General features: G+C 41.8%; 4 protein-coding genes across 8 annotated transcripts; 2 read left to right on the top strand and 2 right to left on the bottom strand.

Moving 5' to 3' along the window:
- Positions 1-19,935: 19,935 nt before the first annotated feature.
- Positions 19,936-118,534, bottom strand: Hip14 (palmitoyltransferase Hip14). The gene is made up of 13 exons (XM_067156767.2): positions 118,350-118,534; positions 118,010-118,135; positions 105,158-105,357; positions 104,283-104,492; positions 102,729-102,891; positions 102,520-102,648; positions 90,057-90,257; positions 85,715-85,876; positions 72,826-72,982; positions 71,035-71,163; positions 53,663-53,769; positions 31,710-32,045; positions 19,936-22,873 (listed from the first exon to the last, which is right to left on the bottom strand). The coding sequence occupies exons 1-12, from the start codon at positions 118,401-118,403 to the stop codon at positions 31,782-31,784; spliced, it is 1,902 nt and encodes a 633-aa protein (XP_067012868.2). The 5' UTR covers positions 118,404-118,534; the 3' UTR covers positions 19,936-22,873; positions 31,710-31,781.
- An 18,036-nt stretch (positions 118,535-136,570) lies between these two features.
- LOC136884386 (suppressor of tumorigenicity 14 protein homolog) lies at positions 136,571-212,415 on the bottom strand. Its single transcript, XM_068229920.1, has 8 exons — positions 212,309-212,415; positions 209,916-210,122; positions 174,875-175,041; positions 156,352-156,507; positions 154,237-154,362; positions 151,649-151,922; positions 137,296-137,441; positions 136,571-136,692 (listed from the first exon to the last, which is right to left on the bottom strand). Exons 1-8 carry the CDS (start codon positions 212,413-212,415, stop codon positions 136,571-136,573), a joined length of 1,305 nt encoding a protein of 434 aa, XP_068086021.1.
- Positions 212,416-266,895: 54,480 nt separating this feature from the next.
- On the top strand, positions 266,896-499,619 carry Best2 (bestrophin 2). Of its 2 annotated transcripts, XM_067156771.2 has the most exons (10): positions 266,896-267,016; positions 384,532-384,642; positions 417,925-418,096; positions 440,186-440,315; positions 460,227-460,465; positions 473,269-473,388; positions 473,468-473,575; positions 479,460-479,693; positions 480,031-480,298; positions 496,953-499,619. In XM_067156771.2, the coding sequence occupies exons 1-10, from the start codon at positions 266,946-266,948 to the stop codon at positions 497,612-497,614; spliced, it is 2,115 nt and encodes a 704-aa protein (XP_067012872.1). In that variant the 5' UTR covers positions 266,896-266,945; the 3' UTR covers positions 497,615-499,619. The 2 variants fall into 2 exon arrangements, with proteins under 2 accessions (XP_067012872.1, XP_067012873.1); XM_067156772.2 differs by lacking the exons at positions 266,896-267,016; positions 440,186-440,315.
- Positions 499,620-529,442: 29,823 nt separating this feature from the next.
- Shrm (Shroom) lies at positions 529,443-1,140,877 on the top strand. 4 transcript variants are annotated; one of them, XM_067156386.2, is made up of 15 exons: positions 529,443-529,624; positions 698,734-698,931; positions 994,649-994,800; positions 1,000,418-1,000,671; positions 1,013,891-1,014,225; positions 1,020,982-1,021,386; positions 1,024,511-1,024,880; positions 1,028,811-1,028,890; positions 1,036,282-1,038,756; positions 1,123,187-1,123,329; positions 1,124,166-1,124,672; positions 1,124,761-1,124,929; positions 1,125,496-1,125,637; positions 1,135,207-1,135,473; positions 1,138,903-1,140,877. In XM_067156386.2, the coding sequence occupies exons 1-15, from the start codon at positions 529,527-529,529 to the stop codon at positions 1,139,167-1,139,169; spliced, it is 5,862 nt and encodes a 1,953-aa protein (XP_067012487.2). In that variant the 5' UTR covers positions 529,443-529,526; the 3' UTR covers positions 1,139,170-1,140,877. The 4 variants fall into 4 exon arrangements, with proteins under 4 accessions (XP_067012487.2, XP_067012485.2, XP_067012486.2 ...); XM_067156384.2 differs by having other exon boundaries at positions 1,000,415-1,000,671; XM_067156385.2 differs by having other exon boundaries at positions 529,444-529,624; positions 1,000,415-1,000,671; positions 1,013,894-1,014,225.
- Positions 1,140,878-1,153,433: the final 12,556 nt, after the last annotated feature.

Genomic DNA, 1,153,433 nt, shown 5'->3' with positions numbered 1-1,153,433 from the left:
TATTTCATTACCATCAACATAGAAAGACTTCAGTTTTCTTCACAGGTACTACATATTGAAGTGGCGAGATAAAAATATACCTGGATTTAAACAAATGCCACAGTCCCTCAGAAATGTTCAGAAAGAAACATAAGACTTCTGTTAGGATGGAAAACACAGCTTCCGCCATGCATTGGCGCTTCTCATGAAGTATGTCTAACTCCCTTCATTACAACAGAGACTTACCTCAGCAACTGCAGAAGGAATGCCGTGAAAAACGAGAAGATCAAATGAAGAGTTCCGAAGACCTCGGCCCAGAATTTGGTAGCGTAGTAGCTTGTCTGCTCCATCAGCAACTCTGTCATCAGATGGGGCGGTCGATCCGTCGTGCGATAGTACCCAGAGTTACCGTGATCGAAGTAGTACACATCAATCTTTTCCGGATCTTTTATGTAAAACTCTTCAGCTTGAATCTTCGCCTTCTTGGGTTTCTTTTCTACCTTCCTCTTCTTTTTTCTTTTCTCCTCTTGGTCTGATGATGAGTCTTCTTTTTCAGGAATGCCTTCCACCAGGTCAAATACCAATCGAGTTGGGATATCTGAACCATTCTGTTGTGGATCCTTGTGCTTGGAACGGCCTGCAGCTTTCGCTTGCTTGGCCAAGTTCAATGCGTTGAGCAACCGAGTCTTCATGGATAGCTTTGGACAGGGACAAGGATCGTCGTCAGCGATGAGGTGACAGGTGTCAGAAGAGCTCTGAGACTCGTCAGCAAGGGGACAGACATGCACGGGAACAAATCTCTCTCCTTCAGTGTGACCACACTTGCACGGAGGTGACTTTTGACAGCATATACACTGATACTCCTCGATGGGCTCTTTCTGACCACATTTGCAGAGAGATGCTTTCTGGCAACAACGGCACACAAATTCTTCGGCCTGCTGTGCCTTACGTTCTTCTTGTCCGCACTTACAGGGAGCTGATTTGTGACTGCATATGCACTGATACTCCTTGACTGGTTGTGCGGGCTGTTCTTTGCGATCACACCTATGTGCAGGTGGTTTCTGACTGCATACGCACTGATACTCCTCAACCGGTTCTTTCTTACCACACTTGCAGGAAGGTGGTTTCCACGGATGTTCTTTGGTTGGTTTTAAGGTGGATTTAAGGGAATAATTACACGGAGGCACATCATATTCTACAAAACAGTTGCAATCTATCAACTGCGGAGGACAAGAGCATTTTGCCTTGTTGCTCTTCGGCGATGATTTTCCCATCTCGGCTTGATTGCATGCACAGCTGTCTCCTCCTCCTCTTTGCCGGATGCTAACGGCAGTGTGGTGAGTTTTCACCGTAGGCAAAGTCTCGGCACCTTTCCTTCCCGGCTGAGGTGTGCTAGTACTCTCGCTAGTTGAGCCTCCACCACACAGAACCAAATATGGTCTATTATTGTCAATTTCACTAGAGTTATTTGTCTTCTTCATACCTACCAGATCTGACTGAGTACTGTCTTTTCTGTAAGACTTGGCCATATTTTCTTCTTGTAATGCCGTATTAGGAATCTTCTTTGAATACTCTTCACTTTTAGATAAGTCATCTGTTAAACTGTGAGTCGTTGAAGAGGTTATGTTATTAAGAGGATTGTCGGTTAGGTCTTGTAAGGTGTCTTCATCACTCGGTAATACCTCACACTGCAGATCAGAACCTAACCTATTTAATATTGTATTTAGGTTATTACGTAACTGTGTCAAAGGTTTGGGGGTGGGAAGTGTAGAGCTAGTAGACAGATTAGTTTCTGAGTTGCTGTCTGTCTGTCTATACTCCTCTTTCCCTTTATTTGGGGAACGTTTCCCTTTGTCCATTTTGAGGACAATTCCTTTAAAATAGAATTAACTGCTCACTGAAAAGGATCAAAAAAGGTAATATAGTGCTACAAATCATCTTTCCCCACTGTAAACATGTCAACAATCTAGCAAAGCCCTCTGCACCAGGATATGGAGTAGGCCCACCAGCTGTTCTCTCTCCATGGCAGTGATGTAAGATCTGTTACTTTTGTTTGTGTGTTTTTGTTCATCCTGTTTTCCTCTAATAATTTCTTTCAAGTTGGTGTTCTTCATTCAAATTTGTATGCTGATTGCAGAGAAATGACTTCCATCTTCATAATCTGTAATAAGAGTATAAACTTCAGTTGGTACTTCAGAGACATAGTCTGATAAGAATATTTCATTATATTAATTAATATACTATTTTGTTGGTTATATGTCTACTAACTCAGGTGTTATAATAACTATCTCTGTCTATTTATGATAAAATAACATGCAAGCTGTTAAATGCACATTGCAGGTCTCTCTTGCTTCTTTACATTTAGATAAAATGAAAAAGTAAACAATCAAAAATTCCCTATTCAGGGACTGCATAAAACTAAAAGAAAGAACTGTCTACTCTTCAATTGATGAACATGTTACTTCGGGTAGGCAATTGCACAAAAGTAGGTAACCAATCATGATCTTAGCCAGTCCTGAGCTTAGGGATGTGCCTTTCGAAAATGCCATACACCTTAATATTAGAAGTAAGCTCTAAGAGCTGAACTTCAGGTAAAAATAAATTTGTTTGGGATATAAAGAATTTTTTGAAAAACATGTTGTCACAGAGATTTTAGACCATGGTAGGAGAAGCAACAAGCACACATTCACCTCAAAGACATAGTCTGGTAACAATATAACAATCATTTTTTAAAAATCCTTTTGTAAACAATTACTAAATATGTGAAGTGATTTTGCTAGTGCCTTTACGCCGCACCGACACAGATAGGTCTTATGGGATTTCACACAAAAGAAAAACGTTTAAAGAGTCCATGAAGTTCTAGGAAACACAGGAGTAATGAAAAATAGCTTCATCATTGTTATGTTATACACGAAATGTGCAAAATTTTATGCTGATCAATAATATATACAGTACACTATCCTGAACTGTTGTCAAGGTAAGTACTGAATAATATAATACATGCACATCACTCCAAAACACAGACCGCTTAGTTGGCTTCATCCTCGGCGTCTTCAGGGTGGCTTCTCTTTCCTCTTGCCTTCATGGGTCTCCAGTAGTCTTCTAATTTATGATAGCAGCGTTGATGGACACCACCATTACATCCTTGGCACCAGAAGTGGCTGCAGTTGAACAGACAGGGCTCAAGTGCAGTTTCTTTCCTACCAGGTGATGTCAGCATCATCATTTCCTTCTTCCAGAACACCACCACTAACTTCTTTGTCTTCTAAATCTAATGCAGTCAGGAATTTCACTGCTTTATGACAATTCACTCATCGTAGATGCAAATACCATGGAAACGCGCTATGCAACCACAACAAACAAGATGGCTATCTGCAATATGTTCTTTTTCCGCGCGTATGCCAATCTTCTCCATGATTCTAAATTATCGGGCGAATGGGCTGCGTGGTTATGGGCGCGCAGCTGTGAGCTTGCATCCGGTAGATAGTGGGTTCGAACCCCACTGACAGCAGCCCTGAAGATGGTTTTCCGTGGTTTCCCATTTTCACACCAGGCAAATGCTGGGTCTGTACCTTAATAAATTAAGGCCACGACTGGTTTCTTCCCACTCCAGCACCTTTCCTATCCCATCATTGCTATAAGACCTATCTGTGACGGTGCAACATAAAGCACATTGTAAAAAAAATTAAATTACTTTACCCTTTACCGATGTGGTACGTATGTAATATCTGGTCAATACATTGACAATAAAGGAGCTATTGCGAGATTAGTAAGCGGTGACATCACGACTTTAGCGACATTTACTGGTTATAGGGTTAACTTTTTAAAATGGATTTAATAATTTTGGAATCCCCTTCTCACAAGAGAAAACAAAAGAACAGAGTTTAGTTACTTATCCGACAGTCGTGAGTGAGACAGTGGACTGAACGGATGTGCTGAGTAGAGTGCTGAACATGGGCGATTCACTAGTGCAGTACAGGGCAGCTATAGGAAGGTGGAATGGAGGAGTGAAATGTGAAAAAGTGAGAGGAGAGATAAAAAATGGGCAGCAAATGGGTGTACTGGTAACCTTGTTGGTAGCCGCAGTAATAGCAATCTTATTGAAAATAGGTGGAGTTGAGCTAAACCCGGGGCCTGGACCAGTTGGTGCAATCGGATGGGAACAATTCAAAATGATTACGGAACTGATCAAAGAAGCATGTCAGGGTGAGCAAACAAGAGACCAATTAGAGAGCAAGCCAAGGAAATAAATAAAGAAACACAAGAGTTAAAACAGTGTGTTAAAGAGGAGATGAATGTGATAAAAGAGAGAGTGGCTCATAACATGGAAGAAGTAGAACGACTGAAGACCAAAGTCAGGGATTTAGAGGAGGAACTGAGGCAAGCAAAGTGGTCTGAAAACAGGACAAACCAAGAGCTCAGGAGGAAAAACTTTTTTATTTATGGTGTGCCGGAAGGAGACAACGAAAGCAAGGTGGGAATAGTATTTAAAGTGGTAGAAGTGATACAAAGTAAAATGAAGATAAACTTTAGTGAGGTGGACATAGACGATGCATATAGAGTGGGGAAAGTGAACGGTAGGAGACCGATCAAGGTTAAGTTAATATCAACCCTGATGGCGGAAATAATGTTGAGGAATACCAGCAACTTAAAAGGTGAGAAAATTTGGGTGAGAAGGGACATGGACAGTGGCGTCATAAAGGAACAAACCATTTTACGCAGGCACCTAGGCAAAGCAAAATTTCAAGGTCTAAAGGCCTACGTTAAAGGGCAGCGTTTGATCGTTGGAGACGGTCACAGGTGGCGCACGTGGACACCAGCTAAGCTACAGGAAATAGACAAAAAACACCAACATCAGCAGAGTGTAACGTGTGAGGAAGGAGCAGAAGTGAGCAAGGTAACCCTGACGGAAGTCAATGATGACGTAGCTGGAAGCGATAGGCAGAAGGAAGAGGAGCGGATACAGGAGCCGAGCAGTCAGCAGCGCTAGAGGGAGCGGAGGGCAATGCACTGGAAGACAGCCCTATCGAGCAACGCCCAGGGGTCAGCAAGGGGATTGAAGAAAGAAGATGAGAGACAATGGTAAAGGGTAAAAACTTAAGTCTAAAAGATTTATGGGCAAAGAGAAATAAGTTACAGACTGATAAGGGGGGAAAGAGAATGGCAAAATGCCTAAAACTCCAGAAGAGGATACGGTAGAAATAGAACAAATGGACATATCTAGAATGACCAGAAGTAAATCAGGAAATTTAGACTGTAAAAGTAAAAAATAACTAGAGTTAAAGGTATCACGTGTTAATATCGAAGGAATATGGAAAAAAATAGGTAACGAAGACTTTAAACTGCTACTGGAAGAAATGGATATTCTTGGACTTGTAGAAACTTGGGCTGATTACAAGAAAGACTGAAAGATAGAAGTGTGTATTGTATGGAGTCAATATGGATCAAGGAGATCCAATAGAGGAAGGATATTGGGAGAAATTTCGGTGGTAATCAAAAACAACTTAAAAGATAGGATACAGCTCTTAGAATCTGAGTTTAAGGAATTAATCTGGATAAGAATATTAGATAGGGTCAATAGGAGGAATGAAATATATAATCCACCTTCGAGCTCCCCATTTTCGCAGAATGAGTTTTTTGAGAATTTAGCGACAGAAATTAGACGAATGAGAAGTACGTATGGTCAGGCAAGCATTATTATTATGGATGATCTTAACGCGAGGATAAGGGACAAGAAGCCAGTTTATAGTCAACATGAGGATGAGTTAATAGAAATAGCCAGGATAAAGAATGTAACAGAAATGGAGAAAAACTAATGGATGGTGGTTCGGTGATGAGAGGGGAAAACTAACCTATATAGTAGAAAATGGGGGCAGTACAATTGACCTAGTTGTAGGCTGTAGGGATAGTTTGCAAGTTATCAAAGAGATATGCATTAGGGATTGGGCGGAGGCAAACCATATGCCAGCATCTCTAAAATTAATGATTCAAGATATAAGAGTGCAGGAGAGAGTTGATGATAGCGTAAAGGAAAGGAAAATACCCAGGTATCGTTGGAGAGAAGAATTAGGGAATTAATTTAGAGAGTACTTCAATGGAGAGAATTTTGAGATCTGGAAAATAGGGATTGTAAAACTGATAGAAGAGAATAGAGTTGAAGAAGCCCTAACCAGGATAGAAAATGTAATTAGAATGGGAGGAAAATGTATGAGGCAAAATCCAGGTAGAACGCAGATAAAATGTGGATGGTATAATACAGAATGTGCTAAGAAAAAGTCACTAGTTATGAAGGCACTTAGGAGATACAGGGAGGATGGTGGTCAAGTAGCTAGAAACAAATTTTGTAGAAAAAGGAAAGAATACAGAGAATTGTTAAGAATGACAAAGTCAGAATGGCAACAAAAGATGTGAGCTGGTCATCCGTCCATGTTAGAGGCAGCTTAGTAGATTTAGTTAGGGGTGGAGCCTTGCATGGTGTCTGGTATTCCGTCTGTGTGGGGGGCTACCAAGTTAGTTGTAAGATTAGAGGGTTGTAGGGTTGGCCATTACATGTGGATTGGTCATCCGCCTGTGTAAGAGGCCACTTAGTAATTTAATTGGTGTATTTTTAGTTATGTCTATAATTGTTCAGTTTCACTGGGTTTAAGGGTTCTTTGTTTTGTGTAATTTAATTGTGAACATGTATCTGGACTAAATGCCTGCAATGTTCAATAAATGTTCAATTCAATACTTACCCGACGCTACAGACCTGTGTAAGCCTTGGTCTCTTTTACAATACTCCTCCATCTACTTCGATCCTGAGCGGCTGATGTTCATTGCACTTCCACTTCCTTGTTGCCTTCTTTTATCTATTCGGGATTTAACTACTTTGGTCTTTCTCCATCCTTTCCGCACGCCCAAGCCATCGCAGTCTCTATGCCTTAATAAATCTAACCATATCCTCCTGATATAATATATTCTGTATTTCAGCATTTGTCCATATCCTCCAACCATTCTAGTCTTCAGTTGGGCCATATATTTGTCTAATAATCTTTCTTTCAAATATTCTTAATTTGTTTGCATCATCAGCTAAAAGATACCAGGCTTCTGCAGGACTAACCAGGGTCTTAGGTGTGGATAATAAACGAGACTTAAATAATGTGAGATTCATGTAATAGACCCTGTTTCCAACAATTATTCTATGATTATTTTATTTTATTATTATTCATCAATATGGTTCCCAAATACTCAAAACTTCTTATATTCTCAAAGTTATGCCCATTTATTGTCAAATTATCTTGACTTCTTCTACCTCTATAACAGTCATATGCATATATTTGGATTTACTATCAATTACCACCAATACCATCCATTTTTCCTGCTTTCTCCCTTTCAAGAAACATTTCCTTCACATATCTACCATTTCTGGCTATTAACACTACATCTGCATACGCACAAATCTCTTTAGATTTAAATACAATATTTTCCCGTATCCATAATTTCTTTAAGGACCTTGTTCATTGCCAGCTTGTCTGGCTCCATGGCTAAATTGTTAGCGTGCTGGCCTTTGGTCACAGGGGTCCTGGGTTCGATTCCCGGCAGGGTCGGGAGTTTTAACCATCATTGGTTAATTTCTCTGATACGGGGACTGGGTGTATGTGTCGTCTTCATCATCATTTCATCCCCATCATGACGTGCAGGTCGCCTACGGGGGTCAAATCAAAAGACCTGCACCTGGCGAGCCGAACATGTCTTCGGACACTCCCAGCACTAAAGGCCATACGCCTTTTCATTACCAGATTAAACATGGTGCTTGACTCCTCTATTTAGAACAAACTCATTTCCAATTCTGCCACCCACCATCACTTCTCCCTTACTTCTCTCAAAGTAATTCTAATTATCCTAATTTAGTTTCTGTGGTATTCCTATTGCCTCCATATATTCATATAACTTATCTTTGTATATACTGTCAAATGCTTGTCTAAAATCTACGAACAACATATGTAGATCTATATTGTGCTCAAAGCATTTTTCCATCATTTGATGGACAGCAAATATTTGATCTACTGTGCTCCTATTTCGCCTGAAGCCACATTGTGCTTTTTCCAAATTCTCTTCTGCATATGAAGTCCCATCAGTATGGGATATCAGTAGGATATTTGGAAATAATTTATAGATGATATTCAGTAATGTGATTCCCCTATAATTAGTGCATTCATACTTATTTCCCTTCTTATATATTGGGAAAATTATTCCTATGGTCTACTCATCAGGTATCTGTTCTTCCTCCCAACTCATATCTCTTGTAGCATTTCTTTGCTGCAATTTTTAATCAGTTCACTTGTTATTCCATCTTCTCCCGCTGCTTTATGGTTATTTAATTTTGCAACAGCCTTTTCTACATCTTCCAGTGTGGGGACATTTATCAGTTGTTCTGACCTGATCTGCTCGATATGCCTTTGTTAAGGAGTTTACCTTCTTTAATCTTGGCTTGTACCCCTTCCTGAAATAATTAATTTCATTATAGAATTCCTCTGTCCTCTTTTGTAGCCTTGGTGTCTCTATACTCTTTAGTTTAGTCCTTCTTCTTCTTCTTCTTCTTCTTCTTCTTCTTCTTGCTTTTGACCACCTTTCCTCTGTTCCAGAGACTTGCCCAATTGTCTACAAAGACTGGAATTCTTGTTTTTCCTCTGGTTGTTGTAGTTTTTCCAAATTCCATTTCCTTCTTTCCATAGGCTGTGTCCTCTGTCCTATTGCCAATTTTTGTCTTACTATAGCTTTTACTAAATAATGATCAGAACCCTCCACATGGAAGTTGCATGCCTCACAGTCAGTAGGACATGATCTATTTGATTTACTACTATGCTTCCTGGCATCTTCCATGTTCCTTTATGGATTTTCTTATGATCAAAGCATGTGCTTTTAATTATAAAACCGCTCTTAGTTGCAGATGAAAACCATTCCCGTTTGGTTCTTCATGTAGTGTGTATTTTGCTGCTATTGGCCTCATACATTCTTCCTTTCCCACTTTGGCATTAAAGTCTCCTAGAACACTTGCAACCTTGTATTAGCTCATCATAAAATTTTTCCTTCCTTTCCGCATCCTCAACTGGTGCATGGTTATATTCCTAAACTTCTCCTTAATCTGGAGTTTACATATTCTATCTGAAATAGGTTCAAATCCTATTACACTCTTCTTCAATTTCCCATGTACTATAAATCTCATACAGAATTGTCCTGTTCTTTCTTCCAGATCACCACAGTAGACATCAAGACATCCTTGCCCCTTCCATCTTATTTCCTGAGCCGCTACTAAGTCATATCCAAACCTTTTTGTTTCATTTACTATTTCTTGCATTTTTCCCGGTTTCAACATAGTTCTTACATTTCATGTCGCCATGTTTATATCCACTTTCCTTACTCATGTCCTTTTCCTACGCTTCTGTTGACTTTGATTTCCGTCCAGTTTTCTTGTAGAAGTCTTTTGAACAATGCCTGTTTTTTTTTTTTTTTTTTTTTTTTTTTTACAAGGTGAGGCTGTTAATCCATTGGTCAGGATATTGATTTTGGAGCATCCTACTCCTAGACAGGTTGCCTTCACCACAGCTAAGGAATCCCATCTACTCCGCCTTATAAGCTCATCTAAGTAACCCCATTCCGAAGGTTTCCTTCTCTGTCGGATCTGCCCGTAACCCTGGGCAGGGGTTCCACGTTATACCCCGGGGGACTAGGTCCCCACCTGAACTTAGCCACCCTTTCACACCAGCCTACTGGAATAGAGGGTGCCCACCCCTGCAGGCAGGAATTACTCAAGAGGAGATTAGGGAAGGTGCCCTATCTCCCTTGAGGCGGGTTAATGATCGTGTACGATTGCCACAACTGTCAGTCAGAAAATGCCGAGCACATGAATACGTATTTGCTCAAAGACCGCTCTGTATACACAGTTTGTGTTGTGATAGACCATTAGTGCTTTCTCCTTCTTCTAGTGCTCTATCTGTCATTGGAAGCTGGCGGTTATGTTGGCTATGTTAGGTTTGTTGTTGGCTGTGCGGAATCGTGAACCACTGTCGCAGGTTCTCCAGCTAAGATATGCAGGGTCAGGACCTCTCTTCCCCTCGATCTTGCCTTAATTATTTGGAGGAGGGTGCAAGTTTCTGGGTGCTGTGTGCTACACAAATGCTCCTTGTTGCGTATACCGTCCACTCAGCTGCAATGGTAGATCCACATTTCAAACGCTTCTAATCTTCTCACGGTGGCTTTGGTCATGGTCCGTACACCAGGCCCCGCACTACCTTAACCCGAAGCTGTAATGGTAGTTCTCTGCAACAGAGCACTTGGTAGAGGCTTGTGAATGCTTTCCTAGCATTTTATTTCTTGGGAATGGTCCCAGTGCTGACGACGATGCTGCCTAGGAACGTGGTATCGGAGCTTCACTGACCCACAGACCGGCCTCTATGACAGGGCTCTTGCTCACAATCATATATTTGGTCTACTTTTAAAGTTAAAAACTTCATGATTGTTCCGTATTGAATAGAAAAATAAGAAGATGTACAATACTATAGGGAAGGATCCACCTTTCAATACTCCGTAGTAAAAAGTAGTTACAACCTGTTTATTGGGACCGGTTTCAACACATTTCAAGTGTCATCATCAGCCAATTAGCGAAGATCTTAAAACAACTAATATATTAGCAATCTTGATTTTAAGGCCTAAGTAGTTATAGGCTTTAGATTTTGCTTGGTAAGCGTTATCATTTAAAGTTAAAAACTTCATGATTGTTCCGTATTGAATAGAGAAATAAGAAGATGTACAATACTATAGGGAAGGATCCAACTTTCAATACTCTGTAGTAAAAAGTAGTTACAACCTGTTTATTGGGACCGGTTTCAACACATTTCCCTATAGTATTGTACATCTTCTTATTTCTCTATTCAATACGGAACAATCATGAAGTTTTTAACTTTAAATGATAACGCTTACCAAGCAAAATCTAAAGCCTATAACTACTTAGGCCTTAAAATCAAGATTGCTAATATATTAGTTGTTTTAAGATCTTCGCTAATTGGCTGATGATGACACTTGAAATGTGTTGAAACCGGTCCCAATAAACAGGTTGTAACTACTTTTTACTACGGAGTATTGAAAGGTGGATCCTTCCCTATAGTATTGTACATCTTCTTATTTGGTCTACTTGACGTGACTTTCGTATGTCTCCACCACTTTGGACAAGATCTGTTGCAGGTTCTTCACGCTGTTGGCCATAAGGACAGTGTTGTCACTATATCATGCAGGTCGCTGAGCACGGGTTGCAGCCTTGCCACACACCTCGTTTGATTGTGACTTTATTTGTGCACTGGTGTCTCACTCGTACACAGACACAGGTTCTTAATTATGCAGCTATCTTTGTCATCCTTTTCTCATGCCAAGCTCTGTCGAACGCCTTCTTGAAGTCAATGAAGCACATGAATACCCTCTGCGTCTCTAGACAAGGACAGGACTTCTCGAGTTCCAAGGCCTTACCTTATAGAAATTGTGGGTAGATGTTTCACCTAATCAACAATTCAATATATGACAGAAATATTTATTTCATGTTGTTATACTAGTTTCAATACCTTTAGTACCATCTTCAGTAGTAAATTAGCACATAATAAGCACCTAACTACACAAAAACACACAGCAGTGAGCTGAGACAGTCAGCCAGAACACTGTCTGATGCAGCACACGGACGTCTGTTTATTCCAGTTCCGAGGCTGGCACTCCCCAGTACAAATTCAACTACTTCCTATGTTACTATTCAGGTTATATTTTCTACTACGAGAGATTCTTCAATATCTTATTCTTATCAACTGGCTAAAATTTTCAGGGAAAAAGAACATCAATGTCACATATAAAACGGGTAATAATACTAATAAGATAATTTTCAATTCAGATAAGATAGAGAATAAATGTATATTCAATAAATCAGGAATTTACAAATTAACATGCCAAACATGTAAACAAGGATACACAGGACAGTCTGATAGAAGAGTGGCTGTAAGGTACAAAGAACATGTTAATGCGGTTTAACATAAAAGATATTCGGCAATGGGAGAACATATGATTGAAATGAATCATAAATTTACAGACATTTCCAATGACATAAAATTATTACATTCAGCCAAAAAGGGAAAATTAATTAATGTTTTGAAAAATTAAATTTACCTTACACAAAAAAATAATTTTGAATCAAGTTTAAATTAGAGAAGTGCAGAAGATAACCCACTGTATAGACTAGCATATGATCATTTAAGGAGCAAAAAGAAGAAAAACTTGAAGATCCTAAATTTATATAGTATTTTCATTCAGTTCAACCAAAATTTTATGTATTGATCATTATTATAATATTTCTTTTTACTCTTTGATATGGTGTATTAGGACAATACTTCTTTAAATTGTAAAACAAAATATAGTGTGATATTGTTTTGTTCTTTGATCTGACCACCGAGGAAGGGAATGGTTGAGATTTCCTGAAACATGTTTGGTTTAATAAATAGTTTTTCTTTCATTTAATGAGTGTATTGATCAAGGCAGATTCAAATAAACTATTTTAAATAGTTATATTATACACTCAGACTAGTCAATACGGACCAAACACAATATTAACCTATCATGGTTAAGTTTATTAACAATCTTACTGTTTTCGCTACCATCAGAAAGAACAAGACTGCAATCCCACCAGAAATTGTGAACACTAGGCAAAGGGAAGTGAACTCTAGTCTGTTTGCATTCGGGGAGGATGCTTTGTTAGTCTCGTACGTGCCATGAAAATACAGGAATGTGATACTAACATCATATATGCACGATTCTGACGAGGTCGATGAACCTTCTGGTGACTTGAAGAAGCCTACAGTCATTACGTTTTACAACCTCACCAAGGGAGGGATGGACGTAATAGACAAGCTGAAAACTCTGTACACCATAGTAAGGGTGTGCTATCGATGGCCTCTTCGTATATTTTTTACATTACTGGATATAGGAGGAATCAACGCCCAGATCGTTTTCCGAAGCAACACGAATGAAGAGATGACGTGAAGAAAGTTATTGAAAACATTGGCTTCAGATCTGACCAAGAATCACGCAGCAAGGAGAGCTTCTACTAGTGGCATTCATTCAGGTCTTCGAAGGAGAATGCAACAAAACCTTGGGCTACCACAAGAAGAGCTGACAACTCAGCCACAACTAGACCAAGTTAGGGCAAAATGTGCCTACTGCCCGAAGAAGAAGAAGAATCGAAAAACAATGACAAGATGCAGTAAATGTCAGCTCCCAATATGTGGTCAAGACACTGTCGGTATTTGTCAGAGGTGCCCTTGGAGTGTTGAGATAGGCATGGAAGACAGTGACTAAATGTACCCCGAGTCCACAACAGAGCGTCCATGGTCGAAAAAAAACATTTATCAGTGACATAATAACATTAACTTGATAATTATTGGATTTCCCAACAATAATTTTTATTGTAATTTTTAGTTATTCATTGTGCAGTTTATTTGCTGTAAAATATGTAAACATATAATATTTCACATGTAGAATAGTAAGAAAAATGTATTTAAAAATGGCATGTGTAGCATTAAGTACAGTACTTTATCATGGTGTTTGCAATAATTATGTGTATTCTTTTTCAATGAATATTGTACTTAACCTATCAGCAAAAAATAATTAAAGAATAAACAAGTATCAAAATTAAAACAATAACAATAAAGGCCTCCAAAATCATATTACATTACTGGTGAGCGCTCCGCTCCGCGACCAACAGAGGGTTAAGGTATCCTCTATTTCAGCACGGTATGAAAATAATTAATTATGATTCCAAGGTCTTTACGGAATCCCAACTACTCTTCAAATTTCCTGCAGATACATTGGTGAATTATCCGCAGGAAGATTTTCAGCGCGGTGCTCATCAGGCTGATCATTCTTTACATTTTGTTGCGCAAGGTTCCTTTGCAAACATTAAAGTTCATGACTGTTCCATATTGAGTTACAAACTCTTGGTTTTTAATTATTAAAGAATTTCAGTTTGCGATTCCATGTTTCAATACTTAACAAACTAACACTCACCACTTAGTGATACAAAATTTATTTGGTACATGTTTCAACCTTTTTCTGGACATCTTCAGCCAATTACGATTGTAAAACATTCAAAGCTGTGAATGAAATAATATCACAAACAACATATGTGCATTTAGAAAGGCTTTGTCTGTCATAAAAAAAATATTTTTGCTTCAGTCTTGGTTAAAATTTACAGTGTGGTTGTTAGAACTCGTCTTATGTTGATTTGACATGCTAACACTTGAGAATTTTTTTTGACTAATCGGTCCAATACACACTTTTCCACTGGTCAATGATCCAGTTCTTGTGTTGTCTGGCTCACTGAAGTCTTAGAGGTTTATGTTTGCGTCGTTTGGCTGAACACCTCCACACAACCCAACATCAGTAATTCACAGTCCCATCGACACCAGTTGTTCTCTAGTTCTTTTGATTTCAGTGCAGATGTTCACAGCAGCAAGGCTTCTGTTATGCTTGCTTAAGATCAAAATAGCCAGACTGTTTAACCATAAATACCATTTCTGCAATGTCTAAATATGGCTGCCACATTGCAAAAACATCATTTATCACTTAGACAATGCCTAAAGCCGATCGTCAAGAGACCATGTTTAAACACAACCGAGGACACTGTTTAACCTCAAATTTTAGGACTGAATCACAATCAGAGGTTATGTACCATGAAACATTTACTTTGTATTATCACGATGAGACAATTCCAGAAAGAGCCTCCCATGGGTCGTCTGCTGTGATATTGCAGCAATTGATTTGAAATCTACAGGGAGGTACAGTTTAAAATACAATGTCGCTTTTCAAGATATAATATCAGAGTCTGACACAACGGACAGTCTGGGTAACTGCCAACTTGACTACAATTCTTGGTATTTTACTTTTCTTGTGATAATTTCCTAGGTCACACAGATCGTCACATCAAACGGGGAGGGTTATAAATAAAGCAGTGGCAATACAGTCACCCGCAAAGTCAGATATCTGGTAGCCACTGGAAAGGCGGTCTCTTGTTGATGACAGTCGTTGATGGTCTACGGAAACGATGTCCGTCTGATCTCCTCTGCGGTGCAATCCAACCCGCACAAAACACCTGGACCCATTGTGCAACCGTCCTATACAGTAAGGCATTCTCACTACAGGCTTCACGTTATTCTCTATATTTTACCGCAGGCAACCTCAATTTTAATACTAAAACGCTGATCACCTCTTGAAAACGTGCTTTAGTGCTGAAATTGACACTCTTCACTTCAATGCCACCCAGCAACAAAGCTCGCAACTGGATGTCTGTCAAATGCACACGACACCACCTGACCGCTCACATATCCTGATCTCGTGCGAGTGTCACAGCCCTCATATTATATTTACATAATAGTGACACTATAAAGTAGGGTTTTCTCTTTCCAGATACTCATCACGCTATTTTGGCAACTGTGGGACAGGAAAAGGCAAGGACTGGGAAGGAAGGGCTGTGGCCATAATAATATCCCAAGTATTTGCCTGCTGTAAAAATGGGGAAACCACAAAAAACATGTAATCCTCAGTGCTGATGAAGGTGCGTTTCGAACCTACAATGTCCAGACTGCAAGCAACATGAATTTCTAAGATACTTCTATTTCCATTTCCAAATCAATATTGAAGCTTAAACCATGTCTAGCTAAACACTGGCTGAACATTGTTCATGCAACGGAACACTGTGCGTGACTTTGACGTTGTCTAAGGCTTAAAACTCATCATTTCTGCGGTTCGCCTCTTGTGTTTATGTTCAACAGCAGGTGTTTTTTTTTTTTGCTAGGGGCTCTACATCGCGCTGACGCAGATAGGTCTTATGGCGACGATGGGATAGGAAAGGCCTAGGAGTTGGAAGGAAGCGGCCGTGGCCTTAATTAAGGTACAGCCCCAGCATTTGCCTGGTGTGAAAATGGGAAACCACGGAAAACCATTTTCAGGGCTGCCGATAGTGGGATTCGAACCTACTATCTCCCGGATGCAAGCTCACAGCCTCTACGCACACGGCCAACTCGCCCAGTAAAGAAAGAGAGAGAGAGAGAGAGAGAGATGTTCTTCTAGAAAGTTCACTACATACTCTTATCTTTGTGAGTGTCCCTCTTGTGTTCACTTCAAAGCAGAGTGAATGCCAACTTCAGACTTTTTTTTTCTGCTGGTGGCTTTACGTTGTACCGACACAGATAGGTCTTATGGCGACAATGGGATAGGAAAGGCCTAGGAGTTGGAAGGAAGTGGTCGTGGCCTTAATTAAGGTAAGCCCCAGCATTTGCCTGGTGTGAAAATGGGAAACCACGGAAAACCATATTCGGGGCTGCCGATGGTGGGATTCGAAGCCATTATCTCCCGGATGCAAGCTAACAGCCATGCTCCCCTAACCGCATGGCCAACTCGACCGATACCCGACTTCTCTAATTTTGTAGCAATCTGCTGGCACATGCCATAGCACACTTTTCTTTTCCTCCACTCACCATTTCTGCAGTCAGTCTCTAACTTACAAAAGTTAGAGCAGTACTGAAGAGAAGTCAATGTTAGAAAACTATCTAAATCAACATTTGAAAAGGAGGCAAAGTAGTGTGTATTATATATATAGTGATTAACATTAGATGATATCAATACCAAGTCAGTCTTCGGTGTAGCAGACTCCAGGCTGAAGTAATTAGACAATGACTGATCTTATTCTGGTGGAGAAGGAGAAACGTAGACAGCTGGAAGATGTGACAGCAATGCCAAGAGCAGATTTCGAAGGATGGTGGTAGCCAAATTAAGACTTGGTAAGATACGAACTTAATAGAAAAAAGGGAAGAAAATAAAGGGATGGAAGTTAAAAGAGAAAGAAATAAGGGAAAAGTTTCAAGAGGATCTGAAGAAAGAAATTCCCAAAGATGATATGAACAGTGTGGAAGAGGAATGGACAAGTTTCAGAAACGGATTTGTAAAGTGCGCAGTAAACACCTGTGGAACACTATCAGGGAGGGAAAAGGAGACTCCTTGGTGGAACAACAGGGTAAAGGAAGCAGCAATAGTACAGAGAATTGGAAGAAATATAAAGAAGCCAAGAAGGTATGTAAGAAAACAGTACAAGAAGAGAAATGGGAGGATATAAAGGGAAGTAAAAAAGGTTTTGTATGGTTTGGTGAAGAACAGTTTACAAAATAGGGAAGATGCAAAATTTGTAAAAGCTGAAACAGGACAGATATTGACGTGAAGAAATGACATACTAAAAAGATGGGAAGAATACTTCTCAGAATTGCTAAATATTAAATACAGTCAACTGGTAGATGTGAAGGAGCAAGAATAAACAATGGGTTAAGGAGAAGAAAAAGGAAAGGAGATATCGATGTTAGAAATAGAGGAAGCCGTACAAAAGATTAAGAGCGGTAAAGCAGCAGGAGTGGATGAGGTAACTACGGAAATGATAAAACCAGCATACCCAATAGTGGCTGTATAGATTATTTAGAATAATCTGGAGGAAAAAAGAGATCCTAGAAGAGTGGGGAAAGGGGTTAATTATCCCAATGTTTAAAAAAGGTGATAAAAAGGAATGTAATAACTACACTTACTGCCCATGTAGCTGAGATATTTGAAAGAGTATTGGAAGGAAGACTGAGGAGGAAGCTAGAAGAAGACAGATCAACGTTCAACCTGATCTTTACATTAAGACATATGATGGAGATAAGATGGGTGTTTGGAAAAGACATAGTGATGACATTTATTGACATTGAGAAAGCATATGACAGTGTGCCCAGACAGTTGGTATGGGACACATTAAGGAAAAAACAAGTTAACAGAGTGGAAGTGCAAATGATAAAAACTATGTACAAAAATTGTGTTAGTAGTGTGAAGACTAGTATAGGATAAACAAAATGGTTCAAAGTTCAAACTGGTCTGTACTCTCCCCCATACTATTCATCATAGTCATGGATGAAATTCATAGGAACATTAAACAGAGATCGGGAAGACAGCCAACAAAAGCCACGTTGTTTGCAGATGATAAAGTGATATGGGGTGAGGATGAAACGGAAGTGCAAAAACAAGTACGGAATCAAGAGATAGAAAAAGTTGGGATGAAAGTAAGCACAGAGAAAACTAAAACAATAGTGATGACAAAGAGAAGGAAGGAAGGAAGAGGAAAGAAAAACCTGAATGGTAAAATTCTGGAAGTGGTTAAAAGTTTCAAGTACTTGGGAAGTGTGATCACAGAAGATGGAAAGATAACTGAGGAAATTGGGAAAAGAATACAACAAGCAAACAGCTTCTACCAGAGTGTAAGGGGTACTTTGTGGAACCAAAATGTCCTGAAGAAATGTAAGAGAGTATTATATTCAACCCATTATGAACCCATACTAAACTATGCAGGAAGATCGTGGACTATAACAAAACAAGAGGAGAGTAGAATACAGGCAGCAGAGGTGAAATTCTTAATAGCTATCGAGGGCAAGATCAGAAAGGATAGAATTAGAAATAAGGAAAAGAACAGGCATCTTGAAACTTCAAGACAGGATAGAAACAACAAAGCTAAAGTGGTATGGGCATATGATGAGAATGGGAGGAGAGAGAGTGCCAAAAAAAGTTTTTTCAGAGAAGTTAACAGGAAAGAGACCATGAGAAAGACCCCGAAAGAGGTGGACAGGTTCAGTGTGGGAGTGCATGGAGAAGAGGGGAGGAAAACCAGAAGATGTACTTAAAAAAAGGAGAAGAGTGGTGGAGAGACAGGCAGCAATGGACGTCCTTTATTCACAACCCGACCCGGGAAGCTGCAGGGAAATGAAGATGATGAAGCTGAAGTATCTCTCTCCAAATACCTGCATAACAATGTATGTATGTATGTATGTATGTATGTATGTATGTATGTTCAGTCCGTCAGCGCTAAGGCTGGTTGGATCCTCAACAGCTCTGCCATCAGCTGTCATAGATGGCCTAGGCATCACTGAAGAGGCGTACTAGGGAAATGAGGAGTGAGGTAGTTTCCCGTTGCTTTCCTCACCGAGCCAGGGTTGCTATTACATATCAGTCTGCCAAGCCCACTGAAATGCATACACCAACTGACCCCATGAGCAACATTTTCACACCATTCATAACAGAGACTGGCTGCAGGAGGAATGGTATTACTAGCATTGCTCATACCTCAGTCACTTTCTTATCGTCAAAGCCAAGGACAAGACTGAGCCAGATCTATGAAAGTAACAAAATTGCTCTAGCCCATAGCAGAAGACATAGTGCGCTGTAAACACTAGGTCCTGCCAGCAAAGGCACGATAACACTGTACCTAAATAATTATATATATTCTAATGTGCAGCAGACCATAATGGAGAAATACCTTCACCAGGAATAATCCAATAAATCTCAATTAACAATTTCATGAATATACAAAGAATTTAGGAGGAAATACATTGTGGATAGCTGCCGTAATAATAGAGAAACCACAAAGATTCATCTAAGAGTACAATAAAAATGAATATGTTTAATTAGTTTTCATTAGAATTTAAAGAATGTTAATCACAATATTCAGTATATTTGGGCAACTATATGGATTCTATTTATTTCAATGGCAATTTCTTGAGTTATACAAACGGTTTTCTAAAATTTGGAGGGAATCTCTCAAAATCATAGTTGACATATCTTGTAGAACATTCGTAAGAAGTTGAAACTGTTTGAAAATATTCCAGAGGAATTTGTGATTGTTCTGTGGACCAAGCAACCGTATCAAAAATCATCATCATCATCATGTTTTCATTTCCATTAATTAGACAGAAGTGTGCAATGGTTTATTCCTTTGCAAACAAAATAAAATTCTTGATTATGTAGTTCCCTTTTTAAAAGGTAGCAAGGAACAATGAAGTCAAGAGTACATGGAAGAAATTCATTTGGAACAAGAAACTGAGATCTTATATATTCTTTTTATTTGGAATCACAATAATTACAAGCTACAAAACATTTCAAGTATTGTTTTCATAATAATAATAATGTGCCAAGTTTATTTTATTGACTTTGATAATAATCATCTCACGTTCAAACTTCATGTATACAAGGCTTTATAAATTAATATTTACATCAAAACAATCTTCCGTCTATCAATTATTTTACATGTATGCAATAAAACAAGAGGTTAAAGCTTCAAAAAGTCTCTTAAATATATTCTATAATTATATATCTATAGTAAAAGATTTAACATTTCCTTGGTCATGTTGAAAGTTTGATCTGATGTCTCCTATAGAACTTACTTCATGCATATCACAAGAGAAGTCAAGCTAAGTTTGGTAGACGACACCTGGATGTGGAAAAGTCATATTTACTGTATTTAAAGAAGTGAAAATAAAAAAACTTTCCAGAAAACAATCAGAGTACATTGAAAGTGTATTTTAAATTGCAGCAAGGAAGTCATGTAAAATGTATATTTTAGTATGGCACAAACCAGCTCCAAATATTTTCCTTTTGAGAACCCATTTTAATAGGGGAAAATACTTTTTGGATTCACTTGTAAGTCTTTTCTCAATAAATTGTGACTCGCCCACAGTGGCGACAGAAATTTGATACTCTTAGATATAAACCTACAAAATGGGCCTTAAGACATCAAGATTTCACATCCAGGTGCCCTTAAATGAGATCAGAGACCATAAGGCTACACACATGGTTTGAGATTTGGTAAATACAGTAAAACCTCGTTAATTCGAAGTCGTTGGGACTAAAAAATCAGACTTTGAATTACGTGATTTCGAATTAACCGCCAATTTGTAATTCAGAAGTACCAACCCTGCCGCATTACAAAATATTCTAAGGCCCATTACTGCATGCAGTAAACCTTGATTCACAATTTAAACCTTTCAAATGCCATGGGAAAAAACTATTTCCGAAATGCATCCAAGAAGGTGCATTTAGAATATTCAATTAATGCACTTGGATAACTCACTGACAAACATAACCTCACATAATGAAAAAAAAAAAAAAAAATCACACGATTCAAAGACGAGGAGATATCTATGCTGGCTCCCATGTGCAAGTGCTTTATTCATTGGATTACTGTACTGTATGCATTTTAGATTCCCTGTAGGCTACTTGCACAGAAAGTACCCGATGGCCTTAAAACATTGTGGCTAATCGAACTTTCCTATGACGAGGGGGAGAAAGTCTCTCGCTTCCATCTGCATGACAACACAATAAAGTCAGTCTATCCTTGTACGATTTCCCGCCATGGCACTTCTCTTCAGAAATGTAAACACCTGCCGTGTCACAAAGTATTCTAAGGCCCATTAATGCATGCAATCCCTTGATTCACAGTTTAAACCTTTCGAACGACATGGAAAAACTATTTCCGAAATGTGTCCAACAAGGTGCATTTACAATGTTCAAATAATGCACTTGGATAAATCACTGACAAACATAACCTCACGCAACAAAAGAAAACTTCACACGATTAAAAGACGAGGATAAATTGTGCTGGTACCCTTCTGCAAATACATTAATTTTTGGATTACTCTACTTTTTGCATTTTTAGATGCCTTGTACATGCATGGAAAGTGCCTGACGCCCTTAAAACATTGTGGCTTATTGAACTTCCCTATGATGAGGGGAGGAATTCTCTCGCTTCCGTGTGCATGAGTACAATAAATCTCACCCTTATACGATTTTCCGGCTGGCACTTTCTCCTTTAAGATCGTTTGGGCTCGGCATTGAAAGAAAGCAATGCAGTTTCATCGGCAATGACAATATTGTTCGGTGTCTATGAATTGACTACATGAGCCACGCTTTTTCGTCAACTGTCGGCATCGCCAGGGTTCACGGATTCTGTTTCTCCGCACACTGCCTGCTGCATGATATTATGGCGTTCCTTAAAACGTTGAATACAAAAGAATTCCGATTTCACTCAAACTTAGCAATTATGAAGCACATTGCAGTGTGAAAGTGCAGAAAGCTACCCCTGCACGTTCCGGAAGACGCGTTCTATCATGACGCAGATAAATTTTGAATTTATATTACTCTGTAACATACTATTGCTTTAAAATGTAAAGGCAGTTTCGAATTAAAAGTCTGAATTTCGGTAATGGGGCCGACATTGTACTTCAAATTATGAATTATCCGTATTTCTAATTAAACAATTTAAATAACATGCAAAATCATATCTCATGTTTCCGGGAACAAGAGCTTCTTCGAATTAGGCGGGATTTTGAATTAACCAATTTTAAATTATCGAGGTTCTACTGTACTTCTGCTTAAACTATGTGAGTATTACTTAGTCTAACTGATCCGTTCCTTGAGACTGAATCTGAAAACTGTAGCTGCCAGATCAAAGAGTCAACAAATAGTACACATGCTGACTCAAGCTTAAAGAGATGTTGAGCAAGTATGTCGACACTACAAGCAAACAGTGAGACAAAGTCCTAACTAATTTCTGTACAAACCTACTGATGAATGGAATGAATCACAATAAACGATATGGATTATGAGCAACTGTACATTGCTGAATATCATTATTATTATTATTATTATTATTATTATTATTATTAGCCTCTTTGAAACATTTAAGTCTAGTTCCAGTAGCAGAGTATCACATCACTATACCCGTTTTGGTATTGTCCTACAAAGACACTCAAAGGTTTTTTAAAGTCTTCCAAATACAGCAGATTTAAACATCTTCTCGGAGAAAACAGAGAGAACTTCCTTTCACGTGCTGTACAGAGAACCAATCACTATACGGCTAACATCCTGAGATAGAAAGGACACAAATATACATGTTTTGATTTACAATACCCCAGGACTGAATGTCTAATTTGTAAGCAAAGATAGGTGTATGAAGACATCACCATGTGCAGCCTGAGGTCGGCAGCTGAAAATAATAATAATAATAATAATAATAATAATAATAATAATAATAATAATAATAATAATAATAATCATAATACCTCAGTTATCATGGTAGTGCCTGTCTAGCAATTTTGTCATTCCAACAGTGCTGCTATTTAGCAACAAAAGCGCAATTCTACTGGAACAGACACTATTGTCGAGCGACAGTGAATCCGCCACCAACAACATGGAGTGCCGAGATTTTTGACCGTCCTTTAAAAATGGACCACCTCTGGACACACTAGGCTGATCCATGTAACGATAAATATCGAGACTGATAAATGAAGTCACATTGGCAGTTCAGTTTCTGTGTAAATGTTTTTTAGTATAGCATTGCTTAAAGAATTATGTCTTCTAAGTTAGAACAATGCATTTTCATTGTGGAGTGTTACGTTAAGTCAAGGAGGGCAGGTTTTGAGACATCCTTGAAATACATATGTAATACACTGAAGACCTTCCCTTCTTAACAAAAATAAAATAAAAAACAAACTGTCAAAAAGAGAGAAAGCTCTGTGAAATAGAGGTTCTCTTAAAAAGAAGCCCCTCTAAATCTCTGTCGCCAGATATAGACCATGTTTTATTAACTGTGGGAGGTGTTGAAAGGAAAAATGTATGCAAACAACCATCGCACCACACAATATTTGGCAAGTTATATGGAACAACACTCAGATGTTTGCCAACCTGTTTAAGGGGTGTCAAAGGTGTTTGAGAGCAGAGGGATGTTTAGTCAATGTGATGCGTCAATGTCACAACTTGCTACACAGTAATAAAATAAAGACCAGGCCTTCAGGTATCATTTGTATCTGGAAGAATGAATGTGTATGCAAGGCACAAATTATTCATTAACTCTGCATTCAACACACGTCATTTTGTGATGCTCTGCTACTGTCAGTGACACATCTACTGGTAAGGGACATGTTTCACATGCCAGGGTTCAAGTGTAGCTCAGTACAATCGAATGGAGAGAAAAAGATGACACAGCTCTGCTTAGGAACTAAACCTTATGATGATGATCACAAGAACTGGGCTAAGCTAAGCCGACTTAATGATCGCGCCAGGAGAGATGTACGGAGACTGGGGCTGTGACGACTCTGAACAATTTCAGTTTTACTTTGGAAAATGAGGAAACAAACAGCCTCGCTAGGCTGAAGTTGAAGGATTTATGAACAGGTAAGGAATGTGGACGTCATTCCTTTGTGTTTGTATGTTGAAAACATTTCTTGGCAGACTCGTACGATTATGAACAATTTCCTCAACTGTGCCGAAGGTTGAAGGGCTAAAGGGCATGGAAAGGTTTCAGATTGTGAGTCTTCGATATCTCTATCAAACTAAAAAACCAAATTTCGAAAATCACTTCCGGCCTAAATGCAGTTCCAGAAAAACGTCTAAAATCTCTTGTTTCTTTGGTCATTTTCTTTTTTATTCAAATCCTAGCCAAATTAAATTATTTACGTAAATTTTCTGTAATGTGTTCTCCTCAGGAGTGTTTTGATTTTTTGAAAAATGTCCACACTGAATGTAGGTACAAGAGCTTAAGCAGAAGTCTGCATTCACTCACATTAGCGCTCGTAGTGGTAGAAAAAGGCAAAACCGGATAACGATGATTAAGAAGAGAATTGTAATGTTTAGGAATATATTCTCATACTTTACTATATTTTACTAATCTAGCTCATATCACTAGCACGTTTGAAGGGCTACAACAGTGTTAGCACTAATTCCCTTAATTCGGATGTCTGCATGAAAGTATTTTAGTTACTGGAACGGAAGAAAGAAGTGTGCTCATGATATTAATAATTTAAAAAAAAGAATTGACAGCTCATCTGGAAGTGACGAGATAACGGCAACCACAATAAAAACATGTGAGAAAGTGCACTGGCATGGATCTGCAATGAGTTATCTGACCCCGCTCTCTTCATTCCAACGTCACAGGTTCAAAATCCCAGAGTACATTGAAGTTTCCATTACTCTTGTTTTGATGCGCACGGCAGAGGTGAACTGCTATGACATCACAAGGGCTCATGCAATGTGAAGGAACACAGAGTTGTACACTGCTCTCCGTTTACATGTGATAACACAGCAGAGAGAAAAAGTAAACAGGAATACAACACAACACAAGAAATAAACAGCCTCCATCTCACACCAGTATTCAGACATATGACACCCCAAACATTTACAATTTTCATGGAAAACAGCAATCTTTGTTTTTCTTAGCTTTTCTCAACAATAACTCTGCGCTCTCTGGAAAGGCACAAATCATTTTCTCCCAGGTACTTCATCGTTGAGATATTCTGTGTTCAAGCTACGAGGTATCAAGCGCTGTTATAATCTTTCACATCTATACAACAGATGCCCCAAAGATTGCAAAAATGGAAGCCACAAGAATGGACTACAGCAGGCCAACAGAGAAGCACACGTTGGAAAAAATCTCTTATTCGCCAAACTCAAAATACGAGTGCTTCAATACGATGTTATGGAAAAGATGCACTAAAGAGACTTGTTTGGGAGCGAACGGTGTGAAGTTCCACTTCAACTCTGGACCAACTGCACAACGGAGACTCTACAAATTAACAGAAAGGGTAGAAGGCCACATACGGCCAAAAGAAGCAAGAAAGTGCAACGTAAGGTGTCAGGAACCTTTGATGCCTATTGGCTGAAACATATTTTCAGTCACTTGCTTGGTAAAACCACATCTCCCAGTATAACGGAAAACAGTAGACTGAGGTTTCTCTTTACTCAGTCTCTTTCATAAGATAGCCGTAACCAAACTTGAGAGAGAGAGACACACAGCGAAGCCTAGAAAACAATCGAAAACCACAGAAGCAGAGATGATACATCAATGAGATGTGAACAAGAATACAATCTTCAAGGTAGTGCATGACCCAAAATGAAAAATTACTACTACAAACGTAAAAGATATGAGAATGCAATTAACATTTTCAAATTTGTAAATTAAATTACAAGAACAACTGATGACCGTTGTTTCAGGGTCAAGCACTAGCCCGTGGTTTAAAGATTAAATTAAGTTATGGCATCAGAACTTTTACCCTGTTCCTGAGTAACATGTACGGTAACACGTGACTTTTTGGAGAAAAGAAAAAGAAAAATTAAACATATCTGTGCAAGTAGTTGTCTTACTCTTAAGACTAGCTTGAAACTGTCTTTTAAACATCACTATTGTAGAATTTTGCCTGTTTGGGGAGTCATATTATGTCTTCCCTCTGGTGGCATTTTGCAGATTGGATCCATGGAGCATTCCAGGTCACAACAGGTGAACAGGTGAGCCACTTAAACTCTTGAAACACTGGGACATGTTCCATCTAGAAGCAAACATTTTCAGTTAATACTTTTGCCCTAGAAACAGTAATTTTATTTCCTTATCGTTAGCTACCAAGAAGAGAGAGTTCCGAGCAGTGGTTTCCAAATCTAATTGTTTGCATAACAGGTTCTTAGTTGACTCCTTTTACGAGCTACAAGCACAGCTTATTGAACAGCATGGAACATGTGTTCGTGCAAGAAACTATGAAATAATGTAGGGTGATTCTCAATTGCAAGGTTCAATTCCTCATGTAGTGCAGACAACATGGGTCTGCAAATTCCTAATTTTTGAGCCATCAGACACTCAAGTATTGTCAGCTGGAGTTATGTGCGACAGTAACATACAGTATGTGTAGCATTATCACTGGAGATGCAGCCAAACCAATTGTTTGTGCGACGATACTTATAGCTACTGGTGTATGAAGAAATGAAGAAACATTTCCTGCAAGAACTGTGCAAACTTGTCAAATGATACAAACACCCAACAATTTCTGAGTGTATTTGTAATGCAACAAGACTACAAGCAGGAGCCTAGACTATGGTAATCAACACAAGAAAATTAAAAATAAATTCTAGCATATAACATTCCAGCTTACGATCCTTGAGTCTCTCTTCTACGTGTGAGGAATCCAACCCTGCAATTTTTGTGAAACAGTACATCTGCTGAAGGATGGATAAATAGGGACCACAAGTTAGTAGTGGATAAAATATTACCCTGAGCGGTTGTCATTTTGCTACTCTGCCATATGAATATGCTTTGGATAGACTGAAAACTGGCAAATTGTGCAGCAAGCCTGGAGGCCCAGAGTTCCATTCCCGGCCAGGACTGAGGAACTACTCATAATGTGCAGTCGCTTGGTAGGCCTGTACTTTGTCTCTAAAATCAAATGCAGTTTCCTATTATGGTGGCTCTGGAGAGATTTAAAGTCTATTCCTATTCCTAGCCAGATGCAGGTCTTCCAGCGAGGGTGGACAGTACAAGTACGGGATATAATGAGAAATCCTTTATAATGTCAGCTTTTCCTGTCCCTTCAAAATTCCTATATTAAACTGTGTATTAGCAAGAGCCCTATCACTGACGCATCCGTTATTACGAGCGATTAAGCCTCCGCGATTTTTTCTCTTACCGATATTTATGCACCCAGCCATTATATTGCATGCGATCAATCATCTTTGGTACCGTTTCTTCGCTATATCCACTAGCGAGCACTCTCGCCGATATTCGGAGGCTAATACCCCTCAACTGCTGTCCCGTAAAGAAAAATGAAAATGAAAGAGAACATGTTTTCATAATAAATGCATAAATAACGTATCCGATAGCAGTTGTTAACTTGTTAAAAATAAAGGCTGAATAAACGATCGCTTAATTTTAATGCTAAATACTGCAATTAAGTAAGAATGGGATACACCTCAAGTTATGGCAGAGTACATCATTTATTTCAGAGGTTAGTTTATATTTTCTCGCATCTGGTTACATTTCGGAAAGGCTATTATCGTGCAAATTTATAGTGAGAAGGTTATAATTTCTCTACTGGTGCTTGAAATGTGTTTTTATGATACATATAGTACGGTTAAGTTAAGTTAGGCGATGCTGTTTGAATAAGAAAACTGAAATCTTTACTACAAAATGCGATCTTCGGAACGGTATAGTTTTCTCACTATGTGCACTTGGAAGCTCTCTCGTTGACAATCAAAGATGTTGTTGGAGTTGATTACTAATACCTGTCAACAGCCGTTCTGTAAAAAAAATTAAATTTTTTTAAAAAAAAAATCAGAAATGTAAGAGGAGAATATCTTTTCATATAAATACATAAATAACGTTGTAGAAAGCACTTGTTAACTCGTTCGAAATAAAGGCTAAGTAAAAGATTGCTTAATTTAGTACTCTACACTGAGATTAAGAATGTGATACACCTCAAGATATGGCAGAGCGCATCACTAATTTCAGAGGTCAGTTTATATTTTCTCAAGTCTGGTTAAATTTCGGAATGGCTATTCCCATGTAAATTTATAGCGAGAATATTATAATTTCTTTACCAATGCTTAGAAAGTTAAACTAGTAATATTTCTTGTAATATTTTCTTTCTATGGAATGCTTGTTATACTCTTGTTTGTTTGTTGGGTAATTATGTTAACTTACACTACTGTAAGTGACTTCCCATTTGCGATGTATTTGTTAATAATAATAATAATAATAATAATAATAATAATAATAATAATAATAATAATATGTTTTCATGGTACATATAGTACGGTTAATTTAGGCTAGGTGACACTGTTTGAATAAGTAAATTGAAACATTTGCCACAAAATGTGATCGATCATCGAACCGTATTGTTTTCTCGCCATGTACACTTGCAAACTCTCTAGTCGACACTTTAAGGCGATGTCGGAGTCGATTAGTAATACCCATTGACTGCGGTTCTCTAGAAGGAGATTCAAAATGAAAGAGGATAACACGTTTTTGTAATAAATGCGTAAATAATGTGGCCAATAGCATTTGTTAACTCGTCAGAAATAAAGGCTGAAGTAAATGATCATTTAATGTTATGTTATATGCTGAAATTAAGTAAGAATGTGATACACCTCAAGATATGGCCGAGTACACCACTGATTTCAGAGGATAGTTTATATTTTCTCACATCTAGTTAAATTTCGGAAAAACGATTTCCATGTAAATTTGTAGCGAAGAGGTTATCATTTCTCTACATGCGCTTGAAATATCTTTTCACGATACATATACGGTTAAGTTAGATGATGCTGTTTGAAGAAGAAAACTGAAACGTCTGCCACAGAGGCCTCTGGAATGATACTATAATTTTTTTCAGAATGAAATTAAACCCAAACCTTCCCGTAGAATCAGATTTTGAAAAATAAAAAAAAAAACGAGTAAGCCATAGTGTGGACATTATCCACGAAAATGCAAGTTTTGAACAAACTGACTGCTGTTTCATACCGATTTTAATGTGTACGGGGTTTTTCCCATTTTTACAAGAAATCTGATATAATGACAATCTGCTATACAAGTACATTTTTTCGCCGTTGTGAATTCTCCCTATGACAGTCTTCTACTGTACTGTTAACTCGAAAAATGACTTATTATTGTGAGGAAATGGACGACAGCAATAGCCTCAGCCACCATGTTTGTCTGTACGAGATAGCAGTGAGTTTTACAACAAATGTGTCGTCCCGGCATAGTACGACCTGTGCCAGGTTTAAACGTGCAATCTTGGAATCCAGAGGCTGATCCTATGAGACAGTGATGAACAGGGTATGTCAGAAGTTCCTTAGAGGAATTAAAATTAAGACCCTGTCATACTGTAAATTTAATTAAAAAGTCAGAAGTGTCAGGATAGATAAATATTTTCTTTGATGATGCTTGTTGTTTTAAGGGGCCTAACATCAAAGGTCATCGGCCCAATATTTTCTTTTGGAAGACCTAACAAGAAATACTAAAACTGCTGCATGAGTAAGTAACTAAGCCTCCAAAAATTGTCTTCTTTGATCAAATCATCTCTATTAATATTTGGGAACTTCTCAACTGCTTTCACCATTACACTATGACAGATAATCAGGAGCGCAAGGTAAAAACTGTGCATCTGGGATCCTTAACACTGCCAGAGCTTAAATTAAATAACACTAGTATATTTTTATTTACTCACGTGTAACTGCCAGAGCCGTCGGTCCTATGAACTCATTGATCAATTTTCTACAAAACAGCTCAAATTTGGACAATTTTTTTACACCAAGAAATAAAATAATTGCTTTTCTGTGTTTTGGATAGGTGTTTTCCAATAAGATGATATAGATGTTGATTCCCATAGGGATCATTTATATTGGTATTATAAATTTACTCATTCGGGACAAATATTTCAGATTCCCAACATCTATATCATCTGATGGCCAAGCAGGCATCAATTTTTGGTAATGAGACAAAGTGCTTGGCACTGCCAGTGGCTCCATATAGCCTATGCAGTAGCCTCCACGTTATGCACTAATCAGCCCAACTTAGCATATGGGGGCGAAACGCTGGCAACCAGGAATGAGTTAGCTGGAATGTCCAATAACGGACCATTTATATTGGTATTTTCCAATAAGAACCAAATTAATGGGTAAACCATCAGTAGTCAGGAGCATACATGCTGGATTTCTTTTCTTTTACAATCTGCTTTACGTTGCTCTTATGGTGACAATAAGCTACTATGGCCTTATACAGCCCCAGGATTTGCCTGGTGTAGGAATGGGAAACCAGACAAAGCCACGTGGGGGTTCGAACCCACTATCTTCTGAATGCACGCCAAACCGCACAGAGACTTGCTCGGTTAGAATTCCACTTTATCCATCCATGTCTATCACAGTACAGCGTTATTGGTATCCATTCGTGATTAACGTCACGCTGAGGAGAGCTAAGTTACACGCGGAGCTTTGTGAACACTATGTTATACACCATGGGTTCTCCGTTATCCAAGCTGCAGCACTTGTAGAGTTAAAAAATACCGTGCCGATGACATTTGGACTCGACTCCCTTCCACCACCAAGAGTCACACCCCAGAAGTTCAGAACATAAGTGCGCGTCCAGAATTCCATCTGCAGATTATTGAACAGCTGAAGAAAGGTGTTTCATGGCAACAGTTGTTTGCTGTTCAAAACTACCATTTTGGATATAAAGAAAACCAGTTCTTGAATTTTAAACTTTCTGCTTTCGACTCAGCTTATCAAGAAAAACTGGAGCCTTCTTGCTGTAAAGCGCCCACAACAGAGTATCAACTTCAAAGCAATCAACTTTGTTTCATACTGTATTGTCGTTGCACCTGTGAAATATTTTATCTTATAACTTTGGCTGCTAAGATTCTGTTCAAAGATTCTCGCTTTTGGCGAGATGTGCTCCGGATCAGTATTTCTCCCGAAAAGTTTATCACAAAGCGGTTTTCACAGGCACACCAATGATATGTTGAAATAAAATGGTTTTGGAGTAAAATAATAATAAATTTAAGTCATCTAGACTGCTTGAATGTCAATTTCAATGTTCCTGTGTACGCTACGTGATAGCAAAGTAGTTATGACAGACCTCTGATGTTGTAAGACATGGAGTGCCAAATAGACTTTTTCCCACCCTTGAAAAATCAGACTACCTCCACCAATGATCAATCACACAGGATTAGAGAGTAATGCCCCTTGTTTATCTGTGTGCAGTCTTCTAAACATCTGGTAAAATTACTCAGATCCAATTGTATAGCCTCTGTTTCTTGATAAAAACCTCTGAAGAGTTTTTTTACTTCACTGCATATGTCACTACTTCTGCACCTCCAGATCATAAGAAGGTGCTGTACACGTAAACCTGTTCAGAGTTCCTCAAAAGCATACTTGCAACGTTAGCGTCTGCTAATAACCTGTTGCAGTCTACAAGAACATGGCAGATGATTTGTATCACAACTGCTCTAGACATTTAATAATGACAAAATATAAAAATATAGTATCACAATGAAATTAGGAAAAGTGTTTACCACATTCTTGTAGAGAGCATAGAAACTACTGCTCCGTGAATTGACGTGCTATTGTACCCCACGTTCCAGAGTCTACACATACTGATAGTTCTCCTTGGCGGACAACAAGGGAACCTGTTCGACGGGTTGCTTGATGTCGTAACGTGTCATCCAATCGGTATCGTCGGGCTTCAGCAGACCAAAGCAACGGAACTGAGCAAAGTCCACCAGGTTCTGGCAAAACCCGCGATGGAACGGGCTGCGAAGTTCCGTCACTCCCATCCTCCCGGTCGTGTGGAAGTGTTTGTAACGCCCACTGTTCATCCTTTCGTTGGTTGTCATACCTAGGCACATGATCTGCAACAACAGTTGTGAGTGAAAATGCAGACCACAACAATGCACTAAGATATCTCAATGACTCTTTGTAAACATTTTCTATAGTAAAATTCTGGAAACACTAAGTGTGAGCAAACAGGAATTAAATATATCTTGGTACGTCCTTGTTTATACAGTACCTCAAAATCTTATTTTTATGTTGTCTTAGTATTGAACTGGGCTAGGGACATTTATAAAGATAGGAATATGATAAACACAGTTACACATCTGCATAGGAGACAGGACAATCCCCTGGCTCTAATCAAACCCTAGCTTCATGCGTCAACACTCACCGACATGTGGGAAGTGATAAACACAGGTAAAGCGAAGAATGAATACAGTTAGTATAAGACAATGAGTGTGTGTGTGTGTGGAGTTATCAGCTTCACTGTTTGCTAAACCAACAACAGAGAGTAGAAACTTTCTCGCCAACTCAAAGTGAGAAATCAAGTAATTTACAGAGACAGGAACATGTAATAGGAGACAAGGATGATGGCTCTCTCCTTCATTACTATAGAACACAATGCCTGAAAGGATGTAAAAGTCCAGCCCCTTCAAAGGCTGACAATCTTCTCTACATCAAAATGAACAGAAACATAAAATAAATAGAACAGATGTCTGTCAGCTTGAACTCGAAGATGTAGACCCTATCCTATGGTGAAGTAAAATGGCCTATACCAATTTAATAAAGGCCTGAAAGCAGTGACTATTTTGCTGTTATTAATTCACATTTAAAAAAATCTTTAACACAAACTACACTGAAAAGAAAAAAATAGACTTAACGCTTTATGTCTGAAGTACATTTACAGAACGAAAATTTGTTTGGCGCACTGTCACAATATGTTGAGAACCCTGACTGCTGGCCTCCCCTGATCCGTCCAAGTACCAAACTGTTTTATCATCATCATCATCATCATCATCATCATCCTAAACCATCTCCAGTTTCTTGGGTGTGGTATATGAGCCTCCTCCATCTCATCCTGTCCTTGTACCATTCTTCCTCCACCAACTTGTCCCAATCATGACCTCTCAGCAGTACATCGTTCTTAACTAAATTTATCCATTTCCTTTGTGGCCTTCCCACAGGCCATCTTCCTTCTACTTTCCTGTCAAATTCCTTCCTTGCAGTTCTGTTTACTGGCATCCTCTTCATGTGACCAAACCACTTCAGTCTTGATATCTGAATCTTATTGAGGAGAGAATCATCTATTCCTACTTCTTCTTTAATTTTCTCATTCCTAATCTTGTCTTTCCTGGTTTTCTGCATCATAGTGCGTAGGAATTTCATTTCAGCTGCCTGAAGTTTGGAATTATCTCCATTGGTCAGTGTTGTGGTTTCGAGACTGTATGTAAGAATTGGTGTATAATAGGACTTGTACAATGTCATTTTTGTTTTCATGGGTATTTGCTCATCCCACAGCAGGTGTCTTACCTGGTGGTAAAATTGTTTCCTTATTGATTTGATTCTTCACCTTACGTTTTGCTAGGTTGTCATTTGATATAACGCTACCCAAGTATTTGAAAACTGGAACGCTGTCCAGTTGAGCTTCATTTAACTTGACTATTGGTTCTGCTCCTTCCCCATACACTTTCACCACCACCGTCTTGGTCTTGCTGATGTTTAAACCATATTTCTTAAACTCCTCATTCCAGCTTTGTATTCTCTCTCCCAATTCCTCTTCTGAGTCACTCCAGATCGCAACATCATCTGCAAATGTGAAGGCTTTGATATCTCCATGTTCTTTCCTTTTAATAGATTTCATTACTACATCCATTACAATAATAAATAGAAGTGGTGACAATGAGCTGCCCTGCTGCACTCCTCTCTTTGTTTCAAACCAGTCCGACAAACCACATCCTACTTCAATACAGCTTCTGTTCCCACTATACAACATTTTCACTTTGTCTATGAGGCTGTCTCGCACTTGAAGTTCTTTCATGCATTGCCAAATTCTTTCCCTTGGTACACTATCGTATGCTTTCTCAATGTCCAAAAATATTAAAAATAAAGGCTTGTTCTTCTCCCAGTATTTTTCCATTAGCATCCTAATTTCAAATATAAGGTCTGTAGTTGACCTTCCTGGTCTGAAACCATACTGCTCTTCTTCCAAAATTGGTTCAACAATATCTCTGATTCTGGTCTCTATTATTTTTTCCAATATTTTCAGGACATGAGACAGTAGTGTGATAGCACGGTAATTAGTACAATTTCTTCGGTTTCCTTTCTTGAACAGAGGTACAATGATGTCCATCTTCCAGTCCTCAGGAATAGTATTTTCTTCCCATACCTTGTTGAGCAGTCTGTAGAGCCACTGGATTCCTGGAATTCCCGCTGCTTTCAGCATATCTGCACTTAGTTCATCTATGCCCACTGCCTTTCCTTTCTTCATGCTCTTGAGGGCATTTTCAACCTCAAGCCATGTAATTGGTGGTTCAGTTGTGGTTCCTCGACTTGGCTCTCCTCTATCCGTTGTTACGTTTTCTGTATCTCCATTCAGCAGCTTTTCGAAATAGATCTTGAGTTCTTGTTTAATTTCTCCCTCTTCTTGTGCCAGAGTTCCATCATCACGTTCTATTGCTTTTATGGTCTCTTGATCACTTCGCTTGTTTTTCACTACTCTGTATAGCAATTTCATATTTCCTCTACTGTCCTCTTCCAGTTTGTCTGCAAACTCATTCCATTTCTTCTCTTTTTCTTCCCTTACAATGTTCTTTACAGCAAGTTTCTTGTTCCTGTATACTCCTTGAAGTCTTTGTATTTCTTGTTCATTTCGTTCTTGTCCCTGTTTTTGTTTTTCCTTGTCCAGTGCCTTCATTTGGTTTATTTCTTTCACCGCTATTTTCACTCTATCATTCCACCATGGTGTCTCCTTTTTTCTTTTGATAGAACTTGTAACTCCACATAGGTTTTTGGCTTCTCCCACAAAGGTGTCTTTGAAGGCCTTCCATTCTTCATTAACGCTGGTTACTTCACACTTTGGCAAACTCTGTTGAATCCTTAGTTTGTATTCTTCCTTTATTTGGACTTCTTGCAACTTCCAAGTTTTAACCCTTGGTTTCTTCGTAATAAGTTTCTGCGTTTCATTTGCCTTATGTTTGAAGTCTACTACCAGCAATCTGTGGTCACTGTCCATGCTTTCACTAGGGATGACCTTTACATCTGTGATGTACCTGCCACCATCTTTATTCGTGATTACGTAGTCAATCAATGTTCCATACTGGCCATCCCAACTGTACCTTGTTATTCTGTGACTGTCTCTTTTTTTGAAGAATGTATTTTTGATTATAAGATCATTTCTTCTGCACAGATCTAATAGTTGTTCTCCTTCTGGGTTCCTTTGTCCAAATCCATGTGGACCAATGATGTTCTCGTACCCAAGTCTGTCTACCCCAACTTGCGCATTTAGATCTCCAATAATAATAACATTTTCCTCATTAACTGTATCTTCAAACCCTTCAAAATTTCTCCTAGTTCTGATTTCCTCCACTTGCAATTGAAATGTTGAATATCTGTGAAGGAAATCCTGCTCCAATATTCCTTTTAACAAAGGTAAAAGGGTTTGGAAAAGTTCTCGTTCTCCATGTTGGTCACGCATTTTTCAGCAAGTCTTCCTTACCGAGAATAAGCTTTTCCACTAAATAAAATTCTTGGGATAAGTTTGTGTGCAGTTGGATAATTACTTCCTTCAAGAGATTAATGTTTTACAAATGTAGCTTCAAATAAAACTTACTTCTTCTCATTCATCAATATCTTACAGCACTGTTAGAATTCTCCACCAGCTCTAAAAAATAATCAAAAGTATATTCTGCTGTTTTGAGCCACGAATACCACTATGATTAATTTGGCATTATGGAAACTGGTGTATCGATGTTTGCATTTGTTTAGGCTGGACAGACAACCCAGTACTGCCATACTGAATAGAGTGCTAGCCAGTTTCGTCCTGGCTCAGTCGAGTGGTATACATCAGTCTCCTGCAGGACAAAATTCAAGCACCTCAGCATCTCCAAAAAACGTAAAGTAGTCACTGGGACGTAAAATGAATAACATTACTGTATTACTTTAATTAATATGGTACTAGTTTCAAAATCAAGTGTACACAGTGAAGTATGTGAATAAGCTCATGTGAAATTAGTGCCTCTACAGTGTTTACACATTTGCTCGTGAACACTCCGCTATCTGTTGTGGTGCCAATGTGTCTGGAAGGTTAACAACAACTGGTAACATGGCACTAGAGTGAAGCAGAACTTACAGGTAGCAGATGAAAACTTTCCTTATTCGTACTTTCATCGCATTGTACGATTATTTTTCTTTTCCCCAGCTGATTTTCATACTGCTCTTTAACTGCTGGAATATATAATTTTGCCTCCACATTTCTGCTTCCAAAATGCAATATGTCAATGGTGTAATACTGTACTGTTATTAACCAAGTAAGAGAAAATACCATAAGTTTCTAACTAGTATAGTTTTCAACAAATTCCATTGATTTTTAATAAGACCAAGGGAGAGATCTACAAAATTTGTCAGATAATAATGGAAAAGCGATGGTGCTTCCTTGATCAGAGGTTAGGTTTATTAACTTAAAGCAGTGTACGATATCAAGTGCAATATTTGCCTCCATAAAGGCCTCGGTGGTTACAACTACAATATATTAGCTACATCTGTTAAATTTCCAATTGATATTTGTCATGTCTCACTTTTTACTTTCTTTTTCTCTTCTGTACTTCAGATGTTTCACATGAATCTTCCTACTGCTGGTTGTTTCATTCTCACATTGCAGAATTTGCACATGAATACAGTTTTACCGAACACAAAAAATCTTTCATGCTTGCATTCTCCATATCAAGAATATTTTTTTGTTGTAACTTTTGTAATTGATATTCTCCATCAATAAACACTTTCAACACGGTGCCCGTGATTTTTGAGTATTTAAAGGCAGGTTCCGTCCCTTGCTTGGAGGTTGTAGTGTCCCCTTGCCGTGATCTCTACCCAAGGACTCGATGTGCCGAGTGCTAAGCGTGCCAAACCAGTCGCTCTGTCAGCTGTGTTACTGTACGCTGGCTCAATAATAGTGATATTTTATCGAGAGAAGTGGGTTCAGAAATAGACGACAGTGATGAATACTTTGCTTATGAGCCAGATAACATTATCATGTGAAAATTACAGGCCAGTCAGTTTGACATGCATTGCATGTAAGCTTTGGGAAAGCATTCTTTCTGATTATATTAGACATGTTTGCGTAATTAATAACTGGTTTGATAGAAGGCAGTTTGGGTTTAGTAAAGGTTATTCCACTGAAGCGCAACTTGTAGGATTCCAGCAAGATAGAGCATATATCCCGGATTCAGGAGGTCAAATGGACTGTATCGCGATTGACCTATCTAAGGCATTTGAAAGGGTAGATCATGGGAGACTACTGGCAAAAATGAGTGCAAATGGACTAGACAAAAGAGTGACTGAATGGGTGGCTATGATTCTAGAAAATAGAACTCAGAGAATTAGAGTAGGCGAAGCTTTATTTGTCCCTGTAATTATTAAGAGGGGAATTCCTCAAGGCAGTATTATTGGACCTTTATGTTTTCTTATATATATCACTGATATGTGTAAAGAAGTGGAATCAGAAATAAAGCTTTTTGCAGATGAAGTTATACTGTACAGAGTAATAAATAAATTACAAGATTGTGAGCAACTGCAAAATTACCTCGATAATGTTGTGAGATGGACAGTAGACAATGGTATGATGATAAACTGGGATAAAAGTCAGGTTGTGAGTTTCACAAATAGGAAAAGTCCTCTCAGTTTTAATTACTGTGTTGATGGGGTGAAAGTTCCCTTTGGGGATCATTGTACATACCTAGGTATTAATATAAGGAAAGATCTTCATTGGAGTAATCACATAAATATGATTATAAATAAAGGGTACAGATCTCTGCACATGGTTATGAGGGAATATAAGCATATAAGTCTCTGGTAAGACCCTAACTAGAGTATGGTTCCAGTGTATGGGACCCTCACCAGGATTACTTGATTCAGGAACTGGAAAAAAATTCAAAGAGAAACAGCTCAATTTGTTCCGGGCGATTTCCGACAAAAGAGTAGCGTTGATAATCTTAACCATGATAGGTTAAAATGATTGTATGAAGTCTCATGCACCATACTATTTAACTAACTCTCTTTAACATTTTGCTTCAGGTAAAACTCTATCATTTCTTCGAACAAATGTTTCAACAGGGTTAATAACACCCACCTGACAGTCTTTTCGAACCAATTGATTTTACGTATGATAAATATCATTCTTGATCCGTATTGATGATACTTGATTGGAACAATAAGTTAATTTATTGAATTCACCACCTAATCAATACAATAATTCTTGTCTTAGTTGATTTACTTTGGCATGTTAACTAAAATGGTACATGTTTTGCCTTGAATTTAGGCATCATCAGCCATTATCTTAACCTTAAAATAGAATCAGGCACCTGATTTACATATACATGAAATAAAACAATTTTTTTTAAAACCTTGGAGAGACTTGAACTAAAATTAACATATGGTAAGAGACTTGTAATGAAGTTGGTTTTAAAGATATTACAACGAGTGGGGAAATATACAATTGGTGAAAGTAGTAGTGATACTGACATTAGAAGGCTTCTATTATAATTAAAATGAACAAAGCAACAGTCTGTTATGAACGAGAGATAGCATTGCTAAAAAATTATGTTGGCTGACCAGCGGTTACAACGAAAAAGACGATAAAAATCGTATTTAATAAATAATGTAGAATAAAAATGAAATATGGTCAAGTGACCAGCAAATATTTGTTTACAAGAGATAAGTCGAAAGTCGATGGCATATGGTGATGTGGTTCAATTTGATCAAATAATACGAAGTTGAAGTTGAAGAACGATGTTTAAATAGGACCTTTATGGACCATCTCAATTTGATGCAATGTTGCAATAATGTTAAGAATATGGGTTGATCGACATTCTAGTCGAAACGGAAGTGTGACAGTTGAATCTGTAAAAGGAAACCAGAAGCATGGTGTTAATTGAGTGAAAAAAAATCAAAATGAAATTAAGTGGAACTTGTGTACACTTACCATTAGACGATGGTGAGGGTAATTTGTTACGTTATTAACTGAACGTTATTGTCGACTGTCGGCTTCTTACTCCGAGTGTTATAGCTGTATGTTTGAGTTGGAGGTGGAACTGTTTGCGAAGGCGTGACCATGGGCTTGTTTGTAGTACTTGGAGGGGAGCTACTATTGGCGGGAGAGAGAGAGGGACGTATATTGCTGCGCGTATTATAACGTTGAGATGCCGTTGGAGGGAGCGATATTACAGTGGGTGTGGCTAAAGGACTATTGGTTGCATTTGAATTAGAGGTACTGGCGGCGAGGGGAAGGGAGGGGAGTGTATTAGTTGTAGAGGAGGTAGGAGGGCTTAATGATTTGAGGTTGAAAATTTTTAAGAATATATTGGTGAGGGGAATTGATTCTTGTAACAGACATAAAGTCTGTTCGTACAAGGGGCTTTTTGTTTTTATCAATGATGTCGTTTAAGTTCTTATCTTTGTTGAAATGTTGGTCGAGGAAAATGAATAAATGTTCATACTCAGTCATAAGTTTACTTTTATAAAAGTTTGCAATGTTGCAATTATAAATCACTACTACTTTCACCAATTGTATATTTCCCCACTCATTGTAATATCTTTAAAACCAACTTCATTACAAGTCTCTTACCATATGTTAATTTTAGTTCAAGTCTCTCCAAGGTTTTTTTAAAGAATTGTTTTATTTCATGTATATGTAAATCAGGTGCCTGATTCTATTTTAAGGCTAAGATAAAGGCTTATGATGAATAAATTCAAGGCAAAACATGTACCATTTTAGTTAACATGCCACAGTAAATCAAGTAAGGCAAGAATTATTGTATTGATTAGGTGGTGAATTCAATAAATTAACTTATTGTTCCAACCAATTGATTACCGTACTAACATATCCAAACACTGACATCAGCTAGCTTTGACACAACATTTTATCATTAGCAACGTCTCCACAAGAACTCCCATTTTCTTTTCTACGACTTTCTGATAAATCAACCGTACATATTTTAATACATTTGATACGTTCACACTTCTATTTTAAATAACTGACATTGATGGGAACTGAGCAAACATCCTGCTTGGATGATTGTGCTTTTACACTCAAGGCCGTCACAGTCCTAATGATGTATAAGAAGAGGATCCATTTTGGTTTTAAACGCTCAAATATTCATGATTAACCACATTATAATCTTTACAATGGCGAAAAATGAGAGTATCCTCCTATTCAATACATCATATGTTCCGTCATTAGACGGAGCAAACAAATTCAGACATGTTTCGGCTCGCTTGAGCCATCTTCAGTCAAAAAAAATTAGGGGGGTTGGAATAATTTACATAATATAAGTTGAAAAAATGCTAAAAAACATAATGAAAGAGCAAATGAAAAAACAAACAAAGAGAGCCTAGACGGAAACAAAATTAGCACAAATATACAATATTTACATCAATATGCAGAGCAGAAAACAACTTATTGCGACAAAATTCAGCCACGAATACACTTCAATAGATAAAGACCTGAAGATCTTGCATTATGAGCAAAAAGGCACCTTGCTCAACGCAATAATTTGTAAACTATGAGGTCCACAACCTCACCATGTGCTACTATTATTCATTTCCATCTGCATCATTTGTTTTCTCATTCCCTTGTTTCTTAGGTTAACGCAGTTTTTAGTATCAATTATTATTTCAAATTAACACCTGTTTCACTGAATTTTGTCGCAATAAGTTGTTTTTTGCTCTGCATATTGATGTAAATATTGTATATTTGTGCTAATTTTGTTTCCGTCTAGGCTCTCTTTGTTTGTTTTTTCATTTGCTCTTTCATTATGTTTTTTTAGCATTTTTTCAACTCATATTATGTAAATTATTCCAACCCCCCTGTCCCCGTGAAAATTGGCGATCTTATGAATATTTTAACAAGTGGAAAGCAAAAAATTTTATTGTCTGCTTGAAGCTGCAACACATCACTTGGGAACTTGTGGCGAGCCGTGAACGAGTTTTTTTTGTCGTGCAGAGGGGTGCGATACGTCACCAGCGAGACTGTGTCAAGGTTATAGCTAACCACGTGACTACCTTCGCACGCGCGACTCAGCCTGTTTCTAGAATAGTCTGCGCAAATTAAAGGTGATCATCAGCCAATTACCGTACTCGCTGAAGAACACGCCTCCCTGGGCTAATTAGATATAAGGCCTTGCTTCGAGTGAATCGCTCTCTTAATGCTTAATGCTCTTCGCTTTACGCTCTTCTTAATGCTTGTTTGCTGCGTGAGAAATCACATCACCGGACCACGTGGAAGGAGAAATTTCAAGACAAGTCGACGCCCGTTCTACCAGAATTTAGTCTGATAATTAGTGAATTCTGTGGAATAAAAACGTCTAGGAGCCAAGTTAAGTGTGACAGTGTAGACGAGCTGTTTATATTCTGCGTGTGCTTGTGCAAAATACTTAATTTTGTCATCTCAGTTACAGCTTGTGACCAGCAATCAACGAAGACGTCTTGGAATTGAAGATCTCAAGATGAAGAATTCCGCAACTACCAACATCATTTCATCGAGGGACATCCATCGCAGAGCCTCCATGGAGCTGTAAAAATGTAAGGCGTCTCTGGTAATTGGAAGAAGACTGGCCGGAGTATGCTGAAATAACTGACTGTCGACGGGAATCGAACTCTACAAAAACTTGAGTACCCTTTTTAATTTAATTTATCTGTCCTATCTTCTGTACAACTAGAGATCTTTCTTCTTAAGTCGTAGATCTATCAGTTTGCTGTAGCTAGAAATGTTTCATTTTCCTACTTCTTAAGGTGTCATGGTAGACTAGGTACGTGTGAATGAAATTTTGAAATCTATTAGAGTAGACATGTAGGTTGTCTTTGACTGACTTCCCATGCTTAAGGAATTTAAGTTTAATAATCACTGACCACACGATAAATCCACTTTATTTGTAATATTGAACGTTACCGGACGGAAAATTTGCGTGTACATTTTGAGTGAATAGGGTCGAACCTAGTGTCTTTTAAAATCACTTGTTGTTTTCTATGACGAAGTCATCTAATTTTACGACATTCCAGGAGAATCAGTAGATGTAATAATCACTTAAATAATAATAATATTGATTAAAGATCGGGTAAAACAGAAGTAAACGCTCGTGAGCCATAAAACTACTGTAGAATTCCTAAATGTGAGATAGAATGTGCTCTGTTCATGAAGGGTCTGGAATATGGCCTATCCTGAGGGATATTTGTTGCATAATTGAGTAAATGATGAATTAGTGGTGATATTGATTTATTCTTGTGTATTTGGAGCGCAAGATAGATTATAATTAGTGGAGCACGTGTTTGTGAGTGTATTTCACAGGTAGGAAGTAAAAATAATGCGAGTAAGGCTCACGTTTGCGGTAAAGTCAACCTGTAGCCCACATGATGGTAGTGCTTATGGATTTTACTAGAATCTTCCATTATAATCTCATGAATTAGATGAACTTGCGCTGATATATGAAATGTATTTCTATCAAGTGATACTCATGACTTCGATCACTAGCCACCATTGATGTAAGAGAATTTCTGTGCACGAATTAATTTTGCGAGACATTACGCGTCCCGACCATCGATAAAAATCATAACTAAAATTGCCAAGTCAGGATTCGTTGTAAATAGTGTACATAAAACGTGTTTCCCTAGTGTGAATGTGTGTGTAAATGTGTACATTTCTCTTGTGCCATGTTTATTTCATTTAATTCTGATCTGGTTGCGCACTCGCCGTGACGCGGATCACATTCATCGTTGTGTGTTGCCTTAAGAAATAATTTCATGCCCTTAAGGGAAAGTTTAATTAAATTAAGTCAAGGAAGACTAGGAAGGAATTTAATTTTATTTGCGAGATTTAAAAGGAAAGATCATCTCGTTACTTTGTAAAGGCACTCGATTTGTAACAAAATTTATTTAACTAGCTCACACGTTGGTAATGTAAATTTCTAAAAATCTGAAATACTTTAAGATTAATTTGAATAGAAATGAAATGCAAAGATTAAAGGTAGAAATTTGTCAGCCGCATGATTGCTTTAAAACATTGTGAGAATAAGTCATTAATAATTAATCAAAAATCATTACTCTGAAATATTAATGATGAACATTAGATAAATGATGCGGTGGAGAACTAGTAAGAACACGATCGTGTTACAATGAAACAGGTTAATTGAATGATAATAATAATAATAATAATCGAGATAATAACTAATTAATTTAAGAATTTTAGAAACAGTTTTTCTTTGCTACTGAAGTTCATGTTAGTGTCGTTAACCATTATTAAATATTGTAAATGATTAATTCAGTTGTGTACATAGCAAAGACCACGTGTTGAGGCAACTTTAAATTGGTGAAACTTTGAACACATGTTTATTTAGTTCTTTCAGTCAAATGTTTGGTTTAAAAAGGCAAGTGGCCTGATTACTTCTTTGGTTTCATTTACAGCACAGTAGAGCTGGAGATATGAACACGAGTCACTAAATCGAGGAAGAAACCCGATATTATGAAAGCTCTGTTATGTAAAAAGGAAATATTAGCAAGAATATTTTGTTGTTTAATTGCTTATGTGAATAAATGTCAGAGTGTTGTTTTAATATTTCTTTTTATCCTGCTTGGTCATCAATCCTTACAACCCTTAAATGCCTCTAGAAAGTGATAGCCAACGATCGAACGGTCCACCTTGGGACTCATCGCTCGATGGCTGGGCTTAGCTCGGGAAAAATGGGGGCACCCCTAAGTTTTTTCACTGAAGATGGCTCAAGCGAGCCGAAACATGTCTGAATTTGTTTGCTCCGTCTAATGACGGAATATATGATGTATTGAATAGGAGGATACTCTCATTTTTCGCCATTGTAAAGTGAAAACCGTCAATACGGAATGATTCTAATATCTTGTAACACATTATAATCTTCAAAAACTGTTAATTCATAGTATTTTTAACATACTTTCTGTGCAATATCCCTATTTTAGATGTTATAGTATAACATGTTATGAGATAGTTGTTCAACATTTTACTCTATACTTTATAAGATTAGAAAGATCCCTTATCCATTAATTTTTAAGATTGATATAGGCCGATGATGCCCGTAAAAGAAGGGTGAAACATGTACCTATGACTTTTATGTATTATGTATAAATTTTAACCACATGAAATAGTGAACTGTATTGTATTATATTGAACAGGTGGATCTATAAATATTATTATAATATTTGTGATATACGTCATCTTCAATACGGAACCAAAATGAGAATAGTAATTTGTAACTTAGTAACCAACCAGGCAAAATTCAAATTAATTAGGTTTATCAATCTTAAAATTAAAATATGCAAGTTGTCTAAATGTATAACATTTTTGAAGCAATGTTTAAATCTAAAATTGATCCCAAAATTTTTGAAACCTACACAAAGAAAGAACTTCTTAGAGGAAGTGGAGAGACAGATAGAAGATAAGGAAGTACTATTGATAGGAGATCTAAATGCACAAGTTGGAATGGAAAGACAAGGAAAGGAAGATGTTGTAGGGCCCTTTGGATATGGAAATGTAAATCCAGAAGGCAAGTTGTTGGTGGATTTTTGCATGAGGAATCAAATGATTGTTGGAAACACCTGGTTTAGGAAGAAGAACAGTCAGAAGATTACAAGGTATGGCTGGGGAGACAGACGAACAAAGACTATGATTGATTATATAATCATAGAGAAAGAACACCGGAAGAACCTTGTAGATGTAACAGCCATGCCTGAAGAAGACTTTGGTGGAGATCATAGAGTTGTTATAGGAAAACTGAAAGTTGGAAAGATTGAAAAACCCCAATTAAGAAGAGAGAAAAGAATTAAAGTATGGAAGTTGAAGGAGAAAAGCATACAAGAAGAATTTCAAAGGGAAATAATACCCTTGGTACCCAGGACAGAGGTGGGGAGAGTTGAAGATGAATGGAAAAGATTTAAGGAAGCACTGGTGGGATGTGCAGAAAAGGTATGTGGTAGAACATCAGGAAATGTGAAGGACAAAGAGACACATTGGTGGAATGATAGGGTAAAGATTAAAGTGAAGGAAAAGAAAATGGCATGGAAAGCGTGGAAAACATCTAAGACTGAAGAAAGTAGAGGAAAATATGTGGAGGCAAAGAATTTGGCCAAGAAAGTAGTGGAGGAAGAAAAGAGGAAAAGCTGGGCCTTATTCACACAGAAATTGAGAGATGATCCGCAGGGAAGCAAGAAATTACTGTATGGTATCTTAAGAAACAAAAAGAGAGATCAAGTAAACACCAGATTTGTGAAGGATGAAGGTGGCATAATTTTAACAAAGCCAGAAAAAATAAGAAATAGATGGAGAGAGTATTTTCAGAAGCTGCTGAACATAAGAACGGATGACAGTCATTCAATGGACGACCAGGAAAGGCAATTAGTTGACGAAGAAATGGATAAAGAAATTACAATGAATGAAATTGAAATGGCAGTAAGAAAGATGAAGAATGGAAAAACTGCTGGAATAGATGAAATTTCAGTGGAGATAAAGGCAGCTGGAGCTGTAGGCCTGCAGTGGACATATCGGGTTCTCAGGAATGTCTGGGAGAATAAGGAGGTCCCTGAGGATTGGCAAAAAGGAATAATCATCCCAATTTTCAAGAAAGGTGATAAAGTTTTGAAGAACTACATGGGAATTACTCTAATATCCCATCTTGCTAAGATAATGGAAAGGATACTGGAAAGTAGAATAAGGTTGAGGGTTGAGAAGCAGATACAGGAAAATCAGTTTGGTTTCAGAAGTGGAAGGTCAACAATAGAGCCCATTTTCATTATGAGACAACTAATGGAAAAGCATTGGGAGTACGGGAATGATATGGTGATGACATTCATTGATATTGAAAAGGCATATGACAGTGTCCCTAGGACGAAAGTTTGGGACAGTCTGGTGCAAAAAGGAATTGGACAGGGATTAATAAAAATGATCATGGCATTGTATAAGGAATGTTGTAGTTGCATGCAAACACAAGTTGGCAGGACAAGTTGGTTCAAAATAACTAGTGGGCTGAGACAGGGAAGTGTTCTATCACCAATCCTGTTTACAATAGTAATGGATGACATCATGAGAACAGCAAAAGCAGCATATGGAGGAAGAGAAATGAACATGATGTTATTTGCAGATGATATTGTGATTTGGGGAGAAGACGACAGGAAGGTTCAAGAACAGTTGAATGTGGTGAATGGGAAGATTGAAGAATGTGGATTGAAAATAAGTGTAGAAAAGAGTAAAACTCTTGTTATGACTAGAGGGGAGAAAGAAGGGAAAGGTCTGATTAGACTTGCAGACAAGCCCCTGGAAGTAGTGGAAACGTTTAAATATCTGGGGAGTGAATTAATGGAGAATGCTCGACTGGATGCTGAGATTAGTAAAAGGATTCAAGCTGGAAGTTGTTTCTATCATAGTGTAAGAAACATGTTATGGGACAAAGATGTGCCAATGGAAGCAAAGGATACTATGTACAAGATGTATTACGTACCCATAACAACTTACGGAGCAGAAACTTGGACAATGACAAAGAAGGATGAGAGTCGAATACAGGCAGCCGAAATGAAATTCTTGAGGGGTATGATACAGAAGAGTAGAAGAGACAAAATAAGGAATGAGAAAATCCAGGAAGAAATTGGAGTGGAAAAAATGAATGATAGAATAGAGAAGAGCCGACTAAGATGGTTTGGGCACATAAAGCGAATGAGCGACGAAAGAATGCTAAAAAAGGTGATGGAAATCCAAATGCAAGGAAGGAGAGGCCGTGGACGACCACGATTGAGATGGAAGGATACCATCCAAGGCAGCATTATAGAAAGAAACATGGACTGGGACACAGTGTTGGAGGAGGAGTGGTGGAAAGACCGAAGAAAGTGGAGAGGAACCATATTTGCCCCTACCCGGCTACAGCTGGATAAAGGGAAATGATGATGATGATGATCTCTCTAGTATAGTACAGTATAGCATAGTTTACAGTTTAGCATAGCATAAGTTAGTAGAATATAGGTTTAATTATTAAATAGCTGTAGTTTTATTTACGTCCGTGTATCAGTGTACTTAGTTCGTCGTGTTTAACATGCCTCAGTGTAGTTCAGGAAAGACAAGTGGCAAGAAATAGAGAGGTGTGGGACAAGGCACGCCCTTGAGAAGTCAGGCCCGTGAAATTGTGTCCAATGTGCGCGAGTACTTTGAGAAAGTAAAGGAGAACGGTGCTACATTGCTTCCTTTAGCACAAGCCGTACAGAGAACTGCCGACGCTACCAAAATAAGTAAATACACAGTAGTGGCAGTTGGAAAGGAGAAATACCACGCTGAGGAACAATCTCCTCGATCCTCTAAGTTTGAAATGCCGGGTAAGAAAAGGAATCGGACCTAATCAGTGATGAACTTGGATAGTTTCCAGAAAGATGCCATTCGTCATCATATTTATGACTACTACCACAGAAAAGACCACCCTACAGTACTCTTGCGAAGCTACGTGAGTCTCTGAAGGAAAGCGAACTATTTAATGGAAGCAAGACTTCATTGAATGTTGTGGTAAAGGAATGGGATTCCGTTACAAGGAATTAAACGGTCGGCGAGAGTTAATGGTGAGAAGTGATATTGTGATGTGGTGCTGCCGGTTTTTAAGGTATGTTATGAAGGAAAATTTTGATTCGATTATGCGGTTAGATGAAACATGGATTAATGCAAACCATACTGTAGGAAAAGGCTGGGCAGATGATTCTGTGGAAGGTACAATGTCAGTGCCCATTGGAAAGGGGGGAAGAATTATTGTGCTACATGCCGGTACCGCAAACGGATTTGTACCTAACTCTTTATATGTTCTGAGGTCTAAGAAGACTGGCGATTGCCACGAGGAGATCAATAGTGTTAATTTTCAGAACTGGTTTGAATACACATTAATGAATAACCTGTCTGAAAATTGTACAATAATAATGGACAACGCCCCCTACCATTCTGTAATTCAAGACAAGACAAAGCTCTGACAATGGCAGCAAAGAAGTCGATTCCGGCTGAGTGGTTACGGAGGCACAACATTCCTGGGTGGGAAGACATGAAGAAAAGTGAACTGTTGCGGCTTGTGGAAGAAAACAAGCCACAATTTCCAGTGTATGTTGTGGACAAAATTGCAAGACGTCATGGACATACAGTTATTCGACTTCCACCTTATCATTGCCATTTCAATGCAATAGAAAAGATTTGGGCTCAGATTAAGGGTTATGTTGCCACCAAAAATAAGTGTTTTACTGTACCCGAGGTGGAATATCTGTTAGCCGAAGCTGTGGCGAATGTCAGTGCCGATGACTGGAGGAAAGTTGTGCGCAGTACACAAAGATTAATACGTGAGGCGTGGGAAAATGAAGATGTACTGGAGAACTCCGTCGAAAGTTTAACAATATCTTTGGGAGCTGGTGACAGTGACAATGATTCAATGTTGGAGGGTTCCAGTAACTCTGAGATCAGTGGAGTGTTCCCTTTGTAGGCCATAACCTCCTTCCTGTGCCAGCCATGTGTTATTTCCTCATTCTCTTTTAATCTGAATAATATATTCTCTTATTAGTATCAGATGTTGTTAGTAAGTGTAGATTTTATGAATTTGTTTTCGATCCATATTTATTCGTTTTTCTGAGTACGGTATTACATTTTACTATATAGGGCTGTTTACCGCGGTCGTATTGCATCAGCCGTTCGCGCGGGCGTAGCGCGCTGGCAACAGAGGAAAGGCGATGCTCATTTGTTTTGTGAAACTTCAATTTAGAAGTAAGGCCGTGCGGAGTATAAAATCCATAAGAACAACGTTCCCGTACGTCCGATTATTAAGTGCCGTAATAGCCCTACCTATAAAGTTTCCAAATATATCCACTGTTTCCTAAAACAACATTATAAGTTTAATAACAAACATCCTTTAAAGAATTCAATCAAATTTTGCAATATTTTAAGTAAATTTGACTTACATCCTAACCACATAATGTGTTCCTATGATGTCATAAACATGTATCCAAATATACCTACCAAAGAAACGGTCAAAATTATCTATGACAATATTTCAAAACATAGCAGCCTGAGTAAGCTGGAAATTGATGAATTTATGAAGATCTTGAATTTTGTATTGAATAACAACTTTTTCTCCTTTAATGGAAAGATTTATCAACAGACTGGCTTAGCCATGGGTGACCCTTTGTCCGGCATCTTGGCTGACATTTACATTGATTCAATAGAGCATATGAAAATCAAAGCACATATAAAAGATATATGTTTATGACTAAGATTCGTGGATGACACTTTTGTGGTTATTGACAAAAATGTTACTGACAGCGACGAAGTTTTAGAGAATTTAAATAAAATTTACCCTAATATAAAATTCACTAAGGAAGACGAAGTTAAACAGTCCTTCAATTTTCTAGATATAACGATCAAGTGCGTCAATAATACTTTTGATTTTCAAATCTACAGGAAACACACACAATCTCCTATAACCATAAATAATTCCTCTTTACATCCCAATTCTCAAAAACAGGCGTCATTCTATAATTTAATACACAGAGCTTTGAAAATCCCATTCTCCCCTCACAACTTAAAAATCGAATTAAACTATATAAGGAACTTGGCTAAACTTAATGGGTTCAAAGTTGAAATTATTAACCAGTTAATTAATAAAATTAAATATAAACTATCCATGAATCTCATTCCGTATAAAACTAAAAAAACTAGTTACGCCATGTTTACGTACAACAACCCAGCCATCCACCAGATTGCCAACACACTGAAGAAATACGACATTAATACTGCCTTCAGTACGACATTAATACTGCCTTCAGAACAGTAAATACAAATCAAAGTATATTTTAATCATAATAAAGTCAATTATAAAAACAACCATTTTTCGAGATCTGGTTACAGACTAACTTGCGCTCAGTGTGGATTTAGTTATGTTGGTCAAACTGGGCGCAGCTTCTATACGAGATATATGGAGCATTACAATGCCTTCAAACATAAATATTCAGCGATGACCTCACATATGAGTGAAACAGGACACCAGTTTACATCAATTGATAAGGATCTCACTATTCTAAGATGTAAAGGCAAAGGAAAACTTATGAATGAATTAGAAAGTCTTTACGTCTTTTTAGACCAAGCCTATAACAAATGATGCCACGGAGGCAAAAAATCCTTTATATGAGCTAAGTCCAAAGTTATTAGGTGTTGTGAATTCGAAACATAATACAATTCCGCAGACTTTCTAAAGCTCCCACCACCTCGCCAAATGTTAGGCCTGCCCATCTTGCTCCTAACACCTGCGTGCAACGATTTTATCGTTAGCAACGTCTCCACAAGAACTCCCATTTTCTTTTATTTTCTACAACTTTCTGATAAATCAACCGTACATATTTTAATACGTTTGATACGTTCACACTTCTATTTTAAATAACTGACATTGACGGGAACTGAGCAAACATCCTGCTTGGATGAGTGTGCTTTTACACTCAAGGCCGTCACAGTCCTAATGATGTATAAGAAGAGGATCCATTTTGGTTTTAAACGCTCAAATATTCATGATTAACCACATTATAATCTTCAAAAACTGTTAATTCATAGTATTTTTAACATACTTTCTGTGCAATATCCCTCTACAATATCTACATAGATTATGTAATGAGAAGAGCACTGGATGGCTGGGATAGTGGAATTTCAGTCGGTGGTAGGAAAATCAACAATTTACGCTTTGCTGATGATACTACACTCATTGCAGGAAGTCGACAAGAACTTGATGAATTGCTCTCTAGAGTGACAATCATTAGTTCGGATTTTGGTCTAGAAATTAACATGAAAAAGACCAAACTAATGATTATCAACTGACAAAGTCAAATCCCAATCCAAATAACAGGATGTCTGAAAGATCTGGAGTTGGTGAATGATTGTGTATATCTGGGCTCCATAATCAGTAACACGGGAAATTGTGATAAAGAAATAAAACTACGGATTGTCCTAGGTCGTACCGCAATGGTTAAACTTACAAAGATCTGGCAGAACCGGGCATTATCCAAAACAGTGAAAATAAGATTGGTGGAATCACTGGTGTTCTCTGTTTTCCTGTACGGCTGTGAGACCTGGACTGTGAAGGCTAGTGACAAGAACCGAATAGATGCCTTTGAGATGTGGTGTTGGCGGAGAATGCTCCGTATACCATGGTCAGGAAGAACAAATGCCTCCATTATAGAAGAACTGAGCATCACAAAACGTTTATCTTCCCGCGTTAGTGAGAGTTACCTCCAGTTCCTGGGACACATTTTGAGGAGAGGAGACAATTTAGAAAAGACCATTCTGCAAGGCACCAGACCAAGAGGCAGAACAACAAGTAGATGATTAGACCAAGCAAAGAAGATCACCGGTCTACCTCTTCACAATATCTTAAGAAGAGCTGAAGACCGCTCAGCATGGAAAAATCTCGTTAAGGATGCAGTACTAACGAAGTGAAGAAATGAGGTCACGACGCTCAGCAATGAGTAAACCGACTGATGACTGAGTATAACATTTTATGAGACCATTGTTCAACATTTTACTCTATACTTTATAAGATTAGAAAGATCCCTTATCCATTAATTTTTAAGATTGATATAGGCCGATGATGCCCGTAAAAGAAGGGTGAAATGTGTACCTATGACTTTTATGTATTATGTATAAATTTTAACCACATGAAATAGTGGATTGTATTGTATTGAACAGGTGGATCTATAAATATTATTATAATATTTGTGATATAAGTGGTATGTTACATGTTACAAATTTCATATAAGTGGTATGTTCCAAGCTGTCAGTGGAGAGATGGCGTGGGAGGACATCAGTAGACAAATAAGTTTGAGTGGTGTCTTTAAAAGTAGGAAAGATCACAATATGAAGATAAAGTTGGAATTCAAGAAGACAAATTGGGGCAAATATTTGTTTATAGGAAGGGGAGTTAGGGATTGGAATACCTTACCAAGGGAGATGTTCAATAAATTTCCAATTTCTTTGCAATCATTTACGAAAAGGCTAGGAAAACAACAGATAGGGAATCTGCCACCTGGGCGACTGCCCTAAATGCAGATCAGTAGTGACTGATTGACTACTACATAGTTCGGGCAAAATTTTTATTTTTTACGTCACTTTCAAATGCAAGTTTTTAGCTGCATTATTTATTCCAAATTCACACGATAGAAATACTTCACCTCTCCAGAAATTTGGGCATATTTTCTTATTTAGACGAAGAGATTCAGGCTGTACTGTGAAAAAAAGTAGAAGGTTGGACTGTGGATAGTTCAATGTTTTCAGTTCTACTATACCAAAATCATCATCTTCATTTCCCGTTTACAGCTTTCCAGGTTGTGTTATGAATCAAGGACCTCCATTGCTGCCTGTCTCTCCACTGTTCTTCTCCTTTTTTAAGTACATCTGCAAATAATCTCAGCCTTTGTGGATGGGGTTAACTTCCAATAATTAACCATGGGATCGTCCCCAGCTCGAGGATAGAGGGTTCCTACAGAACGTAGGGCTGGTTGAAGTACCCAATACAACCCACCGTCTCTCCAGGGGTCAAAAATATGGACGCCCTTGCCCTAGGTAAAGGGTGAAGACGTCAACGGCATCTACGGTGTTGATGGACTCCGGTACGGTGGAAATGGCGGAGGGGGCAAACCCGTAGCGTCTGTACTCCAGAGGAGCGGCTACAAAAGGCGGCTGACTCCATGTTAGGGGGGGCCTAATTTGAACCTGGCAGAAGGTAATAAAATTCCTTTGGGAGTGGTGAACCCATCGTACAAACAGCCTATAAAATGAGTGTGAGTGAATAGGGGCCTCGGAAAATGCTACTATACCAAAAATTATTCGTAAATAGATAAATTTTGTATTTCAAATGTAATTGTGTTTATTTGTGGCTTAAGCAGCCACATTAAACAATTCATTTTTTTATTATTCGAGCAGGCTTAGTAGTATAACTTGAATGTAAAAGTTTTCTCCCATACATTTAAAGAATGTTTTTCATAAGACTAGTATAATTAAATTACTTTCGATATGTACTTTCTGATTAAGAGCTTCATTTTGGATGGCCGACACCTTCATACGATACTATGTTTTGCTGTTGTGTATTCAGTTCAGTGCCAGGGTCCATGTTAAAATATGGTAGTGCTGAAAGTGTTAAGCCTCGTACAAAGTGAATGTCAACGATGCTACTTGAACTTATCCTGTAATTTCTTCTTATCCCACTCACACATGGGCAGAGGATGGCTTGCCAATAGACTCTCTGCTCAAGGAATGTTGGGTTCAAAGAAAGGTCCTTAATGATCCATTCACGAAGAAGAGCTCGAGCCTCCAATGAGAAATCTTGTGAGAGGCAGTTAATTTCCCAACAGTGATGTGTGTGTACATGGAAGAGGCATTGTTTGGTCTTTTGACAGTGCTGCTTTGTAAAGAAAGATGTGAACATACCTGATACATCTGACAGGCAAACAGAGTCGCCACCCATGCTGCATGGAGTAGAGCGTTGGCCGCAACCCAGGCTACCCACGCTTCACACCTGCCGATCACACCCAGGCCTGCGGAGAAGACACGATGTGCAGGATTCTGACCACTGAAGACACTGTTAGTCTTAAGTTTTAAGAATAAACAGTAAAACCTCATTAAGATGTTTCTGGGAAAACATATTTCTGAATATCTCATTTAAAAACTACCCAATAGGGATACAGAATAGCTTTACATTGTCTATGTACAGTGAAAGCTGTATTTACCATTTCTGGAGATGAGCAATAAAAGGTGTGAAAAACTTCAGAGATCGAATATGAAATCTGTTTCCAATGAAGACTATAAAAGTAATAGGGCTTTAAAAGATGTGAAAAACACAAGAGAAAAAATTAGAAATCCTTTTACACTCAGGCTCATAAAAGTAACAACAAATTATTGCAGTTTACTGTCTTCGTTTTAGAAAGTTGCTTTACGTCGCACTGACAAAGATAGGTCTTATACCGACGATGGGACAGGAAAGGGCAGGAAGTGTACGTGACCTTAATTAAGGTAATTTGCCTGGTGTGAAAATGAGAAACCATGGAAAACCATCTTCAGGGCTGCTGACAGTGGGGTTCAAACCCACTATCTCCCGAATACTGGCCACACTTAAGCGACTGCAGTTATTGAGCTCAGTTACTATCTTTCTAAAACAAATGTTAGCTGATCAGTGGTTTTCTGGTCGTGAATTACTCTGAGGTTACACCGACTTGCCCCACACGATGTCAATAATCATGTGCCAGCTAGTGGTTTAGGAACAGAACACAGACAGATATGGATGCGTCATCACTTACTATGTAGTAACAAAACAAATGGTTGTTGAAGTGCTGCACTATTTTAGTCGGAACACCTGCTCACTCGAACTTAACACTGCATATGCCCCTCACACAGTCGTTTTCTTTCAATTTTGTCACTTTGCTTATTATAGCGTTCGGAGTCAAAGGGTCAAGTTTTAACATTTGCATCAACTCTATGCACTTAACATGTGGTTTCACGACTTCTTATCTATAACTAGGCTATCATAAGACAAATACGTACCACACTACTGAATTTCTCAGGATTATGTTCCTAGTCCGTACAACTCGATACAAAATACATTTCTAAATACTCACTGGAAAGCGAAATACAAGCATAAGTGAACTTTCCTGAAGCTAACAACTTACTCCCCTAAGGTGGAACTTATCCCGTGAAGATTGACAATTCAAGGTCTTTTCCTGTTATTGTGCAATTTTCCCCGATTGACACAAGCGATGCCAAAGGACCTTTTGTAGCTGGGAAAAATGTAATCATACTAACTGGTAATAGTGACAAGTTAACTATTTTAATATAGATTTAATACAGTAGGAATCAGGACTTGGAATTTGCGAGGTGCTAATGTTAATGAGGTTTCAATGTACTAAAACAGTTTATAAACATAGCTCAAATTCAAATGGTGCTACAGGATAAACTTGTCATGGTGATGCTGAAAGAGTTTCTTCTGCTCCACCAGACACACGAGGGCTTTAGAGATGGCCCATCTATTTAAAAAATGTCTACACTTTGTGCTATGCCCACCTGTTAGTTACTTTTCAGCTGGTACAGATGAAAATTAATATAGTTTTGCTAACAAAGAAATTTCTAGGCAGTTTATTTATAATCCATCCCAGTGTACTTGTGAGATGGGATAAACACCACTGAAGGGCAAAAGAACACTGGCTACGTCTGATGTTCATATCCACAAATTGTTTTCGCCTTATTACTGAATAGAAATAATAAACATATTATTCTCGATATTGCTAACAGAAATCAGGCTGGATTTACTTAAACTTCTACGTCGAGAGAGAGGGCAGATCACTGTGGCAAGATGAAAACTTAAACGTGTTAACGAAGAATCCTCTTGCGATATCTGTGTAAGTTGGCGGTGCAGCCAAAAGAGCTCCCGGGCTAATACAGTGAGGGAGATAGACCATGTGGAGATTAGTGTTCTCGTGTATAGAATATATACGTATAGTAGCATTGTGTAGTTTAGTGCAGTGCAGACTTGTTCCATTTACAGTATACGTAATTATACATCTGTGATAATTCCCATGCAATGGCTGAGCCTGGGCCTTCTATAATTAAACAGCAGAAAGGAAAAAAAATTATCGGTGGTGAAAAGAAATGAGATTTGAATATATTTATGAAGTTTTGCGACGACTATCCAGAACGTATTCTTGAAGTAACAGCTTTAGCTGAAAGTGCTTCAGAGATTTCTAAGACCCACATCTATTGTGCAAGGAGTGAGGTAAAGACTAGTGGGAAAAGCCAACTAAAAGGTATGACAATTTCATAAAGGATGGCATTCGTATAAATTCTTTTTCATGAATGAAGTTCCTACATTAAACAAAATTTTATCTTCAGTGAATAGCGACAACGATTTGCCTAATTTCTCTGGCTCAATTCTGAATAGCATACGCTTCTAAAATAATGAATTTTAAGTTCAATGTACAAAATTGCCGGTCAGCATTAACCCAGAAGGATGAAATAGTGTTGTGGAGATGCAAGTAATTGCAGCAAATAAAGAAGTTTCATGCAAATTCTAGGCCTACTTACTATCTTGAGATGTGGATAAATGCAGGTCACACTATATCAAAAGTGTGGAAGTCTGGTAAGCAAGCATTTCTCGGGGGATTATCGACTAGTTTAACAAATCTCTCCAGAAGGGGAAAGAGACTTGTTCTTCACACCGAGAGTGAAAAATGGATTCAATGATGGAGGACTGCTGCTATTTGAATCAAAATCCACAAAGGAAGATGGACTGTAATTTATTTGAAAAGTCGCTTAGAGATGTTCTACCTAAACTTTTTTTTAAAATGCCGTCAGTGTGTCAGATAATGTCTCTTTTCACCCTGTTAAGGTTGAGAAATTACCCAATAAACCTTGGACTAAAGCAACACAAACATGGCTGGATATGAAAGGCATTCACTATGAAGTAAAGAGCTTAAAATTAAGAGCTCTAGTTCACATTTGCACTGCTTGTAATGAGTACCGCTATAGAATCTGGGAGATAAGTTCTGAGATTGTTCTTTAAAACCTATGGAATTTGTGTGGAGCAAGATTACCGTGTAATTCCGAATACCACCCGCACTTTTTTCCCCAAAATATCGGTTCTAAATCTTGGGTGCAGGTCATATTCAAGCCGTTTATTCTCGTAAATATTTACTACGTTTACATGGAGTACTGACATAGATTTGAATACGGTTAACATACTCAATATACCACATATAAACGGGCATTCAGATCTTATTGTGTTTTAGTTGCGTTCTAGAAAACAAGATCGATTTTTATCAATACGGTTACAATGGCATGTAAACGCGAAATGTAAGGTAATGAAATACGGTAAATCAAAGAATACGGGTAAATATGCGGTAAATATGAAAGCCGCTGCTGCGGATGCTCGACCGTCATTTGTTTCACAAATGTTGCTGGCATGCTGGGTGCGCGAATAGCTGATCTCGCAGGATATTGTACTTTGCGAGAGTCGAGACTGTTGGGTACGGATGCCTACCTCGCTTACATTCGAGTTCCGTATCTGTGTCCTGATTTATACGTGTGAATTCTATCATACATGTGATAATAAATAAGTATTGATCAGGTGGAACATTTCTTTCTTTTATGACATTCCGTATCTGTCCCGTGAAAGTGCTGTCTCGATAGTAAGCGATGGATTCAAAACGGCGTCTGCGGTCATTTAATGTGCGTGAGAAACTTAAAGTTGTAAGCGAAGCTGAAATATAAGTAAATTGTGCCATTGGCAGAAAGTACGATATTGATGAATCGTGTATTCGTAATTGGCGGAAGAAGAAGGAAAACTTCTAAAAAGTAACGGCGACCGCAGAGCGTTTCGCGGGCGGAGTGTAGTACTTCCAGAAATTGAAGAACAATTCCACAAATTTGTGATAGAAAAACGTGAGTTAGGATATGGTGTTTCTAGTTAAATGTGTCAATTGAAAGCACTAGAGATCTCAAAACACAGGGTTTTACTGCAAGCCGTGGATAGATACGGAACTTTTATCGGAGAAAGGTATTGTGCATTTGGAGACGTACGTCTATTTCACAACGTCTCCGTGGGGCGAACGAAGAAAAATTAACGACCTTTCAGCATCGCATAATTCATCTGAGGAAGCAAAATTCTTATTTGCTGTTGCAAATTGGGAATGCTGACCGGACACCCGTCTATTTTGAAATTTGTTGGAAAATACAGTGGATACGATGGATTCTAAAAGAGTAACCATAAGAACAGGTGGTAACGAAAAGCAACGATGCACGGTAATGTTGTGCGTATAAGAGGATAATCCAAACTCCCTCCATATGTGGTTCTGAAAAGGACGACACTTCGGAAAGAAAACTTGCCGTCCGGTGTTATTGTTAGAACACATGAGTCCGGCTGGATGGACAGTGCATTAGTTGAGGACTGGGTGAAGTGCGTTTGGCAACGTAGCCCGGGAGCTTTGTTACTAAAACGAAACATGCTTGTGTTGGACAGTTACCAAGGACATACAACTGACACCGTAAAAGATATGATGAGGTAAGGGAAAACCGATCTTGCGATAATTCCGGGAGGACTCACTTCTATTCTACAGCCATTGGATGTGTGCCTGAACCGGCCTTTCAAAACTGCAATGGAACAGTTGTACACCGAATGGATGTCTGATGGTGATCACACATTAACACCACCGGACGAGTGAAGAGGCCTGAAGTGGGACTAATATGCAGCTGGATCAAGGGAAGGGCACCTGATTCAGAAAGCGATGGAACCAACTTGAGGGAAGAATATTCTGGATGTGGTGCTGGTAAAACCAGATGAGCTCTATAGAGAAACCGAAGTAATAGTTGGTATTAGTGTTCACAGTCGATTGGAGCCCTGCAAACGAAGCAGACGTGTGTGCGGAGTGCTGAGTGTTGTGGCGTAAGCATAATGGGAATAAGCATAGAACTCTACCGAGCGGTCATCGGCCGATGGAACAATCGAATAAAATATCAGGTATGTGGTTTAAAATGTGATATAAAATACTCTGAAATCGTGCTGGCAGCGTTAGTGATTGCTGCATTATTAGTAATTGGAGGAGTGGAAAGCAACCCTGGGCCACTGAATTGGGAAGATATAGCTAAGATCAAGGAGGTGATAAAAGAGGGCAGCCAAACAGACACAACGAGGGAGCTCATTATGGCACAGAATAAAGATATTCAGGATATGAAAGACAGCCTTTGGGGTGATATGGCAGGTATAAAAGAATCTCTAGATAAATACCAGGAAGAAATGAAAATTGCTAAGGAACACCGACTGGTATTGGAGCAGCGCACACGGGAGCTGGAGATGCAGGTCCGGAGATCAGTGCTTGCCCAACGTAGCAGATGTCTGGTCATACATGGGATTAAGGACAATAGAAGCGAGGACAAACTGGCGTTACTAGATGCTGTGTTGGAAGTGTTCATACAAGGAGTGAAAGTAAATTGCACGGAATCCGATGTGGACGACGTGCAGAGAATAGGAAGGATCCAAGGGAACAGACCAATTAAAGTACAATTGGTATCTGGAATGAAAACCCACCAAATTCTCCGGAATGCCAGGAATTTAAAAGGGACGGAAGTCTGGATCCAGAGAGACCTGGGAATTGAAGAAAGGAAAGAGATGAAAATCCTACGATTCCACTTGGGGAGAGCAAGAAGAGAGGGCCTTACAGCGTTTATTAGAGGCAAGAGACTATTCATCACAGGCGATGGTTGGAGAAAGAACTACACGCCATCCCAGCTGGAATCCCTGGCGCGAGGAGGAAGTGCGGTACCGGCACAACACGGAAGAAAGAATGATGACGTGCAGGAAACAGGAGCAGAGCTCGTGTCGCCAAGGTTGCTGACACCTACTGACAGTGAGGGCGTTGCCACTACTACGGAGAAATGACCTGTAAGTAAATGTTTAACACCTGATGAGGAACCGGGTAATAGCTCGTGTACTACTCCGGTAGCTGAAAAAAGCAGCTGCAGGACAGAGGACGATAAGAAAAAGAAGCAGGGACAGAGCTTGAAGGACTTATGGGCTAAGAAGGGAGTGTTCTCAGATGGAAAAGGTAATAAACGGGAAGGAAATAAGTTAGGGGAAATTTGTAGTTCCCCTCATGGAAGTATAGTACAAATTGATAAAACAATAAACACACGTAGTAAAACAGGTAGTGTCTCAGATAATAGGAAAGTGAAATAACTAGCATTGAAAATTGGTTTTGTAAATATAGAAGGCATATTAAGTAAACTGGGGAATGATGGAGTGTCTGAGCTTGTGGAAAATTTTGAGATATTTGCTTTTTTAGAAACATGGATGCCGGAAGGAAAGATTTTAACATGGAAGGGCTATGTTACGAGAAGTGTAATAAAAAGAAAACGAGGGACTCGAGGGAGAATTCCGGGAGGAATAACACTTCTGATAAAGGAAGAGTTTAGTAGTCAGATAGAAGAATTGCCTAACGAAATGCAAGATGTAATTTGGATCAAACTTAAACTGGAAGGGAGTAAACAGAGAGACATATGCTTAGCCTTTATATATAACCATCCGATGGGGTCACCATATACCAATGTGAACTTTTTTGAGGATTTAATAGAGGAGATTAACCTAATGAGAGGTAAATATGAAGAAGCAGGAATCATTATGTTGGGGGATTGGAACGCACGAATTGGAGAGTCAATTCCCGCATATAGTAAAGAAGGAATAGAGCCAATGAGAGGTAGCAGAAACAGTCGGGATAAGGAACGTAATGTATATGGGGATAAACTACTAGAACTATGTACCGCAGAGAATTTATATATTCTAAATGGATGGTGGTGGGGAGATGAAACGAGAAAGCTAACATATATTACAGCGCAGGGAGGTAGTGTAATTGATTTGGTTGTGTGTACGGGAGATATTTTAGAGATGGTAAAGGAAATAGAGATATTAGAATGGGCCGAATCACATCATTCCCCGGTATCTGTTACCCTAGAAGTGTATGAGAAAGAACAGGAGGAACGTAACACTGTAACAGAAAAAGATAATATTAGGATAATTAATAAATACAAGTGGTACAAGAATACCCCAAAAAGAGTAGAGTCATATTTAAAGGGAGAAGAATTCCAGATAATTAAGAGTGGAATAGAGACTGCGTTACTGAGTAGTAAGGTGGACTTAGCGGTAGAACTGGTAGAGAAACCCTTTAAAACTATAGCTCATGTGAAAAGGAAACAGAATAATAATAATAAAGATAAAAGGAAAGGATGGTACAATGATGTGTGTAAAACAAAGAAAATGGAGGTGATTAGAGCCCTAAAGGCATATAGAAAAGAGGGGGAGCCTAAGGTTCGGGCACACTATTGTAAACTAAGAAAAGAATATAAAGTGTTGTTAGTAGAGCAAAAGAGGATATGGCAACAGGAGGAGGCAAAATTAATAAACATAGACTGTAAGAATAATCAAAGTGATAAGGTATGGAATAGAATTAATAAAATAAGTAGAGGTGAGAGAGGATATGCCAATGTTAAAATTGAGAATGGAGTCTGGATTGATTATTTTAATAAATTGCTAGGAGGACAGGATACTTGGATAAATAACAGAACATGTATGGATATCTCGAGGGGCTTAGAGATTTGTATCCCCTGCTTAGATGAAGAAATAACAGAATGTGAGGTTTTAGAAATGATTAGAAAGGTCAAATGTAGGAAAGCGGGGGGCTTCAGTGGTATAACTAATGAATTTTGGAAAGAAGCAGTAAAAAGTCAACAAATGCTGGAAATATTAGTAAAATTGTTCAATAGGATATTTGATTCTTTGGAGTTTCCTAAGGCATGGCAGACAGGTATAATATGTCCAATTTACAAGAAGCGTGGGGAGAGAAGTAATCCAAACAACTACAGAGGTATAACACTATTGGACTCCCTAAGTAAATTATATACAGGAATTCTGGCAAATAGACTGATGAAATGGGCGGAAGAATTCTCCATCCTCTCGAAATATCAAAGTGGTTTCAGAAAACGCAGAAGAACAATAGATAACATCATGATTGTAAAAACAATAATAGATAAGTATATAAAACCGAAAGCAGGAAAATTATATATATCGGCTATAGATTTTGAAAAGGCCTTTGACACAGTCAGCAGGGGTGCATTGTTCGCAAAATTACGCCTATTAGGGGTATCTAGTAAGATGGTACAAGCATTGGAGGCAGTTTACCGAAGGGTGCAATGCAGTATAAGGGTAGGTGATGGGGTAGCATGTGGTCAAATAGATTCTTTATTGGGTTTGAAACAAGGATGTAAGCTATCTCCTATTTTATTTCTGTTATTTATAAACGATATACTAAACGGACATGGAGGTGATAACTGGACGAGTCCAGTTTTAGTAAATCAAGAAATACCAGGCCTAATTTTCGCGGACGATGTCCTGCTGATGATGTTAACGACCGGAGGCATGCAAAAGAGCATTAATGCTGTGACAGAGTTTGCTAAAACGTGGTCATTAAAAATTAAGATTTCCAAGACGAAAGTTCTGATCTGTAAGAAAGGCTGTAAACGAGCGAAGAATGAACAATGGACGATTGATGGTTGTCAAGTGGAGGTCACAAATAGATTAGAGTACCTGGGAATATATATAGCAAACAACGGGAAGTGGATCCATCAAATAAAACAAGCCAAATGGAAAGGTCTTGCAGCATTATCAGTAATTAGAATTCTTGAAAATAAATTCCCAAATATAGACTATAAGATTCAGAGAAATGTCCTGCAAGCCGTAGTTAAAAATCGAATGCTTTATGGAGCTGAGCTATGGGGTGTAGAGAAAGAGTGTGAGATGCTGAATCAGGTTATAAGTAAGTTCTGTAAAATTGTAATGGGGTTACCAAATTGTACAGCAAATTGTGGAGTAAGATTAATATGTGAAGAAAATATCCAAGTAGATGTTCTTAAGAGAGTTCTGAAATATCTGTTGAGATTGAAAGGAAGAGAGGGTGGCGAGCTTCTGCAGATCGCATATCAACATCAGAGAGATAATATCCAGGGAGAGTATTGGTTAACGAAAATCAGAAGTATATTAGATAGGTTGGGATATGGAAGTTATTGGGAGAGGTTGGAAAGATCAACGAATAAACTAATCATTAGACGACTCAGAGATATTCAAAGACAGTGGTTGGTATCCGAGTGTAGAAGCAAGGCGACCCTCTCAGAGTTTATTAGGATAAGGCAGGATATGAACATAAATATTGTGGGTGTAAATAGAAGAGAAATCAGGGGTTTGATATGGTGGTTAATGGGAATTTACAAGAATAGGGGATGGATTAAAGTGAAAGATGCAACAAGGTGCCTTCTCTGTGGTGAAAACAGAGAAGAATTTCACATGTTGAAATCATGTAAAGAAACCATAGCGGTGAAAAGGAAATTTTTGAATAACAAGGAACAATATATGATAAATGAGGATGAGAATGGCTGTAGGATTATTAAGATGATAAGCAAAGAATGGTATAAACCTGGTAATCTCAGTAAACTGTTAATTGTAATTAGAAATTCATGTAGAAGAGTGTTGAAAGAGCCTACAATGAGGGTAGGTCATATTACGGATGGATGATTGTGTTGCGAACCGATTAGTTAAGAAATTGCCAATAGGGCTATGTAGTAAAAGGAATATTAGTATATGTAGCACTGTAAAGTCGATATGTTAGTAAGCCATAACGTAATTAACTGTCAAACTGTTTGTAATGAGACAGGGCCCAATGGATATAATGTTTCATCCTCAGCTGCTGGCGATCCGTGGCTGTAGGTTGATAACATTCATTCACTACTCATTCCACATATTATTCATTCAATCATTTATTTAATTCATAACAAGGGCTCTCTCCCCAGTTACTGATTATCCGTACTGGGAGGGATGAGTATTTTTTCCTAACATGCATGCATGAATATCCATATACCCATTCATAAATCCATCCATACGTGTTTTCTCAATACAGTTAGGGAATTGGTAATTAATTAATTAATTCATTTATTCATACACTCATGTAGATAATCGTAGGCGTGGCCCTTGCATGTGGAATGGCGATCCGCCTGTGCAAAGGGCACTATTTTAGATAGGAAATCATAGCCAATTAATTAATTAATTCATTAATTCATACACTTATGTAAGGCTATAACCGAAGTAGGACGGGATAGGACGGGCCTATCCCAATCGAATATGTAGAGTGATCTAAATGCAACAGAGAAAGAAGAATAGGGAGGGGGCACATGAGGTGCGGGATTTCCGCTTACGTGTGCCTCGCAGAAATTAGGGAATGGTGAGAAATTAGTGTTTGACAGCTATTAGATCAGGTGGGGTCTTCTGTTTGGGCCTCAAGGGAAAGGGCCGGACGTGTTATCCTTGGGAAGGTGGCTCCTTTTTCTCACCAGGGGTGGATAACACGACCGGGCAGTAGTCATGCATAATCCCATCCATGCATTTATCCTGCCAACCGAATGCTCTCTCCTCAGTTGGTGGCTATCCGTGACTGGGAGGGAAGTGTTCATTCATTTATTCATGCATGTATGACAATATTATTCGGTCATGGAATCATTTTTAAAAAAAACCTCATTCATGCATTTATGTACACCTATGTATAGTGTCTGTGAAAATGGAGGAGAACTCTGTACAGACTTATGATAAATAAATAAATAAATAAATAAATAAATAAATAAATAAATAAATAAATAAATAAATAAATAAATAAATAAATAAATATTAGTGTTCACGAAGCTGTTTTTGTGGTAATTAAAAATAAATGTGAAAGAAAGGAAGGTATTAAAATTAGGACTGTTAGGCAGTACCATATGGATGATAAAACAGGCATGAAGAAGTTTTTAATAAGTAACTATGATCGGTGGAAAACGGTAAATAAAAATGTAAACAGACTCTGGGATGGGTTTAAAGCAATTCTTGAGAAATGTGAAAATAGGTTTGTACCTTTAAAGGTGGTAAGGAATGGTAAAAATCCACTATATTATAACAGAGAAGTAAAGAGACTAAGGAGGTGCAGGATGGACAGAAATAGAGTTAGAAATGGCTGTGGAAGCAAGGAGAAATTGAAGGAACTTACTAGGAAATTGAATCTAGCAACAAAGTCAGCTAAGGATAACATGATGGCAAGCATAACTGGTGGTCATTCAAATTTTAGTGAAAAATGGAACAGTATGTATAGGTACTTTAAGGCAGAAACAGGTTCCCAGAAGGACATATCCAGGAATCATTAATGAACAAGGGGAGTGTGTATGCGAGGTTCTGCAAAAGACAGAAGTATTCAGTCAGCAGTATGTGAAGATTGTTGGTTACAAGGATAATGTCCAGACAGAGGAGGTGACTAATACTAAAGAAGTATTAAAATATACCTATGACAGCAATGACATTTACACTAAGATACAGAAGTTGAAAACTAGAAAAGCAGCTGGAATTGATAAGGTTTCGGCAGATATACTAAAGACAATGGATTGGGATATAGTAACATATCTGAAGTACTTATTTGATTATTGTTTGCATGAAGGAACTTTACCAAATGAATGGATAGTTGCTGTAGTAGCCCCTATATATAAAGGAAAGAGTGATAGACATAAAGCTGAAAATTACAGGCCAGTCAGTTTGACATGCATTGCATGTAAGCTTTGGGAAAGCATTCTTTCTGATTATATTAGACATGTTTGCAAAATTAATAACTGGTTTGATAGAAGAGTTTGGGTTTAGGAAAGGTTATTCCACTGAAGCGCAACTTGTAGGATTCCAGCAAGATATAGCAAATATCCTGGATTCAGGAGGTCAAATGGACTGTATAGTGATTGACCTATCTAAGGCATTTAATAGGGTAGATCATGCGAGACTACTAGCAAAAATGAGTGCAATTGGAATTGACAAAAGAGTGACTGAATGGGTGGCTCTGTTTCTAGAAAACAGAACTCAGAGAATTAGAGTAGGTGAAGCTTTATCTGTTCCTGTAATAATAAAGAGAGGAATTCCTCAAGGCAGTATCACTGGACCTTCATGTTTTCTTATATACAACCTGTGTCTGAAAAATTCGGTGAATGGTCTCATGAAATAAAGACAACGTAAGTTAGATACAAAACAACTTTACTGGCCTTAAAAGTAATCTCCATTAACTACAACATACTTTTGACAGCGACTGTAAAACTGCTGGAAGCTGGCAGCAAACGCTACTTTTGGAATCTCCCGGAGAACCCTTGTCACGTGTTGTTGGATACCTGCTACACTGTTGAACTGGTGGCCCTTCAGGGCTAATTTAAGATGGGGGAACAAGAAAAATCTGCTGGCGCCAAATCCGGAGAATACAGAGGGTGTGGAAGAACCGTCACCTGGCGTTCAGCGAGAAACTAGGTCACGTGTTTCGCGGTGTGCGGACGGGCATTGTAGTGGAGGAGCGTCCACTGGCCACTCCGGTATAGTTCAGGCTGAACCCGTCTGATGCGTTGCAGTAGCCGTTTCATGTTAACGCATTTCTCCGTTTTGCACTCCATTCTGCAATGACACAAGTCCTCACACTGACTCCGTGCGATGTGTTGCAGCGTTCAACTCCGTTTAACTGTTTTGAGTTGACCGATAGGGTCACTTGGTGTCATGTCTCGCAATGCGTATGCGCGAGCGCATCGTCGAACTAGCACGGTGTAGAAACTAGGAGACCATTCACCGAACTTTTCAGACAGAGGTTGTATATCAATGATATGTGTAAAGAAGTGGAATCAGAGATAAGGCTTTTTGTAGATGAAGTTATTCTGTACAGAGTAATAAATAAGTTACAAGATTGTGAGCAACTACAAAATGACCTTGATAATGTTGTGAGATGGACAGCAGGCAATGGTATGATAACCTGGGATAAAATCAGGTTGTGTGTTTCACAAATAGGAAAAGTCCTCTCAGTTTTAATTACTGCTTTGATGGTGTGAAAGTTTCCTTTGGGGATCACTGTAAATACCTAGGTATTAATATAAGGAAGGATCTTCATTGGGGTAATCACATAAATATGATTGTAAATAAAGGGTACAGATCTCTGCATATAGTTATGATGGTATTTAGGAGTTGTAGTAAGGATGTTAAGGAGAGAGCATATCTGTCTCTGGTGAGACCCCAACTAGAGTATGGTTCCAGTGTATGGGACCCTCACCAGGATTACTTGATTCAGGAACTGGAAAAAATCCAAAGAAAAGCAGCTCGATTTGTTCTGGGCGATTTCCGACAAAAGAGTAGCGTTACAAAAATGTTGCAAAGTTTGGGCTGGGAAGACTTGGGAGAAAGGAGATGAGCTGCTAGACTAAGTGGTATGTTGCAAGTGATAAAAATCATTGCTATCCGTATTGAAGATACTGAATGTAGGATGCTAAAAGGTTAGTTTTTTCCACCTATTCAATACATATAAATTTTATAAATTAGGAATTTATTGTTGACTCCACTTGAGACATGTTTCGCCCTTCATTGAGGGCATCATCAGTCAAAATATCACCTCAAGGTAAAAAATCAGGTAACTGGTTAGTAGTTGACGGTACAAATTAATACATATTATTAATACAATTACAAAAATTAAGTATGGGAAATAGTTGTACAAAAGTGATGGTTGAACATATGGGTTTATAGATGAAAAGTCAGCACCAATGCCTAAAATTAACATAGTAGAGTTCGGCAGTGGTGCTCTGGAGAAACAGTTGACGCAATCATAGGGAAATAAAAAGTTAAAAAATATAATGTAATGTATAGTTACCAACCTTTGACATTAATTTTTGGATACAAACATTGACGCCGAACACTACACCTTTTCTCCCTTAATTGTTTTAATGTAAATATTTTTTCACTTTTTATTTCCCTATGATTGCGTCAACTGTTTCTCCAGAGCACCACTGCCGAACTCTACTATGTTAATTTTAGGCATTGGTGCTGACTTTTCATCTATAAACCTATATGTTCAACCATCACTTTTGTACAACTATTTCCCATACTTAATTTTTGTAATTGTATTAATAATATGTATTAATTTGTACCGTCAACTACTAACCAGTTACCTGATTTTTTACCTTGAGGTGATATTTTGACTGATGATGCCCTCAATGAAGGGCGAAACATGTCTCAAGTGGAATCAACAATAAATTCCTAATTTATAAAATTTATATGTATTGAATAGGTGGAAAAAACTAACCTTTTAGCATCCTACATAAGTGGTATGTTCCGAGCTGTCAGTGGAGAGATGGCGTGGGAGGACATCAGTAGACGAATCAGTTTGAGTGGTGTCTTTAAAAGTAGTAAAGATCACAATATGAAGATAAAGTTGGAATTCAAGAGGACAAATTGGGGAAAATATTCGTTTATAGGAAGGGGAGTTAGGGATTGGAATAACTTACCAAGGCAGATGTTCAATAAATTTCCAATTTCTTTGCAATCATTTAAGAAAATGCTAGGAAAACAACATATAGGGAATCTGCCATCAGGGCGACTGCCCTAAATGCAGATCAGTAGTGATTGATTGAAGACCGCATGGGCGCGCATTCCCAACGATCTAATGTCCAAAAGCTTTAAGAAATGTGGAATTTCAAATTCAGTGGACGGTAGTGAGGACGACTATTTGTGGAAAGATGCCAGCAACAAAAATTCCTAAGGTGAAACTTCAGGTGACGATGGTGAATTGTGAATGATGTGAGTATTGGACCGATTTTATTTACGATTTTTGTAATGATTTTATTAATTGTAAGCTGTTTGAATTTATATTTGTGGTATATTTGAAGAAAATTAAATAGGTATGTAAGTTATTTTATTTTTTTCTGTATTTTGCCGTCTCAAATTTAAGGTGCGGGTCTTATTCAGTGGTGGGTGGTATTCGGGATTATACGGTAACCCGCAGTTTGTGCAGTAAAGCGTACCGAACTCGCAAGTTGTTTCCTCTGGTTTGCGTAACTCTAGTTTTAAACTGTCTTCCTCTGCAATCTGTGGGCCAAATATACAACTTTTTGGCACCAATGAATTCTCAACACTTCCTAGACACAAATAACTCCCACAGCTTCCTAAAATACCACCATTTTGTATAGGATATCTTAGAAAAAACAGACATCATAACAACGTGGCTGCATATAGAGTTGAACGAAGACGATATTCGTGATGAATTGGATCAGTTTGTTGACGAATGCAGAGATAGTGAGGATAGTGAAAATGATGTGGAAGCAGAACCTGAAGAAACTCAAAATGCATTGTTCAAACTATTAGGCCTACTTGGACAAACAATATTAGTTCCAATCCCCCAAATAACTTTCTTTTGGATTATGGACCTGTGCATAATCTTCCAACTGGAAGCACTGAATTTGAATATTTTGAGGACATGATTTGGTGGCAAGGAGACTACAAACTTACATGAGACCTCCAAAGAGGTTCAATAATAGAGAAAGAAGAAATGAAAGCTCATTACAGCTATTATTTTTTATGTGGGGATATACCAGCTTGCTTGTTGTTTAAAGGAGCCTGACATCGAAGGTCATCGGCCCGATATACCAGCTAAAGCCAACCTCATTCAGTGTAATGTAGTATGAGTCGGTCTGGAAATATTTTCATCTGACGGGCCCCAAAGATGAAAACAAAATGGGAGATTTAGGGTATGAATGTCTTCAGAAGGTAAGGCCTATTCTAGACAAAATATCTAGATTCAGAGAAAAATTAAGACCAGGTGTGAACTTTTAGTTGATGAAGCTATGATTGGCTTCAAGAGGAGATATTTTTTTGAAGCAACATCTTAATAAAAAGTCCACTAAATGGGGTCTCAAAGTGTAGGTTTTAGCCAACACATGGAGGCTACTGTTTACTTGGGAAAGAAGGAAAATCGCTACAAGGATTTTTTACTTGGGGAACAAGTAGTGTTAAATCTGATGAAAACCTATCTGCATTAGAATCATCACGTATACTTCGATAGCTTTTCAACATAGAATCATGAATGAACTCTATATCCTGGTGCTATAAATACGAACAGAAAGGACTGGCCAGCTGAATTCAGATATCCCCAGAAACAGATACTAAAGCAAGGGGAGAGTAGAAGTTTGCAACTGTTTGGAAAGACAAGCGAGATATTATCATGCTGGCAACAAATACTGACCCCATGGTACAGTTTGAGGTACAGAGGAAAGTGGGAAAATCCAAGCGCAGTGTCCTCTGTCTATACAGAAATATAGAAAGTACGTGGGCCTTGTAAGAAGTGATGGAAGAATGTATTTGGTTTTGTGATCAATGCCTGCAACTAACTCTCCACCTAGGACATAGCCTGGGCACACACTGCTGGAATTCAGGAAGCATCTCGTACAGGACTGGAAATTTTTCTTTGCTGAAACGGTGGGGTAGGAAGCAGTCCCTTCACTTATCACACCCTTTACCAGCAAATAACCACCCTCTTGTCAAGAGTGATGGGAGAGTGAAGTCCTGTGTTCTCCATATGAGCTTTTAAGTGCAAGCAATGTGCAATGTTGGATGCTTCTTGATGTTCCTGTGTGTAATTAGGTAAGATCTTTGAATCATTTTAGAATTAGCCTGCAAAATGTCTTTTTTTTTTTTTTTTTTCTTTTTTTTTTTTTTTTTTTTTGCTAGTTGTTTTACGTCGCACCGACACAGATAGGTCTTACGGCGACGATGGAACAGGAAAGGGCTAGGAGTGGGAAGGAAGCGGCCGTGGCCTTAATTAAGGTACAGCCCCAGCATTTGCCTGGTGTGAAAATGGGAAACCACGGAAAACCATTTTCAGGGCTGCCGACAGTGGGGTTCGAACCTACTATCTCCCGAATACTGGATACTGGCCGCACTTAAACGACTGCAGCTATCGAGCTCAGTGCAAAATGTCAAGGAGATAACTTGAACAGTTTTTAGTGCAGGTAACCCACAACTGTTCCTATAAGCTAATTATTATTACTCCTGGTTTCACCAGATAGTGAGTCAAAGAATATCCATGGGAAAGGGTTAATGTTAAGTTTAAGACTGGTCAAGTGAAAGCGGTGCTGGTTGAAGGGAGTCGTGTGTCGAACATGTGGAACTCTTTGTTGTCAAGCTGAATGATGACAGTATGCAGGGAATTGAAGCCATCACAGACGGTGACAAATTGGTGAGCCAGTTATGTTAAGTGTGATTTTCATTTATTATTTTATTCCTTATCAACAACATTTGTTTGTTTTCAGAAATGTTAACAGCTGCTCGTGTTTACTTCATCCCGCAAGTACGCTGGGACAGACTATGAGTTTTCTGGACCACCCTGGGCCTACCAGACTAGCACTTAACAAACATTACTCACGTTCCCAGAAGCCGGTGCTATTTGATGGACACGCAACGTGCCAGAACTCCGTGCAGCCATAGAAGAGGAACAAACACATGAAGAGCAGCATTATGAGGAAGCCAATGAAGTAGCGATGATTCTTGGCTCCTGAAAGAAAACACACTTTAAGTAACTCAAAAACCTTTGTTTGGAATGCAAATCCAAAAATGCTCAAATGTGTTCACATCAAGACAGAACAGCTGGTGCAGTCTGTACATACTAACATAGCCTGAATCATGACAGGAGTAAAACAATTACTGTAATTATATTAATTTAAGGAAAGGATAATTCATTTTGTACACAGAATGGAATTTCCAGCATATAACTCAACATGTAACAATTTTCAATATTTATCTAGCTGGACACGTCTGACTACAGTACTGGGTCAACATTTTAATTCCTCACTATGTGTTTATTGTGTTCAAGGTCCCCATAACAATCAAGTCATTTATTTCCACAAAACAATCTTCAAAAACCAAGCCTCAACAACACGGTTAGCAGCACATGAAGGAAGTACTTTCAAAACACGCTGCAGCCACTCCAATTTGATGACTGATATGATAACTGTGAAGTTGTAGGATTAAGAAGAACTAATGGGCCTCACATAGACAACATGTGACAACAGTCCTACACTCAATGAGAGAGTGACTTCACTACGAACAGACAATTACAATAGCAGAGAATGGCGGCAAAATTCTCATCTGCCTGGCTGTTATGATGTTCAGTGTACTGATGGTCCTGCTCTGTGACAGTTTAGTTCCACACCTCTACACCTCGGTTGTTCTCTACTTCTCTTACCCTTCATGGCTGAGTACCGTTTGTGACTGCAAGGATCCTGAATTTCTAAAAATACTACATGTAAGGTTACAGTTTGGAAAAAATAAGTCATTAATTCGGAAGAACTGTTAGGACTCATATTTCATGGAAGGTGGGTCACCATGCTCCATTCACCTCGCATCACTGCACATTCCCAACTTTGGTTTTCTCTCCTAAATCCAACTACCCTCCAGCCACCGTTCCCACTACTTTATACCAGCAATCATCCTCGCTACTTTCATGGCCGTTACTTACTACGATAACAAGGAGTCCAACATTGAGAAGTACGTCAAATAATTAATAGCCATCCAAGGGTTTTCTTGGCTTATGGAGTAACATACATCTTATGCCTTTACAGATATCAAATGTTTTTTTATTTTTGCTATTTTGCTTAACGTCGCACCGACACAGATATGTCTTATGGAGATGATGGGATAGGAAAGGTCTAGGAAGTGGAAGGAAGCAGCCGTGGCCTTAATTAAGGTACCACCCCGGCATTTGCATGGTGTGAAAACGGGAAACCACAGAAAACCATCTTCAGGGCTGCCAACAGTGGGGCTCGAACCCACTATCTCCCGATTACTGGATACTGGCCGCACTTAAGCGGCAATGTCAAATGTAGCCCTCAAGAAGAACTTTTATATAATAGTTTGCTGTAAAACATCCACTTTAGGAGCGAGACATAGGGAAAACAACTGTGCAATGCGGTCGCTAGTGTGATCGTGTGCACTTATTACTGTTTGAATATTTTAGTACCTTTTTCTACTCTGGTGCAGCACTTATCATTTCCATTACAACTTCCCCAACTTTGGCGGTGTCTGTTTCTCCTTCTATATTGACGTTACTAGAGAATAATCTGGCTGTACACAGAAAAATGTTGAGAATAACTCAGAGAGCAACTACACTATTAAAAACAGGAGAAAACTGAAAGGACGTTGTTAAAGATAGACTCACCTACACAGTTACCAACCCACGGGCAGTGATGGTCGAATCGAGCGATGCAGCGATTGCATACGGAACAGTGCTTGGATCTCACAGGTCGCCTCACTAGACACGAACTGCAAAATCCCTGGGGTTCGAACCCACCTCGTTCAGCAAGTTCGATGATTGTCTGAAGAGGAAGAAGAAATATTTGTTAAAAGAATGCAGAGCTCCTAGCACATACAGGTTAGAGTAGAATGACTCAAATTATCAGATTTTGTACCAGATAAAGGAATGTAAGGAGCACATGATAGGAGAGCAACATCCAGGCCAATGGGATAGGAAAGACGAGAAGCAAGGACATCAGGAAGATGAGAAAACGTCCCAACCTGGCTAGAGATGATGGAGCAGAAAAGACTAGATCTCAAATCAACAAATTTGCAACTGCTTTTTTCTTATGACAGTCTGCAAGGGTTAGAAACTTCATTTCAATTGGTCTGTATTGAACTGAGATTACATATATATTTATTTAAGTAAAATTTACGATTCCACCTATTCAATACATTATACTTTTGCAGTGCTGTTTTTACATTACAGTTTAATATTTATTTGGTACCAGTTTCGACCCTGTTCAGGGTCATCTTCAGCCATAAACATGCAATTATACAATTCAGTCGAAAGGTCCAAAAACAAATACATTTTTAACATTACATTTTAATTAAAATAGAAAAATATGACTGTTAAGCTTAAAAGATAGATGATGATGAGATACAAAGATGATAAAAGTATATATATATATATATATATATATATATAAGATGAGGTTGGTGAAGATTTCTCAGTTCATTACGAAGCAAAGTAGCGATTGATTGAACAATTGGACCTTGCGCAGCGGTGTGAAGAGCGTGGCTTTCTTACAAATATTTATTCAACCTTCACGCACAGCGCTTGCCTTCAGTATCTCAGATATCTACTTGAAGTTCATCCAATGATATCTTTTTAATTTGCTCACATTATGTGTATGATTTATTTCCTTTACATTAGTGTCAACAAGGCCATACAACCGTTAGAACTTATGTTAAAGGCACGTATTTTCAAAAGAATTAGTCTAGAAATATATTAGTTGTACTCTAGCGGCATATAAACGCCATATTCTGAAGCATTTGTGTTTATTTACGTCATGTGTATAACTTGTCAGCGTTAAGCAAGGTCATACAAGCACCAGAACTTATGTGAAAGATACGTATTTTAAGACCAGTAGTTAGTACCCAGAAATATATTAGCACCTCTCCAACAATATGTTCTGAAGCACTTATATTTATTTTACAAACTTTTATCATATTTGTGTCTACTTAATTCATATCGTTCAGCGCTACACAAGGTCAATCACCTTCAGAACTTATGTGAAAGATACATAATTAAGAACTTTAGTATCTGGAGTCAACTATAGCCACTCTATAACGGCATTCAGTTTGCCGTAATACTAAAATACATGTGGTCATCTATCTATCTATATATATAAAATAACATGTCCTGAATGACTGACTGATTCATCATCACCGAGCCAAAACTACTGGACATAAAGAAATGATATTTTGGGGATATATTCATATTAAGATGTAGGTGCTCGCTAAGAGAGGATTTTTGGATATTCCGTCGCTAAGGAGGTGAAAAGGGGGGTGAAATTTTAAAATGAGTGTGTCTATATCTCAAAACTTTAAAAGTTTACATATGTAAGAATTGGTATTTAGAATCTCCTTTAAAAATAAAGGAACACATATTTTTTGTTTTCTGTAAATCCAAATAGGAGGCGTGTAAAAGGGTGAATAATGGGTTGAATGCATTTAATGAGGATACATATATCTCAGAAACTGAAGATATTACAGAACTGAAAATTTGTACACGGGATCTCCTTTACAAATAAAGAAAAACGTATTATTTGTTTTTTGGAAAATCCAATTAATGGCGGTTAAACAGGAGTGACAAATTGGGGTGAATTTTTCGACAGACAATATCTACAGAATATCTGAGAAATGTAAACTGTTACAGACGTAAAAAGTGGGTATTTGGAATTTGCTGTAAACGTAAAGAAACATAGATGATTTGTTTTGTGAAACTCCACTTAAGGGGAAATAAAAAGGGGTGAAATTTTAAAGTGAGAATTTCTACAGTATATCCCAAAAAGCTTAACATGTTACAGAAGTGAAAAATGGTATTTTTTATCTCTATTAAAAATAAAGAAACGTGTATTTTTAGTTTTCGGAAATACCAGTTGGGTGGAGGCGGGGTGTAAAAGAGACTGAAAGTGGTGTTGATTTCTTTTAATTAGGCTACTGATATCTCAAAAATGAAGATGTTACAGACGTGAAATTTGATATTTGGAATCTGCTTTAAATGTAAAGAAACATGTATTCTCGGAAAATCCAAAAAAGGGATGGGGGGGGGGGAGGTGAAAGAATTGAAAATAAATTGACTTAACTGTAGGAGAATACATATATCTAATAAAAACCTAAGTTGTTACAGACGTGAAAATTGGTATTTGGATCTCCTTTAAAAACAAAGCAAAACGCGTTTTGCGGGAAACCATCTTGGGGGCGGGAGTGAAAAGGAGTTGAATTCCTTTCATGAGGACACATAAATCAAAAATTGAAGAAGTTAGAGTCGTGATGATTGGTATTTAGAAGATCCTTTACTATTAAAAAAAAAAAACAAGTATTTTTGCCGGAAAATTCACATTGGGGGGGGGGGGGGAGGAGGAGTGTGAAAGGAAGTGAAAAGAAAAGTGAATTATTTTTATGGGGATACTTATATCTCAAAACTAAAGGTAATAGACGCGAGCATTGGTGTTTGGAATCTCCTTTAAACATAAAGAAACACTAATTTTAATTTTTTTTGGGGGGGGGGGGGGTAAATAAACTTAATGGCGGTGGGGTGTAAAAGGAGGTGAGACCAATTGATTTTACTGATCATAATGTACATATAAGGAGCCTCCGTTGCTCAGGCGGCCTCTCACAACTGGGTTCGTGGTTCAAATCCCAGTCACTCCATGTGATATTCGTGCTGGATAAAACGGAGGCGGGACAGGGTTTTCTTTGGATACTCCGGTTTTCCGTGTCATCATTCATTCCAGCAACACTGTCCAATATTTAATTTCATTTGTCATTCATCGATCATTGCCCCAGAGGAGTGCTTCGGCAGCCGGCACAGTTCCTAATGTTGCCGCTGGACGGGGCTTTATTCATTCCATTCCTGACCCTGTCGACTAACTGGAAGCAGGCTGTAGATTTTCGATGTACTTATTCTGATCATAAACCGATCATTCTTAATCTTTCCTGGGTTCGTTTTCAACAGCCATCTTTTCCTTTGGAGAACGTTCTCAGATTACAATAGATTCTCCTGGCATATAAATAAAAATTTAAACACATTTGAAATAAACAATAGGAATGTGATTGACCATCAAATTGTTCACCTCTATAATAAGGTCTATAATAATGTCATTCGTATCGCCAGAAATCCCGCACACTTGCCTATGCGCGACAGTGGTGCTGGTCACATTGTCAACAATGATAATGGCAGCAGATGTAATTTACCGCCAAGTAACGGTCTTGCATCTTGCTCTGTGGTCCAGAACATCTAATAATAATAATAATAATAATAATAATAATAATAATAATAATAATAATAATAATAATAATAATAATAATGTTCTGGACCGTCGTCAACTGTGCGGACCGCGCTGGAAATGGGCCCTGGACGGGTAATGACTAAGAATGCAGTCCGGCCGCGGGTTCAGTACCGCCAAAGCACCCAAGATGACACCACGCCGGATCACCTGAAGGATTTGATCCATATTAAAAATGCTTATAGGAAAAGATGGCAAAGATTTAGGGACCCAACTGACCGGATGGAATACTTGGACCTAGCCCGGGAAGTACAAAATCGATTGCTGGAAAGAAAGATTGAAAAATGGGAGGAAACTTGCCGTAATCTATTAGAAAACCAGTCAGATCGTGAATTTTGGCGGATTCTCGCAGAAAACGAGTCAGATCGCGAATTTCGGCGGATTGTATATCTAAAACAATAAGCATTCAATTATAAATTTCAGTACAATACCATAGCGAAGCACGGGTATCTTGCTAGTATATATATATATATATAAAAAAGAACATGTCCTGACTGACTGACTGACTGATTCAACATCGCCGAGCCAAAACTACTAGACATAATGAAATGAAATATTGGGGATACATACACATTAATATGTAGGTGCTTGCTAAGGGAGGATTTTTCGATATTCCGTCGCTAAGGCGGTTAAAAGGGGGGTGAATTTTTAACTCTTTCCGGTCTAACTGCAAGCATAGCTCGCAGAGGCCGAAATTACGTTTAGGATGCGCTGCGAGCATAGCCCGTAGTAAGGTTTGACAATTCGCTAAAAATCGAGAACGAGCTATGCACGCATTCTGGTGGTTACATCGTGTTTCTTAATGTATTAGTTACGAGAGTATTTAAGCAGATGGCAGTATTATATGTCAAAGTCACATAATTTACGATATTTTTGAACTGGATGCATCAGTAGATGTCACTCAGTGAGCTCTAAGACATGGTTTCTCGCAGCGAACATGTGCTTGACGAAAGTGATATTTTCGATATTTTATGATATAAGTTTATGCGCAAATGAACATATTATTGACAGATGAATTCGAAACAACTTCTTGCATTTCATTATAATTGGTGATCGTTTTACGGCCTAGCGCATGTTCCCGCGTATTTCATATTTGCGTGATTACGTAAGATTGTCTACATATTCGTAAAGTTGTCTGTTTAGAAGACTTATTTTCTCCTTCTCAGAAGTATTTTGTGGTAAATGGAACAATAATTTTACATTTGAGTAAGTTTTAACAAAATTTATCAATTAAAATAAAATTTCGTAAGAACTATCATTTTCGTTATGGTAATTATTACTATTATTATTATTATTATTGAAAAATTGTTTTTATATCATACTCATTATTGTTATTGTTTTGTAATTGCAATGCACATTTTATATTAGCGAAATAGGGTAAATATAACTGTATTTCAGAAAACTGTACTTGCTTAGTTATCCGTCAGACTTTTCTTCCATTCGCAAAACATGGTATAATATATAAACAATTTTAAAATCTCAAGTGATAGTTGATAAAAAGAGCGCTTTTGAAAATTAGATTCTCAAACAAGCACAAAGAAAAAAGAATCATGCCAATATCTACTACAGGTACAGAGATATAATGTTTTAAATATCCTTAAAAATGTCCAGTCCAGAACGTTTGTTAGGGACATTAAGGCCCAGACTGGAATGGGTTAAAATGAGTGTATCTATATCTCAAAATAAAAGTTTACAGATGTAAAAGTTGGTATTTAGAATCTCCTTTAGAAATAAAGAATCACGTATGTTTTTGTTTTTGGAAAATCCCAATAGGAGGGATGAAAAGGGATGAAAAAAGGGGTTGAAGGCCTCTAATTTGGCTACTTATATTTTAAAATCTGAATATATTACAGACCTGAAAATTCGTATTTGAGATCTCTCTTAAAAATAAACATTTTTTTTTTGTTTTTGTAAAATCCTAATCATGAGGCGTGAAAACGGGGGGTGATTTTTAAAATGGGTGTATCTATATCTCAAAACTTTACACATGTAAAAATTAGTTTTTAGAATCTTCTTTAAAAATAAAGAAACCTGTATTTTTTCTGTTTTCGAAAAATCCCAATAGGATGGGTTTTCACGGGGTGTCAAGTGGTTGAATGCCTTTAATGAGGATATTTATATCTCAGAAACTGAAGATATTACAGACCTGAAAATTGGTATTTGGGATCTCGTTTAAATTTTTTTTTTTTTTTTTTTTTTTTTTGCAAAATCCAAATAGTGGGGGGGGGGGGGTGAATCTTTAAAATGAGTGTATCTATATTTCAACACTTTAAAAGTTTACAGATGTAAAAATTGGCATTTAGAATCTCGTTTAAAAATAAAGAAATACGTATTATATGTTAACAGAAAATCCCAATAGGAGGGGTGAACAAGGGGGAAAAATGGGTTGAATGCCTTTAATGAGGCTACTTATATTTCAGAAAATGAAGATATTACAGACCTGAAAGTTGTATTTGGGATCTCCTTTAAAAATAAAGAAACACATATTTTTTGGTTTTTGGAAAACCCAATTAATGGGGGTTAAACAGGAGTGACAAATTGGGGTGAATTTTTAGAAAGACTATATCTACAGTATATCTCAGAAACGTAAAATGTTACAGACTTCTAAATTGGTAATTGGAATCTCCTGTAAAAGTAAATAAACATAGGTCATTTGTTTTTGGAAACTTCACTTAAGGAGAACTAAAAAGTGGGTAAAATTTTAAAATGAGAATTTCTACAGTATATCTCAAACACTTAACATGTTACAGAAGTAAAAAATGGTATTTTTTATCTCTATTAAAAATAAAAAAACTGTGTATTTTTAATTTTCGGAAAAAGCACTTGGGTGGGGGTGGGGTCCGAAATTGACTGAAAATGGGGTTAATTCTTTTAATTAGGATACTGATATCTCAAAACTGAAGATTTTACAGACGTGAAAATTGGTATTTGGATCTCCTTTATAAACAAATACAAACACGTTTGGGTGGGGGGGAGTGAAAAGGAGTTGAATTCCTTTCATGAGGACACATATCTCAAAAACTGAAGATGTTAGAGTCGTGATAATTGGTATTTAGAAGATCCTGTACTATTAAAGAAACAAGTATTTTATTCGGGAGTATTCACTTAAAGGGGCTGGGGGCATGTGAAAGGAAGTGACAAAGTGAATTATGTCTATGGGGATACTTATATCTCCAAACTGAAGGTAACAGACGTGAACATTGGTATTTGGAATCTCCTTTAAACATAAAGTAACACGCCTTCTTTTTTTGGGTGGGGGGGAAGGGCGGGGAGTAATCAACTTAACAGCGGTGGGGTGAAAAAGTAGACCAATTGATTTTACTGTTAATAATGTACTTATTAGGAGCCTCCGTGGCTCAGGCGGCAGTGCGCCGGCCTCTCAATGCTGGGTTCCGTGGTTCAAATCCCGGTCACTCCATTTGAGATTTTTGCTGGACAAAGCGGAGGCGGGGCAGGTTTTTCTCTGGCTACCCCGGTTTTTCCTCTCATTACTTATTCCAGCAACACTCTCCAATATCATTTCATTTCATTTGTCATTCATTAATCATTGCCCTAGGGGAGTGCGACAGGCTTCGGCAGCGGGCACAATTCCTATCCTTGCCACTAGATGGAGGCTTTATTCATTCCATTCCTCACCCGGTGGAATGACTGGAAACGGACTGTGGATTTGCAGTGTACTTATTCTGATCATATACCGATCATTTTTAATCTTTCCTGGGTTCGTTTTCAAGAGCCATCTTTTACTTTGGAGAACGTTCTTAGATTACAGTAGATTCTTCTGGCATATAAGTAAAAATTTAAACACATTTGAAATAAACAATAGAAATGAGATTTACCGTGCAATTGTTCACCTCTATAGTAAGGTCAATCATGCACGGAAGTATGCATTGGTATCGCCAGAAATCCTGCACACTTGCCTACGCGCGACAATGGTGGTGGTCACAATGTCAGCAAGGATAATAGCAACAGATGTAATTTACCACCAAGTAGCAGTCTTTCATCCTGCTGTGGGCTCCAGAATAATAATAATAATAATAATAATAATAATAATAATAATAATAATAATAATAATAATAATAATAATAATAATAGGCCTAATAATGTTTTGGACCGTCGTCAAAATGTGCGGACCACGCTGGAAAAGTGTCCTGAACGGGTAATGACAATGAATGCAGTCCGGCCGCGGATTCAGTACCGACAAGCCACCACGCTGGATCTCCTCAAGGATTTGATCCATATTAAAAATGCTTAAAGGAAAAGATGGCAAAGATTTAGGGACCCAACTGAGCGGATGGAATGCCTGGACCTAGCATGGGAAGAACGAAATCGATTGCTGGAAAAGAAAGTTTGAAAAAAATGGGAGGAAATTTGCCGTAATCTTTCAGAAAACGTGTCAGATCGCGAATTTTTCTGGATTCTCTCAGAAAACGAGTCAGATAGCGAATTTCGGCGGATTGTATATAAAACGTTACGCAATCAATTATAAATTTCAGTATAATACAGTAGCGAAGCTCGGGTATCTTGCAGCTTTTATCATCTTTGTGGGTCATCATCATCTAACTTTCAAGCTTGACAGTCATATTTTTCTATTTTAATTAAAATGTCACGTTAAAAATGTATTGTTTTCGGACCTTTCGACTGAACTGTATAACTGAATGTTTATGGCTGAAGATAACCCCGAACAAGGTCGAAACTGGTACCAAATAAATATTAAACTGTAATGTGAAAACAGCACTGCAAAAGTATAATGTATTGAATAGATGGAATCGTAAATTTTACTTAAATAGATATGTTCTGACAGTCTGTTCATACAACATATAGTTTTTTAGTCTGTTGGAGACACAAAAGTAACACTAAAACATCCCTTTAAAAAATGGACCATTATAATACCAATATAAATGGTCCGTTATTGGACATTATAAATTTTTCCAGCTAACTCATTCCTGGTTGCCAGTGTTTCGCCCCAGTGTGCCAAGTTGGACTCATCAGTTGGTAAATAACGGACCATTTATATTGGTATTATTAATTTACTCATTCGGGACAAATATTTTCAGGATCCCTATTAGAATCAACATCTAGCCCTATATCATGGACCATTACAAGTAGAATGACATGTTTCCTTCTACAAGAAGATCCTCAGATTCTATCAAATCATTTTTAACCATGCACATATGAGGGCAACTCAATAATTAATTGCAATCAAGTTTTATCAACAAAAAGTGTGCACTCTTTTTGTAATAAATCATACTTTTCAACAGTAACCCTGCTCTTCAATGCACATGGTCTACCATTTCACAAGTTTTCTGATTCCCCCTGCAAAAAAGGTTTATGGTTGTGCAGGAAGCCACCCTTCACCCCTTGATCGAAGCTGAATAGATGGTCTCTTACAGCATTTTTACGTGGACCAAACAAAACAGATGGTAATCCGATGGAGGGAGATCGGGACTGCACGCAGGATGCTCGAAACGCAACATCTGAAGTGTTCGAGCGGTGTGGGCGGCGGTATGTCATGCAACAAAAGAACTCCTTCCGACAATCAACCTCTGCATTTGTTGCGAATTGCAGGTTTCAGCTTGTTTACTAGCATGTCACTGTTTACTTGCTTCACCCAGGATTGGCCCTTCAGAGTCCCGAAACACTGTGAGGATCACTATTCCTGCAGATGGTTGACTGGGGATCCGGGATGCTTCCATTCCATGCTCTGACGTTTGCTCTCTGGTTCGAAGTGGTGAACCCACGTTAGCATGATGGTCCAGTATGTACACGATTGCACTTCTGCTCTTCACCGAGTTGTATTGGAACCCATCTCGAACACACTTGGTGAAAGCGAAGCTTGTTATGCATGATTTCACATGGTTTGCCAAGTCACTTTGTAATTCACGATCATATCACGCACTTGTTCAATGTTGGCTGCAGATGGAAGCCCGTCCTCTCCACCGGTAAACACTTTGCTGTTCTTCCTTGGTGCAAACAGAGCTGCACACAATGCCATAGAGCACTTGCCTACAATATTGTTTACACTGAATAAACAAGTGAGCCGATTTATGAATGTCAAGGCCATTGTTGGCTTTTTAGAGCAGCTTCTGTAGCAACAAACGTTGGGTTGAGGTGAGATGGCTGTGCTTTATTTGTCTTGAAGTGCAGTGAAATAACTTTGGACGAAACTAAATGCAGTACAACCCTGAGTTTGCATAAACCCGCATTTAACGGAAGAAATTTTAAAGTCCCGAAAATTATTGCATAGAACAATGCAATTTTATATTTGATTGAACGTAATTCACTTTACGGCAAAACTTGCATTTAGCGTTAGGAATTGTTCAAAATTCTCAAGTATTTACCGTATAATCCCAAACACCACCCGCCACCAAATAAGACCAGCACCCTAAATTTGAGACGGCAAAATACAGAAAAAAATAAAATAACTTACATACCTATTTAATTTTCTTCAAATATACCACAAATATAAATTCAAACAGCTTACAATTAATAAAATCATCACAAAAATCGTAAATAAAATCGGTCCAATACTCAAATCATTCACAATTCACCGTCATCATCTGAAGGCGGCATCTTTCCACAAATAGTCACACTCAATACCGTCCACTGATTTTGAAGTTCCACATTTTTTAAAGCTTTTGGACACTAGATCGATGGAAATACGCGCCCATGTGGTCTTCATCCAGCAATCCGGCAATTATCGCAAGATCGGTTTTTCCTTTCCTCATCATATCTTTTACAGCGTCAGTTGTATCTCCTCGGTAACTGTCCAACACAAGCGTGTTTAGTTTTTGTAACGAAGCTCCCGGGCTACGTTGCCAGTCCTCAACTAACGCACTCTCCATCCCGCCGGACTCATGTCTTCTAACAAGTTTTTAACTTATAATTCTAACAATAACACTGGACGGAAGTGTTGTCCTTTTCAGCCACATATGAAGGGAGTTTGGTTCTATCCACTAATACGCACCATTGCTTTTCGTTACCACCAGTTCTGGTGGTTATACTTTTAGAACCCTTCGTATCCACTGTATTTTCCAAAGGCATTTCAAAATAGACGGGTGTCCGGTCAGCATTCCCAATTTGCAACAGCAAATAAGAATTTTGCTTCCTCAAATGAACAATGGGACGCTGAAAGGCCGTTAATTTTTCTTCGTACACCCCAGGGAGACGTGAAATAGACATACGTCTCCAAATCGGCAATCCCTTTCTCCGACAAAAGTTTCAGATCTATCCGCGGCTTGCAGAAAAACCCTGCGTTTTGAGTTCTTTTGAGATCTCTAATGCTTTCAATTAACACAGTTCACTAGAAACACCATATCCTAACTCACATTTTTCTATCAAAAATTTGTGGAGTCATTCTTCAATTTCCGGAAGCACTACACTCCGCCCACAGAACGCTGTGTGATAGCCGTTACATTTTAGAAGTTTTTCCTTCTTCCACCAATTACTAATGCACGATTCATCAATATTGCAATTTCTGCCAATGGCACAATTTCCATACATTTCAGCTTCACTCACAACTTTAAGTTTCTCACGCACAGTAAATGACCGCAGATGCTGTTTTGAATCCATCGCTTACTATCGAGACAGCACTTTCACGGGACAAATACGGAACTCGAATGTGAGCGAGGTGGGCTTCCGTTCCCAACAGTCTCGACTCTCGCAAAGTACAATATCCCGCAAGATCAGCTATTCGCGCACCCAGCATGCCAGGAACACTTGTGAAACAAATGACGGTCGAGCATCCGCAACAGCGGCTTTCATATTTACCGCATATTTACCCATATTCTTTGATTGACCGTATTTCATTATCTTACATTTCACGTTTACATGGCATTGTAACCGTATTGATAAAAATCGATCTTGTTTTCTAGAACGCAACTAAAACACAATAAGACCTGAATGCCCGTTTACATGTGGTATACTGAGTACGATAACCGTATTCAAATCTATTTCAATACTCCATGTAAATGTAGTAAATATTTATGAGAATAAACGGCTTGAATACGACCCGCACCCAAGATTTAAAACAAATATTTCGGGGGGGAAAAAATGCGGGTGGTATTCGGGATTATACAGTATTTTTATTTGTTATGGTTATAAGTGTATACTTTTGTCTTTTTGTACCTAAGCATAAGTGAATGTAGCTGATGTCCGCATCTGCCCTAGTCTCTCCTATCCAGTACACCCTCTAACCACGCTGAGTTGCTGTCATGTTTCGGTTCCTCCAACGTGCTGGGTAGGATGGTGTAGAACGTGTCTTCGCCATCACCTGTCCAGAAATGTCTCCTCTCTCACCACTGGCTCCCAATTCCCTCATCTTCTCTCAGTTGGTGTAGCCATCTCTTCATAGGTCTTCCCACTGTCCTTCTTTCTAGGACCTTGTCTATGAGATGAAATATTCAGGCTCTCCCAGTTCTCTGAGGCACTTCTGTATGTCTTGTCTAGGTCTAAGAATACTACAATTAGGTCCTTCCCTTTCTCCCAGCAAAGCTGTTCTATTAACAGCGCTCTGTTATTCTTCTACTGGATTAAAATCCATCTTGTTCTTCTTCAGTTCCTCCACAGCTGTGCTGTATCTAAATATTAGACAGTTGTTTCCAAAGCCATAGTATGGAAGTTAAAGGTAGAAGGCAACTGGAGCACAAAGGAAGACAAATACAAATTTTTAAAGGAATGGTGCAGAATAATACCATTCTTGCCAACTGTGTGGAATGAAAATTTGTAAAACTTCTCCACATCAGCGAAAAAAAAAAAGCCAGGGTACCAAATGAGGCAAAGTAAAACCAAACTGATATAACATTGCATAAGTCACAAGCATAATACCTGACTTACACATGGATATCACATCTGTATAACTTCAACAAAGTCATACATCCATATTATTAAGATACCCACAACAGCACATATTTCAGACTTACACTTTATGAATTACGTAGCACATAACACAAAGAACAACTGCTCCTTCAACTTATGAGAAATTGGACGAAAAGAACAAGAGTGGTAAGCAAACATAGCGAAATATTGTTAAGTCTCCCATCGAGGTATGATCACCATCTATTGGCCATTTGTATGACTACATTATGGCATGATGTCCAACAGAAATTCATAAAGCCATAAAGACATTTTTAAAGACAAATCATGAAAGTTGGCAGGAAAGTAAATACATCAGGGCTAGACTGGAACACAAATTAAAGCAGTCAAAATTGAGTGAAATTTGAGAGAAGAAGAGTCGAGACTTACCCTGTATTTCTCCTCTTGCGTGCTGGTAAGGACACCCGGATCTCCTCGCCAGGAGCGAACGAAGTTGTAACAAAGAATTAACGAACAGGCCACAAACGATACAGTGACCCAGATGTCAACACGGGGAGCGATCCACACGAACCATGTTACATACATCCAGAACTGTAATTCACAAGATGTATTCTTAAACATCCAACTCGGATATAAACAACAAAGTACACAACGTGAGGTCTGGTAATTTAATTTCCAGACAGTACTTCCTGTGCTCATATAGAGCATTAACAACATTGTTGTCTATCAAAACCAGTAACGCCACAGTATAAAGAATTAGTGTACAGTAAAACCTTGATTATCTGTTCTAATGCCCGAGAAGCTATGGACAGTTAATGACTGAAAAATTAAGGAAACGGATAATCCATATTATTAATTTTAATGGACTTTAAATTACATAAAATACATACCGTATAACCTTAAAATGCAGTGCATGAAACCCTCTCTAAAACCAAAATGTAGTCAATGCAACAATACATACTAATTATTCACATAAATTACCAGCAGAACATGACTAAATTAACTTACCTGGTGTCTTTTAAGCTGCTTTAAAAAACCTGTGACTTTTTTTTGCACTCCTCTACAATTCATTTTCTTCTGAAAATTCTGTACTGTCTTGTTGCTCCAGTGCAGTCTGAAGCAATACACACTCTTCCCTTCGTGCTTTTAGTTACCATTTCGTCATCAGTTCAAATGTGATGCCCAGGCAATCCTGTTTTCTGAAATCCTTCCACTTGCTTTATTCAGTGGCTGAACATTCAAACTTGAGTAAGCAGAACTTTGAGTTATGTGATAAATGTATATAGAAACATACACTGCCACAGAGAGTTCTACATTCAACCCCGACAAGAACTGGGACTTGCACCAACACAACAAGGTCTGCAAGGATGGGAACAGTGTTGTTCCTAGTAGTGCGAGTGCAGCGCTCCATCCGGTGGGTGAGCGGAGGACCAGTACTGAATGTGTGCTCGCTTGCAGTTCCAGTAGTGGTGCGCAACGGATGTACTACTTCTTTATAAGTATGATTCAAGGAGAATATACTGTATATACATTCTCGTTTATCGTTAGTGTTTGTCCACGTCTGTGGTGTAGTGGTTGCTGTGATTACCGGGTTCAATTCGCGGCTCTGACCGGGTCCGCTCGGCCTCGGGACGTCAACCGAGTAGAACGGGCTTTGATTCCCTCCTCGGCCATCCTCGAAGTGATTTTCCGTGGTTCCCCACTTCTCCTCCAGGCAAATGCCAGGATGGTACCTAACGTAAGGCCACGGCAGCTTCCATCCTTCTTCTCAGTCGATCCCTTCCTATCGTCCCATCCCCCTACAAGGCCCCTGTTCAGCATAACAAGTGAGGCCCCCTGGGAGAGGTACCGGTCCTCCTCCCCAACCACCGGGTGAGTTAACCGTGCGATTAGGGGCACACAGCTCTAAGCTTGCATCCGGGAGATAGTGGGCTCGAGCCCCACTGTCAGCAGCCCATTTTCACACCAGGCAAATGCTGGGGCTGTAACTTAATTAAGGCTTCCTTCCCACTCCCAGACCTTTCCTATCCCATCGTCACCCTAAGACCTATCTGTGTCGGTGCGACGTAGAACAAATTGTAAAAATAAAAATTAAAAAAACCCCGACCCAAAGTCTCACGTTCCAGGACACTGCCCTTGAGGCAGTGGAGGTTGGATCCCTCACAGAGTCCGAGGGTAAAACCAACCCTGGAGAGTAAACGGAAAGAAAGATTATTATTATTATTGTTGTTGTTGTTGTACACCTCACTAACCACTTCTGTGGTTTTCTGCGACGTCGAGGTGCCAGCATTTTGTCCCACAGGAGTTCTTTAATGTGCCGGTAAACCTGCCGACATGAGACTGTGTTGCATTTGAATACCTTCAAATACCACCGATCAGTCGGAATTGAAACAGCAAACTGGAGCTCAGAAGGCCAGTACTCTACCGTCTGAACTACTCAGCCTGGTACAGCATATAAAAAATTCCAATCAGTTCTTTCTCTTCAGTAATAAATGAGTTACGAGTATAAATCATGTAAGAGCATCGTATATAATACATGTTCACATGCAATGGAATATAATTATTACTTAAACATGTTTACTATTAATAATATTGTAAATGCATTTGCAAGGGGATAATATATGGCAATATTTAATCTACTTCTATCCACCTGCACCTATTGCATACTGAATTTCAGCAGATCAAAATCTGTTATTCATAGCGTAACAAACAATGCAGCAATCTTGAAACGACTGCAGCATTTGCATAACAAACACAGGAAAAGACATGCATCTGTGGAATTAGTACTGAAACCTAAATTGTAATTCCACCAAGAACACTATTACAAAACTGCCCACATTAAAGCATCTGAATTTTCCGCCAGTAAATTCAATCAGAGGACTACCGGAGGTCTCCGGAGGAAGAGCGAAAACAACTGCTCCGCTCCTACAGTTCCCAGCTCTAATGGCAGCGACTGTGGCCTTAATTAAGATACAGCTCCAGAACCTGCCGGTGTGAAAATGGAAAACTATCTTCAGGGCTGCCGACAGCGGGATTCGAACCTACAATCTCCTCAATGCAAGCTTGTAGCTACAGGATCCAAACTGCATAACCAAGTCACTCGATCAGTTGCTCCTTCTTCCAAGAGTGGCCAGTCTATATATATTCCTACCTTCATAACAATGACTGACAGAGGTATTGGACTAACCATCAAGTGGATTCATGTTGTAAGTCCAAAGAGAGCTCAACTGTTTCCGACTCCAGTTTCCCGGGTGCGGTGTACAAGCGTTCTCTTCATGCATCTTCTACAACTGATTTTATGCTCTATCCAGTTTCCTTGGACAGTAAGTTCTGGCAAGTCATTTGCTGAATATGTCCCACAAGTCTGTGTTGCTCAATGACTGCTACCTGCCTATTTACTGATTTTGTTCTTCCTAGTACAATAAAACAAGTCTTAAATGGAATCACAAGGGACCAGGTCATTTTTCTGATAAAGACAGGTTTCAGCTTACTAGGAAATAGTGCACATTTTATATTTATTCACACTAGACTCTTGAAAACATAGAAAAGATTGTCAGAATACATTGAACTGATCTGTAATCCAATCACTTTTCTTATCAATAGAGTAGACACTCAAATACACGTCAAACTTTATCAGAATAATAAAATTGATAAGTTTTCTTATTGGTACATTACTCCAGGGGAAAATCAACAGCAAAAGAGGTCCTGGAAGAAGAAGAATATCTTGGCTTGACAATCTTAGAGGCTGGTGCAATACGTCATCAGTTGAACTGTTCCGCTCTGCCACAAACAAGACGAAAATAGCCATCATGATCGCCAACATCCGAAACGGATAGGCACCGAAAGAAGAAGAAGACATTACTATACATTCTTGAGTAGTCAAACAGTGTTTCCTCAACTGCAGTGGTCTTAATCTTGATTGCCAGACTTTCCATTAAAACTGTGACCCCCACAAATTACAAGGAACATATCCAAATCCGTAGAGCAAATTTGTGTGGCTCCCTTAAACTTCTGACATCTTGATAAGCCTTCAATCTTTCTCCTCTTCTTCTCTTTCAAGTAGTGAGAATTACTGAGAAACTGGTCATGATTTCTGTAGACAGCTAATCATAGAGCAGATTACTGTACCGAAAGTGAATTGTCCAGGCTGAAGGAAATATCCAACAGTAAATCCCCAAAGCAACGCGAATGAGAGATAACGTACTGTATATCGCCCTTGTTTCACAGACCACCGAGAATGTACACGAAAATATTGCTAAATAATCTACTAAGATTGGAAATTTTCTGTCTAAGGGCATATTTTGGCTTCCATTTCCACGTTTGACAGTTTCCAATTAATCCAAAGTGATTTGTATTACATTTCATGCCTAAATCAGAAGACTGAGGTAATTTTCCATTAAAGACAAGTTTCTGATTAATAGAGATTGTACTGTATTTTGATTCACAGTTATAATGAATCTCATTTCTCCTACTGTCATTGCTTAGTAGAGTACAGTAGATGCCTCTAACAATGTCGAGCAGAGTGATTGTAGAATGACTCGTGCTGTTCCAAAAGTGACCAAATATTATGGCACACTGTTTCAAAACACATTGATATTTTATGTAGGATTCATATCTAGCAATTAAAACACAAATTAAAGCAAATTTTTAATCCTTTTCAGAATTCCCCCAAATAAAATTCCACTGCATTTATACCCAAGAGGTGTCAGAAGGTGAGATTAAAGCAGAATAAGGAGGAACAAGGCTAAGCAATAAATTTTAAATATCTCACCTTTGTTGCTAAGTAGATAGACATGGGTAGAAGGTTCATCAGACGATCGTCGAATAACACTCGCCCACCAAAATATAGGGAAATGTAACCCAGCATCAAGAGGCCGAGTTTCATCAGGTAGTTCAACTCTGACTGTAGAATGATGCCAATCCCATAGAAGGCAAAAAAAGGCGTCGACACCATACACCAAAACCTCAGTCTCTATAACAAGAAGTACGCAAGACATTTCAGTAACTATGTCTAAACAATTTTAACCAGCATACACATGAAAATAGCAAAGACTTTAATATTACTTATCTAGACTCACAGAGGATGCTGATGCTTTGAGGAATATTGAACACATTCGTGCATCGCCATGCTGTGGGCACTTCAGCTTTGCATGCATGGTTAGCACGTGATAATGTTTTCATTTCCCTGAGTACTTTCATACTGAATTGTGTTACCATAGCTCAATTGGTTAGTGAGTCTGTTGTAGTATTATCTGATGAAGTGACATATATTGCCAAATGTTTTCGGTGAATAAGTGAGAGCTTTTACAGTAGACCTACCAGTACTTAAATTGATGGGCAATATTAAAGGAGAGTTAAGTTAGGCCTTATTTGTGGAGTGGAAAATTATTCAAGGATGGTGAACACTTGTGCAGCTTATAATTGTACAGATCGCTATCAGAAGGGATCATTCAGAGAATGTATGGATCAAGGTAACTAGAATAAAAGGTAGGCTACTCCGGCGGTTGAAGCTTCCGTTGGCTGGAGCGCTATGACGTCACGCGATATGAACGACAGCGAGCAAGGTACAAAGTCGCATTACAGCAAGCCTATAAGTTCTCATGTCTGTGAAATATCTTCTCAATCTTTCATCAAATAATAGTCTGGTTTAGTCCGATTCGATAAGTAACGGCACTTCCAATAGATTTTAAAACGTGAAAATGCGTTAAATTTCGTCACATGCTGAGCAGGTAGAACATCAACTATCAAATACATGACATATAATACGATAAGAAATAAAATATTGCCATGCAACTCAAAATAAATAATTTATTTCCTGATGAAGTAAATACTTATATCAAATGGCATAGGAAAGTATACATCACATCGACATCTTTATGGAATTATATTAAATTATTAAAACGTACGTGTCAGGAGACATAATTACTTGATGAACCAGCCCAAAGCTTAGCCTTCTTATTGGAATATTTTCTCAGTGCTAGCTCCTTACTCTTTGCATTAAAATGCCATATCCTAATAAATGTCCTGGTCCTTACGTAGTGACAAATTATTTTGTCATGGAATACTGGAAATTTTGACTTAATAATAGAAATAAGAGTTCTAATTACGTTTTTGCATCTCGATACAGTCTTACCGTGAAACACACCATTTGAAATTTCGTACTGGGCTATGTTTTTTAACCATTCATCATGACTGGGATGTGTGAGGTCCCCTTTTGTAATATCCAAGATCCAGTAACAGGTCTCTTCTAGCACAACATTTTTGTCTCTTTCTTCGCATTTACTGTATATCGGATCACGGATACTGTATTACTTCACGAGCTTTGAAATATATTCAAAAATATAAGTTATTAGCTCATAATAATGTTAATGTTATTGGATTTTACGTCCCACTAACTATGTATTTGAGCACTTTCACCACCGGACTGAGACAGGATCGAATCTGCCAAGTTGGGCTAAGAAGGCCAGCGCTCTACCATTTGAGTTGCTACTCAGCCCGGCTATTAGCACATACCAATAATTATAGAAAATATGATTTTCATTCAGTCATTTATATCTGACACCTTTCTGCCGTACGAGCTGTAATGATGGAGATATTCAAGAGTTTATTACAAAGTGTTTCAACAACCAAGCATTGCTGACGAGGAAGTATTGTAATGCCACCACCGTAGCAAACGGTCTATGATGGTTGTTGTCGTTACTGTCTTTATAATATGCAAAATAATAATAATGTTATTTCTGTTACGTCTCACTAACAACATTTACGGTTTTCTGAGACTCGAGGTGCCGTAATTTCGTCCCGCGGGAGTTCTTTTACGTGCCGACAATTTATAGCGCCACACATGTTTCCATAATATGTTGACTGCATTTTAATCAGTACAGTGGTTCTACTTCAGATACTGACAACAAGAACACTGTTCACGTAATGAACCACTATAAAAGTATTATGAATCCCTGATGCATTATACAGTAAATACGTAGAAAGAGACAAAAATGTCGGTCGGTCACTTGCTTTCTTGGCTTACGCTGCGTGAACCATCAGCGATAGACCCCGAGTGTAAGCGTACGAAATGTAGAGCATAGAAACCTCTACAAAAAAGTCTGCGATGGCACATATCTATTTCCAACCGACCACCCTCTAGAAGCGATTTTATGCTATAGTCCGCGGTAAAAAATATAACTCCTTAAAATTAAATAAATATTTCGATATTATCCTCGAGTTGCTCATCAAAATAAATTGTTTGACCTCCTCCAGTATTTTATAAGGATTACAATAACCTTGTCAGGACATTATTTGCATGAATAGTTCAGAAGTTATGAGCATTTTAGACTGTAGTGGTAGTACGTGACAACAGGACGGGAGAGCGCTGTCTCATATCACATGACGCCACGTAGAAGGCGAGCAGGAAGATAAACAAGTGAGCGCGATGCGGGAAGAGACACCCCCTGCGTATGGATACGAAGTTTTGAATGTGCAGGCTTCTTATTATTGGCCTTTTCCCCATTATTGAGGGATAATTCTTAAGAAATAAACAACTATTCAAAAAAAAAAAAAACATGCATATTTTTCTTACAAACTGTGTACCGGTACTAATAACTGGAAAAAACATGAGCCTAGAATCCTGAAAATATGGTTGATAAAGCTTGATAAAACTTATCTAGTTTTAAGGCAATGTATTGCTTCAAATTATTAAGCATTATCTGAACAATTCCTTATAGGTAACCTACTGTAGGCCTAAGCCTTAATTTCTCCTTTTTCACAGCTGTTTTGTAGTAAAAGAATGGTTAAACAAATAAGAATTTTTTACAAGGCCCAGGTCTATAAAATGCTCATTACAAGCCTGTGAGCTACATGGTCTTTTTGAAGGTTATCAGTTTCATGTACTTCTGTTTATGCGGACTGTTCTTTTAATTTAAAACATGTTAGTGAAGATTGTTCAATAACAATGCAAAATGTGTTCAGTTGTTATGTGTGCACAGCAGTCGGTGTAGGCTGTGTCTTTCATTATCAATTACTTTGTAAGTTTCCCTGAGGTCGGACATTTACCGAGACTTTAATATTACTTATCTAGACTCACAGAGGATGCTGATGCTTTGAGGAATATTGAACACATTCGTGCATCCCATGCTGTGGGCACTTCAGCTTTGCATGCATGGTTAGCACGTGATAATGTTTTCATTTCCCTGAGTACTTTCATACTGAATTGTGTTACCATAGCTCAATTGGTTAGTGAGTCTGTTGTAGTATTATGTGATGAAGTGACATATATTGCCAAATGTTTTCGGTGAATAAGTGAGAGCTTTTACAGTAGACCTACCAGTACTTAAATTGATGGGCAATATTAAAGGAGAGTTAAGTTAGGCCTTATTTGTGGAGTGGAAAATTATTCAAGGATGGTGAACACTTGTGCAGCTTATAATTGTACAGATCGCTATCAGAAGGGATCATTCAGAGAATGTATGGATCAAGGTAACTAGAATAAAAGGTAGGCTACTCCGGCGGTTGAAGCTTCCGTTGGCTGGAGCGCTATGACGTCACGCGATATGAACGACAGCGAGCAAGGTACAAAGTCGCATTACAGCAAGCCTATAAGTTCTCGTGTCTGTGAAATATCTTCTCAATCTTTCATCAAATAATAGTCTGGTTTAGTCCGATTCGATAAGTAACGGCACTTCCAATAGATTTAAAAACGTGAAAATGCGTTAAATTTCGTCACATGCTGAGCAGGTAGAACATCAACTATCAAATACATGACATATAATACGATAAGAAATAAAATATTGCCATGCAACTCAAAATAAATAATTTATTTCCTGATGAAGTAAATACTTATATCAAATGGCATAGGAAAATATACATCACATCGACATCTTTATGGAATTATATTAAATTATTAAAACGTACGTGTCAGGAGACATAATTACTTGATGAACCAGCCCAAAGCTTAGCCTTCTTATTGGAATATTTTCTCAGTGCTAGCTCCTTACTCTTTGCATTAAAATGCCATATCCTAATAAATGTCCTGGTCCTTACGTAGTGACAAATTATTTTGTCATGGAATACTGGAAATTTTGACTTAATAATAGAAATAAGAGTTCTAATTACGTTTTTGCATCTCGAGACAGTCTTACCGTGAAACACACCAAATGAAATTTCGTACTGGGCTATGTTTTTTAACCATTCATCATGACTGGGATGTGTGAGGTCCCCTTTTGTAATATCCAAGATCCAGTAACAGGTCTCTTCTAGCACAACATTTTTGTCTCTTTCTTCGCATTTACTGTATATCGGATCACGGATACTGTATTACTTCACGAGCTTCGAAATATATTCAAAAATATAAGTTATTAGCTCATAATAATGTTAATGTTATTGGATTTTACGTCCCACTAACTATGTATTTGAGCACTTTCACCACCGGACTGAGACAGGATCGAACCTGCCAAGTTGGGCTAAGAAGGCCAGCGCTCTACCATTTGAGTTGCTACTCAGCCCGGCTATTAGCACATACCAATAATTATAGAAAATATGATTTTCATTCAGTCATTTATATCTGACACCTTTTTGCCGTACGAGCTGTAATGATGGAGATATTCAAGAGTTTATTACAAAGTGTTTCAACAACCAAGCATTGCTGACGAGGAAGTATTGTAATGCCATAACCGTAGCAAACTGTCTATGATGGTTGTTGTCGTTACTGTCTTTATAATATGCAAAATAATAATGTTATTTCTGTTACGTCTCACTAACAACATTTACGGTTTTCTGAGACTCGAGGTGCCGTAATTTCGTCCCGCGGGAGTTCTTTTACGTGCCGACAATTTATAGCGCCACACACGTTTCCATAATATGTTGACTGCATTTTAATCAGTACAGTGGTTCTACTTCAGATACTGACAACAAGAACACTGTTCACGTAATGAACCACTATAAAAGTATTATGAATCCCTGATGCAATATATAGTAAATACGTAGAAAGAGACAAAAATGTCGGTCGGTCACTTGCTTTCTTGGCTTACGCTGCGTGAACCATCAGCGATAGACCCCGAGTGTAAGCGTACGAAATGTAGAGCATAGAAACCTCTACAAAAAAGTCTGCGATGGCACATATCTATTTCCAACCGACCACCCTCTAGAAGCGATTTTATGCTATAGTCCGCGGTAAAAAATATAACTCCTTAAAATTAAATAAATATTTCGATATTATCCTCGAGTTGCTCATCAAAATAAATTGTTTGACCTCCTCCAGTATTTTATAAGGATTACAATAACCTTGTCAGGACATTATTTGCATGAATAGTTCAGAAGTTATGAGCATTTTAGACTGTAGTGGTAGTACGTGACAACAGGACGGGAGAGCGCTGTCTCATATCACATGACGCCACGTAGAAGGCGAGCAGGAAGATAAACAAGTGAGCGTGATGCGGGAAGAGACACCCCCTGCGTATGGATACGAAGTTTTGAATGTGCAGGCTTATTATTGGCCTTTTCCCCATTATTGAGGGATAATTCTTAAGAAATAAACAACTATTCAAAAAAAAAAAAAAAACATGCATATTTTTCTTACAAACTGTGTACCGGTACTAATAACTGGAAAAAACATGAGCCTAGAATCCTGAAAATATGGTTGATAAAGCTTGATAAAACTTATCTAGTTTTAAGGCAATGTATTGCTTCAAATTATTAAGCATTATCTGAACAATTCCTTATAGGTAACCTACTGTAGGCCTAAGTCTTAATTTCTCCTTTTTCACACCTGTTTTGTAGTAAAAGAATGGTTAAACATGTTATTAAGAATTTTTTACAAGGCCCAGGTCTATAAAATGCTCATTACAAGCCTGTGAGCTACATGGTCTTTTTGAAGGTTATCAGTTTCATGTACTTCTGTTTATGCGGACTGTTCTTTTAATTTAAAACATGTTAGTGAAGATTTTTCAATAACAATGCAAAATGTGTTCAGTTGTTATGTGTGCACAGCAGTCGGTGTAGGCTGTGTCTTTCATTATCAATTACTTTGTAAGTTTCCCTGAGGTCGGACATTTACCGAGAATTAATGTGAAAGAACACGCACAGATTTTTTACACTTCACGGTCCATTTTTATAACTCCAGACCTCGGATTACATCCCTGTATACAACTTCTGCCTAGCATTTGATTTAAAAGTAGTAATGCAGTGTTTTCATTTTGACAATCTTTTGTTTCCTATTGTGGCCCCTTTTTAAAATATTTTCGATGAACCTAATTAACATTTTTCCTAACCGTGTTATCTCGTGTCATAGAAATAACAATAACATCGACGAGTGTATCCATTCGTCTGTTAATGCACGTATTCCGTACTACGATCTCCTTGGCGAGTTCAGTAGAGCCCTCAACGTGGCGGTAAGCGCGTGGACATCTCTCCCCAGTCACACGCTACTACGGAACCAGCGGTGTGGGGCCTTGGAAAACAGATATCTGAAAATCCTTTGTATGAGTACACTGCAGGTTGGACTCTGGGTAAATTAGAAAGGAATCGACTTGAAGCTGCTGACATGTGGATATGGTGGAAAGAGACATGTCATCAGACAACACATTCATCACTAACATTCTTGGAGGGAAAGTGCTGGGCAAAGGATGAAGTATTTGGGACATCAAGAAGAGGTTCAGTTGTGACAATTACAGGAACTGAAACGAACAGCCAGTGTTTGCATCGACAAGGCATTAGCCTTTAGAATATTGACTGCCTCAACTTGTAAGTACTCCTTCAATATACAGAGCCTTTAATTTAAAGTTGAGCACGTGTAGCCTCGGGGCGGCCATGTCATGCAACGTTAATAGGTGGGACTGTTACTTGACGTCACCTGACTCACTTCACTCTAGTGATAGAGGACAAAACCTTTGAATCGGTTCCAAGATCTGCTATGTGGAAAGTAGGGAGGCATTTTGCATGTCCTGAACGTTATATGGAATTGGTTCAAGCTTTTCATGATGCCATGTCTGGACAGGTTCTTCATGGTAACTCAGTATAAGATTCGTTCCCAATCACTCATGGATTGAAACAAGGCTGTGTGCTTGCTCCTAGGGTTGCGGCACTATATATCGAACACTTAAGGTTATCTCTACAAATTATTGATCAGTATTTTTTCCAGTGAAGAAAGGACCTCTGAAATAGTTATAAAACCTTAACGGAACATCCCCTGGTTGCAACTGCCTTGTTCAGACTTTTAAAATGTACAATTTGTAGGCTCCAGGCACCTTTAAATGCAACAGTTGTATTCCTTCATATATCGAACGGTCTGCGTTATATATCGATCAGTGAGGTCTTATTTATCGAACACGATTTTTATATATCGAACAGTAAGGTATTAAATACTGAACAGAAATATTTCTTTTAAATCACTTTATTTTATACATTATATGATTGTAATAACATGAGCAAAATAGAATGATTCTTAAATATAAATCACAAAAGTAGAGGAAGCAATATTAATACACATTAAAATATCCCGAGAAACACACAAACAAAAAAAAAAACCCAGTTTCTTATCTCTACCCTTCCACAGAGAACAGAACATGTCTTTAGACTTCCTTGTTTCTTTTCTTTCTCCTCAATTCTTCCCGGTACTCCTTTGAAGATATCGCGTATGTTTTCTTTAATCTAAACTGATGAGGTATTTCTGGTACTTGAGGAACTTTGAGAAAATCTCTGAAAGAATCTTCGCTACTACTTCGAGGTGGGTGAGCAAGTGAGTTCCGAAGCAATTTCATGCTCATTCAATATTTTCGGCTTGTGAACTTTTACTCCACTCTTCAAAATGACTGCAGGAAGATCTTTCTTGGGAGAAGGTACATACACCTCTAAACGTTCATCATTCCACGTGAAATCATCTCTTCCCTGATCACCATCATCTTCTGATGAACTGTCTGTCATCGTTTTATTCTGATTAGTAGATATAGTTTCACATGTTGCATTGTACCGAGTTGTAACACTTTTCCAATAAGCATACAAATCTGGTTCACCATCATTCTGTTTTTCTCCATCACGTCTTAGGTTGTCATTGAAGTTATCGAGAATGCGAGAAGGCAAGAATTCCTCCAGGTCATCAAGCACAAACTTTAACTTCTGATTGGAAGTGGAAAGGGATGATGGGCTGCCTTCGTCACTCTCTTGCTGTTGCCTTCCCACCGGGGATTTCAAAATATCTGCAACACATTTTGTGTAGTCCACAGCGTTGGGATCTAGTGGATAGAGACCACACTTACGAAAGGCGCTTTTCACAATATCTGGCCTAACAGCATCATCCCAAACTTTCTTTAACATGGGTGCAAAATTTACCTTGGTTACTGATGCACCGAGAGTTCGTATTTTCTCGTCTTGAAGAGCATTTTCCCATGCTCTCTTTAGAGGTGCAAATACCCCGACATCTGCCGGTTGCAGAAGATGGGTGGCGTTAGAGAAAAGGCAGTACAATATTATTCCATTGTCATGGCAATATTCACTGACTTGAAGGGATAAGTGACTCCTGTGTCCATCAAGAAATAAAATAACAGGAAGTGTAATTTTCTCTACCTCTAGCCATGACCTAAAGTGTTGAAGGTAGTTCAGAAACGTTGGGGCCTTCATCCAGCCACTTTCAGTTTTCTCGTAGATCCAACGCTCAGGTACACTATATTTGATAAGTTGCTGAAGTCTTACGTTGCTGTAGACGATCATTGTTGGGGCACAACAGAAATTTCCGAGCTCTGTTATGCCTTCTTTCTCTTTAGAGGTTGCCGTAATTTGAAGCTGTTCCCCTCTGACTCCAAGGTACCTTCCTGAAACCTTATGGAACATAAAATTTGTCTCGTCTGCATTGAAGATCCTGCTTGGGTCTTCCATAATTGAACTTACATCCTCAGCTTCCAGGTAGCACGACAGTCCAGCAAACCAACCACGTATTCTCTCTTCAGAGACAGCAGCCCTGCCCTTGCTAATTGTTTCAGCCTTCTTCTGAGACAGGAAGGGATGCCGTCCCATAAAACATTTGAACCAGGTTTTACCAGGTCTTTCATACTTAAATGGTGTGCTCCTTCCTGATGACTGCACAATTTGCTGAGCAGTGTCATGTAAATTCTTTTTCTTCAACGGAAATCCTCTCTTAGCCATGTTGATTACCCATTCACTAATGCCCTCTTCTTCTCGTGTACTCAAGAACAGCTTCCGCCCAAGGGCAGCCTGAATCTTCTGACGTCCAGAAAGTTTGTCGTTTAACGTTGTTAAAGGGACCTGGTATGTTTTAGATGTCTGCCTTTGTGACATCATACCGGACTTAACCTGTTGAACAGCTTCAGTCAAGGCAGATAATGAATACTGACACCTTTTCATTTTTAACTTTGGCTTTTGGGACAGTTGCCCCATTGGGAGTCTTAATTTTGACCATAGTCAAGCTCTGAGCACTAGTTAAGGAAATAATTATTTTCTGCTTTCTAGTTTTAAATAGCTAAAATGTAATAATATTGTTTTTTTTTTTTTTTTTTTTTTTCAGAGAGTGCGGGATAACTGCCCCCATACACCTCCTCTTGTCGACGCCACTTTATTTGCCGACGATGACAAGAAACCTTGGAAAGTGACAGGATTGTTAAATAAAGTGATTAGAACAATGTATGGCATCAGACAGACACAAGACTTCGTAAAGGAAATCTAACTATACCCGATGAAGTTCAAAATTCAGGCCCTCTCAAATTACAGATAGATGCCTCAGCAGTCACGACCATAGATATCCGAACTTCGGCGCCAAATAAAACAGTACTACAAATTAAAATCATAAACAGCCCATTCATTTTCAGTGGTGTTCGATATTAAGGGTTGTTTCTGTATTAAATGAACCTCATTTATCAAACATCCTTTCGATATTTGAAAATGGGAGTCAAATATCGAACAGTATTTTATTTTAGAAATAAATATGAAGATAGGTGAAAACTCACAATACAAGAAAATAATAAACATGTAGGTATGTTAACACAACCTATTATTTAAAGGATACCTTCTGAAGACACTATTTTACCGACAAAAACAAATAATCACAGGGACACTGCACCTTAGTAACAATACAACAATCTCATCAAAATCCTGATAAGTCCAAAGTTCTAAGACTTTCCCGCGCTCGCCAACACGGTAATGACTTCGACCTTTCGATTGATATAAAGCTAAGTTTGGAAGGGTGAATTTAGAAATCTCACATGTTATGTAAACTTTTCTATATCCTTATTTTGAAACGGGATGTGCGAACTGTTCGATATATAGTGCCATTACCCTACACTCTTTGCACTGTACATGGCTGCCATGCTGCATGAATCATCTGCAAAGAACTTAGGCATGGAGATTAAATTTCGTTTTGATGGAGGCCTTTTCAATCTGGCAAGACTACGCTCACAAAGACGTATTCTGGTTACCGTATAATCCTGAATACCACCCGCCACCGAATAAGACCTGCACCCTAAATTTGAAGCAACAAAATATGGAAAAAAATAAAAATCAAATAACTTGCATAACTATTTAATTTTCTACAAATATACCACAAATATAAACTCAAACAGCTTACAATTAATAAAATCATAACAAAAATCGTAAATAAAATCGGTCCAATACTCAGACCATTCACAATTCACCGTCGTCATCTGAAGTTTCACCATAGGAACTTTGGTTGCTGGCATCTTTCCACAAATAGTCGTCCTCACTACCGTCCACTGAATTTGAAATTCCACATTTTTTAAAGCTTTTGGACACTAGATCGTTGGGATGCACGCCCATGCTGTCTTGATCCAGCTGTATATTAGTCCCACTTCAGGCCTCTTCACTCGTCCGGTTGATGTTAATGCGTGATCCCCATCAGACATCCATTCGGTGTACAACTGTTTCATTGCAGTTTTGAAAGGCCAGTTCATGCACACATCTAACGGCTGTAGAATAGAAGCGAGTCCTCCGGGAATTATTGCAAGATCGGTTTTTCCTTTTCTCATCATATCTTCTACGGCGTCAGTTGTATGTCCTCGGTAACTGTCCAACACAAGCATGTTTAGTTTTTGTAACAAAGGTCCCAGGCGACGTTGCCAAACGCACTTCACCCAGCCCCCAACTAACGCACTGTCCATCCAGCCGGACTCGTGTTCTAACAAAAACACCGGACGGCAAGTTTCCTTTTGGAATTGTTTTCCTTTTCAGAATCAAATATGAAGGAAGTTTGGTTCCATCCGCTAATACGCACAACATTACCGTGCATCGTTGCTTTTCGTTACCACCTGTTCTGATGATTACATTTTTAGAACCCTTCGTATGCACTGTATTTTCCAACGACATTTCAAAACAGACAGGGTGTCTACTGCATATTTGCCCATATTCTTTGATTTACTGGATTTCATTACCTTATATTTCGCGTTTACATGCCGCTGTAACCGTATTGAGAAAAAAACAATCTTGTTTTCTAGAACACAATTAAAACACAATAAGACCTGAATGCCAGTTTACATGTGGTATAGTGACTGCGGTAACCATATTCAAATCTATTTCAATACTCCATGTAAACGTAGTAAATATTTAAGAGAATGAACAGCTTGAATATGAGCTGCATCCAAGATTTAGAACCAATATTTTGGGGAATAAAGTGCAGGCGGTATTCGGGATTATATGGTATATATAGTCAAATCGAGTTACAGACGACAGTGCAGTTTCCATAAGAATGTGTAGTTTACATTACAACAATGTGTTTTCACTGCGGTGTATTCATCTCTCAAGGAGAGACTGTTTCAATTCATTTGCAAATTCCCTTCCTTGCAAAGAGGAATGTAGCAAGTTATACTGTGAACATCTTCTGCACCACCAGATTCGTTCTTAACAAAAAAGAAAAGTATGAGTCAAACTATGTTAATAGAGGAAACACTTCATGAAACAGAAGTCACTCTAAATCTCTTTGGCTTGCTAGATCTCCCAACTAAAATCCCTGTGATTATTACCTCTGAGGGATGTTGAAAGGAAAACTGTTCGCCAACAACTCTCACACAGGAGAACATCTTGCAGAATGTGTGTCTGCCAACCTGTGCGAGCGCTGAGCATCTCCTTAGTTTATTAGTATTGCCAGAAATAGCGTTCTATGACTATTATTCAATGCTGAGTAGTTGCAGATATGGCAGCACAGGCGTGCCACTGCTGCATCATGTGTCTTACAAGTTACAACCTGGGAGGTACTGAGCTGCCCTACAATTTGCACTATTCCCTCTAACCTTGTCCCTGGTGAGTCGGTAGCAGGAATTACGTCTGGTGCTGGAATGTTCTTGGATTTTTTCTGACACCTTCTTACTGACCCAGTTTGCACTCTTGTTTGCTTGCAACATGCTGAAAGGGGATTCACCCTGAAAACAAAGAAAAAACACATCAGTGTCATTTCCCAAATTTTCACCACACGAACATAATAACGCACAAGACACAATACCTGCATGTTGACAATGTCAAGACTAGCTCCGTGTTTGACCAGCGTTGATACTGCGGTGTGGTTTTGTGCTAAGATGGCCCAGTGAAGGGCCGTGTTCCCGTGCAGTTTGTCCTGTGTCGATGTGCAGGCACCAAACGTGAGGAGCAGACGTGTGGGATCCAGACTAGAACACAGGCCAAAGCTTATTTATACCATCTTTTAAGTATCTTTTCCTAACGATAATGAAGCATTTTATTTATTTTTTGCTATTTGTTTTACGTCGCACCGACACAGATAGGTCTTATGGCAACGCTAGGATAGGAAAGGCCTAGGAATTGGAAGGAAGCGGCCGTGGCCTTAATTAAGGTACAGCCCCAGCATTTGCCTGTTGTGAAAATGAGAAACCACGGACAACCATCTTCAGGGCTGCCAACAGTGGGGTTCGAACCCACTATCTCCCGGATGCAAGCTCACAGCTGCACGCTCCTAACCGCACAGCCAACTCGCCCAGTGCCTTTTATTTACAACTTTGTGATGTCCCTAACAATGGTTTATGGTAACTGTGACCAAATAGACCACAGTGTGTTAGGAACAAGGACAGGTCAGTGTGGGAAGACAAGATGAGGACAATTCATTATTCTCAGCCCCTGAACGGGCTCGTCAGCTTCATCAGGAAAGCGGGCAACAACTTGCCTTTCCTGATCCAGTCTTTATCCAGCATATCAAGACTGAAGATCTATGAGAGTTTACATCTGCCTTCTTGATGAAGCTGCGAAGCAATAGTTTATTTTTTTAACAGTTGACTTTATGATGCATCGACACAGATAGGTCTTATGGCAACGATTTAGTGGGAAGGAAGCGAGCGTGGCTTTAATTAAGGTACAGCCCCAACATCTGCCTGGTGTGAAAATGGGAAAGCACAGAAAACCATCTTCCGGGCTGTCAACAGTGGGGTTCGAACCCACTATCTCCTGAATGCAAGCTGATAACTACGTGACCCAAACTGCACAGCCACTCGCTCAGTATAATAATAATAATAATAATAATAATAATAATAATAATAATAATAATAATAATAATAATAATAATAATCTGAAGTATCAACATATAAGACTTAAACGAAAAACTTTGTTTTTGTTGCAATGTCATACCTGATGAAGAAAGGGCAGCCAGGTGGGAACGAATGAAGAGGTTTTAGGAGAGGAGAAAGATGATGAAAGCTAAATTCCCAGTTAATTCTTTGTAATTAAAGCACAGCCCCAGCATTTGCTCGGTATTTTGTGAACACTTAGATGTATATGGCTAGATTTAAGTGCCCCACTGCAGGCATAAAATATGTATGTAAATAAGTAATGTAAGTAATGTAAATAATTGCATGGCCTCAGCTACCTTATGCCATCTGGCTGTCTGCTTGTCAACATTCCATTTTACTCTAGGCCTACTAGATGGCAGAGTGAACCGAATCTCTCTTGGGCATCTTGAACAAGTTTTAATAATTTTTCTGGGTAAACACCAAGCGTGTCACCTTACATGACATCGTACATGGACTACCTGTGCTGGGTTTAGGACGCTCACCTAGTAACTTTGTAGGCACTCCACATGAGCGGAGTCATTCCGTTGCGATCCTGCATGTTGACGTTGACCCCCTTGGCCACAAAGTACGCGACGATGGCCGTGTGCCCAAACTGTGCCGCCAAGTGAATGCAGGAGCAGCCCTCTCCGTCCCGTAGGGAGGGATCCGCACCATGCTGCATCAGAAGAGTGACGCTACCCAGGTGACCCTGCCTGAAACAAGTGATGAGTACAATTACAGTAGTTTCAGCTATCAAAGTATTCAAACAGTTCTACTTGCTAGGTACAACTTAGCCTAAGAAAGGGAATGGGTTTGAGAATTCAGCAAAGGCACCAACGAAAAACTTAATATTTAGATTACAACTCTGACGTTAGACATGAGAGGGCTCAGACATTCCAGATTCTTGAACAGACTGGCTAGAGGTTTAATATCACACTAGCTCGATAGGACAAAAGAAAAAGAAAGTCTAAAGCATTAACTGGCTGAGTGAATATTAACTTCTATTTAAAAAAAACAAGTAACGAAGCAGTTGTAGTACAGAATCATCGTTTAAATCATGCAAACCACCTTCAGCAGAGTTCCTTGCTCACTGGCTAAGCACTTTTTCTTAAACATTCAAAGCCTTCCTCAAGTTGGAGGACTCGCTAACCTTACAAATACATTCTATATAGTGGAAATATTTTGATTCAATTCCTTTGTAACCCTGTATCAACTCTCTTCATGCAAGTTCAAAAGGTAGTGCAACAAACACTCTCCTGTGAAGGTTTACACTAAAGAATTAGGGTGCTGTATCCTCAGACACATTATATGAAATATCACAAAATGGACTGAAAAGTGCTAAGACCACAAAGTCTAGTGGAGGGGCCTACTCACTTACCTCGTGGCCCAGTGCAGTGGTGTGGCGAGCAGTTCACCGCCGACAGCATCTACCACGGCACCTTTGCTTATGTAATACCGGATAATATCACGTCTGTTGTTGATGGCAGCCCAATGTAGGAGGGTAACATTCTCGCTGTCCCTCTGATTAACGTCGTAACCGGCCTCCACCAGCTCACGGCAACGCACCAGGGAACCGTACTGAAACAAGCAACGAGTCAAGCTAGAAGACTCTTTCTGTCAGCCACCTACGAGCTTCATCAACGTTAACTAAGAGACCTTCAGCCTTAACGTGTGAAGTGTAAGATAAGAAGAAAGCAGAATAAAGACAGAGAAAAGATGAGTACAGACCTAACAGGTCATTGTATGAACAACAGAAATGAACAAACAGTGACTGGTCAGTGTGAGAAGGAGACAGAAGCACAAACAGCGATATCATAGGCAGGCAGGACTGGGGTTGACTCGTTTCCTCTTCCCGCACAGAGCTGCTGTGTTTATCCTATTACGTCTTCCGACAGATGGCTTTTATCAACATTGTGTACCACTGATCTGCACAGGTAGCAGATTCCTTATGAGTTCTTTACCTTATCATTCCTTAGGGTCATATTCATGAACGAGACTTTGACTTAGACTTAGAAGGCGGTAAGTCGCCATTTCCATTTCATAATCGCTGCTTGGAGGTAAGTAAACTTAGATGGCGACTTTACTTCCAAGTCGCCGATGTTCCATACTTAAGTAGACTCTGAGATCAGAAAAATAAAAAAATGGCAGATATTGCCGATGTAGTTAATTTTGTAGACGAAATTGAAGAGATCCATGAAATTATTCAGTACGTTGTGCCTAATCCTCGGCGTATTATAAGAGATGCACGGAACCCAGTTCAATTTTATACAGAAAATGAGTTCAGAAAACGATATAGATTCGACAAACGTACAGTATTAGATGTACTAACGATGTTTGAAGACTAATTACAGAAACCTAATAATCGAGGATCACCCAAACCTCCAATGATACAGTTGCTAATTTCGTTAAGATTTTTTTTGCTATTTGCTTTACGTCACATCGATACAGATATGTCTTATGGCGACGATGGGATAGGAAAGACCAAGGAGTGGGTAGGAAGCGGCCGTGGCCTTAATAAAGGTACAGCCCTCCAGCATTTGCCTGGTTTGAAAACGGGAAACCACGGGAAACAATCTTCAGGGCTGCCGACAGTGGGGTTCGAACCTACTACGTCCCGGATGCAAGCTCACAGCCGCGCGCCCCTAACCGCACGGACAAATCGCCCGGTCATTAAGATATTATGCTATAGGTAAGAGTAAAATTATTGTTACTATAGCGCACAGTTTTTGCACTTTCTACTCATCGTGTTATCTAATTAGGTTAAGGGATGATCAGTACAGATTAATGCATTCTTATGGTAAATACAATAGCCTTTCACACTTCCATGGTTTTCAGGTAAATTCCAAATTGATCCCGCTGATTTACGAGGAGTAAGCCAGCCCTCAGTATGTAGAATAATCAGAAGAATATCAATCCTGACTGCCCGAAAGAGACCACAGTTTGTTTCGTTTCCAAATGAAGCTGAATGTCGAAATAATGCGCGACGTGTGTATGAAAAATCCCGTTTCCCTGGAGTGGTTGGAGCTATTGATTGCACCCATGTACCAATAATAAGTCCAGGTGGCAACCATGCTGAGGAAAGGCAATTTTAGTTTCAATTGTCAGGGCATAATCAACCACGAGATGAAGTTTATTGATTTCGATTTCAACTATAGGCTATCTTTCTTCTCTTTCACTTGTTCTAGTAACACCTCCCTTTCATAGTTGTTGAAGGCTGGCAATTTTTTCTTTCCATCCATCGTCGAGAAATAAAAATTAACTGTATTAACTGGATTGGATTGAGTTTAGAGTCTATAACGCGATCTATAACGCAGGAAACAGCTGAATTTCTTCTTCTTCTGCCTCTTTATTAAGAAAAAACATTGAGTGATGGGAGATGCTACAGTGCTCTTCCATTGTTTTCATTGCCAACTTCATATCTAATTCACATCGTAACTTAGCAAAGTCTACTTACGCCAGAGTCTACTTTGTAAAAGTTGTGTCTATGAAACAGACTTCCACGAAACTCAACTAAGTGAACTTACGTAAGTCGAAGTCAAAGTCAAAGTCTCGTTCATGAATACGACCCTTAGACAACTTCAAAGAACTTGGAAATTTTATCGAACATCTCCCTAATTCCTCTTCCTGAATACATGCCCGTATTTGTCCTTTGAGTTCCAACTTTTCATATTAAATTATGGTATTTCCTAGCTCCACTCAAGCTTATTCTTCTACTCCTTGCCATCTCCTAACTCCCAAGACATCCCAGTCCAAACAATGTATCACCCAGAACAAATCGTACTGCTTTCATTTGGCTCTCATATCAAGAAATCCTGGTGAGGGTCCAGTAAACTGGAACTATACAACTATACAAACCCAGACCATCGAGCGGCGTTTCTACTCTCCGAGACCTAAGTAGCGGCATTGGAGGCGTGTGTTCGACCTGAATCTCAGCTGTTAACATGGTGAGGCAGTTATAACTGCAACACCGCATTTTCGTACGCAGGAGTCGGCTCAACGGGGACGCGATGCATTTGTTCAGCAATTTCCTGGTGAAGTGCCACGTTCACGATCACAGATTCACGTAATTACATCTCTTTTACATCCTTACTACAACCCCTCATTACCGTAACCCTTACTTAGAACCTCGTTAATATGATTACCCCAACGAAGATCTTTCCTTATGTTAACACCCAGGATGTAGAAACAAGCCCTTAGGAGCAGATGACGAACAGACCCCAAGAGACTTTCACTCCATCAACATACCGGTAGGGGACTTTACAACCTATAGAATACCACTTGGTGCCATTCGTCTTGTGATTCCAGTTCTTTACTCATATCATAGTCCACCAGTAGTGTTCCATGACCTCCTCAATCTGCTATGTCTTGCTGGAATCCTGGACTGCCTTCTATCAAATAATGCTTTCCCAGAGCTTTCAGGATGACTGGTCTATAATTTTTTGTTTTACGTTTATCACCCTTTCCTTTGTACACTGGGACTACTATAACAATTCTTCGTTCACTCGATACAGCTCCTTCATGCAAACAGTTAAGTACTTGAGAACCAGTACTATATGCCAACCCATTGTCTCTGATATACCCCCAGAAAGCTATTTTAAAAATATCTTCATTATCATAGATAAATTTTGGCACTTCACTAGTAAGTCACCTTCACTACCTGGACATTATCCGTATGTTCAACTTCCTTTACATCAGTTGAGAACCGGTGTATTCAACATGATATGGCCATTGGTAAATCTTTACATGCGTCCACCTTCTCTAAAGCCTTGCATAGACATATACTCCCCTTGTCTATTACGTATTCCTAGAATATCAATTGTTAAACCTGTTCCTGCCTTAAAGTATAAATATATATATATATCTGTCCAGCATTGCAGATGACCATAAGAGTTGAGAAGAAGCTGGCACAAATACATGCAAATACCTAAAATGACAATCCCCATTTATAATCTAATAATAAAAAGTGCCATACAAATGGTAGTGCAAAATACTTGGTGAATCTTTCACAATATTGGTACAGATGTCATCTGGCTATGGCTATCGCATGCCTGAAAGCTGTTCCTCAAGCTGCAAGCCCATACATTTGTGTTTCAGTTATATCTCTCACTGAAGTCTTCTCCTTGACATGCCGGTTGTCCTCTACCGTTCACACCTTCAGTCCTTGTTTTTCTTTCCCATTAATACACATATCTGCATATCCTTCTTTCCATTTTTCACTAAAATTCATATGACTGCCATATATTCTTGGCATCATATTACCCTTTGCAAACAATGTTGTAACTGATGCCCGTTTTTTTATTGAGCATACTGACCTGTAAGAAACCTGACAAGAAGAAGTTAAATAAAGCAAGACAGAATATTTGGCCGTGCATTCAGGAGATGGTGGGTTCAAATCCCTGGAGACCTAGGTGTGCAATTAGAACACTGATAATTGTTTGGAAAAGGTAAATTAAATTATTTTTTCTACATTTCCACTCATCACTGTTACTGGACAACAGAAAAAATCTCCTTTCTTTGTGCAATTTACATGTTTCTATGACAGATCGTATAGTTAGTGCAACCTCCTGTTGATTTCAATTTTTTTAAACCACTGTTTTTGTAATTTAATCAGTTTTAAACTTTTTAAAAATTTATTTCACCTTTCTTCCCACAAATGTATCTTCTTTAGTTCTGGGCTTTGATCGTCACCACTACTTCACTCTGCAATCTCCTCTCTTTCATGCACGGTGCTTGGGTTCGCGATCTAGCTTTTTGAAGAAACTCAAGGTGTTCTTGATTCCCCTGTTGTAGTTTTCCTGGTCTCAGCTGGTTGGTATACCAGATATTTAAATTTCTCCCTCTACAGTGTCTGTAGGCATCCCTTACTCCCGGAGCTGGGCAACCTGGTTCCGCGCTTCCTCTAGTCACTCTTCACAGAACCACAAGGTCATCTGCAAAGGTTAGACAGTCCGCTTCAGTTCCACTGTCCACTCGCATACCGCCTATTGCTTGGAACTTCTGGCGCCACTCTCTAATCACGTTGTCAACAACACAGTTGAATAGAAGGGAAGAAAGTCAATCTCGGTGTCTGATCTCTCAGAGGATTATGAAGTATCCCTCTGAACTTGACCTTTGATGTTGTGTCACTGAGCCCATTTCTTTTAGGATATGGATCAGTGTTTTTCTATCTACCGGACAATAGCCTTCTTGAAGTCCACAAATCTGAGCATGTATTTCTTGTTCCTGTGTTTTTGGTACACAATGATGAACTTCAGGTTCAGAATCTGTTTCGCACATGACCTGCCCTTTCTAAAACCTACTTGATACTCGCCAATTTCTGGTTCCAATTGTTTTCCTGATCTATGTACCCTTTCAAAAGATCTTATACATCTCTGGTAGTCGCGATATTCCCCTGTAATTGCTGATATCTGCCCTGTCTCCATTCTTATGAAGTAGGTGCATCCTTCTAGAGGCTTCTCCTTTCCAAAATTTTGTTCAGGATGCTTGCCATAACACACGTTTCCTTTTTTTTTTCCTAGAGGAACTCTGACTCTTGCAGTATCAATCATAGCCTCTTTATGAATAATGTTTTCTCACAAACACCAAAGCAGTTGCTGCCATCTAGCTTAAATGAGTCCACTACATCTCAGCGCACTCCCTGTTCCAGTACACTGATGTTATGAGACTGTACAGCCATGATTTACTGGAATTCCTCCTCCTTCCAGAAGTTCCGCCAACAAACTATCTGCCTCGTGCTTGGACAGAGATACGACAGAAGTCATAGATAGGGTGGACTGGGGTAATCTGGCTATAAAAACAGCCCTTCTTTACATTTATAGACACCCATAGCTTGTTTTCATCACAATATTTCCCACTCACGTTTCTGTATGTCAATACTGTGACCTTGTACAATGATTCTATTGCATTTTGAAGAAGGTTGACCTCTTCTTGTCAAAACAATAACCCTAAGTTTAACTATACCCAATTTACCCCATGGATGGGAATTTTTTCTTTCTTTTGCAATTATTCTTTACGTCGCACCGACACAAATAGGTCTTATGGCAACGATGGGACAGGAAAGGCCTAGGAATGGGAAGGAAGTGGCCATGGCCTTAGTGAAGGTACAGCCCCGGCATTTGCCTGGTGTGAAAATGGGAAACCACGGAAAACCATCTTCAGTGCTACCGACAGTGGGGTTTGAACCCATTACCTCCCAGATGCGAGCTCACAGTCGAGCGCTCCTAACTGCACGGCCAACTCGCCCGGTAACGATGTGATAGGAAAGGGCTAAGAGTGGGAAGGAAGCATCTGTGGCCTTAATTAAGGTACAGTCCCAGCACATGCCTGGTGTGAAAATGGGAAATCATGGAAAACCATCTTCAGAGCTGCCGACAGTGGGGTTCGAATCTGCTATCTCCCAGATGTAAGCCTACAGCTGCGTGTCCCTAACCGCACGGCCAACTCGCCAGACGATGGGGAAATGGGTACAGTATGTATTACTGAGTAGGTAAAACATACTTTTAACACCTTGTAAACTCAAATTACCTCAGCCTAGGACAGAATGATCAGATTAGGTACGTACTTAAAGTTCAATTACAAAAAACTAAAACCAAAAACACATTAGGTTACAAGCATAATAAAATGCGAGTCAGCCAGTATTTGGCTAGGGGCTTTACGTCGCACTGACACAGATAGGTCTTATGGCGACGATGGGATGGGAAAGGCCTAGGAGTTGGAAGGAAGCGGCCGAGGCCTTAATAAAGGTACAGCCCCAGCATTTGCCTGGTGTGAAAATGGGAAACCACGGAAAACCATCTTCAGGGCTGCCGATAGTGGGATTCGAACCAACTATCTCCCGGATGCAAGCCTCTACGCGCACGGCCAACTCGCCCGGTCAGCCAGTATTTAAGTTGTAAGGTAGAAATATAGAGTTTTCCCCGCAAGGATTATTACATAAAATATTAGTTTCAATGCTGCTATTTTTACCTGTCGGACTCGTTGGCAGAATGGTCAGAGTACTGGCCTTTGGTTCAGAGGGTCCCGGGTTTGATTCCCGGCCGGGACGGGGATTTTAACCTTAATTGGTTAATTCAAATGGCTCGGAGGCTGGGTGTGTGTGGCGTATTCAACATTAGAAATCATCCTAGGTAGGGACCTCATCTTCATCTCCACAGACATTCAGGTTGCCTAACAGGCCGTCTACTAGAAAAAGACCTGCACCAGGCCTCTCCGGAGGCCATACGCCATTATTATTATTACCTAGAAATAATTCTGAAGGAGAGATGTGTTCAATACGCCTGCCAGGGTCCAACCCGCCCACTCCTAGAAGTATATTTACTTTTATAACCTAACGTAGTGGTCCAGGCACCATTATCCATTGCTTCTGCCAAGGATCACGGTCATTGGCTGACGTTACCAACCACTTCAAAAGAAAAAAGCTAAAGAGGCGCGCGAAGTTTGAAAGTGTCATGGCACCAGATGGTAACCATGCACTTCCTCAATTCCTCCTTTAATCTGCGGGCTTACGCAAGAAATAAAAGTCATTTTTAGCTTTAATGTATTTTTGGCACATCCAGGCCAATCTCTGTCATGAGAACAGTGGGCCCCTTTGGGGCCACACTCCCTTTAGGAGGCTCTTTTCTATCGCTGCGGCGCATACTATCCACACGGCAAGAAAAGCCATATCAAACCAACGGCAGGCAGCAGTGCTTGCTATTCTACTCGCCTTTACTTACCTTAGCGCTACTAGTGGAAACCTAAGTATTAAACAAAGGACAGTCACTTCGTGTGTGCCGAGAAACGGTGCATTGTGTTACCAACATAGCGCGGCGGACTCTATAGTTTTGCCTTGTCCCTTCATCAATGCTCTCAATATCATCTGTCATGGGGAAAAATAACGATGACCATCCTCCCTAGCATTTAGTTAAAAACTTGACTGAATAAAGTTTTTCTTGAGCACATCTTGTCTTACAGTAACATGAAAATGTTAAGGGTCCACCTTTTCAATACAATGAATATTTATTGATGTGAGTTTAGTTCACATGTTGTTTAAAGAAGACTAATACTAGTTTCGACGCTCATTGCGCGTTGTCGTCAGCCAAAGAATCAATTGAGCAATACACAGCTTATCAAAAACAATATAAAATACATGATAGCACCTACAAAAATAAGTGTTAAAATATGACAAGTTAAAACATATGAGAGCACATACAATGACAAATGTTAAATTGTAACAAGTTAAAACGATGACAGTAAGGTGCATCTGACCCGTAAAGTAAAAATCTATAAAGTCTGAGAAGGTAACCCAGTTGTTAAGTCTTGATACACGAGAAAATAGTCCAACTTGAGGTGTACAGATCATAAGGTGTATCTCATAAAACACATGACAGCACCTACAATGACAAATGTTAAATGTAACAAGTTACTGTAAAATAATGAGAGTCTGACCATATAAAATGCATGACAGCACCTATAATGACAATGTTAGACTGTAACAAGTTAAAATGATGAGAGTATGGTATAAAATCTGAGAAGGTAACCCAGTTGTTAAGTCTTGACACACAAGAGAGGTGTACACAGCTTGAGGTAACGTGTTATTGAGGGAAGAATAAATCTTGTTCTCTTAATCTGTGGTAATTAACAGGCTTAACTCAGGTGGTTACGAAGCCAACAATGTGGTCATGTGAAGATCTTAAATTGAACCAACGTTATGATTCCCAGTTCGATATGGAAACATGGAGACCTGATGAAAAGATTGAAAGCAAAATTAGGCGTGATACAAATGTACATAGACAAAAGAAAGACAAGGGAAAAGAGACGAACTCACCTTGAGCAATGTGATGGCGCAGTTATGGAAAGGAGAGGAGCTGGGCTACTGAAGAGAGCAATAATAGAGGCTGGGTCACGGAGGGGAAGGGAGAGAGAGCAGGAGCTAAAGCAGGGGAGTAGGGCTAAAATGGGGCAGAGGGGTGAGGTAGTGGGGGTAAGTGACGGGGATGCGTATTGTGCATGGCCTGAAAGATCACGCTAGTGGTTGGAATACTGATATTTAAAAAAAAGTTAATTAGGAAATCGGAAAGGATGTTAGGCTTCCCAGAAATTTCATTTAAGTTGAAGTTAGGATTAAAGTATTGATCAAAATGGATAAAACAATTTTCAATTATATTCATGAGTGGCCCTTAGCCATTTGAAACTTTTTTTTTTTTTTGCTAGTGGCTTTACGTCGCACCGACACACATAGGTCTTATAGCGACGATGGGATAGGAAAGGCCTCGGAGTTGGAAGGAAGCGGCCGTGGCCTTAATTAAGGTATAGCCCCGCATTTGCCTGGTGTGAAAATGGGAAACCACGGAAAACCATCTTCGGGGCTGCCGACAGTGGGATTCGAACTCGTTATCTCCCGGAGGCAAGCTCACAGCTGCACGACTCTAACCGCATGGCCAACTCACCCGGTCTATTATATTTTGTAGTGTTGACATGCTCCGAATATGTAGTCGTGAAACTGCGCCCTGTCTGTCCCACGTATGAGGAATTGCATTCGTTGCACTTGAATTTGTAGATTCCGGACTTTGAAAACGTGTTGGATACATTAACTGATGGGGAATTGTGCAGAATTTCACAATTCCTGTTACTGGTTCTGAAAGAAATTTTTACGTTATGCTTTCTGAAGAGATTGGTAATTTTGTAGACATCTTTGTTGAAAGTAAAGGTGGAAGAAGTGGTGTCTTTAGATTTTTCTTTAGTAAGAGTGGTCTTAGGTCGGTGTCTGAATTTATTGATTATCTGTTCTATAAAGGACCTATTGTAACCATTAAATTTGGCAATTGCCCGAATAGTAATAAGTTCGTTGTTCAAGTCTTTCTTTGACATGGGTATTGTGAAGGCTCGTTGGACTAAACTATTATAGGTAGCACGTTTATGTGCTTCGGGATGTGTGGAGTCTGGACGAATGGTAGTTGCAGTTTGTGTAGGTTTCCTGAAAATTTTGCAAGTTAAAGAGGAAGGGTATCTATGCATAATCAGATCGAAAAAATTGATTACTTTGTTTGTTTCAGACTAAAGTGTAAATTTAATATGGGGATCAATGCTGTTAAGATCTTGAAGGGTGGAGGTCGCGTTATTAATTTTTTAATTCATAACTACGAATGTGTCATCCATGTCTCTGGCCCATAGAAGAATGTTAGGAAAGCTGTTGTTATTGTTGTTGACTTTTGAGTGTTCCAGATATGTAAATAAATCTCTGCTAAGATTCCAGAGGCGGATGATCCCATTGCTAATCCATCTTGTTGATAAATAGTTTTGTCAAAAGTGAAAAAGTTATTATTGACGACTAATTTCAGAATGGAGATGAAATCTTGTATTTCAAGTTTGCTAAGAGGACTATATTGCTTTATGTTATTTTCAATAGTGGGCAACAGCTTTGCTGTTTGTATGCCTCAATACTATGTCAAAAGAATGAAGAGAGTGGTTAGGTTGTAAGTCAAAGATATATAGTTTTTCAATTAGTTCAATGGTGTTTTTAATTGACTTATTGGCGAGAAAGTGATAGCTTTTAGCCAAGAAACTTTGGACAAATTGAGAAGCTAGGACTAGGCCTTATGTTGGCCTTATGGATCTTTGGGAGGGCTTTAGCTGTAGGTAGACCCGGGTTCATATTTAAAAGCTTAGATTTTTCGTGGTCCGTGAAAAGAAAGGAGGTATTCTTTGGGGTTTGTTTTAATTGTTGCTGAATTCTTCTCCCTTCCCCTTCGTGACCCAGCCTCTATTATTGCTCTCTTCAGTAGCCCAGCTCCTCTCCTTTCAACAACTGCGCCATCACATTGCTCAAGGTGAGTTCGCCTCTTTTCCCTTGTCTTTCTTTTGTCTATGTACATTTGTATCATGCCTAATTTTGCTTTCAATCTTTTCATCAGGTCTCCATGTTTCCATATCGAACTGGGAATCATAACGTTGGTTCAATTTAAGATCTTCACATGACCACATTGTTGGCTTCGTAACCACCTGAGTTAAGCCTGTTAATTACCACAGATTAAGAGAACAAGATTTATTCTTCCCTCAATAACACATGTTACCTCAAGCTGTGTACACCTCTCGTGTGTCAAGACTTAACAACTGGGTTACCTTCTCAGACTTTATAGATTTTTACTTTACTGTCAGATGCACCTTACTGTCATTGTTTTAACTTGTTACAATTTAACATTTGTCATTGTATGTGCTCTTATATGTTTTAAATTGTCATATTTTGCTTGTTTTAAGGGACCTAACATCGAAGGTCATCGGCCCTTGTCCATATTTTAACATTTATCTTTGTAGGTGCTATCATGTGTTTTATATTGTTTTTGATAAGCTGTGTTTTGCTCAATTGATTCTTTGGCTGATGACGACGTGGACTGAGCGTCGAAACTAATACCAATCTTCTTTAAACAAAATGTGATCTAAACTCACATCAATAAATATTCACTGTATTGAAAAGGTGGACCCTTAATATTTTAATTTTACTGTAATCCCAGTTTAATACGGAACAGAATGAAGTTTCTAACTTTCAATACATCTTGTCTGGTTAACTACCCACTAAACTTCTCCATTATCTTGTCACATTCACTGTAGTACACATAAAATATCCCAAGTTTGTGCATTGTAATTTGCCGACAAACTATTAGCGATAAATTACAAAATTTACCTGTTATAAATGTGTTTAGTATACTTAAACCTAACTTTGGTTACTGTACCACAACCAGTTTCCCAACAATACTGCTTTGAGTGTGATGTGTTACTTCACACATTAGTGAAAAATACTTTTATTTGCAGATAATATCACTGTGACCAACAAACAATTTTTTTAAAGCTCACTGTTAAGTTAAACTGGCGTGCATATGAAGATTACATTAAATTTTATCCAATAAATTGCAACTTACACAGTTGTTTCCAAATTACCTCATCCTACCCTACTCCCCAGGAACCAATCAGAGCCTAACTACAATAAAAAATCTAAACCTGCAGCACATTAGTGAACATCCACCCACACCAGCACCTTACTGGCAGGGATACATGTGTAGGTGATGTGAAACTATACCTTAAATAGCAGAGAGGAGAGATGCTTGCCAGGGATGCACCAGCCTGCCCCTAGTAATCTTACTAATATAGAAGAACTAAATTGGGGACTATCTCAGTCTGTGGTGTATTCCTATTGGCTGGAGAGCAGTTTGTTATTGTTGCATCATGTGTGACTCATTCTGTGAAAATAACGAAACTGCAAAGTTTGAAAAGTGACGTCTCATGGCTTGTGCTGGATGTAACTGCAGTATCGGCGACATTAATATATTAAGTACACGAGTGAAATTCACCCCCCCAACCCCACCCCCCTTTTCTTTTTCTTTTTTTTTTTAAGTCATGGGTTAAGTAAGAGATTGAATTGTTGTGGAGTTTGTGGCAGAGATCTGGCAGTTAAAGTGTGGGGAAGTAAATTAATTTTTGTGTGCCAGAAATGTACCTGCCAGTTCAAGCGCTCAGCCAAGAGTCTAACCTATCCAACCAATACTGTCGCAGGGGATACTTGAGGCCTGAGGACTGCTCCACGGTTCTTAACTGGGGGCCTTACCCCCTCCCTCCTCAAGATCAATGGTCTACCCTGTGGCCAATCGACTATCATAACGGTTTTTGCATCTTCTTCAAGGAGTACAGGCTTTTTTTTTTTTTTTTTTTTTCTTAACAGAACGAATATAATCACTTCAAAAAACATCAACAAACACAACAGCAGAGTTTTGTCATTAAATCCTGATTTCTCTTAGATGATATGTTCCTTGGGTTAGTCAGTGTATAAATGGTAATCATAAAGCCAAAGGTTTCAACATTACAAAAAGGTCTAAACATTTAGAAGTAAAATTCAGGAAAAGAACACTTCCTATAATTTTACTACTGGTATGTTCTAGCCCTTTGCACTCAATTACTATACACAATCATGTTAATATTCTAAATGTAAAGTGTGGAATAGTACTCAATGGAAAATTAATCATATCAATTGATGATGATGATGCTTGTTGTTTTACGGGGCCTAACATCGAAGGTCATCGGCCCCCATATCAATTGAAAGAATATTAAAATTGGACACATTCATTGACATAATGAAGTACAGTAGATTACTCCAATCTAATATTTCAGTTTAACACCAAATGTCCTACATTATATGGATTTTCCCAGTCTCTTGGAAGATCTTAGAAGTTATGTATATATGCTCCATATAAATTAACCTCACCTGCGTGGCTTTAACGATATCAAAACTGCTGCAATCATGTTCTGCAATTGTAGGAACAGGTTCTTGAAAGATAGTATTGGCATCTCCCTGCTCACCACGGTAAACTGACCTAGGTTTACAGCTATCCTGTTGAAACAACGAATATATTACTTCAACATCTACTGACAGAAAAGAAAATCACTTCTCCGGTATGATAGGAAAAGCATAATGACAGGTTACACTCCGCTAATACAAGTAATTAAACAGTCAGTTATTCATCAATAACAACTATTATTTTATATATGAATATGGAGTGCCTTCACTTAAGTAACATTTCATTCAGGTTTTCTGCCGTACTTACTTGAGTAACGAAATGAACAGGATTACAAGTTGGGTCTACTTCTCCGGCGATCATTATAGAATAACCTGCTTAGAATTGTACGCCTAAAACGGATAACTGAACAAACTACCATTTCATGTTAAATATTTAACAGAGACCCCACTATTTCTTAACTTAAGAGGACTAGACAACACTCGGTAATTAAACTTGTACTGTAACACTCATTAAACATGAGATTAATTCAAAATTATAAGGGTTAGGGAGACATGTTTTCCAGGAGTAATTATCCAATCAATGTCTACAACGCCCACTTGTACCGCTTTATTCCGTGACCCTGCCAAATCCTATTTGGATCTCTCTGGTGAAAGCCACTATTGTGAATAGAGCCGTATGCATTATCCTCTTTGAAAATGAGCTGAAATTAGCCATTGTATCTTTTCGGTCCGCTGGTTAAAAATTGAGCTACCGTTTACGTCCGGATCATAAATAAACATGCTGACGTAACTTCAAAAATAAGATAACCTCAAAAAAAAAAAAAAAAAGGCGAGATACATCTTGGGAACGACACACGGTGCATGTAATGTTTTAATGTTTACCTATTATTATCAACCGTCCATACCAGAATTGTCTCTAAATTTATTTTTTATCTATTTGTTCCAATACAAATTCATCTTTAAACGTTCCAGTATGCAACGGTAAGCCTACTCTTTGTAGAAAATCAGTTAGTTGGTAAAACCTCCATTAAATTATTTGAATTATAATAAACAGTTGTAATATGTTTAAAAAGTAGATAGGTAAATTAAAGGCCTACGTGAAAATAATTAAAGTCTTCACCGAGGCAACTAAGCCGTAGGCCTACTCGGCTATAGACCCTTGCAAACTCTCCAAGTTGTCGGAACAACTGCGTGGTCAATCCGACAAATTGTGGTTTGTTGTACGACCAACCGACGGCCTGGTTGTGCTGGTGAGACTATTCAACCTCTGATTCCCCAACCACATCACCCAACTTATCGTACAGTCTGTAACGTAGTTTGGCCAACCGGCCGACAATTTGAAGCTTCATTTCCTGTTAGCAAACGGCAGTTGATGCTCTGTTCCCTGTTTCAGAAAGCACGGCCGACTTGATGCGTCGCTCTGGCAGCTAGGAGGAAGCGCAACAAACCGAAATTATTTGCGCGCCCAATACAAACCGGGGGAATGGTTCTGTTTTCTCGACGAGCGGCAAGAAGAGTTAATTAACTTACATTAAACTATTGGGATGTTGTACAGGTGTTTGTGTTTGTACGTAAATAAGGACTGTAGGAATGAGGCATATGATGCGTTATTATAAATATTTTAAAAGATACTAGAAAATGCAACACTTGATACACGAAAAGAGAACTGGAAAATATGCAAACTGCAACACTTTGTGGAGAAAACATTACATTTTATTCCGACTGAAACTAGGAATTATAGGAATTATTTTTAAAAAAAAGTAAATTCTACAAACCCTGTTGTTTTATCAGGTAATTTTGTACTTTATTTTCTTTAATTACTAGCTGTATTATCCGGTGTTACCCGGACACTTTATTGATTGTTTACTTTTAGATATTTATTATTGGTACCTGTTAATTATGTGTGAAGCGATTTTCTTTTGTATATCTCTTTATTGTGACGTTGACCGATTTTTAAGAACTGTTTTGTAGTTTAGGAGTTACTTTTATCTGTTTAATTTCAAGTTTTATTTATAGATTATTTTGTTTCTGGTTAATTAAACTAATCTTGAACAGTTTTTACATTTTCTTTATCATTACTTTTCACCATGCCTGTACTGCTGAACTGGTACTTAAACGGCATGCATAGTGTCATGCATCTCAGCGGCGGCGGAAAGTATGAAGTATGACGCTGATATTGGTTGTTTTTTATTATTCTTTTATGTCATTTCTTCCCCTAGGATTGCTAAGGGTGTCTTACCCCTCTAGTGTCTTTTTGAGATAGTGATTAGTATTTGTACGAAGTTTGGTTGAGAGCTATTCTGGTAGATACTGTATACACATACATCTACATCTCGGTCATTTTGGTAATTTTCTCTTTCAGATCTTTTACTTTTAGGATTTGTATTACCAATTTGAATTAATATTTTATGCTTTCTTAATTGTGATGTTGATTGATAGTTTATGAATCCTTTTGTAGATTTAGAAATATTGTTATGTGTATGATTTTAGTCTGAAGTTATTTAGTTCTGCATTAAAGTGGCAGCCCAGATTGTCTGGGAAGTAATTGATCCTTTCAAACAAATAATAAAAAGAATATATAACGTAATGTACTTAGACATCGCATTATATATATAATTTACACGATTTCAACTGTCACCAATCAGCCGAGGGATTCCGAATACTGTGTAATCAACATTAATCTTGGTCAATTTGGACATATTATTTTTCACCTCTTCCAAATCACCATGTTGGTGGGTTCTGAACTTGGACTTAAACGACATCCAGAGTGTCACTATTCATCTCAGCGACCCTGAAACCTAAGAATTCGACACTATTTTTGATTTTTTCAATATGCTTTCTCCCACAGTGCTTTTTTTTTTCAGACAGTCATAAGTGTACCAGGATGTCTCCTTGGCTTAGCCTACATTTACGCACATTACTACTTCAAACACCAGGCCTGTATTCTACTGTAGAATCCGTGAGCTAGCATTGTCATGGTTATGGCTGGTCATTTCTCATCCAATTCCTAGAATGGGATAGTGTGATGCCAATATATCCATAACAGTTGGTTTTAGGCCCTTAAACGTGGTTTTTGGGGCCCATAGGGCCTTACTGAGTTTTGTTCCTCATGTGTGAGGCTTAAAATGAGCTTTATCTCGTCCTTGTATGACAAATTTTATATTTTGCCTATATCAGCCTATGTTAATGTGCCAAAGGCCCTAAATCTAGGGAATGGAGAGTGCTTTTAAAATTTCTTGTGCCGGGCTGAGTGGCTCAGACGGTTGAGGCACTGGCCTTCTGACCCCAACTTGGCAGGTTCGACCCTGGTGCTCAAATACGCCAGTCTCGTGTCGGTAGATTTACTGGCACGTAAAAGAACTCCTGCGGGACTAAATTCTGGCACCTCAGCGTCTCCAAAAACTGTAAAAGAGTAGTTAGTGGGACATAAAGCAAATAACATTATTTTATTATTAAATTTCTTGTAGATGGTGTTACCCACACGGTCCTAAAAGATAAGCATACAAAATTTGGTACATATTGGTGTAACAGTATGGATTTGAATAAGGAACAGAGAGAGAGACGTTCTGTTATATATATAGATTAACAAAATTATTAGCGGAAATATGCACAAAATATCGTTCGTTGCAGCTAAGCGATTTGTATAGTACCACAGCAAGTAGTGGAGACTTTGCGTGAGCTGTGAGGGAGGGTAGCAGGGGTATTTTCTTTTGCCAAGGTTATGGACACTGAGGTATGATTCACCGCTTACCGTGCGCAGTCTCTTTAGTGTCTGTTAGTTTCTTAGTGTGTAATCAAATACTAAATGATTGTAACTGTATGATCACACCATACTTTATTTAATTGTAATGCATGTGTAATATTGTTCCTTTGGGAAAGTTTTATTGTATAGTATTAATCTAAATCTCAAACTATTATTACCGCACTTAAGTTGGTAAATAGTCAATCTTTACCTCTCTGTCTAAATTTGCTCAGAGAGCATAAGAAAAACATTTTGTACTTCAAACCTGGGTACTTTTAGTTGTTGAACCCACTGCTAATTCCCAGTCACCTCTACTGACTGGATGGAATTACGTATTACATTTCCCTATCAAAGATTTCACCAAACTGAGAATTCAGTGAAACATTCTTCATTCATTTGTAGAAAAAAAAAAAAAAATTATTTGAATCTCTTTCAATAAATGTGCATGAGTGAATTTTTCCTTTGTAACAACCACTTTTTATTTATTTGTTTGTTTGTTTATTTATTTATTCTGAGTATTGTCAGAATGAGCTTTTCGTTCAAGGGAGGGACTGCCCTTTACAATTTATGGTAAAAAATGTTTAATATACTTAATATACGTTGATCACAACAACGTTCTCAGTACACTGGAGAAAATTAGCAATTATATTTAACTGAGCAATAATAATTAATACATTTCTATATATTTTTGTAAAAAATATCTAATTCGGACTTCTTACATAGTGAAAAAAATTTAATACTCTTTAACTCAATTGGGAATTTGTTATACAATACTGTAGCAGAATATGATGTACTTTTTATTTATTCTATACCGGTACCTTTAAGATGATACATGACCAATGTATATCTGATCTATTGGTAGTTATGAATGTCTTTCCTGTACCTAATTTCTGTGTTTAAGGAGATCATACCATTTTTAAATTTGTACATGAGTACTGTTTCAGAGTATTTTTTATGCATCCTGACAGGTAAGATGTTTGTGCCCCTGTATATCTCAATGGATTGTTTCATAAGTTGTATTCATAAATTAATCTTATGGCCCTTTTTTTTTTTTTTAAGTATTTCAAGATAATTTATTTCTTCTCTATTGCACGAGCCCCAAATTACATTCATGTAAAGTGGATGTGAGTGAATAAGTGAGAAATAAATTTTTCTAAATTGCTGTGTAGTTAATCCTCTCCTGTAATCTTTTCAACACTCCTATAACAGTAGTGATCTTAGCTTATATGTGGGATATGTGTTCTTTCCAGCATAAAGTTATGTTCAGAATAAGATCTAAGTATATAAATGAACTGAACTGAACTGAACTCTTTACACAATTTGAGTGTTAATTTTTACTCTGTTTAAAGAGGTTGTTGTATAAGATGGCTTGTGGGAAAACAGATATTTGGTTTTAGAAGTACTTAAAACAAGATTGTTTTCAGTGACCCATTGTAGGAGAGTATCCAAATCTCTTTGTACTTATTCCATTATTTGTTCTTCAGTCTCATCTTTATAAAAAAGGAAAGATATATAATTTACAAATAACAGCAATTTACCATATAGTTTCAGTTTTCCTGTATCGTTTATAAATATTAGGAAGATTATTGGTCATAATACTGACCCCTGAGGGACACCATATGTATCTATTGATTCTAGGCCGATTGCATCATTCAAACATAAATATTGTTTTCTTGTTATTAAGTACCTAACTTTGGAACCACCCATGTGCTGTTCTTCGTATTCCTGCTGCTGCTAAGTTATTCAACAAGAGTGGATGATTAACTGTAGCAAATGCTTTTGGTAAGTCGATAAAAAGGCCTGCTGTAATTTTATTGTAATCAAAGGAATTTTGTTTCAGAGTAACTATGTTAAACATAGCTAAATGAGTGCTCCTATGTGGAAGAAAGCTAATGGAAAAGTTACACAATTTTAAGTAATGCATTAATCTTAATTTTACTACTGTCTCAAGCAATTTTTTGCAAAGGAAGAGAAGATACAGTACACATTGGTCTGATCTATCCCCACTTTTAAAAATTGGTGTAGTCCTAGCAATTTTACGTACTGCTCCATTTCTTTTCTTTTTTCTTTCTTTTTGTTTTACGTCGCACCGGTACAGATATATCTTACGGCGATGATGGGATAGGAAAGGCCTAGGAATGGGAAGGAAGCAGCCATGGCCTTAATTAAGGTACAGCCCCAGCATTTTCCTGGTGTAAAAATGGGAAACCATGGAAAACCATCTTCAGGGCTGCCGACAGTGGGGTTCGAACCCACTATCTCCCGGATGCAAGCTCACAGCTGTGCACCCATAAGCGCACGGCCAACTCGCCCGGTGCTCCATTTCCCAATGATATGTTAATCAAAGGGACAATTAATGATAATAACTCATCACCACACTTTTTCAAAAAGACGTTATTGATTCCATCGTCTTTAATATTATGGTATGTTTGTTCTTGAAGGATTTTATAATACCCACAATTTCAGTTTCTGTAGCCGGTTTAAGGAACATTGACTGACAATATGAATGCTCAAGAAATGAAATTTCTTTTGGGGTGGGAGATTTTCCACTGCGTCCTGCACTAATTTCATATAATACTGATTTAAAGTATCACAGTAATATTTCCCACTTTCAGTTCAGAGATTTCTTGAATATTAGGGATATTCTCGGAAAATCTAATAACTGTAGGCAACATTAGTCTATTACTGTTTCCCTATGCAATTTTATTACAGTAATATGTTTTTCTCTCTTCATTTTAATTACTCATCTACTAGATGCTTTAGATTGTCCTATTATTTCAGCTGGTGGATTTTTATATTTTGTTTTTGCAATTTTTTTTCTTTTCTTTTTATTTTTTTTATTTTTTTATTTACAAGCTTAAGAAATTTTGAAGTTGCCCAAGGTTTAAGGGAGACTTGTCTTGTTGGATTTTTTGTGATATCAAGTTTGAATGTTTTATTGTTCTGCTGAAATACTGGCACAGGCTGTCATAAGCTTCAATTGTCAGTTGTTGAAATATGCTTAGTGTTATTTGTGAAGTACTGACTGATGCTGGCATAATTGAATTTTGTCCTTTTCTGTGAGTTTATCCCTCCCAGTGAGTGTGATATTTTACTAGAATTATTACTCATATCTGTTATTAGGATATTGTGATCGCTTAAATCCCAAAATATTAAAGTAATCTTCCTCGGTACCTTCTAACCAAGATTCGGTGATGATTAATACATCTGGGGATAATGCCTGATCTATTACCTCATCAAACATCTTTCTAATACTACGTGTGTTGTATGCAAAGAAGCAGATTTGTACAACACAAATAAAATGTTTATTGTTGAAGATTTTTTTTGCTCTCTACAAAATAAAAGCTTCTCTAGCATGCTTCATTTGCTGAATGTACATTGAATCTGTAATCTGAATAAGGTTGAGGATGGTTTGGAAAATGATCTGTATATACAAATCTAACCTAATATGTACAATAAGTTTCTCGTTCCAAAATACAATGCGAATCAATATCCCTATACTTGACTGCCTAAGTGGATCATGAGAAGAGTTGTAGCATTTACAATCTTAATCTGACTGATGTCAGTAAAGAAAATGTATCAAGTGATAGAGCCATGCAAAGCAGATAGGATGATGCTAGAGGTGAAACCTCCCGGCTAGTGTTAGACCACCAGTTCGGTGCACATTTTCAGGAGGCGTGACCTCCGTGCCTGACTTAGTCGTTGAGCTGCTAACAGCCTGCCTGCTCGCCTATATATATACTGCAGGCAGGCTGATGTCAAAGTCTCGTCAGTGTGTTGGCTGGGAAATACGTAGTGTGTAGTGCGCTGACTTCAAACAGGTGAGGTGGCACCGCAACAACGTGCACTTTGTTAGAATTATGTCCCTGAGATACTTGTCATAGCCTACTTCCTTCACGCTTAATTTATCAATAACAACTGGTGTATTTTACGTTAGCAGCATCATTAACACTTGTACAACCCAGAAAGCACTATTAAGCACTATTACTCTGATGTGAGCCTACTTATTTATGTTGTATTTCAAAACATTTCATTTTTAAACCAAAATCCATTAATTAGTTTTGTAATCTAACAGTAGACTGCTGCAGTAAAATTTGTGTGTTATTGACAGGTTTCTTTGAAGAAACCCAATTTTGATTTCCGCAGGCCTCATTACACCTCTCATGAGAGGACTTATGCATCCCTAAATATTATCATAAAGTAGAAAAAATTATCAATTTGGAAAGTTCCCAGTATACCATATTTGCCTGGCCACGCCAAAGAGACCGAGGGTCCACCAGTCTACTCATTATCAGACCGCAGGAGGCTTCATTTCCACGCCCTTCATGGCCCTTCCCTTCCAAGTGTCAGACCTTCAGTTAATATGACTTGGACTGTCCAACATGCTCGGTGCCAAGCATTGATGGACCTCCACTTGTTTCTTCTCATGTTCATCTTGAGCCCCTAATTGTTACAAACGCAGTTGACTCTTTCCAGCAATGCTTCAAGATCTTTTGCACTGGCTGCAAGCACCACGTTACCATCTGCATACAGAATGTTGTTGATGCAGATGCCGTCTGTCTTGGCTATTTCCAGTGCCTAGTCCAGGATTTCCTATGACTAGGCATTAAATAGCAGGGCAAATAAGACACAACCCTGATGGACTCCTCTCTGGATTTTGATCTCTTCTTTCTGCTTCCTGTACAGACTTGCAATGATGTGGGTGTCTGTACTTTAGAGACTGATCTTCCTTGTGTACCGCTTTGTCTTTATCAAATGCCTTTTCTTAATCAATAAAACACACACAAACAAGATGTATTGTTCCACATTTATGCAAACCAATGTATTTTGCATCCCAAATCCATTGCTGAACCCAAATAGCATTTTTGAGTGTGTCCTTTCACATCTAGCGCTAATTTTGCCATGGATGATCTTCAGAATATGGCTCATTATGGTGATCGTATGGTCTTTCTTGCATCTCTTGGATTGTTCTTCTTTTGTAGTGATGCAGGTGGCTTAAGCCAGTCGTTTGGAATCATTCCCCCACTTTGTATGAAGTATTGAAGAGATCTGTGAGGATATCAGTGCCAGCTTCTTAGCACCCTCTGACCAATAATCACCACCACCACAGGGCTGTCATCCAGGTGGCAGATTCCCTATCAGTTGTTTACCTAAACTTTTTTTTTGCTCTTTGCTTTACGTGGCACCGACACAGATAGGTCTTATGGTGATAATGGGACAGGAAAGGCCTAGGAGTGGGGAGGAAGCAGCTGTGGCCTTAATTAACGTACAGCCCCAGCATTTGCCTGGTGTGAAAATGGGAAACCATGGAAAACCATTTTCACAGCTGCCAACAGTGGGGTTCAAACCCACTATCTCCCGGATGCAAGCTCACAGCTGTGCGCCCCTAACCACACGGCCAACTCGCCTGGTCCTAAACTTTTCTTAAATGATTTCACGGAAGATAGAAATTTATCAAACATTTCTCATGGTAAATTACTAATTCCCTTCCTGTAAACGAATATTTGCCCCAGTTTATCCTCTTGAATTCCAACTTTAGTTTTCATATTACGACCTTTCATTCTTTTTAAAGCTCCATTCAAGCTCATTCGTCTACTAATGTCATCGCACTGACAGAACATACTCTTTCATCTCCTTACTCCCAAGTTTGTAACCACCTGTGGATAGGGGCAGTAGAATAATAGCCATGGTATTCCTTGTCTGTTGTAAGAATTTTTTTCAATTGGCTTTACGTCACACCGACTCATATAGGTCTTATGGCAATGATGGGATCGGAAAGTGCTAGGAGGGGGAAGGAAGCGGCCGTGGCCTTATTTAAGGTACAGCCCTAGCATTTGCCTGGTGTGAAAATGGGAAAACCTTCTTCAGGGCTGCCGACAGTGGGGTTCGAACCCACTATCTCTTGGATGCGAGCTCACAGCTGGAGTGTTTCATGCCCCTGGTCTTTCTTTGGCCGATATCTTCATTTTCTCTCTGATTAGTGTTGCCCAGTTCTACTTCCTCTTAAGACAATAATCATTGCCACCGCACTGCACTTATCTTCACCACTTTGATTTCTGCAAGAGGAGTAGACTTCTTGCTGGAACTGGATTTCATTATATTCTTTATGGAGTTTACAATCTTGTGGTAAAATGGCACACACAATAAGATGGGAAAACAAGTTCCAAGTATTATAGTTGGTTTAACTGTGTCAGTGTCGAGCCTATTACTTTCACTGTTCCAAAATGAATTCAGGAGCAAAAACAACAGAAGCATTAGTCCTGTGGCCCAGTTATCATCCTTCTCATTCTCAACTGGCAACACTTGATGTTCGTTATAAAGTTTGATCAAATCCAAATTGAAATAACAAACAATGAGCCAATCAGTTTTAAGATTAGCTCTGCAATGGACCAATTTATGAAATGTTTCAAAATCTTTCATTGTATCCTGATCAAGTCTGGAACTGTGCTACGATGTTTACTGCAAATCATGTCATCTTCGCTGCAGGAAGGAGGTGATCCTATTTGCTCAGCAAGGACAGTATAAGATAATGCAAGGCCACAGATTACTGACACAAAATTCACTTTATACATATACATTAAGTGAAAATAAAATAAAGACAGTGTTCTTAATATTTGTACCTGTCTTGCTGCTCCTGAGAAACGTTTGCACTAATGTGACAAAATTATAAGTATTTTGGGAATTATAATTATGTGTTATAATATATTTTCATGTTAAAAATAAAGTCTGTAGAAATCCTAATGTCGAGGTAATTATAAAGAAGCTGCTGCTTCTTGACTCATACTTCACTTTGCTGTTAAACTTTTTGAATTGAGTAAACATGCTGTTTGTACCTTGTACTGAATGTTGTAGTCTATTCACCAGAACACAACGCACTAGCATGACGAGAGCGTAAACTTTGCAGGACAGTAACATTCCGCAAGCAAGCAGAGCAATCTGCCTGCTGTCCTTTGTGTGGTGTCACCATATCTTTGAAGGGAACCCTGTGTTCATTTCTTAGCCTGTTTTACACCAAGTTAATGTAGTCTAGGTTAAGGAAAATTCAAAATTTTGTTTAATTTATGCTGATTTGAAAATATGTTTCTTTCTTTTTTTTTTTTTCAAAGTTTTCCAGCCACATCAATATTTTGCTCTCTAGTATCACACTTCTAATTAAGCTTAAGAAGGTCAATGGAATAATTTCTTTTTTTTTATGTTTCTTATTAATTTTTCTTAATCACTGCATCTTGAAAACAGTTTAATTTTTCATGGATTGACTCAAAATATTTCCAAAAGTCTTCAACCTTTATAAAAATTGTTCTACAAATTATGAACTTTGTGCAAAGGTTGAAGCTAATAGCTTAAGACTGGCTTATCTACAATTCTAGAAAAAGTTACTTTTGAGAAAAAGCAAAGCCGAAGGGGCACGTCCAGTTGAAAGGATGTGCTGGTACGATAATGTCTCCGCAGGACCTTTACAAATAGGTAGTACCACGTACCCTGAAGTTTGGAGTGTTTACTCAGTAAGGTCACTCCTCAGCACCTTTAACTCCCCCCTGTTGGTTTATTAAGAGTATGTATTCCCTGCCTGTCATAACAGGCGATTGCTAGGTGAACCAGCGGCCCTCGGCTTAGCGCCCGTGTTCCCCGAGCCGACTCCGACATTACTTCCGCTTGCTTGTGTCAGACTCGTTGCTTTCTCTTGTTCTCTTACAACCCTGACGGTCTTTCATTTTCACGCCCTTTCTTTTGCCTATAGGACTGCACTTCTTCCATTTTATTCCTAATTAAGGTTAAGAGAGGAGGTTGCTCAGTTGGACTTTAAATGTACTGGTTGGGAAGAAAAGAAATCACAATGACTTTTTCAAACTTTATATATTACAAAAAATAACAGTAATTTTTACATAAATTACACTTAAAGTTAAATACAGTACATCCTCAGGATGTATACACATTAAACATTCAGGGAGTATGATATGCTTATACAACAAAACAAACGACCTTGATATTATTACTCATCTGCTGTCCATATTTATTTATTGTATGTACAACAGAGGAGAAGGGAACATTACTTCCGGTCATATGGAATGGGACGTCAGAATGGGCCCAATTCGTTCCATGTCGAACAACAGTACGAGGCACCAATTAACAGAACAATATTAGCTGTTGTTGAGAAGTCAATGAGGGGGGACAAAGGGTTCCCAGGACAACAGGTGTTACAGTCTATGCTGTACGTCTGTTTGGTGCATATTTTAAGAGCTACTGCATTCAAGTTGCTCAAAGGGATGAACAAGCTCGATTACAGTATTATAACAAGTGTTATGGTACTTTCAGAAGCAAATCACATTTATTCCCTTCAGAATAACATATATTCTGATCTGTATTGTAAAGGCGGAATTCTTCTAAAAGTACCATAACACTTGTTAAGGTCAACTGTATGGGCAAAAATTGGAATTTATTTCTTGAATGGTACTGTAACCGGGCTTCTGCAACATACAGTTTTTAGATGAAAGCGACATCAACTGACAAACAGCTCGTTCCTTAGAGTTTGAATGGCGTGATGTAATTATAGAGAAACCACTACACAGAGCATTGGTGCACTGTACCCGGCCCTTACTTCGTCGAGAATGCTGCACGGAATCAAAAAACAGTTGGCCAGGACCTCATTATTACCCCATTCATGCCATTTTTGTAGCACCAGAAACTTGCCCCTCCAATGACAATGGATACAGCGACACTTTGGAGATTGCCTAATTCTATTGAAAGAATCAAGGTGGCCCACATAGAATACACAAGAAGATATTTATTGAAGGAATCAACAACTTCCTGAAATTACCATGGTTTATCAACGTGTTTGGTAATGTTAAGAATTGTTATGAACGTGTGGCACATTTCAGAGTTTCAAGCGTGCAACCATTTTTATTTGATAGGCGGCAGTTTGTCAGGTGTGTGGAAGGTGCCGGGTGAGAACACAGATCTCCAATGGGCCGATACTTTAATTCTTCAAAGTGTTGCATCCCATCCATTTCCCCTACTTGTACTTCCTCACCGCCAACCAGATCTTGTCTTCCCCCACTGGCACATTACGTGTTCCATGTTCCGCTCTATGTGTGTGTACTGTCCATTAATAACCCGTGTGCTTCTTAGACAACCTTGTGGCAGTGCAGTCGAGTTGAGCAATCTCAGCTTTTCCACTAAACTTTGACCTGCTCGTGCAAGAGTGCTCTAAAACTCTTCTTTGAAAAGCACAGAAACTTGATAATGTGAGCCAGACTTCACTAGTGCAGTATGATCAGGTTTTGGTGCTGCAAATGTTAATTGTTTTGGAACTTTGGAAACAGGGAGCTGAAGGAGAGGAAGTAGAGCTGCCGGCTGCTATCGTACAGTGAATACCTTCCACATTCCACTTTGGATCCCGGTGATGTTACACAATGCATGCACTTGTAGGGGATGCTGTAGAAGCACTGTGAACTTTGATAAACTAGGGTGTTTGATATCTACTTCTCATGGAACAGCGGTAAAGCACTCACTTAATGATTCGAAGTTTGTGAGTTCGAGCCTTGTTGAAGTTATCATTTTTATTTTCTTATCGTTCTTTTGCAATATAAATAACTATACAAGGGCATAATACTGGTGTTAGTTTTTTTCTTCTTATGTTGTTACATTATACAATCATGTAATGAAATACAATGAAAAGGAGTAACTAGGATTTGAACCTGAGACATTGTTATCTAAATTCCAATGTTTTTCTGACTTTGTACTGATGCAATCCAATAGAAGCATTACAACTTAACATTTATTTAGATTATATTCTGATACAGTCGAACCTGTCCTAACGGACACCCTTATTCAGCGGACACCTGCCTATAGGGACAATTTCCTTCGGAACCGATTTTATTTTACATAAGACAAGTATTAAATTGGCCTCATTTAAATGGACACCTTGAACTCTGGACAGCGGACATTGCCATTTGTCCCGTCCACTTGACTTAAGCGGACACTTTACACGTTGCAGGACAATTTATTACGCCTGACCACATGTCATCCTTTCTTTTAAAGCCATTCTTCAGACATAAGGAAATCCCTTTTGAATGTTTGTACTATTTCGAGTGTGAGGGGAGAGAGTGTACATCGGAATGCAGTTCTACCTAGTGGTGTATAGGCCTATTCCGAGAATTCTAATTGCCCAGAAATGCTGCCAGAGACTGTTGACTCACAAGTTACCTGGGGATTTTCGTCCCTTCTTGCATCATTCTTTTCATAACTCGGATTGTCGCTGATAAGGTCGAGCTCAGGTAGTCAACTTGAGAAGGAAAAGACAGTACAGTACAGGCACTAATTAGCGAGATGGAAATACCGTAGCAGTTCAGTTGACTGTTAAACATGAGTAACAAGAGATGATCGTGTTTAGATCTCGAGTCAAGAAGAAATGTAATTATAGAAAGTGACATGGGACTTTCAGTGAGAAAGCTTGCCGAAAAATTCAACTGCGGGAAAACTCAAATAAACACTATTGTGAAGAATAGAACTGAATATCGCAGTTAAGGTAACATGTGCTAAATTTACACAGACGAAGCTTCACGATTACTTCACGAAGCTGTAATACTTGTAAATGATGTAAAATCACTTATAATAACTCTGTATGAAATACTAACACAGAAATGACTTAGAATAATAAAAATAAAGATATGTATGCTTACATTTAAGGTGGATGTTCTTTTCCGTTAAAATGTTCGATTATTTTTACAAACTTATTTTAGCGGACACCTCTCGTAACGGACATTTTTCCTCGGAACCGACGGTATCTGCAGAAGGGAGGTTCGACTGTAATTTAATAATGTTGTACAAACAGGTTTATTTTATGACAATAATGTTAGTTTGTAGTTGTAGCACAGTAGTACTGTGTTTCTTAACTTCAGCAATGCAACGATTAACAGATTATTTTGTGGATACAGTTACTCTTTTACAGCTCTGAGGTTGAGATTATGAATTATATTTTCTTTTAAATGTGTGGAATTTATATCTCCATATAATATTGTAATTCATAAGACTAAATGTATTATTAATTTTTAACTCTAACATTTATATTTGTGTCATTGTGAATACTTTGCCATTATTTTAAGACCTAGCTGGAGGCTAGCACTCTACAAGATAACCAATGATCCATTTCTTGAGACTTTGCAGTTGACTGACGTGCCTCAACAAAGTAGACAAGGAATGAAGGCTGTGATGGAACTTGTTTTTTTTTTTCAGCATCCAAAGCAGTTAGCCATTTCCACGTTTCAGAAAGGACAGCTCAGAGATGGGTGCAAAATTGACATTTGGGTATTTTTGTCCAAAAAGCTGGGGTGGTACAAAGAAAATTTCAGCACCACAACAAGATGCCAGATTAGTGGCAGAAATTGAAAGAAATCACTTTGATACCACTGCTGACTTAAGGCAGCTGTTACTTTTCCTGGCCACGACCAAACCATGAGAAATCATTACTTTTCCTGGCCATGACTAGACCACGAGAAATCATTAATTTTCCTGGCCACGACTAGACCATGAGAAATCATAGGTCCACCAAGTTGAGATCTCAACGTGCCATTTCTAGGGATGTTCTTGAGAAAGGGTGTACGGACGAGCATTTAGTCTTTGCAATGAGAAATTGTGAACAGAATGGGAAAAGGGTTATCTAATCTCATGAAGTCACCTTTTCTACTACAAAGGAAGGACCCACTTTAGTATATTTTCCCCTGGCACCTAATTTGACCACACATACACCGCCATTCGTACCCGCAGTCTGTGTCACTTTGGGGGTGGATTTTTCATTCCACATTTGCAGAAAATTGAACCAGCATAAATATAAATGGTTCCTGGAATGTTATATGGTCCTTAATACAGTTTTTTAAGAAGGAAGCCATTTTTTCAGTGTGAAGACAGTTATAAGTTTTACAGTCTGTCAAACACAAAATGTAAAAAAAAAAAAAAAAAAAATAGCCAGAGTTGAGCAAAGTTCACAGAGCTTCTACATCATGTAACAGCACCAGGATCCAAAGTGGAACGTGGAATGTATTAATCTCAATTGATTCTTAAGACTGGTTTGCGAGCAGACAGGATATGGAATTGATATACTGGACTCGTCACTCTCCAGACTTGAACACAATTGAGAACATGTAGGCTCAAGTAAAGAAGCATGTGCAGAAAAATTGGCCCAATCCCTCTCCAAGATGTCTGGATAATTTGTTTAATCTTGTCCCGGATGCCTGGAATCGTGGCTGAGAACAGTTGACTAGTCGACTTCATGCCCACTCTACTGCAAGATGTTATCAAGTTGGGAAGAAGAAGGATGAAATACTGAATGGTGGCCTTTTTTTCCTCTTTTATTAGTTCAAATTTCCTAAGGCAGGCAGACACCTCTAAGTTTTTTGTTGAGAATAAAATCTTTCATGAAATAAAATGGCACATAGCTTTTAGAGCGGGGAGTGTCCGAGGACATGTTCTGCTCGCTAGGTGCAGGTCTTTTGATTTGACTCCCATAGGCAACCTGCGTGTCGTGATGAGGATGAAATAATGATGAAGGTGACACATACACCCAGCCCCCGTGCCAGCAGAATTAACCAATTTACGGTTTAAAATCCTGACACTGCGAGGAATCAAACCCGGCACTCCTGTGACCAAAGGCAAGCACACTAACCATGGAGCCAGATGCCAAAAGTCCATAATAAATAATGATAAAGATATGGCATAATGAATTCATGAAGATGTTACGTAGGTGGTTTGAAAAGTTCTTGGAATGTACTAGAATTAAGTATCTTACCTCAGTGGAACTGCTTTTATTTTTCAACATAGTCTCCCTGTAGACTAATGCATTTGGTCCGACGATGTTCCAATGCCTTGATCCCATCTCGAAAATGAGATTCATCCAGGCCTACAAAATACCTCTCCAATTCGGCTGTCAGTTCTTCCCTTGTAGAAAATCTCCGTCCACCGAGGAAAATTTTCAGCTTGGGGAATAGATGAAAGTCTGATGGTGCCAAATCAGGTGAATAAGGTGGATGTGGCAACAATTCGTACCCCAGTTCATGAAGTTTTGCCATGGCAATAACACTTGTGTGTGGCGGAGCGTTGTCCTGATGAAAGATGACCTTTTTCCTTGCCAAACCAGGCCTTGTTTCACGTATCCTTTCCTGTAGTTGGTCTACGAGGTTTGCATAGTATTTCCCCGTAATTGTTTGGCCAGTAGGAAGATAATCAGCAGAATAATTTTTCCATCCCAGAAAATTGAGGTCACGGCCTTTCCGGCCGAACGCACTGCCTTTGCTTTCTTTGGTGCTGGTGAATCAGCATGTTTCCAGTGCTTTGACTGCTGTATAGTAGTGGACCCAAGTTTCATCTGTAGTCACAAACCGGCGCAAAAAATCTTGTTGGTTGCACTGAAAACGGGCCAGACTTTGTTTGGACATTTCCAATCTGGTGCATTTATTGTCCAATGTCAAGAACCCCGGCACCCATCTTGCGGATAATTTTTTCATACCCAATTCTTTGGTTAAATTATAATATACCTATTCAGAAGACATCCCTACAGCTTTAGCAATCTCCCGCACTTTCAGTCGACGATCCTCTATGACCATTTTATGCACTTTTGCGATAAATTCTGGGGTCGTAACACATTTTGGCCGTCCACTACGCGGATCATCATCCAAACTCTCCCGACCAAATTTAAACTCGCTGGTCCACTTGGCAACAGTTGAAAATGAAGGAGCAGAGTCCCCCAGAGTTTTCTGAAAGTCGGCGTGAATTTCCTTTGCTTTCATACCTTTCTTTACAAAGTATTTAATCACTGTTCAAATCTCAGTTTTTTCCATTGTCACAAATCACTACGCGGGAACAACAACAAAGAGTCGTCACTACCACACTCCTGCAGCTAGAGCACTGATGCGCCACGTGTTCACTCACAAAGGATGTGTGATTATTACACGGGAATCTCGTTGCTCTAGCACTGACATCTAGCGGTGATTCCGAGAACTTTTCAAACCGTCCTCGTATTAATCACTTTAAAAGTAATAAAGGGATAAGGGGACTTATATTTCTCTCTCTTAGGTTCAAATGTATTACCACATAAGACTGTGGACCAACAACATGGAAGATTGCAAAGGACTTACATTCAAGAGAGCGGCCACATTTTCTTTTGACAGCTACTCGACGTTAAGTGAATACGATGATGTCAGGTAGAGAGGGCATGCTGGAAGTGTACTATCGTAGGAGAGTAACAGCCAGATCAGTGTGATGAAGTATGAAAGCAGAGACAGCAGTGATGGTTAAACAGAGGATCTGGGTGGAGCATATCAAGTTACTGCTAAGATTCCATTCAGAAGAAGCTGGCCTCTCACGTTATGTGAGACACAAACACGATCGTCTGTCCTCTGAAAGAATGAAGACTGTACAGATCCACTGTGATCATTTCTCAAATGATATGTATAAACACAATAACATCAGAAATATGCACATACAGGTAGAGCAGCAAGCACACGTACATCAGCTGCAGTCTTTCCCCTCATCAGTCCCAGCTGCTCTACATCCATCGTGGCTTCCAGCATGTCGGATAAGAAGAAAGGGAAAAGCGAAGGACAAAAAGGTAAAAGGCTAAGAATACAATATACTCACAAGGAGAAAAGGAACAAAAGGATACTGATATCTTTATCCTGTTCCTATCTTTCTTTATACTGTATGAGTTGAGTTTCTTTCTCTAAATGGCATGAAACCTATCACATAACTCTGTTCACTGGACCACTATGACACATTGTATATTCAGAACACAGACGTCAGGTCTCTTGGCAGTGGTACACTTGTTCAAATGCGATCAGAAAACCTGGGAAGCTGTTCTCTTCATCAGAATGGAAGTGAAACCTTTGGCTCGTTGCTCCTGGCTGGTACAATGCTAGCCCTGCAATCAGAGAGAGCAACTTCTTAAATGAGGATCTTTTAATTACAGTTGAGATGTTGTTACTGCAATCAGTGAGCTTGCGAATTCCCTCCACATGCTTCAATCGGATAACTTTCCTCATCTCAGTGGTTGTGTTAGTTGCAACTTTGCTATCTTTTTCTGTAGAAGAAATGAAGTAAGTTTAAAAAAACAACTGTCAAAGTGAGAAGACTGGAGTGAAATCCTAATAGCAGGTATAGAAGTGTCGTATGCCTAATTTTCTTAAGACTATCGTGAAATATGGAAAGGAATTGACCGGGCGAGTTGGCTGTGCGGTTAGGAGCATGCAGCTTTGAGCTTGCATCCAGGAGATAGTGGGTTCGAACCCCACTGTCAGCAGCCCTGAAGATGGTTTTCCATTTTCTTACCAGCAAATGCTGGGGCTGTACCGTAACTAAGGCCACGGCCACTCCCTTCCCATTCCTAGGCCTTTCCTATCCCATCGTTGCCATAAGACCTATCCGTGTCGGTGCGACGTAAAGCAATTAGAAAAAAAAAAGGAATTGGCCTGTTTCCGAAGGGAAGATATTGTGCAGTGCAACTGTGATCTGGATAAGGACTTACACGAGAAGTTGAGGGAGCCACACAGGAACCCACAGCCTGGGGTCTGGAAGAAGTCGGAGCAGGCTCCACCAAACGGCGTTGATACCGATGGTTCCAGCTCAAAAGTCACGGAGCGCATCCTGATGCCACAGATGAAAGGGTTCGGTCTACAACATGTAATTTTACGTCAGATTAGGTACACAAAGAAAATATTCATATTTAACACATTAGGTTTATTCAGAGAGTAAAACAACTTATCCATTTTCATAGTTATTCCAATTCAAATATTTATATCAAATTAAATTTATTTATTTATTTATCTATTTATCTATTTATTTATTTATTTAACTTAAAGTTAGAGCAAGAAGCTATTCTAATTAAGTCATTAAAGGGAAAAAAACTGAAATTAAAGTTAAAATTTAAAATAGTGAATTTAAGAATTACAACATGCTGTCCTGTACTTTAGTTTCTTATTCTAAAATTGCATATATTAATTATATTATACTAGGAAAAGTAGGCATTGTTTGTACAGATTTATGAGCAAGGATTGAAGTGTGTGTCTAACAAAATGCCCTTGTAGACAGTATTTAATACCGGGCGATTTGGTCATGCAGTTAGCGACGCGCATCCGTGAGATAGTGGGTTCGAGTCGCACTGTCGGCAGTGCTGAATATGGCTTTCCATGGTGTCCCGTTTTCAGATCAGGCAAATGCTGGTGCTGTACCTTAATTAAGGCCACAATCGCTTCCTTCCTACGGCTAGCCCTTTCCTATCCCATCATCACCATAAGACCTATCTGTGTCAGTGTGATGTAAAACAAATTATAAAAATAAAATTAAAAAACAATATTTACGACCTTCTCATCAGGTATGTCTCGACATGTAAAGTTGCTGCTTGTCTTGATGATGACGTAAAATGAAATGTGGGTGAAGTACAGCCAAAGCAGTTCTCAGATATGATAAGCACGCTTAGCACTCTGTAGCTGGCCTCTTAACGACAGCTTCACACAAATGAGTAGTCTATTCATAAGTGAAGGCGACCACAGCCAAGATAGCTGAATTTTTTTGAAAACCGTTAAGAGTTAAGAAAACTTAAGAATTTCATTTTCCAATAGTGCCAACCTTTTATCCATTATTTAAGTTGATGTAGGGCTAAAATTGCACAAATATGAGCTGCCTTTGTGGATCAGCGGTAGAGTGTCGGCTTCCGGATCCCAAGATAGCGGGTTCAAACCCGGCAAAGGTAGTCGGATTTTTGAAGCGTGGAAAAAAGTCCATTCGACAATCCATGTCGTTCGATGTCAGCATGTAAAAGATCTCTGGTGACACAAAATTCATTAAATCTCAGCCATAGACGCCCAAGAGAGTTTCGGTTTACTCGGTCTGCCATCTAGTGGGGGCCTAGAGTAAAACGGAACGTCGAAATTGACGAGCAGACAGTCAGATGGCATCAAATTGAACTGTCTGCACACGGTAGCTGAGGCCATACGATTATTATTATTATTATTATTATTATTATTATTATTATTATTATTATTATTGTTACGGAGTTTTTCCGTGGTAGGTAGAGGTGAAAGAAGGTGCGGGTGTGAATAGGTCTCCAGCTACGAAAGCAAAATTAATTTAAAATTTAACAAGGTTATATTTTCTTTTCAAAAACAAAGAAATAACAAGCATGGCAGGTACAAAGTAGCAAATCAAAAGGGTAGTTACAATATTTACAGGAATTGGGCTTCGCGCCCTGATTTTACACTGCTTGGGCAATCAGCTCAGTTTTACCCCAAACACGAGTTTTAACAGAGGGGCAGAAAACCCCATTCATACCTAGGAGCCCTTGCTCCAAATTACACAGAAAAGCCTCCACGAGGCATACAACACTCAATTTTCAAAAGAGCCACTCGCTCTCAAAATTTAAGCCTCTCCCAGGCCACACCAAACTCCACCTTCAAGTTGTCCTCACTGGACATAGACACAGGGGTAAAATACCCAACCTACTGAGGTCTATTAAAAAAAAAAATGGGCAATTACATGACCTCTAAAATAACAATTTGAGAGGAGGCGATCTTGCACTCCTAATACACTTGTTTCTAAAAACCTAATCTGGCTCTAGGCCACTAATGCAAGGGCTAATCCCATACTACCGAGGTGACTTTAGAAAAGAGTAATTTGTTTTACATTAACGAAGAATAGGTTGAGAAAATAAGTTCACCTCAAGACAATGTGAGTGGGAGCTCGAGAGAGTTAGCACTCTCTATCCCAATATGCAGCTTAAAAGAGAATAGAAGAAAAGATCGTTACATTTTAGGAAAAGGTTACATGGAGGAACGCTTCGCACCCGCCCCGAGAGTTAAACTGCTGAGCTAGCAAAGAAAGAATTTATTAATCGGCCATTACCTTATTGATGACCGCTGCCGAGGAAAGAGGCGCTTCCCGCCTCCTGCTATGTACTTTATACACAGAAAGATGGAACAGAAGTGGCCCGGAGACCCTAAAATCAGCAGTTTAAATACTCTCGCAGAAGGTTCTAGGCGTTAGGGGAATGAAAACACCCTCCCGCGATGATTTTATTGGTAGATCAATAAACCCCCTACACAATACTAAGAAGAAACACATAATTGGTGGAAAATTAATTCAAGAAATTCGGGATAGGCTAGATTTAAAACAAGGGGAAAGAAGGGGTTAATATTGCCAACTTAACCAAAGACTGAAAAAAAATTTAGCAAAGAACAAACATTTGAAATAAAAATTTCTCCAACAAAATAGTTCTTTGACTCCGCACTAGGTTGCACTATTGTTGATCTTCAGTAGTGTCCTCTAGAAGAGAAAGTTCACACTTCTTACTTCAAGCGAAACAAAACCAGATCAAAAATGACACAGTTCAAAAACTCAAAATTTTCCACGTGGTGACATCTTCTGAGAAAGTAGAGAATTAATAGCGTAGATAAAGTTCAGACTTCCTCCAGCAGAGGAGTTTCAACTGGCGCACATTTTAAATTAGCGGAGTGGAGGTGTACCGCCCGGTACAGACCTCCCCCCCCAAAAGTTCCTCCCGGGGTGACACATGAAATTGTTTGAAAACAAGGTCCAAGTTTTGATGTAGATATGGAGATTAATTGCCAAAAAAAAATTATAAGATTTTCTTAATTTGGTTTGATTTAGTTTCAAAATTTGTTGTTGCAGATGAAGAATAGTTTTTAAGTTTGTAGAAGTAGAATTCTGAGGATAAACTTTTAATACTTAAAAGTGATGAAAAATTTTGCAATGTCCACCAAATATTGCTGTTGAATTCCCGAGTGTAGTCATTGCTTATCGTAACTGTCCATGTAGTTGAGGTTGATGAAGTTGGATGGCCAGACCGGCCGTTGCAGCTTGCGTCCAAAGGAGGCCGCTCGGACCCCTCAAGTACCCTGAGATACCGCTCGCCCGCACTATGAGGGGAGCAGAGGTGTTGAAACACGCCGCGCCCGCGGTGAACATATACAGGCTGCGGGCAAGTAGCAGGTTGTGCGCCGCACATCAGCCTTGGCCGGGAGGAAAGCTCCGGCTCGCCGTGCACATGTCGTCCTCGCTGGGGCCGAGGGGGCCCTTCCTCAAACCCAGTTGCGGCACGGCGCCGCGCGGCTGCGGGGGCACTGAAACATTAAAGCTAGGCGGCAGAATTGTGTTGGACCATCATGTTTCTTTTGAGGGCACAGGCATGTAGAGAGATTGAGGGGCCAGCGGCGTGCAGATATCCATGGCATTTCATCTAAGCCAGCCACTGTGTGTAGTGGAGCAGGAGACGGGAGCGTGGTAATGGCCGTGGCAAGGACAGGATGGCAGTTTAACAAATCGGGGGAGGTTTCACAGAAATGCTTACATATAAAATAAAATAGAAGGAGCAGAATGCCTTAAGAGTGGAACTCAAAAAAATATATAACCTTCATATTCCTATCAAATTATATGAAGCGAGTTGACACAAAATTTACACCGGTTTCACCTGGGACAGGTGAACCCTAAATATCCTCTCGGTGGCTGGATTGCTTACTAACAATGTAACCGGCGTAAGAAAATCGAGAATGATGCATGGCCCATGAAATCTGGGGGCAAGCTTGCCCGCGGGAACAAAATTCTTGACCATCACCTGGTCACCTACCTTCAAATTGGTGGGTCTCCGTCCACGATCATACTTTTCCCTAACCTTTTCATGAGATACCTTAAGATTGGCTTTAGCCTTCTTCCAAAGATCTTTAATATTATCCGGATCTATTGTCTCGGGTAGAATGTCACTCAGAGACCAAAGGTTAGAGAGCGGCGTGTTGGGAACAAACTTGAACATCAAGGAAGCTGGAGTGAACTTATGAGATTCATGAACTGCCGAATTCAAGGCAAAAGCTAACCAATGCAGGGACGTGTCCCACCTGGAATGATCTTCATGATGATAGGCAATAGGTGCGGACCTGAGATTACGATTAACCCGTTCAGCCAGAGATGGTTGAGGGTAATAAGCAGAAGTAGTTACATGAGAGATGGATAAGTCAAAACAGAATTTACGAAATAAGTTAGATGTAAAAGCCTTAGCATTATCAGATACAATATATTGGCACGGACCAAAAGAAGCAAAAATAGAATTTAAGCAAGTAATGGTAGACTGAGCGGTAGCCAGCTTAGTCGGAAATAACCAAGAAAATCTGGTAAAACCATCTACACACACAAGGATGAACTTGTTGGCATTACCCTTTGACTGGGGGAATGGTCCTACATAATCAATATACAGGCGTTCCATGGGGCGCGACGCTTGCTGAGAAGACAAGAGGCCTACCTTGGTGGACATGGTCGGTTTACTAAGCAAACAGGATTTACAAGCCTTTACTAGTTCACGGATTTCACCATCCATACCTTTCCAGATGAACATTTCACGAATCTTTTCACGAGTTTTAAAGATACCAAGATGCCCTCCTAATGGGGTCTCATGATAATACTTGAAGATCATAGATACAAGAACCGCTGGAACAACAACTTTCATCATCTTATCATGCCTCGAAGGGCAACATAGAACACCATTCCTCAGAACATAAGGGACAACATGTTCCCCAGAAGAAAGGGTTTCCATTATCGGAGCCAGCGTCGGATCTTCACGTTGGTATTTCTCGATATCCCTAAAGAGCATGGGAGCATCTGTTAGGATGGCATTAACCTTAGATAGTATGGACTCGGAAGGTGATGAACTGTCGACCGGTTCGTGGGTCTCGATGTCGTTAGAAAACATACGGCTGAGTCCATCAGCAACAACATTTTCGGTACCTCTGATATGTCTAACATCAAACTGGAAGGCAGAAATACGGATGGCCCAGCGGGCTATACGACCAGTACGACGCGGCCTACCTAAGACCCAGCTTAAGGCTTGATTATCTGTCTCCAGCTCGAATTTGACATGTTCCAGATAGAGACGGAACTTCTCTAAGGCGAATAAGACTGCCAAACCTTCGAGCTCATAGATGGAATACTTGGCTTCTTGAGCCGACAATGTCCTAGACGCATAGGCGATGGGGCGCCTCCCTAGTTCAGTCTCTTGAAGAAGGACTGCAGCTACCGCTGACGACGATGCGTCGGTTTGGACAATGAATTTCTTCGAGAAATCAGGCATAGCAAGTACAGGGGCATTACAAAGAGCTAATTTAAGGTCTTCAAAAGCGGCTTGTTGAGAAGGTCCCCACTCGAATTTGATTGGTTTAAGGGCGCCGCTCTATTAGCGAAGTTAGGAATAAACTTCCTGAAGAAATTCACCATACCAATGAACCTGGCGATACCTTTAATGTCCTTGGGAGGTTTAAAATCACGGATGGCCTGTGTTCTAGAATGATCGACTGCTACACCATCCGGTGACACAATATGCCCTAGGAAAGACATAGAGGGCTTAGCAAAGGCAACCTTGGACAACTTAACAGTTAACCCAGCCTTACGAAGGCGATCGAGAACTTCTCGCAGATGATCTAGATGTTCTTCAAAAGTCTCTGAAAATACGACGACATCGTCCAAGTAGTGATATAAGTACTCAAATTTGATGTCGGAGAAGACCCTATCTAGTAGCCTAGTGAGTACAGCTGCTCCCGTGGGGAGCCCGAAAGGCACGCGGTTGTATTCGTATAAATTCCAGTCCGTGGCAAACGCTGTAAGATGTTTAGACTCTTCGGCAAGGGGAATTTGATTATAGGCCTGATTCAAGTCCAAGATAGTAAAGAACTTGGCCTTACGAAACCATGAAAAACAAGAATGAAGGTCGGGAAGGGGCACAGATTGTAACACCACCTTCCGATTGAGAGCCCTGTAATCAATGACAGGCCTGAAGCCTCCTTGGGGTTTCGGGACTAAAAAAATAGGCGAAGAATACGCTGACTTAGAGGGCCTAATAATACCGTCCTTCAACATCTGATCGATGATTTCTTTTAGAGCCTTCATTTTAGGTGGAGATAGCCTATAAGGTGGAAAACGGACAGGAATCGAATCGGTGACCTCAATTTTGTATTCAATAAGGTCAGTAACACCAAGAGTATCAGAGAACACCTCGGGAAACGACTGACACAATTTGCGAATACTATCAGCCTGCTCCTCAGGTAGATGTCTAAGGTCTAACAACATCTCATCCTGGATAGGCGAAATAGAAGAACATGATGCAGAATTACACTTTAATAGAGGGATATTACAATTAGAGGCAAATTTGAAAGTGCAAGACCTACTCTGAAGATCGAGCACAAGACCAGTGTGAGAAATAAAGTCCGCTCCCAATATAATGGGGCAAGACAAATGCTTGGCCACAAACAATTTAACTTTCCATGTGAATTGAAAAATACGAATTTTGACATATAAGGAACCGAGAATTTCTAATGGAGAGGAATTAGCCGAAACGTATTGGATCACCGACAAACAATAGTTAGGAAGCTTACAAACAGATTTCAATTTTGAATACCAATCAGCCGAAATAATAGAACAAACACTACCTGAATCTAAGAGAGCTGTTATAGGCTCGTTATTTAACTCAATTTTGAGAAAGGGGACCGGTGCGGGGGAATCCGCCACAATCCTAAGACACTCTTTGGGACCTTCAAAAGATGAATTTGAAAATTGCTCGTTCCCTGAATTTACAACCTGTTTACCCGGGGCTGAGTCTCGGGAAGATGGATTAGTCGACTCAGCCGAAGCCACTAGTCACTTTTTATTATTGGCATAGGTGGAATTTGCACCAGAAGTTGAGCAGGAGGGGGTGCTATTCGAATTGGGACAATTCTTGGCGATATGTGAGAAAGCCCCACATTTAAAACAGCCTTGTGATGACCCGGCTCCATTCCTTGTCCCACTTGACTTGATCAGTGGACACTTGTTGCGCAGATGGTCAGGCGACCCGCAAGCATAACATTTACGGGGATTGACTGGTCGGCGAGGTGGAGGCCGAGTATTACTAAAGGAAGGCGGGGGTTCTTTCGCGACACGCAAAGAATCGGCGTATCTAACTCCTTCCGCTGAGACGGCCAATGCTTCAAGCTCAGAGAAAGTTTGCGGGCACGCTGCGAAACACAAATATGACCTGTAGGGTGGTGAAATCCCTTCCACAATAGCTTGTACAATCTGATCCTCAGGGAAATGAAGAGCAAACACCCTAGTATAAAACTTAATGTCCTGTATGAAATCAGCCAAGTTTTCATCCAGGCGTTGTACACGGTAATAGTACTTCTGAATAAGGGAGGACCTGGCCCTAGCCGGGATGAAGTTAGCTAGCAAATGGGCATGGAAATCCTCAATAGATGATTGCTCGGCAATGGCTCTTACGATTTTATCTGAGAGAATACCAATAGCATACGGATAGATAATTTGCAAAATTTGACATGGAGAAAGAGAAAACACAAGGGCATGATCCTGAAATTCAACTAGAAATCTTAAAAAAGAAATTACATCACTGGTGGTATTAACGGAAAACTTAGAGATACCTCTGAGCAACATTGCCAATGGATGAGGCAAGCTGCTAAACCCGGGTGACATAGTAGGTAAAGGTTTCAATGGCAAGGAAGTTAATTCAGAACGGATGTTACTCAATGATGCACGACGTTCAGATTCGTTGTCCAATGGGGCAGGGATAGTTTGAGCAACAACGGTTATCCTATTAACTTCTCCCTTGGGAGGCGCTTCCTCACTACCTGCATTCACTGTGGTGGGTAGATCGCTTTTGGGAGGAACCTCCCCTGTTAACAATTGAGTGACCTTGCTAGATAATTCAGACATATTTTCAAGCAGCGTACTAGCTTCCTTCTTCTGAACGTCATTCAACTTTAGAGACAACAGATCGTTAACCCTATTCGAAAAATGATATAGCCTAGCTTGCACACGCTTAATTTGATTAGGAGAAGGATCATTTTCATCAAAAAAACTAACTACAGAAGCTAGCCCAGTAATATTCTCCGTGATCGTGGAAAGAGAGTCGTCAATTTCTTTTTCTCCCAAATTGGGGATGGAAATGGGCAAATCTAGGGACTCTCTAAGCTTGTTTGTGTCTACTGCAACCGTGCCTCCAGATTGTACATTTCTAATAGTCAATTCATAGATCAACTCCTCCTTGCGCAAATAGTTAAGATGGAGAACATCGCGAGGGCCGGGCATGGTGACAGAACAATTTTGAAAAACTCAAAAAATTCCAGCAACTGGGAAAATAGTTAGAGTTCGGAACAAACAATGTTTAGCCGTCAAAAGGGGCTAAATTGAGACCCATTCAACCACGCTCTGCTACCACTTGTTACGGAGTTTTTCCGTGGTAGGTAGAGGTGAAAGAAGGTGCGGGTGTGAATAGGTCTCCAGCTACGAAAGCAAAATTAATTTAAAATTTAACAAGGTTATATTTTCTTTTCAAAAACAAAGAAATAACAAGCATGGCAGGTACAAAGTAGCAAATCAAAAGGGTAGTTACAATATTTACAGGAATTGGGCTTCGCGCCCTGATTTTACACTGCTTGGGCAATCAGCTCAGTTTTACCCCAAACACGAGTTTTAACAGAGGGGCAGAAAACCACATTCATACCTAGGAGCCCTTGCTCCAAATTACACAGAAAAGCCTCCACGAGGCATACAACACTCAATTTTCAAAAGAGCCACTCGCTCTCAAAATTTAAGCCTCTCCCAGGCCACACCAAACTCCACCTTCAAGTTGTCCTCACTGGACATAGACACAGGGGTAAAATACCCAACCTACTGAGGTCTATTAAAAAAAAAAATGGGCAATTACATGACCTCTAAAATAACAATTTGAGAGGAGGCGATCTTGCACTCCTAATACACTTGTTTTTAAAAACCTAATCTGGCTCTAGGCCACTAATGCAAGGGCTAATCCCATACTACCGAGGTGACTTTAGAAAAGAGCAATTTGTTTTACATTAACGAAGAATAGGTTGAGAAAATAAGTTCACCTCAAGACAATGTGAGTGGGAGCTCGAGAGGGTTAGCACTCTCTATCCCAATATGCAGCTTAAAAGAGAATAGAAGAAAAGATCGTTACATTTTAGGAAAAGGTTACATGGAGGAACGCTTCGCACCCGCCCCGAGAGTTAAACTGCTGAGCTAGCAAAGAAAGAATTTATTAATCGGCCATTACCTTATTGATGACCGCTGCCGAGGAAAGAGGCGCTTCCCGCCTCCTGCTATGTACTTTATACACAGAAAGATGGAACAGAAGTGGCCCGGAGACCCTAAAATCAGCAGTTTAAATACTCTCGCAGAAGGTTCTAGGCGTTAGGGGAATGAAAACACCCTCCCGCGATGATTTTATTGGTAGATCAATAAACCCCCTACACAATACTAAGAAGAAACACATAATTGGTGGAAAATTAATTCAAGAAATTCGGGATAGGCTAGATTTAAAACAAGGGGAAAGAAGGGGTTAATATTGCCAACTTAACCAAAGACTGAAAAAAAATTTAGCAAAGAACAAACATTTGAAATAAAAATTTCTCCAACAAAATAGTTCTTTGACTCCGCACTAGGTTGCACTATTGTTGATCTTCAGTAGTGTCCTCTAGAAGAGAAAGTTCACACTTCTTACTTCAAGCGAAACAAAACCACATCAAAAATGACACAGTTCAAAAACTCAAAATTTTCCACGTGGTGACATCTTCTGAGAAAGTAGAGAATTAATAGCGTAGATAAAGTTCAGACTTCCTCCAGCAGAGGAGTTTCAACTGGCGCACATTTTAAATTAGCGGAGTGGAGGTGTACCGCCCGGTACAATTATTATTATTATTATTATTATTATTATTATTATTATTATTATTATTATTATTATTATTATTATTATTATTATTATTATTATTATTATTATTATTATTATTATTATTATTATTATTATGATTATTTGCACAAATATGGGACATATCCCCCACCAGTTGGAAACTGAGATCAAAATCAACATTATTCCTTGTGTGAGTCACCATATCAATCAGTCAAATAGTTTTTGAGCCCATCCATCTCAGTGATACAGGATTACTTCATGTGGTTTGTGGTTGTGGTTGTGAATTAAGTCAGCTAACAGTCCCTGGTTCTCGTTGGAAAACCCAAGTAAAGTTGAAGTCTGATATAAATATTTGTATAAAAATGGCAAGAAGTAGTTGATGGTCATCAACACTGATATAGACAATTATAATCCTATTGTTTTATCAGCTAATTTCTTCCTTTAATTATTAAGAAAATTACTTGGGTGATAAAATGTTGCTTCCCGTACGCTGTGGCAGTCTCGCTCCGTCAACAAGACTTATCAAATTGTTGCCCCTCGGTGAAAGTATTATTACTACATTTAATTTGGTAGACCGAACCTTTACATCCCTATGGAAATTCACTCAGACAGCACTGAAAAATCTTAGCATTTTTAGCTATTTATGTCGTCGTCGTCGTCGCCCCCCCCCCCCCCCCCCTGCTGCTAAACACGGGTACATTTCCATGCCCCACCACTTCTAACTCTCAATTGCTGCTACTGCATACAGAATTAAGTGCTTAGTGACAAAAGCAGTGTTGCCAACTTATATTTTCAAGATCCGCTAAATACTACTAAAAATCCGCTAAAATTCTGCCGAGAAATCCGATCTCAAATAATAATAATAATAATAATAATAATAATAATAAAAGTAAATGTCTGCACTCACCTGATTTGTGAGTTTCACTGGGATTAACACCCTGCCTGTGAGTCGGCGAGCTAAAACCTGTAGGCGTTTTAGTGCCGGGTACAAACTAGGTGAATCCCCTACCTCAAGGGCCACATACAGAACAGGCCAGTTCATTAAACGGTCTTCCTTCATAGCATAAATATAAATGCTACTCTCTCACAGTTTCATTATCTGTCGTCATTCGTCAACTAAGAGATAAGTACCCTTTCCCCACGCATTACAAATTTATGTTACCACGATCTCATAACATCAAATCAAATAACATGTTTTCCTCATGTGACTGCTCGCTCCTGACAAGAAATATGGAATAGCTCAGAGACAGACTGGAGTACAAATTTAAAAAAGTAAAATGGACAAAACTCTAAATTCCGCTATAATAAATCTAGAATTCCGCCAAAAAATCCGCTGTCCGCTAAATGGTATATTTCTCCGCCGACAGTCTTCTAATTCCGCCAAATTTATTGGAAAATCCGCTAAGTTGGCAACACTGGTCGAAAGCGATCGGAACAGGAAATATTCAATTCCTCCACTAATATTGAAAAACTGTATACAATAATGTTATATAAAATTTCCAATCTTTTAAGTTTCATACAGTCTGACTGTACAAGGTATAATTATAGAGAAATTGGTGTAGTTTTCAGAAAGTTCCTCCTTCAAAATGTTGCTTTTACAAGACATGTGACAGTTATTCTCCTACATTATTGCTTGCCTAGAAACATAGTGTATAACAGGCATTTTCACCGAGTCAGTTGGCCATGCGGTTCCGGATGCCCAGCTGTGAGTTTGCATTGGGAAGACTGTGGGTTCGAAGCCCACTGTTGGCAGTGCTGAAGATGGTTTTCCACGGGTTTCATCTTCACACCAAGTTGTACCGTGGCTCCTTCCTTCCAAGTCCTGACCCTTTCCTATCCCATCATTGTCATAAGATCTACCTGTGTTGGTGCGACGTAAAGCCACTTGTATAACAGGTGCTTTCATATTTCTAATATGCTTCTTCTATGGTTCTGACTTATTTAAGGATTGAACATGCAAATGTGGCTCAAAGTGTGCATTTTAAATGTTGTACAGATATGAGATGTGTGTACTCCACATAGGAGTTAATGAAAACTTATTGCTGTTTGACACGTTAAACGACTGGTGTGCCGACACTGAAACTTGGGGTGATTACAACAGAACACGACTTGAGCCACCAGCTGGACTCCAGCCCGTCGCGAATACATCACCCAATTACATAAAATCAGCTTCATGGTCCGTATCGCACTTCAATAGATTCACAATTAAGTATTTATTTTCCACCTAGTCGATACAATGATTGCTTAAGGCAATTTTTAATGGTCAAAAGTGGTACATGTTTCGTATATTATCAACATCTTCAGCCACATAACACTGTTTAGATGAAAAATGTATAAAATTGACAAAGTAATGCTTTAGAGGAAGTGTCCTTAAAATTAACATAAGATTGACAAGATTAAAACAATCTTATGTTAATTTTAAGGACACTTCCTCTAAAGCATTACTTTGTCAATTTTATACATTTTTCATCTAAACAGTGTTATGTGGCTGAAGATGTTGATAATATACGAAACATGTACCACTTTTGACCATTAAAAATTGCCTTAAGCAATCATTGTATCGACTAGGTGGAAAATAAATACTTAATTGTGAATCTACATCACCCAAGGCGGAATCAATGCACGCGTGTGTAGTACAAGACATGTTCTCTCCTGGATTTAAAAGTAGGCAAGTCCAATGCTCATATCTGTAAGCAGCAGGCTGGACTGTACTTGTTCTTGTACTGTCGTAACAAAAGTAATCTCCCTTTGTGCATCAGAGGTCTGCGGATCCCAACTACCTGGCAGGGGTAGTTGGATTTTTTAAGGTGGGGATAAAAGTCCATCTGAAACTCTACGTCATACGATGTCAGCATGTAAAAGATCTTTGGTGTTTAGCCGACAAAATTTATTAAAACTTAAACCGTAGACTCTCAAGAGATATTCACTTTACTCCGTCATGTGGTACACCTAGAGTAAAACAAGCAAGCAGCCAGATGGCGTCGAATTAAAATGCTTGCGCACTCAAGCTGAGGCCATAAGAGTTTAGATGAGGTAATCCCGTATCAAGAAACATTTTATTTGTATAATTAGCTTTTACCCACAGCCATGGCTACATTGATTGGGTTTTATGAATCCAAGCAATTGCGTCATTTAATTTTCATAAAAAAGTGTCTAAGTAGAAAACAAAGGCTTACCAGCGAAATGGATTCTTATAAACCTTGTACAGAAAGTGAAAGAGGCACTGGAACAACAACTCAGTGGTTACATGACCACATATCCAAGCTGGCCAAAACAAATGGAACTTACAATTAAAGAATTTCAAATCTGTATCATTTTGTAATCAGGTGAGAGTAGTACAAAAACCATGATTGTGAGTGATTGTAGATAATGTGCTACACACATAGACTGTTGTGGTCCTGCTATCCATGTAGTTTTAAGACAGGCTTCATGTCTGGGGTCGTCTCTGTTTTCAGTGAGCTGCTCGCCTCCCATTGACTAGGTATGCCACAGTGCTCGTTTTAAATTTTTTGTTTTGAAATCCACTCATTCAGTTGCAGTGTATATAAAACCTCATAATTCCACTCACAAGAAAACTGTGTGTCTTCCGAAGGCTTGCCATGCTGCCCGACAATAATTGGGCTATCCTTTGCACTGAAAATGCCAGGCACAGTTCTCCAGACATTGCTCACAGCTTCTTCTGTAAATTTTACTCCAAAGGAGCTACAAGGTTTCCTTTGCTCAGTGATGAAATATATATAATAATACATTGTAGTTATTATTGGGGAACAGGCTGGTGTAGCGGCCTACGTGCTTGCCTGTCATCCCACCGACGGTCGTTTGATTTTTGGTGTTGCTGGGGTGGCATTTTCAGCTACAACTCTTTCATGCCTCAATTTGTGCAGAGTCCATGAGCAGGCAGGACAAGCTCTGGATGATGATGATGGTTAATGTTATTAGCATCCAGCAACAATCATTTGTTATTGCTAGTATAGTCAAAATATACTCGTACTTTGGGGGTATGAAGATAAAACAGTTGGATTTTAGGGGTGTGCCAACCAAACAGTTTGAATACCACTGGTCTAGGCAACACAAAAAGTTCATGGAGAAGTTGTCGAGTTATAACTGAACGCTGTTGTGAAAGTAATACCTGATAAACTCATAGACGCAGTCAAGGTACGGTGGATAAGGCGCTGGGTAGTGAGGTGTCTTGATGGCTCCTCGCTTATCTCGCACCTTGGTGTAGCAAGGAACATCCGTGGGCCCGGGTAAGGAGGACACCGAGGGCTCTTGGAACAGTCCTCGACAGTTGGTGAGGAGTCTGTACCGCAGTCTGTAGCGTAGCTCCTCTCCGTCGGGCTTGTGGTCAGAGCTGTGGAACTGCAGGCGGAGGGCTCGCGACCCTGGCTGGAACATGTACTGCACTGCAACAGAACCGTATAGGAGCTAGTCTCAAGAGGGAGGCAGTTCGGGTCACTAAAAGTAGCTTTTTCTCCCTCTAACTGCCATGTCAAAAGAGTTACATTTCACAAATTGATCAGCATAAAGAGCAAACTTCTTCACGACACCATACATGTACCCAAGAAGAAAATGCACTCTAAATTTTCACACTATACTGATATGATCATCCTGAAGAAGTCTGCTTCTAATTTAAAGTGATGTGATGTTGGGCCCACAGTCCAGGGGTCACGAGCATGCCCAGGTTTCATTCCCAAACACCTGGATTGGAGGGCTCATTTCAGGTTCACAATTCTGACAGTGATATAGAGAATTTGTAGTGCCATGGGGTGACTCATTCTTGAATCACTTGCTGCTCATGGTTCAAGTTGAAAGTCTTTGTTCATTGTGTGAAAGACAGACTATTTCACTTGTCTCTAAGGTTCCCATCATTCTGTGGACTACAGGTGTGAGGCTTCAAATATGACTGGACTGTAGCTCTACCGCCTGGCTTGGTCTGTCAGTGAGATCCCCCTCTGGTCCTCTCCTGTCGTAGGAAGCAACTGAGTCTACAATTGTAGACTACAGGTGTGAGGCTTCAAATATGGCTGGACTGTAGCTCTACCGCCTGGCGTGGTCTGTCAGTAAGATACCCCTGTGGTCCCCTCCTGTCGAAGGAAGCAACTGAGTCTACTATTGTAGACTACAGGTGTGAGGCTTCAAATAGATTGGACTGTAGCTCTACCGCCTGTCTTGGTCTGTCAGTAAGATCCCCCTCTGCTCCCCTCCTGTCGTAGGAAGCAATTGAGTCTACGATTGTAGACTACCGGTCTGAGGCTTCAAATACGACCGGGCTGTAGCTCTACCGCCTGTCTTGGTCTGTCAGTGAGATCCCCCTGTGGTCCTCTCCTGTTGTAGGAAGCAACTGAGTCTACTATTGTAGACTACAGGTGTAAGGCTTTAAATACAACCGGACTGTAGCTCTACCGCCTGTCTTGGTCTGTCAGTGAGATCCCCCTGTGGTCCCCTCCTGTCGAAGGAAGCAATTGAGTCTACGATTGTAGACTACCGGTCTGAGGCTTCAAATACGACCGGGCTGTAGCTCTACCGCCTGTCTTGGTCTGTCAGTGAGATCCCCCTGTGGTCCTCTCCTGTTGTAGGAAGCAACTGAGTCTACTATTGTAGACTACAGGTGTAAGGCTTTAAATACAACCGGACTGTAGCTCTACCGCCTGTCTTGGTCTGTCAGTGAGATCCCCCTGTGGTCCTCTCCTGTTGTAGGAAGCAACTGAGTCTACTATTGTAGACTACAGGTGTGTGGCTTCAAATACAACCGGACTGTAGCTCTACTGCCTGGCGTGGTCTATCAGTAAGATCCCCCTGTGGTCCCCTCCTATCATAGGAAGCAACTGAGTGTACCATTGTTACCACCGGTGTGGGGCTTCAAATACAACCGGACTCTAGCTCTACCGCCTGACCTGGTCTGTCAGTGAGATCCCCCTGTGGTCCCCTCCTTTAGTGCGAAGCAACTCTTGTTCTCCTCTGTTAGGTTTACAAGGCCTTCCCTTTGTTTTGCCGATACCTTGATTCTTCCTTTCTCCCTATGATTAGTGTTAACAGCAGACTTAATAAACATCTCACTCTCATTGAGAATGTAATACATTTGGTCACATTGTGTTAAGTGTTCTCCAACAAGTGTTTTATTCGTTTTCTTACAATTTGCTAGGTAACTTTCCTTTTTTTTGGGGGGGGGGGATTATTTTGAATAATACTTGAAGGGAAATTAAAACTGAGATATATATACTATATTCTGAACTGCCTCCATCAATCATTGGCCTCTGAATTGCAAGATTGAGGATTGAAACCCACTGGAGATTAGTTGTATTTTTTAAGCACGGAAGGAAATCCATTGATACTGTACATTATAAAGATAACTTGTTTATCTGATAAAGTGAATGACACCTTGTTAGATTCTTTTTTGAAAAGGGAATTGCAAAGTGAGCAGTTGAAGGTGGGGGTTGATCACCAGTACAAGGTCATCAGTTATGGAAGTCAAACTTTATTCAAGAATAAGCTACTTGCTAGTACCTGAGAGTTTGACATATTCCTCCTTAGAATACCTTTTGGCTTTCCTGACTCACTATACAACTACTTTTTTACCATCTTTAATTTTTTGATAAGAAACTGCTCTGTGCGGTTTGCACATTCCGAGCTTCCTCCTACCGACTGTTTTGCATGGCTCCCAGGGCTAGCTTACAAGGATTCCTTAAATGTGATTAGGATTATAAGAAGGACACTCACACGTGGTCCCAGTGAGATTGCCGCAATATCTGCTCCCTCCTTCAGGCACGCAGGACTCGACAGCCAGCCAGTCTGTGAGACAGAAGGCGCCATCCTCTTCTGTCTTCAGAATGTTGAGCGTCTCCACTGGAACATACTCATATATGAGATAGTTGCAGATAGACTTGTTAGAGAACAACCGGTTTGGATACAGATGGTGAAAGTTACTTGAGAGGATTGTGTGCTTATAAGCTATAATACTCATTTCTTGTTCTGTATTGAAGTGCAATTATAAGAAATAAATTGACAATACAATACAATATATCAACTAAATAACATCACATTACTCTTGGGACTAGATTCGGCCACTTAGTGGCCATCTTCAGCCAAAATAAAAATGAAACAGATAATGCGATAATTAAAACATATGTATATAATATAAAGACAATGTTTCAGGAATAATTATAACATTGAAATACATATAATAATAAAAATTGTGGTCGCGATCTTCTTGTCATAATATGATGCCTTCAAGTTGAGTTAGGACCTCAAGGAAAGCAGCAAATCTCTGTCCCAAAATATACACCATATCTAATATATGAAACTAGTGCCAAGACTATTACTTTTATTGAAAAGGTGGACCCTCTTGTCAATATTAGCATTGTCTGCTTATGAGCAAACACTACATTATTAAATCGTACTCTGTTAACATTTAGCGATTTCATTTTTCTGCATAAATTTGTAGAAAATCGATTTGCCGATTTGATAAACCTGGGAAAATATTTCAACCACTTTTTAAATCCTATGCACGTGCAGCTTTCAAAAGTAACACTGGATTTCCAGGTCAAATTAACAATGCTGTGTAAATGTATTCAAACATTTTGCACTTGCTAAGCTGATGTTTGTAGTCTAAAGTACATATAAACTGTAAACTACTGTAGAGTGAGCAACTTTTCAGAAGGCCAACCCAACAATAATAATTGTAGTTCATTTTAGTGGTGTAAACTGTAACTCAGTTTCACAATGACTGGCACAACATATTATGACAGATGCTGACTATGTTCTCCACAACCTAGATTGTACTACTTCTTTGTTACAAGATGCTGATCATACTATTCCTTTCCACATGATATGCAAATTAACATATTTCAAATGAAATAATTAATTTAAAACAGCATTCTCGTTTAGTGTAGGTACTGACACTCCTGTAACTTGGTAATACACTAGGTCCAACTCTTGTCCCATTGCTGTAACAAGGTCAGGTATGAACCGAGATGAATCTTCGTAGCAAGTTTTTACGACCAGATGCCCTTCCTGACAACCTCATCAAAGGAGTTAATGACATGAAATGAATGAAGTGATGGATGATAGTAGGAAGGGAGAGGGTGAAACTCGGCCCCAGCAAATAGCCTACTCTTGTTGAATAGCACCAAGGGGTCTGCTCATCCGACAGATGAATCGCCATCAGCAGCACCATACGAGGACTGTGGAAAGGTTGGCACGCAATAATATACCACCACCTCTTCTAGTATGCCGGACAACTTTCTGACGGTGAACATTCAACAGGACTCGAACGGGGTAACCACAGTGCCAGCTGGGATTACCCTGGACAAGCGGGACTGTTGTGAGTGATCACCCTGCTGCCTCTGTGGATCAGTGGTAGAGTGTCGGCCTCCCGATCCCAAGATAGCGGGTTCAAACCCGGCAGAGGTAGTCAGATTTTTGAAGGGCAGAAAAAAGTCCATTCAACACTCTATGTAGTATGATGTTGGCATGTAAAAGATCTCTGGTGACACATTTGGTGTTTACCCGACAAAATTCATTAAATCTCAGCCATAGGCGCCCAAGAGAGTTTCGGTTTACTCGGTCTGCCATCTAGTGGGCCTAGAGTAAAACGGAACGTCAAAATTGACGAGCAGACAGCCAGATGGCGTCAAATTGAAATGTCTGCACATGGTAGCTGAGGCCATACGATTATTATTATTATTATTATTATTATTATTATTATTATTATTATTATTATTATTATTATTATTATTATTATTATTATTATTATTATTACCCTGCACTCATTCTTGGTGCCTCCATCTACTGGTTTGTTCTGAACTATGTGGTGCCTACATTCAGTGTACGTACCATAGAATTTGACTCCACAATAATTAGGTGATGGTCTTGCAATGTCATAACAGCAGTCAAACCCTGGAGGATATGTACCGGGATAGTTGGGTGAGTCCAAGTAACCCTCAGCGGTCTCCAGGTGGATGTAGCATCCTGTCTCGTGCACGTTGGACACTGGAACAGAGCAGACACTTTCTCCTCCATTAAGCCCTTTGGATAGTGGAATTTCAGAATTAATTATTTTCTTGGTAACAGAGCGCATGCGAAAGTCACTAACTTCATATATCTTTAAGATGCACATCTCTGAAAACATTTCTTATATAAAACCATTTGAAAATATGTCTTCGCTTAGAGATTGTCTGTAGAGCTGAATGGTTGGTTTTGCTACAGAATGAGTGAGAACAGAGACAGTACTAGTTACTACTGGATACACAATTAATGAACAGTATTATCAACAGTGAACACTGTAATAGACTGTGCAAAATCAGTAAGCTGCAACATGGACTGCTATAACAGACCTTGGTAACCAACAGGTTAGGTCACGAGACAGAAAACTAATTTCTCCTGGAAGGAAAGAAATATTGCTATCATCACTTATAACCCTGCTGGGATGCTAGGTGATGGTTGTTTTGACTGGCAGAAGAAGAGCCATCAGCATTAGAAGTACAATCATGCTCGTTGGCAGCAAACAAGTCTTCATGGGCTTTGTCGCTGCTCAGTCCCAAAGTCAGCAGATTACAAGGCGATGAATCCTAATACCAATATAGTTGGTCCGTTATTGGACATTATAAATTTTCCAGCTAACGCATTCCTGGTTGACCGAGCTCAATAGCTGCAGTCGCTTAAGTTTGGGAGATAGTGGGTTTGAACCCCACTGTTGGCAGCCCTGAAAATGGTTTTCCATGGTTTTCCATCTTCACACCTGACAAATGCTGGGGCTGAACCCTAATTAAGGCCATGGCTGATTGCTTCCCACTCCTAGCCCTTCCCTTTCCCGTGGTCTCCTCAGGACTTTATGTCCCCATCCAACAGATGAATCACCACCAGCAGTGCCATATGAGGACTGTGGATAGATTTCTAATTTAATCCAGGCTTTTGGCATGCAGTAATATGCCACCACCTCTCCTACCCTGCCTGTACCAGGAATGAGCTAGCTGGAAGATTATACCATTTATATCGGTATTGTAAAGCAACTTGTAAAAAAAAAAAAATCCTGGTTACCAGTAATACCATTAATATCAATATTGGATTAAGTGAGACCAAATGGAAAGGGATTGGAAGTAAGACACTTCGTGGAGGATATAAATTATACTGGAGTGGACAGGAGAAGGTAGCGAAAAATGGTGTTGGATTCTTGATTAATGCAGGAACTGATGCTACAGCTGAAGTTATCTGCAAAAGTGATAGAATCATTAAAATGTTCATGAAACTGGAGAATACAAAGTACACTGTCATATAAGTGTATGCCCCACAGACAGGCTGCAGTGAGGAAGACAAAGAGAAATTTTGGCAAGACCTGGAAGATACAGTTAATGAGGAAAATGTTGTTATTATTATTATTGGAGATCTAAATGCGCAAGTTGGGGTAGACAGACTTGGGTACGAGAACATCATTGGTCTACATGGGTTTGGACAAAGGAACCCAGAAGGAGAACAACTATTCGATCTGTGCAGAAGAAATGATCTTATAATCAAAAATATATTCTTCAAAAAAAAGAGACAGTCACAGAATAACAAGGTACAGTTGGGATGGCCAGCATAGAACATTGATTGACTACGTAATCACGAATAAAGATGGTGGCAGGTACATCACAGATGTAAAGGTCATCTGTAGTGAAAGCATGGACAATGACCACAGATTGCTGGTAGTAGACTTCAAACATAAGACAAATGAAACACAGAAAATTATTATGAAAAAACCAAGGGTTAAAACTTGGAAGTTGCAAGAAGTTCAAATAAAGGAAGAATACAAACTAAGGATTCAACAGAGTTTGCCGAAGGGTGAAGTGACCAGCGTTAATGAAGAGTGGAAGGCCTTCAAAGACACCTTTGTGGGAGAAGCCAAAAACCTATGTGGAGTTACAAGTTCTATCAAAAGAAAAAAGGAGACACCTTGGTGGAATGATAGAGTGAAAACAGCGGTGAAAGAAATAAACCAAATAAAGAAGGCACTGGACAAGGAAAAACAAAAACAGGGACAAGAACTAAATGAACAAGAAATACAAAGACTTCAAGGAGTATACAGGACAAGAAACTTGCTGTAAAGTACATTGTAAGGGAAGAAAAAGAGAAGAAATGGAATGAGTTTGCAGACAAACTGGAAGAGGACAGTAGAGGAAATATATGAAATTGCTATACAGAGTAGTGAAAAACAAGTGAAGGGATCAAGAGACCATAAAAGCAATAGAACATGATGATGAAACTCTGGCACAAGAAGAGGGAGAAATTAAACAAGAACTCAAGATCTATTTCGAAAAGCTGCTGAATGGAAATACAGAAAACATAACAAAGGATAGAGGAGAGCCAAGTCGAGGAACCACAACTGAACCACCAATTACATGGCTGGAGGTTGAAAATGCCCTCAAGAGCATGAAGAAAGGAAAGACAGTGGGCATAGATGAACTAAGTGCAGATATGCTGAAAGCAGCGGGAATTCCAGGAATCCAATGGCTCTACAGACTGCTCAACAAGATATGGGAGGAAAATACTATTCCTGAGGACTGGAAGATGGGCATCATTGTACCTCTGTTCAAGAAAGGAAGCCGACGAAAATGTACTAATTACCGTGCTATCACACTACTGTCTCATGTCCTGAAAATATTGGAAAAAATAATAGAATCAGAGATATTGTTGAACCAATTTTGGAAGAAGAGCAGTATGGTTTCAGACCAGGAAGGTCAACTACAGACCTTATATTTGCAATTAGGATGCTAATGGAAAAATACTGGCAGAAGAACAAGCCTTTATTTCTAATATTTTTGGACATTGAGAAAGCATACGACAGTGTACCAAGGGAAAGAATTTGGCAATGCATGAAAGAAGTTCAAGTGCAAGACAGCCTCATAGACAAAGTGAAAATGTTGTATAGTGGGAACAGAAGCTGTATTCAAGTAGGATGTGGTTTGTCGGACTGGTTTGAAACAAAGAAAGGAGTGCAGCAGAGCAGCTCATTGTCACCACTTCTATTTATTATTGTAATGGATGCAGTAATGAAATCTATTAAAAGGAAAGAACATGGAGATATCAAAGCCTTCACATTTGCAGATGATGTTGCGATCTGGAGTGACTCAGAAGAGAAATTGGGAGAGAAAATGCAAATCTGAAATGAGGAGTTTAAGAAATATGGTTTAAACATCAGCAAGACCAAGACGGTGGTGATGAAAGTGTATGGGGAAGGAGCAGAACCAACAGTCATGTTAAATGAAGCCCAACTGGACAGCGTTCCAGTTTTCAAATACTTGGGTAGAGTTATATCAAATGACAACCTAGCAAAACATAAGGTGAAGAATCGAATCAATAAGGAAACACAATTTTACCACCAGGTAAGACACCTGCTGTGGGATGAGCAAATACCCATGAAAACAAAAATGACATTGTACAAGTCCTATTATACACCAATTCTTACATACAGTCTCGAAACCACAACACTGACCAATGGAGATAATTCCAAACTTCAGGCAGCTGAAATGAAATTCCTACGCACTATGATGCAAAAAACCAGGAAAGACAAGATTAGGAATGAGAAAATTAGAGAAGTAGGAATAGATGATTCTCTCCTCAATAAGATTCAGATATCAAGACTGAAGTGGTTTGGTCACATGAAGAGGATGCCAGTAAAGAGAACTGCAAGGAAGGAATTTGACAGAAAAGTAGAAGGAAGATGGCCTGTGGGAAGGCCACAAAGGAAATGGATAAATTTAGTTAAGAACGATGTACTGCTGAGAGGTCATGATTGGGACAAGTTGGTGGAGGAAGAATGGTACAAGGACAGGATGAGATGGAGGAGGCTCATATACTACACCCAAGAAACTAGAGATGGTTTAGGATGATGATGATGATGATGATGATGATGATGATGATGAGTTGATAAATAGCACACGTACCAAGACGCATGGCTAGTGCATACCGTTGAGGCCCTGTGTAGGCTATTTGGAGCCATTGGCAGTGCCAGGGCACTGATTCTCGCCGGACCATCAGACGATATAGATGTTAATTCCAAGTAGCCTGCGCACTGGGCTCCACGGTATGCACTGGCCATGTGCTATTTACCAAGTGATGAACCCATATTAGCACACTGGGGTGGAACGCTGGCAACCAGGAATAAGTTAGCTGGAAAATGTATAATGTCCAATAATAGACCAACTATATTGGTATTATAAATTTACTCATTCGGGACCAAAATTTCAGCTTTCCTATGGGAACCAACATCTATATCATGTGATGAATCCGTTGGGGCGCTATCACACCTTAAATCAGCTTCCAACTGTTGTCACGCAGGCTGAGCGGACTAGGGCTGAGTTCCAAGACTCCATACACCTAGGAAGAGAATAGGAGAGAAATTCATAAGAAAGTGATTAGGGTAAGCAATGCCAGACTCAGGTAGGTAATCCATGGTCAAGCTCATGTCTGTAGATTTACTATTTTGTAAAATAACTTCTTTTGTTGCTTAATGGGGTCACGGGTGCCAGTTTTATGGCTGAACATCAATCCTGTGTGGAGGGATGTTGAGACTAACACCCAGTCCCCGAGTCAGAGAACAAGCGGATCAGCCAAGAATCAAACCCAGGATCTTCTGAACGGAATCCCTCTACGTAGACTTCAGATACGGCTCATACCAGACAAAAATTCGGCATCTCTGGAAACTAAAATGAGTATTCCTCACCCACAGCAGGGGTAAGAGGCCAGACTAAGGTGGCGTGCACAGCAGTCAGTGAGCCCTGTCCAGGCACGCAACCCCCACTTTACGGGCTGGAAGCTTGGAGGATATATAACTGTAGAAATATCTATGCTCAAATATGACTGTTGAACTCAAGGAGCCTAACAAATACTTCAGTGTAGAAATGTTTCGAGGACTCTATTATTCCAGTTGTAAAGACAAATCACTTTTTTTTTACGTAATTGCAACAATTGAATCTTCATGATGTAGCAGCCTGTTGATAAGTTGAATAAATATTAATAATGTGCTTTAATTCTGACAAAAGGCACCCAAACATCTTACTTTATATGATTCGTAATAAGTTTACTGAGACGTTGTCATTGTTCGAACAATAGGATTAAGGCACTGCCTTTAATGGTTTGCTATTAATATTGCATATTATTTATAGATAATTATGTTTTGCAATAGGGATATTAGGCAAGATGGTTGGAGATTTGTACTTTTGCATTTGTTCGAGCTGTAAATTACTTTTTCATGTGTCGTGAAAACGTGATATAAATGCTAAACCGACGATTTGCTTCAAATGAAATGTCTTATTCTTCTTCTTGAAAGTTAAACCGAGGAGTTTGTCCATTCTTGGACTCAGATACCCAGTGTTTGCCCAACCAGATATGCAGTGTGTTTGAGGTTCTACAAGATCGGATACACTGAAGAATGTTTCAACAAATACAAGTGATAGCAGAAAAAAATGTTCAGGTGTGTTCTGTGATTTCTTTCAACTGATTCATGAACATCACTCAAGTTGCCTTATTCTATATCAAGTTTAAAATAAATACACAATGTTGTTATACTTATTTTACTATTAGTTCTTTGCAAATGTGTCTTTAATGTCATATAATATATCACAATTATCTAGTGAAATTCTATGTTTTCTTGAAGATACTATAAAACGCTTAATTACAAACGTATAAACAATATCGAATGCTAAATGTGCAAACCAGAATGCTATTAGCTACACAGAGCTGCTCCTCCGAGACACGAGTTTGCTTTTTTTACCGCCCCTAATCATTATTTTTCTGTAAGTAAAAGAAGAATATGATATACATCTTCATTATAGAGTGTTATGCCATTCAGCGCCTCCACAACCCGCTATTTGCAACTTTTTGTGTGGCATTGTTTAGAATCTAATCTCAGATTTCTGCTCCCCGAATGGAGCAATAAATCAGGCGAGTTGGCCGTACGGTTAGGGGCACGCAGTAGTGAGCTTGTATCATGGAGATACTGGGTTCGAATCCCACTGTCGGCAGCCCTGAAAATGGTTCTCCGTGGTTTCCCATTTTCATACCAGGCAAATTCTGGGGCTGTACCTTAATTAAGGCCATGACTGCTTTCGTGATGATGATGATGATGATGATGATGATGATGATGATGATGATGATGCTTGTTGTTTAAAGGGGCCTGACATCTTAAGTCATCAGCCCGTTTGTGTTTTTGATTAAGCTGCACTTCAATACACCGCTTCTTCTGTACTCGGGGATGTGGTGTTCTTTATAGCTCAGGGTTGTATCAAGTGTGACTTAGAGATATTTTGGAAAGGGACTGTATCTGACCTTTTGTCCTCCAAATAAAACAGTTCGTTCATAGTTTGTGAGGAGATGAGTAAGGTGGAAGCAGGAGTCTTGTGTCTAACTGGTGCTCGGAATCAGCCTCCTAGACTTAGAGAAAATATTAACTTTCCTGTCAAAAGAATAATCTCCCAAAAAATCCTGCTTTGTGCCACCTTTAGCTGAGCATGTTGAAAATTAAGTCTGCAATAACTCTGTTTGGGACCATCTTCAGCACTTGGATCAAACCATCTCTCCGAATAGTGTCGTAGGCAGTAGAGACAGGTGATGGCCTTAGCTGTTTCTGAAAGACTGCTTCAGTGTCCGTCGTAAGAGCTAAAAGTTGGTCACTGCAGCCGCTTCCACTGTTGAAGCCAGCCTCCTGAAGTGGAATATTGCACCTTCTATGAATGGCGTTATCGTGGTAAGGAGAATTTGCTCCAGGAGTTTATATATGCAACTAAGTGCTATTGGGCGATAGTTCAGGGTTGTCCTCTGGCTATTGCTTTTGACTGTTTAAAGGGTTAAAGTAGGATGTTTTTTACAAGTATATTAGTGAACAGAGAAGTAAGGCATGCTGTGTTGGAAGGGCCTATGTCCCATAATATTCCGTATAGATGCCGCCTTAGCCGTCTTTAACACCTTAATCACACTTGAGACTTCCTCAAGGGAAAAAGCCCTGGACAATAATTGTTCATTCCTTTCAATACTGCGCCTGAGATCGGTGCGGGACTCTCATCTGTTAGCCATTCTATTGGCTATGGCATCTGGGCTGAGCTTTGTGCATGATTTTATGAGGTGCTTCTTACCAGTAAGCACGTGCTTTGCTGTTTGTCGCTATGTAGAGAGTGAAGAAGGTGGTAGAACTGGCAGTCGTATGTTGACGACGAACTAAAATCATGACAACTGAACAATATTTCAATATCAGCAATGTCCGTAGTTGGACTTGGTGGTGGTGGTGATTGTTGTTTTAAGAGGAGGTACAACCATCCTCTATTAACTCTAATCAGAGGGAAAATAATGGAAGGGGTCCAACATTTCGAAAAATGAAGGTGTCGGCCAAAGAAAGACAAGGGACACGAAGGGAGTGAAATTAAAGGACTCCGTTGGATTCGCAAACGTAATACCGTCGGGGTCGGAGAAGAGCAAGGGTTGACCAAGTGAGGTCAGATAGGAAACGTGAAAGCGAGGTACCCCTATTGTAAGAGGTGACTAAAAGGGGCGACCAAGGGATGATGAAATTAGCATGACGTGCGGAACACCATCGGTCATCGTTACTTGCGACCAGTACCACCTTGTTGCTATATAGGAGCAGTACCGTCATGCCGTTGCTTGTGATAAGTGGCGTCGTGTCTGCGTAGTACCACTTTATGAGAACCACCATTAGTAGAACACCATCGTTCTTCTTTAGGGGCCGGTGACCTGTGGACCCACTGACTGTTTTGTTTCACGATCATTTTTTCATCATCATTCGTTTCAGATTGTAGTCAGTAGATATATTTAAGTTTCGTTTCGTTCACCCCGTACCATTAGGGCCCATGACCTAGCTGTTAGACAAACATCATCGAAAGGCATAAAGCAGTGCCAGTCCCCAGACTGAAGACGTTCGGGAGTTAGGATGGTGGCAGTAGCAGGCGCTCCATTAGCCTTGTTATGACGTGAGAACCAAGTGAATCTGGATCACCTTTACCGGCACCACTTTCACGTCGTGATCCACTTTTCTACGCTTAAGTTCATTCAACGGCTCAATGCTAATGTTGCTGATGAACGGAACCTTTTATTTCTACGCCCTTCATGGCTTCTCCCTTTCTTTTGCCGATTCCTTAATTTTTTGAAGTGTCGGACCCCTTCTGGTTAGAGGATGGTTGTCCAGGGTGACTTCATCTGAAAACAATAATCGCCATCGTGTAGCTATTGCCGTTTCAGAAGATAATATCTTATAATGTCAATTAAACATTCAGACCAAGATGGCCGACCTCGACTTTCCAGACCAAGAGAAGACGAGTGTCCTTGTTCTAGCATCCAGTCACGGTTCTTACCGCAACGGGACGTTCAGTACTGAAACTGCCAAGCTTTGTTCTTTGATTAATTGATTCGAGTGTCGTCAACGCTATCAGTTAATGTCCTTTACATTCTGGGGTCTCAGGTTCGATAAGGGAAGGTAAAATCCATTTCTCTTCCTTCGACAGTAGATAGAGCAATTCTTTAGTTTCCCTCTTTATCATCCTTAGAGGATATTTGGACGACGTGTCCAACAAGTAGTGTATAAGGGGTGGAACAGAGGTCTTTTCGCTGCGTGACAGACGAATCACCATCACCATTGTGCACAGGTTTGGAATTTAAAGCTAAACTTTTGAAACGTGATTCACTGATAAAGAATTGTGAATGTATCAAGTTTCGTTTAGTGTCAAGTGTGGGGTACCGTTCGAAACTATTGCTACAACATTGCACATACACATTACCCCACGGATAATCTTTTCCAAGTTTTAACGAAAATTTCCTCTATATTGCAACTTTCCTATTTCGTCTGTTGAACGATTCAAAACCCCAGTATCTATCCTCTCCTCTTCTCATGATGGACTTCTACACTCTCAATAACTATGCATCGTTTAACAACATATAACCGTTCCTTTGTCCGGCTCCATGGCTAAATGGTTAGCGTGCTGGCCTTTGGTCACAGAGATCCCGGGCTCGACTCCCGGCAGAGTCAGGAATTTTAACCATAATTGGTTAATTTCGCTGGCCCGGGGAATGGATGTATGTGACGTCTTCATCATCATTTCATCCTCATCACGACGCGCAGGTCGCGTACGGACGTGAAGACCTGCACCTGGCGAGCCGAAGATGTCCTCGGACACTCTCGGCACTAAAAGCCATATGTAATTTCACTTTTTTTTACCGCTCCTTTCAAGTGTCTGCTGCACTTAGTGTCAGCCTCTTGTAAGCGCTTCAGTGAGTGTGGTTAGGATTTTCGATTATTTAATTATCATGTCTATTCATTATTTGTGGTTAAGTGTAAGAGAGGGCCGTGAGCCAAATACGACAGTTTATGTATTGTTCTGGGTGATTTCCGACAAACGAGTAGTGGGCTGGGAATACGTAGACGAGCTGCTTGTCTAAGCGGTATGTCACTGGAAAGATGGCATTAGTAGCAGAATAATCTTGAATGGAGCTTTTAAAAGTAGGAAGGATCATAATATGAAGAGAAAGTTGAAATTCAAAAGGACAAACTGGATCAAATATTCATTTTTATGAAGAGGAATTAGGAATTTAAGACGGGTGGTATTCGATAAATTTCCAAGTTCTTTGAAGTCATAGAAGTGATGGGGAACCTGCCAAGTGGAGTGGAGAGGTCTCGTTAGTGCTATGTGGGAAAGTGAGCGTCCACTCTCTGTGTACACACTACTGATCTTGTTTCAAAGAGCTGTCCATAATAAAAAAGCTAACCGTCTTTTATCTAACATGCGTGCATGCTTTTTTCAATGTGATTATGAATCGTGAAAATCAAAACAGTTGGCGACGAGGATGGCACATTGAAGATTGTTTTCCGTGGTTTCCCATTTTCACACCAGGCAAATGCTGGAGCTGTACGGCTGCTACCTTCCCATTCCCATCCTTTGTCGCCGAATGTGTTAGTGCGACGTTATGCAAGAAGCCACGCGTGTCAAATGAAAAACATTTTATTCTCGAGAAGCCAACCAAGCTCTATCTCATCCATTCAATGCGTTACGCTCTCAATGCATTAAATGTCGCTTGTGCCAGGTCAAGTACTTTTACGTGATAAAAATGACTACAACCGGACTTTTTATTTATTTATTTGTCATAAGTCTGTACAGAATTCTCCTCCATTTTCACAGACACTATACGTAGGTGTACATAAATGCCTGAATGAGGTTTTTTAAATGAATGATTCCGTGACCGAATTAAATTGTCATGCATGCATGAATAAATGATTGAATAAAAATGACTATAGGGAGCTACCCTGCCATTGAGTAGTTCGTGACGTAGCTCAAGTTATCTGAGGCTACGGGTGCGAGTTGTGACGAATTCGTCAGAACATGCACGAGAGCGTTCAAACCTGCGCCTGTTTTGGGTATTTTCGTGCGTTGAATTTCGAATGATTTCGTTATTTCACCATGGAGTACGATAGATTCATCAGTCTTGTCTACGAGAACACGTGTTTATGGGATATATAACTTCGTGTGGCTATTGCTAGCGGAGTGCAGCCCTTGTAAGGCTGACCCTCCGTTGAGGGTGGGCGGCATCTGCCATGTGTAGGTAACTGCGAGGATAGTGTTAGGTGTCGCGTGTGAGTTGCAGGGATGTTGGGGACAGCACAAACACCAAACACCCAGTCGCCGAGCCAAGGGAATTAAGCATTTAATCTCCGACCCGACCGGAATTCGAACCCGGTACCCTCTCGACCAAAGGCCATTTTAGCCATGGAGCCGGACTTTGTGGGATATGAGAGACACAAATTATCGTAACAGAGATATTTCTTGGCAAAAGTGGGGGGGGGGGGGGGGAAATTGCTACAGAACTAAACACTAGCAGTTTATGTTGATGTGAGTTTTACATTAATTAGGTACATAAACAATTAGACTTAATTTTTACATTTTTTCATCAAGAACATGACTTGTAGAACTATAGATTATTACAGTGGGTTGTACTGAAACGGAATTTCACCTAACAAAATAATTTTTCAAGGTTTCTCTAGCCTCATTCGCGCTTCTTCCGTGTCCACCTCAGGAATATCAAGGGAAGTAACAGGATTATGTGATGCTAAAGACAAACGCATTCAACTACTATGTCTACTTTATCTGGATCTTGGCTGCCAGAATGCCAAAGGCACATCGCCTAGCGCTTGATAGTCTATAACTGAAAATCCGTTCTTCAGTAGTAAGTCTTTCAACAAATAAGTTTTTAGAGGATAGACATCATCACCCAACAGAACATAGCATGTTGACATTCTCTAAAGTGTTTGCTTCAAACCGTTGATAAACAACTTCAATAACAATGAACTTGTAATTTGCATCAGATATTCCCTGCAATAGAACAGAAAGACCGGGCTCGATAGCTACAGTCGCTTAAGTGCAGCCAGTATCCAGTATTCGGGAGATAGTGGGTTCGAACCCCATTGTCGGCAGCCCTGAAGATGGTTTTCCGTGGTTTCCCATTTTCACACCAGGCAAATGCTGGGGATGTACCTTAATTAAGGCCACGGCCGCTTCCTTCCCAGTCCTAGCACTTTCCTATCCCATCGTCGCCGTAAGACGTATCTGTGTCGGTGCGACGTAAGCCAATAGCAAAGAACAGAAAGATAACCTTTATAGTTGAACTATATCGACCGTGTTTGTTTGGGGCATTTCATGCGAATGTTTCCCGTCTATGCAACCGATGCAGCTGGGGAAATTGCATTTGTTGTAGAAGTCACTCGCCATGGTTTTCCATTCCTCTGCAGTAGGCAAAAACATATCGTCGCTGGGGAAAGGAAAGCTCGTAACTCCTTCGGAGTAAAGTTTACAGAAGAAGCGGCATTTCATTGCTTAATGGTAGCCCAATTATTCGACCAGTGGAGTCTTCTCTTCCCTTCTCAGGCAACGCGGCAAGCCTTCCCAACGTAGATGGAGAAACGTGGTTTTCTCGTGAGTGGAATTACGAGATTTTCATTGACTAGCAACGGTATGTATATCACAGAAGCACTCCCTTATAGCTTGGCATGTTCCCCGTAGCATTCTGTAGGAGAAGCTTAGTGCTCGAAATGACATCCCAGTTGAGAGAAATCTGAAGAAAGAAACAACTACTACATAATAAATCAGCATATCCATTAAAAACATTAACATAACACTAGGTTACAATTAAAAGCATTGATTTTTTTTCTTCACTAATTTCAGGCGAAGCAGCCAAAACTATGTGGCGAGGTTTGAGGGTCACGTTTGGCAAGGAATTGAGCAAGAATCCTAAAAAGAAGGGGAAGGAGGAATCGTCCAAGAGTCTAAGTGGGCCCATTTCAAAAGCATGGAGGTTTTCAAGGACCATTTCAAAGAGTACATTTGCAGGGTAATATCCCGAGCGAGACAACATTCAACAGAATTCAACTAGGCCTACTACTTTTTCCCCTGATCCTTCTGAAAACGAACCAGAATCAGAAACAAAAACTGTCAATCACCTTAGAACACAAGGAATGAAACTTCGCCACCACAGAAATTTGTTGCTCCTCAGAAAAAAAAGTTGCCAAGATGAATGATGCCACTGCGGTTAAAAAATTGATGATGCTCGAAGAACAAAAATTACAAATGTCAAGGAAAGGAAACGAAGACCCGGACTATCATTTTGTGTTGAGTGTACTGCCGTATTTGAGGAAAGTAGCAGAAGAAAGAAAAATGTTTGTGGGGACTAAACTCCAACAAGTGTTTTGCGAAGAGGGGGTTCAGAGATCAGCATCAAGTGTAACACCATGTGGTTCATCGACGAGTGATAGTTGGAAACTTCACTGAGCAGGAGGACCTTGCTTCGTTCCTTTCAAGTGTAACGCCTAACTACATCAATTGAAAATGCAAGTGCTATTTGCTGCGTATTTTATTTCAGTTGTTTGTCTTTTCATTTATATTTCAAATAAATAAAAAATAATAAAAATGAAATTTATGAATATTTGGATTTTCCATTGAAGTCAAGAATTGAATACGTTGTTTAACTTTTTCTTATCTTAAAGTTGTTCTTTTACCGAAATACTTTTACGAAAATTGGAGAACATTGTGATGCTTGTTTCTATCCCCTCCACTAGGTATTCAAATGTTGCTAGTCTCATCCTGAAATACTTCAAAAACTTTTCCGGTTGGTCCCACATATCTTAAAATGACATTTGAAACCCTTCCTTTGTCGTCTCTTCTAGAAAATAACTGCTTGACACGCTCCGTTTTTCCACAATTTAACGACAATAACTTAATTAACGGACTTTCAAGAAAATAAAATTCATCAAGTTCGTCCATTCGCTGGGCAGCAGAGAAACGTACTATCAGCATATCAGAAAACGCGTCTTGTACTCGTCAGAACTCGCATCCATAGCCTGGCGCGCTATTCGCCGCATTGCTTATTCCAGTACTTCAGGCAACGTGCAAAAGAACATCTTCAAACTCTAAGGGAAATGTGGCGGTGGTGATTATTGTTTTAAGAGGAAGTAACAATAGTCAGAGAGAAAAGATGGAGCGATCCAACAATTCGAAAAATAAAGGTGTCGGCCAAAGGAAGATAAGGGCCACGAAGGGCGTGAAAATGAAAGACTCCCTAGGACTCCATACGTAATAATGTCGAGGTCAGAAAAGAACAAGAGTTGACCAAGGAAGGTCGGATAAGATAGATGAGAGTGAGGAGCCTGACACCATTAAGTGGAAGTAATGCCAGGACTCAGCTAAGTGCCCCGTAATCGCCAACCCACATTCCCAAGTTAAGAGCCCTTTCTTCGCATCTTTACGACAGGTAGGGGATACCACCCCCACCCACAGGGGGAAGAGACGACGGAAGGAGTTACGAAAATTGTAGTGTTATTATTGATTTAAGGGGAATACAAGATGATAATCAGCCCTTCTCAGAGAGTAGGTACGAAGTGCACGCTGCGACGTGAAACTGAATTAACATGTGATCTGCATGACGAGCAATATTACTGTACAGTTATTTCGATATAGTTTTCACTTGTGCCCATTGTGGGTCGCCCATTCTTAACTGTCATCATAGGAGAAAGAGGAGGAGGTCGACTGCTCGTTGAACATAGCTATTTATAAAGGGGGAATGAAAGACTCACTAGGCCTCGTGACCTTTTACATAATCGGTTCAATTTCCGTTTCAGTCAACTGATGTCTAAAAATGGAAACTAAATCTGAAAAGTGGCGGCCATCATTTTTCAGTGTTACTGTTCATGCAAACAAGACTTACCCGTATGGGCTTCGCTTCTTGAAACAACGCCAAATTAATTAAAGAAATTATTTTCCAAATTCACGCCATTTTGTTAATTTTTTATTGAAATATCCGGCTCCATGGCAAAATGGTGAGCGTGCTGGTCTTTGGTCAGCGGTCCCTGGTTCGATTCCCAGCAGGGTCGGGAATTTTAGCCATCATAGGTTAATTCCGCTGGCACGGGGGCTGGGTGTAGGTATCGTGTCCATCGTCCTTGGACACTCCCGGCACTAAAAGCCATGCGCCATTTCATTTCATTATTGAAATACTGTTTTCCATGTCACATTATTTGTGATAGTGCAATGAAAAGAGATCAAGTTCACACAAATTCGAAGAATAGCACGGAAATACAAGAAAACTATTTTGTCCAAAATAAATGGTTGAGATCAGCGTGCGAGGACGAGGCACTCCTTATATTCGTGTCTCTTTTTTTTTTTTTTTTTTTTTTTTTTTTTTTAAGAAATTGAGTAACTAATTGCAACTCTTCTTCACTCATTCGAAGGAAGTATGACGTACTAGCTTCACATGAAAGCTGTCTTCGTTTATACCAATTTTTACACCCATTTCGATTTTTTTCTCTTCGGTTTGTCGAAAGATAAAATAACGGAAATTGTTCAGTCGTGAAATGATTGAAACTACTGCACAACAGTAAATGTCTCACGCGATGTCGTCCACGACGTAGAGGATGTAACGTGCAGGTACACCCGGCAGTCCAACAGCCTGGACGTGATCACGAATCTACATTATAATTTGTTGTTGAGTATGGCAAAACGTACCCATTGCTAGTACCGCTGCCCTCGTTTCATGCTTTACATTTTGGGATGTGCCAGCGGTCAAGATCTGGATCGACTGTTCCTTAAACTGTAGATTTAGCCCCGGTTTCGAGTCCCGAGCCATAGGAACTACGCTGACCATTCAACCAAGGAGGTGCCCATACGACGAGAGAACAGATTAGTGTGTTGAGAGTGCAATGGCTGATCTGCACGAGCCACTAGACAATGTTCAGCTTCTTAGTTGCTGCCTTTCAATATGTAGGTGTGTTCAATCCTCAAGAGCTCTAGGCGTGAAAATGAAAGACTACATATGCTGTCGGGGTCGCAAGAGGGCGAGGAGCAAATAAGTGGAAGTAATTCTACACTCCGTCGTAAAGCCATCGTCTGTACCATCGGTACCTTTCGCTGGAGTTTGTTTAATAATAACATATCTTCACATATGTTTCACTCTCTTTGACAGGAGCTACTGCGGCTTTTGAAAATAAAACGACCGAGCCAGTTGGCCGTGTAGCCTTGAAGAGGGTTTTCCGTGCTTTCGCCATTTTCACACGAAGCGCCTTAATTAAGACCACGGCCGCTTCCTTCCCGCTCCTAGCCATAACACCTATCTGTGGCGTAAAGCAAAATTGTAAAAAATAAATAAAACGAAGTTAAAGGAATGAAATCCTTCTCGTCAAACATTTGTAAGTAATGTGTACCTATTTCATGATTCCTCTACTTACTTTTGTGGAGGTGGTATGGTGAAGGGTGGCTCAGAATGATTCATAGTAATATTGGGGAAAATACGCGATGAAAATGTTCCATTTCGCGTTTGTCCTGTTGTCACACACCTATTTCGCGTTCTACGATGAAAATGTGAAAACAGCCGGTGACAGTAACTCGCCCATTTATAGCATGGTCGTGAACGGTATGAAATTAGATTTTGGCCACTACCTCAGGCTCGTGATTTAGGCACGAACACAAGTTTCAAATGTTAGGCTAGTAGTTGTTTCCGTCATAATGTTCATTTGTACGTGTTAACCCAGATTTCACCTATCATGATACAATTACTATATGTACTGTTGGTAAAGTATACTGTGATTGGAGGCTCATTCTCTTTTTATGCTTACAGTTAAAATTAAATGAAACACTTAAATATTAAAATTCTACGCAACAGGAAAAGTGCTGTTGCTGTTGAGTTGTTTTAAGATTAAACACAACCCTACTCTTTACAGATACAAGCTAATTATTTCGTGTGCATCTGTAACTGTTACTTGCTGTGGGAGAGCATAGCACTTAGGAGTACGATAGCAAACTTTTTAAAACATCGCTGATCTGCTGTCGCGCAGGTGGCACAATAGTTACCTCATTTTGTCCTCTTGAATTCGAAATTTATCTTCATTTTATATGGTCTTTTCTTCTTTTAAAAACTCCACTCAAACTTTTTCTACACGTGAGATTGCATATGTCTCAAATTATTCATGGATGGATGGAGTAGCCTATTAAGAAGTTACTGTTTATAAACTGTTAGTATTTATTGTAAGAAGTTCTTGGTTCTAACAATAAGGAACAAAAAAATGACTGCGTCAAATTACATTACGCGAATTGTTTTGAAGTTTGCGATTCTGCTGAATAAAGGAACACTTCCTTGTTTTCCCGGTTAGGTTTGTAGACTACAAAATAGTAGGAAGGAGTTTGACGATTATTTGTAATTTAATATTTAATTCGTTTTTATTACAAACTCAACTGCAGGCCTTGATAGCGTGAAATATCTGAAGTCAATTTCATCACAAGTCGGAAGTGTGGCTGAACTGCACCTTTCGCTTGGTCAATGCCTGGAACGATATCGCATCATTCAGAAGAAGTTTCCGTTCCCGACGAAAATTGTTGTAACCTAGGCACAAATATGTACTCCTTGTCTGATAGTAAGAGATGCATTGTTTGCTACCTCACTCAACATTAAATACAATACATAACCTCAAATCTATCAGCTGATCGGAACAATGTACATTAAACTTACATCAGATACACATCGGTGCATATTTAAGGACAATCTGTTTACTTTCCTATTAACATTTGAATTACTTTATGGACGTTGTGATGAAAGTGCGATGTAATCAATGTGCACACAGATTACTTTAAAAATGCGCCTATTTCTTAATTTTCTTGCTCGAGGTAATCTCAAGTACCGGTATACTTGCATAATTAGGATGCCTCACCATTAGTTACAGTAGGTGGCGTGGGGTCCAAAGCGGTCTCAGACAGTGGTTAGCGGTTCGAGCCCTCTGCTCGGTATTCATATCAACTGATGGCGATTCGCCCGTCGGATGGAGACGTTAAATCTTGTTACTCGACAGGAGTACCTACCTCATCGCTCATTCTCGGCACATAGGAACGGTCACGCTATTGAAAAAGACAACCTTACAGTAGGCCTACGTATTGCTAGGCTGTGTTGTTAAGAAAGGCAATGCTAACTTAGAATGTCATTGGTAAGTATGAGTGAGGATTCCTGTCGATTTATCTCAGTTGTTAAATTAAGACAACTTCGTGAAATATGACCTTTAATTTAAAAGTAAAGGGGAACTTCAAGATTTTGCTTCCTTTGCTATTCAAATTTGTAATGAAGTTCCTGCATTGTAATTGCTTTCAGTTGCTGGTTGTTTCAACTGCTCGGTTCGTACTGAGCGACTTTCTACCTGCCAAGAAATAAAACAAGTAGTTATTATTTAGAAATGTTGATGTTAAACTAAAACAGAATCTGAGCGAGTTGGCTGTGCAGCCCTGGTTCACACCAGGGAAATGCTCGGCCGGAAGTATCCTACTCCTTCCTGTCGTTCGGCCTTCCATGTTTCAGTGCAACGTTAAGAAAATATCGAAATAATTTCCTGTTTCCTCGCGGAAATAAGCTCCAGGAATATCGGCCAATCGGCTTTTATTTACAGATTAACGTCTTGTTTAATCCAGCCTTTGTGGATGTTACTGCTAAGGTAGAAAACTGTTCTTTCGAAAGAGTTTACAAAAGGACAGGTAGTGTAAACGTTGTTCTTAAGGGACCCGGAAAATATGAAAAGATCGCAAAATATATGTTTGTTTTTATTGCAATAGAATATCCTGGTTTGTTACGTGCGTGTAATGTTCTTTAAAAGTATTTAACAGGACTGCGCGTTGTAATTTTACATCACTTTTTCTTAAAACTACATTTTCCTTTGTGTAGGGACGCTTTTTGAAAAACTAATAAGACTTAGAAAGCTGCAATGCAGATAATATATTTACGAAGTAGTAATGAACGCTGGTAAGCAAAATTATGTGATTAGATCGAATTATGTTTACTTTAGAGAAATGTTGCCAGATGTACTCACACTGATGTTGTTGGCTGACTCCTGCGGCACGGAACACCACGAAGCTCACGATGGCTGCCAACATGTGAACTGCCTGCATGATCTGCCCGCTGCCAGGTTGGTGCTTGGGCAACTGAGAAAGTGAGGTGACTCGCCCGTTCTCCTCTGTGATACCCTTCTTACACAACCTGCAGTGGGAGGGGCACTAGTGCCGGAACACTTCCACGTTCTTGTGGTCTTTGGTTCAGACTGGGTGTGTGTCATTCCATCCTCACAGACCTGCACTAGCCTACAATTTAGGTACCTTATTACTTTCTTGTTTGTTGTCCGACTCGTTGGCTGAATAGTCAGTGTACTGACCTTCGGTTCACAGGGTCCCGGGTTCGATTGCCGGCCAGGTCGGGGATTTTAATCACTCCTGATTAATTCTTCTGGCTCGGGGACTGGGTGTTTGTGTCCGTCCCTCCATATAGGGTTGGCGTCAGGAAGGGCACCCGGGCATTAAACAGGGCATAATCCACATGTGCGACCCCACAGGTGTGGGAAAATCGCTAGAAAAGGAAGAAGAAGAAGATTACTTGTTTGTTGAGTTTTGAGTCCGAAGGCTGATTGTCAGCTCCTCCAGCAGAAGTACACCAGGGAAATGAGGAGTGAGGTTGTTCCCGTTGCTTTCCTCGCTGAAATAGAAGGTGCTATTACATATCAGTCTGTCAAGCCCATTGAAACCGACCCTATGAGTGACATTTTCACACCATTGATCATTACTGACATCGCTCATACCTCGACCACTTTCATACTGACAGGCCCATGTCCCAGCCCCTAGGTCTCGTCAAGTTAATAACACAAAGTATTTTGCCCTAGTCAATGCGCTCTGAAATAAAAATATGTTTTCCATGAAAAAATTTGGATAATTTTTGTAAGTCTTCTTGAAGTGCAGTGAGCACTTGTGGTTACTTTCAGAAATGTGATGTTAGTCGACAGCCGAGTGGTGCCGCCATAAAAAGACTCCCTTAACACAGACGTAGTGTTATAGCCTACGCTACTGGAAGAGGTGAAAACATGTTTTTAAAATTACTTTTCACGTAGTCTTTACTCTTAATCTTGCACTGACACATCTTTAAGCTCTCTTCAATGTTAACCGTATGCGTCACGATTCGACCGCGGTACTTTTAGAATAGAAGACGAACACCACTCGGAACGTGGAAGCCCCAGTGTGCTCCTGAGATATGAGCAGGTTCGGGTCAACACAGAAAGCAGCGTTCATTCCTGAAAGAGTCAACTTAAGTGTGGACTTGCCATTTGCATTGTCGGTAAACTATGTTCAATGTCAGCACTTTACAAATACTGTAGAACTAAGAAATAATGTAATCTCGTTATGATGAAGCGTAAATTCAAAGGTATTTCTTACCAAGCGGAGTGAGTAGCTCGGACAGTAGAGGTCAATTTGGCGTGAGCTGCTGCAGGACAAAATTCTGGCACCTTGGCGTCTCCGGAAACCGTAATAGTAGTTAATTAGACGTAAAATCAATAACATCACATTTATTATTCATGTTGATATTCGACAGTCAGTGGACCAGTTACCGCCTGTCGCTGGTAGGAAGTCTTCGTTCATTGATTTATCTTGCTGGATCTTCCGATTGGAATCGCTCTCAGATCACGCCAGATTCGCTTCACGTCTCACTAACTACTTTTACTGTTTTCGGAGACGCCGAGGTGCCGGAATTTCGTCCCACTTTTACGTGCCGGTAAGTGTACCGACACGGGGCTGGACTGAGCCAGTCAGAACCAACCGGAACAAGTAGAAGACATTGGTGCGATCATTATTAAACTGTACTCTTAGAAGATGTTCGCGGACCGCAGGATATCAGATGTAGGTACGAAGGTGGCACGGGCTAGCAGGGCACGAGTTTGCAGACTGCTGGAGTGTCCGAGGCCAAGTGATTTGACTCCCGTAGGCGACCTGCGCGTCGTGATGAACATGAAATAATGATGATGACGACGTACCAGGGAAATTAACCTATTATAGTTAAAATTCCAGTCCCTGCCGGGAATCGAAGCCGGGGCGTACCAGGGAAATTAACCTATTATGGTTAAAATCCGGTCCCAGCCGGGGCCCCTGTGACCAAACACCAGCACTCTAAGCCGGATACAACGAGACATGTGTTTCATCTTCACTGGACCTTTTGTCACCACTTTACTTCATGCATCATTAGGTAAATGACTTGATGCAAGTGTAATGGATAACTTGAAAATAATTCTCTAAACCCATCGAGCTCCATTAGTATATGTTATGTACGGACTTCAGTTGGTGGTCGTATCAGTTATTATTTATGTGTTGTCTTGTGAAACAAAACATATGAGGTTATGTATACCACCACCTCCCCTATCCTACCGGCCAACATTCTGATCGTGAAAATGTTTTCGACCAACGGGATTCGAATCGGCTAACTTGAGTGTCAGTCAACGCCTGAACGACCCGGCAGACTAGTTGCTAGGTAATATAGTGTAAAGTTTAAAAACCGGACGAATTCGTATCCAGTGGTTTATTTATTTATTATTTATTTACATATTTTACGCCCACATTGGAGCACTGAAATCAATACATTTGAGTTAATTTCTTTTTTTTCTTCTCCCAGAACTTTCTCATCCTCTCCGACCTGGAAGCCCTTTGTGTCTCCGATATAGTATATTGTTTCCGTTCAACTGTTTTTAGTTTGAGACTTATGCTTTTGTTCTTCAAAATCCTCTTCTCTTTTCTGCTTTGATTTGTTGCCGAGTTATACCCAATTCTTCGAAATCATCCTGAACTTCTTTGAACCAATTATTATTGATTTTATTCTTCTAAAAGTAATCGAATAGTTGTTTCTATATCCTGGTGTCTGGTAATCTTGATATGTGACAGAAAAAGGAAATTCTTCTTTTACGCATTGTAGATGATATTGATTCACATTCATGATACACAATGTTGTTGGGCAACAATCTCCACTGTCCATCAACTTGGTGTTTTTTATTAATAATTGTTCTAAGAATTCTTCTCTCAGTTTTCTGTAATTTGTCTGTTGTAGAGATTTTTTTAATAGGTTGGCCAGTTAAGTCTTTGTGCTTGTTTAAATTTATTTGTTCTGTGTTCTATTGCTTGTTTTTCATTTGTGTTCCATGTTATTATTTCCCCAAGATATTTGAATTTCTGAACAATTTTAATCTCTTTATTACTGTTCAGTTGAATAACTGGTAAATCAACTTTAAAAGTTGGCATCATTTCTGTTTTTTCAAATGAAATTTGTAATTCCATTTTTTAGCTATAATTTCTAGTTGTTCAATTTGAAATTTAGCCTCCTCTATTGTATTTGTAAGTAATGCTAAATCGTCCGCAAAAGCAAGGCAGCTGAGTTTAGTATTTCTATCGATCTTGACAGTTGGTTGGCATTTCTTGTTCCATTCACGCATAACCTTCTCCAATGCACAATTAAATAACAATGGTGAAAGTCCGTCTCCTTGTCGAAGTCCAGTTCTTATAGTGAATGATTCTGATAATTCACCTCTAAATTAAACTTTTGCCTTCGTATTTTTAAAAGTCATACTAATGAGGTTAACAAGTTTTTGGTGTAAGCCAAATTCTTTACGGCTTTTTAATAATGATTCACGATTAATACTGTCGTATGCTTTTTTAAATCTAGAAACGTGATGACTAGACCCTTACTTCGAACTCTTTGGTGCTTCATTATCCATTTTAAACTAATGATTTGATCAGGACAGCTTCTACCTGGTCGAAATCCTCCCTGATATTCTCCAAGTTCTTGGATTCTTGTGTATATAATCTTGGATAAAATCTTGTATGTAACATCAAGCAAGGATATCCCCCGATAATTATTTAGATCGGAGCGATCACCTTATGCAGCGGGTGGATTATCGCTGTATTCCATTCTTCGGGAAGCTTCTCCGTGTTCCAAATATCAATGAGGTTTTGAATAGTCTGATGATTAGCATTCTTCCATATTTCTGCTACTATTTGATTCTCTCCTGCTGCTTTGTAGTTTTTAAGTGCATTAATTGCTGTTTTCACTTCATTGTAAACTGGTGGTATAATCTTTTGTAGTGGAGTTTTTTTTTTTTTTTTTTTTTTTTTTTTTTTTTTTTTTTGGTTAGGGTCAAATTCTAAATGTTCCACAGGATCCTCACAATTCAGTAACTCTTTAAAGTATTCTGCAAGGTTGTTAGCATTATCCTGATTATTGTGTGTCATTTTTCCATTTTTATTTCTTAACATAAGTGTGGGAGGGGTAAATCTAGATTGGTATTGCTTGAATGTTTTGTAATAGTCTCTTCTTTTATGCTGATTTAATGTTTCCTCTACAGTGTTAAGCATTTCCTTTTGATAATTTCTTTTAATTATCCTAATTTCTTTTACATATTTTTCACTGGCTTGACCCCTTTCCTTAGAAAATCTGTTCTAGTTTGGGTGACGAAGCTATGAGCTTGCATTCGGGAGGTAGTGGGTTCGAACGCCACTGTCGGCAGCCCTGAAGATGGTTTCTATTGGTTCCCATTTTCACATGAGGCTGTACGGTCGCTTTATTCCTACTCCTTGCCGCATCGTCGCCATAAGACCTGTCTGTGTCGGTGCCACGTGAAGAAAATTGTAAAACAAAACACAAAAAGAAGTAGGCTTACTCTACAAAAGCTGTACAATTAACAAGTGCGAGCTTATTTCTCTCGTCCGTCCACTAAAACTTTAGAAGAGAAAATTTTATCTCTAGAGCTAGTTTATGTGCAGCATTACTGGACCCTAGCGCCATTCCTGTGCAACACGTCTCGCTACTAAAGTTGCACAGTGCGTCTTGTAGTAAGTTCTTAAAGCAGTACAGAGTCATCTCTATTTTAAAATAGCTCACATTCTCCACTGCTTGCTAGTCTGACTGTTGAATGCTGTCAACTTTCAGCAAAGAGTCGCTGATAGCAAATACACTCAAATCTATACATAAAGTACAGTGTTAGAGGACTAGATGACCGCCGGGGATCATAATGTGATCGTAGACGGGGGACGTACCAAACTGATCGGGAGTGACCCTCAGCCGTATATCCAGTTGTGTTTTCGATAAGCTCTTGATGATGAGTATTCCTTAATCGTTGATTCTTTCTTTTCTTCTTTAAGATTCCTGAAATGATAGTAATATTAAATAGAGAAGGGAATGAAATGTGCCGTTCTCGAGCTGCCCAAGCAAACGTCACCTGGGTGGTCCATGAAGACGTGAATGCACATGACAACAAAATTATCAGACGAATTCATTGAGAAGGAGCTTGTGGATATCGGGGTGACTGCTGATGATTCAGCTTAGTCCAAGTTATGAGGGGCTCGCTGACAGGAAGATGAGAGATCTTGGATGACGTTCCGGAAATGACGAACGTAATACAACACACCACCACAGGTTCCTGTTGACTGCGGGTCAACGTACAGCAAGGCTTGTGTCCTTCCCCTTTGTGCACCTCCTACCTGTCGTAAGAGGAGGAGGAGCTGCCAACTTGGGAGCGTGGGTTGGCGAGCCAGGCTCCTCACTTTCATCTATTCTATAGGACCTTAGTTAACTTTTGTTCTTTTCCCATCCCGAGGGTATTAGACCATTGGAGACCCAGGGAGTCTTTCATTTTCACGCCCCTCGTGGCCCATCTCTTTTCCCCACCGATTAAGGTTAATACAGGATGGTTGTACTTCCTCTTAAAACAATACTCTTGTCTTTGGCGTACGTTACGCCTATCGTCTCGTTCATTCTTGGACTCCTCGATACAAACTCGCATGACTTCAAAAAGTGTACACCAGACTCCCAAAACAAGAAAGATCCTACGAGTCTTGAACGTCAGATGGCGCCATTGTGTGGTGAAAAGGGAGCTCGGTGTGTGCGGGACTTGAGGACCAAAACAAACCCGAGCGCCACGTCCCGCCTGAGTCCTATCATTCATGTAACATTCAACGAACCAACGAAATCTCGCCATCCGGAATTAATATTGTATCTTTCATTTTAGATTAACACTTCTCTAAACATCGACAGACTAGTCACCGAAAGGCCCGTTCCGCACCAACACATTGAGAAAACTCTTCACAGCAAAGCAAAACTCTAAGCCATATATATAAATGAGCACCTACACACTAAACGCGAAATCTAGTGAAAATAAAATGTAATAGATTACATTTAAAAAGTGTATTTCACGTCTAAAGCAAGACAGACAATAGTGCTGACCATGTTTGTATGATAGAAGAGATGAGAATATAAAAAAAGTACAAACGCAAAGCTGAAAAATGGAGGCGGATTTCAGAAAGAAACATAAACCATCATTATAGGTCTCAACTGGATAGTAGGCATATTAACTGAATATTCGTGTGAGCTTATTTTCAAGCAGTATGAAATATTCACAAATGTATTTTCTGTATGCTAAATGCTATAAATTCCAATAATTCATCATCGTACGAAGAAGATCGGGATTCAGTCACTGACAGTAAAACTAAATCTACAGAACTGATAAAACTAACCTTAGCACTACAGGCGGCATCTTCGAATCACAAGGTGGAGGTTATCGGTATGTAAATGTAAATTTAAAAATGATATAAATGCAGAATTGATCATCTTGTGTGAGTTGAATGACAATGATAGCCATTTTCTCCGTCGAGTATTCTCAGTGTGTCTGTACACGTCACACTTGTTACTCGTAACAAGGGGCTTTGCTCATATTATTGAAAGTGTTCCTATCATCAATGTTATGATAATTCCTTCCCATACATGTTATTGGAAAGCGTCGATAATCACTGTTACGTAATACAGAGTAAGGTGTCCTGACAAGTCTGGGAATTGTAAATTACTGTTAAGTAGGTCTGGTTCTCCGCGCTGTTCTCTAGGTCATCAGGGAGGAAAGTGAACAACAGGGACCTAAGAAACAACTTCACCAACTGGAGAAGCGGTGGTGATACCTGCATCAAATACATTATACTGCGACAACTCTAATATGGTTTGTACATAACTTTATCCAGATAGTTTTAAAGAGGCCTATGCACTGAAGAAGAAATGAACAATATATTCGATGTAATAGAACAGACGCGCACTGACGTGGCATCACAGATGATAAATCAGCTAGCGCCGCCACACACGTCCCACACTCCAGCTCGTACAGGTACAGTTTTTGATTGATTGCGAATATTGAAAATTTGCAGCAACGTTTTTAAAGATAGAGATGACTTGACCGTGTATCACAACACTTGCGTGAGGTACTATTTGACAGATCTCTCTCTGGGCCGCCCCTGCCTGTCGTAAGACGCGACTAAAAAGGGCCCAGGGGATCTGAACTTTGGAGTGTGGATTGGCGACCATGGGGCCCTTACCTGAGTCCTGGTATTGCTTGTGCCAGGCTCCTCCTATCCGGTCCCCTTTGCTCAACTCTTGTTCTTTTCCGACGCCGACGGTATTATACCACTCGAGACCTAGGGAGTATTTCATTTTCATGCCCTTCGTGGCTCTTGTTTTTCTTTGGCCGGTACTTTCATTTTTCGAAGTGTCGGATCCCTTCCATTTTTTCTCTCTGATTAGTGTTATATAGAGGATGGATGTACTTCCTCTTAAAACAATAATAATCACCACGACCAAGTAGAACGAAATTCATCACTGTCTACAAGCTAATATTTAGAAGATTTTCATATGAGCAAATATTATACAATAAATGGTGTAATTACCGGTATGTATTTCGTTTTGTTTTATTGGTAAGTCAGAAAAGGCAGGCTATTCAAGAACGCAAATTCGAACAAAATGTTATAGTAGTTCATGCAAGAAGAATAAGAAACGTTTATCAGGTTTTAATAATGATTCTAACGTAGATAAATACAAATGTTTTTTAAAGTTGCTTTACGTCGCACCGACACAGATAGGTCTTATGGCGACGATGGGACAGGGAAGGGCTAGGAGTGGATATGAAGCGGCCGTGGCCTTAGTTAAGGTACAGTGCCAGCATTTGCCTGGTGTGAAAATGGGAAACCACGGAAAACCATCCTCAGGGCTGCCGACAGTGGGGTTTGAACCTACTATCTTCCGAATACTGGATATTGGCCGCACTTAAGCGAATGCAGCTATCGAGCTCGGTAAAATATTTTGGTTTATACCTGCATATGACGTTCAGAGTATTCCTTATTTTATCAGCATTTCTTGTACGTTCTGTGGAGAAAACTGGGCACAATTGAAATACTGTTACTATGATCGTTGTGGATGAAGGCGGTTGTTTTAAGAGGTGACTAAAGGAAAGCATCCAGGGAATCTCGTGGGCTGGCGACTGACGGTTCCACTTACTTGTGTCAGGCTGCTCACTATCCCGCCTCCCTTGTTACTGAGTTTGTCAGTCCTAGAGAGTCTCGCCCTTCTTGGCCCTTGTCTTTTTTTGTGCCGATATCTTCATTCTTCCAAGTGTCGGACCTTCCTTTCGATTAGTGTTAATAGGGGATGTAATGGCCATCACAGCTTCAATCCCGGCAGAGATCGTCCATGTCGTAGAAAACTCTGGTGACACATTTATCAAAGTCAGCCGCAGATCGCCAACAGAGGTGACCTATGCGACCTCTGTGGGTACAACACATCTACCTGATATTGCTTTCTCATACTTTTGTCCGGCCTCCCTTGGTCAACTCCTGTTTTCTTCCGACTCCAGTGTTTTGCCAAAGTGTCGCACCTCTTCTTGGTCTACGGGATACCGCAAGACTATGAAAGCAGCCTAACGTTAGCCATTTGCAAGTTATTTGAAGTAATTTAAGAAAGGAGTAGACGATCCTCCTGGAGTTAGAAGTCTGTGGCGTCTTCCTTTCACTGACGAAAAGAAGCCCTGCCCCCTCCAGTTCGGACACACTTCCTGTCCACCATGACCCAGCAATGCGCGCCTCTCGCTTAGCAATGTAGATCACCTTGGTACTTGTATGGTGTAATAGATTAGCACTGCGGCTTCATTGCGCTCCTCATGACTAAACCTGGTGATATCTGGCGGCGTCCACCTTCCAATTGGTTTTACGCCACACTGGCACAGGACAGCGGGCGAGCAACGAGTAGAAGACAAGATGAATTCTTGAGAAGTATGTGTGAAAGCGATTAAGAAACAACAATAGGACGAAGTGAGAAAACCAAAAACCGATGTATCACAAAGGACTGACCAGGTGACGAACTCATTATCTCCTGAATACACAACTACGTCGTGCAGCCAGCTCGTTCGGTGGACCAAACTTTGTTGTAATATCGCTAAGACGAAAACCATGCCATCTTCCTCGCGGCGAAAGGGAGCCCACATCCTGGACCACAAACAGATCAAGAAAGAATTACTCAAGTTTCTCACGATGATGATCAAGGTAGACCTTGTGCTCCCTGTATCCGGGTCCAAAATTCCAATTAGTCGCGTGTGACGGCAGCACGCACGGCCCTCACCATGTCGCACCCCAAGAGCCTTCATTGGTCCACGGGACTGGTCAGTGTTTCTTCCTCAAAAAACAGCTTAGTACTCAAGATACGGTACAACTTTCACCTATTCTGGCTAAGAAAGTAACATAAATTGATTAATCACAAGGGTCAGAAAACATAGCGTAACCATCAATGATAATTGACGATATACCAAAATTTAAACATGAAGATTTAGAAGAAGGAAAAGTAAGTTTAGTTAGAAGATATAATGCATCCTGTAATACCTCTGCACTATAAGTACGTATACATGTGATGCTAAACAATGGCAACAGAGTCAGGAGGTATGTCTTCTATCACAGAATTGGGACGTTCCTTGTTGATCGCTAGTGCACTGAGGTAAGGCCATGTCTATGACAACCCAACGCTAATATTATAAGTGTAGTTGTTAGAAAGGAATCGACTTGAAGCTGCTGAAATGTGGATATGGCAGAAAATGACCAGAACGAGCTGGACGGAAAGAAAAGTCAACCTGGAAGTCTTAAGGGAAGTTAAAGAAGAGAGAAGATTTTTAAACGAAATGGAAAACAGGAAATTAAAATGTATTGGACATGTCATCAGACACAATACTTTCATCACAAACATACTTGAAAGGAAAGTGCTGGGAAAGGAAGGGAGAGGAAGACCTAGGATGAAGTATTTAGGTTGTGACAATTACATGGAACTGAAACGAACAGCCAATGAAAGAAAAGAGTGGTTGCTTCGACAAGGCATTAGCCTTTAGAATATTGATTGAGTTGGTCTTGGCGGATGGTATTCATGAGGCAAGACCGACTACAATGTCTCAGACCGGTATATAAAATAACAAAATGGCTGAAGTCATAGGGGATCAGTTGCCGACTGTTCAAGGTTAGGGCGTCGTTTAAATAATTTAAACCTTGGTATGGACCTATTAGATTACTTTCCTCGTGGATCTTCAAGACTAATGTTAAATCTTATTTTCCTACGTCGTACTATATCCATATCATTATCAGGAATCAAGAGTTGGCTATGCGGTTAAGGTCGCGTAGCTGTGAGCTTCATTCGGGCGACAGTGGATTCGAATCCCACCGTCAGCATGGCTTCCCATGTTCACACCTCGGCCGCTACCTTCCCAATCTGCTCCTCCTCGCGTCGCCACTGTATTGGTGCGGCGTTAAACCACTCCTATTGGAGGTGGAAAGATGTTCATCATTGTCCGGTTGGCACACACCACCTTCACATTAAAAAAAATCGATAGTTCGAAAAAGTCATTCACTGATGGATATCCTCGTCTACTTAAATATCGTCCTTCATTAGTACGTTAACTGGAACCAGCTGTTTGTTCTAAAGTCATCAAAATTAGATAGAATTTTGCCCGCAGCACTCGTCTCCCTAGAATAGTCACCACTTTCTGTTCGAAAGAGATATTTCCTAACCAAAAATCATGGTGCGTTATGTTTAACGGTTTGTTTTTTACTTCGAAATTTTTCCCCTTTTATAACCATGATGTATTTCTTCCTTAAAACTTCAGGGAATTTTAGAGTTGAAGTATCCACAACCTAGTACGCAGCACATTCTATTGTGTTTGTCCAACCCTGGTCCCGCTCCCCTACGGGGTCGGGTATGAGGTGAGATGAATCTGTCGTGGCGGGTTTTTATCACCGGATGCCCTTCCTGACGTCAACCTCATCAGAGGAGTTAATGCGATGAAATGAATGACGTGATATATATGACAGTAGGGAGAGGGTGAAACCCGGTGCCGGCACATAGCCTACTCCTATCGAATAGCACCAGGGATCTGCTCAAGGCTTAACGTCTCCATCCGACGCACGAATCACCATCAACAGCGTCCTATGCCCGCACTCCATATGAGCACTGCGGAGAGGTTTGGAATTTAATCCAGGCTTTTGGCACACAATCTAGTGATTATAAATTGTATACCACCACCTCCCTTACCTTGCCAGCCAACATTCTGATGGTGAAAATTCTTTCGACCAACGGGACTCGAACCGGCTAACCGTTTAGACTTCAGCGCCTTAACGATTATGGCCACTAGGCGGGCTACAGCAAAACATTCTATACGCTAAATATTTTAATACATACATTTCTATCACTGCTAGTAAGTAACCCGTTAAAGAGCACTTCACTTTCCGTCTCTCGGTTGTTAGTAGCCAGCATTGAGGACATCAGCCACTAATCTGGCCATTACAGTGAGTGGCAGTTCCCATAGCGTCCACGACATTACTCTTTCAATAATGGAATGCAGTTCTTGATTACTTACATTTGTTTCGTATCGGAAGAGTTCATTTTGCAAGCAACAATCAGTCAGTCACTACTGATCTGCATTTAGGGCAGTTGCCCAGTTGGCAGATTCCCTATCTGTTGATTTCCTAGTCTTTTCTTAAATGATTGCAAAGAAATTGGAAATTTATTGAACATCTCCCTTGCTAAGTTATTCCAATCACTAACTTACCTTCCTATAAATGAATATTTGCCCCAATTTGTCCTCTTGAATTCAAACTTTATCTTCATATTGTGATCTTTCCTACTTTTAAAGACTCCACTCAAACTTATTCGTCTACTGATGTCCTCCCACGCCATCTCTCTGCTGACAGCTCGGAACACACAACTTAATCGAGCAACTCGTCTTCTTTCTCCCAAATCTTCCCAAACCAAACTTAGCAACATTTTTGTAAGGCTACTCTTTTGTCGGAAATCACCCAGAACAAATCGAGCTGCTTTTCTTTGGATTTTTTCCAGTTCTTGAATCAAGTAATCCTGGTGAGGGTTCCATACACTGGAACCATACTCTAGTTGGGGTCTTACAAGAGACTTATATGCCCTCTCCTTTACATCCTTACTACAGCCCCTAAATACCCTCATAACCATGTGCAGAGATCTGAACCCTTTATTAACAATCATATTTATGTGATTACTCCAATGAAGGCCTTTTCTTATATTAACACCTAGATACTTACAATGATCCCCAAAAGGAACTTTCAGCCCATCAACGCAGTAATTAAAACTGAGAGGACTTTTCCTATTTGTGAAACTCACAACCTGACTTTTATCCCCGTTTATCATCATACCATTGCCCACCGTCCATCTCACAACACTATCGAGGTCACCCTGCAGCCGCTCACAATCTTGTAACTTATTTTCCAGTAGTCTTTCATGATCTACCCTATCAAATGCCTTAGATAGGTCAATCGCAATACAGTCCATTTGGCCTCCTGAATCCAAGATATCTGCTATATCTTGCCGAAATCCTACAAGCTGAGCTTCAGTGGAATAACCTTTCCTAAACGCAAACTGCCTTCTGTCAAACCAGTTATTAATTTCGCAAACATGTCTAATTTAATCAGAAAGAATGCTTTCCCAAAGTTTACATACAATGCATGTCAAACTAACTGGCCGGTAATTTTCAGCTTTATGTCTATCACCCTTTCCTTTATACACAAGGGCTACTATAGCAACTCTCCATTCATTTGGTATAGCTCCTTCAACCAAACAATAATCAAATAAGTATTTCAGATATGGTACTATATCCCAACCCATTGCTTTTAGTATATCCCCAGAAATCTGATCAATTCCAGCTGCTTTTCTAGTTTTCAACTTTTGTATCTTATTGTCAATGTCATTGTTATGATAGGTAAATTTTAATACTTCTTTAGTATTACTCACCTCCCCTATCTGGACATCTTCCTTGTAACCACCAATCTTTAGATACTGCTAACTGAATACTTCTGCCTTTTGAAGATCCTCGCATACACACTCCCCTTGTTCATTAATGATTTCTGGAATGCCCTTCTTTGAACCTGTTTCTGTCTTAAAGTACCTACACATACCCTTTCATTTTTCACTAAAATTTGTATGACCACCAATTACGCTTATCCTTAGCTGACTTCTTTGCTAGATTCAATTTCCTAGTAAGTTCATTCAATTTCTCCTTAATTCCATAACCATTTCTAACTCTATTTCGTTCCAACCTGCACCTCCTTCTTAGTCTCTTTACTTCTCTGTTATAATATAGTGGATCCTTACCATTCCTTACCACCTTTAAAGGTACAAACCTATTTTCACATTCCTCAACCATTCCTTTAAACCCAACCCAGAGTCTGTTTACATTTTTATTTACCATTTTCCAGCGATCATAGTTACTTTTCTAAATTCCCTCATGCCTGTTTTATCAGCCATATGGTACTGCCTAATCGTCCTAATTTTAATACCTTCCTTTCTTTCACATTTATTTTTAACTACGACAAAAACAGCTTCGTGATCACTAATACCATCTATTACTTCGGTTTCTCTATAGAGCTCATCTGGTTTTACCAGCACCACGTCCAGAATATTCTTCCCTCTAGTTGGTTCCATCACTTTCTGAATCAGCTGCCCTTCCCATATTAACTTATTTGCCATTTGTTGTTCATGCTTCCTGTCGTTCGCATTACCTTCCCAATTGACATTTGGTAAACTGAGATCACCCGTTACTATCACAGTCCTTTCCATATCATTCCAACATATCTGATTATCTTATCAATTAATAATTCTGAATCCATGTCAGTGCTACCCTTTCCCGGTCTGTACACTCCAAAGACATCAAGTTGCCTACTATCTTTAGAGAAGAGCCTTACACGCAGAATTTCATGTTTTTCATCCTTAACTTTTTCGTAGCTTAAAAATTCTTCTTTCACCAGAATGAATACTCCCCCTCCCACCATTCCTATCCTATCTCTACGATACACACTCCAGTTCCGTGAGAAAATTTCTGCATTCATTATATCATTTCTCAGCCATGATTTAACTCCTATTACAATATCTGGTAAGTATATATCTATTAAATTACTTAATTCGATTCCTTTGTTTACAATACTTCTACAGTTGAGCACTAACAGTTTTATGTCATCCCTACTTGATTTCCAGTTCCCTGTTCGCTTAACACCGCTCCCTAGGCCACCCCGTTTCCCGGAATGTACCTCCTTATAACCCTTCTAAACAAGTTTCCTAACTTATACGTACCACTGCGGTTTAAGTGAAGGCCATCTGAGAGCAGATCCCTATCTCCTACCCACCCATTAGGATCTAGAAATTTCACTCCCATTTTCCCACACACCCACTCCATAGTCTCATTTAAATCCCCAATCACCTTCCAGTCAGTATCCCTCCTACACAGTATTCCACTGATAACAATCTCTGCTTTCTTAAACTTCACCCGTGCTGCAACAGAACTGTTGGCGCCTGGCCCAGCGCATCTCTCCCCTTTGCACATTTTCCATTCTTTTCACTGACATTACCAGACTGTCGAATACAGCCAAGTAAACTATAGATATGAGGTATTACATAAACAAGTAAATAAATGGCTAAGAAATCAAAAAAGTCCGGCTTGTTGTTTGATTGATCACTGTTGAGAGGATCTTGGGTTCAGTTCTCGTCCGTCTCGGAGATTTTAATCCTCACTGGTTTGTGTTTCTTCCAACACTCTTCTGACAACACACCACAAAAACAACCACATGATAAGGGGCATCCGACCGTAAATCTGGGCCAAGTCCACGTTGCGACATTTTCAGGGTGTGAGAAAAGTAGAAGAAGTAAATGGATAAACAACTCATTCATTGCCTATCCCATCTACTTTTTATTGGAATGAAATTAAGGGTGCCGTACCTCTCAGACGTGATATGTGGAAAACACCCCCCTGTGGGAAGGGGCGGTAGAATAAGACCCACGGAATCCCCTGCCTGTCGTAAGGGGCGACTAAAAGGGACCCCAGGAGCTCTTAACTTGGGAGCGTGGGCTGGCAATCAGAGGGACCTTAGCTGAGTGCTGGCATTGCTTCCACTTACTTGTGCCAGACTCCTCACGTTCCTTCCACTGATCCGGCCCCGACGGTATTAGAACACTCGAGGAGTAGGGAACCTTTAATTTCCATGCCCTTCGTGGCCCCTGTCTTTCTTTGGCCGATACCTTCGTTTTCCGAAGTCTCGCATCCCTTCCATTTTTCCTCTCTGATTAGTGTTCTATAGAGGATGGTTGCCTAATTGTACTTCCTCTTAAAACAATAATCACCAGCACCCGCGAAACACATGCGAAGTGTATATAAAAACAAATTTTACACCAATTGTAGGTCGGTAGATGCACAGTGGGTTGTTGTCTGTACTCTGACCGGCCAACCGAGCTCTACGCCTCTGCATTCGGGAGACGGGCCTGGGGCACAGTGCTGCACTTCCCGCCTGGCCCCACCCGTCGGCTGTGCTGAGAATGGTTTTCCGTGGTTTTCCATTCTCCTGCACTAAGGCGAATGCCGGGACAGTTCGCCGCCCACCCCCTCACCTTCTCCGCACATATTCTTCACCGTAACAAATCTCCCGGCCTGAGAGACGGCGTCACCGTCTAGGAGGCCCGCCTCCCCCTTCAGGGAAGGAATGAAAACGTTTAGTAGTTAGTTAGTAGTACCAATTGTACCATCCAAGTATGAAGGACCCTGATCATTCAATAGGACATGTAGTCATATTCCTCGACGAAGGAAACGTGCTGTAGTATACGAACCCACGAGGATATTGTGGACCTCGACAAGCACTTGACACAAATCGCAGTGGAGTAGAGTCCAACGTGCTCGCGTCTTCCTCCGTACTCCGCAATATATACATCATTTAATTTTTTTCTGTTGTATGTTAATAATGCCTGTTATGTTGGAATGCGCTCATGTTAGAACAGACATGATATTCCTCAGGTTACGCTGCTGTTCTCACAGGAAGTCTGGTCAGCGAGGATAGCATTCGGCTAGAATCAGTGACAGTTCCAACATTTTCATAAAGTACAATGACATTCCGGGACACTTTAATTCTAGAGCACGCCTTCGCATTGTTAGATGGACAGATATTATCCTGCTAACCCTGCTTGTCACGACGAATAAATGTTTTCATTCTAGATTTAGAACAGTATTTGAATTACACTCGTTTCTGGCCTAGGATAGACAAGAATACGGATTTATCCCATACATGCCCTTCCTCGCTCCCCGACCGGATATCGAAGCCGAGCTACACTTTGAACAACACTATAGGCGGTGCGACAGCTTCAACACCTGGACGGCAGGCAACTCGCTCATAGCGACATTCACTCAAGAATTCTTTCCTAAATTAGTCCGTACAGAAGATGGAATATTAGTAAACCTACGTCCGGCGCAGCTTCGCAGTGTAATTCGTATTCATTTCATCAATAAATATATCCACGTGGAAAGCATTTATGGAAAGATGCATTGCAACGCGCATAGTTTCAAAATATCCAAACGCTTTTTTTTATAAAGAAAGTATTGAAATAAGTGAACTGACGAATATCCCTTAAAATCTCATACCCGGCTCCATGGCTAAATGGTTAGTGTGCTGGCCTTTGGTCACAGGGGTCCCGAGTTCGATTCCCGGCAGGGACCATAATTGGTCAATTTCCCTGGCATGCGCGTCAATTCAAAAGACTTGTACCAGGCCACACGGCATTTCATTTCATTGATCTTGCAGACAGACACATTGTCTGGTGTCTCCGTGATTACGAACAGTATTTTACGTAAGGAGAATATCTTTCTTCTGTGACGGGGGTGTTCAAGGTGGAACGAACCGATTTCTTATGGTCACACTTTTATCTGGATGAAGTGTTTACATAGTTTCAGCAAAGAAGTTTGGGAAGTTCAGTAGAGAGCTATTTATATACTTTCACTTGACTTCTTTGGAACTTAATCACAGCAATAATGGTAAAACTTAGCCTGTGATGTACACATGGTAGGAGGGTGTGCCAAAAGCCTCTCCGCAGAGAGGGCATATGACGCCGTCCGTCGGATGGAGACGTAGGAGTAGGCTACACCCTACATCCCAAAGCAGAACTCCCATAACTGTCTATATTTAATAATATCTATGAAATATTACTGCATCGTATCCATTTGCACAGTTGTGGTAGTGGTGGTTACAACCATCCTCTGTATAACTCTAACCAGAGAGAAAATGTAAAAGGTCCGAAACTTCGAAAAATGAAGGTATCGGTCAAAGAGAGACAAGGGCCACGACGAGCTGACAAACCTAATAACGTCCCTAGGCTGCGAGTGGTCTGCCTATTAAATAATAGTTTACCGTTGGAATTTAAAAATGAATAAATAATATCAGAGTACATGCAGTGAAATCTCGTACAATTGTTATCTTGAGCATCCTCTTAGCGCAGTCGTATGCACGCTTTGAGTGACAATGTTCATTGTTTCACTCAGTTAGGCCCCATTCACAGTGCAAACGTAACGTAACGTAACGTAACGTAAACTTAAAATTAACGTTAGCGGCCATCTTATCTAATGGAACCATTCACAATGCGCCAACGTAAACTTAACTGCGAGTCCGAGAAATTAAAGGACTGCAAACTCCAAGCTCTTGCGGTTAATTTTACGTTAGGTTTAAGAACCAGCCAATCAGAGCAGACGTAAACATTGTATTTTGTGCGCGTTATAATGACTTCTTTCGACGAAACACTTGCATTTCTCGTTCAACATAATCTTTCTGTGTATATATGATGAAAGGAAAAAGAATACGTGGAAATAAATATGCTGTAGCAATGAAATCTGACGGGAAATGGCGAGAGACAAGTTCGCAGCTCTGGTGACCAGACGAGAGACAAAGCATGTCATAGATTAAACAATGCCCCCGTATATTTCTTAACATTATGCCAGACTGCTAGTTTAAGAAAACGATATCATCCAAACACCTCATTGGACTGTGATAGCTAGGCGCATAAATGTCGGTAAAGGAGACCTTACACTTCATTTTATTAGGAAAGGGGAATCAAAACTTAAGATAGTGTTAAACAGTTCAGGTTTAATCCGCATTTACAAAACGAACTGATGAGGGTCATTTCTGAGATAACCTGCTTTGATTCAAGGGATGAACCCATTTTCTGCACCGTTCTTTAGTTCTCCTTTTCATGTAGGCCTACACAGCTCCCAGATGTTTGAAGTACCATATGAATTCCACTACCATGTTGTTTGAATCCATGGAGCTATTAAAATATAAAACACGGGGCGAGTTGGCCGTGCGCGTAGAGGCGCGCGGCTGTGAGCTTGCGTCCGGGAGATAGTAGGTTCGAATCCCACTATCGGCAGCCCTGAAAATGGTTTTCCGTGGTTTCCCATTTTCACGCCTGGCAAATGCTGGGGCTGTACCTTAATTAAGGCCACGGCCGCTTCCTTCCAACTCCTAGGCCTTTCCTATCCCATCGTCGCGATAAGACCTATCTGTGTCGGTGCGACGTAAAGCCCCTAGCAAGCAAATATATATATATATATATATATATATATATAACTGCGAGATAGCCTAAAAGCCTATTTCCGTGCTAAATAACATGGCAGTGTTTTGATTGGCTGCTGTGTACTCCTTACGTTCCTCCATTGTGAATACCACAAATGTTACGTAAATTTTACGATTACGTTACGTCGTTAAGTTTACGATTACGTTTGTATTGTGAATGGGGCCTTTCAGCGGATGACATTCCCTGGCTGTAACTCTCTTGTGCCATCTATTGGCAGCTGATAGCGAGGCCTTGCATGGTGCTGCCCTCTTTGAGTTATGCAGAGCAACTATTACATCATGAAGCTTCTGAACCGCCGCCGGGCGCTGGCAGAAATTACATCGGGCCGCGAGCTACTCTGCCGCTTTTCTTAGCTTTTCTTTTTATGAAAAAATATTTACATGAGAGTGATTTTGTTTAGATTTCAGAAATTCTTACGTAAAATGACACGTAGTTCATATAAAAATGTATGAAATGTGACAAGTCGACGTCCTTGAGCTGCTTCTCGTGTGGTGGAGTAACATATCAGCGTTTTGCTAATCATGCCAACGAAAGTGAACATAAATGATGGTAGAAAATGTTATTGATAATTTGTTAGTATCACGCTCTACTTATGTATGGTCAGTGAGTAGAAAAAGAAAACTACTACGTCGGGCTGAGGCGCTGGCCTTCTGACCGCAACTTGACATGGCTAAGTCCGGTGTTAGTGAACGTCACCCTCGTGTCGGTAGATTTACTGGCACGTAAAAGAACTCGTGCAGGACAAAACTCCAGCAGCTCGGAGTCACCGAAAACCTTCAAAGTAGTCGTAAAGCAAATAACATTGTAAATTACATTTGGTGGAACCTGGCGGAGGTCCCTCACTAGTACCATGGTTATCGCTTGCGGTATCACTGTCCTACCGTATGTTTATTGCTCGCAGACGACGTGATCGAGCGAAGAACCACTCTACTTAGGAACTAGCAAAGGTTAGGCCTCTAGTTACCTGAGGAAACACCATTGGTCTGCACTGGTTAGGGTAGGGCCTGTACAAGACCATTGGTCTGCACTGGTTAGGGTAGGGCCTCGACAAGACCATTGATCTGCACTGGTTTAGGGTAGGGCCTGGACAAGACCATTGGTCTGTACTGGTTAGGTAGGGCCTGTACAAGACCATTGGTCTGCACTGGTTAGGGTAGGGCCTGGACAAGACCATTGGTCTGTACTGGTTAGGGTAGGGCCTGGACAAGACCATTGGTCTGCACTGGTTAGAATACGGCCTGGACAAGACCATTGGTCTGCACTGGTTAGGGTAGGGCCTGGACAAGACCATTGGTCTGCACTGGTTAGGGTAGGGCCTGGACAAGACCATTGGTCTGCACTGGTTAGAGTAGGGCCTGGACAAGACCATTGGTCTGCACTGGTTAGGGTAGGGCCTGGACAAGACCATTGGTCTGCACTGGTTAGGGTAGGGCCTGTACAGGGCCATTGGTCTGTACTGGTTAGGGTAGGGCCTGGACAAGACCATTGGTCTGTACTGGTTAGGGTAGGGCCTGTACAAGACCATTGGTCTGCACTGGTTAGAATACGGCCTGGACAAGACCATTGGTCTGCACTGGTTAGGGTAGGGCCTGGACAAGACCATTGGTCTGCACTGGTTAGGGTAGGGCCTGGACAAGACCATTGGTCTGTACTGGTTAGGGTAGGGCCTGGACAAGACCATTGGTCTGTACTGGTTAGAGTAGGGCCTGGACAAGACCATTGGTCTGCACTGGTTAGGGTAGGGCCTCGACAAGACCATTGGTCTGCACTGGTTAGGGTAGGGCCTGGACAAGACCATTGGTCTGTACTGGTTAGGGTAGGGCCTGGACAAGACCATTGGTCTGTACTGGTTAGAGTAGGGCCTGGACAAGACCATTGGTCTGCGCTGGTTAGGGTAGGGCCTGGACAAGACCATTGGTCTGTACTGGTTAGGGTAGGGCCTGGACAAGACCATTGGTCTGTACTGGTTAGAGTAGGGCCTGGACAAGACCATTGGTCTGTACTGGTTAGTGTAGGGCCTGGACAAGACCATTGGTCTGCACTGGTTAGGGTAGGGCCTCGACAAGACCATTGATCTGCACTGGTTAGGGTAGGGCCTGGACAAGACCATTGGTCTGTACTGGTTAGAGTAGGGCCTGGACAAGACCATTGGTCTGCACTGGTTAGGGTAGGGCCTGGACAGGGCCACTGGTCTGCACTGGTTAGGGTAGGGCCTGTACAGGACCATTGGTCTGTACTGGTTAGGTAGGGCCTGGACAAGACCATTGGTCTGTACTGGTTAGGGTAGGGCCTGGACAAGACCATTGGTCTGTACTGGTTAGGGTAGGGCCTGGACAAGACCATTGGTCTGCACTGGTTAGGGTAGGGCCTGGACAAGACCATTGGTCTGCACTGGTTAGGGTAGGGCCTCGACAAGACCATTGGTCTGTACTGGTTAAGGTAGGGCCTGGACAAGACCGTGCTTTTTCTCTTCGCGGGTTGGCAATGCTATGTGCTTTAATCACTAATGGCAATGACGTAACAACGCATTTTACGGCAGCCAATAGCAATGCGCGTAGCCATTCCAGCAATGGAAAATGGCGTGCGCTACTCTTCGCTTGGTTATAGAAGTAAATGTACTTTTTGGGGTGGGTTGGTGGCTCCCTGGCCATTGCAATGGACACATCTCCTCTCTAAAAGGAATTCCACGTACGTTTTGCGTGCTTTATTCTACGTCACTTCCTTATAAAACTGGCGTGAACTGCTCTCTGTCAGTTGATGACGGCATCTGTGAAGAAGTGGTATTCAAACATTTTGGTTGGCGTGCGTCCAAATAGGAGTATAGTGCGATTATACCAGAAATAACAAATTGTTGTTGCTCGATGTCGAATAATATAAACTATAATCATGATCATCTTCCGCAGCTTATTCCGCTTGCTGTACGCACAGAGGCATGAAAGAGTTGTGGCCACCACGGGCCCACGCCCATCAGCACGAGGAAACAAGCCGCTACGTGTTGTATATCGTCGCTCGGCAAAAGGAACCTCGTTAGTAAATCAATTCTCTGCGTGTCACCCAGGTGGCAGATCCCCTGTCAGTGCCAGGCTCCTGGGGCCTTAAGTGAATTAAAACATAGCAATGCAGCATGAGTAAACATTTGCATGCGACGTACACACGGACATGTATTTTAGTCTGAATACTTCGGAAAGAGAACTCGTGTAATGGTAGACAAAAACAAAAATGCATCGGCCTCGACTCTTTTCTGTAGTGCTCAGTGAAGACCGCAAGTACATTCTCCTGTTCTATTTTCCCTTCAATTTCGATGTTAAATGCTTGATTTCAAATTTTCAGACAATTTTTATTTTAAGATGAAATATCACTTGATCTGAGAGTAGACACGTATGTGTAGGCTGATGCTGTCAAACTGCTTGTGTTGTTCAGTTTGATTACTCATTGTAGCCCTGTTAAGTTTGTGAGGCATGTTTTTATTGTCTTTAGTTTGGTAAAACTGCTTTCATTTGAGACTGGTGTTGTGCGGACAACTCAACTCAATCGTTATGTTGGGGAACACATCTTGTATATTAACTTCAGTTGAACTGATGATGTTAAAATGCCTCACAGTATATCCCCAGCTCGTCCCTACCTACAGTAAGTTGCAGCTAAGTGGTTCTTCAATTCTTCTCCATTCATTCTTTCAACCAGAATATGTTTTTAAAGTAGCGTAAGCAATTCAGCGTCGACAACAAACAGTAGTACACGTCACTTGGATGGAAAAACGACGCCATTTCGGTGGACGGAAACACATGTTCGACGTATTACAGCTAGAAAGAGAGGCTGTGGACACAGCAGAGGCGGATCTGAGTCCGGCTCCTTGGCTAAATGGTTAGCGTGCTGCCTTTTGGTCACAGGGGTCCCGAATTCCATTCCCACCAGAGTCTCGAATTTTAACCATCATTGGTTAATCCGCTGACACGAACCTGCGTGTATGCATTGTCGTCTGCATGATTTCATCCTCATCACGACGCGCCGGTCTTCTCCGGGCGTCAAATCAAAAGACCTGCATCTGGCGCGCCGAACATGTTCTCGGACACTCCAGGCACTAAAAGCCGCACACCTTTCGTTTCTGCGGTACGAAGAAAACTATCTCCCCTGTGGGTATAGCACGGCCGTATATGTCGTAAGTGGGGAACAACTCTCTGTGTCTTTAAGCGCCCAAACATATCGATGAGAAACCTTAGCCTCAATTGTCATATTTTCCGGGACTACACCTTACTCCTCTATTCATTCTCGTCTGCTTTTCATCGTCATTACGACCCGCAGGTCGCCTACGGTCGTCAAATCAAAAGACCTGCACGTGGCGGACCGAACATGCCTTCGGACACTCCCGGCACTAAAAGCCATACGCCCTTTCATATCATACATCAGACTCATGTAGCTCCTAGTTTCTATTCTTGGGTGTTTGTAGGCCGCTATTAAGATTTCCATTTATTCTCTTACGTAAATATCTACAATAAAAAGTATTTATCAATTTAGGACCGCTGCCCCACCCCGAATCAGAAGAATGAACGTAGCTGTAAGACAGGATAAATAAGCACTTCACTTTCTAGACAGACCACAGGGACACAACTTGGCATTCATAACCTACACAGAAATGTACTGTTTTATTTTTGTATTTTCAATCTTTGCAATCTGTCGCCACTCTGTGGTCAAAAGTGTTGTTGGAGATGTTCCAGTGTGCTGATTGCAGGTAGATGCGATAAACGGAAGCGGTAAGACGGTGGTACACGCTGAGCTGAGTGGCTCAAGTTGGGGATTTCTTAACGTCCCTAAATGTCTGCCCCTTGGCAATGAAAATGAAAATCCACAGTCCGTTTCCAGTTGTTCGAGCGGGTCAGGAAGCCCCCATGTAGCAGCGAGAATAGGGGGTCCTCCCGTCCCACTGGCAGCTATCGACCACGTGTGGCGGCATTGCCATTGTTAATTTATACTGATACTAGCAAGATACCCGTGCTTCGCTACGGTATTATACTGAAATTTATAATTGAATGCTTATTGTTTTACATATATAATCCACCAAAATTCCGAATCTGACTCGTTTTCTATTAGATTACGGCACGTTTCCTCCCATTTTTCAATCTTCCTTTCCAGGAATCGATTTCGTACTTCCCGGGCTAGGCTCAGGTATTCCTCCCGGTCAGTTGGGTCCGTAAATCTTTGCCATCTTTTCCTATAATCATTTTTAATATGTATAAAATCCTTCAGGAGATCCGGCGTGGTGTCATATTGGGTGCTTTGGCGGCACTGAACCCGCGGCCGGACTGCATTCTTAGTCATTACCCGTCCAGGAGCCGTTTCCAGCGCGGTCCGCACATTTGACGACGGTCCGGAACATTATTATTGTTATTATTATGTGTTGCTGGAATGGCTGATGACAGGGAAAACCGGAGTATCCGGAGAAAAACCTGTCCCGCCTCCGTTTTTTCCAGCACGAATGTCACATGGAGTGACCGGGATTTGAACCACGGAACCCAGCTGTGAGAGGCCGGCGCGCTGCCGCCTGAGCAACGGAGGATCCTTATAAGTACATTATGAACAGTAAAATAAATTGGTCTCACCTCCTTCTACACCCCACCGCCGTTACGTTTATTTACCGCCCCCCCCCAAAAAAAAATTAAAAGAAGGCGTGTTTCTTTATGTTTAAAGGAGATTCCAAACACCAATGTTCACGTCTATTACCTTCAGTTTTGAGATATAAGTATCCCCATAAAAATAATTTACTTTCTTCACTTCATTTCACACTACTTCACCCCCCCCCCCCCAAAGTGAATTTTCCCGCAAAAAAAACTTGTTTCTTTAATAGTAAAAGATCTTCTAAATACCAATTATCACGACTCTAACTTCTTCAGTTTTTGATTTATGTGTCCTCATGAAAGGAATTCAACTCCTTTACACTCCCACCCTCCAAGATGGTTTCCCCACCAAAACGCGTTTTTCTTTGTTTTTAAAGGAGATCGAAATACGAATTTTCACGTCTGTAACAACTTTAGTTTTTATTAGATGTATGCATTCTCATACAATTAAGTCAATTAAATTTTCAATTCTTTCACCCCCACCCCCCCCCCCCTTTTATTGGATTTTCCGAGAATACGTCTTTCTTTACTTTTAAAGCAGATTGTAAATATCAAATTTCACGTCTGTAACATCTTCATTTTTGAGATATCAGTAGCCTAATTAAAAGAATTCAACACCATTTTCAGTCACTTTTACCCACCCCCCACCACCCAAGTGGTATTTCCGAAAACTAAAAATACACGATTCGTTATGTTTAATAGAGATAACAAATACCATTTTTCACTTCTGTTACATGTTAAGTTTTTTAGATATACTGTAAAAATTCTCATTTTAAAATTTCACCCCTTTTGAGCTCCCCTTAAGTGGAGTTTCCAAAAACAAATCACTTATGTTTCCTTACATTTACAAGAGATTCCAAACACCCACTTTTTACGTCTGTAACATTTTACGTTTCCAAGATATTCTGTAGATATAGTCTTTCAAAAAATTCACCCCAATTTGTCACTCCTGTTTAACCGCCATTGGATTTTCCAAAAACTAAAAAATACGTGTTTCTTTATTTTTAAAGGAGGTCCCATATACAAATTTTCAGTTCTGTAATATCTTCAGGTTATGAAATATAAGTATCCTCATTAAAGGCATTCAACCCATTTTTCACCCTTTTACACCCCTCCTATTGGGATTTTCCGAAAACAAAAGAATACGTGTTTCTTTATTTTTAAAGGAGATTCTAAATACCAATTTTTACATCTGTAAACTTTTAAAGTTCTGAGATATAGATACACTCATTTTAAAAATTCACTCCCTTTTCACCCTCCCATTAATTGGATTTTCCAAAAACAAAAAATACGTGTTTCTTTATTTTTAAAAGAGATCAAAAGTACCAATTTTCAGGTCTGTAATATCTTCAGTTTCTGAGATATAAGTACCGGTATCCTGATTAAAGGCATTCAACCCATTTTTCCCCATTTTCGCCCTTTTTCACCCCTCCTATTGAGATTTTCTGAAAACAAAAAAATACGTGTTTCCTTATTTTTAAAGAAGATTCTAAATACCAATTTTTACATCTGTAAACTTTTAAAGTTTTGAGATATAGATGCACTCATTTTAAAATTTCACCCCCCTTTTCACCCCCTTAGCGAAGGAATATCCAAAAATCCTCTCTTAGCGAGCACCTACATCTTAATATGAATATATCCCCAAAATGTCATTTCTTTATGTCCAGTAGTTTTGGCTCGGCGATGATGAATCAGTCAGTCAGTCAGTCAGGACAAGTTATTTTATATATTTATAAATTTAAAGACTTCTACCAATGTTTGGATATTAATGCTGTTGATTGAAAACGTTTTTCAGTTATGTCTAACTAAAGAAGAAGTGGCTGCTTTATTCTCTATCGTAAGTGTGAAGATGATCTGTTTCCAAGCAGACGCGTGTGACGGCACGACAGGCAGAGCACCCTTGCCAACAGTAAGGATTTCTTTTCATGTCTTTAATTTCTTCCAAACATTAATGGATGTTAATTTCAGAACAATGGACTCCTTGTTTCATTGGGTGCTGCCATTCCAAATGTGGGAGCTCTGTTAAGAGAGGATGAGAAAGAGAACAGACAAGGGAAGTCAAATTCGCCAGACGGCTGGTCGACCTCGGATAAACGGGACTGAATTTGATTTTTATGGCACGAAACCGGCTCCTTGAGGAGAACTGGAGCACACATGCGTGCCGCGAGCACCACGCACACTTCCGGGGACCGGCTCTCATGTTAGTAAGAGACGACTTAAAGGGGAACTGGGGGTCAACTGAAATTAGCGATACACCTGCACAGTAGAACAGTTCCACGCATTCTTGGGCGATTCTCGGCGCATTTTCTTTACTTTTCACAATAACCAAACATAAACCACACACCACACGCTCCGCTTCAATTTCAGGGTCATGCACTAGCGCCGCGATCTTATTTGATTGGCAAGGAACAGGAATAGATTAAACAAATGACAAAACAAAATTGCGGTAAAGTGTTCCTTCACGAACTGTGGAACATGAAGGAGATTGCTTACAATGTACACAATGTTTATTATACAAATAAATACATTTTGTCAGATGTATTCGAGTTTCTTCCTTGCTTCTCGAACTCTGATATCGATTGTCTTTGTTGATCGCTCTACCACTCGGTCCTATTTTACGTTCTATCCACTTTTCTAACTTATTATTTGCAACCAAAGGACGGCACGAGATTCATTGTAGATAACTCATTGCTTGACTAAGGCTCATACATGACCCGCTTCAAACCGAACTGGAGACCTTAGCTTTGCGAAATTCGAAAAGCTGGCACACAAACTTTTTAACACAGCATCAATCCATTTCATGAAGTATTCAACATGAACATCGCATAATATTTGTGGAACAAGTTCATTTTAAAAAATTGCCCCTTTTACGGGTTTTTCGTGAATAGCATTTGGACGGGATATGAATTCCAAAATTTTCTTTTTGCTTTTGATAGAGCTCTCGAAAGCACGCGCTACTTTAGTCACAGCTTAACTTAAAGGGGGCCCTAGACCGTGTGATCTAAGGAACATACTCTGCCAACTTTTACTAATATAACAGAGATCGTTTTACAGCCTTCGTGATTCTCCAAATCGTTATGACAAATTGTTGCGATATGGTTTGGAAACGAACGGTTCTATCTACATGCAGGTCAATTTTCCCATATTATACAGCATATTCCAATAATAAGCATTATGAAGTTTTCCTTTGAATTTGCACTTCCGTTGATACGTATTAAAAACGACTTCATTGCATTAATATTCGTGTCATGATGGTTTTCCGTCCATTCACAGATCCTTGAAGACTTTCGGAAACCCAAGGAGGATATAAAAAAGGCAGGCGGGGAGCGAGTGTCTGTCATTATATTCCTAAGACTCTCTTTTCCAAATGAGACACTTTCCGTAATAAACTTGTACGAAGAATGAGTAGAACCCTGCTAGCTCAAACGGATCATAAGGACCAAGAAGCCTGTCGCTCACTGTTCTAAGCTCTTTTCAGCCTTTTCCAAATTTCAGACAAACTATCACATACCTGGCGAGTTGGCCGTGCGGTTAGGGGCGCGCAGCTGTGAGCTTGCATCCGAGAGATAGTGGGTTCGAATCCCCACTGTCGGGAGCCCTCAAGATGGTTTTCCGTGGTTTCTTATTTTCACGCCAGGCAAATGCTAGGCCTGTATCTTAATTAAGTCCACGGCCGCTTCTTTCCTACTCCTGGTCTTTTCCTATCCCAACGTCGCCATAAGACCTGTCTGTGTAAACAAAACTATCACATTAATACATATCAAAATTTGCCCTGAAAAGGAATCGTTTGTTGAGAAGGAAGATTACCCTCAACCATTAACAAATTAACTGAATTCTTCCAAATCATCAGCACAGAGGGTTTCTTGTCTGACTTGGAGGACCTACAAGGCAGATCATTTTCTCCAGCAGTACAGTAAATAGAGATTTTCTGACTCATCGGGTAATCCTAGGAAACAGTAAGAGAGCATAGTTTTCACCCTGGAACTCTCCATCTACTCGCCCCGCAAAACAGAAAAAAATGCCTGTCATTACAATGAAAACTGCTGAATTCGAGTGTGCCTGGCAGTAGGCAGAGGGGCGTGTCATCATAAAGAAACTCCCTAACTCGGTCGCTACATGAGACACGATGTATAGGGATTTCCCCGTCGTGTTTCTGGGATAACTCTAAGAGCTATGTAATGAAATCTTACTCACAACGTGAACGCTTCTGTAGCGAAGCTCAGGTACACCAGTTGGTTGTGAGGAGCGAGCTGTGATGTGTCGCAATCAACACAATACCTCTCCTGCAGAGTGACATGCTGGAGCCTCTAACATCCAAGTCCCGTGACCCTTATTTCTCGGCTCTTTATTAGGGAAGTATTGTATAGTGTGACGCAGGAATTAGATTAACGCAGATGTTGTGGAAAGTAGAAGGGTGAGGAGAAGGTGGTAATGGTACCAACAACATAAAGCAAGCAGGAATGGGTACTAACATACTTGGGGATGTGTGCGATCTGCTTACGACAGCGCGAGAGAAGTTTAAGGGAGCAGTGGAGTAGTGTGTAGGAAGGATACTGAATAGAGGGTCATCGCTTATTTAAATAAGACTGTTATTATTAACAAATACGTCGCAGTTGGGAATAGCACTGACCACTTACAGTAGTGTTATGATAAATTAAAACATACCCACCCAACGACTACAACAAGAGTACAACAAGCAATTCCATGGAGAGATAAGAAATACTTCTAGCTTAACATTCTAAACCTAGCAACAACATATACAAATGCATACACAACTTAAGTATATCGAGTGCTTAACACTACAGCTCACAATACTATACGTCGAGCTTACAGGTAGCTTAACACTACAAGTGATAATACAGTTAAAAGAATGATCACCCAACAACAACAGTGCGTATTTGAGAAACTGGGAGTGAGATGTGATTTCAGATTGTGCATTTCTGTACGTAATTCCATGAAAGAAGTACGTCAATGAGTTGCGTGCGTGTTGAAAGTGTATGTTGCCGCCTCAACTTTTATCACTTAAATAGTGTAGTCTTTACGGTATTGAGTATACTTTATTGCAGTAACGTTTTGTTTTAGCATTATCATATTGTTATTCATTTTATTGACTGAGGATCTTCATTATTGGTGGTGATTATTGTTTTAAGAGGAAGTACAACTAGGCAACCATCCTCTATACAACACTGAAAAAATTAATGGCATATGGTTTCTTCTGTAGTTTTTTATTTTCGCACTAGGCAAATCATTGAAGTTGTACTTTCGCTATATCGTTTACTGAGCGAGTTAGCTACGCGATATGTGCACAGTGTTTCTATAGTTTATTGATTTTCGCACTAGGCAAATCATTGAAGTTGTATGTTTCGCTATATCGTTTACTGAGCGAGTTAGCTACGCGATATGTGCACAGTGTGTTTCTATAGTTTATTGATTTTCGCACTAGGCAAATCATTGAAGTTGTATTTTTCGCTATATCGTTTACTGAGCGAGTTAGCTACGCGATATGTGTACAGTGTGTTTTTGACTTTCGCACTAGGCAAATCATTGAAGTTATATTTTTCGCTATACCGTTTACTGAGCGAGTTAGCTACGCGACATGTGCACAGCGTGTTTCCATAGTTTTTTATTTTTACACTAGACAAATCATTGAAGTTGTACTTTTGCTCTGAACACATCAAACAACGTTCTAATCACATGTTGAAGTTAACGACATCGAGTACAGCGTTCAGTTCTAGTCATGTTATGTTTCAATCTGATCTTCTTACAACAAAGGATCCCCTGACATGTTCTAAACACATGTTGCATCGAGTACAATGTTCGATTCTAGTCTTGTTATGTTTCAGTCTGATCTTCTTAGAACAAAGGTATCCCCTGACATGTTCTAAACACATGTTGTATCGAGTACAGTGTTCGATTTTAGTCTTGTTATGTTTCTTTTGTAATTCACAAGTCTAAACATGCACAATGATGTTATCGCTGCACACTCTTGCCTTGGCGATGCATGTTCGATAAAGCTATGCCTTGACAGAGGATGAGGAGGACGTAGAGGAGGTGGAGGAGGTAGCCATAACAGCTGCCGCCATCTTGTGTAGTAGCCTCTAAACGCTAATTAGCGTCGGAAAGGCCATCTTGTCGTAAACTAACGATAGTCTCCTTCAAGATGGTAGATGAGAGGTTAGGTTCACGTATGCACTAAAGTTGATGATAGCTAACGGAATTTTTCAAATTACCCGCCACCACATTTCAAAGGTATGTAGCTAAAGATAGCAGCACGGTGCCCTGTTGATTAAAGATGGCAGCTTGTCAAAAAAGCACATAGAATTTCAAATTGCCGCCACCACATTTCAAAGGTATGTAGCTAAAGATAGCAGCACGGTGCTCTCTTGATTAAAGATGGCGAATGACAACTGTCAAAAAGCACATGAAATTTAAATTACCCACCACCACATGTCAAAACCATATTTCAAAGGTAGTAGCTAAAAATAGCAGCACTGAGGTTTGTGATGCAAGATGGTGGATGACACCTGTCAAAAAAGCACATGGAATTTAAATTAACCACCACCACATTTCAAAGGTATGTAGCTAAAGAGGGCAGCACGATGTTCTGTTGATTAAAGATGGCTGTTGTCAGCTGTCAAAAAAGCACGTCGGTTTGTTTCCAAACAAGAGCACGTGGAAATTACCGCCACCACATTTCACAGGTAGTGCCGTAAAGAGGGCAGCACTAAGGTTAGCGATGCAAGATGGTGGATGACAGCTGTAAAAAAATCACGTGGAATTTTTAAATTACCCGCAGTGCCGTAAAGAGGGCAGCACTAGGGTTAGCGATGCAAGATAGTGGATGACAGCTGTAAAAAAATCACGTGGAATTTTTAAATTACCCGCAGTGCCGTAAAGAGGGCAGCACTAAGGTTAGCGATGCAAGATGGTGGATGACAGCTGTAAAAAAATCACGTGGAATTTTTAAATTACCCGCAGTGCCGTAAAGAGGGCAGCACTAAGGTTAGCGATGCAAGATGGCGGATGACAACTGTCAAAAAAGCACGTGGTTGTAAAAAAAAGCACGTGGCTTTGTTTACAAATTCAAATCTCGCGCTAGTGAGGTTTAGTTGGCAGCACTGAGGTTTAGGCCCGTCTAGATGGCAGCACTGAGGTGGACGATGCGTTGTTTTCGGACGACAGCTGTCAAAAAGTACGTGGCTTTGTTTACAAATTCAAATCTCGCGCCAAAATTCAAATTTCCCGCGGGAGGAGGCCTCTGCGGAGGGCCTGAGGAGGAGGAGACCGCCGAACCGGTGACTTTATCTACTCAAGCAGTTTGATGCCAACTGCCCTATCTCTATGTTCAGAAATTCCATGCGATGAATTGAGTAGCCAGGGATTTTGAAGACTCCGTGTACAGTCTACATCAGTACGAAGTTAGTTTTTATCATATTCCATTTGCAGTCCAGTTTAGGAGAGTTGACTAACTGGATGACGGAGATTATTATCCAGGATGGAAGATTGATGATATACTAGATAGGACAGGATTAATGCCTGGAACGATGCTGGTAATCTGGGAGAAAAAATAATGCATGGAAGTGGAATTTGTGCGTTGTGTTCAGTTTGCCTTAATGATGACGAGATAAGAGGTAAGGGGTTGCACTGTGGTGAAGCGGACGAACGAGGTTGAACTTATGACTGCTCTTGGTGTAGGTTATTGTGATTGCTGTGAAAGATCATGTTGAAATCGTGCCAGTCGGAGGAATTGTGTTGGTTTCAGTTGTTTTAATAATGAGTTAGCAGCGTGGGGCATGCTGAGTGGTTATGTTTGTCCCGGTTCCTACACACAATCATTTCTTCTGCACATAATTTTTACAACGTGTGCATTTGTTGTTTTACACTGATGTGAGCAAGTTCAATACCGCTTTCCCGTCGTCATTGGGGTGGGTTGTTCGTTCCTATTTAGAAATCGTGTCACTTAATGTACAGGATATTCTCGATTTTCGAGTTCAAATTTTATTTCGTAGTCACTTTGAGAGTAAGGAACATTCCCAATAAGTGGTGGTGATTATTGTTTTAAGAGGAAGTACAACTAGGCAACCATCCTCTATATACCACTAATCAGAGGGAAAATGAAAATGAAAGACTCCCTAGCCCTCGCAAACCTAATAGCGTCGGTGTCGGAAAATAACAAGAGTTGACCAAGAGAGGTCGGATAGGGTAGATGAAACTGAGGAGCCTGGCACAAGTAAGTGGAAGCAATGCCAGGACTCAGCTAAGTTCCCCGTGGTCGCCAACCCACGCTCCAAAGTTCAGAGCCCCTGGGCCCCTTTTAGTCACCTCTTACGACAGGCAGGGGATACCATGGGTGTATTCTACCGCCCCCACCCACAGGGGGACATTCGGAATAATGACGAAAACCTCTTATCGGCTGGATTACGGCCAGTGTAATATTGCTGATTAATAGAATCGAAGTAGGCTCTTGAGGAGGGGAAATGAGTTGTTGTTTTTGTAAATACTTTCAGTACTTGTCGATTTAGTTGCGTATGAAAGTCAGAGTATACAACGATTGAATGTCTTGTATTAATAACTGAAGATTATTCATCTGATTTAAGCATTTGGTGATATTTTCGTCTAGAACAGAAGTAGACTGAGATGGGGTTACATCATTCGCGTTGTTGAGATCACAGCCCCTTCCGGTCCGCTGCCCTGAACGCGATCACTGAGCTTGTTGCTGCTGTGAATGTTCAAGTGAGTGCGGGTGCTGCCAGGGTGACGAGGACAGCACGACACTACACAGGACAGTTGCGCAGGGATGTACACATCCAGGGGCGGCCGTACCTTATGTGCTGAGGTGCTGCAGCACCTCAAAATAAATAATAAGGTTATGTAGTACAATCAAATGCAGTGCATTGAAAAAGACGTCAGTCAAACAACGGGAAATCATTCAACTCCCCACACAATCAGGTAAGTTGTCGTGCGTCCCACTACGGAGGCTGTGCGTATACAGCTCAGCGAGAATTCGAAGATTTTTGCCAGAAAGCAGGAACTCTGCCTATTGCGCATGTGTGCCCAACTCTTCCGATATGCTGTGGAAAGAACAGCCAAGACATCACTTGCTAGCGATTCTTCGTTCGACCACAGAGAGGCAGCACTGATCAGTGATCACACTTGCATTTCAACCGAAATGAGAGCGTGGCAGGTGGCACGCTCTGCATTCAGTGGTAGTATTAAGAGGGAATCGCTCAAAACAAACGGGAACACAAAATACTGTAGAGGAAGCCATCAGCTGTTCTCGCCAGGTCTTTTAATACTCCCAACTTGCATATTCCATAGACATATTTGTAAATCGATGAACTATACAAAGTGTACTTTTTATGTTGTCAAAATAAGGACACGATGTTTTGATTTTCTTTAATTACAAAATGCCTAGTTCTTAAATGTCACTATAGCGACATAATATGTATTTTGCATTACTGCGTTGCTGGTTTTATTTCAATGCTTTTGGTAACATTGAGAAGTTCTGTTTTTGCGCGCTCACACAAAGTGTTTCTGAGTTCGTGAATGTTTTGTCATTGGAGGCGTTATTGTGCGCTTAATTAGTTTTGTGTGAGGAATGTGTATATGTGTTGAGGTTATTTGAGTGTTAGTTCAGAATGGAAAATTCAGTGGAGATCCTCTTGAAAAGAGGATTTTCAACCAGAACTCTGGAATTAAGGTAAAGAAGTTAGGTAGACCTACCCCAGATTTAGATATTGCTCAGGAAGGCATCTCTAATAAAACTCCATACACTAGAAAATTTAATAGAAAAGTGTATAAAAACGATTGGGTGTGCGTATGCGAGATTAGAAAAGCCTTTTTCTGTTTTCCGTGTTTGTGTTTTGGCAATAGTGATTCTTGGGGAACAGTGGGTGTTAAAGATCTTGGACTTCTAAACGCTTTAATTAAGAAGCATAATGACAGTGAGAAACACATTGATAATTCTTTAAACTTGAGTGCTTTAGGAAGGGTTAATACTGCAATATTTTTAAGCCGTGCTTATAACGAAGAAAAAGAAAAGCACAATCAACAAGTGGAAAAGAACAGGTATGTGCTATCAAGAATTGTAGACTGCATTGAGTTTTGCGGTGCGTTTGAATTAGCTTCAAGAGGACACGACGAAAGTGATAGTTCCAACAATCCTGGTGTTTTCTTGGGCCTAGTAGATTTAATTTCTAGACAGTGCAGTAAAGGAGCACATTGAATCTAATAGAGTTTTCAAAGGGACCTCAAAAACCATCCAGAACGAGCTGTTTGACTGCATGCTTGAGACCTGCAGAGAAGTGATAGCAGTAGAAATACAGCAAGCAGATTTTGTTAGTGTAATGGCCGATGAAACTAAGGTACCGATATTTCAGAGCAGACGCAGTTAGTGTTGGTATTTCGATATGAAAAATATGGTATTCCATACGAACGATTTTGGGGCTTCTTTAAACCAGAAGGTCAGGATTCGGATGCTCTTGCATCATGCATTTGAAGTGATATGAGCAACATGTTTAAAAGTACGCCGCACAAAGTTATTGCGCAAACATACGACGGGGCAGCAGTAATGAGTGGTGGTAAAGGTGGAGTGCAAGCAACGCACATTACATCCACTGCTATGCACACCAGCTGAATCTGACAATGGAACACGCTGCTTCGCAGAATCAGTCGGCTAGGGTGTTCTTCGCTCACCTTTCAGCGTTCCCCGTTTTCTTTTCAAGGTCGCCGCAACGGATGTCTGCTTTAGAAGCAGTGTCAGCTCGAAGAATTCCAACAGGACCAGCGACTAGATGGACTTTCAGGTCGCGCACCGTGAATGTGGTGTACGAACAAAGTGATTGTGTTGGAGAAAACCCTATCCTATAAAACTTGCCTTGAAGGAAACGGGCTTCATCGCAGCTTAGAAGACGAGGAATTCATCTTTTGGCTATCATTGTTTCATGTGGACATTATGTGCAACCAGTTGGAGTCAAGAACAGCTGATGCTGCATCACACTTCATTCAAGTGAAACGACATACGGGAATGGGTAGAAAACATTACCAGTACTTCTGAAGGAACGCGTGCGCAGAAAACCATCATGTCGGCGTACTGATGCCAAGGAAGTGCGCGATAGAATAACACGTGAGGCCTTGGATCACCTGGAAGCAGCAAAATTGTTAGAGTCTACTGACTTTGAACGGTTTTCTAAACCATTTCCGGATAAAGAACTTGATGTGGCTGTCCAGGCCTATAGCTGTCGGCTCTATATTGTAGGCCAGATTTTAAGAATATTGGTGGGGCAGTTCCACTTGTGCAGTTCATGCAAGGTACATTCTGAAGCTTCTGAAGATATTAGTAACAACAACACCCATGACTACTTCAGAGCCTGAGAGGATCAAGACCTTCCTGCGGAACACCACGTTACAAGAAAGACTAAGTGCTCTCCATTGAGAAGAAGATGGTCTACAGCATAGAGGGGTTCACCGCCAGGGGGATAGACAAATTCTGTAGCAAGAAGGAGCGACGTATCGTCACTGACTGAGTATTTCTATATTTTTCTAAATATTTTTATTTTGGAGGGGGGGGGGGGTGCACCAGCCGCCACCGTACACATCATGAGCATGGAACCCTCACCAGGATTACTTGATTCGAGAACATGGAAAGGAAAAGGCAGCACGATTTGTTGTCAATATGTTGCAAGCTTCGGGCTCGGAGTAAGGAGACGAGCCGTTCGAGTAAGCGGTATATTCCGAGTTGTTCATTCATTTATAGTAAGAGAAATTATGGATAGGCATAATTTATCAACGGAAATGTTTAATAAAATTCCATGTTGTTTAAAATCATTATTGCCTTTACGTCCCACCAACAACTTTTTTTGTTTTTGGAGACGTCGACGTACCGGAATTTAGTCCTGCAGGAGCTCATTTACGTCCCAGTAAATCTACCGGCACGAGGCGGAGCACCTTCAAATACCATCGCACTGAGCCAGGATCGAACCTGCCAAGTTGGGTTCAGAACGCCAGCGCCTCAACCGTCTGAGCCACTCAGCCAGGTGGGGAGGCTAGACAGATGAGTTTGATTAATTGTCGAACGTCAACTTGTTATAAAAACTCTGATTGATTAAATTATTACGGTAAACAGAATAACCTAATAGCCTGCTTATTTACATGCTAGGTACTTTGGAATTATGTTTTTGATTACCTTTTTAAAACTGCATATAAATCCCTCTATTATTTAAAACTCCTTGTAAGAAGAGGACAGTGTATGCAAGTGGGTATTATTTTCAAATGAGTTGAGCTCGAGAGTCCCTTATAGCGTAGGATTCTTTCAGTATACCTTGGCTCTGTATGTATTGCTTCAGAGGAAGCTCGGCTCCCCGCCAGTGTCCAGTGAGCCGATAAGGAGCCATGAGTGTCTTGTGTCTCACTGAGCCGTGTACTGAGTACGAATCTTTCAGTGTGCCATGATTCACTGTGTCTCGCACTAGAGGAAGCTCGGCTCCCCGCCAATGTCTGGTATGCCAATAGCGAGTCACGAGTGTCCTGTGTTTCACTGAACCGTGTATTGCGTACGATTCTTTCAGTGTGCCATGATTCACTGTGTCTCGCTGCAGCGGAAGTTCGGCTCCCCGCCAATGTCTGGTATGCCAATAGCGAGCCGCGAGTATCTTGAGTCTCACTGAGCCGTGTATTACGCACGATTCTTTCGGTGTGCCATGATTCACTGTGTCTCGCTGCAGCGGAAGCTCGGTTCCCCGCCAGTGTGCAGTGTGCCGATAATAATTTCGTGTGGCTATTTCTAGCCGAGTGAAGCCCTTGTAAGACAGACGCTCCGATGAGGGTGGGCGGCATCTGCCATGTGTAGGTACCTGCGTGTTATTGTAGTGGAGGATAGTGTTACGTGTGGTGTGTGAGTTGCAGGGATGTTGGAGACAGCACAAACACCCAGCCCCCGGGCCATTGGAATTAACCATTGAAGGTTAAAAGCCCCGACCCGGCCGGGAATCGAACCCGGGACCCTCTGATCGGAAGGCCAGTACGCTGACCATTCAGCCAACGAGTCGGACAGTGTGCCTATAAGGAGCCGTGAGTGTCTTGGGTCTCACTGAGCCATAATTCCGTACGATTCTTTCACTGTGTCATGGTTCACTATGTCTCGCTGCAGCATAATCTCGGCTCCCAGCCAGTGTGCAGTGTGCCGATAAGGACCCATGAGTGTCTAGTGTCCCACTGAGCTGTGTATTGCGTACGATTCTTTCAGTGTGCTATTGCTCACTGTATCTCGCTGCAGGGGAAGTTCGGCTCCCCGCCAATGTCTGGTATGCCAATAGCGAGCCGCGAGTATCTTGAGTCTCACTGAGCCGTGTATTACGCACGATTCTTTCGGTGTGCCATGATTCACTGTGTCTCGCTGCAGCGGAAGCTCGGCTCGCCGCCAGTGTGCAGTGTGCCGATAAGGAGCCGTGAGTGTCTTGTGTCTCACTGAGCCGTGTATTGCGCACGATTCTTTCAGTGTGCCATGGCTCACTGTATCTCGCTGCAGCGGATTTTCGGCTCCCCACCAGTCTGCAGTGTGCCGATAAGGAGCCATGAGTGTCTTGTGTTTCACTGAGCCGTGTATTGCGTACGATTCTTTCACTGTGCCATGGCTCACTGTTTCTCGCTGCAGGGGAAGTTCGGCTCCCCGCCAGTGTGCAGTGTGCCGCCGGTGAGCCGTGAGTGTCTTGTGTCTCACTGAGCCTTGTACTGCGCACGATTCTTTCAGTGTGCTATGACTCACTGTATCTCGCTGCACCGGAAGTTCGGCTCCTCGCCAGTATCCAGTGTCTCGCTAGTGAGCCGTGAGTGTCTTGTGTCTCACTGAGCCGTGTATTGCGTACGATTCTTTCAGTGTGTCATGGCTCACTGTTTCTCGCTGCAGCGGAAGCTCGGCTCGCCGCCAGTGTGCAGTGTGCCGATAAGGAGCCATGAGTGTCTAGTGTCTCACTGAGCCGTGTATTGCGCACGATTCTTTCAGTGTGCCATGGCTCACTGTATCTCGCTGCAGCGGATTTTCGGCTCCCCACCAGTCTGCAGTGTGCCGATAAGGAGCCATGAGTGTCTTGTGTTTCACTGAGCCGTGTATTGCGTACGATTCTTTCACTGTGCCATGGCTCACTGTTTCTCGCTGCAGGGGAAGTTCGGCTCCCCGCCAGTGTGCAGTGTGCCGCCGGTGAGCCGTGAGTGTCTTGTGTCTCACTGAGCCTTGTATTGCGCACGATTCTTTCAGTGTGCTATGACTCACTGTATCTCGCTGCACCGGAAGTTCGGCTCCTCGCCAGTGTCCAGTGTCTCGCTAGTGAGCCGTGAGTGTCTTGTGTCTCACTGAGCCGTGTATTGCGTACGATTCTTTCAGTGTGTCATGGCTCACTGTTTCTCGCTGCAGGGGAAGTTCGGCTCCCCGCCAGTGTGCAGTGTGCCGCCGGTGAGCCGTGAGTGTCTTGTGTCTCACTGAGCCTTGTATTGCGCACGATTCTTGCAGTGTGCCATGGCTCACTATGTCTTGCTGCAGCGGAAGTTCGGCTCCCCCCCCCAGTGTGCAGTGTGCCGCGGGTGAGCCGTGAGTGTCTTGTGTCTCGCTGAGCCGTGTATTGCGCACGATTCTTTCAGTGTGCTATGGCTCACTGTGTCTCGCTGAGCCGTGTATTGCGCACGATTCTTTCAGTGTGCTATGGCTCACTGTGTCTCGCTGCAGCGGAAGTTCGGCTCCCCGCCAGTGTGCAGTGTGCCGCGGGTGAGCCGTGAGTGTCTTGTGTCTCGCTGAGCCGTGTATTGCGCACGATTCTTTCAGTGTGCGATGGCTCACTGTGTCTCGCTGCAGCGGAAGTTCGGCTCCCCGCCAGTGTCCAATGTCTCGCTAGTGATCCGTGAGTGTCTTGTGTTTCACTGAGCCTTGTATTGCGCACGATTCTTTCAGTGTGCTATGGCTCACTGTATCTCGCTGCAGCATAATCTCGGCTCCCAGCCAGTGTGCAGTGTGCCGCTAGTGAGCCCTGAGTGCTCCACTGAGCGCTGTCTGAATCGTGTGCCGTTCCTGTCAATCGTATCACTCGGACACTGCTCCGTATCATGCCCTCAGTAGCCAGCACTATAATAAAGGGCCGACTTCTTGCCTGAATTGTCAGCGTTGAGGCCTTCAGTTCAGAGGGTCCCGGTTTCGATTCCCTGCCGTGTCGGGTATTTTAATCGCGTGTGATTAATTCTTCTGGCCCCGGTACTGGGTGTTTGTCCCAACACTCTCCTCTTCATATTCAGACAACACACCACACTGCCAATCATCGCAGAAACATGCAATAGTGCTTGCATCCCTCCATATAGGGCTAGCGTCGAGAATGGCATCCGGCCGTAAAACAGGGCCAAATCCACGTGCACGACACAGTTCGCACCCACCACCCCACAACGCGTGGGAAAAGCGGTAGAAGAAGAAGAAGACAGCTCGCTAATAAACATCTCAGGGTGTTACGCGAAGTACAATGCCCGGTGTGACCATTGCCGCCTCTCCATTCCTAGGATGATAGCCCATTGCATTTCTAAACCATCACTGGTTAATTTCGCTGGGCGTATGTGTCGTCGTCATCATCATTTTATCCTCATCACGACGCGCAGGTCAAAAGACCTCACCTGGCGAGCCGAACATGTCCTCGGACACCGCCGGCACTAAAAGCCATAGGCCATTTCATTCACCCATGAGTTAGCGGATGGTACTTGGGCGAATAATGGAACTCCTCTCCCTTTGTGCTGGTATTTATTCCATTTACGAAGTTCCTTTATGTTGTTGTTGTTGTTGCAGTAAATGGAAGGCAGCAAGCTTGTCTAAATTACTTCTTAGATGTTCTAAACTTTGGTTTTCATTGAAGGACGTTCATCATCACCACCGGTACTTGCGATATTGCCACAGATTGTTGGAATGGTATTGCAGATTAATTTTCCATTTTGAGTGATAATAGCTGTTCTTAGTATTGATCTCTAGACCTGCCTCTTTCAGTATACTTATGGTGCTTATGACCAAGATCAAGGCTGCTTCTGTATCATTTCTGACAATTGTTATATCATCAGCAACAGTGTTGTGTGCAGTTATTATGTCAGTTTTTAATTTTCTTCCGCTACTTTTATCATTAGATGATCTCTCCTCATTGTCCTTTCAATATGTTTGTATTCTGCTACTCCATTGTAAATATATTTTTCATTTCGGAACTCTGTAATTCGGCTTCTCCCTGTTTTGGTTTCGCAAATAAATAATAAAAAATAACAAATGAGAGTGTATCTCGTTACGACTCGAACACACAATGTGATTACAATTTGTTTGCAGTATCGACTTACACAATAGCCACATCCTGCCTTTGTTAACTTCGTGTAGGGCTCGTGTTACCTGAAGAAGGCCCTGAACTTATTGATTTAATGGCAAACACTCTGAGACAAGAACTCAACTTGAGACTCGTCAAACACCACCACTTCTGAACTTATCATTATTACTATTATTGTTGTCAAGGAAACTCAAGTAGGGTGTAAAGTGGTCTACTTCGCTGTATGCTTGCCATGTCTTCGTGTGGATATCTTTGATCACTTCAGTCATTCACGCTGATCTTACGACATACTGGACTGTTGTTCTTCTTGTGCATGTTTTCTTCCCCGTCTACATTTGTAGTTACCTAATTAAAAAAAAGTGTTGTTATGAGAGTGACGTGTGTGGTTTCAGGTGTCTCATTGCTTTTGGTGTGCGGAGCGTCCGAGGACAAGGACATGTGCATCTGCGTGTGAGATGGTGATGCGGGAGAGTGAGAAACTCGGTATCGGCACGTAGCCTACTCGTGGCTTCTCAAAGCTTAACCTCTCTATCCGACGGACGAATCACCATCAACAGTGTCACGTGACCTCACTTCACGTGAGCACTGCAGAGAGGTTTAGAATTGAATCCAGGCTTTTGGCGCACAATCTAGTGATTAGAAATGTTATCCCACCTGTCGGCCAACATTCTCAGGGTGAATTCTTTCTTCCACCAACGGGACTCGAGCCGGCTAACCACAGTCTCAGGCCGTCAACTGCGTGAGCAGAGGGAAGGTGCCTCAGGAAAGAACTTGTCAATTTCCTCAAGACGCAGTGATTGTTCGTTGAATTCTGATCTTGAACTGAAACATGTCAGGTACAAAAATATGAGCAAACCTTAACAGTCCTTATATCACAGGAACTCGCCGGTGTTAGTGCTCTATCTCAGGACGTGCACTACTAGAATCTTCGGTGCTCGGCCGGAATGGAAACATTCTCGTTTCTTCGCACTGGCACGTAACACGACAATTTGAGGAAGAGCCTCACAACGTGTATTTCCTCGAAACATTCAACGACAAACGAGGGGAAAGATTTGTCACAACGTATAACATACATTATATTCATGAAGAATGCCACAGAACTCGCAAAACCTTCGCCTATAATCCAAGAGGAACTCTCACTATATACCAGCATCACAGACAACTCTGTGTTCATGCTGCGGCTATCGGAACACATACTCTACACTTGCCATCAATGAATTGTTCGAGAAAACTGTATATATGCCGAAATCGAAGACTAAAATACATTCTTCTATATTACAATTGATTTCATATAGGGGCTCTATTTTTATTAGCAAGACGATGTGCAAGTGGCTATACTGTTAAGATGTTGATATTTTTCTTGCAGTCTCTTGTGTGTGGCGCTGACGACTTCGAGTGTCAAGTATTAAAACTAACATGACTTACCTAAGCTAGCTGGCCTGTCTCCGTATGGGCCTACAGCTCCGCACCGCTCCCAGGACAAGGGAGCTTCAAGTTAAGGCTCTATAAGGTGGATATGCTTAGTCGCTATTTTGGTTCATACATGCCCAATGGGCCATGTGATCAAACTCTAGTGCTCACATCGTCACATTGAACGTATTGCTTTGATCACCGCGTGCAGGGACAGAATAGTGCTATATTTGTGTGGATATTTATTACATAATGCACACCTAATTGTAGTAATGCGTCTACTGCGGGATACAGGTTGTTTAGATTCCCTTCTGGTCTGCATTATGCCTCCACTCCCTCTGCTACTACTTCAACTGCTGACTTAAAACCTGTATCCAGCTCCCACTGACACTACTACACCCCTTAATTCAGTCACAATGATCATTCAATATTCAGTTCTGCCCCCAAAGTCCGGGAACAGGAGTTCAACATCCAAACACCATGTTGTTGTTGTTTGAGTCATCAGTCCATAGACTGGTTTGATGCAGCTCTCCATGCCACCCTATCCTGTGCTAACCTTTTCATTTCTACGTAACTATTGCATCCTACATCTGCTCTAATTTGCTTGTCATATTCATACCTTGGTCTATCCCTACCGTTCTTACCACCTACACTTCCTTCAAAAATCAACTGAACAAGTCCTGGGTGTCTCAAGGTGTGTCCTATCATTCTATCTCTTCTTTTCGTCAAATTTAGCCAAATCGATCTCCTCTCACCAATTCGATTCAGTATCTCTTCATTCGTGATTCGATCTATCCATCTCACCTTCAGCAATCTTCTGTAACACCACATTTCAAAAGCTTCTATTCTCTTTCTTTCTGAGCTAGTTATCGCCCATGTTTCACTTCCATAGAATACCACGCTCCACACGAAAGTCTTCAAAAACATCTTTCTAATTCCGATATCAATGTTTGAAGTGAGCAAATTTCTTTTCTTAAGAAAGCTCTTCCTTGCTTGTGCTAGTCTGCATTTTATGTCCTCCTTACTTCTGCCATCGTTAGTTATTTTACTACCCAAGTAACAATATTCATCTACTTCCTTTAAGACTTCATTTCCTAATCTAATATTTCCTACATCACCTGCCTTCGTTCGACTGCACTCCATTACTTTTGTTTTGGACTTATTTATTTTCATCTTGTACTCCTTACCCAAGACTTCGTCCATACCATTCAGCAGCTTCCCGAGATCCTCTGCAGTCTCAGATAAAATAACAATATCATCGGCAAATCTCAAGGTTTTGATTTCCTCTCCTTGGACTGTGATTCCCTTTCCAAATTCCTCTTTGATTTCCTTTACTGTATGTTCTATGTAAACATTGAAAAGGAGAGGGGACAAACTGCAAACTTGCCTCACTCCTTTCTGGATTGCTGCTTCTTTTTCAAAGCCCTCGATTCTTATCACTGCAGACTGATTTTTATACAGATTGTACATAATTCTTCGTTCTCGGTATCTGGTCCCTATCATCTTCAGAATCATAAATAAATAGCTTGGTCCAATCAACATTGTCGAATGCCTTTTCTAGATCTACGAATGCCATGTACGTGGGCTTGTCCTTCTTGATTCGATCCTCTAAGATCAGACGTAAAGTCAGGATTGCTTCACGTGTTCCTGCATTTCTTCTGAAGCCAAATTGATCTTCTCCCAAATCAGCTTCAACTTGTTTTTCCATTCTTCTGTAAATAATACGTGTTAAAATTTTGCAGGCATGAGATACTAAACTAATGGTGCGGTAGTTTTCACACCTGTCAGCACCGGCTTTCTTGGGAATAGGTATAACAACATTCTGCCGAAAATCGGATGGGACTTCTCCTGTCTCATATACCCTGCAGTCAGTAATTCAGAGGGAATATCATCAATTCCAGGTGCCTTGTTCCTATTTAGGTCACTCACAGCTCTGTCAAACTCTGACCTCAAAATTGGGTCTCCCATTTCATCAGCATAAACAACCTCTTCATGTTCCAGAACCAAATTATCTACATCTTTACCTTGTTACAACTGCTGGATATGTTCCTGCCATCTTTCTGCTTTGTCTTCTTTCCCTAGAAGTGGCTTTCCATCTGAGCTCTTAATATCCATGCACCTAGATTTCCTTTCTCCGAAGGTTTCCTTGATTTTCCTGTATGCAGCATCTACCTTTCCCAGGACCATACAACCTTCGACATCCTTGCACTTCTCCTTCAGCCATTCTTCCTTAGCTACCTTGCACTTTCCATCCACTTGATTCTTTAATCGCCTGTATTCTTTTTTGCCCTCTTCATTTCTAGCATTCTTGTATTTTCGTCGTTCATCAATCAGTTCTAGTATCTCCTGAATTATCCACTGATTCCTTCCTAACATTTCTTCGGCAGCCCTACTGACTTCATTTTTCATGACTCTCCACTCTTCCTCTATAGTGTTTTCTTCAGCCTTTTCATTTAGTCCTTGTGCAACATGTTCCTTGAAACAATCCCTCACACTCTTTTCTTTCAACTTGTCTAGATCCCATCTTTTTGCATTCTTTCCTTTCTTCAATTTCTTCAACTTCAGATGGCATTCCATGACCAACAAGTTGTGGTCAGAGTCCACGTCTGCTCCTGGGAAGATTTTCACTCCAACACCTGGTTTCTGAATCTCTGCCTAATCATAATGAAGTCTATTTGATACCTTCCAGTGTCTCCAGGTCTCGTCCACGTATACAGCCGTCGTTTGTGGTGGTTGAACCAAGTATTGGCAAGGATTAAATTATGATCAGTGCAGAATTCAACCAGCCGACTTCCTCTTTCGTTCCTTTGTCCCAATCCAAATTCTCCTACTGTACTACCTTCTCTTCTTTGGCCTACCATTGCATTCCAGTCTCCCATCACAATTAGATTCTCGTCACCGTTTACATATTGTATTAAATCTTCTATCTCCTCATATATTTTTTCAATTTCTTCATCACCCGCTGAACTAGTAGGCATATAGACCTGCACTATTGTGGTGGGCATTGGTTTGGTGTCTATCTTGACGACAATAATTCTTTCACTATGCTGGTCGTAGTAGCTTACCCGCTGCCCTATTTTCTTATTCGTTATTAAACCAACTCCTGCATTTCCTCTGTTTGATTTTGTGTTGATAATTCGGTAGTTGCCTGACTAAAAATCCTGTTCTTCCTGCCAACGTACTTCACTTATACCAACTACATCTAACTTTGGCCTATCCATCTCCCTTTTCAGATTCTCTAACCTACCACAACGATTCAAACTTCTAACATTCCACGCTCCGACTCGCAGAATGTCAGTATCCATCTTCCTCATGATCGCCCCCTCTCGTGTAGTCCCCACCCGGATATCCGAATGGGGGACTAGTTTACCTCCGGAATATTTTACCCGGGAGGAAGCCATCATCAGTACATCATTCATACAGAGAGAGCTGCATGTCCTCGGGAGGTAGTTACGGCTGTAGTTTCCCATTGCTTTCAGCCGTGTAGCAGTATCAACACAGCTAAGCCATGTTGAGTATTATTACAAGGCCGTATCAGTCAATGATCTAGACTGCCGCCCTTGCAACAACCGAAAGGCTGCTACCCCCCTTTCGATGAACCATTCGTTAGTCTGGTCTCTCAACAGATACCCATCCGATATGGTTGCACCTGCGGCTCGGCTATCTGCATCATTGGGACACGCAAGCCTCCCCACCACGGCAAGGTCACATGGTTCGCAGAGGAGGCCAAACACCATAGTTACAATATTTGTCAAAACTAACTTCATATGACAGAAATAATTTGTTTAACGTCGGTGGTAGTACAATGAATGCATCTTTTATAAACCAAGATCTGTGGCAGGCTGATATGCAGACAGATACATCACATTTCAGCGTTATTTTTGCTCGAAGAATATTTTTGTTATTATTTCGACAACACTCAAAATAGCGCCGAATCAATTTTACGCAAGTATGAGATACCGACTGAGATCATGTGGTATCAAAATCTTCTATCACTATTTATATATCTTCGACACTGACTGATTAACTCGTCAAATTCCACGATTAGTAGCCTATATCAATATCACGATGTTCCTCATTTCATTAGACAGTACCGCGGAGCGTAGCTTACGAACAACCTGTCCACTTATCAATAATATAATAGTAAAAAGCGATTTATTAGTAAGCTATTTTTTCTAATACTTCTCCAGTGAGAGTACATGCCTAGTTTGTTTGTTTATTAAAAGGCAAATTATCAACGACCTTGTTTTTACAATCACCGTCTCGAGTAAAAATTACACAACAATGTACGAAATGCACTAATATTTATGTTGTGTAACCGTTTGAGTAATACTGAGAATGAGTATGTTTACAGTATGTTAGTTTCTAGCGTCGAGAACAGTAAAGAAGAGGGGCGGTCAACTGCCTTACCAACGTAGTGCAGGAATGAACCATAATGGCGGACGAGCATAGAGAGCCCTACTTCAAGTGCATGCGTCACCCAAGCGACCTTGCTCTCTATCGCGCCGCCAACGTCGCTGGAGAAGCTGAACTGCGGTAGTGCGAGCTGTACTTGGCTTGGCTTAGATGTTTGCAGTTTTTTAAACATTATAAAAAAGCGTTCTGAGGGGATTGTGTGTTCTAAAACAATGGGTGCTGAATGAGCATTTTCCCACGAGGTCATTGACCCCTAGTATAGCATTGGGTCAATGCCGATTCGCGGATTTTGCAAAAGAGGCAAACCTAACCTCACAGACGCCCTCTTTGAGGGCCCTAACCTCATTTTTACGGCCAGATGCCCTTCCCGACGGCAACAGTTGCCATGTTGGATGGGCCTAACCTCACGGGCATCTGTCCGTAAAACTAAGCCATGATAGCGACTGTGTATTTAGACCCCTCCAAAATGGCGACGAGACGGGCATCTAACCGTGAAACTGGGCCCTGTGTAATTAGACCCTCCAAAATAGCGACGAGGAAGGGCATCTGACCGTAAAACTGGGCCCCGTGTAGTTAGCTCCCTTCATGAGGTTAGGCATGTTCTTTTATGCGAATCCACCATTAGCCTACTACACAAGATGGCGTCGGGAAGGGCATCTAGCGTAAAAGTGAGGTTAGGCCCCTCCAAGATGACAACTGTTGCCGTCGGGAAGGGCATCTGCTATAAAAGCAAGGTCGGGCCCCTCCAAGATAGCGAATGCGAGGTTAGGCTTGCTCTCTTGTGCAATATCCGCGTCGGGAAGGGCAACTGGCCGTAAAAGTTAGGTTAGGCTCCTCCAAGATGGCGTCTGTGAGGTTAGGTTTGCTCTCTTATGCAAAATCCGCGAATCGGCATTGCCCCACTAAGGGTCAAGGACCTCATATCGGCTTATCCCCACTACTGGGGTCAATGACCTCTTGGGAAAATGCTGATTCAGCACAGAACATACAATCTCCTACTACTAAATTGGAACAAAGTTGTTAATATGATTACCCCCACATGTTACTTTGTTCCCCACGACGTACTATCACACCATCAACATAATAATGAAAATTCAGAGCTTTCCTCTTGGCGAAACTTACAACTGGGCTTTTCATTCCATCCATTGTCCATCTTTTACAGATACTAAGTTGACTGAGTTGCTTCCTTCTAAACGGTATCGATACCCTCGCGCTATCGCATTGAGGACGCACAAGAGAGAACATGAACAATAAACCAAATTGCACATGTGCGGGTTAAGATACTGTATAATACTACAGAGAAAGCCATTTCAACACTTTTGATTCAGAAGATGTCCATTGTTGTCACAGTAGCGGGATCTTTTGTCTGTTGAGCTCGAAGGGGGATCCTTTGATTTTATATGTTCAATTGTTTTAAGAATTACCCCTCCATTTGGAATCCTGTTCGCATCTTTTCGGGCTGTTTCGTTTCGGCGACCATGGGAAGGTTTGTACCAATCCTTGTAATTAGGGGGCTCCTTCCTGTGATCATTTCCAATGAAGTGCGGGAAGCTCAGCGAATAGTAAGGGTAGTTGAGATTTCTTCTCTGCAGCAGAGAGCTCGGGTACAAGGAGCCGAACATGTTCTTGGTGGTATCTTCGGTCTTCTCGACAAATCTGTTCCTTTGACCGAATATTACATTTCTCGCCGTACTGTCTCTCATTTTATTCACATATTTTCTTTTCACGTTGTGGTGTTTCCTTTTGAGGTCTGTCTTCACACTTCTACAAGCCTGCTTGTCTCGCACTGATGATCCCCCACCTAACATATTGTGAACTACATTTCTATGTTCTCTTACGTACTGAGAACCTATATTCTTTATCAAGCAGCACCTAGGAATCTTCCCAGCTTGCCAGCTGTTATCATCAGAATATCCCGTGGGAATGAGAAGTACTCCAGTCCCCAGCAGAACTCTCCAAAATAAAGTCGGCTTCATTTCGATCTCCTTGTAACCATGACAACGGGCCGCCATTGTAGTCCCTTATTATCGAGCCCGCTTAATAGTGCAGCCGGCCACACGGAGCCGTTTGTCGCTGTAAAGGTCCGTGCACACCAAGATGTTTTCGTTAACTTTGTTAATAAACACTGTTAATAAATAAAATAGCGTGTTCATTAACTTTTCGAGCATGTTGATAAACAAAATTTCTTTAACTTTTGTGAATGAAACTTTTCATTAACATTTTATGTTTTCCTTAACATTTCGGTTCGAACATGCGCAAGGACGCAATTAGAGCACGCAAATTCGTAGCGCGGAATGCGATGATTTCTTATTTCTTCTAAAAACTGTGTATGAAATTGCAAGCGAAAGTTCTAATATACAGTAGCTTTAATTCTGTATGACACTCTTTTACCTGTGTTCTAATGTTGTTTCATTTCCAGCTTCGCTCCTCGCTGAATAAGCTGTGCTCCCCTAATCGCTTGTACATCATCAAATAATACTATGCTAAGTAGGGAGGTTAAATGAAGATGTTCTTTGCTAATTCGTTGATAGCCTATTGTTGCATCAAAGACCTCAGACACAAGTTGCTTGTTTTGATACTCTAGACAAATAGGTATACAAGTGAAATCTCGTGGAGCCGATAATCTGTTTCATTACTTGCTATTTCAGAGGCAGTTACTGTCAACGAGAACTGAAAGTCACGTGGGAGATTCTCAAGAGAATTTTGAAAATCTGCTGCATCATGAATTAGAAGTTCTGAGATAAGTTTTCTCTGCAAACTTAATTCTGCTCGCTTTTGGAGTATTTTTCTTTGCCACTCTTCTGTCTAATTGTACTCACTAAAATAATGAAAGCTGCGGCTGTAAGTATCCATTGTAATCGTTTGGACACAAGAAGTTTATTAACATGTTGAGACTCTGGTGTGCACCTGTCCAAACTGGCAAAGAGGTATAAATGCGATCCAAATTCATTCATAATTTTAGTTTTAATGAACGAACAAAAACACACGAGCGAAACACTTCACGGAATATTTTTAGATTAACACAATTTAAAGAAGGGAATTCCGTGTTCGTTAAGAAAAGTACTTGCAGATTTAGAATATTTTTTTCAGCTAGAATCAATTCCGCGAACCCGCAATGGACATCCTGAAGAAAGAAAGTGAAATTAGTATAAGTAGAATCATATTTGGTTTAACCACAGTAGGGTTACAGAAATTGTAATTCGGAAACCGTAGCTCGGTTTGTTCGAGTCAGCTGTAAAGGATCGTCGCTTCGTATCTTGACAAAGTTCTCTCCACTTATCTTGCGATAACCCTGGTCACTACTTTCATCTCATTTGCTCTCTTAGGGTTCAAACACATTGAGAACGAGTCGATACACCCACCATCTGAAACTACGCGCTAACGTCACAAATAATTATGCAGTGTTTTTATAATGTTCTCGCTAGTTATCTCTAAACATTATTGTGGCAAAGAAGAGGAAAATCTGTGACTACCACGTTCATTTGTAAAGCTTAATCCTGTAATTTAACGTGATATGTAACCGAGCGGAACTTTTCTTTTTCTTAAACGGCATTTTTATTTTTGTACAACTAAATTTAGGAAGAAATGGGACAAGAATATAGGCATTGTCGTGTAAAAGTGACCGTGTACCTCTGTGCCAGGTGCGTGCTTCCCTCTGTCTCTACTGCCAACTTCCACTTTAGACAAATCTAACCAGTGTTTTTTCTTCTTTTCTATTTATTCGATTTAAACTAACAGACTGGATTTTCAAAAATGATTGACATCCTGTACAATCAAAAGACATTCGGGTAGACAGTACATTTAGAACTCAGGACACAAACATATCCTTATATGATTGATGGCACGTGTGTCCCGTCCGTTTTACCTTAGGCACGTGACTTTCAAAGTGCATGATCACTCTTGTAAATGATGGAAACATTCCCTAGAAATGTACACCGCGCGGTCCTGTCATTATATCCAAATTACAACGCCTTTTGTTATCCAAAATTATAAATGACGTAGTGCTCGGAGAAGTCACGTGTACTTGACGTATGACATGGTCATGTTTGCAGTCCAAGTCGCCTGAAGGTCTCAGCTAGCTCTCCCCCTATCAGGCCGATCAACGCGCAATGTGTCCTGAGTTTAATAATCTAAATGTACTGTCTACTCGGATGTCTTTTGATTGTACAGCAAGTTAATCATTTTTGAAAATCCAGTATGTTAGTTTAAATTGAATAAATAGAAAAGAAAATAAACACTGGTTAGATTTGTTTAAAGAGATAGAGCATTTGATCATTTGATTCGAATATGTTTTCCGTCTATGCTGCCGACAAAATTAGGCAGCTGTCTTATCGACTTGTTTTTCAGAAGGGAATGGTATATGGTCATTCCGATATCGCACTGCACGTTTCTTGAACAATTCTTCCAACGGTTACATCTGACAATCGAAAGGAATAACCCAAAGTCTTGAAAGACGAACCAGTTGCTAGCTACCAGGAAAGAAAGTTCTTATTGTTACTATGCATTTATTGGGATTTTCGAATATATATTAATTTAAACTACTTTTTCTGTTTCATTTGAGGACATTACAAAGAGATGAAGGGTACTCAGAGACACGTTCAGAAAGGAACTACAGAAATATAATGACAAGAGATCTGGAAGTGGAGGAGATAAGATAAATGAACCGAAGTGGCCTTTCTTCAATCAACTATGTTTTGTGTCAGACGCTATTAAGTCCCGAAATATGTCCAGTAGTGTTCCTGATGTTTCTGAAGATACAGGTGGACGCTGAAGGTACCGAGTTTGAGACTGATTCTACTGCGGCACACTCCATGGAAAATATTGCACGTCCTTCTCTAGAAAATAATAATAATGATGATGTTGATCAGCAGGTAAACCCTTCAAGAGCCCTCTGAAAAGGGGAAAGAAAAGAATAAATGATAAGACAAGCTACTGGAAATAGAAACAAAGAAGAGCTCAAAACTGAAACAAGACAGCGACTATCAGTTTCTAATTAGTCTGTTACCATCTTTACAGAATGTACCTCGCGCTAGTTGACGAACAGGAAGAGCGATGTTTTGGTTCTAACAGTACTGCTATGCATTTTAGTAATTCATAAAGTAAACTCGATGTATGTGAATATGTAATGCCTCATAAATCATTGCCTCCAATGTTCAAATTAAATAAAATTTAGATGAAGTTTCTCATTTCAGATAAATGTTATCATTCTGTGACCTGACTGGCCGGCCACTCGAGCCAAGCTTCATCGCACTGATGACAGTGTGTCATTTCCGCTATTTCTGTTACGTCTCAATCCCCAATACCAATGAACATTCTCTGGGAACAGAAGATTTCCTGTGCTTGGTTAGGAATTATGAAAGGAAGGTTAAAATGTAGAAGTGGAGATATTCCCCAACTTTTGCTTACCTCAAAGTTACAGCTAGACGTTGTTCAGGTGAAATGGTTTCTCGAAATTTACTGTTCTTCTTCAACTTCGTTTATCGAAATGTATCACAATGTCATTCGAACATAACCAAAGTACTGTCTTTCGTCCTCTTCCAGATCAGCTCAAATATGTGAAAATTCATCGAACATTTGCCTTTTCGATAACATATCATTTACCCACTGCCGTTTCCTTTCCTGGGCTCAGAGGTGTATCTAATGAACAGAGATCACACACACTCGGCCGAATACGCAGCCAAAGTTCGCATGTTTCCGCTTCCAGTGCACGAGAAGCCTAACGCCCTGTGGGTCGTGGTGGAATAGTAACACCCACGCTATCCCCTGCGTGTTGTAAGAGGCGACTAAAAGGGGCCCAGGGAAGTCTGGGTTGGCGACTATGGGGCCCTTAGCTGAGTCCTGGCTTTTTCTTTTCACTTCGTCTACTTGTGCCACGTTCCTTACTGTGATTTACCGTAAACGACCTCCCTTGTGTAGTTAACTCGAAAAAGAAAACTGGAATAATATTATTATACTATTGCTTCTGGTTAATTCTTTTTTTTTTAATCTTAGTTTGGAAGCTTTCCTAGAACAGTTTTGGGATGGAATTCTACTTGAGTGTTTCTGCCCATCTAACTTCTTCTGTTAAAACTGTGATTTATCAAAATGATATGAGAAGAAAATACATAACGGAACCCTAAAGAGAAAAATCGTTCATATAAACATATGATTCTTCAGGAATGATTTAATTGTAATAACTTACTAACCTCGAACAAGATGGAATTATAAGTGAGTTGGCATTTATCAGGCCTGCAATTTTGTACCGTATCCGCTGAGGTCACCATTGCTTATCACTGCAAAGCGAAACACTCTAATCGCGCCAGTTGACTTATTCTGACAATTTCGTGTACAGCAGTGCCCCGTTTTCCTTAAACATGCAAATATATTTCACATTATCACATCAGGCTCGCCTACATCACAACGATGCTTAAGACTCAATATGGCAGCCACCGTAAAGGATTGTGGTAGCGTGACCAGACCTTCCTATACTGACTTTGTGTAGAAGAAGACAGGACAGTGCCCCTAGCGGAAGTGGAGTGACTGCGTTGTGATAGGAATTCGAAAACCAACTATCTCCACTTTCTAGAAATCTAGATTCTTTCACTTTACGCAGAGAACAAGTGATCTCTTCCAACTGGGTATAGAGAATTTTGAGCAGTAAAATAACTAGTTTGAAAAAATTCCAAGTCCTGGAGATGACGTGTTTTCTGACTAAAGTGGGAAATGCTCAGAATGCTGACATGGAAAAACAAGAAACGAGAAACTGCAGCTTCAGGTATAAAGTTACAGTTCTACTTGGAAGAGCTCGACACCTCAGTATCTCATTTCATTGGCATTTTGTGTACCCTGGACGTCGCTGCATGCCATAAACCAAAAGTCAATTGCAGATATCAGATGAACTGTGAAGAAGAGGCGAGGCCTAATGTCACGCACTTTGCCACTATAGCAGCATTTTCTTGTGCAGCTTGCCATCGCGATGAAAATTGATACCAAAATATAATATCTTACCTAGAAAATGATACTTTATTGATGTGTAGTGAGCGTGAGATCGTATTAAGCATCAATTTTGCTGAACATTTAACTTTTGACATGTAGTTCTTAGTGTAGTAGCGCTCAGTCAACTCATTTTCGAATGAGCTCTTTCTGCACGAAGTTAGGGATAGGCTAGTCTTTATCAGTTGTGCGCTTGAATATGTTTCAAATTTTATTTGAACAGTTTTTTATTTAATTTTGATCATGTTTTCTTCTTTCTTATTCTTTCTTAATCTGTTTACCCTCCAGGGTTGCCTTCTCTTTCGGACTCAGGGAGGGATCCCACCTCTACCGCCTGAAGGGCAGTGTCCAAGAGCGTGAGACTTTGAGTCGGGGAGATACAACTGAGGAGGAAGACCAGTATCTCGCCCAGGCGGCCTCACCTGGTATGCGGAACAGGGGCCTTGTGGGGGATGGGAACATTGGAAGCGATAGACAAGGAAGAGAGAAGGAAGGGGCCGTAGATACCATCCCGGCATTTGCTTGGAGAACTGGGAAACAACGGAAAACCACTTCGAGGATGGCTGAGGTGGGAATCGAACCCTCTCTACTCAGTTGACCTCCCGAGGCTGACCCCCCCTATGGGTGGGGGCACTAGAATAAGGACGCGACTAAAAGGGGCCCAGGGGCTCTGAACTTTGGAGCGTGGGTTGGCGACTACGGGACCCTCAGCTGAGTCCTTGCATTGCTTCCACTTACTTGTGTCAGGCTCCTCATTTTCAACTACCCTTTCCGACCCCGTCAATATTAGAGTACTCGATGCCCAGGGAGTCTTTCATTTTCACGCCCTTCGTGGCCTTTATCTTTCTTTGGCCGACACCTTCACTTTTCAAAGTGTCGAATGTCTTCCAATTTTTCGTCTCTATGACTGTTATATAGAATATGGTTACCTAGTTGTAGGGCCTACTTCCTCTTCAAACAATAATCACCATCACCAATCCTGACGCCGGGCTGAGTGGCTCAGACGGTTGAGGTGCTGGCCTTCTGACCCCAACTTGGCAGGTTCGATCCTGGCTCAGTCCGGAGCTATTCGAAGGTGCTCAAATATGTCGACCTCGTGTCGATAGATTTACTGGCACGTAAAAGAACTCCTACGGGACAAAATTCCGGCACCTCGGCGTTTCCGAAAACCGAAACAGTAGTTCGTGGGACGTAAGCCATTATTATTATTATTATTATTATTATTATTATTATTATTATTATTATTATTATTATTATTATTATTATTATTATCACTCCTGACGCCGAGTGGACCCCGTTGCAGCCCTCGTACCACATTTCAAATTTCGCCGCAGAGTCGGGAATCGAACGCGGACCGCCGGGGATGGCAGCTAATCGCGCTGACCACTATACCTCCGAGGAGGACTATAAATTATTCGAACCGAGACTTCGGTATCAGTTACAGAGAATAGTTCTGCACTTACTGAAAACTGAAACCAGTTTAGCCGTTAAATGACGGAGGCAGTCAAGAATCTTACGATAACGAATAATCTCTTTCTTCACACAACTTGGCATTAAATGTGTATTAGTTATTCATATTTTTGCATTATATTTTAGGGGGACCGGAATGCGGACCCGTATCGCCCATGGTATGTGCTCCAGAAGAGGATTTGTGAAACTTCGTTTGCTACTATAGTCTGATGATGGTTGTTGTTTAAAGGAGTCTAACATCTAGGTCATCGGCCCAGCAAAGTCTGTAACTTAGTTTGTGTTGATACATGCAGCACATTGACACTGAATGCAAGTTATTCTATAGCTGATTACTGTATAATACACTGCTTAAAATAAAATGTAAACTTAAGGTCATCTCCATTCTATTTTTAATATAAAACAATAAGTACAACCGGAAGCGGTTATTACTTCTCCGAAAGGACCGCCTATTAACTGTCGTTATACGCGATAGTCGCACAAACCGGTTATTACTTCTCCGAAAGGACCGCCTATTAACTGCCGTTATAAGTCATAGTCGCACAAACCGGTTATTACTTCTCCGAAAGGACCGCCTATTAACTGTCATTATAGGCGACAATCGCACTAACCGCTTTTACGGGTCCGAAAGGACCGCCTATTAACTGTCATTATAGGCGATAGTCGCACAAACTGGTTTTACGTGTCCGAAAGGACCGCCTATTAACTGTCATTATAGGCGATAGTCGCACTAACCGGTTTTACGGCTCCGAAAGAACCGCCTATTAACTGTCATTATAGGCTATAGTCGCACAAACTGGTTTTACGTGTCCGAAAGGACCGCCTATTAACTGTCATTATAGGCGATAGTCGCACTAACCGGTTATTACGTCTCCGAAAGGACCGCGTATTAACTGTCATTATAGGCTATAGTCGCACAAACCGGTTATTACGTCTCCGAAAGGACCGCCTATTAACTGTCATTATAGGCTATAGTCGCACTAACCGGTTATTACGTCTCCGAAAGAACCGCCTATTAACTGTCATTATAGGCTATAGTCGCACAAACTGGTTTTACGGGTCCGAAAGGACCGCCTATTAACTGTCATTATAGGCGATAGTCGCACAAACTGGTTTTACGTGTCCGAAAGGACCGCCTATTAACTGTCATTATAGGCGATAGTCGCACTAACCGGTTTTACGGCTCCGAAAGAACCGCCTATTAACTGTCATTATAGGCGATAGTCGCACAAACCGGTTATTACGTCTCCGAAAGGACCGCCTATTAACTGTCATTATAGGCGATAGTCGCACAAACCGGTTATTACGTCTCCGAAAGGACCGCCTATTAACTGTCATTATAGGCGATAGTCGCACAAACCGGTTATTACGTCTCCGAAAGGACCGCCTATTAACTGTCATTATAGGCGATAGTCGCACTAACCGGTTATTACGTCTCCGAAAGGACCGCCTATTAACTGTCATTATAGGCGATAGTCGCACAAACCGGTTATTACGTCTCCGAAAGGACCGCCTATTAACTGTCATTATAGGCGATAGTCGCACTAACCGCTTTTACGGGTCCGAAAGGACCGCCTATTAACTGTCATTATAGGCGACAATCGCACAAACCGGTTTTACGGGTCCGAAAGGACCGCCTATTAACTGTCATTATAGGCGATAGTCGCACTAACCGGTTTTACGGCTCCGAAAGGACCGCCTATTAACTGTCATTATAGGCGATAGTCGCACAAACCGGTTTTACGGCTCCGAAAGAACCGCCTATTAACTGTCATTATAGGCGATAGTCGCACTAACCGCTTTTACGGGTCCGAAAGGACCGCCTATTAACTGTCATTATAGGCGATAGTCGCACAAACTGGTTTTACGTGTCCGAAAGGACCGCCTATTAACTGTCATTATAGGCGATAGTCGCACTAACCGGTTTTACGGCTCCGAAAGAACCGCCTATTAACTGTCATTATAGGCGATAGTCGCACAAACCGGTTATTACGTCTCCGAAAGGACCGCCTATTAACTGTCATTATAGGCGATAGTCGCACAAACCGGTTATTACGGCTCCGAAAGGACCGCCTATTAACTGTCATTATAGGCGATAGTCGCACAAACCGGTTATTACGTCTCCGAAAGGACCGCCTATTAACTGTCATTATAGGCTATAGTCGCACAAACCGGTTATTACGTCGCCGAAAGAACCGCCTATTAACTGTCATTATAGGCGATAGTCGCACATATCGGTTTTCTCTTTGTTGCTAAAAAGTAATGTCTCTAAGTTTAGGCCGCGCACTCACGTAGTAATTAACAAGAGAAATTTTACTGGAAATACAGTATTTGTGGAGTGGGACTGAGGGGAGCTTTTCTTCTAACGTATGTGCACCCATAAAGTGGGAATTCAAGGAAATGGTTTTTCCAAACCGTCTGAAGATTACAATAATAGCTTCACTTTATAAAAAAGGGAATGGAATTTGTCCAGACAGCTACCAATAGGTAGCACTTGTTCCAGTTGTATATGCACGTTTCAAAATACTTGGAGAACTTCTCGGTTCGCTTTCAGGGCAGGAAAATCAACCAGTAACCCACACAATGACTTAGCAAACAGTATCCGATGAGATCCTCATTTCTAAATTCAATTGGTCTTGAACTATCATTAATTAAATATTTCCTCACAAACAGAAGCCAAATCAACACTCAGAGTCACTCGAGGTAACAAGGATCAGTGGTACGGCCATTCCTTTTTCTTGCATATATTAATAACTTTCGTGGGAACTTATCAGGAAAGTCTATACTATATTCAGATAGCATCACACTTATAACAGTAGATAAAGAATTAGAAAATGTAGTTAATCAAAAGCGGAAGAGGATTCAGGAGTCATTGGCATGGCCAACAGAAATGAATTGGTGTTAAACAGCAACAAATCTGAAAAAGAAAAAAAAAATCGTTTATCTAAGTAATACAACTATCGAGGAGAGAAATCATCATCATCATCATCATCTGTTTACCCTCCAGGTTCGGCTTTTCCCTCGGACTCAGCGAGGAATCCCACCTCTACCGCCTCAAGGGCAGTGTCCTGGAGCTTCAGACTCTTGGTCGGGGGATACAACTGGGGAGAATGACCAGTAACTCGCCCAGGCGGCCTCACCTGCTATGCTGAACAGGGGCCTTGTGGAGGGATGGGAAGATTGGAAGGGATAGGCAAGGAAGAGGGAAGGAAGCGGCCGTGGCCTTAAGTTAGGTACCATCCCGGCATTCGCCTGGAGGAGAAGTGGGAAACCACGGAAAACCACTTCCAGGATGGCGGAGGTGGGAATCGAACCCACCTCTACTCAGTTGACCTCCCGAGGCTGAGTGGACCCCGTTCCAGCCCTCGTACCACTTTTCAAATTTCGTAGCAGAGCCGGGAATCGAACCCGGGCCTCCGGGGGTGGCAGCTAATCACGCTAACCACTACACCACAGAGGCGGACGAGGAGAGAAATAAGTCGGTGAAAATGTTACGATTCCATTTAGACTCAAAATTGAGCTGTAATGTTCATACACACGAACTGTGTAGCCTAAGTAATACCGGGCGAGTTGGCCGTGCGGTTAGGGGCGCGCTGCTGTAAGCTTGCATCCGCGAGATAGCGGGTTCGAGCGCCGTCGGCAGCCCTGAAGATGGTTTTTCGTGATTTCCCATGTTCACACCAGGCAAATTTTGGGGCTGTGCCTTAATTAAGGCCACGGTCGCTTCCTTCCCACTCCTAAGCCTTTCATATCCCATCGTCACCACAAGACCTTTATGTGTCGGTGCGACGTAAAAGAAACTATCCCGACTGATATTTTTATTGCGAAAACTGAAGAAATGTGTTAGTAAACCTCAAATAATATCTGCTTACTACGATTTCTTTCATTCACATCTACAGTATGGAACAATAATGCGGGGGGTCAGGGTGTCTTTATATGGCAAAAGAAAGCAATCAGTTGCATACAGACAAGCAGTCATGTAGGGCCATTTACCGAGAACTGGGAATAATGTCTCTTCCCTCAGTATGTACTTACCAATGCATAATGGACACCTGCTTAATTACCCATTGAGCAAGGAAGTACGTCAGCATAATGCAATGATATAGAAACTCATCATGTTAGATCAACGAAAACACAAAAATATCATAACTACACAGGAATTATACTTTTACACAAACTTCCATCGAACTAAGAGATAAGTCGGTGAAATCCTTTCAAAAGACTCTGAAAAGCTGGCTCATGGTAAACAGCACTTACACTATACAGGAATGTGTGCATCTCCATGTAAATCAGTAAATAGACCGCGCGTGGTCCCTCCCCTCCGCAGTTAGTCCTGTAATCGCTTAGCTCGGTAATTCAAAATAACAGAGAGGAAACGATCGCCAAGTTGTTCGCAAGATGAACTAGTTATGGTAGGCTATGGGGATGTTGCAGTATCTGGAGAAGAGGACATAAGACCATGGCAGTGCTTCGGAACAAGAAGATGGATGTGTAGGAGGATAACAGTGATGCATGATACTGGTGACTTCAGCAAACATCCCAAAGAGTTTTATATAAAAACAAGTTCAAAGGAAGTTCCTCTCCCTGGATTTGCCACTCCAGAACGAGGAAAGGCAACTTTGTGTTGAAACTTCCAGGACTTACAGGACAAGTACACGAGTGTGATGTAAAGTGCTCCCAATTTTCAAGAAAGCATTGTCTTTTGTATTGTGTTTTATTAATGTATTAGCTTTTAAAATATGCTCAAATGCCGTCTCTACCGTACTGTAAATATTTATTATGTGTATAAGAGCAAACATATGCAAATAAGTGTTCCTTTCTTTCTTGATATTACATTAAAATACTGCTCGTCTATTCTTGCAATATTTCGCTTTCGCGTAGTAGTAGAACTTTAAAATAGGTCCTTCTCGATAGTAAAATATGGAAAAAGGAAACGAAAGATTGCTATTGTTAATATTAAAGGTGAATTATGACAGAGGTTTCTCAGACCGGACCCGAGCATGTGTGTTCTTATTGTGGTACGCAGGTAGTTAAGGGTTAATGACAATACATTCTGTTCTGTCATGGATTATTGTAACACGAAGTACGTATCTCTTGCTGCAAATCGTCCAGAGAACTTTTATGAAGAAGAGTATTGAAACATAAATCGCACATGTAACTGTGGAGGCTGAAGTCTGCAGAGGACACACCAGGGTCGTTCCAGGTCACAGCTGTTACTGGTGAGACAATGGCTAGCTAATTGTTCTCAAGGATTCCTCAGCAGACGAGGGAAATTAGATTCGAGTTCACATGACACATTTACAGCAAGAACCTACACAGACCCTGAAGGCCAGTAGATATTGGGGTGTCACCTCCTCAGAGTGATCCAAGTGCCTTTCTCTCTTTGGAGCTTTGAGTGAAATCTACAGACAGCCGTCATGAACGAGTCATCAAGGACTCGTTTTAGTTGTGTGTCCAATGTCCGGACAACTGGACAGTCGTTGTAATTGGACTAAGAAATAAAAATAGTGTATACAAGAAGCTTTTATTTTACAACTGAAACAATAGTACGCATCAGAAACTCTCAATCTCCAACACTAAACACTAAAAGGACAATTAGAAGTGAAAGAACGAAAAATATGCCTAATGAGAAAAATCCTAGGACCGAGATTTGAGATGGAGTACATTTTCCAAAATCAAATGCGGAAAGATATAAAGGAATCTCCAAAATTACAGACGCAATGTGCATGCGAAGAATACAATGCATGGGACACTTAGAAACAACTACCTGATGTACCCGTGCTTCGCTACGGGATTTTCAGAAAGACTGACCTTGTGGTTTACCTAACTGAAGTCAAAATAGGTAATTACAAAAACGCCAGTAGGAAAGTAGCGATTAAAAACAATGTTATCATATAAAATACTCGATCAAATGAAAAAACGCATATTTTCTCATTTTTAACGAACAATACCACGGTGCCGATCTAACAGTCTAAAGTTCCAGAGCTGGAATGACCGGGCCGTAGACAGCCGTGAACACTCCTCTGCCATTATTCAGTTAAATATGCACACTTCTCATTCCAGTCAGTGCCTCAGAGTAGGGATTGAATAACTCGAAAGCTATGATGAACCAGCGTGTTACGTACCAGTAGTATCAGAAAATGTATGAACCAGAGGAATGGCATGTTCAAGAAGAAAGTTATCTAACTCCCCAGCTACTTCCCGTCAATATTCAGGCAGGCTGTTACACTCGGTGCGACCGGGCGAGTTGGCCGTGAGGTTAGAGGCGCGCAGCTGTGAGTTTGCATTCGGGAGATAGTGGATTCCAACCCCACTACCGGGAGCCCTGAAGATGGAATTCCGTGGTCTCCCATTTTCACACCAGGCAAATGCTGGGGCTGTACGTTAATTAAGGCCAAGGCCGCTTCCTTCAAAATCCTAGCCCTTTCCTATCCCATTGTCTCCATATGACCAATCTGTGCCGGTGCGACGTAAGGAAAATTTAAAAAATCTCGGTACGCAGCAGTAATCATATCTATCGGAGATGACAACAAACAATGGTCAATGTAATGTTATTGTTGATCAATTTTGTGAGGTTTCTATGTTGAACGCCTTCCCATGTAGTTTCCTTTCGACTCTGTGATATTAGGGCGTCTTATAAAATTATTTATAGCGTAGACTGCAGTTCCTTATTCTCCGACTTTACATACCGATTTTCATGAATTCTGCTTACCCATGTTTTCGTGACTCGGCGCCGATATGGACTTAGTAACCAAAATCCAAATTCATAAATATCTCTGATCATAGCCGGTACGATAACAATGTGTAAGACATACATGATCGGAAAGTTAATACTACATAACGAGTTATGTAGTATTTATCGTTACGACCACTAATAACATAAATATTTGAGAATTAAATTTTAGGCCTTCCCCTAAACTATCATTTCACTCTGCCTGAATAAGATTATTTATAGCCTAGATTGTAGCGACTTACTACCGGACTTTACATACCGATTTTTATTAAATTCTCTTCAGCCGTTTTCTCGCGTGATGCGTGTACAGACAGACAGGTAGACAGACAGACAGACAGACAGACAGACAGACAGACAATTAAAAAGTTAATTTCTTTATTACTATGGACTCGACCGATACAGAAATACCATTATTTTTAAATTCTGAGCAATGTACAGACAAAACTCTTATTTTATATGTATAGAAGATAGATGGTCTCAAAGAGACTGACTCACATTATTAAAGAATAAAACCACCAGACCGCATTGGTACAAATACACAGAGAAAGAAAGACCTGAAGGAATTAGGATCAACAAATCTACTGGACCGACATGAAATCAGAAAAATCCCACTCACACGGGGTTTTGAGAGAAATGGCCCCTGCAACATTCACTACGTACGAAGGAATTCCGCGTGGTCCTAAGTGACCTATTCCCGACGACGAAGAAGAAATATCGATATGTAAAATACAAAGGCAATGTTTCATAAACAGGCTAAAAGGGATTCTGTACAGTACTCAGTAAAACAAATAATAATTACTGTTTATTGTAGCCAATCTCTTTGGCGCATGATGTACAGTAGTTACATACAACAGAAAAAGGGAACCAGTTGTCATGCGGGAAACAATATTTGGTACCAAATTCTTAGGAATTTTGTGTTTCTTCTTCTTCTTCGTCCATCGCTCTTCGCACATAGGTGGGGTCGCGGGTGCGAACTGTGTCGCACATGTGGATTTGGCCCTGCTTTACGGCCGGATGCCCTTCCTGACGCAACCCTGTATGGAGGGATGTAATTACTATTGCATGTTTCTGTGGTGGTTGCTAGTGTGGTGTGTTGTCAAAGAGGAAAGTGTTGGGACAAAACACAAACACCCAGTCCCCGGGCCAGAAGAATTAATCAGATGCGATTAAAATCCCCGACCAGGCCGGGAGTCGAACCCGGGACCGTCTGAACCGAAGGCCTCAACGCTGACCATTCATCCAATGAGTCGGACATTAGGAATTTTGTGTTTATGAGAATATATATCAGAAATTCGACAAATGGTCTCTTTTCAATTTCTAAATGCTGTATATAGGCGTATTGTAGATCGTGTGGAGTAGCAGTGTGCTTGTCTCCCCTGGATAGTGCCAAAGAAGCTTAGAAGAAAAGCGTGATGTGGTGGTTTAATCACATTACTACTGTATGAACTGTCAAACTTTGTGTTATAATCACTCTATGAAACTGTTGCATTCTTTATTTGTGCGTACGAATCATGGATTTATTTTTTTCCAAATTGTAACGTTACTAGCAGTGAACGGATCCTTGTGGCGACAAGCAGCACGTGAGAGTGTAGAATATATCAGTATTATGGATGATAATCTAAAAGAACTCGACGAGGAACCTGTTGCAACACCCGACATCATCTGCTCTCGAACTCGCATGAGACTGTCTGTCCAAATTAGTATAATGTTTAGACATTGCTGAAGACAGTTCGGGAGAGCCTCAGAACTGAACATGCCGGCTGGATTAGTCTTCGCACAGGAAGCTGCGTGTTTGTTACTGTAGTCAATACGAATAGGATAGTGTTGGGACAAACACAAACAAGCAGTCTGCGAGCCACAAGAATTAATCACACGCGATTAAAATCTCCCACAGGTCGGGAATCAAACCCGCGACCCTCTGAACCGAAGGCCTCAACATTCGCCATTCAACAATGTCTGCATTGGCATTCTTAAATAGTCAGGAAATTGTCGTGGGTCTTTCTTCACTTCCGTGTGAAAATGGTGGAATTCACGGAATTTCTGTCTTCTCTTATTAATTGGATGTGCGCTGGCTACCGTAACTTCTACTACTGCACACAGATAACTACCAACATTTGCATGAAAACAAAATTAAATATAAAGAGCACAAACCCAATGATGAGTGGTGATTACTGTTTTGAGAGGAAGTACAACCATCCTCTACATAAGACTAATCAGAGAGGGAATGGAAGGGATCCGACAATTCGAAAAATGAAGGTATCGGCCAAAGGAAGACAAGGGCAAGGAAGAGCGTTACTCCCTAGGCCTCGAGTGCATTAATACTGTCGGGGTCGGAATAGAACAACAAGAGTTGACCAAGGAAGGTCGGATAGGAGGAGCTTGGCTCAAGTAAGTGGAAGCAATGCTAGGACTCCGCTAAGAGCCCCGTGGTCGCCTCTTACGCCAGGCAGGGCATACCGTGGGTAGATGATGAGTGAAGAGCACTGCTACGACTGGTGAGTGAGGAGTACTGTAATCCACTTGGCATGTTCGCAGAATTTCGCAACAATCTCTGTTTTCCTTTAGCATTCCCAAATTCCCTCCGAGAATTTCCTGTGAAATTCGTTGAAGATTCAGATAACAACATTAGATACACATTGAAAGAAATCGTACAAGTTCCCGCTGCTATGTCGGACACCATGGTATGCTATTCTGTTCATGGTGCGAGGCAGTCCATAGATCCTTACACACTGAATACAAAGGAACCAAAAGAAGAAAGCATCAACTGTTTGAAAAGGCTTCATCGAACACCGGAATAATAATGTCATTGACTTTACGTTCCACTAACTACTCTTCTCCGGTTTGGGGAGATGCGGAGGTGCCGGAATGTAGTCCCATAGTGCCAGTAAATCTAGCGACACGAGGCTCACGTATTTGAGCACCTGCGCCACTCAGCTCGGCTGCCTCCCGGAGAACTAGAAGCAAGTTGAGTCGCCTTCCATGTAGCTATTCCAGGCGAGGTGAAAACGCTTCCTTACCGACACGGCTTCATAATCGATACGACGTTCAGATTCGAAAAGCCCGGAACACAACCCAACTACCCCATTCTGTCTACCATTTGGATAATATGGAAGTCATCGGATTAATGGTTGGCATTAAAGGAACCATTCTTCTCTTTTTCGTCAAGTTCTGCAAATCATTTATTTATTATTATTTTCTTTTTATTACAATTTGCTTTACATCGCACCGACACAGACAGGTCTTATGGCGACGATGGGACAAGGAAGGGCTAGGAGTGGGAAGGCTGTGGCCGTAGCCTTAAGGTAAACCCCAGTAAACTAGGAAACGATGTTCAGTGGGATGCAGTGACTGCTTGCTGTCCAAATCCTCAAGAACCATATGAAACCGCCGATGGCATTATGAAATTAACTCCTCAAAATTGCTTTTAAAGTGTATCTTGTTTTAGTGTTTACCTTGTCATGAATATGAAACTGAATGTTATGGCAAGGAGAACTTCCGCAACGTTAACGTCACTTTCGTCACGCATTTTGTCGCATTACACGATGAGCACCAGCGATAAGACATATGCCAAAACTATTGCCCATGGTGTACGCAATAATATGAAGTCAACTGCTAGGAAAGGAATATTGTCATCATCATCATCATCAGCTGTTTACCCTCCAGGTTCGGCTTTTCCCTCGGACTTAGCGAGGGATCCCACCTCTACCGCCTCAAGGGCAGTGTCCTGGAGCTTAAGACTCTTGGTCGGGGGATACAACTGGGGAGTATGACCAGTACGTCGCCCAGGCGGCCTCACCTGCTATGCTGAACAGGGGCCTTGTGGAGGGATGGGAAGATTGGAAGGGATAGGCAAGGAAGAGGGAAGGAAGCGGCCGTGGCCTTAAGTTAGGTACCATCCCGGCATTCGCCTGGAGGAGAAGTGGGAAACCACGGAAAACCACTTCCAGGATGGCTGAGGTGGGAATCGAACCCACCTCTACTCAGTTGACCTCCCGAGGCTGAGTGGACCCCGTTCCAGCCCTCGTACCACTTTTCAAATTTCGTGGCAGAGCCGGGAATCGAACCCGGACCTCCGGGGGTGGCAGCTAATCACGCTAACCACTACACCACAGAGGCGGCTTAAGGAATATTGTAAGATTCGTAAACACTTGTATGAAGTTATTTCTCGTTGTTTAGGTACCGTAGAAATATGTTTTGAACTGGCGATATTCTAACTTACTAGAGCTCAGACAGTTAAATGATAGTTTTAAAGTGTGTATATTAGTTTGATCTTTGGAATTTCGTGTTAAAATCAACATTTTATGTGAGCTTTCCTATGTTGCTACAAAAATATACGTTTTTAACCTGATAATAATGTTAGTGACATTCGCCTCTTTGCACTGAAATGGCAGCTAGCCTACATCAGTGACACCACGCCGCTAGTGAAATGGTGCTCACACCCGTCACTTGGAACTGACGTTAGGAAAAGATTATCTTGTCCGGAACCGTTGTTCGAATGTATGAATATCCTAATATTTAACTGAGCGAGTTGGCCGTGCAGCTCTGAGTGGGTTCCAACCCCACTGTCGAAATTTGTTGATACGTAATGAGTTGTGAATTACAATACCACCACGTATTGGGTGAAATTATGTCAGGTAATAGTTCAATCACTGCCACATCATGTGTGTGTGTGTGTGTGTGGGATTTCAGTCAACTTGTGTGAAAGGTGAACGTTTTCATCGTGAATAATACATTTGAAATGTGCCGCGGCTTTTGCAAATTGCCATCATGACAAACATGTTGGTGCAATCAAACACTAATGAAGTGCGAATGCGGAACAGTGAGAACAGCTGCCTTCTTATCACCAGTACGTCACACGGCCCCAGGTGCGGTGATAAACATCCTCTATTAACACTAATCCCAGAGATCCGGAACTTCCAAAAATGAAGGTATCGCCCAAAGAAAGACAAGGGCCTCCACTGCTCTAATACCGTCGGGGTCGGAAAACAACAAGAGTTGATCAAGGAAGGTCGGATAGTGAGGAGCCTGGCACAAGTAAGTGGAAGCAGTGCCAGAACTCAGCAGAGGGCGCCGTGGTTGCGAACCCACGTTCCCAAGTGAAGTCGCCTCTTACGACAGACAGGGGATACCGTGTGTGTTATTGTACCGCCTCCACCCTGGCCCGACCACCGAATAATACGCATCTGGCTGCTCGAGGCGCGTCTGTGAACAGTAGGGATCTTTTATATGCCATCATCGTAGAACATGGACTTCTGCTGGGTTCGAAGACCGACACACTAACACCAGTGTTGGCAACACTCGATTAGGATAACCCACTAAATAGCGGCTGAAAGCAGTTGCCGCACCGCCCCATTTCATTTTTAAGACTTGTAGAGTTACGGAAGAAAGGAAATTTTAGTTCAAATGTTGAAGAATTTCAAGGTGAAGTTATCTAATTGATATCTGTTCCTAACACTTCGCACAGACGAGGAAGATGTCTGCTGTGTTTTCACAATCCCATATTGTTGTAATACTGGGTTATGCGCTTGAATTCGGGAGACAGCGGATTCGAACTTCACTGTCAGCAGCACTGAGGATGGTTTTTGTCTGGCTTCCCATTTTCACACCAGCCAAATGTTGGGGCTGTACCTTAATTAAGGCCACGGCCGCGTCCTTCTCAGTCCTAGATCGTCACCAGCGATCGTTCATATCTGTTACTTCGTCACTCCACCCAGCTTTCACTCCCGAACTGAAAACAGACCGGTGTCTGCCGGGTTGGCAGGTTGGCTCAGTCCGGTGGTATTCGTAGATTTACTGGACGTAAAAGAACTCCTACCGGACAATTTTCGGCACCTCGACGTCTCTAAAAACCGTCAAAAGTAGTTAGTGGGACGTAAACGCAATAGCAGCATTTCTGTGTAAATAAATATTTGTTTATCCCGTAGCTGCAGTGATCTGACCACAGCTACAAAATTACTGGTATTGCAAATTTAATACAAATCACGATACTTCAATACCGCCAAATCAATTCAGTACAACGCAAGAAGTCTGCAGAGAAACCCAGTTGAGACAGGATGCCTCCTCTAGAACCGAGCAGTGGGACCGTGGCATGTAAGCTGTTGGATGGAGCACACAGGCCACACGATATCTGCTCTTCTACAGGATGACAGGCAGCACCACTTTCTGGAGTGCAGTCAAGATGCTCGTACGCTATTCCAATCAATCAATCAATCAATCAATCAATCAATCAATCAATAAATCAATCAATAAATCATCTGCATTTAGGGCGGTTCTCAGGTGGCAAATTCCCTAACAATTATTTTTACGTCATATTTTCATTTGTAACTTTTTCTTAAATATTTTCAACGAACTTGAAAATGTATCGAACATTTCCCTTGGCTTACTCCTCGTCCTGTACATGAATATTTGCCCCAATCTGTCCAACTTGATCTTCATATCATGATCTCTCCTCATTTAAAAGGTCCACTCAAGCTTATTCTTCTATCTACGTCATTCCACGTCAACTCACCACACCGCATAGCCGAGCATCTCGTCTCCTTACTCACAACTCTTCAACATTCTAGTAGCACTGCTCCTTTCTCGGAAATCACCCAGAACATATCGTGCTGCTCCTCATACTCTAACTGCGGTCCTACACGCTCGCCTTTACAATCCTAAATACTCTCATAACCATGTGAAGAGATCTGTAACCTTTCTTAACTACCTCATTTCTGTGATTACCCCAATGAAGATCGTTAACACCTAGGTTCTTCCATTGTGGTCCATGAAATAACTTATTATCGCCCCATCAACACAATCATTAAAAGTGAGAGGACTGGTGAAATGTATTGCACTCCGACTCCCCCTGCAGTCGCTCACAGCCCTGCAACTCTGTACAGTATAACATCATCCCTTATCTGTCTGTAATTCCAGATCTTTACTCATAACATTTGTAAACGCTGTATAAGAAAACGTAAAGGTCCCTACGGGAACCCCTCCTAATTATTACAGGATCAGATAACGATTCACCTACTCTAATTATCTGAGCTCTATATTCTTGAAATGTAGCCACCCATTCAACCACTCTTTTGTCTAGCCCAATTCCCCTCATTTTTATCACTAATCTCCCATGAAGTTCACGTTTGGAGCAGAATCCCACATGTCCAAGCGTTTCAATCTCGCGGCGGCTTGGACGATTCTGAAGATGAACGAGCTTTCCCTGTTCAGTTGTGGACGTTAAAGCGAAAACTTGGACACATTTTGTGCGAGGACCGCTCACAGTTAAGTTGTCTCCACCGTTGGATGAAATACAACTGCACTCGATGAAGGTGTGCGTGTCCTACAGACCTTCTTGGGGGCCATTGTTCTTCCTAGAGTCTTCTCAACAAAATTTAACATTTCGTTTTAAATATCTTCTATATTTTATGGTTTCAATATAATTCTCCCCAAAAATAATTTAAAATTTATTTTACTAGGATTGCTAATTAATTGAAGCTGGATATTGGTATTTCAATGAACTACCGAAAGGACGTTCTGCTCTTTGCACATTTCTTCTTTCTGGCTGGCCTTGTCACTCATCCCACTGTGACCCATAGCGACTTGTTCTGTGAATTCAGTTTAAATTCTTATGTTCGTAGCTTTCGTGTTGAAGCAGTAGATCTTTATCTGTATTCTTCATACAGGAATTATTTTAAACAATATAGGTATTTTGTACATTACGTAGTTTTCACATTTTTTGTTAAAATAATCCATATTTTTAAGTTTTTAGTCTATATGCATGTACATATTTAGCCCTAGTCATGATTATAATTAGTTTTGTCAGATAATCCACTTATTTCTTACAGAATCCCGTTGATGCGAGCTCATTGCTTTAGCTTTGCTGCTTACCATGCTGGCACGTCCCGTTCGCTACCCCAACTGATGGCTGCAGCTTCAAGTCCTCGGCACAGTTTGGTAACATGGCATGCTCGCGGCCACCCAGCAATAGAATTAAACACCATCTCTAAATTATAATCCAATTTAGACATGAACTATTTCTAAACGGAAACGGTTCAATACCACTTTAAATATACTGACACAAAAAGCTGAATATTATGAATATGGCCGTACTTTGCACACTCAATCACAATTTTCCTTGCATATTTAGCGCTTTTCTTTGCTTCTTTCTCCAGTTCTTCACTATCTCTCTCTTTTAAACATTGAGAACTCAACACAACTCTCAAAACGTTCACCCGGTTTCTTTCATCCGACCACTGATTCTTCATGAAGATGAAGATTCTTACAATTGAGACTGGAAGACACCAACAGTGGTTTGGCGCTCGAACAAATCTACCCAGATTTAGACCGGAAGTTCATTGTAAAACTGTTCCAGATCCCCATTGCAGGCAAACATATCCGTGTTCTCCCTTCAGCGATGTGAAACACGTCGTTTTCCTAAAACTCGTAATGTTTCGACAGATAATTGATGAACCATTCAATGAATAATTCTGCATCTTTTTCAAAACTTAACCTCTCAACTTTTGTAAGGTCTTCAAGGATTTCATGAACTTTCATTCCAAAGAAGTGATCTTTTATTGTGCCCCGTACCTTCTTTTGAGATCTCTCTGAAGATTCTGTCCAGTTGTCTTCCAGTTATCTAACTGAGGTAGGACGTAGTACCACTTGAGAAGTGAATGTTCAGTTTCAGCATGATCCTACAAACTGCGAGATTAATTTTGAATAGTCTTCTTCACTCGTTTATAAAAATATAACTTATGACAGGCCAGCAGGAAGCAGAAACAGCCATCGAGTGCGAACATGTCGCACAATTTCCTGTATCTCGACAAATTCAGCAAATTCTTTCAGCGACGCAATATTTGACGCAGAAGAACCGAAACTCAGGATCAAAGCGTCATTATCACATGGAAAAGTTTGAAGCCAATGTTTGATGGCGTTGTTTATAATATGGCAGTAGTTGCAGCCTGCTTTCAGAATTCACTCAGATTTTCCGTTCTTAAGTAAGACATAAACGGAATTGTTCTTGCCTTAATTTACAGGTGAATTGTCGCTTACCTGGTTCAGGTCAAAGCCATTGGCTTCCGTAACACTCTTCACTAAACAGAAATGTGTTCAAGGAGTCTCTGCACGTTCGCTCTACACTGCATTAGAGAAGACAGGAACTTCTTCGAGTAAATGGGCAAAGAACATTTGGAGACATAGAAGTTGGCTTCGTTGTATCACATGAAACTGCTGTGGGCAAACACAGAATGGTTCAGTTACATTTAACAGTGTTTCACACTGTGATAGATGCAACTTCAGCTCTTCTGACGTCTTGTTTCTTTTTTACAAGGAAAGTAGACATGGTTTGTTTTTTACGCCGTTGTAACTTCGACATGACGTGTTTCTTGCGAACTTTATGATTGGCATCAGCTTTTTTACCCTCAAATGTTATAGAAAATGTAACTCAAAAATGACATATTTTGCTGTCAAGTTGTTTTGCTACACAAGTCACTTGGCAAAGGCCTTCAGGTGTATCATTCAGTCGGTCTGCAATGGCACGCGAGCAGTGCATGTCAAGTAAATAGCGACACGATTAATAATTGTTGTTTTCATTTCTAAGGAATTGTTTTATAGACATTCATAGAATTCAGTTAATCATTTAGAACATTTTAATTTAATGGAGACAGAAATTAATAACAATATAATGTTTTACGTCCCACGAACTACTTATGAAGACCCGAAGTGCAGGACGTGCCAGTAAATCTAACGACACGAGGCTGACGTGTTTGAGTATTTTTAAACACCACCGGACCACAGAAATTTAGAGTTCCAGCATAAATAACGTAACATTTGTAAAATTTAAACAGATCGCTCCATTCTATTAATATTTAAAGAAAACGTTTAAAAATCAGTTCCAAGCTACATTATCCCGAGTTATGTTTTCCTCTCTGGAAGGTGTCAGGAGCAAAACACTACATGGGCGCCGTTTGTGGAGCTTGGTGGTATGTAGTCTGCAAGTGGAGGTGAAGCACACACTGATGCTGCCAACTGTATGCTGGGTTTCAGCCCCAAGGGAAATTAGTTTGCCGTTCCTTCCTCACATCAGTCTGCCAACCCGACTCAAACCAATCCTGCGAGCGAGATGTTCACATCGGTTGCTCATACCTCGTGATGAGACAGAGCGCTGCATTCACTTTTCAACTACACTACAAACATTTAAGGCATAGCGGAAGAAATTAACGTCCGCCTCTGTGTGATTAACTGCCACCCCCGTAGACCCGGGTTCCATTTTCGGCTCCACCACGAGGGCTGGAACGGAGTCTACTCAGGCTCGAGAGGTCAGCTCAGTAGATTGGGGTTCGATACCCACTCCAAGTGATTTTCCGTGGTTTTCCACTTCTCCAGGCACATGACGGGATAGTACCTAACTAAGGTCTCGGCCGCTTTCTTCCCTCTTCGTTATCTATCTCGGCCAATCTTCCCTTCCCCCCGCAAGGCCCCTGCTCAACATAGCACGTGAGGCCGCCTGGGCGAGGCATTGATCCTCCTCTCCAGTTGTATCCCACGACCCAAAGTCTGACGCCCCAGGACACTGCCCTTGAGGCTGAGTCCTCCATTTGGAGGGTAAACTGATTAAGAAAGAAAGAAAGAAAGATTTAGTCATATGTCTAGTAAGACGAAGAGTTTACACTTGAAATATTGTATTTTAGGTTTTATGCTACACCGTTCTTTGAAACTATCTATCAGTATTAAAGCACATTTAGCTGCCGTGCTTAGAGGACCGGGTGCCGCCAGAATTTAGGAATGGCACGAAGGCTGGGATGGCACATGCAGCTCTCGTCCATGACGCTCCTCAGGACGGGGACGCGAGTTCACTGCATTAAAGCGGACATAGGGTTGCCATACGCCACGGATTTCACAGACAGTCCGCGATTTTAGGGTAAATGAAAACGTCCGGGCCGAAAAGGCAATGTCCGCGATATTTGCTGGATTTGAACTCAACTTCCGGTAATTTAAAAAAATTGCTCTCAAAGAAGTATTAATATGTTATCTCTTTGCCTTCACATTATATAAAACCCAAAGAGAACAGAACAGCTTTGGAGATAACGAAACAGTGGGCAGTCAGTCATCTCTGATGGTATACACAAGACCCACTCCAATCCTCAGACCGTAATATAAGAAAAACATGGCGGCCGAAGTAGCCGGATTGCTGGTATTGGCTAACACGAAAATATCACGTGCTTTTTGTATAAACGGCGGTAATTTAATATGATAAATGTAACATCGTAAGGAAAATCACTTTTACACGTATGAAAACGCTTCGCCAACAAGTACGCACTACATATAATCAACTAGACATTTCAATTCGTCAAATAACGTTCTCTCTTAGATTTCACTTCGCTGGATAGATGAAAATATGTGATAAAACTGTTAAAATGATATTTCTAGCATCATTTTGAATATTTCAAAATAAATTAAGGTGCAAAATTCCTCGATTTATTCGCTCTCACGAGAACTGTGAAACACAAACATAACTTAGTTTTGAAGTGGTAGATAATTTCTTAAATTCACCACCCAATGAATGGGAAGTACACCCAAAATCATAATGTTATTCGTTTTACGTCCTACTAACTACATTTTTTACGGGTTTCGGAAACGTCGAAATGCCGAAATTTAGTCCTGCAATAGTTCCTTTACGTGCCAGTAAATCTACCGACACGAGGCTGACGTATTTGAGCACCATCAACTACCACCGGACTGAGTCAGGATCGAATCAACAACTTGGTATCAGAAGGCCAGCGCCTTAACCGTCTGAGTCACTCAGATCATTGCTAGTTTTTTGCTAATTGCTTTACGTCGCACCGGCACAGATAGGTCTTATGGCGGCGATGGAACAGGAAAGGTTATCCAGCTCATATTTTGCCTCATGCAATTCAGACTGGTGCAGATGTCCTCTCTCATGACATTGAGAGCATTATCATAAAGGTTTTAAATTATTTCTCCATACATACTGTTCGTGTAGCATCTTTAAAAGAATTTTTAGAATTTGTTGATGTGACACATAAGGACCAACTTAGACATGTAAGAACCAGGTGGCTCACCATGTTTCCTGCTATAGAGAAGTTCATCCACATGTTTAAGGCACTTAAGTCTTACTTTCTTTCACTTGATACGTGTCCTTCCCTTCTCAAGAAATTCTTTTCTGATTCTGTTGGTGAAATGTATCTGCTCCCACATAAGAAATGGGTGTTCTTCATTCATAATTGTATTTTTAGTGAGCAGTATTCGGAGTTGCTGAAAATTGTGGAATTTTATTTCTCCGTACCCGGTCATAACGCCAATGGAGCGACAGTCTTTTCCCCTCATGAATTCTCAATTTACAGTAGAAAGGAATAGGTTAACAGTAAAATCAGTTAATGCAAGTTGAAAATAGAGTACAATATGAAAAATGTAAGTTGCAGTGAATTTCCTAAACTGAATGAGAACCAGATGAAGTTCCTTTCATCTGTTCAAGTTTCTGAAAAATACGATTGGTATAAGAAAAGCTTAAATGACGACAATGGAACTTCGTTTACTGAATAATTTAATGCATATTCTCATTTTTGGTAATAAATGCGTTCTTAATGAAGCAGTCCTTCCTCAACTCTGGATCATTAGTTAGATGCACATTTCCCCTAGCTTAGGGGCATGAGGACTCCTTATTCCTCATATTTCCATTTCTTTTGATCGATAACGCTGACCGTGAGTTTTGTCCTGGTTTTGGATTTCGAGATTATGGCAACCCTAAGCGGAGATGTATTTACAACGTCACAACAAAGAAATGCAGTGCTTTTTAATAAATATTGACCTCGATTTCAATCAGAAATATCGATATTTTGCTGCCTTGACACATTGTATGCAAAACCAAAGCCCGTGTTAAGCCTCATATGGACTTTGTTGACCCACGCCACATCCTGGTGTGCTCCTAGGTTAATGATCTCAATATGGTAAGAGCAGTTGGGAAACAACAGGGAAGTGCTTGCTTCTTTCTTTAATGTTTTCCATTGCGTCATTGCCCCACACAGTTGTAATCCTTTGTAAACGCACCGCGGCAACCGTGAAAAGCTCTTTCCTGTCCCATAAGACCTGTCTGCGTTTGTGCGACGTAAAACAACTTGTAAAAAAAATATCCACAGTTGTAGCCGTTCAGTATCCTTATTTAATCCTAAAAATTACAATCCTTTTCTTAATCACGGCCGACTTGATGCTGCCTTTTTCTACCACTACGAGCGCTAACGTCATTCAATGCACAGTTTCACATACGTCTTTATAACTACATTCGGTGTGTACGTTTTTCAAAAATCAAAAAACGCCTGAGGGTATTGAACCAACGAACCCATGTAAATAAGTTAATTTGGCTGGATTTGAATAAAACAGAAAACGAGCGATTGTTTCCCGGGGGAAGACTCTCCGGGCCCTTTAGCCCTTCAACTTTCTGCACAATTGGGGGAAATTGCTTAATTTGACGTTTTTTCGTAGATTGAGGACCCGTACTTTGTCTGTTAAGAAATGGTTTCAATATTAAAGAACGTGACAGCATCTCACTGATTTGTATCGATAAATTAGAAGAACGTGCTTGTGTAAGATGAGCCGACACGTGAACTCTCAGCTTCAGATTATCTTCGACATGTAAACAAAGAGTTTTACACGCGTGCATTTGGCAGATAGTTAGTTCGAACCTCAGTGTCGGCAGCCCTACTTTGCCATTTCCACACTAGGCTGTTCCTTCGTGTCCCATCGTTGCCATAAGACCTAAATTTACTTGTAAACAGAACTCTATGACAGGACAAGGAAAGAAACATCGTGGAGGGGTTCCCAAGAATATAACTAGGATGAAAAGGCCCCAGGAGAAAGAGACAACTGACCCTGAGAACTGGGGTACCATGTCTTCAAATGGAAAATAAAATCGTCGATTCCTGTTGTTACGACATCCACCTCTTCGAAGCGAATCCAATTGCGAAGAAGTAGGATTTTAGGAATCATTTTCATTCGTTCGCGATAAAGATCAACATTAATAAAGCTCTGAAGGGCGGTTCTTATCAAAGTGATCTTCACCAGCTGTTCTATTACACACGTCACGACATCACTGATCTACATTTAGGTGGCAGATTCCCTATCAGTCTTTTCTTAAATAATTTCAAAGAAGCTCTAAATTTATAGAGCATTTCTCTTCATAAATGATTCCATTGCCTAACTCCTCTTCCTTTAATTGCCCCAATTTGTCCACTTCACTTCCAACTATATCTTCATGTTCTGTATGATCTCTCCAATCGCCATCCCCCTGTGGGAGGGGGCGGTAGAATAACACCCACGGTATCCCCTGCCTGTCGTAAGAGGCGACCAAAAGGGGCCCTAGGGGCTCTGAACTTTGGAGCATGGGCTGGCGCCCACGGCGCCCTTAGCTGAGTCCTGGCATTGCTTCCACTTACTTGTGTCAGGCTCCTCACTTTTATCTATTCTATCCGATCTCCCTTGGTCAACTCTTGTTCTTTTCCGACCCCGACGCTATTAGGTTTGCGAGGGCTAGGGAGTCTTTCATTTGCACGCCCTTCGTGGCCCTTGTCTTCCTTTGGCCGATATCTTCATTTTTCGAAGTGTCGGATCCCTTCCATTTCTTCCCTCTGATTAGTGTTATATAGAGGATGCTTGCCTAGTTGTACTTCCTCTTAAAACAATAATCACCACCACCACCACTCTCCAATCGCCACTCGTTTGCTAACGTCCTTCCAAGCCATCTCTCGCTTAGTCCAGTAGCTCCACTACTCTTTTGTCGCAAACCACCCAGAACACATCCTGTGGATGTTTCCCAGTAATCCTGGTCTTACCAGAGACTATATGCCCTCTCCTTTCACCCCATCAACACAGTAATTAAAATTGAGGGGAACAACCAAACTTTCCACTTCTCTACTGAGATCATTTATAAATATAAGAAAATGTGAAGGACCAATAATCCTGCCTTGAAGAACTCCTTTCTTAATTTGGTTACTGGATCAAATAATGCTTCACCTACTCTAATTCTCTGAGTTGTATTTTCTAGAAATTTAGGGACCCGTTCAAGCACTCCTTTGTCTAGTGTCCCATGATCTACCCTATCAAAAGCTTTGAATATGTCAGTAGTTGTACAGTCCATTTGTCTCGTGTGATCCATTTAGTGCTATAATGTCGGTACTAATAAATTAAGATCAGTGTTCTTGCAGTGAGTAATTCCGTTAGAGTTCTGTTAATTGCATGTTCTAGGTTTACTATGTCAGTGGTATACATCCAGTCCGTTACTGTATGTGTGTCTCCTTCTCCCCAACGATAATTATGTTCTTGTTTTCGCCATCGTGATCTCCCTCTGTCTCCTTCCAGGACCATGGCCATCTCTCTGTGTTTAGCTCAATATGAAGACAACTACTTCAACATCCAATTCAATTACATTTTCTCCGTCTCAAGTACATATAATTCAGTTTTCGTAACTTCTGCATTTACTTTTCTTTCTTTGTTTCTTTTTCTGAATACACAATTATGACTTTTGTACAACCACGTTAAAATAAAATCTTATCATGGACATCGATACCATTTGCAACGCTCTAGCCCCATGGAGTCATGTGCTATACTGCGTCGTGACGGACGTCCCCAACACTCGTCATGAAATTATGAAACCATATTCAAAGAACAGTTTTCCCTTTACATTTTCAACCGTATATTGCCCATTTAGATGCAATTTGAAGCCGAAGTTAACAAACTGTGACGCTCGAAAAACGAAAGTTTTTTTCTGCGTCAAATAAAAATCTCATACGCTGCCCGTAATTTCAAAGGCGTGAAAACATCATTTCTTTTGCTCCTCGCCATACATTGTTATTTTCTTTATCTATATATATAAAGTAGCTTGTCCTGACTGACTGACTGACTGACTGATTCATCATCGCCGAGCCAAAACTACTGGACATAAAGAAATGAAATTTTGAGCATAGATTCATATTAAGATGTAGGTGCTCGCTAAGAGAGGATTTTTGGATATTCCTTTGCTAAGGGGGTGAAAAGCGGGTTGAAATTTTAAAATGAGTGTATCTATATCTCAAAACTTTGAAAGTTCACAGATGTAAAAATTGGTATTTAGAATCTCCGTTAAAAATAAGGAAACACGTATTTTTTTGTTTTCAGAAAATCCCAATAGGAGGGGTGAAAATCGGTGAAAAAGGGGTTGAATGCCTTTAATCAGAATACCGGTACTTATATCTCAGAAACTGAAGATATTACAGACCTGAAAATTGGTACTTTTGATCTCTTTTAAAAATAAAGAAACAGATATTTTTTGTTTCTGGAAAATCCAATTAATAGGAGGGTGAAAAGAGGCGTGAATTTTTAAAAACAGTGCATCTATATCTCAAAACTGTTAAAGTTTACAGAGGTAAAAATAGGTATTTAGAATCTTCATTAAAAATAAAGAAACACGTATTTTTTTGTTTTCGGAAAATCCCAATAGGAGGAGTGAAAAGGGGTGAAAAGTGTATTGAATGCCTTTAATGACGATACTTATATCTCAGAAACTGAAGATATTACAGACCTGAAAACTGGTACTTTTGATCTCTTTTAAAAATAAAGTAATACGTATTTTTTTGTTTTTGGAAAATCCAATTAATGGGGGGTGAAAAGGGGGGTGAATTTTGAAAATGAGTGCATGTATATCTCATAACTTTTAAAGTTTACAGATGTAAAAATTGGTATTTAGAATCTTCATTAAATATAAAGAAACATGTATTTTTTTGTTTTCAGAAAATCCCAATAGGAGGGGTGAAGAGGGGTGAAAATTGGTTGAATGCCTTTAATGAGGATACTTATATCTCAGAAACTGAAGATATTACAGACCTGAATATTGGTGTTTTGAATCTCCTTTAAAAATAAAGAAGCAAATATTTTTTTGTTTTTGGAAAATCCAATTAATGGGGGGTGAAAAGAGGGTGAATTTTTAAAATGAGTATATCTATATCTAAAAACTTTTAAAATTTATAGATGTAAAAATTGGTATTCAGAATCTCCTTACAAAATAAAGAAACACTTATTTTTTGTTTTCGGAATATCCAATAAAGGGGGGGGGGTGAAAAAGGGATGAATTTTTAAAATGTGTGTATCTATATCTCAAAACTTTTAAATTTTATAGATGAAAAAATTGATATTTAGAATCTCCTTTAAAAATAAAGAAGCACGTACTTTTTTTTGTTTTCGGAAAATCCCAATGGGAAGGGTGGAAAAGGGGGAAAAAGTGGTTGAATGCCTTTTATGAGGCTACTTATATTTCAGAACCTGAAGATATTACAGACCTGAAAATAAAGAAACAAGTAATTTTTGTTTTTGGAAAATCCAATTAATGGCGGTTAAACTGGAGTGACAAATTGGGGTGAAATTTTTGAAAGACTATATCTACAGAATATCTGAGAAAGGTAAAATGTTACAGACGTAAAAATTGGGTATTTGTAATTTCCTGTAAATAAAAGGAAATATAGGTGATTTGTTTTTGGAAACTCCCCTTAAGCGCAAATAAAAAGGGGTTAAATTTTAAAATGAGAATTTCTACAGTAAATATAAAAAACTTAACATGTTACAGAAGTGAAAATGGTAATTTTATCTCTATTAAAAGCAAAGAAACGTTTTTTTTTTAGTTTTCGGAAATACCACTTGGGCGGAAGTGAGGGGGGGGGGGAGTGTGTAAATGTGACTGAAAATGGTGTCGATTTCTTTTAATTAGGCTGCTGATATCTCAAAAATGAAGATGTTACAGACAAGAACATTTAAACATAAAGAAACACGCCTTCTTTCAATTTTTCTTTTGGGGGGGGGGGGTTAAATAAACTTAACCCTCTACTGCATACTGTTGCCTTTGGGCAACAAATAACTTTTCACCTGTATAAATGGATAAATGTCCGCCTCTGTGGTGTAGTGGTTAGCGTGATTAGCTGCCACCCCCGGAGGCCCGGGTTCGATTCCCGGCTCTGCCACGAAATTTGAAAAGTGGTACGAGGGCTGGAACGGGGTCCACTCAGCCTCGGGAGGTCAACTGAGTAGAGGTGGGTTCGATTCCCACCTCAGCCATCCTGGAAGTGGTTTTCCGTGGTTTCCCACTTCTCCTCCAGGCGAATGCCGGGATGGTACCTAACTTACGGCCACGGCCGCTTCCTTCCCGCTTCCTTGTCTATCCCTTCCAATATTCCCATCCCTCCACAAGGCCCCTGTTCAGCGTAGCAGGTGAGGCCGCCTGGGCGAGGTACTGGTCATACTCCCCAGTTGTATCCCCCGACCAAGAGTCTGAAGCTCCAGGACACTGCCCTTGAGGCGGTAGAGGTGGGATCCCTCGCAAAGTCCGAGGGAAAAACCGAACCTGGAGGGTAAACAGATGATGATGATGATGATAAATGGATAAATACTGTAGACAGAGGTAGTTACCGACCTACGGTTATGCAAGTTGTACTTGCGCCTTGCAGTACGTACCCATGGCCAGTAGGTAGTAATGTTCGGTCTTTGAATGTTAAACGCTTAGCGTAAAATCGTGAAAAATCGTATATATATTCAACAATGGCAATCCACAATCTTTAGGGGGATTCCAGTTAAGAATAGCTGATACAGTACATCTAATACATTGAGCGTATGTTGAACATTAAAGCTTGAAATTTTCTTCACCAAACGAAAACGAAAAATAATTCATGCAGTAGAGGGTTAACGGCGGTGGGGTGTAAAAGGAGGTGAGACCAATTGATTTTACTGTTCATAATGTTCTTTTAAGGAGCCTCCGTTGCTCAGGCGGCAGCGCGCCGGCCACTCACAGCTGGGTTCCGTGGTTCAAATCCCGGTCACTCCATGTGACATTCGTGCTGGACAAATCGGAGGCGGGACAGGTTTTTCTCCGGATACTCCAGTTTACCCTGTCATCATTCATTCCAGCAATACTGTCCAATATTTAATTTCATTTGTCATTCATCGCTCATTGTCCCAGAGGAGAGCTTCGGCAGCCGGCACAATTCCTACTGTCGCCGCAGGATGGGGCTTTATTCATTCAATACCTGACCCTGTCGAATGACTGGAAACAGGCTGTAGATTTTCGATGTACTTATTTTGATCATAAACCGATCATTATTAATCTTTCCTGGGTTCGATTTCAACAGCCATCTTTTCCTTCGGAGAACGTTCCTAGGTTACAGTAGAATCTCCTGGCATATAAATAAAAATGTAAGCACATTTAAAATAAAAGATAGGAATGAGATTGTCCGTCAAATAGTTCACCTCTATAATAAGGTCAATAATTCACGGAAGTATGTCATTCGTACAGCCAGAAATCACGCACACTTGCCTACGCGCGACAATGGTGCTGGTCACATTGTCAACAATGGCAGCAGATGCAATTTACCGCCAAGTAGCGGTGGGGTCCAGAACAGATAATAATAATAATAATAATAATAATAATAATAATAATAATAATAATAATAATAATAATAATAATAATAATAATAATGTTCTGGACCGTCGTCAAATTGTGCGGACCGCGCTGGAAACGGGTCCTGGCCTGGTAATGACTACGAATACAGTCCAGCCGCGGGTTCAGTACCGCCAAGGCACCCAAGACGACACCACGCCGGATCTCCTTCAGGATTTGATCCATACTAAAAACGCTTATAGGAAAAGATGGCAAAGGTTTAGGGACCCAACTGACCGCGTGGAATACCTAGACCTTCCCCGAGAAGTACGAAATCGATTGCTGCAAAGAAAGATTGAAAAATGTGAGGAACTTTGCTGTAATCTCTCAGAAAACGAGTCAAATCGCGAATTTCTGAGGATTATATATAAAACGTTAAGCATTCAATTATAAATTTCAGTATAATACCGTAGCGAAGCACGGGTATCTTGCTAGTATACATATATTCATTTATTATTTCTTTACATTATTTCAACAAACATTTATTATGTACAGCGTAATGATATGATTACTACGAGGTATAAGGTTTATCAATTACATGACTGTTTTCAGGGAATGTTAAATAATGTGTACTTCTTTTGATTTCTGCGCGCTGTTTTCGGACTCATTTTTTTCGAAATTTAGTCTTCTTATCGATGTAAGAGTAATAGGACGTTTTCACTTGCATTGTTGTGATTTAATGTTGGACATTATGATATTTGTAAAAAAAATTCACAAAATACTTTTTCTCCAAACAGACGTACGTCGCCACCGGATTCATCAGCTAAAATTATTTTTATGTCTCTTTGTAGAGTATCATCTAGGATTGAAGACGCTTTGCATTTCGAAATAGGACTTCAAGCGCGGTGCCGTCAAAATGGGGACGGGCAAAGATTTGTTTTTTGTGTCAAAATGCATCTCTTTGTTTCAATTTGATTTGCGTTGCACCGACACGGATAGGACTTACCGCGACGATGGAATAGAAAGGGCTAACGGTCGGAAGGAAGCGTTCGTTGCAAAAAAAAAAAAAAAAAAAAAAAAGTAGCATCATGGATCTTGCTCGTTTCAATTATAGTAAGTACTGACTTTATTTCAACATAATGTATATATGCGTGCCGCAGGCAGTATAATTGCAGATCTCCAGAACTAAATGTTCCACCTTCTTCAACAGCATACTGAAAATCGTTAAAACTCTCATTCCCATCTCCTGCGTTTCCATGTAGGTTGAACTGACTCCCGAGTTAGCATTACACCTCCACACTGGAGAACACCGGTCTCACTAGTTCTGACCAAGTGTAGGAAGAAAGCTCGCCTTTTCACTGCTACGTTTTGGTGCACTTTCATCAACCTTGGTGAATCCGTTGTGGATCGTCCCAGTAAAGCACCATGCGGCCCTTGTTCACTTACTGCTATGAACTGTTTCATCACTGATCATAACCTTGCCTACTCAACAATGCTGTACGGTTTATATTGGGAACTACATCCACACTGCCAGTGGTAATGTGCCAAAATGTATCTTGAATTTCTTTAGCGTGAGACCATCTCCTCCGCTCCAGACTCTTCCTTCCACCACTTGTCGTGTTCTGAATGGTCGATCGTATGGCTGCTTTACTACAAATAATTGGCAACTCTTGTCAAAGATTGTTCAACATTCCTGAAGATCTGATAGCATTTCCTTTTAATATGGAGGAAAGCCTCTTGGACTCGCAGCGCGATATAGGAGGAGAATTTCCTTTGGAGAAAACATTAATGTGGTTACATTCAACATGATTTTTGCAATGTATTTACTGCTCAGTCAGCACAGTCAAACTCCGCCTGCAGTAGCTGTTGGCTGGACTGAGGAGCTCAACAGTTGCTGTTGCCGGTACCAAGCCCGGATAAAGGGGGAGGGTAAAAGAGAACCTCTGAGGTTAAATATCTTAGTTGTACTACTGAGATAGATTATCTTCAACTTACTAGCATGTTGGAATCAATTAACTATGACTCTTTCCCAGTGCCTGGTACAGATACTAGGATTTTTCGGTCATGGGATTCTGAGGGACCAAAAACATTCTGCGGGAATGTATCAGAGCTTCCCAAATCTCTTCACCCCAAACTTTATTGGGACTCTTACTATCAATGCTCTATGCAAAAGTGACAAACTCAAACAAACAACCAACACCCAGACGTTCACCACTTTTCAGTAAACCTCGAAGGTTGGACCCACATAAGTTAAACATCGCCAAAACAGAATTTCAGTACCTCCAAACTCAAAATATCATTCGTCCATCGCAGTCACAGTGGGTAAGTCTATTACATTTGGTCGCTAAACCAAATTGCCAGTGGCGAGTCTATGGAGATTATCTCCATCTGAACGACAGGACCCTTCCAGACCGATACCCCATTCCTTGAAGTTGTCCAATGAAACCGCAAGTTGTTTGCAGTAAAGATAAAAAATAGAGTAGTGAATACATCAAAACCAGCCTGCAAGTTGGCTGATAATGGTGACAAAAGTGATGAACCTACACACTTGACCTTGCGGAAGACTACAAACATGGAACAAGTAATAAATCAAGAACTACAAAATCAGGTCGTGTAGTGCTATTTCCAGCGCGGTTTATTGAGTGTATGATATGAAGGGAGTGATGTGGGAAATACCCAATTATAAACACTCTGTAAATTGTTATTTAGACTTAGGTTTGAAATAAGTTGTATTCTTTGAAGTGTTGTTGTGATGTTAATAGAGAGTTGTAGATATATCTTGCTTGGTAGACTGATCAAATATCAACTATAATAAACCCAGTAAAAACCTGTGATAGTGATTGTGAATGCAACAGATCCGCTGGTTATTTTGAATTCATATTCATTCATTCATCATCATCATCATCATCATCGTCATCATCATATTTTGAATTCTAGTGAGTGGACGAATTTTGGAATTTTAATTGTGATTGCATTTCGTCTCACCTCGAGGGCCCGATGACTTTAAACAACAAGCATCATCAGAGACGAGCATCTTGCATATTAAGACGCTCACAGACATGTTGCTGTACCGTCATTACATACACCACTTTATTATGGTAACTCCATCTCTGGACCGAGACATGGTGACACTTTGCCTCGCTGAAGCCCAGCTTTGCGCCCGTCGCCATATTAGCAGCTTCAGACACTTCAAAGGCGTTTTTGTGTTGTTATTTAGGAGTTTTACGTAACCAATGCAACAAATGCGTCTTTAGGGTAGAAATACTTTTTCAAATGTTAGTAGCTTAAAGGGTCAGAAATATCAGAACAACTAGTCTTATATTACAGTACCCTGTATGAAGGTGGCCCGCAATATTTACGACTTATCACAGGCTTGATACGCGCCACCTAAAGCTCCCCGTGGCAAAAGTACTGGTTCTCCAGATGCAGTCCTTCAGTGTCTGACCTTAATTATCAATAAAAACGGGAAAAAAATAACTGAACAAAGACGTGATCTCTAAGACTATGCAAAATGAAATGTACCTACTACTGTAACTATGAACGTTATACCGGTAGTAAAAAGATAAACATGGGATAAGATGGACACGTACGGTTCATTAAAAATGTGTCCAATGTAGTGGGGTACACTAACAGTGCGGGAACGGAAAAGCTTTGAGCACTCTATACTGTAGATATGCACATTACAGAGCACTGTATGCCATAGCAATTAAAACTGTAAAAACACAGTCCGGCTCCATGGCTAAATGGTTAGCCTTTGGTCGCAGGGGTCCCGGGTTCGAGTCACTGGTTAATTTCTTTGGCACGTTGGCTGAGTTTGTCATCATGACGACGCATAGGTCGCCTGCGAGCCGAACACTCAGTTACTGCACCACTCCTCACAAGACCTTTTGAACGTGCCCATTCTGATTCCATTTTTCGACGTAATAGAGTTTCAATCATTTCTGATTGGTTATACACAAGCATAACATCCCATACACTGCACAGCGTTTTGATGACTAACTGGCTTTTTGGGAACAGCAACAGTTTCCTCTTCTTCTTCTGAAAAATCTCTTTTTGTAACACTACATCATCGTAGAGTTGCAACACATTATCGAAATCATTGAAAACACCGACGTGTGATATTACACTGCGAAGCACTTGAGGGTGACATCCCTGTTGTATGTCCGGCGCTCCCTTCTCGCTCCGCCAGCCAGCTGCACGCGCGCCTGTGTATCATTCTGCTAGCTTCGACGCGCAGCCCTCAGTGCGCGTGCCTGACCATCGAGTGTACTATAAATAGGAGCTCCCTGCATGCTCACTTGCCCACTTGCCCCGGTGTCCAGCTCCAGAATACACCCTACGTCGAGCACGGAGGCTACTCCTCTTGAAAATGTGCTTCGACCAGGTGGACTGAATTTCTGGCAGTACGAGGTTTCACCTCTGGTCACCGCTCCCTTTCCTGTTTCCGCTGCCTATGTTCCGTAATTCTTTTACAAGCCATTTTCATTCCCTAATTTACGCAAGCTCCCTTAGTTTCGCTAGGTGGAATTTCTTCAATCAATTGAACTTGCTTTTTAGGAATTCAGGCACTTCAACAAACAAGGACTCTCAAAGACATTTATGTTAGTGTGCCAGATAGTTCTCGACTATCAACGTGTCAATTCACAAAGACTATCTTTTCAAGATAGAAGTGTATATAAAGACTGTAAACCTGTACATATTGTATAAAGACAAACTTTTCTCAAGATTCAATATTCCTTTTTGCTTCAAAATAAATTTCAGTTATTTATGTAAATATCATAAAGTGAAGCAATAAAAGTTGTGTTTTGTAAACTTCAACCTTGGTTACAACAATCCCAGTTCTTCAGTTACCTATGTGAGATGGTTCTTCCTCTTCAGTTGATAGGGGAACTCAACAATTGTTTCTTTAGACACGTCCATTGAAGTGAATTTTGCTGAAGACCTCATTGCATTGTTACACTTATCTGCTCCGTTGATGACGGCCGTGGCTTGTAGCATTATCGAGAAACAACTTTATTTTACTATTAGCCTTCTCTGTTTTTAAATTGCTTTATCTTAATTAGTAACTGAAAACACTACGTGTGACGCCCCAACGTTATTGCTTTTAAATGCTCTTGGGCAGGCGGCATTTCCAATGACAGTGTTCCATTACAAAACAAAATGCGGTTTTGAACTGTCCAAATTGTCATTTAAGGACTGGCCAATGTCCAGGATTGAGGGATGTCCAATGCACAGCGGACTTTAAGTCGTAAAATTAAACGGTGCATGGCCAGTGGCAACAAGAGCTGCGAACGAAGATGATAGAGGAAATTACAGTGAAAGACCATTTAAACTTGCGCTTTCGTTGTGACTACACATATGGAATTTTTTAAGCCTGGCAATTTATAGAATTTTCGCAACGAATTCTGTTCGCGAAACTTGTATCTATCACATAAAGGTGCTCGGCAGTAGAGTGGCTACGGTTACCAGAGAAGGATGTAAACTATTCCGCCTTACGTGGTTCATGAAATCATCATCTTGTAGCACCATACCTGCAAGTACGTCGTTTACCTGAGGTGTGGAAAATAAATCGAAACGGCAAATTAAAATGTGCATTTACCATTTCCGCAGCGAAATGTCGTGTTTGGCAGAGCATATACATTTTATTTCATAACCCTACACTGAATAATTCAATGTAACTTTCATGATAAAGGCCTTTTCGAAACATAGAATATCCTGAGATGGATTTCTTTCTGTTTCCCGCTTATTAGAACCAACATGGAGCAACATTCTGGTGATAACTTGATTTCTCAGATCCGTCCATCGAACTAACAGACAGATCTGCATAGATAACATTCACAGAGCCCTCTACTGGGCTGCCATAGAAAGATCTGCACAGATAACTTTCACAGAGCCCTGTATCGGACTGACACAGATCAGCGCAGACAACTTTCACAAAGCCTTCTATAGGGATGGCATAGGAAGATCAGCGCAGACAACTTTCACAGAGCCTTCTATAGGGATGGCATAGGAAGATCAGCGCAGACAACTTTAACAGAGACTTCTATAGGGATGGCATAGGAAGATCAGCGCAGACAACTTTCACAAAGCCTTCTATAGGGATGACATAGGAAGATCAGCGCAGACAACTTTCACAAAGCCTTCTATAGGGATGGCATAGGAAGATCAGCGCGGACAACTTTCACAGAGACTTCTATAGGGATGACATAGGAAGATCAGCGCAGACAACTTTCACAGAGCCTTCTATAGGGATGGCATAGGAAGATCAGCGCAGACAACTTTCACAGAGCCTTCTATAGGGATGGCATAAGAAGATCAGCGCAGACAACTTTCACAGAGACTTCTATAGGGATGACATAGGAAGATCAGCGCGGACAACTTTCACAGAGCCTACTATAGGGATGACATAGGAAGATCAGCGCAGACAACTTTCACAGAGCCTTCTATAGGGATGACATAGGAAGATCAGCGCAGACAACTTTCACAGAAACTTCTATAGGGATGACATAGGAAGATCAGCGCAGACAACTTTAACAGAGACTTCTATAGGGATGACATAGGAAGATCAGCGCAGACAACTTTCACAGAGACTTCTATAGGGATGACATAGGAAGATCAGCGCAGACAACTTTAACAGAGACTTCTATAGGGATGACATAGGAAGATCAGCGCAGACAACTTTCACAGAGCCTTCTATAGGGATGGCATAGGAAGATCAGCGCGGACAACTTTCACAAAGCCTTCTATAGGGATGGCATAGGAAGATCAGCGCGGACAACTTTCACAGAGCCTACTATAGGGATGACATAGAAAGATCAGCGCAGACAACTTTCACAGAGCCTTCTATAGGGATGACATAGAAAGATCAGCGCAGACAACTTTCACAGAGCCTTCTATAGGGATGGCATAGGAAGATCTACATAGACAACTTTCACAGAGCCTTCTATAGGGATGACATAGAAAGATCAGCGCAGACAACTTTCACAGAGCCTTCTATAGGGATGGCATAGGAAGATCAGCGCAGACAACTTTCACAGAGCCTTCTATAGGGATGGCATAGGAAGATCAGCGCGGACAACTTTCACAGAGCCTACTATAGGAATGACATAGGAAGATCAGCGCAGACAACTTTCACAGAGCCTTCTATAGGGATGACATAGGAAGATCAGCGCAGACAACTTTCACAGAGACTTCTATAGGGATGACATAGGAAGATCTGCATAGACAACTTTCACAGAGCCTTCTATAGGGATGACATAGGAAGATCTGCATAGACAACTTTCATAAACTTAAGCATCGTATTAATTGAATAAAGAACTATTTTACGCAAATAAAGGACTTAATGTAATAAATAACACTTTTCTAGTAATCCTGAGATGGAGACCTTTCCTTTGATGTATAATACATTACTGCAGTGTTGCGTTTTTCTCACAATATTGTGTAACACGTAGGCCTATAGCTGTCCAATCAAAAGGGGTGTCCAGTTGCACTGTAGTACGATGACGATAATGTGAAATGTGAATTATAAGCCCACTAAATAAATCTGGAAAATATTAGAAAGATAGGAACGTGGTATATACAGTAACACGGTGATGATGCAGTTCTCAGATACACTCTCAACAATACGACTGTAGACTCATTATTCAGCTGGCGTGGTTTTTTACGCGAATAATGACCAATGATGACGAACAAGCCTTCACGCGATTCCTACTTAAGCGCGAAATTAATATCCTGTTCATTGGTGAAGGTGACAACACACAAGAAAGCTTAATTTTCTTGAAAACTGTTAGAGTTACGGAGAAAGTGATAGAACATTTAATTTAACGGATGCAGAGCGTCATCCATTTAGCATAGACAAAGTGGTAACACTGCTTATCGGGGACTAAAATGCGCCCCAGGGGCTCTTAGCTTGGGAGCGTGGGATGACGATCACAGGGCCCTTAGCATTGCTTCCACTTACTTGTGCCAGGCTCCTCACTTTCATCTATCCTATCCGACCTCCCTTGGTCAACTCTTGTTCTTTTTCTACGCCGACGCTATTAGAGCACCCGAGGCCTAAGGAGTTGTTCATTTTCATGCCCTTCGTGCCCCTCAACTTTCTTTGGCCGATACCTTCATTTTAGAAGTGCCGGACTCCTCTCATTTTCTTCTCTCTGATTAGTGTTAAATGAAGAATGGTTGCCAAGTTGACAGACTTACACGACCACTGTGGTAACCAATCGTGTGCCGCGTTTTAAACGAGTTTCGTGTAGGTCACGGTAACGTCGCTGCCGTAGATCTGAGAGGGGTGGTCGGCTGTCCCGAGATTGGTTTCCTATTTTCACTTGGAGACAAATGCCACCTGACGTGAGGCAGAGCTCAGCTCATCCCCAACCCTGTTTCCTCGCTTTGTGCTCCTCCCGACTCAAGCGACTAGGGAACCGCAGGAGAACGATTTCGAATATCAAAGAATTGCCGTTTGAATTAAACTCTTGTCTAAATCTGGAACACGTTCCAGCGAGAACTGACAAGACCCCTCCTAGAACTCACTGCTATGTTTGGCATGTCAGTAATACCTTCTTTCTTCCTTTCTTTCTAAATCCTTTTACCCTCCAGGGTTGGTTTTTTCTTGGACGCAGCGAGAGTATCAAGGGCAGTGTTCTGGAGCGTGAGATACAACTGGGGAGGAGGGCCAGTACCACGCCTGAACACAAGTTTTAATTATGTCGCACAGATAAGTCACGATGGGATCGGAAAGGCCTAACACTGGGAAGGACTTGAAAATGGGAAACCAAGGGAAACCATCTTCAGGGCTGCCGTCAGTAGCGGTCGAACCCACTATCTCCCGCATGCAAGCTGATAGCTGCGCGCCCCTAACCGCACGGCCAACTCGCCCGGTGCTTTGCTGAACATGGGCCTTGTGGGGGATGGGAATATTGCAAGGGATAGACAAGAAAAAGATATCATCCCGTCATTTGCCTGGAGGAGAAGTGGGAAACCACGGAAAACCACTTCGAGGATGGCTGAGGTGGGAATCGAACCCCCTTTACTCAGTTGACCTCCGGAGGCTGAGTGGACCTCGTTCCGATCGTCGTACCACTTTTCAAATTTTGTGGCAGAGCCGAGAATCAAACCCGGGCCTCCGTAGATGGCAGCTAATCACACTAACCACTACACTGAAAAGGCGGACCACGTTCATGTCAAGTGTCAGGACAGTTTTATTGTCTTTCATTATTTTTAAAGGCTGATTTTAGTAATTCTTGAATATTGTTTGTATTTGATAAAAATGTGCCTTCCATACGCCTCCCTCACTTTCAGCGCCCAGGTCTGCTCTCTTGGCCTGAGAGAAGTGAAATATAAGCGCCCAACTGACCAGATAGCCTCATGTACGCTGTACTCCATCAGTAACGTATTTTTACGTTAGCATAATTTAAGAAAATAACAGCGGGCAGTTTAAACTGAAATGGGATATTCTTCCGTGGGTTTTATTTCTGTTAAGGCTAGTCCACACCAAAGTTAATGAAAACATTTCTCACCATAGTTAATACACTTTTCATTACAAACTTCTTCAACATTATGTCCACACCAAAATACCTGTTTCTGAGGGTACAAGCGATTTGATCAGGAAGAAGAAAATACAGCTCGAGCTTTCATTATTTTAGTGAGTACAATTAGAGATAAACACAGACGCGAAGTGTGGCAAACAAGAATACTGGAAAGGCGAGTAGAATTAAGTTTGGAAAGAACACAGCAAAAGTGTCCTAGAACTTCTAATTCATGATGCAGCAGGTTGTCAACATTTTCTTGAGAATGCCCCCACATGACTTTCAGTTCTCGTTAACAGTAATTGGGCCTGAAATTGAGAGAAATGATGCAGATTATCGGAACCGCCTCCACTAATGATAGGCTTTGTATAACTTTAAGATTCCTAGCAACTGGCGACTCGTACATTTCACTTAACGGTACACATTTGTCTAGCAATTTCAGTTATTGTGCCTGAGGTGTGTGAAGCTTTATACAATCTCAAGGAAATGGTGAAGGTGCGAAATAAGGACGGGGAGGTTCGGTTATTCAGCGAGGAGTGAACTAAATATACTGTATATTAGTAAGTAATTTGTTTCTATTCGTGGCGACGTTAGGCCACAACATTTAAAAATTATTTAACAGAAATGTAACTCAATTTTTAAATGCAAAAATTCATTAAAAATGCAGTGGTACAGTGCTATAGAGATAGTAATTGTAGAATGTACAACATGACATGATCATTATTATAAAACTAACACTAGTAATAATAAAGGAAGGGAACACAGTAAAAACCTATAAATAGCAAGTACATATCTAATTTTAATGAAGATATGGTCATTCACACTTCACTCATCGTAGAAGTGAGCTTGTGATTTCGGCAATCTCCTACGAGAAGGTATTCCACAGCCTAGCGGTTGTCACTGATAGGAGCCAGATCGTGTATCGTGCTTGTCATAGGAGGAGTCTGATGAGAGATAATCCGGACTGCGAAGCTCACGAACATTAGAACTTCCCTTGCGATTTGATGGTGAATTTTTAGAAGAAATAACAAAGTTTCATATTTCGTGCGACGAATTTGCATGCTCTAATTGCGTCTTCGCTCATGTGCGAACCTAAATGTTAACGAAAAGTTAATGGATAGTGTCACTCACAAAAATTAAAGAGACCGGGCGAGTTGGCCGTGCGGCTAGGGGCACGCAACTGTGGATTCGAACCCAACTGTCGGCAGCCCTGAAGATGGTTTCCCCTGCTTTCCCACTTTCAGACCAGGTAAATGTGGGGCTGTATCTAGTTCCTAGGTCTTTCTTTCCTTTCCATCGTGGTCTGTGACGTAAAGGCAAGATGGAGATTTGATCGCGGGGATGACACCCCTGTTGGTATGCAAGGCCGTGCAGTGCAGTGCACGCCTCCTCCGCCGCGAGCGCTGCCGTCGCTGTCCAGGTAAGCTCAGGTTGGCTGCAGACACTTCAGTCTCCATGTAACAGTGGCAGTGTTTTAACGTGTGAGTGTTCAACATGACCGTGTCGTACTCTGCCGAGGTGGCCAACAGCAGCAGCTTTGGCTGTTTTTGGAAAATACTGTGCAAGTAAGTTATTATCGCTCATACACTTGCAGCTAATTGGGGCTACTCTTGGGAAACAACAGGCCAGGATTTCTCAATAGCCCAGAGCGGGGCGGCAAGGATACCTATTTATACCATAAGGAAGGCGAAGTAGTGTCACATCAGAACTGCAGTTCATATCGAGGAATACGTGTTCTTGGTTTTTATTTATTTCCCATTGTGAATAAGAACCAGAATTATCACTCTAAAACAGACCCGACTACTGTACGCAATACGGTACCTCTCTTCTCCGAACACATTTAAAATATCACGTACAGCGCTGGCCATGCATTTCAGCATTCAGTCTGCAACCCTCTGTCCTCACATGACGCCACGACTATCCATTGAATTAATTCTTAACTTAGGTTCTATCAGCTCACACCATTGCTCTCACCAGCAATCATTCTTAACATTGTATTAACTGCCGACGTCGTCAGAGTTTTAAAATAAGTGAGATGATCTTGACGCCAACTTGCTCAATAAGTGTTTGCATCCAAATTTAAAAATGTATTTTACAAATCTACTTGACGTCGCACCGACACAGATAAGTCTTGCGGCGACGTTGAGATAGGACAGCCTGGTATGAAAATGGCAAACCACGAAAAACCATCTTAAGGCTGCCGGAGTTGGGGCTCGAACCCACTATCTCGCGCAGTGGAGCTGCTAATTTGTCAGATGTTTGTCAGTTTCTTTGCAAAGAGATTGTTCTACAACGGTGGATCCAGAACACACTTAAGAGCGGCGAGGATCGTTTGTCCACTAACAGGGTGTTTCTCTTTCTTTCAGAGGTCATTTTAAAAATAATTTTATAAGTTCAAAAGCTGTCGTTGGAGTTCCGCAGATCCACAACATGTCACTATCAGGTCTAAACCGTTAGTGGAAAGTCTGATTTTCTTAAAATCATATATTTAAATGTATTTTCTCCGCCCCTTGCGTGAGTGGTCAGCGTAGTACCTCACACGGCCCCGAGTTTGATTCCCACGTCTGGTATGTTCCTGTAACTACACAGTTTGTGTTGCCAACAAAGTAGGCTGCTATGTGTTCCGGATGATGAGAAATTTGAAATGAGTGAAGGAAACGAAATAAACCACACAATAGAGAATACATCCCTTTGCTTAGGAAGAGCATCCGGCCGAAAAACTGCGCATGGACTTAAACCACTAGTTGACGTACGGATACTTAACGATTTTCGGTTTGTAATGCTATTCAAAGCCGTCTGGGCATGAGTCGACCCCCTGCTTGACGTAACGGTATTTGGGGGTCTCGTAGTGCTGGCACTCACGACCTCTCTTGGTCGACACTTGTTCTCTTTCGATTGCTCGGCCTACGCAGTCCCCTCGTGGCCAATACCTTCATTCTTATTTCCCTCTTGATTGTCTACCCTGAAATCAAACAATCTCCACCAATAGCCTCTTACGTTGCTCGCTGGAAGATCTGCCTGCAGCAGCAGAAATACCGGGAAGGCAACACATGATGGTATAAGGGATGTTCACGTCACGTGATAATGAATGTACTCTTTTGTTATCAAACTTGACGTCCGGCTCCAAGGCCGGCCTTTGGTCACAGGGGTCCCGGGTTCGATTCCCTTTAGGGTCGGGAATTTTAACCATCATTGTTTAGTTTCGCTGGGTGTATCATCATTTCATCTTCATCGCAACGCGCAGGTCGCCTACGGGTGTCAAATCAAAAGACCTACACTTGGCGAGCCAAACATGTCCTCGGACACTCAAACTTTACGTTGTTAGAAGTTCCCTGTGCGACAGGTGGTCAGGTGGCGCTGTTGAACTCGAGGGGTGTCTGAGGTTAGAATGTAGGCTGGACGGGCAGGTTGACCTTGAACAGATCGGCTCTCAGCTGTGCGTGAGATTCCTAGCAACCAGCACTGGCCGCTGGAGCGTGAGACTATGGGTCGGAGGATACGACTGGAGAGGAGGACCAGGCGGGGTCAGCTGCTATGCTGAACAGGGGAGGGGGGATGGGAAGTGGCCGTGGAGGAGAAGTGGGAAACCACGGAAAACCACTTCAAGGATGGCTGAGGTGGGAATCGAACCCCCCTTCTACTCAGTTCACCTTCCGAAGCTGAGTAGACCCCGTTCCATCCCTCGTACCACTTTTCAAATTTTCGTGACAGAGCCAGGAATCGAACCTAATATTTTTATTTGCATTTTTATCTTCACGTTCCCTCAAATGTCAGTTTATTTTGTACAAAAAAAGATAGTTGTGACGTAACTCGAACTCACGTCGTCGAGGTTCGCAGACAAATACTGTGACCACACGACTGTCGCTCCAGCTGCCTGCGGTGAAACTCTCCAAGTATATATGCCATCTTCTGGAATAACTTCTGAAAATTATTAGGTTGCGGACCTGACGTGTTTAAGTAAAATGTGTTCGCCTTACCTCCACTTAATCCGAAGCGGATCGTGCGTCACGACATTATTTATCACCCCCCCTTTTTTTTTTACCTTCGAAAACGAAAGCGTATTGATCACCGTTCAGTGTCCCGCTACAGGTCTCCTTGTCAGTCCTGTGGTAGATCTACCGGCACTTAAAATAAGCACCTCGGAATGTAAAACCATTATAATTACGTTTTAATACCATTCTCTTCCTGGCGTTTTCCCTGATTTCTTGGCGTCTGTCTGCACCTGCGTGTGGATTTGGCTCTTTATGACAGGACACACAGACTTTGATGCTCGGTATAGCGACAAACACACAGCAGTTACGAGATTCTGTATGGAAGGTTGTTACCACTACCCGCATACAGGACAGATAACACGTTACACCACCACTCCAAACTGCATGCAGGAAAGAAGTATTTTATGTTATATGGATTTTTTGTTGTTGCTGTTTTGCTTTACGTCGCACCGACACAGATAGGTGTTATGGTAACGATGGGATAGGGAAGCCTAAGAGATGGAAGGAAGCGGCCGTGCCTTAATTAAGGTACAGCATTTGCCTGGTGTGAAAATGGGAAACAACGGAAAACCATCTTCAGGGCTGCCGACAGTGGGGATGCGCGCTCCTAACCGCACGGCCAACTCGCCCGGTGCATTGATGTAATACCTCAGGGTTCAAATACAATGCGACGGACATCAGTTATTATATGACGTACGTATACTAAAGAAACATTTATTCCCTTCGAACGTTAACTGTCTAGTCACTTCCGTATTTACTTCAGGATTGCTCTTGGCTGTACCGGGCGAGTTGGCCGTGCGTTTAGGGGCGCGCAGCTGTGACCTTGCATTCGGGAGATAGCGGGTTCGAATCCCGGCAGCCCTGAAGATGTTTATTCGTGGTTTCCCATTTTCACATCAGGCAAATGCTGGGGCTGTACCTTAATTAAGGCACGGCCGCTTCCTTTCCAACTCCCAAGCCTTTCCTCTCCCATCGTCGCCGTAAGGCCTTTCTGTGTTGGTGCGACGTGGAATGTGCGGACATGCGACGTTGTGACTCGAATCTTCAAGAAAATACTTAAATAATGCACCCGTCTCATCTGTTATATCGTCACGAGATGCCATGGGTTCTGCTCTCAACAGTTGAATAACATCGAGCAGATTTCCCGTTCTGTAAAACATTCCATGGTGAAATGATTCACCTCGTAGTTCGAAATGTTCTGTGTTTTCGGCCTATCCTGTCCTTGGCGACCCTTAAACTTGGTAATTCTACCTTTTTTAAATTTATTTATTTATGATCAGTAATAATTACAAATATGGTTAATTTGTACAGTATTATTAATCTAAAATGGAATATATACTAGCATTTACAAACCACACGAATATACACAGTATAAAGTGTACAAGCCTATAATTTAGTTCCTTGCGTAAACAAAAATTCACTTAAATAGAAAAGAAGAGACAGGAAAAAATGAAGTCAAGTTATGTAATAAACAAGTGTGCTAAATGGCGTATAGCATGCTATTTGACGTATTAGCCACTTAATTCGTTTTTCTTTCTTTCTTAATCTGTTTACCCCCCAGGGTTGGTTTTTCCTTCGGACTTAGCGAGAGATTCCACCTCTACCGCCTCAAGGGCAGTGTTCTAGAGCGTGAGACTTTGGGTCGGGGGATGAAACTGGGGAGAATGACCAGTACCTCGCCCAGGCGGCCTCACCTGCTATGCTGAACAGGAGGCCTTGGTGGGGGATGGGAATATTGGAAGGGATAGACAAGGAAGAGGGAAGGAAGCGGTCGTAGCCTTAAGTTAGGTACCATCCCGGCATTTGCCTGGAGGAGAAGTGGGAAACGACGGAAAACCACTTCCAGGATGGCTGAGGTGGGAATTAAACCCACCTCTACTCAGTTGACTTCCCGATGCTGAGTGGACCCCGTTCCAGCCCTCGTACCAGTTTTCAAATTCGTGGCAGAGCCGGGAATCGAACCCGGGCCTCCGGGGGTGGCAGCTAATCACATTAAGCACTACACCACAGAGGCGGACTTAATTCGTTTTTTTAGGAACATTATTGCGGCATTATCAGCGAAGTGGTGTGCTTTGTGTGGCAGATATTATTTTCTTTAATCGGAAGATTTCTTGGTTTTCAGTATTGCTGAAAAATGACTCGCATATAAAGAGTAGATTATCGTCTGCCCGGACACAGCAAATCCCGTGGAATACGAGTCTTTGTAAATGACTGGGCCTCTCCCTTCACAGTCCTGACCTCCTCTATTATTGCGCGTTCGAGCATGTCGGGTGTGCAGTTCCTGGTCAGCAAAACCTCGCTGACACAATGAAACAAGAGCATGTAGGCGAACGAATATGTTGCTTGTACCGCGCGAAACAAGTGGCATGGGGATTGTGGACATGTGGTGACATGGCGTCTTCTGAACCGCGGAGTTTATTGCAACAGCGACATTTGCTATGAAGAAAGAAAATGAAGTGTGCTGATTAGTTTTATCGGAAATTAGTGCCTCTCAAACGGTTGTGTTGAATTTGATCAAATTTGTAATTTTCGTTAATGAGGAAACACACACTTACAGACAGCTCTTCACTTGTAATCACATAGGTTGAGTGGAGCTCGAAACAGCTGTCAGATCCCTGCCCTAGCCGGGAATGGAACCCGGGACCTCCGGGTACTCGTGGAGAAAGAAATTGGCATGAAATACTACACGTACGGTTTTCGGAGCCGGCGAGGTGCAGAGCTGTGCTCGCTAACAGAGTGATACAATGTTCTTGGAAGGAGTTCGCAAAAGAGAAAGTGCATTATGTGGCAATTACGATGGACCAGTTTGTAAACACCGTGCTTGATGAATACAGAGCGAGCTGCTGCGCTGGGCTCGAACCTCATCCTTGTGACCAGATTTCTGTGAGGCCAAACCGCGGCAAAATGCAGTAGCCTACTCTCGTAGCAGAGACTCTGTTAATGAGCAGGAAGAGCTGAGAGACGTATCCTCGAGAAACTCGGAATCTACCGACTAAAAGCGAACCCCGGCATGTGACGTTCTACGGACAGAGCAGGAAGATTCCACTAAGCTATAAGACAGGGAGTCTTTGAAGACTTAATTCCGCTGTGATATCAGACCTTCGTGTCCTGCAGCACTCACAATTTTGTTATATGGTTAACTCTTGGTCCCCGTCACCCGAAACTAGTAACGAGAGAGGGAAAGGAAAAAAAAACTAAAGTATTCCAGTACTCGGAACGAAAGGGAACAACTAGTCATTCACAAGCGCTCCCTAGCGCTGGGTTGGGATATAGTACCGTATCTGAAGAACTTACTTGATTATTATTTGGTTGAAGGAGCTGTACCAAATGAATGGAGAGTTGCTATAGTAGCCCCTGTGTGTAAAGGAAAGGCTGATAGACATAAAGCTGAAAATTACAGGCCAGTAAGTTTGACATGCGTTGCATCTGAACTTTGGGAAAGCATTCTTTCTGATTATATTAAGACATGTTTGCGAAATTAATAACTGGTTTGATAGAAGGCAGTTAGGTTTTAGGAAAGGTTATTCCACTGAAGCTCAACTTGTAGGATTCCAGCAAGATATAGCAGATATTTTGAATTCAGGAGGTAAATTGGACTGTATCGCGATTGACCTAAGAGATTTGATAGGGAGACTACTGGCAGAAATGAGTGCAATTGGACTTGACAAGAGAGTGACTGAATGGGTGGCTCTGTTTCTAGAAAATAGATCTCCGAGAATTAGAGTAGGTGAAGCTTTATCTGACCCTGTATTAAGAGGGGAATTCATCAAGGCAGTATTATTGGAACTTTGTTTTCTTATATACCATATATCAATGATATGTTTAAAGAAGTGGAATCAGAGGTCAGGCTTTCTGCAGATGATGTTATTCTCTATAGAGTAATAAATAAGTTACAAGATTGTGAGCAACTGCAACGTGACCTCGATAATGTTGTGAGATGGACAGCAGGCAATGCTATGTTGATAATCGGGGTTAAACGTCAGGTTGTGAGTTTTACAAATAGGAAAAGTCCTCTCAGTTTTAATTACTGCGTTGATGGGGTGAAAGTTCCTTTTGGGGATCATTGTAAATACCTAGGTGTTAATATAAGGAAAGATCTTTATTGGGGTAATCACATAAATATGACTGTAAATAAAGGGTACAGATCTCTGTAAAGAGCTGACTTTCTTCCTAGTGGGAGAACACTAATGACATTTATTGCACTTTCTGTGATATTAAGCTGCATAAGCCAAACACCCTGTTAGTCGTTCTGGGACCTAGAGCTGAGTCTGGCACTGCTCACCTCCACGTTGACATAGGCTGGTGACGCAGGTCTGATCCCGGCCGGAGATAAACTCGCTGCAGCTCTTTTCAGACTCATTGCGTGTGCCATTCTTAAATCCCTGGCACTACCGGGAATCGAATCGGGGCCTCTGATGACGCAAGGTGGACGTTGCATCCATAGTTGAACCAATAATCACTACCATTGCAAATACAATTGATAGATTTTTAGTTATCAAATGAATTACATGTTCAAACATATTTAGAACACTACCATTTACAAATCAGCAAAAACTAGTGGCATCAGCGAGTTCTGGCATTGCGGAGGAAACCAACATTTTCGCTATAATTATCATAAAAGAGATTTACAAGTTTGATAAAACCTTACAGTGGCTTGGTAACATGATGCTGTTTGCTGTGTTTGTTCTTCTTTATGTATTGTACGTGAATTTCATTAATTTATAACTTTCATTTATACATTTATGATTTTTAAAACACTGTGTAAAATCTAGTTTATAATTTTTGAATAGATAAAATGCAAAATGTTTGCATTGTCGGTGAAATAGAGGCTACTTGACACATATGTAATTTTCACTTCATTCTTCAAGGCCGCATGCCACGAATTATTTTTTCAAATAATGTGTAGATTAAGACAGTTCAATTTTTTGTTCGTAAGTACCAAGTGTTGTCATTTGTAAACAATAATTTGTTCGTACCGATTTTCAGATTTAAGTATAAACTTACAGTATGGGCAACCGAGAACGAACTTCAATTAAATGAAAATCAAACTGTGTCAATGACTTTCAGGAAAGAGGCAAACCGGCAGCTATAATTTATAAAAGAGACACACTATCGATCGTAACACATTACAAATATTTGGGAATCACATTACAGGGTGACGGTATCCATGTTCGGGAGAGAGTTATCGCTGCTTTATCAACTATGAACAGTATACCGAATTTACGGAAGTTATCATTAAATACCGCGTTAAATATTTTCAAGTTAAAAATCACCCCAATAGTGACATATGCTTTGACATTAATCTGAGACCAATTAAGAAAGAAGAATCTGAAGGAAATTTAAAAATTGAATACAAGATTCCTGAAAAAGGCCTTGTGTATTTCAAAGTATACACCCTCACGTCTGGCATATGTTCTCGCCAGAGAATCCTTCTACATTGAGGATTTGAGATATGACCTATAACTGCCATCAACGGAAGCATACCAGAGTCTACTCCGTGAACTGCAAGGAAAAAGAGAAGAAATATTTCCTGAATTTTACGCTACAGATGCTATGGTCAACAGAGAATGGATAAAAGCCAATTATGCATTGAGACACTTCATGACGCGTTTTGCTGTTCATGGTTTTCACCACCGTATCTGCACGAAAGACATCTACCACCAACCGGATGAACTTTGTGATAACCCATGTGACAGAAATCACGGAATGACATGTACGCGCAGAGAAATATCTCTGACAAAATTCTGTGAAGTATAAATATATCTATTCACGTTTTTAAATGGGAAAGATTGTACATTCTGTTGGAACAGGAGAAACTTCGGTTAATCGTGTGCACAAATTTATGAATATTATTATGCAGCAAACTGAACTATTTCCTATCATCTACTTACATATGTACTGTATATTGTTACATACACACTCTAATAAACTACACTTCACGCATGTAAATTATAATAACGTTTACGCTTCCATAAAACTTGCTGGTGTGTTCTACTGTTAGATTAAGAAACACGGGAGATCACGATCACTGGCAATCAGAACGATACTACGCCGAAACTTGTGATGTCCGAATACGATTTCAGACTAACTTAGTTCCCTTCATTCCTCCATTTATTTTCTGAAAAGATGACCTTTTAGATGGGAATGACAAAACTAACTAAAATGTGTATGCTCCACATCTGATGTGTTTTCTTTTTCTCGAGTGGCTGTGGCTCTGTTGGGTTTTGCTCATGCTAGAGAACTTATTGCCGTACTTCTATTCATTGACTGACTCATGTAATTCTTTTACAAAGTCAGTTATTGTAAAATATTCAAAATCATGAATTATTTTTGTGACCACTACGAACTGTTTAAAAATAGGCCTAATTAATTTGTATTTATAAGCATGAATGGTGAGGAATCTACTGTAAGAACATTGAACATGTTTTATACCTGCTTCATTCCAACTCTGAGCTAGGGACTCATAACAACTCCAGTCGACAGAAAATAAATTCACTGGAAGAATGAACCAAAAGAGCAGGAACTGAAGCAAACAGAAAGGAGGCTGTTATCCAGTTGTTAGGAAGACGCATGTTATGAGGATAGAACAGCAAGCAGTGAAAGAGGAGAGGCCAAGGAATCGATTGATAGAGACAGTGAAATCGGAGGTCAGCAAGAGGAATGCCAAGTTCCAGGACATAGAGGAACAGAATCTATACTTTGGCAGGAAGAAGTGGCGAGCGCTTGCTGGAGCTGGAAAATGATGATGTTGATCATGATGATGAGTGGGGGACGAATACTAAAACATTTTAGTCTAAAATATGAATCGTTTTGCTAGAGGAACTGCAGTATAAGGAACTTGACATGCTAAACATTTCAGTGATATCTGGTGATGATGCTAAATGTACTATAAAAGGATTAAGGAGTGCTCGTCCAGATAATATGCCCCAATGTGTAGTAAAAGGATGCGGAGATGCTCTTGCATAACAATTCTCTGTAACAAAAATATTTCCTGATTTGTGGAAGATAGCAAGAGTGTGTCCAATTCGCAAAGATGGTAACATAGGGTACATAATTATAGACCGCTATCAATACTATCAGTCTTATGCAAAGTGTTTGAGGATATACTTTACTGCAATGTCTACCGACATGTTGAGAAAGTCATTACAGAGCAACAACACGGCTTTATGCAAGGGAGATCAACAAGTAAACTTTACAACATGCCTTTCCTGGCAGGACTATTGTTTACAGTGCACTATGACTTCTGGTATAGGCTAGAGCAATTTTGTTACTTTCATAGATCTGACTCAGTCTTGTCCTTGGCTTTGACAATATGAAAGTGACTGAGGTATGAGCGATGCTAGTAATGCCATTCCTTATGCAGCCAGTCACTGCTATGAATGGTGTGAAAATGTTGCTTATAGGGTCGGTTGGTGTATGCATTTCAGTGGGCTTGGCAGACTGATATGTAATAGCAACTCTGGCTCGGTGAGGAAAGCAACGGGAAACTACCTCGCTCGTCATTTCCCTAGTACGCCTCTTCAGTAATGCCTAGGCCATGTATGACAGCTGAGGATCCCACCAGCGGCATCGCCGACGGACTGAACATACATACAAACTTTACAAACTATGTGTCATCTATTTTAGATCAAGGAGGGGAAGTGGATGTCATATACACGGACATGACAAAAGCGTTCGATAGGATTGATCATCATAAACTTCTAAAGCTTCACAATTTTGGTTTTAGCCCTGAACTGGTCGAATTCTTTAACTCCCACGTCAGGAAATGAAAACCTACAACCTGTTTTTCCAGTCTTTGACCGGATCAAGGATGAAATGAATGAAGCATATATAGGCTATTATTACGATGGGGTCGCCACTCCCAAAGTGATTTTATGAATGACGGATAGATGTTATGAAATGATAAGGGAGAGTGTTGCTGGAATGAATGATGACAGGGAAAACCGGAGTACCCGGAGAAAAACGTGTCCCACCTCCGCTTTGTCCAGCACAAATCTCACATGGAGTGACCGGGATTTGAACCACGGTATCCAGCGGTGAGAGGCCGATGCGCTGCCGTCTGAGCCACGGAGGCTCCTACTTGAGGACTAGATTTCAATTTGTTAGTTTCAAAGGGGTAGCTTCATTCATGTACAGGGTAACTTCAGGCATAAACTAAGGTTCGAGATTAGGTCCACTCTTGTTCATTCTGTTTGTTATTGATATTGGATCTGTATTGCAGAATTCTAAATTTCAGTTATATGCCTATGACATGAACATTTACAGGCAGATTAGTTCAAACAAAGATAACGAAAAATTACCAAGACCTCACAGCACTGGTTGAATGGGGAAAACACAGTTCCTTTCAATTCAATGTTAAGAAATGTGAATCAATGATCTTAACTAGAAAAAGACAACCAAACATCGCAGTGGCGTAGGGACGCAAGTTCGTTTCAAGAACGGGGCCACCACATAGCGAACACATCCAGCCACACAGGAAGGGCTCTGCTGATCCCAGATAACTTGGGGAAAAGTTCAGGAAAGTCTGAAACCATGATCCTCATGTCAGTATCATACATTTATAATGTTGTGACAACAACATGCGGCGCTAGTAAAAAGCCCAATCTTAAGATTTTAGACAAGAGTAACTTTCTCTGGAGTGTAAATATTGAATGTTTCAGTAAGAAGTAACAAATAAATCTCACCAAAATTAAAATGTTCAGTTACTTTTTTCAGTAACTTTGTTAACTGTACTTACAGATAAACATTTAAGGATGACACATTTTTATAGGCTAAATTCAATTGTTTTATTCTTCAAATTCTTGATTTCATAAGTTTTGATTTAATGGCTTGAATTTTTGAAAACCTGTATGTGATGTTTAAACTTGTCAAGTTCAAGAACTCATTCTACCATCAATTCTCACCGCAGCCCAACTGTCAACAAAAATGCCTTTGATTGCTTTTAATAATCTGCTCTTAATCCCATAGTCCCCAAGTACTGCGTACCTACTTTTTTACCTCGGTAACGTGTCATATGCCGTCTCTAGATCTGCGAAACAACTGTTTACTCCTCTCGTATCACTTCTCGCTTACCTGCAGCTTGCTGAAAATGTGATCTTGTTAGTGCCTCTGTGCTCTGAAACCACACTGGTTTTCATCCAACTTACTATCAGCATGCACTCTCAAATATCTATAGAACAAGCGGGCTTCGTTCAAAGCAAAAGAACATGAGACCAGATTTTCAACTTCCAATTTTCACTGTGTTGTGTGGACAAAGTTATGGCAATTCTTGTCATCACGCTTGTTATCTCACTGCCACTGGGAGTTGTTCAGAGTGTGGAAGGGTGTCGCTCTCCACTCCTGTACATTTGTGGCGAAAATGTGATAGGCTGGACTGGAGGTGGAAGAACAATCAAAATGTGCACTGAAGTTGAACTCGCAACGGTACAACAGCGCAGGGAACTGGAGATGGTCTCTGTTTCAGTAAGTTCAGATGACGAGTTGCCATGAAGACATTTTTATAGGGCAATTACGAAGAGCCGGTCTTGTGAGACGTGGGACCTCAAGGCTAGTGACAAAACTCGTGTTGACGCCTCTGAGATGTGGTGTTGGTGCAGACTGCTAAAGAAAGAACAATAAATTCGTCTATCATTGCGGAGCTCAATATCTCCAGACACTTTTCTTCTCGTGTCAACCAGACGATCGTTCACTTCTGTTGGAAGAGATATTCAGTGGTGAATGAGAAAAAGTCGAGGGTAGGAAGGATAGGCGCTCTGCCCTTTCAGCGGCAGAAAATATCAAAGCACGCATCGTGATGCGGTCACGATGTCTCCCTTCCAAAATGCCTGGTATACTGATCACTGAAATGTGGCAATAGGTAGATGCAGTACTTTCATACCTTATTACCACTCCATGGTAATCTTAGTAGGGAGCATTTCATATATTGCTGCTGCTTTATGACAACGCTCATTTTCAAGACAAAACAATAACAATGCGCACAGTATCATCATGTTATGCTGACGTGTGTTTAAAGCCGGGAGCAGGGCAGGGCATTGCCACGCAGTCCCCTTTCATGTCTCATTTTACAATTCCCCTTGTCAATATGGGCTGATGACCACGCTGTTAACACATCTCTGTTATCGGTCGAATTGTATAAGACATAAATGATTGGAAATTTGTATAACTTTTGTTTTGTGGTATTTATCAGTAACATAGATATTTAAGCTTTCACCTAAACTACCATTTCATGCAGCGTGAATACTGTAGTTCACGTCCTGTGTAGTCATTTTCTAATGATGCCTGTGCATGAAGGAAATATAAATTAACATTGCATTGCAGTCCACGTGTAAACGGCTGTGATCATGTTATAAAATGTGTAGCGTGGGCGATCATACAATGGATTATCAATCAATCAATCAATACTGATCTGCATTTAGGGCAGTCGCCCAGGTGGCAGATTCCCTATCTGTTGCTTTCCTAACCTTTTCCGAAATGATTTCAAAGAAATTGGAAATTTATTGAAAGTCTCCCTTGGTAAGTTATTCCAATCCCTAACTCCCCTTCCTATAAATGAATATTTGCCCCAGTTTGCCCTCTTGAATTCCAACTTTATCTTCATATTGTGATCTTTCCTACTTTTATAAACGCCATTCAAACCTATTCGTCTGCTAATGTCATTCCACGCCATCTCTCCACAGACAGCTCGGAACATACCACTTAGTCGAGCAGCTCTTCTTCTTTCTCTCAATTCTTCCCAACCCAAACATTGCAACATTTTTGTAACGCTACTCTTTTGTCGGAAATCACCCAGAACAAATCGAGCTGCTTTTCTTTGGATTTTTTCCAGTTCTTGAATCAGGTAATCCTGGTGAGGGTCCCATACACTGGAACCATACTCTAGTTGGGGTCTTACCAGAGACTTATATGCCCTCTCCTTTACATCCTTACTACAACCCCTAAACACCCTCATAACCATGTGCAGAGATCTGTACCCTTTATTTACAATCCCATTTATGTGATTACCCCAGTGAAGATCTTTCCTTATATTAACACCTAGGTACTTACAATGATCCCCAAAAGGAACTTTCACCCCATCAACGCAGTAATTAAAACTGAGAGGACTTTTCCTATTTGTGAAACTCACAACCTGACTTTTAGCCCCGTTTATCAACATACCATTGTCTGCTGTCCATCTCACAACATTTTCGAGGTCACGTTGCAGTTGCTCACAATCTTGTAACTTATTTATCACTCTATAGAGAATAACATCATCCGCAAGAAGCCTTACCTCCGATTCCACTCCTTTACTCATATCATTTATATATATAAGAAAAAATAAAGGTCCGATAACACTGCCCTGAGGAACTCCCCTCTCAACTATTACAGCTTCACCTACTCTTCTGCAGTGCTTTGCGCCCGCCCTTTCTCGGTTCCTTGTTCTCTATGCAGTACTTATAAATGTGAGACTGAGCACAATGGATGTCCCGCGGACGGACAGGGCTTGAGACTTGAGATTAGGCGACTTATACCTCGTATCGTCGGACTGAGAGAGGCAGGTTGGACACACGGTCGACCGGACAGCGCGTCAGATACGCCAGCTGTACAAAGCGTGGGACGTGCCCTGCCATGGCTCCATGATGGTGCGCTTTCTTTTTTTTGCTAGGGGCTTTACGTCGAACCGACACAGATAGGTCTTATGGCGACGATGGGATAGGAAAAGCATAGGAGTTAGAAGGAAGCGGCCGTGGCCTTAATTAAGGTACAGCCCCAGCATTTGCCTGGTGTAAAAATGGGAAACCACGGAAAACCATCTTCAGGGCTGCCGATAGTGGGATTCGAACCTACTATCTCCCGGATGCAAGCTCACAGCCGCGCGCCTCTACGCGCACGGCCAACTCGCCCGGTGGTGCGCTTTCTATTACATGGTGAAGTGTTACGATCAATCGCTGTTCTCGAACGCGTACACTGCATGAGACTCCTCACAGGCTAGACATATTTGTAGAAAAGCGTTATCATTTCAGTTTTCACTTGAGACTTGTTTTCAGTCGAATTTCATCGTTCAACAGGGTGTACTCGTCTAAAGAATATTATTATATTTTTTTTTAACCAGTAGGAAGCTTCGGGTTAGTTCGAGGAATGTGTTTGTATTCAAGATTGCAGAACATTTTCATCCGTCCCTGAACGATAATAGTGTTTAGATCGATCAATTCTTCGATTTTCTCTTCATAGATATTTTGTTTCAAGCAGTTGCAGACACCCGCGAAGTGGAATTTCCTTCAGTGTGAACCACGCACGTGTAATATAAACTAACTGCAATAACCCAAAGGTATGTGCATTAAAACAAACTGAGATGGGCCGTTCTTATCTCACCTAAAGCGAGCTCACGAACAAGAGCTCAAACATTGTCATTCATCGAAGTGGGACAATCAGAGACCGTATCTTGCTGTGTAATACAACCTTCACATGTGTTACCTCCTCACTTCAAGTAGTGTAGTAAGACATGAACTGTTTGCAGGGTAGGTACAGGTGTGAAACTATCGGCCGACAGTGAGATTCGAACTTAAAATATGGTTAAATGTTCATATTGATAAAATGAAATCACGGGGCGTAGAGAAGCATTTGACTGCAATTACAAGCGAACTGTTACTACTATTACATTATCTCCGCCAGTGGGTGGGGGCGGTAGAATAACACCCACGGTATCCCCTGCCTGTCGTAAGAGGTCAGTAAACAAGGCCCCAGGGGCTCTCAACTTTGGAGCATGGGATGGTGACCATGGGGACCTTACCTGAGTCCTGGCATTACTTCCATTTACTTGTGCCAGGCTCCTCACTTTCATCTATCCTATCCGACTTCCCTTGGTCAACTCTTGTTGTTTTCCGACCCCGACGCTATTAGCTTTCCGAGGCCTAGCGAGTCTTTCATTTTCATGCCCTTCGTGGCTCTTGTCTTCCTTTGGCCAATACCTTCATTTTTCGAAGTGTCGGATCCCTTCCAGGTTTTCTCTCTGATTGGTGTTATATAGACGATGGTTGCCTCGTTGTACTTCCTCTTAAAACAATAATCATCACCATCACATTATCTCTGTAGAGGAAAACATCCACGATCTGATACGGAACGCTTGCCACCAGAGGAGGCGCGCCTGACTTCGTATTCATAGAACTCACATTCCCTCAACATTTCGTGAAACTTAGTCATTGATCCTACAACTTACCTTGGTTTTATTTTAACGGTCTTGAAAGCCGAGAGGATTCGTCGTGTTGACACCTCGGGGTTGGTAGGCCATGGCTCTTCGGCACTGTCGCGCCATCGGATTTAGTTTTGGTTTAGTTTTATTTAAGATCCCTTCGCTAAGATACGAGTTTGATGCAGGCTTCGTTTAACATGCGCACATTTGTGGAAGTCACCTTATAACGGAGTGGGCTCATGACCTACATGATATAACCGAACCCCTCACTTGTTCAAGAAACCTTAGTTCGGCGAGTTGTGTGTCATCCAGTTTAAATGTTCGATGACACAATTGGCTCTGTCAGGATGTCACGCACAAAACACGCACTCTCTACTGGCAGCTGGTAGCTCACGCTCTGTGCGTGTGAATGTGAACAGGGCTCCAACGGCTACGGTTCGTTGGTTTTATTGTCTCTCCTCTGAAGGATTGAAACTGTTAGCTCAGCTACGTCCTTGTCGCATATACTATTTTTGAAAGGGGCTTTGCCTCTTCTTGAACTGTCATCAATACAAGAAGTGTGAACAGGAGTACCTCAAGGCTCGTTGCCTCTTTTTCTAATGGAGCATTATGACATTTCTCTTTGTAAAATTTGATTTACGATTTTGGCTCATGGTTGTGAGAGTAGTCTCGCATGCTATAGGGCGTGTTGCACTCCCACATATTGCGAGCAATGTTCTCCTAATGGGAATATTGAATAGTTGTTCTGCTCTCTAAGATTTTATATTTAATTCTCTTTTGGTGAATACTGCCGAATATTTCCCACGAAATTATTAATAATAGTTATCATGTAGAACATGAGAGTATCGGGTGATATAACAATCGTAAAGGGCAGTAACAGTCAATCTGCTAGTTAATTTTATTGACCGATATTACATTTTTTATGCAGATTTCTTTCTTTCTTAAAACTGATTGTTATTTCTTGTAATGTTCCAGACAGCATGCCTAATTCTAGTACTGTTGATCTTAAAAAATTATCTTGTTATATTCATCAGAGCTGGAAAAATCCCACACGGTTAAAGTTTTATAATTGTCACGGCTAAATTCCAGTGCGAGGGCAACATAATATGTGCGGAATTTCTTTCTACTGCATAAATAACAACACATCTGGTAGCATTTTAAAGATCTCGAAAGTAAATTTCGTTAAAAAAGAAAAAAAGGCAGGAACTGCGCCTCAAGATGTTTGTAAGGAAGGGTTGAACTTATTGGCTACTGTCTTCAAGTCGAATCTGGCTTCTTAAGAAGAAGATGTAAATGAGTTTCTCCACTGCATGATCTGGTTGTGTTTCACGTGTGCTCGAGATCTTCGCTACAGACAGATAGCACTGGTATACTGTCTATTAGGAAGAGGGAAGAAAGAAGCAGTACTTCAATTTTTTATGCCTGGCTCTTGAGAAGTTTTGCTGGCTCCTGGCTGCTTTGTCCAGCCCTGATATTAATGAACTTTTAATTTTAGGCAGATGGTGAATGGTGACACAACTGTGTTCTGAATTGGATTGGCGTTGTGTGCAAATGTATTTGGTATTCTTTCGAAGTCAGAGTCACGCGTATCGGCCATGTTTATGGTTCAGCTAAATGGAGAAAAGATGGACCAGTGTGTCAAATACCAGTGGTTATGATCCAGAGGAATGCCGAGGTAAAATCTCTTGCACACGATCCGCTTTGAAGTATGAGGCCTATAATATCCTCCTCTTTTGGTTATAAAGAATTCTTCAGTGAAATAAACAGTAACACCGGAAGTAAAAATCAGAGATATTTACCGTACTCTTCATCTATATATATAAAATAAGGGTTTTGTCTGTACATTGCTCAGAATTTAAAAAGGATGGTATTTCTCTATCGGTCGTGTCCACAGTAACAAGGAAATGCACTTTTTAATTTTCCGTAATTCTGTCTGTATGTCTGTCTGTATGTTTGTGTCTATGTATGTATGTACACGCATCACGAGAAAACCGATTAAGAGAATTTAATGAAAATCGGTACGCAAAGTCGGGGAATAAGTCGCTACAATCTAGGCTATAAATAATTTTATTCACGCTGATTGAAATGGTAATTTAAGCGAAGAACTAAAATTTAATTCTCAAATATTTATATTATTGGTAGCCCTATCTTAATGAATATCTGTATGCAAAGTCGGGGAACAAGTCGCTATAATCTAGGCCATAAATAATTTTATTTTTATTATTAAAGTTATTGGAAGGTCTAAAATTTAATTCTCAAATATTAATGTTATTAGTGGTCGTATCGATAAATACTACATAACTAAAGTTATATAGTAATAAATTTCCGATCATGTATGTCTTATACATTGTTACCGTACCGGCTATGACCACAGATACCTTCATGAATTTGGATTTTTGTTACCAAGTCAACATCAGTGCCGAGTTACGAGAAAATGGGTAAACAGAATTCAATGAAACTCGGTATGTTAATTCGGAGAATAAGTAACTACAGTCTACCCTATAAATAATTATATAACAGGCTCTAATATCACAAAGTCGGAAGAAAACTAAATGTGAAGGCCTACAATATAGAAAGCTCATAAAATTGATCAACAATATCAAGAAATTGACTATTGTTTGTTGTGATGTGCTTTGTGCCTTCTGTTGCCACTAATCTCCGATATATAGGATTACTGCTGCGTACCGAGTATTTTTTTTTAAATTTGCTTTACGTCGCACCGACACACGTAAGTCTTATGACGACGATGGGAGATGAAAGGTCTGGGAGTGTGAAAGAATTAAGGTACAACCCCAGCATTTGCCCTATGTGAAAATGGGAAACCACGGAATACCATTCTTTAGGCCTGCCGACAGTGGGTTTCGAATCCACTGTCTCCCGGATGCAAGGTCACAGTTGCGCGCCCCTAACCATACGGCCAACTGGCCCAGTCGTACCGAGTGTAACAGCCTGCCTGAATATTGGCGGGAAGTAGCTGGGGAGTTACATAACTTTCTTCTTTAGCAGGCCATTCCTCTGGTTCATAAATTTTCTGATACTACTGCACGTAACACACTGGTTCATCATAGCATTCGAGCTATTCAATCCCTACTCTGAGGCACTGATTGGAATGAGCAGTGTGCATATTTAACGGAATAATGACAAAGGAGTGTTCACGGCAGTCTGTGGCCTGGTCATTCCAGCTCTGGAACTTTGGACTGTTAGATCGGCACCGTAGTACTGTTCGTTGAAAGTGAGAAAATGTGCGGTTTTTCATTTGATCGATTATTTTATATGATAACATTGCTTTTAATCGGTACATTCCTACTGACGTTTTTGTAATGACCTATGTTGACTTCAGTCAGTCTTTCTGAGAATCCCGTACACCAGCTAGTCGTATACTAAATGTGTTCTGCGCAAAAGATAGAAAATAGTATTTCTTACCATTTTTGTTACCGATAGAGGCCTTATTGCCCCTTATGATGATGGATTGCGACTCTACAAGGTACCGGTCCGCTGACGGAGACACGCACTTGACTCTGGCGATGTTGATACAAACTGAGCACACTCACCGACCTGCCTGTCTTTACATAGTCATTTTCATTACATTCTTTGTCTTCGTTTTATTGTGATACAGACAGACATAGGCGTGCTTACTTGGAGTTGTGAGGATGTTTGAAGTGCGACCACCGCTAGTCGGGGGATGAAGTCGATAAGTCACTCTTGATCTCGTGATCATAGCCAGGCTTCAGAACATTCTAGGGTTCGAATCCCGTCATTGTTGTTCAACATGTCCTTTGCCTTGAAAAGCCGTGACAGACAGTCTGTTGGGCAAAGCATGTCAGTTACCTTTATTGACATCAGGCGGTTGTTGGTGCGTCTTCCTTCAGGGACGCTGTCGCTTACGCGATTTGTTCTTTTCTTGCTGTTGTAGATTAGCTTGCAGCCTTACCCGGTATCTCTTTGCCCAGTTGGTTTATTTCCACATCCCGCTGTTTCGAAGGAGCGGCCCTATTCGGATCCGTGCTGATGTTTCTTTAGGCGACGCATAGTGGTCCAGTATTGCACCATAGAGCGACAAAGTTACTCTATGCAATAAAACACAAAAATGAGTCAATGAAGCGCTCTTAGGAGCTACGGAATCACATTTGTATCGACGGTATGTTATTTATTTAATGATATGCCACCATAAAACCTGTATTCCAAAGAACCACTTCAACATGTCTGATGCTTAAACTAGAATGGCGTTGATATTGGCCAAACGTTCCTGTTTTTGTGAAGTAAGCTCTTACAAACATCATATTGAGCTCTTTAGCGCTTATCAAGAACTGTGTGTTGTAATGGATATAAGTATGTACAGTACTGTTACTATCCCCGGGTTCCAGCCCCACTGTGGCCAGCCCTCAAGATGGTTTTCCGTCGTTTCCCATTTTCAAACCAGACAACCACTTCCCTTCAACTGCTAGGCCTTTCCTATCCCATAGTCGGCATAACGTCGAGCACGTTGTAAAAACGGCGTACTAATTAACGGAGATGAGAGTCATGTCGCATATGTGTGTCACAAAAAGTATGTAATCCGTAGAACGTAGTCTGCTACCCTTGTAACTGGTCAGTGTCGCTAACCACACAGTCTAGGGACCCTACGTGTTGCCACTGCCGTATTGTTAAAATCACTAGTGTTACATTAGCGGGTAAATCTGTGGTACTGTAAGTCTGTCCAGGTGTGGCATGTTCCAATAACGAACTACGGGCTAACTTCGTCCAACAGAATGCAATTACGATGTCTAAGAAGCAAGAAAAATCTGCAAGAGCTCCTCCGGAAAAGAAAGCAACATTACCTCCTTTACAAAGATCAAATGGAAGAAAATTTCATCAGCAACCTTGTCTCGTCAAGACTTTGGTTCGGGTTGCAGACTCAGCGTTTGTGTATTCTTACTGACTTATGGCATATGTATAATGCTTATTACAGCGTGCTTTCACTTGAGTGCGACACATAGCAGCGAATTGCAAGAAGGGAGCTGAATTATCTAGACAAGACGAATATGCTGATAGTAATGCGTAGTAAATTTACTGAGGGTAAGAGAAACTGTGTGTATTTCCTTAAGCTTGAAAACCGACTTAATTATCGGTATTTACTTGGACAAGGGAACCTCCATTATTGATACTTAACATTGACGTTTGTTTGTTGATGGTTATGTCAGTTGGCAGCAGTGACGAGTACTCTAGACAGGCGACTGAAACAACGTGAGCCTCGGGGTCTCTAATCTCAACTCGACTTGTGGACTATTGATTTCCTTTGGTACTTATTTTCCGCTATTTCAGGTAAGGTAGAGGAGTGGGGAACGTGGAGATATTGAAATGTGCCGTTGTTTGCGACTTAGGAATAGGAGTTTGATTTGTAATTTTGGAAGGCGCTAGCCGTCAGTCGGGCTAGTTGAAGGATTTAGAAGTGGGTTTATTTAAGGCGTGCGTTATTGGGGTATGCAGTGTTTGTGGGTGGGAAATGGTCTTGGGTTGTGGTGCTTGCCGTATGTAGTGCTGGTTAAAAGGAAGAGAAGATTGTTTGTGATGTGCGTGGGAGGGGTTTGAGATTTAGGTTTAGTAAAGACGGAAGTTGTTGCTTAGATAGTTGTAGATGGTGGAGGTGTTTCTTCGCAATGTGCGCTTTTATAGCTTTTTTAAGGAATGGGCAGCCTGGGTACGTGGCGGCGTGTTGGCCTGTTCTCGTGGGACTGGGCAGACGGTGTGATGGTGATGATCGCCGCATCTATTACACCAACTTGCAGCGGAAGACAGTTGCAGCACATGAAAATGAGTGAATGTGGATGAGGCTTGTACGGGTACGTGCAGATTGGCAGGCAGGGGAGGTGGATAAACTGTGGATTATCAGTCTGGATGGGTTTTGTGGCTGCGGGTTGAGTCATTTTAGGATCAGTTTGGATTTCCTTTTCTTCGGATAGAAGTGAGGTTTGAGCGTTGACGTCCGCTAGGGACGGCGGTGGAGTAATTTCAGTGCCACATTCACAAAATGTAGGACCATCCTCCCATGTTTCTTCTACTTCGGGTTCTTCTTCTGATTTTTGGATAGGATAGACATCAGAGGGCCGAGGTATCGTGGGTTTAGGGACATCTTTAAATGCATTTAGTCCTGGGAAGTGATGTTCTTCGAAAGGAGTAATACTGTTTTGCGTTTCTTCTGTTAAGGCTACGTTCTCTCTTTATCACCTGCTGAAGATCGCTTTGACCGGCTGTCACCGTATCGTACTTGCTACTTCCTGATCCTCCGTCCGTGCTCAAATCCCTCCCCCGCTGGAGTCTTCTTCTTCTTCTTCGACTGGTCCTCTAAGAAGAAGAAGAAGAAGAAGAAGGAAAAGAAGAAGAAGAAGAAGAAGAATACAGTGTCGGCACAATTAGTAGCAACTCGGTGATTTTGTTTCTACCGATTAAGATATGTGACGGGTGTTTAGAAAGTAATACAATCTACATATTTTCCGAAAGCTTATTTTATTTCCTTTCCAGTGGCACATAAAAATTCAACTTACGGCTTTTTACACGGAGGTTTGTATTACAAGTTGTGTAAAATTTGTTAATGGAAAGCACAATACTGATATTTTACACTTCTCCGATTACTCCAATAAATACACCTTTGATAACTAAAAGTCAGCCTTTTCAATACTTAGTTAAGAGCACTAACACTCCACTATTCCATTTACCAAATTCAACTGATATTACAGTATCTCTGAATAGGAAGATTTTAGTAGAAATATTTTAAGAGACGCTAATTATAATAAACTGATTGTATTCTTAGATAATAGCTAAGGACGACATTTTAAGAAAATTGTAAATAGAATAGTGTAGGGTTAGTGATCTTGTATGCCATTTAGGATATATTTTATTTTAATTAAGACACATGTTAGATTTATATTAAGATATGTTTGGATCTTTGGTGTTTGTTGTCTGATATTAGGTTGAGAGGTCCAAGAGATACTTGATAATGAGAGGAAAAACCGCTGAGGAAGAAGACACTGACGGTGTATGAGGTGATAAGAAATAAATTAAATAACTTTAAGTATTGACAAGGCTGATTACTAATATCAAAGATGTATTTGTTGGAGTAGAGATTGTATTCAATATGGACCATTATAAAAATCAAACAACAAAAAGGTTAAGTTCATAAACTTCTCGGGATAGCTTTTATTTTGCAACTAGTACTTGATGGGACAGCGTTTTATGTACACCTTGTTGGCATGGAATATGTTGGAGGGTTTCAATGTACATTGCATGAAACCAGATGTTCACAATGGATTCAGTAAATTCCAGTTTTGTTCGAAGCTTCCTTTCTCTTATTTTCTTCTTCAAAATCATCCACAAATTTTCAATGGATTTAGACCTAGTGAACTGCCAGGCCAAGACAGTGATGTGTCATGTTCTTGATCACTTACGAACCCTTGACCATTTTTGAACGATGGCAGGGTGCGAATCATCCTGAAAAATGCATGGTTGTCCTGCAAACAAATTCCTTCCTGATGGTAACATCATCATCTCCAAAATTTTCTTATACTTCTCTCCAGTGATGGTGAATTCTAAGACATCAGTTTGCCCACACCATTGTATGAGAAACACCCCCTAGTCGGAACCTTCACGTTCTTTAGAGTAAAGGCTTGCCCCCATCACTGAACAGAACATCGCGGCACTTCTCAGCTGGCCAGTTCTGATGTTCTTTCGCCCACTGTTCGTGCTTCATAGGGTGCTGTTTTGGGAGCATTGGTTTTTCTACTACCTGTCTGGACAACAAACCCGCAATCTGTTCCTCACAGTTCTAGAACAAACATCAACCCCAGAAGTTTCCCTCCATCTTTCTGTAAGAACTTCCGAGGTAGCAGATCTGTCTTCCAAACGTAAACCACTGAAAGCGTTGTCACATCTGAGTGAAGGTTTCTGGTGCATCTTCCTCCTGCCCTTAGCCAATTGTACTTCCGCTATTTGAGCTTGTGTAGCCTCACGCTGAGAGTAGCTTCATTTGTTTATTCTTTGACAAGCTTCTAAAGTAGGACCCACGAAAGATGAAGTCTGACGTTTAGCGCCACCGACGAGAAAAAGTTGATTAACGCTGCTCGAAAATGGCCTGTTGCTATGGCAACGATAACAGACGCTATCACCACGTGGGTTGGCTTGCTCTGTCACTTTTGTCATTCATATTCTGACTGATTCTTTTCTCGATGAAGTATCGTCTTCCTATTGTGTTTATTATACCGTAGTTTATTCCTGAATTGTACAGGTACCGTTAACAATCGGTGTTAATAATAAAAAAACTATCAATGTGGGTAGTGTTATTCTATTCTGTGATTAACATGTGCATTTGTTGAGGTTATTGTCAGAAACTGATGATTTTGTTAGTGATTATGAAATCTTATATATATATCGATAACTTCGTGTTCTGTCTTAAATGCTGGAATTATTAACACGAGCTTAGGAACCGGTTAAGGTAAATGAATTGATTTAGGCCTAGGCCTACATGTTTTATTAAACACTCAGCCTGTCTGAAAGGGTGGTAGGCTGCAAATGGAGGTAACTATGACAACGCAGCGTACTTCGTAGTTACAGCTTTCGCCGCTCACCTGTCAGACTTCAACTCTCGTGGGCCCTACTATAGAGCGAAAATGGCCCGGCCATTAAAGAGAATTCAAGCAAATACAGTAGAGACAATACGCGACACTCAGCGAGATATTAGAGCTCTCTCTAGCGGATTGACCTGAGAACTACTGATTCTGTCATACGAGCACGCGTATCTGTGTGTGAAGTTTTTGGTGTTATTTATGCGTTTTCAGTGAGTTAACTTAATTAAATAGTAGCGTGCGTCATTCCTTGTTATCTCCTCTCAACATGAGGAGAAAGATTTGTGCTGTGTTTGGCTGCAGTAACTGTGAAGTAGAGAAGAATGCGCGGTCTATCTTCCGTTCCCCTCGTGACAAAAAAATGTAAGTGATATTGTGTTTGCATATATATTCTACCAGTGACAAAGATATTTTTATAGTACTTCATAATCTTCCGACCTGCTCGAACCATATTTTAACTGGCTTAAAATGTAATACGCATATTTTATTGTATAGTGCAGCAGTTAACCTTCAATACCGATGTGTTTGATTTAATTCAGGAAAATACATATGCGTATGAGTCTCGCTGGTTGTGTTCCAAGTTACCCCATTTTGAATGCTGTAATGCGTCATCAAGCACTGAAGAAAATATGGGTGATTTAAGAAATGTACATATTTTGTTGATATGATGATGCAAATTTGCTTTACCCTAATGTTAATGGCATTATGGCAAGTATTGCGTATGGGGAAAGTTTGAGGCTAAATTTATAGATTTTCTTTCTGTTAGTTGGCTTCAAGTTAAAAGGAAAATTGTCCAGCTCTTAAATGCAAATTCATTGAATCATGTGTGTAAGGAATGTGCCAATATTTATGGTGAGAAGTGTTTTAATATGATGATACAATGCTTTTAAATGAGAAAAAAGAAAAATCTAGCCGTGAACGTTCAGGCAGGAATTCTAAAGCTAAAAAAGTAATGCATAAATGGAAGATCAAGGCCTCTCACAGCAGTCCATTTCACATCTTGATTATATGTCTAATTTCAGTCTTTAAATAATAACCTGTTAAATAATTCTTCATTCATTTACCGAGAATTCCTTTAGCAACTTTGAAGTTAATATCTTAGTAACACTTTCTTTCTAGACGTAATTTATTTATCCATTTCCGTTTATACATTTGCATTAATATTTGAATTTAGCGTGAATTTTCTGGTCAAGCCACTAGGAGCGCCACTTGCGACTTGTCTCCCATTTTAACAAGGCTAGATCCGGAAGTGTCCGCGTATTGTCTCTACTGTATTCGGTTCAAGCTACCATGTTCTGACAACATTCTCTTGTTTTCTGTTTATCGATAATCGCGAGCGATGTTTAAATTTCCTTGAGTTGTTTACGCGTGACTCGAAGTGTAAGAGAGGGGGAAATTAAAGAACTAATGAGTCCAGGAAATGTTGTAGGGCTTGTCCAGGATTGTCCTAGACACCATTGCTTTCTTCCCAGTCACTGTTCCTATCAACAACACTAAAGCTTGCTTGCTAATGTACAGTCACATTTATTGTCTGAGGCAAAATGGCCCCTTGACTCGCAAATCATTAGCTATACGGCTGTTTATTTTCACCGTCATCATATTTATTTGCATTTACTCGTGTGCTTGCCATTGTTGGCGTATTTGTTCAGTATGCTGGATTTTAAAATTTCTGATTTTTGACATTCCTGCAAATATTTTTAGAACAAAAACCAACGAATTTCTTCGTTCTTCTATTATGTATGTGCGCCCTCCAGTGCTCATTTGTAAGCGTGTGGTAATAGGAATAATACAAATTTCCAACTTTTATTTTCATTAATCAATTAGTAACGTGAGAAATAAATTTCATAATGATGTGAAATATTATATCCTAAATTTACATGACTATGTTTTGCACTCCCTGATTAAGTTTCGCTTTCATATCGTTAAAACAGTGAAGTTACATCTTTTTTTTTTTTTTTTTTGAAAGCCTACATTTTCCATTATAACAGCCTAACACTCACCTTTACATTGCCGCCTGGCACTAAAAGGGTTAAAATCCGAATCTGTCTAACACTTCCCATAACAAAAATAGACCGGGCGAGTTGGCTGTGTGGTCAGGGGCACGCTGCTGTGAGCTTGCATCCGGGAGATGGTGGGTTCGAATCCCACTGTCGGCAGCCCTGAAGATGGTTTTCCGTGGTTTCCCATTTTCACACCAGGCATATGCCGGGGCTGTACCTTAATTAAGGCCACGGCCGCTTCCTTCCAACTCCTAGGCCTTTCCTATCCCATCGTCGCTATAAGACCTATCTGTGTCGATGCGACGAAAAGCAACTAGCAAACAAAAAAACAAACAAAAAATACAACAGGTATTCATGAAAAATGTATATGAACATTGAGCGGGATGATGAACAGACAACTGACAGTGAATAAAAGTAGCGGAAGCGTTTACATTAACGAATCCTGCACAAACTGCCGTGTAGAAAGGCCATCAATTAAATTGTTAAATACCATTCGAAAGGAAATAAGACAAGCTTTCAGAAAATATGTAGATTGAATTGCTTTCTAAACACCCGTCATATTAAAACGTGATATACCTTGATCTGTAGGGAAAAATCACCGAGTTGCTATTAATTTTCCCGGTACTGTAAAATATATCGTTCGTAATCATTTCATTGACTTATTTTGTCTCGTCCAGCTTGTCCATTTTCCACCTCGTTAAGGCGAAACACACTAATATTAGTTTATATCGGAATGAAGAGGAGTGAGCTGCTCCTCCAGTCGTTGTTCGTTTCTTAGTGCCCACTTTCTTCCTTTCCTCTCATCTTCCGAGATAACAGGTTTGGTTTTGGAACCTTATACTTTCGAGCTGTTCGATCGAAAAGTGAATGCTGTGTAATGGTTTACTACGTCTTTCTCAGTTTCTTTCTTTGCGCTTACGGAAGAAGTCAAATCTTAATCTATTAGAGTTCACTTTGAGAAGATGACCGTAAAAATGTATCGTTCTTTTTCGCATAGTATCTGAGATTTTTTCAAAATTCTTGATGTGTATTATCTTAAAATGTCGGTCCTATGGTCTTTCTTAACATTTTCCTTTCATAACTCGAGTTTTTCCATCTGACCTTTATTATTATTATTATTATTATTATTATTATTATTATTATTATTATTGCTGTTGTTTTGTTGTTTCGGAGATTTTCGTGGTAGAGGTGATGGTGGTTATTGTTTTAAGAGGAAGTACATCCTCTCCTCCGTGGTACACAGAGGGGCAAATGGCTGGACAAAGTGTGAACCAAAATTTAATTTTCACAAATTTTTGTTTTCTATACTGAATGATAATGTTTTCCAAAACAATGGTAACAACTCGATTGGGGAGACTAGTTGACTGATGTGCTCTCATTCGTCTCTACTGCCTGACATCGTGGTTAGTCGGAAAACAAGTCATTAGCCGGTGGTGATGGAGACGTTAAGCGTTAGCGTGGCTGTCAAGACAGAATCATCTGCACTAAACGCTATGGGCACTATCCTCTAGTTTCTTAAGCTGCCAGCAGAGGCCGTACCAACGATGTTGTATGTTGGTAAATCGCGCATACCGCCGCTGGAAAGTAAACAATTACGGAGGCGAGGTTCGATCCGTGGATCATGAGCATGTGAAGCACACTCGAAATATTCCATTTTCTCGGAATTATATACCTACCGGGTAATTTTTCCGGGTCCATGCCTAAATGGTTAGCGTGCTGACGTTTGGTCACAGGGGTCCCGGGTTCGATTCTCGGCAGGGTCGGCTGGCGCGAGGGCTGGGTGTATGTGTCGTCATCCTCATCACGACGCGCAGGTACGCCATTTCATTTCATTGACTTTGTAATTTGAACTGGTGATGTTGAGTGCAGACTAAAAGTTGCGCGTAGAAGTGCAGTTTGTATCAGAGAGCGATAGCTTGTTTTTATCTCGTATTGTACAGTTGTTAAAACGGTCGTTAAGTCCTGCAGAATGTTGCCATTGTTCGCTGTGGTTATGGCGCGCGGCTCCTGGCCACGTGAGTACTGGATCTGCCACGTACTGAAACACACGGCGTACTTTTCGCTCTTGTCTGCAAATGAAGGTGATCTCTGCTGAAATAAACTTCTGTTCAGAAATATAAAGGAGATATTTTCTGCTTCGATTAACAAATGCTGATCGTATTGCAACATTCTGTTTGTCCCATCTCTCTACAGGGTCGGGTATGAGGTGAGATGAATCTGTCGTCGCGGATTTTTATGACCGGATGCCCTTCCTGACGTCATCACATGAGTTAATGAGGTGAAATGACTGACGTGATATATAATGCTGGGAGGGGAGAGGGAAAGCCCGGTGCCTTCTCCTGTCGAACAGCTTAACGTCTCCATCCTACGTACTGCGGAGAGGTTGCCACGCAATCTAGTGATATACCTACACTGCCGGCCGGACCCGGACGATCACCACCACAAGGCGGGCTCAGTGCGATACGCTATAGTGGTTAGCCACGAGGTCAACGGTGTACAAGGGGGGTCGATTTCCTCCTCAGCCATCCTCCAACTGGTTTTTCGTGGTTTCCCACTTGTCCACTTCTCCTTCCCTCTTCCTTGTCTATCCCAACCCCCCACAAGGCCAGCGTAGCAGGTGAGGCCGCCTGGTCCTCCCCCTCAGTTGTATCCCCCGATCCAAGGTCTCACGTCCAGGACACTGCCCTTGAGGGAAAAGCCAGCGCTGGATGATAAACGGATTAAGAAGGAAAGAACGAAGTCTGCAGCAAAACATCAAACATGGCAGATCGAGCAGGGAACTGTTTGATATGCCTTCCGCCATTTTGTAAAAACATAGAACTGGGCTCGGTAAGTGGCTTGTTTACCCGAGTTAATGACAGGAGGAAAACAACTCTAACTAGCTTGAGACTCTCACAGCTATTTTTATGTTTCATTAAACACAAGAATAACGTCGTATTTGAGGAGAGTGTCTAGCCCAGTGAGGCAACAGTTAGGTTCACTTACAATGTAGCCAACATTTCATAATTACAGTATTATGCATTAATCAAATATGAAGACAACGAATGTACAATTAATAATACTTTACCTCTAGATGGTCATAAATACAGAATCTTTGGTGAGGTTTTCTCGTGGAACTTCCGACACTATCGTTCAGAGATTTGTTTGAGGCCTTGTCCATACAAACAATTGTATGCTTTTTTAATAATTGTTTGGCAATAGCGCATCTTTTTCCAAATATCAATGCACTGCCCAATAGAAATCTGTTAGTTGCTTCTGCCATTCACGGAAATTGCCGACGAATTAAGTTACATTGTTTCTAACACCGAACTGTTGTTTAATTTTAAAATGTGAAAAGTATGCCAAAATCATTTAATAGATAGTTAGGTTTTACAAACTGGATTTAGTTCGATACTTTTCGACTGCTTGTGCTTGTATTTCGGATTAATAAGAGGAAACAGGTTCACTTCGTTTCTGGTCTTGTTCTTGTTCTCTACACACAGGAAGACAACGTACCAGTCCGAGCTGTGAGCTTGTGTTCGGGAGATAGTGGGTTCGAACCCCAGCCCTGAAGATAGTTTCCCGTGGTTTTCACAACAGCCAAATGCTTGGGCTGTAAGGCCACGGGCGCTTCCTCGTCGGTGCGACCTCATACATTCATGTGTCTGGGGCCCGGATATTTGTGACATGTCATATTATTTCCATGGAAAATACAACTTAAGCATGATTTTATCGACGATGACTAACATCGTAGGTCATATAAAGTCATATTGTGTCTTTTAAAACTTTTTGTAATTCTCAGCTAATTTTTCATGTTATGGTCATATTTCCCCGTGAATTTTCCTATTTTTGTTATTTTTATCTCTTTTATTCCATTTTCGAATACCAGCTTGCACTCGTCTCATAGACGGATTTTTCACATCTCCTAATTTCTTACTTTCTTAGAAATATACAGTAGTCTACATGTCAGTGAATGAGGAGCGCCCTTACCCCCGTTGATCACCCATCAAAATGCTACATTTAGTTCATTCTGTGCTGAATCGAAAGTTGCCTCCGTATTGTCTAATGAAATAAATTCAAAATATATTAATAAAAATTAATGTTATTACTTATAGTAATAACATTTTTAAAGTATATTTTTAATATAATATTAATTTAAACAGCGGCAATTTCGAAAATGTTACCTAAAGATTTTGATATTATTTATATACTTTCTAGATCATAAATACTTACACATTGATAGCATTTCAGGTCATAAGCATCGAGGTCCTATAGGTCTATAAAGCCTACCGCTCTCATTGCAACGCAATGGAAGTATTGGTATAGTCGCTTGGCACGTTGCGTCGTGTACACGCGGGCGGAGAACTCGAAATGCTACAAGCCAAGCTAACTGCACAACAACGTGAAGAGCGAAATGAAACTGAAAGGATTCGAATATCACAAACCCGTGCAGCGCGTCCTTCAGCTAATAATCTTGCAAGTTTGAATCGAGCTGCTTTCAGTTATGATGTTTCAATAGACTACAGTGCCTATCAATGCGTTGCTATTGGATCTACGAACTCAGTTTGCCGATATTGTAAGGCATTGAAATGAAGCCACTGGATTGTGTTGCGCAAATGGCGAAGCGAAATTAGTGCCATTGATTCCACCACCAGATCCATTGTACTCATTGGTTTCAGGAACAGGAACATATTCCATACATTTCCTTACAAATATCCTAAAATATAACAACTGCTTTCAAATGACTTCATTTGGGGCAATAAGTGTACTTCGGGACAATTTCATGCCAAGGTCTTGCAGCAATGTAAATTGATAGTGTGGGATGAATGCACCATGGCATTAGAGGCATTAGACCGAACCATGCAAGATCTGCCGAACAATCAGAACCGATTTGGTGGAGCGATGGTTTTCTTTGCTGGAGATTTTCGTCAAACATTGCCAGTGATTCCACGGTCAACGCCAGCTGATGACCTTAATGCATATTTAAAGTCATCAGTTTTGTAGAAATACGTGAAGATACTAAATTTAAGCCAGAATATGCGTGTCGAGTTGCAAAATGATCCATCTGGAGAGATATTTTCAAAACAAGTAATTGACATTGCTAATGGCAAATTCCCTTCAGACGTTCTGACTGGCTGCATTATTTTTCCTGACAATTTTTATCAGTTTACTGAATCCAAAACTGAACTCATTCAAGAGGTGTTCCCACACGTTGCTCAAAATTACAGAGATCATATTTGGTTGAGCGAACGAGCTATATTGGCTACCAAAAACATGGATGTAAACGAAATAAATTTCAATATTCAAAATTAAATTGCCGGTTATTTGAGGACATACAGATCAGTTGATTCCGTTACTAACCGAGATGATGTCGTCAACTATCCATCCGAATTTTTAAATTCGCTGGATTTCCCAGGATTGCCGCCTCACATTCTTCAATTAAAGGTCGGATCAGTGGTCATAATGTTGCGCAATATCAACCAACCGCGTCCGTGTGATGGCACATGACTAGCGGTGAAAACATTACTGAACAACGTAATCGGAGCAACCATTCTAACGGGGAAGTATAAAGGAGAAGACGTTTTGATATCACGCATCCCTGTGATTCCGACTGACATACCATTTGAATTTAATCGACTGCAGTTTCCAGTGCTGCTCGCTTTTGCTATGACCATAAATAAATCCCAGGCGCAGTCATTGAGTGTTTGCGGCATTAATATTGAAAACCCATGATTTTCGCATGGCCAATTGTATGTTCCCGTGTTGGAAAACCATCAACTTTGTTTGTTTACGCGCCAGGTAATCAAACAAAAAATATCGTGTACCTTAAAGCTTTACAATGAAAAATATCTTCATAGTGTTCGTTGGAATCAGCGTTTTCTATGATAGTTATTTCTACGAAGAACACATTATCTTCACGCCATCAACTTATCAAATTACTAGATTGCAACGGGGGATAATTATGACTCTGTGAGGGATGTGAAGACCTGCTGAACAGTTCTCATCTACGTTACAGTCAATCAGGGGGTTGTTTCTTGGTGGTGATATGCTGTGACCTGTTTCCTTATTCACAATCAAGATATTAATATTGCAGATAATGAAAACACCTTTTTCCAGTAGTTTGTTACTAACTTTTGGTACCAGTAGAAAATTAACTCATTTGATGTTGGTAATGTAGTCATTTGCAATATTCTGATTTTTGCGTGCAGTACACACTGAATTTCAGTTCGTTCCATTGCCATTTATTTTTGACAGAACGACGTCTGTCGGTTCAGCTAGTACTTAAATATAAAGGTCTCTCTTTTAACAGCCACAAGTACAACTCGTAACATTCGCTCTACACTGCGTCCTGTACGGGAGAGTTCACGTTGTAGGCTGAAAAATGCCACTTTACATCACGGATTCTCAGTGCGGGTGATTTTTCAAATAATTAATTTCCTTGAAAAACCGCTTGTTGTCAAAATATATATAATCTCCAAACACTACATGAATTATGAGGTTATGTTGACCAGTAATCGTTGTACCGCTCATATAACTTGAGAAAGGTGACGTAATAGAACTTGGAAGGGGTGATGTACAGTCACTTCCTCGCAGTGCTTTTTGCGGGAGGTGGTTAATTAAGTCTGATAAGATATTCAGTTTGAGGAACATGTGGTCATTGTTTTTTTCAACGACTATACATTAACTGCAAACTGCGTCGGTCCAGATTGATTTCCAGTGCAGGTATTATAATACGAGGCGAGTGAAGTAGTGTGTGACTGTACTTGGCGGGCTCCTACGCTCAAGTCCAAAACGAACGGAAGACATAATCAACATTTGAGGAGTGGCTCTTCGAAAGTCTAAATAGGCTAGATATTCAGTAAAATACGAAGCAAACGGGCAAGTGAACGAAACATCTCAGGGGCTATAGAGTAGCTCTCCTCGTAACATGGACTCGGATATGGGTCAGCTGCGTGAACGGCAACGCACACAGCAAGTTAACTGCCCTTCACTTCTACACGCGTCAAGTCCAACGCGGCAGTTTGATCATTCTTGAGGCAGCGATTCGCTGTGGCGTTTCGCCTAGAACTGCTCAGAGATGGATACAGCAATAGCAGGGGCACTGGATTACAGCGGGTTTCTACTAGCGAAGAAAATAACAGCTTAGTTTAAAGTTCATAGGAGAACCCGTTCTTAAACTCGCCGGAGCTCATGCTTTGTCCATAAACGGTTAGGAGAAGCCGGACTCCATTGCGGAAAAGCTGCCGCGAAAGAGGCAGTCTGCGACGAATAGATGGTCGACCGGTGCGATCTTCTGTGAAGAGGAGGTCAGACCTCGGGCAGCCCGAGTAGCCTAGTGTTCACGTCTTGTCGTGTCGTGCTACGGTTCCGAGTGTGAGATGAGGTCGTGTTCAGGACTCGAACTCCAGACTTGGGCCGTGAGCTTGCATTCGGGACAAGATGGGTTCGAATACCATGGCCGCTTCCTTCCCAGTCGATGTGTCTGCGCGACGCTAAACGCGATATGGGAGCAGCTTGTTGGCTGCGACTAGTTGGTATGTCTAAAACAGTTTCCAGGAGCACAATGTCAGATTTCACAATGAATAGAAATAAACACTCATTTGATTAACGCAACATTCTAAAAGTGTTAAACAAGTAGGAAGGCGAAGAGTTGTTCTTAACTTGAGAGGCGAGTACGCTTGCTATTCCCCTCTGCAGCAGTCCTGCGCGCTCATTGCAAGCAAAGACTAGTGCTGATACAGGTATTGGAACCCCGGGTCCAAGGACTACCGGTACACTAAAAAGTTGTTCACATCGAGCTTCACTTGCCCTGACACTGATTGGACCAGCTATTCCTAAAGCGAGGAAAAAATCCAATTGATTTTGTGTTAAGATGATAATGGAGCTAGTGGACAGCCGATTCCTTCCACCTCGTTATTAGCTCCTCAACTCAGGCTGGGTCAGGAAGGGCATCCGACCGTAAAACGTGCAATATTCAGGCGCAGTGGACCCTACCCCTCGCTCCGTCCGGACAGGCTACGGTAAGTCTTTGTTTTGCCACCAGTACAATGAGCCGTATAGCTTCTGGACGTGACCAACATGTGGACAATGTGTTATCAAACGTATGACGTAAGCTCCGATTGGATCGCAGAGAACTACATTTCCATAAGCCCACCCATAACCTGAGTCACTCTCCGTGACTTACACGACATTCCACCGACAAAATCTACCCGTGTCGTATTTGTAGCGCTTAAGAGACCTTCGATACCGTAGGAAAAATGGATATGAGGTAATTGTATGTCATTAAATGTTTGTATTTAGTCGCTAATAACGTACAGACTTAGGTTCTGAGCTAATGGCGAGTGGCATTCGCCTCCGTATGCTTCAAAAGACTAAATGAGACGAGAGCTGATCAAGTGGTACATTACTTGTCTCATGTCCGTATTTCCTTTACAACAGTAGAATCACTAGAAGGTAGACGCGCCTCTTCACTGGAACAGAGCGAACGACCTTTGTCTAGAACCGCAGCCTTACCGTGTCGAGAGCTGGGTGTAGTTCCCAAAACCCTCCCCTTGGTTAGATTGGCGCTAACACGCTCTCACTGCGGTATCTAGGGACTCTTTCTTTTACCGATACATCCCCTCTTTGATTAGTGTTCCATGAGAGCAAGAAGCAGATCATATGTTTACATAAGAGATTTACGCAATGTTGTAATTAGTGAAGAAAGCTCCTTGTTATGGATACTGACCACTGCTAGCTGTAGGTCAGTGCTGCGGCCGCGGGCCGTAGAAAGTCCTTGTCGCACAGAAGACAGCAGAATGAACCAGGGTGTGGCACTACTACAGATAGAACATGCCTCTTCCGAATCGCTGTTGAGCGATGCAGATTTCATTAGACCAAAGTTGACATGTTTCGATGAATGTTGAAAAGGTCTGAGACAGATCGGCATCTTACGAAATAAGATCAATAACAGGAGTGAATTTAGTGCAACCGTAGGCCAGAAGACTGAGGTGGGCAGTGATACTGGCTCATACAAGCTCAGCTCGAATGTAAAGAAACTAATAGTAATAACTCAAGTTTAAGGCGGACAATTTCAGATAATCCGAGAACGAAAAAGTGTCTTATCGGTTACAGGTCTGGCAGCCATACACAGAAAACATTAAATAAATACAGTAGCAAAATGCATTTTTGGCCTTTCCAATCCAACAGAGCGTTTGGAAACAGCAGTAGTGGAAATTCGATCCACCAACTACCTTACTCGGAAACAGTCTTCAGAGGCAACGGCGTATTCATCTTACTCATCAACAAGATACAGAAAGGGTTGAGAAAGGCTCAGGCAAGGTTTACCGGTATATCCCCAAGTTCTTTAATCCACTTTACACAAATTAGAGCTGAATGGACACCCGGTTTTATGTCCAAACTTTGAACATCCCTGAAAACACTACCGCCAGTCAAGACTAGGGCGCTCGCACTAACCACATTTCATCGTTTGACCCCTCTGCCGTCTTAACGGCACCTGGATATGAAAAGTGAGCAAAAGTTTTTAGTTTCCTCAATCAAAAAAATATAACATGTGTATTTCAGATACGGTGGCACTGACAACTTAACAACCTCCACAGTTTGAGGGAAAACTAAATTTTATTTTAGTAACGTGACTTTTTGATGAAGTACGGGAGATAAAAGTGTGGAAGTCCCGGTGTTCTCGGTTCAAGGTTCTGGTGATGTGTTACGTGTCTCTCTGGGAAAGTGAGGCTCATCACAAAGACTCGTTGGGTAAAGATCAGTGATAACATGAGAGAGAACTCTCACTGCCAGTCATTGTTTGCTACCACAACAATTAGAAGCTTGTTTTTTTAATGTTTCCTGGCTGCTTACTTCTCTCGGCTATGTTTGGCGGTAATGTGGAACGCTCGTTGTACTTCATCACCTACAATAGAGACTTTTCCAAAAAGTATTTTTCCCTTTTAAAATTATTTGTTAAAAAATCTTTTTTCCCTTGTGCCATGGTAGAATATATATTTTTTGTCAATCTTTCTTGTATCTACTGAGCTTCAAGTACCACTTAAACGATGAATGAGGATCACTGTTAGCTATTTCATTCATTGTTGTGGCTGTGCGGAAAACTGGTTCACCATGGCAGTAGCTGGTTCTCAACCCCTCACACGTTATTTTATTCTAAATGAGAAGGAAATTTGTTTAAAATTATATTGCATTTATTTGTTGCCCAGCATACATTTTCAGTTTGTTTTATTCTTGCTTAATTCTCGAAGTTAGCAAGTTAAAGACTTTTATAATAAATTCACTTGCTACTACAAACATTGTCACCACTATTTAGACAAGTGTAATCTGTACTGTTGTAAAAGTCGAGAGCCAGTCGTTCAAGAAGTGAACAAGGTGTATCTAAAGCGTGTAGATAAGTAGTGCGAACTGTTTTGTCAACATTCACGGCGCCTAATAAGTTAGTGCCACTGAAACAAGCATTTGTAGGGCGGATCAATCTGCTTTTTTTTCTCACAATTTTCGAATCAAATTCGACACGGCCATCTTCTCGAGATAACTACTGCTTAGCACAACGAACGCCCACTGAGCATCAGTCAGCCCTGAACATGGTTTCCCGTTTTCTCAGCAGGCAATTGCTGGGCCTAGTACTCTGAAACCCAGTCCATTAATAATACACAGCTGGCAACGCGCTTCATCAGAAAATCATTCAATTGGTTCAACATCGTAATAGCAACGCTACAGCTCGGGGAGGTTCTAGAAAAAATGCCGATAATTGTAATAGAATGCGATATTCGCCGCAGTAGTATGTGAATTCTGCTGGCATAAAGATGTTCCTATCGCACAACTGTAACTCTCAGATAGTGTTGGGATGTATTTCAAAACGTAGCGAATTTTTGGCCAAATAATGTGTCCAAAAACGGTGAAGTCACTCCAGCTTCTTACTGGGTTTGTGTGGATAGCACATGCACTAGTTATCATCCTCTCAAAGCCCAACATTAACTGGAAATGACATCCCCTGCGTAATGTCGACCGTACACTGGAACATTATAGTTAAGAATTCTTCTTTCGGATATAAAATAAAAACTGTTTGTAAAATTTTATTTGAAGTACCTTGAAACGAAGTTATTTTTGGTAAATAATAAATTACATGTGCGTTTGTACCTTCTTAATAGAAACTATCTTATTATAGACGGTTATGCCTTTCGTCGTTAAGTCCGTAAGACTGTGAATAAAGTAAGCGGTCTCTTCTGCGGCCGTCTCTACTTCTCTTACCCTCCATTAGTGAGTCAGGTAAATTATCCCCTCCATTCGCCTCACATAACACCACCACCGTACAGATTCATCCCTGGAATTAATTCGTTTTCTAATGTTTTTTAAATTTGCTTTAGGTCGCACTGACACAGATATGTTTTATGGCGAAAATGGGATAGGGAAGGCCTAGGAATGGGAAGGAAGCGGCCGTGGCCTTAACTGAGATACAGCCCTAGCATTTGGCTGGTGTGAACATTGGAAACAACATCTTGAGTGCGGTTCGAACCCACTATCTCCCGGATGCAAGTGCGCGCCCCAGGTAAATTAATTCCTAACTTGGCCTTTGTGTCCTCATTCCGAGTATCCCCCAGCTCTGACGTTCATGTCTGTTTCTTACAACTGGGATATATCAGCAATACCCCCTGATGATGTTTATCCTGGGAGAATCCACATCGAGATTATCTGCCTCCAGTTTTGTATTCCGAGCTGACATCAGTTACTCTTGTCACTGCAGCTCCAAGATTATTCCTTACCATTTTATATTTCAGCAAATTAATACAAGCAAAGATTGACTAATCCTGTAAATATGCATTCTGCCATCAGTTCTCACTACCTTTGACTGATTGTAATAACCTCCATTAGGGCTTTCACAGATCTCTGAGGTAGCTTGCTGTTCACAGATGATGATGGTGGAAAATGAATTGAAAACTTTCTACCACAACTCGAGTGGAAGAAGAAGTGTTCCCAGTATTTTACATTTCAGACCTCAGAGTTGTTGTTTGTTATAAGTATCTTTAGGTTTTGTCCCATGTTACAAGAGAGCGAGGTCATGATTTCTGTAAATGTGGGTCACGATCTCTTCAAGGACGTTATGTAACTTCTCCCCTACTGCTAATGGAGCGGAACTGGGCGTCTCACCTCCCGTCTGATGCTACTCGCTACAAGCACACACTTTAGCCAGTGTTTACACTCGCACACCAGGTAAATGCTGGCACTGTACCTTAATTAAGCCCATGGTCGCTTCCTTCCCACTGCAAACCATTTCCTGCCGCATCGTCGCCGTAAGACCTGTCTGTGTTGGTGCAAAACCCCACCTCATTCTGCAAACATTAATATGGCCTACATGAGTACCGACATCGTGCCCCGTATAACGTGAGATGCCGTAAAACTGCGCCGACCCACGCGTAACAACGTTAGCCGCACGTTACGTAACCCAATATGTGATAGCAGATTTTTTTCCCGGATACTCAGTATCGTGTCCCGTATCATCTGCATGACAGGATGGAAACACTGTTCTCCTATACCTATGTTAGTTCTAGGTCGAATGAAGGTCATTGAAATGCCGAGAATAAGGTCTGCATCAAGGATCATCGAGGGGTGTCCACGATCGCGGTAATGGCGAGTATTGAAGAGGTGAAACAAGTGAGACAGCGGGGATAAAGAAAAGATGAAACTGATGATCATGTGTCAGTGTAGGACCAAAACAACTCCACTAGAATTCTGTGAAATTAGCGCTAATGAAAGAAGAAACTTACAGAGAAGTAAAGTTTATAATATGAAGATTATGCGCGCAGAAACAATGAAAAAGGCACACGTCGGTAGGGAGACAGCAATTAATCTTCAGATTAAGAGAGATTTCACAACGAATTCGCCACAGTTGTATTAACAAAGACCAAATCGCACCGGAAAACGTTAACATTATTTCGTAGAAAAACTTTGTCACAAAGGGAAATAAAATAAGCTCTAATGTAAATATAATGTAATGTGTGGAGGAAAGGGAACCAGGGTAGAGTGTTATCCAGGAAAGTAGAAGAGAAGGAGGAGAAGGCAAGCGGGTATAAGTACCAACATAGTTGAGAATGTGTGGGATCTGATAAATGCAGTACACGTGAAATTTAGGGAAGTAGAGATTGTTTGTTATCAGTGGAATACTCACAGGAAGGTGATTGGGGACTTAAATGAGACTATGGACTGGGTATGTGGGGAACTGGGAGTGAGACTTCTAGATCCTAATTGGTGGGTAGGAGATAGGGATCTGCGCTCAGATGACCTTCGCTTAAACCGCAGTGGTACGTATAAGTTAGCAAATTTTTTGGAAGGGTTACAGGGACGTACATTCAGGGAAACGGAGTGGCCTAGGGAGCGGTGATAAGGGAACAGGGATCTGGAAGTCAAGAAGGGATGACATAAAAATGTTAGTGTTGAACTGTAGAAGTATTGTAAAGAAAGGAATAGAATTAAGTAATTTAATAGATATATACTTAACCTGATATTGTAATAGGAGTTGAATCATGGCTGAGAAATGATATAATAGATGCAGACACTTTCTCACGGAACTGGAGTATGTATCGTAGAGATAGGATAGGAATGGCAGGAGGGGCAGTATTCATTCTGGTGAAAGAAGAATTTGTAAGCTACGAAAAAGTTAAAGGTGACAAACATGAAATTCTAGGTGTAAAGTTCATCTCTAAAGATAATAGGCAACTTGATTTTATTAGAGTGTACAGCCCAGAAAGGGTAGCGCTAACGCTGATTCAGAATTATTTGATCAGATAATCAGCTATGTGGGAAACGACATGGAAAGAAATGTGATTGTAGCGGGGGATCTGAATTTACCAAATGTCAATTAAGAAGGTAATGCGAACGACAGGATGCATGACCAACAAATTGCAAATAAGTTAATATGGGAAGGACAGCTGATTCAGAAAGTGATGGAACTAACTAGAGGGAAGAATATTCTGGATGTGGTGCTGATAAAACCAGATGAGCTCTATAGGGAAACCAAAGTAATAGATGGTATTAGTGATCGAGAAGTAGATTTTGTGATAGTTAAAAATAAATGTGATAGAAAGGAAGGTCTTAAAAGTAGGACTATTAGGCAGTACCAAATGGATGATAAAGCAGGCATGACGGAGTTTTGAAAAGTAACTATGATCGGTTTATTTATTTATCATATGATGAATGTATATATAGTTTCAGGATAAATGTGCATAGCCACAAGTCCGTACAATACTACAACTCTAGGTCTAGTATTTTGACCCAGTCAACTGCTTCATCCGATGTGCCGTGAATGTCCATTAGCTTGAGGGAGAAGGGGCACCACAATCACAATCCTCGATTATGATCGGTGGAAAACGGTAAATAAAAATGTAAACAGACTCTGGGATAGGTTGAAAACAACTGTTGAGGAATGTGAAAACAGGTTTGTACCTTTAAAGGTGGTAATGAATGGTAAAGACCCACCTTATTATAATAAAGGAATGAAGAGACTAAGAAGGAGGTGCAGACTAGAAAGAAATAGAGTTAGAAATGGCTGTGGAAGTAAGGAGAAATTGAAGGAACTTACTGGGAAATTGAATCTAGCAAAGAAGGCAGCTAAGAATAACGTGATGGCAAGCATAATTGGCAGTCATGCAAATTTTAGTGAAGAATGGAAGGGTAGTCCTATGTATAGGTACTTTAAGGGAGAAACAGGTTCCAGGAAGGACATTGCGGGAAATGAACAAGAGGAGTGTGTATGCGAGGATCTTCAAAAGGCAGAAGTATTCAGTCAGCAGTATGTAAAGATCGTTGGTAACAACGACAGTGTCCAGATAGAGGAGTTGACTAAGGCTAAAGAAGTACATATGATAACAATGACGTTTACAATAAGATACAAAAGTTGAAAACTAGAAAAGCGGCTGGAATTGATAAGATTTCTGGGGATATACACTGACTGACAGAGCAAATGCAACACCAAGAAGGAGTGGTTCGAAAGGGATGAAAGTTGGGGAAAAAACAGAGACGGCACGGACGAATAATTGATGTTTATTTCAAACCGATATGCAGGTTACACAATGCGCACGGCATCGACTCAGTAGGATGTAGGACCACCGCGAGCGGCGATGCACGCAGAAACATGTCGAGGTACAGAGTCAATAAGAGTGCGGATGGTGTCCTGAGGGATGGTTCTCCATTCTCTGTCAACCATTTGCCACAGTTGGTCGTCCGTACGAGGCTGGGGCAGAGTTTGCAAACGGCGTCCAATGAGATCCCACACGTGTTCGATTGGTGAGAGATCCGGAGAGTACGCTGGCCACGGAAGCATCTGTACACCTCGTAGAAACCTGTTGGGAGATGCGAGCAGTTTGTGGGCGGGCATCCTGCTGAAACAGAGCATTGGGCAGCCCCTGAAGGTACGGGAGTGCCACCGGCCGCAGCACATGCTGCACGTAGCGGTGGGCATTTAACGTGCCTTGAATACGCACTAGAGGTGACGTGGAATCATACGCAATAGCGCCCCAAACCATGATGCCGCGTTGTCTAGCGGTAGGGCGCTCCACAGTTACTGCCGGATTTGACCTTTCTCCACGCCGACGCCACACTCGTCTGCGGTGACTATCACTGACAGAACAGAAGCGTGACTCATCGGAGAACACGACGTTCCGCCATTCCCTCATCCAAGTCGCTCTAGCCCGGCACCATGCCAGGCGTGCACGTCTATGCTGTGGAGTCAATGGTAGTCTTCTGAGCGGACGCCGGGAGTGCAGGCCTCCTTCAACCAATCGACGGGAAATTGTTCTGGTCGATAATGGAACAGCCAGGGTGTCTTGCACATGCTGAAGAATGGCGGTTGACGTGGCGTGCGGGGCTGCCACCGCTTGGCGGCGGATGCGCCGATCCTCGCGTGCTGACGTCACTCGGGCTGCGCCTGGACCCCTCGCACGTGCCACATGTCCCTGCGCCAACCATCTTCGCCACAGGCGCTGCACCGTGGACACATCCCTATGGGTATCGGCTGCGATTTGACGAAGCGACCAACCTGCCCTTCTTAGCCCGATCACCATACCCCTCGTAAAGTCGTCTGTCTGCTGGAAATGCCTCCGTAGACGGCGGCCTGGCATTCTTAGCTATACACGTGTCCTGTGGCACACGACAACACGTTCTACAATGACTGTCGGCTGAGAAATCACGGTACGAAGTGGGCCATTCGCCAACGCCGTGTCCCATTTATCGTTCGCTACGTGCGCAGCACAGCGGCGCATTTCACATCATGAGCATACCTCAGTGACGTCAGTCTATCCTGCAATTGGCATAAAGTTCTGACCACTCCTTCTTGGTGTTGCATTTGCTCTGTCAGTCAGTGTACTAAGGACAATGGGTTGAGATATCGTACCATATCTGAAGTACTTGTTTAATTATCGTTTGCATAAGGGAGGTATACCAAATGAATGGAGAGTTGCTATACAAAGGGCACTAGGATAGTTTTGCAATACGCAAAAACGGTTGGTTGGACACCCCTATTATGGTGAGGGATGAAAAGAGGGGTGAAAACCGGTCTAGAAGACAGCAAGGTGCGACTTTCACACCAGTTGTTACCAAGCAGTGGGTTTGAAAGCAAGTTAAGATGTCAGTGTGTTCTAAAGGTGAATATCGCGCAATTATCCGCTACAATTTTGCTCGTGGATTAACTGTTGACCAGTGCCTGGAGGAAATGATTCCTGTGCTGGGGTAAGACTGTCCACATCGGACAACAATTTTCCGCTAGTACAAAGAGTTCCAGAGGGGAAATTTTGGGGGTGAAGACGATCCTCGTTCTGGGCGACCGTCTGAATCAGTGACTGAGGAAAACATTGAAGCTGTGAGGAAAATGCTGCAGCAAGAGAAGCGCTTGACATATCGGCAGGTAAAAGAGACACTCCACATCCCTGCACCAGCTATTCATTCAATTCTACACGACCATCTCCATGTTAGAAAAGTTTGTTCTCTGTGGGTGCCCTATTTATTCACTTTCAGAGGAACAAAGGGCACATCGAGTGAAATGGTGCCAAAAAATGCTAAAACAGCTTGAAAATGAGACTTCGCGCCACGTCAATAGCATTGTTACAGTTGACGAAACTTGGCTTTATTATTACGATGTCCCAACAAAATCCCAGAACAAGGTGTGTCTGTTTGAAGATGAGGGTACTCCTGTGACTGTGCATACGTCAAGGTCAGTGAAGAAAAGGATGATTGCAGTATTCTTCACAAAACGGGGCATCCTGACTCAGGCTGTTCTAGAAACACAAAGGACAGTTACTGCGAAGTGGTACTGTGAGACTTGTCTGCCTCAGGTCATCGAGGCTCTGAAGCAGCTCCGTCCAAGGTGACGGCTCAACACTTGGCTCTTGCATCACGACAATGCTCCAGCACATCGTGCTAATGTAACAATGGATTTTCTTACCAGATCAGGGTTGACTGTGCTTGATCACCCTCCATACAGTCCTGATCCTGCCCCACGTGACTTTGCATTATTCCCAGAAGTGAAGATGAAGCTGAAAGGGTGACGATTTGCATCCAATGAGGAGCTTCTGGCAGCATGGGATCAAGCGTGTGAAAATGTAACTGAAGAAAAGTGGCAGAGTTGGTTCAGTGACTGGTTTCGACGTATGGAGAAGTGTACTGAGTGTGGTCGAAATTATTTTGAAAAAAGTCTAAAGCGTTCACTCACATTGCAAAACTTTCCTAGTGCCTTTTGTAGTAGCCCCTGTGTGTATAAAGGAAAGGTTGATAGACATAAAGCTGAAAATTACACGCCAGTCAGTTTGACATGCGTTGCATGTAAGCTTTGGGAAGACATTTTTTTTCTGATTATATTAGACATGTTTGCGAAATTAATAACTGGTTTGATAGAAGGCAGTTTACCGGGCGAGTTGGCCGTGCGGTTAGGAGCGTGCAGCTGTGTGCTTGCATCCGGGAGATAGTGGGTTCGAATCGCACTGTTGGCAGCCCTGAATATGGTTTTCCGTGGTTTCCCCATTTTCACACCAGGCAAGTGCTGGGACTGTACCTTAATTAAGGCCACAGCCGCTTCCTTCCAACTCCTAGTCCTTTCCTATCCCATCGTCGCCGTAAGACCTATCTGTGTCGGTGCGACGTAAAGCCATTAGCAAACAAAAGAATGCAGTTTGGGTTTAGGAAAGGTTATTCCACTGAAGCTCAACTTGTAGGATTCCAGCAAGATATAGCAGATATCCTCGATTCAGGAGATCAAACGGACTGTATCGCGATTGACCTATCTAAGGCATTTGATAGGGAAGATCATGGGAGACTACTGGCAAAAATGAGTGCAACATCCTGCAATACAATATCGATCAGTGTTACAGTATCATGCTTTTTTCAGTATACTAAGCTAATTTAAGTTGTATGTCACCAGAAATACAGCTAATAATGTTCAGCTCTCAAAACTTGCCCGGCAGGTAAAGTCTAATCGGGCCCTCGAAGTGGCCGATAAATTACGCGCCGGGTAACTACGATTTATGCTGCCGATAGCGCTACCTGGGAGTGGTCGACCGGAAACATCCTTATACGCGGAGGGCAAGTTACGCACTACTTTACCAGTAGGTGGTAGAACCGGTCCTAAGTGGTATGTTCCGACCTGTCAGCGGAGAGATGGCGTGGAATGACAGTAGACGAATAAGTTTGAGTGGTGTCTTTTAAAGTAGGAAATATCACAATATGAAGATAAAGTTTGAATTCAAGAGGACAAATTGGACGGGGAGTTAGGGATTGGAATAACTTACCAAGGGAGATGTTCATGCAATTTCTTTGAAATCGTTTAAGAAAAGGTTAGGAAAACAACAGATAGGGAATCTGGCACCTGGGCAACTGTTCTAAATGCAGATCAGTAGTGACTGATTGTGATTGATAAAGGATAAGATATGGCTTTAATATTTAGGGCATAATATAGCACTTCTGAGTTTATGTGTGATCTGAAAGTAGGGGAAAGAGCTGTACAGACTGCTCCTTCGAACTTATTTATAAACCAATCAAAGAAGTAACATGTATTTGTGAGTGCCTGTTTCTGCGTCCTGGTATCTTGAGTTATGACATCGTCTCAGTTGAATGTGGCGTTGTTCACCCCTGCACCCCTTATAATGTTAACCTATTAGCATTGTGTTTTAAGAGTCGTATCATTAGCACGTCCACTGGTAATGGGCTATTCCTTGCCATAAGTCGCCGTCATTAGCGTCTGTGTGGCCTTGGGGCCTCCTGGGGATAGAATGTAGTTGCTTCAGTTATTTCACTGTTATTTACGTCATTCTCTGTCATTTAGGAAGGCACATTTTGTTTTAATGGTTCTCGAAGCCACTTTCTATCTCAACAAGTGCCGTTCCTGACCAGCGCTGCATTCATGTTGCAAGGTGTCACTTCTCAATTCTGTGATGGACTTCCTGAGGACCGCGGATATAAACATTTGACTTTGTGCGTATCGCATTGTTGCCAGTGTTTTGTTTGTTCTTCCCCCCTCTCCTGCCGGAAAAGAGATCCTGTGTGGTTTTGTGGAGGTTGACCAAATGTTGTTCTTGTCGCTTTGTCGGTCGTGAGCACCATGTTGAGTCCAGTCGACCCTTTGCCAGTGATAATAATGGAAGTATTATTGGACGATCTTGGCAACACAGTGCACGCTGTGATATAGAGGCTCTGTCACACGCACTCGAGTGTTTGAACTCTTTGTCATGAATGTCACCGTGGCCTCCATCCTACTGTCTGCTCATGTTCTTCACAGGACATGTTTAGTCTCATCAGCCCGTAGTTATCAAAGTTTTGACTGCAGTTCTTCTTGCAGCGAAATACAAGAGTCTCCTGCTCCTGCTGCCTACGTACAGAGGGAGGCCATTCTACTGTTTTGTCTGCATAAAAATGGTAATTACTGGCACTATCAAGAGAAATCTACAAAAAACGAAATTGGAAAAGAAATGCGAATTATTGCGTTTCCCATCTTTAAGTATGCAGTAATCGCAAGCGGAGTTTGTTTTGTTTCCTTTATTGTCGCTATCACGTGTTCATTTGTCAAGCAATAAAATAAGGAATGTGTTTTTTGTTACGTGACAATTAAACATTCGTGTCTATTTCTGTGAAGTATACACTAAAAACGGTGCATTAGTTCCAATGTCTGCGTGTAATCCAACTTTATTTTTATTATTATTTTCAAATGGGCAAAGTGTTTGTTGTAGATAAAATGATGAGTTGTGGCAGAAATCACAATGAAGTGAGGGAGTTAGCTCTGAGGCACAGCAGCTTATTTCAGGGAGTAGCAAATCGCTTTCCACCCATCACAGTTCCGTGATCAGTGTTTGTCCTGTTTCTATCATCTTTTATTTTGCATAACATCGCGTATTAGCATAATACGATGGAAGAATCTGCTTTTTTCCTTCTCTGTTAGCAGTGATTTGGCATCAGGACTAGCTAGAAACAGGTTTGATTTAGTCAAGCTTGGCGCTCTTTCGTTTGGGACGTAAATCAACCCACATTTCGCTTTCAGTCACTCTCAAGCGAACTCCATTCACTCTTCACTACGTTTCTCTGCGTGTTTTATCTATTCTCTCCTTTTTTCTTAACTACAGTTTTACGTCTTGAACGGAACATGGAACACCAGTATTTGTGAAATATTTCCTTTTTATTTCGAATTCGTGAGTCTCACTTTATGTTAATATCTCAAGCGCAAGTATTTTCAATTCCTTTTCATAAAATAGTTCGTATGTTAAAGCCTCCGTGGCTCAGGCGGCAGCGCGCCAACCTCTCACCGCTTGGTTCCCTCGTTCAAATCCCGGTCATTCCATGTGAGATTTGTGCTGGACAAAGCGGAGGCGGGACAGGTTTTTCTCCGGGTACTCCGGTTTTCCCTGTCATTTTTCATTCCAGCAACACTCTCCAATATAATTTCATTTCATTAATCATTTATTAATCATTGCCCCAGAGGAGTGCGACAGGCTTCGGCAGCCGGCACAATTCCCATCCTCGCCGCTAGAAGGGGCTTGATTCATTCCATTCCTGACCCGGTCGAATGACTGGAAACAGGCTGTGGATTTTGAAAACAGTTCGTATGTTGCTTGGACTAAACCTGAGTTTAATGGACTTTCCCCGTTCCTTCTAGTAGTGAGGAAACACTTCCCTAACTTGTTCAACATCTCAACTGCCATCAGAACTGAAAGAAGCCGTACTGGACTCATATAGAAATTTCTATGCCAAAATAATATTTAAATGATTAGTGGGATATTAGGTATCTTATCGAAAACCTGAGAAAGTCATATTGGAAAATTAGATAATCACAGAAATCGGAAATAAAACCACTGTAATCAATAATTTCAGTTTCAAACCAAGATATGACAGTTTTAAATGTCTGAGTTGAGTGCAACTTCAACCAAGTTCCTTAAGCGAAGAGTTCGGGGATTATCTTTCTATCGCTGAATTTATGCAAGATTGTTATGTTGAGGGACGTGTAGGCGGTAAAGCTAAGGTACGAATGTGACAGATTAGAGTAGATTTAAGATGTAGCACAGGATAGGATAGCATGGAGAGTTGCATCAAAACAAGGTTATGACTCAACATGTTCTGTTGAATTTAATCGTAATTCAGCTCTATCTAGCGAGATTGGTATATAGTGACGAATATAATAGGTGTAATCAAAATGTCCTGAAGCATCGTTCAATCATTGTTTGTTTTTATTCCATGTCCTAGAATCGTTGGGTGTATTTAGAGCAGAATGTTGTGTGTAGCTGGGCTGCATGTTGAGTACTGGGCCAATAACCACTCGGAGACTTCAACGCTGCATTAGAAAAGTAACTCGCCCAAGGTTCACTGCATCTCTAGTCGCCCACGGTTGTGACGTAGACAGTCACGTTCCCGTTACCTCCAGTTTACCTTCAGTGCGACTCTTTAAAGTTCTCCTTTGTTACTGAGATCGCAAGCATCCTTACGAAATTGGTGAATTTCCTGTTATTGCCAAGGTTTGGAGGCTGCGCTACACACGAGACGAAACTGCGGTTTCCATTTGGTATACAGCCGATATTCTTGATCAGTATCCAATATTTATTGAAGAAGTGAAAACTCATTGATATGTTTAGACACAACGTTGCACGCTGTAAACATTTACTACTTATTTCACAGAAACCTAGTACGCACCATTATTGGCCGGTTTCATCAAACTCTGTTAAGTAGTTAACGTCGGGTTAAACTGCTTTAACGGAATTGTTAACAGAATGGCTGCTGGCGCTAACGCTCCGTTAAGCTGCTTAACTTCGTGTTAAAATAAAAATGGCTGGAAGATATTTTGTGTTCCTTGCTTACTTGTTTTATTTATTAGACTATTTTCACAATGCTGAGAGATAAGAAGATTTACGCAGGAAAGCACTTTTCGGAGTATAGGTTTTCAAAATCTGTCGTGAGAAAAGTACTTAAAGGGATAAAAGAGAGGGTACAGTACCGTACAGGAAGACATTCACCTCCGTCTCCAATGCAGCAGTTACTGAAATATTATACAATGGGGTCATTACGGGAGATATTAGTTATCAGTGTCTTGTTCAGTGAGTTAGTGCTCTAAGCCCACACGATTCACTTAATCACAGTTTGATTACAATCTGTAATAAAATTCATTAACATGTAGCAAACATATTTCGTATTGAAATATAAATTGAAAGGAAGCGAGGCCAGTGAGCTGCCCAGGTAATACAATTCGGCTTAAAAGCTTCCCAGCGGTAATACGAAACAGATATCTCAATGCTTTGAAAGCATGTCTAATGTCTCATGGTAAAGAAGTAATGGTTTCTTACCGTCATATTCTGTATCACAGTCGATGTCATTACGGAGAGGCACAACTTTGTCGCCCATTAATGCAATAATCTTCCAAAGTCATCTTTTAAATGTTGGAATCACCTTCCGCCTTGGACTGCTCCAGCGCTTTTTAGGTTGTTGTACCCGCGCGGTGACTATTGGTTTTCCCTTGAGGGATGTTCAATCCCTCATTTTACATTCTATAACGCTTCCACATATTTTCGAAAGTAAATTGATGATCTTTTCCTTCAGTGAAGTAAAAAAGTACTGCTCCGAAAGTTTTTGCCGTTACTTTCCATTATGATTGTATTTTTGTATGTGTAGTCTAATTCACTGTCTCTTCGTATCACCAGATTATCGAATCTGTTATTCCGCGCAAAAAGCGTGTAGGAAAAAGGCAACAAATGAATAACATTATGATTGGCACCGTTTAGAAGATCGAAATAATGTAATGATGAACACTGCTGACTTGATCGTTATCGTTAACGCCACGTTAGTTAAAATCTTAACGAGGTGTTAACTACGCTCCGTTAGCGAATTTTTAACGGTTGTTGGTATAATAATTTCGTGTGCTTATTTCTAGCCGAATGCAGCCCTTCTAAGGCAGACCCTCCAATGAGTGTGGGCGGCATCTGCCATGTGTTGGTTACTGCGTGTTATTGTGGTGGAGGATAGTGTTATGTGTGATGTGTGAGTTGCAGGGATGTTGGGGACAGCACAAGCACCCAGCCCCCGGGCCATTGGAATTAACCAATGAAGGTTAAAATCCCCCCACCCGGCCGGGAATCGAACTCGGGACCCTCTGAACCGAAGGCCATTACGCTGACCATTCTGCCAACGAGTCGGACACGGTAGTTGGTGAACCTGGCCCTACAAGAATTAAGTTGTTAGACATAAAGGTATATTTAATCATAATCTAATCGCATGTTGATCACACAGTATGGATAAAAATAGACATTCTGCAGCCATCAGCTAGATTAAACACGCTGGCGAGTTGATCAAGGCTTTAGTGCCTCCAGTGACTCGCGATCGAAGTGGACGCTAGTCGCACAAGTAGGAAGTACCACTAAGCAGGGTGCGGCTCCTCGCCGCTAAAATTGGGTTGAGGACACACATATTATTGTGTAAAAAAAAGGCGCTTAGTTCGAAGTGCCTGCTGGTTACTATTATTGTGTGTAGTGACTGACGAAAAGAAATTCCTACAAGGGATGTTTATCATTCTTGTTATAACGACAGAATTCAAACAAAAACATTTAAAATTTATATTTTTCGAGAGGAGGGGGCACTATATACCCTCTCCCCGCCGGGTACTGCATGAAGTAGTAGTTATGATCCCTCTCCCCACCACTATTTCTTTCTTATTTCGCACCCTCCCACTAAGCTTATGCAATGTCTTGTTTCTTGCAGCAACGTTTTAAACGGCCATCTTTTGCATTTCGTAGTAAATTTTTCGTCGATTTCTTGGACAATCGAAATATTCGCTTACATTTTTCGTCGTTGTTTGTTATTATTACTGTCGCTACGTACAATTGTTTCGAGCTATGGCTGAAAGGAATTCACCAAATGTTGGTAACAAGTTTGCGGTGTATCAGGCAACAGAACCTACTGGACATTTAATTACTTGGAAGTAAATTCTCTAAGGATTTCTTCACATGGTTTTCACGATGTTCGGGGGACGATATCAAACTACCCATGTCGGCCAAGTTTAAGCTATTTGTCTTTCAGAGGGCCGGTCTGAGTGGCTCAGACGTTTGACCCTCAACTTGCACGTCAGCCTCGTGTGGTAGATTTACTGGCACAACTCCTGTGGGACTAAATTCCGGCAGCTCGGCGTGTCCGAAAAACCGTAAACTCGATAGTGGGACGTAATAATAAATAGCATACAGCTGTTCAACCGCCAAGAGCAAAGTGTTCTCCAGTAACATATATAAATAAGTTGCATTAATAAATGCAGATCCAGTGTTACCAAAATGAAGAAAATCTCTCTCTACCATTTTAATGAACAATAATAATCGTATGGTCTCAGCCACCGTGTGTCCGCCTCCCTAGCTGCCGTCCTCGGGTTCAATTCCCACTACTGCCAGAAATTTAAGAATGGCAGGAGAGCTCACCACCTCACAGTGTCGTCTTCCCGTTGTACTCTAGGCCTTCTAGATGGCAGAATAAAGCACATGTCTCTTGGGCGTCTATGGCCGAGTTTTCACGAATTTTGTCAGATCAACATCAACTTCGTTGTACGACATGGACTGTCACGCTTTAAAAATCCGAGTATCTCCGCGGGGTTTGAACCCGTATCTTGCGTTACGTAGGCTGATTCAATGGGGATTCAATACCATAAATAATAAGGCAAAACGTTGAAGAAGGAAACAGTCAAGTAAGTACATAGATTGTGCAAACGTGTGGAGGTATTTCAGGAAATCACAGTCAGAAGAAAAGTGCCACTTATCGGAACTGACTGTACACGCTGCTTGGGGACAGTCTAATAAGTTACGGACGTATTTCTTTGTGAAGCACTAGAAACTCAAAATTGTGCAGAGAAAAATAATCATAATGCGAGCAGCAAAGAATATTGTCAATTGTTACGCAACGTGCTTTGCAATTGTTTTACGAGTCATATTTAGAATGTTGTATTTCTTGTAATATTTTCCTCCCATGGAATTGCTTGTTATCACACTAATGTTGCCACTGGGATATTTCAACACATGTGATGGCAGTGCACGTGCTGGCAACTGAGACTGGGGATGTTCGTGATTGCTGTGATTGCCGGTGAACCACCACACCGTACCTCAAGGAGGCCATACGATTATTACTATTATTATTAGTAGTAGTAGTAGTAGTGTATGTATGTATGTTTAGTCCTCAGTCCGAAGGCTGGTTGGATTCTCAACAGCTCCACCATCAGCTGTCATAGATGGCCTAGGCATCACTGAAGAGGCGTACTAGGGAAATGAGGAGTGAGGTAGTTTCCCATTGCTTTCCTCACCCAGCCAGAAGTTGTTATTACATATCAGTCTGCCAAGCCCACTGAAATGCATGCACCAACTGACCCTATGAGCAATATTTTCACACCATTCATAGCAGAGACTGGCTGCAGAAGGAATGGCATTACTAGCATCACTCATACCTCAGTCACTTTCATTTTGTCAAAGCCAAGGATAAAGCTGAGACAGATCAATGAAAGTAACAAAATTGCTCTAGCTCATACCAGAAGACATAGTGCACTGTAAACACTAGGTCCCGCCAGCAAAGGCATAGTAGTAGTAGTAGTAGTAGCGAATTCTTCAAGCACTGGAATAAATTAAGCAAATAACTCAATCAATTTTTATGCGTTCTTCTTCTTGTTCCAATAGGTTTTCATTCTTTAGGCTTGTTTAAGTTCTGCCGACCACTTTGGTCCGTATTCTTTTTGTTGTGGTTGCTCTGTTGTTGCTTCCCAATTGTTTGTGTCTCTTTCTAGAATGTCTGTTCAACTTTCGTTTGCGTTTTTGAGGTCCTTTGGAACTTATCATTATTATTATTATTATTCCTTTAAGTAACAGTGAAGTTTTTTTTTTTTTTTTTTTTTTTTTGCTATTTGTTTTACGTCGCACCGACACAGATAGGTCTTTTGGCGACGATGGGACAGGAAAGGCCTAGGAAGTGGAAGGAAGCGGCCGTGGCCATAATTAAGGTACAGCCCCAGCATTTGCCTGGTGTGAAAATGGGAAACCACGGAAAACCATCTTCAGGGCTGCCGACAGTGGGGTTCGAACCCACTATCTCCCGGATGCGAGCTCCTAACCGCACGGCCAACTCGCCCGGTAACAGTGAAGTTGAGACAAAAAATCTTCTATGACCTTGCGCAAACGGTCGTGTGTTTCTTCGCTGATGGACTTAGGTGACTCCTGTTTCTGTTTAACGTGAATGCTGATGTTCCAAAGCCGCTTACTAACTTGAACGTCATAACTTAAACGGAAAGACCTACCTTCCTGTTCGTTGATTCATTTGATTGGATTTTCAGATATGTTTTCCCTGATAGACGAACGTTGATACGTTGTGGAATTTAGTTTGAGCACCTTCCTGTTACTGGGTCACCCTCCTCTATTTGGTCCTAGAGGTGATTTTCGTCGCCGCTCTTTGTTCCCCTGTTATCTTAATTTATCTGAGATTAGGGTTACTCTCAGAGATATTCGGCTCCATATAATGACAGGGTTAGTTTCAGAAGGATGGTGAAAAGCTATGCGGGTTTTATGGTGGAGCTGAGGGACCCTTTACTGAAGAAAGCGCTGATCGGTGGGCTCAAGAGATACTGCCAGGGTGTGAAAGTCAGCAGACGAACAAGACATAGACACTGTTGTTAACACGCTCAATTCGAAAAAGCAAAAGAAAGTAATAATAATATGGTGAAACAATTCAGGAAAATGGAAAAAGCCATTGAACTTAGATGTCAATAGCTGGAAACCACATATTGACTAACCAAATATCTATGACAAAAAGTGTATCTCCAAGCACACAATACAGCCATTAAACCACAATGTCTTCATGGATGAGAGACGCTAATTTTGAACAGGAAAGCACACATTGAAAACATTGAGAAAAAGGAACGCAAAATCATAAGAAAAATTATCCGCCCAGAACTCACCGACGGACAATACCAACTTTGAGGCAGACAAGAAATCAAACAATACACAGTGACATTAGAAAACGCAGGCTAAGATTCTATGGACATATTAAAAGAATGCATCCAGACAGACTTACCAAACAAACAGCCGAACTCTATGAAAATAGGATTAAAGGTTAAAGAGACACAATGAAGTGGATTAGAGCGAATTCACGACCGATTTGAAACAGTAGCAGATATTCCAAACAGGGTAATCTTCAGATCAAAAATTCACAAATGGCAAGTTGGCCAAGACGGGAGAAGAATACTGGAACAACCTGGAGTCCACAGTAAAAGAGGGAGGCAGATGGACGGCTCTAAGTCTTAATGAGCTTATAAATAGTAATAATGAAAATGGAGTCTTGTAATAAATAAAATTGTTATTGGCTTTACGTCCCACTAACTACTTTTACGATCTTCAGAGACGCCGAGGTGTCGGAATTTGGTCCCGTAGGAGTTCTTTTATGTGCCAGTATATATACCGACGCAGGCTGACGTATTTGAGCACCGGAGTGAGCCAGGATCGAACCTGCCAAGTTGGGGTCAGAAGGCCAGCGAATGCAGTCTACTCTACTCTGCTCACATCACGGTTGAGACAGAAATGTAAGTGTTTATTTTACGAAGACTCATTTCACATACGCTTTTCTTACGTTACAATCTTCCCACAACCTTTGCAGACGGTGCCATCTGCTCCTCGTTCTGTTGGTGTGATTGCGACCAATTTAAATAGTGTGGGAATTGATAGGCATCCCGGCAAAGGCGCGAGGCTACCAGGAAAAGGCTCGCCTCAGTTCCTTGTGGTTTTTCCCCTTTGAATGCTCTTTCTCAAGAAAGTAGTTGTAGCGTGGCAAGCTATATCCAACGTCCTTGTCATAGAAACTGCAAATCACGCCCTTCCCAGAGCCCTCAGATACACGAGAAACGAAACCTGCTTGTCTGAACTTCGCCGTGGTGCTGACTCTTCCTAGGCCTCGTAAACCTATGAGAAGAAGAGTTGACCAAGCGGCCTCTCCCTAGAGATGGTACAAGAAAGAGAATACTATGTGATAGCAGGCCTGAAGATAATAATAATAATAATAATAATAATAATAATAATAATAATAATAATAATAATAATAATGGTGCTAGATATACAGGAAAGAGAAAAGAAAATCAATACGCGTTATTCAATAACGACAAGAAAGAGACCCGTGTTTCTTTTTTGTCAATAACAATTGCGTTTTTGTTTTGGATATAAGAACAATCTTGTGTGGTTGTTTGCAGTAGATACGAAGTGGCATAACAATTAACTAGCGTAGCAGCCCGCGAGCTTCTAGCGCTGAACCATTGGCGGTGATGTCTAGAGAGTGTCTGTCTAAACTGTGAACATCAGAATGCTTGCGTTCGTAAAAAAAAACAGACAGGCTTTTGTAAACATTTGAGGAGATTTTGACTTATTAAGGTTTTACTTTATATAGATTACGGCATAACTTACATTACTGTTCGTTCTTTAAATATTAAGTACTTAATTCGATTTCTGACTTAAAATTCAACATTCTTAAATACATCTTGATATTCTGAGTTGAGAGTTATATTTCATATATACTTTCTTTTAACTGGTCCATGTTAAACGTAGCATTATTATACAGATTTAAATTGTTGATTGTCCGTGACACAAAAACCATGTGTGGCAGTGCAATTCCATGTCGCCACACTGAACAGCGCCATGTTATAGGGGAAGTCTCTACAATGGTACAGGCTCGAAAACTACTGAACCGATTGAGCTATAATTTAGCTTTTATTATCGGAGACCAAGCTCTTACACTTCACCACACACATATTATTACTGTACTTATTAATACTATGAAATATAAAATACTAAGAACTACGAATAACACTAATGTTTACGAAAAATGTGAATATAGGCCTATACTCACAAAGAAGAAAGAGATAGAGCGGACTACGTAATACAGATTTGAAAAATACTAATTTCAATACACATCTCAAAGCAATACAATGGTTAAAATACTAGTAAGCTTAATAAAAATAGTAAATGAAATTTAACTAATTGTATTCTTGCAGTACTAGATCTATACTTCTAGCCGTGTTTACTTCTAATTCGTAAATACAGTACGGATGTTTTTAATTTAATTAAATTATTGAAATACACTATTAAATCAGAAAGTCATTAAGTGCGAAGAAGAGCTTATTAAATCTAGTTAGGAAAAAAGTTGCAGAATGAAATGTTACAGAACTAAACTTCATTGTTTCCAGTCGTTCGACCGGGCTAATAGGCACTCATAGCTGCCCGCACGGCCGCTCCAATACCTCGGTTGGCCGTATTTCTACACGTTGTATGCTTACGGGTGATACGTCAATGGTGTACTGTTGCATACCGTTTTGCAAACAAGGCTGTAGAAAAAAAGTTCCTGGAACTAGTTTCCATGAATTCTCTTGCCAAGAGCCAACTAGGGAATTGTGGATTAAAGCGATATGGTATAGTACATACGCAGACCATGTGACGGCAAAATTTAGGTTACTTGTTATTATTGCTCATGTTCGGATGATAATAATTTCCTTGTTCTGTTGTGTAGGTGGTACTACGGATAAGTTATGGAACCCTAGTGACCGCTCCGTCGTGTGCAGTTAATCACTTTATGAAATGTGACTACAAACCTGAACTAAAGCTAAAGCGGTTATAGCCAGATGCGGTGCCCAGCGTCTTTAGTGATTACCCGCCAAGTAAGAAAATTAAAACTCCCAGTGCCAAGAAGAGATATTGCCAGAAGATCTCCTAATGCTGGTTATTTTCCGAATAATTCTTGTGCTCCAGATGACGCAGCCCTAATTGGTATCTCAAGTGGTAGTGATTTAGCCAAGAAAGATGTGTCTACACAAACAAACTTACATGTAAACTCGCGGAACATTTCGAACACAGCGTAGGTCACTTCGACGTGCAAGGCAGAAGATATCTGCACTGAGGCATTACCAACAGCAACTCAAAAAACAAGTCAGTAGGCTACAGAAAAAAATGGTCGATTATAATCTAGACGCAGTTGAAGCTTCGAGTGCTGAAGGAAATGTAAAAGCACAGTTTCAACAAGAAGAGCTTAAAGGCCATGTGGAGTGGCACAGTGAAGTGTTAAGTCACCACTACTGCACGAAGAAGGAAGATGCTCGATGTCACTGGCTGGACTGCAAAGAGAATCTCATTTTAAAATCCCTGTGGCGTATTTTTTTTTACTAAGGATCTAACGGCGGAAGTACTTCATCAACTTTCTATTGATGAAGTGGAAAAGGCTTCTTTTCGATTTGATAACATTTGAGAAGATGCACAGCCGTGGATATTTTCTCTTCAGATATCATTTCGGCGCTCGATTTATTTAGGCAATACCGGTCTCAGTTTGGAAAAAAATAATTTCACGGTGCTGAGTTCTTGAAGGTAGTTAATAAATGGTTCACCATCCTCAACGTGAAGAACACTTTGCAGCATATTCACTCTCGGAATGAAGACGCAATGCATTTCTTCTCACTTGATGATGAAAGACTCGAATGGCTGGAGAACGACTTAATTTCTTATCTGGAACTCTGGGAGAAAGCATCGGCAAGTCAGTGGAATTCATAAGTACAGAAACTTAACAAGCAGCTTGTCTGATGACAAAATCTGCCATCCTGTGTGTCAGATACCTGCTTGAGAATGGCTTCCATTTTGTGCTAACCAGAAAAAATTCGTCTCATGAAGTAGGAAGCTTATTAAGTTGCATCAGGCAACTTGGAGGTAGCAACGACCAAACAAACGTTGCCCTACATGAAATGTTTACAACTGGACTCGTTAGTGCATCTCTCACGAGAAATGTAGCAGCTGCAGTGACTGGATGGCAACATCTAGCTCAACAATTCACGCGGATGAACCGAGAGCAACGAATCCTGAGTTAGCAAGAAATGTTCAAACACAATTGAAAAGGAAGCCGAAGGAGCACCATGCGTTTCCATGTCGAATGCTGCAGTGACATTTGGTAAGAGTTGTCGAAGACCACGTGCCACGTCAAAAGTAGTATCCGGAGTCCATCTCCACTAACGTCAAAGACAGAGGTGGTCTCACGTATCCAAAGCCAGAGTGCTGATGAAACTGGGGCAAGTAACGGAAGAAATGATATCGGTAACGCTGGGCAGTCCAAAAATAACACAAACATTAATCGAAATACTGTTAAAAATCCTATTCTACAGTGTGGGAAAAGTGATTATCCTGAGGAACTAAGCAGAATACCCCCTCTATCACTAACTACGGTAATGGCATGACAGATGAGTATCCTGAGAAGAAAATATCAAGGAAAATGGTTAAAGTCGTTCCTTTTCAGTGAAAATCTACGGTGCGGTAGTAAAATATCTATTGCAGACCTTATATGTTTTTAAATGCAAGACATTATTTTATGTGTGTTATCTGAAATGAAAATCCACAGCTGAATTGAACTCTTAGGGGTAAAAAGTGAACATTTATTATTTTCTGCTTCATTCTGCTCATTAACGTACGTACGTACGTACGGGAAGTATAGTGTAGATGTAAAGTTGTGCTGGTTTTAACTCCCGTTAGCTAGTGAGTGATGACGTGAGGTGGTATACTAGCGCTGCAGTGGTCAAGACGCGCACTGCCAGATGGACACTGTTTCTGAAGAGAGCACTGCGAATGAGCAGGATTTTTATTACTTATAGGCTACGGACTGGGTCAGGAATGGAATGAATGAAGCCCCCATCTAGCGGCCAGGATATGAATTGTGCCGGCTGCCGAAGACTGTCGCACTCCTCTAGGGCAATGATTAATGAATGACAAATGAAATGAAGCGATATTGGAGAGTGTTGCTGGAATGAATGATGACAGGGAAACCGGAGTACCCGAAGAAAAACCTGTCCCGCCTCCGCTTTGTCCAGCACAAATCTCACATGGAGTGACGGGATTTGAACCACGGAACTCGGCGGTGAGAGGCCGGCGCACTGCTGCCGTGAGCCACGGAGGCTCCTTGGATGATCATATTAACGCAATATTTTATTTAATTGTACACTAATCTTATGCCATCATTTCCACACACAATCACTCGTTCCACTCATACAGGCACCTTGCTGGAAGCACTTAACGAGGTTTCAAATATACTATTTGATCCAGCATCCTTGATGTCTTTGGCGAGAGCATTCCACCAACCCCAAGTGGTGACATGGTATGTGGTTGTTCGGTGGAGGGACATAGAGATGCAGAGAACCAAGCTGATGGATATAGCCGGAGGGATAAGCAGAAAGCACCTGGTACACACGAGAATTTGAATGTCGTCTAGTCTAGCCAAGATAATTTTATATTAGGGATAAACTCGAGTGTCATACCGTATATCCATAGCATTTTGAGTGCGTGGTAAATCATTATTTATTGAAACTTCAGTGGTATTCACGCAACATTAGTACCACGGTTACCGCTTGCATCGCCAATATCTACGCGCGGTGTGACCGTCCTATGTTTATTGCTCGCAGACGACGTGATCGAGCGAAGAACAACGCTACCATCTTAGGAACTAGACCATCAGTCAGCAAAGCGGTTCTAGTTACCTGAGGAAAAACCATTGGTCTGTACTCGTTAGGATAGTGCCTGGACAAAACCATTCTTCTGGATTGGTTAGGGTAGGACCTAGACAAAACCATTGGTCTGTATTGGTTAGGGTAGGGTCTGGAGAAAACCAGTGATATGAAGAAAAGCAAAGGGTGTTCTGGGAGCGTAAGCCCCCAGGTTAGAGCCGCGAAGCGGCCTTAGGCCTCTGGTTACCTCAGCAAACACCATGGGTCTGCACTGGTTAGGATAGGGCCTGGACAAGACCATTTGTCTGGATAGGTTAGGTTAGGGTCTGGAAAAAACCAGTGATATGAGGACAAGCAAAGTGGGTGTGGGAGCGTAAGCCCCCAGGTTAGAGCCGCGAAGCGGCCTTAGGCCTCTGGTTACCTCAGCAAACACCATTGGTCTGCACTGGTTAGAGTAGGGCCTGCACAGGACCATTGGTCTGCACTGGCTAGGGTAGGGGCTGGATAGGACCATTGGTCTGAACTGGTTAGGGTAGGGCCTGGACAAGACAATTGGTCTGCGCTGGTTAGGGTAGGACCTGGACAGGACCATGTTTGCACTAGTTAGGGTAGGGCCTGGACAAGACCATTGGTCTGCACTGGTTAGAGTAGGGCCTGCACAGGACCATTGGTCTGCACTGGCTAGGGTAGGGGCTGGATAGGACCATTGGTCTGAACTGGTTAGGGTAGGGCCTGGACAAGACAATTGGTCTGCGCTGGTTAGGGTAGGACCTGGACAGGACCATGTTTGCACTAGTTAGGGTAGGGCCTGGACAAGACCATTGGTCTGCACTGGTTAGGGTAGGTCCTGGAGAAGACCATTGGTCTGCACTAGTTTGGGTAGGGCCTCGACAAGACCATTGGTCTGGATTGGTTAGGGTAGGGCCTGGACAGGACCATTGTTCTGCACTGGTTAGGGTAGGGCCTCGACAAGACCATTGGTCTGGATTGGTTAGGATAGGACCTAGACAAAACCATTCGTCTGTAATGGTTAGGGTAGGGCCTGGACAAGACCATTTGTCTGGATTGGTTAGGGTAGGGTCTGGACAAAATCAGTGATATGAGGGCAAGCAAAGGGGGTCTGGGAGCGAAAGCCCCCAGGTTAGAGCCGCGAAGCGGCCTTAGGCCTCTGGTTACCTCAGCAAACACCATGGGTCTGCACTGGTTAGGATAGGGCCTGGACAAGACCATTTGTCTGGATAGGTTAGGTTAGGGTCTGGAAAAAACCAGTGATATGAGGACAAGCAAAGTGGGTGTGGGAGCGTAAGCCCCCAGGTTAGACCCGCGAAGCGGCCTTAGGCCTCTGGTTACCTCAGCAAACACCATTGGTCTGCACTGGTTAGAGTAGGGCCTGCACAGGACCATTGGTCTGCACTGGCTAGGGTAGGGGCTGGATAGGACCATTGGTCTGAACTGGTTAGGGTAGGGCCTGGACAAGACAATTGGTCTGCGCTGGTTAGGGTAGGACCTGGACAGGACCATGTTTGCACTAGTTAGGGTAGGGCCTGGACAAGACCATTGGTCTGCACTGGTTAGGGTAGGTCCTGGAGAAGACCATTGGTCTGCACTAGTTTGGGTAGGGCCTCGACAAGACCATTGGTCTGGATTGGTTAGGGTAGGGCCTGGACAGGACCATTGTTCTGCACTGGTTAGGGTAGGGCCTCGACAAGACCATTGGTCTGGATTGGTTAGGATAGGACCTAGACAAAACCATTCGTCTGTAATGGTTAGGGTAGGGCCTGTACAAGACCATTTGTCTGGATTGGTTAGGGTAGGGTCTGGACAAAATCAGTGATATGAGGGCAAGCAAAGGGGGTCTGGGAGCGAAAGCCCCCAGGTTAGAGCCGCGAAGCGGCCTTAGGCCTCTGGTTACCTCAGCAAACACCATTGGTCTGCACTGGTTAGAGTAGGGCCTGCACAGGACCATTGGTCTGCACTGGCTAGGGTAGGGGCTGGATAGGACCATTGGTCTGAACTGGTTAGGGTAGGGCCTGGACAAGACAATTGGTCTGCGCTGGTTAGGGTAGGACCTGGACAGGACCATGTTTGCACTAGTTAGGGTAGGGCCTGGACAAGACCATTGGTCTGCACTGGTTAGGGTAGGTCCTGGAGAAGACCATTGGTCTGCACTAGTTTGGGTAGGGCCTCGACAAGACCATTGGTCTGGATTGGTTAGGGTAGGGCCTGGACAGGACCATTGTTCTGCACTGGTTAGGGTAGGGCCTCGACAAGACCATTGGTCTGGATTGGTTAGGATAGGACCTAGACAAAACCATTCGTCTGTAATGGTTAGGGTAGGGTCTGGACAAAATCAGTGATATGAGGGCAAGCAAAGGGGGTCTGGGAGCGAAAGCCCCCAGGTTAGGCCTCTGGTTACCTCAGCAAACACCATGGGTCATCACTGGTTAGGATAGGGACTGGACAAGACAATTTGTCTGGATTGATTAGGGTAGGAAGTGGACAATACTCAAGGATTTTGCAGGTATCGTGGCCCTACCCCTGATGAAGAAGGCCATGACTTCGATCTTCATGTTCCCTATTTACTCGGAACTGACCATTTTTGTTATGGAAATGGACACACATTTCCTTTGTTGGTCAGTTTATCAGTATGTGAGGCAGCGACAATGCGAAAGAAACCATCAGTAGCATTCATTTCTCTCGAAAGCCGTTAGCAAGTATCGAATACAAAATAATCGGTTATTTCATTTTATTCTATTGTTCGATTCTTCATTGGGAACTGCATTCGAATTAATAAGGCAATTGAATAGTGAATGCTTTCTAAATTATCCAATGAAAAGTTTTGTTATTAAGACACTGACTTAGTTTCAACATTTGGAGGTACGTTTGGCGTATTTCTATTCGTTCTTCTATTCGCTTATTTCAATCAATTATCCATCCGACACACTTAAACCTAAAAATTGAATCATGACGCATGCGATACGACTGAATGTTATTTGAAACTCCTTCGATTATTTTATGGAGGTTATTCGAATATGCCATCACTACTATCAAGTGTTTCACACGAAAATGAAACTATTGTTCCATACGTCTGAAAAAGCGTAAAAAATAATTTTTCTTTGAAGTCCGCATGTGTCATCAAATGAGGTGTTGGGCAACGTGGAGAAGAAAATCTGAGATGATACTACACTGCGTCACTAAATCCGGAGTTGATGCATTGACAGCGATGTACGAAGACCGATTGTAATCTATTCTAAGCGTCGCAGAATTACCTTCCCGGGCATGAAAATAAACACTCCAATGTACCTGAAAACACCGACTCGAAGTTTACAGTTGAAGCAGCAAGAACACGTTCACACAAACATGGATCTCGTCTTGTTTATGAACTGGGAAGAGAACAATACGGCTCAAACTAGCGCTACCTGTTGCTAATGTTGCAACCAAAGTGACTTGTACGCTAGTCACGCAATGATTGACAGGAGATGGACGAACTAAAACCAACCATTAAGATTTGTTTTGGCAATTCGCAATTCTTGGCTTTCATCCTAAATGATAAGACATAGTCGAGAGCGTGACAAGTATCATAGCAAGAGAGTCAGATCGATAGTCGATTACAGTAAAGACTGAATTCCATAATTTGGACTTGCACATTTGTGCGCAATTCCAAATATAATACAAACATGAAAAAATGAACTTTTTGTCTTATTTGAAGACATCTCTTTTCATTTTCGAATCGATTTAGAACTGTTACGTTCTTCAGTCTACCGAAACTAATTTAGCGTAAATAAATTGTTAAACCATAGACAACGAAAAGATAGGGTACCAGAATTAGAAGAGAGACAGCTCACATTTTACCCTTTTTCAGACATGTCAAGAAAGAGTTTATTGTTTCAGAGTTGCTTCTCTGGATCAGTAGTAAGAGTGTCGGCCTTCGGATCCCAAGATAGCGAGTTCAAACCTGGTAGAGGTAGTCGAATTTTTGAAGGGTGTAGAAAAGTCCATTCGACACTTCATGTCGGCATATTAAAGATCTCTGCTGTTTGCCCGCCAAAACTAGACGCCCGAGAGAGATTCGGTTTGCTCGGCCATCTAGTAGGCCTGGAGTAAAACGTAACGAGCGCGTGTGAACGTTTCTTCCCAAAATCTCTTCATCCTTTCGCTGTACTTCTTCCTGTAGCTTGTCTTTTGCGTTGTGTTTGCTTATGAGATGTATCAATGTTTCCTGTCCTGCAAGATTTCTTCATTTATACCAATTCTGTTTATTTCTGTAAGCGACTTGTTGTGATTTTTTACAGATACTGCCAGATTTAGTATTTTCTTTGTTAGCCTATAGTTATCCATCCATCCATCCTGATCAGGTGACCATACAATTTTAATCTTCTTTTTCTAATGGTGGCGGTGATTTTTCTGTTACTTGATAGATTTCCTGCGATTTCCTTTTCATTCAAACACAATTTTCGCATGTAGGTCCTAGAATTTCCCTGAGAATTTTCCTCTCTTGTTTTTCGTTGTTTTTATTTGTGATCTGCACCAATTATCAGAATTTGTGATGCATAAAGGGCTTCTGGTTTGACAACTGTGTTGTAGTGTCGTAATTTTGCGTTTTGGGATATAGATTTTTGTTGTATTTGCTCCAGACAAATGAATATGCTCTTTGTAATTTTGTAATTCTTTCTTTGCTTGCTGATTTATTCCATTTGGTTGTACAATTTCACCTAGATATTTGAATTTATCTCTTGGGAGATTTTTCCATGTCGAGTGATTAGAGAATGCTCATTTTGTACCTTCCATACACTTTGTCTTTTCATGTGAAATTTGCAGACCTCTTCTTGCCGCTATTTCATGAAGTTTTTCTTGCATGTTGATGGAGAGAATTGCCAAGTCATCTGCAAAGGTGAGGGAGTGAAGGTTAATATTTTTTTTGAGAAATCTACCAATATTGATCCCTTCAGTTTCATTTTCCCATTCTCGAACCACTTTTTCCAGAACAATATTGAATAGTAGTGTTGATAATCCATCGCCTTGTCTGACCCCTGTTGTAATTTCAAATGGCTCTGAAATTTCTCCTAAAAATTTAACTTTCGCTCTTGTGCCTGTTAGAGTTTGCTTGACGAATTCCCTTGTTTTTCTGTCGGCTTGAAATTATTATTATTATTATTATTATTATTATTATTATTATTATTATTATTATTATTATTATTATTATTATTATTATTATTATTATTATTATTGTTACGGAGTTATCCGTGGTAGTTAGAGGTGAAAGAAGGTGCTGGGATGAATAGGACTCAATCTACGAAATTAAAGTTAAATTTTAAAATTTAACAAGGTTATATTTTTCTTTTCAAGATCAAGAAATAACAAATATAACAGGTACACAGTAGCCTAACAACAAATCGAGAATGTTCAATTACAGTGTTACAGGATTTGGGCTCCGAGAGCCAGACACACAATACTTGAGCAGTAAGCCCAACTTTACCCAAATACAAGATTCGACAAAGGGGCAGAAAACCCCAATCATGCCCAGGAGCACTTGCTCCCAATTACCTAATAAAGCCTCCTCGGGGCACACAAAAGCAACTTTTAAGAAAGAACAAACCCGCTCTCAAAATTCAAGCCTATCAAAGGCCACACCGAACTCCACCTTTAAGCTGTCCTCCAATTACAATAACACAGGGGTAAAAATACCCAACCTACTGAGGCCTATTCAGTGAAGAAACAGGACAATTACATGGCCTCCAAAAATACCAACTTGAGAGGAGGCGAAACTGCACTCCTAATACATTTTGTTTAAAACCTACTTGGCACTAGGCCGTTAATGCAAGGGCTAATCCCATACTGTATTTTAAAGACATAGAATTTATACCAAGAGTCTTTTACATTTTAAAGGAAAGTTACATGATAAAAGTTTCGAACCCGCCCCGAGGGTTAAACTGCTGAGCTAGCAAGAAAGAAGTTATAAGGCGGCCATTACCTGGTGGTTGAACTGCTGCCCGAAGAAAGAGGCACTTCCCGCCCCCTCCTACATAATTTACACACTGATAGATGTTACTGAAGTGGCGCAGAGACCCGAAAATCAGCAGTTTATATACCCTCGCGGAACATTCGAGACCTTTCATGAATGAGAACACCCGCCCACAAGCCTTTTATTGGACGACCAAAAGATTACATGTCAGAAGTGAAGAAAACCAGGATTGGTGGAAAATCAGTTACAGAAATTACTCATTGGTCGAATTGAAAACTGGCGGAAAGTGAAGGGTTATACAGCCAACCTAAACAATGACTGAAAGAAATTTAACAAAGAACAAACTTATGAACACAAAATTTCTCCAAAAACACAGTTCTTTCACTTCGCACTAGGGTGCATAATTGTAGTCCTTCAGTAGTGCCATCTAGAAGAGAATGTTCACACTTCTTACTACAGGTAAAACAAAAATACATCGAAAACGACACCGTTCAGAACACTTCAAAAGTTTACAAGTAGGGACATCTTCTGAGAAACTAGGGAATTAACACTGTAGTTAAAGTTCAGGCTTCCTCCAGTAGAGGAGTTTCAACTGGCGCAATGTTTGAATTAGCGGAGCGGAGGTGTACCGCCCGGTACAATTATTATTATTATTATTATTATTATTATTATTATTATTATTATTATTATTATTATTATTCAACTTCGGTAATTGGCCAGCTAGCGAGCACGGTAAGGCTCGTTTTTCATTCTGGCATTTGTTCATTTTACGCTTGATCCACATCGTCTTCATTAGCTCACTGTGTTTAGCACGACGTTCTTCTGTCCATTTCGCACCAATTGCCCGTTTTTCGTCCCGGAAAGTCCCAAAAGTCTTGATGGCTGCTCTGAAAACATTTCGGTCTTGTGCATGCATCTTCTGCTTGTATGCCCAGTTCTTTAAGATATTTCTTGACATTAACGTACTATGGCATTGCCGTTTTTGGTTTTGAGTCAAATATACTGAAGATACGTTTCATCCATTGAAGTCGATCATCCGTCGTATATGACCGTGGAAGCGAGCTCTGCCTTTACGCATCGTGTCCGCGATCTTCTCTAATTTAGAGTATACTTTTTGCCTGGATTTTCTAATGTAGATGCCATTTTTGTAGTTTGGGGCAAGTATGGTGTGTAGAATGTTTCTTTCTTCTGTAAACCCGCAAGCAAACATTTCTCGGACAGGATAAGGCATGGAGCGATGACAATGTTGTAGTGAAGAATTTTTGTGTCTTTTTGTTGTATATGTTGCGGGTGGATTGGAAAGCGACTTCCATTTTCTTGATTCTTGCTGCTATGTCCTCTTTGTGAAGTCCATTTTGCTGGATCCATTCCCCAAGGTATTTACACTTATTAACATTATTATTATTATTATTATTATTATTATTATTATTATTATTATTATTATTATTATTATTATTATTATTATTATTAAGTCCTTTGTCTGGAATGTACAGTTAACGGTTGTGGAAGCAACTGAAATATGAGGCTGAACTGGAAAAAGAAAAGGACGAATTGAGATGTCCTAAAGGATATCAATGAACAACGGAGACTGATAAAGGAAATGGAACGAAGGGAGGTAAAACTTGTGGGTCAGAGATAATGACTAACATCTTTGAAGGAACAATACTAAGAAAGAAAGGAAGAGGAAGACATACTTCGAGGATGTGAGAAAGTTGATACTACAAGGAACTGAATGGACAACGCTTAGCAATTAGTGTGTAATAATGATATTATTGTACCACCCAGTAGCGCCTTCCATCTAGATCAGGAAATCTGAAACTCGTTTTGGAAATAGTTTGAACATTTCTCGACAGATGTCGCTAGTATCATCTTATGTTACGCTCTCTGGAGTGAAGATGAACTATTAATTTTTAAAGTAATTTTGTATGCGCAGGTTTCCTAAACTGAATTGTTATCAACACTTCTATCTCTTCCCGCGAAATTAATTCGTTAGCCAATTAGAAAATTTGTACATTTAATTAAGTAACCAATCACTGTTGTTGGTATTTATTTGATTGTCTAGCGAAAATTATGGGTGTGTCAGGGTTTCGACCCAGAGAAATCTCCTCTCCGCTATAAAATCTGGCACATTTTGGGCCGTGATCGCTCCAGTCTAGAGTGTGTTCATCGGAGGCAGGGGGGAAAGGGTTCCTCGTCCATCTTCGAGAGGTCCAGCAACTCAAGGTAATGGGAGATGCTGCTTAGTCTTTCAAAGCTAACTCGAGGGGAAGGTTCCAAATGTCTTTCGCAATGTTCACTCAAGTCTAAACAACTTACCCTCTTCAACTTGGTGTTGACGTGATTATCATTTCGTAACCTTTAAAATATACCTAGTAGTTTATGTAACTTGAATATTTTTGTCCACCTAGTCGCCTCCGTGCCTCTGTAACGTCGGAACATAAGCTCAAATACGGTTTTAAGTATTTCATGTAAATTTCAAGGAGCGTAAGTTTTCGCTTCCTTACCATCTCGATTTTCGGCCAGTAACCTTAAAATTTGTTTTTAGCAAAGGCCAGATGGAATGAGTACTTGTTACAGTTAACCTTATCAGGCTGTCGAGCAGTGAATACTGTGTAGGTCGTGCCTGGGAAGTGTACATTTGTAGAGCAAAGATGGCGTGAAAGAAATTGGCAGATCCGTCTCCTTGACTGTTGGTTGCAAGCAGGGAGCTTCAGGCTCAAATTGTTATTCTAGACCTCTATAAAGCTTAAGAGCTGAATTTTGTACCTGGTTAAATGGTATTTTGTAACCATGTTTAAAATCTGAAAAGAACAAAATATATAAGGAAGAAATATAAATGTTGAAGTTTTAAATTAATCTTCCACTTTTATACATCGACCCATTCATGCCCGCACCTTCTGCCCGTAACAGTGATGTACTGGTATTGTCAAAAAGTACAAGTTCCATGTCTTACACCGACTATGACTTTTGATACTAACACTGTTTAATGTCCGTCCGGCAAGAAGAACGTGAAGAAAAAGTCGTAAAGGAATAAGACAAGAGTGTGATGTGTGCTATGCGGCCAGTAAATTGAAACTGAATTACTTTATCTTTCTTGTGCACTTGATATTAACTTTGTTCATCTTTGCTAACTGCGAAAACATTAATCCAATGCCGCATTAGAAATTCGTGCGAGTTCCAACTTTCAGCGACTGTCCTTGAGCCTGATTTAGTCGTTGCGAAAGCATTGTTACGCTGATGTGGTACAATTTAGTCATGATTTCCCCTAACGATCAAATTAAGGCGAAAGATTCACAGCAGACTTTCCAATTGCTGCAGTCTCTACAGAGTCGAGAAAATACGTTATTAACGAGTCGTAAACCAAGTGGAATGCAAAACTATGCTACGAACGATTGAAGCAAGTAGTCATTCCATAGTCATTCATGGAATTGAAGTTAATTTTCCAGAGAATGAATTACTAGATTGTATCATCCAACTAATAACAATAATCGTATGGCCTCAAGTATTTCAATTTGACGCCATCTGGCTGTCTGCTCGTTAATTTCGACGTTCCGTTTTACTCTAGGCCTACTAGATGGCACACCGAGTAAACCGAAACTCTCTTGTGTGACTATGGCTGAGATTTAATGAATTTTGTCGGGTAAACACCAAATGTGTCACGAGAGATCGACTTTTTTCCGCCCTTCAAAAATCCGACTACCTCTGCCGCTATCTTGGGATCCGGTGGCCCTGATCCAGCCTCGAGGTACGACTGCGCGCATTGCAAGAGCGGGAATATCCAAGTATGAGGAGCCTTGTTACCCTCGGTGGTGTCACCGTCCCTTCATCCACCCAAAATAATTCTAGGATATGAGTATCGGCGCTCCATGACTCTCAACTTCCAAGTGTGGGTTGACTGAGTCCTGGCATTACTTCCACTTACTTGTGCCAGGCTCCTCACTTTATGTTCACGCCCTTCATGGGCCTTGTCGTCCTTTGGCCGATACCTTCATTTTTCGGAAGTGTTTTTCCTCTGGTTACTGTTGAGGCAGGCACCGTGTTCACATGCACTGCCGTCTGAATGACCTGTACGCAGACTGTCTGGTTGCATCTCGCCCAATCGGGTCAAGGACCTGCATACGCACGTGGCCTTGGCGTCTCTGTACACTGCTTCCTATGTACCAACACTATTTTTGTTGCTTACACATACAATAGTGTAAATAACGTGAAAGAAACACTTCATGCAATCTTGTTCTATACACAGCACAATACAAACACGAACCTCCCCGTAAGAACTATTTCACTGGCGCAACAAAAGGAATGCCACATTTCTCTCCAGATGTCGTCGGTAATGGAGAAACATTGACACAGGAATTAGAAAGATGTTTTCGAAGACTTTCGTCTGGAGCGTGGCATTGTATGTAAGTGAAACATGCTCCGAAAGAAAGAGAATAGAAGCTTTTGAAATGTGGTGTTACAGAAGAATGCTTAAGGTGAGATGGGTAGATAAGATCACGAATGAAGAGATACTGAATCGAATTGATGAGAGGAGATCTATTTGGATAAATTTGACCAGAAGAAGAGATACGATGATAGGGCACATCTTAAGATACCTAGGACTTGTAAAGTTGGTTTTTGAGGGAAGTGTAGGTGGTAGGCAGGAATATGATAAGCAGATATAGGATGTAGTAGTTATGTAGGGTGGCATGGAGAGCTGTATCAAATCAAAGAACAACATTGATCAAGTAAACATCAAGTGAATAAAATTCGCTATTTCCGGATCTTCTGAGAATGTGTTGTACAAGCTTGTTTACTTTTCTTTCTTTATTATACATAAAGACGTTGCTGTTCTTCGAGGTGCAATCCACTCTTCATTTCGTAGTTGTGTGGGATTCTTTCCGACATATTGACAAGTTTTGGATAATTTTGCAGAATTCTAATAATGTTCTTTTGATCTTACCTTCTCCCATAAACATGAGCTATTTGTACAAAGGTCGTAGTCGTGGGAAGAACCATTCCTTATTTTAGGGAAAGCATTATCGTTGGTACAAATAGGTGGGTACAATGGTAGGAAGGTACTGGGAATAAGGCGATAACGGCTAAGTTGATAAAGCTCTTGGCATAAACCGCCTTCGGTGGTGGGGTCATTTGAGACGAATGTAGGGTAAGAGAAATAGAGGGATGATCGTTAGCCCCACTGAACGAGGCCTCTCGTATGCCCCCTGTCCTGTCGTGCTGCAACACCACTCAGTGAGTAGCGGACTTCTAGGCATTACGTCACCAAATAGGACTGTAAACGCCAAAGTCAAAATTACTAATTAGCAGCGCGACGCAACCAGACTTGAACGATAAGAAATCTACCGATCTTTGATGTTGTCTCGGGCGACTTCCTTCACTGAAGCCAGTGCTAGTTGCTGCTCATCTAAAAAGTGTAGTACCCATTTCCAGGACATTGTGGACTTCTCTGAAATTGCGTGATACAGACACATAACGCTGTTATTGTTTACGACGCAAGGAGGCGCCGCGCTGGCACGTTCGAACTACTCACTCTGACAAGTAACTTTACTATTAAACGTCCTTTTCATGTTCTTGCATCCTACACTTAGTTTATAAGTATAATAAGTGATCCCGATGCAGAAGGAAAGCTTTGCGATTCTGCCGTTCAGTTCGCACATTGGTTAGCGGTGCTCACTTACTGATCATAGTATGAGATTCGAACAGCAGCCTCGATTAGTTTGCGAGAAGCCTTTAACAAATAGGAAGTCATTAGGTTTAGAGTTGAGAGACAGTTCCTAAGGAGGCAAAGGATTTCTTAACAATTAAAGTCAGCGGACTCTGTGCTGGTAAGTTAGTCGGCGACTGTTATACATCCCTGTCCTGAAATACCATGTATTCGATATTGTTTTTTCCAATACAGTCAGAAAGAGAAAGTCTGCCTCATGACTGCATGACAGACAAAAGTCATTAAATAGTGTTCACACGAACCGATCAAGTGGCGATCATTTTGATTATGTAATAGTTATTGTTCTTGCTGTGTAGTAATTTACGAGGTCTGTATTCGCCAGCCATGCAGACACGGAGGTAACCTCGCTAGCCTTCTCCGCACTTCTAGGAAGAGACGCACCAAACATTGCCATGGCCTTTCAACTTTTGTATCGATATCTAAGCAGGTACGGTTCATCAGGGGGATTTATTTATCTATCGTCTAGGTGCCGGCACATAGCCTACTCCTGTCAAGTTAATAGCGTCACTCCATACGGGCACTGCGGAAACGTTTGGAATCTCGCGTCCCGTTCTTCCTGCCAACATGTTGATCTAGAAAATGTTTTCCACCGACGGGAGTCGAACCAGATCACATAGACCTGACGCCACAGAAATGAATAAGGCAGGAATGTCCTTGAGTAGCGTTCACAAAAACGAGTGTTTGGAGACCATCCTATCACGTAATGTGTGTGTAACCTTCCTAGTGTACGTTATGGCATTGACCTGCTGTCTTAATAACAATAATAACATCTGGAACGGCTCCAAGCATTGTTCTGGGACCATGGGCTGATTATTGGAGAGAAGAGGAGGAAGCCTCTTCTCTTTATGCTGCTCTATGTTCTATGAAAATCACATTTAGATTTACATTTTTCATCCAGGCGGGATGAGAAGCCGCTCTACCGAGCCATAACTCGATCTGTCTGCCTAAGAATGTTTTCGTGCGGTAGAAAGGCCTAAAGCTGGAAGTAACATAACGCTGGAAAAGATGTGCGTTGGACGTGCGAGGGGCTTCAGACAAATCAGCTCAAGAGTTGGTACTCACAGTACATACGGCACTGGAGCCGCTTCAGTAAAACGCTCGAAAATAATGAAAGCGGTTAAAATCATCGAAGATCAGTGATCTGCATTTAGGACAGAATCCCTGTCTTTTGCTTACACACGAGTATAATTGGTTACCTGGCTTTTTCTTATCAACGAACTTGGCCAATCTGTTACTCCTCGTCCTATAAATGAATATTTGCTCAAATCTGTCCTCTTGAATTCCAACTTGATCTTCATATTATGATCTTTCCTACTTTCAAAATCTCCACTCAAGCTTGTTCTTGTACCTACGTCATTCCACGTCAACTCACCACTGGCAGCTCGGAACATACCACTTAGTCGAGCATCTCGTCTCCTTACTCCCAAGTCTTTCCAGCCCAAACTTTGCAACATTCTAGTAACACTGGTCCTTTGTCGGAAATCACCCAGAACGAACATCTGTCTTTTGATTCTTTTCGAGTTATCGTATTAAGTAGTCCTGATGAGGGTCCCATACACTGGAACCATACTCTCATTCGGGTGTCACGAGAGGCTTATACGCCCTAAACACTCTCATGACCATGTGGAGAGATCTGTAACCATTTGAACTACTTTGTTAATATGTTTACCCCAATGAAGATCATTTTAACACCTAGGTACTGACATTGTTCACTATCTCCTCATCAAGACGATCATTAAAACTGAGAGGACTTGGTGAAACACAACTTGACTTTTCATCCCATTTACATTCTGCTGTCCATCTCACTACATTGCAGTCGCTCACAACCCTGTACAGTATAACATCATCATCTTTACTCATATCCTATGTAAGAAAACATAAAGCACCAATAATACTGCCTTCAATTCCTCTCTTAATGGTTATAGGATCAGATAAATCTTCATCTACTCCAATTCTCTGAGTAGAAATGTAGCCAGCCATTCACCACTCTTTTGTCTAGTCCAATTGGACTCGTTTTTGTCAGTAATCTCCCATGATCCGCCCTATCAAAATCTTGGAGAGGTCAATCGCGATACAGTCCATTTGACCACCAGAATCTAAAATATCTGCTATATCTTGCTGGAATCCTACAAGTTGAGCTTCAGTGGCATAGCCGTTCCTAAACCCGAACTGTCTTCTATCAAAGCAGTTACTCATCTCTCGAACGTGTCTAATACAGTCAGAAAGAATGCTTTCCCAGAGCTTGCAAACTACACTGGCCGCTTTATGTTTGTCACCCTGTCTCTTGTACACTAGCGCTACTATAGCAATTCTCCATTCCTTTTTCTGTAGCTCCTTCATGCAAACAGTGTCCGACTCGTTGGCTGGACGGTCAGCGTACTGGCCTTCGGTTCAGAGGGTCCCGGGTTCGATTCCCAGCCGGGTCGGGGATTTTAACCTTAATTGGTTAATTCCAGTGGCACGGGGGCTGGGTATATGTGTTGTCTTCATCATCATTTCATCCTAATCAAGACGCGCAGGTCGCCTACGGACATCAAATAGAAAGACCTGCACCTGGCGAGCCGAACCCGTCCTGGGATATCCCGGCACTAAAAGCAAACAGTAATCAAATAACTACTGGCACTGTATCCCAACCCATACCCTTTAATATACCGCCAGAAATCTTATCAACTGCAGCTGACTTTCAACTTTATAAATGTCTTTATTGTCAGTGTTTCCCGCCTCCTCTATCAGGACATCATCTGTAAGTCCTCGCATACAAACTGCCCTTCGTCATTAATGAAACCTGTTTCTGCCTTAAATTATCTATAGATACCTTCCATTGCTTCTTAAAATTCATGTGGCTTGTAATTATGTTTGCCTTCATGTTATCTTTAGCTGATTTTTTTCCCTGAATTTAATTTCCTAGTGAGCTTCTTCAGTCTTCCCTTACTCTCGTGATCGTTCCTAATCTGCACTTCCTTGCTAATCTCTTTATTTCCCTGGGTCCTTGCCACACACTCATCAACAATGTTATTGCTTTATGTCCTGGTGGCTGGTAGTGCACATTCATCCAAATAAACTCTCGTTTACTTTCAACTACGCACATTTGGTGTATTTCTAGCAGAGAAACAATACAAAGAAAAGTGGTCGTAGTTCGTGTTAGGGGAGGCCGGGACCAGTTCAGTGTTCTTGTTAGGCTAGTTTGTGTTAATGAGGTTTGACTGTAAAAAGAGCAGGAAATTCAGATAATTGTCTCTGCTGCTGTACATATCCATATGTGGGGTCAGGGTAACAAAACATTCCTGGAACGTGTGATAAAAATTAGAGAAATGAAAAGCGTTATAGCACGAATACCGAGTCCCCGAGCTCAATATGTAACACCGGGGAGTATTGCGAATGACACTGTTGACATTCCACATTCAGTGTGTGTGTTGTAAGCGCTCCGTCAGCACAGTGAAGGGCTTCACACCTGGAAAATGTTTTAACATCGTACAGCGTGGTGTTTGTGGAGTTCACGGTGACGTACGGGTAGTTGTGTGCTAAATTAGCGACCATTTCGTCGGACGATATCAGCTGCCTCGTCGTTGCACAAGATGCTACATTTATGAGAACTCTCTCTCAACACCATATCCATGATGTTCCGTGTACCGGGGATTTCCTGATATCTTGTACAGACACATTAGCCTACGTAAGGTAGCTAGGAACCATTTTTTAAACATTAAAGAACTATTTTTATTACATTTGGTGACAAGAACACTTGGAGGAGTGAAGGTATCGGCCCAAGAAAGACACGGGCCGTGCAATGGCGTCGTCAAGAAGCCGTGAGATGGTAAACGGGATAGGAGCTCGGGGTTAACGACGCAGATCTTTAGGGGTTGGACTCAGACCGAGACCCTCACCAGAAATACTTGATATGAGAATTGGGAAAGAAGCTCGATTTCTTCTGGGTGATTTCCGGAAACGAGTAGTGTTACGAAAATATTGCAGAGTTTGGGCTGCTCGAGTAAGTGGTATGTTCCGAGCTATCAGCGGAGAGGCGGCGTGGAATGGCATCAGTAGGCGAATACGTTTGAGTGGTGTCTTTAAAAGTACGAAAGATCACAATATGAAGATTGGGGCAAATATTCGTTTATAAGAAGAGCACTTAGGCTAGGTGTGGCACCTAAATACAGATCATTGCTGAGTGATTGATTTACGAAGAAGACGGTAAGTAGGAGCAATTCTAAATAAGTCCGGTGTTCTAGATATTTGTGCCAGTTTTTTCCGAAAAATGCTTTAATGCCAACACATGAAGATGTTAAACAAACTAATGATGATGCCATCTAGGATCCTTTGTTTGTGAAGACGACGCAAGTGTACCGACATGAAAACTGTCTCGTTCTTCAGCCATAATGATTGTTTAAATCACTTAATTGCTTCAAAATAAGCTCATTTTCAGTAGAACTCGGCGCACGTCTCCCAGATACTTGATGACTTGTTTGTCACATCCAAGAGCAATGCACTCAAGTAACATTAGAATGGCAGCTACAGTTGCAAGATGGCGTGTCAGCAGCCCTGCTCGTTAGCCTAGGACCGTCATTGGTTCATTTTTCTGGGGGTGTGTGTGTCTTCTTGACCATCATTTTATCCTCATGACGACGCGCAGGTCGCCTACGACCGTCAAATCAAAAGACCTGCACCTAGCGAGCCGAAGATGTGGTTGGGCACTAAAACCCGTATGCCATTTGAACGTACTCGTGCTTACTGAAGCGAGGCGTGTCATCTTACCGGAGAGTGGTGGACCATTTCCCTCAGCAATTAGCGGCCTCTATCAGTTGTGGTATACACTCCAAGGAAATGCCTTGCTATTTTATCAGCAAATGAACCGTTGCGAATTATAATCATTCTTCATCATCATTCCTTTTAAATTCTAGTCAGTGGGTACATTTTAAAAGTTTAATTATCATTACATTTCGTTCGAGCTTGTCCACAAGACCACGGGCGGTACCTAACGTCACCGTGTCAGTGGCACAAGAAAAAAGAAATATTCTCTTGTGTCTTACAATTTTATTACCTTGATGAAGAAGTTTGACCCGGGCCTGCGAATTGAGAAGCCAGTTTCGACCTTGATCTCGTCTTGCTCTTCATACCGCCTACGTATTCTTAACTATTCTAAATTATAATTTTGATGAGAATTTAACAGATATCTCTCATTTTTTTATAAAATGTTGATAGTTCTCCACAAAGAATTCTGAAATAGCATACCCAATGTATTCTTCGACCATACAAGCTATCTGAGTCTAGGATCTGTAGTTTTTAACTGATTATTTATTAGTTGATTTTTAAAAGGGAGTAACAATAGGGAAATAGAAAAAGCACGGTTATTAATGTTTCTTTTGTTCTGTTTTGATTAAACATGCTCGGTTTTGCAAAATGTAAACAGTTCAAACATCTGGGCTTTATTGATTAAAATGAATTATTTTTTAAAACTGCAACTCTAATTTAGGTGGTTGTCACACAGTCTGAGGAAAGACCTAATGCTCATGCTTCCAGCATCTTCATACAGTTTTATAGCAGGTCGAGAATGGGTGGCATCGAAAATACTATCGCACATAGCGGCAGCTACCATCCACAGTTCAAGAAACCATCATGTGCACACTTTATGGTTCTTAGTTCGTTTTCGTACTGTGTTTCATGCTGATGGTATGTTTTTATAACCTGTGTGGTGCTCGTGGGTTAGGGGACCTTCCAGCCGCCTGTGTATCAGTAGAGTCCACATCCTGAGCCCTCTGCGACAGACATGAGTCAGAGCACCCACAGACAGGGTGTGGCAGGCAATACACCCACGTCACTCCCTACTGGCGCGGCTCTGTAGGAATCAGTCTGAGGACTAAGCTTGGGGGTCGGTCAAAAGTGCAATCTTCAGCACAGCGGAAGAGTATCGCAGGGCATACGAGGTTTATCAAAATAAAATGTCTTGTCAATTCCCGCGAAAGCTGATCTTAACATGGCTATAGGTGCTGGTGGTTAGAGGAAGTACAACCATCCTCTATTAACACTAATCAGAGGGAAAATGGAAGGGATCCGACACTTCCAAAAATGAAGGTATCGTCCAAAGGAAGACAAGGGTCAACTCTTCTTCTTTTCCGACCCTTACGGTATTAGGTTTCCGAGTCCCTCGCAGTGAGAGCGTGACACAAGACTCACATATTGTGAGCGGCTCTCAAACTGCACAACAGTAAATCCAAACTGACCCACAAAACCAATACAAACTGACAATCCACAACCAGCAAATTCTCATACCTCTCCAGTAGCCCCACGAAGTCCATCAATTCAGCCTCGAACCCGTACTGTACAAAAGAAACCTCAAGCTCACTCCTCGCTGATCTTTATGTGCTTCAGCTGTTTACAGCTGAGCCATTCTGCTGCATATTGCAAAAACCAAACCCGCTGTAACCGTTGTGGTGACCATCACCACCACTCCGTCTACCCAGTCCTTCGAGACTAGTCCTAATGTGCAAACACGCTGCATCTTATCCAGGTTGCCCATTCTTCAAAAAAAGCTATTAAAGCTCACCACATTGCCAGCAAACACCTACGACAACCACAAGCAACAAACCTGCATATTCCCCCACTTCTGGATCTCAGTATAAATCCCCCCCCCCCCCTGCGTACAACCAAAGTCTCATATCACAACCCAACCTCACCACACAACTTCTCAGAAATCTACTCTTCCTACTAACGAGTACCACATAACCCAAGCACTACCCCCACCTGCATGCCCCAACACTCCACGTTGCATCCCACGTTACTAGCATCTCCTTAAGCACTGACAAATCTTCTTACCGAAGTCTCAAACCAAAACCACCACCGCATTTCAAGCCCTCCACTTTCACCCCCCCCCCCCCACCCCCTTTACCTCCGAAATACTGGAATCAACTATCAAATTAAACCAACAGTCGACGCTCTTAAGAGCTCCATGTCAAGTTGAGATAAAGGACCGAATGAGGTTGGGGATCTCAATCAAATCCACAGCTGTCGCTCCGCGAGGCTGAGGCTCAAGTAAGTGGGAGCAATGCGGCCGCCAACCCACACTCCCAAGTTGAGACCCCTACGGCGCCTTTTAGTCGCCTCTGACGGCTCTGAGCGCCCGCACCGTAGGGCAGAGAGCTTGGCTAGACAGGAAGGTTAGATAAAATGCAGGCAACTCGGGCAACACCTTGTCAGTCTGGCCCTACATCGAGGTAGCACCCACATGGTGTCCCTAGAGGGGGATAGGAAGCGGCCGTGGCCTTAATTAAGGTGCAGCCCCAGCGTTTGCCCGGTGTGAAGATGGCAAACCATCTTCGGGGTTCGAACCCACTACCTCACAGCTCGGTTTGGTTTAGACAGTTTTATATGAGGCAGCCACTGCCTGTGCAGCATGACGCGCTGGTTCACTTTTCGCCATGTCACTCGTTACAACTAACTAACTAACTAACTAACGGAGAGGGGGCCACATCGGGGCTCTAGAGATATGGAAAGTAAATGATTTATACAACTTTTTCTTTATTTACAAGGAAGTGACTTGCCAGACACCAGATGGAGGAGAGAACGTCAGTTCCTGTTTTCAAGCCTTTCCCACCATTTTTAACAGATGTTTTCATTTCTCGAGGGAAACCTCGTAAGTAATCGCTTGTTTGATGGCTTTACGACAATCGATTATAAAGATGCTGTCACATCTTGGTGGCCAAACAAATGAATTGAATTCTTGTGCTGATCACATGAAGAATGTAGACACTCTTGTCGTGCAGTGATCGTGCATCTTGCACACTTCCGGGAAGCTCGTGACTGTTTCTTGAATAACAAAGCCAGCTCTTGATGAGACGAATTAAAAAGACCCGGATGCGGATGGACCTTCCTTCCCTGAAGGCGGAGGCGGGTCCCCTATACAGTGAAGGTGAGAGGGCATTCGCCTTAGTCCAGGAGAAGGAAAAGTAGACCAGCCGCTCTCCGTCTCCCGAGTGCGGAGCTGTCGAACCAGCACAGCGGGTCCCGTATTTTAAGGAGCCCCTCAGACTCCAGACGGACACCCAGTGGTAACGTGCAGCACACAGCTTCCTTTGGGGAGATTGTGGGTTCGATTTTCCGAGGACGAACATATGGTGGGTTTGATCACTATTGTCGGTAATTGACCAGGCAAATGCAGGCTACGATCACTTCATCTGCAGTCACTGCGACGTACCCCCTGTGGGCGGGGCTCTCAACTTGGCAGCGTGGCCATTTGACCTCCCTTCTTTTCCGACCCCGACGAGACCTAGGGAGTCTTTCCCTTTTTGTGGCCGATACCTTCATTTTTCCAAGTATCGTTCCATTAGTATGGTTATAATCCTCACCACTTCTTCTACAAACCGGAATGTCTTAGAAAGGGTCATCTGTCTCAGACCAGAGCGCGGTGTGACGTAGCGAGCAGTTTGTGCCCGCCTGGAGGCGATGATCACACCGTGCTTACCCGCTTCGAGAGTGGCGAGGTAATCACTGCATTGCGTACCAAACCTCTCCACAGTGAGGGCATATTCGTCCGTCCCATGGGGACGTAAAGCTTTTAGCACACCTCTCCCAGCGTCATTATGCAGACGCGCAGGTCTAAAGCCACGCACTGTGTCATCATCTTTGCCACCCAAGAGCTTTGAAGGAAATACATTGCATTGTAAATGGAGATTCATATCTTTGGCGGCCTTCATACCATGAAGTGGCAGTTCGATAGGTACAACTCCAACATGATGCCTGCATGGAGGTCCTCTTAAAATGATCTCATCTAGTGTATGAATGCATCACTCTGCTACTTCGTGAGAAATGTCTACGTACGCATCTCTTGTTAGAAACATGGATGCATGGATAGAGCAGCTGTTGTTAAGCCAGGCATAAAGCTTTCCTCTTCTGTACTGATGACATTCAGAGAATCTGTACCATCCTAGCACGTCGACGGGTCGAGAAAAACCTGCATGACTCTCAGATTGCCTCACTTACTTTTAATGGGGTTTCAGAATATTACATAACTTGGTAGTGGCGAGGCGGCCCGCCCCACAACGCATACTGTACCTTACATTTATTGCTGTAATAAATTCAGTAGAATTCACGAAGTGCACTTTATTTCGCAACAAATCTGAGTATATGAACAATTTACTGAATTGTGTAGTGGTAGCGAGCACGTTGTGCTGAACATCCTGCGGTGAGTGTGACTACAAAACTGGATGAGTATTCACGACGGTAATTGCGATCAACAGTATTCCCTTAGAAGGAAGTCAACTGCGGGCTGTCTGCTTTCACACCGGCTTTGCTGTAGGGGAGTGAACTCAGGACATCTTATTCATAAGTTGGATGTAACAAACATCAAAGTAGCGGGAATGATTCCTCCTACAATCAAGTGGGAACAATGGCAGGAGGGTACTCGGAACGAGGAGATAAGGGCTAAATTGGGAACAGATTTGATGGATGAAACTGTACGCTTAAACCGGCTTTGGTGGTTGGGTAATGTGAGGCGAATGGAGGAATATAGAGAATAGCGTACAGGAACACCAAGGGTACGAGCAGCGTGACAGTTCTCGTCCTTGGCAAATACAGAATATTCTGTGTGTTGGCCCACTTGTTCACTTGAAGCTATATTGCACGGTAAATGTCGAACACGTGTGCCTCACAGCAAAGAGAAAGTCTTCTTATGTGTAAGCTGCCAGCTAATACGGACAAGACGTGGAGTGTGGGGTAGCTTTTAACTATTTTCAGTGGGCATGCGTTGAGCCTGCTACACAGTTCGTATGCTGTATTGCTCTGTTTTCCACGCATTCCCTTCAGTAGCAGTGTACAATAGTAGTTGTTTCGTGTATATATCGCTGTTAGGCAATGGAAACCTCATAATTCCACGTTTCTCCAGCTGTGAAGGCTTGCTGTGTTGCCAGGAAGAGCCGACTGAAGGACGAGTTTGTCCAGCGACGATCACATACAATACCGTGGCTTGCTGGGGTGGGCTGGTGTCAGGCTCGGCCAAAACTCGACCCTGAGCAAGCGGCATAAGCTGATTATTATTATTATTTGGCAGTCTCTGATATAATCGCAATGTACTCGTACGCACTGACAGACAACTAACCAAAGAAGTAGAAGCATTCGAGATATGAAAGAATGAGAACGTGCTTTCCGTATTTGGAGCAAAGAGAAGTCCAGACTCGCTGCCCAGCAGTCTTCAATTTGAGCAAGCAAGAAAGTCTCGGCCGTGCACATAGTGTTGATGGTGACGCAGACCTCGGTCATTCCGACACTTACATCAAATTAGGCAAAAGTGGTATTAATATATATTAATTCTTGCAAAACGCCCTTATTAAATTCTTACGATGGAAATAACTTTGCAATCGAACTGTGTGAGGGGCTAACAATATAAATGGGGCTTATGGAAAAAAAGAATGTGGAACTGACTGAGTCAGCTAAGAGGATGCGTCTGGATGTGTTAGGAGTTAATGATATTCGGGTAAAGGGAGATAACGAGGAAAGAGATTATAAACTGTTCTTAACAGGTGTTAGAAAGGAAAGGGAGGGATGTGGGGTAGGACTGTGCTATTGCACGCAACATCGTTTCTGTTAGGCACGTAAATGAGCGAATGATGCGGGAAGATACAAATTATGATGAGAATTGTCTCAGTCTACTCACCATGTGAGGGTGCGGAAGACGAGGAAGGTGACATTATTCAACTGATGGCTAATTTAAGGCCTACAATTCTTTACAATTCCCAAAATAATTGTAATTTCTATTCTAAAGCTTATCCCTTAAAATATTATATTCAATTAACAGTTAATATATTAATATAAAAACTACTCACCACGTGCTTTTAACAGGTGTGTGGTGCGGAATTTTGAAAAAGAGAACGACCCTAACCTCACAGCTGTCATCTTTACGGGATTTAGCCTCACACCACGCAGTGGAGCAATGTATCTTCTAAAACAATCGGCATTTTCCCCACGAGGTCATTGACCCCATGACGTCATGGCCACGTGCATTTGTTTTGACAGGTGTTTGGCGCGGAACGACCCTAACGTCACAGCTGTCATCTTGACGGGTCCTAACCTCACTTTTTGACCACGTGCACTTTTTTGACAGGCGTGAGGCGCGGAATTTGAATAAGTGGGCGGCCCTAACCTCACAGCTGTCATCTTGACGGAACTTAGCTACACACCACGTGCCTCAGTATCATCGAAACATCCTCAGAAAACTCGCACATTCTTAACAGATTTCTGATCTGTACAGAACTGAGTATCTCTAAGCCTGGGAAAGAGAAACAGAAATCTGTCTGCAGACGAATAAGGGTACAAAATCTCCACGACGAGGAAATTCGACAGACGTACATGCATATGATTAGTGAACGGTTCTAAACAATAGACAGTAAGCAGGTTCTTTGATCAAACAACGGAGCTCATTTGGAGGACAATGATGTTGGTGGAATTACGCTTGAGGAAGTGGAAACGATGGTAAATAAACTCCATTGTCATAAAGCTGCAGGAATAGATTTAATTAGACGCGAAATGGTGAAATGCGGTGGGAAGGCAAGGATGAAATGGCTTCATGGAGTAATAAGATTAGTACGGAATGTTCGTAAGATACAGATTGGACGAAAGCGGTTGTTGCACACCTATCTATAAGCATGGTAACAGGAAGGATTGCAACAACTATCGAGGTATTTCATTGATTAGTGTTCACTGACATTTTAGAAAGGAGGGCGCGATCAGTGGTTGAGAGGAAGTTGGATGAAAACCACTGTGGTTTCAGACCACAGAGGGGCTGCCAGTATCATATTTACAGTATGCGCCAGGTACTTCAAAAATGCTACGAGAGGAATAAACAGTTATGTTTATGTTTCATAGATCTGGAGAAAGCATATGACAGGATACCGAGGGAAAATATGTTCGCCATACAGGGGGACTGTGGAATTAAGTGTAGATTATCAAAATCAGTCAAAGGCATTTATGTTGGCAATTGGGATACAGGTTCAGGGTTCACCCTAGTTGTTCGCAGTTTACATGGATCATCTGCTGAAAGGTAGAGGGTAGGAAGCAGAATGCCGATGACTTGATCTTAATATGTGCAGTGACTGTCAGTGGAGGAGAGTACAAAGGTGGAACAGGTGTATTCACGATGTAGGCCTGGTACTCTAGTGTAGTAAAGCTAATGCAGTTGGGATGATCAGTATTCTCTAAGAAGGAAGTAGTTCCCGGATGAAACTTTCGGTACAGCGATCTTTTTCAGACCAACTTTGCTTTACGGGAGTGAAAGCTGGATGGACTCAGGATATCTCATGAATAAGTTAGAAGTAAGTAACAGACATGAAAGCAGCAAGAAAGATCCTTGTATCAAACATGTGGGAACAATGGCAGGAGTGTAATTGGAATGAGGAGATAAAGGCTAAATTAAGAATAAACTGTTCGCATAAACCGCCTTCGGTGGTGGGTCATATGAGGCGAATGGAGGAGAATGGGTTACAGGGCAGAATACTAAACTCGTTTATGGATTGTAAGAGAAGTAGAGGGAGGCCAAGACGATGTTGGTTATAATCAGAGGTTTAGAACTGAACGAGGCCATACAGCTACAGTAGCTGTGGCGGTGAGAGAAGCATACTGGTCTCTAATGTAACGTACTGCAGCCAGCTCCTGTTCACTTCAGACTTTCTAGACTTTGTGATGAGGAATCAAACCCGCGTCCTTGGGATGAGCCGAGTATGGAGGGTCTACGCTATCTGCGCGTCGTATTGTTGGCAGGATTCTCTCACAAGATGATCAAAGCACACTTTTAAAAGGTTGCTGGCAGTGCGCTGTCTTATCGCAGTGGTAAAGTAGTTAACACCATTTAGTGCAATAAATATTCAGTAATATCAGTATTAGTCATGTTTAAATTTGACCTTGAGCAGTTCAATTGGTGCTCTAGATTAGGTTTAATTTGTTTCCATTTTCGGTTGGAAGAATAACATTCCTTTTTTAAAATTTCTGACCTTTTGTTGGTAGAACCTACGTACAGCACTTGAAGATCCGTTCCGCCTATCACACGATGCCCTTGCAAATCTTGTGTTTGAACAATTCAGGAGAATGTAAGGCATTTTACTGGAAAACTAATTGATGGTATTCGTGTTCGGTCGAGATAACAAATCGATTCCCATCTCCAGCGTACTTTCTACTTTCCAAGTTCGGCAGTTTTAATTTCTGTTAGATTATAGAAAAATGTATTTAGTTTAAACTACGTTTCAGTTAAACTGTTGTACAGTAATTAGGATACGTTTAAGCGCAGTTTAGAATTGTAATGAACGTTTTTAGCTTAACCCTTGTGTAGTAGGGATTAGGTGTTTCAGTCAGCCTCTTATTCCTGTTGTCTTGTAATTAGTGCACTTATGTTAACAGTATCCTGCTTGCTTTCTTGTCGTGAAATCATTGTGTACTATACATTATTTCTTTCCTCTGGTGTATGAGTCTTTACTGTTCCTAACTGTCGTCTTGTGCTTCTATTTGTTCAATTTTTTATTTGCACTGGGATTTTACAGGATCTGTGATCGAAATTAAGTGAGTTTGTTGATATACTTTATCATAGGCCTGAAATATCTTGAGCAGTCTTGTTTTCACCGATACGACGGTTGCTAGGTCGTTACATCCTCGAGTATTTTCTAAGGAGTAGACTTCGTTAAGTGTTCTGTGGTTATTCCAGTCGACGTGAAATTGCTTGTGAGATATCTGTCATTGCTCTGAAATCTGCATTTCATAGCAGTCCATGAGCTCTAGGACGAAGGCAGCACATTTCGCTGATAGCGGAGCGCTCTCGTGACATCTGATGTCAATAGTACCACATCTTGAACTGAATCCTTGTGCTCTAGTTGTCTGCATTGCAATCGTAGATTGTCTAGTCCTCGTTCGCTCAAGATGCTTGTTAGGAAAACACACAGGTCTGAAGTCCAGACTTCAGAACCCAGTGCCTTTTTGCGGACTAAACATTCACATTCCTCGGAACCAACGGCTTAAGAAACCACTTCCAACATCAAGTAGGTGTTTACTTTGTTCTAGACGGCGACCCAGACTGTTTTGGAAGTTGCCGGGCTGAGCGGCTCAGACCTGGCTCAGTCCGCTGGCATTTGAAGGTGCTCGTGGCACGTAAAAGAACCAGGGCTTCTCCGAAAGTGGGACGTATACTGTACACTGAAGGAAATGGAAATTGCAACACGCAGAAGGAGTGGCGCTACATTGCTGCAATTGAACATGCAGGACGAGTGTTCGGTTTTTATTCGATTATTACACTTTCAGGTCCCTCTGACCGCAAGTTTGGACAACAATCAATACAGGATGTGCCCACCACGAGCTGCAACACATTGATGAATTCGTCGAGGCATGGAGTCAATAAGGCCCTGGATCGCTTCCTAAGGAATTGTGGCCCATGCTTGCTGCACTGCACAGGTCAGTTATTCCAGAGTTGTGGGGGCTGAGGACGGTTAGCCAGTTGTCGACCCATCATGTCCCACACATGCTCAATAGGACTGAGGTCCGGGGATCTGGCGGGCCATTCTAAGGTTGTGATGTCGTGGAGAGCTTCTCTGGAGATGCGTGCAGTGTGAACCCGGGCATTGTCCTGCTGAAACATCCCATTAGCAATGTTCGCCATCATAGGGACAACCACTGGTTTGAGTAGCCTATCAACGTACTGTCGAGCAGTCATAGTACCATCAACAAGCACTAATTGTGATTTCACATTAAAGCCAATAGCTCCCCAGACCATAATGCTTGGTGTTGGCCCTGTGTGCCTCTCGACAATAAGATCTGGGCGGCCCCTCTCCCCGGTACGTCGGCGCACGCGATTCCGGCGATCACTGAGGGCAAGACAGAAGCGCGATTCATCAATAAAGACGACCCTATGCCATTCGTCGACCCACGTTGATCTTTCTCGACACCAGGCCAGCTTTACACGTCGCTGTTGTGGGGTCAATGGAACACCTTCTGCAGGGACACGGGCTCGTAAGCCAGCTGCACGCAGGCGATTACCAACTGTTTGTTGTGTAACGTGGGGTGCCACAGCTGCTCGAATTTGCGCTGCTGTTGCATGGAGTTCCATCCGGGCCATCCGAATGATGCGGCGATCCTCTCTCACAGTTGTCTGTCACGCTGGGCCTGTGCCAGGTCTACGAGTGTGGATACCTTCATTTGACCACTGCTTCCATACACGTTGTACCGTAGATGCCTGTCGGCCAACACGTGCAGCGACAGTCCTCAGCGATAATCCAGCCTCACTTAGCCCAATTATCGGAGCCCTCTCAAACGGCGACAGTTGTTGATAGCGTGCTCTTCTCTGTCGTCGAGGCATGTTTGACGGGGAACACTTCACTGCACAGACTGCAAGTCAACTACGCTACACCAGAGTCCGTATACTGGAGTTGATTCCTCCGCGACCAATCATGTGGGGAGACCTGTAGCAACAATCCAATGGGTCTGAAACTTTGATCGTTTACATACCTGCATGGCATCGTTCCATATCCTGAAAATCAACACAAACGACCAATGCCTTCATGGTGTTGCAATTTCCTTTTCCTTAAGTGTATTATTGTTTTGGGCAGATTATTTTCATGTTATTTGAGATTTGTGTGAAGAAGAAGAAGAAGAAGAAGGATGATTGGCTGAGGCAGTTAGGTATAAGGTGTGTGGGTGTGAACGGAGGGAAGAACTAGGAAGTTTGAGAGATATGGAGCACAGGAATAAAGGTGTCGGTGTCCAGGGTACGGTAGACAGGCAAGGGGAGGAAGAGAGGTGGGGTTCAGGAGAGGTACCATCAGAACAGCAGCGGGAAGGGGCGAGACAAGAGGAAAGGAGGTGGGACAGGCGGAGGAGGAAGTAGGAGACCAGGGGATCTCATGTGTTGGCTCTGGTCATGGGTGACTGTTTTTTTTTTTTTTTTTTTTTAAGGATGTGGAGAAAATGTATGGAGGAAAGGGGAGTAGGTTATTCAGGAATTATCTTGAAGAAGATGTTAGAGAAAGTAGAAGGGAAGGAAAAGGAGGCAGTTGGTATCAATAACGTAATGCAAGCACTAATAGGATATGATTACGACAGCACGGGACAAGTCAGACTATAGCGTAGGTATTGTGGAAATTGGGAGTCCTAATGGGTGCGTAGGAGATAGGTCCTTTACTTGGAGAGCAATGCTACGAATAATTCAGGGGTTTTGTTTCGTAGAGCTGAAAGGAAACGGGGTGAACTAGGGAGCAGTTGTAGTACTGCACAAAACATTTTAATTTTTAGAGTGCACTTGAATGATGAACAGAACATTTAATCACTGTTGCTGTGGTGGTTGTCTGAATATGAAGACGGGCGTGTTGGAACAAACACAAACACCCAGTCCCTGAGCCTCAAGAATTGGTTAGACGCGATTAAAATCTGCTTTCTGAAGCGAAGGACTCAACGCTGATCATGCGGACAAAACGAACTCATTACTGAGTTTCTGAACGAGCGACCCCTCGGGCCGCTAGTTATTGATCTCTTTGTTTTTCTAATTTATCGTCGTCTTCTATCTGTGTCGGTGCGATGCAAGACAAATTGAAAAAAAAAATCCTAATATAAAGTAGAGGTTTAGACAATATTTTATAGATAAGTGAAAGGAGAGAAATTCCTGTGATATCTCATTGTCTCCTTTCTTCGGATGTGGGCGAATTAATGCATTTTTCCAATCCTCCGCAACTTCCCCATTGTGACAGATGACCTCTAAGATATCTAGAATAGTTTGCCTCAGGTTGTTATCACCCTTCAACATTTCAGCAAGTATTACATGTTGCCTGGTGCTTTGCTGTCTTTTAGTTCTCTGACTATAGGTTTGACTTTTAGTGTGTGTGTGTGTGTGTGTGTGTGTGTGTGTGTGTGTGTGTGTGTGGCGGGAGGGTTTAGTGTGAGTTCTTCTCTCGGGGATTCAGAGGTACGTGTTGATTGTAATAAAACAGTTGTTTTACCATGTTCTTATCTTTTTTTTCAGTTTCTCCGGTTCAAATACATTCAAATTTGAAAAATGGTATGGACTGCATAACATCCTTAGAATTGAGATGGTCACGTTTGTCCTAGGGTAATCACATTATTAATGAACTGTACAATTTCTTTTGAATCTCTGACTCTTGACGGCAAGTCTGAGAAAACTATCAGCGATAATGAAACAAAGCGACGACTGCTCGCAGACTGTTGAAACTGTGAACTTATACTATTTCACGTCCACATTAACAGACCGCAACAAGGTATGCCAATATATATGAAACTGTAGTTCAGTAAGATGGGAACAGTTTAACACGAATGGGACTGTAGAATTGATTCCTCAGTATCTGGATCGACTACTTGGAATTGTAGAGTACTAGTCCAGTCAAGATGTACATCCGTGCTTGCAAAAGGTCCAGTCGTTCTGAATTTTTTATATGTTGTTAGGACCTAAACCAATATTAAAAGAGCAGATTTGCAATTTCCAAAGTGCTGTGCGAGCGGCGGTGTACCCAAAAAACCATGAAATTTTCGGACTTTTTTCAGGTTTTGCTCAATACCTTAGTGAAGGAAGGGTCTGACTGGAATAGTCACTCTATGTGCTTTTAAAGTAAACTAAATTTTCTACAATTTGAGACCAGGGCAAGCTCTATGCAGCCATTGGTTCCCAAGATACAGCTCTTTGAAAATAAGTCATTTTTTCAAAAAAGTGAAATTTGTTTGAATTGGTCATTTATTTTGTGAAATATCTTCTAAAATATGTATCCCACCCCAAATATTACATAGAATGAAGTTATAGTAAATTTAATTAGCTTTCATTTGAGACCAGATTGGTACCTGTAGGCCCAGCGGTTCTCTCAAAAACGGCATATAACAAAAGACAGTCATAAGTGGGTTTTGGAGGAAATGCAAATAAACTGTTCTCACGTCTTTTTATGGTTTTATTTATCAAACAGTTAAAATTTATTTATTTTTGTTATTGTTAGAAAAAAAATGATGAGAAAAGAAAAAGATAATATACTTATCGGGAATTACGTCATCATCAAACATTGTTTTATATACATACATACTAAAATGCTTGTACAAACATCATGGTACCTACTATAAGGACAAGTTACATGTACACAAAAAAGAAAACTAATATAAATCATGTAGGTATAGTGTTTTGGTTGCCAAATCATGCCTTTTTGTCTTAGATGGCCTTGGCATGTGCTCGCACGAAGACGGTGTCTCGATGGCTGTGATGGACGCTAAGAGAAGCGCCCAGTCTGTAGTCGGGTCATCTTCATCGTCAGAACATTTCAGCTCTACATCCGGGACGTTAATGCACAATTTGCCACCGCATGTCTGGCAGAGGACTGAACAGTGGAGCCCAGCCTTTCTGCACGAGCAGCCCCCGAGCACCCTTTCTTGCATTTACATGAAATTTTTCGCAGAAGGGCAGGAGGTGCGGGATCCATGGTGGTGGGAATGGGGGTGAGTCCCTGAGAAGACAGCTTCCCCCCCAATCAGTGGGATTCAAATTGACTCCCCGCCACTTCTGCACTTGGAGGTAGCACCCTGCTGCATGGTGGCCTGCGGCATCTTCCGTCGGTGGCAAACGGGCGAGGTTTATTCTCGTTGAAGTGACAAACGCCTTATACCTCAGGAAATCCAAAGTATCCCTCGTGATGTCACCCCCATATAGAGCCACAAAGCACTTGATGCCTGCTTCTCTCACGGCTTGTGGGGTGGAGTCTGGCCGAATGAAGACCTCCACTTGCTCAGCAAGGTGTTCACTCTTGCTCAGGAGTATGGTCATTTTGGTCTTTCCTTGGCCAAACGGTGCTGAGGTGGTATCGCACCCGGTAAACGTGTGGATGAATAGTACCGTCCCTGGCGATCTCTGGGAGCCCTGGTGGTTGTAGGAGGTCGAAGAGTAGTGACAGCAACCAGCTTCGCCCTTCGTGCTCTTCTGAAGGTAGACGTTTGTCTCTTCAGCGCCTAAACCATTGAGAAGAACGAGCAGGTCGACGTCTTCTCCCACTATGACGACCCGATCGGCTACTGCTTTTCTTGAAAGCGCTGTCATGACGATCTCTCGATCCGCATCTTCTTCCGCAACAGCCACTTCTACTCCCTCCTTCTTCCATGCTTCAAGGAGGCCACGCTTGTTTTTGAGAACAACAGTCTCAAAAAATAGCTGTACTGACTCAGGGATGACAGAATCAACATTGTTGAAGAAATCGTCCGAGGGGGGATACTGACTGGTGTCATACACTTGCGTGCGGATATCTTCCACGATGATTTCTGCTGCTGCCTTCACAACTCTCAACCGCTCTTGCTGCGCATCGCCTTTTTGTTCCTTGTACCAATGATCATACACAATTTTGTGGCCGGTGTTTTTGAAGCAGACGAGTGTCCCTTTGTTGGAACCCATCTCCACTATGACTATGTCATCGCCAAAACGTTCTTGGAGGTGAGTTTTCGCTGTTCTGACGTCAGGGATACAATCACCCTTAATTTGCTGCAGAAGGTGTGATAAAGAAAACTGGCATTCATCACTGTTTTCCAATAGGTAATCGTACACACACTCCATCGCTTCTTCAGTATTACTGGCTGGACGATACCCTCTCTTATTCCCAGTAGCAGGTAGTATTATAAACAGTCTCCTATAGAAAAATCTGTGGTACGTCCCGTCTGCAGCAACCAGGTCGTCAATGGCGAGGAGGCGCTCCTCAATGGCCCTTCCCCAGTCGTCACCTCGGCGTTTAGCAGCATCTAAAATAGTTTGCCTCGTGCCCAACTTCTGAACTGTATGGACCACATTCCTTCTTGCCAAGGGCAGTTTGCTTTGTTGCTGGAGAAATGCTTCAGTGATTGCATCACCACACAAAAAGCAAATCCCTCTCAAGGTAGGAGCCAGTTTACTTGATAATCTTGTCGATGGAGTCTTCGGTTGGGAAGCAGAATCCCCTCCTCGACGAACTGAGGCTTCAACGTTACACACAGCTGTATATCTCTTCCTGCATGCATCATGAACGCTGACTTGGTTGCAATTTTGGAGGTAATTTTTATTTTCCGTGAGACCACGTTTTTTACTCACTTCAATTAGTGTTCGAATTCCTCGTTCTTTGATAATCACAATAGGACCTGTGTCGAGGTCCTCACGACACAAGAAACACACGCCCGGACGGATAGACATGTCGCAACACACTGAGAGCTGCCCTGGAAGGGCCGGGTGCGGGTTAGGAGGTCAAAGGAGGGGACAACGAAAACACTTGCGGAATTCCCTTTGAGGCGGGAACACCTGTGAGGGCTATTTCCTCTCTCTGTCGCCTGTCTGTCTTTCTCACACCAGTACGAAAGATTAGGACTGGTTCTACTACGCGTCCTAAAATAGCCTTCCTTGCAAGATTAGCAGATCTTCACGATCCAAAAAGAATGTTATCGCCACGGGGTCCTTCATTTGTCTGCAACTGTTCCCAATTGGTTCTGTAAAAAAAAACCTCCTAAAATTATGAAGTTATTAGTCACATGGATTGTACAGTCTACCCGACAGGTCTCAAATGCATTTTTAACAATAACAAAAATAAATTTTAACTGTTTGGTAAAAAACATAAAAAGACGCGAGGACAGTTTATTTGCATTTCCCCCCCAAACCCACTTATGACTGTTTTTGATGTTTTGGAGAGAACCACTGGGCCTAAAGGTACCAGTCTAGTCTCAAATGAAAGCTAATTAAATTTGCTACAACTTCATTCAATGTAATATTTGGGGTGCGATACATATTTTAGAAGATATTTCACAAAATAAATGACCAATTCAAACTAATTTCACTTTTTTGAAAAAATGACTTATTTTCAAAGAACTGTATCTTGGGAATCAATGGCTGTATAGAGCTCGCCCTGGCCTCAAATTGTAGCAAATTTAGTCGACTTTAAAAGCATATAGAGTGACTATTCCAGTCAGACCCTTCCTTCACGAAGATATTGAGCAAAACCTGAAAAAAGTCAGAAAATTTCATGGATTTTTGGGTACACCGCCGCTCGCACAGCACTTTGGAAATTGCAAATCTGGTTTTTTAATATTTGTTTAGGTCCTAACAACATATAAAAAATTCAGAACGACTGGACCTTTTGCAAGCACGACCCCCTTTTCATGTTTAACTTGACTGGACTATACGACCTGCCAGCAAATCTGCGACTGCTATGCAATTGCATAACAGATCTTGGGATTGTTCCGCTTCCCGGAAGTAGCTCTATTGTTGGCTCTCCCAGCCACGCAGTGAACTTGTTATTGGTCGGCGATCATCTTCCACATGGCATGTACTGGATCAACGCTGAGAGCGTCCAGAGCTCGGAATTAAATAGCATCATTTCCGGTACTTCATATTTCTCAAGATCCCTCTAACGTTTTGTTTTGTAAGCAAGTCACACCCTCTGTAATCCCTAGAGATGCAATGAATGTGCTGATTTGAATCTTGGCGAACAATGTTGCAAATTAGTTTTAAAGATTAGCGAATCCCTTTTCTAGAGGGAGGAATAACACGTTGTGTCAGTTGCAGGCCCCTGACTGTGTTCAGGTGTCAATAGCGCGTGGTCTTCACCATGTCCGTAGTTACTGACAACAAAGGACGAAGGAGCCCCTGGGAAGACACCAGTAGAGGAGGAGAACGAGGTTCAGACACCACCATTTCGCAGACACAAGCGCGACACTTCGATATCTGTTGGTTTTTCATCTTTCAGCGGTTGGGGAATGTAAGCAGTTCATCTCTCGAGATGTTTAATATTGTGGACCTAGCTGTTGTTCTTTTTTGCTTGAAATAAGAACATAAATAATAACCTGTGACATATTTCACTAAGAAACGATTTATGTAATTATACACGACATGCTGAATCTACGTATGCACATTTAGTGTAGACAGGACTCTTTCTGGGGAGTTACCTTCTTTTTCCTTCAACGATTGTTCCATGATATCACTCCATAGATCGAAGAACTCAGGGCCACTCTGGGGGCTTCCATTTTCCGGAATGTAATTTGATATCGCCCCGTCTGTTTATGGGGCCTTGGTGATGGCTATTTGAGTTCACGTGACGTAATGCTGTAGGTGATCACTGGAATACTCTCACGGTCACAACCGTGGTGGCACCACTGCTCTCTTCTCCTTAGCGAGCTCATAAATCATCCTTGAGTGTGCTGTTTTTCCAACTCTCAGATCATAAACTCCCTGAGTTGCGACTTTTCCCAAATCACCTCCAATCCGTAAGTTATTGTGCATCATTGCTGTTGTTAGACATAATTGTTCTTGTGGCTTCTGCTGTTATTTCTTGAATGTGGCATAGAAGACTTCGTTGTACTTCGGAGGCTCATCCTCAGATATCTCAAATTGCTGACAGTTGTCAGAGTAAGAGTAATCCCCCCCCCCCCTTTTCTAACGGCCAGTTGATTGTGAGAAGGTGTTTTCCTCACCCCATTTGGCTACTTGTCTGTTTGATGAAGCCAGTGCCGTGTCGTAAAGAAGGAGTTTTGTTTCGATCGTACATTTCAGTATGTCTGAGGATCGCACCCGATCTTATCAATCAATCGAGGGAGCACTCCTCGCCCTCAACCATTCTAGTGCGTCTATCGACGTTTATCATTGGTGGAGCCTGAGTAGTTTGACCTGGGCTTTCTGTTTGTATTAGAACCGTATGCATATGCCAGCATTAGACAGTTTATAACTCCGGCTACAACAACACTGCAGTGATGTTCACCTGCACGAAACACCTTTGTCTGGATGCCGTTAAATTTTGCTGATTCAGTTTATGTTAGGTTTTTAACTAAAAACAGATAGTTAGTCCGAGTGTATTTTTGTGAAAACCATGACTATAGTGTGTTATCACGAAGCGTCACCGGGTGACTGCTATAGATTAAGTTATGATGGTGTCATCGTTGCCGTCGAAATATGTGCGAGTTTCTTGAAAGACCTTTCTCAGGTAGACTTTTCCACGAAAAATGCAGCCTTATAAAATAGTAATGTTGAGTTTGGAGACTGCTTATATTTGAAAAACGTTTTTGCCGCTGGAGTAACGACCGTGATCACATGAGGGGAGCGATAATAGTTTTTGCTGCAGAGCAAGCACAGGCAGCTCATTTTATTCAGGAAAACTTCTATTGAATGAAAACAAAAAACAACAACCATGACTTTCAGGTGCCCTTAAACCTGTGGCGATGTGAAATACAATGTAGATAGCAAAGTCTGCCCCGTCCAAACAGGCTATAATAGGGCACAGATGGCGGACTAGCTGTAACGCTCCCATCTCCCACAGTGTATTTCCTATCTTCATTCTCAATACCTTATAATACTTTTTATTTTCAAGTTACTATTACCCAGTATTCGTACGCCTCGCAACTGAAATATAGTCTCTGTTCTGTTAAAAGCCAGAGTGCACGAAATCAAGGATGTCAAGTATCAGATTACATATCAAACGTATTGTGTTAGAAAATAGACAGAAGCATACAAATTGCTAGTTAGTTGATTTACGTCGCACGGACACAGACAGGTCTTACGGCGACAACGTGGTAGGAAAGACCTAGGAATGGGAAGGAAACGGCCGTGGCCTTAATTAAGGTACAGCCCCAGAATTCACCTGGTGTGAAAATGGGAAACCACGGAAAACCATCTTCAGGGCTGCCGACAGTGAGGTTCGAACCCACTATCTCCCGGATGCGAGTTCACAGCTGTGCGCTCCTAACCGCACGGCCAACTCGGCCGGTGAAGTATACAAATTAAATCGTTCACTTTTCAACCTCTCAAGTGTGCAGGAAGACTCGTAAATCCCAACATCAAGAAGACATTAGTTAGGGGAACATTTTTCTTTTAAGTTTTCATGTTCAAGTATGTCGCAGTAGTCACCACGGGGCATGGAGTTGCACTTGGTCAGCCAGTTCACTATTGCTGGTAGACACACGTGAAGACACGTTGCGTGACGACGTGTGTTGGAAAAGACCGCCTTGAATGAACGGCAGCACGGCTGTCAAGGTTCCTGCGATAACTCTGCTGTCAAACGAAATCGCTCCCCAGGTTCAGTGTGCTCAGCTGGGCTCCTTAGGGCCATCACTGGCACCAAGACAGAACCGGCTCTCATCTGCGAACACAACAGATCTTCAGTTCGCCCTCCCAGTAAAGTCGCAGATGGCAGTGACTCGGAGCTGCCCCTCAAGTAATCTACTCGTTGTGTCGCGCTGCTGTAGATACAGTGTAGTCTTCCCTCGCCGTAGTGATCCCTGTGCGACCGTGACCATTGTTGCCATCACCAGTGCACATCTACCTTCTTATTGCATGGCCTCGTTCAAACTAATACTGCCTGCTTGACTCATACAACGTCAGTATCGGACGATGACTAACGCTCACGGAATATGCAGCGCATATTCAAAGCAAACTGCTAGTATCACTGTTCGTTGACTAGCACGCAAATCTGAATAGGCGTCAGATGTGCAAGGACGCCTCCCGAATTTTGCTTATCTAGCACATCTTGTTGGTGTTGGGATTTCATTTTCTGCCAGTGTATAAGGGCAAAGTAACTATGCAAACATTTATTATTAATTAGGCAGCAAATCACACTACACCTCATAACTTCAGTGTCAACCATAATTCAAAACAAACTGTGAATAAGCACGGCATCATGGGAAATATCACTAGATTGAAATCGATCGTAGAAAGTTCTACCAGAGTCATTCGATGTTGGTGTTCGATTAAATAACTCCTTTTATATTTGCAAAATTGGCTGTTGGAGGCCTAATTTTATAGATCATGGGTATAAAAATGGAGGCGCTCACAGTTATAATCCTCAACTGCTGCTATGTATGAAGATTGTGGAGTCTACTAGCGCAGTCTAACAAGGAATTCAAGTACTGTGGCTGCAGACCGCTGTTTCTCCCCCGCGGTCTTTTTACAGAACAGTAGCTCTCAATGTTTGGTGGCGGTCAGAGACACACGTCACTTCTCTTAAGAGTCGGTGAAGGCATTTCACCTTCCGTGTTGTTTCTATCGCTGCTGAAGCGGCGGTTGGTGTCACGAGGGATAGTTCGTGAGATGTTTTCTTTTCGCGCTTTTCATTTATCTTATATGTTACTAGCATTTACCTGCAGTATCGCCCGCGTTTATTAATTCAAGCGTTCGATGTTTTTAAATTCATGGTTTAAAAGCAAAGTAAAAAACGTAATTATGTATTAACACACATCCATTTTACATATATTGTACCTATTACATAATTTTTAATTATATTATTACTTTCAGTGCTTAAGAAACCGGGTTGGTGGATGTTATAAATAATATTAAACGAAATAAAAGACCATAATAACTATTTTTTCCTCATACAGCTGCCGGATAAACTATATTAAGTGTCCTGCCATTGGGAGCATGAACAACCCGCGTACTGTTGACTATGGGAGAAGCTCGCTTTCCGAAGACGAGTCCTCGAACTCTGCCTTGTGCCTTGTTGATGCACATGACGAAACTCAAACGAACGGGAACTGCAGACGTCTAAATTAAAACGTATATCGGAAGGTATGATTTGAATCCCAGAAATCCTACATCATGATGGTGGCTTCAGCTTCTTGACTGAGAGTCGTGTCCCATAGTTGAAACGATAAAGATAATTAATAAAGGCAGGCCTCGTCCTAGAACAAGGCTCTGTTAACAGTTTCAGAACTCGGCGTGCCGTAGCGCGCGCACACTTCCTTTTATGATTACGGATACATTCACATGGAGTATTTCGAAATGTGATATTAGAAACTGCAGTTGGTCCAGCCACTTGAGACAGGGAGTCCCACTTCAGGACTTTAACTGTCCACTGGGGACATCCGTCAGTAAAACTGACTTGAAAGGCTAGGAACAAGAAGAAGAAAGTCGCTGGGCTTTAAACTCCATCCAAGCTTATCTCGTCCCGCCTTTAGTTGTCGCAAATTACCCAGAACAAATCATGCTATAGTATTTTGCTTTGGATCTATACTGGTGCGGGTCGTGTTCACTGGAACCTCTCTTTTACATGCTTTAACAGCGCACTACTCCTTCTGTCTACGAGTAACTCCCATTAGGACAACAACGCAACAAGTGGCGAACGAGAAGCGCATGGAGCAGACAAAGGGTTAAAACTCGTCTCCTCAAGGAAGGCGCGGTCCTGAACCAAATGTTTCTTACCTCACTGTAGCCGAGCCAAGCGCGTGAGGAGATCGCAGACAAGATTAGACTTTCATAACTCGCTGTTCTGCATTAGAAAGGAATTGTGTTCCGTTTGAGGTAACGAATGCGGGCAAGAGGCAAAACTGTTGGTCGCAGGAAGGGCGCTGCTCAGCGTTCTTACAGGCTACAAGTAATAGTAATAATGCTAACTACTTTTTCCAGAGGTGCTGAGGTGCTGAAATTTTGTCCCGCAGGAATTGTTTGTCGTGCCAAGAGGCAGGTGTACTTTGTGGATCAGTCTGGCTCAAATACATACAAAGTTGTGTGCGGCCCGCCATAAAGCAAGACCAGCTTTCATTCGCGAGATAGTCTGCAGTCTTGAAGGCGAGGCAAATGCTGGGACTACATCAACTAACGCGACGGTCGTTTCCTTCCCATAATACCTATTTGTGTCGTTGCCACGTTAAGCCAATTGCAATTTAAAAAAAAGTGCTTGGAGTACCAGTCGATCACCTTCTGGAGAGTCCTTCGATGCAGGAGCTCCTTCATGAACTAGCTGTATACGTTTGGCGGGAAATGTCTGAGGACGCGACAATGCACACATCTTCAGTGTTTGCTTTCGCTCTACTCAATTCAACGGTGAAGAATGACAAAATCACAAGTGTAGCAGCCTTGTTGTACGTTATAGCGTTCAGTCTGCAAGCCTGTGTGAATTTACTAAACGCCTCGACAATGTAACTAGCTATGTGGCGGCCTCCTTTAGTTCCATACCTTCAAATCATTAGTAAGTGAGTCTCGGTCTCCCTCTCCATTCGCCTCACAGACCGCATCACTATGACTATATCGCCTGGTACTGCTGTTTGTACATTCTCGCTACGTCATTATGCGTAAGATATCTTGAGTCCACCCAGCTTTCACTCCTGTGCGGCAAAGTTGTTCACAAAACAGAATACTGTTGATCGCAAGTCCGAGCTCGGAGAATACACAGGCTACCTGTTTCCAATACAATACGTCATTCTCAAACATTGTCTGGTTCGTCATTAGCTGATTAATTGCAGTAGATAAAAATAAATGTGTATATTTTGTGGAGGTGATGTATATAACTATTAATAGGCTTACTGCATTTTAGGCTGAAATCACCCCTTGAATTCAACACTGCAACAAGAAAGCATGCATTTATTTTTGCCGGGTAAGCCCACACGTTGTCTGAAATGCTGCTTTTGGTTTACGTGGATCCGCCGTAAGTGATCGCGTTACGTTCCTCAATGACCGGTGGTGAGAAGCTGGCGGAAACGTGCCGAAGGTGTAGGCTACAGCGGTATCCCCGCCTTTCTGCTCCTTCATCACGTCGAGAGACACCTGTTTTCTTGGTTCGGACACAAGAGTGTATTGATGGAAATTTTGGAAGATAAAATACCAGGAAAATGCCTTCGTCGAAGACATAGGACTGAGGAGTTGCCTAAAAAGACCTAAAAGCTAGCAAAAAGGACGCGATCCAAATTCATCGTTAATTTGAGTTTTAATTGCATATTTAATTAAGGAATATAATATTTTAAAATGCTGCTGACATGAGTGAGTGAAATCCTTCTTCTTTCAGACATTATATTAACACAATTTAAAGAAAGGAATTCCGTGTTCGTTAAGACAAGTTCTTGCAGAATTTGGAATGAAATTCTTTTTCAGCCTAGAAGTGAACCCGCACTGATCATCCTAAAAGCAGGCTCTCCTCATCTCAAGCCTCCTCAAAAATACACACATCAGCGTTTTCTCCTTTCAATATTTCACTTATCTTGCACATAATTTGATACCCTAGTTTTTTTTTTTTCAAGCAATAGCTTCATTTTTTCATGTTATTTTCTCCTTTTTCTGACGTGGTTCATATTTGCTAGAGAAAGAGGTGATAGTGAACTAATAGTGGTTCGAATTTAGAAGGGGGGGGGGTAAAAATATAGTCGAAATAAGACGAAGTTTTAAAAAGTCGTTAAGATTTTAAAAAGCTAAAAAAGGAATAATAGGCCAAGAACGCCGGCAAAGGCAGTAAAGGACAAATAATACCCACCATTTTCTGGGCTGACAAATATTATGTTGAGCCCCGCCTTCGAGCCTTAGTTCTTGTGAAGTCAGTTCGAGGAGACTCGTGTCAAACAATCAGTGAATCTACTTTCGAAGTATGAGACAGAGAGAACACACACATTCTGACTTTCTCTGCAGCGCCATGTTATGAACACAGACGTCTACTTTGTCATAGAAGAGAACACGAAGTTGAGGACTGAGACATAGAACGGCAGAAAATTCCTAGAAGAAATGCAAAAATGTGGTCCGATTTCAGAAGCGGACTAGCTATGTTGGACCCCGAGATCTCCACACGAACTTACTTGTATGAAGGCGTTCTCGTCCCGTGTGTTTTCAAGAAGAGATACAGACTTCATGTTACCGAACATAGCTGTGAGCTTGCGTTCCGGAGAAGGTGGGTTGGATGCGAATCCCACCGTCGGCAGTCTTCAAGACGTTTTCCGTGGTTTCCCATTTTCACACTATACAAATGTTGGGGCTGTACCTTAATTAAGGCCACGGATGTTTCCTTCCCACTGTCCTTGCCATAAGACCTATTTGTGTTGGTGCGACGTAAAGCAATTTGAACACTGCTTTGGGTGGGTCTTCTTCGTAACCTTCGATCCTTGTACTCAATGAGCTTCACCTGCTGCATATTATCAGTACTTAGTTATAATTTCCTCATGTCCGAAGCTTTAACTGGCATAAACAAGGTCAATAACTTTGCCGAGTGTTGAGTAATACTGAAGATGCGGTTAGTGGGAATTTACAGGTCCAAGTATTTGTATACCCGCTTTACGATCCACTAATGTCACTAGTTTCCTAGCTACGATAAGTGCTGGTCGACTTTTATTACTTCACACCATCTTATCGTTGTAGAGGTTCCACTTGTTAGACCAAGTCAGAGAAAACCAATTAATTAGTCAACTCAGGGTAGACTTTTGGGAAGTAGAAGGAGATCGACCTGACTGCGAACATGTGGCATCATAGTTTGATGAAGCTCGACTTGAGCGAACACACAGGCTACCCGGCCCAGCTGAGTTCTACAAGACGGGCGAAGGTGGTGGTACGCACTACTCGTGTCGGTCTTCCAAATAAACCAACTTGTACCAACATGAAAACATAATATACAAGTGAGGATAATCTCGGTCTCTAACGTAAGTAAGCCCCGGTGTTCTGAGCTACCTGACGGCGACGAAAGCCAAACTGACCACATAACACTGATCTGCATTTTCTCTTATATAATTCCAAAGAAGTTGGAGATTTACCAAACATCTTTCTTGGTAATTCCTCTTCTTGAATTCCAACTGTATGATCTTTCCTCGACACCATCCCTCCACTGACTGCTCGCATCACAGCGCTTAGTCGAGCAGCTCGTCTCCTTACTTCCAAGTCTTCCCAGTAACATTTTCATTACTCTACGCTTTTGTCGGAAATAACATCGTCCTCGCACTGGTGAGGGTACCGCCTAAATATCCTCATAATATGAGCACGGGTCGCTTGGTAAGTAAGTAAACACATAACTCCTATAATATTGTAACGTTGTGGGAGACTGTACGCGTTTTCTTCGTGAGGTCTCATCCCCCTGTGGATGAGGCGGTAGAATAACACCCTCAGTATCCCCTGCCTGTCGTAAGAGGCGACTAAAAGGGCCCCAGGGGCTCTGAACTTTGGAGCGTAGGCTGGCGACCAGGAGGCCCGCAGCCGAGTCCTGCATTGCTTCCACTTACTTGTGCCAGGCTCCTCACTTTCATCTATCCTATCCGACCTCTCTTCGTCAACTCTTGTTCTTTTCAGACCCCGAAGGTATTACGTATGGAGGCCTAGGGAGTCTTTCATTTTCATGCCCTTCGTGGCCCTTGTCTTCCTTTGGCCGATATCTTCATTTTATCGAAGTGTCGGACCCCTTCCATTTTTTCTCTCTAATTAGTGTTATATGGAGGATGGTTGCCTAGTTGTACTTCCTCTTAAAGCAATAATCACCACCATTATCTCAGTAAGAGCTGTTTATGTAAATAGAGAGCAGGCATGCGATATTCTTTAAAATGTCGTTCAGCAGCGACACTGCTCTCGATCACTGAGTTTCATTCACAAGAACAACTCATAAAGTCCATCAGGTGACAGGCTACGGTCTGTACATCATACGACTCCATGTAACACTAAAACAAGATATTCAGACTTCACGGACGTACGTAGTACCAAGACCGACTCCAATAGCTACTCGCGATCGTTCAGAGTTGGCGAATCGAGTAGCCGGAAACGTTGGAAATGTGGCTTTGTTTTGGTTTGTTGTTATCGTGTGTAGTCGATAAATGTTAGTTTCTTTGTAGAATATAAGTGTACGAGTGTACCTGGCATCTGTTAATATACGCAGTAATATGAGAATATGTTTGTTTTGATCGTGTTGTGTACCAGATTTAAGTTTAATTGTCGCAATGCCTCTCATACAACTATTCGTAAGTTTTCTACGGAATAAACCATTAAGAGAGAAATGGGTTAGGAATATGCATCGTGATTATTTTGAAGTTGATGACTAAACTGTAGTGTGCATGCATCACTATGAGAATAAGTCTGAGGTTAACGAAGTCTTTTCTCTAATTCCAAATGGTGAACCTATTCGTGTTCCTCGAAAAATATTAATTTAGATAGAATGTAACTGATACTGTGATATTCCGTCATTGTCTACGTGCTTCAAAATGTCGAGTGACTTAGATGCAAGTGTATTTTACAATAACCTGTGCTTGCCTGCGGAAATGTTTGCTGGATCTTGGAGTATAACAAAACTGACAGTGTGACAGATGGAGCAATCTGTATACCGTTACACAGAAGAAATAGTGACTTGGAGGGAATAACTGGGTTTGTAACGCAGGGTTTTACACCACCAACACCTTCCTATTCATGCTGTGGTTATCTGTTATCAAGCAGACTACAACGAACTGAAGCTCGTACATGTGGTTAAATATAATTGTTTAGAGTCAATAGAGTTCTTGCACTCATATTCTTGAATGGGTAAAAACCTATTATATCTTTAGTGTCTGAACGTTTCATAGGTTACCATCATTGTGTGAAGTGCTGCTATGCCATATTTCAACCTTACCAGGGCCGTTCACTGGGTTAACATACCATTTGGGGTGTACTTGGCTGAGTGGCTCAGACGGTTAAGGCGCTGGCCAAGTTGGCAGGTTCTATGCTGGCTCAGTCCGGTGGTATTTGAAGGCGCTCAGATATGTCAGCCTCGTGTCGGTAGATTTACTGGCACGTAAAAGAACTACTGCAGGACTTAATTCCGGCACTTCTGTGTCTCCGAAAACCATAAAAAATTAGGTAGTTATCATGTATTTCTATCTATCCAGCGAAGTGAAATCTAAGAGGTAACGTTATTTGACGAATTGACATTTCTAAATAATCAGCTTGTTGCATGTGATTCTAGTTGATTAGATGTGGAGCGTACTTGTTTTTTGTTGTAAACAAGTGATTTTCCCTATGATGCTACATGGGTGTACGTGGGTGTCAGCCATGCTTGTATGAGGGTCTGAGGTCTTGCTAGTACTCGATATTAGACGACAGGTTGAAGCACAGAAAGTCGTGTCTACAGCGAAATAGTCGAGGTTATATCATATTTATAAATGGTCACCAAATTTTACCCTTGATTTTCCCTAAACCCATTATAATTTTCAATTTAAGAGACGAATAAGTGAGAAATTCTACAGATATTGTTGGGCAACATAACCTGTTTCAAAATCGTGTCTTCAATTATGTTATCTGCATTGGTAGCCGTAAATACCCTTCTAAAGGTATTCTCGTGATGTTTCTCCGAGATGCACGGTATAGAGAGCGGAAAGTGAACTTTGATGGGCAGATATTGAAACTGTTGAACTGAATCTGGACTTTGGGTGCACCAGATGGAAATTCAGGAGGGAAAGGAACTCACGATGATCAAACTGTGAAAATCGAACGTTATCGCATCTTTCGCTCTTCTACTCTCTCCATTTGTAAATTTAGCAGAAGCTCGTTACGTGAAAATGTTGCAGCTGTTATATGGACAAATCTCAACCTACAATTCATGTTCCCTAATACCTCTCATTTGAAGCATAAGTACGACGTGCTGAGCTATTGTCTCTCTCACATCCACGAGCTCCATTCTGATAATGTGTCACACTTGACGAAAGGCCTTCTACAATCGTCTGACGTCCTCAAAGTTCACAGCGGCCTCGAATATTGAAGAAGCACGTTGAGTTGCATAGCGAAGAATGTCAACAGACTGAAAGACCTGTGTGTTGCAATGTTCTGTTTTCAGAGTCCTGTAGTGCATGTCAGGACAAGTTTAGAAATAAACGCCAAGTGTCAATAACAAACAAACAAGAGAAACACTTTTCCATAAATCATAAATATGTCTATCGGCCATGGCTGCTAATTGTAGCCTGCACAGTTGCTAGGGTTACACTTCGGTAACGCACCGCAGCCATGTCCGGTTCCATGACTGGCCTTTGGTCACGGAGGTCCTGGGTTCGATCCCCACAGGGTCGCGAATTTTAACCATGATTGGTTAATTTCGCTGTCACGGGGGCTGGGTGTATGTGTCGTCTTCATCATCATTTTATCCTCATCACGACACGCAGGCGTCAAATCAAAAGAGCTGCACACTTCCGGCATTACTGGCACCATAACTCAGTCCTGTGCTTTAAGATGTGTGCAGGTGCGGGCATGAATGGGAGGATAAACGAACATTCCTCTTTGCAGATGTTTAAACGATTGGCTAAGCGAATAACAAAATCTCGACAAGTAATGAATTCATAGAAGTTTGAAGCTCCTCTGCTCCCCCAGGAGGCATCTCTCCAGCCTTCCAAAGACATCGTTCGACCTTTACGTTAATAAGACAAGCGTCTTTTCTCTATTTCCAGGCCTATCAAAGGCACAACCTACATTTGACACAATTTCACTGTCATAATTGTTCAACAGTCTTGTATCTTTAACATGAAAAGGAATGGCATTGATTGTAACACGTACCCATTCCATAAGGTCAACTTACTGGCGCAAAAACCAAAATGGAAAGGAGGCGATCTCTTGCACTCCTAGAAATTTACATTAAATGCATGAAATCCTAGTTGGGCTTGTGGCCCGAAGTTACAGAGGCTACTCAGGTGACTAGGTGAAGAGAATATTTAATTACAACATAGACAAGGTTACAAATCATAGCTAGTTGAAGAGCGTACCTCACTCTCTATTCCCTGAAGTTCTTTCGACTAGTTTGAAATGGAGAAAAGAAAAATTACTGGAAACCTTTCCCTCAGACCATCACATGTTCATTACCTTGAGCTGGTAGACCTCCCGAAGATGGACGAGGCGCTCCGCACACACTCTAGACTCGAGCGATCACTAAGACAACTTGGTTCTAAAAGAGCCAGCTTTTATAGTAGAGGGGACAGTTCCAGAATACTCTGGGCTAAGGCCCGACACACCCCCAATTCTTATTCGATAATCATATAAATACCAGGAAATTTTGATTGAATGAAAAATAAATATACACAAGTTTTCATTCGCTAACATCCTTTGCTTTTGCTAATTGCTTTACGTCGCACTGACGCAGATAAGTCTTATGGCGACGATAGGATAGGAAAGGGCTAGGGGTGGGAAGGAAGCGCCCGTGGCCTTAATTAAGGTACAGCCCCACATTTGCCTGGTTTAAAAATGGGAAACTACAGAAAACCATCTTCAGGGCTCCCGACACTGGGGTTCGAACCCACTTTCTCCCGGATGCAAGCTCACAGCTGCGCGCCCCTAACCGCACGGCCAACTCGCCCGGTGGCTAACATTTTAAGTTGGCGGGAAGAGACAGAAATGTTGTCAACTTTAACACATCGAAAACAAAGAATAAACAATTCACTTTAGTAAACCTTAACATACAAAATTACTCTGTGATTTTAATAGTTCATCTTCACACGAGAGGGCATAACATAAGTTGATAGTAGCGACATCTGTTGAGAAATGTTCAGACTTCTTGCACTAGTTGTTGCGAGTTTTATATTTTAGATGGCATTCTCCAAGGCGCACAGGGCGGGTGTACCGCCGTGTAGACTGCCTGTGAGTCAATTTCGACGAGATGGTAGAGGGACGCGTGGCTGTATTCGACACTCGACACAACTCCACGGGCACAATTTGCCCTCTCATTTCTTTGCTGCTTGATGTCCAATCTTCTTTCAGCACAAGTATAAGAGCAAGCTATCTAATTCAGTGCTAAACTCATTACGATATTCCCTTTGAAGTATGTGTACGATACACGGATGCTTTTCCTCATGTTTACAAAATAAGATTGAAGTTTTCAGAGAGCACTCAGCTATTTGGTTTGTAAAGAAAAACCTGAATCTCGATTGTGATCGCTCTCGTGCACCTCGTTGCAAGCCCATCTCGTGGACAGTTAGCCAGTTCGATTCCTGTTGGTGGAAAAATATTTCACCATCAGAATGTAGGCCGGCATGTACAGTAAGATTGCTGCCATTCTGTAGTAATAATAATAATTCTAGAAAGAGACATCTTAGACACAATCAGAGCAACCACAGTACAGAGCAAAAACAAGAAGAACTGATCGAGTTATTTGCTTAACGTCTTCCAGTATTGGAAGAGTTCGCTAATAATGGGTTTCCATCCCACTGACTACTTTTGATGGTTTTCGGAGACGCCGAGGTGAGCACCGGACTGAGTCAAGATCAAACCTCCCACCCCGGCCATGTACTCAGTTCGAAGGCAGATGACGCTGTTCGTCGGGTGGACACGTGAAGCTTTGATCAGCCGCCTCGTCTGTGTTGGCCGGCAATACTCAAGTAGTGACAAAGCGAAGCAGCCTCTCTACGAGCACACACGCCATTGTCTTTTCTGTAGACATGATGATCCCTTAACATATTGTCCTGGCATGGTGTGGTACAAGTACTCAGTCCCCGAGCAGCGAGTTGGCACATTTCAGCTCACTGCACCTTGATAATGTGGCAATGAGCGCGGCTGTGTCTAGAACTCAGGGTCGCACAATAGAACGTGATTGCTATTAATTTGTTAAACGAGCACAAGACCTTTCTTAATAATTTGAAGTAAATAGTCCACACGTATGACCTCTCCTCGTGACGCCGCTTCAAGTGGGGGGCTTCACCGTTCATAAGAGCTGACCTTCCTTGGAATTCGTGGTACCAGGTGGCTTGTAGCGGGATTATCATTGGGGTAGGCCCCGCTGCTCTGTGCTTTAGTATGGCGTCCTTTCGAACGATCTGATGTTGTACCGTCATTTCGAACTTGTAAACTGTGCCAAAATAATGGATAATGTAAGATACATTGAAAGCAAATAAATACTGCCACGAACATCTCTCGGGCTATCTTGGCGATTTGAACATTGGCCATGGACGAGTTATCAACAACGAATACCGTAATAAAAGAAGATTGTGTTCTTATTCCGTGTCTTATTTGTACAACTTTCTCATTATATTACAACTGGCAGAAAATCAATAATTGCTTAGGCTATCCTGTTATAATTCGACATCACGTAAAATGTTTTCGGCGTGTTTTGCGCTATAATTTATCACCACTCTGAGGACTCGCCAGCCTCTATGTCGCGCTTTAACAGGAGTATTGCGTACAGGAAGGGTAGAATCAAACCTTGTCGCTCTCTGAGGAAGATGACGTTCTCCTTGTGTACGGCGACACGGTCCTTACCCCGGCAGGCTCTTGATGGCCATTCGTCCGTCGGATGGATACGTTAAGCATTGAGGTATTAAACAGGGGTAGGTTCTCCCTTCCTACCGTCGTACATTTAGGTGAGGTTGACGTCAAGAAGGGCATCCGGTTTTAAAAACTCGCAACGAAGATTCATCTCGCCACATGGACAAGGAATTCTTGTGTGTTTTGTTCGGGCAAAGAGCTAAAGAAAGATCACCTTCGTATTCTGTATTCCATTACATTAAGGGACAAATGGACGTGCAGATTCGTTAATACAAGAGTAGAGTACTCATTCATAACCCAGTTTGTGCACGCCCTCAGAAGAGAACGTCGAGAACTTTGAAAGGGATTGAGAACGTTAAAGAATCGACTTTTGATCTCGAATACTGTAGTGTCAGGTGCCGACCTCGCTCCGGACGATTCCGGGAATACAAACAAGCATCTAGACCTTCAGCTAATAACAGTGATCTTTTTGATCGGGAGACATTAGCCTTGACCGAGTGATCCAAGGACGAAACACACATTTCCCTTGTCTGCATGGCCGCGATGATGAATAATAATAATAATAATAATAATAATAATAATAATAATAATAATAATAATAATAATAATAATAATAATCTTAGCTGAATCGCTACTAAGCGCCATCGGTATTGATAGCTTCCCTTCGAATTCCATTTCAATGGCCAAGTTGCTGGCCCTACTCTGCTGCCCTACGGTGAGCACGAACTAGGACGCACACTCCAGGCACCACTGGAACTAAACGACGCTACAGAGGTTTGTATGTACGCGTTGAGCGAGGAGGTGCGTCTTACAAAAAGCTATTGTCCACTCGACGCTAAAATAATTAGGAGAAAAAAAGATCCAACTCTCAACAAATGAAGATATTGGCAAAGAAAAGAAAAGAGACGTGAAAGGGGAAAAAATAAAAGTATCTTTAAACCTGGAATGCTGTAATACCGTCGGGGTTGGAGAAGAATAAGAATTGGCAGACGGAGAGCCTGGCACCAGCTCGGGACCCGTGTCGTCATAGCATGGATCAGATTAAAATATTTGAAACGGGAGACTGCGAAGAAGATAATAATAAACAATAACTGAATAAGAGATGTAAATTCTAAGGCCACACACATTGAAAAGTGAAATCTATAAATAAGTGTGGGCAATATTAAAAAGAAAGAAACAATTATAAGCGCTCTCCTTCTTCAGCTGGTAACGTGGCTCCAACTTACGCGCGTTACAGTTTGACGTTTCTTGGACAAAATGTAATTGCACTTCATCTTTGAGTTGATTTAGGCTAGAAATTGGCCAATCCTCCACTACAGTGAAACATCAAAATCAAAAGTACCCGGCAGTCGGACCATCTCATTTATACTAATAGATAACAATCGAAGAAGCAAAACCTGGTGAGTGAAGGAAAGCTACTGCGGTTTTATGGACACTTAGACGTCGCTTTGCTACAAACAAGATCTTGAAACTTTCAACATCCTTGAATCAGTTTCCGTGATGTGATTCAACAAAATTCGCGAATCGAGTTTAAGAAAGGATTACGACGAAAGACGCGAAAACGAGGTAAACAACAACAAACCTGAAAGAGAAAAGGAACTTGGAGATGATGGGTTTGAACCCTGTGCCGTGGTCGCAGAGTTAGCGCGACGGTAACAGAAGTTGTCTCCCAGACACAGATGTATACAGCGTTATAGGACGTTTTTTAAGGGTTATTCTGCCCCGAAGGCAGGTCCGAACCTCCGCAGAGGTGTTCCTGAGCTGGAGTTTACGTGGGGTAGGATGGTCAGTTCCTTACCCCCCACCAACAGCGCGTGTCAACCCATCCAACTCCTGACCACGCCCAATGTTGCTTAACTTCGGAGATCTCACGGGATCCGGTGTTTCAACACGGGTACGGCCGTTGGCTTGTAGGACGTATCTTTAATTATTAGATAAACCAGATACTAAGTCAGAGAGTCTAGAACATCATCTCCCGTCCTTTAGTCTTCTGTAGATTGCTTTTCCCACATTCCTTTTAGTTCTGCTGTTCTCCTTGCTGTTTTCCATTCTCTGTTTAATAAAGTGTAAAGTTGAGATTCATTTTCGAATTTACATATGTCCTTCCTATCTGTATCGCCGATCTTTCTTGTTTCAGTACAGTAGAAGTTGTAGTCAAGCTATATCTGTCATAATGTGTTTGTCCTGTTCCTCGTCATGAGCTGGTCCCACTCAGCGGGTAGCAGGCTAAACTTTATTTAACCACAAAATGTTTGTAAGCAAAGGAAGACAAACAGGATCGCTTAAATGTGTGTAATCATAAACACAAGAGTTGAAGGTTCTATCAGCTGTGATCACGACTTCATTCTTATAACGCGAGCGTAATTTGTGCGTAGCGAATTTCAGAATTGAGTTTGATGTTGCCCGCGGGTGATAGTATGGAGTCTTCAAGGCGACAATCGTGAGTTCGAACCCGGCCAAGGTCGGCTAACATGGTGATAGTGTACAGCGGTACGAGAAAGTGTCATCTTACTCGAAATACGTAGAGCGCCCCACAATTTAATAAGCTGAAAGTACTGCAGTCAGTGGACACGTCACTTTCCACACGTGGACGTCACTTGTTGCATGGAGCCAAGATCGTAATGCTTCACTGAACACATGCACTTACCTATGTTTCTTAATTTGGATACAAACACTTTCCCACTTTCTCGTGTTGTTCACACGACACAAGGCCCCTGCACTTCCATCAACACTAGAATTATATCAGATTGTATCCATTTGATTTTTGACAAACGATGGAATGTATTCGAACTTCCCATTCTTCTTCCGTTTCTTAAAGGAGCCTTTCCTCCCATTATAATTATTTTAGGATAAGTGCTATTTTCTTTCTCACACACTTCTTTCAAATTAATGGGCAACGTCGACGTGGAGTAGCGCTGGCAAGAACGCTAGGCGCCATGTTACTTTATAACGGAAGCTAATATGTTATGACGTCTTGGTCGCACAAACGGGGAAACTGCCTGATTCCTGTTCAAAGTCACATTGTCATGACTGATTCAATCCGAACAGTTCCCAATGCAACTGTGATGAGACAACATCCGCAAAAGAAAGAGCATTCAACAGGCGTCCGAAAACGAATGTGTTCTCACCTTGGCTGTGTACAGTGAGTACGTAACCTGCGAGATTTTGAAGTGTTTAAACAAGTCAAGTCGGGCTTTGCGTATGGGCGCTTCCAATGGGTTCTCGCTCATTTCCATTAGATGTTGAAGGATTGTGCGATGTTCGACAAACGCTATCTGCTGCCTTGAAGTTATTAAACTGCGAATATGTTCCGCTCCCCGGGTTACGTGTTCTCCCTGTCACTCTCCATCACCAGAGTTTGAAATTGAGCCAGAAAATAATGAAAGAAAGAGGACATAAATCCACGTCACTTTCAATTTACTTTGTATTTGGACCGGATACAACAAACAGAATACACTGAGGTGCTTTAGAAACATTTGAGTTGAGGTGTGGCTTTAAATCTTCTGGTACTCATCAACAGGCTACTTAGGTTAAAGCGTCTATCTGGGAGATACATTTGTTGTACTTTAATCTTGGATAGTAAATGTCTGTGTCCTCGAAACACCCTACCTATTATCATCGGCCACCTGTTAAATTTTAAATACTATTTTCAGAAATTCAGTGAACACGAAAGGTCACGCAACATTGTGCAAAATCAAGCACTAAACTTGTTGAATTATGTAATAACATTTTGCTTAATGAATGAGAGAAATTTTACTTTTTCTTTTAATGGAAATACTGGCATACCCATTCAAGGAATTCTAAATCGTAGTTAGTACGCTTAAACCGTGTATCTTTGTAGATAATAACACAAAAAGTATGACGTGTCGGTTTTCTTTGAATGAATATGAGAAAACACTGACTGTTTATATCGAGTGCAGTACAAATCAAACCGTAATATCTTGAATTTTGGGATTATAGCGCTTTATTTCAAATACTGTACCCCAATCACAATCGAACGTCGATGCTCCCTCGCTTCACTGTGAGGAGATATCCGTGGGAGGCTTCAGCAGGGCTGACCACAAGTATAAAATTGGAGGCATTTTAGCAGAAGTGATTGGGGTAAATGTTCATTCATTGGGAAGGGCGTGAAGGAGTGGAACAGTTTACCAGGGGAAGGTTTGATCATTTTGCAAAATCGGTACAGATATTCAAGAAAAGTATAAAGAGCAACAGAGAAAAGAAATGTTAGAGGGCATTCGACCTGTGGAGCTTATTGTAAATAAATAATTTTTGTGACTAAATTAATTCCACCCCGTTGTCTATGGAAATGGGACTGCCTATGTCGTGGGGCCTGGGACCGCTACGGTAGCTGTCAAAGTGAAGGTCCTAGAGGAACTCTGCAAAGCGGCTCTGCTTAAGACGCACATGTTAGATACCAAAATAAAACAATGTAAATTTAAATCTTATAGCAGTTGTGTAGTATTATTTGAAGTTATTCCACACCGCGTATAAGACTTAATTATGTGTGTAAGTAGGTGTAGGGGCCAGCGCACCCGGTGGCCCCGGGTTCGATTCCCCGCCGAGTCAGGGGGTTTTAATTGTAAATGATTAATATCCCTCCCCTGGGCACTGAGTGTTTCTGTCGTCCTTAACGTTCCTTTCCTCACATTCAACACTTTACACTTCCTCCATTTACATAATACACGCAGGTTCCTCACATATGGTGCTAGCAGGGGCAAAAGATCTTTCTAAGTCGACGCCCCGAAGAAATAGCTTTTGTTTTTTAACGTACAGAAGATATCATGAGTAGAATTTTCTAAATAATATATATTTATTAAGGATGAGCTGTGTGTTAGTGTAAATTGTATAGGAAAATGTCTTCTTCTCTTTAGTGCTTAATAATAGTGCAACGTGTGTGTATCATTTGCCACCGAGATAGAGACCTCAGTTGCAAATAAAGTGATTTTGATTTGATGCTTGCTGCGTGAGCTGCCCACATTAGCCCGGCTGAGCACCTCTCAACTTTCTGATGTAATAGAAAATGATTTGTTTTCAGTTACAGTCATGTGAAGAAAACATACTTTATATACTTTCTGTGGTTTAACAGTAACTTTTCTTACATTGGCAAAATGCTCCTCGACTAAGTGGTATGTTCCGAGCTGTCAGTGGAAAGATGACGTGGAATGACATTAGCAGACGTATAAGTTTGAGTGGCGTCTTTAAAAGTAGGAAAGATCGCAATATGAAGAAAGTTGCAATTCAAGAGGACAAATTGGGGCAAATATTCGTTTATAGGAAGTGGAGTAAGGGGTTAGAATAACTTACCAAGGGAGATGTTCAATAAATTTCCTATTTCATTGCGATCATTTAAGAAAAGCTTAGGAAAACAACTGAGGGAATTTGCCACCTGGGCGACTGCCCTAAATGCAGATCAGTAGTGATTGATGTACGAACTGTTGAAAATTGTGACCGCCATTGTTCACATACAAAGTATAACGGCGTACGACAAGTCCTCCCTCTCTCTCTCTCTCTCTCTCTCTCTCTCTCTCTCTCTCTGTGGAGGTATTTATGATATAATATGACCGCAAACACGAAAATCAAGTGGAGTCATATCTGAGGAAAGTGTCGGCCAAGCAACTGGACCTGCACTGCCTATCCAACAAATAGGAATATGTGCATTTAAATCATTTCGATAATTTAAGCCGGAATACGCCGTTATGTTCTCTGAACATGTTCATTCAATCGTGCAGCCATAACAGAAGATGTCAGAGCAAGTTCAGGATCCTCGTGTACATACGAGGGCTGTGAATAAAGTACTCTAGACAGATGGGGTGGCGCTGTTGTTGATGAGCATCCGGTAGGGAGAGCTGTTGCTGTGTGGCGTTCAAGTGGAGAGTGTGTGATTAGCGTTCGTGGATTAAAGTCGAGAATGTTATCGAGAATTACGCGAAACGTGTACCGTATATGACGGTTGCGTCCATTGACATCGTGAGTGGTCTCGATCAAACGGTGTAGCACATACTGAGCGGAGTCGTGGGCCAGTACGGTCGCTTTGTGTCTCACATTCACACGATGCGGAAAATCCAAAATATTGTTTGTGATTTAGCGGACAGTGTGGTGACCATACTGACCGTACGGGACTGTTCCTCGTTCCTGTAATCAATTCACAGATAAGGGAGAGATCAAAGAGAATGGTGTTACATGAGTAAACAGCTGGCGAGCTGCGGGCTGACATGTCAGTGCCTACTGCCGGGTATGAAGCTGTGCGATCTTGCCGTCCACTGTTCATAGCAAACTGCTCCACGAAGATTACTCACGTTTCTGAGATCATTTGACACAGCGTGACTATAATAGGTGTATCAGCTCACTAAAACTATTTAACCTAGTATTCTGGTTAAATCTGCGTTGCCAGTACACTAATGAACCTTATTTATTCATCGTACATAACATTCACTTCATCGGAGATCTTTGCAAAGCATTGACTAGATAAGGTTCATTGACAGAAAGTGTATTGGCAAGGTAGACTTAACCAGAATACTGCTTTAAATAGTGTTTAATGAGAGATCTTCTTTGTGGCATCTACTAAGCTATCAGGGAAGCTCTCAGTTCACATTCCTTAGCAAATTGCCGACAGACTTGTTCTCTTTCTTAGCAACATTCTCCGTTCTTCGTGACATAAACTCTGGATTGTGCCATGCACTGTGCTGGCTGTGTAGCGAACAAAACAGACGTATCTTATTCATTGCCATAAGTGTGGAGCAGAATTAATTAGCAATAATAATTCATTGAACTGTGTTTAATAAGAATTCTCGTACACGCGTCTTTCACCCTGTCTCAGCGAGTCACGATATAAAAAATAGCATCCGGAAACTGAAAATAAAATGGGAAATCGAAAGGGTATTACTTTCCCGATTGTTAAGGGAGCCACTATATCTTGATAAGAACTATTCTGTGTTTTTTCCATCAGTTTCTTTTCTTTACTCATTTTAACTGAGACTCTTTACTTTTCAGACAATTGTAATAATGTACAAAACAGGGAATTGCAGCTCGTTCTTTCGCATGTGGCAATGGACTAGTTGGCTAGATAATTGGTCACAGTGTCGTGTATGAGTGGTCGCTGAGACTAAGAGCGGACGTTCACATCGATAGAAAGATGAAAGTGTTGAGCATGCTCCAGTAAAGCTGTCAGCTGTGAGAACGACACTTAAATTTGTCGCGAGTAACATTCTTACTTTCAACTAATGGACGTGTTCCGTGTGAGCGCGCGCAGTGTTCTGTGTTACGTTTATTGGGGTTCTGATGCCTCTAAGTACGTTTACATCTTCATTTAAAATGCCGCCCGTGAAGCATGCAGATTGTTTCGTCGTGAGGCTAAGTGCGCGTAGGAACGTTCAATGAACAGAGGAAAATGTGGAAAGTTCTGGTATCATCCCGTGATGCTCTGTTCGTGATAAAACCTGTGTTTACATATTTCATAAGTTCTAAAAAAGTATACACAGCAAAAATTACATAGAGTCGAACTTTTCATCCTTTACATCTGGTACAACGAGCACAACCCGTCAACTTGTGTGAAAAGTACAAGCTAGTTCGATCGCCGAGAGCTGTACCAGGCTATTCGCCACTGTCGAAATGTTTGACGTCGTACCACCTTGGAGCGATTGGTTTAACCGAAAGCCAACTCATAATTTATTTTGAGTGTGGAGGATGAAAGTCAAAGACATTGGTTATTCAATGGACCCAGTCACTTTCTCAAGAAGTGGATACACTTGACTTAACATCCGTCCGTCCGCTGCCAAACGAAAATGATTCATGTCCGTGAACTTGCAGCGAGATGATGAACCCTGATACGTTTGCTTCCGCTTACTTCTGACTGATTTCTCGAAATGTCGTGGATAAGCGCCAGAGCGTTCCTCTAGCTACTTCATACGAGTAATGCCTTTCTTGGACTTTGGACCACGGTTTCTGTTTTCCTCTCCTCTGATCGTATGTTCTTGGATATTTCATTTTGTTTTTCTTAGAACCCGTTGAATTGATCAGTTTTGACTGATGTCAACTTCCTTCACGTCTTGTTTCTTCTACTCATTTAGTAGTTGCTTTTATTTTGATGCTGTAGTTAATGATTTGCTCGTTCATTCTTGTGAGGTGCCCAGTCTCCTCTGTATAGACCTTCATCTCTCTTCTTCTTCCATGTACGCGTCGTGACATCTTCCTCAAGAATTTTCATTCTTTCTTCTCTAGCTCATCCACTTCCCCTATCTTCTACAGTATCAGACATTCTGATCTCTTAAGTCCCTCTGGCTTGATAACCGCAGTAATGCCTGATATCGTTCTTTTTATTGCTAATTTATAGGCTAACTGCTTCTTTATCGAGCCCATTCGGCTGGACCCATTACCAAGATATTTCATTAAATTTATCTCACCTCTGGACATACCCGTGGTTTCTTTCCAGATTATTATTATTATTATTATTATTATTATTATTATTATTATTAAGCCTCCGTGGCTCAGACGGCAGCGTGCCGCCCTCTCCTAGCTGGGTTACGTGGTTCAAATCCCGGGCACTCCATGTGAGATTTGTGCTGGACAAAGCGGAGGCAGGACAGGTTTTTCCCTGTCATCGTTCATTTCGACTGTCAGGGCAGTGCGACAGGCTTCGGCAGCCGGCACAGTTCCTATCTTCGCCCCTAGATGGAGCTTCATTCATTCTGTTCCTGACCCGCTCGAATGACTGGAAACAGGCTGTGGATGTTCTTCCTCTTGTTATGTTCACTTCCGTGAAGGCGCGGTACTGCAGAGATTTAAGAATATTAAATCGTTCAAATGGGACGAGGATACGAGAAAATCCTGTGAACACCACTAGAGTGGAGAATGCTCTGGTTACCGGAAGTGACGTCACGTGGCCCATCGCTGTAGTGTTTCAGTTTGTTTTCGGAAGTGCCATGATCTTCCTCAAGTTATGATATGTTAATGGTTTTCCAGGTCCCGTCCACATCTCTCTATCTCACGTCGGTTATGAGTTCTACAGCGGAGGGAGTGAGACCTTGTCTTCGGCTGCTGATCATTCTTATGTAAGCTTTGAGTCATCTACAACCAGAACGAAACTGACTTCCTTGGCCTTCGCACTTTAATGCAGTGGGGGTGGCGAGCGCGACCACACCGTCGAGTTCGGAAAACAAGTGAGAAGTGGCCCCCACCCACAGGCGATTACACAATGTTCGTACATCATGTGAGCGAAATACGATATGTGTAGTTTCAAAAATTAAGGTTAATTTGATATAAATGAATCCTTTTGAAGAAAACCTCTGCTTTCAAAAGATTTGCCCCTTTTTGCGTTGCTTTATTTTTAACACAGGATCAACAGTTCTAAAAGCCATCAATTACGAGTTACGTCATTAAAGATGAAATTCTCACACACAATGTATTGGACGACGACTTCTCCACTTGAGCTGTTATTGTCTTGCGACCCCGACGCCCTTTCTTTCGGCGATGTGTCGCTTCTGCTTGGAGTTATGTCACCTTCACTATCACTCCGTCAGCATAGCGTAGTCTATTCTCCATCGTCGTCCTTCCTTAACGGGCCCACACACTTTTCTCTCAGCATACGTGAAAACTGGTTTTATGAAGTTTTTATATAATCTAACCTTAGTTTTACTATGCAGCAATATTGCACATAATAGCATTTGCCTTGCTCTCTTACCCTATCTTCACCACAGGGATCACAACCGTACATTTCGGGCCTGTCCTGCCCGACAGCTGCGCCTGTTGCCAGAACACACAGTAGCTTTCCACGCACCATATTGGGAAAGTTAGCTTTTTTCAAATATTCGTATATAATTTATCCTGCGCTCTATATCTTGTTATATTTACATATTCAAAGAAAAACTACCTTACAGTTTTTGTGTTACAGCCGCTCATGTTTCTCGCAATAAGACTTAGTTTGAATTATCAAAATTTGATTCACGTTCCATGTAGATAGAACTTATTACACAAAGATACGGGATTGCAGCGTTCCTGGATGGAAACAACAGAATTTGCACTAAGAAAAGTAAAACGCTTGTATTCAGTCAATAAAACCACCGGTAGTAATAAAATAATAGATTAGTTTTATACTCCATTTTGCACAGTGTTCCGTGTTGATTGAGTTTCTATATTTAAAACTTATCTTGTATCGCTTAACAGTCTCACGTCCTGGGCTTGCTCAACCTGTGCCTCTGCTGCTGGCTCACCGTGACTCACTGCACTAGCACTGCCATAGCCTGTTTCTGTTCTTGTCTCGGTGGGGGCAGGGGCTGTTAACTTTCGAGCGGGGACCTTAGCTGAGTCCTGGCATTGCTTCCACTTACTTGTGCCAGGTTCCTCACTTTCATCCATCCGGTCCGACCTCCCTTACTCCACTCTTGTTCTTTTCCGATCTCGACGATATTAGGTATCGAGGCCTAGGGAGACTTTCATTTTCACGCCCTTCGTGGCCCTTGTCTTCCTTCGGCCGATACCTTCATTTTTCCAAGTGTCGTATCCCTTCCGTTTTTTCTCTCTGGTTAGTGTTATATAGAGGATGTTAAAATAATAATCACCACCACCGAGTCTTTCCTTCACGATATAGCATCGGCTTGTGCTTCTTCCGAATCAAATGCCTTCGGACTCCCTTATTATCTGCCAAGCCAATGAATCGCCAAAATAGAGACTTAGGAAGGAAGTAGCTCGACCGTATCCAGGATCTGGTTCTTACCTCGTGTCCAATTGTGGGCGCGAAGAGAATGGAGAGACCTCGAGCTGGCATTGTCCAGGCGATGTGCAAAAAGAAGTCTGCTAGCGCCAGCAGGGTCTCATGCTTGTCCTTTGTGTTCCAGATGGCGCGGCAGCGTGTACAAGTTGATATGGCGAGAGCTGGTGGCCTATCTTGCGATATACTTCACCATAAATGCCATCTACAGAGTGGCTCTCTCGGACGAGCACCGGCGGTAAGTCACACCATCTTCCTAAAGCATATTTATATAATTAGTGATTTTTAGAAACTTGTTATGAAAACTCTCGGTTAGAGTGTAGAGCCATACTCAAGTCCTTGGTCTGTTTTTAAAAATATTACATCTTCAGTGAATCTTGATGCTGAATCCATCTCCGTTTCGCCATAGCGTGGGGCTGTTGTTGTTGCTTTCCCTATGGCGTTAATAGTTTCATCTCCTCATTCCGAGCACCCTCCCGCCATTGTTTCCACCAGTAATCATTGCTACTTCAACTTATAGTGAGTTCACCCAGCTGTCACTCACGTACAGACTGGCGGAATACACTTCAACCTGTGCACCGATTTGAATCCTTCCCCGCCAGTAAATGAACCCCTAATCCCATAACTCTCCACGAAACATAAGCGTAACACCATTTTTCAGTTACTTTGAAGCATGCTGAAAATGTGGTCCTGACAGCCCCTCCTCCCCCTGTGGGTGGGGGCGGTAGAATAACACCCACGGTATATCCTGCCTGTCGTAAGAGGCGACTAAAAGGGTCCCCAACGGCTCTGAACTTTGCAACGTCGGTTGGCGACCACGGGGCCCTCAGCTGAGTCTTGGCATTGCTTCCACTTACTTGTGCCTGGCTCCTCACTTTCATCTATACTGTCTGACCTCCCTTGGTCAACTCTTGTTCTTTTCCGACCCCGACGCTATTAGGTTTGCGAGGGCTAGGGAGTTTATTCATTTTCACGCCCTTCATGGCCCTTCCCTTCCTTTGGCCGATACCTTCATTTTTTGAAGTGTCGGACCCCTTCCATTTTTTTCTCTCTGATTAGTGTTATATAGAGGATGGTTGCCCAGTTGTACTTCCTCTTAAAACAATAATCACCACCACCACCTGACAGCCCCTCAGCGATTTGATTGAAGGTACTCTCAACCGCTGACTAGCTCGATAAGGCGCAATGTAAGACAGATCATTGTACGTGAAACTTGGGAACAGTTTTTTCTATACAAATGACGCAATATCTTAGCTTCCTGTATATAATGTGTTCGTGTTGTTCATTTACTTGTGCTCGGAGCCACTTCCGACCCCCGCGAGGCCCGGATACTCTACTTTCACTGCGCCCTGTCCTAACTCTCATATTACTCAGTTCCATCTTCTTAATCTCATTTGACAACATACGCTGCATTTAATGTCGCTGTCTCGTCATTTATCCGTGGTATAGTGGTTAATGTGATTACCCAGAGCCCTGGGTTCGATTCCTGCCTCTGTCACGAAATTAGAAAAGTGGTACGAGAGCTGGAACGTGGTGTTTTAATCTCGGGAGATCAACTGAGTAGAGGGGGAGGGGTTCGATTCCGAACTCAGCTATTCTCGAAGTGGTTTCCCACTTCTCCAGGCAAATGCCGGGATGGTACCTAGCTTATGGACACGGCCGCTGTCTTCCCTCTTGCTTGCCTCTCCCTTCTGAGAAGGCCCCAGTTCAGCATAGCAGGTGAGGGCGCCTGGGCTCCTCTCCAGTTTTACCCTCCCGACCCAAAGTCTTACGCTCCAGGACACTGGCTGAGTCCGAGGGAAAGTGCACAGGCAAACATCCTAGGAATATGAGAATATATTCTTTATTTATCCTAAAATTTACAGTCATTTTCTTAATATCTGGTCGATTAGATTAGCAGTTTGCCTTTTTCTACCACTACGAGCGCTAATGTTTCACTGAAGTCCTAACAACTATATTCGGTGTGGTCATACGCCTGAGGGTATTGAACCAAGGAACACATTTAGGATTCGAATGAAAAGGAAAACGAGTAAAGAAACAATTTTCGAAATTTGTTTTTTAGAGCTATCCAAGACTCCTTCAAGTTTCTGGGCACCGCTACTTTCTCCGCTAAACGCCGCTTAGCGGGTGAAGGTGAAGGTGTGCTCCCTCCACGAGGGTGTACGACCACTCTGTAGAAAGGAGACGAGCTCCGAGTTGGCCTGCAATCACATAAGCATACGAATAAACTTGAATAGAGATGTTTAAAGTAGGAAAGATGAAAATATGAAGATAAAGTTGGAATTCAAGAGGACAAATATGTCTTTGTAGGAACATAAATTGGGCCTTGGAGTAATTAGCAGGATTTTTTTGAAATCATCGAAGGAAAAACCTCTCTAGTTGGGCACGTCGGAGTAATCTCGGTACACATCGCCGATAATGGACCGCTCTCTGATCACCCAGCAGTTGGAAATATATCAGTCATCTCCATCCCCTACTTTCTCTCCCTATAAACGAATATTTCCACGTTCCCTAGAAATAAAAACCTACATTCGTCGTCGTTCTGACACACTACGATGGGAAAGGGTTAGGAAGGAACCGGCCGTGGCCTTAATTAGGGTTTAGCCTCAGAAGTTGCCTGACGTGAAATTCGGAAACCACGGAAAACCATCTTCAGGGCTGCCTACAGTGGGATTCGAACACACTATCTCCCGAATACAAGCTCACAGACACACAACCCTAACCGCACAGCCAACTCGCTTGGTCTCTACAAATCTTAGTCCACGCCATCTCGGAACATTCCGCTTAGTCGAACAGCTCGTCTCCGTACTCCAAAGTCTTCCTATGCGAAAGTTTGCGTATTTTCGTAACACTACTCTTGTCGGAAATCGCCCAGAACAAATCGTGCTTCTTTCCTTTGGATCTTTGCCAGTTGTGGTGTGCATCCCGTACTGTAATTGGGGCCTTATAAACACTTCCACTTGATGAACACTGAGACGATTGTTCCTCTTGGAGACTCGTCATCTCCATCTCACAAGAGTCGCAGTCATTCTGAGTTACGTCAGCACTCTCCTCTGCTATATCTTGCTGCAATCCTCCAGGTTGAGCCTCCTAAACGACAACTGCTTTCTGTCAACCAGTCGGCAATCATGTCAAGCTGACTGGCATGTATGTTTCGCTTGTACACTGCGGCTAGTATAGTAACTCGCCATTCATTTCGTATAGGTCCTTCATGCAAACAATCGCTTAAGTAGAGTTCCCAAGTACTAAATACTGAACTAAGTCGATCAGTGATGGTTTCCAGAAATGTCACGCGAACACTTTCTAGCCTTACAGTGTTCACCTCGGACTGAACCGCTCGGCATCATAAGGAGAATTAATTAATGAATGTAAACAAAGTTGAGCAGAAAATGGAAATGCAGTCACGTTCTATGTCAGTACCTATCTGCACCCGGTGTGGCTTTAAGCGCATTACAAGTTCAAGCGAACGACGAGAAGCAGCTCACTTCACTTTATGTCGCAATTTGATTGGTGATGGGCGTATGGCATCTCATTAGAACCGTTTGGACTATTTGTAAGCTTCGATTACTTTTATCGACAATCTTAAGACTGAATATGACATTTCATCCATCCAATTCGTCACACGTAAGGCACAAGAATTCGTGGAGGATATGTAGCAATGACGAACGCTCGCGCTTCACAGCCTTATTCACTAAATATTTGTAGTTGGACCACATTAACCATCTACGAGATGTTCCTTCAGTGCTGAGGATTGCGGTTTCTCAGTACGAGAGATGGAGTGTGAAAGTCTGTGACGTAATAAGGAGATTCCCCAGCTCGCAGTACTTGTATGACATCACCATCTTCCATCAACTAGATCTCTCCTCTGAGAAGGTCGAGCCAGGAGCACACCGTACTACTTGCTCTAAGAAATCAGTATTCATATAGTTCTTTGTAGAATTTACAAATTAATTAATTCAACAACAGGTGTGTTTTCAGTACATATGAAACACATTTGAACATAGCACTTCCAGAATCCTCTCACTGTCAGGTCACCCGATAATATCCTACTGGGAGACTTCAAGAAAGGAGGAACGTCGGAAGAGAAGCAAGGAGTGTGGTTGGTTCAAACCTCGTCTCCGAGGTGTTACTTGATTGACGTTTTGTGCCTGTTATTTTGTTTTCCACAACACTTGAAGGGCTGAGAGTGTCAGTAGCAGTCTACTGGACTGTTTGTCATCTTATGAACTCAATGTGATGTTATAATTAAACTAAAACTCATACACGATCGTTATCAAGACGGGTGATTATGTGTGTGCACTGCAACGTGTATATCTTTTATTATTATTTTGTTATCTTGTCCATAAATTAAGACAAGCATCTCTGATTATTTTTCTCGAGGTCACATGGAAACTCATAAAGACCGCGGTATACACACTGTACGTTTGACTGTCAAGTTCAGACACGTTGTAGTGTAATAATGAGCCGTCAGAGAGGCCAGTCTTCGTTCCGTAAGGGAAATTGGCAAAACTGTGAACAAAAGTCATAGGTATAAAATTACCAACCGGATTTAACACAAGGACAAACTAACTCAGAAAAGAATCTTTAATTGCAACGATGAACGTTGGATACTACGAGAGGTTAAGAATAATTCATCAATTAGTGCTCCAAAACTTGCTCTGATGGTTGAGGAAAAGTAATATGCATGGAAGAGTAAGTAGGAAAACAACATTCGTCAAGAAACTGAATGGGAAAACTAGGTTACAGTTTGTAAGAGAGCACATGGGAAAAGATTTTGACTTCTGGAAAACAGTAATATTTGCACATGAAAGCAAATTCAACCTCCATGGATCAGATGGAAAACTTACTGTCGGAAGAAAACCGAATGAAGAGCTAAAACCTACCAATATGCGGCCAAGTGTTAAATAGGGTGGAGGAGGTGTTAATGTCTGGGGGTGATTGGCAGCTAGTGGCGTACAAAAGTTGACTTTCATTTATGGGATAATGCATACAAATGTGTATTTTAACATGTTGGAAAACAATTTGCCTGCTAGTGTTCAAGAACTTGAAATACATGACCAATACAAGGATTATTGGGATAACGATGGCAAGCATTGAGCTCACATAGTAAGAATGTATAAGTGTCCAAAGGTCGCCAATATTTCTGCTGTGCGTACTGTACCTGACAGATCCCAGGGCAACAGCCTCTGTCGGCGTTGCCACAGAGAGTTCGAAACTCTTTCACATGTTCTGGCAGCCTGTCCACATGGTGAATTACCATGCACCTCACGCCATAATGTAGCCAGATCAATTATAGCTAACGCTTTGAGAGGACAAGGTTATAATGTCTATGAAGAAGTACATGGTCTCTCCAACAGAGGAAGCAACCAACGCATTGATATTATTGCTTTTAAGCCATCCTGTTCTGAAGGTTTCATAATTGATCCAACAATCAGATTTGAGACCAACGAAAACCAGCCGGAAGAGGTCGATGCAGAAAAAAGAAGAATTTATGAAGAAACGGTGGACTTCTATAAGCGAAAGTATAAGCTCTCATCCATCTCTGTAATCGGCTTGATGTTGGGTGCTCGAGGAACCATACCTACATTTTTTGTCATTTTCTGCAATACCTTTGGGCTGAACAGAGATTTCATCTATAACATCGCGATTACCACACTCAAAAGTCTATCATGATCTTCAAGAACCATGCTTGCGGACCTCAAATGTTTGACATGCCTCACTCAATTGCCTACACTTAACATCATACGATCACATTATCTACTGTATCCAAATCCATTATGGTTGTTAAGGTACTCTTTGTCTTTGGGCAGCCTGCAGCTCTTGCAGGAAGATTGTATAATAAATAATCATTTACCACGTTTAAATGTCATAGAGAACCTGTGGCATCACTGAGAAGTGGCAATAAGATGACCTGAAAGGTACTTTACGCGCAGAATAACAGAAAATAAATCAATCACACTGTGAAAAATAGGTACGATCCATGTCTGCCCGTATGAAGACGTGAGACGAGCCAAGGGATACCAGAAAATACTGAGTTTGTCTTATTCCGAGCTTCAAGGATGTAGCACAGGCAGTATGTGTTTCACTGTGATCTCTTTTTGTGTATGTTTGAGAAGTGATTTTTAATTTCCTTTGTAGAAGAAATATACTGTATTTATGTTAATTTTTAATTGTGTAGTAGAACATTATGTATTGTTACAAAAGAGTTAAAACGAGCTTGGAATAAAAATGATGTACTGTACTTGTTGGTAAATGGTCAAAGAAATATTTTGCTGATGTATGAGTTTCTTTTTTTGCTTATTGCTTTACGTCGCACCGCCACAGATAGGTCTTATGGCGACGATGGGATAGGAAAGGCCTAGGATTTGGAAGGAAGCTGCCGTTGCCTTAATTAAGGTACAGCCCCAGCAATTGCCTGGTGTGAAAAAGGGAAACCATTTTCAGGGCTGCCGACAGTGGGATTGGAAGCCACTATCTCCCGGATGCAAGCTCACAGCTGCGCGACTGTGTGAGTTTCATTGTGACTCACTGTGGTTGGAAGATGTTTCGTTTGAGCTTCATGCAAGACGCCAGTTATTTGCTTATAAACCTACGGTATCGTTCTTCTGGGTTTGTTCTCGACTGCGCCCTGGGTTACACCTGAGTCCAGCCAGCATTCACTCCCGTACAGCAACGTACAGACCGGTGTATACATGAACAAGACTTTGAGCGGGTACTCTGACAGTAAATTCTAAGACGCTACTTTCTGCAAAGTCGAGATTTTATCAACTGTACTTGAGTTTGGTTACGAGAAAACAAGATAAGAGCGGTTTCCGTTAAGCATGTTTAGTTATTTCTGATCACGCCTAGTGTATCGTAGTTGTTGGTGCTTTCTGCTCAACCATGGAAGTTTGTGGACAAACTGAGGTCTTTTCCAGGCAATCATTACAGATACCCTTCTAATTAGTCTACCGCCTTGCACTTCATAAGTCAGCAGAAACTAGTTTAAAGTTAACAAAAAACAGGCCTAGCGCTTATTCATTTAACATAACCTCACTCAGTTACGTGTAAAAGGGTTACAATAATTCACAGTTACCGTTGGCAAGTTGTAGGAATAGGTAGTTCTCTTTGATTTCCTGTCATCGCGAAGATACCTAGTATCGGTGCCTAATTTTGAATGTGCTATCTGTTACGACTAAATCGAGTTTTGTGCATCTCGTGTAACTCGACGAAGAGTAACTGTCCGCCATTCTGAAGTCTCAACTTTGAATAGGAAAATGGAACTCAACTTTGCTTCAAAGTCTTAGGTAAGAAAACAGACGGGCACGTGAAGATTCTCGCTCGAGCAACAACTCTGTGAACTGTCAGGAAACTGCTGCGGCAAGAGGCTCAATTCTCGCATGAAGCCGTCTTTACGGCCAGATTCCCTAGTGGAGGCCTCGGGTTCCATTCCCGGCCAGGGCAGCTGGCCCCAATAGGATGAATGTTGTATTTTCATCTCACATGTACAGTATACTGAGCATACACCTTGAGACTTGCAGAGGAACGAGGAAGTAGCGACATGAGACTGTTTGACTCTGGACAACCCTTGAGGAATCTGTTACAGTTGTGGTGAAGGTTGGACAGGCTGGAGCAAGGCCGAGTGTGGACAACAACTCGCACCCCAAGTCAGTCATTAGTTGTAGACCAGTTCAGGAAGGTCTCAGCCTCGCGAAAACAACCCAATAGCTAATAACGTTTCAGGCTCCTTCAACAAAACCAGTAACGTAATGGGAAAACCAGATACAAATTACTAGAGTGTGATGTGGCTTACTCTAGAGTCGGGATACCAGCTGCGGGCATGTCGGACATGGCAGCTAGGTGGTCCCTAACCCGTTAGAGGAGAGGTCCTCACTGGGACTAATTCTGAGTAGGGTAGCATCCTGCTTCACAGAATTTACCGAGCTCGGAATATTTTAAGCAAGCCTCGGACCTATGGTGGTAACGGAGTCCCACTTCACAGGCGAGGGACTCTGTGGAAACAACTTGGCGAACGAAATGAAATTCGATGGAGGAGTTATCATTGTTAATGGGGCTTAAGGAAGAAAGGAAGTAGAACTGGCTGAGTCAGCAAAGGGAATGCATCTGGATGTGTTATGAGTTATTGATATTCGGTTAAGGGGAGATACTATTACACGCAACACAGTTTCTGTTAAGCACGTACATGAGCGAATGATGTGGTAAATTTGTCAGCTGGAGGAATTAGGACGGGAATCCTCTCTGTGAATTCACCATGTGAGGGTGCAGATGAGGATGAAGTTGACAAGTTTTATGAAGCATTGAGTGAGGTCGTAATCAGGGTGAACAGCAAGGATAGGATAGTGCTAATGGCGGAGTTGGAAAAAGAACGGAAGTATACGAAAGGGTGATTGGTAAATGTTGGGAAGTAATACGAATGGCAACCGTCTCCTCGAATGCTGTGCTAGTATGGGTTTAGCAGTTAAGAATACATTCACCGATACACACGGGAGGGTAGGGGCACAGATCCATAATAGAGTATATCTTAACCGACTTTGAATTCAGGTAATCTGTTAGGAATGTGCGGGTTTTCCGGACATGTTTCGATGACACAGACCACTAACTGATCTGTAGTGACCGAGCTCGATAGCTGTAGTCGCTTAAGTGCGGCCAGTATCCAGTATTCGGGAGATAGTAGGCTCGAACCCCACTGTCGGCAGCCCTGAAAATAGTTTTCCGTGGTTTCCCATTTTCACACCAGGCAAATGCTAGGGCTGTACCTTAATTAAAGCCACAGCCGCTTTCTTCCCACTCCTAGCCCTTCTCTGTCCCATCGTCGCCATAAGACCTATCTGTGTCGGAGCGACGTAAACCAACTAACAAAAAAAAAAAAAAATAATAATCTGTAGTGAAATAAGTATCTTGGGGCCTAGGATAGAGAATCTCCAAATGATAATGGTAGAATATTTCCAGGACGAGGAAATTCGACTGAGCACAGGCATCCTTCGTGTTGGGATTCATTTCATACCTCTTACTTGTCTATTCGTAAACCTTATTCATAACTTTCGGATAATTTGGCGGAATTATAATAATGCTATTCTGTCTTTCACTCCAAGTTACATTGATTCGCATGTTTGTTGTTTTTTCACGCAAATGCTATTTTCTACTCGCTAGAAACTGATGTCACTGATTTTTAAATTGATGTTTGATTAGATGTAAACAACTGTTTCTCAGCCAGCTGTCATTAAAGGTGCATATCCGAGATCTCTGCGAACATTTTAAAAATGATTTTCGTGTTATGAGTACCTAAACTTTTAAGATGGTATTGTTTTTAGTTAAGAAATCTCAGCAGCATAATCTGGTTCTTCCTCTTCCGTCTTCCTTCTGAGTTCCTGCACAGGACTCGTGGGCCAGGTAGTCGCAGTTGTAGACAATGTACATGATAATTCAGGTCATATTATTATAGCAATACTCTAGTGTGTCATTACCCTCCTAAATAAACAATTCGGATCCTCTGGTCTGAATGCACGCCTCACAGCTTTATGCACATTATTAATAAAGCTGGTGTATGGAATTTGATAATAATGATATATAATGCTTCTTTGAGGCTAGCCGTAGGCACCGCCCATGGCGGCTGCATTATTCCCCAAACTACCTTCCTGAATACTCCTTCACCACAAAGAAGGAACGATGACGTGTTTTGGGGGCACAATGAAAAGTAAAGGAAAATAAGTGTTCTACATTTGTCATGGTGTAACCTTGGCGCGACAGTAGATAGTGCATATCCTAGACCTACATACATTATCAGCTGGTCAAGCCACTTTCTGTATCAATTAACTGTATGCATTGTTTCTTTAAACATTGATGGAGAGAGCGGGTCCTTTTTGATTCCTAGGATGTAAACTATAGAAATGATAAAAGATACCGTAATGAGAAATAAATAAATAATTCATTATAGGAGTCATAGTTTGAAAAATCAGATGAGTTGAAATCAAGAGTCGGATATCGGTAATAATAATAAGAAGAAGAATGTAAAATGTCATATTACAGATACAATAGTCTGTTTCATGCTGTGCGTCGTGGTTTTTACCATGCACAGGTTTTCGTAAAATATTCTGCTTAAACTGTTTCAAAGTTTGATGAAGTTGCTTGTTTTTTAAAGCAGCATTACATGTAGGTCATCCGCCCCCGTTTCAAAGCTCGCAAGCCCTTTTGCTTTGGTTTCTTTGACGATGAGAATCGATGTTAGTCAGCAAAAGAGCTGCCACCTGAACACAGCGTACTGAATGTAAACAAGTTCCCCTCCTGTTGTATCCAACTCGTATATTGCGGTGACCAGAATTTGGAGGCCCATATCAGAACATGATTACCATTACGAGGGTCGTTTTGGCATAAATATGTCTTTTGGCTGGGGCTCATCTGAAATGAAACCTAGCAACCGTGCAGGTTGTGATGTAAGGTAGGGATGGATGGTCAGACAGAGTTACCTAGCAACCGTGCAGGCTGTGATGTAAGGTATGGATGGATGGTCAGACAGTGTTACCTAGCAGGCTGTGATGTAAGGTAGGGATGGATGGTCAGACAGAGTTACCTAGCAACCGTGCAGGCTGTGATGTAAGGTATGGATGGATGGTCAGACAGTGTTACCTAGCAGGCTGTGATGTAATGTAGGGATGGATGGTCAGACAGAGTTACCTAGCAACCGTGCAGGCTGTGATGTAAGGTATGGATGGATGGTCAGACAGTGTCACCTAGCAACCGAGCAGGCTGTGATGTAAGGTATGGATGGATGGTCAGACAGTGTTACCTAGCAGGCTGTGATGTAAGGTAGGGATGGATGGTCAGACAGAGTTACCTAGCAACCGTGCAGGCTGTGATGTAAGGTATGGATGGATGGTCAGACAGTGTTACCTAGCAGGCTGTGATGTAAGGTAGGGATGGATGGTCAGACAGAGTTACCTAGCAACCGTGCAGGCTGTGATGTAAGGTAGGGATGGATGGTCAGACAGTGTCACCTAGCAACCGAGCAGGCTGTGATGTAAGGTAGGGATGGATGGTCAGACAGTGTCACCTAGCAACCGAGCAGGCTGTGATGTAAGGTAGGGATGGATGGTCAGACAGAGTTACCTAGCAACCGTGCAGGCTGTGATGTAAGGTAGGGATGGATGGTCAGACAGTGTTACCTAGCAACCGAGCAGGCTGTGATGTAAGGTAGGGATGGATGGTCAGACAGAGTTACCTAGCAGGCTGTGATGTAAGGTAGGGATGGATGGTCAGACAGTGTTACCTAGCAACCGAGCAGGCTGTGATGTAAGGTAGGGATGGATGGTCAGACAGAGTTACCTAGCAACCGTGCAGGCTGTGATGTAAGGTAGGGATGGATGGTCAGACAGTGTCATCTAGCAACCGAGCAGGCTGTGATGTAAGGTAGGGATGGATGGTCAGACAGTGTCACCTAGCAACCGAGCAGGCTGTGATGTAATGTAGGGATGGATGGTCAGACAGTGTTACCTAGCAACCGTGGGATTTATGGCTGGTGGTCGTCTCAAATTAGCAGTCGTTGGTGGATGGCCATGACCGACAGACATATTTATGAAGAGTGGTTCCTTTTCTTTTTAGTGCGTAGTGTGAGCACGAAACATACATTACCAAATGGTGTGTTAGTGACAACATAGGCACAAATTGTCATCATCACAGACGGCTTCGTTCTGGTGGTAGATGCCCAGAAATCAATTCATGCCACTGTTTGTAAACAGCATGACGATTATTGAGACGATGATACAGACGGTCCTGGCTGAGAGGCATGGCTTTGTTGGAAACAACAGTACTTTTGGAATGAATGGATTTCTTGTAAAACAGACGTAAAACTCCAGTTTCTCTGAAGATGTAACCGCGTTCAGTTTTTCACTTTCATAATCGCTTTTTCCGAACTCCACATGTCGTTCATCAGAGGCAGGGAGTCTTTCAGATATCCTGACTTCGAAAATGATTATAAACTCGAAACCATTTATCACATGCACTGAAATTAGTTCTGTTTCTTTTTTTCTTGAATCTTTGCACTCGTTACATATTGTTTCAAACCTACGTATTCATCGAAAATGTGCAGGTTTTCTAACATCTCTAAGGACTTGGCAGCATTCTTCAGTCTTATTCCATTGATAATCTTTCGGCAAGTGCACGCAGTTATCTCCCCACTCCTCTTAATGTCATAAAAGTTGTCGGGGTTTTTCTTGTACAACTACCGCCTTCATTAGCTCCCGTAGTTGTGCACGTCAGACGTAAAGTATCGTATGTGACCTCTTTTGATCGAACACTATTGTACAGGACGTGCAAGGAGAAGCCAGTGGTAACAACCTCACGATACTTTACCATGGTCACAACTGTCTCAGCTCTGTCACTAACCTCTGCTTTCTGTGTTCATGAATTCTCAGTTTTTGTCCTTTTACCATCTTCATGAAGCTGATTGTGTGTGAGCCGTCTGTTTTGGTATTGCCCCTGAAAGAACGAGCGAAGAATTCTTCGACAATTATCAGATGACAGAAAGTCACGTATTTCTGACAATGGCTGATAGGAAGATCTCTTTAGTTTTAGCACATCGGTGTCTGTGCCGTTCTGTTGGTGAACGTCCCTCTTGTGTATAGATGGCGCCTTTATAGTGCGTCGCTTCCTAACTCTAGTAGTCCGCAGTGAGCTTGAATATAAACATTTCACATTTTGATTGGTTCGGTCCAGTTTATTGATAACTAGCTGACGTACGGGATTCTCAGAAAGACAGACTTCGTGGTTTTCCTAACGGAGGTCAACATAGGTCATTACAAAATCGTCAGTAGGAATGTAGCGGTTAAAAGCAATGTTATCATATAAAACACTCGATCAAATGAAAAACCACACATTTTGTCACTTTCAACGAACAATACTACGGTGCCGATCTAACAGTCCACCCGCGAACACTCCTCTGCCATTATTCCGTTATATGCACACTGCTCATTCCAATCAGTGCCTCAGAGTAGGGATTGAATAGCTCGAATGCTATGATGAACCAGTGTATTCATACCAGTTCCGGTAATATCAGAAAATTTAAGAACCAGAGGAATGGCATGCTAAAGAAGAAAGTTATCTAACTCCCCAGCTACTTCCCGCCAATATTCAGGCAGGCTGTTACACTCTGTACGACCGGGAGAGTTGACCGTGAGGTTAGGCACGCGCAGCTGTGAGCTTGCATCCCGGAGATAGTGATTCGAACCCCACTGTTGGCAGCCCTGAAAATGGTATTCCAATATTCACACCAGGCAAATGCTGGGGCTGTACCTTAATTAAAGCCAAGGCCACTTCCTTCAAACTCCTAGCCCTTTCCTATCCCATCGTCACCATCGTTCGGTGCAACATAAGGGAAATTAAAAAATAATCGGTACGCAGCAGTAATCCTATCTATCGGAGATGAGTGGCAACAGAAGACACAAAACATATCACAACAAACAATGGTCAATGTAATGTTATTGTTGATCAATTTTATAAGCTTTCTGCATTGTAGGCCTTCACACTTAGTTTTCTTTCGACTCTCTGATATTAGGGCGTCTTATAAAATTATTTATAACGTAGACTGTAGTTCCTTATTGTCCGACTTTACATAACGATTTTCGTTAAATTCTGTTTACCCATTTTATCATGACTTGGCGCTGATATGGATATAGTAACAAAAATAGAAACTCATGAATATCTCTGTGATAATATCCGGTATCGTAACAATGTATAACACATAAATGATCATAAATTTAATACTATATAACTTTAGTTATGTAGTATTTACCGATTCAACCACTAATAACATAAATATTTGAGAATTAAATTTTAGGCCTTCCTCTACACTACCATTTTTCTCAGCGTGAATACAATTATTTACAGCCTAAATTATAGCGACTTATTCCCCGACTTTGCCTGCCGATTTTCATTAAGACAACTAATAACATAAATATCTGAGAATTAAAGTTTAGGCCTTCCCTTAAAATACCATTTCAATCAGCGTAAATAAAATTATTTATGGCCTACACTATAGCGACTTATTCCCCGACTTTGCATAGCGATTTGTATTAAGATATGAACACTAATAACATAAATATTTAAGAATTAAATTTCAGGCCTTCCCCTAAAGTACCATTTCGCTCAGCGTGAATATAAGTATTTATGATCTAGATTATAGCGACCTATTTCCCTACTTTGCATAACGATTTTCATTAAGATACGACCACTAATAACATACATTTTTGAGAAATAAAATTTAGGCCCTCCCCTAAACTATCATTAAAATCAGCATGAATACAATTATTTATGGCCTAGATTATAGTTACTTATTCAACGACTTTGCATACCGACTTTTATTAAGATACGACTAGTAATAACATAAATATTTGAAAATTAAATTTCAGGCCTTCCCCTAAATTACAGTTTCACTCAGCGTGAATAACATTATTTATAGCCTACATTGTAGCGACTTATTCCGCGACTTTGCATACCAATTTTCATTAAGTTATCTTTAGCCGTTTTCTAGTGATGCGTGTACATACATACATACATACATACAGACAGACAGACAGACAGACAGACAGACAGGCAGGCAGGCAGACAGACAGACAGACAGACAGACAGACAGACATTACGGAAAAGTAAAAAGTGCATTTCCTTGTTACTATGGACATGACCGATACAGAAATACCATTCTTTTCAAATTCTGAGCAATGTACAGACAAAACTCTTATTTTATATATATAGATTGTTCGTTATAGTGACCGAATTTCGCAGTATAGTGAAGTTTTAAGCCAACATTTTTCATGTTATATTGTAATATTTTATAGGTTATTTTAAGTCATTATTATTTCATTTATATCATAGCTGATTTGTAAGTAACGATCTATTCTGATACTTTTCTTTTCTGAGCTTAATATTTTTATCGTATAACCAATCATATACTGTACAGCAGGGCACGACCAATGCCGGGCGTCTACAATTCTTTCTTTGACGCCTTCTTTTCCGAGCTGAGTATAATCTGCCCGGTTTGGTGTCGCTCAACTGTGCTTGTAATTTTTCTTTTTTGCTATTTTGCTTTACGTCGCACCGACACAGATAGGTCTTATGGCGACGATGGGACGGGAAAGACGTAGGCATGGGAAGGAAACGGCCGTGGCCTTAATTAAGGTACAGCCCCAGCATTTGCCTGGTGTGAAAATGGGAAACCACGGAAAACCATCTTCAGGGCTGCCGACAGTGGGATTCGAACCCACTATCTCCCGGATGCGAGCTTCACGGCCAACTCGCCCGATGTGTGTGCTTATAAAAATAAGGGCTCCGATGTTTAGGAAAAGTCTCTATTTTCTTGCCTGATTGGATTTTGGTGCAAATCAGGTGATCATTGACACAATTAAGTGGTTTTTATTTGTTACTAGCTGATGTACCCTGCTTCGCTACGGGATTCTCATAAAGGCTGACTTTGTGGTTTTCCTAACTGAAGTCAACATAGGTCATTACAAAAACGTCAGTAGGAATGTAGCAATTAAAAGCAATTTTATCATATAAAATACTCGATCAAATGAAAATGCGCACATTTTCTCACTTTTAACGAACAGTAGTATGGTGCCGATCTAACAGCCCAAAGTTCCAGAGTGGATGACCAGGCCATAGACAGCCGTGAACACTCGTCTGCCCTTATTCCGTTAAATATGTAAACTGCTCATTCCAATCAGTGCCCCAGAGTAGAAAATGAATAGCTCGAATGCTATGATGAACCAATGTGTTACGTACCAGTAGTATAGGAAAATTTATGAAACAGAGGAATGGCCTGCTAAAGAAGAAAGTTATCTAACTCCCCAGCTACTTCCGCCAGTATTCAGGCAGGCTGTTACAGTCGGTACGACCAGGCGAGTTGGCCGTGTAGTTAGGGGCGTACAGCTGTGAGCTTGCATCCAGGAGATAGATGATTCGAACCCCACTGTCGGCAGCCCTGAAGATGGTATTCCATGGTTTCCCATTTTTATACCAGGAAAATTCTGGGGCTGTACCTTCACACTCCTGAGCCTTTCCTATCCCATCGTCGCCTTAAGACCTATTTGTGTCGGTGCGACGTAAAGCAAATTTAAAAAAAAATACTCGGTACGCAGCAGTAGTCCTATTTATCAGAGATGAGTGGCAACAGAAGACATAAAACATATCACAACAAACAATGGCCAATGTAATGTTATTGTTAATCAATTTTATGAGAGTTCTATATTGTAGAACTTCACATTTAGTTTTCTTTCGACTCTTCGATGCGTCTTATAAAATAATTTATAGCGTAGACTGTAGTTCCTTATTCTCCGACAGTACACACCGATTTTCATTTAAATCTGTTTACTCATTTTCTCGTGACTCGGCGGTGATATGGACTTAGCAACAAACATCCAAATTCATGAATATCTCTGTGATCATAGCCGGTAAGGTAAAAATTTATAAGACATAAATAACTTTCATCGATACAACCACTAATAAATATCTGAGAATTAAATTTTAGTCCTTCCCCTAAACTACCATTTCACTCAGCGTGAATAAAATTGTTTGTATCCTAGATTGTAGCGACTTATTTCCCGACTTTGCATACCAATTTTTATTAAGATATGACCACTAATAACATAAATATTTGAAAATTAAATTTTAGGCCTTCCCCTAAACTACCATTTCCATCAGCCTGAATAAAATTATTTATGGTCTAGATTGTTGCGACTTATTCCCCGACTTTTCATACCGATTTTCATTAAAAATACCTTAGCCGTTTTCTAGTGATGCGTGTACATACATACATACATACATACATACATACATACATACATACAGACAGACAGACAGACAGACAGACAGACAGAAATTACGGAAAAGTAAAAAGTGCATTTCCTTGTTACTATGGACATGACCGATACAGAAATACCATTCTTTTCGAATTCTGAGCAATGTACAGACAAAACTCTTATTTTATATATATAGATACAAATGCACATTTCGGCTATTTTTTTGTCATAAGGTCATATTTTGAGCTAATTTCGTAGAAGTATCATATTTTGGCGATTTGATGACAACTGTAGCTGTGCAAAATCATGATCGACTTACCGAATGCGAACTAGTATTTGCAAAACTGCTTCTCGGTATCATATCTTTAGTTAATACAAATGGAATACTCTGCCTTTGGAATTATATCGAGTGCAGTTACTCGTCGTTTAGAAGCTGTTAGCTTACAAATTCATGCAAGTATTGAAATTGTGAAAAGTGTTGTACTTTCAGCACAACAATCACATGGAATAGTTGGCGACAGTGTAAAATGGAAACTTCAAAACGTGCTTAATCTAAATGACTGTTTTTACAGTGAGAGGAGCAGCGCTACCATTTGCACCACGTAGAAAGGCGCTTCTCTTCTGACAAGAATGTGTTCAGTGATAATCGGAGGTCTTCGCGCTGATGCTTTGAAGCACTTTAATTCCACCCGCGGAGAACAGTGAGTCTGCAATATAGGCTCTGCTGCCCTACCATAACGTAATGAAAGACATTGCGGTGCTGATTTTAAACTTTAACGCGTTTGAGTAATATTAGTGAAATGTGGGCTTAAATGTTCCATAATATTGATTTCTAGTTTTCTCGTATTTCAGACCAGGGTGTTATGTGATCTGATACTTTATAGGTATGTATTTACAAATGTTTGATAAGTGAATCAAGGACAATAGACTCTGAATAACTGCTAAACATGTACACTCAGAAAATTAATATGAAAGTAAGGATAGAGAATGTAGTTAACAAATATGTATAAAAGGAAATGACGTTTCCATTTATAACTTTTTTAAATGGCCATATTTTGATCAATCATTTTTGGGTCTTATTTTGTCACTTTTAGGTCTTAAACATCCGAGCCCTAGTAATAATACACACTCGGTTGAACAAGAGAGTGAGGCGGGGATGTTGGTAAGTAAGATGGGCAATTTCTGCCTTGATATTAATGTTAAATAATAATCTAGGCCGCTATATAGAAGAAATGTTAACGATCCGAGCACTAGGAAAATTACCTGTGATTGCTGGTTCCTAGATTACAAGACATTTGTCATGGCCTGCTCTACAGCGTTTTTCTGTTCTTGGTTCCCTTTAATTTCTGTTTTCTGATCTATCCTCTTTAGTTCTGTTATGAGAAACTTCAGTTGGTCGGTACCCCTTCCCCACTGCAGTAAATTATTCAAATCTGTAAACGTACATACATTTAAGTAGAGTTTACTCAAAGGAACGCCGTGAAAACTTAATAAAGCCACTGCAAACAACTGACTAAAACACGGTTTGATGAAACAAAGGATGATAGTCATTCAGCTGATAATCCTGCCACTGTAAGTAAACTGATGATAACGACCCATCCAATTGAGAATCACGGTTCTAAAGAAATCCTGAGTCATATGACTTTGAGAAAACACGAAATCCTGACTGCGTATTTTGCTAAATTTATCGACTATCTCCCAGGACCTGAACATCCAGCGACTAAATATTACGAAGCTCGTAGAAATAATGAGGGACACTACAAGAACACTTCCAATGCTGTTTGATCTCGAGGAAGGTCCATCTTAAGAGGAAAGAAGTAGGACGAAAGGTTCTTAGGTCAATAAGCCTGTGCCCGAGCTAGTCCTGAGGTTATAAGAACATGCGATGGCAGGTAGATAACCTCCCCTCCTTGGAGGCAAGTCACAACACATGTGAGGTATTCCAGAGACGAGTATGTCGATGGCGAAGCTAGACAGGCTACTGCGGTCCTGACAAGGACACGGACTCTGACCGGTATAACCCTCACACATTCTCCCGGGGTCTGCTATGCGGATATTTCACCCGTACCATCTGCACTTACACCAAGGTCATGACTTCGAAGCACGGGTAGCGTTCATTCGATGGACCCTACAGCATGTGGCCAGTGATTTTGCCTTTTTTTACTGACGATCTTGTTTATGGACTAAGCGCAGTTCCACAACAGTGTAATCGTTAATCGCTATAATACGGATTACTGGAGTGTGAATGATTCCCATTGGGTACGGCAGGCATCGTGGGTGATCACCTCATTGGTCGCCATTACTCTGACGGGAAAACACTATCTGCGGATTCTTCAAGATGATCTACCACCGTTCTTGGAACATGTGCCACTCCTTGACCGCCTTCAATATGACGGAGCTCAATCGCACACGGCGGTGGTCGTCCTACCTATCCTGATAAATGAATGGCAAGGGGAGGACCTGTCTCCTGGCCTGCCAGGTCGCCCGATGTTACGTTCCTGGATATTTTCTGTGGGACCATGTAAAACGACTGGTGTATGCGCTGGACCCGGCCAGTCCTGCTCACCTTAAGCAGCTCATCACACAGGCGTGCCGTTCCGTTATATCCGAGATGTTGCAACGTGCCAGACGGTCCTTGCAACATCGCACGCGGTTCTGTATCGACCACGGAGGTTGTCAGTTGGAACAAGTGCTGCCTTAAACGACGTAAGTAAGTGAAACCCTGTCACATGTTTCCTAGCCTCTTCCAACGCATCTCCATACCATATGCCACCATGCCAACGGCCCTCAGGGCCAAATAAATAAATAAATAAATAAATAAATAAATAAATAAATAAATAAATAAATAAATAAATAAATAAATAAATAAATAAATGAAAATAAAAAAGTCTATTAATTATGCAAGCTTGCCACGTCCCAGACAAATGTCTGACCGCGCCCCTGCCAACTGAACTATTGCAGCGGGCACGTCTTGTTGTAAGCTACTCGTTCTTCGCACCTGTGCTCGTTTTACGAGCTCATTCGATGCACCCATCATTAATAGTTGCGCTCACGATTCCTGCTGTCTTCTAGCGCGTTCGGCTCCACGGCTAAATGGTTTGCATGCTGGCCTTTGGTCACAGGGGTCCCAGGTTCGATTCCCGACAAGGTCGAGAATTTTAAACATAATTGGTTAATTCCTCTGACATGGGGGCTGGGTTTATTTGTCAGTCTTCATCATCATTTCATCCTCATCACGAGGCGCGGGTCGCCTACGGGCGTCAAATCAAAAGACCTGCATCTGGAGAGCCGAACTTATCCTCGGAATCTCCCGGCCCACAAACGTTTGTGACGTGACATTTCGCCAGTTGGAAGTGTTGAAGTGATAGAGGTGAAGGTTGTGCGGTCACAGGAACTACTTGAGTGTTTACAGACAACTTCACGACCTCTTACGTCAGGCTCTTGAGGTCTATTTCGCGATAAACAACTGGGAGTGGAAGAACATTGCAAAGTCATTATACGTTGAACTTGAGTTTAGTGCGTATGTTGGACGAGCTATTTATAGAGATGATAGTACTAAAATAATCTTGGTCGCTCTTTTTGGTATATTCACCAGGTATGGTTGCAGGAGAACCCAAAGGTGTTGCGCCTGGTCCACATACATGGTGAAGAATGAATGCTGACGGTTCTCTGATGCGTAATAGCTGGTCGAAGTGGAGAGATAACAAGAGATACTCCTGGGGGTCAATACGACCGATGATGGGAATGGCCGCTAAAGAGGGTGAGGCTAACCTCGGCCATGGATGGACAGCTCCAACGTGAATGGCAGATGAAGAAGCACGGACCCTGTAAATTGAGTGACTAAATTGCGAAGCAGAAAGAAGAAGTTATTTCTGACCATGTCTAATATTTTAATCTTATGCATGAACTAAGTAGAGTTGGGCAGACCGGAACAGCCAGTTGTTGCGGAACATTAGGAACTTGAGGTGGAGTGTTTCGGTACAGTGTGCCGGCACACGGGACACAGGACTAACTGCGGAGTAGAGAGAACTTCGTGAGGGAACATGACATGCTCCGCTTCAGCAGAAATGTGCTGCTGTACCGGACGTGCTGTGTGTAGTTACAGCCAGCGTAAAGCTGCACGCAACGTGAAGGAACAGTCGGAACGCTGGTATTCACGCTCAGTAATAACGTTTAAAGTCTGCTTTTAGGTGAAGATTTTTTCAGTCAACGGTTACAATGTCAGTACAGGTGTTTAAAAGTAACTAATCCAAGGATATTTTCACCAGTTGAATGCATCAGTCTATATTGCGAGTAATTAGGGCCAGGATGAAACTTCACGGCACGTGAAAAAGCAGTCGGAACTCTGAAATAGGCACCCAGGAAATCATGTCTGGATGTTGTTTTTAGGATAAGAATGTTTTCATTCATTCTGAAATACACCTGTCACAATTACACTGGCAGCAAATGTCACAATGTTATTTTCACCAATTAAAAATATACTCGCACAGTTGAAGAAACATTCGTGCACAATATACAAGCGGAACACGAAAATAAAATAAAATAATAACCCATACAAGCAAAACACGAAGATAACCATTAAACACTATATAGAAGCGGAACATGAGATTAAATTAAAACTAGGCCTATACAAACAGAACGCAAAAATAAAAATTGTAGGATGTTTAAGTTTAAAATGTCTCGTCATTGTGCCGGTTGAAGATCCCTTTGCAGACAAAACAGAAGAACATAAATCGCATGTCCGATTATATTCTAGTAAAAAAGTTGTAAACAGGACTCCGGTGCGACATTATTCAAAGATTGCCGTCTTGCGTACGGTATATATTACTCTTACAATACAGAACACATTAAGTTATCCGCATGTACTGAAGGCCAGTTGCCGGTGCAACGGAACTCTCAGAACAAAGAGGATACGGCGGAACACGGAACACTCCAGCACATGGCGGCACACTGCCGGTATCGACAGTCAGTCAGTAGGTGAAGGGCAGTGACTGTCTCGGTCTCGCTCCATGTTCCGGAAGAGCGGAACATAACTATGCACCAGCACAGTGTGCCGAAACAGGGACATAGTGCCCAACCCTAGAACTAAGTACAGGAAATAGTTGCAGTAAGAACGAGATGGTCGTGTGTTGTCTGCTCAGTGTTGCCATGTATTCGTACGGTGTGATTTGAGGATCCAGCCATTCTCGTGCAGAGTTCATGGTTTAAACTGCAGATCGAAGATACGTTCCTATGTCACACGATCTCACAGCTAATGATGTCTACAAACAGTGCGCGATCACGTATACGTACTGTTGAATACAGTGCCCGATCCGACACGACGGTACTAGGTTTGAGGCCAGGAGGAGGAGCATACGTCTCCGCAAGTAAAACAGTTATTATTATTATTATTGTTATTATTATTATTATCGACAGTGCTGCTAATTGCAAACAAGCACTGATATCTGCGTGACTAATGTAGTTTCACAAAATCCTGATGCAGATGCCTTCAGCTACGATTTTTTCTAGGAAGTGTTTCTAAGACTAGTACGTAGGTCCGTCTTCGACGCTCCAAATTACTAGGTGTTAAGTAATTGGAAATATGACATGAACATGTTAATGTATCTTACACAAGATCGACAGTCGTAATTACTAAAAAGTAATTAGAAAATTTAAATAGACTGTTAATAGATCTTATGAATAAAAGTTACACTTTCCTAATTACATATACGGTATTTGAATGGAATTAGAAAAGGTATTTTCTTATTAACCATATCGTATGTGAAAGTTGTATTTTGACGTCTATAGATCTGTCCATGACTAAACACCGGAGTGGAGAGATTTATCCCAAATGTGTATAAAGTTTGTTTTCGTGACTTAGAGAAAATTGCCTCCGTTCAAGAACGACCGTTATATGGGGATTATCAGGTGCTAAGTGTATTCTTGGAATAAAACACTTTCTCTGTGAAGCTGAGCCGGTTGGATTCTTTTGTCTAGCTTCAGTCATGCTCCGTTGCACAAACCAGATTTATTAACATAAGTGACATCATCCCAGTACGTCAAACCATTCAGAACCTCTTGGTTGATGACATTAACTTGTTCGTTTGCTGAGCAGGAAATTCCTAGTTTTGAAAAAGAGATGCACTTGGATGAAAAGATGAACTAAATAAACCTCGTGCAATATTTTTCGAAATCTGGTTTTATGGTATCTCGATAATGCAATTTTGACTTTTTGCCGCGTTTTAGGAACCTTTCACTGAATTTAGGTCTATAGCTCTTACATTACTTTTTAAGTTTAAGAATATTAATTTTGGGCTATAGTATAAGACTATAATATTTAAAAATTGACTGGGCAACAACTGCTCTGTGAGCTAAAACTGACGGACACAATCGGAAATCTCCGCCAAGAAAGATCACGGCAGCGGCGGGTCTATTGCTGAAAGAGCGTGGCGGTTAACTTAGCGCAGCTTCTAATATCATTCTCACGTGAGACGCACACTCTCCTATGACTTAACTTTACTCAGTTTATCTCTTTAGCTTCAGTGGCTTCTCTCTGTAACTGCATACTTTTTCCAACTTCGGCACTTTTATCTTTTATTTTCAATTCAATCACTCACTACTGATCTACATTTAGGGCAGTCGCTCAGGTGCCAGATTCCCTGTCTGTTGTTTTCCTAGCCTTTTCTTAAATGATTGCAAAGAAATTGAAAATTTATTGAACATCTCCCTTGGTAAGTTATTCCAATCCCTAACTCCCCTTCCTATAAATGAATATTTGCCCCAATTTATCCTTTTGAATTCCAACTTTAAAGACACTACTCAAACTTATTCGTCTGCTAAAGTCATTCCACGCCATCTCTCCGCTGACAGCTCGGAACATACCACTTAGTCGAACAGCTCGTCTCCTTTGTCACAAGTCTTCTCAGCCCAAACTTTGCAACATTTTTGTAACGCTACTCTTTAGTCTGAAATCACCCAGAACAAATAACGATGCTTTTCTTTGAATTTTTTCAGTTCTCGAATCAAGTAATCCTGGAACCATACAGTGAAACCATACTCTAGTTTGGGTCTTACCAGAGACTTATATGCACTCTCCTTTACGTCCTTACTACAACCCCTAAACACCCTCATAACCATGTGTAGAGTTCTGTACCACGTATTTACAATCATATATGAAGGGCACACAGGAAAAACGAACATTGTCACAAAAAGCAAATTTTACAGGAGAGACATTTTAAAGTTTGAACACTTCTACACAAAATACTAAGGAGATAATTTCTTGTAAGTAGGTGTCTAAATTATTGTCACATATATGTGCATCTCATCCATCAATATGATGTTTCTAAGTTAACAAGTACTCTAGTAATAAATTTTTTAGTTCATTAGTGCAAGGACTATGTGCGTTTTTCCTCTGGAGTCTCCTGAAAGAATGGAGACATGCATGATATTACACTGATTATTCCTCCAATATAGCATTAACAATACTTCAATATATTAAACAAATAGTTTTTGAGAGTATGTTACAATGTTTTAGAAAAAATAATATACTGAAATTAACACAAATTGAAATAAAAGCATTGCAGTCAATTATGAATTTTATGTTTTATATTACTTCAAATATGCATATAATAGCTCACATTAGAATGTCTCTATCAAAGACTTGCTGAAAATGGTTCAATTTGTAAAAGTCTGGCTTTCGGTTTAAAAAATCAAAATAATTGATAAACAGTACAAACAATAATTTGAACATTTTTATAACTAAATTTGGCCGTACACATACAAAACGTAATATACATTTTAGTATTTCTCTGTCCTGTTATGTAATGATCAATTTAATTTAAGCCTCTTACCAAAGTACTTTATCAAACATCACTATCTTTGTCGTTCGGTTGTTCTTAGTCGACTCTTTTATGACAGGTAGACGACTAAAGAACTCCTGTGCGTCATCTCGGCAAAACTTCTTCAGTATTTGAAGCTCCTTGTACTTCTTTTCAGGCAAAGGATTTGGTCCTGAATATGCTTGCGCAACTTTATGTTGGCCGTGTAACACGTTTTTACGCCCTGTTGCAATGACAGTGGTGAAATTGAAGAGACCATTGTATGTTTCACGGTGTTCAACTGTCTGTGGATATCTGGGTGTAATTCGAAGTTCCAAGATGGGCCGGGTTGTAGTATAAAATGTTTTCTTATACATCGGTGTTAGAAAGTTACCCCAGGACGTGAACATATCAGTTTTACAATCGACTACTTCAAAAGGAAAAGATTTCCCTCGAGCACTTCTAAATACTTCCCGCCAGTCATCTGGAGTTTCTGCTGGAGATTTTTTTTGGAATGGCCCATGTTTTTGTCACACTCCATGTAAGAATGTCCTCTTATTGGGAAAGTGACAACTACTTGGTCAAAGCATTTCAATGTTATTGCTACATAGTGGAGAAATCTAATCATGGTGAAGTTTTGTTTTGTCCACTGCATGAATCACAGAAATTGTGGAAATTACGGACAGAATGATCTAGGTAGGTTGTTATTAAATGATGTAGCATTGAAACTACCTTGCCCGCTCCCTTTTTTCTCACTGTCTGATCGTAAGTGTAAATCGCCGACATACCAGTTGCTAAAACATGTATATTGAACACATGAAATGAAAGTAGACTACGATAATAAGCCTCACTGGTCGATATGTTCGGTAACGGGAGATTTCTTCCAAAATCTACAGTTATCGCCTCGTATGCTGCATCTTTGCTAGCATCCCTTCTTGCGTTTCTCTTCCTTTTGTAGAACCAGACAGCTCTAACTTTGTGCAGTTTCATTTCGTTATGCAGTTTCTTCAAATCTTCTTCCATCTTTATTTCCTCCAGATTAGATGATGTTTCTTTAGCCTTGTCTAATTTTCTACCTGATGCTTTCTGATCATCGCATGTCCTGCATGTGTCAGTCCGGGGATACCCAAAATAGATGTTAAATTTGGTGTTATTCTGAATGTCTCATAAGAAATTTGAACATGCGGATAGCGTTCCAGGAACATGAAAAGTAGCTTTTTCACATTCATTTCTTCAGGTAGGTAAACTTTTCCTGTATCTTGTAAACTATAATGACCTTTGCGCCCCTTAAGAGAACTGAGAAATGTAGACATTGCTTCATGTTTCCTCAGGAAGTTTACTTTTGCCTCTTGTCTCATGTTTTTCCCTTTTGTCAATTGGGGAGTGTCGTGTTGTAGCTAGGGACAATTGAATTGTGTGTAAACTGCGGGCAGTTACACACACAAAAAAAAAGATTGCTTTAAAACGAACATTAATTTCAGCGAGTGTCCCTTCACACACGACACGAACTTTATACACATAAGAAAAATCATGCAGACGGGCCTCTTGTGCTGGCTACCGGGGTCACCTTTGGTTAACAGGAATTAAGGTAATTAATCCCGCTAAGTACGAGTTCTGGGCATTTGTATCATCTAACTTATTAAAATAATGTATTAACTTATTCCGTTCACTTGCAGTGACCCGCTTAAAAGATTGTAACCATTTGCAGTGACAGTCTTCACCAGATTCATACGTAGTATCTCGTAACCTCTTCATAACACTTTTCACACTACCGAATTTACGTTTCTTCTTTGTAGGATTCCGCTTGCTCGCTACTGGAGTCTCCTCATCACTTGAATTGTGGACATGAGTGTCCATCACAGCATCCATCGTACTACATACAATATTAGTGTAACAAACCTACACAATACAGAGGCGGAACAAATCATCTGATACAGCCAGAAGTCACCTTGCCTTAAACCGCAATGGCAGAAACGCGCATGCGCATTCGAGCTGTTGGTGGACTCTAATCGTTTTAATGTAGTTCCACGCATACATTGTTCCTTCTTCCTCTGTGTACCATTTCTTTTTTACTGAATATCTCGGACATCGTTCATTGTTTCTCTTTGCTATTTCTCGAGTTGATAGCTTCACTACTAAGCTAACGAATGGGACTAATAACTCATTTTTTGAATTTTTGGACAATGTTCTTTTTTCCAGTGTACCCTTCATATATGTGATTACCCCAATGAAGATCTTCCCTTATATTAGCATCTGTGTACTTAACAATGATCTCCAAAGGGATATTTCACCCCATCAACGCAGTAATTAAAATTGAGAGGACTTTTCCTGTTTGTAAAACTCACAATCTGGCATTTTAACCCCGTTTATCATCATACCATTGCCTGCTGTCCATCTCACAACATTATCGAGGTCATTTTAGTTGCTCACAATCTTGTAACTTATTTATTACTCTGTACAGAATAACATCGTCTGCAAAAAGCCTTACCTCTGATTCCACTTCTTTACACATATCATTGATATATATAAGAAAACATAAAGGTCCGATAATACTGCCTTGAGGAATTCCCCTCTTAATTGTTACAGAGTCAGATAAAGCCTCGCCTACTCTAATTCTCTGAGTTCTATTTCCTAGGAACATAGCCACCCATTCAGTCACTCTTTTGTCTAGTCCAATTGCACTCATTTTTGCCAGTAGTCTCCCATAATCCACCCTATCAAATGCTTTAGACAGGACAATCGCGATACAGTCCATTTGACCTCCAGAATGCAGGATATCTGCTATATGTTGCTGGAATCCTACAAGTTGAGCTTCATTGGAATAACCTTTCCTAAACTCAAACTGCCTTCTATCAAACGAGTTATTAATTTCACAAACATGTCTAATATAATCAGAAAGAATGCTTTCCCAAAGCTTACATACAATGCATGTCAAACTTACTGGCCTGTAATTTTCAGCTTTATGTCTATCACCCTTTCCTTTGTATACAGGGGCTACTATAGCAACTCTCCATTCATTTGGTACAGCTCCTTTATGCAATCAATTATCAAATAAGTTCTTCAGATATGGTACTATATCCCAAGCCATTGCCTTTAGTATTGGAACTGGTTTCCAGTGGTTATGCCACACATAGTAAAGAAAAAGGAAAACTTAAATTACACGGCATTTTAACATTTTTGGCACAAAATAAAACATCAGATGAACTGCATCAAGTATAAACAAATGAGCATGAGGTTGTTCAACGTGATGACTATAAGAAAGGGTGTAGAGGCGGGCCATTGGGATACGTAGGTTGTGGGTTTCTAGGAAAATCAACGGTGATCCCTTGATCTGCGATATTATTTTCCAAAATAAACATTACAAAGAAAATTCGAAACAAAATCCATCAATTCAAAAATCCAGGTGCGATATCTCAAAACAACAAATTAGATGTAAATTGTCAAGGGCTTTTCTTGTAAGTCAAAGATACCTTAACATAATGCAACTTCCAGAACATGATGCAAGTACAATATTACGTGAAAGTTAACGCGCTTTCAGACAATCGCGCCACATAATGGAAACAAGGGGGAAATCAGAAATACTTAAACTTGACGTAGAGGCTCCCACACCAAAAACACTTCTGATGCAGGGCATCAAGTGATACAAAGTTACCGGAGGCAAACCCCGATTAATCTGCTAATGACACGGTTTACAAAACTAAACGAAAAGGGGAATGTCTCGAAAATCAAACAGGCGGGCCCTGAATAACTGAGTAGCGAGTCTGGACGAGTAGGGGCTAAAAATACAAGCAAGCATTAAATATATTTTAAGATGGCAATGAAACCAACAGCGCTTACCCCAAGGCAGCCCATCCTGGGAGGGAGGATCTCCGAAGTGGCGAGAAACGAACTCGCTCTCCTAAGAAGGCAAAGCTGGCCCCGGTGCGATCACCGAGTAACCACTCAGACCACAGAAACTTCCCTCTCGCCACCCAGATCCACCAATCAAAACCCCTTACCAATATTCCAGAACATCAACCTTAATCGCGAACTTTCAATCTTCCAAAATTAGTAAAAACATGCTTCTACAATCGACAGGGGCTGACACATCCTGCTCCGAAAGTCCGCATCGGGAAAATTTCCAGAACATTACAAAATATCAGTCAACAATAATAATAATTTACAATTTAGTAGTTACATTTCCAAATTTAGATAGATAAAAGGAATACAAATAAAATACATACATACATACATACATACATACATACATACATACATACATACATTATCATTATAGACCATTATGCCTTTCAGCGGTCAATCTGCAAGCCTCTGTGAATTTACTAAACGTCGCCACAATCCTCGATTTGCCACTAGTGTTGTGGCCTCATTTAGTTCTATACCTCTTATCTTTAAATCGTTAGAAACCGAGTCTAACCATCGTCGTCTTGGTCTACCTCTACTTCTCTTACCCTCCATAGCAGAGTCCATTATTCTCCTAGGTAACGTATCCTCCTCCATTCGCCTCATATGACCCCACCACCGAAGCCGGTTTATGCGTACAGCTTCATCCATCGAGTTCATTCCTAAATTAGCCTTTATCTCCTCATTCCGAGTACCCTCTTGCCATTGTTCCCACCAGTTTGTACCAGCAATCATTCTTGCTATTTTCATGTCTGTTACTTCTAACTTATGAATAAGATATCCTGAGTCCACCCAGCTTTCGCTCCCGTAAAGCAAAGTTGGTCTGAAAACAGACCGATGTAAAGAGTTACGTCTGGGAGCTGACTTCCTTCTTACAGAATGTTGTTGATCGCAACTGCGAACTCACTGCATTAGCTTTACGACACCTTGATTCAATCTCTCTTACTATATTACCTCCTGGGAGAACACACAACCTAAATACTTGAAATTATCGACCTGTTCTAGCTTTGTATCACCAATCTGACATTCAAATCTGTTGAATTTCTTACCTACTGACATCAGTTTAGTATTCGAGAGGCTAATTTTCATACCATACTCATTACACCTATTTTCAAGTTCCAAGATATTAGACTGCAGGCTTTCGGCACAGTCTGCCATTAAGACCAAGTCGTCAGGCCAAACTGCTTACTACATTTCCACCTAACTGAATCCCTCCCTGCCATTTTATACCTTTCAGCAGATGATCCATGTAAACTACGAACAGCAAAGGGGAAATATTACAGCCTTGTCTAACCCCTGTAAGTACCCTGAACCAAGAACTCATTCTACCATCAATTCTCACTGAAGCCCAATTGTCAACATAAATGCCTTTGATTGATTTTAATAATCTACCTTTAATTCCATAGTCCCCCAATAAGGCGAACATCTTTTCCCTCGGTACCCTGTCATATGCTTTCTCTAGATCTACGAAACAAACACAACTGCCTATTCTTCTCGTAGCATTTTTCAATTACCTGGCGCATACTGAAAATCTGATCCTGACAGCCTCTCTGTGGTCTGAAACCACACTGGTTTTCATCCAACTTCCTCTCAACGACTGATCGCACCCTCCCTTCCAAGATGCCAGTGAATACTTTGCCTGGTATACTAATCAATGAGAAACCTCGATAGTTGTTGCAATTCTTCCTGTTCCCTTGCTTATAGATAGGTGCAATTACTACTTTTGTCCAATCTGAAGGTACCTTACCAACACTCCACGCTAATTTTACTACTCTATGAAGCCATTTTATCCCCGCCTTCCCACTATACTTGACCGTTTCAGGTCTAATTTCATCTATTCCTGCTGTCTTATGACAATGGAGTTTATTTACCATCCTTTCCACTTCCTCAAGCATAATTTCACCAACATCATTTTCCTCCTCCCCATGAGCTTGGCTGTTCACAACACCACCAGGATGATTTCCGTTTACATTGAGAAGATGTTCAAAATATCCCCTCCACCTCTCCAGTGATTCCCTGGGATCTATTATGAGTTCACCTGAATTACTCAAAACACTGTTCATTTCTTTTTCCCTTCCCTTCCTAAGATTCTTTATTACTGTCCAGAAAGGTTTCCCTGCTGCTTGACCTAGCCTTTCCAGGTTATTACCAAAATCTTCCCATGACTTCTTTTTGGATTCAACAACTATTTGTTTCGCTATGTTTCTTTCATCTACGTACAAATCCCTGTCTGCCTCGACCCTTGTTTGGAGCCATTTCTGATAAGCCTTCTTCTTACGTTTACAAGCTGCTCTCACTTCATCATTCCACCAAGATGTTCGCCTTTTCCCATCTTTACACACAGTTGTTCCTAGGCATTCCCTTGCTGTTTCTACTACAGCATCCCTGTATGCCACCCATTCACTTTCTATAACCCCCTGCGGGTGGTGGACGCACATGTAGAATACACCCGCGGTATCCCCTGCCTGTCGTAAGAGGCGACTACAAGGGGCGACCAAGGGATGATTGAATTAGAACCATGAAACTACTCTTGATTCGTACCATCATGCGGGGAACACCATGGGTTGCATGTACTTGCGAGTAGTATCACTAAATTGGTACGAAATAGGTTTGTGATTAGTAGCCTGGCCTGGTGGATTCCAGTACCCGTGCGTTGTACCCATGTGAGCAACACCGCGGGTCTGGGCGTAGCCTATGAGTTGTACCGCTATATGAGCGGCACCGTGGGTCAGCATTGCCTGTGATTGGTACCCACTATGTGAGGAACACCACGGGAATACCGGCGCCCGTGACTAGTACACCTAGGTGAGGAACCTTACCGGTTTGCGTTGGCAATGAGTGGCGCCATTGTGTGAGAAACACCATAGGTCTGCGTTCCCTGTACGAATTGCAATACTTGTGAGTAGTAGCATCTTGTGTGGAACACCGTGAGTCTTCGCTACTTTTGATCAGTACCCCAACATGACAAATACCATGGTTCTACTTTACTCGCGACATGTACCATTCTGTGGGGCCTTAGACGTGAATTTAGCAGCCCTTCAGACATCAAGCATCATTGTGCTTTATAAATGGTCCCTTGGTCAGTAATACTCTAATTAACTACCTTCTTTTTGAGTCTGATCCACTGTTTTTGTTTGTTTGTTTTTGTTTTTTGTAGGGTTCATGTCCATCCATTTATTCTTCATGACATTTTTTATTTTATTTTAGTCAGTGGATGAATTTGAATTTTTTCTTATATCATTTCGTACCATTAGGGGCCGATGACCTCGATGTTAGGCCCCTTTAAACAACAAGCAGCATCATCATCATCATCATCATCATCATCATCACTTCTATACCCTGAACCTGCTTACTGCCTACTGTTCGAAACTTCTCACTAATCATATCCATGTACTTCTGTCTAATTTCCTCGTCCTGGAGATTTTCTACCCTTATTCATTTGCAGGCAGATTTCACTTTCTCTACCCTAGGCCTAGAGATACTTAGTTCACTACAGATCAGATAGTGGTCTGTATCATCGAAAAATCCCCGGTTAACTCGTACATTCCTAACAGATTTCCTGAATTCGAAGTCTGTTAAGATATAGTCAATTATTTATCTGGTACCCCTAGCCTCCCATGTGTAGCGGTGAATAGCCTTATGCTTGAAGAATGTATTCGTAACAGCTAAACCCATACTAGCATAGAAGTCCAGCAAACGCTTCCCATTCCCATTAGCTTCTATATCTTCCCCACATTTACCAATCACCCTTTCGTAACCTTCAGTTCTATTCCCAACTCTCGCATTGAAATCGCCCATGAGCACTATTCTATCCTTGCTGTTGACCCTGACCACGATGTCACTCAATGCTTCATAAAACTTGTCAACTTCATCCTCATCTGCACCCTCACATGGTGAATACACGGAGACAATTCTTGTCCTAATTCCTCCAAGTGACAAATCTACCCACATCATTCGCTCATTTACGTGCCTAACAGAAACTATGTTGCGTGCAATGGTATTCCTGATAAAGAGCCCTACCCCAGTCTCTGCCCTTTCCTTTCTAACACCCGTCAAGTACACTTTATAATCTCCTATCTCTTCCTCGTTATCTCCCCTTACCCGTATATCACTTACTCCTAGCACATCCAGATGCATCTTCTTTGCTGACTCAGCCAGTTCTACTTTCTTTCTTCCATAAGCCCCATTAATATTGATAGCTCCCCATCGAATTCCATTTCGTTCGCCAAGTTGTTTCCAAGGAGTCCCTCGCCTGTCAAATGGGAGTGGGACTCCATTACTCCTATAAGTCCGAGGCTCGCTTAAAATGTTCTGAGCTCGGTAAATTCATGAAGCAGGAAGCTACCCTACTTGCACATAGTCCAAGTGAGGATCTCTCCTCTAACGGGTTGTGGACCACCGGTGAATTGTATAGTCCTAGCCGCCTGAGCACAAGGAGGGCCACGACTCAGAATATGTCCGAGATGCCCACTCCCATTCGATAGCAACTGGTATCCCGACTCTCAGGACCACTTACTAGGCCACTCAGCCGTTGCGCATGGTTCACGAACTAGGACGTGACTACAGTAACCCACAAACATGAACCATACAAATACAAATCAAATATTCTACAATAATATTTTACACCACATAGTCAACGTTTCTTTGAAAGAGACAAGTATATCCTCCGAAATATTATCAATTCCAGCCGCTTTTCTAGTTTTCAACTTTTGTATCTTATTGTAAATGTCGTAGTTATCATAGGTAAATTTTAACACTCCTTTAGCATTAGTGACCTTCTCTGTTTGATATTCCTCGTGGAGTTTTAGTAGCTGAATGATCGGATCATTTAACACAGAAATTCATCCAGTTTGTGAAGATCGAGGATTCGCCTTCATGGATGTAATGTTTAGCCGACGGATGTCGTACAGTACATGACGTTTACTCCAGTCATGTCAGGCTACAGGGCGATATTGAATGACTGTCACGTGGTAATGCGAACAGCAGTTGATGTTGTAAATGAAGAGGGTGATTGTGAATTGTGGTTTATTGTTGCAGAATCTTCGACTCGGTGCGAACGTATTTCAGCAGCCAGAGTGAGAGTATTCCTATGTCGTTCGTGCTTGGCTTCTACGTGAGCCTCATCGTCAAGAGATGGTGGGAACAGTACCGCCTGCTGCCGTGGCCGGACTCGCTGGCTCTCTTCGTCAGTGCTGCCATCCCCGGAGTGGTAAGCATTTTCTGTTCTCTTTAAACCAAATTAACTCTCTCACCAAATTTGATGACAATCAGAGTAACATGAACATAAAAGTCTCACTCTTAATTTCACTCGACATCGAGAGCTCGTGAAGTGTATTGGTTGTGACGTGGTGGTAATATCTGTGTCAGTAGAGGAAGTTAGCACGTCATTAGCGAGGTCCTACTACGGGCTAACGGTGTTCATTTACTACACAGGCCTCGTCAATGAACTGTAAGGGCACATGATGCAGCTGTGAACAACACGAACTGTGTTAACAGAGGAAAGGCTAGTATGTCACTTTCTCCTGGCCAAAAGGCAGCTAAACTGCTCATGTCCGAAATGTAAGGTCATCTCAAAGTGGCGATGGGAATGTGCGGACAATATATCGCACCTAATCAGACTAGGAGTTACCATCAAGTGTCAGAAATTCGAAATTTTGAAAATAATGTGTTCTTTAGTGAGCCTTGTGGCTAAACGGGAGAGCACGCCAAGTAGCTCATCTTTTAAATTGTCAGTGTTTTACGAAAATCATTTGGTACATATTTCTTGTATATGTTCATCCTCAGCCCTAAGGCTGCCATCAACTGTCATAGGTGGCCTAGGCATCACTGAAGAGACGTGCTAGGGAAATGAGGGGTGAGGAAGTTTCCCGTTGCTTTCCACACCGAGCGAGAAGTTGCTATTACATCTCAGTCTGCCAAGCCCAGTGAAATGCATGCATCAACCGACCCTATGAGCAACATTTTCACACCATTCATAGCAGGGACTGGCTGCATAAGGAATGGCATTACTAGCATCGTTCATACCTCAGTCACTTTCATATTGTCAAAGCCAAGGATGAGACTGAGACAGATCAATGAAAGTTAACAAACTGCTCTAGCCCATAGCAGAAGTCATAGTGCACGTCCGGCCAGCAAAGACCAACATGTTTCTTATGAAGAATTATTTATTGAAATATTCATAGATTTTATAGGACACTTATTGTCAGCTTTCCTATTTCCAAAATTTAAATCGCCGTAGAAATCTTATTCTCGTATTATTCTTAAACATTAAGATAAATATGCATCATTGAAGTGCAGATACCGTTAGTAGCTCGTACTTTACCAACTCAACATGATAACTGTGTAGTCTTGATACACACATACTGGTGTTTCAAATACCGCATGTATGAAGTGGCTGTGAACATAGTGTCGTTCGTGTCGTGTCTGGTGGCAGGAAATGAAGAGTGTGGCGCTCCGTAGCAGCGTGAGGTAAGTAGACCACGCGCCTCAACGGATACGTGGGCGAAGCGCAGATCCATTTGAGCATTTTAGCCCTGGCCTTGTGGGCCTTGAGTGCTGCTTAGGGGGCTGGAACAGAATGTTTTAGAAGGATGGTGGTACCTTTGAGGAAAATCAGACTGGCCAGGATGTGGCCTGCACCCCGGAGGGTGGGAAAGGAGGCCTAGGTTCTCTGGTTAGAGAGTCAAGGTATTTCATAATTTCCCGATATAGGGAGCAGGTAAAGCTGGCTCAATGCCTGTGAGAGTAGAGTGAGAGGATGGTCACCCATCCAGTGGGTTGATGGAAGGTGGAGAGGGGGTGGATTGGAGTTTAGCTCTCTTAATGACTGCCAAGACAGTTCGCACACTTCGCCTGGTCCCTAGGCACTCCACACCTATTGCAGCGATTCTTGCACGTGGCGGAAATTATAGCACTGAACTATAAGGGCATGACATTAAACTGCGTCTACCGAGTGATCACCGGTATAAGTGGTCCCCCTCTACCAAGTGCCAACGGCCTCCTCGGAGGGCGGACGAGCAGGTAGAGGTCCAGGGCACCCTCTTGTCCTTGGGGTGGGAAACTGCCCCTAAAGGCGGAAGAGCCACTGGATGGCCAACGGCATAGGATCAGGAAGGCAAGGGGAAACCACCTGATTATCATCCCATGAGCGCATCATGCAGAGTCAAGAAATTAATATTGGTATGCTGCGCGACCCGAGTAGCGATCGGCGTCAGTTTGGGTCCGGGCCGAACGATGTGAAATGTGCGACCGGACGTGCAGAGGTGAACGATCAGGCCTCGCTCGGTAAATCTGCTACTGATCGACCAAATACAGACCAACTTCGCAAAAGTAAAGCAATAGCTACATGGAATGTGAGAGGGTTACTTCAGACAGGAAAACTTCGCATTGTAGAAAGAGAACTAAAGAAACACCAAATAGACATTTGTGGACTGCCAGAAACTCACTGGAAAGGATGTGGGCATTTTGAAACAGATGACCATGTAATATACATCGCCGGGGCAAATGATACAGGTCAGAATGGCGTCGCGTTTCTTGTTGATAAGCGGATATCCCAATATGTTGAGGAATACAGACCTATCAATGGAAGAATACTGACCCTCACTCTCAACACTAAACCATATAAACTACACCTGATCCAGGTATATCTACCCACCACCGCTGCAGACGACCAAGAAATCGAAGACTTCTATGCAGACATGGAAAATACAATAGCATCACTTAAACCAAAAGGTATTACCGTCATATTGGGAGACTTCAATGAAAAAGTAGGAACCACCTCGATGGACAACCACTTGCGAGAAACTATAGGACAGTATGGCCTGGGTGCACGTAATGAGCGAGGCAACCGGTTGATACAGTTTGCAAGCGAAAACAATCTTTCCATTATGAATACCATGTTTAAACACTACAAACGCCGTCTCTTTACGTGGACCTCTCCGAATGGGCATGTTAAGAACCAAATTGATTACATCCTTGTCGATAAAAGATGGAGAACCTCCTTCCGTAATATGAAAACAAAACCTAGTGCCGAATGCGGATCGGATCATCGTTTACTCTGGGCCTACCTCAGAATCAAACTGAGCAAATCAGTTGTCAAAATAAACTTGAAAAAGTTAGCGGCCCCTGAGCCAGTTGCTTTCCAAGAAACACTACGAAGCACTGGGCCACCTGACCTAGAGGGAAATTGTGACATGGCTTGGAAGAGAATTGAAGAATGGATCACAGACGCAGCGAGCAAGGTCCCAAAAATGAACACTATAGTGAAGCGACAACACTGGATGACTGACGAAACTTTGGCACTAGTTGAAATGAGACTTAACATCCGGCTCACAGTTACAGATCCAGAACAACAAGGACAACTAATGAAAAAACTGAACAGTGATATCAAACATGCTTGTAGAAGAGACAAGAATGAACACATTAAGAAACTGTGTGCAGAACTAGAGGCGCATGCGACCAAAAATCACAGCACAGAACTGTACGACAAGGTAAAATACTTAGCACGAGAGTTTATGCCTAAGACTCAGATTATTAAAGATGACCAAGGGAATATCATCACAAATGCAGCGGGCTTCGCCAAAGTATGGAGAGAATACTGCATCAAGCTGTTCACTGATGACCCACAACCAATGCCAGGTCACCAGAACCCAACAGACTTTGAACCAATGATCCTTAGAGAAGAAGTGGAACATGCAATAAAAAAGCTCCGGAACAGGAAAGCACCAGGCCAAGATGGAATCACTGCTGAAATCCTAAAGAACATGGGTGACCTAGGTGTCGACATCCTGCACAAGCTATGTCAGAAGATATGGACATCTGGAAATTGGCCGGACCAGTGGTGCCACTCCGTCTTCGTACCACTGTTCAAGAAAGGTTCTCCACTTGATTGTGCAAACTATCGAACGATAGCCCTCATCTCCCATGCATCATGCTCACGGTGCTGAACGATAGGCTGAATACCTTCTTACTTCCACAAATCTCAGAGGAACAAACCGGGTTTGTTCCAAGCAAAGGAACTCGTGAGCAGATCCTAAACATCCGGCAGCTCATAGAGAAGACAAGGGAGTATAATATCAAGATGTTCCTGTGCTTCGTGGACTACAAGAAAGCCTTCGACAAGGTAAAATGGTCAAAGCTCTGTGCTATACTCACTGAGATGGGGACGCCAAGACATTTAGTGTACCTGATCCAACAATTGTACTCTTCGAACACTGCGACAGTGAGAGTTAATGGCGACCTCTCAGACGTCTTTTCTACTTGTGCTGGTGTGCGACAAGGTTGCATTCTTTCCCCCCTCTTATTTAATGTATACAGTGAATATATTATGAGGGAGATTCTCGAGGACTGGAGTGACGGCATCACAGTTGGTGGCAGGAAAATTAACAACCTCAGATATGCAGATGACACCGTGATTATTGCAACAGATTATCATAAATTAGAAACCATCATGCGGAGGCTAGACGAGCGAAGCAGAGAATATGGTCTTGAAATCAACAATAAAAAGACCAAACTGATGATTGTAGACCGTTTTAATAACAACAGACCTGCCATCACAAGAATTGCGGATTATGAGGTTGTCAGTCGCTTCGAGTATCTAGGATCTATTGTCACAAATACTGGAGACTGTGAACCTGAGATCCGCAAGCGCATTGCAATTGGGAGAAATTCAACAGCAAAACTTACTCGCATCTGGAAGGACACCTCCATCACCTCCAAGACAAAACTCACCCTCATGCGAACTCTAATCTTCCCTATCGCGACCTATGCAGCAGAAACTTGGACGATGAAGACGGCGGATCGCCGCAGGATTGATGCTCTAGAAATGTGGTGCTATAGGAGATTACTGCGAATACCATCGATCCAGCAACAGCTCGGCATCAGATCAAGACTGTCGACACTTATCAACCAAAAACAACTCGGATATTTTGGTCATATTGCCAGAAGGCAGGAGGCAATGGAAATACTTATCATAGAGGGAAAAGTCGAAGGCCGAAGACCTAGAGGACGTGCGCCGTTACGATGGATGGACCAGATCAAGAACTTAACCGGGATGAGCTTACAGCAAGCAAGTCACCATGCCCAAAGCAGAGACTCCTGGAGGAAGATCACCAAAAGGATTGTCGCGTGATGCCACTACACCCTTACGAAGGGTTGGACTAAGAGAGAGAGAGATAAGGGAGGGTTGGTGGCGGTGGGGTGGTCAAGACTGCGTGACCGGAATGGGGGGAGAGGTATGCTTAAGGGCAGGTTAGCGGGGTCTGATTCTGCTCTGGGTAGCTCTGGGGGCTATGATGGGGGTTGGGAGGTCGGATGATGAGGGTAACGGTTGAGTGGCTTGACTGGGGGGTGTTGGGGGCGTAGCGGGGCGAGGTGGGGAGTTGGATTTGTTTGGACTGGTATAGAGCGGCAAGGTTTTTTGATTTGGTCAGTTTGGCTGTATTTGGTGCGGTGATTGAGTTACCAGTATCGGAAGTGGCTTTATGGCTTTTACTGTTGGTTACCGGGTTGATTAGAATTGGAGTGGGGATGTCAATGGGAGGATGACAGATATTGATTTGTTACAGGTGGTTGTTATGAATAGTCACTATTATCAGAGGTCATGTCAGTTCCAAAGACTATTTATCTCATCCGCCACGCATCGAACATTGACCAATCCAAAGTACAGTTAGTGTCACTTTCAACCAATCACGGTCGAATAGCACCGAAATGATATTATAGCAACTGTGATGGAATTATCGAAGGTGATTCGCAATTGTTCCCCATTTATAACATAACTTGTAGTGAACAAATCAAATATGGCGAAGTTAACACATTGTTACACAGTGGAAGGGGAAAGGAAAGAAGAGAATGAGGAAAGGTTGTATGCGAGAGGCGAAATATAGAATGGACCTGATCATTTCAAAACAGGTGTAAGAGACTGTGGATATGGTAAAGTACATCAACAGCAGGATAAGACTGAGAATGAGGAACGAAGTGACACCACAGAAAGGACATTCAAGAATTCCTGGAGAAACCAGAAAAGGAGATAAGTGGTGTGGAAGTCATTATCATGCTCGGGTAGGAAAACGAAAGACAAGAAAAGGAAGAAGTAACTAGACCCTATGGATATGTGAAAGGAATGAAGAAGGAGATAAACTAGTTGAGTTATGTGAGAGGAATGCAATGGTTGTGGGCAACACGTGGTTTCCGAAGAAAAACAGCGGGAAAATTACAAGATATAGCTGGGCAGTCATTCATTAGGACAAGTCGTAGACTGCGGGAGATCATAGAGTTAGTGTAGAAATTAAAAGATAAGAACGTAGAGGAAGAAACAAGTTCAGTTGCGAAGATGAATGGTCCAACTTGAACAGGGCACAGAAAGGAGTCACCGTGGTGGAATGAGAAGGTGAGCGAAACGGTGAAAGAAAGGTAAGAATGGAATAGAGATAAAAAAGAAAGCAAAAGGAAGTATAAAGGAAATATAAGAAATTGGTAAGAAAACGAAAGTTGGGAAGAATTTACCCCAAAGATGGAAACGGATGAAACTGGCAGTAAAAAAAATGCTGTATGGAATTATACGAAGTAATAGGAAAGAAAGCTGATGAAAGACGAACGTGGAGAGTTGATAATACATCCAGAAGAAATAAACAGAAGATGGAAGGAGACGGTAGTAATACGGTGTGATGATATAACCATATTAGCAGTCCGTAAACTGAAAATGGGGAAGGATTACCTGCCTCTTACCTGGAGGCCCCGGGTTCGATTCCCGGCCAGGCCAGGGATGTTTACCTGCACCTAAGGGCTGGTTCGAGGTCCACTCAGCCTACGTGATCAGAATTGAGGAGCTATCTGACTATGAGATAGCGGCAGCGGTCGAAAAAGCCAAGAATAACGGCCGAGAGGATCCGTCGTGCTGACCACACGACACCTCGTAATCTGCAGGCCTTCGGGCTGAGCAGCGGTCGCTTGGTAGGCTAAGGCCCTTCAAGGGCTGTAGGGCCATGGGGTTTGGTGTACTACAGTAGGTGTAGAGATTGTCAAAGTGCATATGGAAGCAGAAACGTGTGCCAGAGGACTGGGAAAGGCAATAATCTGTATATATATATAATATATATATATAATAAGAGTTTTGTCTGTACATTGCTCAGAATTTGAAAAGAATGGTATTTCTCTATCGGTCATATCCATAATAACAAGGAAATGCACTTTTTACTTTTCCGTAGTGTCTGTCTGTCTGTCTGTCTGTCTGTCTGTCTGTCTGTCTGTCTGTCTGTCTGTCTGTCTGTCTGTCTGTCTGTCTGTCTGTCTGTCTGTCTGTCTGTCTGTCTGTCTGTCTGTCTGTCTGTCTGTCTGTACGAGAAAACGGCTGAAGGGAATTTAATGAAAATCGGTATGTAAAGTCGAGGATGAGCCAGTATAATCTAGGCTATAAATCATTTTTTCTCGCTGAGTGAAATGGTAGTTTAGGGGAAGGCCTGAAATGTAATTCTCAAATATTTATATTATTAGTGGTCCTATCGATGAATACTACATAACTAAGTTATGTAGAATTAAATTTGCGATCATTTATGTCTTATACATGTTTATATCGTACTGGCTACGATAACAGAGATATTCATGAATTTGTATTTTTATTGCTAAGTCCATATCAACGCCGAACCGAGTCGGGGAATAAGAAACTACAGTCTAAGCTACAACCAATTTTATTCACCCTGGACGAAATTGAAGTTTAGGGGAAGGCGCCTTAAATTTAATTTTTAAATACCTATTGGTTCTATCGAAAAGCACTACATTCAAGTTACAAAGAGTACAATTTCCGATCATTTGTGTTTTATTCAGTTTTACCGTACCGACTATGATAAGAGTGGTATTTCAGAGTCGAAAGAAAACTAAATGTGAAGGCCTACAATAACGAAAGCGCCTAACATTGACAACAATAACATTACATTGACCATTGTTTGTCGTGATGTTCTTTGTCTCTTACGCTGTCAATCAACGTCGATACATGTGATTACTGCTGCGTACCGAGTACAACAGCCTGGCTGAATATTGGCGGGAAATAGCTGGGGAGTTAGCAAGCCATTCCTCTGGTTCATACATTTTGTGATACTGCTGGTACGTAACACACTGGTTCATCATAGCAGTGCCTACTCTAACGCGCTGTTTTGAATGAGCAGTGTGCAAACCTAAGGCAGAGGCTCACTCAGTAGTAGCAGTATTATGACCTAGTCTAGAATTACAAGTTAGGCCTATTCCAAATTACAGTCCGGCTCCATTGGTAAATGGTTAGTGTGCTGGTCTTTGGTCACAGAGCTACCGGATTCGATTCCCGGCAGGGTTGGGAATTCTAACCATCATTGGCTAATTTCGCTGGCACGGGGCCTGGGTGTAGGTGTCGTGTGCATCATCATTTCATCCTCATCACTACGCGTAGGTCGCCTACGGGCGTCAAATCGAAAGACCTGCACCTGACGAGCCGAACATGTCCACGGACACTCCCGGCATACGCCATTTCATTTTTCCGTAAGCCAGTCTTCATATGAGAAAAGACGTATGGTGACTTCTAGGGTAACGTTAAGAGCTGTGCCCTACGTGTAGAACATCAGCGCCAGCAGCGTGCAGTCTGACAGAAATGAAACTGGAACTGTTATGGAGACCAACCCCATGGCACTAGGGCCTTGGCCTACCAAGCGACCGCTGCTCAGCCCGCGAGGTGTCGTGTGGTCAGCACGACGAATCCTCTCGGCCGTTATTCTTGGCTTTCGAGACGGGGACCGCTATTTCACTGTCAGATAGCTCCTCATTTCTAAACACGTAGGCTGAGTGGACCTCGAACCAGCCCTCAGGTCCAGGTAAAAATCCATGACCTGGCCGGGAATCGAACCCGGGGCCTCCGGGTAAGAGTCAGGCACGCTACCCGTACACCACGAGGCCGGCAGGGACTAGGCACAAACAGCAAACAGCTTGATGCACTGAACAAGAAACTCGAAAAGCAAATCAAGTTGAGAAATACAAGGGAAAGACATTGTGATCAAAGCCTTGAAACTGTTGAGAGTTTCCAATAGCTGGGATGTGAATTAATGCAAAGCACATGGCGAGGACCGATATTGACTTATACGGTTGATATGTGGACAGTGACAACTAGAGAGGAGAGTAGAATTCAAGCCAGCTAAATGAGATGCTGTAGAAGTATGATAGGAAAGACAGGTTGGGGAAGGAATACGTGAGAAAGGAGTTCGGAATTGAAAACCTAAATGACAGAACTGATAGGAGTGACGGAAGATGGTTTGGACTTGTAAAGTGGAGGGAGGAGGAAAAATACCAAAACAGGTGAGGGAGAGCTAGAACAAAGTGGATGGAGTGCAAGAAGAAGAAAGCTGGACCGGAAGGTGGAGATGCCCCGGCCCGCCAGGAGCTAGATGAAAGGAAAGGAGGAGCACTAACCATCGCCTCTAAGAAACACGTGCCCAACAACTCCTTAGGCCTACAGGCTGGCAAAAGGCGATCGTCATCCGTATTCCCGACCTCAAACAGATTTTTAAATCTTCGCTTTCGGTCTCGCGAACATGCACATACCTGTATATAATACATGAATAAGACACTGAAAGGGATATATCAAGAGAAGCACATGATAAACAAATAAGAAGGTCACAACTGAAAGAGAAGACACTTAGAAACATATTGAATAAATATTCAACACTTGCCGATGGTTCATATGGTCAAATGGAGATAGTGAACTAGAACGAAATACACTTAAAAGGGGATAAGGGCAGGGAAACACTGGTAGGGACGGTGATTCCAAGTTCGTGTAGTGTCGCGGTTTAGAGCAACTTGATGCTTCAGATCTGAAACACTTGCTGGATCACAATCACACATGGGAGAGTGAGTTGAGACCTCATGTCATGTGCTCTTCAGTACCTCATGTGTTCGGAGGCCGGGGCCCTTTCTAGTGTCCGAGCTGTTCTCTTCCCTTTGTTTCACCGGCACCTGCGGCTTCAGCTTGTAATATTTGGTTATGATAGCAATAGTCCGTGGTATGAGTAGTAGGACAAAGTGATAACAAAAAATGATGATGTGGCTCAGGAATGTCGAATGTGTGAAGTGAAATAAGAATAGTCAAAAACATTAGCGAAGAACATTGAAGATAGAAATGATTTGGTGATAAGAATAGAAAACATGAGCGGTATTTTCAAGTACTGTGGCTTTTACCGCCGATACATGGGCTAAAGATTCTCGACATAAAGAACAGCGCGGTGTTGCTCATTCACAAAGACATCTAATGTACCAACATCATGAACAAGAGTAGGTGGTTTTCACATCGTTCATACCAGGCAGGGTACATCAGCACTCGCTAACAAAGACCAGACAAAAATAACTCAGATCTCCACTTGTTCCAAGGTGTCGTACGGCAGATATGATCGCTCGTTTTCTAACTTAAAATCTTGCCGGGATTCGAGCCAGTGTATATCTACAGGTACCGTATTCGGACAAACACAAACACCCAATTCCTGAGTTCTTCTCGACAGAGTACAGCGACTTTTCTTGTTAGTACTGGCCTTTCGTCCCAGGGGATTGTAACCTTCATTGTGTATTACATCTGATCGCCATGGGCGACATGTTCCATGTTTCTCAAGAAGGGTCTTTCACTTCTTATTATTTGATAAGGGGAATTAGGAACACTCTAGTGGCATTTTGGTCGGTTTGTAGAGTTGGAGATATTATTTGACAGGACGAGTTCGCAGTTAATTATGCAAATGAGTGTCGAATCACTGGACGAAAGGAGTTTCGTTATTTAAAAAGATGTGGGATGAACAACAAAAAAACAAGTGGTATTTATCTATGCCTTCGCCTTTCAGTCTGCAAATCTCTGTGAAGTAACTAAGCGCCTCGTTGAACACCACTTCGCCTAGTGTGTGAAACCACCTCGTACCCTCCAGGGTCGAGTTCATATCCTCCATTTTATCCATTGTTCCCATCTGTTACCGGGCGAGAGGCTATTTGCCTGCCTTGCTGTTCTCACCATATTGACTGGATGGATGGATGCCCATTCCACATGGTAGCTGATGCGATGCGATTATTATTATGTCGAATAATAATGGAAATATTTAAGATGATATTTGTTAATTTCCTGCTTTCTATCGTGTTATTCTTACCGAGGAGAGAGGAGATGAATACCGTTCCCAATAGGTGTACTGGCGGATACGCAGAACAAAAGCATGTTATGATAAGAATGGGCAGTGTTTACCGAGGACAGGTACGTCAACTCCAATTGTGAGCCCCTGTAGCAGCCTTGACAAACGGGGACCCGAACTGTAGTTTCATATGTGGACACGTGGCGCTGGCCGCCAATGATTACTCTGTAGAGACGGAAACTGTCCTTGCCAGTTTATCGTACTGTAGAGATTGTTACATCTGTCAAGATAATGTCGTGTAAAATTGCTAAGAGACGAAAGAGTCCAGCTGACATTCCTTAACTGTAAGTAACAATAGCAATTCCTTTTATTATCTCTGGTATTTAGATACACAGTAGTCACAAGGATATTGTTCTGACGTTAGGAAAGTGATCATCTTGAGATTAAGCGTCGTTGTTCAATTCTTCAAGTGGCGCAATCAGCAAGTGAATGTGGTGAAACCTGAAATATCTTGAAATATGTCAACTCAAAAATGTTTTAATTTTTATATACTTTTCAGATCATTTCATTCATATTTTGGACTAGTTTCACATAAAAAATCACTCAGAGAAAAGTATTTTGAGTAAAAACTTGGTAAGATATTCGTTTAACAAATAATACTGTGATTACAATAATGGTTGCTGTTTGCGTGTTGTCTGCCTTTCCTGTGGAACATAGACTCGGCCTGCGTTTAGCAAGATACCCGTGCAAAGTTTTACATTTTGGAGAGTTCACTGTAAAATACGTCCTCAGTTCGTACGTCAGGCGGTTTCGGAAGAATGGATAGGCCTAAATCCCTTAGGGGAGAAATATTTTGAAGTATACCGTAGTTTGTACGCCAAACGGTTTTGGAGGGAAGAATGAGCAGATCTAAACCTCATTTAACTCTCAAACCTTCGGTTATTTCACACCATTTGATATTTTAACTTCGTAATTCAAACAATTTCGTATAAACGTATACTTTTGTCCATCCCCCAGTCAAAACCTCTTAGGGCTGCATTGTTTTAAGTCCTCTTCGTATGTGTATCCTCATAAGAAGAATTCAACTCCTTTTGCACACCCATAAGTTGATTCCCTCCCCCTAACAAAAATGCGTCTTTCTTTATTTTTAAAACAGATTCCAACACGTCCGTAACATCCCTCGTTTATCCTCATACAAAGAATTAAACTCATTTACCCACCTTTAATAGGATTTTCTCAAAATCCAAAGATACGTGTTTCTTTATTTTGAAAGAGACATTGCTATGTCTGTAACATGTTCAGTTTTTGAGATATAAGTATCAACATAAAAAGTTCATCCCCCTCACTCTGAAGTGGTTTGTTTTTTACGAAAGCAAAGGAATACGTGTTACTTTTATTTTTAAAGGAGATTCGAAATACCAACTGTTCAATTTTCGAGATATAGATACACTCCCCTTTTTCAATCCCTTAGCGAAGGAATGTCCAAAAATTCCCCCTTAATGTGCACCTACATTGAAATATGAAAGTATCTCCAAAATTTCGTTTGTGTCCAGTAGTTTTGGCTCGGCGATGATGAATCAGTCAGCCAGCCAGCCAGTCAGTCAGTCAGTCAGTCAGTCAGTCAGTCAGTCAGGACAAGTTATTTTATATATAGAGTAGTCACGGCTTCGCTCGCGAGGATTTCGTAAGTTGATAAAAAATAATTGTTCCTCGGTACTGCACTAAGACATTATCTGAAAATCCCTAAAGTATAAAAACTCGCCGAAAAATTGCATTTAATTTACGCCAGAATCTCTTTGTAAACCACGTTTGTGGCATTGCTAAGATGACCAGGCAAGTGGAACTCTACATGTGAGAAGGGGTTTCTTCATTTCTAAATGAGATTACAAATACCAGTTTTCACGCCTGTTTATGAGATATACTAATTTTAAAAACTGCCCCACTCCTTGGCTCATAGTTCATCGTTGAGGCCTTCGGTTCACAGAGTTCCGGTTTCGATTCCGGGCTGGGTCGGATATTTTAATCGCGTGTGATTAACTCTTCTGGCTCGAGGACAGGTTGTTTGTGTTTGTCCCAACATTCTCCTCTTCACATCCACATTACCAACCACAACAGGAATACGCAATAGTAATTACATCCCTACACATAAGGTTGGCGTCAGGAAGAGCATCCAGTCGTAAAAGAGTGTCAAATCGACATGTGCGACACAGTTCGCACCGGTGACCCCACAGGTGTGGGAAAACCGGTAGAAGAAAAGACAATACTCATTTTAAAATATCGCCCGCTTTTTAAACATTTTTCACCCCCTTAAGTGGATTTTCCAGAAAAAAGTGCGTTCATTCATTTTTAAAAGAGATTCCAAGTACAGCCTACCAATTTTAACGTCTGTAACATATTCCGTTTCAGAGATATATGTATCCTCATATAAAGAATTCAACTCCTTCCTCATTTCCTTTCAATCCTCACCCCTTAAGTGGATTTTCTGAAAATAAACATTTGTGTTATTTTTAAAGGAGATTCCAAATAGCAAATTTTGTGTCTGTAGCATGTTAGGTTTTTGTGATATATTGTAGATAATCTCGCTGCTGTAGCTGACGTTGCCATGGTTACGGCAGTTCATTTCTTTATCCGATTCCTAGAGCAGGGGTAGTGAGGGCCTTAGAACATGGTTTTCGGTCCCGTAGGGCTTGCCGAGTTTTATTCTTTGCGTCAAAGCGTTTAAAATGAGCTTTGCCTCGTCCTTGTACGACAAATTCGATATTTCGCCTATATTAGCCTAGTATTTTTATATTTCCCACGTCGCCCCCCCCCCTCCTCGAATTGTTTTGAAAATAAAATATAGCCTATAGCACTCAGGGATAATGTATCTTTCTATTAGTGAAATAATTTTTAGAATCGGTCCAGTAGTTCCTGAGCTTAGCCATTACATACAAACAAATTTTACCTTTTTATATATTAGTATAGATAAATGCCTTTTAAAAAGTGAACTTAGCCCCATCTTCTTCAAAACCTATAATTCCCTGTTGAAAGTCAGTCAGTTTTACTTCCTCGTCCATACTATTCAGTCGAGTTAGTTTCTTATTTCCTCACTATGCGAGACATCAGTCTGTCTGTGTCTTCATTATGGGATGTTGAACACTTTGCATCGGAATTTTGAAAATCATAAGCAGCATTGTGATCTTCGACTGCCCAGGAAAGAACGACGTGGCTAGGCTGAAGAGGATGGTTAGGGGACATCATCTACAAATGAATAATCATCATCTTGGAAATGGAGGAGAGACACGTTGTCGGTTCGTCAGCCATTCTGTTCGTACCTTGGTCTACCTTTACAAGTCAGCTCGTTCTGCTCTCGCCCGGAATACCCCACCTCTTCTGTAACACCACATTTCAAAAGTTTCTATTCTCTTTCTTTCTGAGGTAGTGAGCGCCCGTGTTTCACTTCCATACAATGCCACGCTCCAGGTGAAAGTCTTCAGAAATATCTTTCTAATTCCTATATTAATGTTTGAAGTGATCAAATTAATGTCTTTCCTTGACGTGCTTCTTCATTTGTTATTTTACTACCCAAGTAACAATTTACTTCATTTCCTAAGCTAATATTTCCTGCATCAGCTGACTTTGTTCGACTACACTCCAGTTCCTTATCCAACACTGTGCTCATACCATTCAGTAGTTTCTCCAGGTGCAGATAAAATAACAATCACACCGACAAATGTCCTTTACCACCCGTTGCCTCATTCCTCTTCATAACCCTCAATAACTTCTCTACATTATTGTTCTGATCCCGATCATCTTCACGATTTGGTCGAATGTCTTCTCTATTATATATATTAGGGCTTGTCTTTCTTACTGATGTCTTCTAAGATCTGACGTAAAGTCAGGATTTCTCCACGTATTCCTAGAAACTGATCTTCTCCCAACTCAGTTTCAACTTCTGTAAACTGATACGTGTTAACATATTGCAGGCGTGAGATACTAAACTAGTATTCAAATTTGTCAGCACCTGCTCTGCTCAACATCGGATGGCACATGCAGTCGCCACTCTTTAGTTCTTCCGTGGTTTACAAGAAATGCACTGTCCCTTTGCTCCTTCTCGTGTTCGAACTTGAGAAAGGCCACAACACACAGTTCACTGCACTACGAAATAAAAGTGAATTGTTGTTTCGAACTAAGTTAGATTTGTCCTTGTCTTCAGGAAATTCGTGAAATGATAGTGTCTCTTTATTGCACATAACACAAGATTTGTGAACACCACTAGAATACACAATATAGCGCCCGACTATCAGACTCAACAACAACTCCCAACCTCCACAGCGCAGCGCGACGATCCCTGAGTCCAGTTAGTGCGGGGACCGTGGACTTCTAAGTTCCGTTGAAGAATTTGTTTGCTCACTGTCGGAGGCAGACCTTCACATGCCCTGGTGAAGGCCAATGTAATTTGCCGGAAAGCTCCGCTTTGCTAAATATATATATAAGTTAGCATATGTTTATAATACAGTGAGCTACGAAAACCTGCGTTCATTAAATAAGCATACAGCTTCATGTCAGTATCATTGGTGACCAGCGCCCCTGCGGCATTACGGAGAAACTTTCCATTTTCAGATTTATGCTAGGATCGAGAAGCGACCGTCAAGGCCGCTGTAAACGAGCCCAGCGCAGATCTAGTTGATCTGTACGTCGAACTTTGCTGATCCTCTCTCTTTCCTTGAAACCGAAGACCGTATGAAAGTTTGTTTGTTACAGTTGGAAGAATAAAATAACAGCCTAGAGCTCGTGATGTGTACTCCAAGTTGGTTGAGGGTTTGACTCTCCCGGGAGGTATTCATTACAGTAAATGTAGAAACAGCAGTACAGAGAGGCCGAAACAAGGAGGTCCAGCGGAACAGGATGTGTACTTCTAGGAATTCTCACACCAAGAAACGGCTGAGTGTGAACAAACGCGCAAGACGACATTCCTGCAGGGCTGTTGGAACTTCTGTGCGAGTTAAGAACAAAGAATGTGGGAATTATCCCGGCATAAAACTGATATCTCACTAACGAACTGTGTTGTACGTCGCAGGTGTTATGGCGACGATGGCACGGTGCCTGGAAAATAGGAGAGAATTGGCTTCAAGATCTGGTGTGAATTCATGTTGACCAATGTGGAAAAACATCTCATGCAATTTAGGTCGCCCGAATCATAACAGAAATCAAGCGGAGTTTCACGCAGGTGATCTGGAGAAGGCCTATGACCGCGTCCCCGTGAAGTTCCTCACAGGCTGTCAAAAACACTCATGGCACTTCAAAAGCAATGTTGGAGTTCACCAAGGCTAAGTAAGTGCTCAGCCCATTGTTATTCATGATGTATACAGACGACTTGGCGCTGATGAATGAAGGAGAGATCAAGTGGAAGAGGTTTTAGAAAGATGGGGACTGACACTTGAAACTGATACTTCAAAAATTCATCGCAAATGGCCCCTTGAGAATGGGTTCCGTGATCAACACCCAAATGACGTGAAATACCTCATCATCTTCGTATAGATTAAGTACTGTAAGTCTGTGACAGGAGTAGTTGAGTGCATGCAAATGCTGCGTTGGTCAATGATCGGGTCATTGAGAAAGTGGTATGGCCATATCCAACGACGAAATGAAAGCCATCTGGCCCGCCGAGCTCATGGAACCTGCAGCAAGAGGTCAGTATTCGCCGACCCCGAACCGAAGATCGACTGGATTTACGATAAAGAGGAAAGAAGAAGAAGAAATATCTTAAGTGAAATCGTGTTGTTGTTCTTTTAAGTCAGTGTGGTGGGTGGGGATACCCGTAGGCCGTGTGGTATTCTGATTCACCAGCAGGTGGCGGGTGGAGAATAACAAGCAGCCTAGCTCACATTCCTCTGTAGCACACACGCAGGTGCCATTGTGTTCCTGTCACTGTCCAATACATGTCAACACGTTGCCTTGTCTAGAAACAAGGGCATTACTCTTTGACTACCCGCAGTTTGAGGGTAAATTGTTCTTCAGCTCCCTAAACTACCAGCGACTACGTTACGTTACATGTTGGCATAAGTACTGGAGACAAAATTTAATGCTTTATGGGATTATTTTTGACGAGGAAGAAACCCCTGCGGAAAAAGGAGAATATTCAAAGAACTGACTTAAACACATATTTCCTCATCGTCAAAACACAACGTTCAGTGCAAAACACAATTGTTGTACTACTTTCGAAATCGTATCGAGGTGGATGGTTCATGGTGTGGGTTCGTCAACCATGGGCAATGGCTGAGTGGGCTGAGAGTCGGGATACCAGTGGGCATCTCAGACATATTCTGAGTCTGGCCCTCCATGTGCTCAGACGGCTAGGGCTATACAATCCACCGGAGGACTATGTGTAAGTACGGGTAGCATCCTGCTTCACAGAATTTTCACCGAACACGCTCAGAACATTGTAAGGAAACGTTGTACCTATGGAAGTAACAGAAGGCCACTCGCATTTAACAGGCGAGTGACTCCTTGGAAATAATTAGTGAACGATATGGAATTCGATAGGGAGCTATCAATATTAATGGGGATTGTGGAAGAAAGAAAGTAGAACTTGCTGAGTCAGCAAAGAGGATGCATCTGGTTGTGCTAGGAGTATGTGATATTCGGGTAAGGGGAGATAACGAGGAAGAGATAGAAGATTATAAAGTGTACTTGACGGGTGTTAGAAAGGGAAGGGCAGAGTCTGGGGTAGGGCTCTTTATCAGGAATACCATTGCACGCAACATAGTTTCTGTTAGGCACGTAAATGAGCGAATGATGTGGGTAGATTTGGCAGTTGGAGGAATTAGGACTAGAATTGTGTCCGTGTATTCACCATGTGAGGGTGCAGATGAGGATGAAGTGGACAAGTTTTATGAAGCATTGAGTGACATCGTGGCCAGGGTCAACAGCAAGGATAGAATAGTGCTAATGGGCGATTTCAATGCGAGAGTTAGAAACAGAACTGAAGGATACGAAAGGGTGATTGGTAAATGTGGGGAAGATATGGAAACTGATGGGAATGCGAAGCGTCTGCTGGACTTCTGTGCTAGTATGGGTTTAGCAGTTACGAATACATTCTTAGAGCATAAGGCTATTCACCGCTACACGTGGGAGGCTAGGGGTACCAGATCCATAATAGACTATATCTTAACAGACTTCGAATTCAGGAAATCTGTTAGGAATGTACGAGTTAACCGGGGATTTTTCGATGATACAGACCACTATCTGATCGGTAGTGAACTAAGTATCTCTAGGCCTAGGGTCACGCCTTCTTTCCATAGGAACCAAGTCGTATAGCGCTGGTTTCCATGTTGTCTGCTCCTACGCTGACAGTGTGCTACGACGAGCCCCTGTGCGTATGATGCTACCAAACGGTGGAACAAGACACGTTCAAAAGTGAAATGTGAACCATACCCGGGCGTACAATATGGTACGCCCCTCGTATATACACAAGATTAATGAGGTGGATAAGCAAGGATTTCGTGATTATTCTCAAAATTCTATAAAAAGAGTTTACTAAAAAACAACTTTGGCAAGTCCGTCCGTCCGTTCTACTGGAGCAATTTGCTATTCTGTCCGGAATATTGATCGCGTAATCATTAAATGATCACTCCACTAATTGCAGGCGAAAGCAATACATTCTGTAGTTAGCGACTTACACTTTCATTAATATTCTGATATAATCCATGTGATAATAATGTCAGAGCGACACTGCTAATTCAATTTGGAGAAAATGGGCCTAAGGGAAAGAATCTGCGTACAAACACCTAGCTACACTAAAAGGAGTGAAGGCCATGTGCCTGGCAAAAAAACGCTGCTTCTGGACTAAGCTGTGAGCTTACAAGACAAGAAGAACTGCGATTAAACTGCCTTCTACGACACAATACACGTAAAGAAGTGCAGGACGGCATGATGTACGAACTGCGACATGTTTATAAAACCACTGAAAAGGCAGGCAAAACAATGACTACGCAGGGATATCTGACCGAATGCTGCCCTCTAGTACAGTGTACAATTTTTCGTTTTCTTACAGCAAAGTTTAACACTAAGACATACCGTCGTGGTACATATGATGGAGGTTTAAATTCAACACGTGCATACTGTCGTGTTGGGAACAACCTTTGACTGCAGCAAGTCTCCGTGAATTTACTACCCGCCGACACAATCCTCTGTTTCTAACTAGTTCTGTACCGCTTGGCCCTCTTATCCTCCGTAACAGAGTCCATTATTCTGCTAAGTAACCTATCCTCCTCCATTCGCCTCACATGGCATCACTATCGAAGCAGTTTTATTGGAACAGCTTCATCCATTGAGTTCAGTCCTAACTTAAGCCTTTATCGCCTCGTTCCGAGTATCCTCCTGCCATTGTTCCCACCTGTTTGTGCCAGCAATTATTCTCGCTACTTTCATGTCTGTTACTTCTAACTTAGAAATATCCTGAGTTCACCCATCTTTCACTCTCGTATTGGAAATTTGCTCTGAAAACAGACCGCTGTGAAGGTAGTATCGTCCGGGAGCTAACTTCATTTTTTACGTAATACTGTTGATCGCAACTGCGAGTTCACTGCATTAGCGTTACTGCGCCTTGGTTCAATCTCACTTACTATATTACCATCCTGGTAGACCACACATCCTCAATACTTGGAATTACCTAACTGTTCCAGCTTTGCATCCCCAACTGACATTCAGTACTCTTAGCTCCCTGCTGACATCCTGTAGTCTTGGAAAGGATAACATTCCTACCACACTTATTTTCAAGTTCCAAAATATTAGACTGCAGGCTTTCGGCACAATCTGCCATTAAGACCAAGTCGTCAGCAAAGGCCAGACTGCTTACTACATTTCCACCTAACTGAATCCCTCCCTGCCGCTTTATACCTTTCAGCAGATGATCCGTGTACTCTATTAACAACAAAGGTGAAAAATTACTCTGTGAGGCCATTTCACCTCTGCCTTCCTAGTATATTTCACCGTTTCAGGTCCAGTCCTATCTCTTCCTGCTACTTGATGACGATGAAGCTTGTTTACCAGGTGATGGTGGTGATTATTGTTTTTAAGAGGAAGTACAACTAGGCAACCATCCTCTATATAACACTAATCAGAGAGAAAAAAATGGAAGGGGTCCGACACTTCGAAAAATGAAGGTATCGGCCAAAGGGAGACAAGGGCCACGAAGGGCGTGAAAATGAAACACTCCCTAGGCCTCGGGAACCTAATAGCGTCGGAGTCGGAAAAGAACAAGAGTTGACCAAGAGAGGTAGGATAGGATAGATGAAAGTGAGGAGCCTGGCACAAGTAAGTGGAAGCAATGCCAGGACTCAGCTAAAGGCCCCGTGGTCGCCATCCCATGCTCCAAAGTTCAGAGCCCCCTTTTAGTTGCCTCTTACGACAGGCAGGGGATACCGCCCCCACCCACAGGGGGAGCTTGTTTACCATCCATTCCACTTCCTCGGGTGTAAATTCTGCATGAGCGGTGTGTCCTTCTTTTCCTTCCATGTAGAGATTCCTTCCACCTGTCCAGTATTTCCCTTATGAGTTCACCTTTACTTTTCCCCTCCCTTCCTGTCCAGAAAGGTCTCCCTTGCTGGTTGACCTTAGTCTTTCCACAACTACTTCTTGGATTCAATAATTGTTTGTTTCTTTCATCTACTGAATATTCATTTCCCTGTCTGCATCAGTCCACCAGTTGCCCTGTGCTTACTGTCCTATATCTCTTTTGTTGCATTTTATTTTTTTAGTTTCTATTCATTGTCCACACGGTGTCATCTCCCGCTATAGCGCTGTACAGAGAGCCATCTGGTGACCAATGACTACTGCTCCATCAGTAAAACATTCTTCAATTCAAACCCTTATCATTGTATAAATCTAGTAATGCTGGGGCTGTACCATAATTAAGGCCCAGGCCGGTTCTGTGTCGGTGCGACAACTCGCGGAGCAAGTTCTCTGCAGAAACATACAGAGTTCTTCAGCTTCCTCGTCGTCGAAATTTTGTACCCTTATTCGTGTGCAAACAGATTTGACTAGCCCTAGAGATACTATACTATAGATCAGATAGTGGTTGGTGTCTTCTAAAAATTTCCAGAAAACCAACCCCCACACTCCTAACGGTTAAGATACAGTCTATTATGGACCTTCCCATGTGTAGCGGTGAACAGCCTTGTGCTTGACGTAATAGTGGCACAGATATCCGGTGAACGCTTCGCCACATTTATCCATCCCCTTCTCATCTCCTTCAGTTCTATTTCCAACTCTCGCACTGAAATCGCCCATTACACTATCCTATCATTGCTGTCGACCCTGACTACGATGTCACTCAGTGCTTCATAAAACTTGTCAACTTCCTCCTCATCTGCACCCTCACATGGTGAATATGAGACAATTCTCATTTTAATTCCTCCAACAGCTAAATCTACCCAATTTATGTGCGTAACAGAAACTATGCTGTGTGCAATAGTCACTCTGCCCTCTCCTCGTTATCTCCCTTTACCCCGAAAGTTGGACTCCCTTACTCCGATAGGTTTGGACCTATTTCTTAAAATGTTTCGGGCGTGCTCCACGAAAACTGCATTGTAACAGTAAAATTGGATGTCAAGATGGGAAAGCACTCCGAGTTCATTACTAAAAGGCTTAGCAGGATTACTTGATATCAGAAGAGAAGTGGCTGCCAACAACGAAAGGAGAAAATCATCTACTATGACATCACACCCACTGTACGGATATCAATCTGCTGAAAGGAGAAAGAGCTTCCCAAATGCAGGAGCTGCCATGTCGAAGGAGTCTGAGCGAGTGGAACTGCTCTACTGCCCAAGTCTCCGAACAGACTGCGAGCTGAAGTTGCAAGAACAAGAAGTGGAAGTACAAGGTGATTGTGACGAATTTCAATGTTATCCGTTGTGCCCATCCAGATGTACTCTCAAGTGAAACTGTTTGAAGTCACTTGCTGTGTGCTGCTTCCTGTTTTTAATGTTTTCGTGTTTGATATTTTGTCCTTCAACACGAATATATATATAAATAAATACATAAAGTAAAAGGCTTCAAAAACCAGAGATAAAAACTTAAAACGGTATTTCTTGGACGCAATACTAGATTTTATGTTTGAGAGTGAATGCATTGTTCTATTTTTTGCTTGCTTCTCTCAAAACTAGGCGGCGCTGTGTCTGATGTAGTTGTGTTTCTGTTGACAGGATGAGCGCGGCAGATTGATGCGCAGAAACATCGTACGCTACGCCATGTTATCGTACGTCATCACCTTACAGAAAGTCAGTTTTCGTGTGAAGAAGCGTTTCCCCACCTGGCAACACATGGTAGACGCTGGTAAGTACGAGTTGTACCTTTCCAGTCCTATCTTTGCGTCTTAGGGCCAGTTTCATCAACCACTGTTAACACCTCGTTAAGATGTTAACGCCGCGTTATAGAACACTACAACAAGATCGTTAACTAACGTGGCGTTAACGATTAAGTCAGCATTATTTCGCTCTTCTGAACGGTGCCGGGCATAATGGTATTCATTTCTATCCTCCTGTTCTATTTTTGCGCGGAATAAATACCTGTACGACAACCTAAGGAAGAAGGGCAAAAGATAAAAGAAGATAATTCGAAGAACGAGTTGGAGCGCTCCGAGACCGGAGGTGATACATTTATTCCAGCATTTAAATTGATGACTTCGAAGATTATCGCATTAATCGACGACGAAGTTGAGCCTCTTCGCAATGACGACTTGAAGTGCAGAATATTGCAATATCAGAATTTTATTAAGTGGACTACAATAGTAGAATCATATTAGACATTAGACGTACCAGGTTATTTATGGTGTACGCTACATTTGATTATGCTCTACCTTCCTTTGAATTTATATTTCAACTCAATGTTTCTTACATGGAATATTAATTTAAGTAAGCCTGTGTAGGCCTACGGTATTCTAACCTCTCTTCGCGTACTTTCCCCGCGACAGGCTTAGATAAACTGCATTTCTCTTAGTTCAAGTATGTCATTTCTTCTCCGTGAAACTTCCTGTCTCTCTGCATTCTGAAGGTAGTTATAGAGCACATCGGCACCAAACACAAAATTTCTTCCAGCCATTTGAATTTTAACATGACGTTAAGCAGCTTAACGGGACGAGAGTGCTACGTTAAATTAACAGAGAGTTTAACAGCGCGTTAACGTTAACGCAGGTTGATGAAACAGCCATTCTGTTAACTATCCCGTTAAAGCGTTTAACGTGACGTTAAATCATTTTGATGAAATCGGCCCTTAGTGCGATCTTAAACCACTAGCGAAACTTCCGTTGTCATCATCATCGCAAAAGGCATTAAAACACGAAATCTTGGAATGTATTGTTCTGTACAGACGCTGAGGAGCCGTGAGCTGAGCACCCGCCATTATCCTGCCAAGAAGCTCACGTCCCGGATGTGTGGAGTGGCCTTGTGAAACAGATATCACACTCGTTCTTATATAAAGTGACAAATTAGACGATTCGTAGCACTTTCGTCACTATAAACGTTCCTTCTGCTTCCTGTTGGTTCTTCCTCAAGATGGATGTGTCATTGTCTTGCAGCTACCATGTGTATCCAGAGTGCCTGCTCGTCAATACTAGCTGAACTGTCCGCCTGCATTCAACCATCCTCTGATGTTAGAAAGCCACAGTTCCTCTCTCCGCGAAGGCGAGTTCAAAGCCACTCCGATTCCCAGGACGTGACTTTCATATAACGAACAATCTCAATATTCAGCTTGTAAGTGCGCATCAGACAGCATACAATACGTCTAACATGGAGCCCTATCTCACTGCCGCAGTGATACACGTGACCGCACATAAGATGAGTCGTTTGACTTAGTGCATGCTTCCTACAGAATCCGTTCTTCTTAGTGTAACTTTGTACTCATTTACCTTTAAAAATGTAAAATCAAACACATACCACGTCTTTAACATGCATATAATAAAGTTACTTTATATGGTTGTTAACTTTCAAATTCTAAATTGACTTTATTCTTCAGAGTTTGAAATCACGACCGACATTGAATTTTCATGTATCGTAATTGAAATTAGCTTTTCCAAATGAAAATTAGCTTCTCTGAAACTGAAGTTAAAAAGTGGATTTTTAAAAAAAGAAGCAAAGAGATAGCTCAGTTACGTCATGATTATAGATTTGCAATGAAGAGAAATGTCTGCGTATAGAGAGAATAAAATTCCATAATTTCGAAGTCAGGATCGTTACCCTCAGCTTCCGCCATGGTTATACACGGCAGTAGTTTTGGCTTGCGAGACGTAGCAAGTAAACTAAATATTTAATGATAACGAACGAAGAAGGTGCATTAAAACAAGAAATAAAAAGCTCTTGACAGTTAATATTGTAGATATTGATATGAAATGTTTAGAAAATAATTTAAAATATTTGTTTTCGTAAATTACAAGCCAGTCTCTACATAACAATTACCAGCCAATGCACTACAAGCCTAACAAGTCCTTAAGGTGTGGTTGGTGGAAAAAAATTTCTTGATCGTAATGTTGGCCAACAGGTGGTGGTGCAATCTGTATCACTACATTGGTTCCAAAAACCTGATGTGGAGTGAAGATCGGAACGTGCACCTGAGTTGGAGTTAACACATCTGAAAAACTTACAACACCTCAATTTCCCGAAGTGGTTGTGGTTTCTTATGGCAACCACCGATACCCTGCTATCATAGAGGATGTGAAAGTCAGCACCACGACGGAAAACAGGAAATGGTCTGAATTTAAAGATGTATTTTGGTACAAAACCAGAAAGTGATTCCAAAGGCAGGAAGAGTTGGCCAGGCAGAGTTGAACCCATTGGAGTAGTTTTTGGACTCTCTTGCATCATTTTTGCATTCTGTTTTTGTTCTGTGCGTGAAAACATGTCATTCCTTGTTATTCTTTTAATAGGAAGGCAAATAGATTGCCATCTCATTTCCTTGTATGTTTAAAACTATTAAACATGTTTTTATATCCACGGGGTAGGGGCATTTGACAGCAGTATCGCAGTGGCGGTGGGCTCTCAGGAGCACAGGAGCACGTGAACACCCAGTTTTATTACATATTTACGCATTCATTCTTTTCTTTCGACCTGATTTCGACAATAGATCGAAAGCATTCGACAATCGACTTATATCGTAGCTCCGTTACACCGACAGTTGTTCGTTTTGACTGACAGTGCAGCGAGCACACTGGATAATGCGCTATTGTGCTGAAGACTATACGCATGCGCAAAGCAGATGACGTCATGGTTTTCTGCACTGATATTCCCATTAGCGAGGAGCACGGTAAGGTACGTGCCTTGTCGTCTAGAGCCACCCTCAACCCAGTGGCAGTATTACAGTTGACCACAAGGGTCCGCCACCTCCCCTTTAGCCATAGCCTCCCAGGAGCTACTATTGCATTACATTACCGGCAGATTTCGCTAGTACCCTAATTCTGAATAGGCATTTTGGTGTCTATTCAGACTCTTTTCCAGAAAGAGAACTGAATGCAGTGGCGCATATGTATCCCTACCTAAATAAGACACAGCTGAAGACTGAACTAGAAGTATTGTATATGAGAAATGGATTTCAGAAAGATGATGGGGCCATTTTCATGTTGCAGTTTCTGCTTGACAATGAACTAGATAGGGGGGACACATTTCCACAAGTATGCGAATTACTCCGAATTGTTGTCACAACCCCAATTACGACAGCGGTGCCCGAGAGGTGTTTTTCTACTTTGAATACGAATTAAAACATTTCTGAGGAACACCATGACTGGAGAACGACTGTCAGCGCTGGCTATGCTTGCTATTGAGAAGAGATTTGTCAACATCATCAGTGACTTCAATCGTAAAGTGATTGAGAAATTTGCGCGATTGAAGGACAGAAGGATTGCTTTCCTCTACAAATAATCAGTATTTACGTGAGTTGCTAATCTAAATCCTATCATTTAAATAAGCATGATCTAGTATTGTTGGTTGTACTGCATGCTAAATTGTTTAGAGTAGTGGCTATAATTTGCAAAATGAGAATAATTACCATGTGAAACAGTAGAACCTGACTAACCGAGATAATGTGGAGACTATTGGGGTCAATTCGGAAATAATTATTTTAAAACATTTACCGGTAAATGCGGTACACATTCCTTCTATGCTTCTCGTCATATCCAGGTGAACTTCGTGCTGTTTAAAAACCAGGAATAGTGCTCGCATCCTTCAGTGTTCGCAGTGCAGTAAAGCTATTATGAATTTTGCTACTGTTCTACACTAAGACAGCCTGCCCGCGGTGTAGGGATAGCGTGCCTTCCTCTTAACCGGAGGCCCTGGGTTCGATTCCCGGCCAGGCCAGGGATTTTAACCTGGATCTGAGGGCTGGTTCGAGGTCCACTCAGTCTACGTGATTACAATTGAGGAGCTATCTGACGGTGAGATGGCGGTCAAAAAAGCCAAGAATAACGGCCGAGAGGATTCGTCGTGCTAACCACACGACACCTCGTAATCTGCAGACCACCGGGCTGAGCAGCAGTCGCTTGGTAGGCCATGAGGTTTGGTTTGGTTCTACACTAACACCCAGGTGAAATTCGTGCTGTTTGAAAACCAAGAATAGTACTCGCATCCTTCAATAATCTCAGTGTAGTAAAGTTATTGTGAATTTTACTTTTGTTCTACACTAACAAATTAGTCTCGTATAAAATTTATCCTCGGTTACAGGGGTTCTACCAAAGTATTTGTGAAGAAGGAACCGTACAAGGAACTGTTAGTGAAATGATTTATGTACCTATGTTCCTTGTTTGCTGATTTGAAACATGAACAAAAATGTTGTGAACCCCCTAAAAATTTTGTCACTAGCCGCCACTGCAGTATCGTCGTCTCCGTGGAAAACTGAGCTGTGGAAGCCACCTGAACGCCTCAAATTTAAAGTTGTGTAGATGAAATGAAAGTTTCATTTTGACATGCTACATGAAGATATACAGTTGCTTTTTGTGAATTATGGACACAAAACCTGTACCAGTCTCAGTTCTTGACTTTCACCAGTGATGCACGTTCTTAGCGACCATGACCGTCCTCTTGGCGTATTTTAAACCACATGTGTAGATAATGTTCATTATGGAACAAATAAGAATATCTCATTCTTATTAAAATAGCTAATTGTCAACACTTCGCGTGGCTTGGACGATGGTCACTATTTCTGTCATTGGTTGCGTTGCGTCACTCGTAGTGCGGACCGGTTATACAGGGGCAGGGTCCCTGGTGTGGACCTCTCAAGGTTCCCAGCGCACTGCCAAGGGCGATAGGAACTGTTCCCTATTCTACAGTGTTGACCGCCGGTATAAACTATCATGTCGTTTAAAACATTAAATTAGGTGACTGGAGCCTAAATGAGAAATAGAACTGACCCGTTAAAGGAAGTAGATGAATTCTGTCACTTGGCCAGTAAAACAATTAGCGATGCCAGAAGTAATGCAAGGAAAGCCTTTCTCAAGAAAATAAATTTGTTCAATTGGACCATTGATACAGGAATTAGGAGCGAGGCATTGTATGGAAGTGAAGCTTTTGAAATATGGTGTTACAGGTGAGAGGGATGAATAGAATCACTAATGAAGGCATACTGAATCGATTTGGCTGATCTGACGAGAAGAAGAGATAGAATAAGACACCCAGCATTTTTTCAGTTCGTTTTCCAGGGCAGTGTAGGCGGTAAAAACGGGAAGGATAGGCTGGTATGGAGAGCTGCATCAAACCAGTCTATAAACTGATGACTCAAACCCCTGATCTTCCCCGCTGACTAGACTCCTTGGCCGTCAGTTTCCACCGCAACCTCTCCCCTTCCTTGCCGAGTTTCATTCCTGCCCTACTGTCTCCCTCATAATGCTCAATGCCCTTTCGTTAATCTTCTTCAGAGAAATTGAAATACTTTGAGAATATCAACAAGTGTACGCGATGTCACACTTAGGTGTCTTCATTCCAACAACATAAATGTACTTCGACAAATTTGCTTTCTCCTACGCGTTAACTAAAACTACATTTGAATGCTTAAATATCCAAAGTGCACAGGAAGTTCCCACGAAACTACGCCTCATGCTTGAACTACAAATATCAAAATATAAGCCCTTACATACTGCATCGTCACATCCATGGCAGCATCCGCAGTTTCCACACATGACATTTGTTTCACAGGAAGTAGGATGTACCACTCCATAACAATTAGCAGAGCAACAAACACTTCTAGAGACACAAGACGAGGTTCAGGCTGTGTGCAGTGGTCCTACCTGTTCTTAAAACGACCGGTCGGGAGTCGAACCCGACTCTGAAGCCCGAAGAGAGTAGAGATAGCAGCGCTTTATTTCGGGAGGAAGCGAACAACTTTCTTCTGTCTGGCGTGGGAGAAAGTGAAGCAGTGGTCGTGATAACTTACCAAAATTCAACTTCCTGTCTATCTCTCGTTGCCAAAAACTGTCTTCCTTACATTTCAAACTACGTAACAATAATGACTGCATATTGTATGTGTACATTACTGTCAAAAATGCACAAGCAGCAATCACAAAAAAATATTCAGTCTATAATTCAATAAATTTAAAGTAATATCCGCAATCTATTTTATTACGTATCCTCTGCGTGTCGTAGAGGCGACCAAAGGAGCTCCAAGAGCTCTCAACTTGGAAGAGTTGATTGACGACCACGGGGCGCTCACCTGAGTCCTGGCATTACTTTCATCTATCCTATTCGAACTCACTTGGTCAACTCTTGTGGGGTATTTCCTATTCAGTGAATTTCACTGTAAGGAACTACATGGCTATTCAGCAGGCCGTGCTTCTGGCTATCTTGTTAAAACTTCACAATGTTTAAATTAAGTACACTGTTTTGAAAATGCATGGTTTTAGGTTGATAGTTCTACTTCCCACAGAAAGCAGCATGCCGCGCTTTGCTAATAAAACACCTATATTTGCCATTAGTTTATTTTTGATCAGAGTTTTTTAGAGACATAGGGCGTTAATATAATGACTCGAAGGTACTTATTTAACATGACGCAGCAGCAAAATTTACAAGATTTGAAGACGAAAATTATATCTTCTGTATTGAAAACTACTCTGATCAACAAATGAAGGAGTTTAAAAAAAATCGTATTTCGAGTGTGAAATGAAAAGAATATGGACACAGCAAACAAAAAGAAAGACCTATTAAAACTACAGTGTTTGTCTCGAAGGAACACTCACCTAACGACCGACGAAAACGTTTGAAGAATGAGGTGTCAGTAGTGGCAGCACTGTGTTATTCTGCTCAGTTGACGTCCAGAGTATTGAAGGAAATTACGTTACGGGCCAGTAAATTCAAGCGTGCTTTCCAGAAGGAAAAGTTCAATTAACGCCATTGCAAGCTCTGTCCATCTTTGTTGAGGCAGGATTTTGTGGAAGACAGTACGAAATAATGAGGAATTGTAATAAAATCATTCTATTCTACTGCAAAAGGCTAAAAGGAAGTGCTATCCAGAAAGAGAATCGTAGCAAGTAGGCGAAACTTGTGCTGAAATCATTTTAGAAAGTATATTGGATCACATAGTTTTACGATTGCTGAACAAGCTGTACAGCTTTTCAGTGAGGAAGACACTCGTTCTGATCTGTATGATTGATCACAGCAAGCCCAATATAAACAGTGATTGTGATTCCGATGCTAACATTTTGCAGAGTTCTTTTTTCCCATTACAACCAATTTCTAACACAAAACACCTGGCTAAAACAGGATAAGATTTATTAAAGAATCCAAAGACGTCACAAATGAAGTAACAGACTATTATAAAACTGAACAGTTTCATAACAAGAAACAAAAGTCCTGTTAGCGGGCATGGGTTTTTTTTCCATCGAGCATAGAATTTTACATATGCGGTGCAACATCTAAAGACTCAAGCGGAGTGTTAAGGAAGGAATCTTAGAGTTTGGGTTTTCAGTTCTGCACGCCACGATACGTTTATTGGAAAGTATTTTGCATATGCCGATTAAGAAATGGCGGTTCAAATTGGAAAGTGATAAGATCATTGTAAGACAAAGGAAATTAAACATTCAAGAAGACTTCAGAAACAAATTTGAACTGATCGTTGACGTATTTTGTAACACTGATAATGGCGATACTAGTCGAAGGTTCTTCAAGCACCCAGAAGTAGTGGTCGTAGATGTACTCACACAGATGACTGGAACAAGGCAGACGAAGAGGTTATCGCAGGCACGGCACGCTGCAGCTCGTCTACATTTTTACCATGGTATGAATAATAGGCTATAATATGAATAATTCAGTCCATTAAAATGTGAAAACCAATTTTTTTCTATCTGCACATGCCCTCGGTTACTCAACATTAAAATAATTACACATAACGGAACGTCTAATTTCAGTTCAACCACAAAAATAATTTGGGTGCCTAAATCGGCGCCACTGTGCGACGACTCGAGGCCTAGGGAGTCTTTCATTTTCATGCCCTTCGTGACCCTTTCTTTAGCCGATACCTTCAGTTTTTAAAATGTTCGATCCGTTCCATTTCTTTCTGTCTGTTTAGTGTTGGATAGGCGATTGTTGCCCAGTTGTACTTCCTCTTAAAACAATAATCACCACCACCACTACCATCTTCACTGCACTGTGTTGTTTCATCATGTATTGCTGCTAAGTGCGAGAAACATGATGATTAGTGCCTCGATCAATTCTTTGTGTATTTCTTGGACTTTTCTTATATTGCACAGATTGAATTGCATTCAAAAGTCCAAGACCAAGACATTTGAAGTCAGGACAGTATTCGTTCTGGGCTGCCGAAGTAATTGTAGGATCTTGATGAGAACAACGTGGTTTCGCGTTTCCCTATGTTCGACTTGCTGGAGCCAGTTTACTGCTGCCACAAACACGAATCTCTTGCTTTTGAATTGACGTTGCGGAGGTCACGTTTGTGTTGTTTATCATACTGTAGTTTAGCTCAGTGTTGTTTTCAAATGAACACTCTTTTTTAATATTGCAGAATGGCAGGTGGTGGTGGTGATTATTGTTTTACGAGGAAGTACAACTGGGCAACCATCCTCTATATAACACTAATCAGAGGGGAAAATGGAAGGGATCCCACACTTCGAAAAATGAAGATATCGGTCAAAGAAAGACAAGGGCCACGAAGGGCGTGAAAATGAAAGACCCCCTAGTCCTCGCAAACCTAATAGCGTCGGGGTCGGAAAAGAACAAGAGTTGACCAAGAGAGGTCAGACAGGATAGATGAAAGTGAGAAGCCTGGCACAAGTAAGTGGAAGCAATGCCAGGACTCAGCTGAGGGCCCCGTGGTCGCCAACCCACGCTCCAAAGTTCAGAGCCCATGAGGCCCCTTTTAGTCGCCTCTTACGACAGGCAGGCGATACCGTGGGTGTTATTCTACCGCCCCCACCCACAGGGGGTTTGCAGAATGGCACTAGGGTTCTTGTCCGGTGTTGTAGGTAAATGAAATGGCGTATGGCTTTTAGTGCCGGGAGTGTCCGAGGACAAGTTCGGCTCACCAAATGCAGGTCTTTTGATTTGACTCCCGTAGGCAACCTGCGTGTCGTGATGAGGATGAAATGATGATGAAGACGACACATAGACCCAGCCCCCGTGCCAGCGAAATTAACCAATTAAGGTTAAAATTCCCGACCCTGCCGGGAATCGAACCCGGGACCCCTGTGACCAAAGGCCAGCAAGCCATGGAGCCGGACAGTGTTGCAGGTGACAGGCTACAACATTGTCTCTTCTGGGGAGTCACGTCTTGCACGGAAATCATTCAATTAATTATTCGAAACAAATCTTCCCTTTTCATGTCAGCTTTATTGCACATCGAAATTACTAAAATAAATTTAAATGTAATGTAATACTTGCTACATTAACTTACTATGTAAATGAAATAGTCCCGCGCTACGAAAGTTAATATTTAAAGGAAGAACAAAAGTAGAACTGGTTGTCAGCAGAGGTGTGGTCAATATGAGCGTTCATAATTTAAATTTATTTTGTTCAGCCATTAGAGGTGTACTCAACATTGCAAAGAAGGTTCCTTCAAAACAACATATAAAGTTGTTACATTTAGTTTCCGATTCGACCAGGCTGTCGATCCTGTAAACCGTAATACGCGGCCCTCGTGTGCGAGAGTTGGTGGTAGAAGAGAGACGGTAAGTACATGTACATCGGCCAGTAAGCAGAAAGAAGTTGAAACTGAGGTGGTAGAGTTCATGGGAATGCGTGGCAGAGACATTAATAGCAGGTGAACTTGTTTTAGATTCTGTCAGATGGAAGGAAATATTCTCAACTTCAAGGATATTTTTTTGTGTTGAACAATGGAGTTCATGTGGATAAGAAAATAAAAGGCAGGGATAGAATTAACCTGCATTGTGACTGATTGCAGCTATCTGGGAACAGAAGCAGACCGCAGAGGGGCTGGGGTGGTGGTGATTATTGTTTTAAGAGGAAGTACAACCATTCTCTATAGAACACTAATCGGAGAGGGAAAAAATGGAAAGGATGCGACACTTCGAAAAATGAGGATATCGCCCAAAGGAAGACAAGGGCCACGAAGGGTGTTACTCCCTAGGCCTCGAGTGCTCTAGTACCGCCGGGGTCGGAAAAAAAACAAGACTTGAGCAAGGGAGGTCGGATAATGAGGAGCCTAGTACAAGCAATGCCAGGATTCTTGAAGGGTCCCGTGGTCGCCAACCCACGCTCCCAAGTTTAGAGCTCGTGGGGCCCCTTTAAGTTGACTCTTACGACAGGCCCAAGATACAGTGGGTGAGGGGGATCGTACGGGAGCTCACACTGGGCACAGGACAGAAGCAGTCTTCTCTAACCATTCAGTGAAGAAACAGCGGCCTTTGTCATCATCGCCGAGCCAAAAAGAAATTACACTTTATATTACAGCGTAGGCGTGAGAAGGAGAATTTGTTATTGTTATTATTATTTACAATTTTTGTTTGACGACGCACCGACACAGATACGTCTTGCGATGACAATGGTATAGGAAAGGCCTAGGAGTGGGAAGCAAGCGGCCTTGGCGTTAATTTAAGGCACAGATTCAAATTCACAATTGAAGGTAGCTGGTGTGAGAATGGGAAACCACGGAAAACCATCTTTAGGGCTGCGGACACTGGGGTTCAAACTCACTATCTCCCGTAAACTGTGCGCCCCTAACCGCACGGCCAGCCTGCTCGGTGGTGAATTGTTTAAATGAGTATATCTATTTCTCAAAACTTAACAGTTTACAGACGTAAAATAGGTGTTTGCAATCTCCTCCAAAAATAAAGAAACACGTATTTCACCATTTTCGAATAATCCATTGAATGGTTGTGAAAAGGGGTGAAAAATTGGCAGACATTTTTATGACGATAATATCTGTTAAAGCTACGATGTTATGTTTGATTGGTGTCCTGGATGCTACAGTACGTCTCCTCTAGCCATGTGAACACAGGCTGAAAGCATTCTTCGACAAGTTCCCTGTGCAGACTGACCAGACGTCTAAATAGTAAGTGATGCAGATATATGTACATTTCTCCGCTTCAAGATGTGTACAGTAAGCTGTTGGCAGTAACAAGCATGAACGTAACGAGGTTACTGGAAATCAGGCGGTAATGGCTAAGTTGGGTATGGATGAAGCTATACGTATAAACGAGGCGAATGAAGGAAAATAGGTTACAGAGCAGGGTGACGATGGGTAGATTCAGACTGAATGTTCTTGTAATTCGAGCATCATCATGTATCGCAATAGGAGCATGTGGCAATGAGGGAAGTGGCGGTCCGCAGCACTTTCTCCTCACCTGCCTTGGTCATCCCTTGTTCTCTTCCTTACTCCACACGCTGAGAACTAGTATGGCACCAGCCCATTCAACACTTATCCCCTGTATCGACACACTGCATAACGAATGCATAGAGATGCGAACGTAGAATGATGTAAGGTATTTCGTCTTCAGAATTATAAATAGATGTGGTCATTCAGATCAGAAGAAATGAAACAGGTGGACTCAGATCCACTTGCTGGACTTTTGGCAGTGGTTCAGCTGCTAGGTGACCAGAATCTGTCATACGAAACATGTAACTAGAGAACTTGAGTCATTAGCGATAATGTTCTGGGAAGTAGTTCACTTCGTATCTGGCTGTAACAGTGTGTCATAGTCGTGGCGCCGTGCTCTATCAGTGTACTGCTCCCATTGTGTGCTCGCATGCCTGCAACACGAACCTCGACGAGGCCTACCTACTCCTTCTTCCTTCATTTTTAGAAGTGTCGACCCCCTTCATTCCTTTCTCTCTGATTAGTGTTAATAGAGGAGGGTTGCTTAGTAGTGCTTCTTCTTAAAACAATAATCACCACCACGACCATCCTCTGTGGCCGCCATATGGCGTGACTTTCCTTCGAATATAACAATCTGTTGATGTGCAGAGCATTGTTGCTTCGAACATACTCACTGGAGAGAAACTAGTATTTTATTTCTGGCATTCAAACGAACTGATGACTCACTTCAGCTGAATTGATGTGCTGATATCAACACGATATAAGAAACTTGTTCCACAGATTCAAATTCACAATTGAAGGTAGCTCAAGACACGTTTACTGAAAGGGAAAAAAGGTCATCGATGGCCATCCAAGTTGAGAGAACGTGTTTATTAGACAGACTAACAACATCCAATGTTTTACAGTATACTATAGCTCATTTCACTAAGAGCCCGGCGCGGGCTGAACTAAGCAGATTTCGTTTTATTATCGTTGAAACTATGAATGTTTCTTTATGTAGTAGCCTACTTCCATAAGTGTTATAGGATCGTCATTTAAAATATGTTTCATTTTATGTCCTATTCCAGTCCAGGGTTTAAAGGCCTCCGTTGCAAGGACAAAGAAGAAACCATAAAAGGCTTACTTCTTCCCCTTCAATAATTTTGAACGTTGTGGTATAAAAGGTGATGGCATTAATATTTGGCGTTACCGAGTCCGCAGACCGGCTGTGAAAAAGGAAACACTTCCTCAACTGTTGTAATGTTGCAGAAATCCCAACCACATGGTTATGTTGTTTACAAAACAAGAGTTGGTGAAGTGAACAGAATTAGCAGATTAAAACTGTCTGGTGACACGTTAATAAGTAATGCGCAATCTCATCTTGTAAAGCAGGTCATTGTTGTCGGCGCCAGTATTACAACACACATACCTGCTAGAAGAAAGCGAGCCATTTCTCCGCGGAATTGCAGGAGCCTATCTTCAACAAGCTTGGAAAGTTGAGTTCAAGACAGGAAATAGGAGGTGAACACCTCTTTCCTTTGGGTCCTATAAAACACTTAAGGTGAAGTGAAGTCATCACTTGGCCCTCTTTAAATTTTGAATCCTTTTTATACCATCTTTTGTCGATTGCTACACATTTGTTCCACAAAAATAAAATAATTGAAACACATTCATTGAAACCTACGAGAATAAGGTAAGTTATCCCCAGGGGTTCTTAACTTGCGATCGTGGGTTGGCGACTATGGGGCCCTTAGTAACCTTACAGGTATGCATGCAGTCTGTGGGGTCATCTGAAATCCGAGAGGCATATTTATCAGAATTTGATCTTCCCAATTGGAAAATTGGTTTTATTTTATTATTTTAGAAGTATTTTCTCTGGAAATACACATTCTATGGAATTATCATGTTTGCTTTCTTGCAGCAGGAATGCATACCAACAATTTATGCGCTGTTACGTGATAGAGTAATCACTGCTGCTCGAGATGACAGACAGCAAGGAGCCGTGCTTCCAAAACTATCACGGGATGAAAAATGTTCTAGGAATGTAAGTGACTGATTGAGTATTTAAAATTGCGTACAGAACGTGAATCGTATAAAATACAAATACGTGTATGTTTCTCTATATTCGCCTGATTTTAGCCTATATTGAATCGTTAGAAGATGCGAGTCGAGGTATAATTGGATCCCAAACGGTTAAACGAATAATTAAATTTTGGTTGGGACTATAAGATGAGGGCAGGAAGTGAAATTCTAAGGATACCACCAAACGAAACTTAAAAATGACGGCTACTGGGTAGCATGAAAAACAAGTTTATCAAAGGATAACATGAGATTGTGTAAGAACAGAACATAAGTATCACTAAAAGGTTCATAGCAGTATATCAGAATAAAGCAAGAAGACAAGAAAAATATGGAAAATCCGTTTTGTGCAATAAGAAAATGCAAGTCCCACACTTCCTACAGTTTTTTAAAGAAATGATCGATATATATGAAATGAGAGTGCAATTTGTCTATTCTCTTTCTTTTGAATGCTCATATGTCACGATCGGTTACTTGTGATCTATACTACTGAATATATATGATTTGTACTAACATATTTGGACCGAGCTCGATAGCTGCAGTCGCTTAAGTGCGGCCAGTATCCAGTATTCGGGAGATAGTAGGTTCGAACCCCACTGTCGGCAGCCCTGAAGATGGTTTTCCGTGGTTTCCCATTTTCACACCAGGCAAATGCTGGGGCTGTACCTTAATTAAGGCCACGGCCGCTTCCTTCCCACTCCTAGCCCTTCCCTGTCCCATCGTCGCCATAAGACCTATCTGTGTCGATGCGACGTAAAGGAACTAGCAATATATATATATATATATATATATATATATATATATATATATGGTGTTTTGTATTGCATTAGTAATACTAATAATGGCGAATGCGGTGCAGGTCTTTCCTATATGTGAGGATGAGGCTTTCAAACACCCTGTCCCCGAGCCAGATGAATTAACCAGTTAAGGTTGAGATCCCCGACCCCGCGATGATTGATGGTGGCCATTCATTCCATAGGTGTGTGTCTGAGAGACATAAAATAGATAGCTCGAGTTAGGTCGGATATGTTAATTGTGTCTTGTATTGATAAACCGAATTTCAAGACAAAACGAGTTTAAATCAAATAAAACTACATTTATGAAGGTTCTGTGTAATTTGAAAATTGTGCAATTCGAGCAGTTTAAAGACACGTACGTACAATAATACAGTTGAGATAATACGCGACACCTACGGATTTCGCCTTGCTAAAATGGGAGACAATTCGACGGTGGCGCTCCTAGTGACTTGGCCTGAACAAATCGCGCTAAATTCAAATATCAATGGAAATGTATAAATAAATTACGTCTAGAAAGGAAGTGTTATTGAGATATTAACTTCGAAGTTGCTAAAGCAATTCTGGATAAATGAATGAAGAATTATTAAAAAGATTATTATTCAAAGACTGAAATTAGACATATAAACAAGAAGTGAAATGGACTGGTGTGAAATGGCTTGATCTTTCATTTATGCATTACTATTTTAGCTTTAGCATTCCTGCCTGAACTCTTACGGTTGGATTTGACTTTTTTCTCATTTAAAAACATTGTATCATCACATTAAGACACTTGTCAGTAAAAATATCGGCACATTCCTTACACATATGATGCAATGAATTAACATTTAATAGCTGGACAATTTTCCTCCTAACATGAAGCCTACTAACAGAAAGATAATCTATAAAATCCAGGCTTTAATCTGAGAAGAGGGATAAAGAAAGAAATGTATGAAAATGTTGTCGATAGTGATGCTTTAAGGAATATTTACGTACAATTAGAGCAAAAATGTAACATACCCTTGACTGTATTGTCGAGGATTTCTAAAGTCGCTGGCCTGGAAATGATCTGAACAGATCTTATAATTCTTATATAAGCGTAACGTCCCTTCTTTCTTGTACACCTTAACCAAATCGCTTCTGTGACATTTCAAAACCCACAGATCACACCTACAACAACACATCGGTATTGAAGGTTAACTGGTGCACTATACAATAAAATATGCGTATTACATTTTATGCGAGTTAAAATATGGGTCCAGCAAGTCAGAAGATTATGAAGTACTATAAAAATCTCTGTCACTGGAAGAATATATATGCAAACACAATATTACTTACATGTTCTTATCACGAGGGAACCTGAAGAACGACCGCGCATTTTTCTCTACTTCGTAATTACTGCAGCCAAACACAGCGCATACCTTTCCCCTCATGTTGAGAGGAGATATCAAGGAATGACACACACTACTATTTATGTCAACTCACTGAAAACGCATAAATAACACCAAAAACTTCTTACAAAAATACACGTGCTCTTATGAGAAAATCAGTACTGATCAGGTCTATCCGCTAGAGTGAGCTCCAGTAGCTGTCCCTCGATATCTCGCTCAGTGTCGCGTATTATCTCTACTGTATTTGGAACGTATGAGGTGTTATCGATTCCGAGGTTTCTATCGAGAAACTCCATTGTCTTGACTTGTTAAACATCAACTTGACAGCCTCCAAACTAATTCGATTTTCTCTCGGAGCGGAAGGGAAGTGACTAAAACTCGGAATTACTTGTCTTTTTAAAAATGTTCATGCCTGTCTAAGGGAAGATTGTACAATACTGAGATTTTGGACCGAAAAGCTGAAAAGGGAGATTTTTGTGACACATGCTGGTATCCGATTTCTCAAAAGGAACATACATAGAATGCAGAATGTGGGGAGAAGATTATTAAAATACATTCCTAGCCAATCAAGAAAACAAGTGTGCCTGCAAGTGTTTCAGAAAACTACTTGCTCGATTGAATTTGTGTAAATCAGACTTGCTCTGGATGTGCATTTAAAGCGCTGTTCCTTGTGTGCCGAAGAGGCCTTGATTGAAAGCCACGAGAAAGTTTAATGGAACAAATAGCGAAGCAAGGAATAAACTAGAAAAACCATGGCGTCTGGTATCGTCTTTTGTCGCTATTTAGACGGCCTGCATGTCACTTTCAAGCAATCACACTAAAGGAGCTTTCAGTACCTTTGGAGGCACTTTGCGGCGAACCAAACAATAATGTAGGCTCTGCTGCACCTCGCACTTCTCCAGGCGATCACTAAAACACCCTCACAAAGGTGTCGAAACTATTGCCCTGATAAACTTGTACTTCGTCGCATGATTGACAAGAGCTCTGGACCGAGGACAGCCATGTCTTATTTGTCAGTCATATTTCTGGACGTACGTTTGACAACGCGGACCATAGATCTTGTTTACAAGTAGACAATATGACAAGCATTCAGACATCTGCCATCTGCTCTGTTCAGTCTCTCAGCAAATCATGTAATGGATGAAATGACGTGACGCCCTTAACAGTCATGGAGTTTGTAGAGCACCGACCCTTGCAAACTGTGCTATCCAATTAGGTCTTGAAATTACCCGTATGAAAGAAATCAAATGCCTACTTGGTGAGAAGAAGTACAGTTAAGCGTGCAGCTTTCGTATCTTCGCCTCTTTTACTGACACCTGAAACGCATCAATATATTATTTCCAAACAAAATCTTGCAAAGATTCATCAAATGATGTTTAAAGGGAATTGTTACGCATGCAGGCACAAGATTCAAACGTTTGTATAGCCTCGGAAGTGAATTTCAACACATTCTCATTACAAGTAGGATTTTTATCAAGAAACTTCCGACAGTCTTACATCATTAGATATTACAGATTGTGAAGAAATTCCGAGGCACTCGGAAACTGAAGAAACCGGGCGAGTTGGCCGTGCGCGTAGAGGCGCGCGGCTGTGAGCTTGCATCCGGGAGATAGTAGGTTCGAATCCCACTATCGGCAGCCCTGAAGATGGTTTTCCGTGGTTTCCCATTTTCACACCAGGCAAATGCTGGGGCTGTACCTTAATTAAGGCCACGGCCGCTTCCTTCCAACTCCTAGACCTTTCCCATCCCATCGTCGCCATAAGACCTATCTGTGTCGGTGCGACGTAAAGCCCCTAGCAAAAAAAAAGAAACTGAAGTAAGAAGCCTAGAGGAAGGGGAGTAGTAGGGCATGGAGTCAGCTGTACGCTCTGTGGCGGGCTACTCGCTGTCATACTGCTCGACTGTTGACCTTAGACGCGACTGTCCGGGAGGCAGCCTTCTTGTGGCGCAGGAAGACACGAAGGGAGTTCACCACGGTCGAGCCCGAAGACCAAGGAGCCGAAATAATCATGTAACCCCAAGAGATACTTTGAATCGTTGCCTATCGAACAAGAGTCATCAGCCCGGAGGCTGTGTGAATCCTCAAGCAGCGCCAAGATGAAGAAAGATGTCATCGCTCTCCTCCCTGGGCACGACCGGCCCTACTTAAGCTTTAATTAATAACTACATATCGAGCTCTACCGCATGCCAAACAAGTGGAGAAACGTTTCAAAGGAGGAAGTGTCGGTTTCTATTCTTTGTTAGGCGCCACATCGCTCATTAAAGTCTCCACTACATTCCTGAGGTGAGCGCTCAGCCTTGCCCCAGGCTTGCTCTATGGCTACGGAAGAATGGGAGAAGGTTAGGATTTGCCTGGTGAGAGCTAACCGTACGTGGCAGTCGTCTCTGTCTTCATTTTCTGCCATACCGTTTCATTATTTCACTTCCTTGCATGTACGATTTTTACTGGCTCCTCCCCTGTCCCCTAGAAACCTCTGAATTCCTTTATTTATAATCTAAATCTACCTGTGTCCGTTATGTTTCCTTCTTTTTTCTTCAATCTCTACCAAGTCAGTTCTCACTTCCACTCTTCCTCATCAATTCAACGACTCCTATTTCTTTGATAGGTTTGTGTCTCCACGTTTCATCTTAAGGCGCGGAGTTCTAACCCTGTAGCTCCATTGCCGTTGTAGTGGCAGGTTCCTGGCTGAGCATGTTGCCGCATACCAATTTAGGAATTCGTCGAAAATAAACGAACTATTATTTGTAATCAAATAATTATCACTCCTGATTTTCTAATAAAAAGCTTTGTATTTAGCTATACAATTATAACTACGTATTGGCAAAACAGAAATGATAAATAACCGATTGTAGTTTAAGCTACAACTCAGCCTGCAAAGTAGCCTTGAAATATGGTATGGCTTTTCAGATGCCGAAGAGATACACGGAAACATACTCTGAGGCCTGGTCACAAGGTGGGTACCAACATGTACAGTGCTTGCTGTTCTCGAGACTCTTGTTAGACCAAATCCTCGAGCTCAAGTTTGCTTATTGACTACATTTCATAAACGTTTCTATCTCTGAAAAAATGCCACTATTCAAGTCGACAGCCATAAAACTGCGATTTATTATCCTCGTAAAAAAGGGAACGTTATTTTTCTCCTTTTACCTTTAGTAACTCAATGGCACTGTAATTGCCGTGACGCTGATTACGGCTTTTTCCTCTTTTACTTCATCATTGGCATTCCTACTATTTAAAAAATCTAACCCCATGGCACTATAGTCCTGAAGGCCTTGCCCTACCAAACGACCGCTGCTCAGCCCGAGGTATGGTGTGGTCAGCACGACGAATCCTTTCGGCCATGATTCTTGGCTTTCTAGACCGGGGCTGCCATCGCACCGTCAGACAGCTCCTCAATTCTAATCACGTAGGCAAGACCCAGCCCTCAGATCCCTGACCTGGCCGGGAATCGGGTAAGAGGCAGGCACGCTATATCGCTACAAAAGTCCTCGTCCCGAGATGTTGCACGTAGTACCTCAAGTAGCGTCTGATTTGAGAGCTCTGTTGTTCTGTGATTGTGCCACACCCGCTGTAACGCATGTCATTTGGAAAATGTTTTTGTTGCTCTGCACATGATTCGTGTACAGTTCTCGAGTTAGAACTGCACCTCAGAACGATGGTAGCAATATATATATATATTTAGAAATTCTTTCAAAAATTTACGAAATATTCTTTTTTCTGTACCATCGAATCAAAGTTCTTGTAAGAGGCAGATGTTCACGTAAATCTAAATGATCGCGTGAACAAATGGTGAATATGGCTGTGAAGAAGTCAAACTAGTGAGTATTGTACTATTGTATGCGGATTCGTACAAATAACATAATAGAATTGAGAATAAGCTCACCTGTCGTGCAGCTCGTAGCTAAGCCGCGCAAGACAAGATCATTTACAAAAGTGAATAAAAAGATGTAAGAAAAACACAGTACAGAAATGGAGATATACACGTATAGCAGCCTGAACGCATCGTTTTGTTAGTTGCTTTTCTTTACAACACCATGCGCTCGTTCTGTTGTGAGAAAAGAAACACAACTAACCTAAGTAGGATGTCACAGCGTGGGAAAGGCCAAAGAAACTTTGTTTGAGTGTGTCCGGAATTTGTGAGCTTCTCCCGAAAAGGAAATATGGTAAATTATCGAAATAAATTGAAAATTCATAGATTGTCACAATTTAAGACGGCTTTTTCTTTAGTTTACAAGTAACTTGCATCGTGGTACTGTTTGTCTTCAGGTCTCATGCTGGACAGTGAGAAGAAGATCTTCGACATGATGGACGAGAAGTCGGACATGTCCAAGTACTGGATGCCTCTCATCTGGGCCACGAACATCATCAACCGAGCACGCAAGGAGTCTCTGATCGCCAGCGACCACGTGGTGCAGACCATGTTGGTGGAGCTGTCGGACATCAGGAGGCGCCTGGGCTCGCTCATCGGCTACGACACCGTGTGTGTGCCCCTCGTCTACACGCAGGTCTGTCTTTCCATTTACAATGTTCCTCAATGGAAATTAATGTCCTCCACTTTTTCAAAGACGTGTAATTGAACAAATTTCGTAAAAACTGGGTTCAAGTGTCAAATGAACAAAACACATTTAAAATTCTTATAATTAATATACCTTATAAATGTATTTTGTACAGTATCAGTGTGAAAAACTTGCTCCTTATAAAGGGGTCCCAGATTACTGATGAATATTCTAATTTGTTTAGTACTAAACTTATATGTCTACTACTTACCAGTTACTTCCGGTTGAGTAAATCATTTGGAAAAACCTAACATATTCTTAGCCGAACTCCTTACTTTGACAATATGGCTATTAAAAGTAAATTTGCTGTCGACAATAATTGCTAAATCATTAATTGACGTTACAATTTGAAGAGTTGTTTCACCAACGCAACATGTCATATTTAAATATTCCTTTTTACATTTAAATACCGTAACTTTGTATTTCTTAACATTAAGGAATAAATTATTACTATCACATCATAAAATTATTATCCTGTTTCTCAAGTCATTATCGTCACTCCAATTATATATGGTCTTATACAACTCTACGTCGTCACTAAACGACAAACAACCAGAGTAACGAATGAGAAATTAGAGGGACCCCAGTTCGGACCCATGTGGTAAAAACTAACAAAATTATGTAAAATTTCTCTTTTGAGGCAAACAGATTGCTGTCTATTTTAAATAGGAACGTAATAGTTGAAGTAATTGTTTAAAAACCTCGAACTCGTGCAGCTTTGTCAAAAGAATTTTATGGTCAAACTTATGAAAGGCCTTTTCTAAATTCATGTATATTACATCGGTCCTTCTGTTGGTGTCAACCCAGCAAGTTAGTCATGCCAGATCAGCTGGTCTTAATATGCCCGTAAATCCTTTGCTATAACATTACATCTCTGAGTTATCTCCGTATAGGATTAGAGTAATTTTTGCCATGTTCCACTTTTCCAGGAGGCAGGATATCCCTCTTCTTTTCCCACACGTCTGGATTCGGCCCTGTTTTAAGGCCGGATGCCCTTTTCCAGAAAGCAGGATATCTTTAGATAAAGCTCGCAATTAAAGGTTAACTGAATCATCGGTAGATCAACACAGCCCTTGATTATGTGTGGTCGACTGGATTTCTTAGCCTTTAACTTTTTACTTCGCCTACCGTTGTGCGAGTTCTCTTCAACTCACCGCCCCTGGACACAACAGAAAAACATATGTTCCATGTTATGAGTGACATTCGTGTAAACTTATATTGATGAGAAATACTCGAAAAATTCGTCTGCAATATTTCCAGGCTTATAACAGTTCCCATTCAGTAGGAATGAATTATCACGTGGTCGTGATTCCCGCTTATTTTTAACGTACGTCCAAAACTGATTAATACTTAAGTCCATTTTCTAGATTATGAATTTAAACTGCATAAGCGATGTGTAATTTTAATTTCAGTTCCCATCGAAGTTGTCTAAATCTCGTATCCCAATATTTCAAAAATGTTCTTTTTATAGCACATTTCTTCTCAATTTTTATGGATTGAATAATATCACGTGTGAACCACACTGGATATCTGTATTTTCGAACGATTTTCTGCCTTGGAATGCAATTTTCAGAACATTTGTAGAGTGATATACAACATAAATCAACTGCTAGATCAATATTTTTGAAGGAGTGAAATAAACTCCAGTCGAAGTCTCGTATTTTAGAGTAGAGCCGCTAAATATTAGCCTTTTTTTAGTTTTAAAATTTAATTCTGGGGGAAAATGGAACCTTATTAATGGGTGGTAAAACTAAACCAAGTCTTCAAGTACCAACGTGAATTCGCTATGCTTCACTTCAACTAATACCAAATCTGTAACGTCACATCAGTAATCACGTGCAGCATGCAGACATGGGTTAATGACAGTCTCATACCATGAGACGATACATGCAAGAACGTGGTATCCTCTCAATACAGATGTATTATGCGCATGGTTCCCTTGACGGCTCCAGCTAGTCAGATGACTCTTATCTGCAGACAGTTTCAGGGACGACTTAAATTATCTCATCTAATGCCTGAGACAGACAACCGTCTCGTGCAATGGCAAAATATATATTATAATTTAATAATAGGGGATCAGAAATGATTAATTATCTATAAATGATACTGCTAATCATTAAATGAATTGAAATGTAGATGGCTGGTTTATTCACAATTAGTAAATAGTTTGGAGGAAATGCAATCGTCGTACATTGTTTTGAGATTAGCTCTGCGTTTGGTGTACCCACTCTCGGATAATAGTGGACAGTTTCAAGTTCAAAAAAATATAATATAAAATTACGGAATTGACAATTAAATTTTTCTGCTGTATCAAATTAAATGTAAATAGATTGAAATGATATAATCCAGAACAAGTTTGTTTTTGAAGTTTAAACTGGGTTGGTGGAGGTTATCCATTCACTTTTCCGCGAATAAGTCCCGGAACTAAATTAGCTAGCTCTATCTGTCAGGAACAGTACATTGTTGCAACATAAAGAAATTCACTCAAATGTTCGATTTCGAATAGCCTCATCATGGTTAACGGATCAACAAATATGAAGACAGAGAAGATGGATTTCGAAACCTAAAAAACATAGAAAATCATCTCAAAGAGAAATAATGTAAATGAGGAAATCACCATATCATCAATAAAACTGCATGCACCAGAAGTACATCTGCAGAACATAATCAAACCAAGTGGCATGAACCAACATGTTCCTAGAATGGATAAAATGGCATTCAACTCAATAGCCACATTATGAATACCAGGATACCTCGCGATCATTCCTTCATTGCAAGCGGAAATTGCCTATACAGCTCCATGGACCTCGGAACCTCTGGATCAGGCAGCCGCAAACCTGTAACAACCATACATCTCATTTCGTATGGTTTATATCGAAGATTCATTTATTCATTTCGTTGATATTACTCATCAATTTAACAGCCTATAACATCTATTCATTGCATATATTTATATTTGTACATTGAATATCATTATAATTACGAAGACTCAGCATTACAAATCACGACTCCAAGAATATCTGAGTCTCAACTTAACCTTCAGTCCATACAAATATCCCTACGCGTTATAAAATTAATGCAAATTACAGGCAATTACATTTACATGTAACTATTAAATTGAGATGACTGTGCCCCTAGGTTGCCTTATAAAGATTCCTCAACTAGCATTACGTCTTGCAATATAAATATTCATGAATTAAATAAATCTGCATAACACAGTTGATTTTATTAGAGTACTAAATTATCCCGAAATGAATAATATTAGAGAAGATGTAACTTCCCAAAGAAATACTGTACATTTAAATGTTACTTATGACTTAAGGTTGAACATTATCATCTACTCATTCCAGATCAACCTAATATCTCGTTCATATTCTCTAAAATTTCATTATGTTGTGCAATAAGTTCAATAAAGGAAAATATGCACACATAAAAACTCCTTCACTACATCCTGAAAATAAAAACTAGCTAACAAATAAAATGAAATAAAACTTATCGTTCCGCCCTTCTTCCACCGAGATCGTCCCTTCATCCGGGGACTTTGTTCCATCTTACAGTGCAACTGAAGAACATTCATACACAGAATACGACTAGCGCTCCCCTCGTAGGAATACAGACAACGCAAGCTAAACCGTAATTCGTTTTAAATGAGCGCAGTTCGAAATGTGCATCCAGCTCTGTTCTCGCTTCTGCCTGTCTCTTCAGAAATGACGCGGTACGATGTACAAGTTGTTTCAACATGACTTTTTCTTGGATCACGATGAAATTCAAATCAACGGTTAATAACATTCCATCTGTCTTTGCCCTTCCGGTTTTATTTATTTCTGCTCTGCGTGAATACATTCTTATTATGCGATATTACCTTCAAAATCATTTCAGTGTGGAATTAAACTGTCCATTTAATTACTCCGCTTCCCAATGACATTCGTGCATAGTACTCCCATTAATATAATAACCGTCATGTAGTCGTAAGAGCGAGAATATCTTGACAGAATTCACACAATATTGCACCTTACCGGCCAAAGTTCTAAGCTAACATATTTCACAAAGGAGTTTTTGTCCGCGCAGCGACGAAATATTCCTTTTCCCAAATAATCGTATATTTTCTCCGGGCCAATAATTGCTCTATGAGAGAAAATATCACAAAATCTAATTTCATGACATTTCAATGTTTTGAATATTGTTACGTAATGTTAACCCGAAATAACATGAAAAGTCTTGAAAGTGGTATTAGAACATGTTCTAAGTGGTCAGAGAATTCCAAAGTCTTTGATAGATTTGAGCAATGGAGGACGAGTACTAAGGATGCGCGCTAGGCATGCTGGGAATCATGGCTTCGTCTTCAGTGCGTCTGTGTGTGTGAGGCACTCGATACAGTACCACGATAAAATGAATAAAACAGCAGCGTACGAAGAGATTGCAAGCGAAATATCTCAAGGAAGTGCACAGCTTTTGTGTGTATTACCGTAACGAGACTGACAGCAATGTTCGATTTTTTAGGACCTTCGCCTATTATTATTATTATTATTATTATTATTATTATTATTATTATTATTATTGCACTCCTAATATGTTTTCGTGCAATATGATAATTTCCGCTGTACTGCTATCATTTTTATTCAATTCTATTGGTGTGAGTGAATGCAATAGTAATATATTGCACCCGCTCACCTCCTGAGTCCCAGACTAGCCTTAATCTCAGGGGTTATGTTGTGAGATGTACAGTAGGCAATGCTATGATGATAAACGGGGATAAAATTCAGGTTGTGAGTTTCACAAGTAGGAAAAATCCTCTCAGTCTTAATTACTGCGTTGATAGGGTGAAAGTTCTCTTTGGGGATCATTGTAAATACCTAGGTATTAATATAAGGAAAGATCTTCATTGGGGTAATCACATAAATATGATTGTAAATAAAGGGTACAGATCTCTGCACATGGTTATGAGAGCATTTAGGGCTTGTAGTAAGGATGTACAGGAGAGAGCATATTTGTCTCTGGTAAGACCCCAACTAGAGTAGGTCTATGGTTCCAGTGTATGGGACCCTCACCAGGATTATTTGATTCAGGAACTGGAAAAAATCCAAAGAAAAGGAGCTCGATTTGTTCTGTGCGATTTCCGACAAAAGAGTAGCGTTACAAAAATTGTTGCAAAGTTTGGGCTGGGAAGACTTGGGAGAAAGGAGACGAGCTGTTCGACTAAGTGATATGTTCCGAGCTGTCAGTGGAGACATGGCGTGGGAGGACATCAGTAGACGAATAAGTTTGGATGATGTCTTTAAAAGTAGGAAAGATCACAATATGAAGATAAACTTGGAATTCAAGAGGACAAATTGGGGCAAATATTCGTTTATAGGAAGGGGAGTTAGGGATTGGAATAACTTACCAAGGGAGATGTTCAATAAATTTCCAACTTCTTTGCAATCATTTAAGAAAAGGCTAGGAAAACAACAGATAGGGAATCTGCCACCTGGGCGACTGCCCTTTTTTTTTATTTTTTTATTTTTTTTATTTTTATTTTTTGCAAGTTGCTTTACGTCGCACCGACACAGACAGGTCTTATGGCGACGATGGGACAGGAAGGAGTGGGAAGGAAGCGGCCGTGTCCTTAATTAAGGTACTGGATCAGCATTTGCCTCGTGTGAAAATGGGAAAGCACGGAAAACCATGTTGAGGGCTGCCGACAGTGGGGTTTTCGAAGCCACTATCTCCCGAATACTAGATAGTGGCCGCAATATGGAGCTCAGTGCAGACCAAAGCCATGTCGGGTTTGTCTGTCCAGCAGTAATTACACACTTGCTATGACCAATTATTACACTGAACGTGACAGTGAGGATACGCGCACACTTCATGAGTTTACACGATTTATGGATATCTACCGGTCCACCACGTCATCCAACCACCTCGAGGCCCGATACTTTGCGGATACACTTTATATTGTAGCTCAGATGTGTAACTTTTAAATGGTGTTTGTTGACACTCAAAAGTTCATACAAAATGGCCAGGTGCCCTTAAGCTGCCTGTTATCAAAACTCTGTTGGGTGATGCATGGCTGACTTTTAATTAAACATTGAATTTCATAGCAGCGATGCCGTCCGCAATCGAGCCCGTGGTCCACAGGCCGCTCAAGGACAGGGCATTACGTAAAGTTTGTTCCCATCTCATCACGAACAATGCTACAAGTGTGGGAGAAGATTCTCCACTGTAGAACGTAGAACAGAGCGTACCTGAGGTCGTGAGTGTCCAATGTCAAGGCCATGGTGTCATCAATGGTTTACATACAAAGGCGTCATCCCCTTCGGAGAAACATTGGGGAGCGACAGTGCATTGGCGTTCAATGGTACCTTTTCTATTCAAAAAAGAGTTCGCATATGCCACTGGATTATGAAAAAAACCACCTGAAAGTTCCCTGAATGGATGTTTAGTTGTACTCTGGCATGACATTGTGGATGTTCATGTATTGTTTATTTCGAGCGGGAGATAATGTAACTCCCGTACACATAATGCTCGGAAATTTCACATTATTATAATTATTGTAGAATAATTTGTAAAGCAAGTGTGGGCCATGTTCACAGCCATGTGGTTTTTCTCTGAAATATCTCAAGCCCTCGACCTTTGATGGGTAGCACACCGTGCCGTGCAGTAAGAACAACCATAGAAATCTTGAACTGAATTTGCTGGAACGGGCTATTTTACCGCGTATTTCTTAAGCATTAAATATCAAAACGATTTTTTTCATACTTGGCATCAATCTGAAGTTAAATATTAGTCGTTTTTCCACTCAAAAATAAGTGATTGTAAAAAATCTCAGCTAAAACGTAATCTTTAAACAAGTCACAACACCATGAGAACATATCAAGAAAAGCTGTAGATCAGTTTCCTGGGAGGTTTCGCCTTTCGCAAGAAAGAAAGAAAGAAAGAATCAAGTTACAAATTAAGCTACGGCATGTACACGCAAATCAAATGTGTGGTCCAACAATATCAAAAGTTGCTATGTTGTTTACCTCTTCTCCGCTCGAGATTCAGGATATTAATGCGATACCTGGACTCACTTGCTGCCTTGGACCGAAGTCGGTTCGAACCCCACTGACGCCAGCCGTCCGACCCAGCCAAATGCCGGGGCAGTACCTTCTCCACTCCTAGGCTGAAGACGATGTGACGTAAAGCAAATTGTAGGAGAAAAAAGTACTACCGATAATACGTGTTTCTGTCCACATTTTCTAACCTCATGTCATTCGAATTATATACATTCTGAGACAAATTCTAGCCTTTCGTTCAACTTTTTTAAATGTCATCTCATTTTGTGGGAGTAATTGATTGCATTGTTGCTCGCTGACAGCTCATGTGTGTGGTAATATGTCAGATGAAAGCTTCCGACTGGTCCGGATATCACGTCTTGTGTTTCCTTTGTCCCTAGTCGTCACGTGCCAGGGGTATACACACTCTATTCCTTCTGTCTAAAATTTGGAGACTTTCTGTTAGCCCGCCTGCTGGCCATCATCGTTAAGGTTCGAGTCTCGTTGGTCGAAAATATTTTCACCATCAGAATGTCCGTCGGACGGGGCAGTACCTGACGGCCGCTTCCTTCCCACTCCTAGGCTGTTTCTATTATCTCATTCTCGCGATAAGACGTGACGTAAAGCAACTTGTAGAATGCCCTCTTCCTATCTCACGTTGTTCTTGCCGACCTGTACAAAGTAATTAAGTAAAAGTAATTGAATTAGTTGTAGCGATTACTTTTCACTTGTAATCGTTACTTTTCACAAAATGTAATTTTTACTCGCAATCAATAAGTCACTACTGACCTGCATTCAGGGCAGTCGCCCAGGTGGCAGATTACCTTTCTGTTGTTTTCCTAGCCTTTTCTTAAATGGTTTCAAAGAAATTGGAAATTTACTGAACATCTCCCTTGGTAAGTTATTCCAATCCCTAACTCCCCTTCCTATAAACGAATATTTGACCCAATTTGTCCTCTTGAATTCCAAGTTTATCTTCATATTGTGATCTTTCCTACTTTTAAAGACACCATCCAAGCTTATTCGTCTACTGATGTCCTTCCACGCCATCTCTCCACTGACAGCTCGGAACATATCACTTAGTCGAACAGCTCGTCTCCTTTCTCCCAAGTCTTCCCAGCCCAAACTTTGCAAAATTTTTGTATCGCTACTCTTTTGTCGGAAATCGCCCAGAACAAATCGAGCTGCTTTTCTTTGGATTTTTTCCAGTTCCTGAATCAAATAATCCTGTTAAGGGTCCCATATACTCTAGTTGGGGTCTTACCAGAGATTATATGCCCTCTCCTTTACATCCTTACTACAACCCCTAAACACCCTCATAACCATGTGCAGAGATCTGTACCCTTTCTTTACAATCATTTATGTGATTACCCCAATGAAGATCTTTCCTTATATTAACACCTGGATACTTAACAATGATCCCCAAAAGGAACTTTCACCCCATCAACGCAGTAATTAAAACTGAGAGGACTTTTCCTATTTGTGAAACTCACAACCTGACTTTTAACCCCGTTTATCATTTTGCAGTTGCTCACAATCTTGCAACTTATTAATTACTCTGTACAGAATAACATCGTCTGCAAAAAGCCTTATCTCTGATTCCACTTCTTTACACACATTATTGAAAACATAAAGGTCCAATAATACTGCCTTGAGGAATTCCACTCTTAATTATTACAGGGACAGAAGAAGTTTCACCATCTGTAATTCTCTGAGTTCTATTTTCTAGAAACAGAGCCACCCATTCAGTCACTATTTTGTCTAGTCCAATTGCACTCATTTTTGCCAGTATTCTTCCACGATCTACACTATCAAATGCCTTAGACAGGTCAATCGCGATACAGTCCATTTGACCTCCTGAATCCACGATATATGCTCTATCTTGCTGGAATCCTACAAGTTGCGCTTCAGTGGAATAACCTTTCCTAAACCCAAACTGCCTTCTATCAAACCAGTCATTAATTACGCAAACATGTCTAATATAATCAGAAAGAATGCCTTCCCAAAGCTTACACGCAATGCATGTCAAACTGATTGGCCTGTAATTTTCAGCGTTATGTCTATCACCGTTTCCTACTAAAGTCTGCATTCATTTGGTATAGCTCCTTCATGCAAGACATTATCCTTGTAACCAACAATCTTTACATACTGCTGACTGAATACTTCTGTCTTTTGAAGAACCTCGCATACACCCCCCCCCCCCCTTGTTCATGAATTATTTCTGGAATGTCCTTCTTGGAACCTGTTTCTACCTTAAAGTACCTGTACACACTCTTTAATTTTTCACTAAAATTAGTATGGCCACCAATTATGCTTGCCATTATGTTAGCTGACTTCTTTGCTAGATTCAATTTCCTAGTAAGTTCTTTCAATTTCTCCTTACTACCACAGCCATTTCTAACTCTATTTCTTTCCAACCTGCACCTCCTTCTTAGTCTCTTCTCTGTTATAATATAGTGGATCTTTACCATTCCTTATCACCTTTAAAGATACAAACTTCTTTTCAAATTCCTCAACAATTTGCAGATCCCCATCTGCTACCCACCCATTTACTTCTGAAAATAAGATTGTGCTCGTTACATTCCAGTAATACCGGGCGAGTTGGCCATGCGATTAGGAGCGCGCAGCTGTGTGCTTACATCCGGGAGATAGTGGGTTCGAATCCCACTGTCGGCATCCCTGAAGATGGTTTTCCGTGGTTTCCCATTTTCACACCAGGCAAATGCTGGGGCTGTACGTTTATTAAGGCCACGGCCGCTTCCTTCCCATTCCTAGGCCTCTCCTATCCCATCGTCGCCATAAGACCTATCTGTGTCGGTGCGACGTAAGGCAAAATAGCCTTCCAGTAATACATCACATCGAGAGCTTAGCAAGGCGCCGCGCGCTCGTGGTGGTGGGAAGGCAAGAGCTACGCCGTGCATCAAGGGAAGGAGTTTCATCATGCCTCTTTCTCAACATCCAGTCCTTGATCCTCTCATAATTGCGACGGATATATTTTACTTTTTGTGTGTGCTTGTTACATGACAGTGCTGTTTGTTGTTAATGAGATGCATCGCCTCTGCCAACTCTAGTGGTCAGCGAGCTTGAGGTCTGGCTCGAACACCTCGTCGTAGCGGTCTCTCGAATGGCTCCTATTGTTCAAAACGTACTTGTCGACATGGCCTGCAAATCGCTCATTAATTTTTGTTTTTGTGCTTTTGTTCGACATCGCGGAACTGTTAGTTCCTACACATATTGCACGTGCATATCTTAGAGGGTATGCAGATTCCGCAGTGGATCCGTTCAGGATAGAAGAACACTTGTTTGACGGTCCTGGGTGTCACATTTTTGTTTTTCACTTAAGCTTTCTTGAATACAAAAAATAATACTTTCTTTTTTGAGAGTCCATTTCAAGTCTTTATCGTTATTTGCCAGCTCTGGAAGGGACTAGTGAGGCACACGTGTACTGCTCTCTTCGTCTGCGAGAATGTTCCGTAGCTAGCCACACCGCGAATTTCCCGAGCTATACACTGAGCAGCTGTCGTGAGTGTCAGTGGTCATGTGTCGGCCTTGGAGAATTGACAGTAGCGCTCTCAGGTAATTCGAACTAGCCGGGACTCCATGTTGTGTGACTTGTAAATAAATAGCAATTAGGTTTAATCTGTGGGTAATTCTGAAATAAATTAGAACAAGAAAACAGACGACGTTTTATTCTCCACATTGTCATATGAGAAGCACAAACCTTCCTTGCGGCAGACCTCGTTCTGGTCGATGAATTAAAGCAGCCTCTTCGTACTCTGGGTTCCGTGCCGATGGTGCCCTGCCAATGTCCAACACCAGCTCGGGTGTTGTCGCCGTCTTAGTGTCACATTTAACAGACCACACAACATTTGATCATCGTTTTAGTGTTTCGACCGGCATCTTTGGTGACTGTGTGTCCTTACTCCTCGCCTGAACGGTGAGGAGTACTAACGTTTCTTGGCAGAATCAAGATGATGTTCCTCTGGGAATGGTGCTGTGCCAGCGCTTGAATGATCATTATCCACGGAAATGGCTGGGCCAATGAATTGGCCTCCGCGCTCGGACGATGTAACTCCCATGCATTTTTTCTTGTGGGTTACGTGAAGAATTTAGTGTAAAAAGAAGATGGACTTGTACTAAGATCCGGGTCGTTCGTGACACACCCCACATGCTGAACAGAGTCCGTTATCAACTAAATACAAAGCGGGCATACTGAGCAATCAAACCATTGGGCGTATTGTTTCTTTCGTTCACTATTTCATTCCATTTGCTGCTGTGGATGTGTCCGCCCGGAAGTAACGAAACACTTTCTCTGCCAATCCGATTGCGTCATTATTCTGTACAAAACAGAAAGAGCATCCTGATTTTTTGTTCGGTATAATTTACATACAGCGATAAGATCTGGAACGGAATATGCTTGCACCTTTTACCAAAATGAAACCAAAAGAGTTATTGCGTCCAATATCGATGTCTTTGTATATGCACGATAATGCTCTCCGTCTGTAGGTGGCTTGACTGCCCCTTCACGTTCGTCATCGACAGTCTCCAGCTACTTGAATGGCCACTGCTCAAGCCATAATACAGTACTTGTTATTAATAAATAGACCTCGTCAGTAATATGACAACTATGTGTACATTTGATGAAAGCAAGGGTGTCTTAAATACACCAGGGAAGTCTTTGGTATAGCAAGAAAAGCAAAGTGTATTACAGAATGCTGCCGCCGAAAAGTGGATAGAGTTAAGGCGTAAGAAATGATCTCTCTGCCTTATGTTAATGGCATTGTCAGAAGATACCATAATTGTAACTGTGATAAATTTCACAATTTTTTGTGAGGTCGGGAAAGAAAACGTCGGCGGGCTGTTCAATGTCTGAGACGTTTGCTCGAATTAGCTTCTTGATGAATTCATTGCCTTGAGGAACAGCAGTTAAGCAAACGAAGAACTTTAGTAGTTGCACTGCTTGTTTTAGGTACCTTGCAAACGCCTTCATGCTCAACAAAATCGCCAGTGCATCCATCTCAAACCCCGCGTGTGTGCTTGTCCGTATGGATCCAACTGCACCAAAGATGTGTTGGTTCTCTTCAGATCCTGATGGCCGGAATTAATCAATCTCGTGACAATTGAGATATCTGATTTCTCTCACGAATCAGGAGCTCTTTCTTCAATCGCTGACCAACTTTGTGGGTTATTTTCTACCAAACGATCCAAACATTCTTTAGCGTCGAGTTGGATGTTTTGAACAGCAGAGTCTACAGTGGCGTATCTCTTCACTTCATGTCTGACGAGCGCCATTGTTTGAGCGTCTTTTCCTCGCCTCACTTCATGACGGCTGGGCGGCGTGGCTCACAGAGTTGTGTTCCGTGTTTTAATCTGTTTCAGACTGTGCTGGCTGTCCGCTGTAATTATAGCATACGGTGTCCGACTCGTTGGATGAACGGTCAGCGTACTGGCCTTCGGTTCAGAGGGTCCCGGGTTCGATTCCCGGCCGGGTCGGGGATTTACCTTAATTGGTTAATTCCAACGGCACGGGGGCTGGGTGTATGTGTTGCCTTCATCATCATTTCATCCTCATCACGACGCACAGGTCGCCTACGGGCGTCAAATAGAAAGACCTGCACCTGGCGAGCCGAACCCGTCCTGGGATATCCCGGCACTAAAAGCCATACGCCATTTCATTTCATAGCACATGGTAGTTCGAGTGAGTGAGTACAGTGTTCAGGTGTGGCTTTGTGTTCACAGGTGGTGACGCTGTCCGTCTACACGTACTTCTTGGCGGCGCTGATGGGACGTCAGTTCGTCGGCAACAAGGATAACGCAGAATTCGGAGACATGTACTTCCCTCTGTTCACGGTTCTACAGGTCAGTCCCTGTGTTGGTTGGTAGTGCATGTTGTAAGCAGATAATGTCTGGTCTGATGGTGTGACGTGTTGTCTTTCAGTTCTGTTTCTACGTGGGCTGGCTGAAGGTAGCAGAGGTGCTCATCAACCCGTTCGGCGAAGACGACGACGACATCGAGCTCAACTGGCTCATCGACCGCCATGTCAAGGTAAAGCCTTATATTCCACGTACAGACAACAGCTAGTAATGTCACTTGTTATATGCGGCACTTGGATGGAAACATGAAGAAAGATAAGAGACAAGGCATGATGGTTACGACGAACATGGAGTCGCAACCACTTTAGTTTTACGAAAGATGGTGACACGTTATCATCTCACACATGCATTTTGAGCGCGCTGTAGCCTTACGGAAAACTGCGGCTTTAGATAACATCACAATAGTCAAAATGTGGATTACAAGAGCTTCGATTTATTTCTTTTTAAGCTTTATTGGAAATATATGCTTATATTTATATAAAGAATGTAAAGGTGAGTAAACGTTTTGACAGATATATAAGACACTAGTTGATGTACCCGTGTTTCGCTAAGGGATTCTCAGAAAGACTGACTTTGTGGTTTTCCTAACTGAAATCAACATAGGTCATTACAAAAACGTAAGTATGAATGTAGCGATTAAAAGCTGATGATGATGATGATGATGCTTGTTGTCATCGAGGTCATCGGCCACTCAGCGATTAAAAGCAATGCTATAATATAAAATACTCGATCAAATGGAAAGCCATACGTTTTATCACTTTTAACGACCAGTGCTGCGGTTAGATTGCAGTGCCAATCTAATAGTCCAAAGTTCCAGAGCTGGGATGACCAGGTCGCAGATTACCATGAACACTCATCTGCCATTATTCCGCCAAATATGCACACTGTTCATTCCAATCAGTGCCTCAGAGTAGGGATTGAATAGCCCGAATGCTATGGTGATCCAGTGTGTTACGTACCAGTAGTATCAGAAAATTTTATAAACCAGGAGAATGGCATGCTAAAGAAGAAAGTTATCTAACTCCCCAACTACTTCCCGCCAATATACAGGCAGGCTGTTACACTCGGTACGACTGGGCGGGTTGACCGTGTGGTTAGCGGTGCGCAGCTGTGAGCTTGCATCCGAGAGATAGCGGATTCGAACCCCATTGTAGGCAGCGCTGAAGATGGCATTCCGTGCTTTCCCACTTTCACACCAGTCAAATGCTGGGCGTGTACCTTAATTAAGGCCTATAGGCACTCCTAGCCCTTTCCTATCCCATCGTCGCCATAAAACCTATCTATGTCGGTGCGACGTAAATCAAATAAAAAATACTCTGTACTCAGCAGTAATCCTATCTACCGGTGATGAGGGGCAACAGAAGACACAAAGCACATCACGACAAACAATGGTCAATGTAATGTTATTGTTGATCAATGTTATGAGCTTTCTATATTGTAGGCCTACACATTTCGTTTTCTTTCGACTCTGTGATTTGTAAAATGTTTTATATCGTAAACTGTAGTTTCTTATTCTCCGATTTTACATACCGATTTTTTAAAATACTGTTTACCCATTTTCTCGTTACTCGGCGCTGATATGGACTTATTAACAAAAATCCAAATTCATGAATATCTTTGTGATCATAGCCAGTACGGTAACAATGTATAAGACATGAATAACAGGAAATTTAATACTATATAACCTTAGTTATGTAGCATTCATCAATTACACCTCTAATAAGAAATATTTGAGAATTACATTTTAGGCCTTCCCCTAAACTACCATTTCACTCATCGTGAATAAAATAATTTACAGCCTAGACTATAGCGACTTATTTCCTGACTTTGCATACCGATTTTCATCAAGATAGGACTACTAATAACAACAATATTTGAAAATTAAATTTTAGGCCTTCCCCTAAACTACCATTTTTCTCAGCGTGAATACAATTATTGACAGCCTAGATTGTAGCAATTTATTCCCCAACTTTGCATACCCATTTTCTTTAAAATACGACCACTAATAACAAATAGTTGAGAATTCAATTTTAGGCCTTCCCCTAAACTACCATTTCACTCAGCGTGAGTAAAATGATTTATAGCCTAGATTGTAGAGGCTCATCTCCTGACTTCACATACCGATTTTCATTAGACCACTAATAACATAAATAGTTGAGAATTCAATTTTAGCCCTTCCCCTAAACTACCATTTCACTCAGCGTGAGTAAAATGATTTATAGCGTAGATTGTAGAGGCTCATCCCCCGACTTCACATACCGATTTTCATTAAATTCTCTTCAACCGTTTTCTCGTGATGCGTGTACATAGGGCCTACAGACAGACAGACAGACAGAAATTACGAAAAAGTAAAAAGTGCATTTTCTTGTTACTATGGACATGACCGATACAGAAATACCATTATTTTCAAATTCGGAGCAGTGTACAGACAAAACTCTTATTTTATATACATAGATTTGCCCTCACCCCTTTGCTGGCAGGACCTAGTGTTTACAGCGCACTATGTCTTCTGCTATGGGCTAGAGCAATTTTGTTACTTTCATAGATCTGTCTCAGTCTCATCCTTGGCTTTCACAATATGAAAGTGAATGAGGTATGAGTGATGCTAGTAATGCCATTCCTTATGCAACCAGTTCCTGCTATGAATGGTGTGAAAATGTTGCTCATAGGGTCAGTTGGTGTATAATTTTCAGTAGTCTTGGCAGACTGATATGTAATAGCAACTTCTGGCTTGGTGAGGAAAGCAACGGGAAACTACCTCACTCCTCATTTCCGTAGTATGCCTCTTCAGTGATTCCTAGGCCATATATGACAGCTGATGGTGGAGATGTTGAGGATCCAACCAGCCTTAGGGCTAAAGGCTGAACATACCTACATATAAGACATGTGCAGACCAAGTCATGCATTCATCTATGATAACTCCGAGTTTCTTCACTTGTGGTACAAAAGGAACTGGAACATCCTGAAGGATTACTCTTGGCAATGTATGTTTAGTTATACTTGTCATTTGACTTTGATGGCCAAGAAGGATTACTTGCGACTTTGTAGGGTTCAATTTTTAGGCCGTCCGCAGCAGACCAATCACTAACTGCCTGTAAGTCAATATTTTCCTGAAGGCCTCGTGCTCTAGAGTCTATGTAGTGTTTAAGATTGTCAGCATACATTTGGTACTTCCAATGTATTAAATGTCATTCGCAATGCGTTCAAAAAGGAGAGGACCAAGTGCAGAGCCTTGAGGGACTCCTCTGTTCACGTGGCACCACGAGGAAATGAGTTCGTTATTACCTTTCACACACTGTTGACATCCATGAAGATAAGAATGCATCCAAGCAATTGTACACTGAGAAAAATGTAGAGCTTTCAGTTTTACAAGTAAAATGTCAATGTCTACGCTGTCGAAAGCTTTACTGTAATCTAGTAGTACCAGGACTGTGAATCTTCCTCTATCTATTGCTTGTCTGACGTTCTCAGTCGCTTTGAGCAAGGCTGTAGTTGTATTATGTCCTTGTCGGAAACCGGGCTGGAGAAGATTAAGCAGATTGTGCGTTCGAAGGTAATCAGACATTTGTGTATGGACTACATATTCTAACATTTTAGATAAAGCTGATTAAATACAGATTGGAAGATAGTCTCCCTTGTTCCAAGGCGTTTGATTTTATGGAAGAGGCAGCACAATAGCCTTCTTCCAGAAAGATGGATATGTTGAGTATAGAGGAGAGAAATTGATTAAATGAGTTAAGCTTGGTAATATACAATCAAGAATTAGTTTGTCAATGTTAGTTCCAATGTCATCAATTCCTTTTGCTTTCGTGCTTATTCTGAGGACTGCTTTTCTGACTTGGAGAGGCGTCACATGACTCGAATAGAATTTCTCTCCATCAGGGGTAGGGTTAGTATCGTAATAGTTCATAAGTTTCTGTTTGTCATCAGGTCGTACTGCAGAGGCATTAGCAGTAAAGTACTCGTTAAGAGTCTCGAGAGGTACTGTAATTTCTTGCTCTTCGTAAGTCCAAGGCTATTAATAGATTTCCACATTGTCGTCACTATTCTAAAGTGTAAGCGTGTCGCAGTTTAGCATTTCATATTTGTTGTGTTGTCTTATTTCCTAACTTCCTATACTCGTCAAAGTTTTGTACGGTCTGTAAGTGCAGTCTCTTTGTTTCATTATTTGTCTAATTTAACCACGGGGAGGATCCTTTGGATATTCTCGCTCGCCGCTTTGGGGCATGCTTGTAAAACAGTTCCGTTACTTTGCTATTAAAGAAGGTGACTTTGTCGTCTATAGATTGTTATAATTCATTATGTCATGCCAGGGTATTATTTTGCCTGCGTTTTCCAAGAGTCTATCTTTATTTACATTTTTAAATGGTCGATAGGTGATAAATTTCTGGAAGGGTTTCGGTGGCATGCGTCATGTGCAGATATACCAGGTACAGAGATTTGACCAACATAGAGAACTCTGTCTGAATTGTGTGTGCGAATGAGATGTATGGTGAGTTGGAGAGAGAGGTAAGATGTCCATATTATAGGCCTGAAACAATGTTTTGAGTAGTGTGGATTCGGAAGAAGTTGTGTCATTTAAATCCGTATTAAAGTCTCCCATGATTATTGTGTTAGGGTAGTCTGGCAGTACCGGTGGTTTAGTTAAGTCGGCTTCAAAATCTTCTAAGTGACCTGTATTCGGAGGTTTGTAAACTACTGCTACAAGGGCTGTAATCCTGTTTGTTGTTATTTCTACAAACATGTATTCTGGTTTGCTCTCATACCTGCATGGTGAATGACCTAACAACTTAGGTTTGAGGCTGGTTAGGACATAGCCACATACCCCTCCACCTCGCTTGTGAGTGCGGTCATTTCTAAGAAGCGAGTAGCCTTCAAGATGACACAAAAAAGACGGGCTCTTATCTGTTTACCATGACTCAGATACTAGTAGGACATAGAAAACAGCTGTGGTGAATATTTCTGCAACCTCGTCCATTTGGTTGGCTGCTAATAAGCTTTGCCCATTTATATGACAGACGCGTAGGGCTCTGGGATGTTGCGAGACAAAATTCTTAAGAATACAAGCGGTACTTTGGTCAATGTTGGTGCGAAATACTTCTTGCCTCGCTCGATAAAATGTGAATTTGACAATGATCGGCCGAGGTTTCCCTGGAGATTTAGGTCCGACTCGGTGACTCCTTTCAATGTCTTGCAAATTCACATTCACACCTATCTCCCTAAAAACATTTACTGCAAGTTGATCCGTATTTTCACTTACACTTTTCTGTACCCCCAAAATTCTAATGTTAGCTCTTCTACTGTATTGTTCCACTGAGTCACATCTTGCAGAAAAGTCTTCCCTCATCTCGCAAATTTCTTTATCCCTGCTCTCGAGTTTTACGTTCAGTTCTGCCACAACTTCAGAATTGAACTGGAGAGATTTTTCAAGTTCCTTTATAACAAGTTCTGTCCCACGCTCCGATGTAGCAGCTACTATCTCTTCAAGGAACTCACTGGTTTGGCTCAACACTGTATCACACACTCGTGCACCACTTACTAAATAGCTCCCTTTAGAATAAGACCTTCTAATTCACTTAAACTGAGGAGCCCGTCACCAATGAGAACGGATACCATGGGGGCTGGCATTCACACCTCTTTTGGAAGGAACTTCCGGTACCTCTAAAGCACAATCTCGAAAGACAACACTGTCATGCAGGAAAAAGTCAGCATCAAACTTTTATGATTAAGTCAGTACTTTGGGACTGCAAAATACCACAAAAACAAAAACAACCCTATAGCATGCATATGTACTCAGGCATAGAAGTGAAATTCATGAAAACTGTGAATCAAACTACTCAGAAGGACAAAATCAGGAATGAATGGTACAGTATGAAGAGCAAAAAACCAAGGAAACGCTTGTGGAGGATAGAGATGGTGAACATCTGGGAGGCTCTTGGTAAGCTGGCCTACAGCCACACAGGATAATTTACCTTGGCCGGTTTCTTGGTGTCTTCCAACTAACATAAATCGCGCAAGTAACTGCCGTGTGCGCTAATGTTGATGTCGTGTTTCAGGCGGCCTACATGATCGTGGACGAGATGCACGAGGAACATCCCGAGCTACTCAAGGACCAGTACTGGGACGAAGTGGTGCCCAAGGACCTGCCCTACACGCTGGCCTCAGAGCACTACCGCAGGTCGGAACCCAAGGGCTCTGCAGAGAACTACAAAGTGAAAGAAGCAGACTCCCTGTACGCTAACCTGTTGCCCTCCAAGAGAGTGACTTCAGACGAGGTCTACGCTGACTATGTGAGTCTTGCCTTGTTGTTGCTTCTGTTCTGCACTATTTCCATCACTTTCACAAAGTAATCAATCCATCTCATCCCTTGTCTTCTCATAACATGACCAAACTCTTTCCAACGACCAGTTTGGACTGCTGTAAAGATTGCCAAGGTGACTGCTGCTCATTATCATTGTGTGTTTGTTGTTTTAAGAGGATGGACTAAGATGTGAAAGTGAGTAGGCTAGGGAAACCGCTTGCAACCACTGTCGTACGACAGAAAGGGAAGGTCCTCCATAGGCCTTGTGGACTAATTCCGTCGGGGTCTAGAGACTGAAACAACTGATACCGTGTTCGTTGTTTCAGGAGAGTGTCGACACCCCTCTGGTCGAAAGACGTCCCAACTGGTTCCAGCGACAGTTGCATCGCGTGGGATCGGTAAGGTCTTCCAACACCACGTACAGTTCGGGCTTGTTCGGTAGAGGTCGACACAACTCGGTTTACTCCAACCCGGAGGCAGGTCCAGGACAACCCGGAAACAACCAGCCGGTGTTACAGCACAAGATGTCTCTCTACGACAGATTGGTCGGGCGCAAGTCCGGAAGAGGACAACACAGGAGTGCTAGTCGTCAAGGTAAGGCCTTTCAGTATTACAAGATGATAGTTACAAAAAGACAAGATTGAAAAATAGTGATATTCAAGGTACAATGTGACTTAAATCTGCCAATGAGAACAGATATGTTGGATTCTCATTTAAGTTTTGCAAGGACCTCATTTTTGACAGTCTTCTTGATATTTTCATGCAGCTCTAGTTAACACATTAGCGACCAGGCAGGTGACTCAGCCACTCCCCCCCTGTGGACCAGATGATTTCAGAATGTAACTACTATAATGCACTGATTTACTAAAACAGACATAAGTTCTCTTCTAATGGTCGTATCAAGATGAAACTTTGAAATCCTACTCACCAGTTCTGTGATGTACACTCCTTGCAGAATGAGGTGATGTAGCGTGTTGTGTGCACTGCAGACTTTGCTGGGCTATGTTTCCTGACCCTACTATAACTTCCATTTTATGTTTCTTCATATCCTCTGATGGTCTTTGAGCTTCAGTCTTCGAGATCTGGGTATTTTCCAGGAGATCTTCATCCTCTTGAACATCTGGCTGCTGCGTTGGTATTCTGTCCAGGTTTCTGGGTTCTGTAAACTAGGAATACATTGATCAAGCAGAGAACAACTTTCTTACTCCACTTGAAGGTTTTTGTCAGTATGACAAACACTGGTCTGCCCTTCATGTACTCAGCAGGCTTCTTTACAACACCTCCGCTGGATGTACAGTGCTAACCATTCGCACCACCCTCTTGTCGTTCCAACCTCCCGTCCGACATTGCGTGCTTTGCCCCTTCTTCATACCGTTTACAGCAGCTGAAAACTCAGGTTGAAGTCCCCTATTGGCCCTAATAGTCTCACAAACCCTTGTCTTTGTTGCAAGCAAAGTATCTGCACTTACCACGCTGTTATAACTATAGGTCTAAATGTGCTTGCTACCTGTAGTGGCCTCATACAGCATACACACCAGGAGGCCATATTTTACCAGTTTTCTGGGTTTATAGGTCCTAAATCTTAGACGACCTCATCAAGTGATATCTCCTGCTGGGGTTTATACAAGGTCTGAACATGTGTGACCTTACAAACCCTGTCTGCTGGATCGTCCACGTGTTCCATATCTACTGTTTCATCAGCTGTCTGAAAATAGGAGTCTCAATCAAAGGGTCTGTACACCAATAATCCCTCCAAAGTGTCTTTCTTTACCTGTCCCATCAAAGTTTTTTTGCCAAAAACTGTTTCATTTCAGTAACGGATATGTCAGTCCACTTTAGTATCTTTACTGTGGTACAGGTTAGATTGCATTACAAAAATATTGAATAACTCGTCATCGAAAAAGCGATTTACAACCTACAAGGATCATCGGGAACAAATGTGAGGCCTGGCTGACCTTCAGACTGTTCCATATTCATGTCAGGAGTGTCTTTCGTATAGCCACTGCTAGTATCCAGTCCAAGTAAACAAACTTCTACCTTGTCATCGTTGCTGGAATCACTGTCACTCACCAAAACATGCGAATGTTTCCAACGATTGGACGATGCCAACAGTCCAAAATCACTTCTGCTATCAATATTTACACTCTTTCCTTCACTAGGCATATCAGATAATGAATTTGCACGTAAATCGTGAAATATTTCGTCGTCACACAAGCCTCGTTGCCTTGGTCAATGATTCTCGGCAGGTAAGAACACTTGTGTATATACAAATTTTCCATGGCTACAAAGATTGTACAATTAAAAAAACACATTGACACTAATATCTACAATCTCTCTACTCCATGACATGATTGAAAGTAGTTTAAATTATAGCCAACAGATAGCACAACAAGCTACAAATGATACCTGTACTTAAAACAGAGATCTCCGGGCCCGTCGACAACCGCTGGCCACAGTACTATGGAGATCTCCGGGGCCCGTCGTCAGCCGCTGGCCACAGTACCACGGAGATCTCCGGGGCCCGTCGACAACCGCTGGTCACAGTACCACGGAGATCACCAGGGCCCGTCAACAACCGCTGGCCACAGTACCACGGAGATCTCTGGGGCCCGTCGACGACCGCTGGCCACAGTACTACGGAGATCACCAGGGCCCGTTGTCAACGTGTTAAAATACTCTAGTAGCTTAGAATAGTAAGGCTTCATATTTGCCAGGGGCCTATCTCTTTTGCCAATATAAAACTCTCTTTAAACAGAGTTGAACAACAAACTGATCATTTGATTGGTGAGTAGCAAGCAGGCTTCAGGAAAGGTAGATCATGTGCAGAGACGTGAATTGTCTGAGCCTTTTGAAATACCTACGTACAGAAATTTGCCAAGGAGATGGCCCCTTCCCCTTTCTCTTTAACTTAGTGCTAGATAAAGTCATCAGAGAATGGGGGAATAAGCCTACGGCCTCTTCTGGGATATAGCAAGACCTTGTGATAGTGAAAATTGTTTTCCTACCAACAGGACTTGAGCAGCTAAGTGCAGTGTTTCCAGCTGTTACTATTAGAATCTCTGTTGTTGTGTTTGTCTGTACTTTCCTCATTCCTTATCTCACATTTATCCCTCTATTTTCTATTACATCTTTTTTTTAATAAGGTAAAGATGAACAGCTTAATTTTAATTATACAAATAAAGTATAACTGAGTTTTGTAAATGCAGATCATGTATTTATTGCATTTAGTGCTACTTAATAAGACCTGTGGGTACTGTTTGCACTTTCAAATGATTGAAGAAACATTCTTTAGACGTGACCATCGTCGTCATGGTGTTGGATCAGCAGTAAGGATTTCCAATATTGTTGTACTTAATTTGTACCGTTAATTGTTTCCCTTTCAAAAGGCCTTGAGAAGCGTTTAAATTCCTTAATAAACTTAAAATAGCAGTGGTTTTTGATGTTAAGGCGCATGGCAGTAAATTCTAACATGTTTAAAATTCTATTGGAAACTGAAGAAGATTGTTTTCATCTTCTATTATTGAACTGATGGCGTAAATGTACACCACACACTTACACGACAGTGGTTGTCGTGGCACACGGCCGAGTACCGAGGGAAGAGATCGGCAGTGAGAATTGCTCCACCAATCAGACGATGGTAAAGTGCTTTTCAGCCCGCCCGGTGGCCACTCCGCTGGTTTGAGTCCCAGTGGTGGAACATATTTTCATGATCAGAATGTTAGGGTAGGAGAGGTGGTTTCTACTCGCTAGATTGCCTGCCAAAAGCCTGGAGCCTCTCTAAGACACTGTTGATGGTGATTTGTCAGATGGGAATGTGAACCCATGAGCAGGCACTACCTCATCGCAGACAGTCCTGGCACTAACTGCAGCGACGCAGGTGCTGTTGATCATCTAATCAAGACGGACCCAGTGCAGCACTCCAAGACTTAAAACTGAAATCAGTGCCACATCATTGGCACTCCTCACAAGACTTAAAGAACAAGCTAGAACGAGTTGCAAGGGGTGCATACAACTGCCTTGATAAATACCACCAATATATTGCTAAGATTAGACAGAATTTCGTAAACAAGGCACATTAGTTCAATGTATACCAGAAAATACAGTTCACAGAAGTGTTAGAGTTCTACAAGAAAGATTTTCACTCATACTACAGAATAACTTATTTATTTGGAACATTAGTTACTTTCTATATGAGTATTCTAAACCAGAGACACTTTCATAAATGTAAATAACAGGACAATAAGAAATAATTTCCATACCCCTTGACGGTTTGGTAGACTTAACTTATTATACTTTATTTCATTATAACATTTTATCTCTATGTATGTTTCTTGATTTTAATATTTGAGCTGAGATGACTCCATGACAAGTTGGAACTGGTTCTCTACTGTAATAAAACTAGTTCCGTACATAACAAGTGTTCATTCAGTGGAACATCTTTTTTAGGTATACTTGAAGCAAAATTTGGCCATTGCAATACATGACTTTCTTTCCAAATATTCTAGTTTGAAATAGGATATATAGTTTGTGGTGTGACATCCTAGTTCGTGGACCATGGGCAGCCGCTCACTGGCCTATTACGTGGTCCTGAGAGTCACGATACCAGTTGCTATCGAATGGGATATATTCTGAGTCGTGGCCCTTCTTGTGCTCAGGCGGCTAGGCTAGGTCCTCACTTGGACTATGTGTAATTACTTATTAAGCATCCTGCTTCACAGGATTTTCACCAAGCTCAGAACATTTTAAGGAAACCTTGGACCTATGGAAGTAACAGAAGGCCACTCCCATTTGACAGGAGAGTGGCTCCTTGAAAACAATAGGGAACATGCATAATTTTCAAAAAAAATTTTTTTTTTGAAAAGTACACCAATGAAATAGTACGTAAACGTATTACATTGTGGTAAGTTACCTTGTTTTCTACCATTAAAAAATGTTCAAAAGTGCCTTTCCGCAAGGCGAGTGAAACGGCCTCTGACGGAAGCGGCACGCTGTGACGTCACGATCCAGTACCGCGTGCAACTCTACCAGCCATTGTGCATCAGCCGTTACTAAAAGCCGAGTGTTTATTATTCGTGATCGCGAATAACTTCAAAATGACAGAAGAAAGGTTCAAAACAGCACAGTCAGACAATCTACCATGTGTAGATGTCATCATTCTTGAAAAATAGTGACTTTTGTGGCCGCAGAAATTCGCGGATAAAAAAACAAGTTTGTAAGTGGCATCTTTCATATACGTGCAATGTACTGTAACTTATAGTATTAGGATAACAACGAACCTGGATATAAATCACATCACTTTCAACATTTCCTTCTAGACTGATTCCCATATTAAAGAATAACATTACATTTTCGGGCTTTCATCATTAGAAAAGTAAAAAATCGGATTCAGCACTAACATAAACATATAGGTAGCATTATAGTACTAGACCGCCTCTGCGGTGTAGTGGTTAATGTGATTAGCTGCCATCCCCGGAGACCCGGTTTCGATTCCTGGCTCTGCCATGAAAGTTGAAAACAAATAGTACGAGGGCTGGAACGGGGTCTACTCAGCCTCGGGAGGTCAACTGAGTAGAGGGGTTTCAAATACCACCTCAGCCATCCTCGAAGTGGTTTATCGTATTTTCCCACTTCTCTTCCAGGCACCTAAGGCCACGGCAGTTTCCTTCCCTCTTCCTTGTCTATCCCTTCCGATTTTCCCATCCTCCAACAAGGCCCATTTTGAGCATAGCAGGTGAGGCCGCCTGGGCGAGGTTATGACCCTCCTCACCAGTTGTATCATCATACCCAAAGTCTGACGCTCCAGGACACTGCCCTTGAAGCGGTAGAGGTGAAATCCCTCACTGAGTCCAAGGGAAAAACCAACCCTGAAGAATAAACTGATTAAGAAAGAAAGAAAGATCATAGTACTATAGGTCTATAGTCTATCTTTCCCGAATATATATATATTTATGGTTGGGGCAACTGGCCTACCCACTTCCGGGGCCCATGAAAGAGAAACATTACTTGGTGGAGGGAAAAAGTTAAACAAGATAAAAATAAAGATAAATATGACTTCATCTAGTTTTCACAAGTCGGGCTGAGTGGTTCAGACGGTTGAGGTGCTGGCCTTCTGACTCCAACTTGATAGGTTCGATCCTGGTTCAGTCCGGTGGTAGTTGATGGTGTTCAAATACGTCAGCCTCGTGTCGGTAGATTTACTGGCACGTAAAAGAACTCCTGCAGGACTAAATTCCTGCACATCAGCGTCTCCAAAAACTGTAGAAGTAGTTAGCGGGCGTAAAGCCAATAACATTAATTACACTTGGCTTTTAACAAACTGAGCTTTTCTTTTTTTGCTAGTTGCTTTACGTCGCGCCGACACAGATAGGTCTTATGGCGAGGATGGGACAGGAAAGACCTAGGGATGGGAAAGACGCGGCCGTGGCCTTAATTAAGGTGCAGCCCCAGCATTTGCCTGGTGTGAAAATGGGAAACCACGGAAAACCATCTTCAGGGCTGCCGACAGTGGGGTTCGAACCCACTATCTCCCGGATGCGAGCTCACAGTTGCGTCCTCCTAACCGCACGGCCAACTCGCCCGGTATTTTTACCCTTCGGTTTATTGACTTGGCTTATATAACCTAAAACGTAGGCTAAGTTGGATAATATCTTAAACACGAACATCACTATTTTCACCTGTGTGCAATTATGTTATTTATTTCACTAATATTATGATAATTATTATAATTGAGCATTGTTAACTTATAAGACCCCAACAGACAAGCATTGGTTTTGTGTAGAGATATACATTTGTTAAATTCACGTTGTTTTCTTTCGTGACGTACATGCTTATTTTTTGTTATATTATAGAGTATTTAGCTGTAGCCTAAATTTCTTTACAAATGTAAGCTCTTCAATATAGACATAAATAACTGTCGCATGCCAAGATAAACTGGTGTAATTAGAGCTGTCAATATGGTTCATAATCCCTTAGATTTATTACCTTGACATGGATCACCCAAAACATAAGTTAGGTTTGGAGAATACTTTAATAATCAGCATTAATTAATGCACTGTTTATTACTTTCATATTCCAATATGTAAATGAAGCATTGAATTAAAGCATCATACATTAAAATTCAAAGTGTTACCACTAGAACAGCTGACATGGGAAAGTGATTGAAAATTCAAACAAATTGAACTTACGTTAAAATGATCTTTAAAATAAATAAACTGTAGACTTTTCCAATATATCATCAGCATTTCTCCGGCTCGCCAAAATACATTTCTCCCTAGTTTTAGCGTCTTTGGAACATTTATAAACAATTTGTTTGGGATGGTATGCGATGTGCTATTGCACATCGGAACTATACACCATTTATAAGTTTTCGGCCTCACTGTCTGCGCAGGATTCATTTTAAGTCTAAAATATACCATTCAGATTATTATCCAATGTATAGACTTCGAATTTAACTGTACCAGACACTAACATAAATTAGAAATACGCAAAGTGTATCCTGCTTCTCAAAGCATACTATGTGTTATTTCGTCTGTTAATTCAGTCAACCTGTACGATGACGTCAGACCAGTGAGATCGCGTATCCCCCTGTGGGTGGGGGCTGTAGAATAACACCCACGGTATCCCCTGCCTGTCATAATAGGCGACTAAAAGGGGCCCCAAGGCTCTGAACTTTGGAGCGTGGGTTGGCGATCACGGGGCCCTCAGCCGAGTCCTGGCATTGCTTCCACTTACTTGTGCCAGGCTCCTCACTTTCATCTATCCTATCCGACCTCTCTTGGTCAACTCTTGTTCTTTTCCGACCCCGATGCTATTAGGTTTGCGAGGGCTAGGGAGTCTTTCATTTTCACGCCCTTCGTGGCCCTTGTCTTCCTTTGCCCGATATCTTCATTTTTCGAAGTGTCGGACCCCTTCCATATTTTCCTTCTGATTAGTGTTATATAGAGGATGGTTGCCTAGTTGTACTTCCTCTTAAAACAATAATCACCACTACTGAGATCGCGTACTTGCGTGACGTGACATTTTCGTACTTTAATTTAGATTTTTATCATGTTTGGAGTTATTAATTGTACATTCTGATCACAGTTTTGAATTCTGCATGAAATTTTGAATCAGATTAGTAATTTTTTTAATTAAGACCCCGGATCATGCATGTTCCCTATTGGGGAACAAATTTGAATTTGATGGGGAGCTATCAATATTAATGCGGTGTATGGAAGAAAGAAAGTAGAACTGGCTGAGTCAATAAAGAGGATGCATCTGGAAGCTGATAGCAATAAGGGGAGATAACGAGGAAGAGATAGAAGATTATAAAGTGTACTTGACGAGTGTTAGAAAGGGAAGGGCAGAGTCTGGGGTAGGGCTCTTTATCAGGAATACCATTGCACGTAACATAGTTTCTGTTAGGCACGTAAATGAGCGAATGATGTGGGTAGATTTGGCAGTTGGAGGAATTAGGACTAGAATTGTCTCAGTGTATTCACCATGTGAAGGTGCAGATGAGGATGAAGTTGACAAGTTTTATGAAGCATTTAGTGACATCGCAGTCAGGGTCAAGAGCAACGACAGGATAGTGCTAATGGGCGATTTCAATGAGAGAGTTGGAAATAGAACTGAAAGATGCGAAAGAGTGATTGGTAAATGTGGGGAAGATATGGAAGTTAATGGGAATAGGAAGCGTTTGCTGGACTTTCTGTTCTATTATGGGTTTAGCAGTTACAAACACATTCATCAAGCGTAAGGCTATTCACTGCAACACATGGGAGGCTAGGGGTACCAGATTCATAATAGACTATATCTTAACTTACACTGTATTTGGGAAATCTGTTAGGTATGTGCCATTTTTCCAGAGATTTTTTGATGGTACAGACCACTATCTGATCTACAGTGAAAGTGAAATCTGTCTGCAAATGAATAAGGGTAGAAAATCTCCGGTACAAGGAAATTAGACAGAAATACATAGATATGATTAGTGAAAAGTTCCAAACAGTGGACATTAACCAGGTTCAGGATATAGAAAGTGAATGGGTGGCATACAGGGAAGCTGTAGCAGAAACAACAAGGGAATGCCTAGGAACAGATGGGAAAAAGTGAACATCTTGTTGGACTGATAAAGTGAGAGAAGCTTGTAAATCCAAAAAGGTGTATCAGATGTGGTTCCGAAGAAGGACTGATGGTGAAAGAAACAGAACAAAAACAAATAGTTGTTGAATCCAAGAAGAAGTCATGAGAAGATTTTGGTAATCTGGAAAGGCTAGGTCAAGCAGCAGGGAAACTTTTCTGGACAGAACCTTAGGAAGGGAGGGAGAAACTAAATTTAGTAATTTTGGGTAATTCAGGTGAACTCATAATAAATCCCAGGGAATCACTGGACAGGTGTAGGGAATATTTTTAAAAGCTCAACGTAAAAGGAAAACTTCCTGGTGATGTTGCGAACATGGGGAGAAGGAAAATTATGTTGGTGAAATTACACTTAATGAAGCGGAAATGATGATAAATAAACTCCATTGTCATAATGCAGCAGGAATAGATGAAATTAGATCTGACATACTGAAGTATTATGGGAAGGCAGGGATGAAATGGCGTCACAGACTAATAAGATTAGCATGGAATGGTAGTAAGGTACCATACTTTCTGATTGGACGAAAGCAGTAATTGCAACTATCTATAACCAACGGAACAGAAAGGATTGTAACAACAACTCATCATCATCATCATCAATATTAATGCGGTGTATTTCCCGTTTCCAGCTTCCCGGGTCGGGTTGTGAATCAAGGACCTCCATCGCTGCCTGTCTCTCCACCACTCTCCTCCTTTTTTAAGTACATCTTGTTTTCCTCCCCTCTTCTCTATGCACTCCCACACTGAATCTGTCCACCTCTTTCGGGGTCTTCCTCGTGTTCTCTTTCCTGTTAACTTCTCTGAAAAAGCTTTTTTTTTGGCACTCTCTCTCCTCCCATTCTCATCATATGCCCATACCACTTTAGCTTTGTTGTTTCTATCCTGTCTTGAAGTTTCAAGATTCCTGTCCTTTTCCTTATTTCTTCATTTCTAATGCTGTCCCTTCTGATCTTGCCCTCGATAGCTATTAGGAATTTCATCTCCGCTGCCTGTATTCTACTCTCCTCTCGTTTTGTTGTAGTCCACAATCCACCTGCATAGTTTAGTATGGGTTCATAATGGGTTGAATATAATACACTAGTGTCCAAAAGTTAGGCATAATCAATAAACGAGGCCATGCCACCTGATAAGAATGTCAGAGGGATTGCTGAACAAACAGAAGCTGACGCACACACCATATGTCACACAACTTGTCCAAGAAAACAGTGTCAGAAAAGTTCTGATAGCTAAGGTACACCTTTGACAACAACTAACAAAACTTGGCAATGTCTTCCACAACAAAATATGCTGGTAATAGGGTGTATGGTTACCCCTAACGGCTACACATGCTCCGCAGCGACGTGGCATGCTCTCTATCAGATGGTCCAAGAGCTCTTGTGGCAGTCGATCCCATTCCTCCGAAAGCGCGATGCGAAGGTCTTGGGGGGTCCTTAGTGGAGGCTGACGGGATGCAATTCACCTCCCCAATGCATCCCAGGCATGTTCTATAGGATTCATATCCGCAGACCTCGCTGGCCAGTCCATGTGATGAATGTCTTCCCCAGGCAGAAATTCATCCACCAGCACAGCACGGTGCGGTCAGGCATTATCGTCCATTAAGAGGAAGTCTGGACCAGAAGAGTCGAACAAGGGGTCTTAGTACCTCATCCCCGTATCTCCGAGCGTTAACAGTGTTCCTCGGACCACCCATGAAGATGTGCAGGTCCGTACGGCCATTCAACATGATGCCGCCCCAAACCATGACGCCACCACCATAATACTGGTCCCGTTCCACGATGTTCCTGTGGTTGTATCGGCTACCCGATTCTCTCCAGATTAATGTGCGACGGGAATTGTTCTGCAAACTGAAGTGGGATTCATCTGTGAAGAGCACATGCTACCATTTATTCATGGTCCAGTTTCGATGTTGACGGCTCCACAGTAAACGGGCCCGTCTCTGTGCTGAAGTGAGCGGTACGTACACCGCTGGACGTCGGGCAAACAGCCCTGCTGTTCTGAGCCTCTGGTACACAGTTTGTCACGAAACGGCAACCCCTGAGACACCTGCAATTTCTGCCGACAATTGTCTTGCAGATGCACTCCGATTTCGTCGGGCGGTTAAGGCCAGATATCGGTCCTGCTGTGGGGTGGTTACCCTTGGTCGACCTGGTGCTGGCCTACGACTAACATCTCCCGTGTCTGGAAATCGTCTCCAAAGCCTGGAAATGACACTTTATGGCACATTCGAGGATACAGCGACTTTGGTCTCTGTCTGGCCTGCTGCCAGGCGGCCGAGTATTCTGCCCTACAAAGCGGGGTCCAAATGGCATCGTTGTGCCGTTACGTTGTCACGTTCGCCACGAGGCTACACTCTGCATACTATATCAGGGCAGACACGACTGAGGGAATATGGGGCGCAGGCACTGGCTGTGTTTACCTTGTGGTTACACCGCTAGTCAAAGCAGGGAACACTTCTTTCCTATACAGAATGAAGACTTAAGGTTGGCAGGTGCATACGTCATGCGATTTGCGGTCTATTTCCTGTTTCCCTGCTTACTTGTAACTTATGCTTCACTTTTGGACACTAGTGTACTTTCTTACATTTCTTCAGGACATCTTGGTTCCACAAAGTACCCCTTACACTCTGGTAGTAGCTGTTTGCTTGTTGTATTCTTTTCCCAATTTCCTCAATTATCTTTCCATCTTCTGTGATCACACTTCCCAAGTACTTGAAACTTTTAACCACTTCTAGAATTTTACCATTCAGTTTTATCTTTCTTCTTCCTTCCTTCCTTCCTTCCTTCCTTCCTTCCTTCCTTCCTTCCCTTTATCATCACTATTGTTTTAGTTTTCTCTGTGCTTACTTTCATCCCAACTTTTTCTATCTCTTGATTCCGTACTTGTTTTTGCACTTCCGTTTCATCCTCACCCCATATCACTTTATCATCTTCAAACAACGTGGCTTTTGTTGGCTGTCTTCCTGATCTCTGTTCAATGTTCTTATGAATTTCATCCATGACTATGGTGAATAGTAGGGGGGAGAGTACAGACCAGTTTGAACTTTGAACCATTTTGTTTATCCTACTAACACATAGCTTTTATCATTTGCACTTCCACTCTGTTAACTTGTTTTTTCCTTAATGTATCCCATACCAACTGTCTGGGCACACTCCATTCAATTCCATTTTGATGGCCAAAGAATTCGTCGCCTGTCAAATGGAAGCGGGAGTCTTCAGATCCTTCCCTGCTCGCGGTCGCAGTGTAAAGTCGTAGCCACCCGAGTACAAGTACAAGTAGCATTATTTCTGTTTACTCATGTTTATCAGATTATGAGATCTAATACATACAATGATGTGAGAGAAAAAGCCCCAGCAGTACAGACAAAGCAAGGAATGGCAAAGAATAAACGAATTGGTAGTATTTACAGAACTTTGCAACTTTATAAGTATACCACAAACACTAAGCTGAAGAAGATGCACCAAATTATATTCAGAGAGAGAAGCTTTAATTTTTATCTCAAAAATAGGAAAAATTCAGAATTTTTGCAGGAAATTAAAACTTCAGGGGGAACATAGTTTTCGATGCTAAAATTGACGACAATCCCACTTTTTCAGGTCATATGGCAACCCAGAAAGCAATTTAAGTAATGTTTATCCAATTTAATGTTTAAAAATTCGCTACCCAAGATTACTTACATTGCAATGTAACAAGAAATATCTTTATACTCAACATTAGAAAAAGTCCGTATTTTTGTAAAACACTGTGCATCTGGAGAGTTTATGTTTGATATCGCACAACTTGTTTGGACACTACTCCACGTTATGGTAGTGTTTTGCACTAAATAATAAAGAGGGCCAATGACCTAGATGTTTAAACAACAAGCATCATCATCATCGTCAAATAATGAAGGTTTCATCTCAATTTTTATCAGAGATCGGTGCAGAAACTTACCACTCCACAGATGAACCGGATTACCTGTCTTCTCTACCCTGCCCTTCCTCAATCTATGCTAGGATTTAGGACAAAGGTACAAACTGACTTGTGCGATGACCAAGGTACAAATGTTTGGATTACAATTATATGTTAGATACCCGTGCTTCGCTACAGTTTTAAATTGAAAGTAATTTTTCAAAATTTTACATTTTGGAGAGTCTACTGCCTATTGAGTTTGTGTGTCAAACAGTTTTTAGGGAATGATTATTAATGTTCTTATTTAACATCTAGGATGTAATAGTGATCAGCCTGTGAAACATCCAACAGTAATGGAGGAATAAATGGAGGACATACAAGATTACCCTTCATGTAAAATTTTAAGATCGTGCCTGTAGCGGTTTTGGAAGAATGGATAATGTGCTTTTTTGAGAGTTGGCCACCATCTAAAGCCCTGATTGAAGTATACGATATTTTACAATTAGGACATAAACGAAAAGCCCTTAGGGCTGTATTGTTTGAAGACCACTTCTTATTTAAAATCTAAGACATGTATAGAGGGCAACACCGGTCTCTGATGAAAATTGAGATGAAACCTTCATTATTTGATGATGATGATGATGATGATGATGCTTGTTGTTTAAACATCTAGGTCATCGGCCCTCTTTATTATTTAGGCCTATTAAATGTATTAACCTTGTGGAAAGTGATTAGTAATTTGAGAGGTTTAAGTATTAGACATTCAATGTCCGCAAGAATTCGTACGTACCATTAATGGTATACAGTCTCCTTCAATTGTGTATGAAGTTCAGTTAAACCCCTCAAGTTTTACAAATAACATTTTTTGACAATAAAGAAAACGAGTCAGAAATTCGATCAAGTACTTGGGCTGTTCTGGAGACTTATCAACAACTTCTACATAATCCCAATCCTTATACATGAAATATTTTGAATGATCTCATATTTGACACCCAGAACATCCAAAGTTAAATTCATACATCAAACAGTTTGGAGGGATGAATAATTTTGTCAAGTTGTCACCCATCACCCCCCCCCCCCCCCACACAACCAAAACCTTTTACAAGTGTATTGTTTTAAGAACTTTCCTTATTGAAAATCTAAAACATATAGGAGCAATCATCATGTGGAAGTTTCAACCTCATATGTCAAAAGGCTTCAGAGAAATTAATATTCTTGTTTTTAGGCCTCACCCCCAGTCAAAATCCCTTAGGGGTGCATTATTTTAAGAGCACTTTTTATTTAAAAATCTATTACATATAGGAGCAACCTTCATGTGAAATTTCAGCCTTATAAGTAAATCAAACAGATTCAGAGATACAAATACTTATTTTTTCAGGCTTTTCCCTCCTGGTCAAAACACCTTAAGGGTGCATTATTTTAAGACCACTTTTTTTTTTTTTTTTTAATCTATTACATATAGAAGCAACGGTCGTGTGAAATTTCAAACTCGTATGCCAAATAGTTAAAGAGGAATGAATATTCATATCGTCAAGACCTCACCCCCTAGTCAACTCCCCACACCTTAGGTGTGTATTGTTTAAGACTACATCTTATTCAAAATCGAACACATATAGGACAGTCATCATGTGAAATTTCAAGCCCATATGTCAAACGGTTGGACAGAAATGAATATTGATGTTGTCAGCCTCCACTCCCAGTCAAAAATCCTTAGGGGTGTACTATTTTAAGACCAAAATTTATTGAAAATATAAGACATACAGCAGGAACCATCCTGTTAAATTTCAACCTGGTATATCAAACAGTTTCAGAGAAAGGAATATTTTTGTTTTCGGATATTAACCCCCATTTACCCTTAAGGACTGTGTTTCTAAACACGTCTTATTTAACATCTAATATATGAAGAAGCAATCATTGAGTGCAATTTCAACTTTGTCTGATGAACGGTTTTGGAGGGATTAATATTTTGGTTTTCAGGCCTTTATCCCCATTTCATCCCCTTAGGGGTGAAGAATTTTTTTGAAACTGGTCCTTAGAGGGCGCCTATATATATGCGTTACACTAATTTTCACGTCTGTAATGTCTTCAGTTTTAGAGATTTAAGTATCGTCATAAAAATTATTCAATCTGTTTCACATCTTCTCCTCTCCCCTCAAGCCCCGTAAGTGGATTTTCCAACAACAACAAAATACGTGTTTCTTTATTTTTTAAAGGAGATTCCCAGTACCAATTTTCATGTCTGTAATATCTTCAGTTCTTTTATATATAAGTATCCTCGTTAAAATAATTGAACCCATTGTTCACTTCCTTTCACCCCGTTAAGAGGATTTTCAGAAAATGAAAAAACATATGTTTCTTTATTTTTAAGAAGATTCCAAATACCAAATTTTACGGCTCGAAATTTTCAAGGTTTTGAGGTATAGATATTTTCATTTAAACAATTTACCCCCCTTTTTACCCCCTTAGCAGTGGAATATCAAAAAATCCTCCCTTAGCGAGCACCTGAATTCTAATATAAATGTATCCTCAAAATTTCATTTCTTTCTGTCCAGTAGTTTTGGCTCGGCGATGATGAATTAGTCAGGACATGTTATTTTAGCTTCCTAAATTCTAGGTTAGGTAGTGTGCACATTGTGAGTAAAATTCGATTAAATTGCATAGCTCTTAACGTTACCCCAGAAACGTGACGGGGAAGTCGCCGTACATCTTTTCTCGTGTGAAGACTGGGTTAGGGAATTTTCATTGTAATGGTAGGCCCTCGTGCGTACTATCAGTCACAATCAAGTTGGAGAATTTTCATTATAATAGCAGACACTCACTCTCCACCTGGCTTTTTACAACCTCAGAAAGACTGGTTTTCCCAGCTGAAATCAACACAGGTCATTAAAATGACATCAGTAGGAATGTTGCAATTAAATTAAAAACCACACATTTTCTCACTTTTAACAAAGAGTACTACGGTGCCAATCTATGCTATTATTCCGGTAAGTGTGCACACTGCTCATTCCAAACAGCGCATCAGAGTAGGGATCGAATAACTGGAATACTATGATGAACCACTATGTTACGTACCGGCAGTATCAGATAATGTATGAACCAGAGGAATGGCATGCTAAAGAAGAAAGTTATCTAACTCCCCAGCTATTTCCTGCCAATATTCAGGCAGGCTGTTATACTCAGTACGCAGCAGTAACCCCATCTATTGGACATGAGTGGCAGCATAAGAGACAAACAACATCACAAGAAACAATGATGAATGTAATCTTATTGTTGATCACTGTTTTGCGCTTTCGATATTGTAGGCCTTCACATTTAGTTTTCTTCCGACTCTGAAATACCACTCTTATCATAGTCGGAATGGTAAAACTGAATAAAACATAAACGATCGGAAATTGTATATTCTCTATAACTTGTTATGTAGTACTTATCGATAGGACCAATAACATCGGTATTTAAAAATTACAATTTAGGCGTCTACCATTTTATCCAGGATGAAAAAAATTATTTATAACTTAGACAGTAGTTCCTTATTCCCCGACTCTACATACAGATTTTTATTAAATTCTGTGTACCCATTATCTCGTGCCTCGGCGTTGATATGGACTTCCCCAAAAATACAAATTCATGAATATCTGCATATGTATAAGACATAAATGGTTGGAAATTTAATTCTATATAACTTTAGTTATGTAGTATTTATCAATAGGACCTCTAATAACATAAATATTTGAGAATTAAATTTTAGGCCTTCTCTTAAACTACCATTTCACTCAGCGTGATTAAAATGATTTATAGCCTAGATTGTAGTGACTTATTCCCTGTCTTTATACATATCAATTTTCATTAAATTCTCTTCAGCCATTTTCTCATGATACAGACAGACAGAAATTATGGAAAAGTAAAGAGTGCATTTCCTTGTTACTGTGGACACGGCTGATACAGAAATACCATTCTTTTTAAATTCTGAGCAATATATAGACAAAACTCTTATTTTATATGTATAGATTAGTTTCAGAGCTATTATAATTATAAAATATTGTATTCAGGTTAATTTTACACTTATGTAAATGGTGAGATTGTGTTCTACAAGGGTTAGTTTCTGAATATCATAATCATGTTCATGCTAGTAGTCAGAATGTTTAATTTTGTAGCATTTTCTTCAAATTGTGAAGCAGTGGTTAAGTGAAAGTGCAACTTCACCTCCATCTACTCTCTCGATCAGCTCATCTTGTATTTGTTTCAGGCACCAGCAAGATGAACGGCGTGCCCGTTGCTCTCAAGAACCGTCCTCGCATCCCTACTCCAGACGTGACCAAGGAGGTGATAGATCGCGAGCGGTTGTCCAGCATCACCTCCAACGGAGGCGTGATGGGCGGCAACCAAAGCGTGAGCGGCATGCCGACGTCGTCCGGGACTCTGGTGGTGAACGGCATGCAGCACGGCGGTTACTCGGCGGAGCTTCCCGTGGTGCAGGTGGTGCTCTCCCCGATACAGGAACTGGAAGGCAGCCCCACCGCCGTCTCCAACGGCCACAACGGGAGTGGTACCGCCGCTCTAGCGCAGGCCGTGTTGTCTCCGGCCCTGACCACCGCCGGCCTGGGCCCCGTCACTTTGTCGGGTACGCCCGTCCTGGCCACCACCGTCAGCACCATGACTCTGACGCCCGTCACAATGACTCAGCCTTTACTGACCTCCCTCGGCTTGAACTCCACCAAGAGCAGCTCGTTCCCTCAATACAAGATCCCGTCCACCACGGCGGACACCTCTACGCTCCATCTACCGACGCTGACCATCTCGGAGGTGAATTCCATCTCGGAAGAAGACGGTAGCGTGGCGTCCGCAGACGACCGTAGCAGGAAAGCGAGCGTCACGTCCCAGTCCAAGAGGGGAGAAGTTTACGTATAATGACAACCCTGGACATTAGGGACAGAAATTTTGTAGATGAATTTAGCGATAAGTCTCCGAGGATCCCAGCAACAGGATGAGCTGCGCCACTCTTTTCTTTTAGCATATTTTTATATAAGCTTACAAATCTTTTTCAGATAAATTATATATTTTAAGCTTGTAGCCATCTGTTGTTTATAGCTTGCGGGGATTCTTATTTCTGAGAACAGTGTGACTGGAGGCCATGAACCCTAAGGTGCCTTACAAGGAAATCAAATCACAGGTCATTTTGTAAAATGACCAAACAAGTTGTTTTGCATTATTTCTAAAGATATCCGTCCACTGCCTAGTCAATGAAGAAGGCAGACTGGCGAGAATGGCCTCATGATATCCAAAGAAAGAAGTATTTATTTATATAATGTCAAAAGTAGCCAAATCAGTACTAAAATAGTCCTCTGCTCTTACGTCAGATTGACCGTGGTCCCAAAATAACTAAAACTTGCCGCAGATATTTACCTGAAAACTAGCATTTGCAGTTGATATTCGAACATAATGTGGTAGGTGACTCTCTCTCTCATCACTCCATCCGCCTTCTGACTGTCCGTTCTTCATACGATCGATCTCAATACCTGTGCTACAGGAAATTACAAATGATGCCCGCCTTGTAAACACGTATGTTTATTTCATATCACTTGTTCAGTATTTCTCTTCTTCAGTTTGTTTGCACAACTTACCTAAAACTAAACAGACAAGATCGTATTTCTGTGTTCTTCTTTTCACCGATCTGGAAAGTTTAAAAACTGCTTGAACACTTGAAACAATGCTTAAAACACATCGTGAAACACATCTGTGTGTTATACATCCCTGTCCCTGTGTTTACCCAATTTTACAATTTAAAAACTTAAGACAAAAAGTAACCTTAATATCTTACAAAGTTTATGACTTTAAAAGACACACGAATGCAGTGCTGTTATTGCAGCATAACAATATTATTTGTGTTAATGTTTTCCCTTCACACAAAGATGTCAATTTTAATTCTTTGACAACATTTTCATGATATGTTTCAAGACTTTCCAGATCAGTGGAGAGATAAAGAATAAGTTGTTTGTTATTATGTGTTTAGTTTTAGAAAAGTAATTGAGTAATTTGAAGCAGTAACGTGTTCTCAAAACATGTTCGACTGAACTATGGGTACGAAAGAAACGTACGTACTGACAAGGTAGACACCATTTCAAGTTTCCTGTGCCACAGGTATTGAGTCAGTTAACAATAGGGACAAATCTCAGCAACAACAGATGGTCGGGAATTTTTACTGAGCTACAACAAAATTAAATGACCAAACACCGTGAGTGAAGGGAGAGGAAAAATGAATCTCTAAATTTTGAATCTCACTAAGAAGGATGACCTTTCTTGGGAGACATGCTCTTCACCGCATTATATCGGCACCAGCTTTGTAAATAGTGCTGTTCACCTGTTTTAAAATGCCCAGCTGGTGCTCGGGAAGCCCAGGAGGATTTTAGTATTGATTTGGCAGTTCCATCCCTCTGTTTGGGAAAACACAATAGTCGTGTATTTTTTTGAAGTTGTGCAAGTGAGTGATCGTGACTGTGAAGTTCCTATAGCATAATGCGTGCTTGTCTGCACATCTGCTCAAGTTGGTATGCATGATTTGTTGCTTAGAAGATGGACCAGAGAAAATAAAACGTAACCAAAGTTTTATTCTAGACAAACTGTGATGCTTTGACAAATCTGCGAGTGAACATGGACGTCTGTGATGCCATTCAATTGATCTTTACCTGTTGATAGAATTTTGGTGCTCAGAAGCAAGACAAATGTTGTTAACTTACAAAAAGTGCCTAGAATTACTAAATGTGATAAAGGGGAAAAGGCGAACTCTTTTCCAGCCGTAGTTGATATTGTTGTGTACCAGTTTTCTTATATCAGTATTTATTAACAACTGTGGTGACAACCAACAACAGGGGTCAGTGTTGTATCACTTGGTTTCAATAAATGACTTTAATTTGTATACTTTCAAACTCCTTCCACTATATTCAAAACTAGTTTTTTCTAGTGAAAAGTAACACACAAATATTTAATGAGTAGGTAAAAAAAAAAAAAAAAAAAAAAAAAGAACCTGGGTTTGACCTACTTTCTGAACATAGGAATCAAATCTCTGCAGACATTTCTTCCATTGAGTTCATATGATCCAAAGTGTTTATCTGCTGGGAATTTCTTCAGTGGTCTGAAGAGGCGTGCAAGGTCTCGACCATTGTGGTTGGATTTTATAATGGTCTGTATTAACTACAATCTCTCCTCCAATTAAGAAAATACATATTTTATATTTAAAATCAGCCTTGTCAGTACTTAGAGTATTAGTTATCACCTAATACACCGTAGATGTTTCGAGGACCTTATTGTCCCCTTCCTTAGCGTTTTCTTCACACTACCAAATATCTCTTGGACCTCTTTACTTATTATTAAACACCAAAGTTCTATACATCTCTTAATTGATATCTAATATCTGTCATAAATAAAATATATCATAAATATCATAAAAGGAACATTAAACTACACTGTTCTATTTACAATTTTCTTAAAATGTTATCCTGTCTATTACCTAAAGATATAATGAATTTATTAAAATTAGTATCTCTTAAAATTTTACTAAAATATTCCAACTCACAGATACGTCAGTTAAATGTTTCTGCCACACCCAAATAAGTTTTAATTGTTACTTTTTGATCTGCCCTTGTACATAATTACTGTAAAATTTCTTGAGAAATGGTGTATATTCAGAGAAATATTTTACAAGGAAATTAAGCAGTAAATGGAGTATTGTGCACTGGAGAGCCATGTAGCAGAAAACCAGGAGTAGCGCAATGAAACGTGGAAAGTGACAAGGGGTGAAAAGACGTCTTCCTCCATCTGTGTACTGAAGCACAGTGTTTGCGAGCCCAACATTTACATTCTTGAATGTTTCTCAGCAAGGAACAGAAGGAAGCAATGAACATTTCTTTAGTATTTTTTTCTTCCTTGGCCTTATAAGAAATGTTTAATAAATGGGGGTGTCTACACTTACTCCACGATTGGAGATTCTGAGAGGTGCTACGACTGATGCTGATCACAGCTGCAACTCCGCCCTAATAAGAAGGAAGACTTGCTCATCATTGCTGAGGATTTACGACTTCTAGTCATTACAGACAGGTTCACGTCAGTGTGGGAACAACTTCCTCCCATGACAGTAAAAGGAAATACAGAGTTCAGGTGTTCTGTTATCCTCTAGGCCCACTAGGTGGCACAGTAAACAGAGTCTCTCTTGGGCATCCATGGCCGAGTTTGTCTGGTGAACACCAAATGTGTCACCAGAGATGTTTTACGTGCTGACTTTGTGTGTCGAATGGACTTTTCCTGCCCTTCAAAAATTGGACTACCTCTGCCGGGTTTGAACCCGCTATCTTGGGATCCACAGAAGCAGTTAGAAATGTAAGATCCATGTCCTTGTCTTTGCTCCTTCCCACCCTTACTTACTTCTTGAAGCACACCAGTTGCATGCTAGGTAGAGGTCACCTGCAGCTGAGAAGCAGCACCCGGTTGGAGTTACACTTTCAGGTACTAAATATATCATTAATAACTGTGTTGTTCTCCCCATAAATTTTTGCCAGCTGAGCAGAGAATGTTTCGTTTAAAAAATCAATTTATTCCCGTCAGGGCATTAACAGTAATATCAGAGGGGTAAACATTATGGTATTATCACAATAACAGAGTATTGTGAACTTGTAGCAACTGCTAGTTCACTGGGGCTTGCCACTCCGTTGCTGTGGACTACCATATGGGTTTGTGACGTCGTGCTCCCGTGCGATTCCACGCTAATCTAGACACTACTCGCGCATGGTGCATGATAGTCAAGCTAAATATTTAATAATAATGTTATTTGCTTTACGTCCCACTAACTACTTTTACGGTTTTTGGAGACGCCAAAGTGCCGGAATTTTGTACCGCAGGAGTTCTTTTACGTGTCAGTAAATCTACCGACATAAGGCTGACGTATCTGAGCAATACCATGGGACTGAGCCAGAATCGAACCTCTCACGTTGGGGTCAGAAGGCCTCAACTGTCTGAGCCGGCAGCTAAACATTTAAACTCCGATGTAATTGACGCAAATATTCTGACAATGATGAAGATTTATCATTTCAATAATCAATTTTACAGTATTTACATGTTCATTAATGACTCAAGTATGTATTAGTATTACGTTAAATTAATAAACTTCATTGTTTGTGCATATTGTACCAAGATTACAACTTTTATTATAATTTGGATCCCCCTTATTCAATACATATACCGTACTAACACATATCTAGGTTACATTAGCCTATTAGGCAAGGCCCATTGAAAAGGTCCTAGGGACAACACTGACTATAATTTTGTTTATTATTAGACATGTTAAATACTCTTGGGATCGACCTTTTAACCCTAAAACTGTCATCAAGTGAGATCGTCTCGCTGAGAGATGGTGTCCAAATTCAAACTTGTGGCATTAATGTCAAGTCATTCTGGTTCCAAATAGTTTTATCTTTCGTTCTGAAGGCATTTGAGAAACAAATTACTTAAACAAGTTACTTAATAATCAACGTAAATTTACACAATCAAGCAATCCAGAAAGGGCGACCAAGAGAGATAGATTAAAGCGCCATGAATACCAAAGAACTCATAAATAAAATACACAACTACTTTTCCTGTCGTGTTTCAACCTCCAATGATTTGGAAAGATCAACATGTACTTCACACACATCTGAAGCATAACATGTAGAATTATAAGATACAATGAATACTGTAATTTCTAAACGAGAAGTACAGTATACAATCAAGAAAATAGCCGTTGACACATCCCCTGGCCCATTGATGAGGACACTTAAACATGATGCGTGTTACAAAATTATAGCATTGATTGCAACAACCATGTTAACAAGATTACTGGTGCCTGAGATTCTTAAGAGAGCTAGAACAAGGGAGGACACCCCATGGAGAGCAATAACCATCTATTCACTAGTGAGAAGAGTAATACAGCGCATATTAGACACACAACTACGTAGCTACGTGAGCTTTAATGACAATGAATGTGGTTTCACAAGCTCTGCTGGCACTCATATCAACACTTCCATCTTGGAATCTATTCTGACATCAGCCTAATACCAAAAGGTCGACTGTAACCTGGTTTTCCTGGATATCACTAAGGCCTTTGACAACGTAAGGCATAAACACTTAAAGAATGCCCTCTCCTCGCACGCCCTACCATCAAAACTGTCTGATCTAATAAATGCAGTACACACTAATAATACTACTCAAATAGACTCCCATCACAAGAAGACCAAACCAATAATTGTTCTCAATAAAGGTTCTCCCTTATCACTGGCGCTTTACAACATTGCAACTGACCACATTTTAGAAGAACTTTCATCAGCAGAGTTCCAGGAAGAACATGGATATTGTATAATGCCGGGCCTTCCTAAAGTAACCATTCTAGGCTTTGCTGATGATATGCTGATTGTAGCAAAAAACGAGACTTCAGCTAGAAAGTTCACTGAAAAGGCCATCAAGAGATTTGAATATATTGGCCTAACAAGCACTGTCAACAAATCTAAATCCATTTCCATAGTAAGGGGAACTCCTACCCACAAATCTCTAACATTAGATGGTTACAATGAAATTAAATCTATACCTCGTCCAGAGACAATCCGCTACCTCGGATTAAACTATCGCAATGTTACTGTATTTGGTGTTAAATAAACGATGGAAAAATGTAAGAGTAAACTAGACACATTAGCATCAACTCCACTACTGCAACCACACCAGAAATTTAATGTTCTATCAACCTACATTTGCCCATCTTTGATCTACAAATTCCACACTACACCTTTACATCGAATACCTGCGAGTTTCCTAACTGATACTTACTAACTTATCAAAAGCGCCTTGAAAGAAGTCCTTCAGCTTCCAATTGATACACCAGCCAGCATGTTATACTCCGATAAAAAGTATAAAGGACTTGGTCTTTTCAAGTGTGGTTGGGAGGCTTATCTATAGCACATCCAACAATATACACATTAACATACCAGAGACCTCGATACAGAAACAGAGAAATGCTTCGAAAAACTTGGCCTACACCTGAATACTGGATACGAATCAGTCAAGGTCTCGACAACAACTCCGTGAGACTGGTGTGCCTTACCACTCTGTTATACTGTACAAGGAGTACACACCAGCCAATCAGTAGCGACTGGAGAAATGTCATAAAACTTACAGCAAATGTAGTTCCAGTTCGTGTGCTACAGTGAGATTGAAACACTTGATCATGTCTTGGGTTCCTGTCCATTTAATGACACACTATGGAATTCATGACATCATCGTATACGATCTATGATTTTTAAAAATTTGCGTATAAGTTATTTTATTTTTTCCTTTTATTTCGATTTTTGTCTGTAAAGAATGGCTAAGGAGCGCGAGTGTACGAACTGTGAGTGAGGCAAGGCATTGAGGGGTATGAGGGAGGAGTTGGAGAGTTTGAGGGAGATAATTAGGATTCTTACGGAAGACAGGAAGGAAGATAGGCCTCCCTCAAACAATGTACAGGTTACAGTAGATGTACAAGAGGGAGGGGAAGAAAAGGGGGGAGTTGTAGAAGACAGGTGCTCTAATGTTCTAAGGGGAAGGAGATTGCAGGCTAAAGGCTCTATTCAGGATCAGAATTCAGGACAGGTGTCTGTGCGAAATCGGTACAAGTCACTCCAGGTAGAACAACAGAGGAAAGATGAGGGACAGGGAACTGTTGCTGAGATGTGTGGAAGTACGAGGAAGGGAAAAGGTAGGAAAGGGAAATGTAGAGTAGAGGATAGGAAAAGACAGGTGGAACAGCGTCATGGGAAGGAGAAAAGGGAGGAGGAAGTAGCTTCTGCAGCAGTGAGAGAAAATAGGGCTGAACAGGAGGGGAGGGGATCAAATGTGGTGGGTAGAGTTGAGGCTCTGTTCATGGGAGATTCCATTGTTAGACACGTTGGGAAAGTGTGTAGAGGAAAGGGAACCAGGGTAGAGTGTTATCCAGCAATTAGGTGAAGGAAAGTAGAAGAGAGGGAGAAGGGGAAGGAGAAAGTGGTAGTGTTTCACATTGGTACCAACAACGTAAGGCAAGCTGATATAAGCACCAACATAGTTGGGGATGTGTGGGATCTGGTAAATGCAGCACGGGTGAAGTTTAAGGAAGCGGAGATTGTTATCAGTGGAATACTGTGTAGGAGAGATACTGAGTGGTGGGTGATTGGGGATTTAAATGAGACTATGGACTGGGTATGTGGGAAACTGGGACTGAAATTTCTAGATCCTAATGGGTGGGTAGGAGATAGGGATCTGCGCTCAGATGGCCTTCACTTAAACCGCAGTGGTACATATGAGTTAGGAAATTTGTTTGGAAGGGTAATAGGGAGGTACATTCAGGGAATGCTTGTTGCTTGTTGTTTTAAGGGGCCTAACATCGAAGGTCATCGGCCCAAGAAAAAAATCCTTTGTTACGATTAATTGAAAATAATGACAATGGATCAGTCTTTTAGCTGTAAGTGTTTTATCTTGTTGTGTGCATTGCAGAAAATGACTGCGGCATTCACATTTCTTTAAAACATAAGAATATCCTTTCGTCTCAAAATAAAACTGTCAGCGAAGTTGAGAACTGTACGCAAGAGTTAAGAGAGGAGTGTTGCTGTCCCGTCGGAAAGCTTTTCTTCCTCATTTCCTCTCACAAGTTCGTGTTGCACTTGTTTGTATTTTATTATTTCTAATATTGCCACTTCCTGGTCACGAATATTAGTAATATTCCAAGATGCAAATTTTAAACTAAACGTTCACATATCTTCATTCTCTTTGAAGGAGAGGAATCGCTTGTGCTGTGTGAGAAACTACTTGGACATGTCGAGGTAATGATAATGTTACTTGTTCTTTAACGGTTTTCGGAGACGCCGAGTTCCCGGAATTTTGTTGTGCCAGTAGATCTACCTTAGCCACTCAGCCCGGCGCATGTGGGCTGCTTGGTCAAATCCAGACAAGGACCCTTAAACAGTGTGTTCAAATCCCATTTTCTCCTGCTGTTAAACGACTTCAAATTCCAAGATCACGGCCATCACCATTTCACATTTGGGTTAGTTAAAATTCAGCCATTTATTATCCGCCAAAGATCACTTTCTCTGACGTCTGCTGGATTAAAACAGAACATGGAAATGGATACCGGTATGCATTTAGCCTAAATGCCTCCACAATTCTGTCTTTTGTACATATAACATAGTTCTTACTTACTCAAACAAACGGAACAACAATTTTTTTTTTTTCGGGGGGGCCCCCGAAGCCCGCTCCCCCCCGTGTGACCAACGACTCAATCTACATGGCCTCCGACATGCTATTATTTCTAAGAAGAAGAAAGAGATAGCAGGGAAGAGTGGGAAGTGATACAAGGAGTATCTGCCTGTTTCCATGTCAGACACGCTACCAGGCGAGATTGTATTAGGTATATGGTGTTGAAGTATGGTATTGAAGGGTCAGGGAAAAACCACATAGGCAGAAAGAAGAAAGAGCCTACATGTAAAACCTGACATCTTGTGATAGCACATGCAAGGATGTGGGCTGGAAAAGACCAGAGGTTGTGTTAGTTAGGAACAGGTAACATGCACAGTACATAAACCAATTCCTTACCATTCCATCACCTGGGGATCAGTCCGTCTGGGCACTGCTGTGACTAGCACGGTCCTTGCCGGCTGCGGAGCCATGCGTCGAGTACCACTAGGGCCTGTCGCACGACTCCACCTCCTTGGGGTACCTCGTACCCAGTCTCCGATCCCGGAGAATGAGGCCAAGCCCGCCGAGGCGGGGGCCTCCTGGAAGGGGGTGGGTCATGGCGCCGGGCCTCCTTCCTCTCTGCCCGCGCCATGGCCCGGTAGACTGGGCAACTGCGATGGGAGGCCGGGTGGCCCCCCGCGCAGTTGGCATACACCGGCGCGTCTCTAAGTGTTGCGCAGGCCGTGTAGTAGTGATCACCACCACAGCGGTTGCACCTCACCTCGAGCCCACAGCTGACTTGACGGTGGCCCCACCTCAGACAGCGGAAACACTGCAAGAGCTGCTGAGGGGGACGTTTCACTCTCACCTGACTGCCGCTACCCGCTGAGGTCCTCTCCTGATTGGCTCCTCGGTTGACTGCTGTCCTGGGTTGCGGCTTGGCGGTCCTCTCCTGGTGAGCCAGCGTCGCCTTCTGCTTCCTGGTGCGGCGTCGTCTTCTTCTTCTTCCCGGGGGTTGCTTCTCGGTGGGGGAAGAGGCCTCGTCCTGGTGGCCCTCTTCCCGGCTTGGTGACTCCGGGGTAGTTGGTGGCTGCGCTGCGTCGCCATCTTCTTCTTTCCCCTGGCTGGCGGCGGCGTCGGTCGGTCCCAAGGGTTGCTTCTCGGCTGGGGAAGAGGCCTCGCCCTGGTGGCCCTCCTCCCGGCCTGGTGACCCCGGGGTAGCTGCCGGCTCCTCTGCGTCGCCATCTTCTTCTTTCTCCTGGCTGGCGGCGGCGGTGGCGTCGGTCGGTGCTGACACTCGACTGGGGGGCGCACATCGAGGTCTGCAACTCGACAGACGTGCAGGCTGGCTGGACCTGGGCAGCAGACTCGGTACGCCAGGGGGCGTCCTTCTCCACCGCTGTGCTGCTCTCCACCATCATGGGCGCGTTCCTGGTTTGCGCCCGGGTAACAGGCCCTTCCTGGTAGGCCTGCGTCTGCGACCACTTCGCCCTGGTTGTCGCCTTGTTGGTCTGCGTGTACTTCGTGGAGTACAGCTTTCCAACTGGAGTCGCGCCGTCGTCCTCGGTCGTTGGCTCCGTCTGCGAGGCTGCCTCCTGGTAGCCGGGCAACCTGGAACTGCTCGTAGACCGTGAAGCTAGCTGCGTCATTAGGCCGGATGATGATCGCCCAGCCAGGGACCATATGGCCGATGATCTGCAGGAGTGGCTCCCCAATGGACTCCGCCGTCGCATTGAGGTGGTCGAATACTCGAAGCGTCCCCTCGTGGTCGCGCTCACCCCACCAGCCCAGGGCGTTCATAGCGAGGGGCTGCCATCGTGTCGAGCGCGTCCAGCAGCTTCTCGACGGCTCCCTGGTAGTCGTAGTCGACAGTCTCACTGGTAGGGTCGGCTTCTCCATCCTGTCCTCCTGTAAGAAATCCTGAAACAGAAGAAAGAGCGAGCACTGAAAAGTGCTACAGCTCAGACAATGCTCCTTCGAAAATGTACTAATAAGTACAAGTGCCTGGCAAGGAGAGGGAGAGCGCAGCGAGAGGCACGTATGTCCTTTCACTCGTCCTTGGAACAACAAGAGTACGGTCTAGAACTACCTTAGTGTCTATTCCTGTTTACCCGCGATCACCGCTTGGTGACCAAAGCGACTGCAGCCGAGTCTCCTCACCATACCCAGTGATCGCCCAGTCAGCAAAGAACTTCCTGAGTCCTCCAAATGTTCATTTAAATCAATGGTAGCGTTGACAAGAACTCCCCCCAAATCTATTTAGTTTCTCATTTACATGTTACGATTTGTCGACCAATATTTTAGGTCACTTTTCTGAAAATATTCTTCAAGAAACATAGCAGGGGATCTACTCACTTTATGTTGTTGGTTTTACTTCCCACGAACTACATTTATGTATTTCGGATAAACAGACAATTCGTATATCCCAATAACATGTTCAAGTCTTCCATCTTATTTCTTTTCTTATAGCCAGCGTGTCATGTCCCATTAATCTTTGTGCACAGAAACAATATGAACCAGAAATTTCCGGAACTTCAAAAATGCAATCATGAAACTCTATTGTTCCGATGTCCGACTCCATGGCTAAATGGTTAGCGTGCTGGCGTTTGGTTACAGAGGTCCCGGGTTCGATTCCCGGCAGGGTCGGGAATTTGAACCATAATTGGTTAATTTCGCTGGCACATCACATCACGACGAGCAGGTCAAATCAAAAGACCAACAAATAGGATTGAGATGTCACTACGATATTTCTGTTGCGACTTTCTTCTGAAACCAGTTGGCGACTGTCGCCAAGTCATAGTTCTCCTAAAATTTGGCACGGATGAGGCCATATCGTTTGGTATGAAATGACATGGCGTATGCCGGGAGTGTCCGAGGACATGTTCGGTTCGCCAGGTGCAGGTTTTTTGATTTGACCTGCGGGTCGTGATGAGGATGAAATGATGATGAAAATGACACATACACCCAGCCCCCGTGCCACCGAAATTAGCCAATGATGGTTAAAATTCTCCATCCTGCCGGGAATCGAACCCGGGACTCGTGTGACCAAAGGCCAGCAAGCTAACCGTTTAGCCATGGAGCCGGGCATGTCGTTTGATGACCCTGTCGAAGTGAAGACACAAAAGTAAACCACATCGAGTACTGAGAAAGTGTTGCCTTCCTCCTTCAGAAGGTCGGGACAGGCAGAATGTTATTTTGATAGGTGTCCAGACTTCTAGAGTTTAGGTGGTATAGAAAACCTATAAGGGAAATGAGTGCCCTTGGATCCAAGTACGATTCCTGGGGATTATATACATTATATATAAGATGCTTAATAAAAGTACATTCGTTAAAACCCCTGGGGTGTGTGGACTTCTTGGACGACACCACTGCCCCATTAACCTCCACCCCAACATAACTGCAGCATTTCATATCATTCGAGTACAAGTGAAGTGCACGCAAGAATATATAGTTTGAGTAAAGATGCAATGTTCTGATTTAAAATAAATACTATAATAATGGTCTTGTGATCAGCTATAAAGAAGTGACATTTTATACAAATAATGCGGCAAAGTAATACACACACACAACACATATATAGAATGTAAACGGTATGGGTATAGATATTTTGTTAGTCGTAAAGAAAAATACACGTCACGACATATGCCCTGTATGTCCTGCAAGCCTGGGATACAGAATACAGTAGTATAAAGTTACAGTTTTGTGACGCTAATATTCGTACGTATAACTTTTATTAACTTACCAGAAACCAACGACATGAAGCTGTTGCCATTTTAACACCATTTTAAAAACCACCGACCCAAGCTGGGATTTGAACCTGCGAACTCGGACTCAGAAGGACAGCGACTCAACCAAATGAGCCACATGAAAAGGGGGCGTTTGTGATTAATGTTATAAATTGATGCAGTTAGTATTTTTACAAAGGTTTATTTATTAAGGCGTACGTTTTCCAACTGTCCTAAATGCACGAGACCGGACGGAAGAACTAGCTGGAAGCTAAAGAGCCTTGCAGGGGCGTCGCTTCCTTCTCCAAACCAAACTCCATGACGTAACAGCCCTGAAGGGCCATCGCCTACCAAGCGACCACTGTTCAGCCCGAAGGCCTTCAGATTGCGAGGTGTCGTGTGGGCAGCACGACGAATCCTCTCCGCCATTATTCTAGGCTTTCTAGACCGGGGCCGCCATCTCACCGTCAGATACAGTACCTCCTCAATTATAAGCACGTGGGCTGAGTGTACTTCGAACCAGCTCTCAGATCTAGGTAAAAATCCGTGACCTGGCTGGGAATCGAACCCGGGGTCTCCGGTAAGAGGCAGGCACGCTACCCCTACACCGGGGGGCGGACTAGATACTTTTAGGTGTCCTTATTTTAGAATTTGACTTAAGGCATCCTGCATTCGATTCCCGGCACTAACAGAGTTAAGAAAGCATGGGATGGGGAAAACACAGCCTTGCTTTTGGGTGCAGTAGAGTTGGCCTTGAGTCTCCGACCTTTATGGGGCGTAGTAACAAAGTAGTTCCTTTCTTTAAGACAAATTAAATGAAGATTCTTCCTCATAAACGAAGAACGATATTATCAATAATGCTGCCGGTTTATGTACAGAAGCGGTAGGACCGGACGAGTTGGCCGTGCGGGAGATAGTCGGCAGCCCTAAAGATGGTTTTTCCATTTTCACAGCAGGCAAATGCTCTGTGACGCCCACTCCATTGTAACAGACATACGGGAAGTGTCATTTTTGGAAATGTTCAATTTTTCTTAATAAACATTCTTAGGATAGGGTATTATTCAAGGAATATCCATTATTTTGAGGCAGACGTGTTTAGTTTCGGAAATATAAGGTGTTGCATATATGCAACGCTAGGCGCTTAGGTACCAACACATATGTTGTTTTCTTCGAGAAAATAATGAAAATAAGAGGACAGTAAGCGTGGAGAAGAAGATACAAGTTATTGCTGAGTTGATTATTTACTAAGAGATAAAATAGTTTATATACAGTAAGACATTATTTACAGTACCTATTATATATACATATGGTTATCAAAATAAATATATTTATTCGAAAATGATATTGAAAACTGACAGGGTATTCAGAATTCTTCAGTTTACTGGTGTGATCATTTGCTGGGGGTTTCTCTGAAGACTCAGTGATCTGTATGTCCCTTTATGTGGAACGGAATGAAGCAACTTATGCAGAGCCCAACGTCACACTTTACACACCATGCTAGAGCATTTCTCGTATGCACACCGTCTTCTTTTATCATCTGGGATATACATCACAAGGTGGTCTCGCCCGTCGTACCGCACAACCTTCCCCCGTGCGCGAGAGCGATTGGCGCCCCGCTCCCCTGGGCTCCGTGCCGTAGGATTTGACGTAGTATTGCGCCACTTCCCGCTTGAACTGAAGCTGCGTCATTTTAGGCCGTGACATGTTGCTGAGGTACCAAGCATTTTGCAGGCTGACATCTAAAATCCAGGAAAAAATCACCCACCACCATTTTTGCTCCTAACTGCCACGCAGAATCTGTTGACACTCTCGTCCATGAGATCTGTTCCTCCCATACATGTATTATAAATTCCTAATAGTACAGGGTGTTCTACCATGATGACTTTCTCATCTGCCCTCGAAAACCTCTTGACCAGATAATATGCATCACAAAACTGGTATATGAGTTTGAATTGCATGCACGTCAATAACAAACCCTTCAATAAAAAACTGGTATCAATCAATCAATCAATCAATACTGATCTGCATTTAGGGCAGTCGCCCAGGTGGCAGATTCCCTATTTGTTGTTTTCCTAGCCTTTTCCTAAATGATTTCAAAGAAATTGGAAATTTATTGAACATCTCTCTTGGTAAGTTATTCCAATCCCTAACTCCGCTTCCTATAAATGAATATTTGCCCCAGTTTGTCCTCTTCAATTCCAACTTTATCTTCATATTGTGATCTTTCCTACTTTTATACACGCCATTCAAACTTATTCGTCTACTAATGTCATTCCACGCCAACTCTCCGCTGACAGCTCGGAACATACCACTTAGTCGAGCAGCTCTTCTTCTTTCTCTCAATTCTTCCCAACCCAAACATTGCAACATTTTTGTAACGCTACTCTTTTGTCGGAAATCGCCCAGAACAAATCGAGCTGCTTTTCTTCGGATTTTTTCCAGTTCTTGAATCAGGTAATCCTGGTGAGGGTCCCATACACTGGAACCATACTCTAGTTGGGGTCTTACCAGAGACTTATATGCACTCTCCTTTACATCCTTACTACAACCCCTAAACACCCTCATAACCATGTGCAGAGATCTGTACCCTTTATTTACAATCCCATTTATGTGATTACCCCAATGAAGGTCTTTCCTTATATTAACACCTAGATACTTACAATGATCCCCAAAAGGAACTTTCACCCCATCAACGCAGTAATTAAAACTGAGAGGACTTTTCCTACTTGTAAAACTCACAACCTGACTTTTAACCCCGTTTATCAACATACCATTGCCTGTTGTCCATCTCACAACATTTTCGAGGTCACGTTGCAGTTGCTCACAATCTTGTAACTTATTTATCACTCTATAGAGCAGGGCCTCTCAGGGTGCATGCGCGTGGTGCATGCACTGTGCACGGTGCAAAAGACGACTTGGCTTGGTTGACCAGAGTGCAGACCCCCCACTGCTCGATTTGGAGCAATAGCGCTTACTAGAGGTGGGGACGGAGCGAGTAATACCGATGAGTAATCCGGTTGTAGCGGTAGAGCGCACCACCGATCTCCTCCGCTTACAACTGCGAGTACTCGCGGAGGACCTGAACACAGTATAGCGTACAACACATGTACGAAAGTACCTGTATTCAATCTGTGTGTTTCGAATGTACGTATATATTTCCTACGCTTGTTATGTTTTGTAGATAATGTAACGTCTATTAGATTATATTTGTGGTGTTAGTGTGATATTTAAACATATTCGTAGATAGTAGTTATATTTTTAGAACATTTAAAGGAATTTAAAGAAATTTTTACAGAACGTTGTTCCACAAATGCCACGAAAACCGTCGGATGCCTGGCAGTTTTTTGACATCACTGACAATAGGAAACACGCAAAATGCAAATTTTGTGGCCGCACATATGCGACGGGTGGTGGCACATCTAATATAATATAATATAATATAATATAATATAATATAATATAATATAATATAATATAATATAATATAATATAATATATTATAATATAATATAATAAACTGTATTTATAGAAGCAATCTACTGATAGCTGTTTGGCATTGGGACGTGTAGTAGTATGTTGTCAGATATGTTTTGTAATCACATTTGCAAAGAAGGACATTCCAGTCAACGTTCATTTACGTAATTACTTTTGTCATCCTGTAGATGAAATTATGTCAGTGTTTTTCATTATATTTTGATAAGATTCTTTATATTCAGGTTCTTCTTCTCATTAACAGTGTACCGTATCACATGAACTTACGAAATAATTGTTAATACATTACTTTTCTGTTAACTTCCAATCCCCTTGTATACAAACCCTTTCGGTAGGTATGCGCCATACTTTGTTTCACTATTCGAATGATTTAACTATACGAGTTACTAACATTTATTCCACATACTACTTCCTACTCCCTAGCAGTTACGTATATAACAATTATAGTGAATATATATGCAGTTATTTACAGTTGTTACGTTGTGAGAGAAGGGTATTAATAGGGGGATGCAATACCTTCGCAGTGCCATACCTATAACGTGTTTAAACGTCCCGCGTCAGGACATTCACTCGGTAGTTCACTCGGTACTACCGGGTGATGACGTCACAACAACTGCTCCGCTCCGCTCCGCTCCGCCCCCAGCACTAGCGCTTACTCTCTCTTTCCTCGCGCCTCTCTCGCTCGCTCCGTCTGTCTCTCTCTGCCCCACTTGCGCCGTAGCGCTCCAAATCCGGGCTGCGTTGAGCCGAGTAGAGCCGAGCTTAGCCGAGTAACCCAGAGACGAAGCGTTGATCCGAGCCATACCGAGCGACACCGATGCACAGTGCACGGAGCTCTTGCGCCTCGCTCTGCACGCGTGAAATTTTGGGCGTTTGAGAGGCCCTGCTATAGAGAATAACATCATCCGCAAAAGGCCTTACCTCCGATTCCACTCCTTTACTCATATCATTTATATATATAAGAAAACATAAAGGTCCGATAATACTGCCTTGAGGAATTCCCCTCTTAATTATTACAGGGTCAGATAAAGCTTCACCTACTCGAATTCTCTGAGATCTATTTTCTAGAAATATAGCAACCCATTCAGTCACTCTTTTGTCTAGTCCAATTGCACTCATTTTTGCCAGTAGTCTCCCATGATCCACCCTATCAAATGCTTTAGACAGGTCAATCGCATGGGGACGTGATTTGACAACGGATCCACCTAGCGTTGCGAATATCGTCGTTGCCGGGACAAAACCTCCTATGTGATAATATGTTTTGGAGATATACTGACCCGCAGCAAATACATTGTGAAGAGCGAGAATGCCTTGACAACATGCACACGATATTGCACCTTAGATGACAGAACCTTACCAGCCAAAGTTCTAAGCTAAAATTATTTCACATAGGAGGTTTTGCCCCGGCAGCGACGATATGCAATGCCGGGAATATGTGGATCTCATTCGCCCACGAGTTCTTAATTGTAAAACGAATCGTGCTACATTCAAACTCCGATGAATTTACTTCCTGGATTTCCTAAAAGAGGTTAATTATTTCTAAATCATAAAATTATATGGCGAATCTTACCTCTTACGGTATGCCATTGTGATAGCTGGAACACACGGCGATCTTCAAACATACACCTCGTCAACAATCAAGCGGTGACTATTGATTAACCGACTCGTAACAAAGCACAACACTTCCCTATACCGAATTTTCAATCTTTTACTGGAAAACAACTTCATACATTCATGGGCGTTCATGGATTTGGACGGGGAACATCATCTGATGGTACTAATGTTCCAGTTTTCATTTTCATGACTACCTAACTCGGAATAATTCACTGCCATTACGAAGAAACATATTTGCTATTACTTGTAGGCCTAAGAACTCGCTCATTCGCTTCGTACGAGAGAGAATGTTTTCGGTCGCTGGATAGAATTATGGTTACGTCCTGGACATTTACACAAAATATAGAGAAATATATGTACCCCCGAATCTTAAAGTACGTTGTGTGAAGATTTAACATCAACAGTACGTTGACTTGGTGTTACTTAATCGCAACTGAACACCATCTTCTTTTATCACGCATTTCTCCTGTATCTGAGCTATTTCGGCTTTCTTTCTGGTGAATAGAAACATCAAAACTATTGCAGTATTTGATAATATTGACATGTAAGAATTCTAAACCATATCAATTTCCACAAAGTTTCAAAAGTTCTCTATTCACACTGCTGAATGCCGTGGAGGAAGCTTTTTGCCAAACAACTGAAATTTCAACATGCTCTGCTCTTGCTGCAGTGATTCTCTCACAGACGGTGCTATTATTATTTACTAACTCCATGATCTCAGCGACACACATGCGAATAGGCCAGCTGTGCTTCAAGGAGTGCAGTTCATACAGAACCTTAGCCACCTACCGGAGAAAGCTGTAGTCAAGTGAGCTAATGTTCTGTCGTTCACAAATCGCCAGTATCTTTGGCTCGATAAGAAAGATGGGATCGTTCTGCAGCTCTGCTGGCGCCTGGCTGTACTTTAATTAAGGCCACGGCCGCTTCCTTCCCACTTCTAGCCCTTCCTTTCCCATTGTCGCCATAAGACGTACGGTGCGACGTAAAGCGAATTCTAAATAAATAAGTAAATAAATAATTTGCAAAATCCCTTCCAAGAAAAAGTTGTATCCACGCTACTGACCTGGACTTATACCCCATCCACTGAAATTATGTTGTGGGTACACCACTGCATCCACTCACCATTTAAGGTACAAGATAAGCCCGAAGAATGGTTGGACACTCAAAATACACCACCAAAAATGATGCGGTTATGGCTCAAAAGTACTAAAGAAAGGTAAGGGACTGGATCTAGTGCTTTAAGTAGAATCCGAATCAATAGAACGTGTCTTCCCATTTAAAAAATGTTTCATGCATCGACTGCGATTCAAGCCTTGGCCGTCTTGATGAGAAGACAGAACCATTGGAACTGAGTTATCACGGCAGCTAATAACAAAATAGTTACCCGCACTTTTGATGGTGCCATCTGAGGTTCCAATCAGCCCCCGGGCATTTGACAAAATATATAGACCTACCTATAGAACTTAGGAACGCGTCCGCGATCTGTCTTGCTACGGTTAGAATGAAAATACTTTTTCATAACTTACCGAGCATGCACATAGTTTTGGCTTCTTTATGACGAAAGGTCCATCTTCAAAAAATGTTACTATGTGGCACAAAGTGAGGAACTAACGCGCAGCCCACAATCCTGTCACAGTCTTCAGAACGCTGCAACTAAAACACAGCACATCTCTCAACCACGGTACAACCCCAGGATCCCTAGGATATTGTTGTTTCCTGGAACCGATGTGCAAAAGTTGACACGATGTTGTAAGCTTGCAATTGTTTCTGGCCGTGGCTCCCGTTATCTCGGTGGTCACGTTCTGGCTCCCTACTGAGTAATCCCTTGCTAATTGTCCTTTTCCTCATTTCTTGACATTTGTCAACACACGGTTATATTCGCAATACTGAAGCCTCTACAGAGAAAATCCCCGCGCATCAAATCCTAAATAAGTGTTTTCCTTTCATTCAAGCATTACAAATATGGAGAATTTTGTATGGCCCTATTGGCCCTATTAGGAGATGTTTTTGTCGCTACGTTAATTTAACATTTCGGCGTAAGTTTTTAAGTTGTTCATACCGTACGTAAAACAACGGCTGATCCTCGCTCTAGTTTCAGGAAACATTTGGCTACGCTAGTGGTTGAACCAAGAAATGTCTAACCACCTGCAGTAGAACACCACATGACTGAAATACTTCAGCTTTCTGGTTTTGACAGTATTTAATATTTCTTTTCCCTTTCTGATTTCTCTCATTACCTCATCGTTTTGTGACCTTTTCTGCCAAGCTCAATCGCATTCTCCTACTCTGCCCATTCCCACGTCTCAACTGCATAAACCAAGGTAGAGAAGATGAAACATCTCTGCTGCAGAACACTTACAGTTTGACCATCAAGCTCTCGAGATAAAAACCTGTCTTTCTCACATTAAGGGTTAAGCCCCATTGTTTACGACTCGGTTGGTCTGTCGCTGTAAAGCAATGCGTTGGTGATTGTTTTACCATCAAGTTAAATTCCTCTTGTTTGCTCTGGGGCCGTACCTATAAACCTATATCATTCTTCCTCTCGTTTGGTGAACCACGATATTCTATGGTCTAACCAAACCACATCGAGCACTGAGGAAGTGGTGGTGTAAACATGTTGCAACTGTTCTCTGCATTTCATAAGCTTCGATTTGTTTTCGTTGTAATATTACGTTCTTATGACACACACACACAGACAGACTTTAATGTTGATTAACCTCAGTCCAAACAAAATAAAACAAATGTGTTAAGTGAAATATAGAGAAGTGAATAAAAAATATTTTACCAGCGCAGCAAACATCCCGACATGTTGTCCTATAATGGCCGAATGCCGTTCCTTCAATGTGTGACGTTTATGGACCGTTTATTGAATCAAAGTCGAGCTCGATAGCTGCAGTCACTTAAGTGCGGCCAGTATCCAGTAATCGGGAGATAGTGGGTTCGAACCCCACTGTCGGCACCCTTAAGATGGTTTTCCGTGGTTTCCCATTTTCACACCAAGCAAATGCCGGGGCTGTTCCTTAATTAAGGCCACGGCCACTTCTTAGACTTTTCCTATCCCATCGTCGCCATAAGACCTATCTGTGTGGGCGCGACGTAAAGCAAAGTAGCAAATTGTATTGAATCAAAGACTAACATTGTGAGGAAGGGGAGAATTCTCCATTTTATTCTTGACAGCGGTAACGATGAGGACTTCCAGCCAGTCTCTTTTGAACACGGACTCTACAGAAATCCTCTTTCATGTGAGTCCAGAATACATAAAACTCCTCCCTAAAGAATATGCAGTTACGGTTTTAAACGCACCCGGCGTTAATATCAAGAAATAATTCCGCTCCCGCGAACGTTCGACAAGCTGGGAACAGCTACCCCCTTCCTCTACTGGTTTAATGTCGTACCGAAGGACCAGACGAGTTGGCCGTGCGGTTAGGGGCGTGCAGTTGTGAGCTTGCATCCGGGAGATAGAAACACACGGACGGCAATCCTGAACATGGTTTTCCACTTTCACACCAGGAAAATGCTGGGGCTGTACCTTAATTAAGACCACGGTCGATTCCTTCCCACTCCTAGGCATTTCCTAACCCATCGTCGCCATAAGACCTATCCGTGTCGGTGCGACGTAAAGCCAATTGAAAAAAAAAATCATGGTCTACAAGAGGTTTTACAGGAAGCTCTCAATTCTCACATTTACCATCTTCCCTCTAAAGACACGGTAACAAAAAACATCGACAAGTTGCATGACGTAGAAAGTCAAAATTATTAGATGAAGTGAAACGTACAGGTCTCACGGGGAATGTTTCGTCTTCCATATCTAACAGCTCACTGGACTGATTCAAATCGGCAATATCGTAATTCAACATTAGAAGATAAGCGTGCTACAATGCCACTAACTGCACTGAAGAGTTTGAATGCGGTTTGGAAGAAATAGTAGTCGCTGTTTACACTGACAATCCAAGAAACATCGTTCTAGGACTTGAAAGAGCGAAGTTGGACAAGTTTCGGTGTGCAGCCCACGCTCTATAAAGCTATCAATGATGTTGTTATCGGAACATAACTTTTAAAGTGCATGAAAATAGTGAGACATTTTAAACTCAGTCCTTATCTACAAACTCAGCTTGATAAAAACTTAAAGAACAAGGCCTTGATGCTTGTAAATTAAAACAGGACATAGTTATTCGATGGAATGAAATGTTCGAGAGCCGTATGAAAACTAAAAGGGGCATATAGACGTCCTGTCGAACCATTCTTCTAAAATCAAAACTTTTAACAACTGAATGGGAGATGATAAAAAAATGATTGTGTGTCTTAAGCATGCTTAGAAATATCACACCTCCTTGGTGGCAGCAAGTATGTGTTGTATTGCTTGCGGTTATCTTTACGTTGCGGCGATGTTGACCCTGGGCTCTTGTAGATGTAATGGCTAGCATAAATGATTGGTGTAATTTGAAGGCATACCAGAAAACTATTGCTCTTGATCCTAGATTTAATTGATTTAGATGTATTGAAAAAAAGGATCGGGACTCCGTGTGGAAAAGAATTTTCGGAGAGGTACGTGGACAGAATACAAGTTCCTGTAAAGCCATGGAGCAAGAAGAGGAAACTGAATCGTGAAACCGACGAAAACGAACAGGATCCTGGTCATGCTGTTTCGGTTTCCAGTTCGACACCACTTCAGATGGAAATCGGAGTCTACAAGTCATTGGTGGAATTGGAACATGACTTTGCAAACACTCTGGCGGAAAATACATTCAGTCCAACTTCCAGATCTCGCACGCATAGCGAAAAAGTTGCTTTGCAATCCAGCTACTTCATTTCCTTGTGAAGGAGTGTTCAGTGATGCTGGAAATACTGTTACTAAGGGCGGCTCTTTGTTCGGGCATGTGTGAAGTTCTGGAGCAAAGAGTAACGTATCTACAAAGACGCACACGAGATGCTGTCAGATGGTACAATTATTTTATTCACATGTATTTACCAATTAACACACACGTAACCTTACTCACTGCTGCCACAAACAAAACACTCACATTCCAAAGCCGCCATTTTGACAAATGAATACCGCTGCACGCGGAGATTGCAACCTTATAACCGTTGCCTACGCTTAGAACACAAATAAAACAGTTGACTGTTTAAAAGCATGTCCACACCTTGCTACACAATAACACTCTTCCAACAATTCATTTAACAGTAACTCTCAATAACTTGCAATCACTAACTAACTTCACCGTCAAGATCGTCTCTGGCCAGGTTTCCAGAAAGACATGTTACAAGCAATAATACCTTCGTAATACATAGATTGAAATGTACTGAATATTCTCCATCTTTCTCGTCACCTATTACCATTCTGGAAGTTACAGTGTGTTTCACAGTTATGGATTACAAATTATATACTGGTAAGAATAAATTATAATATTAATTTACAAGTATTTACATTAACGGAACTGATATCAGTGTCTATGTACAACACATGTTTGATGACATAACCTCACACAGTGCGACCATATCGCATGTACATTATGATGTAGTAATAATAATAATAATAATAATAATAATAATAATAATAAAGTAAAAAAAGTAAAGTAAACTCGTGTCCTCATCCCGAGGTGGTGCAGCTCTTTTCAGGCACACCCCCATTGGAGGTGAGCTGCATGTACCATTTGAACCACATACCAGCCCTCCTGCCATTCTTAAATTTCTGGCAGTACCCGGAATCGAACCCGGGCCCCCGAGGACGGCAGCTAATAACACTAACCGTTACGCTACGGAGGCGGAAATAATAATAATAATAATAATAATAATAATAATAATAATAATAATAATAATAATAATAATAATAATAATAATAATAATAATAATAATAATAATAATAATAATTCGAGCTCGATATTTGCATGGGTGAGAGAATATTGTTTTCAAGTTATAACTATTCATCGCACTTACGCAAGAGGTCTGACTGTAAGTAATTCTCAACTTCACCGTTTCCATTAAATTACTAATATTAAAATATACTTAAAATATTAACTGCTTTTCATTTTTTATTACTTGCATGCCACCAATACAATTACAGTTTAAAATAAAAAATATGTCTTCTTTATAGCATATCGAATAAAAAAATGTTTTTTGCCACGTGTTTTTTCGAAGTTATAATATATGAAACCGATTACAATTCAATTAATCGGCCGATTGCAGTAACAGCTCTAAGAATAATAATGGTGATCGTAAGGGTCAGCCACCACGTGCAGGCCATCTACGGTGACTCTGCCTCATCCCCCTGTGGGTGCCTGTAGTAAGAGGCGACGAAAAGGGGCTCTCAACTTGGGAGTGTGGGTTGACGATCACGGGGCCCTGAGCTGAGTCCTGGCATTGGTTCCACATACTAGTAGCAGGCTCTTCACTTTCATCTATGCTATCCGACCTCCCTTTGTCAACTCTTGTTCTTTACCGACCCGGATGGTATTATAGCACTCGAGCCTTAGGGAGTCTTTCATTTTCACGCCCTTCTTGGCCCTCGTCTTCCTTTAGCCGATACCTTCATTTTTCGAAGTGTCGGGAAGCTTCCATTTTTCTTCTCTCTGATTAGCGTTATATAGAGGATGGTCGTGTTCCTCTTACAACAATAATCACCACCTGGCTCTGCTGGACGGGTAAACACATGCGGCGGACTTTGGCAGGTTTGATCTAAGAAGGTTCTTGAAGGGGTCGAGAATATAACTGGACGTACTTATCACGCATCTGGAAATACGTATTTGAGGTTTGTGTAGTTATTTCAGCGAAAGACCAGGGCAAGATTGACAACTGTCGTCAACTGCAGATAGTGTAGGTTTTAGAATTTCAGACTGTTATGTTTTAGGTTGGAACCAGTGGCGTATCCTGGAATCTCCACCGAGGCATGCAACTAGTAACCATGCAGTAATACAATGTATTAAGTAAATTTCAATACTACTCACCCTAATTACATGTAGGTGAACTTGACTCTGCGATTCTTTTTGAGAGCCCTAACTTCGCCACAGAAAATAAAGGCTTTATCTATCAATTCCTTGGTGACGTCACCGCAGAAGTCCTCACGTTTTTTCATCTCAACAAGAACATCCTTCTCTGTAGACATCATTCCTAATATAGAGAGACTACTATGACTTTGAGAATTGCGGACGAAAGATTTTGTTCGCTTTAGGGCAGAGAAAGAGCGTTCTACAGATGATGATCTAGCGGGAATAGCTGTAATCAATGTGCGCAACTTATAAAGCTCGGGAAGACCGCTGTGGAGACCACTGGCCAATAGGAATTTCTGAATTTGTACCGCAGTCACCGCCTCTGTGGTGTAGTGGTTAGCGTGATTAGCTGCCACCCCCGGAGGTCCGGGTTCGATTCCCGGCTCTGCCACGAAATTTGAAAAGTGGTACGAGGGCTGGAACGGGGTCCACTCAGCCTCGGGAGGTCAACTGAGTAGAGGTGGGTTCGATTCCCACCTCAGCCATCCTCGAAGTGGTTTTCCGTGGTTTCCCACTTCACCTCCAGGCGAATGCCGGGATGGTACCTAACTTAAGGCCACGGCCGCTTCCTTCCCTCTTCCTTGTCTATCCCTTCCAATCTTCCCCATCCTCCGCAAGGCCCCTGTTCAACATAGCAGGTGAGGCCGCCTGGGCGAGGTACTGGTCATTCTCCCCAGTTGTATCCCCGACCAAGAGTCTGAAGCTCCAGGACACTGCTCTTGAGGCGGTAGAGGTGGGATCCCTCGCTGAGTCCGAGGGAAAAACCGAACCTGGAGGGTAAACAGATGATGATGATGATGATGATGATGTACCGCAGTCTTATCTTTGAAGTGTTTAGAAGTGAACATTGCCCTCAATTCGGATTTAAGTCGTACTATATCAAAATATTTTCCATAAACTTCAATCAATTTACCGAATTGCTCTTCAGGAAAATCGTCCGAAAAAAATGAAAATTTTCTACAATCAACCATTTCAATGAAGGACAGATCTCCTAATGAACAGAAGCGATATTTTAACTGTGCTAGAATAATATTATGCATAACTTAAACTTAGTTGTGTTGAGCCAATACGGGACAAAATATGAGATTTATAAGCTGTAATATCATGCATTTCCACGTAAACCCTCCTATACTCATCTTTAACCGAAAATAAAGTTTCTTCCTTTCTTCTCTTTCTTGGTGGATCAAATTTCTCTTCTGTTCTGTCTCAAATGTTAGCAAATACACTGTTTCGCATTATAGATATTTTAGTTTCTAAAGAATTCACTTCTCTGGTGCAATATGCAATGTCTACGGTCTTAGATTGAAGGATGTTATATGTGACATCAGTCAATGAAAATATTTAATTAAAACGTTCAGAAAAAAATTGAACTGAAATTCTATTAAATTCGAGAGAAACCCGCTTGCCTCATTAATTGTATTGTTATCCCAGGTTCCTCCAAAATACTTTCGTAAAGCGCTTGGAGAGGATGGTCTGTACTAAACGGCTGGAATAGTTCCACCTTGTTGGAGCTATTTTAGGAAACCTTTCCTTGAGGTTAGTTCTCTTAGAAGAATTACTAAAAAATTTCGCAAAGCCACTCATCGTTGCGAAGAATATACGACATTCTTTTGTGCATGACACGGCTTGGGAGAGGACTAAATTAAGCTTGTGAGCGTAGCAGTGGGTGAATACATCCTACGAACTACTTCTTTTAATTTAGCTTGCACACTATTCAGCTGACCTGCAAACACCGCCGCTCCATCAAAAGTCGGCGCAACTAATTTTTAGCGGCAGTCAAAGTTATCCAGACACTCAATCGCAAGTCTCACTAATGCATTCGCTGTCCTATCAGAACTCACATTATAGAAACCAACAAATCTTTCAACATCACCATTATGAACGTATCTGAGGACAATACAGTTAGATAACTGTGAAAAGTTCGAGACATCAGAAGTCTCATCGATCATAATTCCTAATAATTTAGCTTCCCCAACCTGAATCTTTATTTCAACGATCATTACGGTGCAGATGCTTTGAATTAAATCGTTCTGAATGAGTTGAGAGAACCTGTAAATACACTCGCTGTTGTGAAGTGACTGTTAATTCTTCATCAAACTCGGCTAACAGTTTAATTACTTCTGTGTAATTCCCTCTGTTGTTGGATTCACTAGCCTCATTCTGCACACGGAATGGTAACTCTTGCTTCCCCAAAAAGCACGTCACCGCAGTCAGCCGTTTCAGAATTTCCCTTTCTTAACGGCTTCGTTGTGCCTTAGAACATTTTCCTGGTTCTGCTTATCCAACTGCAAATCTATCCTAGTTTTACCAAAGGTACCTAAGGATATCCATGCGTGGATATGACAATCTGATTTCTCGTGCAGATTGTTTAGATCTGCATATCCACGTTTCTTGCTGTTCCAAGGGGAATTTTCAGCAACAAACAATAAGCAAGGCCAACAGAATAATTTGTTTAGTGACTCAGAGTCTTTTCTCTCTCTTTCTTAATCTGCTTACCCTCGGACTCGGCGAGGGATCCCACCTCTACCGCCTCAAGGAGCTTCAGACTCTGGGTCGGGGGATACAACTGGGGAGGATGGCCAGTACCTCGCCCAGGCGGTCTCACCTGCTATGCTGAACAGGGGCCTTGGTGGGAGATTGAAGAGATAGACAAGGAAAAGGAGAAGTGGGAAACCACGAAAAACTACTTCTAGGATGACTGAGGTGTGAATCGAACCCACCTGTACTCAGTTGGCCTCTCGAGGCTGAGTGGACCCCGTTCCAGCCCTCGTACCACTTTTCAAATTTCGTGGCAGAGCCGGGAATCGAACCCGGGCCTCCGGGGGTGGCAGCTAATCACACTAACCACTACACCACAGAGGCGGACGTGACTCAGAGTCGCAGAGCCAAACAGTTTTACTGTAAGTTTCTGGATTGAACACAATTCTTGTTTTCTGTTTATAAATTTGCGAGGGAAGGGAGAGGTCTCCCGGATTTAACTATTTGAATCTTTTCATCAAACGAACGGCCAGTAAATGGCTTTTCAAACAGATTTACAATTATATCCGTTTTAGACTCATCCATCGTTAATACCGCATATGCATAAAATATAACAAAACACCGAAAACGACGAATTGCACAGGAACAGCACACACAGAATGAACTCACTGATCAGCAAAACACACAATGAATGAACTCCCTAGTCAGCCAGAGGTAAGTCACCCCAGTGGCGTTGGTCAGTTTCGTCACATTGGGGGGGGGGGGGTAATCCGTGGGTCCCGTTCGTTGTAAACTTGAACATGCCGACTTTCTCCAAGTTGCTGACAGATGGCAGACGGTAGCACGTGTACGGGACGACAAAGTCTGACCAAGTTTCAATTGCAGCGACATCATTCGGAGGGTTTCAGAACTATGTCTGCCACCGAATGCAATTTTAAGAATGAATGCCTTACATCCTTAACTCCTCCGTTTGCTGTCTCTTTGTTTCTAGAGTGAAATAGATGGCGAGACTACACCAGCAACGGAACTAGTACAGTTGCGCGTAACTTTTGAACTCCTGAGAGATGAAATCGTTAATGTTTGATTTGAAACAATAAAAAATCGTACTTTAGACAGTTCTTTGCGTTATCATAACGCATGCAATGAATGCCTTGCATTCAAGGAGAATACACCCCTGGTTGGAACTTTTTTTCCTACATAGGAAGAGGAATTAGGGACTGCAATAATCTATCAAGGGAGGTTAATGTTTAACTTGGTTGAAATAATTTACGAAAAGGCTAGGTAAATAACTGCCACCTGCGCAAGAGCACGTTACTCCCTAAGAAGCTGAAAGAGAAGATCGATAGCCGTTAATCATGGCAGTTGGCGAGAGTGAACCTCTGCAACCGTGGCGTGGTCTTTCTTATTACCAAAAAATTAAGAAATAGATTTCTGGATCTGCATAATAATCATATTATGATTACTTTTTATTAAGGTTGCAGTGGCCTAACAACATCTGATCGAGCAGAAAAAAGATTTCGTCGGAGAGGAAATATTTTCGTTTCTTTCAACTCAAACCTAGAATTTAGATAGAATAATCATTCCTATAATCAAACTGGACATGCTGATAGGACATGCGACCTTTATCGGGGGTGTACCTGAAAAGGGTCTGCCTTACAAGGGCTGCACCCGGCTAGAAATAGCCGCACGAAATTATTATTATTATTATTATTATTATTATTATTATTATTATTATTATTATTATTATTATTATTATTATTATTATTATTATTACGCTAAGAGTCGACTAAAATGGGCCCCAGGGGCTCTGAACTTTGGAGCATGGGTTGGCGACCACGGGGCCCTTAGCTGACTCCTGAAATTACTTCTACTTACTTGCGCCAGGCTCCCCCTGTCCGACCTCCCTCGGTCAACTCTTGTTCTTTTCCGGCCCCGAAAGTGTTAGGTATCGAGTTCACGCCATTCGTGGCCTTTGTCTGATGTCTTCATTTTTCGAAGTGTCGGATGCCTTCGTTTCATTCATTCTGCTTAGGAGGATGGTTGCCCAGTTGTACTTCCTACCACCACTGCGGGAGAAGGAGAGAAATGTATTTCTTTCCTTGCCGAAAACCACGGATGTTGTATTAGACCCTACTACTGGTTTTCGGAGACACTGAGGTAGCGACACGGGGCGGATGTCAGATACTCGCAGTTCTTACTCAACATCCACGTTTAATGTAAGATGTATGGTCTCTCACTATCTTAAGATTTTAGATCCTTATTTCTATTTAGTTTTAAATGTGCTCTTTTTATATTTTTCGTGCAGTCATTGAATTGGAAAATTTTAAATAGGCTAACATAGAGTGGGTTTGTTTCAAATACTTTGTAATAGTTTAGTTGTAAGATAAATCTGCTTATGAATTACGGCCTTCAAGAAGGGCTTAATAAAACTTGATGCAAGTTACATTTAGAAATATTTGAGAAAAATGCATTGGAATTTCGTGTATGCTTATTACGTACCCTTCTGTCCGGGTCCATGGCTAAATGGTTAGCGTGCTGGCCTTTGGTCACAGGGGTCTCGGGTTTCATTCCCGCCAGGCTCAGGAATTTTAACCAGAATTTGTTAATTCCGCTGGCACGCAAGCTGGGTCTATGTGTCGTCTTCATCATCATTGCATCTTCATCACGATCCGCAAGTCGCCCACGGGAGTTAAAATCAAAAGACCTGCACCTCGCGAGCCGAACTTGTTCTCGAACACCAAAAGCCATGCGCCATTGGCCGACGCTTTTCAGTAACTGCTTATCGCCGCTCTGTCATTAGCCATTGCGGCAGACAGCGCGGTCATGAAGGCTCTTGGAGGGGTGGAAGCACTGTACTGTAGAAAGCGCGCCAAGCCAATCAGCTGATCAATTGAGGCGAGCTAAGTGAATGTTACACATTGTACTTGTGAATGTAATCCATAAGGATTGGGAGCATTATTAGGATAACTGTAACTGTTGAGAGACAAAAATTTATATTAACTATATTGCATGTTTTTCGTTAAATTTATCACGTCAGGATTTACGTAAACAGCTGTTATTAAGATAATGAGACCTCATAGTTTAGGTTAGGCATGGTGTCTTCACGTGGTAAGTAACATAAATTCAAGGGACGTAATACTTCTCGTGTCATTTATTCATTTAATTGTTATCGTATAACACGTTTTTGTGGAAATATATTGTGCTACAAATTGATATACGGTGTGTGAAAGTTCGCATTTGCCACCATATTAAGAACTTGTGCGTACCACGGCGAAAATACAACTGTACAAGTAAATAGACATTAATATTTTCATTTTCTTCGTATGGGGGCAGGCTACTTTTATAAAAAACGAAATTCCCAACCGAAAAGATACCTGTTACGAAGAATAAAAGTGTATGTTTCACTCATTTTCCAGAGCTCATTATGAGTTCTGCTTTTGACCTTCTTGTTACACAGATTTACAGCAGAGCGTTTTATTGTTGATACAGAACAAATATAAAAGTGGACAGTACCCAATGGAAATCTGCATATGGTTATTTCTTGGGTTCGTAATGTTGAGTACGCGCTGCATTTTCTCCCCAAAATTAATGCGAGTAAAAACCATTCCTCTGCAGTTTCCGTGAATGTGGGAAGTAACTAATAGATCTGGCTGATCAGTGCATTAATATTTGGGAAAATATGGGCTATTGCTAAACAAACAAACAAACAAACAAACAAACAAAATAAGGATACAAATATTTGTATGGAAGAAAGAGTCTGAAGGAAGTCTGCGAAGGATAGTGTCAAAAGTGTCAACAACAACAACAACAACAACAAAAAGCCAAGAAAGCTACTGTATTTATGGCCATATAGAGGTATGGAAGTAAAGTTTATTAGCGAACTTTTGTTTTCTCCATATTTGTATTAATGAATAATAATTATTGTCGGGTACATTGACATGTAAATCACTGAAGCTTTGACCGCGTAGATCGCAATTCAAACCTACTTCTCGTAAAATTACATAGACCTGACTTACGAGTTATGATGCGATTACAGGTTTTAGTGATCTCATCTGTAATATTAATACAACATTTGTAAATATTTCATAATAGGTACAGACGCATCATGTCCATGCATTACACGGGTCGGACGGAGAGTTCGGCCTGTACATCACGAAGGTAAACCCTAACCTCGGCACTTGATGGGGTAGAAGCTGAGTGAACCTCACGGTCATATGTACCTGACGGGGATTCGAACCCACGTCCTTGTGGGCGAACCGGTGATGTGTCTTCCAGTTACCAACCCCACACGAATTGAACTGTTTCTTTCTGGCAATTAGTATCTCGCCATTCGCACATTTCTTGGAAATTCCTTAATGACAGTCCCTTCAAGTACCTTCCATGCGCATTATGCCGCCCGACTGTGTTTTGTAAAGGTCCGGTTTTTACCCGGAGACCCCGGGTTCGATTCCCAGCCGGGTCGGGGATTTTAAGCTTCATTGACTAATTCCATTGGCCCGGGGGCTGGGTGTTTGTGCTGTCCCCAACATCCCTGCAACTCACATAACACTATCCTCCACCACAATAACACGCAGTTACCCACACATGGCAGATGCCGCCCCCCTCATCGGAGGGTCTACCTTACAAGGGCTGCACTCGGCTAGAAATGGCCACGCGAAATTATTATTATTATTATTATTATTATTATTATTATTATTATTATTATTATTATTATTATCGGCCCAGCTATTATTGCTTTTACCTTTCTGAAAGAAAGACAGGGGCATCAGCCTACTTTAATGACCTGTCAGTCATATAATATGTGTGGCTTGCTCACCAAATGATAAATAATACTACTCTTACACAGATTTTGTGCCACGCAAAATAGTTTTCCTTCACCACACAGTAATTTTAATCGGTTCGATTATTCGGTGAATCGCATTTAAATTAATCGGTTCTATTAATCGATAAGATAGGTTCGATAGGAGCATTCTCCTGGAAGAGAAATGCATTTTCTGGAAAAACTCTCGCACTTTGACCAATAGTGGAAGTTGCGAACGTACACGCCGAGAGCTGAACCCGGATATAGTGACTTCAAATGTTTGTGTTACCATTATATGGCCAGTGAAGCATAACAGATCTCGTGTGAAGGAAGCCTGGCAACAAGGCAAGGTAGAGGAGGCCGTGGATCTGACAAAACCGGCTGCTCGCCCAGTGTAGTGCCGCACTGCGGTCAACTTGGGTCGTTCGTGTTGTTTGTTGTCGAGTGCTAGTTCCGTGTTCCACAAGTGTTGTTTGGTTGAGAACATTACACCCTCTAGTGAGTTCCTTTTGTGACGTGATGTGGCCATGGCAACGCAGAAAAAATCCGGATCACCAGGTGGCGGGCCCTTCACCTTTATCAGGAGCCGAGGGAGTATGAGGAAGGAACTGAAGAGACAGCAAAGGTGAGTTTCTCCCCTCTCATCTAGGTGAGCCTGAGTTCCAGCTGGGCCGCATTTGTTCACCCTACTAGATTCGTGCAATGACAGACCTCCAAACAGCCAGCCAGCTACAAATACATTCGAATACAAACAGTAAATATACACTTAGAATACAAATCCACGTATGAATCTTCCATAATATTGCTTTGGATTTCGTAGTTTTAATACTGTAGCTCTGAGTCCTTACAGACAAGGAGGAACCGCAACTGTAGTTGTTTGTTCCGAGTTGGAACACGTCAAAGTTGATAGTCTTCAAGAATATAGCGAGTCAGGTTGTTGGGACAGATAATTTTAAACAAGAAAAACAGTTCAAAGACAACACTTACGAGGTTTGTTGTTCGCTTTTCTCGGCAGACTACTTCAAACACACGGCACACTGTTCACAGATAACGAGGGGGTGGCTGGCTCGTGTATCGAGAGACGTAAGGTGAGCAATAAGTTCGCACGGACGAAGAATATAAGATGAAAGAAAAAGTAAAAGCACAAACTCTTGGAGAGCTAGCTGCGAAATCGCCGAGTTGACCATTGAAAATGTTGTTTCTAAATATTTCGACTTCCTAACGGGTATCGAACCCACGTCTCTTCGTGTGAACCGAGGCACTGATATGTAGCCCTTTCCTTTATTGTCATCATCGCAGCGACGCAGGTCAGGGAATACTCGGCAAATTGTGTCTAATGCAGGAATTCCAATTACATCCCGTGACTAAATCAGTATTTAACGCATTCCCGCGTGACAAGCCATCAGGACACTTTCTATTGCAGTTCAGCCAACACAGCGTCGTATGTTTCTTAATCCAGGGTTGTTTTTCACCACACCTCTATTGCCTCTAGGGCAGTGTCCTGGAGCCTGCGACTTTGAGTCGGGGATACAGTACCTCGCCCAGGCGGCCTCAGGGACCTTGTTGGGGGATGGGAAAATTAAAAGGGATAGACAAGGAAGAGGGAAGGAAGCGACCTTGGCCGGCATTTGCCTGAAGGAGAAGTGGGAAACCACGGAAAACCACTTCGAGGATGACTGAGATGGGAATCGAACCTCTTCTACTCATTTGACATCCCGAGGCTGAGTGGACCACGTTCCAGCCCTCGAACCACTTTTCAAATTTTGTGATAGAGCCGGGAATCGAACCCGCGCCTGGAAGCTAATCACACTGCACCACAGAGACGGACATTTTCATATTACATTCTGAACATGTATGGCTCGGCTTCGATTCCCGGCCGAGCCGAGTACCACTGTCGAGACGTCCACCGCGTGTCTTGCACAAAGCTCTAGGATTGGACGCGTCTCGCCCGCGCTCCGTTATCCAACATTTAGCTCGATAAAGGTCACGATGTTGAGCTGCACACCACTTCCCACTCAAGATTTCGGCTTAGGTCTTAGGGTCGGTTAACTTTTACGACGGGATGCCCTTCCTGACGTGGACGGATCTGTTTCTGTACTGGTTCTATTGAGACAAACTCAGTCTGTGTTGGCGCGGGCGCTAATCGAACCCGGGGTCCTCTGAACCGAAGGTAATGCGCGGGACGGATGTGATTGAGTCGTATTTTGGGAAAAGAACAAGCGAACTACAGTTACTGCCCCTTCTTAATCCTCTGACAACATTCAAGTGTACCAGGTAGCTTAGCTGGAAGTTGTGGCTTTGATGATGTTTCCCTTATTTCATTGCCTTTCAATAAAATAGCAATGCGGTGGGCCTACCTCATGCATACTGAGATCGAATATGCGATAGACATCTTCCGAAATAAAATATTAACAACACTCGTGCGTAATTTGACTGTTGATTACGTAACATTCTAAAAAACGCGTTGTACGTTCAAAATTATACCCATTTTAGTACTAAGTTAATAATAATAATAATAATAATAACAACAACGACAATGTGCAATACGACACGGGGATGTGGAATTTCAAACCCGGCAGAAGTTTTGAAGGGCGGAGAAAGTCTCATTGTCGTACGATGTCGGCATGTACAGTAAAATATAGTAACCTATCTCTGATTGTGTTTACAGATGTTTACAGGCGGTAGCTCAGGCTTGTTTCGCCCTTGAATGTCAGTTTCCAGAAATCGACTCGTAAATGTTACTTTGACCGTGGGACCTCACCGTAACCTTGAGAAACGTGACGTCAGATTTAAGATCTGCACAAATTCAATAAACACGTCATTACGGTCTTGTAAAGCTTCCTAAGTCGTCTGTGGTCGATACACTGGACGGAATGACGAAAATATTTGTCTAGGTCAGAGAACTCCTCTGACATGCAGAGACGATGGCGGTATGTCATTTGTACACCACGACTCTGTTATCCGCTGTCATTTGCGATGCAGGTGGCTGTGATTACACGTACAACAGTGCTGATAGTCGTGGACTGTACTGAGGCAAATGACCTCTTCCTCATCAAACTGTTGTCCAACTGTCAGCTGTTTTCCTGAGTGATTGAAATACGTTGAACGTCTCTCCCTAATTCCTCTTCCTATGAACGAATTGACCTTTATTTTCCCACTAGCTAATGCACGGAATTGTAGGTGAAGTATTACACTGCGTACCCCAGAAAACACGACGGCAAGGTCCCATACGTAGTTTCTCGTGTGAGGACCGGGTTACATTCCCCTGTGAGTGGAGGCGGTAGAACAAAGAGGCGACTAAAAGGACCCCACGGACTCGACATGGGGGCGTGGAACCCTTTAACTGAGTCCTGGTAGTTGTGCCAGGCTGCTCACTTTCATCTATCCTATCCTATCCTATCTGACCTTCCTTTATCAACTCTTGTTCTTTTTCCGAGCCCGAGGCCTAGGATTTTTTTCTTTTCACGCCCTTCGTGCCTGTGTCTTTCTTTGACCGATATCTTCATTTTTCAAAGTGTCGGATCCATTCCTTCTTTCCTCTCGATTAGTGTTATATGCACAACGGTTGTCTACTTGTACCACCAGACCGGGTTACGGTAGGCCCACTTGCCTACCGTCAGTCACAATCCACCAGGGCAGTTTTCATTATAATGGCAGGCACCTCCCTCTTTACGTCCTCAGAACACTATCTCTCTGGTTTTCTCAAAGGATCCGCCAATGGACAGAAAACCGACATGACAGCAATATTAACGCAAAAAAGCGTTTCTGCGCAAGTACAAATTCAAAGGAAAAGTTAATTATGATCGTATTAATATTTTATTTTTGGAATACATATGATATAATTGATAAGCGTATAGATATCGTGTAAAGTGGTTTCCTACATATCTATTAGGAGTTAAGCGGTCTGTATTACGAGTTGCTTTACGTCGCACCGTCTTATGACGACGATGGGACAGGAAAGCCCTAGCAGTGGGAAAGAAGCACCCGTGGCCTGGTGTGAAAATGGGAAACCATGGACCTGCCGACAGTGGGGTTTGAAGCCACTATCTCCCGAATGCCAATGCTCGGTGATCTCTACCAACCGTTGTACTCCGCTCTGTTCGGCTACTGTTGTAGTAATTAGGGTAGACTTAACTGCAGTTGAGAATTGTGTAATTCTTGTGTATTATTTTCTGTTTTCAGTAATTAACACTAATTTTCATCCTGTTAGGGTGTTGTAGGAAGAATCCGTACAACTAAGTAGTAATTGTAGTGTAGTAGTAGCCTATATTAATTACTTTATTGTCGTGTGATCTTTGTGAACTATTCTAGACAATATTTCTTTCCTTTCATTTTTATTTTGCAAAGAATAAGTTATCTTATTTCTCCTTTTTTTCATTATTCCGTAAAGAATGGCTAATAAGGAGTGCAAGTGTAGGAACTGTGGGTGAGACCAGGCATTAAGGACTATGAGGGAGGAGTTGGTGAGTTTGAGGGAGATAATTAGGATTCTCTGAGAGGACAGGAAGGAAAGTAGGCCTCCCTCAAACAGTGTACAGGATACAGTAGGTGTAAAAGAGGCATGGGAAGGAAAGGGGGGAATTGTAGAAGACAGGTGGTCTGATGTTTTAAGGGGAAGGAGATTGCAGGCTAAGGGCTCCATTCAGAATCACAATTCAGGACAGGTGTTTGTGAGAAAACGGTATGAGTCACTGCAGTTAGAACAACCGAGGGAAGATGAGGAACAAGGAACTGTTGCAGAGAAGTATGGAAGTAGGAGGAAGGGAAAATATCGGAAAGAGAAATGTGGAGTAGTGGATAGGAAAAGACAGGTGGAACAGGGTCATAAGATGGAGAAAAGGGAGGAGGAAGTACCATCTGCAGCTGTCAGGACCAGGAGGGAAGGACATGAGATGAGGCTCCCGGTCATGGGGGACTCCATCGTTAGACATGTGTGTGGAGGAAAGGGAGTTCGGTTAAGGCAGATGTTGAGGAAAGTAGAAAAGAAGGAGAAGGAGAATGTGGTACCAACAACGTAAGACAAGTACTAACATAGGTGGGGATGTGTGGGATCTGGTAATTGCAGCACGGGTCAAGTTTAAGGAAGCGGAGATTGTTATCAGTGGAATACTGTGTAGGAGAGATACTGACTGGAGGGTGATTGGGGATTTAAATGAGACTATGAATTGGGTATGTGGGAAACTGGGAGTGAGATTTCTAGATCCTAATGGGTGGGTGTGAGATAGAGATCTGCGCTCAGATGGCCTTCACTTAAACCCCAGTGGTACATAAAAGTCAGGAAATTTGTTTAGAACGGTTATAGGGAGGTACATTCAGGGAAACGGTGTGGCCTAGGGAGCGGTGTTAAGTGAACAGCGAACTGGAAATCAGGTAGGGATGACATAAAAATGCTAGTGCTCAACTGTAGAAGTATTGTAAAGAGAGGAATAGAATTAAGTAATTTAATAGATATATACTTACCAGATATTGTAATAGGAGTTAAATCATGGCTGAGAAATGATATAATTGATGCAGACATTTTCTCTCGGAACTGGAGTGTGTATCGTAGAGATAGGATAGGAATGGCAGGAGGGGGGAGAGTTCATTCTCGTGTAAGAAGAATTTGTAACCTACGAAAAAGTTAAAGATGACAAGCACGAAATTCTAGGTGTAAGGCTCATCTCATAAAGATAATAGGCAACTTGATGTTTTTCGAGTGTACAGATCGGGAAAGGGTAGCACTGACGCTGATTCAGAATTATTTGATAAGATAATCAGCTATGTGGGAAACGATAAGGAAAGGAATGTGATAGTAGCAGGTGATCTCAATTTACCAAATGTCAATTGAGAAAGTAATGCGAACGACAAGAAGCATGACCAACAAATGGCAAATAAGTTAATATGGGAAGGGCAGCTGATTCAGAAAGTGATGGAACCAACTAGAGGGAAGAATATTCTGGATGTGGTGCTGATAAAACCAGATGAGCTCTATAGAGAAACTGAAGTAATAGATGATATTAAAAACAGGCATGAGGGAGTTTTTAAAAAGTAACTACGATCAGTGGAAAACGGTAAATAAAAATGCTAACAGCCTTTGGGATGGGTTTAAAGCAAAAAAAGAAATGGATGGCGTATGGCTTTTTTTTTTTTTTTTTTTTTGCTAGTTACTTTACTTCGCATCGACACAGATAGGTCTTATGGCGACGATGGGACAGGGAATAGCTAGGAGTGGGAAGGAAGCGGCCGTGGCATTAATTAAGATACAGCCCCAGCATTTGCCTGGTGTGAAAATGGGAAACCACGGAAAACCATTTTCTGGGCTGCCGATAGTAGGGTTCGAACCTACTATCTCCCGAATACTGGATACTGGTTGCACTTAAGCGACTGCAGCTATCGAGCTTTTAGTGCCGGGAGATCCCAGGATGGGTTCGGCTCGCCAGGTGCAGGTCTTTTGATTTGACGCCCGTAGGTTTAAAGCAATTGTTGAGGAGTTTGTACCTTTAAAGGTAGTAAGGAATGGTAAATGGTAAAGATCCATTAGACCTATATTATAACAGAGAAGTAAAGAGACTAAGAAGGAGGTGCAGGATTATCTGATTCAAGAACTGGAAAACATCCAAAGAAAAGCAGCTGGATTTGTTGTGGGTGATTTCGGACAAAAGAGTAGCGTTACGAAAATGTTGCGAAGTTTGGGCTGGGAAGACTTGGGAGAAAGGAGACGAGCTGCTCGACTAAGTAGTAAGTTCCGAGCTGTCAGCGGAAAGATGGCGTGGAATGACATCAGTAGACGAATAAGTTTCAGTGGCGTTTATAAAAGTAGGAAAGATCACAATATGAAGATAAAGTTGGAATTCAAGAGGACAAATTGGGGCAAATATTCGTTTATAGGAAGGGGAGTTAGGGATTGTAATAACTTACCAAGGGAGACGTTCAATAAATTTCCAATTTCTTTGCAGTCATTTAGGAAATGGTAGGAAGACAACAGATAGGGAATCTGCCACCTGTGCGACTGCGCTAAATATTGATTTATTGAATGTTTACTTGTTTGAAGTTGGCTCTTAGTTTATGAACTCTTTAACAGTATTGCTACGTGTATAATTGTAAGTTTTATTTGAGAGTGTTTAGTTTTGCGTTAAACTGCGCAGATTGTCTGGGAAGCAGTTGGTCCAAGTTATAACTGTACGTGTTGCGCTACTCGGACCTAATCAACACTACTCTCGGTCATTCTGGACACTTTCTTTTTCACCGCTTCTCAGAGTGTTACAATTCATCTCAGGGACTCCGTGAACAGTAATATCGGCCGTCCCTTACGCGCACAGTCTGCCAAGTTCGGTCATTACAGGCCTCCATTCCGACTGTGGCTTAACTATGACTTAAATGGCATCCAGACTGTTGTAGTTCATCTCCGCGACACCAATATCCGTCGTTTAAAATGTAAACCTACAACATGTTTTCCAGTCAGATATAGGGCATTATTACAATGGGGTCACCACTGCCATGGTGATATTAATGGCTGATAAATGCTATGAAATGATAATGAAGAGTGTTGCTGGAATGAAAGGTAACAGGGAAAACCGGAGTACCGGGAGAAAAACCTGCCCCGCCTCCGCTTTGTCCAGCACAAATCTCATATGGAGTGACCGGGATTTGAACCACGTTATCCAGCGGTGAGAGGCGGACGCGCTGCCGTCTGAGCCACGGAGGCTCTTCAGTATAGAAATATAGTTATTTATTTATTTATTTATTTATTTATTTATTTATTTATTTATTTATTTATTTATTTATTTATTTTTATTTATTTATTTATTTATTTATTTATCTCTTCGTCCATTTCCCCTCAGCGAGGGATCCCACCTGTACCGCCTCAAGGGCAGTGTCCTGGAGCGTGAGACTTTGGGTCAGGGATACAAGTGGGAAGGAGGATGAGTACATCGCCCAGGCGGCCTCACCTGCTATGTTTACAGGGGCCTTATATGGGGGACGGGAAGATTGGAAGGAAGCGGCCGTGGCCTTGCGTGGGGAAGAAGTAGGAAACCACTTCGAGGATGGCTGAGATGCGTATGCAACCCCTCTCTGCTCAGTTGACGTACTAAGTGGACCCCGTTGCAGCCCTCGTACCGGGCCTCAGGGGGTGGCAGGTAATCACACTAACCACTACACCACAGAGACGTTTCATCACTCCCCAAGGGGCAGTGTACAAAGTTTGCTATGCTGGAACATACACACAATCTGACTCACATCCGGAGTGGCAGCAACCCCGGCTTTTGCCGTATGTCTAGCCGAACACCAGGCCTGTGGTTATCGTAGAGCGCGCTAGTGTGTCCATAACGCTTGGTTTACGGACTTACCGACTCTTGCTCTCCGCGTCGTGTCTCGCCCTTGTACGACAAATTCGATATTTCGCCTGTATTAGCCTATCTTAATGTGCCAAAAGGGAATGGAGAGGGCTATTAACATTTCTTGTAGATGGGGATTATCCGGGTCCTAAAAGACAAGTATACGACATTTCGTTCAGATTGGTGGAATGGTATGGATTATAAAGGAACAGGCAGACGGCAGAGACACAGGCAGACAGACAGACAGTCATTCTTCTTTATAGATAGATAGATTAATTACGATCGTGCCTACTTCAAAAAAAAAAGACTCAAAAGTATTCGTCTACGAATGTCATTCCACGCCAGCTCTCCACTGACACCTCGGAACATACCACTTAGTCGAACTGCTCGTCTCCTTACTCTCCAGTCTTCCCAGTGCGACATTTTCGTAACGCTACTCCTTTGTCGGAAATCACCCAGAACAAATAGAACTGCTTTCCTTTGTTTCGTTTCATGTCAAGTGAGAGTCTTATGCACTGTTGTAGCCGAAGGTAATTAAAACTGAGACTTCTCTGCTGTCCATCTCACGTATTTGTTATCATCCGCAAAACGCCATGCCTTCCTTATCTGTGATTCTAACACTGCCCTGAAGATCATAGGATCAGATATCTCTAGCTGTGACGTAACGCGAGGAAATTAGCAGCCATTGATGCGCGGCCATTTGATTTTTGCAAAGGGAAAAGTAGTTTCTTTAGTTTTAATCCGTAAGGCTAAAACACAACTATTCTAATTTAGGTTTTCGCGAATATTAACGGAGAAAACAGACATCCCTTTAATATTGCTACACCGCTGAAGAGCACGTCGCTGAAGTGACACTCGAGATGTTCGGACAGACTTCTGTATACGAGATGAATAAAATCCGAAAATTTGACATGTGCATCTTATTTATAGAGATATTGCCAATACCACAGCTGTACAACAGTGTTTGTAAATGCACCACTCTGGTTTGCAACGTTCATTTTACCACATGGTTTGCATTATATATATATTTTTTATATTGAATATATTTGCATGGTAGTCTATTTCATTTATATGGGCAACATTGTTCCTTAACTATGAAAGACTTTCTGAAGTGTACATAAGAATTTTGGAAGCAATTGTACTCTTTGTAGCGCAAGTCCCATTTTACACGTAATTCACTAGGCTAATTTTGTTAGGTACAATAACTAGTCACGGTGAAACGAGGTCAGCCGAGTGTGCAGTCAGCTCACATTCCTCAGTCGTTCTATGTCTATCAAAAAGGTCTCCTCCATTACTGCACTTCTGTACGCCATTGGTGACATTGCTTCCTCTGTCAAAAGACCTTTTGTAAACGATTTGACTTGTTTCTTCCAGAATGGTGGATCGTAACTGCGCATTTGCGAGTATGAAATGATTGAAACACAAGGCACCAGAGTGGGAGACGTAAGAGGCTACAAAAAGGGATGATGAAATTAGAACCATCAGAATACTTGTGATTAATACTATTACGTACGGAAGACCATGGGTGGGCGTTACCACTTTGTGAGGAACCTGAGTGTTGCTATGAGTAGCACCAGTATACGAGGCCTGTGAGGAACACCACGTCCCACTATATGAGGGACCGGTGACCTGGATCATCCCAGTGACCACTGATTGTTTTGTTTCATCATTCGTTTCAGATTGTAGTCAGTGGATCCATTTTGAACTTTTAATTTACATTTCGTTCACCTCGTACTAGGCCTCTTAGGAACCGATGACCTATCTGTTAGGCCCTTTAAACAACAATCCCTCTGTGGGTGGGGGCGATAGAATAACACCCCTGCCTGTCGTAAAACGCGACTAACAGGGGCCCTTAGCTGAGTCCTGTCATTGCTTCCACTTACTTGTGCCAGGCTATCCTATCCGACCTCCCTTGGTCAACTCTTGTTCTTTTCCGACCCCGACGCTATTAGGTGTGGAGGCCTAGGAAGCCTTTCATTTTCATGCCCATCGTGGCCCTTGTCTTCATTTCTCGAAGTGTCGGACCTTCTGTCTTATTAATGTTATATAGAGGATGGTTGACTTCCTCTTAAAACAGTAATCACGACCACCACCTTTAAACAACAATCATCATATACAAATAGAAATTGGAGGCGATAAATAGCACACAGGAAGGATGCACAGTTTTGGATGTGGAAAACAAATTCAATAGATTGCGTAGCCAGTGTTTGGCTTAAAAACTGAAATAAATAAGATCTTTACATTATAAACTATGAAGTCTTCTTCTTCTTCTTTTGTTTCGCCGTAAAGGTACGTTGAATCAGTGTTCTTTATTAGTGCTTCATTCTTCATTTCCTCCCATCTTTTGAGATAATAGATTTGATTTTTAATGTAGATTTGTCTTGAAACCTTATATTTCGTTATTACTTTAGCTGTCCGATCGAATAGTGATTTTTTTTATTATTCTAAGCACCTTTTTTTTAAGAATCCCGTGAGATAACATAAAAGAATGTGGGGTTTAAAGTTGTAGTATGAAGAAGCAGACAGATATAGGCTAGAACTTGGTACACTCCTGTGTTGGTTTAATTTAAAACATATCGGTACATTTCATGAGAATTTTTGTCATTAACAGTACAAGCAAAAACTAACAATGACGAAACAAGCCCACAACTGCCCTTGATCCATTTCTAGTAAACTATGATGAAATATTTTCTGTAGATCAATGGCTGTGTGTTATAATCTATGTATATATAGCAGAATATCTGTCCGTACCTTATACAAATCTATAACGTTCCACCGATCTGAACCAGTTTGTATATACTTAACTTTTAGGACCCTGCGGGTAACCCCATCTACAAGAAATTTTAACATCCCTCTCCATTCCGTAGATTTAGGCCCTTTGACACATTAACATAGGCTGATATAGGCGAAATATTCGAATTGCCGTACAAGGACAAGATAAAGCTCATGTTAAGCCTCGCGACGCGTAGAACAAAACTCGGTTAGGCCCTACGGGCTCCAAAACCATGTTTTCAGGCGTAAAAGCGACCGTTTTGGAGATATTGGCACCACACTTCCGCGCTGTAGGAAAAGGATGAAGAAATGATCAGCACTAACCACGGCAACGTCAGCTCAAGAATGTACAGGCCTGGTGTTCGAAGTAGCCACGTGCTTAAATGTAGGCTAGGCGAAGGAGAGAATCTGCTACACATATGCCTGTCTGCGGTAAGCCACCCCTAGCACCACTGCGGGAGGGGAAGATGTTAAAAATAATCGAAACGACGAATATTAGCAGACTGCCGAATCAGTAGTTTACGGGGTCCCTTAGATAAATACTGACACTTGGGATGGTTTTAAGTTGGAGGTCGAACACCATGACAGCTCTCAACCAAACTCGGTACGGATATGAGTTACTGTCTCGAAAAGGCACCCCTTGACATGTAAATAATCGAAAACAGCCGATACTAGTGTCGAATCTACTTTCTGTGGTCACTGAGATGGATAATGGCACTCCAAGTCCAAGTTCAGCAATCATCGGCATGGTGATTCAGAAGGAGTGGTAAACAAAATATCCAAATTCATAAAGATTAAAGATTGTTTACACAGTTTTTGGTGTCGATCGGCTGATTGGTGACAGTTGGAATCGTGTGCGTTATATCTATAATGCAACGGGTAAATACATTTCGTTATAACTTATTTTTATTATTTGCTTGAAAGGATCAGCTACTTCCCAGTGTATCCGGGCTGCCGCAAGGAAATACTTTAAGGCGAAACAAAATAATTGGTCAGTGGAGTGAGCAGCTATAGGAAGGTGGAATGAAGGAGTGAAATGTGAAAAAGCGAGAGGAGGGATGAAAAATGGGCAGCAAATGGGTGTATTGGCAACCTTGATGGTAGCCTCAGTGACAGCAATCTTATTGGAAATTGGTGGAGTTGAGCTAAACCCGGGGCCGACTCCAGTTGCTGGAATCGGATGGGAACAATTTGAAATGATTAAGGAACTGATCAAAGCAGCATGTCAGGATGAGCAAACAAGAGGCCTAATTAGAGAACAAGCCAAGGAAATACAAGAGTTAAAACAGTGTGTTAAGGAGGAGATGAATGTGATAGAGAGAGTGGCTCATAACACGGAGGAAGTAGAACGACTGAAGACCAAAGTCAGGGATTTAGAGGAGGAACTGAGTCAAGTAAAGTGGTTTGAAAACAGGAAGAACCAAGAGCTCAGGAGGAAAAACCTTTTTATTTATGGTGTGCCGGAAGGAGACAACGAAAGTAAGGTGGAAATAGTATTTAAAGTGGTAGAAGTAATACAAGTAAAATTAAGATAAACTTTAGTGAGGTGAGTGGGCAAAGTGAAGGGTAGGAGACTGATCAAGGTTAGTTAACCCGAAACAAAATAATCTTAAGCTAGAACGTACACATAAGAATATTTCTAAATTTACTCATTTGCAGAAGAGTTCATAAACAATTAAGAAAAGTTAAAAAAACCCACTTGAAACAGGTAATGCAAATCCTAAAGGTAAAATGTGTGAAAGAGGAAATTACTTAAATTATAGATGTATAGCTCTCAACCAAACTTCGTACAAATACGAATTACTATCTCGAAAAGATACTGGAGGAGTAAAACACCTCCTAGCAAATCTACCGTCGAGTGGTCGCACTGGCATGGCGAAAAGTGGTGATGAGGAAAATGTCCAAACTTGCCGAGATTTAACGAGAAACAAAATAATCAAATTGAACACATAACAACTACATAATCAGTCAGCGTCACAATAACGACATCTCTTCTCACATCATTGCCAACGGCCGTAGCCGTGTTGAAACACCGGATCCCGTGAGATCTCCGAAGTTAAGCAACATTGGGCGTGGTCAGCAGTTGGATGGGTTGCCACGCGCTGTGGTGGGGGGAAAGGAACTGGCCACCCTACCGCACGTAAACTCCGGCTCAGGAACACCTCTGGGGAGGTTCGGACCTGCCTTCGGGTAGAATAACCCTTGCCTACCTATCTTCTCACATCATTAACAGGTAAGAAAATAATGCCGGGTAATATAGCTAGTGAAACTTTCACAAAGATCATTCAGAAATTTCCTTGATAGAGTAACACGAGCACGAGAGTTGCGCGCAGTTCCGGCTGAATCTGTAGAACCACGCACAGGTCAGCGGACGTTACAAGAATGTAGGAAAATCTCATTCCAGTATTTTTTTGTGAACATTTGTGAGATGGACGGTGTTAAAATTCAGGTTGTGAGTTTCACAAATAGGAAACGTCCTCTCTGTTTTACTTACTGCGTTGATGGGTTGAAAGTTCCTTTTCGGAATCATTGTAAGTATCTAGGTGTTAATGTAAGGAAATCACATAAATATGATTGTATATAAAGGGTACACATCTCTGCACAAGGTTATGAGGGTATTTAGGGGTTGTAGTAGGGATGTAAGGAGAAGGCATATAAGTCTCTGGTAAGACCCCTACTAGAGTATGTTTTCAGTGTATGCGACCCTCACCAGGATCACTTAATTCAAGAACTGGAAAAAATCCAAGGAAAAGCAGCTCGATTTGTTCTGGGCTGGGAAGACGTGGGAGAAAGGAGACGAGCTGCTCGAATAAGTGGTATGTTCCGAACTGTCACTGGAGAGATGGCATGGAATGACATCAGTAGACGAATAAGTTTGAGTGGGGAGGACACATTAGGATAAATATTCGTTTATAGGAAGGGGAGGTAGGGATTGGAATAACTCAACGAGGGAGATGTTCAATAAATTTCCCAAAAAAAATTGAAATTATTAAAAAATGCTTAGTAATCTGCCCTAAATGCAGATCAGCGGTGATACGTCGCACCGACACAGATAAGTCTTATGGGGGCGATAGGATAGGAAAGACGTAGTTGGAAGGAAGCGGCCGTGGCCCAGCCCAAGCATTTGTCTGGTATGAAAATGCGAAACCACGGAAAACCATGTTCAGGGCTGCCGACAGTAGGATTGGAACCCACTATCTCCCGGATGCAAGCTCACAGCCGCGCGGCCCTAACCGCACGGCCAACTCACACGTGATTTCGTATTTCATTTTGCGTACTCTTAGAATTCACGTCTCTTATTTAGTTATTTTGATTACTACATTCTTTACTGTCTCTCCTTCGACTTCATAGCCAAATGTTCTCTAATATTTTATTGTGAGACCATGGGCCCCGAGCTGAGTGCGGCAATGGTGAGCCAACTCTCGTTATTTTCCGACCTCAACGGAATTAGAGCGTTCGCCTTTCATGGCTCTTTGGTGATACATATGTCGAAGGTTCGGTCCATCGAGTGTCCGATAAGAGCGTGTAGTAAGACGTAGCTTGACGCAGGGCAGCGGGGAGGATCGAACCAGCCTTCGGGCTGTCGCTGATAAGGATTTCGCTTGAAGATAAAGTGTATTCTGAAAAATGCTTACTTTTTATTTTTCGGTGAGCAAGCGCTTTTGTGATTGACGAAGAACGAAGTAGGCTTTGTCCCAGCGCTCCGACTCACAGAATTACGGAGCGAGTTCCGCCTCCTGGCATTTTCCCCTTCCTGAAGCCAATTCATTCACTGTTGCGTGCTATGATGAACAAGAATCGAAGCCAGGGCTCTCTCAAGCGAAGGCCGAAGCTGAACAACTGTCTAAATAAACGAATTCGCCTTGTGTATCAGGCTAGAGCTGTTCTCGCCACGTGTACAGACACATTCTGATTATTTGCAGTAAGATCGAGTTCAAGGTCTCCGAAAGCCAACCATGTGCTCGCTTCTAGCTTAGGCCACGCGTGCGTTCTGTACAGTATTTTACGTTATCGAGTGTTTTTACCAGATCCCACTTGGTACATCATGGAATGAAACGGAAAATAGTAATTAATGTGTTGTCCGTTGAGTTGATAAGAACAAGACAGCTAGCACACATAAGAGCGTATTTTACTGGGGAACTGTTACCACGAAAATATAGTATGAGCCTTTTATTGTTGGAATAAGTCTTCTTGGTGGGCAGCGTACATTACCTTCACTTGTTCTTTCGCTGTAAGAGAATATAATCCAGTTGTCACTAGTAGAGCAATTCCAATGACAACAAGCAATGCCTATCCTCATGCAAGAGTATGGCATTGCATCGTTCTTTCACAGTTCTTGTTCGTCATCTTTCTTTTATCCCTCTCTTTAATCGTCTTCAGATTCTTTTCACTACTTTTTAGTGTAATGTTTCACTCCATGTCAGATATTGCCGCGCGTGTACTGTTTAAATTTCGGTCGCTCGAGACGGGCTGGCCAGCGGGCGAGTCCTTGGTTCGTGCTTCGTGTTGCTCGTTTTGTTTGAGCGAGGTCCCTCACCTTTGGCGCGCCAGGTTTGCCAACTTGAACTCGCCACCACTCGAGCCAGCATCTGCAACACTTCCTCATCTTGAGCGGCCATGTCTCCTGTCTCAACTACAGTCTGTCTGTACCGTCGTGTTTGGTCTTTGTATTAACAGCTGCAGTCTGTTCGGGACATAGTCCGCACACTTGAACATGGTTTTCCCTGATTTCCCGTTTTTCACACCAGACAAATGCTGGGGCTGTACCTTAATTAAGGCCACGGCCGCTTCCTTCCCACTCCTATGCCTTTCCTATCCCATCGTCGCCATAAGACCTTTGCTGTGTCAGTGCGACGTAAAGCTACTAGTAATATATTTACATCTCATTATAAGAATTAAGTTGTACTTAAGCGCTGCCAGCAATGGGTTGGTGGTAAAACTACGTAATGCTAGTCTTCAGTTGTGGAGGTAGTCTGTGTGAAATGGACGTTAACAGGAAGAGGAGATACGTCCCGGGCGATGTTTGCTGAGGCCACACCCGAGTCCATTAGAAGGCGGTGCGTCCCCACCTCGTTTCAATATTTGTATTCCCTGAAGCCGATGTGCTGCCCTCCGTTCACGTTTCCAACACAGCACTTTCTTCTTCGTCAGTTCATATGGATTTAGCCGGCTTTTACGGCTGGATGCCCTATGTAACACAGCAGCAGGCGGGACTCAGCCAAAGAGAATCTCGTATTAACGGCCCCATACACTGAGTTAACTGCGTGAATGGGTCTACTTTCGCACAGTGGATGTCAGCGTCCCTTGAGCTTTGTTTGCTATAAACAGTTTTGGCAAATCCGTCCGTGCGTTCTACTGGACCGACTTGCTTCATTCTGTGTTATTCTCTCCGGTCTGTAAGTTCAGCCAACTTTGAGTAATCATAAAATCAAATCATTAAATGACCACTGTACTAATTGCAGGCGAAGGCTTACCCTAACCCGCAGTACAGTCTATACTTAAGAGGTTCGTAACCTACCGAGCTCGATAGCTGCAGTCGCTTAAGTGCGGCCAGTGTCCAGTATTCGGGAGATAGTAGGTTCGAACACCACTGTCGGCAGCCCTGAAGATGGTTTTCCGTGGTTTCCCATTTTCACACCAGGCAAATGCTGGGGCTGTACCTTAATTAAGGCCACGGCCGCTTCCTTCCCATTCCTAGGCCTTTCCTGTCCCATCGTTGCCATAAGACCTATCTGTATCGGCGCGACGTAAAGCAACTAGAAAAAAAAAGTTCGTAACCGACTAACACTTTCATTAATATTCTGATATATGTAGTAATATCATTGCATGCAGTCATGTTTGATTACTACTATTTCCTGCTAGATACTCTTTGATTCTCTAACCTTTCCCAGCTTCGGAATATGTTCAACAGATGGCAGAGCGTTCCTAGTAACTTGCATTCTGCTGAGAGAAAAAGTCTACGTACTTACGGACACCACAATCTCATACGCCTTAGACATCTGCGAATACCTTCCCAGCTACACTGGACATAGTGAACTTCTCTGCCTGGTAAAAAACCTCCTTGTCTTCTACGACACAATAGCAAGAACTGCAGGGTAAAAAAGCGAACATATGGATAGATGTTTACCAAACAGACGGCATGATGAATTCAGAATACAAACTGCCCGCTTCTTATTGAATGTTCATAAAACAATTGTAAAATCAATGTGACTACGACAGGCGAGTTAGACTTCAACCACCACTTTAGATCGCGTAATGTTAATAATCTGCGACCACGATCGTCTTCAGAGCAATAACAGTGTCACTCCAGACCCTCTTAGAAATGTAGTCCAGTCCAGGTCCGGGGTAGCCAGTATACAGCCGTCATCTTTGTTAAAGCCAAAAGACAGATTCTCGTCCTTTGAGCCTGGCTTTCCTGCCATTCGTACAATCTGTCACGGCTAGGATTGGGCACAATATCAAGACCATTTTTAAGACCAATATCATAAGCAGTTGCTTGTGGTCCTATTGGTTTAAACTATGCTGCTCCCGTCGATCGGTGTATGTTGGCCAAACATGTAACATCGCAGGCTCTTACGGAAGGGTGCTGTAGCGCAACATGCCATCAAACTTCTGTCACTTGGAAAGAGATTGCAAGCTGTGTCCTAGCAACAACACTATAGATATTGAAACCAAAAATGGAATATATTTCCTGTTTCCCCGATCTATCTACCGAACAGCGACGGAACTACTCGATGTATGTTGATTATTACAAACAAACACTATTTACTTTACTAAATGGATCACACATTTTGTTGAGCCAACCGTCCACCATCTCTTGAAAGTGTAGTCTGAACTTATGAAGTCATTAGGTGAATAAATCACCAGAGCTGCAAGGTTGGTGGAAGAGTTTCAGACGCTGTGGGTGCCGATCAACATGTAACATAGAAATGTAAATTTCGTGCCGTGGAGCACCAATAAGCAGTCAAGATTTCAGTAAATTTCAAAATGAGACTACGAGCTGGATGAAATGTGGTGTTGGAGAGGAGCTGCCACATTAACAAGCCCAAAACATTTCTTGGCTAATATCGAAAAGGCGTTGTGTTTATCGTATGCATCTCGCCCTGCAAGGCAGACAGCCTAACAAGATTCAGCTAGGAATCCCTGGGTATTTCTTTAGGTGGGCCACAATTCAGTGTGAAGAATGAAAGTATCAGTAAAAGAAACAAGAGGTCTCCACAGGAGAAATGAGCGACACTGTGTGTTCTTCTCCACCGACACGTGCGAGCAACTCGTCGTCGTGTCACTCAGGAGCCGCACTTAATACACGGAGCAGTTCTCTTCACGTTTCACACGTTCCAGAGTTCATGCCTGGTTTTCTTCGGATCTGTTGAAACTGTTTTTGGAATAGATCTCTATATCATACAGCTGAGCAGCGCTGTTTCAAAACAGAGCCTGATCTTGCCGCGATTAATAAATCATTTCTATGCGGGTTTCAATATAGGAGGATACGTTCAATGTTCGGCAATACGCGGCTGTAGTGCGCAGGAGGCCTGGGGAGTGGGGGGGGAGCAGTTCACGTGACACTTCGCCAGTACCCAGCAGGCCTCGCGGTCCAAGACAGAGATGTTTCTATCTAGGAACTGATTATAAATAAAACTTGAGAAAGCTTTTGACAATGATAAAGGAGGGGTGAGAGCTCAACCCCTAACGAGGACAATGTGTGGCCGAGTTAGCAACTGTTACAATGGATCATTGAAACATTCTCACGGCTATACTCCTACACTGTTGCCGCTACTCATCGCTGAGTCTTGATGGTGCTTCTCTGAACAACTGTTCGGGCAGTTCGTCAGGCGATGAGCTTGTGTGTAAACGGAGAGAAATGTAGACCATTCAGCCGGACAAGCTGCCGTCTAACGTTGAGTCCAGGTACTCACATCATATCTTTACTGTATTTATTATAACAGAAGAGCACATTCCTACCGATTTCGTCACTGTTCTTGTTTGATGAACGCACCGAGATGAAGGTATGCGATGATGGTGCTGGTGATTGCTGCTATGCTCTATAACATTAAACAAAGAGGGAAAACTGAATGTATCGGTCGAAGGAAGACAGGGCACCGAAGGGGGAGAAAATGAAGACTCCCTAGGATTCGGAACCTAATATTGTCGGGATCGAAATGAACAAGAGTTGACCAAGGCAGGTCGAAAGTGACGGGCGTGATGCAAGTAAATGGAAGCAATGCCAACACTCAGCTGAGGGCCCTGTGGTTGCCCAAGTTCAGGGCTTCTGCGACCTTTTTTAGTCGCCTCTTACGAGAGGCAGGATATATCAGGCGTGTTATTCTACCGCCCCAGAAGGGCGTGCACTGCGGAGAGCTTTGGAATCGAACCGAACCTTTTGGCACAGAACCTAATGGCGGTTTGTTTTCACCAAGGGGACTCGAACCCGTTGACCTGGTGTGAACAAACAGCTCATGGCCAGTCGCTCAAGATCCTGCATCTGAGCTCATTCTTTATTTGATGGACTGTACGTAGGTTCCTACTGCGATTGAACTTCTACTTTGTCGTAAATCGTGGCGCACTGTAAGTTCTCATTCTAAATTAGCGTGAGCATTTAGAGGAAAGAACATTAAATAAAATTTGCAGGATCAGAAAAGGAAAGTGATGAACACTAATGTTTAAGACAAAACAATAAAAAAGTGCACCTTGAAGGATCTCGATCTATCGTGAGCCGACGTGATCCTCCGGGCAAAAGGCCGGCTCGCGGCCTTTGCCGTGAGTGTCCGAATAACAGCGTCATATTGAGGCTTTTGCTGATATAGTATAGACAGTCAAATGTTAGGAGCGTCTCTTCGCCATCATAAATAATATTTTCATATCCGTCGGAAGATTGAGGTGTTCTAATGTCACATCATTATGGAGGAACTTTGATATTAGTTTGTTTTAATCATTATATCATCTGGCTCACATAGAGTCCCGGCTTCCATTCTCGGCCAGGTCAGGGATTGTCCACGTGGGCTCAGTTCCTCGCATCTCTCATTATAGTGTTCCGTCTGCGTTTGTTTGTTCTGGCTCGTGTGCATTACAACTGCCGACCCCAAATAATAGGAAAAGGCCACAAGAAGATGATCGAGAAAAAGACAAAGGTAAAACGAGATAAATTAAAATAAAACAAGAATAAGAAATTAAAACAAGAAGTAAACGGACGGAAATGAAACAAAAACACAAAGGAAGGCAATCAGTACAATGTGCGTGTTCCGCAGCGTAACAAAGTGGCATCTCCCTGATAATAGCAACTTGTCTCAGACGTATCGGCTTTTGCGTAAAGTAGACTTTGTTTGCCGAGTGTCACACAAGTGGCGTACATAACTAAAATACAAACATGCGGTATTAGCATTGTTGGAATTCCTTCGCTTACGTTCATATGCTATGGACGTGTCTTTTGAAGGTACGGGAACACAAATATTACTGTAGCGGGGTCATCGCGGAAGGCTGCTGCTTTCAGTCTAACTTGTTTGTACATATCTTCCAACAACAATGTTATCTTCTCTTGGATTTGAACAGGAATTAATCACCAATTTCGCCATTTAGCTATGAGAAGGCGATGAAATGTGCTTTTTGCATAGTGTTCAGGAAAGGTGGAACGCTGGTTACTAAATGTTCAGTCTTTGTTCTGATTGATGAACATCTTTACAGAGAGCTTTTATTTTAACATTATATTAAAGTCAGTAAAATCACAATATTTGGTGCACTTCTCATTTCATAATACATGTCCGTTATTAAATAAAATACAATTTTTAAGTGTATTTTTAAGATTCCTATTTTTTCTAAGAAACTGTTAAGGAAATTTATTTTAATGAAATGTAGAATTTCCAGTGGAAGCCTGGTGGGTGTGGAGAGTATACAGATCACTAGATTAGGCAGAGGTTTCGTTCTTAAATACTCTACAAGCGTTGTAAATCCTTGAGAAGCAACTTGTAAGTTTGGTTCTGGCGTCAGGAAGGGCATACGGCTGCAAATCCACCTGCCCGACCCAACAGCAGATGCAGAAGAAGTTAATACACGTAGTCGATCTTCGGCAGCCATCAACACACTTCTTTGTACCTTACTTGCCCATATGAAACAGCGTGTCGCCGCGTAAGATGGAATTTTAAAATACAGCTTAAAACGTGCTTGTATACCTGAGATTACGACCCGGTATGTTAGCGAGTACCTGTGTAATATGATTATCCGTGATCGAAAGCGACTTTCAACCTATTAGGTCGTGTTACGTACATTTAGTACGTGATGAAGAGATGTTAAGTACAGAACAAAAATGGCCAACCAGACACCAGTGGGATCCGAACCCACAACCTCCCGATTTCGCGTCGGTTGCTCTACCAATTGAGCTATGGTGGCCTAGGCCATCTTTGTTCTGTTGGAAAGGATCTAAGCTACAGGTCTGGTACTACTACCATCACACTGTAGAGTGCGTTCAAGTTGCCCGTTGAGGGCCAAGTCAATGAATATTGAATTTTCACGACCACATTGTAATCGAAAGCCACCATAGCTCAATTGGTAGAGCAACCGACGTGAAATCGGGAGGTTGTGGGTTCGGATCCCACTGGTGTCTGGTTGGCCATTTTTGTTCTGTACTTAACATCTCTTCATCACGTACTAAATGTACGTAACACGACCTAATAGGTTGAAAGTCGCTTTCGATTACAATGTGGTCGTGAAAATTCAATATTCAATGATTATCCGTGGTTTGCCATTTTCAAACCAAGTTGTACGTAAATAAGGACCTTTCCACTCGTACCCCATCTTCGTCGTAAGACGAGTAAACTAAATTGAAGAAAAGGCTGCTATATCGGAACAGTTGCGTGTTCGTATTTCTGCGTCATGGAGGAAAAACAAATACTTGCTGACGTAAACAAAGAACGCACGGAAGAAGCTAGTGGTATTCGGCTTTCCAAGCATGGAAAGGAAGTGGCCAAGGTACAGTTTCTTCATTTGCCTGGTGTGAAAATAGTAAACTACGGAAAACCATCTTCAGGGCTGGCGGCCCTTTCTATATATCCTGAAGGTCCATTCATTGTGATAAAGACAGTCGAGTGATGACGAGCGCTGAAGTCGCGCAGTCGGCCTCGGAGCTCGAGGAGGGATGAAGCTATCGGCCAATCGGGAACAAGCGTTGACCAATGGAGATTAGAGCCTGGCACAATAAGTGGACTCGGCCAAGGACCCACGCTCCCAAGTTGAGAGCTGCGGCATCTCCTCGCAAGGAACACCGCTCCTGAGTGCGACACTGCTCCTCCCGTATTGCTTCTCTATTGTCAGTAGACTGGTATGGCATCTATAATGGTAACAATAATATATCGACGATTTTTTACTTTCTAGTCACAAAAGAAATTCAGAGTCTTCCTAGATGACTTGTAACGTGTTTCAACATATTCAGAATGCCTCATTCTTAAGCGGGTATTCCAAAATGTAGTTGAGGTGCGTAATGAGCTGTTTGTAGATGAAGTAGACACCTCGATGAGAACGACGACAGCTAGCTCTTAGACGAGAATGGCTGGTTAATTAAATACAGTCTTGTGAAAAGCACGAGCTTGTCTGACACTTCTCTATGAAATGTGATGGCGTACGTCCCGGAGATTGATGGCGCACGTCTAAGACAGAGGTTAAAATCGCCGACTTCGCCGGAGATCGACGCCGGGTCTCGCCGCTGTAGCACCGCGTGCGATTACGTAATACAAGATATAAAACCAACACAGTCAGAGAAGTTGAGGACGGAGAAATTCACATCACTCGGAGTTGATGACTTCCTTATATTTCCAACGTAACCTACAAATTCACATGGATCTAGAGGCCGCAAGCAAATGGTCTTTCCAGCATCGAGTTAGTTTAAACCCGAAGAAATGCCAAACCATAGCAATTGCCCACCCAACCTCATGTCCATCCCCGACGTACGACTTGAAAACCAAGCGTTACCAGCGTTACCCTTTTGCAAAAAAACCTGGGAGTTAACACGTCTTGTGGTCCCATCAGACAAGTTGCATACTTTGATCACTTTCAAATTTACTTTCCCGTTCAGTTTAAAGAAGAAACTAGTCCTACCCTTCTTCCAATATTCGACTATTGCGACACGCGAAAAACGAACTACAACGTGCACAGAATGCCTGTGTAATATTTATATGTCATTTTAAATTTTCAGACCGAGCCTTACGTCGACGTCCGACGGCTACGCCACGAACACAGACGCAAGCTGCATAGCACCTGCAATCCCCAACTTACCTTTCTGAACACCATGATGAAAACACTCGACATTCCTCAACCTACAACAATTCCTTCATTGTTGTGGCCAGCCGTGAATGGTACTTCCTTCCGCAGGAGGTCAAAGGGATATCAGTCCACGGAAGATTTAAAACTACGTCCTAAAAATATGTCCATGAGACGAGTTCCTAGTGCGACAGTTTTCTTCTCCTTATTCTTACTATATCATTCATCGATACTATTATAGCACTGGTAGTACTCAGCTGACCGGGCGAGTTGGCTGTGCAGTCGGCAGCCCTGAAGATGGTTTTTACAGCAGGCAAATGATGAGACTGTACTGTACGTTTACTAAAGCTGTTACTGCCTGGTCCGCCCTAACTCTTTTCATTCAAGTGTGGCAAGCGAGAACAGTGCGGGTTGGACAAGGACGCGAAGACTTCCTCAATTCGGGAATTAGAGCAATCAAATTCAGTATAGCCTACCTCGTTAATATGAGAGTCCATTTTAAACGGGATTTTCATTGTAGTGTACAGAGTAAGTCTTCGTGAGAGCCGCAGCAGATTATGGTACGTTTGGAGTCTTTTGTACTGTCCTAATTACCGTGAGCGTACGGGGACGTCCACTTCTCTCTTTATTTATCAAAGTTTTCGTAGTTTTGTACTTGCACACTGTGTATCTGCCACCGCGAATCACCTGTATCCACTCCTCAATGTTGAAGTGTGGCCGCCACTGCCCGGCTTTCTTTCCATGTATGATCAGGATTTTACTGTAAGTGATTTTAATGTATCGTTTCAATTCATGATGCAGGCAGTTTGATCCCTAATGGGTCAACACCTCTGTACGTGCTGAGAAGTTGGCGCTTGCTTCTTGACCTAGTGCTTAGTGAGTTTTCCTGAAGAAAGTTGGCAGCAGTGGTGGCTAGTCGGACCGGTTCAGCAAAAGGTCGCGGCTGCGTGGGCAGATTCTCGTGGTACCCCAGAGCCGTACTAGACGTGAAATTAGATCAGTCGTGATACGAGCCATAAGGGTGAATACTGTGTGGCGCGAGTTCCGTATGGGAGGAAGATGATGCTTGTTGTTTAGAGTAGTAGGTCGCCAAAATACATGAAATGATTGAGAAAAAGATGAGCCAAGAAAGTCTCAGAAGAGAATGAATATAGAAAACATAGAGCGAACTGTGTACGCCATAGAATACTTTTTAGAAAAATTATGAATTTGAGGAGAAATCCTGAAAGTGTAGTTAGAGAAGGCGAGCGCGGTTCATCAGCAACATAGAACATGTCTAAATTGTGGACATTGGAAGGGGCGGTGATTCCCAGACCACCGAGCTCGATAGCTGCGGCCAGTATCCAGTATTCGGGAGATAGTAGGTTCGAACCCCACTGTCGGCAGCCCTGAAGATGGTTTTCCGTGGTTTCCCATTTTCACACCAGGCAAATGCTGGGGCTGTACCTTAATTAAGGCCACGGCCGCTTCCTTCCCACTCCTAGCCCTTTCCTGTCCCATCGTCGCCATAAGACATATCTGTGTTGGTGCGACGCAAAAAAAAAAAAGAAAGATTCCAAGACCACGGACAGGGATGCACTTGAAGGTGTGCAATATCAGCAATATCGACGTAAATGAAAGGAAAAGTGGCGGTAATGGCGGGGCGAGTGCAGTAGGCGGCCCGTTATTGTCTTCCCGGAATTGGATAAACAAATGAGCTGTCGTGAGCGAAACAATAACAAGTTCAAGCCAATCACGGAAAATCTGAGTCGCATTCTTGTTATCACGTTACTGTTACCTACAACACAGTCGTCACTTCTGCAAAGAGGGCTCCAGGGGTCCTTTCCGACCCGGACGGTAGTAAGGAGGGAGTCTTTCATTTTCTTCTTTGGCCGATACCTTCATTTTTCGAAGTATCGGGACATCTTTATTTTTTTCCCTCTGATTGGTGGTTGCCCAGTTGAACTTCCTCTTATCTCCCTCTGAATAAATTGTGGAGCTATGCAGAACGGGCAGTACCTATACTCATTCTAAATATTAGTTTAAATTCAAGAATAGACCTCCATCCACAGTTCTGTCGAGAGCAATGTTCAGTTACTCAAGAGCTTTCATAAAATAGCAACTATTACTGCAATTGTTTTCTTTTTTTTTGCTATATTTTTACGTCGCACAGACAAGATAGGTCTTACGGCGACGATGGGATAGGAGTGGGAAGGAAGTATTTGCCCGGTGTGAAAATGGCAAACCACGGAAGACCATCTTCAGCACTGTCGACAGTGTGGTTGGAACCTTCTATCTGCCGAATGCTCGCCCCTAACCGCACGGCCAACTTGCCCGGTAGGCGTGCTCTGTGTACAAGTAAAAGACAGATTGGAGAGAACGCTGCGCCCTTCACTGAGGGTTCCTCTTTGTGCTAGTGACATACATGTGAGGACTTTACCAACTCCTTGGCGCAAGTGCGGGTTCACAACTACGTGCTAACTTCTTTCGGAGTTTTCGTGTTTTGCAACTAGAAGAAATTGCCAGCAATATTCTTAAGGACTCTCTGAATGGTCCTTCACCATTTGTATGGTGCGATAAATAACAAATTAAATAAACATTTCCATTCGGGAATAGCTTCCTCTTCGGGAGAACAAGTTGCTCTTTAGATATTGTTTGAAAATACTAATAATGAGGCTCTCTAGCGGTCACACGTGGAAGCGGTGGCTCTCATGAACACGTCCAACAAGATGGCAAGAAGGAGTATCAGCTGGTAGTGCGAGCATGATCGCATCTCTGTGATAGTGCGTCTGTGCACTGAATGAAGTGACGTGTGGCGAGCACTTTACATGCTCTGTCATGCTCTAAAAAGCACTCTGATAAGCTTACGTAACTCGGCAGCGGCGAGCTGCAACAGCTGTTTCTTCTTCTTCCTATTTTTATCGTTATTTTCCCCTCTTCCTTATTATTTTCATTCTTCTTGTTCTTCTTCCCTTTTCTGTCCTGCTCCTTGTTTTGTTTTTAAGTCCCATGTTCCCTTCATTTAGCTGAACCAAATTGTACTTCTTCAAGGAGAGTTTCTTATCATTACCGATTGCTCCCCTTCTTAGTATCAGTAGCGGATAGAGCAGAGAGGATCTCCACGGCAGAACTCAGTCAAGCTGAGGAAACGAACATTCGCTGCCCAAAACATTTCTCATTCCATGAAACACGTAAAATTAAGCAATTTCCTCAATTGCGCCGAAGGGCTCTAGCAAACTTAAAAAAAGACACATTTCGAATTTCACATCGGCAGTTCCAGAAATCGGTTGTTTCTTTACTCCTTTTCTTTTTCCATTCAAATCCTAGCGAAATTAACTTATTTTCATAATTATTTCTGTAATGCATTATTTGGTTCAATACCCTCAGGCGTTTCTTTTATTTTGAAAAATATCCACACCGAATGTAGTTATAAGGGCTTAAGTGAAACAATGCACTGATTCATTAGCGCTCGTAGTGGTAGAAAAAGGCAAACTCCTAATCTAATCGACCGGATAACAATGATTAACAAAAGGATTGTAATTTTTAGGAATACATAAGGAATATATTCTCGTACTTTATTATACACAGTTCAAAAATTAGGGAAACATGCTTTGTAACTTCTGGTATGTGAACGTTAATTTGGTAGATGGGGTTCCAATGGTCGTACAGCATACCTTGAGACCTTAGCTACCCAGGGTATGTCAAATCCAAGTTATACTCCACCTGTAGGCGTCAGGTGACTCCTCAAAACAAAGTGAATAGCGGTGCGTCCGTGTGTCGTTGTGAGGTACACAGACTACTGCGGTCGTCTGAGCACGTTACATACCATGAGACATCTTGACGAGGTTTGATCCAGGAACGATGGACGTTTCGTCGTGTTGCTGTGGATGTCAATGCCTTTCCGTCAGTTATTCAACGCTTGTTGAATCGCTACATTGTGACAAGCGGAGAGTTGGACAAGATCGTGGACGCATGACAAGACCACAGGATGACCAATATCTGACCATCTGTGCGTTGCGGCGTCGTTCAGCAACTGCCAGACAACTGCAACAAGACCTCAGGAGGGTCGCTGGCGTCACGGTGTCTGACCAGAGAGTAAGGAACAGGTTACGACCTAGACGTCCTTTCGAGTGCCCCGTTTAATGCAGCAACATCGCGCAGCTCGCCTTCTGTTTGCCCGTACCCACGTCAACTGGCAACTTCGCCAATGGAGACCTGTGTTGTTCACAGTAACACAGCGTGATGGACGTCAAAGTGTTCAGAGACGGCGTGGTGAACAGTACATGCGAAATGTTGTGGAGGAAAGCGACAGATTTGGACAAGGTTCTGTGGGCTGGCATCCGTGTTGATCTTGTCATCGTCCATGGTAATGATACCGCCGTGGGGTACATTCAGCAGATACTGCTACAGCATGTGTTGGTCCTGAATTCGTACTGGTGCACGACAATGCCAGGGCTCATGTAGCGTTCATCACCTGAGCGCGAGAACTGGACATTCAAGAGATGGAACGGCCAGCGATGAATCCCGACCTTGTGGAATAGGCTTGACAGACGTGTTCCACCACACTCTCTACAAGACCTCGAACAGGCTTTCATTGAAGAATGGGATCTGATACCGTCGACTTATACGGAACATGCCACGTAGGTGCCAAGCTGTGATAAATGCTCATGGAGGACATTCACCATACTGAATCTCTCGAACTGTGATAAAAATTCACCCTGGAGGACTGTTATCACTTGGTTTTCCCCCTATTTTGGACATTTCCGTTTGTGTTCTGAAAATGAACGCGAATCCATCGATCTTTTGTATACTTCAACGGTAAAGAATAAAGGTTTAGTTGGTAATAAAACTGGGTGACATACGTTCATAAACACGTTCCCTTAATTTTTTGAACTGTGTATTGTATTTACCTAAAATTCATAGCTCATATCCCAACATTGAGGTGCTATTGAAGATCCACCGTACACAGGACTTGTGCTAAGCGCTCGCGCGTACCGTTCTAGCTGATGCCACGCGAGCGGATCGCGGGAGAAATGCTCCAGAACGCTTTCAAAATCATTTCTATGCACGTCTACCGGTTCAGTCTACTTAGCAGCAGTTTGAGGTCCAGAGAAACCTTTAAAGATGATGAACAGTTCCGCCCGGGCTTCGGTCGGAGATGGTTGTGCTGTGCTCGCTATCACCTCGTGCCCGTGTTTACAGAACTGTGTGACTGTATTGAATAATAGTATTATATAGACACGTGCACATAAGGGATTAGTGTTACCTGTGAGTGGGGACGAGGGTCCCCGGGACTTAGTGAGGATGGAGGAATCATCAGACGGTGGCCTAGGTACTCTATCTAACCATAATTTAGTTAGCTCAGCTGTAGGTACCGCATTAAATTTGTGCTATTCAGACGGACCGTTAAGTGATGTAGACCAAATACCTTCTCAAATATCTACACTACGCAAACGTGGTCTCCCGGATGAGCGTCCTGATTACTGGAATGAAGAGGGCCTAAGTGTGAAGAAGCTATCAGTGTCAGTAAGTACCAGTGAAAATTCTCATGAACATCGAACTAGCTGCCCAATTCCGCCAGCCCCATCTGTGCAGCCTGTGCAGTTGAATACGTCCCAGCATACAGCTAGCCAGCTTGCTCCAAGTCAACAGGTACGAAGCAGCGCTCAGCATGAGTCATACCTCTATAAGTTAGATGATGAAGGTCCGTTCATAGTGTATGCTGAACATAAACCCGATGAGGCAGGTGTGGCAACTAAACATATCGGCCGGTTACATCCAATGTTCGTGGGAAAGTGTATTAGGGCCTTAATTGCAGACATGCGTACTTCTATAATGAACATTACTACAAAGGGACGTAATAGGGTTCAAATAGAACTTTCTTCCGCTACCTGTGCAAACAGGCTTGCTCAGTTACAATCCCCCTCACTCAGTCTTTACATACCAAGGCATCTAACGGTGAAGACAGGTCTAATTCGTGCAGTAGATACGTCCTTCTCGGAGGAAGAATTACTTTCAGAAATTCAGTCAGATAAGAAAATATTAGAAGTACATCGCTTTCACCGTAAATTTGTGCGACATGGACAGACTGTACTAGTGCCTCGGCAACTGTTGCGTGTTGTATTTGAAGGTCGCACTTAACACTCGGTGTGGTGTAGAACCAATGCTACCAATGTCTTAAATACGACCACGTAAATAAACAGTGTCGTGCTGCGGCGACAGTCGCATCACTCCAGATCCGCCTAAATGTATTTACTGCTCTGGCCCTAATCGTGCAGATGATCGATCCTGTCCAGAATACGAACGACAGCGCAGGATTAAATATAATATGGCCCATTTAAATATCACCATTGAGCAAGCACTCGAAATGGAATCTACAAGCACATATGCTAATACTGTGAAGCAAAATAACACTCCTCCAGCAAGTACATCTTATCACAAGGAATTTCCACCCCTTCCTTTCCCTGCATGTGGGCCACTTCCCACCAATAACCTTTCCAACTCTTCTTTCCCTAGTACCTCTAAGGTGTCCTCTCGTTTTACACCCAAACGTCCTTCCACCCCAAAGTCTAGAGTTCCAGTTCACAACCAGTGGAAAACATACTACAATGGACAGCGTTCTCCTGCCTACTCCACTGGACCTATATACCCTACACAACAACTTCAACCAAGTCAACAGCCTCAAACAACACCACAGGCTCTACCTACAACTCCACTGCTTGAAAACATTGTCCAGTTTATTTTGACGCTTAAAAACACGGCCTCCTCGGAAATTGATCCCTCTCATATACGTGACGTTATTTCATTACTTTTGAATCAGAATAACCATGGATGCCGCACCTCAACTGAATAAAATAATACAGGTGGAACTGTCACTCAATACGAGCGCATAAACTTAGCCTTCAGACTCTACTGCGAGATTACTCCATTTCAATGTGTGTAGTTAGTGAGACCTGGCTGAAGGATACTACCCCCTTTCAGCTTCCAGGCTACAATTTTATAAGAAGTGATCGTGGTGATGCTTATGGAGGGGTTGGAATTCTCCTCCAGAAGAACATCATTTATGATCAAGTAACTCTTAATCTTCGAGGGTCTAAATTGGAAACATGTGCCATCAAGGTTAACTACAGGGATTCACCGTTAACTATTGTTTCCGTATACCGATCACCTAACCAACTGGTATCTGTACATGAACTGCGTCGACTCTTTTCCCAACTTTCACAGCCTGTACTTATCTTCGGAGACTTCAACTCACACCACTTGAATTGGGGAAGTTCTTGTACTGACTCACATGGAATACAACTGATGGGTGTAGCTGAAGAAGAAAACTTAGTGCTACTGAATGATGGGTCCCCTACCCGAATTTCCCGACCTAATCAAGCTCCTTCGGCAGTAGATGTTACTTTTGCATCTCCTTCAATAGCACTCGACTTCTCCTGGCAGGTTCTACAGGACACTCTAGGATCTGACCACTTTCCAATATTATTAACATCGACTAATACATAAACCATTCCTCATACCATCTACCCAACATATCGTTGGGAAATTCGACAAGCTGACTGGGCAAGTTACAAGGAGGCAATAGATCTCATCCTGGAAGAATACCATGAAACGAATGACATTGTCAGAAACTACGAAACATTCTGCGATTCCATTAATCGAGCAGTCTGCCTTACAATTCCATAAAACAGACCATATGCATACAGCAAACGACCTCCAACTCCCTGGTGGGATAACGAATGTCAAGCTGCGCTGCATGACAGGCGTGTGGCACTCCATCAGTATAAATAGGACGCTTCTGAAGCTAACTTCCTCACCGTACAACAAACTCAAGCGAAAGCAAAACGCTTATTCAAGCTTAAAAAGCGTCAGGGTTGGCGCCAATATTGTACTTCTCTCAACTCATCTATCTCTCCTGCTACGATGTGGCGGAGTATTCGTCGTTTCCGAAACTCACAGAACTGCCCTCAGTTTACATCTACATATACGATACCAATAAAAGAGGACATCCTGAGACAAATGGCCATAAAGATAATTTCCATCCACTACTTCGTCCATTTGAATTTCAAGAACTTATTAAAGCCTTGAAAACGAGTAATAATACTTCCCCAGGCCCAGATAACATCCATTACTCAACATGTCTAGTGATGGACATCAGAAACTACTTAAGCTGATGAACAGGATGTGGTTTCAAAGAGTGCATCCTCCGTCATTTAAACTTATTCGTCTGGTACCATTATTGAAGAATGGGAAAAATCCACGACTGTCTTCATCCTATCGCTCACTGTCCTTGATATCCTGCTTGTACAAGACTATGGAAAGGATGATTAAGCATCGATTAGAATGCTGGGTAGAACATCACAAGCTGCTACCACCTCAACAAATGGGTTTTCGACGTGGGAAAGGTACAATAAATACACTTGTACATCTAATTACAGACATCCAACTTGGTCTGAGCAATAACAATTACGTTGTGGCATTGTACACTGATCTGTCTTCTGCGTATGATAGCGTGCTTATTCCCGTCTTAGAAGACAAATTACGCTTCCTACATCTCCCAGAGGACTTTATTGGGAACCTCAGTTGCCTTCTACAAGATAGACATCTCATCACGTTTCACAATGGCACGACAATTGGTCCTCGAATGACATCCCAAGGTCTTCCACAAGGCTCTATCTTGGCTCCGTTGCTTTTTAACATATACACAGCAGACCTCACATCTATATTTTCTCCTGAGATTCAAGTTCTTCAGTATGCTGATGATATTTGCATTTATACAGAAGCTGAATCCTTGGACAAGTGTCAAGAACAGATGACGGTTGCCATGAGGACTTTCACTCCTTGGCTTCATAACCCTGGTTTAACGATATCTGCAGGAAAATCAGCAGTCTCTATCTACACTCGACATTCGAGACCCCCACTGGACACGATTCATCTGGGTACCTTCTTATTTCCCTACAAGGCGGTGGTGCCTTATCTAGGACTTCTCATCGATCATAAATTGACAGGGTCTCCACATATTCATCATGTGCTCCGTAAGTGTGATATTTCAGTCAATATCTTAAGAGCCATTAGCGGCTCTTGGTGGAGCTGTGACCCGAAAATTGCGCTGCAACTGTACAGAACATTGATTCGACCTCTCCTGGATTATGGAAGTGGATATTTTGCTACGGCTTCCAAAACATTGTTAACTAAACTAGACAAATGTCAGTATAAGGCCCTTAGACTCTGCATAGGAGCAATGCAGTCTACACCTACAAATGCTCTGCTACTTGAAACACTTGAACCTCTTCTCCATCTACGAAGGCAGTATCTAGCGGGGAAATATATTTTCAAACTTTTTCAATGCAGGAAGTCTCCAATACTTCACAAGATATCCAAGCTAACTACCCTAGTACTGACTTCACGCTACTGGAGAAAGAAACGTCAACCGATCCTAGTGGATGAATTTACCAATCTCAGTGGTTGCAGACGTATTATAAGCACTACAGATACCCATCCCAGGTTTAACTGTTCTTTTGAAACTACTATTAAGAAACTGGATATTCGACTAGAAACATCATTTGAGATCACTGTGAACTGTAACGATGTCAGCCTGAAACGTTACCTGGCAGAATGGCCACACGCCCGACACATCTACACAGATGGATCAAAGGACTGTAATACAGTGGATAGCGCCTATATCGATGTTCAGTCCGGCAGATGTGGTAAATTCAAGCTACCTCCGACAGCATCTATAGTTACGACTGAGCTTACAGCGACTTTGGGGGCCCTCGAATACGCTGCAAATCTTCCTGAGCGGTTGATTGTGGTGTTGTCTGATTCTAGATCAGAATTGCAGAGTCTACAAACCATTAACTCACGGACAACATCCTTGATTCTCGTACAGGAGTTTATTGCACAGGTACATCGACTTGAGACACAGGGGAAGAAAGTTTCATTTGTGTGGGTAAAAGCCCATGTAGGAATCCCAGGCAATGAGCTAGCAGACAAAGCAGCACGATCTGCTGCCACTGAAGGCCAACAGACCTACACGACAGCTCCAGCATCGGATTACACCTCCTTGCTTCGTCGACGGCAATTGACGGCATGGAACAACGAGTGGCATGATACCTCCCAACAACGCGGAAAACTATGTCACTATCCATCCAGATATTCCGAACGTTCTTTGGCACCATCAGCGTCCCTATTCGCGTCAGTTCATCAGAGCAATCGCAAGAATGAAGTTCCATCATGGTTGTTTCCCTCAGCATCTGCACAAAATCCAAGTACTACGATCTCCCTTCTGTTCATGTTCAGCTGATACAGTTGCCGATCTTAATCGTATGTTCTTTGGATGTCCACACCACTTTGTTCGCACTACAAAATTTATTGGCATTGGGATACCAATTACCCCCTATTCTTTCGTCAATTTTCCACAAAAGTGGCCAATCTGCTTACTTTGAATTATATGCATTTCTTTCTGACATTGGACTGCGAATCTAAGACCTTCACCTAGCATCGAACTTACCCTATCAGAACTACAACACTCCTATCTTCTTCTGATCCACGGCCTACTCACGCGTACCACTGGATGTCCTCATAGGCCTTATGACGAGAAGACGAAGCCATCTCTCCTGTCTCCGAGCAATAAATAAAATAAATAAATAAAAACATAAGTTCCTAAAAATCTCTTCCATTCATAATTCACTGGCTGAGACCCGAATGAAAAAAAAAGAAAAAGATAACTAACTGTTCTTGCGCTATTTATGTCGCGGTCTTATCAAGTTGTACGATCAAGTCAGCCACGCGGAAAGAATCTAACACCAAATACTTGCACCTCGTGGCCAGGAGGAGGTGCCGCTAGCAAGTAAATTCAGGCATAAAATATGTATATGTTTCAAATTTAGTAACACTCTGTACCACAAATAATGCTGCTTGATTAAGATGAAAATCCTGTGCCAGACAATAAATGAAATTAAATAATGGTCTCTTTTTTCCTTCCTAAAAGGCTTGACGGGGGAGTTCAGGAATTCTTCCATGGGCATCTGTAGAATACAATTAATAATTTAGTTTGTCATTTTAGGTTTTCTGGACATCGAAAGTAACTGGATTGATGCAGAAACTAGCCATTGCTGTACTGAAGTGGCGACATGTGCCACTCACCTCTTCTATTATTTATCAGACGATAAGCGAGGAAACTCTTTTCACAATAAAAATGAACTTCCAATTTAGCTTGTCCATTTTATTAACGCCGAATCAGCGCTCTTTTTCAGGCATGGAATTGAAAAATTGTCCAATCGTTGGCAGAAAGTTACTGATGATGATTTATCGTGTCACGGACTTATGCAGTATATCAACAGAACAGAAGGGTTACAGCGAGCTGCTGTATCTGGAAGCAGTACGGAGTCTACTCGACTGTGGATGCCTTGTTTGTTCAGGTCTAAAGGCTCGCGGTGAAGTGGGACTACAGTGTTTCCTTCGCCTAGCATTAACCATACAAACTGAGGCGTGTGATGCTGGCGCATGTCCGTCGTATTACGACGAAATTACAGGTTTTAAATCGCGCAAATGTTATCGCACTGGGCGAGTTGGCCGTGCGGTTAGCTTGCATCCGGGAGATAATGGGCTCGAACCCCACTGTCGGCAGCCCTGAAGATGTTTTCCGTGGTTTCACATTTCCACACCAAAGAAATGCTGGGACTGTACCTTAAGACCAAGGCCGCTTCCTTCCCATTCCTAGGCCTTTCCTGTCCCATCGTCGCCATAAGACCTATCTGTGTGGGTGCGACGTAAAGAAATAACTTACGGCACAGTAAGTATGGCTTTCTCCACCATGAGAGGTGGATACGGTCCGCGAGCACTTCTCGTAACCCTCCTGACTCCTCATAGACGTGGAACCTACCTGCACGAGCAATACCTCTCTCTAGGGTGAGCGTAAACCCTGTCTTTCATCGCAAGCCCCTGCGTTGTCGTGATTAGATGAACCGCGCATCACACTTGGCTGATAAGTTGCCTGCAGCGTAGGCGATCCCATACAACCGTGCCCTAGAGAAGAACAGGTCGAGGAATCTGACACGTTAAATACCCTTGGCTCCATGTTCGTGCTGTCCCCAGCATTCACACGCACAATTGAAAGAACAGGCATTTTAATTTGATGCAATTCACGACGTCTGCGCGTCAATTTAGACGTTCCGTTTTACTCTCCCAATGCCCGCTATCTCTCGAATACAAGCCGCGAGTCGCTCTCACTCTATCGCAGGTTTGTTGTTCTCAAGAGACATAACCTTTTGTTGACCCCTTAGCAAAAGCTATTGGTCTGTAAGCCGCTAGGTTCGTATGACATTCAAATAAAAGGAATTAGGCGCATTACAAAATGAAGGCCAGTCGTATGCAGGGCCGCCCAGACCAATAAAACTGTGTGTGTTCTTTATCCAAAGGTAATGTGGCGTGAAACATGCAGCCCGACACCTCGTGTTTTATGGGGCCATGGAACAACCGCCTTCTAGATGAGAGTACGTGTGTCTTTCTGAAGTCAGGTATTGTCTCGTGCGCTACATGAGCTTAAGGCCATGGAACAACCGCCTTCTAGATGAGAGTACGTGTGTCTTTCTGAAGTCAGGTATTGTCTCGTGCGCTACATGAGCTTAAGGCCATGGAACAACCGCCTTCTAGACGAGAGTACGTGTGTCTTTCTGAAGTCAGGTATTGTCTCGTGCTTAAGGCCATGGAACAACCGCCTTCTAGACGAGAGTACGTGTGTGTTTCTGAAGTCAGGTATTGTCTCGTGCGCTACATGAGCTTAAGGCCATGGAACAACCGCCTTCTAGATGAGAGTACGTGTGTCTTTCTGAAGTCAGGTATTGTCTCGTGCGCTACATGAGCTTAAGGCCATGGAACAACCGCCTTCTAGACGAGAGTACGTGTGTCTTTCTGAAGTCAGGTATTGTCTCGTGCTTAAGGCCATGGAACAACCGCCTTCTAGACGAGAGCACGTGTGTGTTTCTGAAGTCAGGTATTGTCTCGTGCTTAAGGCCATGGAACAACCGCCTTCTAGACGAGAGCACGTGTGTCTTTCTGAAGTCAGGTATTGTCTCGTGCTTAAGGCCACGGAACAACCGCCTTCTAGACGAGAGCACGTGTGTCTTTCTGAAGTCAGGTATTGTCTCGTGCTTAAGGCCACGGAACAACCGCCTTCTAGACGAGAGCACGTGTGTCTTTCTGAAGTCAGGTATTGTCTCGTGCTTAAGGCCACGGAACAACCGCCTTCTAGACGAGAGCACGTGTGTCTTTCTGAAGTCAGGTACCGATTGGCTTGTCTCGTTGTTTTATCAGAACCGTACAACAAGTGTGAGTGGAGCTGTTGGTAACACAAATAGAGAACGTGACGCGGAGAGGATACAGTTCTTAAAAAAAGATGTAAATTAAGAAACAAAACGTCGTGCGGCCGTCACATAGGGTTCGAACTAACGCCTTTCGTCCAAGTGGTCCACAGTTCCATTACCGGCCATTAGTTAATTCATGTGGCTCGAGGGCTGTGGTTTGTGTCGTTCTTAACATTTGAAATCAACTTAGGTTGGGCCCTTTTCTTACAGACACGCAAGTTGAAAGACCTGCACACGCCAAAATATATAAAAATATAAAGTGCGGCCCATTCCATAAAAATCTCTTGGTCCCATCGGATAGGTGTAAAACGACAAGAAGACTTAATGATCACTGTGTGAAGCCAGTGACTGGTTGATACATGTACTTTCACATGGAATGTGTCCGACTCGTTGGCTGAATGGTCAGCGTACTGGCCTTCGGTTCAGAAGGTCACGGGTTCGATTCCCGCCCGGGTCGGGGATTTTAACCTTCATTGGTTAATTCCAGTGGCCCGGGGGCTGGGTGTTTGTACTGTCCCCAACATCCCTGCAACTCACACACCACACATAACACTGTCCTCCACCACAATAACACGCAGTTACCTACACATGGCAGATGCCGCCCACCCTCGTCGGAGGGTCTGCCTTACAAGGGCAGCACTCGGCTAGAAATAGCAACACGAAATTATACATACATGGAATGTGAAGCCATCCAATTAGAATTGCGTGTTTAAATTAATGATTTAAAACAATGTATTACCGGGCGAGTTGGCCATGCGGTTGGAAGCGCTCAGCTGTGAGCTTGAATCCGGGAGATAGTGCGTTCGAATCCCACTGTCGGCAGCCGTGGAGATGGTTTTCCGTGGTTTCCCATTTTCACAGGAGGCAAATGCTGGGGCTATACTTTAATTAAGGCCACGACCGCAAGTATCATACAAGTTTTCGTGTGTAGTTGAACTATGTAATGACTGCATATCAAATTGCTCGCAGTATTCAGTAATAAGGCTGCGACACGCTACAGTCTGGTGAGCTAGTACTAGGATAATTCAGAATATAATAATAATGGTACACGAAACACAGGCGAGGTGATGGCAATCATCATATTACACTGTCTTTCTTTCCACAGTGTTTTGAAGCCTGCGACCTTTTACGCGAATGCTTACATTAAATAAACTAACGTTTAGTTGAGGTCGTAAACTCTCAGATTGTTGTGAGTCGTGAAGAGTTCCGATCCGTCAAGGAATGGAGGTATCGGCACGAACTGCGTCTCGCAAACCTAATGCCGTCGAGGTCGGACCAACAGAGGTTCTACACAGTAAAGCGACCCAAGCTCTTCCGTCAGGCAGGAAACATTACGATACATTGTGTCTATATTGTTTACTCCTTGACTGCTAATGAATGAATAGGCCCTACAAAGCAGCCATTTTGCTGGACGTTTCTGACTGCTGAATTGATCTAGGAAGAAACAGTCAGAAAGAGAAGTAAAAGTAAGATGGTTGGCATAGAAAAGAAAAAGAAAAAGCACGGAGACCTGTCAGACAACTCGGGATACTTCGGGACCAATACTGACTTCAAGGTGTAGGTGTCACGTCACTTTAAAACTGATGGCAAATGACCATAGTTATTATCCATGTTGTACGTCACTTGAAGCCAGTACGAGCTCTTTGAGACGTCACAAGAACAGGCTCAGTGTGTGGGCGAAGAGTCACGACGAGTGACCACCAGCAGCCTGAGTTCTTGCCCCTTCGGGAAACTCTCTCCGATCAGTATCATGCTTACTAGGATTAGAATATGGGAAACTCTTCAGTTACTGCTCTCACAGGCTGAGAACAAGCAACCTACACGTCTTGGAACTGCTGAGTGCTAGCCGCCTCCACAGGCTAATCGCCATCTGGAACATTCATTACTATAACAGATCTTCGACGGCGTCATTATTAACTGATATATCAATTAAGGAAAGAAAAGCGCACAACTCGTACTCATTGCGAGACTGTTCGCCGTACTGCCTGTGGATTCACACTATCTGGCTAACAAGTGTGTGTGGAAGGGAGAATTGTAACGTCCAGGTGTTCCCGGACGTTCAAAAGGAAAGGATTGTCTCATTAATTGTGGAGAGAAGTCGTACTCGGAAATTGCAATCATCGTTAGGAGAAGTCGTTCGATTGTTCAGAGCATAACAAACGAGTTTGCTAATAAACAAAGAAAGAGCCGCCCGTACAAACTAAGGAGGAGGGAAACGAGGCTTGACATACAAGAAGGACCCAAAATCTACATCTGCTTATATTGGAGAACAAGCAGTGCAGATTTGAGTTCGCAAAAGCTTGTGTAGCCTATTTCAGAAACAGCGTTGTGTTCTGGCCGTGTTTTGGTTTGGAGGAGGCAACCTGGTGTATGCTGCTCTGAAACACCCACAGGACTTGGACAGTAATGCAGTACTTGCAGCAGAGTTTAAAACACCAGAGATTGTATGTTCCTCCGCTACATGGTGTCGGGAAATTGTGGACGCTAAGTCTTGATAAGTGGTATAACACTAATCAGAGGGATCGGACACTTCGAAAAATGAAGGTACTGACCAAAAGAAGGCAAAGGCGCGAAGGGCGAGAAAATTAAAGACTCGAGATCGGGGTCGGAAAAGAACAAGAGTTGAGCAAAGAAGGTCGGACGAGATACATGAAAGTGAGGAGCCTGACAGAAGTAAGTGGAAGCAATGGTAGGACTCAGCTAAGGGCCCCGGGGTCACAACCCACGTTCCGAAGTTCAGAGCGTCTGGAGGCCCTTTTAGTCGCCTCTTACGACAGGCGGGGCAGGTTAAAACTGTCTCCGTCATGGCCGTGAGACAGAGCCTGCACCGTTACTCTGACATCATCTCTAGTAAAACTGAGCTCAAATAATTCGTTCTCAAGGAACAGCATTACAGCTACAAGTGTGGTACTCAGGGACAGAATTCACCATTGGTTACGTGACTCTACGAATACTGGTGTTGAGACAAGAAATTAGGAGCATTAAAATTACTGTGTGCTTGCATTCAAGTGATTAGGTATCATGAAGTATTTCTAAGAGTACAGTGTATTGAACATATGCGCAAAAGGAATGAAAGGTGCACGAAACCTAAAGGCGTCAAAGTAAGAAACTTTTCTTCGGTTTTTTCCTTCAGTCATGTTAAAAGGTGTTTGAAGAACACGTGACGTCATCTTAATCCACTTCCTGTGGCCGGACAACTTGTACAGCCGCTACCATCACGGGAGTTTTGAAAGATGGAACAGTGTAATAGAACACGCTGGGGTCTCCGGAACATTCCTCTCTGTTAACTGTGGACAACTTCCTTCACGTCTCTCTATTCCTTCATTTGAAGGCTCTACCGTGCGGCTGGTCTCCTGGCCTGAGAGACGGCCTCACCTGCCCCTTGAGAGGTCTTGTGTGAAGATGGGAAACCACGGAAAGCCATCTTCAGATCCTGATACTGCGTGGCCACTAGCTCGGGTAGAGCTGTCCCAATATTTTCTCTGTTCGCTATCTTTCCTTTCTTTTGACCTGTCCATACCGTAATCGTCCTCTTTAGTGAGAACTCCTTCACTATTCCTGCCAAGTGGCTCGGATTTCTCCCGGTAGAGCGCTCCATCTCGCTGCATTTAGTCGGGTGGTCGTTTGTGTTTGTGCATTCAAGTTTTGGCCAGTTATTGTGATTTTCTTTGTGAGACTCTTATTCTATCCCGTGACCATAAAATTGTAGTCGACATTTCCTGAGCTTTTTTGAAACTTGGAGAGATTTCATGTGATTTCTTTTGCAACCAAATTCCATTTTCGGATTTTGGTCCTAAGATCTTCCTGAGGACTATTACGTAGTTTCCGTTTTCTGTCTTTCCAGGTGAGGTCGGGGACGATAGACTTGTCGCAGTTTACAGGTAGGGAATACCACGAACTTCCTAGGTCTTTGAGCCTTTCAGCAACCTGGTCCTCCCGCGCCGACTGTATGACAGTAATTGACAAGCACCTTTGAAGACAATGGCGCTGCTGACATACTAAACGTGATCAATCTCAATATTATTAAAGCAAAGAACTACGCACAGTGATGTGTAGTTCACAATAGGCATCATGAGTTAAATTATCTATAGAAATGTACAACGGGACTTCATAATTCGTTAGCAAAACTTCTTGGCAAACTCTTTAGGAAAGTAAATTCTCCTGCTCAGTGCATTTTACCTACGGTCTGACCAGGTAGCAGAGCCAAGAGCGCAATCAACGGGCGGACCTTGGTAATGTTTAAATGTTAAGTGTTCTCGTTATAACCTTGGTCGTGCCCATAACAGAGGCGTGGTGCCAGGAATTCTCTCTTCTCGTACTCCTATCACTCGCCTTCATACGGAGGAGCGATTAACTTGAGAATACGGAGTAAAACGTTGGCAGATTATATTGTGGTCAGCCGTTGGTAGAAAGACCCTCTTTAATGAGTAAGTATGGAGAAATGTTGACCGTACAGCAAGCGCACTGCTCCATGATAAAGATGTTCCAAGTAACTACTTGCGGATAGTAAGTGCCAATATGTTGTGCATCGTGACAGAGGACAGAGGCCATGGGCGTTTGGATCAGGTAGGGAGAGGATGAAACCCAGTTCTTTCGAATAACACCAATTAACGTCTCCATCCGTCAGACGAATAACCATCATCAGCGCCATATGAACACTGCGGACAGGTTTGCAATCCAGCCGACCACGGTGTGAGATCAGTCTGCCTGGCAAGGTCTCACATTCACTTGCAATGTTTCTCTAAGGAAAGATATCAGACAGAGTTGGCCGTGCAGTTTGGTTCCACCATCGACAGCCCTCAAGATGGTTTCCCGATTTCACAGCAGGGTTTTCCGTATTTTCCCGTTTTCACACCAGGCAAATTCCGGACATGTGTCTTAATAAAGGCCGCGCACCCTACCATCCCAACCCTATCACTTTCTCACCCGTATATCGTTAAAACTATTAGCAAAAAGAAGAATAAGAAGGACTTCTGCCATCTTTACTCAGTGTTCTGTAATTCGACAGGTTCTGTACATGAAATCAAAGGAGAACTGATAATTTGGTGTTCATATTAGAGAAAAGAGCTGCTAAAGACGTACCAACTCCGTCTGCATGTTTATCTGCCAGAAGTGGACGTTGTAAGTATCCGATTACAATACACACCTATTTGCTGTCCTACCAGCAACAACGTGGAAAGCAGAACGGTTTTTCTAACTTTGGGGCGAGTGAAGAGATACCGCGAAACAAGATCAACTCAACGGATTAGTGTCACTTCACTAAGGCCGTGTCTCAAAGCTGAAGCTACCTGCACTCTAGGAATCTTTAGACACGTATGATTGAGAAAGCACGGCATAACAGCGCTATCTTCACTGCAGACCAGTACAGTGTGGCCAGGGCTAGTGCAGCCAAGTACTGGTAGGAGAGTGATATGATTTCAATAAAGAATATACTAGTTATGTATATAGGCCTATCAGTATTTGTTATATTCAGTCTGACTACCTGACGTATTGAGTTATACGTGGTATAGGCCTACAAGTTACAATTATTGAAGTGGTTAGAAATTCTGTGTTGGTAGCTAGGCCAATCATAACATTTATATTATAATACATGTATAGTATATTCATTGTCTCGAATAATGCATGTAATGACTGTAAGCTAGCCTACATTTAGTTTGCTTTACGTCGCACCGACAGGGCGACGATGGGACAGAAAGGCCCAGGAATGGGAAGGAAGCGGCGTGGTCTTAATTAAGGTGCAGCCCCAGCATTTGCCTGGTGTGAAGATGGGAAACTACGGAAAACCATTTTCAGGGCTGCCGACAGTGGGGTTCAAACCCACCATCTCCCGGATGCAAGCTCACATCTGGGCGCCCCTAACCGCACGGCCAACTCGCCCGGTCATTTAAATTTAAAAAATTATAACATTACCATATATCAGGTTGCGTGGTTTTACATATCAGAATATACAACGCAGTATCATAAAACTATACATAGAAATGTACTTTGTACATATGACTTACCGATATGTATATAATCTGAACAGACGCAGAAGATAGAAAATAATATGACTAGTTAACCGATGGGTAGACAAAATTGTATTACCTAGCTCCATATTTATATTAACGTAATATAAGTTAACATAATATTCTGTGCCATTTTACTCGTGGCACTAATAGAAATAATAGCGAAAACCTGCTTCTCTTTAGTGGCGAAAACAAGCAACTGCCATGGTCCGCGGGTTGTGTATAGTGCTCCTTTAATGATGGCTACGGTTTGATCCCCGTAATGAGGAATTAAATATTAGTATCACTTCACAACAGGCCTATAGTTTGACAAAATACTCGTTGTTGCTCGGTGAAAACAAGCAGTTTTCCTGGTCCCAGTGTACTTGTATTCGGGACTCATCGACCACCCGCTGTTCGATTTCCGTGATATGCGACTAATTCTGTGCCCCGGTTCGGTTAGTACTGGTAGATATCCGCTGTGTTTTAAACATTCTATTTGCTACTATCGGTTTTGCTAATGCATTGTTATCAATACCTTCTTCTTTTTCTACCGCTCTTCCCAGAACTGTGGGGTGTGGATGGGAACTGCGTCACACATATGTGGATTTGGTCCTGTTTAACGGCGGGATGCTATTCCTGACGCAAATCGTATATGGATTGATGTGATTACTATTGCGTGTTTCTGTGGTGATTTGTAGTGTGGTATGTTGTCTGAGTATGAAGAGGAGAGTGTTGAGACAAACGCAAACACCCAGTCCCCAAGCCCGAGCTATTAAAATACCCCACCCGGCCGGGAATCGAATCCGGGACACTCTGAACCGAAGGGCAGTACACTGACCATTCAACCACGGAGTCAGACTATTATTGTTATTATTATAATGTAAGAGTAAACTCAACTCGATGCTAGGCGGCACTTATAACCAGCTCCTTTAATAGATGAATAGCCATTAAAGTTTGAATTTGAGAATATATCAACCATAATACCTCATACGGTGAAAATGAATGAGACGTACAGCGAATGATTGGGAGTGACCTTTCCTGTAAGTTTTGTTTCAGATAAAACGGATATTTTCGGGGATACTTGAAAATTTGTGAAAAATAATATAATCGTCAAAATCACTGTTATTTTCGTTACACGGTAACATTGCATAAAACGTAAAATGTCGGAAATTATATTCTAAACAACTTTCCTTATGTACAGGTTTCGATACGGCGAATATTAACGGAGAAATCTGACATTTACTGTTTTGACCTCTCTAAGATTACTAACCCATTTTGTTATTATTGTTACCATTATAATGCACGAAACAACTCTATTCGTTGTTGGGAGCGTCTTATAACGTGCTGAAAACAAGCAATTGCCTAATTTCATTTTAAAAACCTTTCCTGATCTGTTTCTGCAACCGTAAGCATAACAGCCTGGCGTAATTTTCTTCAAAACTCAGACCCCAGAAATACGTAAATTCACACACATTTCTTAACTAATAATACTAAATAATCTTCCGTGTTTAATAAGGACATATTTTCGGTGTATTAAGGTTAAAGCAGGTTGCCTGTACTTCGCTGAAATTGCGTAAAGAGTGATCTTACCCTCTGCTGAATACATACGTTTAAATCGGCTGACGGGACATTTGGCTAAAACATGGCGGAGCACTCGTTGGCCACACTGTACAGACCAGTGGCGTGCACCAGCGCTGCTGGGGTAAAGAGCTTTGCATCAACATTTTCTAATTGTGCCTTCGAACGATTTTTATAATGTTTAAAAAACTGCGAACATCGAAGCCAAGCCAAGTACAGCTCGCACTACCGCAGTTCAGCTTCTCCAGGGAGCTGGGTTTCCTTGCCGGCGCGATAGACAGATATCCTCAGCGAAATTTAAGGTGGCTTGGGTGACGCATGCCCTTGAAGCTTCCTCGAGGCGGAGCTGTGGCCCCTCCCCCGACAGCAATTTACGGCGACAGGCCAGCCAGCTTAGGTAAGGGGTCTTAGTTTTAATACTTGACACTCGAAGTCTTCAGCGCCACACACTAGAGACTGCAAGAAAATTATCAACATATTAACAGTAGAGTTACTTGCACATCGTCTTGCTAATAGAAATACAGCCAGTATATGAAATCAATTGTAATATAGAAGAATATATTTTTGTCTTGGGTTTCGGCATGTATACAGTTTTTTCGAGCAAACCATTGATGGCCGTTGTAGAATATGTGTTCCGATAGCCGCCCACCATGAACACAGAGTTACGCACGAATAGTTGTCTGTAATGCATGTTTGTAGTGTTCCTCTTGGTTTCGCGAGTTCTGTGGCATTCTTCATGAATATAACGTGTGCTCTGCGTCGTGACAAAGCTTTCCCCTCGTTTGTCGATGCACGTACACTCAGCGTGCGAGTGATACCATAAAACTTGAACGACGGTAAAATACCAGTTAAATTTTGCTCATTAGTTTAGATTAGGCTTTTTAAGTAAAATCCAAAAGTTAGCCCCATGACTCACAGTTTACAATGTGCTATGGTGTCGTCACTGCCGTGAAGTATGTGCGAGCGTGTGCTTGAAAATATTCCATGAAAAATATAGCCTTATAAAATGGTAATGTTGACTTTAGAGAGTGGAGTGGGGCTACGATTGTTTATATTTTAAAAACTTTTTTGCAGCTGGGCCCAGCGCACGTCACTGCCTCAGACCTTAGACAAGATGCACACGTGAACGAAGCGTATCCATGAAATTTCATTATGGAAGATAATAACTGTTTTCAAGGAAATTAGCGGTAAGTTAATAAATACCATTAACAGTAGAGAAATATATCACGATTACAGCCCTTCAGGGTGTGTCTTTTTTCGTGTAACACTTTTGTATGTGAAGTCTTAACTTGTTTACTTAGCTTGATGTTGCTTGGTGAGGCGGCTTGTTCACTTATGCCCTTAACTCAACTGCCCGCGCACGATCAAGTAACGTAATTCACGGTTCATTTGTGTGACACCAATTACTATGAAAGTTCATGAATACGATTCGTTCACGTAAGCAGCTAATTAACGCTGGCCCTGCGGTGTAGGGGTAGCATGTCTGCTTCTTACCCGGAGGCCCCGGGCTCGATTCTCAGCCAGGTCAGGGATTTTTACCTGCAACCGAAGGCTGGTTCGAGGTCCATTCAGCCTACGTGATTACAATTGACAAGGTATCTGACGGTGAGATAGCGGCCCTGGTCTAGAAAGCCAAGAATAACGGCCGAGAGGATTCGTCGTGCTGACCACACGACACCTCGTAATCTGCAGGCCTTCGGATTGAGCAGCGGTCGCTTGGTAGGCCATGGTCCTTCCGGGCTATTGCGCCATGTTTTTTGTAATAATTAACGGGGAATTTCCTCAAGGCAGTATTATTGTTTTCTTATATACCAGGCGCCGCATGCACTAGTGATGCATGGAATGCCTAATCACTTGTTTCACTAACAGGTGCTGTATTGTGAATGTTGTGAAACAAAAAGCAGTCATTTTACTGCACGCGCTCCATAGCAGAGTAAATACGCCGAAAGTGCAGAAAAGAAAATATAATAAGTTATTAATTTATACACGTGTAGACGTGTTGTTTGTTTGAAACAAAAACTAATACTGTTCGGCGAAATACGTGTGTAGAAGGCAGAAGCTTCTCACCAGATTCTCCACAGATGTTTGTGTATTCGTGCAGCAAATGTAGTGCTGCTGTACACCAGCCTAGTACTATGCGGTCGTAAACGAGGGGTTGCATTAGACGGCTAGCGCTGAGGAGCATGCTGCGAGCGACCGTTCGGTTGTTATCTCTTCATAGTCTGACGTAACCTGCCTGCTCGCAGTAGTGTCCCTGTTAGTAGACATCCCATTCATCATTTGTGCATGCGGGACATTTATAAGTAGAACGTATGGCGCTCGCGAGCAGCCTGGTATATATCAATGATATGTGTAAAGAAGTGGAATCGGAGGTAAGGCTTCTTGCAGATGATGTTGTTCTGTACAGAGTAATAAATAAGTTACAAGATCGTGAGCAACTGCAACATGACCCCGATAATGTTGTGAGATGGACAGTAGGCAATGGTATGATGATAAACGGGGTTAAAAGTCAGGTTGTGAGGTTCACAAATAGGAAAAGTCCTCTCAGTTTTAATTACTGCGTTGATGTGGTGAAAGTTCCTTTTGGGGATCATTGTAAGTACCTAGGTGTTAATATAAGGAAAGAGCTTCATTGGCGTAATCACATAAATGGGATTGTAGATAAAGGGTAGAGATCTCTGCACTTGGTTATGAGGGTGTTTAAGGGTTGTAGTAAGGATGTAAAGGAGAGTGCATATAAGTCTCTGGTAAGACCCCAACTAGAGTATGGTTCCAGTGTATGGGACCCTCACCAGGATTACTTGCTTCAAGAACTGGAAAAAATCCAAAGAAAAGCAGCTCGATTTGTTCTGGGTGATTTCCGACAAAAGAGTAGCGTTACAATAATGTTGCGATGTTTGGGCTGGGAAGAGTTGGGAGAAAGGAGACGAGCTCCTCGACTAAGTGGTATGTTCTGAGCTGTCAGCGGAGAGATGGCGTGGAATGACATTAGTAGGCGAATAAGTTTGAGTAGTGTCTTTAAAAGTAGGTAAGGTCACAGTATGAAGATAAAGTTGGAATTCAAGAGGACAAATTGGGTCAAATATTCGTTTGTAGGAAGGGGAGTTAGGGATTGGAATAACTTACCAAGGGAGATGTTCAATAAATTTCTAATTTCTTTGAAATCATTCAAGAAAAGGCTAGAAAAAGAAGTGACAGGGAATCTGCCACCTGGGCGACTGCCCTCAATGCAGATCAGTAGTGACTGATTTAAAAATGTACAGAAAGTATTGTTCTAAGTTAGCGTGTACTTACATTTCATTTCCAAAGCTTCTTCAGATTGCATTGAACCGTTTGTGGGAGAGGTGTCTATGTTTAGTCATGAAACAAGCCAGCATTTCGTTGGCTAGCAACTGCTGACTTGATGCTCGCTCTATTTGGCCGTTTCGATCGGCTTTGGAACGCGGTCTAATACTGAATCTGAAGAAATCATAGAAATTTCTCTGGTCAAGCATTTGGAACACATGTAAAGTGCGTTTTCAGTTTCTGAACTTAATATCGTGAAAAATTATTCGTAAAATTGTCTTTTTTTAAAAGAAAAGTTTGCTACTGTGTTTATAACAGACAATTTCTTGTGAAAAAGTTGAAATTTGATGTGTTCTGGATCCGCGTTTGAGTCAACGAGCTAGCTCACGGTAACATGTTTCGTAAAATACGTATACAACTAATTTTATAAAAAACATAACGAAAATAAGTTGTGTTCTTCACGGTCAAATTATTTTATAAAATTCCGAACTTATCGAAGTCGTGTCAGTTTCACGGAACATAACATGAAATGTTTATCAAAGGTTTCATGGGGCTTGAATTTGACCATGCTTGTGCAACAGATCTGAAGGAAATTTTTCCCGCAGTAAGATGCATTACATTCTAGCTCGTTGCTCTGTTAATATGAAAGAACAATGTGGCGGCCTGCGGGGAGGTTCTGTTCATCCCTTGATGTGTGCTGCGCTAAGTGCTGTCAAGAGAAACCTAATCCACTTAATGTATGCGTGAGAGTGACCGCCCACCCCGCATGGGGCTTCTGGAATTTCATCCTAGTGGCCGCCAGTTGGCAGGCGAGGACCCAACCACAAGACATTAGTGAGCGACCCCAACATCTTTAACAAGAGCTGTTCGCGATTGAACGATGAACAAGAATACGTTCTAGATGTAGTTTTCACCACAAATTAATCTAATTCCGAGACTGAAGTTGTCCTCAGTCTACAGATACAACACACGGTGGTCACACGTTAGTATTTCTAAGGAATTTAACACGAAGACTCTGAAGAGAAATGAGGAGTGAGACACAGTAGGTCATGTGATCGAGCACCTCCTGTTTGGTGTACTGGTTAGTACCGGAGGATCTGCCACGCTATTTTGAAAGTGGTACGAGGCCTGGGTTCGATTCTCTACTCAGCCATCCTTTGTCCGTAGTTTTCCCATTTCTACTCCAGGTAAATGCCGGCCGGCCACTTCCTTGTCTGTCCCCCACAAGGCACCTGTTCAGCACAGCAGGTGAGGCCGCCTGGGCGAGGTAATGCTTTTCCACCCCGTCCCAAAGTCTCAGACTGCCCTTGAGGCCGTAGAGCTGAGTGTGAGGAAAAAGCATCCCTGGAGGGTAAAGGGATTGAGTCGGCCAGTTTTTGGGGGGTGGAGTGTACATGTTACCCTGTTAGGTGATGTTGAGAAACTGAACAATTTCAGTGAGTGAAAATAAAGTTCCCGGTCTAGAAAGCCAAGAATAACAGCCGAAAGGATTCGTCGTGCTGACCACAGCAGGCCTCCAGGTTGAGCAGCGGCCATGGCCCTTCGAGGCTGTTGAGCCAGGTCGGGGGGGGGGGGGGAATGTAACTACACATTCGCCACGTAAATAACGGGGAAGTGTTAAACTGATCCATTCACCCAATGCTCTGCTGGACGTATCTGGTTGATTAGTGCCGATCGACTGGACATACCTGTAGGCGTTTGGCATGATGAGCCATAACATTGAGAAAGCGGAAAACAGTCGAGTTCTTGTTACGTTCGCGCGCAAAGTCACATAAGATTGTGATTTGTAAATTATATGTTAACAATCCCATGTCGTTCTTTGTGGATAGCTGACGTTCCCGTGTTACAGACATTGTGTGATCAGGGCGATAGAATACCATGCACAGTATCCACTGCATGTCGTAAAAGATAACTAAAAGGGGCCCCAGAGGCTCTGAACTTTGGAACGTGCGTTGAGGACTAAGGGACATTGCCTACAGTTACTTGTGCCTGGCTCCTCACTTTCATCTATCCTATCCGACCTGTCGTGGTCTGGGAGTTTTTATTTTCACGTCCTTGGTGGGCCTTGTCTTTCTTTAGCCGATAACTTCATGCTTCAAAGTGTCGGTTCCCTTCCATTTTTCTCTGTGATTGGTGTGATCTAGAGTGGTGTCCTCAATAATCACCTTTGTCTTCGGACTACAATCCTGTATGAGAGAGCTCCCAGGCGTCATTGGACCATATCAGTGAGTCATTTTCTTGTCATCTTCTTTGACAGGTTTCCTTTCGGAATTGCCCAATAGTTCTTCATTCGTTCTGATTTGTTTCTGTCATTCCTAATCTGTAAATGCGCTTTTCAATGTGCGTGTTTGGTTTAAATCTTGTTTTTATGTTTTTCACTTTCTCTGTTTTATTTTACAAGGCGCGCACAGTTCTTCGATATCCTCTCTTAACCCATCTTACTTGTTGCAGAGTTTCTCTATAATTTTCGTTCGTAATCTGGTTTCTGGTGTCCTCATATGACCAAGAAAAAAGCTCCTTTTCTTTCGTACAGTATCTGTCTTTGTTCACCCCTTTGATATTGTTTATCTATGCATGTCCTAGCTATTCTTTTAAGATTTTGTTGATTCTGTTTCTCTGAGTGACTTTAAGAAGAATTTCGCTTCCTTCTGTCACCTGCGGATGAATCTTGTTTTTAATCGGTAGACTATTTTGCCATATTAAGTTCTTTCGTGCCATGGACGTTGTTAGTGTTGTGTAGTTTGGGATCTCAGTCATTTCAAATTATATCTGGAGTCCTATTTTTTGTGATATATTTTGTATATCTGTTATTTGATTTCTGGCTTCTTCAATGTAACGCTAAATCATTCGCTAATCCTAAGCAATTTATTAAGTCATTTTTACTTTGTCATTCTAAGACTTCAACTGAATCACACACGAATTTTGCCATTTTCACAAAACCGTTGCATTAAATTCTTGTTTTAAGTCTGCGTTACTATTTAATCAACATATCCGAGCATCGTCCGAGGTTCAATACACAAGAACTCATTCATAATATTGTGTGATTCCGAGAAAAGTGCATTAAAAATCCATCAACAACATACCTCAAATGTTATACCACAAGATCAAGATTATAGGAAAATATGTTATTTTTATGTGGATACGATCTGACACAGCAATGCCGGGTGATCAAGCAGCGTAACGACCCTCTAATTGCCACTGCACTTTCTGATATCATCGCTTATATCAAACTCAAACTATACGAGCAATGGCTTAAAACTTCCACTCGCAACCTCCAAAAGATTAAAATGATATCTTCTACAAAAGCTCACCAGACATGAACAAGTCTTAATCTCCCGAGTAAGGATAGGACACACCAAGATGACGCGAGAACAAACAATCTGCCACCTGCAGTAAACGGAACTGTTCTCGCATATCATCTCAGAATGCCAACAGCACAACATGAAATGGAAGTAGCACTGGCTTCTCCAGCTCTGAGTCATCAAGTCACCAACTTCCTCAAGGACACTGGCTTGCAATCCAAAATCGAATTACATTATACTTATTTATATTTTCCTGAACTGCAATATTATATCATATGTAAGAGTCCCTGGGGCGCGGCTTGCAATGAGAGTGGATGTGCGTGCTGACTGCTTTCGTTTTACGCAATGCGAGTTTCGTGTGTGAATCACTTCGAGTGTTTAGCTGTCCATTGAAGGAAATATTTCACAATTCGGCGAGTTCTACACATGGTGAGACATCTTTCTGAGAAACATGTGAAGTGAATTTACCATTCAGCGACGAACTCGACGTATCCACATCATCTTATTCTTAGTTAAGAACTGGAATATTATTCTTTCCGTTGTTTCTGGATGTATGACACGTATTCACATCATACGAGTTATGTTGATAATGCAGATATTTGATATATTTTTGGGTCATTTCCAGATCCCTTTTCACATGTATTAGGTGATGAAAGTCCGGGTGCAGGTGACAATACTTTTTTTTTTCATTTCCGTACAGGCCATGAAGGCCCTTGGAGGGGTGGAAGGTAACGTAAGCTCGGAACTTGTTGCGGTAGAGTGGTTAAGCTGAGTGAACCTCAGGCCATGTGCAAATCTCCTCAATTTCCTGACGGGGAATCGAACCTACGTCCTTCGGGGCGAACCTAGCACGTCTTTACTGTTTCGGCCCCTTGGTGATAATAGAACGTCATAAAATAACTGTAGGGAATTTATGGCGTTTCCAAGAAAAACATAGAATTTGAGTTTCCGTAATTATCACAAATAAATGTAAAATGTCGTCGCCTTGTGACGAGGTGAGCTCAGGACCGGGCCTAGGGGCGTAGCCAGGTTAGAAACCTTCCTCCCCACCAATGGAACTGTCACAATAAGGAAATAAACATAAACCAAACATTCACATTTGTTGAATCCTCGAAAGTTGTCAAACTGTTTACTTTAATCATCGCTACGCTACCGTAGTTTGCCGTTGCTTTCCACGTGAATGTCACACCCTAGTCATAAAACTGGGATATTAATTTTGAATCTACCGGCTCCATGGCTAAATGGTTAACGTACTGGCCTTTGGTCACATGAGCCCCGGGTTCCATTCCCGGCAGGGCCCGAAATGTTAACCTATTGATTAATTTCCCTGCCGCAGAGCCTGGGTGTATGGGCCGTCTACATCATCATTTCATCGTCATCACGACGCGCAGGTCGCGCATCTGGTGAGCATGTCCTCAGACACTCCGGGCACTAAAAGGCATACGCCATTTCATTTTAATCTGAAAAAATTTGTAGAGACAAAATCAGAATCATAAAAACAAAATTCGTACCAGTTTCATTCTTCTTCTACTACTACTACCGCCTGTTCAGACTTATGGAGTCGCGGGTGCAAAATGTGTCGGACATGTTCATTACGGCCGGATGCCCTTCCTGACGCCAACCCTGTGTTTAGAGATGTGATCCGTATTGCGCGTTTCTCATCGTAGTGTGATTTCTTGTCTCATTATGAAGGGGAAAGTGTTGGCAAAAACGCAAACACCCACTCCCCGAGCCAGAAGAATTAATCAGATGCGATTAAAATCCCCGACCCGGCCAGGAATCGAACCCAGGACCCTCTGAAACGAACGTTGTTCATTCAGCCAGGGCGTTGGACTCGCATCAGTGACTCGCGGAGGGAAATATTTTGTTCTGTCATTCTCAGAATGAACTAAATGAGCATCTACAATCTTGATGCGGTCCAAAGGTGCAAGGCGTAAATAGTCGCCTGAGTTTCAGCGAAAACAACTTCTCTCTCTAATTATGGTATCAAGAAGAAGTACATTTATAAAACAGCGTTACGTCGAAACAGGCGATAGAATGAACTGAGTGTTCTATGTTTTAAATTTAGCCAAACCGAGCTCGATAGCTGCAGTCGCTTAAGTGCGGCCAGTATCCAGTATTCGGGAGATAGTGGGTTCGAACCCCACTGTCGGCAGTCCTGAAGATGGTTTTCCGTGGTTTCTCATTATCACATCAGGCAAATGCTGGGACTGTACCTCAATTAAGGCCACGGCCGCTTCCTTCCCACTCCTAGTCCAATCCTATCCCATCGTCGCCATAATACATATCTGTGACGGTGCGTCGTAAAGACAATTGTAAAAAAAAAAAAAAAAAAAGCCAAGGAAAAAGGATAGAGCCAAACACCCTAGTTACATGAATTATTGCACGTTAAATATGTTAACGGAAATAACATTCCAATAACAAACAGATGCTTGAACTTTCTATTGATATGTACCGTTAATTACCTAGTTGGTGGGTGTGTGACCGCCAGAGAGCAGGGCAGCAGTAGCAGCCGACCTCCAACCTTTTATCCCTGCCAGTCCTAGCGGCATCTCCTTCCTCCACTTGCATATTATTGTAGTATGTGAAGGCTTGCCTACCAGTACGTAGAATAACTCCGGAACAAAATTTCGACACGTCGGCTACTCCGAGGGTCGTTGTTAGGTGATAAACGGAGCTTGAGCAAGTCCAGTGCCGTCCTTGTGGAGGCAAGTGGACATTTCACGACATGTTACCGTTACTCACGACAGCTGCTGATCGCGCCAAGGTAAGAGCTCATATTCGTGACGAGATATGTAGTGCAAGTCACATTCACCCGCTACTCAGGGGCCTTGCCTGCAGGTTTTAGGCCACCCGTCGTACCTTTGTTCTGGATTCGATACGCACTGAGCAGGTCGTGGTGATTATTGTCTTAACAGGAAGTACAACAGGACAACCATCCTCTATTAACACTAACGGTGGTGATTGTGTTAACAGGAAGTACAACAGGACAACCATCCTCTATTAACACTAACGGTGGTGATTATTATGTTAAGAGGAAGTACAACAGGACAACCATCCTCTATTAACACTAACGGTGGTGATTATTGTGTTAACAGGAAGTACAACTGGACAACCATCCTCTATTACCACTAACGGTGGTGATTATTGTGTTAACAGGAAGTACAACTGGACAACCATCCTCTATTAACACTAACGGTGGTGATTGTGTTAACAGGAAGTACAACAGGACAACCATCCTCTATTAACACTAACGGTGGTGATTATTATGTTAAGAGGAAGTACAACAGGACAACCATCCTCTATTAACACTAACGGTGGTGATTATTGTGTTAACAGGAAGTACAACTGGACAACCATCGTCTATTAACACTAACGGTGGTGATTATTGTGTTAACAGGAAGTACAACTGGACAACCATCGTCTATTAACACTAACGGTGGTGATTATTGTGTTAAGAGGAAGTACAACTGGACAACCATCCTCTATTAACACTAACGGTGGTGATTATTGTGTTAACAGGAAGTACAACTGGACAACCATCGTCTATTAACACTAACGGTGGTGATTATTGTGTTAACAGGAAGTACAACAGGACAACCATCGTCTATTAACACTAACGGTGGTGATTATTGTGTTAACAGGAAGTACAACTGGACAACCATCGTCTATTAACACTAACGGTGGTGATTATTGTGTTAAGAGGAAGTACAACAGGACAACCATCCTCTATTACCACTAACGGTGGTGATTATTGTGTTAAGAGGAAGTACAACTGGACAACCATCGTCTATTACCACTAACGGTGGTGATTATTGTGTTAACAGGAAGTACAACAGGACAACCATCCTCTATTACCACTAACGGTGGTGATTATTGTGTTAACAGGAAGTACAACTGGACAACCATCGTCTATTAACACTAACGGTGGTGATTATTGTGTTAACAGGAAGTACAACTGGACAACCATCGTCTATTAACACTAACGGTGGTGATTATTGTGTTAAGAGGAAGTACAACAGGACAACCATCCTCTATTAACACTAACGGTGGTGATTATTGTGTTAAGAGGAAGTACAACTGGACAACCATCGTCTATTAACACTAACGGTGGTGATTATTGTGTTAACAGGAAGTACAACAGGACAACCATCCTCTATTACCACTAACGGTGGTGATTATTGTGTTAAGAGGAAGTACAACTGGACAACCATCGTCTATTACCACTAACGGTGGTGATTATTGTGTTAACAGGAAGTACAACTGGACAACCATCGTCTATTAACACTAACGGTGGTGATTATTGTGTTAAGAGGAAGTACAACTGGACAACCATCCTCTATTAACACTAACGGTGGTGATTATTGTGTTAAGAGGAAGTACAACAGGACAACCATCCTCTATTAACACTAACGGTGGTGATTATTGTGTTAAGAGGAAGTACAACTGGACAACCATCCTCTATTAACACTAACGGTGGTGATTATTGTGTTAACAGGAAGTACAACTGGACAACCATCGTCTATTAACACTAACGGTGGTGATTATTGTGTTAAGAGGAAGTACAACTGGACAACCATCCTCTATTAACACTAACGGTGGTGATTATTGTGTTAACAGGAAGTACAACAGGACAACCATCCTCTATTAACACTAACGGTGGTGATTATTGTGTTAAGAGGAAGTACAACAGGACAACCATCCTCTATTAACACTAACGGTGGTGATTATTGTGTTAACAGGAAGTACAACAGGACAACTATCCTCTATTAACACTAACGGTGGTGATTATTGTGTTAACAGGAAGTACAACTGGACAACCATCGTCTATTAACACTAACGGTGGTGATTATTGTGTTAACAGGAAGTACAACTGGACAACCATCGTCTATTAACACTAACGGTGGTGATTATTGTGTTAACAGGAAGTACAACTGGACAACCATCGTCTATTAACACTAACGGTGGTGATTATTGTGTTAAGAGGAAGTACAACTGGACAACCATCCTCTATTAACACTAACGGTGGTGATTATTGTGTTAACAGGAAGTACAACAGGACAACCATCCTCTATTAACACTAACGGTGGTGATTATTGTGTTAAGAGGAAGTACAACAGGACAACCATCCTCTATTAACACTAACGGTGGTGATTATTGTGTTAACAGGAAGTACAACAGGACAACTATCCTCTATTAACACTAACGGTGGTGATTATTGTGTTAACAGGAAGTACAACTGGACAACCATCGTCTATTAACACTAACGGTGGTGATTATTGTGTTAAGAGGAAGTACAACAGGACAACCATCCTCTATTACCACTAACGGTGGTGATTATTGTGTTAAGAGGAAGTACAACAGGACAACCATCGTCTATTAACACTAACGGTGGTGATTATTGTGTTAACAGGAAGTACAACTGGACAACCATCCTCTATTACCACTAACGGTGGTGATTATTGTGTTAACAGGAAGTACAACAGGACAACCATCGTCTATTAACACTAACGGTGGTGATTATTGTGTTAACAGGAAGTACAACAGGACAACCATCCTCTATTACCACTAACGGTGGTGATTATTGTGTTAAGAGGAAGTACAACAGGACAACCATCGTCTATTAACACTAACGGTGGTGATTATTGTGTTAACAGGAAGTACAACTGGACAACCATCGTCTATTAACACTAACGGTGGTGATTATTGTGTTAACAGGAAGTACAACTGGACAACCATCCTCTATTACCACTAACGGTGGTGATTATTGTGTTAACAGGAAGTACAACAGGACAACCATCGTCTATTAACACTAACGGTGGTGATTATTGTGTTAACAGGAAGTACAACAGGACAACCATCCTCTATTACCACTAACGGTGGTGATTATTGTGTTAAGAGGAAGTACAACTGGACAACCATCCTCTATTAACACTAACGGTGGTGATTATTGTGTTAACAGGAAGTACAACAGGACAACCATCGTCTATTAACACTAACGGTGGTGATTATTGTGTTAAGAGGAAGTACAACTGGACAACCATCGTCTATTACCACTAACGGTGGTGATTATTGTGTTAAGAGGAAGTACAACAGGACAACCATCGTCTATTAACACTAACGGTGGTGATTATTGTGTTAACAGGAAGTACAACAGGACAACCATCGTCTATTAACACTAACGGTGGTGATTATTGTGTTAACAGGAAGTACAACAGGACAACCATCGTCTATTAACACTAACGGTGGTGATTATTGTGTTAAGAGGAAGTACAACTGGACAACCATCGTCTATTACCACTAACGGTGGTGATTATTGTGTTAACAGGAAGTACAACAGGACAACCATCCTCTATTACCACTAACGGTGGTGATTATTGTGTTAAGAGGAAGTACAACTGGACAACCATCGTCTATTAACACTAACGGTGGTGATTATTGTGTTAACAGGAAGTACAACTGGACAACCATCGTCTATTACCACTAACGGTGGTGATTATTGTGTTAAGAGGAAGTACAACTGGACAACCATCCTCTATTAACACTAAAGGTGGTGATTATTGTGTTAACAGGAAGTACAACAGGACAACCATCCTCTATTAACACTAACGGTGGTGATTATTGTGTTAACAGGAACTACAACTGGACAACCATCGTCTATTAACACTAACGGTGGTGATTATTGTGTTAACAGGAAGTACAACAGGACAACCATCCTCTATTAACACTAACGGTGGTGATTATTGTGTTAACAGGAAGTACAACTGGACAACCATCGTCTATTAACACTAACGGTGGTGATTATTGTTTTAACAGGAACTACAACTGGACAACCATCGTCTATTAACACTAACGGTGGTGATTATTGTGTTAACAGGAAGTACAACTGGACAACCATCGTCTATTACCACTAACGGTGGTGATTATTGTGTTAAGAGGAAGTACAACAGGACAACCATCGTCTATTAACACTAACGGTGGTGATTATTGTGTTAAGAGGAAGTACAACAGGACAACCATCGTCTATTAACACTAACGGTGGTGATTATTGTGTTAACAGGAAGTACAACTGGACAACCATCGTCTATTAACACTAACGGTGGTGATTATTGTGTTAAGAGGAAGTACAACAGGACAACCATCCTCTATTAACACTAACGGTGGTGATTATTGTGTTAAGAGGAAGTACAACTGGACAACCATCGTCTATTAACACTAACGGTGGTGATTATTGTGTTAACAGGAAGTACAACTGGACAACCATCGTCTATTAACACTAACGGTGGTGATTATTGTGTTAACAGGAAGTACAACTGGACAACCATCGTCTATTAACACTAACGGTGGTGATTATTGTGTTAAGAGGAAGTACAACAGGACAACCATCCTCTATTAACACTAACGGTGGTGATTATTGTGTTAAGAGGAAGTACAACTGGACAACCATCGTCTATTACCACTAACGGTGGTGATTATTGTGTTAAGAGGAAGTACAACAGGACAACCATCGTCTATTAACACTAACGGTGGTGATTATTGTGTTAACAGGAAGTACAACTGGACAACCATCGTCTATTACCACTAACGGTGGTGATTATTGTGTTAAGAGGAAGTACAACAGGACAACCATCGTCTATTAACACTAATGGTGGTGATTATTGTGTTAACAGGAAGTACAACTGGACAACCATCGTCTATTAACACTAACGGTGGTGATTATTGTGTTAACAGGAAGTACAACTGGACAACCATCCTCTATTAACACTAACGGTGGTGATTATTGTGTTAAGAGGAAGTACAACTGGACAACCATCCTCTATTAACACTAACGGTGGTGATTATTGTGTTAAGAGGAAGTACAACAGGACAACCATCGTCTATTAACACTAATGGTGGTGATTATTGTGTTAAGAGGAAGTACAACAGGACAACCATCCTCTATTACCACTAACGGTGGTGATTATTGTGTTAACAGGAACTACAACTGGACAACCATCGTCTATTAACACTAACGGTGGTGATTATTGTGTTAACAGGAAGTACAACAGGACAACCATCCTCTATTAACACTAACGGTGGTGATTATTGTGTTAAGAGGAAGTACAACTGGACAACCATCCTCTATTAACACTAAAGGTGGTGATTATTGTGTTAACAGGAAGTACAACTGGACAACCATCGTCTATTACCACTAACGGTGGTGATTATTGTGTTAACAGGAAGTACAACTGGACAACCATCGTCTATTAACACTAACGGTGGTGATTATTGTGTTAAGAGGAAGTACAACAGGACAACCATCCTCTATTACCACTAACGGTGGTGATTATTGTGTTAACAGGAAGTACAACTGGACAACCATCGTCTATTACCACTAACGGTGGTGATTATTGTGTTAACAGGAAGTACAACAGGACAACCATCGTCTATTAACACTAACGGTGGTGATTATTGTGTTAACAGGAAGTACAACTGGACAACCATCGTCTATTACCACTAACGGTGGTGATTATTGTGTTAACAGGAAGTACAACAGGACAACCATCCTCTATTACCACTAACGGTGGTGATTATTGTGTTAAGAGGAAGTACAACAGGACAACCATCCTCTATTACCACTAACGGTGGTGATTATTGTGTTAACAGGAAGTACAACTGGACAACCATCGTCTATTACCACTAACGGTGGTGATTATTGTGTTAACAGGAAGTACAACAGGACAACCATCCTCTATTAACACTAACGGTGGTGATTATTGTGTTAACAGGAAGTACAACAGGACAACCATCCTCTATTAACACTAACGGTGGTGATTATTGTGTTAACAGGAAGTACAACAGGACAACCATCGTCTATTACCACTAACGGTGGTGATTATTGTGTTAACAGGAAGTACAACAGGACAACCATCCTCTATTACCACTAACGGTGGTGATTATTGTGTTAACAGGAAGTACAACTGGACAACCATCGTCTATTAACACTAACGGTGGTGATTATTGTGTTAACAGGAAGTACAACAGGACAACCATCCTCTATTACCACTAACGGTGGTGATTATTGTGTTAAGAGGAAGTACAACTGGACAACCATCGTCTATTAACACTAACGGTGGTGATTATTGTGTTAAGAGGAAGTACAACTGGACAACCATCGTCTATTACCACTAACGGTGGTGATTATTGTGTTAAGAGGAAGTACAACTGGACAACCATCGTCTATTACCACTAACGGTGGTGATTATTGTGTTAACAGGAAGTACAACAGGACAACCATCCTCTATTAACACTAACGGTGGTGATTATTGTGTTAACAGGAAGTACAACAGGACAACCATCGTCTATTAACACTAACGGTGGTGATTATTGTGTTAAGAGGAAGTACAACTGGACAACCATCCTCTATTAACACTAACGGTGGTGATTATTGTGTTAAGAGGAAGTACAACTGGACAACCATCGTCTATTAACACTAACGGTGGTGATTATTGTGTTAAGAGGAAGTACAACTGGACAACCATCGTCTATTACCACTAACGGTGGTGATTATTGTGTTAACAGGAAGTACAACAGGACAACCATCCTCTATTAACACTAACGGTGGTGATTATTGTGTTAACAGGAAGTACAACTGGACAACCATCGTCTATTAACACTAACGGTGGTGATTATTGTGTTAACAGGAAGTACAACTGGACAACCATCGTCTATTAACACTAACGGTGGTGATTATTGTGTTAAGAGGAAGTACAACTGGACAACCATCGTCTATTACCACTAACGGTGGTGATTATTGTGTTAAGAGGAAGTACAACTGGACAACCATCGTCTATTAACACTAACGGTGGTGATTATTGTTTTAACAGGAACTACAACTGGACAACTATCCTCTATTAACACTAACGGTGGTGATTATTGTGTTAACAGGAAGTACAACTGGACAACTATCCTCTATTAACACTAACGGTGGTGATTATTGTGTTAAGAGGAAGTACAACTGGACAACCATCGTCTATTAACACTAACGGTGGTGATTATTGTGTTAAGAGGAAGTACAACTGGACAACCATCGTCTATTACCACTAACGGTGGTGATTATTGTGTTAAGAGGAAGTACAACTGGACAACCATCGTCTATTAACACTAACGGTGGTGATTATTGTGTTAACAGGAAGTACAACAGGACAACCATCCTCTATTACCACTAACGGTGGTGATTATTGTGTTAACAGGAAGTACAACTGGCCAACCATCGTCTATTAACACTAACGGTGGTGATTATTGTGTTAACAGGAAGTACAACTGGACAACCATCCTCTATTAACACTAACGGTGGTGATTATTGTGTTAACAGGAAGTACAACTGGACAACCATCGTCTATTAACACTAACGGTGGTGATTATTGTTTTAACAGGAACTACAACTGGACAACCATCGTCTATTACCACTAACGGTGGTGATTATTGTGTTAACAGGAAGTACAACAGGACAACCATCCTCTATTAACACTAATCGGAGGGAAAAATCGGAAGCGGTCCGACACTTCAAAAATGAAGGTATCGGGCAAACAAAGACACGAAGGGCGTGTGAAAATGAAAGACTCCCTGGGCCTCGAATGCTCTAATACCGCCGGGATCGGGAAAGGACAAGGGGGGTCGGATAGTGAGGAGCCAGGAAATATGGCAGCTGTTAAGAATCATTACATTTCTTTGTAACGGAACAACCCACAGCCAGTCGTGATGACAAATCCGTCTCGACTCGTGAGTCCTGATTTCTGCCAGGCAAATCAGTTGCTGTTCAATCATAACAAGGGTCACAACCTATTTCTTTCTTTTGTATTCCCGGCTGTCATAACAGACGTGGCTGACCTGCGCGACCTCGCAAGATGTAGAGCGCTCGTGACCAATTGATTGGTGTCCGTACATCTGCACTAGACACGAAAACTTGTCAAAGATTCACATTTGGATATTTCGCTTCTTTGGATACAGAACGCTTCCCTGTCTCTGTTGGTGGGAGACTACTGACTGCACAAAGTAGTGGGGGCTGACAATTAGAGTAGGTGAAGTGTTATCTGATTAAGAGGGGACTTCCTCAAGACAGTATTATTGTTTACTTATAAGATAAGGCTTTTTGCGGATGATGTGGAGGAGTAAATAAGTTACAGGTTTGTGAGATGGACGCAGGCAAGGTAGGCTATGAACGTATACCCATGCGGGAACTTGGCAATGAGCGTTGTCAGTCGGTTCCTTTCCTCTGGACACAAGGAGCGCATGTCGTTTAAAGGCAAGTGAACGCTGTCAAGAGTAGGGTGGTCATATTTTGCTTCGATTATTTAAACATGTTAGCGTTTAATGTATTCCTAAGACAATTATAAATATAAAAACTCGATAATGAGCTACAGCACAAACCAATATCGCAGAATATTTTGCTTCGTGCATAATCCGTGCAGTGGTCGCAGATGTTAAGAGGGAAGAAAGAAAAAAGGAAGAAAAGAAAGAAAGAATGAATGAAAAACAGAAGAAATTGGCAAATGAACTCGACAAAGAACTTTCAAATAGTAACCGGGATGAACAATCAAGTTGTGTTTCCCTAATTTAATTACTGCGTTGATGGGGTGAAAGTTCCCTATGGGGATTACTGTAAGTACCTATTATAAGGAAAGATCTTCATTAGGGTAATCACATAAATGGGATTGTAAATAAAGGGTAGAGATCTCTGCACTTGGTTATGAGGGTATTTAAGGGTTGTAGTAAGGATGTAAAGGAGAGGGTATAGAAGTCTCTGGTAAGACCCCAACTAGAGTATGGTTCCAGTGTATGGGACCCTCACCAGGATTACTTGATTCAAGAACTGGAAAAAATGCAAAGAAAAGCAGCTCGATTTGTTCTGGGTGATTTCCGACAAAAGAGTAGCGTTACGGAAATATTGCCAACCTTTGGGCTGGGAAGACTTGGGGGAAAGGAGACGGGCAGCTCGACTGAGTGGCATGTTGCGAGCTGTTAGCGGAGAGATGGCATGAAATGGCATTAGTAGACGAATAAGTCTAAGTGGTGTTTTTAGAAGTAGGGTAGATCATAATATCAAGATAAAGTTGGAATTCAAAAGGACAAATTAGGGCAAATATTCATTTATAGATAGGAATAATTTACCTACCTTTGAAATTTCCCGAATCAGAAGTCTAGTTTAATTTTCTAGGGCTACTGATATCTTTAAATTCGGGCTGAAAGTAGACAGCGATTATTATGTATAGTTTTGTTTTACCATTGGTTTCCGTCATCCCACTGAATGAGGACAGTCTGGCTTTTAATAGCAAGGTGATGTCGCCTTTAGGTTTGCCACAAAGACATTGTGTTGCGAGGAAATGTATGGAGTGAGGAATGTTTCAGTTAAGATTACTGCATCGTATGGTTGGAATAAGTTCTCTGGTACCAAATCCATGGCGTTTTCGAGTCCTTCAATGTTCCAAAGTAGTGTCTTTAATAAACCTGGGGTGCGATGTTTATTAATGTTTACGGTATCAATGTTTGCAATTTTGTGGACGTTTTAATTTTTGTTTGCGTTAGTTTTATTTTCAGATGTAAGTATCCAGGTTGATTCCCTGAGATGGCCTGTTTCTTTGTCGACGTTGGAAACGAAAAGGCCTCACAATCACTCCTTTAGGCCAAAATCTTGGGTCTTCTGATGCCTGTAGTTGCCTATATGGGAATCATATTTTGAACGATTTAAAAGGGCCCTGTGAGTTTAACTCTATTCCTTTCTTTTGAAGGAAGTTTTTAACACTTTCTGTTGTGGTGCTTTTGGATATTTTCCCCAAGTGCAGCCATGCATTCCTTTCTGCTTCTCGAATCGTGTTTTCCGTGCAGGTTCCTGTTGGTAGCGCCTACTTCTTTAAAACCGTTATGTTCTTCTTCACCATTTTTGTTTTCATGGTGTTCGAAGTTTTGTCCTACATATTCTATATTCAAGTCATCTCTTGCTTCATTGCTCTATTGATTTTTGTCTTTCCTCTGCCATTTGGCTTGTCTTTGCCTTCCGAGGGTTGTAATCAAATTCTATATTGATTTTGTCTCTTTTCTTTTTGATGCATTCTACAGTTAGCTTGGAAAGTGCTTTGGGCCATTTCATTTATGTTCATAGTTCAGCACGCATGTCTTCCAGTGCTCTTTCCTACTTTAGGCTATACGCGCACGAAATATGGTGCCATCTCTGGCATAACCCATCGCAGGTCACCTTGTCGCATATCGAGCAGGGTGTCGCAGTGGCAAGCCTGGTTCTCTGTACTTTGTGAAGCAGATCCTGTAAAAATCGTGGCTAGTGCTGTTGTAGTTAGTCTTGGCTACTGCGTATGTCTGTGAAGTATGAAGGTCTTATTTTACCTTCAAACGATTATGATGTTCTCGTGTTATATAAGCCCGACCGTTGGCTAGCTCTAATTTATAAATCAAGACCGACTACAATATATCACAATTCAAAACGAAAATGGTGGGCGTCATAGGGGAATCAGCTGCCAACTGTTCCAAGGTTAGGGAGTCTTCTAAATAACTTCATTTCGATGCGAAAGCTCCGCCTGTTACATTTCTTTCCTGCAGGAACTCCAAGATTAATGTCAAAACCATGTCCTTCGTAGACAACAGTTGGAACTGTGCACAATAAACAAGAAGAGGATTACGAGCGAATGCATTACCTTAGCATCGCTTGAAATGTGAATAACATTTCACGATATCTGCTCAACGAATGCCTGTTACCATGTGCCTTGAATGTGAAGGAGGTTTGTAAGAAAATAGCTGCGACCAGTATCCAGTATTCGGGAGATAGTGGGTTCGACAGCCCTGAAGATGGTTTTCCGTGGTTTCCCATTTTCACACGAGGCAAATGCTGGGGCTGTACCTTAATTAAGGCCACGGCCGCTTCCTTCCCAGTCCTAGGCCTTTCCTGTCCAATCGTCGCCGTAAGACCTATCTGTGTCGGTGCGACGTAAAGCCAATAGCAAAAAATAGTAATAAGCTGTACAGTTTGGTGAGTCAGTTTACAATTACGAACATCTTTTCACTTCCAATAGGATTTATATCCTAGTGAATATTTTTTAGGATGCTTTCATTTTTGATGGTGATTTGGATATAGTAAGATGTAGGAAAATAACATTTGCTTTGGAATGATATTGTAGTTATTAGTTTCAGCTTAGGGCACAGTATCCATCAGAGCTTCTGATATGGACTACTACAATTTCTCACACTTATCCAGGAGTATATCACTTGATACAAAGAACTAACATCATGCCTTTATCTCTTCATGTATATTTTTGATAGAATAGGTATCTACGAATACTATTAATACTGCCGCTAAATTTGACCAGGAACTCCTGGTATCCCACAGCTATCGAGAGAAAGTTGGTCTAGCTATTAGCATTTATCACAACAACATATCATAAGATACGAGTGCACTATTATTTCTGAGGGCACTGTCCAATTTGTGAATATAATACGTAAATTGTGGATTAACAGAGGTGTGCCCTGCCTTACTTACTTTGTATTTTCTAACGTAGCAATTCTGTCTTTATATTTCTCTAAGTGCTCAGTTTGAATTGCGTCTACCGGCATCGTGTACCTTAATAACAGGAACGGTTTTTGATAGATAAAATGTATCTATTGCATGTCTATGTTCATTCGTAATCCTATTCTTGTTTATTGTGCCTCATTCGTCTACAAAGTACATGGTTTCGACATGAATTTTGGAGTTCCTGGAGGAAGGAAATCTAATACGCGACGCTTTCGCGTCGAAATGAAGTTACTTATATGACTCCCTAGCCTTGAATAAATGCTCTGGCTTAGTAGATAGTTATGTGCGATGTATTCATGTTCTAATAATAATATTTACTAATGGTACCAAAATTAACTTTTCTTTAAGCTTAGCCTAAACCTATTATAATATTTTTAAGACACAAAAGGCATGAAATTCCAGCAATCGTCTGGGTCTCAGTTAGACTCCATTTTCAAGCAGTGTAGTAGACGAGCCATAGAACTACCGAGTTGTAAGCGGCGCTTAGTTAATTGACCCTGGCTTACAGACTGAACACGGAATGTTTTATCATTATTATTTATTTATTTTGTTACTAGTGTACCTATCCATCATGTTCTGTCTGGATGTAGGTGAATGATAAATCACGCCTATCATATTGACATGGGCACAATAAATTTTCATTTTCACCTCTGTTCAAACTTTCCCTTCATGTTGCTATAAGACAAGTTATCTCCTTCCTGGAATTCTCTCTCCGTGCGGAAAGATGGCCCCCCTGATACGGCGTCAGACGACAAGCAACTTTTATTATCACCGCTTTCTAGGAAATAATATCCGGGCGGGCCGAACATCCTCTACTCTAATGTGTATGTCGGGGATTGACGCGAAGGAAAATGAAAATTCACAGCCTGTTTCCAGTCATCTCCCATCTAGCGGCGAGGATAGGAATTGTACCTGTCGCACTCCTCTGGGGCAGTGGTTAATCACTGACAAGAACGTGTCCCGCCTCCGCTTTGTCCAGCACAAATCTTCCGGGATTTGAACCACGGAACACAGTGGTGCCGCCTGAGCCACGGAAAATGTGATTGACTCTAATCAGAAGAGAAAATATCTCGGCTAAAACGTAACAATCTGCAACTGCACAGATCAGACCGAACGATATCGCACTACTGTCTTAAAAAATGACATAAAAATTGGGAATAATGGCATATAGAAAACCAATCATTCAGAAAAAAATACTTATAATCCGCGAAACTTTTAGTGACACTTCGTTTTAGGACTGTGGGACAAGTGGTTCCGGTAGAACTGAATGGTACTGAAAATTGAATTTAATCGACAGTATGATCGATACGAATTTTCTAGATCTTTATTATCTAAAGCGTACGACTGCGTCACATTCACACAGCTGTTTCCACCACGGTGCGTGGAGATCCGGCAACAGGCGCATGTGCACGTGTACTTTGCTGTTCGTGCAGCCGTGGATTCCAGTTTGAGAACAGTTTTGTTCTGGCATGACTCACACACATGTAACACACAACTTGTCCAAGAAAACAATGTCAGGTTCTGATAGCTAACAACAACTAACAAAACTTGGCAATGTCTTCCACAACAAAATAAGCTGTTAATAGGGTGTATGATTACCTCTAACGGCCACACATGGTTCGCAGCGACGTGACATGCTCTCCATCAGATGGTCCAAGAGCTCTTGTGGCAGTCGATCCAATTCCTCCGAAAGGGCAATGCGAAGATCTTGGACTGTTCTTGTTGGAGGCTGACGGGATGCAATTCACCTCCCGAATTCATCCCAGGCATGTTGTATAGGACCTCGCTGGCCAGTCCAGGTTATGAATGTCTTCCTCAGCTAGAAATTCATCTACCAGAGCAGCGCGGGGCGGTCGGGCATTATCATCAATTAAGAGGAAGTCTGGACCAACCGCACCTCTGAAGAGTCGAACATGGGGTCTCAGTACCTCATCCCTGTCTCTCCGAGCGTTAACAGTGTTCCTCGGACCACCCATGAAGATGTGCAGGTCCGTACGGCCATTCAACATGATGCCGCCACCACCATACTGGTCCCGCTCCACGATGTTCCTGTGGTTGTATCAGCTACCCGGTTCTCTCCAGATTAATGTGCGACGGGAATTGTTCTGCGAACTGAAGCGGGATTCATCCTTGACGAGCACATGCCTCCATTCATTCATGGCCCAGTTTCGATGTTGACGACGGGCCCGTCTCTGTGCTGGAGTGAGCGGTACACAGTTTGTCGGGAAACGGCAACCCCTGAGCTCCGCCGACCATTGTCTTGCAGGTGCACTCCGATTTCGTCGGGCGGTTAAGGCCAGATATCGGTCCTGCTTACTCTTGGTCGACCTGCGACTAACATCTCCTGTGTCTCGAAATCGTCTCGAAAGCCTGCACATTGAAGGATACGGCGACTTGGGTCTGCTTCCAGGCGGCCGAGTGTTCTACCCTGCAAAACGAGGTTCAATGTTGTCACGTTCACCACGAAGCTACACTCCGCACACGACTGACGGAATATGGGGCTCGGGCACTGCCGCTAGTCAAAGCGGGAAACACTGCTTTCCTATACAGAGCGAACACGTAAGATTGGTGGGTGCATAGGTCGTGCGATTTGCGGCCTATGCTTAACTTTTGGACACTAGTGTACATTTGTTCCGTGTTTTTCTTGAAAATAACATTCCTTGACGGCGATGTTTGTTTGTTTGTTTGTTTGTTTATCCTACCCTTGTCCCGTCTCTCTACAGGGTCGGGTATGAGGTGAGATGAATTTGCCGTGGCGGTTTTTCTTATCTTTTAATGACAGGATGCCCTTCCTGACGTCAACTTCATCAGAGGAGCTAATGAGATGAAATGAATGACGTGATGTATGATAGACCCCCTGTGGGTGGGGGACGCAGATGAAGAATACACCCACGGTATCCCCTGCCTGTCGTAAGAGGCGACTAAAAGGGGCCCAATGGCTCTCAACTTTGGAGCGTGGGTTGGCGACCACGGGGCCCCTAGCTGAGTCCTGGCATTGCTTCCACTTACTTGTGCCAGGCTCCTCACTTTCATCTATCCTGTCCAACCTCGCTTGGTCAACTCTTGTTTTTTCGAACCTAGGGAATCCTTCATTTTCACGTCCTTCGTGGCCCTTGTCTTTCTTCGTCCGTTACTTCATTTTTCGAAGTGACGGATGCCTATTTTTTCATCTTTTTTCTCTTTGTCTGCTCCCTGTGCGTGGGGGACGCAGACGCAGAATACACGCACGGTATCCCCTGCCTGTCCAAAGAGGCGACCAAACTACTTGTGGTTAGTATGATTAAGTGAGAAACACCACAATATGGGTCTTGGGAACAGCACGGGAATACCGGCGCACACCTAGGTGAGGAACACTATGGGTTTGCGTTACCTGTGGAACACCGTGAGGAGAAATACTACTTTAGACAACCTGCATCATCGATTCCTTGGTCCGTAGTGAGGCATTGCGGGTCGCATCCACTGATTGTCATTCCTTCATTGTTCATTACCACGTTTTGAATTCTGGTCACTGGATGAATTTTGTACTTTTAAATTGTCATTGCATTTCGTACCATTAGGGGCCGATGGCCTAGATGTTAGGCCCCTCTAAACAACAAGCATGTTAGAGGGAGAGGGTGAAACCCGGCGCCGGTACATAGCCTACTCCTGTCGAATAGCACCAAGAGGTCTGGTCAGAGCTTAAGGTCTCCATCCGACGGACGAATCACCAACACTCCATATGAGCACTGCAGAGAAGTTTGAATCTAATCCAGGCTTTTGGCTCGCAATCTAGTGATTAGAAATTGTATACCACCATCTCCCCTATCCTGCCGGCCAACATTGTGATAGTGATTTTTTTTTTTTTTTTACCAACGGGACTCGAACCAGCTAACCTCGGTGTCAGACTTCAGCGATCATGGCCACGAGGCTGACTGTAGCGTTAACTTGCATCTAGTACACATCGTTAACTAAAAACACTTGTGACTCTTTGTCTGTGCTTGGTGGTAACTAATCATGAATATCACAGGTCGTTGAAGATAAAAAACATTAGTTTTACGAGTAACTCCAGTGAATCTTCAAGTGATGACCACAACCTATGTTTATTTCATGATATTAACCTGAATAGAGCAAGGCTGAAGTATGAAAATCATTATATTGTATTATAAATAAATAATATTAATTCTTTCTTCGTATTATTGTCACCGGTTGAGTTATTAATACTATCCTGCACAAGTCCGTAGATATGAAATAATGTATGTATGTTTAGTCGTCAGCCCGAAGGCTGGTTGGATCCTCAACAGCTCCGCCATCAGCTGTCATAGATGGCCTAGGCGTCACTGAAGAGGCGTACTAGGCAAATGAGGAAGTTTCCCGTTGCTCTCCTCACCGAGCCAGAAGTTGCTATTACATATCAGTCTGCCAAGCCCACTGAAATGCATGCACCAACCGACCCTACGAGCAACAGTTTCACACCATTCATAGCAGGGACTGGCTGCACAAGGAATGGCATTACTAGCATCGCTCATACCTCATGTCAAAGCCAAGGATAAGACGGAGACAGATCAATGAAAGTAACAACATTGCTCTAGCCTATAGCAGAAGACATAGTGCACGTCCCGCCAGCATTTGATATATGGATAAGGTAAGGGTGTATTCTGCCCGAACGCAGGTCCGAACCTCCGCAGAGATATGCCTGAGCCGGAGTTTACGTACGGTAGGGTGGTCAGTTCTTTTCCGCTCCTCCATTCCCTTACACCCCACCAACAGCGCGTGACAGCCCATCCAAATATTGACCACGCCCAATGTTGCTTAACTTCAGAGATCTCACGGGATCCGGTGTTTTAACACGGCTACGGCCGTTAGACTTCAAAACAAGTTGTTTTATTGCTACCTTTCATGTTGCGTGCAAATGTTCCTGCTTTTCAGTCCGTATGAGTGATAGATGTTACGTTCAGTAGAACACATCTTCAATCAATCAATCAATCAGTCGAATCCAATAAAAGTTAATTGCGAATGGTGCTGACATGTTTACTACTACGTGCGCAGGAAACCATTTCGAAGTGTTCCTAACCGCGCATGCGCTCTTGTACAAATCTCAGATTAGCTGCACGAAGAAAGCCGTTGTAAGGCGGCTCGTTCAATCAACTTAGTGAGGCAGAATTTATTTTTGAATATCAACGCAATCTGTTACTTTAGCTATTATTTTTCTGCCCTCACTTTGTACAGACCGCGATGTTCATGTACTTGGATTTTCCTCAGCTCTTTCAATAGCCTATGTTGCGAAAGTTCAGTTTTCATCTAATTCTTTGCTTTGCTGTATAAATAACCACGGCCGACTCGATGAAATAACAATAATACTCGAAATTTTGGGATTACACCGCCAGATGTCTCACGGTGACGTATAATGGTTGCCAATTCGTATCTCGAAGATAACCGAGGTCTACCGAACCTACATGAAAATGGCTACATTCCTAACATTCTGCTGTTGTTTCTGTTTTGACAACTTAGTGCAAAGTTCACTTCCTTATGAAATGCAATAGGAACTAAAGAAACAAAGTTATTGGCACAAAACTTGTGAGTAACTCTCGGAGGGCGGCTAAAAAATCAAATATGACTTAATGATAAATGTAGTAGAATTTGCCTGTTACGGAGTTTTCGTGGACCACAGAGGTGAAAGAAGCACGGTGCGGCCATTTACTACAATCAAAAGATTAATTAGATGCTTTACAAATCAAAGTTATATTTCTTTTCTCCTCTTTTATTTTTCAAGTACAAACATTTAACAAAGAAGTCGCTGAGCGACGGAAGAAGATTTCTGGTACGGTAGTTTAAATACAAGATAGGAGAAATCAACAAAATTTATCAATTAATTCTGTTAGCTGGGGGCTCCCCATTTTTCACAATGTTACTTGAGCACCCTTGCTCCATACAGTCCCACTTTCATTTACAGAGTTTGCTAACACTTCTACGAAATGGAAAGAGCGTCTAGGAGACTGTGCCTTCTCAGGGCAACCTTCAACAACCAGAGCATATTTGCTACACGTTCACAGCCTACATTTTAATACAAACTCTCAATTGTCACTCATTCTACCGGGCCCACACAGGTCAACGTTACTGGCCCAAAAATCAAAATGCTGTGGAGGCTGACCTTGAAATTTGCACACAAGATAAAAACGCTATTTGGGCTCCTGGCCTGACGTTACAGGGGCTACTGAGGTGGCTAGATGGAGAAAACTTAAGTTACAAGGCTACAAAGAGAAAACGGTTACAAAATCGTAGTCACCTCAAATACAAGCTGAGAGGGTGTCACACTCTCTATTCCCTAATTTCGTCTAAGTTTCTAGGCGAGTTTCGAAATTTATATTTGAAGATGAATTTTACATTATTTGAAGATTGTAAATGAAAGGTTACGTAATAAAAGATAGGAAACGTTCCCTATCACCTGTACCTTATTGCGCTGGACTGCTCAATGAAGGGCTCACACTCAGTACACTCGACGATCAAGAAGACAAGGCAGCTCCCAGCTTTTGTACCCGAGAGGAAGGTTCGAGAGAGATCTGGACTAATGCCCGACACACCCCCCGATTTTGATTGGATAATTAAGTATGTAGAAGAAAGCTCTGATTGGTTGAATATTAAATACAGGAAATTTCCAATTGTTTAATTTTGAAGTTGGCTGAAAGAGATCAAAGTGTTGACAACTGTGATACAAAAAAAATCACCTCAGTTTAGGAAACTTTAAAATGACAAATTACTTTATCACTTGAGTAGCGACATTTGTTGACCTACGTCCAAACTTCTTGCACTAGTTGTTTCAAGGTGTCAGTTCACAAGGCACATGGCCAGCAAGGAACACATAAAATATATGAAATGCTCGTAGACGAGAGAGGTGTTGGTCGCCAGAGAAAACTCACGTCGTGCGCCATTGTTGCTCCCATAATTGAAGGCGGTTATGAGTCCTAACCTCCCAATGGCGGGGAGCAACCAGGAGCGAGACGGCGGTCACTTTCCTATACCTTACTTTTTCGAAGCGCGGGACGTGTTCCACAGCCGTAGAGATGGGGAGACTGCCGTATAACTAGAGATAACGTCAGTGTTTTGACATTTTCATTTGAATTGAACATCAGCAAACTCATGCCACTACTGAAGAAACAGCTGTTAAAATATTAACACAAACTATTTGAATTTCTGCTCATCATGAGAATAGACGTGTGTCTAGTCACTAGACTGCGTGCCAAAAGCCTGGGTTCAGTTTCAAACTTCTCCGTAGTGAGGGCGGATGACGGTAATTAGTTCGTCGCATGGGGATGTTAAGCTATTCGAGGCTGTGTGCCAGTCCCTTGCTACCGTCATATATCACGGCATTCATTTCTCATCCCATTAACTCGTCACACACATACTGGAGGAACGTTCTGACACGAGCCACTTCATGTCAAGTTACAGCACAAGATATCGCCAGCCAGGATACTGCAGGGCTGAGTCCGGCCACTCTCCTAAGCCACAGTAATACAGCTTTTGGGAAGATTGTCTTGAGTATTCTGAGCGGAAGAGAAGGGCACTAACAAATTCGAAAAGGAAAAAAAGACTCTAGAAAACACGAACACAGATTTGACAGAAACTTCTCAAGCTTTTCCGTGGTTTCCTGTTTTCATCGTGGGGGCTGTATCTTACTAAAGGTCACAGCCTCTACTTTCCTTACGTTGCGTCAGACTACTACTACTGAACTTTACAACCCTTAGGTTGCGGTTTTGTGCCATTCTCTTCATGCATCCCAGATCCTCCCCGAGTTGAATTCCGGTCAAGAGCCCTCCACGATGGTGGCTAGTAAACTCTCGTATTTCTTCTTTTCTTCATATTCATTAACGAGCTCGGGGTTACTCCACTATCTCTCCAAGGAAGTTTCAGTATTCGTCACACCTCTACGTGTTATTCCGATATTAAAACTTGTAATTATTTTCAGTTTTACTGTTAAAAGATGTGCCATTACATAATCCGTACTTGAAAGAACACGTTGTGGTTACGACTGACAAGAGCACGGATGCTGTGAGCAAGTGATGTCAGTGTGAGGTCGGCAATGACGTCAAGATCTCAAGGTGCAGCGGTTCCTATCAACGGTATTATGTAAGAATGACGTGACATCTGGGATGAGACCATCAGAAGGAGTAGCTGGAACAATCGCAGAAATGAGGGGGGTGAAGGCGCTAGAATCATGTGAGGCGGCCAATGGAGCCTTGCCGACCGAACGCTGTGCTTGGACACGCCTCCCTACACCCACCTCTTATCAGCTTGAAGCAGAACACCACTCATCTCGTTATATCGCTACCTTTATTATAGAAATCATAAACTCATTTTGTAAGGATTTTGTCTTCATTGTGTGCAAGACACTTGTATTCTTTTAGACATGTGTCAAGATGAGAGAACTTTGCTCTGCACGCCTGAAGGTATGAGAACCCTCTTCACCTTGTTTTCTTGACTCAAGTGTACAAGTACGAAAGCATCAATGTGAACAGCATTGCGCGTTGATGTTCACATCCATCTGCAGCTTTACGATCTCGAAAGTTTGAACACCCTTAACATTTTCTTGGACAGACTCACATCGCTCAAGTGGCGAGCACTCAGTTCTTATTGCGTTACCATTTCTTTTTCGAGCAGACAGTGAGGGTTTCCTAAAGGACTGGAAATGTTGTTATTATTATTATTATTATTATTATTATTATTATTATTACGATTATTATTATTATTATTATTATTATCATCATCATCATTTCTCTGTTAGGGACCACGTGACAGTTTCAATGCTTCATCCTTCGTTCTTCCTCCAATATTCCTCCATCTGCACACTTCGCCTCCTTTCCCTCTCCTCACACCATTTTGAGCCTGTTCTCTTTCCCTCCCGACCTTGAAATCCTTCCACTTACAACACTTTCTCTCCGTCTGTTGGTTCTTCTTCTTTTATGTTGTTTCTTTCCAAATCTTTCTTGAGTTCATGAATCCAGGTTGTTGTTGACTTCTTGTTCCGAAGATATTTGAAGATCTCTTTGATTAACCTGCTGTCGTCCATTCTCTGTAGATGTCCAAAAAATATCAGTCCCCTGTTCCGCTTTACTTCATCATTACTTCTTGATTAGTTCTCAGCGCGCCGACAATTATCCGTATAATTTTTCTTTCCAGTACTTCTAATTGGTTCAGCTTGTAATTAAGTACTAGACATTCACTCGCGTGTAGCCATTCCGCAGTGGCGGCTCGTGGATATGAGCAGTGGGGGGCGCGCCTTAGTTTCATAATTCCATAATATATCTCAAGTTGTTCAAACCACGTCATCAAGATACACACTTCGAACACTATACGGTGCAATGCATATATTATTATTATTATTATTATTATTATTATTATTATTATTATTATGCGTGAATGGTCCCTTTTGGAACACACGAAGCTTTATTTATGATATGCTTTCATCTGTTGACTAAAGATCCTCTTCCTTCCTTACGTCCATTTGGTACCTGCTCTTTTTGGTACTTCATTCTCTGGAGTAACTTCCCACGTGTCAATTTTCTTTCTATATATGTTTCTTTTTGTTACGGAGTTTTCCGTGGTAGGTAGAGGTGAAAGAAGGTGCGGGTGTGAATAGGTCTCCAGCTACGAAAGCAAAATTAATTTAAATTTAACAAGGTTATATTTTCTTTTCAAAAACAAAGAAATAACAAGCATGGCAGGTACAAAGTAGCAAATCAAAAAGGATAGTTACAATATTTACAGGAACTGGGCTTCGCGCCCTGATTTTACACTGCTTGGGCAATCAGCTCAGTTTTACCCCAAACACGAGTTTTAACAGAGGGGCAGAAAACCCCATTCATACCTAGGAGCCCTTGCTCCAAATTACACAGAAAAGCCTCCACGAGGCATACAACACTCAATTTTCAAAGAGCCACTCGCTCTCAAAATTTAAGCCTCTCCCAGGCCACACCAAACTCCACCTTCAAGTTGTCCTCAACGGACATAAACACAGGGGTAAAATACCCAATCTACTGAGGTCTATTAAATGAAAAGCAGGTTAATTAAATGACCTCTAAAATAACAATTTGAGAGGAGGCGAACTTGCACTCCTAATACACTTTGATTAAGACCTACTTGGCACTAGGCCGTTAATACAAGGGCTAATCCCATGCTAAAGAGGTGACTTAAGAAAAGAACAATTTGTTTTACATTAACGAAGAATAGGTTGAGAAAATAAGTTCACCTCAAGACAATGTGAGTGGGAGCTCGAGAGGGTTAGCACTCTCTATCCCAATATGCAGCTTAAAAGAGAATAGAAGAAAAGATCGTTACATTTTAGGAAAAGGTTACATGGAGGAACGCTTCGCACCCGCCCCGAGAGTTAAACTGCTGAGCTAGCAAAGAAAGAATTTATTAATCGGCCATTACCTTATTGATGACCGCTGCCGAGGAAAGAGGCGTTTCCCGCCTCCTGCTATGTACTTTATACACTGAAAGATGGAACAGAAGTGGCCCGGAGACCCTAAAATCAGCAGTTTATATCCTCTCGCGGAAGGTTCTAGGCGTTAGGGGAATGAAAACACCCTCCCACAAACTTTTTATTGGCTCGGGTACAGAAACATATCCAAGTTGGGGGAAGATACATCGGATTGGTCGGAATAACTCAAAGAAATTCAGGATTGGTTAAATGCAAAACAAGGGGAAAGAGAGGGGTATACAGCCAACTTAAACAATAACTGAAAAAAAATTTAGCAAAGACAAACATTTGAAATAAAAATTTCTCCAACAAAATAGTTCTTTGACTTCGCACTAGGTTGCACTATTGTTGATCTTCAGTAGTGTCCTCTAGAAGAGAAAGTTCACACTTCTTACTTCAAGCGAAACAAAAACACATCACAAATGACACAGTTCAAAAACTCAAAGTTTTCCATGTGGTGACATCTTCAGAGAAAGTAGAGAATTAATAGCGTAGATAAAGTTCAGACTTCCTCCAGCAGAGGAGTTTCAACTGGCGCACATTTTGAATTAGCGGTGTGGAGGTGTACCGCCCGGTACAGACCTCCCCCCCCCCCCCAAAAGTTCCTCCCGGGGTGACACATGAAATGGTTTGAAAACAAGGTCCAAGTTTTGATGTAGATATGGAGATTAATGGCCAAAAAAAAAAAAAATTATAAGATTTTCTTAGTTTGGTTTGATTTAGTTTCAAAATTTTGTTGTTGCAGATGAAGTATAGTTTTTAAGTTTGTAGAAGTAGAATTCTGAAGATAACCTTTTAATACTTAAAAGTGATGAAAAATTTTGCAATGTCCACCAAATATTGCAGTTGAATTCCCAAGTGTAGTCATTGCTTATAGTAACTGTCCAAGTAGTTGATGTTGATGAAGTTGGATGGCCAGACCGGCCGTTGCAGCTTGCGTCCAAAGGAGGCCGCTCGGACCCCTCAAGTACCGTGAGATACCGCTCGCCCGCACTATGAGGGGAGCAGAGGTGTAGAAGCACGCCGCACCCGCGGTGAACATATACAGGCTGCGGGCATGTAGCCGGTCGTGCGCCGCACATCAGCCTAGGCCGGGAGGAGAGCTCCGGCTCGCCGTGCACATGTCGTCCTCGCTGGGGCCGAGGGGGCCCGTCCTCGAACCCAGCCGCGGCACAGCGCCGCGCGGCTGCGGGGGCACTGAAACATTAAAGCTAGGCGGCAGAATTGTGTTGGACCATCATGTTTCTTTTGAGGGCACAGGCATGTAGAGAGATTGAGGGGCCAGCGGCGTGCAGATATCCATGGCATTTCATCTAAGCCAGCCGCTGCGTGTAGTGGAGCAGGAGACGGGAGCGTGGTAATGGCCGTGGCAAGGACAGGATGGCAGTTTAACAAATCGGGGAGGTTTACAAGAAATGCTTAAATATAGAGAAATATAATAGAAGGAGCAGAAAGCCTTAAGAGTGGAACTCACAAAAAAAATATAACCTTCATATTCCTATCAAATTATATGAAGCAAGTTGAAACAAAATTTACACCGGTTTCACCTGGGACAGGTGAACCCTAAATATCCTCTCGGTGGCTGGATTGCTTACTAACAATGTAACCGGAGTAAGAAAATCGAGAATGATGCATGGCCCATGAAATCTGGGGGCAAGCTTGCCCGCGGGAACAAAATTCTTGACCATCACCTGGTCACCTACCTTCAAAGTGGTGGGTCTCCGTCCACGATCATACTTTTCCCTAACCTTTTCATGAGATACCTTAAGATTGGCTTTAGCCTTCTTCCAAAGATCTTTAATATTATCCGGATCTATTGTCTCGGGTAGAATGTCACTCAGAGACCAAAGGTTAGAGAGCGGCGTGTTGGGAACAAACTTGAACATCAAGGAAGCTGGAGTGAACTTATGAGATTCATGAACCGCCGAATTCAAGGCAAAAGCTAACCAATGCAGGGACGTGTCCCACCTGGAATGATCTTCATGATGATAGGCAATAAGTGCGGACCTGAGATTACGATTAACCCGTTCAGCCAGAGATGGTTGAGGGTAATAAGCAGAAGTAGTTACATGAGAGATGGATAAGTCAAAACAGAATTTACGAAATAAGTTAGATGTAAAAGCCTTAGCATTATCAGATACAATATATTGGCACGGACCAAAAGAAGCAAAAATAGAATTTAAGCAAGTAATGGTAGACTGAGCGGTAGCCAGCTTAGTCGGAAATAACCAAGAAAATCTGGTAAAACCATCTACACACACAAGGATGAACTTGTTGGCATTACCCTTTGACTGGGGGAATGGTCCTACATAATCAATATACAGGCGTTCCATGGGGCGCGACGCTTGCTGAGAAGACAAGAGGCCTACCTTGGTGGACATGGTCGGTTTACTAAGCAAACAGGATTTACAAGCCTTTACTAGTTCACGGATTTCACCGTCCATACCTTTCCAGATGAACATTTCACGAATCTTTTCACGGGTTTTAAAGATTCCAAGATGCCCTCCTAATGGGGTCTCATGATAATACTTGAAGATCATAGGTACAAGAACCGCTGGAACAACAACTTTCATCATCTTATCATGCCTCGAGGGGCAACATAGAACACCATTCCTCAGAACATAAGGGACAACATGTTCCCCAGAAGAAAGGGTTTCCATTATCGGAGCCAGCGTCGGATCTTCACGTTGGTATTTCTCGATATCCCTAAAGAGCATGGGAGCATCTGTTAGGATGGCATTAACCTCAGATAGTATGGACTCGGAAGGTGATGAACTGTCGACCGGTTCGTGGGTCTCGACGTCGTTAGAAAACATACGGCTGAGTCCATCAGCAACAACATTTTCGGTACCTCTGATATGTCTAACATCAAACTGGAAGGCAGAAATACGGATGGCCCAGCGGGCTATACGACCAGTTCGACGCGGCCTACCTAAGACCCAGCTTAAGGCTTGATTATCTGTCTCCAGGTCGAATTTGACATATTCCAGATAGAGACGGAACTTCTCTAAGGCGAATAAGACTGCCAAACCTTCGAGCTCATAGATGGAGTACTTGGCTTTTTGAGCCGACAAGGTCCTAGATGCATAGGCGATGGGTCGCCTCCCTAGTTCAGTCTCTTGAAGAAGGACTGCAGCTACCGCCGACGACGACGCGTCGGTTTGTACGATGAATTTCTTCGAGAAATCAGGCATAGCAAGAACAGGGGCATTACAGAGAGCTAATTTAAGGTCTTCAAAAGCGGCTTGTTGAGAAGGTCCCCACTCGAATTTGATGCCTTTCCTACGAAGAAGGTTTAAGGGCGCCGCTCTATTAGCGAAGTTAGGAATAAACTTCCTGAAGAAATTCACCATACCAATGAACCTGGCGATACCTTTAATGTCCTTGGGAGGTTTAAAATCACGGATGGCCTGTGTTCTAGAATGATCGACTGCTACACCATCCGGTGACACAATATGCCCTAGGAAAGACATAGAGGGCTTAGCAATGGCAACCTTGGACAACTTAACAGTTAACCCAGCCTTACGAAGGCGATCGAGAACTTCTCGCAGATGATCTAGATGTTCTTCAAAAGTCTCTGAAAATACGACGACATCGTCCAAGTAGTGATATAAGTACTCAAATTTGATGTCGGAGAAGACCCTATCTAGTAGCCTAGTGAGTACCGCTGCTCCCGTGGGGAGCCCGAAAGGCACGCGGTTGTATTCGTATAAATTCCAGTCCGTGGCAAACGCTGTAAGATGTTTAGACTCTTCGGCAAGGGGAATTTGATTATAGGCCTGATTCAAGTCCAAGATAGTAAAGAACTTGGCCTTACGAAACCATGAAAAACAAGAATGAAGGTCGGGAAGGGGCACAGATTGTAACACCACCTTCCGATTGAGAGCCCTGTAATCAATGACAGGCCTGAAGCCTCCTTGGGGTTTCGGGAGTAAAAAAATAGGCGAAGGATACGCTGACTTAGAGGGCCTAATAATACCGTCCTTCAACATCTGATCGATGATTTCTTTTAGAGCCTTCATTTTAGGTGGAGATAGCCTATAAGGTGGAAAACGGACAGGAATCGAATCCGTGACCTCAATTTTGTATTCAATAAGGTCAGTAACACCAAGAGTATCAGAGAACACCTCGGGAAACGACTGACACAATTTGCGAATACTATCAGCCTGCTCCTCAGGTAGATGTCTAAGGTCTAACAACATCTCATCCTGGGTAGGCGAAATAGAAGAACATGATGCAGAATTACACTTTAATAGAGGGATATTACAATTAGAGGCAAATTTGAAAGTGCAAGACCTACTCTGAAGATCGAGCACAAGACCAGTGTGAGAAATAAATTCCGCTCCCAATATAATGGGGCAAGACAAATGCTTGGCCACAAACAATTTAACTTTCCATGTGAATTGAAAAATACGAATTTTGACATATAAGGAACCGAGAATTTCTAATGGAGAGGAATTAGCCGAAACATATTGGATCGCCGACAAACAATAGTTAGGAAGCTTACAAACAGATTTCAATTTTGAATACCAATCAGCCGAAATAATAGAACAAACACTACCTGAATCTAAGAGAGCTGTTATAGGCTCGTTATTTAACTCAGTTTTGAGAAAGGGGACCGGTGCGGGGGAATCCGCCGCAATCCTAAGACACTCTTTGGGACCTTCAAAAGATGAATTTGAAAATTGCTCGTTCCCTGAATTTACAACCTGTTTACCCGGGGCTGAGTCTCGGGAAGATGGATTAGTCGACTCAGCCGAAGCCACTAGTCACTTTTTATTATAGGTGGAATTTGCACCAGAAGTTGAGCAGGAGGGGGTGCTATTCGAATTGGGACAATTCTTGGCGATATGTGAGAAAGCCCCACATTTAAAACAGCCTTGTGATGACCCGGCTCCATTCCTTGTCCCACTTGACTTGATCAGAGGACACTTGTTGCGCAGATGGTCAGGCGACCCGCAAGCATAACATTTACGGGGATTGACTGGTCGGCGAGGTGGAGGCCGAGTATTACTAAAGGAAGGCGGGGGTTCTTTCGCGACACGCAAAGAATCGGCGTAACTAACTCCTTCCGCTGAGACGGCCAATGCTTCAAGTTCAGAGAAAGTTTGCGGGCACGCCGCGAAACACAAATATGACCTGTAGGGTGGTGAAATCCCTTCCACAATAGCTTGTACAATCTGATCCTCAGGGAAATGAAGAGCAAACACCCTAGTATAAAACTTAATGTCCTGTATGAAATCGGCCAAGTTTTCATCCAAGCGTTGTACACGGTAATAGTACTTCTGAATAAGGGAGGACCTGGCCCTAGCCGGGATGAAGTTAGCTAGCAAATGGGCATGGAAATCCTCAATAGATGATTGCTCGGCAATGGCTCTTACGATTTTATCTGAGAGAATACCAATAGCATACGGATAGATGATTTGCAAAATTTGACATGGAGAAAGAGAAAACACAAGGGCATGATCCTGAAATTCAACTAGAAATCTTAAAAAAGAAATTACATCACTGGTGGTATTAACGGAAAACTTAGAGATACCTCTGAGCAACATTGCCAATGGATGAGGCAAGCTGCTAAACCCGGGTGACATAGTAGGTAAAGGTTTCAATGGCAAGGAAGTTAATTCAGAACGGATGTTACTCAATGATGCACGACGTTCAGATTCGTTGTCCAATGGGGCAGGGATAGCTTGAGCAGCAACGGTTATCCTATTAACTTCTCCCTTGGGAGGCGCTTCCTCACTACCTGCATTCACTGTGGTGGGTAGATCGCTTTTGGGAGGAACCTCCCCAGTTAACAATTGAGTGACCTTGCTAGATAATTCAGACATATTTTCAAGCAGCGTACTAGCTTCCTTCTTCTGAACGTCATTCAACTTTAGAGACAAGAGATCGTTAACCCTATTTGAAAAATGATATAGCCTAGCTTGCACACGCTTAATTTGATTAGGAGAAGGATCATTTTCATCAAAAAAACTAACTACAGAAGCTAGCCCAGTAATATTCTCCGTGATCGTGGAAAGAGAGTCGTCAATTTCTTTCTCTCCCAAATTGGGGATGGAAATGGGCAAAACTAGGGACTCTCTAAGCTTGTTTGTGTCTACTGCAACCGTGCCTCCAGATTGTACATTTCTAATAGTCAATTCATAGATCAACTCCTCCTTGCGCAAATAGTTAAGATGGAGAACATCGCGAGGGCCGGGCATGGTGACAGAACAATTTTGAAAAACTCAAAAAATTCCAGCAACTGGGAAAATAGTTAGAGTTCGGAACAAACAATGTTTAGCCGTCAAAAGGGGCTAAATTGAGACCCATTCAACCACGCTCTGCTACCACTTGTTACGGAGTTTTCCGTGGTAGGTAGAGGTGAAAGAAGGTGCGGGTGTGAATAGGTCTCCAGCTACGAAAGCAAAATTAATTTAAATTTAACAAGGTTATATTTTCTTTTCAAAAACAAAGAAATAACAAGCATGGCAGGTACAAAGTAGCAAATCAAAAAGGATAGTTACAATATTTACAGGAATTGGGCTTCGCGCCCTGATTTTACACTGCTTGGGCAATCAGCTCAGTTTTACCCCAAACACGAGTTTTAACAGAGGGGCAGAAAACCCCATTCATACCTAGGAGCCCTTGCTCCAAATTACACAGAAAAGCCTCCACGAGGCATACAACACTCAATTTTCAAAGAGCCACTCGCTCTCAAAATTTAAGCCTCTCCCAGGCCACACCAAACTCCACCTTCAAGTTGTCCTCAACGGACATAAACACAGGGGTAAAATACCCAATCTACTGAGGTCTATTAAATGAAAAGCAGGTTAATTAAATGACCTCTAAAATAACAATTTGAGAGGAGGCGAACTTGCACTCCTAATACACTTTGATTAAGACCTACTTGGCACTAGGCCGTTAATACAAGGGCTAATCCCATGCTAAAGAGGTGACTTAAGAAAAGAACAATTTGTTTTACATTAACGAAGAATAGGTTGAGAAAATAAGTTCACCTCAAGACAATGTGAGTGGGAGCTCGAGAGGGTTAGCACTCTCTATCCCAATATGCAGCTTAAAAGAGAATAGAAGAAAAGATAGTTACATTTTAGGAAAAGGTTACATGGAGGAACGCTTCGCACCCGCCCCGAGAGTTAAACTGCTGAGCTAGCAAAGAAAGAATTTATTAATCGGCCATTACCTTATTGATGACCGCTGCCGAGGAAAGAGGCGTTTCCCGCCTCCTGCTATGTACTTTATACACTGAAAGATGGAACAGAAGTGGCCCGGAGACCCTAAAATCAGCAGTTTATATCCTCTCGCGGAAGGTTCTAGGCGTTAGGGGAATGAAAACACCCTCCCACAAACTTTTTATTGGCTCGGGTACAGAAACATATCCAAGTTGGGGGAAGATACATCGGATTGGTCGGAATAACTCAAAGAAATTCAGGATTGGTTAAATGCAAAACAAGGGGAAAGAGAGGGGTATACAGCCAACTTAAACAATAACTGAAAAAAAATTTAGCAAAGACAAACATTTGAAATAAAAATTTCTCCAACAAAATAGTTCTTTGACTTCGCACTAGGTTGCACTATTGTTGATCTTCAGTAGTGTCCTCTAGAAGAGAAAGTTCACACTTCTTACTTCAAGCGAAACAAAAACACATCACAAATGACACAGTTCAAAAACTCAAAGTTTTCCATGTGGTGACATCTTCAGAGAAAGTAGAGAATTAATAGCGTAGATAAAGTTCAGACTTCCTCCAGCAGAGGAGTTTCAACTGGCGCACATTTTGAATTAGCGGTGTGGAGGTGTACCGCCCGGTACACTTTTCAAAATGTCTTCGGGTTGAATTTGTGCGTTCTTCATGTCCGCTTTTGTTTGTATTATTATTATTATTATTATTATTATTGTACCGGGCGGTACACCTCCACACCGTTTATTTAAAAGTTGCGCCAGTTGAAACTCCTCTTCTGGAGGAAGTCTGAACTTTATCTACGGTCTTAATTTCCAAATTTCTCAGAAGATGTCACTACCTGGAAAATTTTGAGTTTGTGAACTGTGTCATTTTCGACGTACTTTTGTCTTGCTTGTATTAAGAAGTGTGAACTTTCTCTTCTAGAGGACACTACTGAAGATGAACAATAGTGCACTCTAGTGTGGAGTCAAAGAACTATTTTGTTGGAGAAAATTTAATTTCAGGAGTTTGTTCTTTGTTAAATTTCTTTCTGTCATTGTTTAAGTTGGCAATATTTACCCCTTTCTTCCCCTTGTTTTGAATGTATCCAATCACGAATTTTTTCAATTAATTTCTGACCAATCTGGTGTATCTTTCCCCAACTTGAATCTGTTGCGGGGTCCTACCCAATAAAATCTTTGTGGGAGGGTGTTTTCTTTCCCCTAACGCCTAGAACTTTCTGCGAGAGTATTTAAACTGCTGATTTTAGGGTCTCCGAGCCACTTCTGTTCCATCTTTCAGTGTATTAAGTACATAGCGGGAGGCGGGAAGCGCCTCTTTCCTCGGCAGCGGTCAACAATAAGGTAATGGCCGATTAATAAATTTTTTCTTTGCCAGCTCAGCAGTTTAACTTTCGGGGCAGGTTCTAAGCGTTCCCCTATGTAACCTTTTCCTAAAATGTAACTTCTCTTTTCTTCTATTCTCTTGTAAAGCGACATTCTGGGATAGAGAGTGTTAACCCTCTCGAGCTCCCACTCACATTGTTTGAGGTGAACTTATTTTTTGCAACCTATTCTTCAGTTATGTAAGTTAGTAGTTTCTTAAGTCACCTCTGTAGTATGGAATTAGCCCTTGCATCAGTGGCCTTAGAGCCAAAATAGGTCTTAAAGACAAAGTGTATTAGGAGTGCAAGTTCGCCTCCTCTCAAATTGTGATTTTAGAGGTCATGTATTAACCTTCTTGTCATTTAACAGACCTCAGTAGATTGGGTATTTTGCCCCTGTGTATATGTCCTTTGAGGACGGCTTAAAGGTGGAGTTCGGAGTGGCCTATGATAGGCTTGTATTTTAAGGGGAAGTTGCCCTTTTTGAAAATTGTGTTTCTGCCTCAAGGAGGCTTTTGGATGTAATTGGAAGCCGGTGTTTCTGGCATGTTTGGGGGTTTTCGGCCCCTTTGTTGTATGGTGTTCATTGTAAGGTTGGGCTCATGGCTCAAGAATTATGTTTCTGACTCTTTGAAGCCCCAAATGGGGTACCTATGTAAATGTAATTGTCAATCGTGTTTCGGCTACTAAGTACCTGTTCTATTTGTTGTTACCTAATTTTGAAAAGAAAATATAACCTTGTTAAATTTTAAAATTAATTTCACTTTAGTAGCTTGAGACCCCTTCACCACCCAGCACCTTCTTTCATGCATAACTACCACCAAAACACGGTAACAATTATTATTATTATTATTATTATTATTATTATTATTATTATTATTATTATTATTATTATTATTATTATTAACATCTGCCTGTTCTTGTCCACGATCGAATTTTTACGAATAGTTTCGCTGTAGTGATCACTCAAACAAGACACGACATTGACTTTACCAAGCATTTCAAAGTCCATGGTACTATTGATATCACCCCTGTGGTGATCCATTTATCTCCTTTCCTAGAACGGGAGAATAGCAGGCAAGGAATGCAGTAAAAGGTTTCTGAGATATCACTTCCACATATCCGCGCGTTCTTGTTATATACGTCAGGAGAATTAATTTGTCTTTGGAAAGCTCTATTTTCATTTTCTTTGGTCTCCGGTCTTTTCAACGAGAAGTCTGGTGTCGGCCTACCACACTCCTTCAGTTCGACTTTCTTCTCGATAGAAAGAGAAGAAAACGTTAGTTCTTTAATATGTTCGATGGTAATCATACTGTACGAAATGCAAACATAACACTACGCCTACATATAAATCACAACCTTTCTCCTAATTTCACCTCGTCACAGTCACCTCACGAGATCATTCATCAACACACAGCTAAACATCGCGCTCTCCAGTGAGTATGGCCAACATGAGTCAAGTGCGAGGAGACAGTAGTTACAGTCGTTACTCGTTTCGTTAGTTAATAATCCTAAAAACTACAAGACTATTTTAAATATATACCGGCACATTTAACTCAGGTAAGTGCCTCAGTAAAATAGTTCCTAGTTTTAGGAGAGAAATAGCACAAACTGACCCCTGTTAAATATAAATCAAATCAGCAATGTTTCGGGTAGGTTGGCTGCAACCATGGGCCGCGGCAGAAACGCGCCGGAATCTCCGTTAGAACAGCACATCTCTACTGTGCCTCTGATTGGCTCCCTCAAGGCCAGTCGAGCGAGACTCGGAGTATTTGGTCCGCTATGAGAGAGCGCCCTCCTGCGCAGGGCCAGCAGCGCATCGGGCCGCAGTACAGTACAACTCGCGCCCTTGATAATAATAGTAAAATATTTCGCTTGTTAACATTTAAGATTAAAATTCCCTAATTTAATGGAACCCCATGGGGGGCGCGCGCCTTAGCGCCTCCCAAACGAGCCGCCACTGCCATTCCGGTTTAACTACTGTCTTGTATTTTGAGGTTTTTAGATAAACACTTTTTGTTGTAATATTCCTACTTATACCTAGATATTATTATTATTATTATTATTATTATTATTATTATTATTATTATTATTATTATTATTATTATTATTATTTAAGACAATTAAATTACAGTTGTCAATAAACTAACATGTTCGTTCAAGTTTTGCGTTTTTTACCGTTTGTTAGTGTTTTTTATTATTTTTAGGCAGTCAAAATGAAGACCCCCTAATGATCAAGCTGGCGGCGCAGTGCTCTGGATAACATGCAAGAGATCCAACAAGGTCCCTATGCTCGACGTGTACGCTGTTCTACTGTAACTCGTGCTCATTTGACTGTGGGTTCCTACAGCTCCTCCAAGGGCCTCCGGAGCTTCGCTCTGACACAAACTGTACGCATTTTACAAGCCAGTGAACTGCTGCTGACAGTCAAGTGTGGATAGTAGCAGTTTTACGGTCCGATGCCCTTCCTAAGGCCAACCCTATGTGCATCATTCCATGTTCTGTGAAGAGGAATGTGTTGGAGTAAAGACAAACAGCCAGCCGCGGTCTTCGTCTTGTTTATCCCCTCTGTTGTCATTTCCAGGTCCTTCCCCGGTATGGCTCCACCAAGACGGTCGCCATTTTCAAAAGAAACAGCTTTTCCCTTTGCGAAAATCAAATGTCTCTCGGTCATGGTATGACAGGTGCATAACTAGATATGTTTCCCAACACCAGAGTAACCAGTGTACGTCATCAAATCTTTGAGAGCACGATATTCCGTGTTTTCACAAAAGCCCTCTTCATTTCTCTTTTTGCTCTTACCAAAGAATAACACTAATTATTGTTGCGCGAACTGTCACCACCAGATGGAGCTGGTCTCACCAAGAACGAGTCGTGAAATATGGAGCAGAGCTATCTTACGTAGAAGCAGTGTCACAGCGATGATTGAGCATGGTTATGTGCCATGGATGAACGGTCTAAGTACCGGGCGAGTTGGCCGTGTGCGTAGAGGCGCGCGGCTGTGAGCTTGCATCCGGGAGATAGTAGGTTCGAATCCCACTATCGGCAGCCCTGAAGATGGTTTTCCGTGGTTTCCCATTTTCACAGCAGGCAAATGCTGGGGCTGTACCTTAATTAAGGCCACGGCCGCTTTCTTCCAACTCCTAGGCCTCTCCTATCCCATTGTCGCCATAAGACCTATCTGTGTCGGTGCGACGTAAAGCCCCTAGCAACAACAACGGTCTAAGTCACACTTTTCTTCTAGAATATTAATAAGGAGATGGCCTCATTAGGGAATTACATGAGGTGGTAATTGTGTTCCGTGCGTGGCCAATCGCTGTGCATACGGCAATAAGCTTAGGTAATACAGTCGCGTCTTGCAGCGGGATTACTTCATTGAGATTGAGTTCCAGAATGTTTACCCTTAACACCACTCTTTCTTCCTTGGCAAAATAATAATAATAATACTAATAGAAAACATCTGTGAATGCTTGCTAAGAGCAACTGAGACAAGTACTGGTATTGTAGTGTTATTAGTGTATCTTGAAGACGACTGTGGCGATCTTCCTCATTACCTCCACTCTAGAAATCTTCAAACAGAATGAAAGCCAAGGCGAGTGACACATAACCTGAGGCTTAGAATAACATTTGTAATGAGTAGTCACACTGTATTGCTTCATCGGCGTCACTTGAGAGAACCAGCCTTACTCCGTACTCCAGAACTTCATATGATCATTTCGGCAGTGATCTGCTATTCAAAAGCAGAGATTGTATCTGTTATTGAACAGGGTTTCTTACACGCACTTCTAGGTCATGGCCTCCCACAAGGACTCAGTGTCACCACTTCTTTTCATCTTCTGCACGAACACCGTCACGGCGGGTATTCACCATTTGGCCGCAAACACACTGTATTTCAGTGTCACGAAACTATCGCAGCCATCCAAGTCGGCGGCAAAGTTTACCTCGACTCCTTAATCTGGACAATTCCCGGCGTTCAGTATAGGCTCGTCTGAAATTGTGTGAGCATGTCATGCGTATTGAGGAGCAGAGGCTGGACTCGGCACTGCACCTAATGACGTACTCGAGGTCGACGATACTGGTGGATGTTTCTAAATGTTGGGTGAAGCAGCGCACTTCCGTCTCGGACTATTGGCAGTGCCTGGACAGTGAAACAAGTTCACTTCACTGAATCAACTCTTCGACGTTCTGATAACGATACAATATGAGGTTTATGAAATATTTAATGAGCAGATGTGCTAAATGCATTATGTACAATATAATAGTTGGTTTGTACACTAAGCGCTTACTAAAAGGGATCAGTTTTACCATTTAAATCACTCTAAAACAGTAAGTAATTTCAATAATTATATAATGATTAATGACATTTTAGAAGAGTTCAAAATAGATAATAACCAACGTAATCTACTCCAGTTACAAAACCATACCTAGAAAAATAATAGCCTAAGTAAATGAACTAACTTGGATAACTATGAAATGAGTAATGAAATCTAAGAAGAGTCTTAAATCGGAATTTTGCGTACGTTAACAAGCAACCTAAACCACTTAGGAAAGCGTAGTAAAGCAGTTAACAGACTAAATTAACTAATTTGAATTATTATTAAAATGAGTAATTAAATCTAAGAAGAGTCCAAGATCGGTGTTATATTGAACCCTTTAAGGTCCTACCTTCGGCATGAGATCGTTCTCTTGGCTCGTCTAGGGTTCTTAGGTAAGAGGCGGGTTTCTATCTGCTAACAGAGAGAAATTGAGTCAAAGAAATTGATGCTTATTTAAATAATTTAAATAGAGGTCAAAATTGTGTGAGCATGTCATGCGTATTGAGGAACAGTGGCTTTAGACTGCATGTACCATCATAATGATTTGTGAAGATCCAGCCCCCGTAGCACGAGCTCTGGATTCTTGGCATAACTAGGGCAGTCCAATCTGTGTCTGCCACACAGTGGTTGTACGGCATGGACCCTTAATTGAATCGATGTGACCTGCGACTATGTCATGGGCCGACATCACACTTTGTCATTTACGTTAAAGTCATTGTGGATGATGACCGAAAGGAAAATGATGCTGTAATCGACCTAATCTAAGTCACTGAGGTTGATGACCCCATGATCATCCAAATTTATGAGCTGAAGGCTGAACACAATTAAGTTACGATAGTTGATGACGAAGGTTTCCACATTAATAAATTCCCAGCATATCTGATGCTTAACAAATCACAGTAAAAAATGATAACAACAACAACAAACGCCCACAACATTTGTGGCGGGACATCGGACATGTCCCCTTAATCGTTTCCTTAATAAATTGAGATTTCTCATCAAAATAAACTAAGATTTCCAGAACACATTTTCAATTTAGTCAATTGGTTTTAAGTTAATTCTCAAAATACTACTTCACTGAATCTAATAATTTAATAAATTGAAATAATCTCATAATCTTAATTAACAACAAATTGTATCTACCCCGGACGAATGGTTTCTTTTAAAATCCCTAAGTATTTAATTAAATCATTATCTCGTTTTATTGCTTACTTCATTCATTGCTGCTGAAAATGGGATACATTCTTATGATTCCCAATACTATTTATTTATTTCATGACGTCACTCAACAAGATTACGTTAACACTAACAATTATTAAGAAACCAACTTGGATAATCCTAACATTAAACCCTACATTCTGCACAAATTAACATACAACGCAAAATAACAAATCCCCGTCACATCGCTTCGTGACGTTTAAAAATAAGACTTTGTACAACGCTCCAGACAACATTAATACAATTCTCAAATTTTGGCATCCCCTCCAACATCGTCTCATTTCCGTCGCTTCAAAAATTAATTCAAATCTCTGACTACACATGACAAGTTAGATTAAGAGCTGGTTCGAGTAACGGGACACTAGTCTCTCCTACGTTATCTTGAAACGAAACACGTGTGTGCTGGTCGTGTTTTTAACTGGCATTAAATGAACAGAGCTCGATAGCTGCAGTCGATTAAGTGCGGCCAGCATCCAGTATTCGAGAGATAGTGGGTTCAAACCCCACTGTCGGCAGCCCTAAATATGGTTTTCCGCGGTTTCCCAATTTCACACCAGGCAAATGCCGGGGCTGTACCTTAACTAAGGCCACGGCCGCTTCCTTCCCACTCCTAGCTCCTTCCTGTCCCGCCGTCGCCATAAGGCGTGTCAGTGTCGGTGTGACGTAAAACAACCTGTAAAAAAATTTAAAAAATAAATGAACAAGAAAACTCGGTCTCGCTGCAATTCACATAAAATATAATTCTTAATACACATAGATTATGCGAAGAGATTTAATTTAAGACGTCACTCAAATATTCTTATCCATCACGGACCTACGGTTTAACGTAAAATCCTAATTATGGACTGATCCTATTCCATAGCAATAAATTACACAAAATAACTCCACGGGTTACCTACACTGAACATTTCGGCATCAATACTACAGGATTTCAACAACCTGATTCACAATCCTTCATTACCTCCCATTTCGCAAGACTTGTAACACTCGCTTAACACAAAATCTCAGCACGACACTAATATGGAATATCTCTCTTGGGTGACACACACTGCTGTTACACAAACCCTCTGTGACAACTAACCATCTCTCCTCGTATATCTGAGCTAATATTTCCCAAACGGAAATAATTACAACTTGACTTACAAAAATGTTACTGTTATTTTCCTCTCATCAACTCTACACATATTTCAACAGACTTTGGAATAGTAATCCCGTAACAAAATTTTATCGATCTCGCCTCGTAACTTCCCTTGAATAAAATTTACATCGGCTAATACAATGGTGTGCCTTCACGTCATGTCTAACTGAATAACACCGGATTACGCTTACATGAATTTCGCCTTTACTTCGAACAGAATTTTATGAGACATTTATATCTTAACTTTGACAAACCACAAATATAGAAAATAAACATACGGAATGATCCTTTACTTTATACATTAAATTCGTTTCTCAACCATCACATCTTCAACTTTACAACACTTCACGTGCTAGTTTCGAGACTTTTCCGATTATCCAAGAAAATAAAACAAATAACCTTTTGTCATATTTCTCTGACGTTTTCACGAAATAAAAGGGTGATCAAAATACGTCACAGATACACACACAAGAAAAATTTGGTGACATCATGAAACAAATAAAAGCGTTTTAACAAGGTGGTAATTCACATACCTGTATGCGTGCGTCTTCTCCCATCTTTACAGATTCACGAGCCTCTCAATCGTTTTATTTAGCCATCTCGACAGATATTGGCTTACAATCATATTTTCCTTTTATTTTGTTCACCTGAAAACAATGACATAAACAAAAAATACCATTCACACGTTGTCTTCCTTGCACGGACCGAACACGTCTGTCAAACGCGAAGTTATTATTTCTAACTTCAATTGCAGGATCGCGACATTAGAATGACCGTCTATTACCTGTCCCTGAAGAAATGACGTGATGTTTAAAACTTATCTCCACTTGGAGATGATATTACAGCCACCTCCGGCCAAAACCTATCTTCCCTTGGGACTTAGTCTTTCAAACGCTGAAAGACGTGCACTCGTGTTTTCAAGATGGCGCATCGCTCTTTTAAACATTTTACTCTCACTATCATGCCATTTGCGCTTACCGCCAAAAATTTTATAGGCACTTTTTCTACCCCATAAAATGTACTGGTGGGAAGGTCTCAGTGTAACACATAATTGTTTAATTTAGTAGCAATGTTATTGATAAGCATCTAAGGTTTGGTCTTAACGAATTGAATCGTTAAATTACCTCATAAGATAGGCACTATATTTGATCGATGTAACCGAGTTGGAACGAACAGGCGCGTCTTTTAACAAATTTCCTTCTAAAGCTCTGTATCGTTAATAACCAAATTGTTTCTCTTACGGTTTCCTAACGTTCACTACGGTAGTTTCGTCGCCAATTCTTCTTAAATGTACTTTTAATTAGAACGAATAGTCCACCAAATCCATGCTCCTGTTCTACGTGCGGGTGGCCTGTTCCTCCACGTGCAGCTCCTGACTTGGGGACTGTGGTTCCTTATGTAGAGCAACAGACGGTTTAAAAGTGTACTTCAATTTGAAGTTCGAAAACATAATTTTCGAAACTTGTGCACTTGAGAACCGGGAGCGTCTTTCTGTTATAGTATGACCTTTGAGAACAAAGACATTACATTGCTATTTTCGTAAAATGACTCACGATTCGGAATACGAAGCGTCTATTAACGAATATGGGCTCATCTTCACGCGGAGTATTTCTTTTGAGGCGAGAGGATAAAGCTGAACTACTGGAGTTTCTGTTCACACGAAGGAATCTCACTGTTTCGAGCAGACATACACAAGATCAAACCAAACCTCATGGCGCCGAAGGGCCTTGGCCTACCAAGCGACTGCTGCTCAGACCGAAGGCCGGGAGATTACGAGGTGTCGTGTAGTCAGCACGACGGATCCTCTCGCCCGTTATTCTTGGCTTTCTAGACCGGGGCCGCTTTCTCATCGTCAGATAGCTCCTCAATTGTAATCACGTAGGCTGCGTGAACCTCGAACCAGCCCTCAGATGCAGGTAAAAATCCCTGACCTGGCCGGAAATCGAACCCGGGGCCTCCGGGTAAGCAGCAGGCACGCTACCCCTACACCGCGGGCCGCGCATACACAAGACTACTCTACTTTCTTTTTTCCTTGCCTTTCGGTTTTGCGGCCATGGAGCCACGATACACAATGAATGGGATACATAAGAGAAACACATGATAAACAAATAAAACAGTCACGACTGAAAGAGAAGACACTAGAAACACTTCCTGATGGTTCATATGGTCAAATGAGATACTGAACACGGTAAGACTGGTAGGGAGGGCAACAGAGCAACTTGATGCTTCACACATGGGAGCGAATGGCTGTGTCTCAAACGCAGGCGGATGATGGATGCAAGGTGGCGCCTCTGAAGACGTAAATATTGAAACCAGGATCTTGTTGGATGATTGCATAATGTCGTCCTCTTTGAGTCTGTGAATTTGTCCACTCAGCCGACCATTTTACGACAAATGGTTGACTTAGTGATGGAAGGATATCCATATAAACCTTCAATAATACTTAGTTTTACAAGATGATTTTTGTGACAACTGAGGAGCGGGGCAAACGTTTGGAGCTTATCACACAACGAGAAATACTGAGAACATGGTCCTCAATGATACTACGAAGATGCGCGAAGTTCTTCCCGCTCTGTCAACATTGTGCTGCCTCCCACACGTTGGTGAATTTGTGAGAATGGGTTGATGAGAGACCATGAATATGTCACTAAATGTTACCGTAAACAATCAACCAGATGAACACGAATCTGTTAAGAAATGTGACGTGATATAAACAGCTGTGTCACATACCCCGAGTGTGTGTCCGTTGCTGGGCTGGACGACTCACGCTGTCCTAAAATATTACATTACACTCTTCATGAGCACTGCACCAGTCACCGTGAGGGACCTGTTCTGCCTTGAATGCAGATTAATTAATGCACCAGCACTTCATCGCTTCCGTTCCTTCTTGGTGGTGGTGATTATTGTTTTAAGACGAAGTACAAGCTCCTTTCCATAACACTAATCATAGATAAAAGTGGAAGGGATCCGCCACTTCCAAAAATGAAGATATCGGCCACGAAGAGCGTGAAAATGAAAGACTCCCGACGGGTCGGAAAATAACAAGAGTTGTCCAAGAGAGGTTATTATTATTATTATTATTATTATTATTATTATTATTATTATTATTCAGCTGGTCTACCGATACACAACCTACATGACAAAGTTGTCATCCTTGCACCTTTCTCTTTACATTCTAGCGAAAGGTTTTTGAAGCTCAGGCTTTTCCTCTGTGATTCTACTGCTGTAATTTAGCTCGTTGTTTCTCGGGATTATGCCTGAATTCCGCAAAGTTCTTTCACGAAACTAGTGTGTCTTCAAATCTGCTGTTTTTATGTGCATATTTGTGTTCCTGTGTCAGCCAATGGTTTTTCTATTTCTCCTGAGGAATTAGTATTTCATGAGCCGTTTCTCTGAGCTGACTGTTGTTATTCCTAGTTGGTATTTGTACACATCTACTCGCCGTTTCGCGAGAGCCTTTTCTGATCCCACGGAATTGCGAGGGAACAAGAACATGTACCATAACAGATGCACCATCAGTGCGGTCTGACGGGAGAAAAAAACAAAACACGTGTAGCAGCTAATCGGTGTTCGGGGCGGGACAAGTTCCGGGTGTAATAGCGAGTCTTGTGGTCAAGGGACGGTAAAAAGAGGCCAGAGCTGACCTGATTAGCCCTAATGTGTGACAATTATTACCCTCGTTCAACTACGGGACTCGTATCTTCCCGTCTAAGTTCATCAAGATAAAATTATATCTGATCGGAACGCATTCGTTGCACTCTCTGGTCAGAATCCATTGTATACAGAGTTACAATTGACGAGTGTGATTAGAAATACTCTTACTGGTAACGAGGTGCTCGCCAAAGTGTTCAAAATAATTGGAATAGATTTCATCTTAATGGTTATAATAATAAGTAGTTAGTGTACTAATGTTTCCTTGCCTATCAGCTCTTTGACGTCGTCTGTTTATAAATGTTTGAATGACAGCGTCTATACCGTCGTAAATATGTCCTGCGAAAATGACACGAGAAAACTCAATGAAATGCCTCGCGTACAGAAGTACATCAGTAGTCCGATAGAGAACAGAGCTGCAAACATTTCTTGCAAATGTTAAATTCAATTTTCATTCGTAAAATATATTTTTGTAATTAAAATATGTATGGTGATGAAAATAAATCAGTAGCTTCAAGAATTCGGAAAATGGAAATTGGTTTTCAACACACAAAATGCTTTTCCTGGAACAGTAAAATTCGTCATTACTTAAGAGTGATCAAAGCTGAAGCTCTTTATGCTTGAGAGTTCACAAATTTAGAGGAACAATCAGAGATTAAAGAAAGGAAGAATTAAAAACGGAACACTCCAAACTGAGACTGCGACTTATAAAATACACAAATACGAGAAGAAATTGGTATCAGCAAGTAGAGAACGAGCAGCATCAACACAGGCAAAGTGAGGACGTACGCCGTGCTTGGTCGGAGGAAGACAAATAACTATCGACGAAAATGAAGCTCAACAAATATTGACCCATTCGCGCCCAAGTAGAAGAAGAAGAGGAAGTCCCTTTAACTCTATGGCCATTTCAGGAAACAAAACAGTTTCTTTGGAATTCTTCTTCTTCTTATGACGCCATCTCCCTCCGAAGGTTGGCGATCCAACTGATTATGATTACACGCGAAACGACAGCACGGAAGATTTCTATCGACGTGTGTCCATACCACCGCTGCAAGTCTTTCAGCCAGGAATTTCTCCGTCTTCCCACAGATCTTTTCCCATCAGCCTTCCCTTGAATGATCAGTCGGAAAAGTTCGTATCGTTCACCTCTCATGATGTGCCCGAGGTAGCTGAGCTTACGCTCCTTGATGGTTATCAGAAGCTCTTTCTTCTTGTTCAAGATGTTGAGGACTTCTTCATTTGTCTTCTTTTCTACTCAAGATATTCGGAGTATTCTTCTGTATAAGTAGAATTCAAAAGATTCAATTCGCTTCTCCAATAAAGGGCTAAGCGTCCACCCTTCGAAACCATACAGAAGGACAGGAAAGACATAACAACGAAGCATTCGAACTCTGAGCTGGAGGTTGAGTTCTCGGCTGGTGAATAAGGTCCTCATGGTATTAAATATATTTTGGAATGATTAAGTGAATTAATTATCCCGTGCGTGAAATAGGCGAGCGAGCTGCTCTTTAGACTGTGAGCGAAGCATCAGAAAGCTGCTGCTTTACGCACATTAAGATGTATTTCAAGCCACTTAAAAATAAATAGGCCTACCTATTTTATTGCTGTATTTGATATAGTCAGCCCCGTGTATAGGAAAAACAATTCGATTCCCGGTCAAGTCAAGGATGTTTATGAGGAAAATACCAAACGATGTGGCAAATCGTAGAGCTCGTACACGCACAGTATGAGGCAGTGGCGTGCGCTGAACATAGCCCACACAACACTACCATTTTATAAGGCTGCATTTTTCGTGGAAAGGTCTACCTGAGAAAGATCTTTGAAGAATATTTTCAACCACAGGCTCGCACATACTTCACGGCAGTGACGACACCATAGCATATTGTAAACTGTGAGTCATGGGACTACCTTTTGGATTTTACTTAAAAAGCCTAATCTAAACTAATCAGCAAAATTTAACTGGTATTTTACCGTCGTTCAAGTTTTATGGTATCACTCGCATGCCGAGTGTACCTGCATCGATAAACGAGGGGAAATATTTGTCACGACGTAGAACACACGTTATATTCACGAAGAATGCCACAGAACTCGCGAGACCAAACCAAACCCCATGGCGCAACAGCTCCTACCAAGCGACCGCTGCTCAGCCCGATGGCCTGCAGATTACGGGGTGTCGTGTGGTCAGCACGACGGATCCTCTCGGCCGTTATTCTTGGCTCGCCGTCAGATAGCTCCTCAATTGTAATGACGTAGGCTGAGTGGACCTCGAACCAGCCCTCAGATGCAGGTAAAAATCCCTGACCTGGCCGGGAATCGAACCCTGGACCTCCGGCTAAGAGGGAGGCACGCTACCCCTATACGGCGGGGCCACCTATAATCCAAGAGGAACACTACGAAAATTCACTATATACCACCATCACAGACAACCATTCGCGCATAACTCTGTGTTCATGCTGGGCAATCTAAATATTTTTTGCGGCTATAACACGTGTCATCAATGAGTTGCTCGAAAAAACTGTATACATGCCGAAACCCAAGACAAAAATATAATCTTCTATATTACAATTGATTTCATATACTGGTTGTATCTTTATTAGCAAGACGATGTGCAAGTAGCTAGTGTCAAGTATTAAAACTAACACCCCTTACCTAAACTGGCTGGCTTGTCGCCGTAAATTGCTGTCGGGGGAGGGGCCACAGCTCCGCCTCGAGGAAGCTTTACGTGCATTAGTCACCCAAGTGACCTTAAATTTCGCTGAGGATATCTGTCTATCGCGCCGGCAAGGAAACCCAGCTCGCTGGAGAAGCTGAACTGCGGTAGTGCGAGCTGTACTTGGCTTGGCGTTCTAAGGAACAATTAGAAAATGTTAATGCAAAGTTGTTTTACCCCAGCAGGGCACGCCACTGGTATCAGGAGTGGGTATGAGAACATTCCCTTATTTGCCATTACCATCTAATTTGCTCTTAAGAGGGACTAACGTGAAACAGTGAAGAGAAAGAAAACATTAAAGATTAGAATAAAGTGAATGTTTCTGGAGATTATCATTTTATCGTCCAGAAAATACAAATACATTGTAAAAAAATGTTTAAACTTGTATAAAAGCTGCACTAAGTCGCGTGTTTCTGTGCTGGTCGTGGTGGGCTCTGTGCTAGGGGTGTTTGTTCTAGATTCTGTGGGCGAGTCCATATTCTGGCATCTAATTGCATTCGCTTTGTTTCGATTTCATTTTCATGAGTTGCTATCTCCATTATTGTTATTGCCAGCAGTCACTCGGCAGCGAAAGCAGGCCTGCTCAGAATCACGTCCCTGTGTGGTTTCTCCCCCTGCTCCACATAACTTGGCCATCAGCCTCCTTAAGTGAGAACCAGACATGTCAATAACGTGCCGCACACTTCAACAGGGGTGTTTTTCTGGCGTGGACTAGATCAGAATTGATGGCGAGTGCACGCCACTGGTATCAAGGATGGGTTTCCCGGGTAAGAGAACTTTTCCCTTGACCATCTAATTTGCTCTTAACAGGGACTAAGATGAAAGAGTGAAGCGAAATAAGTGATCTGTCGCAGGCTCATCTTTATGGAAGTGACTGAGGTGCGAGCGACTCCATTCCTCATGCAGCCAGTCTCTGTTATGAATGGTGTGGAAATGACACTTGCGGTGTTGGTTGGAGCGAGCATTTCAATCAGCTTGGCGGACTCCTGGTTTGATGAGGAAATCAACTGGAAACTACATCACTCCTCAGGAACACCTTCATTTTCCGAAGTATCGGGTCCCTTCCACTTTTCCGCTCTAATTAGTGTTATATAGAGGATGGTTGCCCAGTTGTACTTCCTCTTAAAACAGTAATCACCACCACCAGCACTTTCCCTTCAGGGCAGGAATAAAACTACTGCGAGCCTAGCAGATGCGATTGCGAAGAGTACAGTTCCCTGTGGCACTCCATCATCTTGAACGTGTACTCGGACTGGTAATATTTAAATGGCCCCCTTAAAGCACGGGTGCCCGTCAGGAACTACCATGGAGCGGGCGCTCTACACGTCGTAGCTAGTGGTATATTTTCCTTCCGGTTATTATTTTTTTTAAAGTAGCTTTATGTCGCGCCGACACAGATAGGTCTTATAGCGACGATGGCATACGAAAGGACTAGGAGTCGGAAGGAAAATACCGTAAGGTACAGCCCCAGCATGTGCCTGGTGTGAAAATAGGAAACCACGGAAAACGATCTTGAGGGCTGCCGACAGTGGGATTCAAATGCAAGGTGACAGTGGCGCGCCGCTAACCGCTCGGAAAACACACACGGTCCATTTATCATTATGAACGCAGTAATCAACACTTGCTATATGATAAAACATGGAAATGTTCCTCCCTGAGAGATCTGAATCCCTCATGGACTGTGATTGATAAGAAACGGGAGTAGCAAGCCTGTCTTCTGAGCAAACCAAGTCTGTACAACGCAGAGTTTATTTTTCATTTGAATTCACAATAAATTCCGTCATGTTTTGTGCCTTACTTCCATGGACTTTGCATGCAGTGTAGCATTCCTAACGTCTTGTTTATTCAGAGTAAAGAGATGACCGTTGCGATGGAGTGAACTTTTACACGCCCAAGGATGGCCCGTGGCGAGTAATTACGACATCCGGGAAGTGCTGGTGAGATTCCTTCAAGTGTGCCTGTAGCCTGTCTTGTTTGCTTTTCATTTTAACATTCCGCACCCCCTTACGTTGAGGCGCAGTCAGGTGAGTGCCTCGGAGGAACTAATCTTCCGTGGACTAATATTAAGTTAATGGTGATGATGACCGCGTCTTCGAAACACAGTGAGCAGGCCTGTTAAAGTCTTCCTGTTCAAGACGTGAAACTGAACAAAGACCGGTTAAGGCGCAACGCGCGAAAGTGCCACACCTTGCCTTTCGTATATTTCCCCCTGTGGCTGGGAGCGGTAGAATAACACCCACGGTATCCCCTGCCTGTCGTAAGAGGCCTAGGGCCTCTCAACTTGGGAGCGTGGGTTAGCGACCACGGGCTCTCAGCTGAGTCCTGGCGTTTCTTCCACTTACTTGTTCTGTTGCGACCCCAGCGGTACTAGGTATCGAGGCCTAGGGAGTCACGCCCTTCGTGCCCCTTGTCCTTCTTTGGTGGATACCTTCGTTTTTGGAGGCATCGGACCTCTTCCCTTTTTTCTCTCTGATTAGTGTTATTTTAATTGCCCAGTCGTACAATAATCACCAGCACCACATCATCATCACAGAACCCCTCCAGCGTGCCGGATAGGGTGGTGTTGAACAAGTCTTCAGCATCGTTGTCTCTCCTCGTCTCTCCACATCCTCTCTCAGCCGGTGTAGCCGCCTCTTCCCGTGGTGTTCTTGTGCTTTACTTGTCCTTAACTTCTCATCTATCGCGTCCGCTTCCTCTTCTGTTGTACATTGAAGAACTTCATGTGAAGAATAAACTTTGTGTATCTGAGATTTTACGCGCTGCTCTGTTCGTGTGCATCAACTTTTGTGAATCCAAGCGATTATGTCCTTTACACATTACATCATCTGCTAAATGTCCGACTCCCTGGCTAAATGCTGGCCTTTGGACACAGGGTTCCCGGGTTCGATTCCCGGCACAGGGTCTGCGTGTATGTGTTGTCTTCATCATCATTTCATCCTCATCACGTCGGGCAGGTCGCCTATGGGAGTCAAATCGAAAGACCTGCACCTGGCGTGCTGAAGACTCCCAGCACTAAAAGCCATGCGCCATTTCCATTTCATTTTTTATCTAAATGCAATGTAAATGCGACCTTTTAACGATATCTACCGCCCCTGTTTATAATAATTACTTCTTACACTTAAAGAGCTGACATCCTTGTATCATCATTTATAAGAATTGCGGTAAAATGCGATAGCGAAGAAAGGACTGGACAGAACTGTCTCAGACACAGGAATGTATATAACTACAACTTCATAATCTGTCGACGCGGTGCACCGATCGAAACATCATAACAAAGTTGCTTTACGTCGCACCGACACAGATAGGTCTTGATAACAGGATGGCACTGGGGTATTGTTCTGCTGCTGGGAGTACTTCTTACATGTCGTTCATGTCCAGGGTCTTCTGGCCCGTGAGGGGCGTATAACAACTTGATCCAGTGTAGAAAGCATCCATGACCCAGACGCATTCTAGCTGATGTACCCGTGCTTCGCGACGGAGTTCTACATTGCATAGCTCTTAACGCTACCGTAGAAACGCGACAGGGAAGTCACGAAACGTCTTTTCTTATGTGAAGACTGGCTTAGGGAACTTAATAATGGCGGACCCTCTTGCCTTCCATCAGTCACAATCAAGTTTGGGAGTTTTCATTATAAAGGTAGACATTCTCCACCTGCCTTTTTACATCCTCAGAAGGACTGTCTCAGTGGTTTTCCCAACTGAAATCAACATAGGCCATTACAATGACGCCAGTAGGAATGTCACGATTAAAAACAATCCTATCATATGAAATACTCGATCAAATGAAAAACAACACAGTCTCTCACTTTTAACGAACAGTCCTACGCTGGCAATATAACAGTCCAAAGTTTCAGAGCTGGAATAGCCAGGCCGCAGACAGCCGTGAACACACTTTTATTTGCGGCGGGGGAGGGGGGGCAGGGTGTGAATAGTGCAGAGTCCCATGGCAAAAGCTGTGTCCTATCTATCTATCTAAGCTAAGCTATCTGCTTCCTTGGAGTACCCATTGAGTCTGAAAATCTCAATTGACTGCACTGGCGGGGCGGGGAGACTGTCTGACTTGGAGGCAAATTTCCCTTCTAAGCCAGAGGAGAAACCCCCCTCTTAGCTGCCAATTTGGAGTAAATGAATGTACAATTTAATAAAACTGAAGAGGAAGAACTTTTTCGTAAGAAATGGCTCTTTTCACGGTTGAATTTTGAGTTATTTAGTGAACATTGGTACTATAACTTGGAATAGGCCGAAATTGTAATTCTAGACCAGGTCATACGCGAGCCTCTGCCATTCTTTCATTAAGTGCACACGCTGATCATTCCAATCAGCGCGTCAGAGTAGCGATCAAATAGCTGGAATACTAAGATGAACCAGTGTGTTACCAGAAAATGTATCAACCGGAGGAATGGCATGCTAACTCCCCAGCTATTTCCCACCAATATTCAGGCAGGCTGTTATACTCGGTACGCAGCAGTAATCCCATCTATCGGAGATGAGTGGCAGCAGAAGAGACAAAGAACGTTACAACAAACAGTGGTCAATGCAATGTTGTTGTTGATCAATTTTATGAGCTTTCGATATTGTAGGCCTTCACATTTAGTTTTCGTTCGACTCTGAAATACCACTCTTATCATAGTCGGTACGGTAAAACTGAATAAAACATAAATGATCGGAAATTGTATTCTCTGTAGCTTTTGTTATGTAGCCTAGTACTTTTTGATAGGACGAATAACATAGGTATTTAAAAATTAAATTTTAGGCGCGTTCCCCTAAACTACCATTTCATTCAGGGTAAATAATATTGTTCATAGGTTAGGGTGTAGTTCCTTATTCCCTGACTCCATATACGGATTTTCATTAAATTCTGTTAACCTATTTTCATAGGCGGTGTTGTAACCAAGGTTGAAGTTTACAAAACACAACTTTTATTGCTTCACTTTATGATATTTACACAAATAACTGAAATTTATTTTGAAGCAAAAAGGAATATTGAATCTTGAGAAAAGTCTGTCTTTATACAATATGTACAGGTTTACAGTCTTTATATACACTTCTATCTTGAAAAGATAGTCTTGGTGAATTGACACGTTGATAGTCGAGAACTATCTGGCACACTAACATAAATGTCTTTGAGAGTCCTTGTTTGTTGAAGTGCCTGAATTCCTAAAAAGCAAGTTCAATTGTTTGAAGAAATTCCACCTAGCGAAACTAAGGGAGCTTGCGTAACTTAGGGAATGAAAATGGCTTGTAAAAGAATTACGGAACATAGGCAGCGGAAACAGGTAAGGGAGCGGTGACCAGAGGTGAAACCTCGTACTGCCAGAAATTCAGTCCACCTGGTCGAAGCACATTTTCAAGAGGAGTAGCCTCCGTGCTCGACGTAGGGTGTATTCTGGAGCTGGACACCAGGGCAAGTGGGCAGTGAGCAGGCAGGGAGCTCCTATTTATAGTACACTCGATGGTCAGGCACGCGCACTGAGGGCTGCGCGTCGAAGCTAGCAGAATGATACACAGGCGCGCGTGCAGCTGGCTGGCGGAGCGAGAAAGGGAGCGCCGGACATACAACACCCTCCCCTCCTAAATACGCCGGTACGGCGTGAAACGGCGGCGGCGCTGGGGGCGACTGCGATGCTGGGGCGGAGCTGCTGGTGTCTCTGTTGTATTGTCCGGAGCTGGAACTGGGCGGAGTGGCGCTGTCTCGTCCTGAAAGGAACCCATTGTTATTAAATGATCTAAAGCTCGTTCAGCAATAGATTTATCTGGTTTAGCAATAGCATCAATAGCTGGACAGGGGCGGTAGCGCAGACGTATCTGATCTTGATGGCGGCAGATACGTTTCTCCGTAGTCTGTATCTCGTATAGACGATGACCCAAAGATCTGCAGATGACTCCAGGTATCCAGAGTGGGTTGGATTTGAATGTCCTGGTGTAGACCTTGTCGTTGAGGGAGAACTTCGTTGGTGATGTCTTATGCTGGGCCGGAAGAGGCTGTAACAGAGAAAGTAAAGTTCTGTGAGGTCGTCCATGGAGCTTCTGTGCAGGAGTGATATTATCAGCGCCGGGTAGAGTTCTGTAGTTGTTTAAGAGTTGGAGCAAGGCTTGGTCTTTAGTTAAGCCTGAAGAGACAGCTTTCTTCATACTTCTTTTAAATGTTTGTACGAAGCGTTCAGCTTCACCATTAGATTGAGGGTGAAAAGGTGGTGCTAGGATATGACGAATGCCATTATGTGTACAAAAGTTCTGAAAAGCAGTAGCTGTAAATTGAGGTCCGTTGTCTGAAATGAGTACTTGCGGTAAGCCTTCTGTAGTAAAGATTTTCTGGAGAGCACGAATGGTAGCTTCGGTTGTAGTAGTCGAATGCATATCCACGACATATGGAAAGTTTGACAGTGAAGCGATGACTATTAACCACATGGAATTGAGGAAAGGACCTGCGAAATCGATGTGAACTCGTTCCCATGGAGTAGTAGCAGGAGGCCATGAAGCAAGATCAGAAGACGGGGCGTTCTGATTCGTTTGACATTGCTCACAATGACGTATTAGCTTTTCGATGGCGGCATCAATACCGGGCCAGTAGCAGTGTTGACGGGCGAGTTGCTTTGTTCTGGAGATACCCCAATGGCTTTGGTGTAATAATTCGAGAACTTGTTTCTGTAGGCTAAGTGGGATAACCACTCGGAAGATGGTGCCTGCTTCTAGTAATACAACTCCGGCACGAGTCGTGAGACGATGCTGCATACGATGATAAGGTGCCAGGTGGGCAGGAAGTGTGCTCTGAAGAGGCCAACCGTTGCGGATGTAAGTACGTACAGTAGCAAGTGTACTGTCCTTATCCGTAGCTTTAGCTATGCAGGTAGCATCAATAGGAAAACTGGATACAGTATCTTCAAGTTCTATGTCCAACTGAAGACATTCAGATTCTTGAGAATCGAAGGCAGTATCAGGACCAACGGGTAAGCGGGAGAGGGCATCAGCATTACAATGCTGGGATGTGGCTCGATATACAATCTGATAGGAATAATCAGAAAGGAACATGGACCATCTTTGAAGCTTTCTGAGGGAATTCTCTGGGATCTTATTACCAGGATGGAATAAGTGTACGAGAGGCTTATGATCGGTAATGATCAGGAAATGGTTGCCATAGAGATATTCATTGAAACGGCGAATACCAAAGATGATGGCTAAAGCTTCTTTCTCTATCTGTGAGTATCGACGTTGATGGTCATTAAGTGTTTTCGAAGCGAAGGCGATGGGGCGTTCTTGTCCATGACGATCCTTCTGGGAGAGAACGGCACCGACACCGTAGTCTGAAGCGTCAGTAGCTAGCGTGATGATCTTGTCGGGCTGAAAATGAGTGAGTTGTATAGCTTGAATTAAGGCGTTGTTGATTGTTTTCCATGCCTGTTGGCATTGCGGAGTCCACTGAAACTTAACACCTTTTTTACGTAGAGCGTTTAATGGAGCTGCCACTGTAGCGAAGCGTGGAATGAACTTATTATAATAGTTCGCTTTGCCTATGAAGGACTGAAGCTGCTTGAGGTTCTGAGGTGCTGGCATGGTTACTATCGCTGAGACATTCTGTGTACTAGGACGAATTCCATTTTTATCAAGTATATGTCCTAGGTAGTGAACTTGAGGCTGAAAGAAGGTACATTTAGCGAGATTCGCTCGTAGGCCATTGTCTTTCAATTTCTGGAGAAGGAGGCGTAGATTGGTTAGATGTTCCTGATGATCTTTTCCAGTAACAATAATATCATCCAGGTAGTTAGCACAACCGGGAATGGAGGCGGTGAGTTGAGCCAAATAGCGCTGAAAAATAGCCGCTGAGGATGAAACACCGAATGGGAGCCGCTGGAGCTGGAGCAGTCCGAGAGGAGTGTTGAGTGTGAGAAATTTCTTAGATTCTTCGTCTAAAAGCAGCTGGAGATATGCTCCTTTAAGATCAACTCGAGAGAAGAATTGTCCACCAGAGAGACGACGGAATAAGTCTTCTGGACGTGGAATAGGAAAGATATCTGTGTCGAGGTGTGCGTTGACTGTAGATCGAAAATCGCCACAAAGTCGAACATTACCATCAGGTTTCTTGATTACCACGAGTGGAGTAGCCCATTGACTAGAAGTAACTGTACAACAATTCCAGTTTGTATCCATCTTTCTAATTCTTTCGTGACCTGGTCTTGAAGTGCTAGGGGTACTGGACGTGATTTGAGGAAGCGAGGCTTAGCTCCGGATTTCAGCTGTATGTGAGCTGTATAGTCTTTGGCTGTTCCGAGCTGAGAGTCGAAGACTTCAGGAAACTGCGCTAGGAGAGCGGTAACGTCAGAAGTAGGATGCAATGTAGATACGACGTTAATGTTGTCATGTATCTGGAAACCAAATAAGTTAAATAGATCCATGCCCATAATGTTTGATGCAGTGTAGTTGTTAACTACGAGAAGAGGAATGGCCTTCTGAATTCCTTTATAACTAGCCTGAAGCTTGATTTGACCTTTGATGTCAATTTTCTTCTTGTTAAATGTCACGAGCTGGATGTCAGCTGGAGAGCATGAAGGTGAACCTAAGTCGTGGTAGGTAGTCAGGTTAATAATAGAGACAGGTGATCCAGTATCTAATTGAAAATCGACAGATCGATCAGAGAAGGAGAGAGGAATGATGATTTTGTGAGAATCCTTTGTGGGAAGAATAAGATTGATCTGATCAACTTCCATGTCTTGGCGGGGCTGTATATGCTTCCGGCGTGCTGCAGTAGGCTTAGCAGGGCGGAGCGAACTTTGACAGACAGTCTTAATGTGTCCAAGTTTATTACATCGTTCACAAGTAGCTTTGAAAAAACGACAGTCACGACGTTCATGATGCTTGAAACAGCCTCGGCAGGAAGGCAGGAGTTTCGAGGTGCTTTTAGAATTGGGCTTCCGTGTAGCATTACGAGAGGGAACCTGGCGAGAATGCTTGGTGGAGAGCGCCTTATCCGTACGGTTCACTGTAGCAGAGGACTTGCGGGCCTGAGGCGAGACTTGTGCAACTTCGTGTGGAGAAGCTATGGCTGCGGCAGTCTTGGTAGTAAGCTCATAAACCGTAGCAATACGCTGGACATCTTCTAAAGAAGGGTTACTCTGCTTGACAGCGTCAAAACGTATTTTGTCTTCAGGAGTATGTAAAATTATCATGTCCCGAATGAGAGAATCAGTGTAGGATGAACCACAACCGTCCTTGGAGCAGATGAACTGGCAGGGTTTAGCTAGACCACGCAATTCAGTTATCCATTCAGTATGTGTCTGATGGGGTTGCTTTCTGCTCGGAAAAAATTTATAGCGAGCAGCGACTATGTGAGGAGCTTTGGCATAGTGTTCCGTGAGACGGGCCAAGAGCTGCGTGAAGGGTACCTCAGATAAGTGTTCTTCCGGACTTAATTTACGTAGTAATTCACACGTAGCATTGCCAACCGAACTAAGAAATAGTGCGCGGCGGCGTTGATCATCTGTGACAGAATGGCAGATGAAATGCTGTTGTAAACGGGCTAAATAAACTGACCATTCTTCCTTAGCTGGATCAAAAGCAGAGAACGGAGGAATAGCTGATGGCTGTGTAGAGACAGAAATAGCTTGAATAGCCTGAATTAATGCTGCCTGTTGTTGTTGGATAAACTGTTGTTGTTGCTGCTGTAAGGCTTGGAAGACCGTAGCGAGTTGTTCCGCAGTAGCCATTGCGAGATGCGTGCAAGAAAGAGTAAGGTAAGCTGTGTGTCAGAACTGGTTGGAGTGTCGTTGTTGTTTAGCACGTCGCCGTAGAGTTGACAACTGGGCCTGTTGAATTGTAGTGTCGTGTATACCTCGTTACTATAGAGTTGGCGATTGGGGTCGATGACGTGTAGTTTGTTGCTTTTTAACCTCGTCGCTAGAGAGTTGGCAACTGGGGTCGAAGAATTGTAGGTTGGTGCGTTTTTACCTCGTCGCCATAGAGTTGTGTTGTAACCAAGGTTGAAGTTTACAAAACACAACTTTTATTGCTTCACTTTATGATATTTACACAAATAACTGAAATTTATTTTGAAGCAAAAAGGAATATTGAATCTTGAGAAAAGTCTGTCTTTATACAATATGTACAGGTTTACAGTCTTTATATACACTTCTATCTTGAAAAGATAGTCTTGGTGAATTGACACGTTGATAGTCGAGAACTATCTGGCACACTAACATAAATGTCTTTGAGAGTCCTTGTTTGTTGAAGTGCCTGAATTCCTAAAAAGCAAGTTCAATTGTTTGAAGAAATTCCACCTAGCGAAACTAAGGGAGCTTGCGTAACTTAGGGAATGAAAATGGCTTGTAAAAGAATTACGGAACATAGGCAGCGGAAACAGGTAAGGGAGCGGTGACCAGAGGTGAAACCTCGTACTGCCAGAAATTCAGTCCACCTGGTCGAAGCACATTTTCAAGAGGAGTAGCCTCCGTGCTCGACGTAGGGTGTATTCTGGAGCTGGACACCAGGGCAAGTGGGCAGTGAGCATTTTTTTTTTTTTTTTTTTTTTTTTTTTTTTTTTTTTTTTTATACGGGGGGCCCCCGTAGCCCGCTCCCCCGTCGTGACCATCGACTCAATCTACATGGCCTCCGACATGCTATTAATTTCTAAGTAGAAAAGAGATAGCTGGGTAGAGTGGGAAGTGATACAAGGAGTATCTGCCTGTTTCCATGTCGGACACGTTACCAGGCGAGATTGTGTTAGGTATATGGTATTGGTGTATGGTATTGAAGGGTCAGGGAAAAACCACATAGGCAGAAAGAAGAAAGAGCCTACATGTAAAACCTGACATCTTTTGATAGCACATGCAAGGATGTGGGCTGGAAAAAGACCAGAGGTTGTGTTAGTTAGGAATATGTGTCATGCAATCATAACCATTTACCTAGCTTTTGTCAATTATTATGGGGGATCAGTCCTACTTGTCACTGCCTGGTGCGGCTCGGGTCCGCTGGCGTCTGGGCTTTGGGCCACAGGTTAGTCCCTTGGTCCAGCAGCCAGCAGTCCCTGGTGCCAAGTCTCCTTTTAAGGAGAAGGGGAGTAGTGCCAAGCCTTACTTGTTGTAAGGGGCATCTTCTTTCCCGCCTGATGACGTCCCTTCTTTGCGGTGTTGGTGTCACACACTTGTCTCTGTAAATATATACACATATATACACACATCCTATTATATATACATTATTCCTTTTCTTCTGTAGAGTGCGGGCCGCTTTTCCGCTCTCGTGTCCTGTAGAACAAGTACAATTACAATTAGTAGATTAATAGTTAGTGGTATTAGCAGGCGTGGGTGTTTCGTCCACTCCTTTGTCGCTGGTGGGGGCGAGGTTGGATTGGATCGTCTCTTTCATGGCTGTGTTGCCTTCGTCGTGTTGTATTTCTTCTCTCAATCCTCCCTCGCTTGACTAAATCTGTAACATATTAATAACATAATCTAGGACAAGGATGTAGGTAGTAGACAAGCATGTACATATATACAGGTTTTGTGGTGTGTGTGCATATTGTTAAGTGGTGCGGTTTATTGCGTTGGTGTCAGTTTAGGAGCGAGGGCGGTTTTGGGCCCCCGGCCTCCTGGCCCTGTGCCTGAACAGAATGTGTTTCGGTGTGGGGTATTTGGTGTATAGGTCGACGTCATAGCGTCCTATTCCACTGACTAGTGGGTTGACCTTACTACCCCATGACTTCTTGTACATTCGGAGTGTTTGCTTACGTATGTGTTGCCTTATGGAGGTGACTTTCGCAATTGCGCGTAGGTGGCGAATTGGTGTGTCATACGGGAGTCTAGCCGCTGCTCGAATGCATTTGTTTTGTATTAGTTCCAGCTTATCCAGGTTCGTCATAGCAGTGTAGCCCCAGGCGGGAGCTGCGTACGTTATTATCGGCCTAATTAGGGCCTTGTACATGTTTATTGCTACTCGCTTGTTAATACTGGATCTTTTATTCAGTATCGGATAGAGCTGTGCCAGTCGTGCGTTTGTTTTCCGCTGGATGTCTTTGACGTGATATAGCATGGTTAGTTTTCTATCTAGGACTACTCCTAGATATTTGACCTTGTCGTGCCATGCTATATCTCGATTGAACAGTTTGAGCGGTTTTATGTTAGCTGGCATACGTGTGCGTCTGTTCTTCCTAGTAAACATCACAGCTTGGCATTTGTCAACGTTGACCTTGATACGCCATTTGGTTAGCCAGGGCTCGAGAGTTCGCAGTGCTTCTTGTAGTCTCTTTCGGGCGCATGCTAGCTGAAAGTGTTGTACTGTGATAGCAGTGTCATCCGCGTAGAGGTGCGTGGTAGTAAGTTCCGCTGTCGGCATGTCATTCGTAAATAGAATGAACAGGATTGGCCCTATTAGTGACCCCTGGGCTACGCCCGCCCTAATTGGTCGCGTGCTTGACAGTGTGTTATGAACATCTACTTGGAACTCTCGGCCTTCCAGGTATGATTTAATTAATCTTATGTACCCTGGGTGGAATTCGAGGTCTATTAATTTCGCTAATAGGCCTTCGTGCCAGACTTTATCGAATGCCTTCTGGATATCAAGGAATACTGCGCCTGTGTCTCTGCGCTTGTTTAGTCCGATGGTCGCTTGTTCTAGGACCCGGGTAAGCAGTTGCGGGGCGGAGTGGCCGTTTCTGAAACCGAATTGTTCGTTCCGAATGATTCCTCTTTCCTTGATATGTGCTATGAGCCTTTTCAGCAGTATTTTCTCAAATACTTTGCTGAGGGCGTCCAGGAGACTGATGGGCCTGTAATTATTGGGGTTAGATTTGTCCTTGCCTGGTTTGCCGAATACAAGGATTCTCGCCTTTTTCCACTGTTCGGGATAATACTGCAATTGGAACATTGCATTGTATATTTTAGTGAGTAGTGCGAGGGCTTTCGGGGTTAGCTTTTTGAGTATTATGTTCTGAATCTCATCTGGGCCGGGTGCTTTCTTCGGGTTAAGGTGATCTATTATCCACTTAATTTCGTGGATATTAGTCTTCTTAACCTCGGGCTTGGGTGCGTTTGTTAGGAATTCCGCTACCTTGGCCTCTGTTTGCCTAATGAAGGCGGGGTCCGACGGTTCGTCATTGGGCTTAAAGGCCTCTTCGAGTGAGTCGGCTATCACCTCTGCTTTGTCTTGATTTTCATATACTGGTCCGTTAGGTCCCTTAATTGTTGGGATCACGTGTGGTTCTCGCGTGAAATATCTTGCTAAGTTCCACACCGGTCTGGTATTTGTGTCAAACGTACTGAGTTTGTCATTCCAGATCCGAGACCTATACTCCATTATTTCGGTTTCGATTTCGACCCTGAGTTCATTTTTGCGTATCCGGTCTTCATCGCGGTGGTGCCGGGCCCAATTGCGCTTGTGTCTGTTGCGCTGGCGTATTAGATCTTTAATGTGGGCCGGTATTTCGATGTTGGTGTTTCGTCTAGGTTTGTGTACCGGGATGCTCGCAGTTGTGGCTGCCTGGATCGCATTTATTAGCGTTTTAAGGGACTCATCCGTTTGGGCTGGGTTTACTATTTGTATGTCCTCAGTCCCCTGTAGGAGTGAATCGAGTTTTCTTTCAAATTTACCCCAATTGGCTGCTTTATAGTTTAGGCGGCGCTTGGGGTTATTCTCGTATTCCTCCGGATTCGCTTCCAGTGTAAATATTACTGGTTGATGCCTCGACCCTAGGTCATTAATGACCTTTATAGTGTGTCTTTGAGGAATATTTCGCAGTAGGGCGATGTCCAATATATCGTCGACCTGTTCGTTTGGTGCCAGGAACGTGGGTTCGCTGGGGGCTGTTACCACATAGTCCTGGGATAGCATGTGGTTGTACAGCCTTTCGCCGTCTGGGTTAGGTTTCAGGCACCCCCAGCTGGCGTGTTTCGAATTTAGGTCGCCTCCTAGGATCGTGTTTCTATTTTGCCTTAATACCGATTCTATATCTTGTGTGTTAAGGTGTTTAGGTCTGGAGTATGCCGATATTACATTGACGAGTGTTCCTCGCACTGGCATGGCAATTCCGCATGCCTCCAGCTCGACCAGTTCTGGTAAGTCAATTTCCATATGTTTAATGTCCTTCCTTACCAGAACTGCCACTCCTCCGACTCTGTTGGCCTTGTCGCTTCGGTGTATTTTATAGCCTCTTATGGTGAACTTCTTCCCCGGTGGGAGGAAGGTTTCTGTTAGGAGAGCTATGTGTATGGTGTTCGCGGCTAGGAAGGCTTCGAGCTCATATTTCCTGGATCTGACGCCTTGGCAGTTCCATATTAGAACTCGAAGCTCCTGCGTGTTATTATTATTATTATTGTGGTCTTCGCCGTGTTGTTCAGGCATCTTGGGACAGGAGGTCAGCGATCGCATTAACCAGATCCCTTAGCCAGGAAAATGGGAGCATGTTGGCCATCATTACCCCAGTGGTAATGGCTGCCGTGAGGTTCAGGTTCGGAAAGAAGGTTTTCAGGATTTCTTCTATCCTTTCCCTGAACGCCTTTACTGCCATGTTTCCCTCTGGCTGTTGAGCCTGTGTTAGTGTTACATGTGCAGGTGGTGAGATGGGTGTGACTGTTGTTGTGTGGGGTTTGGGGGTTGGGGGGGGTGGGTCGGATGCTGTTTTATTAGCGGCAGGTTCCTTGCGGGGGGTGGAGCTGCTCTGGGGCGGGCCCTGAGGCTGCTCCGGGGGAGGGTGCGTGGACTTGACCTGCCTTAGGTTGGGTCTTTGGGGTAGGGCCTTCTTCCTGTTTTTATTTTCGGAGGTCTTACTTTGGACGGAGGTGGCGGGTGCTTGGGCTGAGGGCCCGGTTTTGTGTGTACCCTCCGTCCTTGGGGGTTGCAATGTTACTTTGCCTCCACCTGAAGGGTCTAATTTGCCTGATGGGCCTTGCTTTCGGCCCTTGGTGCCTGAATGGCCTGTAGGTCCTGATGGGTCCTTTTTGCCTGAGGGGCCTATTTGTTGTTGTTGTCCACGTGAAGCGTCTGTGCCTGATGGGCCTGCTGGGGCTTTAGGGTTGCCACGCTTATTACCCTTAGGCCCTTTGCCTTGAAAGGCGGCTTCGTAGTCCCTGCGGCGGGGGCATTCTCTATAATTAGCCGCGTGTTTCCCCTCGCAGTTGGCGCACTTTGAGTACGCTGGGTCATTGCCGTGGGGGCAGTCGCGGGACAGGTGGGAGGCGGCGCATCTGCGACATCTGGGATCCAGCTGACATGTCGCTCCTGAGTGCCCATGCCTCTGGCACACCCCACATTGTGGGCCAGTGGTTTGCGGGCGGTACGGTTCGACTGTCACCAGCATGTTTTTCAGCATCCGCATTTTCCGCAGGCTGTCCGCTCCCGGGGTATCCGCCACGGCAACTAGGTAGAGGCAGCCCTTGGCTGGCCTGTTTCCTGTTCGCATCCTGTGTACAGACAGTGCTTGGATACCTTGGGCTCTCATGGCAAACCCGATATCGTATGGCACATACGTATTATTGGGCGTTCTCACTACAAATCGCTTTACTGCTGAGTTGGGCAATATCTGTACAAACTTGATATTAAGCCCTTTCAGCACGTTCATAGCGATTTCGTAGCTTTCGAAGCTGGACATATGTAGCCGGATCGCTTCATGTGCGTTTATTCTCGGCTTGGAGAAATAATAATTTCTCTGCTCATGTGTCAGCTTTTTGAGAAGCTCAATTTCGATGAGTTTAATGTTGTTACTGTAGACCGTAAGGGGTGGGGGGGTCGACCCCTTACGGGTGGCTGGTTTACTTGTTTGTGCGTGCTGAGGTCTTATCTGTTGTGCCTGTCTCGTGTTAGTGTTTGGTGGTGGCATGATCGAGCTGTATGAGGTGTCGGTGGAGCTTTCGGCTCGGGTATTCGGATTCTGACTCCCGCCCTGTTGGGCCTTGCGGCTCATGGGCTTGGTGTCTTTTCCTTTCTCCTCGCCTTTTCTCCTTCTCCCACTCTTGGCCTCCCTAAAACCGTCATCCTGGTTTCCCGGCAGGGTGGCTGGGTCCAAGGTTTCGGTCACCCCGCGCTCGCTCGGCTCCTCTCCCTCCGTGCCTTCAGAGTCGGCATCCTGGGATGTACTTGATACATCTATCACCAGTCTTGCCTCATCTTGGTCGGAGTCCGATTCGCCGGCTTGCCCGGGGGGGGGTTGGACTTTACGTGGCGCCTTCCGCCGAGCCCGTCTTTTCTTGCCCTCTTTCCTTCCCTTGGGCGCCGCCTCTTCGCTCGGGTAGGCGGAACTGGGTCCCGCTTTCCCGGCGTCCAGCTGGCTTGCCACTAGGTTGGGCTTGAGGGCAAGGTTTGTGTTGGGGGGAGAAGTAGTCTCCTGTTTGTTTTCAGGTATCTCCCCAGTCACTTTCCCAAGTGCGAGTTCCGGCACTTCAGGGTCGAACCCCGGTTCCCGTTCACTCGCACATAACGTCAGGCTGCATGGTTCGCTTTCCCCGCGCTGCGCGCTCCTTTCTCGGGGCTCAGCTCGAGTAGAGCCGGCCGGCCGAGTGGGCAGCAGCTGCACAGGTATGTGCTTGCCAGCGGCTACTGACGGGGTGGCTATGGGGGTTGTCCTGGTAGTGGTGGTGGTTGTTGTGTTCGTGGTGGTTGTTAGCGCAAAGTATTGCAAGGCGCACTCCGTTACGTGAGTTTCGTGCGCCAGGTTTACTTGCACAGAATCAGGGGTGACTGTTCTGTGCTCCTCTGGCGCATTTCGCTCACTGCTCACGGGGGGCACGCTGTGTTGGGTAGCCACCGGTCCCCGCTCGGCCGGGTCCTTGGCCGTAGCGGGGGCCGTTAGCTCTGAGCTGCGCGCTAACGGTCGCCCATCCAAGTGCTGACCAAGGCCTATGTTGCTTAACTGCGATGATGGGATTTTCATCGAAGTGTTCAGCATAGCATGGCCGTTGGCCGCCTGGGCTGGGCTCCTGGTAGACGTGTTATGGGTTAGGCCCATAAAGATAGGACTGGTCAGTCCATGTCTACTGATGATGGTTGGCGGGGGGGTGCGCTGTAATAACAGCGCTATACCCTCCGCTGGTGGGCTGACGGCCGTGGAGTGAGTGGCTTGCCGTAATAACGGCAGCCCTTCACTCTCCGTCAGTTCTTCCGGATCGTCGCTGGTGTCTGTATTAGCACCGGGCTCGCTGACAATTTGCTCTTCACTAAGCGTATTGCTCTTTTGAAGTTCTCGAGCCCGGAGCCGTGTGTTTGTATGTGGGGGCATCTAATACGAACTAGTGGACGCGGGATTATCCCTTGTTACGGGGGTCCCTGGGCCACAGAATCCCTATCTAACCCTAGGTACTGAGAGGCAGTAACCGATTAGGACAGGTAGTGTATCCACTTGAAGTTCTAGAGGTTCCCGGTGAGAGGAGAGTGAGAGCGGAGAGAGAAGCACATACGTGTTCTCGCTAGCGCAGTCGACCTCGTCCTCGGGGCAGTGAGCAGGCAGGGAGCTCCTATTTATAGTACACTCGATGGTCAGGCACGCGCACTGAGGGCTGCGCGTCGCAGCTAGCAGAATGATACACAGGCGCGCGTGCAGCTGGCTGGCGGAGCGAGAAAGGGAGCGCCGGACATACAACAGGCGGTACGGTAAAAACGTTTAAGACATAAATGATCAGAAATTTAATTCTGTATAACTTTAGTTATGTAATATTTATCGACAGGAGCACCAATATCATAAATATTTGAGAATTACATTTTAGGCATTCCCCTAAACTACCATTTCACTCAGCGCGAATAAAGTGATTTATAGCCTAGGTTGTAGTGACTTATTCCCCGACTTCACATACTGATTTTCATTACATTCTCTTCAGCCGTTTTCTCGTGATGCGCGTAGGTATATACAGACAGACAGACGGACAGAAATTACAGAAAATCAAAAAGTGCATTTCCTTGTTACTGTGGACACGACCGATACAGAAATACCATTCTTTTTATATTCCGAGCAATGTACAGACACAAGAATTATTTTATATATATAGGTGAAAGGTGTTTGCGGGCTGAGTTGTTACTATGGACATGTGGCTGATCGCGCTATGAGACGAGACATTCTGGCAAATAGTTGGAAGACAGCCAGTACGGTTGTAATGTCGGAAAACTCGGAATTGTTCGGTAAATGAGGCATAGCAGGATTTAAAAGTATTGTGAGTATTATCCACAAGAAACACACTAGACTAGTCCCGTAACTATTTGTTTCCTGTATTTCTTCGTTATTCGATGACGAATGTAATGATGAGTCTTGTGGTTAGCCACTTCGACTACAGGTGATTATAGCGTAAAGTTAGACTTGCCATGAACTGAAAGTGATTTATTTCCACACTCTGACTCAAATTTGTATAATGATAATTGACATTATATCAATAGATAATACTTTCATGTAGTAATCATGAACGTCTAATGATTGAACAATAACCTGAGCTCCCCCGCAGTCATATTGCTTGTGGTAGTCATATTGCTTGTGGTAGTTATATTGTTTTGCTTGCCCTTTTCTATGCTTTTATGAACATTTAATAAGAAGCGTATTATGGTCGTATTTTTTAGTCAGAATTCATGCATTCTGTCCATCATGCCGTCTGTTTGCTAAAAATGTATCCATATACTGTATTAGCTTTTTTCTGCTGCAGTTCCTGAACTAAAGCTTCGTATTGTGTCATGTTCTTTATAGAACGGTTCTCTTTGAGCTGACAGGTTTTTTGCCAGGCAGAGATAACTGGCCTTCGCTCTTTCTAGTGTAGCTAGGTGTTTGTAGGCCTACCTACTCTTAGCATTATGCCATCTGTTGGAAGCTGGGATCAGAGGAAGTGTCAGGCCCCGTGCAATGACGTACATCATGACTTGGCAACCTGATTAGCCTACTCTCTTCACCGACAGCTAATTCCGGAGAGAACAGAACAACAACGAAGCACAACGATCGGATGGTACTTGGTCGTAGTCCGGTTCCATGGCTAAATGGTTAGCGTGCTGGCCTTTCGTCACAGGGGTCCCGGGTTCGATTCCCGGCAGGGTCGACAATTTTAACCATCATTGATTAATTTCGCTGGCACGGGGGTGGGGTGCGTGCGTTGTCTTCATCATCATTTCATGCTCATCACGACGCGCAGGTCGCCTACGGGTGTCAAATCGAAAGACCTGCACCTGGCGAGTCGAACATGTCCTCGGGCACTAAAAGCTATACGCCATTTAATTTCATTTTTCCCTTGGTCGAAGGAAAATATGTTGTCTTTTCATTTAGTTTAGTTTGCTGTATTCACATTATTTTAATATTGCAGTAAGGTGTAAACCTTCGTCAGAAATTATCTAATATTTGTTATTTTATGAACAGACGATCAATACATTCATTAACTTGTGGTTAGGGACACGAAAATGAATTTTACTTAAAATGAAACACAATGACCTTGATAGGGACTTATGTTATAGACGAACGTATTTGCCTTTCCAATCACCTCACTCAAACATTGTTAACGTTTGTTACTTCCGCTTATATCGATGTGTAGTATAATACAACATTCCACATTTCAGCATTTGGTCTTTGTAGTAGCACCGCAGTACAAACTCATTTTACTACTTTCTAACCGAATGAAAACATTCACGCTTCACAATCAGTAGTCTACGGATAGTTTAAAACATTGTATATTCCCATCCCCATACCTGAAGCTACTCATAATGATGGCAATTGGAGTGCTAGCTTATGTTTGTTTTGATTAGTGGAATCCGTGTTGTTACCAAATGTGTATGGAAATTTAAATATTATTAATCGCAAATTATACTTATTTATAACCTTAAAAATGCTGTATAGCCTATTTCAGTGCCGTAAGAAACAGTTTGTTATTAAAAAGCTTACGTATTCGAACAATTCCGGTACTCATGTTCTTACACGCTGTTGTCAGTTGCCTGTGCAGTACTGCGGGCCTGCGGGGCAGAGCAAACGCTTCAGTGTTCAGATTTCCAAAAGAACTCATGTTAACGTAAATTGGTTAGGTGCATTCATAGGCGAAAAAAACGAACCAAGTGATTAATCATTTCGATATCAAATTTATTGCAGAAAGGTGCCACGCAAACTTCCGAAGTTACCTAATTATGCCTATCCTAGAATTTGGCAAGTCAGCCAACGAACCTAATTACAAAATTAAATCACTCCCGTAAAAATCCCAAAAGTCGCGACCCAGAGTTACGACTGAGATTTCAAACTGGTACAAGAACGATGCAGTCGACTGTTTTACAACGGAGGTACTTAAAAGAAAATCGTGAGTTGATTACCTCCTTATTTTATAACTTATTTTCTATACAAGTTGCTTTACGTCGCACCGACACAGGGACAGGAGAGGGCTAGGAGTGGGAAGGAAGCGCCCGTGGCCTTAATTAACGTACAGCCCCACAATTTGCCTGGTGTGAAAATGGGAAACCACAGAAAACCCTATTCAGGGCTGCCAGCAGTGGGGATCGAACCCACTATCACTTTATAAATTACGAGAGGATGGTATGCCATCATTTCCGGCGAATTTTAAGGTGATTAGTGCTTTAGATGTTCCAGAGTATCGTACGAATATCACTGTACCTACTTAACAATTCAGCTGGATTTTGGAGAGTTAAAATTTTATTCGAGAAAAACATGTATTTGTTTGCATGTTTAACATAATGAGCTCTGTTTAATGATGATGTTGGATGGTATTTCAGTGGTAGTGGTGATTATTGTTTTAACAGGAAGTACAACTGGACAAACACCCTCTATACAACACTAATAAGAGAAAAATGGAAGGGATCCGATAGTTCGAAAAATGAAGGTATCGGCCAAAGAAAGACAAGGGCCACGAAGGGCGTGAAAATGAAAGATTCCGTAGGTGTCGTGTGCTCTAATAGCGTCGGGGTCAGAAAAGAACAAGAGTTGACTAAGAAAGGTCAGATAGTATAGGTGAAAGTGGGGAGCCTCCCAGAAGCCTGCCAGGAGTCAGCTTAGGGCCCCGTGGTCGCCAACCTCCACTCCGAAGTTAAGAGCCCCTGGAGCCCCGTTTGGTTGCCTCTTACGACAGCCAGGGGTCACCGTGAGTATTATTTTACTGCCCCCCACCCACAGGGGGAAAATGGTATTTCATGTAAGGTTTATAATGTTATTCGTTGACATCTGTTTATATTATTTGACGTCCGGAGTTTCATATGTGAAATATGTTGATAGTGTGTCAACCTGACGTTGATGAAATAATTCTCCCTTCGTTATTTTCCCACTGAAATTTCAATTAGATTTATAATAGAATTGCGTGATAACGTTGGTGGATATTTAGAGTTGTGATGACTCATATAAACACATTCAACCTCTTGTCGCCCACCGATGTCCGCCATGCTTTTTCTGGGTTACGAAACAAACGCTGTCGACCAAGCAGAAGATGCTGCCTTTTATTCTCGAACGAGAAATATCGCACACTCTTTGGCGACTGAAACTTCATTGTTTGATGAATTTGTGGCTGATCAACTTCATTTGTATTGAGCAGCTGCAGACGTGCTTATGATCTATTTAAATTCGGTGATGCAGGTGGCCTTGGAGTGACGTATTATATTCCAAGGAGCAACGTGACGTCACCATAGAAACGTAGGATTCTTTCTGTTGTAAGCGACAGACGCGCAAAGTTCCGTAATTTCAAGCTCAGAAATAAATTGTCCTCATCATTGCACAAGACGTGCAAACAAAACAAGTGGAAAACTATAAGTCTTGAAACAATACGTGTTGTTGTTGTTGCATGAGTCCTCAGTCTATACAACTGTTTGATGCAGCCCTCCATGCCACCCTATCATGCACCAACCTTTTTCTTTCTACGTAACTGCTGCATCCTATATCTGCTCTAATCTGCTCGTCATATTCCAACTTTGGTCCACCCCTACTGTTCTTACCGCTTACACTTCCCTCAAAAACCAAGTGCAATGTCTTCAGATGTGCCCTATCATTCTGTATCTTTTTCTGGTCAAATTTAGCCAAAATGATCTCCTCTCGTCAATTCAATTCAGTTTCTCTTCATTCAAGATTCGATCTGTCCATCTTACCTTCAGCATTCTTCTGTAACTGCGCATTTCAAAAGCGTCTATCCTCTTTCTTTCTGAGCTAGTTATCGTCCATACAATGGCTCGCTCCAGACGAAAGTCTTCAGAAACATCTTTCTAGTTCCTATATCAACGTTCAAAGTGAGCAAATGTCTTTTCTTAAGAAAGCTCTTCCTTGCTTGTGCTAATCTGCATTTCATGTCCTCCTTACTTCTGCCATCGTTAGTTATTTTACTACCCAAGTAACAATATTCATCTACTTCATTTAAGACTTACTAATAATAATAATGCCGGCCCCGTGGTGTAGGGGTAGCGTGTTTGCCTCTTACCCGGAGGCCCCGGGTTCGATTCCCGGCCAGGTCAGGGATTTTTACCTGAACCTGAGGGCTGGTTCGAGGTCCACTCAGCCTACGTGATTAGAATTGAGGAGCTATCTGACGGTGAGATAGCGTCCCCGGTCTAGAAATCCAAGAATAACGGCCGAGAGGATTCGTCGTGCTGACCACACGACACCTCGTAATCTGCAGGCCTTCGGGCTGAGCAGCGGTCGCTTGGTAGGCCAAGGCCCTTCAAGGGCTGTAGTGCCATGGGGTTTTGAATAATAATAATAATAATAATAATAATAATAATAATAATAATAATCGTATGGCCTCAGCTACCGTGTGCAGACATTTCAATTTGACGCCATCTGGCTGTCTGCTCGTCAATTTCGACGTTCCGTTTTACTCTAGGTCCGCTAGATGGCAGACCGAGTAAACCGAAACTCTCTTGGGCGTCTATGACTGAGATTTAATGAATTTTGTCAGGTAAACACCAAATGTGTCACCAGAGATCTTTTACATGCCGACATTGTACGACATGGAGTGTCGAATGGATTTTTTTCCGCCCTTCAAAAATCCGACTACGTCTGCCGGGTTTGAACCCGCTATCTTGGGATCCGGAGACCGACACTCTACCGCTGATCCACAGAGGCAGCTAAGACTTACTTATCTAATCTAATATTTCCTCCATCCCCTGACTTCGTTCAACTGCACTCCATTACTTTTGTTTTGGACTTACGGTATTTAATTTCATCTTGTATTCCTTACCTAAGACTTCGTCCATACCATTCAGCAATTTCTCCAGATCTTTTGCATTCTCAGATAAAATAACAATATAATCAGCAAACCTCAGGGTTTTGATTTCCTTTCCTTGGATTGTGATTCCCTTTCCAAATTCCTCTTTCATTTCCTTTACAGTCTGTTCTACATGAACATAGAAAATGAGAGGGGACCAAGACCGACTACAATATATCAGACCCTGATATCAAAACCGCGTCATAGGGGGATCAGCTGGCTACTGTTCAAGGTTAGGGAGTCTTCTAAATAACTTCATTTCGATGCGAAAGCTCCTGCAGGAACTCCAAGATTAATGTCAAAACCATGTTCTTTGTAGACAACAATTGGAACTATGCACAATAAACAAGAAGAGCGAATGCATTACCTTAGCATCGTTTAAAATGTGAATAGCAACACTGACACACAGCTGGTTCCACTCAACATAGTAATAAAGGATGACATCGTTCCTATTATTAAGGTACACGTTGCCGGCAGATTTGACGACATCGATCAATGCAATCCTAACTGAGCAGTTACAGAAATATTAAGGCAGAATTGCTATAAGTTAATGTGAGCATATAGGCTGGGCACACCACTATTTAGGTCTTGCATTCAGAAATTGGATAGTGCCCTCAGATCTTATGATATGTTGTTATATTATGATAAATGCTAATAGCTACACCAACTTTCCCACGAACCTACTACGCTGGCGTAACAGGGGGAGAGGTGATACTCCCACGTGGCGCGTCCCAGGTGGCGGATAGGGGGGTCCTAACCGGCTTGCCGGCGGACTTGAGGGAAATAAAATACCGCTCGCGGACCAAACACACTACCCCTTGCGGGTGGGGGACGCACATGTAGAATACACACGCGGCATCCCCTGCCTGTCGTAAGAGGCGACTAAAAGGGGCCCAAGGGGCTCTCAACTTGGGAGTGTGGATTAGCGGCCACGGGGCCCTTAGCTGCGTCTTGGCATTGCTTCCACTTACTTGTGCCAGGCTCCTCACTTTGGTCTATCCTATCCGACCTTCCTTGGTCAACTCTTGTTCTTTTCCGACCCCGACGGTATTAGAGCATTCGAGGCCTAGGGAGTCTTTAATTTTCACGCCCGTCGTGGCCCTTGTCTTTCTTCGTCCGTTACTTCACTCTTCGAAGTGACGGATCCCTTCTTTCTTCTTTGTTCTCTCTCTTTACCCCCTGTGGGTGGGGGACGCAGACGAATAATACACCTACGGTATCCCCTGCCTGTCGTGAGAGGCGACTAAAAGGGGCGACCAAGGAATGATTGAATTAGAACCATGAAACTACTGTTGATTCGTACCATCATGCGGGGAACACCATGGGTTGCCTGTACTTGCGAGTAGTACCACTAAATTCGGTACGCAATAGGTTTGTGACTAGTAGCAGTAAAGAGGCTGGCCGGGTGGGTTTCCAGTACCCGTGCGTTGTACCCATGTGTGCAACACCGCGGGTCTGGGTGTAGCCTGTGAGTTGTACCACTATATGAGCGGCACCGTGGGTCTGCGTTGCCTGTGATTAGTGCTCCCTATGTGAGGAACACCACGGGAATACCGGCGCCCGTGACTAGTACCCCTAGGTGAGCGAACTCATCGGTTTGCGTTGGCTATGAGTGGCGCCATTGTGTGTGAAACACCATAGGTTTGCGTTCCCTATACGAAGTACAATACTTGAGAGTAGTACCATCTTGTGTGGAACACCGTGAGTCTTCGCTACTTTTGATTAGTACCCCAACATGACAGATACCATGATTCTACTTTACTCGCGACATGTACCATTCTGTGGGACCTTAGTCGTGGATTTTGCTCCCCTGTAGACATCAAGCATTATTGTGCTTTATGAGTGGTCCCTTGGTCAGTAATTTACGATCTTTTTTGAGTTTGATCCACTGTTTTTGTTTGTTTGTTTGTTTTTTGTAGGGTTCATGTCCATCCATTCATTCTTCATGACATTTTTTATTTTATTTTTATTTTGGTCAGTGGATTAATTTGAACCTTTTGTTATTTCATTTCGTACCATTAGGGGCCGATGACCTCGATGTTAGGCCCCTTTAAACAACAAGCATCATCATCATCATCAGACCAACTTTCTCTCGATAACTGTGCGATACAAGGAGGTACTAGTCAAACTCAGAGCAAACGTTAATAGTATTTGTACGAACCTATTCTATCAAAGATATAAATGAAGAGATAGAACCATGATGTTAGTTCTTTGTAACAACTGATAGACTCCTGGATGTATGTGAGAAATTGTAGTAGCCCATATCAGAAGCTCTGGTAGATACTGTGCCCTAAGTTGGATCTAATTACTGCAATATCATTCCAAATACGTTGTTATTTTCCTACATCTTACTGTATCCATATCACTATCAGGAATGAAGGCATCGCCAAAATCATTCACTAGGATATCAATCTTATTGGAGGTGGAAGGAAATATGCTCGTAATTCCAAACTGAGTCACCAAATTGTACAGCTTATCCCAGCTGTTGTAGAGAAGGTCTCTGTTGGTTCACATCTTTTTTCTTATAAAACACCTTCACATTCACACTTCGAAACAGGCATTCCTTGACAAGATATAGTCAAATCTACCATCATCGTTTACCTTAATAAAAACAGCGCTATAATCCACGTTATCTGGAACCATGAGTTTGTTCCAAGGTCATCAAAAGTAGATTAAAACTTAGCAAAATTCAACCCGTCTCCATAAAATACTACCACTTTCTTTTGGAAAGACGCTTCCTAGCCACAAGCAAGTGTGGTGATGAGCCTCTTCCAACTGCTGCCACGGCGTGTTGGACCGTCCGATGACTCCTCCTACAGGGCTGGTATGAATTAACTACTAAATAATGAATAAGATTAAATTAAGTATAATTTTATTAATCCAAAAGCAAATAAAAATTAAGTTAACTTTTAATAAAATTGCAAATCAATGAAATTAAATTGTAGTTAAATAAAAGTGAAATTAAATAAAGTAGCAGAAAATTTTAACATAATAAAATGATATTAACAGACCTGAGATATAATAAATCACGTCGGAAACAAACATCCTCTGACTGAAATCCCAGAAGAAACTTCAACTAAATTGATGACTTAAAAGTAACTAGAATATCGTTAAGATTGAAAAAAAATTTTTTTTTTTTGGCACACAGTAATTAATTAATGGCTCTAAACAGTCAGCGTAGAACTCGCCAGGCATGGCGGTCTTTACAGTCACCATAAGTAAAATGCTAATATTAAATATAAGTCCACTTTCAACTTATTGGGACAATTACATGAGCCTTCTCTCCAATTGAGAATTATTACCATTTGCCGCTGTTTGCGTAAACACTCGCATTTGTTTGCGTTACATTATACATCACTGACACTAGCAAATATGTTTCACATTCATAGTGGTGGTGATTATTGTTTTAAGAGGAAGTACAACTAGGCAACCATCCTCTCTATAACACTAATCAGAGGGAAGAATGGAAGGGGTCCGACACTTCGAAAAATGAAGATATCGGCCAAAGGAAGGCAAGGGCCACGAAGGGCGTGAACATGAAAGACTCCCTAGCCCTCGCAAACCTAATAGCGTCGGGGTCGGAAAAGAACAAGAGTTGACCAAGAGAGGTCGGTAGGATAGATGAAAGTGAGGAGCCTTGCACAAGTAAGTGGAAGCAATGCCAGGACTCAGCTGAGGGCCCCGTGGTCACCAACCCACGCTCCAAAGTTCAGAGCCCCTGGGGCCTTTCACATTCATAGCTAAGGATGCGGCGTTTAAATTTATTTACACATGACCAATCGGTTTGTTGAGCTGACCTTAAGTTTATTATTACGCTTAATTCATTGTGACATTTAACTGTATAGGTTTTGTGTTGCCGTTCTAGGGAGTAAAGATAATGGTGCCATTATTTTGACTGAGACTAACGGGCTGTCCATTCTGCCTAACTCTATCGTCTATTTGAATATAAATCCACAAGAAAATGTATATTTACAAAAACGATAATAACAACGTAGTGTTCCAGAAATAGGACAAATGACTCAAAACTGGCACAGTTTATCTACAATCTATTATTTACATAACCTAATGTTCACGACCTTCCTAACTTATTTAAATAATCGTCAAACCGTTGATTTAAATATTCATAAATGACGCACATGTCTGCAAAAAATTTATGATAATTAACATCCGTTAATTTGTTCATTCAGTGGAAGGCAACGAGAAACCACCACTCTTATTTTCCCAAGACAACCTCATGGCTTTACTCAATCTCGAATTAGATTCCGGAGTAAGTCCCCCAGTCGGATCTCCGAGGGGGGGGGGGGGGACAAGGTTGAGAGGAGCTTCGGCTATGAAGATTTACCTAAACCATCCTTACGAGTCGTCAGAAGAATAGCAACCTACAATGTACGAGGTCTCTTGCAGACGGGCAAACTTCACATCATTGAAAGAGAAATGAAACTCTATGATCTGGACAAACTTAGACTTAGTGAGACACATTGGAGGGGCTGTGGGCATTTTATGACTCAAACGAATAATACAGTATATTTTTCTGGAAGTGAGGATATGAGTCGTAATGGTGTCGCTGTAATAATTCCAAAGAGTCTTAACAATGCTGGTATGGGTTATGAGCCCATCTGTGATAGAATCATCAGTATTAAGATGAAAGCTTCTCCTTGTAATATCAACATCATTCAGGCTTACGCCCCCTCTTCAGTTACTAGAAGAAGAAATAGAAGAATTTTATGACCATCTGGAATATACCATCAGTAGGATACCTAAAAACGAAATATTAGTCATCTAAGGGGATTTCAACGCGAAGATAGGTAAGACTATAGGTGACAGACATATGGGACCTGTGGTTGGACTGTTCGGTCTGGGGGTGAGAAATGAAAGCGGAGAGCGTTTATTAGAATTTTGTGTGAATAACAACTTTATCTATCTGTAACACCCTCTTCCAACATCATCCAAGGCGTCGCTACACGTGGATTTCTCCTGGGGATAACGTTAGGAATCAAATTGATTTCATTTTGGTGAGGCAAAAATCCTGGATTGTAAGACCTACCCTGGAGCAGACTGTGGTAGTGATCATATACTGCTATCTATGAAAACGCGGATAAAATTTAAATCACTGAAGAAGGTGAGAGTAAAACAGGTATGCATTACTGACAAACAAATTCTCCATGAGTTTGGTGAAAAAATAAGAACAAAATTCCAGCAAGTAGAGGAGGAAAGAGATTCTTCTCAAACATGGGACAAGATGAAGGAAATCATCAATTCATCCCTTCCCGAACAAGTTCCTAAGACCCTTCAAGCAAAACATCCCTGGATTTCAACATCTACACTACTGTTGACTGAAGGAACGTGGTATACAAACTGCAAAAGATGAGGAAACATATAAAGAACTTTGCCGAAAAATACAGCGTAATTGTAGAATTGACAAAACACAGTATCTTACCAATATCTGTAATGAAATAGACCACCATCACAAGTTAAATGAAACACGTGACCTTTACAAGAAGATAAATATCATCACCCGAGAGTTCAAACCACGTACATGGGTGATCGAAGACACACAGGGAAATGTAATTGGTGACAAGAAAGACGCATTATCCAGGTGGAAACAACACTGCGAAACCTTATACTGCAAAGGTAATAGCATAAGAGAAGAGAACAATTGCATTGAATGTGACATAGAGCCTGCTATCCTATTTAGTGAAAGTGAGAACGCCATCAAACATTTGAAAAACAACAAAGCCCCAGGCATAGACGGTATTACTGGAGAAATGCTGAAAGTAATGGGAGAAGAAGGCCTCAATGCTTTACATTCAATATGTAATAAAGTGTGGAAAACTGGAGAATGGCCTAAAGATTGGACTACATCTGTTCTCACCCCCTTTCACAAAAAATGGTCAGGGACTGTTCTAATTACCGCACCATAGCATTATTATCACATGCTAGCAAAGTCCTGCTGTGCATAATAAATCAACGACTACACACTTTCTTGCAGTCTCAGATTTCTGTTGAACAAGCAGGTTTTGTGGCAGGTAAAGGTACACGAGAGACAACAACAAACATGAGGCAGATAATTGAGAAATGCCGCGAGTTCTGTGTCCCTGCGTATATTTGTTTCCTCGATTATAAAAAGGCCTTCGACTGTGTCAAATGGGACAAGTTGTGAGAAGTGCTCAATGAATGTGGAGTCCCAAAACACTTAACGTCATTATTGAAAGGTCTTTATTAATAGTCATAATGCAACCATAAGGGTGGATGGTGAATGCTCAGAATTTTTCAATGTGAGAAATGGAGTCAGACAAGGTTGCATAGTGTCACCCCTACTCTACAATATCTACGCAGAGTATGTAATGAAAAGGGCACTGGATGGCTAGGATAGTGGAATTTCAATCGGTGGTAGGAAAATCAACAATTTACGCTTCGCTGATGATACCACACTCATTGCAAGAAGTCGACAAGAACTTGATGAATTACTCTCTAGAGTGACAATAATTAATTCGGATTTTGGTCTAGAAATTAACATGAAAAAGACCAAACTAATGGTTATCAACCGACAAAGTCTTATCCCAATCGAAATAACAGGATGTCTGAAAGATCTGGAGTTGGTGAATGATTGTGTATATCTGGGCTCCATAATCAGTAACACGGGAAATTGTGATAAAGAAACAAAACGACGGATTGTCCTCGGTCGTGCCGCAATGGTTAAACTCACAAAGATGTGGCAGAACCGAGCATTATCCAAAACAGTGAAAATAAGATTGGTGGAATCACTGGTGTTCTGTTTTCCTGTACGGTTGTGAGACCTGGACTGTGAAGGCTAGTGACAAGAACCGAATAGATGCCTTTGAGATGTGGTGTTGGCGGAGAATGCTCCGTATACCATGGACAGAAAGAAAAAATGCCTCCATTATAGAAGAACTGAGCATCACAAAACGTTTATCTTCCCGCGTTAGTGAGAGTTACCTTCAGTTCCTGCGACACATTCTGAGGAGAGAAGGAGACAATTTAGAAAAGACCATTCTGCAAGGCAAATTGAAGGCACCAGACCAAGAGGCAGAACAACAAGTAGATGGTTAGACCAAGCAAAGAAGATCACCGGTCTATCTCTTCACAATATCTTAAGAAGAGCTGAAGACCACTCAGCATGGAAAAATCTCGTTAAGGATGCAGTTACTAATGAAGTGAAGAAATGAGGTCACGACGCTCAGCAATGAGTAAACCGACTGATGATGAATTTATTCATGATTATTATAAACGGGAAATTCGTAGTAATGAACATTAATGTTCACCAAATCAATTTAATCAGTTATTTCAATTCGTGAGTTACCCCGGTTAATCGCATGCAAACATCCATTTGGAATGTACAGTGTTCCTCTACAGTTATAATATTTAATGTTGCAATTATTATCAATTTTAGTTAGCGTTGTCCCAATCATTTCACATTTACAAAACATTATCATTTATCATCAGACATGTTAACATCTCACAAGCAACGCTTATGTGGTAGCTCGCTTATAAGTTGATCTCATATGGGTCCATTATATTCAATTAATTCCTTATCATCCCTGTTCATCGTTTGCGTCTTTAATATTCATCCCTCTCACATGTCATCGTAGATTTGCTCCTATCCATAGAGCTTCGTCCTTAAGACGTATTTTGCTCATTCGTCGCGACGCGTACATTGGTTCACTTCTCATATTATCTTCAGTTGTCCTTTACATTAAAGATAAAATTCACTTCTCACATTTTCGGGGATATCTTATATTCAACACTCTCTAGCTTTCAGTTGGACCTGTATTTCATTTATTTCTGTATCTTGCGAGTTAACAATGATTCTTTAACACATTCTGTGTCATCGTCAGCCTTCACAATGATACACCCTATTCATCAACTAACATTTACGTCTAATGCTTAAATTTATCCAATTTATCCAATTTAAATTCTGAACTGTCACTATTATATTTATCATACTTTAAATTCAACACCTGCATTATACTGCGTTATTTGACAATCAACACGCTATCTTATCTCCAGTTATCCACTTTGAAAACAGAACCGAGCTTTCAACAATTAGCCAATCTGACTGCTTTAATCTCTTAATTTGAAATGTGATTATACATCACATAACTGTCATTATTATTAGCTTGTCCGGTACGTGAACTTAATATTTACAATTACTCTACATTATAATAATATCGGACCTACTGTCTTAATTTATCAAGATAATAAATTGAGCGTTTCTTTAGCTCATCTGCTGGCCGATACTGCATTCCGCCGGACTTAGCACATCTCGAATCTCATAATTATGACGTTATTTGCGTAGCACTTGTGAATTAACGATATTTTAATTATTCGTAGCACACGCATGTCTTCTTTCTTGATGTCTTATAACATAACTTACAGACTAACACAATTTTACAAAAATAAATTTTGGATCAGCGTTTGTACTGTGAAAATGACGTAACTTCACTACTGGCGTATCTCTTCTGGCTCATGGAGCTGATATTACGGCGCGTACTTTCCCTTTTAAATGTTTGTAAGCAAAACAAAGTTCCCGTCCATTGACGTTCCTCTGGTGAGCTGGGGATGTTCGTCCTTGCAAACCAGATTCCTGGAATCGGCTATCTGCTAAGTGTACCCCTTCTCCTCTCTGAACAGTCCCTGGTATACATTGTCTCTCATAACCTCAGTTCTCAATAACGTTTTTTTTTTAAAAAAATGTCTATTCTTTCAGCTTCCTTATTGAGAACTGCCGTTGAAAAAAGTCGTTACCGCTTTGCACATGGCAGTGACTGTACGTGACTGAAAGTGTTGAGTACAGCAGAGTTCAATCCATAGAGATGTCTTACGAATCGCGATAAAGCAACATTTTCCTAAACTGACTGTAGCCTGAGTTAAATAACACATCAGACCAAACATTGACTGTCGCGAGTGCATAGTCTAATGACAGCGTTCCTGTGTTAGATTAACACTCACCTCGATCAACAACGACACTCGGATGATAATTGAAGACCGCGCTTCAGAATATAGCACCTGAGCAACTCAACACTGAGTGACAACTGACTGACTATCTGCTTCAACGGTCTCTTTTGTATCTTCTTACGGCACGCCCCCGTTTGTATTACACTTCGTCGAATCCATTTTGATATCCATCACTTATTAAATTATAGTCAGCGACTCCATAAATTTTTGTGGCTCTAAATTTTCTAATAAGTATGGAAATCGATCGTAGAGTTTTACACAAATTCAATAGCGTCATTGGTGTTAACCGAATTGGTGAATGCACTACTTTTGTCGCCTTGTGCATTCCTACTTTGGACGAGCTCACTCCACTTACACTTAGGGCGTGGATGCTTGTACTTAATTAATTACGAAATAATTAATTATGAAAATTACCAGATAATTTCACATTAGGTTGTTAGAGATGCGAGCACAGTCTTTTTTCTTTTGCACAGTTCAGAATCTCGAAATTGACTGATTAACAGATTTTTCTCGGTAGGCACCTGTCCCTTGAATTTTTCTGATTGGCTGTATTTTGCTTCCGGCACTAAAGATGTCTTCCGACTACGATCGTACCAAGTTCGGTAAGGGGTAGCAGGTATAGGTGCATCCTCCTCCTAAGAATGTAGTCTCTGTGCGACACTAAGGTGTGGCTCTCTTTGTTTCCAAAATTTCGCTTCCCACGATAACGTTAGAACAGAAATACTGCAGGCGGCGCATTAAGTTTATTGGAGGTGGTTTATGGCCGGTTGGGCCTTCCGGTACGTCTTGTCTCTTTGTTATCAAAACTAGAGACTATCTTCCATGGATTTTCAATGCGTATTTCATACGTGAAATGGATATATTTAATTAAATGATCCCTCGGGGTAATCGCATATTGGGTGCAATACATTGAATGGTTTGGCTTTTGACTTAATATTCCCTGTATATATTTAGATCTGTATATTCGGGGAAATTAAAAACTGAAGCACGGTGTCTGCAACAGTACAATTTAATCTACAACCTAGTACGCAGCACGAACGATCCATTTTGGCAAATGCTACAGCCGTTATAGCAACACAATAGAACACCTCCAACACTAGGCCTAAACAATATGAATTACTCGTTAATAACTACATATATACTTAATAACACGGGTGAAATAGTACTTTCTATCCTCTAAGCACAATGACACATGCCTTACGACCACCACGAGTCTCGCCAATCGATAGTAGCATTAAGTCGGTCTTGGGGACAAACTGCAGCCATGTCGCACTCCTTTCTGGATTGCTGCTTCTTCTTCAAAGTCCTCGATTCTTATTACCGCAGTCTGGTTTTTATACAAATTGTAGATAATTCTTCATCCCCATCACCTTGAGAATGTCAAACAGCTTGGTCCAATCAACATTATCGAATGCCTTTTCTAGATCTACGAACGCCATGTATGTCGCCTTGTCGTTCTTAATTCGATCCTCTAAGATCAGACGTAAAGTCAGGATTGCTTCACGTGTTCCTACATTTCTTCTGAAGCCAAATTGATCTTCTCCCAACTCAGTTTTCTCTTGTCTTTCCATTGTGCTGGAAATAATACTTGTGTTGTTCCGCCATGAGATGAGTTCAGGACAGTTGCCAGGATCGACCGATAGGGGGAGTTGATGTGCGCGCAGGTCATATCTTCTACAGCTTTCCCCACATCTGTGTCGAGCATGATGATTCAGCCCTCTTTTACTGCCAGATGCCCTTGCTGATGCCAACCCTGTTTTGAGGAATGCAATCACTATTGCATGTTTCTGTGGTGGTTGGTAATGTGGTGTGTTCTGTGAACACCTTGAGAATGTCAAACAGCTTGGTCCAATCAACATTATCGAATGCCTTTTCTAGATCTACGAACGCCATGTATGTCGCCTTGTCGTTCTTAATTCGATCCTCTAAGATCAGACGTAAAGTCAGGATTGCTTCACGTGTTCCTACATTTCTTCTGAAGCCAAATTGATCTTCTCCCAACTCAGTTTTCTCTTGTCTTTCCATTGTGCTGGAAATAATACTTGTGTTGTTCCGCCATGAGATGAGTTCAGGACAGTTGCCAGGATCGACCGATAGGGGGAGTTGATGTGCGCGCAGGTCATATCTTCTACAGCTTTCCCCACATCTGTGTCGAGCATGATGATTCAGCCCTCTTTTACTGCCAGATGCCCTTGCTGATGCCAACCCTGTTTTGAGGAATGCAATCACTATTGCATGTTTCTGTGGTGGTTGGTAATGTGGTGTGTTCTGTGAATATGAAGAGGAAAGTGTTGGGATAAACATAAACACCCAATGCCCGGGCCAGAAGAATTAATCACACGCGATTAAAGTCCCCTACTCGAACCCGGGACCCTCTAAAGCGAAGGCCTCAACGTTGACAATTCAGGCAAGGAGTCGGACTGCCATTATAGGGACATTGATAGAAGCGACAGTCAGAATGCAGCGAATTGTGTGTTCAGTAAAATCCAACTTTCGAGGCTTATTATTATTATTATTATTATTCCTTAAATTGTACATGTACATGTAGATGGAGAAAAGCAAGCACCACATACACGAAAGTGCCTCCATTCCCACGTGATTGTTTACATAAACTCTACTGAATATTTACATATGTGTAGACAATGCTAAAATGTACTTATTTACACTCAAAACTCTGTACTCTTAGAATAATATTTATATTGATTTATGCTATACATACTAGAATAAAAATACCTAGTCATTTCTACCCTCACTCATACCCTTGGGTTGCGTTCCCAAAATACGACACCGGGTAGAGTGGAGGTGGAGTAGAGTATCGCAGAGTAAGATTAACTGAGGAACGATATTTTGTGAATGCTTGGGGAGAATTCAGAGTAACAGAACATGGCTAATCAATTAAGGAAGGTTATTTGTTTTACCATAACCTCAGTTGTGAGATGTTGAATAACTAATTTTTAGGCGAGGTTCGTCATAGCAGTGTGCTGTGTGAATTGTGCCTTAAAACAGTATCCGTTATTCTTTAACTCGTAGGAACATTCTCCTGACGATATCGGCTCTACTCTGCTGCGCGATAAGCCATTTACAATAACTACGACGAAACTGAATTTAAACAACGTTTCCGATTGCAGAGATCAGCATCCGAACATCTGCTGAGAGTCATTGGCTCTAAACTTTGTAAATCTAAAATCAGGGAACGAGGAGGACCATTGCAAGATTTTTTTTTTTTTAAATTAATTTATTGGCTTTAGGTGCCAGACCAAACAGCCAGCTAGATATACATTAGATAACAAAGCATATACATTAAATATTCACTTAGAATACATATACACCTATGAATCTTCCATAGTATTATAATGGTATTACGTTCCGAGCCCGTACAGAATGCGCGCACACACATACGAAGAGAAAAAAAAAATAGAACAAATTGGGACACTGCAACTGTAGTATGTTTACGTAGTTTTTCTGAAGTAGTATCACATCAAACTTTATAATCTTAAATCGGTATCTTTTAAGAATATGGCGATTGCATTATACGCTTCTAGTTGTTGGGATGATAAAATGCACTGGATGTTGAGTGGTAGTTGGAAGTTCAATGAAAGTAAAGTTGTTATAAATTTTTCCTGCTGTACATTATAAAGATGGCACGAGAAGAAGATGTGGTTGAGGTCAGCGATTGCTTGGCGGTCACAGGAACAGTAGGGCGAGTTTAGGACTCCTATCCGATAGAGATGATTTGCAAAACTGCCGTGGTTGAACCTCATGCGAATAAGAGAAGTGATGTATCGGCGACAAGCATTCCATTTGGAGAACCAAGGTGAGTGAGGAGGGTATGGTTGGACTGCAGCGTATTGTTTTCCCCGTTGCCCTTTTGTAATATACCATTCTTCTTCAATTTGCGTCCAGGAACGCTGCTTGATACGTGGCACGTAGTCTCGAATAGACACTGGTGAATCTAGCCGTTCGCCCAAATGCGTTGCTGCTCTAGCGAGCCGGTCAACATACTCGTTGTGTTTGATACCTTTATGACTAGGTATCCAAAGAAAGTGTACAGCAATATTGAGACGAGTAAGTTGTCGAATTCTCTGAATGATCTGAATTTGATGAACCGTTAGTTTGTATGTGGCAGGTGACTGTAAAGTCTTCAAGACACTGAGAGAGTCAGTAATTATAAGAACTGCAGAAGGTTTAACTCTTAAACTATATGCTAGAGCTTCGGAAATAGCGACAGCTTCTGCTGTAAAAATAGACCAGTCATTTGGTAAAGTGAATAAACGAGATTCTTCAGTTGCGGGACAGTAAAAAGCGCATCCCACTGCAGGTGGTGAGGGTATTTTTGAGCCATCAGTGAAGATTTGAAGAGCATTGGGCCACTGTCTTTGAGTATATTCCACAAAGTAAGACTGAACTGTGGTTAGAGGAAGTAAGTCTGTTGTAAAAAGATGTATTGGAACAGAAAACAATAAGTAGGAGTACGGAATCTCAAAAGCAAGGCAAGACTTGTGGGGTGTTGACGATGGAAGTATGGGGCGTAGAAACTGAAGACTGTTCAGAAGGCATATATTTTTCATCCATTTTCGCTGTCCGTGTTCTCTCATAACTGTTTCTAAATCATCCAGACTGCTGCAGATTGGTGGTTCATTGTTGTACATCCTGGATAATACAAATTTGTCTGCTAAATATTGTCGACGTACAGCAAGAGGAGGTTCGACGCACTCTAGTAACAACGCATTTGTTGGGGTCGAAGCCATTGCTCCAATGCAGGTTCTGACACAGCTATATTGTATTCTGTCCAGCTTGCGCAAAGCGATTTTGCTTCCGTTATGATAAAACATACTCCCATAATCCATTTTGGATCGGATCAAACTGCGATATAGTAGAAGGAGAACACAGGGATCAGCCCCCCACCATGTTCGGGTGAGAGCACGAAGAATATTCATAGATCTTTCCAGTTTTGGTGTAAGCTCAGATATATGTGGCGACCATGTCAGTCGAGTGTCATATGTGAGACCTAAAAACCTTGCCTGAGGTTTGACTCTGATGTTGTATGGACCCAAGTTCAAGGTTAAGGGTAGGACTCTCAGGTATTTTCGCGTAAATATCACTACTTGAGACTTGGAAGGCGATAGGGATAAATTATTTTCAAGAAGCCAATGGTCTAATTGATATACAGCTAAAGCCATGTGGGCTTCTGCAGTCTGGAGAGAGCTTGCACTAGTATATACACACACATCGTCAGCATATTGTAATATTTTAATCCTGGGTGAAAATATGGTCTCTAGATCACTGGTGTAAATGGTGTAGAGCAGGGGACTAAGCACAGCACCTTGAGGCAGACCTTGTGAGACTTTCCGTGGGCCAAGTAGTTTGTCATGATAACGCACATATATCCATCTGGTGTGTAGAAGATTGTAAATGCCCTTGATGAGCGGATGAGGAAGGCCGAGATCCATCAATTTAGATAATAATCTTGAGATATCAACATTGTCGTATGCAGCAGAAATATCCAGAAAAAGGGCAAGCATATAACTGTTCGAAGCAAATGTCTTATATATGTCCGTAGTGAGCAGTGCATGACTATCATAGGTACTTCTTCCTTTTCGAAAACCATTCTGAGTTCGTGGTAGAAGATTGTGAAATTCTAGCCACCATTCGAGTCGAAGTTTAATCATACGCTCGAGGGTTTTCAGTATACATGAAGACAAGGCGATAGGACGGTAAGCGTTCGGATCCTCAGGTTCTTTTCCGAATTTGAAGATGGGTATCACAATCTGTGTTAGCCAGGATAATGGAAATTCTCCTTGAGACCATATTTCGTTTATGATCCGAAGCAGCCACTGTAGAGCATGGATTGATAAATGGGCCAGCATCGGGTAACAAATATTATCAAAACCTGGTGCAGTACTGGAGGACTGTTTTATTGCATTTTGCAGCTCAGCCAATGTGAAGGGAGAGCATAAAAAATGAGTACTCGGGTTCGTGTTAAACTGAAGGGGTTGAGAATCAACAAACGGTGGAGCTATTTTGTCAAAGAATCCCTCTATACAGGCTGGTGAGATCGTATGGGATCGTGGACTATGATCTTTGTGGCGGAAGGCTTTGATTTTGTTCCAGACGTCGGAGATGTTGGCATTCCTATCTAATGATGCACAGAATTCCTTCCAGCTGTGTCTTTTCCTTTCTTTCAAGAATCTCCTTACTTGAGCTGTAGTGTGCAGACATTGCTGGTACCTCTCAAAAGTGGGTTGTTCCCGGTATTGCCGAAGCGCTGTCCGTCGTCGTGCAACAGCTCGAGAGCAGTCTGGGGTCCACCAGACAGCTGGTTTTCCCTTGTGTATAGATCCAACTTTCTTCAGGGGAATCGACTCGGATGCAGCTTTCTCCATAGCGGAGATATAGAGGTTGTAGCTGACACCACTAGGATTTTGCAGTGGAAGGCGTAATATCTCTTCATCCATATTGGCTGTAAATACTGGCCAATTTGCTTTAGAGCAGTTCCATTTTCCTGTTGACACTTTCTGCTGATGAGGTGGAGGAGAAGTCTCTATTGTGATCAAAATGGGAAAGTGGTTGGAACCCCCAGAATCAGTAAGGACGGACCAGTTGGTGGACAAGGATAAAGAGGGGTTGGCAATCGTGAGGTCAACTGCCGATTTCTGCCGATTCGGTGAAGGAACCAATGTAGGGGAATGATCATTCAGGATGACTAAATTATAATGTTCGACCATATTGACTATATCATTGCCGTAGCGATCGGTGGTTGGACAACCCCATGCTGTGGAGTGAGCGTTGAAGTCTCCACAGATGATCTGTGGGGGAGGAAGTTGCGACATGATTTCTTGCCAAATATCCAAGGTGACTGCTGTTCTCGGTGGGCAATATCCAGATGCTATCGTAAGAGTTCTAGAAGGTAGTTGTATACTAACTGCAATCAGTTGAAAAGGCGATGGTACACTACGTTGGATAGTTAGCTGTCTGTAAGATAATGTCGTGTGTACCAGAATAGCAACGCCACCATATCCATCATCACGGTCTTCCCTTAAAATGGTATAGTTGCGAAAATGTATATATCTTTGAGGTTTGAACCATGTTTCTGACAGGACAACAACGTGAGGGTTTATATTGTGAAGTGTATTATCTAGACTCTCTTTGTTTGAAATAGCCGATCGTGCATTCCATTGAAGAATTTTAAATGCCATTAAGAGCTTGGAAAATCTGTCGCAGAATATACTTGATCGCCATGGGTTGTAGAGAGTCAGATGGTTGAGACGAAAATAGTTGGATCAGTAAAGTAAGTAGCCATGTCCCAGATAGTGCGATTATGGATGCATTTTGGCTTTGAATCTCACGCTGTAGAACACCTCTGTTCGAGATCACCGACCGGCCGTTCCACTGTAAGATTTTAAAGGCCATTTTCAGAGGCGAAAATATTGGTAATCATGTCGCGGATTGTTGTTGGATGAATGTTGCTGGATGCTGAAGATTGGAGCTGACCTACGATGAGCATAATAATATTGAATATATGCTCAATGAGTTGTTCGTTGTTTTGAGCAGGATTTGATGTTACGCGATGGGGTTGGGGAGGGTAGGGATTGTGAGTAATCGGAGTAACAGGTAAATGTGGAGGAATATAGGCCAGTTGAGAAATTGGTGGGAAATGGGGTTTGAAAGGTTGTACCGGACGTCTTAACGAGTTTACAGGAACTGAAATTTTACGCTGAGAGGCGAGTGGATGGTCGAGTTGTTGGTTAAATGTTGAATGGGGAGAGATCTGTTGTGTGATATTCCATGGGGTATCTTCCTTCATTGGTGGCTCTGCTGTAACACTTGGTGTCAAGGGCTCATGTTGTTTTGGAAAGTTTCTTGCTGTTGACATGTTAGAGGTTGCAGAAATATTAGGTAGCGGGGGAAATTCCACCTGATTTTGATAATTAACTGGTGGGGGTGCCGCTGAGTCCGCGTACGCTCTGTTGTTATAAATATCAAGCGCAGCCACTTGAGAGATATTGTTAAATGCCATAAGTTCCCGAACAGAAATCCACTTTTTATATTCTATGCAGTTTTTATCAGTGGAGAGATGAGCTCCTTTGCAGTGAACACAACAGGGAGTAATTAAATCTGAACACTGACTAATATCGTGAGGCCCTGAGCAACGGCTACAGCGTTGAGCACTTCGGCATTGCAGGCTAGAGTGATTGAATCTGAGGCATCGTTCACATAATCGCACAGACATCACAAATGGTTGCACTGGGCACCTAGTTCCGAGTAAGTGGATATATGCTGGCAGTTGTTGTGCCCGAAAAGTTAACAGACAAACTGGGATAGGCCTTCTCTCCCCGCGAATAACCTTACTGAAGCGCTTTACACGAACAACTGGTAACGGGGTTTGTATCTCCCGTAATATTTCATCTTCACTAAGTGAGGGGTCGACATTTTTAATTAAACCTTGTCTTTGAATAACACTAGACGGAATGTAAGCTTCTAGTTTTTGTTTACGAAAAAATTCTGTTTCCACTAGTTGATTCGCCACTGCTCCTGAAGTGGTTTCAACTCGAAGTCTGTTTCGCCCTATGGGTTTTATGTCCAGGATGTTTTGACGGCTAACGACCTGCTCGTTAAATAAAAGCCTACCAAGCGCCATTGGATGGAGACTACCTACGTCTTTGTTTACACTTTCAACGATAACAACGAAAGGGCCATGATCATTGGGATTGTATCTATTTTCGCTACTATTGCGATATATAACTCTTTGATTAGTGTTGGGCTGATTTACAGATGAGGATAAAGTATTTATTTCTCCCACATCTGCACCATTAGAACTATTCGTGGTATGAGTTGAACCGGAACTGTTTGTGACATCAAGGATCATGTCAGACTCCTCAGTAGGACGGGGTTCACTTCCACTAGGACGCATTTTTTTGCACTGGGGATTGAATTCACTTAAAAATTCAGAGTCAGAATTACCTGATTTGTTTGCTGGTTGTGCTGATGCAATGGATACTGGTACCTGACCTCTTTGAAGTAATGCGGCAGATGCTCCTTGCATCTCTGTTGAGTAGGTGTTGACAGGTTGTTGAGTCGACAGAAGTTGATGTGGATTCGGAGGAATTTTAGCATTTAAAGTAAAGTCTGGAATCATCGATGGAGAGTTGCTGTAGCATGCTTGTAAGGCAGCGTTAATTACCTGACCCGTGTCAGGAGGATCGTTCATGATGCACTCACATAAACACACACAAAAGGAATTTTCAAGCTGCTGTTATTCTATTTATTGCAGTTGAGATGATAGTAATTCCTCAAATTCGCGTAACTTCTACTTTCCCGTGAAAATGGATTAATATTCTTCAAGCTTTCTATTATTTCGTTTGCAGAAAATGAAACTTCTCTCTTCTACAACTCCAAGGAACTTCGTTGTCCCGACCATTGCAAGATGCACGAAAGCAACTTCTGGCTTTAATTTGGCTCTTAGCAACGCCTGATCCATTCAGATCTGTTTCGTGAGGGTTATAAATGCATTGTATCGTATTTTTGATAATATTATAATTAAATAGTCTCATTTAGCAGGTCGTCTAAAATAAGCAAAGTTACATATTATACATTTACCAAATAAATCTTAGAAATGTGAGGTTAATAAACCAGCTGCAATAATCAGCTGATCATTCATAACATGGGTATTCTTATAAAACATGTTATTTCTGCCGATTATCAAATGGGTACCTCCTTCTTTACTCATAACGTTCTTCTTTGTCGACAACTAGAAAATAATTTGAATTCATCGCCATGTCAGTATACTCGTACTTGTATTTCAATATTTTTCACCGCTACCAATGAATGCATTACTGCGCATGTCTGCCTACCTATTTACGTGGAGTAAAAAGAGTATACTCTGAGTTAACTCGAATGCATTTTCTGAACACCTTGTAGAGTTCACTCTTCGCTTTCGTGAACGGATAGAGTGAACTCTGAGTTTACTCGGAGTTGGAGAGTAATATTTTGTGAACGCAACCCACTGTATACACATTCAGCTGCACTTGCACACATCATTGTTGTAATTCTAATGTGTACAAGTTATATACATCACATATGGGTTCCTATTTATATATTTACTGCGTGGAGGAAGTGAGGAAGAGGAAGCACTTTTACTTGAGTTTGTAGAAGATTCCGCAGACGAGCAGATCATGCGTAAGATCCATTTAAATATGAGCTTGTTCTGACGAGGGGTGGAACAAGAGTGATTCCTTGGCCTCTCTTAACAGAGCGGTAAGGAGGCTAAGAGATCCGTTGAATCTACTTTCACCTGTTCATTGACAATTTCTGTTTATTTTCTTTTGTAGAAATCTACTTCGTTGGGGGGGGGGGGGGTTAACCCCACGCTGGCTTCGCGCGCGACGGATGTTAACAATCCTTCCCATTTCTAGAGACATAGGACCGCTAGGATCCAGTGGTGGTAAAAATGCAGTGTAATATTCTCATGCCCGATACTTGTCAAGAATACTCTCTGTTGGTGACTTATAACGGGAAATCCAAGCTTGTCATCAACTGCCTACGCAGGTACCTTAATGCATGATAATCTGCACTCAAAGTCCGAAAGCTGTATGGCAAGTACAAGCCCTCATTTCGAGGGGAAACTCAAAATCTGAATCTATTGTCCAGTAATCAGAAAACTCCGTAACAGCACAACACGCCGATGTCTTTAAGAATTTCCACACAAGGAAAAGTAAGAACGCTTAAGCCTTCTGATAAAATAAGATAATCCATTATCAGCGGATTGCGAGCTGCTGCACAGACGAAGATCACTACGCGAATTTGAGAGAGAGGGCACATAGACTCGGCCATTGCTTCTCAAACCTCGGTGGAGTACGTGAGGAGCCTTCAGAGAAAAATGAATAAAAATCGAAATATGGAAATAAAGAAGAAAAAAGTAGAATACGTGGAGCCACGTTTCGCTTCGCTTCAGCTGGGCTACTGGGTCATGGCGTGCACTAACTCGTCCGTATTTATTAATTTAATACTGAGGCTAAAGTCAAGTCATACAAACACTCTTGGAATGTGTTCACAGTCTCTGCCTTAATACTTAGCCAGGTACTCATATTTTTAAACCTATCATTTAAAGGATTTTTTGTGGGGGTACGTTGAACTTTTACCCATAAGTGAGAGGTACAATCACATAACGTCTGGCCTGGCTTAACATCCCCATTCAGCGGACGAATGACAGCATCATATGAACATTGCAATTGAAGCCACGCTTTTGGAAGGAATATAAATGTATATCGCCACTTCCCCTGCCCCATCTCGCAACGTTGGGATTAACGGGACTCCAAGCTAAAGACAGGCGGGCTGTTTGGATGTAGGTGGTACACTAATCAGAGAGAAGAGGTCGAAAAGTGAAGGTATTGGCCACGAAGGACTCGCAACCTAACACCTTCTGGCTCGGAGATTGGATTACATAGATGAAAGTGAGGAGCCTGGCAGAAGTTAGCCAGAACTCAGCTAAGGATCCCGCGGTCGCCAACCCATGCTTCCAAGTTAACAGCCCCTGGGGCCCTTTTAGTCGCCTGTCGCCACAGGAGTATTTGGATAGACTGATGTGACACCTCGGAGGAGGGCAGCCGCACATATCACGTGATTAATTCCAGCCCGTTATAATAATTTAGGGTGGCGGAACAAATCCGATGTGAACAAGGTCGTCCTGTCACTTGGAACATGGAATTGCGGAATTCGTACCTTTCTCATGTAAAGTGCTGTCAGATCTGTCCCTTCTGTTAAGCTGTTCGCAAGACAACTGCCAGACATGGCATATCGTTACTGCGGTCACGCGAATCACTCGCAGTGCAAGAACTTAAATCGGGAGAGCACTTAACCAAAACCAAACGGTTTTCACTGTCTGATCTGCTCAACACTCGAATTTACATCGGAAAGTAAGGAGTCTTAGTAAAGTTATTGGCCGGAAATCTAAAAAGTTGGGAGGCGAACATTTTGCGCTCCTCTGAAATACACTTGAAGAATACCTAAAACCCTATTTGGCCCTAAGTCGCAGAGGCTGCGAAGGTGATTAGATGATGAGATAGATTTTAAAGATTACAACATGATAGCCACCTCAACACCAAGTTCGCGCCCCTCAGGTCTTACACGTGGTTTACCAAGTTATATTAATAAACGAGTTTGAAACCTTCCCCTCCATGTAGCTGTCCGCCATTACCTTCAGCTGGTTGACCTGCCTCCTCTACTGCGGACTGGAGCGATCAAAAGACGGTCCCAGCTTTTATAGCCGAGAGGAAAGTTAAGTCGGCGGGAACAGATAGAAGTGGTAGTAACCTAGAACATCAACAACAGTCTATAAACAATTTAGTTTAGGAAACCTTGACACACAAAATTGATTTTAAAATTAATTTTTCATTCTCACCCCAGGGGCGCACATAAGTTGATAGTAGAGACATCTCTCGATCAATGTTCACACTTGTTTCAATGTTCATGTTATAGATGGCCTTCTAAAGAGCGCACGGGGTGGGTACAATTATTATTATTATTATTATTATTATTATTATTATTATTATTATTATTATTATTATTATTATTATTATTATTATTATTATTATTATTATTTCTTCGTTATGCTCATTCAAAGAGCACGTTTCAACTTGTTCATCGCCGTGATGGTCTTAGCCTCCCAATATATCTTCATGAATGCACTGTGTTGCATCTTGCGTTCAGTGGACCGCTTCCTACCAGTTTTCTTTACAGGATTCTCCACGAATTTGTGCTTGCTACTGGCTCCACGATATTCATTTTTTGGAAGTCCGCCTTAGTTTCTTCTAGCCAGTTCATTTCGACCCTCTTTGGCTTGATTACTTTAATTTTTCTTTTCGTGAGTCTGTCGCTGCCCATTATATAGATATGGGCGTCTCTTGAACCTGTTCGTTAATGAGTAGAGGTCCGCTCTTCTCCTCTTAATCCACATGTCATTATTGTTATTATTATTCTATTAATGCTTGTTGTTTAAAGAGGCCTAACATCTAAGGTCATTGACCCATTATTATTATTATTATTATTATTATTATTATTATTATTATTATTGTAAATCAAATTTTAAATTTGTCCCAGAGCATTAAGACTCACGTTTCGTCAAGACACTTGAGGTTTGAATTAGATAAAGGGTGCTATTACATTGTCAAAGAACTTCGATCGAAGACATTTGGTAATATTCGATAAAAGAACTTGGAAAAGAACCACCTTGCATCATTCTTGACAGACTTTCCCTATGTTGCTATATTTGACCAAAGACTTGGTGATAAAGGTAGGTAAAACAGAGCCTCCGTGCGGTGAAACTCCTTATGCATTGCGGAGGAGAAAGGCTGCACACTATGACAATCCGATTAAATTCATTTTTAGTGCTTCATGAATGACTCTGCACATTCCAGGGATGATTAGAAAAATTGTACATGAGGCAAGAGGCTGTAGCGCATCGCTAATAGAGCAACTTTCTCACTGAAATGTGTCCGGATCTTCGATATCATTCTGTCCAGTTGAGTGTACAGCGCACTCGTAGTCTGCTCATGCCCATATCGTGTCAAACTTCGCTGAAATTATTCGCTCAAAATTGCATGCAGGTTCTTGGACCGGCCTAAGACTTGTTACTGTCAGAGTACCACTGCACAACCGGCTGATGTGTTTTAGTCGGAAACTTTCTTTTGACACTTCGTAACTACCCTCCTCTCGACGTGAGGGATAATAAAAAAAGGGAGAAAATTTGGGGGCCAAATGCAACAAAATGGGTCCCTGTAAGTTAATTTCATTAAACGTGATAACTCTTTGCTCTCCCGGGCATATGGTCTGATTGCGACCTTACCTAACTCTGTGAAAGTGTGGGAACTGGCCGTACAGACAGCTCAGCTAAAACACAGTAAGATACACTGAAAATTGACATAACAAATACATAATATGTTCTTGTTGATGAGGTATGGAGACTAACAATTTCTGCGAGCAAAGTTGACATTCTCGTTGTTGGTGGTCCGTATTCTACAGAAGTGTTTGTTGCTGTGAAGTAAAGCGGTTCTCCTACGACTCTCTGTCACATGTACTACACAGGGTGTCGGCAACATGAATCCCAAATACACGATTGAATCTAATTCTGATTATGTTTGTGTTCGAATTCCATTTAGATAATTTTGGCTGCAACGGTGGATGAGGTTCATTCCATACGTGAGCTGTTCGTCGTTGAGTCCTAGTAATGAGGCCCAGTGGATGCAAGGTATTTCTCAGAGGATGGCCTGATTCTCCGCTTGTTTGGCGCGAGTTTCTCCACATATTTGTAGAGCCCTGCACAGATATACGCGAAGTTAGTGTCTTGATGGATACATACTGTATGGCAGTGCGGGTAATTTCTAAATAATGACGTTTAATGGTTTTCACTGAGGTATACTCTTGTGGTTAGGCGACCCTTGGAGAATAGTAACATATTGAGACCATAAAGCCGAAAAGCCGGTTCCTATCCTCAATTAATGGAGGTCAATACGTCGCAAGAGGAAGTCCCTCATGAATCTGTTCTGTTGCCAGGCCTATTGTATTATGTTCGTTCCAATGCCTTGGGTGTGATATACTGTAGTTAAATATTTATAATACCCGCGGATATTATTTTCTATATCCGCGCAGGGATCTACATATTTCTTATGGACGGTTCCGTTGTGGGCTGATATCGTTACAAGAATGATACGGAATGGCAAGTATCTCCCCCCCCCCCCCCGTCCCCGTCCCAACTTTTGCACATATATGATAAACCTAAATAAAAGTACATGGGGAAGACGTGGCTCCTCTTGTCTCAAGATGATTTGTATAATTGACAAGCAATGGCGATGTATTTGACACAAGTGTCGTACTATTGACACACAATACCTTACCGTCACTGCTCACTTTACAAAACAATTCACAGAACTCAGCAGACTTTTAACAAGATAACAGATAATGGGCACACTTAGTACAATACTGTCGAGTACTTGCCCTTGTACAGGTATCGAGCTCTCCTTTCGAGCTCGCTTTCTAGTCATACAGACTCACTTCATTTTCTCTTTAGCTCTTTGACACACCAAATAATCACCTGGTTATTACAAAATGCATGTGTTATACCGTAACAACCTAATGAAACAAATTTGAACATATAACACATTTTTCATAACGTAGTATATTATACAATTCTTCACATTATATTACAAAAGGATCAAAATTAAAACATTCAGATTTGTATGCAAGTTTATTTTAAATAGTTATCTGTTGTCTGTAGACGCTATGGTGCATGGCAACTCTTGTTTAACGTGAACAAGAGACTTTATCTAAGATTTTGCTGTTTGTGGTAATGAGTGCACTAAAAGAACAGTTGATTTAGATCCTGAATTAATCGCCCATCACATGTACAGTGTCCACCATATTGATACGATATAGGTGACTTCTGAAACTTCTGTGCTTGAATCGCATTCCATTGTGCGAACCAAGGACGTCGCACCATTGATAGCTCTTCCCACTTCTTTGTCCAATGACAATAGGCTCTTTTGTATAATCCATGAAATTGCTCTGCGTGCGCAGTAACGTATGCTTCCTTCACTAAGGCATCTGGTCCGGGCGGGTATTGCGTCTTTGGAGTTCATCTGTTTTCTTGTCCGACTAGTTGACTGAATGGTCAGCGTACTGGCCTTCGGTTCAGAGGGTCCCGGGTTCGATTCCCGGCCGGGTCGGGGATTTTAACTTCCTTTGGTTAATTCCAATGGCCCGAGGGCTGGGTGTTTGTGCTGTCCCCGACATCCCTGCAACTCACACACCACACATAACACTATCCTCCACCACAATAACACGCATTTACCTAGACATGGCAGATGCCGCCCACCCTCATCGGAGGGTCTGCCTTACAAGGGCTGCACTCGGCTAGAAATAGCCATACGAAATTATTATTATTATCTGTTTTCTTTGAATAATACTGATGTGGTTTCTGGAAGATAGCCGATGTAGATAGTGTGGAAAGGACGCTCAGTGAATCACTAAGGATAGTGATAGTTTTGCGGTAGAATCGTCGGGCATATTTGAATAGCAGTAGCTTCTGCTGCATCAGACGGAAACCTTGACATATCAGCGCCAACCTGCTGTACTCTTCTCACATAACTGAGACATATATATGCGATAGCTTTCATTCAGAGGAAGCCGAACGTGCTCGTGTACTAACTGTTCTAATCTTCGAACAGATGTTAGAATTGTCGACTTGCTTCAATATGAACTTATCAGAAAGAAAATGTGGTTTTTGGTAGGCAAGTTTGAATCCACTGAAAGTGAAGACTGTACAGTTCATTAGTAGAGCTTTTTTGCCACTGAAACAAAACCCACAGTTCAGGCAAGCAACTCAGTGTTGAAAACATCTTAGGTAAATAAAATATAATAAAGTATGAGAATATATTCTTTATTTATTCCTAAACATTACCATCCTTTTCTTAATCATCGTTATCCGGTCGATTAGATTAGCAGTTTGCCTTTTTATTCTACTACGAGCGCTAATGTGAGTCAGTGCAGAGTTTCACTTAAGCACCACCACGAGCGCTAATGTGAGTCAGTGCAGAGTTTCACTTAAGCACCACCACGAGCGCTAATGTGAGTCAGTGCAGAGTTTCACTTAAGCACCACCACGAGCGCTAATGTGAGTCAGTGCAGAGTTTCACTTAAGCACCACCACGAGCGCTAATGTGAGTCAGTGCAGAGTTTCACTTAAGCACCACCACGAGCGCTAATGTGAGTCAGTGCACCAAGGAACATATTACAGAAAGAATTATGTAAATAAGTTAATTTGGCCAGGATTTGGATCAAAAAGAAAAAGAGTAAAGAAACAAGCGATTTTAGGCTGGAACTGCATTTGGGCCGGAAGTGATGTTCGATTTTTTAAAAATTTTATATAATTCTCCAAAACTCATAATTTGAAATGTTTCCGGGCCCTTTAGCCCTTCAACTTTCGGCGCAGTTGAGGAAATTGCGTAATTTTACGTGTTTCGTAGCGGGACGACTTTTTTTAAGATGCTATTTATTCGGGGCGCCGACCTCTACTTTGCACGGTATGTTGCGAACCTGCCTGCATTTGGAAATTGGGGAAGTGTTGAATGTGAGGAAAGTAACATTAAGGACCTCACAAACACAGACTACTTGTACAATTAAGAACCCCTGACCCGGCCTGGAATCGAACCCGGAACCGGCGGGTGACGGGCGGACGCGTTGCCCCCTAACCGCGGGGCCGGACATAGGACCCTTACTTTATCCGCTGAGAAACGTTTTCAATATTAAAATATGCTTCCCTATTCCAGCTTTGAGGGAATGCGGGTGTGATGGATGAGCAGTCCGAGTGTTTTGTGATCCAAGAACATTACTGCCGACGATTTTCTTGCAGAGAAGTCTAAACCATGATTTAGTTGTTGGATAGCATCTGGCAGCAGGTGTTCTCCTCGCTGCAGCGTGCTGAAGAATGCTAACTCTAGAACACACAAGATTCTCCAAATAAATGGTGTGTAGTAGGGGACTAAGCACCGCTCCTTGAGGGAGTCCTTGGGTCACATGACTCATCCACTGTTGTTCTATTTACTGAATGTAACAGATTTCCCAAGTACTGTGCACACACAAACAGTACGGAATATGGAAACCTTGCAGCTTCTACATTTAATTCTAATTGTATGAGTAATAGTTTTACGCCCCACTAACTAGTGAGGTGCCAGTAAATATATCGACATGACGTTGGAGCACTTTCAGATATCACCGCACTGAGCCGGGATCGAACCGACCATCTGAGCTACTCAGTTCGGACTAGGCCTATAATATGAATATCTCGGAGTCGTGATTTGTATCTGTAAACTATTGTAGAATTTTGCCTCCGGAAAAGAAACATTTCATGAATAGGCGCAGTGGTTCGTTCACAGGAGTGCGCTCTGTCGCTGTCTATTACAGGACCAACCTGGAGACCACGAGTCAGCCGTCTGGTTGCTCATCGCTCAAGGAGAAATGACAAGGCCAATGTGAAATACGTGTGCTTTGCATTCTAATTATAGACTTAATATTGACTTTGTTATCGCATTAGAGAACAAAGAGAAATACAGGAGGCTGTGGTTGACGCCCACGTTGATGGCCGTGTCCAAAACGTGCGGCTTAAAGAAACCGTGCTCGGGATGTTAGGTTATTAGGCTTTAGCAATCAATATTCCTCATCAGTCTTGCTCTTGCATGGCCAGTGTTGTACGTGGTTGTTAAGATCCACTCGTTAAAACGTGGCGAGGGTAAATGGCCGATTAGGGATCGTCATTTATAAGCGCTGACATGTAGAATTCACACAAGAAATTCCGGTGTGCTAAAAAATCTGGATAAAATATTGGTCCGCTTCAGTTAATAAACTTGATGTGTTCATAACACTTCTTTATTCAGACACGAATTTAAAAGGAACACTTCTATCAAACGAACGTCAAGTTCTTATAAGAATATTTTAATTATAAAAATAAATAGCAGCGCAAAACAGGTGTAGCCTTATTCCTTAGTCAAAGAAGTAATAGATATTTCGAGAGTTCGCGCTGAAAAGAGTTGTTGCCAGTCGGCCGATCTCCAGTAAACAGGAAGATGATATCAAAAGGCTGAAGCCACTACTCATTAGAGGATGGCCGTCCAAAGTCCTCTTCGTGAAACCTCTTTAGCACAAATGAAGACGGAACTTCCGCGATATAGGAATTGGACATACTGTACGAGGAATGGGGACGTGGGGGCGTATTTCAATTACCTGCTAGTAACACAGTGGAACCGCAAGTGCCGTTACCCCAGCTGCAAAAATGTTTTTTTTTTTTTTAATATAAGCTATCGTAGCCCCCACTACACTCTGTAAAGTCAACATTACCATTTTATAAGGCTGCATTTTCCGTGGAAAAGTCTACCTGAGAAAGGTCTTTCAAGAATATTTTCAACCACACATATTTCTAAATTGATCTTCGCGGCAGCGATGACAATCCATAGCAGATTTTAAACAATGTACTTACAGTTTCATCCGGTGACGCTTCACAAAAATACACTGGGACTATTTGTTTTTAACTTCAAAGCCTAACCTAAACTGAATCAGGAACATTTAACTGGTATTTTACCGAAGTTTTATAGTTTCACTCGCTTATTCGGTGTATGCGCATCAACGACAAACGAAGGAAAATATTCGTTACGGCGCATAACACACGTTATATTTATGAAGAATGCCACAGAACTTCGCCTATAATCCAAGAGAAACACTACAAGAATTCACTATATACCACCATTCGCGCTTAACTCTTTGTTCATACTGGGGAACCCAATATTTTTTCTGCGGCTATCGGAAAACATACTCTACACTTGCCATCAATAAATTGCTCGAAAAAACTTTATATATGTCGAAATACATTAATAAAATATCTTCTTCTATATTACAATTGATTTCATAAACCGGCTCTATTTTTATTAGCAACACGATGTGCAAGTGGCCATACTGTTCAGATGTTGATTTTTTTCTTGTTGCCTCTAGTGTGTGGCGCTGAACACTTCGAGTGTCAAGTATTAAAACTAACACCCCTTACCTAAGTTCGGTGGCCTGTCGGCGTAAATTGCTGTCAGGGGAGGGCCCACAGCGCCGCCCCACTCCCAGGACAAGGGAGCTTCAAATGCATGCGTCACCCAAGAGACCTTAAATTTCGCTGGCGGTAGCTCTCTTTTGCGCCGGCAAGGAAACCCAGCTCCCTGCAGAAGCTGAACTGCGGTAGTGCGAGCTGTACTTGGCTTGGCTTAGATGTTCGCAGGTTTTTAAACTTTATAAAAAGCGTTCTAAGGAACAATTAAAAAATGTTAATACAAAGTTATTTACCCCAGCAGCGCTAAAGTTGTTGTGACTTTGGACGAGCTTTCAGTAAACAGTCCTTCATCCCACGAAACTCAACATTAACGAGTCATTATCTGTGGTCGCTGTTGCCGTGAACTTTGCGTCTTGGTGGCATGTGAGCTTCAGATAACTGACATACGCCTGCGCACTCCTTATTGTTCCATTCTCTGCTTATCATCCTTTGCCAACACCACATTTCAAAGGCCCCTCTACCGCTGTGTGTTTGAGGGATTTGCTTCTCAGAACCTAAATGGAGCTCGTCCCCGAGCTCGTGTGAAGTTGTCTATATTTGTACTACGGGCCTTGGCCTACCAGGTGACTGCTGCTCAGCTCTAGACCGGGGCCGTTATCTTCATCCTCTCGTCTTCCAAGCCCAAAAACAAACCTGTACTGTACTTTGCAGTGTAGCGCACAAAAATAGAGTGATTTTTATTTAAAATTCTCCTGAAACTGAAACTGAAGAAGTGAGGGAAGCATGTAAATGTTGACGGGATATCAGGAACTAACACACCGTACGTCCAGTTAGGTGGTAATGAATTGTGCTGAGGAAAATGTGTTTCTGACCTGAAGATATCTCTCTCTGTGATATCCCAATCGCTTGCTTGCTTGCTTTTACGGTTTTTGGAGACGCCGAAGTGACGGAATTTATTCCCGCAGGAGTTCTTTTACGTGCCAGTAAATCTACCGACAAGAAGCTGAAGTATTTGGGCACTTTCAAATATCACCGGACTAGCCAGGATCGAACCTGCCAAGTTGGGGTCAGAAGGTCAGCGCTTCAACCGTCTGAGCCACTCAGCCCTGCTATATTATTATTATTATTATTATTATTATTATTATTATGAAAATAGGGTGGTGTAATTTAATTATCTATTTACTAAGTTAATTGGTTTTTATTAATGTTTTCTTATATTTATCGATAGCAGAAGTATTATTATTACCTTTATCTCCGCCTGACCAGAATCACTATAGTTTAGTTTATTCATTTAATTGTATTGCGTATTTGTTGCCTTGTGCATCATTTTATCCTGCCACCGGTTGCAAGTCACTTGTACCAGAAATACTCACTCACCCACTCACTCGCATCTTCAACGATATTTTTCGTTGCATGTTGAACGTGGAAGCGGCCTATAAGATGATATATTTCGTTACATGAAGGAGTTTGAAAACCAAAGCGACGTTAGGGGTGCCCTCACACCAAACGCGGTAGTTGTACCTAGAACAAGGGGAGTCAGCAACAATGGGGTCAAAGGGTGATGTACATCACCAAGGGATTGAGTCAATGGGCCTCACTTAACGGGAAAATTGTCCTCGTGCTGAAGATGGCACGAACACCCACGCGCCGACCCGACAAAGGGGCAGCATGCTATTTAGGTATCTTCTGAGGAGAATAATAATAATAATAATAATAATAATAATAATAATAATAATAATAATAATAATAATAATATCAACAAATTCTTGCACTTCTTCGACGCGATACAGAGCCTAATTGCCACCCTCTGTTGGTGGCAGACGCCGTCGAATACACCCACGGTATCCCCTGCCTGTTGTAAGAGGCGACTAAAAGGGGCTACCAAGGGATGATTGAATTAAAATCATGAAACTACTTGTGATTAGTACCATCGCGCGGGAACACCATGGGTCGCCTTTACTTGCAAGGAGTACCACTATATGTAGAACACGACGTTGGCTGTGAATAATACCGGGCGACGCCGTGAGTCATTGATTAGTAGCCGCTATGTGAGGAACGCCACGGGATAGTACGATAGTACTCCTGGGTGTGTGAGGAACAGCATAGATGTGCGCCAAACCGTAAGTCTACGTTGCTACGAGAGAATGCCATGGTTCTACTTTTCTAGCGATAAGTACCATTATGATGGGCGTTGGACGCCTTTAGACAAGAAGCATAATCGATTCAGGATTGTGCTTTGGAAGCAGCCCCTTGGTCAGTGGTGGGTCATTGCACATCGGATACAGTGCACTATGGGCTACAGCAGTTTCATTGTCTTGTCCTTGGCTTTGACAATATGAAAGTGGGTGAGGTATGAGCGATGCTAGTCCCTGCTATGAATGGTGTGAAAATGTTGCTCATAGGGTCGGTCAGTGGGATTGGCAGACTGATATGTAATAGCAACTTCTGGCTCGGTGAGGAAAGGCAACGGGAAACTACCTCACTCCTCATTTCCCCAGTATGCCTCTTCAGTGATGCGTAGGCCACCTATGACAGCTGATGGCAGCCTTAGCGCTGAGGGACTGAACATTCATACATACAAGCATTGTTCATCGCCGTCTTTTTGAATTCTAGACAGTGGAATTATAACTTTGAGTGTTATTATGCGCTAAGAGGCGGTGGTGAACAACAAGCAGACGTGGCTATATTTTTAAATTAAAATAAATCCAAGATACAATAAATTAAACAAAACCATGCAATAAAGATGTGGAAGTGACACATCTACTGAAGGACACTGCAAAAAATGACATCAAAGAAAAATATATAGGCCTACATGGGAGATGTAAACATTGACATTCTTGTGATCTAAGACTCAGAAGATGGAAAGATATGTCCCTGCATCGTTGTGCCTCCACACCACTTATGATGAAAACTGAGTATCTTACCCTCCATGACCAAGTCCATTATTCCTCCATTCGCCTCACATGAGCCAAGCACCGAAGCCGGATTATGCGTGTCCAGATTATTCCTAACTGAGGCTTCTTATTTTCATTCTGACCATGCCCCCACCATTATTCGCTTCTGTTCCTACCGGCAATCATTCCGTCCAACTTATGAATAAGATAACCTGAGTCCACCCAGCTTTCACTCCCGTAGAGACCGAAGTTCGTCCCAATACTCGCATACATCGGGCAATTACTTTTGCAATATTTGATGTTGCGTATCCTATTTTCTGTGGAAACACCGAGCGAATTTGCCTTGCGGTTAGGGACGCACAGCTGTGGACTTGCATTCGGAAGCCTACTGTCAGCAGGCCTGAAGATGGTTTTCCGTGCTTTCCCATTTTCACACCAGGCAAATGCTTCCTTCCCACTGCTAACCGTGTGCTATCTCATCGTCGCTATAAGAGCTGTCTGTGTTGGTGCGACGTAAAGCATTAACAGCCTGCTCTCTGTGCTTGGACCATTCTGCTTCATTCAGTGGTCATACTGTACTGTCATCTGTTGAGTACATTTTTTTTTTTTTTTTTTTTTTTTTTCGTGTGGCTATTTCTAGCCGAGTGCAGCCCTTGTAAGGCAGACCCTCCGATGAGGGCGGGCGGCATCTGCCATATGTAGGTAACTGCGTGTTATTGTGGTGGAGGATAGTGTTATGTGTGGTGTGTGAGTTGCAGGGATGTTGGGGACAGCACAAACACCCAGCCCCCGGGCCATTGGAATTAACCAATGAAGGTTAAAATCCCCGACCCGGCCGGGAATCGAACCCGGGACCCTCTGAACCGAAGGCCAGTACGCTGACCATTCAGCCAACGAGTCGGACGTTGAGTACATTAAGAAGCTGGGGAAGAGTATCCAGGACAGACCAAGTAAAGAAACATGGCTGCATGTATTGCGGGTTAGGGTAAGCTTTCGCCTGAAATTATCGGACTGATCATTTAAAGTTGGCTGACCTGTCAATTCACTCCGCGGACTGAAGCAAAGCTGTCACCTTCCAAGATGTACGGGTTAGTAGACCCATCCCTCGAAAGTTCTTGTAAGTTATATGTGACTGTGTGGCCAGGTCTTTATGACTACCGTTAAATATAGCATGGAGCTTTAGAGTGAACACTTCTTAGCCAGAGTTTCAACTACATCTTCGTTTTCGCTTGCAGCATAGCAACCTTGCTCCTTGCCGGAAACCTCTCATTTCACTCCGTAATCACACTTCTGACTGAAGAAGTCAAAAATTCCTTTCATCACTCGCTTGCCGCCCATCCTTACTTTGACATCATTTCCACCACTCCTGGTAGGAGAGCGAGCCGCTCAGTGAAAGAGGCACTCGACCGTTCCAAGAAAATGACGGTCCAAGTTTCCTACGTCCTCTATGTGCTTTCCACAGGCGAGCCGTGTTCGTGTCCATTGACATTGATCGAGAACAATTTGGTTGGCGTACTTCTAAATTCTAATTGTTTTACCTTCGAACCGCGAATTACGAGTATATTGCAGTTATACCACAAGTAATAAATGATTGTGCTGGATGTCAAATAGGGAGCAGTGATAAGGGAACTGGAAATGAAGTAGGGATGACATAAAAATGTTAGTGTTGAACTGTAGAAGTATTGTAAAGAAAGGAATAGAATTCAGTAATTTAAGAGATATATACTTACCAGATATTGAAATAGGAGTTGAATCATGGCTGAGAAATGATATAATGGATGCAGAAATTTTCTCACGGAACTGGAGTATGTGTCGTAGAGATAGGATAGGCATGGTAGGAGAGGGAGTGTTCATTCTCGTGAAAGAAGAATTTGTAACCTACGAAAAAGTTAAAGGTGACAAACATGAAATTCTAAGTGTAAGGCTCATCTCATAAAGATAGTAGGCAACTTGATGTTTTTGGAGTGTACAGACCGGAAAAGGGTAGCGCAGATGCTGATTCAGAATTATTTGATAAGATAATCAGCTATGTGGGAAACTATAAGGAAAGGAACGTGATTGTAGCGGGTGATCTCAATTTACCAAATGTCAATTGGGAAGGTAATGCGAACGACAGGAAGCATGACCAACAAATGGCAAATAAGTTAATATGGGAAGGACATCTGATTCAGAAAGTGATGGAACCAACTGGAGGGAAGAATATTCTGGACGAGGTGCTGATAAAACCAGATGAGCTCTATAGAGAAACTGAAGTAATAGATGGTATTAGTGATCACGAAGCTGTTTTTTGTTTTAGTTAAAAATAAATGTGAAATAAAGGAAGATATTAAAATTAGGACTATTAGGCAGTACCATATGGCTGATAAAACAGGCATGAGGGAGTTTAAAAAAAGTAACTATGATCGGTGGAAAACGGTAAATAAAAATGTAAACAGACTCTGGGATAGGTTTAAAGCAATTCTTGAGAAATTTGAAAATAGGTTTGTACCTTTAAAGGTGGTAAGAAATGGTAAAGATCCACTATATAATAATAATAATAATAATAATAATCGTATGGCCTCAGCTACCGTGTGCAGACATTTCGATTTGACGCCATCTGGCTGTCTGCTCGTCAATTTCGACGTTCCGTTTTACTCTAGGTCCGCTAGATGGCAGACAGAGTAAACCGGATCTCTCTTGGGCGTCTATGGCTGAGATTTAATTAATTTTGTCGGGTAAATACCAAATGTATCACCAGAGATCTTTTACATGCCGACATCGTACGACATGGAGTGTCGAATGGACTTTTTTCCGCCCTTCAAAAATCCGACTACCTCTGCCGGGTTTGAACCCGCTATCTTGGGATCCGGAGGCCGACACTCTACCACGGATCCACAGAGGCAGCGATCCACTATATTATAACAGGGAAGTTAAGAGACTAAGAAGGAGGTGCAGGTTGGAACGAAATAGAGTTAGAAATGGCTGTGGAAGTAAGGAGAAATTGCAGGAACTTACAAGGAAATTGAATCTAGCAAAGAAGTCAGCTAAGGATAACATGATGGCAAGCATAATTGGTGGCCATACTAATTTTAGTAAAAAATGGAAGAGTAAGTATAGGTACTTTAAGGCAGAAACAGGTTCCAAGAAGGGCATTCCAGGAATCATTAATGAACAAGGGGACTGTGTATGCGAGGATCTTCAAAAGGCAGAAGTATTCAGTCAGCAGTATGTAAAGATTGTTGGTTCAGTCAATCACTACTGATCTGCATGTAGGGCAGTCGCCAAATTGGAAATTTATTGAACATCTCCCTTGGTAAGGTATTCCAATCCGCAACTCCCCTTCTTATAAACGAACATTTTCCCCAAATTGTCCTCTTGAATTCCAACTTTATCTTCACATTGTGATCTTTCCTACTTTTAAAGACATCACTCAAAATTATTCGTCTACTAATGTCATTCCACGCCATCTCTCCATGGACACCCCGGAACATACCACTTACTCGAGCAGCTCCTCTCCTTTCTCCCAGTTCTTCCCAGCCCAATCTTTGCAACATTTTTGTTACGCTACTCTTTTGTTGGAAACCATCCAGAACAAATCGAGCTATTTTTCTTTGGATTGTTTCCAGTTCTTGAAGCAAGTAATCCTGGTGAGAGTCCCATACACTGGAACTATACTCTAGTAGGGGTCTTACCAGAGATTTATATGCCCTCTCCTTTACATCCTTACTGCAACCCCTAAATAGCCTCTTAACCATGTGTAGTGATCTGTACCCTTTATTTACAATCATATTTATGTGATTACCCCAATCAAGATCTTTCCTTATATTGACACCTAGATACTTATAATGATCCCCAAAAGGAACTTTCACCACATCAACGCAGTAATTAAAACTGAGAGGACTTTTCCTATTTGTGAACCTCACAACCTGACATTTAACCCCGTTTATCATCATACCATTGCCTACTGTCCATCTCACAACATTATCGAGGTAATTTTGCTGTTGCTCACAATCTTGTAACTTATTTATTACTCTCTACAGAATAACATTGTCTGTAAAAAGCCTTATCTCTGATTCCACTTCTTTACACATATCATTTATATATATAAGAAAAACCATAAAGGTCCAATAATACTGCCTTGAGGAATTCCCCTCTTAATTATTACATGGTCAGATAAAGCTTCGCCTACTCTAATTCTCTGAGTTCTATTTTCTAGAAACAGAGCCACCCATTCAGTGACTCATTTATCAAGTTCAAATGGACTCATTTTTGCCAGTATCCCGAATCCAGGATATCTGCTATATCTTGCTGGAATCCTACAAGTTGAGCTTCAGTGGAATAGCCTTTCCTAAACCCAAACTGCCTTCTGTTAAACCAGTTATTAATTTCGCAAACATGTCTAATATAATCAGAAGGAATGCTTTCCCAAAGCTTACATACAATGCATGTCAAACTTACTGGCCTGTAATTTTCAGCTTTATGTCTATCACCCTTTCCTTTATACACAGGTACAAAAATACAAAAGTTGAAAATTAGAAAAGCACCTGGAATTGATAAGTTTTCGGGGAATATACTAAAAACAATGGGTTGGGATATAGTACCATATCTGAAGTACTTATTTGATTATTGTTTGCATGAAGGAGCTATACCAAATGAATGGAGAGTTGCTGTATAGCCCCTGTATATAAAGGAAAAGGAGATAGACACAAAGCTAAAAATTACAGGCCAGTCAGTTTGGCATGCATTGTATGTAAGCCTTTGGAACGCATTCTTTCTGATTACATTAGACATGTTTGCGAAATTAATAACTGGTTTGATAAAAGGCAGTTTGGGTTTAGGAAACGTTATTCCACTTAAGCTCACCTTGTAGGATTCCAGCAATATATAGCAGATATCTTGGTTTCAGGAGGCCAAATAGACTGCATCGCGATTGACATGTCTAAGGCTTTTGATAGGGTAGATCATGGGAGATTAGTGGCAAAAAAGTGTGCAATTTATCAAAGAGTGACTGAATGGGAGGTTATGTTTCTAGAAAAAAGAACTCAGAGAATTAGAGTGGGCGAAGCTTTGTCTGTCTGTTTAATAATTATGAGAGGAATTCCTGAAGACAGTAATTTTGGATGTTTATGTTTTCTTATATATATCAATTATATGAGTAAAGAAATGGAATTAGAGAGACGACTTTTTGCAGATGATGTTATTCTGTACAGAGTAATAAATAAGTTACAAGATTGTGAGCAGCTGCAAAATGACCTCGATAATGTTGTGAGATGGACAGTAGGCAGTGGTATGATGATAAACTGGGTTAAAATTCAGGTTGTGAGGTTCACAAATAGGAAAAGTCCTCCCAGTTTTAATTACTGCGTTGATGGGCTGAAAGTTCCTTTTGGGGATCATTGTAAATACCTAGGTGTTAATATAAGGAAAGATCTTGATTGGGGTAATCACATAAATATGATTGTAAATAAAGGGTACAGATCTCTGCACTTGGTTATGAGGGTGTTTAGGGGTTGTAGTAGGGATGTAAAGGAGTATGGTTGTAGTGTACGGGATCCTCAGCAGGATTACTTGATTCAAGAACTGGAAAAAATCCAAAGTTAAGCAGCTCGATTTGTTCTGGGTGATTTCCGACAAAAGAGTAGCGTAACAAAAATGTTGCAAAGTTTGGGCTGGGAAGAATTGGGAGAAAGAAGAAGAGCTGCTCGACTAAGTGGTATGTTCCGAGCTGTCAGCGGAGAGTTGGCGTGGAATGACATTAGTAGACGAATACGTTTGATTGGTGTCTTTAAAAGTAGGAAAGATCACAATATGAAGATAAAGTTGGGATTCAAGAGGACAAACTGGGACAAATGTTTGTTTATAGGAAGGGGAGTTAGGGATTGGAATAACTTACCAAGGGAGGTGTTCAATAAATTTGCAATTTCTTTGAAATCATTTAGGAAAAGGCTAGGAATGCAACAGATAGGGAATCTGCCAAGTGGGCGACTGCCCTGAATGCAGATCAGATATTAATTATCATCATTATGCCGCTTGCTGTCCGCACTGCACCACCTCAGCCTGTTCCCCAATAATCCTCGTGTTAATAACTGAGCGGTCAGCAGTGTGTTCCTGGCATTTTCATTGATTAACGATAACCCGATTGCTGGACCACTGGAGTCTTCTCTTGTGGTTTCGTGAGTGGAATGAGGACGTTTTCATTCCCTGGCAACGATAATACGGGCATACTAGACTGCTGTATGTGAATGAAACGCGAAATTAAAAAAGAGCAATGCGACACACGTAGTCTAGTGGTAGACCAAAACAACATTTCGTTGAATCTCTTTTCTGAACTCATATCAGTTTGAATACCTCGTAATCTGGAGCTCTTCGGCGATACCTTCGTTGTCTGACAGCTCACCGAATCCGACTACTCAGCCATGAACAAGACACCCCAAACGTTGAGTCCTCGTTGTTAGACGTAGCAAAGCACTGAAGGGCAAAGAGCGCTCGATGAATGAAAGAAGTGAATGTGGTGTCGAGTTCCGTAATGTACATGGGTCAACTTCAAGGTCATGTGTCCCACAATGCGGGCATTGAGTAGTCGTGGTCAGTAACAGCTCCGACATTTCCAAGAATAACTATTGTTCCGGGGTTTCCGTGGAACGCAGAGGTGAAAGAAGGTGCCGGGGTGAATGGGTCTAACTACAATGTCAAGAATTGAATTAAAACTTTAACAAAGGTTATATTTTTTCATTATAAAAACTTAACAAATTTCCACAAGGGAAAAATAACAATCAGGTACAATGCCAAACTAGAAACGAGATTAGGAGAATCCAGGATTCAGAACCTTAACACTTTGGGCTTTAAGCCCCTTAGTTTTACAGTTTTACAAAAGGAACAACTATCATTTGACGAGGGGCAGAAATCCCCTAATTCAAGAGCACTTGCTCCCTAAATCACAATATCGAGCCTCCCCAGAGGCACTAACAGGCTCTCAGTTTCTTACTGCCTACTCGAGGTCTCTCAAACCACCATTTACAAATTGAACTTACAGGGGTATTTAATACCCAACCTACCGGGCCTTCATGGAAACGAACAGGTTAAATAACTGGCCCAAACTCAAAAGGAATGGAGGCGTACACTGCGCTCCAAGATAATGAAAATTAAAACCTGCAAGGCTCTCGGCCGATGAAAATAGGGGCTAATCCCAAGCTACTCAGGTGACTGGTATAGGAATAACTTTAATACATGGCAGAAACGAAAGGTTACAAGAACGTAGGCACCTCAAAACGAGATGAAGGGGAACTCAAGAGGGTACTTCACTCTCTATCCCCGATTTATAGTTAAAGACTTTCGAAGATTTTACATTAGCAAAAGAAAAGTTACATTTTAGAAAGTTAGGTTACATAGTTAAAGATTCGGACCTTTCCCTCGGGTTAACCTGCGGAGGTAGCAAGCAACAAAGAAGTTATGTGGCCATTACCTTGTAGATGTTCTGCTGACCTATGAAAGAGGCCGCCCGCCTCCTGCTTAACACACACACACACACTCAGATAGACGACGATCAATTGGCCAAAAGACGTGAAAAGCCGCAGTTTATAAATCCTCATGGAAGATTCGAGATCTTTCACGACTAAACCAGCCACACCCTCTCAATTTTATTGGTTAAATCCAAAGAGAAGAAGAAATACAGGATTGGTTGGAAATTAATTACAAAAATTAGGAATTGGCTACATTCAAAGCTGGCGGAAAGAAAAGGAAGAATTGCCAACCCAAAAATAAATGAACATCAATCAGTTACAAAACTTCTTTAAATTATATGTTCTTCCACTTCGCACCAGGGTGCATGATCATAGTTTTAGTGGTGTCCTCTATGGAGAAATGTCCAGACTTCTTAATGAATGTCAAACAAAACAAGTAGAAATTCACTGAGGTTAGGAAACTGCACAATAAGAGAATTACATCATATTTCTGTGGTGACATCTTCTGATTAAAGTTCCAAGTTGGTGAAGTTTCAGTTTCACTGTTTTACCAATAGAGGAGGCGCTAGTTTTGAATGCGCGGCGTTGAGATGTACCTCCCGGTACAGCTATTACAGCATTATAAACGGAAGGAGTTCAAATGTTTTAATAGCGATGTGAACAACAAGAGTTGACCGAAGGAAGTGAGGAGCGTGACGCAAGTAAGTGGAAGTCACTTCAAGCTCTCTAATTGAGAGTTCGCGTAGTAGCTTTTTCGATTGGCACGATCGTCATAGTTATTTTTTGATGGGAAAACTTAATTACCAGTCCCTCTTCAATTAAATGCCAAACAAAAATTGAAATTAACTTCAGAACAAAAATTTAACGAAGCAATTTCGAAGGAGGAAGACAGGTTCACCGTGAATACTCCCTGGCACGTAATCCTCGCCTGTTAGTACTGAAGGTAGTGTTATTTTCTAACTGTTGAGTGTCGCTAACCGCACAGTTTAGGGACCCTACGACGTCTTGACGTATTGTCAGTGCTGTATTGTTAAAATCACTAGTTTTACATTTAGGGAATAATTAAAGCATAGTTTCTGTGGTACTGTAAGCCTGTCCGGGTGTGGCATGTTTCAGTAACGAACTACGGGCTTACTTCGTCCAACAGAATGCAATTACGATGTCTAAGAAGCAAAAATAATCTGCAAGAGCTCCTCCGGAAAGGAAAGCAACATTACCTCCTCTACAAAGATCAAATGGAAGAAAATTCGCTGTCAACTTAACGTTGTCTAGTACGGACTTAGCTCTTGTGTATTCTTATTGACATACGGCTTGTGTGTGTTATTCATACATTCAATCCGACAAGTGAATTATTGACATCAGTCAAACTCCGAAAAATACGGTTATAGTAATGCGTATATCACATTAAAGTCAGAAATATATACAGTGACTCGCATAATTATTCGGACAGACATGATTTATTATAGTTTCCTTTGTATTAGTGCTTTCAGTAATAATAAAGCACTCATATAAATTAGATACAAGTTTCTGTATGGAATGTAAAAACTAAACATCCATCATTCTTCTAATGAACACGTTCAATGAAAATATAATCATTAAAAACAAAATCAAAACCAATATTGCAAAAAATTATTCGGCCACCTGCCGTTTTACTTATGGCCCTAAAGGTTCAGTATCTGGTGGGTTTTCCTTTCATCATAATTACTTCCCTGAGTCGACTTGGCATGCTCTCCACTTATTTCCGGATATAATCGGGAGATATCTTCTGCCACTCTTCTTGAAGTCCATTCTTCAGTTATTCTCTAGATGTAGTTGTTGTTTTCCTTATTTCTTTATCCAGTTTGTCCCAAAGATTCTGAATCCCATTCAAGTCTGGTGATTAAGGGGGAGGATGAAGCACCTTTGCGCAATTAAACAATAACCACATCCTTACATTGCAGGCCATATGCTTTGGGTCGTTATCTTGATAAAACTTAAAATGGTCATCAATCCCCATCTTTTCGGCACTCTTTTTCATATTGTCCCTCAGTCTTTTAAGGTATTGAAAGTGGTCCATTTTACCCTCAATAGAAACCAATTCACCAACTCCATTCGCCGACATGCACCCCCACACCATTACATGTCCACCACCATGCTTCACAGCTGCTTGCAGATTTTTCTCTTGAAGCTCAGTATTAGGACGCCGCCAAACTGTTATCCTGCCACCAGACTGAAATATGTTAAATCTACTATCATCAGCAAATATAACGTCATGTCACCACTCATTTTCCTCCCTAACATGCTCTTTGGCAAACAGCATTCTCTTTCTTCGATTTACTTCATTTATAAAGGGCTTCTTCTTGCAATATGGCCGTGAAAGTTACCTCTTCTGAGCACTCTTCGTATTGTTTCGGGATGCACTTTATATCCAGTGTCTGCGGCAATCTCCGTAGCGAGTTTTGAAGCACTTAACTGGGGTGCCTTTTTTTATTTTTCTGTTCCCTCTCAGAAAAAAGTTCTTGGACGTCCCGTATGCGGTAGATCTCAATCCTATCTTCCTCCCGGAATCTTGTGATAATATCAGAGACTGTAGTTTTCTTCATTTGTAACATTACAGTAATTTTACGACAACTTTTACCTTTAGCATGGTGAAAAATTATTAGCTGCCGCTGTTCGATTGTGCCCTCTCTTCCTCTGCGGCCCATTTTCACCTACGTTGTACACAGCACTCTAACACACCGTCCGTGGCTCTTTTACATACGACCTCTGCACGGCAACTGACTTTTGTTGAAGCACGTTAACTGTGTTCTGAGGTTCCGTGCTCACTGGTTCTCTCCTGTTTTCTAAAAGTACACATTTGAACGTCAAACTGGGTTCTGTCAGGAACTAGTTTGCGTGTACGATATTTTCTCTGAAATATAGGGCCAGTGTGTAGCAAACACTATAATTACTAACGTGTCACTGTAATTAAATTGAGTGAGGGTGAAAGAGTGTAACGGAACCGCTTAGTTTGTTGATAGTTGGCAGCAGTGAATAGCGCTACGTGCAGACATGATATAGGCTCATGCTGTGTCAAGAAAATAAGATGAAATTCTTTACGTTTCACAGAGAACTTTGCTGTGCGTCATCAGAAGAAAATCTCGACTGTCCACGAGAAATGCTTCTCAAACAATGAGCTGTTGCAATAGAAGTGGAAATAACAAGTTCAACAGGAACACTGGCTGGTTGCCAGCCATTAAGGTAGTCCCTTCGTACGTTCGTCATTGACAGATGTTTCATTGCGCGCGTGTGTCAGTGTGCATACACCTGTTAAGTTATGCGAACCTCTCAGTCTGATTCTGATGGTTCCGTCACCTTCCGCTTCGAACGCTAGCGCTGTACCGCGTCCGGGAAGCCATCTGGTGACGAATGGACGTACCATTTCCACTTCTATTACAGCGTCTAAATTCAAACACCTCATTGTTTGAGAAGCCTTTCTCGTGGACAGTGGGTATTTTCTTTTCGTGACGCAGAGGAAAGCGTAAAGAATTTCACCTTATTTTCTTGACACAGCATGAGCCGATATGACGGGCCGTGAAAGCATCTTGTTGCTCTTGTTTGTCAACATCGTTTTCTGAAGAAGTCAGTTCTGTTCTGAACTGGAACAAACATCCCGGCAAGGACTATCACTGAATTGTCAGTTCAAATTAATAACACTGGTCGGCAAAAATCAACCTTTTTTCTTTCACAAGAATAAAAATACTAAGACATTCTATGAGTATTTTTCATGCTGAATTCAAATATAATTTCAGTTTTTCCGCATCAGGCACCAGTTTTGTGTCATGTTCATTTTTCTTAATAATTTGTACAGGGAACTCTTCATCGTATAAGACTGGCCTCAGTGCAGACGGCAAATTCGGATACGTATTTGTATGTTTAGATGTGATTCCTTTAACAATCGCTTCGATGATGGTTCGGTTCCCTTCAAATCATGGGAATTGCAAATGGCATATGATGTGTCCACGCAGTCAAACACAGCTCTTATGAAAATTTCCACTCGACCGTCAAAGTAGAGTTCTCTTTCACAAGTCGCGTGTCCACACTGTCAACAACACGCTCACAGTCTGCTCCACGTCTGTGCGTGCTCCAGCATGATATTACATATCATTTCCGAATGAAATCGATGCATATGAAATAAAGCTTCCTGTGACGGGTGAAAGAGAATGCTAAAATCAAATTTTTAAAAGTTGCTGTCCCTGATGGAGAAATTCTGAGTGCATATCTGACAAAATGCACTTAATTCACTAATGAGGTTCCTTGATGTACCGGTACAAGTGGACGCTCTGTTCCTCAAAGTAGAGCGATATAACCGCCTCCTTTCAGTGCCCATTTCACTTGTTTCACGACAAATTGGCACGTCGCTCTCTCAACTCCACAAATGTTTTAGATTTCGTCACCTCACGTCATTTTACTTCCACACTGTCTTTGCTGTTCTCAGTTAGAATTTCATTCACAAAACGCATTCTTAAAGGGAGCCTTAGGTGCTGAAGGCTGAGGTTCCAATTCTGGGTTGAGGTTTTCATCGTAAGAATCACGTGGCGTCAAGAAGGCTAACCTAGAAGAAGAAGAAGGTGACTTCTGGGCTCCATTTCTAAACAAGGTTATGCTATAGAAAATGTTAGGAAAATAAAGAGCTATTTCGTTCTGTAAAGATTAAAGTATCAATTTCTTATATCGTTTGGCAGCAAGCGCTGTTCCCCTCCCTTCTTACACCGACGGTATTAGGTTTGTTACGCCCTTCGTTGCCCTTTCATCTGCTATCGGACGTCCTCACTGCTCCAACGAACATTCCTTATCCTCCATGTCACTTTCCACGTGCGTGGGGGACATTTTCATGATTGAAAGATTCTTAAGTTATAATGTGCTCATATTTGATACACAAACATGTGCTGTTTCCCTGTTCGTCTCGAGTTGCACTCACTTTGTGATCAATGTTACAGAATCTCTAACTGCATAATGCTGCATCAATCAGATGGCTAGTACTCGTCTTCATTAAGATTACACAATACTTAAATTATGTCGGTTGAACGTCGGGCTGTGACAGATGGCCTAGGCGTTCCTCAACAGGTAGTTGCCCGTTGCTTTCCTCTCCGCGCCCATATTCAAGTTTGAACTTGACTTACCTTACCTCTAGCGAGGGAACAGCACCTGTTGTCGTGGGAAATGTTTCTCAGAGGGTCCGTGTTAGCGGGACTTGAAAATCCACACCCTGTTTCGACTGGGTCGGGAATGGAGTAAATGAGGCCCCATCTAGCGGTGAGGATAGGATCTGTGCCGGCTGCCGAAGCCTGTGTCTGTCCTCTGGGCCAACGATTAACGACTGGCCGGTCAAATGAAATGATACTGCAGAGTGTTGCTCGAATGAATTATTACAGGGAATACCGGAGTACCCGGAGAAAAACCTCTCCCGCCTCCGCTTTCTGCAGCAGGAATCTCACATGGACTGACCGGGATTTGAAGCACGCAACCCGGCGTTCTGCCACCTCAGCCACGCAGGAAATTGGCAGGACGTGAGTTTACGTTTCTGAAAGAGGCACTTTGTGTCTCGAAGTATACGCCTTGAAGGCTTGTATATGAGTTAACTCGCGAACCTTTCTATGTAGAAGATGTGCGTTGTCGCCTACCACTACCAACTACACCAACATATCTACAGTTCATAGAGAAATTACGAGCAAAGAAGAGAGACATATGGAGCGAGTTTTACTCGACGGACGCAATGGTTTACAAAGACTGGCAAGCAGGAGCATATGAGCTCAGACACATGATTACACGCTTTGCAATACACGGATTTCATTATAAGCTGTGTAAAACAAGTCAACCAGACACGGACTGTGTATGTGAACGATATCATGCCATGATTTGTACTTGTCGATGATAGCCTTCTGCAGAGATGACTAATGTTGTGTATTAATGTAAATATCTTTTGGCCATTGGTTGTAATAAAATATATTATTATTATTATCGTTAAATACTAGAACGTGTTAACATGTCGTCTCACGTTGTTTACAGACACACGTGCGAATGTGATGTCATGCTGGTAAAGCACAGCGTACGTCAGCGGGTGAGCAGGTAACGCGAAGTCAGAGTTGCAGGATAAACTGGCTCATCGTTTGTAGTCTTGAAAGAAGACTTGTGGGACTGTGATCAGTGTTGAGAAACATTTTAGGTTTCTGTTACACAAAATATCAGTTCTATAATTTTCATGATTGATAATAATATTGATGTTATAGGATTTACGTCCCACTAACTACTTGTTCGGTTTTCGAAGACGCCGAGGTGCCGGAATTTGGTCCCGCAGGAGTTCTTTTACGTGCCAGTAAATCTATCGACACGAGGCTGACGTATTTGAGCACCTTCAAATACCACCGGACTGAGCCAGGATCGAACCTGCCAAGTTGGGGCTAGAAGGCCAGCGCCTCTGAGCCACTCAGCCCGGCATTATTATTATTATTATTATTATTATTATTATTATTATTATTATTATTATTATTATGTCGTTGTTCTCTGACAAAACGCGGGCAGTATATGGAGCAAAACACAGCTCTCCTTTGCAAACCACGACTGGCGGGCCAGACGGAAGATGCTGCCTGGCTACTGGACGTGACCTTCCCAAGGACACTGAGTGCTCTCTCTGGAATACAGAGCGACTTCCTCCTTCTGAGATCAATGACAGCACAAGTACACACTTCTCTAGTTCAAAAAAGAAAAGAAAATCTCTTACGATTATGTCGAGGATGCTCCTCATGGATTCGTATGACAAGTATTTCACAAAATTACCACCGTGGTTCATTTCTTTACGAACTGGCATATGTGAAGTAATTCAGTACATACTTTATTTGTCAGTGTTTCCGGATTTAGTACAAATTTGAGGAAAAAGTTACATCTAGTTACATAATGGTCCATATCTTATTCCGTTTCAAATTTATTTTAGTAGCACAAAGCTGCATTCTGGTATTAACGTGAAAAACAAGTTATTTTCTTCGTAACTGTGACACGTATTGAACTGTTATTTTGTGGCTTGCGCTCCTTTGTCAAGGAACGTACACTTAGTCCCTAGCCCTGGCCACGACTGCCATAAAGATCGGAGACGGCAGTGGATCGCCAAGTCAACGAGAAATGAAGTTGTGAATAAGGACAAAGATTTAGCCACAGATACAGGAGATCAAGTGTAAAGTACAAGTTTCAAAAACTCATCTTTAAAGATTATTTTCAATTCTATCAGTTTTGGAGGTACGCTGACCGCGTGATTTCATTAATGATCTTATGGTGTCCCGGACCAGCATATAAGAACAGGTCTACTGAAAAGAAATGTGAACACTTGTTTCCAAATTATTTTACCATGTTTGTTGAATGCGTAAAGTATACAAGTAGTAGTTGTTCATTTCTCAGTTCAACCACTAATTTTATTCCTAGAAGTCCTTATTTGTCGGCTGAACACTCACAGAGCTGCACCAGCATTGATCTGTGAAGTGTATACATACCACAAAATTGTCCTTTTCTTGTCATGCAAAATTAACATTAACAAAGAAGCAAAATGCTATATGAACTTGATGCGCCCTGGTCGTCGCCGATACTTCCGTGCTGAAAAGTGAAGATCTTCATGAACACCTCTGTCACAATATCTCGTGTTAATATTTGCATTCGATGTAACTACTAAATCCTCCATCTACTCTCATCTGTTTGTCTTATTCATACCTTGGTCTACTTTATTTATTTATTTATTTATTTATTCATTCATTCATTCATTCATTCATTTATTTATTTATTTATTTATTTATTTATTTATTTATTTATTTATTTATTTATTTATTCGCTACGTCACTGAACATGATGACGGGAAGATCAAAGTAGAAGAAAGCTTTACAGCCTATCGAGTGGCCAAAGTAACCACTGGGGAAGCTCTGGCTGACTTCTGTTCAAAAACATTGAAGAGTGTGATTTGAACATGTCGTGGTCAAAGATACGATAACGGCGCCAATATGGCAGGTGTACATAAGAAGCCGGTGCACTGGCCATCTTCCCTTCGGCTGCGTACATTCCTTGTGGGTGCCAGAGCCTAAACCTAGTAATTGCTGATGGAGCAAGTCTACATCTTTACTTGGTATTTTACAACGCCTCTTTACCATCTTCTCTAGTTCAACGAAGCGCTGGTGTGTAATAAATGACCGTGCTAAAGCAAGTGTGTGAAACGCGTTGGGAATCTCGCATAAGTGCTGACCAATACGTGGAAGTTAGGGATGCATTGGTTGAGTTAGGCGACAAAAGACATCAGTGACTGTTCAATAAGTGTTTTGGAGTTTTTAAACAGGTTTTAGAGAGAATGGATATGTGAAAGGAATAGCTGCTGAACTTGGTATCGAACCTATTTTTCCAGAGAAAAGGATTCGTACACGATAACGAGTCCCCTGAGGAAGTGCAATCGTCACCTGAAGAAACCTTTATGAGAGAAGTTCACTTAAGAGGTCAACTGCGTTGAAAGAACACCAACAAGTGTGGGGATTGCTCAACTTCGAGGAAAATAAGATTCAAAACAAAGTTGTTTGGACCTTGAAAGACATTTAACTGCAAAAGGAACCAAAGTGCCTGATATCAACGGTGTATGTAAGTCACACCAAAAGAAGTATTGCGTATGATCAAAAACACAAACAGTAAACTTAAGAGTGTTACTGACAATACTTGTGAAGGAAGCTTTAGTAAGCTTAAGCTTTATAAACACTCATTTGCGCTGTTCAGTGGCTCAGGAAAGGCTCAACTCCCGCGCCATTCTAGCAATAGAAAAGGGCACTGCAAAAACTTAGACTTTAGAGAAATTCTGACAATATTTGCTCATGCAGAATCCACGCGAATACCTTTCAGTGTTTGAAGTTTGTATATAGACGACAAAAAAGAGCACACAAGACGAGAACAAATAATGAAAAATCAAAGACTGTGTTTTGTATACCAAATATGTAGTGGAGGGTGGGTGGTTCATGGTGCTGCCTGTTTTCCAGTCCGCAACGCGGCGGGTCCATAGAGTGGCTCTAAAGAGCTAGAGTATCATCTCCCCGGACCAAAAGTGGAACGAACAAAATTACGAGTTTTACCGGGGGTAAGCCTACATACCACGCGACGGCCTGGTCAACAGGCCTCAAATGTAAAAGAGTCAACAAACAACACACCTATCAAAAAGGATCAGTGTTACCTTTCGTCCCTATGGAGGAACGAATATATATCAAGTAAACATAAAGAAAAAGGGAAGACACGTAAACAGGTCCGCCACAATAAACATAAAAAACAAAATAGCATAACTGTGGCAAGCCAAGGAAAAGGAAATTTAAACGAATACCTGGAGTTCGAAGGATAAGAATCCAAACATATTAAGCAATCGTGTACGTTGACTCCAAGCAGAGAGTCACGTAGGGAAATCATAAATCCTTTTGTAGTACCATTTAAAAGATACGAGAATCATCTCGTATCCTTGCACCCCCATCTTTTTTTTTTGCCCAACCATTCTTTTTATCTTATAGTGAGAGAGCATACAAAACAAGTTTTATACTGAAAGAAATGCTTTGGCAATTCATAATTGCATGTAGTGCCATCTTTTTCATCGAGAGGAAGTAGACGTGAAGTTAGAGAATATTTACCATTTTATGACATCGATATCAGAGAGTAGAATATGTGTGGGCGTGCCACAAAACTCAACTAAGACTTTTGATGTGGTTACAGCCTTTAGTGTTGTAGTTGATACCGCGAGCAAGTCCTCTTCTCGTATGCGAAGAGCGCACCACCACCACATTTTATACACTTGCTGCCAGCTTTATCTTTCTCAGCTTTTCCATGGAGCGATTAAAAATTCAGCTGAAAGTTTCCTATATTGATGTTTGTTTGTGTTTCCATGAAGTTTTCCTTTTTCCCAGTCACTCTCCAGAGGTACTCATTGCCGTGTTTTCTTTCTTTTTGAGAAAATGCACAGTAAGGTTTCTTACAAAGATGGTGCCGCTCTCTGCCTAACACGAAGCATACACGAACATAATTTCTACCCGGCGAGTTGGCCGCAACTGTAAACTTGCATCCGGGAGATAGTCGGTTGGAATCCCACTGTCGGCAGCTCTGAAGATGGTTTTCCGTCGTTTCTCATTTTCACACCAGGCAAATGTTGCGGCTGTACCTTAATTAAGGCCACGGCCGCTTCCTTCCCACTCCTAGGCCTTTCCCGTCCCATCGTCGCCATAAGACCTACCTGTGTCGGTGCGACGTAAAGCAAAGAGCAAAACAAAAAGTAATTTAATTAAACAGAATGTAAGCAGATATTTGTTGGTGTGTTGGCAGGTGCGAGACGAGCAGCGGGGAGCCCGGCGCCCTGGGTCGCTGGTTCCGCGACCTGCGGCCGGGCGCGCGAGAAGTCGCCCCCCTGGAGCGCTCCAACCCCGTGTACCACAGCGAGGGCAAGGGACTCAGGAGGCGCAAGGACCGAGACCGGCGGCGACACTCCTTCAACGAGCAGCAACCCGAGGGGAGCAACAACAGGTAGGTGCAACTCTACTGGAGAAACTGGACCAACTTATAAATGTATTTAGAAGATGTCACAACAGTAATTTGTTATTGTGAAGTTTCCTGAACTGACTGTATTACTACTTGTTTTGTTTGCTATTCATCAAGAAGTTTGGGCTTTCTCCCATAGATGTCACTGCTAAAAACTATAAACATGCACCCTGGTGCTAAGTGGAAGAACTTTGATTTGAAGAAGTTTTGTATTCATAAGTTTTTTACTAATTAATGTTCCTTTATTTTTGGGTTGGCAATATTGATCTTTTCTTTCCGTCAGTTTTGAATCCAGCCAATCCCTAATTTCTGTAATTAATTTTCCACCTATCATAGCCTTCTTCTTCGATTTTGAATGTAACTTTTAAATCCACCAATAAAACTGAGAGGGTGGGGCTGGTTTATTCGTGAAAGGTCTCGAACTTTCCCCGAGGGTTTATAAACTGCTGATTTTCACGTCTCTAGGCCAATTGATCATCGTCTAGCCTAGTGTGTGTGTCAACTGTAATTCGGGGATAGAGAGTGATGTACCTTCTCCAGCTCCCCTTCATCTTGGTTTGAGGTGACTACATTTATTGCTGTTTTTCATTCTGTAATGTGGTAAATTACTTTCTTATACGAGTCACCTCCATAGTTTGGGAATAGCCCCTGTTTCATCGGCGTAGTGTCCCTAAGGTTTTAAGAATTCATATCTAGGAGTGCAAGTACACGCCTCCATTCAATTTGTATTTCGGGCCACTTACTTAACCTGTTCTTTTCCGCAACGGCCCAATAGTTTGGGTACTAGATACCACTGTTTCAAATTTTGTAAGTTGTGCCTTGGTGGCGAGTGATGGTAATTTTTTTGATATTGCCTTGAATAGGCTTGGAAAACTGAGAGCACGGCAGCTCTTCTCTAGTGTTGTAAAAATGCCTGTGGGAGGCTTGATGTTGTAACTTGGGAGCAAGTGCTCCATATATTGAGGGATTTCTGCCCTTATATACATTTGTGCTCTTTTGTAATTTTGAGCTGGGAACTCAAAAATTGTAAAACTAGGGACTTGTAGCCCAAGAGAGTTAAAGTGCTGAAATCTGGGATTTTCCTAAGTCTTGTTTTTAAATTGCTATGTCATTGTTATCTCACTAAGTGAAAAGTTGTTAAAGTTTTGTTGTTTTTTGAAAATCTAACCTCCAGTTTTAATTTTAATTTTTTTCTGGACACTGTAGTTAGACTCATTCATCCCGGCACCTTCTTTCACCTCTCCATCCGCCGAGTAACCGCAGAACGAAAGGAATTCCATTAAATAATAACTCCGTTGTTGCTTTATGTTCTGCGTTGCTTATCCGTCGTCGAAGACAATATTGGATCCATGCTCCAATAAGCGCTCCTACAGAGCAAGAGAATGTGATTACAAACTATATACAATTGACACAAGACAAAGCTTTCCAGCCACTGAATTAAATTTGGAGAGAGTCTGGACAAGTCATCCGGAAATCCAGAGTGTGAGTAAAGAGGGCAGCGTTGCGCGAGATGTTCAATTGTCTCTTCTCATTGTTGAGCAGATCCAAGCGCATTTGTACAGAAAGTAGCCTTACTCTGTTGAGACGACACCAAAGGTGGGCATTTGTTCCCACTCCTTCCTCCGCATTACGCTTCCCTGCGATGACACTTCCTGGTCTTTCCTGATGCAGTGGTAAAGAGGGCCATGCGGAGATTTTCTAGCCTCCCTCAGAAGACCTTATTGTGTGGTTAAGACACATTTGAAACGCTTTTCTATTTATTGAACAATGCTATTAGCAAACGAATCACAACGTCTCTTCCAACACAGCGCATCTGTCTTCATGTCTTTGTTTCTCAACTATTGGTACTTTGTATGCAAAAGTCACTGGTATTTTTGTACCTAGAGAATTATTAATTCACTGCCTAACTCCCTTCTGCAAAGCGAAAGTACAAAACGAACCCGCAGTATTGAAAGAAGAGCACAATACCGCAGCATCTTGTTCCCGCGAGGCGAATTCTGTCTCGCGGCGTAGCCTCAGCTGGAATGATCTGCGCGTCTCGACTGGATGTGAGATGATAATGATTTAAGAAGAGAGCGAAAATTGGTGTCTACTCCTATAGAATAACAACCCCTCAAGGGTTAACGTATCCATCCGACGAACGAGGTGATACTCCATGCGAACATTGCGGAGAAGTTTGGCACGCAATCTAGCGGCACCGCTCCTACTGGTTTTCCACCAACGGGACTCGAACTGGCGAACTGCGGTTAGGGGAAGAGTGTTTGGTATTGAACTTGACGAACCGCTCGAAAGTGTACTACGCAGGTTCGTCACATATCGATTTCAGTGAACTGTTCAGAAAAGAGTTCAAACAACTCGTTTTCAATAAAATCTTGTTTAGATTTCGTGTTTTTGTCTACCACTACACAGAGCTCCTGCTGCATTGCTCTGCTTTTAATTTTTCGTTTCGAAATCCACTAATTCGTTGAGTGTTTCTTCAGTAAGTGTGTATAAGTTGCCTGAGAAGGGAACATCGCTCTACGGTTAAGGAGTTTCCTTCGCCCAGCCACGATATACAGTACATGTTAGTTACCACACGAGAACAGGGTGGTTTAGTGCCTGTCATCCCGGAGACAGTGGTTTGGTTCCCGGTGATGTCAGGGCAAGGTGCTGAACATGATTGTACTTAATATTATTTGGCATTCAGTAACAATAATTTGTTATTTCCCGTATAATCGCACTATACTCATACTTGGGGGTACGGCAACCAACAAGTTTATACCACTGGCTTACATCACCGGCTGGTACGTCACTAAGCCGCCCTCTAGTGGGTGTGGCTGTCCCATCTCAGTCTATCTCCCCTTGTTCAACTCTTCTTCTCTTTCGACCGGTACTATCAGGTATGTGAGCCCTTTTAGGGATCCTTTGTGCCTCCTCCATTTCTTGTGGCGATACCTTCATTGTTGTAAGTCTAGGACCACCGCCAGACTTCCGCTATCACGAAGCCCAGACTCTAGAATGATTGTCGATGTTAATGTGAGGCCCGCCTTCGCACCTTTAACACGTGGCTAAAACCTAATTTATTAACGATACGAGAAAAAGTATTGGTTTTTTTTGCCTTAATTACAAAGGTGGGACCAGGAATGTGTCCACTGGAAATGAAGTATCCACGTTATTTGGAATCTGACCTTGCGACAGGAGTGATACAAGGTCAATAAGTGTGGGCCGAGAACGTAGCCCTGAGGCATCCCCACACCAGTTCTATCTGACAGCAGTTGGCACGCCATACGTGTTCTGATATGAGCCCGCTCGGTATACAGTCTGTGACTACAGTGGAAATGACAAAAACACCCTACATGAAGCAGTAGTTTCCTTCCCGTTCGTGTTGCGTTAACAAGGAGATCTTCCTTTTTTCGAGCGGAAATTCGTATAGCAAGATATTTGCACGTTGTGGTTGTAACTTAGAATAGCTATACGAGGATAACCCCGATTTCGGCGTAATGCCCTGTGTGCCAGTTAACTCTTCAAAGGGACGTTAAAGTCCCGAGTTTTGATTTAATGAAAAATGTTCGTAAAGAAGAGTAACAGATAGCGACCAAGAGGCCACGATAATATTCATGTTTTGTTTGATGCAGTGGGTTTTCGTTAGCTCACAGTGTGACTGGACAACTCAGAATTAAACTGGCGAGATATTAAGCTGTTAAAAGAATATTCATATTTTGGACAATGTTTAAGACACGGACAAGTCTGTGGGCTGGCATTTCGGAGATGGTGGGTTGTCGGCAGCCCTGACACGCCAGGAAGTACGGAGACCTCACTCCACGAGGCAGTCAGTTTACATAACTTCTAACTGCTGTTTTATGAACTAGTTTTATGCTTTATGTATTGGTGTTAGTTGACTTTTATAATATTTATCAGTTTACTTATAAATAAATTCTTTATTGAATTGTATTACATTTTAATTCATGGTTTTAATCATTTTATTGAAAACTAGCAGTTACCCGCGGCTTCGCTCGCGTAGATTTGGTAATTTGATCAAAGTAATCGTTCCTCGGCACTGTACATTATCTGAAAATCCGAAAGTACAATGTAGTTCTATTTACCCCAGGAACTCTTTGTAAACCACGTTTCTGGTCTTTCCTTTTGGGGTAAGATGACCATGCGACGTACAGTCTTCTCTCAAGTTGAAAAAAAAGTCTTTATTTTTAAAGGAGATTCGAAATACCAATTTTCACGTCTGTAACATCTTTAGGTTTTTTAGATAAAAGTATTCTCATACCTTAAGTGGATTTACGTATTTGTTTATTTTAATAGAAATTCTGAATACCAGTTTACACGCCGGTAACGTTTCTGAGGTACACTGTAGACATAATCTTTTTAAAAGTTCACCTCCTTTGTAGCTCCAAATGTGGTTTATAAAGATGTTCTAGTAACTGAAACTCAATTTTTCGGTGAGTTTTTATACTTAAGGGATTTTCAGATAAAATCTTAGTGCGGAGCGATTACTTTTATGAATTTACTGCAGATTGCAAACCCTGTACTTGACAATCACCATGGGCATGTTCTTAGAGAAAACACCAATAAAGAGCACTTTGTACCCTTAAATCCACAGCAGTCAATGGTCTGTCATGTCTTCGCGTTAAGGGGTGTACAATACTTCCCCAGTACTCGAATTTCCCCATACATTGTGATGTGTCGCGCCATACACAAAATAAAGGAAAAGTAACACACGGCCAGGCTGATTTTGGTTTTGGCCGGGGGTGTAAGATTTTCACAGCGCGTGGTTTTCGAGATGGAAATCTGAACCTAGGATGGACGGGGATTGCAACGTCAGCCTTCAGACTGGGGACCCACGCGCCCTCAGGAAACCTTCAAAAATGACCTATAAATAGCCGGAAGTTCGCGTCGCGAAAATTTTCTGTGGGCCATTATCACTACACCGTAAACAGGTATTGCAGAGGTCTGTGGCTTCCATTCTCAGTTCGGTCGCTGATGTCAAGTGGCTCGGGGACTGCGTGTTTGTCTTACTTCACATATTCATTAAATCGAATGCATCTCGCTAGCAAGGACGTCAGGGAGGGCATCCCCAAGTAAAAGTGGGTACAAATCACACAAAGTCCTGACCGCGAGAAATGGTGGTGGTGAAGAAGAAGGAGAAGAAGAAGGTGGCGTGCACATATGACCACGATGAAACTTGACGATCAGAATGATGGAGGTCTTTAGAGTGATCATAGAGGGTCTGACGATGGAGGGACGTTAAGTCTTGAGCAGACTAGTTGGAGTAGGCTATATGCCGACACATCGCACGTCCTGTAAAGTAATGCAGCCCAGCAGAGTGCAGTGTGAGACCTGAGGGAATGTGGTCTGGCTTGTCTTTGTTCGCGTTCCTCTCCTTACACTTTCCTTTACTAAACTTGTACATTAAACCGAGGTGCTGCATTCAGGCTGATCTTTGTGCGTACGCCGCTTGTTGTGTTGGAAGACCTGCACCAAACTAACTACAAGAACAAAATTGATACCAAAATGTCGTATTTTAGTTAAGAATTTATACTTTCGTGATGTTTGAGATCGTATTTAGCACAAAGTTTGCAAAACATTTAACTTTTGTCACTTTCTTTTGTTCGATAACAGCAATAAGAACAGTCAGTCAATTCGGTTTCGAACGAGCTTTCTTTGCGCGAAGTTAATAACTAGGCTTGTGAGTAGTACGGTTTGATATTTATCTAACTTTATGTGAAATATTTTTGATTTAATTTTGTTAGTATATTTTTCTGTGTTGTAAACTGATATAGTTCCATGGCTACTTCAAAATGAAGTTAAGTACGAACACGCTTGTCAGTTCAGCAGTGAAATAGAACGTTCTTTAATAATAATCTTCATATAACTTCACTTCCCACACCTGCGGCCCAGTTTTACAGCCGGATGCCCTTCCTGATGACAACCCTATATGGAAGGTAACATAGCGTATTTCTGTGCTGGTCCGGCCCTGCGGTGTAGGGGACAACGCGTCCGCCTGTCACCAGGCAGCGCCGGCGGGATCACGGTTTTTAATTGTAAATGATTAATAGCCTGGGTGTTTGTGTCGTCCTCACATTACACAGGTTCCTCTCATATGGTAAAAGTAGTGGCAAAAGATCTGCAGAGGTCGACGCCACGAACAAATATGATTTTTTAAAAGTTGTGTTGTCTGAATATGAAAAGGAAAGTGTTGCGACAAACACAAACGCCCAGTCCCCGGGCCAGAAGAACTAATCAAAGGCGATTAAAATCCCCGTGCCGGCCGGGAATCGAACCCGGAACCCTATGAACCGAAGCCCTGAACGCTGACCACTCAGTCAATGATTCTGACTGTTCATGTAACTTGACTAGCTTATTACATTCGTTACGCCCCTGAGCTAGGGACATTTCGCAGTTTGCCTGTGGACCGGCAACCCGCTCGACATGACAGTGAAGATCGTGTCGTTATTAGCGACACAAAGGCGACTCCAGGCAAGGGAAACTCAATGCAGCCAGCAATTCAGAATACTCATGGTGTGTGTTCATATTACTGCTACTGATAAAGACACTTTTAACGACCCTCAAATAAAATATCGAACAATTCAAACTCCCAGGACTACGAGGTGTGAGTTCTTTCTCTGGCAGCAAGTATTTCGAACACAACATAGTGCACAGAATTTGTACGATGGAACAGTTACAATAATAATATTACATCTTGTTTTCGTGTGCCGGAAGTCTTCGTAGCGAATGTAAATAATAATAATGTTACTTGCTTCACGTCCCACTAACTACTTCCTTACGGCTTTCGGAGACGCCGAGATGCCGGAATTTAATCCCAAGAGTTCTTTCACATGCCAGTAAATCTACCGACACGAGCCGGACGTATTTGAGCACCTTGAGCCAGGATCGAACCTGCCAAGTTGGGGTCAGCCAGCCCGCTAACTCAACAGCGAATGTGAACACTACCATCAGTAGGAGTGGCTTGTCTATGTTCTTGTTATATTGTTAAGTGAGCTACTACTCCTGGCTAAGGAGGCATTCTTCTCTTCTCAGAGGAAATGTTCTTCGAGTATTGCCGAAGTACCCATATCATTTAAAATTAAATACCACAGTACGGTTGACTGTCTCGTCCTCAGAGTTGTGTGGAAGTACGATGGAGAACATCCGGTGTCTTGTTCGAGCCCAGTACGTTGTGGCTTCCATTAGCTTACTATTAATATTATTATTTACCACAGTTCTGTTCAGAAATATGGAAGGTCTAGAGAAAAAGTCTGTACTTATAAAATATTCCCTGGGAGGTAAAGACAAGAACGTAGAACTATACAGGGCGGTGCCCCTGTCGTCCACAAGGACCAACTGAGGGATGTTTCCTCAGCCTTCTGGTAAAGACAAGAACGTAGCACTATAGAGGGCGGTGCTCCTGTCCTCCACAAGGACGAACTGAGGGATGTTTCTCGGCCTTCTGGTAAAGACAAGAACGTAGCACTATAGAGGGCGGTGCTCCTGTCCTCCTTAAGAACGAACTGAGGGATGTTTCCTCAGCCTTCTGGTAAAGACAAGAACGTAGCACTATAGAGGGCGGTGCCCCTGTCCTCCACAAGGACGAACTGAGGGATGTTTCTCGGCCTTCTGGTAAAGACAAGAACGTAGCACTATAGAGGGCGGTGCCCCTGTCCTCCACAAGGACCAACTGAGGGATGTTTCCTCAGCCTTCCCGTAAAGACAAGAACGTAGCACTATAGAGGGCGGTGCTCCTGTCCTCCACAAGGACGAACTGAGGGATGTTTCCTCAGCCTTCTGGTAAAGACAAGAACGTAGCACTATAGAGGGCGGTGCTCCTGTCCTCCATAAGAACGAACTGAGGGATGTTTCCTCAGCCTTCTCGTAAAGACAAGAACGTAGCACTATAGAGGGCGGTGCTCCTGTCCTCCACAAGGACAAAGTGAGGGATGTTTCCTCAGCCTTCTGGTAAAGACAAGAACGTAGCACTATAGAGGGCGGTGCTCCTGTCCTCCACAAGGACATAGTGAGGGATGTTTCCTCAGCCTTCTGGTAAAGACAAGAACGTAGCACTATAGAGGGCGGTGCTCCTGTCCTCCACAAGGACGAACTGAGGGATGTTTCCTCAGCCTTCCCGTAAAGACAAGAACGTAGCACTATAGAGGGCGGTGCTCCTGTCCTCCACAAGGACGAACTGAGGGATGTTTCCTCAGCCTTCTGGTAAAGACAAGAACGTAGCACTATAGAGGGCGGTGCTCCTGTCCTCCACAAGGACGAACTGAGGGATGTTTCCTCAGTCTTCTGGTAAAGACAAGAACGTAGCACTATAGAGGGCGGTGCTCCTGTCCTCCACAAGGACGAACTGAGGGATGTTTCTCGGCCTTCTGGTAAAGACAAGAACGTAGCACTATAGAGGGCGGTGCCCCTGTCCTCCACAAGGACGAACTGAGGGATGTTTCTCGGCCTTCTGGTAAAGACAACAACGTAGCACTATAGAGGGCGGTGCTCCTGTCCTCCATAAGAACGAACTGAGGGATGTTTCCTCAGCCTTCGGGTAAAGACAAGAACGTAGCACTATAGAGGGCGGTGCCCCTGTCCTCCACAAGGACAAACTGAGGGATGTTTCCTCAGCCTTCTGGTAAAGACAAGAACGTAGCACTATAGAGGGCGGTGCCCCTGTCCTCCTTAAGAACGAACTGAGGGATGTTTCCTCAGCCTTCTGGTAAAGACAAGAACGTAGCACTATAGAGGGCGGTGCTCCTGTCCTCCTTAAGAACGAACTGAGGGATGTTTCCTCAGCCTTCTGGTAAAGACAAGAACGTAGCACTATAGAGGGCGGTGCTCCTGTCCTCCACAAGGACGAACTGAGGGATGTTTCCTCAGCCTTCCCGTAAAGACAAGAACGTAGCACTATAGAGGGCGGTGCTCCTGTCCTCCTTAAGAACGAACTGAGGGATGTTTCCTCAGCCTTCTGGTAAAGACAAGAACGTAGCACTATAGAGGGCGGTGCTCCTGTCCTCCACAAGGACGAACTGAGGGATGTTTCCTCAGCCTTCTGGTAAAGACAAGAACGTAGCACTATAGAGGGCGGTGCCCCTGTCCTCCACAAGGACGAACTGAGGGATGTTTCCTCAGCCTTCTGGTAAAGACAAGAACGTAGCACTATAGAGGGCGGTGCTCCTGTCCTCCACAAGGACAAACTGAGGGATGTTTCCTCAGCCTTCTGGTAAAGACAAGAACGTAGCACTATAGAGGGCGGTGCCCCTGTCCTCCACAAGGACAAACTGAGGGATGTTTCCTCAGCCTTCTGGTAAAGACAAGAACGTAGCACTATAGAGGGCGGTGCTCCTGTCCTCCACAAGGACAAACTGGGGGATGTTTCCTCAGCCTTCTGGTAAAGACAAGAACGTAGCACTATAGAGGGCGGTGCTCCTGTCCTCCACAAGGACGAACTGAGGGATGTTTCTCGGCCTTCTGGTAAAGACAAGAACGTAGCACTATAGAGGGCGGTGCTCCTGTCCTCTACAAGGACAAAGTGAGGGATGTTTCCTCAGCCTTCTGGTAAAGACAAGAACGTAGCACTATAGAGGGCGGTGCTCCTGTCCTCCACAAGGACCAACTGAGGGATGTTTCCTCAGCCTTCTGGTAAAGACAAGAACGTAGCACTATAGAGGGCGGTGCTCCTGTCCTCTACAAGGACAAAGTGAGGGATGTTTCCTCAGCCTTCTGGTAAAGACAAGAACGTAGCACTATAGAGGGCGCTGCTCCTTTCCTCCACAAGGACAAACTGAGGGATGTTTCTCGGCCTTCTGGTAAAGACAAGAACGTAGCACTATAGAGGGCGGTGCTCCTGTCCTCCTTAAGAACGAACTGAGGGATGTTTCCTCAGCCTTCTGGTAAAGACAAGAACGTAGCACTATAGAGGGCGGTGCTCCTGTCCTCCACAAGGACAAACTGAGGGATGTTTCCTAGCCTTCTGGTAAAGACAAGAACGTAGCACTATAGAGGGCGGTGCTCCTGTCCTCCTTAAGAACGAACTGAGGGATGTTTCCTCAGCCTTCTGGTAAAGACAAGAACGTAGCACTATAGAGGGCGGTGCTCCTTTCCTCCACAAGGACAAACTGAGGGATGTTTCTCGGCCTTCTGGTAAAGACAAGAACGTAGCACTATAGAGGGCGGTGCCCCTGTCCTCCACAAGGACCAACTGAGGGATGTTTCCTAGCCTTCTGGTAAAGACAAGAACGTAGCACTATAGAGGGCGGTGCCCCTGTCCTCCACAAGGACAAACTGAGGGATGTTTCCTCAGCCTTCTGGTAAAGACAAGAACGTAGCACTATAGAGGGCGGTGCTCCTGTCCTCCTTAAGAACGAACTGAGGGATGTTTCCTCAGCCTTCTGGTAAAGACAAGAACGTAGCACTATAGAGGGCGGTGCTCCTGTCCTCCACAAGGACATAGTGAGGGATGTTTCCTCAGCCTTCTGGTAAAGACAAGAACGTAGCACTATAGAGGGCGGTGCTCCTGTCCTCTACAAGGACAAACTGAGGGATGTTTCCTCAGCCTTCTGGTAAAGACAAGAACGTAGCACTATAGAGGGCGCTGCTCCTTTCCTCCACAAGGACAAACTGAGGGATGTTTCTCGGCCTTCTGGTAAAGACAAGAACGTAGCACTATAGAGGGCGGTGCTCCTGTCCTCCACAAGGACAAACTGAGGGATGTTTCCTCAGCCTTCTGGTAAAGACAAGAACGTAGCACTATAGAGGGCGGTGCTCCTGTCCTCTACAAGGACGAAGTGAGGGATGTTTCCTCAGCCTTCTGGTAAAGACAAGAACGTAGCACTATAGAGGGCGGTGCCCCTGTCCTCCACAAGGACGAACTGAGGGATGTTTCCTCGGCCTTCTGGTAAAGACAAGAACGTAGCACTATAGAGGGCGGTGCTCCTGTCCTCCTTAAGAACGAACTGAGGGATGTTTCCTCAGCCTTCTCGTAAAGACAAGAACGTAGCACTATAGAGGGCGGTGCTCCTGTCCTCCTTAAGAACGAACTGAGGGATGTTTCCTCAGCCTTCTGGTAAAGACAAGAACGTAGCACTATACAGGGCGGTGCTCCTGTCCTCCACAAGGACCAACTGAGGGATGTTTCCTCAGCCTTCTGGTAAAGACAAGAACGTAGCACTATAGAGGGCGGTGCTCCTGTCCTCCTTAAGAACGAACTGAGGGATGTTTCCTCAGCCTTCTGGTAAAGACAAGAACGTAGCACTATAGAGGGCGGTGCTCCTGTCCTCCTTAAGAACGAACTGAGGGATGTTTCCTCAGCCTTCTCGTAAAGACAAGAACGTAGCACTATAGAGGGCGGTGCTCCTGTCCTTCTTAAGAACGAACTGAGGGATGTTTCCTCAGCCTTCTGGTAAAGACAAGAACGTAGCACTATAGAGGGCGGTGCTCCTGTCCTCCACAAGGACAAACTGAGGGATGTTTCCTCAGCCTTCTGGTAAAGACAAGAACGTAGCACTATAGAGGGCGGTGCTCCTGTCCTTCTTAAGAACGAACTGAGGGATGTTTCCTCAGCCTTCTGGTAAAGACAAGAACGTAGCACTATAGAGGGCGGTGCTCCTGTCCTCCACAAGGACAAACTGGGGGATGTTTCCTCAGCCTTCGCGTAAAGACAAGAACGTAGGAGCACAGAGCTCGCGGCTCGTCTCCACTTGAACTCGCTGGCAGTAACTTTCGATTGTCAACTTCTCCTCGGTCTTTTGTTGTTTTCTACGCGGGCACCAAGTGGTCCATGGCTGCGCGAACTGCTGTTCTCACGCCGTCATGTCCTTCCCAAGGATGGACTTCTGTTTTCTACCCAAATGAATATTTTTTGTGAAAACAATTCTTCTATATTTTTTTTTTCTTGTCGCACCAACTAAGACTTGGGGCTGCCGAGAGCTGGACAGCGGCAGGTTATTCACGTGGAAACAAGGTTATGTCTAGCATGTAGATGTGTTCCCTATTCGTTCACCTCCGCGGTCCATGGCTTTGCAACAAACAAAGTGCTTGAGCTGGTCACACCACGCCGTACTTTGTGTAGGCTAGAATGACCTCGCCACACCGTACACTAGTTCCTCTACAAGTGAACTGACTCGTTTGATTGTTAGGAAAAACGTATTGTGCGCGTGACATTTCGATGAAAAATTTCCTTTTTGTGTTTAGTTTAGAGTGAAATAAGAACATTTAAGACTTGAGAGACTGTTCATAGCACATGGAATGTTTTCGTTGCTCAGAATAATGTGTAAAGTGTACGTTAAGGGAAACACACAGTAGAGTGCACACCACTATTGAGACGCCTTTCTCTCGTCAAGTGTTTGTCGGTCGGCGCGTTTCAAAAGGCGACTGAGCCGTGGTCTATCATTGTGTTTGTACTTTCTACTCGGTCCCCCATTCGATGCCCTTCTGGGACATACTCTACAGTAACAGTACAGAGGGAAAGTGCCGGAATAAGGGGGTGTTCTGTACTGTCCATTGCGTGCTCCATCTTTGGTCCTCAATTCGCTTTACTTTCTTCATATTTTTACTGTAAAGCGCAACACACTCCCTCCACATTAATTTTACGAGTATTTAAGGTACTCGGGGGTCGAAAGTGGAATATAGGGCAAATAGTGTTGATTTGTATTCCCACTAGTGTTTCCCTAAGTGAAACTCGCTAATGAGTAATCCAAGACTGGAACAGCTTCCGGTACGGGACTGAAAGCAGGGTGGACAAGTAACAGACATAAACAATGATTGCTGGTACAAAAAGGTGGGAACAATAGCAGGAGGGTAATCGGATGAGGAGATAAAGACTAAGTTAGCAATGTGTAGGTGTACGCATAAAGCGGCTTCGGTGGTGGACTCATGTGAGGCGAATGGAGGAAAGGTGATGGTGGTGGTGATTATTGTTTTAAGAGGAAGTACAAACCGTTCTCTACATAACACTGCTCAGAGGGAATAAATGGAAGGGATCCGACACTTCGAAAAATGAAGGTATCGGCCAAAGGAAGACCAGGGCCACGAAGGGCGTCGAAATGAAAGGGTCGCTAGGCCTCGAATGCCTTCGGAGTCGGAAAAGAGCAAGAGTTGACCAAGGGAGGTCGGATAGTGAGGAGCCTGGCACAAGTGGAAGGCATACCAGGACTCAGCTAAGGACCACGTGGTGCCCAACCCACGCTCCAAAGTTGAGAGCCCGTGTGGCTGAATGGAGGAGAATAATGGACTCGATCATCGAGGGTAAGACAGGTATAGGAAGTCTGGGACGACCGTGGGTAGACTCAGTTTATAATGATTTAAAGATAAGAGGACGCAGAAGTAGTTACAAATAGGGGAGGTGTTGAGTGAATTCACAGAGCCTTGTGCACTGAACTCTGAAAGGAAGATGTATAAACAAAAATAAATACTTCTACGAGATACAAGAACCTGGAAGTACATTGTGCTTAGCAAAGTACAAGAGATATATGACCTATTTGAAGAGATTCAAGAAGCTAAAAGATCCGTTAGTGAAATCCACTTTCTGTGGATAAAAGCACACAGTGGAATTAGATACAAGTATAATCACTGGCATGTTTCAAGGGATACAGCTGTATTCCGATAGTCAAAAGAAGGGCCTATACTAGCCACCACCGAGGAACAACAGTACCGCAAAAACGCTGGTTCTGGAGTTACCCTCAGTGACTACCCCCACATGACGATTATGATGATGTGGATCTGAATCACATAGTCTTCTCTTGTTCCACGTATGAGCAACAACGAAGAAGACCACGGTAGCGAAACCTGATCCAGTTTCTACAAGACACCAGTCTAACTCTATAAACCAACTGTTACACCCCGCCCACCTTGTAGGCACCATGGCCACCAGCTGGCCACATGGTGTCTTAAGAGGTTTAGTGTGAAAAGTGCCGAGATCTGTGTTCATTGCACTGAACGTGCTCTAGCATTGTCGCTCTGAAACTAGACTGAGAAATCTGCCATTTACAGCTCACCTATGGCAAAACAGTGAGCTCAAGTCAACGGCCTTTGAAGGAACTGAAGGATAAATATTTAATTTCCCAACATATATTTTAATAAAAATGAAGGGCGGATGACCTTCGATGTTAGGCCCCTTTAAACAACAAGCATCATCATCATCAATAAAAATGATAAATTAATTGTGAATGAATGTCATTAAATGCTACAACAACAGTTTAGAATGATTGTCCTCTAGACGAATGTAGCATAAGAAGCGCGCCTGCTAGCGAGTGCGCGAGAACTGATATCATTAAGCAACTCGTAGTTAAAAACCACTGATCTCTATACCTGGATGGCTGGTAGCTTGGGTAGCAGTAAGCCGAATAGAAGATGACTGGCGTAGTAAGATGGCAGCGAGCGCACGGTGCAGTAGACCACGAGGAGCGCGCTTGCTTTGTTTATGCTTAGTTCAGTGACGCCAGGCCTCTTGATTGTAGTTTCACGAGTGTTCTGTGCTGTGTTATTGCAAAGTAAATAGTAGTGTATTTTACGAATTTAGGTTCGTTGCCTTGTAGTATACTTGTGAATTACAAGATTCAATTTAAATATGTATCTGTTTATCTGAAATATGAATGAAGAAACATTCTACGGGGTATTAACATACCGCAGTGTTCAGCTTATGGACGTACAAACAGAACCGATCAGCAGAAGGAGAAATCATTCCATCGGGGAGTTTCATACTGTACATAAGAATCTTCCTAGGGTAGTGTTTTGAGTTTTAGGTTTATTGTATCTTATTTCGCATATTCTGGGAGCAAAATAGCAATAAATTTTTGTAGGTTTCCTTTCTCGAGACCCGAACATCTAACAACATCGATTAGGAGTATCAAGCAGGAGAATTGGGAGCCTTCTAAAACAGCTGTTCTCTGCTCGGATCACTTAGAGCAGGGCCATCCAAACAGCGTTCCCCGAGCGCTAGCGCTCTGGCCGCGCTCCAAGCCAGTGCTCCGAGCGCTTTGGGGGAAGATAGTTTCGGTAATGGTGGGAGGAGCTTGGCTAGCTGAGCGAGCGGACTGCCCGCCGGGCCGAAGAGAGCAGCCGATTTTTTAGTGTACCACTGAGGTTTTATGTGTTTTAAAAAACACAATTTGTAACGGCATTACAATGCCAACCACAGGGATGATTACGGTGATTTGACAGACGTCAGTCGCCAATCGAATTTGGACGAATTGAAGGAAAATTTCAAGCAGCACTGTTCTGTATTATTGTTTTAATTTTTAAATGCTTGTTTACAAACGGGAATGAATAAATGATTGAATTATCTGAAGAACACTAAAGTTGCGAGTTGCCGTATTTTTGCCTGACAGGAGAATGAGGAGATTGAGGTTGGTGGACCCACTTTACGAACAAGCTACAAATATTAGTCGCAAATTGCCAAAGCTGGGAAACCCTTCGCGGAAGGGAAAGTAATCAAGGAGTGCCTAATGGACGCGGCGGCATGTATTTGTCCTATGGAGCTAGTTGAGAAATTTCACAAAATATCTCTTTCTCCTCACACTGTGGCTCGCAGAATAGACAATATGGCCGTTGATATGGAATAGCAATTAATGGAGAAGGCAGCAAATTTTATATCCTTTTCCATCGCCCTCGATGAATCAACCGACATTGCGGACACAGCTCAGCTCGTTATTTTCATTCGAGGGGTGGATGACGATATTCGGGTCACCGAGGATTTCCTAGACTTGGTAGCTCTCAAAGACACCACTACCGGTTTCGATATTTTCAAAGCGGTGTGGGATGTTTTTGAGTCAATGGGATTAAAATAGGAGCGGCTGACGAGTGTAACGACGGATGGAGCTCCTGCATTACGTAGTCTACGCACGGGGTTCCTCAGCTATGTAAAATTAAAAATGACTGAGAGCGGTACTACCCTAATGACGGCAATCCAGTGCTTGATACACCAGGAGGCAATCTGTGCAAAAGTCGCCGAGCTTAAAGACGTAATCGGAACGGTTGTGCGAGTGGTAAATTTTCTTCGATCCCATGGACTCACGCACCGTCAGTTCGAAGAGTGCCGGGCGAGTTGGCCGTGCAGTTAGGGGCGGGCAGCTGTGAGCTCGCAATCGGCAGATAGTGGGGTCAAACCCCACTGTTGGCAGCCCTGAAGATGGTTTTCTGTGGTTTCCCATTTTCACACCAGGCAAATGCTGGGGCTGTACCTTAATTAAGGCCACGGCCGCTTCCTTCCCAGTTCTAGCCCTTTCCTGTCCCATTGTCGCCATAAAACATATATGTGTCGGTGCGACGTAAAGCCAATAGCAAAAAAAACTTCGCTTCAGGGCGAAAAGCACAATATCTGCGATTCGATGGAAGAAATTCAAGCGTTCAAAAGAAAATTGATTTTGTGGGAAAACCAGTTGCGTGCAAGGAACACAGGACATTTTCCATTGCTTGAAACAGTGAAATAAGGTGTCGACTTTGATGAGTAGTTGCAGGTAATTCGCCAATTACAAGAAGAGTTTGAAAAGAGATTTTCAGAATTATCAGAACCCCAAGCGGTGTTAGATGTAATTGTTCGAACATTTATCTTAGTGCAGACAGTGTTACACAGCTATTTCAATTAGAGTTGGTTGAACTGCAGTCCAGTGTTCGTCTTAAAGACCGCTTTCTAATGTCACGAATTTTGGAAGAATTTTACAGCGGCTTTCAGCAATAAGAATACCCCCTTTTATATAAACATGCATGTAAAGTTCTATCAATGTTCGGCTCAACGTACATAAATTTGTGAGCATTTCTTTTCGGTTCTTAAGTTTACCAAAAGTAAACATCGGGCAACGATGAGCGATAGAAACTCGCGTAATTGTTTAAGAATATTGGTAAAACATTGGTAAAATGTTGTTGAATTTTCCTCTCAGATATGTTCAAATTTCAGTTCTGAATAAATCGCATTACTGCATTCTTTACTTAACACTTGATTTCGTTTCCTGCATATTCCATACATCGGAGTACCTTTCGATTTGTATATGCGGTATATTGGTTATGGCAAAACTGCCTTATCAATATGATGTCAACGGACGCACGACTGCACGTACGTATCTAGTCAGCGCGGTCCGAACATAGTCCGTCTCAGGTCTCCTCGCTGCCACACTGTAGTGGTGGTAGGGGAAGGAGCGCTAGTCTGACTGCCCAGTGCTCCCCGAGCGCGGGCGCGCTCTCGGAGCGCAATAGCTGGATGGCCCTGACTTAGAGGAAGACTGTTTTGATAGAAATGGACAAACTGTAAGCCTTAGAAGTGATGTACAGCCAACTGTTTTCAATTTTACGGAACATTAACTGCAAGTAAAGATTTACTTATATTTTTATTTATTTGTCATAATTAAACTGATGGTTTTGATGAAATAAAATGAAATAATCGACGTGACCTTATAACAATCTTAGAAAATGAAGTCTGGAGGAATTCTAGACCTTATTTACATCAGTAATAATTATGTGTTTCAGACACTGGAGTGGTGGGAGAAGGGGAAGTGTCGTTGGTGTTTTGGGCTATCCCATTATACTATTCGTGGTATTTGGGACTCTTTTAACTGGTGTTACATATTTCTGATGATGACTATCAATATTGCTTTGCTAGCTGAATTTAATTAAAGAGGTCTGTAATAGTACATTAAGCTGCAGGTAATGTGATATATTGACAAGTTTTGAATATTTGCTGGTTTTATAAATGTGTACATTTGCTTCAATGATATTTTAATTTGATAAACTGCGCGTTATTTCATGGAAACAGGAAACAGAAATTCATTATCAAGCACCGATTACGATATGTCGAATCTACGCCTGTATAGTGACCTACGTTTGTAGGTACATCATTTTAAGAATGCATAATTTCGTGGCATACATGTATACAATTTACAGCAATGTTTCCAGAAACTGGTTTTCACTCGTATTGTGTTACCGATCGCTAATTACATGTCTTCAGCACCTAAGTTAATATTTGTCGGCCGTTATTATACACACATGTCCCGGAGATTTACTGACCTCGGAATGACGTGTCAGTGATCCCAATGTCCTTATGCGTTGAGTGAACATGTCTCTATATTTTTAATTATTCCAATGCGCCATTAATTGCGATTTAAAATTGACTATATTATCATTGCTTCCCCATAAGGAGAGCTCTAGGTTGGGTACGCCAACATGGCGAACCGCGCGCTCAACTTGGCGTACTTTCTCCTGCAGCGGAGAGCTGCCATCAGCGATCCATGTATAGAGATCAGTGTTAAAAACTGATTGGTTGTGACCGCCGCACTTTCCCATTCTCTACAACTCAGCACGCCGCCATCTTGTAACAGAGTATGCTTGTGACGTCACATATTTTGAAGCGTTGTTTCATGAAAAATACGTTTCAGATTTTCCCAACAGGTAGCGTCCTCTTTTATCTGTCAATTGTTTCCATGTACCCATTGTCGTTACATCGTCAGTCGATGTACTTATGGTACAATTTTCAAAAAGAAATGTCATACAGTTTTTCTTCTAAACTCACACAGGTGCAGGTTCCCTACTGCTCTTACCAGCTGCAGTGAAAATTATATCTCGTACAGAAAATTGTGTCAAACAAGAAAAATGAACAATAGACGGTCTATAATTATTGTTATGTAGAGTTTTTGCATAGAACTAACATTTGCGGAGAAAGATTGAAAGTGACCTGTTTTATAGATACAGAGAAATGCGACGTTACGTTACTGCACACTCTCCAGTTATCCCTGAGCCGAGTTGAGACAAACATTCTCGCACACCTCATCCCAGAAAAATACGAAATATGACGTCAAAATTATAGCAGCCGCATCGAGCATTTGTTTCTATGTATAACCACTACATTGTGTGCGAACCACTTGGCACTGTTGATGGTGATTCCTCTGCGGATGCAAACGTTAAGGCTTGAAGTGGGCTACGTGCCGGCACCAAGTTTCACCACGTCATTGACTGCATCTAATCAGTTTGACGACAGGAAGGGCATCCGGTCATACAAGATTCATCTCACCTCATACCCGACCCCGTAGAGAAACGGGACAAGGGTTCGAACACACATACTGCGTTACTTAGTGACTGACACACAAATAAATAGAACTTTTAAAAGAAAGCACTTTTCGCCTTTATAGCTAGCAGAATTTCTCATACATGAGTATAGAGATGCTCCTAGAGTGGTGGTGGTGATTATTGTTTTAAGTGGAAGTACAGCTGGGCAATCATCGTCTATTAACACTAATCAGAGAGAAAAATGGAAGGGTTCCGACACTTCGAAAAATGAAGGTGTCGGCCAAAGGAAGATAAAGGCCACGAATCGCATGAAAATTAAAGACTTCGAGTGCTCTGATGCTGTCGGGGTCGGAAAAGAACAAGGACTCAGCTAACGGCCTTGTGGTCGCCAACATACGCTTCAAAGTTGAGAGACCCTGGGGCGACTATTAAGCGCTTCTTACGACAGGCAGGGGATGCCGTCCCCACCCACAGGGGGAACAACTTGAACAGCGTAGTAGGTATTCTAGCCAGGGTACTGGTCAGGTACTGGATCTCCAAATATCCCATAAGATGACCCGAAAACTAAAAATTGATCAAATTTTTGAATGAAACTGACATTTCATTACACAAAAAATGCAAACAGACTACCTCATTGCATGTTGAAGTAATTTTAATAGGTACGGCACCTAATATAATGTAATTATTATTTGACAAATACGAATTACTTGCTCACAAATACTGGTTGTTATTTCAGTCTATTGTTTGACACTCCAAGCTCTGTGTTCCTCAAGGAAATAACACTTCATGATACGTGGAAGTTTAACGCTGCAACATCTGAAGAACAAAAAAACATTTCGCCGTTAGGTACTCGAATTCTTTATGAGATTAGAGGTGTGCTTACCTCAGTCCGCGTTACTCTGACCATAGGAAAGAGAAGGGCGATTGTTGACCAGCACGGTTTTGTACTTTGGATGCTATTGGAGCATACTTGAAGTGAACTGTTTGTAAGTTCTTCTTCCAACACCCGAGACATGGAGCACAAAACACGTTCTCTCTCTCCGGAAGACGACAAGGAACTGATGTACGCTAGTTTCCCCTCCATTTGCGCATCCGAAAACAATTCTTGAGCCATGTGAATGACCTTGGCATCTTGTACGTGGAAAGAATCTGTTACATGCTTCGCTGTCTGAAAGTGGTCACAATACAGGCGTCGATCCACGTACCCCACCGTGTGATGCAAGGCTGTGGTGGTAGTGAAATGTCGGGTGCTTGGGATCTGAAAAGTTCCCTGCGTGATGGAGCCTAAGTAAATACCTTCTTAGTTAGGGACACAACCTTGTCAACTTCAGGGAAATTTGATCTGAGTTCTTCGGCATGAGTTAGGCAGGTTACATGCACCATTTTTGAGTAAAATGCTTTGATTGCGTTGGCAGATTTAAGGCGCTGCATCAGTCACGAAGAGCAGAACTTACACCCTCAGGCCAATAGTCCCGTCGATTATGGAACAGGCGACATATTGTAGAATGCTTCACAGATTGCTGAACTTCGGTCGTGAGCAATATTTTTCCAGGGCTATCTACTTGTAACATTGGCAGTGTAACGGCCCTCTACATCACTAGTTTCATCGATTGAAATTAATATTCAGTTTCCGCGGACTTCTTCTCTGATACTCGTTTTTGTGTCGTCATAGCATACAGTAGTTCTTTGTCAACCGGAATTACACGGCCCGTATACGTTTCTAAGAACTCTCTCAGTTTAATGTTGTTCAATTTCCAGAGTGGAAACACAAGTCTTTACAAAACACAGAGGAAGTACCACCATGGCAGAGAGTAACAGTTGAGAAACTTGTCGGTTTGGAATCCACGTATGTGCTTCTATCGAGCCATATGCTGCTGAACGGTAAATCTGCGACCACACGCATCATAAACCATTAATGAGTAAATGACCTAAAAATGAAATACTTAGAAAAATGACGGAAATAGACTTAACAAATATGTATGTATTTCTATAAAAGCGGGGCCATGAGCAATGTCTGTGGCGAACCATTTGGAAGATGACATGTCATGTAACATTCGAGAGAAGTTCACTCACCGAGCTCGATAGCTGCGGCCAGTATCCAGTATTCGGGAGGTAGTGGGTTCGAACTCCACTGTCGGCAGCCCTGAAGGTGGTTTTCCGTGGTTTCCCAATTTCACACCAGGCAAATGCTGGGGCTGTACCTTAATTGAGGCCACGGCCGCTTCCTTCCATCTTCTAGACCCTTCCTGTCCCATCGTCGCCGTAACACGTGTCTGTGCCGGTGCGACGTAAAGCAACCTTTAAAAAAAAAAAAGTTCACTCATCCGTTCTGCAATATATATAGCTCTTGGTAAGTTTAACATTTGAGAAAACCAAGTTATAAATTATGAAGGAGGAAATGCCGTACTCTCGCTCGATTGCAGTCCAACTGTTTCATGAACTACCGTATTTGAGGGCCGGATTGACCTCCACTAATGACCCTAGCTCACAGCGCGTCCACTTTAGTGAGTAGAGCTCAAACTTTCACCAGCGGTGGGTGAAAGACGAGACAAAAGGCGCCCTCTCACATCTTCAAGTACCAGAAATATTTTAGCATTGAATTGTGGCTCAAGGAATGCGGTTGTGTCAGGAAGTGACGGAAGTTTCTAAAAGGAACACGAAGACCAGTGACAGAGATCCACAGTTGTAGCCCTTCAGTGGAGGGAGATGAGTCACGAATGAAGTATGACAATATGTTCTTTATTTATTCCTAAAAATGACAATCCTTTTTTTCTTAATCATCGTTAGTCAAATATCTTGGAACTTGAAAATAGGTGCAATGAATACGGTATGAAAATTAGCCTCTCAAAGACTAAATTGATGTCAGTAGGTAAGAAATTCAACAGAACTGAATGTCAGATTGGTGATACAAAGCTAGAACAGGTCGATAATTTCAAGTATTTAGGTTGTGTGTTCTCCCAGGATGGTAATATAGTAAGTGAGATTGAATCAAGGTGTAGTAAAGCTAATGCAGTGAGCTCGCAGTTGTGGTCAGCAGTATTCTGTAAGAAGGAAGTCAGCTCCCAGACGAAACTTCCTTTACATCGGTCTGTTTTCAGACCAACTTTGATTTATGGGAGCGAAAGCTGGGTGGACTCAGGATATCTTATTCATAAGTTAGACGTAACAGATATGAAAGTAGCAAGAATGATTGCTGGTACAAACAGGTGGGAACAATGGCAAGAGGGTATTCAGAATGAGGAGATAAAGACTAATTTAGGAATGAACTCGATGGATGAAGCTGTACGCATAAATCGGCTTCGGTGGTGGGGTCATGTGAGGCGAATGGAGGAGGATAGGTTACCTAGGAGAATAATGGACTCTGTTGTGGAGGGTAAGAGAAGTAGAGGGAGACCAAGACGACGATGGTTAGACTCAGTTTCTACCGATTTAAAGATAAGAGGTATAGAACTAAATGAGGTCACAGCATTAGTTACAAATACAGGATTGTGGTGACGTTTAGTAAATTCATAGAGGCTTGCAGACTGAACGCTGAAAGGCATAATGGTGTAAAATGATAATGTATGTATGTATGTATGTAGCAGTTTGCCCTTTTATTCCACTACGAGCGCTAATGTGACTCAATGCAAAGTTTCACTTAAGCCCTTATAACTGTGTGGTCATTCTTCAAAAAATCAGAATACGTCTGACGGTATTGAACCAAGGAACACGTTACAGAATCAAAAAGGAAACGGTCGAAATGTGTTTGTTACTGCTCTCCGGGCCCTTTAACTCTTCTCCTGGTGCGGGAAGCCCCACGTTATCTGCTAAGAAATGTTTCAACGTTGAAACTAAGTTCGGTCCGTGAACAAAGCAAAAAGAATTTGTCATGAAATGGCATTATGAAAGCAAGGAAGGCCCTTCTTAAGAAAATACATTTTCTCACTTAGGAATTAGAAAGATGTTTTTGAAGACTTTCGTGTGGGGTGAGACATGCACGATAACTAGCTCAGAAAGAAGCTTTTGAAATGTGGTGTTACAGAAGAATGCTGAACGTCAGATGGATAGATCGAATCTCGAATGAAGACATACTGAATCGAATTGCTGAGAGCAGATCGATTTGCTAAATTTGACAAGAAGAAGAGAGAGAATGACAGGGCACACCCAGGACTTGTTCAGTCTCTTCTTGAAGGATGTGTAGAGGGTAAGAACCATAGGTATGAATATGACAAGCAGATTAGAGGAGATGTAGGATGCAGTGAAAACCTTAGCAGAGGATAGGGTGGCATGGAGAGCTGCATCAAACAAGAGGGAGGGAGCCCCGCCACACGGCAATAACTTCGCTTCACCCTGTGAATACAAAGAATTACGACATGAAAGAAATCTGTTTAACGATGAAGTGTTCATTGAATGTCATGCACGCCGTCCCTGCGTCTCGTGCACGAGTACAATGTTAGCGCTTTTATTTTTCTCATTTTCCGCTCCGGAGAACAAAGAGCAAATCGAAGGTGCATAGTATTAACTTTTGAACGCATATGTTGGATGATTTTCTTGCGTTGCTCGGAATTCCTTCAAATCTAGCGTACTAGTCCTACTAACGCGGCTGTCAATCATCAGTCCGATGAACTTCACTCGAGGCAAATGCTATACCCGTCTCAGACTCCATACAACGTAAGGCAACGTCCGAACTATGCAGATGAATTACTCCGGTAAATATGAAATTTAACATCATTAACTCAAGAAGAAACGGTTCTGTCCTTAATTATTTTAAAATTATTTATACCTTGTTTTATTATTATTATTATTATTATTATTATTATTATTATTATTATTATTATTATTATTATTATTATTATTATTATTATTATTATTATTATTATTATTATTATTATTATTATGCGTGAATGCTCCGTATTTCTTTTGCGGATGATCCAGGCCGTCCACTTGGTACCTGCTCTTCATTCTCTGGAGTAACTTCCCACTTGTTCTTTCTGTATATATTTCGATTCAAAATTTCTTCAGGTTGAATTCTTGCGTACTTCATATCCGCTTTTGCTTGTTGTGTCCAAGGGAAAGTCTTCAGTTTATCACTCTTTCAAGAATTTGGTGGGTTAGGCTGGTTTCTGGAAGCCTCTTAACATGTCCATAACATTTTAGCCTTCTTTTCCTGAAGTCTACCGCAATATTAGATGTTTTTTTCTGTAGAATTACGGGATTCGAGGCGGTAGCCTTCCTCCGTGTGTCTTGGTCCTAAAAATATCCTTATGATTTTTCGCTCTTCTTTTAGGATATTTTCGAGCTCTCCCTTTTTTATGAAGTGTTAGAGTTTCCCCTGCATAGAAAGCCTCAGGTTTGATTACAGTATTGTAATGCTTAATCATAACGTGTTGTAGATTTCTCTTGTTCTCCCATATGTTCTTCTGAGTTTTTGGACATGATTACTTTGGCCTATATTTTGTTGTCCGGTTGGTTCGAGGATTTCGCCCAGGTATTTGAAGTGAGGGACCGTATTCTGCATTGAGACTATGGATGTCTAGTTTTGAACAGAAAAATTCACTTTTCTGGAAGGAGATATGGTCCGACGTTCTTGGAGAATTTCAAGTTGCTTTATCGTTGTGACTTCATCGCTGGACAAAAGGGCCAGGTCATCTGCGAAGGCTAACCATGGAATTTCCAGCTTGATTTTTTGTGTCTCAATGTTTACTGGGTTGCAACTATTTTGCGCTTTCAGTTCTTTTTTCCCATTCCCCTATCACCTTATCTGGGACGAGGTTGAAGAGGAGGGGTGACAGTCCATCTCCTTGCCGGACACCAGTTTTTATCACGAATTCATCTGACATCTCTCCCATGAATTTCACTCTTGACTTCGTGTCAGTGAGGGTCTGTTTGGTCAAGTTTAGCGTCTTGCAGTCTAGTCCCTGTTCTTTCAGGATGCTGAACAGAGATTGACGATCAATTGAATCATAAGCCTTCTTGAAATCTACAAAGGTACAGATGACGGGAGGGTTTCTGAGGGCTCTGAATTTTAGAGCGGTTTTGAGGTTGAAGATCTGTTCATTGTCGGATGTGTGAGGGCGGAACCCAGCTTGATATTCACCAATCTTATGCTCGAGTTGTTCTTGTATTCTTTTTAACAGGCATGCAGAGAAAAGTTTGTAGCCGACTTCAAGGAGGGAGATTCCCCTATAGTTGTTGACATCAGTTCTGTCTCCTTTTTTGTGAAGTGGGTGAATCAACGCACATTTCCAGTCTTCGGGGGGACAGATGACCTTCAATGTTAGGCCCCTCTAAACAACAAGCATCATCATCATTCTTCGGGGAGTTGTTTGATTTTCCTGATGTTCTGTTTGATTTCTGTAAGTTCTTTGAGTGAATTTGGACCAAGATTCTTAAGGAATTCTGCAACAATCTCGTCTCTTCCTGAGGTTCTGTTGTTCTTTAGTCGTTTAATGTGGCTCTGAATTTCTTCCTGGTTTGGTGGAGGTGATTCTGGGTGAGTGAAACGGGTTGCTTCTTCAAGAAATCTTTCAGTGGGTTCGGGGCAGTTAGGAAGTTCTGAGAAGTACCGTGCAAGTTCTTGGCAGTTTTCTTTATTAGTAAGCGCCAATTGACCATCTTGTTTCCTGAAACATAAGTTCTGTGGAATGTACCATCGGATATTTTCTGTGAACATTCTGTAGAAAAACCTTGTGTTGTGGTTTCTGAAGTTTTCTTCAATTCAGCCCAGTTGTTCTTTCAGGTGCTTTCTTTTTTGTTGCCGGATGGTTTTGGATACTGATTTATTTTCTGGTCTCATAAAATTCTTGTCGAGTTTTCTGGGATTTTCTACTTTGTATTTCTGAAATGCAGATGTTCTTATCTCTAGGGTTTGGTCGCATGTTGAGTTCCACCAGGATGTTTTGTATTCCTTTTTAAGGGTACCATTTCTCGTGCCGTCTGTATGATTTTGGTGTGGAGTTCTTCCCATAGTTTCGTTGGTTGATTTTCTCATGCTTTTTTTTAGATCGGTAACAGGAATCCTTTATATGTCAAATTTCTGTTGTTGGATTTTCTTGGAGTAAGCTTTAGTTTAACGCTTGTCACATAGTGATCAGAGTCGATGTTCGCTCCTCTTCTCACTTGGACATCGTGTACCTCTTTCTGTAGGGGATATGAGATTCGCCAGTGGATTCAATAGGGGAACTCCAGGTTTTTTGCTTCCTCAAGGACACAATGAGTGTTCAAACGCTTTTGCTGGTACATTTTTTTCGCCGGGTAGAGTTTCTCGGCCGATTTGTGTACTGAAAGCGTCTAAGAGAATTTTGACGTCATCCGTAGGAATCTTTGACATTACCTTTTCAAGTATGTTCCGAAATTTGTCCACGATTTAGGGGTTCTTCTTGTTGTCTATATTTGTAGGGGGTGTGCATTTATTAATGTATAATTTTTATTGGCAGACTGAATCGTCATGGTCATTAGACGATTGTTAATGGAGTTAACTTCTTGGATCGAGTTCAATATACTTTTCTTGTACTACGAGTCTCATACCAAATAAAGGGGTCCTGTTTAGAATGCTTTAGCCTGTTTTACTCTTCAATATACGATAATTTCCGTAATCGAAGGTGGCATCATCAGTAAATGGAGTTTCCTGCAGGGTAAGGATAAGAATTTTTTGTCGATCAAGTTCTGTGATTATATTTAGTAATTTTCCTGGTTGAATCAAGGTGTTGATATTGAATGTACCAATGTATGTGGGGTTTTTGTGGGATAGTTCCGACTCTCTCCCATGTTTTCGTGGTCGTCCAGGCTCCCGAGAATCCGAAAGCCTCGTTGCCGTCTCAATGCGACGGGTGGATTGGGTACCACCTGAGGTAATGTTGTTACTACGCTCACGAATCATGTCTGGCTTGTAATAGGAGAGGGTGCTTAGAACCAGGGATTGTTATTCCCGCCGCTCAGACGCGGACCAGGAAGCCGGTGGATACCACTCTGACGCACCTGGCTAATGGTGGCTCTTCGGCCAGTTCCGCCGTGCCGATCATCTTCATTCTGCCCTTGAGGTCTGAGCTGGGACCCTTACCAGATGTGCTCATAGGCATGTTTGTAATTCGTTACTGCGCTGCCATGCCCGGAGGTCCGGGTTCGATTCATTCTCAACTCTGTCACGAAATCTGAAAAGTGCTAGAGGACAGGAAGAGCGTCCACTCAGCCGCGGGAGGTCAACTGGGTAGAGGGGGTTCGATCCCCATCTGAGTCATCGTGAAAGTGGTTTCCGACTTCTCCTCCAGGCAAATGCGGGGATGGTATCTAACTTACGGCCACGGGCGTTTCCTTCCATATCCCTCCTAATCTTCCCATACCCTACAAGGCATAGCAGGTGAGGTCGCCTGGGTCTCCTCCCCAGTTGTATCCCCCGACCTAAAGTTTGACGCTCCACGACACTGGCCTTGAGGTGGGATCCCTTGTAGAGTCCGAGGGGAAAGTAAACAGATTAAGAAGGAAGGACATTCACAGCAAACGAGAAGCTGAAATTGGCACCAGTTGTGCCTTTTTACAGGAAAAATACAATAAACCTGTGACGGCCTGTTTCTGACGGTAATGATTCCCTGTGTCAAGAACCTGCGAGAAGGAAGACTTTGTCCTTGAGTTGTGTAGCACCAACTCCTCGCCTCGTGCTCTGGTTGACGCCCATGGGCACGTGCGCGCAGGTTTCGAGTTGTTGGCACGAACCAGGTAGCCTATACTATGACGCAGAGGCACGTAAAGAAACCTCCCAAACATTTACTCGCAGCACAAGGACAGCTTAATACTCCCAAATGTATTAACAACTTCACCTTATTTGCACCGGCCGAGTTGGCCGTGCGGTTAGGGTCACGAAGCTGTCAGAAATAGTGGATTCGAACCCCACTGTCGGCAGCCCTGAAGATGGTTTCCCGTGCTTTCCCATTTTCACAGCAGGCAAATGCCTTAACGCCACGGTCGGTTGCTTCGCACTGCTACGTCTTTCCTGTCTCATCGTCGCCAGAAGACCTACGGTGCGACGTAATGCAATTTTCTTGAATGCGCTTATTTTCAACTAAGAAAATAAATGAATACGTAACTTGTTTCTATGGCGTGTCAGTTCTATTTACAATGACACAGGAAAAAGCGCCTCTTCACAGTTAGACAAGTTTCGTGTGGGTGAGGTGACTAAAAGGGGGACCTGGCAGGAGGTGGTTTCCTATCTCCAGCTTAAGCCCAGGGCCGCTTCCTACGCGTTCCTGCCCCACGAGCTCTTCGGGTCCTCACTGACTAATTCGGTGTACATGCTCACTAAAGGTGGATATTTGGATATTCCGGCGGTAACGGGGTAAAAAAAGGGGGTGAATTTTTAAAATGAGAATATCTGTATCTCAAAAACTTAAAAGTTTACAGACGTAAAAATTGGTATTTGGAATATCCTTTAAAAATAAAACACACGTTTTTTTCTCGCAAAATCCCATTAAGGGGGTGAAAATCGGGAAAACCTTTTATGAGGAGAGTTATATCTCGAAAACTGAAGATGTTACAGATATGAAAATTCGTATTTGGAATCTCCTTTGAAATTAAAGAAACACGTCTTTTTGTGTTTTTGGATAATCCGATGAATAGGGGGTGAACAGCAGTGACAAACGAGATAAATTTTTAAAAAGAGTGTATCTGCAAATTATCTCAGACAGATAACATATTATTGATTTAAAAACTGGTATTTCGAATTTTCTGTAAAAGTAAAGACACATTAATATTTTTTAGGAAAATCCACTTAAGGGGAACTGAAAAAGGGGGTGACATTTTAAAATTAGCGTATCTACAGTTTACCTCAAACACTTAACATGTTGCAGACGTGAAAATTGGTATTTGGAATCTCTTTTAGAAATAACGAAACACGCATTTTGGGGGATAATCAACTTTGTGGGTAGGGGTGGGGGGTTGAAAACGGAGATGAATTCCTTTTATTTCAAAAACTGAAGATGTTACAGTCGTGAGAACTTGTATTTGGAAGCTCTTTTAAAGAAACGGGTACTGTTTATTTTTGGAAAATTCACTTAAGTGGCGAGTGTGAAAGGAGAAACTTACATCTCAAAACTGCAGGTTACAGACGTGGAAATTGGTATGTGGAATCTCCTTGAAATATGAAGAAACACGCATTTTTGGGGAGGGGTGAAACGAACTTAACGGGCGGGGGTGGAGTGAAAAATGAGTTGAATTCTTTTCATGAGGATACTCATATCTCAAAAACTGAAGATGTTACAGATATGAAAATTGGTATTTGGAATCTCCTTTAATAATACTGAATCACGTATTTTATTGTTTTCTGAAAATCCAGTTAAGCGGCTGAAAGGAATTGGAAAAGCGGGTGAATTTTTAAAATCAGTACCGGTATACCTACATTATATGTCAAAAACTTAACATGTTAGAGACAAGATACTTGGTATTTGAAAAGTCCTTTAAAAATGCCTTTTTGTTTTCGGAGAAGGCACTTAACGGGGGTTAGAAAAGAAGTGAAAAGTAGTTGAATCACTTTTTATGAGAATACTTATATCTTAAAAACTGAAGATATTACAGACGTGAGAACTTGTATTTGGAATATCCTTTAAAAATAAAGAAATATGTACTTATTTTTTCGACTTGAGAGAGGACTGTTTCTCACATGTACAGTTCTATGTCGCATGGTCGTCTTAGCCCCAAGAGGTAATACTGTACTACATACATGGTTCACAAAGAATTTCTGGGATAAATGAAACTCAATTTTTGGGTGAGTTTTTATAGTTTAGGAATTTTCAGATAATGTCTTAGTACAATGCCGAGGAACGATTACTTTGACCAAATTACGAAATTCAGGCGGGTGAAGCCGCGGGTAATTGCTAGTGATGTCATAAAGTACGATAATAGAGCATATTCCTTATTTATTCGTAAAAATTACAATCGTTTTCTTAATCGTCTGTATCCTGTCGATTAGGTTAGCAGTTTGTCTTGTTCTACCACTACGAGCGCCAATGTGAGTGGACATTTTTCAAAAATCAAAACACTTTGAACGCATTACAGAAAGAATGATGTAAATCAGTTAATTTGAATAGAAAAGAAAACGAGTAAAGAGACAAGCGATTGAGCTGCACTTAGGCTAGAGCTATCCAAGACTCGCGTTAGCGTTTCAACTGTCGGCACAATTGACGAAATTGCTTTTTTTATAGTTTTCGTAGTATGTGGACCCCCTAGTTTGAACATTAAAAAGTGAACACCTTCTGGGAGTTCGATCATACAAATTAATTTCGACTTGATGGATCTTTCAATACACGACACTATAGATCGTGGTTTAGGAAAATAATTTCCCACTGAGTTAAAACATCGTTTGTTGTTGTTAACATGACTCGTATTTTATATAATGTGCAAATCAAAATGTTACTTATATTCCACTAATCAACTACAAAGGGTGCGTGTTGAAGTACTAACTGCCGACCAAAGACACACCTCGGGGTCGAAAAACAACAAGAGTTAATACGACACATGAAAGTGGCAAGTAAGTGGAAGCAGTGCCAGGACTCAGCTAAGTGCCCTGTGGGCGCCAACCCAAGATAATATCCTTTGGCGCCCCTTTTAGTCGCCTCTTACGACAGACAGGGAGTGCCATGGATGTTATTATTCGGCTCCTATTCACAGGGGAAACGTCCTCCTAAAGTGTAATTCCTCGTTATTAATAATAATCGGTGTATAGCCTCTGCTACCATGTTTTAGGCCTTTCAGACTGCCCGTGTGACAATTTCGCCCTTCCGTATTATTCCACCAGATGGAGAACTCGGTACAGCCTGTATGGCTGCGGTCAGAAACTCCAGTAAAGTTAGTGTGACGTGAGGAGCGGGAGAAAGTCCACACACTGGTTTGATGCAGCTCTCAAAGCCACCCTGTGCCCCGACTTTTCAAATGTCCTTACTGGGGAAAACTCTGCATGACCCATTTTCCATTTTTCTTGTTGCTTTGGAAAAGAAGCAGCAGTCCTGGGAGGAGTGAGGCAGGGCTGCAATTTTCCCCCTGCTTTACAATGTTCACATAGAAGAGGCGGTAAAGAGGAATTTGGAAAGGGAATCTCAATCCAAGGAGAGGAAATTAAAACTCTCAGATGATTTTCGTATTTTATCTGAGAGTGCAGAAGATCTGGACAAGCTGCTGAATGGTATGGACGGAGTCTTGGGTGAGGAGTACAAGATGAAAATAAATACCGTAAGTCCAAACAAAAGTGACGGAGTGCAGTCAGGTGGTGAAGGAAATATTAGATTAGGAAATGAAGTGTTAAAGGAAGTGGATAGCACAAGCAAGGAACGCCTGTGTTAAGAAAAGAAATTTGCTCACTTCGAACGTTGATATAGGAATTAGGAAGATGTTTTGAACACTTTCGTCTGGAGCGTGGCATTGTATGGACGATAACTAGCTCAGAAAGAAAGAAAGAGAATAGAAGCTTTTGAAATGTGGTCTTACAGAAGAATGCTGAAGGTGAGATGGATAGATCGAATCACGAATGAAGAGATACTGAATCGAACTGGTGAGAGGAGATCGACCGGGCGAGTTGGCCGTGCGGTTAGGGGCGCGAGGCTGCGAGCTTGCACTCGGGAGACAGTGCGCTCGAACCCCACTATCGGGAGATGGTTTTCCGTGGTTTCCCATTTTCACACCAGACAAACGCTGGGGCTGTAGCTTACGACCACGATCGTTTCCTTCTCACTCATAGCCTTTTCCTATCCCATCGTCGCCATGACGGCGTGACGTTAAAGAAATTGCAAAAGAAATAGGAGATCGATTGGACGAGAGAGAATGACGCTCAGGATTACAGCAGATGTAGAATGTAATAATTACGTAGAAATGAAAAGGTACCGGGTGGCATGGAGAGCTGCATCAAACTGATGACTCAAACAGCAACACTTCACAGAGAATGTCGGTAATCTTCGTGGCGATCCTCCTTGTCCGATCTGCGTGCTTCTCTCAGTAATTTTTGGTTTTCTGTCCAAAGGAAACAAATTTGTTGAACAGATTCTTAAATCTAGAGATTTGCTCATATATATTTTCAAATTTTCTGATTAAAATGTGATTTGACTTATGGTTTTATCACGATCTGGTTTTCTTACATAATGTCTCAGGTTTTTACGTATAAATGGAGGAAATTTCTAGTTTGAAATGTATTATTGAAAGCGAAGTCTACTTTCCTTAAGACTGCGTGTGTTTTGCACAGGCGGGGAAGCTCAAAGTGAAATACTGTACTGTAGCAGGAGATGTTGTCCGTGCCCGACATGATCTGGGCGTGTCGCAAGGCCCACACAGCCTGGTAGTGAACCGGCGACCTCAGGGTGGGGTACCGCAGCCCAGATGTTCGACAGTCCCTATGAACTATGAAAATGGCGCCGTGCTAAGTTGTTCGCTAGCGAATCAGCGCACCATTACGCGCTCATTGTGAATTAATAATTCAAGGACAAGAAATATTCGTCTAATTGCTCGGCCCTTCCCCATCATAGGTGTTCTCCTCCATAATATGTTGCAACTACAAATGAATGTCCGAAAGGATTGCCAGTCTTACGTAGACCTAACGAGTCTGTACTGTGTCAAGTTGCGAAATGTTTTGCTGTTGTTCGGAAGCTGGAATTAGCCGACCTTAAAAACCACAACACTGAACGAACAACTTTTTTTTTTCCTGTGGCTATTTGTAGCCGAGTGCAGCCCTTGTAAGGCAGACCCTTCGATGAGGGTGGGTGGCATCTGCCATGTGTAGGTGACTGCGTGTTATTGTGGTGGCGGATAGTGTTATGTGTGCTGTGTGAGTTGCAGGGATGTTGGGGACAGCACAAACATCCAGCCCCCGAGCCGTTGGAATTTACCAATGAAGGTAATCGGGAATCGAACCAGGGATCCTCTGAACCGAAGGCCAGTACGCTGACCATTCAGCCAACGAGTCGGACAACGAACAACTTATGGTGATAGAAGGAACATTACACTGGTTATTCCTTGGATGTTGGAGTAAGATGCGTCGTTGCAGTCCATCTAGCAACAATAATATAAGAACTCGGCAAGTTTGAGTTCTCTAGCCTCTCTTGTAACCCACAGAGAAGCCCTTGTTAAACTGAGCAACCCAGTGAAAGGTTGGGTATCCAACCCCAGCGGGAAACTGGGTCAGTGAGCAGATCACCACTCTGTCATTCATTAAAGTGTGGTATGGCCTGCTGCACTGCTTGTAGCCGTAGACAACTAGAAAGACGCTCCTGGAGGATACCATCATTGTCTCCAAATGTCGAATAAGGTACAACTCCAACTACACCTGATTATGTCCATGAGGTCTAACAACCTCAGCAGTTTTTGGATCTCCAGTCGTCGTAGACTCTATGCCACTGGGCCAGCGTCCCGAAACTGTTAAGGGCCGTGTGACTGTTGATGTGCACCAGCATCCCCACGTACAGGCGTCATTTGGAAAGCAACACCATCTGCTCAATATTAATGTCCTGCGCGATCGGCAAGTTGCGACGGGGGGCAGGATGATGTAGTCTGGGAGCTCCTAGTGATGAGTCGGCAGGTGTGTGATCGCCGTTTTGCTCAAGGACAGACTGTATAGCTACACCCGTCACTGAGCAGCCCTCTGCTCACCCTGAATGGTAAACATAGGCAGTCTAACTTCTCACCTAACTAGATTACCGCGTTCACTAGGTACACCAATTTGTGGAATATTCGTACTCTTATGGACACTGATGTAGATAACCGACCAGAGCGACCTCCAGTTGATATCGCTGCTCTTAGTGAAACTAGGCGAGCTGGAGAAGGACAACTCAAGGAGCATGGCGGTGGCTATACATTTTTCTGGAAAGGAAAAGATGAAAGCGAATGAAGAATTCATGGAGTAGGTTTTGCAATAAGGAATGAGCTCATTCACAATCTTAATGAGTTCTCATCTGGAATTAATGAAAGACTCATGACACTTCGTCTGAAACCCAAGAACAACCAAAGAGCTACGGTAATTAGTGCATATGCCCCAACGCTGAAGTCAGAAGAGGATCAAAAAGAAGCGTTCTATAACCAACTTGATGAACTCCTGTCGAATGTACCCAAGTCAGATAAGCTTATTCTGCTGGGAGACTTACTTTGGCCAGGAACTATTGGTAAAGAGGGTGCAGACAAAATCAACGCCAATGGAACCGTTCTACTCACGAAGTGTTCTGAATATGATCTTGTCATTACGAATGCACTCTTCCGCCAGAAGGATAGATTTAAAGAAACATGGCAACATCCCAGATCAAAGCACTGGCACTTAATCGACTACATTATTGTCCGCGCCAGAGATAAGCGCGATGTTCATATAACCGGTGCTGATGATTGCTGGACCGACCACCGCTTAGTTCGATCTGTGATGGCTATACAGGTTCCTCCATAACGGTGGATTCAGGGGAAAGCGATAAAACACAAACTAAATACTGAACATCTTAGGAACAACAGTATCAAATCTGCCTATCAAGAACTATTGGCTGATAAACTTCTAAATGAATACCCAGAAGATATTGAGCAGCACTGGTGAATCAGCTACTATAGCAGCTGGCAAAGAAGCAGTTGGTGATAACAAGAAGAAACATCAGGACTGGTTTGACGAGACACCTGATTGATGAAAAGCGGAAAGCCTACAACGTGTAGCAAAATGATCCAAATTAATTTCCCAAGAAACATAGATATCAACAACTCAAAATGGAAGTGCAGAAGAGATGCAGGATGATCAAGAATAAATGGTGGGTAGGCAAATCAATGGAAATGGAGAATGTAATCGCCTCCAAACACTAGCGCCTTCCTCAGTGCTACCAAAGCAGTTTATGGCCCCTCCACCAAAGGTCTTAATTGTCTAAAATCCAAAGACGGTACTGAAGTTCTTAAAGAACCCTGATTCGACAGCTTTCCGTTGTAAAGAACATTTTCAAGACCTCCTGAACAGAAACTCGCATGTCGAGGAAGATGTGTTTGCTGATATTCCAAAACACCCAATTCAAGATCACTAGGTGAAGTCAAGAAATTGAGAAGGCTATGCGTCAGCTGAAGAATAAAAAGGCACCCGGACAAGATGGAATTCCAGCCGAGCTCTTCAAGGAGGGTGGTCCTGTGCTAATTCAGCATAAACACATGTTGATTGTGAAAATATGGAACATGGGAACAATTCCTGCTGATCTACGGGATTCTTACATCATCACTATCTTAAAGAAAGGGGACAAGACTCTGTGTAACAATTATAGAGGACCGAGCTCGATAGCTGTAGTCGCTTAAGTGCGGCCAGTATCCAGTAATCGGGAGATAGTGGGTTCGAGCCCCACTGTCGGCAGCCCTGATGATGGTTTTCCACGGTTTCCCATTTTCACTCCAGGCAAATGCCGGGGCTGTGCCTTAATTAAGGCCACGGCCGCTTCCTTCCAATTCCTAGGCCTTTCCTATCGCATCGTCGCCATAAGACATATCAGTGTCGGTGCGACGTAAAGCAAACAGAAAAAAAAAAGAAAAAAATACAGGAATATCATTACTCTCTGTTGCAGGAAAAATTCTTGCTAGAGTATTGTCTAATCGTCTACTGCCATTGAGTGAAATGTGCCTACCAGAAACTCAGTGTGGTTTCAGGCCAAACAGAAGTACAATTGATATGATTTTCAGTGCGAGGCAAGTGCAGGAAAAGTCTAGAGAGCAAAACCAACCCTTGTACATGGCTTTTATAGATCTTGTCAAGGCGTTTGATTCTGTTAATCGAGAAGCTCTATAGAGAATTCTACATCTGATCGGATGTCCAAACAAATACATACAGATACTCAGACTGCTACACGACGGCATGTTTGCTACTGTTCTTTCTAATACAAAACCAGGAGACCCTTTCCGTATTTCTACTGGAGTAAAACAAGGTTGTGTAATTGCTCCAACATTGTTCTCACTGTTTGTTGGAACTATACTACACCTTGTGGATGATAAACTGCCATCAGGAGTAGAACTTCTGTATAGAACTGATGGAAATATGTTTAATATTAACAGACTGCGAGCTAAGACCAAGGTGTCGTCAGTGTCACTTAAAGAGCTTCAGTACGCAGATGACAATGTTATCTTAGCCAACACAGAGGAAGATCTGGAATCAATCCTCAATGCTGTTAATTAAGCATGTGAAAGTATCGAACTGGAAATTAATATTGATAAGACTAAAATCCTTTACCAGCCGGCACCTGATTCGAATAAGAGAACTCCGACTATTACAATCAATGGCCAGTCTCTTCAAAACATAAATAATTTACCTTACCTTGAAAGCCATCTGTGGACATGTGCAAACATTGATGCAGAAATCCAATATCGTTTAAGATGCGCTAGTGCGGCTTTCGGTCGTCTCCTAAGAAGAGTGTTTGACAATCATGATATCAGTGTGAGAACCAAACTATACGTTTACAATGCTGTTGTAACTCCTACTCTTATCTATGGTTGCGAGACCTGGACAACCTACAGGAGAAACCTAAAATGCTTGGAAAAATACCATCAACGATGCTTGCGGAGAATACTGAAAGTTAAATGGCAAGATCGTCGAACGAACATTAGCATCCTCGAGGAAGCCAACACTACAAGCATAGAGGCAAAGGTAGTCAGGCATCAGCTACGCTGGGCTGGTCATATCGTCCACATGCCTGATACACGCCTCCCAAAGAAAATCTTGTACTCCCAACTAAAGAATGGCCAGCGTAAAGTATAATCTTAAAAAATGTCATATGGATACGATCAACTGGGAAACTACAGCCGAGGATAGGCCCAAATGGCGTAGCATTGTATACAATGGAGCTGAACATCTAGAAAAAAAGATAGGAGAAGATTAGAAGCTGAGAGGATGAACTGCAGGAAAGAACGAGCGAATGCGAGGGATAGCGTTCTTGCACAACCATCTGCTGCAACTACTAGTGTGTGCTGTCATTACAATAAAATCTGTGCATCCAGAATCGGACTGTTCAGCCATCTGAGACGACAGAGTTAATATGTCCAAATGACATTGTATTTATGTACTACATATTCGTTGACGAATAAATGCCTATGATGATGATGATGACTTTGTACGACTTGACTTCGCTGTGGTTCCTCTCCTTCTCCTCCGATCACATCTTCCTGGAGCTCCTTAGCCCCTAACATTTCTTTTGGATTGATGTCAACTTCCTGCATGTCTTCTATTCATTCAGTAGTTGCTCTTAATGTAGTGAAAGATGTTCTTTGTTAGTCGACTTTCGTTCATTCTCGTGAAGTGCCCAGTCTGTCTCTCCTCTTCCTCCATGTACCATCCTTAAATCTTTCTCGAGATTTTTCTTCCTTCCTTCTCTAGGTCATCGATTTCCCCTTTCTTATTCAGTATCAGACATTCTGAACCGTAAAGTTCCTCTGACTTTCGTGTCTGATCTTTGCTCTGTAAGATATCGTTCTTTTGTTCTGTCTATTCTAACTCCTTCTTTGTGGCCTTTCCCTTATTTGGTTCTTAAAGTCATGATGAAAGAGAAGACCGCTTAGAGACTGAAAGTCAAAGTCATATAGTTTGGTCTCTTACAAAAATGGTCGCGCTGAGCAGATTTTAAACCTTGGTTTTGAGCGATCTTTGTTGCACTCGTTGAAAACAGCCTGTAGTCGAGCATTTCAGTTTAAAAGCCTCCAAAGCCCAGTAAAAGTATGTTTTAGTATGTACAGGGTCTACACCTCACCGATGAATGTTGTACGTGGCCCTGCCGCGTGTTACTTCCAAAGAAAATGTGTTTGTGCTGGCCTCAGATGAAGAGTCCAGTGCGAAACCGGGGCGGGTCAGCTAGATAATTATAATGCCTGTGTCTGCTAAAACATTAACTCTAAACTAGCAAGATAGCCGTTCTTCGCTGCGGTTTTAAACTGAAAGTTGTTATTGAAATTTTTGGGAAGTCCACTGTCAGCCGAGGCAGTAAAATACGCCCTCAAACGGTTTTGGGGGAACGTGAACCCCATACGGAAGAATTTAAATGTTTTAAAACCTATCTCATTTAACATCTAGGATGTAAAACCTGTGAAATTTTGATTTTGTACGTCATGGAAGATTGATACTTTTTAAAAGATGAATGTTTTTAAATATTTATTAACATCTAGGACATAGAAGACCACCCTTCATAAAAAAGTTCATGGCCGAAGGAATGGATGAGAGTCAACTGCCATCTCCCCTTAGGAGAGAAATATTTTGAAGTATGCAGTGGACATGAAAGAAGACCCTTCTCGTAAAAGTACGTGAAGCGATTTTGGAGGGATGAATAATTTCCTTTAAGGAGCTAACTCCGTTTAACACTTTAGGGGTGGAACATTTCAAAATATTTCCTATTTCACAGCTACCGCTATTTGGGATTTTGTCTTCGTACGTTAAACCGTTTCGGAGCAAGGAGTGCTTTAGCATCTCAACCCCCATTTAATGCTCTGAGTGGTTAAATTTGTTTCAAACTTTGTGTGACAGTATTTAGCACTTAGGAAATTTTAACTTCATAATTGAAACGTTTTCATGAAGAAAATGAAAATGAAATGATAGATCCGTATTGAACTGTGATTACAATACAGTAAATTAATGTATTATTTGAGTCCACCTTTTCAATACAAAATGTAAATAGTTTAAATTAGCGACTAGTTTCGAGGTCACCGTCAGCCTAAAGCAAAATTAAAACACAAATTAAACAATGTAAAGACACGTACGGTACATACCAAGTGAGATAATAACTCCAGTGCATCATTAAAAAGATGAGTTGCTGGCTGCTTTAAGATGCAGGTATCCAATTGAAGAACCACTAATCCGAAGTTACGTCGTTTATTTACGATTAAAGACCAGTGCGCCGTATAGCATTAAAAAGTTGATAGGGATGGAAATTTGTCAGTTGTTGGTCAAGCAGTTCAACATATGGTGGCTTCTTAAATTTTCTGCTGTATAACAACTGGGATGAAGTTACGTCGTTTCCAGTCACTGGACCGGGTCAGGAATGGAAGCGGCGATGATATGTCGCACTCGTCTGGGGTAATGATTAATGACTGACAGACGAAATGAAATGATTTTAGAGAGTGTTGCTGGAATGAAATATGACAGGAAAAACCGGAGTACCCGGAGAAAACCTGTTCCGCCTCCGCTTTGTCCAGCACAAATCTCACATGGAGTGACCGGGATTTGAACCACGGAACCCAGCAGTGAGAGGCCGGCGCGCTGCCGCCTGAGCCACGGAGGCTCTTGAAACGTTTTCATATAAATGTATATTTTTGTCACCCCTCAGTCAAAATCCCCTTAGGGGTGTACACTTTTTATTTTTATCCTCGTAAAAGTAATTCAGCTCCCCCTTAAGTTGATTCCACGCGTGTCTTTTCCTTTAAAGGAGATTCCAAATACCAAACATTCTTTGCCCGTAACATCGTTCGTATCCTCAAGCAAAGAATTCAACTCATTTTTCAATTCATTTCTCCGTCCCCTTAGCCTAATTCGATTGTCCGAAAACAAAAGAATACGTATTTCTTTAATTTTAAAGGAGAGGTTCCAAATACAAATTTTCGTGTCTGTAACATCTTCAGTTTTTGAAATATAAGTATCCTCATAAAAGATTCTAACCCCTTTTTCAGTCCTTTTTAAATTCCCAACACTTGTGTTTTACCGGGATAAAAAATACGTGTTACTTTATTTTTAAAAGATTAAAAAATACGAATTTTCACGTCTTTTAACGGTTAAATCTTTGAGATACAGTGCACTCATTTTAAAAATTAACACCCCCTTTTCACTCCCATAGCGACGCAACATCCAAAAATCCTACCTACATTGTAATATAAATGTATCCTCAAAATTTCATTTCTTTATGTGCAGTAGTTTTGGCTCAGTCAGTGAGGACATCCACTAGCTATGTTTAACAAACGAAACATAAGTTGTTCCTGGTAAATACAGTTCTCAGATCATCGAGGTCGGCGAGCCCGCGAAAATTCACTTGTTTGCAATACGTTCCCAGGACCGAATGCAGCACCTTCAGCCGTACACTGACCATCATCACCTGCCTGTCGCATGTATTTTCCAAGTCTTCTGCCATCCTTCTAGGCTTTCAGTACCTTCCAATGATTTTTACACTGTCCTCTCTCAACGTGCCTGTGTGAACAAGCATTTCCTTCGTAAACAGTGACCTAACCAGTTCTTCTTTCTCTTTCGAATGGTTTCCTTTCCAATACTACTTCATTCCTTAATTTGATCTTCTCCATACCCACATTTCAAAAGATTTCAATCTTCTTTCTTCCTCCCTTGTCAGAGACCGAGTCTCCATACAGTGGTCCTCAACCTTTGCGATCTTCAACAACGTAGATCACTTCTGATTGCTCTGATACATGTCCTATTGCTTCACCCCACAGAGCTATCTTTGCTCTTACATCATTCTTCTTACTCATCATCATTGCCTTCTCTTAATTTTAATACCAAAGTTTTCACACGATCCGAGCATGATATTCATCAGTTTGTGCAAGGACCACCACGCCATTAGCAAATCTCTTTCCTCCCTCATTAATTACCTTCATAACAACTCCGAATTATTTCCTCAAGGTGTATATTCAACAAGCTAAATAATAATAATAATAATAATACTAATAATAATAATAATAATAATAATAATAATAATGAAACAAGATTTCTTCAAAAATCCTGGGTCCAAAAACCCCTCAAAAGGACGAACATACTTTCCGGGGAATATCGAACTAGAAAATCGAAGAAATTACAACAGCTATAAGGGAAAGGAGAAGGGACATTAAAAGAATAAACCAAGCGAGGTGGCCAACAGAACACCTACTTCTTCTGCTAGAAAAGTGGGAAAAAGCAGTTTACACTAGTAGAAGTGGGTGTCAAGCAGGAAGAGGTGAGCAATGCACGCGAAAAGCCACGGAACATCTCGGCGAAAAAGACTTAGGCATCTTCGTTCGAGAGTGCAAAGTGCTTCCCACAAATGGTCGTATCGATAAAGAACTAGATAAACTGACATTACTTTTCTAGATTTCGAAAAAAAGCGTATAACTCTACACACCGTCAAACACTTATCAATACTCTAGAAGAATTTCAAGTGGATAAAAAAACAAGGGCATTAATCAAACAAACATTAACTGGCACTAGTTCAAAAGTTAAATTCCTAGGGAAATATCTGAACCTTTTACTATTAACACCGGGGTCCGTCAAGGAGACGGATTATCTCCGTTACGCTTCAGTCTCGTACGTAAGAAAGTAATCAGGACCTGGAAGAACCCTTGGCACATACTTAAAGATAGAATTCACTTGCCTTTGCGGTTGACATAGCAATCCTTTCAACAACAGGCAAGAAACAATTCATTCCATGCAACTGTCATCAGAACGGGACTTCTAATCTCGTACGTGAAAAGTTAAAACATGGAAGGAGCTTCATGACAAGTAAATTCTGCAAAATCTTTCAGGTGAACCAATTCAAATTATTCAGCCCTCTGGTTTGAACCACGAAGCAAATAAAGAAAGAATTTCCAAACTACGGAAAGCTTACAGGATCACTTGGAACAGGTACAGTATCTCGGAAAGCGAAAGTTAGACACTATAACACAGTAATCAACCCTGAAGAAACCATCACCATTGGTGATAGAGAAACAGGAAAGGAAAATTTTAAGAAAAAAATGTTTGGCCCAGTTTGTACGAGGGAGTATGGAAGAAAAAATCATCCCAGGAAATATATTGTCATTCTGAAAAAAATATCTCACACTTTTCGGAAAAGACGATTGGAATTTTATGGACACACTATCAGAATGAACAGTAAAAGACTAGCTAAAAGAATTCTCAACCTGACCCTGTCATCTAAAACCAAGAACAGCTGGCTTCGTGAAATTGAAACAAATCTGCAGGAAATCAGCATCTCGGAAGACACTGTACAGCACAGATGTAAGTTCAGAACGAAAATCGACAATCTCCAGTTTGAAGACAAACCTACTGTAACTTGGAGAGAAGAAGGAAGGAACAAGCTCAGCGAGAAGATGAAGAGATTTTGGGAGAAGAAGGCAACAGACCACCTAAGCTGGCTCTGTCGAGCTCCTAAGTAGGGCATAACTATGCACAAACTAAATACATAACAGTAGAAGAAGAAGAACTTAGTTATGTCATCCCCGTCTTTTCAGTCACGACATTCTGGTAGCCATGGCAACCTTTCGGAAACTTTTCGACTCTACATTTCGATGCGAGAATGCTCTGCAGTTCCACCTTGGAAAATGAGTGTATACGAGTATCTGTGTCCAAGCGAGATGACGCCCTTCCTGACGTCTCGGAGGCGATAATGAGAGATTTGACAGGAGGGATGTTCCGGCACATAGCACCACGAATCACCATACAAGCTCTGCGGAGAGGTTTGCTCTTGGCACGCAGTCTAGTTAGTACTAGCATTCTGATGGTGAAATACTGTGGCCGGCGGAGCGGTGTCATTAGTGTGACGAAATATGGAACAGTGGACTAACGGACTTCTCAGCTGCACGGGGCCACAAAGAGCCTGGAATCTCCCCTTTCACCTGCCTTTCTTCCACCTGGGAGACCCCACAACCTCATCCGGGTAGCTCAAGGAGTCTTGAGTTCGACTCCTGGTTCGATCCGGGATTTGAAGCTTCATTGGTTATTTCTAATGGTCGGGGACGGGGTATGTGTCGTCTTCAGCAGTAGAATTCATCTTACAGGTAAGAGACGCGCAGGTCACTGTAAGGCCACAGGGCTTCATTATTGTCGTCACACCTGGACAAGTTGTCATACACGAAGTATAGCTTGTGTTATTTGGAACAAATATCAGAACAAGTGGAAAAAACGTTGGTTCTCTCGTCTTGAAGTGAAGTCCCAGGTCACACTGTGGTGTGTAGTGGAGCAGCTGACGGTGTGATCACGGGTGGGAACAACGGAAAGAGGGTACTCGGAATGAGGAGATGAAGACTGAGTTAGGGATGGACTCGATTGATGAAGCTGTACACATAAGCCGCCTTCGGTGATGGGGTCATGTGAAGCGAACGGAGGAGGATAATGAACTCGGTCGTGGAGGGTAAGAGAAGTGGGGAGAGACTATTAGACTCATTTTCTAATGATTTAAGGCCTAAAGAACTAAAGAAGGCCACAGAACTAGAGAGGTATTCCTGCCATCATTCAGACCATTATCTGATCTATAGTGAACTTGTATATAGGAAACGAATATATGCCTGAGTTCTAGTAAGTTCACACAGCCTCACAGACTGGACTCTGAAAGACGTAATTCTCTACAAAGAAAATCTGTTTATGTATGTGATTTATTTATTTATTTATTTATTTATTTATTTATTTATTTATTTATTTATTTATTTATTTATTTATTTATTTATTTATTTATTTATTTATTTATTTATTTATTTATTTTGGTAGACTCAGTCTCCCCCTGACGTACTGGTTCGTGTTGAGACCTTCCGAACTCATTATCTTTGTTCTGGAACGTAGTACGCCGGGTTCGATGCCAAGATATGAATATTAAGAACATATTACAGCATTGTTTTCAGGTTTCCAGATCTACTCCACTTGTAGATGAGACACTCGATGTTAATGATATTATTCTCACAAGCTGCACTATTCTCTCGACCGTGTTTTCCATAGATGTTAAGGCATTTATTATCCGTAATTCGTGAGCATCAACGAAATTAATATTTCGCCCTTCTTCGCACGACAAATTGCTGGAATGTTCACTGTTATATTTTACTTTTGCCGTACATTGTACGTGTGAGACGAACCAAAGGACGTGCAACGCGCCAGACCTTTACATGGGAGCATAGCCGAGGTCACATGCTGGTGGTTTTACCGTCCATTAACACTAGTGAGGGGGGGGGGGGAGAAATAAAGGGGCCCAACACTACGAAAAATGAAGATATCGGCCAAAAAACGACAATGGCCACGAAGTGCGTGAAAATGAAAGACTCCCTAGGCCCCGAATGCTGTAATACCGACGGGGTTATAAAAGAACAAGATTTGACCAGGAGGTCGGATAGGATAGGTGAAAGTGAGGAGCCTGGCACAAGTAATTGGAACTAATGCCAGGACTCAGGTAAGGGCTCCGTGATCGCCAAACCACGCTCCCAAGTTACGGGTGGTACAGCGCTGTAGTCGCACAATTCTTACAGACAAATCCTGGATACAAGACATCAAACTTGGCGTAAACAAGAAATCCATATTTGAATACGCTAGTTGAAGTTGCTTCTACTGACCTCTTTTCACTGCAACAAACTCTGGAGTTGATGTATGTTGCAGTAGGGTCTCTCGGTCAACTGGTGAAGGCCGGACATCATCAACGTTCACGATTGCGATCGTAGCTGGAGAGTTGAAACTCACTGAGAGAATGAGGAAATTAAAAAGAAAAGCCACGAGATCAGATCCTATCGAACACTGAGTGGAGGAACAACACTCTAGAGCCGTCACGTTCAGATGCACATGGAGTTTCCTTGATATTCCGTGCGTCATTCCAAAGACGGTGGCCATTTATAATATCAGTAACTTAAGAACATCTGGACCGTAAGTACAACATGACTTGGTATAATATAACCGAACGTCTTACAGTAACCATCATTCTACACACGACCGAGCTCGATAGCTGCAGTCGCTTAAGTGCGGCCAGTATCCAGTATTCGGGAGATACTAGGTTCGAATCCCGCTGTCGACAGCCCTGAAGATAATTTTCCGTGGTTTCCCGAAATGGAGGAAATTAAATTACCGCTACAGATTGGGGGAAGAAATATAATTGAGCATTTGTTGACAAATGATATAAAACAACTTGTTTTCATGTTTAGCTGCTTACTGCGAACTTCAGAAGACGATTCTGACCACCATTACCTCGTAATTAACATATTGTATTTATCTGTCTGAAATCAATATAATTTCCTCTGTTTTGATCAAAGAATTCAGCTAGCAATAAGTTATAAAACATGTCTTCCTCTCGTCACTGAATTCTTAATTGGAAATAGTTAGGAGTAAGGAATACGATAAACTGCGTAAGTTACCTCCTGTGTTAACTGAATTTCGAAAGTGTGAACACGTCGAGATCTGTGCTACTGAATGTCCACAACGCTGTGTGGTAATGGTAGTGAGGACATTAATCAGAGAGGACAAGTAAGGGATCCGACATTTTGAAAAACTGAAGAAGGACGACGTGAAAATGAGACTCCCTAGGCCTCGTCGCTTTCCGAAAAGAGCAAGAGTTAACCAAGGAAGGTTCGACCGGATGGATGAAGGTGAGGAGGCTGGAACAAGTAAGCGGAAGCAATTCTGGGACTCAGCTAAGGGCCCCGCGGTCGCAAACCTAGGGGCCCTAATAGTCACATCTTACGACAATGGGTTTTATTCTACCGCGCCCGGGTTCGCTGGATTAAGAAATGTGTACGTCCCTTGGGGAAGGAATAATCTTTTTGTGACAGAACGTAAGTTTTTTTGCTTTGGTTTTTAATTTACGTAACCATGCGGGAGTTTTGAAATTAAGAGGCACGTCCCTGGAAGTTTGCTTCCTTCCGCCCTTATAAGTGGCTCAGGCAGTTGAGGCTTGGCCTTATGACCCCAACTTGCCAGGTTCGATCCTCGCTCAGTGCGGCCTTGTTTGAAGAGATTCAAATACGTCAGCCTCGTGTTGGCAGATACGTAAAAGTACTCCTGCGGGACTAAATTCCAGTACTTCGGCGTCTTCAAGAAAACTGTAAAAGTAGTTCGTGTGATGTAAAGCAAATTTATTATTATTATTATTATTATTATTATTATTATTATTATTATTATTATTATTATTACAGGCTTGCATTCGGGACATAGTGGGTTCGAATCCCACCATTGACAGCCCTAGAGATGGTTTTCCGTGGGTTCACCAGGCTGTACCTTAATTAAGGGCATGGCCGCTACGTTCCCATTCGGAGCCCTTTCCAATTCTTCCATCCCCAGAAGCCTTGCGACGTTAAACACTAGCAAAAAAATTAATTTTGAAAAAATTCACAATTGCTCACGCTTCATATTTGAATGAGCTGCTATTTTCCTTTGGCCGTGAATACTCTGATGCCTTTCGACTAGTACTAACATAATTACCCAAAGAGTCTCAGGAGGTGGTCAACCATCCTCAGCTACCGCGTGCATTTCGCGCCATCCTTGGGAGACATACTGGTCGTTTAGTAGCAAAGTTAAAATGCTCTTAACGTGCAGAGATGGGTTTAGGTTCGACTCCAGTCAAGGTCACTCATGAGAAAGAGACAAGGCAACGTGGTCTCAGCCAACACAATGTCAACGGCCTTGGTTGTGCAGTCATCGCCTGACAGCTAGGCCTGCCCGCTCAGGATGCATAAACAAAAAGTCAGGCGGCAGCGGTACAGTCGCCGCGCAACCAACTGGACCTGTATGTGGCAACTGTGCAAATCTTGTTCAAGATTGCTGATCTCTACCGGCTGGTGCGTGTTGTTCTAATTTACAACAAGAGCACAAGGAAGTCCGCCTCGATTCTTCGACATCATTTATTATTATTAACAAATATACCACAGTTGTGATGACAATGGTCAGTTATAGTAGTGTGATTAAAACTGATTTAAAACATAATTACCCAACAACAATAAGAGAACAACAAGCAATTCCATGGAAAGAAAATATTACAGCAAATACAACTAGTTTTAACACTCTAAATCCAGCATCATCTTGTCGCACCGACACAGATATGCCTTATGGCGACGATGGGATAGGAAAGGCCTAGGAATTGGGAGGAAGCGGCCGTGGCCTTAATTAAGGTACAGCCCCGGCATTTGCCTGGCGTGAAAATGGGAAACCACGGAAACCATCTTCAGGGCTGCCGATAGTGGGGCTCGAACCCACTATCTCCCGAATACTGGATACTGGCCGCACTTATCGAGCTCGGTGCATCATCATATACAAATTTGCACACTACCTAAGTATTTCCAGTGCGGCTTACAATGCTACTTACTACACGGAACTCACCGAAAGTTAAAACATAATTGTATGGAGTTCGTAGCATTTAAAATGGTCAGTTGTAACCTTGATTATTTTTTCATATTAATCTGACTTATTTGTTCAAAAATTAATCATGTTTAATCAACATTTTTACTGTGTATTACTCTCATTTGGAAAATTCACAATGTCCCGGGTCAGATTAAATAAATTAAAAATGTCTTCTTGGTTTACACAGTCAACGGAAGACCCCAGGTATATTGTTAAACGATGTACAGCCATCTGTAAACGTGGTGTTATGCTAGAGTTTGCTCTAAAAATCAACCTTAAAATTATAAACTATGTTTTGAGATTAATCACGCAACCCCATGGTTGATAGACGTTGGCTTGTCAAGCGGCCGCTGGAGCGCGACGAAAGCTCTCGGCTGCCTCAATCGTACTCCGAACCAACGTGGCTGGGAGAGGCAGTAGACCACGGGGCGGGCTTCATGACGCAATCCTAATAATAGGCCTAATGGTTTTACTTCCTACTAACTAGTTTTACGGTTTTCGTAGACGCAATATGGATTGTTCGATAATCTTATTAGAATAAGTAGATAATTTTCGTGAATGATACAGGAGTTGCCGTTTTAGAGAAAGCGCAGGAATGGTTTAAATATCTCCTGGGGAGAAAGGAGCGGAGTGTGTTCCCTCGTACTCGTACTTCTGCTCACGACGTCTTCTCGCACGGCCAGTCTTCCTGCGGCCTCCCAAATCCAATCATAATTTAATGATCATTAAAAGAAATGCTGCTGGACCAAGAGTAAACAAATCAGATTTCAACAAAAATAGGCTGTCAAATAATTGTGTAAGGCTCCGAAATGTCGCCTCTTACTCACTAGAAGACATACGGACTGTAGTTTAACAGAAACAGACTGAAATAACAAACACGTAGTCTTCAATGTTTCGAGCAGACCGGTAAATAATGTACTGGCCTAATATCAGCTTGCGATCTGTCAAAGGTGCTCTTGTGGATCGGTGTATGTTGGCCAAACATCGCAGGCAGCCAGAGAAGTCTGCTGAGGCAGAACATGCCGTACTTAATGACCATTAAATCATTTTGGATCCAACTTCTGTCATTTATAAAGAGAAACATTCGTGAGGCGATAGAAATTGCTAAACTCCTTTAACAAAGGTGACGGCAATATTCAGTAGATCATAGTTAACTCGTCAACATCTTTCTCCTTGACTCTGGAAACCCTGGAATGGACTACATTTCTAACAGGGTCTCTCTGGTTACAGTTACTGTTACTGCTCTGAAGACGATCCTGGTCGCAGGATCGAAACGTGTCAGCAGATTATTAACATTACGCGACCTAATATCCCCAAATTATTATAATCTCAATAACAATAAATGTTAACAAAAGAGATGAATTTTGTGGACCACTTTTGTTGAACGTAAGGACAGACTGAGTTCTTCACTCATTCCTGGAAACCGCCGCCTTCTTTATTGATTGGTTTCGAAAAGGCAGAGATTTTAGTAAAAGCGTTCCTTGCTTCTAAATTGAGATTCTTAGCAATAAATACATCAGTTTAATCAGGAAATTCCAAACTGTTTTGTAGCATGGTAACGTAATATGCCAAAATGACTGATTATTGGTATTTGAAACTCCACCTGTAAGAGTTACAAAGAAATATTGTCCTCACCTACTTCAAACTAGAGAACGAAAAATCTGCTTTTTCACTCTCTTCGTGTCCGACTCGTTGGCTGAATGGTCAGCGTTCTGGCCTTCAGTTCAGAGGGTCCCGGGTTCGATTCCCGGCCGGGTCGGGGATTTTAACCTTAATTGGTTAATTCCAATGGCCTGGGGGCTGGGTGTTTGTGCTGTCCCCAACATCCCTGCAACTCACACACCACACATAACACTATCCTCCACCACAATAACACGCAGTTACCTACAAATGGCAGATGCCTTACAAGGGCTGCACTCGGCTAGAAATAGCCACACGAAATTACGTGTGAATCAACGAGACTACAAGAGACAACGAGCAGAAATGTATAAACACGATCAGTTCTACATCGCTGACGCCGTATTTCTTAAAGATTATGTTTTCACCTCGCATTTAATGAGTCAGTGACATTTTATACTAGCCTCATTTCAGTCAGACGTTCTATGTTTGCGTAGGCCTACTCCTCTGTAGTGATTACCTGCCACGCCCGGCTCTGACACGAAATTTAACAACTGCTACAAGGGCTGGAACGAGGTCCACTCAGCCTCAGGTCAAAAGATTCGAGGGTGGGGGGCGGAGGGTCCGATTCCCACCTCACTATCCTCGAAGTAGTTTTCTGTGATTTCCCACTTCTCCTGTAGGCAAATGCCAGGATAGTACCTAACTTAAGGCCACGGCCGCTTCTTTCCCTGTTCCTTGTCTATCCCTTTCAATCTTCCCATCCCTTGAAAAGGCCCCTGTTCAGCATAGCAGGTGAGGCGAACTGGGCGAGGTAATGATCAATCCTCCCCAGTTTTATCTCCCGACCCAAAGTCTCATGCTCCAGGACTCTGCCCTTGAGGTGCTAGAGGTGGGATCTCTCTCTGAGTCCGAGGAAAAAACCAACCCTGGAGGGTAAACAGATTAGAAATAAGTAAATATGTTTGCGTTGTTTTGAGATTTACAAAATCCGTAGCATAAGAACCTTGGCTTTCTCTGTGGGTGGGGGCGGTAGAATAACACCCATGGTATCCCCTGCCTGTCGAAAGAGGCGACTAAAAGGGGCCCCAGTGACTCTTAACTTAGGAGCGTGGGTTGGCGACCACGGCGCACTTAGCTGAGTTCTGGCATTGCTTCCACTTACTTCTGCCAGGCTCCTCACTTTCAACTATGCTATCCGACCTCCCCCGGCCAACTCTGGTTCTTTTCTGACCCCGACAATATTAGGTATCGAGTCTTTAACTTTCACGCCTTTCGTGGCCCTTATCTTTGTCTGGCCGATATCTTAATTTGTCGAAGGGTTGGATCCCTTCCATTTTTTCTCTCTGATTGATATTATATAGAGGTTGGTTGCCCAGTTGTAGTTCCTCTTAAAGCAATAATCATCACCACCACCTAAGAACCTTTGCCAGCAGATACTGTCAAGCTGAATAATAAGCAAGTTATTTTAGCAACACAGCTCAGCCCATGAAATGACTAACCTAAATCTCTTTGTATGTCACTGGCTCCTCCACGTAACATGAACCATGGTGTCGCCAGCATGATACTCGCCATGTCTGAAATTTCTGGTAGTAAAATGGAAAATTACTCGCATGGCGAGTATCATGCTGGCGACACCATGGTTCATGTTACGTGGAGAAGCCACGCATTTCATTAGGTACTGTTAAGGGTGGTAGTCTGGACGAGAACACACCACTCCCCAAGCTGCCGTTGAACTCTGAGGAATGTGCTGGGTTTTTTTTTTTCTCTCCAGTGCAAAGCAGTATCGAATGGGTTCTACATAGCTGACTGGAAATTTGATCGTATCGCGTGTGTCAGCCAGTCGTAAGGGAATTCGAGACCATTATTTGGCAACATTTTGAAATAGTGGTCGGCCATTATGACAAGGACATTATCAAAATGTCTGTTAAACGGGCCGTAAAATGTCAGCACACGCACTAGATGTCACAATGTAGTCAACTTGACGGTTCGATTCGGGCTCTGAGTTCGACCAGTTTCCCGTTTAGGCTGTATTTCCCGACATTCGTGACAGTTTTTTACTTCCCGGCTATCGACAAATATGCCCCGAATTTTTCCCCTTTACACTGAGAAAATGTGCTTCCGTAGCTCAGGCGGCATTCCGCTGGATTCAGTGCTTCATATCCCGGTCACTCCATGTGCGATTTGCGCTGGACAGGTTTTTCATTCCAGCAACACTCATGTTAATCATTGCTCCAGAAGAGTGCGACAGGCACAGTTCCTATTCTCGCCGCTAGATGGGGGCTTCATACATTGCATTCCTGAGCCGGTCCAATGACTGGAAACAATAATGTTCATGAGTTTCATTTTGACACAACGTCATTATGAACAGTTTGTTGGAATAGTCGATTCTGCGTCATATCTTCTGAACGAGGTAGATCGAGTAATCGATGGCACGTGCGAGGAATTAGGACTCGATGTGAAAGAGGAAATCTGAAGACCTGGTTGCTGGTTCATGCCCTGAAACATTCTCTCTGCAGGGTCGTATATGAGATGCCCTTCTTGACATCAAGCTGATCAGTTTAAAACATCTTACGGTGGCTGAATTTAAAACGAATTCTCCCGTTGCCATCACATTTTTCCTGATAGACCGTCAGCTCTCACTGCCACTCCACCCGGACGAGCGTCGATTGGTGACCGCGAGCCTCTTAGTTGAGTCCTCGTGTCACTATCCGACCTCCCTTGGTCAACTCTTGTTCTTCTCCGATCACGTCGGTCGAGGCGTAAGACGCCATTCGGGCCCTTGTCTTTTTCTTGGCCGATATCTTAATTTTTCGAAGTCTTGGATCCTCCCTAGTTGTTCTTTCTCTTGAAACAATAATCATCACCACCTCTCTGTTTCACTGATGAGACTTCTCTTCTCATTTAGTTCACCAACTCTATAATCGTTCGGTTTCATCGCCTCCAAAACCATATCTTAGCTGTCTTTTTTTTTTTTTTTCCAGGGGCCATGTTTAATTTCCATCACTCTAGGCTGCGAAATTGTGGGGGTTGGTGAAGGGAGGCTTTTCCCCCACTGACCACTGACGAATTTAACTCAAAGGTTCCACACCAACAAAATTGTCGGGGGCGGGAAGAGCAGTTCTTTCCTTGTAACATAATGAGCAAAATCTAGGACACATTTAGGACTATTACTGAAATCAATGTCTTTTTACTGTGACATGAGCAATATAGGGTGACTGCCAGACCACCCACATGTTTTACTCTGGCAAGACCTCCTGAAACCCGGGCAAAAATATAAATTACTTGAAGCCCTGCTCCCTCTAAGTATTTCTCTCTACCCCCACCATTTCTTTTTGATTTCGCACCCTGCATCACTCTACAGATAAGCCTTAGTAAACCTTTTAACACGGCAATGGAATTGAAGTGGATGGGTCAACGTTATGAAGAAAAAAGGAAAATATTCACATACAATATATTGGTAGGAATTTATGTTTGTAGAGGCAGAAAATTCACCCCAGTAGAGGACAATTTAATCGCAAGCACAATATATCATATGAGCTGACATTTTCCCCAGGAGATAACCAGCCCTCAGTTTACATTGAAGATGGCAGGTAGTGGCTTGCGAGCACAGAGTGTCAAGAACCGAGATTCCTCACATTCCAGATAGACTTCGTAAGCTCACAAAACGGACCTCGCAAAATTTGGTTCGTGATTTGTAACTCAATCGCCTACTAAAGAACATACCATGTGTTGCGCTGTGTTAATAGTCTATTGTGGATGCAGAAAGAAATAGTTATATTATGAGAATGATGTTGGCAGACCTGTGAGGCAGGCGACTGCAGCGCGCGCTGCGGCTATTCCGGCCGCATTCTACAGCATTCTTGCTTCCTTGGCTCCAAGGAATACACGGACGGACGGAGGGTGGTCGTGAGAAGTGTCTTGAGTGTCTGCAAAGTGTCGTGCAGTGTTTACAGTGGAATATAACAAGGAGAGTGTTGTGTGTGACAGTGTAAGGTTGTGTGTTTGGTGTGCGTGCGCTGCGATTTGAACGGGACGATAAGAAGAAGCCACTTGGAAGATCAACAACCTGCCTGTGATCGGCGGTGCTGTAACTGGATTTTCAAGGTACGTTCACTTCACTTTGAAAGTGCTCTGCAATGGGAGGCTTCACGTGCTGTCTTTCTTAATTCATTAACATGCTAGCATTTTCATTATTCCGTGCGCCATATCTCCTCCCGCCGCTTTTCTCTACTTGTTTGTGACATCTCTGTGGCCCAGTTTTCCGACCGATTGCCCTTCCTCACGCCAATCCTCTATGAAGGGATGTATTCACTGTCGTAGTGTGTACCACGTGAGGCTGACGGACCCGTCCAACGACATTCAGCCGATGGGTTCGAATCCAGAGGACATGAGAATCTAATCAAAATTTTAATTGTTATAGAGGATTTTCTCAAAACCCTTCCAGTTTATTTTCACAAAATTTGACACAGGTTTTAAAATCTATCTATAGTCAAATTTGACGGAGAGTAAACCATGTTTACACACTTTGCAACAATTTATTAATATACTGGCACCATGAGTCACAATTATTTTTCTAAGGTGATGCAGTGAGCTCTGGGACGGAACAGACCGACTTGAGTGAAAACTGGGAGCAGTGGAATGAGGAGATAAAGACTAATTGAGGAATGAACTCGATGAAGCAGTGCGTACAAACCAGTTTCGGAGGTGGGGCGAATGGAGGAGAATAATAATGGAGACTCATTTTTTAACAAGTGATCACAGAGGTAGTTATACAAAATAGAGGAGGCGCGTAGTAAATTAACAGAGCCTTGTAGAATGAAAGACTACCGACATATTTTGTAAATGTAAAATATTCCCATGTAATACAGAAATGCGGAGAACTGCTCAACTATCTGCATCAAAATCTCGCGAAGGTTAATTTCGTTTGAATTTGTTAGTGAGACGCGGTGTATGCTCGAAGACAAAAGCCTCAACATCTTTGTGTGTCCTGGTGTGTATTAGGGAAAGGACTGTTTTAATATGAAGCTCAGTTCTGAATTGAATGTCGGCAGCACTGCCAGAGTTTATGTCGCACCGACACAGGCAGATACGTCTTGTGGCGTTGATGCAATACGGGAAGGAAGCGCCTGGTACATCCCCAGCATTTGCTGGTGTGAAAATGTGAAACGACGGAAAACCATGTGAGGGCTGCCGACAGTAGCTCGGCTAACTCGCTCATGTGGCCGCAAACACGTCTTTGTTGACGTACAGTGAGAACAGTGTGTGGGCGACGCAGCAACCGAGCCTCGTGTCAAAATGGAAAGCCATGGAAAACCATCTTGGGGTGGGCGGACAAGCTCACAGCTATCATAATTAGAGCCCTGCGCATGCGCCAACTGTTATCTGCCTAGTATGGCTCATTTTGGTGCTGCCATTGGTTTTTGGGGTTTCCTTATAACCGCATAACCTTTGGTGGTACTATTTGAGGATCCAACCAGCATCTGGGCTGATGACCTAACAGACAAGATATTGAAACCGACAACATAATAGTAGTGCTGGGGACGGAGCGGAGCGGAGCGGAGCAGTTGTTGTGACGTCATCACCCGGTAGTACCGAGTGAACTACCGAGTGAATGTCCTGACGCGGGACGTTTAAACACGTTATAGGTATGCACTGCGAAGGTATTGCATCCCTCTATTAATACCCTTCTCTCACAACGTAACAACTGTAAATAACTGCATATATATTCACTATAATTGTTATATACGTAACTGCTAGGGAGTAGGAGGTAGTATGTGGAATAAATGTCAGTAACTCATATAGTTAACTCATTCGAATAGTGAAACAAAGTATGGCGCATACCTACCGAAAGGGTACAAGGGGATTGGAAGTTAACAGAAAAGTAATGTATTAACAATTATTTCGTAAGTTCATGTGATACGGTACACTGTTAATGAGAAGAATAACCTGAATATAAAGATCTTATCAGAATATAATGAAAAACACTGACATAATTTCATCTACAGGATGACAAAAGTAATTACGTAAATGGACGTTGACTGGAATGTCCTTCTTTGCAAATGTGATTACAAAACATATCTGACAACATACTACTACACGTCCCAATGCCAAACAGCTATCAGTAGAATGCTTCTATAAATACAGTTATTATATGATTATATGATTATATATTATATTATATTATATTATATTATATTATATTATATTATATTATATTATATTATATTATTATATTTGATGTGCCACCACCCGTCGTGTATGTGCGGCCACAAAATTTGCATTTTGCGTGTTTCCTATTATCAGTGATGTCAAAAAACTGCCAGGCATCCAACGGTTTTCGTGGCATTTGTGGAACAACGTTCTGTAAAAATTTCTTTAAATTCCTTTAAATATTCTAAATATATAACTACTATCTACGAATATGTTTAAATATCACACTAACACCACAAATATAATCTAACAGACTTTACATTATCTACAAAACATAACAAGCGTAGGAAATATATACGTACATTCGAAACACACAGATTGAATACAGGTACTTTCGTACGTGTGTTGTGCGCTCCACTGCGCTCAGGTCCTCCGCGAGTACTCGCAGTTGTAAGCGGAGGGGATCGGTGGAGCGCTGTACCGCTACAACCGGATTACTCATCGGTATTACTCGCTCCGTCCCCACCTCTACATAATAGAATAGACCTCGCACCAGAACAGTTTTAGGAGGCATTTCTCTTGGAACAACTACCGACATATTGACCTTTGTTCCCTCCTTCCATTAATTGCGGACATGGGCCAGTTAGGCTCGGGTCAGATTATCACTATTCCCCCATACCATTGTCGAGGGTCGCCTGATCACCAGAAAAAATAAGGTTATACCCGAGTGAAAATCAATAAACGTCATTATTTAGAAACTATTAGCAAAATTATCCGCACCACCAAGACACTGCAGGATTCTACTCATAATGAGTGCAAAGTTTTGTTCGAAGCGACTAAACAAATTCAAACGAGCCTCTTCGACCTTGAGTTGCCTGCGTAGAACGGACAAGTCACCTTCCTCCAGGATCTCCTGGGCCAGCCGTCTTTTGTTCCCGCCCCATTGAACAGATGTTTACAGCAGGTGGGGACTTCCTCGCCGTTCGGGAGGATCTGCTTCACAACTAATTCGAGCGGAACAGTTTAAATTACGTTTGTGTTTGGTTTTTTTTATCTTCTCGGTGAGAAATAAAATACTAGACTATTTCACAACTCTCACACCCTTCCTTTCTTTTCATTTTGATGCTCTTTTACTGGAAAACTTCTTTCAACAGTATTTTACTTAGATATTGTATTATTAGTGGTGTGGGTTCTTTCTTACACTTAATTGATTTGATTTGATTGATTTGATTGATTTGATTCATTCAGAAAACAATATATTTATAATAGTTACAGAAAACACTCCTTATAAACGGCGAGAGTAACTTGACCGTTATGACCTCCACTAGTAAACAGTATGTTTGAGTGTATTCTGAAACATTCTCAATACAACACTTTAGACTGCAGTGCACACTTCCTTGTTATAGACTTATTGAATCCACTGAGCACTGCCTTTAAAACTTGAAACTAATACTAATTATTTTATTGGCTTTGCGTCCCACCCACTAACTACATTTATTTTTTTCGGAGAGGCCGAGATGCTGGAATTTAGTCCTGCAGGAGTTCTTTTACGTGCCAGTAAATCTACCGACATGAGACTGATGTATTTGAGCACCAGCGGACTGAGCCAAGTTGGGGTCCGAAGGTCAGCGTCACTGAGCCCGGATAAACTTGAAACTGGGGTTGGAGGTTGTAGTACCAACCTTTCAGCTTTTTCTGCACGTACGTGAAGATCTGTCAGGTGTACTGCTGGGACTTGAGAAGTAGTTGTAATAAGCTAGGGTTGGCAACATCTGAGGATTCACAGATAACTGTGGAGATTTTGGGGTTGTCCTTTTGCGAAAAAGTCAAAAATCTTTTGTTGTTGTTTACTCACGGCTACGAACTGAACTGATGGACATTTAAAGCTGCATGTGACTGAGCTCTCAATGACTGGGATTTCGTGTCTAATGCAGACAAAGTAATTAATTCGAACCGTCTTTAAATGTGAGACAGGTCACCGAGCGAGCCAGGGTTGTGCACCCCTCGCCGAGTGCTCGTTGTGCGACCTTGAACGCATTCGCTGTGGTAACTCGTCCCATGCCTTGCATCACTGTTAAGTGGAAATTGTTGGTCGTAACTGGAATGTTTATCCGGGGGCGGTCTGTCTCTCGTAAGAGGGGGACTTACTTGGCGACCACGGGACCCTCAGCTGAGTCCTATCCTGGTCAACCTTTGTTCTTTTCACGCCTCCGTGACCCTCGTCTTTGTTTGGCCGATGTCTGAAGTATCGGAGCCCTCCCGTTTTTCTCTCTGATTACTGTTTTAAAACAATCATCACCACTTGGAATGTTTACTGTTGAAATCTCTTTTTAAATTCACCCGCTTAATCAAAATAACTAGCTCATTGCATGTGAAGCATGTGCGTTTTGCGTCTGCACGTTCAGAAAGATTATTGCAGTTCTCATACAGGTCTCACTTTACGAAACAATAATCAACAGCACTCAGTGTTGTCGGCCAGAGGACGTACATTACTGAAAAGTTTCACTTTCTTTCTTATCGTGCAGGTCCGCGAAGAAAAGAATTGGGATCCGAATCCGGACCGGAGTCCGCCATTTGAAGAGTCCTCTGTCATCACTGGACTGCATATGTATAGTTCTCAGCATTTCTTGTACCTCTCGCCAGTTGCTGTCTTCATCCAGCCGGGCGCTTCACGCTCGTGAGGTCTCTTTGACGATATCTCGTTCCGTCAATTGGCAGAGCCACTCCGAGCGGGTTGGCTACACGGTTGGTGTCGCATCCCGCCAGAACAGCGCTGTGTCTTCATCCAGCCGGGCGCTTCACGCTCGTGAGGTCTCTTTGACGATATCTCGTTCCGTCAATTCGCAGAGCCACTCCGAGCGGATTGGCTACACGGTTGGTGTCACATCTCGCCAGAACAGCGCTGTGTCTTCATCCAGCCGGGCGCTTCACGCTCGTGAGGTCTCTTTGACGATATCTCGTTCCGTCAATTCGCAGAGCCACTCCGAGCGGATTGGCTACACGGTTGGTGTCACATCTCGCCAGAACAGCGCTGTGTCTTCATCCAGCCGGGCGCTTCACGCTCGTGAGGTCTCTTTGACGATATCTCGTTCCGTCAATTCGCAGAGCCACTCCGAGCGGGTTGGCTACACGGTTGGTGTCATGTATTTGTGAGTTTGCATTCCGGAAAATGAAATGAAGTGGGTATGACTTTTAGCGCCGGGAGTGTCCGAGGACAACTTCGGCTCCCCAGGTACAGGTCTTTTGACTTGACTCCCGTAGGCGACCTGCCCGTCGTGATGAAGACGACACATTCATCCAGCCCCATGGCAGGGGATTAACCAATAATGGTTAAAATTCCCGACACTGCCGGGAATCCAAGCTGGGACGCCTGTGACCAAAGGCTAGCACGCTAACCATTTAGCCGGACTGCATTAGGGAGACAATTGGTTCGAACTCCTGAGTCGACAGCCGATTTTCCCACCAAGCAAATGCTCCGAGTATGTCTAATTAAAGCTTTCTTCCCATTCCTAGCCTGTCCTATCCCACACCTGACTGAGTCAGTTCGGCGTGAAGCGAAAAGAAATTCCTCATACATGTATGGCATGTTCCCTTCTTATAAAAACCACTGAACCTTTGTTGAAAACGGGAAAATATGTTTCGTAATCTTGACATGGTGGAAAAGGAAGTCTTGAGCCCTTGCAAGGCAGTCACTATCACTTTGTCCCTACTTCACTGTAATATACCAAACTGAACTCGTGAAAAGCAGGGCTAACAAGAGATAAGTTGCCAGTGAAAGCAACTAACGTTAACTTGGCAACTCATGCCCTAACCTTTTTTTCTCCCCTTTTCTTTCTTCCTTGCGAGATCCTTTCTCTAAAGTAGAACGGTGTTCACGAAGTCGAGAGAAATTCTTATGTTCACTCCCACGATCTGTAATCCCAGGAGAAGACAGGCCAATGCTCGCGTTGTAATAACAGTGACTGACACTTAAAGGCATTCGTTTTTAGCGCAAACTTCCGACATTACATTAGCCTTTGAGCAATGAGTCTGCGAACCTGTGTGTCCTAGTTCAGTGCCACCCTCCATAGCCTATGAGGCCCTCTCAGCGTGTACAAGGACCCCTTCAGTAAACAAAGAAAACAACAGAATTTTGTAATGTTACCATGTTTGATTTAATTCGTATAAATTAGGACTTCTTTCTTCAAAAGTTTAATTTAACTTCACAGATACTTTATACATGCACAGAAACTATAAAACCGTGTGGCACTTGGCTAATAATTCTCGATGTCAGAAAGTTACTTGTTGCGGTTGTTGGCATGCTTTACAAGCGTAGTTACTCGAACCCAAGATCAGCCGCCGCATTACTTCGTTTTCATCTGTGTGAGAGCAGAAAAGCTACACTCACACAGGTATGTTTTCATGAAAGGCATTAAATGCAGAATTTTCTTTCTAGGATATAAGGGATGTCATGGATCCAAGACGTGAGCTGTGATACATTCATGGAACTTCCTGGAGCTAAACATGTCACATTCTCCTCCCATCATAGCTCAGTTCATTTTCAGCTTCAAGGAAGGCATTTCTGATCCATGAGATTTTCTCAACCAGAGTGTAAGTGATGTAAGTTATACAAGAGTAGAGACGGTTGTGTCCCATTTGCGATCACTTATCAGCAGCCTGTTGGGGTTCTCCAACGTCCATGCAGCAGGCTAGACTCAGGGATTCTCCCCGTAGTTCTATTCGCACGAATATAATGTGATTGATTTTACGTCTTCTAACTACTTATTAATATTGAAAACATTTCCTAGCAGACAAAGTACTACGAAAAACGTAAAATGCAGCAATTTACTCAATTGTGCCGAAAGTAAAAGAGCTAAAAGGCCTAAAAAGGTTTCAAATCGCGAGTCTTGGATAGCTCTATCAAAATAAAAATAAAATTAAAATCTGAAAATCACTTCCACCTGGCAAGTTCGCCGTGTGGTTAGGGGCACGCAGCTGTGAGCTTGTATCCGGGAGATAGAGGGTTCGAACCTCACTGTCGGCAGCCCTGAAGATGGTTTTCCGTGGTTTCCCATTTTCACACCAGGCAAATGCTGAGGCTGTACCTCAATTAAGGCCACGGCCGCTTCCTTCCCATTCCTATCCCATCGTAGCATTAAGTCCTATCTGTGTCGGTGCGACGTAAAGCAGCTTGAAAAAAAAAAGTGTCCCTTATTGTATAATGGGGAGAAGGAAGTGTAATTTTACTGCTAAGTTGGAGATGAGCTACAATTGCTTCAAAAATGGGTGTCGTCCTGATTGCGAACAGAATTGGGGTCACTATACGCAGTCCTAAATTACTAATTCATCTCCTTCGTGTACAATCTATCATGCGTTATTTAATGTATAATGGGAAAGTGCCAAATGCATTGGGGGTGGGGGGTGGGGGGGTGGGGGCGGCATTCATCATAAAAAATATTGCAAAGCAAATCTATCACCGTTCAGACCAAGGACTTGGAGTAGTGGAAGATAAAGGCTTCTACTATTCGTAAAATCGGGAGTAAATTGTTAACTCTATACCCGGCAGCCGTTGTCCACCAAGAATCTACTTCGTACTCACTTTTAGTGTGAGCTGAGTAAATCCCAGCAAAGTGTGCCTCTCCAGAAGTGAACATCTCGCCTCTACATTTTTCGACTTCCTGACAGGGAATCGAACCATGTCCTTTTGCGTGAAAGGAGCACGCCTTTACCGCCTCAGTTAAGCAGCCCCTGTTGATGCAAAATATTCACAACTGTATGCTTTCGAACAATAATACACTGTTGAACAGGTCTTGTGAATATTATGTAAATATATGTCTATGGAAATACGGTAACTGTATATAAGCACACTATGTAGAATATAATTGCATATTTTAATATTGTAATTTTAAGTGGGGATGGAGGCACATTCGTGTATGTGGGGCTATGACCTTTCGCCATTCACCGTCCCTCAATTGTACCTACAATTTGAGGAAAATAAAAAAATAAAAAAAGAAAGAAATAAATAAATAAATAAATAAATAAATAAATAAATAATAACAGTAGTAGTAGTAGTAGCAGTAGTAGTACGGTCTCAACTATCATGTGCAGACATTCTGATTTGATGCTAATTAGGTTGCTTGAGTGTAATCCTGATGTTACATGTTACTCCGCCAGAAGGTAAAGAAACCTCTCAAGGGCGATCTATGGCTGATTTTTTAAAATTATGTCTGATAAACACTACATGGTCCGCCTCTGTGGTGTAGTGGTTAGTGTGATAAGTTGTCACCGCTGGAGGCCTGAGTTCGAATGCCCGGTCTGCCACGAAATTTGAAAATTGGTACGAGGGCTGGAACGGGGTCCACACAGCCTTCGGAGGTCAACTGAGTAGAGGGGGGTTCGATTCCCTCCTCAACCACTCTCAAAGTGGTTTTCCGTGGTTTCCCACTTCTCCAGGCAAATGCCGCGATGGTACCTAACTTAAGGCCACGGCCGCCTCCTTCCCTCTTCCTTGCCTATCCCTTGCAATCTTCCCATCTCCCCCCCCCCCCACAAGCCTCTGTTCAGCATAAGGGATGAGGCCACCTAGGCGAGGTCCGCAGTTGTATCCCCGGACCCAAAGTCTCACTCTCCAGGACACTGCCCTTGAGATGGTAGAGGTGGGATCCCTCGCTGAGTCCGAGGGGAAAAACAACACTGGGCTGTAAACGGATTAAGAAAGAGAGAAGGAAAGAAAGAAAGAAAGACTTATTTTACTTTTAGGATCTGCTATACGTCGTACCGACACCGATAGGTCTTATGGCGACGATGGGATAGGAAAGGGCTAGGAGTGGGAAAGAAGCGGACGTGGCCTTAATTAAGGTACAGCCCCAGCATTTGCCTGGTATGAAATTGGGAAATCACGGTAAACCATCTTCAGGGCTGTGGTCGCAATGTCCAGGAAGTAGAGTGTTACAGCAAAACATTTATTTTGAATTTGAAGAAGTTTAACGGTTTAATACGCCCTGCTTTTGTTCTGCATTTCAAAAATCATTTGATCACACCCATAACCATCTGCTAACCCTAAATAAAAGGTACAAATAAGTCCTATTTAGTCTCCTTGTCCCGATATTAACTCATCGTACTCAAGCGGTAAACATAATTAATTTAATGAGTTTCAGCATCCGAATCCTAGCACGCAGCTGTCGCCAGTTATTTGAAAGGCTGTCTGCCTGTACCAGTCCTTCCATATCCCCACTGATAAGAGTGATCGCAAATGGGAGGACACCGTAGAGACAGTTCCTAAAATCAGTATAATGCTCTGTGAATTGTGTGTGTGCAGTAAAACTTCGTTCTTCAAAGGCCTACAGCTTACATTATTATTGCGGTCCCATTTGATTATCTTGCCACAGTTTGGGAATGGCTAGCCTACTCTGTTGTTCTCCTCGGTGACCTATCTTCCTCCATTCGCCTCACATAATCCACCCCCGAAACCATTTAATACGTACAGCTTCATCAAGGTCATTCGTAACTTAGCCTTTACCTTCCAATTCCGAGTACCGCCCACCTACTTTCATGTGCGTTATGAAAGTGATATCTGCCCAGTTTTCACTCCCGTACAGCAAAAAGCGAGCTTACTGCATTAGTTTTGCTGCTTTACAATTTCAAACTGTTACCTGAGGACGGCCCAATCCCATTTGAACACTTTATTATTATAGTCCGCTGTTGGAAGTGTATGTACGTTCCATTACCATGAAGGGCCATTCAGACCAGAATTACCAATGCGTTCCGTTAAAATTACCATCCCATTGTCACAAAATTTACCCGATTTTCACCCATAATACCTTTTGTGAATACATAGAAGGTTTGGAGACGGCACAGTTCCCGAGTAAGGAGCGCAGCGAGGGATCTAGTCGGCCGTATTGACAGATAAGGGATATAAAATTTAAATAATTATTATACATAATAAAAATAATGCATTATGGAATGCTAAATGTGTGTCTCTTTGCACCCTAGAATTGTTTGCCATTTTTGCTATTTGGCTTTACGTCGCACCAACACAGATAGGTTTTATGCCGACGATGGGATAGGAAAGACCTAGGAATGGGAAGGAAGCGGCCGTGGCCTTAATTAACGTACATCCCCAGCATTTGCCTGTTGTGGAAATGGAAAACCATCTTTAGGGCTGCCCCGGATGCAAGCTCACTCGCCCGATCAAAGGCTGTGGAACTGCTGTTCCTCCATCTCTGACGACTCTAGTAACTTTTACGAGCCATCGGATGGATATCAAGCAGGCAGTGCTTTTTACTAACACTTTATTAGTGAGAGATCTACAAGTCGGCACTCAGGTAATTGTTAAGCCTTCTGCTGGTAATAGCAATAGATATTGTGATTTATAGTTTCATACACTGCAAAAGATGACCACAGAACTAACTCTACTGTCAACATACGGAAATAATTCCACGACAGTACGTCCTCTTTCGCCTCACAATAACAGCTCCTCAATTTAATAGCAAAACATATTCGATTTTGATAGTAAACAGTGTTATTTACATGAGAAGTTACAAGAGGTTTTCTCGACTCCAAAACGTTTGTACGTAGAATTAATTTTTATTCTATTGCTTATATAATGCGGCCTTGATTCACTGTCCTGCGATGGTTTCATTGCTGCCATCCTGTATTGCTTTTTAGGATGACTTCTGCATCCTGAATCAGGATCCGATGTTAATTTATTTTTCCCCATCACATCACATTTTCTCCAAAATCCTATATTACGTTTATTTCATCACATGGACTAATGTACTTCTTACGTTGTTAGGAAGAGTGTTGCTTTAATTTACATTTCCACATTCTTTTATTAATTTATTTTATTATTAATTCGACGTCCTCCAGCCATCTCGTCACGCTCATAGTGTAGAGCCGGCAACGCGCGGCGTCATTCTCTCGTTGTGCTTCGTCCGCGGTGTTTCGCTTGCTACTGGAAAGAGATTTTTGTCTTCATAAGCGTTCTATATGTGAGTGACGCACTGTGTTAGTATTTTTATTGAACTTCCCCCTATCAACATGCCAAGATTTGCTGCAAGAACAATCCAGATACATTCTGCTATGTATGTGGAAGTTTCGTGCCGATCAGACAGCGGCCCAATATAACCAGGTTCGTGAGAAAGGCCTACTATGCCTACTTTGGCTTGAAACTTGGAGACCAAGACAAGCCGTGGGCACCACATAAGGCTTGTAGAACCTTGCGTTGCCATTCGGTATTCCACTGGTGTGGCGAGAACCCCCAGAACACAGTACTCACTGCTACTTCTGTTCTGTGAATGTGAAGGGATTTAACAGCAGCAACAAAGGTAGCATTGAGTATCCAAGCAATGTTCGATCTGCAGTTTTATCTGTTCCTCATGGCTCTGATACACCAGTACCACAGCGTCCAGAACATTTACAGGATTGTCCCTCTTCTGAATCTGACGCAGAAATGGCGGGCATTAACTCTCACTGTGATTTCTCCCCTGAATGTGTTGAGAAAGAACCGAGCGTGACTTCGTTCGAGATCTTGGCCTTACAAAGGAATCTGCCGAGTTACTCGGGTCTAGACTTCGTGGAAGGAACATGTTGGCACCAGGGACGGCGTACTATTGATACAGACATCGCGAACAAGAATTTACACCTTCTATTCTGAAGAGGGAGCTTTGGTTTCCTGCAACAACATTCCGGAGGTTATTTAAAACTAGGAGCACCACAGTATGACCCTATTGACTGGAGACTTTTCATCGACGCTTCCAAGTGTAGTTTGAAGTGCGTCCTTCTTCACAACGAAGACAAACTTGCATCCATTCCCGTTGCTCATTCAGTTATTATGCGAATAATCTGGAAATGCTGTTGTGTAAAGTGAACTACCAGAAACACAAGTGGCAAGTGTGTGGTGTTTTCAAAGTGATAGGTTTTATGTTAGGTTTACGAGGAGGTTAGACAAAGCACTCCTGCTTTCTGTGTGAGTGGGACAGTCGAGCAAGGTTACATCACTGGATTAAAAAAGAATGGCCACGTAAACAGTGGATTGTAGAGTCGAAAAACATAAAACAAGAAACTCTTGTTCACAAGAGCAAAATACTCTTACCTCCGCTTCATATCAAACTAGGGCTCATGAAGCAATTCGTTAAAGCCCTAAACAATGAAGGTGGTGCTGTGTCATGGATTCCCAGGCATCAGTAATTCCAAAATCAAGAGGGTATTTTCACAAGTCCAGCTATGAGAAAACTTCTTTCTGATGTTAATTTTGAAGACGTTATGTGAGCTGCAGAGCGATCGGCATGGGCAGCATTCCGGAATGTGGTCAAAAAGTTTCTTGGAAACACAAAGGATTCAGACTACAAACAAATGGTGGATGGATTGCTGGTTTCTTTCCAAGATTTAGGTTGTAAAATGAGCTTGGAAGTGCACATGTTACATTCACACGTGGACTATTTCCCTGAGAACCTAGGAATGCTGAGCAAAGAGCAAGGAGAAAGATTCCATCAGGATCTACAGTTAATGGAACGCAGATATCAAGGGAAAACATGCTGGCAGATTACTGCTGGTTACTAAAGAGAGACTCACACACGAAAAGCAAGGTGAAGAAGTTTCTTATACTAAGGCAGGACCGTAGACTTACGGTACGTTATGAGGCTTAATGACAGTACTCTACATATCTTTATATTATGTTCGTAAGTATCAGGAGTGTTCATACGAGTGAAAATAATAAGAAAGAAGCGTTCTTTAATGTGATAATAGTAATCTTGCATGTGCGCGCGCTGCACATTTATCAGTTTTCATTTTTAATGTGCACAAACCCTGATGTGATAGGGGAAAATTGACTTCAGTTCCGGAATCAGCATGCCCGAAATATAAAAGATCACCATCGCAGGTCAGTAATTCTCTTGTTCAACCGAGTATTATTACAGTTCAGTTACACCAAACCGGAGATAATACTCAGCACGAAAAGGAAGGCTCCAGAGAAAGAATTTTAGGCGACCTGGTGCTCGGGATTTGTCGTGCCTTGGTGTTGACCGTTCATTCGTAGAACAGGAAGTTAAAATTTTATACTTTACAACAACTAATAATGTATTAGGCCAGAGTCCAGTAGTCTTAAGAGGAACTTTGCAAGAAACATTGCTTTATACTGAAATGAAATCATTCTTCTTAATTCATGCGAAATTATCTTGGTATCGAGCTTTTCATTTTCTGACGAAAATCTGGTAAGCCAATCTTCGTAGTGTCGGACCTCTTCAGACAACCACCTTCGCTCGTTTTAGAGGTAATAGTGTTATGGCAATGCGGTGAAGCACTCGATGGTGTTGTAGGCCACACTTTCCCTAGCTATATCAACACTAGTGATAATATTTTAAAAGCTTTGTGCTGAGAACAGCAGCCATGAATTCTTGACATTCTTGTTGGCGCGTCAAGGGATACAGTGTGCGCCTTATTTAACCTCGAGGGAAGAGCGAATGTTTAATAACTAGGAGGAAGAATGGGAAGAGTACACACCGTGTGTTCACTCCAAGTGTGCTAGTGATAATAATTGGAGCTGAATGTGTTTGTACACAAAGCAGCTGCGAGCTGCACACGACGGCTTTGTCTGCTTCAACTATGAGACGACCTGGCAGCTTGTAAATAGCGAGTTAGTTTGCCTATGGTCCCCCTGCGTTGACTAACCGGGAAAATGTTCAGAAGCCTGAACAATACAACGATCGGCGTGATGAGTCTATTTGTGTGAAGTGAAGGAATAGTCTTGAGCACTCTGCATAGAGGTACAGCGAGTAGCAACATTAACTCCATCTACTGCAGTATTCAGCAACGACTTTTCCCGTAGTTAGTTGCTCATAACATGCACATTCTCGTAAAGCGAGACGAGTTACGAGCTGTTGATTAATTATTTCATTGTCTCACCGAGTGTTTATTTCTTACAGATGGCAGCTGTTTCTCCGATCAGTCTTCTAATATGTTTACAACTCGCTGTCGTATACCATTTATAGCAGACGAGTTTTTTTTAATTCGCCAAACGTTTTATGTTTCGTGAAATGAGAAATTAAAAACCACAGCCTGTTTCCAGTCACTCCGCCGGGTCAGGAATGGAATGAATGAAGCCCCATCTAGCGGCCAGGATGGAACTGTGCCGGCTGCCGAAGCCTGTTACAGTCCTCTGGGGCAATGATTAACGAATGACAGATGAAATGAAATGGTACTGGAGAGTGTTGCTGGAGTACCTGTCTCGCCGCCGCTTTCCCAGCACAGATCTGACATGGAGTGACTGGGATTTGAACCTTGGATGTTCCTGCAATGTTTCGTGCTGAGCAGTAATTTTAAGGTGCATAAACGTGAATTTATTGGCGCTATAAAAAGGAACATTTTGCCATTCCGAGATGATTATACCAGTAAATCGAAGTCGGTTCTTATTTCGATACTTTAACTATTCTTCTCGACTCATCATCATGAACCGTTCCATAGTTGACTGGTCAGCTTCTTGGACTTCACTCCTCGCAGCCCTGGGTTCCATTCCCAGCCGGGTCGGTGGAATTGTGGGGGACTGCGTGTTTGTGCTGTTCCCAACTCATTCACCACTCAACACTATACTCCCTGTCGATGGGGACGCTTGTACAGTGGGGCTACCATAGCAACACCGCATATCAGCTATGCGCTTCAGATAAAGCACAATACCCCAGAAATGTGAGGCACTCGGATGTATTGTATTTCACAGAAAAATGCTTAGAAATTCCAATTTTAAAGGGCATTTAAAGCCAACTGGAGCAAGTTAAATATATTGTATATGGCATGAAGTTTACTATCGTCTCAGAATTAAATGAACTGGCACGATATTTTTTAAAAAGTAATTGCTTAGATATGTGCAAAAATGTTACATTCTTGACATAATATTACTAAGAATGTGTAAAATAAAACACCATATCGTTGACAAGTGAAGGAGTGTTGAGCTTTACGTCGCACCGACACAGATAGGTCTTATGGCGACGATGGGACAGGAAAGGGACCGTGACCATAAGTAAGGCACAGTCGCAGCATTTTCCTGGTGTGAAAATGGGGAAAGCACGGAAAACCGTCTTCAGGGCTGCCGACATAGGGTTCGAATACCGTCACTTGCTGGGCATAATGTATCAAGTCGTCTGACATTACGAGTTATTCCGTCCGTTGCAAAATCAGGCACCGCAAGCGTCTTTCCTTCCAATCAGCATAGCACAGCCTGCCGAGGACGCTCATCTTCTTCTGTACGACGGATAATATTTAATGGGCATTCCCGAGCGCCTAGAGCAGGGATGGCAAACCTTTTCCAAGTAGCGCGTCATTACGGTTTTGTTTTTAGTGACAGCCTCCCTTCATTTGACTTGATTTAGATCGCATTAGCCCACAGTGCACTGAGTGTTTCTGATGTTATTTTGCAAACATCGCTGAAAATTACAGTTAAAAACCACGTACTTTTTAAAAATAAGGTATATTTTTTGCTTTGACCTAATGAAATTTGTAAAACATACGGCCATGTAATTGTGGTATACGTCTTTATTAAAGCGTAATATTAAAACATGCTGTGTTGGTAGATTACATGTTGCGGGGCGTGTGACACAAGTCGTGGCCTCTCGCTCGAGGTTGGCAGCCCTGGTGTGGCACAGACATCGTGCGAAAGTTCCGTCTAGCGAGCGCAAGTACAGTACAAGGACACTGTGTGAACAGTAACGCAAATCCCACCTCCCTTCTTTCTTGGTACTCTGCAAGATATCTCCATTCTTCGAAAGATCTATCTACCTCAGCACATTGCTCTCTCCGAGTCGCAAAACCAAGCAACCGGACAAATTATTCGCAATTGACCGAGGAAGGACTGAATATAAGGTGGACTCGAGCAGCGAGCCACCACGGTTGTAGGAACCATATGAATATTCTGAGTTGAGTTTTTCAAACGTGTGTCCATCTTCGAGATTCTATCCTGTGATTTAGCCGTCTTCGCCATTAAAGGCTCCCTCAATCACCTGTATAGTGAGGAGGAAATGTTTAAACGCACATTCAGTATTTGAGTGTTATGGTATGGCAGTGAAACAGTTCCCCGTTAGTGCAGAGGGACAGTTTGCTTGTTACTTAGTATTTGCTTTCATTAGAAATATTTTGTGGTTTGCCACTGGTCTGCTGTCAAAATTGTCTTTAAGTACAACTTTGGACACTATTTAATTTATTTTGCAACATTTTCCCAAGTTTTTATGTCATATTTTGGTATTTCAGAGTATACATGAATCCATAGGCTATGTGTCGTATCAACACGAACGTGGTCCTTCCTTTATTATATGTTGAAGTCCCGATGAGTAACACCACGAAAGGAAACCTCCAATATGCCATACACCCCCCCCCCCCTTCCTCTACCGTTATTAGAAATATTTAATTTATTTTTAAGCCTTCAATTGATGTTAGAGACTGTATGTTAATAAAATAAACTTTAAAAAACAAAAGAAAGAAAATAAAACGCCAGATTTGTTGGACATGCCATAGACGTCGATCCGATACTGCGAGATCGTGACCCCCCTTTCCTCTACCGTTATTAGAAATATTTAATTTATTTTTAACAAAAACGTGGAATAAATTAGATGATTTAAAATTCACTGTAGGAAGTACAACTGGGCAACACGTATCAGAGGGACAAATGGAAGGGGTCCGACACTTCGAAAAATGAAAAAAAGGGCCACGAAGGTCGTAAAAATGTAGGCCTGGTTACCGCCGGGATCGGAAGAAGAGAGGTGGGATGGACTCAGCTAAGGGTCCTGTGGTCGCCAACCTCACGGCTCTTACGACTCATTGAGAGCAATGCTTCGCATCAGCAGCGGGATAAACATGGGCACCTACACTGTTTCTCGTAGCGGGCGACTGTCGGCAGGCCACAAGATGGTTTATCTCCCACTGTGGGCTGCCAATAAGGGCGCAGTAGTAGCCTACCCATAATCCGTCATTCCGACAGCCTGCGTGGTAAACTGAGCGACGAAATATTTGGAAACTTCTTCGCCATTTGTATGCCATAAGCTTGTCCTGCCGATAGCGGGCTCCTTATTTGGCGCTGGACGTGCTGTTTATTTTATACGCGTACTCGCTGTTTTGCATTCCGCTGTCGGTGTTGGGTAATCTTCCTTGTTTTGTCACCACTGCACTTTACACGTCTCGAGCTAGACACACAGAGCAAAACTCTAGAGCTAAAATTGGTAGAAAATAGTATCAAAACTCACGACTACAAACTAGTAGATAAATAAAATGTCTAATGAGTCTGAAAATTCACTCCGAACAGCAGATGAACGCAACCCACTGCGATATCCCATGTATTGTTAACACCGTACCACAGACCAAATGTTCCAAGTATAGCACTGTTATTCTGCGTGGTACACAACAAACGGGTAAAGTGAATTTAATGTACAGTAGTTTTATAATCAGCGAAGCAGTAGACTCTCAAGCTGATAACCTCCTACGCTACTCTCGTGTTCCAGGGGTCCTTTCCGCACAATTAGCCCTTATGTGGCTAGGATGAGCATTTATCCATTCAAAGGACAAGTGGCCCAGGGAAAGCTATTTTGCTTTACGTCGCACCGACACAGATAGGTCTTATGGCGACGATGGGACAGGAAAGGCCTAGGAATGGGAAGGAAGCGTCCGTGGCCTTAATTAAGGTACAGCCCCAGCATTTGCCTGGTGTGAAAATGGGAAACCACGGAAAACCATCTTCAGGGCTGCCGACAGTGGGGTTCGAACCTACTATCTCCCGAATACTGGATACTGGCCGCACTTAAGCGACTACAGCTATCGAGCTCGGTGCCCAGGGAAAGAAACGTACTCTGACTCTTCTTGCATTTTGTGAATTTTGAGACTCGGAGTTATGAGTCGTCACGGAGGGAGACGAACGTACAGTCACCTATATCCTCAGCTGCACACTTCCAGAAGCCCTTGAGGTGTGATCACGTGTCGCATGCCTCAGTGAGCTCAACTTCCGAGGCAAAGAGCAAACAGCACCACCTTCATGACAGAATTTAGCCACTTCTGATACTCCTTTGACCGAGCTCGAGAGCTGCAGTCGCTTAAGTGCGCCAGTATCCAGTAATCGGGAGATTGTGGGTTCGAGTCCCGCTGTCGGCAGCCTTGAAGATGGTTTTCCGTGGTTTCCCATTTTCACACCAGGCAAATGCCGGGGCTGTACCATAATTAAGGCCACGGCCGCTTCCTTCCAACTCCTAGGCCTTTCCTATCCCATCGTCGCCATAAGACCTATCTGTGTCGGTGCGACGTAAAGCCCCTAGCAAAACAAAAAAAAAAACCCACTCCTTTGAAGTCTGTGATAGACATTTTAAGTGTTTTAGTAGTTGTGTTTTTGGGAGTACTCGGAATTTCTCAAATATTTTTTACTAAAATTCATGTCGCCGGCGACATATCGCAAATTGTAAACATTTCTTGGACTCCCATTTCCTCAACTGTGTGGAGAGCTTTCAAATTGTATTAAATTAAGAAAGAAACAAATTTCGAAAATAATTTCCGGCCTAAAAAACTGCTTAAAATGGCTTCTATCTTTACTCGTTTTCTCTTTGTTCAAATCCTCCTCGCTTCAATACGATCTTTGACTTTTTGAAAAATGTCCACACGGAATGTACTATAAGAGCTCTTAGCGCTCGCAATGTAATCGACCGGAATAGCCAAGTTGCGAAAAAAGTGACCAAAAAGCCCAACTCAACACTCGAAATGGCCAAATGTGGACACATAGGCTAAATTGGCACTTGTCACCTCGCGTTCGGGAGATATTGGGTTCGAATCCCACTGTCGGCAGCCCAGAAGATGGTTCTCCATGGTTTCTCATTTTCACACCAGACCTTAATTAGGGGCACGGTCGCTTGCCTAGCGCTTTCCTATTCCTCCGTCACCATAAGACTTATCTGTATCGGTACGACGTAAAGCAACTTACTAGGAAATTGAATCTAGCAAAGAAGGCAGCTAAGGATAACATGATGGCAAGCATAATTGGTGGTCGTACAAATATCAGTGAAAAATGGAAGGGTATGTACAGGCACTTTAAGACAGAAACAGGTTCCAAGAAGGACATTCCAGGAATAATTAATGAACAAGGGAGTGTGTATGTGAGGATCTTTAAACGGAAGAAGTATTCAGTCAGCAGTATGTAAAGATTGTTGGTTACAATGAAAATGTCCAGATAGAGGAGGTGACTAATACTAAAGTATTAAAATTTATATATGACAGCAATGGCATTTACAATAAGATACAAAAGTTGACAACTAGAACAGCAGCTGGAATTGATCAGATTTCTGGGGATATACTGAAGACAATGGGTTGGGATATAGTACCATACCTGAAGTACTTATTTGATTATTGTTTGGTCGGAGGAGCTATACCAGACGAATGGAAAGTTGCTATAGTAGCCCCGGTGTATAAAGGAAAGGGTGATAGACATAAAGCTGAAAACTACAGCCCAGTAAGTTTGACATGCATTGTATGTAAGCTTTGCGAAAGCATTCTTTCGGATTATATTAGACATGTTTCTGAAATTAACTGCTTTGACAGAAGGCACTTTGGGTTTAGGTAAGGTTATTCCACTGAAGCGCAACTTGTAGGATTCCACCACGATATAGCAGATATCTTGATTCAGGAGGTCAAATGGACTGTATCGCGATTGTTCTGTCTAAAGCATTTGATAGGGTGGATCATGGGAGACTACTCGCAAAAATGAGTGCAATTGGATTTGACAAAACAGTGACTGAATGGGTTGCTATGTTTCCAGAAAATAGATCTCAGAGAATTAGAGTAGGCGAGGCTTTATCTGACCCTGTAATAATTAAGAGGGGAATTCCTCAAGGCAGTATTATTGGAACTTCGTTTTCTTATATACTGTATATCAATGATATGTATAAAGAATTGCAATCAGAAGTAAGGCTGTTTGCAGATAATGTTATTCTCTTCAGAGTAATAAGTAAGTTACCGGATTGTGAGCAACTGCAACGTGACCTCGAAAATATTGTGAGATGGACAGCAAGCAATGGTATGTTGATAAACGGGGTTAAAAGTCAGGTTGTGAGCTTCACAAATAGGAAAAGTCCTCTCAGTTTTAATTACTGCGTTGACGGGGTGAAAGTTCCTTTTGGGGATCATTCTAAGTATCTAGGTGTTAATATAAGGAAAGCCCTTCATTGGGGTAATCACATAAATATGATTGTTAATAAAGGGTACAGATTTCTGCACTTGGTTATTTAGGGGTTATGGTAACGATATAAAGGAGAGGGTATATAAGTCTCTGGTAAGACCCCAACTAGAGTATGGTTCCAGTGTATGGGACCCTCACCAGGATTACTTGATTCAAGAACTGGAAAAAATGCAAAGAAAACCAGTCCGATTTGTTCTGGGTGATTTCCGACAAAAGAGTAGCGTTACAGAAATGTTGCAAAGTTTGGGCTGGGAAGACTTGGGAGAAAGGAGACGAGCTGCTTGACTAAGTGGTATGTTCCGAGCTGTCGGTGGAGAGATGGCGTGGGAGGACATCAGTAGACGAATAAATTTGAGTGGTGTCTTTAAAAGTAGAAAAGATCACAATATGAAGATAATGTTTGAATTCAAGAGGGCAAATATGGGGCAAATATTCGTTTATAGGAAGGGGAGTTAGGAATTGGAATAACTTACCAAGGGAGATGTTCAATAAATTTCCAATTTCTTTGCGATCATTTAAGAAAAGGCTAGGAAAACAACATACAGGGGATCTGCCACCTGGGCGACTGCGCTAAATGCAGATCAGTAGTGACTGATTGAAGTTGTTAAAAAAAATAATAAATAAATAAATAAATAAATAAATAAATAAATAAATAAATAAATAAATAAATAAATTGGATACCCTGCTACCAGCCAACACAGAAACATGTGGTAGTGGTGGTTATTGTGTTTAGAGGAAGTTCTCAGTTATAAAAGGGCGTAGCAATAACTGTTTGAACAATGGAGATTTCGGGTAAAGAATTGACCTCACGAACCTAGTACAATCGGCGTCAATCGCATTTGTTCTTAAAGTGATCAAACAAGTCATGAGCTGCTGCTTTATTTCAAATATCCGTAAACATGCTGTTCTTTCCTCTGAGATCTGCATTTACATTTTGAAATGTGTTTGAGGAATACTCGTCTTCACAAATGAAATCATGTCCTCATCACTCGAGAATCAGGAGACGTGAACTGTTGGCTGGCTATGCTAGGAGCGGGGCTGAGTATATTTACTGGCTCGTAAACGCGGGACTAAATTCCGGCAACTCGGAGTGTCCGAAAAGCGCCGAGTAGTTAGTGGGTATTGCGCTAGCACAGTGGCCGGATGCCCGCTGTGGACTGAGGCGTACTGCGCTTCAAAAGTTAAATATCCCTGCCCAACTACTTGGTACTGTCGGAGTGCTGGTGGTGAGGAAGTACAACAATCCTCTACTAACACAGAAGATTGAAGGGATTCGACACTTAGAAAAATGAAGGTATCAGCCAAATAAAGACGCCTCGCAACTTAATACCGTCGACGTGGTGGAGGATACACGAGTCAGAAGCCAGAAGCAATGTCAGCCCCGTGGTCGCAACCCACCCTCACAATTCGAGAGCCCTTGGGGGCCCTTTTAGTCGTCTCTTGCGACAGACCCCCACCCATAGGGGGTAAAACACATGGAGAGCGGCTGAAACAATAATAATAAACTTTGTGATCGTGCATGTGGTCAGGGACAGCAACCATGAAACAGCGAGAGATCCGCGGAGAATGACCGGGCAAGAGCCACTCATGTCAACACGTATTCACTGTCCATGAGAAATGAACTACCAGCGAATTACGTCACATCCCGATATTTTAATATCTCAAATGCCCGAAATGTAAATACGTAATAAATCATCCACATGTAAGGAAAATTCACACTTTTGATATTTCAATTAAATACTATTCTATAAGGGAAATATAGTTTTGAAAACGCAATATGAAACACAGTTAAAAAAGAGGAATTCACCTAGAATCTGATAAAGGACGAACTCCTTCCAAGTCTCTCTCCTTCCTTTCACACTCTTACTCGTATCATCCGGATTAATGAGAAGACATATCGCACAGACCGTCCGATTCTCAGAATCTCAGCTCTTCCGTCACCTTCTGAGAAACTGGTGGAGAAGATTGATACCAAAGCAGATAGGGCGCTAGTGCGTACTTCGTACCGCAGAGAACTTAAGAAAGTCAGTAGCAGCAAACAAGCAATAACCATCGCGGCGCAAGCACCTTCTGTGCCGGATAACGTTTCCTGAGAATTTCAAAAATGAACCGAGGTTTGCACAAACCATTGCAACGTGAATGTACCAGAGTTTGCGCAAACCCTTTGTTGCGCAAATTGTTTGATTTTGTATGAGGGCCTTTACACTCATCAGTCTCGTTAATATTCTGACTTCTACGACTTTTATTATTACGCGCAACGTATCCGTTTGCCAGGCGAATGGAGCTAATGTTTCCGTCGAGCCTTTGCGAACGGACGCTAGAGATTCAACATTGCGGGTAAACCATGAGTCCCCGGCATTCTTCAGAGTGAATTACTTGCTTATATTAATGACAATGATCGGTTCTTGCATATTATTCTGGCTGAAATTATGCGAGGAATTATATTTTGGACATTGTGCACGTAGGATCGCTAACACTCCGCGCAGGCGTTCTGCGGTAGCAAGAGAGGTGGCTGGCCACGTCACACTGTCACGTTGCCTTTTGACAGTCTCCGATACATTCATGTTTGAAAGGCGACACGCACTTCTTACAATGCTTGTTCTACATCGGGATCCCTACGATTGGTACACCGGACTTTGAAGAACAGCAGCTTCAAAATTAACCTACATTTATTTATCAAGGGAAAATATGAGAGAATCCTTATCTGCATTTAGGACTGTTTACATACCTACTTGCAACTGCTGTGTCTTTCAGCGTTACTAAACGCCGCCACAATCCTCTATTTAAAACTACACTCATGTTCATAAAAACCAGACCACCTCGAACGACTAGAGATAGTGTCTGCATGTGCATTAGTATGTACTGAAGAAATGATTAGCATTTGAACCATGTCGGCCCTGAGGTTCAAGGACCACATCGATATCTCGGCCTACCACTACTGAGTGGTAAAATGTGCCTGCGGCTCTCGTTGTCGCTATAAACCCGAAGTAATGGATCAGTCTGACTGGAGCAGACGTGCAGCATGCCGCGCAGACGTATGCGAGAACCGTAGCGTCAAATGACTGACAAGGACGCATTCCCTACTCGTCACCACCGATTTCGCTCAAATTTATAGAACTTGCAGGGCTTGGCTAGAAATGAAAGTACCCGAAATGGGGACACCAGATGGCCAAGCGTATAAAAAATAAAAATGTTTACGCGACTCTCGCACCGTATAAGCCACTTACGTTAGTCCGCACGCCGAGCAGCGCTAAGAGCTCGGACTGGTAATTCGATGGTCGTGGGTTCGACGCCCTGTGTGGAGACTGGTATTTTCTGGTGATGAGTAGGGAATGCCCCCTTGTGAGTTTGAAAGAGGGCGTATTATTGACCTGAGAGAACGTGTTGCTCGTGCGAGACGAAGTGTGTTGGCAGTGCAACGGGTGTGTACAGAATGGTTCACAGAAGGCCGTAGAACACGACGAGATGGGGCTGGTCGTACCACACAGAACCCCGCCCCCCACGCGAGAAGATCGATACTTCATAGGACAGACATGCGTCCTCCTCGGTTCTGGTGCAACAGTGGAACACTGTAACACATCGTACACTGTCGCTGTTTATTATTACGGTCTGGGTTACCACCTCTCAGCCTACCTTTGACTAACGTGCTAGACTGCCGAACGACGTCACTGGGGACAGGAATGGCATGTTCGGAGGAATCTAGGTTCTGTTTGTTTGAAGAGGGGAGAGGCATCACATTGACTGCATTCGTACAAGACATCTAGCGCCAACTCAAGACCTTATGGTGTGGGGTGCTATTGGGAACAACAACAAATCAGAGTTGGTGCGTGTCCACGGCAGTTTGACCTACGTGAATGACATCCTGCGACCCGTAGCCATAGTCTTTCTGCGCGACAACCCAGACAACATATTTCAGCAAGACAAAGCGCGAACAGTGAACACGTGCCTTATTGTTGTCACAGGATGTCAGACTTGCCCTGGCTCGCACGATCACCGGACTTGTCGCCAATCGAAAAGGTGTGGGATATGATCAGACGACGGGTGACGCAATGCCAAGCGCCAAAGATGGACTGTGGAACCAGGTGAAAGCAGGATGGATGGCTGTACCCAGGACGCCATTCGCCTCATGTACGCGTCGATGCCATCACGCATGGAGCAAATTAACTGTGCCCATGGAGGACCTAGTGCCTGCTAGGAAACAGGACACGTGGTGAACCTAGGTGACTGAAATGCTAATCGTTTCTGCAGAGCGTATTAATGATCTCCTGTGAATATCAACTTCCTCTCTCTAGTCTTTCATTTTATGAATATGAGTGGCCTCGTTTAGTTCTATACCTCTTATATTTAAACCGTTAGAAACTGAATCTAACCATCATGGTCTTCTACTTCTCTTACCCTCCATGACCAAGTCGATTATTCTGCTGGGTAACCTATTCTTTGTACATATCGCCTAAAGTAAGGCGACCTTTCTTCTTTGTAAAAAAAAATAGGAAGATTCTTAGCATAAGGCCATATTTGTATATATTTGTTCCAAATGTTTAACTCAGACTAGACCTGGGTCTTGACCTTAAGATTGACAATAGGCTGAAGATGCAAAAAAAAAAAAAAAAAAAAAAAAAAAAAAAAAAAAAAAAAACAGGGCGAAACATGTACCTATGTTGTATACAAATCACTTGGAATTTAATCACCACAAACGGTGAATTGTATTGAATAGGTGGCTACAATAAATTTTATTCGGGTAGAATCTTACTTACTGTTATCTTCAGTACGGAACAAACCTATCTTCCTCCATTCGGCTCGTGGATAATGCCGAAGAAGTTTCCCCTTGATAAATATATCTCTTACCTAATTCCTGTAGTTGTAGATGCAGAATTGCAGCGATGTTATGATGTTTCGGACCTTTCAAATTTGGGAGACAGTTATAAAGGAGAGCTGTTGTTACAGCTGCAACACTTGCTATTTATGTGGAACCCCGGTGTGTGTGAACTCGTGAGATAGTTGGAACCACGTGAATTTCACAGCGAATTTTAATTCGTTTAATTTTCTTAAGTTCTTGTCTGCGACACATGATCCAGGGTGAGGTATGTTGTTCAGCAAATGGCAGTGGTCACTAGAGATTGGATTTGTAAGCATATTTTGTTTGCCGATAGACCTCCAAAACCGACAAGGAAGTGCGTTTGAAGGTGAAATTAATGCATACATTTTCAATTTTGGATTTATTATGCGTATTTTCGACTTTTATTTTGCATATAATGTAAAGTAAGTAATGCCATGAACTCTTTCGGCAATGAAACGGTTGAAAGGGGCCTGGCACTCATGAAGAGCACACTTCCAAATCATACCAGAAGTTAGAAACTTTTGGGTTGCGTCTTGGTGACTTGCTGAACGGACCTACGCTCCTGCAGACAGCTGGAGGAGGGATGAGAAGGAACATAAATCCCTATCGTTCTCATTCAGTTTCGCAGGCGAATGATACAAAGTCCAGTAAACGGAAGCGTGAACTGAAAGGTAACCGTCTGCAAGCAAAATGTCGTGACATGACGATGTCTGTAAAGAAATATTTGGCAGGTACTGACAGTGTGGATCTACCAGAATGTATCGAGATCATTCTGCGCACTGAAGCAAGTGTGAACAAACACCACATATTGATACAAAACTTGGAGAAGACTGTTGTAGTGTAGTACAGGTGCGGTACAAGTGTGTCTTCATGTTCGTGGTGGGTTGGTGACGTGTACGTCTCAACAGCTGCTGCTCTAAGTAGTGTGATCTGTTCTTTCTAATGAAGGTTTTTCATGATTGCGATTTTCTGTATTGATGTGGGTGAATCGCGCGTGTCTAGTAAGGGAATGTTACGTTTGCGTGCCATACAAGCATATTTCAGCACTTTTTGCAGCACAGTTGCAAACTTATCCGATGTCTGATGAGCACATATGAACTTAGGCCTCTCGGACGGGAAGTCCATCATTCTCGTTCTATTTCCCAGGCCAATGATACAACATCCAGTAAAGGGAAGTGATCTAGAAACTCGCTAGCAGCTGCGAATGAAATGAGATCGCTTTACATTTTTCTTGCTCCTAAGTGCTGTTGCTACAGTATGCCGTGAGATGCACTTTTGGTCGTACTGCAGCTTCTCCGTATGTGCTAATACAGGTAGTGACGCAAAGTGTTATGTTTAATTATAAAATCACTAAGCCTGTGCACACAGAAGCATGATGATAATGGAAGTGGTGATAAGCACGTCTCAGCTGGCCTGTGAACTGACGAGCAACGACTTCACGTGAAATGAATAGTGAAGGCTGAACTTTGTCGAACATCGTTGAGTTCCGAAGAAAACGCATATGCCATTTCATTTCATCTTTCAGTTCGAAATGGTGAAACATAACAAAGTCAAAAATATCCCTCGAGTTAGTCGGCTTTTCAAGCTATTTCAGCTCCGTGCGGAACTAAGAAACAAGCAGACGTAATATTTTAACTTTCATTATAAACGACGTACAATTATTATTAAAATATTTTGATAGTACGCAGGTTTGTAGAGTGGTGGTGTCCGTAAGCTCCGAGCCGCCAGGGTGGTTCAGGTGACGAATTTAGGGTAAGAAGGACAGATAATCAATCATCTCTGATAACTTCTGCGTCCAGCGACCACCTTCTGGGCTGTGTGATGCTCGCGTAAGCATCTCCGGAAAGTAGTTAAAGGGATGTCAAACCAGTTGAAGACTCAAATTCACGAGTATCAAGAAGAGGATTAGTAAGGGTCTCAGTCTCAGAACTCGCGAGTTTCTGTTTCGCCCGACTTCTTTTCTCTCTGCTTGTAACAGGTATAACCGCTGTACTTGACCCTTTTGCGAAGTAATCAGTCGCGCACCAAGCATAATAACTGAGTTAAGATCGGTGTGCTAGGTTGATAATACCTCCTGAAAGTGGATGGACAAACATGGCTTAAAGGGCAGCGAGTCACCGGACACCTCATCCCTCCTGCATTCATCGCTGTCCCGAGTGAATTTTGAGACGGGTTAGAATGTTAATTTTAGCTACTCACTCGTGAGTTTTGAGACTCGTGAATTTTCAGACGTAACCGTAAGACCTCGACAACCATGTATAGATATTTTAATTTGATGTCATCTTGGCAATCTCCACGTTCGTTCTTGGCAGAGTTAACTTAGATCAACAGCAAACAAACATATAATGTGGAAGTGACTTGTACCGTACCGGCTTTGAACGACGATCTCGAAGATGTCGGTCGGCTTGACCACAATGTGCTTATCGTCCTCGGTTTGACCGCGAGGCATACACAGTCCTTCCTTTCTGTTATATTATAACAGAGTGGAGTTTCATAGAACGGCGAGGAGTCTCGCATGGTTTTCCTTCTCTAAAACATCACAAATATATCAGTAAACCCTCCCTCCACATCTCAAGAGGCTCCACTTGGAATTCTCACAGAGACGAGTTCTTGCCCAATCATCGCCACCTTTTATTATAACAATCGTTTTATTACTGACCTCCTTGTTGGGCTGGCAAACATGTACAAATTGTTTAAAATACTTCACTCTCTTCAATGATTTAAACATGAATAACGTTAAAGGCGTTCGTAGATCTAGAAAAGACATTCGATAATGTTGATTAGGAATTCTGAAGGTGATCGGGGTCAGATATTATCCACAATAATCAGGTCGTGCAGTGTAAGGTCATTGCTCTCCCATTTCTCAGAGAGTTTTATATATAGGTATTGTTATTAACTCGTGATAAGTTGAATCTGAGTTTGGCTGATAAAGCAGAAAGATGGAGGTTGTATCAAGGTAATGACGTAGATGATGTGGCTCTGGAACATGAAGAGGGTGTTGACGCTGATGAAATGGGAGACCCAATTTTGAGGTCAGAGTTTGACAGAGCTGTGAGAGACCTAAATAGGAACAAGGCACCTGGAATTGAAGACATTCCCTCTAAATTACTGACTGCCTTAGGAGAAACCAGCATGGCAAGGTTATTCCATTTAGTGTGTAAGATGAGTGAGACAGGAGAAGTGCCATGGGATTTTTTGCAGAATGTTGTTATACCTATTCCCAAGAAAGCCGGTGCTGACAGGTGTGAAAATTACCGGACCATTAGTTTAATATCTCATGCCTGCAAAATTTTAACATGTATTATTTACAGAAGAATGGAAAGACAAGTTGAAGCTGAGTTGGGAGAAGATCAATTTGGCTTCAGAAGAAATGTAGGAACACGCGAAGCAATCCTGACTTTACGACTGATCGTACAGGATTGACTTAAGGAGGACAAGCCCACGTACATGGTGTTCGCAGATCTAGAAAATGCATTCGATAATGTTGATTGGACCAAGCTATTTATGATTCTGAAGGTGATTGGGATCAGATACCGAAAACGAAGAATTATCTATAATTTGTATAAAAATCAGTCTCCACTGATTAGAATTGAGGGTTTTGAAAAACGAAGCAATAATCCAGAAAGGGTGCAGTTTTTCCCCCCTATCCTTTTCACTGTCTACGTAGAACAGGCCGTGAAGGAAATCAAAGAGGAATTTGAAAAGGGAATTACAATCCTCTAAGCCTGAGATTTGCCGATGATATTTTATCTGAGACTGCAGATGTAGAGAAATCGCTGAATGGTATGGACGAAGTCTTGGGTAAGGAGTACAAGATGAAAATAAATAAGTCCAAAACAAAAGTGAAGGAGTGCAGTCGAACGAAAGCAGGTGATGCAGGAAAAATATTAGATTAGGAAATGAAGTCTTAAAGGAAGTAAATGAATACTGTTTCTTGGGTAGTAAAATAACCAACGATGGCAGAAGTAAGGAGGACATAAAATGCAGACTAGCACAAGCGAGGAAAAGCTTTCTTAAGAAAAGAAATTTGCTCACTTCAAACATTGATATAGGAATTAGAAAGATGTTTTTGAACACTTTCATCTGGAGTGTGACATTCTGTGGAAGTGAAACATGGACGATAACTAGCCCAGAAAGAAAGAGGATACAAGCTTTTGAAATGTGGTGTTACAGAAGAATGCCGAAGGTGTGATGGATACATTGAATCACGAATTAAGAGACACTGAATTGAATTGGTGAGAGGAGATCGATTTGGCTAAATTTGACAAGAAGAAAAGATACAATGATAGGACACATCTTCAGACTTGTTCCGTTGCTTTTTTAGGGAAGTGTAGGCGGTAAGAACCGTAGAGGTTGACCAAACAGATTAGAGCAGGTAGTACATGATAGGGTGGCATGGAGAGCTGCAGCAAATCAGTCTATGGACTCATGACCCAACTACAACAGAATGAACAAAGAAAGTGACTGGCCATCGCGGCAGATGGAAGAGAACAGTTCTGTGGTTTGGAAGAAACAAAGTTTTATTTACAACGACCTATCTGAATCTGAGAAGCACGAAAGTTACGTAGCAGATCTGAACACAAAGGCGCATTTGTTTCACCGGACTTTCCTCGCTAGAAGAACAGGAGCTGGGGGAGATGGGACCACCAAGGAGATGATTTTGTTTCAGATTTTCCTCAGGCGGTTTTTGAGAGAGATAAGAATGGTGAATGATGGCAATTTGCAAATTATGGATGGTGAATATATCTTACATTCATCAAAAGACTCGCTAAGCACATATGAACCAACTAACGGTTAAGGTACATGTGTTTGATGTAAATATTACTGGAAATGTGTGGGTTTGTGTGTAGCGTAGCACATTTCATTTGAGGACAGTACCGTCCTCTGCTGCTCATATTTCATTTTGTTAGTATTTGGCGCAACTTTGGGTACTAATGAACTGCAGAGATGTCAACAAAGTAGAACGAAAGTGGTGTGATTAGTTTTTCAGTAGAACAGTTCCCATCATGAATGTTTCCAGCTCTGCACCGACGTTCACCACCATGACTTATTCTCCTAGCTTCCAATCGTGTAGCTATGACGAGATTAACGGTTCGAATCCCACTTTCGGCAGCCCTGAAGATTTTCTTTGTGCTTTACCATTTTGACGTCAGGCAAATGCTCGGGTTGTACCTTAATTAAGGCTACGGCTGCTACGTTGCCATCGATATGTCGCTGAAAACCTCGCGTGAACTGGTGTGACGTCGAACAGTCTGCCAAGCGACCGGGGCAGTTATGTCTCCCATCAGATAGCGAAGCAAAACCATGTCCATACTGTTAAACCAGGCGTAACTGGGCTTCATTCGTGTGTCCTCTCGTCTTTTACGTACGCTACTCCTCATCTGAAAGGTCGTTTTCGGCCCTCGCAAGGATTACAAATGATTTACGATTCTCTCAAACTGACATTGAACATGAGTGAATTACGAAGATGTGATGCGGGTTTCAGTAGTGTTCAGCACAGTGCACAGTAGTCGTAAAGTACAGGAAATAGATTAGTGCATTCCTAGAACGCCTCAACACCGTAAAGGGATATATTATTGCTTGTATAGCAGGAAAACGTCATTTACTACGGTAATTTCTCACGTAATAAAGCTACTGCACTCCCATAAGGCTTGCTGATCCTAAAGATTTGACGGATTGTTATCGTAGCATGTCAGGGTTTCACAAATGACGGTCAATTTCCACGTTCCACAAACAGATGTTCGGGAGAGCGTGGTTTTTAGTGGATGACAGAATGACTCATTTCTTCATCAAGTTGTGACTTGTAGCTGCAGGACGTAGTGAAGTGGAGGTCCACCACTTCTGAAGATCTTTTGAGATTTTGCCGCTATAACACACGCATCGTTGAGTACAGTAACGGGATGCTCTCCGCATCACAAAGTTTAATTGCGTCGTGAATAGCACGGCTAGCTGAGCTCACCTCTTAGCGGAAGATACTGTACGCTTCCGGAAGACCTTCTACGTAGGGATCATGGATGGCTTAGAGGTGATGTAGGAGCGTTCTTCCCTTTGCATCCCTGTGGGTGGGGGCATGCTCCAGGGGCTCCTGTGTCACCTGTCTTGGTCAAAGCCGAGGGAGTCTTTCATTTTCCGAAGTGTCGGGTCGGATCCCTTCAATTTTTTCTCTGATTAGTATTATAAAGAGTATGGTTTACTAGCTCTTGTGTGACCTCCTTTGGTCAACGTTCGTTGTCTTCTGACACCGACACAACCAAGGAAGACAATCTCCCGAATACAGGCGTGCCGGATCGCGCAGTAGGGATATCTTCGTAAGGACGCACTTCAACTTCTTTGAGTATGTAATATATTGAACAATACGGCGGCTTAACGTGTTTAACCTCCTGTGGAGTACACCCACGGTATCCCCTGCCTGTCGTAAGAGGCGATTTAAAGGGACGTTCAATTACCTGTGATTACTACCATCACGCGAGGAACACAGTGAGTCGACTTTTCTTACGATTAGTACCACTATGTGTGTGCACCACCCGCCACTCTCCGCCCGAGGAGAGACTCGCTGGAGTGTTGCCTGTGATTACTACGACCATATGAGCGACGCAACACCACGAGGGTTAGCAGATTTCTGTTCCAAGTGCCAGTTGATCCTCTAATGTTGGCGTGTCGCCCACACTACTATAATGCTGTACCGTTCTCAGTTGGCAGTGATGTGAGTTTTACCCTCCCACAACGTTCCGGTTCAAAAAACTTGTTTCTTCTTCCTCCAGGAACTGCCGCTTGCCATAACGGTCCGAACACACGGCCAAGTGGTGGGAAAATTGATCAACTTTGCTGATCAGACTTGCTGTCTTCTTCCTGTGTCAACTCCTGATTTGGGACCGCTGAAACATCGGAGCTCTACAACATTGTTCCTTTTCCTTAGATAATTATACTCCGTGAATTTGCGAAATAATTGTTGCCTTTATTTGGGACAAAGTTGGGACATCGTTCTATGACCTCTAACGTGTGTTACTACTTGAGAAATTGCTGTTATTATGTGAGATCTCTGTATGAATACATTTACCACGTCTTGAGGTAGACTGGGTGAGAATAGTGCAGAATGGTGTAAAATGAACGGACACAGACTCCTGAAAGTGGTCTTCTCCGGCTCCTTGATTCGATTCTCGATCGGGCTCAGGAACTGCGTATTTGTGTTCTTGTATTCGCCTTAATACAACACACCACACTACCGTTGGATTGCCGTAAAACTGGGCTCCATATGTATTGCCAACCGCGGAGCAATGGCACGAAAACTACCAACATTCACATCCCCCCCCACTTTATTGAGGAAAGCAACGGAAAACTACCTCACTTCTCATTTCCCTTGTAGACTTGTTTATTGACGCCTAGGTAGAGCTGTAGATGATCGAACCACACTTTCAACTTAGTACCACATGTACATTCGCTGTGAAAGCAGGCATGTTGCTGTTCTGTTCCTCTTGCAGCGATGTCTGTACGAGCTAATCAAAACATCGTGGTGTTTGTCCAACTCTTGTCGGGTATGAGGTGAGATGAATCTGTCGTGGTGGGTTTTTATGACCGGATGCCCTTACTGACGTCAACGTCATCAGAGGAGTTAATGAAATGAAATGAATGACGTGATATATGATAGTGAAACCCGGTGCCGGCACATAGGCTACTCCTGTCGAATAGCACCGAGGGGTCATTCCATATGAGCACTGCGGAGAGGTTTGGAATTCAATCCAGGCTTTCGGCATGCAATCTAGTGATTACAAATTGTATACCACCACCTCCCCTACCGTGCCGGCCAACATTCTGATGCTGAAATTTTTTTCGACCAACGGGACTCGAACCGGTTAACTTCGGTGTCAGACCGTTTAGACTTCAGCGCCTTAACGATCATGGCCACCAGGCGGGCAATCAAAACTAGTTTCCACTGTCTTTGACTGGCGTTGCTCCTAGGTCACAGGCACGGAGACGTCACATACCAGCGACCTGGAATGAGAATGGAGAGTTTTGCGTGGACAAAAAAGTGGACACTGCAACCAGTGTACGCCACAAAGATGGAAGAACGACGCCATATGTTAGACGTATTAGATCTTGTTTTAAAGGGGAAAATAAAATAAATTCTGAATACTGCGAAAGGAAGAGAAAATTGTTTATTTGCATCTACCGGAAATCTTTATTCCACTGTGGGTGGACTAAGAGGGGAACACTGTCTCGTCTCCGTGTAGCGGAGAAATATACAGATCCTCGATAAAGCGTACGTGTATCGCCGATGACACATAGGAGGGGACTACCTGTTGAAAACAATCTTCATCGCTATTCGCTTTACGTCGTACCGACACAGACAGGTCTTATGGCGACGATGGGAATTAAGGTATAGCCCCAGCATTTGCCTGCTGTGAAAATGGGAAACCACGGAAAACCATCTCCGACAAACCCACTATCTCTCGGATGCAAGATCACAGCCGCGCGCCCCTAACCGCACGGCCAACTCTCCCGGTGAAAAAAGTCTGAAACGTAGTTTTCATGAAATACTGCTTCACTTGCGTCATATGCACAGTCTATTTGAAAATGAAAACCTGCAACCTGTTTTCCAGTTGTATAGCGCCACTCCTAGGGAAAACCGGAGAGAAACCTGGCCCGGCTCCGCTTTGTCCAGCACAAATCTCACATGGAGTGACCGGGATTTGAGCCTCAGAGGTTCCCATAGTCTATATATATTAAATAAGAGCTATTCCGTCCAGAGTGTGAAATCGGGGCGGGGGGCAGGGATTTCCCCCATGGACAATTTTATCTCAAAGCCCCCCCCCCCCAACTAAAACTGCCCGGGGGATTCTTTCATTATAAAATAAAAACTTCGCACCTGTTTCACTCTGACAAGACCATTTGAAAGTCGCGCAAAAACGTCAATTACTTTTGAAGCTCTCCGTTATCATTGCTGTTACACCACTCGTGTACTTCTTGTATCAATAGGACAACATTCACTTAAGCAGTGTACAAACCGACACTTAGCCCTGGTAGAGGAAGGTTTCACTAATAAAGCAACAAATCGCGCCTCGTCGGACCTTTATTAACACAACGACAGTCTCTCATAAACGTCTCAGCTGATTGGAATAACGTTCTAATTTTTATCATTCTCATTATAACAACAAAATTCAAACAAAAAGATTGCAAATTTACATTTTTCTAGGGGAGGGGGTAATTAAATTACAGGCGAATTTTACAGTGGCTACAGTGGCTGTACAGAGCCCTCAATGCAATATGGAAGGATGAAAGCATACCTGAAGATTGGCAACAAGGAAGCATTGTACCACTGTTCAAAGAAAGGAAATAGGAAGAAATGTGAAAATTATAGAGATATAACTCTATCACATCGGCTAAAAATAATAGAGAAAATCATAGACAAAAGACTGAGGGAGATAATAGAAATACAGTTAGAGGAAGAATAGATAGAATAGATCAATAGACTTGATATTTACAGTGCGAACGATAATGGAAAAACATCTGGAAAGGAACAAGGAAATCATCTTCGTATTTTTGAATTTGGAAAAAGTTTATGATACAGTTAAGAGAAAACATGTATGGAAATGCCTACTGAAAGGTAATGTACCAAAATAATTAATTAATAAGATGAAAATGTTGTATCATGAGAGTAAAAGCAGTGCACAAGTGGGGAGTGGTTACTCTGAAAAATTTTATACAAAAAAGGTCTCAAGCAAGGAAGTGCACTGTCACCATTATTGTTTATTATATTCATGGATGAAATCATAAAACGTGTAAAACAGAGTTTCGGTAGTAATGAAGTGAATGCTTTGATATTTGTAGATGATGTGGTCATTTGGGGAAAGGGAGAAAATGAAGTACAAAGGACACTGGACATTTGGAATAAAAATCTGAAGTTTGAAATGGTAGTTAGTAAAAACAAAACTGTGGTCATGCACTGCGGAAAAGAGAAAAAGGGAAGCCAAGTGAACATAGACGGAGAATGGTTAGAGAATGTAGAACAGTTTACATATCAGGGTAGCATTATTAATGGAAGTAATGAAATCAGTCCTGAAATTAATAACAGACTAAGTAAAGGTACAACATTTTATCATGAAGTCAGAGAGCTTTTATTGGTTGACAAAGTACCCAAGAGAACGAAATTAGGATCCAAGCAGTAGAAATGAAATGTTTAAGAACATCGATTAAAAAGACAAGAAGAGATAGAATTCAGAATATTAAAATCAGAGAAGAGCTGAATATAGAACCGTTAGTACAGAACATACAGAAAGCAAGACTAAGATGGTTCGGACTATTAAAAAGAATGGGAAAAGAACGGTTAGCAAGAAGGGAATTATAAAGAGAAGTTAAGGGAAAGAGACCAGTTGGAAGACCAAGAAGAAGGTGGATGGACCAGATTTGGAAGGACATTGGATAAGCTGGACTGGATGTAGCGGAAGTAATGGAGCAGGAAAAGTGGAAGGACAGGAAGGAGTGGAGGAGACTTGTTAACCACACCCGGGCGACTGGAGTGGGACATTGATGATGATGATGATGATGATGATGATGATGATGATGATGATGATGATGATGGTGATGGTGATGGTGATGATTAATACCCCCTCCCCCCTCCGGATACTCCTTGAAATAAACACTAGTTAAGTCTTATGTTGCTTCCCCCTCACCACTTCTTTCTGACTTCGCACCCTGATTCGATCCCTACTCTGATGCGCTGTTTTGAATGAGCAGTATTCACGTTTAAGGCAGAGGCTCTCTTACTAGTACCTAGTATGTACTGGTATTAGGCCTATTCCAAATTATAGCACTACGATTCACTAAATAACTCAAAATTCAACCCTGTAAAGAGCCGTTTCACGGATCGCGGATGTCTGCGGCACTTTCGACTGTTAGATCGGCAGCGTAAAAAGTGAGAAAATGTGTGGTTTTTCATTTGATCGAATATTTCATATGAAAGCATTTCTTTTAATCGCGCCATTCCTACTGAGGTCATTGTAATGACCTATGTTCATGTGAGTTGGGAGTCTTTGTGAGGATCTAAAAAGGCAGGTGGAGACGTTTCGTGACTTTTCTAGGGTAACGTTAAGAGCTATGCTTACAACGTGTGCACTACCTAGCGAAGCGCGGGTACATTAGAAGATGGCGCTGTGTTCACTTGGGCGCTCAGTTGAATGTTGATTTTCTCGAACACCAGCAGATTGGGCAGTTCATTTATTGATCTTACTTTTACCCGAACTCTCGTAGTACACCGAGTTATTACCCACATAACGTTTATTGTCCACATAGAAGTACAGTATGCCACTTTCTTATTCATACAGTTTCATTTTGTGAAGAGAGCCCTATATTTTGGACATTCAAATGGATGTTATAGTAATTGCCTTTTAAGAAATTTATTTCTGGTAGATTTCTTTTCACTGCAATACAAAAATAACACTTATAACAATATATAGTACAAAATACTGGAGAATATAACAAAACATGAGCTTTTCCTACGTCACAAGATACTAGTTGTTCAGCTAAACATGTGAATGAAATGCACCAGTCCTAGTACTTTGTGGCTTTATGGCTGATACTGCACCATAACTCATCATCTAGTCTTCAAATGTTCAATAGTCCGCAGACTGGGGAGGTCTTTTTAATTGTTTTGGAATGTTCAAATTAACCACTCTGTTCAGAGCAGCGGTATGTGTGGGGTCGTTATCCTGTTGAAACATGTAGGTCGGTAGCATTCCCAATTTTTCACCACTTTGTTTAAAAATTGCTCTTCAAAATATTTCTGTACACTACTTTGTCCATCCTGCCTTCATAAAATGATACACTCCTGTCACTGTGGGAACTGTATTGGCCACATCGTTGTCCGTATTGGTCTGTCTCCATCGCTACCAAATAGTCGATTTTAGTTTCATCGGACCAGATGACATTATTCCCAAACTCCTAGCCCTTGTTTACGTGTCCTTTCGCAAAGAGCAGTTCTTCTTACGGTTCTTCTTACTAAGATAGGGCCTTTTCCTTGGAACACGGCCATCGTAACCGTTTCGTTGTCAAACTGGCCGGACCGGCTGTGAGTACACATTTTCTTCCCAGTAGCAGCTTTGGAGCACTTGTCAGAGTGTTGGATCTTTCTGCTTGTGGGTTTTGTTGTCACATTCTTCAGTGACCCTTCACGACATATTGAACAGTGGCATGACTCCTATTTCTCGCTAGGAGTGCTGTTTCAGTTCATACCCTTGGCCACTCCACTACCAGCAACACCTCTCCTCGCAGTGTTGCTGTACAACGCCATCTATGACTAGAAGTTTTGGAGTGTAAACACTAATTATTTGCACTCACAAAAAATTGTGCGTTGAGTGTTTACATTCACGACACACAACTCATTGGAACGCTTATAACGAAATGGGTTGTGTAAAGTCTAGAAACGTGGCTATTGCAGTTCTTGTGCGCGGAGCAGAGAAACGATCATCTGACGCTGTGTGGAGCAATTGTCGAATATAAAAGGTAGACGTTTTAAGTTATAGTTAGTAGTAGCGATGAGGGGCCGTTGGACCCCTCTAGACAACAAGCATCATCCGTTCAATCCGCTGATTGTTTTAAGTTCATAATCATTGTTCATCGTCGTTTTTTTAAATTCTAGTCAGTGGATTGATTTTAGAATTATTTTTAGCTTTCAAAATTCCCATTCATCCATTCTTTCTTCATCATGTTTGATCAGTGGATGAGTTTTGGAATTTTAAATTGTCATTACATTTCGTACCATTACGGGCCGATGACCTAGATGTTAGTCCCCTTTAAACAACGCGCGTTATCATCAGCCCTAACCAGTTAAATGTATTGTCGGTTGACCTCTGTACTGTGTATAAGTGAACACGCTTGTGGGTATTTTCCCCTTAAAATGCAACAAACGTACGTTCTCTGACTCAGACTGGTTGGGTCGTTGAAGAAGCGCCAATCCTGATTGACAATTAAGTTGGCTGCGTGTTGGGAGGTCAGCAACCCTGCGGAGAGCACGTATGAGGTGCCTAATTCAGACTAGAGGGCACGCCATTTCAGTTCTCTCTGCTTCTGCTTTGGTAATAGAATGGCAGGGTGCAGACATGTAATATATGCTAATTTTTATACAATACATTTACCGGGTGGATAAATGAACGTTTGCAGACCAATAATAATCAAAACTAGAACTTTCATAGCAGCTCGTAAGTGAAAATCGACACGTCAGATAAGTATGTTTATGATGCCCAGTTTATACGCTGTCATGGGAGGACATTTCATTGACAAAATATTCCCTCTCTCTCTCTACGTGAAAGTTTTTAAAGGACTGGCAGCCTAAGTTGGAGTCCGTTTGTTGATGAACAGAGTTAATCTGTGTACGAGTGTTGCCTTCACATCGAAGGTTAATTTGATCCCCAGCTGTCGTAAAGAGACCGAGTGTCGTTCTAGGAAAATAACAGAGAGATAGTTTGCAGTTGCTTTCCTCACTCAGGCCCATATTCACTAACGCGAATAAAAGCTTTTATCTTGGTTTACATCCAAGAAAGCCGAGAGAACACTTACATTATATAGGTTTAAAATTTTACCGGAGAAAGGTTGCCCGGTAAAACAGCAAATCTAAGATAATAGTCTCAAAATGGCAGCTCGTAGACGGCTGGAAAATGTAACTGAAAGAGAAAATCACAGCGACGAGGAATGTAACAGAGTTTTCAGTAATCGGGAGATTGTCGGTTCGAGCCCCACTGCCGGCAGTCCTGAAGTTGGTTTTCCGTAGTTTCCCATTTTCACACCAGGCAAATGTCGGGGCTGTACGTTAATTAAGGGGACGGCCGCTTCCTTCTACTTCCTAGGCCTTTCCTATCCCATCGTCGCCTTAAGACATATCTGTGTCGGTGCGACGTAAAGCAAATAGCAAAAAATAACAAGAGGTTATGCAATAAAACGCCGTAGGTGGATAAAAAGAACGCCTTACATGCTCTAACGACTATGGTGACACTGATTTTGAAATACACTTTAGGTAACTAAAGCTGGGACTGTCAGTGGTATACATGATGAAGCAATTTGTATTACGTCGCACCGAGACGATGTTGACGATGGGATTGGAAAGGCCTAGGATTTGGAAGAAGCGGCCGTGGCCTTAATTAAGGTACAGCCCCGGCATATGCCTGGTGTGAACATGGGAAACCACTGAAAACCATCTTGAGGGCTGTCGACAGTGGGGTTCGAATCCACTATCTCTCCGATGCAAACTCACAGCTGCGCGTCAGGTTAACCTGGAATTCAAGAAAGGAAATATTAAATAGTGTCTAAATCATAAGGCTGCAGTTGGTATGCCGCTGATCTGATGCGATGCGAGGAGAGACTGCAGCTAAAAGACACAACGCATTTCTTGCATTAATTTAATTTCGTGAGGCAGACCCTCCGATGAGGGTGGGCGGCATCTGCCATGTGTAACTGCGTGTTATTGTGGTGGAGGATAGTGTTGTGTGAGTTGCAGAGATGTTGGGGACAGCACAAACACCCAGCCCCTGGGCCATTGGAATTAACCAGTGAAGGTTAAAATCCCCGACCCTGCCGGGAATCGAACCCGGGACCCTCTGAACCAAAGGCCAGTACGCTGACCATTCAGCCAACGAGTCGGACCTTGCATTAATAATCTGAAAACTTGTTTCAACAGTTCCGCTGTTTCGCGCTGAGAGGAGATGGCACTCCGAGCTTGCAGGGCACTGTTTTTCTATCCAGTCTACGTATTCACTACATTAGGAATTAAAGGTAATACGGACCAGGTGGTATTTCATCTTTGGAATAATACATTTCTTATATTATCTTGGCTACCTATTATCAGATCCATGAGAAAATGATGCTTCACTGAAATGGAACGGCTTTTAGTGCCGGGAGTGTCCGAGGACATGTTCGGCACGCCAGATGCAGGTCTTTTGATTTGACACCCGTAGGTGACCTGCGCGTCGTGATGAGGATGAAACGATGATGAAGACAACACATACACCCAGTCCCCGTGCCAGCGAAATTAACCAACTAAGGTTAAAATTCCCGACCCCGCCGGGAATCGAACCCCTGTGACCAAAGGCCAGCACGCTAACCATTTAGCCCGACATGCTTCACTGTTGCCATGCGTTGTCCTCGCATGGGGCTAAAATGGCGTCCGTATTACATCTTAGGGCACCACTTTCGGTTCTTTGTTGCTTTCTCTTAGCACCATTTGATGCGTCATGTCTTTTCCTGATTAAGAAGGGCAAGGTTCCTTCATTACACGGTATAAACCCAAAATATGCATCATGAATAATATATTTCTTGATATATTTGAGAAATTTTAAGTCATTTTTGAGGATTTGGAATCATATTGTTACATGTATTAAGACGTCACAACCTGGGCCCGCAGGATTTCTCTGTTTTTCTGATCCTGTACAGATTTTTGTGGCAAATGTCTTATTGTTACTATTGTACACTGATATCTCCTTTCTCTTGTTACAGGTAAGGTTTGGTCGTATCAAGAACCGAGTTCGTCGGGTAGGAGGTGAGATGAATGTCGTGGCGGGTTTTTATGTCGTCAACCTCATCAGAGGAGGTAATGAAAAGAAATGAATGACGCGATGTATGATAGTGAAAGCCTGTGCCGGCACATAGCCTACTGCTGCCTCATACGGCCTCACTCCATAAGAGCAGTTTGGCTTTTCGCACACAATCTAGTGATTAGAAATTGTATACCACCACCTCCCCTATCGTGCCGGCCAACATTCTGATGGTGAAAACGGGACTCGAACCCGCTAACGATCACGGCCACGGCAGATAATTTTTGTGTGTTTGCAATCTCTAGTTTTGGATGTCCACATTATATCCACACCTTTCATTCTGTGGGAGATCAGGTTTAAAATCTGATTAAATACGTAGTTTTGTTGTAATTGCTTTATTCAACTAAGGAGCGCGTCCTTCTCTTCCTTTCACTTCATGCTGTCGGGTGGGCTTTACACAACATGATTTTGTCAGTTAAGGTTCGGAATTTTCTTCTATCTTGAATTGTTAGGTCTCCACTCATTTCCTTTAGCCAGTTATTTTGGTTTTTCGTTAAGACTGTTATTCTACACAAGTGACCATATAATTGTAATCGCCGTGCGACTTGATAGATTTCTTTTTCAACCAGATTCAATTTGGTGCTGTGATGTTCCTGAGGATTTTTCTTTCAGATCATCTTTATTCGACATCTGCCACCGATTATAATAGTTTCAAATACATAAAGTGCTTCTGTTATAATGTCGCATTCTTTTATTGCACATATCTGTTTCAAGTCATTTTGTACGCTCTTTGAAGTTCGTGTTAGTTCGCTGTTGGTTCAGAAATTTCACTACTTGGGCGATATTTCCATATTTGGTGATTAACGGTGCAACCTGATCTAGTCGCTTACATATACTTTGTCTTTTCATAAGAAATTTGAAGTCCAGTTTGATTGTTATGATTATTATTATTATTATTGTTATTATTATTATTATTATTATTAATCCCTCTTCGGATCAGTGGTAAAATTAGCCTTCGGTTTCGAAGATCACAGGTTCAAAGGGGGTAGAGGTGGTCGTATTTTTCAAGTCCGTTCCACCGTGCATGTCGTAAAAACATGTCTGGTCACACATTTGGTTTTTTCTCAGCCATAGACGCCCCATCTGGTGATGTCGACACAGAGGCACCCTGGATGGCGATGTCAGAGGGGTCTGAGCTGATTGCTTCCAGTTACTTGTACGATCGTCCCACCCCGTGGTACTTCCTCCTGACTTTGAGGGTGGTGGAATACACCCACGGTGCCTCTTACCTTTCCTAAAAGGCGACTAAAAGGGGGAGCAGGAGCTCGGAACATGGGATGGCGAAGACGGTTCCTCCAGCTCAGTCTGGTGTCAAGCTCCGACCTCCCTTCTTTTCCTACACCGATGATACTAAGTTTTCGAGCCCTTCTTGACCCTGTTGTACTTTCTCATCATCACTCAACTCAAGGTTGTTGAACTGCCAGTCTGGTGTGGTTGTCCTGTTATCGGACCTCTGTCACTCGGTACACATTCCAGTGGAGGTGTGAGTCATGTCCACCTCTGATAAGATCTAGCACTTGTCCCAGGTCAACTCACTGAGTTACAGTTTCTTCCGGAGATGCTATGTAACAAAACTCCATCTGTTTCATTACTCTGATTTATTTCAGGATATGTATAAACACAATTCAAGCAGTTATGAATGACCACACTTACTAATTACTGTCTTTTTACAAATTGCTCTTCCTTATGGTCCATCTCGTTGCTATACCAGCCTAACTTTCCCTAAGTCCAGCCAGCCATCTCATATAGCAGCTGGATCTGAACACAGGGCTACGGGCCACTCGACAACTGTTCGTAGGTTCGACTCCAACAGTCACATGCAGCGAACAACAGGACGACACTCACAACAGCGAGAATTAACATAGGTCCATTTATCCTCGCACTCACGATAGCTGATTCACGGCGATCCTCTGTCTACAGAAGTATTATCCGCACACTTTATCTTGGTGTATTTGTGTACGGGGGTGAGGAGTGAGGAGGGAACTGCCTGGTGCTGCTAACTGAATGAAAATGAAATCTGAATTGAATCGAGAATATGATCGATCGATATGAAATTTCTAAACCGTTATCATCTTAAGCCAACAACTACGTCACATACACATTATATAACATACAACATTTCTCGATGCGAATCTTGTTCCTAGCATGAATTCTATACTTTGGCTTTGTTGTGTAAACAACAACAGTACTAGTACGTAAAGTGTACGCCAGATGTCGCACAACGATGCTTAAGCGATTCATAGTTTGTGTTTCAAAAGTCTCGAAGATCGCCGAGCACTAGGGTGTAAATGCACCAAGATAAAGTGTGCGGATAATACACAAGCACACAGTTCTCTCATGTAATACACGTCTTCTGTTCCGTCAACTCACTGCTCTCTCGGACACCTCGTTCAGACCTCGCTGGGACACTGGCTGCGTCTAGCCTCCCTTGTTATAGCTTGGTGAATTGAGGCCACCAGAGGCAGAACATTCCCGCTGGGAGTCACTAGCCGGCACGTAGACTGTGTGCTTATGAGCATGGATGCCGGAGATGGATGGTTCCAATCCCGCCATCCGCAGTCCTGTAGACGGTTTTCCGTGGTTTCGCATTTTCACACCAGGCACATGTTGAAGTTGTGCCTAATTAAGCCCTCTCCGATCCCTGCGTAACCGAAAACCTTCGACGTTAAACAGATCTGGAGACGAGCTGTGAAGTGCACCGCATTGAATCTTGAGAAGAAAACTCCCGATGTCATGGGTAACGACAAAGGCAGCAGTGTTGTGAGAGGCAGACATAAGAATACATGTTGACCATACTGAAGCATCCGAAGTAGGTTATTGCAGTCAAATGAAGACAACTATTAGATTCGTTCAGATCAGTAAGTACCCAGCTGCTTTGGTAATGTCTGCACTTTCTTTTACCGCTTTAAAAATCATACGAGGCCTTTGCAATTTTCGAACGACATCGTCCTGTACTTTTTGTAGAAAATGTGAATGTAATCTGCAACTTTTCAGTGGATAAAAAATAAGACGTTTGTTTTACTTTCTCTTGGAAATGAAAATGCGTACGTTAACATAAAGTTCGTCCTCGCGTTCACTGCCAATACAAAGATGTCTGTTGGTGTGTTTACAGTGGGAACTATCCATAACTTCTAAAGTGTTATCATTGTCGGTGGTCACGAACAGAAACCATAACGAAGTAATTACCCTCTTTGGCGGTGGTGACAGTGTTACCAATCCCTGTGCTGAGACATTAAAAAGCCGCTAAATTGAATAAAAATCCCTTGACTGCGATGTTTATTCGCCACAATTAATGTTTCAAACAGCATATACCAACAAATAACTTCATCGGCGGGAGAAACTTACATCTCACCAGGTAGAATCTTCACAAAATAATAATTCTTCTTCTTCTTCTTCTTGTTTTCTTTGGGCTCTTCTTGGGCATTGCTGTAATTGGTTGTTTGAAGTACACTTCTTCTTTGCTCTGTTATGTTTACATTGAGAGTACTTCCTAATTGTGTTCTTTTAAATGGTTTGTGCATCAGATTGATGTTATGTAAACATTATTGATGTCTGGGTGGAAAATGAAGATCCTTTAGACTCTTTACTATTATAGAGACCAAAACGTTTGTCAGGCTTATGGGGTTAAATTACAATTATCTAAAAATTCTGTTATCACGGTGGTCTAAAGCCATCCGGCGCCATCTAGTCAATTATGAACCATCTTGTTACGTCCCAGATTACTTCTTTTTCTTCTACTTTAAAACAATTATTTAGTTGTAGTGTTAATGTACCTGACAAAGAAATGAACATCACAGGAGAATATGATTGTTGATACTGTAGAAGTGGCAAGCTGTATTGGTTGGTAGGGGTATATGATTGTCTAGAGAATTTCGTACATTGAGGCTTAAAGAATACATTATTTGCTGTACCAGCATCGTGTGAACATGGACATATGTTTTGATTCACTTAAATTAAGTCTAATTGAGGTAATGTGCTTTCTAGAGTAGTTGGTAACTAGGAACTAGGGTTTGTGCAATGGTGGTTTCTGTATTTGGAAATAATCTTCACCCCCCCCCCCCTTTTCTCCCCACTTGTTTCTTCTCAGACTAGAAATGTCGTGTTTCGGTGTAATAATAAACTAGTTTACAGCAGTCATGTGACCAGGTCAGGAATGGAACGAATGGAGCTCCTCCATCCAACGGTCAGGTGAGGAATTGTGCCTGTCGCACTCCTCTGGGGCAATGATATTAGAGAGTGTTGCCGGAATGAAAGATGACAGGGAAATCGAAGTACCCGGAGAAAAACCTGTCCCGCCTCCCCTTTGTCCAGCACAATTCTCACATGGAATGACCGGGATTTGAGAGACCGGCACGCTGCGATCTGAACCACGGAGGCACATATTATACAGAGTTAATAAATAAGTAAATAAATACTTCGTTGCTGGGGAAAGGGGGGCACTAGATACCAGTAACTTGGATGTCTTTTTTGGAACGTACCGTAATAGAATTTAATTTCAATTAAACAATTAATCAGCATAAAAGGATTGCTTTATAAAAGAGCAGTAATAAAGTACAGTATTACGTTTTCGCGAGCTTTCGCCCACTGCAAATTTGGCGCCCGTTTATAAACCCGGCATTGCTAAATGCGAGTCTTTTAAACGAGCATTTTCCAGCCACGAAGGGAACTTGGTTAGCTTGTTGGAAGGTTACGGAAGCACGCGTACATCTTACCAACATAACGGAATAAAGCTACAGTATATTGTTTGTACACCCCACTTAGCAGATTTAATGTGTCTATAATTTCTAAATAGTACATAACCAATTCGCGAGACTTGGGTAAGTTGTTGCACAAGCTGTTGAGAACTTAATGTTGGCGATCAAAAGTCTCGGTACATCATTTTAAAAGAATATGAGTGAAATATGTTGTATATTTGCTTGCAACAGTCTTGTTTGTACATGTTCGCTACCTCGTATTTGCTCGGGAACACTCCTAGTTAGCTGCTGTGCAAGTGTGTATAGTGTACCAGGTCGTATGTTACATAATAACAGAGTTAAGTGTAATTGTATATCTCGGATTGCGTGAAATTGGACCCAAAGTACACTCCACAGTACACTATGCGTTGCGCAAATTGAGATATAGAGGAGCACGAAGAATTTGCCAAGAAAAGCAAAAGGAAAGATACTGAATAGGCGGCTTGAACATTTAAGTGCGCCAAATATTCGCGTAATGCTGTGTCGAGTCAGACAATTCGTGAAGTATGATTATCACGGTACGGCCGTTTGCTACTAAGAAAAATTGACGAGCCAGAATGAAATTTTGCAGAGAGTTTGAAAACAAGGATTGTACATTCTGGAACAAAATTATTTGGTCAGAAGAGACCAAAGTAGCCTATCTTTATACGGTTCAGATGGAAACAGTTATGTATAAAGAAAAGTAAATACAGCCATAAATCTGCAAATATGCTACCCACCCTAAATCATCAAGGTGGATGAAATATGATTTGCGGGTGCATATCTTCTTGTGGAGTGGGAAATATCCAAATCATGAATGGCAACATGGACAGATTTTAAAGAACAATGTCAAACAGAGTGCAGTAAAAGTGGGGCTGAGGTCTTTCAGCAAGATAAGCACACGGCTGATATTTGCAAGCATTGGCTGATATGGCCAACTCCTGCCCAATGCCCTGATTTGAACCACATAGAACATTTGTGGGTCGATCTAAAAAGAAGGGTTCATGCAAGGAAACCTCAATCGCTTGAGCAGTTAAAAAGTATAGTCAGCAAGGAATGGGGTAAACCTGATCCTAGAAAGATGTGATAAACTGGTTCATTTCATGCAGCGAAGGTGCAAGGCAGTTTTGAATGCCAGAGGACACTACTATAGTGTTGTTTCGCCTACACAGTTACCATGATGGGGTACGCCAGGACCCCCAAGACGTTTGTGACAACAGTGTGCATAGGCTGTAACTGACTGATTATGAACAGACAGCAAAAATAATACATTTTTGAACCATCATGTAATTTTGAAACAAAATGTAAAAGATGTACATTTTTGGAAACAAGATCAACATTCTTCTGCACTGATATTTGTAAAATTCACAGTCACTGCAGATAACTTTCCCGATAAGCGCCTGGACAGCAACTACTATTGTGACCCCTTCTCTCCATTTTACCGCAACTCAGCGACAAACAAGGAAAATACCTCGAGACCCCCACCATAGTAGTTGGGGGCTTAAATCCAAGCTAACAAATGTTTTTGAGTGAACTTTTCATTTTCTTCTGTAAGTGTTCAGATAAGATGAAACGTCCAGTTTTGGTACATTGCTTCTTTTTGTGTTAAATTGTAAGATCACATTGTTTATTAATGTATCTACTACGGTATGGACAAAGGATACAACACAATAATTGTATGCAAAATGTAACCGTTATTTCGTTGCAAAAGTTTGGTGTACAAACAAGACGTATGCACTGTGTGTATTAAACCAGCGGGAGGTGGCTCCTCCTGAGATGTCGCTGTGTACGCACCTCCTTAATGTTCAGTAGCAAGGTCGGAGTCATCGTAAATAATTTGTAATTCTTGCAAGGGCTAACCAATTGATCAGTACTTGGTTTAGGGTCAAATACCCTACTGTTGAGATTTTCTCTTTCCCCTAATTTGATCCTCAATAAGGAACGCCTCGCCAAGGAGCTCCGTGTGTGGATCCTAAATGTGGTGGTCTGAGTCTGAAAAGTGATCAAATATCATAAGTCTTTGACAACACTTTGAAATTATTAAGTTAGTATCATATCACTCGGACAGTTTCTAAGTTACAACACGAGTTATTGTTTTATAAGTCTTATCGAAAACTTTACCGTAGAGTTTGTACGATGTGATGTCATGAGTTCGAACCTCGCGGACACGTTAACGTGAGACAGCATGACTACACGACGGCAGCGAGTTGAGATTTGAACTGACTTGACCTAGCAGGACCTCGTTCTTTTATACCAATCTGTCGAGGTCAGCTTCCTCCCCTCGTGGAACAATCAACTTGAATTAAGTCCGTAAGCCGATATTAATGACGTTGCAGTATGTTTGCCTGTAAGTAATGGGCTATACGACGGCATATCTCATTGGGTTCCAAAGTTAGTAAAATTTATTCTAGTACGTTCGACAATATCTGGTGGTGTTCACGTGATAGTCCTGCGTGACGTGGCTGTATGCATGCCCGAGCCGTTGCATTAAATAAAATTAATGTCCAGTCCATACATGGTTCCTGGTACAATATTTAATTCTTGGAGAATCTCTCTCTCCACTAGTTCCAACTTCCTGTTTTCTCAGGTTCAAACACTCAGCTGTATATAAAGCCTCCGAGCAGATTATTGTCTGCAATATTCTTCTTGTTGTAAGTGTTCATCTTGTTGATTCTCGATAACAGTGCCCAGCAATCTGAATTTCTCTATTTTCTGAATCCTTTCTCTCTCAAGTGTCATCGATCTGGCTCCTCTTTCGATGTTGGTCATGTATTGTGTCTTCTCGAAGGAGATCCGTACGCCTGCCTTACTTACTTGTTGCTGGACTTAGGCAATTTGCTTCCTTGCCTCTGACAGAACTACAACGTCATCCGCAAAAGGCTAAACAGTCAAGTCCAGTTCCTTTGTTCTTGCATCGCCTATTCCTTTCATTTTGCGGCGCCACTCTCTAAGCACTTCAAGAACACAATTGACCCCTGTTTGAATACTAAAAGATTCCGATAGGATCCTTCTGAACTTGACCTTGGATGTTGTGCCAGGTTTCCTCTCTAGATCGATTTCTTCTAGGATATGAATCATTGTTTCCCTTACTACAGAATCATAGGCCATTTTGAAGAGCACAAATGTGAGTACGAATTTCTTATCTCTGTTTCAATTTTAGATTTAGGATCTGTTCCGCACATAACGTGCCCTTTCTAAAACCTCCCTGATGCCAATTTGTGGCTCGACTTGTTTTCTGGTCTGTGTAGCAGCACCTTATTCGGTGTAGAGGTGTCACTCCGTGGGGTTGAAGATAGCTACCCAACGCCAGAAGATCGCTGTACTGGTGACAGCGAACTGCAGTGTCGACTACCTGATATATTCCACTTCTGTTGCGAAAGACGCTATCCTGCAACGCGCCCCATTGACTGCCATACCTCATGGAATTGCTTCTTCCACAGAGTTTCGTCACATTTTCGGTGAACCAAGGATGGAAAGCCCAAACCGCATGTCATATGTCTGCATCATTAAATAGGGAAGAATATGTCTAGATTTTTTTGCTGGTGGCTTTACGTCGCACCGACACAGATAGGTCTTTTGGCGACGATATTTTAATTTTTGGTTCCGGTTTTCCTATAGTGAATTAGCTGTGGTCGACGAAGATTTACTCACTGGCAAGAGCCACGCTGAATGCGTTTCTAGTACATTCACGTAACCAAATCCCTTAGGGATATGAGCTACGAATTTTAGGTGAATAAACTATGCGAATATATTCTTCATTTATTCCTAAAAAGTATTATCCTTTTCTTAACGTTATCCGGTCGATTAGATTAGAATATGAGTCACTGCAGAGTTTCGCTTAAGCCCTTATAACGTCATTCGGTGTGGATACTGAACACATTACAGAAATAATTATCTAAATAAGTTGATTTGGCTAGAAACAAGCGATTCTAGGCTGCACTCAGGCCAGGAGTGATTTTTCGAAATTTGCTTTTTTAATTCAATAGAGCTATCCACAATTTGAAACCTTCCCGGGCCCTTTAGCCCTTCAACTTTCGGGACAATTGAGGAAATTGCTTAATTTTACCTTTTTCGTAGCATGAGGAACATTAAAACTGATACCAAAACAAAGCACGTGAGTTTAATAAACCTGTAACGTTACGCACGAATCCTAAAGCGGCTACAGATGACCACGACCTCTGTTGTCTTGGAAACTGACATCTGTTTGTTGAACCAACCAATGCACTGAACGTAGGCTAATAGAATGTGACACGTGACGTAAACACGGAACTTGTACTCAGGATGCGAAATCGCGGCGGGGAAGGGAGGGATTTCCCCTTATGAACGATATTATCTCAAAGATTCCTTCCACTAAAACTGCCCGGGAGATTATTTCATTATAAAATAAAAACTCCGCACCTGTTTCACTCTGACAAGTCCGGACAAAAACGTCAATTACTTGAAGCTCTCCTCCGTTGTCATTGCTGTAAGTAGCTCGAGCTTACACCACTCGTGTACTTCTGGTATCAATAGGACAATATTCACTTAAGCAGTGTACAAACCGACACTTAGCCCTGGTAGAGGAAGGTTTCACTAATAAAAAAACAAATCGCGCCTCGTCGGCCCTTTATTAACACAACGACAGTCTCTCATAAACGTCTCAGCTGATTGGAATAACGTTCTAATGCTTATCATTCTCATTATAACAACAAAATTCAAACAAAAAGATCTAAAATGCACATTTTTCTGGGGGAAGGTGTAATTAAATTACAGGGACATTTTATAGGCCCTCCCTGACCCCGCCGTATACTGCTAGTAGTTAAGCTCTATGTTGCCTCACCCCACCACCACTTCCTTCTAATTTCGCACCTTGCTTGTACTATATACACTGAAGAAAATGGAATTTGCAACACGCAGAAGGAGTGGCGCTATATTGCTGCAATTGAACATGCAGGACGAGTGTTCAGTTGTGCTTCGATGATTACACTTCCAGGTCCCTCTGATCGCAAGTTTGGACAACAATCAATACAGGATGTGCCCACCACCAGCTGCAATACATTGATGAATTCCTCGAGGCATGGAGTCAATAAGGCCCTGGATCGCTTCCTGAGGAATTGTGGCTCATGCTTGTTGCACTGCACGGGTTAGTTATTCCATAGTTGTGGGTGGCTGAGGACGGTTGGCTAGTTGTCGACCCATCATGTCCACACATGCTCAATAGGACTGAGGTCCGGGGATCTGGCGGGCCATTCTAAGGTTGTGATGTCGTGGAGAACTTGTCTGGAGATGCGTGCAGTGTGAACCCGGGCATTGCCCTGCTGAAACATCCCATTAGCAATGTTCGCCATCATAGGGACAACCACTGGATTGAGTACCCTATCAACGTACTGTCGAGCAGTCATAGTGCCATCAACAAGCACTAATTGTGATTTCACATTAAAGCCAATAGCTCCCCAGACCATAATGCTTGGTGTTGGCCCTGTGTGCCTCTCGACAATAAGATCTGAGCGGCCCCTCTCCCCGGTACGTCGGCGCACACGATTTCGGCGATCACTGCGGGCAAGACAGAAGCGCGATTCATCAATAAAGACGACCCTATGCCATTCGTCGACCCACGTCGATCTTTCTCGACACCAGGCCAGCTTTACACGTCGCTGTTGTGGGGTCAATGGAACACTTTCTGCAGGGACACGGGCTCGTAAGCCAGCTGCACGCAGGCGATTACCAACTGTTTGTTGTGTAACGTGGGGTGCCACAGCTGCTCGAATTTGCGCTGCTGTTGCATGGGGTTCCATCCGAGCCATCCGAATGATGCGGCGATCCTCTCTCACAGTTGTCTGTTGCGCACGGCCTGTGCCAGGTCTACGAGTGTGGGTACCTTCATTTGACCACTGCTGCCATACACGTTGTACCGTAGATGCCCGTCGGCCAACTGGTGCAGCGCCAGTCCTTAGCGATAATCCAGCCTCACACAGCCCAATTATCCGAGCCCTCTCAAACGGCGACAGTTGTTGATAGCGTGCTCTTCTCTGTCGTCAAGGCATGTTTGACGGGGAACACTTCACTGCACAGATTGCAAGTCAACTACGCTACATCAGAGTCCGTATACCGGAGTTGATTTCTCCGCGACCAATCACGTGGGGAGACCTGTAGCAACAATCCAATGGGTCTGAAACTTTGATCGTTTACATACCTACATGGCATCGTTCCATATCTTGAAAATCAACACAAACGACCAATACCTTCATGGTGTTGCAATTTCCATTTTCTTAAGTGTATTATACTGTCATTTTCTCCATATTATCCTTTATGTTGAGAAATAGCATCGCAAGCTCTCTGGTCACCGCCAGAACCCTACGCGGTCGGTTCTGAAGTCAGATGTACTACCGGATGCCCTTCCTGACGTCAGCCTTATCAGAGGAAATGAAAGGCGTGATATAGAGAAACCCTTTTGGGCATATAGCCTACTCCTGTCGATCTCCATTCGACGGACGAATCAAGCGGCACTTATTGCAAGCTCCTCACTCTTGTTCTTTTCCAACACCCACGGCCTAGGGAGTCGTTTGTAGCCCTCGTCTTTCTTTCGCTGATACCTTCGTTTTTCGAAGTGTCGGACCCCTTCACGTTTTTCCGTGTGATAATTGTTAATACAGCATAGTTGGCCAGTTGTACTTCCTCTTAAAACAATAATCACGACGACAATGAAAGTTGAAAGTAAGAACTGTGCCGAGAGGAGACACACGAATCCAGGTTTACACTGAGGCTTGCTGACTGAACGTTGCATGCTTAACTGTCTGTAATGTATTAACAACACTACGTCTTCCTGCAGCTTACGATAACACACAGAAGCTAAAAAAACAGTCACTAATCCCACGACCCTTACACACTCAAGAAATTAATTAAAAGTCCCTACATTTTTCCCTCTCGAGTTAGAAAGCTATTCGCTGTACCAGACTTTTTTGTCCTTCCTGTCGACCTGACTGTATTTAATTTAGAAGGTCGCCGTTATCTGACAGACCCTGCCATCTGCTCTCTCCCTATGCGGGCACCGCTAGCCCTTACTCAAGGTCGTCTGCTCGCTTCATTTGTTCTCCGTGCGTGTGTTATAGCATTTGTGAAATAATAACAAATTATTTACACGAACACTGTTCTTACGTTTTCTTATTATTCCGCTAAAACTGATCTTGTAAAACTCTGAGATACTAGCATTTTCTCCATATTATGTGGTTCTAGCGTATTCCTCGTTCCGACAATATATTTTTATGTTGATAAATATCCTTTCAGCATCACAAGAAGCGAAGGGACAAAACTTAAAGTTGAGCACTAAGCTTTCTGGTTACCGTCAGAACCTTGAAGGACTACCATTTTCTTTCTTTGCAAGGACGTTTGTTATTTTCTGCTACGTTTTCCTCTGGCTGCGTCCACATTTATGATGTTATTGCCCAGACAACTAAAAAATAAATAAAAAAAATTCTATGTACATTCTGCACAACGTTGCCAAGATTAGCACCGCCTTACAGACGATCTGTTACTTGTTATATGACACTTCAGAAAACTGTATTAGCCACAAAATATATGTGTACGTATGCGCGAACAAACATGCTTCAATCTGCATTCAGTTGTAGCCCTTTGGGCAAGTAACTCTATGTTGAAGACACCCTAGGAATATGAGCTACGAATTGTAGGTAAATAAAGTATGAAAATATATTCTTTATTCCTAAAAATTACAATCCTTTCCTCAATAATCGTTATCCGGTCGCAGTTAGCCCTTTTCTACCACTACGAGCGCCAATGAGAGACACTACATTCGGTGTGGACATTTTTCAAAAATCAAAACACGCCTGAGGGACGTTACAGAAACAATTATGTAAATAAGTTCATTTGGCTAAAAGTTGAATTTTTAAGAAATGAGTAAAGAAACAAGCGATTTTAGGCTGTTTTTCCAGAAGTGCATTTGGGCCGGAAGTGATTGACCTGTCTCACAATTTGAAACCTTTCCTGGCCCTGTAGCCTTTCAATTTTCGGCACAGTTGAGGAAACTGCTTAACTTTACGTGTTCGGTAGTTGTCTGCTAAGAATGTTTTCCCTACTAAAATAAAACCACTTTTCATCATAAAGATGTCTGTCAGTCATGGTCACATCACAGCCTGCACGGTTGCTAGATTACACTTCTTTTCCGATCCCGACGGTATTAAGTTTGGAAATCCTAGGGAGTATTTCATTTTCACGCCTTTCATGGCCCTTGTCTCTCTTTGGCCGATGTGTCGAACCCGTTCCATTTTTTCCAAGTGATTAAAATTAGTAGACTATAGTTGCACTTCTTCAATAAACAGTTAGCACCACCACTGCTATGTTATACTTCCATCACACATTTCGACATTTTTGTAACCGTAAATTCTTAAAGCAGGGGGAATTAAAATCTCAGACGGTTGAGGCATTAGGGTTCTGACCCCAACTTGGCAGGTTCGATTCTGGCTCAATCCGGTGATAGTTGAACGTGTTCAAATACGTCAGTCTCGTGTCGGTAGATTTACTAGCACGCAAAAGAACTCCGGAAGGACTAAATTCCGGCACCTCGGTGCCTCCTAAAAACCGTAAAAGTATTTATTGGGAAATAAGGCCAGTAACATTATTATTATTATTATTATTATTATTATTATTATTATTATTATTTCTTAACAGAAATTTTCAGATGACTGCCAGTCCTAAGGCATATTTCTTGTTTATATTTCACAACACCTTCTTCAGTGTTATAGAAATGTTGTAAAGTTGGGCTAGGAAGACTTGCGAGTAACGAGACGAGCTGCTCGACTATGTGGTATGTTGCCGTGGAATGACATTAGTAGACGAGGAGGGAAGATCGCAATATGGTGAAGTTTTAATTGAATTGGACAAATTACGGAAAATATTCGTTGATAGGAAGAGGAGTATGCCTTTGCTGGTAGGACCTAGTGTTTACAGGTCTTCTGGTATGGGCTAGAGTAATTTGTTACTTTCATTGATCTGTCTCTGTCTCATCCTTGGCTAAGTAACAGGTATGAGCGATACATTCCTTGTGCAGCCAGTCCCTGCTATGAATGGTGTGAAAATGTTGCTTATAGAGTCGGTTCATGCGTACATTTCAGTGGGCTTGGCAGACTGATTTGTAACTGCAACTTCTGGCTCGGCGAGGAAAGCAACAGGAAACTACCCTCGCTCCTCATTTCCCTAGTACGCCTCTTCAGTAATGCCTAGGCCATCTATGACAGATGATGGCGGAGCTGTTGAGGATCCAACCAGCCTTAGGGCTGAAGACTGGAGTTAGGGAGGTGCTCGTTAGATTGCCACCTGGACGATTGATTAGCGGTGAGTGCGCTTGTTCGAGCCGAAAGCTTAGTAACATTTACCAGAGAGTGTACCGCTGGCGTGCTGATGACAAAGACGATTGGGGCAAGCACATTCCAGACTAAGAAGCAGCATTCTCACAGTTACCAGCGCGCCGTGAACGACCTTGCTTGGATTAGCCACAATTTGCGCATTCTTGGCCTTTGTGCCTCTCTTCTTAAACGCTGATATCCAGTCCCGGGTTCAGGTTAATTCCGGACTGGGTGACAATATTCATCATAGCTGGCCAACAGCTGGAAAATGCGTATGATGCATATGATGAGGGTAGATAGGTAGCCGCGCAGGTCGCCTGTCAGGCCTGCACCAGGCCTCTGTGTTGGCCACACTCTATTATTATTATTATTATTATTATTATTATTATTATTATTATTGATTCGTTATGTGCAGCTGAAATGAAATGGCGTATGGCTTTTAGTGCCGGGAGTGTCCGAGGACATGTTCGGTTCGCCAGGTGTAGGTCTTTTGATTTGACGCCGGTAGGCGACCTGCGCGTCGTCATGATGCATACGACACATACACGCAGCCCCCGTGCCAGAGGAATTAACCGATGATGGTTAACATTTCCGACCCTGCCGGGAATCGAACTCGGGACCCCTGTGACCAAAGGCCAGCACGCTAACCATTTAGCCAAAGGAGCGCATTTGAACTTTTTTTGTGGTTTTTCTTCCCTGTGTTATTTTTTCGTCCTGTATTTAGTCTGGTGGGGTTTACCGGAAATTTGTGTTGAATTAAAGTTCTGAATTACCTTACCGGTTTCTTCATTGATGCCAATTTCATTTAGGTTTTCACTGACGGTTAGTGTGATAAGGCGAAGTTTGAGCCTGTGCCTGTAATCACCGAGATCTGTGATTTCTTTCTGTAAATTGATAGATTTCTCTTTCATTAAAATTCCATTTTCGCATTTTGTTCCTACCATTTTCCTGAGGATTTTCCTTTCATATCATCTTTATTCGAGATCTGCTACCAGTTATAACAGTTTCAGTTGCATAAAGTGCTTTTCTTTAACTACTGTGTTGTAGTTTTGACATAAACTACGGTTGATCGCCCCATAACCTTCAGTTCATTACTATTGTTATTATTGTCGGATTATTTTCTTTCTAAAGTTGTTCACAAATTTCTTTGATAATCCTATGTTTTTATTGGCAGAGTAATATTCCATGATCATCCTTGGGAATTTAGCATTTAGTCTGATATTTTTTTTTTTTTTTTGAAAACTTAGTTCTGTTTATTTGCTGTGACATTTGTATATATTCCTTGGCCGTCTGATACGCGTAGAACTGTTTAGGGAATATTCAGCATTTCCCCGATAGTCCGATAGTTTCTATTGTAAATGTAGTTGCATAATTCTGTATACTGCTTGGCAGTTTGACATTCCCAGGTTAACTTCACAACCCTTCATTATGGAATTACCGTAAACTTGTTCCACACACGGCTGTAAGGACTATCTCTGTACACTATAGCTGATTCCACGTTAAGAAAACAGTATTGCTCTTACAAGGAGTAAACACACCCCCTCTGAGTCACCCATAATTCCTCGTGATTAAGGGATATTATACTGTACTTTGTAATGTATTATAAAAGACAGATAAAAAGGATGAGACATTTTTGCCCGTCACTTATTAAAATAACTACATAACATTTTCTTTTTCATAAATATATTCGTAGGGAAGAAGCACAATGGCAGGAACAGCCATCGCTTCGTTGCCTTCCTTGTGTGTTGCTCTCGCAGAAGCATCGTGTAGCCCCTCACTCTGTGGACCGCCTTCAGCTACAGTATTTATTTGTTGCGTGTGTTCTTTTAGGCTTTAAATCGGTACGCACTTGTCGTGTGTTGAGTGAGAGTTAGTTATACATTTGCGTGTGTTCAATTATTTTCGTACTGTACAGAAGTTATGTGGTATGCAGCAATCCGTCATGGCATAACTTCTACAGATTAAAAAAAAGTTGCCGTGTGTTTTATTTGTGCTTGGTTTTGTTATTTAGCGGTTCTTTCTTGAGCGCATTTTAATTTTATCACTTCATTTAATTTTTACTACTGTTTTTGTGAACGATACGACAGCACAAGTAGTACCCCGCGTTCCCTGGGAAAATTTATTAAATACAATTAAATGCATCCCTCATCCCTCGAGCCCATAAAAATATTTTTCTATATTCTGGCCCAATTTGCCTTACACTTCAATGCTGAGGTTTTTTATGTGCTGTAGTGTACCGTACAAACCCAAAATAGCCCCTGTAAACCCCCCCGTCCCCTTTAATTCATAAAAGTAAATTGAAGTTTTGTTTCTTTCGCTTTTTATCTTCAACTTAAATACTGATTTTCACAAACTTATTTTCCTGTGATGGTGTTGAGCAGAGCCGTTCGCTGTTGTCATAAGAGCAATACTGTTTTCTTAACATGGAATGAGTAGCGTGCGCTTCTTCCTTTAACTGGGAGCTTGAGAAAATATCGTATCTTCTACTCCCCAGTCCAGAATTAAAATCCTTGAACTGGCTTCAAGCGAACCCGGCGCCTTGAGCTGGCTGGCTACTACTACCACTACTATCGCAATGTCTTCTTGACAGAGCACCACAAATCGGAGAATGTCAGGCAGGCTTCAGACCAGGCCGATCGTGTCCAGAGCAGATCTTGAACCTAAAGCCAATCCTAAGACATCAGAGAATTTATAGCAAAAATTTAGTCTTCACATTAGTTGATTCCAAAAACGCCCATGATTCAGTTGATCTTTCAGATATTGAAAGAACGAGGTTTAGCCATCAAAACAACAGACTCTGACAGACACGGAAATCAAAACGGCAGTAAGACAAGGAGATGGACTCTCTCTCACATTTACTCTTCAACTGCGTCGTTGGAGAAGTGATACAAGAATGGCGCAAACAGAAATTGGTCCTCTAAATTCACCAACCAATCTCTTTAGGCAGAGGAAAACTAGCTATAGATTGCTTAGCATTTGCGGATGACCTAGCATTACTAACCCGAGACATTTCAACATTTCAACAACTTCCGAAGAAATTGCGAAAAGTCGGCCTTCAGATGTCTTTTGAAAACAGAATACTTGACCTGCAACAGTCATGCACAAAAATTCATGGAGACAAAATATGGCAAAATGAAACGAGTATCACAATTGAAGTATCTTCGTGAAATAATTCAGGAAAATGGACTCGAAACAAAAGCCGATGAAATTAGATGCCAAAAGATGGAAACTGCACATGGACTACGCAAAATATCGATAACAAAAATATCTCTCCAATAGAGACATTACAATACAGTCAGTAAACCAGAATGTCTTTATGGATCAGAGACGCTAGTTTTGAACAGGAAAGCAGATATTGAAAACATTGAGAAAAAGGAACGCAAAATCATAAGAAAAATTCTAGGCCCAAATCTCACCAACGGACAATACCAGACAGTACACAAATATTCAGAGTGACATTAGAAAACGTAGGCTAAGATGCTATGGACATATTAAGAGAATGCATCCAGACAGACTTACCAAACAAATAGTCGAATTCTATGACAACAAGAATGAAGCTAAAACAGACACAATGGAATGGATTGGCGAAATCAAAACCGATTTGAAACAGGCAGGAATTACACGAGCAGATGTCCGAAACAGGGCAATCTTAGATCCAGAATTCACAAATGGCAAGTTGACGAAGAGGAAGACTGGAACAAGCTGGTCTGAAGACAGAAAGAAAGTCCACAGTATGAAAGAAATACAGGCACAGAGCAAGGCAAATGCACGCCTCTAAGCGCTAATGGGCTTATTCGCGTATTATCGATTATATTTACAGGTGTAGAATGTATTTCTTTTCCTCGCAGCTTTACACATGTCCTAAGAGGGGAGCCTGTGCTCGCTAAGACCAACACATCCATGATTGTTGTCCATGTTCGTAGCCGGTGACTGGGGCACATTGATTTGACAGCTACATTTTGAAGGTCGTCCCACCACTCTTCATGACACAAGCTCTTTAGTAATATTTGTGATTTGTTTGAACCTGTTATTAATAATCGCAACAGCTTTGTGAGACCCTTCAGACAAGCAACTCAATACAACATAATGAACTATTACAATCGTCGTTATACGGTCGAGCAGTTCGCCTTTTTCTTCCGCTACGTGCGCTAATGTAAGTCAGTTTATAACTACAATCGGTGTGAATATTTTTCAAAACTCAAAAACGCCTGAGGGTATTGAACCAAGGAACACATTACAGAAAGAATTGTGTAAATAAGTTAATTTTGCTACAATTTCAATAAAAAAGAAAACGAGCAAAGACACAAGCTATTTAAGGCTGTTTTTTTCCGGAACTGCACTTAGGCCGAAACTTGATAGAGCTATCCAAGACCTTTCCGGGTCAGGCACAATTGAGGAAAGTGTTTTCATGTTATGGCGACCCCTAGTTTGTTTGATAAGAAATGTTTTCAAGAACAAAATTTTCAGACATTTCTTGATATCACCATTTCACTACGATCCTTTCGTCCAGTCATTTGGAACTTTCTTTCCTCTTGACTTCTCTAAGGTTGAAATTAATCCATGTTAAGATCAAAGAACATGGTTTCAAACAATGACAAAACTTCGTTGCAGACCACTTGAATCTGGAATAGTTCGATTGCGAATTAGGAGATGTTACTTTAAAAACAGTGGCACCGGGCGAGTTGGCCGGGCGCTTAGGAGCGCGCAGCTGTGAGCTCGCATCCCACTGCCGGTAGCCCTGAAAATGGTTTTCCGTGGTTTCCCATTTTCATACCAGGCAAATGCTGGGGCTGTACCTTAATTAAGGCCACGGGCGCTTCCTTCCCATTCCTAAGCCTTTCCTGTCCCATCGTCGCCATAAGACCTATCTGTGTCGATGCGACGTAAAAGAAATAGGAAAAAAAGTGGCTTTATGTCTCGCCGACCCAGACAGGTCTTATGGGATAGGAAACTTATGGGATGTGAAAATGGGAAACCACGGTAAAACCATCTGCCGACAGTGGCGTTTGAACCCAGTATCTGCCGAATGCAGGCCCGCAGGTGCGTGCCGCTAACCGCGCGGTCAATTCTTTCCGCGTATTTGGTTTTCATAAAGTAAGAGAATGTAACTCTGGTAGAGGAATGCTGATGCTTGGTTCTCCTACCACATGCTTTCTGTATTCTACGAAAGCAGTACCTGGTAATTATTATTAGTGATATTACGAATTCTCTAATTCTCGCAGTTAGAAAATAGTTCCAAATAGTGACATTGGGTACCGAGCTTTCTTCCCAAGCATCAGAGCAATGCAAGTCGCTCTCATCTTCTTTTTTATTGCAAAAAGTGACGACAATAATGGCACGTTTGTTTGGTTGATCGTTGCAGAGCCCGCCAGGTTCGAGAACGTCATGTGCTGCTGTGATTGCAGTGACCTGGATACGAACCAGGAGCGAGACCTGGTCCAGCAGCTTGAGCGTTCAGTCTGCGACCTTCCGTGAACGAGCAACTTCACCTATGTTTAGGCTCATCAGCAACTTTGTCATATGCATACGAAAAATGATCCTTGAGAACATTTCTTATTTTCCAGTTATAGTTGGCTAAATTAAACTCAGCTGTCCTTCTGACCCAACCTCGCTCAAATATGTCAGGCTCGTGTCGGTAGACACGGGAAAGAACTCCTGCGGGACAACATTCCGGCACCTCTGCGTCTCCGAAGATCATTAAAAGTACTTAGTGGGACGTTCAGCCAATAATAATGTTATTGTTAAATGCTATAGAAGTGCATATGCCCATTATTTATTTCTACTTACATCTTTCATGTTAGGAATCTAAAACATCCGTATATGACCCTCCATGGGCTCTGCACAGCTCAGTACGCCGCCGTGTTCTGATGCTCATGTTAAACAATATCCTTGGGGTCGCTGTGTGGAAAGCTTCCCGCACAGCATTTTTCAGATCATACCACTGCTTCCTCACCTGTGCGTTGTTAGACACGACTCCTTGGTGGCCATGGAAGAGGGGCTGGATCCCCGACAGACGCAGCGATTCCCAAAGACTGCGTTCAGACGGCCGTGAGCCGGCGCCAACAACGTCTAACATTCCCGCATGCCGCAGCTGTGCGATGAGCCAGAGGTAACAAAATGTGGGCCAAACAGATGCGTTTGTGTCATATCATGACGTGAGATGGGTTTCGCTCGATTTCTTGAAAATAATGTGGGGTTTTTCCCCCCAGAACTTATCGCAGTGAACATGACTTCTGAGCCATTGTTTGGAATTGTTGCAGCATCCGACCACAAGCATCAACACGTTATCATCTGATAAGTCATTGACATTCAATGGACGCCAACACCTCATTTTCAGATCCATTTTGATGTGTTTCCTCATGGTTGATTCCGTATCCCCAACTCTGACGCACATTTCCGTATGTATTTGACCGGAGATTGTTCGATAGATTTTTCCACGTCAGCGCAAAGTTCAAGTCTGGCGCATGGTCGGCGCGTCGCGAACACTACGCATTAAAAAGGCTTTGTTTTCCCGGTGCTGCTTTCACAAACCGCGCACCTCACCTGACGCTCATTAATGCACACAAGGGCCATCAAACGTTCCTCAATCCTGTAATCACTTGTATCAGCCATTCTTTCATTATCTTGGCAGCGGTTGCTGTCAACAATCGAAGTCCATAACAATGGGTGTTCATTTCTATTGTCAGATAGACTGCGCACAAAGTTCTGCAGAAGAGCACTTGCAACACTTCAAACTTAGACAAACTAGGATATTTCTGGTCAACATGGAAGGCAAGTTCTGCTGCACGCTGGCTTTGGCCTTGAACCTCAACCCGCTGTGACAATAGCAGTGAATCAGTTTGTAGTAACATTTCAATAAAGCCCAATACTCTTCATCTGTTGCTTTAAATAATCACCACCACCTTACATCTTTAAACAATAACTCTTTCTTTTATAAGTATGAACGTTTGATACAATAACAGATATTTTTTACATTATTGAGTATAATTTTTTATTGAAATTTTAGTCTATATGCCCATATGTGTACATACTAACAGTTACCGTTGGCTTCGCTCGCTTGGAATTTCGTAATTTGTTAAAAGTATTCGTTCCTCGGTCCTACACCAAGACATTATCTGGAAAAAAACTAACGTGTTTCTTTATTTTTAAAAGAGATTCCAAATACCTATTTCCATGTCTGTAATATCTTCAGTTTTGAGATATATCTCCAAAAAGAGAATTCAACCTCTTTATCAGTTCTTCCCCACCCCCCACCTAAGTAGATTTTCTGAAAACAAAAAATACATGTTTCTTTATTTTTAAAGGAGATTCCAAGTACCAATTTTCACTTCTGTAACATTTTCAGTTTTTGAGATATAATTATCCTCATCAAAATAATTCAATTAATTTTTCAATTCTTTTACTCCCCTTAAGTGCATTTTCTGAAAATAAAAGAATACATGTTTCTTTATTTTTAAAAGATTAAAAAGGCCAAATTTCACGTCTGTAACATGTTAAGTTTATGAAATGTTCTGTAGGTATTGCCATTTTAAAAGTTCACCTCCTTAGGCGGGTTATCCGAAAATAAATTACCATTGTTTCTTTACTTTTACAGGAGATTCCAAATACCAATTTTTCATGTCTGTAACATCTTCAGTTTTTGAGATATAAGTTTCGCCATAAAATGTATTCAACCCCTTTTCACCTTTTTACACCCCGTTAAAGGGATTTTCCGAAAACAAAAACACGTGTTTCTTTATTTTTAAAGGAGATTCTAAATACCGATTTTTAAATCTGTAAACTTCAAAGTTTTTGAGATATAGATATGCCCATCACCCCCTTAGCGACGGAATATGCGAAAATCCTCCCTTAGCGATTCCTTTCTTTATGTCGAGTAGTTTTGGCTCGGTGATGAGTCAGTCAAGACATGTTATTTTATACATATATAGATCCTAGCCTTGCTTATGAGTACAGGGCGGATTTATATGCACTGAAAACGACACAATATGCTCTGGATTACGTGGGTCAAGAATACTCGTGGAATTTCATAGTTATCTGTCTCTTAAATAGATCACAATTCAAGAGTAAAATTTGGTGACAAATATTATTAAAACATATAAGTGGTCCGATGACCTTAGATGTTAGGCCCCTTCAAACAACAAGCAAAACATAATGAGTACATACCCACGACTGTATTTAGTACGTCTTGTGTCTGACTCGTATGAAGTTACGGATTCCCGAAATGACGACTTAATGCGATCAGGGCCGACTGCGTTCATAGGATACAGTCATTGTGTTACGTAACACGAGAAGATCATAATCGCTTGAAGCTGGAAGAAGACGAAGACAGTACTCGACCTCGAGAGACATGATCAAAATGTTATATTCCCTGGACCTGGACAGGTAAACAAGAGAGACACGGTATGTTTTAATAACAATGGTTACCAAATTTTACTCTTAATTTATGATCTATTTGACCAATAATTCTCACATTATGCAGAATCATACCTTGGAAAATTATGTTATATTCCTTTTTAAAATTGCAAAGGGAGATTTTCTAGCACAAGGAAAAACGAGGTAGTATAGTGCATAGGTTATGTGAACGAATCTGATCCACAAAATGTCACTATAATATTTGTACCAAATAAAAGATAATAATTGCCTTTACTCAAATGAAGTCTAAAATCTTAGATAAATTAACGAATACCGTTGTTACTACAGAAACCTCCAGAGAAATATGTATACGTACTTACGGGCTGTAGACAGGACTCCTTTATGTTGTATTCCGCTGCTCGTGGCGTTTTTTGTTTCTTTCTTGAGGTCCAGGGCTAGCAGCAACGAATGGGTGTCCTATGTCTGCGAATTCTCATTATCTTTGTCCATATGACTAGCGCGGGCAGTTCAAACAGCAAAATACCATGATCCCTGGACCAATAAATGAATGAGTTAGGGCACAAAACGAATGAGCAACATCAAGAAAACAACTAATTAATTCAGACGACTTCAGTGAGCAAAGACATCACACACGACAGTGTCAGACAAACAAAACACTTACGGAAGCGCGGAAATAGTAGTTGTAAGGCAGTAAAGTATGTATTCTCTACAAGTAAAATATTTCGTATTATTTCTTATTTTACCTCAGATTTTAGATTTTATTTGAGTAAAAGCAATTATTATCTTCCATTTGGGACAAATAATAGTGCTGAAATATGTCATGCGTTCAATTCTTTTCACTGCACAACTTGGAGATTCGTTTTATGTGAATAGAGAAACAGCAGTTCATGGAAGAACTTATAACATCGAGGAGTGCCATTACCAAGTGTGATGTTACGTCAGCACCAAACGAATTCCGTTATAGAGAGGCAGATAGCCCTTACAGAGACATGAACATTATTATTGTGATGTAATTGACCTGTTTCGTGACCACACCTTGATCTAGTTCATTGTTCCACATCGCAATTAGGTCGTTGCTCGTTAATTGATTTGCGCTGATAACATCCGACTATCTGCCGCTAAATTAACAATATCAATACTATCAGCTCTTAGAACTGGGCTTCATGAGGTCTTCCACGAGACAATGGACATTCCAGATTCATACTCACACGGCGCGAAAAATGTGTAGCCTACATTTGTGAGAGATGGTGCAGTCTCAAAATGACAGAAAACATTATCAAACTACCAAATACTGTAAGATAATGAGTCTACTCAGCAGTCAAAGTCATGTTGTTTTACTAATAGGCTAGGAGAAGTCTTCTCAGGCTTTATTTCAACGTTGGTGGGGATCGCTCTAAGTGTCCGGGTGTTAATATAAGGAAAGATCTCCATTGGGGTAATCACATAAATGTGATTGTAAATAAAGGGTACAGATCTCTGCACATTGCTGTGAGGGTATTGAGCGGTCGTAGTAAGTTATAAAGGTTCTGGGTGATTTTCGACAAAAGAGTAGCGTTACGAAAATGCTTCGAAGTTTGGTTTGGGGAGACAATCAATCAATACTGATCTGCATTTAGTCGCCCAGGTGGCCTCTATCTGTTGTTTTCCTAGCATTTTCCTAAATGATTTCAAAGAAATTGGAAATTTATTGAACATCTCCCTTGGTAAGTTATTCCAATCCCTAACTCCCCTTCCTATAAATGAATATTTGCCCCAGTTTGTCCTCTTGGATTCCAACTTCATCTTCATATTGTGATCTTTCCTACTTTTAAAGACGCCACTCAAACGTATTCGTCTACTGATGTCATTCCACGCCATCTCTCCGCTGACAGCTCGGAACATACCACTTAGTCGAGCAGCTCTTCTTCTTTCTCTCAATTCTTCCCAACACAAACTTAGCAACATTTTTGTAACGCTACTCTTTTGTCGGAAATCACCCAGAACAAATCGAGCTGCTTTTCTTTGGATTTTTTCCAGTTCTTGAATCAGGTAATCCTGGTGAGGGTCCCATACACTGGAACCATACTCTAGTTGGGGACTTACCAGAGACTTATATGCCCTCTCCTTTACATCCTTACTACAACCCGTAAACACCCTCATAACCATGTGCAGAGACCTGTACCCTTTATTAACAATCCCATTTATGTGATTACCCCAATGAAGCTCATTCCTTATATTAACACCTGGATACCTACAATGATCCCCAAAAGGAACTTTCACCCCATCAACGCAGTAATTAAAACTGAGAGGACTTTTCCTATTTGTGAAACTCACAACTTGACCTTTAACCCCGTTTATCAACATACCATTGCCTACTGTCCATCTCACAACATTTTTGAGATTACGCTGCAGTTGCTCACAATCTTGTAACTTATTTATCACTCTATAGAGAATAACAGCATCCGCAAAAAGCCTCACCTCCGATTCCACTCCTTTACTCATATCATTTATATATATATATATATATATAAGAAAACATAAAGGTCCGATAATACTGCCTTGAGGAATTCCCCGCTTAATTATTACAGGGTCAGATAAAGCTTCACCTATACTCTAATTCTCTGAGATCTGTTTTCTAGAAATATAGCAACCCATTCAGTCACTCTTTTGTCTAGTCCAGTTGCACTCATTTTTGCCAGTAGTCTCCCATGATCCACCCTATCGAATACTTTAGACAGGTCAATCGCGATACAGTCCATTTGACCTCCAGAATCCAAGATATCTGCTATATCTTGCTGGAATCCTACAAGTTGAGCTTCAGTGGAATAACCTTTCCTAAAACAGAACTGCCTTCTATCGAACCAGTTATTAATTTCACAAACATGTCTAATATAATCAGAACGAATGCCTCCCCAAAGCTTACATACAACGCATGTCAAACTTACTGGCCTGTAATTTTCAGCTTAATGTCTATCACCCTTTCCTTTATACACAGGGCTTACTATAGCAACTTTCCATTCATCTGGTATAGCTCCTCCGACCAAACAATAATCAAATAAGTACTTCAGATATGGTACTATATCCCAACCCATTGTCTTTAGTATATCCCCAGAAATCTGATCAATTCCAGCCGCTTTTCTAGTTTTCAACTTTTGTATCTTATTGTAAATGTCATTGTTATCATATGTAGATTTTAATACTTCTTTGGCCTTAGTCTCCTCCTCTATCTGGACATTATCCTTGTAACCTACTATCTTAACATACTGCTGACTGAATATTTCTGCCTTTTGAAGATCCTCACATACACACTCCCCTTGCTCATTAATTATTCCTGGAATGTCATTCTTGGAACCTGTTTCTGCCTTAAAATACCTATACATACCCTTCCATTTTTCACTGAAATTTGTATGACTGCCAATTATGCTTGCCATCATGTTATTCTTAGCTGCCTTCTTTGCTAGATTCAATTTTCTTGTAAGTTCCTTCAATTTCTCCTTACTTCCACAGCCATTTCTAACTCTATTTCTTTCCAGTCTGCACCTCCTTCTTAGTCTCTTTATTTCTCTATTATAATAAGGTGGGTCTTTACGATTCCTTACCACCCTTAAAGGTACAAACCTGTTTTCGGATTCCTCAACAATTTCTTTAAACCCATCCCAGAGTCTGTTCACATTTTTATTTACCGTTTTCCACCGATCATAGTTACTTTTTAGAAACAGCCTCATGCCTGCTTTATCAGCCAAATGGTACTGCCTAATAGTCCTACTTTTAAGACCTTCCTTTCTATCACATTTATTTTTAACTAGGACAAAAACAGCTTCATGATCACTAATACCATCTATTACTTCAGCTTCCAGAGCTCATCTGGTTTTATCAGCACCATATCCAGGATATTTTTCCCTCTGGTTGGTTCCATCAGTTTCTGATTCAGCTGTCCTTCCCATATTAACTTATTAGCCATTTGTTGGTCATGCTTCCTGTCGTTCGCATTTCCTTTCCAATTGACATCTGGCAAATTCAGATCTCCCTCTACAATCACATTTCTTTCCATGTCGTTTCCCACATAGCTGACTATCCTATCAAATAAATCCGAATCCGCGTCAGTGCTACCCTTTCTCGGTCTGTACACTCCAAATATATCAAGTTGCCTATTATCTTTAGAAATGAGCCTTACACCTAGAATTTCATGGGTCTCATCTTTAACTTTTTCGTAGCTTACAAATTCTTCTTTCACCAGAATGAATACTCCCCCTCCCACCATTCCTATCCTATCTCTACGATACACACTCCAGTGTCGTGAGAAAATTTCTGCATCCATTATATCATTTCTCAGCCATGATTCAACTCCTATTACAATATCTGGTAAATATATATCTATTAAATTACTTAATTCTATTCCTTTCTTTACGATACTTCTACAGTTCAACACTAACAATTTTATGTCATCCCTACCTGATTTCCAGTTCCCTGTTCCCTTATCACCGCTCCCTAGGCCACACCGTTTCCCTGAATGTACCTCCCTGTTACCCTTCCAAAACAAATTTCCTGACTTATACGTACCACTGCGGTTTAAGTGAAGGCCATCTGAGCGCAGATCCCTATCTCCTACCCACCCATTAGGATCTAGAAATTTCATTCCCAGTTTCCCACATACCCACTCCATAGTCTCATTTAAATCCCCAATCACCCTCCAGTCAGTATCCCTCCTACACAGTATTCCACTAATAACAATCTCCGCTTTCTTAAACTTCACCCGTGCTGCATTTACCAGATCCCACACATCTCCAACTATGTGGGTGCTTATATCAGCTTGCCTTACGTTGTTGGTCCAACGTGAAACACTACCACCTTGTCCTTCCCATCCTCCCTCTCTTCTACTTACCTCAGCATCTGCCTCAACCTAATTCCTGGATAACATTCTACCCTGGTTCCCTTTCCTCCACACACTTTCCCCACGTGTCTAACGATGGAATCCCCCATGACCAGAACCCCAACCCTACCCACCACATTTGATCCCCTCCCCTCCTGTTCAGCCCTATTTTCTCTCACTGCTGCAGAAGCTACTTCCTTCTCCCTTTTCTCTCTCCCATGACGCTCTTCCACCTGTCTTTTTCCATCCTCTACTCTACATTTCCCTTTCCTACCTTTTCCCTTCCTCCTACTTCCACACATCTCAGCAACAGTTCCCTGTTCCTCATCTTCCCTCTGTTGTTTTACCTGGAGTGACTCGTACCTATTTCGCACAGACACCTGTCCTGAATTCTGATCCTGAATAGAGCCCTCAGCCTGCAATCTCCTTCCCCTTAGGACATTAGAGCACCTGTCTTCTACAACTCCCCCCTTTTCTTCCCCTCCCTCTTGTACACCTACTGTAACCTGTACGTTGTTTGAGGGAGTCCTATCTTCCTTCCTGTCTTCTGCGAGAATCCTAATTATCTCCCTCAAACTCTCCAACTCCTCCCTCATACCCCTCAGTGCCTCGCCACACCCATAGTTCGTACACTCGCGCTCCTTAGCCGTTCTTTATGGAAAAAAAAATGGAAATAAAAATAAAAAAAACTAATTTGCAAAAAATAAACGAACGGAGTGATATATTGTCTGGGATCGTACTCAAAGACCACACAACAATAAGGTAATTAATATACGACTACACTACAATACTACTTAGTCGTACTCTATTTTTTATCCTACAACCCCTGACAGGATAAAAACTGCTGTTAATTACTGAATATCGAAAGTAATACACAAGAACTACACAATTCTAAACTGCAATTAAGCCTATCCTAATCACAACAACAGAATTTTAGCAAGAGATTCTACGGATACCTCTACTGCACCAGTACTACACAAATATTTTAAAATAATAAAATAAGCACACTGAATTCTAATAGGATATTACTCGTATACTACTGTACAGTACAGTACAGTACATTAATTTTTAAACTATTTTCTGACGTATCCTAATTACGATACCGGTACCGTATGTCACTAATAAGCACAAACAGAAATGAAATTTGCAAGAACTACTGTACTCAAAGATTACCAACAAAGCTAAATGCTTAGACAAATTATTACTAGTACTACGCTTTAAAAGATACACACGTAAGATAACACACGAATATAGCAGGCAAGATACGGCACTATCTAAATGTACTGTATCTATACTACAATGTATCTACACTACAATTTTCAGCTGAAGTGTGGTTATATGAACCTTTACCGATGGTGGGTTAGTATTATCCCTACTACGCGGGGCGGAGAATAAAAGTGTCCTTAAATGCTGAGAATAATTTCTGTCAAAACCACGTCGGGAGCTTGAAGTGCAATATTATTGGGATATAGGAATTTGATTATTAACTTTTACTCGATGAATAAACGAAGGTGGAAAGTACTTGGGAGAAAGGAGACGAGCTGCTCTACCAAGTGGTATGTTCCGAGCCGCCAGTGAAGAGATCGCGTGGAATTACATCAGTAGGCGAATACGTTTGAGTGGTGTTTTAAAAGTAGGAAATTACGAAAATAAAATTATAATTCAAGAGGACAAATTAGGGAAAATATTCGTTTATAGGAAGAGGGAGATTTTAATAAATTTCCATATTCTCTGCGATTATTTAAGAAAACATTAGGTAAACAACAGACAAGGAATGTGCGACTTGAGCGACTGCCCTAAATGTAGATCAGTGGCGACTTGATTGATTGATTGATTGATTGATTGATTGATTGATTGATTGATTGATTGATTGATTGATTGATTGATTGATTGATTGATTGATTGATTGATTGATTGATTGATTGATGGATGTTGTAAAACAGTACCACCATTGGAAATTCTGATATTTTGAGACTATAAACGCGGCTCCAACTGACGCAGCATTGGTCCACCTGCCAAAATGTAGGACGGTTGCGTATGAAAATTCTTGGCTCATGCAAGTCCTAAGGACAATAAATCAGCTGGAAGGGTCACTCGACATTTTCCACCATCCTTTCACTGCAATTCGTAAAGTTCTTCTCAAGGATGGAACGTGATGATTTTGTAAATTATGTAAATAATCTGTTGAAAACATGTAAAGATTTATATCTATTTGTATATATGTATATTTGTATGTATATTATTTCATTTATTTTTATTTTATTTAACGACTAGCTGATGTACCCGTGCTTCGCTACGGAATTTTACATTGTATACATAATTCTAGGTTAGGTAGTGTACGCGTTGTGAGCAAGATTGTATTAAATTGCATAGCTCTTAACGTTACCCTAGAAACGCGACGGAGAAGTCACTAAACGTATTTTCTCATATAAAGACTTGAGTTAGGGAATTTTCATTGTAACGGTATGGCCTCTTGCCTACCATCAGTCACAATCAGGTTGGGGAATTTTCATTATAATGGTAGACACTCACTCTCCGCCTGCATTTTTACATCCTCAGAAAGACTGTCTCAGTGGTTTTCCCAACTGAAATGAACATACGTCATTACGACGACATCAGTAGGAACGGCGCGATTAAATGCAATACTTTCATATAAAATACTCAGTCAAATGAAAAACCACACATTTTCTCACTTTTAATGAACAGGACTACGCTGCCATAGTTCCAGAGCTGGAATGATCAAAGCCGCAGACAGTCGTGATCCGTGAACACTCTGTCTGTTTTCGGCGGGGAGGGTGTCGAATAGTGGAGACTCCCAGGGCAAAAACTATGTCCTTTTACCAATCTGTTTCCTAGGAGTACCAGATGAGTCGGAAAATCTTAATTCACTACACTGGCGGCGGAAAAATCTAGGCAGGCAAATTTTTCCTCCTAGCCAGAGGAGAAACCCCCGCTTCACTGCTAATTTGGAATAAAATGAATGTAGAATTTAATAAAAGTGAAGGGTAAGAAGAAGAAGATTTTCTTAAGAAACGGTCTTTTCAGGGTTGAATTTTGAGTTATTTAGTGAATTGTGGTGCTATAATTTGGAATAGGCCTAAATTGTAATTCCAGACCAGGCTATGCTACTACTACTACTACTACTACTACTACTACTACTAAGTGAGGCTCTGCCTTAAGTATGCACACTGCTCATTCAAAACAGCGCGTCAGAGTAGGGATCGAATAGCTGGAAGACTGATGAACTGTTACGTACCAGCAGTATCAGAAAATGTATGAACCAGAGGAATGGCATGCTAAAGAAGAAAGTTTCCTAACTCCTCAGCTATTTCCCGCCAATATTCAGTCAGACTGTTATACTCAGTATGCAGCAGTAATCCCATCTTCGCATTTAGTTTTCTTCTGACTCTGAAATACCACTCTTACACGATAGTCTGTACGGTAAAACTGAATAAAACATGAATGATCAGAAATTGCATTCTCTATAAGTTTTCTTATGTAATAGGTATTTAAAAATTACATTTTAGGGGCCTTCGCCTAAACTATAATTTTATCCAGGGTGAATAAATTTGTTTACAACTTAGACTGTTGTTTCTTATTCCCCGACTCTATATACCGATTTTCATTAAATTATGTTAACCCATTTTCTCGTGGCTCGGCGTTGATATGGACTTAGCAACAAAATTACAAATTCATGAATATCTGTGTTATCATAGCCGATACGGTAAAAATGTATAAGACATAAATGGTCTGATATTTAATTCTATATAACATTGGTTATGTAGTATTTATCGATACGACCACTAATAATATAAATATTTGAGAATTACATTTTCCCAACTGCATCCATCTCTTGGCACAGGCCAGAGTAACGTGTAGCTTCCACCGAAGTCCCAGTCAACATTCATGGCTGTGACAATATGGAAGTTGCTGGGGTATGGGTAGTGCTGAATAATGACATTCAGAGCATGACTAGTGCATCTGAGTGTTATGAAAGGTGCTGCTCATAGGGTCAGTCTGACCCAGTGATGAAAGCAATGGCAAACTACCTCACTCCTCATCTTGCCTAGTACGCCTCATTTTGGTGCTGCCATTGGTTTTTGGGGTTTCCTTATAACCGCATAACCTTCGGTGGTGCTAATTGAGGATCCAACCAGCCTCTGGGCTGATGACCTAATAGACAACAGACAAATTTAAGGCCTTCCCCTTAACTACCATTTCACTCAGCGCGAATAAAACGATTTATAGTCTAGATTGTAGCGACTTATTCTCCGACTTCGCATACCGATTTTCATTAAGATAGGACCGCTAATAATATAAATACTTGAAAATTACATTTTAGGACTTCCCCTAAACTACCATTTCTATCAGCGTGAATAAAATTAGTTATGGCCTAGATTGCAGCGACTTATTCCTCGACTTTGCATATCGATTTTCATTAAATTCTATTCATCCGTTTTCTCGTGATGCGTATACATACATACATACATACATACATACATACATACATACATACATACATACATACATTATCATTATAGACTGTTATGCCTTTCAGCGTTCAGTCTGCAAGCCTCTGGGAATTTACTAAATGTCGCCACAATCCTCGATTTGCAACTAGTGTTGTGGCCTCATTTAGTTCTATACCTCTTATCTTTAAATCGTTAGAAACCGAGTCTAACCATCGTCGACTTGGTCTACCTCTACTTCTCTTACCCTCCATACAGAGTCCATTATTCTCCGAAGTAACCTATCCTCCATTCGCCTCACATGACCCTACCACCGAAGCCGGTTTATGCGTACAGCTTCATTCATCGAGTTCATTCCTAAATTAGTCTTTATCTCCTCATTCCGAGTACCCTCTTGCCATTGTTGCCACCTGTTTGTACCAGCAATCATTCTTGCTACTTTCATGTCTGTTACTTCTAACTTATGAATAAGATATCCTGAGTCCACCCAGCTTACGCTCCCGTAAATCAAAGTTGGACTGAAAAGACCGATGTAAAGAGAGTTTCGTCTGGGAGCTCACTTCCTTCTTACAGAATACTGTTGATCGCAACTGTGAGCTCATGCATTAGCTTTACGAGACCTTGGATTCAATCTCTCTTACTATATTACCATCCTGGGAGAACACACAACCTAAATACTTGAAATTATCGACCTCTTCTAGCTTTGTATCACCAATCTGACATTCAATTCTGCTGAATTTCTTACCTACTGCATCATTTTAGTCTTCGAGATGCTAATTTTCATACCATACTCATTGCACCTATTTTCAAATTCCAAGATATTAGACTGCAGGCTTTCGGCACAATTTGCCACTAGGACCAAGTCGTCAGCATAGGCCAGACTGCTTACTACATTTCCACGTAACTGAATCCCTCCCTGCTATTTTATACCTTTCAGCAGATGATCCATGTAAACTACGAAAGCAAAGGTGAAAGATTACAGCCTTGTCTAACCCCTGTAAGTACCCTGAACAAAGAACTCATTCTACCCAATTCTCACTGAAGCCCAATTGTCAACATAAATGCCTTTGATTAATTTTAATAATCTACCTTTAATTCCATAGTCCCCCAGTATAGCGAACATCTTTTCCCTCGGTACCCTGTCATATGCTTTCTCTAGATCTACGAAACTTAAACACAAATGCCTATTCCTCTCGTAGCATTTTTCAGTTACCTGGCGCATACTGAAAATCTGATGCTGACAGCCTCTCTGTGGTGTGAAACCACACTGGTTTTCATCCAACTTCCTCTCAACGACTGATCGCACCCTCCCTTCCAAGATGCCAGTGAATACTTTGCTTGTATACTAATCAATGAGATACCTCGATAGTTGTTGCAATCCTTCCTGTTCCCTTGCTTATAGATAGGTGCAATTACTGCTTTTGCCCAATCTGAAGGTACCTTACCAACACTCCATGCTAATTTTACTAGTCTATGAAGCCATTTCATCCCTGCCTTCCCACTATACTTCACCATTTCAGGTCTAATTTTATCTATTCCTGCTGCCTTATGACAATGGAGTTTATTTACCATCCTTTCCACTTCCTCAAGCATAATTTCACCAACATCATTTTCCTCCTCCCCATGAGCTTGGCTGTTCACAACACCACCAGGATGATTTCCTTTTACTTTGAGATGTTCAAAATATTCCCTCCACCTCTCCAGTGATTCCCTGGGATTTATTATGAGTTCACCTGAATTACTCAAAGCACTGTTCATTTCCTTTTTCCCTCCATTCCTAAGATTCTTTATTACTGTCCAGAAAGGTTTCCCTGCTGCTTGACCTAGCCTTCCCAGGTTGTTACCAAAATCTTCCCATGACTTATTTTTGGATTCAACAACTATTTTGTGTCGCTCTGTTTCTTTCATCTACGTACAAATCCTTGTCTGCCTCGGCCCTTGTTTGAAGCCATTTCTGATAAGCCTTCTTTTTACGTTTACAAGCTGCTCTCACTTCATCATTCCACCAAGATGTTCGCCTTTTCCCATCTTTACACACAGTTGTTCCTAGGCATTCCCTTGCTGTTTCTACTACAGAATCCCTGTATGCCACCCATTCACTTTCTATATCCTGAACCTGCTTACTGTCTACTGTTCGAAACTTCTCATTAATCATATCCATGTACTTCTGTCTAATTTCCTCGTCCTGGAGATTTTCTACCCTTATTCGTTTGCAGACAGATTTCACTTTCTCTTCCCTAGGCCTAGAGATACTTAGTTCACTACAGATCAGATAATGGTCTGTATCATCGAAAAATCCCCGGAAAACTCGTACATTCCTAACAGATTTCCTGAATTCGAAGTCTGTTAAGATATAGTCTATTATGGATCTGGTACTCCTAGCCTCCCATGTATAGCAGTGAATAGCCTTATGCTTGAAGAATGTATTCGTAACAGCTTAACCCGTACTAGCACAGAAGTCCAGCAAACGCTTCCCATTCCCATTAACTTCCATATCTTCCCCACATTTACCAATCACCCTTTCGTATCCTTCAGTTCTTTTCCAAACTCTCGCATTGAAATCGCCCATTAGCACTATTCTATCCTTGCTGTTGACCCTGACCACCATGTCACTCAATGCTTCATAAAACTTGTCAACTTCATCCTTATCTGCACCCTCACATGGTGAATACACGGATACAATTCTAGTCCTAATTCCCCCAACTAACCCACATCATTCGCTCATTTACATGCCTAACAGAAATTATGTTGCGTGCAATGGTATTCCTGATAAAGAGCCCTACCCCAGACTCTGTCCTTTCCTTTCTAACACCCGTCAAGTACACTTTATAATCTCCTATCTCTTCCTCGTTATCTTCCCTTACCCGAATATCACTTACTCCTAGCACATCCAGATGCATCTTCTTTGCTGACTCAGCCAGTTCTACTGTATTTCTTCCATAAGCCCCATTAATATTGATTGCTCCCCATCGAATTCCATTTCGTTCGCCAAGTTGTTTCCAAGGAGTCCCTCGCCTGTCAAATGGGAGTGGGACTCCATTATCCCATAGGTCCGAGGCTTGCTTAAAGTGTTCTGAGCTCGGTTAATTCATGAAGCAGGAAGCTACCCTACTTGCACATAGTCCAAGTGAGGATCCCTCCTCTAACGGGTTATGGACCACCAGTGGATTGTATAGTCCTAGCCGCCTGAGCACAAGGAGGGCCATGACTCAGAATATGTCCGAGATGCCTACTCCCATTCCATAGCAACTGGTATCCCGACTCTCAGGACCACTTACTAGGCCACTCAGCCGTTGCGCATGGTTCACGAACTAGGACGTGACTACAGTAACCCATACACATGAACCACGTACATACAGACAGAAATTACGGAAAAGTAAAAAGTGCATGTCCTTGTTACTGTGGACATGACCGATACAGAAATACCATTCTTTTCAAATTCTGAGCAGTGTACAGACAAAACTCTTATTTTATATATATAGATTTAATTTATTTTTTTATTTTATTTTCTATTACATCATCTGTATTTGGGACATCCTGTAGGTGATAAATCTATTCTATTCTATTCTATTCTATTCTATTCTATTCTGTTCTATTCTATTCTATGTCACAAAGTGTAATGATACGGATCTATCCAGTACCTGGATACAGCTGTTCCCACTTTGGGCTATTCCGACTGTACCTCACCTCGTCCGAAGGCCGGCCAGATTCCCCGCGCGGTTTGAACGTCTCCTCCCTTTGCCTCGCAGACAGAAGCTAACAATAATATTATTTAGAGACGTCTTTTGCATCCGTCAAGGTCGAGTGTCTTTAGCTGGTGCTCTCGTAACAAAGTTTCGCAGTAACAAGTTATCTAATTCAGTGTGGACTTGAATGCTCTCCAGTGATCGATACTGCGGAGTGTTTCTCTGAAATATATAGGACGAGAAATAATTACCTCAAGAATTAAGCACTATCACATCTGCAGAACTGTTCAGTAACAAACCTGGTGAATATTCTAAAGCTATTCGGTTTTCATTACATCTGGGCCTCCCTCTGTTGCTTTTATTACTTCAAATAACAATTTCGTGAGCAGTGGGTTAGAAAGGCACAATATGGACATATATAACACAAACAACACAGAAACAAGAACAATCAATGATGGACCGTAAAACTTTATACATGGATATGTTCACTCTTGCTGCTAATCCTTCCTTCCTGCTTTAACTCACTAGCCACGGGCACAGTTATGGAATCACGGAGATCTGTTAGGGATCGCTGATATGGTTCCAGCCGGGGCTCCCCCACGTCCTCCCCGGCTGAGCTTGCACGCGGGAGCCCGCTGCTGAGCGAAGGGCAGGCTGATATTGAAATCTCTCCGGGAGAACTGCGACACTGTCCCCCGTTGCCCGTTCGACGTCCCAACCTTGGAACCCCTGTTGCTGGCGGCGATAGAATAACACCCACGGTGTCCGCTGCCTGTCGTAAGAGGCGACTAAAAGGGGCCCCAGGGACAGTGGGTTGGTGACCACGGGGACCTTAGCTGAGTCCTGGTATTGCTTCCACTTACTGGTGCCAGGCTCCTCACTTTCATATATCCTATCCTACCTCTCTTGGTCAACTTTTGTTTTTTTCCGACCCCGACGCTATTAGGTTTCATTTTCACGCCCTTTGTGGCCCTTGTCTTCCTTTGGCCGATATCTTCATTTTTCGAAGTGTCGGGTCCCTTCCATTTTTCCCTCTGATTAGTGTTACATAGAGGATGGTTGCCTGGTTGTACTTCCTCTTAAAACAATAATCACCACATCACCACCTCCCAACCTTGGAACATGGCGCGATTGAAGAAATATTTCCGCTGCGCCCCGTTCAAGTTCAGCCAGTTGGATAGCCTCCACAGGGTGGTGGTGGCGTCGAGGGGATTCCCGCCATGAGGAATCAGGGCCAAGAGGCTCTTGAGAGCCTGTGCGATTTGAAGAACCTTTTTATTTGTAATTTATGAAGTTTATTATTATTTTCAGATGGGAAAATGCGAGCAGTGGGATAACGAGGCTATGAAAAAGGCTATTAAGGCAGTGAGGGGCAAGATAGGTGCAAGTAAAGCATTTAACACCCCACGAGCAACGCTGAAAGAATACCAAGAAAACATTTTTCATAAATGGCCTTCAAGTAATTGATTGTAGGGACAGTGGTTGGTAAGTTTAGAAAGGAAAATATATTAAAATTAATTGAACTTTTCATAAATTTGTTGGGGGACGAAATTACGAACACATTTTGGTAGTTTAGCTTTTGTATTGTTTGTGTAAAGTATTGTCTACCTTGCGTTATAAGAGTTTGATTGTAACTTGCCAATAAGTGCAGAATATGTCGAGTAATATTTATGCCAGTTTCTAGCCTTGTCCATGATATTCCTGAATTTCTATAAGTCCAAATCTGCCAAGGGGACGAAATATGGGCTCCCTACCTTATTAACTTTTTCGTAGAAGGTCATATTTATGGTTATGTAGACGAAAGGTATCCACGAAATGTCACTGTAATATTTGTCCCAAAGTGTAAAATATTCGGTAAATTAAGAAATAGTACGAAATAGTTTACTTGCAGGGAATAATATGGATACATACTTTACTATCTTACAACTAATTTTTTGCTACGTCGCAGCGCTTCCGTATGTGTTCTGTTTTTCTAACACTTTCGTGTGTGATGTCTTTGCTTACTGAAGCTGTTTGAATTAATTAGGTGTCGTTTTCTTCATGTCGCTCATTCGTTTTGTGCCCTAACTCATTCATTTATTGGTCCAGGGATCATGCTATTTTGCTGTTTGAACTGCCTGCGCTAGCGATTAGTAATAAGGCCTCCGCATGGCAGCTTACATAGCGCGAAATACATTCTAGTTCCAGACTGGCCATTAGAGTTCGTGTTAGCCCTCCGCTGTTTAACACAGACATATGAAGCTGAAAGTTAAATTAGTGAGGTTTTAGGTGAGCTACACCTTAAAAATAATGATTTGTGTATGCAGCTTGTTGGGTGTGTATAGTGTCTATTTAAACATAATTTTGAGATCATTTTTGGTGCGTATTTATAAATATACTAGGTTCTGTATTTAGCGCCAAGAGGGTATGTAAGCATTCTAATCACAGGATGTTTATTGCGCGTGCTTAAAAGTTGTTTATTGCTGTGTACTATTCTGTAAAAGTAGCGTAGTAGAAAGGTAGCGGAATTTATTTCACGAGTTCCCTGCAAAAATGGGCCAAAACTATATCATGTTGGTGTGACGAGTAGTATCTGTAGTACTTGGTAAACATTCTGCTAAAACCAGACGCCTCAATCCTTCTTTCAGGGTACCCAAAGCGCGTAAGCTACCCAAGAAAGGAAGCTATGAAAATGCATTCTCGCAGGCAAATACAAATGTTTCAGACGACGTACAAGTAGAGCGAAGAGAGTGGTGGTGGTGTTGTTTTAAGAGGAAGTACAACTTGGCAACCATCCTCTATATAACACTAATCAGAGAGAAAAATTGAACGGATCCGACACTTCGAAAAATGAAGGTATCGATCAATGAAAGACAAGGACCACGAAGGGAGTGAAAATGAAAGACGCCCTAGACTTCGAATACCGTCGAGGGAGGAAGAGAAGAAGAATTGACCAAGGGAGGTTGGATAGGGTAGATGGAAGTGAGGAGCCTGGCACAAGTGAGTGGAAGCAATGCCACGACTCAGCTAAGGTCCTCGTGGTCGTCCACCTACGCTCTGGAGTTCAGAGCCCCTGGCTCCCCTTTCAGTCGCCTCTTAGGACAAGCTGGGGCTACCGTGGCTGTTATTCTACCGCTCCCCTCACACAGGGGGTACTACCCGAGGCAGAGAGGTTGGCTAGACAGTACGAGAAATGAAATTTAAAATGGTGACAATAGAAAGGTAGATACATAGTTGAAGGAAAAAAGGGCACACACAAGGGTCACCTTGTTAGTCTCGCCCGGTCGCAGTTCTACGATCTGCTTGAATTACTGTATGATACATTTATTCCTATAACTTTTCTGTTCAAAACGCAATGTTTTGTAATGTGCTTTTATACGCAAGTTATTCTCGTAATGCCAATCAGAATCGTGCTGAGGAATGGAGACATCTGGCGACGCTATTTGAACTGCTGCTAACCTGCCAGTTTAGTACTTGAAAAGACCGGGCATGCAGAGGCCTCGCTAGTCATATGGACAAAGATAATGACAATTCACAGACATAGCACTCTCATTCGTTGGTGCAAGCCCTGGACGTCAAGAAAGAAACAAAAGATGGCACGAGCAGCGGAATACAGCATAAAGGAGTCCTGTCTACGGCTCGTAAGTACGGTACGTATACATATTTCTCTAGTAACGAAGGTATTTCGTAATTTACCGCGGATTTTTCCGTTTAATGGTGTAAAAGCAATTATTGTATTCCATTTGGGACAAATATTACAGTGAAATTTCGTGGATACCTTTGGTCTACATAACCGCCCACAGCAATCTGGGAGAAGACATATTTGTAACGGTGAGCGCATTACTAGAATAGGTCGATTGCACGGCGACATTAAACTTAGTATTGCTTCGTATTTAGTTTAAATCACAAATACTAGATTTGCACAAGAATCGCGCGAAAGTGAAGCTATCGTCTATTTCCAGCAGATAGAGTTTGCCTGTAAGAGAGCACATGTGGTATCGAGGTCACCGTTGTGTGTGTGGGGGGAGTCCGGACACGTCTACGAGCTGAGTCACCTCTGGTCTCAGTCGCAGAATACTGAACGAGCTACTCTTATTGCCAACATTCCTTTCTCGGAGCCACAAGCCCTACAGAGTTGGAGATGTTATCAGAGCCCGCGTCAAGTCTGACAGCATGGTTAGCCGGTTGTCGAAGACATTTTCGCCATTAGAATGTTGGCTGGTAGGGTGGGTGAAGTTGTGATGCTCTGGACAGTGTTCCTGTAGAGTCAGGGCATATGGCTACGTTAAACTTGGAGCAGACGCGAGTAACAGGAGGCACTGACAAGAGCAGTGTGATTGTGGCGCTCTCAGCACGAACATCACAATTTGTTGTCCGGCTCCATGGCTAATTGGTTAGCGCGCTGGTCTTCGGTTCAGGGGCCCCGGTCGGGCCGGGCTCAAGGGCTGGTCGTCTTAGGTAGGGCCCCACCCTCACAGAGGCGCAGGTCACCTACTCTCTAGTTACGAACTATGAAGTACTAGCTTTCCATGCCCGGCCATATATAGAACTGTATCAACATAATTGTAATGTTGGAAGAGAAATAGAGAATCAGCTTTCGACTTTTGTATACTTAACGCGAAATAAAAACGAAATATGAAATGTACTGACGAAAGTGGTCCAAAGAGACGACAGTCTCTGCGTCCTTTGTACTGAAAATTTGGGCAATAATGAAATACGTTATTATATTCGGTCACATTAACATGCAGTCCTCAAAACTCGGCAGACTAGCATTAGCCATACGATTACAATGTGGCACGGTAACGTTCGCGTGTCGTTGGTCCAGAGGATCCCGGCCGGGTCGGGGATTTTAACTTTCAGCTCGGGGGCTGGGTGTGTGTATCCCCACGGACCTGCACCTCTATCCTCCGACCGCGACGGTGGTAGAGAGAGTGACCCGTCTCTATGCCTCGTATCATGAAGACCAGCACCTCATGTTGTACGATGTTCACATGCTCTACCTTAGCCAGTCACGAGCAAATGTGGACCATCTGATAGCGGTAGGCAAGGACGTTACCATGTTTCTTTGTCCTTTCACTTGTATTTGTTTTTTCATTCCCACTTAAGGGGGAGGCAATTGCTGGCAGCCACATGTGTGTGGACTGCACTTCAATCTTGTGCAGACTTAGTGGCTAAAATTTTACTTTCCTTTAAAACATCAAAAATTGAACTTTGTTTTATTTTCATGAACGCTTTTTAACAACTTCATTTTCCAAATTGTCCACACATACTCTTTCAATTTTAAAATATAATTGATCACATTTCTTCTGCCAATTTGATAATAGCGGATCTCAAGAGACACAGCACGAGATGACAAGACATGAAGATGAACTCTCTTGCCTCTCTTGTGAACACGACTTCCTTCCTAAGAGAGAGTCAGAACTTCCGACTTATTCTCCTCGGTCACGAACATACTTTCGCAGCAGATCTATGACAGAGTATTTCTTATCTCTTCAACTTGCCGGTGCGGTAAGCTCCTCCAAATTTCACTTAGAACTAACTACTCCTTCGAAAGAGGTTAGACATGGTCGGTGGTCGGGCAGAGGGCTCGTACAAAAGACATCATCCTTGTGGGATTTTAACTGCGTTCCTTTAATAATAGGTCTTTAAGAGAGGTGGTCTTTTAGACAGGTTTAACTGTATTTAGGATGTGTGTTCTCGCAGGACGCTGTGAGCTCCCCGTATTCTGTGAGTCACTGGAACGTTTGCTGTACGTAGATGGAGTCACGATATCGCAGATTTATTTAAGTCATTTTCCATGTCCAGATACTCCGCTAAATAATGTTTTTCCAATATTCGGCTACAAGAAGAGCTTTATGATTGGCCAGCAAAACATTTTCCTAGTAAATGCTGACAAACCAGAAGGTGTAGGTTATGTCTCCTTGTGATTCTTGAGTTGGCTACCCTGTAGATAGACAAAGGTAAGAGTTGACTTGTCTTTTGTGGGTTAACTCCAAGATGAAGATAAAGATGAACTTTCTCAAAACTGTCATCTGTCCTACTCTCTGTTTGGTTGTTTCATAGAGCCGAACTCTACATCAACTCGTTCAGCAAAAACCGCATTTCAACAATTACGTGTAATAAGTACAGCTTATTGTTAGCCTGCTTTTCGCAACTGTTGTAAAAATGAAATGTAGCATTGCAGCGAGCTCAGTATGGAGATCAATTGAGCAGTTGGTAGACTTGTCTGGGATAGGGGAGATGATTGATTGATATATTCCAACTCAACTGAACAACAGGCGATGCTGAAATCACGAGCGATGTAAGTATTACCTTAGCCAAGTAAATGATGAACCAAGTTATTCAAGGTTAATGAGGAATTAAGGAAATACGCACTCTCTCTCTTAATTCAATGTTGTATATTTTTGCCTTTATTTTGATATACGCGTTAATAGAACTCTCCCTTCTTGAAATCCGCTCTTACTTCTCGGACTGAGGTGAAAGCACACACAAGCGCCGTAAGTCAGTAAGAATACACAAGTCGTGACAAAAGGTTAACGTTAGGCTGATACCGAAATTTCCTTCATTTTGAACTGAGCTTTCGGAGGAGCTCTTGCAGACTTTTCTTGCTTCTTATATATCTTAATTGCATTCTATAACCGTAATTATTAAAATACCAACTACACCTGGTATTACCCAAATAAATTTACAATCCCACAGAAAATTTGCTTTAATTATACTCGCAAGTAACACTAATATGACAGTGGCAGTGCGTACAGTGTTGTGTCGGGTCCGTGAAACGAACGGCACAAAGGGGAGAAAAACAGGGAGAATAACTGAATATTCATGGCTGACTGCTACTGTTATCTAAACCGATAAGATCTTGGGTGTCTCTATGAAAATAATGATATCTTTTAAGTTAAACATTGACAGAAATCAGGAATTGAAGTTGCCAGACAGAGCACCAGCAGCCATATGTAATTATTTCATTCTTTATCGTTATGAAGTCTGTGGCAGAAAACAATTCAGTCAGTTAGGTTAAACATTGTCTTTGCTGGCGGGACCTAGTATTTACAGTGCACTATGTCTTCTGGTATGGGCTAGAGCAATCTTGTTACTTTCATTGATCTGTCTCAGCTTTATCCTTGGCTTTGACAAAATGAAAGTGACTGAGGTATGAGTGATGCTAGTAATGCCATTCCTTCTGCAGCCAGTCCCTGCTATGAATGGTGTGAAAATATTGCTCATAGGGTCGGTTGGTGCATGCATTTCAGTGGGCTTGGCAGACTGATATGTAATAGCAACTTCTGGCCCGGTGAGGAAAGCAACGGGAAACTACCTCACTCCTCATTTCCCTAGTATGCCTCTTCAGTGATGCCTAGGCCATCTATGACAGCTGATGGCAGAGCTGTTGAGGATCCAACCAGCCTTCGGGCTGAGGACTAAACATACAGGTTAAACATAGCTGTATTTTTTCCAGGTTAGTGAAAATGAAAAGTTATACTTTTTTGATAATTAGTATCAATAATTTTCCTGTTGGCTGTGACACTCGTAACCATGGACTTGAACGTCTTTGTGTAGTGAAAGATTTGAAATTGCCGCCATATTCAAGATACACCTGAATCTCTTGGAGTGATTCCTCATTCCTCAGTAGGTGTAAACCGTGGTGGTGTTTACAGATACTGTAGCATGTTGTTGAGAAACCTGGCCTGATGCATCATCAACCTATCACAGCGTGAGAAAACCAGTTGGATTCTATCGCGTAACATCGCCACGAATTGTTACACACGCAAGATGTAGGCCATCGTTCGCTGTTTGAGTTAATTCTGATACATAAAAAGTATCTAAAACCGCTTGTGTATTAAAATACTGTATATTTATTTCACATGAGTACACGCGGAAGCATAATGCAAGTGGAGCAAACCCTACAGCGCAAGCGACCGCTGCTCATCTCCAGCACACAAGACCGGGGAGATAGCTGCTCGTGCCGTGAATCGTCTTGTGCTCTAGTTTCAGCACCAAGTACAAGTACTTCTCGCCTTACAAAAATAAAGTTTTATTTTCTAAAAATGGTTTCACATTTAATCGCGTTTTCAAAACACACCAAAACGTGGTTTACAGGTCTTGATGGGGGGCGGTAGAATAACGCCCACGGGATCCCCTGCCTGTCGTAAAAGGCGACTGAAAGGGGGTCCAGGCGCTCTAAAATTGGGATGGCGATCACGGGGCCCTCATTTCTTCCACTTACTTGTCCCAGGCTCCTGACTTTCATCTATCCTATCCGACCTCCCTTAGTCAACTCGACCCCTCGGTATGGAGGCCCACGCGCCATTCGTGGCCCTTGTCTTTCTTTGGCCGATACCTTCATTTTTGGAAGTGTTGGATCCCTTCCAGTTGTTTCTCAAATTAGTATTGTGTATGGAGGATGGTTGCCTAGTTGTACTAAAACAGTAATCACCACCGTCACTCACAAGTCGTGAAGATGTGTTTCCTCGTCACTGTGCGCCTCATCGTTCCTTGTGCTTGGGGACAAGCGAGAAGCTGCACCCCGCGAGTTGTCGAGTGCATTAATAATAAGTAACTCAGTTTACATGGACATTTTGGTGCTAACGAGGTAGAGAATGTGCCCACCGAGGTCGTAGTAAGTGTCTGCGCTTCCTGGAAGGACTGAAGGAAACCGACTCTCGCCTGTATCAACACACGATTCATGGGGCATTCGCATTAATTTATGTTCGATTTCGCAAGAAAGAAACAATTTTTCATGTTATTACGCGAAATAGGGCTGACCCCATCGCTTTAATTTTGCGATAATCATTTCCTAAAATTATTCGTAAAAAGTTTAATCCGTGACGTTTGAGAATAATTTATGTGAAAGATAGATACATAAAGAGAAACCGTACCGGTATTGATAATAATAATAATAATTGATTATTCCTTATGCAATCTTGATTACATAACAAATTACCCTTTCATCCTACATGGCCGTTACTATTATGGGATTTAATAGAATATTAATATGAAGAGGTACTTCTGTCTTCTGTTTCCCTTCACATTCGTAATATTGGAATACAATTCCAAGATTGTTATTTTCTATGAATTTCGCTGCATTTTCGCACAAAATGAGTAAATGTCGCTTTAAACTGGCCTTCTCGCTTTAATTCGCGAAAACAAAATCACTAACTTCTTAACCAGAATCATATGATTCGTTAAGAAAATCGCTTATCGTTAATACGGAAGCTACGCGTCTCAAAATGGCCACTGTATCGATATGTTCTGTCTCCAGTTTCCCGACAAAGGCCACCACACACAGAAAGCTGTGTCGCGAACAAGAAGCTAAGCTAAACTATGCTAGGCAGCCGTTGGAAATTGGAAGGAAAATAATTCATAGTGAATTCCGTCATTTCATGTAAGCGTTGCATGGGAATGATGACTTAAAATGATTTTAATCTAAATCATGAACTTTACCCAGGGTGATATTAAGAAAAATGAAGTACCCAAATTATAGAACGTTTGGTAAAAATGTATATAAAGGCAATACATGCGACCTTACCACCGAGCTCGATAGCCGCAATCGCTTAAACTGCGGCCAGTATCCACTATTCGGGAGGACTGCCTGCAGCCCTGAAGACGGTTTTCCGTGGTTTCCCATTTTCACAGCAGGGAAATGCTGGGGCTGTACCTTAATTGAGGCCACGACCGCTTCCTTCTCAGTCCCAGCTCTTTCCTATCCCATCGTCGCCATAAGACGTAAAGCCTGTTGTAAAAAAAAAAAACCTACATTGAAACTAAGATGTAAATTTCAGTATGAAATACATGTTTTAGGAATATGCTTGTGTCCGTGAAGTAATGCAACAAACATGGTGAATACAGTCCGGGCGGCTTTGAAGACCTCGAGACGTGACTTCCATCATCTGCATACTGATCAGCCAATATAGCACGCGTGTGAGCCACTGCTGATGATACAAGGAATGACTTTAATGAATTGACTGTACACAACTTCAACACTGCTACAACATTTATAAAGTAAGTAATTGGGATTATTAATTGGCGCGAACATGAAATGGAAAATGTCACATGTCGATTTAAGAAAGATTGTTAACGGCTTTACGTCGCACCGACACAGATAGGTCTTATGGCGACGATGGGATAGGAAAGGCCTAGGAGTTGGAAGGAAGCGGCCGTGGCCTTAATTAAGGTACAGCCCCAGCATTTCCCTGTTGTGAAAATGGGAAACCACGGAAAACCATCTTCAGGGCTGCCGATAGTGGGATTCGAACCTACTATCTCCCGGATGCAAGCTCACAGCCGCGCGCCTCTACGCGCAAGGCCAACTCGCCCGGTATTTAAGAAAGAAACTCAGAAGAACTGTTCATATATTTCACAACTTAAAAATACATATATCCAGTATGAAAATGTTAAGGGACGTTTATTAGGCTGTAGTTCACTCTGATCTTAGCTACGGAATATTACCGTACGGAGTAGCTTACAAAAATGTAATCAATAAAATACAATTTGTTCAAACTCTTATATTACGAATAATCTATCAGATTTTTTTTTTGTTGCTGTTGGCTTTACGTCGCGCCGACACAGATGGGTCTTGTGGCGACGATGGGACAGGAAAGGGCTAGGACTGGGAACGAAGCGACCGTGGCCTTAATTAAAGTACTGCCCCAGCATTTGCCAGGTGTGAAAATGGGAAACCACGGAAAACCATCTTCAGGGCTGCCGACAGTGGGGTTCGAACCCACCATCTCCCGAATAGTGGATACTGGCCGCAGTTAAGCGACTGCAACTATCGCGCTCGGTAATAAAGATTATACCCAAGCAGTCAATTATATGCTGAGGCAAATATATTTAATGCAAAACACCTCTATGTCTTTGAAAAATATGCAAATATATTAACAAAAACAACAAATAGATTTGAGAACATTCAACACGCAGTGAAATGTACAACAGTTGTATTGTATACAAACCCAAACTTAGCATAGCAAAACGCAATTTCTTGTACTTCGTTCCAAAATTGTTTAACGTCGTTACAGGTTCTTTACAAAGTGCTTCATTAACCAGAAAATAAATCGGAAGCTTCTTAAGTCCTTTGTCATGGACAATAAATCTGTTGAATAAATAACAAAATTAAAATATCACGTCATCATATTCAATTTCTATTGGATGCTGCACCATGTGCTGTTGACCTTTCACTCATGCCCTACTCGCACATCAGGCATCATTGTTAAATATGATTAACATTATAAATTACCAAACACAAGATTTTACCTTAGGTGGTATTTTACTGATATCCTGACTCCATTCTGTTGAGGATGGCGTGATTTTGTTATCTATAACAACAGCAACAACAATAATAATGCATTTAATGTGTGAAGGAGATAGTAACAACAAATACTGCTAAATCCAGCATCTTCACACAAAACTTAAGTATTTCCAATGCTTAACATTACAGCTTACACTACCATAAAGAGAAAAGAAGTGTACTGGATACAAACACACTTATTGAGTCTTACATCGTCCAATAGTTTTCCTCATGATCTCAAAATTAATTCCAGAAATTAAATGAAATATTTTCACCGAGCTCGATAGCTGCAGTCACTTAAGTGCGGCCAGTATCCAGTAATCGGGAGATAGTGGGTTCGCAGCCCACTGTCGTCAGCCGTGAAAATGGTTTTCCGTGGTTTCCCATTTTCACACCAGGCAAATGCTGGGGCTGTACCTTAAGGCCACGGGCGCTTCTTTTACATTCCTAGGCCCTTTCCATCCCATCGTCGCCATAAGACATATCTGTGTCGGTGCGACGTAAAGCAACTAGAAAAAAAAAGTAATATTTTCCTTTCTTATTTCACTTAAAAATTTTCCATGGTTGTAACAGAAATATTTAAATTGATGTAATATTCATTATGAACAGGCAGTTAAAGGAAAATATAGAATAACTTGAAGACCAGCGAACTAAACAAACAAGGAAAAATATGAGAAAAAAATACAGAAATTTTTTCAACGTTGAAGTGTTCGTCATCTAATCACGCAGTCAAGTTTTCTGCCTCATCTGGAATATAGTGTGTTCTTCCAGGTTCTTCTGATTGATCGGAACTTTATGATAGTCGCTCCAGTTGAATGCTTCGACAGACCCTTTCTGATCCTTCCTGTAGATGATCAGTTTGATGTTGAAGACTTCTTCAGTAAAGATCGCCAGCATTGCTTGCAGTTCACGATCTGGTTGTTGCACAGTGCTTGCTACAACCACGATGTCCACCAAAATAGCTTACAAATTTAGGTAAGGTAGGGGGCCCAAATTCCGTCCCCCTAGGGATTTCTAGTTTGCACGGTTGGTACCTAATGTTTAGGCGCGCGTAGCGTCATCCCGTTGTCTTGTTCTGAGAGATGGTTGTGTACAAGGAGTTTCATGCTGAGCTAAGTTAGTGCAGGCTGTTATTCCTAGAGTGAGCTCTGATAGCTGTAGTTCCTGGCGTGTAATCGCGTGAGTTACTGTAGCAGCCATTACAATAAATCAGGAAATGTTCGTAATTTCGTCCCCCTTCATCTTATTTGCTATTTTCAGAAGGGGATAAGGGAGTTTATTAAGGCAGTGAAGGGTTAAATAATGGGATACAGACGTGCAAGTAAAGCGTTTAACAACGGTGAAAGAAAAGTGTTTCGTAATGTTAGAAAGGAAAAATATATTGAAATTAATTGTACTTTTCATACATTTGGTGGAGGGCAAAATCACGAACACATTTTTGGTAGTTTAGTTTCATTGTCGTCACCAATTCCTAGTCTTGTCCAAATCTGCCGTACCTTATGCAGGACAATTTTTTTGAAATTTTGATCTGACGGTAAAGCGGTTAACATCCCACGTGCAACGCTGAAAGACTATGCCAAAATGAATACCAAGAAACAAATTTGTCCGATTGTAGCTGTGACAGTCTTATGAAACAGTTATGTCATTATTTTTGACACTTTTACAAATGTGTAGGAGTGACAGATATAGCCTGTATTGCAGTTATTTTCCTAATTATTCAGTAAGTTAGGTTCTCTTGTGGCTACTGATCACAAATAGTAGTAGCAGTGTGATAAATAGCAACAGTATAACGGAACCTTCAATTTCAGTGAGGCATCTTTTAAAGAAACAACAGCCATAATTTCAACAGGACAGTACGAAAAAGCTCTGGTGGCTTTTGCTTTCTCTATACACATCCTTACTCTCTGAAATCTAGTTGTCACATCCTTAGCAAATTATAAAGGTTTAATTTCAAATTTGGATTTTTTCGCTTATTCGTTTGTAAAACACCCCGATCACGTCTGTTTTTATTTTGACACAGGCCTTCCACCTGTGATAGTATGGTGGCTGCGGGGGTGCGGATGAATGTTATGAAAGATGCTACTAATAGGGTCGGCGTTCACCCCCGACCATCCGCATTTCAGAGCCATCAAGTTTGAATACGTTTGTGAATTTTTTAATTTTTTTTTAACGTTTGACCATTTACAGTATTTTGCCTTCCATATGAGGGAAATACGAAATTGTCATGGTCGAATAGAGCCCAGGCAGCAGACAGTGAACTGTTCTACCAACATACACCTTTACGTCGCAGATAGGTCGAGCTAGGAGTGGTAAGGAAGCCTGGTACCCTGGTGTGAAAATGGAAACCGTCTTCAGTGCTGCACGGGCAACTCTACTTAACAATCAATGGTATTTGGTTCTATAACAGAGACCTCTAGCAGTGAGTGCCAAAAGGGAAAAGTTCCTTCATTTTCAATGTTGAAAATATTTCTTAACAGACAATGTAGGGATCCCATACTACGAAAAACGTGAATTTGTGGCGAAAGTTGAAGGCCGGAATATTGTGAGTCTTGGATAGCTCTATCAAACCAAAAAGAAAAAAACAAATTTTGAAAATCACTTCAGGCCTAAATGCAGTTCCGGGAAAACACCTTAAAATCGCTTGTTTCTTTACTCGTTTTCTTTCTGATTGCAGTTCTAGCTAAATTAACTTATTTACATAGTACTTTCTTCCTTCAGGCGTTCTTTAAAGGGCTTAAGTGAAACTCTGCATTGACTCATATTAGCGCTCGTAGTAGTAGAAAAAGGCAATCTGCTAATCTAATCGACCGAATAACGATGATCACGAAAAGGATTCTAACCTGTAGGAATAAAGAATATATTCTCTTACTTAATATTTACCTAAAATTCGTAGCTCTTTCCTAGGATGTTTTCAGCATTGAGTTGCTTGCCTGAAGGGCTACAACTGTGGAGTTTTTTTCTCTCTGCATGTCACTGAATCTTAGTTTTAATAAGCTAGAAGTGAAGGAATGTTTTTTAGGCCAATACATGGGGACTGGGTTAAAGAACAAAATGGCTATCTCAGTTTAGAATGACCAACTCTTTTACATCTCATTGATTTAATACTGTTCGTGGTAACAAACCTGAAGGTATGCTTTACCCATAACGCGTAGCTTACAGTAAGTGGGTCCCGTGAGTTGTGTGGCAGACCGGACGTAAGGATCTTTCTTGAGAACAATAACCTGTGGCTTGGGAAGGAAGTGGGTTCCTTCACGTTACTTCCTGCGTCACAACAATTAACAAATAGTAATTCATCGTTAGGTCACGATCTCAGCGGATTATAAAACGCACACTCTAGTACTGTAACCGCTCTGAAGGGAAGTTGTCCGTGTCTGCAGGTGAATGCTATGCACCCCATCTTTAAAATTCTAAGACCCAGAAAAAAATACTAGTCACTATAATATGCACATGCTTTAAAAATAATCTGTAATTTTCCACGTTATCGTCGCCGTGAGACGTATCTGTGTCGGTGCGATGTAAAGCAAAATAAATAAATAAATAAATAAATAAATCGACGTCAAGCAGCACTAGCGTACATTATAGGATTTTGTTCGCGTCCACTTTGTCACAGGCACAGATAGACTGTGGTTAATTCAAGACCAAATTTAACCTATCAGACCTTAATGCAGAGTCCAAAATGGCGGAATCATTGGGCCACTGTCTGCTGTGGGACACAGTTGGGCATTCATTCTTAATAATAAACAAACTAGCAACATTCTTATTATCAGACTTTACTGTTAATGATATATTCTGTCTATTGTTGTTGGCTAGAGAGCATTCCTAGATAAATTTGGAGCCATTTTTAGTAACAATCTCTTCTCTGAATGAAACAACTCTTTAAGGTCTGAAAATTTGGCTTCTGTAGTTGTAAATTTACATACTGACTTGGTACCAACATCAACATGGACCACCTCACTTAAAACAGCAAATGTCTTAACAACGTTTGGTATAATAAGAGAAAGCCCCAGCCCATGTAACTGTTCCAGAACAAATTTTATTTTACTAGCTCTCTCTGCATTAAACACACAGTCTGACTCAAGTGCATCTTTTCAAAAGGTTCATCAAAAGAGAAAGTTTATCAGTGAGACTATATTATCATCAGAATAACTTGTGAGATGACTTATCAAAGTGTCAAACTTCGTCCATCTGTCATATTTCAGGTCTTCAGATGCATCAGATTTCAATATAAACCTAAAATGCTCTGTAGGCAAACACACATTTTTGTGAAACACTTGAACTGCAAATGAGCTTGAAACTTTAAAACTCACTGATTGAACGTTAATAAATGACTCATCATCCACCTTCGCAATCTTCCTTCACTATTACAATGAATGGTTTAACGAATTTCTTCTGAACTTTACAGATAAATGAGGTAAAATCTCTAATTTTGTGACTTTCACACCACGTACTGAAATAACGTCTAAACTAAAAACATCACTTAACACGTAAAAAAATACGTAGATAACCAATAAAATAACCAATAAAAGGACACGGCAACACTATTTAACACACGTAAATATTCGGTGGATAATTAGATCGAGAAATCCAGTATCAAGATAACCTCAACCAACCAACCAACAACTTAAGTGGTAAGCAGCCATTTTGTCATGTATCGATATATGCATTCAGGTCTGATAATACTGTAGTTGGTCTTGGTTAATTCCATTCACCTCTTATCAGTGATTGCTGGCAAGCTCTTTTCGTTGTTTGCCATCGGTTTTGGACTGGCCTGCTGAAGTTCTCACCTTACTCTATACCTGAGGTATTCAAACGTTTTGGTTGGCATACCCCCAAGTACGAGTATATAGCGATAACAAATTATTGTTGCTGGATACCAAATACTGTTAATAATCACCATCTTCAGTAGCTTGGTCAGGGTCCCTGGACGTACTGATGCATGCCCTTGCTGACACCACGGGCAGCAACACCGGAAACCAAACTACGGTCACCGAGATGAGAGGCAAGCACCTCAGCCGCTAAACCACCCTGGCCTTCACTTAAACCGCAGTGGTACATGTAAGTTAGGAAATTTGTTTAGAAGGTTTATAGCGAGGTACACTGAGGGAAACGGAGTGGCCTAGGGAGCGGTGATAAGGGAACAGGGAACTGGAAGTCAAGTAGGGAGGACATAAAAATGTTAGTGCTGAACTGTAGAAGTATTAAAAAGAAAGGAGTAGAATTCAGTAATTTAAGAGATATATACTTACCAGATATTGAAATAGGAGTTGAATTATGGCTGAGAAATGATAATTATAATGGATGCAGAAATTTTCTCACGGAACTGGAGTATGTTTCGTAGAGATAGGATAGGAATGGTGGGAGGGCGAGTATTCATTCTGGTGAAAGAAGAATTTGTAAGGTACGAAAAAGTTAAAGGTGACAAACATGAAATTCTAGGTGTCAATCTCATCTCTAAAGGTAGTAGGTAACTTGATGTCTTTGGAGTGTACAGACCGGAAAAGGGTAGTGCAGATGCTGATTCAGAATTATTTGATAATATAATCAGCTATGTGAGAAACTATAAGGAAAGGAACGTGATTGTAGCGGGTGATCTCAGTTTATCAAATGTCCATTGGGAAGGTAATGCGAACGACAGGAAGCATGAACAACAAATGGCAAATAAGTTAATATGGGAAGGACATCTGATTCAGAAAGTGATGGAACCAACTGGAGTGAAGAATATTCTGGATGTGGTGCTGATAATACCAGATGGACTCTATGGAGAAACCGAAGTAATAGATGGTATTAGTGACCACGAAGCTGTTTTTGTAGTAATTAAAGATAAATGTGAAAGAAAGGAAGATATTAAAATTATGACTATTATGCAATACCATATGGCTGATAAAACAGGCATGAGGCTGTTTTAAAAAAGTAACTATGATCGGTGGAAAACGGTAAATAAAAATGTAAACGGACTCTGGGGTGGGTTTAAAGCAAATGTTGAGGAATGTGAAAATAGGTTTGTACCTTTAAATGTGGTAAGGAATGGTAAAGATCCACTATATTATAACAGGGAAGTTAAGATACTAAGAAGGAGGTGCAGGTTGGAAAGAAACAGAGGTAGAAATGGCTGTGGAAATAAGGAGAAATTGAAGGAACTTACTAGGAAATTGAATCTAGCAAAGAAGTCAGCTAAGGATAACACGATGGCAAACATAATTGGCGGTCATACAAATTTCAGTGAAAAATGGAAGAGTAAGTATAGGTACTTTAAGGCAGAAACAGGTTCCAAGAAGGACATTCCAGGAATCATTAATGAACAAGGGGAGTGTGCATGTGAGGATCTTCAAAAGGCAGAAGTATCCAGTCAGCAGTATGTAAAGATTGTTGGTTACAAGGATATTGTCGAGATAGAGGAGGTGACTAATACTAAAGAAGTATTAAAATTTACCTATGAGAACAATGATATTTACAGTAAGTTACAAAGTTGAAAACAAGAAGAGCAGCTGGAATTGATAAGGTTTCGGTGCTATTCTAAAGGCAATGGGTTGGGATATAGTACCATATCTGAAGTACTTATTTGATTATTGTTTGCATGAAGGAGCTATACCAAATGAATGGAGAATTGCTCTGGTAGCCTCTCTGTATAAAGGACAGGATGATAGACATAAAGCTGAAAATTACAGGCCAGTAAGTTCGACATGCATTGCATGTAAGCTTTGGAAAAGCATTCTTTCTGATTATATTAGTGCTTGCGAAATTAATGACTGGTTTGATAGAAGGCAGTTTGGGTTTAGGAAAGGTTATTCCACTGAAGCTCAGCTTGTAGGATTCCAGCAAGATATAGCCGGTGTCCTGCATTCAGGAGGTCAGATGGACTGCTTGGCGATTAACCTGTCTAAGGCATTTGATAGTGTACATCGTGGAAGACTACTGGCAAAAATGAGTGCAATTGGACTAGACAAAAGAGTGACTCAGTGGGTGGCTCTGTTTCTAGGAAATAGAACTCGGTGAAATAGAGTAGGCGAAGATTTGTGTGTTCCTGTAATAATTAAGAAGGGAATTCCTCAAGGCAGTATTATTGGACCTTTGTTTTCTTATATACAGTACGGTATATCAATGATATGTCTAAGGAAGTGGAATCAGAGATAAGGCTTTTTGCTGACGATGTTATTCTGTACAGAGTAATAAATAAGTTACAAGATTGTGAGCAACTGCAAAATGATAAACAGGGTTAAAAGTCAGGTTGTGAATTTCACAAACAGGGAAAGTCCTCTCAGTTTTAATTACTGCGTTGATGGTGTGAAAGTTCCTTTTAGGATCATTGTAAGTATCCAGGTGTTAATATAAGGAAAGAGCTTCATTGGGGTAATCATATAAATGGGATTTTAAATAAAGGGTACAGAACTCTGCACTTGGTTATGAGGGTATTTAGGGGTTGTAGTAAGGATGTAAAGGAGAGGGCATATAAGTCTCTGGTAAGTCTCCAGCTAGAGTATGGTTCCAGTGTATGGGACTCTCACCAGGATTACCTGATTCAAGAACTGGAAAAAAATCCAAATAAAAGCAGCGTGATTTGTTCTGGGTGATTTCCGACAAAAGAGTAGCGTTACAAAAATGTTGCAATGTTTGGGTTGGGAAGAATTGAGAGAAAGAAGAAGAGCTGCTCGACTAAGTGATATGTTCCGAGCTGTCAGCGGAGAGATGGCGTGGAATGACATTAGTAGACGAATAAGTTTGAGTGGCGTCTTTAAAAGTAGGAAAGATCACAATATGAAGATAAAGTTGGAATTCAAGAGGACAAACTGGGGCAATTTATAGGAAGGGGAGTTAGGGATTGGAATAACTTACCAAGGGAGACGTTCAATAAATTTCCAATTTCTTTGAAATCATTTAAGAAAAGGCTAGGGAAACAACGGATAGAGAATCTGCCACGTAGGCGACTGCCCTAAATGCAGATCAGTATTGATTGATTGATTGATTGATTGATTGATTCTCCTGCGGTAACTAAAATGTATGTAATAATATATCGTGGCTGGGGAAAGGAAACCTCGTAACTCCTTCGGGGTAAACTTAGCAGAAGAGCGATGTTCAGTGCCCAGTTCCCTTCTCAGGCAACGCAGATGGAGCAACCCAGCAACGATACGAGTAAGTTATTTATTATTTACGCAACAATTACTATTGCTATACAAACTTACTGTAGAAAAATTGAACGAATTAGTGGATTTAGAAACGAAACGTTAAACAAATTGCAATGCAACATAAGTAAGCAAATTTACATACCTAGTCAATTAATGATCCGGAAAGGGGAGTCTGTGTAGTGGTAGGAAAAAAAAAAAATATATATATATATATATATATACACAATATTTTATTAGAAATGAGCTGGTTGAACTCTGGACAGTTCTCTGAAAACCACCCACTGCAGACCGGCAGTCCATATCGCGATAATGACATTACAGCAAGGCGCAACTGCTGGAAAAAGTGGGCGCGGCATCTCATGAAGTTGTTCGCGTCTGTGTGAGAACGTAAGACAACGCTATCTTTAGTTCTTTAGGCCGGCAACTCAGTGGTCAAAACATCCAAGGATATGAGCGTCGAATTTTAGCTAAATTAACTGTAATGAAGTCTGAGAATATGTTTCTAAAAATTAAAATCCTTTTCTTAATCATTGTTATCCGATGGATTAGATTAACAGTTTGCCTTTTTCTACCACTACGAGCGCTAATGTTGTATCTACATTCGGTGTGGACATTTTTCAAAAATCTAAGAATGCCTGAACGAAGGAACTCAATTTCTTCCTTCGTTTTGGTTTCCCGTTTCGTATCTAAAAGATATTTGTTTAGATGTTTTACGAGGTTCTTTGGCAATTGTAAATCATCATTTGTACAGTATGTGTAAAGAAAAATAAAGTTTTCCTGATCGGGGATAGCTGTAGGGCTACAAAAGGGGAAATGCAAAATTAAAAAAAAATATATAAGCTCTTTTTATCCTAAGATATATAGTGCGAAAATAGATAATAATTTGATGCTGTTACCGTCCTTGTTCCAGGGCAGCTATCCCTTGTGGATTCTCTCTCTCTCTCAGAAATAATAAGTTACTTTGTCTAGGATCTGAATCAAAAAGAAAACGAGTAAAGAAACAAGCTTTTTCCGGAACTGCCCTTTAGCCCTTCAACTTTCGGCACAATTGAGGGAAATGCTTAATTTTACATTTTTGGTAGTATGGGGAGCCCTATTTTGTCTGCTGAGAAATCTTTTCAACGTTAAAAGGTGGCGTGACGACTGAGGCAGGCGAAAGTTGAAATGGAACCCTGGCCGTGCTGTAATGGATCGCCTGTAGAAGGAAGTGAACTACGGGTTCCTGGTCGTCAGCTCCTTGAAGGAAGAATGTGGAGTATAGTAAGGCTTCCTGCGGTAAGCCGGATATTGCCGACAATTAGCTGCAGGTGCAAGCGTCCTGCTCTTCCGTGTGGTAATCCGAAGCAATCACAGCAAGCGAGGGCTGTAAATGAACTTAAAGACGCGATCACTCGAACACAAAACAACGAGCAGCGTAGGAAATGATTGACGCCGAGTTTTCCCAAAAAGAGTTTCACATCTCACCAAATACAATCAGTTTTATGGACATCCCTCATTACAGCGTTTACAAAGAAAACTTCTGACTCTCTCTCCCCGACGTAGCGAGCCAAGTCACTTGACGACGATCAGTTTCGCAAACACTGTTCTTAGAGCCCAGTGTACATGTGTCCAATTGACTTGTTTGATTGTTCTAACTTGATTGTGAATAACGTTTGTTGTTAATTAGTTGGCAGTGCAAACGCCCGTGCGATGTGTGTGACCCACACCACTAACGAGTGGCGGGCCACAAGAAGTATGCACTGGCCGATGTAACAGCATTTACCTTGCTAGGAAAGAACTTTAAAGTTGATAGGAAGCTCGTTACTCCTAGGAAAACTCGTAAAACAAGAAAGCTAAGTAAAAAATGCGACAGTTTTACAAAATACCATATCGGTAAAAAGATGCACGACTTCTTTTCAAGAAATAAAGTACCAACTCTTAATAAAAGATTAGCTTCATTGTCTACATTTTCTCATGCAACTCTTTACAGGCTTTTGAAATTTCATTTATGTGCCTCGAAATCGCCATTGGGCTTGTTGAAGAGAATGAAATAGTGTTGTGTTAAAGAACATTATACGTCAGATAAAAAAAATCGTGAAGACGGTAGATCTATTTATTTCCTTGATGAAACGTGGGGACACTACTACGAAAATTTGGTAAGCTGAAACTGTAAAATCTAGTAAAAGTGGATTTCTTAGGGGATTATCGATTCGGTCGAAATCTCCCCCTGGCAAGGGTAAACGGCTTATTGTTCTCCACATAGGAAATGAGAACGGTTTGCAGTCTAATGAGTAAGAGAGAAATGTTTTGGAACACGTAGTACTTGCCATTGCTCAAACATGGTGAGACATCATCTCTCTTGAAACGTAGCAAGAACATGAACACGAATGCTGTTGCGTCTTGTTTAGGGAAAGCCAGCGGGCTGTTCGGTTGGAAGGCCAGTGCCATACGGGATTGCGAATAGCTCAGATCTGACTTGGCTGGGAGTCGAACGCAGAACCTTGAAGTCTTAGAATGTAAATGAGTTTTCCCTGAACGCAGACTGGTCCTGTAACAGTTCACTGCAGAAGAAACAGGTTCAGTTGTATCTGAGAGGTCGGCCATGCTGAATGACAGAACACATTCCACACAACCTGGTAACCAACTTACTCGCCGAGTTGAAGTGGCCACAACTTCCTAAGAGTTTTTAACGCTGAAAACATTCCTTAGCAAACAAAGTAGGGGCACAATTAAGCCATTTCCTCAATTGTGCCCAAAGTTGAAGGGCTCAAGGGCCTTCGATATCAAACTAAAAAACACATTTCGAAAATCACTTCCGGTCTAAATGCAGTTCCGAAAAAAAATCCAGCCTAAAATCGCTTGTTTATGTATTCGTTTCTTCTTTATTCAGGTCCCAGGCAAATTAACTTGTTCCTTCAGGCGTTTTCTGATTTTTTGAAAAATGCCCACACCGAATGTAGTTATAAGGGCTTAAATGAAACTCTGCATTAGCGGTCGTAGTGGTGCTTAACTGAAACTCTACATCGACTCACATTAGTGGTAAAAAAGGCAAACTGTTAATCTAATTGACCGAATAACGATGATTAAGAAAAGAATTGCGATTTTTTCGAATAAATGAAAAAAAATTCTCATACTTTATTCCTAGTTCATATCCCTAGGGTGTTTTCAACATTGAGTTGCTTGCCTGAAAGGGTTAGAACTGTGGATTATTTTCAGAACTACTTACATTTGACAGTTTCTGTGATGAATAGAAGCCTACAAACACGTACAAGTGAGGAGAGTTTGTTAAACCTGCACGACGTTTTTGATGTTGTTGGGGCATTGGAGCCGTAATGTCAACAGAAGACAAAATAGCCTCTCGTCTTTTGGTTGTAATGCGTGCTGAATGCTTGGAACTGTCGGCCTCCACTGAATTGCTCAAAGAATCTCGTCACAAACGGAAGACTTTTTCTGGGGTTTCGTTCCATCAATGAGTGATTTTCCATTTTAGACATTTATAAAGCTTGGTTTTAATGGCGAGGCTGTGGGCTCATTCCACGCGGTGGACTCTGGTGGTCTTCTTCTGCTTCTACCGGGTGCGAGGCCCTGTTTTACCGCGAGCTATGTTAGGAGGGATTGCTTGTTTGCGTGCTTGTGGGAAAATACTCAGTCCCTGAGCCAGAAAACTAATTAGAACCAACTAAAATCCCCGACCTGGCGGGGAATCGAACTGGTGACCATTCGACCACGGAGTCGGACTGGGCAATCATTCTGTATGAAGATTAATCACAGAGAAGAAATGAAGGTATCGTCGGAAGGAAGAGAAGGCTAATATCGTCGTGGTCGGCACAACAAAGTGGAAGCAATACCAGCACTCCGGAGCTCTCCAGATGTCAAGGCAGCTGCGAATAACATCGAGAACGTCGACTATGCACTAAGCTTGGCGTTAATGTAGTCACAATAACATTCTCCCCATTGCTCTCCTTTTCGAACTCGAGAAATACCCTGTACATCCTGGTTGCTTTAGAAGATGACGCTTGTGGTCGCCAAGTCTTTCATTCTTCACGTAACTTTTCATAAGAGAAGGGCGCTACCACGGAGAAGAGATCTCATTTCTTGTAAACGTTAACAACGATCTAGGGAATTGCGAGAATCCTGGGATGTGAGCGTGGGTTGGCGACCACGGCGCCCTGAGCTGAGTCCTAAGGGATGGCGAACACGACTTTTGTGCCGTGCCACACAATATACCAACATATTTTGGTCCGACATTGGATATTAACATATATGCTTTAATAAAGAAGTGTGTCAAACTTACTTCCATGGCCATGTTCTTTACGAGGTTAAAGCAAAAATAAATCATTCTTAAAATTGACCTGTTTTTAAAAGTGATGTGAAACATTCAGTCGAATGTAATAAAGTCAAATGTGGGGTTTAGCTGACGGCACAGTATTCTGTCCTATCCCGACCCGGACGGTATTAGGCCTAGGGAGTTTTACACTTTCACGCCCTTCTCTTTCTTTGGCCGATACCTTCATTGTAGACCCTTTCCATTTTTTCTCTCTGATTAGTGTTGTAGGCCTGTAGAGGAGGTCACCACCACCAGTACCTGGGATGTGCAAGCTGGGGCCGCCTGATTTCACAGCTTGTGAAGTCCGTTCTCTGTGGCCAGTCGGCTCAAACCCCGCTCCTCGCCCTTTACCGTAAGACCTAGCGACGTAAAACAACTTGTGTTGTAACCAAAGTTGAAATTTACAGAACACAACTTTTATTGCTTCACTTTATGATATTTACACAAATAACTGAAATTTATTTTGAAGCAAAAAGGAATAATGAATCTTGCGAAAAGTCTGTCTTTATACAATATGTACAGGTTTACAGTCTTTATATACACTTCTATCTTGAAAAGATAGTCTTTGTGAATTGACACGTTGATAGTCGAAAACTATCTGGCACACTAACATAAATGTCTTTGAGAGTCCTTGTTTGTTGAAGTGCCTGAATTCCTAAAAAGCAAGTTCAATTGATTGAAGAAATTCCACCTAGCGAAACTAAGGGAGCTTGCGTAAATTAGGTAATGAAAATGGCTTGTAAAAGAATTACGGAACATGGGCAGCGGAAACAGGTAAGGGAGCGGTGACCAGAGGTGAAACCTCGTACTGCCAGAAATTCAGTCCACCTGGTCGAAGCACATTTTCAAGAGGAGTAGCCTCCGTGCTCGACGTAGGGTGTATTCTGGAGCTGGACACCAGGGCAAGTGGGCAAGTGAGCAGGCAGGGAGCTCCTATTTATAGTACACTCGATGGTCAGGCACGCGCACTGAGGGCTGCGCGTCGAAGCTAGCAGAATGATACACAGGCGCGCGTGCAGCTGGCTGGCGGAGCGAGAAAGGGAGCGCCGGACATACAACAACTTGTACTTCACTTTTTCGAAAGGCATTCATCATAGCCTAGGCACGATGCATTTCTGAAGTTATGTGCAAGAAGCTAATCACTGGTGTTGGGAATAAAAAATTAAAAAGTCTGTATGCACATTTGGACTATAAAATGCCCAAATATGCACTAAAATCTTTGTTTGCAACCGTACTGTTGTGTAGGATCCGTGAAACGAAAAACATTTGCAGCATAACATTACTAGAACATTTTCTTACCAATCAACCAGAAGTGATTTTGTAAAACTCTCGCAGTACTAGTTCATATTATCTGGTCACAGATTGCGACGATGTCTTTGCAATTTCACAAAGAAGTGAGAGAACAAAACGTAAAATCGGACAATAAGTTAAACATCAGGTCCTCGAAGGCCTTCTTGCTCTGCAGATTGTTATGAAAACAACAGATAGCGAATCTGCCACCTGGGCGACTGCCCTAAATGCAGATCAGTAGTGAGTAGTGAGTGATTGAACAGTAATCTGAGGGAAGATATGGAAGGGATCCGACACTTGGAAACATGGAGGAATCGACCAAACAAAGGTATGGAAGTGAAAGGCCTCGTGACCGAACACCGTCCGGATCGAAAAAGAACAAGAGTTGACCAAGGGAGGTCAGATAGGATAACGAAAATGTAGTAAGTAGAAGCAATGCCATGACTCAGATAAGGGCCCTGTGGTAGCCAACCCACGTTGCCTGTTAGGGATGCCGAGGATTTTTCTCAGGAAAGAAGGAGACCATTGACAACGTTAAGAGCACATTCACAGTTGGGAACGGGATGTCACACTAAAGATTTCCTTCGCCTAGTCTTTCTTTTCTCTAGTTTGTATGTTTCTACCAAGCTTTATCATGCTAGAGAAAGCAAAAGCTTTAGTGCGGGCTGAGTGATGCTGGCCTTCTGATCCCCAATATGGCAGGTTCGATCCTGGCTCAGTCCGGTGATATTTGAAGGTGCTCAAATACTTCAGCCTCGTGTCGGTAGATTTACTGGCACATAAAAGAACTCCTGCGGGACTCATTTTCGTCTCCGAAAACCATAGTGGGACGTAAACCAAATCACATTGTAATTATTGCAACCTGGTGTCGGTACATAGCCAACTCGTGTCGAGGGGCTGGAGGCTTAACATCTCCATCCGACGGCCGAATCACCGTAAACAGCGTCCTGTACCCTCACACTATAGGAACGCTGCGGTGAGGAGTGGAACTGGCTTTTGACACGCGAGTATACCACAACATTCTGATGATGATACGAACGGGACTCGAACCGCCCAACCACCGTATAGACTTGGCCACCTCTACCGCTAGAGCTAACGCCATGATCTTGCGGTCACAAGAAAGTGTACAAATTACCTACAATGGAGCAGTACGAACGGGCGTGGCTCTATGGAGCTCTGAAGATGCACGGGTTCTCTTCGTAACTGCAGAGACGTCTGTGCAAGCGTGAAACTACGCGTGTCGTGTTACTTCACGCTGTCGGAAGTCAGGGCTTCAAACTGTCGATGTATTATTGGCAGGCGAAGAGGTCCTCTGTACTCTGGCTGTTAATTAATAACTCCAGAAGTTCATTTGTTTTTGAGTTTTGCATTTTTAATATCATTTTTAATGGTATTTTTGAAAACCAACGTTCGATATTCAGACCTCCACTGTGACATTCCAGATGATTTAGGTACATCCACAAGACGTAGTTCAACAGTTCTACGCATTCATTTGATGAGAAATGTTATTAATTTACTTTAAGTATATTTTCCAAATGTCAAACTTTTCTTTAATTATCGGTAGGCTACATAAATGTGATAATAAAATAGACAAACTACAATTTGGATAATATTAATGCATAGAAGTATGCAAATACTTCATGACAACTTTCTGCTAAAATGTCATTAAGATTGGTTAATATTTAGGAAAAAAAAAAGTTGGCATTGAACTTACTGAAGGGAAAGTGGATTTTATTAGTGTGAATGCTAATCCACCAGCGCCAATTGTTTCTCCCCATTTTGAGGTTATGCCAATGCACTTCTAAGTACATACACGATGGAATAAGTTCTTGGCACTATTTACAATAGTTACTAACGTGTCGCTGCCACTTCTTCCGTGTTCACAACGATAACCAATATTATTGCAACGACTTGTATTAGGCAGTCATTTACATAAACATAACAAAAAAATACTGTGGAAATCTAACTTTCATGAATTACATTCCCGACAAAAAGTTTGTTTATATAATTAGTGCAGCTATTACTCGCTAGAAATCAAGAAGTTAACCAAAACGTTATCCCATCGGTGTGAAGATGGTTATGTTTGGCGATAGAAAACAAACATTCTGTCAGTAGTATGCCACGCCCCCTTGCGCAGTCCATATTTCAGATATTTCTTAGACGTAATTGTAATTCGAATACAGCCAAATCCTTTTGGGAGTCTAAAACTGTCAGATAGCCACTAATTGAAGTTTTAGTTTAGAGTGTTAATGAGCCATTCCTGTGCTCACCAGTCTGTCTTCCATTCATTCTCCAACCCGACACACATGTACTGGTTCTGTCTAAACGGGAGGTTATTCGTAAACTGCAGATAGCACGATGAGAGTCTAGTCTACTGCTGACATTCATAGCTTTATATCTTGTTTTATTGTGCAAACTTTAATCGAACAGTTTGTACGTGCAGTGGGTTTAAAATAAATACACTCTTTATTAGCCGCATGGAAATGTGATTGTAATGTTATCATAACTGATGTCGTCTTCTAAAAGCTAAATTAAGAGAACCATAGCTCTATTCGTCACATGACTCTTTCCTTTCACTCATTGGCCAAATAGCCGTCCATAATTCCACATTTGATTTTCGTCTCGTATTTAAGGGCATTTAAAAATGCCTGCGAGCCAAACTTCAGACACCAGTTTCAGAATGATGATGACGCTTATCATTACTTTAACTTTGCAGTAATGGAGCACAGCCTCGCGTGTTGCAATGAATGTTATTTCTCCACCTGTCCCGTTATGTAGGTTGTCTGCTGATGAAAGTGGTCGCTGGCTCGCATAATTGTGATCCGTCATGGGACTAAATACAGGTGGCGTGAGAATATGAGGAAGATTGTTCCCATTCGTAAGGTTATTTCAAGTAATTCTCTTGAAATAGAGAACAACCTACATCACTTACAAAATGTAATAAAGAAAACGTTCTTCAGTGCTATTAAGAGAAGTCCACGGTTGGTGTCCTCGGAGACTCGGGCTTGATTCGCCAGAGATAGCAGAAGGGCTGCTATGCAGCTCATCCCCATTCCCGGTGTGATCTGGCTCCATGGGTAATGGACTTGGGTCCGGACGGGTCGGGAATTTTAACTTTGAGTGTGTATTCATTATAAGTAGGGGCCACCCTCAGACTCGCAGGTGAACTCGAAAACCTCTGCTTTGAAACGAACTTGGTGCTTCACTGTGGAGCGGTTCTGAGAGAAAGGGACAAGCGAGGTGTTGTCAAGGTGACGGTACACATAAAACAAAGACGGAGCACGCTTCACTGTGGAACATTGAGTAGCTCTTGTTTTAGCAGAGAAATTTGTGACTTAAATGATGTGATAATCTGGAAAATGGGAGCCGTCCTCTTTCAGTGTCATCGGAAAAGCTAAGCCCTTGCTTGTAACTACAGGGTAGTGTTGTCCAGGTGCCCGGTCCGGAATGGAAAATTTCTACTGAACATTCCGTAGTCTACAAATTATTTCTTGAGTGGAGAACAGATTGAAAGGATCGTATTGACACTACTGTAAGTACAACAGAAGTGAAACAACTCCAACAGCTGTTTGGAGGTGTATTGCTACCATTTACCCGCAGCGTCTCCGAGGATGTACTTGCAAAATTTCGAGCTGATTAAACAATAAGCATGAAATGTAATATTACATGAGCAAACGCTTGAAAATATATCACATTACATTTCTTTTTCTTGAGTTTGGTAACTTATTGAACTTATTCCGAATTATTGATATCGATTGCTTAATTTTGTACGTGTTTGTTCTCGTAAATAATTAATCTAGTGCCGTGGGGTAAACAATATTACATGTCACGCTGGTAGGAGCGTACATTCCTGTACATGAGAGAACGTAGAGTTTCAGAGGTTGTCCTTGAGCTTCTACACGATTCTCCACAAGTTGCAATCAAGACAGTCAACAAAATACGCATTAAATGGATCCTTTTAAAATTAAGAAAGGAAGAGGAATGCAGAACTACACGATTGAAGCAAGTAATTCGCACGTGAAAGCAATCACTGCATACTCGTGTATGGTCAATTTTCCAGAGAATGAATTACTAGATTGTATCCAAGAATGAAAGTATCGGCCAAAGAAGGGCAAGGCCCTAGAAGGGCGTGGGAATGAAAATCTGCCTACGCTTCGAATAGTCTAATACTGTCAGGGTCGGAAAAGAATAATACTTGACTAAGGGAGGTCGGACAGGATAGATGAAATTGAGGAGCCTGGTAATGCCAGGACTCAGCTAAGGGCCCCGTTGTCGCCAACGCGCGCTCCAAAGTTGAGAGCCCTTGGTCCCCGTTTTAGTCGCAGGGCCTCTCCCACAGGCGTTTACAGAGCTAGAAGGAACGGTGAATGGGACGTCTTGAGGTGGCGTTACCATGGTTACGGTTCCTTGATAGACCGGGAAGTTTTTTGGAAATATCTGAGAAACGGTTGATTTTAGTGGCTTGACGAGGCGGTCCTTCCATATCCCCCTTACAACAGAGACGACCCGTGCGATCAGTGGAGGTTGATTGTATCACCGAAACAAAATCCAACGAAATTGGATGGCAAAAATGAAAACTGCATATCGTCTCACCCACCGACTGTGCATTTCCAAACTGAATTAAGCGCTAATTTCTATTTTTATTACTTAAAAAGTAGTCCCATACGTAATAGTTTTCATTTAACATTTACCTAATGTATGTAGAAATGGTAATGGGTTTTACTATGATATGGATACTGTTGTGTCCAGAAATTTTGTTTCTCATTTTTTTAAAATTCAATATTAGTCCAACACTCAGCATCAAAATTCATATTAAAATCTAAAGTATTTTAAAACCCATTACAAATTTAAGTACTTGTATATTTTAGAACAATCTGACCAAGTTAAAACAGAATTATATCGCAAGGAGCGCAACGAACTGGCCTTCACCATCTCTCTCCCCTTCCTTTCTTCCTGCCATGAGGTCAGAGCGGGTGGTAGCACTCTCCCTTAAAAAATGGTGGAGCGACTAAGAGGAACGAATAGACTATTGTTTTACGAATACAACGAAAAAAAAAATGTTGGCCCCAAAATCAAATATTTCAGTCATAACTCCCCGTAAATGGACGGACATCGCACAGAAACAGAACTGTAGATGTAAAATTCACATGTGGTAAGTTGATCAAGAGGACAGGAACCAGCCGAATGAAAGAAAGAGTACTTCTCGTTGTCCTAAATGGGCTTCTTCCCAAATAATAATAATAATAATAATAATAATAATAATAATAATAATAATCGTGTCGTAACCTCGAGGTGGTCGATCTCTCTTTAGCTACACCCCCAATGGTGATGCCTATTAAACGAGACATCTGCCGTCATATTAATTTTAAATCTGACAGTACTGGAATCGAACTCAGATCTTCGAGGACGGCAGCTAATAGTGCTAATCGTTACATTACAGGGATGAAAATATTAATAATAAATTCATAGCTGTATGGAATTGTTCGTGAACAGTACCAAAATGCGCGCTTTCTTCTGGGGACCCAGTTCAGCATAAACTACACGGCTTTGGCGGAGAGCAGTACGCACTTTGAAGGAAGCTCCACGCTGGACGACTTCCTGGTCTCGCGGGAACCTGCTGGCTTCATTATGCTTTATGTACTAATTTCCGTGCAAAAGAATAAACAGCTTCCATGAAAACCTCTGGAGTAAAATACATTTATTAATAACAAACCCCATGGCGCAACAGCTCCGCAGGGCCTTGGCCTACTGAGCGACCGCTACTCAGCCCGAAGGCCTGAAGATTACGAGGTGTCGTGCGGTCAGCACGACGAATCCTCTCGCCCGTTATTCTTGGCTTTCTAGACCGGGGCCGCCATCTCACTGCCAGATAGTTCCTCAGTTGTTATCACGTAGGCTGAGTGGACGTCGAACAAGCCCTCAGATCCAGGTAAAAATCCCTCACTTGGCCGGGAATCGAACCCGGGGCCTCCGCGTAAGAGACCGTACACCGCCGATATTTTACTGTCAAACATTACTCACGGATTGCGCTCTGTTACCTAACAATGTTATTGTAATCTACAGTTACTGTTCGCCGTAATAGTGTTTATAACATGCTGTGTTTCTGTTCCTGTGTCTGTTTTGACCAAGATGAAATTTCACTTTGCACTTTCTTATACCCCTGCGGGTGGAGGACGCACATGCGGAATACACCCGCGGTATCCCCTGCCTGTCGTAAGAGACGACTAAAAGGGTCGACCAAGGGATGACCAAATTAGAATCATGAGACTACTTGTAATTAGTACCATGGGTTGCATTTACTTGCGCGTAGTACCACTATGTTAGGCACGCATTAGGTTTGTGATTAGTAGCGACAGTACCTGTGATTCGTACCCCTATATGAGCAACACCATGGTTCTGCCTTGCCTGTGCTTAGTTCCCACTATGTGATGAATACCACGGGATAGTTCGGGTCCCTGTGGTTAGTCCACTTACGTGAAGAACGCCATAGGTTTGCGTTGCCTGTAAATAGCGCCGCAATGTGCGAAACACCATATCTGTGTTACTACCTGTGAATAGTACCATAATACCGCGAGTCTACGCTACTTTTGATTAGTACCGCCAAATGACAAATGGCATTGTTCTACTTTCCTAGCAATAAGTACCATTATGAGGGGCCGATGACCTGAATTTTGTACCCGATTCGACTACAAGCATAATCAATTCAGCATCGTGCTATAGAAGCAGTCCCTTGGTCATTAATACTATTGTTTTGTGCCAGCTTCTGTGCATGTGAGGCACTGTGGGTCGGATCCACTGATCGTTTTAAATTCATATCGGTCCATCCATTCATTCTTAGTCCTCACGCTTTGAATTCTGGTCAGTGGAGGATTTTGGACTTTTAAGTTGTCATAACATGGCGTCTCATTTCGTACCATTTGGGGCCCCTTTAAACACCAAGCATCATCATCATCATCATCATCATCATCATCACTTTCTTATTCTTTGATGTCTGTGCCAATGGTTTATTTTTAAAAATATTCTTGCGTCTTAGTGAAGATGTGTCTGCAACACAGGGCTGTTCACATGACGCTCTTCGTCGAACAATTCTTTGTTCTCATATCTCACAACTTATTGCTGAATTCTTCGTATATTGTACCTGTTCTCGAACATCAACTAAAATAGTGATCTAAAAAGACATTGATTATTACCCAATTACACACTGATGATGATCATGATGATGACGATAATAATAACACACAAAGAAAATAATGTATACAGTTTATACCAAGAAATGAGCGCTTTTAAAATATTATGAGACAAAACATAATTCGCGTTTCTACTAAGTAATGCTATTGCCTTTACGTCCCACTAACTATTGTTTCGCTTTTCGGAGACGCTGAGGTGTCGGAATTTTGTCCCGCAGGAGTTCTTTTACCTGTCAGTAAATTTACAGACAAGAGGCACCTTCAAGTACCACCGGACTGAGACAGGATCGCACCTGCCAACTTAGAGTCAGAAGGCCAGCGCCACTCAGTTGTTTCTGAGGACAGTCCGTGTGTTCAATCAATCAATCAATCAATCAATCAATCAATCAATCAATCAATCAATCAATCAATCAATCAATCAATCAATATTGATTTGCATTCAGGGCAGTCGCCCAGGTGGCAGATTCCCTATCTGTTGTTTTCCTAGCCTTTTCCTGAATGATTTCAAAGAAATTGGAAATTTATTGAACATCTCCCTTGGTAAGTTATTCCAATCCCTAACTCCCCTTCCTATAAATGAATATTTGGCCCAGTTTGTCCTCTTGAATTCCAACTTTATCTTCATACTAGCTGATGTACCCGTGCTTCGCTACGGGATTCTCAGAAAGACTGACTTTGTGGTTTTCCTAACTGAAATCAACATGGGTCATTACAAAAACGTAAGTATGAATGTAGCGATTAAAAGCAATGCTATCATATAAAATACTCGGTCAAATGGAAAGCCGCACGTTTTATCACTTTTAACGAACAGTGTTGCGGTTAGATTGCGGTGCCTATCTAATAGTCCAAAGTTCCAGAGCTGAGATGACCAGGCCTCAGATTGCCATGAACATTCATCTGCCATTATTCCGCTAAATAAGCACACTGTTCATTCCAATCAGTGCCTCAGAGTAGGGATAGAATAGCCCGAATGCTATGGTGATCCAGTGTGTTACATACCAGTAGTATCAGAAAATTTATAAACCAGGGGAATGTCATGCTAAAGAAGAAAGTTATCTAACTCCCCAGCTACTTCCCATCAATATTCAGGCAGGCTGTTACACTCTGTACGACTGGGCGAGTTGACCGTGTGGTTAGCGGTGCGCAGCTGTGACCTTGCATCCGAGAGATAGCGGATTCGAAAACCCCATTGTCGGCAGCGCTGAAGATAGTATTCCGTGGTTTCCCACTTTCACACCAGTCAAATGCTGGACCTGTACCTTAATTAAGGCCTAAGACACCCCTAGCCCTTTCCTATCCCATCGTCGCCATAAAACCTATCTGTGTCGGTGCGACGTAAATCAAATAAAAAAACTCTGTACGCAGCAGTAATCCTATCTACCGGAGATGAGGGGCAACAGAAGACACAAAGCACATCACGACAAACAATGGTCAATTTAATGTTATTGTTGATCAATGTTAAGAGCTTTCTATATTGTAGGCCTTCACATTTAGTTTTCTTTCGACTCTGTGATTTGTAAAATATTTTATGCCGTAAACTGTAGTTTCTTATTCTCCGACTTGACATACCGATTTCCATTAAATACTGTTTACCCATTTTCTCGTAACTCGGCGCTGATATGGCCTTAGTAACAAAAATCCAAATTCATGAATATCTTTGTGATCATAGCCAGTACGGTAACAATGTATGAGACATGAATAATAGGAAATTTAATACTATATAACCTTAGTTACGTAGCATTCATCGACTACACCTCTAATAAGAAATATTTGAGAATTACATTTTAGGCCTTCCCCTAAACTACCATTTCACTCAGCGTGAATAAAATAATTTACAGTCTAGACTATAGCGACTTATTTCCTGACTTTGCATACCGATTTTCATGAAGATAGGACTACTAATAACAACAATATTTGAGAATTAAATTTTAGGCCTTCCCCTAAACTACCATTTTTCTCAACTGAATACAATTATTGACAGCCTAGATTGTAGCAATTTATTCCCCAACTTTGCATACCCATTTTCTTTAAAATACGACCACTAATAACATAAATAGTTGAGAATTCAATTTTAGTACTTCCCCTAAACTACCATTTCACTCAGCGTGAGTAAAATGATTTATAGCCTAGATTGTAGAGCCTCATCGCCCGACTTCACATACCGATTTTCATTAGACCACTAATAACATAAATAGTTGAGAATTCAATTTTAGGCCTTCCCCTAAACTACCATTTCACTCAGCGTGAGTAAAATGATTTATAGCCTAGATTGTAGAGGTTCATCCCCCGACTTCACATACCGATTTTCATTAAATTCTCTTCAACCGTTTTCTCGTGATGCGTGTACATCATACATACAGACAGACAGACAGACAGAGAGACAGAAATTACGGAAAAGTATAAAAAGTGCATTTTCTTGTTACTATGAACATGACCGATACAGAAATACCATTATTTTCAAATTCTGAGCAATGTACAGACAAAACTCTTATTTTATATATATAGATTGTGATCTTTCCTACTTTTATAATCGCTACTCAAACTTATTCGTCTACTAATGTCATTCCACGCCATCTCTCCGCTGACAGCTCGGAACATACCACATAGTCGAGCAGCTCTTCTTCTTTCTCTCAGTTCTTCCCAGCCCAAACTTTGCAACATTTTTGTAACGCTACTCTTTTGTCGGAAATCACCCAGAACAAATCGAGCTGCTTTTCTTTGGATTTACCTAGCTCGATAGCTGCAGTCGCTTAAGTGCGGCCAGTATCCAGTATTTGGGAGATAGTAGGTTCGAATCACACTATCGGCAGCCCTGAAAATGGTTTTCCGTGGTTTCCCATTTTCACACCAGGCAAATGCTGGGGCTGTACCTTAATTAAGGCCATGCCCGCTTCCTTCCCACTACTAGCTATTTCCTGTCCCATCGTCGCCATAAGACCTATCTGTGTCGGTGCAGCGTAAAAGCAACTAGCAAAATAAAAAAATAAAATAATAAAAAAAAATCTTTGGATTTTTTCCAGTTCTTGAATCAGGTAATCCTGGTGAGGGTCCCATACACTGGAACCATACTGTAGTTGGGGATTTACCAGAGACTTATATGCCCTCTCCTTTACATCCATACTACATCCCCTAAACACCCTCATAACCATTTGCAGAGTTATATACCCTTTAATTACAATCCCATTTATGTGATTACCCCAATGAAGCTCTTTCCTTATATTAACACCTAGATAGTTACAATGATCCCCCAAAAGAACTTTCACCCCATCAATGCAGTAATTGAAACTGAAACTCACAACCCGACTTTTAACCCTGTTTATCATCATACCATTGCCTACTGTCCGTCTCAGAACATTTTCGAGGTCACGTTGCAGTTGCTCACAATCTGGTAACTTATTTATCACTCTATAGAGAATAACATCATCCGCAAAAAGCCTCACATCCGATTCCACTCCTTTACTCATATCGTTTATATATGTAAGAAAACATAAAGGTCCGATAATTCTGCCTTGTTCAGACTGTACAAAACTGACGTAGAAATACAAAAGTATGCACACATTCAAATGATTTGGAAAACCACGGTCCTAGGCCTTCACTCAATGTTGAAAACGTCCTAGGGATATGAGCTACAAATTTTAGGTAAATACAATATAATAAAGCATGAGAGTATGTTCTTTATTTATTCCTAAAAATGACTATCCTTTTCTTTATCATTGTTGTCCGGTCGATTACATTAGCAGTTTGCCTTTTTCTACCACTACGAGCGCTAACGTGAGTTAATGCCCTTATAACTGCATTCACGTGTGGACATTTAAAAAAACGTCAAAACCCGCCTTAGGGTATTGAACCGAGGAACACATTACAGAAAGAATTATGTAAATAAGTTAATTTGACTGGGATTTGGATCAAAAAGAAAAGGAGTAAAGAAACAAGCATTTTTGTCCGGAACTGCATTTAGGCCGGATGTGATTTGTTATTTTACTTTGATGGAGCTTTCCAAGACACAATTTGAAACGTTTTCAGACCCTTCAGCCGTTCATTTCCGGAGATTGCCCTACTTTGTCTGCAAAGACATTAAAAATGGCAGAGAATATAATAATTCCTTTTTCACTCTCAAATATCTATTTCAGGAGGTCACTGGCTGAGTGGTGAGTAGTTGGGGCAGTTTTATCTCTGTAGCGATACCAACGAAAGTTAATGAGGTAGTGGTGGTCCGTGTGGGAGGCTCTGGTTCCGTTATGAGCTCAGCCGCCCGCATTCCAGACTCCACTGCTAATTCATTGACCGTAATGAGGGAGCACCGGCCAGTGACAACGTCCCAAGATGATCTGGGATTTCGTAAGTGCACAGCCCAGCTCATTGATGGATATTGGCAGGATGTGAAAGCCGGCAGACTATAGCGCGCATTCGTATCCCTAAAATATCACTATAAAATTTGTCACAAACGGAACATAATAATTGCTTTTACACACATCAAGTGAAAAATCTGCGGCAAATTAAGAAATATTTGATTTTTGGAGAATATTATGTATACGTACTTTACCACTTTGCAAGTACATTTGGTGTTACGCTCACAGTATGTCTTTTGTCTTACACTTTCAACAATTTCGTGAGTGAGGTCTGTGTTCAGTGAAGTTCTTTGCTTTCGTTTCATTGCTTCACTTGTCAATGACATCATTTCCTGAATTGTATCGCGATATGCAATATTTAATAAACGAGAAAATGGTATGGCCAATGTACATAAGAAGAATTCTGTGGACTAGTGATTTTTCGTTCGAACAAAAATAAAAATATTTATTGGTCCAGGGATCCTGCTATTTTTCTGCTGACCTCCATTTTGCTGTTTGAGCTGGCCGCTGTAGTCATATGGACAAAGATAATGAGAATCCACAGACATAGCCCTCCCATTCCACGGTGCTAGCCCTGGACCTGAAGAAAGTAACAAAAGACGGCACCAGCAGCGGACCAGTCCTGTCTACAAGCCTTAAGTATGTTTTCATATTTCTCAATTAACGACGGCATTTCTTAATTTGCCGCAGATTTTTCACTTGATATGTGTAAAGGCAATTATTATGTTCCATTTGTGACAAATTTTATAGTGATATTTCAGGGATACGAATGCGTATCGTACCCCGAACAATTAATTTGGTTGTTACCACTCAACTTCAACGTAAAACATGTACTAATGTGAATTTCTTACCAGACAAGTAGGGATCCCATAGGCCTACTACAAAAACGTTAAATTAAGCAATTTCCTCAATTGTGTCGAAAGTTGAAGGCCTAAAAGACTCGGATAGGTTTCAAATGCTGAGTCTTGGATATCTTAATGAAACTAAAAAAAACCCCACACATTTCGAAAATCACTTCCAGGCTAAATGCGGCCTAAAATCGGTTGTTTCTTTACACGTTTTATTCAAATCCTAGCCAGTTGTGCCTGTAATTTGTTCCTTGGTTCAATACCGTCAGGCATTTTGTTGTTTATGTCCACACCGAAGGCAATTTTATGGGCTTAAGTGAAACTCTGTATTCACACACACTAGCGGTCGTAGTGGGACTTAAATGAAACAATGCATTGACTCACATTAGCGCTCCTAGTGGTAGAAAAAAAATGCAAACTGCTGATGTAATCGACAGCATAACGATGATTAAGAAGAAGATTGTAATTTTTAGGAATAACTAAAGAATATATTCCCATACTTTATTATAAATTTGTAGCTCATATCCCTAGGATGCCTTCAACTGTCGTACTATGGATTTTCGTCAACTTTTATTGACAAACTTTGGGAAAAATTCCTGCCAGCAGAATTGTTCTACTCTTCATGTTCGATGTGTACGCTGTCGTCACCTGACATCTACAGCAGTACGTTTGTTCATCAGTCAGTGGTAACGTAGATTCTCTCTCTAACCGTGACGCGTTCCTGTTTGTAAATAGTTTTCTGCGTGTTGGGTCTGTTACTCAGGGAACTGCCTTAGAGGTGGTACGAGGGCTGGGAGATCAACTGAATAGAGCCAGCCATCCTCCAGGCAAATGCCGGAATGGTGCCTAACTTAAGGCCACGGCCGCTTACTTGCCTCTTTCCTTGGCTTTCCATTCCCCCTCAAGGCGCCTGTTCCGCATAGGAGCTGAGGCATCCCGAGCGAGTTACTGGTCCTACTTCCCAGTTGTATTCCTGACCCAACAGCACACTGCCCTTGAGGCGATAGAGGTGGGATCGCCCGCTGAGTCCGAAGGAGAAACCAACCCTGCAGGGTAAACGGATTATGAAGGAAAGAATATTCAAAATTCAGTAAATTACAACATTATTTCATATTCAGTATTTTTTTTTCAAAGTATTCTTTAGAGCATGGTTCGTGAGTTCTGCTTCCTCTTACTACCTCCATTAGTGTTTCCCAACTGTGCGTCCATTTAATACAATAATCTCCTCGACCACCACGAATTGTGATTTCATTTCTTTTTTGTACTAATTACATTTCCTTTATTTTGTGACAAGAAAGTATGCCCAAGGGCCTGTCTACTTCCATATTCAGGGAATAAATAAGTTACAGAAGAACTCCCTGCCGTGTTTTGAAGGGACCTTAAGACATTTTAGATTTAGCAAGCCAGTGGGGTTGTCATTGGTTTCTTGCTAATATGTAGAATGTGGGGTGTTTTTTTCTAGTGGTTTTACGTCGCACCGACACAGACAGGTCTTATGGCGACAGTGGGATAGGACATGGAAGCGGCCGTGGCCTTAATTAAGGTACAGCCCCAGCATTTGCATGGTGTGAAAATGGGAAGCCACGGAAAATCATCTTCAGGGCTGCCGACATTAGGGTTCGAACCGACTATCTCCCGGATGTAAGTTCACAGCTGCGCGCCCCTAACCCCACAGCCAATTCTTCCGGTTATGTGGAATGTGTCGTTGCCGTGTTGATGCAGTGCTCCTCCTCACTGAATAGACCACGAACCTACTACGCTGGCGTAGCAGGGGGAGAAGTGATATTCCCAGGTGGCAGATAGTGGGGTCCTAACCGGCTTGCCGGCGGACTTGAGGGAAATAAAATACCTCTCGCGGAAGACCAAACACACAAATCCCTGTGGCTGGGGGACGCAGACGAAGATATACCCACGGTATTCCCTGCCTATCATAAGAGGCGACTAAAAGGGGCGACCAAGGGATGATTGTATTAGACCCACGAAACTACTTGTGATTAGTACCACCACTCGGGGAATATCATGGGTCGCTTTTACTTGCGCGTAGTACCACTATGTTAGGTACCAAATAGGTTTGTGATTAGTAGCAGCAGAGTGCGTTGCCGACTTCTACAGTACCTGTGATTGTACTTTAGGAGCGACACAATGGTTCCTGCTTGCCTATGGTTAGTACCCACTATATGAGGAACACCTCGGGATAGTGCTAGTCCCTTTGGTTAGTACACGTATGTGATGAACACCATAGGTTTGCGTTGCCTGTAAATGGCGCCACAATGTGCGAAACACCATAGATCTGTATTCCGTGTGTGAATTTCTTTACCTGTGAGTAGTACCATAATGTGTGGAATACCGCGAGTGTACGCTACTCTTGATTAGTACCGCAACATGGCAAATACCATGGTTCTACTTTCCTCGCGATCAGTACCATTATGAGCGTCCGTTGACTTGGATTTTGGATTCCTTTAGAGCACAAGCATCATCGATCTGTGGATCAGCGGTAGAGTGTCGGCCTCTGGATCCCAAGATAGCGGGTTCAAACCCGGCAGAGGTAGTCGGATTTTTGAAGGGCGGAAAAAAGTCCATTCGACACTCCATGTCGTACAATGTCGGCATGTAAAAGATCTCTGGTGACACATTTGGTGTTTACCCGACAAAATTCATTAAATCTCAGCCATACACGCCCAAGAGAGTTTCGGTTTACTCGGTCTGCCATCTAGTGGGCCTAGAGTAAAACGGAACGTCGAAATTGACGAGCAGACAGCCAGATGGCCTCAAATTAAAATGTCTGCACACGGTAGCTGAGGCCATAGATTATTATTATTATTATTATTATTATTATTATTATTATTATTATTATCGATTCAGTATCATGCTATAGATGCAGTCCCTTGGACAGTAATACTATTGTTTTACGTCAGTTTCTGTGAATGTGAGGCATTGCGGGTCGGATCCACTGATCGTTTTAAATTCATATCTATTCATCCATTCATTCTTCGTCCTCACGTTTTGAATTCTGGTCAGTGGAGGATTTTGGACTTTTGATTTGTCATTATATTTCGTCTCATTTCGTACCATTAGGGGCCGATGACCTAGATGTTAGGCCCCTTTGAACACCAAGCATCATCATCATCACTGAATAAACACACAGTATGTAGGAAATAGAAGACTTGTGTATAGTTTGCTATTTTAGCAACCAACATTGAACTGTAAATAAAAAAACCTTACTGTAAATCTTCCAGGAATATGAAAGTAACGTTTAAATGTCAAAATAAATAAATCATTAATTAAGAAGTGATTTCTCTTGTGTGTTTTAGGTATGGTATGCAGCTCAGTCTGCCAGTGTAAGGTAGAATCAAGATGTTCACACATTATTTTCTTGTCTTGTATGAAAATCTACTTGTGAGTTTCATTCTAAAACCTATTTGTAGTTTCAAACTTCTGTTTGGTGTGTTCTGTAGTAAGTGTGAATAGTTAAATTAACGCACCTCAGATGTAAACGACTGCTCAGCCAACTCTGAGAATATTTTATTAGTTTTGTGCCAGTCGCGCGCGGTCCTTTACTTAATCTCATCAAAGATATTTGAAGGATATCCCGAAGGTCTTAAGGCGAGTTTGCATCCGTCCTTGGAGGTCGCCGTGTGATGCTTGGGCCAGCTGTAAAAGATCATTTTGACTACTTCTCTACGTTCGTACTGTGGATCATCACTAGACATGTTACTCTCATAAGCTTTAATGTGTTTCTTCATGGCCCAGTTTTAAACTATTGTTTTTGAACATATCAACAACTATTACCTGGTTGTTAGTTGAACATGATCCTTTGTATGATGCCTCCTGCAACATTCGTATCAAGTTTTTAAAATTAGTCTATTCTCATTATTCCAAAGGCTAGTGCCAAGTGAAATACAAGAAGTTTAATGTGGACTAAAGTGTTTCACACTGTACTTATAGTTTTAGCTCAGGGTTTACAAACTCCATTTTGTTTAATTATTGTGGCTTTGTTTTATTTATTTATTTTTGCTACTGGCCTTACGTCGCACCGACAAAGATAGGTCTTATGGCGACGATGGGATAGGAAAGGCCTAGGAGTTAGAAGGAAGTAGCCGTGGCCTTAATTAAGGTACATCCCCAGCACTTGCTTGGTGCGGAAATGAGTACATTGTTTCACTCACTTACTGTAAGCTCTTGTAACTACATTCGGTGTGGACATTTTACAAAAAATTAAAAAAAAAAGACTGAGGGTATTGAACCAAGGAACACATTACAAAAATAATTATATAAATAAGTTAATTTATCTAGGATTTGAATGGAAAAGAAAAGGAGCTATTTCCGGACCTGCATTTATGCCGGAAGTGATGTTAGAAATTTGTTTTTTAAATTTAGTTTGATAGAGCTACCCAAGACTCACAATTGGAAACCTTTTCGGGCCCTTTAGCCCTTCAGTTTTCGGCAGGAAATTGCTTAATTTTACGTTTTACGTGCACTGCTCTGTAGCCCTAAGTGAAGAAACTTGGCGAGTACTCACTGGACTGATGGCGTTGTATTCACGTCGCTGAGACTTCATTTCTGTACTTTTTGAAGAAGCCTCATACTGGCGTGGGGCCGATGACCTACATGTTCGACCCCTCGTCACACTGTTGTGTGAATGAAAATAAAGGAAGGTGATTATTGCACTGGCCTTCTGAGCTCACGTTCACGGATTCAATCCCAGACTATTCCGGTGATACTTGAACACATCAACCTCGGTAGATTTATGGGCGCGTAAAAGAACTCCTGCAAGACAAAATTCTGGCACCTTGCGACGTAGGCTACAGCTGTTACTACAGTATGCTCGTCGGCAGTTGTTCTTGCGAAGGCTGAGTGGACCTCTAACAACCGTCAGATGTACGTAAAATCCGTTGATCTGGTCGGGAATCGAATGCGACCTGCGATTCCTCGCGTCAGAACCTTCACGCTAACTGAATTCAGACTGATGCGAAACTAGTTGATGACCTTATTGTTAGATGGCGTATTCCACGACAGCCTGCTCCTCACTTGTTCACGTTCCTCCCAACACGGACATCGCCGTCGCACCTTCACTGGCCAGCATCGAAGGACTCTACTTGAGTTCTTCGCGTGGTGTAGGCGGTGTCCCATAAAACAGCGCAGTTCTCTCGTATTGTTCACTTGAGACAGGAGAATGTTCTAGCCCCATCCGTAATTGGTGCTCCCCAAGTTTCGCACGCCTCCTTAGCACCAATATTCTTTATTCGTAAAATCGTTGCCATTGTGTTAGACTCTCTGTTCGCTGGGGCCGTCACAAGCGTGGCTAATGCAGCCGTAACAAACTGAAACTCAGAAATGTCTCATTCACTGCAGGTGTGCACTGAGACTTTTCAAGAGGATGAGTAGTTGTACTCTCTATACCAGATTATCACATTTTCTTATGCTTACAGAAAGGTACGAAATAGCGGTTTGAATTGCCGTCATTCGAAACCCTAGTAACCGCCGTTGTAAATGTGCAGTCTGCTCGTTTATGTCGCCATTAGAGGTGTTCGGGAACACTTTCCTTGCTTATACCGAGCCTTTTCTTCATTATTCCGTACCTCTGCCATCACTGGTCATTATCCTTGCCAATATAATTAATTTATATTTCTATAACACATAACAAAAACTACTACTCCAGGAAAGGGCTGATAATCCGTCACAAACATTTTTGTGTCGTTTGATGGTCAGTAATTCAAAGCACAGTTCAGTTTCTCTGAGAAAACACTTCCTCGTAAATTCATGCGTTGAAGTCTCCAAAAAGTTTACATTGTACAAAGGCAACGATATTTCAGGATGTATTTATCTAATGTGTTCTGCCTAACGACTGGTCTAACGCAGACAATATTACGTTCTTTGCAAGTGTGCAAACTTCAGATTCAATATTACCTTATTAGCGGTCCTTTCGTTCTCTCGACTTCTTCTACTTTTATTATGCATCATACATTTCTGTGGTGAGCTGTCCGCTGTAGTATATGAGAGATCCATTCTCCTTCCTTCACATTCCACTCATACATATCTCCCATGCCTAACGACGTGTTTTTCTTTATTTAGTGCTATGAATCACCTCTTTCTTTCTGTTCCGTGTTGTCCTAGGTACTTCCAGCATACCGACATCTCAAAAGCTTTCAAGTTTATAGCCTCCTCGATAGCTGTTTCGAGAGCCTACGATTCTACTCCGTATGACGATAGAGCAAACATAGCACAACACGAATGGCATTCGTAGATTTAATCGAGTTAAGAGTTACAGATAATTGCTTCATTCGCAGAAAACTGCTTCTCGCTAAATCAATCCTAGTCCCCATTCCATCATCCAGATGGTCAGTTACAATGAGGATATTGTCATTAGGAAAAGAAGATTCCCTCTGCTTTCAGTTGTCTGTCGCTCGTCAGCTACAAGTGAGGGCCTCAAACGTTTGACATTCGTCCTGCGGCAAGGACGTGCATCATTAGACTTTAACAACGTTGCCTTGAAAATTTACTGTAGCATTTTTTGTCGGAGACTTGAACGGGAGAATAAGCGGTGAGCTTCACACTCTGTAACGACCTTCACGACTGTCGTCAGTCGGCTTTTACAAGGTTGGCAACTCTGCGGTCTTGAGCCAGGTAACTAGACGTGTGCCATGTGTGGTGTGGTTTGCTCCAGGAACAAAGGAGGCATGTGGACTTGACTTCCTGTACAGAGCACCTGGAAATTTCTTTGAACAGAGTCCGTGCCGCATTACGTTTGTGAAAGTCGTTTTCAAGAACTAGAGCCATCATTTGTTTTAAATTCTAGTCAGGGGATATATTTAAACATTTTAATTATTATTACATTCCGTTTTACTTTGTACCAGTAGGGGCCGATGACCTAGATGTTAGGCCCCTTTAAACAACAAGCATCATCATCATCATCATCATCATCATCATCATAACTAGAGCAACCAAACCGAATATACTTATTTAATTGCTTAAAAGGAAGACTTGCAAACAGCATATTTTTGTATAGCACTAACCACCTTCAAATTAAAAAAAACCCATGGCACTACAGCCCTTGAAGGGCCTTGGCCTACCAAGCGACCGCTGCTCAGCCCGAAGATCTGCAGATTACGAGGTGTCGTGTGGTCAACACGACGAATTCTCTCGGCCGTTATTCTTCGCTTCCTTCAAATTTAAACGATAATAATAATAATAATAATAATAATAATAATAATAATAATAATAATAATAATAATAATAATAATAATAAAAATAATAAATGAAATGGCGTATGGCTTTTAGTGCCGGGAGTGTCCGAGGACATGTTCGGCTCTCCAGGTGCAGGTATTTTGATTTGACGCCAGTAGGCGACCTGCGTGTCGTAATGAGGATGAAATGATGATGAAGATGACACACACACCCAGCCCCCGTGCCTGAAGAATTAACCAATTATCGTTAAAATTCCCGACCTTGCCGCGAATCGAGCCCGGGAGCCCCATAACCAAAGGCCAGCCCGATAACCATTTAGCCATGGAACGGGCATAATAATGATAATGATAATAATAATGGGTGGGAACAAAATCAACGTGAAATTGATGTGAAACTCGTGGTAAATCGTTTATCGGTGGAGCGAGGAAAAACCTGGCATGCTACCCAAATTTAATTTCAGGGGTAAACAGAAAGAAGTAAGGTTATAAAGCGACCGTCGCCTTGGGAGAGGGAGTTGCTTCTTGTTGCACAGGTAGCGCCCAAGTTCGTTATTTATGCTTTATCCTGGTGACCATTTATCGATTTAGTATTTTCAGTTTCGCCGTCATACAGAATGTATTTTTTCCCCCATCACTTCCATATTGCTGTAAACGAGAATGATTCACTTCACTTATGACGCCAGTGGCTGGAGTGCGGTACATTCATGTTGAATTTTCACGAACATGTGCCATATTTGAAATGAGTTTTTGGACTGAATTGAAAAATTGCAATAAAGAAAATAAATTAAAATTTGTTTTTTAATATACAAAGCTGTCTTCCAATGGAGGTAGCCCCAAAGGACTCAGTATACCCACATGACACTAATAATTAACATTAAAATTCTAGTTTCAATATTGAAATATAATAATATGATATAAATTTAAACAACACCTAGAGGTGTAGATTAAGATCGTGATTCAGATTTTGACAACTCTTCTTTAGCACTCTCATCTCGTACGGAAGTTGAAATGTAATTTTTTTTCGAAATTCCTCAAAACAAAGGTAGGCGTATAGCACCTCGTGATCCTACCAGTAGTCCTAATACATGAACCCATTTGAGCTTCCACCTGTCTTGAAATAATTAATAGTAGGTTCAGCCTCCTCAGCTTATTGAAGACCAACCTCGAATCGGACAGAAGGGTCAGCAATTACTCCATGCCTAGAGGTGTTGGGATATGCCTTCCAGTAGACCCATCTGAGGAAATGTACATAACGGATATAAAATAAGAGTTTATTGCTCAGAATTTAAAAAGAATGGTGTTTCTACATCGGTCGAGTCCACAGTAACAAGGAAATGCACTGTTTTAAAATTTTATGTCTGCCTGTATGCGCATGTATGCTGAAGAGAATTGAATGAAAATCGGTATGTAAAGTCAGGGAATAATCACTGTAATCTAGGCCATAGATAATGTTATTCACGTTGAATGAAATGGTAGTGAAGGGGAAGGCCTAATATTGAATATTGATGTTATTAGTGGCCGTATCGATAAGTAGGCTACAACATAACTCAAGTTATATAAAATTTAATTTCCTATCATTTATGTCATACCTTCTGCCGTACCGGCTATAGCAGAGATATTTTTATTGCTAAGTCCATATGGTCGCCGAGCCACGAGAAAAAGTGGTAAACAGAACGTCGGGGAATAGGAACTACATACGTCCACAGCGTGTTTGCAGTCCTTTGACCGGGTCAGGAATGGAATGAATGAAGCGGCGAGGATATGTCGCACTCCTCTGGGGCAATGAAATTATATTCGAGAATGTTGCTGGAATGAAAGATGACGGGTAAAACCGGTGTACCTGGAGAAAAACCTGTCCCGCCTCCACTTTGTCCACATGGAGTGGCCGGGATTTGAACCACGGAACCAAGAGGTGAAAGGTCGGCGCGCTGCCACCTGAGCCACGGAGCGTTCACAGTCTAGGCTGTAAATAATTGTATTCACTCTCGTTGAAATGGTCGTTAGGGGAAGGCGCTTAAAATTTAATTTTTAATTAGCCCTATCGAAAAGTACTACATAACAGAGAATACATTTTCCGATCATTGATGTCTTATTCAGTTTTACCGTACCGATTGATGGTGGTGGTGATTATTGTTTCAAGAGAATTCATTACTTAAGATGAAGTTAGACTTTTGTCGCTTAGTCCGTATCAACGCTGACATAGAAGTGTTAACTGGCGTTAAGATGGTCATCTGTCTATATCGGCAAGAACGATTCTGAATATGATTATAAAAATTAGAAAAAGTCGTAAAGAGTCGATCGCTTGAATAAGACAAGAGGATTCACTTTACATTAGATACCCTAAGGTTCGGATGAAGATTAAATATGAAGGCTTACAATATTGATCAACAATAACGTTACATTGTGTGTTGTGATGTGCCTGTCCGCCTCGGACGTTGGCGATCAACATGGCTGTTCTGGCTTTATCCATTGCAATTCGGAACAGTTCTGCAGATGTTTTGTTAAACCAAGTTTTAACATTGTCTTCGCCTAGGAGATCTTTTTTTTTCTATTTTTCTCTTGCAGGATAAGTTGTAGCAGCTTATATCTTTTCTAATTCCTTATGATGTGACCAAAATATTGTAGTTTGCGGCACTTGAGGGTGTTGATCAGCTCTGGCCTCTTGTTAGCTCGGCGTAGAACCTCAACGTTTGTAACTTTGAGTCCACGATATTCTCAAAATTCTTCTGTATAACCAGTGTTCAAATGCTTCCAGTCTAGCAGTGTTCGCTTTTGTAAGGGTCCATGTTTCCACCCCATAAAAGAAAACTGAAAACACATAGCACCTAACGAACCGCATTTTGTAATCCATGGTAACGTCGTGATTCTTGAAGGTTGAGCTCATTGAGTTGAAAACAATCCTCGCTTTACCAATGCGACACTTTATCTCTTGCGAATCGCCCCATGCTTCGTTAATGATGGTACCCAGGTAAGGATACTGTGAAACTCTCTCCATACTTGCTCCATTGAGAAACAGATTCACGTCTCGGATGTTCTTACTGATCATAAATTTTGTCCCAGTCGTTGGCTGAATGCTCAGCGTACTGGCCTTCGATTCAGAGGATCCCGGGTTCGATTCCCGGCCGGATTGGGAATTTTAACCTTCATTGGTTAATTCCAATGGCCCGGGGGCTGGGTGTTTGTGTTGTCCCCAACATCCCTGCAACTCGCACACCACACGTAACACTATCCTCCACCACAATAACACGCAGTTACCTACACATAGCTGATGCCGCCCACCCTTATCGGAGGGTCTGCCTTACAAAGGCTGCATTCGGCTAGAAATAGCCACACGAAATTTATTTATCATAAATTTTGTTTTATTAGTGTTGATGTCCAAACCATATCTCTTGCTGCTTGTTTCAGAAATGTTGTTCATCATCGAATCTGCAAAGACAATTGTGTTATCTGCGTAGTGCAAATTCACTGAAATTCCTTCTTCCACATCAAATGGGACTTCTTTGAATACGTGCTGAGAATAAAGGTTGAAGAGTATCGGTGATCCTTGCCTGACCCCTCGCCGTATTCTCACTTGCTCAGATTGGTCGTGATCTGTTTTCATGACTGCAGATTGGTTCCAGTATGACTTCTTAGATCTTTCCCATCAATTCCTGTTTTCTTGAGTACGTCTATCATGCGCTGATGATTCACACGATCAAACGTCTGCAAATACATTACAGTTGATATCCCTACTAACTATTGCTTCTCTAGTGCCAACTGCCTTTAAAAGCCCCAACTGTTCTTCACAAATTCTGTATATCTGCTTGTGTATCACTTTGAGAAATAATTTTAGCAGATGGCTCATTAAACTGATGGTGCGGTAGCCCCGCATTCTTTGGCGTTTGATTTCTTAGGTAAAGCAATAAATTCTGATTTTAACCATTCCGGAGGGATGTCGTTGAATATTTTTGTGATCATTTTTATTTTTTCCACTTGCCCAGCTGCTTTCCCTTCCTTCATTTGTTGTATGCCCGCTTCCACTTCACTTACTAGGATATCTAGTCCCATCTGGTTCCTGTCTCCTCATGTCATCTTGGAATAGCCGTTCCAGATATTTCTACCATTCTCTCTTTTTTCCTTCCTTGTCGATTATGAGGTTACCACTGATATCTTCTAACTTCGCACAGTTTTATTTGCCGCATCGCATTTCGCTTACTCCTAGAATATCTATTTTCATTCTTGTCATCTCCTGTATTGCATTTGCATCTTTCTCGCCTGGCTCATCGTCTTCCCATTCCAAGTTCCAATCTTGAGTCTTATCTTGATATTTCAGTCTTTCTATTGCTGTGCTTGTATCTGCCCCTCCCGGAGATCCGATCGAGGAGCTTATACCGGGTTCTAATTTAGCTGCAAGCATCGCCATAGCGATTACTAGGGGAGTTTAATTGAGGTGGTTGCCCGTTGCCTTCCTCAGTGCGCAGTAAGCACGTCACATCCCAACATCCAAGGATACCGGGACGCGAGGCAGCTGTATGCTGACACAAGGTCGACGTATCGATCTTCTTATCAGTACATCATGTCCTCATGCGAGCACCACTCTTGACGAGGGCGGCGCGCCGTGTCGGGGTTGAGGACCTCCCCGTCTTCCACAGAGTACAGTTCAGAGCTCCTCCCCCGTACAAGCTGTCCTCTGTTGCAACTTATCTTCGATAGATGGGATTACTGCTGCGTACCGTACAGCCTGCCTGGATACTGGCGGGAAGTAGCTAGGGAGTTAGACGACTTTCTTCTTCTGGTACGTAACACACTGGTTCATCATAGTTTTCCAGCTATTCGATCCCTACTCTGAGGCACTGATTGGAATGAGCAGTGTGCACAGTTACAGGAGTAATGGCACAGGAGTGTTCGCGGCTGTCTGCGGCCTGGTCATTCCAGCTCGGGAACTTTGAACTGTTAGATCGGCAGCGTATTAGGGTTAAACGTGAGGAAATGTGCGGTTTTTCATTTGATCGATTATTTCCTATGATAGCATTGCTTTAAAGTGTGACATTCCCACTGACGTCATTATAATGACCTACGAGTATGTTGGTTTCTGTTGGAAAATCCACAAAGACAGTTTTTCTGAGGATGTAAAAAGGACAGGTGGAAATTGAGTGCCAGTAAGCAAGTGGGCGTACCATCATAATAAAAACTCCCCAACTTGATTGAGACTGATAGTAGACAATAGGGCCTGTCATTACACTGAAAATTCCCTAACCCAGCCTTCACATGAGAAAAGACATTTTGTGACTTTCCTGTCGCATTTCTAGGGTAACGTTAAGAGCTATGCAGTATAATACAATCTTACTCACAACGTGAGAATTCTGTATAGAATGTAGAATTCCGTAGCGAAGCACGGGCACATCAGCTAGTATTTGAATATAAGTATTTACATAAAAATCCGTTCACTAACGATATACTTGACATGCTGCTTGACAGCAAATGTTTTGTAACCAGCTGATGGATGAATTGTGAGACAAGGTATTTAGGATCAGTATCGGTCGTAGAGTGCACCACTCTTTCAAACGTAAAGATGCGAGTCGATGAATGATGGACGTGTTGAATAGTATGCGAAAAGTTCTTTGGTGCCTAAAGAATGAACTTCTCTTTTCCAATCTGTGCTCCATATATTGACAGAATTGCAAGTAGGAAGAAGTAGTAGTCTTCAGGGAAGAGAGAAATGGAACAGTTTTTCTAGGCTCGTCAACTGCTTGTTCTCTCAAGAGGTCATGTTGAAAGGCTGGTGCCCAAGGTGAGGGCCGTATTGCACTTTGTGACATAACGAACAGAGATTACCATCAGAGAAAGTGAAACGCGAGTTCAACAGGTCGGTAGCAGTCGTTCAGGGCGTGCATACCTTACACTTTCTCGCGCCGTTGTCATCGCTTCGCGGGCGAATACAGATGGGATTTGCGAGGCGCTGTAGGTACCGTTCCCGAGCACTCGGAGGTCCGTGTCCCTCTGGGCTGTCATACCCGGGAGCGGTTGTGGTGACGCATCACCCGGTAGTACCGAGTGAATGTACTCTGGCGGCATGTTTAAATACGTTATTGGCACGACAACGTAAATTCAGTGCCCTTTTCTCACAACATAACTGATGATGTCTTCCGCTGGAGAAGCCGACCTGCTCATTTCATCCTTGCGGTGCCTCTTGATATGAACCCACAAATTTGATACGCCACCACCTGTCGCGTGAATGGGGCCGCAAAATTTGCATTTTGCTGTTTTTTTATCATCAGTAATTTCAAAGAACTGCCATGCATCAGACGGTTTTCGTGACATTTGTGGTACGAAGTTCTGTAAAAATTGATTCAATTCCTTAAATATTCTAAAACATGAATACCATGTAAAAATTGGATTAAATATCAAACTAATACCACAATTATTATCTAATATACTTTTCATTATCTACAAAACACAAGAAGTGGAGGAAATATAGACGCAAATTAAGCAGCACAGACTGAATACAGGTACAATACTCTTACAAGAGGAGACCACGACGTTCGGATCAGGGAGCATCTTCAAACTTTTTACACATTTCGTAGTCCATTAGGACACGATAATGTGCAAGTAGTAAAGTGCACTACTGAGGCGTTCTCGAGAAAATCGCAGAGAAGATTTCGCGTCGAATTTGTACCAGCGCGTTGCGATCGTGAGCACGAAACGGTGGTGGTCAAGTGGGTAGCGCTCAAGCTTTGTAATCGGTGGTTCGTTGGATCGAGTCCCGCTTGTCGTTTGTTTTTCAACACTGGTCATATTCTTTCATATACTGTATATTACAATTCAAAGGTAACATAATAAGGAAAAGGTGTATTTGCATGAACTTTTATTGGATTTCCAATGTTATTTGCCTCATTACTAATGTTTATCATTACAAGAAATATCTTCCTTTCTTCTTTCTTAATATGTTTACCCTCCAGGGTTGGTTTTTCTCTCGAACTCAGCGAGGGATCCCACCTCTACCGCCTCAAGGGCAGTGTCCTGGAGCGCGAGACTTTGGATTGGGGATACAACTGGGTAGGGTGACCAGTACCTCGCCCAGGCGGTCTCACCTGCTATGCTGAACAGGGGCCTTGTGGAGGGATGGTAACATTGAGAGACATAGGCAAGGAAGAGGGAAGGAAGCGGCCGAGGCCTTACGTTACGTAGGGGCCTACATCCCGGCATTTGCCCAGAGGAGAAATGGGAAACCATAGAAAACCACTTCGAGGATGGCTGAAGTAGGAATGGAAACCCCTCTACTCAGTTGAACTCCCGAGGTTGAGTGGACCCCGTTCCAGCCCTCGTACCAGTTTTCGAATTTCGTGGCAGAGCCAGGAATCGAACCCGGGCCTCCGGGGGTTGCAGCTAATCACACTAACCACTACACCATAGAGGCGGTCATGGCCAGTGTTGAAAAACAAAAAAGCGATGAGCAGTACTCGATCCAGTGATCTAGCGATTACGGAGCTTGAACGCTAATTACTCGACCGTCGCCATTTCGCTCTTGTGACCGCAACGCACAGGTGCATATTCGATGCGAAAATTCTCCTGCGATTTTCTCGAGAACGCGTAAGTATCTTGTCCTAATGGACTACTAAAAGTGTGCAAAGTTTGAAGATAACCTGTGATCCGAATGCACTGTGCTCTGGTCCTCTGCGAGTACTTGCAGTTGTAAGCGGTGGTGCGCTCCGCTCCCAGCTCTAATACACGGCTCACGACTGCCTGATGAAAACATTTGAGTTCGAGGTGGCACCGGTAGTCGTATGTCGTCCACTCATGTTCTAATAGAAAAGAGGGAAAGAAGGCAACCCAGAGGTTCGTAGCATGTGCAATGGAAACAGGATATCCACACAAAAGTGGAATACTACCGTAGTATAAGAGATTTTTGGTAGGTAATACACTGCATATCACCATCATGGAGAACTGTGTTTCCTGTCTCGGAGTTGCGCATGTTGGACGAGCGACACTCCTCACTGTTTCCCACCTCCTGGTGCTCCATACTTCAAAGGCCTGCAGTAGTTCATTGGGAATGCTTTTGGTGTCGAAATGTAAAGTAAAGCAAGCCAAGGACAGAGTTTGGTTTAACTGTTACACCTTTCATACGTTATGGCACAAATAACAGAATGAATGTGTGCGCCTCCCTACAGCGCGTTGTCTTGAGATGTACCAGCGAACACATTCTCATTCTCCTACTCGATAAATACAAGCTACGTGCTTGTTATCGGGTTCAATGGCGCCTATAAATTGAATGCCGGTGTTTTAAAACATCTTCCTGATCGGCCGAGAAGAGTGTACATTGACACTGAAGTGCGTACAAGAGTTTTCCTGCACCTCCATGACAGAAGAAGAAAGTGATTTTTCCGGACGCCAACGAGTTTCTTGCCCGACTACATATTGCTTAGGCCTATCTTTTCAAAGGCGACTCAATATTTGGTTAGAGAGAGGCGTTGCTGCCTCTGTAAATAGTTTTTTTTCCTTTATTGGCTTTAGATAGCAGACTAAAGACCCAGTTACAAATGCATTGGAATATGAACAGTAAGTATACACTTAGAATGAATATTGTCCTTGGATTTCGTAGTTTTAATTGGTCTGAGTCCTTACAGACACTCACACAGAGAGAGAGAAAAAGAAGAAACTGTAGTATGTTTAGTTATTTTTTCCGACGTAGCACGTCAAACTGTCTTTTGAGAATATGGCGATTGCATGATACAGCTCTGATAAAATGCACTGGACGTTAGAAGTTGATGACACTAAGGCGAGGACAGACCGTGATGCGAATAAGAGAAGCGACGGCTATGGTTGGACTGATTCTTGCTCTCGCTGTAATTATTTGTAGACTTGGTCTTTTCCCGCCATTACTGATTATTTTCCGCATATCGAGTTGGGAAACGCTCGTGTAGACATACCCATCGGAGACTTTGTCTTAGAATGTGCCGACTCTGAACACTTGCTTGTCCGCCGATCGGAGTACAGGGAAGAACGTGTGAGGGGATTGCCGAGTTCAACAGCGGAGACTAAAAATGGGACAGGGTAGGCCTAACACTGGGTATAAGGACAGAATATTAGAGCAAAAGAATACTGTCTAATTCTGCAAAATAAGTACAAAGGGTGAGAGCGACACTTTGGTGGTTATTAGGATAAAGTCGGAAGACAAGAAAATAAGGAAAATCAATGCATTTCATGCAATAAAGACATGGAAGTGGCACACCCACTAAAAGACTGTAAAGAACAACCAGAGAAAATATCTAGATGAAAGCAATCTGAAATGAAAGTTGAGGGTAAAGTGTGTTTCTGCGTCATTCTTATCACGGCAGTTCGGTCTGTTCCCCGGCCCGGCCAGAGTTTCGGAACTAGGGGCTTGTTAGTCTGACTCGTCACTGGGTCAAGTTCCGTTCTCTCTGCTACGGAGCTTCTTAGGCGATACTTTCAATCGTGGAAGGTGTTGTACGGTGTGTTCGAATGGCAAGCAGGCGATGTCGCTCATTAGCGAGTCTGAGCACGCGTCGCCGAGGAAATTCCAGAGTCGCACAGTAGCGAAAGGTGAAGCATGAGGTCTTTAGCCCGTCTGAACTCATCTCTCAAAGAACTTGTCTTGGACAAAATGTTATATACCTTCAAGTTAAAGGTAGCGCAGACTGCTTTTCGTTTAGCCGCGTCTCATTCGTGTGTTTGTTTGTATTAATCAGTGGCGGAGTTTTCTACGGGTAAGCTGAACGGGAGAGAACCTTACACGTAATAATAAAACTATGTTTGTTGATTTCTTCGCTGGTTTTTTCATATACCGTACCACGTTTATTGAAATGTTCGGATGCAGCGAGAGACGGTAGTAAGTCACCTGACCAACATCGCGGTCAGGGCGTTTCGTTCGATTTCCACATCACATTCAGCTCCGCCCAAGACGGATCCAGTTGACAATACTCCGCCATTTAATCGAGTAAAATACAGTCGACAGTTGTAGGCCACTCAATGTTGAAAGCTTATGATAAAGTATGGGAATTAGCCTAGTATGGGGACCGCTGCTAAGAAATGTTTACGACATTAAAACGTCGTAATGTGCTTCACTCCCTTAGCTCTGCTTGTGACTTTCTGCTATCGACATCTCCATCTTGTTTTCGGCGATGTAAACACTACATTCAATTCAAATAACTTATTTATTAACTCTTTTTGAGCAGGCGTCACGTTAATACTTAGAGGAAACACACACAGGTTCCCTCAGGAAGGGCATCCAGCCTTAAAACTGCCTATGATACAGCCGGTAGAGTCCAACTCGGCGGGTTCGATTGTGGCTCAGTCCGGCGTGTGCCAGGACCCGAAGTGCCGGAGAGAGAATTGGATGCTCGGTACGGGTCATACAAGTGTAGACGCGAGGAAGTTGCTGTCGAATTGCTAGGCGCGGTTATGCGAGCCAATAGAGAGGGGCGCATCTGCAGAACACTGTCGACACGGAAGTACCGATATGTTTCGATATCCGTGTCTGTTAACACTCACTGGGACATCTCTCGTCTCTTCCTAGCTTTCTTATTGCTTATGATCGTAAATGCATATTTTATCATTAAGTCATATAGCGCACGCTACCTTGCAATAGGGACACAGAATAGCAGTGTTATTGCCTACCAAGTACTGATTGCAATTTGTAGCATTCTCTCATTGCTTTAGCCGTTCTCACGTCTTACTCGTTTAGAACCAACAGATATTCTTTTATTTCCTTACAAATATTTTGTACTTTAAGGTAGTTGGACATTTCACTTGTTTTGCGTCATTTGCGCTTTCGGACTTGTTAGGTCATATGACATAAGACTGCCGACATTGTGAGGTCTTCATTAGCTCCGCAGCCGTGAACTCTAACTCCTTTGCACGTCCTGGTCCCGCGCTGTGTGAAACCAGCTCTCGTCTCAGATGGCCCTACAGCGTGTTTCGTGTATTTTAAACATAACTGCTTGTAAATATGCTCCGTAATTAAAACATGGGATAAACTAAAATAATTTTCAATGAATGAATGAATCAGTTACTATTAATCTGCATTTAGGGCAGTCGCCCAGGTGGCAGATTCCCTATCTGATTTTTTTTCATAGTTCTTTCTTAAATTATTGCAAACAAATTCAAAATTGATTGAACATTTCCCTTGGTAATTTATTCCAATTCCTAACTCCCTTTTCTATGAACGAATATTTGTGCCCCAATTTGTCCTCTTGAATTGCAACTTTATCTTCATACTGTGATGTTTCCTACTTTTAAAGACGCCAGTCAAACTTATTCGTCTACTGATGTCATTCCACGCTATCTCTCCGCTGACAGCTCGGAACATACCACTTAGTCGAGGAGTTCGTCTCCTTTCTCCCAAGTGTTCGCAGCCCGAAGTTTGCAACATTATTGCAACGCTACTCTTTTGTCGGAAGAACAAATCGAGTCTCTTTCCACTTCTGGAATCAAGTAATCCTGGCGAGGGTCCCAAACAGCACAGAATCATGGACAGAGAGCGAGTAGTAGCCTCTTACGACATACAGGGGAGGAACGCTAACCAGGTAGTGTACCTAGTTCTCATCACCAGTGTACTGTATTGCCGGCTCTCCTAAGCCCATATCCATGTTTCGGAGAAAAATCCCTTCAGGCATCCTAGCAATATGAGCTACGAATTTTAAATAAATAAAATATAATAAAGTGTGAGAATATGTTCTTTATGTATACCTAAATATTCCAGTCCTTTCCTTAATCGTTATCGGGTCGAATAGATTAGCAGTTTCTACCACCACGAGTGCTAATACGAGTCAATGTATTGTTTCACTTATAACTGCATTTAAGGTGGACCAAATAACGCCTGACGGTATTCAACCAACGAACACATACAAATAGAATTATGTAAAAAGTTAATTTCGGTAGGATTAAGAAAACAAGTAAAGCAATAAGCGATTTTAGGCTCTTTTTCCGAAATGGCACTTAGGCTTTGTTTGATGGAGCTGTCCAAGACTCACGGTTTGAAATGTTCAGCCCTTCAAGTCTCGGCAGAGTTGAGGAAACGCTTTACAGTATTGCATTCAGTTACCAGAAGTTTTATTTCTCACATATTTTATAATTTCGGTAGATTACAGAACAAATAATCCAGTTGCTCCCGAACACTGACGAAATGCACTACGTTTGTATTTCCCGGATTTAACAATCTTGTATCCCGGTTAAAAAGTGATCGCCTTTTAATTGAGTTTCCTCATTATTATCGTCGGTCCCGAGGTGAACGAATGCCATGCTCATCAGCTAAAGATCACGGCAGTCAGCTACAGATGACCTTCACAAATGGGCCAATGCCATTCAGCAATTAGTTAAGCTTCACATTTACAACTTTCGCTTACGATAGTGAAAGTATTGGCAGACTGCAGATTACCAATATGTTGCCTATCAGTTTCATGTCACCAGTAGTCAGACCATAACTTAAAAAAAAGTTAATTGGTATTAGCTAACACGAAAATATTACGTATATTCACTAAATCGCAAATATCTTCGCCCTATTCTTTAATCGCTCATCACTGCTGCCAGCTTGACTGGTTACATATTGAAATCACGAGACATAACCATCAGGAAACTAACCTCAATGTATTAATTATGAGGTTCTCTTACTCAAGTGAAGGATGAATCAAGATATTCATAATTAAGCCGATCTTCAAGTTTAATGAGGCATGAAGGAAATACAAACTCTCATCTGTCACTTAATTTATTTCTGCCTTTATCTTGATATACGCATTACTATAAGCATATTCGTCTTGTCTAGATAATTCAGCTCCCTTCCTGAAATTTGCTACTATTTGTCTCACTGAAGTGAAAGCACGCTGTAATGATACACACACGCATTATACACTGACTTAACAAATGTCATGGGATAGTCACCTAATAGCGTGTGGGGCCTCCTCTGGCCCTGCGAACTGCAGTCAGTCGACAAGTCCTCTGGACGCAGCTGACACCAAATCGTTTTCAGAGCGGCCGCCAATGCTGGTCTGTTCGTGGGTGCAGGATCCATGGCACGGAGCCTGCGTTCCAGGACATCCCAGACATGCTCGATACGGTTCATATCGGGGCTCCTCGGTGGCCATGGCAGTCGTTGGACCTCCGCTGCATGTTCCTGGGACCATTCCCGGGTGACGTGGGAGTGATGTGGCGGCGCGTTATCATCTTGAAACACCGCAGAACCGTCTGGGCGCTGGAAGGCCAAAAATGGGTGGAGATGGTCTCCGAGTACAATTCAAAGTCTCTTCCAGAACAACTAGGAGGCCCAGACCATAACAGAGACACCAGCGCCCTGGACCACACCTTCGAGGCAGGCGGGATCCATCGCTTCATGTCGTCTGCGCCATACACGGTGCCTCCCATCGGCATGGTGCAGTTGAAATCTTGATTCGTCCGACCATATCACGTTACGCCATTGTTCCAGTGTCCATCCCTGGTGACTGGCGGCAAATGCGCGTCGTTGTGCCCGATGACGTTGGGCTAACAGTGGCACCCGTGTGCGGCGCCGGCTTCCATACCCCATAGAACGCATGTTCCTACGGATTATCCACAGGGAGACGTGTCTAGCACGGCCTGTGTTGAATTGAGCCGTGATTTGTTGCACGGTTGCCCGTCTGTCACTATTGACAATCCTCTCAGATGTCGCCGGTCACGGTCATCGAGGGTGGCTGAACGGCCGGTCGTTCGTCTGTTGTGGACGGTGACACCCGCATTCAACCGTTCACGATACACCCTGGACACGGTTGATCGTGTGAAGCCGAATTCCCGCACCACTTCCGAAGTCACACTTCCCATCCGTCGGGCACCGACCACCATACTCCATTCGAACGGTGTCAGCTCACGACACCTGTCACATGCACAGCCACAGCTCACACGGTCTCCTATACAACTGGCGCTGGCACAGGGGCGTGTGGTGCGCAGACAACACACTTGCGCATCAGTGCTTCGCTATTCCATGGCATTTGCTCAGTCAGTGTACATATGGGGCAAATGTTCGTTTGTAGGAAAGCGACTTACGGATTGGAATAGCTTACCAATTTATTTGCAATCATATAAGAAAAGGCTAGGAAAACAGATAGAGAATCTGCCACTTGAATGCACATCAGATGATGCCGAGTGTGCAAACCGTACCGACAAGACAAGCTTAGGTTAAGTTGATGACATTTGAAGTGAACTGATCTTTGTAAAGGAGGAGGAGAAGCTCTTGCAGATTTTTCTTGCTTCTGAGACATCGTAATTGCATTCTACTAGAGGAAGTACGCCCGTACTTCGTTATTGGAACATACCACACCTGGACAGACTTACAGTACCACAGAAAATATGCTTTACCCGGAAATGTAACACTAGTGATTTTAACAATACGGCAGTGGCAATACGTGACTGTAGTAACTGTCAGACGTCGTAGGCTCCCTAAACTGTGTGGTTAGCGACACTCAACAGTTAGAAAATAACACTGCCTTCAGTACTAACAGGGCAGAAAGAGTAAGTGTATAGGCTTACGTGGCAGGGAATTTAAACCAGTCGCGGTAATTTAACATAGAACGGAAACTCGCTGTTGCACGTATAAAACACGCTTCGCGAACAACTACTCATCACATATATTCTACAAGAATATAGGACAGACCCACAGTACAAGCTCATTATTTAGAAATTTAACCCAACCTTTTTTTGTACTTCACTGGACAGATGGAAATACATTATGAAACTGTTAAAGTGCCATTTATAACACCATTTTGAATGTTTGGAAATAAATTAAGGTTCGTAATTCTTCAATTTATTCACTCTCATGAGAACTATGAAACATGACTTGTTGCCTGGTTTCGAAGCGGTGGACTATGAAATGGTTATGCTAACCCAATTATCACTTTCTTTCTGGAATTTTAAAACATATGTTGACATGATTATGGCATAGCAGCACCTCACACAATGATGGTAAGCTTTGTAATGAAACGTTCAGGCACCTAGATCTTTACCCATTGAGGAACACGAATGCAAAAACTCTCTTGACACTAACCATTGAAGTTTTTAACCTATATGGATGAGCATGAATCGGAAAGTGTCGGTACTGTAAAACCTTGCATTACAAACCCAGCTAATCGGTCCAACTCACTATTTCTTCTGTGTAACAGTCATCAGTTAGGTTCTTCTTTCAGAAAGATACACTTTCATCACTATATTTTTTGTACAGCACATCTAACTCGCTCGACATTTTGAAGCAGATAGACACTAACGGAACATCACCATATCAATTATCGTCTGTCTAAAAGAATATTGCTTTTTCGAATGAGAAATGAGAAAAAAATGTCTTCCCTAATCTCAGACGTATTCTCAAAAGGATGTACGCAGTAGTCACGATGCATATTCCTAATCCTCTTCTCACTTAATGTTATATTTAGTCGTATGAGAGTCTTCGCCGTACTTCGATTTAAAGCCGGTTCTCAACTCAATCTGGTGACGAGATTACCAAATTATTCGATAGTCGTCAACTACCGTTACAAGCGCTTGTTTCCGTTTGCATTCGGTCCGCAAATTCCAATTGTTTCCACTTGTTGGCGCTCAAAATCGGCCTCCTCTTTCGTAATGGCGTAAATTCACACTTGATAGTAGACTCTATACACTTTGGCAAGAACCCCTTAACTAATAAACGTATAAAGTGGAAAATATGTTCGGATTTATTTCCCTCTCGCAGACCCTGACTCGAATTTGTGTAATGATCAATGTTTTATTAGTGTGCACTTTATCAAGAGATAATCATATTATAGTCTTTATAACTACTTTCTATGAGCCTCTAAAGATTGAACATTAACCTTAACTAAATGGAAAGCTTTTTAAATGAATGATGCAGTATTACTTTGGTGCTAGGAAAGTATATTTATAGTTGGGCCCACGAGAGTTGAGCGCCACTGGCGAGACAAAGTTGACTCACGCAGCTCCAAAATGGTCTGTTGCTATGGCAACGATAACAGCGATGCCACATCGCCACGTGGATTGGCTTGCTCTCAGTAGTACTGTGTTAGCTTCGTTAGTTGTTGCTGGTTTATGCAGTAATTTAAGTGTTTGTTTCGTAAATATTATTTTTGTTGTTAGTTTTTTATAAGTTGATCAGTGGCTAGTTGTACAGTTCTATTATCTGTTTGACGTGTGCATTTGTTGGGGTTATTGTCAGTTTAGGGAACATGAAATCTCATATTTATCGGCAACGGCGTGTTCGGTCTTAAATGGCGGAATTATTTGCACGAGCATAGGATCGGGCCGAAGTTAATTGCATTTCATTAGGCCAACATGCAGCGTGTATGAAAGAGTGATATGCCGCAGATTGTCACACTTCAACTCTCGCTGTATTCACATGCCTGAAATTACCTAACCTATTTCATGAACTTATGGTTAGGGAATGAAATATGATGATCACATTTTATCTTATTTTATAGAGCAACTCCCAACCACCTCGCGCGAACACTAGTCTCTGTATTTCCGTTTATATCAGCACATTAAAAACAGAAAGTCGGCAGTCCACATTTCAACATTCGATCTTTGTAGGTAGTCGCAGTGTTGTTTACTAGAATCACGTGTGCCCAGTCATTTTTGACCAAGCACCAACAACGACGGCTAGGTTCGCAGTGACATGCATCTTCACGTGGTGGATGAAATAAAGTTCTGTGCCTTCCACCGCACCATTGCCAGAGAACTGATTTGGGCCCATGTGAAGCTGCGAATATCCGATTCTCCACAGTTTCGGATGTTGAAAGACCTCTTTGGGAAGCCGAGGGCGATGTTACTACAAATAATAATAGATTCTGGACTTATACTCGAGTATATAGATTTTATGTTCGAGTTGTGTGTCGAGAATCAACTGTTGGTGCGCGTAACAATTTGGCACCAATGTGTGACTGCCGGTTAAGTGTCGAGTCGAAACTCATAGTTACTAGCAGTCGAGCACGACAATCGGTAGTCTCCTGATAACCAACACGTTATCACATTACGGAGTAACTCTCACGCTTATACACCGACTGTATGCGGTATGCTTGGCTACTCGATTCGCCATCTTGGAATGACTACGGTCTGAGATGTGTGTTGCGTGTGACTTGTGAGTGAACCGAACAGTCTGCAGCTCTGAGGATATTTGTGCATTGTTTTCCATTTTCACACCAGGGAAATATTTTAAAAAACGTCTGATGTAATAAAAGTTTGTTTTTTTCTGTTGTCACCTTCATGTCCTGTCCCATTGTCGCCATAATGTGAATAGCACCACCAATATTGTGAGATGTTACACCCAGTCTACAAGGTCCCCGACGGAACTGGAAATGGAACTCGGAGCCGAAAACCACAAAGCCAAGGAGCACTCAGGTGGCCGGAAAATCAACTAACCGCCAGCTGATTGACACAAGTGTGGAGAGATTGACAGAGGAACAGCATTCCGCGTATGCTGGATGGTCCTCAATACTCCTTGATGATGATGATGATGATTGTTGGGTGATGGCACGAGGTATCCACTGACTAGAATCTAAAACGAACGATGATGAAAAATTGATCGTGAAGCTGTGAGCTTGCATCCGAGAGATAGTGCGTTTGAACCCTAGGCCATTCTTATCCCATCGTCGCCGTAAGACCTATCTGTGTCGGTGCGACGTGAAGCAAATAGCAAAAAATCTAGGTCCCCGACCCCTCACAGTAGTAGTAATGACCATGGTGGTGCTAATGTATGCACACTGGCCCCACTCACAGGTAACACAAACGCATGGTGGTGCTAATGTATGCACAGTGGCCCCACTCACAGGTAACACAAAAGCATGGTGTTCCTCGCATGGTGGTGCTAATGTATGCACAGTGGCCCCACTCACAAGTAACACAAACGCATGGTGGTGCTAATGTATGCACAGTGGCCCCACTCACAGGTAACACAAACGCATGGTGGTGCTAATGTATGCACACTGGCCCCACTCACAGGTAACACAAACGCATGGTGGTGCTAATGTATGCACAGTGGCCCCACTCACAGGTAACACAAAAGCATGGTGTTCCTCGCATGGTGGTGCTAATGTATGCATAGTGGCCCCACTCACAAGTAACACAAACGCATGGTGGTGCTAATGTATGCACAGTGGCCCCACTCACAGGTAACACAAACGCATGGTGGTGCTAATGTAAGCACAGTGGCCCCACTCATAGGTAACACAAACGCATGGTGGTGCTAATGTAAGCACAGTGGCCCCACTCACAGGTAACACAAACGCATGGTGGTGCTAATGTATGCACAATGGCCCCACTCACAGGTAACACACACGCATGGTGGTGCTATTGTATGCACAATGGCCCCACTCACAGGTAACACAAACGCATGGTGGTGCTAATGTAAGCACAGTGACCCCACTCACAGGTAACACAAACGCATGGTGGTGGTATTGTATGCACAGTGGCCCCACTCACAGGTAACACAAACGCATGGTGGTGCTAATGTATGCACAGTGGCCCCACTCACAGGTAACACAAACGCATGGTGTTCCTCGCATGGTGGTGCTAATGTATGCATAGTGGCCCCACTCACAAGTAACACAAACGCATGGTGGTGCTAATGTATGCACAGTGGCCCCACTCACAGGTAACACAAACGCATGGTGTTCCTCGCATGGTGGTGCTAATGTATGCACAGTGGCCCCACTCACAGGTAACACAAACGCATGGTGTTCCTCGCATGGTGGTGCTAATGTATGCACAGTGGCCCCACTCACAGGTAACACAAACGCATGGTGTTCCTCGCATGGTGGTGCTAATGTAAGCACAGTGGCCCCACTCACAGGTAACACAAACGCATGGTGGTGCTAATGTATGCACAGTGGCCCCACTGACAGGTAACACAAACGCATGGTGTTCCTCGCATGGTGGTGCTAATGTATGCACAGTGGCCCCACTCACAAGTAACACAAACGCATGGTGGTGCTAATGTATGCACAGTGGCCCCACTCACAGGTAACACAAACGCATGGTGGTGCTAATGTATGCACAGTGGCCCCACTCACAGGTAACACAAACGCATGGTGGTGCTAATGTATGCACAGTGGCCCCACTCACAGGTAACACAAACGCATGGTGTTCCTCGCATGGTGGTGCTAATGTATGCACAGTGGCCCCACTCACAGGTAACACAAACGCATGGTGTTCCTCGCATGGTGGTGCTAATGTATGCACAGTGGCCCCACTCACAAGTAACACAAACGCATGGTGGTGCTAATGTATGCACAGTGGCCCTACTCACAGGTAACACAAACGCATGATGGTGCTAATGTATGCACAGTGGCCCCACTCACAGGTAACACAAACGCATGGTGTTCCTCGCATGGTGGTGCTAATGTAAGCACAGTGGCCCCACTCACAGGTAACACAAACGCATGGTGGTGCTAATGTATGCACAGTGGCCCCACTCACAGGTAACACAAACGCATGGTGTTCCTCGCATGGTGGTGCTAATGTATGCACAGTGGCCCCACTCACAAGTAACACAAACGCATGGTGGTGCTAATGTATGCACAGTGGCCCCACTCACAGGTAACACAAACGCATGGTGGTGCTAATGTATGCACAGTGGCCCCACTCACAGGTAACACAAACGCATGGTGGTGCTAATGTATGCACAGTGGCCCCACTCACAGGTAACACAAACGCATGGTGGTGCTAATGTATGCACAGTGGCCCCACTCACAGGTAACACAAACGCATGGTGTTCCTCGCATGGTGGTGCTAATGTATGCACAGTGGCCCCGCTCACAAGTAACACAAACGCATGGTGGTGCTAATGTATGCACAGTGGCCCCACTCACAGGTAACACAAACGCATGGTGGTGCTAATGTATGCACAGTGGCCTCACTCACAGGTAACACAAACGCATGGTGGTGCTAATGTATGCATAGTGGCCCCACTCACAGGTAACACAAACGCATGGTGTTCCTCGCATGGTGGTGCTAATGTAAGCACAGTGGCCCCACTCACAGGTAACACAAACGCGTGGTGTTTCGCACGTCCTGGTATTTATCGCAAGTTCCCTCGGTCGCCCATTTTAGTTGCCTCTTGCGACAGGCAGGGGATGCCGTGGGCGTATTCTTCGTCTGCATCCCCCACCCACAGAACACTTCATTGTAATCGAGGATGAGCTATACACAAGTCTGAAGTAGATTCAGTTCAACATTTGTCTTTGTTGTAGGGTACAGGTCTTACGGTGATGATAGGTGCAAATGGGAAACCACGGAAAATCGTCTTCCGACAGTGGGATACGAAATGCAGCTCACCTTTCCCAAGCCACGAAGGTAACTTATCCGATCAAGTTTTGTGTCTGCTGGCTTTTTTAGCACTTCACAGTGATGGATGGTGGTGGACCGCAACAGGAAATAATAGCTGTAGAGGTATCGAGAAGCTGCCTGGGGACGAAAAGGGCCCTCAAGCGTGGTTTGGAGACCAGAGGGCCTTTAGCTGAGTCGTGGCAGGCTCCTCAGTTTCATCTATGGTATCGGACCTTCGTTGGTCAACTCTTGTCCTCCCGACGTCCGTCATGGCCCTTGTTAATACCGTCATTGTCCGCTCTGAGGATGGTTGAACCTCACACGCGATTGCACGTCTTTCAATAATGCAGAGATTGACTGTAACCCACAACGCTCGACGCTCAAATTTTGTCCCGCAGGAGATATTTTTCGTGGCGGTACAAGGCTGCCTTAAGAGTGTTTCTTGTTACCAAATCGGAGGAAAATGAGGCTCTTCTTATCTGAGGTAGGAGCTCGCGCGTTACTGTGTTCAGGCTTCAGGATCAGAAAATAGCGAACATTCATGAATATATATTATTAGTATGACTTCGTGCCTGGAAATGAGATCTCATTCAGTGTACGGCACAGTATCTTTCGGCAAGGCGAAAGATTTCTAAAATTCATCTCAGATCCACGCGATAGTCCACGATAGTTTCAAACACTTCTTCTAGCTGTGATGTAGGAGTTTTCTATCAGCCTGTTTTCTTTAAGGAATACGATAGCAGTGATCGAATTGTTGATGAGATGCACGAACAGACTCCTAGGACGTGGACAATCTCAACAGCAACGGAGGCACCGGCTACATCGTACTTAACGGTTTATGCAAACTTCGACCCCTGTTATTATTATGTGCATGCGAATATACCCGTTAATACATGACGCGTGCGTTTGCCTTCCTCTGTGCTTTATCTTTCTGTTTCAGACCAGCTTGTTCCAGTTTTCCTCTTGGTCAACTTGCCATTTGTGAATTTTGGATCTAAGATTACCCTGTTTCAAATCGGTTTTGATTTCGCCAATCCATTTCATTGTGTCTGTTTTAGCTTCATTCCTGTTTTCATAGAATTCGGCTATTTGTTTGGCAAGTCTGTCTGGATACATTCTTTTAATATGTTTATAGAATCTTAGCCTGCATATTCTAATGTCACTGTGAATATTTGTATACTGTTGGTGTTGTTCGTCCGTGAGTTTTGGGCCTAGATTTTTTGTTATTTTGCGTTCCCTTTTTTGAATGTTTTCAGTGCCTACTTTCCTGTTCAAAATTAGCGTCTGTGATTCATAGAGCCATTCTGGTTTAAGAACTCTGTGTGATTGGAGACACAGTTTTTGTTATAGATATTTTGGGTTAGTGATATGCAGTTGCCATCTTTTGACATCTAATTTCATTCGCTTTTGTTTCGAGTCCATTTTCGTCAACTGCTTCACTAACATTGTGAAACTCGTGTAATTGGTCTGCATGAATTATTATTATTATTATTATTATTATTATTATTATTATTATTATTATTATTATTATTATTATTAATTTTAACTCTTCCTAAATATCTCTCTGCCTGTTGCTTTTTTCCCTTATGTTGTTCCTTTCCAAATCTTTCTTGACTTCATAAATTCAGGTTGTTGTTGGTTAACCTGTTGTTGTATACATACCAACAGCCTGTTCCGCATTGTATCTGTGATGTTTTCTATGTTCGGTATATTTCATCATGCCAGACTTATTAGTTCTTAGCCCACCGAGTGGTTTTCCTATAATTTTTCTGTCCAGTACTTCTAATTTCTTCAGCCTGTACTTCAGTACTAGACATTCACTTGCGTATAGTTATTCCAGTTTTAACTACTGTATTGTTCTGTTCTATTTTGAGGTTTTTAGACAAACTCTTTTTGTTGAAGATATTCCTAGTTATATCGTATGATCTTTCCATCTTGTGTATCCTTTGTTCTACAGCGGATTTTCCAGATGAAATATGTGAATTTCTTTACTTTCCTATATCGACAAATTTCTGATGTGGGCAGCATTTTTTATATTTGTTGTTATTGACCGCAGCTAATGGTGCGCGGTGAAAGATGGCGGACCGGGCTGGCGATGGAGCTAACGTCTTACTTGCGATAAGTTCCCTGAAAGTGAAACAGCTGAAAGCGAGGCGATGATGTCATCAGTTGGAACGCCACGCCAGAGAAAGGTGATCTTTGTAGGCGTATGACAACAACAAAAGGAACATTATTTACGCGATGAGTCCGGCTGGTGGCCAAGATGCTTAAAGCCTCAAGTCTGACATTGATTTCTGCTCCTAATCTCACTCATAGTGTTTGGCTGTAATACAATCTTCTGTCTCGTAAGCATTTCCGTGATCTTACCCTACCTCACTCTGTCTCTCCAATGTCATTCTCCATTTGTATGTGAATCCTTCTCTTAATTGCCCTCCATAATATTTACTGCCCTATGTTCTTCACATGTATTAATATTTTTCCTCTTTGCTATTGCTAGTTTCAAGAAAGTCGTTTTCTTGTTGACAAAGATTTAGAAATATTTCCCTTCCCTTCTCTCACGCTGGCCAGAAATTGGACCTTTATTTTTCTTATATTTATAAATGATATGAGTAAATCACAGAGAAGGCTTTTTGCGGATCTTCTATATAAATAAAATCATAACGACCGTGTGTCTGTGCATTGACTATTTTGGCGATTTCCGTACAGTTTCAGGTGTAAAAATGACCATCTGCATATTTCTTAGCTTTGATGTCCGTTTGTCTATATGAGTTCTTATAACTTGAAAAATACTGAATATATTTCTACCAAACTTGATACCTACAATCCACCTGTCCTTGAGTAGGTTTTAGGGTCTATATTATTTCTAAATACCTAAATTTACTGGGGGTTTATCCGAAACAGGAACCACGATTTTGCACATCCAAAATTAATGGAAATCTACAATCCTTAATGGAAATCCATTTCTAAAACTTTTCTCTCATGAGCATTTTTCGACAGGAAGATTAATAAGTGAGATATCATGAACGGTCGGTTTTGCCGTTGAAGTCCAGCGGACATAGACCAAAACGTGTTGTACGTGGAGCAGATTTCTTATCTATCTATATAAATAAAATCGTAACGACTGCGTGTGCCTGTACGTTGACTATTTTGGTGAAATTTTCATACAGCTGCCCGTTTGAGGGGTAATAATGACCATCTGTAGTTTCGTGAAAGTCCTAATTTAACCCCCCTCACCCATATCCAGATTACGATATAATCTGCCAGACGAGCAAGAAATTTGAAATTTGGCAAAATTATACGTTTTATCTTGTGCCGGACGGAAAATTTCCAAGATTACATTTTTATCCCCGAAGAATATCGAAATATGGAGGCAATTTTAATGATGGTGCAGACCTTCGTTTCGAGGTATTTCGTGGGATAAACGGGAAGTCCTATTACATACCGGATGGCACAATCTCAGCTCAATTTGGAGTGGTCTTAACCCTTGGTCTTATGACTTATTGTCGTATCTGTATCCCTTATACGTTAGATTCGTCTCTATTTCTCGATTTTTAGTAAATTTTGACTTTTTACATGCATAATTCGTACTTTTAATCACTTACTGGAAAGATAGAATCATCAAAATCTACACGAACATTTGCCCACCCAGTACCGATATGTGAGCCATATCCTATGTCACATAATTATCCCGAAAGTAATGCAATGTAAGATAATGTTACAAAAATGTCATCCTATTCAACGTTTCTTACTCAATCTGACCCATGAATAGATGAGATACGAGAAAATATAGGATCAGTCATTTAGGCTGCTAAATACTGCGTCTTATGGTACAATCCTTTGTCGATATGACTATGACGTACCGTTTAGCAGCAGCTAATCTGCAAATGAAGGCCTGCAATATTGTAAATATACTTTCGTATGTCGATATATATATACTTTAACTGGCAGTAGAAATGGGGTCCTTCTCCAACTCCTGTGTAACGGGCATTAGTAAGGAGGGCCTACCATTGCAATGAACAATTCACTTTTCGATTTGACTTGCAGAAGGAAGGGGAGCATGCAGTTTTGTTCAAAACTCCCCTACCCGATTGTGTATAGCTGTAGGCCGGGGTGCCCGTCATTATAAATAAATGTACCCGTCTAAAATGTGACTAGCATTAGGCATAGTGGCCTGTTGTTTTAATGGAAACTCCAACTCTGTGTGGCTGGCAGAAGGAGAAAGGGCCCGTCATTATAATGATAACTGCACAACTCAATTTTGACTGGTGGTAGGGAAGTTGCATGCCATTATAATGAAACCTCCTCAACTGTAATCTGTCTGGAAGTAGGAAGGGGGGCTGCCATTGTAACGAAACTCCCCAAATCGATTGTGACCGCGCAGTAGGCACCTGCAATTTTAATGTAAACTTCCCAACTCGATTGTGAATGGCAGGAGGCAAGTGAGCCTGCCGTTATTATCACAACTCCGCAACCCACACCTTACATTGGAAACAACGTATGGGGACCTCCCCATGCTATTTCTCGGGTAACGCTATGAGACATGCAATTTTAAAACAATCTTATTTACTGCACGCACAGTATTTACTTCGATATCCGTGTACAATGTAGAATACCGTAGCGAAGCACGGGTACATTTGCTAGTCTATATATATATAAAACTGGATGTTGGTATGTTTGAAGCTAATAGACTCAAAAACTACTGGACCGATTTCGCTGAAATTTTCACAGTTTGTTCTTATTACATCTGAGAGGGATTATGAAGTGATTTGAACGAAATGTGATTGGTAGTTCGGCACTGGGAGGTAAAAGAATGAAATAGGGGAATATAACCAACCCGCAATACAAGTCTGATCAGCGGGTTGCCTACCCAACAGTATGTGGAGAGTATGATGTGTTGCTTAAAACTTATTTCTGCTTTTATAAAATAGTATGGGGGCAGGACACCCCTCCCAGCCCAAGGGGAGAGGATGAAATTTAAAAGTATCTAAAACGACCGATATTAGTGTCGTATCCATAGTTTTCGGGATCACCGAGATTAACTCTGACACTAAAAATGCTGTTTTAAGTCAAGTTCATGCCGAATAGCACCCTTAGGGGTGGGGTTGAAAGGCGGGTGAAGTATTAATGTAGAATCCATAGTTTTCTGGGTCGCTGAGATGAATAACGTGAGCACAAAATGTCTCCCAAATCTGTTATGAAACTCCATTCCAAGAGTAATCACCTATGTCCCTAGAGGCCCTGACGAGTGGACATCTTGCACTCCTTGAGGAACGTTTTGTTGTGTTGTGTGTCAGCAATTGAATGTAGTATTAGCACCGTAAGTGTTTGATACTTGTAGCGTAACTATTCTTGTACTGTAGTAAATGAGTTGCACGGTTGTGAGATGGGCAGCAGAATGTAGGCTAAATGGGGTGAAACGTCAAAAAGTCCTCTCGGTTTTAATTGTGTTGATGGGATGATAATACCTCGTGGGGAATAAAGCAAGTACCTAGGTCTTCATTGCGATAATCACAGTAACGAGGTAGTTAAGAAAGGTTACAGACCTCTTCAGCGAAGGCCAAGGTGTATAGGTGAGCACCTCTCCAAGAGTACTTCACAGGAGAACTGAAAACAATTCAAAGGACAGCAGCACGATTTGTTCTGGTGATTTCGAAAAAAAAAAGCAGTGTTAGTAAAATGTTTTAAAGTTTGGGCTGTGAAGACTTGGGAGTAAGGAGACGGGATATTCGGATATATGGTATGTTACGAGCTGTCAGTGCTGAATTGGTGTGAAATGACGTAAGTAGAAGAATAATCTTCAGTGCAGCTTTTAAAAGTAGGAAAGATCACACAGTATGAAGATACTGAATTGTGGTAAATATTCATTTATAGGTCGAGGAGTGAGGGATTGGAATAAATGTTCGATGTATTTTCAGTATTTAAGAAGAAGATCGGTAACCAATTATAAATAAGTGTATGACATAAAAAATTGATAGGGGACTGGCAGCTGGGCGGGCGCAGTCTAGCAAACTGAAACTAACCTCATTTTCCTCCTCCAGATTTGTACTCTTCTCACGTGACCTTTCGTTCTGTGATCGAATATCAGTCTCTCTTCTCTACACATCTTCCTTCCTCCGTGACTTAGTGTTAACATTTGTTTCATTTTGTCCAGCATTTCTTCAAACACCACCCTATCTTCTTTATTTTATTTTTGCTGCCTCCGTCCCAGTTTCATTCTCAGTTTGTATGCTCTTCTCCAACTCTTTGACCCAAATTTTGAAGACATCTCTTCTCTCCTGATACTAAAAAAGATAAGTAATAGAAAACTCGGCAACAAGAGAGTCCAGAGAACATGCGGAGACGAAATCACGCCGGGGCATCGTCACAATCGCTACGGATTGAAAGCGCACAGACGTAATTCTTTCCCCCCACAGTGCTGAAATGAAACGGCGTATGGCTTTTAGTGTCCGAGGACATGTTCTGCTTGCCAGGTACAGGTCTTTTGATTTGACACCCGTAGGCGACGTGCGTCGTGATGACGGTGGCATTATGATTAAGCCGACACATACACCCAGCCGAATTAACCAATCATGGTTAAAAAATTCTCCATGCTGCCGAGAATCGAATCCGGGACTCCTGTGATCAAAGGCCAGCACGCTAACCATGTACTTATTTATTTATTTTGAAAATCGAATGGGCTGTCTGTTTTTGGTACTCTTTGTGACATTTACGAATATTGATGCCTTCAAAATAAGTCACTGTTCTTCTTCCTCCTCGTTTACTTGCGCTGGCACATTATATGGATTTGGTCCAGTTCTACCCTCGGCCAGTCCCCGAGCTAGCAGACCTGAAACTGAGGCGATGTTAGCGTGGTCATGCGTGCACGGTTGCTATAGTTGTTGACATCTTCCCTTCGCTTCCGGCCCACTCCCCCTACTCCCGGAGAACCTCCCTCTAAGAAATGTCAAAATGCTTCTTTCACTATTAGGACTTTAGCGTCACACCTTTTATTGAAAGACGTATTTAGCATGATTTGCTTTTTCCAAGGAGAAATTTAATGACATTATCGATTTCAAGCAGCTGGCGATCACACATAGACAACACAGCACAAATGTTAGTCTAAATAATTCGTCCTACTTCTTTTAACACGTTGGCTGCAACCATGTGCTATGTAAACTCCCACCGTCGATCATAAAAAACATTATTAGTTTGTAGAAATAACCTATATTTTATATTTTGGGTGCATTCCCAGTGTCTTTTCCTCTTTTTAATGCTATATGCCTGACGTGGCCATTCTTCTTCTTCTTCTTCTTCTTGATTACTTTGTATTTTAAAACAGTTGACTGTGTTGTAAAAGAGTTCGTAGTTTTCTACAACAGTTAAATGAATAACATATTACCAGAGATGGGGCGGTAATTCAGTTGGATGTTCGAAATCCACTGACGATGCTCCTCATTTGACCAAACGGATGATTGCAAGAACTGTTGTCATGCAAAGAGGACATGGTACACACTTGCTGAGTCAAACCTCGGTGTATTTCAATTTTGTTCACAAATAATTTTTGTACTTTATAAGGCGCGTAGTGTCCATGGATGTATTGGCAGCGCAGCTTCTCTTCAGATTTTAAATACTTGATGAAGTTATTGCTTTAGAATTTGTATGTGATATTAGAAGACAAATTTAAGGACAGTTACTCTGCATTTCAATAAGCGTATTTATGACACAATACCGTGGCTATAAACAATTAAATAGAATGTATTGTCGGCCCTGCCTTTTATTTTCCGAAAGAAAGGAATCTATGGAACACGCATCGGAGGACGATTAGAACATGTAATAAGACAAAAATCTAAAAAAAGGTTCAGTTATCTTGAACAAAACGCGCGAATTGAGTTTTGTTTAGGAGAGCAGCGTAAAAGAGCTATGGAAAAGCGCAATGAAACTGTTAAACAGAAGAGGAAAATTGTGGTTTAACAACTACTGTTTACTTTCTAGGCTCTCAGGGACTTGTTTTCAGGGGTCAAAAGAAAGTCGTGTATCTTTGAACCGAGATACCTATATTCAGAATGATTTAATATTCTCTCTCTATCTCTCTCTCTCTCTTTCTCTTTCTGAGGTGTTGAATATTACAGGTGGGCTTTGTTTCCTTAATTCTTACATTATTTAACCACGAAAAAGCGGAGAGTTTAGTTCATAAGGAATATTTTACTTAAGCGTTCGTAACCATTCAGTAACTGTTAAAAACTACTGTGTTAGTTTTAACGATAATTGCAAATGAATTCTATAACATGTTTTAGTTACAGTTCCTGTACGTAGAAAACCAGGCTACGGCCCTGTACTTTGTGCTGCTCATTCAGTTAATAAATTCCGTCCTCTTTCTTCTTGAATTCATTATGTTTGCCAAACTGCAGAGGGAGGAAGCAAGGAAAATGGAATTCACATTGTACATCTCCTTGCTGAATACGCCTCATTTGTGCTTAGATTGACTCAATGTTGTCAAGTACTGTTAGTTTTCAATTTACTCTTGAAGTATTGTTATTAATTGGTATTCTTGTGATAGTTTCGCCTTCAGAGAACATACAAGGCGTGACACAAATTCAGGGCGCATCACTTTCAGGAAAACAATCAGAACATTACTGATGGCCTCTATCCCTGTTCAGATAAGGTGCACGATTTTTACCAAGAAGTGTAATCATGTCTGTTGTTTAACGCCCCTAATGTACTGTTTACACCATGAGCTTCAGAGAATTGCGGGTTTAAGACTAGCGGTACCACAACGAGATCAGTGGCGAGTTCAGGTCTGGAGATTGTCCGTGGAGATAGATACTGGGCTACCGTGGGGGCAGGACCCCGTATATAATGTGCGACCTTAATTGTAAGAAGCTGTTGAGCGCGCCGGTTGGTCGGATCCTCAAAAAACGGCATTGGGCTCTGTCATCCAGTAGCTGCCATATGGTTTGTTGTCGCGTGTGCCATCTGTCAGCAAGTGTTAACCATTGCTAATGGGCAGTGGTGTAGATTATGCTCTCTGTTTGAGTGTACGGGGAATCCGTTTTAGAGGCCTCTCCGAAAACTGTGTGACGTAAAGCGGCTGAAATGGCGCCGCTATAACTAGCTTGGACACGTGGCAGGAGCGTGTTGCTCACCCTGGGCACACGGTGTAAGAGCAGCTTTCAGCTATAACTAGCTCGGACAGTTGGCAGGAGCGTGTTGCTCACCCTGGGCACACGGTGTAAGAGCAGCTTTCAGCTATAAGTAGCTTGGACACGTGGCAGGAGCCTCGTGTTGCTCACCCTGGGCACACAGTGTAAGAGCAGCTTTCAGCTATAACTAGCTTGGACACGTGGCAGGAGCGTGTTGCTCACCCTGGGCACACTGTGTAAGAGCAGCTTTCAGCTATAACTAGCTTGGAGAGTTGGCAGGAGCCTCGTGTTGCTCACCCTGGGCACACGGTGTAAGAGCAGCTTTCAGCTATAAGTAGCTTGGACAGTTGGCAGGAGTGTGTTGCTCACCCTGGGCACACAGTGTAAGAGCAGCTTTCAGCTATAACTAGCTTGGACACGTGGCAGGAGCGTGTTGCTCACCCTGGGCACACAGTGTAAGAGCAGCTTTCAGCTATAAGTAGCTTGGACAGTTGGCAGGAGTGTGTTGCTCACCCTGGGCACACAGTGTAAGAGCAGCTTTCAGCTATAACTAGCTTGGACACGTGGCAGGAGCGTGTTGCTCACCCTGGGCACACGGTGTAAGAGCAGCTTTCAGCTATAACTAGCTTGGACACGTGGCAGGAGCGTGTTTCTCACCCTGGGCTCACAGTGTAAGAGCAGCTTTCAGCTATAACTAGCTTGGACACGTGGCAGGAGCGTGTTTCTCACCCTGGGCACACAGTGTAAGAGCAGCTTTCAGCTATAACTAGCTTGGACATGTGGCAGGAAATTCGTGGCTTGGACACGTGGCAGAAGCCTCGTGTTGCTCACCCTGGGCACACGGTGTAAGAGCAGCTTTCAGCTATAACTAGCTTGGACATGTGGCAGGAGCCTCCTGTTGCTCACCCTGGGCACACGGTGTCAGCGCAGCTTTCTGCTATAACTAGCTTGGACACGTGGCAGGAGCGTGGTGCTCACCCTGGGCACACTGTGTAAGAGCAGCTTTCAGCTATAACTAGCTTGGACACGTGGCAGGAGCGTGTTGCTCACCCTGGGCACACGGTGTAAGAGCAGCTTTCAGCTATAAGTAGCTTGGACACGTGGCAGGAGCCTCGTGTTGCTCACCCTGGGCACACAGTGTAAGAGCAGCTTTCAGCTATAACTAGCTCGGACAGTTGGCAGGAGCGTGTTGCTCACCCTGGGCACACGGTGTAAGAGCAGCTTTCAGCTATAAGTAGCTTGGACAGTTGGCAGGAGTGTGTTGCTCACCCTGGGCACACAGTGTAAGAGCAGCTTTCAGCTATAACTAGCTTGGACACGTGGCAGGAGCGTGTTGCTCACCCTGGGCACACAGTGTAAGAGCAGCTTTCAGCTATAAGTAGCTTGGACAGTTGGCAGGAGTGTGTTGCTCACCCTGGGCACACAGTGTAAGAGCAGCTTTCAGCTATAACTAGCTTGGACACGTGGCAGGAGCGTGTTGCTCACCCTGGGCACACGGTGTAAGAGCAGCTTTCAGCTATAACTAGCTTGGACACGTGGCAGGAGCGTGTTTCTCACCCTGGGCTCACAGTGTAAGAGCAGCTTTCAGCTATAACTAGCTTGGACACGTGGCAGGAGCGTGTTTCTCACCCTGGGCACACTGTGTAAGAGCAGCTTTCAGCTATAACTAGCTTGGAGAGTTGGCAGGAGCCTCGTGTTGCTCACCCTGGGCACACAGTGTAAGAGCAGCTTTCAGCTATAACTAGCTTGGACACGTGGCAGGAGCGTGTTTCTCACCCTGGGCACACTGTGTAAGAGCAGCTTTCAGCTATAACTAGCTTGGAGAGTTGGCAGGAGCCTCGTGTTGCTCACCCTGGGCACACGGTGTAAGAGCAGCTTTCAGCTATAACTAGCTTGGACACGTGGCAGGAGCGTGTTTCTCACCCTGGGCACACTGTGTAAGAGCAGCTTTCAGCTATAACTAGCTTGGAGAGTTGGCAGGAGCCTCGTGTTGCTCACCCTGGGCACACAGTGTAAGAGCAGCTTTCAGCTATAACTAGCTTGGACACGTGGCAGGAGCGTGTTTCTCACCCTGGGCACACAGTGTAAGAGCAGCTTTCAGCTATAACTAGCTTGGACACGTGGCAGGAGCCTCGTGTTGCTCACCCTGGGCACACGGTGTAAGAGCAGCTTTCAGCTATAACTAGCTTGGACACGTGGCAGGAGCGTGTTTCTCACCCTGGGCACACTGTGTAAGAGCAGCTTTCAGCTATAACTAGCTTGGAGAGTTGGCAGGAGCCTCGTGTTGCTCACCCTGGGCACACGGTGTAAGAGCAGCTTTCAGCTATAACTAGCTTGGACACGTGGCAGGAGCGTGTTTCTCACCCTGGGCACACTGTGTAAGAGCAGCTTTCAGCTATAACTAGCTTGGACACGTGGCAGGAGCGTGTTTCTCACCCTGGGCACACTGTGTAAGAGCAGCTTTCAGCTATAACTAGCTTGGAGAGTTGGCAGGAGCCTCGTGTTGCTCACCCTGGGCACACGGTGTAAGAGCAGCTTTCAGCTATAACTAGCTTGGACACGTGGCAGGAGCGTGTTTCTCACCCTGGGCACACAGTGTAAGAGCAGCTTTCAGCTATAACTAGCTTGGACATGTGGCAGGAAATTCGTGGCTTGGACACGTGGCAGAAGCCTCGTGTTGCTCACCCTGGGCACACGGTGTCAGCGCAGCTTTCTGCTATAACTAGCTTGGACACGTGGCAGGAGCCTCCTGTTGCTCACCCTGGGCACACAGTGTAAGAGCAGCTTTCAGCTATAACTAGCTTAGACACGTGGCAGGAGCCTCGTGTTGCTCACCCAGGGCACACGGTGTAAGAGCAGCTTTCAGCTATAACTAGCTTGGACAGGTGGCAGGAGCGTGGTGCTCACCCTGGGCACACAGTGTAAGGGCAGCTTTCAGGTAGGAGAATAGTGTTTTGTCTTTTTCAGTGGACAGAAATATAACTTACGTTGTAAGAAATTGGTTAATTTTGTACAGCGAATCACGATTTTCTAATATTCCTAATATAATACGGAGTAAAGCGGCTCATCAACAGTTTGAAGATATGTTGTTGCATTTGCAGTGCTGTAAATATCTGTGTCTTCACCAGTGAGCAGCTATTATCAGTGAACGTCTGATGGTAAGTTTTAAATACTTTTTTCAGAAACTCGATTGCGAATATATTACATTTTACTGAATAAAACGATTTTTACTTTTCCTAATATTCCTATCCAAAAAATTATAAATGGTAGCTTGCAAGCTTCAACCCCGTATGTTGTAACACGAAACTTCGATCGTGTTAGTTTTCTGTAAATGTCGTATCGAGCGCCAAACGCGAATATTTTTAAAGGTCGATTTTTCATGCGAATATGGTTCGTAGAAGACTGTACATTTCGTTGAATGGAGAGAGAAAAGCCTCGTAGCGGTGCGCTGCCCGTATGTCACACAAGCTAGCCCGGTGGCTAACAGACAGGGGACTGGGCTGCTAATTCCTTCCTCTTGTCAGCCTGTCCTCCACGCTCACGACACTTGTCTGGAGCTATTTGAAATAATTTACAGAAAGGAAACTGTTTTTGACTCATGATTTGTTTGGTTCATTTTACTGTTCTTGTAATAACAGAGGAGCATTTCTTAGTTCTTTTCAACAACGAATCACGAAGTCCTCTGTGTTGAAGTACCTAGTTGTCAATACAGGGCAAGGTGATCACATTAATGAGGTCACAGAGCTGTTCGTGTGGATAACATGGTCCGGGTTTCGATCCTGTATTTTATGTCGAAAAATAACCTAAACATTCTCAAAATATTACTTGAAATGAGGGTAAAATGTGATAGTAAATCATCCGCGTTACCTAAAATAAGTCTCATTTAATAATAATAATAATAATAATAATGATAATAATAGACGCAAAGAATACAATTTCAGTCCTTTCTAAAATTCATTTCTTACAAGTGAGATAACTGTCCACATTATTAGGATGTTACAGCAATCCTTTCAGTGTAGGGATATTGTGGATACCAGCCACTTGTTTCACTTTCAGGAAAGTATTCCTGGCCGTACTTTTCCTTTAGGCCGGCCAAAGAACTCACACAGCCATCAGCTGACGTCATGCCATCGGGGCTATTCGCTATTAATTGAAAAAACAAAGAAAAAATGAAAATGGTGCAAAGACTGGTTGTAGAAAAGAAATCAGTACGCACACTTCACTGTCGCACACAGATTACGGCAGTTACTTGCGGATGAACGGAATTGCTTTCGCCGGTGCCTCCTTTAATTCAAAAGAAATATGCTCTACTTTCTTACCAGTTTCGTATAAGCAGCCTCACGACCATGATCCTTCTGACTGGTAAATCTCAATGAACTCTTGATTGCGCTTTCGGTCATGTTCGTAGTCGAAACTTACTGCACAGGCGGGCTTGTCGCACTCTAGCGATGTGGGCAGTTTTCCAAGTGATGTTCTAGTGTTCTCGTTTATTGAAATCTGTGACGTAAATGCATCACTACGCAGAGCAAAGAAAATGACGTAAAGACAAACTAATGCAATGGTTTCCCATTTTCATGCTGGGCTGCACCTTAATTACGCTTCCTCCCCACTCCTAGCTCTTTCGTATCCCATCGTCGCCGTAAAGCAAAAGGTTTTTCTGTACATTGCTCAGAATTTAAAAAGGCTGGTGTTTCCGTATCAGTCGTGTCCACAGTAACAAGGAAATGCACTTTTTAATTTTACCATAATTGTCTGTCTATCTGTCTGTCTGTCTGCACACGCATCACGAGAAAACTGCTGAAGAGAATTTGAAAATCGGTACCGTACGTAAAGTCGGTGTATGTGCTACTACAATCCAGGCTATAAATCATTTTATTCACGCTGAGTGAAGTGGTAGTTTCGGGGAAGGCCTAAAATTTAATCCTCAAATATTTATATTATTAGTCGCCCTATCGATAAATACTGCATAGCTAAAGTTAAATAGAATTGAATTTCGGATCATTTATATCTTATACATTTTATCGTACCGGCAATGATAACACAGATATTAATGAATTTGTATTTTTGTTGCTAAGTCAATATCAACCCCCAGCCACGAGAAAATGGGTTGACAGAATTTAATGAAAATTGGTATAGGCCTATAGAGTCGGGGAATAAGAAACTACAGTCTAAGCTATAAGCAATTTTATTCACCTGGATGAAATTGTATTTTAGGGGAAAGCGCCTAAAATTTAATTTTTAAATACTTATGTTATTGATCCTATCGAAAAGTACTAGGCTACATAACAAAAGTTATAGAGAATATAATTTCCGATTATTTATGTTTTATTCAGTTCTACCGTACCGACTATGGTAAGAGTAGTATTTCCGAGTCGGAAGAAAACTAAATGTGAAGATCTACAATATCGAAAGCGCATAACATTGAGCAACAATACCATTACGCTGATCATTGTTTCTTATGCTGCCACTCAACTCCGATAGATATGATTACTGCTGTGTACCGAGTATAACAGCCTGACTGAATATTGGTGGGAAATGTCCAGGGAGTTAGAAAACTTTCTTCTTTAAATGGCATTCCTTTGGTTCATATATTGTCTGATACTGCTGGTACGTAACATACTGGTTCATTATAGTATTCCAGCTATTCAATTCCTACTCGGACGCGCTGGTTTTAATGAGCAGTGTTCACATTTAAGGCAGAGGCTCTCTTACTAGTAGTATGAACTGGTCTAGAATGACAATTTTTAGGCCTATTATTGCAAATGATAGCACCACAATGTGATTTTTGGAACATCACAGCATGTACAAATTTATCGAACTGTGTAATCAATTGAAAAGATGTATATATTTAAATAGTGGTAGGTCATTTTTAATTATTATGTTTATATATAGGGTATTTAGTCATCCATTTAATATCTCATTTCTTTGTATCACGGCTATAACGTATTCTGAACGAACTACTTCTTGAGTAAAGTATTACAGAACTATTCGTATTAATAGCTTGCAGTAAATTTCCAGTAGCCGCGGTCAGGTGACCGGACTCACCATGCTTATTTTAGCCCATTACCAGAAAATGTACGTCATCAAACTTGCAAGACACCTTACTCTTTCCATACGCTGAAGAGACAGTTAAAGCCTTGCTAACGCCTACTTTTCGAAGTTCGCTACCTGACGCTTTGATTGCCCTGGGAAGTTCAACCTATTGGAATGGACGTTATGGAACTAAATCAGAGTCGGCCAACTGGCTGGCGTGTGGTGTAAGAGGGACCGTGTGACGTCGGAGAGCCCGTGTGATGTATGAGCACAGAAGGTGGGGAATCGCTGCCGTAGAGTGAGACGAAGAGACAGCCTCGCTTTGTAGTAAACACGTTCAGTGCTTTACGAAGTGGTGGTATTGGTACAGTACAGTACATAAGTATGGCTGGACCGGGCACATCACGGTGCGACAAGCTACCTACCCCTCCGATCTTTTTATCTTTGTGGGAAGATCTATATTTATTTGTTGAAAATGATAGGAATGCTACAGCTAAATGTTTAGTTTGTAGAAAAGAGCTACAGTATGTAAAAAGATATAATTTACAACGCCACTTCAGTTTGTGTCACGCTGCAGATTATGATCGATATCAAGTCGAGCAAAGGGTACGTGTAATTACAGAACTAAAAGGTAAATTAAATAACCCTGTCGAGCATTCGATCAGTGAGTCAGCAGTTCGACTGAGTTATAAAATTTCATATTTAATTGCAAAGAAACTTAAACCGTTCAGTGATGGTGAATTCGTAAAGGAATGTTTAATTCTAGCAGCTGAGGAGTTTTGTCCAAATATCATTGAAGAGTTCGAAGCTACCAGCTGGTCCGCGCATACAGTGTCGAGAAGAATTCAAGACCTATCTGATGATGTCCACCTACAATTATTAGAACTGACAAAAAGCTTCCGGGCATACTCCTTAGCAATTGACGAGAGCACAGACATTTCTGACACGGCCCAACTAGCCGTGTTCATACGAGGGGTTGACCAATATCTTACAGTTTTGGGAGGAACTACTGGATTTAGTGCCTATGAAGAATACGACGAAAGGCATTGACATTTTCAACTGCATTGTAAGTGTTGTTGAAAATGCTTCCTTGCCATGGAACAAACTAGTTTCAGTAGCAACAGATGGTGCACATTCTATGGTAGGACGCAATTCTGGAGTAGTTGGGCTCATAATACAAAAAATGAAGACTCTCAATGTAGCTCACACACTTGTTCCAATTCACTGTATCATACATTTAGAAAATCTGTGTGCGAAAAGCATTGAACTGAACAATGTAATGACTGCAGTGGTTAGAATTACTAACCTCATAAGATCAAGGGCCTTACGTCATCGGCAATTCAAGGAATTTCTAGCAGAAAGTGACAGTGAACTTGGTGATTTGCCTTATCATTGTGCTGTTCGCTGGCTTAGTCGAGGCAAAGTACTCGATGCCTTTTTTCAACTACGACAAGATATAGCTACATTTATGGAGCAACAAAATGTGCTAGTCCCCGAACTACAAGATCGCAGGTGGATTTGTGACCTCGCATTTCTTGCAGATTTAACAGGTCATTTGAACATTCTGAATGTTTCTCTCCAGGGAAAGGGTTTAATAATTACAGAAATGTTTGATAGAGTGAAATCGTTCAAATTAAAATTGTGTCTGTGGGAGCGTCAGTTCATAAACTGTATGTCATAGGTATGTCAAAATCATAAAAAAACCTTTATTTGGAATTTGATTCTAGATTTAACAATTTGGAGTGTCTGGAAACTGATTTTCAACTTTTAGCCACGCCATATTCCGTTGTTGCAGATAACGTTGATTCAGACCTACAATTAGAGTTAATAGATTTACAGTGTGATAGAGAACTAAGAGATAAATTTGTAAATAAGAAGGATTTGTGTGACTTTTATAGAAATTTGTCACAAAAAAGGTTTCCCCGATTTCATAGGTTTGCAGCAAGAATGTTGAGTATTTTCGGTTCTACGTATGCCCGTGAACAACTCTTTTCTATTTTAAAAACAACTAAACCTAAACAGAGAAGCCAGTTGTCAGATCACAATTTGAAGTGTGTTCTTAAACTTAGTGTTTCTCAAAAATTAACTCCTAATATTGAAAAACTAGTCCACGAAAAAATACTACAAAAATCACGGAAACCCACGAGTGGCAACTGATTATACATCATGAGGTAAAACATATGTTTTGAGTTTACAGATTAATCATTGTAGTATTTTTGTTGTAAAACTGCACTGTTTCTTACTGTTAGCACTCTTTTTACATTGCATGATATTGTAAAACACAGCAATTTTTTTGTTCAATATTGGTTCCGAAGATGCACCGACAGAAAACAAGTTTAGTTTGTATATATAGAAATAAACTTGCTTTATAACTCTTAAGTTACGTTACAATAAAATATGTGGAGAGAAATATGTACTACACATACCGCATTGTACCTGCAGTCCTTGGACCTCCCCTTACGAATGACGTTGTTTTTCTCCTCGCCCCTCTAGCCTTCACTTCTCAGTTACAGTACTAAGTGCATCGTTTCGCTGCCCGAGCAGAGTGTGTGACGTGTTACCTGACATCACACGTACACGCAGTTGGCTGCCCCTGAACTAGATGATGGTTATAGAGCAATCGATAGGAGAAGGGATAGTACATCAGATCTTACTGGACCGTGTGATATGGTTTACATCGGAGAAGGTCTTAACTGCTGAAGATCTTACCTTAGTTCACTTCGCATCTGAGTAGACCACTACTCAAAATTACTCTCATTGACTCTTGGTTATCTCAATGACGAGAGTTAATCATCGAGAGACCGGTTTTGACCGGTATAGGACAGAATAAATTTTGTTATGTATTTAGTTACGCTACAGTTCGGTAATACGCAAGAATACAAGTGTATTTTCTCCATTAACGTAACCCAAGGTGGTTTTGCTACTGAAATTAGGAAGCATTACAACTTTATGTAAGGAGTACTGTAGGAAGTGTTAACGGCAGGCAAGTCGTAGTGCAACTAGTGGACTATGCACGAATCAGAAATAGGACTGGTACCAACAACGAGAGATGACGCCTGTACGAGAGGTCCATCAAACATCAGCTGTCCAGATAAGAGTCTACAAATGGTGAGCTAATGGCATAAATTACTGCAAGTCTCCGCTTAACAGTTTATTTTCTTAAATTGTATTTCATTCAGTTTTTCTTTTGCTTCTGTAAGTTCAGATTTCGTGAATACGCCGTCACGTTATTCATCCTAATAAATAGTTGTTTTTATATGTATTTTCTGAAATTCTTATTAATGATCCTTAACTTCCAAGTATAGTGTGTACTTAATGGTTAGTGTTCCGTCACCGCACGTCTGGGAGTGTCTACAGTCTCATTACGTATTATTATTATTATTATTATTATTATTATTATTATTATTATTATTAATTATCAGCTATCGTTTTCAAGCCATAAGCTTGAAGACTGACGCCCATGAGATATTGTTTATGGGGAAGTAAATGAGAGATTGTGTATTTATATTAAAATTAAGGTGACCCGCCACTTCACATATTGTGACACATCTGTGGGCAAGAGTGGGTACGTCACAATAATTCACTAAATAACTCAAAATTCAACCCTGAAAAGAGCCGTTTCTTAAGAACAGCTTCTTCGTCTTCTCTTTTGTTAAATTCTATATTCAGTGTATTCCAAATTAGCAGTGAAGAGGGGGTTTGTGCAGTGGCTTGGAGGAAAAAATTGCCTCCAAGTGAGATAGCTTTCTCCCCTCCCTCCCCCCCCCCCCCCTCACGCGACTGCAGTGAATTGAAATTTTCCGACTCATCGGGTCCTGCTAGGGAACTGAGAAGTAAACAGGCTTAGCTTTTGCCCTGGGACTCACCAGTATTCGAACCTCCCGCCAATAACATACGAAGTGTGTTTACGGATCGCCATTTCAACTCTGGAACTTTGCACTGTTAGATCGACAGTGATAAATATTGGATAGGTATTTCGTTTGTACACTCCGTAAGCGAATTTGTTAACTATCGGACACACAGTCTCCAAGAAGTACAGGAGTGCTGTAAACTCGAGCTACCTAGAGCGATGACAAGGGAGCAGGGCTTTCGCGCGGGTTTCAGATGATCTTGCCAGAGTGAAACATGAAGAATAGGCTGCAGGTGCTTTGTTGCTCAGGGTCTGACAGTTACTCTGTTACTTCTATATTACTGTATGTGTATCATAGCGGTTCTTTCTTATATGAAAATATGTGCAGTAAAAGACATCAATTTCAGTAATTTTATATAAAATCGTTGATGGGAGGAAATCCCTCCCTTCACCCCCGCAATTTCGCACCCTTGTTGCTGAATCCTGATTTAGTTCCTTCCGTATATAGCGTCTTTGCACTTGACATTTTGTGTCCGTGGTTTTCCGCTATTTCCTTCTTGTCTGTTTTTAGAAAGGATTGCAACGTGATGGATGTGATTTTCGTTTCTTACTAGCGAATTGACCAGAACATCATTTCTTTCTCTTTATGTGCAGTTTCATCTTTGTCCAACACTCCTCTCCTCTTCTTCTGTTCAGGCTCTTCTTGTCTTCGTAGTTTATCCTTCGGCTGATTTTCACTGTGTTTATAAATTTATTCGCACCCCGGAGAGTTTTTCTGCCTTTCCCTAATCCATGCTGTAGTGGTGTTGTTCTTGCAGAAGTTACCTAGGGGAATGCTCAGAACACCCGGCACAGATTTCGTAACCAATAATGAAGTGATCTAGGCAAAGCCGGGAAAACAGCTCATTGTTCTTTGAGGTAGAAAGTACACCTCGTATTACAAGGAAAGATGTCATGGCTCAAAGACTAAACTTGCATCAACACCAAACAAATCTTCAGGTTGGCTGAAGAAAGGGATGCTTTATCCAGGTGATCGCCAACGTCTCGGGATGTCATATCCTCCTCTTCATGGTCCTCTGTTTCCCTGCGCCTTGAAGTCTATTATTATTATTATTATTATTATTATTATTATTATTATTATTATTATTATTATTATTATTATTATTATTGCAAGACCGTGGCCCGTGTTTGACCCGCACTAGCACGCCCTCTCTTGTTATAATGTCAAGGACCTGCGATCGACGTAGGCTCATTATGTAAGCCGAGCAGCTTCACCCAAACCGGTGCTACCGGCTTCAGCTAGCGTTTATGATGGATGCAGAATGTGCCTACAGTGCTTCAGTCTATGTATGTAACGTATCAGTCGGTGGTGGTGGTGATTATTGTTTTAAGAGAAACGATCCTCTATATAACAGTAATCAGAGAGAAAAATCCACAGTTGTAGCCCTCCAGGCATGCCTTTGCTGGCAGGACGTAGTGTTTACAGTGCACTATGTCTTCTGCTATGGGCTAGAGCAATATTGTTACTTTCACTGATCTGTCTCAGCTTTATCCTTGGCTTTGACAAGATGAAAGTGACTGAGGTATGAGTGATGCTAGTAATGACAATCCTTATGCAGCCAGTCCCTGCTATGAATGGTGTGAAAATGTTGCTCATAGGGTCGGTTGGTGCATGCATTTCAGTGGGCTTGGCAGACTGATATGTAATAGCAACTTCTGGCTCGGTGAGGAAAGCAACGGGAAACTACCGCACCCCTCATTTCCCTAGTACGCCTCTTCAGTGATGCCTAGGCCATTTATGACAGCTGATGGCGGAGCTGTTGAGGATCCAACCAGCCTTCGGGCTGCGGACTAAAGATACAGCCCTCCAGGCATTCTAGGGATATGCGCTACGAAAATAGCTAAATATAATCAGGTACAAGTAATTCTTAATCGTCGTTATCCTGTCGATTAAATTAACAGTTTGCGTTTTTCTACCACTACGACCGCTATTGTGAGTCAGTGCAGAGTTTCACTTAAGCCCTTACAACTACATTCGGTGTGGATAATAAAAAAATAAAAAGAGGAACATATTGCGGCAAGAATTATGTAAATAAGTTAATTTGGCTAGGATTTGAATAAAAAGGAAAACGCGTCAAGAAACAAGCTATTTTAGGCTGTTTTTCCGGAACTGCATTTAGGCCGGAAGTAATTTTGGATTTTTTAAAAGTTCTCTAGCAACATGGAGCACTCACAATCCTTTCCGGGCCCTTTAGCTCGGTATACTATTACATTTTCGTAGCTTGGGGAGCCCTACTTTGCTTTCCACGTTAAAAGTACCTTACAGTCACACGTCTGTAACTCGAATTTTCTGTAACTGAAGGAATTTTTCGTTTTCCAACGGAATCCTATATAATTAATAACTGGGAAGTTTTATTGTTGAATTATTCTATATCTTGAAGGATATTTTAAGCCTCTGTTATTCGAAGTATCGTAGTTGTGGCTCGAAATACTCAACCCCGACACATTCGTTGAGTTCCGCTCATCGGTTGGCTTATCTGCCTCCCGTTGACTCATCACTTCCCGCTACACAGCGCAGCCCGTGCTTACAACGTGTTCATCTGTCGCTCCAACTGTTCTCGAGTTCTGAACTCTTACTTTGGGGTGTAATTCTCATAATGCCTCCACGTGTGTACACGGTAGGTGAAAGGGTATTTATATGCGATAATTATGTGAAAACAGAGTCTTACAGGAAGTCGTTAGGCGAATTGTAACGCCCTCCACATAGAGAGGGACTGGTTCTTTACTCGATAAGATGCGAAGTGTTAAGAAACGTGTACTTAACGAGGAAAAAATAAATAAAATGGCAGAAAGATGGCATCGCACATGGAACACTTGGACAGAAGAGCTCAGGGTGGCGGGCGATTGTTGCCTCATGTCATGCTCGAATAAAGTGAGCGAGGCGCGCCTACCGGCCAACCGATGAACCTTTCTCGTCACAGTTCTAACATGAAATACCAGCCTTTCTAGGCGCAACCAGAGGCCTACTCGAGTATGCTCAGATAAAATTAGTTCCTGTGGGAAGAAAGCTAAACTTACACACTCCACATATTGTTTGACCTTGAGTAGCTTAAGATGCGCCAGAAGCGATGTCGCATGTGGTGTTGCTGCTCAAGAAAATTACAGATCTTTTCAAACAGATGCATTTGTAAGTGTTCTAAAATAAAATGTCACTTCTACAACTGATGTTGACAAAAAGAGTGAAATACAGCTGAAACGTACTCGTTGGCACGTTTTTCTGTGCCTCGAATATTCGGTAAGTCGAAGTATTTTGAGCCTCCGCATGCATTTCGGCGACAGTACTGTGACCGGAAGTGGAGCGATGGTTTCGTGGATGAAATATGTTGATCCAAACAAAAATTCCCGGCAATGTTCGGTGTGTGAATAGGGCATGTTGGCCAGGTTTGCTTCTATTACTTCCCTAATGATCAACTCGGTTAGAGATGGCGCCGACAACAAGTCTGCAACAGGAATGTGTGACCTTCACAGTCGGGGTTCAGCAGGAACTGGTTTATATTCATACTCGTCCTTGTGGTGGTGTGGTGAGGAGCGGTGTACACTGGGCGAGCGTAACGCGTAAAGCTCATACAATAAACCCTGCATTGGTCTTCGCAGCACTGAGCATATTACATTGAGGTCTTGTTTAGAGTTTGAGTCTTGTGACACACTCAATTGAGTCAAACTCAAACTGGTCTGAGGACTATGAGGGCAGCGCGGGGCAGTGTGGGATATACATAACATAAATACTACTACGATAGAAAAATAACGAAGAAGAAAAGACGCACGCCCTGCGAATTGGTGTTCAAAATGTGGTGAGTTTGGCTTTCTTCAACTTTCCGAGAGAGAAAAACTGTCGGAAATATAATTAACTGCTACCGAGCTTCGTGATTCGAACGGTGGTGTTGTGTCTGAAGGAGAGGTGAGGTATAAGCCATTAAGCAAAAAGTTAATAAATTAGAACCAAACTTAGGATTTTGTCGCGGGCCGTATATTATTGACACCTAGGCCAGGTATCTTATTCTGAACTAGTATGTAAGGCTGTTCTGGACAGTAAAAATTAGTATGTAAAATGTAATTGGAAATGAGAATATGTTTATTTATCTTAGAACAAAAGTTACACTTCCCATGTCACTTACATGTCAGTTGTATACAATCGTTACAGGAATTACGAAATTTCGTCATGAACCACATTGAGTGTAGTTGTTTATGGATCTGCGAACTCTTGAATTACTCCATGGGCCTATAGTTATCCATGGGTAAACATTGGATTGGATTGGATTGGATTGGATTGGATTGGATTGGATTGGATTGGATTGGATTGGATTGGATTGGATTGGATTGGATTGGATTGGATTGGTAAAGTTTGTCTCTGTGCGTTGTTTGTGATAAAGAAGGCTAAATTTAGTGCAGATTGCCTCCAGTTAAGAATCAGTGGTATGGCAAAATTTGCAAATCTATTCTTGGCATAAAACACGTTCTTCCTGAAGCTGCGCCAATCACGACGGTCAAACTCGTCGCGCCATTTATATGTATATTTCTGATTTCTTCCCCAAGTCCGTACCTTCACTTTTCTTAAAACTTCTTTCATCATTTCAATAAACTTAAATAATGATACTGAATCCTTGCATTCACTTTAAGTACAGTAACTTGGTCAATAACAGACAGCAACCTGGCGAGTTGGCCGTGCGGTCAGGGACACGCCGCTGTGTGCTTGCATCCGGGAGATAGTGGGTTCGAATCTCACTGTCGGCAGCCCTGAAGATGGAAAATGCTGGGGCTGCACCTTAATTAAGGCCACGGCCGCTTCCTTCCAAGTCCTAGGCCTTTCCTATCCCATCGTCGCCATAAGACCTACCTGTGTCGGTGCGACGTAAAGCTACTAGCAAACAAAAACCAGACAGCGTTCTATAATACCAAATACAGCAGAGACAATACACGACACTCGGCGAGATATCGAAAGCTATTAGAGCTCTCTCTCTAGCGGATTGACCTGAGAACTACTGATTCTGTCATAAGAGCACGTGTATTTGTGTGTGAAGTTTTTGGTGTTATTTATGCGTTTTCAGTGAGTTAACATAATTAAATAGCGTGTGTCATTCCTTGTTATCTCCTCAACATGAGGAGAAAGGTTTGTGCTGTGTTTGGCTGCAGTAACTATGAAATAGAGAAGAATGCGCGGTCTTTCTTCCGTTCCCCTCGTGACAAGAAAATGTAAGTGGTATTGTATTTGCATATATATTATTCCAGTGACAAAGAGATTTTTATAGTATTTCATAATCTTCTGACATGCTCGACCCATATTTTAACTGGCTTAAAATGTAATACGCATATTTTATTGTATAGTGCAGCAGTTAACCTTCAGTACTGATGTGTTGTTGTAGGTGTGATCTGTGGGTTTGATTTAATTCAGCAAAATACATATGCATATGAGTGTGGCTGGTTGTGTTCCAAGTTACCCCATTTTGAATGCTGTAATGCGTCGTCAAGCACTGAAGAAAATATGGGTGATTTAAGAAAAGTACATATTTTGTTGAAACAATCTGATGATGCAAATTTGCTTTATCCTAATGTAATGGCAAGTATTGCTTGTAGGGAAAGTTTGAATGTTTTTGAGGCTAAATTTATGGATTTTCTTTCTGTTAGTGGGCTTGAAGTTAAAAGCAAAATTGTCCAGCTCTTAAATGAAAATTCATCGAATCATGTGTGTAAGGAATGTGCCGATATCTTTGTTGACAAGTGTTTTAATATGATAATACAATGCTGTTAATGAGGAGAAAGAGAAATCTAGCCGTGAACGTTCGGGCAGGAGTTCTAAAGCTAAAATGTAATGCATAAATGAAAGATCAAGGTCTTTCACAGCAGTCCATAAATGTAATGCATAAATGAAAGATCAAGGTCTTTCACAGCAGTCGATTTAACATCTTGATTATATGTCTTTAAATAATAACCTGTTAAATAATTCTTCATTCTTTTATCGAGAATTGCTTTAGCAAGTTTGAAGTTAATATCTTAGTAACACTTTCTTTCTAGACGTAATTTATTTATCCATTTCCGTATATACATTTGCATTAATGTTTGAATTGAGCGCGAATTTTCAAGTCAAGCCACTGGGAGCGCCACTTGCGACTTGTCTCCCATTTTAACAAGGAAGTGTCGTGTATTTGATAAAAACAACATGGCGGTCACGCGTGTAGCCTACGTTGGCTGAACATTGGCTTATTCTCTGCTCGTCTGCAACCATCTACAGTCAAGCTTCAGGCATGTAATTTTCTTTAAAAAGTACTAAATTCCTGGTTGTGAAATTTTCCTTGTATTTTTCTTTTAAAGGAGAGGCAACTGGTTCGAATTTCAGCCGTTGAAACCGTCTCGTTTTTTCATAGTTGCTGTGAATGGCAGACAGAATGTTACTGTTTCGAGAAAGAGTACTGGAAGATGCGATCTATTCCAGCCCGCCAATGGCAGTCGTCGAGAGATGAATTGCGTTCCAAAAGCCTCTGCAAGGTTCCTGTGGAGCGAAGGCGTTCCATTGTTTAGCGACGGCTTGGAGTAGCCTATGTGCCGACAGCGGGAGTCCACTGCACATTCATCGTGTAGAAGAACAAATCAATTTCCCTGTAATTTACATGATGTTGAAAACGGGTCCCCATACTACGTCATTTCCTCAATTATGCCGAAAGTTGAAGGCCGCCCTTGCATAGCTCTATCCAAGTAATAAAACACATTTCGAGTGCTGTTCCAGAAATCGCTTCTTTCTTTACTTGTTTTCTTTTCTATTCAAATCGTAGAAAAATTAACTTACTTACACAATTCTTTCTGTAATGTATTCCTTGGTTCAATACCCTCAGGCGTTTTTTGATGCTTTGAAAAATGTACACACCGAATATAAGTTACAAGCCCTGCATTCACTCACATTAGCGCTCGTAGTTACAAACTGCTAATCGGATAACGATGATTAAGAAAATGATTGTAATGTTTAACAATAAATAAACAATATATTCTCATAATTTATTATATTTCATTTACCTAACATATTTTCAACATTGAGTTGCTAGAACTGTGGATTTTGCTCAATTAATCCTGGCAATAAATACGGAGACAGTAACATCACATTTAATCCAGCCTTCGCCTTGCTAAATGTTCATACTACTTCTTATTCTTATTTTTCGTCTTTTCTTCATGGGGCCTCTAAATATTAGTTCCTAACTAGCGTCCACCTTGAAGATCTTTTGCTACCATGTTTTTCCTTCATTCCCACCTAGATACACAAAGCTGCAGGTTGTTCTTATTGGGTCTTCTTGGATTTTTTCTCTCTCTTCACCTGGTAGTCCTAGAGTGGAGAGTCTGATTCTACTCAGCATCTCACATTCGAAAAGTATGTATTCAGCTGATTCCTCTGCTTCATTGCATATCCTACATCTATTGTCTCTTATTACTCCAATTCTTTGTAGGTGTTTTTTTCAGATGGCAGTCTCCTGTCAACAGTCCTACTACCAATCTTATATTTTCTCTGCTGAGTTCCAACAGTTCTTTAGTATGCTTCTTGTTTGCTCCTTTATCAGTTCCTTTGCAAGCCTGCATCCTCGAGTTTTTCTAGTTCTCTACTTGTTTCTTTTGTACCCATTTTCCTATGTAGTGTCGGGCTTGTCCATAGGAAGTCCCGCATACAGGTTCTGGGCCTACAAAATATGTGTCTGTCCCTTTCCTGGCAAGTTTATCTGCCTTTTCATTTCCTTCTATACCTGCATGCCCTGGTACCCTATTATTTTGACAGTGTTGTATTTTGAGAGCTTCAGGAGAAGTGAATGGTAATGCGAGACAATTCTGGATATTATCCGGACTGGTTCTAGTTCCTTAATGGGCGCTTGGCTGTCCGTAAAAATGTTCTTATTCCTGTAGTTCATTTTCAGATTTTCTTCAAGACATGTTGTGATAGCTATCACTTCAGCTTGAAAGACTGTAGTGTGTCTGCCCAGGCTCATCTGGATTGATCTCTCAGGTCTTCCCCGTTGATCCCTCCTCCTGTGCCATCCACAGTCTTTGAGCCATCAGTCCACCACACTATATCTTTTTTTTTTTTCAGTATTCCATTTGTTGATATCCCAGTCTTCTTGTTTTATTATCTGGGTCTCAAACGGTTTTTTTCAAAGTTGTACTTTGGTATCATATGATCAGAAGGCATGTGTAGAACTTCCTCTGTTATTACTCTGTTAATTTTCAGTGTCCTAGATTCGGTCTTTGTACATTCCAGCACCCTGATCGTACTAATCTATATGAACTCATTCTCGCCTGTCCTTTTATGAAATTGCATAGTGATGGGAGGTCTTTCCTTCTCTCAGCGTAGTTCTCATAGCCCCAGTTATGGCTATGCATGCCATTCTCTGTAGGCTATCCACTCTTCTGCTGACTTTTCCTTGACTTACGTTCTTCCACCAGATGATTGCAGCATAGTCTAATGATCATTGTGTATATCCACATTACCATTGATGGTCTTCCCAACGGCTCTTTTACATGCATACAGAAAGTTCTTCGCCCGGGTTATGTTCCCTTCTGTATGTGGATTCCAGATTAGATTTTTATCTAACACTACACCTAGCTGCAGTGCCTGTTCTTCCATATATATCTTGTCCAAATAGCTTCAGTGATCTCTTTCCCTCTGATTTTCTCCTTGTAAAAGGGACCAGAGTTATCTTGTTCGGCTTGACTGATAGTTGTTCTTCCCGACACAAGTTCTCCACAAGGTTAAGTGATCTTTGCACGAGATTCTGGATAACACTCATCACCTTACCTCGTAGCAAAATCACTAGGTCATCTGCATATCCTTGTGTATAGAAACCCTGTTCGTTGAGCATAGCTATTATTTTGTTCACCACGACGTTCCACAGCTGAGGCGAAAGAACTCTTCCCTGAGCATAGCCTCGGGTGGTCCTAATCGTCAGCCTTTCTTCAAACAGAGTTGCTTTTATCTTCCTTCCGTTTACCATGGATTTAATCCATTTGACGACTGTTTTACTCACCTTGCTCTTTTCCAATGCTTTGATCATAGAGTCATAGGTTGTATTGCTGATGGCTCCTTCTATGTCTAGAAATGCCGCCAGTACAATTTCTTTCTATTCCAGACTTTCCTCTAGTTTACAAACCAACTAGTGGAGTGCTGCTTCAGTCGATCTGCCAGGTCTATATGCAAACTGATTTTCATGTACCGTTGAGTTCAGTTGCACCGTTCTTCTGAAATATTTATCCAGAATTTTCTCCATTGCTTTCAGCATGGAGGAGGTTGAACATAATGGTCTGTATGCTTTGGCTTGGGCATAATTTCCCCTTCCAGGCTTAGGTATGAATACTGCTTTAGCTTCAGACCATGATATTGGCACGTACCCTAAAGCTAGATTAGCTCTGAAAAGGTCCGTCAGGCCATTGACGAGTACCTCCCGTACTTCCTATAGGAGTGTTGGATGTATCTCATCTGGACCCGGAGCCTTTATAGGGTAAAACGTGTCGATTGCCCATTTTACATGGTTATATTTTATTATTCTGTTGGAACAGTTCCAGTCTGCTCTTCGAGCTCCGGTCTCTGTTCCAACCGTTTCTTGTTCTGTCATCTCCTCAGCCTCAGGAAAGTGACACGCCATTAGTATCTCCAGCGTGTCCCTCCCCGCCTGAGTAAATGACCCATTTGGTTTCTTCAGTGTCCCCGCTTGATTTCTGTGGGTTGCTTTCAGAACCTTCTGGAGCCTTGCTGTTTCAGTGTGTGATTCCACTTTCTCACAGAACAGTCTCCAAGATTTCCTTTATGCTTTGCATATCTCTAGGTTATACTCGGTGAGTTTCCTATGATATACGTCACACATACCATTTCTAGATGATATTCTGTACTACATCCCAACGTCTTTTTTCATTTTCGCTGGCTTATTATTTCACCAGCTAACTTTTTTGGTGTTTTTCTGTTCTTTGAGAGGACAGTTGTCATGGAATAAGTCTATAATGGCCTCTTCTAATAGTTCCACTGCCACATCTAATTCTTTCTGTCCTCTGACGTTAGTTGGAATTTTTTGTACAGCCTTCCCTAGAACTTCTCTGTATCTATCCCGGTTAGTTCTTTTTGGGTCTCTGTACATCTCAGTCCCACATAGTCTCGCATCTATTGCAAATTGGATGTGCTGGTGGTCTGCTAGTGATGGTTCCTCCAGCACTTTCCAGCCTTTAACAAAGTTTGCAATACGCGTAGTGCTTAGTGATTTTTATTTATAAATGGAGACTTGTTTCTTGGGTTTAGTATCAATTCCAATAATAAACTCTAATAAAGACTCACCTCTTGTATTGCAGTTCGTGCTACCCCATGCCGTGTGGTGTGAATTTGCATCTGCTCCAAGGACTTTCGTCTTTGCCTTGCACATTAGGTTGTCAACTTCAGATGATGGGGGCAGATCAGTTGAGTCATATGGGAGATATACGGAGCCTATGGTTATTTCTCTGGGTCCCTCCCAATTTCCAAGTTTAGTCTTGGTCATGTTTAAGTTCCGTGAACTGTGTTCCTGCAACATAAGGCATTTTAATTTCCTGTTCATAAGAAGACATGTTCTGGGCATTTCCGATGTTGTATCGTACATCAGCTTACCTCCAGATATCGCCAGTCCTGCTACTCTTCCCTTGAGTAGCCAAGCCTCTTGAATAAGGGCCACGTCAATAGCCTCGAACTTGAACTGCCTGGCAAAATTGGCCACAGCTGCTTTTTTATGCTGAAGATTGGCATTGAAGGACCTTCAGCACCATATTTATCAACATTGGGTTTCGTTTTTCCCCTGATAACCTGAAACTTGATCTGCCCAAGTCCGAGCTTAACCTTAAGGCTCCTCTTTTTGAGCTCTTCAAAGTCTCTTTCACCAAGGGCTAAAACTACTGTCCTTGCAGTGTTGTTGATTGAAAGTGGCATTCAGCACTCTCCACTCCTGTGTTAGACGTTTGGTATCGTGCTGATTGATTCTGACAAGAACATCCTCCACTTTCACCTTGTCAAAAGGAGGTGAGAACTTGGCGATGACCTTGGTCGTGTTCAGCACCTTTTTTGCGTCCGCCACCTTTCCATGGGTTACAGTTTGATACTGTCTGTTCCAGCCAACTTTTCGTTTGTGGATTTGCACAGATCAGTACCATAACTCCACTTTCCAGCCTTGGTCACTCAAGGAAGGCTGCAGACATCCGTCTGACGGCGGTTTCATTTGTGCCGTCAGAGCAGACGACAGTTCAGTCACGTCTTCCTCCTTGAGTTTTCCATCTTAGGTATTATTGCGACCTTAACTGAGGATATGTTTCCGAAAAGGACATGAGTTTTCCTTCCTTCTGTTTCTTAGAGGGTGGTTTTTTACCCGAACTTGATGACGTGCTTTCCTCCGACCTTGGCCTTTTGGACGTAGTCATTGGCGTAGCGCCTGTTCCTTGGCTTCTTCTCCACCCAAGTCCCAGCCTCTGTCTTGGCTTCTTTCCTCGCCTTCTTCTTTTCCTTGTAGGCACTTGTGCGAGGTGGTCTGTCTATAAGCATCCTATTTAGTTTCGATGCCGATATCTTCAGGTCTTCCTCAGTGATATCTCATGTTTCCTTTTGCCCAGAAGTCTGCTTTCCTGTTGCTTCTTCTGTTTCTTCTTCTGATGTGGAAACATGGATGCGTGTCTAGCATGTGTTGGAGAGCCTCGGCTTGGGCTACTAATAATGTTCGTACATAGTGGTGTGTCACTTGTGGTCAAATTCTCTTCATTCTTTTTGCATTTAAATTAATTGTTTTTAATTTTTTGTGTGGGTGGGGAAGTTAAAATAGATTTTTGGTGTTTTTCATCCGAGCAAGTTCGTCATGGAATGTTTCATTCCTAGTTCTGCATTGCATTTTCTTCATACAACTTAAATATTCTGTCGTTTGGCTCAATTCCTGGCCTGTGGTCCAACAGGTCCCGGGTTCGATTCCCGGCCGGGTGGGGCGTTTGTCTTCATTGGTTAATTCCAATGGCTCGTGGATTCGGTATGGGTCCTCTTCAACATTAGAATTCACCATAGGCAGGGCACCATCTCAGAGATGTGCAGCAGGCCTGGCCGAAGGCCCATTATTATTATTATTATTATTATTATTATTATTATTATGTAAGCCGTTCGACGTAGAAGAAATATAATCAGCGCTGTCCCTAGGGTTAGGATCACGGAACTAATGTCAGCATCTTGGAATAAGCATCAGCAAAGCAACTGAAGGGTCGCCGTGGACATCACACAAAAGGTTCAGGGACATGAAGAATTGCCACTGGGAAACGTGGATGGCGTCGTCTTTTCCACAAGGCCGGAGGATTGGCCCTCGGTCACCACTCACCGGTAATACAGTCACACTCGTCAGTGACTGATCTCTGAACTTGCAGTCCTCACTCGGTATTTTATAAAGGCGCAGTTGGTCTTATCGCAGACATCTCGCTGAGACGTGGTCCTGGCGGCAGAGGTCGTGGGAGTCTGCTCTGTGTCTGTCACTTGGCAGTTCACGGCTTGTGACTCACACGGGAAGAGCCCTTCAGGAAGCAACTCTACGTTGAAGACACCCTAGGTCTTGGATATCAGCTAAAAGTAGGAGAATATATTGTTTATTTATTCTGAAGAATTTCCTTTTCTTAATCAACGTTATCGAGTTGATTACATCAGCAGTTTGTCTTTTTCTACCTCTAAGAGCGCTAATGTGAGTGAATGCAGAGTTTCCCTTATAACTACTTTCGGTGTGGACATTTTTCAGAAAATCAAAAATAGGCATGAGGGTATTGAACCAAGGAACATTTGGCTATAAACAAGAAAACGAGTAAAGATACGAGCAATTTTAGGCTGTTCGTCCGGAACTGCGTTTAGGCCGGAATAGAGCTCACATTCCCGGCCCTCCCATTTCGGCGCAGCTGAGGAAATACTGATGTTACGCTGTGTCCGGTGTTACAAAGTGAGTAAGTGGTGCAAATGCTTACCGCGGTGAGCCCTGAATGCCCTCCCTTAGTGCCGGGACTGTCCGAGGTGCGCGAACTGCTCGTCTGAGCTGAAACCCCGTGTCTACGCCTGTCGACTTTAGCTTAACGTCTCCATCCGACGGGCCAATCACCATGCCTCACTCCATAAGAATACTGCTGACTGGTTTTGAATTGAATCCAGGCTTTTAGCACAGAATGTGGACATTATAAATCGCCCTCGGACGGGACTCGAACCCGCTAACCACGGTGTCAGACCTCAACGACGAATGGTAAGGCATCCACATTACCTCGGATCGTTTAACGCAGTATATAATCAAGATGTCATGATCACGGCCAGTGTAACTGTGCATGGTGTAACCCCATGGCGCAACAGCCCACCAAGCGACCGCTGCTCAGCACGACGAATCCTCTCGGCCGTTATTCTTGGATTTCTAGACCGGGGCCGCTACCTCGCCGTCAGATAGCTCCTCAGTGTAATCACGTAGGCTGAGTGTACTCGCATTAAGGAACAACCTGATAAATCAGCTGTTGCTGATCATGTTTTAACACCTGGTCATGATGAGATGTTCCAAGGAGTAGCTGTTCTTGCTCTATAAAACTGTATCGCCCCAGACTCATCAGGGAGACGGTTGAAATACGTAAACGCCTGACAATTTCAACCGCGATGGCTGCCTATCAGAACGTGCTTGTCCCTGTTACATCTTAGGACACCATACCAAGTGTCGTGTTTCCGATTTCTGTTTTCTCCTGATGAAGAAAGGCAAGGTACCTTTCGAAACGCGCGTGGAGTGTTTATACACGGCGTAATCCCATAAATATTACATGATGAATACATTCTCCTAAATTGTTTGCAGATGTCCTGCGATGAGACTGTGAGACAGGGGAAGGTCGGATATGGAAATGTGGCAACACCGGTATTGAGGGGCGTTGTCCTTTTGTCACGTAGGCACGTGCAGCTTCGCTCCATTAATGAACTCTTGTTTAATTAACAAATCCTCCCACTTGTTAGCAGAATTACAAACTGAGTGTCGTATCTGTGAGACTATAGGAGCCTCAGTGCCTACGTTTCTCTAGCACTCACATTGAAGACTCATCCTCTAAAACAGGTTCCGTTAGAAGCTCGGCCCGACTGTGAATCACCTACTCCCGTGATGAAAGAAAAATATATCAACACTTTTAAATTTGTCTTCTTAATGTGCGATATTAGTTAATGTTATTTTTGAACGAGGCATGTATGAAGTGCTATTTCCTTGAGCAAACGGAGTTAATGACACCGAACGGAAACTTACACCACTCCGGTATTAACGACATGTTTGGTTCTCATTCCAAAGTGAACTGTCTAACGAAATGAGATGGGCCGTAGTATGAATCCAGAAGAGCTGAAAACTCGTCCACGAGTGGATCGGGCTGTTACGAAGTGGCATTACAAAAAATAATTGAGAAAAGCCCTGTATGGTTTGTTTGCTCATAAATAACTTTGTTACCGTATACTCAAGTTTAACTCTTAGGTTTGAAATCATTTTTGTTGTTGTTAATAGAGAGTTGTAAATGTATCTTGCTTGGTAGATTTATGAATGTCAGAAACCAGTGATATTGAGAACATGTTCACCCCGACGTGATGTGGGTTATTACCAACAAAAGTACCTTGACAACACAACCACGGTTTTTACTGGGTTTCTTATGTCCATCAACCTACCAAGGAACATATATTTACAACTCTCTATTATATTACACTAACACTTCAAATAATATATAGCAAAGGATACTTATGCACAACAAAAATGATTTCAAACCTAAGTCTGAAAATTTGCAAGTAATTTATTATTCTGTATTACCCACATCTTCTCAAATTGCTGGGTTGCTTCTGGAGTCCAATTAATTGGCCTTCCGTCGTAATGAGAGGAGTCGACACTTTAGCGAATTTCTTAAGAATTTCAGAAAACTTTAATGTGATATTGAGGGAACTCAGAGCTTCGGCAACATGAGTGGTTGTAACATGTCCAGGTGTTGTTATCAACCAGTGTTTTGTTTTTCAGATCGATTAATAACCCAAAATGATGTTGAAAATCTGCTTCCAATATGCGTTTTGATATGTCAGCGACAGTGAATGACCATTCAGTATATTTGAGGCATACGTGTGGATTTCTGAACCATTAGCTGTATAAAGTTTGAAGTCTGATGTTTCACTTTTGTTACTCTGATGAACTGGTATAACAGATATCTGCACCACTGACCAGTAGAAAACGTTGTCCTGAATTGCGATCTTTAATAAATATAATAATAATAATGGAATCATAAAATAATTCAAATCAAATATTATTGTCTTCTATATGCAATGAGGCCCACAAGTTCTGGTGGTTACACATGTACAGCCGTGCTGTAAATTGTAGTTTTCTCGGTTTAATGTGACTTGGTTGACACACACGTCATATCCTCGAGTTTAGTATTTATGTCGATAATAATTGACACGAATAAATTCCTACAACTAGGTAATGCATCGGTACTTGGAGACTTCTTTAACACACTCCTGATGCTTGTTATTTAAAGGGGCATCTCTACTACTAAAAGGACAGCACGTGGTACAGTCGGGTATTAGACACCGCTCTGTGCAAGAACTGTAACATGGTAAAAAAAACATATGGTTTTATTCTGACGATTAGTTTTTATCTTTGCAAACCCCAGGTTATTTCGAGAGGAAAAACACGACTCGCAGGTTGAGTAAATGCAAAGTGAACAAGTGGTTAATAGGGAATTTCCAACAGTTCCGGAGTGTGTAATGCACCACATGTATCGCGCAACTAGAAAAAAGGGAAGGGCTACACAACAAGAATACGCTGCAGTACGGTCGCGGCTTCAAACTCAGTCCATGTCGCGTGACTCACAGCCTGCCGACACATTTAAGAGAGACTTTTCTACTACTAAAATTGAACAATTCCAAAGTGCATTTAAAAATTGAAAGGAGTTGAATTCTTTTTATGTGGATACAAATAAAAACTGGAGTTAAAACAAAAGACCCTAAGGGGGGTGAGGGAATGACAAAAAATTTCCTTTATACGACACCGTTTGAATTAAGAACTGATCTCCTAGGTGTTAAATAACAGAAGGTTTGAAGAGTTAAAACAGATGTATTCACTCCTTCGTGCGACAAAGTTGCAAATAGTGGTATATATTTTAAATCCCAGGAAACATTTTTAACGTTCCAGTCCTAAAATGTTAAATCAGCTTCGCTCCGTGAACTCTCCAAAACCGCTTGACGTACAGATTTGTAATTTTACGAGATGATTATGTCCTAGGTGTAAAATACCGTACACTTCCCCCTAAAGGGTTCAGGCGGTGGTTGCAAACCTCTTCGGGCACCATTCACCCCTGTATGCTTCCTCCGTCACTGTTCGACGTAGAAAATAAAAATTTCACACCTTGGTCGCTTTTACATCGCAGAAGTTAAATAAGATACGGTTTAAAACATTCAAATTCTTCCGTATGGGGTTCAAATGAGTGGTACATGAGAACATAAATAATAATTCCCCCAAAACTGTTTGACGTACGAACTGAGGGCGTACCTGACAGTTGACTCTCCAAAATGTAAAACTTTGAATAATATCTTTCACTTTAAAAGGGTAGCGGAGCTCGGGTATGTTACTTTATACTAGTCCCAACACTCTGCTTGTTACTTAACCATAGTGGTGGCATTGCACTTACTTTTTATGTTATTTTCATTTGCTTTACTTAACCTTGAAGTCATATCGTGGTCGAGTGAACAATGAAGTGAAAACACACGACATGCACAAGTAGCCCATTTTAGCTGTATTATCACGTTTAGTGTGTGATCCATGATAACCTAAAATGCTTACTAGAAGACGCAAATAGTAACTTTCTAGTTTAGGAAACAAGCGTGTCTCATACAACCAAATCTTCATCCACCTTATCAGATTGGCATATCAGAAAGCACGAAATAATATTCCAGCTACTGTACCAAACACCCGTACGCTCCTGTAAGTGTGCGGCCTGAAATTTACATATGAACATTTTAGAAAGAATCTCGACCGGTTTTATCGCCTATAACGACGGTCCCTTCTGAGTGGACTGTAATCGCGGACCCGGTTGTGAATCGAACCCGGCTCCTCTTGCACCAGAGCCTCCTCTTGCGCAGAGTTGGAGACTTCTTCTCAAAGCACACCAAATGTGAGCAGCATTTTACCTTTAGGGAGAACACAAACTTCGTTATCGTTGAACTGTTCCCAGCACCGAGGGCAACATCAGCGAGCACGAGGCCGAACCTGCTGTTACCCTCTTCTTCAATCTCTAATTTCTAGATTTGATTAAACCGGGCGAGTTGGCCGTGCGCGTAGAGGCGCGCGGCTGTGAGCTTGCATCCGGGAGATAGTAGGTTCGAATCCCACTATCGGCAGCCCTGAAGATGGTTTTCCGTGGTTTCCCATTTTCACTCCAGGCAAATGCTGGGGCTGTACCTTAATTAAGGCCACGGCCGCTTCCTTCCAACTCCTAGGCCTTTCCTATCCCATCGTCGCCATAAGACCTATCTGTGTCGGTGCGACGTAAAGCCCCTAGCAAAAAAGATTTGATTAAGGAACGAGGGAGGGTCTTTTTTAAAGCCAAGGGAAATTTGCTCACTATGAATGCGAAAAATTGAAGAGCTGAGTGTTTCGGCAAGAGCCTTGAGGGTTTCATTGACAGCTGCTAATGACAAACATCTATGCAACAATTCAAGTCATGTGAGCTAACACGATCCGTACTCACACACCTGGTAATTGTTATACATTTTATTATTTACAACTCTGAAATAATAGATTTAAGTACATTTGAACTTGTCGGACGGTTTTAAGCGACATTCGAACACGCCTGACATTTCCTAATTTCTCTATATTTTTATGCCATTCTGCAAACTGCTCTCTTTTAATATGTAGTGAATCTCTTTCTTCATAATATTCCTAATTTCACTATTGTTTGTTTCCAGGTATTCACACTTCAGCAGACAGGATGTGAACTACTGACCCATGCAAGTAGTGGAACATTAATTTTAAGTAATATTTCAGTAGACTCTGTGCCGGAGGATGGACTGCATTCTGTTTGTCGCTGGGTTACTGTAGTCACGTCCTAGTTCGTGAACCATGGGCAACGGCTGAGTGGCCTAGTAAATGGGAGTGGGCATCTCGGACATGGTCCTCCTTGTGCTCAGGCGGCTAGGACTGTACAATCCACCGGTGGCCCCTAACCCATTCGAGGAGGGATCCTCACTTGGACTATGTGTAAGTAGGGTAGCATCCTGCTTCACAGAATTTACCGAGCTCAGAACATTTAAGCAAGCCTCGGGCCTATGGGAGTAACGGAGTCCCACTCCCATTTGAAAGGCGAGGGACTCCTTGGAAACAACTTGGCGAACGAAATGGAATTCGAGGGGGGAGCTACCAATATTAATGAGGCTTATGAAAGAAAAGAGTCAGCAAAGAGGATGCATCTGGATGTGCTAGGAGTAAGTGATATTCGGGTAAGGGGAGATAACGACGAAAGATGGAGTATAAAGTGTTCTTAACAGGAGTCAAAAAGCGAAAGGCTGACTGTGGAATAGGACTGTTCATCAGGGATACTATTCCATGCAACATAGTTTCTGTTAGGCACCTAAACGAGCGAATGATGTGGGTAGATTTGGCAGTTGGAGGAATTAGGACTAGAATTGTGTACGTGTATCACGATGTGAGGGTGCAGATGAGGATGTAGTTGGCAAGTTTCATGAAGCATTGAGTGACATCGTAGTCCGGGTTGACAGCAAGGATAGTACTAATGGGCGATTTCAATGCGAGAGTTGGAAATAGAACTGAAGGATTCGAGAAGGTGATTGGTAAATGTGCGGGAAGATATGGAAGCTGATGGGAATGGCGAGCGTTTACTGGACTTCTGTCCTAGTATGTAATTAGCCGTTGCGAATACATTATTCAACCATTAGCAATTGTACCCGTGCTTCGCTACGGTATTTCAGATTGTATACGGATATCGAAGTAAATTACTGTACATGAAGTGAATAATAATTTTTAAATTGCGTGTAAATTGGCGTTATCCGAGAAAAAGCATAGGGAGGTCCGCAGACGATGTTTCCAATGTAAAGTGCGAGTTGCGGAGTTGTGATGATAACGACAGATGCACTTGTCTACCACAATTCATTATGTTTTAGAAACGTTGAATAGGATGAAATTTGTGTAAGATTTTCACACAGTGAATTACTTTTCAGATACTTATGCGACAGCTTCAAACTTAGAATTTGGCTCACATATGGTTACTGGGTGGGCCAATATTCGTGTAGAATTGGATGATCCCGTCTTTCTTATAAGTGAATCAAACCATCAATTATATGTGTACAAAGTGCAAAATTTAGGTAAATCCAGAAATAGAGAAACATTTAATGTATAATGGATAGAGATCCGACAAAATGTCATAGGACCGAAGTTGTAGATCACTCCAAATTGAACGCAGATTGTGCCATCCGTTTTGTGATACGACTTACTGTTTAGCCACGAAATACATCGAAAGGAAGGACTGCACCGTCATTAAAATTGCCTCCATATTTCGATATTTTTCGGGGGTAAAAAATAAAAATTTTAAACATCTCGTAAATTTTCCGTCGGTTACATGCTAAAAGCTATAATTTTGCAAAACTTCAATTTTCTAACTCGTCTGAGAGATTGTGCTGTGATCTTGATATGGGAGAGTGGGTTAAAACTCAGGACTTCAGGAAACTTTTAAGCCCATGAAACCTGTAGGTTCTGCATAAATATCACCGACTGTGTTCTTATGCGGGTTTGAAACTCCCAGCATATATCCCTCAGAGAATTATCAGAATTTGAGATTTTTCTATGGATCCTTGAAGTCATCAGCTTGTCTGGTACCAAGTTTTACATTTCTAAGATGCCTAGAATGGTCTCACTAATTCACGTCTGTTTTCATTTTTATGCCTTAATTTATATATACAGTATATATATAGTACAGTATATATAGATCGCGCCAAACAGACTTCCATTTATTAGTGTGGATTATATTTCACCCGCTTCCCTAGTGGTTCTAGGGGCGTCTTACTTCCACAGTACATTTTCCAGGTAGTAAGTTATACTTGAAAGTCATACTGGAACACACACATCCATTACCTCGGTCATTTCTGACAATTTATTTTTTCACCCTTTCTCACCCCCTATGCCAAAGGGGGCTGAAGATATACTTTAAAAATCCGGAATGTTACTATTCATCCCAGCGACCCGGAAAACTATGGAATCGGCAGTATATTCGATTATTATTATATCTCACTACTCCTCCCTCCCCCAGCCTAAAGGGGACTAAACTTTGAGTTTTAAAATATCGGAATGTTACTATTCATCTCAGCGACCCCGAAAAGTACGGATTCGACACTACTTTCGGTGATTAGTATATCTCAGTCCCCTTGCCCCCCCCCCCCTGCCACTAAGGGTTCCTGGGGTGTTTTACCCCCATGTAGTTGTCTCCTGATACTAAAAATTCGGAGTGTCACTATTCATCTCAGCGACCTCGAAAACTATGTATTCGACACTATTTTCTATTATTTCTATATATCACTCTCCCATCGCTCCCCACCACGAAGGGGGCTGAACTTGGACTTTTAAAAATTCCGGAGTGTCACTGTTCATCTCAGCGACCCCGAAAAGTATGGATTCGACGCTATTTTCGATGATTTTTATATCTCAGCTTCTCGCCCCCCTGCCCCTAAGGCTTCCTGGGGTGTCTTACCCCCACGTGGTTTGTCTCCTGATACTAAAAATCCGGAGTGTACAATTCACCTCGACGACCCCGAAAACTATGTATTCGACACTATTTTCGTTTAATTTTATATATCACTCCCCCTCGCCCCCACCCTAAAGGGGGTTGAACGTGAACTTTTAAAAAAATTGGAGTGTCACTATTCATCTCAGCGACCCCAAAAAGTATGGATTCGACACTATTTTCGTTAATTTGTTTATCTGACCCCCCTCGCCCCCCGCCCCTAAGGGTTCCTGGGCTGTCTTACCCCCACGTGGTTTGTCTCCTGATACTAAAAATCCAGAGTATACAATTCACCTCGGCGACCCCCGAAAACTATGTATCCGACATTATTTTCGTTTAATTTGATATATCACCCCACCCTCGTCCCCCATACGAAAGGGAGCTGAACTTTGACTTTTGAAAAATCGGGAGTGTCACTGTTCATCTCAGTGACCCCGAAAACTGTGGATTCGGCACATTTTTCGATTATTTTTATATCTTGCACCCCTGGCCCCCCACCCATAAGGGAGCTACGGATGGCTTACCCCCACAGTGCTTGTCTCCAGATAGTAAGTCATAAGTGTACCAAGTTTGGATGAAATTGCTCCATTGGTTTAGGAGATGTTTCATTTACACACACACACATACATGGATACATCCATTTTTATATATAGTAAGAAGAAGATTATGCTTGCTTTATTATTACATGGAGAAATTTTATTTTGAACACTGCAGAGATCTAAACTTAAACTGTATATCCGAAGAAATTATTCGAATCCGAGGAATGAATACTACGTCGCTCGCGGTATGCCCAATAATGAGAATGGCTTCAGTAATATTAGTCATCAGTTTCAGAGTCGTGTTCATTGCAGAGGGCAGGATTCGTATTCTTAAGAAGGATAATTGGTGCCACAATCGTCCGCTCTAAGATGTTCGAGGGTACTCCAGGTGACTCCAAGTCCTTCGAAGCTCTGCCGTGTAGTCGATAGACTTGTAAATGTGTAGAACATCGGGTAATTCTTATAAAAGTTGCGTGTTGAAAGAAATGATTGGCATGATATATGATAGCAAGAATGAAGAGAATGAAACCCGGCGCCGGCACATATGCCACTCCTCTCGAATAGCTCAAGACTTAACGTCCCGATCCGACGGACGAATCATCATCAACACCGTCATATGCCCTCCCACTATATAAGACCAAAAACAGCTTCCTACGTCCTGGACGTAAAATGGCTCCTTGAATATTGTGTTCTCTACCTATCTCATGTACGTTGCCTAGCGACAGCGACTCTATGCATTTAATCTTGGTGACAGCACGTTGGATTGTCATATCCCAATGCACGTTTTCCGATGGTTTTTCGTTCATAACTCACCAACGAAAGCGAAAATGAAAATTCCGGCTTCGAGGTGCATTCGGACCCCTTTCCATCTACCTATGTTCAAAATTTCAGATCTCTACGTGCTGTAGATTTTGCTGGGCATCGCGCACAGACAGACAGACAGACAGACAGACAGACAGACAGACAGACAGACAGACAGACAGACAAACAGACAAACAGACAAACACTTCCTTTTATAATTATAGATAAGGCTTTTCACTATTACACATGGGAGGTTGTGGGCACCAGCTCCATAATGCACTATATCATAACCGATTTTTCAATTTAAAAAATCTACTGGAAATGTACGGTTATTCGAATGGTACAGACCGTGAATTGATCTGTAGTGACCTAAGTATCTCTAGGCCTAGGATAGAGAAAGTGAAATCTGTCTGCAGACGAATAAGGGTAGATAATATCTAGGTTGAAAAACTAGAAGTACATGGATATGGTTAGTGAAAAGTTCCAAACAGTGGACACTAAGCAGGTTGGCATACAGGGTTGTATGTAAACCGAATATGATGAAGTGAGAACAGCTCAAAACAAGGAATGAAGAGAACAGAGCGAAATAAGTAGTCCATTTGAAATTTAAGACCCCTCTCCCACCGGGTGGGGTACAGGTGCAAGTTAATGCTTTTAGTGTACATTTGTGTGTAGGCGAAAATGTATGTTTGAATGATGTGTATTTAGTGATAATATTTATAAATGATAGAGCAAAATGAGTGAAAGTAAAAGTGCGAGCGTTCCGCCACCCAATCAGTAGGTGACCACGCCCGATGTTGCTTAACTGTTGGTTTGTAGTTTTAAGGGACTCTTAGTTAATTATTGACTACCGTATTGTTTAATGCAGCTAAATGGATCAAAAGTTCAGCTATCCGCTTGAGAGTATGGCTGACACAGAAATTAATATTGCAGATACGCGGCAGTGTTGGTATGGTGACCCAGCCAATTACTAACCACGCCCAAAGTTTACCTTGTTGGAATCTTATTTGTTCGCAGGAACTGAGTATGCAGATGGCATTTGCGTCGCACGGAGACCAGTGCTTCACCTGGCAGTGTGCGGGAGTGGGGAGGAAATTCTTGGCTGGGCTACTCAGTCCACCGAGGTGGCCCTGGACGTTGAGGGTTTGGTTGAGCAGAGGGAGAAGGGTGTTTGTTACTTGGTTAGGTTGTAATAAGTTGGTGTGGGTAATAATGGTGGTCGTTTAGGTACAGAAATGGGAGGTGGGGGAGTGTTTGTAGCTGTGTATTTCTTGGATTTGCTTCTTGAAGTAAGGGCAGCCATGACCTGGCCCCGAGGCACCTTGTGACGGTGAGGGCCGCCATATCTGTTCCAGCGAGCTGCATGATGATCTAGTTTGAGACAGTTATAGCATAAGATTGTAAGTGTGCGGTGCGGTTGTGAGGGAGGGTGGGGGTGGTGGAAGTATGGTTGATAGCTTGGTGGGATAACGGGGGGCGGTGGGGTTGGTACGGTTTGAGATGCTTGATTGATGGGATAGGCCTGTAGCGAAATGTCTTGAGAGAGGGATGTGGTTTGAAATGTGATATCAGTAGTTTTTGGGGTTGTTTGGGTTTCTTTTGATTTTTGTGTAGGTTTGGGACGAAGAACGTTGATTTGTTGGAATAAGTCTACTGTAGAAGGACTGGTTTGAGACTTGAAATCTTACGTGAGTGGTTTGGTTTGTGTGGATACGTGGTTGACTGGGGGGTGGGTGGGGGTAGGGTTTGCTGGTTTATAACTTTGGGATCAGTGTGTACGTATTGATTAGAGGTGATACGTGGTTGACTGCGGGGTGGCGGTAGGGTTTGCTGGTTTATAACTTTGGGATCAGTGTGTATTAGAGGTGGTATTGAGTATTGGTGTGCGAAAATAGACTTTCCAGGATGTTGCGGATTGAGGAATTTTTGCGGGGAGTGAGGGTGATTGTGGGATTCTTGGTGTTGGTCGAAGAAGGATAGTAATAATGGTTTTCTTGGTTCGGGTTATTGAGTGGGAAGATTAAAACTTTACATTCTGGGGAGACTGGGAAGGGATTATTGTTCCTAACACAGTAAAGGGGTTCAGTGGGGTGGATCTCTTGTTCTTCTTCTTCCTGTTGATCTTGGTGTGGGTGTTGGTTTGAGTTTGTGGGTCTGACTGTATGGTGGAGAGGGGGTGGGGGTTGTGTAGTTTGTGGCGAATACTGTGCGTTTTTGTAGAGTTTCGTGTAAGCGGGAGCGGTGTTTCCGTAGAGAGCGCTGAGCATTGGTTGTGATTGGTATGGAAGTGTGATATGGACTTGGCGCTCACTCAGTGGGCACGATCGAAACAGGTGTGCCAATGACCATACTGACAAATTGCTCGGTTCGTTCGTGTGCCTGCACAGTGTAAGGCTGGCTGGCGGCTTGCTATTGCTTGTTGGTCGTGGTTCTGCCCGGCGGCTTTGCTCCCCTCGAAACGAATAGAAGGCGGCTTGGGAATATTTTGGTGTTGACATGGAAAGGCTAGCTCCAACAGCAGGGAAACCTTTCTGGACAGTCATAAAGAATCTTAGGAAAGAAGGGAAAAAGGAAATGAATAGTGTTTTGGGTAAATCAGGTGAACTCAGGGAATCACTGGACAGGTGTCCGGCTCCATGGCTAAATGGTTAGCGTGCTGGCCTTTGGCCACATGGGTCCCGGGTTCGATTCCCGACAGGGTCGGGAATTTCAACCTTAGTTGGTTAATTTCGCCGGCACGGGGGCTGGGTGTGTGTGTCGTCTTCATCATTTCATCCTCATCATGATGACCAGGTCGCCTAAGGGCGTCAAATCGAAAGACCAGCATCTGGCGAGCCGAACTTGTCCTCTGACACTCCTGGCACTGAAAGCCATACGCCATTTCATTTCACTGGACAGGTGGAAGGAAAATTTTGAAAATGGAGCAATGCACTCGCACAGATCGTTGATGATGGCGAGACTCAAGAAACGGGTCTTCATCACAGACAGGGCGCAGTGGCAACTGTCTCACATGGCGCGTCCCAGGGTTGCGGGCGGGCGGACACCACGGTATCCCCTGCTTGTCGTAAGAGGCGACTAAAAGGGGCGACCATGAGAATTCCTGTGATTACGTGCAGAACACCGTGCGTCGACGTTACATAGGAGCAGTACCATTACGGCTCTGGGCGTAGTTTCTGATAATGGTCATCATGTGTATTCTAAAGGTCGGTTCCACCGTGTTCCGAGTGGGTCCGCGGTACCTGTGATCAGTGCCACAAAGTTAGAAACTCCGCTCGTGATTAGTCCAACTTTGTGAGGAACATCATGGGTTTGCGTTGCCTGTGGTTAGTACCACCATGGTTCTGATTTACCAGTGACTTGTACCCATTATGTCGGGCCGGTGACCTGCATTTACAAAATGAGTATCATCCCAGGAATTGATAACATCCGCTGATTGTGTTTGTTTTATAACATCACCATTCGTTTTCAGTGGATACATTTTGAAGTTTTAATTTTCATTTCGTTCACCTCGCACGATGATGGGCCGATGAGGTAACTGTTAGGCTCCAATCATCATCATCGTAGACTCGGAAAGTAAATACGGTCGTCCTGGTCGTTCTGCTACCACCATAAAAAAACTGTAGACAGGAGTATTTAAGAATATTAAATTTCCCTTTGAAAAAATCATATTATCGTACATATGTGATGTAAGGTAAGATCGCCTCGCAACTCCAGCTCTGACACATGTCGTGCCGTGTGCGTTTTAATGTTGAGAACATTTCTAAGCAAAGTACGGGTCCCCATAGTACGAAAAATTAAGCAATCTCCTCAGTTGTGCTGAAAGTTGAAGGGCTAAAGGGATAGCTCTATCGAACTAAGAGAATACATTTCTAATATCACTTCCGGCGTAAATGCAGTTCCTAAAAAACGCTTGTTTCTTTACTGGTTTTCTTTTGCATTCAAATCCTAGTCAAATTAACTTATTTGCATGTGTTCCTCGGTTCAATACCCTCAAGCGTTTTAAACGTCCAGACCGAATGTAGTTGTAAGAAACAAGGCACGGACTTTCATTAGCGCTCCTAGCGGTAGAAAGAGGCAAGCTAATCAACCGCATAACGATGAATAAGAAAACGATTTAATTAAAATCCACAGCCTGTTTCCAGTCATTCGACGGGGTCAGGAATGCAGTGAATGAAGCCCCATCTAGTGGCGACGATAGGAGTTGTGCCTGTTGCATGCCTGACAGACAGTGGTCCTGGAATGAAGGATGGCAGGGAACACCGGAGTACCCGGAGAAAAACGTGTCGCGCCTCCACCGTGTCAGGCACAAATCTCACATGGAGTGACTGGGATTTGGGAGGCCGGCGCGCTGCCGCCTGAGCCACGGAGACTAAATAAAGAATTATTTATTATATTGTATTTACGTCAGCATCGAGTTGAAGGCTACAACTGTGGATTGTACTTTTAGTGCGTGAATACACGCTTCTTTGGGCTATAGCACATTTAGTTACGGCTATCCACAGGTGCGACCACCATTTCCTTTATACACCGGGGCTACTATAGCAACTCTCCATTCGTCTGGTATAGCTCCTCCGACCAAACAATAATCAAATAAGTACTTCAGATATGGTATTATATCCCAACCCACTGTCTTTAGTATATCCCCAGAAATCTGATCAATTCCAGCCGCTTTTCTAGTTTTCAACTTTTGTATCTTATTGTAAATATCATTGTTAATATATGTAAATTTTAATACTTCTTTGGCCTTAGTCTCCTCCTCTATCTCGACATTATCCTTGTAACCAACAATCTTTACATACTGCTGACTGAATACTTCTGCCTTTTGAAGATCCTCACATACAGACTCCCCTTGTTCATTAATTATTCCTGGAATATCCTTCTTGGAACCTGTTTCTGCCTTAAAATACCTATACATCCTTTCCATTTTTCACTAGAATTTGTATGACTGCCAGTTATGCTTGCCATCATGTTATCCTTAGCTGCTTTCTTTGCTAGATTCAATTTCCTAGTAAGTTCCTTCAATTTCTCCTTATTTGCATAGCCATTTCTAACTGTATTTCCTTCCAGTCTGTACCTCCTTCTTAGTCTCTTTATTTCTCTATTATAATAAGGTGGGCCTTCATCATTCCTTACCACCTTTAAATGTACAAACCTGTTTTCACATTCCTCAACAATTTCTTTAAACCCATCCCAGAGTCTGTTTACATTCTTATTTACCGTTTTCCACCGATCATAACTACTTTTTAAAAACAGCCTCATGCCTGTTTTATCAGCCAAATGGTACTGCCTAATAGTCCTACTTTTAAGACCTTCCTTTCTATCACATTTCTTTTAACTACGACGTAAACAGCTTCGTGATCACTAATACCATCTATTACTTCGGTCTCTCTATACAGTTCATCTGGTTTTATCAGCACCACGTCCAGGATATTTTTCCCTCTAGCTGGTTCCGTCACTTTCTGAATCAGCTGTCCTTCCCATATTAGCTTATTTGCCATTTGTTGGTCATGCTTTCTGTCGTTTGCATTTCCTTCCCAATTGACATCTGGCAAATTCAGATCTCCCGCTACAATCACATTCCTTTCCATGTTTCCCACATAGCTGATTTTGAATACGTGTCAGCGCTACCCTTTCCCGGTCTGTAACTCGAAAGACATCAAGTTGCCTATTATCTTTAGAAATGAGCCTTACACCTAGAATTTCATGTTTCTCATCTTTAACTTTTTCGTAGCTTACAAATTCTTCTTTCACCAGAATGAATACTCCCCATCCTACTATTCCTATCCTATCTCTACGATACACTCTGAAAGAAAGAAAGAAAGAAAGAAAGAAAGAAAGAAAGAAAGAAAGAAAGAAAGAATAATAATAATTGTAATAATAATGTGAGTTCGCTGTGCGGTTAGATGCGCGTAGCTGTGAGCTTGCATTCTGGAGGTGTTGGATGGAATCTCACAGTCGGCAACTCTGAAGATGTTTTTTTGTGGTTTCCCATTTTGACACGAGGCTGTACCTTAATTGAGGCCACAGCCGCTTCCTTCCATTTGTTAGTGAAACACGTCCAGAGTTGCACCTCCTTAGGACTATAAATAGCAGCAGTTATTTCCAGGAGAGAACATCAGCTGTTTGTGTATTTGTGGCTGAGTGTGCGCCCGACCAGAGCACTACTGTACTAATTATAGCGACCAGGACGTCACGTTGTAATCTAGCTTCTACTGTTTATTTTTGTTCGCGATACTTGTTTTTACAGCTCACTAATTACGTACACGCTTTTCGGAGACGCCGAGGTGCCAGAATGTAGCCCGTAAATGTACGGACACGAGGCTGACGTAGCGCGCTGTATATCAGTGTCATCTCGTCATAATACTGAACACACAGCCAGGTCATTAAGACTACAAAAGAGTCCTCGGAAAGAACGAGATAAGTTGAGTTCTCTTGTGACTGGACGTTACCATCTTGTAAGTGAATGACTTAGTTTCTCACTGCTCCACATCAGAAAGTCATTTCCGTTCACGATCCAACGAGATATTTCGTCAGTGTTTTGAATTAAACAAAACCTGCGTCAAGTAACGCAGAATCGTTTCACAACATTTGGCGAATCCGTGATTTGGTATTGTTTAAAAAACAAAAAGAGAACTTTCAACTTACAATCTGGGATGAGCGATATATCTTTTTCGCCGCCTTCATTATGTATCTCCCCAGTTCATCTTCGCGAACACCACATTTCAAAAGCTTCTCTTACAAATATTGTGCATAGGCGTTCCTTGTCCTCTTCTCTTCAGCGCTTCACCACTGTGTTACACGTCATTGTTTTCAAGTTGGTGCCATTGATGAGATTTAAAGGTGCTCACATACACCATCCTCTTGACGGCACATGAAAGAACTCGTGACACCTCGGCGTCTCCGAAAACCGTGAGAATACAAGATCCGTCCTCTTGTTTCGAGAACTCGCTCACCCTGTTGTGCAAATGGCCGGCAAGTAGAAACACCGCACGCATTCTACACAAGCATTGCATCTGTGAGTAGGGGACGCAGACGAAAATATACCCAGTATATCCCCTGCTTGCTCGTAAGAGGCAACTAACCAAGGGATGCTGAATTTTGAAACATGAGATTACCTGTGATTAGTCCGACTCGTTGGCTGAACGGTCAGCGTATTGGCCTTCGTTTCAGAGGGTCCCGGGATCGATTCCCGGCCGGGTCCGGGAATTTAACCTTAATTGGTTAATTCCAGTGGCTCGGGGGCTGGGTGTTTGTGCTGTCCCCAACATCCCTGCATCTCACACACCACACATAACACTATCCTCGACCACAATAACACGGCAGATGCCGCCCACCCTGCCTTACAAGGGCTGCACCCGGCTAGAAATAGCCACACGAAATTCTACAAAAGACAAACACCGAAGAATATGCTTATGCAGAAATACTGAGCGTAAGAGGAAGTGTGTGTCTCATTAAACTTGAAAATCGGCTGAATGGATCCTTCACTTGTTGATAGTTATTTCAGTGTGTAACTGAGATAGAGCGGCGGTAGTGCTTTTCACTCGTCTTGTACGTGTTTGTCGCGCACTGGTCTTCGTCTGTACTCAATCTGGAGTTCTTATCGTTAAGTTGCAAGAATTTAAATGCAAACGCGGACGACACAAAGAAAGATTGACAACACTCCGAAAGCACGTGAAACATTCCGATTTTTCATTTTTATGACAACGCTAATGGTCGTAAGGCTGACTGCTTTCGAAGGTATAACAAGTCATCGTAAGACCAACCTGGAGGAATGAGAGACTCGTGTTTTTAGGTTTACCTTTTCTTTCTAAGCCCTGTGGGTGGGAGACGCCTCTCGTTAGCGGGGCTGTGGAGGGTTGATGAAATTGGAACCATGAGACTACTTGCGTGCCCTGTGAATAGTTCACGCACGCGAGGAACAGCACAGTAATACCGCCGCCCGTGATTAGTCCTACTATGTGAGAAACACCATGGGTGTGTTAGCTGTGAGCGGTGCCCTTATGGGAGAGCACCATGGGTCTGTGTTAGCTGTGAGTGGTGCCCTTATGGGAGAGCACCATGGGTCTGTGTTAGCTGTGAGCGGTGCCCTTATGGGAGAGCACCATGGGTCTGTGTTAGCTGTGAGTGGTGCCCTTATGTGAGAAACACCATGGGTGTGTTAGCTGTGAGCGGTGCCCTTATGGGAGAGCACCATGGGTGTGTTAGCTGTGAGCGGTGCCCTTATGGGAGAGCACCATGGGTCTGTGTTAGCTGTGAGTGGTGTTCTTACGTGAGGAACACCATGGGTCTGTGTTACCCGTCATTGGTGCCCTTATGTGAGAAACAGCATAGATCTGTGTTAAAATGAGCGGTGCCCTTATGGGAGAAACACCATGGGTCTGTGTTACCTGTGAGTGGTGCTCTTATGTGAGAAACACCATGGGTCTGTGTTACCCATCATTGGTGCCCTTATGTGAGAAACAGCATAGATCTGTGTTAAAATGAGCGGTGCCCTTATGGGAGAAACACCATGGGTCTGTGTTAGCTGTGAGTGCTGCTCTTATGGGAGAGCACCATGGATCTGTGTTAAAATGAGTGGTGCCCTTATGGGAGAAACACCATGGGTCTGTGTTAAAATGAGTGGTGCCCTTATGGGAGAAACACCATGGGTCTGTGTTACCTGTGAGTGGTGCCCTTATGTGAGAAACACCATGGGTCTGTGTTAGCTGTGAGTGCTGCTCTTATGTGAGAAACACCATGGGTCTGTGTTACCCGTCATTGGTGCCCTTATGTGAGAAACAGCATAGATCTGTGTTAAAATGAGCGGTGCCCTTATGGGAGAAACACCATGGGTCTGTGTTACCTGTGAGTGGTGCCCTTATGGGAGAAACACCATGGGTCTGTGTTAGCTGTGAATGCTGCTCTTATGTGAGAAACACCATGGGTCTGTGTTAAAATGAGCGGTGCCCTTATGGGAGAAACACCATGGGTCTGTGTTAGCTGTGAGTGCTGCTCTTATGGGAGAGCACCATGGATCTGTGTTAAAATGAGCGGTGCCCTTATAGGAGAAACACCATGGGTCTGTGTTAACTGTGAGTGGTGTTCTTATGTGAGAAACACCATGGGTCTGTGTTAGCTGTGAGTGGTGTTCTTATGTGAGAAACACCATGGGTCTGTGTTAGCTGTGAGTGGTGCCCTTATGTGAGAAGCACCATGGATCTGTGTTAAAATGAGTAGTGCCCTTATGGGAGAAACACCGTGGGTCTGTGTTAGCTGTGAGTGCTGCTCTTATGTGAGAAACACCATGGGTCTGTGTTAACTGTGAGTGGTGTTCTTATGTGAGAAACACCATGGGTCTGTGTTAACTGTGAGTGGTGTTCTTATGTGAGAAACACCATGGGTCTGTGTTAGCTGTGAGTGGTGCCCTTATGGGAGAAACACCATGGGTCTGTGTTAACTGTGAGTGGTGTTCTTATGTGAGAAACACCATGGGTCTGTGTTAGCTGTGAGTGGTGCTCTTATGTGAGAAACACCATGGGTCTGTGTTAACTGTGAGTGGTGTTCTTATGTGAGAAACACCATGGGTCTGTGTTAGCTGTGAGTGGTGCCCTTATGGGAGAAACACCATGGGTCTGTGTTAACTGTGAGTGGTGTTCTTATGTGAGAAACACCATGGGTCTGTGTTAGCTGTGAGTGGTGCTCTTATGTGAGAAGCACCATGGATCTGTGTTAAAATGAGTAGTGCCCTTATGGGAGAAACACCATGGGTCTGTGTTAGCTGTGAGTGCTGCTCTTATGTGAGAAACACCATGGGTCTGTGTTAACTGTGAGTGGTGTTCTTATGTGAGAAACACCATGGGTCTGTGTTAACTGTGAGTGGTGTTCTTATGTGAGAAACACCATGGGTCTGTGTTAGCTGTGAGTGGTGCCCTTATGGGAGAAACACCATGGGTCTGTGTTAGCTGTGAATGCTGCTCTTATGTGAGAAACACCATGGGTCTGTGTTAAAATGAGCGGTGCCCTTATGGGAGAAACACCATGGGTCTGTGTTAGCTGTGAGTGCTGCTCTTATGGGAGAGCACCATGGATCTGTGTTAAAATGAGCGGTGCCCTTATAGGAGAAACACCATGGGTCTGTGTTAACTGTGAGTGGTGTTCTTATGTGAGAAACACCATGGGTCTGTGTTAGCTGTGAGTGGTGTTCTTATGTGAGAAACACCATGGGTCTGTGTTAGCTGTGAGTGGTGCCCTTATGTGAGAAGCACCATGGATCTGTGTTAAAATGAGTAGTGCCCTTATGGGAGAAACACCATGGGTCTGTGTTAGCTGTGAGTGCTGCTCTTATGTGAGAAACACCATGGGTCTGTGTTAACTGTGAGTGGTGTTCTTATGTGAGAAACACCATGGGTCTGTGTTAACTGTGAGTGGTGTTCTTATGTGAGAAACACCATGGGTCTGTGTTAGCTGTGAGTGGTGTTCTTATGTGAGAAACACCACGGGTCTGTGTTAGCTGTGAGCGGTGCCCTTATGTGAGAAACACCATGGGTCTGTGTTAGCTGTGAGCGGTGCCCTTATAGTAGAAACACTATGGGTCTGTGTTACCTGTGAGCGGTGCCCTCAAGTGAGTAACACCATGGGTCTGTGGACGTCGTGGGGTCAGTGACCTTGGTCGGGGTCAGTGACCTCGGGTGCTGACTCAGCAGAAAAAATGCTGACGCCTTGGTCCAGAACTCTCACAGCTCCTCTACTATGATGTGCGTATAATGAGTAAGGTGCTTATGGTACAGCTGGACAGGTATGCACTATCGACAGCAATTAAAGGGGAAATGGAAGAGCTCGAACACTTAGAAGAATGAAGTCGAACGCCTCCCTGTAAGGTTCAAAACGCTAATCCCCCCGTGGGTGGGATGGTATTCCCTGCCTGGGATAAGAGGCGACTAATAGGGGCTCTGAACTTTGGAGCTTGGGTTGGCGACCACGGGGCCCTTAGCTGTGCCAGGCTCCTCACTCCGACATCCCTCGGTGAACTCTTGTTCTTTTCCTACCCCGACACTCTTAGGTTTCCGAGGTTTAGGGAGTCTTTCATTTTCACGCCCTTCGTGGCCCTTGTCTTTCTTTGGCTGATACCTTCATCTTTCGAAGTGTCGGATCCCTTTCATTTTTTCTCTCTGATTGGTATTATATAGAGCACTAGCTGATGTACCCGTGCTTCGCTACGGGATTCTCAGAAATACTGACTTTGTAGTTTTCCTAACTGAAGTCAGCATAGGTCATTACAAAAACGTCAGTAGGAAAGTAGCGAGTAAAAGCAATGATATCATAACTCGATCAAATGAGAAACGGCACGTTTTCTCACTTTCAACGAACAGTACTACGGTGCCGATCGAACAGTCCAAAGTTCCAGAGCTGGAATGACCAGGTCACAGACTGCCGTGAACACTCCTTTGTCATTATTCCGTTAAATATACACACTGCTCATTCCAATCAGTGCCTCAGAGTAGGGATTGATAGTTCTTTTTGCTTTACGTCGCACCGACACAGATAGGTCTTATGGCGACGAAGGGACAGGAAAGGCCTAGGAGTGGGAAGGAAGCGGCTGTGGCCTTAAAGTACAGCCCCAGCATTTGCCTGGAGTAAAAATGGGAAACCACGGAAAACCATCTTCAAGGCTGCCGACAGTGGGGTTCGAACCCACTATCTCCCGTGGCCGCACTTAAGCGACTCCGGCTATCGAGCTCGGTCTGAATAGTTCGAATGCTATGATGTACCAGTGTGTTACGTACCAGTAGTATCAAAACATCTATGAACCAGAGGAATGACATGCTAAAGAAGAAAGTTATCTAACTCCCGAGATACTTCCCGCCAATATTCAGGCAGGCTGTTACACTCGGTACGAAAGGGAGAGTTGGCCGTGAGGTTAGGGGCGCGCAGCTGGAAGATAGTGGAGTCGGCAGCCCTGAAGACGGTATTCCGTGGCTTCCCATTTTCACATCAGGCAAATGCTGGGGTTGTACCTCAATTAAGACCAAGGCTTCTTCCTTCACACTCCTAGCCCTTTCCTATCCCATCGTTGCCATAAGACCTAATTGTGTCGGTGCGACGTAAGGTAAATTTAAGAAAATACTCGGTACTTAGCAGTAATCCTATCTGTCGGAGATGAGTGGCAATAGAAGGCACAAAGCACAAATTTATGATCTTTCTATATTGTAGGCCTTCACATTTAGTGTTCTTTCGACTCTGTTATATTAAGGTGCCTTATGTAAGTATTTATAGCGTAGACTGTAGTTCCTTATCTGTTTACTCATTTTCTCGTGATATGGGCTTGGTAACAAAAATCCAAATTCATGAATATCTCTGTGATCATAGCTGGTACGCTAACAATGTATAAGACATAAATAATGGGGAATTTAATACTTTAGTTATGGAGTATTTATTGATACGACGACTAATAACATAAATATTTGAGAATTAAATTTTAGGCCTTCCCCTAAACTAACATTTCACTCAGCGTGAATAAAATTATTCATGGCCTAGATTATAGCGACTTATTCCCCGACTTTGTATATCGATTTTCATTAAACTCTTCAGCCGTTTTCTCGTGATGCGTGTACATACATACATACATACATACATACATTACGGAAAATTAAAAAAGTGCATTTCACAGTTACTGTAGACATGACCGATACAGAAATACCATCCTTTTTAAATTCTGAGCAATGTACAGACAAAACTCGTATGGTTGTACTTCACCACCAGGTCACAACGCTAATGTGGTGCTCTTTCTTCCGTTAGGCAGGGGACACGCCACCAGTTCTATTAATAGCGGCCTCCTGGCAATGACGTCCATCCCGACCCGCATCAGCTTGCTCTGCTTCCTTGAGACCGCTATTGCCATGTTGTGCTAGGTCATTCGGTTTTTCCTTTGGTCAGTATGGAACTGAAGACCTGTCATTCCGACTTTTGGGCTTTCCTGTTCACAATTAGAAATAGAATAAAATATATATTTATTTAATGTTAATTACAAGTAGGACCAGAGGTCGCTTTGGCTCTAACTTACGTGTATGAATTAATATACAAAATCTAATAAAAAATATGTTTTCATACTGGGGTTAAAAAGATTAAAAACTAAACGTCTAGGAGAATACAATATTACTTTTACCATTTTAGAAACATAGACTGCAGTCGCTTAAGTGCGGCCAGTATCCAGTAATCGGGAGATCGTGGGTTCGAGTCCCACTGTCGGCAGCCTTGAAGATGGTTTTCCGTGGTTTCCCATTTTCACACGAGGCAAATGCTGGGACTGAACCTTAATTAAGGCCACGGCCGCTTCCTTCCAACTCCTAGGCCTTTCCTATCCCATCGTCGCCATAAGACCTATCTGTGTCAGTGCGACGTAAAGCAAATAGCATAAACGTATAATAGAAACATAGACTATAGTAACAAGGAAGAGAAGCCTAAGGTACATTTTAATGAAATAAGAATAGAACTAAATGTATCCAGGAACTATTTAATTAATGTAATTAACATTCTCTTACATGGCTTAAGTAACGGTATTTAAGAAGTTTCGACACTACTTTGCTGTATTTCATAAAGTTTAAGGTCATTGTATAATTGAGAGGCAGCATGCGCTTGACTCATCTAAAGAAAGGACGTATTCTCCCAGCACACGAGCAAAGTGATATCGCTCTGATTTCAGACTCACTTTGCTGTACACGAGTGAAAGCTGAGTGGACATGTCATAAGTCAGAAGAAACAGGCGAAATTAGCGAATATGATGGTGGGAACAATGGCAGGAGGGTACTGAATGGATGAACCTGTACACATAAAAGTGCCATAGTGGTTGGTCATGTGACGCGAATGGAGGAGGAACAGTGGAGGGTAAGAGAAGAAGAGGGAAACGAACGGGTCGAATATTTGGACTGAGTTTTTAATCATTTCTTGGGAAGAGTTTTAGGCGCTTAGAGGCATACCAGTTCTGTAGCGTGATGGAGTGCTAACGGTCTTCTCCGCTCTACAGAATAGCAGCTTAATGAATATTATAAGCAGAGTTTTGAAATTCCCACAAGTTGAGGGTCAGTATCACTTAATTTATTAAAAGATGAGAATGTGAAAAAGATCTGTAGGTGGATAACGGAGGCGATAGTTGCAGGTGATAGTTCACGTTCATGTTTCTTCCTCAGCTGCGGAGTGCATTCTTGGTTATCCGTCACTGGGGGAGAAGTGTTTATTCATTCACGCTGCCATTCATTTATTCAATTCGTCCATAGTGTCTGTTGGAGAACTCTGTACAAACTTGTCACAAATAAACAGTATTATGTAAACTAATCGCACGATACATATGTGTATTTTCAAACCAACTTGCCTGTACAGGAGTGAAAGCTGGGTGGAGTCAGAAGTAACAGACATAAACGTAACGAGAATGAGTGCTCGCAAACAGGTGGAGAAATTGCAGGAGGATACTCGAAACGAGGAGGATGAGGCGAATAGAGGAGGATAGGTAAGATGGAGTAAGAGAAGTGAAGAAGAGCAAGCGAGGAAAGTTGGACGCACACAGGTGCGCAACTAAACAGAGGTGGAAAGTTGCAGACTGATGGCTAGTCCGTTATGAACAGGACGGAAATAAACAACTTAACAGTGGCGTTTACTCAGGGCTACCAGTAAAGCCCAAACCTGAAATGCGAACGATGAGAATATATAGCACATTATAATGTAAGCATCAGACACATTGTTCCACTTACAAACCTTGAAAAAAAAAAAAAAAAAAAAAAAAAAAAACTCGCACGTAGAACAAGGCTTCGGACATTGATAATGTAGCTTCTGCCCTCGACTCACCTCTGGCAGCTTGATACTGTATGCCTGATAAGAGCGGGGACGGGGTGCTAGCTATCAGCCATGCGTTACTCACCTCTGGCAGCTTTATACTGTATGCCTGATAAGCGCGGGGACGGGATGCTAGCTATCAGCCATGCGTTACTCACCTCTGGCAGCTTGATACTGTATGCCTGATAAGCGCGGGGACGGGGTGCTAGCTATCAGCCATGCGTTACTCACCTCTGGCAGCTTGATACTGTATGCCTGATAAGCACGGGGACGGGGTGCTAGCTATCAGCCATGCGTTACTCACCTCTGGCAGCTTGATACTGTATGCCTGATAAGCGCGGGGACGGGGTGCTAGCTATCAGCCATGCGTTACTCACCTCTGGCAGCTTGATACTGTATGCCTGATAAGCGCGGGGACGGGGTGCTAGCTATCAGCCATGCGTTACTCACCTCTGGCAGCTTTATACTGTATGCCTGATAAGCGCGGGGACGGGGTGCTAGCTATCAGCCATGCGTTACTTACCTCATCCTCCTGAGTTATTTCACTCCCACTGCAGCGCTGCTGTTATACGAGGAATATCGTTTTATTTTTATAGGTAGATCTATTAAAATGAAATCCGATCTTTCAGATTTAGTGTTCCGGAATCGAACCCGTGATCATGGGTCGGACACCACCACTGATCTCCCGAGGAAGGGAATTAACCAGTGAACGATGCGTACGACTGCTCTAAGTCAACATTTTTATTTAATGATGATGATGGTAATAATAATAAAAAATGGTGCATGGCATCTGTATAGGCTTGGTGGTGAGCTAATGAGGATAAAATGCATGGCGAAAACGTCATAAACACCCAGACCCCAAGCCAGGGGAAATAACAATATGGGGGGGGGGGTTGATTGTGAAAATTGAATCGGGCCATCGGACCAAAGGCAGGCATTCTGTCCATTTAGCCACAAAGTCGGACTTTAATTTGCTAAATCTTAGGCTACCATCTCCATTGATAAGGTGTTGAATATTGGCAGTGGCAGAGGCCAGGGCAGTAGCTCGTGAAACAGTAGGCTTCTCCGTTGGCTATTGGCTGCAGCTTTCGGAAAGGGGTAGTGGTAGCCCACGTTTTGTGCCACTGCAGCTTAATGGAATGGCGGGAGTATCCGAGGACAAGTTCGGCTCGCCAGATGTAGGTCTTTTGATTTGACGGCCGTAGGCGACCTGCGCGTCGTGATGAGGATGAAATGATGATGAAGATGAGCCGGACGATAGAAAGAGGTCGGACCAGCTGAGGAGCCTTGTGGAAGCTAAGGTGGACGAAGCTACCCTAAAAGGTACAGCCAGAGAATTCATAGGTACCGAGCTCGATAGCTGCCGTCGCTTAAGTGTGGCCTGTATCCAGTAATCGGGAGATAGTGGGTTGGAGCCCCACTCTCGGCAGCCCTGAAGATGGTTTTCCGTCGTTTCCCATTTTCACACCAGGCAAATGCTGGGGCTGTACCTTAATTAAGGCCACGGCCGCTTCCTTCCAATTCGTAGGCCTTTCCTCTACCATCGTCGCCATAAGACTTTTTTTTTTTTTTTTTTTGCTATTTGTTTTACGTCGCACCGACACAGATATAGGTCTTATGGCGACGATGGGACGGTAGAGGGCTGGATGTGGGAAGGAAGCGGCCGTGGCCTTAATTAAGGTACAGCCCCAGCATTTGCCTGGTGTGAAAATGGGAAACCACGGAAAACCATCTTCAGGGCTGCCGACAGTGGGGTTCGAACCCACTATCTCCCGAATACTGGATACTGGCCGCACTTAAGCGACTGCAGCTATCGAGCTCGGTGCCATAAGACTTATCTGTGTCGGTGCGACGTAAAGCGAATAGCAAAAAAATCATAGGTGTGGCGTCTTCCCTACATTTTAAGATGTCCTCATTTACCATTACAAAGCGAGCTCGGTATCGCACACAATGACAGACGTGCGTCTCACACTTGTGGAGGTCATGGTAACGGAAGTCTAGAGTTTGATGCCCGACGTTGATGTAAAGGTCAGTGTCTCCCTGACGTCATTCCATTTGTATGAAGAAGAACCACTCCACCATTGAGAAGCGTGGTTTCCAATTTTCGCTCAAGAACTTGTGTTTTTAGCAAGTTGGTGTTGTCGGTTGTGTAGCGTCACGGGTCAGCGCTACAACTTTGAGTCAAGTGGTGCGGCCCGACCGCGCTCAACAGTGTTCACTACATTCTGATCGCTGACTCACTGATGGCCTATCTGTCGTTTAACTAGTCTTTTCTTAAATGATTCAAATTGCAAAGAAATTGGAAACTTATTGAACATTTCCCTTGGTAAGATCCCTAACTCCCCTTTGTTTAAACCAATACTTACCCCAATTTATCCTTTTGAATTCCAAGTTTATCTTCATATTGTGATCTTTCCTACTTCTAAAGACACCACTCAAACTTATTCGTCTAGTGATGTCATTCAACACCATCTCTCCACTGACAGCTCGGAACATACCACTTAGTCGAGCAGCTCGTCTCCTTTCTCCCAAGTCTTCCCATCCCAAACATTGCAACATTTTCGTAACGCTACTCTTTTGTCGGAAATCGCCCAGAACAAATCGAGCTACTTTTCTTTGGATTGTTTCCAGTTCTTGAATCAAGTATTTCTTGTGAGGGTCCCATACACTGGAACCATACTCTAGTTGGAGGTCTTACCAGAGACTTATATGCCCTCTCCTTTACATCCTTGCTACAACCCCTAAAAACTCTCATAACCATATGCAGAGATTTACCATACAGGACACCAACTCGGAGTGGTTAGTATTTTTGCCTATTTTTTGTGTCGCTCCATTTTTTCAATTTTTAGGAGACGTATTGAATTGGGAATGGAAAAGAGTCAGGGGATATACAAGTCTTTTAGTAGGTAAACTGCGACTGGTTACTCGACACTTTATAAAGTTTCTCGCCGTAGAATCGAACAGGAAAGTGCTCTGTTTGTGAATCGAACGACGTAGCGATGTTGCTTGACAACGCCACGGCTCTTGCTATGGGTCTATGGGGCGCTTGTGAATACGCTGCCGTCATCACAGTTACTTTAACCATCATTGTCTGTTATAATAGTTGTGTAATAATAATGGCGTGTGTCCCACCTCCACAACTGGAAGGGTGAGGCCCCGCTATTATGAATTGTAATGCTGAGCCATTGGAATTAATGAATGAAGGTTCATATCCCCGACCCGCGCGGGAATCGAGCTCGCGACCCTTTGGTTGAGAGGCAGCCATGTACGAGCTTGGGTAAAGACACTTGACGCTTGAGTAGCGTCTCTCATTGACTCCGGTCCTCGGCACGTGTGTCCTGTACGGCGGTGGGATTCGCTGCTCTAGCGAAAACGGAAAACTTGTTTTGCGAGATTTTTTTAAAAAAGTGAAAAAGGTTCATCTACAATACACAAAATGAAAAGTTATATTTTCAAGCTGAAAACAATCAACATGATGAAGTTTGCTGATGTTACTCGCCGCGCATTACTCATTCTGTTTTACCTTCAGCTTGAAATGAATAAAGAAAAGAACTGAGATGTCCGTAATTTGGACGCCAGAGTTCGGTCCAGGCTGTCCGCCGTCTGGCAGTGTGTGTTATCATGAGGCTAACAGTAAAACAGTTCCGGGAGTGCCCGAGGACATGTTCGGCTCACCAGGTGCAGGTCTTTTGATTTGACTCCCGTAGGTGACTTGCACGTAGTGATGAGGATGAAATGATGATGAAGAGGACACATACACTCAGTCCCCGTGCCAGCGAAATTAACCAATGATGGTTAAAATTCTCGACCCTACCGGAAATCGAACCCGGGACCCCTGTGACCAAAGGCCACAACGCTGACCATTTAGCCATGGAACCAGACATCCGCCCTCTAATGATAATAATAATAATAATAATAATATTATAATAATAATAATAATTGTTACGGGGTTACCCGTGGAACGCAGAGGTGAAAGAAGGTGCCAGGATGAATGGCTCTAACTACAATGCCAAGAAAAGAATTTAAAAACTTAACTGAAGGTTATATTTTTGAAAAAACAACAAATTTAACAACTTTTCACTTAGTGAGATAACAATGACATAGCAATTTAGAAATAAGACTTAGGAAAATCCGAGATTACAGTACTTTAACTCTCTTGGACTTTAAGCCCCTAGTTTTACAATTTTTGAGTTCCCAGCTCAAATTTACAAAAGAGCACAAATTTATTCAAGGGCAGAAATCCCCTAATTCACAAGAGCACTCGCTCCCAAAATACAAATTCTAGCCTTCCAGAGGCACTCGTTAATCACAGAAAAACCTTTGAAAAAGAGCAGCCCGGCTCTCAGTTCCTTACTGCCTACTCAAGGCAATACCAGAAAATTACCATCACTCGCCACCAAGGCACAACTTACAAAATTTGAAACAGGGGTTCCTAGTACCCAGCCTATTGGGCTGTAGCGGAAAGGAACAGGTTAAGTAAATGGCCCGAAACACATATTGAATGAAGGCGTGTACTTTCATTCCTAGATATGCATTCTTAAAACCTAAGGGGCACTAGGCCGATGAAACAGAGGCTATTCCCAGACTATGGAGGTGACTCGTATAAGAAAGTAATTTACCACATTACAGAATGAAAAACAGCAATAAACTAGTCACCTCAAACCAAGATGAAGGGGAGCTCGAGAGGGTACATCACTCTCTATCCCCGATTTACAGTTAAAGATTTATGACTTTTTTTTTACATGGGCCGAAAGGAGATTTTCATTTTAGAGAAGTGGGTTACATAGTTAAAGTTTCGAACCTTTCCCTCGGGTTAAACTACGGAGCTAGCTCAAAAAATAAAGATGTTATGCGGCCATTACCTGGTAGAAGTTCTCGCAGCTGACGAAGAGGCCTCCCGCCTCCTGCTTGACACAAAGACTTAGTTAGATGACGATTAGATGGCCAAGAGACGAGAAAATCAGCATTTTGTAAACCCTCTGGGAAGGTTCGAACCTTTCACGAATAAACCAGCCACACCCTCTCAATTTATTGGTGGATTTAAAAGTTACACACAAAATCGAAGAAGATGGTTGTGATAGGTTGAAAATTAATTACAGAAATTCGTGATCGGCTAAATTCAAAACTGGCGGAAAGAAAAGATAAATATTGCCAACCCAAAAATAAATGAGCATCAATTAGTTAAAAAACTTATGAATACAAAACTTCTTTAAATCAAAAGTTCATTCACTTCGCACCAGGGTGCATGCTCATAGTTTTTTGTAGTGACATCTATGGAAGAATGTCCAAACTTCTTGATGAAGGGAAAACAAAACAAGTAGAAATACAGTCAGTTCAGAAAACTTCAAAATAACAAAATTTCATCAGTTTTCTGTAGTGACATCTTCTGAGTAGGTCTAGTTTCAAGTTCACGGTTCCTCCAGTAGAGGAGTTTTAGGCACAAGATTTAAATATGCAGCGTAGATGTGTACCTCCCGGTATAATAATAATAATAATAATAATAATAATAATAATAATAATAATAATAATAATAATAATAATAATAATAATAATAATAATAATTGTACCGGGCGGTACACCTCCACGCCGCTAATTCAAACATTGCGCCAGTTGAAACTCCTCTACTGGAGAAAGCCTGAACTTTAACAACCACATTAATTCTAAGGTTTCTCAGAAGATGTCTCTACTGTAAATTTTGAAGTGTTCTGAACTATGTCTGTTTCGATTTGTATTTGTTTGCTCTGTAGTAAGAAGTGTGAACATTCTCTTCTAGATGGCACTACTTAAGAACTAAAATTGTGCACCCTAGTGCTAAGTAAAGGAACTTTTTTTTTTGAAGAAATTTGGTATTCATAAGTTTGTTCTTTGTTAAATTTCTTTCAGTCATTGTTTGGGTTGGCAGTATAACCCTTCTCTTTCCGCCAGTTTTGAATTCGACCAATAAGTAATATCTGTAATTAATTTTCCGCCAATCCTAGATGTCTTCTTCAGTTTTGACTTGTAATCTTTAGCTGACCAATAAAAATTTCTGGGCGGGTTGTTATCATTCATGAAAGGTCTCGAATATTCCACGAGGGTATATAAACTGCTGATTTTTTGGTCTCGGGGCCACTTCAGTAACATCTCTCCTTGTGTGATTATGTAGCAGGGGGCGGGAAGCGCCTCTTTCTTCGGGCAGCAGTTCATCTATAAGGTAATGGCCATTTTATAACTTCATTTCTTGCTAGCTCAGCAGTTTAACCCGCGGGGCAGGTTCGAAATCTTTCTAATGTAACCTATCTTTAAAATGTAATAGACATTTGGTAAATTTTGGCTTTTTAACTATAAATTGGGATAGAGAGTGCCTAACCCTCTCGAGCTCCCACTCATATTGTTCTGGGGTGACTACGTTTTCATTTCCATTTTTCCTCCCTTCGTAATGTAAATAAGTTTTCTTATCGTGTCATCTGCGTAGTATGGGATTAGCCCTTGCATAAGCGGCCTAGTGCCAAATAGGTTTTAAAAATGTATTAGGAGTGCAAGTTACGCCTCCATTCAACTCAGAATTTTGGGCCATGTAATTGACCTGTTTCTTTACTGAATAGGCCTCAGTAGGTTGGGTATTATTACCCCTGTTCTTGTGTGCCTGGAGGGCAGATTGAAGGTGGAGTTTGGTGTGGCCTTTGAATAGGCTTGAACTTTGAGAGCGGGTTTGCTCTTTCTTAAAAGTGGATTTTCTGTATGCCTCGAGGAGGTTTTACTGGGTAATTGGGAGCAAGTGTTCCTTGGCATGACTGGGGTTTTCTGCCCCTTTGTTGAACCTTGTACATAGGTAAAGTTGAGCTCATTGCTCAACGATTGAGAGTCTGGGGCTCGAAGCCCAAATCCAGTAACAAACTGAAATTGTACTTTCTTAATTTGTTGATCTGCTACTTGGTACCTGTTATATTCTGTTATTTATTTATCTTGAAAAGAAAATATAACCTTTGTTAAAGTTTTAAATTAACTTTAATTTCGTATGTTGAGACCTATTCCACCCAGCACCTTCTTTCACCTCTGCTGTTCCACAGATACCTCGGAACAATAATAATAATAATAATAATAATAATAATAATAATAATAATAATAATAATTACATTTTATCCCAAAATAAAAGTGAACTAAGTTCCATGGAGAAGCATGGAACTAATAATTCTGCATACACCCCATATCCACAATGTTTCGTTAGTAGGCAGAAGATAAGTGTTGAAAGTGGTATCGAGGTGCCTGCATTTAGGATGAGTGACTACAGATATGGTAGCTCTGTGGCATTGACAATAGCTCTTCCATTTCCTCCCTGCAGTTTGAATCCCGTTCAGTATAGTGAAGATTTCCAAAGTGAAAATTCAGCCGCCAGGGTGTTCACTGCAAAACAGATACATCCCATTAGAAAGAAATAGTAACAAAAAAAACCGATGGCACTGGAGCCCTTGAATAGCCTTGGCCTACCAAGCGACCGCTGCTCAGCCAGAAGGCCTGCAGATTACGAGGTGTCGTGTGGTCATCACGACGAATCCTCTCGGCCGTTCTTGGATTTCGAGACCGGGGCCGCTACCTCACGTTCAGATAGCTCCTCAATTCTAATCACGTAGGTGCGTGGACCTCGAACCAGCCCTGAGGTCCAGGTAAAAATCTGTGACCTGGCCGGGAATCGAACCCGGAGCCTCCGTGTAAGAGGCAGGCACGCTACCCCTACATCACGGGGCCGGCTAGAAAGAAATACTGGTGAATATAAAACACACATGCTGAAAATACATTCTCTCACGACTGTCGAGTGGCGATCTCCCTAAAAGCTAAGAGATAATGCAACTCGTCTATAATTATCATCCGTAATAATGTCTGTTGTTTTTTCCAACCCTCTGTGAGGAGAGATGAAACTGCCGTGGCGGGTTTTTATCACCGGATGCCCTTCCTGACGTCAACCTCATCAGAGGAGTTAACCAGATGAAATGAATGACGTGATGTATGTTAGTAGGAAAGGAGAGGGTGAAACCCGGTGCCGGCACGTAGCCTACTCCTGTCGAAAAGCACCAAGGATCTGCTCAAGGCTTAACGTCCCCATCCGACGGACGAATCACCATCAACAGCGTCATCTGACCTCACTCCATATGAGCACTGCGGAGAGGTTTGTAACTTAATCCAGGCTTTTGGTACGCAATCTAGTGATTAGAAATTGTATACCACCACCTCCCCTGCCCTGGCGGCCAACATTCTGATTGTGAAAACTTTTTCGACCAACGGGACTTGAACCGGCTATTGTCGGTGTCAGACCGTTTAGACTTCAGCGCCTTAACCATCAAGGCCACCAGGCGGGCTATTCGTATTAATAATAATAATAATAATAATAATAATAATAATAATAATAATAATAATTTTTAAAACAGGAGTGAAATTACGAATGAAAAGTGTGTGGAAGATTAGAAGACAGGAGCTCGCAACTGCCGTTTTTGTTATTTGAATTTCTTCCATTGTGCATCAGAATATAACAGGCATTGATATTTGCTCAAAAAGGACGCGTATTACAATCGTGTAAATATGGAGCCTACTTAGACCTGATGAAAGGTCTGTAATTCGTGTCCTTATCCCAGGGCAGTGCTTGCCGCTAATTGAGGTCAGATACACGGACATTTTTAACGACATACCAGTCCTATCGAACCCTCACCTCCAAGTACGGCAGCTAACTGAAGGCGGAAGAAGTTTGTAAATTTTAACAGTGTTCCTCGACTTGGAAGAACATTTTAATTTTAGTTGTAATGACTTAGTTATTGCTCCAGGTGACCCGCAGCAGCACAAAGGCGGGATAGGAACTCGAACATCCCACCAATCGGAGAAATGTGCAGTCAGCAAAGCAAGAGCGCTGTGTGTTTTGCGTTCTGCGTCAGGCGTACCTTACAATATTCCGTAACCCAGCGTATCTACTGCGAAAGACTTGGTTTTATACTGTGTTTATTTTACATACACGACGATACGGATGACTTTCAGCGTTCCGTATCCTCAGCGTCACCACAAACTACCTTTGTGCTATTTTTGTAAAGACAACTCTAGAAATTTAAGGAACACAGGCACTCATTTCCAGACATATTTCATCGAATATTTAGATTTTTCGATTTCGACCATTGCGGATGAATTAGCGGTATGATTTTCCATCTTCCACCATTTTTAAAGGCTTAGCGAAACATTTTAACGCCGGCCATACCTTTCTGATCGTTCCACACGGAACATTTATGCATTTTTCATCGGGTGAAACATGGATTTGTGCTACTATCTAGCGTTGTATATAGACACTATTACTACGTGAAAATAAATAAATAAATAAATAAATAAATAAGTAAATATCGTAGAGGAAATTCTGCATTTAGATTCTATTTTCTTAATTTCATGAGTCATTCCAGTTGCCTATAAAATAGCAGCAGATGAACTAATTCTATTTCTGTAATATTTGATAACCGTTACTTCTGTTTACAAATAAGTATTCGAGAGAGAAGTGTATTTAAAAAAAAAATTATTGTGAAGTTTCTTGCAATTTTCATTGCTTTCTGTGACTGTATCAAAAGAAGAAAAGCTGGCAATATTAAGAAATATGTATATTTTACAAAATGCCATTATCTGAGTTTCACATTTTTATTTCTTGCGAAGAATTGGGCAGAGAAAATAAAGGAAGAGATAAGCAACGCCATGAAATAAAGACTTAGGTGTGGGAGAAAATGATTTAACTCAGCGTACGATAACTACTAAGCAAAATTATAATCAAGTGGTAAAGAAACAAGTGCCAAAACCATTTTCAGAACTACAGAAACACATCGACTTGGAAGAAAGTGTAAGCTTTCCTATCTCCACCCAGAGAGTCAAAATGGAATTGGGAATATAGAACAAGAAGAGGGGGAGGGGCGGAGAACCTTGGATCAGTACACAAAGGAAACCTCGTAAAAAGATAACAATAGCAACGATGACAGTATACTGAAATCTGCAGAGCTTGGAAAGTTGCACAGAGAAACAACAGCTGACGACATGCGCAATATTTTAAAAAACAACGGCGTTGAAAGTGATAAACTAGAATCATAAAATCACTTAAAATCTTTTAGCTTTTGAGATGTGAATGAAGGGCAGTTTTGGCCAAAAGGAATCCAGGTACGAAGATTTAATTTTCGGAGGAGTTCTCCGTCAGTAACAGCGCTTACGACGATAGAATAAACACCAGCCGAATCTTACATAAAGGATCACTTCGCCCGACTGAAAAGAAAATATGTTCTTTTATGGAACGTAGAGGGACTAAGAAGCATTCTGAGTAATGCTTAGACAATGGCATTATCACAGCAACAAAACATTTTATTGGAGCATCTTGGGATACACTCATACGCCAAGCATAAGGGCTTAAAAGGAGTCTGCACTATATTCAGTGACGTAGAAGGTACAATTCAAGAAGGAAGAAAACACGATAATCTTGAAGCTTACTGATTTAACGATCATTGAGATGTTCATCAAATATGGAACCTCCATGGAACAAATAAAAAGGGTCCTTTCACTAGTCAAAACTGAAATTAACGTCATCATGGCAGGGGACTTTAATTGTAGACTAGATAAGGAAAACTTCAGAACAGCAATGATGTTGGATATCATGCTAGAAGAAGGGAACACTGGCATCAACAAGGCAGAAGAAATGATAAAACAACTTGTGTACGGAAGTCAGCAAACATCCCACTGACAAAACATGTACCAGCTTCAGACTCACACAAACTCTCAAGAAGGTTAAATATATCAGATTTAATGAGCAACAAACAGGATAGTTTACAGAATATAACATATGTGTACCACTCGAGATGCTCTTGAGTGCCAACCAGGAGGAGGAACGCTACCATACAGAATATAACATATGAGTACCACTCGAGATGCTCTTGAGTGCCAACCAGGGGGAGGAATGCTACCATACAGAATATAACATATGAGTACCACTCGAGATGCTCTTGAGTGCCAACCAGCAGGAGGAATGCTACCATACAGAATATAACATATGAGTACCACTCGAGATGCTCTTGAGTGCCAACCAGGAGGAGGAACGCTACCATACAGAATATAACATATGAGTACCACTCGAGATGCTCTTGAGTGCCAACCAGGGGGAGGAATGCTACCATACAGAATATAACATATGAGTACCACTCGAGATGCTCTTGAGTGCCAACCAGCAGGAGGAATGCTACCATACAGAATATAACATATGAGTACCACTCGAGATGCTCTTGAGTGCCAACCAACAGGAGGAATGCTACCATACAGAATATAACATATGAGTACCACTCGAGATGCTCTTGAGTGCCAACCAGCAGGAGGAATGCTACCATACAGAATATAACATATGAGTACCACTCGAGATGCTCTTGAGTGCCAACCAGCAGGAGGAATGCTACCATACAGAATATAACATATGAGTACCACTCGAGATGCTCTTGAGTGCCAACCAGGAGGAGGAATGCTACCATGCAGAATATAACATATGAGTACCACTCGAGATGCTCTTGAGTGCCAACCAGCAGGAGGAATGCTACCATACAGAATATAACATATGAGTACCACTCGAGATGCTCTTGAGTGCCAACCAGCAGGAGGAATGCTACCATACAGAATATAACATATGAGTACCACTCGAGATGCTCTTGAGTGCCAACCAGGAGGAGGAATGCTACCATGCAGAATATAACATATGAGTACCACTCGAGATGCTCTTGAGTGCCAACCAGCAGGAGGAATGCTATCATACAGAATATAACATATGAGTACCACTCGAGATGCTCTTGAGTACCAACCAGGAGGAGGAATGCTACCATACAGAATATAACATATGAGTACCACTCGAGATGCTCTTGAGTGCCAACCAGGAGGAGGAATGCTACCATGCAGAATATAACATATGAGTACCACTCGAGATGCTCTTGAGTGCCAACCAGGGGGAGGAATGCTACCATGCAGAATGTAACATATGAGTACCACTCGAGATGCTCTTGAGTGCCAACCAGCAGGAGGAATGCTACCATACAGAATATAACATATGAGTACCACTCGAGATGCTCTTGAGTGCCAACCAGGAGGAGGAATGCTACCATGCAGAATATAACATATGAGTACCACTCGAGATGCTCTTGAGTGCCAACCAGCAGGAGGAATGCTACCATACAGAATATAACATATGAGTACCACTCGAGATGCTCTTGAGTGCCAACCAGCAGGAGGAATGCTACCATACAGAATATAACATATGAGTACCACTCGAGATGCTCTTGAGTGCCAACCAGGAGGAGGAATGCTACCATGCAGAATATAACATATGAGTACCACTCGAGATGCTCTTGAGTGCCAACCAGCAGGAGGAATGCTACCATACAGAATATAACATATGAGTACCACTCGAGATGCTCTTGAGTACCAACCAGGGGGAGGAATGCTACCATACAGAATATAACATATGAGTACCACTAGAGATGCTCTTGAGTGCCAACCAGCAGGAGGAATGCTACCATACAGAATATAACATATGAGTACCACTCGAGATGCTCTTGAGTGCCAACCAGCAGGAGGAATGCTACCATACAGAATATGAGTACCACTCGAGATGCTCTTGAGTGCCAACCAGCAGGAGGAATGCTACCATACAGAATATAACATATGAGTACCACTCGAGATGCTCTTGAGTGCCAACCAGGGGGAGGAATGCTACCATACAGAATATAACATATGAGTACCACTCGAGATGCTCTTGAGTGCCAACCAGGGGGAGGAATGCTACCATACAGAATATAACATATGAGTACCACTCGAGATGCTCTTGAGTGCCAACCAGGAGGAGGAATGCTACCATGCAGAATATAACATATGAGTACCACTCGAGATGCTCTTGAGTGCCAACCAGGGGGAGGAATGCTACCATACAGAATATAACATATGAGTACCACTCGAGATGCTCTTGAGTGCCAACCAGGAGGAGGAATGCTACCATACAGAATATAACATATGAGTACCACTCGAGATGCTCTTGAGTGTCTACCAGCAGGAGGAATGCTACCATACAGAATATAACATATGAGTACCACTCGAGATGCTCTTGAGTGCCAACCAGCAGGAGGAATGCTACCATACAGAATATGAGTACCACTCGAGATGCTCTTGAGTGCCAACCAGCAGGAGGAATGCTACCATACAGAATATAACATATGAGTACCACTCGAGATGCTCTTGAGTGCCAACCAGCAGGAGGAATGCTACCATGCAGAATATAACATATGAGTACCACTCGAGATGCTCTTGAGTGCCAACCAGCAGGAGGAATGCTACCATACAGAATATAACATATGAGTACCACTCGAGATGCTCTTGAGTGCCAACCAGCAGGAGGAATGCTACCATACAGAATATAACATATGAGTACCACTCGAGATGCTCTTGAGTGCCAACCAGCAGGAGGAATGCTACCATACAGAATATAACATATGAGTACCACTCGAGATGCTCTTGAGTGTCTACCAGGAGGAGGAATGCTACCATACAGAATATAACATATGAGTACCACTCGAGATGCTCTTGAGTGCCAACCAGCAGGAGGAATGCTACCATACAGAATATAACATATGAGTACCACTCGAGATGCTCTTGAGTGCCAACCAGCAGGAGGAATGCTACCATACAGAATATAACATATGAGTACCACTCGAGATGCTCTTGAGTGCCAACCAGGAGGAGGAATGCTACCATGCAGAATATAACATATGAGTACCACTCGAGATGCTCTTGAGTGCCAACCAGGGGGAGGAATGCTACCATACAGAATATAACATATGAGTACCACTCGAGATGCTCTTGAGTGCCAACCAGCAGGAGGAATGCTACCATACAGAATATAACATATGAGTACCACTCGAGATGCTCTTGAGTGCCAACCAGGAGGAGGAATGCTACCATACAGAATATAACATATGAGTACCACTCGAGATGCTCTTGAGTGCCAACCAGGGGGAGGAATGCTACCATACAGAATATAACATATGAGTACCACTCGAGATGCTCTTGAGTGCCAACCAGGAGGAGGAATGCTACCATACAGAATATAACATATGAGTACCACTCGAGATGCTCTTGAGTGCCAACCAGCAGGAGGAATGCTACCATACAGAATATAACATATGAGTACCACTCGAGATGCTCTTGAGTGCCAACCAGCAGGAGGAATGCTACCATACAGAATATAACATATGAGTACCACTCGAGATGCTCTTGAGTGCCAACCAGCAGGAGGAATGCTACCATACAGAATATAACATATGAGTACCACTGGAGATGCTCTTGAGTATCTACCAGGAGGAGGAATGCTACCATACAGAATATAACATATGAGTACCACTCGAGATGCTCTTGAGTGCCAACCAGGGGGAGGAATGCTACCATGCAGAATATAACATATGAGTACCACTCGAGATGCTCTTGAGTGCCAACCAGGGGGAGGAATGCTACCATACAGAATATAACATATGAGTACCACTCGAGATGCTCTTGAGTGCCAACCAGGAGGAGGAATGCTACCATGCAGAATATAACATATGAGTACCACTCGAGATGCTCTTGAGTGCCAACCAGGGGGAGGAATGCTACCATGCAGAATATAACATATGAGTACCACTCGAGATGCTCTTGAGTGCCAACCAGCAGGAGGAATGCTACCATACAGAATATAACATATGAGTACCACTCGAGATGCTCTTGAGTGCCAACCAGCAGGAGGAATGCTACCATACAGAATATAACATATGAGTACCACTCGAGATGCTCTTGAGTGCCAACCAGCAGGAGGAATGCTACCATACAGAATATAACATATGAGTACCACTCGAGATGCTCTTGAGTGCCAACCAGGGGGAGGAATGCTACCATACAGAATATAACATATGAGTACCACTCGAGATGCTCTTGAGTGCCAACCAGGGGGAGGAATGCTACCATACAGAATATAACATATGAGTACCACTCGAGATGCTCTTGAGTGCCAACCAGGGGGAGGAATGCTACCATACAGAATATAACATATGAGTACCACTCGAGATGCTCTTGAGTGCCAACCAGGGGGAGGAATGCTACCATACAGAATATAACATATGAGTACCACTCGAGATGCTCTTGAGTGCCAACCAGGGGGAGGAATGCTACCATACAGAATATAACATATGAGTACCACTCGAGATGCTCTTGAGTGCCAACCAGCAGGAGGAATGCTACCATACAGAATATAACATATGAGTACCACTCGAGATGCTCTTGAGTACCAACCAGGGGGAGGAATGCTACCATACAGAATATAACATATGAGTACCACTAGAGATGCTCTTGAGTGCCAACCAGCAGGAGGAATGCTACCATACAGAATATAACATATGAGTACCACTCGAGATGCTCTTGAGTGCCAACCAGGGGGAGGAATGCTACCATACAGAATATAACATATGAGTACCACTCGAGATGCTCTTGAGTGTCTACCAGCAGGAGGAATGCTACCATACAGAATATAACATATGAGTACCACTCGAGATGCTCTTGAGTGTCTACCAGGAGGAGGAATGCTACCATACAGAATATAACATATGAGTACCACTCGAGATGCTCTTGAGTGCCAACCAGGAGGAGGAATGCTACCATACAGAATATAACATATGAGTACCACTCGAGATGCTCTTGAGTGCCAACCAGCAGGAGGAATGCTACCATACAGAATATAACATATGAGTACCACTCGAGATGCTCTTGAGTGTCTACCAGGAGGAGGAATGCTACCATACAGAATATAACATATGAGTACCACTCGAGATGCTCTTGAGTGTCTACCAGGAGGAGGAATGCTACCATACAGAATATAACATATGAGTACCACTCGAGATGCTCTTGAGTGCCAACCAGGAGGAGGAATGCTACCATACAGAATATAACATATGAGTACCACTCGAGATGCTCTTGAGTGCCAACCAGCAGGAGGAATGCTACCATACAGAATGTAACATATGAGTACCACTCGAGATGCTCTTGAGTGCCAACCAGCAGGAGGAATGCTACCATACAGAATATAACATATGAGTACCACTCGAGATGCTCTTGAGTGCCAACCAGCAGGAGGAATGCTACCATACAGAATATAACATATGAGTACCACTCGAGATGCTCTTGAGTGTCTACCAGGAGGAGGAATGCTACCATACAGAATATAACATATGAGTACCACTCGAGATGCTCTTGAGTGCCAACCAGGAGGAGGAATGCTACCATACAGAATATAACATATGAGTACCACTCGAGATGCTCTTGAGTGCCAACCAGGAGGAGGAATGCTACCATACAGAATATAACATATGAGTACCACTCGAGATGCTCTTGAGTGTCTACCAGGAGGAGGAATGCTACCATACAGAATATAACATATGAGTACCACTGGAGATGCTCTTGAGTGTCTACCAGGAGGAGGAATGCTACCATACAGAATATAACATATGAGTACCACTCGAGATGCTCTTGAGTGCCAACCAGGAGGAGGAATGCTACCATACAGAATATAACATATGAGTACCACTCGAGATGCTCTTGAGTGCCAACCAGGGGGAGGAATGCTACCATACAGAATATAACATATGAGTACCACTCGAGATGCTCTTGAGTGCCAACCAGGGGGAGGAATGCTACCATACAGAATATAACATATGAGTACCACTCGAGATGCTCTTGAGTGTCAACCAGGAGGAGGAATGCTACCATGCAGAATATAACATATGAGTACCACTCGAGATGCTCTTGAGTGCCAACCAGCAGGAGGAATGCTACCATACAGAATATAACATATGAGTACCACTCGAGATGCTCTTGAGTGCCAACCAGCAGGAGGAATGCTACCATGCAGAATATAACATATGAGTACCACTCGAGATGCTCTTGAGTGCCAACCAGCAGGAGGAATGCTACCATACAGAATATAACATATGAGTACCACTCGAGATGCTCTTGAGTGCCAACCAGGAGGAGGAATGCTACCATGCAGAATATAACATATGAGTACCACTCGAGATGCTCTTGAGTGCCAACCAGCAGGAGGAATGCTACCATACAGAATATAACATATGAGTACCACTCGAGATGCTCTTGAGTGCCAACCAGCAGGAGGAATGCTGCCATACAGAATATAACATATGAGTACCACTCGAGATGCTCTTGAGTGCCAACCAGCAGGAGGAATGCTATCATACAGAATATAACATATGAGTACCACTCGAGATGCTCTTGAGTATCTACCAGGAGGAGGAATGCTACCATACAGAATATAACATATGAGTACCACTCGAGATGCTCTTGAGTGCCAACCAGGAGGAAGAATGCTACCATACAGAATATAACATATGAGTACCACTCGAGATGCTCTTGAGTGCCAACCAGCAGGAGGAATGCTACCATACAGAATATAACATATGAGTACCACTCGAGATGCTCTTGAGTGCCAACCAGGGGGAGGAATGCTACCATACAGAATATAACATATGAGTACCACTCGAGATGCTCTTGAGTGCCAACCAGCAGGAGGAATGCTACCATACAGAATATAACATATGAGTACCACTCGAGATGCTCTTGAGTGCCAACCAGCAGGAGGAATGCTACCATACAGAATATAACATATGAGTACCACTCGAGATGCTCTTGAGTGCCAACCAGCAGGAGGAATGCTACCATACAGAATATAACATATGAGTACCACTCGAGATGCTCTTGAGTGCCAACCAGCAGGAGGAATGCTACCATACAGAATATAACATATGAGTACCACTCGAGATGCTCTTGAGTGCCAACCAGGGGGAGGAATGCTACCATACAGAATATAACATATGAGTACCACTCGAGATGCTCTTGAGTGCCAACCAGCAGGAGGAATGCTACCATACAGAATATAACATATGAGTACCACTCGAGATGCTCTTGAGTGTCTACCAGGAGGAGGAATGCTACCATACAGAAAATAACATATGAGTACCACTCGAGATGCTCTTGAGTGCCAACCAGGAGGAGGAATGCTACCATACAGAATATAACATATGAGTACCACTCGAGATGCTCTTGAGTGCCAACCAGGAGGAGGAATGCTACCATACAGAATATAACATATGAGTACCACTCGAGATGCTCTTGAGTGCCAACCAGGGGGAGGAATGCTACCATACAGAATATAACATATGAGTACCACTCGTGATGCTCTTGAGTGCCAACCAGGAGGAGGAATGCTACCATGCAGAATATAACATATGAGTACCACTCGAGATGCTCTTGAGTGCCAACCAGGGGGAGGAATGCTACCATACAGAATATAACATATGAGTACCACTCGAGATGCTCTTGAGTGCCAACCAGGGGGAGGAATGCTACCATACAGAATATAACATATGAGTACCACTCGAGATGCTCTTGAGTGTCTACCAGGAGGAGGAATGCTACCATACAGAATATAACATATGAGTACCACTCGAGATGCTCTTGAGTGCCAACCAGCAGGAGGAATGCTACCATACAGAATATAACATATGAGTACCACTCGAGATGCTCTTGAGTGCCAACCAGGAGGAGGAATGCTACCATACAGAATATAACATATGAGTACCACTCGAGATGCTCTTGAGTGCCAACCAGGGGGAGGAATGCTACCATACAGAATATAACATATGAGTACCACTCGAGATGCTCTTGAGTGTCTACCAGCAGGAGGAATGCTACCATGCAGAATATAACATATGAGTACCACTCGAGATGCTCTTGAGTGTCTACCAGGAGGAGGAATGCTACCATACAGAATATAACATATGAGTACCACTCGAGATGCTCTTGAGTGTCTACCAGGAGGAGGAATGCTACCATACAGAATATAACATATGAGTACCACTCGAGATGCTCTTGAGTGCCAACCAGGAGGAGGAATGCTACCATGCAGAATATAACATATGAGAACCACTCGAGATGCTCTTGAGTGCCAACCAGGAGGAGGAATGCTACCATACAGAATATAACATATGAGTACCACTCGAGATGCTCTTGAGTGCCAACCAGGAGGAGGAATGCTACCATGCAGAATATAACATATGAGTACCACTCGAGATGCTCTTGAGTGTCTACCAGGAGGAGGAATGCTACCATACAGAATATAACATATGAGTACCACTCGAGATGCTCTTGAGTGCCAACCAGGAGGAGGAATGCTACCATACAGAATATAACATATGAGTACCACTCGAGATGCTCTTGAGTGTCTACCAGGAGGAGGAATGCTACCATACAGAATATAACATATGAGTACCACTCGAGATGCTCTTGAGTGCCAACCAGGAGGAGGAATGCTACCATACAGAATATAACATATGAGTACCACTCGAGATGCTCTTGAGTGTCTACCAGGAGGAGGAATGCTATCATACAGAATATAACATATGAGTACCACTCGAGATGCTCTTGAGTGCCAACCAGGGGGAGGAATGCTACCATACAGAATATAACATATGAGTACCACTCGAGATGCTCTTGAGTGCCAACCAGGGGGAGGAATGCTACCATGCAGAATATAACATATGAGTACCACTCGAGATGCTCTTGAGTGCCAACCAGGGGGAGGAATGCTACCATACAGAATATAACATATGAGTACCACTCGAGATGCTCTTGAGTGCCAACCAGGGGGAGGAATGCTACCATACAGAATATAACATATGAGTACCACTCGAGATGCTCTTGAGTGCCAACCAGGGGGAGGAATGCTACCATACAGAATATAACATATGAGTACCACTCGAGATGCTCTTGAGTGCCAACCAGGGGGAGGAATGCTACCAGTCCCGAAGAGAAACGTTAGATGCCTTGCATTTATCTAATATCAACTCCAGTAAAGTTCAAGAATACGCGAGGAAGATAAAGGACTGCAAGACACTTCTAAAGCATAAGAAGTCACAGTTTATCGAAAAGGAAGCAGAGGAGGTCCCCAAGGACCTCTCCATTGCTCTTACAATTACAATATGTGGCGAGGTCCTGGGGTCTGGGGTTTTGCAAGGAGACCCTGTGAGTCCTTTATTGTTCAGTATCGCAACTGCAGACATTACAAAGAGGCAACAAAATCGGTATCCTTATATAGGCTTGCACATGATACGGTTCTGGGCACATCAAAGACGTATGAACTATAAATCATTAAATGCTTTATATCTCTGGGCTGATGAAAATTACTTCTCCATCAATTTCACCAAAACAATGCACATGAAAGAGGAAACAGCCTCAGCAGAAAACAAAGTGACCCTAGGAAAAAAGAGATTGAGATTCAAATAAATACCTTGGCATTACCGTACTAATTCATTCCGGCTCCACATAAAGGAGAGAGCTAGAAGTGCTATCAGAGGGATATACAAGAACATTGCATACGCTATTCCACGCAGAAATCTCCCCAATACTAACATGCGGCATAAAATTGATTTGGGAAAAACTAACTGATTTAATTACACTGGAAAAAATAAAAGCAGAAAGAGTGTTGGGAGTTTCAAGAACAGCATCTCCTCGTCTAGTTTATGAGCTGGCAAGATCTACGGCTGAATCTACCCCTGCCTGCTACTAAAGCGATCCAGGAGAGAAAACAAATACCTCTAGACTTCTACGCTACTCACGCAATGGATGAACGAAAAGGGACTGGGACAAGTATCATATAATTGTTTGCAACAAGAGAGTCAGATCGATAGTCGATTACAGTAAATGCTGAATTCCATAAATTGTACTTGCACATTTGTGGGCAATTCCAAATATACAAAGAACTCCTGCGGGACAAAATTCCGGCACGTGGGCAAAGCGTAAAAGTTGTGGATGGGGCATAAAGCGAGTACGTGCCAGAGGCCTCCATTCATTTCGAAACCTCTGTCGAGTGGGGGCATATGACGCTGTTCGTCGGATGGAGACGTTAAACCTTGTGGCATCATCGAGCTAACATTTCCTATTCCCTACCTGCGAACAACAACGTGATACGTTTATCAGTTATATGGGAATACTCGCAAACGTTTTCTGCACTCTGAAAGCGAGTTTTACGCTGCTGCATTCGTATTTTCCCTCAAGGTTTATCATCCGTGCCATTTTGTCAGTTTCGTTTGGCCTTCTGTGGTTATTATTAACATTTCGCGTTAAGTCGGTCGTTTTTGCTTCAGCTGAGAGAGAGCTATATTCATACAATTACAAGCGTACCACTGACGAAGTATCAGTAGCCGCTTGCCTATTTGCTGACACTTTAAAAATGTAAATAAATACACTAGACCAAAGAAAAATGAAGAAATAGTGAAGGCAGCGTTTATTGCGGCAATGACTACTTGCCTGACATTCTACCGCTGCTAGCAGCTGGCTTCAACAACAAACATCTGAATGCATTAAGATGACAACGTAAAGAGAGCACATTTTCCCGTCGCACGCGTCTCAAAACGCCCGTTAAAGTCATGCGTGTATTTTAGTTCGTTAACAAACATGTCTAGCTTTTAGGATTTAGAAGTACAGCAGACCCTGAAGGAACGATCATTATAACATAAACCGGTGTTTTTGTTGCTAAGGTGTAGTGGGACTGACAGGATCTTTGTACTCATATAACATGGCCCGCTTGATTTTAAAATCTGTATTTCCCCTCTCTGGTTCCAAATTGTAGAAATCGTTTGGTCTGCGTTTGTTTCCCCATTTTATAATCGCCGTATGTTTGTGTGAACGTTATAGCCGATACGCCGTTGTATACAGTGCGACGTTACAAACGGTTTCGACTGTATTATTATTGCTAGAAAATGTACAAAAATGTACCCTATTTCATGTAAAATACAGAAATTATTCTCTGCGCAGTTCATCAACCACAATCCGGCAGAACCGCGCTAAAACTAATGCAATGAGACATTTCGCATCATCATATGTGATAATTTTACATAAGCACCGGAATTATGTATATTACACTCGGTAAGTTCTGAGACTGACCGCATGATGGCGCTGTGGTATGGTACATGTCAGAGACAGGTCGTTGTTGTGACAGCAATAATGCGCCTGTCGGACCTTGAGCAACGGGCACACATCAAGTTCTGCCAGAAATTAGGCTAAACCGCTGCTGAAACGTTTGGAATGATGCAGCAGGACGCACTGAGTCGCAGTGTTGTGTTCAGGTCGCACTGACGTTTTGTGCCAGTTTCGAAGACAGTTTCCGACACAAACAGTTGAAGTTGCAACGTTGGTGCGTGATAACCGCTCCCAATTGGTACACGATCTCGCAGCGGCAATAAGGGTCAGGCATGGTACTTGCCGCAACATTCTGACGCATGACCTCAACATGTCTCGTGTTACCCAGCACAGTGTGCCACGAATCCTGTCGCAAGACCACCGTGATGATCGTATGACGATTTGTGGTCACAGTAGTGGTGACGAGGATGCGACGTTTCTCGACCGGATAATAACTGGAGACGAAACATGGTGTTCCCTTTACGATCCGCCTCCTGGAAAACACGACAAGACAGGTCATAAGGCAAGGTGATGCTGGAATCGTTCACATGCAATTCCTCCCAGACGGTGCAACGGGAAATAAAATCAGCTACAAGGAGATCCATGGCCTTTTACGATGCAATTCCCCGTAAGCGACCTGAGCTTTGGCGTACAAAAATTGGCTGTTGCTACACGACAACGCCCCTACACGTCGCTCTGTCGTTGTCCAAGAGGAACTTGCAAGGCAAGAGGTGACAGTTTTGCCATACCCTCCGTACTTGCCTGATCTCGCACCATGCGATTTTTTTCTTTTCCCTCGCCTGAAAACACGCCTACGTGGGCGCAGATTTCAGTCATCCGAATAGGTCATGACGGTCATACGGGACCATCCTGCCATATGCTTTCAGCAGCTATACCAACGTTGGCGAACGTGCATAACGGCCAACGGCGACTATTTTGAGGGTGGATGTGGTTCTATGTAGGTGTACATCGTGAAATGCGGCATCGTGTGCAACATACAGAGTAGTGCGGGTGCCTATCCTCCAGGCGTCAAGTCTCAGAACTTAATGACTGTACTACGTATAATAATAATTGAACAGATAGACAGATAGATGGAACTGAAACCTGTATCTGCAGCAAATTCTGTTCTCTGTATATTGGACAAGGAAGTAAACTCGCTTTTGACAAGAGCCACCTGCATTCTTGTTTATTAGACATGTGCTATATTGAGGAGCCAAATTTCACTCGTGCTCATGAACGACGACAACAGTGTGGCTCCCCTTTTCTCTACGGGGGTGGCTATGATCGACTCTTGGACCTCAACTTCCAGCTCGAAATCAATTATCCTGCAAAACCAACCATCGAATTTGATATGTTTTAGGACCGTTCTCAGAAACGGACAAATGAAACTTAGTAGAGTGCGATCTTACGTAGCTGTAAGTCGGACGTCAGGGGCATTTCAGTAACTTTACAAGAGGATCATGGTGGTGGTTATTGTTTTAAGAGGAAGTACAACCATCCTTTAACAATAATGAGATTGGAAAAATACAAGGGTGCGACACTTATTAAAATGAAGGTAAGAAAGACATGGGCCATGAAGGGCGTGAAAATGAAATACTCGCTAGGCCTCGGATGCTCTAATTCCGTCGGGGTCGGAAAAGAAGAAGAGTTCGCCAAGGGAGGTCGAACAGTATAGACGAAAGTAATGCCAGGGCAAACCACACTCCGAAATTAAGACCCTCACGAGTAGCGAATTTTTTTGCTGTGCTCACTGCAACGAGTGCTGCATTCCCCCTTAAGTGGACTTTTCGTAAGCAAAATTGTACGTGTTTCTTTATTTTTAAAGGAGATTCAAAATACCAACTTTCACGTCTGTAACATCTTCAGTTTTTGAGATATAAGTATCCTCATAAACAGAATTCACTTCCTTCTTTACTTATTTTCACCCCCCCCCCCCCCCTCCCGAGTTGATTTGATCAAAACGAAAATTACTTCTCTAACGTGTTAAGTTTTGGAGATATCTTAATAAAATAAAAAAAGCTTTTCAGTCCTTCTCTCCCCCCCCCCCCAAGTGTTCTTTTCCGAAAACAAAACAGTATATGTTTCTTTATTTTTAAAGGAGATTAAAGTACTAATTTTCATTTCTGTAACATGTCAAGTTTTGAAGATACACTCTAGGTATGCTCATTTTAAAAATTCGCCCCTATTTTTAGTTCACCTTAGGTGTATTTTCCGAAAACGAATATTATCTATGTTACCGGGCAAGTTGGCCGTGCGCGTCGAGGCGCGCGGCTGTGAGCTTGCATCCGGGAGATAGGGGGTTCGAATCCCACTGTCGGCAGCCCTGAAGATGGTTTTCCGTGGTTTCCCATTTTCACACCAGGCAAATGCTGGGGCTGTACCTTAATTAAGGCCACGGCCGCTTCCTTCCAACTCCTAAGCTATTCCTATCCCATCGTCGCCATAAGACCTATCTGTGTCGGTGCTACGTAAAGCCCCTAGCAATATATATATGTTTCTTTACTTTTACAGGAGGTTCCAAATACCAATTTTCATGTCTGTAACATGTTCAGTCTTTGAGAAATCCTTTGAGTATCCTCATAAAACTTATTCAACCCCTTTTTCAACTTCTTTCACCCCTCTTGATTGTAATTTCTCTGAAACAAAAAAAAAATACGTCTTTCCTTATTTTTAAAGAAGATTCCAAATACCAGTTTTACGTCCGTAAACCTTTAACTTGTTGAGATGTAGAAATACTCCTTCACCTCCTTATCGACGGAATATCGAAATACCGCCTCTTAGTAAGCACCTAAGTTCTAATATAAATGTTATGTCCAGTAGTTTTGAATCAGTCGGTCAGGACAGGTTCCAGGAACTTGAAAATGTATCGAACATTTCCCTTGGCCAGTCTTACACCTCGTCCTATAAATGAATATTTCGCTCATCAATCTTTCCTCTTGAATTCCAATTTTATCTTCATATTATGATCTTTCTTCATTTTAAAAGCTCCAGTCAAGCTTGTTCTTCTACTTACGTCATTCCACGCGAACTCACCACTTATAGCTCGGAGCATAGCATATAGCCGAACATCTCATCTCCTTACTCCCAAGTCCTCCCAGCCCAAAATTCGCAGCGTTTTACTAACACTACTCCTTTGTCGGAAACCACAGAGAACAAATTGTGCTGCTTTCTTTCGATTCTTTCTAGTTCTCGTATCAAGTAGTCCTGGTGAGGGTCCCATAACCATGTTATGACCTCGTTAATATGATTACCCCAATGAAGGCAGTCACGATATGTTGCAGTAACGAGGACTCCTTTGAACGCACATTCGACTTGCTGCTGTTGTACGCAGGTTTGAGTCATCTCAAGCAGAAAACACATGATGTAATACAAAGAGCTGCAGTCTGTTTCACGTCACGTTGTGGACCGCACCCTCTTTGTGTAACCTGACCTAACAGGTGGACCGTCACTAGTCTGGGAGTACCACTGCAGTGTTCCTGATACCGACCACTGCGCGGTTTGAGAGTTGGAACCGCACTGTCGGCAGTCCTGGAGACGGTTGTCTGTGGTTTCACATTTGCAGACCAGGCTGTACCTGCTGCTTCCCTCCCACTCCTAGTACTTTTCTATCTGATCGCCTTCATAAGACCTATCTGTGTCGGTGCGACGTAAAGCAAATCGTATCAGTTTCCTTCCCCGTTTTAGTGAGCTGCTTTTGCTTCTTCCAGTGCAACGTGGCCCCGGTTTTGAAAGAGACAGTGAGCAGCACTTTTAACCAGACTGTTGAACTGCTTCGGAGCTAAATCGGACGCAGATTGCTTTTCTTTGGAGCCAATGGGACATGTTGTCCTCCTTGTGCCTTGTAACTGAAAAGTTCAGAGGAATACTCGCTCTAATCTGAAACACGAGTGGAAGCTGTATGGAGATGTGACGGTGCTACTGTAATGAACGGAGTACATAGCGGCCCTTGTGGGTGAATTATGTTTGATAATTACTTCTCTTCTTCTTAACGTGGGGTCGTACGGCCAGATGCCTTTCTTGATGCTAATGCTGGCGATTTTATTATTATTATTCCTTCGTTGTCAAAGAGCGCTCCCAACATCTCTTCATGAACGTATTGTGTTGCATCTTCGTCCGTGATATTCATTTCCGCCTTAGTTTCTTCTAGCCAGTTTATCTTTGAGTTGCTGAGTTTGTCGCTGTCCATTCTGTGGTATTATTAGCAAGAGAGAACATTTAATTATGAAGTCTTGTTGGAGGAATTTTGTTTGATTTACGATTGCCTCCCCTATTAATTGTTTTCATGAAGGATTTGAAACAATCTGCAGTTTCTTTTCTTGCACAAATTAGATTGGCAGTACCGATTTGTTCTTTCCGTAATTGTCTACAAGTTGTTCAAGCTCGTGGTCATTGAACTGCTCGAAGAATGCGAGTTTCTTCATCTCTGTGTAGTCGTGTTATTACACAGACAATCTTTAATTTCTTATAGTGATTTCTTGTTGCTGTCGTATTACTGGATACTAGATGCTACAAGCAACTGAGGAAACAGTTAAAATGACAGAAAGGAAGATTTGGTAGTTCAATCCATCGCTTACGTCGAGCGATTTGAGCACTTTGCAGTCCGCCACACACAAACATAGCATCTAACGTAGACCGGTTCGTAACGTAAACACTTGCTCTTCAACCGGTAATACATTATTTATCAAGAGCAGGACATCTTCTCGCCTTAAGAGGAACTCGATGAACGTCGTACCAAATGTACCGGCGATTGTCGACCAGGACTCCGAAAATAGAAAACTTCTGAAATATAGCCTTGAAATATCCCCATGTATATGAGGAATTATTTCATGGAGGGCCGTAGCTCAGCTGAAATGTGATGTATTTTGATTATAGGAGAAGAAAGACTTTCCTTTAGACATATCACTTCATTCCTCACATTTCTGTTCGACCAACATTAAAACAGCGAAGTAGGCTTTTGCCTCTGAAAGCTGCAGCCAAGAACAAACTTAGTGTGCTCCTAGAGGAGAGGCCAAATGTCAGTTTCAGCAGAATTATGCATATTTCGAGAGATAGTACTGAAGAGCAGATACGAATTGCATTTGGCTCGTCAACTGTACAGCGCCTCCACAGACACTCAAGGTGCGGAGGTCCCCGAAGATCCGGCTTATTCCCGTACAGTACAGTAAGTGTGGAGCAAGGTTGTGTCAGCTTGATTAAGCGTGTCGCTTCTCGGTATTCTTCGAAAGCGGAACTGATGTGTCCCATTAGCGAAACAAAGGAGATTCCATCACACTCAAGTGTCGATGAGAGTCCTTCCTGGAAGCTTTGGATTTGTATTCGTTAGGCATGGAACATTTCCTTTGGCTTCCACCACATTTACAAACTCCCACAAAAGTGTACCTATTTACCATTATGGTAGGGTCTCACGTTAGAAACAAAGTGTAGATTGTTGTAGGATTATTCTTCATCTCTGATACTTCCTCGGTCTGCAATAATGGATGGAATATCTCTTGAGTGTTTGCCGAGCGGAGAAGAGGGTTCCTTTCCGCATCTTCAGAAGTGTCTTCCTAGTCGCACAAGTTAAAGAGCAGTCGTATTGCCCTGACATTTGTTCGTGTTATTGGAATTAAAATGAACGACAAGATACTTTTTGATGATGCTTGTTGTTTTAAGGGGCCTAACATCGAAGGTCATCGGCCCAAGATACTTTTTAACAAGACAGGGTGAGTGTCTCCTCTATGACAAAACGCAGGAATTGTCTGGGGGGATGATAAGAGGATAGTATGGTCCAATCCCCTATGGGCGGAACATAGAATGGACCCACGGTATCCCCTACTTCTCGTAAGAGGCGACTAAAAGGGGATTTCATTGGCAAGACGTTTCTCCACTTGCTTATACCATTTTGGTCTCGTGCGTTTGATTTGCAGAAATAAGTCTTTCATTCTTTCCAAATGGCCTAAAAAGTAAGTTTAGATAGTTTGAAATACATTTCCGAGTCGGGTTCCGGAGTAATGTATCCCATTTTTAATTCTTGGCCCTAAGATTTTTTTTCGTGATTTTTCTGTTTTTAATCTCTAATTGTTCCTTTAAATTTGTAAATTGAGCGTTTCTGCAGCATAAAGAGCTTCACGTTTGATCACTCTGAAGTCAATGTGCCAATGACAAGATGTTTGCTGTTTAAAGGGATATCTGTTGTTTCCATTTTCTGAATTCTTGAAGCTACTGGTTTATTTTCATCGCCACTGTTATTAAATTCTACGCAAAGAAAATTGAGGTAGAAATTATAATGTTTGAGAAGTAGAGGATGGTCCGGACGATGTTTACCTCATACTCTGGAACAGATAAGGACATCTCGTATGAATTAAACAAGTGACTGCAGCGAGCGTAACGTAATTTCAAGGCCTAGCATAAATAAAAACACAGGACAGACAGCGCTACGCCTTGGAATGTTCCTAACAGAAGAACTGTTGCGTTCAGCCGGCTCTGACGTCATCCAGCCGCAGTGCTTCAGTCCATAAACCGATCACTTTCACTTGTTTCCCCTTACTAAAATAATGTGTGTCCGATATTCCTGCTCTGAACTGCAGAAACAGTAACGTCACGAGACTTCTGAGAAGGATCTTAGGTAACGCAAGGAAGAACACACACAGTTTGTCACAAACCCTGTGCATAATACACTGACTTGATAGCAGCGTATAGCCTCGCATTCAAGCACTCCAATATCAAAAGCCACACTAATTACAGTTTCAAATGATGGTATGGGTAAATCCGTGTCATAATCTGCCCCTTGCCAAGCTGCTGAAAGTTGTGTATCACAGGCATCATGTAACATAAAATCTGAGATCGTTATATAAAGCTCATTTTTGCCGGAACAGATATACATATTGTGTCGTTATCTTAGCATCTTCTACCACCTGACTAGGAATCATACTTTGGTGACCAAGGACTGAAGTTAGAAAATATTTCTCCACTTTTGCTTGGCTCTTCATGAACGTTTCGTGAACATGTTGCGAAATATTCATGCCGAAAGTGACTTGTCTCTCTTGAAAACAGCTTGTTGACTCGTGTACAGACTGCGAGATAGTCCAGACGGTTCCAACTCCCGTCCGTTCACGAACTCCTGTGGCTTCCGACGTTTTTCCTTACGTGTGACGATTAAGATTGTCGATAAAAGTAATGGAGGACTGATTGTTCCCTCTGAAGTGAGCTCATTCTCGTTGTTGCCAGTTTGCAGTTTGATTGATTCATTGCAGTTCTAATGCTTCTGTCTGGGTGGAAACAGTTCGTGTTGCTTTGGGGATGGATCTGTCCGCGATTGCACGTCTCAACTTTGTAACTAACATTAATAATAATTGTACCGGAGGTACACCCGCTCCGTGCATTTGAATTAAGCGCATTTTAGAAGGCCATCTATAACATGAACAATGAAACTCATTTCGGAAGAAGTTTGGACATTCACCGACAGATGTCTCTAGTATCAACTGATGTGCTCCCTCTGATGAGAGGATGGACAATTAATTTTCAGATAAATTTTGTAAACATTGGTTTCCTAAACTGTGTTGTTTGTAGATTGTTTTTGGGTGTTCTAAGGATATCAGCACTTATATCTCTTCCCGCTAGCTTAAAATTGTAGCCAATAGGAAATTTTGTACATTTGTTTAAGTAACTAATCAGAAATTTTTGTTATTTATTTGATCGTCCAATGGAAATTGTGGGCGTGTTAGTGCTTGGGCCCAGAGAAATCTGCCGGTTATAAAAGCTGGGACCGTCTTTTGATCGCTCCAGTCCGCAGTAGTGGAGGCAGACATCTCCGGCTTTTCGTAATGAAATTCTCTAAATCTTGGATCCAAGTGTAAGGTCTTCATTAATCTTAGGGAATGAAGAGTGGGGACCCTTCAACTTGGTCTTGAAGTGACTTTTCCTTGTAATTTAAACCTTCTCTCCGTCTAGTCACTTGAGAGGAGTGCAACAGTTCGCCTCCTAAGGCCATGTACTTATTCCATTATTCATTTCCTTTTAGATGAGGCAGTGGATACAGCTCAGTCTCTCATGAGTTCATGAGCTAAACTTTTGTGCCTGACAAAGTGTAAACACTGAAAAGAAAAGAAATATATTTAGAATTTTAAAGTTTTAAATTACTATTTAATTTTTCTCTATCTACCCGCACCTTCTTTCACTTCTGCGTTCCCCAGAATCCCCGGAATACTACTACTACTACTACTACTACTAATAACAACAATAATAATGAAAATGAAAATCCACAGCCTGTTTCCAGTCATTCGACCGGGTCAGCAATGGAATGAATGAAGCCCCCATCTAGCGGCGAGGATAGGAATTGTGCCGGCTGCCGAAGCCTGTCGCATTCCTCTGGGGCAATGATTAATGAATGACAGATGAAATGAAATGATATTGGAGAGTGTTGCTGGAATGAAATATCACAGGGAAAACCGGAGTACCCGGAGAAAAACCTGTCCCGCCTCCGCTTTGTCCACCACAAATCTCACATGGAGTGACTGGGATTTGAAGCACGGAACCCAGCGGTGAGAGGCGGACGTGCTGCCGCCTGACCCACGGAGGCTCAATAATAATAATAATAATAATAATAATAATAATAATAATAATAATAATAATAATAATAATAAGAAGAAGAAGAAGAAGAAGAAGAAGAAGAAGAAGAAGAAGAAGGAGGAGGAGGAGGAGGAGGAGGAGGAGGAGGAGGAAGATGCGCCCAGTGGGCATAGGACGAACTTATTCTAAACAAGATTGCTGTTCTGTTGGTACATTTCTTGACGTGATATTTTCCCACTTTTCGCCGCACAAACCGCAAATACACTCGTCTGTTGCAAATTCGGTGGTGGAAACATTGCTTCATCTCGTATTCTGCTTCCATCCAGTCATAGCCGTGGTGGTGTCTTGTAGGATCTCCGTGTATGGCAAGAGTAATTCTATCCACCGCGTGTGTGTTGAGAGACCTAGCACCTTCGGTGGGTGTTAATTCAACATTCTCCTCATATTGCAGTGCCTGCTAAGTTTTGGATGGAAAAGTCACAGATGATGCTGCGCTTCAGAGACTGGTGGTGGTGATTATTGTTTCACGAGGAAGTGACATTCTCTATTAACAGTAATCGGAGAGAAAAATGGAAGGAATCCAGTACTTCGAAAAATGAAGCTATCGGTCAAAGAAAAACAAAGCCATGAAAGGCGTGAAAATGAAAGACTCCGTAAGCCTTGAATGCTGTAAATTGCTCTGATGAGGTTGACGCGAGGAAGGGCATCCGGTCGTAAAAGCTCATCTGACTTCATACCGGACCCCGTAGAGAAACAGAGATACTTTCTCTCGCTACAGTTTGCTCGATGTAGCGAAAGGCAAATACATCGCTCGTGTGACCTCTTCAAGGCCCCTTGTGAGAGAAAGGCATTTCATCTCCACTCGCTACAAATGATTTTGAAAAACTTGAACACAATAATCATAAAATTCAAAGGAATGATTTCATTTTTTTTTAATTGGCTTTAGGTCGCACCGACACAGGCAGGTCTTATGGCGACGATTGGGATAGGAAAGGGCAGGAGTGGGAACGAAGCGACCGCGGTGTGAAAATGGGAAACCACGGAAAACTGAACTGCCGACAGTGCGGTTCCAACCCACTATCTCCCGCCCCTAACCGCACGGCCAACTCGTTCGATCAATGATTTCATCAACACTTAGACAGAAGCTGTAAATAATTCTGAAAGTTTTACAAGGAGAAACTCGAGGAAAATTCAAACTGCTAAGTCTCCCGCTGCAACTTCAAAAGACGAAAATGGAAATTATCCTATACCAGACCTAAGATCTTCGCGAGAATTCTCCTCTCTGTGACTTCCAGTTTCTCCGTCAGACCTCTTCGGTTCAATTAAAGACACTACATGGCATACAGAGTGCTGCCGTGTAGTTCACGTTGCGTGTGTTTGTTGTAAGTGTTCTTTGTCAGTCAGTTGATAGGCCAGTTCTCGTGGATAATGATGGATAAGTTCGGTTCAATCCATTCTCGGAGATATTTAAGTTTCTCACACCTCTTCAGTTTTCTCCGTTCTAGTAGCTTCTTTGATGTTGGTGACATTTGAAACCAAATAAAACACGGAACACTCAGCGTACTTTCGTCGGGGACTGTACTGGTGGAGTAATGCATTATCCATGTTGTAGAGTCGTTTGTACCCGGAAACACCAAAATGCTGCCGGTCAGATGTCACGATGTAATACATCTCCGTTGTTGTCACGATCTTGTGACCTAGTAACGGACAAGTTAATTAGTGCAAGTGGTTCGTCTTCACGGTTGAATCGCTTTGACGGGCGCCAACATGCTACAGGGGCCTTTTCCTCCGGTTCATTTTCACCATGATCTTCATACCTACTGTCCATGGCCAAGTTTCCTGCAGTAACTTCATGTGTGCATTTTGTTATCCTGAGTGCAGGCAGTCGAGAACGCTCCTGTTCCTTCTAGTTTGTACATCCCACCAGGTTTCTCACATCCTCCAAGTATGTCTTTCCTTCTTAGTATTTTTCCTTCAAGACGTTTACTAGGAAGTCATTATCTCTCAGGATATGACCTACCAGTGTTATCCTCCTCCTTTCCATATCCGTTATCAGTCTCCGTTGTTCATTGATTACATCTCGATTCGTCTTTTCTTTCTGTCCTCGTCATTTTCCTCCAAATCCACATTTCAGTTGCTTCCAACAGTCCACAATCATAAAGTAGTGCACTCCAGACAAAGCCTCTCTTGTTTCTAAACTTGTATGGGTATTTCTTAAGAGACTTCTTTATTTTGAAAGGCAAAGCTATTCTTCTTTAGACTTCCTTTGTGCATCGATTCTCTTCAGTTAATATGCTTCCTAAGTAAGAGAAATGTTAGAGTTGTTCTATTTTGGAGTTTCCTATTCTCCCTTGCCATCCTTGGTCACAACTAAAATTTTGATTTTCTTATTGTTGATTATAAGTTTGTAATGTTTGAATGTATCACACAGAACAGTCCTTCTCAGAGTCAGCAACTATGGAAATGTCATCAACAAATCTAATACTGTGGATTATTTTCCCATTTATCTTTATTCCTTCCCTTTAAAACACATGTTGGTTCTTCAATAAACAAATTGAAAAGGTACGGTAAGAGTGGACAAGCGTGTCTCACTCCATTCACCACTACATTTGTACATCTGGCTCTATCAGTTCCTACTTTCTTCATACATTTAGTTCCAAGTTTATCATGTCAAAAGATTTTTCCAAGTCAATGAATGCTATAAACACCTTTCCGTTCTTTCCAGTATCATCAGGATTGCTCCTCTCGTTGCTTTGCCTTGTCTAACAGTTTGAATTTTCCACAGGCTCATGTCTTGTGGTGCACCTTTACAACGCCATGTTGTTTTATACGTCTGTCGATATTTGAGATCAGTAGTTGAATAGAAACTCCCACACCAACATTCATGAACACTTGTACTTGGCGCTATGCAGTCGAAGCTTCCACATCTAAGTTCTAGACTAGAAGAATGCTCACCTGCCGGTAATGAACAGTTATTTCAAAAAATCTACGGACGTCTATAAAATTCAGAAAAACTGCATACCTATATTCCTTAGTGAAAAATATACAATTTTACAATTAACTAACTCCGCAAGGCCGCAGTTGGTAGCCAGAGTTCATCCATTCCGACGTCATCACGCTTGTTTGTCCTGCACTTCTTGACGTAAATCCTGGCATTAGGCAATGGTCTTCTATGGTTGACTCGCGAGCTCATAGATTAGTGTCGAAGGGGCTTAGAGAACTATTCTAGCTAGGGTTCCTAGGCGGGTCTGTTTGTACGTAGATTAGCAGCGTGTAAGGTTAAAGAATCGAAGAGTATCTAGCACAGTTCCGTGATCATTGGAAGCTTATTTACTCATTCAGCATTACTAAGGATGACAATCTCATATCACCAACCTGCTCAGTACAGAATGTATTGCCTGCAATTGCTCGAGTGATCTTTTCATGATTTGATTTTATGATTATTCTGAGTTGTCTGAACTTAGAGAAGCAAATCGGCCGGACGGGTTTGCCAAAGCTACAGATGTTGGAAAGACCGCAGAGAAAGACGACTTGGTAAAACTGCAGTGGGGATGGTCTCCCTTAGCGCTAATCCCTGTGCCTCGCAAACGTAATACTGCTGCGGTCGAAAGAGAACTGGACTTGTCCGAGGGAGATCAGACAGTGCAATACAAACTCAATCGCCTCTTCACCGCGCCGATCCAGTTTTACCTAAAAAGGGAACCTGATAATTTCGTATATATGTGTGTACAGAGCGTATCGAGTTCCGGAGAATTGTATCGCAGTGTAATTCCGAAACACGTAGAACCAAAGTTACTAAGTTTCTTGCAGAAATACATCATAATATTTGAACTGACATTGGTTCAGTAGTTATTGAGCGGCAAACAAACATTATTTCATCACGCGACTTTTATTTTCTGGTCAGTGACAGTTCTAAATGTGATGACATCCTAAACCTCACCTGTCGGAAGGCAGAGAGGTGGTGGTGGTGATTTAAGAGGAAGTACAACTAGGCAACCATCCTCTATATAACACTAATCAGAGGGAAAAAATGTAAAGGATTCAACACTCGAAAAATAAAACTATCGACCAAAGAAGGACAAGGGCCACGTAGGGCTTGAAAATGAAAGACTCCCTAGGCCTCGATTGCTCCAGTACCGCCGGGGTCGGAAAAGAACAAGAGTTGACCAAGGGAGGTCGGATAGGACAGTTGAAAGTGGGGGAAGGCAGCTAAGAGCCCGGTGGTCGCCTACCCACGCTCTTGAGTTAACAGTCCCTAGGGCCCCTTTTAGTCCTCTCTTACGACAGGCAAGGGATACCGCCCCCACCCACAACCAGCCTACCAGAAATTGTGTATAGTCGGTTTGAGATCTTTGCAGAGACGTCTCGCTACCGCGTCGTGTGCTCGTGGTAGTGATTTACAACTAGACAGCTGAATGAGTCCCGTCACTATAACATTGTAATTATGATTATGGTCAGCTGTAGTCAGTGCGCCTACTCCCAGAAATACCATTATATGGAGGTCCCGTGTCCTTAACTTTTACAGTCGTAAAACGATCTCAGTTCCTAAAAAATAGCACATTAATTACAGCATATGTACAAAACCTTCACGTAGATAATGAAAATCGCTTAAGGGTGAAACATAATCGATGCTTTTATAAAAATAGAAATCGCTCATATTTTTAGACAAGTTTGGTGTAGAGGAGTTATGTATATTATTTGTCCACATTTCTACTACTACAATAATAATAATAATAATAATAATAATAATAATAATAATAATAATAATAATAATAATAATAATAATAATAATTGTTACAGGAATATCGTGGAAGACAGAGATGTAAGCATAAGTAAAAGCAATAAATTTTGACATTTTATTTCTTTCTTTCACTTTTTTAACTTCAAAATGTGATAAATAGAAGATCTAAATAATGACCTGGCCAGCTCCAATAACAGTGACTTCCAGAACTCGACAATATACAGCATTATAGCTCTGAAACAGGTACACTATTTTATTGCTCCACTAACTTACATAGCCTAGGAGTCTCACCTCCTCAGTCCAGCCTCTCAGAGGCATACAACATGTAGGCCCTCATGTTGGCTTATTTATCGCGATAGTTTGTTACACACTGGTGTATACACAATTACAAAATAAACAAAGTGCCCATTCTAAATGGCCTTAATGTAAAAAGGAAAAGTGTAACATGATTGGCCAAGAACAAAAGGTTGGGAGGCGAGACAGTTGTACGAGTACTTTAAAACCATAAGTGGACTTATGGCCCAATGGTACAGAGGCTAAGCCTATTCTACGCCGGGGTGACTAAATGAGAAACGTTAAATTCCAAAAGAGTGTTAAGTCACCCCATACTTTAAAACCATAAGTGGACTTATGGCCCAATGGTACAGAGGCTAAGCCTATTCTACGCCGGGGTGACTAAATGAGAAACGTTAAATTCCAAAAGAGTGTTAAGTCACCCCATACCAAGTTGAATGGGAATCAACAGAGGGAAATCACTCTTTGTTCTACTACACTATATGTTTCCCAGAACAGAGTCCTCAGACGTGTCGAAAATCTACAGTTAAACCATGAAATTAGAACTTTACATGAATAAAAGAAGTTTTAAAGCTTTCTCTCAAGCTATCTGCCATTACCTTGAGTTGCTGGGCCTTCCTAACGCCGACCTGTCGCCCCCTGCTCGCGAAGTACACGCCACACGCACTAAACTGGAGCAAAGGTGATGACAACACAGCCCTTTTATAGCATTTCGACGGGAAGTTTCCAGAACTCCTTACAGATAGGCTGGATGCCTGTACACACCGCCAATGTTAATTGGCTGGAGATATTTCCTAAAATTTCTGACTGTATGATAGATACAGGAGTTTGAGGGGGGGGGGGGCGGAGGGAGGCAGAAGTGTTGACAACCTTGACACAAGAACAAAACAATCTTCAAAACCAAGGTTAGCCACGCCTGAAAATTAGCTTTCCCTTAAGAATTAATTGTCCTTAATCCCGCTAGAGGGGGCACCTAGGCCGATGATAGAGACATCTAACAGTTGCAAACCCAATTATCTTGCATTCCATTAGTTCAAGTTCAGTAACATAGATGCCTTATAGAAGGCGCGCAGTTTAACTGGACGGAGAAGGTATTCCCACGCAATAATAATAATAATAATAATAATAATAGCAGCATTTGCGGACGACCTAGCAATATTAATCCGAGACATTTCAACAGCCCAAAATCAGGTCGAACAGAAATTGCGCAAAAAGACGGCCAAAAAGACCTGCACCAACATTCATGAAGACATTGAACGAGTATCACAATTCAAGTATCTTGATGAAACAGTTCAGGAAAATGGACTTGAAACAAAAGCCAATGAAATTAGATGTCAAAAGATGGCAACTGCATATCGACTAACCCAAAATATCTGTAACAATGTGTCTCCAAGCAGACAGAACTAAGACGTTAAACCAGAATGTCTTTATGGATCAGGGGCGCGGATATTGAACAGGAAGGCACACATTGAAAACATTGAGAAAAAAGGAATGCAAGATCATAAGAAAAATCTCGGCCGAAAACTGACCGACGGACAATACGAGACAGGAAATCAAGCAATACACAAATATTCAGAGTGGCATTAGAAAACACAGGCTAAGATGCTATGGACATATTAAAAGAATGCATCCAGACAGACTTAGCAAACAAATAGTCGAATTCTATGAAAACAGGAGTGAAGCTATGGATGTCTAAAACAGATCCAAACTTCACATATGGCAAGTTGACCACGAGGAAGACTGGAACAAGCTGGTCTGAAGACAGAGCCGCACGCCTCTAAGCGCTAATGGGCTTATTCGCTGGTATGACTGACCATTCATGTTCACGTATTCGCAATATGAGTTCAGCGTCTCAGTATCACGTTATGTGTAATATCTGCTTATTAATGCGTTTACAACCTATAATTTACCTCATGTCGTGAGATGTGCTAACCTGAATTCACATTGAGCGTGTAGCAGAAGAGTCGTGCTTTTGTTGTCATTCGACAAGCCGTGAGCTCCGCCCTTCCATTACCAATATGCGTCATGAAAACGGAAAATACTTTTATTGAAAAGTGAAGCCTGATTTACTATGATTATAGTCTTAGCTAAACTTGTATGCACAGTAGTGTTCACAATCACTATCACCGGTTTTTTCTGGGGTTCTTACATTTTATTAGTCAACCAAGCAACATACTCTCTCTTAGCATCACAACACCACTTCCGTACAACCAAAATGATTTCAAACCTAAGTCTAATTAAGAATTTACAGAATGTTTATAATTCTGTATTTAAATGAGCATATCGTTCAGTGCAGGCCTCTTTAACTTGAGAACTTAGCTTGTGTGTGTGTGTGTGTTTCCTTTTATCCTTGAAACTACTACTACTACTACTACTACTACTACTACTACTAATAATAATAATAATAATAATAATAATAATAATAATAATAATAATAATAATAATAATAATAATAATACGCCTTTCGGAGCTTAGAAATGTACAAATAATCAACCGGTCGTCAATGATCTGGTCACCCTTGTGGCAGCCTCCCTACCAATTGGTTTCCTACCCTTTTCTTAAATGATTTTAACGAACTTGGAAATTTACTGAACATTTCCCTTGATAAATTATTCCAGTCCCTTACCTCTCGTCCTATAAATGAATATTTGCTCCAATTTCTCCTGTTGAATTCCAACTTTATGTTTATGTGATCTTTCCTACTTTGAAAAGCTCCACTCAAACGTATTCGTCTACTAATGTCATTCCACGCCATCTCACCATTGACAGCTAGAAACGTGCCACATAGTCGAGCATCTCGTCTCCTTACTCCCAACTTTTCCCAGCCCACAGATTGCAACTTTTTCGTGACACTACTTCATTGTCGGAAAAAAATGAAATGGCGTATGGCTTTTAGTTCCGGGAGTGTCCGACGAGAAGTTCGGCTCACCAGATGCAGGTCTTTTGATTTGACGACCTTAGGCAACCTGCGCGTCGTGATAAGGATGAAATGATGATGAAGACGACACATACACCCAGCCCCCGTGCCAGCGAAATTAACCAATTATGGTTATAATTCCCGACTCTGCCGTGAATCGAACCCGGGACCCCTGTGACCAAAGGCCAGCACGCTAGCCATTTAGCCATGGAGCCGGACTGTTTGTCGCAAATCACTCAGAGCAAATCGTGCTGCTTTCGTTTGGATCTTTTTCAGTTTTCATATCAAGTAATCGTGGTGAGGGTTCCCATACTGTAGTTGGGATTTCAGCAGAGACTTATACGCCTTCTCATTGAGAGATCTGTAACAACCTCGTTAATATGACCTCCAGTGAGAGGACATTGTCTAGGTCACAATGCTGCAACTCATTCGCATCTTTACTCATAAGAATACTCTAATCCTCTTTCTAGAAATATAGCCACCCATTCAATAGTCCTCATTTCCTTCAGTCATCTCCCATGATCCAAACCAAACATCATGGCGCCACACCCCCTGTGGGTGGGGGCGGTAGAATAAAACCCACGGTATCCTCTGCCTGTCGTAAGAAGCGACTAAAAGGGGCCCCAAGGGCTCTGAACTTTGGAGCGTGGGTTGGCGACCACCGGGCCCCCAGATGAGTCCTGGCATTGCTTCCACTTACTTGTGCCAGGCTCCTCACTGCCATCTATCCTATTCGTCCTCCCTTGGTCAACTCTTGTTCTCTTCCGACCCCGACGCTATTAGATTTGCGAGGGCCCTTCGTGGCCCCTGTCTTTCTTTGACCGATATCTTCATTTTTCGAAGTGTCGGATCCCTTCCGTCTTTTCCTCTGATTAGTGTTATATATAGAGGATGGTTGCCTAGCTGTACTTCCTCTTAAAACAATAATCACCACCACTCATGGCGCCACGGCCTACCGTGCGACCGCTCCTGAGCTCGAAGGCCTGCAGATTACAAGGTGTTGTATGGTCAGCACGACGGATCCTCTCGGCCGTTATTCTTGGCTTCTAGACTGGGGCCGCTATCTCACCGTCAGATAGCTCCTCATTTGTAATCACGTAGGCTGAGTGGACCTCGAACCAGCCCTCAGATGCAGGTGAAGAGGCAGGCGGGGCCGGCCTCCCATGATCCACCGTATCAAAAGTCCTCCTGAATCTAAAATGCCTGCTATATCTTGCTGGAATCTCACAAATTTAAAAAGAAAATTATTTAATTGACCTTTGGTCATCCTCCGTGTACAAGGAACAACACTACATTGAATCCCTCTTCCGGGAGAATACTGGCAGCAATGCGAAGAGCATTTTACAGCATTGAGAACTGAATGGGTCGGGTTGATGTGACCTCGTGACCGATGAGACGTTTCCCATTCGTAGACCATTTGTGACGAATTTGTTGTCGAATAAAGTCCATGCAGCGCTGCACCACGTACGTCAGCCTTCTCCTTGCCAACAATTCCACCATGTCCTTTGACCCAAAGAAATGCTATGGAGCCTCCTGAAGTGTAGATGTCATACAAGTAACCGTGCGTTTGGAGATTCCACTGCAGGTTTTGTAATTTCTTCATAACACTTTCGGAGTCCGTAATAATGAGAGCGGAATCGAATCGCTTGTTTCGGCAAAACCGAAGTGCAGCACATATAGCTAAAATTTCCGCTGTATAAATAGAGCTTTCGAGTGGTAGTTTGAAGCTCCCGTTTGTTGGCAGTAGTATGCATCCCACCGAGCCATCCGTGAAGATATAAGTACTGTTGGGCCACATGAAGCGAATCAGAGCCGGAATGTAGCTCTGTGTATAAGCTTTTGTGGTGAGGTATCTAGGTAGATAGCATATCGGGAGTCGCAGTGAAGAACACTGAAAGCTGGCTTCAAATCCAGGCATGGTTCGTCTTTTCAGAGTTAGTGAGAAAATCGTTTTCACTTCGTTGTAGCAGCGTAACAGAGGCTGCGAGCGTCGTCCGTGTCTCTCTTCGATAACGGTCGATCGTTGAAGTGCAATAAGAATGGGGTGCTGTGAAATAGCAGAACGTTGTAACAGAAATGTCTTGCCTATCATTTCTCCAGCTCCTATTAAGACAGCATTTGTTGGTGTGGATCTCATAGCCCAAAATTGTATGGTGTCGAGTTTCTTCGTAACGTATGCAGGAGCATTCCCATACAAAAACTCCCATAATCGATCATTGAGCGTATCATAGAACGATACAGAGTCAAAGGTATAACAAGTCACCAGGTACGATTCACAAAGCGGAGAATATTAATCGCTCGTTCAATTTTTGGAAGAATGTGAGCAGTATGGCAACTCCAAATTAGTCTGGTATGAAAGTGCATACCCAATAGGCGTAATGATGATTTCACTGGAAATGTGGATATCACCAAGCTAAGGGAAAGTCCTCTTCCGCGTAAAATTCACCGCAGTAGATTTCGATGGAGACAATTCAAGACCATTATTATGCCAGATCGCAGGCCACATAATGCAAACGAAGAGAGAGGAAGCTAGAGGAAGTAGTGTAAATACACACATTGTCGGCGTATTGTAAAACGTGAATCGAGGGACTGAACAGATGCTCAAGATCAGCAGTATAAATTGTATACAAAATGGGGCTGAGCACAGCGCCCTGTGGGAGACCTTTACACACGTGTAAACGACAATGTCCATCTTGTACGTAGACACTGTATATAAAAGCTGGAGGGATATGGAATGTTCGAAGCTTACTGATAAGCTGAGCTGATATCCAGTGAGAGAGCCGTAAGATATCCATTAATCGCAAAAGCATCTTCTATTGCAGAAGATGGTCCAATGTTCCTCTCCCACGGCGGAATCCATACTGCGACTGAGGAAGCAGCTGCTGGTGTTCTAACCACCACTCGAGTCGAGTTTTCACCATCCTTTCCAGAGTCTTTACCACACACGAGGAAAGAGCAATTGCTCTATAAGAAGAAGGGTCACTAGGGTCCTTTCCAGGCTTCAGAATAGGGATGACAATTTAAGTAATCCAGTCCAAAGGTAATTCTCGTGTCCATATGTTGTTAAAAATGTCTAGTATGCCCTAATAGAACATGCGCTGGGCGAGTGAGATGGGATGTAGTCCTTACCAGGGGCAGTGTTATGTTTTAACGTCAGCTGGAGTACCTGGCCGTGGCAGAAAATGATTGCAATCCCAGTTGTGTGAAAATCGCCAAACGGGCAATTGCGACACAGTCGGTGGAGCAATATGACTACGAAAAGCCTCGACGCAATCAGACGGAAACGAAGGCGTGGGGAGCTACTCCCCACCCCTTACTTTGTTCCAGATTGTAGGAAGCGGGGTTTCTCTGGTAATTTCCCTTCACATTTTCTTCGCCAACTGGATCGCTTTTTCTGTTTTAAAAATCTTTTGACATGCGCGTTGATTAGGATAATTTTCCCAGGAAGAAATCATTCGGGAGCATTCTGTGTCCCACCACGGCGTAGGGGTGTTTCGAAAAACAGAAAGGCTTTTTTCACTGGGATACTAACCGAAGCTGTAGCATTTATGATGTGTATTAAACAGTCGTGTTTTTAAGTGGGTCGGTAGGGAGAGTTGCGGTTCGAAGTTCGAAGTCTTATATTCTCGCTGAAGGCTCGTTTGGTGTTCCATCCTACAAGTTGAGCTACACCCGAACTGCCCTCTATCAAACCAAACGTATCTAATAGAATCAGAAAGAATGCTTTCCTCAAACAAGGTCCGCTTTATATTTGTCTTGTACACTGGGGTTATTTCTGCAACTTTCATGCATACAGTATTCAGACATGGCAGTAAATACCAACCTATTGGCTTTAATATATCCCCAGAAACCTTCAGCTGCTTTTCTAGCTTTCAACTTTTGTACCGTTTTTTAAATGTCATAGGTAAATTTCAGTCGCCTTCTCCATCTACACATCTGGTGGTATGCAGTGTTGTGGAGTCTTGAGCAGACTCCTCGACAGGAGGAGTTGGCAGATGATGTACTTTCAAACACCATCTTCCAGACGTGCAGGTCGCCCTAGGGCGTCTAGGCGAGTTGAACACAGCAAAAGGCATAAGGGGAGTTAGGGCGTGGCGTGGAGACGAATTTGGTTTTTAAAGTAGGAAGTGCAATCTGAAGGTAAAGTTGGAAGTCAGGCGGTCGAATTGGGCCAAATATTCCTTTATATGAAGAGGTGGTAGGGATTGGACAAGGGAGAGGCTCGAAAAATTTCGAACTTCTTTGAAATTATTTAAGAAAACACTGAATGCATGTTTGTTGTATGGACACGAAGGGAGGAAACCGAACACAAGGGTAGGCTGTCCAAACCGTCAAATGTGAAGTGAGTGGTCATTGTATAATGAACTGTTTATAACTGATCGAAAGAATATGGGCGATGGGACGAGGGGATACTCGTGGATCTACCTTAAAATAGAGGAATGTTTGACGGTGACAAAGGCTACGAAGTGCTCTGGCCAGCTCTGGAAGCAGAACAATGGCTAAGAACCGGTTATGGCGTGGTGCGCCCACGCGCGAGCGGACTTGAACCACTTGATCTCACTATTTTTAGATGAACTTGTGCCCACTTCCCTCTTCGAAAATAAGACTCTCATTATATTACGGAGCCTTCAGGTGAATAAAATAGTGCTCTGTCTGTTCGGTAGCCGTACTTTATACATCTCAAGAAATGTAAGCCTGGCACGTGTTGAAATGACACACCAAGTTAATTTTCCACAGACAAAAGCCTATTTTGTTGTTAAGCTGTCTGGTAGGTTACAGGAAAGTCTTTTGCGATATTCCGAATACATCATATTTCAGTTGCAGCACCTGATCCAATTAGTTTTCTGACAAGGATTCCAGATGCTTGTTTCTTTGAGTCCGGAATTGAGATAACATTTCAAAGTAAGTTAACCCGTAAGATGGTGTCGTGCAGATGTGTACTATTCCACAGGGATTCATCTGATTTATTTTCCAAAAATTGTGATACAATTTACGGAGGGATTATGAAACCCCAGTGACACATGAATGAACCAGGAATTATGTACATTGCCGCTGTTTGGATAATTCAGTCTTTGTGATAGCTTCAAAAATCTCACTACTACTACTACATATGAGTTCTAAATAACGAGAAACTTATATTTAAAGTATAGGACATGCCTAATCATTAAAGGTAGCCGCAGTCCAAATCCTACTTACGTGAAAACTATTGGAAGTCAAGAAAAGAATTAATGCACAGGGTTACTTTCGTCGGTCCTTAAATGATCAGAATCGGAAAAAAATACAATAGTAATAATGTACAGTCTCGACTACTGACAAGGGAGTTGCGATCTACCCATATTTCTGTACGGAATCAGAAAGTTATTCTGTCTTCTGTTATTACAATTATTATTATTATTATTATTATTATTATTATTATTATTATTATTATTATTATTATTATTATACAGGGATGCTGTAGTAGAAACAGCAAGGGAATGCCTAGGAACAAATGTGTGTAAAGATGGGAAAAGGCGAACATCTTGGTGGAATGATGAAGTGAGAGCAGCCTGTAAACGTAAAAAGAAGGCTTATCAGAAATGGCTCCAAACAAGGGCCGAGGCAGACAGGGATTTGTACGTAGATGAAAGAAACATAGCGAAACAAATAGTTGTTGAATCCAAAAAGAAGTCATGGGAAGATTTTGGTAATAACCTGGAAAGGCTAGGTCAAGCAGCAGGGAAACCTTTCTGGACAGTAATAAAGAATCTTAGGAAGGGAGGGAAAAAGGAAATGAACAGTGTTTTGAGTAATTCAGGTGAACTCATAATAGATCCCAGGGAATCACTGGAGAGGTGGAGGGAATATTTTGAACATCTTCTCAATGTAAAAGGAAATCATCCTGGTGGTGTTGTGAACAGCCAAGCTCATGGGGAGGAGGAAAATGATGTTGGTGAAATTATGTTTGAGGAAGTGGAAAGGATAGTAAATAAACTCCATTGTCATAAGGCAGCAGGAATAGATGAAATTAGACCTGAAATGGTGAAGTATAGTGGGAAGGCAGGGATGAAATGGCTTCATAGAGTAGTCAAATTAGCGTGGAGTGTTGGTAAGGTACCTTCAGATTGGGCAAAAGCAGTAATTGCACCTATCTATAAGCAAGGGAACAGGAAGGATTGCAACAACTATCGAGGTATCTGATTGATTAGTATACCAGGCAAAGTATTCACTGGCATCTTGGAAGGGAGGGTGCGATCAGTCGTTGAGAGGAAGTTGGATGAAAACCAGTGTGGTTTCAGACCACAGAGAGGCTGTCAGGATCAGATTTTCAGTATGCGCCAGGTAATTGAAAAATTCTACGAGAGGAATAGGCAGTTGTGTTTGTTTCGTAGATCTAGAGAAAGCATATGACAGGGTACCGAGGGAAAAGATGTTCGCTATACTGGGGGACTATGGAATTAAAGGTAGATTATTAAAATCAATCAAAGGCATTTATGTTGACAATTGGGCTTCAGTGAGAATTGATGGTAGAATGAGTTCTTGGTTCAGGGTACTTACAGGGGTTAGACAAGGCTGTAATCTTTCACCTTTGCTGTTCATAGTTTACATGGATCATCTGCTGAAAGGTATAAAATGGCAGGGAGGGATTCAGGTAGATAGAAATATAGTAAGCAGTTTGGCCTATGCTGACGACTTGGTCTTAATAGCAGATTGATCCGAAAGCCTGCAGTCTAATATCTTGGAACTTGAAAATAGGTGCAATGAGTATGGTATGAAAATTAGGCTTTCGAAGACTAAATTGATATCAGTACGTAAGAAATTCAACAGAATTGAATGTCAGATTGGTGATACAAAGCTAGAACAGGTCGATAATTTCAGGTATTTAGGTTGTGTGTTCTCCCAGGATGGTAAAATAGTAAGTGAGATTGAACCAAGGTGTAGTAAAGCTAATGCATGAGCTCACAGTTGCGATCAACAGTATTCTGTAAGAAGGAAGTCAGCTCCCAGACGAAACTATCTTTACATCGGTCTGTTTTCAGACCAACTTTGCTTTACAGGAGCGAAAGCTGGGTGGACTCAGGATATCTTATTCATAAGTTAGAAGTAACAGACATGAAAGTAGCAAGAATGATTGCTGGTACAAACAGGTGGGAACAATGGCAGGAGGGTACTCGGAATGAGGAGATAAAGGCTAATTTAGGAATGAACTCGATGAATGAAGTTGTACGCATAAACCGGTTTCGGTGGTGGGGTCATGTGAGACGAATGGAGGATAGGTCACCTAGGAGAATAATGGACTCTGCTATGGAGGGTAAGAGAAGTAGAGGGAGACCAAGACGACGATGGTTAGACTCGGTTTCTAACGATTTAAAGATAAGAGGTATAGAACTAAATGAGGCCACAACACTAGTTGCAAATCGAGGATTGTGGCGACGTTTAGTAAATTCTCAGAGGCTTGCAGACTGAATGCTGAAAGGCATAATAGTCTATAATGATAATGTATGTATGTATGTTATTTCCTCATACCCATTTATAGAGCGCGTTGCAGGTTGTTCATTGCTTTGATGACTTTCTGTGTTGCCTTTTACCAGCCCTGCTGCTATTTTTCAGTTCAGTTCATCGAGGTTCCCCGTAGACATTTTGTACTCCTGTTTTTGGAATCATTTTGTGAGTCTTTGTTGTTGTGTTCCAGCGCCCCCGATGGCAAGGACGCGGCGACGGCGGCCCGTATGGCTCGAGACGTCATGATGTCCAACCTCCAGCAGCAACAACACGCCTCTATATACTCGTACCTGCACACTCAGTCGGGACTCAATTTCGCTCCCGTCGTGCCACATCGACAAGGTAAGGACCATCCCACTAACCGCCAAGTTGGTGATGATTATTGTTTTAAGAGGAAGTACAACAATCCTCTGTATAACACTAACCAGGGAGATAAATTGGAAGGCATCCGACACTTTGAAAAATGAAAGTATCGGCCAAAGAAAGACAAGGGTCACAGGGACATCGAAATGAGAGACTCCCTAGGCCTCGATACCTAATACTGTCGGGGTCGGAAAAGAGCAAGAGTTGACCAAGGAAGGTCGGCTATCATAGACGAAAGTAAGGAGCCTGGCACTAGCAATGCTAGGACTCAACTAAGGCTCCCGTAGTAGCCAAACCACGCTACAAAGTTCAGAACCCCTCAGGCCCCTTTTAGTCGCCTTCTAAGACAGAAAATTGGTAACTGAGCGAATAAAAACAATATAAATAAAATGTAGTTGAAATGTAATAGGCTTGCCATCTGCGGCCTCTGCTGTGGGTTGTCTACTAATGTGAATGTTCCTAATACTCGGGCACATTGTATCGCACTGGAAGTCAACAGACTTTTAATGTTTCTATACGAATTGCTCCCTGTTAATGAGATGGCAGAGTTATCTGGCTCAGGATTAGCCAAATGAAGTTGGCACATACATGAGTCGCTTTCTCTTTGTTTTTAGTTGAACAAAAGATAAAAATCCCTTTTCATAGAGGTAGATTGTTGGAAATTGCAGGACCATTTTGGAAATTCACTTCTCACTGAAACAGCGAGACAAAGCAAGATCTCGAAATTCCACTTTATCGCTTAACTGTTCTCCGTCGGTAATGAGAGGCCATTCCTGTGACTGTAAGCCTGAAATCCACAGGCATTGCTCATGCAACTTATTTGGAAAATATATTTCAGATTTTTGTTTCACAGTTTCGACGTGGCTATGGACCCTAAGAAACCGTCAATTTCGAGTAAAAATTGGTTGCAGTCTTGGATGTAACCAATCCATGTTGTTTTTCCGTAGAAATAAAATTAACTAGCTTTACATCGCGCAGGCCCATACCTAATAATTGAGAGAGTGAACTGTTTCTTTTCCAGTTTTTCGAGTTGGAGAAGTTCTGCAAAATAGAATATCGTCCTGTATTTCGACTCTAACGTAGCATATTCATTGCTGACCTTACTAACGAGTACCATTTGAAAGAGGAATCAAAGCACTACATTTTAGTAACTTGTTGTTGAAAACATGGTTTTTATCACATCTTTTATATTTGGAAGTAGTACATTTTCCCCGATAAAATTAGATTTCCTTGTTTTGACTTTGAACAAACTTAAGAGGTAGGATGATTCCAGTGCCTTGTGATTAATCCACAGTTTTAAGCGTCACTGAAAAAATTCAGTTGGTTTATTCACATCGAAATGCTTTGTTTCTATAATAAATATTTTCGGAATTTTGCAGGGGTCATGCATCGTTCGATAACAGTTCATAACACAACGTAAATCCTAGTTTCAAGAAGGAACTATCTTGCTGCTTCAACTTTTATAGGAGTCACATTTACTCTCTTCACAGTTAGAATAATAACATCTTTTCAAAGTCACTGTTTCTAAGCCTCTTTTCCATTATTAAAACATTTTTCGGAAACAATAAAAACTGGAGATAACTGACGACACACTTTATAACTTGACAATTTGATTGACAAAGTAAGCGTTTACAACCAGCTTGGATAGCACGTGTTTACTTCGAGGAAAAGCAGAAGCAATAAAAAGCCGCCATTATAGTACGTTCAGTACGTTCCAAGCTCATTGTCTGGTCAATGAAACATATTTTAGAGTATACTGCGGAGAAATATTCACAGTGTTAGTTTTGTTATGGTATTTTAACTCGCATACTATAGACTGAGAAACGCTGCTCCGGAGTTCTGGACAGACTTGGCTGGACACGATGCGAGCTTTAAGAAACTTGACCGGCCCAGAAAATGATCGCATTTCGCTGATTTGCACATTTGCAGCTTTAATGCTGGTGGGTCCCTGACAATGAAATGTATTTATTTACTTGCTATTGGCTTTACGTAGCACCGACACAGATAGGTTTTATGGCGACGATGCCTAATCACACGGCCAACTCGTCCGGTACTACTACTTATTTACTTACGAGACCGCAGAACTATTTAGAAATAGGAGATTGTGGCGGCAGACTGAACGCTGAGTCTATAATGCAGATGTAGTGCCTTGTTCAGTGGCGAAGTTAGAACTCTTGGCCCTCCCTTACACTTAACCACATTTTGTTTACACGGTTAGGAGTGCGCAGCTGTGAGCTCGAACCCCAGTGTCTGCAGCCCTGAAGATGGTTTCCCATTTTCACACCAGGCAAATGCTGGGGCTGTACCTTAATTAAGGCCACGGCTCCTTCCTTCCCATTGCTAGGCCTTTCCTGTCCCATCGTCGCCATAAGACCCATCTGTGTCCGTACGACGTAAAGCAACTAGCAAAAAAAAAAAAAAAAAAAAAAAAAACAATTTGAAATGATTAAAATAGGTTAATATATTTAACAATGAATTTAAATAACAAACTAAATTAATATTAAAAACTGGCGTAATTTAAGTTAAATTTAACACTGAAAGTAAGCATCAGAGTTGAGTAAGAGACTTTAAATTAAACAAAGAGAACATTATTTAAACTGCAATAAACTCCTAATAAATTCTAATAATGAAATAAAATGAAAACACGATTAATACTATGTTTATTGCAGCTACATTCATACTTGAATCATTTGGCCAGCTGTCCCCAGCTCGATAGTTCCAATACACCTACATGTCGCCCAGGTGAAAGATTCCCTATCAGTTCTTTTCTTAACATCTTTCAAAGAACTTGTGAACATTTTCGTTGATAAATTATTCCAGCCCCTAACTCCTCTCCATTTAGCCCAATCTGTCCTCTTGAATTCCAACTTTACCTTCATATTATGATCTCGTTTACTAACGTCATTTCTTGCTCGGAACATACCACTTAATCGTTATACAACTTTTTTGCCTGAAATAAAGCAGAACAAACTGTGCTGCTTTCCTTTGGATCTTTTCCAGTTTTCATATCAAGATCTGTAATCTTTATTGACAACTCATTAATATGATTATCCCAATGAACGTTGTTAAAATTGTTACGGGGTTACCTGTGGAATGCAGAGGTGAAAGAAGGTGCGGACGGAATGGGTCTAAGTACAAGTCCGAAAGATGAATTAAAATTTCCATAAAGGTTATATTTTCAGAACTTAACAATTTTCATATAGACTTTCAAAATTCAACAAGTAACAAATCAACAAGAAGCCAAAAATCAGGTACAAGGTATAATTTATAAACCAGAGCACGAAAGCACAAGTTTTAGGGGATCATTACAAGATCTGGGCTTCGAGCCCCAAGTTTTATAATTCCTGAGCTCTCAGCTCACAACCACAAATTACCAAAGGGCAGAAAACCCCAAATTAATGGAGCACTTGCTCCCACCTAGTAATGTCAAGCCTCCTAGAGGCACCTTTCAAAACACCAGAAAGAGCTGACCCGCTCTCAATCTTTCAAGCCTATTAAAGGCAATACTATACTTTACAATCACTTGGCATCGAGGCACAACTTACAAGAATTAAACAGGGGTATCTCGTACCCAGCCTACATGGCCTTAAAAGAAAAATAATAGTTTAATTTAAATGGCCCTAAATGCAAAAAGGAAAGGAGGCATGGATTAGCACTCCTAAATACACTTTTTAAAACCGAAGAGGCACTAGACCGATGACACAGGGGCTATTCCCAAGCTAGGGAGGTGACTCGTATAAGAAAATTTTAATACATTAAGAGTAGAAAATCGGTTATGAAAACTTAGTCACCTCAAATCAAAAATGAAGGGGAGCTCGAGAGGGTAAAGCACTCTCTATCCCTGATTTACAGTTAAAGTAATAAGAAAATTTTACATAAGCCGGCACTAAGTTACATTTTTAGACAGGTAGGTTACATGAAAAGGTTTCGGACCTTCCCCGAGAGTTAAAGCTGAGCTAGCAAGAAATAAAGATGTTAAACGCCCATTACCTTTGTTGAAGAGCTGCTGCCCGAAGGAAGAGGCGCTACCCGCCCGCTGCTATACTTCCATACACTAAGCTAGATGTTGTTGAAGTGGCGGAGAGCCAGGAAAATCAGCAGTTTTTATACTCTCGGGGAAGATTCGAGACCTTTCATGAATAATTAAGACACACCCACAGTCGTTTATTGGGTAGCTTACAGTTACACATCAAAATTGGAGAAGAAAGACACAATTGGCTGAAAATTAATGACATAAATTATTGATTGGCTAACTTCAAAACTGGCGGAAAGAAAATATTTATATTGCCAACCCACAAATGAAAGAACGAAATTTAGTAAGGAACAAACTTATGAATACAAAATTTCTTCAAAACCTTCGCACCAGGATGCATGGTCATAGTTTTTGTAGAGACATCTATCAGAGAATGTCCACACTTCTTGATAATTAGTAAACAAAAGCAGTTCGAAATTAACACAGTGACATCTTCTGGGAAACTGTTGAGTTAATTCAGTTTTTAAAGTTCCGAGTTTCTGGTGTAGGGGAGTACTTTAAGGCGGAAAATTCAAAAGTGCGGCGTAGAGGCGTACCAACCGGTACAAAAGTTAAAAGGACTTTTTTTCTTGGTGAAACGTACAACCTGACTGCTGTATTATTGAAGTCTTTTTGCAGTCGCTCACAAACCTATAAAGGTCCTTGCGGGAGTCCGCTCTTGACGTACTCCACCCTTCAACCACTCTTTTAGCCGTCATCTGCCATGATGTTTGACCTCCGTAATCTGAAAGATCTGCTGGAATAACATTTCGCCTGATATAATGAGAAAGAGTGATTTACTAACAACACCGGCCTCTCCATTCACTTGGTACAGCTCCTCCATGTTAACAGTAATCAAAAGATATCCCAACCCATTGTTTTTACCGTATCCCCAAAAATCTTATCAATCCCACTGCTTTATTATCATAGCTCCTCTATGTGGACATTATCCAACTGACTGAAGACTTCTTCCTTCCCTAAGTCCTTACATATAAACTCTCCTTATTTCATTAGTGATCCCTTAGATATCCTGGAACCTGATTCTGCCTTTACCATTCCTTTTTCCAAAAATTCACATACGCTAACTGCCAGTTATGTTTGCCATCATGTTATGATGACTTCGCTGACTTTTCTCGTGCTAAGTTACACTTTGTAGTCAGTCCTTCGATCTCTCCTTACTTCCAGCCCCAGGCGACCACGGGGCCCTTAGCTGAGTCCTGGCAGTGCTTCCACTTACTTGTGCCAGGCTCCTCACTTCCATGTGTCCTATCCGACCTCCGTTGGTCAACTCTTGTTCTTTTCCGACCCCGGCAGTATTAGAGCACTCGAAGCCTGCGGAGTGTTTCATTTTCACCCCTTGGTGGCCCTTGCCTTTCTTTGGCCGATATCTTCATTTTTCGAAGTGTCGGATGCCTTACATTTTCTCTCTCTGATTATTGTTATATAGACGATGCTCGTACTTCCTCTTAAAACAATAATCACCACCAACATCTCCTTACTTCCACAACCTTTCCTAGTTTTATTTTTTCTCACCTTTAAAGGTGTTTTCTTATGTAATATCAGTTGTGTTCTTGTTTCCAGAAGACTCGCCACCTCCAACCCCTCCTGTTCGCGATGCCTCCAGCCTCAAGGGGGTCAAATATGGCCCTGGTCACGAGAAGTTCCCCTCGTGGCCCGTGTCGGCGGCAGCAGACACTCCGGCAGCAGCTCGTCCCGCCCCCGGGGGTGGCTCACACCGCTCCAAGTCGTGGACTGACCACACCAACTACCCAAAGGAGAAGGGGTTGACCTACACCAGGCCGTACATGAAGAGAACCAACCCCGCCTTCACCCAGCAAGTGAGTAGTGACGTGTTTCATCTCCTAGACACGAATATTGTCTAGGAAATCTTTCTGGGAAGACCACGCATTTCTGTCCTCGGTTTTGTTACGCTGTTCTTGAGAGAAAAGGCCCACTTATCAGGAGAGATCATCCGTACTGAATACTTGTATCAACTTGAGCAACAAGAGCCTTCCGTTCAGGTCGTGCGTACGGTCACCACTAGGAAGGGCATCCGACAGTACAACAGACTGCACGAAGGCTGTCCTCACTCAGGGCTGCGTAGCTCAGCTACCAATCGCTGAATATGAAGAGCAGATCATAACCATCTGCGCACGTCCCAGATGATAACAAATTAGTTGTTGGTAACGAAATACTCGGAGTTACAATTCACGGAAAATGCTGTTCAGTTTGATACTTTGCTGCGGCGGTTGTTGGAGAAGAACAATACCTTGAAGTTGTTGCACGTAGAGTAGGTATGTACAAAACAGAGGCAGTCGATACGAGTACCAGCGTCACAACGAGGTTCATGACGGCAACACCAGCGACTGTTCAGCGAGCGGACGAGCTCAATAACAAACAACTTGGCATCACATCAAGACAGCTTAGGTTGTTCAAATAGGAGGACCATTTGATACTGATGATTTTATTTTTTACGGAAAATCGTCACAGGGGATGAAATGTGACCCTGAGACCAAACGACAGTTCATGGACTCGAGTCAAAAAAATTCTCCTCGGAATGAAGTCCGGACTCTCAGCCTCAGTGTCCTGGGATTCTGCAGGAGTGATTCTGATTGACACATTGCCTACTGGTCACACAATACAATATCGAAAATCTTAAAAAGATTTAGCAGACGATTTCTGCTAGTTCGTCCCGATAGAGATATCAACAACATCCTTCTTTATATAAGAACGCAAGCGGCACACAAACCCCTCAAGCAATCGTAAAACTTGGGTGAGTTCTCTCGCAACAAGCCACACTCGAGTACACATGTGAACATCAGCCAGGCATGTGCGTAAACATTAACCCTACCAGTTAAACCAGGAGTTCGAATGAGTTTGTCAGTGATTGTTAGGAAGTCTGGAAAATATAATTGTATAAACCAGGAATTAAAAAACATGTAAGTGGTCTTCCTTCAACGTAACCTTAGTGGAGATTTACAAGTCTTAAATATTCTGTGTGAACTAACGTGAGTTAAGTGCAATCAGTGGTTGTCAGACGCCATGACCCTACTTTGAAAGAGCAAAAGACTGGGGACATTTAAAAAAATATATTGTATGGTTAATTTGTACATGAAATATATATGTATGTATGACTAGGGATGTACAAATAGTTTATGGATTTTGCGACAGTTGTTCGAGACTCGCGTACACAAACAAATAAATAAATAAATAAATAAATAAATAAATAATAATAATAATAATATCATGGAATAGTAATAAAGTAATAAAATACGAATAAAGGAATACCGGTAGACACTTAATAATATGAATAAGGAAATAGTAAAATGACGCAGTGGCGGTGAAACATGACGAGTATCCTGCGATACGCAATATTAAATCAAATACAGGGAACACTTGCAGGCCTAAAAATGACAACTAACAGAGGAGAGTGGAAGGTGCTTGGAACCCTATGAGGTCCATGGGGGAGAAAAGACTTACAAGAATCACCCTCTAGCACAACTATATTAAAAATAACAAACGAAAAATTACAAGAAACAAAGTGAAATCACAAAGCAGCTGATACTTTGACAAACTGATACAATTACGACTCCAAAAGCACAAATGAATGGAGTTATAACCAGCGGGAATCTAGGGCAAACTCGGACACGTTAAATTTAAAACTTTAAAAAGGACATTAAGCAAGGAAATACCGAAATACCAAAATAATTAAATTAAATTAAACGAAACCAGAAAACATAACATTGAAATAACACTAAACCAATAAAACTGAGGTTCCCGAGGGGAGCCCTCGAGCACACGCGTTCGCTAGGGCGGTCGGATGTAAAAGACGCAGAGCACACGCATGATTATTCCGAAGCCGGTAGAACGTCCGGAAATGGCCCGATCACAACAGACCAATGGGAAACAATTTCCACTAGATTCCTTATATTTTCGCCAATAGGAAATCTCGTTATTCTAGCGAATGAAATTGCATGACCATATATGGTCATATTAAGGTACTTAGCAACTTCTCGAGATTTCCATAACCGCACATGCGGTACGGGATGTTTCACAACTAAAGCACCATCAGATTACAATTTTGACATATATAATTACAAAAAATAATTTTCAAATAATTCTTCAAGAAATTCTCCGAGCTAAAATATCCCAAGTGTCTTTTTACATGCTTGCTGACATTAATTTAAATTATCAATTACATAAAATTTACATCACCTCACGACAATTCTCGCATCTTGCAATGTTCATTTACAGTTCCATATTATCTTGATGTTTCCAAACAAAATGATTACACACATACTTAAATTAATATTTCTTGCCATTACATAAAATAATTCCAGTAGAGTCCAGAGTTCCAACCAAAAATGAAATCTTTCAGACACTTTAAATAAAAAAAACTTTAAAATTATATTTCCCATTGTTGTAGTTCTCCGTCCCACCACATATTACAGATTTACACCTTATTTCATAAAATATGGGGTGGGAAATTATTATCCCACTGACAGTTCCAGATAGGTAATGTTTGTGTGTGGGAAATATTTATGATAATTCGCTTATTACATATTAATTACTTTATTGGCATCAATATAATACAATAATATAACATACTATGTGGCCTATGGAATAAAAAATGATAATGAATTCTCTGAAACCTAATTTACTTTGGTTGTAGAAAAATTTGAAAATACTGTCTATGATTTGTGAAATATTTCAGAGCAACATTACATTTCATGTTATGGCGTTTCTCCTTCTACAGTGTGCACAGCGATGATCTCAGGTAGATGGCTGCCTATATCTCATAATCTCAACATATTTTCTATCGTTGCTTGTCCATCAGACCTTCCACATCCGTTAACTTGCTCGAAAATGACTGTATTAGTTCATTTACTAGTTGTGATCTAAACTTCAAGTGTCTTCTTCTCTTTCATTCCACTTAGTACACTATGTATCATACAGTCCAGGAAGTGATGAAAAGATCTTAAGCCACCATCTTCTTGACTTCTTGACCTGCCATTAAAGGATAACATGAACCTATAAGAGCCTCTGTGGCTCAGGCAGCAGAGCGCCAGCCTCTCTCTGGTCAGTTACATGGTTCAAATCCCGGTCACTCCAGTTTTCCCTGTCATATTTCATTCCAGCAACGCTCTCCAATATAATTTCATTCATTAATCATTCACCCAGATGAGCGCGACAGGCTTCGGCAGCCGGCACAATTCCTATCCTCCCTGCTAGGTGGGGGCTTCATTCCATTCCTGACCTGGTCAATTGACTGGAAACAGGCTGTGAATTTTCATGAACCTATAAGATACAATGTATAGGAACTCCAAACATAATAGGTTGTGTGGTTTGAACATTGTTTTTGCTTACCAGAGTACTTGGGGTAACCACATAAATACAGGGTACAGATATCTGCACATGGTTATGAGGGTATTTAGAGGTTGTAGTAAGGATGTAAAGGAGAGGACATACAAGTCTCTCGTAAGACCCCAACTAGAGTACGGTTCCACTGTATGGGACCCTCACCAGGATTACGTGATTCAAGAACTGGAAAAAGTCCAAAGAAAAGCAGCTCAATTTGTTCTGGGTGATTTTTGACAAAAGAGTAGCGTTACAAAAATGTTCTAAAGTTTGAGCTGGGAAGACTAGGGAGGAAGGGGACTAATGTTCCAAGCTGTCAGAGGAGAGATAGCGTGGATTGACATCAGTAAACAAATAAGTTTGAGTGGTGTCTTTAAAAGTAGGAAAGATCACAATATGAAGATAAAGTTGGAATTCAAGAGGACAAATTAGTGCAAATATTTGTTTATAGAAAGGGGAGTTAGGGATTGGAATAACTTATCAAGAGAGACGTTCAATAAATTTCCAATTTCTTTGCAATCATTTAAGAAAAGGCCAGAAAACAACAGGTAGGGAATCTGCCACCCGGGCGACTGCCCTAAATGCGAGTGATTGATTGATTGATTGATTGATTGATTGATTGATTGATTGATTGATTGATTGATTGATTGATTGATTGATTGATTGATTGATTGAAAATAGTGCAGCATTCCCACCAAAAATTCTGTTCTCGGAAGAATCGTGATTCAACAGTATTGGTACCGCCAACCGCCACAACATGCACTGTTATTATTATTATTATTATTATTATTATTATTATTATTATTATTATTATTATTATTATTATTCTACGGCTGTTGGAATATGGGTCCTAATATTTATTTAATGTTATAGAAGACTTTCTATTGAAGTAAATAGGTGAGAAAAACCTTCAGATTTTTAAAATAGTGTAGATGCAGGTCTTCGTTAAAGTTGTCCTTACATGGAGCCGTTAAATCACTTAGTGATATAATGCACTTACTCTATAATTTAGATGTACAAAAATATTATTTACATGACACATCAACAACATAAAAGATATTTCAACAAAACTGCAATTATCCAATACAGTGAAACCCAAACTCTCACGGCAATAATGTTCTCGCCTGGAACTGCTAAAGGCAGTGGACAGTTCTCTCCCTCTTACTGTTGTTACAACACAGATATTTATTCAACGTAGTCTTGAATGCAAGTGAAGCCTGATGATGTGTCTCGCTAAGGTTGTCATTTTTCAAAGGATTTTTCCTTCTCAGTGTGAGCACATACTTCTCCTGAAGAGTCCCACTAACAGAATACATTCATATTTTTTGCATTTGCATGGGTGACAATCATATTCAGCATATCTTATCATCTAGAGATTCATTAGACTGAACTGTCTGAGCTGGAGCAACTTTACGTGGATTATATTATTCTGTCTAGTTTTTGAGCTGCAGGGAGGCATAATGATCCATTTGAAATGATTTTTACCATAAACATTTATCCCTTTTGATGACCTAATACCTTTTGTAATAATAGTAAACACTTTATTAATCATCATAATTAATAAAGATACAGCACACAAATTGTGCATTGTATAAACAAAGTTTGTCATATGTACTGTCACTTCTCACTATTACAAAAGTTCACAATAGATAATCCCTGGTTTTTGCATGTTATTACGTGATATTGACTGCAATGTTCATTGCACAGCTTGCAAACACAGGTTTTGTCGGGGTCATAGAAGTACTCAGTGTTGCAAAGTTTATGGTGATACCCATGGACTGCCATCGAGTTAACGAAATGTCGCATGTCTTGATTGGTCTTCGTCCATGTTCTATTCATCATCGCCTCCGTTGATTAGAAATCGAGCCAGATTTCTTCCCTCTTCTTCACTCTGTCCTGCATTAATTTTTCCCAAGCATCTGTGGATGGAAACCCTCGCTTCATTCGGAGGTCCTCGATGAAGAAGGTTTCCTTTGCAAGCTCATATGCAAGCCTTGATTTTGTGTATTTTGATATTCCCAGTGTAGCTTTCAGGAAGCGCGACTTGACTGCTTCAATTGTCTTCAGCTCAGCCAGACCCAATTTATTCCATATAATGTCCAGTCCATATGTGGCAATTGGCGCAATTTTCGCATTGAATAGTTTCATAGCAGTTTATAGTGAAAGCTTGGTAATTGTTTTAATATTATATATAGCTTTGGTGGCCGCCGTTGCTCTAGACTTTATGTGAATCCTATAGGTTGTTGCTGTTGTTTGCATGGTCAGTCCTAGATACTTAAATGTATTGACAGTCTTGAGGACTGTAGATCCTAGGTATATCCTGTCACTTGCAGCCTCTCGGCCACCTTTCCGAAATGTCATTTTCACTGTTTTCTCTGTGTTAATTTTCATCTTGTTATCTTTTGCCCACCTGTCTAGATTGTCTACAGCTTTTTGCACATCATGTAGGGAATTTGATCCAATGACCATATCGTCTGCATATAAGTATATTTTCAAATCCTCTATTCCTTGCTGAGTAACCTTTACCACATCGTACGTCGCAATGTTAAACAGCAAGGTGCTTAGTGGGTCTCCTTGGAGTACTCCGTTGGTCTGCATGATCAATTTCGAAGTCGCGACTTGGTCATCAATTTGTATGTAATTTGTCGTCAGTATGTTACTTATCAGAGTCGTGAGCTTGTCTTTCCCCATTATTGCTTCCAGCTTCGCGATTATTAGTGGCCTGCTTAACGTGTCGAAAGCTTTTGCATAATCAACAAATACTGCATGGAATTTGCCTCTTGGATGTCTGAGGGCTTCTTCAATGTCATTGATGAGGTTGTTAATGGCATGGAGGGTGCTCCTTCCTTTACGGAATCCAAACTGTTCCTCTGGGAGTTTGTGTTCTACTGCGTCTGCAACTCTTTCTGTGAGAAGCTTTGTCATTATTTTCAGCATGCATTTTTCTATAGCTATTCCTCTATATGAGTTATGGTCTGACTGGTCACCTTTTCCCTTGTACAACATTTTCATAGTCGAGATTCTCCAAGATGTTGGGATGTTGCATACTTGTAGACAGAGGTTCATTAGGTTTGAAATCGCCGGTAATAGTGTTTCTGATGAGACTTTTATGTGTTCGATGTATATGCCATCGCATCCTATGGCCTTCTTATTTTTAAGTGACATAATAGCTTCATACACCTCTTCCTTTGTGAACGGGTCAGTTACTTCTTGGTACGATCCTGTTATCGCAGCCTCAGTATTGACGTCCTCATCAATATTTAGTATATTCCTGAAGTGATCTTCCCATGTATCCATTTCTATCATTCCACTGCTTTGCATTTTCCTAGGCTTTAATGCTACAAACGGGTCCTTGATGGCATCCTTCACGATTTTTATCGCTTCCTTTTCCATATGTTCATTTCGTTTTACCGACAGCAGTTTCTTGTGTTCCTTCCTGATGACGATATATTGCCTTATTGTCTCAATGCTCTTGTTGTTCTTTGCCGCATGCATGGCCTTAAGAGTGCTCTTTCTCTTCTTATAGCAATCTTTATCGAACCATATTCGCGATCTTCTCTTACGCTTATACACAAGTGCTGATTTGATTGTGTTCTCCAGGGATAGTGCGGCTGCATCTATGTCATTATTCTTTATGTTCTTTTCAAGTTTTTTCCGTTCTTTGGTTTGTTGTTTGAGTACATTTTCATTTATCTGTCTTGAGAGTTTGGCATCAGCATAGTTCTCTCTCTTCTCTATTCTTGAGACATTAAAATGCGTCGAGACAGGACAGTGTTTCCTTATCATCGCCTGTTCTGTGGTGAAACACACGGAGTAATTTATTAGCTTAATGTTTTTACCTTTGTAAAAGATTAAGTCTATAGTACTACTCCCTGTATATGTAAAGTACGTTCTATCTTCGAAGTTGTTAACAAGGTTGAAACCTTCCTCAGTCATCATTTCCAGGAGCTCGTTAACAAGGTTGAAACCTTCCTCAGTCATCATTTCCAGGAGCTCTTTCGCTCTATGATTGTTGTTGTCAAGTCTGCAGTTTAGGTCTCCGGCAATTATTATGTCTCTGCCCGGAGCTATTTGCTGTATGGAGGACATGATGATTACTATTAGTTCTTCAATGGGTGTTAGTGGCCCTGCGTATATTGCTATCACAGAGATCCATTTAAAGTTTATTATCATTGTATCCTGTTCTTGGCGTGTACTTAAAATTTTACCTAGTCTTGGTTTGTAGTAGCATGAAATACCGCTCCTTGGTCTCCCTCTTGGTCCTTGCGTTGCTGGTAAATGTTGCGCATAGAAGTGCTTTAGTTCAATGGGTTTGGTAGATAGAGTCTCAAGTAGTATGAGAATATCATGTGATTGTAGAAGGTTATTGTCACAGCACATAACTCTGATGCAGAATCCTGTTCAAGGAGTTTGTTGTTCTGGAAGGTCTTAATTCTGATGAGCCTGGAAGTAACTGTGATATTATCTTCATCCTGTATTTCTTGTTCACTCTCAGTATCATGTTCAACATCACTCACTAATACGCTTATCACTCAAACATTCGGTTTAACATCCAGTTAGAAACTGAATTAACAAGTACGATAATACTATCCTTGGTTCATTCGTGAAAGTAATGTAACACCATGAAGGTTGATCGGATCATTGCTGACCTGACGAGAGTAGTTCTAAAAGTTTTCACTCAAAGTTTTACATTTTGGAGAGTTCACTGTCAGCCGAACCTGTAAAGTAGGCCTTTAGTTCGTACGTCAAACGGTTTGGGAGAAATGATTATTTTATGATCTACCACTCATTTGAACCCCATACGGAAGTATTTGAATGTTTTAAATCCTAATACCAGTATAAATGGTCCTATCTTATTTAACATCTGGGATGTAAACGCGACCAACCAGTGAAATTTTTATTTTGTACATAAAATAGTAATGGAGGAATAAGTGCTTTTTAAGGGGTGAATATTTTTAAATATTTATTAACATTTAAAGAGCACCCTTCATTAAAAAAAAATTAAGTTCGTGCCTGAAACTGTTTTGGAAGAATGGATATTGTGTTTTTGAGAATCAACCGCCATCTAAACATCTTAGGGGAGAAATATTTTGAAGTATACGATATTTTGCACCCAGGACATAAAAGAAGACCCTTCTTGTAAATTTACAACTTTGTACATCAAACGGCTTTGGAGAGATGGTTACTTTCCTTTACGGGGCTAACCCCATGTAAAACTTTAGGGGTGGAACGTTTTAAAAATATTTCCTATTTCACAGCTAGGATTTAAAATACATACCGCTATTTGTGTTTGTACATTAAACCGTTTCGGAGGAAGGAAGGATCTTCACCGCCATTTAACTCTCTGAGGGGTTAAATTTGTTTCAAACCGTCTTTTATTTAACACCTAGCAAATCATTTGGAATTTTTACTCCGTAATTCTAACAGTTTGATATACATGTATATTTTTGTCATAATCCCTCACCCCCCTAGTCAAAACCCCGTAGCGGTGTATTATTTTCAGTCCCCTTCTTATTTGTATCCTCATAAAAAGAATTCAGCTTCTATACACCTCCCTTAAATTGAACCCCACCTCCCGAAAAAATGTGTTTCTTTATTTTTAAAGGAGATTCGAAATACCAATTTTCATGTTCATAACATCCTTCATTTTTGAGATACAATTATCCACATGCAAAGAATTCAACTCATTGTTCAATTCATTTATTAATCGCCCCCCCACAAATTGGATTTTCCAAAAACAAAAGAATACATGTTCCTTTATTTTTAAAGAAGATTCCAAATACAAATTTTCATGTCTGTAAGATCTTCAATTTTTGAGATTTAACAGGCGCGTGCTACCTGCACTTTCTACGCCATCAACTCCCTCTTCTGCTGTGCAGCTTGGGGTACATTTAACGACTGTAACCATCTGAATGAAAAACAACCAGGAAAATAGTAGGATCAGTTTACGCCCAGGAGCCTTCGACAGCTCATCGCCGAAACCTGCAGATCAATAAACAGTGCACTTGGTAGCAGGTCATCACTTCGAGCTTCGTGAAGACATATCAGCCACTTACACTTCAACTTGCTGAAAATGTGCTAGATGGCGATATTAAGAGACTATAAAAACTAAATAAACCAAAAATGAAAAACTATCCCTAGCCCAGACTCGAACCTATCACATGTAACCATACCTTTCTGACCGTGTACACTACGGTGCTACACGGAACAATACGTTTAGATTGCTGCTTTAAATACCGTCACAAGCGCACTCATGGTTTCTGTGTAGGCCGTAAATACAAAGGGTATCCATTTTACGGCGCGTAGTGGAAGGGCGTATATGAAACTGGGGTGTGTATAACAACTGGGGCAACTGATTCACCTGGTATATTTGTGCATTTGATGATGGTGAACACTTGAAACATATTAAGAAATTTGTGTCTGCTGTCTGAAACTTGAATGCGATTAAGTCATCTTAATTGGCTGCACCGACTCCTGGACTTAGGTGACCAATGAGACATGACGTATCGTGGTGCAGCTCTTGTAAGGCTGTAACGTAGCAAACTATGGTGTACAAATTCCTGGAATGTTGGGGACAGCATCAACACCCAGTCCTCGAGCCAAGGGTATTAATCACTTACGACTGAAATTTGTCGACTTGGCTTAGACCCGACAACATTGACCTCATCGTATTACCCCTGTTGGGTTTCGAACCTGCCACTGATTCCTGCTTGATACGGCACATTGACACACGTCAAGAAGAAAAAGTGCCACCTCATGCCGTGCTGCAATCATTCTAAGAATCTAGACTCAAGGACATCTTTTATGCATTTGAGTGTTGGTAGGTCACCCATGGATGGAGCGAGACAAGGAAGTGGCCCGGATATCGTAAAAGATACGTGTTCATCTCATTTTAACAAAGATCACTAAGCACGAGGGAGCATTGCATTTAACTAGTTACGTGTTTACAGATGTAAAGTATACTTGTCAACAAAATTTGAGCCACAACTACAGTGTGAATGAAACCAAAAAAAAAAACCCACTTATGACAATATCCTCTGTAAACACAAATTTTGAGCACTCTACAAGCAGGTATGTTGTCCAGTTTATCTCTTGTCAGAGGCAGGCCATGCATGTTTGATGGGATTCAAGTCGGGCGATATAAGAGGTGTTGTCTTGCTCACTGCTGGTCTTTTGAGAGCGTCTCCGTAACCTGGTTCCTGTGATACCGAGTAGCAATAAGTTGCTGGAAATAGCAACTGTATGGGTTCTGTCGTACTAGTTACCGTGTCGACCTACTGGTAAGAGGGTGATGCATCACACTACTTGTAACATGATATACGCAAATGATTTAGGGAATAATATAACATCAAAAATAAGATTGTATGCAGATGATATAATTGTTTATAGAGAAATAAATAACATTGAGGATTGTTCAGAATTACAAAGCGAACTTGAAAGTATCCAACAATGGGTTGAAGAAAATAATATGAAGGTTAATGGAGGCAAATCAACTGTTACAACATTTACAAACAGGAGCTTTATAACTGAATTTGAATATACTTTGGATGAGGTAGTTATCCCAAAAGATGGCAAGTGCAAATACTTAGGTGTGAGATTTGAAAGTAATTTGCACTGGAAGGGTCATGTTGATGACATTGTTGGGAAAGCACACAGATCGTTACATGTCATAATGAGGCTACTTAAAGGATGCAGTAAAGAATTAAAAGAAAAAAGTTACTTGAGTATGGTTCATCCATTATTGGAATATGCAAACAGTGTTTGGGATCCTCACCAAGAAAACCTAATAAAAGAAATAGATAGTGTGCAGAGGAAAGCAGCAAGATTTGTAACAGGGGATTTCAGGAGAAAGAGTAGTGTATCAGAAATGTTATAGGAACTTGGGTGGGAAACTTTAAGTAAGAGAAGGGAGAAAACTAGACTTATAGGTTTATATAGAGCCTGTACAGGAGAAGCAGCATGGGGAGAAATCCATGAGAGGCTTCAGTTGGAAAGTAATTATATCGGCAGAACTGACCACAAGTATAAAATTAGAAGGAATTTTAGCACATGCGATTGGGGTAAATTTTCATTCATTGGGAAGGGTGTGAAGGAGTGGAACAGTTTAGCAGGGGTAGTGTTTGATCCTTTTCCAAAATCTGTACAGATATTCAAGAAGAGAATAAACACCAACAGAGAAAATAAATGAAATGTTAGAGGGCATTCGACCAGCGCAGGTTCTTGTAAATAAAAAATGTGTGTGAATAATGTAACTGTGAAGGCCCTTCAGGAACTCTGAAAAGTGGTGGCAAAAGGGCTCTGGCTAAGACGCAGCAGGGCGTTATTGCTACTTAGGTTCCAAAATGGGTAAAAAAATAAACAAGTAAATAAATGCAATGTAAAGTTTAATCTTATACCAGTTGTATACTGTATGAAGTAATTCCACATACTGTACATGAGTTGACTATGTTTGTAAGTACAGGAGATATTATAAGTAGAATTTTGTAAACAATATAAATTTATTAAGGGTGAGCTGTGTGTTTAATAGAAAAAGTTGTTAGTGTAAATTGTATAATATTGTATTATAAGAAAATGTTCTTCTCTTGTTAATTTAATATTTAATGCTTGACAATAATGTATTTGCCACTGAGGTAGACACCTCATTTGCAAATAAGGAGATTTTGATTTTGATTTATTGAAATAGTAATATTTTATACATCATTAGATCAGGGAGTAAAGACATGGCCAGTTCATCTGGAAAGTCACAGGTTTGGTTCCTGAAAAATCTGCAGCTTCTGCTAGGGTTCACTGGGCCTGTATCAGCCTGAGGTTGTGGCCAGTGACCTTCTACGGCTTGAACAGAGAAAACTTAATCAATTAATGTTTAGTCACTGCAGTCAGTCAAAATAATATTACTTTGTGAAAGATCGATAATATCAATCTCATTTCTGCCTTTTGGTCACAATCAACAATTATGTCTTATGGCAATAAAATACACAAACTGTTCCTGTTTTCATAGTTCAAGATTGTACAAAACTGGAGAGAAAAAATGTTGAATTGTCTGTATTGAAAGGAACTGCTTCAGAAAGCAAATTCAGAAATGTAGAAAGTGTAGGATAGGAAGAAAGCTGGGGAAATGGGAAGTGACAAAATATTACTACTGGTAGTCCTGTGTTCCTATTGTATGCATTCATTCTTATCTTTTTACACTTCCCTTTTCATGAGTTTATGCATTTTTCTTTTTACCCACAACTCGATGAGTACTCCCGAGGCAGTAACATCTGTCATTGTGTCATAATCAGACTTACTTATTAAAACTAACAAGTGTTCTTCTCTGGTGTGACATTTCTTAACTTTTTTTTTCAGTTCCCATTTCCATTTCTTTCTTGGACTGGGTTGTTGCCTGTCTCTCAATCATCTTTTCCTGTTTCTTTCTTATTTCTTCTGTCTTTCCTGGTCTCCTTTCCTATAATCATGCGAGGCCTTTCTTGTTGTCTCTTTCCTGTTGATTTCTAGACTTTCTCTGCAACTTGGTCTTCTCCCATTCAGATGATGCGCCCTTATCTGTTCTGTAGTTTTGAAACTCTAATCCTCCTACCATACCTGATGCATGTGTCAGTATTGCATTTCCTGGTTCATTTCTGTGTTGTGTGTTTCCAGTCCCAACTCTCTAATGGAACGCGTTTACAGAGGGAACCTAATAAGTTTGTTTCCTGTCAGCAGCTCAAGACCGTGATGGAGCGCTGTGAGAAAATATCCCCGGAGACGTTCGAGCCGCGACCGGATGTTCTGGAGGACACGCAGGGCCGGCTGTATCTCCCGCATCTGGACAGGGAAGGGAACGCCTTGGGAGATATGGACTACCTGGCTCCGTCACCTCCAGAACGCGACATCGAGGAGTACAAGACGACCTCATCCCCTTTGACGCAGGCCGATCTGGAGGAGTACGCTCGAGCGTACCAACCGCAGCAGCAACCCTCCTATGCTCAGTCGGAGGGTTACCACAGCTACGTCTCCAGTTCTGACTCGACAACGACCACTCCCTTCCTGGACAGGTTAGTGCTTTGTGTCTTTCTCTGCTCGGGAAGGGATAGAGTAAACGTAAAAGAAGCACGTCCCCTCCCTGGTGTTTTCATGTGGTACTGAGTCAGTCTCTCTGGCTGTTTCTGCTTCATTTTCAGACTTACTTTCGTTTGTTAACACATGGGTGACGGGCCCCGAGAAATCTCGTTGTACGCTCGCCAGCGGTAGGTGACGGGCCCCGAGAATTCTCGGTTTTATTCACGACATTGTTTTTGGTCTTCCTGTGACATCTCTTGACCATATCTTGAACTATTTCGGACGTTCACATTGAGTAGAATAAATCGTAGATGTATATCTGCCACTTTTCTTTCATTCAAGGCCTCTTTTATTCTTTGATTTAGTTTCGAAATGTCGACTTTCTTTCTGCCGGTTTAGTCAATGACAAGATGGAGCGCCCGCGGAATACGATGTTAGCTGACGACGATATTTTAAAAGAATTATATGCCGATGATCATTCAAATGGCAATAGTCTAATGAATTAGTGGAAACTGAATGTGAGAGTGATAGTGGAAGTGATATTCAAGCCTGTACAGGCCGTAATTTACCTAGTGTACTTACTTATTCAGGTGATTCTGACGACGACGATAATGACGTAAACATTAATGATGTGTTAGGAATTGACGCTGAAGATGGTTTTGTAAAGGCAGATCCACTACTACTAGGGGCATTGGAGAGTACCCATACCAACTTTAAAGATAAAATATTGACTGGTTTAATATTTTTGTACGTTTTTATAATCAAGTGCACTCTAGTATGTTTAGCAGAAAAATGTCCGGTCCACAGGGTATGTGACAAGCTCAGCAATGTGTTAAGAGAGGATGCTTGCTAACTGCCATTTTCTGTCATGGACAGTTCTCATCAAAGAATGAAGCTAAGTGGCCATTATTTATTCTCCAGTGTACTCTGAAAGGACACCATCTGACCTGTCATCTCTCCATTCCTTCGTGGCTTCAGTAGTAATCCCAAACATACAGGTCGCCCAACAAAAACTGAACAAAATTTGAATGCCACATCCTCCAGTAGACAGGCGATATGGGATTACTTCTGCAAACTTCTCTGCTGACTTGCTTTACTTTGGTGATAGATATGTTGAAGGATTATCATATAGGGCTTTAGCATTCTTTGCTTGGATAAAGTACTCAAACGACATGGATTTTTGAAAATTTCAATAACTGTGTTAAATGTAACAAATGCCACATACAGCTGTCAATCACTTGTTAACAAGAAGATGGTTGGTTGTAGGAAACCTGCAACAGTAGAAAGTTCATCAGGTAATCTCTGGTAATTGGTCCAACACTTTCAGTGATGGTGATGGTAGTCAAGAGCCAGACTGTTCATAGCGGGCAATGAGAACAAGTCAAATGTGACTGATTTTGTAGACACTAAGATGGTGTAGGGGTAGCGTGCTTGCCTCTTACCCTGAGACCCCACGTTCGATTTCCGACCAGGTCAGGGATTTATACCTGAATCGGAGGGCTTGTTCGAGGTCCACTCAGCCTACGTGATTAGAATTGAGGAGTTATCTGACGGTGAGATAGCGGCCCCGTAACCTGCAGGCCTTGGGGCTGAGCAGCGGTCGCTTGGTAGGCTAAGGCCCTTCGGCGCTGTATTGCCGTGGAGCTAGGATGAGCACGAGTGATGTTAGTCCATACCGATCTTCCTTCGCTCGAGTCTGTCATCGGATGAAATATCGCCTTTCACTCACAATCTAAGAGTAATTACTCATTCTCCCAAGGAATTCAGACAATCCATTGAAAATCTTCATGAGATCGGCATTAAAACTGGCCTCCAAATTTCTCATGAGAAAACAGACTCTTCAAGAACTCAAACCTGGGATCACTTGTGACCAAACGCGGCAACAACTGACTACAAAGCCTACACAATCTACAACAGGATATCACTTGGGCAGTCATTCTCCCAGAAAAATCCACGCGACTGAGACATCATAATTAAATACAGGAAAATATCTGGATGCACAAAAGCTTGGAAGAACTTTATTCACGATTCACTTGAGTCACATGGAAAAGGTGTGTGAAATGTAGCACAAGTGGACGACTTGTGATGGTCAGAAAATCTTCCTCCGCATCAGACAAACCAAAGTACCGTACGCTGGGTAGAAGACATCTAAAATGATCTTGCAGAAGTCGTTGGCAACTACACAGAAAATGATGTACTTGTTGGACTGTATACTCCGACAACTTTTTTTGATCCCTGGTAGCCGGAAGTCCTCAATAGGTGAACTCAAGCTCAGCGGTGTTTTATATACGTATCGGTCATGTTCGTTGCCACTAGGAGGCAAGACAATTTGGTTTAATTATCTGACGGTATTTACTACTGAGTTGTATAAGACAACCAAGAGGTGGCAGCTCAGAATGTGGTCAGAGCGAGATAGACGACTGCTAAGTGTTTAATGGCATGATTCAGTTCTTGAGGTGCTTCGACTGGGGAAATTTTAATGCTCCACGGTAATCAGTGAACAGTGGGGTCCCTGATCTCCATTGTCGAGGTTTCAGAGGGACTGTCACTGTGTACTAATGCTTGACCGGGCTGAGTGCCTCAGACGGTTGAAGCACTAGCCTTCTGTCCCCAAGTTGCCAGGTTCGATCCTGGCTCAGTCCAGTGGCATTTGAAGGTGCTCACGTACGTCAGCTGCATGTCGGTGGATTTACGGGCACGTAAAAGAACTCTCTGGGACTAAATTCCGGCACCTGGGCTTCTCCGAAAACTGTAAAAGTAGTTATGGGACGTAGGCCTATATGTTGTGTTATCATTGAATAATGTTCAAGGTTCTACCTTTGGACTCTGTTATTCCTCCTGCCAAAGTCTGTCAAAAATTCAAATACCATATTTATGTGAATAATCACCGTATATATATATATATATATATATATATATATATATATATAAAACGAGGCATGAAATTGGGGTGCGGGTTTTATTTGCGTCAATGTTGGCAACACGCTCCTGGCTCACCTAGTTTTCGATATTGGGTGTACAGTTATGCTTTGTGTAACCCCAGATGGAAGAAAACTGCCCCCATACGTCATATTTAAATGAAGAACAATTCAGGCATTTAATTTAAAACTGCCATTACATTAAAAAAATAGTATATTACACACTAATTTACATTCGGAATTTCTCCGTGTCACGATAGAATGCATCTTCCAGAACGTGCAGGGTTAGCTTTCCATACTTTCGCTCACTTTGGTGTGTTGACAGTTCTTTTTTTTTTTTTTTATTCAGCGTTTTAAGGAACGCCACAGTAACGTATCGGGCAGTGTGCTAAGAAGCAGAATCCGCGAACACTGGCGATTCTCTTTGGAGATGCCAACAGTTGGTGAAAAAGCGTGGCTCATAATTATAATCTATTTGTGCGCAACGAGCAATACTCTCAATGGCCAATGAAACTGCATTGTACCTGGCCCGAACAGACTTTTTTAAAGGAGGTAGGGTCACTGTATTGTGTTGCACTGCAGACAGAAGCTAAAGACTTCCTCCCCCCATCATGAGAATGTTTGATAAGCCACGATGTTTTAAAGGCGTCGGGTACTTTCCGTGCAATTACAAAGAATCTGAAAATCCATAGAATACAGTAGTCCAATGAATAAAGTACTTGCACAGGAGAGCCAGCATAGACTTTTCGTCTTTGAATATATTTTTTCTTTTTCTCTTTTGTTGTGTGAGGTTATGTTTGTCAGGTATATTATTTGAATACTGTAAATGCACCTTGTTGGATACATTTTGGAAATAATTCTTTTCCATTGCATTTCAAATGTTTAAACTGTGAATCAATGTTAACTGCATGCGGTAACGGATCTTAGAATAATTTTTGACGCGGCAAGGGTTGGCTTTTCTGAAGTATGAGTTGGCAGTTAATTTGAAATCATGTAATTTGAAGTCCAATTTTTGCGTTCCAACGACTTCGAATTAACAAGGTTTTACCATATCACATAACTAACATCCGAGTTTGCCGGTGTGTCCGTTTCAACTGTTTACATTGCATGAAAAAGGATTATCCACCACTGGTCATGTTAATATCTGCTTAAAGAAAAGACGCATGTTAAAAGTGTTTTAGACGTGGAGTGTAATGAATTTGTAAGTAATTTAGGAGAAGATTCTAGTGATGCAAGGGACAACGATCTTTCAATCTACAGGGAATTGAGTTCTGATTAATGAAATGCCTAGGCCTACTTGATATTTTCACGGCCAATATATTTTATAACAGTGATAATATATTTCTCAAATATGTTCAGGCAAAGCAGCTATATCCATAAATTTACACGTTTATATTTGCGTCAAGATCCCGTGGACCTCGTGGACTGACAAGAAATGTTTGTTTGTGCCTATGTCACTCTTTCAATGGAAGAATTTTTTTTTTTAACGAGCCTTCCTAAAATTAGGATGCGTGGATTATTCGCGTAAATACGGTATCTTATTATTTGCTGGTGATGTAAAAATATTTAGAAGTATTTGAGAGGAGATACGATACCTACATAATATTACACATTGGAGCTTCACTTTGACTTTAACATAAATGATACGTCCTAAGATATATAGGAAGCCAGTCTGCGATAATATCTAAGTATCAGATTTTACAACAGAACTAACTGTCATAAAATAGTATATAGGTCTTGTGATTCCAGACTAACATTTTCAAGCCATATATTTGAAACTGTTGCAAAAGGTTATACAGTCTTAGGATTTATCAGTAGAATTACCCGACATCCCAAAAGTGACTATTTTTTTTCAAGCCGGCTGGAATATGCATCCATAATTTTGAATCCCCGGTTCTCAGAATTTTACTTCTGCAGTTAAAATGGTTCAGTATAAATTCATCAGGCATCTACAGTTTATAATTAGCAGCAAATATCCAAAATATGACAGCTATAACAAATTGCTAAGTTCCCTAGATTATAAATCCTTGTGTACATGACGTAAAATTACATCCCTCACTTTTACTTTCAAACTATTGGATAATTTTTGTATACAGTCTATATTTATGAGGGGGTACCAAAAAATAACCGGAATAACATTGCCGTGCGGGTTGTGCGCATTTCTACCACTAGGCGTGTGTAGCGCAACTCATTGCCAGTTCAGTGCCGCCTGTCTTGTCGGCCTGGCTTGTTCTGTTCATCTGCAGTGATTGTTTATGCTAACACTGTTTTGTTCTTGTTTCATTTTTTATGATTGCAAGTTTAAGAGAATAAGTTGCAAACCTTTTATTGGGAAGTTTTCAGAAGATTGCGCAACCGTGTTCGTCAAAAAAAGACCCGATTTGTGGCAGACAGCAGACTGGTTCGTCCACCACGGCAACGTACCTGCACACACAGTTTTTGGCTAAAAATGTCATGGTTCCGCTGCCCCATACCCGGCCTGGCTCCGTGCGACCTTTTCTTATTTCCATGTATAAACAAGGGCATGAAAGGACGCCGATTTGAGCAACATTGAAAGAGATCAGTAAAAAAACAAGGAAGGAGCTGTCAGCCATTTTTAAAGATGAATACAAAAAACTGTTTCGAACAGTGGAAGGACTGGTTGGACAAATGTATTAGTTGCAATGGAGAGTATTTTGAAGAGGATAAGGCTGTTTTGTAAAAGATTTGAAAATATATATCTCTAAAATGCCTTTGCTGGCAGGACCTAGTGTTCACAGTGCACTATGTCTTCTGGCATGGGCTAGAGCAATTTTGTTACTTTGATTGATCTGTCTCTGTCTTATCCTTGGCTTTGACAATATGAAAGTGGCTGAGGTATGAGTAATGCCATTCCTTATGCAGCCAGTCCCTGCTATGAATGGTGTGAAAACGTTGCTCATACGGTCGGGTAATGCATGCATTTCAGTGGGCTTGGCAGACTGATATGAAATAGCAACTTCTAGCTTGGCGAGGAAAGTTTTTTTTTTTTTTGTTTACGTCTCACCGACACAGATGTCTTGCGGTGACAATGAGAGAGGAAAGGCCTAGGAATTGGAAGGAAGCGGCCGTGGCTTTAATTAAGGCACAGCCCCGGCATTTGCCTGGTGTGAAAATGGGAAACCACGGAAAACCATCTTCAGGGCCGCCAACAGTGGGGCTCGAACCCACTATCTCTTGATTACTGGATAGTGGCCGCACTTAAGCGACTGCAGCTATCGAGCTCGGTGGCGAGGAAAGCAATGGGAAACTACGTCACTCCTCATTTCCCTAGTACGCCTCTTCAGTGATGTCTAGGCCATCTATGACAGCTGATGGCAGAGCTGTTGAGGATCCAACCAGCCTTAGGGCTGAAGACTGAACATACATACATACATACATACATACATACATACATACATACATACCTCTAAAAAAAAAAAAATCCAGTGTTTTTTGGGGTAACCCCTCATATTATTACTATTCAACATTCACATCCTACACCGAGTCTCTTCTACTGCCCAAGAAGAAAATCTGAGATTGTAAATTAATGGTTTATAATAACGGTGTACTCGATGCATTTTGATGGCCTCCTTCCTTCCTGAAACATGTTATTTGAAGCATCCGTGTCCAACAGCTAATTGAATTGTGACCTAGCTTTAGTTGATGTTTGTATACAATGTTCTTATTCCTGAAATGTTCTATTTAGCAATTAATGTGTTCATAAACAAACTGTTATATACATTGTCTTATCATTGAATAATATTGAAAGCGAGAATGAATTTTGGTCCCCAGTTCTGTGCATGAAGCTAAATACTTCATTGGAATGCATTTCAGGCTAAGACGCGACAGCGAGATGACTGGACGACCGGTACCGGGACCGCAGACGCCCGCTTGGGACGATGGCTTGGAACGCGACGGGCGTCCGGGCCGGGACAGCGTGGTGACGACGAGTTCGGGCAGCGCGTCGTCCAGCGAGACGCTCAAGTGGCGCGGCTCGTTGAGCGACGTGAGCGTGGCGAGCAGCTCGTGCACCCAACAGGGCGGCAGCTCGTCGTCGTCCTCGTCCCGCCAGCTGATAGCCCACAGCTCGAGGGTGCAGACGCCGCAGCGCCACCACTCGGAGAGCGTGCTGTATCTGGGGAGCGAGGCAAGGGTTCAGCGCAATAACCACCACAACAAACTGAGACTCTTCCCCGTCAACACTTACACCGTCCAGCCGCAGGAACAGCCAGGACTCAGGTGAGCTCCCCTTTATGCACGTATTTTATAACAAAAATATGAGGACACATTTGTGACGGTAATGTTAGAAATATCTAGAATGGATCCGTAACAATACAGCTAACCACGGATCAGTTGTGAAACTACACCAGTATTTATTGTGTGGTTTATGTCACCTTGTGCATCTGGATGTCTTACTCTTGTCTCCATCCAACAGACTCCTTATCAACAGCCCACACTCCATTTGAACACCGATGAGAGATTTGGAATTGAACCCTGGCTTTTCACACACAATCTGATGGCAAACTATTTTAATTCTAGACATGATACTGTATAGGTTTTTGGGCTTATGCCATATCAAGAAAATAAGGTGAAATTCTTAATGGTTCGCAGAAAACTGTGCTCTGCGTCCTGAGAAGAAATCTCGACTGACCACGAGAAAGGCTTCTTAAACAATGACGCTTTGAAATTTGGAAGTTATACGGTAATAGAAGTGGAAATAGTATGTTCGTTCACCACCAGATGGCACACCACTAGCGTTGGAAGCGGAAGCTGACCGAACTTTCACAATCAGACTAAGCAGTTCACATAATGTGTTTGCATAACATTGACACAGACACAAGCCTGCAATGAACATCTGGCGACAAGGAACGTACGAATTTGGAAAACACCGAGGCGAAATAACCATAGTGAAGGGACAGGGAAGGCAACTACCTACGTAAATTCTTAATGGCTGGCAACCAGGTATTACTTGATCGATAGCCGGTGTCCCTGTTGAAATGGTTAGGATTTCTACGTATTTCCACAGCTGCACAGAGACTTACATTAATTGAAAATCTTCCACCTTTTTCATACTTTTTTTTTTTTACTTTTTTGCAAATTAATTAATTATAAACAGTACATGTTTTGTTCTCACTTGAGAACATCTTCAGCTGTTGTTAAGCTTAGACTATTTGAATATAAATTAAAGTAAAATTGTTTTAACATCATTTTAATTTAATTTATATAATTTATATTCAAATAGTCTTTAAGAGGAACAATGTACCTGAAAATAATGTACTCAGAAACTTAGCGATCCACCTAAGCTTAACAACAGCTGAAGATGTTCTCAAGTGAGAACGAAACATGTACTGTTTATAATTAATTAATTCATTAATTAATTAATTAATGAATTAATTTGCTAAAAAGCAAATAAAAAGTATCAAAAAGGTGGAAGATTTTCAATTACTGTAAGTCTCTGTGATTAGAATTTGATACGAAAAATGAAGCTGATTACTTGCAATTTCCACAGCTTCCCATAATCCTGGACCTTTAGTGTCTAGTGTGGGAAGAACTCGAGCATCTTGGACCATTACATCATCACTCGATGATAGAGCGTGCTCAGCTATTGCCTATTTGTTTGGTTGGTTGAGACGAATATTAAGTTCATGTTCTTTGATACGGGTACCAATGGACCAGCATGTTTGGCCGATGTATATCTTACCGCATGTACAGGGAATTTCGTATACCCCAGGGTGTAAAAGGTGGAGACAATTTGTCCTCGTTTTTACTCAGACCGTGAGCAATTTTAGTGGCGGTGTCAAACAAGGTTTTTATATTGTGTTTGCAGAGGAGGTGTTGTGAATGTAAGGCAAGTAGGCAGTTCCCTTCACTTCTTCCTTCTGTGAGCTTTGCTTGGTCGTTTCTCTGGGATGTAGGGTTCTATGAATCTTCAAATCGCTGTAACCATTTAATTCTACCGGGCAAATTGGCTGTGCGGTTAGAGTTGCGCAGCTGTGACCTTGCATCCGGGAAATAGTGTGTTTGAACCGGACTGTCGGCAGCCCTGAAGATGGTTTTTCGTGGTTTCCCATTTTCACACCAGGCAAATGCTGGGGCTGTACCTTATTTAAGGCCATGGCCGCTTCCTTCCCACTTGTAAGTCTTCCTTATCCCATTGTCACCATAAGATCTACCTGTGTTGGTGCAACGTAAAGCATCTTGGAAAAGAAAATTTCCCCCCACCAACTGGATTCGAACCAGCTAATCTAGAAGACCCTCCGTAAAAAGGACACTTCTCTAGTTAGGACACGTTTTGTAGCCCCAGAGGAGATGAAACTGTGTCCGTTCTTTCTGAAGTGCCGTTCTCAGCTTGTTTCTGTTCCTCCAACTTGTTTTGTGTTTCCGCACAGTTGATGCCAGGCTGTAATGTAGTGGTTGTGCCAGGTAAATCGCTGTTCACACAGGTGAACAGAGAACATATGAGTGTGACTGTAATTGCATACTTCCCACAAATACATCAGGATTGTTAATATATTTTCTTCGTGATGAAGCCACTTATATATCTGCAAAGAAATAAAACATTCATGAACACGTAATTTAATTGTGCAGACGTGTAACGTGTCAAAAAAATAAACAAATGTTGGTGGAAAATAAATTATTATAAAATTAACAATATCTTAAAGAAACTAGAGCTGATAGAACAAATTGAACAGCAGTTTTGAAATCAGCAGCGCAAAAATACCTAGAATCAGTTTTAAAATTCCAAGCACCACCCAAAAGAAAATGTCTCATTTATGGTGACGAGATGCTATCAGTGCGTGTATGTCTTTATCTCATGTCTGAGGAATGGGTTAGCAAATTACAGTGTACTTAGAATGTTTGTGTGAAATTTATCTGTGGGCTTTGTTTGCAACATTATCTTGTGCTTCACCTTTTCTGCTGTTTGCGTAGTATTGTAAAACCCATTGAACCAGCCTATCTCCATGTTCGCCTCAATCTCAAAAGTATCAAATCCTGCTGCACCTACCAAAGAAATCTCCTACCAATGGATGGACGTCTATGTGCATTGCTAAGGATATATCACAGAATTATCTCTTCCTTCCTCTTGCCTCTAACTCTACATTGAAGACATCTTCCTTCATTAGTAAATTTACTTCTCCTATTTTAGCATTCCTACCATGTACTGTATGTTGCGATTGATTAGTTATTTAATGGTCTAGTCATGCACATTATTACCAAGGCAGTTAGGTTTGCATAGTTGGCATGGTTTTTGCACCAGGAATAGCTTGCTTTCTTCTTACTCCTAGCCCTTGAAGCTACCAAACCTACCTGTGTAGATTATTCAAATGTAATTATTACCTGTGAGGTATTGTGTGTTGCACAGGACGCAGCAGCCGTTGTCACCATCGTCACAGCCTGCACTGTCGGTAGCGGAGCGCATCAGCGAGCTGGAGCGTCAGCAGATGCTGCAGACCCGGTACACCTACCTAGACCCGGACAAGCGACATCGTGTCTCGGACCCCACTCTCAAGGCGATCCAGAAGAAGGCTCTCCTCTCCTTCTACGAGCGGCACCATCACGCCAACGGGCAGGCTCGCGGCCACCAGGCGTGGCGGTCGGAACCCCAGCTGGCGCAGCCGGTTCCTAGGCCGCAGTCCCCGCCTCCTCCGCAGCCTCCTCCCAGACCGCGGGCCAACCAGTCTCCTCGACGGGCATCCTCTGCTTCCGACTACGCCGGCGGCGCTTGGCGAGAGGTGAGGGGTACTCTGTCGAAGTCTAGCATCTTCCGCGTAATATCATTGAAATAGAATCTGGGATACATTTTAATCCATCTTCCGAGATGGGTTGTAATGGGAGTTGAAATTACTTGTGCTTTTTTATAAATTGAATATCCATTCTTTCAAGTGTATCTGTCCCAAAATTTGTGGAACACTTCCTTATTTTGAGACTTTAAATATGTCCAGTAAATATATTTCATTTACATTTATGCTTTCATAGCCTGTAATTGTACACAACAATAAGCTTTTGGGCTTTGGCCGTGATGAAGAAACAAAAGAACTTAGCTCCGTGGCGTTGCCTTTTCACGAGCAGAACTTAGCTGAAACCTGTACTATTATTATTATCCTAAAAACTTTCGCCCAGTATCATTGTTATGTCATTGTTTCAAGATCTTCGAGCGCCTTATCCTTAACCGAATTAGTGGCATCCTCGAAGGAAAGTTCATTCCTCAACAAGCTGGTTTTCGACCTGGAAAGTCATGCTGCAGTCAAATCCTGAACCTTACTCAACACATCGAGGATGGTTTTGAACAGCGTAAGGTAACTGGAGTTGCCTTTGTTGACTTAACAGCTGCCTATGACACCATCAACCACAGGAAGTTACTGAGGAAAATTTACCAGCTCACTAATGATTATCAACTAACATCTCTTATTGGCATTCTCCTGCAGAATAGAAGATTCCAAGTCTCTCTCCATGGTAAGAAGAGCAGATGGCGCGTACAAAAGAACGGTTTACCTCAAGGCAGTGTGCTAGCCCCTGTGCTCTTTAACATTTATACTAATGATCAGCCCATAATAGACCATACCAGGCTTTTCATCTATGCCGACGATACTGCAGTGGCTGCCCAAGGAAAGACATTTGAAGAGGTGGAGGAAAAGTTGACTTCTGCACTAGATACTCTTGGCTCTTACTTTCCTTTTTGGTGTTAACTTGATTTTTATTTTTGAGATATAATGATCCGAGTCAATGTCTACCCCATGGAGGACTCTGACATTATAAATTTCTTTATGATAATCTTTATCCATAGCAACATGATCAATCTGAAACTCTCCCAATTTTACGTTAGGGCATTTCCATGTCACAAGTTTATATGGTCGCCTCATGAATATGGAGGTTTCCAAACGAGTCCATGATCTGCACAAAGTTCAATTAATCTTTGGCCATTTTTGTTCGTTAATTTATGAGCTGGCCATTTTTCTACAATTGTGCGATACTTCTTTTCTCTGGCTATTTTAGCATTGAAATCTCCCAGTAAGATTTTTATATGCTCATCAGGGATCTTCGATAATATATAATCAAGTTCTTCCCAAACGTTTTCAACTCCTTCTCTATCTTTATTGTTTTTGTCATTTGTTGGTGCATGGACATTTATTAAAGTATACGTTTTATTCCCTACTTTAACTGTTAGAAGTGCCATCCTCGAAGAGTTTGTTGAGTCTATTATGAGCAAGAAAACCTACTCCAGATTCTTTGTCCTGGAGGTCCTGGTCTGTGTTCCCAAGTTCTTGTAAAGCCATTATTAAAATCCTATGTGGCTATAGATAGCAAAGCCAGTTTAATACTTAAAATAAGAACTAAAACTTAAAACTAGGATGACTGGTAAATAAAATTGAGAAATTTAACAAATACGTAATAAAAGAAACTTTTTTGAAATCAAGCATTACAAGAGGCTTGATATTGTATATCACACATATATAAGTGAATTACTAATTCATATCTACTTCTTTCAAAACTGGGACAGTCATAAAAGATGATTGAACAGTTTGTGGCATTTCACAGGCCTCTGAATACACAACCCAGCATTTTTAAACTTTTTTCTTGCAGCAAGAGGTGTGATAGGTGATCTTAACTAATTTTGGGTTGCTGAACACGAATCCGTTGTCCATTTCTACGTATCACGTCATGTTTTCTCGCAATAGGTATATCAAAACAAGAGATAGACCTGAATATTGCATTTAAAAAGTACTGAGAAATTTTGATAATTTTGGAAATATTTATATTTCTTTGTATGAAATAGTTGAATATTGTCTTGAATTATTATATACAATTAATAATTATTGAGTATAAAATTACAATGAAATATTTAGCATTTATTGTAATATAATACTGATTTGCACAAAAACACATAAACAAACAACTCTGAGGCAATGAAAGCATTTTATTTTGAAACTTAAACGTGATTTTCTGAAATTTGCTTGCATTGTACTTGAAACAGGGGCTGATTTTGTCCAAGGCCTTGACTAACTGCTTCATGATTCCCCAGCAAAATAATTTTTTGTGGGTCAACTAATGAAGCATTTGTAGCATTTGTAACATTTGTAACATTTTTCACACCAAGTGTCAAAACTTGTCTCTTGGTCCAGGAAGGTGTAGACATCTAGCTCGGCTGTCCCATTCACATAAATAACAAGGCAATTTAGTGTAGCCTGCTTGTTGTCCTAATACAATACCACACACCTTCAAGTCACTACACACATCCCAGCAGTGCTCATGATGCTTGATTTTATCTAAAACAGTTTGCATTGTGACATATTGTAATTTTCTTTTAGTGAAACCGAATGTGCCACAGGAATCGAAGCTAGAATGTTACGGTTATGAAGTAGTACAGCCTTTAAGCTCCTCTTGCAGGAATCCATAAACAGCAGATTCGCTGTTATCACAAAGCAGCACTGTGCCGCAATGACACGTTTTCAGACAGTAAATGGCAAATCACAGGAAAACTAGATGTGATACAATAGAACCAATAACATTTCTGAAATCAGGAGACCTTATTTAGTTAAAATCACGTATCAGATGCTTTGCCGCAAAAATCATGCTGCGTAGTGATATTGATTGTAATCATCACAAATTTTTCATGTCCTGACTTAAAACTGTCTTATAATATGGTCAAGTGTTAATCTACTTTTCATTGTATCCTGAATCTTCAGAAAGAACAAATTCCTTGTAAGTTGACCTCTTGATCTAGTTATCGTTTTAGGTTTTAGTGGAAATCGGGGTTATTTTTTAATATTTAGCATTTTTAAAAGAATTTTGTGTTATTTTATTATGATATTTCTGTATTTTAAAGACATACTACTAGCCGTAACAGAGAGACTGTTACTGACCAGCTTCTTAAGCAGAATGACGTACGAGTTGACTGAGTGAGAGAACAAGTTGATTTTCTAAGACTGCTGCTGTGTATCAACACAGATCGATCTTGTAGCGACGATGGCATAGGAAAAGCTTAGGAATGGGAAGGAAGTGGCCATGGCCTTAATTAAGGTACAGCCCCAGGATTTGCGTGGTGTGAAAATGGGAAACTACGGAAAACCATCTTTAGGGCTGCTGAAAGTGGGGTTCGAACCCATTATCTCCCGGATGCAAGCTCACAGCTGCGCACCCCTAATCGCACGGCCAACTCGCCCGATTTGTAAGCCTCGTTTGTAACTCGTGCCAGGAAATTACCAGCAAAAACTCTCTAAGTAATTATCTACTGAACAAGTGGCCGTGCAGTTAGGAGCTCGCAGCTCTGAGCATGCATTTGGGAGATACTGGGTTCGAACCCCACTGTCGGCAGCCCTGAAGATGGTTTTCTATGTTTTCCCATTTTCACACCGGACAAATGCTGGTGCTGTACCTTAATTAAGACTGGGGTCACTACCTTCCCCATCCCATAAGACCTATCTGTATCTGTGCACGATAAAGTGAATTACAAATAACTTAATTATCTGCCCTAACATCTTAAGTTTATGAACAGTCCACAAATATTGCACTAAAAATTTAAATGTTTTGAAAATGGTTCTTGCCGATGTAAGCAAGCTTGAAGCGTGCCATGTAAGTGATGTCAAAATACCTGATTATCTAGCAGCGCAGTCTCTGGAACCCTTTGCCATGTGTTGAAATGTTGTCTTTTGTCTGTCCATTAGATGGCTGCAAATCGAGAAGCAGGTGCGAGTTCGGATTCAGGTACCAGCAACATGCGAGAGAACTCGAGGCACCAACACAGGTAAGTCTTAAACACAACAACCAAAAACTAATAAGAAGCTCCATGACGTCACTGTCAGCAAATTATTCTTTTAATAAGCATTAAAAGATTGAAATTACTTGAAAAATTAAGTTATTTTAATTTAATGAATAGCGAGCATTCAAGCCGTGTAGGCCTTTTCAATTGCAAAATAATGTGCCAGTGGGGCCCCGAGTTGAGCCTTCACTGCAAGTCTCCTTTGTAGGACAGGACAAGGGCCAAATAGCTTCTTCTAACACCCCTCGTATCGGGCCATTGACGTCCAAGTGTTGCTGCATCGGCGCAATGCACATTTGTTGTCATGTTGTGGATTAGACCACCGGACAATTCACATCTTCATGGTGTGAAATTGGAGAGTTGACATTCAGCACCATATAGCGCTGCTATCGTTTGACTTTAGGCGATGAGGCAGTGGCCTCCCTCCACCGCATCCAACTTGCTCGCACTTCATTGTCGCTCTGCTGGCAAGATCCAAGCTATCTGGTTTTGTTTTCCCCGACTTGGATGGTGCGATCACTTGGTTTAGGTAATTCTGCCTTCCTGATGTTCTGATGGAGGCCAAATATGTATTGCAATTGTGCCTGGGTGTTGTCAGGGAGCACAACATCAAGAAACACTGCGTTGGAAGTCGCGACGTCAATGATGAGCTCTGGTGGTCAGGGAAGCTGTCCGAGGTGCCGGCAGCTCTGGAGCACCAGCGTTGCAACGTGCATGGAAAGCCTTCTCAAGGTCGAGGAAGGCAGTCGTCCCTCCGTCATTTTCAGCAGGCTCTGTGATACGGTAGTCAGAGCTGTCTGGTGGGTCACCTTTGATTTTGAATATCGACGCTATGATGCTTGTGGGCCCAGCCAGAGATTGTTACTGTGTTGAAAAAACTGGTCAACCAGCGTCTTTGGATATGGCTGCGAGTTATCCGAAACTGTGTGACAGAAGTGATGTCTCATTAGTTGTTATCGGTATTTGAGTTTCATTTATTGAAAAACACATTCATCCACTTTAGCTTCCCGCAAAGGGAGAATTTTTGCTTATTTCCTCAGTTTCCAGAATTCGGCAGGCTATTCATGTGGTCCTGATTGTGTTTGGTTCTTTTTAATTTTTTTTTAATTTTTACAATTGGGTTGGCCTTAATTAAGGCACAGCCCTAGCATTTGCCTGGTGTGAAAATGGGAAACCACGGAAAACCGTCTTCAGGGCTGCTGACAGTGGGGTTCAAACCCACTATGTTTCATTCTTCATGCAGCTGATAGCTCTGATGGGACCTGCCATTGGGATGCTTTCAGGAATAGGTGGATGGGGAACTCACTGTGACTAATGCACAGACAATGGTGCAGGTTCTGTTAGCAGGGGCAACGTGATGTTGCTAAGCAAGGCCACACTCTGGGCGTCTCACGCAGCCAACTTCAGAGTCATCATTGATATGCAGATCTGCTGAGTATAACCTTCACTTTTGAGTCATTATTTGAAAGTTGTGGCGTCGTACCAGGCCTTCAGATGTTGCCACTACTGAGCGAGTAGTGCACTTCTTGAGAAAGGTGTCATTTGTCTCAGCGAAGTCTATAATCATTTTGGTGCCATATCCATTCCTCCTTGGCAGCCTTTAGAGCATCTGAATGTCCTTTCAGATCACCGCCCATCTCCTGCTAGAACTGCTCTTTCTCATCTTCATCATAGCCAGCGGGATATTAAGACTTTCTGAGAACGACAGCAACTCTCTTTTGGTTGGTCATGCCATGGTACATCTCCATTGCCAGGAGATTCCAGTTCTTTCCAATGACTTTCTTGTATGCAAGCAGTGAGCATGTTGGGTGTAGCAATGTGCTTTTTTAACTGGTTTTGCCCATGCAACTGTGGATTTATGTAGATGTTCTGCCTTTCTGATTTAGGCCAAATACGGATTGAATTGTGCTTGGGTATTGTCAGGGAGCACATGTCATGGCGCTCATAGTTTGCCTGACGCCCACTGCAGGCAGCCTTCCATCATGTGAAATTATGTTGCTAAGGTCTCGTTCCAAGCACTCGACATTTCACTAACTGTAGTCAGATTCCTCAGCTCCTTTGCCCGGTAACCACTTCTCTGCATCGCGGCACTATTACTTTTGCTCTCGGGGCCGATGAGGCATCATCGTCGCCTTTAAATAGTCTCCAATTCCCTTCTAATTAGCACGTAGATGTTTCAGTTTCCTCTCCTTGTCACATAACTCCCGACTGTTGCTGGAAAATGCTGAATTAGATTTAGATTTTCATGACATTCAAAGTTTGAACTTGATGGAACTCTTTTTTTTATGCTATTTGTTCGGGGCGTCGACCCATGTGGATCTTTTGCCCCTACTAGCTCCATATTGTATGAGCCTGCGTGTAATTGGAAGGGTGGTAGTGTGGAATGTTGTGTGTGAGGAAAGGAAGATTAAGGACGTCACAAACACCCAGTCCCCAGGCTAGGGATATTAATCATTAAAATTAAAAACCCCTGATCCGGCCGGGAATCAAACCCGGGACCGCCGGGTGACAGGCCTTCACCATGGGGCCGGACTGGTGAAACTCGTACTAACAACGTAGTGGTTTTGAATTATCAGCAAGCAAGAGAAGTCACACCTCCTGGCCTAGTTTTAGGACGTTGGAAATGCACATAAAACAGTCCCTTGTAGCAGGAACTTGTTAGCTACAGGTTCACACTTGTCTGCTAGACTCTGGAAGGACCTTACCTGTCATTCTGGCAGTGGAGTTTTCCTTCAATTTTCTCAAGTTAAAAATCTTAAGAAGCCACTACTATATCAACAGCCACCATCTTGAATGTCTCATATCAGTAACTAGCAAGATACCCGTGCTTCGCTACGGTATTATACTGAAATTTATAATTGAATGCTTATTGTTTTAGATATATAATCCGCCGAAATTCGCGATCTGACTCGTTTTCTGCGAGAATCCACCAAAATTCCCGACCTGACTGGTTTTCTATTATTTTACGGCACGTTTCCTCCCATTTTTAAATCTTCCTTTCCAGCAATCGTTTTCGTACTTCCCGGGTTAGGCTCAGGTATTCCTCCCGGTCAGTTGGGCCCGTAAATCTTTGCCATCTTTTCATATAATCATTTTTAATATGGATAAAATCCTTCAGGAGATCCGGCGTGGTGTCATATTGGGTGCCTTGGCGGCACTGAACCCGCGGCCGGACTGCATTCTTAGTCATTACCCGTCCAGGAGCCGTTTCCAGCGCGGTCCGCACATTTGACGACGGTCCGGATTATTATTATTATTATTATTATTATTATTACTACTATTATGTGTTGCTGGAATGGCTGATGACAGGAAAAACCTGAGTATCCGGAGAAAAACCTGTCCCGCCACCGTTTTGTCCAGCACGAATGTCACATGGAGTGACCGGGATTTGAACCAACCACGGAACCCAGCTGTGAGAGGCCGGCGCGCTGCCGCCTGAGCAACGGAGGGTCCTTATAAGTACATTAATAACAGCTAAAATCAATTGGTCTCACCTCCTTCTACACCCCACCGCCGTTAAGTTTATTTACCGCCACCCCCCCCCCCCCCCCCAAAATTAAAAGAATGCTTGTTTCTTTATGTTTAAGGGAGATTCCAAACACCAATGTTCACGTCTATTACCTTCAGTTTTGAGATATAAGTATCCCAATAAAAATAATTTACTTTCTGCACTTCATATCACAATACTCCCCCCCCCAAGTGAATTTTCCCGCAAAAAATACTTGTTTCTTTAATAGTAAAGGATCTTCTTAAATACCAATTATCACCACTCTAACCTCTTCAGTTTTTGATTTATGTGTCCTCATGAAAGGAATTCAACTCCTTTACACTCCCGCCCTCCAAGATGGTTTCCCCACCAAAACGCGCTTTTCTTTGTTCTTAATGGAGATCCAAATACGAATTTTCACGTCTGTAACAACTTTAGTTTTTATTAGATGTATGTATTCTCATACAATTAAGCCAATTAATTTTTCAATTCTTCCCCCCCCCCCCCCCCCCGTCCCTTCATTGGATTTTCCGAGAATACGTGTATCTTTACTTTTAAAGCAGATTGCAAATATCAAATTTCACGTCTGTAACGTCTTCATTTTTGTGATATCAGTAGCCTAATTAAAAGAATTCAACACCATTTTCAGTCACTTTTACCACCCCCCTCCACCCAAGTGGTATTTCCGAAAACTAAAAACACACGTTTCTTTATGTTTAATAGAGATAAAAAATACCTTCACTTCTGTAACATGTTAAGTTTTTTTAGATATACTGTAAAAATTCTCATTTTAAAATTTCACCCCTTTTGAGTTCCCCTTACGTGGAGTTTCCATAAACAAATCACCCATGTTTATTTACATTTACAGGAGATTCCAAACACCCACTTTTTACATCTGCAACATTTTACGTTTCCAAGATATTCTGTAGATATAGTCTTTCAAAAAATTCACCCCAATTTGTCACTCCTGTTTAACCGCCATTAATTGGATTTCCCAAAAACTAAGAATTACGTGTTTCTTTATTTTTAAAGGAGATCCCATATACACATTTTCAGTTCTGTAATATCTTTCGTTTCTGAGATATGTGTATCCCCATTAAAGGCATTCAACCCATTTTTCACCCCTTTTAAACCCCTCCTATTAGGATTTACAGGAAATAAAAAAATACGTGTTCCTTTATTTTTAGAGGAGATTCTAACTACCAATTTTTACATCTGTAAATTTTAAAGTTTTAAGATGTAGACGCACTCATTTTAAAAAATTCACCCCCCAATATTTGGATTGTCCAAAAACGAAAAAAATACATGTTTCTTTACTTTTAAAGTGGATCCAAAATACCAATTTTCAGGTCTGTAATATCTTCAGGTTCTGAAATATAAGTAGCCTCATTAAAGGCATTCAACCCATTTTTCACCCTTTTACACCCTTCCTATGGGGATTTTCCGAAAACAAAAGAATACGTGTTTCTTTATTTTTAAAGGAGATTCTAATTACCAATTTTTACATCTATAAACTTTAAAAGTTTTGAGATATAGATACACTCATTTAAAAAAATCACCCCCTTTTCACCCCCCCCCCCCCATAATTGGATTTTCCACAAACAAAAAAATACGTGTGTCTTTATTTTTAAAGAAGATCCCAAACACCAATTTTCAGGTCTGTAATATCTTCAGGTTCTGAAATATAAGTAGCCTCATTAAAGGCATTCAACCAATTTTTCACTCCTTTTCACGATTCCTATTGTGATTTTCCGAAAACAAAAAAATGCGTGTTTCTTTATTTTTAATGAAGATTCTAAATACCAATTTTTACATCTATAACCTTTAAAAGTTTTGAGATATAGATACACTCGTTTTAAAATATTACCCCCCTTTTCACCCCCCCTTAATTGGGTTTTCCAGAAACCAAAAAATAGGTGCTACTTTATTTTTAAAGGAGATCCCAAACACCAATTTTCAGGTCTGTAATATCTTCAGTTTCTGAGATATAAGTATCCTCATTAAAGGCATTCAACCCATTTTCACCCCTTTTCACTCCTCCTATTGCGATTTTCCGAAAACAAAAAAATACGTGTTTCTTTATTTTTAATGAAGATTCTAAATACCAATTTTTACATCAGCAAACTTGAAAAGTTTCGAGATATAGATTCACTCGTTTTAAACATTCACCCCCTTTTCACCCTGCCATTAATTGGATTTTCCAAAAACAAAAAAATACGTGTTTCTTTATTTTTAAAAGAGATCAAAAGTACCAATTTTGAGGTCTGTAATATCTTCGGTTTCTGATATATAAGTACCGGTATCCTGATTAAAGGCATTCAACCCATTTTCCCCCATTTTCACCCTTTTTCACCCCTCCTATTGGGATTTTCTGAAAAAGAAAAAATACGTGTTTCCTTATTTTTAAAGAAGATTCTAAATACCAATTTTCACATCTATAAACTTCTAAAGTTTTGAGATATAGATACACTCATTTTAAAATTTCACCCCCCTTTTCACCCCCTTACCGTAGGAATATCCAAAAATCCTCTCTTAGCGAGCACCTACATCATAATGTGAATATATCCCCAAAATTTCATTTCTTTATGTCCAGTAGTTTTGGCTCGGCGATGATGAATCAGTCAGTCAGTCAGGACAAGCTATTTTATATATATAGATAAGATGAACGTCTAAACCTTGTTTAGCAGACTTCAGGATCTCTCTCTCGTTGATTCAGATCATTCGTTTAGATACATCATCGTCTACATCAGTCACCATCTTCTCTTTCAAACTCTATATGAGGCACAGATGATAATTCTTCAACCGAACTAAAGCGTTGACTTTCCGTAGTAGACTCCACGAAAACAAGAGATTTAGCTCAACTGTGATGTACCGTAGGAACAAAAGAAGGCAGATCACACTTCACGTTCTTTCAGGTTGCTCACCTCCCCACTCACCTGTTTTTTTCCACATCTCTTATCATTAGAAAGCCGAGTCCAATATCCTCCTCCATTTGTCTCACACAACCCCACTACTAAAGCTGGTTACGCGTAAGGCTTCATCCATCGAGTTCATTCCTAACTTGGCCTTATCTCCTCATTCCAAGTACCTACCCTCCCACCACTGTTTCCACTTATTTGTACTACTTCCGACTTATTAATATGATATTCTGAGTCCAACCAGATTTCACTCCCATATCAAAGTTAGTATGAAAACAGTGCAATATAAAGATAGTTTCTTCCAAGAATTCAGCTCTTTCGTACAGAATACCGTAGATTGCATCAGTTATCCTGTACCTTACCGTACTAGGGCCTCTGTTCCGTACTGCCCACTGCACTCCTCTCTTGTACGACTCGCTACCTTTCAGTAAATTAGCCACTGAGGCGAACGAGCAGACTGTGAGATTATCACTAGCAGTAAATATTGAATAATGAGTGTATCTGCTAAATGTCATAAGGGAACAAGAAAAGCAATAAGTAGATTGTCACATGTCTTCCAGACTTGAGTGTTTTATAGTTCTGTGTGAGTTTATCGGAACTTAACAACACCTTTAATTTAATGTCCTGCTTTCTGTTTTATAAGTTGCCAACATTCCACAGTCTTTTAAGTTCGTCATCACAGTGCTACATTCCAGTCACGGTCTAACTTTGGTGAGTCTCCATTATTTCATGGTCTAAAACTTCAGAGTGACTTTCAGTGTTCTGTTGCACAATCCTGATGACTATGTGCCCACAAGAAATGTTTCTACCTGCCGGATGTGTGCAGTGAACATGCAGATTCACCACAGTTTGCAAGGCAAGCATTGAGCCTGGAGTTCATTTTGATTCTTCTCCGGCCACAATTGAGCCAACACCAAATGTAGTCATACAAAAGACAGTACGACATATACAATTACAATGTTTATTTCCAGTTCCAGCTGTGGCTCCTTGTCGTCCGATCTGCTCGGCCCTCTCATCGTTGGTCCGTCCATCTCCGTGGATGACTGGGTGCCAGAGAGACCTCCCAAGAAGCCTCACTTGCGGGCAGCCTTTGCGCCGCCCGTTCCGGATCGGCTGCCTAGCCCGGATCTTCCTCCGCCATCACCTCCTCCGATGTTGGAAGATGAAGTCTTCGCCACCGACGAGCCACTGCCGCCGCCTCCTCCAGAACTCCATTCCTCCGACTGGTCCGTGGCACTGGAGAAAACTTCAAACTTGGAAAGTAACTGTGAGAGGTATTTGGACAGGCTAGCAGAATACACTAACTTACCGTCAAGATCTTCAGAGGCTCCAATGTCACCTCCTAGGCATTCCGAGAGTAATCCGAGTTCGTCTCAGAAGCTCTCCTTGCTCCGAAGTCAGGAACCAACCAGTTCTCTCGTGGCTCCACTTTCTCCTACAAGAACCAGTTCCTCTAGTTCACAACCCGATGTTATTCCTTCCGTCCATAGACATAGTGAGTACGATTCCTTCAATAGTTCCTCCATCCATATTGCACTACAGAAACATGAAGCAGGTACAAACTTACCTGAAATTTGTTCCGTAGAGCAAAAGTCTGTCGAAAGTGCTCTTCAGAAACACCCAGAGAACAGAAATGCTGAAAGTTCCTCCTCGCAGAGGTACTCACAGTATACAGAGCAAACGAGGCATACAGAAACTGGTTTTACAGTTCAACGATATATAGAAAACGGGGCTACCACTGGTCATCAAAGACTGTTGGAGAGCGGCCACGCAGTTCATAGGCACTTGGAAACTTCGGTGCAACAGAAACAACAAGAGAATCCTAACGCAGTTCATAGGCACTTGGAAACTTCTGTGCAGCAGAAACAGCAGGAGAATCCTCACACAGTTCATAGGCACGTGGAAACTTCGGTGCAGCAGAAACAACAGGAGAATCCTCATGCAGTTCATAGGCATTTGGAAACTTCCGTACAGCAGAAACAACAGGAGAATCCTCATGCAGTTCATAGGCATTTGGAAACTTCCGTACAGCAGAAACAACAGGAAAATCCTCACACAGTTCATAGGCACTTGGAAACTTCCACGCCGCAGAAACAACAGGAGAATCCTCACACAATTCATAGGCACTTGGAAACTTCGGTGCAGCAGAAACAGCAGGAGAATCCTCACACAGTTCATAGGCACTTGGAAACTTCGGTGCAGCAGAAACAACAGGAGAATCCTCACACAGTTCATAGGCACTTGGAAACTTCGGTGCAGCAGAAACAACAGGAGAATCCTCACACAGTTTATAGGCACTTGGAAACTTTGGTGCAGCAGAAACAACAGGAGAATCCTCATGCAGTTACTCAGAACTTGGAAACTTTGGTGCAGCAGAAACAACAGGAGAATCCTCACGCAGTTCACAGGAACTTGGAAACTCCAGTACAGCAGAAACAACAAGAGAATCATCTTGCGCTTCTCAGACATGCGACATCGGAGACAAACCATCTGCCCCAGAAGTACATGGAGTCCTGTTCCTGGCCGACAGTCCAAACACTCCACGAGAACGAAATGGTTCCTTCTCATTTGACGTACCTGCAGCAGGCAGAGACGAACTCCTCCTGTAGACGCCTGTCGCAAGTTCATAAACGCGAGGACAGTGAGAGCAATTTGCAGAGTACCGATAGCTCTTCGGCTAGGCATTCCGAGAAAGACTGTTCGTCACGATCCAGAGGTCTGGAGAGTAGTAGTGCAGAGCCCAGAAGTTCTCCACAACAAAACGGTACCGAGAACATCTCGGAGAACGGCATAGTGACGTCGAGACACGTGGACGCATTGCACCAGAGGTATCTGGAAGGGGGTACTTTGAGTAGGAGACATCTAGAGAGCAATAGGTCATTAGATGGCAGCACATCTCTCTACAGATACCAAGACAACATCCAGTCACAGAAACATTACAATCCTTTGAGCACATCTGGATACAGAAATACAGGGAGCATGTTCAGTCGGCCGTCCGGCATGAGATCAACAGAGAACCTGCATCAGAAGACGGATGGCTCTCGTGCCGGCGATCATTGGTCAAATCTGAAATACTCGACCCAGAAGCTTGTCGTGAACGGGAAGTTGGCCGCCCCCTTGAGCGAGCGGACGGTCCAGAACGGGGGTTTCACGGAGTCGGTGAGAATGAGCGACCTCAACAGGTTAAGCAAGAGAGAGTTCTCGTCCATGCCAGCGAGAGCACGATTGCAGCGGCTGCCTTTGGCCGTTCCCAACGGGGACACTATAAGTCACGTGCAGGTGTCCCCTTCACCTGCTGGATCTCCAGGACACGCTCCAACCACCTCTCCTGCCCGATCTCCAGGACATGCTCCGCCCATGTCGCCTTCCGACAGCAGCTCTTCGCCTTCGTCTACGGTGAACGATGCTGCTGGCTCTCCTGCAGGCTCGCCAACCCACAGCCAACAGTGAGTAACATTTTTCGTGTATTCTTTGCATGGGAGTTAGAAAAGTTGTTGATGGCTGTCAGTGAGGTGATTTCCTAGATCCTGAAAGAATTTCACATTCCGTTGTTGTAGAAATTAAAATGTTTCAATGGGCTTCATATTAACTGAGGAGACTTTTGAAGGTTTTACTTTAAGTTGAAACAAAGGTGGTCAATGAAGGCCGCAGGTGCCGGAAGAACACAGTCTGACAAGAGGTTTGTCATGTAGAAACAAGTTTGATTGAGAAGAAGTCCACGAGCTGTGGCAGGTTACAGGACATCTGCGGCCTCTCTTGGTACATTAAAGTCAAAGAAATATTAATGTTTATTTAATTCCACCTATTCAATACATAAAGAGTGATTTTAATTAAGAATTAAATCTTATGAAGTAAATTATAGGGCCACGTTTTGCCCTTTAAGGGCATCTCAGTACGTCGAAAGGAAAACCTTTTGTCTGATTTGAGCTCAGTCTGTTGAATTCTTAGCCTGGAATTCGGCTATTGAAATTATAGCGATGAAATGGGATGTTCAATGAAACATTCTGAAATTATTCCATTCAGATGAAGTGCAAATGGGCAAAGACTAAGTTTCCTTCACATGGCTTTTATCATCCGCACAGGTCCTACTTCCTTTACCATTTCTGTTGACTAGGGAAAACATGAATTATCTGCTAACAAAAAGCTCTGTTTCGTAATGAAATAATACGTTGAGTAACTGAAAATTGTTAGAACAATTTATCACTTTTATGATTTTTATTAATATAGAAATCTCTACAAATATATGAGATTTGTACAACATGTTTGATTCACAGAGTCTGTTAAAATCTCTTGATGGTCTTTTGGGGAACATCATTTCCCTGCCTGTAAAGGTTTGCAACTTAGTGTATCGAATGAATTAGGCCCTAACCTGTGAAATTTTCTGCGAGGATTGGAGACTAGAAGTTGTATCTAAATTCCTTTTACACATTTTGAGGGCGTCCAGGAATAGGAACCCGTGTCCATGCTACGAGCAAAACACACCACACACCTGCTGCATCAGGGAACGGAGCAGTTGCATTGCATCTGCGTCCTCGACGTGGTGACGTACCTACATGACGTCGCTCACGAACACCGGGGAGTCAAAGATCTGCTGCTGCCATAACCTTGTTCGAGTGTACCCTATCCTCTGCCAGGTGATATTGTACCTGCATGACGTCACTCACAAACACCGGGTCTGCTGCTGCCATAACCTTGTTCGACTGTACCCTATCCTCTGCCTGGTGTAAGAGGTGACTAAATAATAATAATAATAATAATAATAATAATAATAATAATAATAATAATAATGTTATTTGCTTTACGTCCCACTAACTACTTTTTAAGGTCTTTGGAAACGCCGAGGTGCCGGAATTTAGTCCCGCAGGAGTTATTTTACATGCCAGTAAATCTACCAACACGGGGCTGTCGTATTTGAGCACCTTCAAATACCACCGGACTGAGCCAGGATTGAACCTGCCAAGTTGGGGTTAGAAGGCTAGCGCCTTAACCGTCTGAGCCACTCAGCCCGGCAGAGGTGACTGAAAGGGGACCAGCTGAGTGTGGCATTGCTTCCACTTACTTGTCAGGCTTCTCACTTTCATATCCGACCTCCCTTGGTTAACTCTTGTTCTCCTCCAATCCCCTCAGTTCTAGCGAGTCCATTTTCACGCCGATGAATGGTGTTAATAGTCGTACTTCCTCGGCGAGGATGTCGTAAGGCCACCACGGTCTATCCACCAAACACTGGGCAAACATGAACATGGTCATCGTACAATATTGTGTAAAGTGCAGCTGAACACTCCAACAATCTGAGCGCTTCAAACAAAGAGATCAGTTATCATTTGTTTCAAAATACTTACTCTAGTGTCCCTTAAAACAGGTCCTCCCAATTCCTGAAAGTGAAAACAAGTGGGTACCAGTGAAGTTAAAGTGAGGGATCAAAGGTGCAGCATAAAGAAACTAACACTTTATGTTCTTTTTCTACTACCATGAACACACCCTGTTTTACAGCCAGATGCCCTTCCTCGCAGCCAACCCTATATGGGTGGACGTGATCACCGATGCGTGCTTCTGGTAGTGTAGGGTGTTGGGACAAAGACAAATACCCAGTCCCCAAGCCAGAAGAATTAATCACGAGCAATTAAAATCCCAAACCCGGCCCGTGACCCTCTGAACCCAACACTGACCATTCAGCCAATGAGTCGGACAACACTTTGTGTAATATATAGCAATCTATGTTACAAAATGATGTATTCCTTCTATAGAAAAACACCTACGAAGCAAGTGAAAACTACAGTATTTTATCAACAGATTGTGTCTCTTTCTCTCTTTACTATCATTAAAATGTACAATCATTTGAATCTCCGCTCTTATTTGTTGTGTCATCCATTTTGCACCTTCAGAACAACTCAATTTATTCATCTGTAGCACTCTGCAAAAATGTATAATTCCTTCTTTGATCAGTTAGAGTTTTGACTAATTGATGAGGCTTGTTGTTTTAAGGGGCCTAACATCGCAGGTCATCGGCCCCTTTTGACTAATTCATAAGGCTCCTAATGCTTCTTTGTTTGTTAGAATCTCACACCACCAAGTCTGCATCATCACAGTATTTGAAATATCTTCTCAAAATCACTACTTGTGTAGCTAACGTTAGCCGTGTGTAGTCCGGCTGGTTAGCGCCCTGCCCTGCGGGTTCGATTAACCTTCATTAGTTCGTTCCGATGGCTTGATGTGCCGTCTTCACCATTAGAATTCATCCGAGCACCATTCGCATAAACGCGCAGTCGCCTCAGACGTGCATGTGTGAATTTCCACTCCATTTCCTGGATTACTTACGAATTGACTACCTCTCTTTCGGAGAATGACACTTTCAGCGATCAGTCGCAAGGTTCCGTGTGAGCCAAACGTTCCACTTCGACGGTGAAGTTGTGTTAGAACCGCGCCCCCTTGGGAATTTTACAAAAGAAATTGAAGAGAAACTGAGAAACAAGTGGGAAGTTGAACATTCACAGAGATATAATACAGGAGATTATTCAGTCTATTTTCAAAGAAGCCCGAAAGTTGGATTTTACATTGTAATCTGAACATACTCGATCATATTGTTCTTGTTCTGTATTTTAATGTAAAGAAGCCTGTGATCCACAAACATAATTGCTAAGTTGTTACAACACATGTTAAGTTAAACTAACAAAATAAGCAGATCCATCTGAAAATATAGGCCCGAGCATATTGATTCTAGACACGTGTAACACAGAAACATTGTGCATTGTACGTGAGCGATATCGAACACCAGTGATCTGCTGTCGTTCAGTTGTGTTATCTACTCTTTTCTAACATGACTTCAAACAAGTTGGAGATGTATCGAAATGGTAGAAGGCATCCTTATTCCTGTCCATAATTCTCCTTCCGATAAATCAGTTCTTGTTTCATAAATATATTTATTTGAATGAATTCTCTGTTACCAGACACTTTTAAAGATAATAGTCTACATTAACCTGACCCTGTCACGAATTTTAACTTCTCTCATAACATTGACCTAACTGTTACACTTCAGATAATCTTTGTCTCTCGGAATCGATTTGAAGTTCTCTGGTGACGCATGCATTTTTACATAAAATATATTAACAGCCAAATTGTTGGTCAGTAAATACTTATTGTAAGTCAGTTGATACCTTGTCCTGTAATTTAACAAAGAGAATCTTCATTCACTAAGTAGCTTTATCACTTACTTTAACCTCAAAAGATAAGTAGTTGGAAAATGGATAGGCGCCAACTCAGACTTTTGGCCTTAGCTATCAATTACATGGAAAATTTGCCCTCCAATGTTTTAATGCACCCTCATGAATTCTACGATGAGTATGATCTACATCCAGCCATACAACACGAACGATGTCATTAGATTTAAAACCAAATTTCAAGAAAACATAACTGCACTAACAGACTTCATGTTTACATTTGAACAAACCAAACTCAGCGCCATTTTAGCATTAAGGTCTGATATGCTATACCAAATACAGTAGAGACAATACGCGACACTTGGCGAGATATTAGAGCTCTCTCTAGCGGATTGACCTGAGAACTACTGATTCTGTCATAAGAGCACGTGTATTTGTGTGTGAAGTTTTTGGTGCTATTTATGCATTTTCAGTGAGTTAACATAATTAAATAGTAGCGTGTGTCATTCCCTGATATCTCCTCTCAACATGAGGGGAAAGGTTTGTGCTGTTTGGCTGCAGTAACTATGAAGTAGAGAAGAATGCGCGGTCTTTCTTCCGTTCCCCTTGTGACAAGAAAATGTAAATGATATTGTGTTTGCTTATATATTCTTCCAGTGACAAAGAGATTTTTATAGTACTTCATAATCTTCTGACCTGCTCGACCCATATTTTAACTGGCTTAAAATGTAATACGCATATTTTATTGTATAGTGCAGCAGTACTGATGTGTTGTTGTAGGTGTGATCTGTGGGTTTGATTTAATTCAGGAAAATACATATGCATATGAGTGTGGCTGATTGTGTTCCAAGTTACCCCATTTTGAATGGTCTAATGCGTCGTCAAGCACTGAAGAAAATGTGGCTCATTTACGAAATGTACATATTTTGTTGAAACAATATGATGATGCAAATTTGCTTTACCCTAATGTAATGGCATTATGGCAAGTATTGCTTATAGGGAATGTTTGAATGTTTTTGAGGCTAAATTTATAGATTTTCTTTCTGTTAGGCTTCAAGATAAAAGGAGAATTGTCCAGCTCTTAAATGTAAATTCATTGAATCATGGGTGTAAGGAATGTGCCGATATCTTTGTTGACAAGTGTTTTAATAATGAGAAAAAAGAAAAATCTAGCCATGAACGTTCGGGCAGGAGTTCTAAAGCTAAAAATGTAATGCATAAATGAAAGATCAAGGCCTCTCACAGCAGTCCATTTCACATCTTGATTATATGTCTAATTTCAGTCTTTAAATAATAACCTGTTAAATAATTCTTCATTCATTTATCCAGAATTGCTTTAGCAACTCTTATGTTAATATCTTAGTAACACTTTCTCTCTAGATGTAATTTATTTATCCATTTCCGAATATATTTGAATTGAGCACGAATTTTCAGGTCAAGCCACTGGGAGCGCCACTTGCGACTTGTCTCCCATTTTAACAAGGAAGTGTTGCGTATTGTCTCTACTGTATTTGGCTGTGGCGGTACCGTTTGTCGCGATACCATCTCATCGTGTCGTTGGTTATGCACAGCTCTCGGCTCTAAACAATGCCGCTGATTTGATGTGGACTGCACTGGCACATTACTCCTGCCACTCTAAACTCGTACTTCCTCATCATTTCAGTTTGTCTTGACCATTTATTGTGCTCTGATTAGTATTCGGTCTTCTTAGAGGCAGGTCATATTCGCTTTGGCGCTCACTCCATGAAAATACTTGACTGTAGACAGTGTTAACTTACCAACGTGGACAAGACAAGAGTTCTCGTATGAACATTTGTGGGAAACAAGTTGAACAAATATGGACTTTGCCCCGGATTTGGAGTAGAATGCTCAGCTTTGAGACATGTGACAACTTCGTCTGTATGAAGCTGAAACATGACTTTGAAATATAACATCATTAGGAGAATAGGTGACTTCGAGATGTGAGTTTGGTGTGCTCATGCGCGTGAGGGGATGGTGTGTATAAACAATCAAAAAAGAGAGATCTTGCTCATATTATGAGTACAACCTTCTAATATTGATCATACAGAGCAAAATTGATGGTCATCGAGAAAACACTCCTAGTTGATGAACTTGTGGGATGAGGACAGCCGAACACCGGATTGCGGTCAAGCACAAGTAAAGCTGTAAACAGTCTGTATTGCTACCATGTGTAATACCGAAGTCTTTCCTGCAGAAAGAACAGTGTTGCTTGTGCACTGTCCAGGAATGTGACAAACAGTGCGACAAGTAAAAAATATTCTTCCTTCGTTTTGGTGGCGACCTTCACTACAGTTAAACACAAAATCGTTCACTTCTCACAAACACCACAACGCGTGAGTGAGAGTGAAACCAGCAGGACTGGTGACATTAGTCACCACATCACCAGTCACGGGAATCATCTTATTCACGGAGATAGAGTAACGGTAGGATCCCGACGTAAATTACCTTCCGTGTGCGCGCATCATCATTACGGTCATAAAATTGTGGCAACTCGCGCTGTTCTCTTGTCTTGGGAAATTCACCGTTCGCACTCCAAATGAGGAAGACTACCGCTAGTGTTATTTTACAGGTTTATGTAATTCCTCCTAGCCCCTGTAATCTATCAAATTCAAACATCTGCCCTCTCTGTCACTTAGTTTTAGCCCGACCGAATTCGTCGGCCATGCCAATAATGGCCGTGACAATTTTGTACTGCGAAAATATTTATCGTTGGTTTGCAAAACTTAATATATTGGATGCATAAAGAGCGATGTCTACTTTATCCAGCAGAGTAATCACACTTCTTTATTTTACTAAGTTAATTTGTAGTCCGGTCCCGCGGTGTAGGGGGCAAAGCGTCCGCCTATCACTCGGCGGCCCCGGGTTCGATTCCTCCATTCCAGTTTCACGCAGGTTCATATTAGGGGGAAAAGATGTCTACAGGTCGACGTCCCGAACAAAAGCATTTTTTTAAAACTTAATTTGTATGGCTGGGAGTTGTATGTGATCGGATAGTTGATAAGAAGTACGTAGTGGCATGTTTGTCCTGTAAATCAGGGGAAAACGAAACCATTCGCTATGAGTAGTTTGCTAACCTTGTCGTTATAGATTTAATTGGAGACAAGGCTGTGATTTGATAACCTCACACAGAGTGTTCGTAGTGTCTTTACATTCTTCGGCAATCCGTGCTTTTTAATTATTCCTCTGTTTTCATCTGATTTTGGTAGCTAAGGATGAAGGCTTCGGTCACAGAATAGAACATCATAACACGAAGATAAAGTTGGAATTCAAGAGGACAAATTCATTTAGAGGGCGAGGAGTACGGGATTGAAATAATCTGTTCCATAAATTTCTGATTTCTTTGAAAACAAAAGGCTAAGTAAACAGCTGATAGGAAATCTGGTGGGTAGGCTTAGATTCAGATGATTGATTGATTGATTGATTGATTGATTGATTGATTGATTGATTGATTGATTGATTGATTGATTGATTGATTGATTGATTGATTGATTGATTGATTGAACGGCGGCCTTGAGAGGGAACGAAGAGAGATCCCACGGGAGGAATGAGAAGGGCAGAGTTTACAGGCAACATTCTAATTATGACGGAAGGAACATTCAGAGTGTTCATCAGGGAAAAGGATCTCGCCGTATTGTTTATTAGCCGTGGGCGACTAGTGGCGCAAATGAGCAACTAGTCGCCGGCCGTCTGTACCGGCAACTGCTCTGGCGACTTTTAGGCCGCTATTAGCCGTGGGGAACTAGTGGCGCAAATGAGCAACTAGTCGCCGGCAGTCTGTACCGGCAACTGCTCTGGCGACTTTTAGGCCGCTATTAGCCGTGGGCGACTAGTGGCGCAAATGAGCGACTAGTCGCCGACCGTCTGTACCGGCAACTGCTCTGGCGACTTTTAGTCCGCTATTAGCCGTGGGTGACTAGTGGCGCAAATGAGCAACTAGTCGCCGGCAGTCTGTACCGGCAACTGCTCTGGCGACTTTTAGACCGCTAATAGCCGTGGGCGACTAGTTACGCAACTGAGCAACTAGTCGCCGACCGTCTGTACCGGCAACTGCTCTGGCGACTTTTAGTTACTCAAATGCGTGATGGGGCATTGCAGTAAATGTAGCCTATTAGCCGTGGGCGTCTAGTGGCGCAACTAGTCGCCTGATGCACCTGCCCGCACATACGGAAACGTTAGTAAAGTTCGTGTTCTCACACCAGCTTGACGTAATGCGGAAGATGGAACGCAATTGAGTCAGCGATCCGCCTAACCATTATCTTTCTTCATTACGGTACCTTGTTTGGTCTCGTGCTGTGGTAGAGTGAATATTTTCTTATTGTGAGAGTTTATTTATTGAACATGGAGACATCAAATAAACTACAACAGCAGATGAAGGAGATGGCAAAATTATTTGAAAGTCAATTAAATATTGAAGACTTCATTTTTGAGGTAGAAAGAAAACGGGCCATTTGGGATTCCAGTACAGAAGCTTGTGCTGACAAAATACAAAAACTGAATTCTGGAACAGCATTTTAAAGAACTTTATTCCAGAATTCGAAGAAAAAGCCGTAGGCGGGAAGAATACTCTAGGTGAGTATTATAAAACGTTTACTACTTTTGTATGGAAATATGTAATACCCATAAAAATTCTATAATCGTTTACATTTACGAGTACCATTGGTCCATTATATGGCTATATTAGTGAAACAATTGTTTAGACCAGTGTCGTTTCCAGTAGCCGAGCAATTCGTAAAATGACGACTTTGACATCAAATCAAAAGCTCTTTATTTGCAAATGAGGTGTCTACCTCTGTGGCAAATACATTATTGTCAAGCATTAAATATTAAATTAACAAGAGAAGAACATTTTCCTATAATACAATATTATACAATTTATGCTAACAATTTTTTCTATTAAACACACAGCTCATCCTTAATAAATTTATATTGTTTACAAAATTCTACTAATAATATCTCCTGTACTTACAAACATAGTCAACTCAGTATGTGGAATTACTTCATATACTATACAACTGGTATAAGATTAAACTTTACATTGCATTTATTTACTTGTTTATTTTTTTACCCATTTTGGAACCTAAGTAGCAATAATGCCCTGCTGTGTCTTAGCCAGAGCCCCTTTTGCCACCACTTTTCAGAGTTCCTGAAGGGCCTTCACAGTTACCGTAGCGGTCCCAGGGCCCTCGAAGTCCCCACTGTACTTCACCCCTACTTTGGCTGTCCAAACTCCATAGACCAGGGGATGGAATTAATTTATTCACACACATTTTTTATTTACAATAACCTGCGCTGGTCGAATGCCCTCTAACATTTAATTTTTTTATCTGTTGCTGTTTATTCTCTTCTTGAATATCTGTACAGATTTTGGAAAAGGATCAAATACTACCTCTGGTAAACTGTTCCACTCCTTCACACCCTTCCCAATGAATGAAAATTTACCCCAATCGCATGTGCTAAAATTCCTTCTAATTTTATACTTGTGGTCAGTTCTGCCAATATAATTATTTTCCAACTGAAGCCTCTCATGGATTTCTCCCCATGCTGCTTCTCCTGTATAGGCTCTATATAAACCTATAAGTCTAGTTTTCTCCCTTCTCTTAAAGTTTCCCACCCAAGTTCCTCTAACATTTCTGATACACTACTCTTTCTCCTGAAATCCCCTGTTACAAATCTTGCTGCTTTCCTCTGCACACTATCTATTTCTTTTATTAGGTTTTCCCGGTGAGGATCCCAAACATTCTTTGCATATTCCAATAATGACGAACCATACTTAAGTAACAACTTTTCTCTTTTAATTCTTTGTTGCATCCTTTAAGTAGCCTCATTATGACATGTAACGATCTGTATGCTTTCCCAACAATGTCATCAACATGACCCTTCCAGTGCAAATTACTTTCAAATCTCACACCTAAGTATTTGCACTTGCCATCTTTTGGGTTAACTACCTCATCCAAAGTATATTCAAATTCAGTTTTAAAACTCCTGTTTGTAAATGTTGTAACAGTTGATTTGCCTCCATTAACCTTGAGCCCATTGTTGGATACTCTCAAGGTCCCTTTGTAATTCTGAACAATTCTCAATGTTATTTATTTCCCTATAAACAATGATATCATCTGCATACAATCTTATTTTTGATGTTATATTATTCCCTAAATCATTTATTTATATTAAGAAAAGTAGCGGATCGATTATACTACCCTGTGCAATTCCCTTCCAAACTTTCTCTTCCTGTGATATATTATTTCCTACTTTGACTTTCTGAACCCTTGAATTTAGAAATGTTCTTATCCAACGTATAACCCTTACGTCAAATCCTATTCCCACCAATTTCTTTAATAATATTCCATGTTACACTCTATCAAAGGCTTTGGAAAGATCTATGGCTATGCAATCTAACTGGCCTCCTGAATCCAACTGATCTGATATGTCCTGCTGAAATCCCACCAGTTGTGCCTCACAAGAATATTTCTTTCTAAATCCATACTGGCTCCTCATGAACCAATACTCATCATCACATATCCCTCTGATGTACTTTGCTATTAAACTCTTCAGTATTTTACAAACTATTCTGGTCACGCTGATTGGTCTGTAGTTCTCTAGTTTCCTTTTATCACCCTTTCCTTTATAAATTGGTTTTATTATAGATTCCTTCCAATCCTTTGGTATTACACTATTATTTATGACATAGTCAAAGAGAAATTTTAAATAAGGCACTATGTACCACCCCATTGTCTTTATCACCTCCCCAGTAATTTGATCACTCCCTGCTGCTTTTCCTTGCTGAAGCAGTTGGATTTCTCTGAAAATATCTTCATTTGTGAATGAGAAGCTTCTTATTTCCCTCTGTGTCTCTCCCTCTCTATCTTCTGTTTCGGTTTCCAGTTCCTGACAATCATCTACTGAATCTCTGAATTCCGTACTAAAGAGGTTTGCTTTCTTGGTATCTGTTAAATAGTATTCACCCGCTTCTCCCACCATTGTAGGAATTTGGATTCCTTTTCCTTTTTGATTCCTGATATATGAATACAGCTTTTTCCATTTCCCTTTGTGGTCATTACCCTCTTATTCATATAATTCTCTTTTGCTTCCTTTTTCACTCTATTCAGTTTCCTCATTAGCTGTTTTCTAGTTTCTCTACTCTCCCTACCCTGTTTGATTTTCCTGTATACTATTCTACATTTTCTTTTTAATTTTCTTATTTCTCTTGTACACTGACTGACAGAGCAAATGCAACACCAAGAAGGAGTGGTTCGAAAGGGATGAAAGTTGGGGAAAAAACAGAGACGGCACGGATGAATAATTGATGTTTATTTCAAACCGATATGCAGGTTACACAATGCGCACGGCATGGACTCAGTAGGATGTAGGACCACCGCGAGCGGCGATGCACGCAGAAACACGTCGAGGTACAGAGTCAATAAGAGTGCGGATGGTGTCCTGAGGGATGGTTCTCCATTCTCTGTCAACCACTTGCCACAGTTGGTCGTCCGTACGAGGCTGGGGCAGAGTTTGCAAACGGCGTCCAATGAGATCCCACACGTGTTCGACTGGTGAGAGATCCGGAGAGTACGCTGGCCACGGAAGCATCTGTACACCTCGTAGAGCCTGTTGGGAGATGCGAGCAGTGTGTGGGCGGGCATTATCCTGCTGAAACAGAGCATTGGGCAGCCCCTGAAGGTACGGGAGTGCCACCGGCCGCAGCACATGCTGCACGTAGCGGTGGGCATTTAACGTGCCTTGAATACGCACTAGAGGTGACGTGGAATCATACGCAATAGCGCCCCAAACCATGATGCCGCGTTGTCTAGCGGTAGGGCGCTCCACAGTTACTGCCGGATTTGACCTTTCTCCACGCCGACGCCACACTCGTCTGCGGTGACTATCACTGACAGAACAGAAGCGTGACTCATCAGAGAACACGACGTTCCGCCATTCCCTCATCCAAGTCGCTCTAGCCCGGCACTATGCCAGGCGTGCACGTCTATGCTGTGGAGTCAATGGTAGTCTTCTGAGCGGACGCCGGGAGTGCAGGCCTCCTTCAACCAATCGACGGGAAATTGTTCTGGTCGATATTGGAACAGCCAGGGTGTCTTGCACATGCTGAAGAATGGCGGTTGACGTGGCGTGCGGGGCTGCCACCGCTTGGCGGCGGATGCGCCGATCCTCGCGTGCTGACGTCACTCGGGCTGCGCCTGGACCCCTCGCACGTGCCACATGTTCCTGCGCCAACCATCTTCGCCACAGGCGCTGCACCGTGGACACATCCCTATGGGTATCGGCTGCGATTTGACGAAGCGACCAACCTGCCCTTCTCAGCCCGATCACCATACCCCTCGTAAAGTCGTCTGTCTGCTGGAAATGCCTCCGTTGACGGCGGCCTGGCATTCTTAGCTATACACGTGTCCTGTGGCACACGACAACACGTTCTACAATGACTGTCGGCTGAGAAATCACGGTACGAAGTGGGCCATTCGCCAACGCCGTGTCCCATTTATCGTTCGCTACGTGAGCAGCACAGCGGCGCATTTCACATCATGAGCATACCTCAGTGACGTCAGTCTACCCTGCAATTGGCATAAAGTTCTGACCACTCCTTCTTGGTGTTGCATTTGCTCTGTCAGTCAGTGTATAATAAACAGGGTCTGAGGTCATTTTACCCTTCTTAGCAAGTACAAATCTCTTCTCTCCTTCCCAAAGAATTCCTTTGAATTTAGCCCAAAGTGTATCCACATTACTCCCTTCACTTATCCAACAACTGAATTGTGATTTAATTCATCAACTTTAGCTTTTCTGTACAATTTCTTGTCTTGTGTAACCCTCTTATTAAGCCTTTTTGGTACGAGTCCTACATCCATTATTACAGCCTTATGGTCTCCTATTCCTTCAATTACCTCAGTTTTATCAACAATTTCCTATGGTTTAACCAAGAATACATCTAGCAAGTTATTGAGACGAGTCGGTTCTTGTACTACTTGTGTAAATCCTCCCTCCCAAATTAACTTATTTGCCAGTTTCTGTTCAAGGGTTTCACTTGCAGCTCCATTCCATTCAACTTCAGACAAGTTTAGATCTCCCCCAATTATTACCATATCATTATTATTGTTCTTATGAGTATAATCTATTATTTTCTCAAATATTTCCATGTCTCTTTCCTCTCTTCCAGGCCTGTATGTTCCTATAATTCCCACCTCCTTCATATTATCACAAATTACTTTTATTCCTAATATTTCATCCCTTTCATCGGTAAACCATTCATGTGAACAATAAGTTTCCTTCACCAGATTAAACACCCCTCCCCTCCCTTTTTATCTCCTCGGTCTCTACGATTGACTGTGTACCCTTCTGGAAATACTTCTCTATTACCCACCCCACATGCGCAGGTAGTTGAAGAATTTACTGCCATCCTCATTTAGATCGTCAAACAATGTATAATATAATCCTCTAGTCAGTCGAGAAACAAATACAGGATATTTCCGCATTTTCCTAACCCGTCGGTTTTTTCTCTTTTAATAGAAGAGCAAGGACTGACTATTCCCCGGTGTGAAGTGAGCAATTGTTCACAAGTTGCGCAACTGGTCGCCCACGGCTACAGTGACTTTATATGTACAGTGCGGCCAAGGCCAGTCCAGCCGCCATGTTTTAGCCAAGTACTGGTAGGAGAGTGGCCTATCAGTATTTGTTATATTCAGTCTGACTACCTGACGTATTTAGTTATACGTGGTGTAGGCCTACAAGTCACAATTATTGAAGTGGTTGTGTTGGTAGCTAGGCCAATACATGTATAGTGCATGTAATGACTGTAAAGTTAGCCTATTTGCTTTACGTCGCACCGACACGGCGACGATGGGACAGAAAGGCCCAGGAATGGGAAGGAAGCGGCGTGGTGCAGCCCCAGCATTTGCCTGGTGTGAAGATGGGAAACCACGGAAAACCATTTTCAGGGCTGCCGACAGTGGGGTTCAAACCCACCATCTCCCGGATGCAAGCTCACATCTGGGCGCCCCTAACCGCACGGCCAACTCGCCCGGTCATTTAAATTTAAAAAATTATAACATTACCATATATCAGGTTGCATGGTTTTACATATCAGAATATACAACGCAGTATCATAAAACTATACATAGAAATGTACATTTACATATGACTTATCGATATGTATATAATCTGAACAGACGCAGAAGATAGAAAATAATATGACTAGTTAACCGATGGGTAGACAAAATTGTATTACCTAGCTCCATATTTATATTAACGTAATATAAGTTAACATAATATTCTGTGCCATTTTACTCGTGGCACTAATAGAAATAATAGCGAAAACCTGCTTCTCTTTAGTGGCGAAAACAAGCAACTGCCATGGTCCGCGGGTTGTGTATAGTGCTCCTTTAATGATGGCTACGGTTTGATCCCCGTAATGAGGAATTAAATATTAGTATCACTTCACAACAGGCCTATAGTTTGACAAAATACTCGTTGTTGCTCGGTGAAAACAAGCAGTTTTCCTGGTCCCGGTGTACTTGTATTCGGGACTCACCGACCACCCGCTGTTCGATTCTGTGATGTGCGACTAATTCTGTGTCCCGGTTCGGTTAGTACTGGTAGATATCCGCTGTGTTTTAAACATTCTATTTGCTACTATCGGTTTTGCTAATGCATTGTTATCAATACCTTCTTCTTTTTCTACCGCTCTTCCCAGAACTGTGGGGTGTGGATGGGAACTGCGTCACACATATGTGGATTTGGTCCTGTTTAACGGCCGGATGCTATTCCTGACGCAAATCGTATATGGATTGATGTAATCACTATTGCGTGTTTCTGTGGTGATTTGTAGTGTGGTATGTTATCTGAGTATGAAGAGGAGAGTGTTGGGACAAACGCAAACACCCAGTCCCCAAGCCCGAGCTATTAAAATACCCCACCCGGCCGGGAATCGAACCCGGGACACTCTGAACCGAAGGGCAGTACGCTGACCATTCAACCTCCGAGTCAGACTATTATTGTTATTATTATAATGTAAGAGTAAACTCAACTTGATGCTAGGCGGCACTTATAACCACGTCCTTTAATAGATGAATAGCCATTAAAGTTTGAATTCGAGAATATATCAATCATAATACCTCATACGGCGAAAATGAATGAGACTTACAGTGAATGATTGGGAGTGACCTTTCCTGTAAGTTTTGTTAAGTAGCCTACAGGTTTCAGATAACAGATATTTATGGGGATACTTGAAAATTTGTGAAAAATAATATAATCGTGAAAATCTCTGTTATTTTCCTCACACGGTAAAATCGCACAAAACGTAAAATGTGGAAAATTATATTCTAAGCAACTTTCCTTAAGTGCAAGTTTTCGATACGGCGAATATTAACGGAGAAATCTGACATTTACTGCCCTGGCCTCTATAAAATTAGACCAATTTAGTTGTTATTGTTACCATTATAATGCATGAAACAACTCTACTCGCTGTTGGGGGCGTCTTATAACGTGCTGAAAGCAAGCAATTGCCTAATTTCTTTTTAGAAACCTTTCCTGATCTGTTTCTGCAACCATAAGCATAACAGCCTGGCGTAATTTTCTTCAAAACTCAGAAATTCGTAAATTCACAAACATTTCTTAACTAATAATACTAAGTAATCTTCCGTGTTTAATAAGAACACATTTTTTATGTATTAAGGTTAAAACAGGTAGCCTGTACTTCGCTGAAATTGTATAAAGAGTGATCTTACCCTGTGCTGATATCAACACCTCGCTGAATACATACGTTTAAATCAGCTGACGGGACATTTGGCTAAAACATGGCGGAGGTACCCACGGCTAATAGCGGCCTTACTGGTAGGAATGAACAGAGGTAGAGAGCGCTAAAGGATGCGTCCGCCCTTCCTTCATCGGCACCTGCGAATGGTTATCCACATCCGCAAAATGGTTATCCGTGGATAATTTAAATATTGAACTATTGTATAGTAGAGCCAGTATATTGAAACAGATTTGTTAACAATAGGACTGATACCTGTCTTGCGACAACTATGAACCTTGTTCCTTCCTCCCATTAATTGCGGGTCATATTTACGGCTGTATGGTCTCAAGGCTCGTTGTATATCATCATTCTCCCATAGCAAGAGTATACCTGAGTGAAAATCAATAAACGTCATACTGCCATACTGGTGGCCATGTTCACCATCAGAAAGGTGTGAGGGGAACGCCGGCGCTGACGTCTCCCGGGACACTATTGAAAGATGCTGGCTGTTTCATGGATGAAGGGATCTTTCTGACGACCGACACTTCCAGAAGCACAAAAAAAGAAATTCAAGAGCCACGAAAGCCTTGAAAACCTAATTCCCCTGTGGGTGGGGGTGCTCTTAACGTGGGTTGGCTCCTCACTTTCACCTCTCCTATCCGACCTCCTTTGGTCAACCCTTGTCCTTTTCCGCCGCCGACGCTATTAGAGAATTTGAGGCCTAGGGAGTCTGTCATTTTCACGCCCTTGGTAGACATTGTCTTTCTTTGGCCGATACTGTCATTTTTCGAAATGTCGGATCCGTTTCATTTTTTTCTGTCTGGTTAGTGTTATATAGAGGATGGTCGCCCAGGTGTAAACAATGATCACCACCACTTGCAAGAGGCCGGGCGATGATATGTTGCTGTAATCTAACTTTCTATCACCATAATAAGTCTATTATGTAAAGCTGTCACCTACTTACATAAGCAGCGCTTTCACTCGTTTGTTTGTGTCTCCATATGATAGCCAATAGAGCAGGTGATCCGCAGGGTACTGTCATTGGACCGTTATGAGTGAAGATATAGAGCAGTTCTGAGATGGACAGCACACAGTGGTATGAAAAGTCAAATAGTTTTTTGTTGTTTTTTTTTGTTGCTATTTTTCTTTACTTCGCACCGACACAGATAGGTCTTATGGCGACGATGGGGTATGAAAGGCCTAGGAATGGGAAGGAAGCGGTCGTCGCCTTAATTAAGGTACAGCCCCTGGTGTGAAAATAGGAAACCACGGAAAACCATCTTCAGGAATGCGGACAGTGGGATTCGAACCCCACCTAACCGTCGCCCGGTAGTTGTAACTTTATCAAGAGGAAAAGTCCTCTCAGTTTTAATTATTGTCTTGATGGGATGACAATACCTCGTGGGGAACAAAGCGAGTATCTAGGTGTTAATATAAGAAACTGTCTTCGTTGGGAGGGCGGTAGAATAACAATGTCGTAAGAGGCGACTAAAGGGTGCCCCAGCGGCTCCATTAGCTGAGTCCTGGCATCTATCCTGTCCGACGTTATTAGAGCAATCGAGGTCCAGGGAGCCGTCCATTTTGTCTCTCTGATTAGTGTTGCCTGTTTGTACTCCTTAAAACACCACCACTGTCTTCATTGCGGTAATCATATTAGCGCATTGTTATGAGAGAGCTTGTAGTAAGGATGTAAAGGAGGTCTCTGGTAAGACCGGGACCCCCTCACCAGGACTACTTTATACGAGAAGTGAAGAGAAGCAGCACGATTTGTTCTTGGTGATTTCCGACAAAGAAGTGGCGTTACGAAAATGTTGCGAATTTTGGGCTGGGAAGACTTGGAAGTTAAGGAGACGAGATGTTCGGCTATATGGTATGTTCCAAGCTATCAGTGGTGAGTTCGCGTAGAATGACGAAAGTAGAAGAACAAGCTTGAGTGGAGCTTTTAAAATGAAGAAAGATCATAATATGAAGATAAAGTTGGAATTCGAGAGGAGATTCATTTATAGGACGAGGTGTAAGAGATTGGAATAAATTGTCAAGAAAAATGTTCGATGAATTACCAAATTCGTTGAAAGTATTTTAAAGAAACTAAGTATACAATTGTAAATATGAGGTAGTTGAGTGCTTTCAGCATTGCATGTATCGAGCTCGTGATTATTAGTTTCGTAAGGAAACGTTCTATCAGTTTAGTTTGTAATACATTACAGAATTGCGAAACACACTGTAACACCCAGAATGGGTAGACGAGCCCGCTGTACGTTATATCTAGGCCTTAAGAACTCTAGAATTTACGAGAAAATGTATCTTTGTAGAAGCCTGGCGAGGCACATATATAAAAGAGGTGGTGAGTTATTGTTTAGTAACAGGAGATGTGCGTGTTTGTGAATTGGCTTAGTGAAGTTGGCAGTGGTTGGAGTCTCCTTGTGTCGTGATAGGCACTTGTTGGTGTTCTCGTTGTGAAGAGTTTTGTTTGTGATACAGTGTGTTTAATTTATAAATAATTGCAAATAAATCCGTGTACGCAGGTTGGTAACATTACAGCTACATACAAAAGAAGTAACCACTCACCACTCCTTAATTTTTGACGCAGAAATACTTTCTCTTTAAGAGTTTTGAATACAAATGCATTTCATTATTGCAGGCATGAATGCACTAAAAGAATATTATCACCGATATATTAATAACCTAAAGTTGTGAGTTTGTGGTGGAGAAAGCACTCTAATCTGAAAGAGAAAGGAAGATGTCGGACACTTCGAAGAATAAGGGAATTGGATTGTCGGGAGAGGGAGGGCGTGACAATTAGGTCGATAAGCTGCCATCTCCTTCCTGCACATTACTCTCCCTGCCAGTCGGTAATTCTCCTTCCGCCTCCATATGTCACAAGGGAATATGTGCCCGCCCCTTTAAATTCACATCTCTTGTCTACGTTCATTATTCAGAATATTGTAAGTGCGTACAGTTCTGGTAGTACTATCAAGATGATTACAGGCGTATAACGGGAGGAAAGAATTATATTCTCCTTACAAACTTTCGTATATTTGGCTAGTCGTTAATAATGTTCATTCATTTTGCTACAGAAGGCAGACCCCCCTGTGAGCGGGAGCGGTAGAATAATATGCACGATATCCCCCGCCTGTCGTAAAATGGGCCCCAGGGACTCTCAGCTTGGGGAGCATACGTTGACAATCACGGGGCCCTGAGCTGAGTCCTGTGCATTGCTTCCACTTACTTGTTGCAGGCTCCTTACTTTCATTTATCTTATCTTATCCCTTGGTCAACTTTTGTTCTAGGCACTCTTCCAGTTTCTCTCTCTGACAAGTGTTATATAGAGTTGTACTTCCTCATAAAACAGTAATCATCATCACCACCATATGAGTATTAAGCACATGTATGAAATGCTTCAGTCCTTTGCCTTGCACAGGTTTGAAGGGAAATATGATGTGAAAAAAATATTTGTGTAATTTAAAAGAAATAGAAATGACCAATAATTCGTATTCGTGTGAACGAACATATCTGAGTGATATCACCATCGCTGTCATGCGTGTTCTCGGTAAAGGAATGTAATGCGATGAAGGGGATATGTACACGTTTGTGTGTCATTATCGACTTGCGTCCAATTATTTCCAGTTTAGTACGAATTTCAGTCAATAGTGGCTTGTCCAGTTTGAAGTCAGTAGAAGAACTCGTAAACTGTTTCCTCATATATACAGCGTGTAGTTTTATTCAACCCACAATATTCATTTCGTCCTGAAAACATCTGCCCTGCCGGTATGCTCAGACAACACAACCGGATATCTTGGTATGTACCTCCTCACCGTAATGTTATACTCGTATTAAACACTGGAAGACATGCGTTTGGCTTCTAGATCATATGCACTTGACACGCCGGCGAAACATTAAATTGAAATTGTGACCGCAGTAAACTTGATATTTGCTCTAAGCTGCCCAGTGTGCCGTACGGAATCGTCGTGTAGTTGGTAAAGGCGTGGCGGAGCGGGCTTGCATGTTACCTGGGAGGGTCGAGTCCGGGGCGAAGATTACAAATTTTTCAAATATTTGTTTAATGCATACCGCACACAGTGTAAGTTCAGTGCCCACTTTCATGCAAATTGTGTGTGAATGAATGTGCTTGTGGCCCTGAGAAGGGTCGATTAGTTAGCAGGCCGTACACATACAGACCGGAAATAATAGGAACTCAACTGCCCTGACAGTGTTTTATCTCAGCAAGTGCTCGATGTGATGACCGTCTTGGTTTATGCACATTCGGGGCATCAGCTTGCGCGCTGAAGCATTCCAGGCTATAATTGCTCGGTAGGCGTCCGTGATGAGTTGCTGGAGCTGGTCGGGGTTTTCGGCGCTTGAGTGTAAAGGACGTCCTTCAAATGTCCCCACACGAAGAAGTCTAAATCCGGTGATCTGGTGGGCCAAGAAGCAGGGCCTCATCGTCCTATCCATTTCTCTGGAAGTTCCTCGTTCAGATGGTTACGAACGGGCGAAGTAGAATTTGGTGGATCTCCATCCTGTTGCAACCACATCGTCAAACGATCGTGCAAGGGAACATCCTCTAGCAGCAGTGGGATCTCCTGACGCAAAAAGTGCAGGTAGCGTGGGCCCGCCCAATTGCCCTCAAAGAAATAAGGTCCAATTAGGCGATTCCCCAAGATTCCACACCAAACATTCACTCCCCACCTTATTTGATGGGCCATCTGTCGCACCCAGTGAGGATTGTTTGGACTCCAATAGTGCATGTTGTAGCGATTGACGTTCCCATTATGGTGGAAGCGCGATTCGTCCGAGAACAAGATATGTGATACGAATGCTGCATCATTGTCCAGCCTGCCTGACAGCCACCGACAGAACTCCATTCGAGCTTCAAAATATCGCCCATGGAGCTGTTGGTGTAGCTCAAGATGGTATGGATGAAATTTATGTTCATGCAGTATTCGCCAGACGGACGCCTGGCTGGTGTTCACCTGTCGTGTGGATTATTACGAGCTGCCTCCAGAACGGCCCCTTCTGTTTCATTCGATGTAACGGGCCTATCGCGGACTGGTGGCTGGTTGGAAATCACTCCATGTAGGCGTCTATAAACACGGCGGAATGTCGTAGTAGCCGGGTGTCTCCTGTCGGGACACCGTTCCTGGTGCAGACGCAGTGCCTCGCACGCGTTTTGTCTTGCTTCCCCATAAATGAGGAGTATGTCAACGTATTCCTCTTTGGAGAACATGCCGAATGACAGCGGAGATTACAGTACATTCAGGCTAGGGCAGAAAATCAATAACATGTGACAAACGTAGGCCTGTGTTTACGTATTCAAACATCATACCGATGCAAAACTATTTGAACGATGTAGGATTCGAATCGCCGCTGGTACATTCCGTCGAATGCTAGGCGAACGCCTAACCACATCCGCTACGCTCCACTGCTGGAAACATGCTGGTAGTACGATGGTTCTGTGTTTAAGACACTAATTACTCCACTGTTACCTAGTTTTATGCATTGATTCCGCTCTTCGATACACCCGGTCCCGAGGCACGACACACTAACATAGTTACATGATAAAAGGACGTTGCTGCATGATTTCAAGACGTCATGTTATGTGAAAGGATGATATAACATTTCGCTAGGGTTCAGGATCGTGTGCAAAATTTGCTCACTGAACATTAGTACCATAACGTACGCCTGCAGGGGAATAGCACCCCTATAACCATGTGCACGTTAGTTGGGCTGCAGCAAACGATTTTGAAAGGGGCTGCTGCATCACACTGTATATACACCGTTCAAAAAATAGGGGAACATGTTTTTGAACGTATGGCATGCTCCACAAAACAATACCTCATACCCAGGCATATTACCAACTAAACCTTTATTCTTTACCGTTGAAGTATACGAAGTATCATCGATGGATTCGCGTTCGGTTTTAGAACACAAACGGAAATGTCCAAATAGGGGCGAAAACAAAGTGGTAACAGTCCTCCAGTGCGGATTTTTATCACAATTGGAGAGCTTCAGTATAGTGTATGTCCTCCACGAGCATTTATCATAGCTTGGCACCTACTTGACATGCTCCGTATAAGTTGACGGAGGTCACTTTGCGGTATCAGGTCCCATTCTTCAATGAGAGCCTGTTCGAGGTCTTGGAGAGTCTGTGGTGGAACAGGACGCCCACGAACTCTTCTGTCAAGCCTATCCCACACATGCTCTACGGGATTAAGGTCGGGATTCACTGCTGGCCATTCCATCTCTTGAATGTCCTGTTCACGCAAAACAGCTCTGGTGATGCGCGCTACATGGGCCCTGGCATTGTGGTGCATGAGTTCGAATTCAGGGCCAACACCGTATGCAGCAATCAACAAATGCTGTAGCAGTATCTGCTCGATGTACCCCGCAGCGGTAAGATTACCACGGACAACGACAATATTCGTACGGCCATCAATACTGATGTCACCACACACCATCAGTCGGTCGCCTTCCTGGACAACATTTGACATGTACTACTCACCGGCGTCTCCATAGACGTTGACATCCATCAGGCTGTATCAGGGGAAGTGAACAACACAGGTCTCCATTGGCGAAGTTGGTACGAGCGATGTTGCTGCATAAACGAGGCACTCGAAATAGACGTCTGGATCGTAAGGACACTTCTCTTGACCTGTTCCTTACTGTTTGGTCAGACACTGTGACTCCATTGACCCTCCTGAGGTCTTGTTGGAGTTCTCTGCCAGTTGCTGATCGACGCTGGCTGCTGTGAAAATGGGAAACCACGGAAAACCATCTTCAAGGCTACCGACAGTGGGGTTCGAACCCACTATCTCCCGATTACTGGATACTGGCCGCACTTAAGCGACTGCAGCTATCGAGCTCGGTCGTTGAGTTGTAAATGGTGCTACTCTAAAAGTATTTTATCTTTTTCATAAGTAAAAATATTGCGTTTGCTCCAAGAGGAATTTCAACTGTGCGACGTTCTGGTGCTGCTCACCTCCATTGGGAAAGATACCTACCAACTTGGGGCGAGGACGGGAATTTTGTCCAGCTTCATTGCTAACATCGGTTAGGAGCGCGCGTCCGGGAGATAATGGGTTCGAATCCCACTGTTGGCAACCCTGAAGATGGTTTCCGTGACTTCCCATTTTCATAGCAGGCAAATGCTGGGGCTGTAACACAGCCGCATTCCTTCAACTCCTAGGCCTTTCCTATCGCCGTAAGACCTATCTGTGTCGGTGCGACGTAAAGCAAGGCGTTCCGGGGTGGATTCCGGGTTGGGTCGGAGGTTTGAACCTTTACTGGTTAATTGTTTTGGTTGGGAGTTGGGTGTTAGAATTCATGTTAGGTAGGACCCATCCTCCCTGTGGGTGGAGGCGGTGGAATAACACCCATGATATCCCCTGCCTGTCGTAAGGAGCCATTGGGGCTCTTAAATGAGTGCTGGCATTGCTTCCACTTACCTGTGCCTATCCTATCCGAGCTGTGATCATGATGACCATGGGAAGGTTGCGTCTGAACCAAAAAGTAAATCACCATCCCTCCTTTAAACAAGAGGAAACGCAAGATACTGGACTAGGCTAGTTTCTGCCGAATCAGTGACAAGATATAACACAGAGACACAAAGTCGATGATACGTTCGGAAAACATATTGCTGCACAATTCAGACGGTTGCCATTGCGCAGCTGTGATTACAACAGAGAGGCTTCACTGTATGACGCTCCATCCCCTCATGTATCTTCTCCATTGCAACAAGGCAATTCTGACTGACTCTATTATACCAGCATCGAGTTTTCGCAGTTTTTTATTATTTGTAATCGATCAATTTGGTGTGCTGTACTTAGTTACTTGAATTAGAATTATTTCGTACTGTAATATGCTTGTTATTAGAAGTATTATGAGATAAGTAAGAAGTCATCCAACACAGTGATTAGTGACTGCAAAGTTTCTGTTAGAAATCTTGATAATGTGCTGGGTGGTATTCTAAACAATAACGCAAGAGAGGAGAAGCACAGGGACCCGCACTATCCCGTGGTGTTCCTCATAACCATAACCATGGTGTACGTACGCCAACGCACTGTGTTGATACTTATCACAAACTTATCTGGTACCTAACATAGTGGTGCTGGGCCGATGACCTTCGATGTTAGGCCCCTTAAAACAACAAGCAATAGTTACAGCAAGTAAGCGAGCTTATACCGCCAGAGAAAGGAAGCCTCGCCGGCAGCACTGCGGCGGACGGTCAAACAGGTAACTAGCCGGCCGCTGCTCTCCTCGTCAGTTGAGGTGGAGAACCGCCCGCGGTGTGTGTGTTCCTTGTGTGAGTTTGTGATGGTGCGGATTGTTCGTGTGCATATCAATGTTGTGGATTTCTTGTGCTCACCTGAACAAGAATACCAGTCAACATGGTCTTCGGCAGCGGAAACAAATTCGTAATTCGAAGGTAAAGTTGTGACGACCGTTTCTTTTTAAACGTATGCGTTCGTTATTGATCACTTTCTCTGTGCTGGGACGGGAGGAACGTGTGTTTGTGTTCTAGAACATCTGTCTCACATTCCCAACTCGGCATTGATGTCTTCCTAGTATTTCCATTAGACTGTCTTAGGCCTAATGGCAGAGTTTATCTCCAATTACTTAGTACAGTATAATTATATCATTAACAAATATTAAAAATTAACAATAGATTTTAAAATATACATACGATCAGGATTAGATTCAAGTTTACAATTATAATCGCTATCAGTTCTCTAAGCTTCTTATTAGTATGTGATGGATTAACTGGCGAATATAGCAGTCGTCTGCGTGTGTGTCGTATCAGTCCATCAAGGTTCCCGTGTTGTTGCTCGTTACGTCCATACAGAACGATGCTGCAGACAGAAATGTTAATTTCCTCCCCCAACCTCAAGGCGAGATGACCCGGGCTTTCGTTTTCTGGAATGGTACCTTTACACCCCCCTTTGTGCTCCTTCCATCTTTAAAAAAAGTTGATCCCCAAATAAGTCCTTCTACCTCTTGAACTGTGATATTGGTTCGTGCCAGCTGCGCACTATGATCATTTTTGTTTTATTGCAAGCTGCAAATTCTGTGAGAAATGCATAAATATTTATGCGCAGCCACGGACGTATACTGTCCTGTCCGGCCCCGCGGTGTCCGCCTGTCACCCGGCTTCGATTCCCGGCCGGGTCCCGATTTTTAAATTGTAATGGTGTTTGGGTGTTTGTGACGTCGTTAATCTTCCTTTCCTCACACACAACATTCCACACTACCACCCTTCCAATTACGGGCAGGTTTATACAATATGGTGCCAGTAGGGGCAAAAGATCCCCGAACAAATATCATTTAAGAAAAAGAAAAGAAAGATTCAGTCCTTAGATTGACTGTTATCAGATCTCCAAGTGTTCGGGAATTTTTTATTTTCGTGGTATTTATATTATTCTTCATTCATTCCATTCGTGGCTCTGTCGAATGACTAGAAACCCGCTGTGGATTTTCAGTGATGCTATCATCAAAGCCCCGCCCCATCAACAGTCACGAATGTTGCGTCAATTTGCTTTAATGGAGCAATGTTAGAAAACATTCCTATGTAAAGTATCAAGATTTATATCAAATACGAAACACCAAGTGTCGTGTTGTATTCGGCGAATAGCAGTTGTGGCCTGCACACTGTACTCTGTACTATCGTCCATTTATTGAATATAGGACCTTGAGGGGGAGAACTTGCACATAGAGCGGATTAAGGCCCCGGTTCAGTCGGTACTTAAAACAACTCGCGCGGGACAACATTCCGCTCTCTCGGCGTCTGCGAAAGCCATAAACAATAACAAACAGGTTAGTTTAAAGCGTCTCCCATGGACGAGAGGATGAAGTCCCCTCCTCACGAAATACTTGGCTCGGCGCCCCTCTGAGCTGATACAGCCGCGCGAGTGCCTACCTACTTGTCCGCTTGGGTTCGAACCCTACTGTTGGCAGCCCTCTTTACCATGGTTTCCCATTTTCGCATCAGGCAAAGGCTACGGCCGCTTCCTTCTCTCCCCATGTGAGTGGCGGCCGTGCCCACGGTGTCCCCTGCCTGTCGTAAAGGGCTCTGAACTTGGCAGCTCCTAGCTGAGTCGTGGTTTTGCTTCCACTTGTGCCAGGTTCCTCACTTTCATCTATCCTGTCCGACCTCCCTTGGTCTCAACTCTTGTTCTTTTCCGACCCCGCCCTTCCCTTGTACCTTGAGTTTTCGGAGTGCCGTTTCCTTTCCATGTTTAGAGGATGGCTGTCGATGGCTGCGGCCTAACAACACTTTGCTATGAACCTACAAAATGTAAGGTGTGAAACGATCGGATTCGGGGGAGTACTGCTTGAGTGATGTCAAAACCAGGTCAGCGTTACGTTCCACACGATTCGGTCGATCGCCTGTTTATGCGCTCCGCTAATTACGAGCTTTACGTAAGCGAGTATCGTACAGCCTCAGCTACCGCCTGCAAGCTTATCTCACGCCTGGGTGCGAATTTCGACGTTCGATTATGCTGGGCGGCCTAAGTATGGATCTCCAGACGGACCTGCGGTCGTAGATTACACTGCATTGAGGAGTTGTCGCGTCTTTACAAAAACCACAGGTTTACCTTCTACCTGCGGGCCTTCTGTCAAGGGCAGCATTCTCAGTCACCACTGATCTGCATTTAGGGCCTTTTCTTAAATAATCGCAGGGAATGTGGAAATGTATTGAACATCTCCCTTGGTAAGTTATTCCAATCCCTAACTCCCCTTCCTATAAAAGAACATTTGCCCCAATTTGTCCTCTTGAATTCCAACTTTATCTTCATATTGTGATCTTTCCTACTTTTAAAGACGCCACTCAAACTTATTCGTCTACTAATGTCATTCCACGCCATCTCTCCACTGAAAACCCAGAACATACCACTTAGTCGAGCAGCTCTTCTTCTTTCACTCAGTTCTTCTCAGCCCAAACATTGCAACATTTTTGTAACGCTACTCGTTTGTCGGAAATCACCCAGAACAATTCGAGCTGCTTTTCTTTGGATTTTTTCCAGTTCTTGAATCGACTAATCCTGGTGAGGGTCGCATACACTGGAACCATACTCTAGTTGGGGACTTACCAGAGACTTACATGCACTCTCCTTTACATCCTTACTAAAACCCCTAAATACCCTCATAACCATGTGCAGAGATCTGTACCCCTTATTTACAATCACTTTATATGATTACCCCAATGAGGATCTTTCCTATATACTTACAATCATTCTCATAACGAACTTTCAGCCCATCAACGCAGTAACTAAGTGCTAGACTTATTTGTGAAACTCACAACCCCATTGCCATCTCACACTTTGCAGTCTCCATGATCTTGTAACTTATTTCAAGAATAAAATTTACTGTGTCCACCTATTGAGATTAGTTACTTGTACTGTCTGTGATGTACTCAGTGTCACAGTATGTTGCTTTGCGGATGAGGTAATGCTTCACCTACTCTTATTCTATTATCGAGAAATTTACCCATACTTTTGTCTAGTCGAATTGTACTCAGTAGACATGTCTAATTCCCAAAGCTTACACATATGTAAAGCAGTCTTGGCATCCAACTGCTTTCTCTGTACTAAGGCCCTGCTCGGCAGGAAATGCGCTACATTTCTTTCTTTTTGACTCGGGGATTGGTCACGAGTTTGTAATAACATACGTGTATTTAGGGTTCGTCTTGCTGTTTTAGATCACTATTTCTGTACGTGAGTGCTGCTACTGTACTTCTGGCGTACTCGAAATATACAAACCTTACGCACAAATTAAAGCAGTGGAGAATGATTGTTTTACGGTTAATTTGTGCAAATTATGCAAGTAAACGTGTGGCAGGAGGCACTACGCGGATTATGGCACGTATGTCTCCAGTTGATAAGGTTATCTCGTGATATAAATAGATTGAACAGCTATAACAGTGCCGGGCTGTGAGAGGATGAACACTGTGAAGAGGTGCTTTTGGCACGCACCTGCTGGTGATCCTCCTAACCACGGCCTAAGCACTCATTCTTATGTTACTCACATGCTCGCCCTGGCACCACAGCGAGGCGCTTTCTACTTGATCCAGTATTATTTACCGTCGTAAGTCTAATTTCTCCTCGTGCTGCTACGATACTGGGTCACACTCAGCCCTGAAGAACCGGCTTTCCTATCCCATTGTCGCCATCTGTGAGGCCTTCACCCCGCAGTTCTTCTCACCGGGCCAACTCTGAAGCTACCAACAGATCGAGGTGCTTTTTTCGTCCCGACTAAACATTAATGTTGTGTTCTGCCATTAAACGCAGAAAGAATGTCAGATTGGTCCTCCCGTTTTCCCCTGTGGGTGGGGCCGGTATCCCCGGCCTGTCGTAAGATGCTCTCAACTTGGGAGCGTGTGTTGGCGACCACGGAGCTCTTAGCTGAGTCCTGGCATTGCTTACACTTACTTGTGCTAGGCTCCTCACTTTCACCCATCCTGTCCGACCTCCCTTGGTCAACTGTTGTTCTTTCCCGACCCCGACGGTACTAGGTATCGAGGCCTAGGGAGTCTTTCATTTTCGTGGCCCTCGTCTTTGTTTGGTCGATAGCTTTATTTTTCGAAGTGTCGGATCCTCTGATTAGTGTTATGTGTTGTAGTTCATCGTAAAACAGTAATCACCAGCACAGTTTTGATTGACCAATGTGCGCACCTATGTTCCGAGCAGAGTGAGCGGTCCAACAGTATTGAAATCTGGACACGTTTTCTGTTGCTGTGCTCATCAGCTACGAGTGTGAAAACTGCTCTGGATATTGACTGCAACTTCCATCAACTTCCTCCCTGTCTAATGTAAATCCTTATTTTTTCAAGCATTGTGACTGGTAAAATAATAATCTGATGTCCTTTATTACAAATGAATTCGACAGCCATTTTAGGTTTTCTCTTAAAACATTTGAAATCTTCTTGCATAAAACACTCATTTCTTTCTTGAAAGAGTTGACAGTTTCATCACCAAAGAAAGCGCTTTAGCCAGTAGCGTACTTCGGATTTCGTCGGGGGAGAGTCTTTTTTAAGACTGAAATTTTAATTATTTCCTTTCGTTATTGGGCAAAGGCGGCCGGACGTAGAGGTAACGAGGGGCCAGTTTGCCTCCATACCGTAGAATAGGGAGCACGCGATGTGTAGGCGTTCACTGAGAGCAGTCGTGGCTTGTGGCCAAGTTTTTAACGGTTCTGCTTCGAGTAGAGATTGCATAACACTGAGTACAGTACTCTTTTTGTAGGAGAAGGGAATGTTGTGTATGTACTCAGAGGTATTATCTTAATGTAGGGACAGTGACCACCCGAAATAAATAGGACATCACTGGATTAGTGTGGATGGCTGGTACGAAACCCACAATCGATAGTGTGACTGGTTTTTTAACATTAGAAGTTGTTCTTGACAATGTTGTTGTTCTGTGTTGTTCATGTTTCCTTTAGGATCTCCTTTTCTTCTGTCTTAATGATTAACGGAGCGAGTCGGCTCTGTTAGGTTCGAACCCCACCGTCCGCAGCTGGTTTCCTATTTTAACACCAGGCAGAATGTATCTAAATTTAGGCTGCGGACGCTTCGTTCCCCCTGTGGTTAGGGACCGAATGAAAGGGGCCCTTAGCTGAGTCCTGCAATATCCTCTTTATTCATTCGAGTCAGAAACAAACAAACTCGAATACCAGTCTTAAATCAAGTTGAGCGGGGGATCGCATCTCCTGTCTGTCGTAAGGGATGATCACAGAACCATTGTAATTTCTAGCCGAGTGCAGCCCATGTAAGGCTGTGCGGCATTTGCCATGTGCAGGTAACTGCGTGTTATTGTGGAGGAGGATAGTGTTACGTGTGGTCTGTGAGTTGCAGGGATGTTGGGGACAGCACAAAAACCCGAGCCAGTGGAATTAAGCAATGAAGGTTGAAATCCCTGGCCCGGCCGGGAATCGAACCCGGGACCCTCTGAACCGAAGGCCAGTACCCTGACCATTCAGCCAGCGAGTCGGACAGAACCATTGTGATTTGCCATTACGTGGGGAACACCATGGGTCGACGTTACTTCCGACTTGTACCACCATTACGCGATGAACACCATGCGTCGACTTTAGTTGCGATGAGTACTACAGATCTCTTTTAGGGCAATAATCACTACTACGTGAGGAACGCGACCCGCTACTGTATCCAGTGGTTAGTATCAACACCATGGGTCTGTGTTGGCTGTGGGCGTCACCATAGTGGGTCTACATTGCCGATGCTTAGTACCACTAAGTGAGGAACATCACAGGAATACCGGCCCCCGTGATTACTCGCACTCTGTGCGCAACACCATGGGTCTGTGTTGGCTGTGGGCGTCACCATAGTGGGTCTACGTTGCCGATGCGTAGTACCACTAAGTGAGGAACATCACAGGAATACCGGCCCCAGACTCTGTGCGCAACACCATGGGTCTGTGTTGGCTGTGGACGTCACCATAGTGGGTCTACGTTGCCGATGCGTAGTACCACTAAGTGAGGAACATCACAGGAATACCGGCCCCCGTGATTACTCGCACTCTGTGCGCAACACCATGGGTCTGTGTTGGCTGTGGACGTCACCATAGTGGGTCTACGTTGCCGATGCGTAGTACCACTAAGTGAGGAACATCACAGGAATACCGGCGCCAGACTCTGTGCGCAACACCATGGGTCTGTGTTGGCTGTGGACGTCACCATAGTGGGTCTACGTTGCCGATGCGTAGTACCACTAAGTGAGGAACATCACAGGAATACCGGCGCCAGACTCTGCGCGCAACACCATGGCTGTGCGTTGCCTGTGAGTAATACCTCTTTGTGCGAAACACCTGTGATTAGTACCACCATGCGAGAAACACCGTCAGTCTACGTTACCTGTGATTACCACCACCATGCGAGAAACACCGTCAGTCTGCGTTCATGTCCGGCTCTATGGCTAAATGGGTAGCGTGCTGGCCTTTGGACACAGCGTTAACGATAATTGGTCAATGTCACTGGCACGGGGACTGAGTGTATTTGTCGTGTTCATCATTTTATTCTCATCACGACGCGCTGGTCGCCTACGGGCGTCAAATGAAATACCTGCATCTGGGGAGCCGAACTTTTCCTCGGACACTCCCGGCACTAATAGCCACTGTAGGAGAGACACCATGGTTTTGCTTTACCAGTGAATGAGGGGCGGTGACCACGATTTTGGACCCCTTTGTGAATTTGATCCACTGATTGTTTTTGTTTCACGATCTTTCATTCGTTTTCGATTCCTGTCAATGGATACCTTTTGAAGTTTTAATTTTCACCTCGTGAGGCCGATGACCTACCTGTTAGGCCCGTTTAAACAACTTAGACATGTGACGTTCGATCTCAAGGGCACAGTTTGCAATGCACCGTAGTCACATTTAACACTGTCGACAGGGACGTGCTGTTTCTTGAGTGACCTCCACACAATCCAGAAGCAAATCAAAGAATACCGATCTGATAACGGTATAGTCCTATTTTAAAGTGGTGGATTGCTGTTGACCACGGGTCTGCGTAACCATTTTTTTTTTATTTTTATTTGTTGCAATCTAGTAGTTCAGAGCCCCGAGGAGCAGTTCGGCCTCTCTTCTCATCTGTATCGGAGAATTGGCAAACAGCTCGACGTCTGCGTAAGCAATGGGCCCCCTCAAATAAAATGTAGCAGGGCTGCCTCCCGCTAACCAGCCAAACTGATTTGTTCGTAATTTTACAGTAACTACACTATGTAACCGATACGAAAGTCCGACACAACATAGAAAAATATACGAACAAAGTTAAATAAAATGTTGAAACACAGTTTGAAAAACATGAAACCACGCAAGTGATAAGCGTTGGCGCAAGGAGAGCTCGCGCCAAACTGACCTGCTTCTTATACATGTGGCATTGCTGTAATTTAGTGTGGCGGTGTTGCGACAGCACGCTGACATTCGGCTAGGAGTCTGCGGGCACAACTGCTGTGTTGTGTAATACCAAGAAACCAATAACATCCCTATGAAATGCGTCAGGCTGCAGCGGGCCATGTCACATTTGTGCTGGACAAAGCAAAGGTGGCTACTCCGGTTTTCCCTGTCATCTTTCATTCGAGCAACACTCTGTGCAATATCATTTAATTTCACGTGTGAGTCATTAATCATTGGCCCAGAGGAGTGCAGAGTCGGCACAATTCCTATCCTCGCCGCTAGATAGGGTTTCATTCCTTCCATTCCTGATCCGGTTGAAAGTGGACACAGGCTGTGGATTTTCAGTAAAACAAAAGTTCCTCGGAGTAATTCGCGTGCTTCTGTGATTCATTGTTGAACTAAAAAGTTTGACGTTCCCAACCAGATAACAAACACAGAGTACTCGACACTATAGCACTACCGACATTCAAGTAGAAATGGACTATATGGACAGTGCGTGTCGCCGGGGTGACTGGCTCAGACTGGCCTTCTCAGTCCAGCTGGCATATAAGAGAATTCCTGCGGACTAAATTCGCACCTCGGCGTCTGGGTCGTAAAACAAACTTCATTATTCTGGCAACAAAGTCAAGTTGGAATAGTTTGGGGCAGTGTAACTGCCTCCAATTCCTTCCTAGTCCAAGCATGCCTCTTTCCTATCGTTGCCGAAACGTCCCTTCTGACTTCGGCAAGGGGAGTGATTGCAGTTGTTTCCTGATGTAGTACCAGCGACGGAGGTCTCTGTCACTGTTTAGGCTGCCTGTTTTTCAATTCCGACATTCCGTTTTGCTCAGGTTTGTTGGGTCCTCTCTGCAGAGTTTGAACCCACAGACCGCTGCTCCGCGGAGGCACATGAAAACACTGGGCTGACAGTGTTGTTGGCTATCCGGCGCCAGTCTCTCACAGCAGTATTTGTCAGAAAGCTGGAAGCCTAACCTTCAAGACCTTCTTTTTTTCTTGCGTCGCACCGACACAGGTAGGTCTTATGGCGACGATGGAACGGAAAAGGCCTACGAATGGGAAGGAAGCGGCCGTGGCCTTAAGGTATAGCCCCAGCATTTGCCTGGTGTGAAAATGAGAAAACCACGGACAGCCAACTTCAGGGCTACCGGCAGTAGGGTTCGAAGCCATTATCTCCCGGATGCGAGCTCACAGCTGCGCGCTCCTAACCGGACTACCAACTCGCCCGGTCTTCAAGACGTTTCACAGTTCGTCGCATTTCTCACATCAGGATGTCTCGCTCGTTAGCTCGCACCACACTGTCAGTAGATACGGGATTTATGTGTTGCACAAATCACAATATTACAAACATGTAACTGTGCTGCAATATGCACTTATCTTCATGCTATTAAACACGTGTATGAAATACAAACGTAACGTTCCTTTACTAGGCTCACGCGATTCGCAGATAACAATACATAACATCAACTGAATGAAAAACAAAAAGATCACAGCTGCGGCTGTTTCGCGCGTACAACAATGCGTGCGTAGTTTGTGTTAACTGTGAAATAACATGCTCAGTGTGTTAATACACACGGTAAATCAATAAGGTGATAAGAATCCGAGTAGAAAAAACAGGAAGAAACACAAATTCGTCTTTCATTTTACTCTGCACATCCTACTTTCCCTGTCCACAATTTGCTGCGCAGCACTCTATAGGCTATAATAGTCTTCTCCAAGTTTTCTGTTATAAATTTGTGGCGTCTGTTAAACTTAGCCATGATCTCTCTACGTCAACGGATGTGATAGGGCAGTAGGGAGCGACTGTAGGTGTTAACATTCTGGTAGATCCGCATTATCACTGTTTATAGCTACCATGATGTCGAAGCCCGATATTTTGTTGGCAGACGGTTACCTTCCAGTTTACGTTTCACATTGTCCAGCGAATCACCAAGACACAATCCACGTATTTCTAACGTCTTCATTGATTCTAGCTGGTATGATTTGGAAGTGTGTGCCACTTCCCTTTGAACTGTTTCACGGCATTAATTTACTTTACATTTTCGTGAAGACTGCTTGTAAAACATGTTAAAATACGCATAGGCCTACCTAATAAGTCGTAAATATGCAGAATACATTTGAAGCGTATGCACTATGAATTACTTGTACAATTTCACTTCCTTGTCGGTTTTCGACATTTACATATCGCAAACAAAATATGCATTTGCATACAAATTCTATGTCTAGTCAGGAAACATGTCCTCGTCATTCATTCTCAGTCTATAAGTCACAGTGGCAGGTGATCTGTCGGGACAATACATAAAATACTGGTCTCATAACTTTTCACAGCGCAGCAGATATGATTTGACATATTTCATAGTAGCGTTTGTTAGCATCTGGATTCGCTCATTTGTATTTTCTTGTACTTCACTGGCCTCGTTCGGTAGACAGAATTTTGGACTCTTCAAAGTTTACATCCAGTATTTCGATAAGCTATTCTTGTGAACAACGTGCTCTGGTTTTTGAACTACCATATAATTGGTATTCTTTCAGCTGAGCGACGTCTAGCTGTAAATGCTTCCTGTATACCGTCCTGTGATCTTCCAGTAATATCAGTGTCGTCTGCGTATGCAAACACTCAAACATTGTGCCCCTTATCTGAATACCGACATCTCAGACCACTTTGAAAGAGCTCCGACGATCTGCAGGAACCCTGACTTGCATCACAACCACAACATTCTGGTAATTCCATATTCGTTCATTGCAATAAATAGCTGATTTCTGTTCATATGCTCAGCTAAAATCTGTGAACAGGCGAGTCTTTTGTTAAACTAGTAGGTTTTCCAACCTGGAGTCCACACTGATAGTGACATAAGTTTGTCTGCCTCAAGTTTAAAATGTTAGAACATGCATATTATTTGTGTGTACTGCTTCCTGGGGGTTTTATGTTCAGTTTGATTTCCCCTTTTATATACCGTAATGGGTAAATTAGTCCATTCGAATGCCGTGACTTGTAACGGAAGTTAGCTGCACAGTGATATAGTCTTTTTAACATGAAACATGTGTTTCTGAAGATGTAAGTAAAGATCTTGATACTTGTTTCGCAGTCTTGGTGTCGGCTCGCTAGATGCAGGTCTTTTGATTTGCCCTCGCGTCGTCATGAGGATGAAATGATGATTCCGTGCCAGTGGAATTAACCAGTTATGGTTAAAATTCCCGACCCTGCCGGAATTCGAACCCGGGACCCCTGTGACCAATAACCTGCCAGGCGGTAACCTAGGTTATAGCCGTTCGCCTCGTCATGGCCTCCTCTAGCGGTTCCTTCATACACAGTATATAAGACAGCCGTCGAATACTGAATCCGTCTCTTCTCCAAACATAACATAGCCTACCAAAGAACAAACAGTTATTATTACTGAATCTCGCAATGAAATAGCAATAAGAAAACTAACAAACCCTAGTAGAGTAATTTCACTTATGTCACATGAAACAATCTGTACGTTTCTCTCTAATAAGAGATATGTTAAACTAATTACTAATTTATGTACTGCTTCCAGTAATATAATGCCACTGTGGGTTTTATGTTCGATTTGATTTCCCCTTTTATGTACCGTATATTGCAGTGAACGAATATTTCTTTAGAAATAAGGCCCCTTCTTACAAGAAACACGTGGGTCATAATATCAAATGTTAGTTTTGCGATCCCAAACTATGGCGAAGAAGCTAATGTGAGCAGGATTATCAGTCCGTGGGTTCTCAGACATACGCATTGTTCGAAGACAAATGCACATTCGAGCTGATGACCCGCGACTTTACAAGTTGAAAGCGATGGAACGAATTATTGTATTGTATTTGGGCTCATTCGCGTGTTTTCTGTGCATAAACGAGGGACATTTAACTACACAGTGTCCAGTAACTAGTAATAAATACTAAATTATTCACGATAATTTTTTATTTGGTACGCCTGACGTCTTCTATTTTCCTGCCTCAAAACAAGATGAATTCTGTTCCTGCACAAACGGCAACTGTTTCTCTACTCTGGGAACAGCATCTCAGACATCAATAAGCCATCCTCTCTATCTGAAATTTCGAATGACCGCATTCCGCGTTCGCCTTTTAAACATTTGTCAGGCTCTCCGCGGTTCTAAGAGGCCAACATCACTACTGACAGATCTAATCTGGTACCCAGGAACAAGGTTAATACACCAAAACACAGCGAGCGCTAAGTGACATGCTCAAGCCAAACAAATGATGGAAACGGAACTAAACTTCTTTTCCGTGTCCTCATTACATCTTCAAAGCTTCTTCGAAAACTACAGACATAATCATGGCATCTATAGAGCGTTCCAACCTTAAATTGCAGTACAGCGTAAATGGAGCGCTCTGTTGCGAAATCGACTCGTGAAGATCACGCTCGAGTGTGACTCAAACAGGGCGACACAGTTCCACATTTTTCATTTGTAATTTTGTAATTTTAAGTTCATTCATTCATAAATTAATATTTTTAGGATGGTAAAATAAATACAACATACCTTAATCACTGGCGTTGCTCTCAGACATTGGAAGTACACCTATCATTTCTTCAAGGCCTGATGTTCCCGCTTTGGATGGACCGGGTTCGGGAGATGAACTTGAGGATTATCCGGACGATGAAGAAAGTCGTATTAAAAACTTTTCATCGTCGACATCGTCCTGTAATTCGTCTGCTTTCCACAAATCTCTTTCATTTTTCTTTACTTCGTTCACGTAATTTGCCCAATTTCTTATGTTTTTATGGCATAAAAATATTAGTTCAGCATTTGGAACAAAACCATGTTCATTACCCGCGTGGACTAAGAAAAATCACGGTCCTCGGCTTTTCGGTGGCCTAAGTCCCGAACTCACCCCTTCATTGGCGACCTGCTGTGCACTTTTCACGGTCGTATCCTTCCATTCTTTTGTCACTGTCTGCCCAATATTTACCCACGATTCATCTGTGTAAATTATAGCTTTAATTTGTGCCCTCAAACGTTTTATCTCCCTGGGATATCTGTGCCTCCAATTAATAATATCATTGGTTTCAATGAAAGCTGCTTTATTGCCCCGTCTTAAATAACGGAAGCCTATATCATGTAAGAAGCGATACAACGTAGTTTTGGAAAATCGTGGTAAAAAATCTTCTCCATTTACCCGACTCAAAATCACGTTCAATGTTGGCGGTTTGTTAGCAAATAAAAGAGAGTGAACCACCTAACGCAGTCAACTTCACACAATTTCATCATATTTAATTTTCCTTGCATTTTTCTGCCGTCCTTCTCTTTTTTGCTTTTTTTGCTTTTTTTGGCGGGAGTTCGCAAATGACCATGTGTGTGTTCCTTCCTTATAGCATAGATTGTTCTTTCGGAACAACCGGCAGCTTTAGCTGTTTCACTGACTGCGCTGCTTATATTCAGTCTTTAAAAAATAATCCAGGACACTCATTATAATATTGCGTTCTTTTCCAATGAGTTTACCTACGGAACGTTTCTTTTTAATTTGACGATCCATTGTACATCCTTCTGCACTTTTTCTTCGAACTAAGAACCCCCCGCACGAGTACGAACTGACAACTACACAGACTACACAAACACAACAAACACAATCCACTTGTCCTCAAGAACTATACATTTATCACTGAACTTGTCCGGCTCCACGGCTAAATGGTCAGCGCGCTGGCCTTTGGTCCAGAGGGCCCCGAGTTCGATTCCCGGCCGGGTCGGGGATTTTAACCTTCATTGGTTAATTCCAATGGCTCGGGGGCTGGGTATGTGTGCCGTCTTCAGCATTAGAATTCATCACAGGTAGGGCCCCATTCTTGTAGACGCGCAGGTCGCTTATGCGGTGTCAACTCGAAAGACCTGCACTCGGCCTCTTCGGAGGCCACACGCCATTAAATATTATATATATCACTGATCTTTATTTAATCAATCGTATAATACCGATTAAATGAACACCACTGCACACGGCTGTCAGTATATTTAAAAGCTCAGCCAGCCGAGTCACTCGTGAAACGTAAACAAACGAGACGTTCTCCCTGTCATAAATTAAGAGATAACGAGATAAGTACTCGAGGTATGATTTAAAAATAACTTCCATATCCGAAGACCGTTTACTTTGCTTTAACCACACCATGATCGTTCTGCACTATTTCTTCGAAATTAGATCCCCAGGCACGAGCACGAACTCACGAACCACACACACGAAATACACTTTCCCTCAAGAATTGTACATTTGTCACTGATATGTATTTAATCACTATTGTACATACTACTGACGAAATGAGCACTGCACTGCACGCGACTGTCTGGAAATGTTAAAAGCGCGTGTTTGGGAGATCACTACCGGTACTTCAGCCAGCCACACAGACAGCCAGCCGAGTCACACGCGAAACCAAAATTCAAGAAGATATTCTTCCTGTCACAAATTAAGAACTATGCAAGATAGGAACTTCGGGATTGTTTTAAAAATAACTTCCATATCTGAAGACCATTTGCCTCGCTTTGACCCCCTATGCAAATTCAATAGGAAAGATGCTGGCCAGCGACTGACATTTTCGTGCCTGCACATAAAATTCCCTGAACATGACTGAAAATAAACGCTTATACTGCATTTTGTTATCATTTAAAATTTAAAATAAACTTATTTACATCGAGCTGAAATGTTTCTTTACCAGCAGTGAAAAAATTAGGAAAATAATGAATATAAAATAGGAGTTATGACATAAGTGCTATGCAATGAAGATTTTGCATTTGGCGAAATTTCTATTATATTACCATTTTCACACTAAATTATTTTTTAAATATATTTTTTGTTAACGGCATCAAATGCGCCTTGAAATTCTGTACATAACACGATATTCACCCATTTTAACCGATAACATCTGATTTACGGATATTTGGCAAACCCGCTGCATTAGAGTAGGACAGCGCTACCCGCAAAACATGGGAGAAGGAAAGAGACGGATTTATTCCATTACTGCTGTACTGCAATTTAAGGTTGGAACGCTCTATAACTAGGTTATACTCCTTACCACTCTGAGAAGCTGCTGAAGGCCGAGATGCGACAAGACACTTCAAGGACAGATTACACCACTTCACTTACTCAATAGCTTTTCGTGCTACATTACTTCGACAGCAGCTTCGGTGTTTACATCTGCAGTAATTTGTCCAGAAGTTAGCGAGTTAGGGAGATAGTGGGTTCAACTGTTGGCAGTCCTGAAGATGGTTTCCCATTTTGACACCAGACAAATGCTGATGCTGTACGCCCGCTCATCGCCGCATGTATCTGTGTTGGTGCGACGTAAGGTCATTTGCAGAAACAAGAGTTCAGTGTGCATTGTAGCAATAGAACGAATGCAAGTCGTGTTTCAGCGAGAAGCCCCTTTTATCCGCTTATTTTTTTAGCAGTAGGAGTACTGTCTGTATTTGTAATGTATAAATTTTTGGTAAATACACTGTGACATGTTGATGGGTCATTTAAACCGTCTCAACGATCATTATATTGTATTATGAAAGAAAATGGATGGGGCATGTTATCAAGATAACGTCTGAAGCTTTTCTATTTCACTAATACTTTCGCAGGGAGGAAGCTCTGGCTCCTTATCACTGTTGTAGACAAGTCACTTGCACTGGTACAGAAATTCGTTGTGATTTTTATCTGTACTTGGTTTTATTGAGCTTTTGGTTCTTAAGCGTATTTGCCACATTTTCACAAGCGCATTTCTTCCCGACGGACGGCACAGTAGCAGCAACCCCCATCCCTAGCCTATAAAAATTGTCTGTTGTCAATTTTCTCCCAGTTTGCCTTAATCTTCAGTACTGAGCTTTTGTACGTGCAGTAGTTTATCCATATTGCTGCAAATACATAAATAAGCCGCCTCCACCCCCTACCCCGTTTACAACTCCTGCAGCTGAGGTTCTTCCTTGAACTTAGGTACTGAGTTTCACCAACATTGCCACGGTTCAGCATAGACTTTCGATATGGCAACACCATTTTCTTAACATGGAATGAGCAACCTCTAGCATGTCTGGTCTGAGTCCGGCTAAATGGCCTTTGGTCACAGAGGGGTCCCGGGTTCGATTCCCGGCGGGGTCGGGAATTTTAACCACAATTGGTTAATTTCGCTGGGTGTACGTGCCGTCTTTATAGTCATTTCATCCCTAGCACGACGCGCAGGTCGCCTACGGACGTCAAATCAAAAGAGTCGAACTTGTCCTCGGACACTCCCGACTCTGAAGGGAAGTGACAGTTTTAAACTCTTCACCTAATACTCAAGTTGACTGGAATACAGGAAGCTAATTGGCAACAGTTTACAAGTGGTTTAACATTACCAACCGAATTTCCTAGTAACCACAGTAATATTGCTCGTGATTTAACAGAATTACTAATTCAATCTACGGGTTCGAATGTCCCTACAGTAACGATAGACTCTTCGAACAAACTGGTATCCTATCGTAAGGAGGCTACAGAAAAAACAACCGAACATTTTTTTATATATTTATTGGTGAAGATCTACTCCTAGAAATAAAATGAATTATCAGAAATATAGAGCAGTAGCTCACAGAGAAGTTAAACATAGTAAAACACACTCTTGGCCAACATCTGTTTCCTCGGTAACTGTCAGAACTGCTCTAAAAAAAATGTGGGATAAAATCAAAAGGATAAATACCAAATACCATCAATTGCGAATTACAGCTGTCAAAAACCGAGGTGGTGATCTTCAACACACAGCTGGTTAATTGGCAAATATTTTCGCTGAAATTTCCAATAACACCAATTACGACATTGACTTTCTCTACATCAAGACAACTTGAGGTGAGGTTATTAATGCAAGAACTAATAATGAATGTGACAACTGTAGAAGATCCATTCCTGGTCCTGATGAGTTGTTCAAACAACTTCCACTCAACACGTTAAATTACCTGCTTCAGCGTTCAAGCATATTTAATGATAAGCGGCGTTGAGCTATTGTAGTTCCAGTACCTAAACCAGGAAACGAATGGGCCTGCGTTGCCTGAGACTTGTACCTTAACGCCACCCCTAGACCTCATCGCCGGAAGACCTACGTGTGTCGCTGTGACGTAAAGCGAATTGTAAATTGATAAATGTTTCGGGTCGTCATCATGCGTTCAGTAAACACGTCCATGTTTCACAGTGGGAATGGTATGGGCCACAAGTGATCCAACTGAGTTTCATCGGACGAGATACTGGCGTTCTTTTGCTAAGAGCAGTCTTACTAACCATGTAGACCCGGTGGACATTAATAACTTCCAGTTCTACCCGCAGCTACATATGCGGGTGTTGCATTTCGCTCGCCTCATTCTTCTTTTTTCTTAAGAGCGATTTTTCATACGTCAACTTGTTCACGACATATCGAACTGTGACCAGACAATTAGTGTTATTCCTCCAAGTGCTAGACTTGTTCTACAGCCGAGCTCAGTGACTGTTTGTCCACCTTCACTACATACAAATATAATTTCAGCAACTTCATAAAAATGGAATGTTTTATAATGAAATGTCATGTGTATGAGTAAGGACGTTCCGTATTGTAAATGGACGATCATGATATTGAAGTAGTTGAAAAAATCAAAATTCCCTGAGTTATCTTTGATATTATTATTATTATTATTATTATTATTATTATTATTATTATTATTATTATTATTATTCACAAATACACCGCAATTGCGAAATATCCCGGTGGCACTAATGGTCACTTACAGTATTCTGACAATAAATTAAAACGTAATTACCCAACACAACAACAGCAAGAGGACAACAAACAATTCCGAGGAAAGAAAATATTAGAAAGAATACTACTAGTTAACGTTCTAAATCTACCATCATATACAAATTCACACACAACTAAATATTTCCAGTGCTTAACAACTACGGCTTACAATATTATAGGTTGAGCTTACTAAATATTACGAGTGATAATACAGTTAAAACATAATTAACCAACAACAAGCAATCCATGGAAAGAACATATTACATGAAATACTAGTCTACTAGTTTAACATTCTAAATCCAGCATAATCATATACATCATGTGTTAAATTGGATTCCTCGTATTAACGATCTTAATGATGATGATATGGAAACTCTAGCATTCAAAAATTCGGGAGGAGCCTGTCAAATACTGACGAATATCAGAGCGTACCTGCCAACTTTCCCGATTTAGGCGGGAGACTCCCGATTTTCGACAGTTTTTCCCGCCTCCCGATTATTCTATTATTTCTCCCAATTTTAGCTTATTTTTTGGTGAACTTTAAAAATGTGTTTTCAAATTCCGCCATTTCAGCTTTGTACGCAAATGGCCGGAAGTCCTTCGCTCATTGGCGGCTTTCAGAATTAAACATCGACGTGTATTAATACGAGAAATGCGCACGAATGTGCGATGTTTATTGAAACCGGTATATCGCGATGCGTATATCGATTGTCAATCTCCCGTTCTCGCGTGCTATGTTCGTGTTCGTTCATATCAGTCTACTCGAAACTAGAGACTAGTCGCTAGGTTTTGAGTCTTTTTTAATAATATAGCGACAGAATTTCAAAGATAGCGACTGGTGACTTTTCTAGAGATTTTATGAGCCATTCGGAGACAATTCTGGCGAATTTTAATTTATTACTTGATATAAATAACATTGCACTTCGCATGGGCGCGTGATGCTTTTGCTAAGTAATGGCATCTTAAGTGCATGACTGATTCACACGTGTGTAGCGTAAGTTCATACTGTTTTCGGAAGACTTATCAGAGCCCAAACATTTCACTCACATACCACCTGTGAGGGAATAAGGATGTGTAATTTGTAGCCTCGTATAACAACAGTCGGGTTTTGAGACAATAAGTGCTATAACTAGGGCTCGGATGTTTACGAAAAGTCATTTTTTTCTTTGTCTCTATTTTCTTGCGTGATTGGATTTTGGTGCAAATCAGGTGATCGTCACAATTAAGTGATTTTTGTCATATAAATGCATATTTTGGCTATTTTTTGTCATAAGGTCATATTTTGAACTATTTTCGTAGAGACGTCATATTTCGGTCATAATTCTGCGGTTTGACGACAGCTGTAGCTGCGCAAAATCATCTTCAACTGATCGAATGCTAACTAGTATTCACAAAACTGCTTCTCGGTATCACATCTGCAGTTAATACAAGCGGAATACTCTGCCTCTTCTATCAACATTGCGCAGGAATTGTTTTCCAACAGTTTGTCAGAAATGTTGGCGTACTTTGGAATTATATCGAGTGCAATTACTCGTTTAGAAGCTGCTAGCTTAGAAATTCATGCAAGTACAGTAATGAAATTGTGAGAAGTGTTGAACTTTCAGTACAACAATCACATGGTCTTTTAAAATGTTGTGTGATCTGCGAACTTAGTACTTTATAGGTACCTACCTATGTATTCACAAGTTTGATAAGTAAATGAAGGACAATAGACTGTGAATAACTGCTAAACATGTATATTCAGAAAGTCAATATGAAAGTAAGAATAAATAATTTAGTTAACAAATGTGTATCAAAGGAATTGCCGTTTCGACTTATAACTTATTTTTAAATTGCCATATTTGGATTAATCATTTTTGGGTCATATTTTGTAATTTTTACGTCCTATATCGTCACTTTTGAGTTCATATTTGCTTGCTTATTTGGGTTATTTTTAGGTCCTAAACATCCGAGCCCTCGTTATAACATACCATAGTACTCCTGTATTGCGCAAGACTTGTAGAACAAGCAGTTTTGACCAATTATATCTCCTGATTCCTTCCCATTGTCCCTGATATTCATATCTAAATCTCCTGATTTGGGGTTTTGTGAAGTTGGCAGTTATGTCAGAGCTATTGACTTTTTTTTGCTAGTGGCTTTACGTCGCACCGACACAGATAGGTGTTATGGTGACGATGGGATAGGAAAGGCCTAGGAGTTGGAAGGAAGCGGCCGTGGCCTTAATTAAGGTACTGTCCCAGCATTTGCCTGGTGTGAAAATGTGAAACCACGAAAAATCATCTTCAAGGCTGCCGACAGTAGGATTCGAACCCACTATCTCCCGGATGCGCCTCTAACCGCACGGCCAACTCGCCCGGTGTTGACTAATTACAATCCACCGCTCTACGAATAGTATCGCAGTAGTCCGACTGATTCACAGATGAAACCATAAAGGCCTTGGCACACAGAATGCGGGCTGCAACCACGTTCTGCGAACTCTGCCCGCAGCGGGCTGGACGCCAAACAGAGTTTCGTAATATTGTATCATCTGTCACACACACTCCGTTCTGCGACAACGATCTCATCCAGGACGTAACGGGCTGCGATCAGTTGTGTTTCGAGTCTGTTGCCCGCATAGTGTATGCGTTCTTTCTTGAAATGGACACGGAAGGACTTATCGAAGAGGTGAAAAAGTACCCATTTTTATATGAGCGAGGACATGTTGAGTACAAAAACGCCGACAAGAAGACAGAAAAGTGGAGGGAGATAGGACGTGCATTGAACTCGGACGGTTTAAGTGCGATGAAAAATGTATTACATTTTCAACTTTAAATTTTCACAACAACTTGTTTAATTATCATTGTATGTAAATTGTTCTACCAAATAATTACTAATAATGTAATTATTTTAACTATAAGTACATCTTAATTTAGACTGGATAAATGTGCAATGTTTTGTCAGGTTATCTAAAAGCGAACCCTTTGGTCAAATCATTAAAAAAATATTGTTCCTTTCATTATTGTTTACAACAGTTCAAGTGTCTTTCAATTATTGATGAAATAGTTCACAAAGTGTTGGCGAACTTCCAGGGCAGCGTTGTTTGCTGTACGGTTACTTGGTGTTTGAGGAAGAAAAGCACGTGGTTGTCCGTTTTCCTCTTGATTTTCTACTTTAGCGGTTACGTCCCAAGTCTTATTTATACTAATGTAATTATGTAGACAATAACAGGCCTGGACAATGAGTACCGCTGTGTCGACGTCAGTTTCTATAGGTCTGTGAAAGATACGCCACTTTTGAACTAATATACCAAAACCGTTTTCCACAACTCGTCGAGCCCTAGAAAGTCGTCGGTTGAATTGTTTTTTTATGTGGGTCGTTGTGAGCAGCAGTCTTCGGAAAGGGGCGCATTAAGAATGTGTGTAATCCAAACCCTTCATCTCCAACTAATACGTGAGGGACTGGTAAGTTTCTCCCTCGTAGAGGCTTTGCAGGCAAATTGTTTTTCCAACAAGGAAATCACGGTAAAAGGATGAGTTTTCAAAAATACCATGGTCACTTAGCCTCCCGTAGCTGCCAATATCCACTACTAGGAATTTGTATAAGGGGTCAACTATAGCCAGAAGAACTACGGAAAAATATTGTTTATAGCAGAAGTAATTTGAACCGCTGTTGGGTGGACATTTTATTTTTACATGTTTCCCGTCTATGCTCCCTACACAATTGGGGAAGTTCCACATTTCTCGAAATCCGGTCTCAGCTCGTTTCGGCGGTTGGCGTAGGTAGGTATAAGGGCTGCAGTACATTCCAAATTTCTTTGCAGACTTCCTTTATAATTGTTGAGACAGTTGAGCGCCCAACTCGAAATCGAGGCTATGGAAGTTTCCCAAACGAATAGTGCAGCCCCTTCAAGGAGTAGTGTTCCTGTGACTGGAGAACAGCAATCACTGTCCACACAAACGCCGCAACCCCCAAACAGGAAGAAAAATTCTAAAGAGCAGAGCAATGACGTCAAACAACTAATAAATTATTTTGATACGAAAAACGCCTCAAAACGTCAACCTGACGAAATAGATAATCTTTTCATGAGCTACGCTGCAACATTTAAACGTTTTTCGCCGAGGATGTTGTAACCAAGGTTGAAGTTTACAAAACACAACTTTTATTGCTTCACTTTATGATATTTACACAAATAACTGAAAATTATTTTGAAGCAAAAAGGAATATTGAATCTTGAGAAAAGTCTGTCTTTATACAATATGTACAGGTTTACAGTCTTTATATACACTTCTATCTTGAAAAGATAGTCTTTGTGAATTGACACGTTGATAGTCGAGAACTATCTGGCACACTAACATAAATGTCTTTGAGAGTCCTTGTTTGTTGAAGTGCCTGAATTCCTAAAAAGCAAGTTCAATTGATTGAAGAAATTCCACCTAGCGAAACTAAGGGAGCTTGCATAACTTAGGGAACGAAAATGGCTTGTAAAAGAATTACGGAACATAGGCAGTGGAAACAGGTAAGGGAGCGGTGACCAGAGGTGAAACCTCGTACTGCCAGAAATTCAGTCCACCTGGTCGAAGCACATTTTCAAGAGGAGTAGCCTCCGTGCTCGACGTAGGGTGTATTCTGGAGCTGGACACCGGGCAAGTGGGCCATTGAGCAGGCAGGGAGCTCCTATTTATAGTACACTCGATGGTCAGGCACGCGCACTGAGGGCTGCGCGTCGAAGCTAGCAGAATGATACACAGGCGCGCTTGCAGCTGGCTGGTGGAGCGAGAAAGGGAGCGCCGGACATACAACAGAGGAGACAGGTTAAACTGAAAATACAGTTAGCTGAGTTATTTGGTAAGGCTGAACTGGAAGAAACCGATGAACATTCATATTCTTCAAGTACTTCCTGTTGGAGTTCACTCGGCTCAGATGAAAGATTCTATCGTGATTACAGCAGAAGCAGAGATATCAGTTCAACGATTGGTAGGTCCTCCAATGGTCAGAGCACTTCTGCGGCTACAGAACAACCTGTTTGCACGGAACAATTTCAACCGCAGGAAGCTGATCCTCCTACATCAGCAACAATCGGAAATCTAAATACAAGAGACATATACGAAGGTGGTGCTAATTTTTTTGCTCAGCAATAAGCTACAAACCCTCTTATTTCACGTCAGCTTTGTTAGCTTGCCAATCTAAACATTCCACTTTGTGACATGAGACAAAATATTTGTAATTTTTATCATTAACAATTTATAATAAATTTTGTTCATAAGGTATATTCTAATTATTTTAAATAACTTACTTAAACAAATTGCCAGCCTTTCTCTTGTAGGAATAGGCCTCCTCCAGTTTGTTGTGAATTTCTTTATAGTCGGTTCCAGTAAATTATATAACATTTCGAAACATTCACGAGACATTCGAAAGTAAGTAAAAAAATATATCTTCAAAACTCTCTAATTCTCGACATAATCTGTGATATTCGCCTAATTGTTCTCGTTTGCAAATTTATTTCGTGAATCCATTTCCGCTTCTTATTCTTTCTCATAAGGACAAATAATGCTAATATTTCCTCTTCATCAGAAGAACACCACAAATTTGAATATGTTTCTCTTCTGCTGACAAAACGCAGGTAGCCTTTCTAGCTGTCCGCACGCTATAGCATGCCGCAATGTGTGTGACATCTCCGGATCGCAGACCGCATTGGGTTTCACGACGTCCTGCCCGTGGTCGCAGCCCTCATTCTGTGTGCCAAGGCCTAAGTCTTCCTCTAAGGGGCGGTGTTTTCCCAGCGCGGAGCGGGACAGCTGTGATAAACATTAGTCCAGTTTCCCGATCACCAGGGATTAACCTGAAAAGCTTTTGCTAGGAATGTAAAGTAGGGCCCACGAGAGTTGAAGTCTGACGTTTAGCGCCACCGGCGAGAAAAAGTTGACTAACGCTGCTCGAAAATGGCCTGTTGCTATGGCAATGATAACAGAGTTGCAACATTTTAGGACGCTATCACCACGTGGGTTGGCTTGCTCTCAGTCACTTTTGTCATTCATATTCTGACTGATTTCTTTTCTCGATGAAGTATCGTCTTCCTATTGTGTTTATTATACCGTAGATTATTTTTGAGTTGTACAGGTACCGTTAACAATCGGAGTTAAATAATAAAAAACTATCAATGTGGGTAGTGTTGTTCTATTTTGTGATTAGCATGTGCATTTGTTGAGGTTATTGTCAGAAACTGATGATTTTGTTAGTGATTATGAAATCTTTTTATATATATATCGATAATGTCGTGTTCTGTCTTAAATGCTGGAATTATTAACACGAGCTTAGGAACCGGTCAAGGTAAATGAATTGTATTAGGCCTAGGCCTACATGTTTTATTAAACACTCAGACTGTCTGAAAGGGTGGTAGGCTGCAAATGGAGGTAACTATGACAACGCAGCGTACTTCGTAGTTACAGCTTTCGCCGCTCACCTGTCAGACTTCAACTCTCGTGGGCCTTACTATAGTAACATTTGTTCACTATGTTTCACAAGTTCGGTCTGTATGTTGCTAATTCCAGGGGCCTTTTAATTTCTTCTGGGGCGTCTCAGAAAACCGCAACAGTAGTTGGTGGGACGTAAAGCCAATAACATTTAATTTCTTGTGGTAGTGGTTGTTTTAAGATGACGTACATGTGGGCAACCATCCTGTAGGGAAAGTAGGAAGAAGTCCGACATTTCGAAGAATGAAGATATCGATAAAAGAGAGCCATTGCAATCGTTATACCGTCGCAGACGGAAGAAAAAAATAGTTGACCAAGGGAGATTGGATATTTTAGATGAAAGTGAGGTAGCAGGACTCAGCTAAGGGCCCTGTGGTCGCCAAGTTCCCCACAAAGGGAAATTAGAGGATACGAAGACACGTGTTAATGCTAAGTGGCAGCAGGGAAGGGGGGGGGGGTCTCCCCACTTTGCGGAGAAAACATTACATTTTAGCCGGTTGAAACAAGGAGTTAAAGCAAGCCTTGTTGCCTTATCTTTAATTATTAGCGGAAAGGCGCACAAATCGTTGTTCGTTGCGGCTAAGTAAGTAGCATGCGAGGAAGGGTCAGTCTCTAAGTGATTAATTGTGTAACCACGTCGTGTAATATTCTTCATTGGTGAAAGTTTTATTGCATAGTATTGAATCAAAATCTCAAAGCACCTAAGTTGTTAACCTTTATCTCCCTGTTGAAATTCGCTCACAGATCATAAAAAACTTACCACTTTGTAGTAGATGTATATACCCCCATTGTCCCAATGGCCGCTACTGATACGTGCGATGTAGCAGCGCAGCCGAACGTGAGCGGGAGAGAGTTGTCAAACATCTTATTGGCACGAACTTTCATCAGATTCTTCCATTGACACTTTCCACTGTTACCGTCAGAGCACTCGTCTGCATCTGAATATTATTATTATTATTATTATTATTATTGTTGTTGTTGTTGTTGTTGTTGTTGTTGTTGTTGTTGAAAAAATGAAAATGAAGACCTACAACCTGCTTTCCGGTCATTGACCAGGTCAGGGATGTAATGAATGAATCGGATATAGGCTGTTATTACGATGGTGTCGCCACTCCCAAAGTGATTTACATTAATGAGTGATAGATGCTATGAAATGAGAATGGAGAATGTTGCTGGAATGAAAGATGACAGGAAAAACGGGAGTACCCGGAAGAAAACCTGTCCCGCCTCCGCTTTGTCCAGCACAACCGGGATTTGAACCACGGTATCCAGCGGTGAGAGGCCGACGCGGTGCCGTCTGAACCACGGAGGTTCCCTATAATTATTATTATTATTATTATTATTATTATTATTATTATTATTATTATTATTATTATTATTATTATTAAGAGTGTACTAAAACAGCTTTCATAGATCCGTCCGTCTGTTCTACTGGACCAATTTCCTTCATTTCTGTTATATTCTCTCCGGAATTACCCCGAGTGAATCATCAAGCATTGATAGGTTCACCCAGCTTTGAGTGATTTTAAAATCAAATCATCTTTTAGAAGTCCCCCATTTCGAAGAATGCAGATATCGATAAAAGAGAGGCATTGCAATCGTTATACCGCCACAGACGGAAGAAAACCCGCAATAATTCTGTACAGGTTGCTAAGCGACTAGCGCTTTCATTGAGAGTCAATAGCTTTGTTAGGGCCTATAGTTTCTGAGTGCATGCGCGGATTAGGAACAGTTGGAAATGGTATCCGAATGGTCACGTAGTAGCAAATATTGCCGTTAGATATCAGCACCATTTCCGATTGATTGATTGATTGATTGATTGATTGATTGATTGATTGATTGATTGATTGATTGATTGATGTTGTGTTCTACTGAACATAATATTTTATCTATCTGAAAGTAGGAAATGGGGTCTGCCATTGTAATGAAACCTCCCCAAATCGATTGTGGCCGCGCACTAGACAATAGGGCCTACCGTTACATGAAAATTACCAACTTCTTTATGAATTGCAGTAGATAAGTGGACCTGCCGTTATCATCGCAATTCCGCAACTCGCACTTTACATTGGAAACAAAGTCTGTGGACATCGCAGTGCTGTTTCTCGGATAATGCCAAGAGTCTTATTCACTTCATGTACAGTAATTTACTTCAATACCCGCATATAGAGGCATGATTTTTTCGCAATAATTTTTTAACGATTTCGCGAGAAGGATACCAATTTTCGCGTTATTTCGCGAAATAGATATTGCCGTATCGCTTTAATGAAATTCTAAAATTAATCATTAAAGGTTTAATTACTATCACTGATCGTTGATTTTGGAGGTTTAATTGATAGACTGTACATATCTAGTACGTACTTTTGAATCCCTTTCCGGACTGCAGGGTCATCTACTTTCTCCAGCGGGATGTTGGGTTTCAGTAACATCGCTGTTGTTTCGTGAATAAATTCTATTTTTTAACTCTTAGCTTTCTTTGGCATATCTAATGAGAGTTCTATTGTTGCCTGCCGTTTCACTGTTGGAGTGCTAAATTTACGTTCTGAATGTTTCTTATTTTTAAAAGAATGTTTTGAGACAGTATCTTCTTTCTCCCACTCGATACGAACATTACAAAATGTAGACATTAAAATATTGCTTTCCGAAACGTATAAACCTTCACTCGCCAACTGTTTGGCTCTGCTGTGCACCGAAACACTTGTCGAGCGACCCATCTTCACTACTGTCTGTCCCTGTGATCACTTTCTTCATTTTACCTGACCACGAAGCCGAAGTACACCAATCAATTGTGCTGCTTGTAGACGTCAATAGGGATTCCAGGATTGCACAATGCCGTGAGAGACAGGCTGGGGTGGGATTAGCAGCCACCACAAGAACAACATACCAAACATTTCGTTTGGCAAGAAACCTGGAGCCAACCCCTTTTCTTTGATGCCATGTCTTAAAGAGATTTTCGAGAACATTAATGATAACATATTTCTTTCCTGCTGATTAATCTTTTTTTCGCTCTTCCTTTTCTTTTCATACATAATCTTGGAACAGAATGTCAAGTTCGTTATTCACTACAGATTTCGCTGTAATATCGCGCTTATCGCGAAATAATTGAATTTCGCTTTAAAATGGCCTTATCGCTTTAATTCGCGAACGTAATATCCATATTTTCTTAAGCAGAAACACATTATTCGTAAAGATATTGCAAAATCGCTTCAAAATATTTTTTGTCGCGTTTATCGTTAATGCGAAAATATCATGTCTACCCGTATACAATGTAGAGTATAGCGAAGCACGGGTACATTTGCTAGTCGTAAATATATCACTCATTTTGACTGAAAAGCAGGAAAATTTGCATGCAACATGCAACACATTATTTTGAAGTCTATGTTATGTCATTTCTGCGGATTTTTAGAGGATAGTATTAATAGTTCAATAAGTTACAATAATACGATGCAAGGATGAATGAATATTTATTTACAATACAATTATTTTAATTATTCGACCTTGCTCTATTCAGATTAACATCATCAAATAAATTTTTAGATTGTCATCAGTTGAAGATTCAGTAAACTTTGACTAACAGATCATTAAAGTGTATCTAGTTTATCTACAGTACTTACATTGACAGCTCACACGTGTTTTATCGTGATATTGTTTTAATTAAAATGCAAATGCAACCGTTCATGTATGTTCATTAAACAAAATGCGCTATTGCTACATTTAATTAAGAATTTATTTAAGAATACCGCCGTTAAGGAATGATATTTTCAAAAAAAAAACACAGAAGAAATGTATTTAAAAGGATCTGTGCTTTTTGAAGCACGTGTGACAGGAGCTGATGCGCATGCCTCATTTAGAAATCCGAAAACAATCTCCAAATTATGTTGACTGTTTTCTCAAAGTGCACGATACTGGAATCCACACTTGCAAGAACAGTCAGAATGCACCTTAGTAATGTCATTGCCTGCTTACTGCCTGTCAAGCCAGAGATCACGGAAGAATACTATTCCTTGCTAGATACTCTCTGATTCTCTAACCTTTCCCAGCTTCGGAATACATTCAACAGATGGCAGAGCGTTCCTAATAACTTCATGACAAACGCCTTAGAACATTACGTAGCTACACTAGAAAGATTGAAAACGCTCCTTCGAGACTTACCTGTGAGCTCACAGGACAAGGAAATACGACACAATACCAAGCTTTACGTAAAGAATTGCACGATTAAAAAACGAATATATGGATGTTTTTACGAAACAGACGACATGTTGGATGAATTCTGACTACGAACTGGGACGCGCTTCTTGTTCAATGTTTATAAAAGGGCAGGCATATACGAGTCCTCTAATTAGTATTTCTTTGTAACGACTATGAAAAGCCCCACTTGGTGGCCTCGAAAATGTTCACGACAAGGATAAGAGAGGTGATGTAATCACGTGCTCATATGACCCTTTCCGTTTAACCACAAAATACCTCAAAACGTCCATGGCCATGCAAAATGGACTTGAAGGACTCGAGCGGACTCTGAACTTTAATCCATAAAATGTAATATGAAGTACCTTTCAACAATGTTATTCAATTTATTTTAAATAGCGAATCAAATTTTCATTCATAAAGTAGCCTGGAAATAATTTAATAATTTTAAAATTAACGGAATTAGGGGTGGGACGATCTTATTTCATTTTTTAACATGAAATTAAGTGTAAGAACTATTTTTATTACATTTCAATATATTTTAATTAATTTGTATGTCCAGTAAGCCAAGAAACCTCTCCTGATCTGTCAGTATCTCTAGAAATGCTCAATTTCACATTTGTAATGTCTTTGACTGAACCACTGTAGGAAGTCTCATATACATTGCGAGTAACTGAGAACGTGTACGTTCAGTCCTGGAACTGTGTAACTCTAAACTACATTTCCTCAAAATCATTAGTTACCGCTATTACTATTAATTCTGTTCGAGTTGTTTTAAGTACCTTGACTGGTACAAGCATTTTTACCCATTCTCAGTGATTAAAAGGTGCTGCCCTATAAAATGCCTCCGAGCAGAAACAGACAACCAGGCGCAAGTATCGGGTATCATTTTACCTCGAGCTCAAGGTTTCGGCACACTAGTCCGCTAGTAAGTGAACACTTTTACGAATTTCCAAGCTTCGCTGTTAAGCACGTTTTTGTGTGGGTCGGAGAACAGGCGCTTCACTTTCATTAAATAGCAGGCGGTGAGATTTTTGTCAGCAAGGCCAAGGCCTGCATAATGCCGTTAGGGAAACTACCGCTACGTTTCCTCTTGAAACAATGAGAATTGTAACGTCCTGTTCTACATCTCAGAGATGAGGGTCCGAGTTGCTTTGTGAGGCGTTAAACCTTCCAGTGTGTTTGAGAGTAGCATCGCGTAGCGGTGAGCTTGTACACGGTTTCCTATTTTCACACCAGGCTGAACACAGCCCCTACATTTCCCATCCTTGCGTCGGCGTAAATGTTCGATGCGTTAGTGCGACGTCAAAAGACCAGGAAACAAATGTTTTTGATGAAAATCCCATGACCCAGCTGGGAGTCTCGTCCTTGGAGCATTTGCCGGAAACCGTCCTTCATAAGTTGTGTTAGCTCTGTAAAGGAACAGATTTTATCCCAAACCTAGAGTGCCCTTAGAGACGAGAAGAATGAGATTTGGAGGAGCATTTTGTTACTGGGGCCACTCGTGGATACGCCTGGCTTGGTGAGGAAAGCAATGGGCAACTGCTTCACTCATCATCTCCCTATTGAGGATCCAGTTAGCCTTCGGATGGAGTACTGAGGATTAAATCTCGAGGATAGTCAAAGAAAAGGTCGGAGAGGATAAACACGAAAAATATCATAATAAAGCTCATCAACGCTGTCGTCTCCCTTATTTCGTTCGGCAAAAGATGGCAACCCTACAGTCCCACCTTGTGCCTCGTTTGAATAGAGTTCCGCACGCTAGGCTGATCAAGCGCTCCATAGGACACTCAACTCCATCTACTTCCTGTCTCCGGAATAACGGATACCTCACGGTCAGGATATTTTAAACATTAGAACAAGATTGTTCCACCCTGCTGAGATTTCGGGCAAAAGCAAAGTAATATGCACTGGAAACTCTCTTTGTGCAGCAGCAGCAGCAACGCAGCCATACATTTTCTAGAATTGAAAAACGTGTATAACATTCTTAACTTTAAGTAAAGACGAGACAGATGCTTTTAAAGAAATAACGAGCATAATACTACATTTTTAACCAAGATTCAAACGAGGAAAGGTGCGTTTGTAACAGAAAGGATGGGCACGTGGAAGTCGCTCGACAGACCAGGTTTGACCAAGAAGTGTAACACACCATGTAGGGGTCTGTACACTACGAAAAACGTAAAATTAATCAATTTCCTCAATTGTGCCGAAAGTTGGAGGACTAAAGGGCCAGGAAAGATTCCAGATTGTCTTAGATACCTCTTCTTCTTAATCTGCTTACCCTCCTGGAGCTTCAGATTCTAAATTGGGGGATACAACTGGGGAGGATGACCAGTACCTAGCCCAGGCGGTCTCTCCTGCTATGCTGAACAAGGGCCTTGGTGGGGGATGGGATGATTGGAAGGAAGCGGCCGTGGCCTTAAGTTAGGCAACCATCCCGGCATTTGCCTGGAGAAGTGGGAAACACGGAAAACCACTTCCAGGATGGCTGAGGTGGGAATCGAACCCACTTCTACTCAGTTGACCTCCCGAGGCTGAATGGACCCCGTTTCAGCCCACGTATCACTTTTCAAATTTCGTGGCAGAGCCGGGAATAGAACCCGGGCCTGCGGGGGTGGCAGCTAATCACACTAACAATTACACCACAGAGGCGGACTTTAGATAGCTCTACCAAACAAAAAAAATTCGAAAATGACTTCCGGCCTAAATGCATTTCCGGAAAAAACACCCTAAAATCTCTATTCTTCAGTCTTCTGTTTGATTGAAATCCTAGCCAAAAGCCTGGAATCAATTCCAAACTCTTCAGGAATAGCAACTTGTGGCTCGGCGAGGAAAGCAGTGGGAAACTACTTTAGTCCTTATCTCGCTTGTACGCCTGTTCATTGATTCTGGTGCACTGTATTGATCCAACCAGCCTTCAGGTGGAGTACTCGACATTAAATCCTGTTAAAAAAAAAAAAAGCTGAGACACCAAACCACGTAGAGCCGAAGCCGGTAAGGGGCCGGTCGTCGCACAAACCCGTGTTTTTCTGTTTGTTGATAAAACTATTCTAAATTGTAATGTCAAAATATAGTATTTGTGGAATGGAAGTGAGAGGAATGTTTATACACAGTAGCTACGGTAATAAGTAGCACGATCTTGAGACGTTCCCTATTCTAGAAATGGTCCAGTGTGATACGTTTGTTTGCGTGCGACATCTTGACAGCCTTGACTGATCTGAAATCTGAAACATACTTGTCAGCAATCCCCAAACACTCAATCAACATGAAGCCATTTCATACGATATAAAATACACAATGTAGACGGGACCTTTAAAAGCGATGTCGCAATGACCCGTTTTGACTGTACTTTAAAGATATACGGAATACTTCAAGGAAAAGGACAGAGAAGATGAACACACTATGTATCACGCTGTGTGTTCAATGACACTCGATGATGATTCGACCGACGGATGGAGACGTTAAGCCTGGAACAGACTTCTTGATGTCATTCGACAGACGTAGGCTATGTGCCGTTACCGAGTTTCATCGTGTCCCTATATCATCCCACATTGAGACGGGCAAGTCGCTCAACGGCGTTAAACACAAAGACCTGCACCAGGCAAGCCCAACATGTCCTCGGGCACTCCGGGTACTCGCCCACTTCTGTTCACGATGACTAGCTGCCTTTGTGGATCAGTCGTAGTGTCGGCATCCGGATCCCAACATAGCAGGTTCAAGCCCCGCGGAGGTAGTCGGATTTTTGATGCGCAGACAGAAGTCCATTCGACACTCCATTTCATACGATCTCTGGTAAGACACTTGGTGCTTACCCGACAGAATTCATTAAATCTCGGCCATAGACGCCCAGGAGAGACCCGGTTTGCTCTGCTGCGCTCTAGTAGGCCTAGAGTAAAACGAAACGTCGAAATTGACGAGCAGACAGCCAGATGGCGTCAAATTGAAAATGTCTGCACACGGTAGCTTTGACTTTCCACCGCTGCGACCGCTGCCGTACAGGTCATTTACTGTGGCGGACATATTATCATTATATTAAATAACCAAAGTAGGTCATAACAGTCCAGGCTTATTACTAAACTTTCTCCGCGTCTTTGTCATGATTACAAGAACCGTTCCTAGAGGGCCCGGAGTTCTGTTAAATTGCGTACGTTTAATTCGAGAACGCTGCCCAGCACGCAGAAGATCTGGCGATCCCAACACCAGGAGGATCACTCTTTCCGTTGTGGCTCGCGCTGAAGATGTTTTTTTGTCGTTTCCCCATGTTCACAGCGAGCGGGGCGTACCTTCACTGTGTCGGTGCAGATTGTAAATACAAATACCATAAAAAAATCCGCGCAGCACAACGCTTTGATAACGTATCAGCCGCTTGTTGGCCTACTGCCACTCTCTTCCATTTGTGTTTGAGCCTGTTCAATGCGGTACACGTTCCATTTTCGAGCTTTGAAATATCCGTTACCCGTGACATGCAGTAAAGAAGCTCATTTCACAAAACACTGCTCGTTTGTCCCTGTTAATTGACAAAAGTGGTCTCTGCACCTTCGTTTCGACGTTACTTTTGGATTTCGTTGGGCCACCTTAATCTCAGCCACTCGTCCAACAATCCTTCCTTCTAGTTGGAAATAGCTCTTTTTCGTATGTTTCGTTCCAAACATCCCACAACATTGAGGTCCGGCGAGTGAGCAGCCACAGCCGTGTGTTTAGGGTCGTTGTCCTGGGTGTCCCTTTCAGGCCCATATCTTCTACAGTTTTGACAAGATGGTCCTTCAGAATTTGAATCTATTTGCGGTGTTCCCAGATGAACGTTCCCAACATCACTCGCACTCCCATACTTGTATGGAGCCCACCGTGTTTCACACAGCAGTCAAGTTCCGTCACTCTCCCATCCGACTAGAAAATATTAAATTTACTTTCGTCTGTGAAGGCGACCGTTTTCCAGAATTCAAAGTCCTTATTTTTGGTGGTTTCTGCAAATGTGCGTATCTTCTTTCTATTCACGTTGTTAATGCATGGCTTTCTACGGGCTGTTCATCCATGAAAGCCAGCTGTGCAGAGAACATTTTCTGGAACAATCTGCGACCTGAACGTTTAGTTTCGGAGCACTCAGTGTAACTTGACGGACCACGTCAGGTGGACGGCCTTTTCGGGAGCACTTTTGTGTTTTAGTAAAACTGTTGTAATTGATCTGCAGAGAAGTTCGCTAAAGTCTATAAGATTTACCTGCTTTAAATTGACGTACGGCAATGCGGCGTTCCTCCTCTGTTGTTTCCTTGATTCTCCGTCCCATTTTTTCCTACGCCATAGGATGGGCTGCGGGCTAGCCTGCGGTATTTGAATTAGTGCATGCGGACGAATACATATTGGAGGGTAGATGTCGTTGATATTTCTTTTTAATGGGAATAAGTTATGATTATTGCTGTTCATTAGCTTCTTCCTAACGATTATGAAAGCCGTACATTCTCAATCGTTAGGTTATATTTATGTCGGTAAGGCATTATGGTATATTAGGACGTCATTATTAAACTCAAAACATTACGTAGGTTGGAGCCACTGTATATCGATGGAGTATGTTGCCTGCGTGACTTCCAGTATCACACCAGTAAATGCTGCACTGTACCCCAGCTAAGCTTTCTTCCCAGTTCATAGTCCGTCGTCGCCAAAAAATCCGTCTGAATTTGTGCGCCGTTTGGCTACTCGAAAAAAAATCCTTTCCACCGGACAAAGTCGAACTTGCGAAAATAATTTAAGTTGTATCAACGTGGTTGGTGAATTGAATGGTACGGTATTATTGTGAAGGTTTTGAAGAACATCTGTAGAACCTCTGGTGTTGACTGTATGTAGTGCACTAGGAGAGAGACCAGCCGATTTCTTTTAAGATGTTTCTCTTCTGTTTCCCGTTGCAAAAATGAGCAAGTGTTGTGAATGGAACAAAAATTCCTTGTCAGCACAAGCCGTGCTCTGTGTTGGGCTCCTGAATGGTGCTTTGAGAGCGAACTGTATCAGCCCGGAGCGGACTCAACTACCGTCTGCAAGCCATCGTACGACATGGAATGTTGAATAGACTTTTTTCCACCCTTCAGCGAGTGAGTTGGCTTCGCCGTCACGAACTTGAACAATTAAACACAAAACTGTATACGTTCTTGGCGACACAGGACTTCCGCCTGTCGTAAGAAACGACCAAGGGATGAGTACTTGTGATTAGTACCAGTATAGGAAGAACACCAGGGACCGGTGACCTGAATTGTTTCGGGTTCATAACCATTCGTTTTTAGAGGCTCAAACGTCATTTCCTCGTTTCTACCAGAGTGAGCTCAACATTATCAAATACATTGCAATTAGGCGATGTCCGGTGACACAACACAATAAATACAACAATATATTTACATGAAGACGAAATATTACAAAGACACTATGCCAAAGGAAAGAGCAGGACCAAAACTAACGAGTTGTGTAATATAGTCGTAGTCGGCTATAAAAAGTAACTTAAAATATTCAGTTAGGAGCACCGAAACAACTCAGATGAGTAGTGAATACTTATGGGACCAACCAGTCAGAGCTATCGCAGCTTGTATCATCAGCTTAATACGCGAAAAGCCCTAGGATAGCTCTCCTTAAGTTAGTGTCACAAACGGTCATGTATCAGCACTAGCTGTTAGAGGGATGAACGCTAGCCCAGCTCCTTTAACGAATGTATCCCGGCCATCTTGCCTAGTATTCCTTACCTCGGTCTCCGAAATTTACGCTGATAAAAACTAATAGGCCATACGTTACAATTTGTGAGATAGCTCTGTAGAGTTCGGTCCATAAGAATACAGTAGAGCACCCCTTGCACATTTCCCGAAACTTAGGCCCATAAAACTGGTACGTCATAAGTTGTGACCCCCTCAGGTAGCTCGTAGAGTTAGGCCTATACGAACAATGTATCACCATTAGTCCCTGGCCCAGAATATAAAAGTACTCAGATAAATTAACACCGGGCGAGTTGGCCGTGCGTTTAGGGGCGCGCTGCTGTGAGCTTGCATTTAGGTAAAACCCATATCGTAAGGTATTTTGTAATCATTATCAAAAGGAGGAAGCTCATTTAGACATTGGACAGCCGTGTTTCGTGAGAAGTGAGCCATGTTCTATCTCACGGAAGTACTGTAACGTCTGCCCTCAAGTGTTTACATTTATCTCGCATGCTAATTTTTGTAACATGAGAAGTCTTCCACCAGAGTGAGTGTCGCTTTAATCCGCTCGATGCTTCTTTGCATATTTTCTTCCGGCGACTTTCCTACTTTGATATACAGTACTTCAAAATATTGATCATCAAGCTCTCATTTCTGGACATCGAAACACGAAACAATTGGATGTGCCGAACCTAACAGTACCCCCTGTGGGGGAACGCAAATGAAGAATACACCCACGGTATCCCCTGCCTGTCGTAAGAGGCGACTAAAAGGGGCGACCAAGGGATGATTGTATTAGAACCATGAAACTACTTGTGATTAGTATCATCAGGCGGGGAACAGCATGGATTGCCTTTACTTGTGAGTAGTACCACTCTGTTAGGTACACAATAGGTTTGAGATCAGTAGCAGCAGAGAGTGGTTCACTGTGGGTTTCCAGTACCCGTGATTAGTACCATTTTGAGAAACACCAGGGGTCTGGGCGTTGCCTGTGATTAGTACCCACTATGTCAGGAACATCACGGGAATACCGGCGCCCGTGATTAGTACACCTAGGTGAGGAACACCATGGGTTTACGTTGCCTGTGCGACAATACAATACTTATAAGTAGTACCATAGTGTGTGGAACACCGTGAGTCTACGCTGCTTTTGATTAGTACCACAACATGACAAATACCATGGTTCTACTTTCCTAGCGAAAAGTACCATTATGAGGGGCCGTTGACCTGGGTTTTGGACCCCTTTAGACAACAAGCATCCTCGATTCAGGATTGTGCTTTAGAAGCAGTCCCTTGGTCAGTAATACTATTGTATGTGAGAATTTCTGGGTCGGATCCACTGATTTTTTAAAAATTAATATCCATCCATTCATTCATAACATATTTTTTATTCTGGTTAGTGGATGATTTTGCACTTTTAAATCGTCAATACATTCCCTACCATTAGGGGCCGATGACCTAGATGTTCGGCCCCTTTAAGCAACAAGCATCATCATCATCAATCTAACTGTATTATGTATATTGTACGGACCAAGTGACCGCTGCTCATTCGAGGTGACTCGGAAGTCAGCTCAACGTTATTCTTATCTTTCGCTATAGATCGATCCTCGCTTCTTGTCACGAAGGCTGAGTCGAACCCGAAACCTCCGCGTATCTGTCTCTGCTCGTGGTTGCTTGGAGGTGACCTTGTGCTGGCTGTACAGTGGGCACACCGCCCTACACAACAGCCGGCCCGTTGGGCGCTCCAAGTTGAAACGCAAATACTGAAAATCCGTTTATTTAATCAAATCATCACTACCCTTGTTTCAACAGCATTCTGTGCATGAGCAATTCTCTTTTAGAAATATCACTTCGAATGAAGTTAAAGGTGCTATATACTCTATTACATCTAATGCCACAGGTAATGATGACATTCCTATATCGCTGATTAAAGATATCTTGGGAGCTGCTCTGCCAATACTAACACATATATTTAACTACTGCCTGACAAACGGAGTGTTCCCAGATGTTTGGAAAGATGCACTAATTAGACCCATCCCGAAGAGCTCCAAGTTAGATTCTCCTTCAGATTATCGTCCAGTATCCATCCTACCACCCCTATCCAAGGTACTTGAACGCCTAGTTCACACACAAGTTACTGAATACCTTACCAAGCATTCCCTCCTCAATCCCTTCCAATCCGGCTTCAGGAAAGGACATAGCACTGCGACAGCTTTACTACGAGTGACAGATGATATTAGACGTGCAATGGACCAACGGGACGTGACTGTACTGACATTATTAGACCTCAGTAGTGCCTTTGACACTGTCAACCCTCAGTTACTACTGCACAAACTTCGAGAACTAAATTTTAATAGTGTGTCGCTTCGGTTCTTTTCCTCTGACCTTGAAAATCGCCGGCAACGTGTGACAGTGGGAAATATGACTTCAAGGTGGCAAAGTAAGACCCTCGGTGTCCCTCAGGGGTCGGTCCTGGGACCACTGTTATTTATCATCCAAATTAATGATATATCGAAAGCTCTTAAATTCTGCAAAGTGCAAGTGTACGCAGATGATGTACAAATTTACTGTCATTCAAAACCGAGTGATATTGATACTGCAATTACTAAAATAAATACCGACCTAAAACATCTTAGTGACTATGCAAATGAAAACAGTTTACTAATAAACCCGAATAAAACTCAAGTTATTATTATTGGTACCAGTAAAAACCTCTATTCCCTTAAGCAACGGGACATCTCTCCAATAATTTTAAACAATGAAATCATACCCTACTCTACTTCAGTGACTAACTTAGGAATTATTATGACTGAGACCCTAAATTGGACTCAACAGGTGATAAGCACATGTAATAAAGTACACAAATGCTTATATCCTCTGAAGCGATTCTGCAATGCATTCTCGGTTCGACTTAAAGTACAACTAATTCACTCTCTTATACTACCTATACTTGACTATTGTGACACTGTGTTGACTGAAATTACCTGCGACAGTAACAAGAAACTCGACCGGAGCCTCAGTAGCTGCGTAAGATATATATTTAATCTGCGATATGATGCTCACATATCACCATATTATAAGGAATTGTCGTGGCTTCGAGTGCACCAGCGCCGTGAATTTCACATGTAATCACTTCTGCACAAAATACTTTCTACTAATACTCCCAACTATCTTTCTTCACCTTTTTCTTACCTCTCTTCATATCATGACCACAATACTAGATCTGGCTCCTCTCTTACCATACCTGTAAACCGCACTGCTGCTTACAACCGCTCCTTTATAATCTCTGCGTCCAGGGCATGGAATTTGCTACCTGCGAACATTAGGGACAATCCCTCTCATCGCAAGTTTAAAGTGGCGTGCCGCGAGTATTTGTTGAGTAGATCCTGCTGACTTGCTGGCTAATTGTTGAGTGAATGAAAGAATGAATGGGATGAATGAACGGATTATTGCAGTGGATTTTACTTTGTGTATTTTAAAATTAAGGATTCTTTTGTTGTCATTTTCAATATTATTACTATTGTTTTTGCTATTAATATTATTTGTTTTATTTGTATTTGTAAGTACTGTATAAGTTATGTACATGTATACTCGTCTAGTGGTTAAGTGTAAGAGAGGGCCTTGAGCCCTAACTTCGCCACCAATAAAGGCATTATCTATCTATCTATCTATCAATTACATAGGAGTTTAAATTGTTTAGCTACCGGGGGAATTGGCCTTGCGATTAGGGTCGCATCCGGTAGATAGTGGGTTCGAACCCCACTGTCGGCAGTCCTGAAGATAGTTGTCCGTGGTTTCCTATTTTCAACCCAGGCAAATGCTGGGGTTGTACTTTAAGGCCACGGTCGCTTCCTTCTCACTCCTAGGCCTTTACTATCCCATCGTCGCCATAATACCTATCTGTGTCGGTGCGACGTAAAGCAAGTAGCAAAAAAAAAAAAAGTTTAGCTTCACTATCGAGTCTGAATTAGCGTGGAATCGCATACGAGCACTCGATCACGTATGGCACTCCACAGCAACCGAGTGATGATTATGAACGAGCAGAGTACTCTGTTGTCTTCTTCGTGATAATAACATTCAGTTTTCCACTGTTCATGCCGTGAGGGGATACATTGAGATTTTATCATAGTCATTTTTTACGCGTCTGGCTACTCGTTCCTGCCACCCGGCAGATCACTGGCCAGGATGTGGATAGATCGAAATACTCCCTCCATTCTCGAGGGTCGATCTTAGTGTTTGATCCCTCCGAGATGGAAGGAAGTGTTCTGCCACGAGCATCAAGGCCGGAAAACAGGTCAGCTAGCGGCTATTTTGAGCGTACTGCTAGCACATGTTCGAATCCCAGAGTTCAGAGCAAAGTCATTCGTCTTCGTTATAACATTTCTTTATGGAAATTGTAATTGGACGAAAGTGTATTATCAGTCAGTCATTGTCACTTTGCAGGTAGCCAGTTGAAATCCTGTGGCTCTTTAGGGAAAGAAATACTGCCTCACGTTCAGTAGAGGGGTAGAGGCACCAGTACTGACAACTCCTGCGGGACAAAATTCTGGATCTCCTGCGGGTGAGGGACGCAGACACCCAGGATGTCCGCTGCCTGTTGAAAGGGGCGAGCAAGGGATGATGATTTTAGAACCATGAGACTACTTGTGATTAGGACCTTTACGTGAGGAACATTAGTTACGATTAGTAGCTCCATGTGAGGTGCACACTGGATCTACGTTACCTAGGAGTAGAGCCCTTATGTGAGGAATACCGCCGGTCTGTGGTTAGTATAGTATTCCACTGAGGCGGGAGGGCGCGCATTCGGTTCCGCGGACCAGATGCCGTACGCTGCGCTGGAATATGTCGGTTCCCCTGTGTTCTGAATGGGTCCGCGCTGACTATGAGTAGTACCACTCTATGAGAAACACCATGGGTCTACGTTGCCTCTCATTAGTACCACTATGCGAGAAACACGACGGATTTGGCTGGCGCCCGTGATTAGTACCACCATGTGAGGAAAACCATGGGTCTGTGTGGTGCCATTATATGTGATATACCATGAGTCTACATTACCTGTGATTAGTACCACTGTAGGAGAAACACCATCGTTCTGCTTTACCACTTTTTTGTACCATTAGGGGCCGATGACGTCTTTTAAACAACAATCAACACAAAATTCCGGCACCTCGATTTGTCTGGAAACCGTAGAAGTAATAATAATACCGAGCGAGTTGCGTGGGTCGTATAGCTGCGAGCTGCGCATTTTCACACCAGGCAAACGTTCCACATGTTAGTGCTACATTATTGTGGACGGCTCCTTCATTCGCAAGGCAATTCCGTCGCATATCTCGTGATCATACTGAACACCACACTCCCATCTCCGGGTCAGCTGAAGATGTAATCCGACGTGTGTTTTGATACATGCGTACAATTAAACTTATCAACTATTTCAATGAAATATCTAAATTCTAGATTTTTTCGTTAAAGTTTGCTTTGTATTGGACGTCGAGAGTTATATGGTCTAGAAGAACCCTCCTTAAGTTGTCTCATCCGAGAGTTATCGTACACTTGAATGACCGAGAGCCTGTAGGAACTGCCAGTGACGGATAACCACCAACTTGGGAGAGAGTTCACGTGGAGTACTTTCTTCAAAACTCGACTCAAATTCGCGACTCCATGCGACACTCGTTAATGTACAACAAATCTTCGGGCATTGCAAAACCAACTTGCTAAAAAAATGTGAAGTTTGCTGCAGTTTGCTGATTGATCCATCCACTGTGGTAGTGTTCTTGCCGGGGTGGTTACCTAGCAAGATGAAGGCCCTCTCTTCTATGTGACCAAGCACTGAAATATACATATATTACATTGTATTTAATGTAATTAGTGTAAATACAAATTAAATTAATAATACGTGAATGATGAGTGAGATTAAATTGAGATGAAATAAATTAGACATAGTTAAAGGAAAAATTGCTAAAACTAATACCCTACGTGTAAAAAGCGGCAGTGCATAACATTTAATAACATTTTAAAAAAACTGTTAAGAATTTAAAACTTATCTTCTACCAGGGCATCCGTGACAATAGAATGGTTGTGGTTGTTCACAGAGGATCCTTACTGGTCTCCAAAGTTCTTCCTTGAAAGTGCGAATACCGCTTAACCCTGTGACACTTTGGGGAAGGAGGCAGTGGTAGTTCTATGGGTAGATAAAGCAAGGATGGAGTCGATAAGATAAGAGGTATTTGAAATGTGAAGGAATGTAAAATGGCTGTGAAGAATGAAGGATTTTTTATGGAAATGGATTTCTAGTCGGGGCGAAGATAGGCGGTCATGGTACCGTATCTCACACATGCATCGTGAACACGTTGTAATCTATTCAATAATTTGCACCCAGCGTCTCTATGAATCCTGTTGCAATGACGGAAAAACAAAGCTTCTACCAGCATGTATTTTGTTAGTTCTTTAGGAAAGACCCGCCCAGCACGTCAGTGATGTTCGTAATATGCGTTTTCCTTTAACTCCTACAAAATGACTGCCAATGTGGCGACCTGTGACTTCCCCGGAATAAAGTGAGCTTTCAGAGGAAATAGGGTGTGGTTTCATGCCATGTCGTACATTAGAACTTTATCCTCCGTGAAACATTTTTATTGTTATTATTGCACTTACGTCATTTGCTATCATTCATGTTTCAGGTGCAAGTGCAGTATTTCTCACCTGTTATATAAACATGTAAGAAATACTTGCCGAATATTTTGTGGGGGGAAGAAATGTTTTCCATTGTACTGTATCAATTCGAATTCTAATGTTAATTTTAAAATCTTAAGTTATAAACTCATTTGCTCACTTGCGAATGCAATGGTTTCAAGTAGCGAAATGAGCCCTCTGACGGTCTGAGTCGGTGTTGGTGTTTGAAAGCTGATCGACTTAGCCACTCGGAGTTGAAGCCGAGAAATGTGTGTCGATGTGCCTGAAGCAGGTGTCCTTGGGAAAGGACGTTCCTCCGACCTGGAGAAGCAACACGTCCGTGTTCTGGAGGATATGCGTGCAGCTCGCCTCTCACCGTAGAGCCGCATGGTGACCACGGGGCTCCTTGCTGAATTTTTCCACTTACCCTCATTCATTGGGTGGGAACTCTGTGCCCCCATCCACGGGAGAACTGAAGGCAGGTGTTGCAACACCTGCCGGATAACCCCTCCAAGTGAAAGACTTTATTTGGAATGAATTCGTGTCACAGCGACGTGCAGGCAGCCTCAGTCTTGCTTACGGAGATCGGTCTTCTCACATTGGCCTAAATGAGTTTTGTTTTTAAAAACACTGAATGGAAATGGTATCCCTTAAAAATCTCTAGTTTCCGAATAATCGTTTTCCAAAAAGTTCTTCAATCTTGCTCGTTTTGAAAAATTCCGAGGCCGAGGAAGAAGTCTCTCAAGTTGCAAACATAGTGGCACCTTCCGGAGATGTGCTGAAGTTCACCGAAACATAAGGCACTGTTTTATTATATGCGACACATCACATCGAGACCTTGTGTTTCCACACAAAGAACAAGTGCTTCCCAGAATATGTGATGTTTTAGATTTTAATGAGTCATACAGTAGTTTCCCCATAGATTTTATTCCATTATTCTTTGAATATTTAGTGCTAATGGTTTAATAGTGATGGCAATAGCTGAAGATGTCCAATAATTGGACGAAACATGTACTAGTACTTGGCTGTAATGTAATAATTTTGTCTGAATATATGATGTATTGAATTGGTGGATCTTTTACATTTGTATTTGTACATGACCAAATACGTTCCTCGTATTAAATATCCATGTTAAATGGAACAGTTTGTATTACGAGGTTTTAAGTTCGTAAGTTCAACGAACAAATAGGTTGATTTACGAATTCTTCAGCCCATTGTCGTTTGCTTCCTCTAGTGCGGGTACTCTGGAACCTCTTCATTGGTGCATTCACCTCAGTCTTTACTGTTCTCCACTCGTACCATCGTTTTGATATAGTCATTTCTTTCAGCAATCTCAGTTCTGTCCTGTATTGTCAGCAGATGGACTGTCAGACACGCCAGGTTGCCCCACACCAGTTGCAATGAAACGTAGTTGCACAAAGTAAAAGCCTTTATTATTTCTCCTTATTTAACCTACCTGACGGGGTTACAAGTTCATGTTCCGGCCCTTATTTATGGGCAGCTTCAGTGGACATTTTTAAGGTACAGATTGTATTGTACTGAGTTGAAAACAATCTAGAGACAGTATAAAAATTCAGTTATGATACACTACATATTAAAATACACAAATAGTGGAATTAAAACCCTTTTGCACAAATCTTGCGTTTGGATAACAATCGTCAAATCTTGCCAAACTCTAATTCTAAATTGAGTCTTATAAAAGTGAGTTTGCAGTCTCATTAAAAACGATTCAAATGATATAATTTTTCGTGCATTATGCCAAGATTTTAACCTTCAGAACAAGTATCAACAATTGTCCGCACGGACTCAAAATACAGTGCTTATCAGTGCAATACACGCGCAAGATAAGAGAATACGTTTTCTCACACTACCGTTTTGAATAAACTGAATCTACCTTCAGAATACACAATAACTTAATTACAAAATGTTGGTATAATTATTGTACAATTCAGCACTCAATACGGATCATGAAGTTAATACTATGAATGAAACGTGGTGCTAATATTCATATTTAAAACGGTAATTTGTGATTGGAGTTGTAACTCCTCGGAGTAGCCCAGCTATATTTCAGCTATATTATTGATAATTGACGCTCTTGAAGCAGACTGGCCGTTGTTTGAAGGCTGGTGCTAATGCAGACACACACCTGTCTTTAATTAGCTCGACGATGTAGAATGTACTGGCTTCATATAAATGTGCACATAATATTTCGTTTAACCAGCATTTGTTGCTGTTGACTTGAATTTAAAAGTAGCGAAAAAAGTTTGGCGTTAAAAATTACCCGCCATCGAAATTCTGCCGCTCTCAGTATGAAGCTACTGTGTCGTGAGTTCCTCATTAGCATCCTGTATTGGAGTAAGTCGCTGTACTGCGCCCAGGCTGGCGTAAGGCGTTAGGCTTCCTCTCGCCACTCAATAACAGATCCTGGAAGTTTTCCTGTACGTCGACCAATTTGGCTTTCTCAGTGTCAGCCTCTGAAAACTCGGGATAAACATTGAAAATGATTGTGCTTTGTCAAGCGCCATTTCTCGGGTGTAATCAGTAGACATGAGATTTATGTGTTACAATATAAACATGCAACTGTGCTGCAAAAAGTGGTCTCACACATTTTTATTTAAGTTTAATTATGCGCTTATTTTCATACTATTAAACACTTGTTTGAAACACAAACGTACCGTTCCTTTACTAGACTCACGCGATTCACCCACAACAATACGTAAGATCATGATCATGAATAATCAACTGAATTAGAAACAAAAGATCACACTAAAAAATATCCTGCAGGGCAAAATTCCGGCACCTGGGCGTCACGTAACACAAATCACATTAAGATTCTGAATCTCCTAAACAATTTCAACAATCGTGTCGTCTACCCTGGAATTTGCGATCGAAGTAACTGCTCTAGAAATGACTTGAATTAAGTGATAAACTGCAGGTCACACCATCTCTCGTATTTTTAACCGGAAAACATTTTCCTTGTTTCCACTTATGTGCCTTAACTCTTGTAGTTTAAAGACATTGTGAGACTAATGTAATCAATTATTGCAAACCAAAAATATAATTAATTTGTTTCGTTCTGCTTTATCCGTTGTGGCAGTCTTCAAGCGAGGGAAGTTTTGTTAATAAAACGGATGACTTGCAAAAGATTCTTCTTCTTGCGCCTTTTCAGGTCTGACTTAATGCTAATGATTTAAGTTTGGTACAGTACAGATCCGAGGAACAGCGCTGTGACGGTAGCGGCATTCAGTGGTTGGAGCTCTTCCGTGTTCCCCGCGAGCAAACAAAAAGCAATCGTCTCCTTGCATTCAGTCTGCAAGTTGCTGTGAATGCTCATGCCTTGCCGGAGTCCATTATTGTCATAGGTAACCTTCCTATACCAGAAGGTACTTGAAATAAGAAATAGCCAAGGAGCCGGGATGTACTTACACATTTCTATCCAAAATATTCATTTTTCAAGTTCGGCTCGAATGAGCCTTCTGACGGTGACTTCTGCTCATGTCGAAAACAGTTCTTACGAGGAAATCGTAAAATTAAGTAATGTTCTCAATTATGCCGAAAGCTGAAGGCCTAAATGACCCGGAAAGGTTTCAAATTGTGAGTCTCTGACACACTTTTTAAAATCACTTCCGGCCCGAGCAGAAAAACAGCCTCAAATCAACTTGTGTTCAAAATCCTCAAGCGTTTTTATTTTCATTTTTGAAAAATGTCCACACCGAATGTAGTTCAGTGAAACTCACATTAGCGCTCGTAGTGGTAGAAAAAGACAAACTGCCAATCTGAATTTTTAAAAAAATCTGTTTAGGTCGTGCATACAGAGATAGGTCTTAGTGGCGACGAGCAGTAGGAAAGACCTAGGAGAGGGAAGGAAGCGGCCCCAGCATTTGTGTGGTGTGGAAATGGGAAACAACGGAAAACCATCTTCTGGGCTGCCCATAGTGGGGTTCGAACCCACTATCTCCTGCATGCATGCTCAGAGCCGCACGACCAACTCGCCCGGTAACTGCGAATCTAATCGACCGAATAACAATTATTAAGAGTATTTAATTTTTAGGAATAAACAAAGGTTTTGAACATCGAGCTCTTGCCTGAAGGGCATGTCCACATCTCATACGACGCGACGCCTTCATCATATACTAAATGCGCCTTTGATCACATTTTCTAAACTAAACTGTACTGTTGGTAAAATCTTGGGAGTAGAACCAGCTTTTGGGTGGTTAGGCCGTGTCCGTTTCGGCCAGACGTGGCATTTGGGCTCACTGGTTCTCTTCCCCTACTGCTGTCTACAGACACTTGAAGTAGCAACACAAAATTGAAAATGTGCACGTCACGCTATTTGGACCAGCTGACGTTGTGAACCAAGGAACATTTTCGGTAAAATGTGCACAATAAAACTGATTCACAAGTATTTCCCAATTTTGGGATGATTTCTGATGAGACATTTAAATTAGGTTTGAAAAATGTAGAAGTTGACAATTTGAGTGACCGGCGTCAAGATCGTAAGCTGTCAGTGTTCCTCTCAAGCTGTGTTGAGCCTTCTCAAACCAGACCAGCAAGCTTTCTTATAAGTCACACGCCATCACTTACTTGCCTTTGTTGTAGTATTAACCATTTCGATCGTCCAACCTCTGACAGTACCATATTCGCGTCCCGGACAGTTCTTATCCGGGACGGCAATTGTCCCGTATTTTGAACCTCGAGAGAAATGCGCCGGTGTACCAAGAGCTTTCCTTTATTTGAAAGAGGATGGATTTCTTCACTCCTTGGTTTCTTTACCTGATGTGAGTATAGCGATTTTTTTAAAAAAAATTGCATTTTGCAATTCTCGGGTTGTTCATCCTAGCGAATGAGACGCGTAGTAGCGGACAAGTAGTCCGCCGCAATTGTCAGCTCGGAGAAATATTATGTTGATTGGGTTTAAGCTGTCCATTGTCATGCAGAGATTTTTGTTAACACGACTTCAGAGAAATGAAAATTGAAAGAGGCAGGTCTTACGATGACGATAGGCTAGGATTGGAATAGACCGTGGCAGGCTACAGCCCCAGCATTTGCCTCGTGTACAATGGGAAGTCACAGAAAACAATCTTTAGGGCTGCCGACAGTGGGGTTCGAACTCATCCTCTCCGAAATACAAGCTCATAGCAACATGACGCAAACAGCGCGACCAACTTGCTCCGTAATGTTAAGTCTTGCACTCTCATGTCAACAAAATGACATGGGTATAATTTTGAAAGGAAGTTTATAACTTGTAGAATACGTGCCGGTTGATTTTCTGCTCCGTATTTGACAACCCTGGCTCCTCCTCTGGGTGACGGACAATACAACAGCTTAGCTTCTCCATCTGATGCTTACGGGAAATCAGAGCGGTTCAAGGTTAGGGCGGCACCTAAATAACCTTCGGATATTGCTTTCTTCCAGGAACTGCAAGTTTAATGTTTAAAAACATGTACTTAGTACACATTAAACAAGAAGTAGGTTCCTAATGAATGTGTTCCCTAAAATGAGCTGTCTTAAGACAGTATTGTTAAAAATACAAGGTAGTGTGGGTATACAAGCACATCTTCATTTAAGTACTGTTTAGAGGGCCCGCGGAAACAACAGTACAATAACATCTCTAACGCCACAATAACTTTATGATTAAAACCTTCTGCTTTTCGAGAGCTGTGGGATACGAGACTCTTCACTTCTGAAGATTGCTGTGCTCAGTTTAGGTCACGCACATCGGCAGACAGGACAAAGACACTTGGAATGATTAGGGACGATACTGCTGCTTAATAACTCGCCTGTTGATTCGGTGAAAGTGAAATCCACTTCATGACTTGAGTAGTGCCCCATTGTCAGCCTTGCAATTCGAATGTAAGAATTCAAGACTCTAATCCATGTTGAGCAATCCCCAATGTTTCCCGCTTTAGACGTAACTTGTATTTATCATCATTAGAGCAAAGTTCCCTCATTTTAAACATTAACAATATTATTTGATATAATAAGCACAGCTCCTAAAGATATAATGTTCGTTCCTTCTATAGATGAGCCATCTATGGTCCACGGGCCAAGGGAAGTTGTAACTATTGAAAAGCGAAAGTCACAACTCACAGATAATTATTTTAACTCTGTCTTCACTGTTGTATATAGAGTATAGGGTGACGACCTTGTATCATGACAATACATACCTGCCCTCGCACGAAGTAGAGCAACGGAAGTACGCTCGGCCTGTGGAAAACAACTGTACCAAACGAATTTTCTGAAGTAACCAGGCTGTTATAATTATTAGCTAAGTGTCACAATGTTTTATAATTCCTATACATATCTCCATGGGTAAATGGTTAGCGTGCTGGCCTTTGGTCACAGGGGTCCCCGGTTCGATTACCGGCAGGGTCGGGAATTTTAACCATCATTCGTTAATCACGCTGGCACGACGAATGCCAAATCAAAAGACTTGCACCTGGCGAGCCGAACATGTCCCCGGACACTCCCGCCACTAAAGCCATAGGCGATTTCATTTCATATATAAAGTGTCTTTGTCTAAATGAAGTTGCATTCAAGTTTAAATAAAAGTAAATAGAGTCCTACATTAATTGCGCTTCAGTGATAATTGACGGTAAAAAGAGTTCTTGGTTCAGGGTACTTACAGGGGTTAGACAAGGCTGTAATCTTTCACCTGTGCTGTTTGTAGTTTACATGGATCATCTGCTGAAAGGTATAAAATGGCAGGGAGGGATTCAGTTAGGTGGAAATGTAGTAAGCAGTCTGGCCTATGCTGACGACTTGGTCTTAATGGCAGATTGTGCCGAAAGCCTGCAGTCTAATATCTTGGAACTTGAAAATAGGTGCAATGAGTATGGTATGAAAATTAGCCTCTCGAAGACTAAATTGATGTCAGTAGGTAAGAAATTCAACAGAATTGAATGTCAGGTTGGTGATACAAAGCTAGAACAGGTCGATAATTTCAAGTATTTAGGATGTGTGTTCTCCCAGGATGGTAATATAGTGAGAATGAATCAAGGTGTCGTAAAGCTAATGCAGTGAGCTCGCAGTTGCGATCAACAGTATTCTGTAAGAAGGAAGTCAGCTCCCAGACGAAGCTATCTTTACATCGGTTTGTTTTCAGACCAACTTTGCTTTACGGGAATGACTCAGGATATCTTATAAGTTAGAAGTAACAGACATGAAAGTAGCGAGAATGATTGCTGGTACAAACAGGTGGGAACAATGACAGGAGGGTACTCGGAATGATGAGATAAAGGCTAAGTTAGGAATGAACTCGATGGACGAAGCTGAACGCATAAACCGCCTCCACGCGAGGATAGGTTACCTAGGAGAATAATGGACTCTGTTATGGAGGGTAAGAGAAGTAGAGGGAGACCAAGACGACGGTGGTTAGACTCAGTTTCTAACGATTTAAAGATAAGAGGTAGAGAACTAAATGAGGCCACAGCACTAGTTGCGAATAAAGGATTCTTGCAACATTTAGTAAGTTCACAGAGGTTGCAGACTAAACGCTAGGAGGCATGTAATGATGGTATGTAGTAACATTACATATTCTGGTTTTTGTTCACTGAATTCATTATGTTCTGTAGCTCGGGGGTGGATGCGATATGCTAAGGGGGCCTTGCTATAGGTTGCTGGTGAATACTGACAGTTCCAAACGAACGTATCACTGCAAAGAATCCTGTAAATATTCATTACGACATAAATCCTACATGTGACTCACCAAATTCTTGAGTTTACCTATCCTGTTACACTGAAGTCGCCACTTAAGACACATCTTCTTTTACAAGTAACTCGACGCTTCAAGACACGCACTCATTAACGGATATCATAAGATCGTCACTCTAACAGAAAGTGTGCTGTTATTCTGAACCACCTGTTTGTTCCGAAGAATGAGAATCAGAAGTAGCACTCCACTCTCTAACATACGACAAAAACTTGGCACTTTGTTTTGACTTCGAAACTTTCCTGGTGGCCTGTTTGTCCCTTAAAGCTTGATATTAAAAGTTTAAGTTCTGTACTGCTAAACCCGGTGTACAGAAAATGTTACAGAGAAACAAGAACTTATACAATATTTTAAATACTTTACATATTTAATGCCCGCCTGGTGGCCTTGATCGTTAAGGTCTGACACCGATGTTAGCGGGTTCGAGTCCCGTTTTCACCATAAGAATGTTGGCCGTCAGGGTAGGGGAAGTTGTGGTATACAATTTCTAATCACTAGATTGCGTACCAAAAGTCTGGATTAAATTCCAAACCTCTCCGCAATGCTCATATGGAGTGAGGGCATATGACGCTGTTGATGGTGATTCGTCCGTCGGATGGGGACGTTAAGCCTTGAGCAGACCCCTTGGTGCTATTCGACAGGAGTAGGCTATGTGCCGGCACCGGATTTCACCCTCTGCCTTCCTACTATCATATAGCACGTCATTCATTTCATCTCATTCACTCCTCTGATGAGGTTGAGGAGATTCATCTCACCTGATACCCGACCCCGTTGACAGACAGAACAAACTGCATACGCTTCAAACACTATACCGTACTTATAACCCGTTAGAACGTGAGAATTTACCTTCAGATATACTTCAAAGACATGGTTATTGTCCGACTCATGGGCTAAATGGTCAGCGTTGAGGCCTTCGGGGATTTTAATCGTGTTTGATTAAGTCTTCTGGCTCGAGGACTGGGTGTTTGTTTGTTTCAACACTTTCCTCTTCTCGTATTCAGACAACACACTACACTACCAACCACCACAAAAACACGCATCCGGTCATAAAAACCCACCACGACAGATTGATCTTACCTCTCCGTAGAGAGACTGGACAAACAAACTACAACTTACTAATAACCCGTTATACTTAAATATCGGCTCACACCGTGGTTAGACGGTTCGAGTCTGCTTCAGAACGTTGGTTGGACAGGTACAATTTCTGAAATCTAGATTGCGTGCCTAAAGCCTGGATTCAGTTCCAAATCTCTCTGCAGTGCTCATATGAGGCTGTTGATGGTGATTCGTCCGTCGGATGGGGATGTTAAAGCCGTGCTCTGAGAAGGCGATCCGGTCGTTAAATCTCGCTCACTTCACACCACACACCTCGCAGTCGATAGTAGCATTGAGGTCTTATTACAAGCAGTCACGTGATATCACCCTTCTTTTACCGGCAATCTCCGTCTCTATCTACCTTAGAGAGGAAAACAAACTTCAAAAACTAATTTTAGTGTCGTGATTTTTAAAACACCAAATTAAATGTTTATATAGTATTAATTCTAGTTTTCAAATTCGACAAAGCTTACAAATATATTTTTTTAAATCACAAAATAATGGAGCATTATTTATTACTAGTTATATTACCCGGCGCTGCCCGGGCACTTTTTTGGTTATTTATTTTAGGTATTTTATTTCCTGTTAATTATGGTGAAGCGAATTTTTGTAGATTTCTTTCTGACATTGATTCATATTTCAGGAGTTATTTTGTAGTTTAATTCATTGTTACGTGTTCAATGTCAAGTTTAATTACACATTATTGTGTTCCTTGGTAATTAAACTAATCTCGGTCAGCTTGGACATTTTCTTAATCATCCGGAGTGTGTCAGCGACCCCGAAAACTATAATAATGGTACATCCATAATCTCGGCCATTTTGGACATTTCTTTCTTCACCTCTTCTCAACCTCCATACCGCCTGGGCCTGACTGACTAAAACGGCACGGAATGTGTCATGGTGTTAGGGGAGTCCTGCCTCCACGGTCATTTCTTTAGATAGTATGTTTGGTTGAAAGATGTGCTGGAACAAACGCACATTCATCCGTAATCTGTTACTTTGGATATTTTCTTTTTTCACCTCTTCTCACGTCCATGCCGATGGGGGATGTCCGAGGACATGTTCAGCTCGTCAGGTGCAGGTCTTTTTACACTGAAGAAAATGGAAATTGCAACACCCAGAAGGAGTGGTGCTACATTGCTGCAATTGAACATGCAGGACGAGTGTTCGGTTGTGATTCGATGATTACACTTTCAGGTCCCTCACACCGCAAGTTTGGACAACAATCAATACAGGATGTGCCCACCACGAGCTGCAATATATTGATGAATTCGTCGAGGCACGGAGTCAATAAGGCCCTAGATCGCTTCCGAGGAATTGTGGCCCATGCTTGCTGCACTGCACGGGTCAGTTATTCCAGAGTTGTGGGGGCTGAGGACGGTTAGCCAGTTGTGGACCCATCATGTCCCACACATGCTCAATAGGACCGAGGTCCGGGGATCTGGCGGGCCATTCTAAGGTTGTGATGTCGTGGAGAGCTTCTCTGGAGATGCGTGCAGTGTGAACCCGGGTATTGTCCTGCTGAAACATCCCATTAGCAATGTTCGCCATCATAGGGACAACCTCTGGTTTGAGTACCCTATCAACGTACTGTCGAGCAGCCATAGTGCCATCAACAAGCACTAATTTTGATTTCACATTAAAGCCAATAGCTCCTCAGACCATAATGCTTGGTGTTGGCCCTGTGTGGCTCTCGACAATAAGATCTGAGCGGCCCCTCTCCCCAGTACGTCGGCGCACAAGATTTCGGCGATCACTGCGGGCAAGACAGAAGCGCGATTCATCACTAAAGACGACCATATGCCATTCGTCGACCCACGTCGATCTTTCTCGACACCAGGCCAGCTTTACACGTCGCTGTTGTGGGGTCAATGGAACACCTTCTGCAGGGACACGGGCTCGTAAGCCAGCTGCACGCAGGCGATTACCAACTGTTTGTTGTGTAACGTGGGGTGCCACAGCTGCTCGAATTTGCGCTGCTGTTGCATGGGGTTCCATCCGAGCCATCCGAATGATGCGGCGATCCTCTCTCACAGTTGTCTGTCGCGCACGGCCTGTGCCAGGTCTACGAGTGTGGGTACCTTCATTTGACCACTGCTGCCATACACGTTGTACCGTAGATGCCTGTCGGCCAACATGTGCAGGGACAGTCCTTAGCGATAATCCAGCCTCACACAGCCCAATTATCCGAGCCCTCTCAAACGGCGACAGTTGTTGATAGCGTGCTCTTCTCTGTCGTCGAGGCATGTTTGACGGGGAACACTTCACTGCACAGATTGCAAGTACGCTACACCAGAGTCCGTATACTGGAGTTGATTCCTCCGCGACCAATCACGTGGGGAGACCTTTAGCAACAATCCAATGGGTCTGAAACTTTGATCGTTTTCATACCTACATGGCATCGTTCCATATCTTGAAAATCAACACAAACGACAAAGTGTATTTTACTCCGGTAGGTGACCTGCGCGTCGGCATGAAGATGAAATGATTTTGGAGACGACACATACACTCAGCCCCCGTGCCAGCGAAATTAACGAATGATGGTTAAAATTCCCGACCCTGCCGGGATCGAACCCGTGACCCCTGTGACCACAGGTCAGCACGGTAACCATTCGGCCATGGAGCCGGATTTAGACATGCGGAGTGTCACTGTTCATCTCAGTGACCCCGAAACCTATAGTTTCGACACTATTTTCGATTATTTTTATGCCACCCCCTCCCCATCTCCACGCTTAGGGGTTTCTTACCCCCGTAGCGCTCTTTTCAATACAGCCATAAACTGTAGTAGAATCTCTCCTTGGCCTAGCGTACTTCGAACACCAGGCCTGTATTCTACTGTAGAATCCTTGAGCCGACGTCATGGTTACGGCCGAGCGAGGTAGTGTGTTGCCTCGTCCTTTTACAACAAATCCGATGTTTCGCCTAATATGCGAAAGAGCCTAAATCTAGGAAATAGAGAAAACTGTTAAAATTTATTCTTGATGGGGTTACCCACCGGTTCAGATAGGGGGAACGGTATAGATTTGTATAAGGAACAGGCGGACAGACATTCTGCTTTGTATGTATAGTTTTCTTTAGCATTTACAGCGGATCGTTCGCAGAGTGTCGTCCTGCGGATCCCAAGATAGCGGGTTCAAACTCAGCAGAGGTGGTCGTACGACCCGTCATATAAAAGGTCTCTGGTGGCATATTTGGTATTTACTGGACAAATTCATTAACAGGTCTGCCATTTAGTAGGCCGAACATGTAAGTTGACGAGGAGTAGCTGTGGCCGTACATCGTCATAGCATATCAGTTTCCATGATATCAAAACTATACTTGATACTGGGTCGGGGATGAGGTGAGATGAAATTTACGGCATGTTTTTACGTCCGGACACTGAGGAGACGGTCAGCTGTGGTTCATTCTGCCGTGACACATCCGCTGGATTTGTTTTGCTTCATATGCAGTTACACGTGCTTTGGTAAAAGTTTGTTTGCCTCATTACAACAAATAATGACCGCTGCCGTTTGTCCTGGTCTAGACTAACTTTTAGCACCGGGCGGCCATGGCCGTATCACCATCAGAATGCGTACCGCAGTGTTTGCCAGTGACGCGCTGTTGTCCAGACCCATCGGCGACAAATAGGAAGAAGACCTGCACCTGGCACTCCCGGCACTAAAAGGCACACGATAAATAAATAAATAACATATTTTTTGTACACTTCTTTGTCGCGGACAGTCGCGATGTGGTGTTTCTTACCTCGGAAGTTTGGACGGTTTCTTGTACATCCACTTTGCGTTACACAGCACAATGGCAGATAAGCGTAACGTTCTCATATGGTCTGGAGGACGAGATAATTCGTAGTTGCGAGAGACGAGAATTAGGAGCTCCAGTTGAAAAGAACGTAACCTACACAGAGAACGAAACTTTGAATAGATTCGACAGTCTACTAATATGTTGCCTTGATCAGAAAAGACAACTGAAGCGCGATATTGCAGTGCGCTATTGGGATGAATTTACATAAAAGCAATTGCACGCAGGCGCGAAATTCTAAAAACATAATTCGACTACTTGAGCGTTACTACAAAAACACTGCTTTGATATATTATATCACATCAGACATATAATATCGCAGTAAAAAAATACAGTTCTGTTTTTATGTCTCATTTCAAGATCAAATCAGTATGACGAAATAAGTTATTCTTGAAATCGCTACATGTTCAGGTTGTAGGCTGTCTGATTCATTCTACAAAGAGAAAAACTCGGGTCAACTGTTCGATTTACCCTGCAATAAATCCACATAAATGAGAGAACAAAATTCAAGTAGTTGATTTCATGTTTCATTATACAAGTTCTTACGAGCTTTCTGTCTCACAATCGGCTGGTTTGAGTACGATCGGTACCTGCTTATGACATAATCTAGCTTTCGTTTCTTCACCAATGCACTGAAAACCGTAGTAAATTGGAGTCAGCTGCTGACAACTGTGTCTGTTTATCGTAGGAGTAGGCCTACTTGAATGAAATACATGTTAACTACAGTATAGCTGTGCGTTTGCCGTTTAAGTGCTGTTTTCAAACCACACTCTGTCTAGAATCAAACTGTTAGAACAGTCATAAAGACAGAATAGGTATTACGTCTCTTCTTATTCTCCTCATCCCCTGTGGGTGGAGGTGGTAGAATAACACCCACGGTATCCTCTTCTTTTTGTAAGAGGCGACTAAAAGGGGTCCCACGGTACCCTTAGCTGACTTGTGCCAGGCTCCTCGCTTTCATCTGTCCTATCAGACCTACCTTGGTCAACTCTTGTTCTTTACCTATCCGACGGTATTAGAGCACTGGAGGCTTAGGGAATGTTTCATTTTCACGCCTGGAGCCCTTGTCTTTCTTTGGTCGATACGTTCATTTTTCGAAGTGTCGGATTCCCTCCATATATTTTCTCTGATTAGTGTTATATAGAGGACGGTTGCCGAGTTGCACTTCCTGTTAAAACAATCACCACCACCACCACTTATTCTCCTCATCCGTAAGGTTGGTGGCTAATATGCATGTCTCCCAAGCGTCTCCGTTCTTTGGCCAGAAGCCTCAAGCGTTAATAATGTTGTCTATAGGTGCTCATCAAACAGGATGGTGGGATGTAGATATCGGTCATTGCAGCCATGTAGTCAATATGCTCCCACCTTTTGTCGGGACAAGCCCAAGCTGGCTCAGTAAAAGAACTCGTGGGACAAAATATTGGCATCTCGACGTGCCTAGTGGAGTTAACAGAACGTGGAAACAATGCGTGTAATTTTGAAGGCACAGTAAGTTAAAAGCGACATGGGTGTATTATATCGTCACATCACAGCCTTTAGAGTTGGGAGTCATGAGCGAACCCAATGCCAGGTCGTCGTCGAAGTTTGGATACGGGGAACGGTGTGCGTTTTACATTTCGTAAAGAACCCTCTACAAGAGCATCGAATTGCCGACCTTCTGTTTGATTACATCGCCGGTGCACAGGCCCGATGTTCCTCATCTGCTCGGGCTGTTCAGCGTGCACTTGCTTCAGAGTTGGTCGGGAGATAGTGGGTTCGAGTCCCACCGTCCGCATCCCGTGGTTTCCCATTTTCCTCCGTCGCCGAAACCCTTCCCTTTGTTAGGGCGACGTTAAATATGTTGCAGAAGAAAAGGAAGACCTGTCCGACTGGCCTGCACATCTCGATGTGGAATGATGGTAGCAAGAGGATGAAACTCGGTGTGGATCTGCTCAAAGCTTGACGTCCCCATCCGACAGACTATCAACAGCGTGAAACTGCCCTACCCTGCCGACTAACCAACGGGACTCGAACCACGCTGCCATACACTCAAGTCATAAGATCGCTGTGTTCTTAATGTAAAATAACGAAAATTCAACATTGTTCACCTGTGTGGCTTTTAAGAGGAGATAGAAGTTTTAATTGGCTATGCCCGCCTGGTAGCCGTGATCGTTAAGGCGCTGAAGTCTAAACGCTCTGACACCGAGGTTAGCCGGTTCGAGTCCCGTTGGTCGAAACCATTTTCACCATCATAATGTTGGCCGTCAGGGTAGGGGAGGTGGTGGTATACAATTTATAATCACTAGATTGCGTGCCGAAAGTCAGGATTAAATTCCAAACCTCTCCGCAGTGCTCATATGCAGTGAGGGCATATGACGCTGTTGATGGTGATTCGTCCGTCGGATGGCGACGTTAAGCCTTCAGCAGACCCCTTGGTTGTATTCGACAGGAGTGCTGGCACCGGGTTTCCCCCTCTCTCTACTATCATATATATCGCAGATTCATCTCACCTCATACCCGACCCCGTAGGGAAACGGAACAAAGGTTAGACAAACAAACAAACAGAACTTTTAATTGGCTGCTGTGTCAACGGTAATAGGACTCTCTCCGAACTTCATCCTGTGTGTTTATGTGGAACTTACTGCACTCAGATTCTGCCACAGAAAACATGTTTGTGCTTCTTATTATTTTCTGGATGGCGTCGTAATTTGGATGGTGTCCGGCCTCGCGGTGTAGGGGGCAACGCGTCCGCCTGTCACCCGGCGGCGCCGGGTTCGATTCCCAGCCGGGTCAGGGGTTAAATGATTAATGTCCCTAGCCTGGGGACTGGGTGTTTGTGTTGTCCTTAACGTTCCTTTCCTCACATTCAACACTTTTCACTTCCTCCATTTACAAAATACACGCAGGTTCCTCACATATGGTGCTACTAGGGGCAAAAGATCTTTCTAGGTCGACGCCCCGAACAAATACCTTTTTTTTAAAAAATTGGATCGTGGGTCATGAACTGTCCATCTCAATAAAATATTGTACGAACGAAAGTGTTCCACGTATTTGTCTGGTGCTTTCAGCCCACGCAACATCGTTAAACACTAGAATAAAACATTCTCTTGTTTTAAAAAAGAATGGCCCAACGTCACTCCCCTACCGGGTGAGTTGGCCGTGCGGTTAGGAGCGCTCCGCTGTGAGCTTGCATCCGGGAGATAGTGGGTTCGAATCCCACTGTCGGCAGCCCTGAAGATGGATTTCCGTGGTTTCCCATTTTAATGCCAGGCAAATGCTGGGGCTGTACCTTAATTAAGGCCACGGCCGCTTCCTTCCAACTCCTACGCCTTTCCTATCCCATCGTCGCCATAAGAGCTATCTGTGTCGGTTCGACATAAAGCCACTAGCAAAAAAAAACCTTACCCCCTCTCACTCGTGCTGTCTTCTCACCCCAGTGGTATGTAAAGTATCGGTGATTTTGACGCTTCCCTGAATCAACACCAGTTTTCAGATCTAAGCGCCGTGGGTGTCTCCACCGACAGCCAAGTGTTACGGCAGGTGAAAGGCGCATACGATATAGCACAGCACCAAATGGCAACTGCATACCAATTCCAAGGAGTTACAGTTCTTTGACACTTGCGGGGCCACTTAATATTTCTCCAGTGACGTATGCCCAAATCTCAAACGTAGCAATGTAATATCTTACGCGATTTCGCAGCTACACGTCTTGGTAATTGTCTGCTAATACTAATCAGAAGAGAATGAACTGCCGGGGTGAGAAGAGACCAAGGCGCCTTGTACCCACCAATATCACCAAATTGTGTACAAACATTGTCGTTTATCTTCAGTTCAAGCGTTCATTGTGACGTGACTTTGAGTCATCAGTAAACTTAGAGGCGTTTTAAAATTAGCGACGCGGGCCAGTCGGCCGCAGCGCACTATTTACTGTGCACGTCATGTGCTTTTCCTGCAAGTAAGTGTTGCTACTTTCCTATATTTGAAGATATCCAAGCTAGAGGAATGGGTCGAATTCGGGGCCCTGCAAACTATTTAGTCAAGGATTACTATTCAATATTTGAACTAACAAGATATAGGAGACGAAAGATTGACCATGAATTTGAGTCGTTTGAGTCGTCCTCAGTCTCCTGTTGTCCCTTGAAGCCGTGATGTTCTTGGTTTAGTAGTCCGTAGATTTCCTTTAGATGTCCTCACAGTGTTACTTTAAAACGTAATGAGCGACGGGCAGCTTTTCTTAGCCACGGAGTAGCTACCTGAAGTTCGTATTTCTGAACAATACAGTTATTTGATTTATTTTTTACAACAGACCTGTTAGCAATCATTATTCTAAATGTGATTTGTCTTCATCCCATTTACATTGTTAAACAGTATTTGAAATCTTGAACTCTAGTACCGTACAAGGCTTTGAAGTCAGGTTTGGGAGAATATCAGAACACCGTGTGTGGTTGCGTCGTACTCTACCGAATGGCGGACATCTATGTTTTAATACTAAATGTCGCCATAAATCATCGTACGAGATGGAGTGCCTTCCATTCAAAAATCCAGCTACCTCTGCTCAGTTTGAAGGGGTGGTGTTTTCACAAGGATACAGTAGGTTATTTTCAAGACCAAGAATGCTCTTGTATGAAGTAGAATGAACATATTTTGTACTCGCCTTTCGACAACCTTTCTCTGTCGGCGAATTTTTATTAGTTTCAGTGTACATGAGATGAACGCAATACAGTTTTCTCTCTTTCTCAAAGTCAGCATTCCTATTAATTTTGATGGTATAAAATAAAGCATATCTGTAAGTTCTATGTTTATTTCCGTCGTAAGAACCTTCGCTTGGACGATATAGAAGTTCGATGTAGTGCTTAGCGTTAAATATTCTTCTACGTAGGTGTAAAATCAATGTGGTGTGTGCTGCTAGCATTGCAGAACAATCTTCCTGAGGCTAGTCGTATTCTATGTAGTGTATTTTGTAGTCTTCAATGTCAACGTCCATCCTTACCGTAGTACGCCTTCCTACTATCATAATCACGTCATTCATCTTATTAACTCCTCTGATGAGGAAGGGCATCGGGTCGTAAAAAAACGCCGAGATTCATCTCACTTCATAGCCTAGCCCGTAGAGAAAGTTCACCGCCTGTCGTCAGGAAAACTACACATAATTTCTATGAATCGTGCTGTTAAAGGGCCCTCACTCGATATTTGTTTAATGGGGTGGATGGTGGGTGATAGCACGTTTTGGTCTACTGCGCAGGTGTCAACATACGAGTTCGCTAACCCAAGGTCGTCGTGCTTGTTAGTGAAGTTGTTAATTTGGTCGTTGTTCATGCAAAGAAATCACGAGGCCATGGTTTGCTATGTTGTAACGTCACTGCCCTTAGTTACGTCTGTGCCTCGTCTAGGAAGAATAATACCATTATTATTGTGAGCTCTAGAGAGGAACACGTATCCTGTCCCAAGACATTCTGTAATCCTCGAGTACTGTCATGTGGTTTTTTAGGTTAGTGTTTGATAATTGTTCAGGGAAGCCATTTGTCATCAGTTTCGTATTTATAACGTTTCAAACGGAAGTATAATTTGGTGCGTGTTGTTCTGTCTCTGGCATGGAATAAACATTGGTTGCCAGGGTAAAGGAGATAGCCTTTAGCGGTGTGACTAAGTCGTGTTTGGTCAAGGATAAGTCACGTGCCTTGTTGTTTTATTATCCCTGTTTGCAAACTGGCTGTACCGTACTTTCCAGGCGGGTGTTCAGTGTGTTCTAGCCGAATACACCCCAGAGGTATACGATTATTATCGTTGTCGAGGTCCCGGAGACGGCGGCTTAGCGAAACTCTCTGGTGTTTGTGGCGTCAATATTGTAAAATGATTGCTCGTGACACTCTTGTTACATTTTCCATGGCAGTAGTGTTGATGTTTAGAAGGTCCATATCAGTTAAGATTTTGAGATTTAATAAGAAACGTTAAAATAGATTGATAAACGTGACTCGTGTACCAAGCATTTTGCTCAAACGAACAGAATGTCACGGGATGTTTAATTCTAAGTCTGGGAATACGATAGAGCTTTCAGGCAGCACCTTCTTTTGTTCACATTATTCTGTATTTCTTCTTTCTTTTAAACTTCCAGTGCGAAGTTTATACAGGCGCATTCGGTCTTCCTCCTGCCTTTTCCAAGACATCGCCCCGTCTGTCCTTTATTCTAGGGTTTGGCCATTCTAAGAGCATTTTCAAACGGTTGTTCCAGCCCTCTTTATCCTCTGAAATAAATAAGAAAAACAGACCTGGCTGACTCGGGGTGGGTTGGCGACCACGGGGCCCTCAGCTGAGTCCTGGCATTGCTTCCACTTACTTGTGCCGGGCTCCTCTCTTTCATCTATCCTATCCGACCTCCCTTGGTCAACTCTTGTTCTTTTCCGACCCCGACGCTATTACGTTTGCGAGGGCTAGGGAGTCTTTCATTTTCACGCCCTTCGTGGCCCTTGTCTTTCTTTGACCGATATCTTCATTTTTCGAAGTGTTGGATCCCTTCCATATTTTCCCTCTGATTAGTGTTATATAGAGGATGGTTGCCTAGTTGTACTTCCTCTTAAAACAATAATCACCACCATGACTCGGGGTGGGGGTTTCCAACCTTACGTTAACGACCTAGTGGTACGAAATGTTCGGACATCGTTGTAGGCTATTTGGCCTAGTTAGTTTTCAAGAATGTGTTGTCTCGTAATTTTGAACTGTTGTGTTCTCATATTTCGGAAATGGAAGAAATCTTATTCGCATTCGCTATAGAAAAGACCTTCTGCTCTTGGTGTTGCAGGACCACTTCGAAGGCTTCGTACCTGGCCTCGTACAGGAGAGACAGAGACAGGGGAGTTCCCAACTTCGAGGGCAGCTACAAGAGGATCATGTCTCCCAGTGGACACGAGACCTCATTGGAGAACTCCAGTACCCCTGTGCCAGGTAGGACAGTTGTCTGCTTGCCAGCAGTAACCTATGTAGTTCAGTTCAGTCTCTCCTCGGTGCGAGTATGGCAGGTAAGTCGTCAAATTCTGCAAAACATTTTTATAAAGATCCACTCTCAGTTAAAAAGTAAACATTTCGTTAAATGCATAATTCTGTTGACAGAGGCAGTTCCAGGCAGGGAAAATACGAAGTTATTCTTCCACAGTGGAAGATAGTTTACATAAACAACATGTGGAATATTTGAGTTGCATACTTCGTGTACAGCATCCACTGCAGAAAGAAAACTGCTACCACCGCCACTTCAACCTTAGTTTTATTTGTTCATCCAACACCCATAGTTTTTCTGTTTTAAGGGGTTGATAAGCTGCCTCTGTGGATCCGTGGTAGAGTGTCGGCCTCCGGATCCCAAGATAGCGGGTTCAAACCCGGCAGAGGCAGTTGGATTTTTGAAGGGCGGAAAAAAGTCCATTCGACACTCCATGTCGTACGATGTCGGCATGTAAAAGATCTCTGGTGATGCATTTGGTATTTACCCGACAAAATTAATTAAATCTCAGCCATAGACGCCCAAGAGAGATCCGGTTTACTCTGTCTGCCATCTAGCGGACCTAGAGTAAAACGGAACGTCGAAATTGACGAGCAGACAGCCAGATGGCGTCAAGTCGAAATGTCTGCAAACGGTAGCTGAGGCCATACGATTATTATTATTATTATTATTATTATTATTATTATTATTATTATTATTATTATTATTATTATTATTATTATTATTATTATAAGGAGTTGATAAGAGGGAACCAGTCAGAACTTATCTTGGACTAATATTTTTCCAGAGTGTGATCGTCTTTCCATCCCTGGAGAAGCAGAGGAGGTGAATCACACTGCCGCTAGTCATCCTGAGGAAGCGAGCGACTCAAGGACTAAAGACGAGGAGGTTGTGGTTGATAGACTGACGGACAGTGACGCCAAGGACACGGATAGTGGTGTTGTGTCGTGTGGAGTTGTGGAGACGGAAATTCAATGCGATCTCATCACGGAGACTGAGTTGCCGCCTCCATCGCCCCCGCCCCCGCCGTCCCCGAGTCCAAGTCCGAAGGTGACAGAATCGCTCCAGCTGGTCCAGAGGTCTGAGGTGGTGCTGAGGGTGAACGCTGCCACGAGCGACGCCTCCTCGCAGACGGAAGCTGAAGGCGAGAAGGAAGTCGTCGACGAAGCTCCCGTTACTGTGCCGACGACGATGCTAGTCCGCCCTAAGACGCAGGAAGAGATCGAGTGCGAGAGGCTGTCGTTGGACGTGGCGAGTCACCTCTCGCCTTCGGATAAACTACAGACCTTGCTTGGTGAGCCTGTGCTCTTGTCTTGTCTTGTCTTGTGTTGTGTGTGTGTTAGTTTGAAGTCTGTTATCCCTTGCAACCTCTAATGTTTCAGTTCCTGACCCCGAACACAAGAAGCCCACGGACTACGTGAGCGGACTGTTCCGTCTGGACGTGGCGCTGAGACCTCGGCCGACTGTGTTCCGCACACAGACCCTGACTAACGGCAATAGCTCGAGTTCAGCTGCTCCCAGCGACCAGACACCTTCAGAAGATGCTGCCAAGTAAGCTTTGACTTATACAGGTGCAGTATTTATGAGGAACGGGCTCTTGGACGGGAGTGAAAGCTGGATGGACTCGGCGTATCTTATAAGTTAGAAAGTAGAGACAATGATTGCCAGTACAGAACAGTGGTAGGAGGGTACTCGCAATGACGAGATAAACGCTAAGTTAGGAATGAACTGATTGGATGAAGCCTGGTGGTGAATGGAGGATGATGGGTTACTTGACCATAGAGGGTAGGAGAAGTGGAGGGAGACCAAGGAGACAATGGTTAGACTTTGAAATAATAGGTGTGTAACTAAACCAGACCACAAAGAGGGCATTGTGGTGGTATTTAATTCACAGAGCCTTGCGGACTGAACAGTCTGTTTGGGTGTTAACATTGATACTGTCTATTCCGTAAAGTCGTTTCAGTGTGAGAAATTTTGAAGATAAACATTAGACTTGACAAAAACCTTATTACTGCAAGTAGAAAGAAAGTAATCAATTTATCTCATGGTATTACAACAATCTTCTAGTAACTTGTAGGTTCATACTAGTTTTAAAGGAGTTGTTTGTTATGTTGTAGGGACAACAACACAAGTCCCCTGCCAGCCAACTCAAAATATTTCCAGATCTCGGAACCCAAAGCAAAGTTCTTGAATCGCTACGTGCAGGACATGGGTCAGCTGAATGGACTTCACGACAACAAAGACCTCCACCGGAAGAAGGTGTGTATATAATGTCTAACCAACATACTGTAAGTAAGAAAACAAATGCAGCCGCATGACACAGTGAACACTCGGGTATGATAAATCCTGGAAATTTTAGTTTAAAACAGTTTCCTTTCAAAGTAGGTTTAGCTTGATGGCCTACGGCGTTGTTTCTCAACTTTTCCATACGATATTACATTCTTCAAAATAAAGTTGAAAGTGGAACTTTATAATACTGTGGTTACTTTTTAATTTGAATGGTGGACCCTGAACTGGGCATAATGGTAGCCATAGTGAACTTGTGTACGTTACAAGGGAGAAAAGCACACGTATTTTGTTCCTAGACTCAATATCGCGATTGTTTTACGTACTTATCCTCCAGCTGAATGTTTGCTTCATGCAGCCAATGCTAGCGGATGCCTCATACGAGCCCTAGGGATTCCAAACTCCAATACGCATCATAATCTGCTCTCTTTTACCTAAGGATTGCTAGAACTTCCCTTATGTTCAAGATTGTCATTTATTTATTTATTGATTTATTGATTTATTTACGAAGCACAAGATACAGCTACACTGAGCAAATTTCACTTGCACTGTCAACAGACTATTTAACAAACGTAAACTTTCATAATAAAATATAACAAACATAACAAAATATAACAAGTGATCAAGATGGCAGTGACTTACATGATGTTCGCGTGTAATATTGTCGCTTGGAACTATTGAATAATCGGTCATTCTAAGCTAAAATTTACCGTCTGAAGCACCAGAGTGAAGCTGCTAAGTACTTTTGTAGTGAGTGTGGTTTTAAATCTGCATTGTGGAGATTATTGTTCATTAAAGGATCACTCTCATACCTATAACCTCATCTTGTTAGCTAACCGATAATGGCCGCCTCTGTTGATGGAGGTCGGCAAGTTTTTTCTAACTCAATGAATCTAAATAATGAAAATCAGCAAGTCTCAAGTAACCTCACGAATGGACAGAATAAAGAAAGCTTAATTCCCACCCGTACCGGTGAACCAGGTAACCTCATGACAACCTCTATTACTGTTCCTAACACACTTAATCAATCTCCTAACAACCCAAGGTTAAGTTACTCTGCAGCAATGCAATCCTACCCTACCAAAGATCAAGCTATTGTTATTGAATCTTGCGATGGTATTAGTATCCGAGATTATATACTAGCAATTGGAAAAGTCACTAGCCCTAGTAACATCCGATTTGTCTCACGGATATCTAATGGAAGAATATGTATCTTCCTAGCAAGTCAAAAGTGTGTTGAAGAATTAATTTCAAAACATCCTAAGATTCTCATAAATAATGTCTCCTTGGAAATAAGACCTCTCCTAACTAAAAACAAACGAGTTATTCTATCCAATGTTTGCCCTGTGATTCCCAATATTGTTATTGAAGAAGAATTTATCAAACTTGGCATTAAACCACTGTCAAAGATATCACCTATTAGAGCAGGTTTAACAATCCCCGGATTTTCTCACATTCTCAGTTTTCGGAGACAGATTTATATTCAAAATGAAGACTTTAACAAACTTCCAGACTCACTCCAAATCGAATATGAGGGTACCAATTACTGGATTTATTTATCCTCTGACACACCCACCTGCTTTCTTTGTAAAACTGAGGGGCACTTAGCTAGAAACTGTCCTGATAATGATGAAATAATAAATGAAGGCTCCTCATTAAATCAAAACAGTCATTCTCGTGGCAAGATCAATCTAACAGAATTTCCCCAACTAGTAGAGGATACACAAAAAATTGAAACAAACTGTCAAGAAAATATTACCTGTACTCCCTCACAAACTACTGTTCAGACAACTGCTACATCTACATCTCTTCAGTGTTCTCAAAATCAAAACTGTGGGCCTTTACCCTCAGGCGAAACGACTCTAACCTCTCATTTGGAATGCCCTCAAAACCCCTCATATATTCATCTTGCTGGATCAAAGAGACCAATATCACTATCTAGCAGTGAAACTACAGGCAGAAAAGACCTTGATTTTAAGGAACCTCCCCTAACAACTGAACCTAAGACAAGTGAACAGACAGGGAAACACAAGACAAAACAAACTTACAAGAAACCAAAGACAGAAAAAGAAAGCACAACTATTAGTGATATGCTTAAGCCAATTAAGCAAGTTCTAGAAGCCAACCCTCAGTCCTTTCCCCTCAATTACTTACAACTCCAATCCTTTTTTGAAAACAGTATTGGAGTTAATGACATTGCAGCAATAGCTTCCAATTACACCCAAGATCTAGAGGGTTTAGCCCAAGCCCTTCAAAAACTATATCCATACTACACTGAAAAATCTATTAAGAACAGGAGTACTCGAATAGTCAAGAAACTGCTTAAGGCTAGCAGTGAAAACCGAGGTGAAGCAATTAACAGTTTAGTTCCAGATTACTCCAGCGATGACTCTACTTCCCTCTCATAATAATGATAAAATTCCCTCTACACTTGTTTGTCATTCTTATGACTATATCATTACTTCAATGGAACCTCAACAGTTTTCGATCACAGCGAGAGTATTTACAACTTCTACTAAATAAACATCAGCCTTCAGTTGTCTGTCTACAAGAAACTAACTTTAGAGACAACTTTGTTTCCCATTTAAGACAGTTCAACGTACATTATAAAAACCGAATTAATCCAAATCATGCAAGTGGAGGCGTAGCCACCTATGTTAAAAATAATTTACACCATCAAGAGGTTCCTTTAACTACTGATTTAGAAGCAGTCGCAGTTTTATTATACCTTCCACAAGCTATATGTGTCTGTAATGTTTATTTTCCTACGAATAGTACATCTCACGCTGATGATTTAAGAAACCTAATACACCAACTCCCCAAACCCTTCATCTTGATGGGTGATTTTAATAGCCACAACAGTTTATGGGGTAGTCGCAATACTGATGCAAGGGGGAAAGAAATAGAGAAGATACTAGATGAATTTACTCTAGTATTATTGAACTCAACTGCTCCAACTCGTTTTGATATAGCACACGGAACATACAGTAGCATAGATTTAACTATATGTACGCCAGACATAGCTGCACTATTTAACTGGTCCATTTATTCAACTCTACAAGGAAGTGACCACTTCCCCATCATAATTAATGATGATCAAAGTTCTTCAGACAACACATCAAAACTCCAATTCTGTAAATGGAATTTAAATAAGGCAAATTGGCAATCATTTAGAAAGATTGTAAATAACTATTTAAACGATCTAACTCCAACAAATAAATTTCCTTCTAAGCACATCAATGATATTGTTCAAGACTTCACTGAAGTAAAATCTGCTGACCAGAGCATCCCAAAAACAGCTCCTATACCCTTCAAGAAAACGGTTCCCTGGTGGAATGACTCCTGTAAAGAGGCTATCAAAAATAAAAACCGTGCTTACTACCTATACAAAAGAAATCCTACGCCTGAAAATAAAATCAATTTTCAAAAACACCGAGCAATAGCACGAAATAAAATAAAATTAAGAAAACCTCCTGGTTAACATTCATCTCCTCCTTAACCTGCCAAACTTCACAAAAAGTTATGTGGAATAAAATCCAAAGAATAAGTGGCAAATACAATAAACTCTGTATTACCTCTCTAAGAGATCCAGTCACTGGGTCAATTGTAAATGAACCTCAACAAATAGCTGATCAACTGGCTAAATCATTTTCAGAAATCTCTAGCGATAACAATTATGAACCTGAATTTCTTCGCATGAAAACAACTCGAGATCCAATAGACTTAAGTGAAACTGTACCTACACCGAACTATGCTTATAATGATACTTTACAGTTACAAGAAATGGTTACAGAACTCAACAAATGCGGCAGATCTAGTCCTGGCCCAGACACCATTCCATATGAATTTTTAAAACAGCTTCCACATAGTGCACTCAATTATCTACTTGCTATTTTCAACTACATATGGAGTTCCAAACTATTTCCAGATCAATGGCATTGTGCTATTGTAGTGCCTATACTCAAACCAGGAAAGGACATTTTGATCCCAGATAATTATCGTCCCATCGCCTTGACAAATACAATGTGTAAGCTACTGGAGAAAATTGTTAACAAGAGATTACGCTGGTATTTGGAACATATACACTTTTTTAGTGATGCACAAAATGGTTTTCGTCAAGCACGTTCAACAACAGATACTCTGATATGTTTAGAATCAGAAATCCGAGAAGCTTTCCTAAATAATCAGCACCTCATAGCTGTTAGTTTAGACATTGAGAAGGCATATGACATGGTGTGGAAAGACTATCTAATTGAAACACTGATGAAACATAATATTTCAGGAAACATGCTTCACTTCATTTATAATTTCCTTAAAGATCGCCGAATTCAAGTCAGGACAAATGGAACTCTTTCACATGAAGTAACCATTGACAATGGAGTTCCCCAAGGATCAGTCATCAGTGTCACATTATTCCTCGTTGCAATAAATGGCATTGTCTCCAACATTCACCTACCAGTAAAGGCTTGCCTTTTTGCCGATGATTTGACTATACTAAGTGCAGGAAGAAATAAATTAACTACTCAACAGTTACTTCAAGAATCAATTGATAATATCCAAAAATGGGCTAAAGTTACAGGGTTCAAGTTTTCCAAAACTAAAACCAAATGCATACTCTTCTCCAAATGTAAACATACTGTACAAGACCCTGAGCTGTACATGGACAATCACAAAATTGAAACAGTAACAACTATGAAAATCTTAATAGTTTTATTTGACACTACGTTAAGTTGGATACCTCACCTGAAAAACCTTAAAGATGACTGCTTGCGAAGGCTGAACATAATGAAGATCCTGGCAGCAAAGAACTGGGGGGCAGACTACCAAGTGCTAATGAACACGTACAAAGCCATTATTAGGGCTAAATTAGACTATGGCAGCATTGTATACAATTCCGCAAGAATGTCTTCACTCAAAATCCTTGATTCCATCCAGTCCTCAGCTCTTCGAATTGCTCTAGGAGCCTTCCGTACCAGTCCAGTAGCCAGCATTCAAATAGAAGCAAATGAACCACCACTCACAATTAGACGTAGACAACTAAGTTTGACTTACGCGCTCAAGGTAGCAACTATGAGTGAATCAAGAATTAAGTTGTATGCTTTTCCTAACAAGCATCAAGGTACACTCATTAAATCAGGATCACAACCACAGCCTTTCAATGTCAGAATAGCCAAGTTTCTTGAAGAACTAAATTTAAATATCCCTCCAATACTCCTCACAGACAACTCTCTTAATGTCCCACCATGGACTATTACCCTTCCAAAAATTAACTTTGAAATAAATTACAGTGTCAAAGATGAAACTGACAGATCTCACTACCATCAATTATTTCTGGAAATTTCTAATAAATACCCAAGGCACACTGCAATCTATACTGATGGATCAAAATGTGAGGAAAGAAATGGATGTGGGATTATATATCCCGAACGTACCATGCTATACCGATTGCCTGACTACTATACAGTATTCTCTAATGAGCTGTACACAATAAAGCAGGCTATGCTATATATTTTGAAAACCAGCACCTGTAATAACACCATCATTTTTTCTGATTCAAAAAGTGCATTAAACGCAATAGAAAGTCCATCATCGAAACACATCCTTGTACAAGAAATACAACTGTTGTTTAACATCATCATGAAAGAAGGCAAACAAGTCATCTTTGTGTGGATACCCTCTCATAGAGGTATTCAAGGCAATGAATCTGCTGATCAAGCAGCTAAAGACGCTACTTACCTCCCGTTAGGCGATCTAACAATAGCTACCCCTCACACTGACATTATTGCCTATGCTAAAACAAAATTATACCAACAGTGGAAGATAAAATGGCTTCAAACTTCGAACAGCAAACTCCACGAAGTAACAACGGAATCTACAGTACAACACTATCTTCACAACCTTCACAGGCAAGATCAAGTCCTAATAACTAGAATACGGATTGGCCACTCCAAGATAAGTCACAGCTACCTCCTTGAGAAGAAACTGCCTCCCATCTGTACAACATGCAATAGTGTGCTGACTGTGAAGCACATCATAACAGACTGTTCACTGTATGACAAATGGCGCCAGTACCACGGTATACCTAAGGATATTAAGGGGACACACTCATCTCCTTCACTGTGCAAACAAATCATCAAGTTTTTCAAAGACACTGGCCTGTATTCAAAAATTTAACTGTTCAGTTTAAAATACCACTTTTATATTTTTTTCCATTCTTCACCCTACTGTAATTTAATGTAAATTCTACAGTTAGAAGTCACAATAAGACCTTAGGGTTAAAGTGACTCTAAATTATCTTAATAAAAAAAAAAAAAAAAAAATAACAAGATCACATACACAGCCTACTAATAACAACTGTCCAAATCGAAAACCATGAGAATGTCCATGTTCATAGCCAAGTCGTCGTGGATCAAGATGGCGGTATAATCCCTTCACATCAACGTATCTTTAAGAGACTATTTACACACCTCGTGAATACACTTTTATTTGATACTATATCAAGCTCTTGTCTCCTATTAATATTGTTAAAGAGTGTTGAGAGACGGATTAGGAAAGATCGTTGAAGTATTGAGTGCTGAGTGTGGGGAATGTGGAGAAGGTCTTTGGTTCTGGTGGAGCGGGAAGGAACACGGCGAGAGAAGAGTGAGACAAGATGTTCCGAGCGGTAATGCCCATTTAAGATCCCGTGGAGGAAACTCAGGTCAGATACCTGTCGAAGTCAGCTACCTGTCACGTGATATGCAGCGGTGACATATTAATTGCCATTAATACCTGCTGCGTAGACAGATTTCTGAACTTGGGGTTTCTGTTCCTTACAATTGCAGCAAAGGAGGACACTGCTCTGTCTAACTGCTTAGTATTGGAGGGGGAGGCTGTTGTCCAAATCAGAGAGCAGTAGTTTAAGAGAGGTTGAATGATCGTGAGGAAGAAGTGACAAAGAGCAATGGGGCCAGAAATTCCTGTGAAGCGATAGAGAATGACTAGTAATTTCACAGCCTTGGTTGTATATGTTTCTATGTGGGTCTTAAATTGTAATTTTGTATTGAATATTACACCTAGGTCACACTGTTGCGTAACTACGGTGATGGGCTTGTCGAGAGGTTGAATGATCGTGAGGAAGAAGTGACAAAGAGCAATGGGGCCAGAAATTCCTGTGAAGCGATAGAGAATGACTAGTAATTTCATAGCCTTGGTTGTATATGTTTCTATGTGGGTCTTAAATTGTAATTTTGTATTGAATATTACACCTAGGTCACACTGTTGCGTAACTATTGTGATGGGCTTGTCGAGAGGTAATATGATGTCGGTAGAGGAGATTTACATAGTGTTATGGTCATGTGGCTGCATTTTTGTGGATTGGGGATAAGTTTCCAAGTACGGCACCAGTTCGAGAGGGCATTAAGTGAGGACTGTAGCAGAGCTGCATCTGCTGGATTCCTGATCTCCCTAAATATCTAGTAGTCGTCAGCAAATAGTAGGGTATTCGCTGTTTCGTTGAGTTCGGACGGCAGATCGTCCATAAACAAAGAAAACAGCAAGGGGCCAAGAGTACTGCCTTGTGGGACATCGGAGGTGACTGGTAACCACGAGGATGAAGTGCCTGATATTACCACTCTCTGCCAACGGTTATGTAGGAAGTCCGCAAGAAGGGTCAGAAGACTGCCATGTATATTAAATCATTCGGAGAGTTTATGGAGCAACAGAGTATGGTCTACAGAATCAAAAGCTTTTGAAATGTCTACGTAGCAGATACCCAGCTGTGATTTAGCTGCAATGGCGTGTGATGCAAAGCTATGCAGAGTAGCCATGTTTGTTAGACAAGAGCCACCTGGTAGAAAACCATGCTGCTTGGTTGAGGTATACGGCAAAGTGAATGCGAGGAAATGCTGGTGTATAATTTTTTCAAAGATAAAGGATAGTGCGGGGAGAATAGAAATTGGTTGGTAAGATGAAACATTAAATTTGTTGCCTGATTTGAGAAGTGGAACAATATTTGCCTGTTTCCAGGTAATAGGAAAATAGCCCGCAGCAAAACATCTGTTAAATAATTTAGAGAGAGGGACACAAAGAGTGCTGGCAGTGTTTTTTAGGAAAAGAGGACCTATAGTGTCGGCACCGGCAGCTTTGTTGGTACGAAGAGTTTGAAGAAGGTTATGAACTTCACTTGGTGTGGTAGTTATGCTTGATAGGGTTCTGTTTGAAGCTGTACCAACGGGAGAGAGCGGTTGGTTTTGTAAGGGAGGGGAGAAGTTGGAGAAGAAATACCTGTTGAACAGTTCACTGTGATCGGCGCCGTCTGCTGTTGCATCGTTGTGGTTCACGCTGACAGGAATCCGCTCCGTCCTTCTCCGTGTGTTGATGAGACTCCAGTAACGCTTGGGATTGCTGCAGACATTTTCAGTGACGGTGTCTACGCGTGTTTTGTAGTCTCTTCTGACCATAAACCTCGCGGCGGATTTTAACGAAGGTATTGTGAGTGTGGGTTAGGGAAGTCTTTCCACAGGCGCCATGCTCTCTTCTTATTAAATAGTATCAGTCTGGTCTCTTGTGATATCCAGTGTTGATATTTGCTGGTAGTAGCCTGTTATGCAGGTACGAAGTCTTTAATTGCAGCTTGCAGCCAGTCGTACAGCAGGTCAAGAGCCGATTCGATATCAGCTATTTCGAGCAGACTCCAGGGAAGGCATTCCAGGGCACGACGCATTGCAGGCCAGTCGGCACGGCACCAGATATAAGTAGGGCGGTAGGATGTCCTGCTGTGAGGCTTTGAGGAGGGGTGGGGAAGGAGGAATGTAGCATCGAGAGACTGGTGGTAGCACAGGAAAAGGTTTCTGCCTGGGGTTATTGTTTTAAGTTCGAATGAGGAGAGTACGAAGTCCAGGGTGTTGGGTCCACGGGTTGGGTACATATTAAACTGTTTCAGTCCGAGGCCGTTAATAAAACTGTCTATAAAGTATGTGTCACAGTTGTTAGCTGACAGTCCGGTAGTTGGAGAAGACCACTTTATAGACAGGTTAAAGTCGCCCATTAAAATTACTTCACCATGAGGGAGAGCTGCAATGACTTGAGTCTAGGCACTGTTATGTGCCTTTTGACTGGTTCTACTTGGACATGCGATGATTCAACGAACCCTATTTTAACTTTTGTTTTTAATTCATTTGGAGAAATTCCAACCTCACAATTTTTAATTTAATCCACGCTTTACGTATTGATGTATATTTTAATGTCCACATCACCTATTGTCGTACTTTAACAACCCCATAATTGTTTTTAATTTGCACATATTTTGTTACAATCTTAAGTCTATTGTTTATATTGTGTTGATCATTGACTCTCTTATTATGACACGGTTACTCTTTTGATATGAGGATACTATTTTGATCATATTTAAACTCAGGGCCCTGACCTAGTCTTTGTGTATTAATGTCGAACGAAACATGTCCCATTATTTAAGATACTTGAGTATATTGTAATGTATTGAATAGCTGGTTGTAAATTTATCCTCTCCGGCGAGACACTACGGAGATGTGTTTGTGTTGCAGGAGGAGCTCATGACACGGTTGGCCCGCAAACTGGAGGTGCTGCGTGGAGAGCAGCTGGTGGTCATGGAGGAAGCGACGGTGAACGACCAGCTGGGGGAGAGCGTTGCCGCCCAGGTGAGCAGGGTGGCTCGTCCACACGAATTGGGCAAGTACCGGCTACACGTTGAGGAGGTGGGGAAGATCACCAGCCTGCTGCTCGGACTGTCCGGTCGACTGGCGCGGGCCGAGAACGCTCTTATGGGCCTACCGCTCCACCATTCCGAAAGAGTGAGTACTACTATCATCTTCTTCTGCTGGCAGTCAGAAAGGTTGAAGCACTTACACGTGACAGAAAACTAATTGTGAGAAAATAAAATTCAATGAGTTCATAAAATTCTACGTAAAATTTCATAAACAATTACCTTGTACAGTAAAACATGTCGCAAGGGGCCGTTGTATGCAGGATACACCATTAGATAATCTAGCAGTAGTTTTATATGATTTTGTGCGGTAATGGTACTAATCACAGAGATGCCAACTATTACGATTCAATCGTAATAATTACAAATTCCCCATCGTAATTACGCCTTTATGAATCGCACACCACAAATTACGATTTTTTGTTGATTTTTAAATCTAAGTGTATGAAGTGTTCAAAAGGATACACAAGGAATGCCATTACAGCTTAAATTCTCAGAATATTATTTTCGGATTTCTCAGTAATAATTGATACCCTTTCTTGTCCGTCGTTTAAGAATATTTCGATTTTTCTTGCGCCGAACGCATTGTGTGCTTTGAGCTGTACCCCCACCCCAAACACGCGAAACTCCCACTTATGCAATCCACAGAGGCACAATAAACAAAATCAGTTCAAGTCCGAGGACTGCAATTAAGAAAGGCTGAAAGAAACAGGCCTTGAACAGGAGACCGATCCCTTAAATTAAACCTTCAGTGGACTGATGCTACTTGCAAATGAAAGCTGAGAAGTACTTGAATTCATAATTTATTCAAACCAAACATCAAGAGAGAAATAAGGAAGGAAATTTATTTAACACGAAATTAACCAGGTCAAGGAAGAATAACAAAGGTTTTATACATATATGCAAATTCAGATGGGCACAACTGCCGCGGACATTCAAGGGAAATGGGTGACTATGTTCCGTAACTGATTATGCCAGGAGGTGATAGGAAAACTTAAAACGGTCCACCTTCTCAATACAAAAATGTTATAGTTTATTTATAACATGTATTTGTACTTGGAACTAGTTTCAACGCTGATCAGCGTTGACGTCTGTTGTCCCCCGTTCATTCAATCACGCTGATCAGCGTTGAAACTAGTTCCAAGTACAAATACATGTTATAAATAAACTATAACATTTTTGTATTGAAAAGGTGGACCGTTTTAAGTTTTCCTATCATCCTTTCTCAGTTCAATACGGACAAAAATGAAATTCCTAGGTTTAAATATGCCAGGAGATTCACACAGGTCACGCTTCCCACCAGATTTTTATTCAAATTCATGGCACGAAACTTATTTTTGTCAATGCATGTAAGCATCGTATATCAAATAGAATTTTAAAAACACTCACCCAGTACACGCCTACACAAAATTCCGACGTATCAGAATGGCATCAATCCTCTCCCCGAGAAAAATCAAGGAGCAAAAGGGGGCGGGGGGGGAAGTACCTAAGCTCCCATAGGTTAAACAGGGGGCTGAGGACCAAAAGCAAGCGCAAGATATGTCGTAATGAAACAACAGATAATGACGTGTGATCGACACAGGTATGGACTCAAAGAAAAAAGGAAACAAATCCCAAAGGGGTCAAATGAAATGAAAAGTAAACATTCAATAAAATATGAACATAAATACGACGTCTGTTGTCCCCCGTTCATTCAATCACAACATTCGCGCGACCTTTAACTCCAACACAATATCGCCAGTAGGTTAAGGGAACGACACAACCAAAATAGTGACCTCCCAGAGTGACGGGATAACGGGCGCAGACATATCAAATGCCAGCACTTCACAGGCCACGAGCAAGGCAATAAGCATATCCTTCGGGCCATATAATAAACCATGCACACGTTGCCAGTATATCATGATTCGTACAGATCCGGCCATCGTGGGCTCCGACACGGATCGAGAGTTGTTTCGCACGGTTAATTCAACACAGACAAAATGTACAAGAGCAAAGGTGCAGGCCGATATCATTCATAGGAATATCACCCACGAGGCATCACATACATCCATCCCATTCAAACGACTGTGGAAACAGTACGTAGCAAAAATATAAGACGAGAGAAACAAGGAGTCACGTAGCTAGAAATATAAAACAATTGGTTAGAAATATCAAAGGGTCATTTGCATTCATTTGAACCTTTTAAAAACATTCTCATACGCCACAAAGGCTGATCCATTCTGCATGGGATCCATGTTGATATTTCTCGTCATAAAAACAAAAACTCAGGCAAAGAATAGCAAAATGCTATTCTTCCGGTAGGAAGCTTGACCTTCACTGACAAAGGGCAGAGAGCTGCCACGTGACGAGTACATTGGGAAACACTTAACTGGCGTAGTGCGAGCTAGTTAAAAACGTGCCAGGTGAAAGAGTTCGGAAGTGAACCAGAATGACACACTACTGGTACAGAGCCATCACCAAATGGCACAGCTTCCAGTACCGGAAAAATAGGCACCTGTGAAGCAATATGTCTTGCGGAGTTGTCTTCCTCCTCCACAACAATGCGCGGCCCCATACTGTCTCCAAGCTAGAGGAAATGCACTGGACGACACTTGATCATCCTCCTTACAGCCCGGACCTATCGCTCTGTGATTTCCATTTGTTCGGACCGCTTAAAGAAGCTCTAGGAAGGCAACAATTTGAAGATGACGAGAGTGTCTCCAAGAGCCAAAACATGTCCACTTTTACAGTGGGGAGAACAGATTGTCTCCACTTATGGTTATGGATGAAATTCTGAAGGAAACAAAGGCAAGATATGGAGGGGATATAAAAATAGTGTTGTTTGCAGATGTTTTTTGCTGTACACTCTTCTAAACACATTGACTGTCTTTCTTCAACATTTCAAAAGTCATCTTTCTTTTTATTTCCAGGTACCAAACTTTTTAAATTAAGGTATTAGATCTCCCTTGAAGATGGCTAGAATTTAAAATGAATCTCTAATTAAGAAAACTGAATATCACATTTTTCATGCCATTCAGTCTTTTACAATATGTATGTTAGGAAGTTATCTCCTTCTCAGTCCTGTTTCTTGCCAGCTTCTATCTTCCTTGTACTTATCCTTACTGTGGTATACATTCACGTATATTTTTATAGAAGTGAGTGGGGTAATTCAATTGCTTCAGGTTGCTAGAGAACTTATTACCGATTCCTTTTGAGGGATTTTTAAGTTGTCAGTAGAGTATGATGCTCATTGGTTGATTGTCGGTCATTAGCTCACAAGTTCAAATCCAGCTGAGGTTGTCGGAAGGAGAACAATCCATTTGGTCCTCCATATTGCATGATATTGGCATGTAAAAAAAAACTCTAGTTACAAATTTGGTGTTAATGCTACAAAATTAGTTAAAAATAAGTTTTGGCTTCTCTGCCATGTGATTGAAGAAAAGAGAATCCTTGCTGTTGTTCTCATCATTAATATTGGCCACCTACTATTTGTACAGCTTCTAAGTTCCATAATTTATGCTGTAATTTTATTTTTCAGAAAATCCTGGAGAGTAAGCGGGATAAATTACGGGAACAGCTAGAAGAAGCAAAGAAACTAAAGGAGAACATCGACCGACGAAGTGTGAATGTGTCCAACATTCTGTACAAGTATTTCAACTCTGAAGAGTACGCCGACTATGACCACTTCATCAACATGAAAGCCAAACTGATCATGGATTCTCGAGAGATAGCAGACAAGATCAAACTGGGAGAGGAACAGTTGGCTGCCTTGAAAGAGACTCTCTGTTGTAACATGTCCGACTGATTGTAGCTGTATTATTTTTGTAAATAACGTACGAATAGTAATTATATTAAACTATTTTTTTTATGCTTACTAGCCGGCAGACGTCCTGCTGGTCTTGGGTGCCTAGTCCTTTTGATTCCTCTGCTTATTGAATGTGTGCTTGAACACGAAGGCAAGGTTTGTGGAGGTAAAAAACTCTGATTCGTAACCTTGAATTTGTGTTCAACATTTCCTCTTGTTCTACACTGGTTTATGCTGGAAAAAAAGAATCTCACAAACAAAATGTTGTCAAAATGCTTTCTTATTCTCCTGTGCTTCCAGAGAAACTGTATCTTTACTGCGGCTTTATTCCTGTCTTGTACATATAGAAAGAGATAAGATTTTGGAGGGGAAGTTTGAAGTGAGGGTATATAAGGGTTGATTACTTCCCTTTAATCAAACAAAGAAGTCTGCAGGTTCAGACATCTCCTGTTTCTACTCATTAATTTCTCCACGCTGTCTGCACAATCTTGGTGTGGAGCATCCATTAATATATTCAGGGCTGCAGTTGAAATTGGAGCAATTTTTCACAGCAGCAGATAGATATTTGGATGCTAACTGTTTAAAAAATTGTTAGTTCAAGCACTTTATGTAAAAAAATAAAAATTAAGTCTGTTAGGCCCTCGGAGCTTGCTTCTTTCTTCAGATTAGGTGGGAGCATCCGCTGTCAGTCTTCCGAGTGATGTTCGCCGTAACTAAAGCAATGAACCAGAACACTAAAGTAAACATGAAGCAATGTAAGTGAAATGTAAAGACTTTGCAGTGTGTACTTGTGTAAGAGAATTGTTATAAAGAGGAATCTTTGTAGGCGCAGAACACAAAAATTCTATGTGGAGACTTTAGAAAACATTTCATGTAGCTCTGCTGTTTCATTCTATTCATGATGCTCCATCAAGCTGCCTACTTGTCTTGTACCAATTTTGTGCAGAATTTGTGCTTGTCCAACCTTCCTTGATCAGTCCTTGTCCTATGAGATTTACAAGACGTAGACTTTTTACTCCAAGTTATGGAACCGGTGACCTTAAATCTAATTATCTTTCCTGTCAGATCTTTCTCTTTCTTTGCCCAAAAACATGAATCATACCCCTGATGCAACGTGTGCCAACCACAAACGTGTAGGAATCGCTTCACTTCTCGGGTTTCCCAGCGAGTCGCTGCCGACCGATGTGGAAGCTTGCTCAGCATGGCCTCTGTATCAGCCTCTTGTCATTTGCATTTTGATATTTGATACCAAATGGCTAAGATGGCTTCTTGTTGGAGGATTATTGTTGTTATGTATGCATTCTGAAATTAAACTATTTATTTTGTAAGAGAACTGTGGGATGTTCTGTGGTGTTAGTGGTACTCGACCATTCCAACTTGGTGTATGTTCTGCAATGTATAATTTATTTTTTTAAATATTATTTTAAATGTGAACTGAATCACACATACACCAGATACGAATGGTTTGTTCGTATGTACAGAGCTTAGTGTCTATATTAGTTATCGTATGTTTTAAGACTGAAAAAGAAATGAAACACGCTGTGGCTTTAGTGTTGAAGACGTAAAGTGTTAGAACTAATTATGTCTGTCCTCTCTTTTTGTACATAACAGCAAGAATAGAATGGTGCTTCGGATGATGTGTTTTTGATAAATGTATCGTTAATAACAACCTTAATAAAAAAAAAGAAAACAATCCTTATAAAATAAATATTGTGTTTGATTTATTCCATGCTTGAGCCTCTCGAATTAGGTGAAGAGCACACTTCAGCTACTTCCAGAATACTTACGATGGGGATTCCTCATCTTCTCAGTGGCTTGGGGAAGAGACTCTCGAGAACAGTATGCTGGCTTCTGAAGTGGCGTATTGATCAACCGGATGTGTTGGGAGGCGGTTTGGTCCAGACCAACATTGATTAACAAAGATCTCGTACACCAGGCATGTCCAGCGTGTCTCATCGCACAAAAATGTTTAGTCAGTCATGGTATGACCGGTGTGCATTTTCTCTTAAACAGAACTTCTCCATTATTACAGTAGGTGTGTGTCTTGTACAACAAGTAGTTTAAATGACGATCTCTGGATAATCACACATTTAGCACAGTGATGGACAGTCTGACACGGGGTCTTGAGACTAGCACAGGCGCTGTTTCTCCAGTAGTACGATCGGTGTGTGTCTTGTACAACAAGTAGTTTAAATGACAATCTCTGGATAATCACACAGACAATGAACTAAGTTCTTTAGCGCAGTGATGGGCGGTCTGTGACGGGGACTCCAGACTATTCTGGTGACAACGGAAATAATTCCTAGGGAGCGGTGATAAGGGAACAGGGAACTGGAAATCAAGTAGGGATGACATAAAAATTTAGTGTTGAACTGTAGAAGTATCGTAAAGAAAGGAATAGAATTCAGTAATTTAATAGATATACATTTACCAGATATTGTAATAGGAGTTGAATCATGGCTGAGAAATGATATAATGGATGCAGAAATTTTCTCACACATCAGTAAAGATTGGAAACCTTCCCCTCGAGCTAGCTTTCAAAGACTATCACTTACATAGGACTGCCATTACCTTTGAGCTGTTGGATTGCTCTGTGATGGATGAGGCTGCCCCCCTCCTCCTTTATACACACACACACACACACACACACACTAGACTGGAGCGATGAATAAGACCCCGTGATCAAAAAATGTGCCAGCTTTTATACCCGAGAGGAAGGTTCTAGAGAGCTCTGGGCTAAGGCCCAACACACCCCCAATTCTTAATGTGTACTTAAATAAGTACAAGATAGATGTACCAAGCTCAATAGCTGCAGTCGCCTAAGTGCGGCCAGTATCCAGTATTCGGAAGATAGTGGGTTCGAACCCCACTGTCGGCAGCCCTGAAGATGGTTTTCCATGGTTTCCCATTTTCACACCAGGCAAATACCGGGGCTGTACCTTAATTAACGCCACGGCCGCTTCCTTCTCACTTCTAGCCTTATCCTGTCCCATCGTCGCCAGAAGACCTATCTGTGTCGGTGCAACGTAAAAAAAGCAAATAGCAAATAGATGTAATTGGTTGAAAAATAAATATACAAAATTCTCTATTGGCCAACATCCAGAGTTGGTGGGAAGAGATAGAAGTGTTGCAAACTTTGACACACCAAAATCAAAGAATAATCAACTCAGTGTAGTAAAGCTTAAAATAAAAAAATATAAAAAAACTGACAATTTTAATAATTCCACTTGACACCAGAGGGCATAACATCAGTTTTTTCGTAGAGACATCTGTTGACAAAAGTTTGGACTTCTTGCACTAGTTGGTGTGAGTTTTAGATTTAAGATGGCATTTCCAAGGCGCTTGATTTAAATGAACGGGGTGGGTGTACCTTCTGCTACATTTTGAATTGTTTCAATACGGCGATTATGAGTGCAAGGAAGAACGCCAAAAGTTGTCAATTCCATGATTAATGAGAAGTTGAGATTTTCTTTGTTATTGTGAAAGACAGTGTAGCCCTTCAGTATCCTTGCCAAAAACAGGTAACTTGGGATATCCCAGTGCAGTTCATCGTAGTGCATACAAGTTTGATTTTCTACCCAAATTTGTGAAGTTGACGTCGAACAACTTACATCAAAATTAGCAAACTCGACAACACATGGGCCTGTTAGCAAAACCAAGCAACAGTTTCATCCTTGAAGGTGAGCAATGAGATAATTAAAAAATTAGAAACCATTCACTGAAGGAGAGTAAATTAAGGAGCGTTTTCTTGAAGTTGCTGATAATCTTTTTGAAGGATTGAACAAAAAAAAAAAAAAAGAAGAGAGATCAAGATCTTAAACTATCCAAAAATAAGGTTGTGTATGAATGGAAAAATGCAGATAGATTTAAGGGGACACGGAACGAAAAAAAAATGAAAAATAACTTTTTATTTTATTATTTTGAATTTTGTATCTGTGACAATTCCCCTTTCCAATGGTGTATAAATTTTGATAATCCTCCTGCTGGAAGTATTTTTAATTAATTCTTTTATAATATGATGCCTAGGCTCCAGGCTCCCGCAAGGCAGGTAATTTGACATTTAGACTGATGAAAGCAGTATTTTTGATATATATGCCAATAGAGTGGTATATTTAAGTAGGTGAGGAAAATATGTTGCTGTGGAATTTCACTGTTGGCAGCATTGTCATGGACTTGGTTGTTGACTGTCATTTGTTTGCTTTGTTTATGGTTGATGTGATTACATGACATGTGTTTCTGTTTACTTCGGTGTTCTTACTGTATTTTGATGATCCAGTATGCCTCGTGTTAATACTAGTATGTTCCAAAAGCATGTTCATTCAAAGAAGGAGGCCAGAGTTGGAGAGAACTTTGTTGATGACCGATTAATAACCAGTACTTCTACTAGTAATGTTCTGTGATATGTCATCAACTGATGACAAGCTCCAGCATGGACTGTGTCCACGGGGAGAAGACAGCTGATGTAAGTTCAACAGAGGAATAGATACAGGAGAAACTTAGTCATCCTCACAGTCTACCATATGATATTATGGAGGAAATACAATCTATTTTCAGGGATCTGTCATACATTAACCTTTTGAAAAAATGCTTCCATAAAACCAAACCAAACCAAACCCCATGGCACTACAGCCCTTGAAGGGCCTTGGCCTACCAAGTGACCGCTGCTCAGCCCGAAAGCCTGCAGATTACGAGGTGTCGTGTGGTCAACACGACGAATCCTCTCAGCCGTTATTCTTGGCTTTCTAGACCGGGGCCGCTATCTCACCGTTAGATAGCTCCTCAATTCTAATCACGTAGGCTGGGTAGACCTCGAACCAGCCCTCAGGTCCAGGTAAAAATCCCTGACCTGGCCGGGAATCGAACCCGGGGCCTCCGGGTAAGAGGCAGGCACGCTACCCCTACACCACGGGGCCCGGCAAAATGCTTCCATGGTCGCACATAATATACTAATGAATGTGTAAATAGCATTATATGGAGCCGTTTGCAAAAAGCTGTGTTTGTGTCAATAAGGATACTTCATTTTGGTGTATATGATGATGTGGCATCATTTAACCAGGGAAATAATCACAAAATGTGAAGTGCTGCAAAGACTGGGGTTGGGCATTGGCACTCATACCCGTGACGTCATGCTGCAGCTCGACTTGGAAAGACTGAGGTATGGTCAAATGGCTGTTAAAAACTTACACCAGAAGGCCAGACAAGTCAGAAGAGCTAGTAAGAGAAGCCTAGAAGATGAAATGGAAGAGGATAAAGATAATCCAAGCTTTGGAGTAGGCTTGTGCTAAAGCTGTGACTTTAAAGTCCATTTCCTGAAAGTAATTGTTTTTTAATACATAAGGAACATTTTCTCAAGTTGTGTGAGATACAGAGGATTCAAACTTTCAGGGTTACTTTCTAATGTTGTTGTGCACATGCTGAAAGAATTATTATTGTTGTAGGTCAGATATTAAGTATTTTATTAGAGTAAAAAGTGGCAAAAAATTGCCAAAATTTGTAAGTTACAAATAATAATTCAAAAATCAGAAAGTATTTCATATTACTCAAAACCAGTTATTTCAGTACTAAGCCAAGAAATGTAGACACATGCTGTGCAATTTTCAAATTGATAGCTGTAATAGGTTTTTAGAAAAATGTACCTTTGTGAAGCATGATTTAACATTGTAAGCATAGGGCGTTCCGTGTCCCCTTAAAAGTCTCCAAAGATGACTTTTCAGTCTTGCCCTTGAGGAAAGGACACGCGATATGCTTGGTGAAGCAGCAGGTACAAATTTCTGCTCAGGTTTCAAAATTGACTAAGTGAATAAGTTCTTTTATAAAGTAGAGGTACATTCAAGGTAGGAGCAATGATGTCTGATCTGATCCAGGATCTCTAATCCCCAAATTAGTTTTCTTCCACTCTTATTAGTTGATATATCTGAACTCGCGCATGTCTTTGCCGACTAACAGCTCACCTTCGCCCTCTGTGCGTACTTGATGGGCGGGGTGGAGAGGGGTTGCATCTCGTAAATGTCCAAGGAGCTGGTGGTCGTCGCTGATTGTCCACTGAACCAGTAGTCAACAATGTTTAACACAAGATAACATTGCTAAACCACGACTCGTACTACAATGCAGCCTAGAGTAAGGTGTACAGTAGTTCTAAGAGCTGAAACAAAGTCAGACCATCTGTGCCCCCTTGTGATTTCAATAATTCGGAAGCGATATCAAGACCAACTTAAGCAGACCATGAGAAGCGCAGATATAAACCCAAATACTTGGCGTACTCTCGCATTGGAGCGCCCTCGCTGGCGAGCTACCATCTCAGCTGCAGTTGCACAGTTTGAGCAGGAACGTCGAAGACAGGAAGATGAAACTCGTCAGGGAAAGAAGCTACGTGAAACACTGCCACGTGCCCCACCTTCCATCGGATGCAACATGTGTGCAAGAATTGGTCTGATAAGCCATCAGCGCCACCTTCAATGTGTGGACTAAGGATTATGGAACTGCAGGCGAGAAACGAAAACTCTGATACGAGTATCGGCCAACGATTATTATTATTGCAGTACATAAATTAATGTTGGGCCTATATATTTAAAAAAGTTTCATCATGCCCACAGCGTCAGTCGGGGAATGTGTGCTTATTTACTGGTCTTAACATACAGCTTTTTAACTTAACGCGTAGCAATGAAATGTATAATACTTTCCAAGAACTCACTAATGTACTTACGGAGCTGTGAAGCTTTATTTTTTATTAATTTGAAATAACACTTGTGCTCTCTTATTAATGAGTAAGTGAAATATACAATTTATATTTTTAATTTTTTCCATACCTAATGTGTACGCCTTGAAGGGAAGGAAGTTTCGAGCTCTAATGGGTTAAGGGGCGCGGCCTTTCTACTAGAATAAGGCTGTAATAATTTAGCGCGTTTGTTTCTTTTGAGATTCATTAAATCGCGCTTCACCACTGCATACAAGTCCTGACTTTAATTTTCAGAGACAGAAGTATGCAGTTGAAATAAGTTCTGTTATTAAAGAGTTTGAAAAATTCAGGACCAGTTGTTGATCGCTTATCATTAGACTTAAATGTAAAGAAGTTGCTGCTATTAATAAAACTGAGATGTCTCTTGAAATGAGATGCTTATTTGGAAACAAGTTTTTTCCAAACGTCTGCACACAACAAGATTTTAATTTTGGAAATTGGTGCCAGGAGAAAAGCTTTCCAATTTAAGAAGATGCAGTGAAATGCTACGCATGTGAGTTTGTGTGAATCTGCTCTTTCATACCTTAAAATAACGAGAGTAAACAACTTTCTCTAAAAGTGACCCTCGGTACTTCCAGCAGCTGCCATCCAGATGTGCAGCATATTCATTACTTGTGTGTGCATCTTTCTCTCTCCCTCTCTTTTGACATAAGTATGGCTAAAGGTCATCTGAAAAGTTGCATTAGTGATACAGAATGTGTCTGGCACTGGAAGAAGTACAGAAGAACAGTGCCATGAAATTCAGGAAGGTAAGGAATTTCAAGTTACCCATTTACAACAATCAAGTTTTAGGGAGGAAGGGCCTCAGATTGTTCTTGATAAACTGTCAAAGTGTAGTAAATCGACGGCCTACTGTCTGACAATGCTCTTCCTCTTTATTATTCTGCTTAAGACTGGCAATGCCTCACAGCCTCGTGTAAAGGAAAATGAACCTTAAATACTGTAGGAGTGCACAAACACACCTTCCTACAGTACAGGTTTGTTATATGCATAGGAAAATGAGCCCAACGATAATTGTTCTGATGGACTGCATATCCCTGTGTGACTGGGAGGACGGGAACAGCATTGTCACATACTAGGCCATCGAAATTAGCAGTTCATTGATGGAATCTTATGAGATTGACGTGGTGATAGGAGTGGAATAGGTGGGTATTAACAGAAGGGTATACAGGTATTGCAGAGACCGACGAGATAAGATGGGAGGGGGGGAGGGTGTTTATTCTGGTGAAGAAAATTTATTGCTCACATAAATGGTTTACTGATGAAAGGTCTGAAATATTACAAATAAAACTAGTTTATGATAATGTGAAGGAGGTGGAAATTATAGGAACATATAGGCCTGGAGGAGAGGAAAGAGACATGGAAATATTTGAGAAACTAATAGATTATAGTCATGAAAAACATAATGATATGGTAAGAATTGGGGGAGATCCAAACTTGTCAAAGGTTGAATGAAACGGAGCTGCAAGTGAAACCCATGAACAGAAACTCGAAAATAAGTTAATTTCAGAGGGAGGATATATACTAGTCATAAATAGGACATGGTTAAACACAGTTAAACTAGTTAAACCATGGGAAACTGTCTATAAAACTGAGGTAATTGAAGGGATAGGTTACCTTAAGGCTGTAATAATGGATGTAGGACTCATACCAACAAGCCTTAAGAGAGTGAATAAGTGAAGGGAGTATCGTGGATACACTTTGTGCAAACTTTAAAGGAATTATTTGGGAACGAGACAAGACATCTGTATACCAGTTAAGAAGGGTAAAATGACATAAACCCTAATTATTATACAAGAGAAATAAGAAAATTAAAAAGAAAATGTAGAATAGTAAACAGGAAAATCAAAGAGGGTAGAGAGAACAGGAAACTAGAAAACAGCTAATGGGGGAACTGAATAGAGTGGAAAAGGATGCAAAAGAGAATTACATGAGTAGCACACTTCATCAGGGTAATGACCACAAAGGGAAATGGAAAAGCAGTATTCATATATTTGTAATCAAAAGGGAAAAGGAATGCAATGTGGATTCCACAATGGTACGAGAAAGAGGTGAACACTTTTTAACAGATACTGAGAAAGCAGATCTATTTAGTCGGCAATTCATAGATTCAGTAGAAGATTGTCTGGAGTTGGAAATCGAAACAGAAGATAGAGAGGGAGAGACACATAGGGAAACAAGAAATTTCTCATTCACAGATGAGGACATTTTCAGAGAAATTCAACTGTTTCAGCAAAGAAAAGCATCAGGGAGTGATCAAATTACTGGACAATGGGGTGGTACATAGAGCCTTATTTAAAATTATTCATCTTTGACTATGCCATAAATAACAGTTAATATCAAAGGAATGGAAGGAATCTACAATAATAGCCATTGATAAAAGGAAACTTGAGAACTACAGACCTGTCAGCCTGACCAGTGTAGTTTGTAAAATACGGCGACTTTAATAGCAAAGTATATTAGAGGGGTATGTGAAGACAAAAAAAGTTCGTGAGGAGCCAGTATGGATTTAGAAGGAAATTTTCTTGTGAGGCACAACTGGTGGGATTTTAGCAGGACAAATCAGATCACTTGGAGTCGGGAGGCCAGTTGACCAAGTGGAACATGGAATATTGTTACAGAAACTGGGAGGAATAGGATTATACGTTGGATAAGAACATTTCTAAATTCAAGGGTTCAGAAAGTCAAAGTAGGAAATTGTGTATCACAGAAAGAGAAAGTTTGGAAGGGAATTACTTTTCCTAATAAATGCAAATGATTTAAGGAACAATATAACATGAAAAAATAAGTTTGTATGCAGGTGACATAATTGTTTATAGGGAAATAAATAACACTCAGGATTGTTCAGAATTACACAGGGACCTTGACAGTATCCAACAATGGGTTGAAGGTTAATGGAGGCAAATCAGCTACTGTTACAATGTCCACCTTCGTAGCGTAACGGTTAGTGTTATTAGCTGCCGTCCTCGGTGGCCGGGGTTCGATTCTCGGTACTGCCAGAAATTTAAGAATGGCGGGAGGGCTGGTATGTGGTTGCAGCTCACCTCCTGTTCCTGGAAAGAGCTTCACCACCTCGGAATGAGGACATGGGTTACAACATTTACAAACAGGAGCTTAAAAACTGAATTGAATTATACTTTGGATGAGGTCATTGTCCCAAAAGATGGCAAGGTGTGAGATTTGAAAGTAATTTGCACTGGAAGGGTCATGTTGGTGAGATTGTTGGGAAAGCATACAGATTATTACATGTCATAATGAGACTACTTAAAGGATGCAACTAAGAATTAGAGGAGAAACATAACTTAAGTATGGTTCATCCATTACTAGAATATGCAAACAGTGTTTGGGATCCTCACCAGGAATACCTAATAAAAGAAACAGGTGGCGTGCAGAGGAAAGCAGCAAGATCTGTAATAGGGGATTTCAGGAGAAAAAGTAGTGTATCAGAAATGTTAGTGAAACTTGGGTAGGAAGCTTTAAGTAAGACAAGGGAGAAACTAGACTTATAGGATAATAATATAATAATTTTGTGTGGCTATTTCTAGCCGGGTGCAGCCCTTGTAAGGCAGACCATCCGATGAGGGTGGGCAGCATCTGCCACGTGTAGGTAACTGCGTGTTATTGTGGTGAAGGATAGTGTTATGTGTGGCGTGTGAGTTGCAGGGATGTTGGGGACAGCACAAACACCCAGCCCCAAGCCATTGGAATTAACCAATGAAGGTTAAAATCCCCAACCTGGCCGGAAATCGAACCCGGGACGCTCTGAACCGAAGGCCAGTACGCTGACGATTCAGCCAACGAGTCAGACACTTATAGGATTATATAGAGCCTGAACAGAAGAGGAAGCATGGGGGGGAAATCCATGATAGGCTTCAGTTAGAAAATAATGATATCGGCAGGGCTGACCACAGGTATAAAATTAGACAGGATTTTAGCAGAAGCGATTGGGGTAAATTTTCATTCTCTGGGAAGGGCATGAAGGAGCGGAACAGTTTACCCAGGGAAATGTTTGATCCTTTGCAAAATCTGTACAAATATTCAAGAAAATAATAAACAGCAACAGAGAAAATACACGAAATGTTATATGGCAGGCGACCTACCTGTACAGGTTGTTGTGTATAAAGAATTTTGTAAATATTAAGGATGAGCCGTGTGTTTAAGAGAAAAATTGTTAGCGTAAAGTGTATTACTATATTTAGGAAAATTTCTTCTTTTTAAAAAATTTAAAATTTAGTGCTTGATAATAATGTAGTTTTATGTATAATTTGTAATTCCACCCCATTGTCTACGGAGATTGAACAGCTGAAGTAGAGGCAAAGTATAGTGGGGACTTCGAGGGCCATGGGACGTTGTGGTAGCTACGAAGACCCTTCAGGAACTCTGAGAAGCAGTGGCAAAACGAGCTCTGGTTAAGATGCAGCAGGTCGTTACGAATGTTGGGTAACAAACTGGGTTAATAAAAATGTAAATTTAAATCTTATAGCAGTTGTACAGTATTATTTGAAGTGATTCTACATCTATATATATAAAATAACATGTCCTGACTGACCAACTGACCGACTGACGGATTCATCATCGCTGAGCCAAAACTAGCGGACATTAAGAAATGAAATTTTGGGAATACTTTTATATTAGAGTGTAGGTACTCACTAAGGGAGGATTTTTGGATATTCTATTGCTAAGGGGGTGATAAGGGGGCTGAATTGTTTAAATGAGCATATCTATATCTGAAAAACGTAAAGGTTTATAGACGTAAAATTTGGTATTTAGAATCTCCTTTAAAACTAAAGTAACACGTATTTTTTTGTTTTGTTAAGGGGAGGTGAAAAAAAGGTGAAAAATGGGTTAAATCCCTTTTATTATATTTATTTCTAAAAAACTGAGGATGTTGCAGGCAGGAAAATTGGTATTTGGAATCTCCTTTAAAAATAAAGAAACACGCATTTTGGTGGGGGGGGTTAAAAAGGTGATCAATACTTTTTATGGGGATACTTGCATCTCCCTGCGAACCCTGTGACCCTGCTACGGTGGGGACGCTTGCGTGTCCCAATGAAGCAGATAGCCGAGCCGCAGGTGCAACCATATCGGATGGGTATCTGTTGAGAGACCAGACTAACGAATGGTTCATCGAAAGGGAGTAGCAGCCTTTCGGAAGTTGCAAGGACGGCAGTCTAGATGATTGACTCAACATATCTTAGCTGTGTTGATACTGCTACACGGCTGAAAGCAACGGGAAGTTACAGCCGTAACTAACTCCGAAGGACATGCAGACCTCTCTGTATGAATGATGTACTGATGATGGCTTCCTCCCGGGTAAAATATTCCGGAGGTAAACTAGTCCCCCACTCGGATCTCCAGGTGGGGACGACTGTACACGAGAGGGGACGATCATCAGGAAGATGGATGCTAACATTCGGCGAGTTGGAGTGTGGAATGTTAGAAGTTTGAATCGTTGTGGTAGGTTAGAGAATCTGAGAAGGGAGATGGATAGACTAAAGTTAGATGTAGTTGGTATAAGTGAAGTACATTGGCAGGAAGAGTAGGATTTTTGGTCAACACAAAATCAAACAGAGGAAGTGCAGGAGTTGGTTTAATAGTGAATAAGAAAATAGGGCAGCGTGTAAGCTACTACGACCAGCATAGTGAAAGAATTATTGTCGTCAAGATATACAACACAATAGTGCAGGTCTACTAGGTCACTTACTAATACTACATGACTTTACTTAACTTTCTACTTCTCATTACTATAACCTCATCATTTTTCTCTTTCTTTCCCCACAGATCTTTTAGACTCATGCTTCTTCCTTTCTTCAAAGTCTCCCCTTTAATAAGTTCCTCCTTCAAACCTCTCATATTATCGTGGTACTCCTGCATTTTTCTTAAACAGTCCTCCCAACCAATCTCTTTTCTTATTTCCCTGACTACGTTTCTGTCTGCTTCCCTAGACAATTCCATTCTTGTCATATTAACCACTGACCTTTCTTTATGACTATGTATGACCACTCCATCACTGTGTTCACCTCTCTGCCTTCCCTCCAGACTTGACGCCTCCAAAACAGCTTCTCTGACCTCACTGGTTCCAGGTCTTCCCCTTTCACCATGTCCATCTTCTCCGGCACGGTTTCCCACTGCCTACCTTTCTTCCACTCTTGCTCCCGTCACTTCATCCTGCTTCATCCTTTCTTCTAATTCCAGTAAGTTTGTCACAATCCAGAATCTTGTCCACCTGCCATTAGTCACTACTAATTCCTGTACCCTAATGTGCGCTTTTAGTCCTTGGTGTCTGGCCCTCCCTAAATATTTCTTAAGAATTTTTAAATTCTTAATCCCTTCTCTTCTCATGTCTCTCTTGATCCAATTTTTTTCACTCTTAATGTTACCCGCATTTCTGATCACTATTTCAGCCATCAGTGGAGATAACAACTTGACTTCTATAGACCTGTGACGCTGTACTTTACCTATCCTTTTCGCGTCGTCTATATCAACTTCGCTGAAGTTAATTTTCATTTTGCTCTGGATGAGCTCCACCACTTTATAAATTGTATTCACTTTGTCCTCTCCCTTTTCCTCCGGAATCCCATATATAAATAAGCATTTCTTTTTTCGATCTTGACTACTGGCTTCTACTTCAATTTTCAGCTTCAACACTTCCTCTTCCAAAGTTTTTTTTTTTTTGCTTTCTTAGTGACACAATTTATCTCTCGTTGTTTCCCACTTTGGTTGTTGTTTCATCAGTTTTATTCTGGAGCCATTTCTTCATATAATCGAACTGCTTCGCTTGCTCCTGTATCATATTTTTAATTTGCTCAAACGGGCAAACCTCTTTTACCATCTTCCCAACTCACGCTTCCACTGACGGTCGGCCCAGGGTTCACTTCCACTCCCCCGATAACTAGCAATACCATAATCACCGTTGCTACCAACAGTTTTTAGCTTCTTCTTTCATTTTTCTTCCCTGCCATCTTCCGATAACTACCCGATATTGTTCCACACAATCATCTTCCTCGTCACTCTTCACTTCTCTCTTGCATTCACCTCCTACACTCCCTCTACCGACACACTCAACCCAGCACGTTTGCACCCTTTGCTTGTTTAGGCCAGATTGGAAGAACAACTACAGACCTGATCTTTGCTGTCAGGATGTTAATGGAAAAGCACTGGGAAAGACAAAAACCAATTTTTCTACTATTCCTAGACATCGAAAAGGTTTATGATAGTGTACCAAGGGAGCATATCTGGAAATGTCTAAAAGAGCTGGGAGTTCATGACAGTCTTATTGCAAAAGTGAAGATGCTGTATGATTAAATCAGAAGTTGTGTACAAGTGGGTTGCGGGTTGTCCAAATGGTTTGAAACAAAGAGAGGAGTACAGCAAGACAGTGGTTTGTCATCCCTCTTATTTATCATTGTGATGGAAGCCATAATAAAGGCTCTAAAAAGGAAGGAGCAGCAGAACTTAGAAACGTTCATCTTTGCAGACAACGTGGTGATCTGGGATGAAACCGAAAATGATGTGGAGAATAAGGTGC

This window comes from Anabrus simplex, chromosome 12, assembly GCF_040414725.1.
Source record: "Anabrus simplex isolate iqAnaSimp1 chromosome 12, ASM4041472v1, whole genome shotgun sequence".
In the NCBI taxonomy this organism is placed as follows: domain Eukaryota; kingdom Metazoa; phylum Arthropoda; class Insecta; order Orthoptera; family Tettigoniidae; genus Anabrus; species Anabrus simplex.
The sequence above is the reverse complement of the archived record's forward strand: the minus strand, read 5'-3'. Positions and strand labels throughout refer to the sequence as shown.

What these genes read in the sequence shown, in the direction of transcription:
- LOC136884386 (XM_068229920.1), bottom strand. Translation starts at nt 212,415, where the DNA reads ATGGGTCCTTATCGGCACACTGCACACTGGCTGGGAGCCGAGATTATG. An exon ending in AGTCAGCCAACAACATCAGT is followed by an intron (nt 156,508 to 174,874) that starts GTGAGTACATCT and finishes GCTCTGTTCCAG; the next exon opens with TGTCCAACGTGCACGAGACA. An exon ending in TTGTGGAGTCAAATTCTATG is followed by an intron (nt 154,363 to 156,351) that starts GTACGTACACTG and finishes AGTATGTTCCAG; the next exon opens with TGGAGACGCTCAACATTCTG.
- Shrm (XM_067156384.2), top strand. Translation starts at nt 529,527, where the DNA reads ATGGCAACGCAGAAAAAATCCGGATCACCAGGTGGCGGGCCCTTCACC. An exon ending in CGTCGTGCCACATCGACAAG is followed by an intron (nt 994,801 to 1,000,414) that starts GTAAGGACCATC and finishes TCTTGTTTCCAG; the next exon opens with AAGACTCGCCACCTCCAACC. An exon ending in AAGACCTCCACCGGAAGAAG is followed by an intron (nt 1,125,638 to 1,135,206) that starts GTGTGTATATAA and finishes TTTGTGTTGCAG; the next exon opens with GAGGAGCTCATGACACGGTT.
- Hip14 (XM_067156767.2), bottom strand. Translation starts at nt 118,403, where the DNA reads ATGATCGCCGGAGAAGTAGACCCAACTTGTAATCCTGTTCATTTCGTT. An exon ending in CCACTGCACTGGGCCACGAG is followed by an intron (nt 104,493 to 105,157) that starts GTAAGTGAGTAG and finishes CACTTGTTTCAG; the next exon opens with GCAGGGTCACCTGGGTAGCG. An exon ending in TTGACATTGTCAACATGCAG is followed by an intron (nt 102,649 to 102,728) that starts GTATTGTGTCTT and finishes CTTTGTTTTCAG; the next exon opens with GGTGAATCCCCTTTCAGCAT.
- Best2 (XM_067156771.2), top strand. Translation starts at nt 266,946, where the DNA reads ATGACCGTGTCGTACTCTGCCGAGGTGGCCAACAGCAGCAGCTTTGGC. An exon ending in GTGCTGCCATCCCCGGAGTG is followed by an intron (nt 418,097 to 440,185) that starts GTAAGCATTTTC and finishes TTCTGTTGACAG; the next exon opens with GATGAGCGCGGCAGATTGAT. An exon ending in GCAACACATGGTAGACGCTG is followed by an intron (nt 440,316 to 460,226) that starts GTAAGTACGAGT and finishes GTTTGTCTTCAG; the next exon opens with GTCTCATGCTGGACAGTGAG.